This window comes from Vulpes lagopus, chromosome 8 (genome assembly GCF_018345385.1).
Source record: "Vulpes lagopus strain Blue_001 chromosome 8, ASM1834538v1, whole genome shotgun sequence".
Lineage (NCBI taxonomy): Eukaryota > Metazoa > Chordata > Mammalia > Carnivora > Canidae > Vulpes > Vulpes lagopus.
Window position 1 is genome coordinate 57,534,972 of NC_054831.1, and position 1,153,433 is coordinate 58,688,404.

At 39.2% G+C, this 1,153,433-nt stretch overlaps 2 protein-coding genes, 1 long non-coding RNA gene, 1 other non-coding gene and 2 pseudogenes across 22 annotated transcripts; 1 reads left to right on the forward strand and 5 right to left on the reverse strand.

Moving 5' to 3' along the window:
- Positions 1-218,520: 218,520 nt before the first annotated feature.
- Positions 218,521-877,347, reverse strand: PARD3 (par-3 family cell polarity regulator). Of its 16 annotated transcripts, none has more exons than XM_041765029.1 (25): positions 876,896-877,346; positions 761,245-761,346; positions 607,313-607,493; positions 571,040-571,218; positions 551,286-551,417; positions 512,418-512,506; positions 510,046-510,129; positions 486,096-486,221; positions 484,611-484,996; positions 480,552-480,691; positions 477,951-478,079; positions 475,610-475,648; positions 460,779-460,967; positions 459,287-459,457; positions 450,580-450,730; positions 444,036-444,225; positions 439,235-439,386; positions 438,137-438,181; positions 433,057-433,284; positions 419,279-419,510; positions 389,100-389,210; positions 377,150-377,392; positions 239,456-239,576; positions 226,786-226,913; positions 218,521-220,569 (listed from the first exon to the last, which is right to left on the reverse strand). In XM_041765029.1, the coding sequence occupies exons 1-25, from the start codon at positions 877,013-877,015 to the stop codon at positions 220,170-220,172; spliced, it is 4,068 nt and encodes a 1,355-aa protein (XP_041620963.1). In that variant the 5' UTR covers positions 877,016-877,346; the 3' UTR covers positions 218,521-220,169. The 16 variants fall into 16 exon arrangements, with proteins under 16 accessions (XP_041620963.1, XP_041620970.1, XP_041620962.1 ...); XM_041765036.1 differs by having other exon boundaries at positions 439,325-439,386; positions 450,571-450,730; XM_041765028.1 differs by having other exon boundaries at positions 439,238-439,386; positions 450,571-450,730.
- On the reverse strand, positions 233,792-233,897 carry LOC121498296. The gene has a single exon (XR_005989692.1). It is a non-coding gene; the product is annotated as a U6 spliceosomal RNA (small nuclear RNA).
- Positions 782,523-820,336, forward strand: LOC121496961 (annotated as a pseudogene).
- Positions 877,348-993,124: 115,777 nt separating the features above from the next.
- Positions 993,125-1,032,105, reverse strand: LOC121497206. The gene is made up of 3 exons (XR_005989433.1): positions 1,030,596-1,032,105; positions 1,005,185-1,005,304; positions 993,125-993,908 (listed from the first exon to the last, which is right to left on the reverse strand). It is a non-coding gene; the product is annotated as an uncharacterized LOC121497206 (long non-coding RNA).
- Positions 1,032,106-1,036,519: 4,414 nt separating this feature from the next.
- Positions 1,036,520-1,138,325, reverse strand: CUL2 (cullin 2). 4 transcript variants are annotated; one of them, XM_041766510.1, is made up of 22 exons: positions 1,137,901-1,138,102; positions 1,119,658-1,119,725; positions 1,115,616-1,115,756; positions 1,105,064-1,105,166; positions 1,101,496-1,101,590; positions 1,094,605-1,094,710; positions 1,088,946-1,089,028; positions 1,064,136-1,064,232; positions 1,063,926-1,064,036; positions 1,061,442-1,061,604; positions 1,058,680-1,058,804; positions 1,055,725-1,055,832; positions 1,054,688-1,054,747; positions 1,053,831-1,053,959; positions 1,053,637-1,053,723; positions 1,052,401-1,052,553; positions 1,052,052-1,052,129; positions 1,048,429-1,048,495; positions 1,041,982-1,042,184; positions 1,039,780-1,039,881; positions 1,038,326-1,038,442; positions 1,036,520-1,037,106 (listed from the first exon to the last, which is right to left on the reverse strand). In XM_041766510.1, exons 3-22 carry the CDS (start codon positions 1,115,732-1,115,734, stop codon positions 1,036,975-1,036,977), a joined length of 2,238 nt encoding a protein of 745 aa, XP_041622444.1. In that variant the 5' UTR covers positions 1,115,735-1,115,756; positions 1,119,658-1,119,725; positions 1,137,901-1,138,102; the 3' UTR covers positions 1,036,520-1,036,974. The 4 variants fall into 4 exon arrangements, with proteins under 4 accessions (XP_041622444.1, XP_041622443.1, XP_041622442.1 ...); XM_041766509.1 differs by lacking the exons at positions 1,119,658-1,119,725; positions 1,137,901-1,138,102 and adding an exon at positions 1,138,155-1,138,325; XM_041766508.1 differs by lacking the exon at positions 1,119,658-1,119,725.
- On the reverse strand, positions 1,056,803-1,058,204 carry LOC121497205 (annotated as a pseudogene).
- Positions 1,138,326-1,153,433: the final 15,108 nt, after the last annotated feature.

The following is a 1,153,433-nucleotide window of genomic DNA, read 5'->3' on the forward strand; positions in this document are numbered from 1 at the left end:
GTACTTGAACCTTCTTAGTTTGCTCCCTTGAAAGCCTCACAGTGCTTTTCTTGCCTTTTTGGCTTTGCTTCAACTAACATTACCTACCTGTCCATGTTGCCCTCTTCTGATACTATCTCCTACTTCTCTTTTTCTCATCTATTGTGACTCTTAATTCTATAACCATATTGAAAATCATGATACGTTTTGGATGCAGGTTGTATGGAGAGAGATGCATAAAAGCAATTGCTTTGGTAAGATGTTTGGCCTCCATGTTTGCTCTTCCCAATGGGCTGGCTTGCAAGAGGCATCTCCTTCCCACCATTTCCTTCACTTGATTAGTTTATTCTGAGTCCAAAACCACAAAGTTGATTAGACACACTCCAGAGAGAAATTTTATAAATTAATGCAATTTTAAAAACCCAAAGTTTTATGTTGTTTTTTTTTACAGGATAGTGAAAAATAATAAACCTTAAAGATTGTTAAAGATTGTTAAAAAATGATTTCTCTAATTAGTCAAACTAATAGCACCTATTCCTGTTAAATACTGTTTGGGTCCCGACTTTAATGGTATTACATGAGCCAGCAAAATGGAGAACAGCTTTTCCACTCACTCAAGCTGAGTGCAGGAAGAATGCATTTTGTTTGTAGGACTTGTAACTCACTGCCAAAGGGAGAAACTTTGTGGAAGTTTGTCATGGTAAATCAATGTATTTGTCATGGGTTAAATAATGGCAGAAGATACATGAAAACCTGATGCTGATCGCTGAGTTACAAATGACTTGCAGATGTTAAAATGTGTTTCCCAGTAAAAAAATAAGACAAAATGCCAGGCTGCCTGGCAAGAAGGGGCCAGACACCTGCCCGAAAACAATGAGAAGCAACATAAGCCGCAACAAGAAAGATATTCCTGAAACTTCCTTCCTAAAAGCTAACAATAGCCACTTCCATATTGTTTTTCCACATGAACTACAAATTCCTAGATCGAATGCATAAAGTGTGTACTTGTAATTTCTTTTTCAGCACAGAGGAGATGTACTTGTTTGTGCAACTTTTATGACATTGTGATTTATAAGGGGCATGGTTCTAATTCTGTCATTTCTATACCAATGGCAAAGCCTTGCTTCAGAGCAGCCTCAAAATGCCTGGCATCAGACTCCAAATGACTAGAGGCTGCCTGTTGGCTCTTCAAGTTCATCGTAGAGATACAGGAGTATTTTCATGACGTGACAAATAATATTGTGATTGACCCTTTGGTTCTCTTGAGTTTGAGATACAGATCAACTTTTAAGTGGGATCACTTCTCAAAAACAGGCCAAGCAAATTCTTAGGTGGCATCTAACCTGAGATTAAGGAGGTATGGGTCACTCACTGCAAAAACTAAGTTTATTTCTCAGGTCAAGAGTCACATACCAATTACCTGCCAGAATAATCAGGCCTCTCTGAGACCCAAGTTTCATATTTATAAGCAAGTCTAATGAATGGATTAGTCAAAGGATTTGTGGACTCTGGGAGCACACACAGGAGAGAAAATGGATTATGAAAATCCACAAGGATTAATAAAATATTCTGAACTTCTTATTTTTCTCTGAGTGTTGTGAAGACATTACTGTGACATGGTTCAAGATACACTGTAGTTAGGCTATGTGAATATATAATTTTGATACAGAGACCAACACAGAGAATCTTTTCTAAAATCCTTTTAAAATGAATTTAGGAAAATATCAATGTTGGTGAACTATCCAGAGAGGAAATTATGGTTAAACATCACTGTTAAAAGAAATAGCCGCCCCCCCACCCCAACACACACACACAAATAATGGGAAGTGGTGTTTATTCACATGCATATACCTTATTTGTGCTTTGAGAGCATTTCAATTTCCAGGAGCAATTGGCAGGGGACATTTGTAGTTTGGGTTAATGCTTATTCTCCAAAGATTTGTTTTGGTTAAATGTGAGTTAACGGTATTTAAACCTACTTAAAGGGACTGGGTGGCTCAGTGGTTGAGCATTTGGGGTCAGCTCAGGGTGTGATCCTGAAGTCCTGAAACTGAGTCCCATATCGGATTCCCCGCATGGAGCCTGCTTCTCTCTCTGCCTATGTCTCTGCCTCTGTGTGTGTGTCTCTCATGAATACATAAATAAAAAAATCTTAAAAAAAAAAAAAACCTACTTAAAGGGCATAATTAAAATAGTTATAATGTTAAGGCCAAACATCTTTAGAGTCTATTGCTTTGGCAGTTTAATTTTATGCAAAAAAAAGACAAAAAACAAAAATGAGGCCCACTTAAATAAGCACCTGCTCAAAGATTAGCCTTATAGAAAAGAACATATCTGAAATCAAATATAAGTTTTTAAAAAAACCACATGATAAAATGATACATCATTACTCTTGATATGCCTATAATGAAATAATGAATATTTATACAGTACAATGATGAAACAGAACACAGATAATCACGTGGTCATTTTTACTTCCAGTCTCAATTAATCACAATCATTCCTAGTAAAGCAATTTTCAGGTGAAAATATAAACAGATATAAAAACCATTAAAATGAAGATATTCATAAATTTATTCATATTCTTATATGGTGCACAATGCATAATAAAAGTGCACATGCAAAAATCAAACCAGCACCTGAAAGTTTTCTAGAGAATTGCCTTATTAGAATACTCTTCATTTACCACATTTTCAAAGTTCAGTTAAAGGGTAGGCTGTTTATTTTTTATATATCATTTCTAAGGAATTTTGTAAATGTCATTTGCTTCTATCAGTTCAAAAATTCAGAAAAACTATGGCTTGTCTGGGATGTTATTTAGATACATTTCCTCTAATCCTATTTTCTAATAGCTATTCAAAACATTTTCATTTTAAGATTATTTTACATTATTTTTGCATAACATACATAAGGCAACAAATTATATTTAAGACACTAAGATAAGATTTTACCTTCTCATTAAGTATGATGATTGGACCATACTTCAAACATTTCTCAAGATAAAACCAAAATGTTTTGGACAGAGTCCATGCACGAAAATTGGTATTTATTTCATTACAGAAATTGTTTATCTGATATAGAACATTTAAGCAAAATCACTGTTGTGTGGCACTTGACTCTATTTTGTTTTTAACTCTTAGTAGAAGATTCCTGAGTTGGCATCCAAGCTGGCATATACATCACATGCAAACTGTAGAAGCATTCTGGCCAACTGATTTCTGTAGGATGATGTTATTAGGAAATGTGCTCTTGGAACATGCTTATAGTTTTAAAGAGCTGGCATGATGCCTAAGGTGGCTTCAAGAGTTTAAGGCCCAATCTTACAGAAGAGGAAGTCTTGATAAGATTTTGATATTAGAGGAATAAGGAGCAAAACAGGCTTTTCCTGTGATTAGCCCAATGGAAACATATGACTATTTTTATTTATTCCATTTTATTAACAAAAAATGTAAAATGCTTTGTTTACTCTAATTGCCCTAGAAATACCGTGAGATTGATAAGAATTTCCATTAGGTTGTATAAATACTAAAGTGGAAGTGGAATGTCTGGCCTAAGGAAGGCTACTCACATTTAAAGTGAACTTTCCTCATAAACTAGAACAGCCCTGGAGATGTGTGTTAACCTACTGGCCACGTTTTCACAGGAACACACTAAAGCAGGAGGAAGGGCAGCTTGAGAACCATAGGCAGTGGCTTCTCCTGTAATCCATGCAATTCCTTGCTGTCGGGAAAGAGGCAAATTTGCGCAGAGAAGGGACTGGTTCTTGAAAGTTGAAGAGAATGAAAGGGGAAATCCATAATCAGAAAGCAGAAGTGTTTTGGTGGGGGGGTGGTGGGTGGTGGTGGTGGTGGTGTGTGTGTGTGTGTGTGAGTGTGTGTGTCTTCCTCGTTCCCACGGCCGATTAGTTACTAATAACTAATCCCATCTAAGGTGCCAGTCAAGGCTCCGAACACTGACCTCTCTCAAACCTTTTAATATGACCTTTGCGAACTAAATGGTCATCACAGCTCAAGGCAATAAATTAATAACAACAATAACAATAGGTGTTGAGTAGCCACCATAGGTCAGAAATTTCACATACTGTCTCCCTTAAACTTCACAATAACCCTACTGTCAGGGAGGAAGATCTTCCTCTGTCCAATTGTCCTTCTAGCTGGACTTAGGATCAAATTGACGTGAGACAGAGTAATAGGAGAGTAATAGGAGAAAATCAAATTTAATAGGCAGATGTTCATCCGGGAGTCTACATAGAGGGTTTCCAAAGACAATGAGCACAGGAGCTAGGAAAGGGATCAGATCTGAGGATACACAGGGGAAGAAGGCCATTAGCAGGAAGGTGAAAGGAGATGTTTGAAGAACAGAGCTTGCCCTATCAAGCAGATAAATTTCTTAGGGAAAGGGGAGTCTCTGTTAATAGCCCTCTTCTGGTATAGGCTCTCCTTTACACAGTAAATTTAGACAGTTGGTAGGGAAGCAGAGAGCTTTTCCTGCATCCACTGGATTGGGGGTACTTTTAGTTCAAAATAATCTTTATGCCAAAGTGCCCCATCTTGGGGCAGCCTGCCCAGGGCCACTACCTACTAAATAGGAATTATTCCCAAATGTCTCTGGTTAAAGTTTAGAGAGGTAAGGAATTTGTCCAAGCTCACACAGCTCATAAGTAGCAAATCTGAGATTTTAATAAATCTTTTTAAAAAATCTCTCCCCCATATTCTTTTTTAAAGATTTTATTTATTTATTTATTTATTCATGAGAGACAGAGAGACAGAGACAGAGGCAGAGGGAGAAGCAGGCTCCTTGAGGGGAGCCTGATGCGGGACTCAACCCCAGGACCCTGGGATCATGCCCTGAACCAAAGGCAGCTGCTCAACTGCTAAGCAATGCAGGCATCCCTATGGGGAAGAGATTTTTTAAAAAGGCATCCGCTTAGTACACCTGTGTTCCCATCACATAAATGAGAGCCTACTACACAACTGACTGTGGGGCCAGATTTCTTACGTGTGTTACTCAGCGTGTTTTCGTATTTCTTTACCAAAGCCATGTATAGGCTACTAAATTATACATGACTCAGATCACATCCTTGGATAAAAACTTTATAAAGCACTACTAGAACAGGGTGAGAGTTTATGTTACTCAAGTTGCCCCCAAACAGAGAATTTATTTCATTTTGGGGTCAATTTGGTAATGCAGGGACTTGCTGCACTACAATCGCTGTTTAACTCCTCTCATCTGGATAGGCTCTGGTCAGGAAGCCATTTATGGCTTTTCCCCTCACGGTATAACATATGAGAGACTTCCCATGGGAGATGAGCTTTGTCCCATTTACATTGTATGAGCTTCTGTTTCCTTGTCTAGTCTGCCCCACTGTCTCCCACAATCTTCCTGTGTACTTGCTGGGCCTATAATACTCTTGTGTGTCTGTTAATTCATCTGATGGATATTTATTTTCTGCCAAGTAAATGCACCAGGGACACAGGTAATGATGAAAACTCGGTTCTGCTCTGAGTTCTTATTGTTTTTTTCTGACCATCTTGAATGGTGGAAATCTGACATAGAGTCCATTACACATAACTAGCATTATAGGTCCCCACTAGTCAGAGGCTTGGATGTGGCTTTAGATGTGTAAATGGATGAAGGGTTAGCGGTCATTTCTAAAGCTGTAACGTGCAATATAAGAAGGAACAGTCTTCCTATTATAAGAAAGAGCAGTCTCTCTTGAAGAGGGTGATTTCTTCTACACATCTGGGCTTGGATGATTAAAGAACTTCCCTAATCTTGATAAATTGCTCCTTGGTCCTGGATATTCTGTACATGGGTTTGATAGCATCTTTTTATCTGACAGTAGAAGGGCTTCTGATCCAGAATGGCTTCGATTCACATGGTGGATGATTTTCTCTGGAAAATGAAGAAAGGTGATCTGTTTGGTTTCCTTTGATGCTTTTGCACAAGATCGATGATTATCCCGGGTCCAGCAATTCACATGTGTGGAAGACTTTCCTTTGTAGTGAGGAGTTTCTTCCAAAGTCTTCCCTGAATGAAGTTTTATCTTGTAGTTCCGTCTCTAATTTGAAATTCCTTGTGAATGAAGTGAATAAACGCATAGCTCTTGAAATGTATGATCTTCAATATTGAAATTAATTCTTTAGTAAGATCTCTAGGATGAAAATTTGCATTAATTATGATCACATCTGAAATTCTTGTCTTGACCATTCACTAAGTCTAATTATTCCCATTTTTGTATTCAATCTAAAACAGAAGGAAATGATATAGTGGATACAAAGATTGCTATAGAAGGTATTTAGACCAGATAAATTATTTTTGAAATGATGTTCCTTTTTCTTATAGCAGTACAATGCTTTCCTCCAATAATATTAAAAATAAATATATAAAACACATAATAGGATTGTTATTATTCCAATGGAGAACAGAGGGGCACCTGGGTGGCTCAGGCGGTTAAGTATCTGCTTTCAGCTCAGGTCATGATCCCGGGGTCCTGGCTTGGAATCCCAAGTCGAGGTCTTGGCTCAGAGGGAAGCCTGCTTCTACCTCTCCCTCTGCCCCTCCTCACTGCTCATGCTCTCTCTCTCTTACTCTCTCTCAAATAAATAAATACATGTATGGACATCCACAAGTAGAGTTTGAAAATCATAGCACTGGACTATCTACCTCTACAATTGCTTCTAGCTTTAAAATTAATGCATGGTTCTTTGGGCAGCGATAGCCTTTTTACAATCATGTCTTTCCAATTCTGCTATTTCAAGTTATTTGGAATGTGCAGATTATAATTACCATTCCCTATACAGTGTTAGCTGCTGTCTTGTGGCATCTTGTTAGGTGTCCTGTCTCCTGACCTGCTCCAATAAGATTTAATTCTGTGCTTGGTCCTATCTTTCATAGGACCAAGCACAGAATTAGATACATCATATATTTTGTCAGCTTGTAGACTCTTGGACCCCTTCAGTTGAAGCACTTGTAAAGTCTATGAGAGCAAAAACCATGCCTGTTTCCCTCAGCTTTGTAGTCCCAGTGGCATAGTAGGTGCTCAATAAATGTTCACTAAAAGAATAAAATTAGTTTGTGTTAATGTGACGAAATGTTAATCTTACCTAGCTGTTTTTCTAAAGTGTGTCACTTTACGCTTTGATATTTTTCATCTGCAAAACGGTGTCTAGTCCATGAGGTTTTTTTTTTTCTTTAAGATTTTATTTATTTATTCATGAGAGACCTACAGAGAGAGGCAGACACATAGGCAGAGGGAGAAGCAGGCTCCATGCAGGGAGCCCAATGAGGGACTCCATCCCAGGACTCTGGGATCACCACCTGAGCCAAAGGTAGATGCTCAACCGCTAAGCCACGAGCTGCCTCTAGTCCATGAGTTTAATGGAGAGATTAAATGTGAGGGATGAATAGCATTTGACACAAAGTAGGCATCTAGTCAATATTTGTCAATAAATGAAGAAAGTCACCTTTCACATAGGCTAAGTGTTTGAGTTTACTAAATTAGTCGATTTGCTTTGTCATCTTAATGTGCTAGAGTTGTTCTGTTTTGTTTTATCTGGAAACCAAAATAATCAGGAATAAGTAAGAAATTTGCCTTTTACATGATTTTAAATGTTATGAGGGTTTCTCGGGATAACTTTTACTTGTTGAGCTTTGCAGAGATGATAAATTCCATTTTACAATGGAAATAGCCTTTTTGGTTTAATTCACCAATAACTCAGAAGCAGCTGCAGGCAATCTTCTTCTTAAGTTCCAAAAAGAAAAAAAAAATTGGCCTCCAAGAGAAGCAAGGGAAATTTTAACCCCAAAGGATAATGTTTTGGAAAGTTTCAATGGAGTGAGACTTGGGGTTACGATAGAAATTTCATACAAAACTAACTACAGCTTACACTAAAGTGAGGAACATAATGCATACTGTGGTACCCAACTTAATTCACGCTGTAATCGTACCAGACAGCAAACAAGATACAAACAAAAAGAACAGTGACGCCTTTTAAAATGAATATCTGGTAAAAGAATATTGACAAAGGGTATTTGTCAGCAAAAGTAGAAGTGGGACCTATATGTATCTAGTCCTTCCCTCTACTCCTGTAGAAGGTATTCATTTAAAAGGAATTTGCTATTCTCTCGTGTACTTTACTTGTCAGATGGCACAATTACAGTTATTTCGCAGAGTCAATTTTCTGTTACATAATCACACAGACTTGCGTCTAATGCAACAGAAAATTGCCCGCATGGAATAACTTTCAGGTGTCGGTCGAATCGAGGGGTTTCAAGTTGGCTTTTCAGTCACAGTTTTACTTTGGTTTAAATCTCAACCAGAAGTCTTGGTCCCAGCCCCGCTCAGGAGCAGAAGTCCATGTAGCTGTTAGGAGAGCAGGCATTGCCATCAGACAAAACTGGTGCAGCATTCCAGGTCTCCCACTTATCAGCCACTTATTTGTGGGTGTATCTCCTGCTGCTAACACGCTTCCTGATGAGACAAGCCGGAGTTCCCTGCTTACTGTGGTGAGGAAGAACATCACTTTCGAAGAGCTCTCATAGGGCTTTGGGAGGAAAAAGGCAGGTTGGACGAGACTGAGAATTTGAAGTTTGGCTTCTAGGTGAGTTTTTCAAAGCAGATCCTTGATAAGAAGCAGGAGGGATCACCACCTAACAGTCTAGAATTAGTGAGAACTATGAAATGCACGTTTCAAGATCAAGGAATCAAAGAATTTTATGGCACACACGGTTGATATTCTCCATTGAGGAGGTGATAGATCTTATCTATTATGCATCTATTATTCATTTCATTCCTGAAATGAACCATCCAACCCCTTGCCTGAGAAGGAGATGCCTCAGAAGAGGAAAGTCATATTCATTCTATCCTGTTAGTAAACCTCTTGAAAATAGGCATCATGCTTCTATAATGGTCTGCACCACAGAACCAAGCACATGGCATGAACTCAAGGAGGAGCTGTTGAACAGAAGGGGCTCCCCTCACCCTCCCCAAGCCCTGTTATTCCCAGACAGAGGGGAAAGCCACAGCTTAGAAAATACCGTGTTTCCAAGGACACGGTGGAGCTGTATCTGCTTGACATTTAAACAATTTAGTCAAATTCAATCTAAAATCGAATCAGTCCAGATGTCTTTAATTGGGGAGACAATGCCTAACTAAGCCTTCTAACAATATGGCTTTGGGAAACATGCCTTCAAGACTTGTTTTCCTTCTTCCAGTGGACTGAAATAGCTCAGAGTTGGAGGAGGGACATAAAAGTTAACACCAAGGACATAAGACTCAGGTTGTCCTGCCCAGAAACAGGCCTTATTCTGGATCTTGGAAATTTCAGCAAGAGTCAAAGTGACTGCCCATTAGACTTATTTGCAAAAGATTTCCTGTCATTGCACATTCTCCTTGAAAGTCACATCCTTGACTGGGCTGCCCTGTGAGCAGGAAGGAGTTATTCCCCTCATTAGAATCTCAAATGTTCTGAGGGAAGAAAGGAGCCATTGTACACCTTGGTGCTATCTGGTCTCTGTTCATTTCTGCCTATTTATTTCTCATGCTTTCTTCCCTTTTTTTTTTTTTTTTTTTTTTTTTGAAGCTCCTTGGTATTATTCCAGCTCTTAATAGGCTATCTTTTGATGTTTTCCCAAACAAAACATCCTTGTGTCAACTGTCAAATACTTACATTTGACTTTGCTTTTTGGACAAATATAAAGAGGCTGTTTGAAATTTTTTTCATTCTTTTAACTATTTTAAAACAGCAATTAAGACACCAACCAGTACTCTCTTGTGCTCTATTGGAAACAAACTCATCTTATTCAGCCTTCCTTATAATTGAATTATTGAAGCTTGATGTCATTTTGGTTTCTATGCAAGTACAACCCCCTAAGAGCAATTTCATCGTTTCTGAGGCCTGATAAACAGTCCTAGTGCCAATTCTCTAAGGTACCTGAGATCAAATCTTACAAGGCCATAATTTCATTTTCCTTATCTGTATTATATCATTTCTTGCCACATAACTGCTCTTAACATTGTTTGTATTGTCTCTATTATATCTGTGAGGGAAGTTAATAAAACTTACTCCATTTAAAATTCTTAGAAGATTTCAAAACCATTTTTGTAAAATAATTTTATCACTCTTAGTGGAGTTGACTTGGTTCTTCCAAATGGTACTGTGATCATGCTGTTCCAAAGCATATATTAATTCTTTACATGTTTCTTATTAATTAGTTTGTCTTGTGATCAAATGTGTTAGTTGCTCCATATATTTCTGTAAATCCAAGTCTACCAACAACCATGTTCTTAACATATTTTCTCTACTAACCCTTTGAAAGAGTCTTCAGAGTTGAAAAATTGGTCTCTGTTTTTCTTGAGATAACCAATTTTCATTATAATGGAAAAATACTAATTATCTTAACTCTCCTGTTCCTCTGATGGAATCACCCATCAGTGGCTCTGGAAGTAGTCTAACCTACTGGGCTGCCTGTTGAAATAATAGTCTTATTATTACAGAGAAGAACAGAATCTGGGCTATCATTTTAACTCAATCTAAAATGCAGAAAAATATTCTACAAATTATTGTCACAGAATGGAAGAAGATTGTACTGCCTTGTGACTAGTTTCCAGGAAACCAAGATGTACATCTGTTCCTGAAGACTCGCTCTTTAACTTCTGTTGAGTGCTCAAGAGCCCCATGGAAGGAACAGAGGCCGGTCCCTCACATTATGCACAAGCTGCCTCTTTAATCTGCCACTGGATTAGCATTCAGGGGAGCCAATTAAGTGACCGGTTGAGCTATGGAAAATTATTGAATGAACTCTGCTATAGTCACAAGTGTTTTATGAATTCAATTCAGGCAATATGCTGTGATCTGAGCCTGTGAAGGATGAGCTACACTCAGTCTTCAAACTAATTGTTTAAGTGCAGAATTAATAACTTGTGGGACATTCAGTGCCTTGCAAATCAAATCATGGCACTCCATCTCTATTTGGGATTTAATGAAAAAGTCTATCCTTTTTCTGCCAATGCACTCAACTTCCAACAGTTTTCATATATCACAAATTAACCTTTTTTTATTTCTGGAACAAATCTGTTTCAAATATTTTTAAGACTTGTCTTCTGACAAAAAGAAATTTTTCTGTGATTTTCAGTGGAAAAGTAATATTCCAACTAAGTAGAAGTCTTTCTATTATATAAGAAGAGGTTTCTCACCACTTGCTAAAATGCAGTCAAGCGCTAATTTTCCACATATCACCAACATCGCAATAGAAAGACAAAGCTGAGTTTATTGCTGGGGAGCGGGAACCCCACCTCCGCAGGGCTTTGATAGCATCCTGGAGTGGAGAGATAAAGTTGAATTTTACTGAGATTTTTGAGTTTGGTTTTGTGAGGGAGGAAAAAGTTCTCATCTGTGCTCCTCAGTTTGGAAGTGGAGGTATGCAAATTTAAACTGATAAAAGACAGATGAGCAAGTAAAACGACAGATTTTTATTCACATAAGTATGTAGGAGCTCAAAAAAATTTTGACTTCAAAAGGTGGTTAGAATTTGGGGCTTATACACCATCTTAACAGAGAACAAGGAAGGGGAGAAGAGGCACTTATAGGAAAACAAATATCTATTAGAAAAGACAAATGAGCCCTTAGGAGAATAGATGTGAGATATGATAGGTTTGTGTCTGTCTATCTAGGTGATTTCTTATACTAGTACCGATTTCTGATTTCTTGTGTCCAGTGATGAGTCAATCTCTTAGTTGCAAAACTCCCAGAGAAGGGATTTATGGCAGTTTAATTATTTGGGGATGCTCTGCTTTTAGACAGATAAGGAGAGTTCAGGAAAACAAAACAAAACTCTCTACAATGGTATATCCTGGATCCCATCAGGTTTAGTGATCAGTGGGAGGGAACAGCAAAAGGGGATGTGTGATGACGATTGCCTAAAGCTCATGATAGGAAAGACAAGGAGAGGAGTTTTAGGTAAAGGGTTCAAATCTGGTATGAAAACTACGCTTTCTGTAGAAGAGCTGATAAGCCCTATAAATTGTTCCTATAGCAAATATATTCTGTGCCTGGGAAAAAGTCTCCCAAAATAGTGAAGTTATGCTAATGAATACAATGAAATATTAAACTCAGGCTAATGTGGACAGTAGGCTGTTTGGGAGTAGGGGTTTCTGTTCTCACCAGTTGGCATGCTGGACTCCTACTATTTCTTTGGCTTACATACCAGCTATACCAGCTATACCAGATATAGCCTTTGTGTCTGCCTGCCTTTGGCAAGAACCTTTCAATCAGTATTAATTGCTTTTGATGATAATTCCATTTATACTTTGAAAATGTTGACCTCTTGTCCCTTTATTCTGATTTGGAAATCTTCTGACACCCAGACTACTGAAGCTGCTTTTTACACCAAACCTTAATGATCTTATCAAGGTCCAGCACATAAAATATAAAAACCCCTCAATGTGTATAGCCTCATTGATCATTTTTTTCAGAGTGTTTTCCCTATGAGGTAATGAAGAATAATTCACCCCAGTTTAAAATGATAAAACTGAGTCTCAGAGAGGTTAAATTATTTGTCCAAGATCACACGGCTGAAGGATGGTAGAGTCAAAGGTCTTTCTGATTGCAAGTCTGCTTTCTTTCTGATTTTTTATTACTATGTTCTCATAGAATTTTGACATGTTTGCAAATGTGAGCTCTAGTCTGACTGGAGGTTAATGTACACATGGTAGTTTACAGTGTTCCTTCGGTAACCCAGGCTCCATTTTGCTTTTTTTTTTTTTTTTAAGGTGCTGTCTTCTTTTCCTGTGAGGGTTTCTAATATGTTCCTTGAAGGAGTACATCCCACCTGCCTGAGAATCACCTCTATCCACCACCCTTGGGGAAGATTTTGTCAACCTTAGCTCTCTTCAGATTATGTTACCAAAAATAACTTTTCCCAGATATAAAAAGCTATGTATTGTATAGCTTTCTGAAATCACACATAATTCCCCATTCTACATAGAATTTTGATAAACCTCTCCTGCCTATTCACAATTCGTATTAATTGAGACATGTAAAGCATATTATTGATAATGGAAGATAACAGATAACATAAGATGAAAGTTCCTTCCCCCTCATAAGAGCACTGTGTACAGAAGATTTTTGGTTTGGAGCCCTAAAAGCCAGCCAGTTGTCTTTCAAAGCAACAAAGGGAGTGGAAATCAGTAGGTTTGCATCCAGCACCCCTAGTAGAAGAGCACAGCATGTGTTCTTAGGTTATGTCTTCTGGGCCTGTCACATGGTAGATACCTCAGACATATTTTAATAATTTCCCTTTTTGTATTTCTAAAGCCCAAGAGCTTTTCCCTTTCCAGTTTATAAAACTTCTAACCATATCAACATTCCATCAGAAGAACGCTAATGAGGTACAGTCCTCTGGAAAGACAAAAGAGTTCCTTTGGACATGGCTGGCTCACAGGACCCAGGCCAAATTCTAAAAGAAGGCAGTCTGATTCTAGCAATCTAAAGTATGTTCTTCTCTCTCCTCTGACTCCTCCCAGCTGCTAGCTTGATCCATGTTATTCTGCATCTCCTCAAGATCTTTCAACCTGGGGCCAAATTTAGATCTGCACTTCTCAGCTTGATTTTACTTCCTTTGAAGCAAAATTAACTTGTTTCCAAAATTCATGACTCAGAATTTTGTTTTAGGATAACAGTTACTAATAAGTTAATGGGCTGTCCCTCCAAAAGAATATAATCATAGTTTTGGGGGGAAAAAATAAGCCGATTTTCCCTCCTGTGTTTCTACTTCACTTTCATATGACTACCATATACTTCCAGCGTCTTGACACTATGTCTGGAGATTTCCCACATCAAGCTACTCTGTGAACACCAGCTGGGTGTCCTACAGTGTAACTCAGTCAGTTCTGACACTAAATGCCTGGAGATAGTATCTGATCCCACATGTTCCCGGCTCAGGCCTACTGCAGGTGCCAACCCCCTCCTTGTGTTCCAGTAATTTACTAGAGCACCTTACAGGACTCAGGGAAATTCTCACTTAAGTTTCCCAGGTTATTAAAAGGTATGCTAAAGGTTAGAGATGCACAGCCAGATGAAGAGGATAGAGAGGGCAGGGTCTGTGGGCAAGGTGAAATGTAGGAGCTTCTTTCCCTGAAAGGTTGGGGTGTACCACCCTCTTGTTATGTGGATGTATTCACCCACTGGAAACTCCTAAAACCCCACACCATTAGGATTTTATGGAGGCTTCATCGAGTAGGTATGATCAATGATTACTCCTTTCTTCCCTCTCTGGAAAATGGGGTAGGGCTGAAAATTCCAAGCTTCTAATTATGGCTTAGCCTCTCTGGTAAGCAGCCGCCATCCAGAAGCCATCCTGGAGTCCACCCAGAGTGGTTTCATGAGAACAAAATACAATCCTATCACCCAGGAAATGCCAAGGGATTTAAAGGCTTTTCGCCAGCGACCAGGGGCAGCAGCCAGTATATATATTTTCTATTATTTCACACATGGACATAGACACCCTTCATATCTTCATCATAGGAACAGAAATTCAGATACTCTTAGAGCCCTGAGCTGGAGCTAAGGTAAGTGCAAGCAGGACTGCTGTAGACAGGTGTAGACATTATGCACTGCACAACATATATTGAGTGTTACCCCCACAGAGTTGCACAGACACTCTGTCCAAAGCAACCTTTTGATGGTCCCTCAAACGATACGATCTAGATGCCACCATGTAGCCTTGAATTCACCATAAAAAGAACACATGATTTGCTCTTCTACTAGGGGTGCTGGATGCAAACCTACTGATTTCCACTCCCTTTGTTGCTTTGAAAGACAACTGGCTGGCTTTTAGGGCTCCAAACCAAAAATCTTCTGTACACAGTGCTCTTATGAGGGGGAAGGAACTTTCATCTTATGTTATCTGTTATCTTCCATTATCAATAATATGCTTTACATGTCTCAATTAATACGAATTGTGAATAGGCAGGAGAGGTTTATCAAAATTCTATGTAGAATGGGGAATTATGTGTGATTTCAGAAAGCTATACAATACATAGCTTTTTATATCTGGGAAAAGTTATTTTTGGTAACATAATCTGAAGAGAGCTAAGGTTGACAAAATCTTCCCCAAGGGTGGTGGATAGAGGTGATTCTCAGGCAGGTGGGATGTACTCCTTCAAGGAACATATTAGAAACCCTCACAGGAAAAGAAGACAGCACCTTAAAAAAAAAAAAAAAAAGCAAAATGGAGCCTGGGTTACCGAAGGAACACTGTAAACTACCATGTGTACATTAACCTCCAGTCAGACTAGAGCTCACATTTGCAAACATGTCAAAATTCTATGAGAACATAGTAATAAAAAATCAGAAAGAAAGCAGACTTGCAATCACAAAGACCTTTGACCCTACCATCCTTCAGCCCTGTGATCTTGGACAAATAATTTAACCTCTCTGAGACTCAGTTTTATCATTTTAAACTGGGGTGAATTATTCTTCATTACCTCATAGGGAAAACACTCTGAAAAAAATGATGCATGTAAAAACCAAATCCCAGAAAGCAGTCACTAGATCATAGTTATTATTGTGGCAACCACCCTGAACCTTTGAAACCATCTTTTGATTTCATAACTGTTACCCAAACTATTCTCATTCTTTTTATTTTTATTTATTTATTTTACTCTTCCCATTCTTAAAGAAAGCAGAGATCTTGAATCTGTCTTGTGTATTTAAATATTTCAGTTTGAGATCCAGTGACATTTGCCTATATCCATTGTGAGAGAAAAATAACCAGGGGCTGAGCCTCCCCCCAAACCAGCCAAAAGAGACAAATAAGAATCTGTGCCTCCAGAATGCCCTCAGGGTCTTTGTAGACCAGAGAGCATATTTCTGGAAAGAGAAAGTACCAGAAGCCCTAGAGTACAGAAAAATCACTGGGCAGAAGAACCAACAGGGAGCAGTTATGCCCAGATTCAAGGGTGCTGCTTGCAGGACACAGCTCTGGATCCTTTTCCAAATCCAGATAAAAGGGAAAGAGAGCCTAAGCCAGCTCAGGCTCTCTCTATTTGACTCCCAACGCCCACCCATATTCAAAGACAGCCAAAAATCTGGGTGTTTTGGCACCATAGAGATAAAATACTCATTATTTTTAAATTGAATATTTCACATTTTACTTGGATGTGTGACAGCATGTACTTATTTATTTATGTATGCCCTACCTACTTCCCCAAAGGGTTCAAGATGGCAACATCATAAAGACAGTCTTAGGTTATAATTTGCTCTAAAAAACCTCCAGCGCAAAAACAAAAAACAAACAAACAAAAAAAAAAAACAAAAAAACAAACAAACAAAAAAAAAAACCTCCAGCGCAAGCCTTACAAAAAAAAACAGGGTTTGGAGAGGAGTAGTTATGGGCTTATGTAAACATGACGGCATTAATTTAAGTAGTAAACTAAAATAATAAACAATATATTAGGCATAAAATTGAATCTGCAATTGTATCTTAAAGTACCAGCATAAAAACAATAATCTTAACCAGATGAGAACACTCTTCATTATAATAAAATTAATCTGCAAGCCTGTTTGCATGATTCTTTATGTTTGACACCAACACAATTTCCAAAGCAGGCTTCCTAAAGCTGAGGGTGTACTACACTACTCTGGTCAAATTTGGCCAGAACGGAAACTCAGTGGGTCTTTAGTGAGAAAAGAGAGAACACATTTTATGCCACTTTAGGACTAATGCTTCCTTTTTTCCCGCCATTCATACGGACGGCCATCGAAGGAAATCACCAAATAAGAAACAGCAGCCACGGCAGTGACAGCAACCCGTTCCTATGTGTCCCTGCACACCAGGTGCTTTAAATACATGAACTAGGGATGTCTGGGTGGCTCAGTGGTTTAGGTTTAGCATCTGACTTTGGCCCAGGGCCTGATCCCGGGGTCCTGGGATCTAGTCTCGCATCGGGCTTCCTGCATGGAGCCTGCTTCTCCCTCTGCCTGTGTCTCTGCCCCTCTCTCTGTGTCTCTCATGAATAAATAAATGAATAATCTTAAAATAAATAAATACACACACTATAGTGGCACAGAACGAAGGCCTGCCTTCCAGTTTAGGCCAGAGACTTGGTATCAACAGATCTTCATTGTCATTATTATCTTATATTAATAATCAATTAAAAACAAGGGGATGGGTGAGGTTGCAAATTACAGGAGCATTAAATCCCGTCTGCAGTGTAAGTAGCACCTTGTCAAGAACGCATTGTGTCAGGTTGATGTGCATGACCCTCTGAGAGTGTGTGTGCACGGGGCCATTGGCCACCTGACCATTCCAGCACTCTCCCGCCTCACCTATCTCCAGGTGCCTTCCTGGAGACACTTCTGACGACCCAGCAGGCACAGAGGAGCTCCTTGATCCTCACCACAAGCCTGTGAGGGAGACATTAGTTGGTGTGCTTTCCTTGAAGGAGAAGAAGCTGAGGCTCCAAGAGCCCAGACCACACCAGGAGAGCCAAGTCCTATCTGCTGGGCCCCAGAGGCCATGCTCATAACCATCCACCATCCCACCCTGCGGTAACACCATTATCCTGTAATTCTTATTATTCCTTCCCGGGGCTTCTTATTCCCAATACCAAGAGTATGTAATGTGGTAAAACTCATTTTCAGATTTTACAATTTTCATCATTTGTCTTGTACATAAAATAAAGACACTAAAATCTTGGGCCTGGTGTTCAACTCTGGGGTATGATGCCTGGGTGTCTGACCACACTCAAGTTGGCCAATCCAGTCACTACCTGCACGACTCAGGGACATCCCCTGACAACCACTGTGCGGGTCTTGGTGACTGGAATGTGAAGCCCCCCTTTCATTCCTCAGTATGCCCCATTACGCTTCTGAGTGACTGTCAGCTGATGAAGAGTAAAGACAGTAGCTTACGCTAATTCTTCCACCGGATGCTAACTCATGCAGCAGATCACTGTGCTTTGATGTAGTAGGTGTAGGTGCTTGTGCGGTGTGTTTAATAAATATGAGCTGACCTGACTCCAGGCCGATCACATCAAGACTGTGCAGACCTCCTTCACAGCCTCCCTCTTCAGTGCAAGCCAGCTCGGTGCTCGTGAAATGGTGAGCAAAGGACAACAGACATAAGCTCCAGACTCACTTGGATTTAACCTCCATTCTACCTCAGAAGCCCAGGCTCATCACCGCACCAAGTCTCTTCAATCCTCACACGGAAGCGCTGCCTGGTTCAACCACCTCCCGACCTCCCATTCCCTCCAAATTCCTCTGGATTAACACAGTCGGGCCTCCGCAGACCTTGAACCATCTGCTGATGCCGGCCACGTGGGAAGGACAGAGGATGCAGACATGACACAGGCTGTGCTCACCTTCTTAGGCCACACCATCCAGCAGGGAAGAAGATGAGAAAAATACCAGGCATGATCTGAGGAGGGGTGACCTGGGAGCCGTGGGGCCACCGTCATGGGTGCTTTGTCGAGGAAGTCGGTGTGGCTCCTCCCTGGCCCGCTGGCAGCCCGAGGCAGCCCTGCCATCTGTCTCCTCCCCTCCCTATCCTATGCCAGCAGCAAAACCGAGGGGACAGGTGCCCCCACACTTAGAGCACCCGCATCTGCATCTGCCCCCTTGGCACTTGGCTCAGCCCCCTCAACACTGGAAGAGAGAGGCCACAAGACACAAATCCTTAAATTTCTTACACCCTGTGAATACATTCGCCACAGTGAGCGCTCTTCCTCCCTTGGGTACCTCCATGGAGCTCCTGGCTGGCCTGCTCCCCGGCATCCTCGGGGCACTCGTGGCAACCACGACACCCCATCCCCAGTTCCCCAAGCCAGAAGCCAGTCCTTCAAGGTCCTCGCTTTCACAACCTCCCATTGAATCAACCATGATGTTTGGTTAAATTCATCTCTTTCCAGCGATTTTTCTAGACTACCTCTTGAAACTGCCCCTTCATCTCCAAAGGAATAAAAATATGAAGTCAGATCATGTGACTCTTCACCTATTTCAGTGATCCTCATTGTTTCTGCACCAGCATTCTTGGTTTTATATCCCTTGAGTCCTGCCTATATCCAAGGCTTCAAGGCTGCCTACTTTCATTCAAGGTCTTTCACTAGACCTGGACTTTTTTCTCACCACTTCACCATGTTCCAGGAACCCCAAAACTACAGTGATCCCCTCTTATCCATGGCTTCACATTCCACAATCTCAGTTACTGAGGCCAACCCAGACAAGAAGCAGATGATCTTCCTTCTGATGTATTGTCAGAAGGTCAATAGCCTAATGCTATGTCACTCGCTTCCCCTCCTTGCAGGCACATATGATCACCTCACATTATTGCAGGAAGAAGGATAAGGACAGTAAGATATTTTGAGAGAGAAAGAGACCATATTCACATAACTTTTATTATACTATATTGATAAAATTGTTCCATTTTATTATCGGTTACTGTTAATCTCTTACTGTGCCTAATTTATAAATTAAGCTTTATCATAGGTTTTCAGGTATAGAAAAAGCCTAGTATGTCCAGGGATTGATATTGTCTGAAGTTTCAAGGACCTATTGGGGGTCTTGGAACATATACCCCATGGATAAAGGGGGACCACTGTACTTAAAATTCCTTAGACACATCATGCTTTTCCACATCCTTGAAGCATCTTTTGATGCTCTCCTTCACTTTTTAAGACCCCTTGGTCACCATGTCCTGCTAATTTCATCTCTTAAAAGGTTCCTTAGTATGGCACTTCTATACCCAACCAAGTCCTGTTTCCCTGCAAAATTTCCTTTGAAGTACCTACTGGTCTTGGAGCTCTCCCCTGGAAACCTTTTTACAAAGACAGCCTTAGGTGGCTTTTCTTGGTCCTTCTTTCACAAAGGATGACCTCACCAGGTTAAGTCAGGCGGTGGCCCTTTGAGGAAGTTGGTGACCTTTCTGGTCTGCAATCTTAGTGTTTACTGTGGTGTCTGGGACAGGGTAAACCTTCAGATTGTTGCAGAGTGGATGCCCAAGGTAGGATTAAGGGAAAGAATGGAATAAAAAGAGGGAGATTTGGTTCTGCTGACTTTCTGACCACTGCCAGCTAACTTTTGGGTTGTTAGCCTCTGTTCTCGGGGAAGAAACATAAAAGGCCCACATTCACCCAGCGTCTCATCCAATCTCTCCTTGGCTTCTATAGCAGTTTTGTGTGTGTCCCACACTGACCACTGAAACACTACTTAACTCAAGAATACTAAGTAGGGGAGGTAGACGAACCATATATAGTTGGGAGAAACTAACACAGTCTCATGTATTCAGGGTGATCATCTCAGGTTTGAGGTAACTAAACCACTCACCTCCTGATGCCGGTTGCCTCTACTTCCCCTAGGTTCTGGAACTGTTTGGGCTACTGACAAAATCCCTCCACAGTCTCGTCCATCCTGCAAGCATGATTCCTCAGTTTCTCTTCTCTCACACTGCTCTCCTTCTGGAACTTCACCTCATATCACATCTGTACCTTGCTTGCATTTTGTAATTCTTTTAATCCCAATGCCTTCCTATCATTTTCCCTCACAGGACTTGTAGACCAAACTGTATCCATGTACACCATCTCTTTTAGGGCTTCAAAATACAGGTCTCCTTTTAAAACATGATTCACAGTGATATTGGCTATTTCTTTTAAAATATTCCCTCTCTATTATTTATTTTTTATTTAAGATAATTATATCTAAGGGTGGAGGAGATCACATCTAAATTCAACCTATTTTTTTAAAGATTTTATTTATTTATTCATGAGAGACATGGAGAGACAGAGACATAGGCAGAGGGAGAAGCAGGCTCCCTGTGGGGAGCCTGATGTGGGACTCAATCCCAGGACCCCAGGATCATGCCCTCAGCCGAAGGCAGACCCTCAACCGCTGAGCCACCCAGGCGTCCCAATTCAACCTACTTTTAAGGAGATTTTAATCATCTCTTCACTCCATGGGTGAAGGTGGAGTTCCCACCCCAGGGTTATGGGGATGGCCAAACCTGACACTGGATAGATGAGATCAATAGCAACTTCTCAGTCATAGATCCTCACAGCCCAGAGGAAGAGAACACTGTTGGGTACACAAGAACACATAGGGGTTTCACTTGGGAACCCGGTGAACAACCAGGGGGCTACGGGAGATAGGCCTTGAAGTATCAAGAGGGTGAGGTGATCCCTGGTTCCTATGTGAGGATGTGATTGACTTGCTGGAATATTTCCTCATGCCGCCAGGGAACTGAAACTCAACATTCAGGGATAAGCAGACCTTGCATGACCCCATGACGAGGAGGTTTGTTTGGCTAGGGGACCTTATCCCCAGGAGCAGAGTGAGGAAAGGAATTTGCTTTTAGGCAATTTGATGCCCTCTGGGTTTCCCCAGATGACAAGGTATACATAATATTGGGCCTTCGTTTTAGGGTTTACACACAGGAATGGACAGGCTACCTAAAGAAAAGAGGAGATTCCCTTTTCTCCTATACCCAGTAGGATATCATTACATATTAAGTATGAGAAGCTAATTGAGAGCATTGTTTATAATGAGTGGGGGGTAGAGGGCACCTGTGTGGCCTGGACGACTGAATCCAAGTGTGTGAAGACAGGAGCTAATCGCCTAAAGTCTCTTAAAGCCTGGTACTACCAGGATCCAGCATCTGCAGAGCTGGCAGTGGGTGTGTCAACTGTACCCCCGAGAGTGGACAGGGCAGCCACAGCCCCTCACCCTCACATCTTCCTTATCTCCAAAAGTGCTGCGACCTCATGATACGGGGGCGATCTTCCGCTGGTGAAGCTGACATGTCTAAGTGTAAATAGGCATCAATTATTATACTCTGTTTGCACAAGAGCTATTCCACATGCTTTCAGGGAGGCATTTTTTACCAAAAGCACCAGCCAGGAACAGCAAGTCTGTAATATCTCACTGTACAGGGCCCATGTGTTCTCTCAAACTGTTCTAGAATTTATTTTTCAGGTATTTTCACTGCCTGGAAATTATGGGTCTTTCATATTGAGCCTAAGCATCCTCACAGCTTTTATTCCTCTCCTCCTTGGTGTGTTGGCCATGCCTTAGCAAGAAGGGGATGAAGGTGAGCTGAGAGCCAGGGGCTACCATGCCAGTGGGCTGATCTGTGTTCTCATGTATGGCCATTGGCTTTTCTTTCCCATTCAAAGAATACAGAGTTTTTTAAAGCAGGAGTGTTTTTCCGTGGAGTTTTTTTGTTTTTTGCTTTTTGTTTTTTGTGTTTTGTTTTTTTTTTTTTGAGAATCTTGAAAAGACAATGAAAAGTCGCTGCTGAAGTGTGGGAACATATAGGTTATCCCTTATGAACATGTGCTGTTTCCTTCCTGCCATTTTACCTCCTTTTAAAGAATAGTGGGTTTTCCCATTGTTGTTGTTGAACGTGGTTGAAAGGGTTATCCTGAGGTACCACGTGTAGTGGCCTCGGAGCCAAAGGCTTATAGTAACCACGATTCTTACAGGCCATATCCTGTCATTGATTTTTACATACAACTCCCCATTGACTTCAATAGGGAGCTTTTCCCTGAGATCGATGGCAGGATATAGCGAGTGACATTAAGCATAGATAAAAGACCCTTGAGTTAACTGTCAACAGAGTTAAAATTTAGATGTAAACTCATTTAACAAAAAGTGTCTTTCAAAGACGTATCAGGAAAGAAAGCATTTCAAAATGCCCTTTCCCCTCCTTAAGACATTGTGAATAAGATTTCTTATTCCCAAATCATCACTTCCTTAGATTTGTGGTTTTGTTCTTCATAGTTATAAAAAGCATGCTCTCATTAGTACATGCACCTGATTTAAAAACATTTTTTTAAAGAAATGTGGTTTCTGCCTCAAGCAACATAATATATTCAGGAGGAAATACTACTATATAGTAAGGAGGGAATTATACAGTCAGGAGAAAAGATGGGTATACATATGGTATAGAGAAAGGACAGAGTGTTTTAAAGTCCAGGGTATTAAGAAAAATTGTATTATGGATACACATTCTCAGATAACGGAAGCTAAAAATTAAAAATATGACCACCCAAATTTTCTGTAAGTGTGTGATACTATCCATTTATTAGCCCTATCAGTATTACCTTTATTTCAAGGCAGAAGCAGGAAATCACCTGCTGGCAGAACGGGCTATTAGTAAGGTAGCCCCACCCCCTAGAGTCCCTGAGCCGGTCTAGGGGCGCCTGAGGTCCCCGGCGACTCCCGAGGGTACCCCCTGACGCTCTCCGAAGTGACCCGTGTAGCTGAGGACTCCGTGACCACGCTCTAAGCAATGCTGATGTCAGAATCCGTCTTGGTCACAATCGGCAAGTCAATGAATGAGAATGGAAAAGGGGATGTGGAGGGAGCCGCGGTGCCCACCTGCGGTTCCAGGCGCCCGCAGGCTGGGCTCTGGGCAGGCGGCGCTTGGCAGCGGGAGCGGGACACCCAACCGGGGGCCGCTGCGCAGACGGGCGCTCTGCTGGGCTCCATCACCCCCAGTTCTTGCCGTTCTTTTCTCTCCTTTTCTTTCTTCCCCTTTCTCTCTCTCGCTCTCTCTTTCTCCTTTTGTTTTATCTGTTACAATCTCTTACTGCCCCATTGTTTTTTCCTTCTATCCTAGAGTCATCGGCCGGGATGGCTATTCCTTAAGACATCTGCTCTGCTGCCCTGAGACTCGGGAGCATCCACAATCCCTTCCTGGATTTTGGAAAGCATCTTTTCAGATCTGCTGGCTCGGCAGTCAGCGCATTTTTACCAAATAACTGTTTTGGGCGCGACAGACTGCCAAGTACTAGGGATATAACGGTAAAAAGGTCAGCTGTGACCATTTATAGCCCGGGGTTATTACTTGGGTCACCATGCAGGACGGATACCACATAAATGCAATTTCAAATTTTTTTTTTAATTTTTGTTTATTTATGATAGTCACAGAGAGAGAGAGAGAGAGAGAGAGAGAGAGAGAGAGAGAGAGGCAGAGACACAGGCAGAGGGAGAAGCAGGCTCCATGCACCGGGAGCCCGATGTGGGACTCAATCCCGGGTCTCCAGGATCGCGCCCTGGGCCAAAGGCAGGCACCAAACCGCTGCGCCACCCAGGGATCCCATAAATGCAATTTCAAATGGACTGACAGACTTTCAGTTCTTCCTGGCAGGTAAGAAGTTTGAAAGTCACCACTAAATCCCAGCAACAAGTAAGAAGCCGAACAAGGTGAAAAGTCAACAACTCTTCTTAGATCCAGTAGAGGAGTGAGGTCACAGGAAAAAGCCCTGCCGGCCCCAGACTGGAGGTCCTGATAGGCAAACAGAGAATCACAGGGCACGGGCCGAAACCCTGGATCAGCAACCCCTTGGGGAACCAGGGCCTGGTTAGGAGAACCTGAGCTATAACTGAATTGAATTTCTGGAGGCTCATGGCCCCTGGGTGGCTCAGTGGTTGAGTGTGTCTGCCTTTGGCTCAGGTGGTGAGATCGAGTCCCACATCGGGCTCCCTGCGTGGAGCCTGCTTCTCCCTCTGCCTGTGTCTCTGCCTCTTCCTGTGTCTCTCATGAATAAATAAATGAAATCTTAAAAAAAAAAAAAAAAAAAAACTGAATTGCTGCAGGCTCCATGTGGACAAGTCTGAGTTACAAAGTCCAGGGAGGCCCAGTCAGAGAGGGGCCTCCACACTTTCACGAGTGTTACCTCCTGGAGCTCTACCGGGTTCTCACAGTGAACGGCAGAGTCAAGTTCCCTTGTGCTTCCACGGCAGGGAGAGAAAGAACGAGCTGTCATGAAATATGCCAGAGCACTCTGTTCTAGCAGCAAGGTTACCAGAGCCTATCTGCTGCGGCTTCACCAGAGCCTAAGCAGCTCCCACCCCCGGCCCATCCATCTAAGGAGCGGGAAGAGGAGAGTGAGAAGCACCTGTGAAGTGCACAGTGCAGAGGCTCAGGTGCCTACAATACTGAGAGCTACTCTCAGCCTCTAGGACTGCTTCCCTCCCCAGCCTCACCACCACCACCAGACTCGAGGCCCACTTAGAGCACTTCCTTTTATTTACTACATCAGTCCATCAAGCACCACATTACAAATCTGCTGACAACTTTCTGAATGTAACCATTAAAATTGTCTTGAAGTTCTCTTCAGTCTGAACAGCAGAGGTTGTAGCCAGCAACTCTGAAACATTTGTCTAATTAGTAGGGGATCGTATCAGGTTGATTCATGCATATTTGAAATTGGCATTAATCTCATTCAAACATGTCTAATGAACAATCATTAAAATTTGATATAGGTAGACTTCACAAATCTGTTTCATTTTCTACAAAGGGCTTGTGTGGATAAGATGTAACACAATACACTAGCTTTACTCTTTGGACCTGACGACATGTGATTGACATATTTAAAAGATTCTATCAGCCTAATGTTTAGAATTGTATTTATTTCTTTATTTTTAGTTCAGGTTGTTTTTTTATTTCCCCCCATGTTCATACACCCAAGTAATGAATCTCAGATTTTACATCCGATAAGCTGCTTATGTTGACATTGTGGAAGTGAAATCTTAAACCTGGGGAAATGGCTAGGAACATAGGCAAATGTCTACTTAATATATTTCAGACATTTGGTTTCCAGAAAATACAGTTAGTCAAGGGAAGTGTCTATGTAGCTCTTGAAGTTATTTGACAAGAAACCGAATCGTGTAGCTCTTCCATCTTATTATACTCACTGTGTCTGCCCCGTTCTTTCGTGCATCCAGCAATTAGAATGGGCCTGGATCTGGACATTCAGATGCAAGTGTGGCATTTGGATTTAGCCTTATTTGTAAACAGCATGATCCACAAAAACCCATGTGAATAACAAAAGGAAGCAGACAGAGCTGTGTGAAGCTTTAATTAATGTGAAGCTAACCGGAGGATGTGCAAACTGTCAATTTCTTCCCGGCTGCACGGGAGGCAGCGGCTGATGTGTCAGCCCTGATTCAAGAACAGTTTGCAATCTCAATAAAGCAATAATCATGCAAAGATGGGTAGATATGAGAAGAGGTATCACAAATGATCACTCTTTTCTTAAGGATTACCCTCTGGGTGAAGAGTGAAGAAAACACGCTCATTTCCCCCAATTCCTTTCCGTGCCAGATAAAATCATTAGACAAGATTAAAAACCCAGAGGGTGGAAATTGCTTCCCTGCAAGAAAAGTCTTTCCATTTCTCTCCAAGCCACCATGCTTCCCGCTGGTGTCCTGAGCAGCCAGCAGCCTTCCTGCCTCCCGAATAGCACAGTTCGATTCCTTTCTCCTTCTTTCTGGGTCAGAAAAGCTCTTCGGTCAGATCCAGTAGCCACCCCAGCTTGTTTTCAGTCCAGCAGACAGGGTTTCTGAGAACATGAGTTAAACAGTTTTCTTGTAAGTAAGCCCCTAGATGAATAAGTGGTTTATTGGGGTGCCGGGGTAGGGAGGGTATAGGTTTTTATCTTTCCTTAGCATTGTCTGTCTTCAGCCTTAGCTCCTTACTTTCATATGCACACGTACACACACACAACACACAACAAATTCGGAAAGGATGATCTGGAGTTTTGCCGTCACCTCAGTTGGTTGCCTATTTGCATTGTTTACATCTGTGAAGGTTATCGGTGTTACCTAACTCAGTTTTCTGGATTTCCTCAGAGCATAAGGTAGGAGTGCAATTCCTTCCCCTCCTCGCCAGGTGTGGCCCTGTGATCTGCTGCGGCCAGCTGAGAGAATAGGAGGGCCCCCCTTCCCTTCCAGAGAGGAGCTTTGAAAGCCAGCATGTGAACCAGCCAGCATTCTCTCTTTTTTCCTGCCAACAATGACCAGCATTTTTTTTAGCTGGTGGTTGTTCTATCAGACAGGGTTCTGGGAGACAGCACAATGCAGAAGGGAAAAGGGACTAGAGCACAGACAGGAAATACACCTTGTTTTTCTAAACTACTGAGATTTAGGGGTCACTTGTCACCATGGCTTAACCTTGCCTCTAGGGCTGATAGCAAAACCTCAAAAATCTCACTGACTTCTAAGAAATTCTCCTGTTTACACAGGCCTATCTTGGAACAGACTCCCAGAGACCAACACTTTATCTGTGTTCTGTCTTTGAACGGCATTGATGCAAGCATCCTGTCATGCTAGAGCCAGCACAAACTCCCGCTGGTTCCCATAACCTGCAAATTGCTTTGCAAAAGCTGCCCAAAGCTTTTGACATGAGGTCTGGGCTGTGCACCTCTGCAAAGGAAAAAAGTCACTTTAAAAGTCCATGCCTTTTGTTTTTTGAAACCAACTCTTGGTCTTTACCCCCTTTCCTACCTGAACGTACTCCCTCATCAATTCAAACAAGATAACTAGCCCATCGGACATTAATAAAGACATTAGGTAGCCTATCCATTTTAGGAAAATACACACTTAGTCATCCATTTCTCTACCTAACCATTCATCTGCCCCCACTTCCAGGAATTATTTCTGTTGAGAACAGCAGTTATTCATTTTCCATCCCCCAATCTTCCTTAGCTGAGCCATCGCTCAGCTCATAATAGGGCGACTTGACGCGCAACCCCACTCAGGAAGTGAATGGGCTCAGAACACGGGCATTGCTGCTTGGTTTGTCCCACGTGCCCCTCTGCTGGGATTGCTCTGTCAGCAGCATCAGCTGCTGGCTTAGGATTCTCACCTTCCATCAGCTCACAAATAATAAGGATAGCATCTCCAAATGCAGCTTCCTACAAACTTTAGATTAACCTAAAGTTAAAAAAAAAAAAAAATCCAACTGATGATACCAGAACCTTCCCTCTCCCACAGCCTAAAAGAAAAGAAACGTTGGGATCCCTGGGTGGCGCAGCGGTTTGGCGCCTGCCTTTGGCCCAGGGCGCAATCCTGGAGACCCGGGATCGAATCCCACGTCGGGCTCCCGGTGCATGGAGCCTGCTTCTCCCTCTGCCTGTGTCTCTGCCTCTCTCTCTCTCTCTCTCTGTGACTATCATAAATAAATAAAAATTTAAAAAAAAAAAAAAAAAAAAAGAAAAGAAACGTAAGGCCAAAAAATATATAGTGATGTGGAAATATTTAAATATGGGATTTGCATGATAATGGAGGAATATATTACATTTTTCACCATTCTACCTGCAAATGATTACAGAGCTGGATAATCATTTGCACGGCAAAAGCGAATCATATTTAGATTAAATCTGGAGTTTGAAAGATTGATGGAAATCTTTCACTCATTTCCAAAACAAAGGCAATGAGAGATACCAGAACATGTCCTTAATAACTGGGGTGCATTTCTGACGGAAATACCTGAGCTTTTCATCTTCTGTCTGGGCCCTCGCTGCTGAGACAATCTGTAAAATGGATTAGATTATGCCACCTTGTTCTGAAGACATTTCTATTCAGGAAAAGTCACACCTCCCTTCTGGTTTGTCAGCCCTTCTTTATGCTTCTCTGTGCTCTAGTGAGTAAACTCACTAGATGCATCTGCCTCTTATATGCTGCTCAGGAGGCATGGGGCCCATCTGACACCCTTATCAGTCTCCCTTATGGGAGGGACCACATAGGATTTTACTATTGTGCTCTTGGCAGCGAGCATCATGCCTGACACAGAATGGATACTCAATGAATATTGAAGGTTTAGGGCTTCTTAATGATACTCCTTTTGAGCATCCCAGGCTCTCCTGCTACCAGGACAGGAGTCTGAGGGAGGCACAGAGTCCCTTCACTGAGCTCTGTACCCCGAAAGGAATATGTCAGGAATAAGGAAGAAACCTGCCCCTTGGCTCAGGCTTCTCACCATTTAGGAGAAAGTCAGGAGAACAGCCTATCTACTAATCACCTTAAAGGCCTATAGTAATCAAAGCAAGGAGTTCAATTCCTTTTTCTTAAAGCTTGACCTCCAGGGATAAATAAATAAATAAATAAATATTTATATATAGATAGATAGATATAAATATAGATATATATAGATATATATAGATATATAGTTAGAGAGGGAGAGAGAGAGAGAGAAATACAAACATTTGACTATATTTGACAGACCAGAATCACAAGCACACATACACACCTCTTATCAAAGCCTTCCCATCAATTCCTTATTGCAAGTGATAAAGCCCTTGTGATCTGAGCCTTAGGGCCCAGCTCTCTGATGGGGTCCCATCTCACACCCCATCCCACCCCTATCCCACCCCCATTTGCTCATTCTATTCCAGTTCCTTCCATTCCAGCTTCCCAGCCTTTTTTCTGCTCTTGGCTCACACTAAGCACATTCCCAGCCCAAGGCCTTGAAAACATGAGTTTCCTCTGCCGAGCACACACTGCCACTAGAACTTTCCATGCTTACTCCTTCCCCACATTCTTGTTTCCTCAGAGAGGACTTTCCAACTCACTCCTTGCTCTCTCTCACTCTTTCACACTTGATCCCCGGTCTGGTCTGCTGTTAGGCACAATACTCATGACTCCAAGTGTGTGTGCAAGTGTTCCATCATACCAGTCAATTCTCTGTCCACCAACGGGGTGTCCTATGACCAACACAATTCAGTTCTGACACTAACAACCCAGAGTTAGCAGTGGACCCCATAGGGTGACAAACTCCATCCCACAGGACTGCCCTCACTCTGGGTGCCAAGTGCAAGTCCTGGGTTCTCAGGTTACCCACAGGCCTGCCCAACTTGTATACAAATCTGCAGGTTCCCACAATGCCCCTCCTTTCAAGTTTGATAATTTGCTGGAATGGCTCGCGGGACTCAGAAAGGCAGTTTACTTACTACTTACTATCAACAGTTGATTATCAAGGACACAACTTAGGAACAGGCAGATGGAGGAGACTCATAGGGCAAGTCATTGGGCATGAGGTACAGTTTTTATGCCCTTTCCAGGTGCATTATCCTCCTACAACTTCAGTGTGTCCACCAGCCTGTAGAGGGTTCCATGGAGGTGAGAGAGAGAGTTATTATGTAGGCATGCTTGATCAAATCATTAGCCATTGGTCATTAACTCAATCACCAACCCTCTCCCCTCCCCAGGTAGGGATTGGAGCTGAAAGTTCCAACCTAATCACTCCTTGGTCTTTGGGGATCAGCCTACATCCTAAAGCTCTCTAGGGCTTCTTAGCCACTAGTCATCTCATGAGCATACAAGAGAAACTCTTACTCTGAAGAGCCCAAGGATTTTAGAAGCTACATCAGGAAACAGGGACACTATTTTCTCTCTGACACTGAATGCAATGACATCACTTTTTTAAAATCCATTTCCCTGTTATTTGTCTTCCCCTACTAGAATGAAAGCTCATTCAGGACTCTGGCATACTCAGCTTTTGGTGCCAGCATCCTTGATGTTCTTAAGCTTGTATCTGCATCACCCCAGTCTCTGCCTCCAGCTTCATGTGGACTTCTCCCCTGTGCATGTCTATGTGTCTCTTCTCTTCTTGTAAGGACACCAGTCATTACATTAAGGCCATGTCATAAAATAATATGGCCAGTTTGACCTCATCCTAACCTGTAAAGATGAGGGTCTTTTACATTTACATTTGTAAATGTATCTTTTTCCAATAAGTGACATTCACAGATACTGAGGTTATAAGTCTTCAGATCTCTATTTGAGGAAGACAAGTCAAACCCAAATGAGTTGATTAGATTATTCACATAGAGCATGTGGTGCCACTTTAGGAATTAACTAGTCCTGGGATGCCTGGGTGGCTCTGTCAGTTAAGTGACCCAACTTGTCTACAAGTTGTCTACTGTTGGTTTCCACTCAGATTAGGATCTCAAGGTCATTGAGCTCTGCTTTAGGCTCTGAGCTCAGTACTCCGCACAGTCTGCTGACAATTCTCTCCTTCTCCCTCTGCCTCTCTCCCCTTTCTCTCTCTCTTTCTCTCTCATAAAATAAATAAATAAAAATCTTTAAAAAAAATAATAATTCACTAGTCCTTCTGGCTTTGGTATTGAATTCAGGCCACAAAGTATCCCCTGGGGCCACAGGCAAAGGGGCCTTTGAATCAGATCTTTTTATCAAGAGCCTCATCAATCTCAAACACATGGAGTTTTGGAAGGAACTGCAGTGGAGAGTCTGTGAAATCTGTATTAAGAGTCAGGGATGGGGATAAACAGAATACAAAGAAATATTCGGTGATAGAAAACTGTAAACATTAGTAAGGAAACTAGTATTTTTAAGAAGGCTAATGTGATGAGTCCAAATTTTTAACAGAACAAGCAAGTTTAATCTTTTCTTTTTTAAGATTGTATTTATTTATTCATGAAAGACACACACAGAGAGAGAGGCAGAGACACAGGCAGAGGGAGAAGCAGGCTCCATGCAGGGAGCTCGACGTGGGACTTGATCCAGGGTCTCCAGGATCACACCCTGGGCCGATGGCAGGTGCTAAACCACTGAGCCACCCAGGGATCCCCACAAGTTTAATCTTAACAGTAAAAATATATTTATCAAGTGCACACATTTCTGGAGCAGAAATGTGAGAAATGACCTCAGAAGCTCAAGCAGCAAGTGGCTATTCTCTATACCAACAAACAAACTAACTAACTAAAACTGCATCCCAGTAATGCCAAAACCACCAGATAATAGTGTAAAAATTCAGTGAACAGTATTTGCTCTATCTGATACCAAATATCCAATTGTAATGTGTTTGTTGTTGATCTTTTTCCGTGGATCTGACTCCTAGTTTGACCTGGTGTCATGCAGAGTGTATGATAAATTAGGGTTGTAGCCATGCCTCCTGGCTGTCCCATAGGACAACCAGGATCATCTTCAGTGCAACCAGTCTTTGAGGTTCTACCTTGACCCCACTGCAGACTGCAGAAGGCTCACTCTTTCCCTTCTCTGCCCTGACTGCCATAGAAGGGTTGTGTGAAAAGCACCAGGAAGACTACTCAATTATCAGGGGAGTTGAGAATCTGCTGGAAAAATCAAATTCAGCAGAGGGTGTAAAGTCCGTGATTATTAAATGTGAACGTGTTCCACTCCTAAGCAAACTGGCAGCTTAATTTGAGACTCATGAGAAGTTACTGAGAGAGGACATGCCATCAATCTCTAAGATTCCTGTAACTAGAAGACCTTAGGAAAAGAAATGCATTTCATTTGGCTCAAACGTGCATTCTCCAGAAATAAAGTGTATTTCCACATAAGGTAATGGGTGCCTAATTTTTTTAAATATACAAGCAGCAACTGTCTAGGATACTATAAAATGAAATCCTGTAAAATTGTGGGAGACAATCTCTCATGCTCCATCCAACTCTAAAAACTGTGCAACGTTGAAGATTTATTTCAGTCCCAGAAGATTTCAAATACACAGATACTTCACATTCATTGAAAGAGAGATCAGAAAAGAATAACATTATAAATGGTACAGAGGGAATTTAATTTTTTTTTAAATTTTTTTTTATTTATGATAGTCACAGAGAGAGAGAGAGAGAGAGAGAGAGAGGGGCAGAGACATAGGCAGAGGGAGAAGCAGGCTCCATTCACTGGAAGCCCGATGTGGGACTCGATCCCGGGTCTCCAGGATTGCGCCCTGGGCCAAAGGCAGGTGCTAAACCGCTGTGCCACCCAGGGTTCCCTTTCTTTAATTTTTTTTTAAATTTTTAAATTTATTTATGATAGTCACACAGAGAGAGAGAGAGAGAGAGAGGCAGAGAGAGAGGCAGAGACACAGGCAGAGGGAGAAGCAGGCTCCATGCACCGGGAGCCCGACGTGGGACTCCATCCCGGGTCTCCAGGATCGTGGTACAGAGGGAATTTAATCATGGATCCAGCACAGAAAAATGTGCAGCCGATTCTCTGAAACGAGGGTCTGAGGGAAGAAGGAGAGGTTGTCTTCACCTTCAGAGGCTGATCTGTCCAAACACATCAATTTCAGAGGGTTGCCATAGGACGGTGTGTCAGAGGAACCAAGGCATACTGTCCCTCTAAAAGAGCAATAGGAGGCTGTCCTTTCTTCAAGAGTTTATATATTACAGCCCTGGTTCTAAAACTGAGGAAGAGGGTGTCTGGATAGAGAAGGCAAACTGGATTTAACTCAGGAGTCTGAATGACATGTGCTCATTCTGTGGAAGAGGAGGATGGGAGGCAGATGCAGGGAGGGGTGATGGGGCAGGAGCGTGTTTGAAAAGGTTCCTCAGATGATTCTAATTATCCTACCCATTTCAGAATCCTGCATACGAACTAGAGTAAAAATAATTCTCATTCTTTTCCATTTACTATTGTTAATGATTCTGCCTCCAAATTTGGCTTCACTTTTCCTATGGCCTGGGTTTTCTTCTGCGTGGTAGGCTGTTATGGAAATCACAGTAACAATTTACTCAGTAAAGCTGTGTTAGCCAAGCAGAAAGGATTTTTTTTCTCCCCCTCAATTTCAAAAACTCTACTAATTTGTGGTGATAACAATCTTTCACATCTTGAGAGTTTGGAGAAGAAATTCAAAAATATATGATTGCCAAAAAACATGGTAAATTCCCTTTTGTGTTGCTGCAGAAGTATGAATTTACCCCCAATCAGACCTCCCATGTTTAGGGACTTTCCTCAAACCCCTTGACTTTTTAAGATTATGAAATGTGCTCTGGGTACAAGTCCCGTAAGTATCCACACCCTCCCACTCCATGAGAGAGACAGAACATCTGCTCCTCAACTCTCTGGGAAAGTATATTTAATTATTAGATGCTTTTCTTTTCAAAATGGTGCTGGCTTTCTTTCTTCCTTCCTCCCTTCCTTCCTTCCTCTCTTCCTTCCTTTCTTTCTTCTTTCATTTTTTTTTGTCTCCAGGGCAAAAGCAAAATAAAATCAGACCTTTGATGTTTAAATCAGATAATAGCATCTGTATTAACACAAATAGCAGCTAATAGCATAAAAGTGTCTTCTCTACTTGCAGAGAAGCAGGAGTGAGCATCAGGCATTGGTTTTTTCTCAATATCCGAGCAGTGACTTTACCTTAGCAGGATTTAGAAGCCAGGGATGCTGAAAATGGGACAGTGGAGGGAGAAAGGAAGATTATGCAATCTTGCAGACATGATTATGAAAACTTGTAGAATCTTTTCCACAATGATCAGCTTTTGTTTCTCAATCCTAGCAGAATCTATCAGAAAAGTGTTGGGGGTGGGAGTGGAGACAGAGAGAGGAGACATAATACTGAGGGAGACAGGGAAAGAAACTAAGAATGTGAATCTTGCTCAAAAAACTTAATGCCTTCCACATCATGGTACAAAATGAGAAGCAGAGATTTCACTGGAATAAATCTTTACCAAAAAAAAAGTCAAGCGAGTGTGGGTTTGGCATCGCTCACACTTAATAACCAAGGAACGGTATTACCAGTTTTTGTAGAAATTTTTTTTTTGAAGTTTTATAATTTTCCTAGTGTCTTACTTGTTTTCAGGCTTCCTTCTTTAAAAACAAACCGAAATGAGCCAAACAGAGTTTGCTTTTGTTTTAGCAAGAGCAGGAGAGCACAAAAGCTCCCAAGGAGTTGGTGATCCAACTGGTTGTTGGTGTGTTGATGGGATCGGGTGAACCACCTCGAGGGGAGACAGAGCTCGGCCCCCCAGGTGGACACTCCGTGGGGCCACGGACACGTCAGGCCCCGGGAGGACTCGGGGTGGCGGGGCAGCGGGGTGTGCCCGGGAAGGGGCGCCTGCGTGGGGCTCCCCAGCTCCGCCGCTCCGCCGACTTCCCAGGGGCTGGGAACTGCCACTGAGGCCGAATCCCTAAGAGGGGACCGTGTGTTTGCCAAGTTTCCTGGGTGAGAGCTCGGACAGGGGCCGAAGGAGTCAGCCCGGGGCAGGGCAGGGGATGCGGGGCAGGCGGGGGTGAGGGGGCAGGCGGGGCGGGGGGCAGGAGGGGGCGGGAGGTGCAGGGGGGAGTGGGGGAGCAGGAGAGGGGTGAGGGGGCAGGCAGGGGCAGGGGGTGAGGGGGTGGGGGGCAGGCGGGGGGTGCGGGGAGGTGAGGGGGCGCGCAGTGCTGAAGGACCCCAGATGGCACCCAGGAAGGGAGGCAAGCAAGCATCGGAAGCAGGAGCAGCGCTGTGCCCCCCGCCCCTCCCCCACTCACCACCGGGGGACATGAGTTGTTGACATGCATATGGTTGAGAATCAGCTGAAACACCCCCCTGCCCATCCCACCCCACTCCCGCCTTCCCCTCCCCCCACCCCCCATCCCCTGCTGTTTCCCCTTCACAGACAGAAAGGGCCACAGCCTCAGCAGAGGAGCTCAAGCAGCCCTCGGCCCTCCCACGACCCTCTCGGGCTGCTGTCGGACTCGGGTTCTACCTAAGGCTGCCATCACGCCCTCGCTTGCAAGCCAATATTATGGTTTGCTTGAGCCCTCCCCTTCGGTCAGTGGTGGCCTCGGCGTCCCTAAAACAGGCCGCATGGAGATACCGGTACTGTCTGTCCTCCCTTGTCCAGTCACCACGTCCTCAGTCCACACATCTCCTCGGTTCATTAGCGGGTGGAAATGTGAGGATCTTGCACACCCCAGTAAAGGGGGGTCATATGAGAGAGGAAAGGTGGGCTCCGGCCTTCCCGTTCTAGCCGCCTCCCCTCCCTGCTAGGGCTCCCGCTGTTGACCCAGCTGGCTGCCCTGGCAGCCAGGAGCCCATGGGAAAATCTGTAGTGGTAATAGGTCAAGAGATAGATCTTTGAAAACCACAAGTTTCTCCCCAAGCCTACATTTAAGTGAATACGCTTGCACTAATCAGAAGTGAGGTTTTCCTAAGCAGAGGAAGTAAGTAAGTGAGAGAAAACCGACTGTCTGGATGACAAAGGTTATTATCTTCACCGGTCACCGTGTGTAAACTAAACTGCTCTGGGGGGACGATGTAAGGACATTCCCCTCCATTCAGCAGGTTTTTAAACAGGACCGTTATGGAACGAATTATTCAGTGTAGAGAATCTCAAGTTAAACATACCTATGGACACTGGCCAGCAGGTCACTTCGCAATCCACAAAGATTCTTGTAGCTCTTTCTGGTGTTCCCAGATTTAGTAAGCCTCCATACATTTCTCCAAAGAGAGTTGGGGACCCAAGATAAAGAAAACAGTCATCAAAGAGTGACCCAAAACTTTGTTTTCTACTCTAAGCCGAACCCAAACGAAGGATTTGAACCCCAAATCAAAAGATAGTCCCGGAGTATCAGTCTTCTCTACCCAGAAGTATTTTCTCCTAAAGCCACATAAGTATATTAGAAAGAGGGTTCATAGGTTGAAAACGTCTCATAAAGGTCATTATTAAGATCTGGAAATGTATTTTGTTGAAAGAAAGCTTTTGAAAAACAAACGATCCCAAGGGGTATGTAGAAGTGTCTTCGCACTAGAATATTATTTTGAGGGGGGGGAAAAAAAAACAAAAACCTTCAATGTGAATTGAGTTACCGTTCTAAGGCCAGAGTTTAATTTGTTGAAGGAAGCCAGATCCAGAGTAAAACTAAAGCAATTCAAAACACAAATCTAAGAGATGAGCTCCTGACCGAACTCTCTATAAAAGAGAAAACCTAACACGCAACAGAAGCATCACAATTACAAGCTATTCTTCCCAGGAGATGGAAAGAAAAATGGAGCAATAAACAGAAACAGAGAAATATAGGAGAGAGTAGGAAGCCAGAATATTCTGTTATCCATGGGCAACTAGCTTGTCAATGTCTCACACTTCAACTGAATCCGAATTGTGAATGTATAAGTGAGATAGAATAATAACTCTTTGCTTGGGTGTTTGATATAGTCTAAAGCTTGTGAATATGGATTCAGAAACATCTGTCTTCCACATCATCTGTCTATGGCTCGCCTTAGACTAAAATCTTGGGTGGAACTAATAGTTCCAGTCATGCAAGCTGATGCCTCCAGGGGTAGGAGGTGAGAACACAGAAATATTAATACAGCCATCAGAGAACTGACTCTAAGCCAGCAGCTGACACTGTTTAGTCTCATTGACTTACGAGGACTGGGTAGTTTTAAAAGTGAATTATGAAAGTGGTTAAGGGCTAGCTTGAGGAAAATGTTGGCAGGTATCAAAACCAGACTGCTTGTGGCCACTTCTAAGATTTCAGTTGACATGAGTTTGTGGTTGAGAAGTCAAGAGGGCTCCTGAGGAGCGAGAGTTCAGCCCTTTCTAGTCTGGTGCCAAATCCAAGCAAGGCATGAAAACCAATTTTTATACAGTCAAAGGCACTGCCAGTATATAAAGTTTTATAATCTGATGTGTACTACACGATCCTTGCTGTTTAAATTTCCATCATGCTGAGAATGCAGAATGGAAGTCACTGAAGGAGGCGGGCAAGTCTAGACCTGCTCAGAGCCCAGGGGTTAAAAAGTTTATACGAATAATTACTTAGGCTTCAAGCCTGAATCATTCAATATCAGAATCAGGGCTGGTCCTAAAGAGAGAAGCCAGGGCAGGAGGAAGTCTGGAGAGAGAAGATAGCAGGTGGCCGCTCTCCGGGCTCCCACACCTGGGTGGTGGGGCAGCGGGGGTGGCCGAGCTCTTACAAATCAGAGAAGGGACAGGTATACGTGGCTTGGCCCTCCCAGCTCTCCTTCAAGCAGACATTCTACACCATCAATGCAATAATCTTCCCTCTTTTAGCTCCAAAGGCAGATTCGGTAAATGTGGCTACAACCAAAAACATATATATTGTGTTTACCAGAATTGTGCTTTCGTGAAACATTGATGTGCTAAAGGACATCATTTCAGGTGCCCTGATCATCCCATAGACAGAGCCTGAGAAGTGGAATGCTATAGAGTGGAAAAGCCTAGCCTTGGAGTCAGTCACTGAGATCATAGCCCATCTACAACACCTCCAGTGATGTGACCTTGAGCAAGTGTCTAAACCTCTCGATGACCAGAGTTTTCTAAGATCTGTCTTAGAAATGAAGAAAATAAGACAATCTACCTAATACAATAATCATGCGAGCATTAAAAGCAATGATTCATGTAAAGCTTTTCCTAATGCATGGCATAGCGCTAGATGGAAGCCCTGTTTGCGCAATCCTTAAGTGAGGTGGCACCACAACATTGGTTGTGAGCAATAAGGACTCCTCCCCACTTCTCTCCACCCTCTGAGCCCCACTCTGAGCAGTGACAACTTTCAGCTTCTTGGCTGATCCTATCGATCCTTGCTTCCATCTTTCCAAATACTGTGACTAAACTCAGACCCGTTATGTCAATTCCTTATTAAAATAAGTGAGGATTTAACTCAGTTGTTCCAATACCCACACACACGATCTCTACCTCTCTGTTCCTCGACAGGCTTCAGTGTTACGTAGTGACTTGTTGTCATGTATATGTTCCCAGCTGAACCACAATGTGAACTATGACATTTTGCCCTATATCAATATGTATCTTATATATATGAAAAAATTGCCTCAGCTGGATTGGTTGGTTGGTTGGATTTGTTTCTATGTCTTGTCACTAAATTGACAGCAATGGAGGGGAGCTTCCTAATACAGCCATGTACATCAAGAATAGTGATATATTTTGAGTTATCTCTCTAGAAGCCCTCTCTCTTCCACACTGATTGGTACTCTATACACAACTTCTGTTTTGTGCCTTTTCTTCATCAACCTGGGAACATATTTTTCTCTTTTTCTGTACCAGATACACACTTTTCCTGACCTCCTTTTCCTTTATTTATCCCTTTGTCTTACTAGACCAATCCTTTGGTAACTTCTGTAGAAAAGATGCATCTTTTGAGACTCTGATATGTCCTTAAATATCCTCACTTTTGGGGTGCTTGGGTGTTTCAGTCGATTAAGCATCCAACTCTTGATTTTGGCTTGCATCATGGTCTCGGGGGTCATGAGATCAAACTCCAAGTAAGTCCCCACACTCAGAAGGGAGTCTGCTTGAGATTCTCTTCCCTTCTCCATTTGCTCCCTCACTCCCAGCACATGCATGCAGTCTTGCTCTCTCTCTCTAAAAAATTTCCTCACTTTTATTTGCTAATTTGACTTGATAAAGAATTCCAGGTTGAAAACATTCCTTCAGAATTTTAAAGACATTGTTGTGTTTTTTTCCTAGCTTCCACTGTTCTGAGAAGTCTGGTTCACACAAACTCAGTTGTGTGTGTGTTGGGGGGGGGTGTTTGATTTGTTTTTTAATCTGTAGAAGCTTCTTGGGGTTTTCTGTTTATTCCTTTTGCTCTGAAATTTCATAATAATGAGTCTTGGGTGTTTTATTGTTTGTATTTGTAATTTATTACTTTGAAACCTCAGTGTAAAAACTCACGTCCTTCAGCTTTAAAACTTTTTCTTGAATTATATCTTTGATAATTTTCTCCGTCTCTCTGGAATTCTTATTCATTCAATATTTTATTAACTGGATTAAGCCTCATTTCTTATCTTCTCCTTTTATGAAAAGTTATAAAAGTTAACTTTGTTTCTTTCTTGCACATTTTGAACAATTTTCAACTTCTCTTTGCTTTTCTATTAAATATCTTATTTTAATTTTTCTGTATTTAATTTCCAAAGCTCTTTCCTGTTGCTGACTGCTCTAATTTTATAAATCCAGTATCTTTCTTCTCTCGCTGAGGATAACACTTATTGAGGCATTTGTTTTGCTTTAGTTTGAGTTTTCCTTTCCTTTTCTCTTTTGTTTTTGAAACTGTTTTCTCTCTTTTGGTTTGTTTTAACTTTCCACCTTTCCTGTTGGAGTCTCTCCTAAGGAATTGGTGATGCTTAGCTGTCACTCATATTCAAGGGAGAGGAACTGGGGCACTAATTTTAACCTCCATATGTCTCAGTAGGGTTTATGAACTTTGCATTCCAATGCCAAATGGGGACCAGTCTTTTCACTGTATGGTCCCGAATATTGATACTGATCTTTTCTTGGACTAGTTTCTCCAGAAAGAAATCGTCCAATGTCCAGTTACTTCCAGGATGCTGGGACCTTTTCAGGAAAGTAAGACATACTCACCGGATGCCCTCCTGGCATTACTGCAACATGCCACATATTTAGCTGCCCTTGGTGAGCAAGAATCTAGGTTCTCTGGTCTGGTTTCTACAGAGATTATGCCTGCTTCCTGCTCTGGTTGCCTGGAATAGTCACCCAGCTGGGTATGAGAAAGGGGAGACAGGGTTCTAACTGCTCCATAAACAGAATTTCCAGCCTGCTGAAATACCTTTCCTGCCAACTCTTGAGCCTGTCCCAGATTCTGTAAAATAATAAAGGGACTCCTCATTGTCATTCCTCTCTAACAAGTCTCTTCTGAGTATCCCTCTCCGCTTCCCATCTTCTGGAACTTCATTTATTCTTCTAGTCTACTCTTTGTTCTCTCTTATGCTGTTTGTCCTTTGGTCTTAAGCCTTTTAAAGTTATTTATGGTCAGCTTTGAAACACTTGGCAGGGAAAACAGGCAGCCATGTGTATTCAGTCTACCATGGCATTTAAAAATGTTACATATTTTACTGTCATTGTTCTTAATACATAACAATATTATTCGCTAATGTTACTATTATAATAACCATTGCTCATGTCCTCTGGTTACCGTGAATATGAAGAAGTTAAAATAAGGAAGTACGGTTGGTGAAAAGTAAAAACATGGACATGTTTTGCGTATCTCAGCCTGGCTCTGAATAGCTCAGCAGCAGAAAATTCTTCCTCCTCCCTTTTGACTAAATTGTACCTTTTTCATGGCTTTCCCCAAGCTTTCTGGCTTCTTTTCCTACAGTAATTTTCAGTAGGCCCCCTGACTACATTTTGACCTCCCAGTATCCTTCTGGTTCCTTGAAAGTCCATCTTTTACAGACTCCTCTTAGCATTTCCACATCTCCTTCACCTGCTTACTGCAGATCTCGATCATTTGGCTCACAGATCACTGACCCAGCAAGGCAGAATTGAACTTCAAATTAAGTCCTTTAATTGTGGCATGTGTTCCTGAGCTCCCTAGAGAAAAGCCTCCACATAGGAGTGAAATTAACAAACTATTGCTTTTCAAAACATTTCCAATAATTCTGCAAGCAAGCAGTGAAGGAAAAATTGGCATATTATCCATGGAGGGGTGAGAACCCAGAATGTTCTGTGACCTGAGGTTGTAGATAAAGTCCCGCACTGAGGTCTCATAGAGCTCAGCAGGAGACCTCCCATCTGCCCTGGATTGTTCGAATGGGGAGGGGTAAGGATGGCTTCTCCCCTTCCTAACTTGGAGTTGTTTGGTGGGACAAGCCAAAATCCTTCTTTGCCTGGAATATGAATTACTGGCAATCCCCCCACAGACCTTTAGATACAGGGACTCAAATTTCTGAAGAAATCTTCACTATTCAATTCTGTTTCCATCTTTCTCTCTAAGTACTGCATAATCATCTTGCAGAGAGAACTGGAATTCTGCTGCAAGTGAGATCTCTGCTCTGCAGAATGTTTCCCTTGACTTAGAATTCTACAGCTTATTTATTTACTTATATGCTACAGAGATGGAAGTGCTCTAAAAAAAGAATTCTATGCTCTAAAACCACTGGTTTTAAGCAGAAGCTCTCAGCCCTGGAGTGAAAGGGCAGAGAAAAAAAATGTAAGGAAATGACAAAGATACAACCACAAAGCACAAGTGCAGAGCCTTGAGGTGACATATGCAAAAGTGTAATTATTTGGCAACTTCCTTTCTGCCAAGAAACAATATACTGTAAGATCAAGCTAGGGAAAATACAGAGTTAATCATGCAGCATGTGACTCAGGTTAAATAATGGAATAACTTAGGTAAAGATGCTATCGTTGGCTGAAAAGCTCTGAATGGCAATTGTTTAATACAAAAGAAACACTGGCAAAGTCTCAAGTTAGAAATCCCTGGTTGATTGAACTCTCCATTCCCACCATCCCTTAGCAAACCTCCCAGTAAGCTGAGGAGGCTTGCCAGGGCCACAGAATATTTTGGTTTCATGGAAGATTGTTTATCCTGGCTGCTAAAATTCCACATGTCATCTCTTACCTTCTCTTAGGTTGAAAAATACTCAACTCACAGACGAGATAAGAGAAGTTGCCCTTTGGAATGAAATAAAGAAAATACGCTTTGATTTACCAGATACTTCATAGAACGAGTAGAGACTTGCATGTTCCTTAAATGTCTGCTTACGTCTGTTGCTTCCCCCAACTTTAGCCACCTCCAAAACAGGTGTTAATAAGACTCATTGATGGGGATTTATACCAGTCTCGGACCATTCAGAATATGACACTTTTTTTTTTTCAGAGAACAGCCTCTTTTGCCCAATCATAATACTGAGTTAATTATAATTTCCACCATCAATACCCAATTGTGAATAAAGTAATAAAAACAACAGAGTAGTTTATCACAAAACTGACTTTCAAATAATTCTTTCATCTACATTTTTTTTCTGGTAAATATAGGACCTTGGTAATCTCTGTAGGAAAATTGAAGTGATTTATGTAGAAGAAAATGTGAGCTGTTTAATCAGTTGGGGGAAATCATAACCACTGAAACAAAAAAGTGACAATCTGTAGGGAAGATATTTAACTACCTCTTGTTAAAAATGCCAACATGGCTGAAGATCCTATATCTTTTCATAAGTGGTGACTGTAGGGTATTTTAAAGCTTGCACCACCCTCGCAAAGATGCAGCTGCTGTGCTGTTTTTCTTGGCAAATGTTGCAATCCTTTGTGGGTACTGAATAAACCTGAGCTTCGAAGCTGAGCAACTCTAGAACCAGACTGCTGGATGGTTCTCCTGAGAGTTCAAATATTTGAGTAAAAAAATATGTGTAAAACTCACTTCTTGTTTGGATGCAAGGAAATATGGACACTTAACCAGGTGTGAAAACATGGCTGAGCTTCTGTAATGTAGTGTTGGGTATCCCTCATCTCCCGGGACGATGGGAATGAGCCTTCCCAGGCCACTCTTGGCAGACAAGCTCAGCTCCCCAGCATGCACTAAGAAGTGACCATCTCTACTTTGTTGACCCGTTTCCTTGGGGCCTTCAATTAGAAGCACATTCCTTTTCTCCCTTTACTGTTTTCAGGTTTAGTCCAGGTCAATAAGCACCTGAAGCTTTTTGGACAGCAAATAATAAGCTTAATCAGCCTCCTGATGAGTGAAAATGCTCTCGGAGTCCTCCAGCACTTGAGCCTTTGGCATTTTCTTATTCAAGATAAGCCTAGATAATATCTGGGATCAAATGTAGTTGATGAGGTTTGAAGTGCCCAATTGCTTACTTCTTTTTTTTCTTTTAAAGAGAACTTAGCCCTATTTCACTCAAGAAAGTAGACTAATAAGTACATGGTTTCCTCACCAAAAACTTCTGTTTTTTTAAAAAGTTTTCTTTTGAACAAAAATACAAAAGTGGCAGAAATTTCTGCAATAAAATTAGTCACTCATGGGATGCAAAGAGGCTAGGAAGAGAATATTTTAACCTGGCAAACAGCCAAGGTACACTATATCTGTAGAAATTACTAAAGTCTTTAATTTGAGGAAGGCTGATAGAAAGAAAAGAATAGTTTCATAGAAATAAACAATCCATTAACAACGCAAGGTGGCCCTTTCAGAAACACTGCACCCATGACTTTCTTTGGTAAATTAACTTAGTTTGAGTTACCTTCATAAATAAAAGAATGCCTTAAACATTTTATTTTTACCCATAGTTAATAAAATTAAATTCATATTTCTAAGGTTTTTTTGTTGTTGTTGTTCTCTCTATCCTTCTGTATACTAGGTGGTCCTAGGAACTCTGCATGATTCCTCACACAGATGGCTTGTAGGAGACCATCACTTTTCCTGATTACTAGGGTATCATTCAGTGCACTGGACTCATCGTCCTTTCGAGATGTATTTTATGCCATCACTCATCATTAATGGATAGATGATAACAGGCTTAAGTTAAATACATTCCTTGTGGGCAGCCCCGGTGGCTCAGTGGTTTAGCACTGCCTTGGGACCGCAGTGTGATCCTGGAGACCCCAGGATCGAGTCCCATGTCAGGTTTCCTGCATGGAGCCTGCTTCTCCCTCTGCCTGTGTCCTTGCCACCCCCCTCCCTTTTTGTGTGTATCTGTCATGAATAAATAAATAAAATCTTTAAAAAAAAATACATTCCTCGTGAAAGTCTCCTTTTTCTAGATATGGTCTCTAAGGCTCCAGATGGATCAAAAAAGGATGATCTGAGTCAGCCTATTAAAAGTGGAACTTGTTTCAGTAAACCTGACAACAGAGCCATCTGCCCAGAAGAAACACTTTCTGTGGCACCGGACTTGCATTGTCCTTGGCCAGCTACTCCTTTCAATTTTTGCTGCAGGCTTGCAAGCATGACTTCCTCCCGAGCCGGTTTCCTCTGCTGGCCTCTGATCCCCCACAGTCCAAGACTCCCCGTCTGCTCTGCACATGCCCAGCAGCATGCCAAAGAATGGTCTCCTCCTAACTGCTTCATAATGACGGTGCAAGTGTGTTGTCATAATGTAGTGGTTAATCAGGTCAGAGTGGAAGTCATCTCTGTGGCACCAGGGGGAAAACTGAGGAATGACACATATTCTTCCCACAATCTGCCTGCCAACAGACCTTGGAGATAAATATAAAGTGAGTTTGGGTTTTAGACAAAGCCAGGGAGTGCTGGTTGGAGAAACAATGCAGCGTCACGAAGTCTGAAGTCCCCTCAAATAATAATGCTTCAATTCAGATAAATTTAACGTATTCAAAACTAGATATTATAGAAACCCAGAGAGAAAAAAATAAGATGACTTCTGGCTAGAAAGTTGAAAGACTGTCTGAAGAAGGTAGCACATAAGCAAGATTTTGAAGATGAGGCTGAATGTGGGCTCCTCACCAAAGGGTGTGGGAAGGAGCAGTAGCAGCCAAGGCTGGGGCAGAGGAGGGAACTGGTGTGGTGAGCAAGGAGCAGAGAAGCCAGAAAAGCAGCTTGAAGGCCCCGCCTATGTTGGTCTGACTTCCACACCCAGGCAGGTAGACTATTCTGTAGACAAAAGAGAGTCCTTAAAGGCTTCTGAGCACGGGATTGCCATAATCAGAGCATCCTTCTCAGGAAAATGAATGTGGCCATGGGAGTGGATTGGGTTGGAGAGAGGAAGGACATAAAGCAGATGGCAGCTAGGTGATCGGAGCAGTAATCCTCAAGTGAAGCAAAGGGCTCAGTCATGGGTGACAGTGGGGTGCTGGGAATGGGGGGCAGCTGGGAGAAACAGAACACAGAATGGGTTACAAAGACCTGGATATGAGCTGGCCCTGAGGGAGAAGGAGGAGGCAACCATGAGGCCATGCTGAGGTTATGAGGCCATGTGACCAGGATGGCTCTGTCACTGAGGACTGTCACCGGAACTTGTCGGAGATATATTTCACTTAAAGGAACATCCAGGCATCCAAGTCCAGCCTTGAAGATGGGGGACTGCGGGAGGAAAAAGAGTTGAGAGCCAGAAATGGCAATGAGGCAGGGGTCTGTGATCATGTGGGACCCCAAGACAACTGACATAGTGTGGCTCGCTTAATCAGTATCAATAAGTATCAGTTAATTAAATGAATGAGAGTAGAAAAGGGGAGAAATATGTCAATATGTATTTAAAAGCCCTGCTTGTAGCAAAGATTGAACTCAATGATATTCAGATACAGATAAAACCTGAAAAGTATGAAAGACCTGAGGAAGCAGGTGCTCTAAAACGCTGAAATTGAGAGTATTTCTGCCATCTAGAATTTGCTTAATAAAATAAACATGCCATGATGTAATTGTATCACAGAGCAGAACTTGCACTAATGAACTATGGCAACCACTCACAAAATGCAAGAATATTTTTTAAAGTGCCAAGAATACTCCTTTGCTCAATAAATTATGTAATCCAAATGAACCTATGGCATTCTTCTAAAGTAGTGGAATTTCTGAATTTGAGAATCCCAGCACCCTGCTGCCAGAAGTGGCTCATTACGTAGGAAGTCCAATAGTTTGAATCTCTCAATGAGAATGATGCTTCTGTTCATCAACCATTATAAATTGTTTTGTTTTGTTTTGTTTTGTTTTTCCCTCCTAAACTAGCAGCATGTTAAAGCAGCTAAGTTGGAGACAATGGTTATTTCTCCAAGCACTTGATTTGTTTTCTCCTCTCTCATTTCTTGAGAGGTTGGGTGCTCATGGAACATAAGTGTGTGTACTTGTCCAAAAAATTGTCAGTAGCAGAAAAGAAATGGGAATGGTGTGAAGATTATCCATTTGTGTTTATATAGCATCCTTACTTGAAAGAGCTGAGTATGATCTTTGAACTATTTCATTACACCAGAATATGTGGAAAATATTATGGTAATCATGGTTTTTTAAAGATTTTATTCATTTATTCATGAGAGACACACAGAGGGAGGCAGAGACACGGGCAGAGGGAGAAGAAGCAGGCTCCCTGCAGGGAGCCCAATGCAGGACTTGGTCCCAGGACCCCGGGATCATAACCTGAGCCGAAGGCAGATGCTCAACCACTGAGCCACCAAGGCATCCCTATGGTATTCATGTTATACATTTTTTAGCTTGGTCAATAAAACTTTCTGTATGCTACCAATAAAGAGTATTACTAGGATGTCAACTTTTAAACCTGAGTCCTCTTTGGTCAGTTCCTTTCTAAACCTCCATAATGAATACATCATCTGAAATAATTTGCACTAAAGTTCTCCTGGCTGCAGAACTAAACAGGATTAATAATTTGAAGAATCATGGTCTTTCATTTTTGAAATAAATAATTTCACTATAGAAGTAATAGTGGGGGATGGAGGTACAAAGGAGGGAGTAAGCTGGGTAAGCAGAGATGGGAGCTGCTTTGCCATATGCAAAACAGCTCTTACTTATAAACAAACAAACAAACAAATAAAAGAGAAAAAGGGCATTCCAATTCTGTCAGTGGAGTCCAGAAATTTCTGAGTTACTCCTCACCTTTTCTCAAGCCAGCCGCCAAGGATAAGGTAAAATGAGTTCCAACTAATGAAATTCATCAATTATTTGTTAAAGCAGGAGTATCTTTCAATTTCGACATTCTTTTGTGTGGTTCTCAAACAAGTTGGCAGCGAAGGCATTTAAAATACCTCTCAGCCACTCTTTCCTCCTTGCCACAAACCCTGAAAGGAAGGAGGAGACAGGGGATGAACCTTTCTGCCTTCCTGGTCCACTGAGGGATTTCCCCACAGGCAGATGGTAGCAGAGACAGGATCAGTTGCTGTTTTGAAAAAGGAGTTGAAAAAACACAGCTCAGACACCCTTCCATTTAGCCCTCAGATGTTCATGGAAAGCTAGTTTTGTGAGGGATTCAAAAATGAATAAAATGCAACTCTTCCCTTCAGAAGACTAGGTCAAGGGAGGAATTAGGGAAACTGCCCATTGGTTGCCACCATTGGAAATAGCAGGCCAGGGGGACTCTGCTCAGGGCCATCTGGGCTATTGCAGTCCTCCTACTACAGCCTCTTCTCAGCCTAGGTGAAGTGACAGGGCAAAAGTGTGAATTACCTAGTTCATCTTGGCCCTACATCTTTCTCTCTTTCCAGTGCTGCTTGCTGTCCCTGCCCTAGCCACGTCAGAAACACTAGCATCTAGCTCACACCTCCCTCCCTCTCTCTCTCTCTCTAGGTAAAGGGTCTGAAGTCAATCATTCAATGAGAGCTGCCATACATTTCTCTTGTGATTAGAGCCCAGCAGTGCATCTTTCACAAGGGGTAGTCACTCTAACTTAAGGACGCTGATTTTCTGGCATGACTTACAGAGAGCCAGGTGCTCCATTACTTTAGAGCCACCACCGCCTCCAACCCTGGCGAGAACTTAAGTCCCAGTGATGCCTGCATCACTTCTGTCTTAGTCAACTTGGGCTGCTGTAACAAATCACCGTGCTGAGTTGTTTAAACAACAAGCATTTATTTCTCACACTTCTGAAGGTTGAGAAGTCCGAGATCAAGATGCCAGCATGGTCAGGTTCTGGTGTGGGCCATCTCCATGGTTTGCACATCAGCCATCTTCTTGCTGTGTCCTCCCATGGTGGACAGCAGAGAGAAGGAAGCTCTTTCATGTCCCTTCTTTTGAGGTCTTTAATCCATCACATGAGGGCTCCACCCTCAAGACCGGCTGACCTCCCAAAGGCTTCACCTTCCAGTATCATCACATGGGGTTTAGGTTTTCTCCATATGAATTTGGAGAGGATACAATCAGTCTACAAGCAGCTCTGTTGCTACTGAAGCTATTTTGCAAATTGTGAGCTGGTTGGTGGGGCAGCAATTTTGGAGAGAAGGCCCTTCCTGATCCCTGGAAAATCAGTTTATTCACATGAGCACATCTATTGTTCAACCTCTGAGCCTGTGCTATCCTGCACTATTATTATGGTACCCAGTAGCCACCATGGCCGTTTGTATTTAAATTAATTAAAATTAAATGAAATTTAAAATTTAGAGTTTCAATCACTACAGCCATATTTCAAGAGCTCATCACCTTGAACAACAAAGAACATTTCCATCTTTGCAGAAATTTCTGTGGGACAGCCCAGCTCTGAACCAATGTTCAAACCATGGCTGAGGTTCACTTTCAGATGTGAAGTTCACAGAGCGGCAATTTAACTATTTATATTAAAAAATCGGCCACAATAAAAAATTCAAACCATAATTATGCAAGACAATTTATTCTCCCACACACAAGAGGACCAAAGACAACATTTTTCATCATCAACCAAAGAAAGAACATAAAATCTTCCTAGAGACAGTAAGGATTGAAATGAAATGAGTAAGAGAAGAAAACAGCTTATCTTTTCAACAGGCTTAGTCTTTGGAGATCTATGTAACGAGGTGCTTCATAATTATAATAATCCTCACACAGTACTCTAAAATGCACATAAATATTTTAATCCGTATATTGTTGCTTCAGTGTCTAATAAAAACACAGATAGAAAGCCTGCAGGGTTAAAATTTGATACATCACACACAAAGCATGAGACAATCCCAGCCAATCAGTTAACGGGGCTGTGAGGTACAAACCCCAGGAGCAGAATGAGTAGCCTTCAGTACAAAGAAATGTCATATGACAACCATTCATAAAAACCCTCCTGGTATTCTAGCAGCAGGGGAACCTTGTTTCTCCTCTTAAATCCCTGGTTGGTGCTCTCTTGTTGGCAGCAGAGTAGTAGCTTTCCCAGACCCGGGACTCTCTTGGCCCTTTGATTTCGGTGGGCCTTCTCTGCAGCTTGCCAACAGCCTGACCAGTGTGGGCTAAATAGGCTGTGAAGGTGGTAGAAGGTAGATATGTGAATTGCAAGCCGATAAGATTTTGAGAATAACCAGCTTGCGGGCTAAACTTCAGAAAGAAACATATTTCCATTTCTGAAACCCCAATCCCAGTCTGGGTCCCTTCTCTATTTCCAATCCATTGCTTAATAGAATGACAAAATGCAGAAGTCCACAAGGGAGGAAGCCAAGCATGAATTCTATAGGACTTTCCTGTCCCTTCCTCCTTGCTTCCCTCCTTGCTTCCTTTGGGAAGCCAACTCCCCTTCCCCAGGATGACTCACACTGAGGGCATTTTACTACTCATTGACACACAGAAGCAGTTTCTCCACTTTGAGTATGAGCTAAAATACAACCCAAATATCCTCAGTTGCCCTACATGTACCCCCATATCACACTAACTCTCCTGGTGGCCCCTCATGAGACCTGGAGAGTAAGCATTCACAACTGCAGCAGTCAATACATATTTATGTGCTCCTCATGGATCCAGGCTCCTTGCTTTCAGGAAGCCTCAAGAAAGAAGAACTCTCTTGTCAAAATGCAAAAATATGAGAAAGGAGAATTGGCATATAGTCACCTAGGACTTAGCCATTGTTGGCTGAGGATCTAAAGTGGACAGCATGAAGTAGGGGTTTGAGGGGCCCAAGGAGGCCATACTTGAGTGGAATGGCCATGGTAAGACATGGAAAGGAGAAAGAGAAAGACCATGAAGGTCATACTTGGTGTAACTGTGGTTATATGTGTGGCTTGGGTTCCCCTCCATTTCACCATCGAGAAGCTTCTGGGGGTTAGTTACAAGCAAGGGTCTCTTCCTTCCTTTGTTTCCCCCTTTGGTTTTATTCATGGTTTCCTCAAATACTTAAACATGTTTCTACCAAAAGGGTTACACTCAGAGCATCCATCAATTCTCTGTAATTCACATGTTAATATACAATTGCTATAGACACAATATCTGTACCTCTCCAAAACTCATGTTAAAATCCAGCCCCCAGTGTGATGGTATTAGGAAGTGGGGGTCTCTGAGAGATGGAGTAGGTCCTGAGGGTAGAGTCATATGGCATGGGATTAGTTGCCTTACAAAAAGGGCCTCAGGGAGCTCCCTTGCCCCTCCTTCCATGTGAGGCACCAAGAAAGTAGCCATCTATGAACAGGAAGCAGGCTTTCACCAGACACCAAATCTGTCAACACCCTGATCTTGGACTTTCCAGCCTCCAGAACTGTGAGAAATAGACTTCTGTTGTTTATAAGCCACCCAGTCTATGGTATTTCACTATAACAGTCTGAATGGACTAAGAAAACAGCCCTAAACCAATAAACCTCCCTCTTTACCATACTCTACTCATGACAATAAGTAGCACATCATCTGTGGTATCAGCTTTGAGATGGCTTTCATGCTCATGAGGAGAGGAGTCAGGACAGAACCAATTGGTTGGGAGATAACCTAAGCACTTTCTTGTCTTCTGGGCTGGATAGGAACATTGTATTGAGAAAGATAAACAGGGCTAAGCATGTTTCAAAGCTTGCAGGCAGAGGTAGGTAGGATCAGCTACAGAGCTGCTCTATGACTCCAGTAAGATGACAGTTTTAATTTCACTTGGTGGATGAGCTAATTATGGTCAGAGAAAGTTAGCACTGGGGTTGCAATGAACGACACATTTTTTCTGGGAAACACAGCACACAGGTGACATCCTTATGCAATTTGAGTGTTTCTTCAAGAGTTTGGAAAGATATTTAAACCAAAGAGTTCAAGATAAAGGGGAAAGAAAAAAAAGAGTATCTGTGTGTGACTGTGAAGGTTGAGTGGTGAGCAGGATGTGGAGTTCAAAAGAGGTAGAATAATGGTTCACAAAAGGCAGCAATAAGTGGGAAGGAGCAATTAATTGGATCAGTCTGTTTAGGTTCAAAACAGCCTGATAGAAAGACGACGTAATATCCTAATTCCGGAGTTAGGATCCCAAATCCTCCATATGACTAATAATTAAAGCCAGCTCTTAGGAAATAAATTCTTGAATTTGTATATTCAAAAAAGGGAATACAGTTAGCCCTTTGACCTTACTCCATATTTTCTTTTAGGGGGTAAATTCTTTAAGATCTTCCAGAAACTGTTTGGAAGCACTCTATTTAACCATGACCAATTTGAGGTCCTAACCAAAGATCCAGGAAACAGCCTTTGCTTCAAAATGTCCAGCCACAGCCTACACAACCCCCAGAATTCACTTTTGAAGATTCAACTTGTTAGCCTCAGCACGTACATCAGGAAGGCTTACTGACAATACTGTTGGCTTTTCTATTTCTTTCTCCACTTGGTGACCCTGCACTCATCCTTGCAGGCACACATATACGTACAAATGCGACCAGGAGCTTTGGCAGGAGCAAGAGAACTAGTTCCACTACAGTGAGCAGTGGTGAAAAACAGGCCAGTGGTTTGGCTCTCAGAATGGAAACCAGATGCACCTCCCGCCAGTTCCTCTTCCCCACTCTTACCTGGGCAGAATCCTGGGCTGCCAGAGGAAGAATGACCATAGTCTCTGTCAAGAGTTACTAGCACAACTGTGCTCAGTGTAGAAGATGATTTTCATGCTGTGTTTAATCTGGGTAATGACCCCGCCTTCACCTTCAGGGAGGCGAGTTATCCAAATGTGTGGCTAAGAACAAAATAATGACAAAAGGCCATTGAAGTACATGGCACTGACAGGCGAGAAATAAAAAGAAAAAATTCAAGGGTTCTTCTCTGCCTTCAGCAGGAAAAAGGGAAGCATAAAGTGGCCCTCATGTTAAGAAGAGACAGTGGAGGACACAACACATTTTTGGTAGCATGGGAGAAATCGGCCAGGGGGAGGAAAGAGCTCCTTGTGGCATCACCAGGGGCAGTCTGTGAAGGAGGGTTCCGAGTCAAGAACAGCTAGAAGCAAGGCATTGCCAGAGACCAAACCCAAGGTTTAAAGACCCCAGGGAGCAAAAGGTGGCTTCTCATCACTGTTGAGTGTCCGTCGGAATCACCTGTCATCACGCTGGGGGTGGTCCTGGAGGTGGAGGAGGGCCTCAAGCCTCAGAGACTAATTTAGGTAGGTCTGGGCTGGGGCCAATAAGTGTGCAAGTCACCACCTGGGACGGTGCCAGTGCTGCCAGTACTGTAGATAGACATGTTTTTGCAGGAAAGTGTAGTCGACGTTCAAAACTAAAATATTATAGGAAACTCCATGTTCCTTTATAAGGCCATGCACTGCTATATTGTGTTAAGCTTCTTTGTAGAAAATAATGTTGACTTAGCTCACAGGTGAGAAGCATCAGCCTGTCCAGTGGAGCCCATGTTCCCAGGAACCAGTGGAGAGGGCTAACCAGCAGGTGTTGGCCCTCTGTGATAGAACCAATGATAAGGGTCATTTTGGGGAAGGTTTGGTTCAAATACATACACAACTTTTTGAACACTTCGTTACATTAATGGAAACCTGTGTTACTCTGTTATTCCACTTCTTCATGTCCTCAGTCTTTAAGACAAATCAAGATATCCCTGTATATAATACCAGAAATTTTTTTTCTTCCCGTGTTTGTAAGCCACGGTTTATATCTAGGCCTATTAAAAGTCATTGGAGATCTTTGCACACCTGTCAAGAGAACCACGAATCACATTAACTCCGGAAAGAGAGCTGAGATTGTTCAACACATTGGCTTTGTTCCTGTTGAACTTGATTTGGTGGTGATGGGATCAGGTGCTCTCAAAGGGAAATTGCAGGGATATACCAAATACTTTCAACTAAAAAAGTCAATGACTCTCAGACAGGTACATTCTGTTTGGCCATCTAAAGATTGTGTCCCCAGGTGATCTGAGCAGAACAGTCACTTTAGCTATTGGTTGAAAAGCCTCACTTCCACTGTAAAACCATTTCAGCACTTGTTCATTAAATTTAAAACATCAAAGAGGATTTGCAAATCTGGAAAACATTTATGAAAAATTTAAATGGGGTGTCACTTTGGCAGTGTAAGTGGCATGAACTGTTTGATTTTCAACTATTTACAGATGTATCTGACTCTGGGATTAATGCCTATATTTTGTAGGAGAAATTGTGTATGCAAAGTTTTGACCAAATTTGCCTGCAAGAGGAAAATTGGTTTAAATATAGATAATGTGAACCTCTTCTCCTACATGTAGCATGTCTCTCTGTCCGTATGTGAAAAAAGAGACACATCTTTTTTTTTTTAGATTTGTATTATTTTATAGCTCTTGATATAAGAAATTCTGCATCAGAAAACTTAAGGACGCAATGTTCTATCCTCAATTTTGTTTGGAATTCCTAAGTTCCAAAGTTGCCAAATCCTTTCTTCCCTGGTTGATATTTATGTTTGAGAACTTTCTTTAAATAACTATCTGGAAACCGGTCACATAAGACAATGCCAAGAGACAATATGAACTAGGAACATACACGGCTTCTCCACAAGTCTAGAAGTTTTCTTAAATATTGTTTTTCTGCTGGAGATTCCAGTAAATCAATGATACTATGACTCAGAGCTTCAACCCTTGAGGGAAAAAAAGGGGAGACAATTCTACTCTTAGCCTGGAATATTTTGAAAGACTAAGTGTTTTCTGTAATTCATATTTTAGGTATTATTTATGTCACTTCTTATCCCTCAAATGATTTGATGTGACTCACATAAGTATATACAATGCTTTTAAAATGAAGCCAAGAAAATGAAAAAAAAGAAAAAAGAATTGCCATTAAGTACACTTCACTGGAAGTCTGCTCCATTTTGGGATCTGCATTTTCTAGCAGCCAACCCAGAGAAAGAAACATTCTTTTTGAAAGTTTTTTTTTTTTTTTTTAAGCAATTGCTCAGGAAAAGTATTCTTGGCCCTGGTATTGGTACTAGTAAGACCTGAGTGAAACATTTTTACATGGGTCGGTATAGGGAAAATACTCTTATTTTCTTAATAGCTTTCCAACATGCTATATTGTTGACTTTTTTAAAAACTTGCATTTTATACAATCCTCAGTGTGGATCAATGGCTAAACCCTAGAGAAGAGCTCAGAGAATGGCATGAAATAGTAGAATGGTGGCTTCCAGAAAATTCCAGAACCCTCATCTGGCTTTAACTAAGAAGAAAATTTTGTGTATCTAACAAAATGAATGGACTGCCTGTCCTTCAGGCAGTCCTCCCTAGATGCTATTATCTCCAAAACAAGCCTTTGAAAAATGTTGAACAATGTCGCATAATCCTCCTCCTGCATACCACTTGGGGAGCTTTTCAAAAATGCTTAATGATATTTCTGAAATCTTAATCCCGTATCTCAGCCTCCACAAAACTTCTCCCTGCCACTGCCTTCATTCCGGTCATCATTGCTTCTCTCTCTCCCTCAGTCTGGAAACACCTTGGGCAGACATCTCAGGACACATTGGAATAGTTTAGTTAGAATTAAGATTTAGATTCTTAAAGCACACCCCTGACTTTAAAAGTCTTGCTTTCTTTTATCTACAGGAATAAACTATGACATCTTTGAAGGTCAGTCTGCTCTTTCAAATATCCTTGTGCCTTGCAAATTCTGCACTTTCCCATAGCTTTGTCATTGCTCCCACTGTTTCCTCTGGTGAAACCTCTCTTGGATCCCACCCTCGATGCAGCCCTAATTCCACCTCATGTTCAAAGCCAGTCAACTGTGCACTCCTCATGTCAATTAGAACAATGTCCTTCCCGAAGTTGGAGATCAATTAATAGTGAATGAATGAGTGAACAAATGAATGGATAAATGTTCATCTCAGAATCCTCTCTTGGCTTCAGTATGCAGTCAAGTTGAGATTTTTTGTTTTTCATTATTTTCCACTTATTTAAGTCAATCCTTTCAGGGGAAAACAGACGTTTTGGCCTTTGTCACTCCTTAAAAACCAAAGAGGAAAGAAAGCTTTCATGTGTGACCCTTCACAGGAAGCAGAAAACCCTTCACATTGTATTCTCTTAAGGAGACCTTGTTCCACACCACGAATCAGAGTATCTGTGAGGGCAAGCCTACTCATGACACAGGGAAATCCACAGGACAGGAATTTGCTCAAGATCTTGAGACCAGACCGTTTCAGCACAAGAGCAACAGCTCAGTGAGGAAAGAGGCATGGGGTTCAGGAACATCATTCACTCTTCACCTGCCTGCTATTACAGGTGCAATGACACCACAGGACACTGTGATTTATCAGAGGAAAATAGCTTGGTAATAGGAGTTGAACTAGACCTCATTAAGATGAAGCAGTGTCTGATATCCTTGAGTCAGACAAAAGAGAATATGAAATTGATGTGGTCAGCATTACTGCCAAGCTGCATTTGAAGAGAATCAAACAAAGTGGCAATTGACAGCACTTCAGGAGGAAAATACCCACAAATGAGACAGAAGCTTGTTGGATGTAAACCTCTAGTCTTAAATGCATTAAAATATGACTTTGCATTTGATTTCCTTCCACAGTGAGATCATTCAGAACCAATCTATAAAAGGAACAAGGTGTGCACATTTAATATGCTCTTGTCAAAGCCCTACAGCAAAGGGTAGTGATAGGATTAATTTAATTACCAAACTCTCATCCTCTTAAAATAAGTATGGGCATGTTTCTGGTGCTGGAAAGACAAAAGTGCTTCATGAAAGGGGGACAGGGGAAAAGAGCTGGTGACTCCTGACTTGGAGAACACTGTTGCCACTGCCCACAACCCTCAAAGATCCTCAGTTATTAGATGAAAGATTACTAACGTTACTTCACTTTCTGCCACCTCTCAAACATTTGTAGGTAAGTTGGAGGCATTTGTTTGCAGCTCCCCTTAGCAAGCGAGCTCTACGATCCATAAATACAAAAGCCTTGATTCAGATGAAAGTTTACATTCTCCCATGGCTTCAAAAGATGATGGTCAACAGGCTTTTGTCTGAGAAGCAAATAGCAACTAGTGGCCTCTCCCCCATGTGAGGTTGGGTATTGCTTGTTGTTGTTTAGTGTTATTTACTGAATAACAGAAGACTTGGTGAAAATTTTTTTCCCAACAAAAAGATCTCTATTCATATTTTCCATGCAAATATTCCAAAGATCTATACCTCATCTCCCACCCAGGGAATCATCCCCAGCCTTTTAAATTTCAGTCTTTTTTTTTTTTTTTTTTTTTAAGTAGGCTCCACACCTAGCCTGGAGCTGAATACAGGACTTGAACACATACATGACCCTGAGTTCAAGACCTAAGCTGAGACTAAGAGGGAGGATTAGCTGAGTGAGCCAGCCAGGTACCCCTGAATTCCAGTCTTCGATGCCTGCTGCCGCCATTACCATATTTCTAAAGTAGCCAGACAGCAGCAGTGGGCTAAGGAAAGGAGGCTTTGGGCTCCTTGGGTTGCAGCAGAGGTCTAATTTATTCCAGAGAACCAAACTTGAGTGGCAAGGAAGAGAAGAGCCCACTGCTCCCTCCTGGCTACAATGTTCTTCTTCCTTCTTCTGGTTGTTATTTTTTTTTAAAGTAAGAAATATATGGACTTGAAATAAAGTGAGGCCACCTTTTAAAAAGCATGAACACATAGCCTACTCCTTAATTTTAAAAACCTCAAGTTAGACACATCTATGTGATAGGTATTATAGTTTTAAAAAGATAAATGTTTTTTTAAATAAAAATAAAAATGAATTTCTTATTGCTAGACTATTTCTCTAAAACAGAAAGTTTTTGTGTAGAATAAATCTTTGGAGAGCATCATCTTATTGGACATACAGCTCTTTTTCAGCCAACTGTGACAATAATAATAAAGGGTGAAGTTCAGTGCTGTGGGAAAAAGCAGAGTAAACCAAAAAGTGCAGTATGTTCCTGGCAGAGATCTGCTTTGAAACATGACCTATAATAATTGCAAAAGAGGGAAATACTTTCCCATAATTCTTTAGAAACCTACTTTATCTGAACACTCGATTTAAAATTAAGAAATAATGGATTCTTTTCTAATTTTAATCCTACTTCTTAAAATAAATAAATTCTTCCAACAGGGGCCAGGGACAAATGTGGTTAAAGACAAAACCATGAACTGGCCACATCTATGCAGAGTTTCAGTTCTGTCTCTGGGTGACCAGGACTCCAGGATGTTGCTGAGACTTTCTCATCACTTGACAAGGTGAGATTCAAAAACTGCCTTCTCTCATGGGTTGAGAAAATTTCACACTAAGAAGAAGAAGATGAAAGCTTCTGAATTTTGTGAATACTTGATTCAAATAACAGCATTTGTACTGTTTTAAGGAACTTTCTTAAGGGATTTACCTTCCTAGCTTTGAACTTCCTGATAATTTTTTTCTAAGGAGAATTCCAATAAGCAAGAGGGTTAATTTTTTTTTTCAGATCCTAGAGACAAAATAAACATGGTATGCATGATGTACAACAGGATGAGAGGAAGAAAACAAGGAATCCTCGCATTGATCTGCTCCAGACTCCTCTTCAAATGCACCCCCATAAGATTATTTTACCAGACCAGGTAAAACGGTAGAGTTTACTCCAAAAGCAATGCTGGGCTTAAAAAACAAACAAGCACTGCAAAAAATCATAACCCTTTAATTTTCACTGTGAAATATGAACATTCCATTTTCTCCACTTTTAGCATGTAGCAAAGACTTATTTGCTAATGAGTTCTGTTTGTGAAGGAGTTTTTGTATGTGATTTAGGGAAAAAAATGTGAAAACCCCACAAATAGAAGAACCATCATTTCAACATTAATATAATTCCATTTCCCACCCATTTCTCACAATCATGTACTCTTGATATATTTAATCTTTTGCAATGGTTCCCATAGCAACTCCTCCTGGTAGTGGCTGAGCTGAAGGCTACTAGAGTCTTAAAACCCAGCTCTGCCCTGGGCAGGATTTTTTTTCTTCTTTTCTATCTCTCTTTACATTTATTTGTTTATATTAAACCTGGTCTCTTAGAACTCTCCTGTGTTGGCCAAGAGAATCCTGCCAGAAATAAGAACATTAGATCTTTTTAAGGACAAAAGATGTGTTATTTTTGTTTTGTTTCATTTTTTGGTTTTCAAAACAGGGACCCTGATTCTTTTAAATCTGCTCTCCATCACCACTTTCATATTTCTTAACAGCACTTCCAAACATAAGGAGGGGCTCCTTAAAGAAGTATTAATTAAAATGTTTCCCTAAAGAGTGAAAACATCACCTCTGCTCTGCCCTGTTCTAGGGTGACCAGGAAAAACAAGATGCTGAGAATCCTGTGTAAAAATTCATGGGGTGACACAAGCAGGGTTTGCAGAGACAGCTCTGGGACTGTATAATGCTTAAGAATTCAAATGGTAGGACATACTTTTCATTTCCTTCCTGCAATTTGTTTCTCTGCCCCCAGATAATACCAGCTCTGAGGAGTGGGCTCAGGGACTTGAAAATCAAATATTATTATTAATCACTGTAATTACTTTTCTTGGCCCAACTGTGGGGCTGGAAAGCAAATGAAATTCTCTTGAGTCCCATCTTAACTAAAACATGTTGCTGAGCCACAAGATTACCTCATCCTTAGTCATCCTAAACTAGAAAGAGTATTACTGCAAAAAAAAAATTTTTTTTCTAATATATAATTGAGACTTTTTATTTATCTTTTTCCTAAAGATGAACTTAAGTCCTGTTTCTAACTCCCAAAAGTCCAAAAGAATCCAATGTAAATAAAATGAGTTTAAAAGTTACTTACACACATCCGCATGGAGAATACACTTCTATTTACCAGTTGAGCAAGATTAAAATCTCAAAGTTAATAATACTCAAACATCGTGTTTGAAATTATAGTATTTATATGTCTAATAACTTAGTTGTAAGTTCTCTTTTCTGATAAATGTACATCTGGGCCTCGATAGTTGCAAACCTCTGTAGGGTGCCATTCATGTTGAAAAAGTCATAGTATTTTTTTACAACCATTCTCCAGCAGATGGAATAAAAGTCTTTTGATCTTAAACAAACCAAAACCAGCATATTATGACAATTTTCTGTGAGTGGAAAGTAAAGAATCCTGAGGAATTTATGCCTTTTTCTAATTTACACAGAAGCAAATACTGAATATATTAAACACATTCCATTTAAAACCATCAGTATGGGCTACAAAATGTACCACAATATTTTGATTGAGATTTATGCTCAGTTGAAACTTTTGGTTATTTTGTGCTATACTCAACAATGATTAGAAATTGTTTAAATTTTTCAACCAGTGGATTTACTATTAGCCAGTCAAGTTTGAGACCACATGAATGCAACATTTTGACCCTTTATTAAAATGTTACTGTGACTTAGCTTCATGGGTGGCAGGAAACCCAAACTTTCATTTTGTAAGCTAGAAACCCTGCTTACATAAGTTGGAGCACATCAATTTACCCATGTAGTCTTGTTTCTTCAACTAAAAAAAAATTACTACAGAATTCCTAAAGTCTCTTTGATTGTATAGTTTAAAAGATTATAAACTTGATCCACTGATATTTTCAGGAGTATATAATTGTGTTGTAGTCAAAAACACACAGCCTTAAAACAATAAAAAGTTTTTTATTTCATAGGTCAAATGGCAACACATGAAACATTCAAATAAGTCAAATTCTATTTTCTTTTTTATTGAAAATACATACTGAGGTATAACTGACATATAACATATAATAAATTGCATATGATTAAAGTGCACAATCTGATAAGTTTTGACTTATGTAATACCCATCATCACCACAATCAAGGTAATGAATATATCCATGACCCTGGATAAATTCCTCATGTTCCTTTGTAATCCCTTCTTCCTGTCCCCACCCCAAATCTCATTGCAAGTCCCAAACACTGATCTGCTTTATTTCACTGTAGATTAGTTTGTATTTTCTAGAATTTTATATAAATACAATTATATAGTATGAATTATTTTTGTCAAGTTTTTTCACTCAACATAATTTTTCTATTTTTGAGAGAAACTCCTTTAACTAGAAATGTTGTATTTGAATCCATAAAGACCAACATGGAGGTGTCTTAAGACATCTGAAACATACTTTTATTGATAATTAATTTATTTTCTTGTTGATTTTGAGAAACACAAAATCAAAATTGTCTGAATTTTAACAAAGAACTACATTATGAAGCGAGAAGAGCTCAACTAGTGGAGGGTAGGAAATCTTGGATTTCTAGTTCTGTCTCTAATGCCTTAGTGTTCATTTTACTAAGCAAGTAGCAGTAGCTGTTTGTTTTTTTAATAACACTTTTTAGTTTAATCCCAGTATAGTTAGCATACTGTGTTATATTAGTTTCAGATGTACAATACTGTGATTCAGCACTTCCATACATCACCCAGTGGTCATCACAGGGTGTCCTCCTTAATCCCCATCACCTATTTCACCCATCCCCCACCTACCTCCCCTCTGAGAACCATCAGATTGTACTCTATAAGTTAAGAGTCTGTTTCTTGGTTTATCTCTCTTGCTCTTTTTTTTTTCTTTCTGTTGCTTAAATTCTACAAATGAGTAAAATTGTATGGTATTTGTCTCTCACATTTTATGTAGCATTATACTCTCCAAATGGCAAGACTTCATTCTTTTTTTCTGGCTGAATATTTAATATTCATATATATATATGAATGGTGTATATGTATTATATTCATATATATTCATATATATGAATATTAATGAATATTGTATATATGTGTATATATATATGTATATACATATATACACACACACACACCACTTCTTTATCCATTCATTTATCGAGGGACAATTGGGCTGTTTATGTAATCTGGCTTTTGTAAATATTGCTGTAATAAACAAAGAAGTGCATATATCTCTTTGAATTATTGTTTTTATATTTTTTTGGCAAACGCCTGGTAGTGCAATTACTGGATCATAGGATATTCTGTTTTTAACTTTTTTTAATATTTTATTTATTTATTCATGAAAGACACAGAGACAGAGGCAGAGACACAGGCAGAAGAAGCAGGCTCCATGCAGGGAGCCCGATGTGGAACTCAATCCCAGGACTCCAGGATCATGCCCTGGGCCAAAGGCAGATGCTCAACCACTGAGCCACCTAGGTATCCCTATTTTTAACTTTTTAAGGAAGATCCTTACTCTTTTCAACAGTGGCTGCACCAGTTTGCATTCCCAACAGTGCACAAGGGTTCCTTTTTCTCCACATCTTTGCCAACACTTGTCATTTCTTGTGTGTGTGTGTGTGTGTGTGTGTGTGTGTGTGTGTGTGTGTTTTTATTTTACCCATCTGACAAGTGTGAGATAGTATTTCTTTGTGGTTTTGATTTCCATTGCTGTGATTATGAGTGATGTTGAACATCTTTTCATGTGTCTGTTGGTCATTTGGATGTCTTCTTTGGAGAAATGCTGATGCATGTTTTCTGCCTATTTTTAATTGGAGTATATGTCTTCAGGAGTGTTGAGTTTTATCAGTTCTTTGCATATTTTGGATACTAATCCTTTATTGGATATGTCATTTGCAAGTATCTTCTTTCATTCAGTAGATTCTTTAAGTTTTGTTGATTGTTTCCTTCACTGTGTAGAAGCTTTTTATTTTGATATATTCCAAATAATTTATTTTTGTTTTAATTTCCCTTGCCTCGGGAAACATCTAGAAAAATATTGCACTGCTGATGTCAAAGAAGTTACCTCTTGTGCTCTCTTCTAGGATTTTTATGGTTTCAGATCACATTTAGGTCTTTAATCCACTTGAATTTATTTTTGTATATGGCATAACTTTCTTTTGCATGTAGCTGATAGATTTTTTCCAAAGGCATTGTATGCACCAACATTCTCACCTGCAGAATGTGAGAGTTCCAGTTGCTCCACATCAGTACCAACATTGGTATCATCAGTCTTTTTTAAAATGTTGGACATTCTAACCAGTGTGTATGACATGTTACTGTGGCTTTAATTTGCATTTCTGTTTCAGTGTATTTCCATGAGCTTACTACCACCCTTGTAATTCCTTGGGTGAAATGTCTATTCATATCTTTTCTTCATTTTGTTTTTGGCTCTTTATCTTCTTATCATTGAGTTTTACAACTTCTTTATATTTTCCAAATATAAGCCTCTTAGCTGATATGTGATTTACAAATATTTTTTCTTGGGATCCCTGGGTGGCACAGCGGTTTGGCGCCTGCCTTTGGCCCAGGGCGCGATCCTGGAGACCCGGGATCAAATCCCACGTCGGGCTCCCGGTGCATGGAGCCTGCTTCTCCCTCTGCCTGTGTCTCTGCCTCTCTCTCTCTCTCTCTCTCTCTCTCTCTCTCTGTGACTATCATAAATAATAATTTTTTAAAAAAACAAATATTTTTTCTTCATCAATGGCAACCTTTTTATTCTCTTTGCAGTTCTTTTAAAGAGCCGAGTTCTTAAATTGATGAAATCTAATTTGTATATGTTGTATCTTTGATGTTATATGTATGAAATTATTTTTTTCTTTGAGAGGGAGAGGCAAGGAGGCAGAGCAGAGAAAGAATCTTAAGCAGGCTCCACACCCAGCACAGAGCCCACCGTGGAGCTTGATCTCACAATTCTGAGATCATGAGCTGAGCTGAAGCCAAGAGTTGGATTCTTAACTGACTGAGCTACCCAGATGCTCCAAGAAATCTTTGCCTAATCAAACATCACCAAGATTCTCTTCCATGAAGAAAATAATTTTCTTCTAGAAGTTTTATAGTTTTATGATTTATATTTAGGTTATATGATGCACTTTAAGTTGATTTTTGTACATGATGCAGAATGTGAACTGATGTTCATTTTTGCATATATGGTTATCCAATAGTTCCAGTAAAATTAGTTGGAAAGATTATCCTTTTTCTCACTGAATTGCCTTTGCAACCTTGTCAAAACTTCATTGACCATATATGTTTGGGTCTGTTTATGGACACTCTTCAAGATTTATCTGTTTATCTTTGCAGTTCTACTAGTTTCTGCTTCTGATGTTTTGAAGTTCTGTTATTAAATGAATTAACACTTACAATGGCTGTGTTCTATAGTAAGTTGACCCTGTTATCATTATGAAATAGACTTCTCTATCACTTCTAATATCCTTTGCTCTAAAACCGCTTAGCTTTATATTAATATAACCATTGAAACTTTGTTATGATTAGTGTTAGCATGATATATTTTTCCATACTTTACTTTTACCCTAAATTATATCTTTATAGTTAAACTGCACTTTTTGCATGCAGGATGTAGTGATTGTTTGTTTGTTTGTTTTTCCATTCAAAAATTTCTACCCTTTAATCGCAGTGTTAGCCCATTGTGATCTAATGTAATTATAGATTTGATTAATCTATATTATTTTTATTTGCCCCATTTATTTCTTGTCCCATTGTCCTATTTTCTTTCTTTTTGAGTCAGTATTTTTTAAACTTTTCTCACTTATTAAGAACAATTAATTGACACTACTCTGTGTCAGGCATTATGCTAGGCTCTGAAAATACCACAGTGAGTAAAACAGAAGAAATCCTTGTCCTCTAAGGCCCCTTCTCCAGGTGGAGAGATAACAAGGTGACCAGCATGGCTGGACAAGATGTCCAAGGAGGACAGTTGGACAAAACTGAAGTGAGAGGTTCAGCCAAGGGTCAGCTCACATCAGGCCTTGGAGATCCTAGGGTGTTTGGATTTTATTTTCGGTGTGATGAGAAGCTACTGACAGGTTTTGAGCATGAAAGTACCATGGTCTGGTTTACATTTTAAAATAATCCCTCTGGCTGCCATGTGGCAAAGCAAGAGTAGAAGCAGAAAGTGTACCTACGAGCTGCTGCAGTTTCCTAAGGGACAGAGAAGGGTGGTTTCAGGGAGGATAAAGTGGTTCAGATGTGAGTGGTTGGATCCTGGCTGCACTTTTAAGGTAGAACCGACTGAACTTGCTGAGCAACTGGAGTAAGGAAAGGAAGAAAGAGAAACAAGGGATGATTTCTAGAGTGTGATCTGAGCAACTACATGAAAGCTGGTGCCATTTGCTGCTGAAGATTAGGTTTTGTTTTGGACATATTAGGTTAGAGATATTTATTAGATATTCAGATGGAGAGATCAAGTAAGAAGTTGGATAGCAGCCTGGAAGAGGAGAGGAGAGGTCATGCTGGAGAGGAATTTTTTTGGAGTCACCAGCGAGCTTGCGTAAACTTTTAAAAGAATATCTCAATTGCTATATTTTAGGAGGGGCAATTCATATTCTTGTGTTGCAAATACGGTATGTTTCATTGCACTCAGGCCCAACACACACCCTCCCTTAGTGAAGGTTCTTTTGATCGCATGCAACAGAAACTAACTCTGGATAGCTACAGCAAAAAGAAATTAATTGAAAGGGATTTTTCAATACAACCTCAGAACTAAAAGAATAATAAAAGCTACGACATGGGAAAGGCAGCAACCAAAGCGCGGCTAGAGAGCTTTGTGATAAGTGCTTGAGGAATTGCTATCAACAGAACTCATGTCCCATGGCTTTTGGCCCTCTAGAGTCATTGCACTGTTCTAGAAAGCCAGAGGGCCATCTATTTCTCGTCTGTTAGAAAAAGGGATTGGAACAAATTCTTGCTATTTAAAGCACGGTCCTTGGATCAGCAGCTTTTTGGAACACAGAATCTTAGGTCCCATCTAAGACCTAATCAATCAGAATTTGCATTGCAACAAGATTACTGAGTGATTAAAACACATGTTAATGATTGGGAAACACGGAACTAAATGGTCTTCCAACCATAAAATTCTCTGACTGTCTGAATTGGGCATATAGCTGTTTTCATATAACAGCTATATCATTGAAGTTTCTGGATTCTTACCCAAACAAACTTTAGCATACCTTGTTGATTTGTTTTTACTGTGTGGGTTTTTGTTTTGTTTTGTTTTGTTTTGTTTTTAAGATTTTATCTATTTATTAGAGAGAGCAAGAGAGCAAGAGAGCATGAGTAGGAGGGTGGTGGAAGCAGCAGAGGGAGAAGCAGACTCTCCCAATTGAGCTTGAAACAAAGCTCAATCCCAGGACCCTGGGATCATGACCTGGGCAGAAGGCAGATGCTTAACTGACTGAGCCACCCAGGCACCCCTGGTTTATGGTGTTTTTGAGTGCTTCTGTATAGTTTTCCTGTTGGTTGCTCTAAGTATATCTATCTACCTTATGCTCATCTATTCTTGTCAACATTTTTATCCACTTCCAGTGAAGTTTAGAAACTTTAGCCCTTGACCTTCCTTCTTTTCAGTGTCATTATCTTAAGCATCAGGTGATATTACAATTTTTATTTAAATCATCAAATTTGATTTATAAAACTCATGAACAGAAAGATAGTCTATTGCATGTACATCTATTTCTACTCTTCCCATTGTTCTGCTGATAATTCAAAATTTCTTCTTTCATCGTTTCCTTTCTGTCTGTAAAACTTCCTTTAGTCAGTCCTTAAGGATAGGTCTGCTAGTGACAAATCCTTTTAGTTTTTCTTCATCTGAGGATGTCTTTATTGTCCTTTCATTCCTGAAGGATAGTTTCACCCAGAGTATTCATGGTTGACAGTTCTCTTCTTTCAGCACTTGAAAAATGTTGGGCTGCTTCTTTCTGGCCTCCAATGGTGTCAGACTACAAATCCACGTCATTCAAATTGACATTTCCCTGTAGGTAACCTGTTGTTTCTCTCTGTTTCCAAGATTTTTCTTTGTCTTTAGTTTTCAGAAATTTAATTATGCTATGTCTTAATGTGGATATTTTTTTATTTTATTTTATTTTAGTTTATCCTATTTGCAGTTTAGCTTCTTGAACCCATAGGTTTACTTCTTTTGCCAAAACTTTTAGCCATTATTTCCTGGAGCACTCTTTCGGTCACACTTGCTTTCTTCTTGTTCTGGGACTCATTATGGGACTCCACTGATACAAATGTTAGATCTCCTGTTACTGTCCCATAAATCCCATTTTTCTTCAGTCTATTTTCCCTCTGTTGTTCAAATTCGATAAATTCTATTGACCTGTCCCAACTTCACTGATTCTTGGTCATATCCCCCCTACAATTGAGCTCACCCAGCTCATTTTGATTTCTCCTTTTGCATTATGAAGCTCTACATTTTTCACCTGGTTCTTTTTTTTTTTTTTAATTAACTTTTTTGCTTAGACTTTCTATTTTTTCAATTATTTCAAGAGAATTTATAGTACCTTGGTGAAACATTTTCATGGTGACTGTTTTAAAATTCCTGGCTTTTGGTATGCAGGTAACTTTTTATTACATCTTGGATATTTAAGCTTCTATGTAAGCAGACTCTGGGCCTTATTTAGATCTTTTATGATAGCAGGCAGTCACCATATTTAGGTTTAGCCACAGGTTCTGACCTGATTTTGTAAACTATGTGACAATGTAATTTTCAGAGCTATTGGGCACTATTTTGACGGCTGTTTTCTTTCTGCTAGTACTACTTCAGGTGATGGGCTATAGTTTACCCAAGCCAGGGTCCAGTGTCTCTGGGTGGGGAAAGAGATTATCTGGCAAGAGGACAAGAAGACTTCCTGAACTAGGTCCTTATTGTGGTGTGTCCCCTTTCTTAGTGCCACCCAGCCATTCAGTGTCTTGGGTGAAGGATGGGAGGGAGTCTCAGGCCTAGGGAATGAGAGTGCCTCCAGGTCCAGCCACTTTTTGCAGTGGAATCTCCCTTGTTAGTGTCTCCCAACCTCTTTGGTTAGAGAGAGGAGTCTCAGGTCCCCACTGAGAGAGTGCTTCCCCTAAATATTTGTTAGCAAGGCTCTCAATCAATCTCCTATGCTGGTGTTGCTGAGCTTGCCTGTTGTTGCTGGTAGCACTCTCATTCGATTCAGGAGACAAATGAGCCATCTAAAGCCACCTACCTGATGCTTGGGGTCAGAAAATGACAAGCCTGAGTCTTCTTCTGCTAGGCAGGGGGATTATGTTGCTTTTCCTGTAGTTCTAAGGCCCCTAATCAGTTGTTTTCCTTTTTCTACCATTCAGAATTCTCCTTTGGTTGCCTCTTGCATTATCCCCAAGGTTTATAGTTGTACCCAACAGAGACAAGTGAGTCTATACCAATTTGCCTAAACCAGAGTCCCTGGATAGAATATTTTGTTTAATGATTCTATTTACCCCTGTGCTTTCTTATTAGCTATAACTCTCTGTGGCATTATTTTTGTAATTGTTTTAGGATCCATAGTATAGTATACACCATACATCATTACCTTATCAGAATCTAATCTACCCTTCCCATATAGTATAAGAACCTTACAACAGTACACCACCATTTCTCTCTCCCAGCTTTCATGCTCTTGCCATCACACATTCTATTCCTATATATTATGTACACTCCACAATACACTGTTACTACTTTAAGCCATTGACTATCTTTTCAAGAGATTTAAATTAGAAGAAAAAACTCTATTTTATAGTATCAACAACATTGCCATTTCCGGGGCTCCTCATTTCTTTCTGTGAATACGATCTCCATGTGGAGTCACTTTGCTTAAAGAACTTCCTTTATCATTTCTTACAGTGTAAGTGTGTTGCTAATAAATGTTTTTTAGCTTTAACTGTCTGAATAAGTTTTTATGTGCTTTTATCTTTCAAAGATGGTGTTTTCACTGGTAAAGACTCCATGTTGTTTTTTTCTTTGAGAACTTTAAGGGTGCTGCCCCTCTGTCTTCTCACTTGCTTTGTTTCTGGGGAGAAAACTACTTTCCTTTTTTCTTTGCATTTAATGTGGCCTTTTACTCTGGTTCTTTTTAATATATTGTCTTTATCACTAGTTTTAAACAATTTGATTATGATGGGGCTTGATGTAGTTCTCTTCATGTTTCTTGTTTTTAAAGTTGCTTGGATCCATTCGTTTCTATTTTTCATCAAATTTGGAAATATTTTGGCCATTATTTCTACAAATAACTTTTCTGTGCTACACCAATTACACAATATTAGGCCTACTAAAATTGTTCCAGAGCTCACTGATGCTCTCATTTTTTTTTCCTTTCACTGTTTTCTCTTTGTTTCATTTCAAATAGTTTCTACTGCTATGTTTCCAAGTTCACTAATCTTTTATTATGCAATGTCTAATCTGCTGCTAGCCATATCCTGTGTATTTTTTAAATCTCAGACATTGTAGATATCATTCTAGAAGCTTGATTTGGTTCTTTTTAAAAATATTTTCTGTATCTCTACTTAACACACTCATTTCCTAGCTTTTTGATCACATTAAATGGTCATGATAACTATTTTAATATCCTTGTCTACTAATTCTGTCATCTGTGCCAATTCTGAGTTAGTTTTAATTTTTATTCTCATTGTATTTTATACTTCCCTGTTTTGTGTTGTGTGGTTTTATTTTGTTTTGTTTCGTTTTCGTCCCCTAATGCCTGCTAATTTGTGATTGGATACCAGATATTGTGATTCTTTCCTTAATTGGCTGCTGAATTTTTCTATAATCTTATACATATTCTCGTTGTTGTTGTTGTTTCTTGGGATGTGGTCAACTAACTCAAAATAGTTGGATTCTCTTGGATCATGCTTTTAAACACTGTTAGGCAGAACCAGTTTTTATAAAATCAGAACCAAAGGAACATTATGCTCAAGGAGAATTTTCCTCGCTACTTAGACAATACCTTCTTGAGTAATCTATTCAATGAATCATAAATTATGAGGTTTTCCACTCTGATTGCAGGGATTGGGCATTACTATAGGTCCTAATGAACTCTGAGTATTTTTCATTCTCATCTTTTTGATTAGATCCTCCCCCAGCACGAGTAGTTTCCTTGCAGATTTGCACCAATCACTATTCACCTGAGTACTTGAAGAGAACACCCAGGAACTCTCCAGAGCTTTCTATATCTACCGGTCTCTCTTCTCTGACACTGTCATGTGAAATTCAATGCCCTCCATTATCTTATGCTCCCAGCTCACCTTTATTTAACTCAGAAAGATTACTAGGCTCCATGTAGCTTCCCTTCCCTGCATCATGCTAATAAGCAAGGTCATTCTGAGACTTATCTTATTGTTTCCTGTGTCTCAATTGTCTCTCTTTTATTGTCTGGGGCTTGATGCCCAATTCCTCGCAGACTTTTGTTTCATATATTCTTTATGTAGAAAAGTAACTAGAGATTAACAAGAGTGAATGTGGGGATAACATTTAAGAAGCCAAGTCCAGTAAGACTAGGTGCAGTTAAGATGGAAAGAAGTGGAGAGATCTGAGAGATATTTAGGAAGTAGAACATCAACATTTGGTGACTGATGGACTGTGCAGGAAGGGCAGAGGAGGGAGAAGAAAGTGTTCCCAGGTGTCACGGGATGCATGGTGACACTACCCACTGATGGAGGGAACTCTGGAGGGGAAGCTGGCTGGAGGTGAGATAAGATCAATTTGGGAGATGTCCAACCTCACTGTGATAGCCAAAGTATTTAGAAAGTGAGGAGGGATTAATTAAAATATAAAGCTCGGAGAAGAAATAGTAAAAAAGAAACCAGGTTATAAGGAATAGAAACAGGAGAAAAGAATCATTATCATGCCTTTCTATGGGATTTTATGTATCATCATTTCTACTCTCATTTGTAAGGGCCACTTATTTGACACTTAGAAACATAAAACTTTCACAGACAATACTGACTACTTCTAATATATCAAAAAATACATTTTTTGGCTTCAACTTCTGGTTTTAGAATTAGGAATGTTAAAGATTTTTATTGATGGAGATATTTCATAATGAATTCTTTTCATGTTGTTACTTTTGCATATTTGAAAATCCTTGATTCACATCGTCAGGTTTTTGTATTATAAGCTGCTACAGTCTATCAAGAAAACACTGACTTCAAATGTAGATGCAGAGAGGGGAAAACACTGAGCCAGACTGACAAAGCAAGGTACAGGAATTCACCTCAGATCTCAGAGAAAATGGTGGGCTTGGTTGTAACACATCAGAGAGAAAAAAAAAAACCTTATGGCAGGAAGTGTGAATTCCCAAATAGGTAAAAATAATTACATATACAGAATTCATTATAAAATATTTACTCCATTAATAATAGAAACAAAACAAACACTCCTAATTCTAAAATCAGAAGTTGAAACCATTTTTATTTTTTATTGACATGTTAAAAGCAGACAGAATTGTTTCAGGCTGCGTCTAAATGATCTGATTATCAAAACCATAGGAACATTATGCTCAAGGAGAATTTTCCTTGAGCAAAATTGATCAAAAGTGTAGACAGTTCTAGGCAGGAATAGCAAACACCTGCTGAACTCACCATCATGTTTAATATTGTACTGAATCTTGAGATATAAGATCACAGTTTAAATACTCGTCTAACAGAACAACATCGGGCTTAAGACATTGACCTTTATTTGTCTAAAACACATGGAACACTCTCACTCCTATTGATGAGCATAGCTGTCAAATGCTCTGTGTGCAGCCACTAAATACTTTCAAGATTGCAAGTTGAGGCATGGATATTAAGTATACATTTAATTAGCTGGAGAAGGTGGAAAGAAGCATTATACTGACTAATTTCAATAGAAACTGTAATGGGCTCTTAATTATATTTAGTGTCTAGTAGATTCATTTAGTTGCTGATTGCAAGACATGATGGCAAATATTGAGCAGGTTACCTCTCTTTCTAGATGGTACACATTTGAAAAAGAAACCCACATTCTCAAATCACGTTTCTATGGATGTAACTTGGGGAAACATCTTTGGAGGACAATTTGGCAACACCTATCAAAACTGAAGTGTGCTTTTATTCCTTTTGACCAAGCAATTTGAATCTGAGACTTTATCCTGGAGATAATTTCACATACGGGCACAAAGACATATGAACAGGTGTAGTCATTGCAGAATGGAGGACAATAGCAAAATATTAGGAACAACCTCAATGTTCATCAGCCAGGAATTGTTTGGATAAATTATGGTATTTCTATGGAATAAAGCTCAGCTATAAAAACGAGGCCATACTTCTTTAATGATTTGGAACACCTTTGAGATATATAGATATCTGAGGAAAATCAAATAGAGAGTGTGCAATATACAACTCTTTGTGTAAAGGGGGAGGAGCAAGCGTCAATATCAAGCATATATACATCTGTGTTTGTCTGCAAGGATACACAAGAATGAGTAATTCTGTTTGTCCATGGAAAGGAAATCTGGAAACTGAGGGCCAAGGAAGGGAAAGGTATATTTTTCATGTATATCTGCATATCCTTTGTATGCTTTGAATATTTTACTACATAATATATAAACTATTGAAAAATTAATAATCCATCAAATATTTAAAACTATATCAAACTCCATTATAAATTTTGACATAGCTTCAGGAAAAAATACTTGGTAGAAGATGGAGTAGAAATTCTTAAGAATGTGCCAAATCCTGTTAAAATTGCATATTTAAAGGAAATTAGAAATTTCTGATAAAACTAATGATAATTAAAAAGAAGTTGGAAATATAGAACCAAAGGAGTTAGAATATTTTCCTTGCCAGGCACATTAGCTTCTGATTCTGAGAGGAAAATCTTGACGGCTTCCTGACAAGGGAAGAAAACCTGAAAGTCACTTTTCTTCTCTTGGGTAGCTCAGACCTTGGGCAACCCAGCATTCAGTAGACTTTTAATCAATAAACACATTGTCCTAACCAAGAAGGGAAGGAGAATTAGAAAAATGAGAAGAGAAACAATTTGAAATGAAATTGTACATGAACAAAGGAGTATGTTTACTGGCATAAAATGTTTTACTGGAATAAAAATACTAGAATAAAAATATTTTGTCAAATTTCTATGGAGTGGAGTGAACTATAAATATCTATGTATCAAAAATGACCTTCCTTTCCATTATTTGTAAGTTTATAGATGAATATAGGCTATACACAAATGCTTGCTTATTGCTACCCATAATAAAATAAAGATTATTTTATTTCTATCTTATAAAATGTTTTCTAATGGTCCTGGCTCAAGGTCCTAACACATGAAGCGATTTTTTTTTTTTTAATTAGACCCACAAAATGGTGTTTTGTTTTCACTTTTTGGGCATTTTTAACAATTGTTGGCTTATGGTCTAACAGGCCTGAGGAGAGTAGCCATCAGCTAAAGAAGTAAATTACCAGGTCAAGGGCATGCTTCAAACATCAAATCAGCCTGGCCAGGAATTATCAGGGAGAAAAGTCACTTCCCAATTCAACAGTTGTCTTCAAAGTTTGATCATATTCCACAAGTTGTTGGATGTTTTCTTGGGCAGATTCCACTCTGGTAGAACTTAACTCACTCTAAATGCAACTTGTGAGAAGTTTAAAAGCATATGCCACCTAACACTCACAGGTGGCTACATCTTAAAGAATGAAACTAATGCCAAAGACAAACAGGAATTTCCATGGAAGAAACACAAGGAGGAAAGAAAAAGAAAAGCAAAAAAAATAATGAAAAGAGAGCATACGTCAGAGGATTAAAAAATGTTAATGTCCTCTGGGGGAACAAAGTCCTTTCCTTCCTGCCTGGCTCTGTGCCCCAACCAGGACAGCCCTGCCACAGACCACTGACTCAAGTCTCACCTCCAGTTGCCTAATAAAAACCACTCTTTACCACTTCACTCCCCATTTGAATATGTCCCAGGCACTTTACCCGGATCTTGAGAAATTCTTTTCACCCCACCTGGTAGCCATTTATGGAACATCTCCGTACACGTGGTTTGTAAGATGGAAGATGAGTAATACATGATTCATCATCAAGCTCACAATTGAGTAAATGTTTTGCAGCTTTTAACTCTGAAGCTTGAGCTCAATGAGGTAGAACCAGCTTCAACACAATCATCTTTACCCAAAAGTCCTACCTGTTCTACTAACCAGCATGTAGACAAACTGCTGAACTGAAGTATCTCTCCTTACTTTAGTTATTACTTCTGTTCACAGATTTTCTGCAGCTCCAAAAGGTGGGTATCTGGTATTTCTGTTCCTTTCTGCGGTTCAACTAGGAAATGACTTATCAATGACATGGGGAGTTAGAAGTGGTCTTGCAAAACTCTCTTGGCCCTCCAGCTGCATATGTCTATGACTCTGTCTATTGGGGAACCAAAATTAATTAGTCATTGATTCTGCAACATATTTATTGAATGTTTACTGTATGTCAGATGCTGTAAAGGCCCTACAGATAAAAATATGAATAAAAAATGGATCCTGCATTAAAATTGCAAAGGACTTTGAACATGAGTGGATTGTGGAATGGCCTTAAAGGGTCTGGAAAGTCAGCAATTCAGTAAAAGTCAGGGGGACAGTTGCTGTGGCAGAGAAATGCCTTCAGTGCTGGAGTAGCACAACAGAAGGAGACCTGAGACCTGGGGTCAGGGAAGATTTCTGGGAGCAGGTGGACCTCAAAAGAAATCACGTAGGACATACGCAAGTCTTCATCGGAGAAGGCAGAGCAGATGACAAAGAAATCAGAAGGAGTGTGCCTGTTCTGGAGGGAACAGAACAATGTGCCTAGTTTGCCCACCTCTTTGCCCCAGTCTTAACACAAGGTCGGCCATATCCAGTGCCATCAGTGGACACTTACCGAATACAAGTGTGATGAATCACGTAATTGTTCTATACATCTGTACCATAGAGTCAGGGAGCAAGAAGGGTTAATGGATGAGGTTTTGTAATGGGAGGGTCAGAAAGAGACTTAAGTATCTCTTGGAAGGAATTTGTGTTTATTCTATAGGCAGCACTAAGCTATAAAGAATTATCTGCAGAAACAGTCATAGCAACACTCATGTGACAGCCCCCGGATATATAGCCCTTGAGCACTACTGTGCTGGCACATCCTTCCTTGATGGAACCTTTCCAGAAGGAAGCTCAAAAAAATGAGGATCAGATTTTATGGGTTGGTACTGTGTGCTGACATGCTCTTGCTATAATCCTAACACCTTGCCAAAGCAAAGGCCTTGGGTATGGGATTTTACCTTATTTGCAAGACAATCAATTAGCTTATTCCTATGTCATGGATATTCACAGAAAGCCCTTCCCTAAGCCCAAAATGACATATCTCACTACTCACACACAGCATTAGTACCACCCATTTTCATTGGTTCCTTTGCTCCACTCAGTCTCGTGGCCACTGATGGCTACTGTGCACACAGCAGGTTTATCACAGGTGAGGGACACTGAGTTTGGAGAATCCAAGCTCAGCAATCCAACTCTTGCTTTTACACCGTAAGCCAACCTCCTCACTGTGTGGTGGCAGATGGGCCCTTATGACTAAAGGTTGTCAGCCTCCCACGCAGCCATGAAACTGGCCCAGGTAAGGAGCCTCTAGAGTCTTATGCCCAGCAGGATGTGTGAGGTCACAAGAAACCTTGTGATGGTCTCTCTTGACAGGAGGCATACATTTCATACCTTGGGCAGAATATGAAAACAATTTAATTAATATTACTATTGGGGGTTTTCTTATGCCTTTCTGCATCTGCCATTCCAGCATGCTCCTCTCTTCAACGACAGGCTCAGTGAGGGAGCAGCACAGCCTGCTGCTGTATTTTGTGCATCAGGAGTTAGTAATGAAAAAGATATAATAACATTCTATTTACAGAGCACTGTGCTAGTACTCATAAGAATTGCCTCATTTACTCTTCACAGCCCTGTGTGGTAAATTCTCATCTTACAGATGAGGTAAGTGAGGTACAGAAACACTGAGTGTGTCTAAGGCCACTCCCATGGCAAAGCTAGGTGCTTAATGCTGATCTGACTGACTTCAGAGCCCATTCATTGTTGGGAAAATGTTCTAAAGCACCAAATCATTATTTTGGGCCATAAGCACATGCTTATGGTTCTGTTAATTTTAACACACCTAATGCTCTAAAAACAAAACAAAACAAAACAAAAAACCCAAAAACCCTTCTTTTAGGTAGTCAAGGTGGTCTTGAGGATATCTGTTGGTTTGCTACAGAGGAACTGCAAGCTCTCATGTTGGAGAACTCAGGCCAGTAAACTGGATAGAGATTCTCATAATGGAGAGGTGAGAGCCATGAGAAGATGAGAAAGTCTAAGAATGAACATAATTAGAGGCTACTTTCAAAGAATCAACTGAACATATCTCACAATAAGGATGTGCCTAAACCTGGGACGTGGTTCAGCTATCTAGGCCTACCTGTGAGCAGGGCCTCACATGAGAGCAGTTCACAGATGAGGATGGGTTGATCACTATGACGCAAGAGGCATTCCTCAAGCTGCTGTGCATCGAATACCTAGGATGGGAATTGGATGAGTCATCAAAAAATGGGATAAGCAGGAAAGACAGGAAAGTAGCCGCTTGGTGCTTCGCTCTGCAGGGGTGAAGTAGGGGTGTTATAAAAGGATCTCCCGTCAGCCACAGAGTAAGATGGTATAAAATGTCCATTGGAGGTTTTAGCATCTGTATGTCTGGGTATGTATGCAAGGCCAGTCTTACAAGGGCCGAGCTGCTATCCTCCCAATATGGGTACTAACCCAGAAATACCACACTTGGCAAAATAGAATGCCCCAAAGCAGGAAAACACTCAATGATCAAAGAAGGAGCCTGAGGGAGACAGACTTTTAAAAGACTGAGACTGCTCGCCAAAATTCTCAGTTTCCACACTCAGTCCACAGATTTATCATTATTCATATCTTTGTTTAATAAAACTATCCCACTGCGTCTAGGAGGATGCACAGAGCGTGTGCCCTGGAGGGGGTGAACAGGCACTGTCCAATACAAATACTTAGAGAGGTCATGCTCAGTGACAAGGATCTGACTCTAACTACAGATGGCTTCTCCAGGAAGGTTGTAACCAAAACCATGAGTACACAGTTGTTTAGGCACGGAGACACATGCAGATCAGAAACGACATGCACACGTATCTATTGATAATCAATTATGTGAAATCTCTGGAAAGAACATCCTCATCTCAGGTGAAGCCATCATGCTATCCTAACACCTCTTCACCACCCTGCCATAATAGCAAAGCCATTCTTGTCTGGATGTTTGACTCAGTCTGCTTTACAGCTCTCTGGTTTCTTAGGCAGAGGGCCATGTCAGTGTCCAGCTACTGTAGAAGTAGTAGTACAATAAACAGGGAACACAGCTAGAGTATGAAGCCATGTAGATCTCCAGGAGAATTTCTAGTTGCTTTTTCCTCTTCCTTTTTATATTTTATAACATGAGAATTAGATTAGGTTCTTGGTTTCCAGTATTCAGGACCAAAATAGAAGACAGACACCTTTTCTTACCTTTATTTTGACTCACTGCCATTATTGGATAGTGCTTTAGAGTTAAGAATCACTAAATTGTATAATCAGCACCCTAGTTATGGTTGAGAGGAGTCTCAATGTACGGAACCCCACATATCTGTGGTCTCTTCTCACATGCACATGTCAATGAAGCAGAACAGTGACTGGGGAACAGCTCAAGGGCAAATCATCAACAGTAACAGAAGCACCAGAATTTATAACTAGGGGCTATAACCTCGTCATTAGTCATACATACTGCTGCCTACCATAGTATCCACTTGAAAGACTTAATTCCAAACCCCACAGTATAATTAGCCAATATTTATCACCTAGCTAGGAGATTATCAGCAAAGAAACTTTGGATGATGAACTAATACCTAGACTGCCAGTCTTAAAGTTTTACTTTTCACAATTTAAGAGAAAAAAATATCTTCAGCTATGAAGGGGAAAGACCCCAGAAGATGTTAATGACTAGCTTCCAAGTCAAATCACTTAATTTGGTGTTACGTACTAAGCTAATTTCAGTTTTCTTGCGGAAGAATAAGGCTAATTGAAGGTTTATCTGACGCGTCTTCTCTCAGTGCTGTGCGTTCTTTCCCTTGCCATTTCTCTCTGGCAAACTGATGCACACCATCACTTTCTGAGCACACTTGGAGGCAGCTGTTACAGCCCCAGCTACCTTTTGCTGAATTCCACAGATTTAAGCAGCTATCCATTATAGAAGACAGCTTTGGCCCTGCGATTCAGGGGGATAGGCTTCAAGTCTCGGCTCCCCTAGCAGCTTGCTGTGTGACCTTGAAGAAGTCATCCCTTCTCTGGGGCCTGATTCTTCACATCTCATTGAAGGGGGTTGCATAGGATGATCTAAACCCCCACCCGCATCCTAATGGTCTGTTCTGAGGTTAGAGGAGAGAAACAGCCACGGGGAGAATACAGAACAAAGATAAGAGACAGTGGCCAGAAAGGAAACTAGTTCAAGCTAAAAACCCAGGCCAGCAATTTGATCCAAACAAATGGCAGGTGGTAGGATTGCAGGAACCTGTTTTTTCAGCTTCGCAGTTCCCATCCCAGATCTTGGAAAGCCAGCAGCTCTAGTCTTTTCTCCATGTTGGCATCTCTGATTCCAAATCAGCCCTGAGACCAACCATTCACTCCTGTGCCCATAGTGGGAGGCTCTCCTTGCCCACACTACATCTTTCTTCCCCTGTTGCTTTTCACTCATGTCGACATATCAATAGCATGATGAGGGAAGGAGCCCAGAAAAAAATAAAGATACTTTACAGATCTGCAGCAATGAAATAATGAGGGGGAAGGAGAGCTCATGTCACAAAGGAATTCAAAGCAGATTGCATTCAGCAAAAGCCTGGCTATGAAGCAGAAATACAAGATGCCCCACAACTACCTGTTCTGAAAATCTCAGAAAATACCGAAAGGAGAATGAGTGAAGGTGCCCTGAGCACGGCGCCAGCTCAAGCATTCCCGAGAATGATTGAACAAATCAAGAAATGGAGGAGGAGTGAATGCCGAAATCAAAACAAGAATAGATCAGCAGCTCCCAAGGGAAGATGCTGAAGTCCTGGAGGTGGCATTATTCAAAGAGAGAGGAGTCAAGACCTCAGAAAGACATACTAGTGGGAATATCCACGGCAGGGGGGCAGATGACCAGGCGGCAGGATTCAACAACCCTTTCCTTGTTTGTCTCTTTTGGTGCATGGTTAAATGCCGCTACGAGGGCCCTAGAGCTCAGAGAATAAGAACAACTTTGACAAAATTATTTCGGTTGATAGAGATTGGGCTTTGGTTTATGGAGCTGGGGTAACAAAATAGCTAATCTGGGCAAACAGTATAGTCAGATGTGAGTGTGTTTTGCCTGCTGGCATTAGAGTCCTTTGCTGGAACAGCAAACTGCTTCTTCACAATTGACACAAAGTTCAATTGTGGGTCCTCGTGGGATATTCAGGTGGGTGAGGATATTCAGGTTGGAGAAGGAAAGCATGTCACATCCTATCTATCTAGCTAAACAGAAACAGAATTTTCTTGAGCTGGGTAATATAAGGAGAATGTTCTGATGAAGACCACAGCTCAGTGCAACTGGAGGTGGTGACAGTCTGTGGACAGAGCGGCCCTAGTCCCCTCCATTGTAAACAGCTCCTGAGTGCCCTGCTGTGAAAGGACACTGGTAGCTTTATTCATGGTATCAAAGAACAGCAATGCATGCTGGAGCTCCTCCAAATGTATTCCTGTTTCCCCCGGAGGACAGTATTCTATGACAGGACAGTCAGTCTCTGCTTCTAGAGACAGGGAACTCCCATAGCACTGTAAAACAGGCCTACAAGTGAAATCTGCTTTGAAACTGAAGCACTAAAGAAAATAGGTACCAAAGCCAAAACCACACAGGCAGCAATACTGAGCCTTAGGTCACCTGCTCCCCACTTCCCCAGAATGGATTTTTCTGCTGTTTTGTTATGAAACAAGTCAGTTTCTAGTTAACAAGAATTCCAATTCACTTTCCTTGTACGTTCTAAGCAAGTGCCACCGGATGGAGTTCTTAAATTCTAATAACTTTTCTACAGGAATAGAGTGTCCTCCAGGATAAAACCTGACCTCCTTCTTAAACAGCGTGGACCCTAATGAAAGCTTATAAGAGACTATAAAAATAAAGTTACCTCCCTAGAAATCTAAATTTTTTGCCCAGTAATAAAATCAAAAGGAATCAGGCTGGCTATTTAATGTTTTCTGTGGGTTCATTAGAGCTTCAGTATCATACCTACCGCTGAGCTGATGACAGGTGGGGATTTTACAGAAATCAGTGGATCCAATTAGCACCAGGGGTCCACAAGTCAAGCACTTCCAGGCTACAAATTATTGGTGACATTTCTAAACACAGATTGGCAGCTGAAGCCAGGCCGGTCTTCTCTACATCTTTGGAACAATGATTAAGGAGCAAATACCCTACCCAGCTTCTCTAATCTACTATATAAAAAAAGACCTTCTTATAAATTTCGTTGTCATGCTGACTCATATGCTCAGAAGACAGGTATATGCTACTTTAATGAACCCAAAACAGGCTTGTTAGTGATGTTTACATTTTGCAGGAACATACATATCCAGGCACCTGGACTGTACTAAATGCCTCCTTCATAATAAAATCATGGAGCTGTTTGTTGATGACAGTCACTTATTGACGCTTCCCGCCCTGTAAAATTTCAGACACCAGTCTTGCAAGAAAGGAGTTAGCATCCACTTCCGTTTTACACTAGTCATTCTCAAGCTGTTTCCATAAAATTATAGCGCTCCATAAGCGGGGATAAATATCCCCAAGTAATATCCACTAACGTCCAACCCAAATGACCCCTAGGAAAAAGTTGTAGGGAAGATTGTCAAGTTAAGGACAGTCAAGGTTTTCTCACATATATTTTTGGAAACCTTTGGTGCTTGCGACACACATGTCCATGAGAAAACATTGGCAGCTGACAAAATGGATGAACAAAGAGCAAATAGTCAGAGGGGAAACTCAGTAATGGCTGATCCTGCTGGTTCCAGAGTTTCATTTTCCTTGTACTTGCATGTTCCTGGTTGTGATTTCATATCACAAATGTATAACATGCTCCCATGAAGCCCTCCAAATTTCACAAGAGGGATGATATCACAAGATGTCTCTGCCCACGGCTCAACTGTTTAAAAAATATGTGTCTACCTTAATAGGAAGAAAAATAGCATATGCAAACTCTGCATTTTCATCAGGGACTTAAACTTTTAACTCATTGCCTCTCTGAGGTGAGCAAAACTCACTCAAGAAAAACAAGACTGAAGGATATGTAGTCCATCCCTTTCTCCATAATGTAAAGCAGGGGCAGACTATCTGTAAAGGACTGGCTAGTAAATATTTTAAGTTTTGTGAGCCATATTGTCTCCGTCACAACAATGTAACTCTGCTGTTGGAGCACACAAGCAGGCAGATAAAATATTGTTTGCGAAGAAATGAGTAGGATATATTCCAATAAAATCATCCTTAATGGACATTGGATTCAAATTTTAGATGATCTTCACATGTCATGAAATACTCTTCTTCTTTTTCAACCACTTATAAATGCCCCCAAAATTCACGTTTGACCCATTGCTTATAGTTTGCCAACCCCATCCTAAAGTCTAGCTGGTTTGAAATGCATTCTTCACCTATAGAGAAGGGGTACCTGACTTCCTCACTTTGGCCCTTCCATGAATTCTATTTACTAAATTGGCTTTGCTGTAGCTCCATGAAACTGCACAAAGGAAAGTGTAAGAAACAGTAGATGAACTTTGTGGTTGGATTTACTGAGAAGATGTCATCCAAAGCATCATACAGTGTCCTATTACAGTGGGTACAATTATCCTGGGGTTCTGATCATGGAAACAACTAGTCTTTCATGAAGCAAGTGGTTCAATAAAAAGAATCCTAATGCTAATAAATTTTCCTCTTAAGCTGTTAGAAATTTCACGGACCAATTTGCTCAGGTTGAGCAAGCATATTACTCGATATTGTGTGCTCAGGTCACACAGCATATATTTTGTATAAATACATTCCACCTTTATTTTATTTTTCTGATCAATTTTTCCCTTTATGTTGTATTCCTCACATTTAAAATATTATTATATTAAATGGATTTTGATCATTAGCCTAGGATGGCAGGATACAAATAAAATATACACATTATACTCATATTGCTGTACTTAAAATTGTTGGTGATTTATTCATCAAGAACAATTTGTCATAATGTTCCCCAAAAGAACACTATGGCAGGTGTGTAACCAGTGAGACCAGTGGCATTCTGACTTATCATGAAGAATCCTCTCCTTAAAAAAAAAACCTTACAAACTCAATAATGAAAAAGACAAAACATGGAGCTGTTTTGAGTAAAGTAGGACCAAGGACCCAGGGTAAGGAGGTACAGAAGGAATGTTTATCCGAATGATAGATTTCTGGGTTCCTCTAGGCACCTTGGGATCTTCGTCTTCAGACAAAGAACAGGAGATTTCACATTTTAAATGAGATCCTTGGGGAATCCTTTGAAACTTGAAAAGTTGAGTGATATCACCCAAAGCTCTGCTAAGAGCAATCTGAAAAACACTGTTTCAGTAATAATGACTCCTGGATAATTCAGAGTAGGGGCTGTTAGGGAAAGAGAGCTATCTGGAACTTGGGCAGGTGCTTGCTATAAAGACAGAGCATCCATGATGAACATGGCCTCCAGGACCAGGGTGGGTTTAAACCCTAGCACTGTAGGTTACTAGCTGTGTGACCTTGGGCGTGTGACTTTGCCTCCTTATCAGAACCCTCTTCCTATGTATGTCCCCGCCTTGTAAAATGTCAGTTTCGATGATAAGTAAGGCTTATGGGGAAGATTTTGTGTCTATAAGGTTTTTGGAACAATACCAAACTTTTCCATTTACCTCTTACCAGACACTTTACTATTGTTTTCCTAACATCACCTATTTCTCCTGCTCCTCTCTCTCGTATTCCTAATCTCCAGCTTTGCCCTCTTCGACATCAGTACTCAACATTGGAGCAGGGGAGAGGGAAATTGCATCTTTATGGTTGAAGGTGTCAGGATTGATTTGGAAACAGTAGGAAGAGGATTGTGGCGGAGGAAATCATTGTTACCTTGAGGTCATGATGGAAACCCCACAAAATGGAGTGCAATGTGCAGAGTAGGATTAGCTGAAGGTACTTTCACTTTAGCTCAATGGTGAGTTGAGCTAAATTCTGATGATACACCTTAGGGCAAAAACAATTTTCTGGTGTTCCGCCTAAGTCCAGTTATATCCTCACTGCCCCTAATGGCCCAGCAGCTACGGTACCAACATTACCAGGAGGAGACACACGCTCAACGTGCATCATCTTTTAATGCAAATACACATTAAGTGTAAAAGCACATTTCAATTAGTAGCTAATCATTTCATAAGGCTTTACTCACATATAGTGCCTTAAGGAAATATAATGTAATATTTACTTGGTAGTGTATGTCGTGATGGTGGGGGGAGGTGATATTGCCCCAAGGTGATAAAAATTGGTTCTTGGGAGGCAAAACAATCTTAGCTATTATAATGTTTTTCAGTCAGACAGAGGGCCACAGTAGAAAAACAGATATATGATATATCTGAGGTTTTACAATTTCATGAGGAGAAGGCACAATTAAGAAAAAAATATCTTAAAAAGCTCACAGAAGGGAAAAGAGGCTTTTTTAATGAAAAATAAAAAAGGTTGAGAAACACTATTTCAGTGGACTAAGCTGATGCTAACTCGGTGGCAGAAAAAGCAAAGAATGCCCAGATAAATGAGATTTTAAGGCAGAGCCATTAGAATAATACTGATGCCCACTAAAGATTCTGGAGGGCCTCAGAGCTTCTGGAAGACATCATAATCGGCAAGAGTTTCAGGATTAGCTGCAGGATGGGGTTAAATTAAATCAAGGCATAGGTAAGTGTACTCCGCTGTGTTTTCCGTTAGATCAAGGCCTTAAAAAGCCTTATCGCTGGAAATGGAGAGATCATTTTTAAAAAGAGAGAAATCCATTCTGTATTCCGGAATTAAAAATGATGCACCATGAATTCTAAACTATAACAATAGCTACAATAAAATGATTGAGGTGCCAAATTCACCTAATCATACATTCTGTCGGGTCTATTCAAGCGCATACACCACACAAAAGAGAGAGCGGAAGCCTTACTTCTCTCTGCTGTCCGTAAATAGGACAGAACATAGGAAAGGTGATCGAGTTCTGTCGTGAATTTTTGCTTGTTTCATATTTTCACAAAATGACCATTGTGTTCTGAAGAGATCAGCTTAAAATTTAGTTTATTAAAACAAGGTTTAAAAAAAGGAGTTAAAGGAACAGTTTTAATAATCTGTTCAAATCATTTCTTGATTTCTACTTTGAAGGATCCCATAAGACAGCTTGATTTTTATTATGGTGAAGAAAAATAAAACGATGTCTTTCCGTTAATCAAAAAGAAACTTAAACATGGGTTTCCCTAAGAGCTACGGGAAAGTTTGATTTTGTGAAAAGATAAAGAATTTCTTCAGAAATACCGCAATCAATTCTGAAAAACTTCATTTTTTTCATGCATAACTTTTCAGCTACTGTGATCTTCAATCCCAACTGCTTCTTTGAGTGATTTTATTCCATTTCACAGAAGAAAATGAACTCTTTAGCTCCACACTTAATGGCAAACTCCATTTCAACGCACGCATTAAGTCCAGACTCCAGCAGGCCCTAATCAATGCATTTGGTTATGAACCAGAGGCCCTTGCATAACCAGAGATCCTCGCTGGAGATAAAGGATGGAGGTAAAACCTGTCACTGATTTATGCTGTCTCAGCAGGGCACTGACAAGCGATGCCCTAGGAAACAGAGTGGAAAACCATATGAAGGCAATGACAGGTCCTTGGGGAAATGCTGACCAGCACAGAGCACACCTCAAAGCCAACAGGATGGCGCCCTGGTGCAGGGCCTGGTGCTCCATGTGAAGGAGGCTTGCCACGACTAGTCAATGCACATCTGTGAACCAGAGCTTCTCTTGGACTCAGGCTGAGGCTGCTACCAAGGCGGGATCCCAGAGGTGCTCATCAAATAGGCTGCTGTCCTTGTGCTTTTACCCACACCCTCCAGCTTGCTTGGACTGGCAGCTGTGATCAGAGGAGTCACTGCAGCCCCATCCTTTCAAGTATTTGGGCACAGCCTAAGACACCCTGCAGATCAAGCACCTAGCAGGGTACGTGATAACAGAGAATTATCAGTGGCAGGGTACTTATCACAGGTAGCTCTCAAATGTGACAATTCTGCTGGTTAAGACTCAGCTTTGTTTCACCAGACAGGTATGGAATAATGCAGACATACTTCCTCCTTCTGAGCAGCAAGGAGAACAGGCTTTACAGATACTGTGCAGTATTGCTGGAGAGTTGAAAGCCCTTTAAGAGTTTTGAGGGGCACAACAGCCAATCAACCAAACGTCTAGCAAACAATAGGAAAGAAAGAAAAGAGTGAGAGAGTAGCAGTCGGTAACATTTTAGCAGCTAGACATGGATGACCCGCTCAGGCCCAGAGGGTGAAGGAATCTCAGTTCCTGGACTTACACTTTGATATCTTCTGAAGAGAAATCACAAGTGGCTTTTAAAAATCTTCAAGTATGCACAAAACTTCACAGAGAGGATTGGAACAGATAAGTTGAACATCCAAAAGCTGTAAATTAATGCTGGGCTGTTAAACAGAAAGAAAATAATTAAGGGGCAAAACATATCTTCAGGAAAAGCAGACGTGAAAAGCTGACATTTGAATTCAAAAGAATACATTTGGACAGACTTAGACGTCAAGCACATGAAATGATGGCAACTCTCGAGAGCAGCTGCCCATCAGTTGTTGATGAAAGCACACAGAAGCCCTAATTCTCTTAGCAATTCCATAAAAGATAAACTCTCAGGGGAAAAAAAAAACTGTTTAAATTACATAATCCATGTGAGAGTGGCCTGCACACAGTAGGCAATCAATCAAAGTTCGTTTCCTTCCTGACACTGGATAGGTCAGCTGGCTTATTTCAGGGCACATCCACTCAGCACACCCAGGCACTATTTTCCAGGGAAAACAAGATGACCAGTAACAAAATCTCCCTTAGCTCTCCCAGAAGACCCGAACGTATTTATTCCGACACAGGGGCCCAAGGATTGCCCCCCCAGTTTTGAGGGGAATTCTGAGGAGAAACACTGTTCATTTGCCCTGCTGCAGATAAGCCATTTGAGACGATATTTCGAAGAGTTTTTCCTTGCCTTGTTGTTCTGGTTTTGTTTTTAATAACAACAGCTGCGCTCTGAATCAGCTTCTTTCTGTTCCTTTTAAAGCAACTGGAATCTGGAGGGTCTGAAAGATTCTTCTTCATACCATTGATCAAAGATTCTTTTCCCTGAGAGCTGGTTTACTCCCTCGCTGTACATTAATCAAATCCTCCCCTTTTCTCAAGCGCCACAAGTGTTTTTCTTCCCTCCCTCCAGCTTTAAGTCTGATTCCACATTAGGAAAGTTGATGAAGCGGCTCTGTTGGGGGGGAGACCCAGAGGGGCTTTCATCTCCAAGACCACAGATTCCGTGTCCTCAGCCAGGCCCGCTCACTGCGCTAAAGGTCAGCTTTCGCCTCACCTGCCTCCCTCCAGCCCCTCCGCTGTGGGGTGGGCACCAGCCCCTGGAACTGGCAGCCACCAGCCTGTGTGCCTGTGAAGTGACGCCCTCCAAGGGGACAGACCCCTGTGACACGTGACCCAGGAACACACATCCCAGATCTTTTACCAAATGGCAACTTTTCACTCTCTTGGCTGTCAGCCTCCCTGCCATTTGTCTTCAGTGAGTCATTTTATCTTTTGTGATAAGTTTTTATTGGTCACGTGGAATTCTCTCCGACTTGAAGCTCTAATTAGGAATCTTCTGGGTCACAGAAAGCCTCTGTGTCTCGGTAGCATGAGGCAGCCAGTGCTGCACCTACCCTAGGGGCCATCGCCCTGCCCTGGGGCCGGCCCAGCCCTCGCAGCCTCAGCAAGCCAGTTGGGCCCTCGGGCTCCTCCCGGCCCAGCCAGTCCTACAGTGCACCTTGGAATTGGCCTTCCAATTCACAATGAACGAGCAAATAAACAGCTCGGATTTGTCAGACCCAAACAGTGCACCGGCCCTTTGAGGAACTCAGCTCAGAAGTCTGTGGCCTAGCAACACGGAACTGACTTTGCTCCCCGGCTTCCAAACCGGTTGTAGCCTCCTGTGGGTTTGTCATCCTTCCGTGTAAAACTTGCCCCCCGTTTTTAAGATTAGGAAGGAATGCTTGGCTGTTTCATTTTCAGGGGACTGACTTTCACCGCCGCCACTCGTTTCTGAATTTCACAGTGATTCTGATTTCCTGGGTCTCGGTAGGTCCCCTCCGGAAACTATTTAATCTCCAATTAAGTACTATATCTAAGAACAATTTGCATATTTCCCTTGAAAGGACACAAGGCTCAAATAGAAGTTTAATTGACTTTAATTAATAATAATAACACCAGGCAATTAGATGGCACTTTATGCTCTGCAAGGTCCTCTCATGTCCCACCAATTCATTTAATTAAAATGTTAGATGCTCATCCAAACTTCTTTGGCTTATGACAGCATGCTCCAAGTCTCCGGAACTATGGTAAAGAGGTGTGTGGTTCTATCTTTTGTTGTTTTACCTCAAAAGAAGAGACAGTATCTGGTGACTAAGCTTTTGCACCGCAATTCTGGCTTCTCAATCCGCAATCTGGTCAAAAATCTAGAGGAAAATTAAAATCACCTCTTTCACCTGTTCCTTTTTTCTCCTCCAACACGGAGCTCCACTTCACAGGAGATAAGCCTTGCTCAGAAGACCTCTGGTTCTCTCTTCTTCCAGCCCCATCCCCTGTGGATCTTGGCAGGGAAGCAGTGTCCGGAGCTGCAGGGAGAGCTGCCCAGCTCAGGAGGCTCCTGCACTCACACTTATCTTGATGCCTTTTTCTGGCTATTCAAAGTCTTTGAAATTTTCTCCAGACAGAAAGTAAAAAGACCTTGACAAAGCATCTCTTTATATCTTATAGCGCAATTGCTTCAGTGCTGCTACGAATCATGTCAGCTGTGTTTATTGGTTCAGGATTCTTCCTTTTGACTCTGGTCTTCCTCCACAACAACACTCACTTCACATCGGCTTGCACGTCTGCTCCCAAATCAGGAGCTGGTGTGAGAACTTCAAAAGCACGGTGATTTCCAGTATTGGATAAGTCAAGAAACACTTTTCTGCGAGGCCGGCCCAGGTAAGGCGAAAGAAATGGCCAAATGTGGTAAATTCACCCATGTCTTGTCTCTTCAGTAAAAATGCTCCACAGGGCCTTAGTCTTTGCTTTTAGAAATTGGAAACAACTTCAGCATCACCCATCATAAAAACCACTCAAATAGTCAATGCAAAAATGTGAATAAATTAAATTAGATGAGGGAATTTTCACTTCGAAGGACTGTGTTTAGACATCAACAAAATGTAAGAGAAACAAATGTGTCCCAAAATATCTACATCCTTTGGCAGCTGTATTATTTGGTTTGTGTTTAAGGATATGTGACTATGTAATTTTGAGGCTACAAATATGGAATATAAAAAAGTAGAGAAGGAATATACCTAAATATGCATCTGACTTTCCACTATGCTTCCACTGACCAAGTAAATCTCAATAGAAAGTATATTTCTTTCATTTGCTTTTAAAAAAATTCTTTCACACCAGAAAAAGGATTTTCCAAGAGCCTTTCTCATCCTCTTCCCTCACTTTCATCCCAACAGACAGCTAGTCTAGTCTCACCTCTGCCTGGCTTTACAAATCAAAGGTCAGCCCGGTGGCTCAGCGGTCTAGTGCCATCTTCCGCCAGGGGCATGATCCTGGAGACCTGGGATCGAGTCCCACGTCGGGCTCTCTGCATGGAGCCTGCTTCTCCCTCTGCCTGTGTCTCTGCCTCTCTCTGTGTCTCTCATAAATAAATAAATAAAATCTTTAAAAAAAAAATCAAAGGCAGAAAACACTCCCACTTGTATAGAGGACAGGACTGTGCCAACAAGGGGAACGAGGAAATGTCCTCTGGCCAGAACATGATGTGGTGGGGGGTGGGACAAACTAAAGTAAAACACTAGGCCTCTACTCCAAAAATTATTAAGAGTTTCCAGGTGACAACAGTGGAGCATGAAACCCAGCCCAGGGTTTGCATCAGCACAAGGCCCTACATGACTGCTCAGATCACACACCCTGGAAGTCCCCCTTGCCTCTGGCAGAGGAAGCCCCTGTCATATGGGGCTGGAACCTCAAGGTTCCACTGACAAGCCAGCAAAGGAGAGGCTCTTTGGTGGGAACAGAAGTGAGAAAAGTGAGCAGCTACTCTCCCTCAGCCTCCTCACATGCTCCTCTTTGTTTGTAGGGAAGGCTTTTTGGACACACAAAAAAAGGAACAGAATATTGATCAGCATCAGGCATTATACGGGTGCTTATATTTAACACCTACTATTGTATTTAACTCTGTAACAACATTCTGAGGAAGATCTATCAGTTTAACAGATAGAGGAGACCAAAGAATGTTGCTAATGTAACATTCCTTAATTTGGCAACTTGAAGGTGATAGTGATTGTATTTGAAGCCTGGTCTGGCTTCTCCCACAGCCTGCCCCCCCCCCCCATTGTCTTCTGTAGGCTCAAGAAAGCCCATTTTTAGTGGCCCTTCTTGGCACTACAGATAAACCTATTCAATAGAGTGAAGGAGGAACACTAATGTTGATTGAAATAGTATGTCCGTGCTGCCCTAATCTTTTGCCTGCACTCTCCTGTCTTTGGGCATTCACCCACTCCCCAGGAGCCCAGCATGTCCTTCTAGAAGACATCCCAAACCCTGGGCCTTTCCCAAACTTTCTTTCCATCAAAATATCACTATCTCACATCCCACTCCTGGGAGGAAATATCATCTGCCAAGTTAACTAATCATATCAACACGCTCATGAGTCAATTCCTTAACTCAACCCCCCAAAAATGAGAATAATGTGTGAGTTTCAAGGCTTTACAGCTAGGTTGATGAGGTGAACTTTTTTCTTTCCCTAAAGGATCATTTTCTGAATCCCTCAAATTATATCCTCTCGTCATAGTGGTCCTATAGCCAACAGCATTTTTTTCCATATAATATAAGATAAATGATCTAGCCATGATTATCAGGTCTATAGGTTAGGTAACAGGTTGTAGAACGTAACTCAGATACCACAGAGCTGTCCCAGGCAGCGGCGATAAAACACTTTACATCTGATCTGTAATATCCTGTATCCTGTTAATGCTAGCCCTGCAGTGAACAAAATTGCCACTTCTGCCAAATTTCATGGTCAGTGATTCTGTGATATAGAGAAATGTTCAGTATAGATTAAAATGAAATCATCAAAGGCCTTACACTGATGACCTATGACAGACTTGAACCGCCTCTCCCAAAAAGTACATTCATAACTGAAACCACTTGACTATGGAGTCCACTAAAACAGTGTAAAAGTACTTGAGAAAACAGTCACATAAAAACATACATAGTATCCTCAAACCCTCACTATTGTCCAAATTGGATATGATGTACTTTTATCCTAGGGTTTCCTGATTTTAACATTCAAATGTTCATCTTGGACAAGGCAGAAGGTATACTGTGTATTAAGTCTTGTACATGCCCAAATTTCCAACCATTTAAAAGAATAAGTCATGTATTTATCATTTGGATTGGGAATTTATGTTTATACTTGGATTGGGAATATAATCTAATCATTCCATTTAAACATGGTTGTGTGATGTATTCTAGGAAATGACTTCTAACGAGATGACCGAGTCATATGCCAGATATCTGATCCAGAGGAATCCAGGAGGAGTTTTTGGTCATGTTCTTTTTGCCCATCTTTTGCAGGATTTGCCATTATTTGACCTCTTTTGAAACTCTTTTTTCCTGACTTCCATGACACTGTACTTTATATACAGTAATTAATTTTTTCTTCCCTTTGTCTCTTTCTCCTTTACAGTTCCTCTTCCATCCTTCTCTCTTCCAAAGGTCAACCATAGGTCTCTCCCCACCTCTTCTCTCCCCCCACCATGGACCAGCTACTTGACGCAATGTCACCTCATCTCCTTGGATTCAAATCTTTGTTTCCAACTCTAATTTCTACTGATTTAAAATTCTACATTTCCAGTAATCTGAACAGCCTCTCCTCACCATGAACTCAGGAAATCTGAAACAAAACTCCAAAGGTAGAATACACTGTTTAAGAGATAGAATGTTCCCTGTTATTGGAGATGTCTATCCTAATGTGAATGTTCTTTTGGCAAGATGATGTAGAGGGGATCTGAACACTAGAAGTAAGATTGGACTAAATAAGCTTTAGTTAAGGTCCCATTAACAATGAGATTCTATAATTCATTACTTTTTTATGCAAACCAGCATCTCCTCTTGAATTTTTTTCTGGTCTCCTGTATTCAAAATTATGGGATCACCATTATGCCTTATTTTCCTTTTCTTTCCACATTGAATTAGTTGCCAAGTTCTATGATTTTCCTATACCACTTTGTTGAATCTCCCCTATTCTCCATTCCCCTCACCCCAGGCTCATCTTAGCAGCAAAATTAGGCTGATGCAGTTGATGCCTTTGAGCTGAATCTGGGATGACACTGGAGCCAGAACCTCTGGAAAAAAAAAAAAATATATATATATATATATATATTTTTTTACCAGCAGGTAAAGACTCGTAGCGTGAGTTTGGATAAAATTAACATTAAAAAGAAGGAGAAAAGATGGAGAAGGGAAGCAAGGGGGCCAGTGGGCTCACAGCCTCTCCTCAGTCTCCAGCCAGCTGCTCTGTCTTCAGAATAAGGGACTAGACTCTCTGCTGCTTCTGAGTCTACAGAACCCCTATGCAGAGAGTCTGCTTTGGTAAGTTTACTCCCACTCCGCACCGCCTAAGAAAACTAAACTCTCCAACTTTCTCTCGCTGTCCCAAAATTTCTCACATATTTAACCAGATCTGTTTCCCTTCTCACCCAGAAGGAAAGGGAATATATTTTCACTGTACTTGGGAGCCTCACATGAGACTAAATCAGACTCCATTTTCACTCATTATCCCACCAGACTGTTTATCTCATTCTTAGGATACTGCAACTGCCTTCCAGTCTCTTGTAATTCTTAGCCATTGTGTGCACTGATACCAGATTAATCTTAATAAAATATGTATTTGTTTGTGTTTATTTTCAACTCAGAAATTCTCAGTGAATGACTTCCCATTTCTCATGCCATAGAGTCTAAAATCTTAAGCCTCCTCACTAAAGCCCTCCAAAATATCTTCCACTGCTTTTTTCCAGCAAATTCTCTGCCTAGTGAAGTTTCTTTTATGATCCCTGACTATCATAATTGTTGAAGCATTCTAACTTGGCGCCACCATCCATGGAACTGAATTTCAGGCCTGCTACCACCTCCAGGTATCAAGATGCTGTGCATTCTTAAAGACCCAACCAAATATATCCTTGTTTTCTAAGCTTCTTCCCCAGTTTCAATCAGAAATGGTCCCTTCCTCTTTGTTTATCTCCTAAGATTGTTATGTTAAAGATATGATGGTGTTTCATGCCCACAGTACCTTCGCACAGTATGATAATTACCAGATTTGTGTGATTTTTGCATGTATCTTTGCTTTTCCTATAGTTTATTTCCTGGAGCTCTGACTAATACTTCTTTGTGTACATCACAGTATTAAATAGTATCTCACACGCAGTAGGCATTTGAAAGTTTCATTGGGGAACTAAATTAATGAATGAATAAATCTTCCCTGCCAACGACTCTTGCTAATAATAGACTTCTTTCCTAAATAGCTACAAATTTTGTTCTCTCAGTATTCCTGGAGGGAAGTAAGTATTTTGGTTTCAAAAGACTTCTCTACATAGACAAATAGAGTTGAGATGTGGTAATTAATTATAATTAATATTAATTACTATCAATTAATTATATTAATATTAATTACTATCAATGGTGAATGCACAGTTCTTTGGTTTTTTTAAGTGTGGTACTTTCAAAGAGTGGGTGAAAGCAAGGTTTTCCTTCAATAAATTCATTCACAATTATCTAGAGTTACCAAGGCAGCTACATGTGTATACTTCTATCTTATCATTTCTAGATGCAATTAGTAAGCTTCTCTGCAAAAAATTATTATACTACACTAAGTTTAAAATGTCAGCTTAAGTCTAGGCAAAACAAGACACATGAAGACACACAACACAAAAATGAAACAAGATCTCCACAATCACTTGACATGCTAACAAATGCTCATGTACGTTTTACACCACTCTCAAAAGATTTACCATTTTGGGTTTTTTTTTTTTTGCTCTGGCATCCTGATAAAAGACATAATTGCTGGCTGAGCAACTCCTTGTCTTCTGTCTCAAAGACATGGAAGTTTATCCACTATGATAATATCAACTTGAAAAGAGATTTTTATTAGATGTTACTTGTGCTTGATAAGTAAAGAACCATCTATCAAAACTGGCATGTTCAAAATGCCAAAAAGTTTCTCTACATTTAAGACCTCAATGACATATAGACCAATGATATTGCTTGAGTTTTTAGAACAACACTGTGGTAATGCCATCCCAGTAGCTATTTAACCAAGCCTGTAAATTCTAGTGTCTGTGGTATGATACCAGTTATTTGTCCAAGCAGTTGACAACTGCCAGATATTGCAGTAAGTTTAAATAATAAAAACATGGACAAGACATGGCCCTAAGGCAATTCTCATTCTAGGCTGAGAAATAGACATCTAAACTAGTTCTTAGCATGAGGGGAGCTGCTTAATGGAGGCATGCTTCAGGTGTGATGGCAAGACACAAAGGAAATAGCCCCAAACTCTGCCAGGGAAGTAGGGAGGGAAGGAAAGAGATGAAGATGGGGGAAGTTGCACATATTTTCACCCAAGGGGGAGCACAGAGTTGGGTTATGAAAAATGAGTAGGATTTTGTCAAATGAAAGGAAGACTATTACAGGTCAAGTGACTAAGGCATGGAGAATAAGAGAATGCTTTAATATGTACTTTCTAAATCATCCAAAATTAAATCATGTTTAGTATGCTGGTAATGCTGAATGACTTGTATTTTAATTATTTAGAATTTTTAAAAAATAGTATTCGCAGATAAAGAGATTTTTAAAATTTTGTTGTTCTGTTGTCTGTTTAATTTATTTTGTTGTTGTTTTGACCAGAAAGCTCTAGCAGTTTTCTATGAAGACATAGATTGACTATGACCTGGCAAGTCACTAGTGTAACCTTTACTTATTCATATCTAGAGCAATCATAATGTTGCTGGGGGAAGACATGAGTCAAGGTCCATATATCCCAGAGAATAGCCATTGTGTGTGAGTAAACTAAAAGTTTACCTTGTCAGTAGAAATGCCAGGAGGCTGTGCTTACTTTACATGGAGAACTCTGGCTGTGCCTGACCCTGGGGAGAGCACTTGCTGCAGCATTAGTCATTCTGAATACTGCTGCAAAGAATACACCTTGGCACAACCTCTCAGGAAAGAAATCTGGCAAGGTGTATCAGAAACCCAAAAACCCAAAGAGTGGTGTATATCCTTTGACCCAACAATGCAATTTCTATGTTCAAAATTACTCTTGTGAACTAAGATATCAACAAAAAGATTATTAATGAGGAATTATTTAGGGGATCCCTTGGTGGCTCAGCGGTTTCGCGCCTGCCTTTGGCCCAGGGCGCGATCCTGGAGTCCCGAGATCGAGTCCCGCATCGGGCTCCCGACATGGAGCCTGCTTCTCCCTCTGCCTGTGTCTCTGCCTCTCTCTCTCTCTCTCTCTCTCTCTCTCTCTCTATGTCTATCATAAATAAATAAAAATAAATCTTTAAAAAAATGAGGAATTATTTATTATAACCAAACAATATAGAAACAATTAAGAGAAACTCTATGGTTCAGCAGTTAGGTTATATGACTGTATAAATTCTGCAACATCTATAAAATCAGCCTTATTTTAAAGTGGTGCCTGTGAAGAGCTTAAGACAAGAGAAAATGTTAATGATGTCATGCTGAATTAAGAAAAACTAAGTCCATGGTCGTGTGTGCAGAGCATGATCTCAGTTGGCCAGTGATGGCTCCTGCTGGCGTTGCTCTGTCTCCCTTCTCTCACTCCACACCCAGCTCTTGACAGTAGCTTTATGCCATACGGTCTTGTCTATGTGTCAGTGACAAGTGATTCATGTGAAGTAAGCACTGCATGAGTATTTTTGATGAGCAAATTAAATCTGTAAGCAGCACATATGTATTTCCTTACTACGCATTTAACATGTGGATGGATTAAAGGTACAACCCATTAAGAGGTGGCTCTGATTTTTAGTTTCTCAAGCACACAGTAGATTTTAGACAGTGATGCGCACAGGATTTCTTTCTTTCCCTCACCACCTACAACTCCCTACAAAGAACTCCTAGGGGCAGGGAGTGTGAACATAAGCCAGGCTTCCCTCTCTTCCCCCACCACAAACCCCTGTCTCCCTTGGGGAGTCACTTAAACATGGCACTGACCCCCAGGCTCTTCCTCCAAATTGGGTTTTCCCATTTTAATCAAGCCTTAGAGTAAAATATTTATAAGCTAAAAAACAAACAACATAAAATCTTATGAAGTGGACCATCTTTTAGCATAACTCCAATGTGCTAAGAGTCACTGTCTTATTTTTCTCAGTCTTATGAAAGATCTCTTTTTGTGTGTAACTTGTAACCTATATGGGCCAGTGTCCATGTATATGTGAAGAAGGAAGAAAACCCTTCACCATCTGGAATGCAAGTATCTTGTGAAATGACTAGATTTCTAAACCAAAATATCAAGAATGCTTCTCTCTGGGCAGTAACATTACAAATAATTCTCTACTGTATTTACACACGCCCTCCCCCCCGCAATGTCCTACAGTTGGCATATAAAATTTTAAAAAACAAATATTTTAAAGCTACTTGACTACATTCATTAACAGTTCTCAACATCTTTATCAGTCCACAGGCCATAATTGAAACAAGAAAATTAAGTGGCAATTAAGCTCTACAGAATAGTGTTTTGTTTAAAACCACACCAAACCTGGATGGACTATCACATCACACTGCTCTGTGTGCTTCAATCAGATCATACCTCCTGGATTATTTTGAGGCAACACACAATTTGTATACAGTTTATCAAATGTCGCTTTCTAAAGATTCCTCCCAATGTCTTTTCATTTCCTGCAAATCGACTCCTCTGGAACAGTGAATCTGAAAGCATGCTAGAGCCCTTCTCCTTGAAATTCCAGTTAAGTATTTATTAAGAGATCTGGATCTCGACACTAGGCAGAGAAATCTGAATCTCAGCCTCAATGATGAAAATGATAATTACTATGGTAAGCAAGGCTAGATCTTTATGCATTTTGCTCATTTTACTACTCATTGAATACACACCAGTTTTGGAAAGCTGAAACATTTGGGGGGTGTTTACATATTTGTTTACTTACTTTAGTTATTTATGTTACTATATACAAGTCAGTTAAGCTTCAATCATGTTGCTCATCATTATGAGATAATCAACAAATACATTCAAAAAGAAGACACCACATATGCCTCTAGGGTACAGGACTTTGTATCTCATGAGCGGTCGTTGTACACTATCAATAACAACCATCTTCCCTAGCAACTTCCACCCCTTCAGATGCTCCCTTCACCACAATGCCCACACTCTCTAGTTCCTGAAAACAGACTCATTGAGAGTGTGCTATGTTAGAAAGTACGATTTGCCTAAAAAGGAGATTGCCATCTCACTCATTAATTTTACATTACCATACTGTGCTTCTAAGTGATGTTATCACAATGCTTTCTAGAGCTACTTACTGCGATTGCAAAAATACACAGATTGTTCTGTCATTAAGAAGAGTAAATGACTTTTGAGTGATGCGAGGAAAGGAAAACTTTTATGATGATTTTCTCTGGCTATAGCAAACTGTTCCATGCTTACAGTATGTGTTTGCATGTAAACAGTCATGTGCAATATACATTGATGTGCTAGAGCTTCTTCATTGCTCTTTTAGTATTGAACTATTTAAGATGCCTTCCTGTCCTGCAGAATGTTGGCTTAATGGCACATAAACAAAAGAGGCTATTGACATTGTTATAAAGATGTGACTCCATCTCAATTTGCTCTCTTATTCTTAAATCATTAAAAAATGGATGATAAAGGGTGGCCATGATATACCTACTAGCATAGTTGTTTTCATGTAGGACTTATTAAATCTGTAAATGTCAGTATACAAAAAAAATAACATCACCATGGAACAAATTTTGGAAACAAAAATACTAATTTTCTGTGGGAAAACACTGGACTGAAAACCAGAAAAAGGATTTCAGATCCCAATCTGTCACTTACCTACAAAACTCCATGGGCAAGGATAGTATGTTCAGTTTTCAAGAGCCTGGGCTTAATAAATAAATAGTTATTAATTTATTTAATTAATAAATAGTTTTCAAGGCCTTAGTTTGACCAGAGATTCCACAACTACACCTGTGTGACCCTGAGTAAATTTCCCTCTGTGTACTTTCATCTATAAAAGAGAGACAATAATAGTCTCTCATAGGCACTCATGAGGCTGCTGTAAATATTACATGCAATAATGCATGCAACATGCTTAGCATAATACCTAGTGGATAATGATATCCACTAAAACTCAGTATCATTATTATTATCATTACTTTAAAGATTTATTTATTTTAGAGAAAGTGTGAGTAGAGGGAGGCACAGAGAGGAAAAGAGAATCCTCAAGCAGACTCCCCACTGAGCACAGAGCCTGACACGGAGCTCAATCCCAGGACCCTGAGATGGTGACCTGATTCAGAACCAAGAGTCAGTCACTTAATAGGCTGAGCCACCCAGGTGCCCCAACTGTATTATTATGACATTTTTTTCTGGGCAGCAGTTTCCTCAGATTTGAAGATAAGATAATTGTATGAGACTCTCTCTGAGGGTCCATCCAGTATAAGACTCTATGATTAAACCAGAGAATGACAATACTTTACAAGAGAAATTCTCACAAAAAAAGTTCAAAAGATTAAAATAATATCAATTTATTCACAATAATATTAACCTCTATTTTAGAAATCTTATATGAGGGAAAGATCTGATAGTAGGGATAGCATGTGGGAATTGAGATCATGCTACTCTGTATTTATTTGGTACTCTTTTCCAACAGACTGTAAAGTTTTCAGAGGCAGCGATTGTGTCTTATTTACCTTTGGAACCCCATGGTTAGTGCAGTCCAGGTGGCTCAGCGGTTTAGCGCCACCTTCAGCCCAGGGCATAATCCTGGAGACCTGGGATCGAGTCCCACATCAGGCTCCATGCAGGGAGACTTCTGCCTGTATCTCTGCCTCTCTCTCTCTCTCTCTCTCTCTCTCTGTCTGTCTCTCATGAATAAATAAATAAAATCTTTTTTTAAAAAAAGGAACCCCATGTTTAGCTCATTGGGTGATTTAAAACCAATATGTAAATGAATGAATGATTTCATGAAAAGAACAAGCAGCTTAACATCTCTACCTTTGTGGAGAATATAGTCAATTATAGATGCTTTAAAAAAGATATGGAAGAGGTAAAAGAAACCTTGGGCTGAAATGTGTAATTTTAGTTAGAATGACCCAAGAAAGCCTCACTAAAAATGTGATATATGAATAAAGAAAAGAATGTGAGGGAGTGACCCACTTTGATGTCTGAGGGAAGAACTTTACAGATGGAGGGAAAGCAGGTACAAGGGCTCTGATCCAGGAGTCTGATCAGTGTGTTAAAGGAGTGAGAAGAAATTGGTGTGGTTGAAATGAAGAAAGCAACAGGGGAAAAAAAAAAAAAAAAAAGAGCAACAGGGAGACAAGCAGGAGATAAAGCCAAAGAGATAACAAGGAGGAAGGACAGGGCATATGATCTTCCAGGGCCTTTCATACACTTTGACTCTTAGTCTCCATGAACAGAAAAGATTGAGGAGCTTGAGCAAAGAGATGGCATGAGTGGATTTGTTGATTACTTTGGCTGCTATGTTGAGTGTAGTTGGGATGCAGAAGTAGAAGAGGAATATAAAGCATATCTAAGAAGCTTCTTAGAAGAGATAATGGCTTGGATCAGCATAGTAGAATGGATCAGCATAGTAGAATGAATGAGAACTAGTCACATCCAGGATCAATGGTGAAAGTAGAGCTGTAAGATTCTCTTGTGGAACTGGTACAGTCACTCTGGAGAACAGTATGGAGTTTCCTCAAAAATCTAAAAATAGAACTATCCCACAATCCAGCAGTTGTACCACAAAGTATTTTCCCAAAGGATACACAAATATAGATTCAAAGGGGTACATGCATCCCAATATTTGTAACAGCATTATCAACAATAGTCAAACTCCAGAGAGAAGGAAATGTCCATTGACTGATGAACAGATAAAGATGATGTGGTATCTATCTATCATCTATCATGTTCCATTATACATATATAATGGAATATTACTCAGCCATCAAAAGGAATGAAATCTTGCCATTTGCAATGACATGTATGAAGATTGAATGTATTTTGCTAAGGAAAATAAGTCAGTCAGAGAAAGACAAATACTATATGATCACACTCACATGTGGAATTTAAAAAACAAAACAGAAAAATATATGGAGAAGAGTGGGGGGAGGAGAGAGGGAAACAAACCACAAGAGACTCTTAAAATAGAGAAAAAACTGATCGAGAGGGAGGTGGTTGGGGGATGGGCTAGATGGGTGATGACTATTAAGGAGGGCACTTATTGCCCTCAGCCCAGGGCATAATCCTGGAGACCTTGGAGCATTGGGTGTTGTATGTAAGTGATGTGTATGTATGTAAGTGATGAATCACTGAATTCTACTCCTGAAAACCAATATTGCACTATATGTTAACTAACTAAAATTTAAATAAAAAATTTTTAAAAGGTTTTCTTACAGATAAGATCTGCAACAGGAGAGGAAGAGAAGAATTAAAGAGGAGCAACTGGGAGGAAGCACCCAGTTGTCTATTGGATGGGATGTTAAGACTGTAAGGAGAATAGGTTTGAAGGGAAATAGGGAGAACTATGTTTTTCACTTGTTTGGTTTTATGTACACAGCAAACATCTAAGTAGAATGCTACATAGAGAACCAGATAGAGAATCTAGAGTTCAGGATAGAGGTTACAGCCGAAGATATAAATTGGGAATTATCAGTGAATAGATGATCCTTAAAGCAATGGAACTGAATGAGATTATAAAGGCAATGTTCACAGGTAGAAAGAATGATCTGGGAACTGAGCCTGGAAATACTTGAATGTTTACACCCAGAAATGTTTGTACCCAAAAAGAAAGCAGCAAAAGAGTTAGAGAAGAATTGGCTACTAAAGAAGGAGGAAAATCAGTAGTGGAACATGAAAATTCAGTTACAAAAAAACATCAAGGAACAATATAGTCAGCTGTGTCAAATGCTGCTTGTTCATCTGGTAAAATGGTGACAAAAATGTAACCATTGGGGTTAGCAACATGGAGGTCAGGTCATTGGTGACCTTGATAATGGAAGCTTTGGTGAAACGGTATGAACAAAAAAGCCTGATGAAGAGAAAATGAATGGAAGGAAATTGCAGTGTGTATGCAAAACTCTTGATTACTTGTTTAGAGAAAAGCAGAGCAACAGAGTGGTCCAAATAGAGGAAGTGTTTTCTAGAGAAATGTTTTTTGTTTGTTTACTTTGGATGTTTTTTCTATGGTGAAATAAATAATCACATATTTGTGTGCAGATAAGAATAATCCACTTGACAGGAGAGAAAGAAAAAAGTCTTAATTGCCTAGTTTGAGAGAGAATAAGATCTAGTGGACAAGTGGAGAAGTTGGCTTTAGATAAAGATCAGGAACAGTCCCTCCATAATCTTTAGCCTTAAAGATGAAAGAGAAATGGGCAAGTTTAATCATATGGTTCTATATTTTCATTATTCTTTAATTATGACAATAGATTGGCTTCTTAAGTTCATATATGACTACCAGAATAGCCTGGAGTTATTATTCTAAAATGCTGTAGTTATGGAAATAATTTTAGTTCAGCAAATAACACTTTTACCTGACTTTTTAGGAATGCATCTATCGCCTGAAGTGAATTACTCCTAGACAATATAGCTCACTTCTGGAACCAGCCATGGAACAGTGATTTTTAAGAATTTATTATATAGCTTATGCTCTGCTTATAACAGAAACCTGAATTATCTTTCTATATTATGAAACAGTAGTCTTTAAAGTCCCTTTTGATTACTCTCCATCTTCTCAGAATGCTAATAGTCCCTACCATATATGTCATTTATTTCACACTTTATCAACTGGAACGCTGTATTGTCTATTTCATTTTCGTGTAATGTATATGAGTGTGTACACATATCAATGACCATATTATTATAACTAAATGTAGAATATGGTCCACATTTGTCTATATATCTGCTGTACTGACAATGACTGAAGCATTGACCTAAAATAAGCAAAACCAGGAAATTTCTGGAGAAACATTCATTCTCATATTGTTATAAAATCAGAGGTAGAAAATGAATATAAACCTGAGTCCATGCAGAAATAGGTGTCCTGGGCTCCTAGAAACAAATGTCAAGTCTATAGACATTCTTCAAAGGAGAAGGAAATTTCCCAAAACTAGTATCAGGTTATTTTTTTAAAGAGTATCTTTCTTTTAAAACTTGGGCAAAAAAAATGTTTCCCGAGGAAAGGAAAACCTGAAAATAAAACTGCTAGAACTATAGATCTTTCATTATAAACCTCACATAAAAAAGTTGGCTGCCATGTATGCCAACAATGAAAAGTTAAATATTAACCCACACTGTGAGCTGGCACTCTACAGGTTTTCATTGGTATACCACTTCAGGTAAAACTTGTATCAACTCTTCCCTTCCATGAGGTTGATCTTCCCCTGCATAGTAGATCTATCTCTCTGCTCTAGGTTTCTCCAGGGAGTCATATACCATCTTATATTATGTATCAGGCACATAAAAGCACTTTAAATATCCTTGTTAAATTCAATTTTCACATAGAAATCTAGCAATAACAAATATTTTTATGGATTGCAATTCCTAATTATTGGAGAGTGCATGTTAAGGCAAAATTGTGGCCAGTGTTATTTGTATTAATAAACTATACAGTAAAAATTACTATGCTAATCAATAGCTTCTTAAAATGTACTAAAAATGATATATTTTATTAACATTTATTAGGCTTTGCTTTGTGGGCAAAAATTACAATTCATTATAGAACACTTGAGAAATATGGAAAAACACAAAGAAGAAATTTTATACCATCATCCAAAGTCCATATCCCAAAATAAATTTGTTATCATTTTTTATGTCATCAAAATAGTAATTTTCTAACTGCGATTTTATAATACCTATTTTGTAACATAGTTTTTGACATAGTTAATAATACAACTTAAATAGTCTTCCATCTCATTAAATAGTTTCCTAAAACACCATTTCTAATGGCTGCATCAGTATACAGATAAACCATAATTTATTCTACAAATTATCATTGGTCATTAATGTTATTCCTAATTTTTCATTATTATAAATGATGCTGAAATAAACATTTCTATGAACAAATTGCCTAAATCTAAGGCTATTTCCTCAAGTTAAATGATCAGAGTGGAATAGAGTCTAAGCATAATTACATATCTATATACACTGAATATATACACTGCCAAATGGTTTTATAGAGAGATTAAGTAATTTACACTTATCACAGAGTATGAGAAAAACAGTATTTTCTCTGTAATCTGATTATAGCCAGAAAAGGTTTCCTCCTTTAAAAACCAGAACAGTATTAATTTTGAAAAATTTGATAGGTAAAAAAATACCTCTTAGTTTGAATTCAGATTTCTTTGAATGCTGGTGAATTAAACTTTTTTTTTCATTTTCTGATTGTTTATCATTCATACTTTGGATTCTTCTTTGAGAGAGAGAGCAAGAGAGCACACATGAGTGAGCAGGGATAAGGGGGAGAAATGGAGGGTGGGTAAGAGAAAGAATCCTAAGCAGACTCCACACCCAAAGTGTAGCCCAGTGGGGCTCAGGCAGGGCTCCATCTGACAACCCTGAGATCATGACCTGAGCCAAAATCAAGAGTGAGATACTCAACAGACTAAGCTACCCATGTGCAGCCATATTTTGGAAATTCTTATTTCTATCTTTTGCTTTGGCATGGTTCTCTTTCTACTGATAGCCTTCTTTTACTTTTCATTGTATATTTATATTTTTAGGATATCACATACATCCTAAATGATTTTTATTTTCTCTTTAATTGCATGAAAGGTGTTCTCTGATATACTCATTTTTAATGGCCAAAGTGAGCAAATATTTATATCCTGACCTCCCAGCATCCATTTCCTTCCTTGGCAGCACTCCAATTGCCTTTCTTCTCTCCCAAAGGACATAATCTGTGGGACTGTCATTAGAAGCTTCACCTCTCTTAGCCAGACAGTGAATATGTGATTTAAATTTAAAATTAAGTGTGTGACTTAAAACTTAAATATTTAGCTGAGGAACAAAGAAACTGAAAAAGGTTAGAGTTCACCCAATTTCAGTGCTCTGACCATAGTGCTTCCTTCTACAAAATCATTCCTGTAACATTGATTTCCTAGTCTCCAAAGTTCTTACAGTAACTACTATCTACCAACCCCACCTATTTCTGAGCATTCACTCTTATAAACTCCTGATATTAATTCAATGACTATCTTTTTCCTTGATGAACCAGTCAGCCTATGCCAAAGTAACAAAAAAGAACCTGACAACCTCACCCAGTTCATTTCTTACTCAAGTTCTGTCCTGGTAACAAAGTTCAGCTCCTCAGAGGACCCCAACTGACAGAACTTAAATATTTATCCATACTTCTTCTACCTTTGATATAATGTTCAGAAAGATCTTCCTACCACAAAATTATAAAAATGTTTCTTGAAGTTGTATTCTAAGTTTTTGAGAATTTTTAATCCAAATTTCCCAAATCAGTGCTTTATTTGAAAATAAAAATAGTTCTACATAATTATGCCAAATGTTGCATTATAAGATAGCTTATGAATTCACAATGCACATTAACAGCATTTTTAGAATTTTTGCAGTAAAGAAACCAATTTAATTTCATTTAATTTGACACTACTCAAACTTCCGTAGCCAGAGAGCTATTTTTTCATGTTAACCTTATTAACAGTCCACAGCTTAGTATTTCTTTGAACACATTTAGAAAATGCTATCTTCTCTTGTTTGGGATTTATTTTGTTATACTGGTCATAGAATCTTACATTTTTAATCCAGAGTTAAGCAACTGTTCTAGCAGCATGTACTAAATAAATTTCACTTTACCTAGTAGTATGTTAACTTTATCAGACATCAAATTTACCCAATAATAGTTTGTTTCTGTGGTTCATACTCTGTTTCAATGATCTTTCTTTCAGTTCTGATACAAGCATTGTAGTTGTAATCTTTACAGTTTTTCCATGTTTACATTTTACTGTAGGTCCTCTGCTGTTCTAATAATTTTTTCCATTATTGTCATTCAATATTCCAAAAAACTAGAGTATCTGCTAATGTACAGAATTAGGATAAGCAAAATAACATACAGCTGAAGACGTCAAGATTGTCTGCACACTTGAGGCTTATATTCTAGCAAGACATACAGTCCCTAAATGATTAATTACACCAAATTAGAATTTTGATACATTCCAAGAAGAAGTATGCAGCCGTAAAATTAAACAAAAAAAAACGGGCTGAAATCCTTCTTGAAATACGTGATATTGAACTGGTTCTTAGAGGAGAAGGAAGACATAACCAGAGGAAGAGAGAGATTCAAGCAGAAGGAATAGCAAAGACCTTGAAGTGCAAACACATTAGCATTCAGTAAACTAAAATCACTATCCCCAGAGCACAGAATACTCCAAAGAAAGGAGTCGAGATGCAACTGCTGAGGTCAGAGAGAGGGGGCCTTGTTCCAGCACCCTGGGACCCACCCAGCTTCTGTTTTAATAGTAATAGGAAGCTATGAAAGAATTGTAAGCAGTAGAGTTACAAGACCAGATATTTCTCTTATTATTGTTTAAGAAAAAATAAAGGATGGAGTCTATGGTAGGCAGTAGTCAAAAGGTGGACCATTTAGGAGGAAATCTAAGAAGTAGTAGTTGCTCAGGGCTCTGAAGAGATGATATGATGTGGAAAGACCCAGAAGATATTTAGGAGAGAAAATCAATTGGATTTGATAACTTATGGGATTTTCCCAGATCAATTCAGCATCCAAAATTCACTGGGATTTGATTAGGATTGAGTGCAATCTCTAAGCAGATTTGTGCACAGGTGATATTTTATATAATATTTAACTCTCTCTAGCCAGAACATGGAGAACATGTCATCAAAATAGTAATTTTCTATTGATTCACACCTGCCTTTCTGTTCCCTCAGCAGTATTTGCTTGTCTTCTTCATGTAAATCACACATACTTCTTGCAGTAAAGAAACTTCTTTACAGAAGTTGGGGTTCTTTTGTTGCTATTATGAATCAGAATCTTTCTCAAAATTTTTTTTTCTGATTGTCACTTTGGTATATAAGGAAGATTTTGACTTTGGTGATTACTTTGTCACTCAGTACTTTACAATAGTTTTCATTATTACATTTAATTTTTTTCCAGTTGATTATCTGGGGGTTTCTGCAGATAATGATTACTTGTTTTCTCCTTTCCAGTAGCTATATCTCCCTCTGCCAAACTCCAACTTACTGCACAAGGAAGAAGTTTTAGAGATGATAGCAAATATTTTTGTCTTGTTCCTAGCTTTAAGTGAAATACGAAGTACAGACCTTTCCAAAAAACATTCCATAGGATTCTAATATATGGTTACACAAATTAAAGATTCCAGGGTCAAATAAGCTTAGAAAATAACAGCTTAAGCAAAATAAAATGGATTCCTTCATTACATTTGATTTCTCAGAAGCTTTCCTATGTTAGTGTTCTTTTTGAATACCAAAAAAAAAAAAAAAAAAAAAAAAAAAAAACCTCATATACAGCAGTTCCCAAATCTATTTGGATACTGATACCCTACTCCTTTTATCTCCTTTTTAGTATCCTTCAGGCCTCATGGTTTGTGGGACACAGATCTGAAAAATGTTGCCCAAATATTTCACTACTGCTTTTTTCTAGGCTGCTCAAAGTAGTTCGTTTCCCCAGTCTTGGTCCCGAATTCCTGGGATGGAGCCATCTATTGGCCCAACTAAAGCCAGGGATTCACTTCACCCCCAGGCCTGGGACAGGTCCTATATTCATGTCTCCTAGGGCACATCCTGAGATTGAGAAGGGTCAGTTCTCAGTCCTCCAAATTCTGTGAAGTCAGGCCAGCACGCAAATCATCAATGTCTGTCTTCCCATCCAGGACATATGAGGGTTACTCAAGAGATGTCTAGAAAAATCTGCAGTGGATTGCCTGGATATGCCCCTGGATACCTCCAAACCATTCAATGAACTTAAAAACTAAGGATTAAGTAACTTGCCTTCCATTTTATCCAGTGATCTATGCCTCTAGCATTATCTAACCACTTGATATATGCCTAGGGCTGAGTGACACTTGCATAAGTAAGAATAATAAACACTAGTCTTTTTAGTGATGGCACAATTCTAGTGTAGTCCTTGTCTACATATGACAGTTTTCCAAAAATTTAACCTACTCTTTCAGAATTAAACAAAAACATATTATCATCCTTCAGGTAACATGGCATTTAAAAAAATCTCATATCAAAGCAATTTATTCACAGTACCAATGGTAACACAAGTTGAATAGATGTGTTAGGAGGAAAATATACACCCCCACCACTGCCTGATGAGGAAACTTACAGGTAAGTGGTCAGGACTGGCGCTGCAGTGCTTCAAAAGTGCAACCTTCATATACAAAGGGGAGTGCTTTTTAAGACATTAACCATCTGTAGCAGTGTTATAACAGCAGCCCTGGTCTTTTTTTCCTAGCTCCTAGTGACTTCCTATGGTGCATGTTTCTGCAATTACACTCAGAACTCAAATTGTTTCACATCCAGAAAGCCGCAAAATACGAATACATATATATATGTATGTATATATATATATATATACTGTATGAATAACCAAGGACTTTGCTTGAATAAAGATATTTTTATTGCCACTCATTAAATTGCTATGTTTGAAATGTCTCAAACAAATGCTTTGGAACAGTGTCATGCCAAACGTTACCCACACAAACAGAAAGGCAACTCGGCTTAAAAAAACAAAGTGCTAACAGCCACCATGCTCTGATTGGAGCCACATGGTACTCTGGGATGCCATGTGCTGCCTCTTCCACCCAAATTAACTTGGAACATTTCCTCCTGAGGGCCCCCTCTCCCATTTCCTTCCCCCTCTGATTTAGAACACATTCCAAGAAACTTGAATGCTCTTTATCCTTTACGCAAGCATAAAGGACAATGCAAAATGATTACAATCAAATATAAAAAAACTGGTTTATTTTGAATCCCTGAGCTATCAAGATGACATTTTACCTGCTCAAATAAAGACCCACCCGGCTACCAGCCACAATCAGTATAAAGTTAATTTTCAGGAGGATTATGTGCCCATCTGAGGGCAAATAGCCCTGGTGGCTGCTGGAGCCCTGGATGTGGATTGTAGTCCTCAGTATGAATGCTCCGGCTGCTTGGGGCTGCCTGGGGCTGCCGAAGCAGGAAGCCTCGGGACACTTCTTACTGGAAACACAGTTTGGGATAGCACAGCCCCAGCCCACAGAGAAAAAAGATGGAATGATGAAAACACATTTTACAGAGAAAGAAACTGAGATGTGAAGTTGGTTTAGCTTGTCTGAGATCTCACAGCTCCTAAGAGGTGGAAGAAAGTGTAAGATTGAGACCTAACCAACCTGGAAGCCCCAATTATGTCTGGTCCACCACTGGGAATCCTGAGGGCTGCTCACAATGAGGTTTCACTTTAGCATAAGAAAATAGCATATTTCAATCACACAACAACAAAACATTTATTTCATTAGATGTCAAATTTGCAATATTTAGTAGTTTAAAAGCAGAGTTTTACTTTATAAAGAAAAACTCTTTGCCTTCGACCTGACTTGGACAAAGCCTCTGTTTGTTTCACCACACAAGTACCTGCTAAGGTCACTACGTGGATCATCGTGACAACCTTGTAAGGTATTTTCGCCATGTAATAGATGAAAAAACTGTCTGAGGATAACCAAGACACCCACTTGAATGCCCTGTAGCTTGGCAACATTCGCTGCAAATGAGCATCCTGTAAAGATGGTGCCCTGCTCCTGAAGCTCGTGAGTGTAGATCACAAAGCCCTGAGATACAGTAAGCTCGGGCCATATACTGAGCGCTTGCAGGAGCATGCATGACATTTGCACGTCAATTCTCACCATATTGCCTCCCTGCCCCTTGGCCTCCTGCAAATGCCTGGACCTTTCCTGCACTTCAAGCGAAGTTAGAAGCTGCTCATCTGTTGCGAAAGAGAACTCAAGGATAGCTAGTCCAAGCCAAGAAAACATATGGTCTAATTTCCTGGAAGAAAGAATGGAAGGAAAGGGTTCAAAGGGTTCTCGATTTATTTTTAGAGGAAAAATGTATTGAACAGGGTAGTGAGTTGGCCAAATTGTTTTAAAGAATAATTTTAAAAGACAGGTGTGCTGGACCAGGTGCAATGTTTCCGGAAAGCAGATCGCATTAAAAAAAAATCTTAAAAAGGAAATGCATGTCAATGTGCCATTCCCTTGACATTGGAAGCGATAAGGTGGTGGCTCACCACCTCCTTTTCCTTACCCACCTCCATCCCCCACTGCTACAACCAGGCAGAAGGTAGGACAGAGGTCTACAAGATGAACAACACTTCTCTCCATTCACCCAAAGGGATGAGCTTTCAAACTCTTCCCATTACCAAAGCTTAACATAAAAACACAAACGCTGTGGACAAAAACTTAGAGAATACTCAGAGAGAAAGAGCAAGCAGCCAGATGGAGCACATAGAGAAAGAAGTTTCCAGGCCATAATCACTGATGGCAGGGATACTGAGAGTGGGTGGGGAAAGCAAAGCCTCCTTGAGAGGGTATTTGTTAAAGATCTGGTCCTTAAGGGGAACCTGGAATAAGAGCAGAAGCAAAGGATAAGATTTCTTCCAGCTGGTTCTAGGGACCCTGTTTCCTGAAGCGTGCATCCTAGGACCAAAAGCAGAACTATGAAAGACTCACAGAAAAACAAATCTGGGGTGGGGGTGGGGGCTCAAACAGGAGATATATAGGTTACATTCTAACAGAGCTTGTTCTCATACCCAAACTAGGCTCAGTATTCCCATCAATCCAAGCTGAAAAGAAATCGGATGGGAAGGATGTGGGGGCAAAATCCCGGGGAATGGCAGTATCAGGATTGGAACACAGATCAACAACCCATTCGTTGCATAATGACATGACTAGCTGTATAGAATTGCGTAGCATCCTCATTCCATTAGTGGGTTCAGTCATCAACTGGTGCTGCTGCTATGGTCTGGAGTCGATCGAGATGGCCATCTCACCTGAGAAGGCTGGCTCTCACGACAGAGATTTTATGGCCCCAGTGGGGAAACCAGGTGGGTAGTTCTGCTGACAAGGAGCCCAGGCTGACTAAGGTGCATGCACTACAGCTGATGTGTAGACAAATGGGAAATGTGCATTTTTAATAACTACATTACATGTTTATTGCATTTTTAAACACAGTCTTAGATCATGGCCTTTCTGCCTCAGCTGTCACCCCAAAATGGCCTGACGCCCTTAACTATGACCACTACATGATAAGCACAGTTCTCAGAGAGAGACCTCTCTGGGGGTAGACACCATGGCTTGTTCATCTTTGTAGCTCAGACCCTCCCCTGAGCTGCTCCCCAGTTCCCACAACAGTGGCTCATACAAGACTGGTGCTCAATAAATATTTATTGAAGTCAATCTGCCATAACCTTCTTCATGCTAGCACTTCGACAGTGCTAAACATCTAAGCCAGTCATCTTGAGAATAACCAAACTGCTTTCCTAAGGAGGATGCATATTTCCAAATGACACTTGTGAGGGTTTTTTTTTTCCTGATGATAAAAGTAATACATATTCATTATAGAAATTTGGAAAATTCAGAAAAGCATAAATAAAAAATACAATAATTAATAATTCCATCATCTACAAAAGAACCGCTGTTAAAATTTTGATGCTTATTCTCCCAGGTTTCTTAATAATATGCCTCTTTACACATATGTTACAAAATTGAGATCACAGAGATTACTATTTTTAATCTTTTTAACATAACTTATGAGCTTTATCATGCATGTCCTTAAATATTCTTGAAGAACGTGATTTCTAATGTTTGCAATGTGTTCTACCATATGGATATTCCAGTATTCTGTAATTTAACCAATTTCCTTTGTTAGGTATTTTGGTTGTTTTTAATTTTCCACTATTATAAATAAAGCTTCAGTGAACATCCTAGTACATAAATCTTTGCATCCATTTTAATTATTTCCATACGTAAAATTTCTGCAGGTGGAATTATTCAGTCAAAGACAAAAAGCAAGACAATTTTGAAGATGAAAAATGATATGCAGGCCCATGAGGACCAGGTAACAAACAACCTCTTGGCCCCATGGCATGACCCCTTTGAACCCTGACTTTTTTGGTTTGTGGATCTACCTACCATCTTCCACTTTATGAGAAAACTGTCTTCTACTGAAAGTCATTATCACATCATGAAAAGAGGCTTGGCTCTGAAGCCAGACAGGCCATTGTCCTAATCCCCATATCTCCATTTGTTCTCCACACAACTTTAGCCAATGCACTGAGAATGGAGTCTTAAAGAATGCTAGTTAACTACTCAATATTTGTTTTTACCTTCATTCTTCTGGCAGAGCCCTGGTTCTTATTTGAAGAGGCAGTGTACTCTAGTGAATTTCTGACGAATTCTCCTTGCAGCTGGGTGTGACTTTATATAATGGTACTTAATCATAAGATGTAAGGGAAAATTGGGGACACCTGGGAAGACTTCTTTATTCCAGCTTTACTGATATATAATTGTCACATAACATTGTGCAAGTTTAAGGTGTATAGCCTGATGTTTTGGTACAGCTATCAGTCATAAAATAATTACCACAATAAGATTAGTTAACACATTCATCACTTACCTTTCTCTGAATTTGTCATAAGAACAACTGAGATCTACTTTGTTAGCAACTTTCAACTCTACAGTATTGTTAACTATAGTCACCATGTTATCCATCCAATCCCCAGAACTTAGAACTCATTCATCTAATAACCAGGAGTTTGTGCCTTTTAACTAACATCCTCCCAGCCCCCCGCCCCCTTTCCTCTACTCCCCACCTCTGGTAACCACCAAGCTGTTCTCTATTTCAATGATTTTGGAATTTTTAGAATCCACATGTAAGTGATATCATACATATTTGTCATTCTATATCTAACTTGTTTTAGTATAATGCCTTCAAGTTTCATCCATGATGTTGTATGTGGTAGGATTTCCTTTTTTATTCATTCATCCATGGATGTACATGGATTGTTTCTGTGTCTTGCTTGGCTACTGTGAATAATGCTGCAATACTTTTTTAAATGGCTGAATAATATTTTTCTGTGTGTGTGTGTGTGTGTGTGTACACAAAAATGTGGCATTGAATAAATCATATATAGACATATATATGTCTATATATAATTTTCTTTCTCCATTCATCCATGGATGTGCACTTAGACGGTTTCTGTGTCCTGGCTCTCATGAATAATGCTGCAATTAATACAAGAATGCCCATCTCTCCCTCTCTCTCTCTCTCTCTCTCTCTCTCTCTCTCTCCTCTCTTCATTTTTTTGGTTGAGGTATAATCAACATACAACATATTAGTTTCAGGTGTACAATCAAATGATTCAGTATTTGTGTATATTATAAAATGATCACCACAACAAGTCTAGCAAACATCTGTCACCATGTAGAATTTTTTTCTTATGATGAGAACTTTTAAGATCTACTCTCTTAGCAACTTTCAAATTTGCAATTCAATCTTATTATTAACTGTAGTTACCATGCTGTACATCATATCCCCATGACTGATTTATTTATGGCCATAAGTTTGTATCTTTTGACTCCCTTCACCCATTTCACCACCACCACCACCACCACCACCCCCACCACCCCACCTTACAGATAGCTCTTTCAGATAGTGACCTCAGTTCCTTCAGCTAAACATCCAGAACTGGAATTGCTGGATTGCATGGTAGTTCCACTTTTAAAGGAAACTCCATACTGTTTTCCGTAGTGGCTATACCAAATTACCTTCTGGGAAGGCTTTTTAAAAACAGGAATAGTTGAAGCAAACCCCTTTTGCATCCCTTATTTCTGATGCTTAGAACTCAGATGTGATGACTGGAGCTCCAACAGTCATCTTAGAATCTTAAAAATGAAGCAACACCCTAACAATATTAGGGGAAAAAAATTGGTACCTTACTCACCTGTGATACCAAGGAGTTGCTGCACCTGCCCTGGACTGCCTCATTCACACTGTTTTAACTAAGAGAATAAGCCTTGTTTGGTTGTCAGCATCCTTCTGAGCTTTCTCTTATAGGCAGCCAAGCCTAATGTTAATTGATGAGAGTACCTCTGTGATATAGTCATTGTAAGGTTAAAACAAAGTAATTTATTAACATGCCTGACAATATAGCAGGCTCTCAGTAAAGGTTAGGCCCTTTTTATATAGTAACATCCAGTTTCTGTTCCTGGAACATGCTAACCTTCTGCTGACCCTCTCTCCTTTTCCCTCTTCCCTCCCCATATAAACCACCAAAGGACCTCTTTCTCTGACTTCCAGTTGAGAATTCCTCCCTGGCAATCTCAGCAGTCTAGTTTCTGACATAAATTTCTATGTCTCTCACCACTTTTTGCTTCCTTCTTTAAAGCCTAGCTTTCCATTGACTTACTGGGATTTCTGGACTCACTTGCCTCTTTTAGAAATACAGAACCCAATTCTGATTTTCCAGCAAGTAACCCCAAAAATTTACTTAATATTTCTCATCAAGACATAATCATTAATCATACACTGCTCCAAAAAGCTATCACATACTGAGATATATTTGTGCCTGAAGTTCTAATTTATAGTTGAATTACTTCACAGATCAGATCTGACAGATTGCCTGGTCAGAAGAAAGTCAGAAAATTTTCTCCTTAGTTTGGAAATCAGAAATTGTGTATTTTGAGGTCCTACGGATCCATCTACCTATCTATACAACTTTCTCTTAGTAGACTGGGGATCTGTAACTATAACCTGGGTAGGGCTTAGTTCTTGAATGGTTGAAATTAAGACAATTGAACCAGTCAATAAAGTGATTTGACCAAATTTGATCAGTTGTTAAACAAAAAGCAAAACGACTGTTTGGATTCAAAGATAGACTTCAAATTTGTTTGCAAATTTGTGTACAATTAGAAAAAGTACTAAATTGTATTCGCCATAGCATTAATTTTAATAGTGAAAAATTGGAAACAATTTAAATGCAGCAAGGGATAAATAAATTATGTTCCAGTTATAGAGATCACCACCTGATCACCTTTATGTTAACATAACATAAAAGTTATGTTTATACAGTCGATAATAACAAGAATAATGTTTGTAATATTAGGAGAAAAATTAAAAACACAGAGGGCATAAGCAACGTGATCATTCTGTCCATCCTTATCACTTTATCTGCTGCTTTTTCAGTTAGTCTCACACATTTATGGAGCATGTTGGCACCTCTCAGTCTTCCTGGATGGCATGACTGTCTTAGATTAACATTCATCCACTAATCTGGTATATGGTACTTTGATTTCTGGAATTCCAGTGACCCTCCATCCTACTTAGCAACCTACTTACAGAATCATCTGGATCTTACTTACAAGAATTTTTTTTTTGTCTTCCAAATATGATATTCCTTTTATTGACTACAATCTCCTATTATTATGATTTTCTATATATTCTTACTACTGACACATCTATTCTTTAAACCAATTTCTCCTCTGGTCCCCTAACCACTCCATTTTACCCCCCATCAATTCTTTACTATCCTTTTCTCCCTCTCCAGTTCCTATACCCATTATTCTCCAGCAATCCTTCAGGTTTCTGATCCTTGTCCACCATCCCTCCTCTCCTGTGAAACTCCAGCCTTGAACTAATCCAAACATCAGAGTCCTTTGATTCTACCCCTGGGCTGTGAAGCACTACTAGAACAATCTGCCTAGTCATACAGACTTTTACTGACTCATGGTTTCCAGCCTCCCCTGAATCCAGTGCTCCTCATTGATTCCAAATGCTTCTCCTCCTAATTCTCTCAGAAAAAAAAAAAAAAAAAGTTCCTACATTATTGGCGCTCTCTTTTTCTCCTCCTTTGCTGGCTTCATTGGAAGCAGAGTCCTTCCTCTTTCTCAAGCTCATCCCTCCCTCTCTCAAGCCATCTCGCTGTACTCCTTGGGATGCTTCTCTATCAATTACTACCCATCTTTGGAGCTTTAGTCTTTTTTTGTATTCAATCTCTTTCATCTCAACAAAGATGCTTTATATTTCATGTTCATTCTGGCTGTCATCTTTTGCTTCCTTTCAGAGCCAAGCTTTTTAAAAGAATAAGCAACACTTGGCCCCAGTTTTTACCCTTTTATTCTTATCAACATCTCAAATCTGTACTTTCTAAGATGACTAAGTGACCACCTTCTTGCTAAACTCAATGGAAAAATTCTCATTTTATTGACTACCATGTAGACATTTATTATTTTTTGGTTGGTTGTTTTCTTATTTTGTTCTTGTTTCTTTTGATAACAGCTTTATTGAGATATTATTCACATGCCATATAATTTGCCCACTTAAAGAGTACACTTTGATGATTTTTGGTTTACTCTGAGTTGTGTAATTCATCACCACAATCAATTTTGAGACATTTTGTCACCCCCAAAAGAAGGCCCACACCCTGTAGCTGTCACCCCTTTCCCCTTCATCCTTCCTACTCAGCCCAAGGCAACCATTAATCCATTTTCCATCTCTATAAGATTCATCTTTTCTGGATACTGCACATCACATGAAACAATAAATCATACAATGTGCATCTTTTTGTAACTAGCTACTTTCACTAATTAACTCAAGGCTTCCAATAGTCATCCAAGTTATGGTATGAATCAGTATTTCTTTCCTTGTTAATGGCCAAGTAATATTTCATTGTATGAATATACCACATTCTTGGATGGAATGTGGATTCTATTTATTCATTCATCAGTTAATGTACATTTGGGTTGTTTTCACTTTTCAGCTATTATGCATAATGCTGCTATGAACGTTTGTGTACAAGTTTTTGTGTGGACTTATGTTTTCTTTTATTTCAGTTGCATACCTAGGAGTGTAATTGATGGGTCATATGGTAACTCTGTGCTCAACCTTTGGAGGAACTGACAGACTCTTTTCAAAAGTGGCTGCACCACTTTACATTCTAACTAGGAGCATATAGGATTCCAGTTTCTCCACATTCTCACCAGCATTCAGTATCATCTTTTTTATTACAGCCATCCTACTAGGTTGAAGTGGCATCTCATCATGGTTTCAGTTCGCATTCCCCTAATAACTAATGATGCTGAGTACCTTTTTTTGGTGGATTTTTTTATTATTGAGTTGTAAAATTCTTTACACATTCTAGAACCAAATCTCCCATCAAATATATCATTTGCAATTTTTCTGTCCTGTTCTCTGGATTCTGTTGTCACTGTTTTCATGGTATCATTTTAAGAACAAAAGTGTCTAATTTTGACAAAGTCCAATGTATCTTTTCTTGTTTTGTTGTTTGTGCTCTTGTGCTCTTGCTCCTAAGAAACTATTACCTCATCTAGTGTCATAAAGATTTTCCTCCATATTTTCTTCTTAGAGTTTATACTTTGAGCTCTCACATTTGAGGCTTTGATTTATTTTGAGTTAATTTTTATATATAGTGTGAGGTAGGGGTTGATCTTGACACTCTCAGTCTTGAACTTTCTTTTCTCTTGGCTTTCAACATTAACTTTCCTCTAGTTTCTGCCCTATCCCACATCACATTCATCTTGTTTCTATAAAAAAAGTTTAATTTCTTCTCCAAAAGTCTGCATTATAATTATCAATTCAATTTGGACTCCCTTAATTGCTCTAAGTTTGGAAACAGAAACTTCCTTATTGACTATATACACCAAAATCTCTGGCAACACCTGAAACTCTCTGGGTTTCTGTAAAAAAACAAAGATGGCATCAGGACAAAGGCCTGAAGGTAAAATATAGAATAGAATAGAATAGAATAGAATAGAATAGAATAGAATAGAATAGAATAGAATGAATAGAATATGTGTTTGTATATATGTATGTGTTTGTACATATATATATGTGTATGTATATGTGTGTGAGTGTGTGTATTTTGCCTTAGTTTCTATTCCTGGTTTTCTATAATAAAGATACATGGGAAATAATAGGAAAACATTTCCATGTAAGGAATAGAAAGAAAGGAGCTAAAACTTTGGACAAACAAACAAAAAATTAAGATACTATACTGACAACCTCACTAGATTATGAGATCGAATGAAACCATGTTATTGAAAACAACTTTTATGAAAAGCACTATACAAATACATAGTAAAGCTTTGCAAAATGCCCATCTATTGATGCCCTGGTAGCTATCTGGCAAAGTCTGAATTCCTTTAGGGCAGGATTCATTTCAAGTATATCTGCAGCCTAGTGCAATGTCTGGCATATAGCACCTCTAAGTCCCTTTGTTTATTTAACTAATATATCTTGAGTAGCTACCATGTGCCACAAACTGTGCATTGTGCTGGAGAAAATAAAAGCAAGAGAAGCATGGTCTCTGCTGGCATACCCTATCATGCAGTTAAAATAGGGAATAGATTTATACTAAGCAAAATTAAATCTGCTTGTGTTCTTCACATGTTGTCTTAAAATTTTTAATTATAATGACAACATATTTTAAACAATTAATAAGAAAGTTGAAGAAAAAACAAGGAAATATCAGAGAACTAAAACCTATTAGACATTTATATAGTATCTACTCTAAGAAGACCTCCTAGAGTCTGTGAGTGAAAAATGTGAGTGAAACCTGGCTCCTGCTCTTTGAAAGTGCAGCTGAGAGAGAGGTAGACAGGCAGATAGCTTTAATTCAGGGCAGTCTATGAGAAATGCTGTCACAGAGGGTCAAACAAAATACTGGGGTAATTTAGTGAAGGGCAGGATTATAAGGAGAACATCATGTTATGTTAGGGAGGTTTCTGCCCTTGCTTGCCTGTCTGGCAACTTAGGCTAGGACAGTTTTGCTAACCAATTTGAATATTTGTGCGCCCACAAAGTGTTTTCACCTCCCTGCCCACACTGCTGGGAAGATGGCAGCTTTAGGAATGATTTGAATGCTGGGCTTCTATGAATGCATAAGGCCTGGGTATGGATGGCCTTCCCATTTCCGGTGATGGGTGGGTTTTAAACTTCTAGAATATATGAGATCAGCACTATAGGGCAGGAAAAGAAGCTGGGGACCATCTAAACTTCCACTCAGTGCATCATTATTTGTTTGGTTTTTCAATCTCTGAGCCTATGCCAGTGCTCAAGGACAAGTGTCCTTTCTACTGCATCTTCCAGTAGATCCTTGGATTTTTTAAGTTATCCATACTTAAAGGAGAAGTAGAAGAAATGAGCATTCAATTAAATAACTCAAACAATCTGTTTTATCAAAGCAAGTTGATCATAAATCAGAAGAATAGGTGCAGTCCAAATTACATAAACGAGACAGGAACTTGGCAATGGCTCCATCTTGGCAAGCTGTCATCCCAGGTCTACATAAGGTCAATATGGTAATTCATTTCCTGAAATTACTTAATTTTGCTGTCTGTAACAAAACAGTTATTTATCTTCAAGCACAGAAGCATGTCATTTCAGGTAAAATTGATATTTGGAAATCTAAGTTTACACTCAGGTGAATTATTACTATACCATAGGGCTGATTCCTTTGCAGAGGAACATTTCTTAACCATTCTGAAATAGGATTCTATTTACAAAGGAAAAAAATTATTTTACATCACCTTTCCTGGAACATAGTAATTACATGGAGAGGGATGTATCTCTGCAGAAAAACTTCCCACTATGGTCGGCAGATATTTGTGCTAAGGTAAGTTCTAAAAATTTGAGTGGTAAAAGTCTTGATACTGCCAAGTCAGATTGCTGGAGATCAGTTTTAACTTCCTTTCAGATTATAGTAATTAATAACAGTTTTTTTTTTTCTTGCTATTGACCCAGGTATAAAGGCAGGCTTGAAAAACAGCCAAATCAGATCTACATGATGCCCTAAAAGAAAGCTTTCCTCTATGGCACTGATATAAGCCTTATCCAGATTTCTGGCAAAGCTTGTCAGTTGCCTTCCTCCAGCAAAGTGGGCCTACGCATACTATAAAATAAACTCAGAGAATGTTCAGCAATCTGCTGGTGGAGGTGCTTGTGAAGTGAGCATCTCTCCCCTCCTTAAGCTGAAGTGTGATCATTTCTCTGTTCACCTCATTTGCATTATCTAATGAAAGATGCACAACACTGGGATATATCGGAACCTATGAATTTATTAGACCTCTGCAACAAAAAGCCAGACCCGGTCTGGATATCTTCAACCGTATATACGTTAAATGAAATAGTATAGCATATACATTATGTGAAGGTGTTGATGAAATGCTTCATCTACCTTAAATAGTCCATCCATTTATTCAATAAGCACTTAATAAACACAAGACTAGGTAAGGACTTACATTTTTCTTAATTTATTTATGATAGTCACACAGAGAGAGAGAGAGATAGAGAGAGGCAGAGACACAGGCAGAGGGAGAAGCAGGCTCCATGCACCGGGAGCCCGACGTGGGATTCGATCCCGGGTCTCCAGGACCGTGCCCTGGGCCAAAGGCAGGCGCCAAACTGCTTCGCCACCCAGGGATCCCATGGACTTACATTTTGGTAGAAAGATGTAAACTTGGAGTAGAATGGAGGGCCAGACATGCTCTAAGCTCTCAGGAGAGAGGTTGATTCTATCTTGGGTCAGAAGCTAGATGAACTCTCAGTATGTTTAATGTAAAAAATTGGAAAGGTCACCTAACCAGGTGACTCTACAGATGTCATGCCTTCCTTATTCAAACATGAAAGCTTTCAAATGATGGTATCATAGCAGAGATACAAATATACGGGGGTTTTTCCCCCTAAAATTGAAAGTAGGTTGGAATAACTCAAGTGATGGGTTACACTCAATGAAAAATGAAAAGTCATTTTTCCAAAAAAGAAAAGGAGATCTTATTTTATGCAGATGCATTGCGTGAGACAGACTTCCTTCCTATCTGCATTGTGCTCACCTTTGTCACATAAGTCTTATGCTGCAGGTGAGCTGACGATACCTTCCCCATTTCTCTTTTGAGAATAAAAACGACAGCTGTACCTAGCACAAGGCATTGCCATCTGTATGCATTAAACTAAGCCAATTTAATTTTTAAGATAATAGGATTTTCCAAGCCTTCAAAGCTAAAGACAAGAAAAGGAAAAAAAGACCATCTTAGGCTTGCTCAGATTCTGGAAGTGATTTTTCTCTCTTATGTGAACTATTAAGGTAATGGAAACTATCAATATCGCTGTATTTATTCCATAAGATCCTGTCTTGTAATTGTATTTGAATATATATTATAACAGAGGAATAATAAAAGGTACAGTGAGATGATCTGTCAGTATTGGAGCTAAAGAAAACACACACCTTACTGCAGACTGGGCTTCTGTGTGGAGGGTTGTGAATGTCAGAACATACCAGAGGGATCCGGAGCAGTCAGCAAATCCAACATGTTGCAAATGTGGGAAGTTGTTCTGTGTTTCCTATGGAAAGGCACAAGCAGAATCAATCAAATTGGGCTTTAATTAGGACACGAGTCAATCAGGAGACTAAATTCTAAGGCTAATTCTAGCACTGTCCAAAACAAAAACAACAACAAAAAAAAGCTCAATTAGACATTGTCTTCTGGTCCTCAGCTAAAACTAAAGCATCTGCCTAATTGGAAAAAGGCATCATTCATCCAACACAAATTAGGAGACTCGTCCATGAAGGTTGCATGCAAAATTACAAGAAGATGGGTAAGAATTTCTATAACTCCCAAGAACATGTTTACAGAATTACACAGCCTTTGATGAAATTCTCATTGCATCCTGCTTGCAGGGCTGTGTGAAGGGAGTTATCCTTATCTTTAAATGAACAAATGCCAAGAATATCCCACCCCAATAGCCTCTCTCAGCAGAGCAAGAAAATGTGTAATTTTTTTGACTGAATGCACATTTAGCTTCCTTTTTCTGAGTTGATTATATTTTCAAAATTCATTTTTATTGAATTGGTCCAGCTTAAAATTTAATTGGCTTCATATAAGACAAAAATAGGTCTTATAACAGTTGTGCTGAATTTTTAAAATGCAAAATTAGGAAAATAAAATAATATAAGCACATTTATTCAAGGGTACCAGTTCTTTCCCACATTCTATCCTATGCAGTCTGATCTAGACTGCATACCTATCATTTTAAGGTGCCCAGTAAATTATTACACATGTGGCCATATTAAGCAACTTATCATTTGCTTTATAGGAAGTAAGGTTATCTACATTACAACTCTGCATTTTAATATGAAGAAGGGCAGGCAGTGTATACAGTTACACATTTAGCAATAGAGTTCCTCACCTAAGAACATCTATTAAGAATCCACCTGCACATATGGCTGTCTGGAGTGCTGAGCAGAGTTCACTTGTGTCAGAGGAAACTGAAATGTCAGTGCCTGAAAACAATATACCAGGCAAAGATCGTATTTTGTTCACATGGAATTCAGTTTTCATGTGCAGACTAAATTTTTAATGAAATATTTTTTCATTAAAATCTTTGGGTAGGAATTTTCTCTACCAAAATATTATTCCCAGAATATCCTGAAGAGGCAAAAAGGCATATACTATTCAGACTTATCCATTTTTTAAGCTTAAATTGCACTCTTTTATCAAGATCTTAGGGCTTTATACTAATAGAATGACTATGTGAGAACTTATGTCTTAGTTACCTATGATGGGTTGGCTAAAGCTCTTGCTTGTACTCCTTAATTATGAAAGATCTGTCCTCATTTGAGAGGAAGTCAGGATAGTTCATTGAATCACAGCCCCAACCTAGAGAAGGGCCCAGTATGTGAAAGGTTGTGGGAATGACTCAATCCACCACACCAAAGAAAATGGTAAAAATGGTCCACCCAAAGAATCTCTCCTGCTCTTTTCCAATTTCCTTTATAGAATATAGCTGCAAACCCTTGAGATATTTAGAAGTGAAAATATTCACTCTCCACTATTTCTGTGGAAGATTATTATAGGGCAATAAATCACCTGCCCTTGTAGGCACTCATGGCAGGGAATGCAGTAGAAACTAAATTCTCCATGTGTACTCCAGAGAGGACGTAGCATCCTTCTTTGCTCCTGATCTCTAAGCCTCTCTCTTGGTCTACATGCCTCTCTTTTCTTGGCCTCTAAAATATACCTCAAATCCCCTTCCCCAGAATGGTTGAAACTCCCCTTTCCCTAATCTAGAATGTAATTCAACCGTTCCATGCAACCATCTTTACCTCTTCCAGAATATGCCTCAATCTAATTCTTCATCTCTTTCATTGCCAAAACTTCCAACATTGACTCCTTTGACACAAATATCTCAATGCCTGCTTTCTCTCCATTCTTTGCTTTGTGTGATACATTGAACATCCACCCCGAATTAAACAAGGTTGAGGTGTTGAGAAAGCCAGTAGAAGCAGTGTTCCACCTAAAACTAACTGCCCCATCCTCAGCAGCACAGCATTTGGACTGCTTTTTATCCAGAGATATCCAGTCATAGGACAAATGAAGGCACACACATATAGCCCATCCAGAGTTCAGCTTTGTGTCATGAACATCCCTGACCAACATGGTCTGTGGTAAATATGTAACCAGACTGGTTTGAGGGATTTGGGCTGGACATAAAGGAAATGTTCAATGAGTACAGAGAGTAGAATGGAACAAAAGGAAGGAGATACATCATGACAAAAATACTGTGCATACCTCAAGAGAGCACCTGATCTATCTCTAATTCCATAGCATTGATACGAGCGAACATCCATCCAGAGTAAGTCTGTTTTTAAGATAGAAAATTCCTAATTAAATATGCACTAACCTATCCATTTTGTTTCACACCTTGCCGCTTCTTTCTTTCCCCTACATCTGAAAATCACAACACTGTTGCTGATAATTCTAGAAACTTCTCCCCCTCACTCTACCCCTGCTCCTTCAGCAATGCATCCCCCGCCTCACCAACCATGGAGGTTGTTGGACAGCTAAAGGCAACAGTTGTATTCCATCTGCTGAGCACAAGAAATGTTCTAAAGACACTTTAGTTAAAAAGCATTGGCTAGCTGAATATATGTGAGAACAGTTGGGAAAGATGTGTATGAAATATATCAAGGAAGCAGTTTGGGGAGGCTGCACCTAGGAATGCAGTGAAGATCAGAACAAGTAGACATGTATTAGTGCAACCAGTTTCAGAAGGCAAGTCTAAGCAAAGGAAGAAGACTGGAGGTAAGAACCGATGATTAAAATCTGGTTCAAAGTACTATTTGGAGTCCTGTGGTAAACAGGAATGATAATTTAAGTACCATTTGGGAAATGAGATACACACGTGAATGAAGATGGCTTTAAATGATAATTTTCACCTTACTGAGTTTAATTGGCAAATATTTCTTTCCTGGAAATCTTATTTTTATGTTTATTCCTGGTTCCTGACATCTGATTAAAAGCAATGGAATCAACCAATCTTAAGTTGTGATAAGTACTGTTTAGCACTATGCTGGTGTGCCATTTATTATCTGAGCTCTCTTTACCACACCCCTGACAAAAATGCAGCTTGCTCTGCTGTTAACATTGTAGTCTAGTCCATTTTGATAAAGGATAGAGCCTGTAATGAACTCAAAAAAGGAATGAAATTTGTGTTTTTATGGTAAAATAAATGCCTTTTTTTTTTCAGCCAAAAAGACTCTTTCCCAAAAACCTTTTAATTTGATTCAACTCTGAAAAATTATCCCATTTCCTTGTTCTCACTGAAAGATGGTATTTTTATTTAGAAGCTAATGTAGGGGGATCCCTGGGTAGCTCAGCGGTTTGGCGCCTGCCTCTGGCCCAGGGCTTGATCCTGGAGTCCCGGGATCGAGTTCCACGTCAGGCTCCCAGCGTGGAGCCTGCTTCTCCCTCTGCCTGTGTCTCTGCCTCTCTCTCTCTCTCTCTCTCTCTCTCTCTCTGTGTCTATCATGAATAAATAAATAAAATCTTTAAAAAAAAAAAAAGAAGAAGCTAATGTAGGCACTTTGATATCTCAACTCAAGTTCTTATATCCTATATCCCAGCAAGCAATGCAGTACAGTTCCAATGGTTACAGGGCTATTCTCTTTCCCATCTACTACATGACCAGTTGTCAGCTCCTCCAAACATCTCATTGTCAGCAAAATTCATGGATACCAGGAAGATCTCACAGATTAAAATTCACTGTAGAATGCGGATGTGTGAGTTGAAGGGAACCAATCAAAGTGGATTTGGCATTAAAATTCCCATAAAGGAGAAAACCCTACCTATCGACATTAACTTTGTGGTTAGGAAATATTCCTTAAAATCAATCAAACAACAGCAGTAACTACTTGATGATGCTTGAACTAAATGAAAACATCATTGGCTCTACTCAAATTTTGTAATTATCTCAAATCTCTCAGGACAAATTAATTTTAATGTGTGTGTGTGTGTGTGTGCATGTACAACTATAGGTCCCACAAAGCACCTGCCAAAAAAAAAGAGTGGCATGAAAAGCATCATGAAGCCAAAGAATGTCAGAAATTTTTTTTTTAGAATTTGGAAATTACTGGACTAGACAATGTGCAAAAATTTTATCTTTTACTTTTTAAACAAAATGCCACTCTACCCACATACTACCCAGTTCTCTTCTTTCTTCAGTTCTCCCAGGATCACCTCATACTTAGAAGAGTACAACTTCAATATGAAATAAAGCAAATCAACATGCAGATCATCCTGGCTCTCTTTAAAGATTGCCTCAAGCACAGGACTTTAGGGTCAGTGCCTGGCCAGGAGGGAGGAGTCTTGTCAGGCTCAGACATCAGGCCGCAGCGGGTGGCCCTGCTGCCTCCCTGGCCACTCTACAATCCCTCTGAAATAGAGTTATCCTAGAAAGTGACAGATTACCAGCCCTAGAGGCTACAGCCCAATGCTGCCTCCAACAGACAGCCAAGAACACGCAGAGGTAAAGGAAGCCACAGCACCTAATCTATGACCCAGAGAAGCTACTCCAGGGAAAAGGAGCAGCCACATTTCAATTGGATCAATATTTGGTCTTTGTTTTCAAAGATGCCCTCAGGCTACAATAGTTACACTCATCTTTACTTCTGTGTGGGCTTTGGTGGAATAAAAAGTGTGGCCATTTCCTACAAACTGGCTTAAAATGATAGGTACTTTCAAACCATCTCAGCTGACATCAGTTGAATAAATATTTCTCTGATAAGAAACTTTTGCTTTCCATTCCAAACCATGAATTGTGTTCACTTTAGACTCGGATCCCTTTTAAAGAATACATTCTCTGTTCTTGGCTCCATTTACCCCAACACAGAAAATAACAGAAAAATATCAGTATAAGTATGCTATCCTTCTATAATCATATTTTTGGGTTTCTTAAATATGAAGTGTTCTGATATCTGATACATACAATGATTATTTATAAGAAGAACTAGATCTAGCCCCTGGATACAAGTAGCATTTACAAAATTAGTTGACTTTATCAACTATTTGCATCTGGAATCAACAACTCTCCCGTTGGCCCTCCCTCCCAGTCCAATTACCTAGACTGTAAATTTACAGACACTGTCGACATTATTATCTCTAATATTCTGCCTTCAACATATAAGATGAAACAAGGTGGTCTTTTTAAATTCTTTTTGTTCTAAGACAATCCATGCACTTGTGTCTTAGCTAAAACTGTCTTCCAAACACCCATCTGAAGAATCTTCTTCCCATTTAGGCCCTAATATGTTAAAAAACAAAAAATCAAATCTTTGCATCAAATATTTATCTGAGTTTCACTATGTGAATCACTGAGGCATGACACCATACATTATTCATCAATCGTGTGCGACCCAGGAAGGGTCTCAATGACACAAAGAAAAATTGTGAATGTTATTTAGGAGAGAAGTGATATGTACTTAAATGTCTAGGACATAAAAATATCTCGTGTCCTTTGTATCTTGATTTCTATCCTATTTTACCCAGTAAGATTGATTTACTGAGTAAAAGAACAAAGCAGCTTGCCACCTTCCTCTACCATGATGGACACACAAGCCAAGACCATTACTTTGTGGTTCTCAAGTTTTGTAAATTTTGGCAAATGAATCACAGAAAACCATTTCCATTATCTAGTTGCTAGTGCTGGGTCCTTTCAGGAAATGCTGAGAAATGTTGAGAAAGAAGTCATAGAAAATGAGCACTGCTGGGGAGGATATTTGGCTATCAGCTTATTAAACTACATTGCACGTGAACTTTAAAAAAAAAAAAAGGATGGAAGGAAGGAAGGAAAGAAAGAAAGAAGGAAGGAAGGAAAAAAAGAGAAGGAAAATATGCCCAATATTTTTGCCATAAGTATCTTTGCCACAGACATCTTTGCTGCAGACATTTTTTTTTTTTTTTTACTTCATAGCCAATTGGCCATTTTGCCAATCGATGAAAGGTAAAAAAGTAGCTGGTTATCTGTTTGGTTTGATAGTTTGGTTTCATCAAACTGGTTAACAGTTTGGTTCCATTTGTCCATTGATGCAGTACACCCATTTATATTATATAAATCCCAGTCTTCATAAAGGTCTATACAGTGGCTCAGAGGTTTGAGTCCACACTTCCCAGAGAACTTTGGAACACCAATCAACAAACGTGCCACGATACGCCAAGAACAGACAGTATAGGAGGGTTTCACATAGGAGGGTTTCGCAACACAATACAAAGCACACTGACAATTATGCATCTTAGTATTTGGGAACTGATACCTTCCACTATGAAGAAAATTTTAGCGGAAAAAGAAAAAGTGTGAGGCTGAATGAAGGGACAAATCAACAAGCAAAACAAAACAAAACAAAACAAAAACACAAAGCTATGATGAAAGCCTGAAAACAAGAGCTTAGGTACAATCTACAAAATGAAATCTATTTGCCCAATATTGCCATGAATCTACACTGTACATTTTTAATGTCTTCAAAATTTCACAACAAAGTATTGTTAATCATTTTTCATATTTCATTAACGTCCTTTTTCATGAATGTGCCTCTTTTATTTTCTGTGATTTTACCTTTTATAGCAAAATTGCCATACGGCCAATTAGTTATGCAGCAAAAATGCTTGTGGCCCAGATGTTTACGGTAAAACTCCCCGCAACTGAAATAAACACCTTTGAATGAAATAAGCCACGTCCAATATGTCAGACAAACATAATGCATTTTGTTCATATCTTTTCTTATAACAGGTTTCTTTCAAAGGTAAAGTATATTTTTACACAGAAATTCTTTTTAAGATCAGTAAATGCAGAGTTAAAAAAATCTGCAAAGTACCTAATTCACATATGGACATTTTAGGAGGGGATGGAGTTGGTTAGACTCAGAAGACATTCAGCATTTTCTAAATGCATACCATACCAGTTCATCACTTTCCTCAGGAGGAAAGGTGAAAGCTGGCTTGCATTTTCCCTTGCTGTAAACATCGGTGTATTCATTTTCTGAACATAAAATAATAATGATTTATAATAGCATCCCCTCCTGGTGTAGAATCTATTGGCTAGAATCATGTTACTAATGGAATTTAAGCTATTTTCACTTATTATTCATAGTAATACTCAAGTTCAGCTCCAGGCAAAATTGTTAAGCAGGCACAACTTATCTTTGGTGCCTTCCTCTTCAGTAGACATTTCCCCTGGTGAAGAAAGCTGGACCCATACTTACTAAGGCATTTATAGCTATGCAGCAAAATATTCAGGATTGCTTCTTCCAGGAATATTTGCACACTAATAAGGGATTTTTTAACAATCCAAGGGGAGAAAAAAAAAAGTGCCTGTAAGTTTGAGATGTAAGGTCCTAATGGCGGGCCAAAGGAGAAGTATTTGGTCCAAACGAACCCCGTATAGCACCTTTCATTGTCCACTATGCTTTCCTGTCAATGTGGAGACTGACTCTTACGAAAACAGCAAAGCACTCCATTTTAAGCATAAATCTAGCTATTACTTATAGGTACATATTTATTATTTTAATTTAACATTGTAGAACAGAACTTTGCAATGTGTTATGCAATCTAGGGGCATCTGGGTGGCTTCATTGGTTAAGCGTCTGTCTCTTGATTTTGGCTTGGGTCATGATCTCAGGGGCATGGGATGAAGCTCCATGTCAGGCTCCATGCTCAGTGGGGAGTTTGCTTGAGGATTCTCTCTCTCTTCTCCCTTCCCAGTTCACACACTCTCTCTCTAAAATAAATAAATAAATCCTTTTAAAAATGTGGTGCTATTTGGTTATGAATGTACATTCTTGTTCTCTATGCTTTTCCAAAATACAAAAAACAAAATGCTTAACACATTTTGTTCTTTATCTTAAAGGAAATTTCCATGAACTAAGGAAGAGAAAAAAATTGTAGACTGCAAACAATATCACTGATCTCTTACCTGATCTACAGATATCTCACAGATGAAAAAGAGCAATACAATTTCCACAGGCCTAACAAGGTTGCCAAGTCAACCTTCCACTTTCAGAATCATCCCTGGAGAAAGAAGCCGGTAGAATGGAATAAATGTGGACTGAGAATGAGAGTTCTAAGTTCAAATCATGGAACTGCCAGCACTGAAAAGCATCTGGAATTTAAGAACCCAGTAATAGACAAACATGAATAAGAATCGACCTGAAACCCCAACTTGGAGCTACAAAGTATGACTTTAAATATTTGAATTACTTGAAATAATGAATGACATTCTTATTTCCTCTTCCACATATTCACACTTGCACCTAATACAGCCCTCCAATTATGATTCATTAAGAAGGAAAAAAATATTTCTTCCTGATTTTGTGAAAGGCTCATTTTAAATGTAATTCAGGTCAAAGTTTCCTTTTCTGTGTCGGGTAAAATTACGTAACTAACTCAGAAATAGGATTAAAGAATGGCTTAGATAATAGCATTTCCAATAATTAATGATCTGGTTGTCTTGTACTATGCAGTGAACATTTCATACAGATCTGTATTTATTCTGTAGTCCAATACAGACCAAAAAGAGACAGATAGCTGAATACCAATTTTGGTTTGTACATCAGAGTAGGGGGAAAGCCCTGCCAATAGCACTGCTTAGCCTTGTTTCCATGATTTGCTTAATAACACTTAAGTGGCTTTTGAGAAATTGAATTTTCCCCACTCTCCTTGGGCAGGAACCAGAAACAGGAAAGGCTCTGAATACAGTTAACTGGACCTTTCCTCCAGATTATTTCCTGAAGCTGAATACAGATCATAGGCCAGATTGGTTCCTTTATTTTCATTTAACATCATCTTCAGATGAACACTTTTTAATAATAGACTACACTTTGAGTCTCTGATTTAAGTAGAGACTATTGATTGACTATTTAGAACTTCCATGCTTTATGAATTGTTCTCTAGAGGTGATGAAATGAGGAAATCAATGCTCTTATTTGCGTTTATCGTCAGTCTACAGAGTGAATTGGATTTTCAAACCAAAGGATATTTTAGAATGCCATTAGTTAAGGAATAAAAGTTTTAAAAAGGCTAATTGTTGTTCAAAATATTCCTAAATATCCTGAAATGGGTGATTAATGTAAAGAGAGCCAACCCTCAACCACTTAGATATAACTTTCTTAAAAACGGAAATTGTCATATTCATCCTTTTCCCCTTGCTACTTAACATTTGCAAAGCAAAAATATCCAACAAGTAAAAGCATGGGCTTGGAGCCACCTAGAATCAGTTTGGTCCTGGCTGTGTGGTCTTGGGCAGGTGGCTTAGTTTATCTAATCTTAGTTCCTTGTTCTATCAGATGGAATAATAGTAGTTCTTCTTCCTAGGAAGTAAAGAGGATTAAATGAGGTAGTGTACAACATGATGTCTGGCTTACAAAAAGCGACATCATAAATGCTGAATTACTGCTGCTACTATCTCTAGTACTACTACTAGTAGTACACGGTAAGTAGATACTCAATAAATGTTGATGAAGTGAACTTTGGAAACAAGTTTTCAGAGGTCTACTGCTCCCTGGCCTGTTCCTGGTGTCTCTCCAGCATCCCATCCTCTCCCCCACTACTTCATCTTCAAGTATTTAGAGCTTGGTAGTCTAAGCCAAAACCCTTGTCTCTTCCATTTGGACCTTTGATGTTAGTTAACTGTATATGCTCCTCCAACTAGTTAACTGTATATGTTCCTCCAACTGTGTATGTTCCTTCTCCTGAGCCCTTCTTCATACTCATCCCCTAAAACTAACACTTCTCAGCTGACCTCATCTCTCTGGTATATGACCATCCATGAGCTAGATTTAAACTCTGCTTTGATGTGAACTTCTGTGCTTAAATCCTAATCATGCTCATTTTAATCCCCTGAAGGTTAACTCCATCCATATTGGCTAAGCCCTGGCAACCACTTGTTTGACCTTCTGGCTCAAAATCCTCCTTTCTGTTCCTCCAACATAGCCCGTGACAATTCCTCAGTTCTTCAACATTCTTAATGTTAACAATATTTGTTCACATCTACTATGCAGACTAGGACCACATCAATACTCTGAACCCTCCCTACAAGTCTCCATTTATGAAATTCCTGTCTTCCTGTTTCCCATATACCTCTTTCCTTTTACAGTAACTTGACTTTTACTCATGAACACTAGTATCTAGATTTTTCCTTTTTCTTCCTGGTCAGCTGCTCTTTCTGTTCTCCTTCATCTCCTTCTCCTCTTCCCTCTCCCATTATTTCAATGAATTCATTTTTGCAGAATCTTCAACTCACTTGTTCACTTGTCCTTCTGTCTTCTCATGTTGTAAATTCCTAAGTTTAGAGAGATCCCCTGCTTTTTTTGTTTGTTTTTTGTTTGGTTTTTCAGATCAGAGGAATCTACTGAGAAAAGTATTTAAAATGCATATGATTTCCCTTTATTTGGTATCTGCTTTGTTTGGTAATGTTTATTTATCTTTATTTCATATCACCTTTCCCAAAGTTCCCATTGACATCCCTTCTGTTGTCCTCAAACCTTACTCTGGTAGTGACATTTGTAAAAATACTTAGGCCTCTTCTTAACACACTATACACACACACATTTTTTTTTTAATGCTTCTTATTTTAAAAGAAGTATTTCTTTGCAAAACCAATCCCATTTCTCATGATCCTAACCAATCCTTTCTGCTTGTTGGTTCTATCTAAATTCATTATTTTCTTTCCCTTATCTATATTTTTTCTCCTGCCAGGATCAATTTCCTTACTTTTTGCAAAATATGCCCAAATCTATTATATAACTTTTCAAAAGTTAAAAAAAATTATCTCTTCATCTGCCTACTTTATTTATCTACCATCATCAATATCTACCAATCATTCATTCTTTTATTCTTCCTAAAACTGCCTACATCTACCATTCCCAAATCACCTTCTGTCTGAGAGATAATCAATGAGCCATGAGTTCTCCAATTCCAATTCTCAACCCCCTGACTTCTCTGCAGCATTGAAAATACATATCCTTCCTCCATAAAACATTCTCTGCCACTTGCTCCCACAGAACTTCTTTTTTCTCCACATTCTTCTCTGTCCACACTTAGGTGATTTCTATTTTTTGGCAGTCTCCCAAAATTTTATTCTTGGCCTTCTTATCTCTCTTATTTCTCTCCTTTGGCCATTTAATATACTTCTGCAACATCTTTGAGAGTAAGCTCAAACAAAAGCTTCTGACCATAAGGCATATCCACAGAGGTGTCCCCAAATCTCCTTATTCACACAAAAAAATTCCAACAGCTGTATTCATTTATCTATTTATTTGAAAAAGCTGATAAGAAAGTCCAGATATTTCTCCTTGGTGCCAGTGAGAAGTTCAAATCCACACAGAAAAATCCTTTCCATTATCCTACCCCTTAATCACCTTAAAAACTTCAGGTCAGGTACACATGTCCTTTAAAGCTGCCCTGCTCCCCCTCATAAAGCCTCATTATGTGAGTAATGAAATTTCTTATACTCCATGGTGTGTGTGTGTGTGTGTGTGTATGTGTGTGTGTGTGTATGCCAGCATCAGTCTTGACATCAAAACCAAATTTTGCATGAAGGTCCATCCTGGTTTTGCAGAGCAGTCCCATTTACTTTATTAACTTTCTACATCTTATTACAAATGTGTGATTACTCTGCTCACCCCCACGTATTGCCTCATGAAATCCACCCAACATTCTCCATGAAACTCAAATACATTTTTCCTCACTTATAATATTTCACTCTTGTCTATTGCCTCCCCAAAAGTTTTGATCAAGAATTCAAAACCTTCTACAACCAAATCCTAACCAAAACATCTATATTTCTATTCTCTTCCAGGTATCCTAAAACTCCACTCTATTATGCCATCTCTCTTTCCTCAACAATCCTTGCATTTTCTTTTTTTTTTTTTTTTAAAGATTTTATTTATTTATTCATGATAGTCACAGAGAGAGAGAGAGAGAGAGAGAGAGGCAGAGGGAGAAGCAGGCTCCATGCAGGGAGCCTGACGCGGGATTTGATCCTGGGTCTCCAGGATCACGCCCTGGGCCAAAGGCAGGCGCTAAACTGCTGCGCCACCCAGGGATCCCAATCCTTGCATTTTCTACAGTTGGCATTTTGTTTTCATTTTGTTGCCTTAGATTAGATTGTCCTCATCCCTTTGCTTCCTCCAAATCCTAGCTGAATAGATTAGCTAAGATATTTTTTGGTTTCAAGAGACATAAAATCCATCCCAGACTGGCAAAATGATAACATCATTTATTGGCTCAAATAATTTTTAAATCCAGGAGTATTTCAGACTTTGGGTGAGGCTTGATGTAGAGGTTCATATAACATCCTTCAGACCCAGTTTTGCCCCTCCAACTCTAAGTTCTGTGACAATTCCAGCCTTATGATTTCATAATACTCAGATCAGTGAGAAAATAGCAGGTCTTTTCCCAAAGTTCCTGAAAAACTCTTGAATTCATTCTCATTGGATCACCATAGGTGACATGTTACCCTGGAGCCAATAATACCTAAGAGGATGCAAAGTACTAAATGGCTCTAGCTGGAGTTACATATTCCACCTGTGGAGCAGGAGGCAGAAGGCAACCCAGACCACAAGGACCAACAGTGGAAAAAGGCTGGATTATTCCAAGAATCCAGAGCTGTTACAAGAAGAAAGGGAAATGGATGCTTGGAAGGAAAACAATAAATGTCCACTAGATTATCTGTCCAGACCCAGCTAACACAAGGAAAAGAAAAATTCCAATTATGTGTGGGGGTGGAATTTAACTAGACTTATTGTGGTGATAATGTTGCAACATATGCACATATCAAATGATTATGTTGTACACCTTAAACCAATAGAATGGTATATGCCAATTATACATCAATAAAAAAAGATTTTTTTTTACAGCTCAGATTTCACTTCCTCAATGTATAAGTCAATTTATCCACATTGAAAATAATTTCTGTCTCTTCTAAACTCTCATCATACTTACACCTACATTTCTGATAATATTTGATAACACTGTGCTTTTTAGAGTGTCATTTCTGCAAACTCCAAGGGCAGAGACCACATTACACTATTCTTAGTATTTGCCACTTAGTGCCCCATTATAAATAGTGTCTTATGTTTATCAAAAAATAAAGCTCCCAAATAAATAAATAAAGCTCCCTAATGAAAGTATTAAAATCAATAATTTTCATCATAATAATGATTATTCCATTTTCATCTTATAATTTTTACTAGTTATTCAACTTTTCCGTCAGTCATCTCCTCTGAGAAAAGAATAAATAATCACTTGCACAAGCTTGAATGACTAAAGTGCAGATGAGTTTATATTCTTACCTAAGGGTATATATCAAATGAAGTTGTTTTCTTTTTCTTTTTCTCATTGTATTCACTGAAGGACGATGAACTCATCTTAATGGACATCTTCATAAGTGAAGGAATACTGCTATAGATTTACAAATAACACTAACTAAAAATATACTCTTGAAAACTTCCTTGGTCACTCTCTGAGCTTAGTGGAAGTGGAAAGCAGGAAAATGTTAATAAGCAATTAGCTATATGATACTTCTAGTAGGCATACTTTCTACCTGGGAACAAAATCTCTCCTACGCTCCAAAGTCTACTGAGTATAGGCAGACCAGGGAGGGAAGTAGAGAAAGATGGCTTCAGGAGAAGCCCGGGAGAGCACCAAGGAACTGAGACTGGAAGTGATGTCCTCCAATTTGCTGCCATTCCTCTTTCCCCTGGGAGCGGACATGTCCCACATGGTTGGGCCAGCAAGAACTAAAGTGGGAGGGAATGCAAGGTATAAGGAAGAGAGATGACCAAAGGAAACAAGTGCATGTAACTAAAGTTATCTTCTTTAATTATCGTTACAATTAAATGTATAAAACAAACCAAATTAAACTATAAACTATCCAGGAAATCATTGGTGTATCTCCCCAACCAATGCTAAAATAGCCAATAAACCTTTATTTTTTTTCTGTAAGATAAACATGATTACTATATTCATTAATAGGATCTTTTAAGTGGCTGGTTTTAGTTCTCTAGGTAAATATTTAATCACAAAGGTGTATTTCCCATTCCATCTTGCCTTATAATAAGTTGATCAGAGGAACATCACTTAAGAGTGTGTTTGAATTACTCATTCAACCATTAACACACTCTAACACATTTTCTTTTTTTTATTTATTTTATTTATTTATGATAGTCAGAGAGAGAGAGAGAGAGAGAGAGAGGCAGAGACATAGGCAGAGGGAGAAGCAGGCTCCATGCACCGGGAGCCTGACGTGGGATTCGATCCCGGGTCTCCAGGATCGTGCCCTGGGCCAAAGGCAAGCGCTAAACCACTGTGCCACCCAGGGATCCCCTCTAACACATTTTCTAATTTTCATTACACACATTTTGAATGAGCTTTCTCCACAACTGAAAACTCCATGTATTGTATTTTACAAGATCCTTCCCTTATATCTACTCCTATAGGAGCTACTTCCAAATAATGTGAGCAAGAACAGACTAATCAAAATCTTTAAACAGTGACTGTTTCAGTTAACAACCTCTGTCCACCTAGGTTATCACAACAGATCCTCCAGATTTTTGAGGATATCGTTATTCTTTGAATTACTGGGAGTATAAGATAGCATTCTGTTAATCTTCTCTATTACTATTTTGGTGTTATAAATGTTATCAGTTTAAATGACTAAATCAGTTCCAGCGAGGAGAGAAGAGAATAAGACTTTTATGGACAGTTTTGTGGTGTTGTTTTTTTTAAATTAGTTATAAGGCTAGTAAAATATATGCTCAATGTTTTGATTTTAATCAGAAATACAAGTTCCTCTCATCACTGCATGTCAGTATTTCTTAGTACTGTCAGCTTTACAGAATTTTATTTCATTTAAAATAATCTTATCTTACAAGTAAAAGTGACAGCTCTGAGTGAAATAAAGACATTTCCTTGAGTAGAAGCAGTAATTATTTCCATTTTTCATTAAACTAGCCCATTCAGTAATAAGGATCAGAGGAAATAATTTGAATTATAAAATAAAATTGCCTTTAAAGCAGAAATGAACTAATAAGGATATATATAAACAATATGAATACTTCTGAAAAATAAAAAAGTAAGCAATGATAAACATTAACAATAAACACTGCATTTCTAAAATACTTCATATTTAGAAACCCTAAGAATCAAAGGCAAATGAACAAATATTACAATAAATAAGAAGGAAGGCAAAATAAAATAGCATTCCCTCCAACCTTTAGCAAAGGGAAATAGAATCAAAAGGAAAACAAAAATTCAAGGAGTTTTTTGTTTGTTTGTTTTTCTGCTGTACTCTTCTGAGACTTTAATGTTCTTCTGAGACATAAATTTTCTTCAAAGATATTTTTCTCTCAGTGGGTTTTCTATACTCCACGAACTCCCTTGGATCGCAGAGTAAGATAGGTTTGATGTGATGAAGCCAAGATGGTAATGCGTGTGTATTTTGGAAGGAACACATTCCTTTCTTGCTCTGTTCCATTTTCCTCCTGCTATGGTGTTTCTGAATGGAGGGCAAAGACAAATATGGGAAAGCAGGAACTAAAATCTCTCAGTCTAGCTTTGAGTCCTTTGGAAACCTCCCATAAGTGACTTAAACCCATGCCAAGCTCATCTGAAAATGGACAGCAGATCTGGAAACTATAACATTGATTGGTTGTGCCAGGTGGTAGCTCTATAATAACTCAGTCTTCATGTGGCATTTTCTCTCCATATGCCAAGACACACCTTTATTCCCAGAATAAACTGTGGCTATACTTTTTCCCACATGCTAGAAATTCTGGAAAAATCTTAATCCCAGATTAATTTTAAAAAACAAAATTAAATAGGAATCTTTTCTTTTAATCTCAAAATCCTCATTCAAGATTATAGAAATTTTACCTGTTCTTCTGGGTAAATACACTTTTAAGGGGGAAAGAAAGTTAAAGGAAACAGTTCTCAAAACAATAATGAATGCTGCCTTTGAGCATTTCCACCATATATGGCACATGCTCAGTCACCATCACAAAGCACTCCCTCATCCTGGCAGGCTGGAGCTGCGCCTGAAAGGCTCTGTCAGGCACTAATTCAGACTTGAGGGTCAGATTTCTCACATGCAAGTTTGGGAAAGTCACTCCCTTCTCTAGGCTTCAAGTTCCTCATGGAAATTAAATTAGATAATGTGACCTGGCACATTGTCAGTGTTCAGAAACTCTTCTATACCAATTATCAATCCTAGCCAGCAATCATTAAGAAAAATGGAGGAACATTATCTGTTAACTATACTGAAATTAAAATTTAAAATTTAATCTAAAAACAAAAGAAAAAAGGAAAAATGGAGGACTAGGGGGACATATTAGTAATAAAGACAGATGCAAGTCTGTCTTAGAAACAGTTTTAAGCTCACAACAAATTTAAATTTTATAATGAACAGTTGATATCCCTCAGCTCAAGAGGGAGCCAGATGTAATAATTCTACTGCAGTATCAGGTAAAAGGGGGCATGATAACAGGCATAGGTTTGAAGGCTTTCTTGACCTCATTTTGAATTCTCCCAGATTCTGAAAAACCCATGAGTCTTCTGCATAGCAAAAGAAACAATAAACAAAAGAAAAGGGCTATGTACAGAATGGGAGAAAATATTTGCAAATCTTATATGTGATAAGAGTTAATATCCAAGATGTATAAAGAACTTATAGGACTCAGTTTTCAAAATAGAAAAAAAAAAAAGAAAAAGAAAATCCAATTTAAAAATGGCAGAGGAACTGAATAAACATTTTTCAAAAGAAGACACACACATGATCAGCAGGTACATGAAAAGGTGCTTAACAGCCCTAACCATCAGGAAAAGGCAAATCAAAACCACAATGAGAGATCACCTCACACATGCTAGAATGGCTGCCAAAAAAAGACAAGAGGTAACAAGTGTCAGTGAGGATGTGGAGAAAAGGGAACCTCATGCTCTGTTGGTGAGAATGTAAATTGGTGCAGCCATATGGAAAGTGGTATGGATGTTCTTCAAAAAATTAAAAATAGAACTAACATATACTCCAGCAGTCCCACTTCTGGGTATATATCCAAAGAAAATGAAAACAGGATCTCAAAGAGATATCTGTACCCCCATGTCCATTGCACTACTTTTTATATTATTTATAATAGCCAAGATATGGGAAGAGCCTAAGTGTCTACCAACAGATGAATAAATAAAGAAGATATGGTATGTCTGTATGTATCTATCTATATACACACACTATATAATGGAATATTATTCAGTGATTAAAAAAGGAAATCCTGCCATTTGCAACAACATGGATGGATCTTGAGGGCATTATGCCCAGTGAATTAAGTCAGACAAAGAAAGATAAATACTGTATCATATAATTTATAAGTAGAATCTAAAAAAGCCAATCTCACAGAAACAGAAAGCCAACTGGTTGGGGGAGTCCAGGAGGGGTGGGAAGATACCAGCTCAAGAGTACAAACTTCTAGTTATAAGATAAAGTCCTGGGATCTGACGTACAGCATGGTGACTATAGTTAATAATAATACTGTAAGTCAGACAGAGAAAGTTAAATACCATATGATATCACTTTTATGTGGAACCAGAAAACAAAAATCAACAAACAAGTAAAGCAGAAACAGACCCATGAATACAGAGAATAAACTGATGGAAGGGGGTGGGAGGTTGGGCAAAATGAGTGAAGGGAAGTGGGGAGTACAGACTTCCAGTTTTGGAATGAAGAAGTCATGGGGATGAAAGGCATGGCATAAGGAATATGACATTGTGATAGCCTTGTATGATGACACATGGTGGCAACCCTCGTGAGCACAGCCTGAATCATCCAATCACTATGTCATACATTTGAAACTAATGTAACATTGTGTGTTGATGGTACACCAACAACAACAAAAATATGGTATGGTACACTTGAAAATGGAGTAGATCTTCGATGTTCTCACCCCACAAAAGAAATGATAATTATGAGATGTGAGGGTGTTAGCTAATGCTATGGTGGTGATCATTTTACGATATATAAGTGTATCAAATCAACATGCACACCTTGAACTTACGCAATGTTATATGTCAATTATATCTCAGTAAAGCTGGGAGGGAGAGAAACCCTGTGAGTCCATCCCCCAGATGCTTCTAATGCCTGTGGAAGGCTCTAGCGAGGAGTGACATTATCTTTTCTGGACAGGGAAGTACCCTACGAGAAACCCACTGAGAAAAGCATGAGGATTGCAGGCATTCTGCTCAATTCTTTCATACATCTCTGCAGCCTTGGGCACATCACATAATTTTTGTAATCAAGTCTCTGCTTCATGATCTATAAAATGGTGATTTTAGCAGGATCTACTTTATCAGTTATTTCAAAGAGCAATGTAAATTCCAATGTTTGGCAAATAGTGGGCTTTCAATAAATAAACTCTTTATTAATATTATTCCTTCTCTCCTAAAATAAAAAAAGTTAGGTAGACTTAAAAATTATTTTCCTGGGGCTCCTGGGTGGCTCAGTCGGTTAAACATCTACCCTTGGCTCAGGTCATAGTCCCAGGGTCCTGGGATGGAGTCCCACATCAGGTCACTCTCTGCTCAGTGGGGAATCTGCTTCTCCCTCTCCCTCTGCCTGCCGCTCTGCTTGCTTGTGCTCTCTCTCTCTCTTATTCTCTGCCAAATAAATAAATAAATAAATAAATAAATAAATAAATAAACAAAATCTTCATATATATATGAATATTTATATATAAAATATATATCTATATATACATATTTTTTCCCCTAATGGGGTCACTTCAAGGTGCTGCTCTTGGCCCCAAGCCTCCCCTCCCCTGGACCTAGCACAGCACAAGCCCTGTGGTAGAGTGGTCAGGTTCTCAGTACTTTCAAGTAGGAGATCAGTTGCCTTGTATGAAATCTGAAAAATGAGTGAGCTCCTGGGTTTTGTTTGTAAAAACAGGGGTGCCTGTGTGGCTCAGTTGGTTAAGCCACTGACTTCTGGTTTTGGCTAGGGTCCTGATCTCACAGTTGTGAGGTCGAGCCTCACATGGGCTCTGGCTCAGTGCAGAGTCTGATTGGAATTCTCTCTCCCTCTCCCTTTGTCCCTCCCACTCATTCTCTCTGTCTCTCTCTCTCTCTCTCTAATAAATAAATAAATCATTAAAAAAAAAAAAACCTTTTTTTTAAAAAAAAAAAAAATGCTACTCACCCTGTTCATTCTCATACCCCCTCCACAGACCCCTCCACAGATCCTTCCCTTCCTTGCTGGTACTGCAACAAGGATGACTCACCGGCTGGTAATACCTGGAACCCTCATGACTTCACTTCAAAGTGAGGAGGAAAGCACTGCAGCTGGAAGCTGCATTATCTTTTAGCAGATGACTAGAGTCCGGAGGTGATAATCATTTCAAACTAGCCAGGAGAGGGAGAGCAAGAGAACCATAATAATGCAGTCAGGTAGCGGTTTCTACCTTATCAGCCCCAGCAGATGCAAACCTGCACTGACAAATACTACACCAGAGGGTAGGATAAAAGCGGAATTAGAAAACAACTACCTTCAGGAGATACCAGGCTTCCAAATTCGATATGCAATTGTAATATAGATAACACGGAGAAACAGATAATAAGTACAGCTTTTAATTCAAACATGACCTTCAAAGAGCTTTTCCCTTAGAAACACAAATGAAAGGCCTCAAACCTTTGAAAGGGAAGATCCAAACAATAAGCATCCTCCCTTGTCCCCCACCCCCCTCCCAACGCAGAGCACATGGAAGACTGCTCTTCTCAGTAATGGCCTTGCAGCACGCTTTTATCACATTTCATCACATATTCTAAAGTTCCTTATCACATTGGAAAGATACACTTCCTTTACCACATTTTATCTCATTCCAAAGGTATCTTATCAGTATTCACTGGGTGAGCCTGTGAGTATTTCTAAATGACAGCACAGAACAGTATATGATAAAACAGGAACATTGCTGCCACTCTGATCAGCAGGCAAGATAAAGAGGATGTGGCCAGCCAGAAAGATAAGTTGGGCTTGGCTGAAGTGTCAGGATCATCTGTAAAGCAGCAGAGGATGATGCATCACTGAGCCCAGAGACCCTCCTAAAACTGAAGAGGACCAAGCAGTACAAGGTCAGAGTGATCAAAGTTCCCCGTAGAAGTGGCTTCTAACTGCAGCCAAGTGAATGCTACCATTGTCCTTGAGAGGTGAGTGAGCCTCCGCATTAAACTATTTCTCTCCTAATGCCATATTTTATGGGTACAGAGCATTTTAATTGAGCTGAACTACAGAGTGTGAGCCTCTCAAGGATCATGCGGGTTCTTCTCACCATGACTTTGAAACAGAAACTCTTTCTGCTCCTGAACAGTATGTAAATCACATAGAAAAATCCTGTAAGGATGGAGGCCCCTTCGGTATCCTTGATGTCTCAGGCCCTCTCTCTTCCCTGTCCCATTTGTGCCATGTTTAGAAAGCTATCCCTGGGATAAGAGGGGTAGATAAGCAGCTTGCTTTTTCAAACCAGCATTCAGACGTTCAACTACTTTAGTAATTTCCAACAGTTTTATCAAATATAATTTTTCAATGAAATCGTGTGAATTGTCTGGTTAAGAAACAGTTACACAAAGGACTTAAATGCCATCAAATATAACAAGATGCACATTCTCATTTCTATTCTTAGGACCTAAAAGGCTTACTCTGATTAATAACAAGGCAGAAACTCAATCTGTAAAAAGAATTCTATAGTAATAATGAAAATACCAATTGATCCAAATACAGATGAAGTAATACGGCTCCAAAAACTTCCAGATCTTATCAGTCAAGTGCTTGTAGACCAGGTGCAAAACAAGCCAAAAAGTTGTAATGTCACAGATAACCTAGAAGGCAGGTCAGTGACCCCAAAAGACACCAGGATCCCTTTTGCTAGACAGAGGAATAGCAATTCACAAGCAATTGAGCGGAAATTATTTCCTCTCCGGGGCAGTTGAACTAGCATAACAAAATCATGAAGGCTGCGACTGGGTTAACTTAGACGTTTCACAAACAATGCTAATGATGTCAGGGTTGCAGGGTCAAACCCCAGATGGGCTCATTGTCTTTGGAGAAGGAGAAATGATGTTCTATGGCCAGGGTGGCTTCAGGAGCAGATGTCTCTGGTCATTGGGGACCCAACACCAAGGCTTCACCGAAACTCATCAGTACTACAGAAAAGCAAGTAGTTCAAAGTACAGTGTCTCTCTTCCTAATTATGCCAAGTAAGTGTGATCTCTGAAAAAAAAAGAAGACACAGGTCATGATAGAATCTTGTCAACAAGAATGCAAAAAGACAGGGCAATGATATGATTTTATCTTACATTATCAAAGAAATCAGAGAAAAGAAAATTGAAGAATCAGGGCCAGAAGACTGACTACTTTAGGAAAAGGGTCTCTCAAAAAACAAAAATCTGATAGAATGATCACAAATGGTCCCAAAGGGGAGAACAAGATGGACAATTTTAAATGGACAGTGTGGCTGAACAAATTGCTCCAAAGAAAGGAGGAGAGTCTCACAGAAGCTCTGAAGACTCAGTGAAACAGTCACTGTAAGGGTCTAGCCCCCAACCCCAAAACCTCAACACAATCTCCCCATGCCACCACTGAATTGCCCCACCACTTTGCAGGATAAAACAATTTTAAGAGACACAGCTCTTCCTTTTGGTTGTGATGCATTCTGAGTATAAAGCACAACTGCCATTCAATATATGACTGAACATTTATGAATAAACACTAAATTCTAAAGTATCTTACTTATCTTCTTTTTCAGTTTTGTTTTTGCATCTTTGCTAATTAAAGATTAACTACCACTTCTAAACAGACATTTGGTGAGTCAGCTCCTGGAAAACAAATTATTTCAATAGTGACAACATCAAAGAGCTGAAAGATAAGAATCACCACCAGTTCAGAATTCAACCCTTTTCTATAAATATGTTTAGACCTTGTTCTCCTGCCAGGCTGCTGTCTGTGCCAAAAACAATTCTCAATTCCATTAAAAAAATGAGATGATGGAAAGGGACAGGTTAGTTGGCGAGTCATTAAAAAAAGCTAGGTTAGATTCTGGGCCCTAGCATTCATTCCAATACAACCTTTGCCAGCAGAAGGCCATTCTTAAAATTTTAGATACAACTGGTGAGGATGTCAGAAATTAAGCAGTGGATATAAACAGGACTGAGATTTGATAGCTAAGCATAAAAAATCTGTTAGGTGTGTCTGTGAAAAGTCAATAATTTAAATCTCAATTTCTCTGAAGGATTACCGTTGTCTTCAGTCCTCCAAATAAACTCTGATATTTTCATAGCCTTTATGATCAAGATGTATAACTGTAGGAAACAGCGCAAGTCCTTCTCTCAACCCTGGGCCATTTCATGGCATCCCCTTCAGAAACAAGTAGGGGAACACTACTTTCAAATTAAGCAGACCTTTAGGACATACTCCCAGAAAGCAAAACCAACAGAGAAATCCAGACACATACCCTTATAAATTGAAACTATGATTTGATGAATATTCTTCCAATTGCCTTCCTGGAGAACATATTTCTAAGTCTAACTGATGAGGAGAGAAACGTCAACAGCCAAAAAGACAGTGCTGACATGTCAGAGGTTCTAAATAATCCACTTAAAAAAAAAAAATCCTGGGTTTAATGAGGAAAATGAGAAATGTAATTAAGCTTTTTCTGTTTTATTGTAAACAGAACAATTTACTCTCTGAATCTTACTGACTGTCTGTTACATACCTGGATGGAGTGAGGCTTTCTACGTATGATTTGACCTGGGAAACCTTATCCCATGCACATTGAAGCACCTTGTCCATCAAGCGTTTCTTCTGACTCATTGTGTCCCCACCATCTGATTTCTGCCTCAGCCTTAACTCTAGTCCCTCCTAGAAATGTGTGGTTATTGACTTCGTGCTCAGGGAAGACTGATAAGGAGCAGAGGAGCTGATTCTTAGTCTGGCATCCTATACAATGAAGTCTATTAATAAATCTTCAAGCCTTTCCCTGATCAGCTAAAGTCTCTTCTCTCTTCTTTCCTTCCCACCAGCTCTTATCTCTAACATTCACTTGTATCTAACTGATAGACTTAGTTGTCTGCTTATGTAAATGTGTGATTCTTTCAATGTGGACAATAAACTAGTTGACACAGGAACCATTAAAATGAGATAATGTAAGTGATTGATGTCATTCCCCAACTCCACCTAGCACAATACCTCATATAGTAAGGAATCCGTAAATATCTACTGATAAAATAGATGTAAAGCCTTTTGTTAGGTAGGCAGAACTTCATTACTCAACTACAAAGTTGGATATTTAAATTAGGTGATCTTTAAATTCCTTTCATTAATTTGCAATCAAACATGCTAAGGCTTATCTTTGCACAGCTATAAAGAAAACAGTGTTTGTTAACAAAGTAATAGACAATAAACAACCCTCAGAGAAAATAATTAAGTGAAAGTTTTGGGTTTTTTTTTTAAGATTTTATTTATTTATTCATGAGAGACAGAGAGAGAGAGAGAGAGAGAGAGGCAGAGACACAGGCAGAGGGAGAAGCAGGCTCCATGCAGGGAGCCCTATGTGGGACTCAACCCCGGGTCTCCAGGATCACACCCTGGGTCGAAGGTGGCACTAAACCTCTGAGCCACTCAGGCTGCCCTGGTTTTTGTTTTTATACTTCTATTCGTTTCAAATTGAAAAGTTAATTACAAATGCTTCTTATTCGCTTTGAGAATTATTTCCTACGATTCTTTAAAACAATATTTATTAAAAATATAATCTGTGGTTCTGTGTCTTGATTCATGAAATGGATTTCACCCCACCTAATTAGTGGCAAAGTCAAGCTTCAGTCACTGATTCATTTCCCCAAGACCCACAATCCTTTAAAAATATTTCAGGGGGAAATATCCAAGCCACCCCATTAAACTGGCTATTCAAGTCACCATTGTGTATCTGTAAAATCTAATAGTTCATTCATAGCCAACTTCATAAGTAATAACTAAGAGGCTATTATTTTTAGGCAATGTACTACACAATAGATCCAAGAAAAATAAATATCTAGATAACATTTCAGGAGAGTTAGGCAGAATTATACAAGCAACTATGGCTCAGTGGCCACATGATAGAGAAGAGTCTGCAGAATGCTCTCCTGGCTTCAGGAAAATTTCCCAAAAGAGAAGCTATCTAGCTGAAATCAGAAGTAGTAGCAGCATCTAGCAAGAAGTAATAGTTTTGTGAAGGTATACTTTCAAGGCAGAACTGGTCATAAAGAAGTGAGAAGGTAATAAAAAGTAAATTGTTAGAGGAACAGTTTCAAATTTTAAACCTACTTGGAGTATGAGGGACTAGAGAGGGAACTGAAGGGGAAAAAAGAAGGAAACGAACCAGAGAGATGAACAATTGCAAGATCATGCCAAGATCTTGTAAGCTATATTAAGAAGCTTAGACTTTATCTTCTGGGTAATGGGAAATCCCACTAAAGTAAAATGATCAAATGGTATAAAGTTGTAGTATGGAGAATAAATGGGAGATGGTCAAGATTTGGCATCAGGAAAGAGGTTAGACCAGGAGAAGATGGTGATCTGAGCCAGAACAGTTGGGGAAATAGAGAGAAGTGGTCAGACTTCCCAGACATTGAAGAAACATCTGCAGGCATCAGTAGTTGGTTGAATAGGGAGTGAGCAGGTGAAGACATTGAAGATGATGCCCAGGGCTCTGCCTTGGGTAACTGGGTAAATAGCAGCAGTCACTAATGAGAGGAAAGGAAGTTTTGTGAGGGCATGAAGAGGATGAGTAGGGAAGGCAAAGTGATAATAAACTGAGTTCTCACGTCGTTGAGTTTGATATACTGGTGGATCAACCATTTGGAGATGTCCAGCAAATGGCCATATGTTTGTGTACAGATCAGACAAGAGCTCCCACTTGGACAAAGAATCTGGGATTCATTAACTTATAAATGGCAGCAGAAGTCATGGGAGGACAGAAACAGGAAACTAAGAAGAGAAGAGAAAAGAAACAAAAACATAATTAGCGATAATATTTAGTAATGGTGGGAAGAGGAGGACGTCAGAAAGAGGACTGAGTGGGAAGAGCTTGAGAAGTAGAAGGAAAACCGAGTGAGTATAGTCTCATAAAAGCAAACGAAAAGAATGTTTCAAGAAGGAGAAAACTGTTGATAATGCTGAGTGTTACTATAGATGAAGATTAAAATACAACCATTGGGTTTAAGGACAAAGAGATCACGGGCAGCCCGAGTGAGAACAATTTAGTAGAATGATAATTAAAGACCAAGTTGTAGTGTCCACCTTCCAGACCTCTCTGCGAGTGCTTGGAGCAGCCAACCACCGTCACCCCCACTGATTTCCATCGGTATCTGGGTTCTGGCATTCTGCTGGCTTCCTTCTTCCATCCCACATGGATCATTTCTTCTACCTTTTTGCTTCTCCTCACGTCCACTGATAACCAGTACCCTCCAAAGTCTATCTAGCCTTTCTTCTCTCCCCTACCCTTCCTCTCCTTTCTTCAACCCCAGACAGGAAAGGCATCTTCACACCCCTGTGGTTTCCACAGCCAAACCTTATGTCTCATCGTTGCCTCCCAAGCCCCTGGCTCTCCCTTCCTCCTTCCCTTCCCTTCCTCTCTCTCCCTCTCTGTCTCTGACAGCAACCTGTGCCTCACACCACAACCACAGCTACCTGTGCACTTTGCTTCCATACCTTCATCAACTGAAAGCATCTTAAACTCAAGATAACTCAACCAAACTCTTCACTGGCTGCCTTCCTCCCACCTCCCAGTTCCTCTCTTCTCCAATGTCCCCATTTCAAAACAGGGGGATACTTTCTTAATTTACCTTTGGTCCCTGCATCCAATCTGTTGAGAAATCACATCTATCTTATCTTCCCAATTATACTCACATCTTTCCCTCCTTCTGCCACACATCTACCATCTGGTTCAGGCCATTCTTAACCCTTTCCAATACTAAAACAGATTTCGATTCAGTCTTTTTACATTCTGCCTCCTGAGTATGCCATACATTTTGGCCTGAGGTCCAGCTCCAGTCATGTTTATCCTGCTTAGAAACTTAATGACTCTCCATTGCCTGCTGAATAAACATCTCTGCTGTGCCTTCAGAGCCCTCCATAACTCGACATTTTATATCCTACCTTTCCATTTACTGTTCTGCTACCTGCTCCATAAGTCCCAAGCCATGAGGCTACATATGCTTCAACACATCAAACCCACATTTTTCACGTGGCCTCTGTCCATTGTGTTCTTCCCCAGAAATCCTTCCATTCCATGAGGCTCATCTTCAATACTATCCCCACCCACCACAAACCCCCTTCCAACAACACCCAAAAAAACTCCCCCATCAAAAGAATTTTCTCATAGCATTTTTATTGTACATTTCCTGTGGTACTCACTATTTTTATTTGAATTATAATCCTTTGTGTCTTGAAATCATCACCCTCTACTCAATCCCAAATGCCTGTAGGTCAAATCCATGTCTGCTAACCTGTGGCTTTGGGTGGGCAGTGACTGTCTGTTGGCAGTAATTAATGAGATTCCATACCATATGTAAGCATTTATTAATAAGAGTTAATTTTTCCTTTCCTAGTGGCATCTAGAACAGAGGTCCCAAATTGGCAGCTGGAGGCTGAGTCTGGCCCACAGATGTGTTTTGTTGAATCTACAGTTATTTTTTTAATTGAGTCAACATTTTTAAATGGAGTATTTTACATAAAATGCCAGATTTTCAGTTTCTCTGAAAGTAGACTATTCTGGCAACAGTGAGCCCGTATTCACTTCTGACAGAAGCAACTGAAACTGGGGCCTATCTTCTCCCTTTAGACAGAGTGTATACCGCTCACTTCATTTCTCTCCCCAGCCTTCCCTGATCCAACCTCCTCATCGATGTTATCAATGTGTCCCATGTAGGCATTAGAGATTGCAACTCCTGGTCTAAAGTCCTTGCAAGGCAATTTGTAAAACCTATGTTGACTCATGATAGTCTCTAGTTTAGGACTGTTTCTGGAATCAGATTTGAGGGGTAAATGAATAGAATCATGGCATTCATTTTGTATTCTGTGACAGCTCTCACCCTCATCTATACCCTACAATGCCGTCGGGTGTCCAGCTGGAAAACCCTTTGTGTAATGTGTTATGCTCCTTTCTCATCAAATGTACCTGCTTTCTAATGCAAGCTGGATGATTAATATGTGTTCCAATGTTAATGAATTAATAATGATATTTCCTGCATGAGTATAAGTATGACAAATCTGTGTCAAGAAAGATGTAGTGCGCGCACACACACACACACACACACACACACACACCGTGGCAGACATCACAAATCACAGTTCTTTTCCAGCTATTCCGGACAGGTCCTCAGAAATTATTTCAGTACAGCACTTCAGGAAGCTGCCACCAATGGCTTGGAGCTTGCTCTACAGTAGGCATAATGCATCCTTCACATATATCACATCTTTACTTGCACAGCAAGAATGAGTGGTGGAAAGAAAAGGTATCATCATTTTCATTTTGGAGAGTGAAAAAAAAAACTGATTCCAAGAAATCTGTTGCTTGTTCAACAAGATAAAGGTATTTGAAATAAATTTAAAATTCTGCCCTAGGAAGATTTTTCGCAATCAGCTCCCCTGCAGGAACAGAGAAGACTGACGTCTTCTTACCAGGAAAAGACTTAGAGCCTTTAGCTGATTTTAACTCAAAAAGGAATAAAATTATAATGTGGCTTCCCAAAATTTCATGCAGACTTGGGCACCCCTATATCAAGAGTAGTGATGTTCCCACCCTCTCCCTGCTTCTTAGGGCACCTATGATGAGCACCATAAACATCCTGGTTGCTTCCATTTAATAGAAATAAATATATGGGGGACAGACAGCAGGGCACAAGAAGAAATGTTGAAGGGATTGAGGGTGTCTCAGAAAAGAGAAGGCACAGTAATCATGTGAAAGATACAGGAAAGCTGACCTGGAATCAAGAAAGAAGAACACTTCAATGAATAATGTTGCTCACTTTGTGATCCTAGTTACTGGAAATACTCAAGATTTTAGGAAAATTTCATACAGTGGTTCCATGCCTGTAAGATGCCTATAAAAGCTAGTATTCTGGGTTTCCATGGAAAGGTCACTTAGCTAGGAAGGGCTGAAGCCAAATTTGCTGATTCTTGGTCTGGCATGCCTTCATCCATACTATAAGCCTTGTCAGACCATATATTTGCATTTTAATGAAGAACATCAGTGCCTCAGAGCAAAGGAATGTATAATGTGGTAAATTTGAACAACATGACATGCCAAAACAGTACCATTTCTGCCCCTTTATTGTACAGGGTAAGTTATCCTCAGTCACCGTATCATACCTCATAGCATTCTGTCTTGACAGATACATAAGCTCCATCCTGCCAACAGGACTATAAAATGCTCAGGGGTATTTGCCTTGCAAAGGACTCACAAAGTATCAGGCCACTAATTGCAACTTTGGGGGCCTGGTCCTGAGTTTTGTGTCAATAAATAACCCACTTGGGAAGCCCTGCTCTACCCTTGTGGTACCTGTGTTCAGAGGAGCGAACCCACAAACTGACTAGATGAGCTGTGCAAGGTGGGGGTGAATCTGCTAACAGATGGTTATTGTAGAGAATGGGGCCTGCAGACAGAGGAGCAAAACCAGGCCTCTCTAACTTATAACTTACATGCTGTAAGATTGGGGTCCAGATTCATCTTTCTTGCTGGTTTTCCCAGTACCATTTATTGAACAGACTATCATTTCCCCATTGCATATTCTTGGCTCCTTTGTAATAAGTTATTCAACCATATATATACATGGGTTTACTTTCAGTATCTCTATTCTGTTCCATTGATCTATATGTCTGTTGTTGTGCCAATACAATACTGTTTTGATTACTATAGCTTTGTAATATAGTTTGAAATCAAGAATGTATGATGCCTCCAGCTTTCTTCTTCAAGAATGCTTTAACTGATGTACCAGAAAACACTTGGAATTGTTCTTTTCTATATCTGTGTTAAATGCCATTGGCATGCTGATAAGGGGGATGCCTGGGTGGTTCAGCGGTTTGGCGCCTGCCTTTGGCCTGGGGCTTGATCCTGGAGTCCCAGGATCGAGTCCTGCATCAGGCTCCCTACATGGAGCCTGCTTCTCTCTCTGCCTGTGTCTCTGGGTCACTCTCTCTCTCTCTCTATCTCTCTCTCTCTCTCTCTCTGTGTCTCTCATGAATAAATAAATAAAATCTTTTTTTAAAAAAAAGGAATGCTTATAGGGTTGCTTTGAAATTGCATATCACTTTGGGCAATATGAACATTTTTTTTAGTATGAACATTTTAACAATATTAATTCTTCCAACCCATGAGTACAAAAATACCTTTCCATTTATTTGTGTTTCTTCTGCCAATAGCTTATGGTTCCCAGTATACAGATCTTTCACCACCTTGATTACATTTATTTCCAGTTATTGTATTTTTTTTAAGAGTGAGAGAGTGCAAGCAAGGGGAGAGGGGTAGAGGGAGAGGGAGAGAGAGAATCCCAAGCAGGCCCTGTGCCCAGCCTGGAGCCCAAAACAGGACTCAATCTCATGACCCTGAGATCATGACCTGAGCTAAAACCAGAGTCAGATGCTTAACTGACTGAGCCATCCAGACGCCCCATAGTTATTTTATTTTTGATGGATTGTAAATTGGATTGTTTTCTTAATTTCTCTTTCTGATAGTTCATTTTTAGTGTATAAAAATCAACTGATTTTTGTATGTTGATTTTGTCTTCTGCAGCTTAATTGAATTTATTTATGAGTTCTAAGTTTTTTTTGGTAGAAATGTTAGGGTTTTCTATATGTAATCCTTTGTCACCTGCAAATAGAGACTGTTTATTTCTTCTAATTCAACTTGGATGCCTTTTATTTCTTTTTCTTGTGTAATTGTTCTGGCTAGGACTTCCAGTTCTATGTTGAATATAAGTGTTGAGACTGTTTCTGATTTGAGAAAAAAAGCTTTCAGTTTTTCAGTAATGAGTATATTAGTTGTGGGCTTCTCATATATGGCCCTTATTATGTTGAGATATCTTCCCTATATAGCCAGTTTGTTGAGAGTTTTTATCATAAAAAGGATGTTGAATTTGTCAGATGCTTTTCCTGAACATGTTGAAATGATCATAGGATTTTATTCTTCATTTTGTTAATGTTGTGTATCAAACTGATTTGTGGATGTTGCACCATCCTTTTATCCTTCAAATAAATCCCACTTGATTGCATACAATTCTTTTAATGTATCACTGAATTCAGTTTCTAATATTTTATTGAGAATTTTTTCATCTGTGTTCATGGAGATATTGGCCTGCAATTTTCTTTCCTTGTAGTTTTCTTGTCTGGTTCTGGAAGCAGGGTAATGCTGGCCTTGTCAAATGAGTTTGGAAGTGTTCCTTCCTTTTCTATTTTTGGAAGAGTTTAAGAAAAATTGGTATTAATTCTTTAAATGTTTAGTAGCTGGTCCTGAACTTTTCTTTGTTGGGAAATTTTTAAGGCATTTTTTTGTTTTTTTGGAGGTTTTTTTTTTTCTTTTTTTGAAGATTTTATTTATTTATTTATTTATTTATTTGAGAGAGAGAAGGAGAGAATGAGAGAGAGTACAAGTAGGGGAGAGGCAGAGGGGGAGGGAGAAGCAGGCTCCCTGCCCAGCAGGGAGCCCAGCACAGGGCTTGGTCCCAGGACCCTGGGATCATGATGTGAACCAAAGGCAGATGACTAACCTGCTGAGCCACCCAGGTATGCTGGGGGGGAGATTTTTGATAACTGATTCAATTTCCTTATCAGCAATTGGTCTGTGCAGTTTTCTTTTTCTTTATGATTTGATCTTGGTAGGTTGTATGTTTCTGGATATTATCCATTTCTTCTAGGTTCCAATTTTGGCATAATCACTCCAAAATTTTGGATGATCTTTTACATATGTGTGGTATTAGTTGTAATGTCTTCTCTTTCATTTCAAATTTAATTATTTGAATCCTCCCTCTTTTTGCTTGGCAAGTCTACCTAAAGGTTTGTATATTTTGTTTAGCTTCCTCAAAAAATTAGCTCTTAGTTTCACTGATCTTTTTTTTTTTTTTTTTTTTTTTTTTAGTCTTTATTTGAGTTATTTCTACTGTGATCTTTGTCATTTCCTTCCTTCTACTAACTTTGGGCTTACTTTGTTTCTCTTTTTTTCTAGTTCTTTGAGGTGTAAAGTTGTTTATTTGAGCTCTTTTTCTTAATGTAAGTATTTATTGCTATGAACTTCCCTCTCAGAACTCCTCTTGCTGCATCCCATAAGTTTCAGTATGTTGGATTTTCATCTTCATTTGTTGTGTTGTTTTTTTCATTTCTTTTTTGATTCTCATTTGGCCCAGTGGTTGTCCAGAAGCATGATGTTTATTCTCTATGTAATTGTTAATTTTTCCAATTTTTCTTGTAATTTATTTCTAATTTTATACCTTCATAGTCAGAAAGATGCCTGACAGGATTTCAATCTTCTAAAATTTATTAGAAGTTGTTTTGTGGCCTAATAGAGGATCTATTCTGGAGAATGTTCATGTGTACTTCAAAGAATGTATATTCTGCTGCCATTGGATAGAATGTTTTGTAAATGTCTGTTAAATCCATTTTAAGCGCAAAATTTCCTTATTTATTTTCTGTCTGGATGATCTATTGTTGAAAGTAGTGTGTAGAGGTCCCCTACCATTATTAAATTGCTGACTATTTCTCCCTTCGGGTCTGCTTATATTATAAGTTTAGGTGGTCCTATGTTGGGGGCTTAAATACTTACAAATGTTGTGACCCCTTTATCATAATAACAACCTGGTCTTCTCTTTTATGGCAGTCTTTGTCTTAAAGTCTATTTTATCTGAAATAAGCTTAGCTACCCCTGTTTTCTTCTGGTTTCTGTTTGCATGGACTATCCTTCTCCATACCTACACTTTCTGTGTATACCCACGTATCTGAAAAGAGTCTGTTATATACAGTTCCTTTGTGCATAACAAGTTGTTTTTCTTTTGCTGCTTTTAAGATTCTCCCCTTGTCTTATGCTTTTGACAATTTAATTATATTGTGTCTCAATTGGGGTCTCTGGATTCAACTTTTTTTAATTATATATTTTTTGAAGTAAAATTAACAGTGTTATGTGAGTTTTAGGTATATCATATAATGATTCAGCAATTCTATATATTGTTCACTATTCATCCACATAAGTGTACTCTTAATCCCCTTTATCTATTTCACCCACCACCTCCCCACTCACCTCCTCTCTGACAACCACCAGTTTGTTCTCTGTGTTTAAGCACCTGTTTGTTTGTTTGCTTGCTTTGTTTCTTAAATTCCACATGTAAGCAAATTCATATGGTACTTTTCTTTATCCGATTGACTTTTTCCATACATAATATTATGAATATATAATACTCCATTATATAAAATAGAATACATATATATCACTCCTTCTTTATCCATTCATCTATCAATGGACACTTGGGTTGCTTCCATATCTGGCCATAGTAAATTTACCATAGTAAATTTTTATTTACCATAGTAAATGGTGTAATAAATGAATATAGGGAGGCAACTATCCTTTCGAATTAATGCTTTCATTTCCTTTGGGTAAATTCCCAATAGTAGAATTACTGGATCATATTGTAATTCTATTTTTAATTTTTTGAGGAATCTCCATACTTTTTTCCACAGTGGCTGCACCAACTTTCCCTCCCAACAGCCCAATTTATATTCCCTTCTTCCACCACATCCTTGCCATCACTTGTTACTTTTCATTTTGATTTTAGCTTTTCTGACAGGTGTGATTTGCATTTCCCTGATGCTTAATTATTTCCCTGATGATTTTCATATGTCTGTTTGCCATCTATGTATTCTTTAAAAAAAAATGTATATTGAGGCCCTCTGACCATTTTTTTAGTTACTTGCTTTTTGTTGGGTTTTTGGGTTTTTTTTGGGGGGGGGTTGGCATTGAGTTGTAGAAGTTCTTTATATATTTTGGATATTATCTCTTTATTGGATATATCATTTGCAAATATCTCTTCCCAGTCAACAGACTGTCCTTTTGTTATGTTGATAGCTCCTTTTGCTGTGCAAAAATTTTTATTTTGGTGTAGTAGTTTAATTTTGCTTTATTTTCCTTGCCTGAGGAGACATCTAGAAAAATGTTTCCACAGCCAATATCAAAGAAATTGCTGTCTATGTTTTCTTTTAGGAGTTTTATGGTTCCATGTCTCACACTTGGGTCTTTAATCCACTTTTAGTTTATTTTCATGTATGATGTAAGAAAGTAGTCCAGTTTCATTCTTTTGTATGTAGCTGTCCAGTTTGCCAACACCATTTCTTACAGAAATTATCTTTTCTCCATTGTATGTTCTTGCCTCCTTTGTCATAGATGAACTGACAATGCACACATGGGTTTAATACTGGAGCCTATATCCTATTAATCTATAGGTCTATTTTTGTGCCATTCCCATACTGTGTTGATTACTACAACTTGGTAATATATTTGAAATATAGAATTAGTGATTATCTCCACCCTTGTTTTTCTTCCAAAGATTGCTTTGGCTTTTTAGGATGTTTTATGCTTCTATACAAATTTTAGGATTATTTGTTTTAATTCTGTGAAAAATGGTGGCATTTTGATAGAGATTGCATTAAATCTATAGATTGCATTAGGTTGTATGAACATTTTAAAAATATTGGGTCTTCCAGTCTATAAGCATGGAATAATTTTCCATTTATTTGTGTTATCTTCAACTTCTTTTATCAATGTTTAATAGTTTTGGAGTACAAGTCTTTCACCTCCTTGTGTTAATTTATTCCTAGGTATTATATTATTTTTGGTGTAATTGTAAATAGGACTGTTTTCTTAATTTCTCCTTCTGACTCTTCATTATTAGTGTATAGAAATATCACAGATTTCTGTCTATTAATTTTATACCCTACAACTTTACTGGATTCATTTTTCAGCTCTGGTAGGTTTTTAGTGGGGTCATTAGAGTTTTCTATATATAGTATCATGTCATCTGCAAATAGTGAAAGTTTTACTTCTTCTTTATCAATTTAGATATATTTTATTTACTTTTTAATCTAATTGCTGTGGCTAGGACTTCCAGTACTATGTTGAATTAAAGTGGTGACACTGGACATCTTTGTCTTCTTCCTGATTTGAGATGAAAAATTATCAGTTTTTTACCATGGAGTATGATGTTAGCTGTGGGTTTTTCATATATTACCTTTATTATGTTGGGTTATATTTACTCTAAACCTATTTTGTTGAGAGTTTTTATCATGAATGGATGTTATATTTTTCAAATGTTTTTTCTGCATCTAACGGGATGGTCCTATGGCTTTTTATCCTTTCTCTTGTTAATAGGATGTATCACATTGATTGCAAATGCTGAACCTGCATCCCTGAAACTTTGCTCCCTCTTCTATTTTCTGTAATAGTTTGAGAAAAATAAGTATAATTCTTTTTAAAAAAATTTTCAATCTAAATTCAATTAATTAACATATAGTATATTATTAGTTTCAGAGGTAGAGATCAGTGATTCATCAGTCTTATTTAACACCCAGTACTCATTACATCATGTGCCCTCCTTAATGCCCAGTTATGCCATTCTCCACCTGCCTCCCCTTCAGCAACCTTCAGTTTGCTTTCTATAATTAAGAGTCTCTTATGATTCATCTCCCTCTCTGATTTCATCTTGTTTTATTTTTCCCTCCCTTCACTATGATCCTGGAATAAGTTCTTCTTTAAATATTTGTACTTATTCCTCTCTTCCTTTCTTCTTCACTTGGTCTCTTCCCTTGTGTGGATTCATCTTATTTGGAACTCTCTGGGCTTCCTGGTTCTGGTTGTCTGTGTCTTTCCCCCCAAGTTAGCCATTATCTCTTTGAATAAGCTTTCTGTACTTTTCTCTCTTTTCTCCTTCTGGACTCCTATAATGCAAATATTGGTTGACTTGCTAGTGCCCTGTAAGTTCCTCAGGCTGTCTTCACTCTTTTCCTTCCTTTTTCTGTTTTTTTCCTCTGATTAAAGAAACTCCATGGTAAGAAACTCCTATCTTCAAGTTCACCGGCTCTTTCTTCCACTTGATCTAGTCTGTTGTAGATCTGCTCCATTGAATTTTTCATTTCAATTATATTCCTCAGCTCTGTGATTTCTGTTTGATATTTTCTTATATCTTCTCTTTACTGAAATTCTCACTTTGTTCATGCATTCTTTTCCTGACCTCAATGAGCATCTTTATGACCATTATTTTGAACTCTTTGTCAGGTAAATCACCTATCTCCATTTCATTAAGATCTGTTTCTGGAGTTTTATCTTGTTCTTTTGTTTGGAACATAATCCTTTTTTTCTTCCTTTCCTTTTACTCTCTATGTTGGTTTTTGAGCATTAAATAAAATATTCACCTCTCCTAGTCTTGACTCATGAACCTTATTGTTCAGCCCAGCCCTAGCTCTAGGGTGTCTTTTACATTTATGATGGTCCAAGGTGTATTCTTTGTGGTTCCCAGTAGTTGTGGGTATGCCAGAACATGACAGTGTCCCAAAGGGGAGACCCTTAGTTGGCACTTGGATGTAGGCTTATTAGGAAACAGACCTCAGGCAGCTGCATTTAAAATATGCAGTTATACCTCTTTCAGGGAAGACTAGGAGGTTGGTGTTCCACCTGCTTCCTCTTCATTAAGCCCTGATTAGGGGTAGCATTAGCCAGTTAAGAACTCTTTCTTTGCTTGCTACAGTCCTGTGGGACTTATAAATACAAGCCCTGCTGGTCACCAGAGCCAGGTAATCAAGGGCTGTGCCCCTTGGATGACAGCCACAAAAGCTGGGGCACCAAGTGTGTGCATAAGCTTCTTGCAGAACAATGCCAGCTACCAAGAGCAGGGAAATGAGAGAACATGGAGATGGGTATCACTGGCTTCCTTCATCTTCACAGTTGGCCCCTAGATGTATAGTGAAAGTAGGAGCCTGACCTTCAGGTCACAACTTTTTGAATATACATATAGGGTTCATTCAAAGAAAGTCTGAAAGATGGGCATTTCTTTCTGATCCCTCTGCACTGCATCCTGAAAAGACAGCCATGGCAAGGATTTGCAAGCCTATTAAGAACTATTTCTTTGTTTTCTATAGTCTGGCAGATTTCTCAGATGCAAGGCTTTCACATCTAGGTACACTGGAGGCCTATCCTTCAGGTGGAAGTCTTATAACTAATGCCCAAGCAAGTCCTAAATGTTGGATCCAAACTCTTAATTCTTTAGGGAGAAACTGGGAGTTGTGAGTTTGCTTCAGACTATATGTCACTATGTTAGGGGTGGAGTTTACAATGAGAGTTGTGTTTCAGCTTTTTCTATTTATTTCAACGTGGGATTTCTTTTCTCACTCAGTTGATGATGTATAGGAGTCACTTAGCTAGTTTCTGGACTTCTTTCAGAGAAAATCCTATGTATGGTTGTAGGAGAGGAGTGTTCATGAGAAGAGGGGAGCTCAGAAGCTACCTGTTTCCATCTTGGACCAGAGCCCACGGGAATGTTTTAGAAACCATGGTCCTGAGTCACTTTAATATCTTAGAGGAATACAATTATTCCATTTAAAATATGTTGTTTCAGTAGCCTGTGGCAGTCCTGCACTATCCTTGTATTGCTTGTTCCTATGTCACAACCAAGGTACATGATGGTATATAAATGATGAAGCTGGAGCCTAGGAAGACTCAGAAGGTCTTTAGAGAGAGACTATCACTCAGCTTGCACCTTCAGACTAAGAGGAGGCTCCAAGAAATCAGACATTAAATAATGGGACATGCCACTCAGAAAGACCTCACAGAAAAGACACTTCACAAAAACAAGATAACCAACTGCAGTCCAAAAGGAGCATAATCAAGGAATTATAGAAAAGAATCATCAGTGGAGCAAGGCAGTTAGAGAAGAAGGAAACATTAACATATATTATTGCTTTTCTGTTAACATTAGGGATGGCATGATGGGGATGCTCAAGAGTATAGAGTTTTCTGAAATAAGATATGGTAGGTAGACCTGACAGTCATCCTGGGGAACCAACACTGATCTGCATATGGAGGCAAAGTTTTGAGTCAACCGAGAGCTTTGGGTGTGCTTCCTGTGAGGTCAGGAGTCAAACTCATAACAATTGTAGCTCAGAGTTTAAAAAGAGCAGTAAGAGAATATATCCACCAAAAAAGAGAAAGAAAGTGACAGCTCTAGAACAATTCTGACCCATCATAATGGAAATCATCCCTCAGATTCAGGGACCTTCTTTTCAGACTCCTAGTCATACAATGTGTTGTCTAAGGTCTCTAGAATTTATTTATTTATTTATTTATTTATTTATTTATTTACATAAGTCTTTTAAAAAATTTATTTACTTATTCATGAGAGACACACAGAAGGAGGCAGAGACACAGACAGAGTGAGAAGCAGCTCCTTGCGGGAGAGAGAGGACCCTCGATCCTAGGACCCTGGGATCATCACCTGAACCAAAGGCAGATGCTCAACGACTGAGCTACCCAGGTGCCCTAAAGGTCTGTAGAATTTAGTTTGGAAAATAGAGATATAGTAAATGCATCATGGGCAGTGTATATGCACATGATCATGTGGGGATCCACACATGTTAACGCAGAGACAGAAAGACACATACACACATGCACACACATCAATACATTTTGCTTCCTGGTACTCTAAACCAAAATATGGCTCAACTGCATAGTTTGACAAAGACACAAATTGGGAACATTAGAAACAGAATATTCCCACATATCATGATCTGGCAATACTAATCATACTCCGGTCTACCTTTTCAGTGGAATGTAAGCCCAACCTTCTGGCTAGATTTTCAATAGTGGCCAAAAACAAAAAAACAAAAGCAAACAAACAAACAAAACATTCCCAAAAAGCAAATACATGTCCTACGGAGAACCATATGCAGGTGATTGTCTGTTAATGCCTATTAATGATGCTGGTGACATAGCAAGGATCACACAACAGTGCAGAAAGGAGGTTTTCTGGTTTGTGTTCCAAGATGCAGAGTCCCTTTAGCACTTTAGGCTTAACCCATGAGAGAGAATGGATTAATGGCACCTACTTTCACTTGAATAGTTAACCAAATGGCTTTGTTCAAAGGCAAACTATAAAACATAAAAGAAAAAATTTTGCTTGTAGAAAATTTTAAAAATAGTGATTAATGGATATACTTAACAGAGTATTGCCTACATTCATCTCTGTCATAAGTTGCCTTGATAGCTTTTGGAGACCTTTATCTGTGTTAATTCTGAAAGAGATTATAATAAGAAATATGTTTTGAGACATCACCTTTCATTTCTTAGGACTAGGTGGTAAGCTCTCTAAGAGTGTAGCCTGAAGCTTAATGAGGATGCCGTCTCTGTGCCACTGCAGCACAGAGGGTTGAAAAACATTATCTGCTCTTTGAGCAGAAAATGCCACTGTTTCTTCCAGTTGCTACACTCAGAGGCAGGATCAATGTCCATTTCTAAGAGTCAGGCTTGGGTAATAACTCGATATTAAATGCTTGACTGAATGGAGTTCTTTCTAATCAGCTGTAGTATATAATCTAAATCTTCTTTCAAGGAATACAGAAAAAAAGAACAGGGTCCCAAGCAATCCATACACTGTATAAGAAAGGAACATAAGGTCAGCTGTTAATAATTTGGTTGGATTACCTCGGCGTGACCCTAGAGCCCTATAACTCTATGAAGCTCTGTTATAATTTGGGGAACTGCTATGAAGTGACAGAGAACTCAGGTTCAGCAGCTGGAAATCTTGATTTTCTTTCTGAGTGTCTTCTAAAGTAATGCAGATTTTGGTATACTGCAATTCAACTTCTCTTGTAGAAGTAATCTTATGGACCAAAATGTTTAACTGAGTTTCGTTGGCCCACTACCATCTATAAGGAAGTTAGAGTAAATAAGATACAATTTTAAAGAAAGAACTAAAAAGGAAAGGAAAGGCCAAACATGTCCAAACTCTTCCTGATGCTTGACATCAGTATCTGCTTCCATTGCACTCTTTGGTTGATGGATGAACATCCAGTAGGCCTACCACACACATCCATCACCACACCTACAGCCACCATGCTGCTCAGACCAAATTCCTGGGTCATCATCAGAGGCTGGCTTTGTAGAAACAGAGATTCATCATTTCCCTAGAGGGGACATTTAGGAAATGACAACATTTTCCATCCAAACAATAAGTGGCTATTATACAAATCTTGATTTAATGTGAACAAATCACAGTTATCTTTAGCTATATTTTCACTGTTGGTTCATAGATTCAGGCCTGTAATGACATTTTACCAATTACTGACCCAATCCCCCAATGAAAAGGCATGGTTATGTTTTGCTCACTATACGCAAAATGCATCTATGAGCACTATGAGCTAAGATTTTTGTGACTTTACTTATGAAAGAACTGGGGCCCAGATGGGGATAAGTGACTTATCCAGGGCAAGGAAGCGGCTAAACAAGGATTCAAATCCATATCTGCATGATTGCAGAGTTCATGCAATGCTCATTGCCTTCAACTGGTTCACTCTAACTTGATCTCTCTGAATGGGGAAAAGGCTAGGAAAAGAGAATGAAAAAAGATAATGAAAAATAAATAAGATCAGGCAGCAAGGTGTCTAAGAGTGAACAATCAGACAATGTTCAAGATGGTAGTTGGGAAATTCAAGCCAAGACAAGAAATCCAGAAGCCAAACAAAGATTGTTAGGGATTGCTAAGCAGGGTCGGTCATGAAGAAACATGGCAGACAAAGTGGTGGCAGCCCACGTCCTTTCAAGGGTGAGCAAGAACAAGGTTAGCCAGAAACTGGGAGAGCACAAGGGAGAGACATAACCTTGATGCCCAGACAACAGACTGCCCCTGAGACCAGATACTTTGTTCTCCTCCCACCTCAGTCACACCAGCCTCAGTAAGTCTGGCCTAAAGCCCTAGAGGTGAGAAAAATGGGAAACAGCTGACGGGCTAGTTGCGTGAGGGAGCAGAGAGCAGACCTACTCTGGCAAAGCCATTCCCCAGACAGGTGGCAAGAGAAGAACCTGTTCTCAATCAGAGTTGGATGGAAATAGCTAAGATGAAAAACAAATTCGATGCCATTCCTTCAAAATCTCCACATGCAGTGGAGAGTGGCTTCTGAGCTGGACCTTGGTGGGAGAGAAGGAGATCTTCCTAGCTGAGAACTGACACATAAACACCGTGGCCAGCTCCCTGCAGGCTGGAGAGTCCTAGATCCAGATGAAATCCTGACTCATAGAATAGTCACGATAATAATAGCAGCAGCACATATTGAAATCTCCTTATGGCCAAACACAGCACATGTGTCTTTGTTTTGTCACCCCAACAATGCTGTGTTTTCCCTATTTTCCAGGTGAGGCTCCAGTAGCATTCAATGGTTAAGTGACGCACCTACTGTAAGCAGGAGCATATACTCCTATAGAAGAATGTCCCAAAGTGTGACTAGAGTGTCAGATTCTAAAGCCTATGCCCTTTCTACTACTGCCACCTATGAAAGTATTCTTCCTCAACCAAACAGTAGAACCTGGGAGCCAGGGTGAGAGGGGAACAGACCCCCCATTAGTGCTGTCTGCTCACTGGGAAGGGTACCACACACACACACACACACACACACACACACACACACACACTTTTTATATCAAACTTTACAAGTTTCAAAGGCATTCCCAAATCCTCTTCTTATTTTTAAAATGACCATACACAACCCTTTTCCTCCCAAAAGATATATCTTAAAACAAATTTAATTGGAAACACAGTTTTTGAACAGGAATATAAAGTAGTTCCTTCCCATCCCCCTTAAGGACAGCTTGCTTAATAATCCTTTCTCAAAATTTAACATTTTTCAAAATGGAAATTTTTTTTAACTTCAAAAGAGTAATACACACATTTTGTAAGATTTTAGACAATATTATTTACGGTTACTAGATCCAAATTTTTGAACCAATGTTTCTTAATTATTCTAACTGAATTCTGTAATAGTTAAGGGACTTGGGAGTATTTTGCAGAGATATTCCCAGCTAAGCAGATTTGATCCCCTCATTTGGAGCTAGGAATTGTGGGATCTACCAGTCAAAAAAGAAGTTACTTCTGCACAAGAAAAAAAAATTTAAAGACATTTTCCCCACACCACTAACTAAAATGTATACTATTCAGCACTTTTGGCATGTCAACAGGACAAGAACTAGAAAGCTTCACATAAAAATAAATATATTTCGCTAGTTGATCTGAAAGCTCCATTTTTAATTTTAAGCGCACTACATCTTTAGAAAATCTGTTTTATGGAAGCTGCTTTGAGGGCACATACACATTAATTGGTTGCCCTTATCTCTCATTTTACTACCAGCACCAGCAAGCCCCTTCAAAGAAATTCCCAGGGACTGTTGTACCTAAAAGAGCTTCATTTACTCAATTGCACTGTCTTTGTTCCCAAATGCTCCCCCTAACAAGCACAGAAGCTGAAAACAACATAAGAAAAATATCTTGGAAAATGGTTCACAACATTCTAATGGCTTACAGATGGGTTGGGAACCTTTCTGCCATTTTTATTGTTTGCTTGCTTCCTTTCTTCTGTCCGGAGTTTTATTGCTTGCTTTCCTTGTTTGCCCCCTGGATGCTTGATTGAACCCACTGAATCTTTCCACACCAGTGGACAAGGCCAACAACCCTTTGCCCTCCAGCCAACTGAGAGGGTCCTCAGGCTTCGGATTGTATTTCCACAATCTGGAACAGAGGATACTCATACTGGTTAGGCCCAGCAAGGTGGTTAGAAAATATATTTCTGTAAAGATATTAAACTTACTTTAACAACAAAAAAAATTTTTTTAAATCCCCACAGTTAGAATAATGTCCTTGGAGACCAGGGAAGCTTATCCAGATCAGCTTTATAAGGTCGAATATCAATCAGTAAAGCTCAGGCTGCCAGAGGATTATTATGTTAGTAAAGTAAGTCAGCATGTTAATGGTTCTGCCTGTTAGCCATGCTAACTGGTTCACAAGACTGAGAAAGATTACTACCCGACACTTGGGTATCCTTACTGAATTTGGAATGCGACAGCTCAAATCCAACTAAAAATAAATTATGTCGGATGTCGCGGACATGGAAATAAAAATTGACTAAGCCAAACCATAGGAGACAAGATGGAACTTGGGAAATGTGCTAGATCAGGAATCAGAAACCATGAATTCAGTCTCAGTGGCCACCCCCAGGTTTGCAGGAGGCTCCTATATGGTGTTTGCCAAGCTCCACCCAGTTTCTTTCAGGAAATGCTTTTCTCTCCACTCTACCAAGTGCTTCCATGTGGGGCTGGGAATCAGATGCTCAAGAAACATGACACAAACCACCAGAGCTCTGCCCTCAGATTTCTCACTGAGAAGTTGGCTGTCTGTTCTCTGCAGCAGGATCTGGGAGCCACCCATGGTCCAGTTTCCTCCACATGGAAGCAGCAGTTCTGCAGAAGGGAAATAAGGTAGTGATGCACCAAGAGCCCCAAAACAAGAATCAGAGCATCCAGCAACTGCCCAGCTCCAATTCCATCACTCAGAGGCCTCAATTCACTGTTGCACTTCCCATAGGTTGAGTCCATGAGCCACTACATTCCCCTCAAATCTGAGCCCACTTGATGTGGGCTTCTCTCACTTGATATAAAAAATGCCTGATGGACAAGAATGCTATGAATTAATCTCTTTGGGCCTCGGTGTCTTTGAAAAAAACTTTAAAAGCACTATATTACTGGGGATGTAGGTCTCTCTTCTGTCAAAAAGACCTGAAATAACAGTTTCTTACTCACAGGTAAAACTTCAAAGCTGGCTTGCCAGTCTGCTCTGTGAATTCATCAAGGGTCCAGGCTCTTTCTCTCCAGAGGTGCTGACCAAGGAAATTACTGCCCAGCTAGTGCAAGGATTTGTTGCTATTTCTACCTGACAGGATTTGATCATAGTCAGGGACTGATGACCATGCATGTTTCCTGTTTTTCCCTCTTACGAATAGGAGGTTTTACTGCCATTAATCTAATCCTGCATTATCACTGTATGCTGACTGTAAGGAAGAAACAGATGATTTGTTTTTACTATGAAGAGGAACCTCATCTAGATGTGACAGAGATGATCACACATCCCCCAGATATCCTAGTATTTGAGCTGGGTTCAGTGACACAATGGGATGTTAGGATGGTCTCTCCTGGGTAATAGCTCCTAGTCTATGAGAGACAAAGAATGCATATGGATATTTGAGTGGCCAAAATGGGTATATTGACACAGACTGTAAATTATTCCCAAATATCTCATTCTTAATAGAATACCCAGCTTTTTGCTGGGTGGACCACTGCAGAACAAAGAGTGTATATCCCTGGCTCCATGCAGCTGGGATGGCCAAATGACTAAATTCTGGTTAATGGAATACAGCAGAAGTGACATGCTCACATATGGATCAGGCCCCAAAAGGGAGAAACATGGCCCCCTCTCCCTCTTACCCTCCCTCCTGATAGCTGATATGCCGACTTAGTGGTAACCATCTTGGACAGTGCATATGTGACCAGTCCCCTCAGGATGATAAGCAAGTAGACAGGAGGTTCCTGGGCCCCCAACACATATCAGCACTGGACTATTCTATAAGAGACAGAAATACTTCTGTCTGGTTTAAGCCACTATATGTTGGTCTCTGCGAGGGCAGCTAGATGTTATTTCCTAATATCACAAGTACTATGTAAATGCATATCCAAGTAGGTACTCATTTCAAATTGAAGTTCCTAGAAGTCAAGGACTAGGGCCACTCAGTTTCCAATGTGAATGTGAAGTAAATGTGAAACTGTGATACATGCTGGAGACAAGAATTTGAGGCAATTAAGATGGGTAGCAATGCTTTTGTCTGGCCTTCCTTCCCTAGGTCCTTGGGGGAAGCCATGTGCTTGCTTTCTTCTTGGAAGCAGCCCCTTCCCAGAATCACCCTCACTCTTACAAGGGCATGAAAGGCACTGGCTGCCTTGGTCTCACTGAGGCCAGGCAAAATTTGAAGTGAGCTTTCTCCCATGAAATCAGATTACTAAGGGCACAGGTAAGGCTGGGACATAGTAAGATGGTACGGCCTCTGTGCCACTGTGGCAGGAGTGAACCTGGGGCAGTCCTAGGACCAGGACTGACCCGTGTGCACCTATACCCTCATCTTACCCCACAACCCTATTATATAGCAACTAAAGGATTAGTATCTGAGTCATCTGATTAGCAAAGTTTACCAGGACCTGCTCTATTTGTCTATCCACATGCATGATCCAGCCATTCAAATAAGTTTCCATAACGGAGTGTCTGCTTAGTTCACCTGCCTGGTATTCCTGATTTCCATTGTAACTAGAGCTTTGTTTTCAAACCCATGGTGTAATACTCTGCCACATTGTTATAAATTCCTTTCCTTTTTAGTCTAGTTGGGTCCTGCTATGAATGGAAGAGACGCTAATGCCACTTCCCTGCCTGCCACCTTGACTCCTATGGCCATGTGTAGCTCACCAAATGAGAGCCCCTTCACAGACACCTACCTAACCACACTTGGGGATCTTATATAGATTGTAGTTGAAAGCCTTGAAATCAGGACATGTGAGTTCAAATCCTAGTTCCAACACTTAAAATAATGAATGTGGCCTTGGGAAAATTAATCGTTCTAAGCTTCAGTAGTTCTATCTTCAAAGTGAAAAGTATAGGAGTGCTTTGGTGGCTCAGTCAATTGTCTGGTTCTTGATTTTGACTCAGGTCATGATTTCAGGGTCCTGAGATCAAGCCCCTCAGTGAGCTCTGCACTCAGTGGGGAGTCTGCTTGAGATACTCTCTCCCTACCCTTGCCCTTCCTCCTACTCACATGCTCTCTCTCTCAAATACATACATACACATATACATACAAGAATTGAATGATACATTGTAAGTGGTCAAGAAATGGTAACTGAACGGTGAGCCATCATAGCTGAGCTCACCATCCACCTGGCTGTTACTCTTCAGCCATCAAGCTGCCTCTCAGCAGTCAGAGTCCACAGGTGAGATATCTCCTTGATCCATCAAGTCCTGGATTCCATCCCTATCCTACTTGACAGCATTAACCTTGCCAACCCCAGGTTAATGTGCTCAATCCCGCTGAAAGCTTGTGACCTTGTTCATGGTAGGCCCTCAGCACATGTTTATGGAATCAATGAATGAGTGAGCACATGAATTAAATATGATGCCAATATCCACTGTTTTCTAAATACAAATGAAAGGTCTACTGTAATAAAAGACCTGTTCCAATTGTTGTGGGGAGCACATGAATTTGATAATCATGCTGGCTTTACCCAAGGTGTTCATCCTTTGTCCCTCAGTGTCATTGTCAGGAAGGACAGAATGAGTCAGTTGACATAGTATCTCTCCATTCTCCACACTCCCATCAATATCCTAGAATTCATAGGAAGAGAACAACCACAAAATGCATTCATATCTGCTTCTGAGTTCCTGGGATTAACCTAACTCTTATGCTCTGGTGGCCTCTGTGGTAGACATGAGTCAGTCAGTGCAATCTGTACTCCCTCTCCTAGAGAGGGACTGCCTCACTGCACACACTCATGGAGCCCCATGAGGGGCTAATCAGCAGGGAAGAAGGATGTGAGTGCCACTGTGAGTTCCCTGCAAGGAAGGAATTTCCAGGCTCTGGCACAAAAGCCAAGAGCAGCTGCTCCTGCCCTGGGAACAGTGCTGGCCTCTGGTAGTGATAAAACTGAGAAAACATCAGAAGGGGAAAACTTCCCTACTTTGGGACTTACAAGTATGCCACCTGCTCCATGAATTGGGACAGGTACCCACTTCATCACCTCAGAGCCTCACCCCTCAGCACAGCCCTAGCACTTAGAACAAAGAAAAATGTTTATTTGGCTTTGGTCCAATGATGATCTCAACCCTGCCTTGAGGATCTGTATGCAAAGATGAAAACCATCTCTTTCTCTTTGTTCTCCATTCTCAAGTATATGTATCAAGTTCTGGAAAATATTTACATCATTTTAGAAAGGGTGGGAACAAAAATAATGTTAGGAAGGGCTGGAGTAATGAAGGAAAAGAAAGCAATTTGATGAGAGAAAAGATTGGGATAAATGGAAGAAATGGAAGAATTACTCCTGAAATTGGTGCTTTTACATAATCAGGAAACCAGACCAAGGACATTCTGTTGGACTTATGGTTGTAAGAACCCATCTACCTGTAGACCTACAGACAACTGAACTTGGAGGCTGAGTACATCATGGAAGTCAGAAATGCCATCACGATATTTCACAATGATTTTCCTCCTCCATGGCTACAAGCAGAGCAGTGTCCAGGGAGAGATTCCAACCAATTAGGCCTGTGGCTGCTAGTTCAGACTTTCCCTGTGGATGCTCTCTCCCCTCTTTCTGCTCACGCAGCCTGCAGCCCCTGGGTTTACTCTGGGCAGAGCCATGTTCCACAGACCATGGCCAGCAACGTGGCCCTCCAATTTGGCCTAGAGGGCAAGAATGTGTGGTGAGCAGAAAGGAGATTAGTGTGGCTAAGGAATCCAGTGAGGCTTCCCTTAGGCTTTGTCCACCCAGACCTACATTTCAGTATATTCTTCAAGCCAGCTGAGTGATAAAACAGAAGGGACAGCCATTTATCCTGGCACTTCACTTTATTCATTGCAATAATTGATTAATGGCTGTTGCATAGTAACCTTTTCTCTGCATCAGTTAGATAGACTTTTTTTTTTAAGATTTTATATATTCATGAAAGATACAGAGAGAGAAGCAGAGACACAGGCAGAGGGAGAAGCAGGCTCCCTGCGGAGAGCCTGATGGAGGACTCGACCCCAGGACCCCGAGACCACGACCTGAAAGAAAGGCAGATGCTCAAGCACTGAGCCACCCAGGTGCCCCAGTTAGATAGACCCTTTAAGGATAAGGACCATGTCCTAGTCATGCTGACTCTCTGTACAGTGTTGAGCAGAGCGGCAGCTATGTGTTGATTATGAGTTTGAAAATGGACACCTGGACTTTGATTCTCTTTTCAGGCCTAGTTCACCATTCTAACTGTCCTCTATGTATGGAAATATGACTTCCATCTGTGGCAAAGGAGCAGGAAAGCTTGCCAAATTTTTCCCAGCTGCAGAGCTTCTCTCTGGCCAAAAATGACTCAATCAGGTCTTAAGCAAAAGACCTGGAACGTCTGTCACTTCTAAGGAGCCTCATGCCAAGCACAGGATGTAAAAGCTCACTTCTTACTCTTGCTGCCCACTTCTGATTGTATACAACATAAATCTCCTTTCCATTCTCAGATGACCTTCCTTTCAGAAACACAAAGGCACTAGCTCACTCTGGGCTCAGCTTTGCCAATAGTCACAGATTTCTGCACCATGGTGTCTCTTCTCTTTCCCTGGAGAACATCCCAAACTTCCTCTCACCTTGGAATATTTTGAACATTGGAAACTGGATAGGGATAACAAAAAGGACTCAGGGTAGCTGAACTTCCTACATTCCCTTCTTCCTTGCTGCCACTTGACTTTTCTTTGGCACACTGAAGTAGAACCAAGGGTAATCATGGGCAATATCTAGCACATATAAGATGTTCTATAAGTGGCTACTGATATATTTGGTACAAAAACACAAACTCTGATGGATTTTCAAGCATCACTGAAAGACTGTTAGGGAAGTACCTTCCCTACAAAATACCTCCTGGAATCCTGTTAATTAGATTACTCTTGAACCATGTGAAAGACTATAAGAAGTATCTTATAGGGATGAGGGATGCCTGGGTGGCTCAACAGTTGAGTGTCTGCCTTAGGCTCAGGGCATGATCCCAGGATCCAGGATCAAGTCCCACATCGGGCTCCTTGCAGGGAATCTGCTTCTCCCTCTGTCAGTGTCTCTGCCTCTCTCTGTGTGTCTTTTATGAATAAATAAATAAAATCTTTAAAAAAAGAAGTATCTTATAGGAGTCATATATTTATACAAGTCAGTAATCCTCCAAGAGTTATTGTCCTATTACTTCAGTTAGATTCAGCAAACATCTAGAGGTGGACCACCAGGTACAAACCTCTGTACCAATTGTAACACCAATTGTAACAGAATGAAAAGGACACATCTAGAGGTGGACCACCAGGTACAAACCTCTGTACCAATTGTAACACCAATTGTAACAGAATGAAAAGGACACAATATTTGACCTCATAGAGCACAATTCTTTTAGAAAGATGTGTTGAGACCCAAGTACTGTAATTCCCACTGCCATGATTCTCCTTTGAGGTGGGATTGGTGGATGGAGGCAGGGCAAAGTTGACTTAAAAAGTGTGGTTTCCCAGGGCTTGGAGTGAGGGCTAAGATCTCCCCTAACTCTCAGATGTGTACACGGCATGGCTAAGGGTGTTGGGATAGAGGTTGGTTGGGGCTGAGTAGGGTAAGTGAGAATAAGAAAGAACCAGCTCTCCTGGTGTAGGAACACCATGAGAAAAGACATGGAAAGCAGAGACACATGGACTCCTGGGGAGCAGAGGCTACTCTAACCTGCCTTCAGTGAAGAATGTGGATGTGAGGAGAGGCCAAAAGAGCAGAAATGATGCAGTGGGTTGGACAGTAAAAGGCACTGCACTCTGCACTTGGGAGACATCCTAGAGGCCCCTAAATGATTTTGCATTGGAAAAGACCTAATTACAACTGTGTTACAGAAAAGCTAACTCTAGCAGAGGGGTTTATTTATTCTATTAATGAACTACAAGAGATTATCTACTCTCACCTCCCATACCAACATATTGGCACACAAATGGTGCTATGACAAGGAAAATTAAGGTGCCATCAACGCACCTAAGTAATAGGGTTAATAGGGTGTGTTTTACACTGTCTTGGCCCAGGGCTGTCAGAACCCAGCAAGTATGGATGTAAGGTGTTCCTTTCCCTTTCATTGCCCAGCTAGGTGCCAGAGCCCCACAGCTTCTCTCCAACATATTTAGGGACATTTTAGGGAAGCACTTCACCTGGGGTTAATCAATCTGGAAGGCACTGGTGAGGGTGCAAGTTAGCCCACCACCCTCCAAACAGCTGGGGGTGCAGCTGGCTGGGGCTTGTCCCCGGTGAGTGTGCTGCTTCCACTGCCATCTGCCTGCTCCCTCCTGCCCTCCTGGGCCCTCCAGCCCTTCATCCACCATCTCCTCTCTGGGTGTAGACATCTGTCCTGGTGCGGGAGGCTGAGGGAGAGGGAGGATGAAGCTGGCACCTTGATCTTACTCATGAGGTCTCACACAAAATCTTGCCTTGGTCACTTCCCTGGAGAGCATCCCAAACTTGATCTGCCCATTAAAAGAAAAAACAATCCAGAGAGGTTGCTTTTTCGTTTTCTACTTTTATTTCCCCTTCAAGAGCCAATGGTCACAGAATAGTCCAACAGCCTGGATGGGGACAGGACAAAATAGGAAAGGGAAAGACTGGTGAAAAATTGTTCCATTGTTTCATATCTTAAAAATATCCTACAGCAAAGGGATTCTTTTAATGTCATTGGGTTTTATTAATATATTTATTATATGCACGCAATGCAAAACTCTTGAAATGCATCAAATACTTTCTTATAGACTTATAAACTTACCCAAGTTACTGGAGCATAGGTATTTATAGACCAGTAGATACTAGTAAATCCATATGAATCTTAATTAATACAGTTATATTTTCACACAGACAAAACTTCAGAGTGCTTATTATAATCATTCAATTAGCTGGCTGGTTCCTCCTCAACAGCATCACTACTCTGAGTAATTGTGCATAGAAAATATTTTAGCAAATCATTAAAAAAATCTCAAGATAGAGAGATAATTCTTTTCATCCCTCATCTGTAAATCCTAATCCAGTGTAAGTATATTCACATCTCTTTTAAATAGTCTCTATAGGCCCCTTAAGCTTTCTAATCTCTTCTTTCAAAAAATTGCTCAGTTCTGAAAAATGTTTCTCCTGGCATAATACCTGGTCCCGTGATTCCTCCCCTGGACTCCTACCAATTCTGGAGGCCCCACCACTCGAAACCACATCCCTGAGGAGCCAAATCTGTTGGTAAAGTCTCTGGGATGCCATAATACTGTTCTCACACCATATTTCACCCCCTGAAAAAGTGCCAGAAGGTTTTATTTCTGTTCTGCTAAGTGACATGGTCCAAAATGTTTGAACAGGATCACCCTAAGTGTGGTCCACCTAGGAACTCACCCCCTACAGTAACACAAATGCATTCACAGCATGACGAGGGTTGTTTGTTTTTTTTTTTTTATCTTCTTCAGAAAGATCATTTTTAGATAGACTTTGGATCCTCTCCAGGCTCAGAAGAAACTTTTTCAGGAGTAAATGGGAGCCAGTGAAGTAATCTATTGAAGAGTCTTGCCCTGGCTTTATTTGTCTAGAACTAATAAATATATTTTTGAAAACTTATCCTTCTGAATGGTCATCTGATCCAGGCTTTTGTTTTGGTGATCAGAAGAGAATACTCTGAGAAAGACTCCCTTGACTTGGTCTCTTTTCATTAATTGAAATTAAAGAATGCTGTATCTCTTGCTATTTTTTTAGTATGTTTGATTTTCATTTTATAGTGGTCTTTCCAAAATGATATGTAAGTGGAGTAGTTATTCACATGGTATGGTGACAGATAAGAAAGCCCATAATCACTTCAAAACATTATTTATGCACAAGTGAGTAAGTGCCTATGTGTGTGTATGTGTGAGTGTGTGTGTATATATATATATATATATATATATATATATATATGAGCAATTTTTTTGCCTAAAAGCCCATCATTAATGAATCACTCACTTGGAATTAAAAATGTACATTCTTGACTGTGAAGGAAATTTTTTTTCTAATAGGCCTAACTGATTAAGTCATTCTTTCTTCAAGTATCAGAATATCCTGGAATGTTCTTTAAAGCTACACCTTTGGGGGGGGGGAACACTACAGCGCTGGGGCCTTATCCAGGCCCGTAAAAGCAGAATCTCTGGTGAGAGAAACCAAAGAGCTTTTAACAAGCACTCTAAGTAATTTTAACAACCCTAAAGTCTGAGAAATAGTAGATTAAATATTAAAATAGTATGGCTAAAATTAACAACTCAGGAAACAACAGATCCTGGCAAAGATTTGGAGAAAGGAGAACACTCTTATACTGTGGGTGGGAATGCAAACTTGTGCAGCTGCTCTGTAAAACAGTATGGAGGTTCCTCAAAAAGTTGAAAATAGAGCTTCCCTATGACCCAACAATTGCACTACTAGATATTTATCCAAAGGATACAAACAAAGTGATTCAAAGGGGCATATGTACTCCAATGTTTACAACAGCAATGTCCACAATAGCCAAAAAATGGAAAGAGCACAGATGTCCATTGGCAGATAAATGGATAAAGGGGGGGGAAAGATATATATATGTATATATATATATATATATATGTATATATATATATATATATATATATATATATATATACACAATGGAATATTACCCAGTCATCAAAAAGAATGAAATCTTGCCATTTGCAACAACACAGATGGAACCAGAGGGTATTATGCTAAGCAAAATAAATCAGCCAGATAAAAACAAATACCATATGAATTCATTCCTACGTGGAATTTAAGAAACAAAACAGATGATTATAGGGAAAGGGAAGGAAAAATAAAATAAGATAAAAACAGAGGGACACAAACCGTAAGAGAGTCTTAACTGTAGGAAACAAATTGAGGGTTGTTAGAAGGGAGGTGGGTGGGGGGATGGGGTAACTGGGTGATGGGCATTAATGAGGGCACATGATGTAATGACCACTGGGGTGTTATATGCAACTGATGAATCACTAAACTCTACCTCTGAAACCAATAATACACTATAGGTTAATTAATTTATTTTAAATTTTAAAAAAAGAATAACTATTCTTATCCTAGCTTGTGTAATCTCTCCACAACTAAAAAAAAAAAATCCTAGGGTCTCCCAAGGGTCTCCTAAACTTCCCAAGACTTAGCTTTCATGAAGACTTGCATTCAAAGAAACAGTCTGCTATCAGAACCCACAAAAATGTTTTACAACAGATATCATGATAATGGCAGGGTGTGAGTCTCACAGAATAATTTACACCAGAAATATTCCCAACTACCCCCTTCAGGCATCTCTCCCTTTCCTCCAATTTTTCTACTCTCAAAAATACATATATCCATTAAAAATCTTTCCCTCTTATGCACTGAAAAGCAAAAGCTACAATAGAAATCTTTGGATAGTTGAAGAAATATGAATATAAGCTATATGTAGCTCATATTATGTTATTATAGAATTGTTAGTTTAGTTAGGTGTGAAAATAGTGCTATTGTGTAAGTAATGTCCATAGTCTTAGGAGTGAAGTATCATTACATCTTCAACTTACTTTCAAATGGTTCAGAAAAGTTTATGCACACATATACACACATATATGCCTACATATACATGTGTATGTGAGTGTCAGTGAAAGCAAATATGGCTACTGATAATGACTGAGTTAATCCAGAGTAGTCATTATATTATCTTCTATTTTGCTGATTTAAAATTTTTCAAAATAGAAAGTCAGAGAACAACAATTTTTCTTCTGTTTTTTTTTCTTGCTGTTCTGTCCCATCTCCCATGCCGCACCACACTCAGCCCACCTTCCACCTGGATGTGACTACCATGTCCTTGGCCACACCAAATCACAAACCCCATACCTTCCAGGCTTCCCTTCCAATCTATGGAAGCAACTTGAAGGATATTTGTCTGCTTTCACTCTAATTTTCTTTCAAGAAATCCCAGCATATAAAATTCTCCACCTACTAACGCACGGTATGCTTATCGCTTAGTTTCCAACTAACAGCTAACTGAAAATCTCTTAAGTGTATAAAGGTCCTAAGAACCTGGAGAAATAAAATCCTGTGCCTAGTCCAGGATACTATTGGGTCTGATGTGTAGAGGGCACATTGGTATCTCTGGTCTAGACTGGCCAGGAGAACTCTCAAGAACAAATATTTTCCATTTACCACTAAACCTACTCATCACTGAAATCCTTTCTCCTCCAACCACCATTCTCTAGTACATTCTTAGTCCTGAATTAGTTCACAAAATCCTTAGCATGGTATAACTAAGTATGACCACCCTCGAATGGCCAGAGAGGTGGCTTCACACTCTTTGGGCAGTGACTTGTCATTCACATCTGCCAATTGCAGCACTTGAGAAATCTCACGGACGACAAGCCCAGAACCCTCCAAATCAAGGGAGAAATGAGACGCTGCATCCAGAAACCATTCTAGGGTGTGACATTAAGCAGGCAGATAGAATTCTGTGGAATTCATTGGAGTGAAGCCGAGCCTCATTAGCAATACCATGATAAATATCACTGTGGTTAAATGCACTCTGATTATGTGTGTGATTCCAGAAAGCAACACCTCAAAGGAGAACCTCACTGGAGGAGCTGGGTTAGGGAAACGGGGGCTGGGAGCCCTCAGTAGAGGCCACAGAGCAAGAATCAAGATGAGACACAGAACCTAAAAGAGATACTGCCCTTGGAAGAACAGATACTGCCTTGAGCCATCCCACCAGTGGCATTTCCTGTTTCCATAGTGAGGAGGAGTTTAGAAATAAGTACCAGAAACCAGCTGTGGTGGTGTGAAAAATTGGCCCCCAAAGATATCCCAGAATCTGTAAATATTACTTTTCATGGCTAAGAAGACTTTGAAGGTGTGACACATCAAGGATCTTGAGATGGGAGGATTATCCTGGATTATCTTGGTGGGTCCTAAATGTGATCACAAGAGCCCTTCTAAAGAAAGGCAAGAAGATCAAAAGAGAGAGAAGGCCCCTGTGATGAAGGTGGCAGACGTTGGAGTGTTGCAGCCCCAAGCCAAGGCAAAAGAATGCCAGCAGCCTTTAGAAGCTGGAAGTGACAAGAAACAGATTCTCCCCTGGAGCCTCGAGAAGAAACCAGCCCTACTCACACCTTGATTTTTCGATTTCTGACCTCCAAAACTATAAGAGAATAAATTTGCATTGTCACTAAATTTGTGGTTAATCTGTTACAGTGGCGTGAGGAAGCTACTGCATTAGTTGTACAGAGTTCTTGTATATGGTTATGGTTAAGGCAGCTAAACAGCAAACCGCAGCTCTCATTTCACAGTGTAGGTTGAGTATATCTCATTTGCTTATGCTTTCTGTATTTTCATAAAATTTTGCATTAAGAAATTCTATCAAGAATATCTCAGAGCTGTCTCCTGTAGGGGTCCCCAATCTGACAACTGAGCCCACTTCTTTTTCCAGCTCCCATCTGACCACAGCACTCAGGATGTCATGGGATCCTGGAACTGAGGAACCCAGAGGTTTTTTAACAACAGGACCCCAAATAGACCAGTAAGAGACAGTCCATGTCCTAGGAAAGGAACAGTCACACCTACATTTGAATCCTAGCTCCACAGTAACCAGCTATAAACTCTAAGCTTCTTTTTTATCTGAAAATCAGAGACAGTAGCACTTCTTACTGACAAGCTTTCTCGTGCAGATGAAATCAGATTATGGAAGTAAAGGCCCTAGCACAGTAGTTGTTCAGTCTTGTTATTAATCACAGGAAATGACTTCCCCACATTCACCCCAAGCAGTAAGCCAGGAGGACTGCCTCTCGTGTCTCTCAACAACGCCACTCCGGCTCACCAAACACGACAACATTTCAGGAGTCTCAGGTTGCCTTGGACTACTTTGGAGCAACCATGCACGCCGCCTTCCATCAGTTTTGCTGGCCACCTGCAGCTGCTGCCCAGACAGCCCTCAGTTCACTGAGGTAACATTTGCACAGCACCAGCTGTGTGACACAGGTGGGTGGTTCAGGCTCGGCCAGGGGTACTTGGATGAGCCAAATGATGCTCTTTCCTCAAGAAAATTATATTTTAGAGTGTCTGGACTAGAACAGAGTGAGCAGAAAGCCAGAAGAGGCACAGCACAAGGTACCATGACCAGTTCACGGACAGATGAAAGGCTTCAGGAGGGCTGTGATTTATGTAGGCCCTGGAGTCGGGTAGGACTATGACAGATGGTAGAGGGACAAGGAAGGAGCAGAAACATCTGGGGCTTTCTTAGACAATGGCAAACAATCTGCCATGGGTGGTATTTAGGGACAAGAGACATGCTTATACACACTGCACTCCAAATGCAAACACCATTCCTCAGTCAGGAGAGTTCTGCTTTATTTGTTATGGTCCCGCAGGGCACTGAGAAGGGCAGAGTGCTTAACTCAATACTCAGCTGCTTCTTCTTCTCTAGGTATAGCCAACAGGTAGGTTTGGGGCCGATTTTCACTCTCTGGGGAAGAAGTACCCACTAGCATGAGGAAAATCTGCAAGAGACATGAGTGGCTGGAAGAAGGCATCCTGGGAACTCCTTGATGGAGAGTTCTGCAGACGGGCTGTGCCAGTTCCTGGGAGATCCTAGGCCTTTGTTTCCTATTCTGGGAATCAGAGAAGCCAGCTGACACAGAGTAGGGGCCTCTGGCTATTGTCTGAGGCCATAACAGAAGCCAAGGATGCCAACAGAGAGCTTACAAGAGGGGAGGGTGTCTATGCCGGTGACCAAAGCTCAGTCAAGGGCCTAAGGTCATGGAACATGACTAGTCCCATCAAGGCAGGAGTCTAATGCTCAAGGGCCTTCCAACCCAGGAGGCTATTACAGTGCAGCATTTTGGAACAGATGTTCGGAAAGTATGAACAAGAAGGGCAGTAACCCTGGAGCCCAATCAATATGCCACTGAGGCCCAATCAGGGATCCAGGCTGGGAGGTCACCCCCTAACACTCTTCTGCTAACAGAAGAGAAGCATCCACTAGACAGTGCAGAACCAATCTTCTGGTGGCAATTACTTCCTCCTGAGCAGCAAAGAAGCTGTCTTGGGTTAGTTACAAAAAGACAAGAGTGTTTATTATACTCATCCTGGCTGGTCAGAAGGGTCCTGCCATTTCCACAGGTGTTCGGTGTTCAATTCTGTGTGCAGACTTCAGCGCGTCGCTGTTTACGTGCAGACCCATATCAATGTCGTGGCTCTCCTGCACTAAATTCCTAGCAGCGACTCTGGCTGTTAAGCAGGCATGTTCAGCAATGGACGATAGCAGTCACCCAGGTCCTGGGATGCTTTGTGATGAGGACATTGATGAGACAGTGCTTGTTAAACATCTTAAAAGTCTTTCCTAGAACAGATTCTATGTAGATTATATTAAATTCATAAGTAAAATCCTTGTCAATTTGTCTCATTTATATTCAATCCAGATAAGAGTCCTTTTCTCCACAGCTTCCTGTCACATATTATTTTTTAATCAGATAATTTAACATCAAACTACACTGGTGTGGGAAGAAAGCAGATGAGTGTAAGGGAGCTGGGGCTAATTTCAGCTGGACTTCTGAGGTTCAAAGCAGGGTGTTGGATGGAGCATCTGGTCACATTCCTCAGAGTCTCAAATTCACTGAGATCAATAACTATAGTTTCTTACTAGCCCTCTTTATCTTCAATCTGTCTCCCCAACTGCACCACTTAGTGTGATCACAGAGTGAAGGATGGCTTCCCGCCCCTTCTAGTAAGGTCCTTGTGGGACTTCTACCTTGAATGTTGCTGTCACAAAGAATCGCAGGGGAAACAGTGACCATCGCCCGAGGCTGCTGACCTAGGGGGCCCTGTCTCCCCATTTTGCTAGGAAGACACAAGGACAACCAGCTGCTCTGGGCATGTCTGTGTATATGTAAATATTCCACACACTCACTCTGAACTCTGAGAGCAGTCTGGCCATCTGCCACAAATTCGGTGTCTCAACTCTACAATCAGGGTACCAGATGGAGGTGGGGTAAGCACTGGGCCTCTCTACCCTAGTCTCAAGCACGCAGACAATCTCAGAGCTGAATTTCTGGTCCTTTGAGGTTTTCCCATTGCACCATTACAATAAGCAGAGAGCACAATTCTAATGAAATGTTGTCTTACTGTTCCATTGTTCCAAACAGGGCAGGAAAGTGCCCAAGTGTTATTAACAAGACAAGGTTGAAAATGCCCAGACAATAGGACACCCAGACACCCTTTCCTATCTTGACCAAAGCTGTTCTCTAAAAACCACCACTAACCATCCTTCTTAGATCCAAATCAACAGCCCATTGAAAAAAATTCCTAATTCAGATCTCAGAGACAAAAGGGAAGAGCCAAGTACAGTCCCAAAGAAATCCTATTATGCCTCCCCCTGCTCTCCCTCCCTCCCCCACCTCAAAGCTTCACCTTCTTAGCTGTTCTCTCTTTCACTGGATTCTCAGCACTGCTGCCTTATTTCCATAGAATTACAGAAGTCAAAGCAAAAGAACACTTTACATGATTTTTCCCTTTACACAAACCCCCAAGGGCAAAATGCTACCAAATTCCCACTCTTAGACCATAACAGACTTGCCTGTGGGAGTTGGACCTGAGTACAGAGTCATATGTGATTCGTGAGTCCTGGCATATATATTGGAGAAAGGCATCAAGCTTGGCAGATATAAGATGGCCATGGTAATCCTTCCCCTTCGGAAGGAGCTTTCATACCTCTATTTGGCTCTCATTTTCTGCTCAGGATTAAAAACCTCAAGTTCATGTACAGTTCTGAGCACTCTTATGATATACCCTATGCTCTATGGGAAGTTCTCAGATGCATGCAAGCAAGCAGGAAGGCAACTGTTTAGAAGACAATGATACTTCAGAACACCTGCTTTGGAGGGTCGCCCTCCCATCCCATGCCCCAATTATAGGCCTTACCTTCTTTTCCCCCACACCGAAGAACCTCTTGTACCATTCTTCTGGGGTCTGCCTTGGCTGGCTTTACAGCGTGAGAAAAGATTCAGGGTGCATTTTAACACCTTTAATATCTTAACAAAAAAAAAATTGCCTAATAATAGAAATGTAGGCCATTGAGAGCTGGCCAGTGAGAGAAATATTTAAAAACCCCAAATAATGATGGTAGATGACCATCAACTGCCTGATAAGTTCTTGTGCTTATTCTTAAGCAATAGAGGGAATATTAAATTGATTTTTCATATGTCCTCCTATTCCATTATTTTTCCATCACCATTGGGAATGATAAGGTTTTAAAAAGTGCATCAAATAGGTAGGCAATAGCAATAAGAAAATATCCCTAGATCTTTCCGTCTATCCATCTAAAATGGGGGTATGTCACATGGCCAAGGACAAGTCTTTCCCTTTGGACCAACTCACCAGGGCAGCTTGGCCCACTGACCCTGTCCACCAACAGGGAGCAGGTTTATACACAAAGAAGGAGCACTTTGTCATGAGCCGTCCAATTTCAAAACTAGGAATTTGCTCTCCGCACCCATCCAAAAATCAGCCCTGTTAAGAATCATGATCAGACCACTATTGATCACTTCTCAAAGCATCTCTTCAAGTGATTCTCTAAACACACTTGACTGAGCTGGATTTAATTTAAGCATTTAAAAAAAAATTTAAGCATTTTGCTATCTATAGATTCTATCAGCTTAGCTTTGTGAAAATTATGACATTAAGGACCCAGTTTCCCTAAGGAGCTCTGAGTGCTGATGTTCCTGATGCCTTGAATTTCCTCAGCTCAAGGAAGGATTTGGGTAAGTCTGCTCCTGCTTTAGAGGTGAGCCCTGCATTACTGTCACCTTCATCACACTATCAGCCATGCTGTCTTGCCACCCAGATTTCTCTTCTTGATAAATAGTGGCCTAAGACCACATACCCAACACTAACACATTCTGTTCAAATCTGAGAAGCCACTTCCCTGTCTACAGAAAGAAGGGAATGAAGTAATTTGAAGAAGCCATATCCCCTTCCTACTGTTTTTTAAAAAATCATCTTTGACACCTCTGGAGAAGGTCATTGTAGCTAACATCTACTGGCCTGATTCTTTGATTCATTGACAGTGAGGCATACTGGGAATTACGGGTATGTAAAGAAGATAGATTTTCAACCCCTTTATTTTCTTGAAACTCTTTCCTCTCACTGTGTGAATGGAATTTTAAAAATGATATCTGAAGCACAGCAAGAAAATAATGTAAATCTAGTGCTGGGAAATTCTTCCCTCCAGGCACCATTCAAAAGGCAGGCTCATCTAAAAGAAGTTCCAGGGGTTCAGGACAGTCAAGGAGGCACTTGCTTTGCCTTGTCCGACTGCAACAAGGAAAGAGAAGAGAGTGTGTGGGGAGTGAACACTGAGATCCCAAGCTCAGAGTGTGGAGCAGTGAGTCAGCCCTGGAGCCACCCACTGAAAACAAGCATTCAGCCTTGTTGAGATGATATGTGGAGGCGTGTGTAGGTGGATCTCGTGTTTCAGATGCTTTCAGAGTATTTTGTCATATCATTTGTTCCATTAAGATTTGCTTCAAAGAAAAAAAAATCCAGGAAGCTGATGTCCATAACTAAGAGGATTTTGTAAATACCCTTCCTCCCACTGCAAGTGGCAGTGCCTACATCAACACTTACCATCCATCAGTAATGCTTTTGAAAGGAATTATGCAAAAACAACAGTCAAAAGTTCCTATTATTTCAGGAAGCTTTTATCAAGCATCTACTTCGATTTTATACTTCCAAACACAAGTAGTCATGACCATACTTTTAAGTGGAAGCCCTGTTCTGACATGGATGAGTAATATTGCCATGAAACAAGAAGCGGGTAAGCAGGGAAGCACAAATGGGACCTGGGAAAGTGACTTCTATAAGAGGCCATCCTCCCTCTAACATAACATAATGTTGTACAACCTGGGTGATTATATAACCCTCCTGAAAAGGATGTAAAGCTTTAAGTAACAGGGGCTGACAGGTCCCTTAAGAATGGGATGGTTGTAGTAAGATACAGACAACACCAGAGGTGAAAATGAGGCTGAGTGAAATGGTAGTCTTTTGGGTAACACTTAGACTTTTGTTCCTGCCTTTTCTTTTTCTCATGAAAAACTATAGTATTATAATTCTTCTCCACTGCATCAGCAGATGGCATTGAAGGTTGTGGAAGTTTTATGTTTGTTGGATCTAGGAAGTATAAGCAAAGACCAGAGAACAGTAACAAAGAGTAACAATGCAACTGATGAAGGATGTGAAGCTGGGGAAGGAAATCTTTGCTCCTGATGGTCAACTCAGAGAAAAATGCAGAGGGTATTCATCCACTTGTACCAAAGCAAGAACATCCTAGTGTAACTCAGTGGTTTCTTTCTCATCCTAAGGATAAGGCTGAAGCCAGCGAACTGTTGAGGCTTTTTCAAACTAATTGAGACAATCTTTCAAACTAAAGAAATATTTGTATTCCAAATCATAAAAGGCTAGTATCATCCCTCCTATTCCTTCTTTCTCCTGAGCTATTCAGTCTTACCGCTAATAGATGAGACAGAGCAAAAGAAAAGAAGGAACCACAGTGGCCCAGCATGGGGTGAGGAAGCCAAAAAGGACAAAGGGCATACCTGCATCTAAGATTCACCTGCAAGAGATGTCAGAGTTCAAACAGGGCAAGGAGGTCATTCTTATAGGGGTGAGGGAGAAAGAAGCAATAATGGTTTAGTTTAGGGGATTAGGGCCCTAGTGGGGCAAGGGGTATCAATGTGGGGATGGTATTAGTGGGGACTGGATACATACAAGGAGATTGATCAAATAAGCAAGTGTGCTAAGGACAATCAGATTCAGGTTTTCACTGCTTGAGAAGAGAGTTACAAATAAGGAAAGAGAGGAAACTAGAATGAACCCCACAGTATTAGTTTGAAGTTGGTGGTATTGATATTACTCCTTGGAGTTTTCAAAACATGTATAGATAAATACATGTAAAGACAAAGATGTAGTTATATACATAAGTGTGTGTATATACATATTTATGTATTTTATATATGTATGTGTATGTACATACATGCATTTTCCTACACACATCTATACTCTATCTCTGCCTACTAAGAAAACAATATTCCAAGAGCAATGAGTATACCTAGAATCCAGATGTTGGCTTCAAAATGCCCTTCTCGACTAAAAGGAGTCAGAGGTTTCTATGATTCCATGGCCAGGGAAGGAAAAGTAATAGTGAGTCAGGAACACCTAATTATGCCGGAAAAGAAGAAAGCGTTCAAATACCGATTGGACACATATCAAAGTGTAACAGAAATTAGTTTGAAGGAACATCTCCCGGCCAAATCCAGAATAGAGAATCAAAGTAAATAATGTTAGTAATGAGTAATGAATCATAGTCCAATAAATAACAAAAACACGAGTCCATATTGACATAAATAGGCATAAACTGGAAGTTTATAATATAAGAAGATATTTACATAGTTTCAAATTGTTCCCTTCAAAATACTTATTAATTACAAAAAGTAAAAGAACAAGTTTGGCGTGGAGAATACTGGCAGACACCATAATTTAGTATCTAAGTGAATTGTATCATTAATGGGACAAATGGAAGTTGTGTACCTCCCAATAGGATGCATTGATAAGAACACAGCATCACCTCTGATATTTCCACCGAAAATGCATGACCAAAATCTAATTATGAGGACACATCAGACAAACTCAAATTGAGGCCATCATCTTCAAAAATGTCAAGATCCTGAATGTCAAACAAAGACTGAGAAACTATTTGAGGTGGAGAGGTTAATGTGGCATAACAACTAAATGCAGTACATGATTTGGTTGGATTCCTTTGCTACACAAGCCATTATTGGGATAATTGATGAAACTGGGATGAAGTTAGAGGATTATATTGCAGAAATGCATTATTGTTAATATGCTAATTTTGATTATTGTATTGTGGTTATACAGGAGAATGTCCTTGTTTATAGGAAACACACATTAAAATATTTAGAAAAGATTGAGTATTAAGTTGGCAACTTCATCTCAAATAGTTCCAGGAAAAGAAAATACTGCATTTGCAACTTTCCACTGTTTGAGATTCTTTCAAAAAATGTTCTAAAGAATCTTGTAGGGAAAATAAATTCTACAAAAATTTTGCATAAATTAATACAGCAGTGGGGCTTTCTGAATAGTACATCTAAGCCAAGAAGCATAACAGAATTATCTAAGGAATTTTTAAAACATATACACACAAATACACACATGCACACACACACACACACACACACATTCAAGTGTAGCCACTGGTCCTAACTGCGTGAGCACTAGTAAGGAGACATTGATGCTGAACCAAAGAACTGGCCTGTGGTTATATGTGCCTATTATTATAACATAAATAAAAGGTTCAAAAGACCTTCTGGATTAGTAAAGAAAAGTAAAGCTATATCTTCTTAGATATGGTACCCAGATCAGCACATAAGAATGGTAACTTCTTTTGTAATTTCCATGGTTAATTCTCAAAGTTTAGGTCATCAAATAGCAGGTGCTTAATCAGCAGCAGCAATAACCATCACTGTATGCCAGAGGCTGTTGTCCCAACTCTGCATAACACAGCAAGGCATATATTAAGGGGAAATATAATTACCTCCTACATGAAAATACCTGTCCATCTGAGGCCAGGGAAGCTGAGGTTCTTGTTCAATGTCACACAGCTAGGAATGTCTTTAGTACCTTCTCTTCCTTACCCTGGATGGAGGCCCGGTCACCCTCACTCTCAGATACCCTTCACCCAGTTGGACAAGTCCCACTCCTTTTGTAGGAAAGACCTACAGAAAAAACATAGAGGGATTCTCAGTGTTCCCAGGGTCAAAAAGAAATCCTTTCTCTAATCAGAGCACCTTTGAGTTGAATTAAGTCACTTCAGTGTCAAGACACATTGTTGCTACCCAACCTGCAAAAGGAACTGAGAGTATAGCTCTTCCCTTCCCTGCGAATGGAATCACACCACAGCACTGGGTGGGAACCTGAGGTCTGTCTGCTTCCCAGTCTATGTGTAATATGAAGAGGCACACTTGTCCCTACTCCCCATTCTGGATTTACTCTACCTTCCCTCTAACTCCTGCCATCAGTGGCAGTTACTGCTTGGCTTCAAAGTAAAAAGACTGGACAGATTTTGAGGACCTTGCTCTCATATGGCTTCTTTATCCAAGCAATTCTAAAGCCTCAACACATCGGGTCTTTCTATAGCACCTGAACTGTGCTGACTAGCTAAGTTAAACTGTTTGCAATTTTATAAGATATACTTAAATTAGCTCTCAGCAAACTTCCAAAGGAAAATCCCAGTAACTGTAATTCAAAACAAGTCTGTAAACTGGATACAGCTGAATTTAAGCCCCTATCCTCATCCTGATTTGGTAGACAACCAATTTCCCCTAACAAAGCAGTTCTTGGATCTGCTCAGGTTTTAGATGATCCCATCAAGTAAACAGGGGAAAGAAGTATGGGGACTTTGTTGGCAACATGGAATGGGAAGAAGTGCAGAAGGTTAAGTGATGCAAAATGGATTCAATTTCAGCAGTTACCTCCAGGGGCTGAATGGTCCAATTCATACATTTGACAAATATGAATCAAGAATCTGCTATACATCAGGCACTGGTCTTGCCTCTGCATATCCAGAGATGAACATGGCAAACCAAATCTCTGTCTTGTGGAGAATCAATTGTTCAGTCATTCACTCAACAAATGGTTATTTGCTCACACAATATTCTAAGCCCTGGACTAATGTAGTTTGCTTACCTCTAGCTCCCCAGCTGCAGTTCCATCCAACTACTTAGCTTTCTAGGCTGTGTTGGCCACCCATGATCACCTCCTCCTGTGTGATACGGTGACAATACAGAAACAATAATTCAGAAGTCAGGAGCTGACAATCTTGATTTCTAACTTAAAGAAAAGCACGGTGATACCAGATGCCAGTTATTCAAAGCTTTCGAGGATTTCTTTCATGAAGAGCAACTACAGAGGAGTTGTATAGGGTCACTAACAAAAATCAGGCAGTCTTGTTTACTCTATATGGATACAAGCATCACCCAAATGTAAAGCTCTTTACACTCTGGTAAGCAAAGCTAAGATTGGACTCCTTCTGCAGTTTGAATAGAGTGAAACCCACCACCAGCTGGTTCCCATGGCCAATTAACTGGCCAGCCTGCATCTTGTCTGGGTGCAGTGAGGCAGCTCTCAATGAATTCCACTATTTTTATGGCAAAGACAAACCTCTAGAGTTGTCTGAGATTTATTTCAGACCTTCTTTATGATGGGAAAGTAAAGCCTCCCTATTTGTACAAGCTACTGAGTGTTTACAGAGGGATTCTAAACATACTGCCAACTGGATAGCACAGGGCTGGCCTAGTTTCGAAGAGAATCTTAATTAGTAACACCAGCAAAAATCCCATTTGGACCAAAATTTCATGTTCCAAAAGTTTTCATCTCAACTCCCCTTAGGCTTATGGATGACTATTTCTGGAACAGTGTAGTGAAGAGAGAGTAAGAGAATCCAACATCATATATTTATCTCATTATATCAAAGTAAAAAATTCAGGCAACTCCAAATTTACAAGTTGGAGCATGAGAATGAATTCATGTAATCTCTGTTGGTCCAGAGCTTGCATTTTCTTGAGAGGTCCTTCTGACTTAGGAAAGAATTTACCAAAAACCCCTGTCTGCTTCCTGGCCAGACCACAGGATCATTTCTTCAAATTTGCCTGAGGAACGGCATCTCCAGTTAAAACAACTTATCTGCTTTCTAGGCCAGCATTTCTCAAACATTAATGGGTATCTGAACTATTAGAGGGTCCTGTTAAAGTTCACATTTTGATTTAGGAGGCCTGGGATGAGGCCTGAAAACCTACATTCATAAGAAGCCCCAAATTATGCTGATGCTGCTGGTCCATGGACCACAATTTGAGTAGGAGGGTTCTAGGTAATGACTATGAGTGTAAAAACCTGGTACCACTTCACCTAGAAGAGGTCCCTAGACAAGTGAGAGGGAGGATGCAATGCTGGAGAGTAGTGATTAGACTGAGCAGATGGAAGGAAGAATGTACTCTGGTTCCTGGAATATGTAGCCTATGTATGGCTTCTCCCAACCTCTCAGAGACATGTCCACTAACAACATGCTACCTACTCTAAGCAGTGCTGCTTCCAACACCTTTTCCCACACTCATGCAGAGCTGCTCAAATCTATGCTGCTAGATGATAGGGGATCCCATGTGTGGCTTAGCTTTACTATCTAGAGTCTCACTTGGAGGTTTTTCTCCATGAATACAAACTGACTGACTTGCCTTACTCTTTATTGAACTGATGTGCTTTGAGGAAGAGACTCCACCTGCTCTATTTAGAAGGGCCCGTATGAAGAGTCCTCACCTAAGACTTGAGGCTATTGGTATTTGTGGTTTGAATATTTCCAGTATCTTTTCTGTCCCCCACACACCACTAACTTGCAGGTTGTTGCTTGGGTAAGCCTGCAAATGGCAGAGCTGACTTTATACAGGAAAGAATTGCTCTTCACTAGCGCCCCTGATTCCTCTCCCCATCTATCAATTGACCTACATGGAAGACAAAGTGTGCAAGGATTAAAATGAAGAAGTTTGATTAAAACAAAAATAAAATGATTTATCTTAAAAAAAGAAAAGAAAATTAAATAAAAACAACCATTCATTAGTTATGTTCAATGAAAGTGAAACGTGAAACTGCTGCCTGATTCTGCTTCCATAGGAGATCATGATGCATTTTGCTTTACTGATATTCCCAGGTTCAAGGAGATAATTCCAGTTGTGAGGACATGGGCCTGCTGTGCAGTTATAAACACTTAATTACATTGCCAATTGAGATGGTTCCTCTCTGGATATTTCAGTTATCACACTCACGAAATTTTATGTGTGAGAAAGCCTGAGGTGGAAAAAAATGCTTATTCCTGTTCACTGTGAAATGTTCTGAGCTATAGACCTTGCTACTCAAAGTGTACTTTGGGGACCAGCAGAACTGAGATAATCAGAGAGCTTGATAAACAATCAAAATCTCTGGCCTCGCCCCACATCTACTGAATCAGAACCTTCATCTTAACAAGTTCTCCATGTGATCAGTAAATGCATTAATCTTTGAGAAATAGTGCTGTACAGTTCCCAAGCATATGTAATATAACATTTCCTAGGGCACCTGAGTGGTTCAGTTAAGTGTCCTACTTTTGATTTTGACTCAGGTCATGATCTCAGGGTCATGGGATTGAACCCCGCATCAGGCTCCTTGCTCAGCAGGGAGTCTGCTAGAGATTCTCTCTCTCCCTCTCCCTCTGCCCCCACTCCCTCTAAAATAAATAAACACATAAATATTTTTTTAAAAAAACCAACAGTCGGGCAACTCTCTTTTGAAGCAAATTTGTTTGCTTAAGGCAGCAATTCTGAAACTGCAAATAAACTAGCCATGTAGCTTGCAATTCCAGCCCACAATCTCCAGTATGGGAAATAAGACCCAGTTGCCCCCTTTCAGATAGATTCTTCTAAAGAAAATGAAGGTTTTGTTCATTTTGGCATAGAAATTCTAAATTATCTTTTAGAATACTTTCTAGGACAGACTGAAAAATGTCCACAAATTCTATGGGATAGACCAAAGCTAATGGACTGAATTTTACCCAACTTCTTATTTCATTTGTGGCATTATGCCCAAGTGACTAAAAGATTCAAAACATGGGCTTTGATAAAGAAGACGTAGTATATGTATACAATGGAATATTCCTCAGCCATTGGAAATGACAAATACCCATCATTTGCTTTGACGTGGATGGAACTGGAGGGTATTATGCTGAGTGAAATAAGTCAATTGGAAAAGGACAAACATTATATGGTCTCATTCATTTGGGGAATATAAAAATTAGTTAAAAGGAATAAAGGAAAAGGAGAGAAAATGAATGAAAATATCAGTGAGGGTGACAAAACATGAGAGACACCTAACTCTGGGAAATGAACAAGGGGTAGTAGAAAGGGAGGTGGGCGGGGGCTTGGGGTGACTGGGTGATGGGCACTGAGGGGGGGCACTTGGGATGAGCACTAGATGTTATGCTAAATGTTGGCAAATTGAAATCCAATAAAAAAATTAAACAAACAAACAAAAAAAACAACCATGGGCTTTGTGTCATGGAGCAACAAAAAGTGTAAGAATAATTCCTCTTTCACATGATTTCCCTTAGTCATACTGCAGTGTTCTGTATCTCCTGCTAATCATTCCTGAAGCACTTCTTATACTTGTCATTTCCCTGCTCCAAACTATGAAAATAGATGAGCATTCCTATTTCAAGGAATGGTAAGGCAGGTTATTTGGGCCAATCATTCTGCTGAAAACAACAAAAATTTGATAATATTTACTAAAATGAAGAAACTGTCTTCTTAACAATTAAGATAGAAAGAAATATGCCCAAAGATGTAAATAAACACAGAAGCACTTTTTCCTGGAGTGCATTTGTCAATCTGGGCAGATAATTTTTATTTTGTGATAAAGGAGAAGTTTGTGATAGAGGAGAACACAAATCATAGTTCCAAGTTTAAAAAAGATATGGTGGCCCCCAAATGATGGTGGCCAAAAGAGTTATGATCTTAGCATGAAAGTGTACCAGAGGTAAACAAAACCTAAAGAGTTGCATTTGAGTTCATACTACCGCAAGTTTTATCCTTGGTTTAAACGTGAAACTGGTATCACCCCAGGACACTTTGCAGAAGCAAACATGAACTCTTTGTGGAGGTTCATGCTGAGCCTCAGATGATTCAAAAATAATTTTCATAGGCAATGACTAGGCACTTAGTCAAAGATAACCAGGGAATCAGGGAAGCAAGACACCATGAGCAAAAACCAAGAGAAGCAAGAGACTTCACAAATAAGAATCAACAGATCATAATTATGAAAATAGCATTAATTATATTAAAAATCAGAAAACATTATCTATATTGCAGCACAGTGAAACAAAAAGATGGGGGAAAAACAGAAGTAAAGTTAAGAAGCATAGAAAACAGACTGACAATCTTTAATATATATTTTATTTAATATTTCAGAAGGGTAAAAGCAAGAGAAGGGGGAAGAACCAATATTAGAAGAAATAATAACTGAAAAGTTTCCAGAATAATAAAAGATGCCAAATTACAGATTTAAGAAGAACAATAAATCCCAAGTAGAGCAAATAAAAATACTCACACTTGCATACATTACAGCAAAACTTCAGAAAATTAAAGGCAAGAAGATATCAGAAAACAATTTTAAAAAGAAAAGGAGACAGACTGACAGCTGACTTCTCAAAAGCAACATTAAAACCTGAAAGCCAATGGAAACATGTTCATATACAAAGGAAATTCCTGTCAATGTAGAATTCTAAAGCCAGTGTAACAATCTTCCAAATATGCAGGTAAAATAAAAATAAAGATCTTATCACCAGCATACTTCATTAAAGGACATCCTAAGGCAGTACTTATCAAGTTTTCTGTCGTGAAGGACCAGGCTTTTGATTTTGTAACTTTCCACATTTGTAATCTCTCAAGGACTTGGACCTTTGGTTTATACCTGTTCAATAAGTCCAGTACACTATCATGCACTTGGATATTGCAGCAATGTTAAATTGCTATACAAATTTTAGATTCTCATTTCTGTACTTATCTTGTGGTGGACTGGTAACTAACAGTTTGCAGACTAGCAACCATTCTGTGGACCACACTCTCAGTAGTACGGTTTTAAAGAATGAGCTGTAGGCAGAAAGAAAATGTTCCCATATGGGTTGTCTGAGATACAAGAAAGAATAAAGAGCCAAGAAAGTGACTGATCTTGTTGAGGACACATTAGTAAGAAATCTGAATGTCAAGTTTTACATGGGAACAATTTTACATCTCCTTTTAAGTTAAATGAAGCTGAGCTATCTGAGGTAGCTCATTAAAGCAGTTTTCAGTGCTGCTTTTCCTCTATGGCAGGAAAGAATGAATCTCATTGCAAAGAGAAGAGGGTGGGGAGATTCTCTTCCTCTTTTAAAAATCAAACACATTACATAATGATGCACAGTCTTTTAAGGATTATTATATTTCCCTAATGATTTAGGTAATTGTAAAAAAATCACTTGAGAAAATTACTTAAGAAAACCTACTAAAACACATTTTAAAATCAACTGTATTTTCTCTCATATTGTCATGAATAGCAAGCTCAAATAAACTGTGGCTATCATGGTGTAAACTATGGAGTCTTCAGGTAGAGATCCAGTTGGGACATGGCTAGATTGGGAGAAAAGCTTCTATTTTTTATTGCTTTAATAAGTAATAATGTCAACATGTAAAAGAAACATTTACAACCTAAGTCTAGTATGCTTTGAGTTTAAAAATAAGTTTCCTACTGGTGACTACTGAGGAGTTTATTCTACCAACTAAATCAGAGTCTGGCATTACACTATTCCATGACTTTTATATAAGAGCACTGAAAGAATATATATTCGGATCTCATCTTTTTCTTTCTCCTGTCTCAATTAATTAATGAATTCCCTTATATCCTTATACACCACTCCTACTTCCTTCCTACTCCCCACTGAAAGTCATTCAATTGTTTAATGTGTGTATAATCTTATAAAAGATATAGTCTTACAAAATGCATATTTTTGTGCACTGGTATTTTTATTACATGCAAATAGTGTTGTGCTATATATTTTAAAAATCTGGATGGCTTCTTATTTCATTGGCTCAGAGATCCAAAAAGTTAAGTTGACCTTTTAAATCAAATCCATCCTTCCTCCCAGGATGTCCTTGCCCTTATATCATCCATATGATAGACAAGGTAAGATGCCCAGCCTGGATCAAACACTGAGTAGTGGGAATTTCCAACTTGTAAGGAGGCCAATTTCATGGTGACTGTCAAATTCATGAGAGGTCTCCTCCTTCTCCTCGGCTAACATGTCAACCTTAAAGCCACCCATCTCACTGACTGCACCAGGACCCACTACAGTGCAGTGATGGTGGCTATCTAACCAGGTCATCATTCTGCCATCTAGTTTCCCAGGTTGAGACTTAGGAATTGGGTTTTTAAAGACCTACTGCCTGACCTATTTTTATTAACTTTACTTCCCTCACACATTTCACCATTCAGAAATATTCCTTGGTTCCTCTGTTTCTGCTGTGCCATAGTGTCATTTCTATCCTGGCCCCTTACACACCATCCCTCCTGTGTGCATACCTGCTGCTGACTCAGGTGCTCTCTTCCCTATGTCATATGTGCACTCTGCTTGTTCCTGCCATCACAGCCTGCTGCTGACTCGGGTGCTCTCTTCCCAATGTCACATGTGTACTCTGCTTGTTCCTGCCATCACAGCTTTGTTCACACTGCTTGTTTCTCCTGACACTTTTTTTTTCTCTCTCTCGCCTCCAAGACTCAGGGCAACTTACATTTCCCCTGTGAAGTGTTACAGACACACACTGAGGGAGGAAAAAAAATCCATGGAGAAAAGCAGCTGAAAAAAATAGCCCAACTATAAGAAGCTTAATGTAGTATGTGCTCATGATTGCTCTTTGTTACAAGTAACAGACTCCAACTTAAGTTAACTTAAGCTAGAAAAGAAACTAATATAAGGCTATCAAGTAGGTCTTGGAATCTATGTTCAAAGCTAAACATGGTTTGGCAAATGAACTGGAAGCTAGAGTGGGAAACAGAGCTAAGGTTGAGCACAAAGTCATCTCATTGGATGCCACCATCACTACCACCTCACTGTCACTTGTGGATACTCAGCACCACTGCTGGCTCTCAAATGAGACTCATGTCATTGTACTCTTGCTGCCATATATATTTTCTCAACTGTCAGCCCTGTTCTTGAATCACTTCCTTAAAGCACAGGTTCCAAGCAAGGGTATGATTCCCAGGCCCAGGTCTTCTACCTACATCCCATTTGCTAGGAAATAAGGAGAAGGAATAAATGTGCCCTGAAACTCTCCTGGTTAGAAGTAAGGTTCTACTTCCCACCAAATTTTGCACATTTGGAACTCTAGATAGCCAGTTACTAAATGTTCACAACAGGAGGTAGAAGATTAACTGAATCTTTTTGAGGTAGGTCCACTTTTCCCAGCCTGATGTGTAATACACATTTTTGGAAACTTGTAAAACCAATCGCAGGATTCTTGATCATAGAGGGAAAGTCAAAGATCTGCACCTTCTTGAAAATATCTTACTTCTCTCAAAAAGGAACCTAAAATATTATTAGCATCTGATAATTATAAAAAAGGAGCATTAGCATCTATATGAGAATAGGGACTGTAGCTAGTGCCTCTTTTGTGTTTATTGATGCCAGATCAGAGTGGAACACATGGAGGGTGTCAATTATATGGAAGCTTCCATTGCAAAGATGGTTTCTTATTTTTCCAGGTTAACCCACATGAATGTTTATTGTCATTTAAGACCTTTTGCACAATCCTCTCAGGGAACCTAAGTAATTATGACCCACTTGCCGCTTCTAATGAGGTCAAGTCTCAAGGCCCTCTTTGAATAGAGCCAAATGTCACTCTTGGGAGTACACCTAGAAATGCCTACTGCCACTGTTCACACAGTCAGGTGCTATTAAGGCCTAGGATGCTCAGGGCTCTGTCTTGGTCAAATGGCTGGGGGTAGCCCAATGAGCTATTATTAGAGAGTTGTTTAGGAGGAACTGGACCCTGGAACTAGTTCTTCCCACTGCACTGTGGCAGGCTCCAAGGGCCACATTTTCAGCTGGAAGTGTGGAAGAAGAGAGGAAAGCAGACCGGCACAGGGCACACAAGGTTATAGCAAGGAGCACAGAGAGTTCTCCAGACAGTGGTCAGCCTCAAGCTCAACAGGTGAGAAGATACGATGCTGCAGAGAGTGCTGGGTGTTTGGCACCAAGCTTCCTATTTCCCTGGTACCGGCAGGCCTGCCCTTATCAGAGCAGCCATGTGCCCAGGCAGGTGTCTATATGGCCTCATCACTCTTGCAGTTAGGACCTGGCAAAGGAGATATAAACGGAGACCACTGGATTTCTGGGAGAGCCCCTCGATAGCTGCCTGTCCTTTTCTTTCTTGCTTAAAATATGGACATAATGGCTGGAGTTCCTGCAGCCATCTTTTAAAGCTAAAGATCTTAAAGTCATCCTAAAGTAATCCACACAGAAAGATTCAGGGAGCTTCGATAACGTGGAACTCACCTGGACTGCTTAACTCCAAACTGGTTTGTTGGTGTTTGTTTGTTTGTTTGTTTGTTTTATGATAGTGAGTGAACCCTCAATTTTCTTATGTCATATATTTAGGTCTTTGTTAGCCCAGAAATTATGAAAAGTGAATCATACTGTGGACAAAAAGAAGAAGAGGGCTAAGAAAAATTCAGAAGCCCAAGCAGGGCAGAAGATGCAAATGGCAGAGAAGAAGGTCAGAAAGAAAGAGGGCTTTAGCCACCACCCTGTGTGCAATAAGGGGCTCTTCCCTCAGGCTCTCAGGGAACTGGGCTGCTGGTCATGTAACCCAGATGCAACTTAATCTAAGGGACTTAACAACATCCAGTTTTCATAATTTGTATACACAACCAAAACTGAGTTCCCAGAATAAATACAAGCACAGTTATCAGGACCAGATGTGGCCTATGGCCAAAGCTGCATGAGTAGCAAAAGGGATTTGATGCCAAGTTCTTAAACTCCTCCTGTCTGGAGTCAGGACTGGTCCAGAGATCAGAGTGAGGGTCAGTGGGAGGACAGATGGCAGGTGGCTTCCCTCATAGTAAAGCCTAGAGATTGTTCCTTTCAGGTCTGGCTATTTCAGCAGGGCAGTAAGTCACCAAGGACTGAAGTACTTCAGGCCCAGCTCAGTGACTCTCCACCTCAGCCTTGTCCCCATGGTCCCAAAATGGCTGCCACAGTTTGTAGCTTCATATTTGTATTAGAGCCTTTCCCTGACTACCCCTTGTATCTAATTGGCCAGAATTATGTCATATGACCTGGCTGCAGGAGAGAATGTCAAAATAAATATCTGACATTTTTAGAGCCTTTTGTGAGAAGTGGCTTCTACCAGCAAAGGCAAGGTTGGAAATGAATGTTGAGTATATAAACAATGGTAGTCCCATGAGGACAGTAGGCACTGCTGTAGAAAAAATGAGCAGCTGTAATTTGGGGACTGAGAAACTGTTCAGAGACCTAAGTCATGAGAATTTACCAATATGTTTTAAAAAGGTCAGGATAGAAAGAATCTGATGTTTTCCTTTTCCTAGTCTTGAAGGAATCGTCAAAGTGCATTCCACTATCATTAGCCAAGGGATGGGAATGTAGTTTTGGCACTTAGAAGTGACTTCAGGTGTTACAGGTCACTCAAAAAAATCTTCCATCAGTTCCCCTCACATCCCCCCTCCACAAAATCACCCTTAAAATGTGCTTACCATGGTACATTCTAACCATGTCACCCCCATAAATCTTTCCTACAACAAAATTCTGGAGCTACCCCTTATAACAATTGAAGAAACTACTTTTTCCTAATGTTTGAATCTCAAACAAATATTAAAAATACATCAAATGGTTAAAGCTACTATATTCAGATTAAGGTGTATTTTAGGTACCCTAGCACATGTTCTTCTGGATCCTTGGTTGTTCAGACATTTTTTTTTTTAAAGATATATGAGTCACTCAATATCATTTTAGTAAACTCCTTTTCAGATTAAGGTCAACAGAGTTGCTGTTGCTTGCAGTAAAGAACCTTGACTCTGCCTCTCTCTGTCTCTCATGAATAAATAAATAAAATCTTAAAAAAAAAAAAAAAAAAAGAACCTTGACTGTTAGAGACGGAATACCACCTGCTAGCAGGGCAATAGAGAGGGGCTATAACTCTCACTTTTTTAAAAATGTATTTATTCATGAGAGACACGGAGAGAGAGAGAAAGAGGCAGAGACATAGGCAGAGGGAGAAGCAGGCTCCCTACGGGGAGCCCAACTTGGGACTCCATCCCCAGACCCCAGACCCCACCCCAAGCCGAAAGTGGTCGCTCAACTGCTGAGTAATCCAGGCACCCCTCATTTTTTAAAAAAAAATAAGTCTGGTTCTATCTGCTAAAATATTTTTAAAAGCCAACTTTTGAACTACTTTCATGTTATTCAGGTCACACTTTTAGCACTAATATCAGTCCATCAAAGTGAGAAAAAAAAACATCTACTTAAGGTCTTGTACAATCAACATCCTCAAGTTGACTAAGCTTATATCTGATTTCTTAGCAAAGATATGTGCCTAATCTTGCAGCCCACTATACCCATGTGCTGGAAAATTGCCTGGCAAACAATGCATGAACTTCCTTCTGTCTCTAAAGTAAAAGAACACATTAATTTTATCAGGACATTCAGAGCCAGGATTATTTGCCCACTTCTCTTCGTCCCCTTAGAGATTTGGCCAAACAATATCTCTCTGTTGTGAAAAACAAAACAATGAACAATTACTGTTAAGAATATTAAACTTTAATCTTCGCTTTTTAAATGACACTAAAATCCTTTCTCCAAAGAGTTCTTCAATCAGGTACTCGTTCTACTACAAAAAGAACCAAGTATGCCTCTGTTAAGCAGGGATTATAAGATCCACAATAGACCACCAGTCCTATTGAGGTAATAATTTTTCATTACCCTGCATCAAACTAATGCACCATTATAATGATTTGATCATTAAGATAGTGGCTCATTCATACTAATAGCCCACAAAATATCAGTCTATAAAACAAAGCCGAGGTTGGTTATAGGCACAGATAGCACAGTGCAGGGCCATATCCCAACTACGAGGAGGGAATTAGGCATTTGCAATCACAAATCAATGCCTCAGCACCTTGTGAGGAAAATCTGGAAAGCCACTTCTGTATTATGACATGCTCGTTGTGAGAAATGGTCTGATTATCAACTTGGGCACTGTGCTCTCCTCCCAACATCTGCATGGTCTATTATCATAGTAGAGACACTCAACCCAATGTTCAATTAAAGGAGTTTCTTAGCAACCTAAATAATATTATTTTGCAACCAGAGGAAAAGCATTAGATTAGCAGAAAATCCAGATTTCAAGTTCTGAATCAGGACTTCCCTTCCTACCAAACAAAAAATCTGCCCTTGTTGCAAAGAGTTCTCCAACATTCCACATGGGGTTTTCCTCCCTGGCCACAACATGGCTAGCATTCTACAGTGGGTAAGTGCCAGCAGAGTGCCAGTTATCAATGCTGGAAAAGAGCCCAAGGCCCATAAGTGATCAGATGGCAGAGGTGGTGGTGTAGGTGGCCCAGAAGTCACTGTTTCAGAAGGACCTGGAGAACACTCACTGTCACCGAGCAATCTGCAAGGTCCAGGTTGTCCCAGCACAATCCTAGCCTCCTTGTATGTTCTATTTCTGAAGCCACCTCCCTCTTTTGTTTCTTGACACCATTTTAGTGAGTGTAACATGATGTCCTCAGAGCTCTGCTCTTTCCACAGCTTGAATCCTTCCCCCAGGGAGCTGGCAGCTGCCCTTATCCTGAGGGAAATTTGTTAGGATTGAATTGGGAATGACTCTGTCTGGGAGGAGGGACCTAGGCCCACTGGAATTCTTCTGCATGAGACCGTGTGGAGGCTCTGAGTGGGCTCTGGGTGTAGGGAAAGGGTGGAAAGATGCTCCTCCCTCCATCTGCCATTCTAGACCCATGGGAGGGAGGCAAAACAGCACAGTGGTACTTCCAGATCCTTCCCTGAATCCCAGATTTAGTAAGATGGTCCCCAACATGTGTTTTCAGAAAACCTGTACTTATTTTTGTCATTTATTGCTCTGGTAGCACCAGCCACATCTCTGGGTATTGAAAATACCCAGATTCTCTGCTTTATGAAAATGAGAACTTGTCTTAGTCACTGCCTATCCCCTCTGCGTGATACAATCAATACCTGGCAGGAAGAAAAAAAGAGAAGAAATAGAATTCACTTCACACACAGCACGATAAAGCTGTGTGGAGGCAGGCACAATGGTGTTCTTGCCTTCTAAGAGCTTACAATCTAGGAGAAAGCAGCATGTACCTGAGTACAAAGGTGAGAACTCAGGTACACCCCATGGGGAGTCAGAGATGCCAAGGCCAAGGAGGAAAGGGGTTGGCAGAGACACTGAGCAGTTGTTTGTAGGTACTCACAACTTGGAGAAAAGAGACAAAGCCCCCAAAAGAGGGAAAAACAGAGTGTGTTATTTTCTTCCCTCCAGAGACACCCTATAAACACTGAATGGTTAAATTTTCACTTCTGACATTTTCTGTCTTTCTCCCCAGGATGCCTTTGAAAACCCCAACTCAAACTGAATTAACAAATGAGAAAATTTGCCATTCCACTTGACAGTGGGTAGAACAGTGCAAGCACCTCAAGGCCTCTAGCTCTATGGCTTTGCTGTTTTCCTGCTCAAACTTGGGCTCATCCTTGGGCTGAGGCAAGATGGCTGGTGCAGTTTCCAGCTTCATGTCAGTGTTGTGGGCTGAATAGTGTCCCCCAGATTCATTTGTTGAGGCCCTAACTCTCAGTACCTCAGAATGTGATCATATTTGGAGATAGGTCTTTAAAGCAATACTTAAGGTAAAACAAGGTCATTAGGGGTGGCCTTAACCAGACTAGTGTCCATGTAAGATGAGCCTGGGACACAGATACAGGAAGGAGACCATGTAAAGATACAGAGAGAACATGGCCAGTGACCAGTCAAGGAGTAAAAGGTTTCAGGAAAAAAAAAAAAAAAAAGAACAAAACAAAACAGAACAAAAACCCCCAAACCAGCTGACACCTTGATCTTGGCCTTCTGGCCTCCAGAATTGTAAGAAAAGAAATTTCCATTGTTTAGGCCGCTTAGTCCGGTACTTTGTTATGGCAGCCCTAGCAAACCAATACACATGGCTAACCCAGAAACACGAAGGACACACTCTCTCTTCCTTGGGATTCTACCCCCCAACAGACTTTACTTCAAGTCTCATTGGCCAGGATCAAGTCTTGGACTCCTTCCCGGACAATCTAACATAGTGAATGGGATTTCCATCATCTGATGAAACTGCTCATCTACGATGAAATGGATACAGGGACAATCAACCCCCAGGGTCACTGCCCAGCCCCAGGAAGAACAATTCTCTCTCTGCTTCTTTGTCCTTTACCACTTACACCTATGACAGAGCAGAATGGAAAGACCCCAAATGTGGGAAACGGACCATAGTATTACTTATTATGGCTGACTGTGTTTTCCTTTTAAGTTCTTAAAGTATGCAGATCTCTTTGATTCATATAGCAACCAATAATTATTTACCTTTTGCAATCAAGTCTTATTGTAAAGAAATTTGCAGCCTCTACCAAAAAAGAAAAAAAGAAAAAGAATCACTCAACATTTGTCCTTTGAGATCACATAACAAAATGTTCTTGGTCATCTGTTAAGGGTCATCTGGGTAGTTCACAGTGTCTTGAACATAGTTGGTACTCAGTAGTTGAATGTTCCATTTTATTCCCCAGCAATGACTATATCCAGAACTTGGTTGGTCCCTCTGCCCAGAGAGGGCTATGCATTTTTTTAAATTTGGAAGAAGACATCATATATGTTGCCCTGCTATCACCACATACATCAGAGCTGGAGTCATCTACCCCAGAGGCTGCCTCACCTTTAGCACCTACTGCAAGGAAGTCCATAAGCAACCACCTTTTAAGTAACACATCCCTTCTCCGCAGCCCCTTATGTGGGATTATCAGTAGACAACCAATCCACAGGCAAACTGATGTCTCTGCTAGTCAATGATGTCCACCTCCAAAAATATGAGCTGTGCTAACGAGATTTTTTGAGTCAGAAATCTAAACTGTGAAGTAGAATCAAGTTAGCTGCAAAAACAGTATCTGAGAAGACACAAAGAGAATGCTCCCCAAACAGGAGAAGCTCTACATATTCACTGAAGGGGTGAAACGATCCAGGAGCAGAGTTGGACTCATAGCAAGCCTAGTCCTGAAGAAACAGGAACTAAAAGGTTCAGAGCAGGTGGACAACATGGTGGCCTCATTCCAATGGTAACTCAAAATGCCATATTGTGCGACAAAAATCTTGCTGCAGCTTAGACTATTGCTGGAAACCTCAGGGTCTTTCTTTAGGGCAGTATGTTCTTTTGGGTAGCCCCCAAAGTGTCCTGTTTTTCTCTTGATGATAGGTTTGCCTTTACCCCAGAGTTATATATGGCCAAGTCTTATGCACATCATTTGTGAATCAACCAGCTAGAGAAAATGATTGAGCCTGTCCCTGGGTTTCAGTTTTCAGATCTGTAGATCAAGAGTTTGGACATGGATCGCCGAGGTCTATTCAAGTGCTAACATTCTGTCATCAGGATTTTCACCAATGCTTTTTCTTCCTCCCTGTGTCTAAATATGAAGGAAGTGCAGGAGAATCTTCCAAGAGGATGTGACCTTTTAAAAGGCAGATATTGGGAAACATGATAAAAACCACAAAATTTATAATCATAGCTACTCCTACCAATATCAGCCAGACTGTTTTCTTCCTCAGCTTCCTTGAACTTCTGATCTTGATCCAGCATCACAGGCCACCTCTCTTGTGTCTCTGGCTTTCTTCCGGGCAGTGGATGGTCAAGGTACTTTCCTTAACATTGCCAACGTGGGCTGCCAACATACCAAATTTCAAAAAGGATATCTCACCGCGGTAATGTGTGATTGCAAACAGCAGCTTTCAATTCTGATTTCCTCTGTGAGCATATTTCCCATAAACCTAATCCCATGAGTACAAACACTAAAACACAAATTGAACCAAAATTCTCCAGAAGAGGAAAGCCAGGGAACTGTGGAGAGAAAAACAAAGAAACTAATTCGGGTTGCTCTGGGCGGTTGTGAAAAAAGAAAGCAGGGAACTGCTTCTGGTTCAGTGCTTGGAAAACTCATGCCCAAGTCCTTGGCAAATCAGACCTGAGCATTTTCTGCACAGACACATCCGGCATTCTAGTGTTTTTTCATAATCTTCTTTGGTATTGGCTGCTCCTGTCATTTGGATCCAAGGCTGAGGGTGGGGATTAGATGTGACAATCTCCCCTGTTTTGGGGACAAACTGTGGGGCACACATTTGCTCTCTCAATCACCACATTTTCAAATGCCTCTAGAAAATGTCAGGGAAATGAGGTGAAAAAGGTCTCAAAAGGAAAGGCTGGTCAAGGGGAAAGAGCAGGAGTTCTTTATTTGACTGACTGCTCCGAAGGGCCACTAGAGAGTGATTCTGCAGTCAGATTCAGGACAAAGCAAGGTGAGTGGCTGGCCAGCTTGAAGGGGAAAATGTATGCAAGGCAGGCTTTGGGGCACCATGTGAGCTGTTTTCTATATTCCTCCTCGCTGACAGATACATACATTTGGGAAGGATTTGGTCTTGCAAGGTAGATAGAATTGAAACCTCTCATGAGTAAAAATGATAAAGGAGCAGTGTCTAAAGCTCAGCAGCTTTCCCAGGAAGAGCTGTTTAACAAAAGCACTAGCCTGGCCGCCACATGATGTGACCAGTGGGCCAGCGAAGCTTCCCAGCCCGAGCGACCAATGCTGCTATCACTATAAACATGCCCATGCCGAGCTGGTGGACTGGTGGCTGGGCAGAGGCAGCAGTCAGGGGCTTCTGTGACTGACTGCTCCAGTCACTCAGCTCTCAAGACCTTGGGCCCCTCACACTCAATAGCAGACAAAAAATACATACCTTTTATGAGGTTGTGGATGACCCGGAGCTCCCCTACACTGCTGGTACGGATGTAAAATGGTGTGATCACTTGGAAAATAATGGGCAGTTTCTTAAAAAGCTAAACACACACTTACCATAGCATCCACCCATTCCACTCCCAGATATTTACCCAAGAGAAAAGAAAGCCACTTTATGCCAAGACTTGTATATGAATGTTCATAGCAGCTCTATTTATGATAGCCAAAATCTAGAAACATCCCAAATTTCCATCAACAGGGGAATAAACAAATGGTAAATCCATACAATGGAATAGTACTTAACCAAAAAAAAGAGGAATGAATCATTCATACATACAACAATAGGGATGAATCTCAAAATAAGGATGCTGAGTGAAAGAAGCCGGACCAAAAAAAGAAGGCACGCTACATAATTTCACTTATATAAATTTTAGAAAATGCAAACTAGTATATATTGACAGAAGGTACATGTCAGTTGTTGCCTGGGGATGGAGTGGGTGATAGGAAGGGGTTACCAAAGGCTGTGAGGAAACTTTTGAGGTGATGGGGGTATTCATCTTTCTTGTGATGGTGATTTCACAGATGTGTACACATGACAAAACGTATCAATTGTATCCTTTTAATAGGTGCAATTTATTATAAGTTAGTTTAACCTTAGTAAAGCTGTTCTAAAAACATGTATGTCTTTTACACTTATCTGAAACCACTTCATGTTTATCTTTTAAGATTCACCTTAAGCAGCCATCGGCTTTTCCAAGATTTCTTGGCCACCCCCTTCTCTTGCCCACAACATTCTGTAGAGGCCTACTGTGTGCTCCCTGTCCCTCTAAAGTAACACTCATTACAGTACTTTTAATAAGGATTGATTGGCTTGTGTGATACTAAATGTCAGTGTTCCATCTTTCATATTTGGGTCCTTGTCACCTACCATGATATTAGGCATATAGATATTCAGTGAATGTTGAATTATGAATAAATAAAATAATTTGAAATATTTACTATGCATCTTCTAGTAACCTAAATATCAGTGGGGACATAATACATATTTACTATTCAACAAAGAACAGATGGAAGGATGGATGGATGGATGGATGGATGGATGGCAGGCAATGCACTGGCCTAATGACCCTTATGCCTTCAGCATCTGAGGCTGTACTTCCCCATGACCTGGAGTTAGCTTCTGAAATTTCCCCTTGAAATTTTCTCAGAAGACACCGTGCCCAGGCCATCAGCCCAGATTCCTTGCTTCCTCCATCAGTAGAGGCATCAGTAGATTCAGTATACCCCGGAGCCTTAGTTAATCTCTCTTGTGACATCAAGACTTTTTCCAGGCTTTTCCAAATCAATACCTCACCTGGAGAATGTTCTACTTTGTGATGGTGCTGAGTAGGGGGAAATGGAATAAATTATTCCAGTCTGATGCCTTCTTTTCTTTCTAATAAACCCCAATTTCACAAATTATAATTAAAAGGAAAATATTAGAGCACAAACAGAATTATAGCACTGAATTGCTGTATTTGGTAGAGTTTCCTCTTTAAATCCACATCAATAGGCAATTAGACAATAGGAGAAATCTCAATGGGAGTTCAACACATGAAATTAACACAGCACACAGCTCTGGACTAAAATATTTCTTTGCCCCTGTAATTGCTTGCAGCCACCCTTGTGTAAAAGCCCCCATCAGATTACAGGATTTGTTGTATGTAAATTGAAGACTAAATGGTTGGTAGCACCTTTCAGCTCTGCAATGCTGGAAATGAGTTTTTTAATAGGAAATTAGATTAGTAATATTTTAGTCAACAAAAATGTGGAAAAATTCTGCATAAAGATGAGAAAATCATTCATGCAAAAAGACTTTTAGAATCAAGAGTGAACAATTGTTGAAATTTGTGAATGGCTATTCACAAAATAATTTCTCTACACTTCTTCTGGCCAAAGTCCAGGGCAGAAAAAAAAATTTTTTTTCATACCTTCATCACAAGATTCCAGGACAATTAGTGTTCTAGATAATGACAGTATGGTGCCTTCCTCCACAGCTCCCTATAGTTTACCTACAACCTGGGAACTTAAACCTGCAGGGTAAATAGGGTATGCCTTTGTATCCTAAAGTATGGGATGTTGAAAGATATGCATCCTAGAAACATTAGCTTGTGGCTCCTGGAAAGCTAAGGGTGGGGGACACAGAGTGAGATGGGTGATGGGGCAGGAGGGTGGAATCTGGCTGTCTAGCTTCCTTGCTCCAGTAAATGGTAGCTCTTACCTCTTGTTCTAGGCCAGAAGTAAAGGAAATTTTATACCTGGGTCTTCTCTCACCACAGGGAAAATGGACTTGAGAATTTAGTGCAAAGCCTGCAGTCCCAACGAGGAGAACAGAACCAAGACAGAGAGAATAGAATATAAGGGCCAGTCACAGCAGCCATAAGTGCCATGCTAAGGAGGTAGATTAGAGGTTTCATTTTTGAAGACTTGAGCAAGTGCAAATCTACGTTTCATGGAGTATGAAACTCATACAGTCAAGGGAGCTCCCATTATAAAAAAGAATAGAAAATTATAAATATCCCACTGGGCATAAGATGTTGGAAGGGGCTTTGCTAGGAAGTGGCCCTGGAAATGAAGCTTCTTGAGCTCTCCTATGAACCTGCCTCTGCTCACAAAACAGACCTGCAAAAGAGGGAGAAACTGTTCATGAGTCTGCGACCCATGGCTGGGGAGAAAACCACAGCAAGAAAGGGATTGTTTTTCTTCACTACAGTTGGGTGATGTGGAGTAAGTAGGCAGAGCACTGGTGCCTGGGTCTGGTCCCAGACAAGGAACATTAAACTGGCTGGAGGTGGCCTGTCCCACCCTCCTCCACTAGAAGCAGGGAACAGATGGTGTGTGTGCTGCCAACAGGCACAGGCCTGAAAGAAGCTGTGACCCTCCCTTCAAAATGGCCATTCAGGGAGCTGACCTGAGGCAGCAGGACAGTAGAGGACTGGGTGGAATCAGAGGGCCAGAGGAGCTTGAGAAAGAGTCTGTTGGTCCCCTCCTGCTTTAACTGGGCAACTTTTTTTTAAAAAAAAGATTTTATTTATTTATTAGAGACACAAGAGGGGGAGTGGAGAGAGAGAAAGAGGCAGAGACACAGGCAGAGGGAGAAGCAGGCTCCATGCAGGGAACCTGACGTGGGACTCAATCCCGGGTCTCCAGGACCAGGCCCTGGGCTGAAGATGGCACTAAACCGCTAAGCCACCCGGGCTGCCCTACTGTGCAACTTTTTTAAGGATGGTTCTGTCCTGTGTCCAAAGCTGAAATGACTGAAAGGGAGGGAGAAGGGCCTGGTGGAACAGCTAATATGAGAGGGAATTTTAGCACCCAGAGCCAGTGATCAGACCACACCAGCCACCTCACTTAGCTATCTTTTAGACTATCCTTGCTCGCTAATTTTCCATAGCTGAGAGCACTGGCTTTCTACATAGCTACACTGCCTAGCTCTGAATCTTGGCTCTACCACTCACTAGCTGTGTGACCCTGGACAGGTAATAAACCTTTCACATTTTAAAATGGGTACTATAATAGCATCTACATCTTGGCGTTGTCATGTATTAATGTACTTGAAGCACTTAGGATGGTGTAATAATAAATATAAGGTATTATTATTATTACCTATTCTTTTGAATAACAATTATGCAGACTGACAATTATGCAGTATCTCAACTGTGGCATACCTTAGCATTAACTGGCAACACTTTTTCAAGCAAACTTTTTATTGAAACAGAATGTGCTTATAGAAAAGCACAAAAATGATAACTATACAGTTTCACACATTTTCATGAATTAACCACTAATCCAGGCCAAAATAGAATATAGCTGCACATGATGTGCTTTTATAAATGCAGATTTTCAAGCTATTTTCCAGAATTTCTAAGAGTGGAGAATAGCATTAGAATTCCCAGCCTCCCTAACATGATGAGCACCTACTGGGGACCAGGCATGATGAGGAGACACTACAAACATATATATTGGTCTATCAGTCGGGTGATGCTTTTTAAATTTTCTAATTCACCTGAAGTGAATAATGCTTGAGGCATCTAATGACAGGTCACATTTCAGCCATAGGAGAGACCACATTTGAAAGGAATCGCACATTACTTAAATGGTGCTCCATAACAAATTACTCCCCAAACAGTATCTGTTGTCTCAGAGCTTCTGTGAGTCAGGAATCTAGGTAAGACTTAGCTGGCTTCTGTCTTGGGCCTTCTCAAGGCTACAGTCGTGCTGTCAGATGAGCTGAGCTATCATCTGAAAGCTCACCTGGGGAAGAACTCTTCCTCACATATTTGCTGGCAGCGTTCAGTTCCTCATGTGCTGGACAGCAGAGGCCCTTGCTTCCTTGCCAGATGGGCCTCTCCTTTTGGTAGTTTGTCTTCTCAGAGGGAGCATGCAAGGGCAACCAGAAAGGAAGAATACCAACATGATGGAAGTCACAGTCTGTGATAACTCAGTCATGAGTAGACAACCCCTCACTTTTGCTGTAATTTATTCACTAGAAATAGGCAGGTGAGGATCATGGGAAGCCATTAGAGAAGCCACCTACAATAGCATCTTTTCTGAGATGAATGCTTCTTTCCTTCCTTCTTTTTTTGTTTTTTAAGATTTTACTTTATTTATTTGAAAGAGTGAGAGAGACAGAATGAGTGGGAGGGAGAGAGAGAGAGAATCTGAAGAAGGCTCCATGCTGAGATAAAAACCAGGTGTGGGGCTTGATCCCACAACCACAAGATCATGACCTGAGCTGAAGCTAAGAGTTGGACACTTGGCTGACTGAGGCACCCAGGTACCCTCAATTCTTCCCTCCTAAACTGCATCTTAGGAGAGTGGAAAGTGGCCCCAGCTGCCTGGGGACTGCTCCAGTGAAGGCCTCTGCCTCAGTGTGCCAGCCAGTCTGGTGACAGAAAAGCTTTAGGGAAGAGAATAGGATGGATAATGTTTTCTGTCAGAGGGACAAGAAATACCTCAAAACAGCTCTGAAGGAAATTAGATGATTGAATACTAGTTACTGTCCATCCTACCCTCTTCCCTAAAGCTTTTCTGGGTCCCTACAGCCCCTGAGGCTTTTCCCTGTGCTTCCCAACCTGACCTCCCCTCATCTTGGAACTCACCGTACTTTCCACCTATTCCACACATCTCAGCTTTAGAGTTCAATCAATTAGCACTTTCATGGAATATAGTATTTTATTTTTGGTTAATAATGTTTCAATTCTTTAATGTTGGAAATGATGTCTCCTCCTAAACAGTTGGCTGTTTGAAGGAAGGGGCTGTGCCCAAGATTTTTTTTTGGTTAATATTTGGCACAGTGTTCAGCCCATGGTACGTGCCCAATTGCTGAACTGACTTGAGCTAGTTCTTATCCCTCAATCAGAATGAAATTGATCCTATCATGTTGACTTTCTGCACTGGTATTAGGCAAAGAATTATGGGATTGACAAGCTTACAGGTGCGCGAAGAGTCTTGACTTGCTTTAAATTAATCAATGAATCAAGAACACTTCAGGGAAGCCACCACAAGGAAAACACCATGGGGAATACAAAAACACACAAATATAGTCTTTGCCTCCAGGAAGCCAACAGACCAATGAGACCACTAAGATGTGGGCATCACTTCTATATGCTAGTCTGTTTTCATGCAGGGAGCCCTTCGTGTTGCAACAGAAACAAAACAAAAATAAAAGCAACAAGGAGTCATTTGAGAATTCTTGCAACATCTGTGCAAGCTGGGTAATGGACAAATATTCTCTTACCTGGGACCATATCCTCACTGAGCTGCAGAATCAGGAATATTAAAGAATGAGTAGAGTTAATAGGTTTTTTTTAGTATGTCCCCCCAGATAGTACCCAATTGTTCCCCACAGTATAGAATTAAATTACTATGAAACACAACTACTTCCCAAGAAACCAGATAATCTTAATAATTTAAGAAACTTAAGGAGAATAATAAGCTTCAAAAAACAAATTACAATTTTATAGTTATTTATGCAACTATCATAGAAACATGTGGGGAAACTCCCTCAGAAGCATAACAAACCCAAAAAGGAGTCAGAGTAAATATCCCAAACTCATTCACCTAATCCTCAGGAAGAAACAGTGCTCTCAGTCATCAGCAGGCCTGGCAAGATGAGCAGGCTCTTCTGGCAATGAGAGTGGTGGTTTCTGCTCATTGAGTAAAAGCCCAATCCTTAATCCCAGAAAGACTATTGGGAACTGGGTCCAGCCTGGTTGCAGGCACTGTGAGCATGTGACGAATTGGGAGACCAAAGCTTCCAACAGTCAGTTTGTGTAAAAGTCTGCTGGAGAAGAGGAGGGAACAGGAAAGACAGGCCAGTCGGAGAGGAACAGTGAACCCCAGTGGGGCAATGAGGGCTCCAGGAAAGCAGGAACAGGCATTGGTGAGTTCAAAAAGGCCCCAGCAGCAGAGGCAGTGTCCCCATGGACTGCAGGCAGGAGCCAGGCAGGCCAAGTGCAGAGCCCGAGGGAGCTGAGGGCCTCAGAGACACGGGGGCTGGGAGCTCTCAACACAAGATGGCACAGGAAGAGGGGACAGAGTGAGGGAGAGAAAAGAGGGCCCAGGGCAGATCCCAGAGCAGGACAGTGCATCAGCAACGAAAAAAAGGGATCTCAAAATCAAAATTGAGGAGGAGGAGGTCAAAATTCCATCAACTCAATTTTATGAAAACAGGTTGAACTTCATTAGGGATGACTCCCAAGCACAGTCACTCCAGTGTAGGAGTATTTGTCTCTGTAAGTTTCTCTTTAGAATCACACCAATCTCTCTTTTGTTGTAACTTCGTCTCCCTCTCTATTATTGTTTACAGGAACACTGCACGATTGTTTTAATTGCAAAATGGGAAATTAGAAAGACACTACAGGAAAAACATTTCTCTTAATTCCTTTAAGTTTCTTGCAAAGCATTCATTCAACAAACACTTTTTGAGTGCCTACTATGAGAAAAAAGCCAAGAGCGCCAGGTTAATTTCACAGTCAATTAATTTCCCAAAGTCAACCTATCTGAAGTGATGGATGTACTGCCCTTGGGTGCCATCTGGGGACAGCAGAGTGTCATCCAAGCCTGGGCTACATTTGGAGAGAGGCAGTCTGAACCGTTTGGTCAAAGCAAAGGATAGCGGAGCGTGGGTCACCAAAGAAGGACCTGCTTAGAATAGAAGTGAAGCCAAAACCAAAACTACACCTACAACACAAACCAGGATTACACAAATCCACTTAATTGGGTGAAAAGACAATATGGAGATCAAGGCCTAGGAACCATGCCTTAGAGCCAGCCTGAGATCAAGAACACAGCATGCACTAACGCGGTATCAAAGGTCTCCAATTATTTTTTAAATAATGGCCCAAAATATTGGCAGTTGGACCTGGTCCTGTGGCATGTGGATGAATCACTTTGTAAGGTGTTGCTACATGTCCTTGGGAATTTCACCAAATGGGATTTAACAGATGGGTCCCTAAAAATCCTAGTTTTCATACTTTTTTTTTTCCTAGCTGATGGCCCCATATTCATAGGAAAAATCACAGATTAGTAAAGTTTACTTTTTTAAAAAATGGGCAAAGAGAAGATACATGGCAATTAAGTCAGACTAAAGAAGGATAGAGCATCTGAGGGCACTTGGGTGGTTCAGTCAGTTAAGCATCTGACATCTCGGTTCAGGTCATGATCGCAGGGTCATGAGATCCAGCTCTATGCCGGGCTCTGCACTGGGCATAGGGCCTGCTTAAGATTCTTTCTCTCCTCCCTCTGTCCCTACCCCTTGCTCCCTTTCTCTCTTTTTCTATCTCTCCCTCAAAAAGAAAAAAAAAAAAAGGATACAGCATCTGAAATGCTGGATTTAAGGGATCAATTAAAATTACACTCTGGCAACCATCAGAATGTGGATCCTGGCAACAGATACTCTTTAATGTAGAGATTTCTTTAAAAAGAAATTTTTAGGCTATTAAGCACGCCAACCACCTTAGGCCTTTATTCTCCTTTGTAAGAAACTTTTAATCAGAGAGGGAGTAGCATTTCCTACCATTCAAGTGTGATCAATACTCCCATGTGCCAAAAGGCCAACTGCCAAAGCCAGCATTTTTGCCAGTCTCTCCGAGACTCAAGAGGAAAGTTGACACTCCCCCCTAGAACATGAATCTTTGACCGTCTCCTAATGGCCAACATTATTAAATAGTAATCATATGGCTCGAGACTCCTCAGCTTCTTGTTATCTCAGGATTCAAATGGCTGCATAAGTGCCACGTGCCCGTTCCTTGCCCCATCTCCCTTAATCTCCCAAGAATGAGCTGGAAAACATCTATCCCAAATGCCTATTGTGTTACATGAGTTCTCTGTATCTCTGGCTCACTTTCCATTCGAGATCTAGTGAAAAATAGTCATCCTGTGGACACATTCTGGAAAGGTTGTGATTTGGGCCATAAATGGGAAGAGAGAGAGATCCCGGGGTGATCTTTGCCCTGTAGAGAACACCTGTATTCCACAGTTCCTCCTCCACTAGAGTGTTACTCCCTGTCCTGGAAATCAGTCGGCAGCTAGGCAAGAGCTCTTATTTCTGGTATTTGCAAAAATGGAGCCTTTAAACAATTCTTTTTTCTGATTAAACTTTAAAGTCTTTCAATAAACGCCACTCAGAAAAGATCAAGCCAGAGTTCATTGCAAGAGAACGTTCACTTGCTCTAGCTACTGAATCAAACAGGATGTACAACTTTTGTTTCTGAAGCAACCCAAGGGTTTAAAGACCTCTTGGGCTCCTCATTTGCCGCACTTAGCTTTTTTCAAAAAAGGGGAAAGGGAACTTCTCCCAAATCTCTCCCCCACATGCTGAATGACAGGTAGTTTCTTTATTACCTTCCACAGTCTAGATCACTGGTCAATACCAACAAATCCCCACTGAGCAAGTGGGTTTGGAGAGCAGTCAAACTCATTTCGATCATCTATGCTTACCCATAGGACACGGAATGGTTACCAGTTAGGAAGAAAGAGTTGTTCCTAGACTGGAGCCAATCCAAACATGAGAGCTTTAAGTTGGCAATACCCTGGGGGTGGGGAGGAGCAGCCATTTCAGATACAGAGTAGACTGTTTGCTACTCCCTGTCTATGGGTTAGGGCATTCCAAGTCTTGTCAGCTGGAAATGGTAGAGCACGTCTTCTTTCTCTGGGGCTTCTGGTAACATAGCAAGACATGATAGACTCTTATGAAGAAAGAATAGGTGAAATGTGGCACTTTTTATCTTTCTACATCAACATTTCCTACTTCAGTTATTACTCTTAATAGTAAGCAATATATTTCCGTATATCAGAGAAGAGATCCTTACTTCTTAGAACTTTCATGATCTGCATCATATATTTTATTGAGCAAAGATCAACCTCCTATTTACTGTATTGTTGAGGTATTGCTACACCATAACTGTAATTTTTATAATAAAAATAACTATGTTGAGGAAAAGAAGGTAAAACTGAAGTGCCCCCTGGTAAGATAAAACGCCCTGCCCTGCCAGTCCATCTCGAACTATGTTCTAAGACATGTGGTGAGCAGGAAGCCTCACAGGCAAGAGGGGCTTAGATCAACACAGAGGCTGTTGGGTGATAGATGGAATGCAAATGATTCAGGAAATTATCATGAATGGAGAGCTAACCCATGAACCTGGCAACTATCAAGATGAGCTTCCTGGATTCCCTAGTAAGCCCCCAGTGGAGATGACTGAGGCTCCTTGCCCCACTTGGCTTGAAATCCACCCATGTCTGTAGAAAGGCCATGCTTTCGGTGAGCTTCTCCTGGCCAACAGTGTAGCACAGATATCAAGGCAGACTTGATCTGGGTGTCCTCTGACAGGTGACTTAGGCACAAAGACTCCGCTGGCTAGGCCTTATCAAACTTTCCTAGAACTTCACCACAGTATATGGCCTTTCTTCCTCCCTGTCTCTTCCTCACAGCACTTGGAATTTTGTCGTGGTCAGATGGCTTTCCCAGGTTTCTCCAGCTCCCCACCGTCACGCCCTCCCCGATTCATCTATCATATATCCAAGCTCATCTTGGTGTCTGCTCCTCAGAGACCCAGACTAAGGCACACACTACTCCATTGAAAGAGGATTGTATCAATATGCCCAAGACAAAGTACATAAATGTCATCACCACCATCAAATATCATTCAGTGGGTCACTCATTAAATCTTGAGATAAACCAAGTTGCCCTCCAAGAAATTCAGCTGCATTTTTTTGAGTTTCTGCAATTACTGATAATGTTTGGCCTTCCATCTTTTAGCTTATCTTTCTATCCATCTACCTGCATGTGTCATGCAATTAATTTTCCTGAAATGCGTTCTTGTCCTATCTGTCCCCTGCTTGCTTCTCAGGATGGCTTCCCTAGACATCCTCAAATCAACCCATTGGGTCATGAGGAAGCCCTGAGCATCCCCATGAGTCCAAAGTGAGCCTGGTGTCCTGGTATGAAGACTAGACCTTCTTTCCTTGAATGGGAGTCAAGAGGAGGCCTAGGCTCAGAGCATATCATAGCTTCCCCAGATCTCTTCACTGATTCCCCTAGTTGTTCACTGATCCCCTTGCCACCAGGATGCCCATTTTTTCCATTTATTGCAGCAATTGCAAGAAGCCCCAGATAACCAGGGTACCCCTCATCCCTCACATTCTACTCCCTAGAAAGCTCTGTACCTCTGCTATTTTGTTCTCAATTCCTGCATTTTTGTTTCAGAGAGCATCCCCAGTGCTTCAGGAATTCACTGAATGCAAAGTCTGCATTCTCAACCTCCTCCCTGAATCCCAGCTGTCTGAGTCCTGGCATCCCTATAGCAGTTTAGGGTAGCAGTTTGGCTCTTGGACCTCCCAGTCCTGGACCTGGAGCATAAGTAGGCTTCTTCCTTTGCCCCATCATAGTTCCAAACCTGTCTTCTTTCTTCAAAACTCTCTTCATCTTTGAATCTCATACCATTGGACTCCATCCCACCCCAATCATCCTACATGGGTTCCATCACATACTACCTCACTGCCACTTTCACTGGTGTGGCTCCTGCCATCCTTTGTGGTGATGTTGGTATTCATGGGGACATCTGTCCCTTACACAGTGGTCTTCCAGTTACCATTCATGTGCTTTAACCCCTCACTCTAGGACTCATCACTACCAATAACTTCAGCCCAGCCTCCATCTGTCTGTCTCTATATGGCCCAGAACCCCTGTTTCCTAGCCTACGCATGAGTGAGACCTCATGAGACTTGCTGTGATCCCCGTTCAGTACTGCAACCAGCCCCCACCCTCCACAAATGTACCTGCTCATCCTACCCTGCTCTCTTCTTCCCGACTATGCATCTCTTTTCATACATTGTAACATTTACTTATTCAGTTGGTTGCTTATGATCTTTCTCCTCCCAGAGCCCACCCTACTGCCCCAACACACACTAAACACAAGCCAGATGAGGGCAGGGATTTGTATCTGATTTGTTGCCTATTATATCCCAAGGTCTTCAAACAGTGCCAGACACACTTGACAAGAATGTGGTGAATGAACAAGTAAGTGAATGTTTGAGAGCAGCCCACCATGGGCCTGTGGTGTCTAAAGGCCTCTGCAGCTGGCTCCACCCTGCCTGGTCCAGCCCAAGTACCTACACCTGTCTCCACACACCTGTTCACACGGTGTGAGTTGTACACGCTGGTTTCCTCACAGGAGGGCTCCTCCCTACTTTCCCTGCCCAGTGCCACCCTTTCATGAAAGCACAAGCCCATGACCCACCTCCTCCCTGAGTCACCCTGGATCACCTCAAGCCAGATGAGCTTCCCTGATCTGACCATAGCTGTTGTCCCACAGCAGCCAGCAGGCCAGGGACACCTGTGTGCTTAGTCAGCCCTCACTGACTGAACACTGCCCTCATGTGTGAACCTACCAGTACCACTGCCAAGGAGAGAGTGAAAAGACCAAAGGTAACTACAAAATTTAAATTTTTTTATTTAAGAAAAATTGTTAAATAAAATGACTGTCTTTGTTTCAATGGAGACACAGAGAAAGAAGTAAATACAAATCCTAGTCCCAACACTCAGTGAAAACTCTTGTTAATATTAGAGGAATTTGTTCCCTTCCTTCACACGTAGACATATGTGCACATGTGTGCAGTCAGGATGCTGGGGCACAACATGATGTCCTGTTTTTCTAAAAATTGTTTATTTAAATTCAACTTAGTTAACATATAGTGTATGATTAGTTTCAGGGTAGAATTTAGAAGTTCAACAGTTGCTTGTAACACCTGGTGTTCATTCCATCAAGTGCCCTCCTTAATGTCCACACCCAATTAATTATCCCATTACCTTCCACCTCCCCTCCAGCAACCCTCAATTTGTTTCCTAAAGAGTTTGTTTTTTAGTGTCTGCCTCCCACTCTGTTTTTATCTTATTTTGTCTTTCCTTCCCTTCCCCTGTGTTCATTTGTTTTGTTTCTTAAATTCCACATATGAGTGACATCATATGGTATTTATTTGTCTTTCTCTGACAGATTTATGTCACTTAGCATAATACACTCTGGTTCCATCTATGTCATTGCAAATGGTAGGATTTCATTATTTTTGATGGCTGAGTAATATTTCATTATATATATAAAATATATATAATGCTGTGTACATATACATATATATGGTATATATATTCATTCACTTGTCAATGGACATCTGGGCCTGTTCCTATTTTGGCAATTGTGGACACTGCTGCTAGGTTTTGTTTTTTTGTTTTTTTTTTTGTTTTTTTTTTTGCTGTTAGAATTTTTAAATTGAACATCATATTGTCATTTTATTTCTGTGTCAGCGAAATACTTAGCTATTTCCTATTTTTGCATGTTTAGGTTCCAATTTTTCTTTTATAAGCAACATTTTGCTTTAAGGTCTTTTGTTTGTTTTGTTTTGTTTTGTTTTAGCAGTTTTGGGTGTACATCCCTGTTTACCTTTTAGGTTGTTTTATTAGCTAAATTCCAGAAAATGAACCCTCAGTGCCACAGGGGATGAGGCTTCCAGGTTATTGATATTTTGTCAAATTCTTAGTTTTCAGAATCTCTCAGGTCTTCTTACACGTCCCTTCTCTCAACCTTTCTCACCATCATCAGCTTATGTCCCCTCCTCCTGCTCCTCACTCATGGCAACTTTGTCCTGAGAGTCCTTGTCACAGTTGAACACATTACATTTATTAGTGTGTTTATTTAATTAATGTTGGCTTCTGCCTTTGAATCGCAGTTTTTATGAGAACATCAACATCTCTTTAGTTGACCAGTGACTACGCAGCGACATGCATTGTCTGGTATCCATTAGCCCCTGAATGAGTGAATGAATGCGTGAATGTGTCTCTCGGCAAGACACAGGCACACATAGCATGAAGCGGGTTTGGGGATTTGGTTGCCCTCAATGCGGGGAGTTACAGCACTCTGCCCCTGTGCAAGGGGTCCCTATGGTCCATGCAAGACTCCTTCCTTTCAGCACCCGAGAAGTAGACAATCATGAGAACTGGATTTCTACCACCTGTCGGAGACCACAGAACTTTATCTTGTTCTGCATCCCTTTCACCTCAGACCTCAAAAGCAGCCCAAGACCTCTAGGGGACCCTTGTTATGTGGTCTGATATCCCTAAAGGGCTTTGCCCACTCCTCCCCACCCCCCTGCTTCCTCCCCTAATCAACACCCCTGGCCTTTCCAGGGTTTTTCCTCACACAGCATGTATTTTGGGCTCATACAGCAATATTGCTGATCACTATTTTAGTCTTGATCAAGTGACTGAAGTTCATGTGTCTCTGTCACTCCTTATTTACACTTCCAGGTCATGATTCTTCCCTTCTCCCTAACTGTCCACCCCCCACCCCCATTCCTTTGAAGGTGTTAATTAGGCGCAACACATTTTACTTCATTCTTGGTGGCAGTCTTCTCTCGATCTTCATTCTGAAGATTTCAGTACCTGAATCACTGTCTCACAACCATATTTGTTGTTGTTGATTTTAACACTCACGGAGAAGATCCTACTCACATGCTGGTCTCTGTTCCCTGACGACCACACCTCCGCCTTATGCTCATGGTCATGCCTATCAATATTTCCTCCCTAATCTCTCCTTGAAGTCCCCATTCATTGATGACTCAAACTCCCCAACTCTAACCATTCCTTGATCGGAATCCATTGACCAACATTGTTTTGTATCCTTACCTGACTTTTGTCCTCACTTTCACCTTGTCCAGCTCTGATCACTATTGTGAAAACTCTCCTGCTCCTCTTTTCCTCAGTCACCTTCCCCTGGGAGAACACTAAGCCTGGCCCCTGTACTGTGCGGTGAGTGCACCAGGCACCCTTCTGCCTCAGGTATTTGCACTCACAGTTCCTCCTGCACACGCTCTTCCTTCAAATAGCCACATGGCTGCCTCACCTTCTCAGATTCCGGCTCAGCTGAGGTCTCTGTCTATTTGCTCCTTTCCATTTTCTATCCTGTAAACGCTTATTTTCTTCCTGTCAAGTATAGAGCTTGTCCCCACTAGAATATGACTGTAACGCATCTAGCACAGTGCTTGGCATAGAGTGGGAGCTATAAATGAATGAATGCATGCATGAATGAATATAAGATGATTATCTTTCTTAAACTGACTCCACAGTCTGCACTGTACATTTCAGGTCATATCAAGTGGCATCTTCCTTAAAAATCAATCTTGGCCTCATCATGGCCTTACAATTACCTTGAACAAATCACACAAACAGGATATCCATGATTTTCAATGAATCCAGTGGGAACAGCTAAAAGGACTGAAGATAGGCAGAGGAGATACTAGCATACTATCCGAAGTAACCAGTCAGAGATTAGAAGTCCCTGATGAGCTATCCCCTACTGAATGGAGAGAACATTTCCTGGCTTACGGGAAGGAGAGCCAGAGCCAAGGGAAGTGCTTCGTTCAGCTGGATTAGTTATTGGAAACTCGTTTCCTTAGGCCAGCCAGTTCTTCCAGACACTGAGTCTGTGGCTGTCTATGTCTCTTCTCTAGGGACACAGGATCAGAGGAGAGGGGCCTGGAGCATAAGCTACTGGCTCTGATCTCAGAACCCCGCAGTTCATTTGAATGGGTAAGGAACGGAGGGTGTACAGAACCCAGGGAGTGGCCCAGGTGGGGCTGGTCCTGGGGAGCCGCCTAAACTTTGCCCACTGCTCTGAAACATCTCAGTAACTGCCAGTGTTTCTCTCTGAGACACTGAACTGTGTTTGATTAGGATCTTGAGTGAAATAAGCCGTTCCTTTCACTGGGAATGTTTCACAGCTAAAAGTTTCTTTCTATGCATAATTAATATTCTACCTCTTTGAAGATAAATTTTATCTATCCAACTCTATAAATGGATCATTTCCCCTTAGCTATTACTATGTCATCTCCTTACCAAAAATAAAATAAAATGCAAAGAATAATGATATGTAAAGAAAAAAATCATCACTAGAAATGATTTACATTTTTATCCCCAATGTGAAAAGCTTAAGAATGTTTTCAATGCATGTCCAGCTTGAAACTCCCTGCAAATGTCTTACAACGTTTTGTAACAGGCTTTTCCCATCTGTGCTGAAAACAGCTGATGATTTAATGCAAATTGTTATTGTTTCACAATCTTCCAGCCATCTTTTCTATTTTGTTGCAGGATTTGGGGTCTCTTCTGCTTCAGAAATTTGGCTGCTAGGATTGGCTTTTTGTTGTGGCCACTCCTCGTTCTACTGCACATCTTGTTTTCATGTTTCAGATCTTACTCATTTTATTATTTTTTTAAGTTTCACTGTCTTCAATCTCATGTGACCCTTTCCTGAACATTAAAAATCTGGCTTAGAAATGAATACCTTCTGGTCTAAGAGATTTAAATGGTGAAGCAAAGGATCCAGTGGTTACCAACGAGGGATCCGGTGGGGTCTGCAAATCCCATGGAAGCCTGGCATTGTCTATTTCAATACGTATTTGAAATTTATAATGCACTGGGCCTAAAGTGTGAATAAACCATTCTTTTTAAGTCATATAATGTATATATTTACAATATATAATGTATGCATATGCAATTTTCAAGTGTATGTAAATAGTATTATAATTAAAAAAAATATTTTTAAGGCTTCATAACTCTTCACATATTATATTGTGTTTCTTTTCCCAGTGAGTTATCATCAAGTAAGGAACTTAACATTATTAAAAACAAAAAGCTTTTCTTTTAATAAAAACTTTACACTGCAAAGGTGGGCTGCAGTCAGGACAATGGGTTTTGTGTTCTGATGGAGCTGCTCACCAACTGGCAGGCCACAAACTCTGGGAGTGTCAATTTCCTTGTGTGTAAAATTGAACTATCATTTCTCTAACCTGCTTCATGGGGTTTGGAGACTCAAAGAGAAAAGATGAGAATGTCATGCAAATTGTAAAGTGCTACATGAATAAATCAAGCAAACAAAGTGGGAGCCAGGGGCAGCTTGTGTACTCTGATTGCACGTTCAGATTTTGTAGAAATGCTTTGGATGCCTGGACCAGAGCAGAAGCTCCTTGGGCTCAGATGGGAGTTAAGCCAAGCAGATAAAAGGAAGGAGAGTTTGGAAATGGAATTGAAGGTTGGGGCATGTGTAGGACAAATTCAGTTTGACGTTTCACAAGGCAAGTTCAAAGGTTTGCATTATTCCAAAATACCCCACATTCATTGGTGAGCCCTAATCTGACCTGTCTCTGGCAGGTTCTTTAGGTTCATGTTTTCACCCATCTTGTCCCAACATAAACTGTGATAAGTTTGTTGCCGGTGACAACTAGAGCCGAACAAAAGCAAGTCAGATATGAATTGAACCCTGAAACCAGATCATGAGCCAAGGTCATGATTGGTTTAGAAATTTGTGTTGTTTTCCTTCCTGTCACTTGCCAGCAATATATGGCACTTTTCCCCTTGTAGTTTGCAGTCGGCTGGGCCCTGAGCCATGGAGACTGTTTTTAATGGCAAAATCTTCAAAGTTGTACTTAAAATATTTGCATCATAAAATCCCTCATGGAAGCCAAACTTCGGCTTCAGGAGGAGCCTTCTAGCAAGTGGCAAACTTGTCTTCAGAGACAGGAGAAGGGCTCCTGCCACCAGCACCACCTTCCTGCCGCTGATCCACCAAGGCTGATGACACCCCGGGAAGAGAGATTGTTGTGAGACATCCGTTCTCTCTGGGAACAAACTCCAAATGGCTTTTCTAAGCCAACAACAGTGTGAGGTGACTCAGCAGTTAGTTGAGCAATTCAGAAAAACGTGTTTTTCACACATTTAATTGATCCTGTGAGCAAATAAGCACTGAAGATGAAAGATGAGTAATTGTTCAGACTCACTGTGGGAGCTTCGCCACCATTTCTTGTACTTACCTCCTGCATCCAGCACAAAACAGACCTGTCTGGTCAGTGACAGGCCAATGCACATAGCATTTGCTTTAGAAAATTAAAAATCAAGAAAATAAAAACTGATCATTTCAATCTGAATTCAGAAAGGAAAAAAAAAACTTGTCTTTACCAAAGGATGCTTGATCTTATAGGACTCATAATAGAATCCTTTAAGAATGAAATTCTGTACTTGGAGTTTAACCTAAAGAAACAAAATGTATGTACAAGGGACAGCCATATATTTTGAATTTTGCTGCAAGAGATGTGAAAGGTGGAGGATGAGGAAGGGCAGGGAAGATGTGTGCTGGCTCCTGGTGAAGTTAGAAGAAAAGAACTCATCTAATGGGAACTAAGTCCCTTCAATGTGGCGTGCAATGGCACGGTCCCCTCCTCCCCAGGAGATCTAATGTAAAATACCAGTTTCTTGTTGAAAGAAAAGAAAGCAAGCAAGCTTATGCTCAAAGTTACACCCTCAGCCTCCACACATTAAAAAAAAAGTCAATTTAATTCAACCAGCTCTGTGATCTCGTCATTACTCAGAGCTGAAGGGGGTTTCCCATTAAAGCACCTCTGTCACTCTCACTTGTGACCTGTGAACATTCTTATTAGCTGCCTTATTAAGATGATATACTGTCTCTGAAGTAAGAAAAGGAGATTATCTCCTTACCTGACATGTCATCAATGGAATCATCTTTGTTAAAAGAAGGACGAAGAGGAGAAAGAACTGAGTTACAGAGACGTTGAAATTCCCGGCACACTGTGCTATCCAAGGAAGAGCTCCATGATGGCATATACTGAGAGGTACTTAGTTGAACCTTAGTGACTTATTCTTCCATGACTAGCAAACAAAACCAGAAACAAAGTACTCTCTGCTTCACCCTGGATTGATTTCAACTGTGGTAAGAACTGGGTGTCAAGGACTCATTAGATGAAATAAGAAACACATTAAACTAACCAGACTAGTATAGACAAATATAGAATTACACGTGCATTTTGCACATACTCTGTATGCTTGTTCCACGTACATGCAAACACGTGTATTTTCTAGTAAAAACTACTGGAGGAAGGGGAGCAGTCTGGAAGATGGAGGCCATATTTGGGCAAATCTCGAGCAATGATGTGGACAGAGGAGCTTGTTCTCTTACCTCTGGCCTTGTTTTGAGACTCACGTGGGCACATGATCACAAAAGCACGCTGCTGGCAAAGTGGCCGGCTCTGTTTGCTTATTTGCTGCCCTTCCTCAATATGGGTTTGCAGCTAAATCAACTGCCTCTACTCAAAGAAACAGAAAATTCACCAGTGCCTGATTTGATATAGTTGACTTCTTTGGCAGGAGAAGTGAGAAGCCGGGGTCCCACTTTTCCTTCCTATTAGGGGGACAGCCCCATCAACCATGGGTGCTTTGACTTCTGAGCTGTGTTTGGTCTACCAGGAAGAAGACCTGGGTGGTGATGTTTAACATATGATACCTTATACAACATTACTTTATAATCTATATTTATAAATATTTATAAGTCTTTTCTATAGTCTTAACAGACTAAGGGTGGTGATAATGTCACTGTGGGGCCATCTTTTCCGAGGGACAGTAGACTCACTCCACTTCCATTCTCATGTGAATGTGGGCCTTGGTGCCACCTGGGACTGGGACTCCTCCCAGTGGGTTCACATGCTGACCACATTCAGCCTGGCTCCTGCTATGGACATGATCTTCCTGTGATCCCAGTGAGTCCTTGGTAAGTACTCTGGAGCCAGAGGGCAGACATTTAGACAAGACTGCCAGTCTGGCACATTCCCACTTCTGTGCTGACTCATATCTAGTGCTCCTACTCCTTTCAGTGGCTCAAACTGTCAGTTTTAATCTTCAAACCCCTTTGTGATTTGGGTCCCCAAACATTCTATATTACCTCTCCTGCTCTACTTCTCACCATCAGCTGAGACAAACAACCTGCGAGCATTTGCCATGGGCCTCCTGGTCAGTGAGAAAATTAACAAATCTGTCCATCTTCTCTTTTCTACTTTCTCATGCCATGCATGCATATAAGAACCCAGGACATGTTATTTTCTTGGTTTACTATATATACATCTCTTGCTACTAAAACCAAGGTGACAGAATTGGATTTAGTGATGGGCTAAAGGCTGCTATGACAACCAGCCTATGCAGCACTCCACATCGAAGGCATTTTCAACAGGCCTGTGCAAAGCTTACCCTTTGGGTGGGGATATTCGTGCATGAGACATACCTGGGGATTTGATGCCCTTTATGCCTTCAAAGCACCAAACACATATTAATGAATCTAAAAGAACAGCAGGGTTTCATTTTGTAATTTGGGAAATAAGGAATGATTGGTATTAGAAGTGGAAAAGAATCTGGACCTTACTTTGGGCTTGCAGTATGCAAGGCTAGAACTCCCTCAAAACATTGGCTCACTGAAGTGACCCAGAGGGAGCAAAGGACAATAATAGGAATATGATGTGGCTTTCTGTATCATTTTTCTTTTATTTAGCTCTCGAGTATTGGCTCCTTCAATTCTGAATTCCCTGGGCTTCTTTCAGCAGCCTGGGTCTTCAGGGTCTTTCTTTCCTATCCTGTCTCTCCTCAGGTGTTCAGGTAAGCACTCAATCACCCACTTCCATGTCTGCACACAGACAGATAGAAGGAAACTGTCTTTCAACTTCTTCTAAATATGAAAAAAAAAATCACATCTGCTAACATACTTAAAAAAAGACACCCAGCTAGGAGTTTCCACAGGAACACACTACAGACACAAGAAAGAACAGGAAGAAATATGCCTTTTATTAGAAGTCTCATATGTACAGGGAAGGCTCTTTCTCACAGCTCACGGAAGGCCGTGAGAAAGAGCCACTGTCGTCCAAGGTCATCGTGCTGACATTGGTAACACCATTTAATATCACCACACATTATGAACACATAGAACCTTTACACAGAGATGCAAAAGAGACATAGGTACGTGTGGACACTTCATGTATTTTCTAAAAACAAGTGGGACACAAAAATACAATGTGCCAGTAAAAAAAAAATAGGCATATCAGTACATGTCTTTTTTTTGTTTGTTTTCTTTTCTTTTTTTTTTCTTTTTTTTTTTTGTTAATACATGGTATGCTGAGCTTTCATCTCAAGCTTTTTTTCACATCAGGATTTGCAGGCACTTTAGCAACCCAGCCATGGTTTACAATACACGGCGTTCAGTCTGACAGCTGAAAACATGGGAGGAATCGAGGTCCTTGTGACCCACACATACCTCACATTATTGACATGAGAGCAATCTTTTGGGACCACTGTCTGGGGGCACCAGAATGTTCCCTGTGCGATCTCACAGCTTTTCCCTTATTTGTCTTCTTTGTCTCACGGCAGAATTATTTAGTAGCATGATGGCATCACCAGGCACAGAGACAGCATGTGGATGCACTAGACTAATGTCATTTCCAACTGACTTTAAAAACCGCAGAGAGCAGAGGAGTTTTGAGAATCCCAAAACGACTGTCTGATTTATCTTTGTCCCACTCTATGCCCTTCCTGCCAACCTGTCAAATGAAAGCTAATTAAAATAATTACTGGGATGTTGTGGGCCAGAAGCTCATCCTGGGAGAATTCTTCCTTAGCTACCACCTCCCACATCACGATAGACACGGGGCCAGTGGGCAGGCTCCCTCCTTCCCCAACCAGGAGGCACTCCCTCGCCCACATGCCCCACACACAGCTGCGCTGACTCAACACACATGTCAGGAACACGACTGAACAAGTGTATTTATAAACGCAGACCAGACTGATCACTTTATTGGTAATGTCAAGTTATAAGGCAGTTGCAAAAGGACCTCCATGATAACCAGACAGTGTCGGATATGGCTTGGCTTCTTCAACAGAATAAAGGAACCTTCCTGTGGCAAGGAGCTGAGAGAGAAGGGAGAGAACCTTACTGATGACAAAGTACTATAAATGACTGTGCTGTGAAGCACCAGAGAGCCCCAATTTCTGGTGTGTGTCACCCCCTGGGGTCCACCAGACACTGGGATGTAACCTCACCTCAAATTGAAAGGGGAGAAAGAGGGATAGATACCATCCTCCACTTGGCCACAAGTTGGCGGGGGCCGTAACGCAAAGCCAGGGGCACCGCAGGGCAGGAGGGCCACCTTCCCGGCACTCCAGAGGACGCAGAGCACACCAACGCCTTGAACAGATGATTGTCGGATGGCGGGAAATCCTTCCATGAAATAGACACTTGAGACAGAGTGGCAAAGACATTAAGGCCTTCCATTTCTTTGCCCGTACTGCTTAAAGGCACTGATACCGACAACAGAAATATTCCATAGTACCATCAAGGTTTTAAAAAAACTCCCAAAATACAAGTCTTCATACGAAAATGTCCTTTATTGCATGACATGAAGCCTCCGCTCTTCTCCTGCTCAGGAATAGAAGGGTTTCCCTTTCTCAGGAGTCTGGATCCTGTTCAGCCTAGCGACCTGAGAAGGGGAGGGGGGCACGTCCTGCCGGAATGGCCCCTTGGGCGGGGTGTAAGTGGGGTCCTGGCCTTTCTTGTATGAGTCATAGTTGTGCAGTCCCTCTGGAAGAAGAGGGGGCTGCTTCTTCATCTGCTGTTCCTTCCGCCTCTGCTCCTGGCGCAGGAGCTCCTGCGTCTCCAGCATCACCCTGGCATTGAAGCCGTGCCCGCCTAGGTAGCCGTTCCGGGATCCTTGGTAGCTGGAGTACCTGGGGTTCTCCTTGGCACTCTGGAAGCCTTCCCCGGGGGGGTAGTTCTGCTCCCAGGAATCCTGGGACACAGAGCTGGCATTTTTCCTGCTTTGCCTAGAAGGCAAATCCCAAAGGTTAGTATATGAGGACTGGGAGAAGGAGAGAGGGAGAAAGGAAGAAATGAGGGAGCAGGGTGGGGGGTGGCCACGGGGAAGTGCATTTGGATTTCTCTAGTCCCGGTGTTATGCATCCTGCGTTGGCCACAGAAATGGGGCTGGAAGAAGGAGACAGGACTGTGAGCAGCAAACAATGGCAGAAGGAGGAGAGAGAACTGAGGGATTCCAGGCTGCCCAAAAAGGGAGTCCTCAGGCTGTGTGTGGGTAGACACAGCCTACCAGAACCTTCGGGTGACAGTACCTCCTGCGATTTCGATGCATTGGCAAGATGCTGTCCAGGGTATTAGCAAGCTGCAGCTCCAACCCCAGCCCTAACTGCTCGTTTTGGAACCTTACAATGCAATCCTAAACAAGCACAACAAATATTTTACACAGCTGCCACCACAATGCCTAAGACACTAGCTAATCTGAAGTGTACATAATGGATTACAGGGTGAGTTCAGCTATGAAGGATCTAAGTCTGGACTCCCATATGATTAAAAATGCAACAGGCAACCCCTTCAAGCCCTGGCTGCCGAGACGTATATGTCAGGAACCGACACTCTTCAGAATACATGCCCATCAGGACCGTAGAGCCTGAAAGGCAGCAGAGCCGGCACTATCTTCCTACACACCACAGTCTTGCGGAGGGCTGGGGTGACCTACTTAACCTACTTTCTGTCACCCCAGGATAGGGAGATAAATCAGAGCCATATAGAAATTTCAAAGTCTTATCACTTCTGCAATAAAGTTGCACATCATTTTCAGGAAACATTATTGTTCTGAAACATCTTTAATTTACTATCCAGTCCCTAGATGCTTTTATGAATTTACAATAAGATTGGCTATGATAAAGTAAAACAATTTTGTGCCAGAAAGGAAGACACGTCCTAATATTTTGCCTTAAAAATGAAAGAGAGGAAGAGAGAATTGAGTAATAAAACAAAATATATTGCTCCATTTATCAATAAGAAAATCATTTGGCGGCACTATGTACTGCTCAGCCTTTTACGTCCACACACACACACGACATGACGGAATGTTCAGGAAGACTCCTGTGAAGGGAAAAGAAGGTCTATGCAGCCACAGAGCTTCCACGGGGATGGGGATGGAGCAATTTGCATATTTGAACATTCAGAAGTGTCGTCAATATGGTTTGGATGAAATCTGCCTATTTTCCACATGGCCTAAAATGCAGCCAGGGATATTTTCAATAAGGAAAATGAACTAACGTCCAGCATCATCTCTGGATATGACTGTGATTAATTGAGTGGTCCCCAGTATCTCTATCCAGTTCTCTTTTCATGGGAATCAGACCATTTGTACACTGAGCCCAGGCAAGAATCCTTGGATTTGATGGAATAGTTTATTTGCCTAAAGCACTGATTATCTCACTTAAAAAGTCATAAATTAATCTGCCCAGGGACATGAATGATGGAGCATGCCAGCATGAAACCAGGGATTTGACATTAATCATGAAACTTTAATTAAAACAACGAACTTGTTAGTGATGTTCCAGCAACAAAAGTGGAATTCCTTCATGGGTTAGTTATCAATTTAAAGATAACCAGAAATAGGCCACAGAAATGTCACCTCTTTTTCATCTTTAGCCTACTGAGATCCACTAACCCCCTCCATCTCCCAAGCCCCGAGTCTATAAAGCCCGAGGCTCCACTCCATGGCACTCATGCACCATAAGCTGAATTCTGAATCATCTCAGGAAGGCAGGGTCTTTTTTATTTAAACACATTGAGAAGTGACTAAAGTTCTGTTATGGATAGAGATTAGGACGATGTGAGAGAAGGAATTTCTTATCGTTAAAATTTTCTTCGAATTAAGCAGGCCAGACGGAAGAAAGTGGACTTGCCTGACACATGAAGACATGTGGGGAAAGTATACCCACATCGGTATGTGCACACATACACACATATACATGTGCACACATACACATGTACACGCACGCACACACGCTTCTTTGGTAAGGAAACCAGTGATATCAATAAGCTCTTGATGAAAGAGAGGCTGAGAAATGAGCAGATCATAGATAAACTTGAGAAAACAGCAGACAACGAGTGTTGTACACTAGGCTTAGGATGAGGTGGACAGAGATTCCAGTCCTGTCTGCCACTCACCAGCTGAGGAGCCCTGGGATGGTTAGTTATGCTGTTTGGGCCCAAACTGTCTCATCTGTGAAACAGGCAAGACACCTAACCTCACAGGGGATGGGAAGAAATGAATGAAACAGGACATGCTAACTGCTTAGAAAAGCATGGCACACAGTGCATGGTTGACTAAGGGGTGTTGGGAGAGCAGTCTGGAGACAGAGCTACTTTGCCCTCAAAGCTGAGCCTCTGGGTTTTGGGGGCATCTTTGTGACCAAGGGGGAAAAAATAAGCAAAAATATTTGCTTTCTGTCCTTTGTCAAAAGGATTGGGCCGAGATCAAGATGCAGGGAAGGGCATGAAAGAATAAGTGAAGTGAATCACTAAGTGAAGGCAGGCCCACTTCCTCAGAGATCAGAAATAACCTTTTGACTGTCCCAGGACTGCTGAGTTGAAACCCACAAATAATAATAGTGGTAACAAAATGTCAGTTTCCTTTCCCTGAATTCCTTTATAACCAACACACAGGCTTGTTTGGTCCTGGAATGAGCCCACCAAAGTTTTCTGAATCCACTCAAAGAAATACCCAGGTTTGGTCACAACTCTCAGTTGATAATTATAACCACTTCCAACAGGGCCTGAAGGCCATCATGACGTAGAGGGCTTACACCAAAGACCCAATGCCTTGGGAAAGCCATTTAGTCACTGAGGTGAGGAAGACATAGAAGGATGAAGAAAGACATGAAGACCAAAGCTGACACACTGACAAGCAGCTTAGAGACATAATAAATGGGCCTGGTTGGGAGAGCATGTCCAGGTGTGGAAGACAGAGGGGAAGTGAAGTGAGTGGAGCAGGGCAGTCAGCCACCAAGAGACATGAAGCCATGGGAGAAGAAAAGATGGGGACTCCTGGGTGGCTCAACGGTTTAGCGCCTGCCTTTGGCCCAGGGCGCAGTCCTAGAATCCCAAGATCAAGTCCCACATCGGGCTCCCTGCATGGAGCCTGCTTCTCCCTCTGCCTGTGTCTCTGCCTCTCTCTCTCTCTCTCTCTCTCTCTCTATGTCTATCATGAATAAATAAATAAAAATCTTAATAAAAAAAAAAGAAGGAAAGATGAAGAGGAAATGGAAAGACAGCAGGAAAAGAAAAAAATATATATTTAATAAAAAATCTTAAATAAGTCTTCCTGTCCATGACTATGACTGAACATACTTCTAACTCGGTTTTAGAGAAGCCTTTTGAACACTAAGACCTAATCTAGAAATGTTAAAAGGATTAAAAAAAGAAAGAAAGAAAAAAAAAGGATGACTAATTTAGGAATCAAAAATTTAAAAAAGAAATCTAGCATGATTGAGAATTAAGAGGGGGCCCACTCGAGTCTCTCCTTCCAAAGGAGTGTTACTACCTGACTAGCGTTTCTTACGGATGCGTCAGAATGTAACTTGAATTCTGTCTATAGGTTTGCTGGTTACAGTGAGGATTTACAAACCACTCTGGCGTGTACACATCCCTCTAATTCAAACCACCTTATCTAGTGCTACTGATAACAAGGAATGGCCATTTGATTTTATGCTTTACTTTGCAAGAGAACTTCTGTTGTGCGGGAAATCTTTTTGGTATCAAATGTCACACCAGCTTGTTTAGACGTAACTCTGCTAATTGTCAACATCTGAAAGGCAGAGGTCAAGTACCTTTGAAGAATATGTCATGTCAGAAATGTGGGTTTGACTCAAGCCCATGGAAGCTGTTTCAGTCTCCTTCCGAGCTCCTGCTTGGTGCCTTTACTTCCCCCCAGATCTCTGCGCCCAGCCTGGGTCGATGGTGCTGCTCTACAGGGAACCAAGCTGGGTGCAAAGTTCCACTTTCCTCACAATATCTACCCCCATCGAGAAACTGTTCTCTGACACAAGAGGACAGGCTGTGAGAGGCTTACCAGCCCTCTTGCCTGAAACTACCACTCTTTGGAATTTCTGTTTTTCTCACATTGACACTGGATACAATGCCTAGTGATCGGGGGCTCTGGTGAACCCACAGGGAGATTCTGTTCCTGACGGCAGCCACCTTCTCAGTGAATCAGACCCTTCTGCTGGGTGCTCCAGAAGGGAGAGGGCGAGACAGGCAGCTTAGAGGAGGAGGTGGGGAACCCAGGGGGTCCATCTAGAATAGTGGGCTACCTGGGAACACGGCCAGAAGAAAGTCTGCAGAAGCACCACTCCATCCTTGTCCTCTTCTCAGGACTGGGACCCTAGCGGCTCCTCTTGCACCAGGTGTGTAGCCTTCCGGGCCCTCGGCCCCCATCTCTCACACCCCCTCACCTCCCTCAGCCCTGAGCATTTCCCAACTCTGCCACCTACATACACTTTCTGATATTTCCCCATCACTTCTTACACTCTCAAACACAAGAATTTATGACGCCTAACAATTTGCCAGTAAAACCTGATGACAGTGCCTACACAGGCAATGCCATCCACATGGGCCAGGGTATGCTACTGCCCACCAGCTACGTCAATTCACCCACGTGATTACATTCATCTTTCTGCTGGAAAGCAAGGCACATGGGGGTGGGGGGTTGGGGGGCTTTTCTACATTCTTTATGCAGAATCCTTGAAGTGTTTTGCATTTGATGCATTGAGCTGATTCATACAGTGGCCTTCTTCCAAATGCTAAGGGCAGGAGAGCACAAAGAGAACTTTACACCTATATCAGTTAAAATTCCAGGCTTGGGAACCCAAATCCATGGTAGCAACGAGTCTTATAAAATTAGAGTTCGGGACATGGGCAGCTTTGGGCTTGAATTCTGGCAGAATTACATACAAGCTGTGTGACCTTGGGAGAAGTTACTTAATCTCACTGAGCTGCTTCCTTGTAGGACAACATGATGTCCAAGGCTCTGTCCAGACCCAAACTTCATTGACTCTTACCTAGAGTGGGCTGCAAAAACATTCTATTTAAAAGAAAAAGCATTTCTCCTATTTAAAAGAAAAAAAATACAGTTTTCTAAGGAGATACAGCTTTATGGATTAAAAAAAACCTGAATGAACAATACCACACTACTAGTAATACTGCGATCACAATTACTATAGTAATGGTACTCAGCCTGGTGTACCAATTTTCATTCCTCTCCTCATTCCCTTGTCTGAGCTACATCAGCAGAGCGAAGTCCCTTATGGTTATTATAGTGATTATTTAATATTTAAAGGGATTCATCATTATGAAAAATTAGAAGCAAATCAAGACCATGTGTACAGCGGCCAAATTTACACAGGGAGGCATTTGCCGCCACACATTGCTTTGCTCACATTCCAAGCGATCCACCCAATACAAACACGGTAGGGATATTTTTTCCCCCCACCCAAAAGGTTTTTGTCACCTGGTTTTGAAATAGAACAAACGTGTATAAGAATCGTGATTAGAGGAGGGCCTTGTGGGAAGTTTGGGAAGATGAATGTTTTTAAATACTTTTATTCTTTCTTGTGCATGGAGGAAATACTTAAGGTGGAACAATGGCTATCATTTCGGTGTCACCTGAGCACTGTCCAGGCCCTGGGCAGAAAATCCCCAGGGCAGAGCTACCTCCATGTGGGGAGCCTGGTGGAGAGACCCTCTGACTTGTCAGCTAATGAGGTGGCATCCCTGGGACTCTAAGGATCAGCACGGAGCAAAAGCAAGGATGGCAGGAAAGCAGGACAGCAGGAGAGACCCCAACAAGAATACAGGCCCCGGAGCAGCCACCCGCCCTTTCACAGAGCCCTAGATTTACACGCTACCAGATACCTCATTACCCTACAGCCAGGCAAAATAAGAGCTAGCTTCCCATGTCTTCCCGATCCCAGACATGAGCCTTCAGCCTAGTACTCAGAGCATCTTGCTCACAGCTGGGGAGCTCTAGGTTTGCTCCTCCAACACCTTTTCTTTGTGGTCATCTTGCCACACAGTGCGGCGGCCACGCAGGCAGAGTCAGGCTGCCAGCCTGCAAGCCCCGCTTCCTTGTAGGACTACCGTGCGTGGGCCGGAGAAGCCTGTGCAATTCTGCAAAGGGCCAGAGGCTGGGACCTGGGGCAGGGGCGTCGTACCGGGGCAGCGAGCTGTACTGGCGCTGGGCCTGCTGGAAGCCGTCGCGCTCCTCCTGTCGCTGGCGCTGCATCTGCACCTCCACCGACACCGAGTGCCTGCCGCTCTGCGCTGCTGCCCGGGAGCTCGGCTGCAGGAGGGAATGCAAACTGGTTAGCAAGAGATGAGTTATGGCTATCGCGGGGCCCGCTCACCACATTTCCAGTCTTTTTTTTTTTTTTTTAAGATTTATTTATTCATTCATACATTCATTCATTCATCTGTGACACACACAGAGAGGCAGAGACATAGGCAGAGGGAGAAGCAGGCTCCATCTCAGGAGGAACTCGATCCTAGGACCCCGGAATTACAACATGAACCGAAGGCAGATGCTCAACTACTGAGCCACCCAAGCGACCCCCTAATTTTTATTCTTAAGGATGGACTTAGAAACATACTATGTAATTTTTTAAAAGTCAATGGCAATTTTCTCAAGTGTGAGAAAAGAGGCATCTATTTGCTCTTATCAGCCCCAAATAGTCAAGCACCTTAAATTGTGATTATGGCTTTAGAATGGTCCAAAACTGAGAGACAACTTTTGCCAGTCTTCCTGATGAGGTCTGGCAAATACCAACATGAGAGACCAGTTTGCATCCTTTGTGTATCCGGCAAACATCGGGAAGCCAGGCTGCTCAGGAGGCCAGGAGTAATGTAGACAAGCCAATAAAAATTTATTACAATAATTCACAGAAGCGGGCAAGTTCTTGAGAATTGGCTGTGCTGGTGAATTTTTCAGCAGTTACATATTTTAGTCTAGCAACAGACTTACAATATAGCTGATTCCCCTTTTGTTAAAGGATGACAGTTAAATTTTGAACCGGGACTGGTTGACACTAGGCCCAGCTAGCCACAGACAGCTCTCCTCTGCCCACAGATGGTGGGAACGGCAAACCTCATCGAAAGAATAAACCCCAAAGCTAAGAACTACTTGAATGGGCTATGAGATAACACATTTTACCTCAGTTATTAGAAAAAGGCATTTTTACCCGGGTTAATTATATTCTATAGGGCAACTTCACTCCTTCTGGCTAAACACATTGGCTGGCGGGTCATCTACTGATTGCTGCCTCTCAGCAAAATCAGATACTGGTTGTATATATTGTGCTGTGCAGACCAAGCCCATGTGGATGTTTCAGCTTCTCACTGACAGTTTTTGGCTTACCTTCTAGATCTGCCCTTTAAAAATGAAAGTAGCTCTGCTCAAAATAGACAACGAGATGCCTCTAACTTTACAAAGCACCCGAAAATGGTTTATCTTAGCATTGGTGGCATTCACTAAGTAACCTACTTTGGCACTTGCAGACCTCTGCTCCCCTTTGTGTTATACAATACTGTGTAATAGGCATATTCTGAGTGAAGAATGTCTCTTAAAAACAAGCTATCAATTTTCTCTGAGAGCTGAAAACCAATGGCAGACTTTGACTCGACACTAATTTCCTAAAATAACAGAGTCTTCGCATTCATTTGGAGGGCTGGAAGATAACATGCGGGCTTGTTACTTAAGGAGTGGCTCCTCTGGTTGGCTTTTGTGTGAACAGAAAGAAAGCATCGTCTATTGTCCTCTTTCTGCCTGGCCAGCATTATCTTGTTTGTTGGTAAGCAATCAGAAGGCAATGTACAGGACAGAGATTTCCAAGCATATGGGCATAGTCAGCGAGCATATTAAAAATATCCCGATACAAAAATAATGTGTGAAGAGATTAGGCTTTACAATACCCTAGTCTCTACTAGTGGATGTTTATAACCACACTCACTGGAACAAATGTGTGTTCTGAGACCCGCTCCACAACACCGTTCAAATAACACATCAGCGATGCCTTCAGCAAGGAAAACACTTTGCAGAGTGAGTTCTGCTTATGCAAACAAAGCATCAACCAATTGTTCATCAACTATATTAAAGAAGATGGACATTCTCTTTCATTACGCTTGGTGAGGCTGGCCAGAAAGAGAACTGGGTGGTTCTATTGTTCATGGTGAGGCATGGGAAGCTTGAGAGAAGCTACTGGACAAAGGGAAAGCAAAGCAAGAAAATACTACACAATTGCCTTTATGCCCTCGAAAGAACCATGTTTCCCTTGCGTTTTTAGTCAGTGTAAGCTATATACATGTGTCAAGCAGTTTTGAAAGATCTGGCATTCTGCAGTAGGATTTAGTAACCAGCTTTTTAAGCTCATGCTGTTCTGTGACACACTGCTTGTGGAGATGTGAAAAGAAAATGCAAGGTCTTGTAGAAATTTCAGGTGTATTTTTAAGTTGTTTCTCCCAGAGGCCTGAAATTTTGATTCTGACAGAAAAGAAAAGAAAAGAAAAAAAAAAAAAGATGTTGAAAGGCTTTTGTTTCCTCAAGTGTGTAGTTTCCGACACTGTTCACCTCAAACCTTATCAAGTGGCAAGCATCAAGTTGGATCTTGATGAACTCCAATAATAAAATTATCATTACACAGGATCTGAAAACTTAATATGAATGAATGAGTTTAGTATCAGCAAACTGACATGTCATACTGGTTTGCCCACTATGATGAAATATAAACCTTAGCCTTACCATGAATATTTCATGCCATTTCTCTTTTCAAAGCTTGCAAATGGGTAGGTTAGAATCACTCTTATCTTTAAGACGAAACATTTCTGAGCCACAGAATTCGAGGAAGATTGTATATGTGAGCAGTCCGGAGCAACAATTAGCTACAGCAAGCAACTAACTAACAACAACTAACAACTTGTTAAGCAACAACTAGCTAAATTCATCATGGCAGGTTTCATACTTCGCCCAAATCAAAAATAACCTAATTCATGATTTCAACAACAATCACATAAACATGTAAATTGGGGGAACAGTAGTATAATAGACAATCCTGACTGGGGTTCCCATCTCTGTGGCCAAAGTAGAATAATGTGTCTGGAGATCAAAATCACAAAAATAAAGAAATGAAGAAAGGCAATTTGTAACCCCAGAGAGAAGTGCAGGTTTCAAATAAAACAACATGAACAACCACAACAAAGTAACGTGTACAGGGAGACACACAGGTAAATTACAGTTGTAATAATTCTGGAGATTCCCCAGCCAATAAGGCAGTAGCTCTGTTCCTGGAGAGTGCAAATTACAAATAACCTGGCCTTGTTTGTGATGAAACTTGTGACAAGCAATGACCTTTCAAGTAAAAAAATTGCCAAGGTTGCCAAGGCCATATTAATGTAGAGGTTGTAAATAGAAATAAATACATAGTTATCTGTTACATAGTACACTGGAGGGCCCTGATACATGAATCTCTTCATGGCTTATGTTTAATACCACAAGTGAAAACCATGCATGTGACTTTTATAAGTGAGCTATAAAGTGCTGGTCTTTATCATGACCACAGAGAGACACTATGTATACGATACAAACAACTATATAAAGTTTGGGAGAGCTACACAATTCACTGTCACTTACTAGTGTAAAACAAAATATTAAAAATATCTTCTACATAGTGTTTTCATTAAATTAAGTCATTAAGCATTCTTCTCCAGTTAAACAAACTCACTCTTCTTTTTCCAAATTAAAAATAAACAATAAAAAAATAAAAACACATAACCAAAACTGTTAACAATTAATAAAGAACAAAATAAATATGTACCATACAAAGTTACAGTACCAGTTAGAATAGGCAAAACTGTAAGACTTTTAGAGCTTAATATACAACTGCATGTGTCACATATGAAATAAAATTCATTACTGTTTTATAACATTTATAGAAAATAATTTTTAAATACCCTGATTTTTTTCACATAAAGAAAGTAGCATATAAGCATATGTGTGTATGCACCTGTATATGTTCACATATACACACATATGTGCTATTCTTATAAATATGTGCTTTTTCAGGAGAGAGAGGGAGAGGGAAAGAGGGGCGTTGGGAGGACATAGGTAGAGGGGGAGAGAGAATCTTAAGCAGGCTGCATACCTAGCACAGAGCCTCAATCTCACAACCCTGAGATTCATGACAGGAGCTGAAATAAGAGTTGGGTGCTTAACTGACTGAGCCATCCGGGTGCCCTTATAGATGATAGTTTTGAGTGAGTTTTCTATTTAAATCATGAATGATAAAAATTTTCAAATTTTCCCTTACGTTCAAAGGGCACATGTTAAAAACAAAAATAAGATACAAGTCTGTCTGCTTCAGGGGAAGAGCTATGGTGAACATGATGACCACGATGACTAAAAGAACATACCGCCCACCTGAGATCTGGAGTCTCCATTTCAGCAATACAAATGTGCTGTAACCCTAAAATAAATCCCACATGCTGATAAAAATGGTAATTTACAGATTTGGTAAAGGGTAGGAAGAACTGTTATACCACTGAATCATATAAAAAGTGTAAAACATTTACTCTGTTTAAAAGTGGCAAATGCTAATACTGGTACTTATTTCCTGGTAGCAGACTCATTTAAAACTTTTAATCAAGACAAAGTTAACTTTTATCTATTGATCCTGACTTCGCAGCCCTCCACCCCTTCCCCATCACACAAGATATTTTTACAACTATTGATCGACCTCTGGTGGGTTCTGAATGTTAAAAAGCTTAATTGCTACTAATGATGTGAGTAATGCTCGAAAAATCTGCAGAGCATGCCAGTTTTCCTCATAAAGATTTTATAAATTCATGTTTGATTTTTACACATGGTTTATCTCCATCTCCTCTTTCCTAACCAGTGTTTGGAGCTATTTCCCCCTGCTAAAACAGCAAGCATGTTGAAAATAAAGGGTAGCCCTACAGAACAAGCCAGCTCTCTAGTGTCACGTGCTAACAATGACCAAAAGCAGCTTCACTTGTTTCTACCACCTGAGGCCTCTGTGGGTAGCATGGGCCAGGCGTCATGGAGCCTTTGGCTGGGGTCATGGGTCATGGGCAAGGGGCCACAAAAAAGGGATCTACTTTGCTGCAGCACCGAAGCTTTGGCCATGAGTAAAGGGGTCCCCTGTGCTGCAGGAATGGCTTTCTCCAGGTTGATTTCCCAGGGAGCTGATTTCCATCCTTTCTGAACTGCAAGGCTATTAACCAAGACAGTATTTCTTGAGTCAAGGCATGGAGCCCCATATAAGGAAATCACAGCAGACCCTTGAAGTCTTAAAAAAGATGAAAACAAAAACAAAAACATCACTTTCTCAAATTCCCCAGGTACAGGGAAGGCAATCTAGGCATGCAGGGTGGATGTGTACTACAGACTGGCTCTCCAATTAAAGCAGACAAAGCCCTAAAATGGGAAGACGGGCCATTAAAAGTCCAGGATAGAAAAATGGAGAAAAGGACGGATTTTTTTGTTGTTGTTGTTTAAAGACAGACAGGAAGAAAGCTTGGGGGAAAAGAGGGTATTCACATTGTAGAGGATCAATTTTCCATCTGAAGGACTAAACTACTTTCCAGTCACTACCAACCCAGGATGGAAAGGATTTAGCAATGTAGCTATTATAGGCTCCATTATCCCATCTATCAACCGCCTCAGCCAGCAAGCCTCCTTGTGGGCAACACTCAGGTATCTGCAAAGTTTTAACAGTGTACTATACTTATGTCTGAAGCCTGCAATTTAATTCTTTTAAAAGCAACACTAAGTCCTGTCCATATCTGAGCTCTGTGATAATAACCCTAACCTCAGCTACTGTTCCATTATCTTAAGAAAGAATTAGAACAACTTGCTGCTTTATTTATGTTGCACCTGGCACTACACAGGTAAGAAGTTGCTTTTTCTCCTTCTTCTTCCTCTTCTTCTCTTACCCAACTTGGGAGAGAATTCACTTCAATTATAGAGCTAAGGAAATTTTCTGGGACTCTGCTCATCTAAAGACCTTTTGTGCCACAAATCAGCTCCCCCCAGGCCCAAACATTATTTTGAACAAAAGCCCAGGAACAGGTGCATTCCACACTGCTAGAGTTTAGGGAGAACATTTTGAAAATGGATGAATTGAAAAGGGCTACTTGGATGAATTTCTGCAGCATCGCTCTCTGTATGTAATTGGCTTGGATCTTTTTCTATATGATACATCTGGTTGTACTTTGTGTGTGGCATTTCCAACCAGCATGACAATTTCAACTGCTATGGACTAAGATGGACACACAGTTTGAAGATGAATTTGTAGTTCCTTAAAACTGATTACAAACCATTCCAATGGGTGAGATCATGGTCTCATCCTTTCCAAACACAGTGACTTTTCAAGGTCAGAGTACATACAGAAAAAGAAAAAAGAATCTAAGACACTCAAAGCTCATTTTGTAAAACACATAATAAAAACCATAGACCCAGCAACATTTTGAACAAGTGAGAAGCTCTTAAGGCAACATTGAGAATTGGTATGAAAATTAATACACTAAGTAGAATTGCAGTCACTTTAAGCTCATTCATATGATCAGTAGAGTACACAGCAAGATCTCAACTGTTTGAAAAGAAAAAGAAAAGGTCAACATCTGACCCACAATTTAGAAAATTATTCCATTCCTAAAGTAATCAGCTTGTCATCCAAATAATTCCCTCCTCATTCATTATAGGAAACGGTAATACATGCCAAGTGGTTGGTATAAAGTTGCTTCAGCATTTTGATATACAATAACTTGGTCTATGACCTTCAGCAGGTGAGTTTCTGGATATATAAGATTTTCTCAAACGTTTTTTCCTAACATGATTGTATTAAGTAGATAATATCGAAATGTATGCCAACATATTCCCCACTTCCATTAATAAAAAAAAAATCTTATAAAGGAACCAAAATAAATATCAAATCATTTCCACATCTCCCCATGAAAAACATCTACAGCTAAGTAGGAAATGCTCATTTAGCTTCATACAAACTTGGACATTTTGCAAGTGGATACAATGTCACCAACCAGAAAAAGTCCAATCAATCTTAGTTCCTAAATCTGTTTCTCTCTTTCCTAAAGTTATATATTTAAAATATATTCCAACTTCAATGAGGTGTTCTTTCTTTTCTTTTTCTTTTTTTGAGTATGGAATGCTTCATGCATTTGCACATCATCCTTGCACAGGGGCCATGCTGATCTTCTCTGTATAGTTCCAATTTCAGTACATGTGCAGCCCAGTAAGCACTAAGTCTTCTTTCAAGCCTTTCCTAACTACCCACACTGATTTGGCCATGGCTCTTCTGTGCTTAATACTCCATGCACACCTGTATCATAAACTGTACAACATATTCTTTTCCTTTGGATGAGCTCAACTGTAGGGGGGGGGGTAGTCTTTCTTTCCTGTCATTGTTCTCCAGAACCAAACACAATGACTACAACATAGTAATAAACACTCAATAAATTTGATCAATTAAATAATTAATTAAACAGTAATGTTACCAATATGCTGGTTTGAAATCTATATTCCCAAGTAAAGGAAAGTAGGATTCTGCTATTCCTCGTGGTATGGTATGGGGACTGAGAAACCCATGCAGGGTCTTGTAGATTAGAACTCTGTGTTTGAGAACCATTTTCATATACGGTTAGTTTTCTCTTTCAGGTGGCCACTGTACTCTTTCCTCTTTTCAGCCTTTCTGCACAAATATAGATAGCTAAGGATGTTTACCACACATCAAAAAGAATCCTGCTTCAAATCAATCAACATGATACATTACATCAATAAGAGAAAGAATAAAAACCATATGATCATTTCAATAGTTGCAGAAAAAAAAACATCTGACAAAGTACAACATCCACTCATGATAAAAACCCTCAACAAAGTGGGCCTAGAGGGAACATACCTCAACATAATAGAGGCCATCTATGGAAAAACCCCCAGTGAATGTCATACTCAATGGGATAACTGAGAGATTTTCACCGAAGGTCAGGAACAAGATGGAAATGTCCACTCCCACCACTTTTATTTTGCATAGTGCAGAAGTCCTAGCCTCAGCAATCAGACAACAAAAAGAAAAAAAGGCACCCCAAATGGTAAGAAAGAAAGAAAACTTTCACTATTTCCAGGTGACATACTATATATAGAAAACCTAAAAGACTCCACCAGAAAACTCTGAGAACTGATAAATGTGTTCATTAAAGTCACAAGATACAAAATCAATGTATAGAGAAATCTGTTGCATTTCTATACACTAATAATAAAGCAGTAGAAAGAGAAAATAAGAGAACAATCTCATTTACAATTGCACTGAAACAATAAAATATTCAGGAATAGGCTTAATTAACCAAAGAGGTGAAAGAGCTGTATTCTAATACTATAAAATGTTGATGAAAGAAATGAAAGAAGACACAAAGAAATGTAAAGACATTCGATGTAGAACAAACATTGTTTTTTTAAATATTTTTTTTAATTTTTATTTATTTATGATAGTCACACACAGAGAGAGAGAGAGAGAGAGAGAGAGAGAGAGAGAGAGAGGCAGAGACACAGGCAGAGGGAGAAGCAGGCTCCATGCACTGGGAGCCCGACGTGGGATTCGATCCCGGGTCTCCAGGATCGTGCCCTGGGCCAAAGGCAGGCGCCAAACCGCTGCGCCACCCAGGGTTCCCGGGAACAAACATTGTTAAAATGTATATACTACCCAAAGCAATCTACACGTTTAGTGTAATCCCTATAAAATACCAACAGCATTTTTCATAGAACTAGAGCAAACAATCCTAAAATCTGTATGGAATCACAAAAGACCCCAAGTAGCCAAAGAAACCTTGAAAAAGAAAAGCAGAACTAAAGATATCACAATGCCAGACATCAACATATATTACAAAGCTGTAAAGATCAAGACAGTATGGTACTGGCACAAAAGTAGACAGAAGATGGATCAGAATAGAAAACCCAGAAATGAATTCACTATTATGTGGTCAATTAATCCTCATTGAAACAGGAAAGAGTACCCAGTGGGAAAAACACAGTCTCTTCAACAAATGGTATTGTTAAACTGAACAGCCACATGTAGAAGAATGAAACTGGACCCCTTTCGTACACCATACACAAAAATAAACTCAAAATGGATTAATAGACCCTAAAGTGAGACCTGAAACCATAAAAATCCTACAGGCATAATACAGGCAGTAATTCTCTAACATTGGCCATAGCAACATATTTCTAGATATGTCTCCTGAGACAAGTGAAATAAAAGCAAAAATAAACAATTAGAACTATAAAAACTATTTATCAAAATAAAAAGCTCCTGCACAGCAAAGGAAATAATGAACAAAACTAAAAAGTAGCCTACTGAATGGGTGAAGATATTTGCAAATGATACATCCCCCCAAAAAGGGTTAGTATCAAAAGATATATAAAGAACTGACACAACTCAATACTGAAAAAACAAATGATCCAATTAAACAATGGGTGTAAGACATGAACAGACATTTGTCCAAAGAAGATATCCAGACACATGAAAAGATGCTCAACATTATTCATCATCAGGGAAATGCAAATCAAAACTACAATGAGGTATCACCTCACACCTGTCAGAATGGCGAAAATTAACAACACAGGAAGTAACAGGTGATGTCAAGGATGCAGAGAAAAGGGAACACTCATGCACTGTAGAAGGAAATGTAAACTAGTGCAGCCACTCTGAAAAATAGCATGGAGGTTCCTCAAAAAGTTAAAAACAGAACTACTTTACGATCCACTAATTGCATTACTGAGTATTTACCCAAAGAATACGAGGACACTAATTCAAAGGGATACATGCACCCCTATGTTTACTGTGGCATTATTTACAATACCTAATTATGGAAGCAGCCCAAGTGTTTGCTGATAGATGAATGGATTAAGAAGATGTAGGATACACACAATGGAATATTATTCAGCCATCAGAAGGAATGAAATCTTGCCATTTGCAATGACATAGGTGTATAATGCTAAGGGAAATCAGAGAAAGATAAATACCATATTTTCACTCATACGTGGAATTTAATAAACTAAACAAACGAGCAAAGGAAAAGAGAGAGAGAAAAACCAAGAAACACTCTTAACTATAGAGAACAAACTGATGGTTACCAAAGAGGAGGTGGGTGGCGGATGGGTGAAATAGGTGATGGGGACTAAGGAGGGCACCTGTTGTGATGAGCAACTGGTGCTTTATGGAAGTGTTGAATTACTATATTGTACACCTGAAACTAATGTAACACTATGTGAACTAGACTGGAATTAAAAGAAAAGAATCCTGCTTTAGGAAACCTGGTAGAAAGAGACTGAGTCAATTCTGTCAAACAATATAAATAGATTAACATAATTCTGTCACATTGCTACCTCGGAATGACTCAATTTACTTGATCATCTAAAAAATAAATGTCTTAGAAAAACAATCCATTAATAGTGTTGGAGAAACACAATTAGAGATTTTCTTAGATGCTATATCTGCCGAACTTGTTTTATAACCTCCCAAAGTTAGACTAGGATTGATTTCATGAGGAGTTTTGACTCTTGGATGTTGGTCTCATGTTGCCGAGTGCCTGCACTAAGGCTCCACTTTTCTCACTTGAGCAGAGGTAAAGCCCTTCAAATTAGCACCTCTTCTCCCATTTTTCCTTCTTCTCCTTTCTCAAAATCATCTCCCCCAGACTCCAGTTTGATCAACAAACCCCACGGTCAAAATGTTCATAGGTTTCCAGCCTTGTCTAGAGTATTGAGGGTGCTGGATTTTAGGACCATAAAGGACCTCAGGGACGACTTAAGCTCTAGTTTGGTGCTCCTCCAAGTTAACAGGCTTCAGAATGACTTCTCCAGGGCTTGTCAAATACAGATCCCTGGGCCTACAGAGGGTCAGATCCAGTCAGACCAAGGACCAAGAATGTGCAATTAGTACAAGCTCCCAAGTGACACTCAAGGCGCTGGTCTGTGCACCATACTTGGAGAAGCTTTGCTTGTATCTGCTTTACTTTATGCACTCAGCTTCTTCTTAAATTTTTGTTTTAAATCATTCATTCATTCATTCATTCATTCATATGAGAGAGAGAAAGAGGAAGAGACACGGGTGGTGGGAAGCAGGCTCCCCGCAGGAGAGCCGATGTGGGACTTGATCCTGGACCCCGGGATCACGCCCTGGGTCAAAGGCAAATGCTCAACCGCTGAGCCACCCAGGTGTCCCCTCTTAAATTTTCATCTTAACAGAGGATTTAATAACTGACACTCAACCATCTACTCTAATTCTCTTGGTTTACAACATGAGAAAGCAGGCCTGAAGAGCCAGGTCACCTGGCCAGAGGGCCTGTGCTCTGTCCTAATACCACCTCTCTTCAAACTTCCAATTTACCTTTGAAGCCTCCACCTACATTTCTACCTTTATCTCTCCCTCCCTACAAAATAACCAACTTCTCAATTCTGGGTCAGTTGTGTACATACCCTTTCCCAGATAAATCAGGATTTTTTTTTTCACCTTAAGCTTTCTCTAAAACTACTCTTCCTTTTAGCCCCACTTTGCTAAATACCTAGTGTAATTATAATCCCAATACTTTGAACTGAACTCCTTAACCATTTGAGCCCTAATCTCTCATCTACTTCAGGAACTCACATGGATGGCATACTTTGACCTCAAATCATCCAGAACTGTCCTACACCCAAGATCCTAGAATCTAAAACATATATTGTTTTGACCACAGCCTCCTAGGCTTTCTAACCCCAAATCACCAAGCCTTCTTGCATCCTCCCAGGCAACGGGGTAATGCTTCCTTGAGCCGTACTCAGCACACTATCCAGCCTGGGTGATGCTCCACTAGCATCTTCCCCAGGCCTCCAGAGTGCCTTCCCTGACTTTCTGTTGTGTCTGTCTTGCCAATCCCCATCATCAGTTTTTGAATTAATCAAAATACTTTTCTTCTATTTCCAGTCCTCTAAGCATTGTTGGCTATGGTCACAGTCCCATGTTGACCAGACTTACCAATACTCTCAGCTAGAACTTCCTACCTCAAACAGCTTGTATATTCATCTCTAATTGACTCTCAAGTTTCCAAAGAGATTCTTCAAAATTCCCGTCATCTTGGATGCCCTCAAATCTACACCAATGCCTCCAATTCCCAGAAGTGCCATCATCTCCAAGGCAAAACACAAAAAGGAGAGCACAAGTCTGAGGCAGAAGAGGATTAGAGTGCCACACTGTAGAATCTGGACTCCCTTGTGGGCATCGAGAAGACATTCAAAGTTCTGCTTTAGAAAAATCACTGTGATGGCTGCAGAACAGGGGTATGGGCTGAGGAACCAGCAGGACTCAACAAACACACAAAAGGAATGAGGGAGAATAATCAAGAATTGCTAAATACTGTACTTTGTGTGTGATAGATATACAATAGACATGTGTTGAACTAATTTATTCTGGCTCCAATTCTTTTTTTTTTTTTTTTTTTTTTTCTGGCTCCAATTCTAAGAAAAATGTATATAGAAAAATATTTACTACACTTAAAAATAAAAAGTGCATAGTTGAGAGCAGAATCCTTTTCTATGTCTTGTCATAAGGCAAATGAGACTGATTATGCAATGGACAGATGGTGCAACAAGATATAAAATGAAATTAGCAATGATGAAACCCAGATGGAAATGAAGGAAAGGTCAATATGTTAAAGGTCAAAGGAATTTGGCTCCATCTTGTCTTGTTTCATAAAGGACGAAGGTCAGAGCTTAGTGGCTCTTTCTGCAGGCGAGTTGTCAGACTCTGCTGTGCTGCAGAACCAAATACTCACCCAGGGTTGTTCAAAGCTATAGGTACGGCGCCGATCTTCTACATCTTCATCCTGCTTTGCTTGCTGAAATTCTTGCCGTAGACGCTGTATCCGATCATGGTTGCTAGGAGTTGATCTGTTGCTAAAAGAGAGAAGGGGCAACAATGAACACCCTTCAGAGATACAATCTGTGAATCGCAGTTGCTAGGGAAAGAAATGGCAGCTTGCTGTGGAATGACACTATTTAAGAGGCAGTGAACTTATAAAACAATATCTGGGCATTTAAAATGTTTTCATTTTGTTCTTATGATTAAGACTTATTAAAGTTATTATAGACAGACATTCAAGAGGGCAAGCAGTATTTTTAGACATTCCTGTTTTATGCAGTATTTTAAAAGCCTCATTTCCTTTCTGTAATCTGGCAAGGTGCTGGCAGCAAAAATTTTTTGGAAAGGACATTGTATTAAAAGTCAGAAATACCAGGGTCCTGTCCTAGCTCTTCCACCTTCTTAGACCAAGGTACTTAATACCTCTGAGTTATGGGGTTCTTTATATATGAAGTAGACATGACAATCGTTTCTGCTCTAAGTATCATAGTTGCAACAATCAAGATTAATAACATTCAATACAGCTTTACAAATGTGCAGTATTCTTTTCAGAATGCCACCATATGAAGTTCTTCTTTAGGAGTTATCAGAGATCTATACACAAAATGCAGTTCTCACAGCATAAATGAAGAGCATTTTAAAAATAACTTTGGGGGACACCTGGGTGGCTCAGTGGTTGAGCATCTGCCTTTGGTTCAGGGCGTGATCCCAGTCCCAGGGATCGAGTCCCACACTGGGCTCCTGCAGGGAGCCTGCTTCTTCTCCCTCTGTCTGTGTCTTTCCCTCTCTCTGTGTCTCTCGTGAATAAATAAATAAAATCCTAAATACATACATACATACATACATACATAAAACAAACTTTGGGTGGTAGTCTGGTTTCACCAGTTAGTTGATAATGTTGCCTTCTTTTTTATAGCATTAAATTTTATTTAATTATCACAAAAAGCTTATAAGGTAGGTACAGATGGTAGTATTTCTCTTTCTCTCTCTCATTCTCTCTCTCTCTCTCTCTCTCTCTCTCTCACACACACACACACACAAATGTAGAAACCGACATTCAAAGAAGATAAACAAAAAAAAAAAAAAAAAAAAAAAAAAAACAAAGAAGATAAACGTGACTTGTTTGAAGTCTGCCAGCTGGTCAATGGGGAGGTGAGACTGGAATCCAGATTTTTCTGGTGTCTAGTCCAGCCCTGGTTTCACCATGCCATGTTGTATCACTTAGTAAAACACATATTAGACTCCAAAGCCCCTGCTTTATAAAATCATACAGATTTTAAAAACAGTATTTTGCAAGAGGCTCCTGGGTGGCTTAGTGGTTGAGCATCGGCCTTTGGCTCAGGGCGTGGTCCTGGAATTGAGTCCCACATCGAGCTCCCCCTTGAGGAGCCTGCTTCTCCCTCTGCCTATGTCTCTGCTCTCTCTCTCGTGTCTTTAATGAATATAAAATCTTTAAAAAAAAAAAAAAAAAAAGAATAGGATCTTGCAAGAGTTGTAGTGACGGCCAAGGTTAAAACAATCTTAAATCTCATGGCATTTCTGGTCTATGCCATCCCCTGAAGATGAAGGCATGTCCTATCAGGAGAGCTATTCAAGCACCTTAGGTACTTGCTGTCTCCCCAACAAAACATCAAACTCCTTGAGGACAAGGATTGAGCTTTATACTTATCACATATACTCTCCAAGCTGCTAGTAGAAAGGAGAGCAGTAAGCTATTAGCAGACTGGGTCTCTTCATTGAAAACATGTTGCCCTGGTTATCAATTTGAATCTGAGTTCTTCTGGCTACACATGCCACTGGGCACTGTAACTTGTGAGGGATAGCTTGGAAAGAGAAATTCTGTCATAGTAGAGCATATAAAATTCTCAAATTAATATATCTTCATACAATTCCATGTGTTTTGAGGAATTCCAAAGTTTAAAAATCTCAAATTAAAAATATTTGTATATAGGACAATATTAACATCTTCCAAGAATAAAAGATAGTCTTTCATCATTTAATCTACTGAGTAGATCCCTATCACCTTTATGTTTCTATTAGTTTCATTAGAGCTTCTGGAACATTCTATGAATATTCTCAATTTGATTATTTTCCTAGTCAATAAAAGCCTGTTTTACCTTTTTGCTTCTGACAGATATTTTGAACTGATTGCCCTGAGAACATTAAAGGTTAATGGGACTGTAAAATGTTCTACTTGACAAGACTTCAGTCCACATTTGGATACATCTTAAAACTTCCCTCCCATACTCTTGAGCTGAGCAGGTTGCTATTCCCATTGGCTTTTTTTTTTTTTTAAGATTTTATTTATTTATTCTTGAGAGATACAGAGAGATAGAGAGAGAGAGAGAGAGAGAGAGAGGTAGAGACATAGGCAGAGGGAGAAGCAGGCTCTATAAAGGGAGCCCACGGTGGGACTTGATCCCAGGACTCCAGAATCATGCCCTGGGCCGAAGGCAGGTTTTATTTTATTTTATTTTATTTTATTTATTTTATTTTATTTACATTTATTTATTTATTTATTTATTTATTTATTTATTTATTTTTGAAGGCAGGTTTTAAACCGCTGAGCCACCCAGGGATCCCCTCCCACTGGCTTTTAAGGAACATACAAAGCATCTTATATTCTTGAACACATAAATTATTTTCAATAATGGTGGCCCAATGTAACACCTAAGCTCTGGAACCCCTTGCTCTCCATGTGAAACTGTGATAATGTAGGTATGAAGATAGTTCCTGAGATATGGAAGTGAACATTCATTAATCTCACTGCTGTTTCTCCAACTGTAACTTTTTTGTTCCTGGAATATTTCTTCATAGCTTTTAATAGGAGGACTATAGGAGGCTTGACTGACAAAGTATTTTACAGGTCTAACTAGAAATATTTCCCTATTATTTTCACAAACCATAGACAGTTTTAACTCTATAATTATTAGGTTCATGAAGTCTAAACCACTGATGAAAACTGATTTCTTACTATTTATGGTGAATTGAGAGTACAAATCTCCCAACACGGGAAGTTGACCCAGTGTCCTTAATTTTAAATTCTGGTGACCTCAATGTTTTTCACAGTATAAGCCAAGTTCTGGAGGTCACTTCTGCCCTTATTTCAAATCTCAGCAGCTGGTTGAGACATTGTTTCACTCTCTTTTCCTTTGCTTCCTTTCTTCCTCTGCTCTAGAGAATGGCAACCCACTTGCCTAAGACTAGCAAAGCCACACAGAATTGAAATTGAAAAACAGGCTGCAATGTTTTTCATGATTGATGATGACTTCCAAAGACTGGAAGACCATCAAGCATCCTCGGGGGACAACAGTTGGCAGTCTGAAGGTGAAATCCTGGCTTCAAGAATGAAACCCTTGCAACTGCTTGTTCTGTTTCTCAGGCCAGTCTATAACAGGCCAATAATTCACATTTGGACTTCTAAAGTTCTTCGTTAGCTCTTCTGCCAAGAAAGCCAAAGGAAATTTTAAATATTCATTAGCATTAGTGGCTAATCCCTAAACATCCCAATCAACTTATATTTAGGTTTGTTGCCAACTTAAAGTTGCTCATTATTTTGTCTGTGTGTGCAAGGAATGTGATAAAGATACCATGAGTCAATCAGATGGGTGAGAGAGACAGTACAACTCTTAATGACAAGCCAGGAAATCATAATTTCTATAGAAAGCAAGGACGCAGAGGGCAATTATAGAGATTTTTTTAAAATAAAGAATCTACACAGACAGACATAAGACAATTTCACTCTAACACTAATGCAGACTTCCTTTACGCTTTTTTTTTTTTTTTAGTTTTAGTCTTTGGAACTGTCTTTTATACTTTTATACGTCTGTGTGTTGTATATGTATTTATACATTATATATATATAAATTTTAAACTAAATGAAGAGGATCAATTTTGGTTCAGTGATGATCTGGAAGTCTTTCTGACAGCATTAAAAATAAGATACATTGGATCACACACTATGAAGATTCCTAGTCTGGCATGTAGAGTATAACCCTGAATTATATGGAACTCCCATCCATAATTACCATGGGGTTTGTACCCTTTCCTGTCAGAGGTAGATCACACAGAGTGATAGACTTTATAACCTTCAGGATGGACTGCTGCAATATGCTCTACATTGGTAGCTGAGCATACCAATTCATGCTAACTGTAGCATTGGCCCTATATGCAAGCAAGCACTGGAACCTGTCCTACACCTATACCGCACGGGCATGCTATCCAATCATCTCCTAAGATATAGTGAGTAAGAAAAGAAACATCCAAAGTCGTTCTCATGTGTGCAGGAGAATCATCCAGAGTGCTTTTTTTTTTTTCAGAGTGCTTTTTTAAACACATGGATTGACTGAGCCTCACCTAGAGAGATTCTAATTCAGTCAGTTGTGTGCAGTTTCCAGAAATCTGTACGTACCTGAAAGCAATGCAGGTGCTATATGGACAATACTTAGAAAATAATTCAGCCTGCAAACTTCATAGTTGGGACAAATTCCAAAGCCTGTGGGCCAATTAACTAAAGACTGAAGGATACTCAATGGCCCTGGAAACATCATGTATATCCTGTGACAAACAGGAGTAATATGCTTGGTCTGGAAAGGGAGGGCCTTGCTTGGTTTCAGCAGATTATTGTCCTGAAGGGATGTGAGCCTGGTGTTGCCTTCTAATTTTTTTAGATAAAAGAAGTCAGAACTAGAGTTTTCTCCTCTATTCCCTGAATTTTAAATGTTGGCTGACTATTTTTTCAATCCTAGGTGGGACAAATAAAAAAAAACAAAACAAAACCAAAACCAAATATGTCTGTGGGCAGCCAACTTGCAACCTCTATTTTGTATTCTGCAGATGCTGCCTGTTTTATATGTTGCTTTTCTAGGCTATTTACTTCCACTGCACCAAGATAAGGCCAGTGATCCCCTAGTAACAGGCCCAAGAAACAAAAAATATTTTTTAAAAAAGACAACAAGGCAGTGTCCATATAGTCTTGCCTCTCCTACACTGTCTGCTCCTTCTGATCTAATGCTGGGTATACTGCCCTACAGGCGTGAGCTCTGAACTCTCTCTTCAGACCAGCATATGCTGAGAGAGGAGTTTGTGAGGTAACTGATTCTTTATGGACTAAAAATATCTAAACATTTGCATTCTTAATTATGCAAAACAAATCTGGAACACTGGAATAGAGGGAATAAGTTTAAGATCCAGAATCCAATGGAAGGGATGACAAACACTCATTTCTTTGAACAAGAAGGCACCATTTTGGTCTACATTTTCTTTCCCTTAGAAGGAAGAAAACCATGAAAGGAGTAGGTAGGCAGAAAGGAAAAAATGAACTGTGGCAGGCTTTCCATGGTGCCTAGAATGGAGAATAATCTCATACAAGAGAAGATAATAGGAGGCGGGGCAAGATGGAGGAAGAGTAGGGTCCCCAAGTCACCTGTCCCCACCAACTTACCTAGATAACTTTCAAATCATCCTGAAAACCTACGAATTCAGTCTGAGATTTAAAGAGAGACCAGCTGGAATGCTACAGTGAGAAGAGATTGCGCTTCTATCAAGAACAACTTGTTTTTGGCCACTCTGCACTGAGCAAAATGACTAGAAGGAAAAATTCACCACAAACGAAAGAATCAGAAACAGTCCTCTCTCCCACAGAGTTACAAAATCTGGATTACAATTCAATGTCAGAAAGCCAATTCAGAAGCACAATTATAGAGAAGAAGGTAAATTCACTCGTATCTTTCTCTCTATAATATCCTCTCCTTTCCTTTCCATCTTCAGATTACACAGCACTGTTTTATAGAGATTATAATTTACATGTGCATGTGTTTCTTTTTCTTACACTCACGACTTCATCACAATCACTTAACACGTATATGTTCTGCAAGTCACATCCCTGCGGTGGGGAAAACCGTTACCCAAATACTTGTAATGGACAGACCTGCCAGTGGCACCATGGTCCTGGCTTCCAGGTAGTCACACCTTTGTGCAACTCCCTGGCACTGAGTGTGGGCAGGCATGTGACTTGCTTCTACCAAGGAATTGGGGAAAAGGTCAGGGAATGGATATGATCACATTTGTGATGATATAAGAATGCAGTGTCCATCTTGCAAGTACATATCTCTCTCCTCTGGCTTTGAAGAAGAAAGCTACCCTGAATCCTACAGCTGCAAAGAATAGAATGCTGTCACAACTCCAGGAGCAGGGAATCAAACGTTTCTCTCTAGGGGAGCCTCCCAGTGAGAATGCTGTCTGGCTGACCCTTTGATTGTACTTGGATGAGACCCTGAACAGAGGATTCAGCTGAGCCATTGCTGGTCCCCAGATCCATAGAAACTGACAAAAGGAGCTGTTAAGACTGTGTGAATTTGTGATGCAGCAATAGAACTAATACCCACTGATGCTGGCCTTTGGCGACATGTCTTAATTTGGCCCTCAGGATATTAGTGGATGTGATATAAACAGGGGTTTGAAATGTGATTGCGCAGTGGGTTTGCTTTCTTGTGCTCCACTGCAACCAAAGATAACAAATAGACACTCTAAACCTCCTTCCCTTCAACACACACACCCGCACAAAGACACACACACACACACACACACACACACACACACACACTCTCTCTCTCCACCACCACATCACCTTAGACAGTGTTGGTGGGGGTGGAGAGTGGAGGGATTGTATACTTATTAAATGAAATAAAGTGGCCTAGAAGTACAAAGACCTAGGCCCTGCCCGCAGCTGCAACCAAACAAATATTGCCTGTTGCAAAAACATATTGGTCAGAAGAGCAGAATACAAGAGAGGAATCATATTTTATGAATGATTCTTACCACTATCACTTATATGGTTAGTCACTTCAAAGTTCTAGTCTCTGAGAAAAATTGCACAAAGTAAATACTATTGCGAAGATGTCCCTGAAAGATGGTTATTGCCAGATCTTAACACAAGAAACCAATCAAATGTGCTTTCAACTGAGCACCAGTTTATCCCCAGGAACACTCCATGGAAATCAACCCAGTTGTGTAGGGTGACCTTTGGACATTCTGATGACCCAATACTTGCTCTGGCTTTGGATCTCTGGAAATCAGTCCCCACAAGGCCAAACCAACCACATGTGGGTGTTTCCTCAGCGTATGGTGAAAACAGACCTGCCAACCAGGTCATTTGGTAAAGTTGAACTCAAGGGCTCATTCCTAGTTTCTCTTCCTGATGACTTGACAGGATCTGACATAACTCACAAAGAGAGATTCCTGGTTAAAACTGATTTTAGGGATCCCTGGGTGGCGCAGCGGTTTGGCGCCTGCCTCTGGCCCAGGGCGCGGTCCTGGAGACCCGGGATCGAGTCCCACGTCGGGCTCCCGGAGCCTGCTTCTCCCTCTGCCTGAGTCTCTGCCTCTCTCTCTCTCTCTCTGTGACTACCATAAATAAATAAAAAATTTAAAAAAAAAATAAAAAAAATAAAAAAAATAAAACTGATTTTACTTAGTTTGTCCAGAGTTTGGGACATATGTTAACATATGTCCTTCAAATCCCCAATTTACAGAAGAACAGGTATACACAGTAAAAATTTTGTTAACCACATCCACCTATATCCTCTCCCTTTCTGCTGTTGCTATATACCCATCAGCCCTAGCAATTTACTTGTTGGCCTAAGCACAAAATTCTATTCCAATTTCTACTGAATTTCACACCTGTACTTGGCATCCAATGACTGGAAATGCAAAAGGACATTATTCTTTTCCCAATTAAAAAAAAAGACCCACAAAAGTCAATTTCCCAATTCTATCTGAGATCTTGGATATCATGCAAGTCCGCACTCGAAGCTTATTCCAGTTGACGTATTTCTAGCATTCCCTCAGGGACCCCACCCTGTGCGTGCACCAGAGGGAAAGCCCTAGATCTCTGCTGACTGCCAACTTCTCTGCTTAAGGAACTTTCTTCACCCGCCAACACTTCAAAGTCCTACTGTCTCCTTGATTGTACAGTCAAGACTTCCGAAACATCATTATGGTCTGCATCCCAGTGCACTGACAAAGCAAGGACACTGAGTTAAAGCTTCCAGGACACCATTCATGATGCTCAAAGACCCAGTTTTCCTGAACTCCAGCTTTTCCCAGCCTTGATGCGTCTGTAGGTAACTCGGCCCTCACAGGAGGTCCTTGCATTTTGGCCCACTTATTTCAGGGAAATGTATCTCTTTTTTGACTTCCTTGGTCGTTTCACACAAATGAAAAGACTAAAGATATGGGACGGGAGATAAACAACCTATCCTTCAAGGGTACTATTACTTTTCAAAATATTTTCACTGGAGAAAAATCAAAGCACCTCTCCCTTCCTTGTCTAATTACTACTTCTCGCATCCTGGAAAAGGAAAAACCTTTAGTCCCTTTATCTGTACCAATGGCAAGTCTAAAATTCAGCTATTTCATGGATGTCACTTAAAACAGACACCAGGCCTGGCGAAGGCAAAAAGTGACACTGGAGAAAACATATGTAGGGCAGACCTGTCACATAGCTTTAGAAACAGGCAGCCGGCAATGACCACAAGCGTCTCAGATCATTAAGCAATGTCTTACTGTGATGTCATGCACGGATGTACAGAGTTGTAATCATTTCAAAACAGACAGATTGTCAGCATGATAAAGTGGATACAAACAAGTTCTTGAACAGTGATGACTGCAGTGTAGGGGGAAGAAATGTCACTGAACTAATAGGGTTGCTAGCACGACTCCTAGGGGATGGCACCATTTAGAGACTCCAGGTACACGACATGCTTCTCACTGAGCTATTTCTCTGGGCTGATTAGCAATTCCATAAACTAGTCCTGATCTTGTAATCGCCAAATAGTTATAATCTACAGATGTCAGAACTGAGTTCTTAATTGCTGTAAATTAGTGCACAAACACAGGTTTCTCATTAAACCTATTACACCCCGTATGTTAAAATGGAGCACTTGTCATGTGTTTTCTTTCTTGGCACTCAAATCAGGAGCATTCTTGGTAAGGCCCTAGGTACAAAGAAGCAGGGCGATACGGCTAGGGTGCCTGTGTGGCAGGTTCCTGTCCCTGAAGCTAGGATTTATTCCTGGCCTAAAAACCTTTCAGTGGCCATGTATCTAAATTTTAATGATGAGCTACATTGTGCACCCATCTTTGCTTTCTGAAGACAGAAAATGTTGGGTCACCCCTCTGCGAAGGCTTTCACTGCTCTCAGAGGAACCTAGAGTGCTTCCTCCCACGGCACTTGCGTTTGCCTCCTGTTACCTGGGCAGGTGAAAAAAAAACATCAGTTGCTAAATTAAAAAGGAAATGAGGAAGGAACAGGCTGACATGCTGTGGAAAAGCGTACCTGAACTTTCACGTTAGATAAGCACTAGTCTCCTGGCTAAGAAGACCAGGGCTTTCTACCCTGGCTTTTGCTCTCCGGCTGGAAGATTTATGAGAAATGGGGGAAAGGCTGGGAGGGTTAAACCAAGAAATGTATCAATTACCAAACTACAAATAAAAATAGCTCCTCTGCACAAGCTTCATTAAGTTTTATCAGCAAGTATCTTGGGGTTTTACACTCAACCCACAGGTCATAAATTCACAGTAAATCCCCCATATGTTCACCAAACACCTGAATTCAATTTCTCTTCTGGTTGTGAAACAGGAATATGGCGCTCCAATTAATTATGCATGCAAAGTTAGTTTCTTAACACGGGAGCTTTTTTTTTTTTTTTTTCAATGCTGAAGGCTATTTATAGCATCTGAAATTTGGGGATAGATGTTTCTTCAATGTTCACAATTTTATATTGGTGTGTAGGTATAAATTCTCTTTTCCCAGTTTGAACAGTGAAAAAGTAAAGTTGGTAAATACTTTGTATAATTTTTACTTTGTATAATTTTTCTATAGATAATCTCAGACATTTGTGTGATGTGACGACAGTCTTTATATCTAAGGTTTTTAGACAAATATTGCTGTGGGTGTGTACAAATCACTTTGAATTATAGAGAAAGTCTAAAGTGAGGCTAAATGGCTATATTTATATGTGTCTATATGTATATGTGAAATTAGCTACTTAGGAAATATGTCATTTTCAGTTTATTTTCACAGTTTGGCTCATCACTTGTAATATGAAAAGAATTATGAGAAACTTATGCAAATCCCAAAGGCACTCACTTTCCTCAGCTGATAAAATTCATTTTCAGATTTTTGACACTCATGATTTGTTGTCCATTTCACACCAATTTCAGTATAATAAATCATAACAAATTAAAAACATACAGCTATGTTCTCTGGGTTAAAAAGGTAGTCACCAAAGCTGTTAATACCGCATTTGCTTCTGAAGTGATGAGTCCTAGGGAGGGTCACCTCTCTCCATCAGAAAGACTCAGGACTGGATCACATTCTGGGGCCCCGCATGGTCATTTGGTAACAGGGCTATTATTTTATAAGCAGCAAAATTCAGGAATGTACCCCTTGCCCCATTTTATTACTATCATCACTCTTCCTTATTAGCCTGTCACTGGTCTCAGGCAGGAGTGAGAAAAATTTAGCTTTGCTTTTTTGAGGGGAATTCCTCCAGCTACAAAGAACACACACGTGCACAGACACACATAATTTCAGGACCCAACAATAAATACACGAGAAAAAAATTCTCGTGAGCCTGAGGTCGCTTCTCCTGACTAGTAAATCTCACAGAAATAACCCAAGTTGTCTTCTACCTAGATTGCTACATCTCTTGCAGTCACACCTCGGACAGATGGGGCATTTGCTTAAAACTTAGCACAAAGTAATGTTATTTAGCAAGCTTTAAAAGACTATGAATGAAAAACGTATTATCAAAGTTTTCACTTCAGAAATCATGTTCTCATAAAACTTTCCAACAAGTGAGCTTTGAATATTGTGAGACTGAGTGTTGGAGCCTAAGACCTCGAAGAAGGTGGGAGAAGAGAAGCCAGAGTGAACCTCCTCATCCCCCAGATGAAATCGGGCAAGGGACAGGGAGAGAAGCAGCTGTCTCGAGGTTTCCTTACTTCCTAGTAGGCTGCTCTGCGTGGCTTTAAATGAGTAAGTGATGGCGGAGAAAATGTTTTCCTGGTATACCTATGAATTTAAACGCGTTCTTGAAAATACAATGTTACTGCCTATAAAAAATCACATGTCATTTCTCTTTGCACAATGCAAGATGCAGTTATAATTTGGGGATAACGCCCCAAATGCACTTCCTTTTCATAGATTATATGACTTTCATAACCTAATAAGTGGCAAGGACATATAGGGTATTCTATTAGATTAGAGAGTTGAAAAAAAAAAGTATATGGATTATGCTATTCATTCAATAAAACCTCTGAGGATATGAGGGTTAGCCCGTTGTGACCCACACTGTTAAAGCCTGTGCTTCAAACTAACATACACATTTGAGTGTCTGGATAAAGAAGCAAAGGAATTCAGTTGTATACATGAAAATCCTAGAGAATGGAAAGAAAAGCAAAAATCAGAAGTACATTATGAAAATCTGAAATAAGAAAGCAATGGAAATTAAATTACAAAACCTGATAGGTTTTGATGACAAAATGAAATGATTACCATGTTCCTTTTCATATTAGAAAGGTTTTATCATACAAGCATAGGAACTAATTATAGAACCATTATTTTAATTCTTTAATTATGAAATGATTACATACAATTCAAGGCTAACATTCTTTTTGTTTTTACACTCTGTCTTTAATGACAGAATAATTGCAAAATACTATACAAAACTAAGCTATGCTTTTTTTTCCTCAAAAATTCCAATGCAAAAAAAAAAAAATTCCAATGCAATATGGTACTTAATGTTCATGTCAATTCTAAATTATGGATAAATTCATGTGGCTTTCTTAAAATGATTTAAAATGGAAAATAATGTAATAGGAGATACAGTGCCTGTGATTTCATGACTGGCTAACTCTGAAAGTTTTGTGGGAACTCAAATAAAAGCAGAAACATACATTTATTAGTCTTCTAAAAAAACAGAACCTTGGATGTACCCAAATGAAGACTTCGTATGTATTATTGATTTTAAAACATTTTAAAGATCACTGGAGGGGATCCCTGGGTGGCGCAGTGGTTTGGCACCTGCCTTTGGCCCAGGGCGTGATCCTGGAGACCCAGGATCGAGTCCCATGTCGGGCTCCTGGTACATGGAGCCTGCTTCTCCCTCTGCCTGTGTCTCTGCCTCTCTCTCTCTCTCTGTGACTATCATAAATAAATTAAAAAAAAAAAAAGATCACTGGAATACTTCTATTGACAGTTTTTTTATGTCTATTTATGTTCTTAATTAACTTCATAATTATTAGCTAATTATTTTCTAGGCCTTTCTTCAATTCACAATTTGGCCACGCCCCAACTTACAAATAATTTATCTGGATAGAGGATTAAATGAGATAGAAACATTAATCACTTTAACTTCTCATTTCATGTTCAGTTAAATTATTACGAGAAACACAAAAAATGTGACCATATTGGTTTGGAATTATTGATAGCTTTTGAAAATGGCTTGCATCATTCTTTTGTAAATTAATTTTTCAAAACAGAACTTTCATATGTATAGTTGATATTTTTAAATGCTAGCTTAAAGTCTTAAAAATCTTCTGCTCTATTGCCTCATGTCCCTCTTACTACCCAATCCCAACATAAAAACTTCTAAGGCTTTTCTCCGTTTTCTACAGTATTTCTTTTTAATTCAGCCTGAGATACACAGACCAGATCAATCATAATTCCTGGTTTGTGATATGCTCTTGTCGATGATTCTTCCATGGCTCACTTCTTCCATATAGTTAACGATTTTTAATACTATACTCAATATTACTAGAAGTAAATTATCAATATGATTTATTACACAAAACAAAAGCTAGGGATTTAACAATAATCCATATCTAAGCAAATACCTCTGGTATTTCACTACAGTTTTCTGAACAATTTTAAACATTATCTGTTGATTTCCTGTGTAGGTAGAGGAAGCACTGGCTTTTTTACACACTGTAATCCCAAATTTCACTCCCTATTTTCACATCCCACGTCCTCCCAATCCAGTTATTGAAAACTTTTAACTGATTTTTTTTTTTTACTATTTACATTATTTATATATTGTTCATTACTAATTCAAATGGAGCACTGCGATTACATTTCCTTTCTCCTACAACATTCTTGGTTTTTCTTTTGCTTAGTTTTCTTAGAGTCTCTCTAAATTTTTCCATCCTCTAGAGTCTTTTTTTAAGACTTTATGTTTTAGAGCATTCTTAAATTCACAGCAAAATTGAGAGGAAGGTACAGAAATTTCCCATAGACCTCCTGCCCCACACATATGCAGCCTCCCCAGTTATGAACATCCCCCAGCAGAGCAGTGTACTGGTTACACTCCTGGAACCTACATTGTCACAATGTTACTGGTCAAAGTCCAGAGTTCACATCAGGGTCTCTTCTTGGGGTTGTATATTCTATGGGTTTGGGCAAATGTATGATGACATTTGTGTTTGTCATTTTAATATCATATAGAGAATTTTCTCTGTCCTAAAATCCTCTGTGCTCTACCTATTCATACCTTCCCCTCCCACCTTGCCTGGCAACTACTGAATTTTTTATGTCTCCATATTTTGCCTTTTCCAGAATGTCACATGATATGATTTAAGTTTCCTCTGCATCTTTTCATGGCTTGATAACTCATTTCTTTTTAGCTCTAAATAACATTCCATTGTCTGGATATATCACAGTTTATATCCATTCACCTCCTGAAGATTTTGGTTGCTTCCAAATTTTGGCAGTTACGAATAAAACTGCTCTAAACTTTCATGTGCAGGTTTTTGTGTGGACATAAATTTTCAGCTCTTTTGGGTAAATACCAAGGAGCTCAATTGTGGGGTTTATAAGGTATGTTTAGTTTTGTAAGAAATTTCCAAATTTTGGTCTTCCCAAGTACCTGTACCATTTTTGCATTCCCACCATTGCTCCACTTCTCACCAGCATTTGGTGGTGTCAGATTTTGGCCATTTTAATAATTATGTACTGGTACCTATTTGGTGTTTTAATTTGCATTTCCTTGATGATGTAATGTGAAGCATCTTTTCACATGCTTATCTGCCACCTTGTACCTCTTCTGGGAAATGACTATTAAAGTCTTTAATCCTTTTTAAAAATGGGTTGTTGAGGGGCGGCTGGGTGGCTCAGTTGGTTAGGTGTCCACCTCTTGGTTTTGGCTCAGGGTATGATCTCAGGGTTCTAAAACTGAGCCCCCTTCTGCTGCTCCCTCTACTCATGCTCTCTCTCTAAAATGAAGACATAAATAGAATATTTAAAAAGATAAAATTGGGCTGTTGGTTTTCTTATTGTTGAGTTTTAAGAGTTCTCTGTATACTTGGGATAACAATCTTTTATTAGATAAATCTTTTGCAAATATCTTCTCCCTCTTTATAACCTTCAAATACATATTTCCACATGATCCAACCTATCAGAGCCTATCAATTCTACTTTTTCTCTTGTCGCCCTCCAACTCATGCGTTCTTTCCACATGTTCCAATCTGCACTGGCTCTCCAGGGCTCTGCACAATGGAAGTCCTGGCACCTCCTTTCATCATTATCCTGGGATTTGTTAGAGTATACATTGTGCAGCTTCCTAAAAGGGAATGGCTTAGAAGTAAAACAAAACAAAATAAAACAAAAAACTTGTATCTTTACATGCTTAAACCACCACCATTTTCTGACAGTTTGGTTAGGGATACAACTACAGGTTAGGAAACACCACTCTTCAATAGTTGAAGGTGTGGCTCCACGGTCTTCTAGCTTCCGGTGTTATTATTGAGAAATATGACATTCTGTTTCCCAACTCTTGGGAATCAACTCTTTGTGTATTTTTTCAAAGGATCATCTCTTTATTTGTTACTTTGAAACTTCACAATCCTGTTTCCTTTTAAAATTGATTTTTCAGGGCACTAGTTAATTCTTCAATTTAGAATCTTAAGTTCTCCATTTCTGGAAATTTTTCTTATATTATTTCTCCAATAATCTATCATTTTTCTCTGTTCTCTCTTTCTAGAAAACAGATTAGTTATACGCTGGACTTCCCAGAATGAACTTCTGACTTTTTTCCTCTCTCTCTTTCCCATTATGTTGATCTTTGTTTTATAGCTCATGTTCCCAACAAGCTTTAGAATTATTTCTATAAGAAATGTTGGGAAATGTCAGGAAGGGAGACAGAACATAAAGACTCCTAACTCGGGGAAACGAACTAGGGGTGGTGGAGGGGGGAGGAGGGCGGGTGTTGCAGGGGAATGGGTGACGGGCACTGAGGCAGACACTTGACGGGATGAGCACTGGGTGTTTTTCTGTATGTTGGTAAATTGAACGCCAATAAAAATTAATTAAAAAAAAGAATTATTTCTATATTATTCTTTTATATTATATGTATGTGTTTTATGCATATAAATTATTTTTAGAATATTCTATATTTACATATGCTATGTGTTTATGCATTTATATAGATGTTAATATACTTATATATGCATATGTATGTGTGTATACAGATACTTAAAAGTTTTTCCATATTTATTGATTTGGAAACTAAATTTGGAAAAATTTAGCATTCAATTTATAATCTACAAAGCTCCAAATACAAGCAAATCTTATTTTTATGATTTAGCCAAGTCTTCCAAACTTTTCTTCCACAAACACACGTTCTGGCATTATACTCCAAATAGCTTTTTCTTTGACATACAATGAAATTCACAGTTTGGCTTTAGATGTTTATTACTTAAATTTACTCCCACTGCTTGAAGTGGTGATTATGATCTATAATTTTTAATCCTCTGTTTCAATATTTGCTGGCCTCCACTTTTAATTCTCCTGCCGAATAGTGACCAGCTCCTACTTGGCTCTCTTAAAATTACCCCTTTGGTGCTCATGGTGGAATGCTTCATGACTTTTCCCACAGTGCAGTCCTAACCAGAGCTACCGAAGTCAAGTCCGAGGCTCCAGCACATTCCCACCACATAAAGCTGATGCCATTTTCTATGAAATATAGTCTGTAGCTAGTGCATGTGAATTAATATAAGCAAATTGAACCCGGTATATGATCCTGAATGCTCATAGTCTTTGAAGAACCAGTTGATAACTCTGATTAACCAAAGCCTTTTTTGTATGTTTGTTACAACCCTTGAGTTTGAAAATCTTTCTAGAAAGCCCTATAACATCTTTTCCATCTTAGAAAGAAGGAATAATGGATATAAGTTTTTAAAAAAGTTTTAAGATTCTCATGACCTGCAGTTCTCATTACTGAATTTTTGAGTAGAAAAAAAAAGCAATTGAGCTGAATCTTATTCCATCAACTATAGGATATTACCCAGAAGCTCTTTTGCTTTCTCACTATTTTTTTTTTTTACAAACTCCCAATAACAGCACTTTTGTAGTCATCTATCTCTTTCCCCTAAAAGTAAACTTTTTCAAACACATTGGCTAATTGTGGATTTGCTTGGTTGATTTCTAGTCGAGACTTTATTGTATCCTTTTACTTACACGTAATTTTAAAATTATAACTGAAACAAATGAGAAAATCTTTATTTTGTGGTATAGGATTCACAGAAGAGATTCACTTCTCTAGTTTGACCTTTTCTCTATTTCAGGCATTTTTAAATTTCTTAAGAACAAAAATCAATAGTACTGACTTCCAGACACAAACTGTTTAAAATGTGGATAAAAAAACTCTTTGACCTTTATAAGTTGATTCATGTAGTCAAATTGTTACTTCTGTCTAAAATATTGTTCAAAGACTTTGACACTTTACTAACTTTAAAAAAAATTGGTTTTGCTTTTTTCAAATATAATTAACATATCATTATATTAGTTTCAGGTGTACAATATAATAAGCATCAAATTTAACGCTTTCTCTTTTTTAATTGTTTAAGGTTGTATATTAATTCTAGTGTACAGGTAATATTGATTTCAGGTGTACAGTATAGTGACTCAACATCTCCATATATCACCTGGTGATACCTGGTGATATCAACAAGTGCATTCCTTAATCCCTATCACCTGTTTCACTCAGCTCCCCACTCACCTCCCCTTTAGTAATCATCAGTTTGTTCTCTATAGTGAAGAGTGCTTCTTGGTTTGCCTTCTCTTTTTTTTCCCCCTTCGTTCATGTGTTTTGTTTCTTCAATTCCACATACGAATAAATTCATATGGCATATCTTTCTCTGACTGATTTTGCTTAGCATTATAGTCTCTAGCTCTGTCCATATTGTTGCAAAGGGCAAGATTTCTATTCCTCTTTATGGCCAAATAATATTTTGTATGTATAGACCACATCTCCTTTTTCCATTCATCTCTCAATGGACACTTGGGCTATTTCCATAATTTGGCTATTACGAATAATACTGCTATATTAATGGCAGGGTGCATGTAGCCCTTTGAATTGGCGTTTTGTATTCCTTGGGTAAATACCTAGTACCATGATTGCTGGATCATAAGGTAGCTCTATTTTTAACTTTTTGAGGAACTTCCATACTACTTTCTACAGTGGCTACACTAGTTTCCATTCCCACCAACAGTGCAAGAAAGGGTTCTCCTTTCACCACATCCTCAACAGCACCTGTTGTTTCTTGTGTTGTTGATTTTAGTTATTCTGACAGGTGTGAGGTGATATCTCATTGTAGTTTTGATCTGTATTTTCCTGATAATAAGTGATGATGAACATCTTTTCATGTGTCTGTTGGCCATATGGATGTCTTCTTTGAAGAAATATCTGTTCATTTCTTCTGCTCATTTTTTAACTGGATTATTCATTTTTTTGGGGGTGCTGAATTTTATAAGTTCTTTATATATTTTGGATACTAATCCTTTATCAGAAGAAGTCATTTGCAAATATCCTCTCCCATTCTGTAGGTTGCCTTGTAGTTTTGTTGATTGTCTCCTTCACTGTGAAACTTCCCATTTTGATGTAATCCCAATAGTTTATTTTTGCTTTTGTTTCGTTGCCTGAGGAAACCTATCTAGAATAAAGATGCTATGGCTGATGTCAGAGAAACTACTGCCTGTGCTTTCTTCAAGGACTTTTATGGTTTCAGGTCTGGCATTTACATCTTTAATCCATTTCTATTTTATTTTTTTGTGTATGCTTGTGGCTGTCGGGTTTACCCAACAGCATGTGTTGAAGAGGCTATCTTTTCCCCATTGGATACTCTTTCCTGGTTTGTCGAAGATTAATTGACCATATAGTTGTGGGTTTACTTCTAGATTTTCTATTCATTTCCATCGATTTGTGTGTCTATTTCTGTACCAATAACATACTGTCTTTATCACCACAGCTTTGTAATATAACTTGAAGTCTGGAATTGTGATGCCTCCAGCATTGCTTTTCTTTTTCAGGATTGCTTTTGCTATTTGGGCTCTTTTGTGGGTCTTTACAAGTTTTAGGATTATTTGTTCTAGTTCTGTGAAAAATGCTGTTGGTTTTTTGATAGTCATTGCACTAATGTGTAGATTGTTTTGGGTAGTATAGACATTTTAACAATATTTGCTAGAACAACAAGCAAAGCCAAAAGCCAACAGAGGAAGGAAATAATGAAGATTAGAGCAGAAATGAATTATATAGAAACTAAAACCAAAAACAACAAATAGAGCAAATCAATGAAACCAGAAACTGTTTCTTCGAAAAAATTAATAAAACTGATAAACATCTAGTGAGACTTGATCAAAAAGAAAAAAGAAAGGACCCAATTAGATGAAAGCACAAATGAAACAGGAGAAATAATAACAAACACCACAGAAATACAAATAATTGTAAGAGATCACTGTGAAAATCTATTTGCCAACAAATTGGACAACCTTGAAGAAAGAGATAAAATCCTAGAAATATATAAACTACCAAAACTGAAACAGGAAGAAATAGAAAACTTGAGTAGGCTGGTAACCAGCAAAGAAATTGAATCAGTAAACAAAAATCTCCCCCCCCCCAAAAAAAGTCCAGGGCCAGACGGCTTCACGGGCAAATTCTACCAAACATTTAAAGAAGAGTTAATACCTATTCTCCTCAAAACGTTCCAAGAAATAAAAGAGAAGGAAAACTTTCAAATTCATTCCATGAGGCCAGCATTACCCTGACACCAGAACAAGATAAAGACACCACAAAACTAGAGAACTACAGGCCAATTATCTCTGAAGAATATAGATGCAAAACTCTTCAATGAAATACCAGCAAACCAAATCCAAAAATACATTAAAAAAATCATAAACCACAATCAACTGGAATTTATTCCTGGGTTGCAAGGGTGGTTCAATATTCGCAAATCAATGAACATAATGCATCACATTAACAAGAGAAAGAATAAGAACCATGTGATCATTTCAATACATGCAGAAAAAGCCTTTGGTAAATTATACCATCCATTCATGATAAAAATCCTCAACAAAGTGGGTTTAGGGGAACATACCTCAACATTATAAAGGCCATACAGGAAAAATCCACATCTAATATCATTCTCAATAGGGAAAAACTTAGAGCTTTTCCTCTATGGTCAAATACAAAACAGGGATGTCCACTCTCACCACCGTAACTCAGCATAGTACTGGGAATCCTAGCCTCAGCGTCAGGCAACAGAAAGAAATAAAAGGCATCTGAACAGCAAGGAAGAAGTAAAACTCACATTTTGCAGATGAGATGATACTATATATAGACAACCCAAAAGACTCCACCAAAAAACTGCTAGAACTGATAAATGAATTCAGTAAAGTTCCTGGATACAAAATCAATATACAGAAATCTGTTGCATTTCTTATACACCAGTAATGAAGCAGCAGAAAGAGAAATTAAGGAATCCATCCCATTTACAATTGCTCCAAAAATAATAAGATACCTACATAGGAAAAAACCTAACCAAAGAGGTGAAAAACCTGTACTTTGAAAACTATCAAACACTGATGAAAGAAACTGAGGATAACACCAAGAAATGGAAAGACATTCCACATTTTACTAACTTATATAACTTTGTTTTGGGAAAAATAACCCAACATGATTACAGATTATAATAAAGATTTGTTTTTTCTGCAATAAATGTAGGCTTTTTGATCTTTCAATTATTATCAAAGTGCTAGGAAATAGGTAGAGTAACTAACTACCTAGCCAGGGAGCTATTGAATCATGAGCAGAAGGGGCAAAGTTCACAGGAATTTGGGTGTACATTTCCAAACCAGCCCTGATGCCTGAAGGCTTACAAGGCAGGTGTAGGTGCCAGCTTACACCTGAGGACAGAGGAGAAAAGGATGGAGCAAATCATCTGTTAAAACTCAGTATGACCCTTTACAAGCAGATTGCAACACTGTCTTTTCTGTATTTTTATGTTCAACTGATGTCCAAATACTAGTGTGCAGAGAAGCTAAGCCAAGACCAAATAGAACTAATTATGTGTGCAGTAGCAACAGAAGCCCAAAAGGAATATACTCAGAGATAGACATAGACATTGATTTAGATCTAGACACAGGAAGAGATGTAGATATAAATATCAGCACTAACACAGACATGTATACTAAAGAATCAGTTTGGGATATTTTCCTGAGTTGCAAAAAAAAAAAAAAAAAAAAAAAAAAGATTTAGGAAAATATATAGACAGTCCCCAACTTATGATGGTTTGACTAATGATTTTTTTTTTAACTTCTTGACGGTGTGAAAGTGATTAGCATTAGGTAGAAACTGTACTTTGAGTTTTGAATGTAAACCTTTTCCCAGGCTAACAGCATGCAGTGCAGTACTCCCTTGTGGTGCCAGGCAGTGGCAGGGAACACGGCTCCCGGTCAGCCTGGGGATCGCAAGGACAAACAGCTGACACAACCACCATGCACCCAAACAACCATTCTGTCTTTCACCTTCAGTACAGTATTCAAAAAATTGCATGAGATGTTCAACACTTTATTATCAAATAGCCTTGGTGTTGGATGATTTTGCCCAATTGTAGGCCAATGTAAATGTCGGAGCACCTTGAAGGCAGGCTAGGCGAAGCTATGAGGTTCACTAGGTTAAGCATACTAAATACATTTTTGACTTACAGTATTTTGAACCTTATAGTGGGTTTATTGGGACATAACCCCATTGTAAGTAAATGAAGATCTGTACTGAAATATTACCTGTGTTTGTCACAAGCCCATCATCTGACATGAAGCTTCATTGAGACTCAGAAGTCACAGGCCTCTGTGGATACCATTTTGTCTTTCCTCATATTATAATGTCTCTACAAACTGCCTCTGATATTGTTTCATTTTGATATCATAATAATGTCTCCATGGATTTTGGCTGACATTTTGTTTTGACATTATGCTACAATAGACCACCACTGACATTTCATTTTGTCACTGCAACATTGTTTCTATAGGTTCCCACAACATTATTTTGTTTTGACATCAAAATGTCATCTCCACGGTCTTGGCATGACATTATCTAGAGAACTTTATGAAGAGGTATGGAGTCCATGAAATAGATGGATAAAATGCACAGTATCTAATAACCTTGAAAATGTTTTTGATAAACAAATTTACATAAACAATATAAACTTGCTAAATTGTTTCCATAGAGTCACTAAGGTTTCTTATAACACGGATTCAGTTAAGGTGTGGATTTTCTATCTTTTCAGTAATACGAAGCCGTAAATTCCTTTTTTATATCAAAACCTTCAGAGAAGTTATCCTCTACCCTTTTGCTGCCAGAATCAAGTTTTTGCTTTTATTTTTTAAATTAATATGGTCTGGGGTTTTGTGTGTGTGTATGTGTTGCACACTGAACTAAAATGTAAGAAATATGTATGACATGAACAATTATAACTGCATTTTGCTGAATTTAAGAAATCATGGATCATAACACATTTGACAAATCCCTCAGAAAGGAAGAAAATGCTGACAATCAAACTGTCATTGATTGGAAAACATATCTTGATATTAGAGATTTTCAATAGGGAAAAACTGTGACACATAATTGATGAAAAATGGTCATAGTATGGCATTTGATAAAACCAATTTACCAAAATGGCAATAAAAATAATTGAAGACAGTTTGAATATTCTTAAAAACTATGGAATAAAAACATGAACATTGAACTGGTTTTGCAGTTTTAGATAGAAATTGTTAGTGATTATCCTGAGAGAAATCTGAAACAGAATTTTTCCTTTCCTGCTGGTCTTCCTTTATATTTGGGCATTGATAAAAATCTTTATGAACATTTTACTATTCATAGTAAGGCCAAGAATATTTCTTTTTTAAGGCCAAGAATATTGATCAGAAAGCTAAATACTTCTAGGAGACATTAACTTAAATTTCTAGAGAAATATTTTTACAACATAATAAATCTTCAACTTTGGTCAGAAGTCTATATGACAAATAATATGAACATTTCTGTGCTTTTTGGCAACCCTATATTTGCAAACACTATTTGATTTGTTAATTTCTATTTTGGAAACTATATATGTAAAAAATTAGTCCTAACAGATAATGCCAGAGAAGGTATTTAGAAATGCTCTCATATAGTTCCATTTATCACACAACTGATCATAATAAGAACATTCACGGATCTTATACAGTCCTTTATTTGAAAATCATCATTTTGTTATACAGTTTCCCTTTTACAAGTATGTGTGTTAAAAGTGACCTGGAAGTTAATGCTAGTGGAAGCATTTCTCTGGCTGAACATGTATCTCCTTTAGTTATAGAGTAAGAATTTTATGTTGTCTTTTTTGCCTTGGCTACCAGGAATCTCTGAGATAATGTTCAAGCATAATTGAACATAATTACACCAATTTCTTAGTATATCTTTTATCGTTTTGTGTCCTTTTAAACTTCATTTTGACAGCTACTTCTACAAACTGCTTCAAATAGTTTTTGGAAATTAGATGGGCATAACTCCTACATGAATAAGCTTTATGTCTTAGAGGGTCACAATAATCACTCTACTGAGTATGGAATATAAAGCCTAGGATTTCTCTTTCTATTTTGAGCCCTTATTTCCTCTGATTCTTCTAACAGAAATAATAGTATCTGTCCCATGTATATGTAAGTAGTAGGAGATGAGGCATAAGACCACCTCTAACCCAGTGCTGAGCACAGAACAGGCACTTCACCAACTCTGAATACAATGAATTAAAATGACATCTCAATAGAGACACAGAATAAGTTGTTATAAATCCAGGCCTGCAGCTCAGGAGAGAAATAAAATCGAAGATAACAGCTTCAGTGGTCAGCAACAGATATACAGGTTTAATTTACGTTGTAGGGGTGGATCAGACCACGTGAAACAAGCATGTAGAAGAGGAATGAGCATATGTGATAAATCCAACCAATACCCTTACAAAAGAACTCTTCTTACTTTTCACAGTGGTTATATAATAGCAATAGAGAAGCAAAAAGGAAGACCAGTTTGCTTATGAAGTGGGGATCCCATGTGATATAACAAGGGGCTGTTTGAGGGGGAGCTGCTCCTCCAGTGACTTGCTGGGCTCTGCCCTAGAGGTTCACCTCAGGGAATCCCTACCAGGTCCCAACAAGAACTCCTCTGCTCTCTCCAGGTTGGGCCCTCAGGCTTGTGAAACCTGGGCCGCTGCCAAGTGGCATCTACTTTGCCGATGATAGAGTCTCCTCAGGGGCTGTTGGTCTAACTCCTTTCATAAGCACTAAGGTTTCAGGAATTGAATAAACTTAACAGAAAATTAGAATTTTAAATTACCTAAATACAACAGCTGTGATGTATTGATGTCACGATTGCCCTTTCTGAGTCCAACCCTCGAAGATTACTCTTCCCATTTTCCTGATGTTTGATTAATAGTGTCAACAAACATGTTCCTCGTCCCACCTATATAGTTTGGATAACTTTTCTCATGAGAAGGAAAGAAGTGACAGTACAGAGTGTGCCCCTCTCTTGACCAAGAAGAGTGTTCACGGTAGTCTCAGCATTTTCTGGTAGATGAGCTATTTGGCTTATGTTGTTTCTAGGTCCCGATGGATAGTATTATGAAAGAGATATTATCTTTTAAAAAAGCTGACTGGACATCCTCCATTATTTAACAACCACCAAAAAAATTCAAGAAGCTTTATTTTTTGTCCTTGTAACTTAGAACCATGATTCTCTGCAGGATCTTAGCAGTAATTAAAATATTCAGTTAAAGATGTTGCCAATAAAATAAGCCTGATTAAGGACAAGAAGGAGCACAAATGGACAGTAAGCTTTTGAAATTTTAAGAGAAGACCCCGGATTTATCAGTAACCATAACTGTAGTCTGCATTTGGAATATCAAGATGTTTGGCATTGCACAGAAGAAAGATCTTTTATTTTATAACATTCTAAATAAAATTCTCATTCCAAAAACATGAATGTATAAATGTGTAGCAAATTTTCCAATTAAGGCTTAAGTTTGACATATACATTACTATCCTTTCCGTAGGCACTTGGGAGAGGGGCTGAAATCCCACTCAAATCCAATCCATGAGCAAACCTCAAACTGAGACACACTGTTCACATCTTGCCAAGTCATAACTGATGATACAAAGAGTTGAAAAGCTTAAATTTTAAAAAATGCAGGCATTCTCTACTTTTCACCACAATGTGAAACCACATGATAAAGTGGATCACATTTTCCCATAGGAGCAATGTTATAATTGGAGGTTATGTTTCTGACCAAGGAATTAGCTCCAGATAACTCCATGATACAGCAACAATGGATCCTATAAACAAGGACATAACAACACTAAATCTTTATACTAATGGTGATAGTAAAAGTAGACTGTGAGTACCATAAAGAGTTTTAAATATAGTCTACGTGTAACTTATACAAGATTCTTTAGACTATATATAAAGTACTAAGAAGCTTTTAGAAATTGCCATGAAATGAACATGCCAACTAAGCATTATAATACTTTAGCTTTTTTCCCCCCCCTTTTTAACTTAAAATCACTTTGTGGAGGACTAAGACCAGATTTTTTGAAGAGGAAGGGAGCCATCTTCTAGTTAAACTCTTTAATTTTACCCTGGAGACTCAACATGCTTTTTACTAGATTTTTCACAGGATTTTCCTTTTATTTTGATAAAATTTCCCTGTAGCTAGCAGAGACTTTCCCCAAAAAATCACCCCATCAACTTCAGAACTATTCCAAAATGCTAGAGCCAGGGCATCACAGATTGTTTAATTTTGTGTTTGTGGGTGTGTTGATCTCTATCATGGCATTTAATATCCTATTCAAATGCCATTTAAAAAAATCCAGCTTTTGGAAAAAAAGGAATATTTCATCATTTCCCAGATAACTGAAAGAACTGGCATAGAACAATATGCAATCTGTACTTGGACTATTTGCCTTCCTGTCTTCTAGCTCAGACATGGCTGTGAAAAACATTGAATGGAAGGTTAAAGACAAAGAAATGGAAAATTTAAGGGTTAATTACACTGTATGGAAGGAATGACTGACCACTCAAAATCTCACACTATAAACCATACTCTGTGATCATAAAGTCATTGCTTTTAGAACTAAAGAACATTCAAATTATAAAGTAGCTTTGAAATCATTGAGACCAACCCTTCTACTTTATGATGAGAGAACAGACCCAGAGAGAGAAAATGACAGGCCAAGAGTAAGGAACCAAGAGATGACAGGCCTAGGACAACACAGATATATGGATTCTTAGCCCAGGGCGACCCCAGGTTGGCTCCTCTGTTGCCATTCTATTGCTCAAGTCTGCCTGATGCAAAGAAATTGGGGGAAAAGCCTTTTGATCTATGCCACACTTGAATTAAGAACTCTCACTCCTTTTCCTTCCCTCATTCTCTCTCCCCCACAAACGTATATACAATAAACTTTCAGTTCATAATATGGATATAAAGTAACAGGATACTTTTTCATATTTATTCCACATGGAATCAGTCACTTGAAGTGTTTAATGTATACCATTTTTAAAAGTGTACCACATTTGCAGTATAATAAACACAGAAATAAGAAAAACAGCCACTGGCCAATTTAATTCAGACCTTCTAAAAGTAAGTCAAATTCATAAAAATCCTTTGTCCAACTTGTGTCTTTTATTAGCAATCAGTTCAGCTCAAAGTCTTACAGAAAAGATCAATTAAATATTAATCACAGTCCAGAGAATTTTAAGTGTCGATTCCATTATCTTAAATGCAACACCAGACAAACTACCAAAGCAAATCTCTTTCCTCCCTTATCCTTCAACATAAATAAGCTTTTTAGCCGTTTCCCTGATGATATAACTCATACCAAATGATGACACTATTTACAGTATATGCTTTAAAAGGGCAAAGCTTCTATTCCTATTTCAATTAAAGCCATTGTGCAATTATGCTTTCAAGAAACAATTAACAGAGGGAAAAACCATTTCCCTTGCTCCAGCCTTTTTAGAGTTGGGTGGTGAGTACCCCTTCTTACCACTAGTGCCACTGAAGCAATTATTTAATGTTAAGGTTCACTTCCTCGGATGTAAATTTTGGTTTTAGTTGACACTAAAAAGAAACATCAATTTATTAGGAGATAAAACTTGTTCTCTAGTAATGGAGCGGCTGTGTACATAAATTTATTGCAGTTTAATGTTCTCACATAAAGCAATTAGAGTCTTCTGACAAACATACTTGCCACAGAAATGACAGTGTGCACTGTGGTGGAGATGGTCTGCGAGATGGAAACGGTGATGGGGAACGGTGAGGACAAACTCCGTGGAAATGTGAAATCATAATAATATGTGTTGGGCAAAGTCAAGTGAAACTCTATTCTCGGTGAGTTGGAATGAAAAGAGATGCTACAAACTTTATAGTCATTGGTGAATCCCTGCAGCACCCACACATGGTAGCTTTCCTCACAGTGGACTCACATAAAGTTGCCTGGACTCTGAGCAACGGACAGACTCTGAGAAGAGATGACCCCCGATGGCATCGTCTCATTGGGAAAGCACCCCAGTGGACAGGTGAGCAGTTAAGGTTCTTTCCAAGGGCTGAATGTCTGGGCCTCACTTGTAAGAAACTAAAGCACATCTGCTAAAGAGTCTGCTGCGCTCCAGGCAGCGTCTCCATCTTTCACATACCACTTTTCATTTTTAATGTGTGAGAGATAGAGTGGCTGAGATAGTGAGGACACCCTCCCTGTGCCCCCACCACAAACGACACCAGGCCTGCTGGGGTAGTAGCCACCCCCCCATCCACTGGGGTCAGTCCTCATTGGTTTGGGTTGAGAATGTGTAATCCCAGTTCATATGGAAGATTAGTTGACTTAAAACTGCTATAACATAGTCTGTAAATTGTAGTAACAATTACCATGGTTATTTATTAAGCACCTATTAAATGCTGGGTAAGATGCAAATTGTTGAGAATACATAGATGTGCAAAATGGTTCCTAAACTCAACAGTCATATGATGTAATAATAGATATGGTCGTGGGGCCCCTGGGTGGCTCAGTCAGTTAAGCATCTGCCCTTGGCTCAGGTCATGATCCTGGGGTTCTGGGATGGAGGCCTGCATCTGGCTGCCTGCTCAGTGAGAGGGTCTGCTTCTCCCTCTGCCCCTCCCTGTCTTTGTGTTCTCTCTCTCTCTCTCTTTCTCAAATAAATAAATAAATAAATAATCTAAAAAATAGGTAAGATCATAAGTGAAAGTAAATGTATACTTTTTTTGTGTGAAAATAAGAGGGAAGAGGGGCCAGTTCTTAAGGGAAAAGTGAGGCCTGGGCTAGATGCACGGTCAGACTCCCCACACTTAGGATGGTCTGAGTGAGGAATGGTATGGGCCAGGCTGAGGGATCAGACCACGTGCAGGGGAGGCAGGTTAAAGAGGCAGCAAGTGGTGTGGGATCCCTGCCTGGATGGAATTTTTTCTAAAAGGAGGCTTCTGAGACACCCAGACGCAAAGACTGAACTCACACATGAGGCCAGATTTCTTCCAAAACCCCACTGAAATGACAACAAAGAAACCAAAAGTCTTACAACCACAGGGATAAAGAGAGTGAGGACAGAGGAGACCACAATAAATGAGATGAGGGGACTCCTGGGTGTCTCAGTGGGGTAAGCTTCCAACTCTTGCCTGCAACTCGGGGTCGTGAGATCGAGCCCCAAGTCTCGCTCCCCCTCTGCCCCTCCCCCACTCATACATGCTCAAATAAATCTTTAAAAAAAAAATAAATGAGATGAGACTGTAGAAGCTCGAAGGCTAGTGAGCCAGCCTGCTGGAGAGGACGGAAACCTACGTCCGGGTCAGGGCAGGATGCTCGGAGTCAAAGCGCTGGCTCTGCGGTTTCCCAGAGACCCGGGCAGGAGGGTCGGGAGCCTGCGAAGATGCAGATGCGCTGCGGCCAGGACGCGCTGTCCTTGGGCATTTCGGCTTCACAGTCTTCCCTTTCACATTCTCAGAAACCACAAAGCCTTTCAAAAATATGTGTGGGTGTGGGTATGCATATGCATGTGGATATTTATAGCTACGGTTTTGGCTTCCACGGCGGGCGGCCGCAGAGAGCCAGTGGAGAGCCCGGTGGCGCGCGGGTGGCCGCGGGGACTCTGCGCGTCCTGCTCGCGGTGCAGCCGCTCAGCGCGTCCAGACGGGCTGCGGCTCCCACCTCTGCCCGGCTTCCCACTCCGGCCACTGCGCAAGGGACACGCGCGACCGCAAGAGACAGCGGTAACTGAAGGACTACACTTCCCACCGCGGCGGAGCAGCCACAGGTCTTGGGTTGTGCCGAACACTCCCAATCCCAGCCACTCTGTGTCCGTGAACAGACTGGCCCGGGCGAGCTCAGGAGGTAAGGGGTTAACAGGAGAGGGCTCCCTCGGAAGGCTGCGAGGTGATGGGAGAGTCCCGGCCAGGCTCCCGGCCCTCCCCCGAGGCTCCAGCCAGGCTTCCAGGTGGGAGAGGCACGGCCTCCGGGAAGCTCTGCCGGGCTCCACCTCCCTGGCTGCCCTTTGGGTGCTCTTCTCATCAGACCAAGACACCGCCCAGGCACTTACTAAATTCCTTGTATCTTTGGTATACATGAATGGGAAGAACAGCTTCTGCACATTTAATCTTCTTACTATAAATACTTAGGCAAAGAAAAAAGGTGACAATGAAGTCTCATCCCACTCAATTTATTCCTGTTAGCATTCTTTCCGTAGGAAAAAAGGAGGAAAAAAAAAAAAAAGCAACCCTTGAGTATGAATGTAACATGAAAAAAAAAAAAAAACCTGTGCTGAATCATGCACATGATTATTCTATGAAAGAGAATTCAAACTGAATTTTAAAATCTCATTTTATAGCTACTTATAGATCCTGTGAATGGCTGTGCATTGATCTCAGTGAACTTTACACAAGAGCATACATTATTAAGGGCAGAGATTTTCAACTTGGGGAAGATGAGGATGATCTGGGGAAGAAAATAATGGTTTGGACAAGGCAAGGTCTCAAGGATGAAAACACCCCTTTTCTGGCTAAGACACATCTATGCCCACCAGCAATCTGTGCTTATATTCATCTATGTTGCAGGTGTTTGTTTACTGGACTTGTCTCTCTGGAATTAGATAACAAGTTTTTTGAATAGAGGGACCCTGTCATATTCATCTTTGTCTCCTTAGCCCCGATCCCTTTGTGCCCTGATCCCAATGCCAGTTAAATAAATTGCTCCATGAATTTGCTGAATGAATAAGAGCCTCTGATCTATGCTTTCGAGGGATGTGCTCCTATTTATCACCATTTTACTTATCTTTCACAAATAGTTATATTCTGTATGTGCACCTCCTAACACAGGACATTATGAGCACATATACAATATTCCCCACCGTGAAACCAACCAGAAAGGATTCCTTCCACTCAAGCCTGCGGATTTCACAATAAAGGTATTTCCATCATAGATTGCTAAGATTTCCAAACTTGTGGCTCATATTTAAGGATTTGAGACCATTATCTGCTTTCCATATAGAATTTTTTCATGGTTCTGATAACCATAAAAGGATGACATAAAACAAATGACAAAGCAAGTATAGCACTATTATGGAAATTGGCATTAGAAAAGTAGAAAAAGTATTCTACTCATTGTGTTAACTATAATTTTAGCCCAGTATTATTCATATTTTGACCACAGCCCATAATATTTTGCATAGCAACCAGTACAAATGTATGTGTGTGTATTTATATATATGTATATATATGAAGTAGAGATTATGAAAAAATTTCTATATCCAGTATACTCTGATATTATCTTTTCTATTCTACCTCATTCTCTTTAAAAATTGCTGATGCCAACTTACTAAAACAATTTGATAACCCAGCAAAGGGAAGGGACTCATGGTTTAAACCTCAAAAGCTGTCCATCTCTCATTTCCTTTCAAGAAAGAAGTTTTGGTATGATTCAAAGGCAAAATAAAATCATTAAGACCCCAAAGGTAAATAATAACTTTCATGGAAGAAGCTAAAGACGTTAGAATCTTCTGGAGAACTCTCTCTTGGGTTTCTTTTCTCTTCAGCATCTCCATTTCTGTGATTCTTTTGGACAGCTTCCTTTCTCTTCCATCTCATACTGCCCATATGGTTAAGAACAGGTAAGAAGCACATGGAGCCCAGGAGAAACAGAAAAGTAGCCTCTACTTGGGCCTGATTGGTCAGGCCACATTTGCTTCCGAAAGGTAAGAGAAAGCCTTGAAGCTCCCCAGGGATCCTGTCCTGTGAACCACAATGGACTAACAAGGAAACCAGGTCCCAAACCTCAGCTTATCATACCATGTATGCACCACATGTCCCTGGGAATATCCCCCTACAACATTGTCCAACCGAACTTTCTGCCACGATAGAAGTGTTGTACATTGGTGCAATATGTTCACCACTGTGGCTTTTATTATTGGATGATGTAGCCCTTGAACCTTCTAAAGATGGGTAGAGTGTTGAGATTGGAAGTCTTAAGGGCAGGCAAGATTTTAGAGATACTGATGCTGATTGTATCATTCCATCTGATATTTCCAAAAGTAAGAATGGAACTGTGGCATTTGGCATTCTCAAAACTTGAAAAAGAAACAGAGAATATGGAACCAAACAACCATAGAGTTTCAAGTGTAGGATTTTGTCATAAGTGATAAGCTGTCCGTTCCAACCAGACCCATGATGGTTAAGTGTTGTACAAACAGTTGTATGTTTTTTTGAGGAGCCGGCAAGGCAAGAATCTAGTTCATTGTATGGTTTTAGAAAGACCCAAGTTTAGATCCTGCTGTGATATACTGGATATAGGGCCTAGAACAAGGTATAAATGCTCTTTTTAGTCTCCATAGCTAGTGATGGGCCATTCTGAGTTGTTATGATTTGGTGTAAGGGAAGCACGCAGTGCTGTGGTTCAGGATGGGTGGTTATTCATAGTACTCAACAGTATGTGGACATGGCAGATATGCAAATAACTTTTACTCTAGGATAACTACCAATTAAATTACATAGGTAGATACAAGGCTGACTCTACTTATCTACATCTGTGTAACTTCTAGAAAAGGGTAGGGTAATCTAAAAACTGGGGGAGATAGGATAATCAATCTATACTATGAGTATCCTCAGACCTAGAATAGGACTGGCCAAAATCTGAAGGTCTCTGAGGTACTGTATCCATTAGGTATCTGCAATAAAAACAGATAATACAGCTGTTTAGCTCTTTCCATACACCAGACACTGTCCTACCACCTAATCCTCACAGTTATAGAAAGTGAGTACTATTATGCCCATTCATTAGATGCAGTAAGTGAGGAGAGAAATGCAAAGATTAAGTAACTTGCCAAAGATCAACAGTTAGTAGGTAGCAGAACTGGGATTAAAACAGAGTGCATACTTGTAATCACTATACAATATGGTCTTCATTTTTTTTAAAGATTTTATTTATTTATTCATGATAGACACACAGAGAGAGAGAGAGAGAGAGAGAGAGAGAGAGAGAGAGAGGCAGAGGCACAGGCAGAGGAGGAAGCAGGCTCCCCGCAGGGAGCCTGACATGGGAATTCTATCCTAGGTCTCCAGGATCACACCCCTGGGCCAAAGGCGGTGCTAAACCACTGGGCCATCAGGGCTGCCCACAATATGGTCCTCAAATGAGGAGTGGGTTCTATATGGATGGTAGTCAGTCATCTTCACATACTCACCCTGGAACGTGGATGTAACATAAGACAGCGTATTAATAGCACCAAGGACACAAGAGAACAAGTGAAAAACCACAGATGACTACAGATGAAGTCTTATAAAAACAGACTAAAATATTTTAGCAATCTGTTAAATCTGTTATCTAAGATAAGAGCAATCAGTTCTTTTTTTTTTTTTTTTTTAAAGATTTTATTTTCACCAAAAAAAAAAAAAAAAAAAAAAAAAAAAAAAAAGATTTTATTTATTTATTCATGATAGTCACACACAGAAAGAGAGAGAGAGAGAGAGAGGCAGAGGGAGAAGCAGGCTCCATGCACCGGGAGCCCGATGTGGGATTCGATCCCGGGTCTCCAGGATCGCGCCCCGGGCCAAAGGCAGGCGCCAAACCGCTGCGCCACCCAGGGATCCCGCAATCAGTTCTTTCTATCTCAATAGCCCAATGAAATAATGCAAATAGATGACCTAGAACCATCAAGTAAAGTTTAATTATCATTTGAATATACTGTTGAAGAATCATTAAATACACTTTAAAAGAATTCCTGCTAAGTACTAAGGATACTATGGAAAAAAAATTTGGTTACTAAACATAGCAAGCTTTGGTTATCTGCGAGACTCACCATATTCAACACATGAGACAGTTATGTGAAATTAACAAGACTTCAATAATCAAAAAAATTGAGCTCAGTGTCCTCCAAGCGCTTAAAATGAAAAAAGTGTACAGCTTGATGCAATCAGTAGGTACCAACACAACAGTCTTCAAGAGATCTGCAGCTTCAACATTGCTGTTGGGTACATTTTAAAAAAATGTGCTAAGATAATGGGCAATTGAGGCATTCTGAAATTAGATCTAACAAGGTAAGTAATTGCTGTGCAAGTCACACTACATTTTGCAGACTGTGTTCTCACACTGAACAAGAACAGAGATTGCCTTTAAAAGGTATAATCTTCTGTAATCGTTTTTTGGTGTTCAAAGCAATTGCTTTCCAATGGTAAAAGAACATGAGAGAACAATGGTGCATACCCCCAGACATCTTGCCGACATGTAAACTCTGACCGCTCACAGTGTGCTGTTATTGACCAGCTGGATGAAAGGACAATGTAGCCATTAACTTACTGCAAAACTCATCAGAAAGGGAGTAAAGTGCCTTTGGGACCTGTACACAGGCCCAACTGAGGAAGCGTGTGGAAGAAGACTTCATCATCCCAGGTGAAGTTCATTTTGGGGCCAGTGCAAACCAGGGAGAAGTATCATAGAAGAAAGAAGAGCGTTAGCATGAATTGAGGGGATGTCTTCAACTGAAGTTCAATGCTAAGAGGGTAAGGAATGGGTTCATTCCAACGTTTCTGCAGTGTACAGTGAGCGAAAGGCAGTATATCCCCTGTCAGGGATGAAAAGATGAGTAAGACATAGTCACTGGAATAGGAAAGATAGGAGATTTTATATATGTATATATGGAAATATGTGCTGATAATAAACTCTAACTTCAATTGTGTTATGTGCTAAGAAGGAGAAGAATGAGATGTATCTGGGTTGAGTTAAGCTTGCAACACTCACCTGAATTTTGATTTCATGAGATAAGTTGAAGTAATTAGTAAGGAAGCTCCACTAAATGTTGACCTGATGGGCTGGAAGGGTCCCCGCAAGCAATGAAGGTGCTCTTGGTGGGCGTTGAAAGCCATGGGCCGGACACAGACTACTGGCAGGACTGTGAGAATTCAGATTCATCCCTTCAACTCTGGGGTGAGCTGCTCAGACAGAGGCCATGACCACAGGGGAATCTGAAACTCCATCATTTTAGAGCTGGAAACACTTGCCCAAATCAGCAGGTAGAGTTCTAAGGAAATGTGGGGCAGAGAAAGCTAGAACCATCTAGAACTCCATTAATGTACATGAATTTAAATGTTTTTGTGGGGGGGAGGGGCAAGATGGCGGCAGAGCAGGGTCTCCAGGTCACCTGGTCCTCAACAAATTACCTAGAAAACCATCCAATCATCCTGAAAATCTACGAATTCGGCCTGAGATTTAAAGAGAGACCAGCTGGAACGCTACAGTGAGAAGAGTTCGCGCTTCTATCAGGTAGGAAGACGGGGAAAAAGAAATAAAGACACAAAAGGCCTCCAAGGGGGAGGGGCCCGCGAGGAGCCGGGCTGAGGCCGGGGCGAGTGTCCCCAGGACAGGAGAGCCCCGTCCCGGAGGAGCAGGAGCTGCACCAACCTTCCCCGCAGAAAGGCCTCCCGGGGAATTGGAGCAGGATCCCCAGAAAGGCGGGGATGCCCTCGGGCTCCCTGGGACAGTAACAGAGGAACTGCGCCCCGGGAGATGCGCCGAGCTCCCTAAGGGCTGCAGTGCTCGGCGGGACCCGGAGCAGCTCGGAGGGGCTCGGGCGGCGGCTCCGCGGAGGGGGCTGCGCGGCTCCGGGAACAGCTCGGAGGGGCTCGGGGGCGGCTCCGCGGAGGGGGCTGCGGGGCGGGAGCGCGAATCCAACAGCGCAGGCAGGCCCCGGAGCACAGGGCGCCGGGACACAGCCCAGGATCCGGCCTCCCCCAGGGACAGGCAGGGGCCGGGAGGGCACAGGACAGCAAGGACGCTCCTGCCCCGAGCTGAGCAGATCAGCGGCCCCGCCCGGGAGCCCCCAGGCCCTGCAGACGGAGAGCCCCGGAGCTACTGCGGGAGCTGACTCCAGGGCTGCAGAGCTGCCCCCGCCACTGTGGCTTCCTCCCGGGGCCTCACGGGGTGAACAACCCCCACTGAGCCCTGCACCAGGCAGGGGCGGAGCAGCTCCCCCAAGTGCTAATACCTGAAAATCAGCACAGCAGGCCCCTCCCCCAGAAGACCAAGGAGACGGACCAGTTCCAAGGGAAGTCAAGGGACTTAAAGTATACAGAATCAGAAGATACTCCCCGTGGTTTTTGTTTTTGGTTTTTTTTTATTTTTGTTTTTGGTTTTTTTGTGGGTTTTTTTTTTGTTTTGTTTTGTGTTTTTTTTTTCTTTCTTTCTTCTTGATTTCTGATTGCTTACCCCACCCCACCCCTTTTTTTTTCTTTTTTCTCCTTTCTTTCTTTTTCTTCTCTTTTTCCCCTTTTTTTCTTCTTTCTCTTTTTTCTTTTTCTCTTTTCTTTCCTTCTCTTTTTCTCCTTTTCCCAATACAACTTGTTTTTGGCCACTCTGCACTGAGCAAAATGACTAGAAGGAAAACCTCACCTCAAAAAAAAGAATCAGAAACAGCCCTCTCTCCCACAGAGTTGCAAAATATGGATTACAATTCAATGTCAGAAAGCCAATTCAGAAGCACTATTTTACAGCTACTGGTGGCTCTAGAAAAAACCATAAAGGACTCAAGAGACTTCATGACTGCAGAATTTAGATCCAATCAGACAGAAATTAAAAATCAATTAAATGAGATGCAATCCAAGCTAGAAGTCCTAACGACAAGGGTTAACGAGGTGGAAGAACGAGTGAGTGACATAGAAGACAAGTTGATGGCAAAGAGGGAAACTGAGGAAAAAAGAGACAAGCAATTAAAAGACCATGAGGATAGATTAAGGGAAATAAATGACAGCCTGAGGAAGAAAAACCTACATTTAATTGGGGTTCCTGAGGGCGCCGAAAGGGACAGAGGGCCAGAATATGTATTTGAACAAATCCTAGCTGAAAACTTTCCGAATCTGGGAAGGGAAACAGGCATTCAGATCCAGGAAATAGAGAGATCCCCCCCTAAAATCAACAAAAACCGTTCAACACCTTGACATTTAATAGTGAAGTGTGCAAATTCCAAAGATAAGGAGAAGATCCTTAAAGCAGCAAGAGAAAAAAAGTCCCTGACTTTTATGGGGAGGAATATTAGGGTAACAGCAGACCTCTCCACAGAGACCTGGCAGGCCAGAAAGGGCTGGCAGGATATATTCAGGGTCCTAAATGAGAAGAACATGCAACCAAGAATACTTTATCCAGCAAGGCTCTCATTCAAAATGGAAGGAGAGATAAAGAGCTTCCAAGACAGGCAGCAACTGAAAGAATATGTAACCTCCAAACCAGCTCTGCAAGAAATTTTAAGGGGGACTCTTAAAATTCCCCTTTAAGAAGAAGTTCAGTGGAACAATCCACAAAAACAAGGACTGAATAGATATGATGACACTAAACTCTTATCTATCAATAGTAACTCTGAACGTGAACGGGCTTAATGACCCCATCAAAAGGCGCAGGGTTTCCGACTGGATAAAAAAGCAGGGCCCATCTATTTGCTGTCTACAAGAGACTCATTTTAGACAGAAGGACACCTACAACCTGAAAATAAAAGGTTGGAGAACCATTTACCATTCAAATGGTCCTCAAAAGAAAGCAGGGGTTGCCATCCTTTTATCAGATAAATTAAAATTTACCCCAAAGACTATAGTGAGAGATGAAGAGGGGCACTATCTCATACTCAAAGGATCTATCCAACAAGAGGACTTAACAATCCTCAGTATATATGCCCCGAATGTGGGAGCTGCCAAATATTTAAACCAATTAATAACCAAACTAAAGAAATACCTTGATAATAATACACTTATACTTGGTGACTTCAATCTAGCTCTTTCTACCCTCGATAGGTCTTCTAAGCACAACATCTCCAAAGAAACGAGAGCTTTAAATGATACACTGGACCAGATGGATTTCACAGATATCTACAGAACTTTACATCCAAACTCAACTGAATACACATTCTTCTCAAGTGCACATGGAACTTTCTCCAGAATAGACCACATACTAGGTCACAAAACGGGTCTGAACCGATACCAAAAGATCGGGATAGTCCCCTGTATATTCTCAGACCATAATGCCTTGAAATTAGAACTTAATCACAACAAGAAGTATGGAAGGACCACAAACACGTGGAGGTTAAGGACCATCCTGCTAAAAGATGAAAAGGTCAACCAGGAAATTAAGGAAGAATTAAAAAGAGTCATGGAAACTAATGAGAATGAAGATACGACCGTTCAAAATCTTTGGGATGCCGCAAAAGCAGTCCTGAGGGGGAAATACATCGCAATACAAGCATCCATTCAAAAACTGGAAAGATCTCAAATTCAAAAGCTCACCTTACACATAAAGGAACTAGAGAAAAAGCAACAAATAGACCCCACCCCCAGCAGAAGAAGACAGTTAATTAAAATTCGAGCAGAACTCAATGATATCGAGACCAAAAGAACTGTGGAACAGATCAACAGAACCAGGAGTTGGTTCTTTGAAAGAATTAATAAGATAGATAAACCATTAGCCAACCTTATTAAAAAGAAGAGAGAGAAGACTCAAATTAATAAAATCATGAATGAGAAAGGAGAGATCACTACCAACACCAAGGAAATACAAACGATTTTAAAAACATATTATGAACAGCTGTACGCCAATAAATTAGGAAATCTAGAAGAAATGGACGCATTCCTGGAAAGCCACAAACTACCAAAACTGGAGCAGGAAGAAATAGAAAACCTGAACAGGCCAATAACCAGGGAGGAAATTGAAGCAGTCATCAAAAACCTCCCAAGACACAAGAGTCCAGGGCCAGATGGCTTCCCAGGGGAATTCTATCAAACGTTTAAAGAAGAAATCATACCTATTCTACTAAAGCTGTTTGGAAAGATAGAAAGAGATGGAGTACTTCCAAATTCGTTCTACGAGGCCAGCATCACCTTAATTCCGAAACCAGACAAAGACCCCACCAAAAAGGAGAATTACAGACCAATATCCCTGATGAACATGGATGCAAAAATTCTCAACAAGATACTAGCCAATAGGATCCAACAACACATTAAGAGAATTATTCACCATGACCAAGTAGGATTTATCCCTGGGACACAAGGCTGGTTCAACACTCGTAAAACCATCAATGTGATTCATCATATCAGCAAGACAAAAACCAAGAACCATATGATACTCTCATTAGATGCAGAGAAAGCATTTGACAAAATACAGCATCCATTCCTGATCAAAACCCTTCAGAGTGTTGGGATAGAGGGAACTTTCCTCGACATCTTAAAAGCCATCTACGAAAAGCCCACAGCAAATATCATTCTCAATGGGGAAGCACTGGGAGCCTTTCCCCTAAGATCAGGAACAAGACAGGGATGTCCACTCTCACCACTGCTGTTCAACATAGTTCTGGAAGTCCTCGCCTCAGCAATCAGACAACAAAAAGACATTAAAGGCATTCAAATTGGCAAAGAAGAAGTCAAACTCTCCCTCTTCGCCGATGACATGATACTCTACATAGAAAACCCAAAAGCCTCCACCCCAAGATTGCTAGAACTCATACAGCAATTTGGTAGCGTGGCAGGATACAAAATCAATGCCCAGAAATCAATGGCATTTTTATACACTAACAATGAGACTGAAGAAAGAGAAATTAAGGAGTCAATCCCATTTACAATTGCACCCAAAAGCTTAAGATACCTAGGAATAAACCTAACCAAAGAGGTAAAAGATCTATACCCTAAAAACTATAGAACACTTCTGAAAGAAATTGAGGAAGACACAAAGAGATGGAAAAATATTCCATGCTCATGGATTGGCAGAATTAATATTGTAAAAATGTCAATGTTACCCAGGGCAATTTATACGTTTAATGCAATCCCTATCAAAATACCATGGGCTTTCTTCAGAGAGTTAGAACAAATTATTTTAAGATTTGTGTGGAATCAGAAAAGACCCCGAATAGCCAGGGGAATTTTAAAAAAGAAAACCATAGCTGGGGGCATCACAATGCCAGATTTCAGGTTGTACTACAAAGCTGTGGCCATCAAGACAGTGTGGTACTGGCACAAAAACAGACACATAGATCAATGGAACAGAATAGAGAACCCAGAAGTGGACCCTGAAATGTACGGTCATCTAATATTCGATAAAGGAGGAAAGACTATCCACTGGAAGAAAGACAGTCTCTTCAATAAATGGTGCTGGGAAAATTGGACATCCACATGCAGAAGAATGAAACTGGACCACTCTCTTGCACCATACACAAAGATAAACTCAAAATGGATGAGAGATCTAAATGTGAGACAAGATTCCATCAAAATCCTAGAGGAGAACACAGGCAACACCCTTTTTGAACTTGGCCACAGTAATTTCTTGCAAGATACATCCACAAAGGCAAAAGAAACAAAAGCAAAAATGAACTATTGGGACTTCATCAAGATAAGAAGCTTTTGCACAGCAAAGGATACAGTCAACAAAACTAAAAGACAACCTACAGAAGGGGAGAAGATATTTGCAAATGACGTATCAGATAAAGGGCTAGTTTCCAAGATCTATAAAGAACTTATTAAACTCAACACCAAAGAAACAAACAGTCCAATCATGAAATGGGCAAAAGACATGAACAGAAATCTCACAGAGGAAGACATGGCCATGGCCAACAAGCACATGAGAAAATGCTCTGCATCACTTGCCATCAGGGAAATACAAATCAAAACCACAATGAGATACCACCTCCCACCAGTGAGAATGGGGAAAATTAACAAGGCAGGAAACAACAAATGTTGGAGAGGATGTGGAGAAAGGGGAACCCTCTTACACTGTTGGTGGGAATGTGAACTGGTGCAGCCACTCTGGAAAACTGTGTGGAGGTTCCTCAAAGAGTTAAAAATAGACCTGCCCTACGACCCAGCAATTGCACTGCTGGGGATTTACCCCAAAGATTCAGATGCAATGAAACGTCGGGACACCTGCACCCCGATGTTTCTATCAGCAATGGCCACAATAGCCAAACTGTGGAAGGAGCCTCGGTGTCCATCGAAAGATGAATGGATAAAGAGGATGTGGTTTATGTATACAATGGAATATTACTCAGCAATTAGAAAAACGACAAATACCCACCATTTGCTTCAACGTGGATGGAACTGGAGGGTATTATGCTGAGTGAAATAAGTCAATCAGAGAAGGACAAACAGTGTATGTTCTCATTCATTTGGGGAATATGAATAATAGTGAAAGGGAAAAAAAATAGTGAAAGGGAATATAAAGGAAGGGAGAAGAAATGTTGGGAAATATCAGGAAGGGAGACAGAACATAAAGACTCCTAACTCTGGGAAACGAACTAGGGGTGGTGGAAGGGGAGGAGGGCGGGTGTTGCAGGGGAATGGGTGACGGGCACTGAGGTGGCCACTTGACGGGATGAGCACTGGGTGTTTTTCTGTATGTTGGTAAATTGAACACCAATAAAAATTAATTAAAAAAAATTAAAAAAAAAAGAAGCTACATCTGGAAAAAAAAATAAATGTTTTTGTGATTATCAGGTGATTTCATATGGTATTTTTGACTTCAAGAACAAGGGATCTATCACCCACTAGGTTCAAGATGATGTGGGTTGAAGCCCAATGGCCTGTGCTGGGACTCAGAGCAGCCGTACCTGGAGTTATCCTGGAAAGTAAGCCTGGGGAGAGGCCTGGGCTATGGACATGCTATGGTCTGGGGCTGGAAGTACCCACAAAATGCAGGATAGACACTTAGATTATGAGTAATTCATGCTGGTGGATTCAGGTAAGACTTCTTGGGTGAGAAAGCACGTGTGTTGGATCTTAAAAGGGAAGAAGAATTTGCAAAGGTCGGGATAGGTCATGAGATGAAAATATAACACAGACAAAAAAAAAAAAATAACACAGACAAGATGCTGTGGATGCATTTCTAAATAAAGGAATGCTGGGACACAGGGCCCAAATAATTTACAGTGGGATGGAGAACCAGTAACAAACCTTTTCTATGAATGGCCAAATAGCAAATATTTTCAGCCATATGGGCCAACTAATCTGTTTCAAGTATTCAGCCCTATTTCTGTAATGCAAGAGCAGCCATGGACAGAACCTAAACAGATTGGGGTGGGGGGAAGTCATCCGGTATGTGGGCCACAGCTTGCAGACCTCTGTTGTCAGGGGACTTCAGAAAGCTGATTTTTTATCTTTTTAATACATAAAAAATGAACATGGGCTGTGAATTGATTAATTAAAGCACCACAGACCTTGGTCAACTTGTGGAAGGCAATGAAGAGCAGAGACATAAACAGTTTTGCACTCAAAGAGCAACCAAATAATGAAGAAAAGCAAGGATGGCCATAAAAAACATGCCTTCTAAAAAAACAAAAAAACATGCCTTCTATTTCTGACTAACTTTGTGAGAATCTCACAAAATAAATAAATAAATTTTATTTATCTCCAATGCAGACACTTTTCACTGAATTGTTAATGTTATTAAGAACGTCGAAGTACGATCACAGTTTACTTTTGCCATGGGCATACAGCTTTTGCCTGAGACTGCCATAATTCTTGTACCATAATTTTCTTACCAGAAAGTAACACAAAATGGATAACTTCAGGTCATTCAATATCATTAGAATACACTTATAACAAACATAGTCTGTAAAATACCTAAATATTCTAAAGCTTTTAATGAAGAACAGCACTTGTTGAATTATTCCCATCAGATAGTAAGACAATGCAAGACAAATGAATCAAGGTCTGAATGAACGAGAGACCATTTTATCTCTCTCTCTCTCTCTCTCTCTCTCTCTCTTTCTTTTTTTTACTTTGAGAAATATTTAAGCAAATCCCAATGATGACTTTTGCAGACATGTTTTACAGCCACTGCTAAAGATGACTTGTACTTTCACTGTATGCAAACAACCTAAAACTAACATGCAAATGTAGTTGTTCTTTTTACAAAATTCATAAAGTACTACTTTAATGTCCTTCCTAGTTGACAGAGATATCACACACACACACACACACACACACACACACACACACACACACAGAGTACTTTATTTCCATAGTTTTTGAATGGCATAAAAAAAAGCAAGTGGTAGCATTTCTCAAACAACCTGACTGAATTTGACCACAGAAGTGATCAAATCACTAACGGGAAAGTTTTCAAGAAATCACCCTGCTCTGACCCTTGACTTTAGCCACTTGAATATATGTTATTTAAAAACAGATTAACAGTCTCTTTTTTTCCCTTAAAGATTCTCAATAGCATGTTAGAATCCCATCCTAACATTTCTTCAAGTTCTTTCTAAGACACAGATAAAAGAATCATCTTTGATTTAAATTCCTTTCCTCTTATTTTGGCCTCCATGAGAGCAGGGGAAAATTGGTCAGACTCATCCTCATAAAACTCGGGTTTCTGAGAATAAGAATGAGGTCTCCATCCCGATTTCTCTTTGAAAAGCTGAGTGAATCTCAGTTCTGTCACTTATGGGGAGCCTCTCTCCCATCCCTTTGGTGATGCCTGGTTAAGTTCTTCAGCTCTTCCAATTCCCTTTTGCTATACAGACTTCAAATTTTACATTGGCCTTTCTTCATACCTCCAGCATGCTAGAACTTTCTTATATTAAAATCAGCAAAGTAGAAAATTTAAAAGCCAGACTCATGTGTTCACTGAAATCTCACTTAACATCTCCTATTTTATTTATTTTATTTATTATTTTATTATTTTATTTATTATTTTAACATTAACGTCTCCTATATGGGGACAAACTTCATCCTGGCCCAAGAGGCAAGACTGTTCTGGTTGGTAATTCTGTCTGTGTGTCTATAACTTCACAGTCCCCTCTCCCCACCTGCCAGCACACCTCCCTCTCTACCTCTGCTCATTCTGGATGAGTAATTGGGACTTCACTGCTTGAGCTACTTTCCTCTTGTATCATCAATGCCTCCTTCGTTGCTGGTTGATTTAGCTTGGTTTCATGACCTTTCCTTGACCTTCCTATTCAATTGAGTCATAAATACCAAGTTCCACTTCTCCCCTCTATACCCAACATCGCACGAGGGTCACTGACATTCCACTCCCACTTTACATCGTATTTGCAACATCCAGCAATTTGGCTTCAGTGGCTCCCACTGCAGTCTCAAATGATTTCCTAGAAGCTTAATGCTGCAAGTGGCTTCTTTTTGGTCTTCATGTTTCTTGCAAAAATCGAACCTGCCAATTCTTTTCCTCTTGGCTAAAATGTGAATTCTATATTTTGGCAGGGAAAGCCCCAAGTTATGACTCATTTTTTTTATCGCTGTTTGTAGCCCTCATAGGCTGGTCCATCCTATGACATCAATAATCATTTTCATGCAGGGGAAACTATCTCTCTAGCTCTGACCTCTCTTTTAAAAATCACGTCCATTAACCTAATTGCCTGCTTGGGTATCTCACCTGGCTATGCTGACAACAATTTGAACCTGTTATACATAAAAATGAAATCTTTCTCCACAAGCCTTCCCTACCTCTATTATCCTTATATTGGTTAGTGCTCTTACTTTGTCTTTAAAAATCAGCCAGTTTTCTCTTTATTTCCATAATCCCTCCCTTAAATTCAATGAGCTGGACTCAAAGATATGAAGAAGGAATAAAAGATTTAACTTTATTGCTGATAAAATATTAGCTTTGAAAACAGTTGTTCTATCGGATAAAATTAATTGGAAAACAAAATTAAATTTAGTAATAAAGCTTGGTGTGTGCCAAAGCATGGACTGTGCTCTTTCTTAAGAAGTACTGATGAATGTTAATTCTTTCCCTGAGTCTCAAGATTAAATTCCATTTTGAACCTGGCAGATGGAAACACCAGAAATTTCACTTGCATTAAAAACAGCTCAGAAAGCCTCAAGGACTCTAAGCCCATGTCTGGGACAGAAGAGAAGCCACTCATAAAACATTCTGCAAACACCTCCCCACCCCAATACACAATCTCTAATTCTTCTTAAATACTTCTCTTTTAAAAACACAAAGTAAAAGTAAACCTAAAGATCTAGGTAACCTGTGTTTCTCTGCATCTCTGGTTAAGGAAGGGTGGCTGGTATCATTCAATATCAACATCCTGCATGTTCCACCTGAAATGATACACTCTGTCCTGGTCACTATTTGCAAAAACAGAACTATCAAAATAAGAGAGTGATTTGTGAGAATAAAAAAGCATGACCAATTTGTTTGGGCAGTAGTGATGTAAACCTGATGTACTACTAAAGATTTATACCCACTATGGTGTTGGTTCAGTTTTTCCAATGTCTTTAAATCTGTTGCCTTGGGATGTTAAATCTGTTGTCTTTAAATCTGTTGTCTGTGTGTCTGTCTGAGATGATAACCTGTTGGGGGTAGCTGAGCTTGGCTGCAGACATCTCCCACTTATCCATTATGGCCAATTAAATATTGTTCACTAATACTTATTCATATATCTTACTTCCAAAATGTCTGACTATAATAAAGTATCCTTTGCCCAAAATTATACCAAACACCTGACGCCGAATACCTCGGGGCCATTGTGAACATCAACCATTACTGACTGCTTGGCTCTGCCAACATGTGCATTCCAATGTGTGTGATGGGTTACAATGCACGCTGTGCCATACGCAATCAGGCTCCCCAGAATGCCTTTTCATTATAACTGTCTACACTAGCAACACTACTGTATGGGTTTCATGAAAAGGTGCTCCATAAGAGTGATAAGATGTTTTCATTCTCTAAAGAAATGTTCTTTTTTTTCCTCTAAAGAAATGTTAAAACACACACACACACACAACTCGAAATGACTCCCATGGTTTGCAGAAAATGGAAAACAGTCACATTCAGGTAAATGGAAAGCAGCCATCTTCTGAAATGAAAAAAATTAGAAAGCACAAAGCAAGCAGAACTGAGTAAACTAGAAAAATGTCTTCCGGGTAATCTTTCTGTGATATATTCTGAACTTATTCTACCAACTACAAATAGAATAACTTGTCTCTTAAACATGCCTCTAGTCAGGGGAGGCAGTTTCATAAGACATATTAATTTCTAACTTGTTTTCTAATTTGATTATTTTTATAGCTACTTATTTGTGTTCTTTGGCACAATAATAGACTCTTGGTACTAATTGAAATATCCACTGACCCTGTGTCCTAGAATCATGTACCACCATTAACAGAAAGGGCTGCCCTTTGGCCTTTAGTGTTCCCAGGGGTGCAAGAGTATTATGTTGAAACACGGATCTTTTGAGCAAAGGTCATGCCACTAGTAATGGCTTGAAGTGGGGTTTCTCCTTTCTTCTTTTTTCCTTAATGAAAAGGCTGAGTATTTGACAGAACTGTACCGCGTAAGCTATCTTCATTTTATAGCTTTGATATCAGTTGCCAAAGTAGAGTTCTGAGATGTACAGCTTAAATGTTTAATAAAAGATGTTTCCCTCAACAGAAATGTTAATAATAACACAATACACCAAGTTTCAGAAATAGTTATTTAGTAATATCTTTGTGTTTGCCATGGGAGTTTAGTAGGTCATTGTCTTGTTGTGTACTATGACTTAAAATGGAGTGTGTTTTTTCTGCAAATTCTCTTAGTATGAAAAATGTCATAGTAAACCCTAATTTTAAAATTAGTTTCTGATTTCTTTTTTCTTTAATCCAGAGAAGTGAGAGTATGTTTTTGGGCTATGCCAGCATATCTTGCCAAAGCTTGGTTTTGATGTTAAATATTCAAGCCCACACATAGCTATGCGGTTCCACTTAGCCAAACACTTCCTAGGACATCAGGGGAAATCTCCAGGACAGGCATACAATTGGGTAAATCATCGCAAGGGTGATGCACTTCACTCTGATTATCCTGACAGCCTCTTCCCTGAACAGGGGTCCTTGGCTCTGAAAAGAGCATCTAAAAGCAACAGCTGTGTCCTGATGTTTTGCCACTCTGTGCTCATAAAGCATGATGTTTGGTAACATATTTCAAAAACAGTTTGCTTGTGTCTTTTCAACACCAAAACTCTTGCTTCTGTATCTTCTTTCATCCATGAATTCCTAAATCGTTTGTGGGCACTCATTATGCTACACAAAATCCCTTCACAGTAATTACTGGTGTTACTGTTATCCTAATTATCTGTAATACAGACAAATCCACTTTCTATATTGGATTGCACCGTGGAAATGCACGTAATGGAACATGTTTCAAGCTACCTAGAAATGCCCATTGCCTTGCTGATGCATAAAGAACTCTGAAACGTATGTACACTGCAGAATCTTCTGTGTTCTGCATTGTGCTTTTCACATTCAATGTCGGTGTTAAGCTTCTCTTTCTAAAATGCCTCTGTAATATATAGACTTTTCCCTAGGAGTCAGAATGAAGTTTACCAGCTACGTTTTTTGATCAATTTCAGACAAACTGGGGTAAGGTACGTTAAAGAGTGGCTCCTGGAAATTCAATTTCGAGGTACGAGGCATTGCAGACAATGCAAAGAAGAGTCATACAATCTCTGCTTTCAAGAAGCTTATGCTTGCAGAGGAAGACCAAATGCAGGATAGAGTGCAGGGTATGCTCAGTTTCCCGCTACAGTAACAAAAGGACACAGAAAACAACGTGGGGAAAAGACCCACAGGAGGGCAGGAGGTGACAAAGGAAGCTGGATATTCTGGTGATAAATGCAGGAGTTGAAAGTTCGAGTTTTATTTTTACTCGCAAATATAATGAGAAACTTTTGGAAACCCTAAGGAGATGACACATGATCCAAGGGATGGATAGAGAACACTTTGAGGTGGCCAGCTGTTCCCCTGCTTGACTGCAGACCAAATGGAGGAAAATGGGCATTTTGGGATTTAGATTAGAGCAAAAGAATACATTTCTGACAGCGAGACTTATTAAACAAATAATGGAACAAGTTAGAGAAGGAAACTGTGAAAATGTCATCTGTGAAAGTCTTTAAAACTGGGGTATGTTTTCAACAACATAAAAAATGGAGCAGTTGAGATATGGGGTATACTGGCCTAATGGAAACCAAACAGCATTACCTTCCAATGACTGAACAGAGACCCTCTGAATTCATCTGCTTGGGATTCTTTGTCTAGTCATGATGGCCGTAGTGAGCCACCATATTCCTTGACACAGCCTCCTCAACCCCTGTGGGTGTCTGTCTGCAAGGTGGCCAGCGCTGAGGAGCCCAGACTATACTCAAAGAAGCAAGGTTTGGCTTCCATTTGACATGAACTGACAACACTAGAGTCGTTTGGAGAATGCTCAACAAATTCCATCCACTAGCTCAGATCTTAAGTTGGGCATCAGGAGAAGGTGTTCAGCTTTGAAGAGCTAGTTTGGGACACTGTTTCAGTCACAGATTTGTTTATTCAACAGCTTTAGTGAGTACTTACTTTGCATTAGGTGGTGGGAGCTACAGAAGGCAGAGCCCCTGCCACAGAAACAGTTAATTGTACACCAGAATCGCAAATGTTAGAGCAGAGGTAAGCCCAGGATATGTGGGAAGCACAGATGGTGGATGCTGCCCCGTGACAGAGGGCAAGGGAAGGCTCCTAGACTGACATCGGGGAATCCTGGAAGGAAAGAGCCAGGCAGCTGATGGCAAAGGAGAAAAGCTTTCTTTCTAGCAAAATGGATGGCATGTTTGAAGGCATTACATGCCACAACAGAAGATGATCATGTGAATGCCTACAGCCAGGGGAAAACTGGCAAAATCACAATCTTGGCTCACATGCGCTTTGCCTTCTAGCACCAAGGTTGCTTTTTAAAATATTTAAGTAAGACCTTCAGCCTTGATTAGAGCATCTGTCATATGAATATGTATTTACAGGTTCCCTGGAATAAAGTGTTAGACATGGAATTCAAATGCCCTTTCATTTATCAATGGCTACTAAGAACTGTAATCAAGCCAGGCCCTCTTTTCTAAACAAACTCACTAAACATAGGGACAGAGGTCTCAATAGAAAACAGGATTCATTTGATCACTGTTTTCTTCCACCATAAACACTCACTCTTTATTCACAACATATATTCTCATGTGTACACATGCATTTATACAGACTATCCATCAATCAAAAGAAAGCTGTCACAAGGAATATATGATTCAACAAATGAGAACACAGGCTTCACCAAGAGGCAACAAACAACCTTAATGAATTTTTAAGATTCTCTGGTTATACATCAGCTCAAACTATAATTAATACTCAAAGTAGAGAGAATTGCAGTTGCTTTTTTCATCCTATCCCCCACCAAGGCTTTCCCAGCAACAGTGGCGGCACTCTGTCCTCTCCTCCTCCGTCAGTGTCACTAAGAGGTGGGTTAACACCAAATATGGACAAAGCCTGCTGGGCTTGCTATGCAGAAATCTTGCAAAGTGATGTGAATACATTTTGTGGAAGAAAGGGAAAGAGGTTCATGTATGGTTAGTTAAAAACAAAAAACAAACAAAAAACAAAAAAACAACCAACTATGGATTTTGTCCAGGCTGCATGAGGTACACATGTGTCTGGTTGTTTCCAGCACATGAGGCTGTACAGTCATCCCTCCCTGCCCCTGCCAAAGATGTGTCCCACAGAAGCTATGCACGCACAGGATCTTGTACAGGTCTGCCGCCACAGTCAGAGTGCTGAACCCAAACCCCAACTTCTCTGGAGTCTTCTCCATGACTTCTCCCCACTTCTCTTTTCCCCATCTCTGTACGCTTCTGAAGGATTTACTAAAAGACTGAGATGTTTTTGGACAGGCAATTGCTGTTGTAACACAACCTTCTCAAGGGTTAAGTGTAAATGAATCAGAAACATATGGCTTAAATTTCCCACAAAATTGAATTCACATGGACTTAGATATAAAAGGGAAAATAGTATTTTCCAAAACATGGTTTGAGTTTTGAAGGACTCCAAGTGCTGGGAAAATAGTTTCGGTGTTCACTTAACTTTTAGCTATGGCCAGGATCATTCATCCGTAATACTACAAAACTTTGTTCTCTTAAATAACATGTCACATCAGGGAAGATTACATAGATAGTGACTAAACACCCCCTCCACAATTCTGTAACGAGTTTCAAAAGGATCAGATCAGAATGGAACACGAAGTGCTTAGTGACAACTGAAAACGTGATTCCAACCGTTGGATGTGCGTGTGTATTATTTGGGGATCTTGTGAAAATGCAGATTCTCGTTCAGCAGGTCTTATGTGGGGCCTGAAGCCCTGCACTTCTTACATGCTCTCGGGTGATGCCAATGCTGCAGGTGCATAGCCCACATCTAAGTAGCAAGGACTTGGGTCACCCATGCGGCATGTCACCACTCACCACACAAGCCACTTGATACTACATTACATATCTCTGAGCTTCTGGAGATTCCTATTTGTTTGGTGATAAATAAATAAATATTCAAGCAAAATTACATAAATGGGAATTAAAATATCCTGCTAAAAAGGTATAGATAATTGCTGCGAAATTTACATAACAATATCCACTGATTAGAAGTAATGAGTAATGTATTCATTATTACACATGAACAATGAGAAAACAAATAAGAAACAGTAAATATTCATCATTACCAGTTCTGCTACTGCTTTATATCCTATTCCAACTAGGAATCCTTTCATAAAACCTTCCAAGTCTCTTCAGATATCAGAGATATGGCTTGTTGTGAATTCGAGCACTTTTTTGTTTGCCACATGACTAATTAGGAAGAAATCATCTAGCCCTTTTGTATGCATTAATCTTGCATATATGGATGCTTTATTTTCACAAAGAGATTTTAATCTCTCTGAGGGTGTGGCCTCTCTTTTTCCCTTCTGAATACCCCAGAGTCCCTCAGCATGTTTCCTTAGTTGACTATGAAATAACCCCCACATCCTTTATGACCATCTAGAGTCCTGGCAAACCTCAGCTTACGATTTTTCAAGGCCAATAGCCATACCCCTCTCCACAATGTTAGAATTCACACTGTTCAGGTTGTAATAAATCCAGTTCTATTTGTCAACTGGAGGTAGGGGTTGAAGGCAGGGGATAAATGTTGGAGGTAAGGAAATATTTGATGTTTGAGAAAACATTCAATACTTATCCATTAAGCTCGATGAAAAATTTGTAACTTCTTTCCTCCCCCAGGGGTTGAATGGGCCCGTTTTTCATATATGCAGCATTACAGGAAACTTGTTAAGATGAAGAATGTTATCATTTTCCTCTTGGGCAAACTTAGCAGAGAAGCAGCTTACTTTTATGTATACCCCACACACATCACGACAATGGTAAAGCTCAGGAAAGTGTTTATCAAACCCTCTAACTTCCAAACCACTAATCTCACTCTCCTGGCAGGAAGACATATATTTAACTGCCCCTCTAAGGGCAAGGTCATTCCCAGGTTCTGGAAAACCCATTCACACGCCCAGCCTCTGAAGGAGCCACTCGGTCACTGCCCTTCATTTTCCACATTAGAGCGCCTGGGCTCTGAATATAGGAAGGTCTTTTCTCACTCACAGCAGAGAAAGAAGGACAACAAGCTGGATCCTAGCTCTCAGATCCCATCCCTGCACCGAGTTCTTCCACAGCCGAAGGCCAAAGGCTGTAAGCCCCCATTGAGAAGGGTGCAGCACAGGTTCTGCTGACCCTCTCGGGCCAGGATAGGAAGCAATTCCTCCCCTCAGTGCATTACATATGGCTGGTTCTGGAAGCAATGTCATAAATGGCAATGGTTGGGTGGGTGGACCATTAGATCTCTGTATCAGGTATGCTGCCAAACATAATTAAGGTCTCTAGGAAAATGAATGCCAGCTTACATATGCTTAAATTGAAATAAACTTAAGTGCTCTCTATTCAAGTAGAACAGCTCAAAATGGATTTTTTGAGAGATCTGACTGTCATAAATTCCTCCTTCAAGTAATAGTTGAACAGCAACTACAGACACAGCAGTATGCTAGGTTAAGTTTCAGGAGAGTGTTGGATTTTTTTCTTATTTTTCACCCAAAGAAAATTTGCAATCATGATGAAAAGACAAGACATACGCATATAAGCAGTTAAGCAGCTTTACAGAGCCAAGAATATTAATGCAAAGCATGGCATGAAATGGTATTAATTGTAAGAAAGAAGTGCTTGAGCTGTGTCCTGAAGGTCAAGAACAATGTGTAAAGAAAGAGGAGAGGAATAGGAGTCCAGATTGAGGATGTGCAGTTATGTAACCCTACTGCTCAGGACACAGTGAGAAAACCCATCTGGCTGGTACAAAATGGTCAACATCAGGTAGAAATTTGGTTATGGTTAAAGTAAAAAAATTATCAAATCAGAGTTTGGATACCATTTAGTAGATGGATGTTTTTCAAACAATGTTCCTCAGAATCCTAAGATGCTATAGATGTGACTCAATATTCTTAATGATTGATTTTAAGAATAAATAAATGTAACACTTTTGAGCTTAAAACTAAATTTATGCTAATAAAATAAAATTGTTTTGATTAGTTTTATACATTACAATTCTGTGTGCAGTTTTATTGAAAAAAAAAAAAAAAAGAACGACCTTTATCATTAAGAGCTACCTTTTCAGTTATCACAGAAAAGAATGGCACTAAAGTGTTTTGTCTTATTTATAATGCAAATTCACTTCAAAATTAAGTTAAGATTCATTGTATTTAAAAAAATATACAAATGCTTGATTTGACACTTGGAGTTCCAAGTATCCATAATGGCAAAGTTATTACCGACATCATGATTAAAAATACCAATCTGCCTGCATCACATTAGCGAATGAGGACTAATAGATCAGACCATGTACCCTTACGGGATTTAGCTGCACATGGTCAAAAAGAATTGCTTGCTTCCCCCAGTCATGCATCTCTGTATATACAAAATCCACATTAACTTCATGGTGAGCTAAGCATCAAAGAGGGCTGGCAGATGATGGGGTTTGGTCCTTGATGACTCTAAAGAAAGATATTAATTTCACTTTTGCTGCTCATTCAGAAAATTGCCCTAATAACTTAGAAAAGCCCTGCTGACGCTTTCTGCTAGTGGGGGGGATGGGGGTGTGCACGCACACGCATGCATATGTCTGAACCGAAAGAAACCATGCCAGCTGTAAAGGAAATTAAAAACAAACTTAAATATGCTTCCATATGCCAGTGCAGGGGCCCCAGAGACTTGATCATAAACTTGCACATTTAAATTGTCTACATGAATTTTTGATTCAAAAAGTATACTAAGCAATTTTATCAGCACAATCACATAAAATAAAATATATTTTCACTTGGGGAAAAATATTCCTTAGGCAAGAAATGGGATATTTTTTTAGACATTCAAGTATCAATTTATAGTAAATGAACATTCTGGATTTTAAAAAGCCTAATAAAGCTACTACTTTCCCTTGTATTAGGAGGTAATAGAGAGTGAATAATACAGGAGATATAAGAAAAGGAATTTAAAACAATCGATTTTATGGGATGATTGAGAATTTTAAAGTAAAATTATACTAACAATTTAAGTGTTAAATCCCCACGTGTCAATTCATTTAAAACCCTTTATATTGTTAAACAGAAAATAGGTGTTTAAGTTCTTATCCTCTATTCTTCATACTTATACTTTTCTCTTCCTCTCACTCCAGTAAGATAATTTTCAAATACTGACTTCAGTTACTGAGCAGCCTTCATACACTGATTGAAAACAACCTACAAATAAATAGTATGTAATTCAAATATCTAACAAATATGTTTCTCTAAAACCTTATTTTGTATTTTTGGACAACAGTCATCTATTTGACATGATTTAAAAATAAGATGTTAGGGCAGCTCGGGGGGGGGGGGGGGGTGCTCAGTGGTTTAGCGCCGCCTGCAGCCCAGGGTGTGATCCTGGAGGCCCAGGATCGAGTCCCACGTCGGGCTCCCGGTGCATGGAGCCTGCTTCTCCCTCTGCCTGTGTCTCTGACTCTCTCTCTCTCTCTCTCTGTGTCTATCATTAATAAATAAATAAAATCTTTATAAATAAATGAATGAATGAATGAATGAATGAATGAATAAATAAATAAATAAATAATAAAAATAAGATGTTTTTATAAAAAAGGAGGCTATTTCCAGGCCCGAAAAATGACGAGGTCTTGTATGCATATGGACTTCTGTGGCTGCCACTTCCCTTCCTTGATTTATTAGAGCCAGGAAAATAAAAAGAGTTGAATCAATTTAATTTTAATTCTAATTTAAAAAAAATGTGCCAGGCAATCAAATGACAGCCACAGATTTTTATGCCAAGAGGATGCAAAAATAGGGACATTAAGTATTACTAATATGTAACATTATTAAGAAAAATTTAGTGAGCATAAATACAATGGGGGAAGGGCAGAAGAGCACTGGAGATTAAATTCGTAAAAGTGCTTGTTAGCAGGAAATCCACTTGTTTATTGAGAGACAGCCTCAATTAGCTGATTGTGGAAGTGGATAATTTGTTTATTGTTTCCACTTTGAGGAAAGGTTTTCTTACGTATTTCCAACCAAAATAATGGGCCCAGTGGTGTTGTGTTTTGTCTCTGGGGCAGCTCCTGCCACCTGTACCAGTCACTGCAACCCCCACCCCCACCTTCATCTCAGGTTTGCCAATCATTCTCTCTAACAGCATCAGAAGCCTTGCAAGGGGCATAGACTTCTAGGGTAAGGGACTTAGGCTGCTACAATCAGATTCGAAAATGACTGCAATTAAAAAAAAAAAAAAAAAAAAGTGCCTGCAAAGGGGGAAGCCCTGATAGGAGAAAAGTCAGCCAATCATAAAACCCTAAATGACAAAGGAACTGAATTCTCAGGGCTTTCCCTGGTTACAAGATTGTCAGTGAGAAGGGATTTGCAATTGTGCGCAATCAAGGTTGTTTTTCTCTTTCAAAATCCATCCTAAGAGGAGTGGCACTGTAGAAACCTGCGCCACTATTTGCTTTTATTATAAAGGTCTTGATCTTAAAATTAAGGTTAGCATACATAGGCATGCTGAAGGCAAGAAAGTAGAAGAAAGACTTGTAGTGTTTATTTTTATTTTTTTAAAGATTTATTTATTTATTTATTCATGAGAAACACACACACACACACACACACACAGAGATAGGCAGAGACACAGGCAGAGGGAGAAGCAGGCTCCATGCAAGGAGCCCGACGTGGGACTCGATCCCGGGCCTCCAGGATCACACCCTGGGCTGCAGGCGGCGCTAAACCGCTGCGCCACCAGGGCTGCCCCAGACTTGTAGTATTTAAAAAACAAAGCAAATATTTAAAATTGCCCTCCAGCAGACAGAGGTTGAAGGTGACACTGCCTGCAACACACTGCTCTGACACTGCGCCTTGTCTGCTCCTCACACCTGCCCACGCAGCACTGCGCTCTTATTCTTTATGTGGGAGCAGACTTGGTCACAACCTCTCTTAGAGCTGGGGTTTTTACTCCTGATCTGATGGAATCAGAAAAAAAGGTAAGACAAATATCACAAATGAATTTGGTGAGAATTCATCAACCAGATTTCAAAATGTTTAAGAAAGAAAACCTCATCTTAGACAATATAATTTAAAAAGAAAAAAGCAGCAGCCATCCTTTATTCTCTCGGGTTCGGTCTGCTCACTGGGTTGCCAGCTTTCAAGCCTGCCCCTTCCGTGATATCCACTTATTGTCCCCAGACCTCAGCTCACTGGGCAATTAGAACACAAGAACTGCTTTCCAGCCCCCTCGATTGAGCAGAATGCATGATCAAGGAGCTCCCCTGAAAGGGCGGGAAGCCCGCAGCAGACCCAGCAACATCACAGCCACTTTAAAGATCCTGTCACAGCCGTCCTTGCAGTTAACAGAGCGACACCAGAAAGAGGGAGTCCTCCTTCCTCAGCCCTCACCCCTCAATCTGCTGCCTGCAGCACTTCTTTTCCCTGGTGGGAATGTCTAGCCTTCAGCCATCCTACTTTCTTCAAATGCTTCTTACCTTATCGACGTATTTACACATTTATAACCAAAAATGTACATATCCGTGACTGCAAGAGTATTTTCTACTGACTTCGCTATAAAAAATAACATAAATAAAATGTTTAGGTTTGACAAAAGCAATCTAATGAGAACAATACATTTTTGGCTGCAAATCTTTGTAAACTGTGCACTTACAGAGATAAGGAGATAAAAGTGGCAGCATGAAGAATAAGTGGAACCTTCTCTTATAAAATGCCAGTGACACTGATACACTTTCCTTTAACATAATCACCTACAGGAAAGTTGGTTTCTTTTATTTATAAATCAAGTTCAGCAAATGGAAATCCTAAGAATTCAGTAGCAAAAGGGGAGATTAATCTAAGTGAAGTCAGCTCAGTCAACGGACCACAGCCCACTTTCCACCAGACCACAAAGACAACAGTGCAAACACCTTTTTTTCCTTTTAACAGGATAAAGCATTTTAATCTCTCTGTGGAAAAAAAAAATCCACGAGAGACAGCATGCTTCACAGACAGACCTTAACTGTGAGAATTTCTCCTAAGGAAAAACAGGAATTTAAAACAAACAAAAACAAAAAACAACAAAAAAAACCACCTCATAGATCCTCCTTACCAAGTGGCTTCTCCTGAATTATTAGCAGTGTAGAATGGACTGGCCCTGCCTCAAGTATGGTCCCTCCAACCATACTTGAAATGCTGAAGCTTGAGGCATAGGGTTTACAAAGAGGGGAACATTTGCCAACTCCAAAAAAAGAACACTCTGGTGGGATGAAGGGGAAAAACAGTTTGGTAATATTGGATATAATTTTAACTTCTTGTGATTTGCACAGTTGTCAGTTAATACAGTGCTTTTGAAATTTTAACAAGAACTGACCATATTATTACAACTATTTTACGAATGATGGGAATGAGGTTCAAAGAGGACAACTAATTTGGTTAGGATGTGACAGGAAAGACTCACTGAGTCAGGACACGCTGCCAGGTTCGTGGAGCTGGGCAATGGCCCGTGGCCCCTGCTAAGTTTACCCAGACAGCCAGGCAAACACACTGACCCTGCCCGCAGGGCCTCACCTCCCCCAGGAACTGAAGGAGAGAGAAAGGCAAGGAAAAACACCAAGACGAGGAGAAAAGATGTTGATACAGCTCCCTGCCTTCTAACAGAAATAACACATAGGAAATTCATTTATAGCAAGCACACACACACACACACACACAGTTTAGGGACTGTATTTTTAAATTTACTGCAGGTCAGCAGGCCCTAAGTAGTGGTATCTATAAATAGCACTGAGATCTGGAAGGATAGCCCGCTGGTGGAACATTTTGGCCGTGTGACTACTGCCGTTTCACAAAATATGTGTGGACACACTGCCATTTTTCAACTTGAGAAAGCCTCTGAATGCGGAAAGCAAGGAGCAGAGAGAATGGTTTCTATCACTGTGGTAAAATGAGAAACCGGAGTGTTTTAGTGGAAGAAATACAAAGCTTCTTATAAATCAACTCAAAATGTAAACATACCACTTAAATATTAATCAAGGTAATTATAAAAAACAATCCAGAAAATCTCTGTAACAATCCAAGGTAAATAAATGTCCCCAGACTGAAACAAAACTCAGAACTCATTTGTTCATAACATCACTTGACTTTCTTCGTTAGCTCCTACCAAATACCACATGCTTGGCTACATCAGTCCTAAATGCATATTATCTTGTAGTTGCTATTTAATTGTAACCCAGCAAACTTACAAAAAAAGCTTATGAAAGAGCAGGACTAAGTCCAAGGCAAAAAAACCCATAAAAGTAATCATAATAGCCTTCAAACAGAACCACTTTATATTTTTAATAAGGGCTGTTTCTCGATTGCTTCCTTTAGGAATGTGTAAAAGAGGGGATCCGGCATGTGCATAGGGGGGCAAGCATCTTTAAGCCAGACGGTGCTTAAAACTCCTTCCGAATGCAGAATGCCAGTAACTTAGGCGGTAGAGAAATGAGAAAGTCTAGTTCTCAGCATCTATGGGGAGTAGTCTAGTAGTCTCTCTTGAGTGCTTTGACATGCAATTTTGTCAAGGCAGTGTGGTCAGCATGGGCTCTCACACAAGAGGAGGAAGTTCAGTTCAAAATGACAGAAATTACATCTATATTACATGGTGATTTGAGGAAACATAATTGCAGACAGAAGAAACAGCAAATGCAAAGGCCCTGTGGCAACGACTAATGTGTATGTGGAACAGAAGAAATGCCTCTTGGCAGAAGCATCATTAGCAAAGGGAAGACTGTCCAGCTCAGTGCTTGGTATTCCACTATATAAACTCAAGATTATTAGCTTCCTTTCATCTTCTGAGCTCTTTAAAATCGGAGGAGGGCCTACGCTAAGTTATCCAAGATTTTTACCGAGGCTCTAAGATATTTCTGGTCACCAGGGAGGCAAGGAACACAGGAACTTACTAGCTGTGTGACCTGGGCCAGCTACTTTATCTCTCTGAGCCTCCATGTCAAGTGGGATAATTACTACCATCTTGATAGCATTATTGTGCTGATACACACACACATACACACACACACCCCAGCACACAACTGGTATACAAAATTACTCCTGACACAATATAAATATTTCTGGCTTTTACCAGTGTATTTTAAGAACTTTCTCTAGTGGATTTTGTCTTAACAGGTCATTAGCTTCTTGAGACACTTCAAGTTAAGGCAGTAAGACCAATGACCTCAACAGACCAATTATAAACACTGATCAGTCAGCTCTGAAGTCTTAACTCAGCGGGAAACCATGATCCAATTAACAAACGTTGGGTTTGTGTACAATTGTTCACAAATATGGATCTGTACAATGTCCATTTAATAAGTTCAAAAACATTCATCTGCTAAAATTCGGAGACAGATTCAGATTGAGCATCAGTCTCACAACATCAGCTCCCTCCCCTTCTGTAATGTGCTGCAGAAGAAATGAGTTACAAAACCATCAGAGGTGCTCTCAGAGTCCCATCACCTTCATCTGTACTTGTTTGTCACTACAGAGGTAGCAGATAAATACAAACTCTTCCACTAGTAACAGATTTTCTTTCCTTTATTGTCTCAGCAATCAGTTAACAGCAGAAGTCTACAGCTCTTAATAGCAACAGGTAACAAGTCATCTTTTTGGAACCTGCTGACATTTGGTTAAATGGGCTTGTTCTGAGACTCCATAATTCAGGAAGTTCCTACAGGAAACATCGTGTTTGATCTCTATGCAAATGACTCTGGGTGCTTTCAGAGTCACTACTGACATTGCGTTTGAAAGCCCCAAATAAAAGTGTCGGCTAGACATTTCAAAACCAGGTTCTCCCAAAGGCAGGGTAAGGAGAGAAGAGTTGCCCATCGGAAACAAGATTCATCCTCAGAAATCGCCCCAATTTATCACATTAGGGTCAATTAAATGTGTCAGATAAGAATTTGGTGAATTTGCTTCGGCCTAACACTGCTCTCCTTCTTGAGTACACACGGCTGATGAAAAGCCAGATGTTTTCAATCTGGAAAGCTTAACACTACCACACAGCAAAACCAGCTGGCAACAGCCTGAAACAAAGTGTGTGTCTTGCTGGGAGAAATACCAGCGCTGGAGTGTTTGATCTTTCACACACACCAAACAGAGCTCTCCCTTTCCTGAGTCCACTCTTTTTGCCGCTGTCCTGACAGCTGCCTCTACCAAGGACTTTGGGAGCAGCAGCATGATCTCATTCTTTTTCTTAGAGTTCAAAACTACTTGGAAAAAATAATACACATTTTTACCCCAAATAATATCCTCCTTAAAATGATCTAACCTCCCCCCAAAATGCTTTCACCATTTCATCTGACTTACACCTTAGCAGAGACACATGTGTGTGAACATAGGATACTTTCCAACAATCCATACACCATTAATTCCTATAAGTTGGAAAGCGCTAGACTGAAGGCAGCATTTGCACCTATATATAAAGGGCTGTTCTACAAATTACTTGAATTTTCTGAAAATCTCACACAATGGGAATCTATTATAGGAAACAAGTGCTATCACCAATTCTCTAGCACTTCAAAAGTACCCATCTGTTCCAGATGATACAGGTCAGAAGATCACAAACAAATTTTATCTACAAAGGACAAGCGAACTCCTGAAGTATCACCAACAGGCAGCACTTTGTTGGTTAGCTTGAAACTATAGTTCTTAAAAAAAAAAAAAGGAAAAGAAAACCACGATATTTCTTTATTCCTTTTTTTAAAAAAGTTAAAATGTGAACTTTTCACAATTTCCAACAGGCCTTCTCAGAGGTCACAATGACTGAGTTTTAACTATACACATAAATGGTTCTTTTATGCCACATCATTAGTATCTTCTATGCATAGTGTGTCTTTCTCATAAGAAATTCAAGTACATAATGTTTATTGGTAAATTACATCCAAATTGCAGAAACATTCCAATGATCCTAACATCTATGTCAGATAAGCTGGGGAAATGAAAATATTTACATGACATGGAGAGAATAAAGAAAATACTGCTGAGCCACTAGACCACGAGCAGGGAGTTGTTCTCCTATACGAGTCCTTGGGGATAATCCCAATGTCTAACAGGGAACAAAAATTCAAAAACCATATTTTCAAATAAAGTAGTGATTGAGTAAATCGATCAATTAATGAATTTTACTTATTTATTCATGAGAGACACACAGAGAGGCAGAGACACAGGCAGAGGGAGAAGCACGTTCCCTGTGGGGAGCCTGATGTGGGACTCAATCCTAGGACCCCGGGATCATGACCTGAGCCAAAGGTAGATGCTCAACCACTGAGCCACCTAGGCGTCCCTCAATGAATGAATCTTTCAATAAACTATTAGGACAGCTACAGAGCTACTGATTTCCAGTATGGTCCAGCTGTTGCATGTCCTCATCTACTGGGAACAGGGGAACTGAGCCGTGATCTTTCCTCTGGGCTTTCAAACCAAGTTCAAGCTGAGATCTGAAAACAAAGAGGGCTCAGCAAGAGGCAAGGTGGTCATAGAGCCTGCCTGGAATCACAGGAGAGAAATCAAATTATTGTTGATAGACCTTCATCCATGATAATAATATACAGGTTTATTTCCCACACAGGCTGATCAATATTCTACCTTTGTTGTTCCTTCTCATAAAAATTCCACTCAACCTCCTTGGCTCCCAAGCCTGCACTGTTCTCTAACTTCATATCCACTCTGGCAAGAATCACTGTCCCTCCTTCGTGATTAGTTACTGATGCCACCCCCTGGCTCACAGGGGGCTTAGAGAATTAATTAATGTTTGCAAAGTGCTTGTACATCCACAAGCCAAGGGGTATTATATAAATGCAAATTATTAGCATTATTCTGTTCTCCAATGGGGCAGACTGCCCAGAGCACTTATTCATGCCTTATAAGAAAACCAAAGTCTCCTTAACTAGGTCTTCCTGCATTAAAGGGACTGTCGATTTACAACACCAGATCACCATGCCTGCACATCAGCCTGTGTTCCAGGCCTTGAGGGTTTTTTTTTTCCCCTCCTCATAAGGAGCTATCTTGGGACCATTGGTTCTTCTGCTCCAAGCCTGCAAAAGACATCAGAACCTATCATTAAAACAAATCTCACCTCCAGAAAGAGGTTTCACATCTCACTTTCTCATCTTTGGAAGGAGATAAGACCGAGGTCTTGACTTTTTAGAAAGTTCACTGTGTCCCTTGGTGGGAATACCAGGTTGAGTGATTACATTCTGCTCACCTCAAGGTCTCCTGCTGCTCCAACTGTGGGTAGTATTTATTGCCACTTCCTGCCCTTGAATGTTTTCTAGTCTCCCCCTGTTCTGTTTAAACAAATTCTGTGTTTCACCTGTCACTGCCCCATCCTCAGGAATAAAGGGCATCAGGACACTCGACACCATGGCTATCACTTTTAGGACCTAGAAACTGGTTTATTTTGGTAGGTAGATGGGATGAGCTATTAATATATCATGGTTACACATGTACTTTCTGCCTTTATCTCTGTTATTTTCACTTTAAACCTGGGAAAACAGTTGGAGGTTATGTAAGCATTACCCTGGGTCCTGATCCACAAATATCTTTGGCAACTTTGATTGGTCCTTGAGAATTCCATTCCTTTGTACTAAAGAACATGGCCTTTCATATCACGTCATTAGTATTACACAATATTAGGAGCAAAGCTGTCAAAAAGACCTCTAAACACACTTAGAGGAAGGAGAAATGGCTTTAAATGAGTCTTCCTGTTTATTAAAAACAGAAATGAAAACAAAACACAAAAGGAAAAAAGGAGCAAGAACGATTCACTTCGAGTAATGCCTTCATTTTCTGGGTACTTACTGAGCTAGTCTGTGCAAAACAGACATGGTATTGATTTTTAGGATATTTTTTACCTCTCACATTTCTGCTCTAGGACACGTAAATAATTTTGGTAGGAAGAGGACAGGTGAGCAATGACTCCAACCTCTGTTTGGGGCTTCATCTTGGAACTAGAACTGTTAGTCTCAGAGAACACTGACAAGCCCCGAGCAGGCAGTGGATGAAGAGAAATATGAAAACCGAAAAGTAAACGGACACTTCACATGTTGCATTATTTACGTGCCTACATAGTACGTCTACTGCTATGGAGTTTTTGCGGTTCAGACAATGCTTTAACAGCTGTCTCATTTCATGCCCGCAACAACCCCATGAGTGAAGTCTGCTACCCCTTTTACAGACAGGAAAACTATGCCCCAAGGAGCTGAGCAACTGCCTCAGATGGATCGCACAGCCAGTCAAGGCACAGGGCCTGGCCTGGAGCGCAGGGAGCTGTGGAGAACTGGAGAAGAGTTAGCCCGCACACACTAAGCAGAGGATGGGCAAGGTGGAGGAAAAGGTGTGAGACAAGTGGGTGAAGTATGCAGGAGAAAGGTTTAAAGCATGGGTGATGCAGCTTTCTTAGAACCTGGCCAGCTGCCAAAGTGCCCCCACTCACAAGGTCTCCCAACACCGTGCCTTACATGTACCAGTTGACCATGGGTTGTCCCATAGCTATCCTGATGCTCAATCACAACTCAGGGTGTCATAAGGGCCCCTGGACTTCGTCAGCTATTCTGAGAGTCATTCTGAATGAAGGCATCGCAGAGACCATGGCTGACCCCAGTGCCTCAGTTTCCCTCTCATCAGCCCAGAATGAGCCAGAAAGCACTGAGTGAAGCAGGTCGAGGAGGGTATAAACAGAGAATGCCTCGAGAGTCCTGGTAGATTGGCCAGCCCTCTGTGCTGATCTGGAGTGACCCCTCAGTTTCTCCTTCCTCTTTGCTGGACATGAAAGACCCTGCCCCTGTCCTCCCCCTCTCAGCCCTCCTGGGCCAGCCCCTTCCTTCCCGCATTCCTACTGTCTCATGTCTCACAGCTCCACTCCAGCCTTTCCCATTGGGGCTGGAACTGCCTGTGGACAGAGGCAGGGCTTCATTTTTCTAGGTCCTCCCTGTAGTGCTAATTCCAAGCCAGACATTCCAAGAATGTCTGCCGAACTCTCCTCTGAAAATACCCTAAGTCCTTTTCAAAGTCACCCTTTCTCTCTCCCACTGTTTAACTGATTGTATGAACTCTATTCAGTGCTTGAGAACATTACGTTTTGGAGACAGGACAGCGGGCTGGCCATGAGCAATGAGTTGGGTATCAGTTTACTGGTATGTGAAGTCTCAGGCCCAGGCTTTGGGTGTCCTGTGAGTGGAGGCAGTTAAGAAGCTGGCCTTGAAAGCTTCTAAACACCTTCACATTTAGCCATTTGGATATGCTACAACTACAGCAAGAGGCACAGTGTTGGGCAAGAAGCATAGCACAACATCTCAATGTTAGTTGAAGGGCTTCTACAATGACAATTCAGGGAACTGTCGTTTAAAATTCCCATCTGTTATAATCATGTCTTAAAGTCCCAGGCCAAGGCCCACACATTCCTGTACCCTCCACAAGTACAACGAAAACAGATGCTTGGAAGCTCCACTGGGGAACAAAGGCAAGCTCATTCCTGGTGCTGATTATTTTCTTCTGCATCTCTTCTCACAGAAAAAAATATCAAACCACTATATTCATCAGGACATTGCCCAAAAAGGCAAAACAACAAATCCCAGTTTGGAAAGCCTGAGCATAAGGAAGTCACAAAGCCTCTCCAACAACTGCCACAATTTGGGGAGTAATCTAAACCGAGCCTCTGAAATGCTTCACACCTTGAGGTCCTTTCAGTGATTCTGGTCTCCTCATGTTTGCAGGGGGAACTGACTTATAGGACGTTCATGGTCTGTAATAGTGAAGTGCTTTCCAACCGAATAGACATTAACAGCGTGCTCCTTCCTTTTCTAGGGCAATGTTAACTACACTCTCCAAAGTAAAACCACATGCTTTGTTTTTAAGGCATTTAACTAAATCACTTTAAATCAACTTAGCTAATCAGAAAAGAACCATGTGTGATCTTCGTACCATGGCAGTGAAAACTTCCCATCAGTTTTGCCAGAATGGGCCAGCCAGTTACCTGGCTGAGTATGGCTAAGCAAGGAATACGAAGCTGGCAGATAATGAAAGTGCTTTAGACCACTTGCCAATTGATTTTCCTCTTGTAAAGGTAGCTCAATTGAAATGTTCAGAATAAACCATGTGTTAGAATTATCTTCTGAAGTAAGAGCTGAGAGCATATTGATTAATAATTATTTGCACTAACAGACTCAACTAAGGCAATATCATCAATTACCTTAAAAATTGGCTCAGATCAATCACAATGGAATCAGTTGAGTTTGAAGATTCATTGTCTTCTGCTTAGTATTTTTAAAGAGATCAACAGAGAGGCAGGGCTCCTGGATGGAGTCCTAGGCAAACACTGGTTAGAATGATTCGTGATTATTCTGAATATCATATTGACCTAAACCTCTTAACTGAGTAATGAGTCTCCCACGCTTCCACTGAGTGGGAGGTCTCCATGGTAAACAAATGTTTTCCACATTTCATGATACAGGATGGATATGTAGAGTCCAAGAAATGTGTTGCTGATGATAAAACACAAACTGGCCCAGAAAGTAATGATCTGGGAGGCCAACGAGCCAGCAATTGGCACACATCCACACTTCACCTACCTGATCCATGTGCATACATATACTGAATAACGGGTTCATATACTGAATAACAGAGTAGAAATAAGAGCATCCGGAAGTACCTTCAACCTAGTACATTCATGCAACTGAATGTGATGTGAATAATGACACCTCTGCAAAAGTGTTTAAAAATTGGGGGCTTAAAAAAAAAAAAAAAATTGGGGGCTTGCTCAATCTTACACATTAACTGGCAAGTCAAAAATACATAACCAGTTTTTGGTATTAATGTCCAGTTCCAACTTCCTGACTCCCCAGAAGGTGCGCCATTCTGCTGCCACCACAGGGACTCCAAAGTCCCAATGTGACCATGCCACTGGTCCCTGCACACCTTTCCCAGGTTGCCCCTCACTGACTAACTCTGCAGCCTCCATCAAGGGGCCTCTGCCCAATCTTCTAGTCCCACAATGCTCAAAGTGTAGCCTGTGGACTTCTGGGGGTCTTCCAGGCCTTTCAAACAGTCTATAAGGTCAGAATTATTTTATAATGTTGATAAGACATTATTTGTCTTCTTCACTGGATTAACATTTGCACAGAGAGTACACAGACAGGGGGTGAGGGGGTAAGTTGAAATAGCTGGTGCCTGGCACCCATCAAGGTAGCAGCACCCATGATCCTGCTGGTCATTGTATTCTTACCCTCCAAGTACTAGAAGGAAGATAAATGCCATGTCCACTTAGGCATACTCTTGATGAAGCGATAAATATTAATCTTAGTAAATCATGACCCTAAGTATATAACTTTTTAATATTCTATCAGTGAGAAACCAAATGCACATAAAGCTCTCGTGTTGCACACTGAAGGGTGTTGTCTCAACATCCTTGTTATTCAGACTTCCGGCCTTAAAAGGCATTTTTATAACAGAACAAAAATTTTATTCCTGTAAGTTTTAGTTTTCACACTACAGCGGCTTGTCAAGTTTCGGTGTAGATAACTACCCACAAGCAAGGTGGTCTGTCTGCATAGACTGCAAACAAAACAACCCCCTGAATGGGATCAAATGTAGAAGCAGTTATGAGAATCCAGCTGTCTTCTCTTGACGAGCCAGAACCTAAAGAATTTTCTAGAAATGTAAAACAATGGTGGTCTTCTCTCTACAGTGTTTTAATTTTGAAGAATAGTTAGTTATTTTATATTAAATTGTATCATTTATGGTAGCTTGTAATGGGTTTATTTTTGTTGATTTTGAAGGAATGAATAATTTTTTAAATCTCTCAGTTTAAATTTCAATTACAGTAAATATCAGTAGATATTCACCCACTAAATAAAGAAAAAAAACCTCTTGGAGGCCCTCAATAATTTTTCAGAGTGTAGAGGGCTCCTGAGACCAAAGAACTTGAGAACCGCTGCTCTGGTCTTAACCTGGGCACCTTCCCCCCAGGCCATTCCTGCCCTCAGGAGCTTGCAGCCTAACAGGGAGACTGGCCAGCAAACAATTCAGAACGCTGTGTGATGAATACTGTGCCAGAGGCCCGGAGTGCAGGGGAGCGGGAGGCCGAGGAGCAGCAGAAGCAGAGCCACAGACGTTAGAGGCTTGTGCATTGTGGGTCCTGCTCACGGAGTGAGTGGACGGAGCAGAGAAGCTGGGAAAGACGGGGGATGGCTGGCGGGGTGGGGATAGCCGCAACCAGCCCAGACCAGAAAAGGTGACGACGGGCCCTCAGGAAGCCTTTCATCGGACATGGGACAGATGGAAGACTTGGGTCTGTAGCAGGAAGGTGGTGTTAACAGTGTGAAGAAGAGTGACGAGGCCCGTGATGGAGGGAGGCGGGACAGGAATAGGAGGCTACTGTGAAACATGCAGGTGAAAAACAAAGCCCAAACTTAAGCGCCCGTGTTTTGGGAGCAGATGGGGGCCGGGGAGGGCACCGTTACCCGGGGGAGACCTGGCAGTGCAAGCAAGCCTGTCTGGAGGACAGTTTTTGAGCTGAGCTGGGGAGCGATGCTGGGCTGAATGTGAGACCCCGGGGGACATCGAGGGGGCAGCGAGAGGCACCGGGTGGCTTAAGGTGGCAATTGGCGACCGATCGCCGCTGAGACTCCCTCGCTCCAAGTACCAAGGACTCCAGGAGGGAGAAGAGGAGGAGAGGGTCCAGTAGGTGGGAGATACAGTTGAGGTCCATACAGAAAACACGGCCTGGCCCAAGGAGGGCACAGCTGTGACTCTTCAGGTCACTGAACTTGAAGCAAAGCGTCAGAGATTCGGAAACAGCCGCGCCCAGCCGGGGGATGCCTCCCCGTGGGCTGCAGCCTGGGCGGCGGCGGCGACGATGCGGCCGGGCGAGGCCCAGGCAGGGAAGGGCGAAGGCATGTTGGCGTTGATCCGGAAGGGTTTCTGCCCGATTCGAAGGGCGAGCCAACCTTCCAGATGAACGACGACAGGACCGGCATCTCCTGCTTCCATGTCAGGCGCGGGCGGGGCAGTTGTCGAGGACCGAACCGAAGACTGAGACCCTGTGTGTGTATGTACGTTGCCTGCGACCACGAACTATATGTGGTTCATAACAATGAACTAATTTTATCTCTGAAGCCAGGAAGCCGATACTCTGGGCTGATGTTTGAAATCCAAGGGCTTGGTCTGAACAGGCAATCTGGAAAGAGCGAGCTCTCACCTGTGAAGTGGACTCAGCAGAGTGCTTCAAAGTCAAGCGTTCAAAACCCAGCCTGAACTACTGTCCTGTCTGCCCTTTAGGTTGCTGCGTCTGGGGCAGGAACTGGGCTATTCTCGCAAGACCGTTTCTATCTTCTCTCTTTTTAAAAAGATTTTACTTATTTATTCATGAGAGACACAAAGAGAGAGGCAGAGGCATAGATAGAGGGAGAAGCAGGCTCCATGCAGGGAGCCTGATATGGGACTCGATCCCGAGACTCCAGGATCATGACCTGGGCCGAAGGCAGGCACTAAACCGCCGAGCCACCCAGGGATCCCCGTTTCTATCTTCTCAACATGGATCTTCAACTATTCAATAATTTCCTTGTTGCTTTCTGCTTTGCAAAAAGTTCTTCCTTTTTTTTTTTTTAAACTAAAGGCTCCTCACTGCAGAGGCAATTCCTTGCCTCTTCTGTCCCAGTGGGGCCAGGCTGCCCCAGGAGAAGAAAGACTGTGTCCACCAGGGGGAACAGCCCAGTGGGGGTTGTTGATGGCATGCACCTGCGTGCATGGCATGTTCCTTTGCATCTTGCATGGAAAACCCTAGGATCCAGGAATAAGTAGTGAGCTCTTCTCTGTATATCTCAAGGCTTTCTATGAAGCCATTACATGAAAGTACCTTGGGGGCCCCATGTGAATGAGACAGAAAGAGTGATTCTCACACCCACCATCCTCACTGTAAAAGGATCACTCCCACCCTTCCATCTGTGTTAGAGGTAAAGGCACTAAAACTAGAACACATTTTTTATAGCATTCTCTTAGGTGAAACTCAGTTTCAAGATATACCTGAGCCAGTGTGAGCCCCTAAAACTGATTTTTGAAGGCAATGGGAATACCAGTAAAGACAAGTCTTCCCTGAATTATACAAAACACCTTTTGAATTAAACAAGTAATTCTTTCCACTGAAGTATCTAATTTGAATTTAAACATTTCTTTACATACTACCTTAATTAGATGCACGTTTCTCTCAGCATCTTAATTTTATGCATTTTACACTTCTAAGCAGCTTGCTAGTGAGGATTGTTATTTGCATTCATTTACATACAATTTGCAAGAAATGTTGAAAAACCTAGAAAGGCAGAGATTGTAAATTCATGGGTTTTTTCCCTAAATAAAAATGTCAATTCTATGAAGAAACAAACAGTGCATTTTTCCCTTGCTTACCTATAGTACTTTCAAGACTACTTTTAATATTTATACACACAAAGAGATCCATTTAATGAATGCCAGAATAGGAAGATTTTCCCCTGCAAGTTATTAACAATGATGAAAAAGTCACCAAACTTCTAATCGCCTTCTTAATAAGAACATGAAACAGTCTCAAGCAGATGATGCCTCCTGAAAAATATTACTTGCAAAGTGCATCTTCTCATACAATAAGGACATATTTTATCAATTCTACTCATCCAATTTAAAACTATTTCTTTTAGCAATGGGTAGTTTATTCTGTATGATTTTCACTCTAGTTAATTGGATTTTCTTCACATCCCTCTCCTCTCTTGAGCTTGAATTTATACTTACAATAATTCCACCTTCCTACAGAAGTGCTAATGGAAGCTAGAGGACCAATTTGGGCCACTCTTTATGTCAGAAAATTCAGCTGGTTATTTTTCAGAGACGGAAGTTGTTGATACTCTCCTGGTTTGCAATGCTTTGTATTTCTACTAACATCACAAAATACGGGGTGCTCCTCTCCTAGTGACCTTGAGCACTGGCTCAGACAGGGCTCTTGGAATAGACCTCCTAGAGCAGCCGTTTCTACAAGAACTACAGGGGGAGCAAAATGGTAGAAAACACTTAAAATAGAAGGGCTTCGACATTAAATTTTATCTCCCTAATTTCTTTGGAACATGTCAGGGAGCTCCCCCACCCAAGTTTCATAAAGTACTACAACTTACAGAAGGCTCTCCCCTCTACATATTGAAAGTAATTTTAGGTTACAGATCTGAGCTTCATAAAAGAAAGCTGCCTGTCCAAAATAAGACATGCCTAGGCAAAATTAGAGTTTTGACATTCTTGTAGTTGTAAAATGTTATCTGGCAGATGGAGTTTATCCTTGAGAAATAGTGGAAAGGCTGGCCATGGAAGTTGCTTCCTCAGAGCAGGAAGGGAGGCAAGGGTGACAGTGTTTCGTGGAAGTTCCTGACACAGCAGGCTCTGGGAGCTTCCTGTGTGGGCTCACGCTGGTCACATGACTTCCCCATGCCTCAGTCCTCCTGATGCAAAACCAACATCTTGCAGAAAAAGCAAAAACAGATGCTGCACTTGAGATGATCTCTCTAAAGTAAACAAATTAGGGAATTTATACATCAACTGTGGTCTCTGGAAATCAGTGAGAGCCGAGTTTCCTAAAATAATTCAAGAAATCACTATGAATATCCTATAACATGCCAAAGCTGTTTTTTTTTTTTTTTTAAACAAATGCCTTTCTCCTTCCATTCTCAAGAAACTGTTAGATGGATGAAGGAAGATGCACCATGGAACAAGAATGAAATGTATCTAAATTATTGCCCATAGTCCCTGAAGAGTGCCAGTGGGACTGCAGTGGAAGAAAAAAGCAACACCATTTTGATCTAAGTGCTTAGAGAATTTTGTTTTGGTAAATTTAGATTTTACATATACCAGAGGTGTGATTACATATACTAGAAAAAGTAAAATTTGGTGAACTTATCTATGAAGCCAAAATTCAACATATGCTGGTTTATAAAACAGATTTGCTATTTTTGCTCTAGCAGAATAATGGGATAATGAAATAGTCCTCAACCCTGATTTTGTAATACCCTATATCGTCTTCAAATATCCCAAGATATGCTCAATTTCTCTATGCTGAGTTAACAGGAGACTCCAAATTGCTTTATTTTACAAATAATATTCCCAACAGCATCTCTTAAGGAAAAGCATATCAATAATTAATCCAACAGGGGCACCTGGGTGGTTTAGTGGTTGAGTGTCTGCCTTTGGCTCAGGTCATGATCCCAGGGTCTTGGGATCGAGTCCCATGTCAGGTTCCCCACAGGGAGCCTGCTTCTTCTCCTTCTGCCTGAATCTCTGCCTCTCTCTGTGTGTCCCTCGTGAATAAATAAATAAAATCTTTAGAAAAAATAATTAATCCAGGAAAAGAGTTGCAAAAAAGCTGAACACAATTGATCCAAAGTTTGTGGATTCTACCTGAAATTTTCTTCGTGTTTAATCCCAATCTGAAAAATAAACTTGTTTTTTTTTTTTTTTATGTGCCCATTTGTAGTCTTAGACAAACAAAACCCTCAGCACTGACAATGGACTTTTTTTTTTTTTTTTTTTGACAATGGACTTTCTTCAACAGGCTGTGCAAGCTGTCTGCTCTCTCCTGTGCAAGCAGTGTCGGCACTTGGAACAGGCCCTCTGTGAATATAATGTATAATCAGCATGTTTGGAGAATGCCTGCTATGAATACACACACATACGCATTCAGACACAAAGTGAAGATTAACTGACACACGAGGTGCCTGTCAGAGAAAAATTCTTTAAAACAGACAAATGATAAGTAGAGACATCAAAAGCAAACATTTATAGTGTGTTTATGTGTTGGGACAGGAAACAAATTTACCATCCTCAAGAAATTAGCTCCAGTTAGGAGACAGGATATACTTATATAACTAAGAATATAAGGCATCATATGTTACATAAAAAATGAGAAGCAGAAGGTACTGTGAGAAGCAGCATTTAAAGATGTATTTAGAGTCATGCGGATGGGCACAAACACCCGGAGCGGAATTGTAGGTGTGTGATGTCAGCAAACGTAACGGGCGTGTTATGTGTGTACACAAATACATACCCGCATCACTCACGAGCAGAAAGCCTGCCGCTCCTCAGATACAAAATCTTGGGCAAGCTCATTAATCATCTCTTGAAACCTTAGTTTCCTGATCTATTAAACGTGGATGACAGTAGTGACTCACTTTGAAAGAGAAATGTAGTGAAACCCAACTGAATGCACGCACAGTGCTTACGCAGTGCCTAGTGCGCAGACAATGCTTTCAAGAAATATGAGCTATAATTGAACTGATTTACATTAAACTTACCTCACCCCCTCTTAGCCCAATTATTCATCTATGTCATTTAATTTGTTCCCATAATGACTTTTCCCATCCCTTTAATCAGTCTTGTGGCTGGCCTGGGAGCCCCCTTGTCTACACTTTCTAGAAATAAGTGACCCAGACGGAGTTCGGTGTTGCAGTGCTCTAAGGGTTACACTGCATGATGACTGCATCTCGGCTCTGTGACATAATGCTTTTACAGAGCACACTGAACTGCCCTCATCTCTACCCTATCAGACCTAATTAGGGAGCATTATAATTTGAGAGTCACTCTCTAAAATCACCTTTATTCTTAATATCCCTGAAGCTCCTGAGGTTGTGTCCTAGTTCTGGCCTTTAAGACAAGGTATCAATTTTTGATACCATACAGGGATGGTCCTATCTCCCATCCTACGTTGACCAATGTGTGAAATAAACAGGCTCTCCAGGGAAGCTTTGAACTCATCCTGTCACATAGAATTTCAGGAGAGTGGCATTTCTCCTTACTTTGTTTTGACCTGTACTACCTTTTAAGTTAATACTTTGTAATACTTCAGTTAAATACTATATACTCTTCTATTCTGATTACAATCAAGTTAAGAGAAAGACCAGAGCCCAGAATCTCTGTAGCATCCTATGAGGTGCCTCCCTCAGCTAATTCTTTTGTTTTGGTGTTACCGTGCAATGAGAGCTTTGTATGTCCATCTTAAGAAATGGCTGGTTGCGTCTGGAAGCAGGTAGATATTACACTTTATGACCTTGTGCTTTCCCATCTGTACTCACTAGATGAGAAAATATTCAGCTCCAAGCTAAGTTAAATTAATTTGAATAGCACAAGATCTTGAAACAATGTCTTCTATTCCAAATTTAGTGGAATAGATATCTAGCTCATAATCTTGAACAATTTTATTGCAGTGACCAAATACTATGTATATATTCTTAGGAAAAACACTTGCTTGTTTTTAAGATTCAGTTGGCTTCTGAGTACTCACAGATGGTCTAAATGTTTTAATTACTCTGTCTGAGGAACTGATTGGCCCAGGACTGGAATGACACTTCAATCTCCTGGGTTTTGTCCCACTGGCACTCAGTCCAGGCTGAACTCTTAGGACAATACATTGTTTTCCTCTAACAAAAGACACAGACCACCTGTCCACCTCAACCAAACAAATAAAAACTGCACAACAATAACACAACCAACCCCCAAGTTCTTGTGTATACATACCCCTTTGTTAAATCTTCAACAATGCAAATATCGTTTGTGTGTGTCTAATTACTTTAGGACATCCAAGTTACCCTAGCCCTTCTCTCTTACTCAGACCAGGTACTTACTGAGGGAAGAGTAAACTCAGGACTCCAGGTTAACAGATCAAAGTGCTTTTCTTTTTTAACCTACATTATCTAGTTATTTGCTTGAATTCTCCCCCATAGTTTATTGTGTAACCTTGGCTCCTACTACAGAAGAATGTGAACCTGGGGGCACGCAGGCAGCTCAGCTAGTTCAAAGTCCAACTCTTGATTTCAGTTTTGGTCATGATCTCGTGCTTGTGAGATCAAGTTCCGAGTCTGGCTCTGCACTGGGGGTAGAGCCTGCTTAAGATTCCCTCTCTTCCTGTCGCTCTGTCCGTCCTCCCCCACCTTCCCTGCACACTGATGTGCTCACTCTCTCTCTCTTAAAAAAAAAAAAAAAGAATATAAATCTGTTATTATGTAATGAGATGGAGGAGATATGCTCTTGGATCTTATGTCAACATTCAGTTCTTCACATTAATAATGATAGTAACAAGTTTTTAGGAGATGATGCAGTAATTAAAACTGTGAAAAATTTCTATAAGCATAATTTCTGGCCAAATTAAACTTTAAGATCACTTTATTTTTTGATTATCAAAGAACCTTAATAAATTCAGATAATAAACAAAAGAAGATAAAAATCACTAGTAATCCTGACAATTATGATTTTAATGTTTTGTTCTTTTTTTCTCATAGTCAACATTCAATCAGTTGAAGATTTATCATATTTCAGTAAGTTCCACCTAGTTACTGATTTTTAACTAAAATTAATTTAAAATCTAGAAGAATGCCCATTTGAAGCCACTGGTTAGCATATGCATATACACATAAAGAAATAGCTGGAAGGATTGCCCTAGAAGGATCATGATAGACTATGGCATCGTATTTATTTTTTTCTTTATTTTTTTCTGCATTTCAATTTTTTTAAAAGATTATTTATTCATGGGCAGCCCCGGTGGCGCAGCGGTTTAGCACCGCCTGCAGCCCGAGATGTGATCCTGGAGACCCAGGATCAAGTCCCATGTCGGGCTTCCTGCATGGAGCCTGCTTCTCCCTCTGCCTGTGTCTCTGACTCTCTCTCGCTCTCTCTGAATAAATAAATAAATAAATCTTTAAAAAAAATTTTAAAAAGAGATTATTTATTCATGAGAGACAGAGAGAGAGAGAGAGGCAGAGACATAGGCAGAGGGAGAAGCAGGCTCTTCGCAGGAGCCTGATGTGGGACTCGATCCTGGACCCCGGGATCACGACCTGAACTGAAGGCAACTGCCCAACCACTGAGCCACCCACGCATCCCTGCATTTCAAATTTTTATAGTGCACATGATTCCTTTTACTATTTAAAAAAAATATATTCTATTTTGGTAGAACACTTTCTCTAGGTGTTATTTTGCTTTATGATAGTCAACTGAATGACAAATGCACCCTGACATTCCTTTATAGATTACAAATTTGTCAAAAGCCATTAATTCCCTTAGAATGTGTCATGAAATAGGCAAATACAAAGGGGAAGTCAAATTGCCAGATTAAATCTCAGGCCTTGAATTTAACTGGGCAGTGACTTGATAGCTGCAGACTCATCCTAATATGCCTGTCACCCTGCTCTGTGTGCTGGGGGGTTGTTTTAATAAAAACTGGCCTCAGCCTGCAGAAGCCACCAAGAAGGCACACATAAAACTGGAGAGAATAGTGCTGCTGTGAGGACCAAGAGATAATAACAAGTGCACTTAGCTGATGATCCCCTGGGGCTGGTTAGCGCAGACGGAGCTGAGTTAATGAGGCCAAAGTCATGGTTTCAAGTGGGTGACCAGGGAGCTTTGCTCTGCTTCACAGTCATTGAGGGCATCCCTAACTACAGTTACCTATCAGCAAATGCTGGCCTGTTTTTGTGTTGGGGAAACCCGAATAACAAACAACATGAGTAGAACAAATCAATCAGAGGATGAAACATTCACCTTCCTACCAGGTGTACCTCACTCCTATTATGGAGAATAGAAGATGAAATCTTTCTCTTCTGAGCAACTAAACAGAACAGTTTGGTTCTTTGGTTGGGCCAAAGAACTTTGGTTGGGCCAAAGAAAGGTGTGAGCTCTTAGATACAACCTACTTCTGCCTGACATCCCCCTAGGTTCCTTACTGAAGATTGTTCTTTGAATGTTAGTAGCAACTGCACAGCCCAGCAAAAAGTAAAATATTACATAATTGGTCCATGATAAATGGTCCAGTGGTTCCTGGGGACTACATGTATATCCTGAATTTTGCTAGGGCAATGATATAATTGAGACAGCCATGGAATGGGATGGGTAAGTAAAGACTTGCTCAAAAAAAAAAAAAAAGCAGAATTTGGGACACCTGGGGGGCTCAGTGGTTGAGCATCTGCCTTTGGCTCAGGGTGTGATCCTGGAGTCTTAGGATGAGTCCTACATCGGGCTCCCTGAAGGAAGCCTGCTTCTCCCTCTGCCTGTGTCTCTGCCTCTCTCTTTCTGTCTTTCATGAATAAATTAAAATCTTAAAAAAAAAAAAAAAAAGCAGAAATTTATACATGAGCAACCCTTGAGGCTCTGGTTGTATGGATCTTTGTTATAAATAGCGACGACAATGGGAGCTTACTGACCTCCAGCTTGGTTAATCAGCTTATGTTCCTTAGCCCCCCAAGCCCACAGACAGGGAGCACTATGACTCTTCCTTCACAGAAGCACAGCTCAGAGAGGTTAAGGAATTGGCCCAGTGTCGCCTAGGCACTTAGGAAAAGCAAGACCCCTTGAGCACTGACTTCCAAATCCTCCTAACAATAACAAAAAGGAAATGACACATTTCCTGCAGACAGTTTCTTTAGGGATGTGTGCTGTTTGGCAACTGGGAGAGAAGACCTTGGAGGAGGTGGCTGCAGCCCTGTAGGACTTTTGCCAGACACCGACAGTCAAAGCCTCACCAGAGAGATGGAAGGTGTCAGGAAATGGAAATGCACCTACAAATGCATCACAGCACATGGGATCCATCTGTGTATTTGTTCATCTCTGGTGGAGGTGTCTTGGCCGGTAACAGAAAAAGGAAACTGTTCACGGCCTTCTGGCCCAGCCGTCCCATGGCTTCCTATTAACTGGATTCTGAGAAGGTATCAGTAGCTCATCAGTGCTGGTCCAGATGCTTGGAAAGACCCAGGGCTAGCTGGGGACTGCCCATCAAGAGGCATCAAGTAGTGACAACAGGAAGGAGGGGACAAAGCCCTGGTCACCAGGCTGCTCTTTCCACACTGGGGCCCTTGCTGTGTTACAAAACAAAGACTCACATGCAGACACCAGGCCTCCCACAGCAGATGGTTTTTCAGCTGGCTGCCAGGGTCAACACAGGCATCTAGATGAGGGTGGCTGTCCCTGCACCAGCCTCTGCTGTTTCTTTTTTTTTTTTTTTTTTTTTTTTTTTTAGCCTCTGCTGTTTCATAAACAGGGTAGGTGTGGCACAAACTCTTTAGCAGCTTCTTGGCAAATCTCCCCTCTGCCACCCTCGGTACACATGTAAGTGCCCATGTGTGCTTGTGCTTGGGACACGCACACACACCTGCCATGTCATCTTCATAGACTGTGTCTGCTCCTGGGGTGCAGGAGGTGAGGGCAGCCTGGAACGGACCCAGCATAGGACCTGGAGAGAGAGGCCAGCTCTGTCCTCAATGTACCAGGCAACTGCCCCAAGCCTCTCAGTGCTCATTGGTCAAAGAAGGACAGACACTTGTCCACACCAAAGGAGCTGCAAGATGAAGTAGAGGACCTCGTGTCATGCAGCCAGCAGTGTGTGGCACACATGACCCCGCATGAACACAACTCCCTGACATTCTTGTTAGCAACTGCTTCTCAAGAAACACTGTAAGTCCTATTTCCACTGGGAGAACCTTCTTGGAAGAAAATAGGTATTCTCTCCTTATTTAAAAGCAGTATTTTATAACAGAGGAAGATGCTTATCTCAGCACATATAAAAGTTCATTTAAAGAAATTATTGGAAGACCAAAGGGAAATATAATTAAAGATGAAAAGAAATGGAAAGTCACTTGTATTACGAGGGCAAAGATATTTTGGAGAAAAAAATTCCACCTGCTGGTTCATCTCTTCAGAGTGTTGACCGTGACTCTTTCAAAAGGAGAGTTTGGGTTGCTTTTTTTTTTTAATTTTAACTTTAAATCAATGTAGAGTAAAACTGAGTTTCTGTAGGCTCTATATTAATATCCATTGAGCTGTACACAAAAAAAATGTCAATTCTATCATGCAAAAATGAAATGAATTTTAATGTGCCAAGAGATTAAACAAAAATAAAATCCAGCGATAAAGAGGCACCTGGGTGGCTCAGTGGTTGAATATCTGTCTTTGCTTCAGGTTGTGATCCCGGGATTCCAGGATCCAGTACCGCATTGGGCTCCCCACAGGGAGTCTGCTTCTCTCTCTGCCTATGTCTTTGCCTCTCTCTCTGTCTCTCGTGAATAAATAAATAAAATCCTAAAAAAAAAAAAAAAAAAAAAAAATCCAGAGGTAAAATGAATTAAAAATAAAAATAAATCTAAAAAATAATTTAAAAACCAAATGAATTCACTTAAAAACCAATTTTAAAAGCAAAATGCTTTTTAATACATCAAACATGGATTTAAAGATAAAATGAATAAGAATAATGAATTAGTGGTGCCTGAGGAGCTCAGTTGGTTGAGCATCTGACTCATGATCTCAACTCAGGTCTTGATCTCGGAGTCATGAGTTCAAGCCCTGTGCTGGGCTCCATGCTGGGTGTAGAGCCTACTTGAAAAAAAACATAAATAAAAATAATCAATTTTTAAAGAATGAAATTTACTCTATTAAGAGACTCATGTAAGTATCCCACAATCAGGAAATGGAGCTTTCATCACTCTAAAAACCAAAGCGGAAGAAGTGGGGTTTCCCTTAGCAACTGAGTGCTGAGTGCTTACTTATGCTGATATGTGTGCTGAGTACTAGGGAGACAAAGCTGAAGGGCAGGATCCCCAGCCCAGAACATCACAGTGTTTGGAGAGAAGGATCAGAGATCTTCTAACACAGTTTAAAGACCTTTCAAGCATATTCATTACACATCCTTTCTCCATCTTATGGGTGAGAGGTCTGAAGAGCTTACTAAGATTGAGATCCATTATTTGGAAGAAGAAAGCATCACTTCTTGTCCAAACATTGCATGATATAAAAACGAAGAATAAGACAGAGGCACAGAGAAGCTAAGTGCCTTCACACAGCAGATCCAGAACCAGGGTCAGGGCCAGTGACCAAACTACTTCCCAATATATCTGAAAACTCAGTAAAACAAACCTCTTGTTGTTCCTTTCATTTCAAGTGACGTTTTGGCATGCTGTGGCATTCCTTATATGCATTGATACAATCAAATCACATTGTAGAACCCATTCTTTTTATGAGTTTATCCTTAGTTGAATAGCAGAAGAAAAAGGAAAGTAGGTCTAAGTATGTGTTTAATATGTTACTTTCCTGGTAATATTTAAGGCACAACACATGGATCTATTTCTCTTATTGTTACTCACACATGAAAGACAAGTAGCTTAGACCTAGAAAAAAATAAAATTAGCAAATCTGCTCAGTGACAATGGCCATCTGAGCTGGCAGTAGTTGAGACTGTCTGGCATTCCGAGGATCCAGAGCTTGAATCCACTGAGGTCTGTATTTGAACGCAACCCAGTGGGCATGGCTACCTTTTGCTGGTGTCACCTTCCCCAGCACCCGAGCCCTGCTGCCAGCTTTAGCACCAGCGCACACGTCCAGTTTCTCTCTCTGCTTGTGCCAAGACACCATGACAGTTTAATTCTCAAGGTCATTTTCGGGGTGGGTACAATGTAAAAGACAGCTCAGTTTCATTCTGCCCCTACCAAGAGATATAACAGCAAAACACGTCAACGTGAAGCGAGTGTTCGCAGAGCCAGAGAAATCACTGCCCACGGTCTATGCACTTGAGTTCTGCTATATTCAATGACAAGGTTTGCTACAGTAGAAAATGTCATCAAGTTATTAAAAAGGGATGATGTGAATATGTTGTGTTCATATGCAAGAGAAGTTTGGGAGATGTCTGGTCTACTCTGAAGAAGAGTTAAAGAGGTTCTCATGTTCTGATTAAAGTCAGTGGCAGCTCGATTAGAGTTATAACACTCATGAATTGGAGTTCTAATTCCATCCCTTGGTTAGAGGATTCTAGACAGCAAATGTATTGACTAAGCCTAGATCTCACTTAGAAAATGGAAGGTAAGTGGAAAGCAAAATACATCAACATTTATCGATAGTATTGATTTCAATGATAGTAACATGTTATTTCTTCAATGAATGTTAGAAGAGAATCTGAATTTTCCAATTACCTTTTTTGATGTGGACATTAGCCAGCCTAAGGTTTTTCTTCATAAACAGAACAATTGTTTGTTTAGCAAACTTTGGATTCGCTTCTCTTGCATCTAATTACAAGCATATTAATTTTTATAATCATATTAAAGAACTCCAATAACACTTTCAATGACTCAAGGGAAAGGTAGCTTTAGACAGTCAACCATAATTAAGCTTTGCAATTGTACCAGCATCATCACGACAAATGTAAGGCATAATGAATCTGGGGACAATAATCTCAAAGAAAAAAAAAGAAAAATAACACACCTAAACATTTGCATCATAAACACATTTTGTCAACAGCAACCTCAGGGCTCCAGTGAAATCAATTAGATGTGTTATATATTTAATGATGGAAAAAATATTTGATTTTGTATTTCTCAACAAGGAGATGTCTGATGACGCTGGAGTCATTGGAACTTTCAGGTGAGAATCAGCAGGAGCTGAGATCTTTGACACCGGCTTGCTGACCTTGCCTAATCTGTTTATACTGATATCTGAACTCAATTTTAAAATACTCCTCTGCTGACCCAAACTCTCTTAAAATGCTAAACTAGCCAGGTATAATGAGGAAAAACTTTTCAATGTATTAGAAAAGAAATGAACAAAGTATTCAAATCTTTTGTAGCATTTTAAAAAATTTTGTAAATATACTCTTCCAACTCTATTCTCATGATCAATTTTCAAAAGTAAATCCATGAACTGTAATTACATACGATTCTGGTGAGACGGCAGACACAAAGGCAGGGAGATGGGCTTGGACTTTGGAGAAGGATGCCAAGCCCTAAGGAAGTGAGGTGAGAGGGCAGAGAAAGAGGGTGAGAGAGAGAGAGAGAGAGAGAGAGAGAAGGTTAATGTGGGGGCAAGGAAGGAAAGAGACCAAGTCATGAAGAAATGCAAGGACTCCTGTCCTGACGCAGTTTTCCTGGCTCCCACTTTTTCAACCTCACCTAGGGCCCAGGAAATGTAACAGGTCCCAAGCATTCTCTGGCTTGTTCTTGCTGGAGCTCTCTCGAGTGGGAGGAGAGAGCACATGGTGGTGCATGCTTTGGAGAGAGCCCTGCACCCCTGGGCTGGCATGTGAGGGCTGCGTCATGGCTGGAGGACCAGCGTGCGGGCAGGGAGGTGGAAACCCCTGCTCAGGGACACACTGACAGTCAATCACATACATATTTCACTGGACTCTTACTTCATTCTTGTGCAAAAAAGAGAGAGAGAGGGGTGAAGGGTCCAAAAGCAAATGTGAGAGCAGGCTGCTGGGTGACAGGGAGCAAGCCCTATGCCAGGTATCATGGCACAGAGACAGTAAGTAAAAGGAACAGTGAGCTGGCTGGACAGGAACCCCATCCCCCCTGGCTCCACATCACAGATCTGTGGTATGCTGGGGTATGAAACGAGAATTAAAGATGTCACTATCAGGGTACCCTGACAACGTTCCAGCAAACTCAGCACTGTCAGTAGATAGGAAGTAGGTGACTTTTGCCTTGAGTGACCTCCTACGGCCCCCGTTATGCCCTTCCTGTGCTATTGAGATTTGTCAAGCTCCTATTCGATCCCGGTCTTGTCCTATTTGTATGTTTCTGGAATGAGTTCTCTTGAATACAATCAGAAAAAAATAGTGGCACCACCCTATAATTCAAAAGGCTCAATATTGGACTGTAGGAGGTTCATCAACCAACGGGCATGTAGATGTCACTCCCTTTGTGCCCAGCATTAAGCCACTATCTGTCATGGTGTGTGCCTGACAGCAGGTATCCTACTCGGTGTATTTGGTGAGTGTGGGGTGGATGATATCACCCTGTTTATAATTTAATTGGATAAACAAGACTTATTAATCCTATACCTGCAGTTTACTAATAAAATATACTCCCTCTTTATCTTATAGCAAGACTCATGATTCATTAAGATTCAGTCTTCTGATTATCTCCCATTCAAATGGTTGTTTTGCAACTCTTGGGTTAAAAAAAGCACATTAAATAAAAATAAGCACAAAACAAGTGTTTTTCAATAAGCAATCTTACACTAACTGCTGGAGGATGTAGCAGATGCCCTGCAAGCTGATTTAATGTACACAAATCAGTGGGTAGCAAAAGGGAAACCCCAGCCATGGGGTCCCTGGTAAAGGCATTTCCAAAGTGGGTGGAGAACAACTGGCCCCTGGTCCTCAGAGGCAGTGTCAGAGTCAGAGGTCATGGCTGCTGGGACAGCATGGATTGAGTTTCATTTACTGGGGGCAAAGCTAGTTACCAGATAAGGCCTATGTGGTCACTGAAGGGTTTAAATGTACATACCACCTTTCTTTTACCAAAAGAGATGATCCCCCTTTTTTGTATAAATCCCCCCAAATACACACTAATAAAGACACACAGTAAACCTTATGGGAATCCTCGATTGATATTTATCAAAAGGGTTTCATTTTAAATTTCTCAATTCCAACCTGAAATAAAAAGAACCAGTATAATTCTAGTTCTTAAGGTGATTTAAATTCCCTTTAGAGTGAACACTGAAGCTGTATTAGAAAAGTCTGAATGACTGATTTAAAAAAAAAAGTGTGCCCCTTGTCCTTTTAAGAAAGTAGAAATTTTATGTCAAAAGAGGCAATGACCTAACTTTTTAAATAAGAGACAAAAAGGTAATGAGCTCTCTCTGGACAAAATATGCCTGGGATTCTCATGCATGGCACTTACTTCTCCAATTTTTCAATACATAAATATTCTCTATGGTGTAAAACAATTGTAAGTACTTCTGCTAATTAATGAGCTGTTTTTAGCTATAAGTCAGCAGAATTGCATTTTTTAGAGACATAGCCATGAACAGAAGATTTACTTTTCTTCTTACTATGTAACATTTTTTTTTAAAAATTCACTCTCTGTCATGGACACAAGTCAAATCAGGAATAATGAGCCATTCTCTAAAGTGCAAATAAAAGCATTCATTAAAAAAGTATTTTAGTAAAGAAAAGTAACTAACAATAAGGATGACCCATAAGTGGAGATTGCCTGTAGATGGCCCCAATGCGGGACGCCGAACTGAACCACAGAGGTTTTGCGTGACTATTCATTCAGTTGTTCAAGATGAGAACAGCAATACTAGTGAGCTCTCATCTAATATTACTAATGACATCCCCCTGTCTTCTATCTTCAAAAACCTTGCCAACACCACCACTGGGGGATGCTAGGGCCCCTAAACACATTTTTAACAAGGCTGTTTACTAAGCTAGCGCACCTCATGGCACAGGTGCATCTATAGCTGATTTCTTGTGAATCTCACCATACACAGCACCAAAGATGATGGGTGAGGCAGGGAGGAGTTGCACTAAAGGTGGTGACAGGAATGTGTGATGCATGGCATGCTGCTTCCCTTGTATTCTTCTTCTGAGGGGGAACAGAGCAGCAAGCAGGAGCTGTGGCCCTAGCAATCAGGCCTTTACCCACATGATACTTCCTCATCAGCCACGCTAGAGCCTCACACACAGACCTCCAGGAACCCCTGGCTGCTCTGTAGCTACCACAGGGCTCAGGACACACTCCCTGAGGACCTTCCAGATATTGACAGTCATCGATTTTTCAGCAAATACGGAATGTTTGAAACCTCTATAAAAAACAGACCTGTTAGAACTTCTTTAAGAACTTAAAAAACCCAAGTTTCTTAAATTTTCAGAAATGTACTTGCCTAATAGGTATGAATATCTTGGCCAAAGAAGAAAAGTAATATATTTGAGGATAACCACTCAAATTAGTGTGTTTAGTTTAACGCACACTGAATTTTCACATATTTTGAAATTTCACATATTTTGAAAAAAAAAAAAAAAGTAAAACAAAACAAACTTTAATCCTGTCACTTAAAATTAACAGGGAGCGGGGAGACTATTCTTTTCCCTTCAGTCACCTAAGAATCCCTGATTCCTTTAAACTCCATTTCTTGGGTCATAAGAGATGAACAACATATGAATGCAATGGTTGTTTTAATGAGAAACAAACTTCATTTCACAGGAAACATCTTCTCATCAAATGTCTTGCATAATATTTAGATGGACGACTATTTGGTTGTCAGGATCCCAGAGGACTCAATATTACTTCTCTTAATATCATGCTATTAAATATTCTAGAAATGAAAGAAAGAAGGGTAGACATCACAGAAACATTGTTAGTGCCAGTGTCAAAGCCTGGGCAAGGAAGCGTTCTGAGAAGAAAAGCATTGCTGATTCTGTTTTTAGTGAAATAATATTAAATATTAATGGGGAGGAACTACCCAGGGACTCAAAATTTAACATCTTTTATAAACAGGGAAAGTATTTCTCAATTCAGTTTTCCAAACAAGAGCAAAGACACTGGAGTCAGAAAGACACGGGTTCAAATGCTACCACACCACTTAGGAGCTCTGTGAGCTTGGCAGAGTCACTTCTCTGTCTCTGTAAACTCTGTATGTAAAGTGGTTTTCCAAAAAAGTGCCCACTTCACAGAGATGCTGTGAAAATGAAAGGAGGAAACGTATGCAAATTCTTGCAAGAGAAAGCACTTCATAAAACATTAGCTATTATTATCACTAACATAATAATTTTTATCACAAAGTTGTGTGTAAGATATTCATGGCCAGAAATCCAAAACAGGCACTTCATCTATCATTAGTGCATAGACTACACCCTGAGTTACCAAAAATCCTACTTGGTGGAGATTAGATTCATTGAATTTTTTAACATGTATCTTGCTAAAGTTATCCACCTATTGCAAGGATAGGAAGATTTTTTTAGAATTTGTCAAATTGTGAGCATCTGAACGGTATCACCTTTGTGTGATATGTGTTCAATGCAAGGCCAGGACTAAGGATTTCCCAGCATTAAGACAATATCTCGCATATTTCATCTGTTACCACAATAAGTGTAAATATAGGCTGTGTTTGCGTGTCCCCATATGTGGTATGCATGTGTGTGCATGTTGTGCATATGTGTGTGTGTATGTGTGTGTGTCTGCTGCGGGTGAGAGAGAGAAGAGAAATTGGACAAATACCAGTAGAGCTGACCCTTAAACAATGTGGAATTAGGGGCGCTGAGCTCTGTGTGGCTAAAAAGATTTGAGTCCTCCAAATCTTAACTACTAATAGCCCACTGCTGACCAGAAGCCTTACTGATAACATAAACAGTCAATTAATACACATTTTGTATGTTGTATGGATGATATACTGCATTCTTACTATAAACCTAAGAATACAGTAATATCATCATAAGGAAAATACATTTATAGTAGTGTATCAAAAACATCCCATGTATGAATGGACCTACACATTCAAACTGTGTTGTTCAAGGGTCATCTATATTTGGGTTTTATTTCTCTCCTCTGTTCATCAAGGTTTGTGGCTTAATTCCTCAGTAACATGTTAACATAAATCAGAACTGTTCTTTCATTGGTGGAATGCCCCACATATTTTGCATGTAAATAAGACCAGTGGAGATGGAAAGATTTCTTATAGGATGCCACCTCTGCATTGAAGCCTCTTCTTCCATAGCGTCTGGAACAGCTCTAGTTCCAGATATACAAGCTTTAGTTCCTATAGACAAGGAGGAAAGGCACTCAGTGTCATGAAATGGAAATAATTTACTGCTCTCTCTTGACTGACATAATAGATATGAATTACCAGAAACTTATTACCTGAAAAGATGCCTTTACTGTGAAACAGAAGTGACCTCACCTCTGTACCCTACCTCATCACCATTACGGCCACAGCCTGTACTCATTTGCCAGGACACGTGCTGATCTGGGATGATCTCAACCATCTGATCCCTAAGAAAACTACACTTCATCCCATAATGCCACTCGAAAACAACTTCTTTTTGACTTAATTTTTCAGCATAGTGTGGTGGTAAGGAGTGTGGTGCCTTGCCCTGCTGTGATTCAGCAACCCCTAATTCTAGGAGGAGATGACAACGGCCTGTTTGCTATTCCCTATGAACATCTTTACATGTGTTATCTCATTTAATCAGGCCTACCTCACTGGGTTGTCATGAGAACAGAGAATGCATACACAGCCCTCGGCCTCTGGCTCTGACTGGCATATTATAAGTACCGATAAATGTTCATTCTCTTCCCTTGACCCTTAATTCTTATATTCCTTTGAGGTCACTGTAACTGCCCCCAACCAACAGATATGAAAACATGTCTAAGGCCCTAAAGACAGGAAATGGCTAAGTAAAGATTTAGGCTCAGTCTGGCCCATCGGACCCCAAAGCATGGGCAGGCCCTTTCCTCTCTTCTCAGACATCTCCTACAAAGTGCACTTTTCCTCTTGAAGTTCAGAGTCATGATACTGGGAAATGACTGTACACTCAGAAATGCTCAGAATCTGGAGACGGAATGTAAGCCAGACAGGAGCGAAGACAATGGCAAAGCAAAAAAAAAAAAAAAAAAAAAAAAAGAGAGAGAGAGAGAGAGAGAGAGAGAGGCAGATATAAGAAAAAAAGAGCAGAGAATACCACATTTCCTCCTTTCCATCCACAGGAAAGGCCCTTTGTGGTATATCATGTAGCATGTTATTTATTTAGAATCCGACAATGCCTTAGACTATCTTTCTTTTTTGCTCCCATGTATTTTTGCTCTGTACTTTGCTCTCATATAGGTTTCTGTCCATTCCTTCCATTCTTAGGACTACACTTAAGTGTGCTCAAATCACTATCATCCTAGCTGAATTTGAGATACTATCTGTTGAGCCATACTGGGAAATCTGACACTCATAATTATCATTCTTCCCCCATACTTTTATTTCCCTACATTCCCACAACTCCAATATACATTTAAAAAATATCTAATGGGATCCCTGGGTGGCGCAGCGGTTTGGCGCCTGCCTTTGGCCCAGGGCGCGATCCTGGAGACCCGGGATCGAATCCCACGTCGGGCTCCCGGTGCATGGAGCCTGCTTCTCCCTCTGCCTGTGTCTCTGCCTCTCTCTCTCTCTCTCTCTCTCTGTGACTATCATAAATAAAAATTTAAAAAAATATATGTTTAAAAAAAATAAATAAAAAAAAAATAAAAAATATCTAATAAACTCACACCAGAATTTTAAGTCCTGGTATCTCAGCCCATTCTTCTGGATCTAGTGGCTGTCAACACCTCCCCAAGTGGCCTTCCAACTTTTACATTGTTCTAGCCTGATCCCTAGTGGCAATCTCTCTTAGCCCAAATTAGCATCATAGTTTTGTTTTCTTTCTTTCTCCCAGCTTTCAGTAGAAGCGAGAAGACCCTGCTGGGTTCTGAGGACTTTAAGGATATTCAGAAACAATCCTCATTTAGGGAAATAATTTCCAATGTAAAACCATAAAATGTTAAAAACAGAAGGCAGACAAGACCAAGAACATGCCTTGTATGTCCTTTAGCCCCTTGTGGAATAGAGACTCGGTGGGAAAGTTCACAGGGACTCTGGGGGCGAGGCTGCAACAGTGGGGTGAGAGCCCCACTTTCACTGTTAGAGTTTGTGATGTCTGGATACAATTCCTTAGGCTAACAGGCTAAGAAAGGCTGTGCATGACTCAAGAGTATGACCATACTGAGGATGGCAGAGAAGAGAAACTCATGACTAAAACCATTAGGAAGCTCTTAGAAGAGTCCAGAAAAGATGTCTTATTGTCAACAATGCTTCTACCAACTCTCAAGTTCACAAAAATCCTAAAAGTCCTTTGGTTTCCAATGTCTTTCCTCTTCTATTCCACCTTTAATCAAATCAACCTTAAACTTCAATGGCTTCTCTTGTGCTCATCATACTACCTTAGGCTTTTACAATCCTCTTCCCCTAGATCTTCTGTGAGATGAACCCAATTCCCCACATTCCACCCAGGCTGAGAAAACCTCCTGGCCTAACTTGACTCAAGTCAATGATCACATAAATGTTTACTGAGGATTCTAAGTGTATGGCCTCCTGTTTGGTTTTGTTCTGTGAGGGATGTAAAAAGGTCCTCCAAGGATTCATCATCCTGGAGTAGAGATAAGATGGTTATGTAGACAACAGGGATGAGGGCAAGGTGAATAAGCTCCCACTAGTTCAGAGGGGGAGAAGGTGAAGCAGTCAACACAACCTCACATTTTAGAACTGTTTCATTTGATGATAACAATCACTGACTTTTTTTGTTAAGTATTTTTCAGCTTATTTTAATTTTTTCATAGGGTAGCTTTTCACGCTGATTTTTATGTATAGGCTCTTTTGACTAAGTGGAATGCCTTAATTGGGAGTAGGTGGGTAGATGTTTGTGATTTCCAAGAACTGTAATAAAGTTACTGCCATTATTAATGTGGTGATACATGCAATTCTTACAAAAAAAATTTGGTAATTCTTCCTTCCATGTCATCAGTGACAGGGGAAATTGACCACAAAGACCTCTGCAGTTTCACACAGTGTGGGTTGATGGCACCTATCCTGTTCACACAGAGAAAACAGCTTATGAGCTTCCCGTTTACCCTTCCAACTGCTACCACCACTATATGAATGGGGAAGAGAGTGTAGCTGTTTACACTGTCTGTCATCTAAATGAATGCCTAAAAGTATCCTCTATGGAGAGGCCTTTCACAACTCTTTCTCAGAAGAAGTCTAATATCAGAAAGTGGTATTTCAAAGTTAATTAAAACCTTTACAAAACCAGGACTTTTCAATAAAGGAAGACGATGCTATGAGTTTCCAGCATTTCAGAGTCTAGGCAACTTGAAAAACCTAAAATGATGAGGCCTGGTTTCCTTTAAATATCAGACCCAGTCAGGAAGTTAGCCCACTAGCTTTGCTAACAGATGTCATATTAGCATTAATTGTAATGGCCCATTTTACTTATTAGGTCCCTCTTGCCTATTGGCATTCCAGGCACCTTGCATAAATCCTGCAATAAAGCCAATTAAAATCTCATTAAAAGATAAAACCTAAAACTATGTCAAAAAATGCTAAATACATTTTAAATACATTCATTTTGTATCACTCTTAGAAGATATAAAACGGAAAAGAACGGTGTAAATGTTGCAAAGCCTTATTGAGGACAGTGCCAATCTCAGGAGGTCAACCTGGAAAATACAATTAAATTAGTCAAATGTGCCCTGACTTGTCAAATTTCCAAGTCTGGTTTTCATCAGCACTGTATTTAAGGGATTTCCTACATTTTATGTGAAACTCTGTTTCTACCTGTAATAAAGTAAGGGAGATATTTCTGAGATAAATGTGTATTGAAAAATACATACGATGTCATGATAGGCAAGCTGAAATGTCACTTTCAAAAATTTATCCTTTTATCCAATTCATAGCACATACGTCTCACCAGAAAGCCTGGAATTTGCTCTCTGAACATCTCTTATAGGAATAGGGAGTTACATTGTAAGTATGAAACTTAAAAACCTGTATGAACAGACCTAAAGGGCTGACCCATCCAGAATCTTTCAAGATTCTCACCTCTATGGGTGAAAAATTGCTTTTCTGTTACTCTCTACAGAAGTATGTAAATAAAGGCTCAGTTTCTGTCCTTTCTATAATGTCTATAATGTTTGAAGCAAGGTAAGAGGTAAGAATCTTCTAAGGAAATTGATACCTCCTTTAACAAAGAAGAATAAACAAAGAAAATAAAAATAGATTATATTCACAACTAGATGAGTGCTCAGTAAAGAAATGTGTGCATGTGTGTGTATGGCGGGGGGAAGGGGAGACACCTTTTATTTTATTTTTAAAAGATTTATTTATTTATTTAAGAAAGCGAGAGAGCTCATGAGCAGGAGGGGCAGAAGGAAAGGGAGAGAGAATCTCAAGCAGACTCTGCACTCCACCCAGGTGCCCTGAGACACGTATTTTAAAATAATACCTTTGATACATGTATCCAAAAACAAAATAATTATCATTGGGTAATGACACCTGTGATTTTCATTATACTTTTCTGTAGTCTTGATGCTTTTTGCAATAAAGACGTAGTATTTAGTATAGGGAAGGTAAGTGCTCTCTAAAAACGTGTTAGTGGGTATTAGAAATATAGGGATGTAGTTGACTAAATCTATTCAGTTGGTCCCAGAAAAAGAGAAAACAAAATATCCAAGTCAAACGGTTGACATTTATTTCTTAAATCAACAACATTCTCTCCCGTGGTCTAAGATGGCTCCACCATTCTTGATGTCCTGCCACCTGATCCAATATCTTTATGCAGATATTTAAGAAATATGCATGAAACTGAGAAGTGGGTTATACTGCTTTAACAATAAGCATTCACAATGCTATTTGTACTACTACCTGCAGAGAATAACACTGGATGATCTCTTTGGAAATTTTATAAATGGAACACTGTCAAATTTATAAGCAACATTTTAGACAGCAAATACGTTGCTTGGATTTTAGCAGTCTTAAACACTGCAAGCAGCTTAACCTTATCTTCCAGTGCCACTGCCTTCCTGGAGTAATTGATGCTTGGAGTCCCCAATTTCACATAAACCAGGCCACTGTGTTATTGTATACAGCAATCTGACTGCTGGCAGAGACAGGAAACTGCACTGAACCCAGATCAATAGACATGTCAACAGTAAGCTGCTTAATCTAATTCTGCCTATCTCATCTCAGGGCACAGAGTTTGCAATTTTACTGTTGGGTCCCTCTGGCAGGAAATGGTTTGGAAAGTTTAGTCTTAAGAAGTTTAAGTGATACGCTTATCCTTCAGACTCTTGAATGTTTATTCAGCAGAATAGCCATTTTAAATGTTTTATAAATGGCAGTAATGTAAACAAGGCACGTCTCACTTCCCTCACATGTGAAAATGATAATGGTGATTTCCTTGACTATGGACAAAGAGATTAACACTACAGCCAATTACACTTTAGAGGAAATTGCTTTGGTTCATATGTTCTGGGCTAATGTCTTCTTTAAATTATCCCCACCTCCAGCACTGGCATTCTTCTGAGAAAAATAAACTATTTGTTTTAAATAAATATTTGTTTCTTCTTTAGCTACATTTTGGACAAATGGCTTCCTTAATTATGAAACCTCAAATGAATATCCGCCAAAGCATCATTCTTACTTCTCAGAATAGGTGATTAGGAACTATTTCCTGCAAGAAAATCAGAGTCTGAAACCCATAGCTTCTGGCTCTCCTCGAGACATCACCCCCTCAGGCAGGGTTAGATACTACCATCATCACATGGAAGATAGTGAGTGCTAAGTACTTGGACTGCCTGCAGCACTGGCTCATATTGTCCTTGAATTATCAAAATAGGAAGGGGACCAATCATTTTCCACATTCCACTTGTACTGGTCTCAATACTTCTCTGTAAACCTTTGGAAATAACAATTTATTATCACTGTCATTCTGTTAAACAGGTGATGTGATCCCACCTTATGGAGGATGGGACTAGAGAAGAAGGAAATGGAGGCTAGAGAGGAGGGAAGAGAGCATGGAGGATGTGGATGGGGGGGGGAGGGCATGGAGGATGAGGGAAGAGGGCATGGAGGATGGAGACAAGAGGGGCAGAGGGCATAGAGGATGAAGATGGGGGAGGGTATGGGGGATGGAGATGAGGGGGGCAGAGGGCATGGGGGAAGTGGAGGAGGGGAAGGAGGGCATGGGGGATAGAGATGAGGGGCACAGAGGGCATGGGGGAAGTGGAGGAGGGGGAGGAGGGCAGGGAGGATGGAGATGAGGGGGGAGGGCATGGGGGATGGAGATGAGGGAAGAGGGCATGGGGGAGGGGGAGGAGGGGGAGGAGGGCATGGAGGATCAGGGATGCAGAAGGAGAAAAAGGGCAGGATGGGAAAAAACAAATTTGTCCTCAGTGGCATCTGGGAATGACAGATCATAGAGATATTTTAAGATCAGGTCTTTGTTTTTGGAAATAAATTGAGGGCTCCTGTACTTAACTTAAACTAGCCCAACGCTTCTAAGGCCAGATAGTGAGGAAGCCATGCCAAATATGGGCTGAATGGGAACTCAAAGAAGTGATAAAACATTCAAGAAATTTGCAATTGGGGGGGGGGGGGTAACTGGGTGACAGGCAATAAGGAGGGCACGCAATGTGATGAGCACCGGGTGTTTTATTATATGTTGGCAAATTGAAGTAAAGTAAAATAAAGAAATTTCCAATTTAAAGGGAGGAAAGTTTGATTGGAAGAAGTCAAGTCAATGCTGGTGTCAAGTAGTAAGAGCCGTAAAAAGTAATGAGTAGCAAGGTGGTGAGAGTCAGTAATGATGTACTGAGGGCCCACGGTGTGGAAGGCCTTCCGCAGGGGAGGACGGGGTAGACAAGCTACTTGCCAGCTTCTAGTCTCCAGGGGCCTTATGCCAGACCCGAACTAACACACAGAGCCCCTGCTCGGGGTAATGTGTGCTAGTCCACGGGTGACAAAATAAGAGTTTGCTTCTCTGTTGGGGGCCTGAATTTCAGTATTTTAAGACAGACATTTATCATGTGTTACCTAACTTTTATTAATCTACAAAAGAATGGTGGCCAGCTGGGATGTTCCTGCTTTGGAAAGCCCTCAGAGTAACACCCCAAAAACAGACATTGGAAATATCAACAGCAAAAGTATTAAAAAGCAACTGTCATTGTCAGTGGAGGTGAGACCCTGAGGTGATTCTCCACTCAAGAGTACTCGAGAAGGAAAATTCATAATTCAAGTATCAAAATTTTCTTTTCATGCAGTGATTCCTGAAAACTCTGACAACAGAGAAGACAGAAACTAATGTCACGCTGTGCGTGGGGTGGGGTAGGGGAGGGGCGTGCGGGGGGCACCTGGAAGGGAAGTGCTGTGCTCAGCAGAGCCAGGATTTTTATCCTGAAGCCTTTCTCAGGGTTCCTCTAGCCTTTCCTCATCCAGCTCCCACGCTGCACGTGCACCAATGTGCCATATTAAGTAGGCGCCATTTGCATCACAGACAATGTCAATGTGTGACTGCGCTGACAACTGTATGGCAGGTAATGAAAAGAATCCTGTTTTGATAAAACGCCACAGAGAGAGGTGACTGAATCCCGAAGAAAGGGCGCCTTTCCTAGCAGGTACAAAAGTGGCCCCTGGTGGGCCTGCTGCACGGTGTGCCCAGTTCGGGAGGGGAAAGCGCAGCACTGGACCAGCTGACAGCCGGGATGCTCTGGCTGTCTGCCCAAGCTCTCACCCCGCTTTGGCTCTCCCGAGCAGGTGCTCCCACCTCCGCCAACCAGCACTGCATAAGCAGTTCGAGGCCCTGCCCTAGGAAATGCCAGGGGGATGGGCAAGAGGAGTAGCTGGAGACCTGGAGAAGGAGGAGGAACCCATTTTCAATGTTCACCTAAAATCAGAATCCACTGAAGGTTTAGGAATTATTAGTTCCCCTTCTCAGCTGGGTTTGCTCATTTAAAACAGGTCAAAATGAAAGGATCTAGTAACCTTTCTTCTGGATTTCTAGATAACCTCTGCCTCTCTTGTTCTCCAAGGTTAATCACACAAGGCAATCCTAGGAGGCTTATCTGCCAACCGTGGGGAGGGCAAGGCAGCAGCAAGCGTCGTACAACACTTCCTGAGAAACTGAGAAACAAAATAATGACAAATCCTATTACCGGAAATAACATAAGAATTCTAGAAAAAAACTGGTTCCATTTATTTATGGTACATGATCTTAATTAAAGAGGAGGAAGAACCCTGAAGAAATATGCCATTAGCTCCTCACGTTAGCCGGGATCTGCGTCCCCCCTAATTATGAAACAAAGCACACCTTTATGCGCCAGGTGATTTTCTGTGCCTCGGTGTAGTGTAATGTACAACGGGGATTGTTTTAATAGGGCTGGTAATGAGATCTGGGTGGAAAATCTCTCTGTTAATTTAGCAGTCCTCCTGAGATGTTAAAATTCTAGTTTGCAGGTGTTTTAAAGTTCCTCGCCAAGCATGACCCCAGCCTGCCACCTAGTTTTGACAGTAGGTTTTAAGGATCACCTGTAAATCTCTTCGATTTGTCCTCCTCAAAAAGCACTTCTATTCTCTTCTTGCCGCCTCGGCAATGTGAGCTTCTTTTGCTTTGCCCAGTACTATCTAAAATGTTATTCAGTGAATGATTCGATGCTATAATAATCCATACTTTTTGAAAGCAAGCTTCTACAGAGTTTAAGCCCTATGATCTGTCCCATCAGGGGCACCGCAACCTCAAACAGCCAGAAACAAGTCGAGCAGCTGCTGTCGCTTCTTGACCTTTTTGCTTGAGGAACACATGAGCCCCTGTAAGCACACTTAAATAAATGACTTGCAAATTAAAAGAAACATTTTTATGATTCACTGCAGTAGGTTGCTTTTTGGGATACAAGGTTAAAAGTGAACAATAAACCTTTTAAGGTTATTGAAACTAAATTATTAACGCCGTGGTGTTTCACCTTCCTTTTGTCCTCTTTATGGCTTTCTCCCGGATTACTCACCGCAACTCCACTCCTACAAGTTGTAAATCAAATGAAAAATCTTTAAAGCACAAAAACAGCTGATTAAAATGTTCAACCACAGGCGAACTATGGAGATGATGGGGAGGGACACACTGCATTAAAAAAAAATATGAAGCTTCTGATAGCTTTTGAAGAAATATGTTGTGAAAACTGTGCACTTTCATCTCCAGAAGAGAGCAAAAGGGACAGTCCCACTTTTGAAATCCATTTGCAACCTTCAAAATAATGAGTGCTTTCTTCCACTCACATTGCACCTGGTCCCTCACACCAGAGTGCTTTTCACCTGTACGGTTTGATGCTCAAACATGAACTGCTTCAAAGGGGGGTGGTGACTGGTGGCAGAGGGTGTGGTTTCTTCACCCCCTGATTACGGATGACTGACAAAGCTCTAAGCCAGATACACTGGGCTGTAATGTAACTGAGGAATGCCATGCTCCATCCTACCTACATGAGGCCTCCATCTCTCAGCTATACAATGGGTTGATGGTGGCTCTCTTCTTAGGTCACAGTTGTGAATATTATTTGCACCTCTGAGCAACACACTCAATAAAATATTCATCGGGTAACTCATGCTTTTCACATCTTATAAAAGGACGGTTCTAAGGTTCACAAAAGTGCTTGAACTTGTTGAGTGTATTCTGATTAATGAAGCAAGTCCAGTTCTACCCGGGGCACCAGCACATTACATCTGGGAGTCCCCAAGGAAGCTCTGCAAACGGAGGGATGGAGAAGAATGGAAGCTGGGCCAGACCTCAGGGAGGAGGGTGCAGATGGCATGGCCCCATGGTCCGACTGGAGGGGGTTTCAGGAGCAGTACAGTTCCTAATATCTCCCCTCCCAGAAATGCTCTGTGAAATATCCACCATGAGCAGGGCCAGGCCCCAGGCTGTGCATCCTGGGCAGAGAGGTATGCTGTTGCGGTCCTGTAGTCCTTCCTAATTTATCGGAATTTGCACCGTGTAAGTGGGGTCTGATGGGACCGTAGAGTATGTGAGGAGTGGAGGTCCTGCCCTGTGCATGTGCTGCGTAGTTGCTACTCCCCCCGTGAGCACGCGCTGTCCTTGGTGGCTCCAGGGCACAGGGTCCCAGCAGACTCTCAGTGTGGGGAGTTGAACAGGGGTGCCACCCCCCGAGAGGCTGCTCTTCCCATTCAAACCAGAACTTGCTTTGGATGCAGAAGGCGGGCGGTGGTGTTTCGAGAAACACGTAAGACCAAGAGCCCTATATTCTCCTTTCCTACTTGTGTTAATTAACGTAATTAGCCAAACACACTATAAAGAATGGCACAGAAGGGAAGGGAGAGATGGAGGGCCCCACAGATCCTTGCACGCCTTCCTTCTTCATCAGAAAGTCAACAGTAGAGAGTGTGAGTTGACTGTAGGCTTATCAGGAGGAGAGGAAGCAACAGTTGAGTTGCTTTTGTGCAGCATTTCCCCACTTGGTTGACAGCGCAATATGTATGTGTGTATGGGCTGTGAAACATGAATTATGTCATTTCAGTGACTCCACATGCAAGGGAAATGCTCTTGTATTTGTATTTAAAACTGGCATTGATCCCAACAGTGAGAATGTGCTTAGCACTACTGAGCTTAAAAATGGTTAAGATGGGGCAGCCTGGGTGGCTCCACGATTTAGCACCGCCTCCAGCCCAGGGCATGATCCTGGAGACCCGGGATCGAGTCCCACATCAGGCTCCCTGCATGGAGCCTGCTTCTCCCTCTGCCTGTGTCTCTGCCTCTCTCTCAGTCTCTCGCTCTCATTCTGTGTGTCTCTTGTGAATAAATAAATAAATCTTTAAAAAATGGTTAAGATGGCAAATTTTAGGTTACACGGGTTTTCATCACGACAAAAAGAATGGCATGACAATGCTATCAAGATGAATGGTAAAGTCCACGCTAATAATTTAAAACGTCAATGTTTCTTTACTTAGAACAACATTCAATAGCAAATTAAAAACATCATGACAAGCCGGAAAAGAAACTATAAAAGACAGGAACCAAGCTTTCTATTTTTGTATCTGTAGTGGCACATTTTTCTGGCATTTTAAACAAAGGACCCGAGTTTTCATTTTGCACTGGGCATCCCGGAGTGTGTAGCTCACACTGACCATGAGCCAGTGATCTGAGTGAAGGTCTTTGTCCTTGGCATGACCTAGGAAGACTGAGGCTTGCCCAGGAAGGGCTGGGAGCTACACTTCTACACGAAAGCTGCAGAAATCAAAGCACCGGCCCCTCCTCCTCGGGACTGACAGCATTAGGCTCCAACAGGGGAGTCACCATAAAGATTTGGAACCCTCTATCTGCTCTACTGCTCTGGCAATAAATGTGAGAACAGAAGCAACAGTCACAGCAGCAGCTTTCTGGCATCACCAGGATATAACACATTGAGAGAGGGAGAGATCCATCTGGTGGTTGTGAAGGGAGAGAGTTGCTTCTTACCTTCCTGAAGGCACTCCCTGGTCTACAAGTATCTGCTGGGTCCAGAGGGCCTTGCCAGAGGCCCAGGATGGACCAGCATTTGAGCTCTGGGAACAGAAGCCACCAGCAGTACCCTTTCCTAATTTATCCCCTTAGAGAGAGCTTCTCTGCTTGGGTAGCTGTTCAGAGTCTGCTGCCTCAGTCTACTGCTCTGGTGTCTCAGCTGCACCGCTCCTTCTGGACTCCCAGTCATACAGGAGGAATCCAAGAAAGGGAAACAAGGCAGCCAAGCCAAGTGTGTGCTACCCTGGACAGCGCTCACTCAGCCTGCGCCCCACTCCCTTTCCCCGCAGGCCCCTCAGGCTCACCTCTCCCCCATCTGACTGACAGCCCTCTGCTGTTTGGCTGCTGAAAGCCTTTCTGGAGGTCTACCACGTGCCTGGAATTACTGACCTTTATCTAAATCATCTCACTGGGAACTCCCAACCATCCCCTGTGGTGTATATTTTAGGTCCCCTATTTTGTTTTATTTATTTATTTTTAAAGATATTTTATTTATTTATTTGTTTGTTTGTTTATTCATGAGAGACACAGAGAGAGAGGCAGTCATAGGCAGAGGGAGAAGCAAGCTTCCTGTGGGGAGCCCGATGCAGGACTCGATCCCAGGACTGCGATATCACACCCTAAGCCAAAGGCAGACACTCAACCACTGAGCCACCCAGGTGTCCCTAGGTCCCCTATTTTAGATGAGAAGCAGGTTCCCAGAGATTGAGTAGTGCATGTGATGTCAAAGAGAAGCAAGGAGCAAGAGAAGCAAATGCCCCATCTGCAGACCATGCTCCCATCACATCATGGTGCTCCTGGGTCATGAGGAAACCAGGCTCATTCACAGTACAGAACATTATGAGACAACTGGCCTGGACTCTGCACAAGTGGCACTGTCAAAAGACATAACAAGGACATGGGGAGAGAAAGAACTTTCTAGATGAGAAGAAACTGAAAAAGAGATTGCAATGATATGCAGAAAACTTAATTGGATCTTGGATCAAAACAAACTATACCAATTGGGGGAACTTGAATATGGATTATGTATTCGATACTATTGAATCGATATTAATTTACTGAGGGTTAGTTTTGAAAAACGTACTAGAGGACAAAGAGCAATTTTAGGAGATGTCTTAAGGGAGAAACGTGAATGGAATGGGAGACACATCTGACCATATCTGTGATGTGATTTCTCTAACAAGAAATATAAAGCACAGAATGCTATGGAGGGATCAAACAGGCTTAGCATGATTAGGTACAAGTCAGCACAGAAGTAGTTAAAAACATTAATGATGACAGCCATTCATTACCCTATTACACACTATTAGATCTACACACCTTATGTTCTTTAGTTAGCCTCTATAACTTCCCTGGGACAGATGTGAATCCCATTTTCACAAAAGAGAAAACGGACTCAGAGATATCATGTAACATGCTCAATGACACACAGCCCAAGATTCCAGCCCAGGTCTCCGTGGCTTCAAATCCCAGCCTAATCATTAGTCTAAACTGCGTATTTTAAAGTAGATGAAAGGTGAGGAAACAGCGGTGGATATTAAAAAACCTGTTCTGAAACCTTGAGAATATACTTGATCCCTACAGTTTCATACAATCAAATCTGTGAGTGGGTCAGCCTCATGAGGGAGAAGTCTCATTCTGAGAGCCTTTGCCAAATCCTGGGATCATTACTGCCCTTATATTCCTGTCTCGAGAAAACAAACCTTAAGAGATTGACTTAAAAGCTTTCCATAAGACATAGTTAAGAAGATCAATATCCAAATACATTGCTCACTGAATCCTGCTTAAGTTGAAATATGGTAAGATTATTTCTTGGCTGGATTTGGGAAAATCTCACAAGATTTTGCAGAGGCACAGGGGAATTGGAGCAATATTATCAGTATTTCTTCTTTCATCAATGTTTTAAACGTATTGTAACCCCCCCTTGGGGGAAGGGCCATTCGTGTGTGTGTGTGTGTGTGTGTGTGTGCGCGCGCACGCGTGTGTGTATCTTCCACAGGACACAGGGCACAGAGCTTAATACATACTAAATCCTCAATAAATATCTGTGGAGAAAGTAAACTAGAATCTCTCTCATCTGATTATAAAGAAATACAAACAACCTTTTATTGCAGAAAATTTAGACTAAATCCTGAGGCACCAGTTATATTATTTCACCTTATGCGTAGGAAACCCATGCTGCAGGTGCCCCAGCAGGAAGTACACAGGGCACGGGGATGGAAAAGGGTGCATCCCTGCAATCCATAGGACAACAAAGCCCTCAGCAGAGCAGAGCCCAGAGCGACTGCAAGTGAATAATAGAGATGGGACCAGTTGCTTGTCTGCTGTCAGCTGAGGGTTTCCAGGTTTTCTTAGATATGCTATTTCATTAGGGCTGTAGCAGTTATCCATCACCCTGTTCAAGTCCCATCAAATCACTGTCCCTTTTCATATGTCTATCTCCAAAAGCTGCAAAGCAACTCTGCCGAAATCTGGGTACTGTCAGCTAAAATGATTTATTCCTTTTCCTGAACAAGCTGGTTCCCTGGACTATTTTCATGGTTGTTGTTGTTTCAAATGCTAGCGGGCTTTAAGTTTTGAAAGACACATACACACACACACACACACACACACACGCACACGCACACACACACACACACAAGGAGGGAGGAAGGAGAGGGAGATTTTCAAGGTTCACAGAGGTAGATATTTAATTAAATTCAATTAAAAATATTTCAAGTTCTATGTTTCAAGCACAGAGGAAAGAGAGATAAAGAGCCTCATATTCTGGTGAAGGAGACAGAAACAAATCCTGACAATATAGGGTTCTACATTCAACACTAGACAAATGTACAAAGAGATAGGGAAGGAACAAGTTCTAGCAGAGTAGAGAAGAGAGGACACGGAAAACATCACAAAAAGACTTAAATATCCAAGACGGGCTCCACAGGATTAATGGAATTTTGTCATGAAGACTCTTGTCTATTTTGACTTAATTATTAGCTAGGATATCCACAGGTACACGAGATGACTTCAGCTCCTTACTCCTCAGACCATACGCAAAAGTCATCTCAAAATAGACCAGACTTGAATGTAAGAGCTAAAACTGAAACTTCTAGAAGGAAACATAAGAAGAAATTTTTATGGCTTTGGGTGGGGGTAGGAAGTCTTAGATATAACACCATATACATAATCCCATAAAGAAAAACTGATAAATTGGATTCATCAAAATTAAGGACTTTTGCATTCAGAAAACATCATTAAGGAAACTGGCAAGTGTCCATCAATGGATGAATGGTAAAGAAAATTTACATATACATATACACATACACACACACACACAATTAAATTTTAAAAATTCAGTCATTTGGGCAGCCCCGGTGGCTCAGCGGTTTAGCGCCGCCTGCAGCCTAGGGCGTGATCCTGGAGACCCTGGATCGAGTACCACGTCAGGCGCTCTGCATGGTACCTGCTTCTCCCCCTGCCTGTGTCTCTGCCTCTGTGTGTGTGTGTGTGTGTCTCTATGAATAAATAAATAAATAAATCATAAATAAATAAATAAATAAATAAATATTAAAAAATAGGAAATCCTGACATTTATGACTGCATGGATGGCCCCTGAAGGCATTATGCTAAGTAAAATAAGTCAGACAAAGAAAGATAAGTGTCATATGATCTGCCATTTATGTGGAATCTAAAAACAAGCAAACTGGGCAGCCCCGGTGGCGCAGCGGTTTAGCACCGCCTGCAGCCCGGGGTGTGATCCTGGGGACCCGGGATCGAGTCCCACGTCAGGCCTCCTGCACGGAGCCTGTCTCCCTCTGCATGGAGCCTGCTTCTCCCTCTGCCTGTGTCTCTGCCTCTCTCTCGTTCTCTCTGAATAAATAAATAAATATATCTTTAAAAAAAATAAAAATAAAAATAAAAACAAGCAAACAAAAACCTGATCTCACAGATATAGAGAACAAATTGGTGGTTGCCAGGCATTGGGGGGTGGCAGGCAACATGAGTGAAGGTGGTCAAAGAGTACAAACTTCCAAATATGAATAAGTCATGGAGATATAATGTACAGCCCACTGAAATTTGCTAAAAGAGTTGATCTTTGAAATTCTTAACACAAGAAAAAAAATTATAACTGTGTGAGGTGATCGATGTTAGTAGACATGTGGGGATCATTTTGCAATATATACACACATAAAATTGTTACATTGTACACCTGAAACTAATATAATGTTATGTCAGTTATATCCCAAATTTTTAAAAGATGTTAATTGTAGACCATATGGTAGATATTTGGGGATTTAAAAAAAAATTGAGCCTTTTCACGAAGATGGCTTCGAAGGCGAAGAAGGAAGCCCCTGTCCCTTCCAAAGCTGAAGCCAAAGCAAAGGGGATTTTCCAGGGAAGTTTTGGAGGACCAACTTTATATGAAAATCCTCACTACCAGTCACCAAACATGCATCGGCGTATCATAAGATCCATTACAGCTGCAAAATACAAAGAGAAACAACAAGTGAAAGATGCACAGAAAATGAAAAAGAAAGAACCAAAGACTATTCTTCCACATGATCCCACTGCTGATGTTTTTGTTATACCAGCTGATGAAAAGCCGATAGAAATACAGTGGGTAAAACCAGAGCCAAAAGTGGATTTGAAGGCAAGAAAGAAAAGGATTTACAAAAGGCAATGAAAAATGAAACAGAAGATGAACAGTGGCAATGCAAAATGAATGAGTGGATAACTAACTTTTCAGTAATTTTATATTTATTTTGTACTCAGTGTGTAAATACAGTTTTATTATCCAGGACTACCTTACATCTCATTAGTGTGGCATTTAAGACAGAAAAACCAAATTAAACTTCGTGGCTTCAAAAAAAAAAAAAAAAAAAAAGCTAAGAAAGTGGTGCTGAAAGGCCTGCACAGTCACAAAAAAAAGAAGATCCCCATGTCACCTACATTCCGATGACCCAAGACCCTGCATCTCTGAAGGCAGCCCAAATATCCTCCAAAGAGCACCCCCAGGAGAAACAAGCTTGATCACTATGCCATCATCAAGTTTCCCCTAACTACTGAGTCAGCTACGAAGGAAATAGAAGACAACAACACACTTGTGTTCATTGTGGATGTCAAGGCCAATAAGCACCAGATCAAACAGGCTGTGAAGAAGCTCTATGACATTGATGTGGCCAAGGTCAACACCTTGATCAGGCCTGATGGGAGAGAAGAAAGCATATGTTCGACTGGCTCCTGACTATGAAGCTTTGGATGTTGCCAACAAAACTGGATCATCTAAACTGAGTCCAACCGGCTATAAATCTAAATATAAATTTTTTCACCATAAAAGAAAAAAAATTGAAAAGCCACAGAATGGGAAAACCATTGATAAGTCACATCCCTATTAAATGATTTATATCAAGAATACATAAAAGACTCTTAATTACTTGATATTAAGAAGCCAAATCAACCAAACTTATTAAATCAAAGTAAAAAAATATGAATAGTTTACAAAAGAAAAAGCATACAAATGGTTAATAAGCAAAGGTGTTCAACATCATTAGTCATTAGGAAAATGCAAATAATTAAAATCATAAGATACTACTTCATACCCATTAGGATGGCTAGAATAAAAAAAAACAGACAGTAATAAGTGTTGACAAGGATATGAATAAGTTGCGCCTCTCCTCTACTGGTGCTGGGAATGTGAAATGGTACCATCACTTTGAAAACCAGTATGGTAGTTCCTTTTTTTCTTAAGATTTTATTTATTTATTTGAGAGAAAGAGAGATGGCGAGAGCAAGCACGAGCAGGGGAGGGAGGGAGAAGTAGGCTCCCCATTTAGCATGGAGCCTGATGTAGGGCTCAATCCCAGTACCCCAGGATCATGACCTGTCGCAAAGACAGACACACTTAACCAACTGAGCTGCCCAGGAGCCCCTGAAAACTGGTGTGGTAGTTTCTTAACAAGTTAAAGATAAACTCACTACCCAACCCAACAGTCCCGCTCCTGAGTATGAAAAACATTTATAGAAAAGTTCATAACAGCATTATTCATAACAGCCTCACACTGGAAAGATCCAAATACCTATCTGCTGGTGAATGAATAAACAAAATATGATCTATCCATACAGTGAACTATTACAGAGAAATAAAAGAGGAACTATTGATATATGGTACACTATAGATGAACCTAAAAACGTGCTAATTTAAAGAAACCAAATGCAAAATATATGTTTATTTTATGGTTCTACTTACATGATATTTGAAATGTCTAGGAAAAACAAATTTAAAAAGATAGAAAGCAGTTAAGTGATTTCTGGGGTTGGGGTGAGGATAGGGATTAACTTCCGACAGACACAGGGGATTTCTGGGGATGATAGGAATGTTCTAAAACTGGATTAGAGTGATGGCTGCACAACTCTATAAATTTACTAAATATAACTAAATTATACACTTAAAACAAGTGAATTTTATGGGGTGTAAGTTATCCCTCAGTAAAACTGTTAAAAATACTGGTTAGGATGAAAATTGGAGGAAAAGACAAAGATTTTTTAGGGAGCGTAACAGCTGAATAGTCAGGTATGTGACAAACATTTTTAAGCAAACAAAAAAGAAAGACTGAATGACTATCATACCCGATTCATGCTGATAAATACTCTCCATCATGTGAAACTCTTTTCACTTTTTTCTTTGTTATCCACATGGACTTTTGTGGCTAGAAGGTAAATCTGGGATGTTTTTTAATTCTCTCTTCTTTCTGCTTTTCATTTCTATATTCACCTAACCTTACCTGTGACTGCTTATTCTTCCTTTTATATCTGAATACCCAAGTCCCCTGGTCTCTGTTTCTCTTGAACCAGATAAGATGAAGGGGTCTACCAGCCGTGTTTCCTAACCATCTTCTTCAGCCTCAAAACCTCCAGACCCCTGTGCCTTCTGGTCTAATGCCTCACCCCCCCAAAACAGCTACTTCATTCCTGATGAGTGGGCACCCCATACACAGCCTTAGGCCTCTTTCTATGTGGGATGCCTCCCCTTCCGGCTGGAGCACTTATGTCTGTTCCTCCAAATGTAGCTTCACACTCTTCTTAAACACATCCCACAACTAAACCTCTTTATGGTACTGTTTTGCTCTTATTCAGGTCCCTTTGTTGATCTTTAGTTGGGGGGTATGTGTGTACCTGTGCATGTGCATGTGTGTCTGCAGACAGATTAAAACCTCTAGATCATGCACCATGTCCTGTCCCACATTTCTTAGACTTTTAACCCACCTAACCCATCTTTGTACCGTTTTTGTCATTGGGCAATAAACAAGCAACCCACAGGTAGGAAGGAATGAGATGCTGATAGAACAAAGAAACATTTCTCTCATTTTAAATGTTGTATCCAATTTGCCCGTTTGAACATCTTTGGTTACCTACAAAAAGTTGACACGGGAACTCCTCATCCACTGTCTTTACGTATCATGTGGCTCTCATATTAATTCCTACTCGCATCTGGGCGGTTTGAAAAGACCATAGCTTCAGTTCATATTTATGCATTTGGCCAGCTCTCGAGTGAGACAGAAAACTCAAATGCATTAATGTGAAATATGAATCACCTTTCTTTGCCTGGCTCTGGGTAGGCCTGAGCTGAGGAAACAACTTGGCCTTTGGGCTCTATTTAATATATTGAGCAACCACAAATCAAAGACTGCTACCAATAAGGAAACACACACAATCGAACATAAACCAACACAGCCACAGAAACCAGGAAACCTGTCTGTCTCCCGAAGAGAGAGAAGGGTAGGAGGCACAATCCAGGCCAGACCATAACGCTGGCTGGTGCCAGAAATGCTACATACCTGTTCCATCTTGCCCTCTGTCTCCACCCCAGATTTGCTCTATGTATTAAGACTGATTTCTTTATTATACATGGTGGCAAAGCTGAGCCTACTGTTTCTGTTTGTCAAAGAAACAGAACATAGCCAGTATCAAGGTGTTTACTTAGGAAAGAAAAGATTGGAAGCTTTCCCCTGTCTAGAAGCTCCCTCTGGACACTTGAATATAGACCTGGAACATCTGATTCTCCTTTAAATTATGCTTCTTTCAGTCAATTTTATATCAGAGATGTCTTGACCTATTTTGGCCTTTTACTTTTCAATGCAAACCAGCCATCTGGAAAGAAGAACCCTTTTCTTCTATTCTCCTTAAACTGACAAGTTTAGAAAGCAGAAGGGAAAATGCACAAGCAATAATTTAAAAACAAACCAACAAACATGCCCACCCGTTTTTCTAAGATTGCTCTTCATTCTTAGGTTACTCTAGCCATATCCAAAAGGAGACACTCATCCTAGCCGTAAAAATCTGCCAAAGTTTGCCAGACTAGATGTAGAAATTCACATATATACACAAACACACACACGTAACGACATTTTTGAAGTGAAATTATATTTCTTCTTATAGGAAAAAATATATATACTGCATGAGATTTTTTTTCCTTTTATTTGATGACATATGCTTTAGTGTTATGATGCTAAAAGATGGGGAAAAAAACTTATTCAGAAACCGTTTGTTATGAAGAATCAACTTTTGGTTGCTGAACTTTATTATTTCCAGAAGTCATACTACCTGGAAATGTATTAGTTACCTCTGAAGGTCATAAAATTTCAATCAATTTTAGAATGTCAGTGCTGTCTGTGGCATATTACAGAACTCAACATTCAAAGTGGCAGTTGTGGCTTAAAGATGATCATCTTTCAGGTCCATCACTGACTTACACAATTTTCACAGGGCAGAGATGCACAGAAAACTTGTCTGTATCAAACGCCTCTTCTGGAAAGTCTCCACCACTCTCCCTAAACAGACTCCCATTGTTCTCTGACATGGACAGACTTTGCCTTAAATCTTCATCTTTTTGTTGAGGCTCTCTTGCTTGTTAATGCCCTGACCTTGGCATCTGTGCTCAAACGACAGCTAATGTGATCTGCTCCAACAATGCTGACTATTGGCAAGGAAGAGAAGCATGCTCAGTGATGTCATTGAACTCATTAGGGATATATTTGACATTTTGGCCCAAGAGAACATACTTATTAAACACAACCTTAGCGAACAGCAGTGTGGTCTGTTGATAAGTCAAGCAAAACAATGCCTGTTTTGTCTTGCTATAAAAATAGCACTTTGACCAAGAAATAGGATTTCTGCTCTTGTCTCTCTAATTATGGTAGCAAAGCAAACTGAAAGATAACTTACGTATGCAGAGACAATAATTTGAAATTCTCAGTGTGATGTTAGACATTTTACAGAATCTAATGAAGGTCCCAATATTAATCAATCATTTAGCAAAGGATCCCTTTTCCAATCCTGGCCCAAGAGCAGAGGCAGATGTTACTGTTGCTGAGACAATATTACTTGAGAAAACATACATATACAAAGCAAAATCTAAATTATGATTTTAATCTAGATGGCATATTTGCAGACTGATAAATGTTGGCTTCCAGCTACTTCAATCAACTGTAGTTTTATCACCCTATCTATTCAGTGAAAATGGCTTGACCTGGACATGACAGCCAGGGAGGGCAGCTGGAAAAGGTTACAGTAATACTGCTGAGTTTTGGCATCGAAGAGGAGTCCCATGAGGCTTAGGAAACCACCTGAAATGCAGCACTATGGGCCTCACTTTCTGGCACTTAGGAAAGGCAAGCCTTTCATTAGATCCTAAAAGAGCAAACATTTCCTGAGACTTTTTTTTTTTTTTTTCAAACAAGATTACTTTGAGACATGTGAGTGGAGTATCCTCATTTACTGAGCAGTACACCTGGAGGAAACTGGTCAGAAAATTATTGAGTAATGGATGCTGGGCCATATAAACAGCTACTTTGTCCTCAAATTATAATGTAGGGAAAGCAACGTGGAAGAGTTGTTGGATCTCTGTCTTATGGCAAGTATAAAAGAGCACTCTTTGAACTCAAATATATTAGCGTCAGGTACGAATAAGCATTTTTTGCCCAGGTCTGCTTTGGGCCCTGAGCTGAGGAAATGATTTGGCCTTCCATCCCCTCAGGAGACAAGAACACATCTGCCTTTTGTAGACTCTTCCATCTTCTACCCCATCAGGCATGTAGCCAAATGTCTTTCTGTGGCTTAATCCACAGTCATTACTCTGTCCACATCTTACTCTACTTTCCAAGCACCATTGCAAACAACTGACATTGCCTCCTTCCTGTCTTGGTTTCTCCACCACCATACTCTCTCAACTTCTCGTCTGGTATCCTTTCTATCCCTTGTCAGTTCCCGTTGCTCTCTCCCACTCCTGCACTGATCTCTCAACCCTGGAGATTCCCCAGGGCTCAGAACCACCCCTTCTTTCTCTTTATCCTCTCCCTAGTACCACCCATTTCCATAGTTTTAAATATCATCTGAAAGTTGATGGTTCCCACATTGTGTCTCCTCTGACTACCATGCTCACATATCCGATGGTTTACTTGACATCCCACACTTAACATGTCCTAAATTCAACACCTGTATTCCTCCCACCCTGCCCCTCTTCATCTCCCTATCTTAAAGAAGAGGTGCCATCATACACTCAGTTGTTCAGTCAGAAGCTTGGGAGTAATCTTGACTTTCTACTCAGTGAAACCAATCTACAACAGTAGATACTATTGGTTCCAGCTCCAAAATCTCTCTCAGATCCATTCATTTGCCATCCTACCATCTATTCCAAGCTATTTGTTTCATCTCCAGACCAGCGTAATAAGCTTTCCTGTGCCTGCTGCTGCCCATGGTGCCAGGTATTAATCCACTGTCTCTGCTCCAAAGCCACCTTTTTTATCCTCTACTCTGTGTTTTAAGAACTGCTTTCTGCATCTATTATTTCCAGATACTTCCATCATCCTTTTTCCTCTTCCAACCTCTGTGTAACCAAACCCCTTAACAAAATCCCACTTTCCTGAAATACCTAATATAGTTTCTGTTTTCCTGGATGACATACCCACCTTATTATCCATTTTCCACAGAGCATAATTTTAAAATTATAAGTCAGACTATACTCACAAGCTCAAAAATACTATAATGGCTCCCTGATAGCACCTTGACTAAAACTCATTTTGTAAGCTTTGCCTTGGTAGGTTTGACTTCCACATACTGCTGATTTCATCCCATACCACACTAGCTTCCTTCCAGTTTCTGGAATAGGCTGAACTTTTCCCTGCCTTTCACTTGGTTCATGTAGCTCCTACTTGAGCTGTTCTTTCTTCATGTCTGATTTCCTTGTGCCTTTCAGGATTCAGCCCAAATGGCATATTGTCAAAGAACTACCCTTCCTCCTGAAGTATTTTGGCACCCCAATTAAGTCCCTATCATAATCCATAATTAAATATATATTCTTTTTTTTTTTCAGTTAACTCCAATCACCATGGCATAAAAGGCAGGCACTACGTTGAATTCACCAGTGTGTACCCAGAACCATAACCTCAATATATAATTGTTCAATGAATGATGCATGAATGAAAAAGTAAATGAAAGACTACCATTCCTACTATATTTCTGTAAATGAATGACTTCCAAATACCACAAATAATCAACAATCAGAAATATCTCTATTTCTTACAAGGGATGATTTGTAAGGCAAATTAATAACATATATACACTTCAGGGAGAAAACCACTTAAAACATACTGGTCCATGGTGAATTCTTTAGAAACACTGCTTTATTTACTCACTGATGGACTATTTGTAAATTTTTCTTATCTATTTACCAAAGCAATTTCTCAAAGGAAACTCTATGAATCTGAAAGCAATCAAATTACTATTCATTTTTTTAAGATTCTATAATTTAAACCAGTGACTTAGTTTAGTGTTCTTCCCACTTAGTGTGAATTTAGTGAGTTTTCCTGCATTTTCTGCATTTTTTAAAAAAAAGATTATTATGTTACAGAAATATAAAAATTCTTTTAATTCCCTTGATTGGAATATCATAAGTTTTCCTAATAATATCAAGTCTATTGTTTAGTGCGACAGGGACGAAGTAGAGAAGAGAGCCGCAAAATCAGCCCAATGCTGTGCTAAGCATGAAGATGACTTGGGTCAGCTTACTTTGTTCACATATGTTCTCGGGCTGGGAATCACCTCAAGGGCTAGGAAGATTCCAGGCATTCTTCCAGAGTCTCCCACTTTGACTTCTGGTATAACCTCATTCAAACTATTTGCCTTTGTCATGTTCTCTGCTACACGTGGATATTTTTGTGATGGATATTTACATATTGTTTGTTTACATAATATTATTTATAACTGGTCACTATTCATAGATAATTTGCTTTTTTCCAGTTCATCTATGTGTTTGTAATGCCACATTAACTACCACTGCTGTTTAGTTACTGAGTTCTAATGATTGACATAAACAAACAAATACGTGTGTGTGAATGTGACTGGCATGAAATCAGATCTTGCTGAATTCTGACTAATGATATTCACTTGTGATCTTATTGGTCTAAATCTGAAATCAGTGATGCATATTTACAAGAGTGAAGGTTACAATCACTGCTTTTGCATTTGCATGTCTTGGATATTTTACATAGTAGTAAATGATTTTGATTTGTTCTAAGAAAATGTCTGACAATATCCACTTGAATGCATTTTCCAGCTGAAATGCTTCCAAACACAATATTTCCCCTCAAAGTATTCAACCATGTAAGAACATTCATACACTTTTACAGGTGTTTATATTAATGGAGACAGAAGATACCAAGAAAATCCTGCACAATTGAAGGTTGCTAGTAGGGCAATGTCTGTTCCATAGTTGGTGAAATAGTTAATGCTAGAATCAGCATTAGGAGATAATCTCGGAGATTATGCCCACTCCAACCATCTACTGAAGTACAAGGGGTGTGTGATGGCCATCGTAGGAATAATCTATGGTTTATGATCTGGGAAACAGGGTGAGACAACAGGGACTGGAAAGTTAATGACCAAGTTCCACAATGTAACAGCCTATGGTCGAGTGACATGATATCAATCAAAGAAAACTATATCAAGTAATAGATACTATATTTATTTTAGCACTCACTTTGACTCCCAACCCCCTAACCTGTCTTTAGTTTCCAGGACTGCCTGCTCAGTATAGTTTTAATATCACTTTTACTAGAGTTTTCTCTCAATTATAATAAAGAACTGGTAATTTATTTAACTGTGTCAAATAAAGACAAAATAATGATGTTTCCTATAACAAGTATATGATAATTAAAAGCTTCACTATAAAAAAAATATTCTCTCATCTCTAGTAAAGTAGAAGACTTTCTGTTGTGGTAGTGTTGTTTTTTGTTTGTTTGTTTGTTTAGTATTGTGCAAAAATTGTCTTGAGCCCTGACTGTCTTGTAACACTAACTCACAAGAAAAATGGAAAAAATGGCTCTAGACTCATGGTGATGCTCAAAGCCTAAAGCTATCAACAAATGCCAAAATTTCTGAACCAAGATAAAATATTCAAAAGTTTTTGTGGGATTCAAGAAGGAATAATGTGGGATAGATCTTCACAATTTTCTTAGCACCAATCAAGTCTACTCTCCAACAAGTCTGAATGATTTCCATTATGCAAACATGTTATTGGCACATGTCTGCAGCTCCTTTCAGCAACGGGGTTATAGGGGTAGGCTGAGGATTATGATTCTTAAAGCATTTGGAAACTTTAACAATAATTTAGCTCCTGAAAACCAGTATTCCTAATATTTATCATAATTGATGTTAAAATAACATAGAATTAGATGCTCTATGGAAAGAATCTTTAAATTCCTACTAAGAACAGAGAAACTGTAGCTGACAGATGCTGAGGTCAAGCCACGCAGCCTTTTACAGCTAATACAAAACCTATTACAGCACTCAGTACACAGTGTTGGTTGTCAGAACGAGCATGTGTCTTTAAACTCTTAACCACAGATTAGAGGCTTGCTTCCTGAGGGTTTTTAGTTTCTTTTAAACAGATGGTCCAAAGTGAGGATGAAGGAAGCTGTTTTGATCCATTGTGTAGGTACAGAATGTTATCTTTGTTTTGTTTAAGCATTACACTACCGAGAGTTAAATAATTGGGTGACAATTCTTGGCTTTACTTTGAAGCTAGAGCACATGGGAACAAAAGTGATAATTTTCCTTAGTATATTTGCATAAATGTTTACTCTCCTGCAAATATGAATGTAAATACAACATCCTTAGTCCTTACATAGTTATTTAAGGGATGGGTGTACTTCTATACACAGTTTATTTATATATATTTTTTAAGCAACTGTAATCATCTTTTGTAGAAAGAAGGAAAGCTGCTTTTGCAAAATTTAAAGATAGGAGGCCATCGCCTTATTGAAGTTTCCATACAAGATTTCAAACAGCTTTTGAAAGGTAAAAAGTAAATCTTCCTGATACATCTTTTGATTTTACAAACTATGAACACATGCATGTGAATTTAACTCTGAAATTTTGGTACTTATGAGCATTTGTATATGAACTATTCAGATATACATTATAATCTGAAATTACATTGCTAAAAATAATAAGGCTCAAAGTAGTACTTCTCGACATGAACGTAGGATTAGGAATAAAGAACGCTGTCTTTCTAAGCTTAGCATTTGAATGCATTATTTTATATGCCTCTCCTGGCTTGGCTTCACACTGGTAAATGGTGTTTCATCAGCCCAAATGATTGGGAAGATGGTTCATGAATTTAGTTTATGAATACTGACACATTTCAACCCACAAATAGGGATGTAACACTGCATCAAGATGGCCTAAAAGGGGAAAAAGAATGCAGCAGCCAGTGGGAAAATCTAGATGAACTGAACAAAGGCACTTAATTTAATAATGAAAACCACTCCAACGTACAATGTACTTACTATACCTCTAGCCATTCAATTATTAAAATAAATGCATATTCAGATGTTTCCCAAAGATGCTTTCTTTCTCTTTCAGATTCAAAAGAACGCCTCTCTAATCCAATACATTTCTTTTCACTCTGCATTTCAGCAGCTGTCTTTCCTGATTTCTAATCAAAGCTGATGATAACTGGCTTTGGCAACAGACTGTAGTATCCCAAATGAGTAATTAAGGCTATAAATGTGCTCACTTCTTCCTCAAAACACAGGGTGGATTTCATAGCCTAAGAGAGTCAGGCTCTAGAAGACTCTCCTGGTTTTTAAATCTGGTCAGGATCTTTAGTGCATTAATAAAGGAAGGGCTGAGGTTTTCTGTTAGCATTTTTCAATAGCCAGTTCCACTTAGACAATACAAGTGTTAGCTGGGTGAACAAGCTCGCTCAGTCTCCAATATCTCCCACATATGCGCCCAGGACGAAGAAGCTGGCAGCCAAAAATAGCGTTCTACCAAGAAAGAGAAATATGGGGGGGGGGGGGGGGGAGGGGAGGATATTGCATTTTAAATAAAAACAGAAGAGAATATTTGCAAAATCAGAGAAAATGCTTAAACCATGCGGGGCAGAAAACTTTAAATCTCTGTCCGAGAAACTGTGGTCAAGGGAGGAGACTTCCACTCTGAAATGGACTCTACCTTGAAGGTATATATTCCCTTCTAACCTACCTCCTCCCCGATAAGAAAGATGAATTCAGAAAATGGAGAAAAAAGTAACAGACACACTGTGTCAACATAAAGCCTAAACAGCGTTTTCTTTCCACCTCTTAAGAACTGCATGATACAATCGCGAATAAGTGCAGGTTTTTCATATATTTGATTCAGAACAGAAACTTCGACATATTTTAAAAGGGAAGTAGACTTTCATTAGAAATAGAGATGGGTATTTTTTTTAATCCAAAAAACAAAAACACTTCCACATTTCTAAATGTGTTTACTTACATGCTTAACTGAATGAAAAAAAAAAAAAGACTCAAAATAAGAGAAGTTTATTTTAAATTAAATTGAACAACTTTTATTGTCGGTTACATGCCCTCTTAAAGTATATTGGTGAACTAACAACTCAACTCCAAGAACAATTTCTTTAGTCTCATACCACCCTGCGGCTAGCAGCCCAATGAGCCCTGAAAGGGGATAAAAAATGAGAATCTAGAAGAGCAAGGCTAGCCACAACGGAGGGGCACTCCGCTCCCGGGTTTCTTTCTGAAACAGCCAAGTGGAACGTCCGTCAACTTTTACCAGAAGGTCAGATCAAAGAGGTGGCAGAGGCCAAGGATGAGACACACGAAGGCAAACAGAACCAACTTTTACTTTCAGGTGGAAACTCCTGAAGCAACCTCTTCTCGAAAACCAAAGTGTTACTCATTTGGGAGTTGCCTTAACTGGAAACGCCCTAATATCTCCTGATAATATTATTTGAAAATAGAGAAAATGTGGAATTTTAGACTTTAAACATGTTTTGTTGATAGAATACAATGATGCATTCAAATTTGTAAGAAATAGTAGCAGGATAGATCACAGTGCATTTTAAGTTTGTTAAAAGATAGTAGGAAATGGATTAAGTATAAACAGCAGGTAATAATCACTGAGTCATTACTCTGTGACAGACACTCGTCTGGGTGCTTTACCTGCATTATTTCCTTTAATTCCCTTATGCTGTTTAAGACAATACTATTGTTCTCTTTTAAAAATGAGAAAACAGGCTTAGGCTGTTAAGCTCAAATTGGTTTGACCAAGATAACCCATAAAATGAAATACTGTCACCATTTAAAAAATACTTTTGTAAGAGAATGCTGACTGGCATGGAAAGATGTTTGTGACATACTAAATAAGAAGGCAGGTTACTGAAGAGTAATGTATAACTATTTTGAGTTTTGAATAAGTACACATTTGTAAATATCCATCTGTGTGTGTGTGTATCTAAGACTCTAAAATATTAATAATTATTGTTTTGGGGTGAGATCATCTTTTCCTTTTCTGTATTGTCTAAGTTTTACACAAAAAAGTATTACTTTAATATTAAAATAATTTTAAGATTTAGTGAAAGGAATCATACTATTAATATGTTCATTCAATGATAAGTTACCAGAATCTCTTCATTCTATATTATCAAAGAATAACTTTTTTTAGAAGGCATGCAAGAAGGGTTAAAAGCAAAATCTCTGATAAATAGGTCTTTAAATATAACTGAGGCAAGGTAGGATTTTTGAATTTGAGGGAAAGGAGATGCATTAAAAACCTGAGACAGAAAGTACCATTAGAGAGGATTCATTTTTGCTCCTGGTGGGGACCATCTTCTTGGTAAAATATCCAGTAGTCAGCTACTTGCCACCCCGCAGGATTTTCTGAGGGTAGGTAAGAGTGCTTACCAAGCAAGGGGAAGGAAGCCTATACCCCCCTATAAACATACATACCTACCAACATACAAACATACATATATCCATACATTCATATACATACATAAAACATACATGCAAACATACACACCCATATATGTGCACGAAGCAAGTATCAGGGAGCACCTCCTGCTTGCCAGCCACCAAACAGGAGCTTGCAGATACATAGGGATACAGGACACACCGGCTCTCTGCTCTTACAGAGCTATATTTAAGAGGGCAGAATGAGAAATAATAAAACACGTGAATGAATAGAGCAGTCCGTGCTCACGATGTGTGTACGCAAACATCGAGGAAGCTAACAGGCTGGAGAGAGGCTGCAGGCGGGCGGCCTGTGGAACTCTGGGCAGTGAAAGGACCACTCTGGAGAGGGAGCCCAGATGACCAGCAGAAGCCAGTCATGTCAAGGCCTGGGGTAGGGCCTCGGGCAGATGAGATGCCAGCTGCAGGGGCATGAGCATGGGGATGCTCTCCTCAGCCAGTGGGGGGATGAAGGGTGTGCAGGTGAGCAGCATACTGGGGCAGTGGGGAGCCCAGCCACAGCGTGCTCCACCAGGCAGGCCTTCAGAGAAGCAGAGCAGAGCATTTGGAGTGCACAAGAGTGAAAAGGCCAGGCTGGATCAACAGCAGGAGAAATAAAGAAAAGAAAAGAAAAAAACAAAAAAGAAAGGTGGAAAAGAGCACTGAGGTAGAGGAAGGATGAAGGAAGCAGGAAAACAGTGTGAGTGCTTAATGCAGAGCAGGGTCCATGTGTCTAACTGCAATGAGGGCACATCACAATGTTTAGCAGGATTCTGCAATGAACTGAAAAATGACCACAGACTCAGAGCTCAGGAAGCCAGAACCACAGGGCCCCGGGGGCGGGGTGCGTGTTTGTGTGAAAGGACAGCTCGGAATTCAGAGGAAATGGACCCATATGTCCAGGGGAGAGCATCCTTACCAAGTTCTAAATAAGACAGGATGGTCCACATTGGAGTTACGCTGGCATTGTCCACTCACAGCTCTATCTGCTAATTTAACTGTGAAGTCAATGGGTTATAAGTACAATGAACACATTGAGCTCTTAAAAAAATTTTTTTTTCTCATCTGAAGTCCAATTAGACCCTTACCTGTATTGCTTATAACAGAAATAACTAAGTCTAGGAATATTCCAACCTGCCACTGGTATGGTAAGGTGTACTCCACTTTCCAAGGCTGTTGTTGCATCTACATCTTTGAGTTAATGCATTACTCAACATCATTCTAGAGGTCATGGAAGAGGTCACCCACCAGGCAGGGGTAATTATAATAGTGTGACACACACAGAACTTTATATTCTTCTTATTAAGATTTTATTTATTTATTCATGAGAGACACAGAGAGAGAGAGAGATTGGCAGAGACACAGGCAGAGGGAGAAGCAGGCTCCATGCAGGGAGCCTGATGTGGGACTTGATCCCGGGACTCTGGGATCACGCCCTGAGCTGAAGGCAGGCGCTCAACTGCTGAGCCACCCAGGCATCCCGCGACCTTTATATTCTTAAGTATGCTTTTACATATATGTTTTATTTTATCAGCATAGCTTCCTTTTTGTAACTGGCAGACCATGTATGATTCTGCTTTATAACTTTGTAAAAGACGACTCATGACCAGGTGATGCATACAAGACAGCATGCCTATTTGAGGGCAGCGGCCCCGCTAGCCCACAGATTCCTGACTCCACATCCTGTACCCCCAACACAGCCACAGTACCCCCAACTTGAAAGGAAAGATAATAATACACAGCAACCACCATTGTCTATACTCCCACCCCTCAGTTCCCACTTCCATAAAGTAAGGGGCTGTTAAATCAGGTCCTCCTAGGGTGGGAGGCTCAGTTGGTTGAGCATCCGACTCTTGATTTTTGGCTCAGGTCATGATCTCAGGGTTGTGGAATTGAGCTCCATGTCCAACCCTGTGTTCAGCCCTGTGTCCAGCTCCGCACAGGGCTCTGTGCTCAGTGCAGAGTCTGCGTGTCTCTCTCCCTCTGCTCCTCCCTGCCCTTGCTCATTCTCTTTTTCTCTCTCAAATAAATAAATGAATAAAATATTTTTAAAAATCAGGTCTTCCCAGTTCTATAATGGTAGAGACCTATGATTCTAAATAAGTATTTTTTAACATAAAATTTAATGAAAACCAGTATTTCATCACCAAGAAAAGCAACATTACAGCTGTCAAACCGTTACTATCCCTAGACGTTGGAAACGGAGAAATGATTACCATTTTAAGGACCTTGTTAAAAAGTGTGCACATTAAAAATAATTTACAGAACCAATTCTCTGTTTGCAGCCACAGTTTAAGAAACAGGAAAATGTATTTGCATTTCTATCTTGTTAATTCCTGTGTTATGCTGGTGTTACTAATAACATAAAATATTTAAAATTTGTGTTATACACAGAGCCAATTATAATTATCTAGTAAGAAAACAAATTTATATGGGAATCTAAAAATAATCTATTTTACCACTGCAACAGATCATGAAATAAATCCTATCGCCAATTAATGTTACAGTGGTTCATCTACTGACAGCCCAAGTTTGAAATGGTCTCATCCCAGCTGATGCCCACATTTACAACACACTACTCAGAAAACACTAGATACAAAATTGCTATTATGCATTTGCAACATATATTAAGTACTTTGTCCAATATGTTCAACCATTATCTCATTTTATTCACTCAATAAATAGTTTGGCCAGTAGCTTATATAGATTAAATTCCATTTAAAATTAAGTCTAAAATTTTATAATATACTAAAACTAAATACTTCTTCAAGTAATTGTACTTCTCACTGAATTTTCAAGGTTTTATTAAAAAGGGTTGCTTTATCATAATCTATTTTTGACCTGCACCACAAGTAAATATATCTGTAATACAGCAACCAGGCTTTATGCCAAATGTTTTATCTATCTTATTTAGCCTACACAACCCTACCAGATAGTTATCATTATTCATTTTTGTATATAGTTATTTCACTGTACAGATGAGGGAATAGAGGTAGTTTCCCAAATTCACAGTGTTTGAGTTTGAAACTTATGTCAGTATATGGTTTTTTGTGGTTGACCAATTAAACTGATAGACATGCTAATAAGCTTAACACTGTTTCTCTTGCACCTGGACTTCAATATTGCAGTACTGTAGCAGGACACTCCTTCAGACAATGTTTAATTACCAGCCTTTTGCTTGGAATTTGAAACTAATTGGAATAGGACTTTGTTTAGTGTAAACAGACATCTCAAAAGAAGCTGATTAAGAGATAATATGTTTCTTATTCAGGAAACATTTAGAGGAAATCAGCAAAATGTTGTGCCTAGTGAAATGCAGAGCCCCACAGTCCTGAAATCTGCATGGAAGAAATATAGATAAGAGGAGAGATACTGAAGGGTCCCAGAATAACCTTCATTCTCTGTTTCCTTGGGATGTCTAGTCTTGAATCCAGCACTCTCAGCAGAAGAATATATCATGGTCACTGGCTCCAGAAATGTATCAAGGAAAAAAAATTTGTACGTACACACAAACACACACACCCACAGCCCTTTATCAATACTGAATTTGAGTTACTGTCCTAGCCAACAGGAGAGAGAGAAATTACACTGTAATAATGGACTTGTAAAATGATTTATTCTGTTCCATGTCACTGATACGTTACTGCAAAGGGATAGGAAATAGCCTAGTATGATGAGAGTTTTGATGAGGGCATACAGAGAATGAGGACTGTGGTGGCTCACCAGGAGAACACAACACTACAAAGTCTGGACTTGATTCCGCAGTGAGTTTTTCTGAGCAGGAGCAATGCCATCCAAAGTAGACTTTAGAAAGGCGATGCTGACAAAGGACTGTGTAAGATGAATCACAGATCATTGGGAGGGGCGTAGAAATAGAAGTGCTGCTACTTCACTATACCCGCCAAGGGATAACATATCCTTGAGTCAGTGTAATGAAATGAGTGGAGAAGAACTGGTGAGACAAACAGCATAGAAACAATCAGTAACACCTCGTCACGAGATACAAGGATGAAGGAAGGGGGTGGGGGAAGAGCACACACATAGGGAGGATGGTGGTAAAAACAGTAGACAGAGGGGACACTGTGGTACCTATAGTCTTGATAACACAGAAAAACTAGATTTGTTACTGTTGAGTTTGTGCTGCTGTCAGACTACTCAGGGAGATAGGGGGGAAACAGGGATGGTACTCAGAAATAGATCAGCTCTGCTTACAATGACCTCTGGAATCGGCCACATACAAGTAACAGTTGAAGGCACCACAGGAAGAAAAGTAGATCAGAGAGTAGGTACTTGAGAATACCAACATGTAGGGGACACCACCCCACCCCACAAAAAGTGGTGGTCAACAACAAAGACATAAATTAGAGCATAAGAGACAAAGTAAAAAGTGTCCTATAAATCCTCCAAGATGGTGTGGAGGAGTGGTCATCAGCACTAAATATTTCAAAAAGAACAAGTAGGAGAAAGATGATGCTATGGTCTCAGAATTTGGCAATTTGGTCACTTGCAAAGAGCCTTCTTTCCTTTCTTTCCTCTTTTTCCCTCCTTTCCTCCTTTCTTTTTAAGTCGAGAGAGGGGAGCCCAATGTGGGGCCTGAACTCATGACTGTGAGATCAAGACCTGAGCCGAGATCGAGAGTCAGATGCTTAACTAGCAGAGCCGCCCAGGTGCCTCCACAATAGTCTTTCTGAAGCCATTGTGAGTGGTTTAAGAGTAAGATAAATGTGAGTAGGACCAAGATACCCTAGGAAGAATAATTCTTTAAGTATATTTTAAGAACTTCCATTTCTGAGAACAAGAATATATAAGTGGTATAGATAAAGTTCCCTTCTTATGTTAAACTAGAAGACTGGAAAAATATAGGAAAAAAACTACTCTCAGAAATTGGTGATGAAGAAGACTAGGACTATAATCCCCAAGAAAAGGAAACAAATGAGGTGAGGCTACCACTCCCCAGGCTTCCTGTCCAGTGGCAATTCCCACACACAGATGGCAGCAGAGTCACACAGACAGAATTCTGGGCTTGGGGAGGCTGAAGTGGTCAGAATTTATGGGACAGATTTTCCAAGAGGAGAGATCTACACTGAAGAAAGAGCTCCAGAAATCTGCATGTGAACACCAAACTGTGCATGGGTCAGGTCAAACCCGGTAAGTCCAGACATGAACAACTTCTGTGACACACACAAAAAAACAAAACAAAACAAAACAGAACAAAACAGAACAAAAACCCATTCCCAGACAGTAGTAGTAGGATGAACAATTTGGGGTACTCTTAAAGTACCAGGAACTGAGCAAGTTGTCTCCAGCCGGAGGAAGAGACCTCATGGAGAACGTTTGGCTGAACACACAGAGCAGTCATTGGAGAAAGGCCACATCTTGGAAATGGGGCTAAGGAGGCCTCAGCATGAAGGCTACTCTAGTCCTGGCCTCACAGAGATTTGAGAGCAGCCTAACTATAAGAAACAGTCAGCAAGTTATTTAACAGTCTGCCAGGAAAGCTCCAACACTCAAAAAGATAGAAAAAAACCCAGCCCTCAATTATGATAAAACTCAAAATATCTGACATCTGATAAAAATTAGGGGAAATAAAGGAGGACAATGTGACTCACAACCAGGAGAAAAATCGGTCAATAGAAACAAATCCAGAAAATACAGTGATGGTGGAATTAGAGGAACAGGGCTTTTTTGGAAGCTCATTTAAATATCATGTGTATGCTAAAGTATGACATAAAGGGAAAGACAGACACAATGAGGAGAGAAATGAAAGATAAGAATATATTGATGGTACAGAGGAAGCTAGGGATGCAATGAATACTTAAGAATTGATGAGGGGAGAAGACAATCTAATAACGTCATTTCACTGCTGTTCACAGCAATTAGTGGTATCAGGATTCAGAATGATTTGTACATTGAGCCTTTTATTTGAATGAAAAAAACACAAAGTCATCCTATGTTAAACCTTGACTATTTAAAATAATATGTTATTGCTAAGTATTACCCAACTCCCATGTTTTACATTCTTTGTGTTACAATACAATTCGAAACCTGTAACTGGGGATCCCTGGGTGGCGCAGCGGTTTAGCGCCTGCCTTTGGCCCAGGGCGCGATCCTGGAGACCCGGGATCGAATCCCACGTCGGGCTCCCGGTACATGGAGCCTGCTTCTCCCTCTGCCTGTGTCTCTGCCTCTCTCTCTCTCTCTCTCTCTCTCTGTGTGTGACTATCATAAATAAATTTAAAAAAAAATTAAAAAAAAAAAAAAAGAAACCTGTAACCGTGTACCCACAATCAACTGATTTAGGGTAGTTTTATAACATTTTTAGGCACCCCAACCACACAGTATAAGTCTTCTCTAGACCATTTCACAAACTCATTGCCTACAGTTCTTTAATGCAACAAATTTCCAGTGACTTATGAACGATAATCTGTACTCAATCTTTTAAGAAGGGTGTTTATATCACCAAGAGCTTGGTAAATGGGTCAATTCAAAATAAAACATTTTGCTAACAACTTTCATGGTTCACTGGCAGAGAAACGAAGGCTTATTAGCTTGGCACTCTAGATATGGCCTTGTCCATATGGTAAAAAACATACCAGATTTTTAAAAAGTCAATCAAACCATTCTGGTCTAGCTATTTAAAAAAACAGCACAATCAATAAAACTGGTTGTGTTATTTAAATCCGTCTGTTATTCTCCCCCGAAGACTAGAAGAGCATTACCATTAGAGATTGGATCTGTATTTCTCTTTTAGCCCCCAATAGCTTCTAACACAGATCATGATGCATGGTTATGAAGAACATATTTTCTAAATATAAAAACCGGGACACAGCTGACATATGGTCTAACAATGAGACAAAAAAATTAAAATACAGATGAATTTAACGAGACTCACAGAGGTTAAATAACTTGCCAAACATCCAAGTAAGTGGCAGAGCCAAGATCTAAATCTAAAGCCACACTGGTCTACGATATCACCCTGTTGCACTTGGTCATGCCTGCATTTGCACGTCACATGAAGGCTGAGAAGCAGGATAGGCAGGGTGAGAGGATCATAAAGATAAAGTCCAGTAAGTCTACCTTAAGCTTCCTCCCAGAATCCTGAAGAGTATCATATGCAAAGACCAGAATTACTGAAATATGCATAGTCATACCAAGCAAGTCATGTTAATGCTAATATATGAGAATAAAGTATTTAATGGAAAGAGTTATCAACAAACATTCCAAAGGAAGGCAAAATGTGAAGAATAGCTCTGGATAAACAGAGATTAATAACTTTTGATGGTGGCTAATATCTCCTAACATATAAGCATTCTTTTAATTCTTCACAAGTAGATATTTACCTATTGGTGGCTCATTAATTTTTTTGACATATTTCTGGGAAAAATAAATCTGGGACATGAGGAAAGTCAGCATTGAGTTTTCTGGGAAATATTAAAAAGGGGAAAATGGTTTCAGTCCAATAAGAATATTTATAATTCTATACACATACACATTTACCAAATTTTTAAGTGCACAAGTTTTTATTTAACATTTAGCAATTTTTGCTCAGCATGAAAACTGTTAGAGCTAGAGAAAGTAATATGTACTTTACACAAAAGTTGCTTAACATGGATGTGGAAAACAGATATGTACCACTATTTCATATCCATTTTGAAAAAAAATGAAAATACCTATCCATCTAATTATTTTTTTAATTAATAGCATCAGCTTGTCAGAATCTGTTTGTGCTAGGCATATGTCAATGTTTTAGGCTAGTTACTTCAAAAAAAAAAAAAAAAAAAAACTAGGATCTATCTATGCATTTAAGGAGAGAGAGGTAATTGGAATTGGAGATTTTAAAGGGTTCCAACCCGATTCCCATGTCCTCTGTGAGCTGTGTCTAGCTGTGATCAGTCACATGCAGTCAGGAACAATTTAAGAAGAAAGGATGGCTGTTTCCTGCACATGCATCATATTAACATTAGAGCCCAACTCTTGGCTTCACTGTGTCAGATCACTGCTCCCTAGGTGGCAGCACAGAAGCCTGGGACACGTAGGCACGCTGAGTGGCTGAGGACAAGTGCAAGTATGCCTCCAAAGCAACCAGAGAAATGTTTTGAAAATAAGGTATATGCACACATAGTGACCTCCCCTGCCAAGTATGCAGTGACCTCCCCTGCCAAGTATGCCACACACAAGATGCTTTGTTCTTTCAAATTGATGGCATGGTCTAATAATGTGTCCAAATTATAATTTCCTGACTTTTGCATCTGATAAATCAGTCCTTAGTCTTGGAACATATGAAACAGAAAATTTACACATTATTATCAGCTGTTTAAATGATGAAAGAAAACTGCTTAAAACATGAGTGCTCACGCTTGTGGACACATGCACATGCACATACTGCTTTCCACAGCCTACAACTCTTAGCATTAAGTACAGTTTAAAAAAAAAGTTGGATCAATTAGCAGCCCTGTGAAGAATGTTGGAAACATCTTAACAGTGTCTCAGGGATGAAAGAGTATAATACAGAATGAGAAAAAGAGGGAAAGTTAAATTATGTCTGCAGTCATAATGAATCAAAGCCCAGAAGGAGGTCTGCAAATCAGCAGGTTCTAATGAAATATTAAGGTAAGTGATTATTGATGAAAAATGAATAAGCCTTTTTGATTTCAGCAACCTTTAAATCACACCTAGTTAATTAAAACAACTCAAACGCATTCATTTATTCCTTGATGGGCATTTATCTATCCTTGGGTATAATGAGACCAATCCCAGGTAAGTGGACAAAATGTGCCAGAAAAAGGTATATCATAAAAGAAAACAATCTAGCCCCTTCTCATATCTGATTTATCATTTCCAAGCTGGGAATTAAAAAAAAAATCACAAGGGGCACTTCCTGTTTACCATAAATAAAACATCAATAATATTCTCTACTACATATTTATTAACACTGAACCTTATTTTAATTAATTATCATATAATGAATATAAGGCATTTACAATACTAATATTATGCAATTATATGGTGGTTCTTATTTAAATGTATCACAGAGCTATTTAGAATGGCCTTATTATGCCACTCCACATTCCAGGAGGAAACCGGTAAGTAGCCTCCCCAAAGCGGGGAATCACCTGTGGAGTACATCGCAAGCTGTTGGAGAATCGGACTCCAGCCCCAGGCCTGCGCCGTCTTCATTCATGTCCTCAAACATCGTAACCTTCATTTACTTTAGTCTCCTCTTTTGGAAGTGAATCTGTGGCTATTCAAGTTCAATACTACACCAAAGTACTGCAGATTAAGTGCCTTCCTAATTACAGAAATTAATCAAATGTCCACAGAAATGCACATTTTAGAAGCAGCATATAATGTAAAAAGCTGCAGACAACAACTGTGGCATCAAAATAGAAAGTTGAGAAACCTACAATAAATTTTGGTGCACAAAAGGTGCTAAAAAAATACAGAATCATTATATGTCATGCTCACACAAAACAATTTCTGAAGCAAACTTTTTAGCTTCTAAGTGTCCTTAGAATGTGACCACAGGGGGATCCCTGGGTGGCGCAGCAGGTTTGGCACCTGCCTTTGGCCTAGGGAGCGATCCTGGAGACCTGGGATCGAATCCCACGTCGGGCTCCCTGCATGGAGCCTGCTTCTCCCTCTACCTGTGTCTCTGCCTCTCTCTCTCTCTCTCTCTCTCTCTGTGACTATCATAAATAAATAAAATTTTTTAAAAAATTAAAAAAAAAAAAAAAGAATGTGACCACAGGAATGCCTGGGTGGCTCAATTTGTTAAGCGTCTGACTCGATTTCAGCTCAGGTCATGGTCTCAGGGTCCCAAGACTAAGCCCACTTGAGATTTTCTCTCTCCCCCTGCCCCTCCCTCCACCCTACTCAAGCACATGCTCTCTCTCAAACAAACAAACAAACAAACAAACAAACAAACAAACTTAAGGATGCAAGCAAGCAGATGATGACAGTGGTGATAATAGTGGTGGAAGCATAAAAACACTGATGTTGATGATGGTAATGATAACAGCAACTAACATTTACTGGACCCTTCTATGTGCCAGGTAGTATTCAAAATGCCCCACCCCCACACACAGTCATTCATTTGATCCTCACATACATACATACAAAGTTCCAGTGCGGCGAGTAATGTAATCATCCCCATTTTATAGGTGCAGAAAGTGAGGCACGGAAGGTTACCGGCAGAGCTGGCCTGGGGGCTCAGACTGCATCCTTGACCATACCTGTATCACATCATCTCTCTCTCTCTCAAAATCACACAAGCTCTAGGAAGCCTGGGAAGCCTGGAAGAATGGACCTGGCAGGAGCAAAAGTGATTTTAAGAATTAAAATGCTTAACTTCATTTTGTCAATAGAAAAGCAGGCCTCTCTACTTGCATAGAGCTTAGAGTTTTCCAGATCTGACACCACGCCCCACAAACTGCCTCTGCTGTGCTGATGAAGTTTGATTTATTCATTCATTTAATGTATTTGAATGCCCATGTGCCAGGCCTTGGAATACAGCCACAAACAAAAGAGACAAAGACTCACACCTGAAAGTGGAACTTCATTCTAGTTTTTGGAGATGGATGATAAACAGCATTTTTAAAGTATGACTAGGCCCTATCATAACATCACAAGCACAAGTAAGGAAAATAAAGCAGGGGAGGTAATTAGCGAGTGTAGGGAAGGAAGGGGAGGCTTGGCAATTTTAAATTATTTGCATTTCCTCACATTAACCACCTTTAGTCATTGCTGGTGGCTCGGCCTGCTCCCAGCCCGGGGCCCAGCTGCTGCCAGGATCCTTCAGAGGCAGCAGAGCCCTTCAGATCAGAGGTGTATGCTCCAGAGAGTATGGCATTCTGCAGAGAAGCACCAGTGACTCACTCCCTCCGCAGGGCTGCAGGGCTATGGTACCCATGATGCCCTGGAATTTGCGTGGAACAATAAACCAACTTGTTGTCAACTGGCCTGTCTTCCTTGCCCTGATTACGCGTCTTCCCAGGTACCCTCCTTCCCACTGTTGGCAGTGAAGGTTCAAGCAAGGCCATGTGGGAAAACTTGCCCTGGTGGCCATGTGTAAGCAGGGGGAGAGCCCAGAGAGCACTCAAGGACATCAGCCCAAGGAAATGGAGGATGTCCGGCTCTACATGCCTGCCCCACACTGATGGGGAGACAGCAGAGGCCCTTGCTTATACCGGCCTTAGGCCCAGGTTCCCCCAAGACAGTGGAGTTTGTCACCAGATTTTTTTAGCCCTCTAGGAAAACAATCTCATCCAACCCTGCATACATGTATGTGTGGTACATTGGCATAGTCATTTGCCTTGTAAATATTTTAAATAATGTGCTAGATGTGAAAGTGGGAAAGTAATGCTCTCACACAATAGCTGTCAAGGATGTCCCAGTAAAAAGCAGAGCACCTGTCCTTCAAAAAACCAACCAACCCACTCTTTCAGTAATAAGTGAGATAGGATTGTTGAACATCATAAACCCCTATGTCAGCAGAGATAACACTATACCTATATCCAGTTTGCCCTAATCTTGTATAAAAACTAGAAATCTTATAGAAAAACCACAATAATTCAAAGATGTGCTGATTGTGGAGCAGCTGGGTGGCTCAGCTGGTTAAGCGTCTGATTCTTCATTTTGGCTCAGGTCATGATCTCAGGATCATGAGATGGAACCCTGCAGTGGTCTCTGTGCTCAGGGCAGAGTGTGTTTGTCCCTCTCCCTCTGCTATTCTCTACCCCCTCACTCTCTTACTTTCTCACATAAATAAATAAATTTAAAATATATATATATATATGATGTGCTGATCTTTAAAAGAAACGAGGGTAGCACATTTTGGATTCATCTATCACAAAGATGGATTACTCGGCCCCTCCCAGACGCAAATAAAATTCCTTGAAAATAATATCAGAGGGAAAGATCTGCCAATGTTTCTGAACTGGCCTAGCAAGGTAATTTGTGCTTCACAGGTGTTCAACAGATACTGCAATGAACTAACAGGGTCCCATCTCCCTTGGTGATCCAGCAAAGCCTACAGGCCTGGAGATATTGCAAACCACATGCCATTCACAGTAAAGAACAACTAAAACAAGAATTTTAGGTTTTTCAAATGCTTTAAGCAATACTTCATGAAAAACACAATATTCTCACAGACATATTTTGAATCCATAAGGTCAATGTCACCAACCACAGCTCCCACTCAGGGCACCTGATCCTGGATATGTGCTCGTAGAAACCATGCGGTCACTATGAAATAGGGATAGAGCCTCTCCGCCCGTCCAGGCTCTACTTCTCTATCCTGTAGGCCTCGAGCTCCACCTCATTGAGAGCTGAAGATGCCCAGGGCCCTAAAGGCTATAGGCAAGCCTTACTTGCCAAAAACCATAAACCCTTCCAAAGAACAAGACCACTCAGAGAGACAAGCCCCAGCAGCACTGCCAGTGGCATTTAGGAGCAGGAGTTTGTAAAGAATTTACACAGTAATGTATTGACCATATGTAATATTTACCAGGTGCATGTATGTAAATCCAGCACCTTAACCAGATTGTACTAGAAGTCAAAACTAAATAAATATATATGCAAAGATTTTTCTTTATCAAAAGCTTATAAATTTTTATTTTTCTATTTATGTAGATTATATGTAAAATGCATATTACATGTTTGCATATATTATACATATAATATGCATATAATATATTCTATATATTTATACACACACATACACACACACACAGACATATGTAAAAGCTCCGACCCTCTTAGGATGGAGCTCAAGCACATCTCGTCTTAGAAGCCCCTCATCCTCAGGCTGAATCAATCTCCTTAGCATCCTATTAAAGTCATATCACTATGTATGCAATGTATTGTGTATGGTCTGTCAGGTGACACCAAGTGGGAGGAATCATGGAGGTAAATGAGGTCTTGCTCATTTCTGTATCCCCGGAGTTTCCACAGTTTTCAGCACCCAAGAGCCTTTGGGATAAGTGCTGGGGAGGGAGACAGACAGCTACAGAGGCTGTAAGATGACAATGTACAAAACTTTGGGCTTGTTCAGAGACTTTGAGCCCTTGAATATTTCATAAAGCCTAAACATACAGACTCAAGAAAAAAAGGAAACAGAAGAAAAAGAGAATAATTAGAAATAACTATCTTCAGCTTTAGTTTCCATTACAAAGGGGTGATTTTTTAAAGTTATGCTAATGCAGCTTGCAAAACCCAAAACAAAATTCTTCTGTATCAGAATTATTATACAGAATTTCAGTCATTTTTCTAGGTCTTCCTCCTTTCACCCACAAGCCACAAGGTGACTTTGTGAAATTTAGAGGAAACCCCCATGCCTCACATCACTGACTGCCAAATGCCAGAAAATCACAATTGTCCACCCACAGTGACTAGTTTTAGGGTATGCCTAGGGATTGCACAGACCCTAATTCCTTCAGATGATATCTTATGTTCCCAGCACTCTCCAATTCCATTTGCATTCCTCCCATTTCCCCCAATCCTTTTTAAGAATTCTTGAAAACAAAACAAAACATGGAGCTTGACCTAAGACCTAAGCTGAGATCCAGAGTTGGTCGCTTAACCAACTGAGCCCCCCACGCACCCCAAGAATTCTAATTGACATTAGAATTTAAAATAGATTTGGAGTTAAAATTTTACTTTACTATTTCTCTGCCTAAGTGCCTAACACAGGTCCCATTTATTATATAACCTTCAAAAGACTAAGCAACTACTGCTTTTCAAACTTTGTATTTGGCATTAGATGACCTATTAAGTAACAAAGCATAGACCAGAAAAGAGAGGCAAAAGATATCTGCTATTTGGTTGGTATGCATATTTATTTGGAGGTAATTGTGTTCCAATCATGATAATCAATAAGTTCTGATATAGCAAACATTTTCTTTCAAATCACGTTTTTCTTCAGGAAGACAATAATATATTTTTATTTTTTAAATATATTTTCACAATTCCAGAATTATCTGAGGTCAACATGAATCTACAGCAGTATTTTTTGTGGGTGGGTGATTTACAATTATTTTAGATACCGCTACTTAGAACCTTTGAAAAATCTATAAAGGAATTTATCTTTTCACTGTAAATTTTTTTCCTTACAAATTTATAGTAGAAATGAGATTTTAGGCAGATTTATTTGAAGGGAATCTTGAAGAATTATTTTCTATTCTGATTGTGTTCAAATCAGCAAATGAGTCCCATCGAAACAAAATTTAGGCAAATCTGATTTATATCTAACTTAGAATAAACAAAATCTACGGTAAAGTTTACATAAGAACGATTCTCTAACTGAAACTGTTAGCTGTTCATCTGAGTTGCTGGATGTGCTTTAAGTTCAATCTATGGGATCTCTAAACATATACTTTAATTCGACTCTATACTATTTCCTCTACTCACATTGACATTACTCATCAATTTTAAGTCACAAAAGTTTCATGCACACCCAGGAAATCCTCCAGACTCCTGATGGTAGTGTTCTTCATCTCACTTGGATAGTCTGAGTTCTGTCCTGGGCTGGGTTCTGGCTTGTTGGTCTTTTGTTTGCTCCAGGTGGAGTTGGGCACTGCCCCTGGGAAGATTAACCTCCCCTGGAGCTGGGCCAGGTAGGCCTCTCTTGGAGGTAAACAAGAATTTCAGTTAAAACAAAGGTACTAAAAAACCCACAAATTCAGGCTAGAGTTACTTTCTTGCCCAGTGATATCTATTCAACTCCTAAAATTATAGTACGTTTGTAAAGCAGCTAAGCTAAAAGAGCCACACACCCATCCTGACACATCACCAAAAGGAATCACCGACGAGACACTTCCCTGGCTCCGAGATATTTTATTTTGCAGAAAAACATATTCAAAACTCTGTATTCCCATGGACTCAATCATATGACCCCTGTATCATTTGAGGTAGAACCAATAATAAGGACAAAAACTGATACAGAAAATTCAGTTTTAAAAACATTTGTGTTTATATACCCTAATATACATTCATGCATTCATTCATTCTATGAAGATTTACTGACTCTTTTATGCACTTTCAAATATATATTCAAGTAATTACTACATATTCATAGACTATATGAATTATCTAGTCATATTCTGTTCTGTAACAATACAGAAAGCTTAGAATTTCCACACTTCTATTTACTCATCTATGTTAGTGGGAGACACTAAAGGATTTCCCAAACACTTCCCTGATTGGAAAATACAACAAATATTTTTCAATCAACTATCACTTTTCCCTGAGGTTACACAAAATCAACCAACGAGGAACTGATGAAAGGAGAAGGAATGAAGCAGCACAGAAAGCCTAATCAAACAGTTATCCACACTGAAGGTTGGGCTGCCGGAGGAAAAGCTCTAGAACATCTGGGAAGTTAATTTAAAAATGGATTTTGGATTCAGGTCTTGATAAAGTTTCCCCCAAAGTTGAAAATGCTTCTCACAACAGGGCTCCACATAAATCCTCATGAATTTATATTAATAGTTGACTGATATTCCATCTTTGTTCAGGAGCAAGAAAGAAAATAATACCAATCTAAGACCACTATATACCAATAAGATTGGTATTTGAATCCATGAGTTTGGATGGTCTACAGGACAGGAGGGCCAGGTGGTTGGGATAGAATAAAAAGATGAGTTATCGTGCCAAGTTGCATTTAAAGCAGGATCTTGGAGCTTCTGTTAGAAGGCTAAAATCAAATGAAATACTAAACCGCTCAAGCAGATTTTGACCTCAGTGTGGCTAGCTCATTATCAAAGACCCAAAAGTTCAGTGCCCTCAAAAGGAAAGGCATTAAAACAAAAGCAAACACACTGTGCTGGAAGATTATTTGCCTGGTAACTACCAGGGTCTACAATAGTTTTCCTTTATCCTCATATTTCTGCAGAATACTTAAACCTTCTCTAAAGCTAAAATAAATATATAAATAAACAACACCCATTACACATTACTTCCACAAACAAATTGTGGTTTCAGGCAATGTTAATCAACAAAAAGAATTAAACAAGAAGTCTTTAAAATTAGCCATGACCTTATTTATGGCTTCATTACTTTCAAGATTTCATTTGTTGGGTTGTTTATGTCACCTCGGCCTCTAATTTAATTGCTACATCTCTAACTATATTAGAATAGCTTAATGAACGGTGATTGCTTGTTTTTACCCACCAAAATTTAGCATTTGCACAACATATAACGACCAAAGAACCACATAATTCACCCATGTATTTCAAGAAGTTGGGTTTATACTTTTAGAAGATCCCCTTTTAGGAAAGGAGGATATGAAACAATATGACACCGCCTGATGTAATCAAGAATGAGGCTAAATTGGGAGGTCTTCAAGGCCCACAGACACCATACTGACAGCTTGGGGTGCATTGTGGAGACAATGAACAGCCACAGAATAATTTTAACCAGGGGAATGAGATGTCAGATCTATCTTTATTTTGCATAGAAAACTCCAGGTATTGGGAAAAGCAGGGATTTGAGGAGAACAAGACTGGAGTGCAGGCAGGGAGATGAGTTAGCAGACTTCTGCCAGTATCATGAAATTAGAAGAGATTTGGAATGAAGCAATGAATTCAGTTTGAGATAGGTTGGGTTTAGGTACCTGACAGCATAGGAAGCAAGCACACCTAGCCAGCAGTCTGCTCCAAGGGCCTGGGGCTTCCAGGAGAGGAATGGACTAGTGCAGATTGCCCACCGCCAGAGCCATGCAGGAATTACATTAACCGGAAAGACCACATAGGAAAGAGCAGTGGTGCAGAGCTACTTCCCTAAAGAATTCAACCTCAGCAGGCAAGAAGAGAATCTTTAAAGGGACAGTAAAGAAAGAGTCATAAAGGAAGTAGGAAGCAAGAGGCAGTAGTATCATACCCAGAAACTCAGAGAAGAGAGTTCCAGAAATGCCACAGACGATTCAAAATGGAAAGAACTGAGGTGTTTAGTGGATCAGAAATTTAGGGAGCCATTAGGAAACTATAACTATATTGTAGTTTTGGAGGCCAGAAGTCCAAAATGGGTTTCACTGGGCTAAAATCAAGGTGCCAGTAGTGTCATGCTCCTTCCAGAGGCTCTAGGGGAGACTGTATCCTTGCCTTTTCCAACTCCTAGAAGCCACTGGTATTCCTTGTATCACCGTCCCTTCCTGTCTTTAAAGCCAACACTCCAGCATCTTCAAATTTCTCTCTGGCTCTAACTCTCCTATCCCCCTCTTTCACTTATGACGACTCCTGTGATTCCACCGAGCCCATTGGAATAGGTAATCTAGGAAAATCTCCCCATTTTAAGACCCTTAACTCAATCAGATCTGCAATGTCCTTTTTGCTGTATAACTAGAGCAACGTGTTCAAAGGTTTCAGGGATTAGGAGATGGGCATCTTGGGTGGAGGTGGAAGGCATTTTTGTGCCTACTGCATGGAATGAATGAGATGTGGGAAAGAAGATACATCAGTTTATGTCAAATCTAGATTACTCTTTCAAGAAGTTTGAATTAGAAGTACAGAGGAAAAATAGGGCACAAAATAGCTGGAGGGTAAAAAAGTGTTGTTGTTTTTTTTAAAACAGCATCATAAAGACATCGGCATGTTTACCACTCTGTGGAAGAGTGAGCAGAGAGGTACAGGCTGAAGAAGGAGCCCAAAAGAAGGACTGACGGAGCAGGCTTCTTGCAGGGAGTGGGAGGGTGGACGTGGGGAGGGTTGGCAGAGTGTGGGAAGACCATGCACAGAATTGGCCTGGAAGGAGACCTGACCTGCAGTGAGTGGGGAAAGGAAAGGAGACTGGGCACAGATGGAGGGGGGTGGTAGGTTTGGACAAGAGAGGCATGTTGAAGGGAACCACCAAGTTTGGGACATTTGCTGAGGTGAATGGAACTGGCCAAGGTCAGAAAAAAGATAGCCAAGGTCACTGAGAAGGGACCCGGACAGAGCGCATTAATTAGCAAATGGCACCAACTTGAAAAACTCATTATGACAATGAGATGTATACGTTTGAGAATTATTTTCTCACATTTCAAGAAAAGCAGAGATGAATAATAAATACCAAGTAAATGTAAGTAAATAAAGTGGTATTTGACTTTTTGAATAGCAAATACAACTTTGTTATGTGACTCAACATTTTAAAAAGAGCACTTGTTTAATAACTACCTATATCTAAGAAAATTTGTTTTGTTCTATGTTTGTCACACTTCCTTTTGACACAATTGGATTTCAGTTTTAATGGGGGGAAAAAACAAGTTCACAGGGTCTTTTCTTTTAAAATCCACATTTCTTTTCAGTAGTGAAATGCAGGCGAAAAGCATATGATTATGGTATTTATATTTCCATTAAGGTGTCCTGAACAAGCTGGCGGAGTCTAGCCTACTATTTTCCTGCTATTTAGATTTATAGCAGCACAGTACCTATTTTATTTCAATTATATTTGAGGACAATGCACTCTTGGTGGCAAATGATTGCATGGTGACAGTCAGTAAATGTCCATTAGAGCGGTTTTTCTGTAGAGTCTTTAACTATAGATTCTGTATCTAGATGTAAAAATATGAATTGCTTGATGGCCTCAAGTAAATAAAAATATTACTGACCAGTACTTCATCAATTCTTTGTTAGAATTCAAAGGTTACTAAGCTTTTAAATTGGAGTTGTATAACTTATGTGAAAAGAAACTTTTGGTAAGTGTCAAGAAACACTGAATCAAGTATGAATATTATGCCTGTAGTTGACCTTTTATTTTTTTTTAAAGATTTTCTTTATTTATTTGACAGAGAGAGAGAGCGGGTACACAAGCAGGGGGAATGGGAAGGGGAGAAGGAGACTCTTAGCTGAGCAGGGAGCCCGATGCAGGGCTCAATCCCAGGACCCTGGGATTATGACCTGAGCTGAAAGCAGACACTTAACCAACTGAGCCACTCAGGTGCCCTTGTAGTTGACCTTTTAAACAAAATGATTATTTAATGATAAGTGAACAATGGACATATATGAATGCCAAGATAGAGCTGTGCCTAATATACAAACTATAAATTATTTTGTAGCTTCATTGTTAATAGACCTTAATAAACTAACTTACATTAGAGTTCCAATTTTATTTTTTTTGTTTTCACTGGCCCAAGAGTAGTGCTTTCCAAAGTATGAATGGACCAGTTGCATTACAATCAACTGAGGTGCTTGTTGAAAATGTGGGTTCTTAGTCCCCAACCAGACCTACTGAATCAGAATATGAGAAGAGGTCAACAAAGCTGCATTTGTGAGAAGTATTCCAGGTTCCTTGTATACAAGCTAAAATTTGAAAAATCACTATTCTAGAATGCAGTCTGTGACAGTTCTTAAGATCATGATTCCTGCCTGTCTGCCCTGCCTGGAGATAATCTGATGTAAATAGAAATGTCAAAATTTTAGACAAGGTTTAAGAAGTTCAAGTCTCAAAAAAAAAAAAAAAAAAAAAGTTCAGGTCTCCATATTTCCCTGGAGCTTTGCAAGCTTGGAATCAGCAAGAATCTCATGAAAACAGAGCATGAAGAACTTCAAAGAATTCCATGAAAGTACAAAATGAAGACTTTCAAATTGTCAAAGGCCTGAAATCAACTGAGAGATAACATTCTTCCACAACTATCACCCTACTTACTCTCTCAAATAAGCCACTTTACAGTACTCAGCACTTACAAGTACTTGCACTTGGCCTCATACTGAACCCAGTAAGTCCTAATTTAAAAAGAAATGTTCATGATCTGACGTGACTTACGGAGAATACTTAGAGACCAAGTGATTGAACGACTAAAGTGGTATCAGCAGAGTTGCATGCCCACTTTTACATGTATATTATGTGTAAGGAATAAAACCTACTTTAATTCATTTCAATTTTATTCTTTGCTTGTTTCTGCATCCAGGTGGGGATGCTATGCTTTCCTGAGGGAAAACACTCATTTCCTAACAAACAATAGCAACATCAAACACTTAAATAGGGTTTATTGTGGACTATATAAGTGCTTTATATGTATTTTTTATTATTTAGTGTGTGTGTGTGTGTGTGTGTGTGTGTGTGTATAAAGAGAAAGAGAGAGAATGTGTGTGGGAGCAGGGGGAGGGTAAGAGGGAGAGAAGCAGACTTTCCACTGAGCATGGACCCCACCCCCACCCCAACTTGGGGCTTGATCCCATGACCCTGAGATCATGACCTGAGCAGAAATTAAAAGCCAGACGCTTAATCGATTGAGCTACCCAGGTACACAGGTGCTTTACATGTATGGACAAATTTAGTTCTTCCAGAGCCTGATAAAGTAAGTGTCATTATTATCCTTGTTTTACAGATGACGAAAATGAAGCAGAGAGTTTGCACAGCTTATAGTGGAAGAACCCAGAACCAAACTCAGGGAGTGTGCTCCATAGTTCAGGCTCCTGGACATTACACACCACTGCTTCCTGCTCCATAGCAGGATTGCTGATAGAGGTAGGAGTTGCCAGGAGATCGTGCTATATCAGAGTGAAGAAGGATGAATGTTAGCAGACATTTGATTGGTAACATTTATTTAAGTACACGCTAAATAAAGTGAAAAGTAGAAGAACTAATCAAGCAACACTGGAACATTTTGCCCACTATTTAACTTCACAAAACATCATGGAGATGATTTGACCAGGGGATAGTTCTTTAGACGTCTTGATCTGGGCATGATCATTCCGTTTGGGCTCTTATGTGCATAATTTGCTAGACTCAAAATGCTATTTGGCTCCATAAAACAAACATGATGAAGAATGACTTAGATAAGTAAGGGGCTCAGTTGCACAGGTAACAAAGAGGGTGGGCATGCCGGGACTAGAACCCTTGCTTAAGGGAACAGGCTGCTTCATCTTCCTCTACAATGGCCTTCAACCTCAAGATTGTTAGATAAACCCAACCTTGGAGCACCCACTCAAGTTCTAGGCAGGAAGAAGGGGAAATGGCAAAGGGAAAAAGCTGAATTGGCTCCATTTTTTCCAATGATAAATGAACAAGCTTTGCAGAAAGTTCCACCCAGATCCACTTCTAACTCATTAGTCATAATGATGTCACATAATCACCTTTCATTGCAAAGGAGCCTGGGAAATTGAATTTTTATCTGGGCACATTGCCAGCCTGAACAAAATTGGGATTCTATTAAGCAAGGAGGAAGGAGAGAGTAGGTGTTGGGTGGCAGGTAGCTGGGATGTCTTCCATGGTGGGGAAGAAATCTATCAGAGAGCACCATATCAGACTTTCAAGTAAGTATTCCAGCCAGCTGAAGATATAATAATCAAGTAGGAAATACAGTCTTGCCAAAGAAATATAGAGTTATGAATTATTTACATAGCTAAGTCTTTGAGATCTCTGGTTATAATCAGGATAAAATATAAGCACACCAATGTTTTTATCAGTTCAAACCTTGTTATTCACATAAAACAGAAGGGAGGGTTGGCTTCTCTTTAGCATCAACCCAATATGAGAAGTCAAAATGTTACCCAGATCATTAATAAAAAGTAGTAAACAATGACGCTGGGACCAACATATACAGTCAGGCAAGAGTTCATATGTCCATCCAATTAAACCAGCATGTAAATATTTCTAGACATAGTATGAAGGGACCCTATAAAAAAAAGCATTTTATAAATAATATGTGGAAATTGAGAAAGTATCCTATTTTGAAATCAAATTCACAGCACTTAATGAATTAGCCCTGGCTATTTCCATGTGGACCTAACGGATGCACGTTTCTGACTATAAGATCCATCAAAATGATTAAGCAATGAAATTCAGAATACTGCTTTCTTACCAAACAATGAAAATCCCAGAAACAGATGGTCAACTGAATACCTATGCTCCCATGAAGTCCAAAATTTGAATGCTAAAGTTGCACCAGTTCACCAGTTGCAAATTTTGGTGAAATTTAACTAACTGATGGAAGTTTCTTTATTGGTTATATTCTTCATACAGGAGATACACTCTGAGGAGTGTTAAGTGTTTTGTTTTCATTTGAATGATTACTTTTTAATATAAACATTTCTAGATTATCTTATTAGTGTGTTATTTCACTGTCTGAATTTAAGTTCACAAACATGAAGTCACCAAGAAATGACATTTTTTCTGTCTCAAGTTACTGATACTAGAGCAAGTTGGACTTCATATGTAAATGATGCATCGATGTGACATATAGGCCAAGGTAGCTGGGTGCAAACATGCAAAAGAACTGCAGAAATCTTACTGAGAAAAGGATGTGGGAATGGAGTCAGCCCTTGGCCTGTGTGGGTAGGTGTGCAAACTCAAATGAACTTGCCAAAGAGCAGCCATCACCATATTAATGGTCTGTCTAAGAGTTTAGATTTTAAAACACATTATTGGCCACATTAAATTAATGCTATTCATTTGAATGTAATGGTTTTGTCGTTTTGTTTATATTTAATTTGTAAAGATGTTTGGTTTTATAGTTGTATAATGGCGGTAAACAGAAGGAGTTTAGCCCTATTTTATTTTTATACATATTTAAGTAACATTATAATCAAAACTATTTAATTCTGTACGCAGTATCAAGACATTGTCCTTTAAAGGGTCTCTATTACTACTAAGTCTGAGAGCCACTTTTCCACCACTTTCTCCCTGACAGAAAAGGACAGCAGAGGTGATACTGTTCTTTCCAAGCCAAATTCATATTTGGTGACAGGTTGGTAAGTGAGCACTTTACAGGTGTGATAACTCCCAACTTTTTGTATTACTAATATCATTGTTTGATGGACATCTTGTTCTCTGTAAAAGTAAGAATTACAGAAATCTATAAAGTTCCTGTGATCCCTTTTAAAGAAAAAATAAAGTGTCTCTTTCTCTTGAGTGGGCAGTGCCTTAGAAATCCTCTAGTCCAATCACCCTTTGGGGTGCCCAGATGCATAGAACTGAAGGTCCCCAGTGGTACATAGCTGTCTAGGACATGCCTGAGTGAGGCTGAGGGGAATTTTGAATATAGCAATGTCTATGATGTGATTTTTGAGCTGTTCACTGCCTGGTACAACTCATCCCCAAGACAAAAGTCTCCTCAGAAATGTTCTGGCAAGTGGGTTTTCGAAAGAAATTAGTTTAGGAGGCTGAGTTTCAGTGTGGGCTCAGCACAGTGCAGAGCCAAGAGCATAGGCAGGATGCCTGAGTCCAGTAGCAGATGGTGCTCTGAGCACATAAGTCCTTTTGAAAATCTCCAGAAATTGTCAGGGGAGATTTAGATTCTTGCAGGGCTCTGGGGTTTTAAACTGGGATTTAAACAACTGATTCTGGCCCTCAGGGGCTGGAGAGATCCCTGTGGACTCCCGTCCCTCATGACAGGTAGGATTTCGAAGCCAGGTGAACAACCACTACAAGCACATCCATTACTTACCAGATTTTCAAACCAGATGTGGGAGGAACTGGGAATGTTTAAAATTTTTTATCAGTGACCAATACAATATTAATTTTCTTTTAGTTCTTCCAAAAGTTACTAACGGGCAATGCCAATGTTTGTGCTGTCCTTTCTCCCAAGAAAACCACTCTCAATGGGACAAGTCAAGGCCTTCAAGTGCTATTTGACCTTCTACAAGAAGCTTTCACAAATAGAACAAAAACAAGTAAGAAGTTTCTTATGAAAACACTGTTACTGATAATGACCTTATTCTTTGAGTCCTGACACATCAATGTTAGTTAACAAGCACTTTGTACTTTCTAGGTGATCACGCCAAAGGAATTTAAATATTAACTTATATTACTTACTCATTACAGTCAACATCAAACAGATTTTCCTAACAAAGATAATCTAAAACCCAGCAAAAGAAGAGAAAGAAAGAAAGAAAGAAAGAAAAGAAAAGAAAAGAAAATGGAAAAGAGAAAAAAGGAAAGGAAAGGAAAGGAAAGGAAAGGAAAGGAAAGGAAAGGAAAGGAAAGGAAAGGAAAGGAAAGGAAAGGAAAGGAAAGGAGAGAAAAGAAAACTGACTAGAGTTTTACCTTAAGGCCTACCTCCTTTGCTACCTTTTAAAATGCTTCCTCTGGGTTTGCCTGAAGGTTATCTGTTAACATTTGCAAACCTCTATTAAAAAATAGCTGGAGATAAATAACTAAAACATAGACTGTTTGGAAAACATAGCAGCCAAGTTAACACATTGGTGCTAGAGACAAACTAATTCCAACGCCTCTCTAGTCCTGTAGGGGTTCATAAAGTGTAGCACCAGAGACCAGCAGCATTAGCCTCAAAAAACAAAACTTGTTAGAACTGCAAACTCTAGGCTCCACTCCTTTGTAGGCCTGCTGAATCAAAATTCTAGGGAAAGGTTCAGCAATCTGTGGTCAAAGAAGCCCTCCAGGTGATTCTGATGCAAGCCAAAGTTTGAGAACCATACCTTTTAGGTGAAACCTAGTTTGAACATTCAAAGCCTAGCTCTTCTAGAGAGCAATGATTACAAGACCATTATAATATATGATGAGATTAGTATATTGTTTATGACAACATGCTTATGTTTCAGATAAAAATAAATGAGAATTATTTTCTTCATGAACTAAACTTTATAAGGTGTTTGAACATACAAATGGCAAGTTAGAAAACTATGTTTTTAAAATGTTTCAGAATTTGAAATAAATATATAGCCACTAATAAATACATTGCCATATACTCAGGTAAATTTTGAAATAAATATGTAGTCCTTAGTAGAGAGTCAACATTTCACTCCTTTGTGCTCTATTAATATCCATAATCACACCTATGATCTGTGGCTATTAACAACCAATTTGGAGACTGGTTATATTATACATCTCATTCACTAATTTTTTTATGATAGAAAATCATGTCACCAAAAAAAACAGCCCTTTAAGTAAATCATAATTCAAACAAATCATGCCACTCTCCATCTATTTAATTACCATAACTAGAGGCTCTGTTAGCAACAAAAGGAAATGCAGCTTAAGTAAAAAAGCTATAATTTCAAGTTTGCTTTTTATTTGAGCTACAAACTATAGTTTAGTTCTCCAGTCTAAAGTGATTTTAAGAACAAGACAAAATATGTTGGAATCATTAGAAAAGCTATCAAAACCTCTGCTCCTCTTTCCATTAAGCTTCGATTTGTGTAAACTCAATACTTTTAGACACAACGGCTTTCTAAAGGCCATTAATAAAAGGCAGTCCTGGTTTGAGAATTGATGAACAATCCACTCCCTTGTCAAAAACTATATAAAAGTTGATTTGGAAGCAATACCTTGATTGCTCCTGGAGCCTACCTGTCTACAGATGAAGGTTTGGAATTCCGTGGTTTCTTCACTTGGGCATACAAAGCATCCATCATATGCCCTTCTCTTGGGCTCTGGGGTCTGGTGTTGAGCGCCATAGAACCTTCATAGGAAGACATTCCCCCATACATCAACTCATCGTTACAACCCAATGTCCGATGAAAATCTTGGATTTCAGCATAGTCACGCTCTCGAGCTTGTCGCTCTCTAAATTCACGAGTTTTGGCCTGTATCCTGTAAAATTAGAACAAAGTTGAAACAAGAGAAACTATGCTTTTTCTAAGAGCTGCATATAGAAACATTCATCAAAATATGTTGTAAAATACATTTTATTTCATGCAGCTATAAGAAAATTGATGGTATAAACAATGCTAAAGTCATTTTAGATTGTCAAGGTAATGTCATGGATGCTCCAAAGTAATAACTTCAAATAGCTTTTGTTCTTGAAAATAAGATAATAGTCATGATTTACATCTTAATTGCCACTCATTAATTAGTTTTAGAAATTCACCAGGAACAGATAGCTTTAGATATCCATGTGGGTCTTACTCATGATTTTTTTTTTAAAGTGATTTTTTTTTAAAGTTACACACACATACCTACTATATATGTATATATTTATATGCGGGTACATACTGTATATATCTTACTCCTTATAAATATAACATTCACATTCAACATATTAGGAAGCCTAAACATGAATCCACACCATAATTCTCTATTAATGGCAAAAGAAGATCTTTGTTTAATGACACCAGTTTTGATTTTAGTTGATGTATACAGAACTGGCAAATCCTGAGATGGACTAGAAGGCATGCATCCAATCAAATCATGAAATAAAACTTGTCTATTTTATAACTAAGAAACAGATCTTAAATAACCACTTTTACTGAAGATTGTTTAAATATTTCCTAAGATTTTGTTGAGAGCTACTTGGTAGAAAGGCCTTTTCAACCTATAATATATTGATATAATTCATATCTTACCTTGATCTTAGCTATCTAAAAATAATTAAACAACCCTCAATAGAATTTTAATGATTTTTGTTGGCAAAGTATTTCCATTACATACTTATAAATTTAACCGTGTACTTAAAAGTGAAGTCTTATGTATATAAAGCAAAATGTAGACTGAGTTTAACATTTTATTGCAAAGTTATTTGCTTTTTTCATATTTGCTAGCCTAAATGACGTATAAGTATATATTCAAAAGAATACGGAAAAGATACAAAAGTCTGATGAAGACAGGATAAAAAATTAAAAAGCAAAACAAAACTAAGAGCCCATATCTTTCATGAATGTAGAAACAAAAATCCTTAACAAAAATATCACCAAATAGAACTGAGCACTATATAAAAATCATGAACAAGTGATGCTTATTGCAGGAATTCAAGGCTGATTCAATATTCAAAAAGTCAATGTAATCCAACATATTAACAGGTTAAAGAAGAAAATCACATGATCATATTAACTGATGCAGAAAAAATATCTGACAAAATTCAACACCCATCATGGCAGAAGCTCTCCAAAAAACTAATAATTTTAAGTAACTTGCTAAACTTGATAAAAAGCATCTACAAAAAAAATCTGTTAGTAACATCATACATCATGGAGAAAGGCTGAATCTTAAGATTAGGAAAGGGCAGAAATGTCTCCTCTCCCAGAGGGCTGGAAATTCTAAAAAATGCCATCAGCCTAGAAAAAGACATGGGTGGTATACAGACTGGAAAAATTAAAAGAGATAAAACCATTCTTATTTGTGGATGATATAATGATGTCATTGCAGGTCTACATCCATAGAAAACCCCAAGGAATCTATAAAAGTCTTCTAGAGCTAAAGATCAAGTTCAGCAAAGTAACAACATACAGAATCAAGAAACAAAATCCATTGTATTTCTATATGTTGTCAATGAACATGGATGCTGAAATTAAGAATACCATTTATAAGCATAAAAAAATGGAATAAACAGATATAAACTGAAGGGTTTTTTTATAGATAGGTATAAACATATAGATATCAATCAAGCAAAATATGGACAAGACTCATATGCTAAAAACTATACAATGCTGATGAATGAGATCACAGATCTAAAAAATGGAGAGATTTATGGGGATTATGAATCAAAGACTCAACAGAGTAAAGAAGTCAATTCTCCCCAAGTTGATATCCAGGTTTAACATAATTGTATAAAAACCCCAGAAAGATTCCTGTAGATAGAAAGGAGATTTCTTTTTAACTAAAACAGTTGACAATTTTATTTTCACATTTCACAATACAAATGAAAATTGCCTTTTTTTTTTTGTCCCACTACTCCCCTGCAAAAACTATTCTCTCTTTGATAGGAAAGGGAAGCAAGTCTTCCTTGTCATGCTGTTAGAAAACACCCAGAGTCACAGCACCATGATCTCCTGGTGAAGTAGAACAAGTAATATAAAATTAATATAAAGAGGTTCCTGTCTCTTCTTATCTGTCTGGTCGAGTCACTCGGGCCGAGTGGGCAAGAGGTCTCATCATTGGGGGCCCAGGCATCACTGGCATGTGGCCTCCCATAGGTGGCCTCATTCTAGGAGCAGGTCCCACTGGCATCATTCCAGGAGGAGGAGGGCCCATCATTGGCATCATGGGAGGGCCCCCCATATGGGGGGCTGGCATCATACCAGGGCGAGGAGGACACGGGAGACTGGGGGGAGGTGGGATAATTGCCCCTGCAGGAGGAGGAACAGAGAATGGAGTCGGATGTATCTTTCCTTGTTGAAATGCAGTGGTTGTTTTGTTGATCAGGCTCTGAGCCTGCTCTTCTATCCATTTCTGATAGTAGTCTTTCACATTCTCTTTGTGTTTCCTACCACTGCAGTGTGTCTTTCTCACAGATGGAGAGTCATGGGTGAGGTATGTGTCGCAGTAGTCACAATAAAACTTAGGCATGTTGCTCTGCAGGCCATTGGCCACTCTGTCCCCGAAAGGAGATTATTTTTAAATTTATATGGAAAGGCAAAGGATAGAGTAGCTAAACAATTATAAAAAAGAATAATAAACTGGAAAACCACACTTCCTGATTCCGAGACTTGGAACTTAGCCATGGTCATCAACACTGTATGGAATCTACGGATGGACACACAGATCAATAGAACAGAAGAAAGAAACCAAAAATAGCCAAGTAAGGTCAACTGATTTTTCTTAATTATGCAAAAGCAATTCAATGAAATAAAGCATTCTTTTCAACAAACAGTGCTGGAACAAATAAATGTCCCAGGCCAAAAACAGAAACAAAACAAAACAAAACACCCTGAATTTACACATCATACCTTATACAAAATCAATCCAAATGAATTACAGATTTAAATGTGAAAATGTAATCCTATAATACTTTAGAAGAAAATCTTTAGGACCTAACATGAGGGGAATAATATCTAAAAATGGTATCAAAGCATCATTCATAAAGAAAAGACAGAAAACTGAATGTCATCAAAACTAAAAGCATTTCCTTTCCAAAAGACTCTATTAAGAGGATGAGAGAAGCCTGGGTGGCTCAGTGGTTGAGCATCTGCCTTTGGCTCAGGCTGTGATCCTAGGGTCCTGATTCTCCCTTTGCCTATGTCTCTGCCTCTCTCTGCCTCTCATGAATAAATAAATAATCCTAAAAAAAAAAAGGGTAAGTTCAGAGAGAAAATATCTGCAAACCACATATTTGACGAAGAATTCAAGTCCAGAATAGGTAAAGAACACTTAAAATGCAGCAATGAGAAAATCCAATTAGAAGAGCAAAAGACATGAAGCAATATTTCTTTGAAAAGTTGTATTGATACAAGCACATGAAAGATTTTCTACATCACCAGCCATTAGGGAAATGCAAATTAAGACCAGAATGGGCTACTACTACTGCACAGCTAAAATAAAAAAGTGATAATATCAAATGCTCACAAGGATGCAAAGAAACTGCACCTGCCATACATTACTGTTGGAAATGTAAAATGGCACAACCACTGTGGAAAACAGTCTAGCAGTTTCTCATAAAACTAGACATACACTTATGGTACCACTTAGCAATTACACTTCTGGACATTTATCCCAAAGAAATAGAAACTTAAGTCTAGACAAAGACCCATACATAAGTGTCCATAGACACTTCGTTTCTAATATTCAAAAACTGGAAATAACCAAAATATGTGACAACAGGTGGTCAAATAAACCAAAGTACATCCTTATCACAGAGTACTACTCAGCAATACAAATAGACTATTGATACACACAGCAACTGGAATCGATTTCAGGGGCATTATGCTAGGTGGAAAAAAAGTCAATCTCAAAAGGTCAGGTACTGTAAGATTTCATTGATATAGCATTCTCAAAATGACACACATGATTAGATGACACAACTAAACACACACGTGGTAGCAATGCCAATTTCCTGGTTTTGATATTGTACTATTGCCATGTATGTTTTAACAGTTGGTGGAAACTGGATGAATGGTACCATCTTTGTAACTTCCTATAAATCTAAAATCATTTCAAAATAAAAAGATTTTTAAAAAGCTGGAAAATTGTCAGATACCACTGCAAGCAAAGTGTGCATTTTTCTCCCTTGCTTTCTTCTTACATCAAGAACTCTTACATCAAGCCTCTTATCATCATGAAGCTAGTCTTGTTTATCCACATTTTGGGCCTGCCAGGTAAATTGTTTCTAATTTCTTTTGTTTCCCAGCTATAAAATGGAAGTAGTTAATCACCTAGCTCAATGTTCCTCTACAGGGGTCCAATGACATTTGAGAAAGGCTAATTTGTTATTGTGCAAGACTTCTTGCACAACTGGTTCCAGCCACGTCATCAAGCAGTGTCCTCAGCCATGTTGGCAAGAAAAAATGTTTCACATCTTCCCAAAACCTCCTGAGAAGGACATTATTTCCTGAGTTGAGAACCCATAATTTTCTTAATTCATAAGGGCCTACTGAAAAGTTAGAAAATTTTTATCAGGAAGAGTTCTAGATTCTAAAAAAAAAAAAAAAGTACTAGACTCTAATAAATGTAAGTCCTGCAGAAAGAATATCCATCAGAAAAATAACGAGGCAAATTCTAATGTCAAAGTTAGCTAAATTTATACTAGATTTCTTATTATAATCTACTTATTCACCTAGGAGTGATTATGACAGTCAAGGATGTTATTATAAAAGTATTTATATAACACTAAATACAGGATATTCATGATGAAAAGTTCATATAAGTTCAGAGATCATTGTATTCTTTCCATCATACTGTCTTTTTTACTGTATTCAACCAGAAAAACTATTGAAGAGAAAAATGACTTCTTTCTTTGATTCAATGGGATATTAATTTGAAGCTCAATTATGATCACTCATCTGATAATCCACTTTACTACTATATTTGCTCACCTTCAGAGAATCACCTCACTATGGAGTGACTGGGCATTCATATAAGTCTTGAAGTTTGGGAACCTGCAGAAATTTGAAAGGCTACAACAGAAATAAAGCTAAAATCTCTGAATTTGGAGGACCCCCCCCCCCAAATCAAGAGGAGTAACAGATTGGTTTATAAGTGAGTGAACTCTATGGTAATTGATCCTTAGCTCACTAAAAGTGAAGAAAATTTAACTTACTTATGTTGGAAAATGCAGCTCTGTTAAGAAAAGAAGCCATCAGGACAAAAGAATATGAACATTCTCTTCTCAAGGGAAGCATGAAACCTAAATAATCTTCCCAAATTTCTTGCACAATAGTTTCAATATATTATTGATGGAGCCTGGAACTGAATGTTCTTTTTTGTTCCAAATACACAGAAACTAATCTTCATTTTGGGAGTCAATTTCTAACAAGTCAATTGCTCAGAAGAAGTGCTCGGCAGCATGAGGTACTATTCATAAAGCCCAGCTCTCATCTGCTTCCTTTTACCCAAATTTGTACACTATTACTAATTGCCATTAATCATTGAATCCAATACACATTACAGTGTTATCTACTAAAAGCATTAATTTTTTTCTAAGCTCCAATAACATAAAAATGTATATTTTTATCATTTATCTTATCACCACCAATGAGTTTATGCTCAAAGCCATGAAAGCTGTTTGAGTCCCCCTTCTCTCTCTGGTGGCTCACTGGCTCACGGTTGTGCTAAAAACTTCAGAATGCCACTACAGCCTACCTGTGGCCCAGGAAGTGGGGCTTGAGCTGCAACAGGAGAGTGAATTTGGTAACCAGGTTGGACCAATGTGCATTTAAAACTTTTTAAAAAGTTCAGTCTAGGAATTATTGCTAATAAAGCTTGCTGCTATATGAATGGCACTGAAAGGTAGATTTTTAAAACCAAGAATGCACTATGTTTTTTGTGAATTTTAGTGACAATTCATAGATTAACAAAAGATATCAATGACTTTCTTTAATATGTACTTTTATATTTGAATGTCTTGTTTACTCTAAAGTGAGAAAAGGGACTCTGGAACACATATTAATATGTTTTCATTCTTTCTAGAGAGATTTAATTAGAAAAGAAATACTTGACTCAGATGAGAAAATATTTTGGGTGTCTCAAGAAAAATAATATAGTTTCTTAAGGAAACTTTAAAAAAAGACAGTTGAGTACACTGCAGTTCAGCCTTTAATAGTTCCAGATGGTCAATGCTATTAAAAGGACACCCCCTTTATTCTTTTATCATGACCCTGAGGTCACAAATTATCTCTAAGATGTAAGAGCCATTCGTTTTTTGAACAGTCAGACTGTTGTTTAGCATTATCCAACCAATTTATCTTGGGCCAAACTTCAGCAATGACAGAAATAACTGATTAGCCCAAAATTTAGCCAAAGAAATAAATGTCTATTGCTTTAAGCATTTCAGACAGTTCTTCGTAGTTATAAACAAGAGAACTATTCTGAGGTCTAAATGATAGCAGACAGCTGTAGTGACTGATGTAGATGAGCAACATCATCACGCACTGCTTCCCTATTCTTGATACATTAAAAAAAAAAATTAAAACTTTAAAAACTTTGTGAGACTTTTAACAAGTGAAGAATTTATGTCAATCTGTTATGTTCAAACATAATATCTGTACCTCTTCTTTTTGTTAAAAAAAGTACTTTCCATTATGATAATGAAATTGCCTTGAACCTACATAGACAACAATACACACAATAATGTAATATACTAAATAAAGTAATAAGGTTAATTTCTTTCCTGCTGTCACTAAATTCATGCTAACAGTCTCTCTTCAGCTTGACATCAATTAATGATTTTAATTCTAGACTCTTGTCACAGTATTCACCACCCTTTCCTGTAATTAAAATGGATGATGCATGATGAAGATAAAACACATAAGACTTCTTGTAACATTTCTGTTCATTAGGATTTTCGCTTTTACAATAAATGGCTTTTAGCACTAATTGCAGTAGAGTAAGATGAAAATAACTGTTTTATGGATATGAAGTATGGTCTTTGTATATCCAGAAAAGGTACAGGCATGAGGATCGCTATTGAGTGATCCATTCCTCAGGATGGAAATCTATGGTGTACTTAAATTAGTTATATCCCAAATATTTTACCTCCAAAGTTACAAAACGTCAATACATGGAATAACCATGATGCATTTTTTAGAATACTCCAAGAAACCAAAATTGACCTTTAGTGATGTTAATAAAAAAAAAATGCTGTAAATGTCTACGGAAGATAAAATATACTAATATTAGTTTACCAGAAAAAATTAAAATGAATTTTGGATTGCTACACATTAGATAGTTGTTAAATATCTTCAAACAATGTTTAGGGCCTTGCAATTAACTCTTTTGGGAAACATTCAACCCCCAACCTATTGCACTGTCATCCAGAAGCTTCATTCTGGGAATAAAGTTCCTGGATCTCTAAAAATCAGTATTACAGACATTTATCAAATAAAACCTAAAGGTAGGGCAGAATGAAATTTAAACTGCAAGATAACTGGAAGCAATGGTTCAATGTAATAGCAGTCTGTGGTCAACTGAATGAATGCTGCATCTGCCCCGCAAAATGCTGCAAGTGGTGGCCTTTGGAAGCTGCGTGGCTCAACTCATCAGTCCTTCAGCTTACCCTGCCATGTAAATCTAACAACTGCCACCTCTCAATATTCAAGCTTCCAATTTGGCATCTATGCTGAATTCCCAAGAGGGACAATATTTAACCACATTTCTTACTTTGAAAACAGTCATAATTTTAAGCAGGATTTTAACCTTTTTGTGATATTGAGGTAAAAGTTGATTGAGAATTTTTAAATTTATGGTTTTTCTTTCAAATTTTCTATGGATTTAGAACTAGAATACATTATAATCAAACCTTAAAAAAGTATATGCTTTCAATAGGCGAGAAACATGTAGGAAAGAGAAAGCAGAAAATGAAAGTTCAGGAATAAGATTTATAAGCACACAAAACAGAAGCCATAATGTGGAGGCACGCTGCAAACACTGCTCAACATTTGCTCCAGATTCTATGAAACTATCAACCTGATGTTCCACAGCCAGTCAGATGAGTGAGCTTGAAATGGCTAACTCAGGAGCCAATGGCCTTCACTTGCCACCAAGATTTCCCAGGGACCGAATCCTGAGAGATGCTGGCATATCATGGAAAACAAGTAAAGGGGGATGTTCTGTGAACAAATAACTTAGGACATGATGAATCTCTATTCATATCTTCGAGACTCACAAAGTCTATTAACAAAAGTAGGGTTTGAGAAATAATGAAGTAAAGAAATATGCATAAATTGGCTTAACCAAGTGTTTCTCAAACACATTTGTACATGGAACCCTTTTTCTCCTGCTAGCCACTGTTTGGGAAACTCCCACACCACACTGCCTATATATCAACCTTTAGCACCCAAGTAGAGATACCAGTGGAGCAAAAATTCAATAGAAAGCCAAACATTACTTTGGATTCTTGGTCAAGATAACAGTAGCTAAGTGGGCCTGAAGTGACACAGGTCATTGAATTAAATATGTTCTATTTTGGAGTCCAATCCTTTTGTGTGGTGGAAAAGAAACAACAGAGGCTTTGTCTCTGGGCACGCCTCAGAGACAAACTAGTAAGGGCAGTAAAGCACTGAATTCATACCTCTGCTCCAAATATCCATCACTCGCCTTCATTTCCCCACCTAGCCCAAAAGTGGCCAATAGCATCTCTGAAAGGCTAAGATACCTAGGTTTGGAGTCTGGAGCTAGAAGTCAAAATAGCACATCACAGGACCAGCTAATTTTACCCATACTCCTTGTCTCTCAGGAAGAGAGCCCAGGCATGCAGGCTCAGGGTGTTGGCAGGGCAGGACTCGCAGAGTCAGAGGACACATCCATGCTGGGGTCTTCCTCATTCACTTCTCCTATGTGGACAGTATTTATACAAGACCCTACCTCCAAGGGATGGCAGTAAGTGGAAGGAAAGAGGAGGATGTTAGCAAGGATGAGGTCTCAGACCCATGCTCAGAAGAATCTAATTTACGTTCACTATCCAAAAAGATCTTAACCTGGTAGGAAAACACATTTTAAATTATATTCATTGTCCTTTCACTTGTTCCATATTTATATTTTCAGTCATAGTCAGGATTCATGGATACATATAGACAAAAATATTTTTATATATGGACATGTCATAATTAATAACCAGGGGATGTCAAGTTTTCTATTTTTATATGAAGTGAGCCAAAATAATTTTGGGAACTCAAATAGCAACAGTGGTAAAGAATGTTAAAGGAGGTGCTTCTCTACTAATCCACAGTGAAGCAAAAGCTATGTTGAGAATATAAGCAGTGTTTTTTCATTTTTATCTAGTCCTCCACCCAAATTCTTCCCAAAGAAGCTGCAATTCCATTCTCAAACAAAGCACCACCAATGCCAACAGACAGAACAGAAAGGAGGACACACAAAGAAGGGAAGGATTTGCTCTAGCCAAATAACAAATACTAAACAAACTTCACTTATGTAATTCAGTATGTCTCATGCATTCACTCGCTTTATTACAAGATCCACAAATTTAAATAAAACATACTTGTAAAAACTGTTACTGAAATAGAAAGTCAGAGAATAATAGTTTTCTTAAATTATGAAGCTAATTGATTTTTTTAATGGACCATTCACTGTTCCTTGACCCTAAAAGATTTTTATTCTAGGCCTCCTGTACATTGTAAATTCATTATGACCAACCTAGTTCCCAGAAGTATTGCATCATTAGAGGTACAGAGATGGAGATTAAAAGCAAAACTGAAAGTGAACTTTGCCTTAGGCAAATTAATAATACAAGTGAAACCATTATGTAAAAATCATTGTTTGGCTGCAAAACTTGACTATGCATTATAACAAGTATCTTGGAAAGTGTTGAGAGAATTCTGCATTGAAACACAGTAATCATCTTAAACTGCAAGAAAAGAATATTGCAAATATGGACAACCGTACAGGACTAATGAAGCTATCCCCTGTGGTTCGCATCAAGATAGGGAAGAAGTAAAATGTCTGTATTGCTTAGATTGTTCTCCAACTAAACCACGTATTTGCCTGTGGATAAATCTGAGGACATTCATTTAGCTGGTGTACACTTCTCTTCTACAGTCTCTTAGGATGGAAGTTTACAGCACTGAGCAATTAAATGCCATATTGCACACACTAAGGAACACTGTGTGTCCTGTCCTGACAACAGTGAGCTTATTCATGAGTTTAGGGATCCCCAAATTGGCGAGGATTAGAAAGAGTCCTAGAAAGCAAGAAAATGGAAGGATTCAAAAAAACAAAAACTTGGGGAAGAACCAGAAGAATAAACCCAGACTTGCATCGCAAATTAAGTCCCTGTTTTTCCCATTTACATATTTAATACTCTGAAAAGCCAAGAGAATCAGAGTAACTATCCTAGCCTAAAGCCTCAAACGAGGGAGAGGATGAATGGAAAAATATCCAAACATTAATCTCTTTGAAAGAAAACCACGGTAGAATATTCTTTCTAGTTCTTTCATTCATTAAGCGTAAGACTCGAAAGGGCCTCGACTCTAGAATTGTTAGCGAGAATCTGGAAGTGAAGCTGCTGGATTCTCATGTTAGTTATGGACAATATTGAGTCTTTTAGCCTTCATCAAGGCACCAGAAACTTCCTCATTCCCCAGGTTATTAAAAATACAACAGGTAGAGTGTCTCTTGCTGTGGCAGCTCTGAAACTGCCAAATGAAGATACGGCCCTGCGAGCCTGTGAACTCTAATAACAGAAGTGCGAGGCAGCTTTCTCATCCCCTGGGAATTACAAGAGAAATTCTAATCACTTATAAAAATGGTTTTCGATTATCTGCTTAAAGTAATTTTTCATTCATTTCGCGGTCTTGGGGTTCTTACAATGGAATGGCTCAACAACAGATAACAAATTTTCTGGAAAAGATGCAATCAAGTTTAAGTGGAAAATGTCATAAAATATGATAGGGAAGTAGAAAAAAAAAGAAACAAACATGAGGTTTGAGAGGAAGACAACATAGCACAAAAGCCTTCTCAATTCTTATTATAGATAAAAATATTTTAAGTGAACTATAAAAATTCAAAGTTTTATTTCCAGAGAAATAGTCTTAAAAATTATAATAAAATACTATATACTCATAGATAAATGAAATGGAACTTTGTAAATATTTCTTTGTGATTTTAAATGTGATCATAAATTTAGTCTTAACGTTTATTTAATTCATTTAATATGCCCTACTATCTTTTAGGCAAAGATCTTAACCATTAAATTCACTTTAATGCCTCAAATAAATATACAGTGTTTTTTTTTTAATCTTTCTTTACATTAATCCCACAACCATCAATATTTGGACTGACACCAAAAAACGAAAAACCCCTTTTGAGAATAAATTCTTCATATTAGGGAAAAAAAAAAAAAGAAAAAGAAAAAGAAAGAAGAGTAGAAAGGCAAAAAGCTCTATCTGGTGACTTTAGTCAAATGGTTGAAGTCTACCTCTCCTGTTCCTGCTTCATTCGTATCCTCTCCTCTTCTGACGTAAGGGAGTCCTGTATTTTTATTTTACCCGTTTTCTCAATCTTGTCATCTTTTCGGTGTTTGCCAAACCTGTTGATAACAAAAAATTCTAACTTGTCAATATATACAAAATGAGTTTTCATTCTTTTGTGACAAAGACATATGTACTCAATGAAATGCGAGCTTGCTCAAAATGAGGGCCAAAAGGCCTCCTGCAATTCTCTAGTTTTTGCCCATTATGAATATTTTCAATCAGCATTATTAGATTCATTTTTAATTGCAACTCTCCAGAGACAACCCTTTTGAAAATGGCCTCAATCCTCACTTTTCTTTTGGCAAAACAAAAATAAGCAACTTTGCAGTTAATCCTTACTGCACAATTACTAAATGTATAGAACTGAATGCTGAAAACCTCAAATGCTAGAGGCCAAAAATCTGCATTAGAATGGGTTGCTCTTGTGACTAAAGAATGATAATTCACAATCATCTACTTAATAATCTCTCCATAAACAACTAGTCTTCTTTATTTTCACAGTCAGGTTTATTGGAAACATTTATCATAGTTTAAAAACTGACAAACAAGGCCATGTTTGCAAGTTTAAGGTACAAAGGATAATTTACATTGCTATAACACTTTGAGCTTATGAAGTTGAAAGCTTTAAGGCATCCTCATCAAATTCGATTCTGGAAACCAATGAAAAGTAATTGCTGAATGTGGCATCTTTGCCTTCAAACTCTATATCTGATCAAAAACAAACATGAGGAACAGATACATGATTCAAAAACCAGTCCACACAAACTTTCACAGATGGCCACGGAGCTGGAGGCTCTCTACAAAAACACTAATACTTCATTCTGGCATCCAAAATATCTCAGGAGCCTATATTTGCTATAAATTCTTTGTCTTGCTCTGTTGCTTTTCTCTAAAAAAGAGCATGTTGCCTGGAATGTATGTACTATATACCCTCAAATAATACTCATCTTAGTCATGTAGTCACTAGATGTTTAAAAAAAATCTTTTATAGGCAGTTACTCAACTAAGCATTCATAAATATGTAAAATATATTGCATATTTCTTTCAGAGGACAAAGTAGGAATCTGGCTTAGGCTGTACAATTAATCATACTGAAAAGGAGGAGTAAAAAAAAAAAAAAAAAGCTATTCCAAAACTGATGTAAAAGAAAAAAGAAGTATTTTAATTAATAACCTGGTTGGTAGCATAGGTCTTTCTTCTATTAACATGAATCTGATTTCAAATACTGGTTTATACATTAAGTGTACATGGAAATATTTACTAAAGTAACACTGTTTGCAGAGGGGTTTATAAATAAAAGATAATGTTTTTAAAATCTTAAAATAGAAAAAAAATCAAAATATCACCATCACTCTTCCTTTAAAAATTACATTATTAGAAAGCATTCAAAACTGCCTACAAAATAAATTTCTATAAAGCAAATCTATCCTTAAATTGTAATGGTATCTAGAAACTGGAAGATCATTGCAATTGCAAACAAGAAAAAGAGGAAAGAAATCCTTAAGAACTGACCATTTCTCACAAGGGATAAAATACGTACAATGCTTTTAAAATTAATAAATACAAAGCATTAAAAATAAACACTTTGCCTTTATTTTTGTTAATATATCAATAATACCTAAGAGGCATAATGACTAACTTTATAGAATGAATTAATAAATGAAAGAGCGAACATAAAAAACTGATACATCTTAGCAGGAGCCAACATTTACAACATAATGTTCCTTCATTTGAAAAAAATTTATTAAGCATCTACAGGGGGTTCAGGGGAGAGCATGAAGCTGGACAAATTAATCTGAGCATCATCAGCAATGTAGATGGTATTAAAGCTTCCATGTATTTCCATCTTGAAAATTTTGCAACACTAAGACATCTGGAAATATAAAGTGTATTTCTGACATTAAGAAAAGTGTAAGTTCAAGTCTTAACACATGATATTTACTGGCAAGATGGATTCCTAAAGGTAAATCATTTTAACCATTAAGTTTTTCAGTTCATCAATATCCCTCCAATGATACAATGTTGCCACATTGACCTATTTTGTGTTGCTTTTAAAGACTGTGCTGGTTCATATTCTAGATTACTTATGTTCAAACCTATATCCTAGTTAAGAAACACGATGCCATGACACAAGATACACAGTTGACCCCTGAACAACATAGATCCACTTATACCTGGATTTTTTTTTTGATAAATATGCTACAGCACTGTATATGTATTTTCTCTTCCTTATGATTATCTTAAGAACATTCTCTTTTCTCTAAGAGCTTACTTTAGTGTAGGAATATAATATGTAACACATATAAAATATGTGTTAGTTGACTATTTACATTATCAGTCAGGCTTCAGGTCAATAGTTGGCTATTCCTAGTTAAGTTTACGGGGAGTCAAAAGTCACACATGGATTTTCAACTATGCAGGAGTTTAGCACCCCAGCCCCTGTGCTGTTCAGGGATCAACTGTATGTCTCTCTGCACCAAAAGTTATAGTTTAATCTTATAGGAAGATCATGTACATCATCCCTTTGAGCTAATAATATGAGAAAAAACTGAGAGTGGTTGGCTTTTCCATGTTTTAATACCATTTAAATATTTTTGGTCCCAAACTTAACACTGAGCTTAATTAGCTATATTAGATCTTTTATTTTTTTTTAAATGATCTTGAGCCTACTTTGTGGAAAAACTTTCAGTTTTAGATCTCAGTCTATGAGCTTTCAACTTTTAAGTATGCAGGATTAAAAAGAATAAAAGTGAATCTTGACTCAGATTTAAGAACTGAATTTTTTTCTCATTTATTTGATATGAAAATATTAGTGTCCTAGGCTGTCCCTGAATCACCAAAATATACTGTTTTATTATTTGAAAATTTATTATCAAACTGTTATAGTATACCTTTCGTTTGAAATTATAAATTCAAGACTGATATTAAAATGCAAAGGAAGGACAGATAAAATGTTTATAGGTTACCATTTGGACATTTCCTTTAATGCCTACTTGAGTTAATAAATCATGTGATTTCTTTTCAAGCCGTCCTAAAAAGCACAGCAGATTACTTTATAATTGGGATAAAAATGAGTCCCTTAGCTGTAATTTTTTGACAGAATAAAGAGACGAAAAAAAATATACCGATCATTCTAGAGCATAAAAAGATAAAGAACAGAGCTATGCCCTCATTCACTCTCATTGCCAACATATTCCAGTGTTTCCTTAATTTATAGTTGTTTAGGGTAGCCCTGGTGGCACAGCAGTTTGGTGCCACCTGCAGCCTGGGGTGTGATCCTGGAGACCCAGGATCGAGTCCCATTGGGCTCTCTGCATGGAGCCTGCTTCTCCCTCTGTCTGTGTCTCTGCCTCTCTCCCTCTGTGTCAATAAATAAATAAAATCTTTTTAAAAAATTTATAGTTGTTTAATTCTTCCTGCAAAGAGGGGGGACATTACTGAAAAATTTTAGCTACACATGTACTAGCAAAGTCAGTGTCACAGCTGAAGTCAGGGGTCAACTTATGAAAACAATCATTTAATAGCAAGCAGCTTAAAACTTGGAAGATACCAATTACATTAAATTTATTATCTTTTAAAAGCCACAGGTGAATTTCAAATGGGTCACTTTCCAAAGAACAGCAAAGCTGAAAAAAATCAGGTAATAATGGTATGTCCAGGAAGAACACCCATTTTCAGCAAAGGATCAGTTTTAGGAACTGCCTTCTGACTAACCGCCCACCTGCAACAGGTTTAAACAGATAGCTCCACTATCCAATGAATGTGATGCTAGAATAGAAAGTGGTCAGACTGCACCTCCTCAGGAAGAATTTTCTAGCCATACCTTAGGATGTATTAACATAAGGGAATGACTTTTTAAAAACATGGAGACACAGGTGCCAGGGTAACTTGGTCAGTTAAGCAGCAAACTCCCAATTTCCAATTTCCGCTCAGGTCAGGATCTCAGGGTCATGAAATCAAGCCCTGTGACAGGCTCCACACTCAGCAGGGAGTCTGCTTGAGATTCTCTCTCTCCTTTTCCCCCTGCTCATGTGTTCTCTCTCTCTCAAAAGCAAAATAAAACAAAAAAAATAAATAAAAATAAAAATAGCTTAAGAAGACGTTGATAGAGAACAATTTCAGAAGTGTGGCTACACAAAGAAAACGCAATGAAAAAATGCCACCAAGCCCCTGAAGACTCCTTCACAGAAAGATACAGCCGGATGAGACCTGTCTTATCAGAATACAATTCTTAACACTGCTTAAACATATGGCTTTCCTCATAAAGAATACAGCAATGTTTTCATTCAGCTAAAATAAGCTCCAAGTAATCTGCTAAATGGGTTTCACTATGACGCATTACAAATGAGATCATTGCCAACTGCCAGATCGGCCGTATTTATTACTATAGTAAAGAATAATGGGCAAAACATGCACTTGTTGATGAATGAGGAAAAAGGAAAAAAAAAAAACAATAACAAAGGATCGTAACAAAATTCTCTTGTTTTCATATAGAAATAACTGTCATTAAAAATTTATTGATAAGAATTTCGTGCTATTGAACCATCATCATTTCAGTTTTTAGCAAATTAACCTAATTCTCTCTCCAATATAAATAACATTGAAATATCTTACTATTATATTGCTACTAAAATTAGAGACCTTCAGAAAAAATTATGCTGAGTGATATAACACACAGTATCCTACTATAAATAAAATAAAAATATAATTGGATGTGTAATGAAGTGGATTTTCCTAGTATCATATTTGAAAACTTGATACAGTAGAAGTCTTAAAAATCTTCTGCCATGCTTAAAAATAGATGAACGGAATACCCAACACCAATTATCTTATAAGCTTTGAGGAATAATTTTTAAAATAAGACTTTCTTCAAAAACAAAAATCACTGAAATGTCACCTAGAAAGTTGGTATTTCTCACTGCTCATTACCAAGATCTTCATTCCTAAGGAGGCTTTGTTACAATTCTTGCCTTACTATTTACCCTAGTGGGTAGGTTAAATGATACTGCTTGCCTGGGGGAGAGAACTGAAATTGCTCAAATACAAATTCAGTTATCAGTGACCAGAAACCATCCGTTCTCTCCCCAAACTGAACTTCGACACTGGAGTGGTCAATATGGTCATCTAACTCAATACCCTGCCCTGTATTTTGCCCTTTATTTCTATATTTTTGCACCATCACATGATTCAATCTTTTCCTTTCCCTGGAAACTCATTATCTCTTTTTGAAACCTCCAGGTATTCTTTGTAGGCACAGTTAGTATAGCCAGTGTGCTAATCTGTCTTTGACCATTGACTGTTGTGTCAATGCTGCCATTTACCCTAAAGACCTTTGAGAGATATTAACTGTTAAATGAGCTGGATTCAAGATTCTGCAGTACAGCAAAATAGAATACCTTGTCCTGTCTTATTTCTATGTTCCAATCAAACTCTCTGCAATGCCTCAGAAACACAATGTTCACTCAAATCAAAGCAAAATCATGAGCTTTTAACACCATTCCTCTATCATCATATTTTGTGTCATATTTTTCCTAAATGGTTTTGATCCAAGTTTCTCTAGAAAATCTTTTCAATTCATTCTGGTTCAATCTTAGTTGTCAGCATTGAGTTCTCTCAACTCATCACTGTCTAATACAATTATGAATTTATTTTTGTCTTAAAGTCTTAAACTGTTCTAAATTCTGCTTGAAAAAAAAATCTAACCATGTATCTTTGTAGATTGCTCTACCACACTCTTACCCATATACACTGAAGGTATATGTACATGTTTCTGAAAACTAAAGCCTAATGATCAATATTTGTATTTGACAAACAAAAACTGAGGACCAAGAGGTATGCAGAGCTGCCCCAAGTCACACTGCAAACTAGGGACAGAGTTCAGGTCACCTCATAGCTAGCTCAAGAGATCTCAGTGGGTCTGAACTCAGATACTCCTAGAAAAATTGAAATTCCCAGACCTATGAAGTTCACTTTATGTAAATCCTAAGTGATACATATAATTGAACACCTGTTGAATGCTCTTTTGATTACTTCATTACATTGAACTAGAATTTATTGAATTTTTATTATGCATTTTATCTCATTGATTTCCACAACCAGCATGTGAGGCAGGTGTTATCATCCTTCTCTTTAGGGGAAGCTTCAGGAGAATTTAATGATTTCACAGGCCAGATAGCAAGTAAGTAGCAGAGCCAGACTTTAGACCCAAGACTTCTTTTTTAACCACACCAGCCACATCAAAAACTTGAGGAACCAGACAGTCATTTTATGCTATTATAATTAGAGCAGCCAAGCAAACCATCTTTGTTGAAATAAATGAGATAAATCTTGCATTTCCTGCAGCAATGAGACCCAAAGGACATTGTTCCCAAATGGAACTTGTCTATGAAGGCCAGGAATCTGGAGGCAACATCAAGAACTGATCCCCAACCATTGGAAAGGATTGGAAAAACTACCCCCATGCCCATTGCTATGTCCCTGCCAATATTTCTAAATGCAATGTTGCCCCATAAGTCCAAATTGTCTGTACTGACATATGCAAATACTGCCAGGCAACAGAGAAGCATGTGAAACTGTCCAAACCCAATCAAAGGGTAAACAGCAAGAATTCACCACGTGCATTTATCATTTGTAATAACACATTCATAGTTTCTGGCCCTTTTTTTTGTGCCTCAGCCTCCATTTTATAAATAAAAAAAAAAAAAAGTCACTTCTCATATGTCCTTCCCATTCAGGATCTTACATATTTTAGTGACATTTTAAGAAATCGCTACCATGATAGCACATTGATTTGCTCAGCAGTAGATTGTGGCAATGCTGGATGAATCAGGGAAGAGAAGCTGATTATGAAAAACAGAAAGCTCCTATTTAGGCAGAAAAAAAAATCTTAGTAATCAACAATGATGAGAACGGAGGCTTAGAAAGGGTACATGACAAGTTGATAGTGCTTTTATAAAATGGGATGCAGTTTTAACTTGGCAGAGTTTAGCAGGGGTTCTCTTTAAAAGGAGATTCACAAACTTGAGAATTTTGTACAGTTCTGATTGTGTACAGTTTTCATCAGCACTAGTCTGATTAGATTTAATAAACTAAATTTGGGTTGCTTGATAGCCAGAAAAAAAGAACTCTTTAAAAAAAAACACAAACAGGGCAGCCCTGGTGGCCCAGCGGTTTAGCGCCACCTTCAGCCTGGGTATGATCCTGGAGACCCAGGATCGAGTCCCACATCGGGCTCTCTGCGGGGATCAGGCTTCACCCTCTGCCTGTGTCTCTGCCTCTCTCTCTCTCTCTCTCTCTGGGTCTCTCATGATTAAATAAATAATATCTTTAAAAATAAAAAAAAATTAAAAAATATATAAAAATATTAAAAAAAAAAAAAACACAAACAAAAAAACCACAGCTTTTACTTAACCAAGCTAGAATAGCCTAGCTCTACTTAACCAAGGTAGAACAGACGTTAGACATGCAGTGTGCCCTTAATGGACAACACATCCTTTTCAGGACTCTATTAAGTGTCCTTATGAGTGCACTCTTCCCCTGCCATAGCCTGTTATCTAATCAAGGATGTAACATGACACTTCAGGAGTCCTGGAAGGATATGAACAAGGAAATATTAAAACAACAATGAAGAAATTGAACCCAGCACATTATCAATTTTAATTTTACAAGAATCATTGTAAGTCCCAAATATCTTAAAAACAACTCCAAACCCAAACACACACACACACACACACACACACACACACACACACACGAGCATGGAATCTAGATAGATAAGAAAAAAAGAAACAAGCCATCACAGTAATCCTTCAAAACATAAGATAAAAACATAAATAACTGAAATAATATTTATAATCTGTACTTAGAGCCATTCAAGTAAAAGGACAGATGATGAGTGGAAATATATCTTAATTATGATATTAAAGCTTTTCAGGCATCAGCTAGTTCATAGGCTACATGACTTATTTTCTGTAGCAAATAAATTCCCTTTGTAAAATGGGGTCAGTTAGTAATTACTGTTCCACACAAGATTTTTATAAGGCTTGATACACCTTACTTTTTCTCAACATATAGCCACACAGGTAATCAAACCACATGAATCCCAAAACCTCAAACACGCAGATGCAAATAATATGCAAAATATATTTTTTGTTTCCCCTTTAACTACTTTGACTTTATAATAAATTATATATATAAAATAAACATACATACCTAAACATAGCAAAAACAACACATAATTCTGATTTCTCTAAATGCTTAATTTGGCATTGAAATCAGTCATGTCCACTTACAATGATTTTGAAAGTGCCTTTCACACAACTACTTCGCCAGATCCTTTCTTTACTACTATACTCCTAATTCTTGCACTGTTCGTTTTAATGCATTATTGTTTCATAATACAATACTCCAAATTGCAAATTACATTTGACTCAAGAAGTGATTATGAAAAATACTATCACTGCTGCCTTTGCTCGAATAACTCTGATAATAATGAGAGATTGATTGAGCTCTAAGTAGCCCAAGTGATGAGAAGGGTCAATCTGAACATTTCTATTAAGCTTCTTTTGTTAAATCCAATACTTTGCCAGGTTAGAAGCAAATAATCATACTCTACATCTGGTTACCATGGTTTTCCTTTTCCGAAAGCATCAGAACAATTTAATAAGTGGTATTACCCCAAAGGCCGTCCCCATAAGAAATGCTAATGAGACCTAAGTCAAAAAACACATCTATTCAAAAGGGCACTTGAAAAAAGAAAAAGTAAAAGGTAGAAAAATGTTTTACTCTACACCTTTATTTTCTATTAGGACAAAGAATCAGGAGCACTTAGTACCAAAGATAATCCTAATAATTTTTATTGCCATGGCCTGATACTCAAATTGACAATCAAGTTGTAAATGCTTATGTGGCAATGCAAACTTGGACAATTTAAGAATATCTTTTTTGAGTTGGAAATATTCACCCTCAATTAAATAGGCACTGCAATTCAAATTCCAAGTTTTAACTACTCAGAGGAGATATTTAGTTCCAGGTATGGTTGAAACACTCTCAAATATGTTCTATGCTTCTATGTTTACAGAGCAAAGGGAAGTGACAGAGGCGGAAAATATGGTCATTGAAGACAGGGGGATGGGAGGGGAACAGAGCTTTTGTATAGCTCCTGGAAACTTTGAAAGATTAAAACTTCCCCAAAGATCTCATTATCTGTAAAGTTAAGATGTCAGTCAGCACTTTTTTCTGTTGATGAGAAGAAACAATTTCTGTTGATTCACATTTCTTAGAGAACGCTCTCTACAGAGTAAATTAGAGGCACAGACTTTCAATTTTCAGCTTTTGCATATGCAGATTTAATATTAGGGAGCTGACACATTTGATAAGGGCCACCCGAACGCTCTGCGGGGCATGAGCTGCAGGCTGCACTGAATTCTTGGAGCAGGAAGGGGCGAGCAGAGTCTTGTGGGGGCCGCTGGCTGCCCCAGCCTCCCTGGCCTCCCCAGCCATCCCCTCAGGTTCCCTGAGTCACATCCTTTCAAGGAATACAGGCCTCCAGGCCACACATCTGGGGCAAGTCCATGTTCCTGCAGCACACCTGGGGCCTGAGGAGTCTTGCACATGCCGAAGAGGACCGTGTGACACCAGAATGTGGCAAAGTGGCCCTGCTCCAGAAAGGACGCCTTCCCTGTCCGTGCCATGACTGACTGCTCCGGGTTGCCCAGCACGGTCTAGTTCTGGTGACTCCACAGCAGCCTGGAGCACAGCTGCTAAGCAGGATCTGAAATCCTGGGCGGCCGCGGGGCTAGACTGACAAGGCCTCAGAACAAGGAGACATGTTTCCCATCCGGTCTCCAGTCAGCACAGCCCCCACGGTAAGGGAACATGGATGGTGACAAAGGGCCAACCACCACGTTCCTCCTTATTTGACTAAAGAGCTCAACCCACCATGTTTAAATATGGAACCTGTGGATCTGGGCACTGGCCTGGAACTTCTCTGACCCCAGCTTCTCCCTGTCTCCTCAGCGCGGTCTCACTGCACTACCTGCCCTGTGGCCTAAGGCTCCTCCTCACTGAAGCACGAGGCAAGATGTGCAGCTCTGCAAGAGTGCACCCTGTTTGTCCCACAAACTGTCCCAGCACCAGAGCCAGGACCACGGGTATCAGTTTAAATTCTCAAGTCTCCCCAGTCACAGTGGCTTTTATGGGACATCATCCTGCTGCATTTCCTTGGCTGACGTTTGAAACCGTCTGGCCTAAATCAGTGTGTATAATCACAGGGTATTAGCAAACTTCACTTCACTGAGGAGAGTATATAATAGTAACAGACATACTTCTACCCCAAAGGGCAGAAATAACCCATACATCCCTTTTAGCAAAGGCACTCAGAATACCTATCTAGAAACTGATAAACTAACGCAGGAATAATTCATCTAAGGGGAAAAGAGACGGTGAGAAAAGAACTTAACAACACGAGCTGACAGATGTAAGTATCCTGCAATTCCAAAAAGCTTTCCATACATATTCTATCATTTAGTTCTTAGAAGAACATGAGAAGGAAATGTGTGAATGGAAACTGGAGGCTGACGGGTGAGGTCTGGGGGTGGCAGGGCTGGGCTGGGCAGACAGAGCTTCAAATCCACAGCCCTCATTCATTCATTCATTTGATTTATTCATTCATGAGAGGCACAGAGAGAGAGACAGAGACAGAGAGAGGCAGAGACACAGGCAGAGGGAGGAGCAGGCTCCATGCAGGGAGCCCAATGTGGGACTCGATCCTAGGCCTCCAGGATCAAACCCTGGGCCGAAGGCAGGCACCAAACTGCTGAGGGATTCCCCCCTGCCCCCCGCACCCCCACACACACACAATTCTTTCTATCACAGAACACTCTTCTCCTCCTTAGACTGACCTCAACCTCTTTGAATGTCTCTTAGGTTCTTCATGTTATTCTATATGCTGCCAGTCCATGAAGTAAAACCTTTATGTACTACACTGAAATCTAAGAAAGATCACTATCTAAGCATTTCTTATGGTGAAACACCAAAAAGAGTGTAAAAATACTTGAATGTTTTCAGTGTAATTTTAACTCATAAGCATCCACCAAAATGCCCAGGACAGTGTACTTCCCCATGGAATGACAACTGAAATGAGCTGCTCATGGGGAATCCAAGGACAACCAGACATAAGACATGGAAGCCTTTGGGTAGCTCGTCTGAAGATCAACAACTCAAGTACATATCACATACCAGTTGTACTTGGTCAGAGGCAATGTTTTTCCAATCTGGACATTACTGAAATTTTGGTCCAGACCATCCGGGACAGTGGGGTGGGGGTGAGGGTCTCTCATGAATCATAAGGTGTTCAGCAGCATCTGTGGCCTCTAACCACTACATGCCACCAGCACTCCTCCCCTCTGGTGACAACCAAGTAAGTCATCAGACACTGCCACAAGTTTATGGGGCAAAACCCTGGGGGCTGAGAACCACTCGGCTAGGGTTTAAGATAAACAACTAAGTTCAATGCAATATCCTCATTATTTACAAAGACTAAAAAGAGGACTCAAAGGATAATAAAAGGTATATCGTCATTCCTGAATGCCCCGTTTATTTCAGGACTACTTCCTAAACACTAAAGAAAGAAATCATCTTCTACTGAGATGGTTAAGGTTGAATGCAGGTAACTAAGTCCCAGAAAACAAGATCTAGCATGCTATAATCCAAGTATATTTGGGGAATGTATCCATAAAAACTAGTTAGGTCGGTGCACCTGGATGGCTCAGTTGGTTATACGTCTGCCTTTGGCTCAGGTCATGATCTCAGGGTCCTGGGACCAAGCCCCACATCGGTCTCCCTTTTCAGCAGGGGATCTGCTTCTCCCTCTTCCTCTCCCTCTGCTCCTCCTCCCTGCTTATGCACTCTCTCTCTCTCTCTCTCCCCCAACCCCCATCAAATAAATAAATAAAATCTTCAAAACAAACAAACCAGTTAGGTTAAAAAGGCACCAAAGTCAATATATCAACTGATTTTTTTTTTAATTTTTTTTTTTTTTTTTTTTTTTTTTTTTATGATAGTCACAGAGAGAGAGAGAGAGGCAGAGACACAGGCGGAGGGAGAAGCAGGCTCCATGCACCGGGAGCCCGACGTGGGACTCGATCCCGGTCTCCAGGATCGCGCCCTGGGCCAAAGGCAGGCGCCAAACCGCTGCGCCACCCAGGGATCCCTATATCAACTGATTAAGTGCTTGTATTCCAGAATCAGAAAGACATAGGTTATTTGATGCATGACAACTGGCACTATTAAATGATAAAAATGCTAATAAAAATAGTAGCAAAGATAAAATGCAATCATGTTTTAAAGCATGTAACACACGGTTGGGAGAAATCACCACTCAATAGATGTGATTTTGTACAGAAATATCTATATATTCATTCCTTCCTCCATGTCTAGGAAGCTCCTCTAAGATAAGTTGGGAAGACCATGACCATTTCAAGTGGTAGATATAAGAAGATTTTCCAGTATTTGTGGTCCACTCTCTGTCTTTCTGGTTAAGCCAGTCATGGCTAGTCTTAGCCAGCACAGTGGAATGACGGTGAACAGTAGCCCAGTGCTATAAAGCAGCTGCAATTTCAGAGGCCTGAGGCCACCTACCTCCAGAAACAGTGAGTTAGAAAGGTAATTCACAGTGGCCGACTCTGCATAGCAGGTGCTGCTAGCTGCAGCCTACACACATTCTCCTTCTCCTGCTTAGGAGTGAAACCCTGATTTGGTAGGGAGAGGAAATATGCCTACTTGAGATGAAACTATTTGCCCCAGCCTCCTTTGAGAATAGGAACAGAAGACAGTAGAAGACAGTAGTTAAGAGCGTAAACAGTGGAGCCAGATTTCTGGGTCAAAATCCCAGCTTTGCCTCTTATTAGCTATGAGATGCACAGCCATATGACTCACTCTGCTTGGACAACTCACTTAAATTCTCTGAGTCTCAACTTCCTCTTTAGTAAAATGTGACCACCCTCATAGGTTTATATTGAGAATGAAATAAATTATATGAATTATACACGCAGTCTTCTTTTATACAAATAGGCTCTCAATAAACATTAACTATTTTATTATCATTATTGTTAAATTCTGGCTCAGAGAACTTGATATGGGACTTCTGGGAATGATCTGTACAAAGGAGGTCAATTCCCCCGAAAATTCCCTTTCCCCTTCCTGTTTTTTCTTGCTTAGAATTCTGACAAGCTGGCTAGAGCTGTAACTATGAAGTGACAACCGGGGTGGAAATACATGTTTAAGACGCTCATGTTCATAATGACATTATTCACAAAAGTTAAAAGATGGATGCGAACTGAATGTCTGTCAACAGATGACTGGATAAGCAGAATGTGAGGTATATGCACAGTGGAATATTATTCAGCCTTAAAAAGAAAGGAAATTCTGTCACATGCTACAACATGGATGGATCTAGAGGATACCATGCTAAGTGAAATAAGCCAGTGACAAAAAGATAAATACCATAAATGTCATATGATTCCACTTATATGAAGTATCTAGAATAGTCCAATTCAAAGAGACAGAAAGCAGAATGGTGGTTATGATGGGTAGGGGGAGGGGACATGGGTTGGTGTTTAAAGGACACAGAGTTTCAGTTGTGTGAGATGAAGAGAGTTCTGGATGTTTATGGTAGTGATAGCTGTGTGGCAATGGGAATGTTAATGCCCCTGAACGGTACACTTAAAGATGGTAAATATTATGGCTATCTTACCACGATTAAAAAAATAAAGAAAAATATAGTAAGATTGGCTGAATAAATGGAAGGTAGTGGCATTGCTGACATTCTGGGTCTATCACACAAGCCTCGGACTGCCAATCTCCAGGCTTCTTTTAAATCAGAGACAAGCCTTGTCTTGTTTAAATGACAGTTATTTGGATCTGTGCTGCAACCAGAACAATTTGTCACAGATAAAGTCATGGAGATAAGAAGGCAAGAAGGAGAGTTTTCTTTCATATATTTGGTGTTCCAAACAGAAAAGGAAAAAACATTCTTTGCAACATCTTTGTAAATGACCCCATCCTCACATCAATACCTCACTATTCAACCCCACAGTTCCCAGAAACTAATCTGCTTCTCAACATGTCACCCTCAAAGTCAATGCAGGGTAGATGATGGGTGGCAGGAGGGAGCCAATGCCTTCCAAGAGTACAAGAGCAGAATTAATGGAGACAAGTGAAAATAACCACCCACACAAAGCCTCATTTCTTCAGGCCAGCTACCTAGCTGAAAGATTCTTGAGTATGAAATTGCGAAGAAAACAACATTCCATGAGTCAGAAATGATTTTCATTTTCTCCTTATTGTTTCTGATGCTATGTGGGTATTCTATGGTTGGTGACTGGAGGCACCTTCGCACACTTTCTATTACCTTGCTGCTAATAAGAGTTCGTCTCTAACTTAGATGGCTGCCTGTCAGCTGCATGCCTATACAGAAGAGTAGAGGACACTTCGAAACGAAAAGGTGTTTTCCCACTGCTGACCTGGAAATAGTATGAAAATTCTGCTTTAGTAAATGACATAACTTCCATCTCACAAGAAAAATAACATTCAAAGGGATGTTGCCAGACTCAACAGATAGGGGTCTACTCTAAGAAGAAAAGCATAAAGATTTGACAGTAAAGATAATAAGACCCGTATGGATAAAACTATATTTGAACATGAGACCTTTGCAAAAAAGAGTTCCACGGGGAAAATGTTATGTACATTTTTTTCTATTTTGTTCATGAAAGCTGAGAAGGCAGATCTAAAATCTTAGTAGTAAACTATTTAAAGACTGAAATGGTAAAAAAAAATAATTAAAAAATAAATAAATAAATAAAGACTGCAATGGTATCCATGACCAAAAACCAGCTAACTAGTTATGTACGTTTTCTACTTTTTAAAAAATAGTACTTAGTTTATAATATTTTATTACTGAAAATATAAAAGAAATCAAAATAATGTCACAGCAGGAAATACACATAATTCTATATTTTCATGGGAAATATATTCCCAGAAAGCAATCTAGTTGAAACATTTTTGAATGTAACTACGACTATAATGTGCATAACATATAGAATGAATAATATTAAAAATGCCTGTAAAAAATAAAAAGTTTTTTTAAATGATGCAGATAGGCAAAGCCCATCCAGGAACCCTTCAGAAAAGGCAGCAAACCAGAAATAATGGGCACACACTCAATTTATCAATTTCAATAGTTTACATAAAGGATTAATAGCTTGAATATATCCAAAACTTTACATCCCCTTGGATAGAACATAAGATATGAACAGTGTTGCCTTGAAACACAAAGATATCTGTAAATCAGCTTTTTGTTTTTGTTTTTAAGCCACAGGAATGGAAGCCCTCGTGAATTTTGAGAAAACAGGTCCTGGGAGACAGAGTCTGAGAATGTCTGTAAGCACAGAGTGAGGATTCCTGCTTATGTATTATAATGGTTAAATGCCATAATTAAAAAAAAAAAAAAAAAAGACTTTCAAAAACGGTCATTTTAAAGCTGGCACTTTGAGGAAGCAAGCTGTTTATCTGACCTCAGTACTTTTATTGTTTTGTAAGCATGAGAGAAAATTGGAACTAAGGTCTTATTATAATTTAGAGCAGCTGACGTCATCATGATCCACACTCACTCTGGTCACATGCTCAGCAGTGACATACCTGCCAACACAAAGGAGGAAAGATAAGACAGAGACAGATGAGAAATTCTCTCACCACTGAAGAAGTGATCCCATAGTCAACAAAAACAGTCATTAAATTTGTTTCTCTTCCAAGTTATATTTCAGTAACAAGTTACTTAAAAAAATTAATCCTGCGTATCCTAATTTCTCTAATTCTTTGTGAAAATCTTCAATTGGGATTAACACGTCACTTAGCATGTTATTTCTCTTCTTCAAAAATATAGAAATCTGGCACAGTTTTCTGTGTTTGTGTAGAGTGTTGGAAAAAAAGAGTTTGCTTCTTACAACAGGAATTAATATATTATAGCCTTAACTTGGAACAAGCATGAAGGTCAAGAGATTCTGTCTCTACTGGCATCCCACAGAAACTCTAAAGTACGTGACATAAAACGGGTAACCATTCACAACCGGTCAGAGACCCCCCACTGACGCTAGTAACTCCCATGCAGCCAGGGCCATGAGTACTTCTGACTTCTCAGCAGAAACACTGTTCACAATATCCTTCTAATTAATACAAGACATGCTCTTGTCTCGACTTTAATGATCATAATCTTCTGGTTTTTATCTGCAGCAGCCTCTCCTTGGTCATCACACTCCCCTCCCCACCTGAAGCTGGTGGGGTCCAGCTAATATGCGAAGGGTCCCCAGGTCCCTGGCCTTCACCTGCTCCTCCTTCCCTGCACGCACAGGTCCAGACAGCCCTTCCACGAATACTCTGTCATGGTTTCAAATGTCACCTTTTCTGTCTTTGACTTCCACACATCCACAGCCCCTCCTGCTCACTAGGGATCTCCACTGGGGTGTATCGCCGCAGACAAGTACAAGTCAGATTCAACAGGTCACATTTCGTCCAAATATGATGTTCCTCCAGGGTTTTCTAGTCAGTGTAACCACCATCAATCTAGTTTCTCAGGCCAAAACCATAGGAATTATTTCTTACTGTTTTTTTTTTCTCTCTCATTTTTTACATCTATCAAATCACCAAACTCCCGGATTCCTCCAGAGAAATACATATCCTATCCCTGACCCCATGGCCACCGCCATGGCTGGCCATGATTTTTACAACAGTTGTCTACCTGAGTTCCTGGCATACACTTTGGGCCAGCTCCTAAGTTCACTCCACAAATTGTTGCTACAGTCCTCTATTAATTTTCTAAAAAATGTAAATTTAACCAATCCATTCTCCTGAATGGCCTCTCATTGTTCTAGCATCAGATACAAACTATACCATGAGTCCTTTATGACAGGCCACCCGCCTCCCTAGCAGCTCATCCCTCACCCCCATCCTCTGCAAACCTACAGGATTTCCACCACCTAAGTAGTATCTTTCAATTGTTGTAACCCATTAGCTATGTAAAATTGACATGGTAGGACTCACTTAGCATTTTCAAAGAAGTAAATTACAGAATAATAATAGTAATGTCAAAAGCAGCTAACCTTCACATAGTACTTTCTTTTTTTGTACCAGGAGGGGTTCTGAGGTGCCTGGTATATATTAGCTTCAGACAACGGGGGAGACAGGTACCATTATTGTCCATACCTTACAAGTGAGAAAAGTAAAGCACAAAGAGGTTAATTAACTTGCTCTGAACCTGAGGCTGCTGAGTGTACACCTGGGAATGGGACCCAAGTGATCGAACTGCAGAGTCCAGGCCCTTCACCACTTACTCAGCTGCCTCTCAGCAGGGGAATCAGAGCACAGGGCACAGAGGCAAGGATGACTCTGTGAAACGTTCAGTTACTTGTGTGTGCACGTCCACTGGCTTGCAAGACAAAATATATTTCTTGCTGAGGATCATATCAAGACTCTGAATCCCACTGATGCAAAATTCTCCTTTTCCCCAAAAAACCCCTTGAAAAAGAGAGAACATCTTTTGGATCTGAGTTTTAATGCCATCTTCTGGAGGGAGGTGACTGACTCCTTGTCTGGGCCATGCACATTTGCTCTGAGCTCCCACAGAGCCTCCACAAGGGCCACTGAGGCAAAGCCTGTCTTCTCTCAGTTACCCCCAAATCCCTGCCCCTGAAATGGTGCCTGGCAGACAGAAAGCCTCCAGTAAACATTTGTTGAATGTACAAATTAATGGTTTTACCTCAAAGGCACTAAGAAATCACATATACTCCATAAGAAGCCTTGGAAAAGTCCCACGTGCTCACCAGCAGAAACCAGGTGAGAAGTATAAGGCTCAGAAGTCATCGCACTGACCCAGTTCTTTGCACAAGGCATGTGGATGCACATTTTCTGGCCTTGCCTCAGAGTACATGCGACTCTAGCTGGCTGGGGGAGACAGGAGGGAACACAGTAGGAGAGTGAAGCCATTCCCCACAGCAGTGATCAGGGCCAGCAGCCCACCCCTGGCCCCACATCAGGAAGCTGGCTCTTCCTGCCAGGAGCACCCATCGAGGCACCAAGGTGCACATTTCCTTGGCTTCAGATCTGTGGCTCTCACCAGCAACTTGCAAAGGAGCAGTGAAAATTAATCTTTAGTAGGACACTTGTCATTAAGTGCTGGAATATGATTGCCCATCAGGAGATTTACTGCCCATTTGCAAATACACTTACCTGGATGCTGAGATACAGCAAACCAAATCTGAGGGCAATCTCCTTTCCCTCAGTGTGGCTGGGACAACTCAGGTGGGTAGCAGACAACATCCTGCAGAAATGATTATCAATGCTTTGCCAATGTGCTCTAATCATCTGGCTGCTGCTATGTTCCAGAAAGTTCATCAAAGGAACATGTCCTCCTGTCAGAATACGTATCTTACCATGGGTTCAAAATTTACTTTTTTAAAACTTGCACAATCAACCTCATTAAGATTAAATTGGTGCTATCATTTCCTCAATTTTAAAAATGTTTTAACACTATACGCTAGAAGAGATAAAATAAAAAAGAAACCTGAAATCCTAGGAATTCAAAAGTAAACTTGGGATGCTTTCCCAAGACTAAAGCACGATACAAGCAGGAATTAGATAAAAGATTATTTCCCTTTCTTCAAGCAGCAGTGGAAATTTGCCAAGGCCAGGTACAAGTATCCAGACAGACATAAGGAGCAGAGGCGCTGGAGAGGCAGGAAGCGCCGAGCCCCACTGGTCTTCCAAGGGGCAGAGCACTAAACACCGAGCTGTGGTCTCTGTGGCACACCCAAGGATCGGCAAGGTTGCTGATCCAGGTGGCACTGACAGGGTGTGGGTGAAAAGGACAGGAACATAGGGAAAAATCAGAAGATTTGAGAGGAGATAAAGACTTCGAACACACATGCCCTCATGATTGTTTTAACGGGGGGAAATGAAAGAAACAACAGGAGTACAGTAAGATCTGAGGCATAAGAAGGGTTAATATACAGCAAGGGGGAAATGAGGTATAAAAACAGGTAGGACTATATGGCCATCTCGAAAGAAGAGAGCAAGCATAAAGCCGCTTTTTTTTTTTTTTTTTTAATCATCACTAGCATTCAAGATATAGTATGGACAGGTTTGAGGGTCAGGTGCGGGAGAAGGGATATGGCAATTAGTAAATTTTAAATTCACAACAAAATTCCTGAGTAACTTATGAACTATTCTGGGAGAGAAAGGATCACAGATAGAGGACGCTAAGAAATCAAATAGAAAAAAAAAAAAAAAGAAATCAAATAGAAACAAAACTTAAAAGCTGGGCTCAGAAGATACCAACTTCCACATTCCCAGCTAGCAGCAGGGATCTCTATTTTTTCATAGCCTACACTAGCAATGCCACTTCACATGATGAACCTCTAGCAACCTTGGCTCTCAAACAGGGTCCAGGGCAGTACAACCTGATGGAAGAAGCCCAGCTGAGTGGTTTGGAACATGGCTTTAGGGGTGGGCCGGTATTCACACTCAGTCTGGCTCTGCCACTGGACCCGACCCCTGGGTAACCTTGGTCATCAGTACCCCCCTGAACCTTTGTGTTTACCTTCTTTATCCATAATATGGGATTAAAAAGAGCACCTACCCTAAAGGGTTATTGTGAAGATTAAATAGGTCATTGAAATAATGTTCTCAGCAGACTGTCCACCAGTATCAACACTCAATGAATACTAACTGCTTGCCATGGTACTGGTGGAAATACAATGCATGAGGAACACCTCTTCTCTTTAGGGAAGTCCTCACGACCATCATGTTCCCCAACAAAATCAGAAACAGGTGCCACAAGGTGATAGTGGATAACACTCTAAATTAACTGGAAGAGTAGAAATAGAGAAGCCTTAATACAGAAAGCAGGGACATTATGCAGTTAGTTTACATCAGTTCATTTCATTTCAAAGCCCCCGTTCCTGTGTTTGGACAGTGAGTGTAAAGTTGATCTTCTACTATTTTTTTTTTTTAGGACTGAAATTCATACATGAACCAGAAAGAGGCAATATTTTTAACATAGAAGAGATGAAAGTTATAATATTATATAGTATAATATTACATATGATATATATCCTAATATATAATATTTAATATTTATTTAATATGGAAAATTAAAGATGGTATTGCAGAAGCAACTAAGGAGATAAACCTCATTTAAGAATCAGACTATCCTTGGCCTCAGGAGGCTGGCCCCCACGTGCTTAGCTCCGTGCCCCCCCCAACCCCCCACCCAACCCGGCTAGTAGGGAAAGGGGAGAGCTCCAGAGCACCATCTGTCTGTGGTGGTGCCCACAGGTGACCCAGCCTGTAAAGGGCTATATGGGCATGGCCTTCAGAAGGGAGGGACCTTTCACCAGCTCACTCTGCTGCTCAGGAAGCTCTTGAGGAGTAAAACGAGGGTTTGACTTCTTTTACAGACAGAATCTTACACCATCTCCAGAGCCTGGCATTTTAAGGCTTAGGAAGGCACGAATAGGGCAATTTTAACATTTGCTCCTTGCTTGAATCTGTGACCCCCTCAAAGATACTGCTTGGCATGAAAGCTTCAATTTGGAACTGTACCTTTTTTAAAAAAGTCTGATGTAATAGAGAATACTTAAATCATTTATGGCTACTAAGAGCAGGGAAAACGGTAACTTGAACAATAAACCAAAGGACATGATGCAGACCTATGGAGCGTGAAAAGGCCTGCTCTCCGGGGACTGTCTTGATCAGTCACAGGCAAGCTTTGGAAGTGACATCATCTTCCAACGATGGGAGCAAACAGCAGCACTGCCCTGGTGTGGTAGCTTGTCACAAGCTGTAAAATTACTCCAGGTAGAAATTCATCACATACACTGTCACCACTTACTCAGGGAACTTTATTTATTCATTCATTCAACAGTCTGGATTTCACCTGAAGCAGATCCTGAGATAAGGATTCAGGGCTTAGTTTAATGGAGCGGTAGAGGAGTGAAGACGGGATGTGCAGGGAAAGGCAGCCCAAAAGCAGTGTCTCAAGCCTGTTACCACTGTGGCCAAGGGGAGCTCAATGCCACAGGCAAACTCTGGGTGCTGGGAAGGGGTGCTCCTTGGCCTCTCTGCCTGGGGTACACATAAAATAGCGAGGGCAGTGGCTCTCTTGACTCACACTGGCTGACGAGTGCACTGCAGAGGTCATGACCAAGGCCCTCCAGCAGTCCTGCACAGAGCAGCAGAGCTTCCTGCCACAGCCTGGAAGTCTCAGGCCTAGAGGTAGAGGCTGGCCACCGGAAGCCAGAGGACGGGCACCCTGACATCCGTTGGGCTTCCTGGGCCCTGACTATGCACCACGCAGCCTGCAAGTGGTACAGCAGAGGCAAGGTTAACCCAGCCTGCTGTTGGCAACCAATCATTACACCACGCGTGATAACATGGCATGTGAGGTAGTAGTGAGTGCACAGAGAAGTGATGCCAAACAGCGCGACAGGAAGTGACAGGGTGGGAGGGAGTGCTGCTGAGCGAGGCTGGAGAATTACCCCCAAAAGCGGACACCCATGAACCTATGAGAAGCTGAGAATAGATTATTCCAGGTAGAACAATGAGCAAGCACGAAGGCGCTGAGATCCACAGTTGGGCAGGGGGGAGGGGTGGGCAGCGCAACTGCAGTGAGGTTCACGAAGGCAAGAGAAGGAGCGAGGCCTGAGGGGTGGGAAGTGGGAGACAAGTCATGGGGAAGCCAACAGTTGACTCCACAGATTTCAACCTCTCCTCTGAATGTACTTGGACACCTGCCAGGGGCTGAGCAGAGAGAGAACAAGATGATGTGACTCGTAGCTGCTGCGTTGACAGCATACTGCAGGGGAGCAGGGGGAGGCAGGGAGGGTGGCTGGAGGATCGCTGCTGACATGCAGGAGACAGGATGCGGGGACTGAAGGACCAGAGCTCCTGAGCTCCGTAGAAATGATGAAGTAAATGGGCCTTTGTTGTTGTTCATGAATAAACTGGACGTGGAATGTGCAGAAAACACAAGAGCCAAGGATTACCTGAAGGCTTCGAAGCTAACCAAGTGACCTAAACTGGAGCTGCAATTATCTGAGGAGGGAAGAAATACTGGGAAGTGAGTTGGCAGCACGCTAGGTGTCGACGTTCAAGCGAGCAAGTGAAGAAGCCGGAGGACCCACACACGTACAGATCACGGAAGATGCGCGGGCAGGAGACGTGCATTTGTGGGTCACCTGCCCATAGATTGTACTTAGAGCTTGGAGGCTCCGTTTCCTACGAATCTAAACATCCTGTGTTACTGCAAAGGGAAAGAGAGAAAAGCACCAAGGACTGAGTCTGGGAGGCACCCCGGTACCGGAGGGGCAGAGTGGAGCTCAGACCCCACAGTGAGGACGACCCAGAGTAGCCAGAAGACAGGCCGAGCGCCCGGTCTGGGGGACCTCAGAGGAGCCCAGGAGCCCCCACGCCAAGGTCTGGGGGACCAAGGCAGGGCCTAGGGGAGACTCAGCTGTGAGGAGGCCACGGGGGATGGGGGGGGAGGGCGAGGGAGCTGGGGCTTCAAAGAAGGGAGTTTAAGAGAGAACAGGAAGATTGAGATGACAAATGCACATTTCTCAAAGGGTTTGTGATAATGCATAGGCAGGAACATGAGGTAGGAGTTGACTCTGCTCTATGCTGGGGGAGGGACAGCACCACGTGGGGGTGCCGGGAGTGACCCAGGAGAGAAGGGCAGTGCTGCCCTACTCTGCAGGGACCCCAAAAGGCTCGCTGGAGCCATGCCCATGGGGCAAGAGAGTGCAGAGCTGCTCTGGGCTCTGCTCTGGGTGCCTGGGGAGCCCTCAGCGGTGCATCCAGCCCACAAAACATGCAAGCAGAAAGGTTACCAGGAGACACGGCCAATTCACTATGATAGGGAATTTAATCCAATTTTAGTCTTTTGTTTCTAAATTGGCTATTATTAAATAGGTCAGAAGAAAACCATCCAACATTCAATTATGTAAGAGGTCACTTCCCCAGCGAATTCTTTAAAATACTATTTGAAAGAATCAAACAATCACCTTTATACAATAATTTGTGGCTTGACAAAAATATATTTAGGAATACCAGGTACCAGGTTCATTATGTTTAATGTGAAAGATGCAGAACCTCTAATGGTAACAAATAAAAACATTCAGAAAGAATATTTCCAATACATGTTTTGATAAATGTCATTAGCTTGGCCTGTCTTCCAGTACATTTTTCAGTGGTGTGATAGTATTTATTTACCCTGTGTTATTAGAGAGTGAATAGTCACTAGCCTTCAATTTTCACATCAATTGCAGAAAAAAAGATTCCATTTTCCACACCGTCTGGAATTGAAATTGACTTAGCATCTCAGAACTGTCAAAAATTTCTTTTACGAAAAGGTTTGCTTTACAGAGACTATAAAGTAGGTGTCATCCTTGACACTCGCGTTCTATATTCATGCTGCAGGTCTGTGGAAAAGCAGCATTAAGGAGCATCAGGAAAGGTCTTAGAAAGGCCTAGCCGTCATGCTTTGTGACTCCTCTGGCTCCCTCGCAGTCAGTTTCTGTGCTGTAGATGTCAGAGGTTCTCTATTTAAAACTGCTAACAAAAAAAAAAAAAGCATAATTCTAGAAGAATATGATATCAGCTACCCTAGAACTTGGCTTTGCTATCAGGTCAGTCTGACACTTATTTTCCTGTGTTAAAAATGGGAACCTCTGTTTCCACTCGAATTAGAAGAAGCATATATTAAATCCTTGGGATTTACAAATTTGAAACTTATCCAGAGAGATCCTCCCAGTATGTGTCTTCACACAAGAAGGCCGGTCTCTGTCCAGCTCACCCAGGAGAAAACAAGTAAAATTATGCAAAAACCCCTCGTTAAGTTCTTCTTTTCTATTGGAAAGTATTGTGCCTGTCTCTCATATAGCTGGGTAGACATTTCCACAGATGTATTTTAACTGCATTCCCTAAACCAGCCCCAGTTTAGACTGAGTGCCAATGTGAAACTGGTCACATTCACCCAAAGGGCAATTAGGCCTGAGCCATAAAAATCTATGAGCCCCGCTATTTCCGACATCAACAAATAAACACGGTTATAGGTGCCTCCTTCCTGTGATACAGGTGAGGGCTTTTGCCTGGCAGGGCTAGGGGGTGAGGCTGGGCTGCAGCTGCTGCCAAGTCTGAGCAAAGTCCTGTCCTCACTGGCACACAACCCAGCTCCACAACAACCTTTAGCAAATGGTTCTCTGCTTCATCACCACATTTGTTTTCAAGTACAATACAATTCCAACATTCTCAGAGAATAAAGCTAACTAGATGGAGCCCTGTCTATAATTCTGAAGACATGAAGAATGGAGAAGTGTTCAGTTAAGGCTTCTTGTAAGCAGAAGGCTTCCTCCTAAAGGAAGGACACAGGCTGAGACCTACCTGCTTGTTCAGATAGGTGTGATTACAATCCTCAGTCAGGTAGACTCTTTCCAGAAACACTGTTATAAAAGAGTGTGTGCTCTTAGCTCCCCGGGGTGTTAGCAAACCTCAGAATTACTATTTGCTAAAGTATCTCTACTTTTTCCCAGGAAGGACTTGCTGGGTCAGCCACCCCCCGGCACAGATACCTCTTTTCCTAACCTCCTATCTTTTGTCTAAACCCTCTAACCTACAAACGGACTAAACTTTGCTCAAAAGTACCTGGCAACCTGGCCAATTTGGTTATCAACTATGGGTGATAGTCCCAACCCATAGGCCTCCCTGCCCTTGAACTGTTCACCTGCCACCTGCTTGTGTCCTCAGCCACCATGTTAAACAAGAACCAAACTGGTACATTACTTCGTCTTGAAAGCAGATTCTAACATGGGATTGGTGTGTGCTGATGACTTCTGAATACGCCAGCAGCTAGACTATGGTTTTCCACTATGAAAAGGGGCTAATAAAAATGATAGGAAAAAACACTTCTCTGCCTTTTCAAGCAGTAATTTAAACCCCCAAGCTTGAAATCAAGATGAAAAAGTTCCAAATTGATTAATATGGAAATTACCAGACCATCAAAACTGCTGATGTCGTAAACAAAATTCGTCAACAGCCACTAAGAATTCATTAAAAGTAAATTTATTGTTTGTTTTAAAAATCAACTGTGCAATATGTGCTTCTCAAGACCTTTTTGAATCTGGTTTGTTGTTCATCTCTTCTCAGGCTTCAGTTTGGCAAGGCTAAATGAGAAACACGGTATAGACACACAGTTAGTAAGTACAGGTAAGGGAAGCAACAGTCATTCCTGTTTGTTATTCTCTCAAAGTTTAGAGTGTAATCCAGGCTACAACATTAAGTCTTAAAATCTGATCATGTTCATTGTATTCTGAAAACTATCATTATCTCAAAGGGAAAAGATAGCAGTGTATCTGATTTCAACCAAACAAGGTTTCAAACTAAATTACCTATTTCCTCTTACAGAAGTGAATAAAACAGTGCTGCAAGGAACCAGGTAATCATTTTAACTGTAATTGGAGGATTTGATTTTAATGGTAACATTGCAACATTACTTTTGCTTTAGCTTCCTACAGCAATAGGTTCTCAGCCATCACATAGGGACAAAAGCACAAAGTGAACCTGCGGCATGCATGGGAAGGTCCCTTCTAAGAAACCTACAGTTTGAGAGTGGGGACAATTCTACCATATTCAAAAGAGAACCATCCTAATCTATTAGGCAAAGCAATATCAAATTATATATATTCCAGGGCTGCAAAAAGGGCAACACATCATCTTTAACGCTTACTGTCAGAGAACACTGTCCTAATAGTATTTTAGGGTTTTATCATTCTGTGGATTATCGTCATTTGAAGATGGAAACTAAGGCAAAAACACGTTGCTGACAAATGCTGTCCCTTTCCTTCAAAAATGAACGCCTTGGAAACAAATTATAGATCTCTCTCCTTCTAGAGGACAGATTTAGTTCCTTCCCTCATTAGACACAATTTCATACAATTGCAGAATTCTAAAAAATATTTTATAGTATTAAATTTGAATGGCCAAGCATCTGAGAATCAACATAAACAAAGACTCAAAATTCCAGACCCTCCCCCTCTGCTCCACACTTTGCACAAAGAATGATGACATTTACACGTCATGTTTACCTATTCAGTAAGCACAACTCAAGTTTCTTAGATACAAAGCCATTTTAATTAAGGCAACAGGAGTTCCTTATGTGCAAAACATGTAGTACATACACAATGAGAAATTCATACAACCACAAAACACCTTACATTTGTTATTTGATTTCTTATAGATTTGAATTTGTGATTTAAAACTTGTATTAAGACAGCTTTTGCACTTCATGTACTCCATAATTTATAAACAGAAGAGTGATTCATAGGACTTAAAATATTCTTTCCTAGAGCTGTTTATCAATAATTAAATCATCTTTGTGACTACTATTCAATGTGTGAAATAGAAAACCATGTCATCTGTATATACCAGTAAATAAAAACATCTACGCAACATGCCACAGTTTCCTTTGGTATCCTTTTAAAAACAGACTCCATATATTTGGCTCTCTTCAAATTTAACCAAAAATCATAGGCAATCTATAGGGGTAGGAGCAGAGTCCGTGTGTTTGGGGGAGGCTTGAGGAGGAGAGCCCATGAGCCTGTTTTTAAAGGAAAATGTATTATTACCTCCTCGAAGGACTAAAGACACAAAGCTCAATATGCCCGGAAAGCTAGATTCTCAATATTTAACGTCCCTGACCCTTAGCCTTTTCTTTCTGTTATCTGAACCAAAAAGAGGAAACAAAATCATAACAACACACACACAAAAGCACAGGCTCACACACTGACATACATATCCCTTCAGGCCGGTGTTGGGCAGCTGCACTTGAACCTCCTTACAAACTGTCCTAAGAAATGCGCATATGCATTTTGATAAAGCTATTTAAAAGCAACATTGCTAAGGAAATCACATCTTCTTCTCCTTAAGAGAGCAAAATGAAAGGAAGAGACTAATTTTAAAATCGGACTATATCCCCCTATGTTGTTAAAAAAAGAAAAAACAATCTGAGAGTGTATTAGTCTCAAACAGTGAGATTCAAAGTATAAGAGGTAGTTACAAAATATTTTGAAAAATCTAACAATGCTTTAGGAGTCTTCTCCAATACTAAGAACATAAAATAATGGTGTGAAGAAAGGATTAAGAGCCAAGAATCAGGGACACCTGGGTGGCTCAGTGGTTGAGCATCAGCCTCCACCTCAAGGAGTGATCCCATACTCCCGAGATCCCACATCAGGCTTCATCATCATGTGATGAGTCCCACATCAGGCTTCCTGCGAGGAGCCTGCTTCTCCCTCTATGTCTCTGCCTCTCTCTGTGTCTCTAATGAATAAATAAAATCTTAAAAAAAAAAAAAAAGAGCCAAGAATCAGACAAAAAACTTATTTTATGTTTAATAAATTATTCTCAGATCATTTTCAAGGAGAAGTGTTTGGCAAACTTCAACCCTTTCCCAAAGGACCGAAGCAGTGGTTTGCACCAGTTGGAAAACAGCCACATTCAAGAAAACTAGACAAGATACTGAGAATCTACTTAAGATATATATGTATAATGTATATACACACATCATTCACTTGGTGGCATGTTGTTCTCTTTAGAGAAGCAGCTCTGTTTTGTGGAACTCATACAGTTCCCTGGTATAAGTTCTCCCTACATGGCTCATTTTCAACCAGCAGCATTATGTCTTAAAGGTTGAGCAGGTGAGAGCTGTGTTTGCACGCGCACATAAAGTGTTAGCATCATGCCAATGCAGGAGGGGTAAATGACCTCAAAAGCAGAGATAGTAGTAAAAGGTGATAAAATAATTAGGAACTCATAAATTCTGAATACTGCTTTTGATTTTTATAAAACTTAACTAATTTTTATAATGGCTGTGTTCAACAACGTTTGGCAAAATTTCTAAACATTGAGCAATTGGCTCTCACAAGCCAATGTGGGCTGATTCTAGCAAACCACTGATGCTATGTTCCCAAAACGTACGAACATCAGTGATTTTCTTTAATAGCTATTCTTAAACACTGGGAGAATACAAGCTAATTTTTTAGGAAAACAAACAAACCCTCTTTAACCACTATACCTAAACACAGAAGTTAGTTTTCGAAAACACACAGACCTTTGAATTACAAATTTATCACAAAGCTAGCTTTCATTACAGACTGCGGTATAATCTATAGAATCTGGTCTAGAGAAAACATCATATAGTGCTTTACAGCAAAAAGGTGGTTGTTGGGTTTCAGGATCCCTTTGAAACATGCATGTCCCCATGGCCCCCCACAATATCTACTTCTCTGATCTCGGAAAGGAAAAACTCTACCCTAAGGCCTCTCTTATTCTGGAGTTGTAAATTATAGACAAAGCAATTTATAATGAAAATGAAAATAACATATTTTATAAAAACACATTCAAAATTTGCTGCTTTTTTATGCCATGAGAAGAACAAAGCACTGTATCTATCAGATTAATGTTGGCTTATGAAGGAAAACTAAGAGGCATTCAGTGAGACTTTAGGAGGGAACCAAGACCCATGGCTACACTATCTTATTGAATGTTTTTTTAAAAAAAAAAAAAAAGGAATGTGTAAGTCTCAGGTACTCATATCCTCTAATTTAAAGAAGACAGTAGTACATATTCCTTAAATTTCCACTGACGGGCAATGGTCTTATGTCCGTGCATTATGTAGGTGCCAGCCTACGAGCTGTCTGCATATACAGAAAGAAAAGCCCCCTGGCTCACATAGAAACTGAAATAAAGTGGCAGTTAGAGCAATTTCATCTGATAGGCTTTCTTAGATGTGGAATATAATGGAGGACGATGATCTGACTAAAAAAGCATTCAAAAATATTATATCAACACGAAAAACTCTAATGTAAAACTGAAAGTCCCAATGCTGTGAAGCATCAGAGATGGAAATCTCATCATAGTTACACTAAATCTAATGGCACTAATAGACCAGGCTTTGTTTTATCTAGGTCGATAGTTTACTTCTTCTATGCACTCGACTTAATCAGACATGTACAGAGCACATCTGTTTTGTTGTATGGCCTGTAGGCTGTGCCTCGAGTCCTCAACTTTGCAGGCCTGACATATCTTTAACTCCCTGAGTTATTGAGGTCAACCTCATGTTCATAAATCAAGAAAATTCCATGTGAAAAAGAAAAAAAAAAACCTCTTGTTCACATTTTGCAATTAAAAAGAAGTTAAAAGGAAGGTATTCCTAATACAGAGTAACTATTTTCTGAAGAGCCAAGTGGTTATACTGCATGTTTTCAATTTGAAACCCTCATCTTGATATGTTTAGGGGTGTAATTTATGGAACAATCGAGCAATCTTTATATTTAACATTAAATGCCTGAATATTATAAATCACCTTAGATGAACGTTTATGGGAGAGTTTCAGTGCAACTTCTGAACAACTTGTCACTTTTACTGTGTAGTACAGATTTGTAAAAAACGATATGCTAAGTAATCCCAGAGTATAATTCAGATACACAAAAACAACTGTCAGGAAACAGCCAGAGACTACGTTTAATGAAATCTTTACAGACTAAAGTAATAAGTATTAAATTAATCAACACAGCTTAATTGAAGCTCTATTTGTAACATTTTTTATTAGACTTGTTATTAATGAACCTTTAAATGCTACCACTAAGTTGAGCTCTGTGTTACATTTAAATAATGAATCATTGTTCACACACACAAAAGAACAAACCCTGCTTTAATAGCTCTTTGTCTCCTTGGGGCTTTTACTCTTATGCATAGCTAAAAGGGAGACTTGTCCTTCCTTCCTCTCCATGGTTATTTCCATAGTTGGCAAGATATCATCTTTAAGGATGCTACCATGGTTTGAAATAACTAAAGTGAAATCCTTGAGAAATTACATGTGCCAGAGCAAAGACTGAACATGAGAAAACATTTTTGGTGGACCTCAAAGACAAGATTTTCAAGTCTGTGTTTTTAGAATCTGTATTAACCTCATGCTCACATCTGTCTAGGGATGATCTGCTCTGAGTTGGTAAAGACTTACCTGAACATGTCTCCCAAGCCCTTCAGCATCCCCTTTTTGGCTTTCATTTTGTCTTTCTCCTTGTCTCTGTCCTTCTTCTTCTCTTTGCCAGCTTTATCCTTTCTCCTATCCATCTTATCGCCTTTCTCTTGGTTCCCATTCATGTGTCTCTCCAGAGAATGTGAAGGCTGATCACTGGCTGTTGATACAGACTCTCTCCCTGATCTTGAACTTTCTTCTGTGTCTTCTTCCACTTGGAAAGGAAACAAACAAACAAACAAAAATGGATAAGGAATATAGTGAACCAAAAGAACAAAGAGAAGGAGGCTAAAATATATGTGTGAATTTTGCTTTCCCACATTTTCTACTGTGGTTTGACCCTGCTATCAACATGGACTACAATGCTACTTTTTTTTTTAAGTTTTTATTTATTTAAGTAATCTCTACATCCAAACTCACGACCCTGGGATCAAGAGTCACATGCCTTTCCGACTGAGCCAGGCAGGTGCCCCAATGCTATTTACTTTCGAGGAGGATTAAAATTGAACATACGATGTGGATGGTTACTATGCACATGGGTATTCCTATGTGAAGATCACATGCCAACATAAGAGAGAAGCAGTTTCCTGGTGAGATGTTGATTCACTAGGGGTAACATCCTCCTTGATACAGAGCATGCACTGCTAGAAGGATTAGTAGGTGCTTAAAACACAGCACTGACTCCTAAGGCTCCTGTGTATTGTATTTGCAAAATGCAAAGAAAACAAGCAGCCCCTCCTCAAGTGCTCCCTTTCCTCATGGATAAGGATAATGTAGATCTTACTCTGGCCCCTCATTAATTTGTGAAACTACACCATTCACTAGTAAGCACACCAATACCAGCACAGGGACTTCTCTCTTCAGGCTCCCAAATATGTGCATTTGTGATTTCTGCACACAAAAGACTGGATTGTTACAGTCTCTGTAACTTCTTCTTATATTGTCATTATATAAGGCCAACATCATAAGCAAAAGCTACTCTATCTTCTAAGGCCAACATCATAAGCAAAAGATACTCTATCTTCTAATCCTAAATAACTCTGCATGAAAATGTGTAGATCAATAACTTCACACTCTCTTGAAGTTTGCAGATAAAACATCTGCTTAGTAATAAGAATATTCTATTCTTTGAACCAATGCTCTGTAAGCATATGGTCCAAAGGCACTTCAATACCCCAAAGTTTTTGATTTGAAAGAATGACAAGTAACTAGGGTAGGTTTCCTCCTACCAAAAGAATTTTAAGAATTTATTAGGTAAAAAAACAATAAATGTATATATTAACAGCCACTCTGATAAATATTTTCTAAGATCAGTTGCCTAGGATTTTCTTCCAAATATATTAAGAATTATTAGGGCTTCGGATTACCCCTTAACTTCTGAGGTCATCTTATTCTCCTGCATCAACAAATAAAGTGTGAATTAATGTTTTTGAGCTTCTTTTAACACAGAACCAAATAGAACAGTTAAGCCTTTTCCCAATATCTCACAAAGAACTGACCTCTAAGTCAAGTTAATATATCTTCAAGTGAAATTCAGTCTTGCCTCTCCACCACCAAGGGACACTTGAGTTAGTAATACACAATACCAAAGTATAATAAGACCAGTTAAAACAAACTTGGTATCTTAGTGTTCTGCTGTTAAGCCCTCGAGAATCTGAGAAAAATATTATCAATATGGTATGACCACTTCAAATTAATACAGTTTTTAAAACAATGCCAGCTAATTAGCAAAATACAAAAAAAAAGTGTACAATTTCCTTTGTTGACACATTTGGTTAAAAACATGAGTCAATATATTTCTCATGCCAGCAGGTCATGCCTTAGAATAGCTAAAGAATAAAACCATCACCACATCTAAATCCAGAAACATACTTCAGAGGTCATTTAGTCCAACATTTTCCATTTCTTGCTGAGAAAGGTGTGGGGTAGCATACTGCCAGTCCAGGGATCTTTCTAGTATTATGTTCCATACAGTTATACTTCAGCAAGACCTTCATGCATTTCTTTCATCAACTCTGCTGTTTGTGATTGTTCAATTCCATGCTCCATACAACACACATCGAGGTAATCTATCACCCAGTCACTACACAGTCTGCCTAGAAGATAATTCCCGGTGTCGGCACCATATTTCAGAAACCTATTGTCAATCCTACATATTCATTCAATGCCATGACTTGTGGCTCATGTTGATAAAATCACTCAAGAAGCTAGATCAAATGTACACAAAACTGTAGGACTGGCCAGGAACCACAGAAATGACTTTTGAAAGGTCTCCTTCTGCACTGGTTATCTAATTGTGAACCACTTTCCTGCTTCAAAGGATGCGGTAGACTTTTAAAAATTTGTTTTTTTTTTTTTTCCTCTTGGTTAATACAAATAGGAATGGTGCAGACTTGATACAGAAAGCCTGTTAAAACTTTCAGATGGGCATTGCTATTGAAAATCCCTAGCCTTACAAATAAATGCTGAGTTTTAAGGCTATAATTTTTTGTAGTCTACACAGAGCAGTGAAAGAATATTCTGGTCAACTACCCAAAGATGTGCTATTATAGGTAGCCTTTTCATATATGAATCTCCTAAGAAAATATAAATATAGCTTTAGCAGGATTGAAGCACCTAGTCTGACACCTTTAAACATGGTTGTGCCCTACCTGATTGCCAACTGCTGTTTCAACGCTTTGGGAAACCGGTATGGTCTCAACTGTGAGATAATCATCCAAATCATTATAAAACAATTCTCAGAAATTCTTGGGAACTATAAAACCTAGGTCTGTTGATACACTCAAGATAGATAAATGGATGCTAATGAATTTTCTAAAATTCCCAACAAGCGAAACCTCTTTTACCTACACTTCCAAAACTCTCTGTAACAAACTTTTATCATTGCACTTCTCAAATGATATGATTACATGTCTGCCTTCTAGTCTCTAAATTTCTAAAATGAGGACTGCTAGGCAGACACACGCAGATAGCAGATGAAAGACTACCAGCAAACCTGACTCATAACTTTATCCCAACCAAACTTTTCTCCAATCTCTAGGTATTGCCATTCCTCTAGTTTCAGAACAATACCTACTTCCCTCTAATCAAGCCCGCCAAAACTAGCCACACCTCAACAACAGCAACATCAGGAAGGCTCATTGTACTTGGTTTAGCTCTAAGCAGGTTCTGGTATCTTTTTATGCGATTACTGTTAGTGCTATACGTGTTGTCTAATGGATTTTATAACCCTCTACAATACTGAAACTATAAACAAAAAAATGAGCTCAATAAATGTAAATGACTTAGTCTTCCACAGCAACCATTATCATAAATCATGGATGGAAGTATCAGTAGCAGTTCTGCTAGTTTTCTGCCTAATAGTTTTGGCAGAAGTACAAGGGGCATATGTCTGCTCTTGGCTTGGTAACAGAATAAAGGCAGTGTCTTCACAACTGACTATATGCTGAATTCATATTTGTTGCCAATTCTTTTCATATTCCCAATAATTTTCTGGTGTATGTAATACAACTTATTTTCTAAATTGAGTGAAACAGAGAAAATTGGTATTAAATTATTTATTAACTCCGAGTTTTATAACCTCATTTTATAAAATCAAAAATCCTAGCTCAGTTTCCTGCTCCGAGCAAGTGGACTGTTTTAAAATGATACTTGCACATTTGAGAATTCTTTATGCTTAATCTGAACATTCTAATTTAGATAATACATTATCACAGAAACTCTTCTGGGAGTGTACTGATTTAACTAATCCCTCTGAATGCCAACTAATTAAAAATATTTAGCAATATGTGGCTTCCAATGTACAAACATAAGATGTTCTTTTAAAGTATCATAGTATATATACTTCGAACTCTAACATTATTTGATATAAAAAAGTAAGAACCTTTCATTTTACCTTGTCCCCATGCAGAATTATGGTGGTTATCAAAAGCTTAAATAAATTGGCTACACATGTATAATTGTTTTAAACATGTATATTCGAGGTCACTGATAATACTGGTCAGATTATTTTTTTAAGGTTCTACAATCTTTGTGCATGTAATACCACCCTTATAATAAGATACATAAAATACTGTTATTCCCTTAAACTTAAAGAAAATAGAAAAAAAAATCATATAAACAATTTTTCAAGTAAGAAAAGTACTGGCAGTAAATAGCTTGATCAATTGTGTTCCTGCTGTAAATTATAATACAAGAACTAATTACAAACTTACATTTAGATTATCTATTTTAAATGCTATGTTATATATTTCTTCTCTTTAATTTTGGTCCTTACAGATGATTTGATTTCCTTTTGCAGATAGCCTACACAAAGAAACATGATTATCTCCTTCCAAACAAATAGAAATTTCTATTTTTGACTAACACTCCTGCCTACTTTAACCTGCTCTATGCACTAAACTTTCCCACATGATTACCTGTGAAGGCAGATACTTTTAAGTTTCTTTCTGAAGAAGGTTTAATGTGAAGCTGCTCATTTCTCTTTAATGCAGCACCATCATTCGGCAATTAAAACATACCTAATTACCATGTTTTTAACAGATGCAAATGCAGCTCAATTAAAATTCTAGTCCATGTTACAAATTAAGCTACTTAATTCTGCAAGGTATCATGGTAGGACTGGGTCACCAAGAAGTTTGGAAAAGATTGGGCACTTATATGTTAATGATTATGGAGGAAATGACGTTAGGTTTCAAAAGAAATTCAAAAGTTCTGCAGCTTCCACTATAAATAAATACTTCTATCTAGTCCTCACAAACATTTTCCTAACAAAAATTCATTTGAGGGGTGTCTGGATGGCTCAGTTGGTTATGCATCTGCATAGGTCAGGTCATGATCCCTAAGTTCCAGGATCAAACCCCATGTCAGGCTCCCAGCTCAATGGGAAGTCTGCTTCTCCCTCTCCCTCTCCCTCTGCCCCTTCCCTTGCTCCTTCTTTCTCAATCCGTCTCCCTCTTTCTCTCTCTCTCAAATAAATAAATAAAATCTTATAAAAAAATGACTCTAAACCACATGTTCCTGAGAGTCTTTCTGTCTTTTTTCCCCCCATTGCTACTGTAGATACTGTAATGGTCTCCGTTGGTTGCTTATCCACAATCATTTTCTTCCTTTCTTTCTAATGGATCGTTGATCATGTTCAGGAAGCAATCTAGCTCTAATAGGTTAATTCAGTATTAGACCAACTTATGGATGCCTGCCACTTGATTTAATAGTCCAGTGTTAGTAGTCTGAGCATGGCCCCCTCTGCCTGGATAGGCATATTTTCATCCTTGGGGAGATAGCTCACTCCCTTCTGGAAGAAAGTAAAAGGCATCTAAGCTCTGCAATTACCTTCTGGATAAGCTGAACTGTAGCTAGTGCAGCCAAAAGGGCAAGAAGACGATGGATCTTGGTAACACCACTGGGCTATGAAATCAATGGTCCCTGAAGACGCCCAACTCCAGACCTCAGCTATGTAAGACAGTGCATTTCCTCATGGTTTCAGCTGGTCTCAGTTGGATTTTCTATTAAATGCAGCTGAAAGCATCCTAATAGGTACATTGCATAAATCAAACTTTAGAGCAGCTGTGGAATATCTAAAGTCTATCACAAGTATGAGAGTTAAAAGTTAATATAATTCTGATAGCTGTGACAACTTTGCTAGAATTAAATGATTTGTTCAGACTTGCTACTAGAGTTAAATGAATTGTTCAACAGGTATAAACAGAGAAAACAAAACAAAAATGATAATATTACTTCTTAATCACCAGTAAATAAGTCCTTTCCTCTGAGGGCATAGCTCAAAGAAGCATCGTTAAATATTTGTTGACTGAATAAGAATGATTGAACAGAATCAATCATATGGAAAACTATCTTTTATTGTTCCCTATTTATAAAGGAACATCTTAGGTATTAGAAATACCTAATGATTGAACCACATATTGAGTAACTTATAATTTATTTTAGAAGACAAAGAATTAAATGGAATAATTATACACAGGATGACTAAGTCTCAGGAATTTATCTTCTTAAAACTAAAAATGAGTATGTTCAAGCAAGACATTAGTAATTGGAAAATTTCACTAGACTTAGCAAATCCACTGATCCCTACCAATTTCTACTGATTCATCTTAGGTTAAAAAAAAAAAAAAAGGTAATAAAAATACATGAAGCCTGGACTCCCAAGCACTGCAAAATCCTATGCAGGATTCAAGAACTTTGGGGATATAAAAATTATTTTTGTTTCTTATTTTAGTTGAATATTTTGACTTTGGAAAAGAAGAGAGATGTGGAAAATGAACAGCTAGTGATACAGATGGTGTCGAATAACAGGATCTGCTTTTCTGGACTCTGACTTTTAACATTGGAATGATGAGCTCTTGGCAATGGAAAACTTTTTCAAAATGCTGAAAAAAAAAAAAAAAACAGCTGCCATGAAACCTGAAACATGAAGAATTAAAAAGCTTTTACTCTAAAATGTGGGGTGGGAATAATAACTGATGTAATAAAGAACCAAGAATCTGACTATGAAAGGAGAGAAAGATATGAAGAAACATGTGACATTTACCAGTGCTATCACAGAAGTGGTTTCAGCAACTGGAGGACAGGTCAAATAGATGATTCCAAAACACTCTAATGTAAAAATATTTAATTCATTATAAAAAACAACAATAACTGTTTATGTTCAAATGAAGAGTAGCTAGAAGGGTGAAAACAATTAAGATCACTCTTCCAAAGAACTGAAGACTTAACTACCAAAAATCATTTTGGGCTTCTACTTTTATCTTCCAAACTCCCTCCAACAAAACAGGCAAAATGCTCAACATACTGGTAAAATATCAACTCCATTATTCTTCCCTTCCCAAGAGAATGCTACAGAACAATGAGGGTCATACCCTCAATTTTCTGAAACCCTGCACATTTACTTTCAGCATCTAATTGATTTTTACATTCAAATGATGGTGCACAATAGATATTGCTTCCTGTCCATAGGGACAATGTATAGTGAAGCTGAAGGCATTCCTTTCAACAGACCGAATGGATTGGTTACACAACCAAACGGTAGCACCGATAACTCTACTGTTGGAACTTCCACTAAAAATTTATTTTTGAGCTTGGTGTCGAAACTAGGTTTCAACAATACACAGAATATTATTTATAGTGTCAAAGAAATTCCAGGTTACTGCTCTTACTCTTTTAAGTAAAAAAAATACAAAAACAAAAATAAATAACAACTCAACAAAGTGCAAATGTGATAAAGAAGTGGATGGCTAGCCAGGCTCTATTTTGTTACTTATTGAGAAATCAAAGTGTCTACCTCCCAAAAGCCAGTGTTGTAACTATCAAGCCAGTCCATACAAGGAATCCACAAAAACTTCTTCATGTTAAAAAAGGTTTTATACTGTAAGTCTCAGACACATTCTATAGCACTTTAGAAAGTCAAAGGATGACCAGATTGCTTGGGAATAAGTTTCTTGAAGAAGGAAGACAATCTAATGTACACATAAGAGGGTAGAGGCAAAGTTAGGGGGTAGTAAGAAGATACACCTTATGGAGATTACACAGTCTGAACAAGAACAAGCCAGGGGGTTTGAAGGACAATGAGAATAAGAATGTGATTACAGAGCTTACTCAGCAAATCTAGAGATGCAGGACCAATTAGGAGATCCTAACAATAACTTCAGATATTAAATAATGAGGATCTGGACTAGGTTGAACAGAAGGTATGAAATTAGTAGATTTCATGAGGAAAAATTAAGAAAGCTTGGTAATGGAGTGATTGCACAGTACGATGATGATTCTAAGTTTCAGAGCCTGGAAGCGCTAATGAGAAAAATCACATCATCATCATCTATCTTTATGAGATGCTAAGCGTGTAAATGCAGTTCTTCCTTTTCTCTGGCATTGCCAAGTAGCATTACTCACCTGGATTATTGCATTACTAGTATATAACTGATTTTCTTGGGCACCAGTACGGCTCACTTACCACCCCATCCCCAATAGCAATCCCCGATCCTACAACCCCAGCAATCATACTTACTTGAAATTCTTCAAAGATACTTTAAGGTCCTTCATATAAAATGCAAATAATTTCAACAAAGTTGTCTGCGATTTGTGTCCTGATTTCACTTAAATCTTATTCCTCATTATGCTGTCACCTGCACTATACACATCAACCTTAATCCAACTATGGCAATCCAGAGAAGGTCCCCACTCTGTATGTTCTGTCCCTACACACGGAGATAAAGACCACTCAAGCAATGGCACTCAACTCCACTAACACCTCTTCTGGGAAGCTTTCTCCCCCCTACCTCCCTTTCTGCTCTAATCCACATAAGCTAAGTGGGTACCCCAAACTTTGGTGCCATGGTAACCTGTGCACTATGATAGCCCTTAACCACGTTACTTCTTAAGTATCAGTTTATCCACTGGGTTGAATTACCCCATGGCCCTCAGGAACTTACAGCCTAAAAATCAGATTTTAGGTGCCACAACTCATGAATATACGCTTAAATACTTCAAAGTAGCTTTAGTGTAGGGGCTTTCCCATTCGGAAGTTTAGTATTCTAGAAAAAGTCACAGGACTATGAATCAGAAAGTATGCATTCAGTATGATTCAGTTTCACAAGTATGCCCTTGGTCAACTATGTAAATACTTTTTCCTTATCAAAAAGTGGTTAAAATGAGGATTCTATAATTCAAATACTTCAGATGTGACTTTTTGTTGTACTTTTAGCTTAAGTTAATATTCACCTACAAAAAGAAATAGGAGGAATAGCTTTGGCGACTTCACATGCTTACACTCATATTGAGTTGAGAAACTTCCTAAAATTAATCAAAGTTTTTTTTTTTTTTCCTTAAACTGCAGGTGATATTTAAGTATACAAAATGGCTTAAAAGGAGAGGACAGGCAGGGCACCTGGATGGATCAATGGATTGATTAAGCAGCTGCCTTCAGCTCAGGTTGTGATCCCTGGAATCCAGCCCCACATCGAGCTCCCTGCTCAGTAGAGAGTCTGCTTCTTCCTCTGCCCCAGCATCGCCCCCACAGTCATGCTCTGTCTCTCACTCTCTAATAAATAAATAAATAAAATCTTAAAAAAAAAAAAAAAAGAGGGCAGGCTATTCCTATTCCTAGCATTTTAAGAACAAATTTTTTTATAGATTGACATCTGATTATCTATATTAATCAAATAGGTACTCTTGTGTAAAGTACTTTGACTTTGAAACCCACATCCTGAATTCTGGCACAGCAGATTTTCTATAATCTAATGGACTTTGCTTAAGATAAAATTAGACCTAGTTTGCATATTTTGCTCAAATAGGTAGTACTGAGGAGTGGCTATGAGGGTGTAGAATGCTGACTACAGAAAATCTGAGATATCAACCGCAATAAGCTCTTTTATAACTAATAAACAAAAAAATTACCCCAAACTCTCTCATATTAGCTGATTTACTAACATAAATTTACTTTCTTCAACTCTCACATGGTTACCCTAAGTTATGTATGTTCTGGAGCAATGTCTTTTCTCATCTCCTGATGAGAGAGACTATAAGAAAGTGGGCAAGCTACTCAAAAGCAATCTGCCTCCCTGTTTTCACATTTAAAATTATAAATTAGATCTATCTTAAAAATCAGTAGGTACAATTAATAAGACAGTATTTGGTTTCATATGGTGTTTCACCTCCCGACCCAAACAAAAAGCTGTTTCTGCACTGACAGTAAGACAAATTTTAACAGAAAAAAAAAAAGGGACCATATATTTTTCAAGAAGAAAACAAAGCAATGTTATTGCATGTGTTTTCTCAGTAGTAACAGAAACTGATTTATTATGGGAGTTGTAGAAGCCACTTGCTGAGAGCCAGGCAGGGTAGGTAATTTGCATAGAAGAGGGAGCAGATTGTAGATGCCCTGACCTGTCAAGCACAGGTAGGGCCCCGGAGATAATGGGTCCCAGAATACAAAGCTCCATCTTGATCCAGACAGACACACAACATGGAGAGGCCAGATGGATTAAATGAGAGACAAAAACGCTGGCTCCTGCCATCTCCGCAGGAAGAAAGGAAGTGTTACAGAAGATGACAGATACCAGATTCCACACGGAGCCCCCCCAGTCCCTGGCCCCCTCTGCGGCGCCCGTGCCATGATGCCCACACCGCTGAGGACAGGAAAGCCTGTTCGAGCCTGAAATCCAGTCGCCAGGGAGACGCCAATCACACTGACAAGAGCAATCAAGCCCGCCCGTGCCTCAGCATCTGACAGGGGAGCGCGGCACGGGGCCGCCCGGCGGCCTGGGCTCCGGCCCTCGGACCACTGCCCGACCCTGCCCAGGGCGCCGCCCAGCACCCACAGGGCTGTCCGCAGGCCAGGGCTCCTCTCTCGGGGCCTGTTCAGCAGGGCGGGGCCATGTGCACCGGCCGGGAAAGCGGCCCTGCCACAGGCCCCAGCCCTGTCTGCCCCGCACTACGGGGCCCGCCTCGACCGCGATGCGGAGCTCAGCCACACAGGACAAGGCGGATGCCGGGCGGCCCCAACCGCAGAAAGTGTGTGGACCAGGCCACGAGAATCCTGGAGCCGGGCTCGGAAAAGCATAGGGTCCAGGAAACCAAGGGAGGAGCTGAGGGAGCCGGCCTTTCTCACAGCTCGGGCCACAGATGCCCTCTCTGCCTCCAGCCACATGCCACGGTGATGGCCTAAGGAACACCAGCAGTAGCACAAGCCTGAGGGACTCTGATTTTTATTTTTATTTACTTATTTTAAAACTATTTTATTTGTTTATTCATGAGACAGAGAGAGAGGCAGGTTCTGTAGGACTAGATCAGACATGGTGCTATCTTCCCTTGTGGGCCCTACAGAAGCTGAGAGATTAGCAGACAGGATTTAGGCCGGTAAGTGAACGGGTATCCAGAATCTTGCAATGTTAAAAACCAGAAAGGAACTCAGAAACCATGCAAATCATCTAAACCAGAGCTTTTTAAGAATTTTCTAAAAACCTGCAGCAAACTATGCCTTATTACCATTAAACTTTACAGAGAACCGCAAAGTATTAGAAGTTACTTTAAAAACCCACAAGTGCTAAGACAACAGAGGGGTGACAGCAGGGTGAAGGGTGAGGTTGGTGGCTTTGCAGAGTCCCAGCTACTCAGCCTCCCCCAACTCCTGAGCTCCCAGCTGAGCTCCCCTCCCAGCCAGAGGTCATGACATGCATTTTTGAAAATCAATGACCTGGTTGTCCAAATCTTGTTTCACAATGAGGAACTTAAAGCTCATGGGTTTTAGGTAGTTTGACCATAAGCCCAAAATTATCAGAATTATGTGGACTAGGATGCAAGTTGCCTGAATGTCAGTTCAGTGGCCACTCCACTCCACTGATGCAATCTCAACAATGCAGGCTGCAAAAGCTTGAAATGTGTAATAGCTGCTTTGCTTTCTTTCCTTCCTCCCTTTCTTTCTCTTTTTTTCTTTCTCTTTCCTCCCTCTCTTCCTTCCCTCCTTCCTTCTCTCTTTCTCTTTCTTTTTTTGTATCCTGAGTTCAACAGACTGGTCTAGGGAGAAAAATGATAAAATCAGGACTCTGGGAAAACACAGGACTTTGTGGTTGTAGATGCACACATCACAAAGGTCTTTCCCATTTCTCGTCTAGAACTTAACCTATGGTTTAAAACGTAATTTATCTACCTGCTTATTTTTATCTCAATGGCAGCTGAATGAAAAAGGTTTAATAGGGACCCCTAGGTGGCTCAGTTGAGCATCTGCCTTCGGCTCAGGTCATGATCCTGGGGTCCTGGGATGAGTCCCACATCGGGCTCCCTGCAGGGAGCCTGCTTCTCCCTCCTCTGCCTATGTCTCTGCATCTCTCTCTGTGTCTCTCATGAATAAATAAATAAAATCTTTTTAAAAAAAGGTTTAATATCAAGTACTTAAGCCAGTTATTTCAAATTATAAAGGGAAACTATGTTCATATAGGGACAAACTTAGTTGTCTAACCACCCTGGTGAGAAACTCTGAAGGCTGTCCCTATAGGGATTAAAAACATGCCTTGTATTGATATGATTCCATCTCCTGATGCCTTTGAAATGAATGTTATAAGTGAGAAAATTACATTTTATGAGTGAATTTAAATAACATTTTAACCAGAACAAAAAAAAAATTCAAAAGCATCATAAATTGTAGAAGCTTTAAAAAAGAACTACTACTGGAGGGCCAGAGTACTATATTCTTATTAAATATATACCCAGGACAGACAGAAGCAAGATGCTTCCACAGTAGGGCTACACAAGCCACAGTGGTCAGCTGGAAAGGAACCACTGATACAGTGAGGTAAACTCAAGAGGGTGGAAATTACGTATGACTCAGGATCTTGGAGCCCAGACTTGGCAGCAAAAATATACAATATGTTCTTCATCTGGCAAGAATAGGTTGTATACATTTGAAATCACTGGCTGGATAGAGGTAAAAAGTTCCATTCAGCTTGAGCTGGAGAATTAGGTAAAGGGCCAGGAAGGTGGGGTGGGGTATAGCAGTTCTCCAAGTTTTGCTTTGCATGCTGTTATGGTAGTTGGATTCATCTTCCTGGAACACATTATTACATGTAACAGGCAAAATGACATAATTTCACTTTAAGTCTCCTCAGAATGTGATTTTTATCTAAACTTTTCTTTCTCACCACAACCTTCTTTAGGTATTTGTGATAGAAGCAGTTTACCTGAAAGTTAAATTGCAAGTAAATTAGAATCCACTTAAATTATCTCTGGTCTTTGCTTGAACTTTGAGCAGCAGTGTCTTTAACTTTTCTAACAAAGGTTAGATGCATAGAGTCACATTTGAAGTTAAAAACTAAAATATAAAGTGGTATTATGAACAATATAAGCTAATCAACAGGTTTTACTGTTAGGACTCTTGAGGCTTTTCTCTTATAAGTAAATATACTACTGAAGTTGTTTCCTGATTTTTAAAGCAAATGGAATGGTTATTTTTATGAATGTTTAACTATAAAGACAGCTTCCCCATAACACTGCACATATTTTTAAATGTTACTTTTTTTCTCAATATTCTATGGAAAACCTATTGCTCAATATTAACATTTGACTTTCAATAATCTTGGCTTAAAATATTTTGTGATTTTGAAATATATACATACACAAATATGCTAGTTCAGATAAAGGAAAGCAAGAGTAATTGATAAAAATAAAACAAAAATACATTTTCAAAATCACAGATCATTGTATATATTTGCTGGAGTTATCACATTATACCAGTGGTTTTAATTTTAGTCTCAGGATAACCTTAAATTCCTAAAAATTAGTAAGGATTCAAAATAATTTGTATGTGGATTATCTCTATCAATATTAACTGAATTAAAATTGAAAGGATCTAAAACTATTATTTTATAAAAATCAAAATTTATCTTAACAGAAATTACATTTTTATAAAACGATAACTGTATTTTCCAAAAACAGTGAGTACAAACAATGGCACTGTTTTACATTTTAGCAAATCCCTTACTATGTGGCTGAAAAGACAGATTCTTCTATCTGTTCTGCATTCAATCTATTGCAATATCAAATGACTGGTTGTTGCTAGAAAACCCAACCGTGTACTTGTAAGAGAACAAGGGTAAAAAGATAAATGACATTTTATTATTATGAAAATAGTTTAGACTCCATTGATTCCTCTGAAGGATAATGGGAACCCCTAGGGTTCCCTGGAGCATACTTTAAGAACTGCTGCTCCATAGAGTCATTTATAATTGCTATTCTTGCAGATATTATAAACTTACATGTCTCCATGCCTTCATCATCATCATCTACTGTGGGTTTATCATAAGACTTGTCGATGGCAGCTCTGAAGCTCTCATTGCATCCCCTTCCTCTGATTATCCGTGGCCGTGGGCGGTGGAAAGGAATATCCCCATTCAAAGTCACCTCAGCAACTGCCGTCTGCAGACTCTCTAATGAGCTTGACTTCTTCAGACCCAGGGAAGGTCCTACATCTCTGCTGGGGGAACCTTGGAGATATACAAAAATTACATGTTAGTTAGACAGTGGTGAATATTATAAATGCATATATAATAATATAATGAATATTATATATTCATCTGATATCTACAGATTGTGGAAATCACTCACTCACTGAGTTCTAAAGTGTAGATGGAAATGTCATAAAAAGAAAGTAATAGTAACTAATTTTAACACTTCCCAAATATATATCAGATTTAGTTGATTTTTTTCTTTCCATTTTTTTCTTTCTTTCCATTTTTAGCTCAAGAAATAAATTAGGTTACATCACGTGCTCCAGGTATGTAAAGAACCTAAAGAACCAGAATAACCCAGAAGTTCACTTCAAAAGTAGGAATAATGAGAAAGCTAAAATAAGCAACCAAGAGTAAGCTTTGTAACTTAATTAAAATCATTTATGGGCAGTCTAAAGTTATTTACAGAAAAAATTCAACTTTCATCTCAAGGAGTTCCATGAATTCTTTTCCTCATTACTTGGTGGGTTCACATAGCTTGGTAGATACATAGAGTACAAAAGACTACTTGTCACCAATACACTTAAGGGCACCTTGGCACTAGGCAGAAACCTGGTTCTGGGACATACCTATGTTCTATGATGGCAAGAGCAATGCAAGAGTTGCACAGAAAGAAATTATGCAAGGGTTCTCATTAGGTAGCAAGAGAGGAAAGACTACAGAGCTGAATGTGAGTATGTGGATCTCCAGGCTCAGAAATAATACCTGCTTGAGGAATAAGGAATGAGCAGAGGAAGAAAACTTAAGAATTCATGAAGAAATTTTCAGCAGGATGGCAGGGGAGAACTCAGGGAATGAACAATTTGGCTCTGTTTCTGGAAGATGTAGGGCAGGGGTCCTGAGTTTTAGAAGGCAATCAAAATAGATTTCTTAAGACAGCCTCAACCATCACTGCCTGACTCAGCACTCAGCAGTACGTGAAGTTGGCCTCTTGATGACCCAAACACCAGCTCTGCACCACCACCTGGGAAACCCAGGTTTCTGAACTAGCTTGTCACTTACACTGTTAAAAAGGCAGGTATGAAAAAACGGGAAGATGGAAGAGAACAGGTTATTTATCTATGCATGGGGTCATCAGCCCCTATGTCAATCAATAATTAAGCAGCAGCCTTGATACGCTATCACCTAGAAGGCAAATAATTATGACGTGGGCTTAGCATGGCTCACGGTAGAAAACAGAATAAAAGGTAAACTGAGAGTCAAAACAAGAATTACTTCTTTAAGATTCATTTACATTACATCTTTCAGCTAATTTTCACAGTGGGGTAGCAGTTTTTAAGTTAGAATAAATATGTCAAAAATGTAATATAGGCAGAAAGGCAGACAGATGATTCTACTGAAATAATATCCCATCAATTATCATGCTTGGGAGAAAAAGATGATTTATTGAACTTTCTCAGTGCAGAATTATATATATTTGATTATTTTATGACAAAAATTCACATGAAAAAGTTTCCTTCCAAGATGATCAATCTTTTCCTCTAGATAGCACTATAATTTTTGATAAGTTCATGTTCTAAATACCCATAAAAGTCATGTCACAGGAAGGAAAATGAATTTTGTTCCAGAACTAAACAAAAAGTAAGAAATCAAGGAGTCAAAGAAAACAGGAACAGATCACTTGCAGGCAGGAACAGTGACTTAATATTTCCTAAAATTAGCACTGGGAAAATCTTTTTTGGAGTAACTCATGTGTATCAATTTCCATAACCTACCAGCTGCATTTTGAGTTCTATAAACACTTTAAGGCAAATATTGGCACTTTTGGGGGAGCACAAAAGACATGTGTATGTATATATATATATGTGTGTGTGTGTATAGTCATATCTATCTATATTTCTCTAATAAAGATTTCATGCTTCCGGTAAAGATTTTCATAAAAACATCACTTAGGTATATTAAGTTTTTCTTTATGAAAAGTTAGCTAGATTTGACTTAATGTACTCAGAGGGCTAAACATTTTAATAATGAAATCCAGAAATAGGAGGAGTATTCATTAAAGTAAACGTCTATGTCTACATAAACAAAGGCAAATCTGGTGAAAAAAAATGAGGAAAATATAAAAAAGCAACAGATATTTTGTAAGCATACTTTAAGACTTACCTATCTACTTTTCTCTCTGAAATTGTAACACTGCAGTATGACATTTTGGCCATGGTGTGTATTGTGTGTATACAGGAAATCAATGAATTATTGCCTCTGTATTTATGTATGGTTGAATAATCTTCATAGTAAAAAGTTATACAAAAAGGTCAAAATTTGTAATTTGTGAATCTATAAGAGGGATCAGCCAACCATTAGCCAAATCTGGAATGTCCCTTTGTTTATATATATTCTATGGCTGCTTTCATGCTACATCAGAACTAAGTCATTGTTACAGGGACTGTTTGGTCTGCAAGGCCTACATTATTTACTAGCTGGTCCTTTACAGAAAGAGATTTTGAATTTGTAACATGGATATGATACATTCTAGTACATTGTTTGTCAAGCTTTAAACAAAGGTTTTCTTAAGTAAAACGTTAAGATTCCTGAATGAGGGTTACTGAGAACTCTGACATGATACACAGCATTTACTAGGGATGAAAATTAAAAACGCCTTTCTGTTTATAAAGTATGGGCAAAAAAAATTAGTCTTATTTACACACACACAAAATCAACATCTTTTGATTTTAAAATAATATTCTAAAGCTCTATGTAAATCTTTCAAGTCATTAGGATACTTAGCTCATTTTTTATATTCAAGGATTAAACTGTTAGAAACCCAATTCTCTTCTTACACTCTCTTTTCTTTCACAAAGAAAATTTACCTCCCAAATATCATCACAGATCCTTAGATCCATAAATAAAGGGAAAAATCATAATCATACTATTTTCCCTATCCCTATTTTCCTACTCCTGCCTACTGATACCTCTCTTGCCAAAAAAAAAAAAAAAAAAGAGGATGTCTTTTGCAAGGGCAAAAGGAAATGGAATTCAATTTTCATTATGAAAGGCTTATGGCTAGACAGATGATCTTTGCTGAAATGCCACTGTGGCTCTACCAAAAACATTTGGACTGCACTGTAAAATCATGATCAACTTAGCAATTCAAGTGAAGTGAAGAGAGAAAAATAACTGAAAATCTGTTCATTGTCCAATATTGCAGCGTGGAAAGGATCTAGAATACACTTTATTCCTTTAGATTTAAGACCAACAGACCAGAAGGTACTTTGATGTCTAGCTAATAATTTAGCGTCGCAAGGTTTTCTAGTTTACTTTGGTAGGATCGATGTCACATAGTGGGGGAAATAAAAGAAAAAAAGGAAAAAGCTCTTTTTTATCTATGATCTAACATTTTAAAACACAATAAAAGCACAAGATTCAATTAGATTATCAAATCTGCCTTCTCTCTATGAAAGTTATTCTATGTGTTCAATTAAACTCTAGATATCAACAGTATTGTTTTTTTAATTGCAATAGTGCTCTTTTCCTTTTAGTAAAAGTGAGTTTGTCAAATTAAATATTTTCCCGACTTTACCTGACTGGCAATAGCATATAAAGTCATGTTCTTTTTTATAAACATTAACTTGGACAGGGCTTACTTCTTTAAAAGTACTGAAGGCTATTAACTCCAAAGCTAATTACTAATTTACATATATGAACTATCAAATAATTTTCTTTAGCCCTGTTTCAGAATTTCAGTGAATTTCATGTTTGATCGGAGAAATAACTACATAAAAAGGGCTGAAACTATAGTTAATTGCCTTGCACTACAGTTAATCCTATGATTTATTGGATGTAATTTTTACAATCTATCTTTTACTCTACAGAATGTGAAGACTCCAACCATGTCCACAATAATCTTTACATATGTATATAGATACACATTTTTCAAGCAGGCTAAAACTAATTACTACTGCAGGTTAAAAAGGTGAATTGAAGCTAATTAGTGCTAAGTGATATGACTACATCATACTGGATCTAGAATAATTAAAACACTATTCCAAACTTACAATAATAAATCATAAATACGCCATTTACAAAGCACATTACTTTAATTACACATGAACACTTTCCTGTGATAATTTTCATAAAATAACATAAAAAGTAAATTCTAATATAATGAAAAAGCCAGTTCAACATAATCTATTGATGCTATAGAATGATCTAGGCAGCATTTTAGAAGCAAGCCCTAATGAGTTAAAAAACAAAAAACTAAAAAAAAAAAACAAAAAAAAAAAAAAACAAAAAAAAAAACTTTAAAATAGGTTCACAAGGTCGAGAAGCTGTATTATATAGTCTAACTCAATATCAGACAACTATGAGCTAATTCTTATATCTGAAGAACTCAATATCAGACAACTATGAGCTAATTCTTATATCTGAAGAACTCAGGTTTTCTGAGCAACATTGGATGCTATCCTTCAGTGAAAAATATTTATATTTATGCTATTATCCTTCAGATCAAAATCACCACTTTGAGGATCATTGGACATCAAGCAAGGAATCTAGTAAATGACTCAAACACTTAAGAATCTCCTAGAAGAGATCATGTTCTCAGGATTTTGATTTTTATTTAATTGCAACAAGACACCCCTATGCAAATACAATTAAAATCTAGGTTGTTTTAGCATTTTTGAAACACTAAATTGTATTTGTGCTTAGTATGTACTACACCAATAAATTCCTAACAAAATTTTTCTTTTCTTACACAATTTGATTTCCTACAATGAATCTACACAAGATTGGAATATTTATGTTTACATGCAATATGATTGGCAGCTCTATAATTATGATCATCTCCTTGGACCACAGTTTCTACGGCAACGGTCTAACGGTCCATTCTTACCTGCTTTCTGGTCATCCACTGTATTGAGTTTAGTCTCGTCAGCTACTGTTAAAAGGTAAATGTATACTGGTTAGTGCAGTTAGTCCCCATAGCCCAACATGCTTCAACCATTCCCGGATCTTTTCAGTTAGGTGATCATTCTTAGATAACATTTCATGCAAAAATATGAAACATCAAGCAAACATTCATAATCAAAAAAGGGGGGAAAAGCAGTGTCTCCATGCAAAATGCCAGTCATTTCATTTCACAGACACGTGTGTTATTTATAAGTTAGCGTATCATAATTAGCCAAGGCAATGCATCGCCAAATTTTTCTTTTATGCATGTGATAAATTAATGCTTTTAGTCTTAAAGTACAAACAGCCACCAGAGAACAGCATAAATAAGTTACAGTTGATTAACAAGGGTTTTTAAAATCATTTGATCAATTTATAGATATAATTTATTATTTTACTTTTTTGTTTGCTTTTTTGGTGGATTTTGATTTAAAAAGAGACACTACCTGATTGGTGTTTGATTGAACAACTATGTTATTTTCCTCCTTCCATTTGCTTCCAAATACTTTCTACAATAAATATTCTATCAAATTATTACTTCAATTACATGCCTTAATTATTAACACATAAGAGTTTCTATTAAGTAAACTTTAAAGAATAGCAATGAAACGAAGATATCATGAAGTAACCAAATTCTACACATGGATTGAGATAATGGTTTCTCTCCAAACTTTTCCTTCTAGTTCAAGAATCCTACAGCCAACCAAATACTATTTCAAAAAGTTGGTTTCAAACAGCCAAAATGTGAAAACATTTCATCTTTTAAATAAAGATGCAGGAATATAGCATGATATGCATGTGTTTGTTTCTTTTACCATCAGGAAACATATATATTAACATATTGCACATTAGGTAAACATGCCACTTATGAGAAATATGGGTATCTCAAACTCGGAGAAAAACTAATTTTTGCCAAATTGCCACATTTCACATTTATTTTCTCTACTACTTAAGGTAAACAGATATGTGTTTGGGACTATCAATTTTAATCTGAAAGCATCTAAACCTTATTTAGATAAAGATTCATGGAGATTGTACTCACTACCTAAATCCATGCTTTTTGATTTTCGCGTTTTAACGAAATCCAATTGACTGGCATCTGAAAATTGCTTTGTGCGTTTTTCTGACATACTCTGGCGTCCAAATCCTTCTCGTTGAAAAGCAAGAACTGGATCGACATCTGGACTCAAAGAGCTGGTGTGAAGAGAAAGATAAACATAAAAATATTTACTAAAAATCGAGGACGTCCAACCTTAGGAAAGATCATACATGCCTGTGTGTGTGTGAAGGTATGTATGTGTGTATTCCTTAGAAGCGTTGAAACTAACACAAATACAGGCCATTAAAAAAAATGGCTGAATACGAGGTGATGAGAAAATACAAACTGAATTTACATTTAGAATAATTCTTCCTCCATGTGAGTTCTCTCCTCCTCATTCTGTTCTCCAATACATCACTATTTCTAAGCAATTATCAAAAATAAAGCTGATGAGGGAGCTGGGTGGCTCATTCGGTTAGGCATCTGACTCTTGGTTTTGGCTCACGTCATGATCTCAGGGTCATGAAGTCGAACCCCACCTTGGGCTCTGCACTCAGTGGGGAGTCCGCTTGTCCCTCTCCCTCTGTCTCCTTCTCCCCCACCCCCCTGCTCACAGAGGTCCAATCTCTCTCTAAAATAAACACTTTAAAAAAATAATAATAAGGCTGATGTCTCTTAGAAATTGGGAGGATTGAATATTAGAGAAAAACGTTCATATATGTGAATACAAATATTGGTAGCAAACAAGTGACTATATAGATTACAATCAAATAGAAGTTCTAAAAAAGAATTTGTCTGGTCTTCTTCTATATCCCTTGTCCCATGTTTTAGAAAAGAAGAAAAAACACCTTTGTGGCATGTAGTTTCATGAGGATGTAGTTTCTCAGCAATATTTATTCAACTGACAAGAAACCAACTCAACAAATCTTTATTAGAACCTATTCTGATTAAGCTGTTGTCCTAGATACCAAAGTTAAAAACATAAAAACGAAAAGATTCTCTGTTCCCTATAAGTTCCTAAAAAAAAAAAAAAAAAAAAAATACTACCCCAGAATCACCAAGCCAATGCAGTGGATGCAGAGACGGGAGAGTGATGGGTACTGGGGGAGACTAAGACTAGATGACATTTGATTTCGGTGACACCAACACAGTAGTGCAAGCAGAGATGATGAAGGACATGGCAAATCACTGGTAAGAGGATACCACTGGAAGAGTTTTCACAGGGGCAGTGGCAAACGATGACACAGAATCATTCCTATTTGTAAAAATCTGTGAATACTTTAAAAAGTACTAAGTGTTCTGAGTATAGTCCATACAATAAAAATGGTTTTTCTCAGTGCTGGGCTCACTGAGTAAATACATTGCTCTCCTGTATCAGCACCCAGCCACCTCCTCTATCCGGCCAGGGAGGAGAAAATCCCTCCACAGCTAACTAAACATCCCAGACGGTGAGGAACCACTTCGACCAGGTCAACTGAGTTTACGATCGCCCTCATTATGCTTCTGATGGAAGCAAACTTCTCTAACCTTTATGGCTGTAGAGAATCACCATCTGATAAAGGAGAGTGATCTGGTTCAGCTATACATCAAAACTGTAGCTGCAGTTTACCGTGCATGAAATGATATTTGGCTCGTAGAGAAGAGCTAAACCAAAAATTGTAAAAAAAAAAAAAAACATCTACGGAACTGCTTTGCCCTCAGGATAAGTGACTGAAATGTGACGGAACACGTGGATTAGCATGCTCATTAAACAGAACAGCTGCCTCACCCATCTGACAATGAGAGAATTCAAGGACATAATATGAAAGCTCTTTGTAAACTACAAACCACGAGACATAGTAAGTTATTATGACCCCACAAAGACTGTCTATCTCAAATAATCAACGTAATACAAAGTTATGGTAACAGAAATCAGGTCCTTAACAACCACACAGGGAACTAAAGAGCCCTTCCCAATCTTTCCCACTGGGTACAGAGCAGGGCCCCAACGATGAGACAAGGTGGGTGCCAGTAACTCCGAATTTGAGGAAGCACTCACTCTCACGGTCATGCAAGTTCATAGGCCATGCCTGAGAGGGACTTGTTCTTTATATTTTGTATGCTGGGTACCCAGTTTGCCTCGCCCTACCACCTGCTTGCGTATTATGCTTATATAGTAGTATTCAGATACTACAGTGCTTACTACATCATGCTTATAATTTCCACATACACTCCAATTGAAAAATGCATCCTAGAAATGAAAGCTAAAAACCCATATGATAAGAACTATGACCCAACTTTGCAACAGCAAACTGTAAATTATATATTTTCAATAAGGATAATTCTTTCATATATTGGATACTGATCTCTTCAATCATTCTTCTCATGAAATACATTTTTAAGAGAAATTAGTGGTAAGAGCCTTTTCAAAGAAATACAAATTGTTGGTGCCAATGTTACCTGAAAACCACATATTGACATGTTTTTTAAACTAGTGTCATATCCTTGGAATTACGTTGTCACTAAGATCAGAGAATCTGATGTTTTACCTTGTTTCTTCTTAAAAATATTGCTAATGTTTCCTAAGTCAATTAATGGGTTGAAAAAAGTATATTCTATTCGTTAACAAAAGTTTAGCCATTTGATGTATTTACCTTCCACAACTGTGCTGTGAACTGTAAACAATTTAAAAAGTCAAATGAGTTTGTGAGTTAATAAGAGTCTTAAAATAACTAAATATTCTTAAACTATGACATAATTAATTCTTCCCTATCAATAAGCCCATTAAACTAATTTCAGACACAATAAACAGTACATTAGAATACTTAACAAGTTCGATTGCAAAACTGACAGCGGATTCTTTAAAGAATGTAACCATATCCTGACCCCCCAATGTTATTAAAATTCCAGTTATTAATCCTGTCTTATTGCCCTTTTGTTTTCATAACATTTTCATCAAGGATTAGGGAGATATTGTCAGGCTGGAAAAGCTTACATTTTCTGCTGTGATTCGGAACAGCTGCCATTCTTGTTTGGATAACCCTTCATTCATATTCTTTTCCTTGCTCCACATTCCCCACAGCAAAATCATGGAACTCTTCCCCAGTTTATGAATGCCCTTAGGTAAATTAATGCCACAATCTATTCCTGATAGCTACTTATTTATTTTTACTGATACAGTGCTTTAGAACACCCCAAACAGGTCTACTACTATGGCATCTTCACAGTCCTCATCACGGTAGAGATTCAAAGACTTCAGCCCCTAAGCTGAATACTGCCAATATCTAATCCTTACTCTCCCTGTTGTTGCTGTCACTCTTGGAGAGAGATACAAACTGTAGCTGTAAATGCAACAGCATCTGCAGTTTTCAAATGAGATTTTACTCTTTATTGCAGTCTCCCCCTCTATGTTGAACCAAAAACCTTATTCATGGATATGCTATTCTCACACAGGCTGGAGCGTAGCTCTGTTTCTAAAACCTGTGTTTTCAATAAAAGAGTTTTTTTTTTTTTTTTTTTTAATTTTTTATTTATTTATGATAGTCACAGAGAGAGAGAGAGAGGCAGAGACACAGGCGGAGGGAGAAGCAGGCTCCATGCACCGGGAGCCTGATGTGGGATTCGATCCCGGGTCTCCAGGATCGCGCCCCGGGCCAAAGGCAGGCGCCAAACCGCTGCGCCACCCAGGGATCCCAAGAGTTTTTTTTTTAAAAAAAGGAAAAAGAAGACAGAGATGGACTTTTCAAGGATCCCAATAACAGGTGAGACTATCCCAAGAGAACATCTAAGGAATCCACAGGCACACATGCTAGATGTTTGTATGGTTTTAGAAGGAGCAGGGGAAGATGGCTGGAGAGAGGGTGACTTTTCTAAGATCACTAACTTAAACGTTAACACAAATCAACAACAGGCCCCCAGACTTCTCCTAGATAATACAGAATGCTGACACAACTCTGGGTAAGAGTAGAAAAGAGAACAGGTAAGTGATGAAAGAAACAATGCTGTAACATTTAAAGATCATTTTGCTGATGTATTCACAGAACAACCCAGAGGAAGGGCAATAAGAAAATTCTGGTATAGTGCTTCACGTGGCTTATGTTAATTATCACTACAGCCTCACAAGGTCATCCCTAGGAGGGATTTGCCTTTTGGATTATGGATGTGTGTAATTATGAGGCATGCAAATTAATTCACAGATCCACACTCACAGGCCATGAATTGGCTCAATGATATCAAATACTTTCTTCTATTTTGGAAGATTCAGGTGAAAGAAACAGTATTAGGCTGCCCCAAAAGTCACAATGTTAGAAAAAAGCGGGAAGCATCTTAAATGGCAGGGTTACAGCACTCTAACCAAAAAAAACAAAAAACAAAAACCTTTCCAAAGCCTTCTCCCATCCCAGAGCATAGCAGGTATTAATTTGGCCAAAGTTATCTAACCATTATAAACTTTTAGTCATCTCGGAAATTTGCTTAGACCTGATTTAATAAGAAAAAAAATTCTTCAAAATAAAACAGATCTAAAGTAACAGCGGAACTTCACAAGTGAGCAGGTCTTTTTAGTTAGTGATAGTTTTGTTGTAGATTTGGCTGAGTTAATAAGTACAGCCCTGGAAATGCTAAAACAATAGGGCAAGTTTATGGGGGTGGGGGAAAAATTTTGTTAAGAGTATTAAATAGTGATAGTTAAGAGTATTAAAACCATGAAAACAGAACATTGCTATAAAAAAAAAAAATTAACTGTGCTTAAGGATAGACCATTTAAACATAAAATGAAGGTGACTGCAATTAACTAATGTTTTCCAAGCCTGGTGTGTGATCTTACCAGTCTGCAGAATCACTGATTGCAGCCTTAGACCATGTGCCAGTGTCAGTTGTCACGAACCCCACGTCATCATGGGAGCTGGAAGACGACTGGTCAGAGAGATGTGGAGGAAGCACTGGCAACCTGTCATCTTCTATAATGACAGTGTCATCTTGGGGCATGTTCACTGTGGGAGACAGCTGGTATTTACCTGCCCAGTGGGAAAAAAAGTAAGAGAAATTCTAGATATCGATCTAAGTGCTACATGTATTAATGGTAGTACTTTACAACATTAGGAAAAAGTCTAAATTTCCAAACATCTGCTCAACCTGGTGGAATAAAACAGAATGACAGTAACTTATTTTTCACAAGTAAATGGCAAGTGGCGGCCTCGAGTCTGTCCCCGTCTCTAATATGGCAGCTATGTAGCTCTTGCTCAGCACAGTGTTTAAATTCACTGGGTTCAAGTTGTCTAAAGCTACAGATGATCTCCCAAACATCTTCTAATGTGAAAATGCTACACAGATTCTAAGTTGTGAAAGAAAGTCCTTTGAAAAATTTTACCAGGAAATTTATAGGGAAGCCCTGCAGACTTACATCAATCATTCACCCACTCAATCGCTGGGCACATACCACGTAGTAAGGATGTAAGAAAGATTTAAACCTCTGCTCACACCCTAGAGAAAGAGACAGATATACACAGTGATAATTAACTGGTGCCATGAAGGATGTGCTAGAAGTACTGTGGCCCTCACTAGGACTGGTAACGGCCTGCGTAGGTGGAAGCTGCAGATGCTGGGGACCCTAACAAAAGTAAACATCACAGTGGGCTTTGAATGATGAATATGATCTTCTCTGCTAGGAGAAATGATGACACTGATTTTACACATTGGCAGCAACATCATTAAATTCATGATGGAGAAAAGCTCTCTGTGCACTCAGGGGACACCCAAGAAGAGCACATGCAGAATCGAGCCCTTGTACGTGGGAAATGGTGAGAGTGATCTTGAAAGATAGTATCTCACTGTCCAAAGGCTTTCAGGCTAAAACAGTGGAGTCTATACACTTTTACTTATTCAATATGGATTTAGTGTTCTTGGTAAGGAAGGACTCACAACTGTCTATACTGATGAGTTTCTTTCAGGATAATTGGCTCAGGTGCATGGATGAGTATGATACATTTATGGTTCTTGGGACAAAATTATGGTTCAATCCCTGAATCCTTAAAGATAAAGCTGGAGTCCAAATAATGTCATTTTCCTCCTGAAAGAAAACACCCATACTTCTTCTGGCTCCCTCCTCAAATCTCACCATACTTTTGAGTAAGAACTCGCTGGACAAGGCTTTGGTCCAAGTGGATACATCAAGAGAGTCTACACTCACAGAAATATACACCAGAGTATGATGAAGGCCCACTGGCCTGGCTCTCTTGACAAAGCAAGAAGTGACAATTTTCCGTCACCTTATAGCAGGATGGGAACAGTCTCATTTTAGGTCCAATATTCAAATCTGGTAAGCCAGCTCTCCTGGCCCCTACCCAAATAAAATGGATTGCTATCCTTTCCCCATACTAGCACCATTTTATACTTTACAGAGGGTGCTCTTTCCCTTTGTTATACACCACTTTTTAAAATAGCACCACAGAAACATGTGGGGAGTTTTTTTAACATTTTAACATCAGTCTTAAGATCTAATTTTTAAAATAAACATTCATAAAAATGTGTAAATGATGACTTTTTGTTTTAAGACTATTTTAGCAATTATGGGATGGCATATATAGACTTGAAGGGTTTGTAAAATCCATATTATGCTAGACATTCAACAAAGGAACAAAAATTAAGTTGATATGTATCTTTTCAAGACAAGCCATAAAAGAAGACATGCTAGACATTTCAAAGGCATTTGTTATTTAGTGCCAAAATTATTACAGAAATATTATATGTCCACTGAAACATCAACATAGCATTTTAGCAAGAAAAACACTCTATTTTGATTTGAAATGCATTCATTTTGACAAACTGAATACTAGCAACTTTTTATGAATGCTCATGAGTATAAAGCAAATCAAATCTAAGCTTAATAGTTTCTCTCTCCTGAATCCAAATCATTCATTTACTGCTACTTTAGTTTTAGGGCTTTTGTGCAAGACAGAAACCTGTCCAAAAAAATATCATTCATAAAGAAGCCTGGATGTTCTCGGCCTATTACCAAAAGAATTATTTCCTCCTTAAGACATACTTTTTGACCAAAAAGTGTACAGAATGACAAAACCAGAGTTACCCCTGACAGGTCACCACTGACAAGGCACATGTCACAGCATTAAATGCCAAGTCCTCACAAAGGCAAAATCTACTGGAAGGAAAAATTACAATATAATTATAGTGTATTTGCTTTTAAACACAAGAACTAAAACTCTTTACATAATATATTCTGAGACACTCTAATAAGCAATAAGGAACATTGAATGGTTCTTCATATGACAATCCCTTCTTTATAATATGCTGTGTTGAGTAAAAATATTGTACCTGAAGTGATCCAAAATTTTATATATAAATGGGAAGAAATTCTAATAGTAAGAAAACAATTTTGCTTTTTCCTCTCACCCATGATTCTTAGGGCTAAATTCACATTTTTCATCAGCCTCCCACTTCTTAACATGCTTGCCAAGAATTACAGTTTTTGAATCTAGATGCAGGAATATACTGGGAGTTAATGGACAACTAAATTACCTCACTCCATGATCTACCAAACTCCATCTAGACAATACCTCTTAATGATGTGAGCCAGTACCTGGCACATCGTAAATGTGAAACCTTCCAAGGGTGACCTGAAAAGCCTTTGATCTGTGTTTTGATGAATAAAAATTCTTCCTTCCTCAACTAGTTAACCCACAAACTACAAACTAAAAATTAAACCAATCTTATAGAGGAGTAAAACAAGGAGATACAAAATGATTGTTTACTAAATATTTATTCATTGGTACATTTACATAGAAGGCAATACCATTCATGACACCAGAAACAGATGAAAAGTTTTCCAGTGATTCGACTCACAATAAAAACAACATTAATGTTCCATTTTTCAATGCTGAATTTCTAACAAGATAAAAATACACTGAACATAATTATTTTTTAAACTCACCACAAATGTCTGAATACAAAAACTACTGTGGTTAAACTCTAAAATGAATACATCAGATTTGGGTTTTGCTTTAAACAGAAAATTTCTTCAGATTAAAATTTGGAAAAAAAAAAATTAAGGTTCCATGTTCCCAAATGTCGATTCGGGATGTATTTTAGGGAACGTGTTGGTTAAGTTAGCCATGCCTGTTACTGTTTTATGATTATTAGTTAAGACTGTCCAGCAATTTATAAATATGTATTTTAAGTCTTTTAACATGAAGAAATCCTAGGTAGGCTCTCTAGAGATTTCTTTTTGATGAATATCCAGGATTAAAATCGATGATTAATGGCACTTCGGCCCAGAAGACATCTGGAGAAATATTGCCTTGGTCACAACTCTGGTTGACCTGATCAAAAGCTAGGGAGACTGACCCAGGCTGAAATAATGTGGGACTCATGACTCGGGAAAACACACATCCTAACTGGTTCAGAAATACAGAAACCTTGTGGCTTCAGACTTGTCACTTAATTTCTCTGGTCCCTAATTCCTCTGAACAGAAGATAATTCCTTTGGAGTGGATGATTTCTAAGGTTGTTTTCAAAGATGAGCTTCCTTGATTTTTAGAACACAGTGGTTGCCAGAATGGAAGATTCTGGAGACTATCTAATGCTTTTCGCTTAAAGATGTGGGTAAATTGAGGTTAATGAAGAATGAGTGTCAATAATACTTATTGTGTGGTCTCAGTATTCCTTAGAGAGAGTTACTTTTAGAAACAGGAAATAACCAAAAATAACATAAAACAAAAAATCACCATGGGATCTTGTGACAACGTTCCTTTATCTGTTAACTGGAGGAGTGTAGCCAATGACCCCTGACATCCTGCCAATTCTAACATCTCTTCCTTTTTTAATTTATTTTTTAGAAGCTTCTCTCCTGAGATTGTTCCCATAGAAATGAGTCAGAAAGCCTCAAAGCTCCTTTTGGTCTAGAGTCTCACATGAGGATTTTTCTAGGTGGAGATTCACCCTGTTTGCATAAAATTAGTGATTTCTTGACGACTTAGCTGGAATTTCAATACAAAGCTCTATTTGAATCAGAGCCTGTAATAAAGTAAATACCACCACCTCTACTAGTACCTATACAGGAATTATTCTAAACCTACAGAAGACATTCAGTAACCAAATGAGATCTGAGAGACTTTGATATACCTAGATACCATGCAAATCAATAAATACTAGTGCTATTGATTTACGATAACAGAAATTCAGGGCTCTAATATCCTATATTTGGTACTCTATCTTGGTATTTTGTTGTAAGCTAATATTTTTTGCAGGATTTCTAACTAAGTGGGAATTGATGAGGCAAAGTATTTGTTTCTTAGGACCATTGATAACAGAAGAGGAACTGATAAAGACTTGAGGAATTCTCAAATTTGTAAAACGCAATACAGATTAGGTTAAGCATATGCATTTCCCAAGGTAAAACTATACAGGATCCCTAGTTTCCAGTAAAATATGTAAAAACTATGTTAAGAAGATATCCAAGTCATCCGACCTTAACTTGGCCTACTGACAAAGGGTAGAGTCTTTCACCCCCGTCCCAAAAGGGCATATGCACAGTACATCACAAAGCACATAGCTGGGAGAGAAGTTGCTGCCCAGGGGAAAGCATGTGATGTCTTTAAAGTCCATTACATCTCCAGCAGAGGGAAGGGAACGCAACAGTAATGTAAACTGAGGTGGACTGACGAAGCCACAGCTAACAAAACCAGGGCAACAGACTACGAAGAGAATGAAGGAATCCTCAACCCATATATACAGCACTTGAAAAGGTCACTAGGTGAATTTTGGGGTTTTTTGGTTTTCTAGTTTTAGTTTTTCGCCTTCCTCTGAAGCATCAGGGATTGGAGGCAGGACGCAGGTTACAGGAACTGGTGGACCAATGGTCTGATTCAGTATGGCAAGTCCTATGTTCCTATAATAAAGGGGAAATTACAGCGTATCACTTTGTATGAACACAGATCCAGGGACACATGTACTCTCTCTCTCAAGGGGTCTGCATTTTCATTTATGAAAAAAAGTATTTAACAAAGATAAAGTCTCACACCAATACCACAAAAGTATGGAAAATGCAACAGCAGTGAAGAGAGTGATCATTCAGAAACAAAGATTATTGTGGTGAACTATGTGCAATGTGCATAACCTAGCAGGTGTACAGTGGTTTTAGCATCCTTCCCCTCCTTCATTTATGCCAAGCAGGCAAAGAGCAAACTACTGACCAAGTAAAACCAGAGGGCTGGAAGGTCTAAGTACTATGTGCAACAAAATAAGAAATGGAGAATTTAGCATTTTTTCCAAACCTGAAAGCTAGAAGGACTAAAAGAAAACCAGAAAATTCTCCTAGTCACATGTATGTGTTTTTCCTGTCATGCCCAGCAGAGAGTTTTGAGGAACTGGGTCTCACTCATTTTTCTATTTATGGCAAAAGTATCCGCACAAATGTCTCCTTAATAGCAGGCTTTCCATAAACGTCCACTGATGAATGAGATACACTTTTGATCCAATGAAACTTCATAATGGAAACTTGAATTGTATTAAATCTTCATTAAATGTTTCAAAATGGAGTTAAATTTAGGGTTTTACTTTCGAGCCTTGAGAAACACAGTGGCAATAAAAGTGTTTTATGTCAGGTGCTATTTTAATCAAAACAGCTTCTGATGTTTTAAATTTGAAAACTCTCACGAGTTAATCCCAAGATGAGCAACTCAGTCAATCCAGGCACTCCTGTGGCAAAGCGGGTCTTTATTAACCGGGTCTGTGAGGAGAAGGCTGAACTGCTGCACAGCTCGTGCTAATAACCTTGCTACCCACTGGGGGTCATGCACACAGTATGGTGTGGGAGCCAAACAAAGGACGCAAAACACTGGCTTCCAAATTTTAAAATGAGGACTTTGAAAAAGTAGAGATGCAACTAAAAGACGGTAACATCCTATTAAGTATAAACCAAATAAATGTGAATATTTCACCTGCACGCAAACATGTGTATATGCATTTGCTCCTCTCCCTCTCAACAGCGCTACTGTGAAAGACACAACTTGGAAATCCTTCTTGTCATAAACCAGTAGATTTTGACTTTCCTAAAACCCAGCTTCACTTCTCTCAAACAAGCTAAAAATATCTTGATCACTGAAAATATTTCCATGTGACCCCTTTCTTTTCGCCCCTCAACCCCCATGTTACAGGATCTAAAATTCACTTAACAAAATCAATGTATTAATAATTTGCTCTCTTCACATTAACACTTCCTGGATGATTATAATGAACCTTCTCTTTTTCCTCTTCAAAACACAGGCCTCCTTTACATTAATATTACATTGATAACCTCCAAGTGAACCAGGAAAACATAAAAATAAGATGTAATAAACAGAGTTTACCTGACTCACCCATTATCCTACTGAGGGCAGCATTTCTTGTGGGTGATTCATCAAGCCCCTCAATGCCACTGTAGAGGGAATGGGAGATTCTCCGTTCACGATCATCCAATACCGTCTCAATGGGCAGCTCAGGGCCCGAGGGGCTCCCAGGTGATTTCAGCTAGAGAGAAAAGGGGGCAAGGGGAAGTCAGTGCTGGAGGCCCATTAGCAGCATGGGGGAATTATAACAACTTGCCCAAGGCCTGCATCCAACTGGGTACCAAATGAACTAGAACTTTTCACCCTGTACCAAAATAATTTGTGATGACAGCTCTGTCTAATGACCAAATTTCTGTGCCATTTTACACTGTGCCTCCCATGAAGTTCTGTCAGATTGCAACCACTGGAGGAAAAATATGTATATTAAAAGCTTTTTTTAAAACTTATTTTGCTGCTTATTTTTTCAATTTGACTGCCAGAATCTATTGAAGTCAATTTAAGTTATGGTTTAATTCAGAATTCTTTATGAGATGCTGCTCTGTACAAAGCATGCTTTACCAGAATGGAAGCTGGAGCTAAGCTGTACTTTTTATGTCTATAGTACGTAAATACACCTAACAATTGACACCCATCTCCACCTGTGCTGGTGGAATTATGACCTTCTCCGTAAGACCTAAAGACCACTTTGTGAGCTCAAGGTGTCCTGAACAGTTCACTGAGCCTAAATTTCTTCTGCTAAGAATTGGGAAAAAATCATTCTACTCTCTTGTTATAAGCTTAAATATAAGATGGTGAGTACCTGAAAAAGCCACTTTAATAATACACAAACAATATAGAAGGACCAAATATTCCAATGAAGCAAAGATGTATATGTCACAAACATAAACAATCTACTGCATATGCAAAGAATATAGGTCAATTTCCATCACTAAGATTTAAAGCAGGATGTGGCATTCTTTAGAACAGCTGTGCCTTGTAAGTCAGATTCTTCACAAAAATATATGAATAAGGAACCTATGTTCCTAAGGGCTTGGAACAAATCTGCCTCAAGGAGTAACAAAGCACACTTAACAGCAATCCTCCAAACGTGGGCTCTGAGGTTAACATCATCAACTAATATCTTATAGGCTGTGGTGCTCGCTAGAAGCCAGAGACAAAGGGGGCTTGGCTGGGAGGGGCTTGTGGTGGCAGTGGAGAGGGGGGTGTGCACCGCAGCACAACATGGCCAAGTGGGAGAGAGGACCACACATCCCAAACAGAGGAAACCACAACGGTGGAGGTTCCTTCATCGGAACAAATTATTATTTCTGTTAGAAGCTATCATCTGTTTAATATAAATGAGATATTTAATGAAGTTCTGAATTGTAGACTTATCTCTCCCAGTTTGATAAGCACTGGGGAGATTTAATGCATTGAAGGGTCAACACAATTACAATTGGAGGCACGTCAGCTTGTAGGAGAATAATAAATTCACAGCACTAGTGAATTAGACTCAGTAAGGTTTAAATTGTGAAATGAGGACTTGCTTTATTAGTTTTGTTTTTCTTTTATTGTAGATTACAACTGACAGCTTCACAGAAAAGTAAATTAAATATTCAAGGTCTCTGATGTAGAAAAATAAAAGAACATTTTCTGAAAGAATACTATGCCTCAATTCCAAGGGACGTTGGGGAGGTAAAAACAAAAACAAACAAAAGCAATACCCTGTGCCTATAAGAACAAGTTATGTCCGAACATTCTAAATGAGCACATATACAGTAAAGTGACTTGCGATCCAAGCCTCTATACAAGACCTGCTTGCTGTACAATTTACTTTATCATAAGACAAACAATATATCTTCACATTTGTTTAACAGATACATTTAATAGAACTAGATAACTGCAATTTTCTAGATGATAAAATCCTTAAAAAGCTATTCATGAGAAATTCCCAACTAATCTAAGATGCTATTTTAGAATTTCAGAAAATCAAATAAAAATTCCATTTAAAAAAAGCACATGCAGGCTTTCTAGAGAAAAAAAACAGTAAGGTGCCTGTTCAGAAAGAACTTCACACTTGAACGTTTTCATGGGAAAGATTCTACACCTCCCCTACCTCCCTAACCATGTCTAATTTACATCTCAAAAGACAGATTTAAATGAAGACATCAGCAGCCTACTACATAAATATTTAACAGAAGATTCAATGCCTTTTAATTTCTTAAAAAAAAAAAACACATTGGGATGCACAGTTTTGTTTTAAGTCTTTTGATGATTTTTTTGTTGTTGTTGCAAGAAAAAGAGTTTAAGAGCAAGAAACATGCCACAGGGACACAATGGCAGCACAGAAGAGAAGCAGAGCAAGGGGGTTGTGGAGGAGTGGCCCAGGGTGGTCTGCAAGCTGGGGTGTGCCCAGGCCCTGTAAGCCTCCTTACATAAAAACCTTCTCCGAATTAAAGTTAATTAGAAGAAACTAAAATAAGAGAACTACAGTTTTCACTTTGTGGCTTGTTGTTTAAGGTACAAAAATGTTCTCTGATCTAACTTAATTCAGTCCTAGGTTGGGGTAGTTGTGCTGGTAGCTCTACCTCTAGAAAAACAGGAAAGCCTTTCTGCCTATTAGAGAAAAATTATTTCTCAGCTGCAGCATAAGCACTCATATTGGGTAGCAGTGAAGAGGGATACAGTCTTTTTCTAAGTAATACTGAAACAAATGTACATCACAGGTCAAAAAACATCTTATACTCCTTGACCCGGCCTTTTATTCACTTTGTGGTCACTGCCCTCACAAAATAATAAGCTAAGTATATATCAAAGATATGAGTCAGTATTTATCATAACATTATTTACAAAGGTATAAAATTGGAAATGACTCCAAAACTGAAAAGCAATGTAAATGCAGTCCACACTTAGGAAAGATATTCATATGATCATATATTGCTTGTATAATCAGAAAATAACAAATAGTATACCATAACAAAGAAACTGGATTTTGTCCAATAAATACGCTTCCCATTAGATACTTGGATTACTTTTCTTAGGAAAATTTAAAATCTTGGCTTCTTTTAAAAACTAATATATTTTCTGCAGGGTTTAGCAAATTCTCATGTTGTTGTAGGTAAGCATGAATGGGTCAAATGATGTGTTTCACGTAAAGAAAATGTATCCCACCATCTTATGAGCACTGAAAATCTGGCACAGATCTGATCTTACAGCAAACCAAAGACTGGGTTCTAGGTAGTAACTGGCACAATCTTATTTACTTAATATTTCAGTATTTATGGGCTTCCTCTATAATATCTCCAGTGTCTGGCACAGAGCCAGTACCAGATGAATAATTTAATTTCCAAAAGAATGACTCAGATTTTCCTCAAAATGGTTTGGAGACCTTATACATACTAGGCCATGTAGAAGTAGGCCTAGAGGTGAGGGCACAGCATAATAATGAAATTAGAAGGAAGTTAGACTAGATTACAATGATATATTGTGGAAGGTACTAATATCCAAAGGACAGGTAAACACAAAACAATGAATAAAAAGATAGGCTTGAGTTTTGGAAGAGTGGCCATGGCTTTAGGGTCCTGTTTCAGGTTCTGTTGTCATGCAGGACATTTCATCTCCTTGGCCTCTGCAGTGGGCAGCAAGGATCAGGGACATAGCAGAAGCTCCCCAAGTCATCCTGCCTATAAATGACAGACCCAGAATGTAACTATTTGATGCTAAAGCCCATGCTTTTATTGTATGCTATTTCCTAACACAGTCAGAATATAAATTGCCTGAAGCACACAATCACAGTCAATCAGGTCCACTCACATGTGTAAGAGGAATGGGCACCTTGCTTCTAAATTACTTTGCCACGACCTTGGCCTTTCAGCCATTAAGCAAATCACTTGACCTCTCTGCATTTATTTCTTAATACATAAAGTGAAGAGAATCATAAATGATACCTTAGGCCCCTTCCTATTTTAATATAGCTTTCTAATTCTAAGAGGATTAAACCCACGGAGAGAACTCATTTTAAAGTAGTCCTTGATGTTGAAATCCTTCAGTCTAAGACAAGGCTCACCTGGTCACATTGTCTACTGGTACTAAGACATCTTTATATGAAATCATATCTAAAAGAGATGGAATGAAATGACCGCAAGCAATGTTAAACTGCAGTCATTTCTACAAATATTCATTTCCTTGGAACGTCTATAATCAGCGTAATTGTCATACCCAGGTTATTTTCAATCCTCAAGGAATGATGTCAAGTATTTATTCCCCGGTCCCTCTACTCTCCTTCAAAGTCCTCAACAAACGCATCCTTTGTGATGACAACCACCATTTCTGCCTCTTGCTTTATGTATTCTGTCCAATAGAAAAAACTTCAGAAGGAACTTAAGAAGTTTTTCTCCAAGAAAGCTAATCTATCAATTAGGAACACAAAACAAAGGGAAGCCATTTCTCTCTTTTTATTTTTTTCTTAAAGAAATAACTATCGCTTATGAGATGATTTTAAATGTGCTTAAGTAAGAACATTAGATCTAAGGGAAGCAAAGGAAATCTAGAATCACTGCCAAAATGTTAATCTGGTTCCCATGCCGAATGGTTTATTTTTTTAAGAACTTCAGTTTCTAGTGGTAACTAAGTTATCTTTTCTTCTAACACCACCAACCCCCCAGCCCCCCAGGATTATTTCCCTTGTCATTCAGTCTGTGCTAAGGTGTCAGCTCTGGGTTGGACACTGAGTGACAGAGAGAGGGACTTGGCAGGCAGACAGCCAGCTCAGAACTTACAGTTCCTCTAAAAGAAAACCAAAAAGGAAACCATGACAGGGTAATTGCTGTTAGATGAAGGTAAGTAGTTGGACGAGGGAATACACTGGTGAGAGAAACGAAAATCCAAAAGCTGTCTTTGGGAGGACAAGGAGCAGAATGTCCCGAAGACGGGACAGTATCATGTGTCTGAGAAAGTGCAAGTGGTGTGGAGGAGCTCCTGCAGACCCTGCAGGGACAGGCCGGAGGGGCCTGGACATCAGCCCTGCATGGCCCTGGGGGCCAAGTGATGGAGGCTGGCGCCTGTCCTGGAGAGGCGGCACACCTCCAGGAGGGACTCTGGCTGGGAGTGACACAAGAAGCATGTTTTGTGGGAAAATCTGCCTTCTTGCAATGGGACAAAGGGGCGGGACTTGGGGCGACAGCAGAGGGGCTGGAGGAGAGACTCGAGGACAGAGAGAGATTCTGGAGGCAGGGGATACCAAGATAGGGAAGGCATCTGAGAGGTCCATCTCCAGCTTCTTCCACAACCATAGAGGGGCAGGGAGGGTTACGGGGCTCAGGCGGGTGGAGGGCAAGCCCACTGTGGGAGGTTCTCAGGGAGGAACTGGTTTTGTTTTTTTTTTTTTTTTTTTTTTAATTTTTTTTTTATTTAGTTATGATAGTCACAGAGAGAGAGAGAGAGGCAGAGTCACAGGCAGAGGGAGAAGCAGGCTCCATGCACCGGGAGCCCGACGTGGGATTCGATCCCGGGTCTCCAGGATCGCGCCCTGGGCCAAAGGCAGGCGCCAAACTGCTGCGCCACCCAGGGATCCCAGGAACTGGTTTTGAAGAAAAGGCATAAATAAAATTTGGGGTACCTGGTGAATTAGGAGCTTGAGCGATACACTGGCAAGTATCAGGAACTAGAACAGGATTCTGAGCCAGAAACAGGGCTGTGCGAATCGTGGTAACAGGAGTAGCACCTGAAGATCTCCCGGGAGCACCTCCTGTGGCCTCATAGGAATGAGCCCGGGAAGACCTATGACACACACCAACCACACAGAGCAGTGGAAATCAAGGAACCCCAAGAAGAGAAAAGAGTCGGAGTGAAATAGGAGAAAAATAAGGAATACAGATAAGATGATTCAAGATCAGCAGCATTCCAAGATTCCCAAGAGGCCAAGCAAAGGAGACTGAGAACCTTCCAGAGGATGTCTCACACATGCTGCATAGTTAAATGAGGGTAAGATGACGATACCTACTGTGAAGAGTGAGCAATTTTTGAAAAGAAAACACTAAGAGGATATATGGCACTTCCCACATATAAGAAAAGGGCAAGGAAAGACGTGACAAAATACAAACCATTCTCTTCAAATTCTCATCTCCTCTGACTTGAAATTAGGTATGCAAACCCTTGATTTAAAGACGAGTTAGTAAAATATACTTTTGTGATACTGTCAAAGACCGGACTCTGTGGCTGACTAATTGACCCAGAAGGAGGGAACTCAAGCACATTATTTTGGCTTGAGGTTCATTCATGACAAGATACTGTATGCTTATATAAATATTTACTGTAATGTAATTTACACATACTCTCTTATAATTCAGGGAGATGTTTTTCCAAAGGTAATATATAAGAACAACAGCAGCAAAATTATGTCTTAGGCCTTATGGGAAGCTGAACTGAGCTCTTCTGTCTTCATAAAATTCTTTAGTTAAACCCTGTCAGTACAAAAGGCTTCTCAGTAGTATTACAAAGAAAGCACAGCACTCATGATAAGATTTTTTTTATATAATTGTTTTATAAGCTTATACTCTCCTAAGAAATAGTAATAACTGGCAGTGTATGAAAATGATACCATAAGCAATATTGAATATTAAAGTCTATTACTGCCTATTGCAGCTGTTAACTTTACTTAAATCATTTCATTCACATAAATTCATATGCAGAAGTAAATGAGACACAGAGATATTTCAGTGGGATTCCAATTTCATGTGTTTTACAGGACAATGGGGAATAAAATCAGTGCTTTTATCAAAACATTTTCAGGCTGGCACAGGTTTACTTTGCTACTGTTTGGGGAATAACAGGGAATCATCTGAATCAGAGGATGTGGGCCTTTGGTACATTTCTTAATGTTGTAAGTGTTCCCAGAACATCCAATGCTTTTCTGTGAAGGAAAACTTTGAGAAGATGTTTACAAATTTTAATTTATTTTTAAAGAGACTGAGAATATGATATATTCTCCAGGAGATTATAAGTTCTATGAAAGAAGGAGCCTCATCTGTTTTTATTCACTGCCATATCCCAAAGATCTAACACATTTCCTGAATACAGTAGATGCTCAATAAACATCTGTCAAATGAATGCTGTCCTGTGAACATGAAATTTTTCAGTTTTAGAAAAAGACCTAATAAAGAACACTGTGCTTGTGAACTTACTGTGAAGGATTTTTCAACTAGCACTTTACAGGACTTATATTAGAAAGATCAGTTCATAATTTCTGGCAATGAATAAAAACTACATTATTCAAGAAAGCCATTCCAGTAACTTACTCTGAGGGATTAGCATTTATATTTACTTTATGAAAGTGAATTTTTTATGTCCCCCCTGTTCCCCATTCTGAGATTTTTAGTGAAGCTTACATTGTTCTTTAGTTGCTATGGAAATTTATTTGTTAATTATTATTAACAAATTCTCCACTTGAAAAATAAATACAATAAAGAAATAAGTCAATAGTCAATAAACTTTCCAAAATTGGTCACCTCTACACTGACTACCTTTCATTGCATATTTATGAATGTATTACAGGATGGCATGAGTGAACAACACAACCTAAATAGCTCATTTATATATATAACATAGATTTTTAAATTAAGAAAAACACTTAAATAATTTAGACATAATTTTCAGTTTGTATGATTTCCTAGTCATTTCCCTTTAGTTGATTTAAAAATGTGGGGAGTTGAGCATTGATTAAAAACAAAAACAAACTCTACATTTTTAATAAGATTTGCTCTGTAAATTCTCAGCTCCCACCTATTTCCTATAGTTAGCATATGATTTATAATAGATCTATGAACCTGTTTTTTTCCCAAGGTCTAATATTTTCAAATCAACATATTATTCCTTTTGAATGCCCCACTGTGCCAGAAAGTTATGTCTCTATTTACTCTTTTTTTTCTATTTGCAAAAACAGAGGATCACAACCTCCAGGAGAGGAGATGGTTCCTGCTCCTTTTTTTTTTTTTTTTTTTTAAAGATTTTATTTATTTATTCATGAGGGAGGCAGAGACACAGGAGAAGCAGGCTCCACACAGGTAGCCTGACATGGGACTCGATCCCGGGTCTCTAGGATCACCCCATAGGCCGAGGGCGGCACTAAACTGCTGAGCCATCCGGGCTGCCCAATTCCTACTCCTAATTATGCACTACTGCAGATATTTAAAACCAACCGTGACATTATACAATAGACATCACTCAAAAAGCATGCACTCAAGGGGAAAATACTCAACTCCATATTGAAAGACCTGGGGGACACAGGGAACAGAAGGGGAGACTTACACTTTCAACAATGTCACAAGAGAAACAGACTCTCCTGTCAGGGACTTTGAAAGAGGCATCCCATTTTAGATAAACAAATGAACAAGCCATTGTTCTTTCACTGCTTCTCTCTCCTAGATACAACACCCCTGAACAGAAGAGGAACTGTTGGCTCCCAGCAGGAACGTATGGCCCTGTTTTCAAGAAGGGAATCCAGCTAAAGATGCTCTTAAGATACCAGTGTTATTTGGTGAGCTGGCGACAGAAATACTAATGCACACTTAGGAATATTTTGATCATAGAATTAAGAGAGCAAATCACAGTCCAGTCAATACAATAAAAAGAGCAATGATAATTTTACAGTATTTTGAAGTAAAGTACCAGGTCCTGTCATCCTTTGTCCAATATTAGGACAAAACTTAGTCTTATTACAATTTCAAATACTAGTGTCTTCTTTTTATTTGCTATGCTTTACCTCATTGCACTTGCTTATTCGCCTCGCAACAATGAGCTGGATCATTCCTCGCTTGTTCCCTTCAGTGGACATAGATCTTCTGAGGGTTTCCATGGCGTCTTGGTTTGTCTTGCCCAATAGGGATTCTCCATTCACTGCTATCAGTTGATCATTCACCCGAAGCCTTCCATCCTGGGAAGAAAACAGGTAGAAATAAGTGCTATTAAATAGTCTATTATAAAAGAAGTTGCTTTCTCTTTAGTAAAAAAAAAAAAAAAAAAAAAAAAGAAAGAAAAAGAAAAGGTAATAAAAACATGAGGAAAGAAAGGGGGCTTTAATCCTAATGGATTATGCCCAATTGAACACGAGCACAATAACGTCTAAGCAGCCACTGCAGCCTGTGTCTATTTCAATCATTTATACATTTGTAAATCAAGTCATTATCATAATCTGTTTACCAAAATAGCATACTAATTCAAGGGACACAAAGTGATTATTTTCTTGCTTCCAGAGACACCCATAGAGGTTATTTACAACCCAAGACAAGAAAAAGCTCAAGGCTGTTAGATAATTGCAGAGAAGGGTCCCCTTAGCAAACAAGCAGGAAACTTGCTCTCCACTGGCAAACATACTAAGTGACCCACAGGGAAAGGGAGAGGGGAAAGATGAGCCTTCCTGTGGGGAAGCTCTGTGCCCAGAATGATGCTAAATCTTTGCATGGATTATCTTCTTTCAACTGCAATGATTACGGCCTGTAAATTCTGTGAGACAAAAAAAATGGGTACTTGAAGCTATGGATTCCATCCTAAAATGAGAGATCATGATTTCTATTAGTCTGATCACGAATGGAGGATTATGAAGAACACACAAGGCATCTGGTAAGCTTTACAGCGTATCAGAACCTGCCACTCCAAAACATGCCATTTTATTAGCACAAGGACTCTTGGGAGCTTCAGGCACCTGAGGAGGGGCAGATCAGGAGGAGCTCTCTACTCTCCCCATCTCTGGCTAAGTGCAGGGCACAGCATTCCTCTTAGGAAGATGTCCCCTCTCCTATCTCAAACCAGGAAGAGAACGATCCTCATCACTAGAGACAGCACTGGCACCCTGAGAGGAGTCAGGCTACAAAACAGACTGTACAAAAGAAACCTTATCTACCACTAGTTTCTGCCATACACTGACTATCCCACAACTGACCTCCCCTAGAAGCCCAAACATCCTTCTTTGGTCTAATCACTGTTCCACAATTCATTGCCCTTTAGATTCTGTCATTTCTGTAGAGCCCCTGTACACGAAACATTTTAAATATTAACATTGATAAAATTTGTAAACATGTTCTGTCCATCTGTCTTTTGCCAGTTTAATTCACAGGCCATAGAAACAGAACATAAGAGGGTAAGTACTCTCCCCTCCCCACACACACAGTGTAGATGTTTCCAAGATAGGAACAGGGTTGTAATAAAAAATTGTTTTGTTAATGGACATGAGCTGAGTAAAGTCAACATTTGCTTACTTTAGATGCTGCTCCTCCATTAATGATGGACTTGACGAAGATCCCCAAATCTGCATGATTCTCTTTTGACCGGTTACCTTTGACACTGACCCCAAGACCAGCTGATCCCGAATCATTCAGTGGAACTTCAAATGTCAGAAATTCCCTGGTGCCATCAGGTGTGAGAACAATATCCTCATCTTCTGCTTTCTAATAGGAAACAAAATTGCATGGCATGTTATATTCCAATGTTCCTTTCTCACAGCTCTCACAGGCACAGTATTTCCACCAAAGTTCCATGACAAGATCCATATAACAGTGCATCTGCACCCCCTCCAGATGATTCCTGGAACCAGCTGTTAATATTTTTATGTGGCACTTGTTTCAATATTGAAACAAACTCAAACCAGATTCTGAGAAATGTATGGAAAAATACAGCTGAAGACTGAAGACATGTGGTCTCCAAGAGTTTGTGATTTTGTGTTTTGTTTCCGTTTTTGTTTTTGGTCTGTTTATATATCCTAAACCACAGGAGGAAAACAGTAACAGCAGGAATCAAAATAAATATAATTCATTTGTCCTTTTATTGACTAGGAATTTTTGATGTTAAGAGTTTAATGTTCACTAATAGTCTATAATTTTATTCACAATTAATAGTAGGTTCTGATGATACAAAGCCAGCAGAAACGTGTATTCATTTTCAGAGAGCCACTAGAGAGCTTTACTCTCCAACATGTGTGAGAAACAAAATCAGAGGACACCTTTTTTCAACACTGGCATGCCTCTGACAGCTGGGGGCTATTCTCCAAGCAATATGGTGTCCCTAATTAGTTTTGTCTGCAAACTTTGATTTCATAATTGTATAGACATCACTGCACAAGAAGACTGTTTCAGGATACAACATGTTTAAGACACACAAACTCCTGCCCATCTCCCTTAAACCAGTGAGGGAGAACTGGAAGCTGAAAGTAGAGCCTGAGAAACTGCAGGGAGAGGACCTGTTCTGTCACTCCCCCAGGGCCCGCCAGTGGGCACCTGACCCACCCGCCCCTACCCTGGTCATCTCAAATTGGTAAGGGCAGATTTCTCTTTCAAAGTTAGTACTTCAATCAATCAATCAATCAATCAATAACAAAGTTAGTACTTCCAACCACATAAGAACTATGAGACACAAACTCTTCAAATCACAGTTAAACGCCTCATCTAATCCTACCACATGCTTCTGCTCTTTTTCCAATTTTGTAATATTTCTCCAGCATCCACCTAATCACTCAGGCTAGAATTATCAAATTATCATTGAGAAATAGCTAAACAACTTATGGTACATAATTAAACTAGACTCTAATGCAATCCTGTAAAATGTGCTTTTAAAAGAATGTTCAATTGCACACATGAAAGTAGGTTCTATTGCATACAGCCATGTGGGTAGACTTCAATTTTCTTCTCTTTGGCCCAATAAATTTTTAAATTTTTCTAATAACAATTGAAATTAACATAATAATGATATATTTTTTTATTTGAGGATTTAACATCGTAACTAGATGAAATAATTTTTGGAAGTATAGCATTTATCAATAAAAGATTATTTTTAAGATTATCATAATACATAAGGTATTTTTTTAAATCTCAAAATCCATAATAATGTGATTTATAAAGTGATATTTCTAATTTACTAATGTCCTATGTTAACATTTTATGGTAGGACATTCTTTGTGCCATCTTTGCTAAAGACAACCTCACACTTATCAGGTCAGGGTATGTAACCAAAAACAAATAAATAAAATAATTAATATGTTAAAATCAGGAAAACTATACAATAAAGAATGCAAAATAAGAACGACTTGAAAAGATACAGACAATAGCTATGTTAACTATACCAAGCAAATACATTTTGGTGTCAAAGTAAAAATCAAGCCTAACCCTGCTCATTATAATAATGTTTATATTTAAAATATTCCCAAAGAATAATTATAACTCAAAACCTATGCATTAGAGATATCAAATACTTATAACAAATATTAATATAATGCATATTTACTATACAGCTATCTCAATATAAAATCTCTTATAAAAACACTGTATAAGTGAATTTTGATGCCTGAAATACAAAATTTCAAAACATGCCATAGTGCCCTTCAGAATTATTTCAAATTCAGAAGTAATTAAAGGTAAAATATATTTTGTGAATCAGAATCAGGATTTATACTCCTGGAAAAGTTGCCTTTAAAATGGTATAAAACCACAGATAGTCCTTAGCTGGGCACATTTAGGTGTGATCATTGAATACATTTGTTTGCCTCAAGTCTGGAAGGTTCTTAATTGTGACTTACTGATTTAGATCTTCAGTTTGGCTTTTTAATGTTTACTGATTTTCACATTTCCATGATGTTTTATTAAGGCTTAAAATTCTCATTTATTTTTCTACTTGAAAAATCAAGATAAGGAGCTGACTGAATATATGAAGAAAAATTTTAATCAAGTTGGAATCATTTCCTGACATGCCCTACTCTGAACCTGTCTTAAAGGAGACTATTTTCTCCACAGGAAAGTTTCATTTATTATGAAAACTGCAGAATGGGAATAATATTCTTTTTCAGCTTTCTTATCAAGTCTTAAAAGTCATTATTATCATTAAAAACATTTAAGTGAGAGATTGTACTTTCCTTTGATATTTCATTATTAATCCATTTGGCTCTTGACATAAGACTGAAATTAATGCCAGCTTTTAGAACTTAATTTTCAGGCAGCCGAATGTTTTAAAAAATTTGCTCTTCAAAAACCATTTTAAATGCCATATTATAGAGAACTTTTTATGGAGTCTTCTAGTATAGAGATCTCTTCATTCTATACAAAGAAGCAGCTACTTTTCTATCACCTTGACTGTTTCCATCCAGATTCTATATTTTACAACTGAGTCAAATTCTTTCTACGAAAACACAATAAGTGTATTTTCTTTCATTTGCCTCTCGAGCCATTTGTAGGACCATGTCGCTCAAGCTCATATCATGTCCCTCATGCACACACATGTATGAACACTCCAAGTGACTTTTTGCATTGATGCAACCTGTTCTTTTTTTTTTTCCTTTGACCTTTGGCATTTTTGTTAAGCATACTAGAAGCAGGAAACCTGCAGAATGGGCAGTATGAAAGCTATTTGCTTTCCTACTATCCTCAGAGCAGCAGCAAAGATGCACACTTCTATCTACAGTGAGACAGAACAATAGCCACAGATGTGCAGCACCAAGGCCCAACCAGTGGTCCCAATAGCTGTGGGAAACAGCTGGTCCACAGGTCCCTCTGAGCCTGGTTAATCTGAAAAATGGGTAGATCTACAGGAGAGTGAGGGGGGAAAAGTTGATTATCTTAAGTAGCTGAGAAATAATCATGAGTAGAGTGATCTCTGAGCCTCAATATATTAAGATTTTTATAAGATCACACAAATTATGAAAAGAGGCAAAAGAAACATGGTGTGTATACATGTCATTGGAGTCCCTAAAATAATAGATTTCAGGCTCAGCAAAGAAATACATGACTTAACATCCTGCCATTTGTGAAACAGAAGGAAATAAATATATAAAATCTGCCTTCAGTGCCTGCTAATATACTGGTTTGGGCCCCAGTTTCTGACACAGAGCCCCTAAAACCCTTGTAATTTCCTATTAAGAGTGTCTGACACAGAGCTCCTAAATCCCTTGGGATTTTTCTGGAAGCTAGGGGCATCTTTTTTCTAATGAGGTGATATTTGGTGGATTCCTCAGTGGCTCCTGAAGGGGTCTGGTCATCAGAAAGAGCAAGCCATGATTAGAAGTTTAGAACTTACTCATTCTCCAAAAAAAGGAGAGGGGCTGAAAATAGAGTTAATAACTGATCATGCCTACTGATGAGGCCTACAGAAAAATCCCAAAAGTTTGAGGTTCAGAGAGCTTCCAGGTTGACAAACATATCTACATACCAGAATAGAGGCACATCCCAAATCCAAAGGGACAGTAGCTTCTGAGCTTGGAACTTGCAAATTTTGCCCTAAATATTTCTTCATCCGGTTTGCTACTTGTGCCCTTTGAAATATACTTTGTAAGAAATTCGCAAAAGTAAACTGTGTTCCGGTTCTGTGAGTTGCTTCAACAGATTATCAAACCCAAGGGGATGGTCATAGGAGCCTCTGATTTGTAGCCAAGTCAGACAGAGGTTGTGGGTACCCTGGTGACCAACTACTTCCTTATGGCATCTGAGTGGGAAGTAATCTGTGGGACTGAGCCACTATCTTGTGAGGTCTACACTAACTCCAGACAGTATGAGAAGTATATGGTGGAAGAACTCACACTTCTGATGTCGGAAGTGTTGTGAGTGGCAGCACAGAAATAACAGCAGAGTTATATGTTGCTCATTGCCCCCCTGTAATTTATTGACTTCTCTTCCACTCCCTTTTCCATGGAGTTAACTTCATTATTCCACAAACGTGATAAATTAAGAACAAAAAGATGAACACTACCACAAAAATAAGGAGATACAAATAAGCAATTCATTAAAGAAAGATGAGTGAATCAAAAAAAAAGGTAAAATAATTTACTGGTAACAAAAGACATGGAATCAACAAAAGTCATCAATCTACTGAAGAAAATCGCTTTAAGTAATGATATATACAAGAAAGCAGAAGACATGGTGAAATGAGCACTTTCCTGCACTACTGGTAAAATGTAAAAAGGCACTACATTTATAGAAGTCAATTTGATAATGCTTATCCACAGCCTCTGCAGTTTGCTTATTGTTTAATCCCAAAAACAGTACTTTAGTAATATGTTCTAAAAAACTGTGATCAAGAACAAAGATTTAACTGTTAAGATGTTCACCACTTTAATATGATAGCTAAAAAATAAGAAAAACGTACATGTATGATATTAAGTAAATTAAAATATACTTACATCATGTAATACTATTTAGCTGTTAAAGTATCTTCAAAAAGTGTCCCATTTGGTGGGACAGAGAAACATTTATGACTAAGAAACTGGGTTTTATCCGGTGAGCTTTCTTAATTTCTAATGCTTCACCCATCAGCCTGATACTCTATTTTAATAAATTGTTTAATGTCTGCCTTTTCATATCAGGAAAAGCTTTAGGAGGAAGGGACATATCAGTCCTCCTGCTTGGACCATGACATTTATTAGGTACATGATATGTGCCTGGGACAAGATATCTATTAGCTACACAAGAAGGAAATCATTTAAAACACACACACACACACACACACACACACACACACACACACATCAAAATGGTGGCACTGAAGTCACGTAATTGCGGGTGATTTTTTCTTCTTATACTTGACTGATGATTTTTGTACCATCCATTATACACTACGTTTTGTAATATAAAAACCCCATTGCGTGCCATTTCTTTAATTCTTCTTCCTCTTCCAAAACCCAGCATGGGAAAGAAGGGATAGGAGCATGGTTATAAATGTTGGGCAAGGGCTGGTGCTCAGAAGGGATACCACAGTCCTTACAAAACCAATATGCCCTGGTAGCAGCACATCACATTCTCAGACTAACAAAAGGCTGGCAGAAGTTAAAGGGAGATTACATTCATTCAGCACAAAGAGATTAAATAGTACGCAGTTATCACAAATAGGAGCAACGATTCATGTTTTTAATTAAGAGGAGGATTTTTTAAATGGAGAAGTTATTTTGGTTTTATTTTATTTTTTGCCTAAAAGATTGGCCCAAAGTTTAAGTTATATATTTTAATTTATCCTATATGTGAGATGAATATTTACACACATTATCTGTTGCTGATATGTTAAGGTTACTTATTATTATTAGCAAAGTCAAAATGTCACATCTGGCCTTACTAGACTCCATTCTAAATCAAATGGTAGATGTAAAATAAGTAAAATTTAAAGAATGTATTTGCTTAGTAATACAAGTACTGATAACAGGTATTAATCTGTAATGTAAAGTTAGGAGGAAAATCCTTATCATATTAAAAAATATCATACCAGGGATACCTGGGTGGCTCAGTGGTTGAGCATCTGTCTGCCTTTGGCTCAGGGCATGATCCCCAGGACCTGGGATCGAGTCCCACATTGGGCTCCTCTTGGGGAGCCTGCTTCTCCCTCTGCCATGTCTCTGTCTCTGTGTTCTCTCATGAATAAATAAATAAATAATAAAAATAAAATCTTAAAAAAAAAAATCACACCAACCCAAATCGAGGTACATTCTCAAAGAAACTTGCTCTTCAAAAATGAAAAATAAAGATAAGCTGAAGAAATGTTCCAGATTACATTAGACTGAAGACACTATACACTTAAATTCCATACATGGCCTTAGTTAGAAACAAGACCAGGATTTGATCATTCACATTCATTCATTCATTCATTCATCTATCTCTGCATACTATAAAGCACATTAATTGGGGTAAGCAATAGTATAACACTGTCAAATCAATGTCAATTTCATGACTTTGGTTACAGGAGGATATGCCCTTGTTTTTAGCACAGACACACTGAAATATTTACAGATAAGGGAAATTACATCAAATTTATTCTCAATTCAGAAAAAATATATATAGTGGGAAGGAAAGGAGGAAAAAGTGGAGGAGGGAGTGGAAGGTGAAAGATTTATTTATTTATTTATTTATTTATTTATTTATTTATTTATTTATTTATTTATGATAGACAGAGAGAGAAAGGCAGAGACACAGGCAGAGGGAGAAGCAGGCTCCATGTAGGGATCCTGATGTGGGAACTTGATCCCAGGACCACGACTGAGCCAAAGGCAGATACTCAACCACAGGCATCCCAGAAATACCTTTTATAAAATGAAAATTGTTTTAGGATAGCGCCTAGGATAGCGTCTCCAGGATAGCGCCCTGCGCCAAAGGCAGGCGCAAAACCACTGAGCCACCCAGGGATCCCCTGAAAAATTGTTTTAACGTAAGTTTGAATCAGGGCATCTTGGCTGGCTCAGTCAGAAGAGCATGTGACTCTCAGTTCAAGCCCCATGTTGGTTATAGAGATTTAAAAAAAAAAAAAAAACTTAAATAAGTTTGAATCATCTGAATTCAAACTTATTTCATTGAATTATAAGTTTAAAATAATTTTGAGCATTTAAAAACACTAAAAATAGCACGAGATTATATAAAATGCTGACAATAGCAATATTTGCTGCTCAAAACCAAAGTATTAAAGCCAACATATGATCAGTGTCTGACAGTATAACTCTTCATCAAAAACTAAAAAAAAAACACTTTAATATGTGTTCTCTACAGTATCCACATTATTCCACAAAATAGGGCCTACAAAGTGTTTCATTACGAGTTTAACCCAAACAATTTACACAATGATATAAAGTTGTAATGACTCAAAATTCATTCTCATTAAGCTCCCTATTTGCTTTGTTTGACTTGACTGCTTTTTTCTTCCCAGCTTTTTTGAGATATAATTAATATACAACATTACAGACGTTTAAAGAGTGTAATGGGTTCATTTGATACACTGACAAATTGAAAAATGATTACCACCATAGTATTAGTTAACACCAGCATCACATCACATAATTATATATTCTTTCTGTGGTAAGAACAGTTAAGGTCTACTCTCTAAGCAACTTTTAAGTATATAATACAGTATTAATTACAAACACTATTCTGTATATTAAATCCCCAGACCTTATTCATCTTATAACTGGAAGCTTATACTCCTTAACCAACACCTCGTCTTTCCTCCCATCCCCGAGGTCCTGGTAAACATCACTCTAGTCTGTTTCTAGGAGTTTGGCTTCTTTAGATTCCACATATAAGTGATATCACACAATATTTGTCTTTCTGTGACTTCTTTCAAGGAGCATAATGGCCTCAAGGTTCACCCATGTTGTTGCAAATGGCAGGGTGTTCTTCTTTCTTGTGGTTGAGTAACATTCCATTGTATATATACACATATATACACACCACATCTTCTTTAACTATGAATCTACTGATGAATACTTAGGTTGTTTCCATCTCTTGGCTACTGTGAATAATGTTGTAATGAAAAAGGGAGTGTAGATATCTCCGTAAGATCCTGATTTCAATTGCTTTGGATATATATACTCAAAAGTGGGATTGCTAGATCACATGTAGCTCTATTTTTAATTTTATGAAGAACCTTCATACTATCTTCTATCATCGCTGCACCAACTTACATCCTCTCCTACAGTATACAAGGGTTCCCTTTCCTCACTTTTTCCTAACATTTATCTCTAGTCATTTTGATGATAGTTACTTTAAGAGTTGTGAGGTGACTTTTGTGGTTTTGATTTGCATTGTTGATTAACTGATGTTCAGCACTTTCTCATGTATTCTCTGGCCATTTGTATGCCTTCTCTATAAAAACTTCTATTTAGTTCCTCTGCCTATTTTTGAATCACATTGTTTATTTTTTTGCTATTGAGTCAGGTGAGTTCTTCATGTATTCTTGTACTGATGCCCTATCAGAAGTATGATTTGCCAACATGTTTTCCCGTTCTATAGGTTGTCTTTTCATTTTATGGATTTCCTTTCCTGTGCAGAAGCTTTTTAATTTGAGTAGCTATCATTGTTCATTTTTGCTTTCATTCCCTTTGCTTTTGGTGTCAAATTCAAAACTCATCAAGTCCAATGTCAAAGAGCATGTTTTTTTTTTTTCTTGGAGTTTTATGGTTTCATAAATCCATTTAAATCCTTAATCCATTTTATGTTGATTTTTGTGTATGGTGTAAAATATGAGTTTAGTTTCATTCTTTTGCAGGTGGATATCAAGTTTTCTCAAGACAACTATCCTTTTCCCATTGTATAGTCTTGGGTCCTTTGTCATAAATTAATTGGCCATATATAGATGGGTTCATTTCTGGGTTCTTTATGCTGTTCCATTCACCTATGTGTCTGTTTTTATGCCAATACCATACTGTCTTGATAACTAAAGCTTCATAATGTAGTTTGAAATCAGGAAGTGTAATGACTCTAGCTTAGTTGCTCTTTGTTAAGATTGCTTTGGCTGCTAGGGGTCTTTGGTGTGGTTCAATGTGAATTTTAGTCTCACTTGTCTGTAAAAAATGTCACTGGAATTTTGATAGGGATTGCATTAAATCTGTAGATCACTTTGGGTAGTATATGGACATGTTAACATTTTTAATTCTTTAAATCCATGGGCACAGGGTATCTTTCCATTTATTTGTGTCACCTTCAACTTCTTTCACCAATGTCTTATGGTTTCCAGTGTTCAGATCTTTTACTGTCCTAATCAAATTTATACCTAGGTATTTTATCTTTTTGATCTTACTGCAAATGGGATAGTTCTCTTAATTTCTTCTACAGTTTTCTCATTTTATGGTGGGGTCCCTATGGTAGCATTTACTTGATCTCCTATAATGATTAAACGAATCTGTTAATGACAATTCTTATTACCTAGCTCATTAAATCTCTCAATCAAGACTAAATCTTCTGAAGTTAGCCTATCAAGATGCCTCTTGATCTTCAGGGAGGTTCTTGAAGACTCCTACATTTTCCATAGGGAGAACCCACTAACTCTTTTTGGAATGCATTTTTGAATTCATGACATTCAAGCATGTCTTATCTCCGTGGTCTAGTATCATCTCTAAACGATATTATTTTCTAAAGACCTACTTTTATCTAATGACCCTGAATCTGTTTAACATAAAATTTTGACATGGATCTTACTTAAGAGTTCTTGGGGAAGGCAGCCCAGGTGGGCTCAGCGGTTTAGCACCGCCTTCAGCCCAGGGTGTGATCCTGGAGACCCCGGATCAAGTCCCATGCCAGGCCCCTGATGGAGCCTGCTTCTCCCTCTGCTCTCTGTGTGTGTGTGTGTCTCTCATGAATAAAGAAATAAAAATCTTTAAAAAAAAAAAGTTCTTGGGGAGGTATACCAAGCAGGCCTACATTAGTCCTGTTTGGAGCCAAAGAAGAAACCGGCACTTTGGTTTAGTAAAAAGCCTTACAGCCAACAGGTAAATTCACTACACCTCACTGTGATGTTAATTTTATTATGTCAACTTACAGAGTGTTTTTGAATGAGGCTCATATTTAAATTGATGAACTCTGAATAAAACAGATTGCCCTCTACAATGTGGGTAGGCCTCATTCAATCAGTTAAAAGACAGCTTCCCTGAAGAAAAGATTCTCCAGCCACTGACTACAGACTGCATCTGTACCATTGGCTCTCGTGGGTCTGCAGCCTGCTGACCCCACACTACAGATCTGGACTTGGTGGCCTCAACAATCATGACAGCCATTTACTATACTAAATCTCTTCCTATATATACACATATCCTATTAGTTCTGTTTCTCTGGAGAACCCTGACTAGTACCCCATGTATTGTCTCATCCTACAGGACATCCAAAGGAGAGTGCCTTATTTTGAGTAAATAAACTCAAAGGCAAAGGGAGTCTGTTCAGGTCATAGAGCAAGTGGTGCTGAACCTCTGCTAAATGACTCTGCATTTTGTCCAATTTAGAATAAGTAATTTGAGGGGATCCTACGGTGGCTAAGCGGTTTGGTTTGGATCCTACGGTGGCTAAGCGGTTTGGCGCCTGCCTTTGGCCCAGGACCTGATCCTGGAGTCCCGGGATCAAGTCCCTCATCAGGCTCCCGGCATGGAGCCTGCTTCTCCCTCTGCCTGTGTCTCTGCCTCTCTCTCTCTCTCTCTCTCTCTCTCTCATGAATGAATTTAAAAAAAAATCTTTAGAATAAGTAATTTGAAACCAGATTTTCTAATCTTAAACGAGGACTTCAACTATTTCCATTGTGACCTTGTACTCTCTAATAGATTAAGTTCTTTTCAGTTTATCTCTCAAATCAGGCAAAGACCCTGCAGGAAAGGCATGACCTGGTGAGAACCAAAACTAACCCCTCAGGAAATAAGGACTACCCCGAGTCAGGAGACCCCAGTGTGACAGACCCAAAGACAAGGATCAACCTGACATTCACTGTCCCCCTGTATGTGTTAGAGGCATTTGGTGAAGTTCTAACAGGAGGCCTGGAGGCCAAGAAAAATGAAGTCATGGCCAGCTACTGAGAAAGTCAGAGGTCTGTCCTGGTAAGACTTGAACAAACTAACAAGAACCTAGATCAAACCAGACAGGCCCAAGATGGCTGACAAAGTAGGCTGGAAACCCCTGCCCAAATAAGGAAGAAAAGGCTCAAATCCAGCTTCTAAGAAATCCCCACCCTAAGTAGTGAATATAACACAATTGTCAGTTGTGTGCTGTGTTGTATCTGTCCTGTTATTCTTTCTCATAAGGCCACCAAGACCAAAAGATTTGGGTGACATCACTGGGACAGGATGGGTTGAGGACTCAGGGCTCACCGTCTCCCCAGTTCATGTGGCAACACATGTACGTACCAACCTTTGCTCTCCTTGTATAAACCTGGAAGTATTTTTAGCACATGGGAGACAGTCTTTGAGTTATTAGTCCACTATCTTCCCAGTGTTGGCCTCACTAAAATAAATCATTTTCTTGTTTTCACTACCACTCATCTCTCTGCCTCTGGATCTTGTCAGCAAAACTGGTTTGTTTGGGACCCCAAGAGCTAGGTGCTCTGGCCCCCCTTGTGCCCCAGCTATAATCTCCCACTCTCATTAAGATGATATTTAGAAGAGGTATAGGAAACTTATATCTCATAAATTCAAGAGGTCTACTAGTCACTGAACTTACACCTTACCGACGTGTTTTCAATTTCTCAGACTAAATCAGTTATGGGCCATTGTAATAATCAACCAACTAGCAAATTAATTGACTTTTATGACATACCTATTCTCAAGGTGCTTACAATTACCTAAAAGCTTAAATAATATCAGAGATTTTCAAGACCTGAATGAATTTAATGACTTGCCCTCAAAAGGCAGAGGCACAGTAAGTCATTTAAAAATGTAACATGGGGATCCCTGGGTGGCGCAGCGGTTTGGCGCCTGCCTTTGGCCCAGGGCGCGATCCTGGAGACCCGGGATCGAATCCCACATCAGGCTCCCGGTGCATGGAGCCTGCTTCTCCCTCCGCCTGTGTCTCTGCCTCTCTCTCTCTCTCTGTGACTATCATAAATAAATAAAAAATTAAAAAAATATAAAAATTAAAAAAAAATAAAAAAATAAAAATGTAACATGAAACCATTAACAAACCAAAACGGTATTAAATTAAATACATAGCAAGAGGAGATAGAGAGACACCAATATGAGAGGACATATTAAAAACAAGTAAACAGCAACAACAAAAAAGAAATAAAAAAGAAAATATTTAGAAAAAAAACAAACTGATTTCTGACTCAGCTTGGAAAACTCTCATCAGAAAAAATTTCCATTTATAATCAGAAATCAGACACACATACATATGTATATTTCTTCTTTTGTTAAGGTGACTGAATTGTCATTTACTGGGCCAATTTTCTCATGAACACACAGGCGACTGAGTAGTGGACTGAAAAGGACCTTGGAATTCTCAGTGGAATACCACATTTAAAGCCAATGCCACTTCTTCCCCTCAGTGATTGAAAAGGTCAGGGCTATTCATCAATTTCCTCACCAAGACTGCCTAAATGTTTTGAAAGAACATGCCTATCTTTACAGCTTATAGCATGATTTTCCATCTCACACTGTCCTAGACTTTAACAGGTGGTGATTATGGGCACTGACCCCTCACACAGTAGAAATCCTCATATAACTTTTGACTTCCCCATAAACTTTACTAAATAGCCTTATCAATATCATAAACAGTCAATTAATATATATTTTCTATGTTATATGTATTATGTGCTGTATTCTTACAATAAAGTTTGCTAGAGAAAAGGTTATTAAGAAAATCATAAGAGAAAATACATTTATAATAGTGTAATTATATAAAAAAAAAAAAAATCCACATATAAGGGGGTCCACACAGTTCAAACCCTCGTTTGGGGTCAACTATATTTTATTGCATGACAACTTTGTTTTCACAAAAGCTCTAGGATAAGATTCCAACAATAAAGGGGTAGTTATTCACCAAAGGTCATACTGCAAAACACTTCTGCCATTTAGCATTTATCTTCTCACTATTTCACGGTATGTTTATTGCTATACAAAAGTTTTATACAGACAAATCTAAATCTATTTATCTTTTGACATTTTGGTTTTGCCATGCTTAGACAGGCATTCACTACCCAAAGTTAACAGATATTTTCCCATATATTTTTTATTTTTTTATTTATATGTTTATTTTATTTTTCACATATTTTTAATACTTTTTAACATTTAATTTCATAACCAATTTGGGATTTATTTTGGTGTATGATGAGAAAAATAAATCTAACTCTCTAAAGTGAAAGGCTATTATTAACATGAAGTAAACTATCCTTTACAACTATTTTGAAATGCCTTTAACATACATCAGGTCTATCACTGTTAATGTGTTCAAGTGCTCTCTTCATCTATTCCTAGAGCAATATCATGCCATTTTAAGTATTTTAGCTTTACAGTACATTTTGCCATCATTATTGTATATAAAATAGTATAAATCACACTTGTGCCTAGTTTAAATTCTTTAAAATCAATCTGATTTCCCCTTCCCTTTCAACTTCCCCACCATACACATAAGCAAATACCATGGTGATTTTGATTAATTATCACTGACCAGTTGATTTTACGAATAAAAATTAAGACCATAAATTTTCTACAACCCATACTTATGAAATGTATAATAATACTCTCAATGTTGTTTACTGATTTTTCTGAGGTTTGATTTGTTATCCATGTTTATAATTATGGAATAATTTTAAATGACATTTTGTTTATTAGGTTCTAAGTTGTCTGCACATGAATGTGTAAAAAAAAAGAACAAACGTGTTAACTATGTCATTAAAATTCTTCATTTTCTAATTTTTTGTCTACATAATATAACAATTTTCAGAAAAATACAGACTAGCATCATCCATGGTAGATATGGTTTTGTTAAATTTTCTCATGACTTATGAGAGTTTGGGATGATATGTTTTTATGCTGTGTTATTGGATGTATAAAGGATCATGAATGTTAAAATTTCTACTGGATATTACATGTCAATATAAAACACCCTCTCTTTTCACCCCATGCTGTGCAGTCACACTAAAACCATACTTTCAGAGACTGAAACACTTATTTGGCAATTCTTATTTTCATTCCATTAGCATTGCCTGCGAGACTCAACTTACTGCTTTATTTCTAGTCTGTATTAGGATTTGTCTCTTTAACAGGACACAACTATGTTTGCATTTTAATCTAAGCTGTGAGCAGTTACTTTTATTAAGAGAAATTCCCCCATTATAATATGCTATATGATAAAATACTTATTTTTTTATAAAATACTTATAAGTTATTATGACAACTAATACATTGTGCCTAATTACTGACATATCACTTTATTTTCCTCCTTACAATACACTTTTATTGTGCTTTTACCCTCCCTATTTTTCTGTGCCTGAATTGAGTCTTCTTTTTTATTGTTTACTTTGTAGCCACTTAAAATACATTTCACAACTCAAAGTCTTTTATATTTATACCAAACTACTACACTTACCAACTTTTGGTACCTCTTGCTGTGAAGGTGAACAGGAAACTACTTTAACATTTCTCTCTGTTCTATCCTTGTCTATCTAAAGGTAATCCTGAAATACTCTCCATCTGTGGTAGTAGCAATATGTCAGCTTACAATGAGATCACTTTGATCTACATAGTAGATGAACCTACATAGTGAACCTACATAGTATCTATTATGAGCCAGAAAAGGAGAGGACAAGTAACTTCATATTTAATTAGTCAGAAGTTAGTTCCATTTATCTTTCCAACATCTCTGTACCCTGCAAAAGACAAAGCTCTTACCGTTTCTTTTGGAATCTGCATCTGGCTTGGCTCTGCATTCTAGAAGAATTGAAGAAAAATATAAATACAGACTGACCAAAGCCATCTTCAACACACAGGGACACAAAGCTTGACTTTAAAGGAAATTTTGTTGGTCTTTAAAATCCACAAAATATATAGACGGTAGTTATGTTATGGCTGATGTATTACTCAATCTTCCAAACTTTCACTGATGTGGTTATATTATCTTCTGTGTGTGTGGGTGTGTGTTTTAAGAAATTTTTCTAGATGTAAATTTTTACTTGCTCACTCACAGTATATCATGAATTTATTATTTGGAGGAAAGTAAATCTCACTAGACTGGCTCTCTATATGTGGCACTATTTCTAAATCTTTTTTTTTTTTTTAATTTTCCCAACTACATCTAAGTTATAAGGTATATTATAATTCAATAGCTATGCCAGATAATAACAATTTGAGCCACAATCTAAACCACAAGTACTATACTTTAAAATACTACACAAGTTACATATGTGATTTTTTCACATATTATAGAGTTGCTTTAATTATATAGATATTTAGAGGGCTGACATAAAAAAAGGCACATATTGATAACAGTATTTTGTTTTAGACACAGAATTTAAACACAGACACCCAAAGAGAGGAGAAGAGTTCTGTTAATTAGATTCAGAGATCATTTTAAATGCACCCCCCCTTTAAGTTTTCAGAATTTTGTTCTTTGAAATCCTAAAAAGCAGCTGCAACATGAATAATAGACTGACGGCCTACTGGCTCACTCCTTAATGAAAAGCTCACAAGCAATAAATTAAATAACCAAGAAAAAAAAAAAGGCAGCAGAAGGGAAAAACAGAAGCCTGGAAGATCAAAATTGGACAAGAAGAACCTGAATAACCTTAAGCTGGCTCTATGTTGGCACTAAGTCTAAGAAGGCTGAAGAGCAGTGTTTCAGTTTTGGCAATCTGATAATGCTAACTATTACCCAGGCTAAGATATACTGACGAAGAATTAAAGCTTCATCAAATCACATCTAAAGCTTAGTATTATTTTTTTTAAGGGCTCATTTACAATTTAATAGAGACATCTCCAGATTTAGGATCAGGTGGCCTTTTAAGCATAAAATTGGATAACAGTGGGGGGAAAATGGAAAACTGAATTTAAATTGGGAAATAATGCATTCAACATTTTAAAACAGAAATAAAGACAATTTTATAATTTTCAAAATCTACTTAAAACACAAGTGTTCAGCTTTCAGCCCTATCACAATCAGAAATTCCATGAAATCACAGTAAATTTGTGTCACCAAGGCATGGGGTATTCCCGCATGGAAATATATCTGGCTTATAACAAAAGTCAAATTTTATTAACCAGGACACATTCACACTTGAAATATCAGCCTGAGAGATTCAGGGCTATTTGACAAATTCTGGAACTGTGCCCCTAAAACCTTGCCACTTCAATATATACAAATTAATTGCTGTTTAAAGCTAAAAACGGATGGAAAGAGATGACAAATGCTCAAAAATGGCCAAGCCAAAATCTGTTTTGAAATATTTAAAATACCACTTGTACCGGAAATAAAACAATTTTCTTACCACATAAAAAGATAAAAGTGATTCCTCCAATTATGTTGTTACATAACAAATGAAACCTGGCACTTTTTGCTGAAAAACATTCAAGCTATGTCAACTTACTATACATATTTCATTCACACCAATACTATGTAAATACTTCTTATATTTAGACATATTGATACACATATAAAACATGAAATAAATTGCCAACAAATGCCTTTTCATTTCATTTATGTTATTCCAAATAATGCCAATATTAGTAATTAATGGCGATGGGGCTTATTACCACTCAGGTCTCCTTACTTTCAATACTAATACTTTAATTAAGGTACTCTCTTTCATACAACAGGAAGCAAGAAGCTTTACTTGGCTTAGCTAGATGCACTATGAAAATCTGAAATATGAACATTTGTCATATGTAGTGGAGACGATGGCAAGCTTTCAATAACAGCCTTTGAAGTGACAGTTATGAAATAATCAACGTCTCTGTATTCAATCACTCCATCTGAAAGTGTTCACTAATAAACATTTGCTGTCCTAGAAAATACTCTTGCAATTTGATTTTTAAATACCCCTACACTCCACATTGTGGATATCTATTTTCAAAATGGATGGAATATAAGAAAAGAATGCTTATATTAAGTTAAGGCTGAAAGATACAAAAACTACTACTTGGAAAATGTCTTGATACACACTGGCCATCAGGTGGCTAGCCCAGATCCCTGGCTCATGTGCATCACAAATCTTTCATCTGCTCTAAATTTACACACCAGTTCCCTTGGGTGGAAGGCATCTTCTTGGCGAAAGACCAGAAGGCTCACGGTCCCTTCCATCTTGGTGCTTCTCAACAGGGAAACAACTTCCTCTTGGGATTTGCCTGCTAAATCTACTCCATTTACCTAAAACAAATGAAACGTTTTCAGTTGCAATGCTGTGCAAACATATAACAGAAGAAAAGACATACACCCTAGAATCTATCAAGTCTACTATGGAGCACAATTCATTTCATGGTAAATTCTGTCATAATCTGGTAATCACCAGGCTGCTGTAGCTAATAAGGAAACATAGACCAAGTATCTAGAAGTGAAACAGGAAGTAGTAAATCTTTTAGCTCTCTAATTAATAAGCCAAAGCCAGAGCCACCAGAGCACTAAAAAGTAACAAGTAATAAACATATTCAAATTATCATTGTAACACAAAACTTACTGGCTTTGGACTAAGATATCTTGATGGCTTTGTGTATCATAGATTATTTTATATCAAAATTAAAAGGTGTTGCTGTTAAAGGGGGTAATAAAGGCACACTAAAAATATTTTGGTAAAACTTTCAATGAAATTTTATTGAAAATCATAAAGATAACTTTTTATCCTTAAAAGGTAAATATTAAAGAAGAACACAAGATAATCATAATATTTACGGAAGGGCAGCAATATTCTGAGGTAACAATATCTCAGTACTTTTCAACATTTTAAGAGAATCTTACAAAAAAAAAAGAAGATGATGATGATGAAAAAGAGAGAGATTTGAAATAACCAATTCCTGGAGAATCTCACCATTTTTACCTTTAAGGTATAAAAATATTATCAGAAAGCATCATATATTTAAAAGAAATGAATGAAAAGTTAAAAACTATTCTATAGCATTCACTTTAGAGAAAAATAACATTTTGTCCATGGCAATAAAGTATATTATTTAAGTTATAATATCAATATTACCCTATAGTTAAAATACATCTGGGAACCTTTCACTCCCTACTAAAAAGTATCTTGTACAATTCAATGCACCACTATAAGTGATTGCATGAAACAGATAATGCAATTATCTATTGCAATTATCTATGCAACAGATCCAAAAAAAGAAAAACTTTCTAGATAACAAAAAAAATTAGTAACTTGATACATATTTGTTTTTTAAATATCCAGATGCTAAGAAAAACTGCCCACAAAACTGTCCATATTGGGGTCCCTGCTCAGTGGAGAATTTGCTCCCTCCCCCTCTGCCCCTCCCCCCTCCTCATTCTCTTTCTCTCTCTCTCAAATAAATAAAATCTTTCCAAAAAATGTGAAAATGTAGTTTCAGAGAAAGCTGATAGCTACAGAACATAAAGCCTAACTCTGAAGAAACACAGGTTGCAGGTCTTTCCCACTGCTAAGAGAAACAAAAGCCTTTGTGATGTGTGGAAAGTAAAGCAATTATGGGAGCAAAGAGATTCTTGAAAAAAGATGAGGCTGGTGCCTGAGAGAGAGAAGGACAGACATTTTTTGGACTCTGAGGCAAAGATGACTAAAATCAAGACTCAGCTGAGCCTCCTACTACATAAAACAAGCTACAACCACAAACTTGAACAAATACTACTTAACTTAGACCCCAAGGACAAGTGGCCCTTTCTGGAAACAAAACTCTAAATATAATTTATACTCAAACCTTTCCTTTTATTTAGCCTCTATCAATTCCCCTTTTAAAAATGGTGTCACAAGAACAAAACACAAAGAAAAGGTGTAAGATCTAAGAAATCGAGGCCCAATACACAGCCATGGGAAAATCTGGAAGGCAATCAATCCTCTGCTCCATTACTTTTCAAGAAATCTTTAAGAGACCTTGATCTGGAGGCTTCATAACTACATATGAAGCTAAAAGTAATGAAGAAAGGGTAATGCCATAAAAAAGTACTTTAACATTAGTGTTTAATTCTAGTTAATAATTAGGAAAGGGGCATCTGCTGCTAAGAATACAGACTACGGTTTCTGAAAAAAACACTAGGGAAAATTAATATTTTTCTCAATCTTTCATATATATATATGTATACATATCAGCAATCACACACACAGAAATTTCTCTGTATGTTTATGTATGCCTAAGATGGCCTGAAAGACCAATGAACCAAAACTCATGTGGTGCAGAAAGGAAATTTTGAAGAACTATTTTTTTTCTGACATTTGATTTTTATGTCTCAGTTCATTCTCCATGCTGCCATTTCAAAACTTCCTCTCATCAAGATACACTATTTTCATTTACTTCATTTGTCTCTTCTGATTACAAAGTAGATATCATTTCTATATTGCCAGACATAAATTTAGAGCCATCTAGAAATATAACCTAACAGATATTGTACTTACATAATGACAAATGTTATGTTATCTCATAAACCGAATGTCTGAGTAACTAAAAATTTATGAGTACATTCAATGAAAAGATATTTCTCATCAAAGAACATGGAAACAAGTAGAAGTAAAGCATAAATATAGTTTTATGATGCATATTTCTGCTAAAATAAATAATTTAATATTAATGAAGATGTGAAAAAGAATTGAGCCCTGAAAACAGAACTTTTTAAGAATTATGGAACTTCTGACATAGAGAAGTCACTCACCTCTATAAGTCTATCTCCTGCCTTAAGTCGGCCATCCTGAATGGCAGCCCCTCTTGGGAGGATGTTTTTCACATAAATTGGAGCTGAGCCACCTATTGTTACATCTCGGGAAGTGATGCTGAATCCCAAGCCTTCTGTACCTAAAAATTTGACGACAACAAAAAAAAGTAAATAAAATGAGATACCTTGAATTTCACAGGTGTAAAGGATTTGTTCTTCTCTACCTCAGCTTGACATTTTGTAACTTTCACAGGGGCCTATAGTGCTTTTAATATTTAAAAGTTTGAATAGCTTTTTCAAAATAGACTAAATTATGGAAGGTTTAAGTGGCTTACATATAAAAATTCTTTAATCTAAAAAGAAACGGGACTCTAGTACAAGACAGATGAAAGGTAATATACAAGTATGACTGCTAAAAGTTTTTAAATTGGTTGAAATTTTGATGTGAAATAAATGTAATTTCACCATGTGAGAAAAAAATTCTGTTAAAACCCACAGTATCTCAAATATCAATTAATATTGTGTAATAATGGTATCCAGATTTAAAGTGTAGGAGGAGGAGAAGGAAAGAGAAAATGATCAGGAAGACCAAAAAGAAATAGTGAAAAGAGAAATTATTCTAGATAACAGAACTTCCCAAAACTATAATTAAAACTATTTACTGACAGGATGAACCATATTATATTTGTCTAGTTCTCTTCTATTCACCTAAATCTTACCATGTATCTTTCTCAATCAATAAATAAAATTCAAAAAAACAAAGGCAAATTACCCAGGGAACACCCCATCTCAGATCACTGTTATCAAGTCTAAGCACCATCATCACACTATGCTTAAAGGTATTGAAATTAATAAGGCATTTACAGATAACTGTGGTGGTCTGTATAATTTCAATTCTAGGTTCTTCAGCAGCTTTCTTGACAAGCATTCCTAAGTGCAATACAGTAGAGAAAAGAGGCTATATGTTACCAGAACCAACATGCAACAAGTCAAAATGAGCCAAGAAAAAATGTAAAGGCTACAACAAATTTCTAGGGAATCACGCAATTTTTATAACACTTCTAATAATGATTAATTTCTACTGGAGCTTTTTTAAAAATTATTTTTTAGAATATTAGGTTCCATTTCAGTTGAAATGATACTAGGACAAATACTTGCTCATGTGGGAAAATGAGCTATGTAAAGGTGAAAATTCTATGAAAGAATACATTAATTTAATGCAGCACTGAGTACAAAACTAGAAGCAAGAGTACAAATCTGTGGGTAAATAAATATGGGCAAGTAACTATGAATGAAAACGTGGATGAAAGAAGAAACAAAGCTGACATGAAGAAAACACTCCGTAGTTATACCTGTAACGAAACTTATCATATATATATTCTCAAATTCAAACAAAACCTTCATTTACTTCAAGTCTGAAGTCACCTTAATGTGCCTGGATTGTTAATTTCTTGAGTCTTCTGTGCTGAAGACTTGAATGGCATCTTGTCTATATGAAATTTTCCTAATTATTCTGCTGGGACCTTTCCTTATGTCTCTGTGCTTTCATGAAGCTCTAATGACTTGCAATAACATTTATTAAGAAAGAATTCTAAATTATTCTTTTTGCAATATTAATTTGTAAGAACTACAAAGACTGTTATATGAACCTCAATACTATTAAAATATCAGCAATAACCCCTAAATCTGTAAGCTAAAAGTTTAGTCAGTGATCTTTAAAAGAAAGATAAATAGATATCAATTTTCATTTAGCAAAGCCAACAAAACATTTTGCACTGACTGAAACAGATTACAGACCTTCTCCTTTGACTTTATTAAAAAGCTAATTTCTACAAAACAGCAGGGTATTTGAGAATGGCAAAATGGCAATAAATATTAAGAAATCATAATTATGGAAGCAAGTACATAAGGGCCATTCTATTTTGTCATGTTTATATGACATGGTTCTTAAATTATACCTAAGAATCATTATAGTGAAGGCTCCTCCTTTTAGCACATAGAACTGATCTCAGTTTATGAAAGAACTGTCATTTAAAGCATATCAGTTCACTGTGAACTGAGTTTAAAGTTTAACATTGACACACCCTATGTTTTTGAATCGCTTCTTCATTAAAAATGCTAAATGCAACAATCATAATTGGTAAAAAATCTTATCTGTGAGCTACAATGAAGGCTTGTTCAATTCTCAGATACTCATTATTATCAAAATATCTGTATTTCATACTAATAAAAAAGGATCAGCATTCTTCACTCTTATTTATTATAAACTTAGTTTAATTTTCATATAAAATATTTGCAAAGTATTGACAGAACACACAGTTGGTTTCTGCCTTATTGCCACACATTCTCACCGTAAATTAACATCAAGATACAGCTATGAGAGACTCTTTATCATTTAGAATACTCAAAGTCAGAAAAACATTAAAAGAAAGCCACTGTTCCCATTTTTCTGATCTCGATGACTGAGAACAGTCTTTCTCAACTAGCTGTGTCAACATAATCATATCTTTTAAAATGCTATTAAAATAAAACTGTTAAAAAAAAAATAAAACTGTTAATTTCTGTATTCAAAAGAATGCTTCTATTAAAGGCAAATAAAATTTCACTTAATTTAAAAGTTCATATTGTATCAGTTGTTAAATATAATTGTGTGAAAAACGTAATTATCTAAATAAAAATATGTCTGTTAGTGTAAAAGGGCAGAGATATTTATGAACTAATATCTTTATGACAATGACCAAGGAAACTATTTTTCCTCCCTCTGTTGAGAGATCCCAAGCAGAATTTTAGTTTTTATATAATCCATTTGTGATTATGTTTTTGCTTAAAAACAAGGTCCTGTCATTTGAGGAGAGAAAGAAGACGACAGGTTCTGATATTTTTCTCATCTAGGAATGAATAAAGCTAAAAGGGGTTTTATGCTGATATTACTCTGCATTTGTAAGATGTTTCAAAAATGGAGCAAAGCTGTCAATTCCTGATCATGTCAACCAAGTATTTGGAGCTTAAAAGTCAGTAACCAGAAATAAGGAGTTTGTGGTTCACATAAAGTTCAATGAAAGAATATAATTAGAAAGGAAATAGGAATCTCAGACTTTACAACCTTGTAAACCCTACTCCAAGTGGATAGAATGGTTTAAATGTCAGGATATGGAAAATGGTCTAGGAGGACTCTGCTAACAGCCATGTGACTTGAGGAAATCACTCTACCTCTCTTGGATTCATTTCCACCTAACTGTAGGAGTTGGCTGAACTCATAAAAAGAGAAATACTCTTTATGACACCATTTTGAAAGATATGACATTAAAATACATCAGAATGCTCAGCTAAAATGGATAATTAACAGCAAAAGTGTAACTCAGTGCCTGGAGGGGACAGTGTTTGGAAATCAGAAGATCAAGCCTAGCAGCCTACACTAAGTCAAGAACAAAATGGAAAAGTACACTTCCTGTACACAAGGATGCATAGTCTATGGAAGGGATACTTACATAAAAAAATTGACATAAGGCATCACGTAATAAAGAGTTATTAGCAAGGTCCATTAAATTGCCCTTGTCATCTTAAAAAAGGAAAGCAGTGTAACATTCTGGTTAAGTAGCAGACAAGGAGCCACCTGCTCGGTGAATCTACTTTCTATCACGAACCACTGACAGCTTCAAATTAATCAGTCACTTGCCCTTACCAAAATGATGGGGTTCATATGGAGGAGCTCTCACATCCTCTCTGAGAGCTATGTCTGCACTTCAAGTGGGGTGATCCAAACAGTCTAGTCCTCACTATTGTTTTGGGTTTAATTATATCCTGAAACCAATTCCTTCTGTTACCAAAAATCTTAATCACAGTAGTGGCTGCTACTTTCTTCACAGAAACTTGTTTTTAAAGCCTTATTTTTTTCTAAACTCCTCACTTTCTTTCTGACACAGCAAAATGAATCTGAAAAGCATAAAAACTACAATTTTCAATACTTTAAGTCATTATAACCGTTCTTTCTTATAATAATGGATTAGTTGATTTGATTTTTAAAATAAACTCCGTAAAACAAAACAAGGTGGGTCATACCTTTCTTCAGCTGGATATTAAGCCTCTTGCCTATTTTTTTCGTATTATAACCACTGCTTACATTTGAACTAAATATATTTTGTGGGGCCTGGGCCAGAGCTGACGACGGTTTTCCGGAGGGGTGTGTGCTCTGAGGTAGTAGGCGGGGGTGCGAGTCTATGTGCTCGGGTGGGTGGTTCAATCTGGGTGCTCTGGGCAGCGCCTGAAGTCCGGCACTAGTCACACCCCTGTTATCCATATACTGGCTGTCCGGACTGAAGTGGCTTGAATAGTAATTGTTCTTCTCACTTTGGGAGAGTTGTTCATACTGCTCTTTATTTGCTGCAGGAACCACATGGAACCAAATGATGGGTGTACGCATGGCTTGGCGAAACATATGTTGTGCTCTGGGTTTGAGAAAGAATGGAAAATTAGCAAATTAAGACTGGCAGACTAGAAGATATTATGAGCTTAATTAAGTATACTAATTAAGCAACAAGAACTGCCAGACTTTGTTGAAACGGAAAAACAAAATCCTGATATCCCATTTATCAATCAAGTTTGCAAGCTCTGATAGAAGCATAGCTGTTTTCTCCAAATATAAATTTTTTATTCTCTTAATAAAAATGAGAAAATTATCTATAACTACAGATAAAATACCAGGTACTCAATCACAAATTATTACATAGTTTTAAGCACAATAGAGGTATTATAATTGCAATAGGAAAAGAAATTAAATACAATCTTGTCTCTACAACATTATCCAATACATTTAAAAATTACATTTTGTTACATGGAACCACTTGAGTTTTTGAAGAAATAAATATATTTAGAAAACTATAGAAGTCAACTATCCATTATCAGCAAAATTAACACAAGTGTATGCAAAATTCTTAAGAAAACCAGTGTGGCCTCAGTGACTTAAAATGTGAAGAGTTTTGGTCTTGGTGCTAGTCCACGACCAGCCTGAGCAACTGCTCCAGCTCACGTTCATTCATGACTCAGATCTCACACACGAAATCCTTATGATTTCTGCTCACTCTTGTCCTATTTTAGAGGAACTGGACAACTTTTATCTTTTTAATTGAGTAATGACTTAAATCAGGATAAAGAAAATTGGGCGGACCACACTGTAGTTCAAAGGAGCTTTCTCTGCTTATTTATAAGATGAATCATTACATGCAACAAAGTCGGGAACGTGAGTTAAAATCTAATAAAGCCCAGCACGCTGGCAAATTTTCTGAAAGGTGAGGAAATAGCAAAATTGTGAAGTATAAATTGGGCCCATAATATTTTAAGAAGCGCTCTGTCAGTCAGAGGGCATTTTGAAATATAGCCTAATGGTAGTAATTACCTGTAGTTTGATTAAATTTTTAAAAGCTAGATGACAGAAAATACTCCTCTCTAGTATAAAGACAGAGACATGTTGTTTGAAGCATTTCAATGGACTACACTCTCTCATGCCTCGAGCATGAAAGAACAGCAGTGCAGCCAGCACACACTTACTGTTCAAATCTTCTATTTCGAAGGTCGCCATCATTAATCCTGACAATGCAATCATTTTCGTGAAAAAGGTTTTCTTGTTCAGCTTTACCACCTTTCTCCAATCGTTTTACTAATAACCCCAGGGTTCTGGAACATTAAGAATGCAAATCATTACACATGTAATATTTCTACTACCATGCAAAATGCCCTACTGCTTTAATGCTGGTATTATATTTACAAAGACTTCCTGATAAAGGAGTACATTAAATCGTTATTAATACACTTGAAAATAACACCAACACAAAAAGCACAACCATATAAATGAAGTGCAGAAATGGATCCTTTCAATAAATGTAATAAATTGTTTCTGGTTGTCAGGATTATGTTTCTGAAACAAACTATGTACTCCTCTCTATGCTTAGAAATGCTTCAAACAGAGCTTGCCTGATGGTTCACTAGATATCGCAGTGTGGAGCATAGAAGAGCGTGCACTTGTGGATAGCTCTGGCAGTTTTCTGTTTTAAGCCGGCTGGTCCACCGTGCACGCGCAGGTGATCAAAGAAAGGTTAACCTCAGCGCATTGTACATTTGCAAAGAAAAAGAGGAAAGTTTTGATTCTTGGCGTCTGAATTTGATGGTGCCTAAGCGTCTCAAATTTCAAAACTTGTTAGGTCTCCCAAAAGTGAAAAATTCGTTGCCATTATTCCCATTTAGAGACAAATAAGAGAAAGCGAGTGACAGGTTCAAATGTCAATGGTTCAAACCTCATCAATGTGTGCTAAAACTGCAGGTTGAAAGAAAAGCCTGAATGAACTGTTAGAGACCAATAAGGAGATAAAAAAGCAAAAATTAGTAGGGTACTTGGTCTAGAGTACTAATATCTTGACTGACAGAAAGAATATTCTAGATACCCTGACAAGTGGCCAACATTATCTGACCACAGTACAAAGAACAGGAATCTTTACCTAGTTCTGGTGCTGTGACTGACTTGATGGCTAGCATAAATTCTGTATGATGATCATATTAAAAATTTTTATGAACCTATCTTGGGCCTGTCCAAAGCTTAGATTTTCTTTCATAATCCCCATATTTAGAGATAATATCCATATAGATACTCAAATTTAGAAACCTGCCAAAATTAAAGTTGATATTTCCAATAGCTCAGATATAGATAATATATCTTCCAACAGAATACAATTTGCCATGCCCTATATAGGCTTTCCAGGAAAAAGATACCCATATAGACAGCTCCTCTTTTAAACGTTTACAGTAATTCTTATCTGTCCTATGGCCATTTATCTCTGTAATTCTCTGTAATTGTTACTTATATACACATCTTATCTCTACTAGTGCATTGTAAGCTCCTGCAAGATGGAGAAGATGGGATTCAGCAACGCAGGCTCAAGCACCTAAATAGTAGCAAGGTCTTGACAAATGAAAACCACAAGAGTTTAGCTCAGGCAAACAAGTCTCACATTTCTAAGAAACTTTCTGCAAAAAAGAAAATGAGCCAAAAGAAATTTAGATTCAGATCCTTTTCTTCATGAAGATGTCATTTACACCAAATTATGATTGAACTGAAATAAACTTGAAAGCAAAAGGTCCTTTTTCACTGGTTATTTTGTAACTTCAACTTGTTTCCCTCATGAATATTTACAGAGTCATTCTTTTACTTCATTTTAATGTTTATTGTTAAGTATAGTACAGCATGTTTTATTCTAAGGTCAAGTCCACCAACTGGCAAAGGTCATCAGAGGAGGTAACATTTAAATTGCCTTTTTTAATTTCACCATTTGAGGATTAGTACCTACTAGTCTAAGAGTCTAAAAGTCTTAGTGACTGATAAAAACATTATTACATAGGTAATGTTTGGTTACTCACTACCATATATTGGAATTAAACAAATATAAAAATCCCCTCAGCTCAAAGGGAAGAACAAAGTATGAGCAACCTAATGGTCTGAGTCCTATTTGGAAGAAAGAGATCCCACAACACACACCAATAATTATTAAGTTACTGTTAAAATGTCATCTGTGCCCATGATCTGTCTCCTAACACTTCCCTGTTGTGTGTGTTTCTATGTGCAATTGACTAAGTGCTCTAAGAAAGGAATCAATTAATTAAGATATATCCATGATTCTGTTGAATGAGACAAAATAATTTGAGACATCAAATTAAATCACAGTTCTTGACAGCATGAGAACTAGAAGACATTTGGCCATTTCACCCTCAAAGCAACCATATAAAAGAACAGCTTAAAGGAAAAAATGATTCAGCCACCCACAATCACAACACAATCATACATGAGGCACCACACTTGTTGCTAAAGGCTATCTCTACAGACCAAGAGCACTTTGCAGGGTGCATGCATTTGGTGTGCAGTAAAAGTATGCCTTTCCAAGAGTCACTCCAGTTAAGTAATTAGTTCTAAATTGGTGAAATCATGAGCTATTTCTCAGTATGGTTACAAAATTTCTGCAATCTAAAGTGATGAATAATGATTACGCTTTTATGTATTCTGAAATATTTTATGTATTCCAAATAGCCTATAGAATACTTTGATACATATATATTCATATATACACACACACACACATACATATACACACATACATATACACACCTATACACAGAGAGGGAGAGACAAGAGACAGACTGTGTTTAATGAAAATTACTCAGCAGTTAACTAGTACTGATCATTTGTTTAAATTTACAAATTTACCCCAGATAGCTCCTTTCAGTATTTACCACAGTTTAAAATAAAACAACTTGGAAATACATAATTTAATTTTACAAGTAGCACCAATATTTCTCAGATGAGTAGGTCTATGGATTTATATTCATCTAGATAATCATTTTTCTTTTACAATCTACTCCCTCCCTCCCCCAGGAATCATTCTAGAATAATAATTCACAGTAAAAAAAAAAAAAAAGGAAAGAAAAGCATGGCATGCTTCATTTATTCAATGGCCTGTCTTTCCAAATAAGTCCTCATATATGGCCTAATTCATCAGTAATCCTAATATGCAGTGAAAAATACAAATCAAAAATAAATACACCATCACATTCATATGGAACATAAACAGAAGTTTATTAAATGAGGCTTTTAGAATCCAAAGTTGTTAAAATAGCAGCAAAATCTTAGACTCTTCTTTCTCAGTGCTAGAGACTAGAAAACCCACTGGGGAAGGGAGGGCAGGGAGGAAGAATTTTATCCTAAGTAACACAGCAAGTGATCAGGGAATCAACGGAACAGACTGAATTAAGGAGAAGTTAGTAGCCTGCTGATTTCTAAATACTTGACCACACTATTAGAATCATTCTCTCAAAAAAGAATGGATTAATTTAAAAGTAAAGTGGTACAATCTGCAAAATTATCTCATTTGCTTCACTAGGTGAAAATGATTACAAAAAGAATGGGAAGGAACTATCAAAAAAAACTTCACAAGAGAATTGAACTGATAACATAACAGCGAGCCTGAGAATGAAAAGTACCCTCTGAAGGGAAATCAACAGGAAGTTGTAACACTTTCATCTTCCTGAAAAACGTGAATGCAAGCACATAGATCTCCATGCCTCCCACATTCAATTTAAAGCCATCTCCAACAGTATAATTAAAAATAAATTTTAGGTATGTTTTTTGCAAATTCAACCAGCACCTAGTATTTGTTCTAGAGTAATAAAGAACTGACTGCCTATAGTATTGTGGTCCCTGTAACACTTATTAGAGACATAAATGAAGTTAACGAAGTCCCAGACATTTTGGCATGTCCATATGCTGGGATAGAGAATAGTTTTTCCTCTAGGCAGTTAGTACTGAAATTCCTTATCAGGGACAACCATTTTCCATAAGAAGAAGTCACTCTGCAAAAAATAGGAAGAGGAGGAGAGAAAAGAGACAGTGGGGTGAGCTCTGGGTGGGTTACAGTCCAGAAGAACTCCCCAGATGAAATGCACAAACAGACACAGGAGGAAAGAGGCAGTGCGTTTATTAATATGGAGAGGCAGATTTATGAAGGTGTGTTTGTAGGGTTTGGGGATATAAAAACAACCTCCCTTACCTGTGTGAATCTAATGTAAACCCAACTTGGCACATATACTTTTAGAGCACACAGATTTTTTTTCTGCTAAATCTGAAACATCCCCATGCCTGCCCAATTTCTACTATTTCCTATTTTTTTTTCAAAATTTTGGGGAAAAGTACTATGTCCACTATGTAAAAATCTCACTTCTGAATGATTTTCCTATAATAAATATCTGCAAACATACACATATTTCTTTAAGCCCTTTCTCCTGGCTTCTGAGCAATGTTTCTTACAAAAGGGGGTGGAGCAAAGACTACAGTCACAGAAAGCAAGCCATTGAAATGCTGCATCTTTGTACATGAGTTTGGATGTATAATTAGAAATTTAACTGCTTAGATTATATTAAGGATTGCACCACTACATTTTTACAAGGTTCATTAGCCTAATTATACATTTAATTAAAACAAACTCAGTCATACATGTTAACATTTTCAATTCTAAGTATAAATTACAACCAATGATAAAACCAAAAATAAGTAACAAATGTTTTATTGACATCTAAATTGGCTAAGCAAGTCTGAGTTTTGCTTTGATAAAGTAAGCTCCCACAACAGCCACCCAGCTGTATGGAAATGATCATAATTCATCTTAATAAAAGCTGACACAGTATAAACACCACAACTGTGGTGAAGTCAGAGTCAGCGTGGGCAGGGTGGGATACCATCAACAAGACCATATCACCTCGTTGAACACTATTCATGGGGGGCCAGCCATTACCTACATTTGATCCTTGAGAACTATAGCCACCATCACAACAGGCACAAACAAAAAAAGCTCAACTAAGTCCCAAATTAAAAAGAAAAAACAACTTAGTTTTTTTTTTTTTTAATTTTTTATTTATTTATGATAGTCACACACAGAGAGAGAGAGAGAGAGGCAGAGACACAGGCAGAGGAAGAAGCAGGCTCCATGCACCGGGAGCCCGACGTGGGATTTGATCCAGGGTCTCCCGGATCGCGCCCTGGGCCAAAGGCAGGCGCCAAACCGCTGCGCCACCCAGGGATCCCACAACTTAGTTTTTTAAATCTTTAATAGAGGAGATAAAATAGAACAACAACAACAAAAAGTAAACAAGTAGAGATATCCTGAGGTGCGTGAGTGGCTCAGTCAGTTAAGCATCTGCCTTCAGCTAAGGTCATGATCCTGGGGTCCTAGGATCGAGCCCCATGTCAGGCTCTCTGCTGAGAGAGCTTCTTCCTCTACTTGCCAGTCCCCCTGCTCCTGTTCTATCAAATAAATAAAAATAAAATCTTAAATTAAAAAGAAAGCAGAGAAATCCTTCAGCTTAGGGCAGAGATTACAGGCATCATACTTCTACACTTAAAGAAGATTTATCTAAATGTAAGCCACAGGGACGCCTGGGTGGTCAGCAGTGGGGCAGCTGCTTTTGGCAAAGGTCATGATCCCAGGAGCCAGGATCTAGCCCCACAACAGGCTCCTGCGAAGAGCCTGCTTCTCCCTCTGCCTATGTCTCTGTGTGTGTGTGTGTGTGTGTGTGTCATGAATAAATAAATAAATCTTTAAAAAATAAATAAATAAATAAATAAAAATACATGTAAGCTACACTATTCTAAAACAAATGTATTTAGTATAGTCCTTTATTAAACAAGTCTACAGCTAAGAATGAACTAAAAACTTTCAGACAAAATACAGATTCAGTTAATAAAGTTAAATGTTTTCTCAGAAGTAAATTAAAATTGAATACTCAAAGAGCATATTTATTTTTTGAAAAGTGAGAATCAATTTCAAAATTCTACAATGATCAGAAATACACAAGCCCTGAATAAAGCTTTCCTTATATGAACTAGTTCCATGAAATTCAAATTGGCTATAATTCTTCAGTAACATATACATTGAACTAACTAAACTAGTATATACGGTTGGCCCCTGCACAATGTGGAGTTAGGGGTGCAGACCCCAATGCAGTAAAAAATCTGCATATAACTTTTTGATTTTCTAAAAACTAATAGCCTAACTGCTCTCGATAATATAAGTCAATTAACACACATATTTTGCATGTTATATGTATGCTGTATTCTTAAAGTAAGATGAAGGAAAGAGAATGTTAATAAGAAAATCATAAGGAAGACAAAAAACATTTGCAGTACTGTATTATATTTATAGGGGGAAAACCCATTTATAAGTGGATTCACATATTCAAACCCATGTTGTCCAGGGCCAGATGGACTCTTGTGCCTCTCCCCAAATATTATGATTAGAAAACAGAGAAGAAGGAATTTTAGATATGAAAAATACTAGAACAGAAACTCCATGATGACAGGTATTTTTATTTGTTTGGTTCTCTAGAACAGGGCTGGCAAATTACAGCCCACAAGCCAACATTCAGCTGGCCACCTGCTTTTTATAAATGCAGCTTTATTGGAACACAGCCACACTCATTTGCTTATATACTGCTTATGGTTACTTTCGTGCTACACTGACAGGATTGCATATTTGCAACAGAAACTCGGTGACCCATAATGCAAAAATATTGACTATCTGACCCTGTGAAGGGTTTGCCAATCCCTGATCTACCAAATGTCTAGAAACCAGAATACCGCCTGGTAAATACCAGATCTTTTAAAAAACAAACAAAAAACTTGCTAGATAAAATAAACACAAGCATAGGACTATTATTTGCATTTGAAAAAGTACTGTGAATGAACACTGCAAGGACCACAGGTCTAAGAAAAAGAAGAATGTATACAAATGGGAACTGTCCATTACAGAAAACACCCAGAGAAACAGACTGCACTTTACCAAGGATAATATGCTTTAGTGATACTGGTTTCCACAGGAGAAAAGATGTAGAATATCCACTGTAAGTTATATTTTGGAGTTCAGGTAAAAGAATAACTATTATTTAAAAAAAATGCAATCAGATTTCTTGAAAACCTTTAACAATTTCTCCATTATTTACCGAATAAAGTCCCAGAGGTCACTAATAAAGTGCTTTGTAACAATCTTTTCAGTGCTATCTTATAATAAATTGTTTCAAATCCCTGATTCATTATTTCTATTTCATGTACATGTGACTATGGCCTCTTCCTTTCATATATTCTCTTCCTGGGAAAGCGTATTATTCCAGAATGTCACTAGAAAACTGCTGTATTTCCTTCAAAGAACAGAAGAACAGATAAATTTCCATTGCTCCACTGGGGTACACCATAGCACTCAATATTTCATACTTCTGCTAACTCCCTATGGCATTTGTGCACAGAGTTCTTTTGACACATAGCATGGATTTTTTTATATACACATTTTTAAATCGGACTTTAAGTCCCTTAAAACCAAACTTAAAATTTAAATCTTATAATTTCATAAACCCAACCTGTACAGTACACATTTTTTATCTTGCTTATTAAATACCTAACATTACATTACATTACTAAAAAGCCTCAGAAAAACTCATTAACATCTATCAAGCCAGGATATGTCTTTATTTGTCTAAATCTAATATAACAATGCAATAGCTAATATGGATAGCCATGGGTTCATTCACAATTTTACTAGTACACTTTACTGAGCAAAACCTATGGGTTAAATTCTAGAAATTTAAAAATATAAAATAAAACACAGTTTCTCTACCAAAGGAAATGACAATTATTTGGCATAACTCTCCTGAAAGTAGAAGCGTTTGTGATTTTACATATGAAGGGTATGTTTGCATTTACATTAGGAGGAAATCAAATTACATGAGTGAAGTGAAAACTGATTTCAAGGTAATGAAACTGTGAATAAAGAGTTCTGTATGGAGATCAGTTAACTTTATCTTTGAAATACATACAAGATGATGACTAAAGCAAACCAGCATCACAATGAAGGAAACAATCAACACAACTAAAAGGCAACCTATAGAATGGGAAAAGACATTTGCAAATGACATATCTGATAAAGGGTTAGCACCCAAAATATATAAAGAATCTATAAAATTCACTCAAAAAATAAATAATTCAATTAAAAATGGACAGAAGACATTAATAGACATTTTACTGAAGAAGACATCCAGATGACTAACAGATACATGAAAAGATGTTCAATGTCACTCATCCTCAGGGAAATAAAAATCAACACTACAACGAGATATCACGTCACACCTCTCAGAATGGCTAAAATCAACAACACAAAAAACAACGGATTGTGGCATGGATGTGGAGAAAGGGAACCTTCCTGCACTCATTGGTGAGAATGCAAACTGGTATAGCCACTCTGGAAAACAGTTTAAAGCTTCCTTAAAAGGTTAACAAGAGACCTACCTTAAAACCCAACAATTGCACTACTAGGTATTTACCCAAAAAATAAAAAACACTAATTCAATGGGATACACACACCCCAATATTTGTAGCAGTATTATCTACAACAGCCAAATTGTGGAAATAGTTCAAGTGTCCAACAGTTGATGAATGGATAAAGACATATAGTATATATACAATGGAATATTACTCAGGCATAAAAAATAATGAAATCTTGCGATTCACAAATGACACGGATAGAGTTAGAGAGTATTATCCTAAGTAAAATAAGTTAGAGGAAGAAATACCGTATATGATTTCCCTTATATGTGGAATTTAAGAAAGAAAATAAATGAACAAAGAGAAAAGGAAAAACAGCAGAAGGGAGAGGGGCAAACCAAGAAACAGACTCTTAACTACAGAGAACAAATTGATGGTTATCAGAGAGTGGATGGAATGGGAATGGGTTAAATAGGTAATGGGGATTTGCACTTGTGATGAGCACCAAGTGATATATGGAAATATTGAATCACTATATTTTACACCTAACACTAACATTATACTGTATGTTAACTAACTGGAATTTTAAAAAATCTTTAAAAAAATATCATCAAGGGGAAGATAATACTATCTCTTCTATACATCTGTTTCTCTCTGTGTCTAGGTACTGAGGCAGTGGTTGGGGGATGGGTAGCCATATGCCAACTGTCACTAACGCCTCCAGTCAAAAAAGACCATCTGACTCTACTCTTAAATATAGTCTTTGTAAATAGGCCCAGCAAGATCCTTTTCAAAAAAATTCATTATCCCTCAGACCATAATAATATTTAAGTGGCTTTAAAAATTTCTCTAACTTGACTTTATATTTCTTACTATTTTCTTGAATTGTATTTGGATTCAAGATATCTTGCATTGTACATCTTCTCTTTATGATATATAATTCACATCCCACATTGTTCCTTAGACTTTTTGACTTTGAAATCCAAATCCAAAAGCAATACTGACATATATGGGTCACTTTTATGAAAATAAGTATTCAGTAAGTGTTATTCAATTAGTCATATCTCAAAAATTGAGAAGGCCCAAATATAATTGGAATTTTGTACAAGGTAAGTTATTCTTGGAAATTTCAACTTACATCCCATGAATATGTATTCTTTTATTCCCATAAGAATAAAATTTCTTCATGAATTCCACTTAATTTCTTCCTTTCTGCTATACTCCATTGCTTAATTTGTCCTTGCGGCCACCATGGAGCTGATGTAGCTCCCTTTATAAGCTGTCATCACATTAAAAAGCATCAACAAGCCAGCTTCAGTTACATAATTCAGACAATTCTTCCTATATCAACTCAGAAAGTACCTATTATATGTCAACATTTATCCCATAATTATAATTGTGTGATTTCCTGGCCATCACTCCATCTGGACTTTAAATCTCTAGAGAAAGATTATTCCTGTTCACCTTTGTTTCCTAGTACCTAACACAGGAATCCTCACACAGTAAATGCTTTGGAAGCTTCTGACTGAATGAAAAGAATCCACCTCTAAGCATTTCTGACAACAAGGATACTGGGTGTGTATGCCTCCTTAAGATTGATTTCTAGGATTCTGGGCAGCCTGCCTGTTTTTGCCCTCCCAATGATAACAATAACTATCAAGTCCATGTGGGAGCTTAAAAATGCAATACAAGTATTGGGAAAAAAATATATTTCTATCGTTTCCCAAGATAAAAAGTAGTAATGCCTAAAAAGAGTTTATAAAGGATCTTAATCTCTTTGTCCCTTATATAAGAATGCTGCACAAGATTTTCTTCTTTAAATGTCAAACCACCAGAGATTAAAAATGACTCAGTTATAAAACAACCTGTAGTTCTGCAAAGGGATACTTGTCTACTTGAATGTGTTCTGTATCTCTAAACACCATGGTAACCAGTGCCTCATGGATTCTGTGAAATTGCTTCCATTGACTTAATCTATACCAAATTTACTTTTCTATCTCACTCTCCTTTTGCTCTAGGCTTTTCATCTATTTATTTTATCGTAATATCCTTTCACATTGAGGGAAGAAATGTGTAATAAATGACAGAAAATGACACGTTTGTAATTGAAATACGTTAATTCTCATTTAAATGGGAGACCAGGAAGTGTTTCAAGAGGGCAGTGTAGAAAGATCCTGAACTCATATCTTCCCACAGACACAACACACATACAGCTACATATGGAGCCATTCCATCAGAAAAGAACCTGAGAACCAGCTAAATAGCTATTCCACAAGAAAGGATAAAAATACCACACAGAGATGAGCTCTTACTGAAAACCCCCAGGATAGTGACCCACAATTTGGGGAAAAAAACTTAAAACACAACACAAATATAAATATATACATACAAAAAAAAATATATATATATATATATACATACATAAATAAAAACATATATACAGCTTCTCCCTGAGAAGCAAGGGAGTTTGTACTCCATGCTAGATACCACAACCCTCTCAGCCTGAGAAGAGTGAGGAGCGCCCCAAAACGTCCGGCTTTGAAAGCCAATGGGAAATGCAGTAAGGACAACCCCAAGGCTATGAAGAACAAAGACTTCCCTCTTCAGAGGCTCACATGAAGGACCCAGTGCAAAAAGCAGAAGTTTGAAAAAAGCCTAGACCAAAGGTGAAAGAATTCTACTTGCTAAACTTAAAGCATCTACCAAAGGCGTAGGAGTCTGTTGGTAGTCTCTCCAGGGACAGAATGTTGGCAGATGCCATTTTTACAGGCTATTTCTATACTGCTAGTGATAATACTGGTCTGTGCTATTTTTTGTACCTCACTCTAACCAACTAACAGCTATGGGAAAGCAACCCCTTCTCCCCACTGCCAGCACTTTCAGGTGCAATAGGTGAGCAGACCCATGCCTTCTCCCTTTAGCTGCTCATGGGACCCTACCGTAGTTTAACAGGCCATGTGTAGTGCCCACAGGGGTGTTCCTTGAGCACCAGGCTCAGGTGGGGTAGGGAGGATTAGGTTTCCAGGCTCCATAGAACTGAAACAGAGAGACAGCTCAAGAGACAACCAAGAACATGGGTAAGTTTAAATGTTAAGGTTCATCTCCTACACAGAGCCGCTCATCGAGACAGGGAGATACAGCTGTTCTACATAACACAAAAAAAAACAAAGAATCAAGTAAAATGAGGAAAGAGGAACATGTTCCAAATGAAAGAACAAAATAAAATCCCAGAAAAAAACCTTAATGAACAGAGATTTATCTGAGAAGTAATGGTCATAAAGATACTAACTAAAGTCAGAAGAAAAATGGATGAATACACTGAGAACTTCAACAAGGAGACAGAAAAATATAAGAAAGTACCACAAAAAAAATATGACAGAGCAAAAGAATACAATAACTCCTGTGAAAAATACACTAAATGTAAATACATAAATACACTAGATGATACAGAAAAATGGATCCATAATCTGAAAGTCAGGGTAGTGGAGATAACCCAGACAGAACAGCAAAAAGATAAACAAATAATTTCAATGGGAATAGATTTAAGTTTCTGTGGGAAAATATCAAACACACTACATTCACATTATACAAGTCCTTGAAGGAGAAGAAAGAAAAAAGGGGGAAGAAAGCTTATGTTAAGAAATAATGGCTGGAAACTTCCCTATCCTGGAGATGGAAAAAAGGTATCCAGGTCCAGAAAGTACAGAAAGTCCCAAATGCCCAAATGATATGACCCAGAAAGATTAACACCAAGACACGCTGAAAATAAATGTCAAAATTTAAAGATAGGGATGCCTCAGTGGTGCAGTTGGTTAATCATCCAAGTCTTGGTTTCAGCTCAGGTCACCCCCAAGTCAGATTCCATGCTCAACATGAAGTCTGCTTGAGATCCTCTCTCCTTCTCCCGCTACCTCTCTCCAGTCTGTCTGTCTCTCTCAAATAAATAAATCTTCAAAAAAAAAAAAAATGTTAAAGATAAAGAGAGAATTTTAAAAGCAGCAAGAGAAAAGTAACCTAGTAATATAAAAGGGAAATTACATAAGACTACCAGATGATTTTTCAGCAGAAACTCTGTAAGCTAGAAGAAAGTTGGCATTATATAATCAAAGTTCTGGGAAAAAAACAAAAGCAAAAACAACTTCAAACCAAGAATAGTCTACCCGACAAGGTTATCACTCAGAATTGAAGCAGACATAGTTTTCCAGAAAAGCAAAAGCTAAGGTAATTCAACACCACTAAATTGGCCTTTCAAAACAACTGCTAAAGGGATTTCCTTAAACTCTAAACAAAAGGCCATAATGAGAAGTAAGAAAATAAATGAGAAAAAAAAATCACACTGGTAAAGGGAAATACACAGTAAGGGTGTAGATCAACTAGTTATAAAGCCAGTATGAAGACAAAGAAGTAAAGTAAGCTAAAACTACAATAATTGGGTAAGAGACACACAAAATAAAAGAGGTAAGATAAGACTTCAAAAACTTCTATTTGGGGTAGTAAAAATGTAGTGTATTTAGAATGCCATCTAATGGGCAGACCCAGTGGCCCAGCAGTTTAGTGCTGCCTTCAGCCTGGGGTGTAATCCTGGAGACCAGGTATTGAGTCCCACATCAGGCTCCCTGCATTGGGCCTCCTTCTCCCTCTGCCTTTGTCTCTGCCTCTCTCTCTCTCTCTCTCTCTCATGAATGAATAAATAAAAAATCCTTAAAAAAAAAACAAAAAAAACAAAGAAGGCCATCTAACTTAAGTGAAATGTTACTCAAACACATTCTTATATATGAACATAATGGTAACCACAAACCAAAATCTTTTTTTTTCTTTTTTTTTTCCAAAATCTTGATACTCAAAATGAAAAAGGTACCTAAACATAACACTAAAGAAAGTCATCAAATCACAAGGAAAGTCAACAAGAAGAAAAGGGAACTATAAAAGCAACCAGAAAAATTTAACAAAATGGCAGTAAGTACAAGCCTATCAACAATTACTTGACACATAAATACTAAATGTCAAAATTTAAAGATAGGGATGAGCTCACATCCCTATCTTTGAAATGAAAAGATACAGGGTGGCTGAATGAGTAATAAAACAAGACCCATCCATTCGCGGACTGTAAGTGATTTATTTCAGACCTAAAGACACACAAAGACGGAAAATGAAGGGATATGCCATGCAAATGAAAACAAAAAGAAAGATGGGGTAGCAATTCTTATATCACACAAAATAGACCTTAAAACAACTGTAAAAAAACACAAAGAAGGACACTACATAAAGAGGTCACTCCAAAAAGAAGATACAACAAATTTAAAATTGTACACAACAGAGAAGCACTTAAATATATGAAACAAATATTAACAGACATAAAGGGAGAAATTAACAGCAATAATAAGAAGACATTACCATCACACTTCCATCAAAGGACTATCCACACAGAACACAAATAAGGAAATACCAGCCTTAAAGAACATACTAGACCAGACTTAATATATACAGAACACTCCATACAAAAGCAACATAATACACATACTTTCCCAAATGTACAATGAGCATTCTCTAAGAAAGTTGCATGTGATACCATAAAACAAATGTCAACAAATTTAAGAAATCCTGTCAATGAAGAGAAATCTCACAGAGGAAGACATAGACATGGCCAACATGCACATGAGAAAATGCTCTGCATCACTTGCCATCAGGGAAATACAAATCAAAACCACAATGAGATAACCACCTCCCACCAGTCAGAAAAGGGAACATTAACAAGGCAGGAAACCACAAATGTTGGAGAGGATGCGGAGAAAGGGGAACCCTCTTACACTGTTGGTGGGAATGTGAACTGGTGCAGCCACTCTGGAAAACTGTGTGGAGGTTCCTCAAAGAGTTAAAAATAGACCTGCCCTACAACCCAGCAATTGCACTGTTGGGGATTTACCCCAAAGATTCAGATGCAATGAAACGCCGGGACACCTGCACCCCGAGGTTTCTAGCAGCAATGTCCACAATAGCCAAACTGTGGAAGGAGCCTCGGTGTCCATCGAAAGATGAATGGATAAAGAAGATGTGGTCTATGTATACAATGGAATATTACTCAGCCATTAGAAATGACAAATACCCACCATTTGCTTCTACGTGGATGGAACTGGAGGGTATTATGCTGAGTGAAGTAAGTCAATCAGAGAAGGACAAACAGTGTATGTTCTCATTCATTTGGGGAATATAAATAATAGTGAAAGGGAATATAAGGGAAGGGAGAAGAAACGTGTGGGAAATATCAGAAAGGGAGACAGAACATAAAGACTCCTAACTCTGGGAAATGAACTAGGGGTGGTGGAAGGGGAGGAGGGCGGGAGGTGGGGGTGAATGGGTGACGGGCACTGAGGGGGGCACGTGACGGGATGGGCACTGGGTGTTATTCTGTATGTTGGCAAAGTGAACACCAATAAAAAATAAATTTATTATAAAAAAAAAAGAAATCCTGTCAAGCATCTAGTCCAACCACAACAGAATGAAACTAGAAAGCACCCTTGATAAAAGAATGGAAAAAACACAAACATATAGAGGCTAAACAACAGACTTCTAACAATCAATGGATCAAGAAAACAGCAAAGCAAGAAACCAAAATCCACCTGGAGACAGAAACAAAAAACCATCTAGTCCATACTACCCAAAGCAATCTACAGATTCAATGCAATCCCTATCAAAATTTCAATGACAATTTTCACAGAATTAGAATGAATAATCCTGAAATTTGTTCAGAAGCAAAAAAGACTCAGAATAGCCCAAGGAATTTTAAGAAAAAATAAAGCGGGATATATTAAACTACCTGATTTCAAACTACACTATAATGCTATTATAATCAAAACATTATGGGACTAGCACAAAACATAGATCAAGGAAACAGAACAGACAGCCAAGAAATAAACACATGTTCAGAGGTTCGATTAATTTACAAAAAAAGGAGGCAACAATATACAATGCAGAAAAGACAGTCCTGTCAACAAATGAGGTTGGGAAAACTAGACAGTTACATGCAAAAGAATGAAACTAGACCACGAACTTAAAGCATATGCAAAATTTTACTACTAATGGATTAAAGATTTGAATGTAAGACCTGAAGACATAAAATTCCAAGAAGATAACATAGGTGGTAAGCTCCTCGATATCAGCCTAGTGATTTTTTTGGGGGGGGGGGGGCGGGGGGGCGGAGGTAGGGGAACCTCCTATACAGACAAGAACAACAAAAGCAAAAATAAATAAATGGGAGAGGTGCCCGGGTGGTTCAGTTGGTTGAGTGCTGAACTCTTAATTTCAGCTCAGGTCATGATCTCAGGGTCCTGGGATGGAGCCCTGCCACTGGGCTCCCAGCTCAGCAGGGAGTCTGCTTGAAGATTCTCTCCCTCTCTCTATATATAACAAACAAATAAATTTAAAAAAAATAAATTAACAGGGGCAGCTGGGTGGTTCAGTGTTTGAGAGTCAGCCTTTGGCTCAGGTCATGATCCTGGAGTCCTGGGATCAAGTCCCACACATCAGGTTCCCCACAGGGAGCCTGCTTCTCCCTCTGCCTATGTCTCTGCCTCTCTCTCTGTGTCTCTCATGAATAAATAAATAAAATCTTTAAATAAATAAATAAACAAACAAATGGGAGAGTATCCAATGAACAAGTTTTGTAAGTGAAGGAAACCATCAACAAAATGAAAAGGCAAATGTACTACATAGGAGATAACAATTGAGAATCATATATTATAAAAGTGACTAATATCTAAAATTTATAAAGAACTCACATCCCTCAAAAGCAAAAAAAACCCAATTTCAAAATGGACAGAAGAGCTGAGTAGACATTTTTCCAAAGAAGACACATAGTTGGGCCAACAGGCATGTGAAAAGATGCCTGATATCATCATCAGGGAAATGCACATCAAAACCACAATAAGATCACCTCACACCTGCCTGAATGACTATTATCAACCTTCCCCCCTCTCCCCAACACACACACACACACGCGCACAAACACACACACACACACACACAAAAAAAACAAGTAGGTTGTTGGAGAAAAGGAAACTGTTTGTAGGAATGTAAATTAGTGCCACCACTATAGAAATGGAACAGAGGATACTCAAGAAATTAAAAATAGAACTATCATATAATCCAACAATTCCACTTCTAAGGTATTTATCCAAAGAAAAAGATGGTATAAGCACCCTTAGGTTCATTACAGCATTATTTACAATAGCCAAGGTATGGAAGCAACCTAAGTGTCTATCCACAGATGGATGGATAAATATGTGGTGTAGACATTCACTAGAATACTACTCAGCCAAAAAAAAAAAAAAAAGGAATGAAATCTTGCCATTTGTGACAACATGGATGGACCTTGAAGTTATTAAGTGAAATGAGTCAGAGAAAGACAAATACCGCCCTATTTTACTTGTATATGGGATCTAAAACACAAAGAAATGAACAAACAAAACAAAGCAAAACCAGACTCATAAAAACAGACTGGTAGTTGCCACAGGAGAGGAAGTTTGAGGATGGGTAAAATGAGTGAAGGGGATCAAGAGGAATAAACTTCTAGTTATTAAAATAAATAAGTTGTGGGGACATAATGTGCACCATAGGGAATATAGCAAATAATATTATTAACTTTGGTGACATATGGTAACTAGACATGCTATGATAACCATTCATAATATATACAAATGTCAAACCACAATGTTGAACACCTGATACTAATATTATGTTGTACACACCAATTATATACTTCAATAATAAAAAATGAAATACTGGCTCAGAGCTCGTATACACACAATTAAATTTCATTTGTGAAAAGTTCTATCCCACAGGGGATAGGTACACTAATATTTGGAAGCTATAATTCATACACTTTACCTTACCTTTTGTTCTACTCATGAAATAAATAAAAAAAGATTTAATTTTTGAGATCCTTTTGAATTGCATTTTTACAGGAAATAAAGGCAAAGGCCATTTTGAAAAAGAACTAAGTGTGTTTAAATGAAAATGCCTTGAAGAAATTTCAATGCTTCTCCAGAGTTAAAAATAAATAAAGACGAGAAGGAAGGAAAAAAGTGAAAGCAGTCACAGCCCCATGAATATAAATAACACCACCTCAAAATCCAAGGTGAATTTCACAGCTTGTTATAAAACACTGTCAAGCCTCTTACTCCTGCAGAGTTCTTGGCAAATCCAAGTCTCAGCTTCCAGACATTCCATAAAGTATGTGTTTTACCAAAGAGATGAAACCGGGAGTCACCACAATTAAGAGCAATTACCAGGAAGGTAGGACAATTGCTCAAATATTCAATAAACAAAATTAAATCATTTAATCACACACTTATTGCTGACAGTCCATCTGATTTTTTACAACATTACTAGCTGCTTCTAATTCACTAGCAACGGTGTAAACCATGTTTCGAGTTCTCAGTCACTGGTGTAAGGCCACTTTCCAGCTTTCCCCTTTCTTCCAGTAAAAAAGAAGTTAAAAAAATAAATAATGACAACAATAGAGAAAGAGGAAGTTTAAAATAAGAAGCCAAACAGTTCATAAATATACTTCACGGGGTAGTTCTTGGATGGGGATTTAAGAGAAGATAAAAGGAATCTTCAACCACTTGACAGTTCAGTCCTCCAGGGCAAGGATGTGGGCACTTCACTTGTTGTTGACAGAGGCCCATCAACGATTTAGTTGCAAAATCAATTTACAGTATTTTTTTAAAAATATTTTTTGTTTAAATTCAGTCAGCCAATATAAAGTACTCGATTTCAGACATACTGTGCAATGATTCTTCAGTTGTGTATAATACCCAGTGCACATCACATGATGTGCCCTCCTTAATGCACAGTATTCAAAGACAGTAAAACAAAATTTTTAATAAACCCAATAGATTTTTCCACAAAAAAAGCAGAATAAAAGAAACTCATAAAACAGTTGAAGTTCTTAAAGATGTACATTCTATAAAGTAATGAATTCATTAACAGTACAAAATATGACATTTGTGAAGAGAAAGGAGGGGCAAGACGGCGGAAGAGTGGGGTCCCCAAGTCACCTGTCCCCACCAAATTACCTAGATAACCTTCAAATCACCCTGAAAATCTACGAATTCGGCCTGAGATTTAAAGAGAGACCAGCTGGAATGCTACAGTTAGGAGAGTTCACGCTTCTATCAAGGAAGGAAGATGGGGAAAAAGAAATAAAGACACAAAAGGCCTCCAAGGGGGAGGGAAGCGCAAGGAGCCGGGCTGAGGCCGGGGCGAGGGTCCCCAGGACAGTAGAGCCCCGTCCCGGAGAAGCAGGAGCTGCACCAACCTTCCCTGCGGAAAGGGACCCGCAGGGAGTTGGAGCAGGACCCAGGAGGGTGGGGATGGCCTCGGGCTCCCGGGGACACTAACAGGCACCTGCGCCCCGGGAGAATGAGCCGAGCTCCCTAAGGGCTGCAGCGCGCACGGCAGGACCCGGAGCAGCTCGGAGGGGCTCGGGGGCGGCTCCGCAGAGGGGGCTGCGGGGCGGGAGCAGGAAGCCAACAGCGCAGGCCCCGGAGCACAGGGCGCTGGGACAGCCCAGGATCCGGCCTCCCCCGGGACAGGCAGAGGCCGGGAGGGCCCAGGACAGCGAGGACGGGACAAGCCTGGGACAGGCAGAGGCCAGGAGGGCCCAGGACAGCGAGGACGCTCCTGCCCGGAGCTGAGCAGATCAGCGGCCCTGCCCTGGAGCTACTGCAGGAGCTGACTCCAGGGCTGCAGAGCTGGCCCCGCCACTGCGGTTGTTCCTCCTGGGGCCTCACGGGGTAAACAATCCCCACTGAGCCCTGCACCAGGCAGGGGCAGAGCAGCTCCCCCAAGTGCTGACACGTGAAAATCAGCACAGCAGGCCCCTCCCCCAGAAGACCAGCTAGAGGGACAAGTTCCAGAGGAAGTCAAGGTACTTAACATATAGAGAATCAGAAGATACCCCCCCCCCGTGTTTTGTTTGTTGCTTTTTGATTTCTGTTTGCTTGCCCCCACCCTTTTTTCCCATTTTTTCTTTTTCTTTCTCTTTTTCTTGTCTTTTCTCCTTTTTTCCTTCCTTTTTTCTTTTTCTCTTTCCTTTCCTTCTTTCTCTCCTCTCTTTTTCTCCTTTTCCCAATACAACTTGTTTTTGGCCACTCTGCACGAGCAAAATGACAAGAAGGAAAACCTCACCTCAAAAGAAGAATCAGAAACAGTCCTCTCTCCCACAGAGTTACAAAATCTGGATTACAATTCAATGTCAGAAAACCAACTCAGAAGCACTATTATACAGCTACTGGTGACTCTAGAAAAAAGCATAAAGGACTCAAGAGACTTCATGACTGCAGAATTTAGATCCAATCAGGCGGAAATTAAAAATCAATTGAATGAGATGCAATCCAAATTAGAAGTCCTACACCGAATGTGGGAGCTCCAAAATATTGAAATCAATTAATAACCAAAGTAAAGAAATACTTAGATAATAATACACTTATACTTGGTGACTTCAGTCTAGCTCTTACTATACTCGATAGGTCTTCTAAGCACAACATTTCCAAAGAAACGTGACCTTTAAATGATACACTGGACCAGATGGATTTCACAGGTATCTACAGAATTTTACATCCAAATGCAGCTGAATACACATTCTTCTCAAGTGCACATGGAACTTTCTCCAGAATAGACCACAGACTGGGTCACAAATCGGGTCTGAACCAATACCAAAAGATTGGGATCATCCCCAGCATATTCTCAGACCATAATGCCTTGAAATTAGAACTAAATCACAACAAGAAGTTTGGAAGGACCTCAAACACGTGGAGGTAAAGGACCATCCTGCTAAAAGATGAAAGGGTCAACCAGGAAATTAAGGAAGAATTAAAAAGATTCATGGAAACTAATGAGAATGGAGATACAATCATTCAAAATCTTTGGGATGCAGCAAAAGCAGTCCTGAGGGGGAAATACATCATAATACAAGCATCCATCCAAAAACTGGAAAGAACTCAAATACAAAAGTTCACCTTACACATAAAGGAGCTAGAGAAAAAACAGCAGATAGATCCTACACCCAGCAGAAGATAGTTAATTAAAATTCGAGCAGAACTCAATGAAATCGAGACCAGAAGAACTGTGGAACAGAACAACAGAACCAGGAGTTGGTTCTTTGAAAGAATTAATAAGATAGATAAACCATTAGCCAACCTTATTGAAAAGAAGAGAGAGAAGACTCAAATTAATAAAATCATGAATGAGAAAGGAGAGATCACTACCAACACCAAGGAAATACAAACGATTTTAAAAACATATAATGAACAGCTATACGCCAATAAATTAGACAATCTAGAAGAAATGGACGCATTCCTGGAAAGTCACAAACTACCAAAACTGGAACAGGAAGAAATAGAAAACCTGAACAGGCCAATAACCAGGGAGGAAATTGAAGCAGTCATCAAAAACCTCCCAAGACACAAGAGTCCAGGGCCAGATGGCTTCCCAGGGAAATTCTATCAAATGTTTAAAGAAGAAATCATACCTATTCTACTAAAGCTGTTTGGAAAGATAGAAAGAGATGGAGTACTTCCAAATTCATTCTATGAGGCCAGCATCACCTTAATTCCGAAACCAGACAAAGACTCCACCAAAAAGGAGAATTACAGACCAATATCCCTGATGAACATGGATGCAAAAATTCTCAACAAGATACTAGCCAATAGGATCCAACAGTACATTAAGAAAATTATTCACCATGACCAAGTAGGATTTATCCCCAGGATACAAGGCTGGTTCAACACTCATAAAACAATCAATGTGATTCATCATATCAGCAAGAGAAAAACCAAAAACCATATGATCCTCCCATTAGTTGCAGAGAAAGCATTTGACAAAATACAGCATCCATTCCTGATCAAAACTCTTCAGAGTGTAGGGATAGAGGGAACATTCCTCGACATCTTAAAAGCCATCTCTGAAAAGCCCACAGCAAATATCATTCTCAATGGGGAAGCACTGGGAGCCTCTCCCCTAAGATCAGGAACAAGACAGGGATGTCCACTCTCACCACTGCTATTCAACATAGTACTGGAAGTCCTCGCCTCAGCAATCAGACAACAAAAAGACATTAAAAGCATTCAAACTGACAAGGAAAAGTCAAACTCTCCCTCTTTGCCGATGACATGATACTCTACATAGAAAACCCAAAGCCTCCACCCCAAGATTGCTAGAACTCATACAGCAATTTGGTAGCGTGGCAGGATACAAAATCAATGCCCAGAAATCAATGGCATTTCTATACACTAACAATGAGACTGAAGAAAGAGAAATTAAGGAGTCAATCCCATTTACAATTGCACCCAAAAGCATAAGATACCTAGGAATAAACCTAACTAAAGACGTAAAAGATCTATACCCTAAAAACTCTAGAACACTTCTGAAAGAAATTGAGGAAAACACAAAGAGATGGAAAAATATTCCATGCTCATGGATTGGAATAATTAATATTGTAAAAATGTCAATGTTACCCAGGGCAATTTATACGTTTAATGCAATCCCTATCAAAATACCATGGACTTTCTTCAGAGAGTTAGAACAAATTATTTTAAGATTTGTGTGGAATCAGAAAAGACCCCGAATAGCCAGGGGAATTTTAAAAAAGAAAACCATAGCTGGGGGCATCACAATGCCAGATTTCAGGTTGTACTACAAAGCTGTGGTCATCAAGACAGTGTGGTACTGGCACAAAAACAGACACATAGTTCAATGGAACAGAATAGAGAACCCAGAAGCGGACCCTGAACTTTATGGTCAACTAATATTCGATAAAGGAGGAAAGACTATCCATTGGAAGAAAGACAGTCTCTTCAATAAATGGTGCCGGGAAAATTGGACATCCACATGCAGAAGAATGAAACTGGACCACTCTCTTTCACCATACACAAAGATAAACTCAAAATGGATGAAAGATCTAAATGTGAGACAAGATTCCATCAAAATCCTAGAGGAGAACACAGGCAACACCCTTTTTGAATTCAGCCACAGTAACTTCTTGCAAGATACATCCACGAAGGCAAAAGAAACAAAAGCAAAAATGAACTATTGGGACTTCATCAAGATAAGAAGCTTCTGCACAGCAAAGGATACAGTCAACAAAACTAAAAGACAACCTACAGAATGGGAGAAGATATTTGCAAATGACATATCAGATAAAGGGCTAGTTTCCAAGATCTATAAAGAACCTATTAAACTCAACAGCACAGAAACAAACAATCCAATCATGAAATGGGCAAAAGACATGAAGAGAAATCTCACAGAGGAAGACATAGACATGGCCAACATGCACATGAGAAAATGCTCTGCATCACCTGCCATCAGGGAAATACACATCAAAACCACAATGAGATACCACCTCCCACCAGTGAGAATGGGGAAAATTAACAAGCCAGGAAACCACAAATGTTGGAGAGGATGCGGAGAAAAGGGAACCCTCTTACACTGTTGGTAGGAATGTGAACTGGTGCAGCCACTCTGGAAAACTGTGTGGAGGTTCCTCAAAGAGTTAAAAATAGACCTGCCCTACAACCCAGCAATTGCACTGTTGGGGATTTACCCCAAAGACTCAGATGCAATGAAACGCCGGGACACCTGCACCCCGAGGTTTCTGGCAGCAATGTCCACAATAGCCAAACTGTGGAAGGAGCCTCGGTGTCCATCGAAAGATGAGTGGATAAAGAAGATGTGGTCTATGTATACAATGGAATATTACTCAGCCATTAGAAATGACAAATACCCACCATTTGCGTCAACATGGATGGAACTGGAGGGTATTATGCTGAGTGAAGTAAGTCAATCGGAGAAGGACAAACATTATATGTTCTCATTCATTTGGGGAAATAAATAATAGTGAAAGGGAATATAAGGGAAGGGAGAAGAAATGTGTGGGAAATGTCAGAAAGGGAGACAGAACATAAAGACTCCTAACTCTGGGAAATGAACTAGGGGTGGTGGAAGGGGAGGAGGGCGGGAGGTGGGGGTGAATGGGTGACGGGCACTGAGGGGGGCACTTGACAGGATGGGCACTGGGTGTTATTCTGTATGTTGGTAAATTGACCAATAAAAAATTAATTTATTAAAAAAAAATGAATGTGTAGAGATTGAAGGAGCCACAGATCACATAGTACGAAATAAATCTATAGCTTATTTAACTTTTAAAAATTCCAAATGTAATCATAAAAATCTTACGAAATTTAAGAATTAAATAAACCTAAAAACGAATTTAAAATGAATCATTACCTAAGTTATCCAGATAATTTTTATTGGATTAATTTTTCCAGAAAACTGCCTTAAGGTCTCCCTTAATTTTGTAAATTCATCTGGATCTCTGACTCTAAAGTGTTTCATCAATACACATCAATGTTAAATGTTTGCAGGAATGTGTGATGACCAATAACAGTATCAGAATAATTTAAATGCTTGATTTCCTCATCAGCTTAAGTGCTTTCTGTGATTAGGATGTATCCGTATGAATGAAGCAGCAGTTGGCCTCAAATGAAACTGTTTCTATTAAGCATATGCTAAATCAACGCCACTCTCTATCTGAGCATAAATGAAGATAAAACACTCAACATTATGATTCAATTAAAAACCTCCAAGATACGTTACCTGCCGCCTCGAGCACTGAAAGGCACTACATGGATTCCCAGAGGCCCTCCATCGTTGGGGACTTGTACGAGCTTTACCATATCACTGTGAGACAATGATGAATGAGGGAGCATGAACAGGTACTGTAAACACACCAAAACCGAAACCAAACCAAACAAAAAACTGCTACAACACAGATGTACAATAAACAACAAAAGAGAACGAAACAAAAACTTCATCAAGCACACACACATACACATACACATTCTGGAATATAGGCAATGGTGATGAGAGCGACATTAAACACTACATACCTGAACGCTAGTCTGATGGCATGGAGAGAGAGCAATCATCAGAATTGACTACATTAAAATGATACAGAACCATTTCTCTCGGACCACACTCTTTTATGTATAGTACAAGTACACACTTTGTAAGTCAAATCTCTAGATTTCCACTGAAAATTTTCCATCCCGGTATTTATTTCAAGGATAATGAAGATTAAACGAATAAAGGTGTTTTGGCTGCACAGCACTTTAAAGTTTACAAAGTGCTCCCACATAAGTCACATTATTGATCCTTCCACTATTCCAATGAGGTCAAAGCTTCTGCCTCTGAAGGAGACTGTGCAAACGTGTGATCAAGGTATCTTTACTTCCCACATTGTTCCACATCAATTCAAGGTCCTAAACTTCTGTAAATGTACCACAATGCAGGGAATGAAACTCGTTTCTCAAAACCAATAGATATCTGTTAAAAATCAAACACTTTCTATAAATGTTTGGAACTGAACTTTAAAGTCATGAAGAGAGATATAAGTAACAGGAAGTTACTTCTATTACATAACTAAAGTACTATTAATATAATAAACCTGAGTTTAATGAAAACTGGTATAATTTGGAGAATGTAAATTTTCTAAATTTTTTAAATGAGATTTCATTTTCTTTATAAATTTCCTAAACAGGTCTTATCTGACAATCAATTTTTTAAAAAGAGTACTTCAATTAAATTTTTAGTTGAAGCAACCTGGACAACTGTAAAGATTACCAATGGATTTGACAAAAATTGCAGTATAGTTTATACAATGGAAATGTCAATTTTTCAAATGTATTTCTTTTTTTTTTCTTCAAATGTATTTCTTCAATAAAAACCTAAAGTTATTCTATATACTATTAATGTCCTGGTTATATAATACAAAGACTAATATAAAATTAAAGATAGTGATATCAAACAAATCAAAACAAAATTAAGAATATGTGCATAGATTTAATCACAGAAACTAGGAAAAAGTTTAAAATTCTGCAATACTGCCAAAATATTAACTGAAGTAGTAATAATTAAATGAGTTGACTTTTTATAATTTCATAGGATTTCACATCTTATTTTAGACACTATTACATATCATTTGAATATCTAATGATTAGTTTGTCAACTGAAAATAATATGGTAACTTTAATAAATTATTTTATTTATTCTACACTCTTTCTAAAAAGACCTAGGACATAGCAAGTACTTCTTAAATGTAATATAGAGATTGCTGGTTGCTGTCCATCTAAACATAACTGATTCTAGACCCTGTTTAATCTCACTGAGAAAGTTCTAAGAGCCTTCCTTTGGAAGACCAAGAAAAGACAGAATTAAGAGTTTAAATGCTAATTATCTAGGCCTCCTCAACTTTCACCCAAAGTCATACAAAATTTCAGAACTACCATGGTCTAAACTACCATGGGAAGAAGTCCTGAGAACACCATCCACTTAAACGTGGCAATACTTAAGATAATGGTAATGTTGTGATAAGATAGTAATGTTTTCTTTGTCCTTTTATATCTAAAGTTATGGTTAAGTTATATCTAAAGTTAAGGTTATACCTAACCTATGACTCTAATTTTTCAACAAATATCTTGAGAGATTCAATTTCTTCAAATCGAAAAAATATATATTCAAATGACTAATGCTTAGATAATTCTAACTGGTTTTTCAAGTAACACCTATCTACACATTTTTTAAATTTAGCGAAGTTGAAGAACAAACAAATGACCAAAACACTGACATAAAAAGCAATTTCAAAACAGTTACACTGCTCTTAACACAACAAACATTTTCAATCAAATACTATTTTGTATTATAATTCAATAGTATTTGCCAAGGCATGAAACTCAGGACATGTGATTTCCATGCTATATTTCTTACATTAGGTAATTAACTCAATAGATGAAAGATGCTCTTTGGAAAACAAATCAATGCAAGGCATGTTTTTAAGCACAAACATTCCGCATGCCATATGCTTTTGGAATACTTGCTGATATCAGTGATGCTACACGTATATTGCAAATTTAGTTAAAACCACCAGTAACAAAACAACAACAACAACAACAAAACCATCAGTAACTTACTCTAGAGAAAAGCTGGATATGTTCTCCAAACCAGTGTCAGCATGTCCAACAGGTTCAACACGACTGTTGTCTTCTGTCCCATCCTCATCCTAAGAGACACACATCACAAAGAAAAGTATACTCTGTTAGGTTTACTTCCATAATGTGAAAGGATATTAGATAAAATGGGAATGTAATAGGTATTTTGATGGTTTTACATCGTAGGTGTTACCTAGGTCCTTTCTCTAGGGACAATCACCTTTAATGATCAGACAGGTATATCTCTTTTTTTTTTTTTTTTTTAATTTATTTTATTCATGAGAGACATAGAGAGAAAGAGAGAGAGGCAGAGACACAGGCAGAGGGAGAAGCAGGCTCCAGGCAGGGAGCTTGATGTGGGACTCGATCCAGGGTCTCCAGGATCCCACCCTGGTCCGAAGGCGGCACTAAACCGCTGAGCCACCAGGGCTGCCCCAGACAGGTATATCTCTATGACAAGCTGTATTTTAAAGCAACAGCCCCCTAAGTTAGCATATCCCAGGAGGTGGACAAGACACCACTGCAAAAAGGAAAGTGCTTCTACTTAGGTGAACTTTCTTACCTTTTTTATTTCACTTTTTGGTGTATGTTTTCAGGAATAATCACACATTACTACAATGTTACGCTAAGTAAATGTACAGGTAATGGGTAATATGTTTAAAATTTTTACTAATCCAAATAGTTGAGAGCATTAAAAACCTTAACAACTACCAAAATCTTCAAAATCTTCAGTTCCTACTACATCAGCTGCTCAAAATGAGCATGCAGTAAGTATCGTCCTAGACTCAAATCCTTCATCCTCTGCAGTTTCACATCAAGTCACCCTAAGTCAGTTAAGTGGTTATTTAGAGGTATCTATGAAGACATTAAGATCTTCACCATAAAGAACCACTTCTGTTTACTTCCATTATGAAGTACCAAGCATAGGGAGAGGCACAAACAGCAAAATAATCAACCCCCACTTTTGTACTCCTCCTTTTAAGAAGGTATTATTTTGTAAAAATTATATTCCAACATGTTGTAGAAACTGGTAAGTATGCTGCCACTACAAAAGGTACATGCAGAATAAATGTGATAGCTCAAAAATAAATGAAATGAAAAAATAAAATAAATAAATGAATGAATGAATGAAATGCCACTTAAGAATATGCCTTATTTTATGACCTTGGCCACTGTCTTTTCATTAAAGAGTTCACAGTTAAGTTGGCTTTTCAGGATAATTGGAAAAATGATAAACATAACTGACTGATATCAAAAGTCTTAGGAACCAAATTAGAATATTTAGAAAAGCCTTGAAATCTCCAATCATAGTTGCTAAGAGGCTTAGTGTGCTTCATCTTGGATCCAGTGTCTGGTATCCAATAGATACTCTATATATTTTGCTAATAATAACATAATCATCCCTAGAAATCTGTGGGGTAATAAGTTTTCAAATACACATAAATAAAATGTATTTAATCTATTTCTTAGAAGTTTATATGTAGAACTTATAATTTGTTAGGTGCATCCTTTCTACTATATAAATTTGGTAACAGGGATTTTCTGTGAATTTATTAAACCACATATAGGAATCTACTATGAAAGAAAAATTTTATATTTTTAATTATGTATTTGAAAGAGTCATAGTAGGAATTTATATGCCATCAGCAAAGACATCAATCAACAAAATGATAAACGTCGTAGGTTCAACACAGTGTTAAACAATATTTTAAATTCTTCAAGCAATATTAAGGCAACACAGAGCAGTCAATAATACCCACTTGACATTTCCTCTGAGTATCTACCAAAATAAGAAGGTGAATGCACCAAGTTTTTCTATGAGTTGTAGATAGGTTCCATGTGTTCTCAATGGTGGTGCACTGCATTAAGCCAAGGTACTTGAAGATTGATGATCCTATGTTTTAAGAGGCTCTACTATGCACTTCTCAGTCATCTATTTTAAGCACAAGCACACAATACATTTCAAAGGTTAACCAGCATCTTAAACCTAAAAACCAAGCTTTAGATGTAAACAAGAACTCCTAAAATTATGCTTTTCCATTGGCAGTAGGGGTAGACAGAAGAGCAAAGTGATCATTTATAAATCAGATGGAAAAAATCAAAATAATCTTTCCAATTAAAAACATTTCATTTCAGGATTCATTAATAATTTAAGCATCAGTGAAATTCCACCATGATGTAGAAACACCTAAGTTCTACTATGACACAGCCACATAAATGAAAGGCCCCAAACTACAGTGATAAAACAGTAACTGATAATTTACACATTCATTGTCCCCACAGTGGCCATTACCTGGCCCCCAAGAGCATGCAGAATATTATTTCATGCAGCTCTATATGGTGTTCAGTTTAGATCACAACATTGACTGCCTGAGGCTGACCTGTAATTGCTCTGCGAACCACAACTTGAAATTTCCCAAATTCTGGATGTGTAAAAATCAGCTCCTATGTTGCTTTATTTTGTTGTTTTGTACTTTTAAAAAGCTGTGACTGAACTTTTAGCATGAGTTATATACTGAATTCCATTACAGACATAGAAAATGAAACTTGGCTTTTATTTATGTCAAATCAATATTAAAGGCCTAAAATATTAAACTACAGAAGGTTAAAAACTTCCAGGTGAGAAAATATACTTTTTTATCTTTGCCCTTCTCTCCATTTTATAGCATTTTATAGGGCAACCCGGGTTCAAGAATTAAACAGACCTGAGTATGAGTGCTAAGTCTACTATTTGCCAATTTTATATCCTTAGCAAGTTATATACCCCTTCTATATTTCTATCCCTTCTGTAAAATACAAGCAATAAAAACATATTTCTAGAACTACTAAAAGGGATAATGTAATAAATATAACAAGCATAATATGGTGCCTAATACACAGTAACTGCCCACCAAATGTCAGCTGGTACTGAAAAGACAAATAAATGATAGATGACATATAAAACACACCTCAAATAAACAATTTAAGGGAATGTTACACAATTATATTTTAAGAGTATATATTCATCCATTCATACTTTGGGCCTTACAAGACAACTTAATAGTAAACATCCTCAATTAAATTACAAAATCAACATTTTAAAAACATTCACAAACCTTGATTCATGTTGCATTTTGCTATATACAAAGTATCTTCATCATAAAATGTCGTTGAAATGAGAAAACACATTAAAAAATGTAAACAACAATACTGGGTATAACCAAATAAATGGCACGAGGACAAAACACAACACTATGGGTTACTGGTTGAGGAAATTTTCAGAAGAAAAACAGATGACAAGAACTGTGAAAAATCTATGATTTGATCCCACTTGAAAGTTCCTAACTTAGCCTGCATAGTGGCATCAATGCTAGTGGAAAAAATAAGACCCCCTGGGTCAGAGACAAAGGATAGCTTATTATAGTAATTGCCAAAGTATCATCTTTTTAGACACTTCTCTCCAGTGAAAACTCTCACAAAGTGATGTGGAGAAAACCAGGGAACAGTGGTGCACACAGAATAATAAACCTGAGCGTGGGAACCCAAATATCTTACACAGGCAGCAGCTTGTCTGTCCGGTGCTATGAGGGAGACCCTGGATCTGCCTTCCAAGGCTCTTTGCTGCACATACATCCTTGCAGGATTGTCCAGGATAAAGGCCTCTGCTCTCAAGACATACACAAATGGGAGAAAGGAAAGGAGAACTGTCTCCCCAAAGCAGAGTTTAATGTAAGCATTACCAAATGGTAGCATTTGTATGACTCCCAGCAAACTAAAACTATTAGCCACAAAATGCTCTATCATGACAATGCCTTCTTCAAGTAATATTAAATTCTACTAGGTAAAAGAGGCATACCTTCTATATTAAAACAAATTTTTCAGTGGAGAATTCTTTTTTTTTAAGTTTTATTTATTCATTCATAAGAGAGACACAGGCAGAGGAAGAAGCAGGCCCCCTGTGGGGAGCCCGATGTGGGTGGGACTCAATCCCAGGACCACAGGACCATGCCCTGAGCCAAAGGCAGATACTCAACCACTGAGCCACCCATGTGCCCCTCAGTGGAGAATTCTATGTTCAACAAACCAACCAAACAAAAATCAAGTACGAAAGTTGAAAACATTTTTCAGATGGGCAAACTCTTTACTTCCCATGGACCCTTTCATATAAAGAATTTTTGGATGGAATCCAGCAAAACCCAAGAAATTCAATTATGCAATGGATGGAACCCAAGGAAAGTCCCAGAACAAGGTGAAAAGATTGCCCAGAGAAGCAGAAGCCAAGTCAGATAAGAGCAAGAAGAGAAGTCTGGAAAGTCAATCTCCCTGAGAAAAAAGAGATTAATAATTGGTCTGATATTTTTGAACACTTGGGAAATATTTTGACAGACCTGTTAGAGAATGTGGGGCGGGATGGGGGGAAGGTTTCAGAAGTACACAGATAAAACAAAATAGATTTTTAAAAGGTCAAAGCAGTTGATTCAAGGAACAACAAAGGAAAATGTGTAGGGAAGAAAATTTAATCAGAGTTCCTACTTGGTTATGCAGTGAGCCATAAACTGCTATATAATGTGACACAGGCTACTGATTTCATGTAGACTCATGATGTAATAGCGAGGAAATGAGAACATGAAAAGTAAAAGTGGCATAAAAGGGAAAAACCTTCATCTTCCATTGTGGCAAGTCAACAGATGTCAATAACTGGTAAGCAAGAAAGAGCAACATAAAATTTTATTTAGGAACATGGAAGTAAATACCACAATGTCTATATAAATAGTCCTCTGGAGAGAGGGACTGGGAGAAGCATGAGGAGAACACAGAGTGCTTGTTTTTTTTATTAAAAACCTTCTAGTGTTATTTATATATTTTTATTCTGATGACATATTTGAGATGCCCGAATGACCCTCTGGCAGGAAGTCCAACTTGCCAGCAAAGTAGCATCCTGCTTTCATCTTTGAGAAAAGCAGTCCACATTGTGTGCATCCCCCAGCTGGCAGCTCAGGTGCAGAAAAGGACTCACATCAGCAGGTTGCAAGGGCATCCCTGGCTACAAAGCCTCACAGAAGTAGGCACCCCAAAACAACATTGTAGGCAGAGCTGCTTGTCATATATTTACAGTTTTTTGAGTCCATCCACACGCAATTTACTAGAGATCACTTTCACCAAAGATAATGGATGGAAGTCTTTATCAGGTTTTCAGAAAAAGCCAAAAAAATACCCAAAGTTCTCGTGCAAAAGAAGGGAATGATTGTGAACCCTGTGCCTACCATACTATATTGATTTAAGCAAATTTTTATTTTATTTTTTTTTTAATTTAAATTTTTTTTTAATTTTTTATTTTATTTTATTTATTTATGATAGTCACAGAGAGAGAGAGAGAGGCAGAGACACAGGCGGAAGGAGAAGCAGGCTCCATGCACCGGGAGCCCGATGTGGGATTCGATCCCGGGTCTCCAGGATCGCGCCCTGGGCCAAAGGCAGGCGCCAAACCGCTGCGCCACCCAGGGATCCCTAAGCAAATTTTTAAAAAGAGAGAAGAGTTCTAGTCAAAGGAGAGAAAAGAATAGGAGAAAATTAATATTTGATAAGCTTGGGTGTGGAGGATGAGTTTTAGATCGGATTAGAAATGTGTATTAGACAAGTGAGGATAAAGATACATGAATTTATTTGTTCTCTGCTTCTAGGAAAAAATAATTATCTTATTCTCCTCCATAATATGAGTAATATCAAGGTTAACCCTCAACTTAAAAAGCTCTTACAGAACTAAGAGATGATACATTCTGAAATCAAAGGCATCCACATGTATTTAAGAAAACTAAATTTGGCTAGACCACCTAATTCTCCTTTTAACTTCAAAAATTATCCAGTTGTATTTTTTTCTTTTTGAGTACTAAGTATCTTCTCCATAGTCACAGATTTTAAAAAATGTAAACACCCCAAAACATATGTAGATGTTACTGCAAAGAAGGAAAGGATCTGTAATTAAAACACTTAAAAACTGAATGCTGCCTTCATCAATCAGCATATAAAATATGAGGACAAATTTGTAACTGGTTTGCTTAGAAAGCAAGGAAATGAAAAGCACACTTTCTACTTTACAGGAACACAATAAAACTTTATCTAGAAACCAACCACCTGTATGTCTATATTTAAACTCTAAGTTCCAAGGAATTAAATGCTGTGAGTAGATATTACTTGAAAAGAAATGCCTACAATTTTAAGATATAATTTATCATTTTTAAACATTTTATAAAAAACTAAAATTACTTTGCCTCCTTACATTTCCTGCATACCTATCTTTGATCTTTATGTTTAGGAAACATAAAAGGAAATGAAAGTTCTGATGGTATCTTGTTAAACAAATTTACAATATTTTTCAAGTGTTTTTATTAATCTTAACAATAAAATAATTTAATGGGCTCAATTATATTGCTACAAAAAATGCTTAAGTAAACAGTCTTTTTCACACTTTTTAGATTGTCACCAAGACTTTCCAAACTTAATGAGAGGCATGTTAACTACTAATGAGCTACAGCATGCCCCCCAAAAATATTTATTTGGATGTTCACAGCATGAATTAAATCACTTTTGGGGGGATCACATTTGGAGAACAATAATTCCAAGGGGAAGCTCTTTCCACATTCCCTAAGCATCACAAATACGATTCCAGAAGGCTCTTGTGTTAAGATTGCCACAACTTGATTAATTGGTCAAATCACCAGGGAAAAGTAATTTCCCATCACATGCAGAAAACAATTGAAAACATCTATGGGAGGGGGACTTCTCAACTAAGATGATAAATCTACAACAACCTTCTAAACAAATAATATCAGGAAATGTATAATATAATTTTATTTCATGATCATTATATTCCACTTGAGCAAAAACATTTATGAAAAAAACCTAATTCAAATCCTGTAAGGATAGACAATACTAGATAATAAGACCTATTAAAATAAAAATATTTTCTTGTCATGTAGAGGAAAATTAATAACCGTTATACCTTTAAATGCAGTGCAGTTCTTTGTAATATAAACTGTATACCACACAACCCAGAGCTCAAAACCAAATAATTGTGGCTTATATTAGAAATTATTCAGTACTTGTGATATTGAATATCAATTGTGAGCTTTATCTCCTTAACAGGATTCCATTCTCATCTCAACCTAATACTGATCAAATGGAATGGCAAGCCTAGTATTTAACACAGTCCATGAAATTTTCATTTACCACAGATATGAAACATTTCCTGTTTTGGAACGTACACAACATGACTCCACACAGCCCAAGGCAAGAGAAGAGTCTTTAAAAGAAGAACAGATGGTGCTGATTTATGAAAGTGATCTCACTACAGAGAACAACAAAAAGTATGTATCTTTGCACCTGTTACATGCAGAGTAGAATCTCAAAATAAAGTTCCAAAATATTAAGTCTGTTTCTCATAGATTATTACAATTTCAGGGCATAGAGGAATCGTATGAGAGGACATCTGGTCCAATATCCAATCATATACTGGGCTCTCTCCCCTCATGTCATTTTTCCACTTTTTACTGTGCTCCCATGACACATGGAAGAAACCTTACATATTAATCCTTACTAAGAATCACTGAATTCAATAACTAATCCCAGCATCTGACCTGGCATCATGTGCCTCACTCCTAGCATTATTTATGCCAACCAGATGACCACTCAAAGTATGTATCACTTCAGTAATACTGAAGCCACTTGCTTTGCAGGAAGTGCCTCTGTACTACTTATAGTCCCCCCATCACACACTAATGGCCAGGCAGCCACCAATTAGGTGATAGGATTTTAATCAGCCTAATCAATCTGGTTTCATATGGGGCTTACTTACCAGAATAACACCCATTTGTTTTCTCTCAAACAGTTCTGAAAAACTACTCTAATTTATGGATTGTTGAAATTTATGGATTTTGTAATCTGACCATCTCACCTTTCTAATAATATTCTAATCCTTATTGAGGTGACACTTTAAAATGTTTTATTTTGGGGGTGAAGGAAGTAATAACTGGGTAAGTAAAGAAAGACATATTTTACTCAGTGGTATACTAAAATATAGTTTTAAAAATAATACAGAACTATTTTTGTTCAAAAAAACCCAACTTCTCCTTGGCTTAAAAATGATTTCAAAATTAATATTTGATAGGAACTAAAATAATTTTAAAATAAACTTTTAAATAGTTAATAGTTTTAAAAAAATTTTAAAAATAGTTAATAGTTTTAAAATAAACTTTTATTTAAATTAATAAACAAAAAATCGAAAAATATTTCTTGCTAGTGATTACTGCAAATCACTTAGTTTTTTAAGATTTATTTCAGAAAAAGCACAGCTGGAGGAGCAGCAGCAGAGGGAGAGGGAGAAGCAGGCTCTCAGCTGAGCAAGGAGCCGGATGTGTGGCTCGATTCCAGGACCCAGGATCATGACCTGAGCCAAAGGCAGATGCTTAACTGACTGAGCCACCCAGACACCATGCAAATCATTTCTTAAAGAGGCAAGAAACTTAAAATGTTATAATGTATAACAAAAAATTAAAATAATAATTGGTAATATATATTGAGGGACTAAATGTGCTATTTAGTAAAGAATCTACTTCTTTAGTCTGTTTAGTCTCTGCTAGAACCTCAATTTAATCCTCAACACAATAGTTAAGCATATTTTAATAAGCAAAACATATGGGATTTTATTTTTTTTTTAAATTTATTTATTCATGAGAGACACTGAAAGAGAGGCAGAGACACAGGCAGAGGGAGGAGAAGCAGGGTCCATGAAAGGAGCCCAATGCAGAACTCGATCCCAGGAATCAGGGATCAGTCCCTGAGCCAAAGGCCGATGCTCAATCACTGAGCCACCCAGTCATCCCAGGATTTTATTTTAAAGATTTATTTACTTTATTTTAGAGAACGAGACAGTGCATAACCATGTGAGCAGAGAAAGGGGAAGCAGGAGGAGGGAGAGAATCTCAAGCAGACTTGGTGTGAGCACAGAGCCCCCAAGGGGGCCTGAGATCATGACCTCAGTCAAAATCAAGAGTCAGCCACTTAACCAACTAAGCCACCCAAGTGCCTCAAAATACATCAGATGTTTAATGAATTATGTTTAAACTTTTTTCCAAACATAAATGAGCAACATAGCCACATGACAAGTTCCCAGTGATCTGTGCACAGCACAGTTTGGATAACAGAGCTGTGTTGTAGACATGCAAAATATTTGTTAATAAGGTTTACTAAACACTGTACATGAGATTATTTCTAGAAATGTACTGGGCACACCCAACATGTGCAGAGGCACAATGAGTAACTGAGCTGGGCATGAGACCTGCCTCAGCCATGTGCTTATTCATATCACCATTGCCCTATATTCCTAATCAGAGGAAAGAAAAAACTTCATCTGTCTTGAAAGCTGTGATGGACTCGCAGATATCACTACATGCAAAGCACCTTACATATAAAAACAAAATTTTTAGAGAAAAGAGAAAGGACCAATTTTACCAAACATCTAAAACACAACACAAACTGCATATACTCTTTCATTTAATCCTCACAATAAAGTAGGAAGTCTTATTACAAGGAAATTACCTAGAAAAGATTTCACCTTTCCCTGCAGCGGCTGAGCTGGGATTTTGAAAACAGCATCAAAAGGCCTATGGTTCTTGAGTTTTGCCATGTTTTTTCACTCCTCTTTACTCAAGGAAGAGTGACCAAAGCTAAGTAATGCATGTGATCCTAGCCAACTAGTTACTGTCAGGGTCAGAATCTGTGAGAAGAGAAAATATAGTAAAATATTTGTTGTAAAAAAATTAAATTCTAAACATATAATAAATTAACTTTCATACAGAGTGAGAATTACTATTGAAATGGAGTAAGGGGTGTCATTTTAGGAGAAACACAAAAAGAATGAACATTAGAAGATTTTACCAGTGGTTATATTTGGGTGGCAAGATTACAAGTGATTTTTATTGTGTCTTTATAACATTAAGCCATTTTTACCATGAGCATAAGATTTTCCTACAATAAAGGCTATTTTTATTGATTTTTTAAACCTTACAATATTTTCATAAATTCCTTTTTATTACATTAATATCACTACATCTTAAACTTTGTCTCTGAAAAGTGACTTTGCAAAGAATCAAAGGCTTAAAAACAAAACAACACTATAGAGTACAAAGATGATTATATTCTTTGGTATTGGGAATGTTACCATACTTAAGCAGTCTTAGAAATCAAGCAGAGATCTTTTAAAAATCAAGTTTTTGATGTAGTATTCCAAATGGGAGAAAAGATTAGGATGAGAAAAAGACTTCTTAAGAGATCACATATAATAAATCAGATAACCAGAAGTAATTTCAATTAAAAGGAAGCAAAGGAAAAATGGGAGATGAGTGAAGAAGTCACACCACGGCAAATTCATCATTGGGCTCTATGGTCCACACTCCTAAGACGGCTTTCAAAAGCGACCAAGATACATCTTTTTTACCCTGTTTTCCTAGATGATAAATACATACCTCACCGTTATTGATTTTGAAGGGATTAAGAAAACATATTGTAGTCACCAAAGCTCTACACCTCATTATTTGAAATTGCTAATAAGCAAGTGAAGAGTGACACGAGTCCTATAACAAAATTGACTCATGTAAACATATATTAGAATGTGTACTGGTTTATTACTTCCCAGTGCAATATTATAATTTCACAAGTGAAATGTAGTCATTAACTTACTTAAAACCAGTAAATGGCTTGGATAAAGTAAGTAGCTTAAAAAAAATGCCTTCGCTCAATTTTCTAGTTGAATTCAATGAAGCAGAAACTAGTTTGTAGATTTCCTGGGGATCGAGAGAATGTATTTTCAAACAAAATGGAACTGAGTACATGTTTGACAAAAGGTACATAACAATGATGATTAGTTTGAATGCTCAATTTTAGATCATGGTTCAACAGTTTATAATAACATCAGAGACTGACATCAATAAAACTAATTAGCTATGCATTGCCTCATTGTCTCTAATATCCAGAATGTGATACAAATGCCAAACAAAAATTAAGATATTAAAGAAGACACTGAAGTACTGAACATGTGTTATATTTGGTATAGCACTTTAGCCTGGTGGCTAAAAACATGGATTTGGCAGGACTCTAACAAATTATGTAACTTCTGTGCCTCAGTTTATGCATTTATAGACTAGAAGACTACTGTCTACTCAGCTTCTCTAAGAGCCATAGGAGATAACTAATGTCAAATACTTGGAACACTGCCTTACAATGATTAAGTACTAAGTGGATGTTTGAGACCTACTCGTACTTAAGTAAAACTAAATTTTGATTTATAAAATATCATTTAGTTTTAAAAATAAGTCTGTCTTCTATCTTACCCAAAAGTTTGGCTATAATGATTAAAGTATGTCATTCTCTCCAAGAAAACAATGCACTAATACAAAATGAGTCTTATCTTTTCCACCTTATATTTGGTATTTCCTTCTAGAGTTTTCAAGTCATATAGATTTTCTTTCCTTACACAGGAATAGTAATAAAATATACATGTTGTAATTGAAGTATTTTATTTTAAATTGTACAGAAAACATTTTTAAATGATTTAATATTCCATCAATTCACTTATCATAGGATACTTTTCAACTCCAATAATTACAATTTCTAAATAAAAACACTTCAACACTTAAGACTATGTTCTTTGAAAGGAGTCTAAAATAGAATGTTTCAAATGACACCATCATTTTATTTTATTTTTATTTTTTTTTTGACATCATCATTTTAAAAAGCTTAGTGTTCACTTATTTTCTGAGAGGACAATTCTGAGGAATTGATATTTCTAACCAACTGATATTAAACTGTCCATCTCACAACTTTTATTGTCTGTACTGGAAAACAATTCTCCATTTGACTCCTGAATATTTGCAAGTCTTGAGAACACAGGTAATATCTCCCTCCCAAGGGAGGTACCACAAATTCTTCTACAACATAACCCAATGAAAGTGCAGGCCTTATACCTGGGCCACTGGTGACACTTCCATTGGGTCTGGAGATAAGAGGACCTGAACCAAATATGCTGATGCACGTGCTGCTAGTTGTCCTGACAGTAATAAAATCTTTCATTTCTGACACAGGGGTCTCATGTCCTCCATCACCATTGATGAATTTACAGTAGGCTAATTAGTTAGCTTGTAAACAGGATAAAATTTTAGACCCTTCTCAGTTGACTGGCTGCCATGAGACAGATACACACACACACGCCCCTTAATCATCAAAAAGAAGCCTTGTCATTCCAGTTTGAATTCAATGTTACTAGTGAGACTGAATATATCACGTTTGTGAAATGGTCACATATATTCTCAGTACATTTTCTATTCATTCCAATCATTAACTTATCAGGAGCCTATCTTTTCCAAGAATTTTAATAAAATCTTTATAGACTAGTAATAGTACTCCTTTAGATGTCATATAGATTACCAATTTGTGGTTCATGTTCATTTTATGTGAAATGAGGGTGGTGATATTGATGAAATATTAGAATATAGGTGAGGTTTGGTGGGATGAAGTTCGGAGCCAACAACCAAAAAAAAAAAAAAAATTCTTGAGATGTCTTTGGTGCAAAATGGTTGTTTTATTAAAACATGGGGACAGGATCCATAGGCAGGAAGAGCTGCTGCCCCAGGCCGGTGAGGTATAGCTGATTATATAACTAGGAGTTGGGAGGGTTCTGAGGATAACTACTCTCTAAAGAATTTTGGAAGCAAGGTTTCCAGGACCTTGAGCAGCTAGCTATTGTTGGGAAAAGTTTACTTATTACCATCCAATAAAACCTGAATCATGAGACCCTTCAGATGTGTATCAGTGGGCCATGTGCTTGTAGGATGATTGCCAACATGTATCTTGGGGGTTTAGAGATAAAGGAAACTTCTAAAGAATTTTTATATGTTAAAGTAGACTTATAGGATCCTGGGAGTCAGGGCTTAGATTGCCTTTCTTCCTTAGCAAAGTATGAACATTGAGGCTGTTGAGTCATACAGGACGGTCCCTCTCCCTGTTTCAAGGATTTGTCAATGTGCTGCCCTGGGCTCGTACCTTGTCCTCAGCTAGCCCTGTGTTCCCCCATCAATATGAAAGAACAGTATTTTATAAAAACAATTTTCTCCTTTCACTGATCTCCTTCTGCCTCTAATAAGGGCCCATACTTCATTTCCTGTCACCTTTCCTTTCACCCATGTCCCAAAAGATATCAATTTCTCTGCTTTAAGGTGTAACTTTTAGAAATACTTTCAACCAAAAACAGTCTAGAGGAAAGATCTATATAGGAGTGTGTGCCTAGAATGTCCATTTCAACACATTTACTTATTATTAAAATTTCTTGAATCAGAGAAAAGAATTAAATGCTGGGAGATTATTTCATTAGATTTAATAACCATATCATTTGCTTTTGATTACACAATTTGATCCAATTATGTCAGTACTTTTGGTTTCCTCAGGTCGTTCCCTTGGGATATAATTAAATCCGGAATTCATGATTTGCAAATGGCCTAAAAAACTTCAGCTCATTTTATATGAAAGACTGTCTTATCAATATTTACCAGAAAGAGATGCCTACTCAGAAAAAAAAAAAAACTCATTACAATTTTTAGCATAAAATGATTGAATAAATGATAGATATATAGGACAATTAAAAATATAAAACACAACAGATACTAGTTACTTTCAGTTACAAAAATAAAAGGTTTGAAATATTTATTTAGGGCATAATCAAGGACAGAAACTGTTTTACTCCGGAAATATTCCAGTAAAAGAGGATCAAGTTGTCTGCTTATCTGTTCTGCAAATAATAGACTAGGGTGACTAGGACAGCTAGCAATAAGAATTGTCCCTCTTGAAAAAAGTTTATCAGTTTCCATTAGTAGAAAATAGATTTTGTAACTAATAACAGACTAAAATAAATTTTAAAACATTCAACGGTAAGTATATTTTTCAAAAGCCACAACATCTCTCCACTTAATGACTCTGGAGGGTAGACATGTTTATGTGCCTGAACAATGCAGCAGGATCTTCAAATAAAGACAAAGAGGGAAGTACATTCAAAAGCCTTTCAGACTTTTCCTGTAAAGTCAGCTCAGCCTTTGTTATTCAGATTAGCTTTTCAAGGGCCAGAGCTACCTTTTTTCCCTTATTTGAGAAATCTTTTGAATACCAAATACTATTTCCTATTCAAAACCCTGAATCTGTCATTAGGCAATTTCTAAAATAAGTCTCATAGCTCTTTCATCCTGATTCTTCCTTCTCTCTTCATCCCTGATTCAGGGATCTGTACCAGCAGGTTACATTTCTCAGGCTCTGGCCATCTCTTGGACATAAAATGCCAACACACTCATCTGGCCACACTCCTTTGTTCTCTATCAATGTGAAAATCACCTTTACATATGAAACTTCTTTTAAAAATCTAATTGCAAGAGACTTATGGGGGGCCTATAAATATTCTTTAGGATAGGAAGTCAGATATTAATACAATTCTAACTTCTTAAAAGAATCATTAACCTATGAGAAAAATTTTAACACAAGAAATAATGCTGCCAAGGTCAAAGTAGTTGAATCAACCATCTTTGACTCAAAGAGACGTGCACTTACAAATCTCATTTCTTCTGACACTTTAAAGAAATACCATCAAGATATAAATCATATTTTTAAAATAAGAGCATATATACTGTACTCCAGAGACCTAGTATCTCATATACCCGTTAGCCCTAAGCGCTCAGATGACACGTTCTGTTTAGAGCTATTTTGCTCCAGGTCTCTTAAGTCCATAGAAAGTAACTGGTATGTCACTGAGTAATTTGACTCTGAGTCAGAGCATTTTTAACTAGCCAACCAGATGATAATTTATGTTTAACTTTTCTCTTTTTGCTCATCATCTGCAAGCAAAATCTTGTAGTTTTTAATCTTAAACACTGAATAAAAAATCTTTTCCAAAAAAAAAAAAAAATGGTGGGTGTTCTGAATGCACTTAAAATTCTATGGCACCATTAATAAAACACCCCAAAGAACACCCAGCCCTGCCTTGCTTCTCCAATAGGAAAGTTTAAAGGGGTCAGTTTTAGATCACAATCTCAGACAAATTTAAGGGTTTTTTTTTTTTTCTTTTTAAAGATTTTATTTATTTGAGGGAGAGAGTGAGTGAGAGCCAGAGCACAAGCAGGAGGAGGGGCAGAAGGAGAGGGAGAAGCAGGCTCTCCACTTCACAGGAAGCCTGCTGGGCTAGATCCCAGGACCCTAGGATCATGACCTGAGCCCTGAAGGCAGATGCTTAACCTACTGAGCCACCCAGGTGCCCAATCCTGAGGTTTCTATCAAAGCAATGCCACCATGGAAAGCACTGGGAAATTGTAACCTGACAAAACCTAATAACCCTTCTAGTTATTCTTCCTGGAGCTCAAGGAGGAAGGAGCAGGTAGGCTGGCAAAACCAGTCATACAAATACAGTGGAAATCCATTTGGGATAATAGAAATTTGACCACTCAGGTTAAAGACAAAAATCAAAGCAATAAGAGACTGCCTAAGCACTGACTTGGAGAGATGACCAAAAGTTTCCTGCAAGTGAAGATGTGATAGAACCAGGAATACAGTGATAAATGTCTACCAACTGGCTCTCAAAGAAAAAAAAAAAAGGATCTAATTTGAAGCATTTGCCAACACCTGTGATACAAATACACCACCCCACCCACACACTGGAAGCTACTGACAGTGTCATTGAACACAGCTGGGAAGACAACAGGTAGGAGGTGATGGAAATGATTACCAAAGTAGTCTTGATTACTACTAGAGAGAAAGGAGAATTCTCAGAAGATTAATAAAAAAAATCATTAATAGGGGCACCTAGATGGCTCAGTCAGTTAAACATTTGCCTTCAGGTCATGGTCCCTGCATCCTGGGATGGTGCCCACATTGGGCTCCCTGCTCAGTGAGGAGCCTGCTTCTCCCTCTGCTCATGTTCCCTCTCTCAAATCTCGCTCGCTCTCTCTCCCTCTCTCTCAAATAAATAAATAAAATCTCTTTTTAAAAATCAATAATATAAAGTATCAACACTCCTTTTGACACTTAATCATACTCGGCCAGATTATTGCTTCATTTTGTTTTACATCCTAACAGGGATATTCATATATCAGATGTTTAAATCTTACCTGAACCAACAAATGAATCACTATCAACCAATGAATTTACAACAGCAGCAAACCACTCTAACAGTAAAGGACCATTCTTTTCTAAACTCAAATATGATTTGCATAAAAGTCCAGTGAGAAAGGGATTAGACACTGTACTGCCTCTGGTCACCACTGTGGCACCTTGATGAGACTAGAGAAAGGAGTCCCCTTGGAAGGTTCATGAAGCTGAGGTGCAGAGCACAGGCTGCATTTTACCCCAACAATCCCCCCTTCAGCAAGGCACCTACCTAAATGTGAGGGCCTCGAGCATAACATTTCTTTTTAGTGTTTAATAACTGCACCTGTTAAGTGCATATATTCTGAACAAAGCATTTTATTTTATCTTGCAGGTATTTTAATTAAACACTGAAAATACTTAATACAGAGCAATTACCTCACAGGATAAAGACGGGTCGAAAGAGAGAAAATATTTACTGAGAATGGCAGCAACATCAAACACCTTCATGAACATGCCAGGAACTACACATGGATGCTGCTCCTGTTCTACAACTAGAAAACTGCAGCTCAGACTGGTTATGTAACCCATGGGCTGTCAACAGCTACCAATCCAGTAAATCAAGTGTGCATATATAAATCTATCGTAATTGAAGGAGAGCATCTTGAGAGCAGGGCAGGTACCTGTAAAGAATATACATGCACACATATTACCAGCACCACAAACACACACATTGCCAGCACCACAAGGTGGAAATGCAAAATGGAGTTTGCTTGGTGAAGCTCTCACCTGCCTGCGAGGCTCTCACCACCAGGGAAGGAGCAGAGCATTCACAATCACCCAGCTCTTGTCATTTCACCATGAGCTCTGCTCTGAGCAAACATGGGTGGAGGAGATGCACCACCGAAGGAGGCCAGGAGATCAGTGCCATTCCCCTGCCTCTTTACACATTCATAAAGAGGCCTGGGAAAGAAGCTGCAGAGAACAGCAAAAATAATGAACGGTAAGAGCTTCTGGAACAAAATGAGGCCAGGTCAGAAGAAAGCAGCCTGTACCAAAGAGAAGTTCTTCCAGTGAGCATACGCAGTAACTCATTAAGGCAGGAAACCACAGTCAGGTTTTCCTTGGGCATCTTTATGCTCTCAACATCTAAATCTGTTCCACACTCCAGTGTTCTACACTTGAAGCTTGGCTCTCCTGGAAGGCACTGGATCACTAATAATAACAACCCAGAGCAGCATGATTTTAAAAAGACAAAACAGAACTCTGTAGGTATTACAGAGTGTTGGAGACAGAATGTGGAAGGTGAGACATAAACACAGAGAAGCAGCTGCAGATGAAACTGCCCTGAGTTCTGTGACCTTCTATTTCTTAAATAGAGATCATAATTGGGGACTGTGAAGTGTTTTTTACTTCATGAGCTGAAATGACCATATGCAGGTAAGAATAAATTCACTTTGCTGTTTTAAAGAAAATGTTAAGAACCTGGATTATATACAATCTTCTTTTTACTAAGAAATGTTATTTTGGAAAATTTCAAACCTACAGAAAACTGAATAAGTATGTTCAACACAATACACCTTACATCTAAATTCAGTAATTACTAACATTTATCTTCCCTCTCATATAGGTTTCATTTTAAAACTATTGAGAGTATGCTGACAAGATATCCTTAAAGGTGACTTGAAGGTAATAAATTATTTTCAAAAATAGAAAACAAAATCCAATTGTCAATTTATTTGGCAACTGGAGAAATTTTTATAAGGAACGGAGAAGAGCATATGTGTTAATGGCTTTCAATTACCAACTCTATTTATTTTCTTTAGCTTTTCTGATATCTTACAAAAGGAAAACAGAGAGAAATTAAGTTTAAATTGTAAAAGACGAGAAATTTAGGACTAGAGATTCCACAGATACTTTTCAGGATGGTACAAATAAAATACCCTTGGTTCAACAGATTACAATGTGATTTTATAAAACTTTCCACATGGAGAAATGACCAGTGACCAACCTAGAAAGGATAAGATGTGGATTTCAGAATATGTGAAAAGTAGCAAGACAATATATAACTTTTGTTTACTAAAAGCATAAAGTTTTATGTCCATAAAAATAATCTATTTATTAATTGTATATTTTCAAATATTTGGATGTACTGAATCTGAAAAAAAAAACTATTCTACATGCTAGACATCTAGATAATAAACTTTGAGATTTAATAAGTTTTTAGAGGTTTATCATAAAACTCTTCAAGACAGTTAAGTACCATGGATGGTGCTTATTATATGTGCTTTATTTTGGATGCTACCCAGATTCTAAATGGGAATTTGAAATAACTGTTATTCTACCAGACTTAATCTTCTGTTCATAAATGGGATCAAATAACTTAAAGGTTCGTTTAAAATCTATCACTACCGTTCCTCAGAAAACTAATCTGTTTTAGAAATCTTTAATTTACTAGTCTTTATTGAGTTACTACTTCAAATCACAGCACTTAACACAAGGATGTTTATGCTCGATTTTCTGAAAAATGCACCTATCCAAGAGTGCATTAAACCTTTTAATAAAAGACAACACATTTATAAAAATAAATATAAAAAATTCTTAAATATTAAATTATTAATTTTAAGTTAATCAAGTCAATTTTAAAGAATATATTGGATGCTGAGGGAAGAATGGGAGAAAAGTAATGCAAAGAAACATTATTAAAAGCAAAGGATATCAACCCACCTCAGCTCTGGAGTATATGTATCACTTTAGCAAAATTTTTTAAGGTTATAAAGAATGTTTCCCCATCATTAAGTCATCTAATAAAAGATTAAACTAGTGCTAAAGTACACAGAGAATAAAATACGGAAATCCCATTTCACCCCTATAATTCTATTCCAAGTTGCTTCTTTAGAATTAATCATGGTTGCAATTTGGAAGAAAAAAATCTCTTTTACTTCCTTTTTATTTACATAGTAGGTCCATGAAAAATAAAATATATACTCCGTAAAACTTTTTTTTTAAGATTTTATTTATTTATTCATGAGAGACAGAAAGAGAGAGAGGCAGACACAGGCAGAGGGAGAAGCAGGCTCCATGCAGGGAGCCCGAGTGGGACTCGATCCCGGGTCTCCAGGATCTCACCCCAGGCTGCAGGCAGAGCTAAACCGGTGCGCCACCGGAGCTGCCCTCTTTCAGGTTTTAAAAAAAAGAAAGCCAGCCTATGCTTTTATTATTGAAATTGTTTCTATGAGAACTGGAAACTGGAGTATCAAGATGTTAACTTATGTAACAACTACTGAGATTTTTCCATACTACCTTAAAATCACAAGGATTTTTTTAAATTCACAGAATTATTACTATAGTTCAAATATTAACAACCTGGTAAATTTATAATCACGTGGGAAATTGAAAAGTAACCATGAAACTGGTTCAATTTTTATCTTCTTTTTTTAGGAGGTCCTGAAGCAATGTTAGTCTAGCAAAAAGAACTCACCACAGCTCACCATAAATTCTATTTTGAAGCTTGTATATTTCTATATTTTCAAGTGTCATATACATAAAATATAATGCTTTACACATTAGTGTTACTTAATAGTAGAAAAACAATAGATGAAAAAGTGAAAATTTGATGATAAATAGTTCTATCATCTCATTACATATAGAACAATGCATGCACAAGGTAAAAAAAATCGTTAAGTCATATCATATTTTCTAACAAACACACACTATAAAGTTCTTAGCATGAACAGGGAAATCCCTGTTAAAATAATAGACAAGATACCTTAAGCATCAAGCCCAATGTTATTTAATATCCTTCTAGCATATCTGTTGGAAGAAATAAACAACAAGATATATTCCAGTAACACAAAACCATTTAAGTCAGTAGAAACCAGAAGGGTCTTTGAAAGAATCCAGAAGGAACTAATCAAATATGAAACATGATGAAATCTGGCTTATTAACGTAAGGTAATCAAGATTCTCTTTAACTCTACATTTTGAGCAAACAGCCTTATCAAAAGAGCAATGGCTTCTTCTTATCACCAGGCAACTAGGCAACAATCCCCCTCCTCTCATTTCGAAACAAAACAAAACACATCCCTCCTGTTTCTCTTAGCAATCCATGTTTTACACTTCCCATTTATTCATCAAACTCCTAGAAATCTAGTGCATGTCCCTTTTTTCTCCAAAAATTGTGACAAGCCACTTTAAATGTCTCAGTCATAGGAAATCACATCTTGATTATTACCAAGACAAAATTATTCTATCTCCTAGTATCTATCAGATTTATTCTACCTCTACTGCAACAGCCTGGGTTTAGGACATTATTTCTTACCCTCCTCTCTTCCCAAATCAATAACTTCAATGGTTAAATAAACTTGTTTCTAAATCAGTGTAACAGACTCAATCCCTTTTCTTCATGACAAATATTGTCTTCTCTGATTATATATTTGCATACTTTCAGAATCTATACAAATTCTAATATCCAATTAGTGTCTAGAAAGGAACACTAAATCCTCAACACAGTTACTGACCAACAAAACTTACCTCGATTTTCATGTTTCCATAACCTTGTTCTACCAGGTTTCTGCTATACTCTTTCAAGACTCAAAGTGAGTACCATTTATCCAAAGCAGTCCCGTGTTTTGGGGAAGAGTACCTGAACACTTGGCCAAATGACACATCCACTGAAATGTTCATGTAACGCCTTTCACCTACTTGTTACTTCATCACAGGTATGATGATTCTAATCCTCTTTTGACCTCAGACATTACAAAGTATCTGAGAGCTGGAATGGATTATTTTAGTCCATACTAAGCACCAATGCCTATAATCAAAACTACAGAAATATTTAACTAAACAAAAACAATTTAAAATTTAGTATTATACTTCCAAATATAGAATAGCCTGGCAGGAAACCAAAATTTAGTGGTAAATACTCATGTTTTTCAAATGAATGCTCTTTTTTGTAAATGTACAGTTTAATTTCTAGCTAAAAGACTAGTCACACCATGAAGGGGAAGAGAATGAGAGTGATCCAAGCCATACAGTAGCTAGGAAGGCGCTGTGGTTGGGGAGTGGGAGGGTAGATTTGGCAGCTGTATGGTACAGGAAGGAACACTTTTTTTTTTTTAAGACTTAATTTATTTATTCATGAGAGACACAGACAAACAGACAGACAGAGAGGCAGAGATACAGGCAGAGGGAGAAGCAGGCTCCATGCAGGAAGCCTGATGTGGGACTTGATCCTGGGACTCCAGGATCATGTCCTGGGCCGAAGGCAGGTGCCAAACCGCTGAGCCACCCAGGGATCCCCCGGAAACACTTCATACTGGCATATGGAAGTGAGGGAGAACTGGATAAAGAGTCAGACTATACTGTGGCAATCAGAACTAGCTACAAGAGAGGACAGGTAGACCAGGGTCCTGCAAGGTGGGCAACTGTTAAAAACATGCCTTTAGGCAATAAACCCATTCCCCAATGCACCTCCATGGCTGTTCCAACCTTCAAGATAGGAAGCCTAATTGAAGAAGAACTTTTCCCAGTTCCCCTTGACCCCAGTTATTATGAAATTTTTAAGTCAGTGTGACTTACAGGGTTGTTGTTACGAATGGGCCTAGTAAGATTAGAGACAATGCAAAGAGCCCAAAGTCACCAACTCTCCTCTACTCACAAATACCTGTGATTATTTTATGGTTAAAAATACATACAATTCTACAAGTTGCTTTTATTTCTAACACTATACTTTGGAAGTGAAAGACATAAATGCACAAATGGATTATTCAAAATAAAGATGAAGGGCACCTGGGTGGCTCAGTAGTTGAGCATCTGCCTTCGGCTCAGGGTGTGATTCTCAGTCCTGGGATTGAATCCCACATCAGGCTCTCTGTAGGGAGCCTGCTTCTCCCTCTGCCTGTGTCTCTGCCTCTGTGTGTCTCTCATGAATAAATAAAATCTTTAAAAAAATAAATAAATAAAAATAAAAAATAAAGTTGAAACTGCTGTGGCCCTGCACTGTCTGGGATGGAAAAATGATCCTGATGAGTAGAAAGGTCAGAACCCAGTCAATAGGACAAAGGGACCAAGCAAGGATACAGAGCCAGAGGCTCTGCTTTCAAACCACAAAGGTAGACGGGGAGGGTGGGGGTAGAAAGAATAATAACTAGTTTATTCTACACTATAAACACATGACCACATATACAATATGGTAACTATGGAAAAATCAATGAAAATTTGTTAGCAATGCAAAATGTTGTATCAAAGAAAGAAAAGATGGTAGCCCAGGGTAAAAGTGGGTAAGAAAAAGAACACACAGTAAATTATTTCTTTAGAAATCAAAGGATATATGTGGAAATTTTATTTTAGAAGATAAATTCTTAGTTTCTAGAATCAGAGTAAAATTGTAAAAATGTCAGCTTAACTTGTAAAAGTTCTAAACAAACTTGAATAAGAAAGTATCATAAAAAATCATGCCTTTATTATTTTAGAACCAAAAGTACTTATAGTGTAGAACCTAAAAAATACTATTAGTTTCAATGAAGAGGGGGAAAAAATTACACAGCAAAATCCCAGAAGCTTGGAGACTTGTATATAGCATGAGTACTAGATAAAATATCCATAGATTGAGGTAACTGGAATATATTCATGAATTGAAGTTCTAGTTATGTTTACTTCAACCTCTTTCAATTTAAATAAAAGATCAACCTACATGAGAAGCATTATAGTCAAAAGTAAATAACAATATTTACAAGCAAATAAAAATTTGTTTTACCTACAGAAGAAAAGCTTAGCCATAATGCTAGTTACTTCTTGGAAAATACTGAGAAACACCTTACTTAAGGTGTTTACAGTTCTACTACAATCAGAAAAACATGCTGATATATATCTCAGCTACATTTTTTTTTATTGTCAAAGGATTTTAACCATATATATAATTACATGAAAACCATAACCACCTAATACATGTGGAAAATACAAAGAATACTAATTATATACTTCAAAAATGTTTCAAATATAAAAAGCAGAATCTCAATTTTTTTACAGTAGAATAGACTGCTGTATGTAATTTACTTATTATTCTATCTAACAAGGCCTTCCTTATATTTAAAGATAAGAAGCAAGTTGCGATCCTAATCATAGAACGTGACTATTGAAAATATATAGCAATCACTAGGACAGGGTGAGTGGCATAAGACTAGGCTCTATTGTCTACTTTTTTACAAGTAAGAAAATTAAAACAGGAAAGAATCAAATTGGCATGACCAAAGTCACACAGCTAAGGGCAACAGAAATCTAACTTTTTTTGGGTCAAGAGCATAAGCTGTTAACCACTATGTCATGGTCAGTAAGGCTTCTCATCAACTGTACTAGCATCAAAAAGGTCATTTCCCCAGATGCCTACATAAGGTAATGGCAGCTCGAAGAGGTCAGGCTAATAAATCCCTCAAAGAGGGAATCAATTCTCACTTGCTCATAGGGTTCTCCAAACAGAAGGTGCACCAGAACATCTTGTACTTAAAAGTAATGAAAATAATCTCTAAGTCATGGGATTAAAACCTGATAGGTATTTTGTGGAAAAATCATCAACTGGAATAAATGATTTGGATTTCCTTAAAATTTTATCACACTCCCTTCTTCCAAGAGATACTTTTAGAATACTATTTTTCAATAAGGGACCATTTTAATCCATTTTCTGCTGCTCCAAGAAACAGAAGATTAAGAAGTTTATTCAATTTTCCATTTAAGAAGTATGGGATCCACTTTTGGTCTACTTGACTAATAATATTCCTGGACCAACCATTCCATCTTCAACCACAGTGATGTCTTAGAGCAATCATCCAATGCACACATGACCAGAGATTAAATTAGGTAATTAATGACATGATATTGATTCAAAAGTTGTGGGGGGACATCTGAGCAAAAGGAACAAAACATTTATTTAAGAGAAAGAAACAGCAGTCCAATAGAGTATAGGATATGCATGAGGTCATGGTAGGAGATGAGGCCTAAAAAAGTTAAATTGGATTTTGGATTGCAGAGTACATAGAATAACAAGCTGATGAGTTTAATTTTAAATCAGAAGGCAGTAGAAAGTTTCTTCATGCTTTTAAACTTGGGGGTGATGCAATATATGTGGTGGTTTGAAAGATAATGCAAATAGGAATATGCAGAATTGACTAAAGAAGAAACAGTACAGGGAAATAAATATTACATCAGTCTGGTCAAAGGAATATGGCTGGGATAACAATATGTGCTAAGAAAATAGAAAAATATGTACATACAGAAGAGTAAAGGTATAATATGTCACACCTGGCAACAGATAAAACATGAAGAAGAGAAACAAAATAAGTTTGGGGCAGCCCAGGTGGCTCAGTGGTTTAGCACTGCTTTCGGCCCAGGGCGTGATCCTGGAGACCCGGGATCGGGTCCCATGTCAGGCTCCCTACATGGAGCCTGCTTCTCCCTCTGCCTGTGTCTCTGCCTCTCTCTCCTCTCTGTGTATTCTCATGAATAAATAAATAAAATCTTTAAAAAAAATAATGTTTGAAACATGGGAGACTCATGGCAAAATTGCAAGACATGAAAAAGTCATAGACAATTATAGAATGTTCTAGGTTCAGGAAATATTTGGAAATTAATGACTTGCAATTTCACAGGGGTCGAAGGTCATTCTGGCATACCGAGACAGGAAGTACTACACAACTAGATGTCAGTTCCAGAACAAAGAGTTTCAACTCACATCGTCCTTTGGACTAGGGACTACTTCCCCTCTGCTTGGGAAAAAGTGTAGATCAAAGGCATGCAGGATAGAAGGAATCGGCTAGCATTTGTAGGTAAGCACAGGCTAGGGGGACAGGAAAAGAAACTAAATGATCACATTAAGGAAGAGCATATAAAATCCCATCTAGAGAAATGACCTGCATGCACATAGAGCAAAAGACAGACATTTTTCGGTAAGTAATACCAGGGAGCTTAGAAACAGAACGTCAGAGAAGTCAGAGTAAGTCTTCTAGTGATAGAAGATATTCAAAGTGCTAGTTCAGCCACTAACAGCAGGAGAAAAACTGCACATGTATCTTAAGAAAACATTTTCCCCATCAGTAAAAATTCCTTGCATATTTTACCACTTCCACTATATTTAAGAAAATGAGACACAGGATTCATCTTTTTATTATCCACAACAAAATTAAGTTAATTAAGTAACAATGTAGACACTAATACAACTTACTCTCTCATCAAAAGTGAAAGTTTTTAAATTCAAATGGTCATTACACTGAGGAACAGAAAATACCTCAAATCCCTGCCTAAGCTTTGTCCAACATTAGACAACTAAGTTAGCGAGAAGTTTAAAACAGCTCAATGGAAAAATCTCTTTAAAATAACAAACACGTTATTTTTATTTGAATTGAGACCTATTTTTCTTGGCCAACCTACAAAAATATGTTTCTCTTTCTAAGAGTTCAAGACATTAATGGCAAAGTCTCAGCCAAAGGTTTATAAAAGTATTAGTGAATCAGGTCTGTTTATGATTAAGATACAAAGTTCTCAGGAAAATTGGTCCCTCTAGGGACTTAAACTATGAGTAAGTCCAAAAGCCTAGATTTCTGCTGATATAATCTAACATTCTTTGCCCTCCCCTCAAACTTTCTCCAATTTAATCTGGAAGAGCCTCTTGAAAAGTAAAACATTCAGTATGTGAGGAAAGATATACTATCTATGGAATACGATATTCTTTATCCAAAATGCTTGCTATAAAAATGTTTTAGGATAAGTACTTTTTAGGATACACAAATTATTGGCAGACAGCCCCCTACCATTACAAATGTATTGAATAAAAGTATGGTACGGTTGGATGCAAATGTCATGAGAGAGGTCTAATGCCACCCTAAATTTAGTCACGCCTCCCTGAGAAAGACATGAAGGAAACCCTGAGACACAGATATGGGCCATGCTCTCATTAAGAGAGAAAGAAGACCATGTGATTAAAATGAACCATGGAAGTGCTACGATGGAAAAGGAGTAAAAAACTACTACCCATACCTTACTTTGGTTTTGGCAGAGGCCAGGCATGCGGATAAGGTAATGGCTGCAGGCAGCAGGTGTCAGGAAAAGTCTCCCAAGCCAGGAGACATCCAAGATGAGGGCAGAAGAACAGGACTTGGAAAAAAATAATGGACGATTTGGCCAGGCTGTTCACAGGGCCTGTGATGTGCAACACAATAGGAGTCTGGAAGGCAGAGTGAATTCAGGGGACCAGCAAACCTGGGAGCACATGAGAGCAACAGCTCGACAGGTCAGTCAGTGGAGGAGCATTAGGGACACCCAAACACTAGGAAAATGCCAGCATCAAAACTAGTGTTTATGGAGTGTTTATGATGTGTCAGGTACTGTTTTAGAAGTTTTACACGAATTGTCTCATCTAATCCTCATGATCTTCTGAAATATGTCTTTGAAAGTTATGAAACCTGATGTGAGATTGAGAAACTCCAAGACCTTGCTCAGCCTAGCACACGCTATGAAATTCCAACCAGGTCACTCTGACTTCAAGCAGCTAGCTGTTAACCACTTCATCTCTCAACTGATGCTGGTGGCCAAATCCCAGAAGGCTGTGACACATGGTTCTTCATGTCACATCACCCTGACCTCACTGGAGATGGGAGTGACAGGGGGGATGGCTGAGATGCAGTTGTAGGGACCCAAGAGAGTGGATGGCAATCTGAACTTGGGAAGGAACATGCAAGTGGAAAGGAAGGAGGGGGTTTCTGAGAGATATTTAGAAAGACAATCTCCAGGACAGAAGGTATGTTGAAAAGAGATAGCAAAAGTTAAGAATAATAATCAAAATATCCCAGGTTGGTCAATGATGCAAGCAACAGGATAATACCCCAGGCTATGTTTATTCTTGAGTGAAAATACCCTCAACATAACATAATAACCACCACATTCATATAGCAACATGTATTCATATTTAAACAAGGCTTTTCTTGGAGAAAGTTAGATTCTGTATTAATTTTTGTCAACTATGGCATTTAATAAATCAGAATTTTATCTATGTGTAAAAGATAGAAAAACTGACATAAAGTGTCCAAAACCAAGCATCATGAATGGCAAAAGGCCTTTTGAATAGGGACACACATTCCCCCTTTACCAATATAAGTGTTTAGTGTTTACCAAAGAGTTTGGTATCTATGATTAAAATATTTATTTATACTGTGTGTGTAACCATTTCTAGTCTATAAATTGATGCTACAGATGAAAAAATTTAAGAAAGAAATCATTGCATTTTAGCCAACTGATACTTCCACTTATAACTGCATATGTCAACATCTTACCGTCTTAACTTTCTGAACACCAGAGAGAGAGAGAAGTTTGGAAACAAGAATAATCTAAACCAGTTGTTTTGCAGAGTAAACTAATCAGTTAACCCAGAAAGAGAGACAGTTCTAATCAACCAGGACCCCTCAAACACTCATCTAAGCCATTAAATGGTAAAAGAGAAAGAGAAAGAGAAAGAGAAAGAGAAAGAGAAAGAGAAAGAGAAAGAGAGGAAAAGGAAAAGGAAAAGGAAAAGGAAAAGGAAAAGGAAAAGGAAAAGGAAAAGGAAAAGGAAAAGGAAAAGGAAAAGAAAAGAAAAGAAAAGAAAAGAAAAGAAAAGAAAAGAAAAGAAAAGAAAAGAAAAGAAAAGAAAAGAAAAAGAAAAACAAAACAAAACAAAACAAAGCCTGGTCCTAATAAGTGATAGAAGAATAAGGATTCACATTTTCAACAATCCTTCACTACTGGTGGGAGAATAACTTGGCCCAACATCTTACTGAGGTCAACTTGGAAACATCCATCAAGTTACAAATATATATACACTCTTGTATAAAACCACAAATGTACTATTTCATCTTTAGGTATCTATCCAAGTGATACTCAATGCAAAATGGTTTATGTACAAAGGTTTTTCATTGTACTATTGTTTGTAATAGCAAAGACAGTAAACAATCTAGATGCTCATCAATGACAATGGCCCATTTAAACAAAGGACAATTATTAAATTATTTTGAAAATAAACACTTTTTATGTTCTATTATGAAAAGACTGCCAAGCCATATTAAAGGGGGAAAAAAATCAAAGTACTGAACATAGTAGTTGGTATTTACATAAACACATGAAAAGAGAATAAATTTTCATATTTTCTCAAAAAAGGATGGTACTATTTAAAAGGATCCACAAGAAATTAGTACCAGTGCTTATATACGGGGAGGAGAGGTAGGGACTAGAAGGCAGCATTTTGTAGATCCATGTGAAATGTCTGACTTTGGAACTATAAATATATGATCGTTGCAAAAATCAAATAAATAATATTTTCTAAAAAGGAAAAGTAAAAAAAAAAATCATGTATTCAAATTCATCCCATATAGTCCATGAGTTATACTGTCTTCTGATATAATAGAGAAGACCCTCTAATTCTAAACACTCATCTCATTTAGAGGTCTAATGAGCCCTGAGGATAGGAAGGAATGAACAGGGATACCTATCACCATTAACTTAAAAAAATGTAAATTCTCTATGAGCCTGTGTGGGGTCATCGTCTTATCAGAATCAATTCCTTTAACTAAAAAACTTTTTGTGTAATTCCATCAGAAACAAAGGATATTCTTCTCTTTGAAAATAATTTCTAAAACTCAATTTCATATCAAGTATCTAATTCTATCAAATATTCATTTTATAAAAAGAGAAGCTTTACTCAGAGAATTGAATGAAGAAAATAATATCAAAAAGCTACAGTCTAGTCTAGCTCTTAACTTTCTGAACACCAGAGAGAGAGAAGTTTGGAAACAAGAATAATCTAAACTGGATGCTAAAGGTACAGGAGAATTCATCATATCCATATTTTATATACCAAAGCTCCATTTCTCCTAGAATTAGAAAATTCATCTTTAAAAGAAAACAAAAATTTTGTGGGCTTGATGTCCCAGAGTAATGGTATAATTCATATTCAATCTAATGAAAATGAAAACCCTTAGAATTCTCTGAAAGAAAAATTTTAAAACAGAAAAAAAAATGGATTCTCAAACAAATGAAATAAACACATTCAGAAAAGGATATTAACTCTATTACTTTCACTTCAATTGCTCATAAACTATTAAATATAATCAAATGGTTTGTTCAAATATTGCTTTTCCAATTAAGTGGAAAATTTATCTGTCACTTCAGTTATGAACAAATTTAATATTTTCTGATAATTAAATATATTTGGAAATATAACAGAATTTATGGCTATGCTGGGCCCATCACAACATTCTCTTCTTTCCCATGTCTCACTAAGGCTCACTTAAGTCACAGCAGCTCGTACCCTCTGCTACCATTACCTCTTCCACAGAGCTTTCAGACACTCAGGTAGTAGCTTCCCTGGGCTGCTGTGGTCAACTGTAATTCAGCAGACATTATCGGGACACAGACAGCCTGTTGGTAACAGACTGATAGCATTCACCTTTCAACACTTAAATCCATGTTCTATTACAAGACATTCTCAGAGAAAGATCAACTTGGGCATAAGGAAGGGTGTGCTCTCCATCATATCATCGAGTTCTCTGAAGTAGGAACATTGCTTTACCTTGATTTTTCCTCCATTCTTTGGTCCTTCAGTATGAAATAATTTTCCAGTCTTTTTGCTATGTGCAGAATGCCAAGTGACGAGCAATGATGAATCAATCATCAGAGACTCAAAAGTATGACTGTTTCTAAGGTTTCCATATGTATGTGTCTTAATATTTAACAGGTTTCTCTGATTTACTTATAATCTGCAACTTTTAGCTCATGATTAATGAAAATCACATCATCATATCAAATGGCATAAAAATCTATTCCACCTAACAAAGAGTCTATTCATAATTTGGGGGATCAGAAAAAGGGGGGATATTACAAACATTTTCCTTTCGATATACTGAAACACTTATTCATCCAAAAATTCATTGACACTTCCTAAGAGCTCCAAACAAAAGTAAATGAAACAACGCCTGCGCCATTTCAGAGCCTGGTGAGAGAGGAAGCAATAATGAAGACAGCAAGGACATCAAGCTTTTTCAAAAGTGGAGACTAGGGAAGGTCCTCTGAGGAGGAGGATGTGACCTGATATAAGAAAGGTAAGAAGGAACCAAATCTGTGCATTGGGAGGGATAGCAAGCCAGGCAGGGGCAACAGCAAGCCAGAGGCCTACAGGGAGGAGAAAGTATGAAATGACAGGAAAGATCTAGCATAGAAAGACACTGATACGGTCATGATTGTGGAGAGGAGCAGAGGAAAAAAGCAAAATCCTAAGACTGAGATGGGATGGCAGGCAGGGGAAAGGGCATGATGTTTGGCTTTTGAGAGGCCCAGGCACCTTCTCCCAGGTACAAGCAAGAGGTTTGTGCAGGTTGGCGTTGACATGAGGATCCTACTGTAATACTGCTTCCCTTTTCTAGGGAGTATGATGTTAAACCCACAGGAGGGCCAGCTAAGGGATTACTTCGGAGAATTAAAGGGACTACCAGAGGTAAGGAGAGAGATTATGTTTCTCAAAGGGTTTAACTTGATTTCAATTGATATCGACATCGCAATTTTATCTTATAATTTGGGAACTACAGTATTTGCAGAAAAAGAAAAAAATTGCCCAGTTTTCCAATCTTATGAAGTTCAATTTACCAAAAATAAAAGATATTTCAAAAGTGTGTTTTCACTATGAAAGAGGATAAATAACAGAAAACATAAATTGAAAGCCAAAAGCCCACTCTATTGCCCCTCCCATACCATCAGGGGTACATAATGGAAACTACATCTTCTTTTCAGGACTTTAATGTCTTTAGAATTTGTTGGCTATGACAGAAAGTTCACAACAGCCTTCTTTCAGCCACATGAGCAGAGACAAGAATGGATCATAGATATACAACAGACCCAGTGAAAATACTGAGGGGCACAGACCTCAGTGGTGGGAAAAGGAACATAAAACCATTGGGCAAAATGGTTTGGCACTTGAAACAGCAAATTTTCAGGACCATTTCAGAACCATGCTGAAGGTGACTGGAAAAAGCCTGTGTAGGACTGATTTTTTAAAAAGAGAGAGACAGAGAGATGGGACACCTGGGTGGTTTAGGGTTGAGCATCTGCCTTCGGCTCAGGTCATGATCCCAGGGTCCTGGGATCAAATCCTGCATGGGGCTCCCCACAGGGAGCCTGCTTCTCCCTCAGCCTATGTCTCTGCTTTTCTGTGTCTCTCATGAATAAATATTTTTTAAAAGAGAGAGAGAGAGAGAGAGAGAGAGAGAGAGAGGGAAACATACCTACCTAGATCATAAGATTCCAAAATTTAAAACGGCTTCTGAGTGATACCATTTGTAGAGGCAGACTTCAGGAAATGGGTAGTGAAAAACAACATACTGTAAGCTGAAAATGTTAATGTAATTTCTTAACCAGTATTTTTAAAAGAATAGCAGCTCCACTGTTCACTGAACACAGAAATAAAGAACAAATTTTCAAAAGCAAATGATATACAAATTAGTGGGAATAAACAGAGTTAAAGTATAAAGCATGCATTCTTTTCATCATCATATTTAATCGCACAGCTCACAACAAAAATCTATAAGACTGACTATGATGAAAATATGAAAAGGCACCGGAGGGTCATAGCTAGAAATGAAAATGTATCTTTATCCACAGTGCATGCTCTAAATGCCTGGTTCTAGCAGCTGTATTCACAGACAAGAAAATCATCAGCTACTAACAGATTCCCCATGAAGGTTAATCCACATTCCAGCAAAGATTTTTCACTGGGTAGAATTTCTGTCTCACTTCCCTGCTGCTTGCATGCTTTTAGCTCCATAGGCCAAACAAGCAATAAATAGGGTCAGTGGTAAAGGGACAGAATTGATGAGGAACCCCCTGAACTGCATAACCTTCTCAAAGCCGGTGAATCAAATGGTGTCTCCCCGATTCCCGTCACATCACAAAGGGACCTAGATGCTCAGCAAGTGGCCAAGCAGAAGCCCTTGTAAGACACTTGGCATTCTTAAATAGTATTTTTAGATTTAATTGTGTTTAAACCACACGAGCTTGCCAAAAACAAAAGGGAATATAAAAAATGGATACAGACACAGAGATTAATGCTAATGCTATTTTTGTGTCAGATTATGTTCTTCAGAAAAGAAACAGAGATGACTTAAAAAGATTAAAGTTTATTCTAATTCTGATAAGATGCCACAGAAGCAAGAATCCAATTCTGAAAGGATAATGAGGGCATTAAAAGTCCACCAGGGATAGAAACGAACCAGCCCATCATACCAAATGGCACTTCCGATATGCAGGGAGAAAATAGTAGTAAGAGAATAAAAATAGTTCTAGAGAGAGAGTTGTTGAGGTGTAACCAGTATTTGTTCTTCCCTAAAATAAAGATAGGGGAGAAAGTCGCATCCAACAGAACTCTACAACACACTGAAAACTAGATCTGCATTTTACATGTTCTGTGCCATTTAATCCTCACATGCAAAGTCAATATCTGAACAAATGGGTATTATTTTCCCCATTCTGGACACAGTGAAAATGAACTGTGTAGAGTTTATTAACCCAGAGAAGGTCACACAGAAGGACCCACTCATGGGAGGGGCAGGTTTCCAGGGTCTGTACACACTCTACAGGCTGTCTTTTTGCCACTAACGAGAAAAAAAAAGCATTCAAAGTGGCCCTCCTTGAGGCTGGGAAGGCTCCTCTGAAAATGTGTCCTTCTCAATAAAATGTCTACTGGGGAACTATGCTCTAGTCCCCTTCTTCCACAGCCCTCTAATAATAAAAAGAGAAAATATGTAGGGCCGATGGAAAAGGATATGTCACATCCATACGGGGTGCTTGAATCATGTTTTAAAACATAAATAATTTTAGAATATGTATTACAATACTCATCTTGTTACTAAAGCACAAAAATCTATTGTCATTAATATATCTAGATGAGAAAAAAACTCTTTTCAAAGGTTGTTTTGGTTTTATTTTTAATGTTATTGTGAATATAAAAGGTTTCTGCTTAAAGAACATCTCTGGCATTTTATAATGAAAACTAAATTTAATTTTAAAACAATTTTGATGTTTTTAGTTTCTACATTTGCTGTTGCTGAGGTAAACACAATTATGTTTGCTTCTGCCCAAGTTCTGTAGAAGTTTGCCAATTAGGAAATAATACGAATAAATCCTCTTCTTTTAATAAACTGTAGAATTTTAGAATTTGGAGACAGAGGGCTTTACTTTTTATCCAGATAACCCTATCAGTCATTTGGTTTCTCAGGGTTTATGAGCTAAAAAATTAAAGCGTAAACAAACACATTCCAGGTACCATTTGGCAGCACCAGAACCTAACCTTATGTTCCTTAATGAGGCAGATGCCATGAGGCCCTGCATCTGCCCACATCAGAATTTCTATAGTCTTTCCATGTTTTAACAAGATAACCTCATGGTCAGTTCACTGACTGATCTACAGCTGTTGTAATCAGATTGCTAAGGAAGTCATCATCTAACTTTGTAATTTAAAAAGTATGATCATTTCCTATGGGGAAACTGACGACTTATGCTATCTGGGTGGTTCTAAGTGTCAGTGAAATGAGGTGGCATTTTTTTGTGGGTTTTTGTTTTGTTTTGTTTCCATTTAGAAAAGGCTATTAAACACTTGGGAAAGGAAAAGATCTCCCCATATGCAGGCAGGTCAAAGGAAAAACCAATTTCAATTAGAGGCATGGAAGCAGGACCTACAACTGATCATCCCAGACACCCATTATTTTATCACTCCAGGGTAAAATAGGGAACACTCAGTACTACAATTACTTATTGACTGGCTTATTCATTTTTTTTTAAACCATTCCATATAAAATCTGGAAAAGCTTAAAAATGTTTCTTCACTACAGTATGTTTAACACATCCAAAGTAGGCTCTAAATTTTAAAATTTATTGATGTCCTAGATCTTCAAAGATTTGGCCTTAATCAAATTCTAATGAAAAGTAAATATGGAACCCTGTCACAGAATCCTATCTTGATAAGTGAATGTATGCATTGGGTATCATGTGAAGTTATAAAGCATAAATATTTTCAAAAGTCTAAAGAGTATCAGATAAACAGGCAATGTGCAGTATTTCTTTTTCAGAATAAAACAAATGAATTTATTCTTAAGCATTATTTTATTTAAATATGATTTCTATTTAGAGGCAACTGACAGGCTCAGTAGAGCATGAGACTCTTGATCTTGGGGTTATGAGTTCAAGCCTGACACTGGGTATAGAGCTTATTTACTTACTTAACATTTAAAATAGGAAAAATATGTTTTCTATTTAACATTCAGCTATTTTCTACTTCTAATATCTAGGACATGACTCAGGCAAATGTAAAAACAGACACTATCCCTCTATTAGTCATCTTCATTTCAGAAGGATTAAGTATCAAAAGTCAAGAATGTTCCGTTCCACATGAAAAAATTTGAAGTAGAAGCATCATGACTGCAGATAGTGACAAAAGTTCCTAAAATAAGAAAAAAAGGCACTGTCACTGTTCCTTAAACTCATCGCTTTGAGACAACACTGAATGCTGGGGACCAGAAGGCCAGGGGACAAAGGTGAGGACGGTGCACAATCATTGTCACACTTGAGTTCTGTCATCACCAAACATTTAAGTTAGTTTTCCTCACGGTTTGCCTCCTCCCGGTATAATCTGCCAATTAGATAAAGTTTCTGCTTGATGGAAAAAATCCTAGAACATGGATTTTTCTCTAAAGGTCAGAGCAATCATTCCCCTATGACAGAGCTTAAGTGGCAGATAGAATGTGCCTTGCACCTCTTTGCTATTTCTGTTAATTGGCTTCAGGCCTGTTCACCAAGTCAAGGTAGTGAAAATGGCAGGCTCCCAATTAGCTTAAATTTCCCTTTAGGTCCCTCTACTTTCAGGCCTTAAATTCTACCAATAACGTATTATAAAGTTTCTGCCTCCTCTTTTGTGGAATTTATTAGTTGCAATAAACTGTAGGTATATAAGAATAAAGTCAGCTTATGATCTATTATCAACCAATATTAAATTACAGTCTCCACAGAGTCAGGGAAATGGTAATGGTCAAAAGGAATTCAGATTTTTTAAAGCAATGCTGCACATCAAATCTAAACCTTTTGTTGTTTTGTTGTTATTGTTTCTTGGGTCTCAGAATCAAAATTTCAGAAGCATTAAAACTTTTTCAAGGCAACACAACAACAACCCATTTATTCCTGAAGTCCTTTGTGCTTCCTCTGAAATCTGAGAAAAAGGAAGTCACAAGAAAAAGATGCTCTTTAAAAGATACACAGTCCTCTTACCTTCTGAGAGGAACCTAATATAGGATTCGGCTACAGGCAAGAATTAGTCACTGAAAAGCAGGACTTCTATTTCTGGGAATCATGTTGAGCTTGACTCCAAGTGCTTCCTGGTACAAAGTTCTAATAAGACACATCCTCTACCTTTGATTATATGAGTGCACCTTACAAAATATTCTAAGAGAGGGAAAGAATCAATATGCCCTTATAAAGGATCAACCCCACAAAAAGAGAAAGCCACCTTCAGTTTCCAGAGATGCCTCCTAGCTCAGCACTTTTACACACTTTCTTGTGCTTTTCATTCCTACTGTTATTTCCACTGGCAAAACTGATGTACTCACTCAAAATTGCCTTCAAAAAAACAAAGATAATAAGATGAGCAATCTAGTAGGAAACAGAGCAAAAACGAAACCACTGAAGGCATATAAAATCTAGAACTCTGTTGACTTCTTTAGTCCAGATGGCATAACTCAATGAAGACAGTTCTACCCTGGTGATCCCAAATTGTAAAGGTGGGTGGATGATTTTTGGTTTTTAACCATATAAAACATGTTTTTAATCTATGTATCACTCGTCTGTTACTATATTTTTAATAGCAAAAACCAAGGAGAAAAAAAAGCCACAGAAGAGACATCAGGCCATTAAAGCCAGATGACTTATGGGGAACAGTCAAAAGAATAAATGCACAATTAAATGATACTATCTGGACTAGATTTACAGTGTGTCCAGCATAACTTCCGAGTCCTCTTCTGCCCAAACAACTGTGCCTACTTTTTAATATGGATTTTATGTTATTTTTGCTATTCTTGTCTAGTTAAATAGATTTCAGTTTGGTTAATTATACTGCTGATGTGAAATCATCAAATTTAGTGAATGGATCATTTAAACTTAAGCCAAGGAAGATGTTTTCAGGCTCAGGAATCAATTAGCTAATGTCATTTACATTAGACTACACAGACTCAGAAAGTGCTTATTTTTTAAAAACCTGCTTAGCGTGGAGCAAATGCTTCAAACAACTTCAACAGAAGCAAATCAAGACTGTCTTTGGGGGGGGGGGGGGCTCCTCAATGCAATTCCTTTTGTGGAAAAAGAACCTATTTTATACCAAAATTACAAAGAAAAGTTATACTACTTCTTTAAAAACAGATCTAGAACCACAATAGTAAGAAAAAAGTCGTATTTTTAGAATACAATTAAATATACTATACCTTAGAAACCCTGGGCAGCCAATTTTTTTCCCCTAATCTTGTAATAAAAATATTTAAAATAATCATATTTAGCATATTTAGCTAACCGTCCTTCCCTTCTTGCTTTAACGGAACCCTGATTGTGTGCAGTGATGAGTGGCTGGGTTTCAGGGAAGACAAACCACCACTACCACACCCTCAACTCCAGGAGATCTTGCTCAACTAGTCTAAACCAACAATTCCCTTTGATTTAGAAATTGGCAGACAAGTCATTCAATACTAGACAACACAACCTGAAGGATAGCTGTTAGACAGGCGGTGGGGGGAGCGGCTCCTGGGAAAGGTCTGTCTGCTTTCAAAAAGAGCCACGCAGAAGAGAAAGGCAAACATGTGATGCCAAGGCTCTGATAGAAACGGACAAGCTGGAACATACAGCCATGGAGGCCTATATCAGATTCCCAGAAAATGGAGAATCTGGATCCTCAGTGAGGTCCATTAGGCTGTGGAGTCCACCCGCTCCATCCCTTCCTCTAGATTTCTCATTAAATGAATGAGTATCTTCTTACACAATGTGAATTTTCTGTTCTTGGCAGCCAATTTTTTTCCTAACATATTAAGACACAGTTTTTCTGGGTACCAGACATGATTCTAAGCCCTTGGCAGGCATTCCATCAGTGGATGCAAGAACTGCAGGAGCAGGTTCTATGATTATACCTATTTGATAAATGAGTAAATTGAAGTATGGACAAGTTAGCCACATGCCCACATCTCATTTATGGTGGATAGCTGGTAACTGGCAGGTCTTACCCCACACCCATGCTAAACTAATTCTTCATAATATTTACTTCAAAATGATAATAATAACACCAATGAGTTTAAACTCTATATTACTTTGAGAAAACAATGTTTTTCCTAAGTAGAATTTCCATGGTTTTTAATTCCTTCAAATTATTCCTATCACACAATGCTTCGAATGTATTCGAACATGTACTGTATGATAAAAATCAGTATCTTTGTAATACCATCTGTGGTATCAAAGACAAACTGTCCTTTATTGTTTCATATTCCAACACTCCAAATACACAAAATTATTTTAGAAGGTTTATGCTATAAAACATAGTCTAGACTAAGATGAATTAAGTAAAAACATTTAGGATTTCTTTCTACTGACATTATTAATCTACATTGAAAAATAACTTCCAAAATCTAGGCAATAAAATTATTAATAATTTTTGAAATCACTAAAAAGAAAACATTTTCTGAGTACTCACATAGCCTTCCATTTATATAAACTCTTTAAAGAAAATAAGTGACAAAGTGAGGAGATAAGTGTGTTTTTAATATTTTTAATACAAAAACTATTTAAAACTACAAAGAAAACACTAGAATTTCAACTGCAAGGAAAACACCATGACTAACAGTAACAAGACTTTAAACAACAACAACACTGGAAGAATTTGTTTTTTATACATCAAAACTTATCAGATAATTTTTTTTTTATCAGATAAATTTTTAATCTTCATGCAATGAAGGCTTCTCTACCAGTGACATAACAACTTTTCAAACAGTTGTTTTTCCTGGGATGTGAATCAGTTACTTAAAACGAGTAGTAAACAATTCTGATTTCATGAATTGTAGATGGCCATCCTGCAGAGGAAACTGAGCAACTCTAAAAACTTATAAACCTAAAATGGTTCCTTGACATTTATGGAAAGGAAAGTCCTCAAACCTGACAAAATCATCTGATTCTAAAATAACACTATAGCATGTATTTTTCCTATAGAGTCAAGTCAGGTTAAGACAGAACATTTTAATTTGCCTCTTCAGGTCCTTTGACTTATTGCCTATCAAAAAAGAGAAGAACCTATCTATAAGGGGTCTTGAAAGTCTACTCATAAACTGTACTGTTCATGGCCAAATGTCTGTGCCTCAGCAACGTAACAAGCTCTGAAGTCATGAAACTTCAGAATCTACAGCAAATATTCATAATCACGTATGAGAAGTCTTTGATGCAGGACAGCCACAGAAACAGTCTATACTTACATTAGATGAACACTGACATAGAGCCTGGTACTTACCTGAAATTTGTTAGAATAATTTACCTTTAATCATCATCTGTGATGGAGGGAAACATCTTTCAGGGTATGGACTAGAAAGTTACACCAATGACACACGTAGAAGTATTAATTTATTTTACCTGTTCTTGCTTCTCCAGCCACCTGTCCACCATTGGGTGACTGGCACTCAGAGATGAACGAGCATTGTCTCTCTGAAATTGGTGAGACCAGTTACTAGCATCCCGTGGAAGGCTTCTATAGTTTTCATCTTTCTATTCAAAAAGAAACAAAAAGGTGTCTTGTAAAAAACTAGACCTTGCAAATTAACAAAGCACTCGGTCTTCCAAAAGTAGCAGAAAAGTGATTCTGCATATTTAAAATATTTTTCCCAAGCCTATACAAAATGGTTGATTGAGGACATTTCACCCAGATTAGACCTCATGAATGCAGTCATATGCCTAGGATAAGAGAGTCTAATGACTTGTGCAGGGAAGGTAGCCACGCACATATGTGCATAAGAGATGAGACAATATTCCCTGCACTCCCTCCCAAATCAATCTCCCCAGGCTAGTTACATGCACAGAAAATGAAAAGTACTTCTCTATAAGACTAGTATTATCTCTCAATCACGGAATTTCCTCTTTTCAGCTTTCCAGTCTTACAATAGCATTGTGAGATATTTTGGGGAATTCACCAAAAACATTTAAAATAAGAAAGACCGATGAATTTGCTATTTAGATCTTTGTAGTTGTGTGATTTTGGGCAAAAGATTTTGGGCAAGAGTTTGGACTGTTCTGTTAACTACTTCATGAGCTAGCTGTAAGCATTAATTCAAATATCAGGTAAAGAAAAAAATTAACTTGGTACATAACATATATACATAATTGTTCACTTCAACATGTTTATGGCAAGTGAAGTCTTTACATTAAAACCTAGTTGATATTTATTTATTTATTTATTTATTTATTTATTTATTTATTTGATATGTCTCAAAGCAACCAATGCTACTGAATTGTTTCTTTGAAATAGTAACTTATAACAAGCTTTTGGGCTGCAAAACTGAATTTCAGTGTCCTGAAAAGAAATGAGAGAGCTAAGATAAGGAGCAGAGTCAAACATTTTAGTTCAACACATAAATCTAAATATCTCCTACTAGAACAAATTTAAAATGTTAACCTCACTTGGACCCACTTACATCAGTGCCCTACTTCAAGTGAACTACTGAAATATTCTCCTTAATAACTTTTTTAAGGATAATCTGGCTCTATACATTGTACACATGATTGCTTCCTATTCTTCATTACTTAAACCACATGAACAACAAATACATAGAAAACAAAAAAGTGTAATATGATAGGTTTGCATTGTATAGACCTTAGCAACAGACCAAGATACTGTTTTCTGCTCCTTCATGAACTCCATCAGAGAAAAAAGATAAAATGTATTGATGGCCCTGACACTATGCCAATAATGTGATAAATGAAAAATCTTTTTAAATCTATAAATATTTACCAGTATATACTTCAGTATGAAACTTTATAAGTTCTCTTTTAATATATAATAATTATATATATAATTATATAATATATAATAATATATAAGATAATAAATTAAAACCTCTACAAAACTAAACATTAGCAGCAAGTAGTTTTTACATTTTACTAGATAAACTGTAAATGTCTGGTTATTGCAACTCAAGAAAGCCATAACACAGCATCTAACACTAAGCAAAAGAAAAACGCTGTAAGGTCAGGATGCTGCTCCACAGCCAGAATTAGGGCCTGACTTTGCTGCAAGAACATGGAAGTGGAAAAATAAGCAAAGGACACAAAGTCTAAGGAAAAGAATAAAGCAATAAGAAACCAAAGCTCACTGGATCTCAAAATACTGAGAGCTCTGCCTTAAAACTTGGGCATAACTTGAGAACAAAGCAAAATTATCTGACTTACTGTCAAGAAATTCAAATAAGTAATAAAGGGTAAATAATGTATTAATGACAGAATCTTAATTGTCTACAAAGTGAAGAAGGTCTGGGAGTGTGGAGAAACACAAGCACAATATATATATCAAGGATCTTGGGGCTGCTACGATGGTTCAGGACCTGGCTTCTTTATTCACTTTCCACTATTAGAGGTGATTATTATACCAACTCTTTACTTTGAAAGTGAATAATTAAATAGAAGGTATTAAAAATCTTTACTGCCTTTTCAGTAGGAACTATATTTCAGGGAAACCAGCAGTGCCAGTCGATGAGGGGAACCTAGTCTTTTCAGAAGAATGCGAAGTAATGGAAACAGAATAATGAAAAGATTTAGAAAAATCACCACATTCAGCTCTTAATGAAATAACTCATTCAGGCAAAGATAATCAATGGATGCTAAAACTGTTAGGTGAAGAGTTGATAGTGAGCTGGATGTTCACATAGTGACAAAATACCACTTGAAAGGGAAAAATAGGGATCCCTGGGTGGCGCAGCAGTTTGGCGCCTGCCTTTGGCCCAGGGCGCAATCCTGGAGACCCGGGATCGAATCCCACATCGGGCTCCCGGTGCATGGAGCCTGCTTCTCCCTCTGCCTGTGTCTCTGCCTCTCTCTCTCTCTCTATGACTATCATAAATAAATTAAAAAAAAAAAATTAAAAAAAAAAGAAAGGGAAAAATATATCTTTAAAATGAAGAGACCAGCTGACACAAAATTGTCACTTTCCGTGGCATCTAGAATCCAGAATGTGACTGGAACTTTCTTTTGATTCCATCTGAATCTCCACCATTATTCTTCTTTCCTGAAATAGCCCTTATTAGGTCTATATACGGCCTCTCAGTCCTGTCTCCTGAGGCAAGCTCAAAAAGTGTATAATGTCAAAAGCTCCCTCCTGATGACTTGTAGGCATAGGTCACCAACACTAAACTTTTTCCTGAATTCACAATCTAAACCTCCAAAAGACCATCCCAAAGATACCTCCAAGTCAACAGATAAACCCAAAATGAAACTCTCTTTCTCTATCAATCCTGGCACCCTTCTGAAAAATACTCATAATGCTCTTCATCTCTTTCAACTTGAGTTTCATATGAAACTAGCACAGCAGCCTTCTCACCGGAGGCTGGCTCCAGCCTTAACCTCTCCAACAATGTTCTCCACCACTTCTTACAGAGGACTTTTCTAAAATGTATGTTGGAACACATCACAGGTGAGACAAACAGTGCAGGTAGAACAGAGAAACGTGCACACATGCACACTACCTGTGCCGTGTGCCTCTTCACCTTCACTTAAGATCTTTCTGAGCCTAGACTCCAAGAACATTTCTTTCGTAAAATTACTCTTCATTTTTCAATGCTTCTCTAAGAAATATTCCTGACTTTCAATAGAAATCAGAATGTTATGCTTTTTGTTACCTCTATATTCTAATTTTACTTATAATTATAGTTCTAACTTATAATTTAGTTAATTTTTAAAATTGCTGTTTCCACTATTACAGGGAGACTGTATTTCCACTATTACAGGGAGACTGAGGCAGAAGATCACCATTCACCTTTAAACTCAAGCACTTAACTCAGTGGCCTATACCAACATGGAGGGCTTTTTCTTCAATATGTGTTTTATTTCCTATTTTCCCATGGTTCAGAATCCCAGAATTTTCAATGAACATTCCTATAAGTTGTTTTAAAAATTAATGCTTTCAAAGGCATCATTATAAACATCAGTGAAACGCATTTTCACTATAATACAATGATTGTACTTTTAGATTTATACTATAAGATGTATACCTCTGTTATATGCCTATTTCAATTTAATGTCACACCTACAATCTACAATGTCTGTGGATAATGTGATTACTTCCAATTGCATCTAAAAAGCAGTGTGACATTTCTCCATTTACATCAATTATGACAGGTAATTCCTGTAGCTGGCCATACAAAGTAATCATATTAAAGGATATACGGGCTAAAGATTTTTAAAAATCTGTTCTTTTGAACTCCATCTGAAAAATTCTTCAATTTTATATTTGTAGAATCAAATTTGAGTAAAGGATAAGAAAAATAAAATTGCTACAAACCCCTAACAAAAAAGTTCTCCTAATTGACTATTGTTCCAGTAACGTCAATAATGAATTCATAATTAATTTATAATGTAGGAAAAGTCCAGCTTAAGTAACCTTAGTCATTAACAAGAGTGAATAATTTCTAAAATATATTATTAATCAAACTATGCAATATATACTTCACTTTGTTGACAGAATCATATAGGCACTTCCAGCATTTCGTCCATGTACTTCCTCATAATCCTGAGCTAGATCTAAAGTTAATTCAAAGACTGTAGTCTTGGGATCCCTGGGTGGCGCAGCGGTTTGGCACCTGCCTTTGGCCCAGGGCGCGATCCTGGAGACCCGGGATCGAATCCCACGTCAGGCTCCTGGTGCATGGAGCCTGCTTCTCCCTCTGCCTGTGTCTCTGCCTCTCTCTCTCTCTCTCTCTCTCTCTGTGTGACAATCATAAATAAATAAAAATTTAAAAAATTTAAAAAAAAAAGACTGTAGTCTTATAAAGTTGTGATTCTGTGTTTATAATGTATGTCAATAAACATCATAACATGCAATATCATTTCTCCTTCACAATATACACTTGGATAGTCACTATTTCCAATTGAAATGTATACAGTACAAACTATTTCCAGCTTAAAAATATTTATTTCATTGTAAATGATTTTAAAAACATGGTACTCTTAATGTGCAAGATTACATTTTTCATGGACTATTGTCAGCTACAAAACAAGTCAACATTTTTAAGCTGAATGTATTTGTAAAACCTGTATTTTCTAACCTAGAGAAAAAAACCCAAACCAATAAAAATCTTTGCCATTAATAATTTTGCAACAGGTTAGAGCTATATTTATATAAAAAATTGGAGAATGTGACTTTAAATCTATTTCATTTTATGATCAAATTAATGCCTCCATTCCATGTACCAGTAAACTTCAAAGCAAAAACAGAAATCTTTTTCTTTACACTTAAAAAATCTGCCAGTAATACCAATATGCAACATCCTAATGATTATTAAATTTGCTAATGACAAGCAATAATCTATTATAGTAAAGCCACTACTACTTTATCTAAAAATTTTTATAAGAAAAATACCATAAGGAATTGCTCTCCTTTTTAATTACAATTTTAATCCTTCACTCATGAAGCTGTCCCAAACAGCCACACAGCTTCGCTTTCCCTTTTGCCAGAAAAAAACAGATGTTCCTGCTGTGATCAGGGATTTTCCTTATCATCTAAATGTACTGCCATATCATCAGGTGTCAAAAAGCCACTCAGGCTGAGAAATGCATATTAATTTGCTGCTCCCTGGTAGCAGTACCCTGGTTAGGCAGTAAATCTCTTCCATGGTAGGGAAAGTAACTGCCCTCTGTCCCCCAACACCCCTCCCTAAGCCAATTACAATTCAATAAAAGAAACCACACAGAACCCACCCAATGCCTTGGGATAAAAGCTTATTCCTGGCATAGTAAACTGCAACTCCAAGGCTTTATCTCTCAGAAACAGCTAATTAGCTGATGGTCAGATTCCTTTGCAAGCCTACATCCCTATGTTGCAGAAATACAGGAATATTTCATGAACATTACAAAAGTACCAGATTATTTCTATGTTAGCATAAGAAACTCAACTACAGTTCTATTTTTTCAATGCGAAAACCCCAAACATCTTTTTAAAGACCACTTAGAAATTGTGTCATATTTTGAACACTCAATGCACATAAATTTAACTTTTGTACCCTTTTTGCATCCTATGGTTTCAAGTATTCCTATGCAGTTTTCAGATTTTAAATTTACAATTATTTTTCAACTCTGTAATTCTAGGCAAAGAGAACTCAATTTTCTGCTTTATCATTTCCCCACGAAATCATACACGGACACAAAAGAAACTATTTTCAGATGTCTAACCTGAAATTTAAGACTGAAGTGAAATTAGTAATTATGGCTTAGATTTCTTTTTTAATTATATGAAGCTTGCTAAAATCATCAGTAATCATATTGTTGATTCAATGTAACAGACCAGTTCTGATCTCTGTGGCCAGAGTTTACCTTTTGTGCCTCCTAATGGCTGCACCAGAGCATGACCTTGGAAGCAATGCCAAGGCTAAAGCATAGCACAAGATAACAACCATAAAATAGCCTGTAAATAGGATTTTTGTCAAAGTACTTTTCCAATTGTCCTCTAGGTAATAAATGAGAAAGAGGGAAAGAGAAAGAGAGAGAGATGTGGAGTTGGGAATAAACTGACTCAGACAAAAAAATTAGAGATTCAATAACCAATCTGTAAATGAAGGCAGAAGGTTTGGTAGTCCCTATCAATTTAAACCAACTATATGCCTAGTAATATATTTTTTTAAATAAAGAAACACAGGATTTTATTCTAAACACAGCATTATCATCACTTATCCTAGACACATGGCTATTTTGAAGTGTAATGAACTGAAAAGGCTTTATTTGAAATCCATGGTGACGAATATCCTACATGGAATGCCCCAATGTTGTTGATATGAGGTCAGGAAATTCATCCCCATGTTAGCTATGCCTATTATATCTGTAATTCCTGCATACACACACACAGACACACACACACACACACACACACACACCCTATATTCCTTCTGGATAACTGCTTTCTTCCACATTCTTAATCATTACTGAAATGAGTAGAAGAGACAAAAGAAAAAATACATATTTATATATTTGCTCCTACTGCTGAATAGAACTATGATAAAAACAAAGAAGAAAGTCAAATATCCATATAAGTCTGTCAAAACAAAATTCTATTAGTAGACTACGTATCATTAGTGATAGCTATATAGTCTACTAAAGTGTAGTATGAGTAGACTCATCTGTTTGTGAAAGACATTGATTACACTGACACTGTAACTTTTAAAAAATTTAAAAATAAAAAAATAAAAATACAGAGATTTTGAATGCCAAAATATTTATCAGAGCACCTCTGCAGCTCAAATTTCATTAACACATATTTTCTTCTTAAATTTCTATTTTAATTTTTATTCTAAACTGAGTTTAAATTTTGAACAGGAATTCCTAACAAAAATTGAAAATAATTTATGCAGATTTTATTTTTATTAATGAATGAAATCAAATCTCCTATAATGTACATCAAATTTTATTAGTTTTTTCCTTCAAAATGTTAAAGGTATTGTTCTTAAAATTCATTCTGACCTGAAAAATCTGAACAATAACTCATGTCTTTTCCAGTCTTTACAACATATGTTCAATAGCTTCTAGATCACAGAATTACATTTAAATCAGCGGCACACTCAAGAAGGCTGAAAATGCCAGGGGAAAAAAATTCTTGTTTGAAACTCTCTACAGAGAGTACATATTTGAAAATTACAATTAATTTGGAAGTAAGTTTCCTGTCACATAGCAAATCCTTCAGGTTGATATGTTGGCAAAACCAGAAGTATAACATTTTAGCTTTTCCTCACAATCTGCAACTAACCAGTACCTTGGTTGTAATATCAGGTAAGAAAAATAACCCCCAGGGCATGGATCTGCATTGGGCTATGAACATAAAGGGATCCGATATGAAAATGGGTTGGCCAAATATCTCACAGAAATGCTGGTCAACTTATAAAGGCCATGTTTCCAGAGGTGACCATCTTTCCAGAAGTGACCATGAGAGCACAGATTTCTCTGAAGCCACCAGATCTGTTCATGAAGCAGACAAGGAAATCTAAGAGGAAAAAGATCAGTAAAACTCAACCTCATTCAGGCTATTTATTTGAACAAATTTCTTCCATTGTTTTTAATGCATCTCAACAATTCAGAATGACATGAAAAACTTTAGATACAGAGTTTTAATATCTGGAAGGAGAAAACAAGAGAACATCCAGCCTAACCTCTTACTATCTAAAAAAAAAAAAAAAGAAACAGATTGAAAGAAGTTACAAACGCACTATGGAAAAGATGACTAACCAGTTCCCATGGTCAGAACCTACCCACTTCAATGCCCAATGTCTGAGTCATCAGAATCCATTATCTATCTAACCAGGACCCATAATTTACCTAGATAATCATGATAATTTCTGATATCCAGCCATTCTTACACAATGGCCCCCTCCCAACAGAAAAGTATCTCCTGAGTTCTCACATATAAACTAGGGCAAATCCATTATATAACCTTAAATCACAAATTATACTTACATGAGAGATGGTTGGCTTGTTGGTAAATACTGCATAGTCTTAGGAATAATCAGGAATGAAATGTTTGCTCTAAAATGGTTTTAAATTGCAGCATCTGGGTGGCTCAGTCCCTTAAGCGACCAACTCTTGGTTTCAGCTCAGGCTGTGATCTCACAAGTTGTGACACAGAGCCCCAGGTCAGGTCCACTCTCAGCAGGGAGTCTGCTTGAAGACTCACTCCCTTTGCCCCAAATCATACATGCTCCAGTGTGCTTTCTCTCTCTCCCTCACTCTCTCTCAAATAAATATATTTTTTCAAGATTTTATTTATTTGACAGAGAGAGAGAGAGAGAGAGCACAAGCAGAGGGAGCAGCAGAGGGAGAGGGAGAAGGAGCCTGCTGAGGAGAGAGCCCAATGTGGGACTCAATCCCAGGAACCTGGGATCATGACCTGAGCAGAAGGCAGATGCTTAACCAACTGAGCCACACAGGTGCTCCAATAAAAAAACTTTTTTGAACTTTTTAATGATTATAATTAAAACAATCTCTCTCCAGGTATAGCTGGATTATCTCCTTTATCCTATGAAAACATTCATCAGAGCATAGGGAGAAAGTAGCCTGGAAGGATAATTTAATATTTTTTTCAAATTACAAAAATGTTAGCTCCATCTGGATTCTGAGGAACTAAGGAACAGAACTAAAAGGAAAGCATAGTAACAGGAACTCCTGTTTTATTTCTTGCGCACTACTTCATAAACACCAACATGACCAGGGCACCTGGGTGGCTCAGCCAGTGAAGCATCAGACTCTTGATTTTCACTCATGATATCAGGGTTGTGGAATCGATCCCCATCCAGTTCCATGCGGAGTTTGAAGCCCGTTTAGGATTTGTATTTTCTCTTTTTTTCTCTTTCTTTAAAAAATGGGGGGGGGGGGGGGCACCCAATTGCCATATGACCATAAACATTCCACAATCAGCAAGTATAAGGAATACAGAAAACAAACCACCATTTCTTACCCTACTCTTTCAACAAATTCAGGTATATGAGAAAAAAAATAAAATATAAATATTTCAGATCAGGATACATTTTGAAGAGCCTGGCTCATTTTCCAAAACTACAATAAAAATGAAGAGCAAAAAAAAAAAAAGAAAAAAAAAAATGAAGAGCAACATTTGACTAATGCTGCTTGACTCTGAAAAACAAATTTAAATCTGAAACAATTTTAAAATATTTCAGAAAGTGCTACATATTTCTTATTTTGACAGCAATAAATACCTATCCACATTTCATTCTCTTTCAAAAACATATAACTCTAAACACTTCTATCTCCAAACTAAAATTATAAATAACAATAGCATTTTGCACAACACCAAGAGAAGAAGGGAACAGATGCCAGGGAATGAAAGAGAGACAGTAAAATACTTACAGTAGTTGCCTGATTTCAATATATCTACGGTCTTACACATTATCTAAATGTGTAACATAAATCTTTTATATTTATCTAAATGTTTTCACCTTAACTTAAAAGTAATACACACACACACACAAAGAAATCACTAAAACTTGAAAGTCAAGATACTTGCACCATATATAACTGGCTTGTCAATGTAAATATTAGCACTTCCTTATATTTTTCAGTGCACAATCATAACTTCAATGAACTGGGTAGATTAGCAAAACAACCAAATAATTTCTGTGCAAGTCCTTAGGTACAGTCAACGACTTGACTTTTTAAAGTTTTCCCCTTAATTGTGAAATTGCCTCCTCAGGTAAATCATCCCCACAGATTTTTGAAAATGTAGAAAAATTATTTTCACTTACCATAATCCCATCCTATTTATGCTTCTCATACAATAATAATGACTTTACTGGAGAGTTCTATCTCTACATGAAAAACATTTACCATAAAGAAATTGATAGCTCAAACTTCTAAAGAATTATCTCCTTCTCCCCAGCCCCATCAGCAGAAAAAGCATGTTCTCTAAGCTGGGTATTAATTTTTCAGGAATCTAATTTTTGTCCACAAATTATAACTGAAAATCCTAACTTTAGAAAGCATGATTCCAGAAAATTTGGAGTAATTCCTGTTAAAACTCCAAAAACCGTTAATGATCCGAATAAAGTGACAACCAAACAGCTATTGCACCAGGATGTCTCAATAAAAATTAAAGTAGGAGTACCCAGCCATGAGAATGCAGACTGTTTAAAACTGGTAAGCATTTCTCAAATTTGGACCTATCATGGAGAAGGGTGCTGACCATCAATTGGTATTTAATAAAATCAGTTGAAAAGCTTTCATTATAATTCATTACCGAAGAGAAAAATATATCTCATAGAATGACCCAGTCTGCCCAAGGGCTCACAGAGATCTATGGCTGAATATTATTATTATTATTGTTCTAGTCACCTGTGTGTTAAGTGCCATCTTTGATTCTCTGCACAAAATGTCAGTGACACAATGAACCTTGTAAAGCTGGGTTTTAATAAATTTCTTGTTATGGAAAAAGTTTAGACTTACTGAACAGTTGCAAGATTAGTAGATAAAGAGTTCCCACATACTCTTCACCAACTTCCTCCAATGTTAACATCCTACATAACCTTGGTATAGTTGCCCAAACTAAGAAGCCAACACAGATGCAATATGAATTAACTACACTAATAGACGTATTGCAATCCATCCATTTTTGTTTTGTTTTGTTTTGTCATGGTTTTGGGCCAAAATCTCAATATTAAATTCTCACATCTCCTTAAATCTCCGACCTGAGACAGTTTTTAGTCTTCCCTAGTTTTTTATGACGGTAATATTCTTGAAGAATATTCATAAGGTACCAAAAAAAAAGATTCCTTATGATTACACCAGGGTTATGAGTTTTGGGGAAAACTGCACTGAGGTGAAATGCCCAATCCATCATACCGTCTCAAGGGTTCATGACATCGATATGACCTATCATTGGTGAGATCAACCTTGATTACTTGGTGAGGGTAAGTCCATCACTTCTCCAATATAAAACTTAGTATTTTTCACATTCCCTCTTTCTTCTTTGGAAACAAATATTAAGCACAGCCAAAACTCAAGAGGAAGGAGGTAAACTTCCCACCTTCTGGAGGGGGACAAACTACATATATACTATTTAGAATTCTTCTGTAAGAAAATTTGTCCCTTTTCTCCCATTTCCTTTTTATTTAATCATTTATTAGTAACACTCCAGTCTTCTGGATATTTATTTTGGTCCTTGGATTATAATCCAACTATATCATTATTTACTTTGCTGTCATTAATGCACATAAACTATCAAGAAGAAGGTCAAATATATAAACCCTCAATAAGAATATCAATGACAAGGATTAGAGAAAATACACAAAAAAAAAAACTCTCAAAAAAGAGACAGAAATGGAGATTAGTTAACATAATCAGATTATTAGTACAGGTATTAATGAAGCCAGCATATTTTTACTTAAGATGAAGATGTTAAGATATAATATAGTCTTGGTGAGGTTTTAAAATAAGACACCAGTTCTAATAATAAACACGTGCTCATTATTCTTATATTCATGTCTTAATTATATATTAAGAATAATTAGAGGAGATAAAAATGAAAAAGTTATTGTGAAACATTTTACAGTTTAAAATATTCAAATAAATGAACATCGGGCAGGGGCACCTGCATGGCTCAGTCAGTTAAGTGTCTGACTCTTGATATAGGCTAAGGTCATGACCTCAGGGTTGGGGAATCAGCCGTGCAATAGGCTCCACGCTCTGCAGAGTCAGCTCGGGATCCTCTTTCTTCCTCTCCCTCTGCCCCTATCCCTGCTGGCACAGGCATGTGTGCATTAAATAAATAAATAAATAAATAAATAAATAAATAAATAATAAATAAATAAATAAATCCTTCATAAAATTAAAAAAAGTTTTAAATAAATGAATATTGGGCGATGTACAAAGTCTATAAATATGTTGGGGTGTGGGTGGCATACTTCTCCAAAGCACAGAATTTGAAGCTGGAAAATCTAGATTCACATCACAACTTTATCACTTCATAGTTGCTTTAACTATTAGGTGACCTATTTAACCTCTTGGAGTTTTTACCTGTCCATCAATAAAATGGGAGTACCAATAATACTTATACGTTAGAGGGGGTGTTAGAAGAGATATAACATGTAACACACCAAGCACAGAATCTGGCAAGAAGTACTCAAAACAACCTGGCTATGATCACATGAAAATACCCAAAACCTCAAAAACAGATATAGTTTAGAGATGGGACAGATGGAAACCACCTCCACCCATACAGTGTAAAAAAAACCTGGACTGACGTGCATTTCTGGCAGAAGCAGACCAGACCGCACAATGGCACCCAGAATATATGCCAATCAAAACCAAGGTTGCTAGCGCAGCTAGAACACAAGCAGCAGGTTGCTCTAGTCCTGAGCACTCCCATCTTCTACTTTCCTTGTTAACAACAGGGCATGAAGTGATTACATCTAACTTTGTAACTTAAAAAAAAAAAAAAAAAAAAAACAACTTTGAAACTTCACCGGAATAGGTTTATAAGCTAAAACATCAAAAATTAAAAAGAAAAACCAAGCTAAAAAAGGTAAGGCCAAAATATTTTAAGTGTAAAAAAGTTATGCCAACATTTGTTCAATATAATCAATGTCATTTCCCAGTTCTCTCCCCCAAGTCAAGAAAAACAGGTGTAACATACTCATTTCCCTCACAACTCTCTGGAACTTTGAGGATGCTCAATAAAGTTTCTGACATTATTTTGGTTTATATTTCTAGAGTGGTTTGTGAACTCTAAAAATACCACATCCAGGCAGAAAAAGAGTTCTCAATAGCACCTTAGGATTTTATGTCTTTGAACACAAATTATAATACTCAAAGCAAAGTGAAGACAGATTATATCCCTACATGTGGCACAGAAATAGATGAGACTTAGGTTATTAACAATTCCGACTAGGTGAGCTTGGCAGTTGAAGCCGGCCTATTGTAGAAACGATTATATCACTTACTAAAAGCATACAACTATACTGCATTCAAATGAAGATCTTTTAATATGCAAAATAGAAGGGTGAAATTTATAGTTTCAGAGGCCTTTAGCAGGAAATACAAATGCTGCAGCAGAATAGTCTAACATCTAAGTCTCAGCTGGATCTCCCTTGAAGCTAATGCCCCAGAAAATTAAACACAGCTATAGATCTCTCACAGAGGAAACATGTGGTTTTAGGGAATGATCTTAGCTCATCTTCTGAGGTTTTTAGATGATTACTGTAACTAGCTAGCATCTATGATTGGGTCGTAAATAACAAAAGATAGACAATGTTTTTCAATAGCCAACTGGTCAAACATACTAGCTTAAAAATAAAATAGCATACTCGAATCTACCAGTATAACTAGCCTTATCCAACTCCATTGTGAAGCAGAAGCAGAGACTCAGAAGCCAAATGGTTGAGAAAGGGATTGAGGAAGCAAACAAACAAGTAAACATAGACTACAACTCTATAAAAAGAATGAATGAATGAATAATAAATGAATGAGCAAGCCAGCAGCTATTTGAGAGTACCATGAAGTAGGAGCCAACGTTAACTGCTAATATACTGTCAGCACAGCAACTGCCAAAGTTCTCTGACTCTGAATAAAACAAGGAGGAGGCATTTTCTGGAGGCTCCTTGTGTCTCAATTAGCACAGGTAACCTCAAACATGATCATGAGACTATGGTGTCTTGACCTGATGTATTCCAATGCACTTTAAACTAATATTGGGGGAGGGCAATATACCAAGGAACAATAGACAGGTACATTCTTTGTATCATGGCTTCTGTTTTGAAAAGGTATGTCCTATTCTAGTTTGGCATTGACATGATACATAGGATCCAATATCTCAACCAGTTGTTGTAAAACTTTTATTTCAAAAAAAAAAAAACCCTCATTTTAATTGACTTACAATTGAAAATGATAAATTTGAGTAATCTAAGTGTGAGAAGTGAAATATCACTAAACCAAATATGGTAAATGTTTCAAATTCTATTCTGCTATGATAGAAAAATCAGCCTAAAAAAGAAGACATCTCAATATAACCATAATACTCTTATTTACTCTCTCTTAACAGCCAAATAAACACATTTTTCCTTTTCAGCTGGACTTCAGTTCTCAAAAAAAGACTGTGCTCTGAAATCAGCAAAGTACTTTAAGTAAACACACAAATCTCCTGAAATGGGTAAATGAATGCATTGTTACAAGTGTATTTTGTCTTTTAAAAGTTCACAGGTGGGACGCCTGGGTGGCTCAGCAGTTGAGCATCTGCCTTTGGCTTAGGGCATGATTCCGGGGTCTGGGATTGAGTCCCTCATTGGGCTCTCCACAGGGAGCCTGCTTCTCTTTCTGCCTATGTCTTTGCCTCTGTGTGTGTGTGTGTGTGTGTGTGTGTGTGTGTGTGTGTGTGATGAATGAATGAATGAATGAATAAATAAATAAATCTTTAAAAAAAATAAATAAAAGTTCACAGGTGATTCCAAAATCCAGCAAAATGGGAACCATTAAACTATACAGTAAGACAGGAAGTTCCACAGCTCAGGAACAGTACCACTTGTTTCTTTGTTTTCTTTATCCTCCCCCTCATCCCATAGCTCACTCCATCTGGGACTTCTCACAGTGTTTTATACAACATAAGTACTTTACATTTTATTAGTTGCAAATTTAAGAGAAATCATTATCAGTAGCTTCAAAAATACTTCCTTGGTCAAATAAGTCTACTTCAAGAATCTGTTCTAAGAAAATAATCAGAGATGTCATCATAAATTAATATATAAGAATCTTTTCTGAAGGGTACTTCTAAAGGTTACTTATTAGAGCAGAAAAAAACTGGCAAAGTATAAATGTCAAGCAACAGGAAAATCACCAAATAAAATGAATAAACACCAACTACAAAAAAAATCAGTTCATAAAAGAACATTATGCAAGCTATCTATGAAAGAGGAAAATGCTCTCAATAGAAGACAAAATTAGGGGAAAGTCAGGAAAGTAAACTATAGCCATTGGATGAATCCCGATTAGTAATAAGGACAGCCACCAGCTATACAGAGCTTTGCTCTAGAGTCCCAAGTTAATATACCAAACTGTCAATATTACTCATCTAGACAATTCCAAATTACTTGCTTCTTTATACTTTTCATTACTTTATAAATGCAAAGAGCAGGTAGCAGTATTATAAGAAAAAGACTGGGGAATCTTAAAAGACACTATAAAAATGTTTATGTAAATTTTTTTAAGTTAGAAGAAAGATCTTGTAACTCTTCTAATGGAACAGAGAGAGATAACAAAGACATAATTAAGATAGCAACTCTTCCAAGAGCTTGTATATAATAAGGAGTATTGGAAAGATACTAAACATGTCAAGCCACTAAATCAAAGAGAAATAATAAATCCAGGGTTTTGGAAACATTCTAAGGTCTCTTTTTAAGAACTTTTAAAAATAATAAAAATTTAAAAGATACTCATGCTAATATAATATGCTCTCTTGTCATTTTCTTCCCTTTTCCCTAACAAGTCAAAATAGGTTCTTAATGCTACTTTTGTTTTTATCTACCCATCTACGTTTTATTTGGTTGGGCGAGGCCAGGGGTAGAGAAAGGGGCAGATAACTTAGAAAAGCAACAGCTCTCAGTCTTTGGTGGGAAGGAATAATGGCTTACAACCAATGCACAATGAAATAATGCATAGACTTTATCCTTGAAACTTCATGGTTGGCTGATTCTGATAAGTGCCTCATTACATTATTCTTGATGGAATGAATCAAATGCTCTCCACATACTAGTTAGACTTTATTTGCCGGGACAATGACTTAATAAGGATGACCAAAGAGGTGGTAAAATGATTTAAGTATTCACAATGATTGAAATACTTGTTCCCAAGATGAAATATTAAGCATGTGTAAAATCTCAAATGAAAATGCTTTTCTAGCAATATACTTTTCATACTAAGTGTGAACAAAATGTTCTCTAAAAGAGTTGAAAAAGGCAGTCAGCCACAAAATGCTGGGAACCAGGAGTAAGTCAATGTTCCAAAGATCTTTTTAAAAAGCTAAGACTCTCTTCTATTCTACATCTCACTTCCAAATTAAAGTATGAAGAATTGTAAAAAACCCAGAAACCCACAGAACCCTTGGTCTCTGTAAGCTCTCACCTGGTTTAGCGGCACCAAAATCTGTCTACATTGCCCTCTAAATTTAATAGTGGGATGACTATATTAACTGGGAAGACTCCACCTCTCATCTTGGTTTTGAGCCACAGGAACAAGTAAAACATGGTAGTGTACTAACATACCAGAATTAAACTGCTAGTTCAAAAATAAGAGATTTCAACTGATTGGTGACATCATTCTAAAACCGTTTTGCTTTATCAACTTAGAAGGACAGAGGTCCTTAACTATGTTGATGAGTTATACAAGAATGTAAACTTATTTTAACTATAAGAGATCAATGCATCACAAGACTATGAATCCTTAACTCTTTTATTTCCATGCATTTATACAGAAAACCTAAACCATTACATACTCATAAAAATTTATAACATCTTGGAATTGCCCAGTATAGGCAAGTTCTCATGGCCTCAAGAGAAGTAAATCAAGTTAATACTGATTAGCAAGTATACTTTCCTCCGTGCACCCTTTCTGAATATTTAAAATACAGGATGCTGTTTTATAAATGAAAATAAGATAGCATTTAGTCTGATATACACACATAAAAAAAGAGAATCTCTCAGACTTTCAAACAAACAGCTTAAAATTTTGATAGCAAGCTTAGGAAATGGGAACCTGAAAAGTAAAGCCAAAGATAATTCAAAGGACAAATTCATTCATTACACATTACTCTTTATGTGCATTGTATGTGAATATGATTTCATCTGAAGATATGTATATAAATCAAGGTCTTTCCTATGAGAAAAGTGTGGGCATTTGGCTACATTAAATACTGTTCGACATAGGAAAAAGCTTATTGAATGAATAACCATTTTTAAAGCAAAACTACATTCAAATTTGTCTCACAGTACTTATAATGTTAAAAAAATGAAAACAGTTATAAATGTCCAACAATAAATAAGAGAATGATCAAATATACTCCACCATGAGTTATTCTGCATTCATTAAAAATATTTTTCAGGGGCACCTGGGTGGCTCAGTCAGTTAAGCACCTGACTCTTGATTTTGATTCAGATCATGATCTCAGGGCTGTGAGACTGAGCCCCGAGTCAGGCCCCACACTAGGCATAGAGCAACCTGTTCAAGATTCTCCCTCTCCCTCTACAACATCCCCTACCTACACTAAAAAAATGTATATATACTTTTTTCCAAGTAAAATTCACACCAGGGGAAATCCCTATGATATGAAAAAAAGTAGAAATAATAAGGATGCAAGTATGTTGACATAGTACGACTCCAATTCTGTGAGGGTATATATATATACATGTGTGGCAGTATATGTATGCACATATTCATTAATATATTAATACTACTTTTTGCTGAATTTTATTATAAAAAATTTAATTTTGTCCTATTGTACTAGTTTCCCAAATTTTTACAATGATAGATATGTGTTATTTAAAAAGTCAGTGAAATGACTGACAGTGTGCATCACAGTCCTCTATTAGAGCTCTTACTCTGCTGAAGCTGGCAGGCTAAGCCCATTTCCTAGACTTCTCCCAAGATAAGGATCTAAAGGTAAACAGCATTCTGCACATTTGGATACAACAGCCTGAAATTTTAATGAAGGTTATGGAACAGGGAATTCTGCTGGGCTGTGGTTAGCGGCAAGCTTGGCTATGAAGATGATGGGAGTCTTCTAAGGTGTTTCTGGGTTCAGTTCCCAGCTTTACAAGTGCCATGAGGCAAGGGTGAGCACACCTGGAGACAGGGTGCTAGCATCAAGTGGGCAGGTGCAGGGGGAAGGATCCCAGGTTACTTCTTTCCTGGGCAGATGTGTAGCACTGCATTGTTCAGAAAGTCCTGGAGGAGGTCCAGCCTACAGCCTGCTCTTCAAACTCTTCCAATCATTTTCTGAGACTCCAATTCTAAGTATTAAGTCCCCTTATGTTTAAAATAGGCACTGTGGTTGCTTTGTGCAACTGAAACTGATTCACATATCCAAGATGTTGAAGGAATTGAAAAGAAAACCCTGATTACCTCAAGGACTTCTGACCCACTATCCTGAAACTACTGAAAACCTTTTTAAATAATGCATTTTTTTAAACTACCAACTTGACTTGTCTATCCACTTCTAAATATCCATGTAAATTAAATCTATTCTGAACACCAATTAACTATCATGAGGCTTATTCATAAATTGGATTCTCCTTCTCTGGATAATCTACTTAATGATCAAATATTCTAAAATTACAAGCCAATCTCAATGAGAAGATACTCCAGTGTGATTCCTCATCAAATACATAATGAAATCTTTCAGAAAAGTGAGCCTTTAGTAAAATTCCTAATCAAAAAAATCAGAGATGACAATATACTGTTTTCTCCAGTAGATTCTTTCTAGGTGCTCTATGGTTTTTTTCCCCTTAAATGAACTACTACAAAGGAGAGTTTATAGAAATGCAACAAGTTAAAAAATTTTAAAATAGGTACTTCTACATAGAGGCAAAGGATAAAGCAAGCAGATATCAACCTATATTCACTTTAATATTAATATGTAATTAGTATAGTTCAACATTCTTTAATACACATGGTGCTCAATTATGGTCTGCATTGAAAAAAATATTTATTAATTCATTCAATAGATGTTTACTGAGACTCTACAGATTCAGCAGTGAAAATGATAAACAGAACTTAAAGCTCATTGAGTAAAAGGTTAGAGGTATGACAAGATGGGATGATAAGGGTTCTACAGGAATATACGACAAAGTGCACTGAGAAACAAATTGAAAGAGTAGACTAAAGTTTATTTTTTCAGACTAAATAAATTAGGTCATGGACTCAAACAAATTAGCTCAAAGAAAATTTTATTAAGACTAGGAAGGATACTTCCTTCTATAGGAAGGAAAAATTATCAAGAGTAATTATCTTTTTTAAGATTTTATTTATTTATTCATGAGAGAGACAGAGAGGGAGGCAGAGACATAGACATAGACAGAAGGAGAAGCAGGCTCCCCACAAGGAGCCCCTTGAGGGACTCGATCCCAGGACCCCGGGATCAGGACCTGAGCTGAAGGCAGATGCTCAATCACTGAGCCACTCAGGCATCCCTCAGAAGAGTAATTAGACTATGGATTCTACTTTCATACTGAAAGACCTGTAATGCTATAATTTCTTTAATGTACCTCACAAGCCAATATGAATATTTGCTTACACATGTGTCAAATACCTTTGTGAGAACATACAAAAGGTAATAAGGGCATTGCCCCTGAAGAGAAACAGGGTGACTTGGAGACAAAGTGGGAGAGGACTTTACATGTATATATTTCATGTTGAAAGCTTTTATTTTTAATCCTAAGTATATTACCTTTTCAAAAAATGGACACATAAATAAATATATGGCAAAAATTTTGTCATAAAATGCAAAGCAATATAAAATAGGAATAAGCTCTGATGTAGAAGCTGCCAAGCACACAGACAAAGGGCTGTCGTAAAGATATGGTAGAAGCAAGGGGTCCAGTCAGCAGTTGACATTCATCATTGATACGAAGACACAGAACAGAAATGGTTACCTTTCTGTCACAGGTTTTAGGGCTGCCAGCAGTGTTTTGCTTCAGAAAGCCAGCTGTTGTTGACCAACGTGTGGGGTTCTTACGTGAAGGCTCTTCAGAAGAAAAATTAGTGTCACTGATGGAAGTTGAAAGGCCAATTAAAGCCGGGTCACTGCTTCGTCGGACATGAAGAGGCATATCTATAAATACAAAAAAGCATTATATTTTTTCAAAAGTAATGTCTGAAAACGACATGTTAGGATAAAGGTAGTGAAATCCAAAATCCAAAAGATGTGTGTTAATACTACAATGCTCTTACTATAAAAAAGACTTCTCTCTCCAATAATAAAACTGCTTCCAGATTCATCAAATCAAAAATGTTAGCAGAGGGCAGCCCCAGTGGCGCAGCGGTTTAGTGCCGCCTGCAGCCCAGGGTGTGATTCTGGAGACCCAGGATCGAGTCCCACGTCGGGCTCTCTGCGTGGAGCCTGCTTCTCCCTCTGCCTCTCTCTCTCTCTGTGTGTGTCTCTTATGAATAAATAAATAAAATCTTTAGAAAAAAAAAATGTTAGCAGAAAAGCAAAAAAAGGAGAGGAAAGAATAAAATAGTTCTGGCCAATAATAATACCACCTCTTGGATATGAGTTCTGTTGCTTTCCAATTACTGGGCAGTTAATTATTTAGTTGTTAAGGAACTCTGCACATTTCAGTTTGTGTGTGTGTGTGTGTGTGCACGCGCTCGCGTGCGCATGCATACACATGAGTGTGTGTATGTGTGCGTCTGTGTGGAAGTCTGAGAAAAGCACTACTCACAAGAGATGCTCATCATGACCACAATAAAACAATCACATAAAAGTACATTTTAACCCCAAAATAAATTCAGGAACGATTTAATTTCATTGGATTTGCATAGACAAATTATCTTCCTATGCCTGCTTTTGAAAATTTTTCCCAGAAGAAATAATTGCATACAGGATGCATCTTCTGATGGGAGATGATCACTGTGTTCATCTGTTAGTCTGAAACAGACAAAAATAACTAGCCTTTTACCTTTTGTATCTGTAACTCTTGAAATTGCAGATTGTGGGGGGAAAGGGGAGATTAAAAGGGAGATAAATCACAGCGAGGACTGCAAGACCCTGTGGGCTGTCCCTTCTGGGTAGATGTGGGGCACTGCAGCGTGAAGGGCGTCCCAGGAGATGTGATACTAGGCAGCCCTTTCTGTCAGTTCTTCACACATTAAACTTTGTTTTCATCTCATTCCATTTTCATTTTAGTGATATCCTGGATCTTTCACTCATACTACCTAGTAACCAAGTACCCTTATGCAATTTGAAAGTGCCTCATTACATTTCTCTCCACTGTCACATTCAGGAAGGTGATTTGAGTACCAGGCTGTTGAGGAAAGAACAGAACTCAATTTAAAAAAGTAAACAATGTGCTCTTTTTAAAAGAATGCCAAATGATACCATAATGATCTTGAAATCAAGGTTTTCTTGCAATTCAATGCACTGAATCGAAAAGAACTGAATCATCCCAGTGCACACCAGCAGCATCACTAGGTCCAAATACAAAGACCCCGTGCCACACAGCACTGGTCTACATTCACGGTGCCTGTGATTCAGACTCAGAAATACCTCGCACTTGAGGGTGAAATTTGCATTTGTATTGTTTATAATTTCTTCTTGGTTTTATGGTTGCCTCAAAATTATAAGGCATCTTTATCCAGTTTCCACACACACACCTAAGTAAGCTTGTATTAGAACCACTGATTTAACTTGGAATGATCAGAGTCTCTTTTTTTCCTCTACATTAGTCACAACAGAGACACATGTGAGTCACTTCGTAGACGAGTAAGCTGGGGCTCGGCAAGATGACATGAGGAGCTCAGGAATAATATGCTGGCGCCTGGGTCAGCGCTGACTCACTACCCTAATCATGAAATTAGTGCTATTAATTAGCAATTCACCAGAAAGCAAATTCCATTTCTAGCTACTTGGAGATATAAATGGTATTCTCAACTTTGTAAAAGGAAAAATTTTTGTTGTTTTCTAAGTAGAATTATATACACTGAGAAGTCATACACTGATTTTATCTAATTTAGCAAGATCTGATATTGGAGAGATAAAGAAATATTACGTTATACATATAGATTTAAAAAGCCATCCCAATTTCAGAAATGTTAAAGAAAGAAAAACCTACTGGTTAAGTAGAAGTACAACATATAACAACGTGTAAGATAATAAAGTATGCCCCAAAGGAGTCCAGCCTAGACCAGTGCTTCTCAAATTTTGATCTCAGGATTACTTAACTCTAAAATTTACTGAGGATCCCAAAGAGCTTTTGTTTGTGTGGGTTAGAGCTAAGGATATTTACCAAATTAGAAATGGAAATGAAAACAATTTAAATATTTATTCCTTAATTCATTTTTAACTTAACAATAATAAACCCATTACATGTTAATGTAAACAACAGAATTTTAGAAAATTCTATTTTACAAAACAAAGCATATTTAGTGGGAGAGTAGCATTGTTTTACATTTTGCTTGATAGATGACATTTGGATCTCATCCCTGCTTCTAATTTCAATGTGCTGCAACATGACAAGTATACAAAGAAAAAAGAACTCCATAAATATTTAGCTAGAATAGTATTTTAATAATCTTTCCAGAACTGTAGATACTCTTCATTGATACCACACCAAATTTGACAAATGAGAGCTTCTCAAAGGTTTGCTGCAATATGGAATGTAAGCTTCTCATTCTTTGTACATTAAAATCTACTTGTCTGTCTTGCACTTTGAATCTTTTACTCATGAAAAAATTCTGTACCATTAGCTATTTGGAATATATCATTGGCTTATACCGCTCTTAAAAAAGTTGATATATTTCTTCATATAAGAAAATCAAATATGTGAATATAACTACCCATTTCCTGAGAAAGAGTCATTAGGTGGTAGGAGGATTTATGTTTTCCAAAATCGAATATTCACTAGAAGGCTTGCGTGTTTTCTTTGGCAATAAAAACTGTTATTTGCCATGTAGAACAATTCACTTCACTCATTTTCTAGATACTCTGCCAGACACCAAGTCTGAAGAACCAGTTTTCTGTCCCTTTTCCAAAAAAAATTAAAAGAAAAAAAGAAAGAGTCAAAAATTAATTGTTCCACTAAAAAAGGGCTGGCTCCACTTACAAGGCAAACTAGTGCGTAGACATTTTTCTCAAGACAACCGCTGATCCTCAATATGCACAAGTACTTTATGCCTACCTACCATTTTAATCACACAAAATATTAAACTGCATACTCAAAGGTCAGTACTTAATAAAAACAATCATTTTTGCTGCTTTATCAAGGACAGCAGATGGAAATGGCTTGTGTTTTTAAGTGTGAATGTGTTGGGTAAAGAATACATTGGTGTCAATGTCCTGATTTGTGTCAAGAGGCCTGCATTTTACCCCCAGTACCTGAGCACTCTTGGTGCAGATTATCAACCCAGTGAAAAACACAACATATATTCTGGTAATACTATGAAAAATACTCTTGCCCTAACAACCTCCTTGAAATGATGGTTCCCAAGGATCCACAGCCACACATTAAAAACCTCTGGTCTAGGGTAGCCCAGGTGGCTCAGCGGTTTAGCCCCACCTTCAACCCAGGGTGTGATCCTGGAGACCCGTGATTGAGTCCCACATCGGGCTTCCTGCATTGAGCCTGCTTCTCCCTCTACCTGTGTCTCTGCCTGCCTCTCTCTCTCTCTCTCTCTCTCTCTCTCTCTGAATAAATAAATAAATTCTTTTTTAAAAAAAAAAAAAAACAACAACAAACCTCTGGTCTAGACTGGTGGGCAGTCTGGCATGTCGGTCCCCTCTTCAGGCCTAAATCTCCTAACCTATAAAAACAAAGACTGCACTATTGGGGTCAGAAAGTTTTCATGCTAAAAAAAAATTTGTGACTCTACATGTGTTTATACACCGTATTAGTGACTACCTACCAAACCTCATCCTAACAGAACACATAACAATTTATAAAAAATGAAACAGAAAAAGTATAAAAGTATTTCAAAGTAGTATCAAAAGCCACTATCAGGTGCCTCTAAACGGGTTAAAGTATTACAAGCAACATAGGAGAACAAAAATACACGAGTTGTAGGTAATGGTGTAGAAGTAGCCACAAATGGCATGTGGTCTTTAGACAAGTTGAACCTGATTCTAAAGGAGATCACTATAAACATCTGACCTTCTCAACAGAATGAATTATGAAACACAACTGCCTGGTCCATCTGACAGGTTTCCCATCTTTCACGGTCCTGATAAAACATACATTGTACAAAGAATGCAATTTTGTCTTGGCCTCAGAAGAATATAATACAAATACAGCTTTTTTTTTTTTTTAAAGATTTTATTTATTTATTCATAGAGACACAGAGTGAGAATGAGAGGCAGAGACACAGGCAGAGGGAGAAGCAGGCTCCATGCAGAGAGCCTGACGTGGGATGCGAACCAGGGTCTTCAGGATCACGCTCCGGGCTGCAGGCGGCACTAAACCGCTGCACCACCGGGGCTGCCCCAAATACAGCTTTTTCCCTCTATGGTTTGCCCATGGCCTATTTCACCATTCTAATAATCTGATGTAATCTGTGTTCTTTACAGTAATTAGAAATAATAGAAGCTTCTTGTTTAAGGTAATTTGGTCATTATTATAATTCATTATTATAATTCATTATTATAATTTAGAAAATTCTAAATTAGGAAATTTATGCTCAATTTTAGGAAAATCAATGCATTTACAAACATGATAATAAAACTTTCCTTGTAATCTTCTGATTTATTTAGTATATAGATTTCTAAGTATATCCTCTGAAATATTAAAAAGAAAATTCAAAGACGAGGATCTTCAATAATTAAGCTGCTGGCTGGAGCACAGAGGGACTGATGCGATGTCACTGGGTCCAGGACGATAGTGAAGACTGTTTGATGTGTGCATTCCTTTGAAGAGTGCAATAAACCCTCATCACAAGATTTCAAATTCTCTGTGTCACTAATGCACTGTAAATATTGATTTCCCTCTCTAGGTAAGGTCCCTTTTAAATAAGTGGAAAATGGCAAATCTAATAATGAATTAGAGCAAATACTAAAATGGCAGATACATACAATTTTAACTGTTAAATATCACACCCCTACTCCTAATCAGCTTTCCCATTCGCTTCTCTTCTCTCATTCTTCTAGTAATTTCTAAATCATTTAACCACTCAAAGCAATGAATAAACCTTTTCCAAGAAGATAGGCATAAGCCGGTGAGGTATTTAATCAAATCTAAAAATAATATGCAGTTACACGTGTCCTATTAGAACTTACAATGCAAACAGCATAATTACTCTTCATGCAAAATGAAGACCATCTCCCCGATCTTCAGGGCAATTACACATTTTCTAAAGACATACCTCACAGTGAGAAGAACCTAGTTATTAACACATGCCATGAGGATAAAAACCTGTCATCAATATTGCAAAGTTGACCTTCCAATATATGTTTCCCTTTTTATAAAGGTACTTCTTGGTGTTCCACTGACTGAGGTGAAATCCTTGGAAGAAACATGTGGAAGGCAAAGCACAAGATAAGTTCTAAAACACAGTGAATAACTCACAAGGATATAAAATGAGTTTTATCATCCTGCTATTAACTCTCTTTTTATAAGTATAAGCAATAAGTAAAGAACACCATAGCTGGAAGGTGCCCTAGAAATAAAATGAAATATCACATTCATAGCTGAGTGCATGGAGGCCCAGAGAAGTAGGAGAAGGCTGGGTCACAGGTCATCCTGCTCCTGGGTGACCCAACTGTACTCAGAGTACCTGTTAATTGACTCCCTGTTCTGTGCAATTTGGAAATTAGCACACTGCTCTCCCAGAGAACTGAGGCATATCAAATCCACAACATGCTTACACTTACTTCACTGGAGAGAACAGATGATTTGGGGGAAAGGCTGAGTTTAAAACACATTTCTATAGACAACAGGACATTTTCAATGGTCCCACTGCCTCTTAGACACCTACAAGGAGGGAAAAGAACATCAATGTCATATGAACGTCGTGAAAGAAAAACCAATGAATTTTTCTGAGGCACATTACACTTGTAACATCAGAATTCTTATTCAGGCTGATAATATAACCACTCTGATCTAAAACCCTCCAAAAACTCCCATGAGTAAAAGAGGGAAAATCTGAATAAGATAGGTGGATTGTATCAATGTTCATATTGGTGTGATATAATACTACAGTTCTTCAAAACCTTACCATTGAGGGAAATATAAAAGAATCTCTCTGGGATGCCTGGGTGGCTCAGTGGGTGAGTGCCTGCCTTTGGCTCAGGGTGTGATCCCGGGGTCTCGGGACTGAATGCCACATGGGGCTCCCTGTGAGGAGCCTGCCTCTCCCTCTGCCTATGTCTCTGCCTCTCTCTGTGTGTCCCCACATTCTTTGCTAAAGCATTACAGCTCAGAGAAGATGGCTAGTTATGCCAGAACCCTGAGCACCTGCCAGAAGCCCATCAGGGAGTATAGGGCCAGCCCAAAGGGTAGAGAAAGCAAAGCTTCATAAGGGTGATCTTTTTCCTTTTATCTAACTTTGGTGTACCTTTTTTGTTTTGCGATGGCATGTATAATGTCTGGCAACTTCAACAAACCCGTGTGAGCATCGATGAGACACTACTATTCTAGAGATTCTAAAAATTAATGACTACAGAGCCAAAGGTTTTAAAGAGTCATTGATTGTGGGGGGGGGGGGGGGAACACTCCAAGTGAATCCCGCTTTGAACATTCAAAAGGCAACAAATACTCTAAGAGACCAGCACCTGCCCAGTGATAAAAAGATGTTAGTAGAGGAATAAAGTAAAGGTAAGAAGAGTGATACACAGGGCAGCCCAGGTGGCTCAGAGGTTTAGTGCCACCTTCGGCCCGGGGTGTGATCCTGGAGACCCGGGATCAAGTCCCATGTCCGGCTCCCTGCATGGAGCCTGCTTCTCCCTCTGCCTGTGTCTCTGTCTGCCTCTCTCTCTCTCTCTCATGAATAAATAAATAAAATCTTTAAAAAAAAGAAGAAGAAAAAGGAAGAGAAGAAGAAGAAGAAGAAGAAGAAGAAGAAGAAGAAGAAGAAGAAGAAAAGAAGAAGAAGAAGAGGAGGAGAGGAGAAGAAGAAAAGAAAGAAAAAAGAAGAAGGAAGGAGAAAGAGAGGAGAGGAGAGGAGAGGAGGAGGAGGAGGGGAGGAGGGGAAGAAGAAAGAAGAAGAAGAAAGAAGAAAGGAAGAAGAAGAAGAAGAAGAAGAAGAAGAAGAAGAAGAAGAAGAAGAAGAAAGGAAGAAAGAAGAAGGAAGAAGGAAGAAGAAAGAAGAAGGAGGAAGAAGGAGGAAGAAGAAGGAAGAAAGAAGAAGGAAGAAAGAAGAAAGAAGAAAGAAGAAAAAGAAGAAAAAGAAGAAGAAGAAGAAGAGTGATACACAAGGTGCCCAGATGACAATAACCATAGGGAGAGCAGCTGGCACCAAAGACCTTGTTTGGGAGAATATCATGGAACATTTTTCTGGATTCTTTTTGTATGTTCAGAAAAATACCTCAATGAGCAATGAGGGGACTGGAGTTGACAGCAAGAGAATGAGCTAGAAAATGAAACAATGAGAGAAAGAAAAAGACTGCAAGAAGTGCAGCTTGGAGCTCACAAGCAGGCAAGAGCGAGCTACTTTCCTTCAAACATGAACAAAATATTTAGAGATGATAAAAGAAGAAAAAGGTGGGGGGAGGGGGACTTCCATTTTATCATCACACATAATGTTCTCCCTCTCAGGACTGTGTGGAGTAGGATATGTGCCATCTACTTCCATATGTCCAACAGCCCCAACTAGAGGTTAAGGTCCATGAGGGATCTTCTAGAAAAAAAGAGGTGGCTGCTCCATCTTTCCCTTCGTCTTCAACCCACTATTATTTAGCTCCCCCCACCAACTGGCCCACTAATACAGCTTTTGGCAAAGAGCACCATAAATCTCCTCCTCTTTACCGATGCCTATTTTTGAGCAACACCCCCAGAGTGGGTCTCCAGGTGTGCGGCACAGACCTGGCCTCTGCCCTTTGGAGTCCGCAGTGCCGTGGAGAAGGCAGATTATCCAGTGTTTCATAGTGTGATCGTGGCACTTCAGGAGAGGAACAGAGCACTATCAACACACCCAAGAGGGGCACTTAATTTTAAGAACATCAGCAAAGACTTCAGGAGAGAAGGAAAAGCTACATTCTCCCTATTGTCCTTTTAGATTCTCTTTGTACCTCCTCTCTTAGAAAGCCTCTGACCAATTCCTCATGAGTGAGGTGTTCCTCTTATGGCCTGCCTGTTCCTATTATTGTACTTGCCACACAATCATCAGAACTTTTAGGATCTGCCTCCCCGTTAGCACAGTGTCACATCCTTTCACAAACATTTGCTGAATCAACAAAGAAGTGGGGACGCCTGAGTGGCTCAGTGGCTGAGTGTCTGCCTTCGGCTCAGGGCGTGATCCCTGGGTCCTGGGATTGAGTCCTGCATCAGACTCCCTGAAGGGGGCCTGCTTCTCCCTCTGCCTGTGTCTTTCTCTCTGTCTCTCATTGATAAATAAAATCTTAAAAACAACAACAACAAAAGAAGTGAACACACAGGACATCAAGGCTAAAGTTTTTGGTTTGTCTGTTTTGTTGGAATGGTGGTGCTGATGTTTGGCCAATGGGATAAAGAGAAAGAAAGAAGACACGGAGCCAGAGAAAACTGCAGAGGCAAAGGCCAGACACCTAAATTCTAGAGAATTAAAAGGACTACAAAACATTCAGTATGGCTATAGAATTAAAGATGCGTCATGGTAAAGATAAAGCAAGGGAGATAGACCTAGATGAACCAACAAAGAGACCTCATTATGTTTAGAAATTATACCCTTATTTCCCAGCCCAGCAGAAAGCACTTAGGAAAAATTTGTTAAACTGTTATTGTATATCTCTATCCTTTTCACTTTGACTGTCTTAAAATTTGTAAGGGCAATCTTTTTAGCAAAGAAGAAACAAATTTTGGAAGGCCAGAGATTTAAAAAAAAAAAAAAAAGGTTTTTTGCTCAAACAGTTCAAAGAATTGCTGCTTCACATATTGGTAAAAAAAAATTCTGCAGCTAGAAATTCCAACATATTAGGGGGGTTTTTTGTTGGTTTTGTTTTTTTTTAATTATTAACTTTGATTATCCTTCGTGCAATGTTTACTCCCCTAAGAGAATATGTGAGTACAAGCAAATCTAAATTAATTCTTCACATATAATTTCATATGTGTATCTGTATCAAGTCCCTCCTATCATTTTACCAATCTAGGTCAACAATCATGTAATTAAATTTTGAAATTATCAACTTCATCTGACAAGTAATCTTTCAAAAACGGATGTTGATTATTGATTGCATTTAAGATGGTCTCTAAATGCCCTTCTCCTTGGATATTCGTCTTCTGTTATTTTATTAAGGATTCAAGTGCCTCAAGAACTGTCAAGTTAACTTTGGATAAGCATTATTCTCCCATTCCTTTATTATTATAACCTTTATCCAAATACTATACAAAAGTGTCATATTTTCCCCCTCACTGGAGATTGGAGATTCACTCATTTCATTAGCCTGTTTTCTGTTACATAAGGATGCACACTTGAAGCCCCCCTATTTTACCACATTTTTATACTTATTTCACTAACACATTAACCATCATCAACTTCCTCACAAGGGCAATCTTTCTCTTAATTCTCAGGCATTAAACCTCCATTAGAGTCTCTACATTAAATTTCATCTCGAACTTGACTCTTCATGGTACTTACTAAAGATTACATAAGCATGTACCAAAGGTCACTCATTGAAGACAAGTATCTCTTGAGTTCCTCCTACTATTCCCCAGCCATTCTTTTAGTTGCTGGCAGCAGATAACCCCTCAATGATTTTACTTTTAGTGATAAGAGAAGAGCAGTGGATAAACAGGTATAGATGATGTCACAAGACAGCACTACGAAGACAAAAGAAATAGAGCAAAGGATCAGGGGCCACTGGAAGTTGAAGAAATGCTATTTGATACAGGGGAGTATGACAGGAGCACTTTAAAAGTATTCAATTAGCTCATTATCCACTTTTCTGTCTTGAGGGTTCCAGTTTCAAATTAATTCCTTACCACAGAGCCTTGTATATACTGGTTATTAATAAAGCCATTTGGCACCAACTGGTTGCTACAAGGCAGTGATAAGACTTCATGGTTCTGGAACATATGGCTACATGTCTGTATATATTACCTTCAAAGTGCAGAGATCTTTCATAGCTAATCTAATCCATTCAAGGAAAGAGTAAATGTAAAAATAAACACATCCTGAACATTTATAATAAACCAATTAAGTTTATAACAACTAACATATATTGAGCATTTACTAGGGGTCATGTATGTGCTAAGAACTTAAATATACGGGCAGCCTGGATGACTCAGTGGTTTAGCGCCGCCTTCCGCCCAGGGCGTGATCCTGGAGACCCGGGATCGAGTCCCACATCGGGCTCCCTGAGTGGAGCCTGCTTCTCCCTCTGCCTGTGTCTCTGCCTCTCTGTGTCTCTCATGAATAAATAAATAAATAACTTTAAAAAAAAAAAAAAAGAACTTTAATATACTAACTGTATGTCAGAACAAGGCTACAAAATATGTTTTATTATTATTTCCATTTTTTTGGTGGGGAAGTTGGTATTGCAGGGGTAAGATATCCTAGCTAAAGTTACCCAATAGTGAGTAGTAGAGACAAAATCCAAGCCTCAATACTCAGGCCACAGAGAACACGCTCCTCTCCAGAAAGGATGAAATCCTCAAAGACCAAGAACTTGAAAATAGAGGCTCTGATGTATTTGCAATTTTCTCTCCAGCCTCATGGTCATCTCATGGTCCAAACCTCATGGTCATCTCACCATGAGCCAGCAGTAAATGCGTATTACCTGAATTCACCCACACTGAACCTCAGAGCTGAGAGGAGAGTCACTGCTAAGAAGTCAATGACTCATCAGATGCTGGGGCCTTTGCAATCACTCACCACTGGTAAAAAGAAAGGTCATGAAAAAATTTAAGAATGACACGTTTCCATTCACTAAGATTGGCAAACAACTGAAGATTTTAACTTCATCACAATTTATTTTTAGGGAATTTGAGTCAATAGTGGCACATTGAAAAAGGGTACATCAGTGGGGGGGAGGAGAGAGTAAAATTTAATGTTTCATATTCCATTTCTATGTAGGGAACAACTATTTGGATTAAACAGAAATGCACTGGATTAAGGGTTCAAACTACATTTTCACACAATATGCCACTAACATGCCATTTTTTTTCAAATAAATCTCAATTTTAATAAGATCCTCTACATACACATTTGCTACTAAAAATTGAAATAGCACATCAAAAAAATTACAATTTCTGAAAACCAGAAAAATCTGCCTTATACACACCCTCCCCTAATTATACTCTAACCAAACCACCCCAAGTTTTCTGTGTATTCCTTCTGCACAAGTTACTTGGCTTCCGATTTTTTGATCTTAGGTTTTATCTTAATGACTTTAAGCTTCTCAAACACTTAGGCACACTCAAATAGGCTCTATATCCATCAAAAAGAATCTTTTCTAATAATACTTAGTCAATTTAGGATAGGCTCTATATCCATCAAAAAGAGTCTTGTCTAATACTTAGTCAATTTAGGATAACGATATGTAGCATATACTAAGCACTCATTAAGAATTAACTCTCTCTCCTACCTATTCCTCACCTATATTTGACCTTAACAGAAGGTCCGAAATCCAGGTAGTACCAAAAGATCTCCCCCATCCTCACCGCATACTTATGCATACACCCTTTGAGTTACACCAGTGGTGTTAGATCTACACTGTTCATTAAAATAATCTGCAAATAATGCTGGTTCTCAGGCCCCCACGAAAAAATACTGAAAATGAGGTCTAGAATAAGGCCTAGGGACTTTTACAAGCTCTCTAGGCAATTCGAATATGCAGCCAAAACTGGAAATCATTGCTCTGGCTAGACTGGAAAGTACTGCATATCAAGGCTAAGTGATCTTGTTAAAAATATAGATTCTGATTCAGTAGATGCAGGGTGGGCCTAAGATTGTGGGCCAAGCTTCCAGATGATGCCCTGGTGTGTAGCAAAGCCTCTATCTGTGATATCAAATACAGCAGCCACAAGCTATCTTGTTTGGTTAAATTCAGTTCCTTGGTCACTGCTGCCTCATTTCAAGGATTCAACAGCCACGCAGAGTTTGTGGCTATCACTGCGTACAAACACAAATATCTCTGTATTTTTAAAGTATTTTTTTAAAGATTTATGTTTTTATTTTTAGAGACAGAGAGACAACATAAGCATGAGCAGAGAGGGAGGGGCAGAGAATCTCAAGCAGACTCTGCACTGAGTGGGGAGCCCAACATGGGGCTTGCTCTCACAACCCAGAGATCATGACCTGAGCCTAAACCAAGAGTCAGATACTTATCTGACTACACCACCCAGATGCCCCTAAAGATTTTTAAGTATTCAACAATTTTGTAGGACACTGAATTCAGCTGAATAAAAATATAATTTATCATTATTTTTACATTCTCAATTTTATTAATTTTTAATCACTAAAAAAGAATAAGATGAGGCAACTCTACTGCTTCTTTTTAATGTTAATTTCTTTTTAACTTCAAGGTTATATACAGAGAATAACTTTTCAATTTATCAGACTTAAGGCAAATAATCTGCATTTTATAAGATCTCATTGGGTTTTTAAGGCAATATTTTAATGTTTATATTTGCACATTTTAGGAATCATAATATATGTCCATGACTCCCAAAAGAAGTAAATAAATATTTACATAAGAATTTTTTATTAAAGTGCTATATTTGGAACTAACCCACTGTGACCATTCAGATCCTACTAATAATAACCAAGAGGGAAAATCCTCTATTATTTTAAGAAAATGAAACTGTACTTTTTTTAGTTCAGGCGATTAAGCATTTTAATATAGATAAAATGTTTCTAATACTTATTCCACTTTTACAAATATAAAGCCAAAAACTTTATCCATAACTCTGACAGCCTGACAACCAAGCAAACAAAATTCAACCCAATAGTAGTTTCCTAGGCAACAAGCACGGATACATGCCAGTGGGAAAAAATGAAAACAAGAAAAAGCACTGCAGCATTTCCAGTAGGCTTGAGAAATACATTTTAATTGTCAAAATGTCACAAAGACAACAATATTGAAAATCATTTCATTGAGAGAGATTCAAAGCAGAATGCCATTTTCATTACAGCAAACGAGGTGTGGAAAAATAGAAAAATTAGATTCCCCTTCCTTTGCTCTGAATTAAGAAGGGACGGTAATCAATCTTGTTTGATTTTATAAAATTTATCTGCATTAGTACAGATTTCTAATATGTCTCCTTAGTTTTCTCTACAAATGTGACCATATACGAATTCTACATATAAAAGAAGAGTTATCCCAGAAAAGGCGGGGGGGGGGGGGGGGCAGGAGAAAGTGTGTCCATGGGCCACCAATATGATAAAGTTCATATATGCTTAGGTTTTAATTCAAACAGTAAACCACATTATTTCAAAACACACATTAAAACAGCACTGGGCTCTCCATATTTTCACTTGGCTTTGGTTTCCTCACCTATAACAAGAAGACTATGCATGAAAAACCTCTTCAGCCCTAACAGTTTTTGATTTTAAGAAATAAAATATAAAACAGCTATACTGTCTAGAAACATTGCTTATAAAAATAAATACTCTATCCTAGGCCATTTTAAAACTTTTTCTTTAGAGGACCTAAACTCTGACAGTTAGCCTTTAGAAAATAATATTGGAAATGTCCTACTCCGTGGGTATTAAAATGTCTAAGTTTTACATCAGCTTTTGTAACCATCATGACATTTGCTCTTGTGTCTACGTCAGGAACATTTACTTGGATTCACAGAAATGTGCTGGATGCCCTTAATCTATACTTTCATACAACGTGTCACTACAATCTTGTGAAATAAATAGTCTGTATTTTCTCCAAAACTGTCTTGTCAAATGCTTAGTCAATTTAGGAACTTAGGTTGAATTGATCAAGTAATTCAGGCAAAACTACCAATTTAGTAGCTTCAGTAACAAACATCACTGAAGTGTTTTTCTAATAATTTACCTCTCAATGGTGAATGAAAAGAATAGAAAAATGGGGCCTCCAAGAAAGAATATGTTCATTTTTTTCTCTATCTTGTCTATCCAAGCAAGATTAATATATTATAATTCATTCCTCAGAGACAATCATCTGCCGTTGAACTCCAGCAGATCCATGCCAATGCTTTCATGAATCAGGTGCCCCACTGGAGTGGTCTTAGATATCTACTTGCACTTGCATATTTCCTCTTTTTTATATGTACTTGTTCTCATATAAAAGCTGTTATAATGCAAGCATGTAAGTTACAACAGAATAAACTGATATTTTAAAAACAAATTTCAAGAAATAGCACATATGACGGTGAGTTCATTCTTCTGAAATTAACTTCAATTCACTTATATTTGTTTTCTTTTTTGCTTTTTATCTTACTCTCTAGATTCTCTTACTCTCTATTCACAACAGTGGACATCATCATGCTTCCACAGAAATAAGCTATCCTGCATGACTTGTAATCAGCTCAAAGAAAATTTAGATAGTACGGACATTCCAAGAAAAGTAAGAATAGTGAATCCTAAAAGAATCTCATAGGTAGATCCAGGACTAAAATTGTGTACATCTGCCAGGAATCTGACAGAGCTTGTGTTGGTTGGGAGAGGTGGTAAGGAAGGAAATATTACAAAGATTTTTCTTATTTCTCTTTACACCTTAGCTGCCAGGAAGCAAACACAAAGTTTTGTGGCCGGGAATACAATGTGATAGATGGAATAGATACACAGTACAAATACATAAAATTTCCTTTACCTCTGTCTTCATTTTCAACTTCAACTTACATTTTCCTTTTGCATAATTCTCTATTTTTATTAATTACTGTTGTTACTGCTATCTTAGAGATCTACATAGACCTGTATCTACTAGATAATGGAGCGTATATGTTATTGGGTCTATAGAGTATTAACTACACATTTATACAAAAGTGAGTAAGCTTTAATGTACCAAAATTAACAGGATATACAAAAATGATTCATTGTAACATGTCTAGAACTTAAGACTGCTCAGTGTATGTTGAAGAAATTAATTAATGGGAATTTATTTATTCTAAGCAAGTCTTCTAATTATGTATCATGCATTCCAAAACAGGCTTGGGACTGAACATGGTCTTCCTTTTATCAAGGGGTAAAAAGAGAGAGAGTGAGAGAGAGATCAAATCTTTCAAGTCTTTGAAATCTCCAATGTCAAAAAATCTCCCATACTGTAAAGCAAATTATGGATAAAAATTATCACGACCTAAGTGGAGGATCTTTACAAGGATTAAATGATGATTTGACAAGCCACAGTCTTTTTGTACTTGCACTTCTAAAAGGAGAAAACAGAAACTCCTTTTGAAAAGAAATAGTATTCAGTATCTTAACGAGTTAATCATGGACTTATTAAGAACATACTGCCTATCAGAGGGCTGGCTCTATCTCAAAATACATTTACCCAGTTAAAATACCAAAAATACACATTAAATATTTTTAGATGACAGCTAAGTCACTAGAAAAGACCAAAGAGAAAAAGAATGCTTCCTTTACTTCTCATTGGGTTAAAATTTGAGAGGCTGAGGCATGCCCCTGGGAACACACGACACTGAGTGCATCACCAGCCCTGCTTCTGTATGTCCTGTAAAGGATGACCATCAGAAAGGATTTAGGAAGATAGAAAGTCACAGCACATGTTTTCTTTACGTATTCACACATATACAGGCATAGATGTGATACAAAAATAAATGCCAAGAATAATGTGAAAATAAGCTAAGGGGGAGAGGGTGGTTATACACATTTTTAATACAATCTTGGTCAGAATCTAAACATTCTCTCTTACCCCCTTTACCCAATCTAGTTAGTGCCTTACCCAATACAGGTAATCAAGAGATTTATCCACCTTTAAAGTTCTCCCTCCTCCCTGCCCTATCTCAAAATTGCTCCAAGCACCTCATCAAGATTAGAATTATATACAATAACTACTTAGCATACCTACCCATGCCACTGTTTCTAATCAATTCAAAAAATGTGACTTGTCTGTGCCTCACCAAAGGATTTCTAGAGATGGTTCATACCATTTCATGAGAAAAGATTGTTTTAAATTTTTGAGAGTTACTTGCTAGAGTCATTATGCAAAATTAAATTAAAGAAACTTACAATTAAATAAATTATATTAAAAACAAAGATAACAGGAACATCTGACTGGCTTAGTGGTTGAGCATCTGCCTTTGGCTCAGGTCATGACCCTGGGGTCCTGGGATCGAGTCCTGCATTGGGCTCCCCTAAAAGGAGACTGCTTCTCCCTCTGCCTGTGTCTCTGCCTCTGTGTGTGTGTGTGTGTGTGTGTGTGTGTGTCTCATGAATAAATAAATAAAATCTTAAAGAAAAAAAAAAGGTTAACAAATACTCAAAACACTCCACTTGGCAATTATTTTACATTTTATCATTATGCTCATGATGCATCTATTCCAACTGTCTGGCAGAAATGTCCTATAACGGGGTACTACCATGCATTTCTTATAGACTCTATATTCAGTAATAGGATTAACTTGAAATTGGCCACTATGAGAGTATTTACACAGTGGAAATGGACAAATGCTATAAAGCCACATCTTTTTTTGGTTTCAGCGATTCCGCTGTAAAACATTTACCAGCACACCAGACACATTCCCTATGCTCCTGAACTTATGAGAAGTACCAGGCACTACAGGACCACACAGCAAATCTATGGAATCCGGGCAGAACTATGGAGAAACCGTTACTCAGCAGAGTCCTGAAGGCTAACATGAGGTTAGCCAGGTGTGCAATGAGGAGAGAGAAGCAGCTTTACCACACATGGAGAAAACAAGGTGCTGAGAGCTAAGCAGGCCTGGACCCAAACAAGAAACTTGTCCAAGGAAGCTAGTTACAGGGTCAAAAGGGATGTGGTTGAAAAGACAGATGCAAAACAGTTCTCGCAAACCTTAAGAAAACACACTACTATTCTTACTTATGCTAAAAAGTATTGAGAAGCTTTTGAGAGTTTTTAAAGCATTGGGACAAAAGGAAGACATGTATCAGCAAGCAGAATAGGAGAAGGACTGCTGCTGAGAAGTCGGCCAGGAGACAGGTCTGGTATCTCGACTCTTTCTTGATAATACAACAGCACAATCGGAAAAGACTTCCTGAGCATGCAGCACTAGAGTGGTTTTATTTATCACTTAAATGCATGCTCAATTCCACTAATATAGACATTATTCAACACATACAAGAAATGATCAATTTTAAAATGTGAGAAAATAAATTAAAAGTGTATGCAAAGTTCTAATATTCCGTTTCCACACTTCCATGATGACGCATCCCACTTCAGATAGCACCTGTGATGCTGACCGTGGCAGGTAGAAATGTAAAATGTGAGACCACCAGGATGTGGTGGACTATGAGCGTTGGAGCCACATGCCACTCACAAGGATGAGTGTCTTAGCTTGCGCTAAGACATACCAGACTAGGAAAAACCTCCCCAAAACTCAGCAATCCAGGCTGTGACCAAATTCCCTCACACTTTGCCTACTAAAGATATCACAACAGTTTGGCACCATTTTCTGGCCACTCAATTTCACTAGGGACAAATATCTCATTCATGGAGATGCCATTTCTTCTTCACTACTTGAACAAAAAAAGAAAACAAGCAAACAAACACTGGCTACCTGTCATCGGAAAAATGCCCTGGATTCCTCTGAAGTGCTCTTCCCAACAGCAGCACAGTGGTAGACATATATTCTGGCTCCTACTCAAGGCCAGGCAGATCCACCCATCAGTGCTCCTGACACTTGCCAAGTAAGATCTCAGCAAGTGCATGGTCATAAGTGCCCTTAGGAACATTAGTCTTACAGTTACAAGAAAGTTCATCAGAATCCAAATAAAGGGACATTGGAATTGGCATGGAGAGCAGATGCTGATTGATCTGTGCCCTTAAAAAGATGCATCTCTCTTCAGGTATGGAATGAATAAGTCAGGGCATAAAAGGCACAGCACAGGGAACGTAGGCAATGGTATTGTAACAGTGCTGTATGCTGACAAACAGCAGCTATTCTAATGGGAGCACATCATAATGTACAGACTTCTCTGGAATCACTGTGCTGGACACCTGAAACAAAATGTAACACTGTATGTCAACTAGACTTCAATTTGAAAAAGAGAAGCAAGGTATACAAAAATTAAAAACCTCAGGGAGGGGGAATTGGAGGAAGATGGTCAAAAGGCACAAACTTTCAGTTAGAAGATACAGAAGTACTAGGGCTGTGATGTACAGCACGATGACTGTTGCTAACTGCTGTATAATATACAGGCAGGTTTGTAAGAGAGTAAATTTTAATACTTCTCATAGCAAGAAGATTTACTTTTATTTACTTCTTTACTTTTACTTTTATTACACCTATATGAGAAAATGGATGTTAGCTGAACCTGTTGTAATCATTTTGTAACACATGCAAATTAGATTATCACACTGTATGCCTTAAACAGTGAAGTATGTCACTTATTTCTCAATAAATCTAGGGGACAAAAATTTGTTTAAAACCCCGAATTCTCAAATAATCAAGAACAGATTCACTACACTCTGAGGCATGACTTTGAAAATTGAAATTAGACCATGATGCTCCTGATTTTAACTTACTATTAAGCTTAGCAAAATAAAAACAATGTATCTAAATAGTGATTTATGAATACACTTTCCTAATAACAGGATAAGAGTGCTTAAATGTCTGATTCCAGGTTTGAGGCAGAAAATACATAAGATGAACATGGAATACATTATCACTGCAAAAAGCAAGGATGCTCTCTCTTACCAGAAGCATTCAGGAGCGAATGTAGACTGGTGTCACTACTACAAATATAGCAATCTGAGCACCAATAAGAATAATAATGCAATAAATTGAAATAATAATTATGTCAATGTTTTTAAGTTCTTAATGGCACATTTTTTGAGGGGGGAAAGGAAAGAGAAAGTAGGAGGACACTATCCTAGAAAACCAACTCATTATTCTGAAAACTGGCAAAGAAGGAAATGGAATTAAGCATTTGATCTGTCTTTCCTATGCAAACGGTACCACAGGGTCACAAACAAGATGACAAGGAAAAATTTCTATTTATAGAAATATTCTAGCTAATAAGTGAAAGAGAATATCAGCATGTTGCCAACATAAAAAAAATAATGCATCCAGGCAACAATCACCAATGTTGCTAATATTGCAAAAGGAGAAACAACCAGACTTTATGCATCTCCTGATTGAACCATACACCACCACCTAGAGATACTACTATTAAAAAAAGAAAACCAGAATCAAATCAAGACCCTGTACCTAATACAGTGGATAGAGAAACATAGCTGATGCCACAGGGATGGATTCAGCAAAGTCCAGACAGAAAAAAACACAGGAAAAAGAATCCAATTTCAATAAATAAATCATAATGTATAGGTGCATGTGTGTGTGTCAAATGCACTGTGTAAATTTTCCTTGGATCCTCATTTAAACAAGCCTAACATGAAACCTCATTTACAAAACAGTGATTCTGATAATATTACACAGCATTAAGAAAATACTGTCTTTGGATCCCTGGGTGGCGCAGCGGTTTGGCGCCTGCCTTTGGCCCAGGGCGCGATCCTGGAGAACCGGGATCGAATCCCACGTCAGGCTCCCGGTGCATGGAGCCAGCTTCTCCCTCCGCCTGTGTCTCTGCCTCTCTCTCTCTCTCTCTCTCTGTGACTATCATAAATAAAAAAAAAAAAAAAAAAAAAAGAAAATACTGTCTTTTCTAAAACAGTATGGGATTATACTAAAAAGTTTTTATCTTTCAGAAATATATACTAAAGCATTTTCAGAAGAAATTATATAAGGTATAGAATTTACTTCAAAACAGTCCCACTTAGTGTGTAGTAAACATAAAGTGAGATTGGTCATAAACGGAGAACTATTAGACCTGAGGGTGGGTATGGCATTTCACTATACTGCTCTCTTTAGTCTTGTATACATTTCAAATTTTCTATAATAAAAAACTTAAAAGATAAATGGTCTTGCAATATAGAAAATTATAAAGACAAGTGAGAAATATGCAATACAACAATACTAAATAGTCTTTTTTCTCCCAATTAAGGTTAAATTAAAAAAAAAAAAAAACAGGAAAGCTGTCTAAAGTTGCATGTTCATCATGATTTCTAAAATGTTTACTGTGTTACAGTTGAATGAATCTCTTTAGTACAGACTGTGCTGACTTTACAGAACGTTCATTCAGAAGAAGTTCAGTTTCACTGAAAAGATTTCCTAATTCAAACCTCCTAAATGCCCTTTTTCAAAAATTAAATGACTTTAAAGCATTTTGAGCAACAAGAAATTACTTCAAATACTTTAATAACATGATCAGTGGGTCTACATGTGGTCTAAACCTCATTGAAACTAGATGTATCTTAACTCTGAAAAGGTAAGTAACAAATACTACTATAATCTGATTTCTTATATTTTTCTGAAAGATGAAACATATTTGATCATAATCAAGTTACAGAGACAAAGCAACTATATTTTACCCACATATACTTTGTAGATCTTTTCAAGTAACAGTGATACATAGTAAGTAATGGTGAAGAAATGTGAAAAATACTCTTACATTATTTTGATTCTTTTAACTATATTACTAGAAGATACTCAAAAAGACAGTTTTACCAATAAGATTAGTAGATGAATAGACAAAATTCTCAAAAGTGAACAGCATAAAAATTAGAAGCTTGAAACCCATAGGAATTAAAAGGAAATTATAAAAAGCAGTCAGATGTTCATAAAGACTTCCCCATTTAGTAGCTTCACTTGATTAATAACTCCCTTAAAAGTTTTTCTATGTGTGTCTCACGTTTGTGGGGTATATTTATTTCAAGGACAGTATTTATGAAAGTAAATTAAGCAGGAAAAACGAGGTTAAAAAAAGAAAATATCTAGGAAATATTTCATTCATTTAAAAACATAGTATATTAATCATATAGAAAAAAAACTGTCCCATTAGCTTTACTATGAGATGAAGATATTGCTTATATTTCTTAATATTGCTATTATATTCTTTAATAATATAAATACTTATTTGAAGAAAAAAAAGCCTATATCAAAATTCATGACTCAGTCAATAAAGGGGGCCAACACCTGTGAATATACAAAAATAAATAAAGGCAAAAAATCACTGACACACACACACACACACACACACACACACACACACCTCTTCCAGAAACTTTGGTGCACATGGCAGTTCTGACTCTTGCATAAGAACATAGATTACACATCACCAATGATGGTGAAGCATCATTTACTATAGATGTGGAAACCAGAATCAAGTCCACAATAGCTAAGTTTCAGAGAATAAAGTTGTGCCTTAGTAGTTACATAATATGTTAAGTTCAAAAATGTTGTTTGATTTTTATTTTTTCTAAGAATGTATATACCCCACCTTTAATGCTGGTAAGGGAAAATAACCACAACTATAAAATCATCAATAGCTAAACCAAACTTCTCTCCCAAAGCAATCATGCCTTGTACTAAGAACTTAACAAAAATGCAGCAATTTAGTATGTTTTCATGATAAAGGAAGAGAATAAAGATGGATGACATAACTATAAAGCAGACAGCAATCATTTTAGCTGTGCTTTCAGTAGATATTTGTTCTAATTAAGGATCTCAATTTTCTATGCTAATAGAGTATTGCACTGGCCACTAATTACAGATCTCCAATTAAGGATATAGATGTAGAAGGTTATTTGTGATGTTTCCATAAATATTTACAATCTTGGAGAATATGCAAAAATTAAAATATATATAAAATTACATTCAATGGATAATATTATAAAACACTTCTTCAGTGTAAAAAACATTTCTATTAAAGGAATGCTAACACAACTGTAAAAGATCAAGTACACATTAGAACTTGGATCTGTAGAAATTTTATATTTGAAGATACGAAGGGTCTTGCATAACACTGTGGATTATTTAGAAATTGAATTGAGGGATGCCTGGGTGGCTCAGTAGTTGAGCATCTGCCTTTGGCTCAGGGTGTAATCCTGGGGTCCAGGGATCGAGTCCCACATCGGGCTCCCTGCATGGAGCCTGCTTCTCCCTCTGCCTGTGTCTCTACCTCTCTCTCTGTCTCTCATAAATAAACAAATAAAATCTTAAATAAAAAAAAAAAAAAAAAGAAAGAAAGAAAGAAAGAAATTGAATTGAATAGACTATCTACCCCTCTAAGCCAACCATGACCAGGTCCATGCTTTCTGCCCTTCCTTTTGATACCAATGCCCCTCTCCTGGGGTGGAGAGGAAAGGGGAGTAACTTCTTGAATGGAGAGCATTGAGCCAGCTTCTGCATAGTGATGATGAAGATACGGCTCTTTGCTTTCTAACAACTTACAAGCTAGAGAGGTACATAGTGGCCACAAAATAAGTAGGATATAAGGAAACACAAAAACAGAAAAGTGTCCTAGGCTTTAAGAAAACTTTTAATTCTTTAAAAGGCTGGTAAATGCCCAAGAATCCACTTGTTTACAACAAAAGAAGAGAACAATACCAAATAAAAGGCCTTTAGGCAAATGTACTGATGAAAAATCATTAGAACTAGTTTTCAGTCACTTTAAAGGTTCTGTTCAAAACAGAATTATTAGCCATTTCTAAAATAGCTCAAGAATGGAACCTAATACGGAGATTAAACAATGAAAATTAATCTAATATTTATAAGTACCATCAATGTCTGCAATAATCCTCGAAGTCATTCTTCAGGTCCTTTAGATAAAGGTCTAGAACATGACTAAAACATCTACATGGGGTGCTTAGGGGGTTCAGTTGGTTAAGCACTGACTCTTGGTTTCGGCTCAGGTCTTGATCTCAGGGTTCTGGGGTCAAGTCCGAGGTTGGGCTCCACGCTCAGTGTGCAATCTGCTTCAGATTCTTCTCCATCCCGCTCTGCCCCTCCCCACTTCACTCTGTCTCCTTCTCTAATGAATAAAATCTTTAAAATAAATAAAAGATAAACATCTACATAACTTTTAAGTCTTAAACAAAATATAAGGAAGGGAAGAGGGAAGCTTGAGGAAGGGAGAGTACATGTAAGACAGTGATGTTGCCTACTGTTTTCAGTATTCATAAATGGGATATAATTTTTCTAATCCAAAATTCACACTTCTAGCATATCAATAATTATGAAAAGTTCTTTCAACTATGCAAAAGAGGTAAATATTAGGCTAATTTGTTCTTACAGATTATTTTTATTAAGCAAACTGAATTACATAACAATGACTAGAGTTCTATTTTTATAAACATTGCACCATTCGGCTTAACTAAGGTCTCAAAGACATACTTCTAATGAGGTGGTTTGCCCCACTGTTCATTACTTTTCTTCCCTGTGTACTGAAATCAAAACGACCATCCTATGAATGCTTTTAGTACAGATGACCATTATCATACCCATAGTAACCTGATCAGGAAAGACAACACCTTCATACAGAAACTGATAGTAGTGTATTTTTTCACTCTACAATATTAAAACATATGCATACTGCAACAGGCAGTATAATGGCCCTGAAAGATGTCCACATCCTAATCTCTGGAACCTGCCACAGTAGCTTACATGGCAAAAGAGCCTTTGTCAGTGTGATGAAGGTAAAGGCTTTGACTTGAGGAGATTATCCTGTATCACCAAGTGGGCCTAACATAATTGCATGAGTCCTTAACAATGGAAGAGAAGAGCAGAAGAAAACAGGAAGATCTGACTGAAAAAAAAAAGCAAGAATCAAAGAGATACAAGGTTGCTGATGCTGAAGATTGGATTAGGGACCACCAGCCAAGGGAAGCAGGTAGCCTTCAGTCACTGGCCAAAGCAAGAAAATGGATTCTCTCCTAGAGCCTCCAGGGGACACCCAACCCTAACAACGTTTGGGTTTTATTTTAGTATGATCCCCATGGCACTCTAACTTACAGCACTCTAATAAATTTGTTTTAAGCCACTAAATTTGTGGGGATTTGTTATAGCAGGATTAGAAAACTAGCCCATATATATAAACAGTCACATATACACACACAGAATTACATACAGCCTGCTCTTAATACATGGGGGCAGAAAATTATATAGTAACTCCATGTAAACTTCATGCCCCACTTTTGAAGACAAGAGGTGGCAAATTTTAGATGAGGAAGAGAAATGAAAATGGTGGACTGGGGGGGATCCCTGGGTGGCGCAGCGGTTTAGCGCCCGCCTTTGGCCCAGGGCGCAATCCTGGCGACCCGGGGTCGAATCCCACGTCGGGCTCCTGGTGCATGGAGCCTGCTTCTCTCTCTGCCTGTGTCTCTGCCTCTGTCCCTCTCTCTCTCTCATTCTGTGACTATCATAAAAAAAAAAAAAAAAGAAAAAGAAAAAGAAAAAGAAAAAAGAAAAAAAAAAAAAGAAAATGGTGGACTGTAACTTTCCTGACTGAAGCAGAGACACAGATACAGGCTCATCCATATCACTGCCCACCTGGCTCCCCCTTACTGCCTTGGAGTGGATGCATGACCTCTGAAGCTTTAACCATGCATCACAGACCCGTACTCAGCATTTGGGGCTATGTCTTTCTAGGAATTTTGATTCATCAGTGACCTTGTTTACGCGTCCCATTCCCAAACCCCTTACTCTGGTTACAAAAGAATGGCTATTATCAAATATTAGTGTGTACTCATACATTTTTATGCAAGCTGATTGCCAGCTGGTTTTTGTTGTATTAAGTCATAAATCTTTATGCTGTAACAACTCTGCCAAGCAATGGAATACTGTTTTCCAACTTATTAACACAAATTCTATATTTAAAATAAATATTTCTCACGATGCTTTAAATAACAAATTAACTAATAGATCAGCCATGGAACAAACTACATTCTTCTTAAATCGATGATAGATTGAGTAAACTTGCCCTTTGATTACAGCTTTTTCCATATTGTGGTTGGTATGAGGCCTCCTAGACTGATCCCATTGTAATTTTCCATCTGTAAACATGGTGATTGTCTTCATAAAATGATTTATTTTCCTTCCATCACTAAATTTCAGCCGTGTACATGTATATGTGTACTCACACTAACATATGTATACATGTCAGTTTCTAATTATTACCAGGGTACCATTCTCCGAACAAAAAACGCTATTCTTTGATTAGGTGGAAATGACGACAGCACAGGCAACAAGCTGTCACAAATGCTGCATTTCTCCTTCACTCTGAAAATGGTGGCTGCAGAAAATATAGGGTGAAGAAAGCATTCTACAACTATTAGAAAGAATACAAATTAAAAGGTGACCCATGCTGGGAACACACGGTATGAAAGTATTTAAGGAGAAGCACCATCAGTTTTTTGGATTTCTGAGACCAAAAAGGAGAAAAAGTAGATGAGGTAATGAAAGCATAATCGCCGTTTTGGAGTCATGAACATTCTAAACTAAAGTACCATTGATTGCCAGTACGAGGAAAATATTTAAAGGAAGATTCAAACATAAGATCTGGAAAGATCTGGAGGAAAAAACATCTCTTTGTAAGAAGGCACGATCAACCCTTTCTCAACACGCAGTGAGCCACACTAGCTGCACACACTGTAGCAACCAGATTTGTTACAAAGGAGAAAAACTATTTGCTAAAATGTAGGGAATGAATTGATCACTGAAAACTAATATATTATTAATCTCTAAATCAAATATGGATGAATGTAGTAAATACAAAATAACATAACGAATTCACACACTGATTTACATGTAGGTTTTTTTCATTGAAGTGTGGCCCTCACAGAGACTACTACCGGTGCATTCCAAGAAAAATCAGAAGGGGTTAAAAAATCCCAGGTGCATTTATCAAGCACCTTGTGCCTTTTGTGAAGCTTCTTCTCAGTCCTTCACTATTTGGGACTGACGCAATGATTCTGAGAAATGAAGCCCATCTCCATCTGGGTATAGGAGCAAACACAACTGGGAATACAAAGCCATTTCTGACATTAAAAGCAATGAGAGGGCAGCCCGGGTGGCTCAGCGGTTTACCGCCACCTTCAGCCCAGGGCGTAATCCTAGAGACCAGGGATCGAGTCCCACGTCAGGCTCCCGGTGCATGGAGCCTGCTTCTCCCTCTGCCTGTGTCTCTGCCTCTCTCTCTCTCTCTCTCTCTCTCTGTGTGTGTGTGTGTGTGTGTGTGTATGTGTCTCATGAATAAATAAATAAAATCTTTTAAAAAATAAAAATAAAAAAAATAAAAGCAATGAGAAAATAAATCAGTAAACATGGTCTCAAGAAGTAAATAAGAGATTTACATCAAGTGCGGCAAGAAGAGAAGATTTTATCTGCAGGCTTTCCTGCTGACAAAATAATCCACAATATGGGTCCCTCTGTGACACGTGCTAACAGAAAAAGAACCTACATACCTGGTTAGAATGAGAAAATGAAAAAGAAGTCATGTTTACAATCTAATCTTGTCTACTAAAACATTTTCATACAATTATTTTCTCTATGTAGTATACTTCTTATTGCCATTTGGAAAATGAGCTCCTTTGCTTTGATTTAAACTATACTTTCCAGGGCAGCCTGGGTGGCTCAGTGGTTTAGCACTGCCTTTGCCCCAGGGCATGAACCTGGAGTCCTGGGATTCAGTCCCACATCAGGCTTCCTGCATGGAGCCTGCTTCTCCCTCTGCCTGTGTCCCTGCCTCTCTCTCTCTCTCTCATGAATAAATAAATAAAATCTTTTTAAAATTTTTTAAAAAATAAAATAAACTATACTTTCTTAACATATTCATAGCTATTTTTACATTTACAAATTTTAAGTGTCAGTAACTATTTCTGCATTTGATAAATAGATAATTAGGAAAATAAGGTATATTTCCATACAAAAGCAAGAGTACAAGGCAAGATCTCAGGGCCATGTAAAATATAAGAGCCAAGGACAAAAAGAAGGAAGGAAGGAAGAAGTGTTCAGGCAGTGGGGAAACCTTTGAGGGAAAAACAAATCTGTAAGAAGTGTAAGGAAGGAAGGAAGAAGTGTTCAGGCAGTGGGGAAACCTTTGAGGGAAAAACAAATCTGTAAGAACTGTTCTCTTACAATTTAAGTAGGTTTTGATGGATACAGAGAGCTTCATGCAAGAGGGGTCCAATTCCACATGGTTTGGGTCCAATTTCAAAGGCAACTTCTGGTCAAGTGCCACACGTCCCCATGTCGAAGGTGTGGAGATCCTGCCCAGCCAAGGCAGCACTGAAACACCCTGCGGGCAAGCTTCTTCAGATGAAAACAGTCTGAGGATCGCCGGCTAACCACAGGCTAAAAGTCCACCTGATCACATGGGGCAGAGAATTTCTTAAAAAAATAATACTCCTCAGACTAATGGTCTGACAGTCACTATCATTAGGTGTAAAATATTTTCTTCCACATGTGTAGGGATTTGTTAAAAATTCAGTGTTTCACATAGATGTACCATTAAACAATGTAAGGAGAAAATGTTTATTCTGCTTAAAGATATCTCAGAAATACTGATGCTAGGTAGAAAGTGCCAAGATGCTTTGACTCCAAGTCAGTATTGGAAATGCCACAAAGAAACCAACAAAGGGAGCCTGAGATCCGGCAGGATTTCGTACATTTTCAGGAGTAGCTCAGCTTGTCTTGAACCTGAAGCCCTGAGCCACTGCTAGGCCATAAGCACTGACTGTATTAGTTTACTCGAGACCAAGGTTCCCAGTGGTCAAAATAGGGGAAGTGAACCTGGACGTTCTCCAAGGGATGACTACAATTGTACAGAGACATAAAAATCTTTTTCAAATGTTCTTTACACAATGCCATATACTGACAGCCTGTAAGGGGAGAAGCCCCACACCTGCCTCCACCTTCCTGTGCTCGATGGTAAAGTAAGCAGACAGAAAGGACAAAGAACACTGAGAAGACAACAAAGTTACTTTGGAGTGCTCCAACATAAAGACACAGATGAAATGTTTTAGCCCAGTGAAGCAAAGGATCACTTCTATTTTATTAGCGTATTTTAAAACCTAATGTGTTCTGATGTGTGGAAAATATATTTTGTTCATTTTTTTACAGATGCAACATTTCACAAGTTTAAGATAATGTTACAACCAAAACTACCATACGTTGATTACCAGTTATTTAATTGGAAAATCGAAGGATAAAAAAGGCCTCTCTGTGATCCCAAATATCAATGGAAAAAAAGATTTTATTTATGGTATTTAAATGTAGTCCTCTGGAACAAACAAGGTGGTTCACAGACTGCGTGCCTGCTGCTGAACCACTGTCGCCTGACAGCCCATCTTATCTGCCAAATTGCTCATTAGGTTTGGCAATTTTCACCTGCGCCTCCAGTTTATATTTCAGCAGGGAATAAACATCAGTCTGCTTTTGCCATCCCCTGCAAGTGAGTTCCAAACACCTCAGTAGCACAGTCCCCACCCACCTGCAATCCTCCAAATACACTCACCTTGTCTACATACCATTATTTTTAAAATGTCAATTTGGCTTCCAGCTTTGGAAGCTAGCTTAACTTAAATAAAGCAAAAATATGAGAGAGAATATGCAAAATAAGCCCCATATTACAAAACTAAGTGGGCTAACAATTCACTTATGTTTTAATACAAGAAAAAGGACACACAAACAATCTGAATTTAATTTTAAAAATGCTTATTTTAGGGAATAGTTCTGAGTGTGGCACAGGTGACAAGAGAGCAGTGAAGATGATTCCTCTCCCAATTGGTTCTGACCCATCCAACCTTTATTATAGGCCTGAAAGGAGAATACTCCAATTTATAAATAAACAATAGAGGTAACGTGGCAACCAGAACAAAGAGGTAGCTGAGAGTAGTACTCAGCTCTCAGCCTGTGCCTGCTTCCACTGATCCCTTCCTATGAGCACTCTGACATTCAGAGGCAGATCAATACACAAAAAAAAATACAAAAGAGATACTTTGTGGGCAAAAAGCAACAAAGATATAAAACAAAATGTCTGAAACCCCATAAAACAACTTCTGATGGAATACTGTTTTTCATTTTGCAGAAGTAAAATATTCACCACCAACCCTGCAATTAGCTAGAAAATTACAATAATTACAGCAATTTTGTATCCCATCTCCAATCCAATTAATAGATATATGACCTTGTCAACATGCAATAATCAGATTGCATCTACAACAAAACTGGATGAGTTTTTATATGCTGAATAGAACTTGCACAGTGAGAAGGTAATTATTTGAAATACTGAGAATACCATTTGTATGCCATGCTCCACTTCACAAGTTAAAAGGAAATATAATAGGAATATTATTTCTATTTTTCAATATATATTTAAATCAAATCTAGAAAATAGTATTCTAGTACCAGTTAATGTTAAGAGAATAGAGCTCTAAATCAAAGATCTTGGATCTCTTAGCAAGGCAAAATCAAGCTGTATATGCTTAGGTATGAAAACAAATTAAGAGATTAATTAACAAATTAACAAGAAAGGGGAGTGGGTGCTAATTTTAGGAAACAATCCTCCTGTAACAATTATTACTATCTCTTTTAGTTCTAAAAGTTAGGAGGGCAGTAAAACCTTACCAATCAAACAGCACTATTTCAACAGAATTTTGCCAGGATTAGATAAAAACTAACCGTAAAATTAACACAGCTTAGAAATGTTAAAAATGTTAAAAGACTTAAAACATAGTAAACATACATACAATCTAATAAATCAATACTTTCTCAACATTCCTATAGCAATACTATTTCCAGACATTTTACAATTACTAGGGCATGATGCCAGTTTCAAAGGAATCTTCAGGCTGGATATTTTAAAAATTATAGATTTCTGAAGTGAAAAGGAATCCGGCCATCAGTCTAAAATAAGGCTACATTGGAATGTCTGACCTCTACAAAAAAGTCCTTGAAAATTAAAAAAAAAGAAAAAAAAATCACCAAGTGAAAAAAATCACTAGACTTGAACTCAATGATTAATTTGCATAGGAAATCTGTGCCCACAGATTGAAATCTGTGCCACAGAGCACATTTGGTCTCTAAGCCTGGATTTGTGGACACTGAAAAAAGAGAGAGTAAAAAATGTATCCCAGAATTGTGAGGTTAAGAGAAAACAGTTCAATCTGACTCTGTATTGAAGAGACACAGTGTGTCCTAATCAAGAATGTATGTCCCATCAGGACACCTGGCTGGCTTAGTCAATGGAGCACAGGACTCCTAATCTCAGGGTTGTGAGTTCAAGCCCCATGTTGGGTATAGAGATTACCTAAAAATAAAATCTCTTAAAATTTAAGAAAAAAAAATAATATATGTTCTATTTGCTTGGGTTCCATAACCACTCAATCCTTTAAGACATCCTTTATCATCATTACCATTACCATCCTACAGTCTTCTGTTATCTGTGCTTATCATGTGCCCATCACTGTATTCAGATTTTATTTCTTTTATAAGATTTTACTTATTTATTTGAGAGAGAGAGAGAGCAAGCACAAGCACCATGAGCAGCAGAGGGAGAAGCAGACTCTCCACTGAGCAAGGTGCCTGATGTGGGGCTCCATCTTGGGACCCCAGGATCATAACATGACCTGAAGGCAGATGCCTAACTGACTGAGCCACCCATGCACCCTGTATTAGGACTTTAAAGACCTCATTACTACTCACAACAATCCTGAGGTAGGTACTTAGACATTAAGGAATTGAGGCTGAGAGAGATTATTGGTCTTACCCAAATGTCCAAAATGACGTGACACTGCCTATAGTCTTTCAAAATCATGAATATACTACTCTGTACTGCTAGGAAAGGAGTCTTTGCATAGCAAGCTCATGTTAAAAGCATAAAGTAGAATATACTACCACTCAAACTTATCGAAAGTCTGGATTTAAAAAAAAAAAACAGGAAAGACAATTTGTCCAGGTTACCTGATATGTGATTATCTCTAAATCGAAGCTTGCTTTTGCTTGAGAGGATGGAAAGACCATCCAAGGGATGTCAGTACACCAAAAACCGGGGGGATTTGATGTCAAGATCTTCACATTCAATTTACATCTTTCCCTAAAATGGCTCTACTATCTTTAAAGGAGTCAAAGTGAAATGCTGGCTCTTCTTACCCATTTCTCCCTAATAAACAGTAGCTAAGGGCTGATATTTATCCAGGAGGCAGAGGAGGCCCAATACCTGAGGCTCACAGTACTTTCAGAGGCCAAATGTTTGAATTTTTTTTTATTTTAACATTTTATTTATTTATTTACAAAGAGAGCATGTAAGCAGGGGAAGGGGCAGAGGGAGAGAGAGAATTTTGAGCAGACTCCCTGCTAAGCTCAGAGCCCCATGCAGGGTTGGATCTCATGACCCTGAGATCATGACTTGAGCCAAAAACCAAGAGTTGGATGCTTTACCAACTATGCCACCCAGGTGCCCCTTAATTTCTTTTAAAATCAAAAGAAACACAAAATGAACTTTGAGAGTTAAAGAAAATGTTTTAATTTTTTCCTCATATAAAAAATGATACTTTTAGGACATATGAAAACTATGAAATTTTAAAGTTATATGAACTTTGAGCAGCTTTTCTACCTCACAAGATGGGGGGAGGAACAAAACAAAACAACCCCCCACATACACACATTTTTAAAATTACAAAATAAAAAAATAAGCATCACCTATCCTAAATCTCAACAATTAATGAGATACACCACTGCACATAAAAGCTTCCAGCATGGAGTGCCTGGGTGGCTCAGCTGGTTAAGTACCCAACTCTTGGTTTGGCTTAGGTCATGATCTCAGTGTCACAAGATAGAGCCCCATGTAGGGCTCTATGCTCAGCATGGAGTCTGCCAGACACTCATATTCTCTCTCAAAATAAATAAATAAATAATCTTTTTTTAATAAGCAAACAAACAAACAAACAAACCCCCAGGGTACCAAACGAAGGGACATTTCAAAAATAATGACCTTGATGTTGAGAAAGTAAATGACTCAGGCTAACCAATCCTTTTGCCACTCAACTAGTTTCTAGTTCATTCCTTTCAACAAAATGAAAGGAAGACATAAGTCAGTTGTCTTTCCACTGATACATCAATAAAAATAATTTGATGAAGGATCACTAACTGATTTTTGGTGCTTAATTTGGAGAAAGGTTGAAGAACTGATGGTATAGCACTGTAACAAACTCTGGCTACACCCTCCTACTCGCTTCCATGAACAAAATTTGTCAGATAACAATTTCCTATTCTATAAAAATTTATTTTTTTATACAGTTGGTATACTAATTGAGGAGAAAACCCCATTTAAAGAGATACATTTAGGGATCCCTGGGTGGCGCAGCGGTTTGGCGCCTGCCTTTGGCCCAGGGCACGATCCTGGAGATCCGGGATCAAATCCCACGTCGGGCTCCCGGTGCATGGAGCCTGCTTCTCCCTCTGCCTGTGTCTCTGCCTCTCTCTCTCACTGTGTTCCTATCATAAATAAATAAAAATAAAAAAAAAAAAAAAATTTAAAAAAAAAAAAAAAAGAGATACATTTATAATTAAAATAATTTTTGGGGTGCCTGGGTAGCTCAGTCGATTTTAGTTCTGGTCCCAATTTCAGGGTTGTGAAATGGAGTGCCCAGCATGGAGTCTGATTAAGAGATTCTCTCTCTCTACCCTCACCCCCCATCGGCCCCTCCCCCATCCCAGTCACACACACTCTCTCTCAAAAAATAAATAAATAAAAATGAACAACAGCCATTTTATACATAAAAATGAAAATCTGACCTACAGTCTGCAGAAACCAACCTACTGAGCCAATCTGCTACCTAGAGGAATCAGTCCAGGAAATCAGACTATCTGTAGCAACCAGTTCAGGAACCCAAGCAATAACCCCTGCTATGGCACAAAATAGCTAGGACCTGATTAATAATTGACAGCTTCTCTAATCTTTGAGTCTGCTTTCAACTTAGGAACAAGCAGAAAAAGCCAAACATGCACCCTTAACCAATCACAAAGGATAGTCTGCTTCTTGGTAGCTGACCTACAGTTACACTATGCCAACAGCTACCAGTCAGGGCACATCTAAGGCCTCCCCTTTGTTTTACTACAAAGCCTTCCTACTTCTCTTCCTGCCAAATACAACTGATGTTAGCGGAGTCCCCTGCTATGGCAAGCTCTGAATACACACCCTTGCTACGTCAAGCTCTAAATAAATAGTTTGTTCTCATTTGGATGTTCTCATTTATTTCCACATTTGCAGGCAAAATTTTTTACATTGCATATTTATGCTACTTTGATCAATTAGGTACTAATAATGACCCACCAGTATATTTGCATTTCATGTGGATGTATTTTCTTTGTTTCAGAGAAACATGAAAAGATGGCCAATAAAAGATATTCAGGCCTAAAAATACATTAGGTTGAAACTCTGAGTTCTATTAAATGAAACAAAGCTTCAAGAGACACAGGAATTAAGTAAACTTTGAAAAGTGTTAAATAAGTGCCTCATGTATGTACTTCCTTTAAACACACACACACACACACACACATACATACACACAAACCTTTCTTAAGACATACACACAAACCTTTCTTAAGAGTCATTTTAAACACATATAAAAATAGAATAGTATACTGAATCCCCACATAGCCACTCAGCTACCCATTCCCCAATCCCAGCCTGTTGACTTTGAAGCAAATTCGAGATATATCATATCCAACCATAACTATTTCATTATGTATTACAAAAAGATAAAGACTTTTTAGAAAATAATTTCAATAACAAGCACACCTAAAAAGAAATAAATAATTTCTTAATATCAAATAATCAGTGGTCAACTCACCAATTAGCATATGACTACTATTCTTTTGTTGCTGTTTCATTTAAATCAGGATTCAAACAAGATTCACAAATTACAAGTGGATATTATATCTCTTAAGTCTCTATTAATCTGTGTTTCCTCTCCTCCTGTTTCCCCTACCTTGTGTTCAACCTCTGGGTCGAACCTGAGTCATTTGTCTTGTATCGTTTCCCACCATCTTGATGCCTTAATCAGATGCTCATAGTATCCCCTATCTTTACGCATTTACTCATCGTGTATCACAATGCTTGGCCCAGCATACTCCAACCCTGTATTATGTCTGAATCAGTGGTATTAAAATAGTATGAAAAACCATCTTAATAGATAGGGGACTCGTATATAATGGGTAACTTTTACATAGTCACCAAACCCTGTATTTGGTAAATGCTTACCATAAACTTACCCAATGGCTGCCAAAGTCATAAAATCTAAATAAATTTAGCATATAAAAATCAGAACTAGAAAGTAGTATTTACATATTCTCTCACTGATGGCTACAACACAGTGCTTCAAATATAAGTTCCTTTGCTCAATAAAAACAAGGTAAAAGAGATATTTTGTGTTGACAACAGCATTTAAATTTTAACACACAGGGCCAGCCAAATGTGGGCGGTGGTTCAGTCAGTTAAATGTTGATGCATCTAGAGCAAAAGACACAAAGTGATGAAATTAAAATTCTTAACATAAAGATAGCATTTACCTTTCCTCTAACACTTTTTTAAGGTGCAGCTAAATTAAAGGTGCATCCTTTATAAAACACAAATTAAAAACTAGTATAATAACACGTGAAAAAAAGCTCTGTATTTATTTATATACAATAAGAGTTTAACTTTTCACATAAGAACACTACTTGCCAAATATCAGGTACCTGAACACCTGTACTATTATTTAATTAAAACTTACTTTAAATCACATTTAGGCAATCCACATTTTATAAAGGAGTTTATTCAAAGAAGATAATTATTAAAGCATGGGCTAACTGAGCTGTATACAATAAAGTAATTAGTGTACCACTTACATACTACCTTGCATACCAGATGGTACGCACCTCACATTTTGAAAAACATTACCCAAAGTAACTCCAAAATGAGATTTTTAAAAGAGCATATGCATATATAATCAAATACTATTTCTACAAAATTGGTTTAAAATATGTTTGTATATGTGTATAAACAAACCTAATTTTATAAGAATAAACTATATTCAGGGCACTAGGTGGTTCAGTCACTTAAGTGCCTGCCTTCAGCTGGTACTGGGATCTAACCCTGAGTTGGGCTCCCAGCTCAGTGGGAAGTCTCTGCCCCTCCTCCCTGTTCATGTTCTCTCTCTCTCTCTCTAACAAAATATTAAAAATAAATAAATAAACCATATTCTAAATACTATCTAACTATTCTATATGGGACTTTGTATATTATTATAGACTATTATTTATATTATTACCTATTGTATATGAAGATCTACTGCTGACTATCAGTAAAATCACATTCAACTTGAACAACTGCAATGTTTCTAAACAGGTTTGACTAAAAGATAAATGATTTTTGACTCACAGTTTTCTTGAAATGGATCTTCTTATTCTTAAACACTGATCAATTATAAGATTAGACAATTACAAACACAATCGTAAACACTATATTTTTAGCAAAAGCTCTTCACTCTTCCGTAAACCTGCCAGTAACGGCTGACAGAATTCTTCAGGCAAGTGTCCTAGAACTTGAGTACTTGATGAACCCAGATTTCTAGGCTTCTGTATTTTCTCTCCTTTTGATGGTATCCTAATAGCAGCTTTCCAGATCTCTGATGGTAATTCTGGCTGAGGTCTCTTCATCACCTTCTCTTCAGATAAAGTTCAAGTAATGGTTGTATCCAAGTTGATTATCAATCAGATACGCTATGTTTTGGTTCAGTGTGAAGGCCTTTGACTACTTACTATTTGATCTAGCATTCAGATGAAAAACACGGCAAGAAAAATCAGAGAATGTAACTTTAACTATTATCCTTAGTTACCTTTAGTGAGCAATTAAAAGTCTACTAGTCTAAAATAAAGTAAGCCCAATATATTAAAATGTGAAGAATCTTGCCTACCTCTCCAGCAAAAGACATTTGCACAGTTTCTAAACTTAATCAATTTTTGATAAAAACAGATAATGAATTCCATTCACGGGAGCATGGCTGGATAACAAGAGTTGGCATCCCTGTAAATTAAGATGAAACATGCAGAGAAGAAAGAGCTTTCACTTACTTGCACGAAGGACTGAAGGTGTGACCTCAATTTCACTTGTAGCTTGATAAGGCTGAAAGGCTGAAACATTGTTGGTGCCAAGCTCACTGCCAAATATCTCTGGACTCTGGGTACCTGTGGAGCTGGCACTGGTGCCGTCACCTCCATGATGTGGATCTTGCTCATCAAACACTGCTACCAGCTAGAAAGAAAAGGTAAATTTGCATTTATAAACAAAGCCATTTAAAATTGCTATCAAAAAAAATAAAAAATAAAAAAATAAAATAAATAAAATTGCTATCAAACAGATGAATTACTGAACTTTACATCTGAAGCTAAGAATACACTAGACATTAACGAATTGAATTTAAATAAAATTAAATTAAAAATAAAGTGAAAAAATAAAATTGCTACCAAAAAGTTACACTGTATTTGACATAAATCTACAGAGGAAAAATACTGACATTTAAGCTATCAGGAATATTATGTCTAAGGAAGCAAAAATTCCAAGAAATAGTCTTCCCCTGAGTTTTGATGCTTTACTTTTATATTTCCAAGTTGTACATTTCATATCCAAAATTCTAATGGTGAAAAATAATAAAATGGTTTTCTATAACAGAACACTAAGGGAGTCAGGATAGATTTAAATCTTTTTGTAGGGACGCCTGGGTGGCTCAGTGGTTGAATATCTGCCTTTGGCTCAGGGCATGATTCTGGGATATGGGATAGAGTCCCACATTGGGATCCTTACGGGGAGCCTGCTTCTTCTGCCTACGTCTCTGCTTCTTTCTTTGTGTCTCTCATGAATAAATAAATAAAATGTTTTAAAAATAAATAAATAAAAATAAATCTTTTTGTAAGTGACATATATTAAGTGGAAAAGAAAACGCATTTCTGTATATATTGTATATATATGATCTATAGTATCACATATACAACAAAAGACTTAAGGTACCTTTCACATAGGAGGAAGGAGTATTAAAAATTATACACATGTCTACCCATTTATGCATAAGAAATATAAGAAGGATAAAAGATATGGTTGTCTCCCAGGAGTAAGAACAGGATTGGAAAAAAAAAAAAAAATGGGAGGTTGGCGGGGAAGAAAAGAATCAAATAATTTTGGAAAACTATGTTCACTGTTTAATGTAAGGCTATAGACAAAAAGAACTTTCACATAAATTTGTTTCTCACAAATGTATAGTTTAGAAATCCTCACACTACTATACATATACACATACACAGAGACACACCCTAGGAATCAATTAAAAAGAAAAATATTTTGGATACTGAGAGTTTAAATTCTTATTATCAGAAACATAAGTTACAAATAAGAAAAAAAAACTGTGATACTAGATTAAAATTAGAGGCATCAATATGAACATGTGTTTTTTTATAAGTGGGTAGGTAGGTAGACAGATAAATAGGGATGTATGAATGTTAATGAATATATGGTTCTTAGCTCTCCCCACTGAGAGGTCCTAGAAGCAACCACACACAGTATGAAGGAATGCAAGTGCTCAGATCTTGGGTTTCTGATACCATTTTCCAATAAATGAAGTAGCACTCCTTAGAAGAATGATTAATTCCAGAGGTGGGGCAGAGAAAATATATGATGGGCTTGGAACACCTGTAATGTCAAACAAAACCCAAAGAGTATTCAAAACTGAAAGAGGCACATCAAAGGGAATCAGATGCCAACCAGAAGGAACTCCCAATGGCCAAAGCTGTGACAACTCATTAACAAGTAAATAACTATACAACTGGATTTTAGTCTAAAAACAAACAAATATCTTGAGTCCATAATGATACAAATCAGTAATTGAAGAAATAATTAAAAGTGGAAATGGATAGCTCTTTCATACTGTAGCATTCCCATTAATAAAAAGAGAAGAGGGGATCCTTGGGTGGCTCAGCGGTTTGGCGCCTGCCTTTGGCCCAGGGCACTATCCTGGAGTTCTGGGATCGAGTCCCACATCAGGCTCCCGGCATGGAGCCTACTTCTCCCTCCTCCTGTGTCACTGCCCCCCCCTCTCTCTAATAAATAAACAAATAAATCTTTTTTAAAAAAGAGAGAGAGAAGGAATGATGGAAACAGAAGTCATTACCAAGCAATCTCCACAGTACTAACTGCTGTAGGCAAGACCACCAATGAAAGCTAAAAATTACTGGTGAGAATATGACGAGAAACAGGGTATTTGCATATCTCAAAGTACCTCCCCACAAATATTTTTTAATTAAAAAGAGAAAAATGGTGTCTTTGCAGGGGAAAAACTTGGCAGAAACCACTTTACCAAGGTTAACATTACCAGTAATGAGTCATATCACCCTCTGAAAAAAATGCATGGAGAACAAAAAATTACTTCTGTGGTATTCCTGCTAAAAATGTGTACCTTTAATCTAACCACGAGAAAACATGAGACAAACCCAAATCAAGGGACATCCTATAAAATAACTCACATTCTTTAAAAATATTAAAGTCATGAAAGCAAAAGAAAGGCTGATGAAATGTGTAAATTAGAAGAGACAGAGGAGAGACAACTGCATGCAATGTGAAATTCTTGCCTGGATCCTGGACTAAAAAAAGGACATTGGTGGAAAAGAGGCAGACTTCAAATGATGTAGATTAGTTAACTGTATTGACTCAATGTTACTAGTTTCCTATCTTTGATAATTGTCCTAGAGTTATGTCAGATTCTACATTAGAGGTGATGCAGGGAATGTGGAAATAGTCTCTGCTAGTTTTGCAACCTTTCTCAAGTATAAAATTATCTCAAAATTAGAACTTCATATTAGCATTACAAAATATCATGAGAATTAAAATCCAATCTATTTTTTCTTATACCTAAACCATGGCAGCACTTTAAAATCTCCGAGTAATAAAGTTCTAAGGGACAGCCCACCTTAATCATTCACACTACAACCCTCTGCCTAGTAAACTAAGCTTGGCATTCCAAGGAAGCAGAAACATAACTAACCCCAAAACACCCACTCCTACCTACCTCCCATTCAAGCTTCTCCAATACTAATAGTCCTATCAGTTAAAGGACGGTATGATAAATTTACAGAACATGAGAAGTATTTATAATTACAATCCTCATTTTGTAGACAGTTTTGTCATTTTGAACAAATGTTATTTCCATGAACATCTATATATTGCCAATCAACTCCTAAGACAAGAGAGAAAACCATCATAAAGTCATAGAGACATGAAGACAAACAAGAAGCTCAGAACCGTGTTGTGGCATCATATATAATTAGCTGATTAAACAACATGGAGGGAAGTTAAGTAGTAAGAAGAAATTAAAGTATGATCACTCAACCTTATAATAAGCAACATAAGTAGGAAAAGAAATCCTTAGCAGTTATAAAAAACAGAAAGGTGTTTGCATGTACACACAGAAGCTTCCATATACAGAAATAAAAATCAGTCTGTTTATCTGACATTGACTGCCAAGAATCTCCTAGAATTATTAACACAGACATTCTGCTAGATCAGGGGTCAGTAAACTTCTGATGGGTCCAAATAGTAAATGTCTTTGGAGCTGTGCAATCCTTGCAGCTTCTGTCACGACTATTCTACTCTGCCACTGTAGCACAAAAATAGCCAGTGGCAATATACAAATAAATGAGCATACTAGGTTTAAATAAAACTTTATTTACAAGCAGGCAATGGACCAAATTTGGCCCGTAGGCCAACATCTAATAATCCTGCCCCCTGAATGCTCATCCATCCAGGAACATCCAATTGGCAATTTTCAAATTGGGAAATGAAACTAAAGGTCAAGGTGCCCTGGTAACCCTGATAAACTATCAATATCCATCTCAAGCTCTTCACTGAGATTTTGAATTTCCATACTTGATTTTAGTATCATCAGACTTCTCACAAGGTGCATGGTTTAATATGCACTTTGAAGATACTAAGTTCTGACATTCAGTGTTTAATTGGAAGCAAATGAAAGTCAAGTTTTGTTATTAGCTTTTTACAATGGGGTGTTCTCTCAAGAATCTAGTCCTTTCTGCAAAATGAGAATGGAGATTGCAAATTACAAAGAACAAGTATAGAAATGCCACACATGGAAGAACTTACACATGTATATTAGTTTCAATAATTATCTCCAGCATTTTTTAGAAAACACAAGTATTATGAAATCTGGACTGTGTCACGAACAAATGCTGTTTGAATTTCAGTGGCAGAATCACAGTTGGTGATTTGCAATATGCCAATAACATACAATTTCCACAGCTTTCTTTTAAACCAAAATTTAAGTGTCAGGTGCAGATATGAAGTAATTTTGTGTTAAATTGGGAAGGGTATATAATTTTAGAAAATCTACTCTACAAGAATGCACATAGTAGCACAGCAAAAGAAAACCAGACCTTCACAAAAAAAAAAAAAATCACATATTAAAAATCTCTATCATGCCCTTCAAAAATAAAGGAAATGTCTGCTTTTAAATTTGTGAAACATGACTCATATTCATATTTTAACAGATGGAATCTTCTCCACTGTCCATGAAGTAGATCATCTTTGAAAGTTCATTTTTACTTTCAATAGTTATGACTTAATCTCTCTTCTGATCCATTCATACAACAAATCTCCATGAGAACAGGCATGCTGAACTTAGGATAACACCCACAATTTAGGATAAACCCACATTCAAATAAACTCCAAACTTGGCCATACATTCCTCACCTACCTCAGGACAAATCATCTTAACTCTTTGAAACATATTCTTTTCTTCAACCTGTTTTTAAAACAGCACATGCAAACACTTATAAACCACTGGGATAGTAGGTAGCCCCTTTTATGGGTAAAATTATGTGCTGAGAGCACAGAGCTGTATGTAGCAAAGCGTCTAAGAGCATAGGATTCAGAATCAAACAGCTCTCCATCCAAAAATAGCTCTGATCTAACTCTGTCAATGGGTGTTGGTAAATCCACTGGCCTCTCGTAGAGGCTGTCTCAGCCTTACAGTCCTCATCGTGAAACAGTGAATGGTGGCTGTGGTAGGCAGAATCATAGACCCACAAGGGGTCTATGCCTAAACCCCAAGACCCGTGGATGTTAACCTTCCATGGCAAAAGGAATTTAAAACTATGACTCAGATTAAAGACCTTACACTAGAGAGATTATCCTGAATTGTCCTGGGGAGGGGGCATCTAATTACACAAATCTGGAAAAGTGGAGAACCTTTCCCAACTGTGGTCAGGGAGAATTTGACAATGGTTAGAGATGCTACATTGCTGGCTTTGAAAATGAAGAAAGGAAGTCAGGAGCCAAGGAATGTAAGGGGCCTCTGGAAAGCAAAGAAATGGATTCTGACCTAGAACCTCCAGAAAGGATCAGAGCTCTGCTTCCACCTTGATTTGAGCCCAGTGAGGCTCCTGTCAGACTTGTATCTACAGAACTGTAAATTAACAAATCTGTGAGACTTTAAGCCAAGAATTTGTAGTAACTTGTTATGGCACTAGTAGGCAATAATAGAGCAGCACTGCCTACCCTCCTAGAGCTGCTGTGACAAAGAGATAAGATATATCCTTTCAGAACACAAGTACACATTTACCATTAGCTAGTATTAAGTTACATTGTGCTGGGTGATACACACTTTTGTAAATTTGAGGACCAGTTTCAAGAGTAACTGAAGACTGAGGCCAAAACTCTTCCATACACCAAGGATAAGGGGTGGGGCAGGGGGGAGAGGTGCAGGGTGGGGAACAAGAAGAGGAAAGGAGAAGTCTTGACAGGGGCATCTGAGTGGCTCAGTCGGTTAAGCAACCAACTCTTGATTTCAGCTCAAGTCATAATCTAAAGGTCCTGGGATCAAATCCAGATCAGGCTTCAAACTCAGTGGAGTGTCTGCTTCAGGATTCCCTATCTCTCTCTGCCCCTCCCCTGCTCACGTGTGTGCTCTCTCTCTCTCTCAAATAAATAAATCCTTCATCTAATATCTTATTTATTTACTTGGCAGAGGGAGAGGGAACTGAGAAGCAGACTGCCTGCTGAGTGGCCAAGCCTGACTCTGGGTTCATCCCAGGACTCCTAAGATCATGACCTGAGCCGAAGTCAGACACTTAACTGACTGAGCCACCCAGGCAACCCAATAAATAAATCTTTACCCAAAAAAAAGGAAAGGAAAGGAAAAGAAAGGAAACGAAAAAATGAAACGAAAAGGAAAAGGAAAGGGAAAAGCCCTGCTAGAAAATTGAACATCACAATAACCACAAAATGAACTTCTCTTGCAGGGGTTTTACATCTTCTCCTTAACTCCTCACACAAAAATGGAGCAGACTTTATATTTCATCTCAGAAAAAAGAAAACTAAGACTCCAAGATTAATATGACCAGAATTTAACTATAAGTAAGTACAGAATGAATCTGAGTACTAGAAATCAAATCTATCCAACTTCAAAGACCCTTTTTCTCCCAAACCTCCTACCTCTGGAACATCTAACATATTGACAGCGCAAGCCCTGGGAAGCTGCACACTATAATCATCTATGAGTCTTTGAATAGGATTCTGTTCATTCTTGATTAACTAAAGGTAATAATCCACCTTACCAAATTAACATAACTTTAACACCAAGACCTAAAATTTTCTGAATATATCTGAGGGAAACCAAGATAATTTTAAATAATTCTATTCTGGTGATAGCATCACTCAGTCTTAATCAGAAGAGTTTTTTAAAATAATCAAAAGATCTTGGAGATTCTGTTTTCATAAAGGAAAATGGCAGGTGACTTAAGTAGTTGTCTGAGTGAGACCTGAAGACCCTCTAGCTCAGACCCCACACAGCTTCAGAAACCATGGCATGGCCACAGCCCTTGAATCATCTTCTCGGTTGATTTCTTTCCTACACAGGCTGGACACATCCAGAGGAAGCTGATTTTAATGGGTCTCAAGAATGTCCTCTGCATGCTCAACATTAATATACCAAACCGTCTGAAATAAAGACTTGTAATTCTTTAGAAAGGCAGCCCTCTTGGTAGCCCTGGAGAAGGTCCAAAGCATGTGGAAAAATACTAAAAGCCACAAGGAACTTGAAGATGCTTGGGAGACTCTCTTCACCTATGGAACATAAGTGGCCTCAGTGAGTAAGCTAGACTCCACTGAATCAATTGGTTTATAAAATCAAAACAAAATCAGCAAGAAACACAAAAGAGACAATGCACTTGATTGTGCCTTCAGTGGGGAGTTATTTGTGTTTGCCACATTTCTTAACGTGCTTCCTGACACAATAGGATGATGATGATGATGATGATGATGATGATGATGATGATAATCATGCCCTGAAATAATGAGGGCATCATGCAACACATACCTCTGAGCAATGGCAGGAAGATTTCATGGGCAAATGTGCCTCAAAGAATAAATGAGACAAAAAGAAAATGCAGTGTAAATGTGAGGGCTATAGCACAGTACAATAAGTTTCTAAAAACTAGTAAGAAAAATCAAGTGGTTAAAGGCACATGTATTTTATGACTGAAGGGATACTGTTCCAAAACATATGACTCTAAACTCTCATGTTCCATAACTGCCTATTTTCCCTCACAGGTCAATCTGTGAATTTCTACAGTTAGGATCACACATACCAGTAACTTCACTTTTTCCTCCCTTTCACTCAGGGATATACTTTTTAAAACATGTTAAAGTACATCAAGCACATGGGTTCCTGAATTCATCCATTTCTTAAAAAAAACAAGGAACAAAAACCTTTCAATTACAGTTGTCTCCCATAAAGCATACTTAACAAACTATAGCATATCTATAAAAGGAAAATTAACAGGTAGTACCATGATTATATGGGTTAGCATAGTGCGTAATCTACACGTAAGAAGGGAATCTAATAAGATTATTTAAAGATTTTACTTATTTATTCATGAAAGACAGAGGGGGGGGGGGCAGAGACCTAGGCAGAGGGAGAAGCAGGCTCCACGCAGGAAGCCCAATATGGAACTCAACCCCAGAACTCTGAGATCATGCCCTGAGCCAAAGGCAGATGCCCAACCGCTGAGCCACCCAGGCATCCCGAGATAAATATTTAATAGTGCCATTTCAAACAACATATCTTGTAGAGGAGGGCAAGACATGGCCCAGTGCTACCTGAACAACCAATGAGACCAACACCATCACACACCCCTACCTATCAATAGTCAAGGGTCACCTGTCTCACAAGAGCCAATAGCATCCTTTAAGAAAATGACACATACCTAAAAACGTATTATGCTTCATCTGGAAATCACAGTGAAACATATTCAGCTAGGACACTCCCCAGCTTACATTTCCAAGCTGGGATTTAATTCTTCTGTCCCTCAGGACGATACACTCGATCACCCACTGAGCCTTCAAACTATTTAGATTCCCAATTTAAGAATAATGTTCAACTAACAGCCTTCAGTATATCAACTACAAACCACAATGAAAATATCCAAATACCATAGCCATAAGCTAGCTGACCCACTTGTCAGATATAATGTAAACCCTCTCCCTCCCATCCCCATCACCAAGTGTCACTGTTCCATTTGTACCCTTCCATAAAGTTACAATTACATTACACTACCGTTTAAGTGTTAACAAAAAGTATGACTGCACAGTAAGACAGAGCAAAATAACTCTGATATTGGCTAATCACACATAGATAGGCTGACTCCAAATTGGAGGAAGTGGCATTTCTTATGATGTTTATCATGAACACACGCAGCTTTCTCTCAAAGAGATGACAGTAGTTAAAATTGGGAAAGAAGCAATGTGATCCTCAGAATCAAATGTAATGATATAATAACTATTATATAGACATGGGGAAAACTACTGAATTAATCTGTAGCTTTCTGATGACTGAACTTATTTTAATGACATAGAGACACTACTAGATCCTTAGTCATTCTCTGAGCCTTACTTGCCATCATGGTTCATTAAAAAACTCATTTAAAAAGACCTACTGTTTTACTGGATGAATAAGCAGAACAATAGTAAAAGAATATATTTGAGCCAAGGATGTTCTATAATAGTAGTAATACAAGTTATATCAATGCAAACTAACTCACTACAGGACAATCTCAAGCTTGCCATTAAAAAACTTTAAATGCTACATTCACTAGATTAATTCTGTACTTCATCAGCATTTCAAGAATTAAGTATATTTTGTCTGACAGGAGGGGAAAAAAAGACCCAAAGCTTAGAAATTAACTCTAAAATGACATGAGCACACTAAAAGCTAGCCACTTTTCCTACTGGCTATGCCAGGAATGGCCTGGAAGCTAGGAAGTCCTTGCCCTCCACTGTACCATGAGAAGCAACTACAAATCCACCCCAACTTCGATCTCCACAGCTTAAGATTTTAGAAGCAGTGGCCCCTCGTCTATGATGCCTTCCCTACCTTGCCGCTCTGCCAACCTTCCAACACATATCTCCTAAAAGTGAGTAAGATGTGGAAATAAGAATCAACAACAAGGTGCTTTAATCTGTAGACAATTTAATGCTTCACTATTAGTATGTACAACATATTGATTCACAAATAGCTATTCAGGAAAAATATTCAGGAATAGCTGCATTAATGAATGGGAAATGACAGACTCCCTCAAGAGTAAACTTCTATGAATGCCATATTCCAGAAATTGGGGATCTAAATTTTAAAAAAAAAAAAAAGTTTTATTGATCAAAGTCTAACATCATGGAGGAAATAGGGCATAATGAGACAAGCCAAAGCCATACACACATAGCGTTTCAATGTCTTGCTCTGAACTGTAACACCCACAGCATCAATCATGATGTTACTTGAGCTTTATTTACTGAGCACAATGACCTTTGTCCCACAAAGGCGTGCCATTGCCCCCTTGGTTCCCAAGTCTGTCACCATGCTCAGATCCCCCCAACTCCTGACCCAGGGAGCTAAAGGATGAGAAGCTGCCAATGTGATCCCTCAGCCCAGAAACACAGCATCATAATTACACTGTGCAGGATCATGAAGTCTTAAAAAGCTCATGCCCTGCTCTTCTGTGCACCCGGATTTTGCCTCCATTTGGTGAGTCCACCAAAGCAAGGCTGAGCCCTTTGATTAGGAAGGTGTCTTTTAGTTTAGCTCCTCCACACACCAGGTAAATTAAGCTAGGGCCTATTCCACTGACATGAAAACCTTGCCTCAAAAAGCCCACACCACCCCCAGCTCCTCCTCCCACCATACAACTAGCAAGATACAGATGTTTACTACATCAGAGAAAAGGTATACTCCAATGTAAGCCTCTGGCTGCAACTGTACCCTTCCCCTACCAACTTGTACCATAGAGCACTGGAGTGTTGGGAGTCTATACCAGGTGTTTGCAGGCCCAGAGGGGCAATCAGCCAAAGTCAGTCTTTTCATCAAGTAACACCAACTCACAGAACTTAGACAATCACATACTTTGCCTAATCAAGCCGTCACTGATTCCATTGTTGAACATATGACAAATGACTCATCACAAAAATTTCTTGCCAGTCAAATCTGGTGAACTATATATAATACTTTATTTTTTTGGCAATCAGTAATGGAAAATTTCCCATCCTAAAATAGAAATTTGAAGGATCACTTCCTTAGTTCTAAATTTTTCAAATCATGTTTAAAATTAAAAGTAGGAAAAAGAAAACTTGGCTGTGGCTCCAGTCAATCAATCAGTACTAGGAAGTACTTAGGCAGAAAACATCTTAACACAATGTTAGACCTAGAGAGAAGGCAAGAGAGGTAAGCAAATTATCCCCTCTGGCATTTAAAGACAAGATAATATTTCCAACTCAAATAACTAGCCTTGTTTCCAAGGCAACTTGGCATTTGTATAGGAAACTCACTAGGGAGTTAGAAATCCCTTAACTGCTACTTCAGGATTTGAACCAGACCCCGACTGATACCTTAGCTGCCATCTAAGAGCATCATCAGAAAAAGGACAGTTTAACTGCTGTAAAAGAAGAAAGGAATTCAGAGGACTCTATTAAGACTGGGGAGTGAAAGGGATGTAGGGAAAAAAAGGGCATGAAGAAAAGCAAGCAAGAAAAAATGGGAGTTGCTGTTTAACACTGATTTCTTTTCCAATGAAGGTGCATAAAAATCCCACTATTCTGTTCACTCAAAGTTCTGAATGAAAGTTCAGTTTACACTGATACATAATAAAAAGTCACTACTCATTCTGACAACCACAAGCCAATATTAGCAAAAGATCAAAGTTCAATGAATTTGTTTTGTAAAATATAATGATAATGTTACATTACAAAATGCCTTTCAGATTAATTTGCAAGCAAAAAGGATAAGTGTGATTTTTAAATACCCACCCAGAGGCAGAGATGAAACACTTCAAACATTTTCTGACTCCTTTTTGCTACACTCATTATTTCAATACCTTCTACAAAGGAGAGATAAAGGTGTCCTTGACATTAGCCTAAATTATCTTCAGTATGCAACACAATGCTGATTAAATTAGGCTCATTTTAATCAACTGGCAGGTTTATTCAAAAAGTAACTAAATAATAAAATTCTTTATAACAACTCTTCATTAGTATAACCTGTTTTAGCAATGTTTTTTTTTAAGTGAACACAGAATAAATACTAATTGTATGTCAATCCTTTCTACCTCATATTTGACAGATAAAAGAAATAGCAAGTTAAACATTTTCTCCAATCCACAAATAGCTTTAATACTGAAATGTAATGCAAATCTTTTAAAATCTAGTACCATCTAATGGATGTAGGTAGCCGAGTTCAAAGAGTTTGGAAACCTCAATTTTTATGAAAGTATATTCTGAGGATAGCCAAAGCCTCTTGCTTTCCTTTCACTTACTTCCCACACACAAGAATGGACCCCGTATGTGACCCAGAACAGTGGAAGCAGAGTCCCGTTTATGCTGGTGTTTGCTGAGCACTCCACTCATTCCGTTACCATGAGGCTGCCAGTCTTGAACTGGTTCCCCAAAATGAGTGAGGCTCAGAGAGGTGATTCAGCAGGTGTATGATCCAGGGCAGGTCCAACACTCCGGGTCGGGTCTCAGTCCCAATAGGGTTGTTGCCTTTCTTACTTAATCCTGACAAATTGCACACACAACAGCTCCCACAAATAGCAAGTAGTCAATAAATGTCAGCTATTATTATTATTTGAGAGAGCTTCAAGAGACTGAGGTTGCCAACAGAGGAAGATGAAGGGCACCTGGATTAAGTTAAATTGTATGAACTTTCATCCTGAAAACTGTAGGACATCCTTGAATGCATACCAGTTTAATTTGCACTTACTCTGCAGGTTTCAAGGACTATGAAGGACTAGAAGGATAAACACAGCTCTTCCCCTCCTATGAAGGAGGGGATCAACCCAAAATGTCTAGGTTTGTGGCTTGGGTGGCTGGGCAGAGAGCAAGCACAAGGAAAAGAATTTTGGAGAAAGAATGATGCCTTCATTTTCAGATGAAACTATTGTATATTCAGTACCCAATTCCCAGTGGACAACTGGAAATGGGAGGTTGTCATGCAAAGGGGAGTTCACGGCTAAAGAAATATAAGTGAAAAAAAAAATTAAAAAAATAAAGAAATATAAGTGAACAATGACAGCATGTAGGTGGTAGTTGTAGCCATGAGTCTAGTTAAGAACCCCAGTCTAAATGTGGAGCATGTACAAAAATCAGGACCTTAACCTGAATAAAGCTGAGATTGCAGGTTTCTCTTCCTGGCCTTCAATTCCACTTTTAAAGATATTTGAGAAGAACTGACAAAAGAATGTTAAGTAAACTCAAGGCAACACGGTTTCACAGAAACTGGGAAAGTATCATGAAGTAATATTTAAATGTTATAAAGGAGGCATATTAAAACAATCTCAGAAAGGTTACATCAATACATATTTGAACAAGTAGGATCTAGTTATTTCACACCAATACTAAAATAATTTTAATAACAAGGGATAAATATTTTAAAATGTGAATAAAGTTAATTTTTAGTCCACTGATGACTTGAATAGACATGCATATATTTGTTCAAGTGGCACTAACCAGATAAATTCATCTTTACAATAATAGGCTTAACAGATAAGGATTCCATAAATAGTTCTTGATTTTCTTGTGAAAGGGTCTATTTAATTAATCTTTTGCTCCTGCATAAAAGGTGCCCCGATAAATATATGCTGAATTAATATACCTTACTATATCTATTTTGCAATCCCTTTGAAAAGTGTAGAGAAGTTAATACAAGTAGCTAAAGTACAACAAGTTCTCTGGGCATCATTCCCTAACCTAATCCCTGTGCTTAAACCCAGAAAATAAGGTTTTTCCACAGCCTACAAAAAGAGAGAAAGAGATTATGGCTTATACTTTAGTTCAAAGAATGATACCAATTACCCATGTCATGGTCTTTCCACTTTTCAACACTACATGATCCAGATCTCATTATTCTCTCAGGCCAAAAGTATGTTAGAAAGAGGCTGAGTTTAGGAAATAGTAGATTAATGCCAAATAAGAGCCAGTTCATGTTCTTGCAATCCCTGACCCCTCTGGCCTCTGGTTTCCTCATAGTACCACAACCTTCACTCCTGATTAAACAATTTTGCACCTGCTCAGAAGGCTATGGTTCATCACTTGTTTCATTTACATTCTTTCATATCCCGGGCTGAGTATGTGCCAAGAATTGTGTGACATACTGGTTTTAGACCACTCTGTTACGATAATAAAGCCATGAATATTCTCCACAGAAAAAAAACTCACACAAGCACTGAATTCTGGATATTTCAGCAGATTCACACAGCCTTGCTCCAAAAGAATAAAAAGAGAATCAAAAATACATCTTCTGATATTTAATTAAATGTCAATATACATTTCTTAAATTCTATTACATCACTGATACCACAAAGCTATCCATGAGCTGAGTATAAATCTCTTCTAAATATCCTCAAATTCTCTTTACTTTTACCTTAAAGTATTTGTTAGTTTTTCTGCTCTGTCTTCCCATTTTACTATAAAAATATTCGATGTTAAAACCAAGAAAGGGAATCCGTTTACATCAATTAGAAGAGTCATAACACAAAACTCGTATTTAAAAAATGTGATAGAAGGAGGGGCAAGAGGACGGAAGAGTAGGGTCCCCAAGTCATCTGTCCCCACCAACTTACCTAGATAACCTTCAAATCATCCTGAAAATCTATGAATTCGGCCTGAGATTTAAAGAGAGACCAGCTGGAACGCTACAGTGAGAAGAGTTCGCGCTTCTATCAAGGTAGGAAGAGGGAAAAAGAAATAAAGACACAAAAGGCCTCCACGGGGGAGGGGCCCCGCGCGGAGCCGGGCTGAGGCCGGGGCGAGTGTCCCCAGGACAGGAGAGCCCCGTCCCGGAGGAGCAGGAGCAGGAGCTGCACCAACCTTCCCAGGGGAAAGGGGCTCACAGGGAGTTAGAGCAGGACCCAGGAGGGTGGGGATGCCCTCGGGCTCCCTGGGACACTAACAGGCACCTGCGCCCCGGGAGAGCACCCCGAGCTCGCTAAGGGCTGCAGCGCTCGGCGGGACCCGGAGCAGCTCGGAGGGGCTCGGGCGGCGGCTCCGTGGAGGGGGCTGCGGGGCGGGAGCGCGAATCCAACAGCGCAGGCTCCGGAGCACAGGGCGCTGGGACACAGCCCAGGATCCGGCCTCCCCGGGGACAGGCAGAGGCCGGGAGGGCCCAGGACAGCGAGGACGCTCCTGCCCCGAGCTGAGCAGATCAGCGGCCCCGCCCCGGAGCCTCCAGGCCCTGCAGACGGAGACCCTGGAGCTACTGCGGGAGCTGACTCCAGGGCTGCAGAGCTGCCCCCGCCACGGCGGTTGTTCCTCCTGGGGCCTCACGGGGTGAACAACCCCCACTGAGCCCTGCACCAGGCAGGGGCAGAGCAGCTCCCCCAAGAGCTAACACCTGGAAATTAGCACAGCAGGCCCCTCCCCCAGAAGACCAGCTAGAGGGACAAGTTCCAGGGGAAGTCAAGGGACTTAAAGTATACAGAATCAGAAGATACTCCCCCGTGTTTTTTTTTCTTTTTTCTTTTTGATTTCTCTTTGCTTCCCCCACCCTTTTTTTCCCATTCTTTCTCTTTTTCTTCTTTTCTTCCTTTTTTTTTTCTTTTTCTCTTTTATTTCCTTCTTTCTCTCCTCTCTTTTTCTCCTTTTCCCAATACAACTTGTTTTTGGCCACTCTGCACGAGCAAAATGACAAGAAGGAAAACCTCACCTCAAAAGAAAGAATCAGAAACAGTCCTCTCTCCCACAGAGTTACAAAATCTGGATTACAATTCAATGTCAGAAAGCCAATTCAGAAGCACTATTATACAGCTACTGGTGGCTCTAGAAAAAAGCATAAAGGACTCAAGAGACTTCATGACTGCAGAATTTAGATCTAATCAGGCAGAAATTAAAAATCAATTGAATGAGATGCAATCCAAACTAGAAGTCCTAACGAGGAGGGTTAACCAGGTGGAAGAACAAGTGAGTGACATAGAAGACAAGTTGATGGCAAAGAGGGAAACTGAAGAAAAAAGACAAATTATTAAAAGACCATGAGGATAGATTAAGGGAAATAAATGACAGCTTGGGGAAGAAAAACCTATGTTTAATTGGGGTTCCTGAGGGCGTCGAAAGGGCCAGAGGGCCAGAATATGTATTTGAACAAATCATAGCTGAAAACATTCCTAATCTGGGAAGGGAAACAGGCGTTCAGATCCTGGAGATAGAGAGATAACCCCCTAAAATCAATAAAAACCGTTCAACACCTCGACATTTAATAGTGAAGCTTGCAAATTCCAAAGATAAAGAAAAGATCCTTAAAGCAGCAAGAGACAAGAAAACCCTGACTTTTATGGGGAAGAGTATTAGGGTAACAGCAGACCTCTCCACAGAGACCTGGCAGGCCAGAAAGGGCTGGCAGGATATATTCAGGGTCCTAAATGAGAAAAACATGCAACCCAGAACACTTTATCCAGCAAGGCTCTCATTCAGAATAGAAGGAGAGATAAAGAGCTTCCATGACAGGCAGGAACTGAAAGAATATGTGACCTCCAAACCAGCTCTGCAAGAAATTTTAAGGGGGACTCTTAAAATTCCCCTTTAAGAAGAAGTCCAGTGGAACAATCCACAAAAACAAGGACTGAATAGATATCATGATGACACTAAACTCATATCTTTCAATAGTAACTCTGAACGTGAACGGGCTTAATGACCCCATCAAAAGGTGCAGGGTGTCAGACTGGATAAAAAAGCAGGACCCATCTATTTGCTGTCTACAAGAGACTCATTTTAGACAGAAGGACACCTACAACCTGAAAATAAAAGGTTGGAGAACCATTTACCATTAAAATGGTCCTCAAAAGAAAGCAGGGGTAGCCATCCTTATATCAGATAAACTAAAATTTACCCCGAAGACTGTAGTGAGAGATGAAGAGGGACACTATCTCATACCCAAAGAATCTATCCAACAAGAGGACTTAACAATCCTCAATATATATGCCCCGAATGTGGGAGCGCCAAAATATTTAAATCAATTAATAACCAAAGTTAAGACATATTTAGATAATAATACACTTATACTTGGTGACTTCAATCTAGCTCTTTCTATACTCGATAGGTCTTCTAAGCACAACATCTCCAAAGAAACGAGAGCATTAAATGATACACTGGGCCAGATGGATTTCACAGATATCTACAGAACTTTACATCCAAACTCAACTGAATACACATTCTTCTCAAGTGCACATGGAACTTTCTCCAGAATAGACCACATACTGGGTCACAAATCGGGTCTGAATCGATACCAAGAGACTGGGATCGTCCCCTGCATATTCTCAGACCATAATGCCTTGAAATTAGAACTAAATCACAACAAGAAGTTTGGAAGGACCTCAAACACGTGGAGGTTAAGGACCATTCTGCTAAAACATGAAAGGGTCAACCAGGAAATTAAGGAAGAATTAAAAAGAGTCATGGAAACTAATGAGAATGAAGATACAACCGTTCAAAATCTTTGGGATGCAGCAAAAGCAGTCCTGAGGGGGAAATACATCGCAATACAAGCATCCATTCAAAACCTGGAAAGAACTCAAATACAAAAGCGAACCTTACACCTATAGGAACTAGAGAAAAAACAGCAAATAGATCCTACACCGAGCAGAAGAACAGAGTTAATAAAGATTCGAGCAGAGCTCAACGAAATCAAGACCAGAAGAACTGTGGAACAGATCAACAGAACCAGGAGTTGATTCTTTGAAAGAATTAATAACATAGATAAACCATTAGCCAGCCTTATTAAAAAGAAGAGAGAGAAGACTCAAATTAATAAAATCATGAATGAGAAAGGAGAGATCACCACCAACACCAAGGAAATACAAACGATTTTAAAAACATATTATGAACAGCTGTACGCCAATAACTTAGGCAATCTAGAAAAATGGACGCATTCCTGGAAAGCCACAAACTACCAAAACTAGAACAGGAAGAAATAGAAAACCTTAACAGGCCAATAACCAGGGAGGAAATTGAAGCAGTCATCAAAAACCTCCCAAGACACAAGAGTCCAGGGCCAGATGGCTTCCCAGGGGAATTCTATCAAACGTTTAAAGAAGAAATCATACCTATTCTACTAAAGCTGTTTGGAAAGATAGAAAGAGATGGAGTACTTCCAAATTCGTTCTACGAGGCCAGCATCACCTTAATTCCGAAACCAGACAAAGACCCCACCAAAAAGGAGAATTACAGACCAATATCCCTGATGAACATGGATGCAAAAATTCTCAACAAGATACTAGCCAATAGGACCCAACAATACATTAAGAAAATTCTTCACCATGACCATTAGGATTTATCCCCGGGACACAAGGCTGGTTCAATACTCATAAAACAATCAATGTGATTCATCATATCAGCAAGAGAAAAACCAAGAACCATATGATCCTCTCATTAGATGCAGAGAAAGCATTTGACAAAATACAGCATCCATTCCTGATCAAAACTCTTCAGAGTGTAGGGATAGAGGGAACATTCCTCAAGATCTTAAAAGCCATCTACAAAAAGCCCACAGCAAATATCATTCTCAATAGGGAAGCACTGGGAGCTATTCCCCTAAGATCAGGAACAAGACAGGGATGTCCACTCTCACCACTGCTATTCAACATAGTACTGGAAGTCCTCGCCTCAGCAATCAGACAACAAAAAGACATTAAAAGCATTCAAACTGACAAGGAAAAGTCAAACTCTCCCTCTTCACTGATGACATGATACTCTACATAGAAAACCCAAAAGCCTCCACCCCAAGATTGCTAGAACTCATACAGCAATTTGGCAGTGTGGCAGGTTACAAAATCAATGCCCAGAAGTCAGTGGCATTTCTATACACTAACAATGAGACTGAAGAAAGAGAAATTAAGGAGTCAATCCCATTTACGATTGCACCCAAAAGCATAAGATACCTAGGAATAAACCTAACTAAAGACGTAAAGGATCTATACCCTAAAAACTCTAGAACACTTCTGAAAGAAATTGAGGAAAACACAAAGAGATGGAAAAATATTCCATGCTCATGGATTGGCAGAATTAATATTGTGAAAATGTCAATGTTACCCAGGGCAATTTGCACGTTTAATGCAATCCCTATCAAAATACCATGGACTTTCTTCAGAGAGTTAGAACAAATTATTTTAAGATTTGTGTGGAATCAGAAAAGACCCCGAATAGCCAGGGGAATTTTAAAAAAGAAAACCATACCTGGGGAGAATCACAATGCCAGATTTCAGATTGTACTACGAAGCTGGGGTCATCAAGACAGTGTGGTACTGGCACAAAAATAGACACATAGATCAATGGAACAGAATAGAGAATCCAGAAGTGGACCCTGAACTTTATGGTCAACTAATATTCGATAAAGGAGGAAAAACTATCCATTGGAAGAAAGACAGTCTCTTCAATAAACGGTGCTGGGAAAATTGGACATCCACATGCAGAAGAATGAAACTAGACCACTCTCTTGCACCATACACAAAGATAAACTCAAAATGGACGAAAGACCGAAATGTGAGACAAGATTCCATCAAAATCCTAGAGGAGAACACAGGCAACACCCTTTTTGAACTTGGCCACAATAACTTCTTGCAAGATACATCCACGAAGGCAAAGGAAACAAAAGCAAAAATGAACTATTGGGACTTCATCAAGATAAGAAGTTTTTGCACAGCAAAGGATACAGTCAACAAAACTAAAAGACAACCTACAGAATGGGAGAAGATATTTGCAAATGGAGTATCAGCTAAAGGGCTAGTTTCCAAGATCTATAAAGAACTTATTAAACTCAACACCAAAGAAACAAACAGTCCAATCATGAAATGGGCAAAAGACATGAACAGAAACTTCACAGAAGAAGATATAGACATGGTCAACACGCACATGAGAAAATGCTCCGCATCACTTGCCATCAGGGAAATACAAATCAAAACCACAATGAGATACCACCTCACACCAGTGAGAATGGGGAACATTAACAACGCAGGAAACCACAAATGTTGGAGAGGATGCGGAGAAAGGGGAACCCTCCTGCACTGTTGGTGGGAATGTGAACTGGTGCAGCCACTCTGGAAAACTGTGAGGAGGTTCCTCAAAGAGTTAAAAATAGGGATCCCTGGGTGGCGCAGCGGTTTGGCGCCTGCCTTTGGCCCAGGGCGCGATCCTGGAGACCCGGGATCGAATCCCACATTGGGCTCCCGGTGCATAGAGCCTGCTTCTCCCTCTGCCTGTATCTCTGCCTCTCTCTCTCTCTCTCTCTCTCTCTCTCTCTCTCTCTGTGACTATCATAAATAAATAAAAATTTAAAAAAAAATAAAATAAAATAAAATAAAAATAAAATAAAATAAAAATTTAAAAAAAAAAAAAAAGAGAGTTAAAAATAGACCTGCCCTACAACCCAGCAATTGCACTGTTGGGGATTTACCCCAAAGATTCAGATGCAATGAAACGCCAGGACACCTGCACCCCGATGTTTATAGCAGCAATGTCCACAATAGCCAAACTGTGGAAGGAGCCTCGGTGTCCATCGAAAGATGAATGGATAAAGAAGATGTGGTTTATGTATACAATGGATTATTCCTCAGCCATTAGAAACGACAAATACCCACCATTTGCTTCGAGGTGGATGGAACTGGAGGGGATTATGCTGAGTGAAATGAGTCAATTGGAGAAGGACATACATTATATGGTCTCATTCCTTTGGGGAATATAAATAATAGTGAAAGGGAATAGAAGGGAAGGGAGAAGAAATGGGTAGGAAATGTCAGAAAGGGAGACAGAACATAAAGACTCCTAACTCTGGGAAATGAACTAGGGGTGGTGGAAGGGGAGGAGGGCGGGGTTGGGGGTGAATGGGTGACGGGGCACTGAGGGGGGCACTTGACAGGATGAGCACTGAGTGTTATTTTGTATGTTGGCAAATTGAACACCAATAAAAAATAAATTTATTATTAAAAAATTAAAATAAAATAAAAATTAAAAATGTTATTATGAAAATAGCAGCAGCAATAGCAGCTGAGTGATACTAATGTGAGTAGCTAACATTTCTTACCACTCCTGTGTTTAGACTTTTAACATATTATCTCATTTAATCCTCAAAATACAAAGAGAATTTTTATTTTCATATCCATTTAATACACAGGGAAACTAGAAACACAGAGGGCCAAGTTAATTGGGCATGGTCTACCACTACTTCTAAGTGGCAGAACTGCCCAGGTGTACTTGAAGCCATTGGCTTTGCCCAGAATCACTGCATGACATCACCCACATACAATCTCCATCGTGGCCAAGAAGCAGAAAGCTTAACAGATAAGGATTAACATTATAGGATGGCCAGGTCAAGGAAAAGGAGAGCCACATGTCTTACCGTAATGGGTATCCTAAAAGGGAAGTGCAAAGAGACATCATCTACCCAAAGTGTGTCACCTCTCAGATAAATTCAGCCTTCCATAAACATTTACATCCAACAGTTACAAAATAGTCATTTGTGATGTTACCTCTCAGTACAAATGCTCAGCTTCAGAAGGCACTCAGCAGGCTGTTAAGAGATGATAAACACCCCAAATTCCATGAAAAGTTACATTTCAATTTCAACCAAGCCCAGATGTTAGCTTTAAGAGGATGATTTCTTTAGATAGCACCAACCACCAGTGTATGGAGGTATCAAAATATCAAAGTGTGAGAATCCAGAAAGGAGTCAATGTGGATAAACCAGAATGAAGAGCAGCCCTCAAGGATGGATGGACTTTTTCTGCTGCAGTGGCAGAAGAGAGCTAAGAGGACAGCCTTTGAGGTTTGGGAGCCACTGGTTCCAATTCAAACTCTAACACTAACTAGCTGGGTGGCCCTCAGCAAATTACCTCTCTAAGCCTCAGTTTCTCTTCATCTAGTAAATGGAGATTATAGTAATGCCAACCTTGTGAAGTTGTTATAAACCTCTTGAAGTTGTTACGAGTAAACTTGAGCCTATATGTGTAAATGCTAAGCAAAACAACAGGCCCAAACCCAGTGAGCACAAGAACCGGTGGCAGCAGAGTAGTAGCAGTGGTAGTAGTTGATGTGGCTGTCTTCATTAGGATCCCCATTTTCTGTTTATTTTGAAGACTACATGTATTACTGCTAGGCAAGATACTCAGTGCTTAAAATAATACTAAGTTCAGCAGAAAAGTCTTGAGGAAGTTTAATGGCATGAGTAGCAAAAGGTAAAGATGGGGAGAATGAAAAAAAGAAGAAAAAGAACAGCTTCTAACTGGGAAACAAAAATGCTAAGGGTTGGGAAAGAGGCGTAGGGGATTTATCAGAGAATGCAAATCCACAGACTGCAGGACAAAGAGGACTGGCTATTTCCTGTAACAGGGCTACAATAAGAGCCCGGAGACAGTTCATGTAATGAAAGGAGGTTCTTCCAGTTCCTTACATGACCAAGGACAGCAACAGATATAAAGAGGAGCAGTTTTGTTTTGTTTTGTTTTGTTTTGTTTTGTTTTAATGTTATTTATTTATTCACGAGAGACACACAGAAAGAGAGAGAGAAAGAGAGAGAAAGAGGCAGGCTCCATGTTCAGGGAGCCTGATGTGGGACTCGATCCCAGGACTCCAGGATCACACCCTGGGCCAAAGACAAGCGCTAAACCGCTGAGCCACCCAGGGATCCAAAGAGGAGCAGTGTTAAAGAAAAACAATTTCGAGCAGCCCGGGTCGCTCAGCGGTTTAGTGCTGCCTGCAGCCCAGGGTGTGATCCTGGAGACCCAGGATCGAGTCCCACATCGGGCTCCCAGCATGGAGCCTGCTTCTCCCTCTGCCTGTGTCTCTGCCTCTCTCTGTCTCTGTGTCTCTCATGAATAAATAAATAAAATCTAGAAAAAAAAATAAAGAAAAACAATTTTAAGCATCTGACTGTTGATCTCAGGTCTTGATCTCAGGGTCATAAGTTCAAGACCACATTGGGCTCCACACTGGGCATGGAGCCTACTTAAAAGAAAAAGAAATTTTTCAAAGCTAATATTCAACTTGCAATGCAATATCTTAAAAATATATTCAGGTTTTAAAAAAGCAAAATCTGAGCACAATTAATTCAAAATGCTCAATATTTCCTTGGTATTGGTACAAAAATATTTTTCATTCACAGAAAATAAACCTGCTGGACAATTACCTTAATCAGTATTTGGTACATGAATCAAGTTAATGTGTTGGTAAGTGTTTGAAAACAATGTGACATTGAAAGTGTAGGGCATTCTGTTCACAAAAGGACAATGAAATGTTCCAAAAATAACCCATTCCAGGTTCTTCGAACTAATTCACTTTGGCGTCTATTATACCATTCAGTTCAATCTCTACTTAAAAGAGCCAGTGACTGGATCTTCAGTTTAGCATAAAAATATTTAAAATATTCAGAGAGTTTTCACTCCCCTCCTCAAGTATATAGGTACATATTAAAAAGTATTTAAATTATTGATTATTATCATGTCTTCAACTCTATAGAGACTCGTAAATTTACTAAACATAAGAAAATCTGGAGGGAAATAAGGCTACATTAACAATCACCTACACCGTGTATGAAGGAGTCATGGAGTGGTACCATACTTTTTCTCAATGCCAATATGTCTCAAACACCATAAACCTATCAAGGAGCCATGAAGAATAAGGATTTATAGCTCATTAGGTGGTCAAGCATTTTCTAAAGATGTTATTAGAAAAACTACCTAGAGACATGGTAAGGAAATATAGGACAGAACCATTATTTCCCATTGATTATCACATTTCCTTGGATAAGGTCCTGAAAACTTCCCCACAATCTTTTAGAAGATAGTGTCTGCACCAGAAAACCAACCAATGTGGAATCCTGAATTCTGGATCCCACAGTTTGTGTTTCAACCTTTACAGTGACACTTCTGGTCCCTCTGGGAGGACAGAGTGGTCTCAGAACATCACCCTGCTCTCCTCTAAGGAAGTCAACGTAGTCAGTATCATGGACAGGACGCAAGAAATTTAAAACAGAACAATATGGATGACCAAAAGACTGAAAGAAAAGATAAGAGATCAGATGTAAAAAGTAAGAATAGTACCAGGAGAGTTGCCACAGGAAACTACAAGCCAAGCCAAGGAGACCCTGAGTATTCATATCCTTGATGGCAGACCAACCCAAAATGTGATTGTTGTGGGGTCCACACTCCTCATCTACAGTTCTATATCTGAAACCATAAAAAATGCTGGCAATGTCTTAATGACCCAGAAGCGGGAAACTGCTAAGACAATAAAAATCATTCTCACACAAAGAGACCCCACAGATCATACTAGAGGCATAGTAGCAACTGTAGGAAAGGCTATTGCTGGGACACTTAAAAACAGTTCTTAGGGATCCCTGGGTGGCGCAGCGGTTTAGCGCCTGCCTTTGGCCCAGAGTGTGATCCTGGAGTCCCGGGGTTGAGTCCTGCATCGGGCTCCCGGCATGGAGCCTGTTTCTCCCTCCTCCTGTGTCTCTGCTTCTCTCTCTCTCTCTCTCTCTCTCCCTCTCCCTCTCTCTCTCTCTCTCTCTCTCTCAAATAAATAAATAAATAAATAAATCTTAAAAAAAAAACAGTTCTTACATCTTTTTATGCTAGCCTATAAGAGAGGGAAGCAGAAATTTCAATAATGGTCAAATTAGTGTTTTTTAAAGCACAAACCTGATTAGACAATTAGTATCAAAATTGCCAGAAATAAAAACAAACTTCATGTAAACAAATCATTAATAGGCTTTTGCTTTTTCTTAGGAAAAAACATTATGTATAAATTGCTGCCACCTAAAAACTAACCTGATTTGGTACTGTCAGACAGTGAAACACACTTATGCAAGTGGTAATTTATGAGGGGAAAAAAGTCACTTCACAAACTATAACATGTTTCCAAGTGTAATAAATGAAAATAGAATGTTGTACAAGATTGTGAAATCTTTAATACTATTCACTCAGAAAGGCTGAATTAAACTTTTATAATGTCAAAATATGAAATAAATTCACTCACTAGTTTCCTCTCATAAAATGGTAATATTAATGGAAAACTCCTGAAATTAGTGATTCAGAGTTCCTGATGTCAAATATTCCCAGTGGAACCTTAAAAACTATAAGAGAGTCAGGAAATCTGTGTGTCCAGCTTCTATGGACACTCTAGGAAGGCTAGCTCATTGCCTCCTGTTCCCTAATGTGGTTTTACTTCTGGCTGCTAGCACTAGGTGAAGACCCTCAGATATATGCTCGCTGATAAACAAGACATAAGATGTGTGCAAAGCAATGGGCAATGACTGATTACAATCTACCTGAAGTACTGGAAAGAAAAGAAGCTTTGCAAAGACACAGCATCAACATCCCAAGCACACGGTGGAAATGTATTTCTAATGCTGGAAATCACTATTCAGCGGCAGCTCTAAATTTCATTCCACTTCCTGGAGTATGAGCTCATGGGGCTGGACCTGAAAAATTGTGGCCTCTGTATCATCAGTGTATGGCAGGACAGAGCAAACACAGGGTAAAAACAGCACCAACAAAACGTTGTGTAGCAAAGGAAGAATCAGGATCTACTGGAGTAAACACCGAGAGAGGTGGGGCCAAGAACCTGGGCAAAAAGAATGAAGCACAGTAGAAGTCTGGAATGGTGGAGGGAGTCACAAGGCAAGAGGCTGCACAAATGCAGCATCTCCAGCAGGGCAGCCATGACCCCAGTAGGACAGCACACTGAGTTTATTCTCTTTCATATTAAGAAAACAAACACAAAGGTTCTTCCAGATCTGAAAAAGGAAATCTTGGCTTGCAAACAAGTAATACAGCCTCATGATGCCTTACCCACAATTCCAAAATCAAATGGCTCCAGACACATAGCCTTTCCTCATAAGTTTGTAAGAAAGCATATTTGCTGGCAAAACCTAACCTGAACTGAAATTATTTATAATATGTATTGACTCACCTATTGTTGAATACTCACATGTTTTGCTACAGAAATATCAATGATTTGATTACAGAGTTCTGCCTCGGACATCAGAGGAGGTATTACATATTACAGTACATCTTCCATATTACCTTTCTAAAATCAGAAAAAAATCTAGATGCTAATACCTGGCCATAGAAATTTGAGGCATAGTATTATGGGGCTCCCATGGAGCTGACGAGTACTCTGGCTCTCAAGAACTGATCGTTAAATTCTCAGAAATTTTGCAAGTCCGCTGTTAACAGAGTATTAAAATTAAAAAATTTTAATTAAAAATTTAAAGAAGTAAAAATTGAAGTGTATAAATTTATAATTAAGTGAACTAGATTTAAATCAAATGTAGTAAATACTTAAAACTCATTTCTTAGTTACATTATTGCAACCTAATATGTTTGGTCTTAAAGCTTATGCCCATTGCATCTGTACAGTAGAAATACTATAGAATGGTATAATGACTATGTTTCCCAACTCCATACTCCGTGATGCCACATTGGCTTCTTGAAATAGGCAATGGTAGCATATTTACATCACAGAAATTGGCAAACACTATATTATCAGTGGGTTGTTAAACGTTTACAAATCCATCAATGCTTCAAAAGGCTCTCTTGACACTATGAAGACAAAGATGAACTCACGACTACTTCCAGTATTTTATGTTTAGAAGGGCTGTTCCAGTGCAAAACAGATAGAGGTCAAAATTTGGGAGCCAGAGTCCACAGAATAGAAACTTCAAGAACCACAGTGTCCCTTTCCTGAGGTTTGGTTTGCCATTAGGCAACAAGCTACATAGGCAGGCTTCTGCTTGCTGGTCTTCTACTCTAGTCCTAGTGCATTAAATTAGAGGTTAACCTTCCAATCACTATTGGCAAGCACTAGAAGAGTGACAATTATCTTATTTATTTATTTATTTATTTATTTATTTATTTATTTATTTATTTATTTATTTATTTATTTTAGATTTTATTTACTTGAGACAGAGAGAGGGAGAAGCAGACCTCCTGCCAAGCAGGGAGCCTAACATGGGGCTTGAACCTAGGATCCCGAGATCATGACCTGAGCCCTAAGACAGATGCTTAACCAACTGAGCCACCCCTGTTGTTCATTTTATTCAGTGCTACATCCCAAGGGCCTAGGCCTTGTAGTGGATAGAGAGCAAATATTTACTGAAGGAATGAATTAATTCTCCAAAGCACCATGTGGTTCAATACACACTATATTTCAAGTCCCATGAGGTAAGAAAAATTGCCAATTAAAGAGACCATCTGCTAAATCTTTTCTAGTATTAGAACTCACTGAGGGTGGGAGTAGAGAGTAGGGAGTGGGAGTAGGTAAAGAGGATGAGTATTCCATTATATTCATAAAGAAAGAAATATATAATATTTACTTTCTGGTTTAAAGTTTTTATTGATTCTGAAATCTATTACTTGCAATATTGTTTCTATGAAAAAAAAAAATAACTTTCCAAATAATTTATTTTAAAATGAAGTGTTAGAGCACAAACCCATTCCTAAGTTGGAGACATCAACCCTATATTTACAGTCACCATAGCAACTTTTTCCTCAAGCTCTCATAGCCTTAATCTTAAATAGAGGTAAAAATTCAAAGCAAAAAAACAAAACCAAAAATCCCACCCAAAAAAAACAAAAGCACAACCATTCAAAACAAATAATAAAAAAAAACACACATTGAAAATAATATGGAAAATTCAGAAGCTGACTTTTTAGAAGATAATGTTTCTTTTGTAACCTTAACACATTATTTATAAGACACTTGTAAGATTTCTTATTTAGTGCTAGGAGAAACGTTCATCTTACACGTGACTGCAGCTTAATTGATATTTCACCCATGGTATTTGCATAAGAAATACAAATGCAAAGAGAAAAGAAGGACTTCCAATGCTTACGCATCTAATATTATAAATGCTTCTTTTAGAGAAATGAACATTTAAATCTCTCTAATCTGGGATCCTTGGGTGGCTCAGCGGTTTAGTGTCTGCCGCTGGCCCAGGGCGTGATCCTGGAGACCTGGGATCCAGTCCCACATCAGGCTCCCTGCATGGAGCCTGCTTCTCCCACTGCCTGTGTCTCTGCCTGCCTCTCTCTCTCTCTCTCTCCCTCTCTCTCCCTCTCTCTCTCATGAATAAAATCTTTAAAAAAAAAATAAAATAAACCTCTCTAATCTGTAATAGGAGACTCAAAAAGGCTTCCATCCCAAGATCCAATCGATATTCCTAAAGGAGTAACAAAATTCTCTCATTCTCTGAATCTCTACAGATGAATTCTAAATTTATAGGCAACTTTACAACTGAATCTTACACGAACCACTAGAGCCCAAGATGGCACACAATCCTCTCATGTAGACACTGAAACCTCTGTCTCCTAAACAAATGCAACTAAAAGTTTAGACCACACCACTGACAATGTGTTGTGTGTTAGGTGTCAGATAACGGGGAGAAGGTCCACCAGGCAGTTCCGGTACCTTGATTGCAGCTGTTCTCCAGAATCATTTCTATGTAGGACATCTACAGGAAGCCTGGGATAAATAATGTTCCTCAATCTTAGCATGACTCACTGTAAGAAAACCCACATAAATGAAAACAGTCAACCTCTATCCCACACAGAGTTTTGGATGACTACCAAGGGCCACAGGGACCTACTCTACCCAGAAAAGACAAAAGACAAATCAAGGAATCCATCCCATTTACAATTGCACCAAAAACCATAAGATACCTAGCCAAAGAGGTAAAGGATCTGTACTTGGAAAACTATAGCACACTTATGAAAGAAATTGAGGGAGACACAAAGAAATGGATAAACATTCCATGCTCATGGATTGGAAGGACAAATAGTTAAAATGTCTATATTACCCAGAGCAATCTTTATATTCAATGTAATCCCTATCAAAATACCATCAATATTTTTCATAGAGCTGGAACAAACAATTCTCAAATTTGTATGGAACCAGAAAAGACCCCGAATAGCCAGAGGAATGCTGAAAAGAAAACCAAAGCTGAATGTATCACAATTCTGGATTTCAAGCTATATTACAAAGTCATAATCGTCAAGACAGTATGGTAGTGGCACAAAAACAGACACATACATCAATGGAACAGAACAGAAAACCCTGAAATGGATTCTCAACTCTGTGGTCAACTCATCTTCAGAAAAGCAGGAAAGAATATCCAATGGAAAAAAGGCAGTCTCTTTAATAAATGGTGTTGGGAAAATTGGACAGCCACATGCAGAAGAATGAAACTTGACCATTCTCTTACATCATACACAAAGATAAACTCAAAATGGATGAAAGATCTAAATGTGAGACAGGAATCCATCAAAATCCTAGAGGAGAACACTGGCAGCAACCTCTTTGACCTCGGCCACAGCAACTTGTTGCTAGACACGTTTAGGAAGGCAAGGGAAACAAAAGCAAAAATGAACTACTGGAGAATCCCTCGGTGGCTCAGCAGTTTAGCACCTGCCTTTGGCCCGGGGTGGGATACTAGGGTCACAGGATCGAGTCCCGCGTCGGGCCCCGTGTGGTGCCTGCTTCTCCCTTTGCCTTTGTCTCTGCCTCTCTCTCTCTCTCTCTCTCTCTCTCAATCTCTATCTATCTATCTCTATCTCTGTCTCATGAATAAATGAAACCTTTAAAAAAAATGAAGTATTGGGACTTCATCAAGATAATATTTTTGCACAGCAAAGGAAAAAGTCGACAAAATCAAAAGACAATCAACAGAATGGGAGAAGATATTTGCAAATGTCTAATCAGATAAAGGGCTAACATCCAAGATCTATAAAGAACTTATCAAATTCTTTTGATACAAAAAATAACCCAGTCAAGAAATGGGCAGAAGACATGAACAGACATTTCTCCAGAGAAGACATACACATGGCCAAAGACACATGAAAAAGTGTTCCATATCACTTGGCATCAGGGAAATGCAGATTAAAACCATCATGAGATACTACCTCACAGCAGTCAGAATGGCTAAAATTGACAAGTCAACAACAATGTTGGCAAGGATAAGGAAATAGGGGAACCCTCTTACACTGTTGGTGGGAATGCAAGCTGGTGCAGCTACTCTGGAAAACAGTGTGGAGGTTCCTCAAGAGATTAAAAACAGAACTACTCTATGACCCAGCAATTGCACTACTAGGTATTTATCTAAAGGATACAAATGTTGTGATCTGAAGGGCACTTGCACCCCAATGTTCATAGCAGTAATGTCCACAATAGCCAAACTATGGAAAGCCCAGATGTCCTTCGACAAATGAACAAATAAAGAAGATATGGCATATATACACAATGGAATATTATTTAGCCATCAGAAAGATTAATTCCATCTTACCGTTTGCAATTATGTGGATGGAACTGGAGGGTATTATGCTAAGTGAAATAAATCCATCAGAGAAAGACAATTATCATATGGCTTCACTCATATTTCAAAACAAAACAGAGGATCACAGGAGAAGGGAGGGAAAAATAAAATAAGATGAAATCAGAGAGGAAGACAAACCATAAGAGGCTCTTAACTACAGGAAACAAACTGAGGGTTGCTAGAGAGGGGAGATGGGTGGGAAGATGGGGCAAATGGGTGATGGGCATTAAATAGGGCTTGTGATGTAATGAGCACTGGGTTTTATATGCAACTGATGAATCACTGAACTCTACATCTGAAACTAATGATACACTGTATGTTAATTAACTGAATTTAAATAAGACAAAAAAGAAGTGTCATTATGCCAACATTAAGAAACCCTGTTTTAGAAGACAAAGTTTAAAGGTCACTAACTGATCCATGCTTTACCCTATTGAACAGTCTCTCCGATAAAACATGCATGAATTTTTTTTAAACTTTTTTTTTTAATTTTTATTTATTTATGATAGTCACAGAGAGAGAGAGAGAGAGAGAGAGGGGGGCAGAGACATAGGCAGAGGGAGAAGCAGGCTCCATGCACCGGGAGCCCGACGTGGGATTCGATCCCGTGTCTCCAGGATCGCGCCCTGGGCCAAAGGCAGGCGCCAAACCGCTGCGCCACCCAGGGATCCCAAAACATGCATGAATTTATACATGCATTGCCTTAAGTGGAGTCTGATAATATTTAAAAAGTAACTTAACAATCACCTCCATAAATACCGTTAGAACTTGGTGACAAATATTGTTTTTCTAAATATAAAAATGATGGATGCTCACTGCAGAAAATAGTGAAACTAGAAGAGAATAAAGTTTCACTAGAAGAGAATAAAGTATTTTGTGACAAATTTATGGAAAGAGCAAGATAAGACAGCTCACAATTTGAAAATCTTTTTACTAGAAAGTAAAAACTCCTAAGATAAAGGGATTGTGAATAAAATGTTGATTTTCAGGTTTTCTGTTTAAATTTCACAAGTTTTCACAGAGGAAGTTTAACGATAAAACAACTCTTGCTCACATCATCAGAAAACGCCAGAGATAGGTGTGAGAGTTGGTTTTAAGAAAAAAAATCTTAAAATGTAAGATGATAAGTGAGCAGGGGAGTGCCTGGAAGAGAAAAATAAAGATGGAAAAAGACCAAATCAAGAAAACATAAGCATAAATCCACTTCTATTCATCATGCATTCTTTTCAAGCCACAAAGCAACTTGGGACTTTTTGTTCGAAATCGCTAAGCATCCCATCTGCAACCTATTTGCAGACAGAGGCATCACAACAGAGAACCTCAGCTGGGAAACGGCTGGACACAGACAAACTGCTATTCACTTTTCAAACTGCTGAGGAAGAGAGACCACACAATGGAAAAACAAACTATAAAGTTCTAAGTTAAGGACTTTTGTCAAAAATATTTTTTTAAATCACAGTCTGATAAATTTTAGTCATTGTATTTAAGAGAATCCTAATTACATTCAAAAGAAAAGAAGATATGCTTGCTGTCACTAATGAGATCTCAGAGCATGTGAATTCAGAAGCAGCAGCTAGTGTCCTAGGATGCCATTATTTTCATCATTTGCATTAAGCAGAAATTTTATCAGAGGCCAATTAATAGTCAATTTAATAGCTCTGTGGAAGAAGTACTAAATTAAGTGTGTCAACACCATATATTCGGTGCCTGTCTCTGTCTTGCACTAATCAAGAAAATTACATGAGTGACACTCCATTCCCAGAGATGAGGGCAGATCGCTGGCAACTCACAATACTTGGTTGACAATTTCAGTTGTTTCAAACATCTGGTAGAAAGGAACTTAGTTCCTTTTTGTAAGTTTGCTAAAAAAGAAATTTGACTGAGACTCTTAATGTTATTTAAAATCTTACATATTGGGCAGCCCGGGTGGCTCAGCAGTTTAGCGCCAACCGGAAGCCCAGGGCGTGATCCTGGAGACCCAGGATTGAGTCCCACGTCGGGCTCCCTGCATGGAGCCTGCTTCTCCCTCTGCCTGTGTCTCTGCCTCTCTCTCTATGTGTCTCTCATGAATAAATAAATAAAATCTTTAATAAAAATAAAAAATAAAATCTTATATATTAAAATCCTGAAGACAAATCCATGCTCAAATGAACTAGATCCATTAGATACTTGTGCAGAGTCCATATCGAAGGAAAACAACTTTTATTAAGCAATTTTCATTAAAATTAAGCCAATATTATACATATATACTGCAATGCTATCAAACTCCTCAAAAATCTAGATCCCTCTAGTACTAGAATAACAAGTTAATTGAAGCTTTAAGTTTCTGTAATAATCCAAAACAATTAAGATTTGACTACTTTGAGAAAACGTGACTAGACTATAAATTTTTCCAAGCAATGATTTAAATGTTATCCATGCAGGTAGTTAAAAAGAAAGGGTTATAGTACCAGCTCCAAATAACACCCCTCACAGCGCCCTAATGCAGAGGTTCTCAAAGTATAGTCCCTACCAGTAGTATCATCTCCTGAGAACTTGTTAGAAATACAAATTCTCAGGCCCTGCCCCAAACCTGTTAAGTCAGAAACTCTGGGGCTGGAGCCTAGAAATCTGTGTTTTCACAAACTTGTCAGGCATTCCTAACACAAATTCAGGTTAACCTCCAGAGATGGTGAGATAAGACTAAAGGACAAGAAGGAAGATGAACTGAAGTGTTTAATAAGATGTACTGGACTAAACAACATCCATGATTGATCTCATTTAACCCTAGTAACAATTGTATGATAGAGGAACTATTATTCCCATTTACACTGGAGCAATACCAGCTTGGTGAGATTAAAATAACTGAGCCCAAGTTCACTGCTAACCACTAAGACACGGCCCCACACAAGTAGCATGTCCCTTCCTTCCTGCCCTCAGAGTACTGAATTCGCCTGCTCAATAAATTACATACGATTTTAGGAAATGAACAGATTCCGTCAGTATTTTAGTCTTGACCACATGGGTGTCCAGACCCCACCTGAGTTGATACCATTCCTCTCCTCAAAAAATAGGTAAGATGTTCGCTTTAGATGGCCATTCGGTTTCTCTTTCCTCAGTTCAATTTTTTTGTAATTGCTTCTCTAAGGAACAACTTTGCACACAGCCCATCTTACCGGCTTTGCAATTTGACCACCTCTTCCTGAACCCAGGCAAAGTGTCCACGGTTGGTCCATTCCTAAACAAAATCCCATTTTACCCTATCAAAAGGGACTAGGTGGGAGGCACCCCAGGAATACAGCTTTTACAGGGGCGTCCTCTCAGACTCATGGGAAAGAGAGATGTTAAGGCCCAAACACCACCATCTGCACTTGTCAACAGGGAAAAACACATGCACACGGGGTCAGCAAGAATCTACCCACATAGATGTTGAAAGGGAAAATATTTATAATGGTTCTATTAGAAATTTGGGGAAATACTCTTAGCTACATACAATAGGATATATATTAAATCACTGCACAACCATAGTGTTGGGCTGGCTGAGAGACAAGGGCACCCAAAATGGCGGACATCTCAAATTGGGTCAAAATGGCCTATCTTCCCGCCAAAGCAGCCATAACCACCACATCATCTCCAGTAAATCTAAGCCTAGACGGAAACCAAAACTTTCCATCCAGGACTTTCCAGCCAGGGACCACACCCCATCGTCTGTACTATCCCCACCCCCACCTAGGGACACGGTGTCCCCTTGCCTAATTTGGCAAGGGACCCATCCGGATCCGGACCAGAACCAATGAGGCTTAAAAACCCCCACACTCCCCAACCCCCCACGACTTCCCTGACTTGGGCCACCTCTCCGAGTCACGGAACCTCGCCCAGGAGCGCTCCCTGTTAAAGTACTCTCGAACCTACTGCCTGGATCTGCCGGGTTTTTTTATTTCTCCACCGTTCATTTGGAAAAAACCTAACACATAGTATTTAAAACCTGTAGAACTATTAAAATATATATCCACAAGCATGGAAAGAAAACTAAGCAATACATACCAAAATATTAACATATTGTATTAAATATTTAATACTCTAGAATTACACGGGATATATTTTCTACTTTGCGCTCTTTTGTTTTTCACCTCCTTACAATATAAGCATGTTTGTAATGCAAAAGTGTATTTATAATACATTTAAAGTTTTAAATGAATACAATAAATATGCCTTATACTTTAGAAGCTAGCAAATTATCAGCACATACATTAATATTAAAGTAATGAAAAGCTGTCTTAAGGTTTAAAGGTAATAATTTATATTAACAGTCAAACGTGGCACACTTTAATGAAACTCACTATTGCAAAACACTGAATATATTAGATAAATATATTTTTGTACAGAGAAGAAAAATAGATACTTTGCAGATCATAGCAATTACCAATACCCATCTCATCAACAAGTTTCAGGGTTCTGCTAGAAATAAATACATAGCTCTTATGTTACCTGGAATTAACTGAGCTGCTTTCTTCTTCTTTCATATTGTTTTAGAGATTTAATTTATTCTTGTGGCCAAACACAATGAATGAATACATTAGAATTTAAGACCATCCTAGAAGGACCCCTGACACCCAGATAAAACATAGTTATTACTGTCAGAACACAAATGAAATAATCTGAAAATTATTAGCCTGCTGTCTAGTTTTCAAACACACAAAAGCAAGAAACAGGTTTTTTTTTATTTTATACTTAGTCTAAAAAGTTATTTTTATGAAATTATGTTATTCAGTATTTGATAATAACATGTAAATTTCCTACTAGAATGGCTAGTCATGCAAATTTATGAATGGGTGGGACATTATTGAACAGCTCATCAGAAAGTTAGAGGGACATTCCAATTGCCTGCCAGTGTCCATTAGCAGGTCAGTTTCAAGGAACCTTAGCAATTTATAGTAATTTACAAGACGAAATATATAGAAATAAGACTATTTACTCTGCTTAGTTTCTTAGGTTCATGCAACCATTTAAAAAATTGAACAGTGGGGATTTCAAAAGTCAAAGATAGGGCAGCCCCCAGGGCTCAGCGGTTTAGCACTGCCTTCAGCCCAGGGCGTGATCCTGGAGACCCGGGATGGAGTCCCACGTCAGGCTCCCAGCATGGAGCCTGCTTCTCCCTCTGCCTGTGTCCCTCTCTCTGTTTCTCATGAATAAATAAATAAAATCTTAAAAAAAAAAAAAAGTCAAAGATACACAGCATTTTTTACCATACATTTTAAGCATAAGCAACATAAATAATCTGCCAGAATTAGGCCACATCATTTCCCCCCTTGGGAAGATTATAAATGTTACACATACTTATATGTATTAAATAATTATGACTGGAGATAATCACAGCACACATAAAATGTAAGCATCACTGCCAAGAATTTGTCTAGAGATTTATTACATTGAAAGATACAGCTTTTAAGCTCTGTATGGAAATCACATGTTTAGCTCTTAACATTACATAGAAATGGGGCAGCTCCGGTGGCTCAGTGGTTTAGGCCACCTTCAGCCCAGGGTGTGATCCTGGGGACCGGGGATCGAGTCCCACATCGGGCTCCCTGTATGGAGCCTGCTTCTCCCTCTGCCTGTGTCTCCACCTCTCTCTCTCTCCTGTGTGTCTCTCATTAATAAATAAATAAAATCTTTTTAAAAAAATTACATAGAAATGATAACAAATATTGGGGGAGGGTACAGTAAGCACCTGAGTGAGAATGCAAGCACATGGGTTATGACTCAGAACTTTTTCTCATAGTACAACCTGACATCTATTGCTCAAATGGAGCCTGAAATCAATGAAGTGGGGAAGGGGGGACTGCAGACAGGAAAAACGTATTGCAGGCAATGACCATGCTTTAAAATAGCTAATTAGGGCAGCCCGGGTGGCTCAGCGGTTTAGCGCCACCTTCAGCCCAGGGCGTGATCCTGGAGACCGGGGATCTAGTCCCACGTCAGGCTCCCTTCATGGAGCCTGCTTCTCCCTCTGCTTGTGTCTCTGCCTCTCTCTCTGCATCTTTCTGTGTCTCTCATGGATAAGTAAATAAAATTTTTTAAAAAATAAAATAAAATAGCTAATTAACCAATAAATTTTGACCATCAGTTCTAGCAACTACTGAAAAATTTGCCTACATTAAATAAAAAATTTCTCACGATTTCATAAATGTTGTACTTCTATAGGTTCTAAAGCTAATGAGGCAGTGACAGACAATTTACACAAAAGGGGTGGCGTCCTCATGTAACTCAATTTCTGTCCAGCAAGAACAGTCTTTCCATTTGATGTTTTAGGTTATGCCAGTTAGCCAGCCTATACTTCAAAAACTTGTATGAAAGCAAGAACATTTATTAACCTTGGAAAACTCAGTGTTCTATAAATCAAAAGTCTTTAACTCTTGATTTTTATAATTTGTTTCCTGCAGAAATATTTAAAATATCGTAAAAGTCATTATTCAAATAGAATTAAAATTTTGCCCTACGCATAGTAGTCACTCAATGAATGTGATTTATGAACAATCTTCCTCAGCATTCCAGTCTTCTAAATTAGGAAGTGCCATTCTTCTCTCAGATTCCTAAACCAATGGCAAGAACTAAAAAAGGGGTAGCCTTTGATTGGTTTTACTTTGTAAATACTTTGAACAAAATGTCTGTCACTTCCCACAGTTCCTTCTTTGGCTTCTATGGCATCCGAAATCCAATGTCCTGTTCATCACTCACAAAAGTTAAGTCACCTGATGCAATCAACATTCAGCTACTTCAAGAGGACTAATCTAGGTATATCCATTCTTGGAACTTGTTTCTGTTAGGTCCAATTAACCTAAATTATCAAAGTATCTCTACAGAGGATGGGCAGGAGCAGGAAAACTGAACTGCAAGCATCAGATAACTCAGATTTCAACAGTTACACTTTTTAATATGTTTTAGTTGATTTATCTTCCAACAATAGAAACCTCAATCCAATATGTTTTTCCACACAATAATTATGATATATTTTAAAAACCAGTATCTTCGAAATTGCTTGCAATAATATGGATTCCCACATGAGAAACCCTCTGAACTAAGAGCCCTGTTGGGATATGCTATGGATTTCTGTCTCAACAGAACCCTCATTGTCGTCTCTGACTTAGAGGACTTGACAACAAAGCTTTATTTAAATATAAAGTCCACACTAAGTAATTTTCTCCTCTGAAGGTCTTAGATTTTATGATGCACCCCACTGTCTAATGTTCAAAATAAATAAAAAATTCTCTTATCCATATAGCCCCTTCCTTCACTTTACACAAGTGAGATCTCTTCTGTTTTAAATCCTTAAAACAGTCCAGAATCCACAGTACAAAGAACAATTCTCAATGGGATGAGCTTTGTTGTTGTTGAAGTTGGTTTTCTGCGTTATGTCAAAAGCTAGCCAATCCTTGAAATCCACTGATACAATTTTGTCATTCTGTCACATTGGTTGCTATTTTAGCAAAAAATATTTATAATATCTCCTAAAATACACTGAACTTAAGCACTGGTTAGAGTTGTACTTAAAAGGTTTTTTTTTTTTTTTAAATTATCCTCCTACTATCCTCAAACAGGAATACATTTCACTGAAATACTATAGACAGAAATTTTATTTCAAAAAGTAAAATCACCATGTATTTCTTTCATTGGGTAATGTTCTTCCACTCACTCCTCTGATAAGTCAAGTAGCCTATGTACTCTGACCTCTCTATAAGAAGGTTCTAATGACAGAGACTGGACAGCGAAATATTTGAGCCAGTCAACACTTCTGTTGTTTCTGGGTGACCATGCCCCCAGGCAGTTCAACAAGTAAATACCACCTGACACACAAAAGTGCATTCTATCAACACTTTCTTCAATCAGTGCTGCCAATAATCCAAAAAAAGGAACTTTGCTGGACTTTCTCACATTTAGGCCAACTTAGTAAAAAGAAAATCTCACAAGCTCTGTGAAATAAGCCATGGTTCATCTGTTGATCCCTTAAACAGTTGGCATACCTATCTGTGCCAAGGCTAGGAGACAAAGGCCTTGCCTATCACCACATAACATGCAGATCGTTGCTAAACATTCTCCGTCTTTATCAGAACTTATACCACATACAGAAACTGAATCTTTCCTTTAAAAAATAATACATTACGGAAAAACATAAAAAATTACAAGGAAATCATGTCCACAGAGACTTAAGAAAAACAAATGTCTCTCCTCAGGGCTTATATATTTTACAATCACTCTATATTTGGAGATAATTAGGATTTTTTTTCAACTCAGAAAAAAGGAACTTTTTATTGTGTTTCTTTAGCTAGAAGTCTAAAAATAAAACAGCAGGAATACAATATTAAAAGTTTTCACTTCAAAAACAATGTTTTTCATTAAATAATCTATTGATCTTTTACCTATTCGTTACTCTTAAAGACAACACGTCTGCACAACTGCAATCTAAAACATCAGAAGGACAATGTATTATATTACACATGCCCTTCACTTCAGAACAAGAGCTCTACTCAGGTCTGTCAATTTAATGCCATGAGTACTAAAGAAATTTTCTCATGATTATCTAGCTCTCCAGAGCCCTAGCTATAAAAATATGTTAGAATTGAATGCCTTCTTCAAAATGCATGCAAAAAAAGAGTGATTCTAAATCAACTTAAGATATTTTTAAAAGTCTCATATAAATTATGTAACACACATTGAAATTTCATAGCCAAGTATTTATAGCCAAGCTAAGTCACAGAAGTTTGCATAACACACCTCAAAGGCAGGTAAGAAATGTTCATGTTCTGATGCACATAGCTGACTAGTTGGGTTCTCCTGGAAGCAAGGCAGGATGACAGGGGCATGGCCACCAACATCGACAGGCCCATCCTGGGAGTTCAACTGTTTTTAACTAACTTAACAACCAAACAATCAAAATATCTTAAATGGGACACATATCATACATAAATAATCATTTTCTAACCCACTGGGTTTATTCACTTATTTAAATATTTGTAGGTAACAGAATCCAACAGGTTACTTTAGTATGAAAGAAGAGCCTAGGACTTTTTCTGTCCCTACCTCTAAGCCCTAGACTTGAGGTGTATCAAGAGAGCTGAGAAATTTCCCTCAGTTAAATCTACACACATATTTTAAGGCAAAACACCAAGGAGGAGTGATGGAAGTAAGACCTGATAAAGTGCGAGGCCCCAAGCACCCCAGCTCTGGACCAAGACGCCCTCACTCTGAGCAAGAATTAGTTGAGGCAGGAGGATCACAACAGGTGAGGCAGGGGCAGAAGCTTCCCCACAAATCAGCAAATGTTATAGCTACGGCTTTGGTCAGATAGGGATGGGGGACATCAGCAACGTAAGCCATTAATGAGGAGAGAGGTCAAGCCAGTCTGCTCCCAAAGGCCTTCCCAAGGCAACGCACCACCACCACAGGCGAAGGACCTGTGACCTCACCAGGATTATTTGATGCATTTGGGAGAGACAAAAATCTCTTTGAACAGCAGAACAGCAATAAAATTTTATCGTCACCCCAGAAGTTTGGGTTTTTTTCTCCTTTTCTTTGGCCTTGCTACAAGAAAGAACCACTCTAGACCCAAAGTAAGAGAAAGACACTGTACAACCACGTATGTTCAAAATTGCATCTTGGGCAACAATGTCTCTAAAAACATCTATAATCACATTTCGAACTCAGTAGTTTCGCAAAATACATTTCAAAGGAAAAAAACAGAAATAACACTCAAGCAAGGACTCAGGACTCAAATATTTTAAGTACTGCATATGACTGATTTTAAGCTTTAAAGGAGACTAAATGGTCTGAGGAAGCATTTAAAATGTGAAAATAACTATCATTAGAATAGAACAGTAAAACCTACTGCAAGTTTATGTCAGTGGTGTCTTGAAGGGACTCCTTGCCCTTAGACAAAGCAGCACTTCAAATACTCGAAACCACTATAAAACAATGGCACATCCTACAACTGAACAAGTATCTCACATACTTTAGACTGAAGCCCACGCTGGCTGATATCCTGGTGAGAGCTGAGGATGGCAGCAAATCATCATTAATCAACCTTTCAGTCCTTCTCTGCAGCCAGGTCCAGAGCTGGGGATGACAAACCAGGTGTAGCAATGCAAGGGTTGCCAGCCAGGGCTCCTGGATCAGAGCCACCAAAGAGGAAGGGACATGTGGACAGGGCACTCCCAGGCATCCTCTCCAGATTCCTGAATCTGAGTCCCCAGAGTGGGATTCCAATGGAGCCAGATAAAAACATGGCCTGGGGACAGCAATTCCCAGCCACATTTTAGATTCAGGGAAAATAAGGCCTTTGAATGTCTTTGAACGACAACAGAATCATTGCAAAAATGGTGTACCAGATAAATGGGAAATCTCAGATTAACTACAAAGGTAAAAAAGGATAAACTGATGGATGTGAAGGATGCCTGGCTCAGTGGAATATGTTCAATGTGCCAGAATGCACATTTTTATGGAACATGCTAATGATAGCAAATTAGTACAAAAGGAATTTGGAAAGGAAAAAAAAAAAAGCATGGAACAAAAAGCAAGAGACACAAAAGCTTATATTGATCAAAATTTGGGTTTCAGAAGAAAAGTCTTGTTGTTGGGTTGTTTTGTTTTTGTTTTTTTAACCCCACTGGACCAAATGAGCTATAGCACACAAATAGGCAATGTTTTGTTCAAAAGAAGAGTAAGCCCCTCACCATAACATTTACAAGACTACAAAAACTCTATCAAATTCTGTGAAGGCAGACCCAGCGGCTGGCATCCTTAGGCTCTGGTAAGGTAAATACTAAAACTGTCTACTGCTGTTTTATGTATTTTATTGCAAGACTATTGATGCATTTAACATACAAATGCCAGCCATTCCAGGCCAGAATACAAAAATTTATTGTGGATGTGCTTTACGTTAATGTTGATTCCAACAGTTTACCATCCATCAGCTATTCTAGTGCCAATTAGCACCTTAAAAATCATGTGTAAATATTTGAAAAACATGTTAGCAATTAAAGGGAGGAAATATTCCACATTAAAATCAGGAAGAGACTTTAGGTTAAATACTAAAAGGTAACTGCATTCTCAGAAAACCAAGTTTCACAGCACAATACAAAATGCAATAGGCACTCTAAACCAAAAATACAACATGTAGATCCCATTTAAAACTCAGTAAATGCCAATTATTATTTACTGCTTTCAAAACTAATAGGTCCTCTAATTGAATATAAGAGGCTTTAAACTTTGTGCATCATTAACTTATACTCCATGTTAGTAATAAAGTGTTGACAAATGCTTTCAGTGAACTAAGAATGTGAAAAATTCTGAATAAATGCAGCTTAGGATCATTCTTTGTTCTAACTTTTTAATGTTTACCTTTCTTATTAAACAATAGTTAAAGTTAGAGTGCCTAGCTGGATTTAAAGTCAAGCTTTATTCCTCAGGAATCTAAAAATAAGAACATAAATTTCTCATAATTTAAAGACTTCCATTTCCAGCAGAAAAATCCTAACAGTTAAAAAAGAATTTTAATATAAACCAAAAGAAACTTAATAGACCAAATTGCCAAGTTATAATTATGCCAATGACAACACAGCTTTTCATTAGGAATCAGAACTTCACACTATTAAGGCCATTTTTTAAATTATTGAGCTTTAAAACTGGAACAAAGGCTGTTAATTGATATATTCTTATTAAAACCACACCAACTGTTCAGAATAAGAAAAGTAACCAAAAGCACTCATTCATGGGGAAAGTCTAGGAAACTAACATTTAGATATTAGTTAGATATTTAGATAGCATTGAGTAAAGTATTTGAGAATTTATTAATTGGTTGAAAATGGATACAGTCTTTTAAGAACAGTAACTCAAACCTTAGCTTTCAAGACATGGATGATGTGGTCCCAATCCATTCAAATAGAATGACAGTGCCACTATTCTACTTAAAGAAAATACTGGGAAGTTTTAGTTCTTTTAAATCTGATTAGAAGACAAAACCTTGTCCTTTGCATGTATGGCAAAATGATCTCCCAGGAAAAACTTAAAAACAACCGAGAAACAAAATTTTAAGGAGCATAGAATAATAAATACTTCCATTTTTTGCTTTAACTATTAGAAAGCCTTAAACCAAGGAAGCAAATCATGTAACTTCCATGCTTGAATGTGTATCATACATTCTTACACTATCCTTATTTTCCCTTATGCTCTTAACATGTGCTAGCTAGTCTTTTGTCATCAGGTGCAACATATAAAGCCAATTCATCCCCATTCTGGTGCCATCCCCATTCTCTGAGAAATACCACTGCTCCCTACATACCACCCGTCTAAAGGGGCAGACCCTTGGTAAACACAGGTGTTCGGAGTAACTATTTCATGATGCCCTAATCATCACCATCATCATTGCCACCACCCCTCCACCATCCCCTTCCAGCCAAAACTGATGAGATCAGGGCTGGAATTTTTATCTAAAAAGGGCCAGCAGCATTCTCTCTCCAGAGAACTTGCAAGTGGGACTGAGAGACCACAGGAGGCTTAGAACTAGCATAAGGAAAAATTAATGATGTAAGCTAGATGAATTATAAATAATACGGAAATAGAGGCAAAGAAAGCTGCTCTGTGGGAGAAAGAATAAAGCAGAATTCCAGAAAAAAAGGCAAGAAAAATCAGGGACTGAGCAGAAGAACTTCTGTAGTTCCTCCAACATAACACCTTCTTAGTTCTGATTCCTATTGATTTCCTATGCTAGTTGAATTTACAAAGAGCCCCTGCAGTACCAACTACAATTTCATTCTTTTCTACTTAGGCTAACTTGATTTGGCTGTGGTTATATGGAACTCAAGAAACTCAAATGAATAACTCTAACATCTTATGTGCAACAAAGATTTAACATACACAACTGTGCTACGACTCTTCAATCCTTTGGCTTGCGATAATTTAGATGAATAAGGTATAGAGGGTTTGTTTGTTTCTGTCCATGTCTATTTTAATCATGAACTTCAAGGGTTGTAACTAACCCTCCTCGTTCACTCCCTCCCTTCCAAGACTCCGCTGTCCTTCACTGTGTCAAGTTCGACTCCTTAAGTATCTATAGGAGGCTGTTTCTGGCACACAATTGTCTCTATTCCACACAAAATCTCTCTGAGCACATAGCTATGCCTGATCACAACCCACCACTAAGCAGAGATGGCAAAGCAAGGTATAGTAATGGTTTAATTTTCTCTCCCCAGCCACTAATACAGCAACAACCAATGGATCCAGTGGTTCAACACAGATAGAGGAATATCCATCACCAAACAACATTAAGTGTACAGTCTCCTTTTCTCTACTCTTTCCAACAAGGGCTGTTCCACAATCAAAGGTGAAGACAACTGTGGAGTCACTGGCTTTGTATCATAGGTAGGGATAAAGTTGAACCTTTCAAACATGCAGCCCCGTACAAGATGCAAACATTCCTACTTAATCTTGCATGTGGACTACACATCTCTTTGCTCAAAAGTATTAAGTAAGCCATTATTTCTCTCAGTGCCAAACGCCAAATAATCTAGCACTGCCATTTCAGAGGCACATTAATACTTGCTCCTTCCAAAATCAATTCGAATGGATGTTGTCACAAAGTTTTTGGTAGCTATATGTCTTACTAGAAATTTAGCCATATGAATTATAAGCAAGAATCACATAGTAAACTGTCAAAATTGCACTGATCTTTAGAACTGATAAAAAGACTTAGTACTCCTACTAACTTATTTCCTCAGTATTAAGTCATACATAATTTGGGAAAAGGTTCTATCTCCTTTCTGCAAGAAGGTTAGCTTTTACTGCAAAGAAAGGGTCTCTGTCTCAGCTTCTATCACACAGTGTCCCCTACCTGCAAAATGTGCAAACGTTCCTATTAATGATTACGTAATAAAGGCATGCTGCTTAACCCACACAGCTGCTATTCCCTTTCCCTGGGATAAACTCCTCCCTTTAAAAGCATCTTTTTTGTTCTTCTTTTTCAAAGTCTTAAGTTTTCTGAAACTCCTATGCCAAAGCACTCCCTCTTTCTAATTCCTCTGTTCTGTTCCATGTCTTTTTCATATTGGTACCGTACTCTGCTTTCTATTTCAATTTCTCATAAACATCTTAACAACAGCTCGGCTTGAATGAATTGATCTAATCAGCAAATCAGTATCATTCACTGATCCAAGATAAAAAAAGACTTGTAGGCTAACTAATACAAAATTGTTACTCTTTTGATAACCTTATGTGGAATGCCTCGGCCGATGACTGCTAAGTACCTGAAATTACCCACCCATGCATTTTTACGCAAGGGCTATAAACTCTAGAAAATTAGCCAGAGATGTTAAACGAGTCCAATTTTATCTTAAATGGTAAGCCTCTAGAGCTTTCACAATACTTTCTAAAAGAAAAGTGAAAACAGTGCAATGTGAATTCTACTAGAGTTGCATTAGTTACCAGTCAGAAGAATAGACACGTATCAACAAAAGAGAAGACAAGATTGCTACCTTTTAACATCCCAGCGAATGAAGATTTCTTAAGTGAATGCCACTCATCAGCACCACAATTTCCTCTGTAAATCATTATTCCACAGTTTAACAAATAGAGTTACTCACCCAACAGAAAGACACACAATAACTGATGAAAAAGATGACTCCCAGGACAGCAATAAAATTTGACCTTACTTAGTCGACGAGAATATAAGTGACTATAACAACAAAAATGTACTTCAGAGGCTTCTTCAGCTCCCACTTGTCAAAGTGAAGAAGAGCACAATGGCTGTCATTTAGAATGATCCTGGGAAATGAACTCAGATTGTTTATGTTATATGGAACCAGGCATTTAAAACAAGTCTGTGAAGAGAGTTTTCTTTCCTAACAAAATATCTTTCATAAAGTAAAGCATTTTGAAAGTTTGAATTAGAAGCGGACTTTGATCCTGTGCCTTAATTATCAGCTTCATAAAAACCAGGACATTCTACCAAGCATACAACATCAGAGTAATTTAAAATGCTGGTAAATGTTTGGCTTCTCAAGAAAAATAAATTAATTGAATTTTAAGACTTACATATGAGAAACCATAGCTAATCATGATTCCTGAAGAAGGATCAGAGCCCTAAATCAACATCTGGGGAGACTTTTCTTAACTGTATAATGCAGATTTTGCTACGCTCTGAATATTTTTTTCAGTAGGCTCTATACTGGGCTATGAATACATATTGCTATTTCTCAAACTCAGAACAGCTACTGTTCAAAACTAGGCCACTCAGAAAAAGTTAGATGCCACAGATACTTTTCAAAAGTAGATACGTTTATACATGTTCCCATTCTAAGGATTAAAGAGTTTAAGGGGTTGTTATATGCTTAGGACTTGGTAATGAAAAAAGGACATAAGCCTAATACAGACAATGTCACAGAACCCAAAACCATCTACTACATGAAAATATGTCCAGTTTTTGGTTTCCTCCATTTTATGCATCTTCACAATTTTACTTTGATAATGCCTCTAGCATTAATAGTAATTCCTGTGTTTGAAAGTTAGTGTCCACAGATGTAGGTCTTTATTTTAAAAATTCCAGGGAGACAGGCACCTACATACTATAATCTGGTGTGGGAGAGGGAGTATATGAGAACAAAGGAAAACACAATGACATGTCCACTACATTATTTTAAAGTCTTTTTCTTTTGAGACAGTGGTGTGAAATGATGACCACATTTTCGTGAGTTGCAAAGGATTGCTGAGAGAACAAAGTGTCAGCACCTCATTTGGACTGTTGAGGTATTTGGAACTAATACAGCATTTTCATACCAATATAACAGAATTCTAGATCAAATTAGTCTCTGTTCTTTCCCTCTGGACATGTACTCAGGTGAGGGCTCCCTCAAGCCACTATCTGGGTAAGATTTTAAAACAAAAAAAGGTCCCCGTGGTAAAAACAGGTGTTGCTGCTATTCAGCATCAAGCATATAACAGCTGATATGCAGTCCTAAGAAGGGCAAGGGGGCCAGGAAATACTATTCCGATTACTCCAAATGTCTGGTGCAAGTTATACCCTGCCTGCAGCCTTGGGGTGGTGAGGGAGAAGGAAGAATGATAACAAAAAATCCCCTTTACCACCACCCCGAAAACTGTGCTATAGGAATAAACTACTTCACCATGGCAACCACAAAGGTGAAATGAGGGGAATCTTAACCTGCTAAAGGTTGACCAGACTTGATTTATCAGTTTTAATTCCCATTTATCCTTATCCAAAACTGTATTCATTAAAAACAGGTACAGTGCCGAATTCATGTTAACATGTCATTTCCCCCACCAGACGTTCTAGTAATCAGTGAAGGGCCTTTAAGACCATCGATCAGTGGTCTTAGTCCAGGCATCAAGCGCCTCGGACACCTGCCCCGTGGCCTCAGCAGCACCACGATCACACAAGTGTTTACTCTACATGTCTATTCTGTTTTCTGTCTTCCAGGTCTCTTGTCAGAAATCCTATGGAAGGATTACCATTTTAATTTTTTACAAGTCAATGATTTCTATAAGTGTGAATACCTCTTTGGTTAAGCCAAGCAGGACACAAATAATTTCAACCAAATGAATCACCATCTTATGGAGGGAGGAGGGGCACAAAAAGGAATGTGGTCTTTTTAAGCTACGAAACGTAATGATTTTTATTTAATTTAAAAAAAGGAAAGTCCACCTTTTCATGAACACCAGTTAATTCTCTTCTATACTAACCATGACACTACAATCATCCTTCTAAATACAACCATACTGTGTACCATCATTCTTGCAGTTACCCACTTTACATATCTAATAAGATATTAAATTTAAACAAAAAATGAACTTTTAGGATTATCTTAACATCTTGAAAATTAGAGCTCAAAAAAGGTGTTTTAGAAGGAGCTAATAGAGAGTCACAGGGCTAAACAGAAATATTTACATATTACTGAATAAGATATTATGAAGCATTTCACAAATTTTCTATCAAATGTACATGTAACAAAACAGTTAATTCATTAGGAAAAATTTTGCTAATATAAGAATATAGAACACTGTGTCTTGGGTATAGAATCTGTTCATACATAAAATTCCTACCTGTCTTCAAGAATAACTAAGGTAAATCAGTGTTACAATAAAGTAAGATTAAGAACAGTCCAATGGAAATAAGAAGTTGCATGTTATAATGGAAAGATCTTAAACTTTGGAGGATCACAAATCTGTCAGCAATTACTGGTTCTATCACCTTGGACTATTGACCCTCTCCATCCATGAAATGAAATTAATAATTTCTACCTCAAAGAGTTTTTATGAGGAGAATTATGAGGAGTTTTTATTATATATATATATTATTATATATAATATATATATTAGTTCTCTAGGAGGTTAGTTATATATACCCAAATATAGGCTTTTTATTGATATATAAATGAATGCTATTTATCTATTTAAAAATATAGATATGACAACAGAAAATGTTACTTAACTCAATATCCATTCCACCCTCCTTCCTCACTAATAGACTCCATTTCTTTCAGGGAACTATTTTTCTCTGCATGGCTATGTGACACTGCAATTTCATTTCATGTTCAGGATTTGCTTAGGAAAGGGCAAGAGACCCAATTATAGCCCACAAGTCATCAGATGAAGTCTTCTGAGAGCTTTGGGGGTAGGTTTCCAACTCACATAGCTGGAATGTGTAAGATGCAACTGCTATAATTCCCTTGTGATTCTGAGAACGAGACTACATGCTGAGGATGACAACAACAACAACAACAAAAAGGAATTGGGTCCTTGACAACATTATCAAATTGCATAACTAATAAAACCTCTCATCCATTTGGGGATATATAATTATGCAAAATACAGATTCTCTATTGTTTGAATCTCTTAAGTGAATTTTCTATTACACGCATATTTTGATGGAGTAGATACTTGAGATGCTTTTATTTTATGAGAATATATAAACACATTTATTATCTCAGTCTACAATTGCAAGCTATCAATATAATTTTCACACTTATGAAATAAAAATAGCACTTCTCAAATACTATAATTCATTTCTTACAACAAACTTATGAAGTAGATATATCTCTTATCCCCATTTTAGAGACATGTCAACTGAGGCCCAGAAAAGCCAAGTAACTTTTCCCCACACACAGCTATTAACATAGGGAGCCAAGATGGAGTTCTGGCAGAGCAGGTCTCAAGCCCACTCTCATAATGTTAAGCAATACTCTCTATCAAATAAGTAGCATTAAAATAAATTTAGACCATCAGTAATATTAGTTGCTGGCCAGAAACCTAAGATAATTTATTGTCCAATTAGACCCAATTATGAGATCTAGTTTAATTATATCAAGACAGTTTTTTATCTGGTCACTACTGAAGACCATATGGCCAGATAAAAGACATAATATTAAAAGATTTAACCATATTTTTCTTAACTTAATAAACAACTTGCTCTTTAACAACTTCCTGTTTTAGATCATTTATTCCCAATTCTTAAAATCAGTTTTTAAAAAGTGATTTTGATGCACCGTATGCCTGAAAACCTTGCTTTAGATAATTATGTATTTGGAATTCACTTTTCAAACACAGGATAGTGACCCTTTCCTTTAAGACCATGTGGAAGCTTACAACAAACACTAATCACATCACCAGGTTTAGAGCTGAGGGAGAAAGGAGGATTTGGAATCCTCAAAAAAATGTAGGATTCAAATTATCCTGGTAATTAGATTTTCATAAATTGTCCATTTTTCAAATCACAAAAACAAAAAGCCATGATTCAACTGTTTTTCCACCTTACCAAAAGGAAAAGTTCAGCCTTGATTTTCAAAGATTAAACATAGTCCAATTAACTGACCACTGACAATCCAACTCAACACATTCCAACAATTCAGGGGTCACCCCAAGGAGAAAGCAGAGAGGGGTTTCTTACTACATGGGGTCCAAGGCTCAGTCAACAACCCCCTGCAGGGGTTAGGGTTGGGGAATAATGCCCAGCCCTATCACCACAATAGCACATGAAAAAACTTGATATTTTGCCAGAAGCTTTGAACCCCTTCTTCCAAGGGATTGACAGATAGAGCATGTGCATTCCTGAAAGTGATATGAAAACAACACAAGGCACCTCTGTACACCATTTCTATATAGGTCATAAAAAAACCTCTGCAAAAAAGTAAACACACATCCCTTCAGAGACTTAATCTTACAGCAAAACACAGATTTTGACTAACTCCAAAAACAGATTAAAATCCTTAAAAAACTAAGTCATGCTCATAACTTGGCCCTTTCTGACAGGCAAGTGCAGATATTCTGTGGGTAGGGGATGGTGAGTGAAGACTCAGAGGTATAATGAATAAAATGTATAATAAACATATTACTCAGGAAATGTAGTGAGAACATCTGTCAATACATACAGGCACTCATTTTAAAATAATGACACAGAAAATGAGAGATGGGGATTAAGGAGGGTCCTTGCTGTGATGAGCACTGGGTGTTGTATGTAAATGCTAAGTCACTAAATTCTACTCCTGAAACTAATATTACACTATATATTAGCTAACTGGAACTTAAATAAAAACCTGAAATATGGGTAGCCCCGGTGGCTCAGCGGTTTAGCACCGCCTTCAGCCCAGTGTGTGATCCTGGAGACCTGGGATCGAGTCCCATGTCAGGCTTCCTGCATGTAGCCTGCTTCTCCCTCTGCCTGTGTCTCTGCCTCTCTCTCTCTCTCTCTCTCTCTCTCTCTCTCTCTGTGTGTCTCTAATAAAATAAATAAAATCTTAAAAAAAAAAGACTTGAAATATAAAAATAATGTAAAAACTAGTGATAAAGAATTAAGACTCTTAAAATATTAAAGATGTGTATATATTACATATGTATATATATGTTATACATACACACACATATGCTTGGATATAATGTATATTGCTGCTACTACAAAATTTTAAATCACTGAGTCATTTCTGAAATACTCTAAAATGTTGAGAAAATTGTCCTTTGTTAGCATTTTCTTTTTACAATGATTTGACTTAACATTAAACAACTGGTCTAGTCAGAATTTCAAACATTCTGAGGTTAAATTCATCCACAGAGCACTTCTCACAAATCATTAATCAACACAAGTACAGAGAGATGCAAACATTAGTTATGTGCTTTAACAACTTAATCTAATTTAAAATTTTTCAGTGGCCTTTAAAGTAGTACTAGCATTATTCATTTAAACAGTAAGATTAAAATAGGAAGACCAGGAACCAGCAGTTACAGCTGGACCTAAGCTATCAATATTTTACCAAGAAGCCTTGTACAATAGACTTGACATTATTACCACTTCCAGATTTATGCTCTAGTCATCTGTCCTCAGAATTGTGTGAGGGTGTGATTGTTGAAGGATCTAGCTAGTGAGCATGATTAGTTTACTGAAGGCACATATTACAGAGTTCTACATCCAACAAAATATAATGGAGTTCTGTCCACTGGAGAATTACTGATAGCTAGTTAAGGAGAGAGCCAACTGTTTTCCATCCCCTCCGCATTTTTCTTTCAGTGGGGTAATCAAACACGCTGCTCTCTCACCTTTCCCTCCCACACCCCATCTGAAACCACCCTGAGCAAAACTCAGGTGAGTTTTCTACGGTTCCTGGAGAACAGAAGAGTTTTCATAGGCAGTTAGTAAATGTCTTTAAGAAATTCACTGGACATGACAGTTGAATCAAAATTCACTCAATGGAAGTTAACATTACAAATGTGAATACTGTTCTCCATTCTGATGATCACAGTTTTATATTCAACCAGTCTTAGAGTAATAATGTTTCCATTATTGGCAAATGAGACAGCTTTTGAAGAAGCTTTAATTCATTATGATTTTAAATACTTTTGTTAGGAATCAAAACCTTGTTCATTTCAAGAGGGTCTATACAATAAAGAAGAAAACTGGTCTGATAATTATGCCAAAAAACCACAAACCATATTTAAAAGATTTTAAAGGAAGAAAATATTTTAAAGAAAGGGGTGATAAAAACAAAAGGGATTTTATTTTTTAAACCTTAGAGATTATTTTCCTAATAACAAAACTCTGAGGTCTAAGAATAAGACCATGATAATACTAATAATTTAATATCAGTCACACAGCTAAGAGGTGGCAGAACCAAGGGATGACCCACTCTGTTCTCAGAGGCAGCAATTTGCAAGTTAAAGAACAGAGACACTGGAGCTACACCGGGTGGAGTGAGCTCCAGCTCCATAACTTGCTCCCTGACTGACTTCAGGCAAATTAACCTCTCTGAACTCCAATTCCCTCAACTGTTAAAAGGATGCACTCAAACGTCAATTGCCCAATTCCCTTTCTAAACTTTTCTGTATAATAGTATTGAAAATGAAATGCTTCAACTCAGACTTAATTACATTTACAGTGTGTATTATTATCTGTAAGTAAAAATGTTAATAAAGTCATCCAAAAAAACAAAGAATCACTTAGTGTGATTGTTATTAATATTCAAACCTAAACTTATCATACTATTCCAAAGTTCTCTTCTTATTAAGATGTATATAAAAAACTTTATATAAATATTACCTAAGGAATAACTACATTTTCCTTCCAAAAAAAAAATCATTTGTAGAGTTTGCCTGAGTAAGCAAAGACAGTAACACAATATGAGCCAAAAGCAAAATAAGAAAAACTTTATTGCATTAAGGTTTAAACACCAGAATATAGAAAACTATATAAAAATGCAAAATTATTCTATATAAAGATGGGGGTTTGGGGAGGAGCTGATCTCATTACCACAATAAAATTTACAGAAGACATTTGGTTTTGATTTTTAAATACTTTTAAATTATGAGGGCAAAAAATGACTCAAAATAAATTCACAATGCTTAAATATAATACTGTGTTATAAGAGGGTGAAAACAAGTCAACATCATTAAATGTTACCACAACCTTTAAAAAAAATGGTATTATCAGAAAAAATGGTGAAACTTTGGTCATCCATAGCTGTTTAAATGAGGATAAACTGGACATTAGTTAAGCAAGCCTTCCCTTCATACTCAAAAACTGGTAACAAAGATGAGATCCATAAGTATTTTCCACAACTTTACTAAAGATCTCATTAAAATTAAAATAGGAATAGATTATATCAAGCCACAAATAGGCTTTTTCACTTCTCTCAAAAAGGGACAAAAATAGGCGCAGATAAAATATTCTCAAAATAGGAAAATAAAATACATGAATCTAATCCTGTTATAATTAAAGAATGTTTAGTTTTGAATGCCCCAAGTTGCTCACTCTCCTAGTTATAGCCAAAATACTCAAAACTCTTCAAATTTCTACCTGAGTCATTTCATAAACACAGTACCATGAACTATGTTGGGTCACAACATTGCCTAGCAACGTTTTTCTTCATCTCACTGGTGAAGATGGGGTACAAAGAAACATTCAGGAAAATTTAAGATATCAACTTTTTCTGTTTCCATTCAAAACTCCAATAGCTTACTAAGCGCCAAGCTGTGAGGGAGCATGGAAATTTATTTTCACAACTAAATAAACGTGAATTAAAATTGGCACTCCTCTTCAGATATGAAATCTGGGAACCGAATGATGGGTAACAATATAAAAACAGGTTTTAATTTTTTTATCCTCATGCCTCAGTGAGCAAACTGAGTTTTAAAGCTCCGACTGCCACATGGGGCATGGGAGTTGTGGTTTGCTTCTCATGAGGTTAGACTCAAGTTTAAATACTCTAGTAACATTTATGACCTTAAAAATTACTGATAACTCCATGGAGCTTTTGTTTATATTGTTCACTCTATCAATACTGCCCATTTGAGAAATTAAAACCTAGAAAATTTTAAAATACGACAACCACATATTATAACAAGCACACTCAGGGCAATGATGTCACCATATGCATGTAGCTTCTAGAAAAAATGCACTGTACATCCTAGAGAGAATGAAAGTGAAAACACAAATAACATTTTAGCATTATCTGAAAACAGCTGTGACCCAAAGAACCCCTAAAAGAATTCTGAGGATCCCAGATGTGCCCAGACCACACTAAGAACCATAGTGCCTTTTTGTTCATAAGTCACATAAGAGTACCCTCCTGCGTGAACAAGTAGAACAGCAGTAGACAGATGAAGCACCTATAGTCCTATTAATAGCAAAGTTTTTTTTAAAGTATTTTAATTGATTAAAAATTTGGCAAAGATTTATTGAGAATATTAAATTTCTTCTTCTTGAATGGATAGAAATATAATAATGATTAGTACAGATGATGATATTAACAGATTGATGATGGTGATGACATGACCAGCTAACATTTATATTGCACTTACTACAGGTCAAACATTGTTCCAAGTCTTTTATGCATATAATTCATTTGGTCTTTACAGCCCTGTGAGATAGCATTAAGCACTGTGAATCAGCTACCATAAAACAAACCGTCACAAGCCTTCCTCTTCAGCATGAGGCAGCAACACTAAGCAATAATTTTAAATGACAAAATCAAAACTCTTATATATTTGGGAAATAAAGCAAATAATGCTCCAAAGAATGATAAACCAAAAGAACACATGGAATTGAAACTTTTGTTGAAGAAAGCAACGATTGATTCAATTAAGAATGCTAATGTCCCTGGTATAATTGAACCATCAGGTCAACTTTTTGGAACAGTGGCTTATGAAATTACTCTCCTGTTTGACAGAGGAATTCAAATTTGGACCAACTTGATATGCACCATTTATACAACTTTAGCTATTTAGGTAAACAACATTTTGTTTTGGGTTTTTTAAAGTTACCTAATAGGAAAAATATAATACAAGACTCCAGATTAAGTGAGACAATGCAGACAAATCTCATTATGCTCTATTCCTAAGAAATTGTCTGTCCCTGAATTAACCCTTATTAACCCTAATAAGAATTTCTATAAAGAAAAACCTGTTTTCAAATTGTGATAAATCTGAGTATGTGGAACTATGAATTACTAGAGCAAACAACTATTAATTCTAAATGCCTTTTCTTTTGGAGAGACAGAGAGAGAAAGAAAGAGACAGAGAGAGAAACAACTATTAATTCTAAATGCCTTTTCTTTTTGGAGAGACAGAGAGAGAAAGTGCCTGCAAGCAAGGGGGGAGGGGCAGAGGGAGAGAAAATCTCAAGCAAACTCCCCACTGAGTTCTGAGCCTGACATGAGGCTAGATCCCAGGACCCTGAGATCATGACCTGAGCTGATATCAAGAGTCCAATGCTTACCAAACTGAGCCACCCAGGTGCCCCAATTAAATCTGCATACCTTCTATACATTTTTTGGTATCTTGAAAATATTACTGATGCTCTAAGTAAAAGAAATGTTTTACTAAGAAAACTGATACAGGGATTTTTTCAAGGAAAGATTGTGATTTGAAAAGAATACAATTAGATGAATTATTGAGTAGAAACTGAGTTCACCTAACTAGCATCACATCTCACTGTGATTTTGTTACCCTCCGAATTGTCACCTCTTATACCAGACCTTAAGAATTTTTTCTTTCTTTAAAAAAATAGACAAAATCTACTAGTTGTTGTATTAATAGTGGTAACAAAGTTGTTTAAGCTAATGATGCAATGTAATATAACATTTACTTGGGTGGCAGAATTTTTTATTTGAACTTTTTTTTAAAGATTTTTATTTATTTATTCATGAGACACGCAGAGATACAGGCAGAGGGAGAAGGAGACTCTCTGCAGGGGGCCGGATGCGGACCCAAACCCAGGATCACAACCTGAGCCAAAGGCAGAGGCTCAACCACTGAGCCGCCCAGGCATCCTTGGCAGAATTTTTTAAATAAATTTATTTGATATTCTATTTATATCCCAAAGGAGTCACTTAAAGTCTTTTACCTTATTGAACATATTTTGTGAGGGCACATCATATTGTATACGGGTATTAACATTTCAGAAGTTTAAATAGCCCCCAAAAGTTAAAATCAGGAATTTCAAGGCTCCGTTATAGTTGTAGCTTAGAAGGAATTCACAGAGTCAGCCTCTATGTAGTTTCTGAATTGTATTTGTTTCATGCATAAACTTTTCATAAACTGCCATCAGGAAGTATAACTTTAAACAAACAGTGCTTCAGAAGGAGCTGTGCCACCTCCTGGGGAGTGTTCTGACATGTGAAGGGCTTTGTTTTCCAGTTAGGTCATACCTGAAATTTACATTTTAGAATGATCATTCTATTATAAATCATTTCCTTTGTACTTAACTTTTCTTTTGATAGGTCACCAATTAGCCTATAAAACATCCTATAAATGTTAACATTGTAGATTAAAAATAACAATTTAGGTACTTCATTTTCCTATTCATTATACTTATAGTTAGATTCTATTTTCTATGAATTTCTTTTTTAATTTTTTTAAGATTTTATTTATTTATTCATGAGAGGCACAGAGAGAAGGCAGAGAGAGAAGGGCAGAGGGAGAAGGCAGAGGGAGAAGCAGGCTCCCTGTGGGGACCCCGAGGTGGGGCTCGATCCCAGGACCCCAGGATCACGCCCTGAGCCAAAGGCAGATGCTCAACTGCTGAGCCACCCTGGCATCCCTCTTTGAATTTCATCTCAGGATACCAAAAAGAAAAGTTACAAAGTATGTATTATAAAAAGGGGATACTGGGTTTAAGGGTTAGAAACTACTACTCTAAGTAATAAAAAATCATATGTTCCTAAAGATCTCAATTATGTCAAATCTTCCTAGATTCATCCCTCAAATTCACTGTTACATTAATAGACACATCTGTTCTTTCAAGATTCTGACCAGCCCATCATCAGATTAAGATGTTTGTCCATAATTCCTATGTGTCCTCCAGGTCCTTGAGAATACAATACAGTATTGTCTACTAATCACAGTCCCCCCCTACATGGAGGGGACTGGAAGTTCTCAGCATTTTCTAAGAATCAAACACTCATGCAAAATTCAACATTATGTAACTCTAAAATAGGGACCTACCCTATTTTGGGTTGGGTAAAAAGATAGTGTAATGTGGCTATAAGCTCATTAAAATAGGCACTAAGACTTTGTTTCCTCAAATGAAAAGTGAGGGAGGTAAGCCCAATTAGCTACAAACCTTTTTTGAGCTTTATTAAACTACAACTCTAGGGCAGCCCCGGTGGCGCAGCGGTTTAGCGCCACCTGCAGCCCAGGGTGTGATCCTGGGGACCCTGGATCGAGTCCCACATCAGGCCTCCTGCAAGGAGCCTGCTTCTCCCTCTGCATGGAGCCTGCTTCTCCCTTTGCCTGTGTCTCTGCCTCTCTCTCGTTCTCTCTGAATAAATAAATAAATAAATCTTTTTAAGATAGATAGATAGATAGATAGATAGATAGATAGATAGATAGATAGATAGATAAACTACAACTCTATGAATGAAGTATTTATGCCAGTGCTATTTCTAGACGAGGAGTAACAGAAATGGTCTGTTCCTGAACCTGGATGTTTCTTCTCCCCTCCTGTCAGGACCAATATCCTCTTAAACCAGAAAAGTGATAAGCCTAGAAGATTACTGTGAACTTCAGAATAAAACATTTTCAAAGACTATCAACAACCAAGAGCCAAGTTTCTAGATAACCCATTCAGAGCCATCAGCCATTCTGGTACCACTGATGCTAATAATTTTATCTAGAACCATTTTTACAAGACTCTTTATACATGAACATGTTCATAAAATGAAAAAGATTAAATATAGTTTTAAAGAAATAAAATTCTGAGAATGCACAAATTTTTAACAAACCAAATTTAACACCCCAGAATACTTATTTTATGAGATCTCATATATACTTTCCAATAGATTTTAAACCCTTAAGACATAGTCAGTGTTAGGCCTTTTCTTTTGCCTTTTCTTCTTAAAATAGGCTTTAATGAAAAACTGATAGACACAGACACGATTTTGGATTCCATCTCCCACTCTTATACACAAAACACAAAAGACACACTCTGTGTAATTGTGTGCAATCTGAAATTCAAGGCCTGACTCAAGAACTCATAACTTAAGACCTCCTAACTTAAAGGAGCAATGCTTTTTTCAACCATGCCTGAGTATCATGGCAAGAAAAGAAAAAAAAGAGGAAAGAAAGAAAGAAGGAAAGGAAAGGAAAGGAAAGGAAAGGAAAGGAAAGGAAAGGAAAGGAAAGGAAAGGAAAGGAAAGGAAAAAGAAAGAAAAGAGAGAAAAGAGAAAAGAGAAAAGAGAGAAGAGAAGAGAAGAGAAGAGAAGAGAAGAGAAGAGAAGAGAAGAGAAGAGAAAAGAAAAGAAAAAGAAAAAGAAAAAGAAAAAGAAAAAGAAAAAGAAAAAGAAAAAGAAAAAGAAAAAGAAAAAGAAAAGAAAAGAAGAAAAGACCAAAATCAGGTATTTGGATCATTCCCTGTAGATTCTGAATGAGTACAGGCCTAGGATAAGCTTAGGCAACTTCCTTTCCACTAAATCAGAATCTGCAAAGAACAAGAGAAGGAATGAATATTGCTTTTTTTCAAGCTCTCCAGGTGATTTTCACTTGTCGTCTTGAATAAATAAAAACTGGTATTAAAGATGTTTGCAAGGGTAAAAGGTAAGGCCTCCCTGCCAAATCTCAATCCATTAATTTCAATGAAGTCCTTGATAAACTATATTATGGCAAAACACACTATAAATACACAAGCTGGCTGAGGTGCTATAGAGGGCCAGAGCCACAGATCCAGAACAGTCCTGCTTACTTGCCTCTGGCCTCTCTTCTTTAACCCCAACTCTACCCATCCTTACTCTCAGAGAGGTATTTTGTTTGTTTGGTTGTCAAGCTTTTCCTCATCAGCAGTGTTCTTGTTTGTTTAAGCTTTTAAGAGTCTGTAAGAGCCACATCAGAGCATCTCTAAAAAAAAATTCAAGTCAAATGAAATCATCCATAGACATACATTGCATTCATTACTTTATATTTTAGGGCAAGACATTTTTGAAGACGATCTGACAAGAAGCTCGTAGGGAGAGATGAAACAGACAAAAGCATCGTTTGGGCATATAAAATTGGAGGTAAACCAGATGGTGCTGGTTTCCATTTCAGCCCTCTACCCACCCCTCATTTCGCGTCACCCCCTGACTGCACTAATCAGAACTCTATTGAAAGAGATGGCTGTGTACCTTTATTGGAAACCAAAGAAATCACTACAGTAAGTCTCCAAAACCCAAAGATAATCCTCTAAGCTGACCAGTGTCAAGATCTGAATACTAAAACATACAAATCCAAATTTAGACACCTCTATAATTTTAGTTAGTGGAATGTGTTACTGTATAGTTTCTCTGCATAAAAATGAAAGGAAATCTAGTTTCCAACATCGCACTCCCACTAAAACAACTTGCAATCAATTAATGTTGTCAGCAGCAAAACTCAATTTTCTCCCCTGCATGTGGAGGTGAACGTACAGAACAGATTGATAATTCCCGGTGCGAGTGTGGCTAAGTGTTCCTAGGCAACCTTGCTCCATCATCCTCTCTGACAAAAACAAGGCAAAGAGTTTGAACTGCAGGCTGATGGAGCTCTGAATACTAATGATGAGGCAAGGAGGAACGCTTCATTACTGACTTTGGAGAAAAAAACAAGAACAGTTTCTAGGTGTAAATAAATTCTAATTAAACTCAGTGTACAGTTCATATAGCTGAACCCAAGCCTGCAGAGGAAGTTCCTTCAGTGACTGGCCATTCATGTGAGCTGGGCTCATTAATACACCTGTATTTTTAGTTTAGCAAATGATTCGTGTGTGTTTTCTGGAAATTACTTGGAGGAAAAACCTTCCAAACATGTCCATTTATTTGCCATGGAATTTGTTTAATCCTCTTAGGAGCATTTAGACTGACAACATTCTTAAATTAACATCTTTGCCCAAGAGACCTTCCTAGTCACATGCACTGAACTATATGACAACCCAGAATCAAAATTAAAAACATTTCCATGGCTGGTCATGCTGCTGAACATCACAGAGCACAGCAGAATGAATCCAATTTGAGTAAGAATCAAGGATGTTTTTCTTCTCACATCCTTTTCCTTCTCTGCCCAAATCTATTACTCTTTTATAAGAGGAGTATCATGACTCCTCTTCCCTGTCTGTAAAACAGGAATGAGACATATTTTTCCCCAATAAAAAACTCCACTGTACTACCAGAAATATATGTATTTATATTTATATTTTTTTAAGTTTTTAAAATCAGAATATTATGCTGTTCTGAGATATAAATCATTTCTATTTAATGTGTCAATTGACACCAGAATAAACTTTTTAAAAAATGTAACACCTGGGATCCCTGGGTGGCGCAGTGGTTTGGTGCTTGCCTTTGGCCCAGGGCGCGATCCTGGAGACCCGGGATCGAATCCCACATCAGGCTCCCGCTGCATGGAGCCTGTTTCTCCCTCTGCCTGTGTCTCTGCCTCTCTCTGTCTCTCTGTGACTATCATAAATAAATAAAAATTAAAAAAATAAATAAATAAAAAATGTAACACCTCCTCAGAATACTTCAACTATTGTGCAATAAAAATATCACAGAAATTCCTGAAAAGAAAATTTTTAAAGAAAAATCTTTTAACTGATCATATCCTGGGCACACCAAAAAAAAAAAAAATTTATTGAGAGGAATTCAACAGATATTTTTATAAACAAACTATAAAAATTCTCCCAGTATTGAGTAAATCTTTATTTCTTATTTAAAATTTTTTGAAACGTCATTTTTCTTAAATCAAATGAGAAGGTATTCCCATGGCAAAGAATTTTAAAAAACAAGAGCAACTAACACTTTGCCAAGCACTATGCTTGTCATTCAGATACATGACCCTATTTTAACCTGACAAGGAAGGTGAGTTCTATCAGCCCACGTAACATGTGAAGTAACCAAGACTTTAGGGCTCACATATCAAGTACTCGCTGGAGCCAGGATTCAAATCCAGATTCTCTGTCTACAAAGTCTGTGCCCTTTACCCACTCACAGGCAATGTTTCCAACTCTTCAAATGCACTCAATCCTTGAGGTAACACACATGCCTTATATTTCTAAGAGCATCGGTAAGTACTGAATGACATACACTAATAGGCTTTCATGAATGCACAGTTTTTTTTCTGATTTTCCTAACCAGTATAGGATGAATTTATACTGTTTGTGGGGAGAGGTACTGAGGTAGACAGAAAGGGGGAAATGTGCTAAGCACATACAATTTCAAGAGATCTGATTAATCAAGAGAGCAAATTATGAGACCACTTTAGCAACATCCCTTTCAATGATCCCTTGTATCAGAGTATTGTCTTGAAAGGGTATGAGTCAAACCAGTTCTGGGGTCCTTAGAACTCACCAGCAACTTTGCCTTCTCACAACTCACCCTGGATTACCTCCCCTTATCTGTGACACAGGTATTCTACTTTGAAGTTTTTGTAAAGATTAATGAAAAAAAAAAAATGTGAAAAGGCTAGTTCATTGCCAGACGAGACGGTAGGTACTAAATAGTAGTTACCGTTTTCACTTAAAAAAAAATAATTTTAAATCTCCCAATTAATCATTCTTAATAAAATTTCAAAAAATGCCTTAAAATCCATTTCCTAAAAATTGTAAAAGGAAATTTCTACTCCCCTTCCTTTTCCTAATCCTGGCTATTATCTTTAAAACCTATTCTAGGGGATCCCTGGGTGGCTCAGTGGTTTGGTGCCTGCTTTCAGCCCAGGGTGTGATCCTGGAGTCCTGGGATCGAGTCCCACATCGGGCTCCCTGCATGGAGCCTGCTTCTCCCTCTCTCTGCCTGTGTCTCTGCCTCTCTCTCTCTCTGTGCCTCTCATGAAGAAATGAATATAATCTTTAAAAATAATAAAATGAAATTTTAAAAAACCTATTCTAAAAACCTGAAATCTGCTATGGTTACATTCTTGAAGTTTAAAATCCTGATCAAGTGTGGGCACATTTTTACACCATAATTCAAAAAGTAAACAAAGATTACTGTAATGGAGCCACTTAAAGGTACAATGTGTTCAGGACACTTTACATAACTTCAGTACAATGACCGCTGCCAATAAAATGATACACATACTATTCAAATGTGAATAAAATTTAATGTTTGCAAGGAGGTTGACATGATTATGTGCTGACTCATAAGGTGACTCCTTCAAACCCTCTTTGTCTGATTAAGTTATCTAACATACTTATCATTTAATTCCTAAAAGTAAACATAGAACATGATTAGAATATAAAAGTAGTATTTTTGTTTCAGCTTTCCCCCCTAAAAAACCCTACATATCATGTTAAAAATTAGGTTATACATATTGAACTTGTAATATATACTCAATATCAAACATTTATTGATTTAGATTCCTTTTTAAAAACTAATAATCATTACATTTTGTAAATTAAATATAGCATCCTTAAATATAAATTAACATTTATGTGGGATTCTTGGGAAAACACATTCTTGGACTGTTTTTAGCTTTTTTTTTTTTTTTAAGATTTATTTATTTATGATAGACATAGAGAGAGTGAGAGAGGCAGAGACACAGGAGGAGGGAGAAGCAGGCCCATGCCAGGAGCCTGACGTGGGACTTGATCCCGGGACTCTAGGATCGCACCCTGGACCAAAGGCAGACGCTAAACCGCTGAGCCACCCAGGGATCCCCTTTAGCTTATTTTTTAAAAAAGCATTGCACATAGGTTTAGAATTTTAGAAGTAGAAGAAAACAGTGTTTCAATTCAACCTCTTATTTTAAATATAAAGATACTGAGGACTCAAAAGACACATCAATTTGTCTGATTTTAATAGGGAAATCTAGAACAAAGATCTAGGTCTTTCAGAAAACAGGACTTGCTTTCCCTGATGTATAGCTGACCTGGATAAAAAGAGACTGTGGGAAAGAATCAGATATGCTGGGGGTCTGTAAGAGGAAGAGGTAGAAAGGAGAGATTTCGCTGGTCATGGATAAGAAATAAAATCTCACAATAACATTATGGGCAATCCCTCAAGTGCCTAAAAACTACTATTTAGCATGCATGACAAGCAAAACAAGCACAAGTTGATTCATTGGCTAACTAGAAAGCATTCTTCATAACACAGCAAGCTGTTTTCACATCAGCTCTAAAACTAAAGGGATATAAAGAATAAAAAGCTAATATTAACTATTTAAAAATTTACATCAAGAACCAAGGAATTCCCCAGCAGAAATATAAAGATTTGCTGGAAGTTTCATTACGTGAATTTATTGCCAATTCAATTGACTTAAAAGTTGTTCTATAAAATATATTATCCTTTTCTGTTCCAGATCACATTTGAAAGAAATAATAACTTTCTTAAGAGTGTTTCTGGAATTTTCTTCTATGCTCTAAAGCCAAATCTTAAACCGTTAAAGAAATGGTAAATTGGCATTTTGCCCATTGTTCTCCAGGCAATTTTTAGTTCCATTAAGGAATAAGAAGTGGGGGGTTGGGGGGGGATTACATGGAAAACTATGCTAGCGTAAGTTGCTTACATTTCCTCCTGAAGACTTTAAAAATAATATGGAAGTCAGACAGTCCAGAAATCTAGTGTTAGGGTAACTGGTTATAAAATGACTTATGGAAACAAACACAGTCTCCATTATCCTCTTACATCCACTTGTTTAAATAAAGTAATTGTTCTAATATATCTGCATCTGTACATGAAAAGCAGTCACAAAATCATAACCATTATAAACCAACTGGTACAGCCCAAAGGAAATGAAATGACAGCATTGATGCATCTTCACTACTGACTAACCTGTTGTGTTAGACTGTACATGTGACAGAGACTGGATATGCTTCCATTGCTTCCCAATCTCCTTCACACTACAGAAACCCCGCATAGTTTGGGCTGAGTAGTCAGTAATTCATTTGTCTCACAACAAGCTGTTTTCACATTAGTCCTACAACTAGAACATGATAAAGGCAAGAATGCTATGTGGCACTTCACAAAACCATCCTAAAAAGGAAACCAGGTGCCCTTTTTCTTCCCTTCTCTCTGCTGCTTGGAATGTGGTTGATGCTCAGGCAGCCACCTTGGACCATCAAGCAATGTGCTAAGGAAGACACTGGAATGAGGCAGGTATTTCATTCTCTGACACTGGGATAGTGGATACACACTAACACTAGATCGCTGACTGCTTGATTTTTTTTGCATAAGAAAGAAATGAACTTTTTTAGCCTGTTTCAGCCACTGTTGTTACTATTTGGGGGATTTGGGGTTACATACTGCCATACTTCATCCTAATAAGGTAAATTATTTTACCAAAAAAAAATTTACAACAAGAAAGAGATCTGAATTTTTTTAATGCTATTAAATTTAAATCAAGTTTAGAGATATGCCAGTAAAACAACAAAACTAAGAAGAAAATACAAAGTTGTCCTTGTGAAAGAGAAATCCAAAGTATTCTGTTCTCAAAGACAGTCAAGAAAGCTGCTACTCTAAGTGATAGAGACACACACTTAGAATAGAAGTGTGATAGAACTTTCTATCACATGCTCCCTGCTTTCATTGTTACCTGTGGGTTTTGTTCTGTTTTCAGCCTTTTGAAAAATGAATGAGGTTGCTACTCAAATCATTTCAGGAGTAGTTTTTATTATTTAGAATCCTTGTCGCTTCTTTCTCTCTGCATTCTTGAGTGTTCCACCAAACAGTTAATGAGCCAAACCTACTAAATTAAGGAAATAGAGTTCAATCAATCCACTCTTAGACAGAGTTAAGAAATAGACTTTAAAAAGCATAATTAGGAAACCTTATCTTCCAGAGGTCGTTCAGGATTGAAATATGAGAATATATGTGAATCCACTTTGTAAACACTAAAGTACAATACGAAGGATATTAGCATTAATACTCTGTTAAAATAATCAAGAAGGGAAAACAGAACATTTTCCCTACCAGGAGGACATACTTTACAATTTTCTATCACTTTCATTCTCCAGAAGTTCCTATAAGATTGATTGATGGGTTAAAAACACACACACACACACACACACACACACACACACACAATCCATGTAATTGGGGGCTAATTTTAATTCTTTCATCTCCACCTTTAATTCATATCAATAACACTGCCATTTCTAGGTATTTTACTTACTACAGCCTTTAATATATATAAATCATACAATATGACAAATTCTTAGTATCAGGTTATAAAACCTATGCTTGATAAACAAATCTAGAGATACAAAGATGTCATGCCTACTCACTTTTCTATTATTTTTCAAATGATTGCTTTTTCTTGGTCCAAAATGGACATGCTTTTGTTGATGTGAGACTCTTTAAGACAAATAAGGAAACCCATTTTTGCTTTAGAGACTGAAATCTTACCCTCCTCGTTGTCATAGACAGTATATAGACATACTACTCCTTACTGCTTCTGGAAATGAAGAATGAACTGATGTCTCAGAATACTCCAATGCAAAGTGTTTTCCAGTGTAGTAAAGAAGAAAGTGCTTTGTGCTTAGAACAAAGACCCATGGGTTTCAATCTCATTTCAGTCACTTACTATCTATAACACTTTTGGTAAGACATTGCAACTTCTCTAAGCTTAAGCCTAACCGTGTGTAAAACAAGGACACTATATGGTTAGTTCTTTGGCCTCACTTCATCTTTTCTCAGCAGTTTGTTCAGTACTTAAGGAAGAGAGCTACATGGTGACCAAGTAATCTAAAAGTTGAATATCCTAATAATTCATCTGAAAACAAATGTCACCTAGTTCAATAAATTTTCATGTGTGTCTCTACAATATATGTGTACTTTTTCTGTTTTCCTTTTCATTGCCTAAGTTCTTAGTTTGCTCAATCATGATGCCATCTAATGACAGATGGATAACTAAACTGAAAAAATATAAAACAGAATTCTCAGACTACTACTTGATTGTTATTAGAGAGTCTAAAAAATTTAGGTTAATTGTACTTTAAGGTCATATCTAATTCACATAATAATCAAAGGTCATTTTATTGTCAATCTCCTAAAACAGTCATCTAGTCAGGTTTCCTCCTCCCTTCATCCCAAGGATTTGATGAGTTCTCTCCAGATACAATAGTTGGCTTTTCGCAACAAAGTCTATTACACTTTTTGCTGTTATACTACACTTGCAAGTCTGACCCTAGAGCTTCATTTGCATGAGCACTCATTTAAAAGGGGGGGGGGGCGCCCTATTCACTATTATCTGTAGATGTCATTAATATGCTGCTTGGCTAATTCTTCCAGATCATTAAAAAATATATGCACATTATCTTGTGGTTCTCTTCAATTTAATATGTTTTCAATAATCATTACCTCTTTGGGCAATTTATTAAACATTTACAATTCTTTATCCAATTCTGTTAATTTGGTATATGAGAATTCAAAAAACTTGTTTCTCAAAATCATGATATTTAACATCTATGGCCTTTTTTTTAATCAAGTAATTCTATAAAGCTATCAAGGAAAGCAATCAGGTTTTTGTATGATGATTACTACTTTAAATCTTTGGTCCTACTTCCATTATCTTATAGATGTTTACACATTCTTGATAATGTCTATTAGGAATTGAAATTAAATTAACTGGATGCTAATTTTTCTCTTTAAAAAGACAATCTATTAAATTTCCCCTTCTAATTCTTCATTATTTCTAGTACTAAAACCCACCACTTTTTCCTAGGCTTGTTTTTTTTTTTTTTTTTTGGACTGGGGGGAGACTCTGAAAGACTACAGATATCACCAACTCTATTGGAAGAAGGAGAAAATGACTATGGTCTATGGGTGGATTTCAGATCACTGAGCACATGTACTTCCTACCATTCAAACTGTTCTGCCTTTATTGCTCACAGTCTTGAAGGTTTTTGCCTTTTGAAAAATCCTATAGCATATAATTTTTTACAAGGTATTTAAAAGTGAAAATAGTTTGTTGTTTGTATGAAATGAGAGAGAGGTGCTTGCCTTTGTTCATTTAAGCCTAAGCTAACTCTAGGGACACACACACAGTCCCTCTAAAGTAAAGAAGTGAATGGCTTGGAAATGGTAGTATTACTTATAACTTTTAAATTTTGAGCTGTGTTAATACGTCACTTATAAAAAATTCCAGACCTAGAGAATCAGAATCCTCCACAAGATGTTTATCAGAATTAAAAAAAAAAAATCCCTAAAATCCCATGATATTCAAATATTCATGAGAGGAAAATAGATTGTGGATCATTAAGTAACAATTACTACTTTAACACAGATTCATTTTCAGCCCCAACTGAAGGATACAGAAATAGGATACCTGGAAATGAAGATATGAGAAATAAGGTAGATGGAACCAAGAATAGAAAAGAAATAATGGTCCTACGGAAACTTGATCATTTACTTTGAAATAATTACTTGATTAAAGGAACTAGATATCAAGGATTTGGAAAAGCACCAAGAGGCAATCTCGTCGGATGAGTAGGAACAGACCTCAGACCATTTTCATCATACCTCCAATTTCTCCTTGAGCTAATCCTAAATGAAAAACATTTCCTTGGCTTCCAGAATTATATGCCAGGACAATTTCCCTAAGGTAGGGAAAGGAGGGAGGAAGGAAGCAAGGGAAACTGGGGAAACAAGTCCAGTGATGTACAACTCAGTACTCCAGCGCACTGGGTTTCTATAGAGAAAAACTGACAAATCTATGTGCATGTATAACCCAAGCATTCCAAAATCCATATTTATATTATTATTATAACGATCTTCACTTCAGAAAAATAGAATGAACTGTGTTCCCAGAGTTAAATACTACCATTAAAAAGCAAGTACAGTGTTAACTCAAGGACAAAGAAGAATCATCATCATTTGGCAGAGGAACTCATGTGTCATGGCCTAGATCCTTTGAAACTTTCCAAAAGACGGACAAGTTATATATAATAACCACTGTGGCGGTGCTGGTAATATTGTTTTATACACAAAGATAATTAGAGTGACAGGAGCAACTTGCTTTATTTATAGCTCCTGCATACTAATACTTCCCCATGTTCTGAGAGGAAGCTTTGTGAAACACTATGTAAAACCATGATTAGTTAGAAGTATAAGGATGTTATCACTGGGACATAAAAGTAATCATTTTACAAGCCAGTGTGAATAAGTGCCCTGAGATTATTTCCTTTAGCACTATGACACCAGCTCAGGGCTGGCATTCCATGAGCTTGCCACTGGTATATTCCAACAGGGCTCCACACACTTGGTTCAGTGCTCTCCTGTGTAGTCTCAAAATTCTTAACCATTTTTGAGCAAAGGACCCATATTTTCATTCTGTGCTGTGACCTCTCAATCAGGTAGCCATCCTGGTCCTGCTGCCCAAGGTATGATGTGAGGGTCAAAAGTATCAGTATCACCTGGAGAACTTGTTAGACACTGGTTCTCAGACTCCATCCACAGCCTACTGAACTGAATATCTTAACATCTCTACAATATTAACACGCATGTTAGAGTCAGAGGAGTACTGCTCTATTAGAAGTAATTCTACGTTAAGATACAAAGAACTTTCAAAAATACCATGCTACCAGGGTACCTGACAAATGGTTCAAAAATCAAGCAACCTGTGAGATTTAACAGTAACTAATAAAGTGAAGTATTTTGCTTTACAGAAAACAGGACTGGCTCAGTCAGGGATGCAACTCCTGATCTCAAAGTCATGAGTCTGACCCCCATGCTGGGTATAGAGATTAATCAAAAATAAAATCTTAAAAAAAAAATCAGTATCAAACGTTTGCAGTATCTTTCCCTTAAATTCATTTAACAAGTTAGAAATACTTAAGAAAAAAAAGTGTAATACTGTTAGAGGCTATTTGTTTTCCCCCAAAGTTCATATATTGAAGTCTTCTTCCAGACTATGAATATTAAGTATTTGGAAAGAGGGTTTTTAAAGAGGAAGTTGAGTTAACATAGGTTGTTAGGATGAGCCTTAATCCAACATGGCCACTGTCCTTATAAGAGGAGGAGACTGGGACACAGACACCCAGAGGGAAGATTACATGAAGACACAGAAAGAAGATGGCCTAGGAGAGGCCTCAGAAGCAACAACCCTACAAACACCCTGATCTCAGACTTCTACCCTCCAGAACTATGAGGAAGTAGATTTTTGCTGTTTAAGTCACCCAGCTTGTGGAGGTACTCTGTTGTGGCTGCCCTAGCAAACGAATACATTTAAAAGAACCAAAGCATATCAATACATAGTTTCTTTCTTTTTCTGACAACGTCCATAAACTATCAACTTTCAATTCACAATTCCATTAAGGAAGAAATCATATCAAGTGTTGTTTTTCAAAATTTCAAAACTGGCCTGACATCAGAATCCCCAAGTGATTTCATGCACAGGAGTCATATGGCAATACAGCAATATAGATTATTTCTTCATAATTCCTAATGGCTAAACACCCAAAACTTGTAAGTGGAAGGAAGCAGGAAAATGACAAGATGTTATCCTAAGAAGGCCCAACACTAACCTCTATTTCTGCCATTTAGACAGAGATTGTAAATATCACCCAACCAGAATCATTTCACTTACAAAATGCATGCACAAACTTATGAAATTTCATATACTTACTTTTCCATGAAAAGCCAACTGCCATTCCCACTTTGGGTTTTACTAACATAGAGATAATTATGGCTTATATGAAAAACGATCTCAGCAGAACACCCTTTTCAATCTTCTGTTAATCTTTTCTCCAAAACTGCAGATAGACAGTGGGTAACATTAGCCGCGGGGGGGAGGGGGGGGTTCACATACTTATGGCAACTGGGACTGTTGACCAATCATTCTCCAAATCTAATTTAAAATCAGTGCCAAAGGGGGAATGAGGCTCAAAACATTGACTCAAAGGGTCAAATGAGAAATTGTGAGAAATCACATGTGACTTTGTATCTATTTCTTTCTAGAATACATGAGGTGCTGCCTAGGTGGCTTCTCTATTTTGCCCAGGTTTCTAATTTTCCCCTTGCAGAGCATTAGAAAGAAAAGACAAAATTCTTTACTTTTAAATTGTGATCGATGGGCAGCCCGGGTGGCCCAGGGTGTGATTCCGGAGACCCAGGATTGAGTCCCACGTCAGGCTCCCTGCATGGAGCCTGCTTCTCCCTCTGCCTGTGTCTCTGCCTCTCTCTCTCTATGTCTCTCATGAATAAATAAATAAAATCCTTTAAAAAAAATTGTGGGGATCCCTGGGTGGCGCAGTGGTTTGGCGCCTGCCTTTGGCCCGGGGCGCGATCCTGGAGACCCAGGATCGAATCCCACGTCGGGCTCCCAGTGCATGGAGCCTGCTTCTCCCTCTGCCTATGTCTCTGCCTCTCTCTCTCTCTCTCTGTGTGACTATCATAAATAAATTTTAAAATTTTTTTAAAAATTAAAACCCAAATTCTACAAAAAAAAATTGTGATCATAAATAACCCATAGTTGACTATATTTTCATTGGCCCAGAGTATAATTCTATTACTTATAATTTTAAAACTGGAGAGGAGAGGGTGTTGTAGTCAGAAACTCAACAAAGGAAGAGCAAGGAAAAGGAAAACACTAACTTTGATTTTTCCTACTAGCCAAAGAAGAGGTTGTCATCAAGAGCCCCCCAAAAAACGTCCCTGTCCAATAAAGATCAAGTTCAGACATTCGCCCTAGTTTGCAAAGAGAATCATTCCCAAAATGGTTCCTAAAAGCAGAAACTATAGGTGGGAATGCCCACAGAGCCTGGATGTGTTCCTTGTGGTGTCTCCTACAGAAATCCAGCCTTTAAAAGGTACATGAGCTAATCTTTAAATCTTGCATCTAGAAATAGCTGGATCTTATTCTAATAAGATACTTCAGGCTAAGTACCCAGATACCTAAAAAAATAATCTCTTTCTGTCATGACTGTGGTCATTTATTCAATCTCCCCCATCCTTCCTCCCTCAGTTCCTGGCCCAGAGACTCTGTGCACTGATAGGACTTGCTGCAAAAGAGAGAAGGAGGACAAAGTAAGCCCCAGACAGCATTCCCTAGGCCCCCAGTCCAGTAAGGAGGACAAGCTTGTCTCCAAGCCCCCACCACACTCTTCTTTCATCAACCCCCCAGTAATGAAATAACTATTTCTGTGCCTGGACCTTTCTTTCAGAAACAAATCTTACTCTGTCTCTGTGTGTGCCCAATGGTTCTCTATCACCAAATGTTTGTAACTCATAAATGTGATCATTCTGGGTTTTTTAATTAAATATAAGTGGGATGAATAGGGAAAGACACATAGAAAGTGAAGTGTAAATGTCTTCATTCAATCTCTCACCCAAGATCTGAGCATCTGCCATAGGTCAAACACCATTCTACACAGAGAATACAACAGTGAGCCAAATAAGCTATTCTCGTGAGTTCACATGACACTAAGAAGTCAGTATCAGTAAAGTAAGAATTTAAAAAGGAGGATGTGATGGAGAATGACTTTTTGATCAGGAGAGATGTCTGTGAGTGTCAAGACTGAAAACAAACTCCAAGACAAGGAGGAACCCATGGTTCTCAAGTAGAGGGAACAGAATTCCCAGCAGGCAAACTAGTACAAACTGCTACTCTAGAAATGAACATGGGAGGCTCAAAGAGCAAAATAGATATCCCCTGTGGCTAATCTGTGGATGAATAAGGTGAGCTGAAGGAGTTTTTGGCCAGGGTTGGGACACTCTGAACTCTGTGTGGCCAAGCTTAAAATGTGAATATCCCTGCTTCAGGGACAAGAAAATACAGTCACAATTATAAGAAACTATGCTCTATGCTACAGAGAGCATAAAATGAAATGGATGATAACACAAGTAGAGAAGCCATTAGGGTAACTGTGCCAAGGGCAAGATTAACAATGACCTGGGACACACAGGGACTAGAATTTCCAATATCCAGTTAGCAATGTCGTGATTAAGTTCTTCACTCCCAGATTCCAAACTTTTCTCTTCGTAACCTTTAGTCCTACCACTGAGCCAAACTTTAGGAACCTCAGACTATCCACCAAGTTAAGAAGAAAAATCCTTATCCTCAATTCAAGGCTCTCTACAACATAGATTTAACTTCTTTTTCCAGATTCATACTGCACTGTTCCCAGTGAAGCATTACACACCCTCTCTTTGTTCATACTAGCTGGAACTTGCCTGTATTCTACTACCTGGAATAGACTCGACACAACAAATTCCATGACAACAGGAGGTGAAACCTCCCTGTTTTGAATCACCTGGAGCATCAATTTTCTCTCTCTGAGTGGCAAATGAGGCAAGGATAAAGTTACACACAGACTGAGTGACATATCCCTTCAGCTAGAAGGTAACACTAGGATGCATCCTATCCATTAGCATTCCATTAGAATATTCCACATAATACCCAAATAGGGCTTCCTATGCAGAGCCTACTAGGAAAGCCTACCATTTTCTAAGCAACACATAAGGAATGTCATTTATGTAATCACATTTAACTCTCTCAATTCAATGACCTAAGTATAAAAAATGCATATTCTGCAAATAATGAACTATATCAAGAGATAAAATTGGTATGAAGTAACAGAAAAAAGTGTCAGACTTCTCTAGGAACTTGGGACCCTGCTTCTTCCCATTCTCATTATTCTCATTCAATAAATGATAACTGCTCTGATGCTAGAGATGCAAAAGGGAATAAAATGAAAAACAAATGGAAGTTGTATCCTACTGGAACTTTTTTTAAGTAAATGGGCAGGGAGAAAGGTAATTGTGTTATTAATGTGAGCTTGATGCAAAAAAAAAATGCTATAGGGTAGAGAATAGGGGTTAGAATATAATAAAAGAGCAAGACAGTAAACGAGGGAAATGGTGGATGGAGAAACTAATGTTTGCATGGTAGAAGTTCATAGCCTAAGTAATCAAATTAGAATAAATTCTGAACCTGATTCAAAATAAAACATTATGTACATATATACATACACATACATGTACATATACACACATATATATACGTGCATATATATTTAAAGGTTTTTAAAAATTCAACAAATAGTTCTTAATCACTACTTTTTGTTGTGTGTAAAATAAATATTACAAAGACAGACACAAACACACAATCCTGATAGTCACCATGGAGTTAATATATTTTGTTATGATATAGAATGTGTATCATTTGTAATCAATTCTTAAGAATAACTAGAGTGTACATAAATACACACATACACACCTCTTCCAGCACTGGAACCTATAAATCACTGAATACCTCAGAGCTATTAGAAAACATTAATTCAATTCCTCAAGCTAAATTACATTTCACAATTTCCATCAATGGACTTGAATAGAACCTTGAAATGATTAATGTTTTATCAGCAATTACCCAGACAGGGGAACAGAGAGCCTGCCATTTCGAATTTAGGATGTTAGTTCAGTACCACTGATGAAGTAAAGACCTGAGCTATCAATTGTATGTGCATGATTATTTAAATTTAGTAAAAACTTGGAAAAGTTTAACTTATTTAGGGATTCATTTGTCATTTAAGACTTGATATTGCTTTTTTCCCTAAAACCCACGAGATGGAGATTTTTGAGAAGCCTTAAAACATCTCAAGGCTAAAAAAGATGGATAATTCTATAATCTGATCTCCAGAAAGGCATACTGGGGCATGGTTTTACAAGCTTCTGCTACTCAGCTGTTTGAAGCTAAACCATTCTTCATGGATCTACATTTTTTATAGCCTACAATTATGACTTATGCCTCTTCCCAAGCATTCAGACTATATAGCTTCCTTTTCCACCTCATGGAGAGCAAAGAGTTTATTGCTTTAACAGTCAATCGTATGCCCTAAGGACAATACAGAGCATAGGGACATGTTCTGTTAGTAAAGACTTTCTGCAATAAAAGCATGTTATTTGAAGGATCTAATATGTGTGTAATCAATTGTTTTTTTTTTAAAAAAGTGTCTCTGAAATAACCCACAATTTCCACTTAATTCAATGCATTTAAAGTCATATTGTCAACTTCTAGATTGCCTTAATAATACTGTACACAGCCATTTCTGTTACACAAAAATGAATTTAGATGGGCTTCTCCAAGATTTTTCTTAATTCTGTGACCCATTTACACAAATATACGTATCACTGTAGCTTGTACAAAAAGCTCTTCCAAAAACAAAAACAAACAAAAAAAGCTCTTCACTCTCTGACTTTCCTAGAACCCAGAAAAACTCAAAAATGTGGACTCAGTAACCTCAGGCATGATAAAGATAGGATTAGCCTATCCAAGCATCCTTCTGAAGGCAGATGAAGACAGTAAAAGGACAATTGGTTTCAAAACAATTCAGATCTACGCTTTTATCCTAATACTGTCCCTTAAGATGTGGGGCATCTTGGCAAGGTGACTCTTTGGGCTTTAGTTTCTTTACAATAGCACCAATGGATTCTTTGTTGAAAATGACAGTAGTGTCTAAAATACTTAAGACAGAGCCATGCAAATAGCAGACACACAGTAAAGGATATTATTATTATTATTAATTTGCTTATCAAAAACACTAAACTTGACATTGGAGTTCAACAGTTCAGGAATACAGAAGAATTTCTTAAGGCTTAAAATCAAAATATTCTTTAAAAATATCAGGATGTCAGACTCAGACCACAGTTTGTGAAATTCTGTTCTCCTGTTCTAGTTTTAAAACCTTCAAAACAGTCTTTGATTAAATTTTAAAAAATCATCCCTCTGGGATGGGGGAGAGGGTAAAATACTTATTTTCCTCTCAGCAAGGCAAAGATAATAAAGTGAAAATACTAAATAGTATACAAGAGAAATCTCCATTGCAAAATACTGGCATAAGTATTTACTGAATGCTGGTTCAGAGTTTTAAAGAAATCCTTTGGAAACCAAAAAATAAGAGATTTTTTTTGTTTACAACTAGAACTCTTAAAATCTACAAAGTACCACAAACTAATAATTACACTCCATAAAGCACCCTACAAAACATGAGGTCTCCAATTTGGTTAATGTCAAGGTGATTCCACTACATTTTCCTACTTATGTTCATGTGTATGCTGGGCATTCCAAATGCCAATTACAGTAATGATTTTTCAGTCTTATCCATCTAAACTATTTCAAGAAAGCAGGGTGGTTGATACTATAACTTAGTCACCTTTTAGGATAAAACTAAAAATCAGTTTATGGATGCTACGGTGTAATAAATTGATCTTTTCCAATGATGCAGACACAAAATAAAATAAAATTTTTCACTTATTTCATTTTTTAAAGATTTAATTTATTTATGAGAGAGAGAGAAAGAAAGAAAGTATGAGCAGGAGGAGAGGCAAAGGGAAAGGGAGAAACAGGCTTCCTCCTCAGCAGGGAGCCTGATGTGGGGCCTGATCCCAGGACCCTGCAATCATGGATCATGACCTCAGCCAAAGGCGGATGCTTAACTGACTGAGCCACCCAGGTACCCCTCACTTAAGTTATTTCAAATAAAAAGAGCTCATTATTTAGAGTAAATTTTCTGTCTCCGTTTTATGCATTAGAATTACCTTGGTTTTCTTTTTCCTATTCTTGTTCAAATGTCAAGTAAATGATGAGGATAAAATCTTTATTTTACCCTTATGATGCATATCAATTCTCTCCATAAAAACCAATTTATAAGTAGAAGTAGATATCACATCAATTTTTAAGAACAAAATTTTGTTACAATTACTGCTTCTGTTCCTGATGTCTAATACAAGCTCAATACCATGGAGCCACTATGGATCAAGTGAGATTTGGCACAACAGTGCAGACAATCTCAGGGCACTCAAGTTTACAGGCAAATTCATCTAACCCTAGTTTATAACCCATCTCCTTTGGAAAATGTGCTCATGTGAACATAACTACATACAGACTTTCCTTCTCTTGCACATACACAAATTTACAAAGCCCTGCAGAAAATACAAACTCACACCACAGGTACCTAGCCCAATTACAGATTTGGGAAGATGACAGATGAGAGGGGAAGGTAAGGGCACGTGTATCCGTTCATGTAGCATTCTCAAAGAGCTGCAGAGGCCTGCAGTATCAATTTTTAAGATACTACCTCAATCTTCAATCTAAAGAGAGTAGAGATTTAACTAGCTTTAGGCACATAAATAAGAAATTGCTCCCAGCTGTAGAGTCTAAATATAAAGAAGGTAAATTTAAAACCCCCAGAGCAGAAGAAAGTCCAAGAATGTGCTTTATCAGAGAAACACTGGAAACCCCAAAAGTCTCTAAGTTCTTAATGGGATGGTCAAGGAAAAGGTCCTGGAATATTAAGCTAGAGGAAGGAACAAGTTAACAGGTGACAATTATTCAAGATTATACTAGCAGGATACCTGGGTGGCTCAGTCAAGCATCTGCCTTCAGCTCAGGTCATAATCCCAGAGTCCTGGGATGGGGCACATCAGGCTCCCTGCTCAGTGGGGATTCTGCTTCTCCTTCTCCCTCTGCCTGCCACTGCCCCCTGCTTGTGCTCTCTCCCCACTCTATCAAAAAAATAAATAAAATCTTTCAAAAAAACCAAAAGATTATACTAGCATAAGAACATCAAGGAAGGACTTGGTCTCCTCAGTAGCACTGGATGTGTGTGATAGAACAGAGCAGCAAAAGCTGCCATGAGAACCCAAGATCCTCAGAGGCAAAACTGTACCTCCTCTACTATGTTTATAATTTCCTAATAATTTTTTGTTTTGCTTATATATAATATTGCTACATATTATATAATGCAACATATATATTTAGACACTATTTTTTTTTGCTTAAAAAATAGTTTTACCAGGACAAACAACTTGTTTAAAAAAACACATTTCTAATTGTTTTCTAACGGATTTAAAACATTGCTTCTGAGGGAAAGAAATCTAAGAAATAATCTAATTTTTTACGTGTGGGGAAGATATAGTTGGAGCAAGTTGGAGTACACATGTGTACAGCAGGAAAGGAGCAAACAGAGTCTCTGGGCATGGGGACAGGAAAGGTACTTTTACCAGTTACCCTGTCCCTTAGTTGATTGTCTGGTGAGCCAAGCTGGGAATCACTGTCTCCGGAAGCATGAAAGCAGACTGTACCTTCATAAGCAATTAATCTTAATTGCTCTTGAAAAAACACATGATTCCAATTTTTGCCATCTGAGGATCAATTACTATTTTGTTTGGTTATGATTCTAAAGCAGTGACTTCCTTGCAGCCCCTGCACCCATCTCCTAAACCTAGCAAACCATAACCCATGAACTCCAAAATCTTTAACTTCGAAGACCTTTATCTACTTCAAAAATGAACTTACAAGTAACTATTACCCACAAATGTCTGTCTATAAAGGCTGAAAATAAATCTTTACCTAAGAACTGAAGTATATATTTAATTATTCACATATTCCTATCATCTCAAGACAGTAAAAAAGAGGGTAATTCTATGTTCTGAAGAGTCAGAACAAATCCTGCAAAATGAAGGTGAGGCTTAATAAGCAATGCCTATGGGAAAGGAAGAACACAAAGATTACAATTACGAAAAACACACACGACAAATATAGAGAAATTGGAATTTTAAATACAAATAAAATGCCAGAACATGAAATTGGCACCGGATTTCAGATTGAAATTAAACTTCCAGTTTGATAATACGAGTTAAAAAAAAAAAAAAAAGTGAAGTGAGGGAAGAAGGACTGTTCATACATGAGGCTCTTTTACCAAAATATGTATTATACTGAACCATTATCAAGAATGCTTCAGTCCAGGGATCCCTGGGTGGCTCAGCAGTTTGGTGCCTGCCTTTGGCCTGGGTATGATCCTGGAGTCCCGGGATTGAGTCCCACATCAGGCTGCCGGCATGGAGCCTGCTTCTCCCTCTGCCTGTGTCTCTCTGACTCTCTCTCTCTGTCTATCATGAATAAATAAAATCTTAAAAAAAAAAAAAAAAAAAAAAAGAATGCTTCAGAGTACAACAGAACTTCAGGAGTAAATCAGGTTGTACTTCAGCACCAAATCCATTTGAAAACTGCAAAAAAAAAAAAAAAAAACCTGCAAAAAACACAAAACAAACAAAAAAACCTAGGGCAGAGATCGTGAGCCATCAGTAAGCCCCAGGGTTGCCAAGAGAATTATGAACAGCTCCTAATATAGGGCACAATATTGTTGCCATGATTATGTAAAACTGCAAATGTGAACACTACCCAGTGCACACAACATGAAAGCCTCAGCTCCTCAGTATAGGTTAGAAGGCAAGTTTTCAGGATCCAGCCCAGGCTACTGCCCCAGCCAGCCCCTCCCTCGCCCCTCTACATTCAGAACCACACACTGACTCAAGGGTTTCAAACCATGTCACAGCTCCTGCTGGTATAAATACCACTCCCTTCACCAGGAAGACTTTTGCACCTCCTTCCTACAGCAAAATGGACTCACTGAACATTGAGCAGTCAAGTTAAAAGTCTTCCTCGCTCATTATCATCACCTCTCCCTTGCTTCCACATGCCCCCAAACAAAACAAATCCCACATACAACTGGATTAAATACTCCTTTACCGTCACCATCACTATACTCTGAGTATGACTTACCATAAGTATGGCTTGGAATGATCACAGCTTTAACTAACCCCCCACTAACTGCTAAAACTCTGTCTTAGTCTATACTATACATCCAGGTCTGAGTACAGTATCTGACACAGTAGGGGTAAATGAATGATAGCTAATTTTCATTTAGACCAGACCTGATTCCAGGGTTCATATTATGATCCAAACTGCCAGTTATCACTTGGCTTCTCCTAATCATGAATACAGGTCACTGTGGCATACATATATTGATAGTTCACTTCCACTCCTTGGCAGATTATACCAGAAGAGGCATTTATAACTAAAGCCTAAACTGCAGAGGCACCTGGGTGGCTCAGTCGGTTAAGCATCTGCCTTCAACTCCGGTCATGGTCCCAAGGGTCCAGCCCCACACTGGGTTCCCCGCTCAGCACGGAGTCTGCTTCTCCCTCTGCCTCTGCCCCTCCTCCCCACTCCTGCTCTCTCTCCCTTTCTCTCAAATAAATAAAATATTTAATAAAAATCTAAAAAACAGTTCCATGCTCTGCCAGCATGGAACTGAAAACCCTAACTCCCACTAAATCTCCAGAGATGCCTCATACTACGAATATTGTTGTCCTCAAGTATTTGTACAAATGAAGTCTGCTTAAAATAAAACATTGGATATAACTTTATGACCTTATTCAAATTCATGTCAGGAACAAAAGCCAACAATTGAAGGGTATAGAATATTTATTAAATGCACAATTGAAGCACAATACTAGGTACTTTGCATAGATCATCTAGTTTTATCAGTAATTTTAACAGTCTTAAGCAATATTACTTTTCTAATTTTCTGGTCCTAAAATTAAATATCATAAACAGTAAGGACAGAATTCAAGCTGAGGTCTACAAGATTTCAAAGTCCATTCCCTTTCCACTATAGCATGTTCATGTAAACACATTAAAACCATGTTTTAACTTTATTACAGTGGATTTGATTTTTTAAAGATTTATATACTTATCTATTTATTTACTTGAGAGAGAGGGAGAAGGAAAGAGAGAATCTCAAGCAGACTCTGCACTGAGCATGAAGTCTGACACAGGGCTCAACCTCATGACCCTGAGATCAGGACCTGAGCCAAAACCAAGAGTCGGACACTTAACTGACTGTGCCACCAAGGTATCCCATACAGTGTAATTAATTTTTTTTTACAAGTCTTCATGGGACATCTTTAATCTAATAAATGGTATCTACAAAAAAAAACTTAATTTTTAATCTGGACACTTTCCCCAGGATTCATGGACAAGACAAAGTCAATACCATCACTGTGTTCAACACTGTGCTGAGGTCCTAATAAATAGAACAAAGCATGAAGAAGAAATAAAGGTGTGAGAACTGGAAAGAGTAAAACCCTTTACAGAAAACATGTGTAATTTCTAAAATGAAAGAAAAAGAAGTATTAAGTGTTGAAGAGATATCAAAAAAGGAACACCATATATATTCACCAGTAGACACATAAGAATGTTCACAGGAGGGGATCCCTGGGTGGCTCAGCGGTTTAGTTCCTGCCTTTGGCCCAGGACGTGGTCCTGGAGTCCCAGGATCGAGTTCCACCTCGGGCTCCTTGCAGGAAGCCTACTTCTCCCTCTGCCTGTGTCTCTGCCCCTCTCTCTCTCTCTCTATGTCCCTCATGAATAAATTTTATATATGATATAATAAATTCTATTCATGAGACACATATATATAATAAATAATATTTTATTCATGAGACACATATATGATATAATAAATAATAAATTTTATTCATGAGAGACACAGAGAGGGGGGGCAGAGGGGGAAGGAGAGGGAGAGGGAGAGGGAGAGGGAGAGGGAGAGGGAGAGGGAGAGGGAGAGGGAGAGGGAGAGGGAGAGGGAGAAAGCTTCCTGCAAGGAGCCCGAGGTGGAACTCGATCCTGGGACTCCAGGACCATGTCCTGGGCCGAAGGCAGGCACTAAACCGCTGAGCCACCCAGGGATTCCCCACAGGAGATGTATTTAGAAGAGTGGTGAGAACCAGGTTCCAATGAGGACCAGGAGGATGGTATACCCCCAGGTACAGGAAATAAGGGGTAGATGCAAGAGAATTTTGACTTTTTTTAAAAAGTAGGCTCCACACCCAAAATGGGGCTTGAGCTCACAACCCTGAGATTGAGTCATACCCTCTACTGACTCAGCCAGCCAAGTGTCCCAAAACGATTTAAAAAGAAAAAAGAAAAGAAAAAAACTGTTAGGCTCTTTTTGTTTTTGTTTTTTTAAGACTTTATTTATTTATTCATGAGAGAGAGAGGCAGAGACACAGGCAGTGAGAGAAGAAGACTCCATGCAGGGAGCCCTGGACTCCAGGATCACACCCAGGACTCCAGGATCACACCCAGGGCCAGAGGCAGACGCTCAAACACTGAGCCACCCAGGTGTCCCAGGCTCTTTTTAATATCACCAATTACCAGCAATTTCAAACAGTATCAAAGATAAAACTTCCCCCACCCTCAAATAATCCTTTTATTGACCAAAGTTCTTAATAATTGTTACAGGTAGGTTTTTTCTATATTCAAATTAGTATATTTTTGTTGCTTATACCTTAGTAAAAACTGTTTTTCAACTGGAGGTTAACTCAAGGAACTCTAGTTACGGAGCTGCCCCACCTCCTCCCATGGCTCACCACCACACAACCAACACCACCACTCTCCACCACACAACACTCCGCTGCATGGATGCATTTTGACTAGGTTCCTAACAGTGTGAAATCATTTAGCCTTGCACCAGGCACACTGTGTTGCTCCAATCCCTGTATTACACGGATTTGGATTTTTTAAATGATGGCAGAGTGGTTACGATAATAAAGAAATATGGCTAGAGTTATTTCAGTGCTGTCATTCTACGTGGGTCCTTGGACTTTTACTTGGTGCTTAACATTTTTCAACTGCAGGAACACCATTTGAAACTCACTAAAACGATTCCCCAAGAAACAAAGACATTGCAATTCTAGGAATTTATCATGAAATGGGATTTTTATGACTCAATGCCAAACATATATCTATGTTTAAGATTTTTCCTACTAAATATTTACTTATATAGAGGTTGGAGCTTTATGTGAAAGAAAATTTTCAAAATTAAAAATTATTAAAAAAATAAGTGTTCTTTATTAAACCACCTACAAAGATAAGTCAACAAATCTGCTTTGCTATCTAATGAACATGAATATAGGACATAAAATTCTGACAAAGCAATTGATCAAAGGGGAGAAGACAAAAACAGCCAAGGGCAACACTGTGCTGTGCCAGACCAAAATATAGGTAAATATAATATGATGTGCACTCTACAGGAAAAAAATAAATAAATGTAACTAAAACTTACTCATCTATTTCTTTTTTTTATTGTAGACATTTTTTAACTGAAATGATTAAATATTGGAAATTCACTAAAAGAAAACTTTCACTTCGTATTATCATGTGCTTCATGTCATAAATACAAGTGAAAATAATTCAGTTGTACAGTAGGGTGGTGTAGAACTGGCCTATGCTAGAGTCAGAAACATCAGGTATACCACTGATGTGAAGTAACTTCAAAGTGGAAAAAATTCAAATATCCACCAGCACTAGAATGGATTTTGAAAGGTGGCATCATCATATAGAATGTTACACAAAAGTAACTACTGCTATATCAAACAACCTAGATAAATCTTAGAGGCATAATAATGAGCAAATGTAGTCAGAAACAGGAGCATGTATATTATTCCATTTCTGTGAAGTTCAAGAAGAAAAAACTAATCCAAGTGATGAATTAGACAGTAGGCAGGGGTATTAACTGCCCATTGGCAAAATGGGCATTAGGAGACTTCCAAGCACTGGAAATGTTCCATAACTTAATCTGCGTGACAAGTACATAGGTTTATATGACACACAAAAATTGTTCAATCCTTCACTATATGTATGCTCAATTTTTTAAAGATCTTCTCTACTGCCCATATATGGCTACAATTAACAGAGACACTGAGGTTCAAAAAATTTAAATATGTATCAAGATCATTAGTATTTTAAAAATTGTGAGATATAGTTAAAAGTAGTTGACAAATAGTACTGCTGTGGTTTTTTAATTTCAAAACATTGAAACACATGAAAGGACACATGAAAGGCACAAAACATGTCCTTTTATGTGAAGGACAACTCGGTAGAAAGAGGTTAATGAAATAAAGAAAGTAGTCAAATACCAGAGCAGCAAATGGCTATGAAAATTAAGCAGAGTATACAGGACTTGGAAGAGTGTATCAGAAAAATAAACATTGTGCTTTGAAAAGTATTCTTTGCTGGCAGCTTGTCAAAGTGTCCCGGAGTGAAGCAGTGGTGCCTTGGTGGGCTGCAAGTTCAAATTAGAAAGGACCACCTACCTAGTACTTTGCAGCTCTGGTGTTAATAAAGTTGCATCCTTGTCTCCCTTGAGAGCTCATCTTTGTCCATGATGGCACAATGCCCTTGGCAGAGAAGACCAGGCACATTCTGAGCCCCAGTGATTAATATTCTTTGTCCAATGACAAATCTGCAGATAGTCCCTTCTGCCTGGTTCCCTCCAAAATAATGCACAAAGGAATACAAACAGTAAAGGAACACACAGTAAAGTAGATCCTCAGTTCAAGATGCGGCACTTCCCCCTGTGTTTAGGGAAAGGGACTCTCAGTCTATGAGTTCAGAACTCAGAGCAAGAGGAAGAACTCCAAACACTTGCTGCTTTGCCAAAGACTTCATGACCAGAAGCCATGCAAGGCCATAATATATATTGCAGGACAAAAGACAGAAAGGAAAGGGAGAAGAAGGGGGAAGTGAGGACAAGATGCAAAGAAGAAAACATAAAATATCCATGCAGCAGTTGTAGGGAAAGAGAAAGGTGGATAGATGCTAAGCTGGTTTAGACCATTGTTCTGAGTTCAGTGAAAGACAACCAACCAAAAGTATGAAAACAGAGGAGACTGTCCAAGTGTCCCCACCCCCTTCAAGACCCAGATCCCACAGGAGGGTGGTAACAGCCACAGGGATATTTCATCTAAGACACTCTCAAGAACAAGAAATTCAAAAACTATCTTATTTTCCCCACAAAACTATTAGCTTGAAATCTTACCAAAAGGGTGATTCCCTCATTTCACCAAAAGGGCTCCCAAAGCAAAAGACAAATGCCCAAATGAAATCTACCTCTGGGGGTTATGAAGCTGTTACCAGTCAATAAACGCAAGTAATTTCTCATTAGTCTTGCCAGTTTTTGAAGGAGATTATACCTGGATACGCATGTAGATGGGTGTCTAAAGGTACATGCTCGGGGTGGGAAGGGGAAATGATGGGGAGCATGGGTACCCCAAACCTATGCAGAGTAATGAAGGAGGAGCAGGGAAAAGATGAGGTTGGAGTACAAAAAGCACTCCTGATGCAATTTCCTTCATCGAGGTAGCATGAAGAGCAGGGTTTCCCAGGATTTCTTACTGGTTTTCATGGGCCTAAGGGGGTAAAGAAGCTACATGTCTATAAATGTTAACATTATCAGTCAGTCAGCCCTAGCACAGCTGGGACATGTAAGAAGTTGTCCAGATTTGCAGATAGATGCCTTATTTTTTTTTTTGCGGTAAATAGCAATCTTGAAACATGTACTTCGGCACAAATCTTAATCTTTAGGGGCCAATCTAAGTTCCGCAAGAGGCAGTACCAAATTTTCTGCATTTCACAGATTTCAAAACTGACAGCTTCACTCCGTCCCACCTACAAAGTCATTACTCCAGATACATTAAAACCATAAAAATATTCCATCATTTTTCAGATAAATTCACAACACATGGAATCCCAATTTGCAAACAACCCTCTAGGGTACACACACAAATGTGCTAAAAACCACAACGCTTCATAGTCATATCAGAAATTATAGATGAGAGCATTCCCAAGATGAGGCTTAAGTGATGGGTTTTGTGCAAACAATAGGAATTCTTAATGTGTAACAGCTACAAGAACAGTTGAATAATTAAGTAACTTCCTGGGATATTGGGAGAGAAAAATGTTTAAATGGAAAATAAACAGATTAAAAGAAAGGGATGCTCTGTGTGGTATACAAATTGTAATAATTATACAAATTCTGAATGGCATTTACCCTAGGTGATACCTGTTTTTATAATCCTTTTTCTGTTCCAAACATGTTGGGAACAGTGAGGAGAGGTAAGTTCATCTTTCCACACCTATCAGACATTTCTGTCTGTGTCATCAGGCACCCCTCTGAGCTCATTCTGCAGTCTCTGGGAGGCCCGGGGGGTGGGGGGGGGGGGGCAGCGGTTTAAGCAGAAAGGAAGCATCCAATTCAAAGACTCAGGATGGAGGAAGCTAGGTCAATCCTACCCTTTTCTGCTCTCCAGTATTAGAATCAAGAAAGCGTTATGAGAATAGGACGATGGCAGGCTTCATGGGAGAAATACACTTGTGCATTAGCACAGAGCCTCATACTTGATTACATCTGTTGTCAACGTCTTGAAATTCTGATAATTTTTTTTTTTTTTAACAAAATGCCCTGCACATTCTTTTTGTACTGTGCCTGGCAAATTATGCAACCAAGTCCTGAGTAAGTCTGGTTTGTCCTTAGGTGCTCACTTATCTACCTGGCTGCTATTCAGACTCTTTCAACCACTAACATGCTATGTAGGTCAGATTGTGTCTCTGTCAAAAAACAACGGAAAAAGGCAGTTCTCATCAAAAACTGGCTGAGCATTGCTGGAACAGGACACTCTTTAAACAACTAAATTCTTATGCAGATAGTATTAACACAAATCTACCCCGAGAGGACAGCTGGAATATTCCCAAATAAGCCAGTGTCATATACAGACTTGTATTAATCATCAGGGAAAAAAGCATGACTGTGTGAAGAATAAACATGAGGAAGATAACAAGAATTATAATGATCGTGGTTGAACTACATTCATTCACTGAAGAAGATTTATGGGAGTTCCTAGAATACACCAGACATATTGGAATTTGCTTTGTTTGCATGGGTTGTTTTGTTTTTGTTTTTGTTTTTTTTTTTGACAATGTTGGTGGTGATGGCATTTTGTTTTGTTTCGGTGATGGCATTTTGTTTTGTTTCAGTCCATAATCTTTATTGATTCTGAATAAATGCAATTGCCAAACACTTACATGATTAACTCTAGGTTTCATGAAGTGTGGTACCCAACAGAACAATTAGAAATAACTCATAGCTTTTTGAGTGCCTGAGTGACTCAGTAGGTTAAGTGTCTGACTCTTGATTTCAGCTCAGGTCAAGGTCTCAGGTAATGAGATCCAGCCCTGCTTTGGGCTCCCTACTCAATGGGAAGTCTGCTGGGGATTGTCTCCCTCCCCCTGCCCCTCCCAACTTCTCTCTCTCTCTCTCTCTCTCTCTCTCTCAAGTAAATAAATAAACCTTTTTTTAAAAATCACTCATAGCTTTTGATTACTGAAGATACATACAAAGCTTATTTATATTTCCAAGTTCAGCTGGCTAAACTGTGTGTGTATGTGTGGATAGCAAACTTCAAATTTTCAACTTTTCCATGATTTTTAGAAAGTAAGCAGCACCCACAGAAATATATTCATGCAATGATAGAAAAAAAGTGAGTGGTTTACTTTTCTTTTCAAGGCCTCAATGCTAAAAACATTTGAGCCCCTGAACAACTTAAGAGAGTTGAAAACAGTCTATTTTCATGATGCTTGCCAAGCTGTCCTAAAAATGGAAGAAGATCATGAATCTGGAATTAGGCAAAATGAGGATTAGTTTATTCTTACATTCATTAATGCTTAAATGCCTGCATAAAGTAAAATTCTGAGGTAGTTAGGAATATTAGTTATAGCTTTCAGAAATATTCAATGTTCACTAGTTACTCATAAAACATAAGGTAATATAAATATGAATACATCCCAACTCTACCTTACAGCGGTCATGTTAGTAACATTACTTTGCCTAACAACTGAGTTACTTCACAATTAAATACCATAATCTTCAAAATGTGAAAATTTTCTGGAAATACAAAATATTTTACAAGAAAGAATAACCTTTTAGAGACATTATCTAACCAAGCATTATCTGAACAAAACTGAAAGGCAGAGCAGATTAAATACCACGCCACCAAAAGGAGCAAAGAGAACTTGCACACAGAGGAAAGCTAGGCAAGAAAGCAGAAGGGTGTAATTATAGGTTTTCCTAACACCCTTTCAATTTAATTTCAAATATGGCCAGAAAAATTAAGTTAGCAAACTACAAAATTAATACCATTTTCAGAATTCCTTCCTCAGAAACTTCTAATAGGGCAAGTCAGAATAAAATTATTGGAAATTCAGAGGAAAAAACTGGACCTTGGGCCAACCACAAGAATTCCACCACTCCTGAGGTCCAACATGCAATTTTTCATAAGGAAATTGTGGAGGAAGGGAGTGTTAATAACTGATAAATTTATTTTAATTCATGACCATAAAGATAGAAAATAAATTTAATGCCTGACATTTAGAATAAAGAGGTTCAAATACAGTATGCATCTATAAACAGCATGTAAGCAATACCTAAACACAGGTATAAGCTAGAAATGTGAGTGTATATAAGTGAATGTTTATGCCCAAGTATTCCAAAGCTACATTTAAAATACATTAAAAAATAAAAAATTTCAAAACAATTTAACATATAAAATCCTTTTTCTAATATACTGCTAAATACTTAAGTATATACACATTTTCCTTATCAGTCAGAGAGAAATTTCCTTAGGAAAAGGACAACCATGATTTTAAAACAAAACCAGCCTGAGACAATGTAATGTTTAAAAAAAAAAAATGGGTTTCAGCTCCTTATGCACTTCTACCAAATGATCATTATGGATCTAGAACAATGACAACATTGTGTGAGAAGTATGCTGGGTGCTCTGTTCGCATTGTCCTAACTCAATTTTTTATTTTAGAAGCTGTGTACAACCTGGGGCAAGACAGAGGAAACTCTGATGATTAACTTCTTTATCTGGAAAACTGGGGCAGGCATCCTACCCCAAAGGGCATGAATGAGATAATGGATACAGAAAGCTTTTTAATTCTGGTGTCCTATACTGGACAAGAGGAATGGAAACAATTATTGCTAATCCGTAGCAACACAGCAAGGTGGGTATCATTCTAATCCAGGGAATAATAAGAATGTAAAAAAATAAGAAGAAGAAGAATGTGAGACACTGAGATATCTGCCTGTTAAATGACTGAACAATAGAGCTGCAGAATAGCTGAAGGGGAAATGACAAAGTACTGGACCAGCCAATCAAATAAACTATCCTAATTCATGTTAAATAAAAATCAAATTAAGCTTTTAAGGTAATGTACGTAATTCTCCAAGCACCTATAGAGAACCTAGCCCACACAGGTGACAATAAATTAACCAAAGCTACTCACAGTCCAAATATTAATAAACGTGTATACGTCATGTCCAACATACAAAGTAACTTTTGTCTCCTAAATTTAAAGGCTTATTCAGAACCAACCCATAATTATTCAATCACTTCAAGCATTTTAAATTATTAATATATAATTATTTCTACAGTTTTGTAAAAAAGTATAAAAAGATAGTAAAGTGAACAATATACAGGAAAGCAAAAGTGGATCCTGATTAATGTGTGTGTGTACTACTGACCACTTGCTTTCTTTTTGATTCAGCTCTTAGTTTTCACCTTTCTTAGGTCTAATTTGTGAGGTACAAAGATATATAAAACCTTATTTTCATTAAAAAGCAGTCCCAGGGATCCCTGGGTGGCGCAGCGGTTTGGCGCCTGCCTTTGGCCCAGGGCGCGATCCTGGAGACCCCGGATCGAGTCCCACGTCGGGTTCCCGGTTCATGGGGCCTGCCTTCTCCCTCTGCCTGTGTCTCTGCCTCTCTCTCTCTCTCTCTCTCTCTCTGTGACTATCATAAATAAATTTAAAAAATTAAAAAAAAAAAAAAAAAAAAGCAGTCCCAAAACTTTTATGGCTTGAAATTTGAGCTCAACATCTGTGCAATTACAAAGTATATCTTGTAGGAATAGAAGTATGTATCACAAATACATGCCAGTAGCAAAATGTTAAAATCATTAAGTTTTATTTCATTACAATCCACTCTCTGAAATGCACATGGTTCAGCTTACAATTAATCATAATTATTCAACCCCACAGCATAGCACCTCGTAGCATCAAGAGGATTAATAAATGTATGGCCTTCTTATTCCTTCTGCCTGTTGTAAGACAGAAGGAAAATTCAAACAATATGGCACCACAGGAAAGGGCAAATAGATTGATTTCCTGTAGAATAAACAAAAAAATAGTTTTCTGTCCAATATTCTATAGGCTCAGCTTCCAAGCTTCTGAGTTTACGAAGGAAATCATTTCAGGTAAGCGTGCAAAAACCATTTTGCATCTTCTTTTAAAGCTTTGTTAATTTTTATTTTAAATTTGCTTTTTAAAATTACATGGCATCTTAAGCTGCAGGTTTATAATGTCAAGCAGACCCTTTTATTAACTAACTTATACAAGTTACTAAAACTATGGCAATCACTAAAAGTATACTGCTAGGCCATCCTTACAAGAAAAGTTTATAAACACAGAAATATGAGAACATGCACACTCACACACACATACTTGTATGTGTTTATCTGCAAGTCAGATCTAGGTTTCGAAAGCAAATAGCTAAATTGGGAGAAAGGAAAAAAAGAAAAACACAAAAAGCATTCTTCCCCCTTTAAAAACTGTTTCCTCTTGGAAATAGTGCTTCTGATATTTTAAGTCAACCAACATAAGTCATTTGTATCTATGACCTCTCTCCTTTTGCTCCACTGCCTGGGACAGGACAAATTCTCTCAGGAAGGGGGAGGAACCTCTGGGAAATTATTTCAGAACCAGCTCTGAAGAATAGCTAATAAGAGCTGAAGCTCTGGAGATTGCAAATTTGAGAATATCAAGAAGTTCTCTATGAGAGAAAAAAGAAATAAAAATTATAAAGTTCAAAGAAAATCAGGGTGAGCCCCCACCCCCCAAAAAAGTTTGGTGTTTAAGGCTAATAAACTAAGAATGACAGTTTATTAAAAGATTATCTAAATATCTAACAGATATTTAAAACATGTTTAATACTAGTTGATATTTTAATGGGACTTTTTAAAATAGAAACTATTGGGCAGCCCGCGTGGCTCAGTGGTTTAGTGCCGCCGTCAGTCCAGGGTGTGATCCTGGAGACCCTGGCTTGAGTCCCGTATCAGGCTCCCTGCATGAAGCCTGCTTCTCCCTCTGCCTGTGTCTCTACCTCTCTCTCTCTCTCTCTCATGAATAAATAAATAAAATCTTTTTTAAAATAAATAAATAAAATAGAAACTACTTCAATATGTCTATAAATAAATTAGTAATTTGGCCCATAAGACCAAATTAATTGTTTGAAAAACTAAAAGACCACAAAAGTGGGGTTGCAGGAGGAGTTTTCAGGGGATGAATTTTGTAAATTTAAATTCACAAAAGGGAAAGCCACCTCAAAGACCACAGGGCTATACTCCAGGTACTCTGAGAGCCTGGAGAGATCAAATTATATCTTTAAAATTATTATTTTTAGGGCAGCCCTGGTGGCCCAGTGGTTTAGCGCCGCCTTCAGCCCGGGGTGTGATCCTGGAGACCCGGGATCGAATCCCACATCAGGCTCCCTGCATGGATGGAGCCTGCTTCTCGCTCTGCCTGTGTCTCTGCCTCTGTGTGTGTGTGTGTCTGTCATGAATAAATAAATAAAATCTTTTTTAAAAATTATTATTTTTAAACACCTTAATTTCTTAGTTTAGATGAAATTATGGGTAAAATATACAAGATGTAAAATGCTAAAGAAACATGATTTGGGAAAAAAAAAGAAAGAAAGAAAGAAACATGATTTGGTTTAAAATTTTTAAAGGGAAAACATTTTAGGGGCCCTGGCTGGCTCCATCGATAAAGCATGAGATTTTTGATCACAGGGTCCTGAGTTCAAGTCCCACACATTGTATAGCGTTAATGTAATTTTTTAATTTTTAATAATTAAAGGGAAAACATTTTAAGCATTAGCTATGCCCTCTCTATAAATACTGGTACTCAATTACATATTCTTGCACAAAAATTATATTACAACAGAGGATCCTCCGAACGGTGACCTTTCTAAACCACAATCCTGGAGTAATCATTCATCAATCAGTAACAAGCACAGCTCCTGTATTACTTCCTTTAATATTTAGGCTTCATAATCTTTATCTTAAAATGGTGAAGAATTTAACATATAATCTTGCTTACTAAGTGTTCAGTGACGTTCTACTAATAGTTACCTATAAACAAAGAACAGAATAAAATCCAAAGCCATTTAACCTATGACCTCCCAACATTACAGAAATACACAAATGTACAAGCTCTATAGAAATCTTCAGCTTTTCCAAAAATACAGTGACTCCTTTAAAAACTGAAATTTAAAAAAAAAAAAAAAAAAAAAACCTGAAAATTTCCACTCCACTTAAAATAGCTTTTCACAACTCTTGGTGACATCAACTGACATCCTGCACCAGTGAAGCTAGCATATGAGAACACTTTTTTAACAGTGACAAAGCAGTCACAATTCATGTAGAAATGAGAAAGTGACATCTGAGAAAAGGAAGAATGGCACTCTGGTAAATGCCTATGAATCCATTTTAAAATGAACCTAGAAAAGAACAGATCCAAAATGAACCAAATGTATGTTTAAACCCACAAACAGATGAGCCATTTCCAAACAGATAACATTTCAAAATTTCGTATGTCTTTTTCGATACAATAGCTCCATGAATGGTTATTTCCAATTGGATCTCCAAAATATCAAACTCCACATATCTAGGATTAGATCATTTTTCACCTACTCAACATTTCTAAGAGGCATTCACTTTCAAACCCACCAGAGCCACACACACACCTCTCCCTCTATACTCAATTACATGGTTCACACCTCAGTGCTAGGCTAATACTGAGGGTCAACCACAATATGACTCCAGTCTCTTTCCTGTTTTCACCAACTACCACTTCCCCAAGGTCTGCTATTGTCCAGCACACCCCACCAGTACTGTAACCTAGCTCCTCCCACTCCACGCCCCTCCCTGTGTTCCTATAACACTTTAGGGTCTGACCCAACTCCAAACCCTCCTAGGTTTTGCTGTTCTTTCCAGCCACAAAGAAGATGCTGACTCCTACAATGTTTATTGGCACTCAAATATTTACTGAATAAACAAATGGTTTAAATACTCTGAATTTTGGGGCGCCTGGTGGCTTAATAGGTTAAGTGTCTACCTTCAGCTAAGGTCATGATCCCAAGGTCCTAGGATCAAGCCCAGCCACTGTCTCCAGCTCTGAGCAGGAAGCCTGCTTCTCCCTCTCCATCTACCTCTCTCCCCCTACTCCTGTTTTCACTTGCTCTGCTCTCCCTCTCTTGTATAAATAATCCTTTTTAAAAAATTCTGAACTTCACTATATATTTATAGTCTTATTTTCTAAAAATTTTTATTTTACCACAAGCATATATAAGTTTCTAAATTATTTAGAGACAGAGAGAGAGAGAGAGAGAAATCTCCAAATGGAGTCACTTGTGCTAAGCCCATATCACCAAACCAAGACTTAATATCTTAGTTTATCATAGTTTCCAACAGCTAGATGGGAAGCTGCCCAATTCATGAATCACTGAATAAAGCCAATAAGATCTTTAAAATTTATTCAGTTGAATTTTGTTTTTGTTTTTTAGTCATGTTTCACATTGCTGAATCTCCACCCACCATCCATCCTCCCATGACTCACACCTTGTTACACAGTCGATGCTCAAATATTTAATGGAATCTCAGAATATAAATAGCGTTTTAGAATCATCTGGTTTAACTACCCATTAAAAATCTTAGAGTGTCCTCTACAGTATTTCCAACACACCCTCTGCTTGAACTCCCTCCCTCCCTTGCTTTCTGCAGCAATCTTTGGGCACTCTCACTTTAGGAAGCTTTTTAGGACACAGGATGCTGGCTTCCTCCTTGCCACCATACTGAAGAAGCCTATCTCTGCTTCTGATTATAGAATCAACTTCTGGGTTTATCACTTCATTTATTCATTCAAGAAAAACTTACTGAGTACCTACTACGAACTACTACCCCTATGCCAGGTACCAGGAATATAACATACACACAAACCACCACCACCTCTGCAACCACTACCATGGTACTTGCTCACCTGGAGTTAAAAACAAGTAGAAAATATGGACATTGTTCAGAAATCCACCCACGAAATACATCCCCAGTTCATCAACCACTGGCACACAATATGATCTTGCCTCCCTTTGATCATCTTGGCTTCTTGCTCTCAAATGCTACCAATTTATTACCAAAAATATATTTTTTTCAAGAAAACATTGCCTGTATCCCTAACACCAACATATGATTCGTACTACATCAACAACCCAAACAGCTAAAGTTATGTCCATTTGTAATCTCAGATTCCGTTCATATCTTCATGCTTCTTTTTCAGATTTACTTCATTCCAAATTCACTGTCACTAGAAAGAGGTTTTGGTGAAGCAGTTCTCACTCTTCCTCCACTCAGTCTGAACTAGGACAAGAACCCCTTTTATGAGCAACACCTTTCAGACACTCCATATATAAACTAAAATCAATATTAGCATAAATTTATCTTTTCATTCTGCAATATAGGTCATTTCTTATTAAGAAGACAATTGGAGAAAACACCGAGGCTGTTTGAGGACTAAAACAGGTAAGTCAAAAATCGGGATGGTGCATGGTATCAACCTTGGAATCCAATTTGTTTCTGCATTTCTATTCTGTTTACACATTATCAGCTTAAAACTTTCATAGATACACAGATGAAAGTTTGCTTTACAATTTCAGGACACTCTGTAATTAAAGCAATTCAAAATCCTGAAAGAGAAGTGAGAAATTTCTGATTCAAAGTTGATTCAATTAACAAAACAACAGCTCTCATTACTTAGTTAAAAAAAAAAAAAAAAAACCAAAACCCACATCACTATAGTGGCACGTGTACTCCCTTGTTATCACACAATAGAATCCCCTGAAACAATCCTGGCACTTAACCTGAGCCAGGGTACAAGCATGACCACAGCGTAGGGATTGGTACGCATTTACCCAAGGAGGCCAGGGCATGATCTCAGCCTTCCCTCAGCAATGATACAACAAGAAAAACCTTTGAACAGAGATTGCAAGAAAGCCCCTCTCTTCTAAGGTTTGCACAGAAAGCTCAAACCTAGTGGGACACACTGAAGAACTAGTCATTTCCAACATGGAACTTTGGAACATGACATATTCGTATATGCCTAACAGTTCAAGAACACCCTTGGAAACTCCTACTATGGAACCCAAGCACCTGAGTTCACAACATGACTAGCAATATACAGCAGCTCTACCTTCACGCCCTTTCACAACTCTCATTACACTGATTTCTTTTTTTTTTTTTTTTTTACTTAAATACTGTGCTTTCTAAAGAGGCACGTGCAGTATGTTTCTCTAGAAATCTTTGTGTTAAGACTATTCTGATAAGGACAAATGCAATCATTATTATGCAGGAAAATAAAAAAATTAATGTCAGATTTTTCTCTTATTAAACCTCCTTCCCAGTACCAAAGCTGAATAAAGATTGTGTACCTACATATACTCATTTAAAATGCATATTAATAACTGAGTGATGCACACTAAGGAGGGCATGTTATACAATAGCCAGTACTCATTACACATGACTGAAGAGTCACTGAACTCTACCTCTGAAACTGATGTTACATTATATGTTAGTTAATTGAATTTAAATAAAATTTTAAAATTTTTGAAATAAAATGCATGGTGATAAAATAAGTAGCCAGCCCATATTGCTCAGGTCTACATCACATTCTGTGCATGCTAAACAGTTCTCAATCAACATATGAATCTCCATCATTTATTTAATCATTATTTTTCACCCATTTCTTTTTTTTTTTACACATTTCTTAAAATTCACTAGAAGAATCAAGTACTTCTAAAGGTAGCCATTTCTCTTATTTTCAGTTAGAGAATTTTAACCTAAATCAAGCTCATATTACACCTGACCACATTCCTTGCTAAAAACAAAGATTAGGGGGGATCCCTGGGTGGTTTAGCAGTTTAGCGCCTGCCCTTCGGCCCAGGTCGTGATCCTGGAGACGGGGGATTGAGTCCCACGTCCGGCTCCCTGCATGGAGCCTGCTTCTCCCTCTGCCTGTATCTCTGCCTCTCTCTCTGTGTCTCTCATGAATGAAAAATAAAATCTTAAAAAAAAAAAAAAAGAAAAATTAGAAATCCTCTAGGGGGATCCGTGGGTGGCACAGCGGTTTGGCGCCTGCCTTTGGCCCAGGGCACAATCCTGGAGACCCGGGATCGAATCCCACGTCGGGCTCCCAGTGCATGGAGCCTACTTCTTCCTCTGCCTGTGTCTCTGCCTCTCTCTCTCTCTCTCTCTCTCTCTCTCTGTGAGTATAAGGAGGGAGGGAGGGAGGGAGGGAGGGAGGGAGGGAGGGAGGAAGGAAGAAAGGAAGGAAGGAAGGAAGGAAGGAAGGAAGGAAGGAAGGAAGGAAGGAAGGAATCCTCTAAACAAAGCAGCATTACACATCTATTAGAAACAGATAAAGATATCCTATGGAACTTCATGTGAAAACACTCCAAGAACAGAAATCCAAGATCATCATTTATTCTGAAGAACTTCATTTTTTCAATTTATACATTTTATATAAATTGTATATAAATATCTATTTTGGATTTGCAGACCAATGCTGTTTTAAATTAAAACCCAGGGCAGCCCCAGTGGCCCAGCAGCTTAGCACCGCCTTCAGCCCAGAGTGTGATCCTGGAGACCCGGGAGCCCCACGTCGGGCTCCCTGCATGGAGCCTGCTTCTCCCTCTGCCTGTGTCTCTGACTCTCTCTCTCTCTGTGTCTGTCTCTCTCTGTTTCTCTCATGAATAAATAAAATTTTTTTAAAAATTAAATTAAATTAATCAATTAAATTCCAGAGCCTCCAGACACCATGAATTAAACATAAAAAAGGATATGAAATAAGAAAATTATATGTTTGAAAGGAAATGACGTGTTTCCTTGTCTGAAATTTCTGAAAATAATTCTACATTATAACTTTCACCTAAAAGGCTATTTCAATTGGGGTTTTGTTGTTGTTGTTGTTGTTGTTGTTAAAAAAGGATGAATTAGATACTATCAACTACAAGAAAAGAGTTTTTTCCCCTTTTTATGGTGGAGAAGAAAAATTCACATCAGAGATAAAAATGAGTTTGTATCTGTAAGCAAGCTATTTACTATAATTAGCCTCGTCAGGCTCATAATATAAACACTGAATAAACGATGGTTAAATGAACTTATTGGATAAAATTTAGTCAGTTGTCTTTAGCTTGTTTTACAAAAACAAGAAGCTTTTGGAAAACAAGATTATTATGCTAGGACGAAATGCAGGACAGGACTTGTATGGTATGGGTTGTGTTTTTTTGTGTGTTTTTAGTGCACAGAACCCTTTCATACTAATATCAAGTCTTATAATCCTCCTGAAATAATTCCTGATGAGGAGTGTGAATTCTGCTCTTTAAGGAGCTTTTTCATTTATTTTATTGATTTTCTCCCCCTGACAAATGGACCGCAGTGTTCTCCGTCTTCCAGCCCTCCAGCCATGTATAAGAGGCTTCAGCGTTTGCAGGTCATGCGTGAACCTTCAGCATGTCTGGCCCCGAAGGCAGAGTAAGAAAGGGTACGAAGTAGGAAAACTCTACCCCAGGAATGCTCTATGAAGATACACATAAGCATATGGGAATATAAGATGGGCTTCAACAGCCCGAGAGGGAAAACTGATACTTCCAAGCAGCTGTGTTGTTAACACGGCAGCAGAAGCCATTGAACACCACCCGAGGCTGTTCCCACAGGTGAAGGAACTGCATTTCACCCCCGTCTGACAACATCTATTTATAGCAGACCCTTTTTTCTCCAGACACATGATTATTTATGCACATTATATATGCATTATTTAACTGTTCTGCAAAACCAAAATAGGAGTCTTCCACGCATCTTTTAATAGGCTATCAAACCTCTTCCCCTATATCATTATGTCCTGTTTAAAATAACTTAAATCTTTAACTTTAACTGAAAACCAGGCATTTGAATGTAATGACTCTGGGACAAAAGTGTTTTACCAAAGGGGAACTAAGAGACTGTGCTTCCCCGGATCAACCAAACGGAGCAAGAAAACATTTTAACTGGGAACATCCCGCAATACATTCCTCAACCCTGACGCCCAAGCTCTGCCTCCTCCATTAGGACCATGGAGCAACCTCGGCCCGCACATACCCATGCTCCTTGCTTGGACCTTGCACCCGCCCTCACAGTCTGGCCCACAGGACCCGCACACGACCGTGCACCCACCGCCACCTTTCACACACTGTTTACTGCCAGTGTCTTACACCATCATCCTAGGACCCACTACGCTTCAGCAGCAAACGGCGTCTCCTGGCTACCTGTATCATCCACTGTAATGTTTGAGCCCTTCTTGGTTAAAGCAGGAAAATGTATGGAAAAAAAAGGTTAAAAAACAATAAGCAAAAAAGGCCTTTCTGTTGGAAAAGTAGCAGTTGGAATTTAAGCCACAGCTTTTTTTTTTTTTTAAAGTTAGCTCCATGACCTGAACGGAGCCCAGTGTGGGGCTTGAATTCATGACCCTGAGATCAAGACTGGAGCTAAGATCAAGAGTTGGATGCTTAATCCACTGAGCCACCCAGATGCCCCTAAGACACAGCTTTTATGTAATAAGCGTATTTTGACCCCTGCCCCACAGCTGTGAGGAAAGAGAAACTTTTTGAAAAGAAACTGGTTAGAAACCACAAAGAAGAGGGTCTGTGGTGACTAGGGGCAGAGTCTTCTCAGATGGATTTATTTCTGCTCAAAGCCACAAAATGAAATAAACAGTCCCCGTTTGTATATCCAAAGCAGAAACAGAGTAAGCCATGTCACTCAAGGGTCAGGTGAGATTTCTACGATGCCACAGGTGCACCCAGAGGCCAACACAGTCAGTAAGACCACATTATGTTGACGGGTGTTGTGCCCAGAAGGGAGCCTCCCCCTTCACGCCAAGAGTGTGGCCCAGAGTAACCAAGAGAGGAGGAAAGGTTTTCATTACACCTGTTCCTCTCGGCCTCTCTACAGATAAGAGGATGATAGTCACAAGGCTGAAAAGCTGGCCCCTTACCCCTGTTCAGATCCTTCTACGAAATAGGCACCCAGAGAGACCCCAGGAGCAGCAGCATCTTACCCCTTGCACAAGGGAGGGCCACCAAGGGACACACAAGGGAGGGCCACCAAGGGACATCTTCCAGGACACTACAACCCACTGTAGGGAGGCAACACTCCAGCCCAGCTGGGATAAAGCCTCCCACATGGTATTACCTCAGATGCAACCCAGGCAGAGGCCCAGGGCTCTGGGATGGGAGGCCCACCCTGACAGGGATGTCAGCTTCTCAGGGCTCAGGCCAAAGGTGTGAGTCACCAGCCCTCAACAAGCATGTATCAACAGCTCTAAGCTCTGGGCTGCAAAGTCATACAAGAGCCATGAAAGGTGACCTCTCATGCAGTCCACAGTCCTGGGCCATGCTTAGCCAATAGGATTCTACTGAGACCCTACTATGTATTTCTGAATTTGGGGAGTGATTCATTATATCTGATATTTTACTGTTCTCAGGAAAGCTCCTAGTATCTCTTATGAGTAGAGCAGGCAGGAATTACTTTTCTTACATAACAAGATTAAGAAACTGAAGATCAGAAAAGAGCTTATATAACATATTTACTGAATACCAACTACATACATGACGCTTCTAGGCATAAGCCTTGCTTACTAGTGAATCTCACGTCAAGGAGAGGCCTTTTCCAGGCAAGACCTATAACAGGTGTCTGGGTACACCGTCTTACCAACTCCCATGCCCGTGGCTTTTTTGGTCTAATACCTAAGCCTACATGATGTACCTAGAGAAATCCTTATTTAGTTATATCACATTGATGAGACCTGAATGGGAGGGTTAGTTAACTTCAAATTTTGAAAACAATGAAATTGAAGAGATTCGAAGTAAAAAGTCAACTTTGCCAGAATCCTATCTTAATTTGGGTTAAGTTCTGAAGCCTAAGAGAATAAATGGCTAAGATTTTGTCTATTCGATTCTATTTCTCAAAATCTCTTCAAACTGCCCAGCAGTGGGACAGATTGTTTTTGGTTTGGTTGCCTGAAACACAAAGTAGCTGGCATGTGTTGAAGGGTCATAATGGGTCACTCCTTCTCCCCTCCAAAAAAAAGAAGGGAAAAGGGAAAGGAATATGTAAATGTCAAAATTACATTCAGTGTAGCCAGATGCACACTGGGCAGCCAAAAGGAGGTAGGACCAAGGCAAGAGCAGACTCCCATGTCCCTCATTTTCAGATGTGTTCATTGAGTGGAATGGCAGGTGTACTTGGCAAACCTTTTGAAATCACTCATTCTGCACTGCTTCCTTTCTCTTTCTCCTCTCTCAGTGTGGGGAAGTGTTCTCTCTGCCTGCCTGTTTGTTCATCTGTCTCTGAATCTCATGGGCACAAAAGCTTTCCTTTTTAATCTTTCCTTCTTTACAAAGGGAGGACAAAGGAAGGAAAGAGAAAGAAAACATAATATTAATGGACATTATTCTGTAATTAACTCATAACTCTACAATTTTGGCAGTGCACAGTCTCACCAACCACTCACAGAGCATGCATTATGTATGTTATGACTAAAACGCAAAATTCAGAAAAAAATCCTGACTGGTCTGAGGGCCTTAACTCATATTTGGATACAAACATCTAAAAATTAGCCAAAGAAATGACAAACACATGAGAAGAACATGGCTATGACCCTCACATCTAACATACTTGTATATACTGTAATTTCAGAGCATGCTTTTTCCAACAGTCCCTTCTTTCTAACCACATCCAAAAACACAAATGACTAAAAGTACACATCCAAAAAATGATGTCACAACTAATATAATCAACACTTATACCCATTTATGAAGCCAAGCAATCGTGTGTAGGTTCAGATATGGAAGCTATCTGCTGGACCTAGGCCATATTTTACAAGATTCCACTTCTTAAGCCAAGTATCCTATTGAATTATATTGATCTGAGATGCCCGTTTATAATGTATTGAGTTATATCCTCCCAAAAAGACATGTTGAAGTCTTAGGGAAATAAGAGAATTGATTTCAGGAGGAAATGGGGGAGCGGGGGGGCGCACAAGCTGCTAGATCAATCCTTTGGAGCATCTGAAGCTGTTTGTACACACATTAGCTGGTTCTCTGCAGGGGTGGGCTGCCTTTCAATCTGCAGCCCAGGCAGAAAGGGGTGCAGTTCTCATGCTCTGCCCTCATCCGCTTGACTCTCCTGGGACCCACACAGCCAAGATGCAGGGGCTAATTCTCAAAAAAACATGGGATGGTCATCCATGCTATTTGAGAATATTGAGAATATTTCAAAGTTCAGCCACTGTTTCCCCAATCCTTCCCTTTTCCTCTGGAGAGGTGCTGCAGAGAAGTTCACACAATATTTGCATGTACTAATGATGTGACAGAAAGCTATATCCGATGGATGAAATGCAAGTTCATCTTCTGATGCATCTTCACTCCAGGATGTACAAGAAGCCCAAGCAGCAGGGACCAGTGGTTTTGTTTCCATATTAAGTAAAACTCAGGTGGGACACCTTTAATATGTTAATGAGTTCAACATTTATTAAATACCTGCTATGATTTGGGGCATGGGCCGACAAGCTTTTCTTGTAAAGGGCCAGAAAGTAGATATTTTTAGGCTTTGTGAACCATGCAGTCTCCATCACAACTACTCAATAATACCCACTCCTGTGGCAGTGAAAAGCAGGCGCAGATGGTACACAGGCATGGGAATGGCTGTGTTTCAATAACGGCCAGATTTCGCACAAGGGCTACAGTTTGCCAAGTCAATTTAGGGGGTGTAATGGAAGCACAAGGCAGCCCTACCCTCAGGAGGCTTCACCTAGCCTGACAGACAGGGACTGGCTAGCAAAGGGCTTAAATAGTCCTGCTCCCCAACACTGACAGCCATCTCACCAATGCGAGAGAGGCCACACCTGTGTCCTAAACATATAATTTTGGTAAGGGGGACAGTGGAAAAATTGGATGCCAAAAAAAGGAAAAATAAAACAGAAAGGAGAGGAAAAATGAAGAGCCAGGAAAAAAAAGCATCACTGATGAAAGGGGTTCAGGAGATACCATTCAATGTCATAGGTAACACTAATATTACTTGTCTACATATTTTAAATACGCTTTTTTTTTAAAATCCCCATGAAGAGCCAAATGACCTACAAATAGGTAAAAGAATAGGTCTTTAAACCCTCCCCCAGAAGGGTCAGAGTGAAGTGTTAAATCCCTCCTTCACCACAACCCCGAGCAGCCATCTAACATGGCGGAGTTAAGAGGTGAGAGTAATGTACCTGATTGGTGCTGTAATGAAAAGTCCCCAGGCAGAAACACACTTCCCCTCCGTACCCATGCACCACGGACATGTATTTTAACAAGGCTGCGTTGATTTACTGCCCCTGATTCTCATATTAAACGTTTTCAATATCTTCTAGCAGTTTGATAAAACCTGTTAAAATTAAATTCCAACCACAATGCACTCATCCACACCTTAGGAAGCAAAGGTTATACTAATGTGATCTCTCTTTATAGCCTTTGCCAAAAAAAAAAGAAAGAAAGAAAAAGAGGAACTCCCTTAGTCTACATATACCAGAGTAGTAATACAAAAGCACAAAGGGGTATTTCCCCCTTTTACACACACACACGCACACGCACACGCACACACACACATTAAGGTCCATGAACCCCGTATTTGGGAATATGCTCCTTTGCTCAGAAAGTACATCAACTCTAATCTGCTACAGGAAAATGTCACAGAGACCCCCAGCTGCACACGTTTCATACACAGATTGATCAAACTTAATACTGCATTGCATTATTTAAGACCCATTAAAGAGACCACCCAGTAGCCCAAATGTTTGAGATAAAATGCCTCATATGGTTGTCATAACCCTCTGTTTAGTGACTTGTTTAAAACTACAAGTGCCAAAATATTCAAGACCTTCAGCTTTCATTAGGAGTTTTAAGTCTATTTTTTGAATAATTTGATTTCCTGAGATCCACAGTTCAGAGCATGTATTCACCAAATACTACAGATAGAGGATATTTAGGTGTTGAACATATTTAGTATGTAATATTTAGGTAAATACCTAATGCAGGAGATAATTAAAAACCAATCCACGCAAGCACACAAAGCTGTCCCCACTGCAGTCAGCTGCACGTGGCTGGTATTCCCCAGGTAAATATGCAGCTCCTACCAAAGTTCCCTAACCATACAGCCTATCAAACTGGAAGCGGGTGGGGAGAGAGGGAACGAGACAGGAGATCTACAATGGCAGACATAATGATAATCCAGGATTTTAGAAATTAAAATCATTTCAACTGCTCGTAGTTCCTAAGTCTAATTGGAATGGAAATGGTTCCCTGATTTCCCAAAACTAGAAAAACAGATCTCCTTCTGCATATGCTACTGGCCTTGTTTTGCTCCATGGAGGTTTAAGCCACAGTCCCCAGCACCCTGTCCAACACCTGGGCCTTGCTGCAGGAAGGTACCTCTCTCAGGTCCAGTCCCAACCTCCAAACACATGGCCCAACCCCAGCCACGAGCCCAGGCCGGGGCATCTCAGTCTGCGCTCAGCCTTTCTATGTAAGGCCACACTACAATGAGCAAATGAAAATACTGACGTTCCAATATGCTAATATTCCAATAACTAGCAGAAATGATCTCTGAGTGAAAATGCCCTTGTGATCAACTTTCCAAATGTACCCACTGGGCCTCTCCCCTGCTGCCCTTCAACCACCAATCCAGCACTTTTTCTCCTAACTTTGGCACAAAAACGCAATCCTATATGGCCTAAAAAGACAAATAAATAATGGCAAGGCAAATATATGGATCAGGCTACAGTGAGAGGCAAGATCAAGAGTAGAGAAAACATTCTGGGACCAAACAATCAGCCTGCCCCCCCCCCTTAGGAGAGGACAGTGGGAAGAGGGGGTCTGAGAGCTCCGTTCCCTACCTTGCAGAGCCAGTGAAGGACCTTACCCCACTCACCCATCCACTGCCTGCCCAGGTAACTGACACCTGCAGCATCACAGGAATGGCCAAAAGGCAGAGAACATATCCTGCTGCTCTGGCTTCACATAACGCAGGGCTGGTATGTATCTGGGAACATTGGGCACTTATATTTAAACATCAGTATGAGACAATTAAACACGGTGCTCTATTAAAACAAAACAAAAAACTAACTTTACTAAAACCTCAGCAACTGGCCCTTCGCTAACTTTACCTATTCCATTATCCCAGGTCTCCTCCTGTCCCTGCTCACCCATGCCCAGACTCCAACCTCACAATCCATGCCACAGAGACTGGTACAGCCCTCATCAGCTAGCAGACTCAGGAGGCACTTTCCCCCACATGCTTGCACCTGACTTAGAATGAAGAAACTAACTTTAGTTTCAAGGGGCTAATAGGAGATACACCAGGAAGCAAAATTTAAAGGGGGGAGGCTATGAACAGTTTCACACAGACAACTGTAGATAAATGCTGCCAGCACTAACTTCTCTAGCATTTCCACTAGGTAGATAAAACTCAGAAATACTGCCTTTAGAGAAATTAGAAATGGGTTAGCTAAAAGAGTATATTTTGAAAATGAGAATATCATGCTGTCAAAAGCTAATTACACTGATTACACACAAATACAAATTGTTGATAGCATACAGTTCTAGAAAATAAACCTAGCAAGCTATAACGTCATAAAAACACTTAGGATATTTACACTGATTCAAATATAAGGAGCCAATTATAATTTTATGATTTTCTAATGCATTATTAGAGTACCATTTTACTTCCTATTAAATCCAGAGGTAGCTCCAGGGAAGACAGCTCAAGGCAGCAAGGTAAGGTCTAAAGGTAGCCTGGGTTATTGGCCAAGTAACTGGGCAATACTTTAATCCTCAGAAGTCCCAGGCTGGAGGTTCTGGCTTCAAGATAGTGAATAAAAGATTATTACCATATACCTGAGCTGCCTGTCTGGCTCAGTCAGTGTAACATGCGACTCTCGTCTTGGGGTTGTGACATCGAGCCCTACATCGGGCACTGAGGTTACTTTAAAAAAAATTTACGTTAAAAACTTTTAAAAATAAAGTTATTACTGTATATCTTCCCTTCAATTCCAAATTCAACTGCATTGGCCTGTCTAGTTCCAGCTTGAGTACCGAAGCCCATCCTTTTCTTAGTAAAAAGGTAACTATAGTAAACACACAGAGGCAACTGACAGCTATGAAATGTTAAGATTGGATGATGTTAGCAAATGAAACTCTATCCCTAACGACACAGAACTGAAAGAGACCGAAAAGAGGAAGTAGCATGGGGAGAGCTACGTGAATATATCCAAAGCATCTTTTTTTGTGTAACCAAGAAAATGGGACTGTAAAACATTATCCCCTAATTACTAAGGAGCTGTTAACAGATGAAGTCAATCTATATCAATCTATATTTGCTGATACAGAAACATATCCAAGATATATTGGCAGAAAAATATGTATAGCAGGAAACCATTTGTGTGTGTGGGGGGGTGTTTAAAATTCTCATATATGTGCAGAAAATTTCTGGAAGGATGCAGCCAAAAAAAAAAGATAATTGTGTTTTCCCTCCAAGGGAGAGACAGGGTGTGGTATTCAGGGCATTTTTATTTATTTTTCCACTTTACACACTTCTCTACTTTCTTTTTCCATGAGTATGTACTATTTTACTAATTAAAAAAAAAAAAAGGCCCTTAGGCTTTAAAGGAACAGAGAGATTTGAGAGTAAGGCAGGTGCAAGATTTTCAAGAATGATTCTATTTAGTTAGAAGGAAACAAAAACGTGGCTAAAAGTCTCTTCACATGCACAATAAATAACTGAAAACAAAAACATCCCCAAATGAAACATGGAGACATGAAGCTTTGTTGTTTGCAGAGACCCTAAAGTTGGTGCTTTCAAATACATGACGGATTGAATGCAAGTCACCAAACACCATTCCAGAACTGGAAGCCTTTTCAATTTGTTGGGTGATTTCTAGTTAAGATTGAAGCTGTTGAGCTAGGAACAAAAGCCATCAAAAAGCAAGGGGTGACATCCTGAATATGAATGAGGTGAGGGCAAAGTTAAGATAGCATCACTCAAGGCAAGAGTATGTGCCCTGGAACACAAAGGTACTTTAATGTCCTAACACCCAGCTTGAAGAATGGGTTCCTCCACTGGGTGCCCAAATCCTAAATTCTAACTGCAGCTCCCGAGCATGCTCACAATGTCCCTATTTAAAACACTGCTCCAAACAGAAGAGAGAGGACTGAGTCCACAGAAGGAAAGGGAATCCCAGACTAGATAAAGGTGGCTCCCCCAGGGGCCTGCTCTCCACCATACTGCCTATACTTGGATTGAATTTGTTGAAAAATGGGACAAGCATAGACTTTCAAGGTGTGACAGCCAGAAAGTACTGGTAGTGGTGAGTCTATCTTTGCTGAGGTCAGCTCCAGGCTACCTTTCTGAGCTAGAGGTGCTGGCAGGACTGTGGAGGACATGGGACCACACAGGGGACGTGTGAGTCCTGCCTCTTCCTGTTCCCAACATGGGAATGTTGCTTAACCCCTCTGTCTGTCCTCAGTGACCTCAGGGTGAACTGAGGATAACAGCTGCAAGAAGTCCCAGCCTGAGAGGGCTGTTCAAGGTCTAAGTGAGATAATAAAAGCACTTAGAACATAACCTGATACACAGCCAAGACTCAAAACTATGCTACCTATCTTCTGAACACATCCCTCAGGTCACCTTGGGGTTAACAAGCATGGAGAAAACACTCTAAGTCTTACCCTTTGCTATTAATCCAATCTGAAGAGATAATGCAGAAAGGGAAACAAACAAGTGAGCACCAAGTGGTATGTACCAGATATTGTGTAGAACTTTTATAAACACAATACTACCTTCCATGAGCCCTATGAGTAGCAATCATACAGACAAGGACACAAAATCTGGGAAGGTTCTAAAACTACCCAAGGTAACAGTGGTGATGGCATGTAACAGACTAGACTCTCAAACCCAGGCCTGATGGGCCCAGAGCCTGTACACACCCCCATGTCATATTCCAACCAAGGATGTTTGGTTCTAAAGATAAGTATTGCTATATTCAATCTACTGTTCTTAAAACACATGCATGCACGTGCGTGCGCGCGCGCACGCGCACACACACACACACACACACACACACTGCCTCTCTCACTCACTCTAATTCCCTCTCCAATAGTTGTTCGTATTCTGCCTGAAGGATAAACTTATGCCTTCCATGTGTTGAAGGGCTTGTCTTCATCAGGTCAAGCCAAAGAAAAGGGCCTAACTCCCAGGACATCAACATACAACCTTTCCCATCCTCTCTAGCAAGATTTGGCATCTCCACATCTTCTGGCCTACTCTGCCCTCATCTCCATATCACCTTAGTTGTCCAAGTCCACATGGGCCTGCATACCACTCTCACGAGCTCCACCTCTCCACCAGCGCCTGTGGCCAACACTTCCATGGTGGTCACTCTGACACACACCATGGGCACCTCACCCATCCAGCTGGTGAGAAGCTTCAAAAGTATAAGACAAATAACTGAGATGCTTCCTGCATAAGGGGTTCTGCCAGACAGAAGGAAAAAATTTAAAAAATCAAATGTTACCTCAAACAATCTCGCTAAGAGTCAAAGTAATAGTGATGCTGAAGATAACGTGCTAGTTCCCATCAAGCCTGGTATTGTCAACCAGTTAGTAGAATAAGTTAATTTCTTTCACAATGGGCTATGTCTCTGCATTAATTTGCCTGCATGCTGGAGTGGAGGATTATCACCTAAAAAAAGGAAGGGCAGGTGACATGACTAATACAAAAGGTCCTGCCTGCTGTGACAGACACGAAGGGGCAGGCAGGTTGGTGCAGGAGCATCAGTGTGTGGCTTGGGAAAAGTATGTGAAATGTGAGAACTAAGGAGAGGGGACGGATTTTGCAGTTGCTCACAGTATAAAAACCCATTAGACAAATGTTTGCCAAGCCTTATCACATTTAAAACTCTAAGTTAGGCAATAAGAAAGTTGAAAAAAAGGCACAAAGCCCAAAAGAAAACCAAAAATCAAGATGGCAGTCTAAGACACAAGTTACACAAATGATATAAAAACAAATCTAATACTATTTAGATTTACACTAATACACTTCTTTGCAAGGATGTAATAGTTATACGGTCTGATTTTGTGTCTGCTTTATTTCTAGAAATCAATAAGTAAAATAAACCTGTTAGCAAGGACCCAATCAAAATGGATAAAGTAATCTATATGCTTTTATCTGCAAGTATTTTTCATTGTATTCAAAAACAAAGATGAAGCCAGAGAGCAAGCTTTCTCCCAACTATCTCATTTTTATGCCTCAAAACTATTCGTGGGATCTTTAAAACAAAGCTTGCTATCAAAGGCCTGACACAGAATTTGAAAGTTCTACAATGAGACATCCATTCACAGTGTAGCTCACCCCCATCCACAAGTGTTAGTCTATACAAGTGATCGAGCGTAGCAGGCCTTGCTGTGGAGACCAGTCGCCAGAACTCTGAGAACTTCTCGGATCAGATATTTGAATTCATTACAATGCTTTGTCACTGAGGGTTTCTGTGTTCAGTAATAATGTGCTTTGTTCTCACAAGTGCCCCCTCGCACCTGCCAACTGAAAAGAAAGCCACGGAGACTTTCTCTGGACAGTGTGCAGTCATGCTGCCCTCTGCCGGAGGCTTCTGGCACAGTAGTTCTAAAGAAGGACAGAGCCGAGCAAGCAGAAGAAAACAGCCTGACACAAATGAGTATAAGGAGAAAAACAATGCATCCAAAAGTTGACCTATGAAAACATATAGTGATCTCTCCTAAAAATTCAATGGTATTTAATGGGCATCAAATAATCAAGTTTGCAGGTATGAACTGTGCTCAAACTCAGAAACATATAGTCACATCTACACATTACTTTAAACTTTTACATACTGAAAAACTTGTGCAAAGGTGTATCCATATCTACACATGTACATATATATAACACACATACACACATTCACTGCACCCCACCAACCTTATACTGAACAAAACAGGGACAATTCAATGTCCACAGGATATAATGTTTGTGTTAGCCTGGTACACAAAGAATACAGAAAAATAATTCAGACACTTTGGGAAGAAGGGGAGATGGAGATGGACTTAACCAGGCTACGTGATTCTCCATTTAAAGTACACTTGCCAGATTCAGAGCAAGCAGAGAAACACTTAAAATTTAAGAACAATTACTAATCAACAGGAAGTCATGAAAGCCACCAGTAAAAAAACCTCCCTGCCTTTTTTGCTACATGTTAAAATCATACCAAAAATTAAAGTTGTCTCTTAAAATCATAACTCATAAGATTTTCCTTATAAAACAAAAGCAAATGCGAGGAGGGGCGAGGAGAGAATCAAGCCACATCTTAGGAATAGTGCCCATAGTATGTTAAACTACACTAAGTAGCTAACTGTAAAATATTCAGTACACCTAGGTAGCAAGAAACTGTTGTATCTTCTGAGATACCTTAAAAATGCTATTATGACACCTATAATAATTTTCATGACAACATTCTAAAATAAAATCTAACTATTTTCACATCACACTCAGACCTATTTCCTCTGGAAAGCACTGCAGGCTTGGCTGCCAGCAATGCCATTTAATCACAAACTGGCAGTGACCTCTGCTGGAAAGTCTGGGAATCACACCCTAAAAACAAAAGTCTCGACCTTCATTTCTTGGGTATTCTGGAATAAAAATATTACGAAGAGCTCAACTATTTAGTCTCAAGATAGTTAGTCCTCTAACCTGGTTTTACAAAGCACATTAAAAACTTACACTTTCAGCAGTGTCCTTTGATTTGAAAATCAGTTATAAACTGAGTTCAATCATCTACAAACATCTTTGTCTTTGTTTAGTATTTATGATTTATATAGTCTTCCCTCTAGGAAAAATCAAATTAAATTCTTTCACAATTCTTAGAAGAGAAATATAAAATATGAGATAAGGATATACGACATTATTTCAAAGAGTATTTCTTACTAGGCCTGGAGTCCTCATGCCACTAGCATAATACTTAAAATTTTCTCATTTCAAATTCATTTTCATCTGTGAAGCAAGATATGATTAGGCATGAAAGTGAACAAACAAACAAAGATGATACAAAACCTCTTCTTGAAAAATGTGTGTGGGAAAACACAGTATGTGTTACAAATACAGTATATATTACAACCACCGATCCTTCAAATACACATAGGAAAATACAAGAGAAAAAGAGAACATGTGCTTTTACAAAAACAGGACTGAAGAAGCCCCTGCAGCATCTCTCTCATCAGTGTGAGGGAGAGGAAGCAGGGTAAGAAGCAGATCTCAGCTCTACCGTGGAGTGCGTGAGGGGCCTGGGGTCTCAGCTTCCAAACAGCCATCCTCACAAGGTTCTTATGAGAATCCATGTTAAGTACCATGCCTAGCACATATGCTTAAGGAACACTAGATGTTATATGAACACACACACAAAAGACAGACATTCCCTCCACCTCCCTCCAAAAAACTGTCCAAGGTTCTATATTAAAGGACAGAAGTAAACCCCAACTCCTTGGGTTAGCACCCTCCTGCCTCTTGCACAATTTAGGAAAGAACAGGAGGGGCACACAATTAGCAGTAATGGTCCCACAGAAGCTAAGCAGCACCTTGCACCATCCCTGGCCTGGCCCTTTGGAAGATTTTAATGTTCTGTGAAGCTAGAACTTAACATCACCTTTAAAAAGGCATTTTTACCTATCTAAATTTTAAATGCACACTCCCCCTTTGACCTTAGCAATTGCATTGCCAGCCATATATTCTGTGGTATGTGTTCAAACAGGTCCACTGCAGTGTTGTTTTTAATGGAAAAGAAAGAGGGAAGGGGGGAGATAAGATAGAAACTGTGATACGTTAATAAATATATGGAATACTTTTCAATTATTAAAAAGAATAGAATGTGTCCAACATGCACTCATCAAGAAAAAGAATTCAAATGACACATTTTTTTTTAAAAATGGAAATTGCATTAGACAATACTTTGTAGGCTTATCTGCACATTTAAAATTTCTGGAGGTATCTGCCCAGATACCAAAAAAAAGAAAAAAAATGTTATTCATGATTAATTCTGGGGAGTGAAATGTGGATAGAGATAGTAGGGTACATCTAATTTCTTCCTTTCATTATTCTGTGAGGTATGACTTCCTTACCATGAGCATCCTGTATTTTATAATTAAAGGAACACTGATATTGAATTTTTACTTATGTTAAACACACATCTGAGGCCAATGACGAAACCACAGAGGTCAGAGCTGCAAAGCAATTCAATCAACTAGGTCTTCCCGCAGGTACCTGTCGGCACTTGGAGAATGAGAATAAATCCTGGAAAGCCTGTCTCGGGTTGGTTTGGGATTATCTTTGCTTCTTCAGCAAGATGACATGGTCCTTCCCATGCTAACTTCTGCAAAGATGGTATCTAAGAAAATCTGAGTTCTGAGCTGTGTGTTCTAGTCCAATCGTTCACTTAACAATGGCCTTTACTAGTAGATCACATACTACATCAAAGTCTCACAGCTGCCCTTAGAGTGATACATCCTGAAGACACAGAACATACACTGGAAAGAAAGAAGAAAGCACCAAGGGCCATTCAGGACAGGTCCCTGCCCTCCCCCTCCCTCCCCACTACTCCCCGCGGCACACACCGCCACCCGCCATGCTCTGGGTTTGGCAAGCCCATGGGTGCATGGCCTTGAGTAGTCATGGGCAAACCTGGACATGGTTCTTCACCTGAGTCCGCCCATCATCTGTGAAATGCGGCAACTAACTCACTAGCTGGTAGTAGGTGCCTAGTGAGAACAGCTCACTGACTACAATATTCAGCAACGTAACATTAACTGTGTGTACATGGTGTGTCAAGAAGGGAGAGAAGCTGGGAGATGTAGTCTGGAGAGCTCCAAGGGAAAGAGAAGACGCACTGAGGTCCCACCTACCAGCAGCAAGCAAGTGGACACTTCCAAGAGCAACCGTTTCAAGCTGTCAAGTGTATACCTTTTCCTCAGGACTACAGAAAAGATTAAGTGATAACCCACACAAATACAAACTGTCAGCCAGGGTGGGCAGCACCAGGCCCCTGTGCCAAGGCCCCATGGCTCCCAGGCCCTCCTTCCTCCTCTGCACCTTACATGCTGTGTTAACTTTTGCTGTTTACGGATCCACTACCCCTCTCCACTGATCGTTCCAACTACCGCATTCACATACGCATTTATCACCATTCTTCCTAAAAATGTTCTTTTGCTTTCCGATCCCTTCCATAAGAAACTCGCCCAGGATCCTCCTTCCTCTTCAGCCGCAGCCCTTTCCAAATGCTTAACCTTCACAACCAATCCCACTCTGGTGATAACGGGTTCCTCCCTTCCCACTCACCCTGAATCCTCCCCTGCCCTAGTCGGTCCCCCAGCCTGTCATCCAGCAGTCCCCAGGCTTCCATCACCACCCCACAGAGACAGCCTTCCTCTGACCCAACCAGGCTCCCTGTCTCCGCTCCACAGCAAGGGCCCATCTCCAATCCCCATCTCCTCTCCCCCTCCCTTCCTCCACACTAGCCTTAACGCTGGAGGCCCCAAGGCTCAGCCTGAGACCCTCTTACCTTCACACTTTCCACTCTCCACAGAAAACGCACCTGCTCCTCACTCACACCTGCATCCATTTCTCCAGCCCAGATGGCTTCCCTCTCCTGCTATGAGCCCCAAATCTGATGACCCCCGCAATAACATAAATTCAATGCCACACTCCAGACCCACTTGAGGTATCTGAAACTTCCCTCATGATCACCCCCCTCCTGCCCAAACTTGATCCCCTTCTCTGTTGCACTTGCCAGAACCCTTAAGGCCAACAATCCTGACACCCTCCTCTCCCAGACCCATACAGCCCGCTGTTCAATACAGCCCATTGCCCTATCTCCTAAACACCATCTCGCTCAAATCTGCATGCCCTCCCCTCTCCAATCCAGTTAGAGCCACCTTCTCTCTCCTACATTCTGCAGGAACTGTGAACTGGCTTCATGATCCACCACTGAGCCAAACTGCCTTTTTAGAACACTCATCTGCTCACTCCCTCGTAAACCCCCTCAAGGACTTCCCTACTCTCATAATTGATCCAGAAACCTTCATATCAGCCTTTGCTGAAATGTTGCTCCAACAGAGGGGGAAAAAAATTTGTACTTAGTCTATGTAAAACAGCACTCTCCATCCTGGGTCACTAGGTCCCTACCCATTCCCTCACTCTGTCAGCACTAACACCCTCCTGATACTCTTTATTCCTGTAACCATCCATAGCCCACCTCCATAAATAAAGACCACAAGCACAGAACCTTGCCTTTTTTGCCAAACCCAAATGCCTACTGAGTGGATGGATGGACCCACCACCCTCACCTTCCAATGAGCCCCCTCCACTGTCCCCAACTCTGCTGGCCTTTCCACCCTCAGCAGGACAGACCCCCTACCTTTCCCATGGTTACCTCCTCTTCCCAGGTCTCCCTTCCTTAATTCCTTCACATTGTGACTCCTCTCCATTTTAAAAGTAGTCTTTTCATGGATAGCTTCCCTGATCATCTCCCCCAGGAAGAAGCCAAGCATGCCTTTACTTGCCCTAATAGCATGACTTAAGCTCCACAAGAATCAGCTGTGCAATGGCCACAGTTGTGAACTCTACTACGGCATATGTCCTTTGCACTGGTGTTTATCTAGTTATACCCCCACCCACCCAAATTCATGTACAGAAGCAGCTCAAAGCAATTAGTCAAAAATAAATAAAAAAATGGGATTCAAATTGGGGAAAAAATTAAATTGTCTCTTTTTGAAGATAACATAATTTTATCTACAGAAAATCCTGAAGACTCCACCAAAAAAAAGCAGATTAAACAAATCCAGTAAAGTTGCAGATCGTAAAATCAACATACAAAAATTAGCTGTATTTCTATGCACTAGCAGCCAACTAAAGAAAAAAAGATAACAATCTCATTTACAATAGCATCAGAAACAATAAAATACTTAGGAATAAATTTAACCAAGGAGGTGAAAGACCAGCACACTTAAAACTATTAAGATACTGATGAAAGAAACTGAAGACAGCAAAGTTGGAGGATATCCCATGTTCATGGATCAGAAGAATTAATACTGCTAAATATCCATACAACCAAAATCCATCCATAGATTTAGCACAATCCCTACTATAATTCCCATGGCACTGTTTACAGAAACAGAAAAAACAATCCTAAAATTCATGTTGACCACAAAAAATCCAGAATAGCCAAAGCAATCTTGAGAAAGAACAAAGCTGGAGACATCACACATCCTGATTTCAAACTATACTACAAAACCAAAGTAATCCAATCAGTATGGTACAAGCATAAAAACAGATACATAGAACAATGAAACAGAATTGAAAGTGCAGAAATAAATCCTCACCTACATAATCAACTAATATTTGAAGGTGATCCAAGACTACTCAATGGGAAAAGATAGTTTCTTCAATAAACGTTGCTCAGAAACCTGGATATTCACATGCAAAAGAATGAAACTGGATCTCTAACTTACAGCACTCACAAAACTTAACTTGCAGTAGATTTAAGACTTAAATGTAAGGCCTGAAATTATAAAACTCCTGGAAGAAAACATAGAGGAAGAGCTCTTTGACACCGATTTTGGCAATGATCTTTTTGGATATAATACTAAAGGCACAAGCAACAAAATAAAATATCAACAAGTGGGACTACATCAAACTAAGAGTCTTCTGCACAGCAAAAGAAACAATTGATACCAGCATCACCTTAATTCCAAAACCAGACAAAGACTCCACCAAAAAGGAGAATTACAGACCAATATCCCTGATGAACATGGATGCAAAAATTCTCAACAAGATACTAGCCAATAGGATCCAACAATACATTAAGAAAATTATTCACCATGACCAAGTAGGATTTATCCCCGGGACACAAGGCTGGTTCAACACTCGTAAAACAATCAGTGTGATTCATCATATCAGCAAGAGAAAAACCAAAAACCATATGATCCTCTCATTAAATGCAGAGAAAGCATTTGACAAAATACAGCATCCATTCCTGATCAAAACTCTTCTGAGTGTAGGGATAGAGGGAACATTCCTCAAGATCTTAAAAGCCATCTCTGAAAAGCCCACAGCAAATATCATTCTCAATGGGGAAGCACTGGGAGCCTTTCCCCTAAGATCAGGAACAAGACAGGGATGTCCACTCTCACCACTGCTATTCAACATAGTACTGGAAGTCCTAGCCTCAGCAATCAGACAACAAAAAGACATTAAAGGCATTCAAATTGGCAAAGAAGAAGTCAAACTCTCCCTCTTCACCGATGACATGATACTCTACGTAGAAAACCCAAAAGACTCCACCCCAAGATTGCTAGAACTCATACAGCAATTTGGTAGCGTGGCAGGATGCAAAATCAATGCCCAGAAGTCAGTGGCATTTCTATACACTAACAATGAGACTGAAGAAAGAGAAATTAAGGAGTCCATCCCATTTACAATTGCACCTAAAAGCATAAGATACCTAGGAATAAACCTAACCAAAGAGGTAAAGGATCTATACCCTAAAAACTCTAGAACACTTCTGAAAGAAATTGAGGAAAACACAAAGAGATGGAAAAATATTCCATGCTCATGGATTGGCAGAATTAATATTGTGAAAATGTCAATGTTACCCAGGGCAATTTACACGTCTAATGCAATCCCTATCAAAATACCATGGACTTTCTTCAGAGAGTTAGAACAAATTATTTTAAGATTTGTGTGGAATCAGAAAAGACCCCGAATAGCCAGGGGAATTTTAAAAAAGAAAACCATAGCTGGAGGCATCACAATGCCAGATTTCAGGTTGTACTACAAAGCTGTGGTCATCAAGACAGTGTGGTACTGGCACAAAAACAGACACATAGATCAATGGAACAGAATAGAGAACCCAGAAGTGGACCCTCAACTTTATGGTCATCTAATATTCGATAAAGGAGGAAAGACTATCCATTGGAAGAAAGACAGTCTCTTCAATAAATGGTGCTGGGAAAATTGGACATCCACATGCAGAAGAATGAAACTAGACCACTCTCTTTCACCATACACAAAGATAAACTCAAAATGGATGAAAGATCTAAATCTAAATGTGAGACAAGATTCCATCAAAATCCTAGAGGAGAACACAGGCAACACCCTTTTTGAACTCGGCCACAGTAACTTCTTGCAAGATACATCCACAAAGGCAAAAGAAACAAAAGCAAAAATGAACTATTGGGACTTCATCAAGATAAGAAGCTTTTGCACAGCAAAGGATACAGTCAACAAAACTAAAAGACAACCTACAGAATGGGAGAGGATATTTGCAAATGACGTATCAGATAAAGGGCTAGTTTCCAAGATCTATAAAGAACTTATTAGACTCAACACCAAAGAAACAAACAATCCAATCATGAAATGGGCAAAAGACATGAAGAGAAATCTCACGGAGGAAGACACAGACATGGCCAACATGCACATGAGAAAATGCTCTGCATCACTTGCCATCAGGGAAATACAAATCAAAACCACAATGAGATACCACCTCATACCAGTGAGAATGGGGAAAATTAACAAGGCAGGAAACAACAAATGTTGGCGAGGATGAGGAGAAAAGGGAACCCTCCTGCACTGTTGGTGGGAATGTGAACTGGTGCAGCCACTCTGGAAAACTGTGTGGAGGTTCCTCAAAGAGTTAAAAATAGACCTGTCCTATGACCCAGCAATTGCACTGTTGGGGATTTACCCCAAAGATACAGATGCAATGAAACGCCAGGACACCTGCACCCCGATGTTTATAGCAGCAATGTCCACAATAGCCAAACTGTGGAAGGAGCCTCGGTGTCCATCGAAAGATGAATGGATAAAGAAGCTGTGGTCTATGTATACAATGGAATATTCCTCAGCCATTAGAAACGACAAATACCCACCATTTGCTTCAATGTGGATGGAACTGGAGGGTATTATGCTGAGTGAAGTAAGTCAATTGGAGAAGGACAAACATTATATGTTCTCATTCATTTGGGGAATATAAATAATAGTGAAAGGGAATATAAGGGAAGGGAGAAGAAATGTGTGGGAAATATCAGAAAGGGAGACAGAACATAAAGACTCCTAACTCTGGGAAACGAACTAGGGGTGGTGGAAGGGGAGGAGGGCGGGGGGTGGGGTGAATGGGTGATGAACACTGAGGGGGGGGCGGCACTTGACAGGATGAGCACCCGATGTTATTCTGTATGTTGGTAAATTGAACACCAATAAAAAATAAATTTATTTTAAAAAAAAAGAATTGATAGAATGAAAACATAATGTACAGAATGGGAGAAGATTTGCAAACCATTCATTTGATAAGAGGTTAATATCAAACATATACAAGAAATTCATACAACACAAAACAATGCCTCAACAGACATTTTTCCAAAGATGAGATGCAGTCAACAGGCATATGAAAAGGTGTTCAACATCAGTAATCATCAAGAAAATGCAAATTAAGACCACAATAAGATATCACTCACACCTGTGAAAACAGCTATCATCAAAGGGAAGAAAGATAACGAATGCTGGCAAGAATGTGAAGAAAAGGGAACACTTGTGCTCTACTGATGGGAATGTAAACTGGTACAGTCATTATGAAAAACAGTATGGAGGTTCCTCAAAGAATTAAAAATGGAACTACCATATAATCCAATAATCCCATTATTGGATATATATCCAAAGGAAATGAAATTACTATCTCAAAGAGATACCTGCTCTCCCATGTTTATTGCAACGTTATTCATAATTGCCAAGATGTGGAAACAATCTGAGAGTTCATTAACGAATGAATAAAGAAAACAGGGTATACAAGTGCAATGGGATATTTCAACCATGTGAAAGGAAATCTGGCCATTTTAAAAAACATGGATAAACCTTGAGGCATTATACTAAATGAAGCAAGTCAGTGAAAGACATATATACTGTATGATATCACCTATATATGGGAATCTTAGAAAGCAATATTCATTGAAAAAGCTGATTGGTCAGAGGCTACGGGGTGAAGGAAATGGGTGAAGATGGCCAAAGGGTACAAAGTTCCAGCTGTAAGATAAATAAGCTCTGGGGATCTAATACACAGCATGATGACTATAGTTAACAAGACCACACTATACACACTTGAAAGTTGCTGAGTGGATAGATCTTAAATGTTCTCATTACACACACACACACACACACACACACACACACACACACACACAGTCACTCTGTAAGATGATGGATATGTTGACTAACCTTAGTATGGTCATTATACAATATCTAAGTGTATCAAATCATCAGGCTGTACAACTAAAACTTAAACAGTATTATATGCCAATTATATCTCCATAAAACTGAAAAAAAGAGTTCAAGAGACACCTGTACAGTGAGTGAATAAGATAGTCTATGCGCCTAATGGTCATACAAAGTCTAAATCTATGAAGGTGCCCAGCACTAACTAAAATACAAAGTAAATAAAATGGGCCAAAAGGCCTTCTCTAATTCTGTTTGTGCTTTGACATTTATAAATATAGTCCCTCAATTCAAGGCTCCATATTTTAAAAGAACATCATTTCTCATGTAAATCTAAAACAGAATTATAAAACATAGAAAAGTATAAGACTCCATGAGGACAAGATACATATGTGATGTGTGTGTGTGTGTGTGTGTGTGTTTATCAGATTTTTATTCTATTTGCTGCTTGCCTAAATTTTAAGGCAGCAAAATACCACAAAGCTGTTAACGGTGACTGGATACCGAACTCAGACAAAATTCAAAACCATTTCTCCATGCCTTTGGGGGCTTTCCGAGTCAGAGCTGCCAGCTACATGGCCTCGTGCCAGAGATGTCAGCCACAGAGACACATCTGCCCCGTAGCCAGAAACTGAAATATCATGCAGAGGGACCCAAGGGACACAAAGTTTTTACCCCGCTCAGTGGGAGCTTTCCACGCTTAATTTTAAGAGCACTTCCTCTAAGTGGCGGCTGAGTCCCGAGGGCCTAGTTCCACACTCCAAGTTTTCTGATGCTATGACACAAGTGTAGGTTTCCTCTCCAGTGCCACGGCGCAGCCGCCACTTGCCGACATGGCGTTGGGCTGACAGGGCCTCGGGCTGACCCGGCCTCGGGCTGACCCGGCCACCGGCTGACATGGCCACCGGCTGACACGGCCACCACTGACCCGACCACCTGTTGACCTAACCTCGGGCTGACCAGGCTTCAGGCTGACCGGGCTTCGGGCTGACACAGCCACCTGTTAACACAGCCACCAGCTGACAAGGCCACGGGCTGACACGGCCACGGGCGGCCAGAGGAGGCAGTCATCTGCAAGGGTCTGGCCATGCTGAGTGCTTCACATCACTGGTACCCACACAATCCTAGAATTATTTCCAGGATAAAAGATGTACCCCCAGACAGTCTGACCCCAGTTTCTGGAGAATGTAGTTCAGGAGTACGGGCACAACCACACAGCCTCCGCGTGTGGCCACGTCCCCTTCCTGCTGACCGGTGGGGCCCAGCCACTCTCAGGGACAAAGACCTGGGAATTCAGTTTTGCACAGTTTATGAATTTTAGGAAATGTGTTTGCTGAGTAAGTGAGGGCAAAAATACTCATTTAAAATGTGTTTCCTTGTGGTACTGGGATAAGCCCGTAATTTTCTAAGAGGGGCATCTGTTAGGATCAGACCAGTGCGGGAATATGGTTTAAAGAAAATGGCATCAAGTGAAGAAAGAACAACAGGATTCTAGACTCAAGGCTGTCACTAAAAGCACCTAAGAATTCTTGGCAGACAGTATTTTCACTAAGACATGAAGAAAGCAAGTTTAAAAAGTAGAACTAGTGTCCCTGGCCCCATCCTGGAGCTCAGAGGAGCCTCTGGCCAGCCTCCAGGTGACCAGAACACCTTCTGGTCACAGGGAGCACAGGCAGGACTGCTCACCGGAACCCGGCACCCCTCGGCTCTCCCTGCCAAGCAGCTTCCTCAGCCACAGCAGCACACCCAGGGTAGGGGTGGCAGGACCAGGACAACCAGTCGGAGTCCTCGTGTTCCAAGAGGGCCTCACACCAAGGGCCAATGGGCCGACACTACCTCTGGAGCTCAGGCTACAAACAAGGCCCTGGGGCCTCTGCCAAAGGCTGTGAAGGTGATCCACACCACCTCCTCCTCCATTTATAGTCACAGGTGGGGACAGCTGGCAGACATGAACTTCCCACCCTGTAAATACAGGACCAGTGAATGAAGAAAACTTTCCTAAGAAATGAAGAAGAAATGTAGAAGTGCAAATGAGGGAGGTTACCAACTAACAGATTTTTACAGCAAACTATAAACATGTATTATTTACATTTGGCATTTTCTGATTCTTCCCTGCTATATTGTTATAAAATATTTGTCTCCAAGAATAAAACTGTAGGCTAAAATCTGAAATGGAAAAGAAAATCTCTTTAATTGATTAGCTTCTTGGAGAATCACTAGGATTATCAAACCATGATAAAAGTACACAATATAGTCACTTAGTCATAATACCCAAAAACACAGTAAAAAGTGCAAAAATACAATTTTTCATGAAAGAAGCAAAGAACAGGATTATTATATCTAAATGTTTACAGTCAAAAATAAATTATGCTTTCCCTAAATAATTATCATCAAAAGCTTTTCAATTTTGTTTTTAGATTAGTACAGTAAGTGCCTATAATTAGCCAAACTTTTCCTTTTTTTGGTAATCATAATTAAGTCCAGGTCCATGAACAACAGATTCTCCTCCTTCATGAACAGTTTAAAAAATAATGTACTTGGGGATCCCTGGGTGGTGCAGCAGTTTGGCGCCTGCCTTTGGCCCAGGGCGCGATCCTGGAGACCCGGGATCGAATCCCACGTCGGGCTCCCGGTGCATGGAGCCTGCTTCTCCCTCTGCCTGTGTCTCTGCCTCTCTCTCTCTCTCTGTGACTATCATAAATAAATTAAAAAAAAAAAAATTTAAAAAATAATGTACTTTATTATTGAAATTTTGCCCCACAGTTTTCTCCACTGTCCAAATAATTTCCCAGCTGCATTTCAAATTAAAGTTTTCATCTCTCTCCTAGGATACTCTGCATTACAACATATTTTAATATGTTTAAATGATAGCAATGTTATAAAGTGTTATTTCCCATTGAAAATAGTCATTAATATCACTTCATGCCTCAGAGAGCACAATAGAAATTTGGCAATAAAACAAAATATGATCATCATCCACTAATAACCTGAGAAGGAAGTCCTGCTAGGGCTTTATGTCTACTGTGGAATATTCACATAAGCGCATTCTGGTCACTACTTAGATGGGAACATTTCCCACATCCCACCTCTAATTCAATAATTGCATGTTCTTTTACAGAATGACCGGCCCCGTCTCTAAGTTTCCACACATCTGTCATGGCCCTCTCCAATATCACCTCCCACTTAGGTATTTGCTTTTTGGAAATGTGAAAGTATTTGCTTTTATTTAAGTAAAGACCTGCATTTAATTACTCTTTTACCTCATCTGCTCTTACACACTTTAAGAGAAAGGAGAGGAGGCTAAGTTGCTTTAAATAAAGATCGCTTTTTACATGCGAAAATTTGGGTTGTCTGCATCAACCTGAATCCCATTTTGAGCAATCCGCTGCTCATCCCTTCCTGTAAATACCCTCCTACAGTCCACCAGGAACTGTGAGCAACAAGCCCAGGCCTAACCTGATTGGGGCACAGGCGTGATCTTTGCTCACTGCAGCACCCCAGCATCTGGACAAGCACTTTGTGAGTACCAGTTACTAATGGAGGAGTGGATGGATTAGGTAAAGAAGGCCGCTTCAAAGTATCTGTTAGGCAAAGCTTTCACAAAGACGGCACTCCTCCTCATCCTCGTCCACAAATTCTATGTACTCTGAAACCTCAAGAGCACCAGGGCAGTAAACATGAAAACTTTACAGACTTCTCTTCAAGCTCACAAGACCAGATCTAGGCTGACAAAAAACCCAAAAGATCACAAAGTCCTCTTTTCTGGTCAACATGCCAGACTGACTGGTAGCCTTAATTTCCTTGTTATTTTTCAGCTAAAATGCAGGCAAGCCTAACATAGTTTAACTTTTTACCTTCTAATCCAGATTAGTGGCTTTGCTAGCACCTCTGAGAGAAATCCTATGATGTGTCCACTTTTGAAAATATTCAATCAAGAAATGACAAATACACCGGACACCTGACTTTGTATATTTTGAAACTGGCAGCTGGGGGTGAAGGCATGTATGCACTGTTTCAGGAGCTCAAAATGAAGCATCAATGAACAAGGTTAGAGCGCGGTGCAATGAGACTTTGAATGTTTCCATTATTCCTCTCTGCATGTACAGATGTGCCAGCTCTAGACAGAACCTCCACATGCAAATCACATCTAAAATACTCACAAATACATTTGTTCATGAACAGAAACACTTTCTTCATACTAATATTGCCATGTGGCATGCACATGGATCTGAGGGCTGCATTGGATTTGTATAAAGAGACTAAGACTGCATGTAACACTATATCATCTTAAAACACACATGTGAATGCAAGATTAAAAACCTATAAAACCAAGTTGAACTGCAGAATGACTGTAATAAATGCAACAATGTTAAGTCAGCTTCAAAGAAATTCATAAGAGGAACTCCAAAAACTTTCATGAATGTTTTATAGTTTATTTTTAATATTGATGTATTTCATCTTAAAACAAATGCCAAGAGCTGTTGTGAATGCTCCTCTTTTCATGTTGGTGTTGCTGTGAGGAGCCTTTGATAAGACCAAGAACACCATGTGATTCTGCAAGACCTAAAGAATACTAGGCAAACCGAGAAATATATGTCTGTACAAGTGATCCTCTTCAAGAGGCCCAGCTATCTCAGATGGCTGTTTACCACGTCTAGATGGGCTGAGATTCCAGCCGCTCTTGGGGAAGTGGGCAAAATAAACTTACTATACTCACTGACAAATGAATCCCAGAATAGGAAACCAGGATCACCAGTTTTAAATATGGCTATGGAGCTATGCTAAGCATTAAATGGACTAAGTTCATCAGCTTCCTGAACTTCAGGATTTACAGCCCCCAAGCAGTCCCATCTGACAGAAACTGTACAAGTAGCATTCAAAGGGATTACATGAGCATTTGTGTTTGCACATTTGTTGTAAAGCCCAGAAGACCAATGTGTCTTGTGGGTGATGAACTCAAGTTCAGTGGGAGCAGAGTCTGGGGAAAGAAGGAACCCTAGAGATGAAGTGGAATTTTTTTTTTTTAAGTTACTTAAATATCAGAGAAAGCCTAGCAAACAGTGAGAGTGTTTAGGGTGTGCTGTCAGAAATTCTCTTCAACGTAAATTCACTCATTAATGTAGATGTCACAAGCACTCAGGTCAGAAAGCACAAAGGAACACTCAACAGTAAAATGAAAAGTAAAAGTTTGTAAAAATTAGGCCATGTGATCACACCTTGGATCAATTCAGCCTTATGTGGCTAAGTAACCTCAGTCACACACACTGAGTGTGTGAGGGATTGGGTCTATCAGTGTGCAAGGAACCAGAGAACACAAATAACATGCTCCTGGCAGAAGTTGCACAAAAAAAAAATGAGATTATTTTTGCTCCAAATGTCAAAAATCAATATAGTCAAAGACTTCTCATGTATTATTTGGTTGGTCCGAGTAGAGAATGACACATACTTTCTCTCAAGATCAGAATCTTTCCCTTATATACTGAGCATAACAATCCCTTGATACTCTTTCTAAAAGGAAATGGTACCAGCTACTTTTGCTTCTCAGAGAAATTCCTCTCGTAAAATGGTTCTACTGTCTACACCAGGGGCTACATAGAAGGCAGCAGCCTGTACATAAAGACAAGAAAGCCTACACCAGGAGTCAGGAAAGCTCCTTCACCGCTCTGAAACTGGCTGTAGGATGCAGAGGTGCCCCCCAAGGATGGGGCACATCCCAACCGAGACTCCTTGCCTGAGCCTCGTCCTCTCCTCAGGGAGGGCTTTCAAGGTACCCTGGAGAACCCGCCTGGGGCAGCTGCCACAACAAGCCCTCCTTGAATGTGTGTCCTTTCCTCAAAGCCTAGATACTAGCTGGAACACCTCCAACTCCCCAGTTCTGAGGCAGGCACAGCACTGAGATCACCCTCCTGTCAGGACATGGAAAAGGACGAAGCCAACAGCTTCTTCTAGAGCCAAGTGATATTGCGTGACCAAGACCATAAACACTGTAGCAAAGTCACTAACAGTGAAGGTGTGGAGATTGACTTTTGCGGACAATTTTAATATTGCATGTTTTTAAGGATCTTAGAAAAATCTGTATTAATTACTTTCGACCCTTTCCATTCCAAAAAACGAAGATGGGGGGGGGGGGGGGGGCAAAACACAGTGCACTGACTAGTCACTTATCTCCTGAGCACAATTTGGTTTTCAGCACACACAACCCCTGGCAAACATTATGTTTCCAAGTTAAGAAGGGTACATCACAAGATGAGCACTGGGTATTCTACTACATGCTGGCAAATTGAATTTAAAGAGAAAAAAAAAGTATGATCACTTGATTAATGGCTGGCCCTTCAGTAGAAGTAAGTTCCATGAAGCAGACATGGTATCTATTCTTGCTTGAGAAGCAATCCCCACAGTCTATGTGCCAGGTCCCCCAACAGCTTTTTGAGCTTCTGATTCTGAGTTCCGAAGCAAGCTGGCTGGAATTGGTGTGTAGACGGGTGCATGAGTCCACGATATGCAAGCTAGTCCACTGCCGGCCATCAAGGAGCATGCGGGCATCCTGGCTGACAGCTGACAAGAACAAGATGATGGCCCAAAAAGCTTCCATGCTTTTGTTTCTTTTTAAACTCTGTTTCTTTAGGGGATATGAGGAACCCTCTTCACTTTCTTCCAAAGCGAAGCACTGGATCCCAGAAAACAGAGAATGCACCCAGTTTAAAACATTCTGTTGAATAACCACAAGGCTGGTAAGGCCAGAGGTAAAGATCTGATAGAAAAACTAACACTTCGAAATGGCCCAAATCCTTCAGGTTATAGACAAAAAAGTACAGATATAGAAGGAGCTAGGGGACAGCCTGGCATCATAATAGTACATGGCTGGGGTATGTGTTGTACATGGGACCGATTATGTCTCACTCACCTGACACAGAAACCCAGCACTCTCAGTGAGTCTCTGGCTTCACCAGAAGATTCCACATGGAAAAGACAGAAACTCTAGAGAATGAAACATGTTCATGTCCAAGGCTTCTTGCAACTCTGCCCCTCAGCTATGCAAATTCTTTAGCTGTAACAAGGAGCTTGTGCATCAAGTAACCAACTGTGTAAGTGAGTTGACTTTAGTTGTTGTACAGAGATTTGCGTTTCAAATAAAATGTTGGTAACTAAAGCAAATGTGATGAAGAGCTGGGGGTGCATTAAAACAGAAGTAATCATTTAAGTAACAAACTGTACAGATCTGCAGCTGGGCATAGTGTGGCCAACACACACACACATTTAAGAGGAAAAAAAAATTTGTTAGCCTAGATCACTTTTAAGGAAGAGAAAGGTGTGGAGGTTCTTATATAAGGACTAAGAACCAGAAAAACCTTTATTTGAGGCTAAGTGACAAGGACTGCATTCTTAGGAGAGAACAAATTATGTTCAAACATTAGAAAGGAGACAATATTTGGATATAGTACCACTATGACAAAAAAAAAAAACTAGTTTCTGCTGCACTCTGTGGTCTCCTGATCAGCACAGAGGAACCCCACTGGCCCTTTCCTTCACACATTCCCTAAGAGCTTCTCCTCGGCACCCCCCCAGAGATAAGGTCATCACGTTTAAGACCTTAAAAATCATATCTTTTCATTTTCTCCCATTTTGACAAACTTTCCTTCCTCTGGGGGAAAAAAAACACTGCCACAAAGAAACATAAAAACAGCATGTGTAGCATGAGACTGTGAACCAAAGTTTGGAAGGACATGGGAAAATACTCCGGTAAACAGCAATCCTCTATGTAAAAATACATAAGGAGCCTGGCAACCCCAGACAGAGGACCCAGAGACAGCAGCACTCCATGCATCCACAGGGGCACTTGGTCCATGAAGGAAGAGTCAGCTCTCTGTGACATACTCACTGGTGACATGATCCCAGGACAGAAGGATGAGGAGAGAGACATTTGTGCCAGTGTACACTCAATTATAGTAGAAGTCTTATAAATTGCTTCATATTAACACAGAGGCATGAGTTAACAGAACAATTCACACCTCGTCTTTGGTCCTTGCTCTAATATTAAACTGAAAACCTTTATAAAAATATGAATGTGATTACATGGCCCTAACAGGGACTTGTGAGGATAATCACATTTGATGCCCACGAAGTTGTGAGAAACAGTTCAAAGAAATATCATAAAGATAATTCCACCACTGGTTTCTGGGAAAGGATATGCAAATCCAACAAAATGACAATAATAATAGCTAACATGTATAAGGTGATATCATCTAGCACATGCTATTGTCACCCTCACAACAACCCCCCCCCCCTTTTTTAAGACTTTTTATTATTCATTTAAATACACAGAGAGGAGAGAGAGAGAGAGGCAGTAACACAGGCAGAGGGAGAAGCAGACTCCATGCAGGGAGCCTGATGTGGGACTCGATCCCGGGTCTCCAGGATCACACCTTGGGCTAAAGGCGGCACTAAACCGCTGAGCCACCTGGGCTGCCCAACAACCCCCTTCTGATGCAGGTACTGTTATCACCATTCTGCAGAGGCCCTGAAAAGTTAACAAACTTGTCCAAGATCACATAGCCGATAAGGAGCTGAGTCGAATTTGAAATCAAGCCATTTGAATCCAGACTGTGCTCTAGAGTCCAAGATGCACTGCCTACCTTTCTATGGGAAAGTATCCATGATTCTCAATGGAAAAGCAAATGTTCCACTGATGAAAAACAAAAATGGAGCTCCATGGGTCCACGAAAAGCCTATACTGCTAAATCATATCGAACTGCAAACCAAGATCAATCACAAAACCTGTTTACTTCTTTTTTTTCCATTTTCCTGATTCCTTTCACCTTACCAACACATGGTAAGTATTCCATGTAGTCCAAAATTCAACTCTGATGTCTGGCTTTCAAGATCTTCCATTTTATGGCTTTTCCCACACTGTTCTCTAAGGCAGGCAGACACTGTTGTTGTAAGAACACTGATGGCACATTTCCACATCTCTGCTTTCCTTCCTGCTGATGTGCATAACATTTGCTAAAGCTCCCTCACCTTTTCTTTGTAAAATCACAATCTGTCCCTGATTGCTGGTGACTGTATCCATTTCCCCCATTCCACACCCCAACTGCCTTTTAGTGAGAATCATAAAATTAAGTGCTTAAAAATTACTTTGTATTCTTTCCTAGTAGGAAAATAGAAAAGCACATGACAAATTTTTTCTGAGCCCAACAATCCACCCAGCATTTGTTGAACACATTTGCAATTCAAACCTATTAAGAAAACAGCCAATTCTCTTATACAAACAAGGGGTTTTGGGGTGCTTTAGTATAATTCACTCTGAACTCTTCTTACCTGTGTTATACTGTTCAAAAGAAAAGAAAACTCATCACACCATTACAAATTCCTAAAAAATGGAGTTTGAATTGTATATAACATAAAGACTTTATATAAATTTCTCTTCTAAAGTCACCTGCTTAACTTCTTCACACTGCACAGTGTCTGTCTATAAATCTTTCTAATATATTAGTTCACATCAATTTCTTTGTGTATTTTATCTGTAAAAGACAACAGGCACCGCCATAGCCTGTGTTTCTCCTAAGCAAGTGGGACTCAGTGGAGTGGGGGATCATGTGCAGGATATCACCAAAAAACCTGCAAAGGAGAGCAGAATGCAGAGCAAACAAGGGCCTGAGAACTCTGAAGAATATGGCCATTCTCACTTTTTCAAGACAAGAATGAACTTGGATTATGTTCAGAGCCCCAGGAAGGATGATACGGAGAGTGGACACAAGGGGGAGCCAGAGGGTCCATCTTTAAAGCTGACTGGACTCTAGGAAATTTGCTATAAAAACTAAAATGTTCACTAACAGAAACTTTTAAATTCTATTAAGACAAGCCATAAGAACGAGAATGAGTAAAGATTAACAAGAGAAGCAGTGAGAGAAAGGAGTAAAGAGTAAGAGATCCAGAGATTCCCTATGTTCTCAGAACTGAATTCAAATACCAAAAGAATTTTTTCATGTAATCTTCAATGTGAGCTCAAAAACAAACATTTGAAACGATGGCTTTAAAATAGCTCTCCCGGGCAGGCTGGGTGGCTCAGCGAGGCCTTCAATCCAGGGTGTGGTCCTGGAGGCCCCAGAATCGATGTCGAGCTCCCTGCAGGGAGCCTACTTCTCCCTCTGCCAGTGTCTCTCCCTCTCTCTCTCTGTGTCTCTCGTGAATAAATAAATAAATAAATAAAATCTTTAAAAAATAAAAATAAGAAATAAATAAAATAGCTCTTCCACGCAGTAGTAAAATGTCAAAAATTTTCATGACATACACATTTGAGCTTGAAGGAAAAAAACAAGTATTTTCTTTAAAATTCCCTTCCTAAATAAATAAATAAATAAATAAATAAATAAATAAATAAATACTTTAAAATGAAATTCCCTTCCTTTGTCAGACTTATTTACCACCACTTCCTCATATGCCATAAGAAATATTTTGGGGGGGATCCCTGGGTGGCGCAGCGGTTTGGCGCCTGCCTTTGGCCCAGGGCGCGATCCTGGAGACCCGGGATCGAATCCCACGTCAGGCTCCCGTGCATGGAGCCTGCTTCTCCCTCTGCCTGTGTCTCTGCCTCTCTCTCTCTCTCTCTCTCTGTGACTATCATAAATAAATAGAAATTAAAAAAAAAAAAAAAAAAAAAAAAAAAAAAGAAATATTTTGGGGTATATGGTTTTTTTGTTTTTGCTTTTGGTTTTTTTGCATTTTATTTTTAACCTCCAAAATGTTTTTTTTTTTAAAAACCATCTGGAAGATATTTCTTTCCAATATTTTCTTGAGGTTCCAGATAACTGACCTTAATTCTGGGAACTATTCTATGATAAATATATTGTCAGTAAAGATTTAAATATTGCTACTAAAGATGTAATTATAGATGCTCAAGTTTTCATACTATTGAAGCACATTAATTAAAACTTGGCATAGTTGAAGAAAATCAGGAAACAAATGAAAAGGGAGATGACGTGCATTTCATATTGAGTGTAGCATAATTATTACCTCTTTTTGATAAAGATGTTCCAGAGAAGGCACTGCGCTGTGCCTGTAATCACTTTAATCATCATTCAATACAAAAGAACCAATCCTTCAAAATCCAAAGGGATTTGCTTATTGTTACGCTTTTAGAAAGCTCACCAGGTATTTCCAAATGCTTCCTAGTGACAATAATTAAACATCTGGTAATGGTGACCTACTTGTGGCTGCTGAACTTCCTTGGATACTCTTTGCCATTACTTATGTACATGCTGGGAACTGAGAGAGAATTTACATTATGAATAATAACTCAAGACCCCAGGAGACGTCAGACTCCAACGGGAGTAGCTCTCTGTTGTCCTGACTGCTATCTGTATTAAGGCCTTGTTAGAGCTCTTAGATTCGGGAACAGATGCTACATAAAAATTGCAAAAGTGCCAAGCTAAGGCATGCATACAAGCTGGATGTAAATATGTTGTGAGGAAACCGCCTTGTATTAAGCATTTAAAACGGTGCCCAAAGGGGAGAATAGCCAAGCTGCCACATCTCTACATTTCACTCTGTAAGGAATTATGTTTTGAGGCAAACTTTGACACTCTACTTTTGCAAATAGTGACCAGGACTTTTAGATCCTTGGCGATAACACCAAGAAATCCCAGAGCAAGACAGTGTGCACTTTTAGGGAAGAAGACAGGGAGATAAATGTAGTCACTAAGACAAAAAGGTTTGTGGTAGTTTGAAATTCATTCAGTAACAGAACTTTTGTCCAGAGAGAAGTAACAAATAAGCCACTTACACCTCATTAAAATCAATTGATATCATTATTCTAACGAGATCAACACCTTTCTCAAACACCACACAATTTCACTAACATATCATGGCTAGCTCCTACTTTCAGCTTCATTTAGCAATTCTGGAGCTCAATAAACAAAGTGGCATCATTTCATTTTTTTAAAAAGATTGTTTAGGTTTTATACCCTTTAGTAAATATCCAAAGCTATGTACTAATACTAATTAATAACTAGATACTAGTTAAAAGTAGAGTATTACTTAGAATAAACTTATAAAAATTATTTTATTATCTAATTTTCTTAACCCCAAATATCATTTAGTATACACCAAAAGTACAGTCAGTATCCAGTGAGGCAAACAGAAATCCTAACAGAGACCGTAACATAAAGCATGGAGTGGGGATCCCTGGGTGGCGCAGCGGTTTGGCGCCTGCCTTTGGCCCAGGGCGCGATCCTGGAGACCCGGGATCAAATCCCACATCGGGCTCCCGGTGCATGGAGCCTGCTTCTCCCTCTGCCTGTGTCTCTGCCTCTCTCTCTCTCTCTCTGTGTGACTATCATAAATAAAAAAATAAATAAATAAAAAAGCATGGAGTGAACCCCTGGAAGTGCCTCCGCCCTTGAAGCTAGAGATCCAGAGGAGGAGCCTGGGGTCAGGACCTGCAAGCCTGGACGAGGGGTCCCAAGCAGCTACCTCGGGAGTGAGCCTGCCACATCCAGGGGTTGGGATACAGGGACTGGGAGGAGCAGAGGGATGCCACGGAGCGGGGGCACCGTGCTCTGAAGAGGGGTTTGGGCAGGCTGTGCTGGTCCCCTGGACGCTCGGAGGAGGGGCTGAACAGAGCTCATGCTGGGAGTGCTCTGAGCCAGGAATGCCCAGGCTCCTGTCAGTACCTCCCAGGGGCCTGATGAAGCTCGTGTGTGGGCTGCCAGGGAAAAAAGCTGAAAACCTGAATCAACTGCCACATACTGGCCAGCACTGGGCAATGCTGACAGGAACAACATACAAACAAGATAAAAACAAGTGCCACCTCCCCGTCCTTCCCTTCCAGTGCCCATGGACAGGGCACAAGTGACAAGAAAGAAGGTATAGTGCAGAGCAGAGCTTCAGGAGATGTAACACCTTAATGCCCGCATATTATCCTGGTGCCTCGATGTCCTGGTTCACAGGATGGAGAAAATTCCAGAACCTGTTTGTAGAGTGGTTATCATCCAGTTTGTTAAAATGCATGAAGTACTTATAATTGTACCTGGCACAGAATAAACACTTAATGTCATATATGACATTAATTTCAAAGTATTTAATTTCTACAACATTATCAGTTAGAATTTATCCACAAAATCCATTTAATAGTAAATATTACTGCAATACAAGAGCACATATAAGCACTGGCTTGGTCTACACCCTATGGAATCTGATCCTAAAAAGCAGATAGATCTTAAAGAGTGAGGAGCCAGGAGACCTGTGCCCCATAGAAGGCTCTGCCTCCAACAAGCAACACAAGCCACCTGGGCCTATGTTCTTTCCATTAAAAGAGGGGGCCAGATAAAACTTATCTCTAAGGTTCCTTCCAGTATTTAAATTTTTTTATAATTATAAAAACACTTTTCAGTTTAATTTCAAATTTAAAACTAATTTCTAAAAGTCCCTGATTTTAATTAAGGTTTAAGCAGAGGACAAAAGTTTGGTCCAACCATACATAACATTTATATAAATGCCTTCTAGAAAAAAACTATTTTAAAACATGACAGAGACACATTATGTCCTATTATACTATTTTTAACCATTTTCTGTTGTTACTGCATCCTCTTATTTGATGTTGGCATAAAAGAACCTAATCTGCTAATCTAATGAACCAGCAATTTAAATAAATGTAACTTCTAAAATGGAATTGACAATTCCACATTAAATTACCTGCCAAAAGTCACCTTTTAACATGTAGCAGGAAGGGCTGTGATTATAACTAACTGAACTGGTAGAAATAATAGGATTGTGTATAACAAAAACGTTTTCATCTTTTTATGTACCACCTCCCTTCAAGATACAGGGAGTCTCAAGTAAAAAAACCTACTTCTTAATTTCAGCTATAATTACTCTAAGAAACAAGAGACAAAAAGACGCATTTCATGTACCCAATATGCTGGCAAAGCTAAATCATCTATAACTAATAAAGGAACAGTTTACGATGAAATCTACTTTCAAATATCCTAAAACAAATACAAATAAGGCAACTTGGGACATACATACAGTGCAAATGTCAACTTTTTTATTGAAAGGCTTGATTTGAGATTCCGTATTTTTTCCCCAAACTGCATGAGATGGGAGGAAAATGAGTTGGCTTATCCACCACTCCAGTGGTCTGAAGCAGTAGAAAACATGGTAGTGAAATGAGGGGTAACCTATTTCCCCTGGAGGTTAGAAACAGGAAATAAGTTATTAAAGCACAATCTTTGCACAGAATAAAGGGGAAAGAAAAAGCAATGGACATGATCTATTTCTTCATCTAGTCAAAACTGGGCCTAGATCGTGATGCCCGGGCATTCTTTGGGATGCAGTGACTGAGAATGAAAGCATCACAGATGAGTTATCACAGCGTGGACCAATAGCTCAATCCCTCCATCAAGGGAAGGGAGGGGCTTTCTGGACCCTGAAAGGAGCTACCGCACACAAGGGGCAAACTTTCAGGGGGTAGGGTGGAGCATTTTGGGCGAGTAGCGCTGTTTGAGGTGCCGGAATGTGGAGCAGTACAAAGAAAGAGGCACACCTGCATCCTCCAAGTTGGGCTTACAAGGTCCGGAGACCCCTGGGGGCCAGTCAGATGCTGCTCTTTCCGAGGCAGGCACATGGCAGCACCTAAAATGTGTAGGCTCCTGGCTGTCAGAGCACCACTCCCCACACTCCCCTAGAGATACATGCGACAGGGGTGAGGCTGTTACTCTGTCTGTGCTCAGACAGCTCTGTTGACGTCTCAGAGCAGCGGGAAGGAGCTGCTGGCCCTCCTTTTCTCTGTACTCAGTTTTCCACTTTTTCAAAATGCTCCTCCTATTTCCAAACATCTGAGTACGGGCAAAGAGCAATCCAACAAACAGGCACACTGGACACAGGGTGTCAGCTTACTACTGCTGAGCCACCCGTGCCTGAGAAGTTCCACATGTGTGAAACATTTTAAAGAACTTGTGTCATTTCTCTAGTTATCCACAACACTTTTCACTTTCCATTTTTCCAAAAAGAATTCTCTCAATATAGTTATGTCAATGTCTATATCCATAGCAAATGCAATCAAAACTTTTTTCTTAGCCAAATTGTGGTTGTTACAGTCTGTCAGTCCCAACAAGACCATGAAGAGGTATGTCCGAAGCAAGTCTTTCTGTGCAAAACACTGAACATCTTTTTCTCATCCACTTCTGAGTTCTTAAGCATACTCTGGTCTACTCTGGTCTACACAGAATTTGCAGATAGTATGGAAGTGCTTCATGATTATACAAGTGTTTATGTGTATGATGTGTAGTCATATATAGACAGAGAATGTCCAAAAGAGAAAATGAGCACCATTCAAGAAGGCATCCTGAGTAAGTAGCAAGCACAGTTACCAGAAAAAAAAAGATTTCTTCTTAGTAAAAAGAAAACTTTCCATAGAAAGAAAGCCTAGAAAAGTTCCCTGTACTTAATATAATCTGTGAAAGTTATTAATAATGATTTCTAGAATGTATTTATCAAAATAAGCAGAGTAATTCAAATAAACTAGAGCATAATCACACTAAAAAAGAAATTCTCATGAACCACACAATTTCTTTATCTCTAAATAAAAGCCAACCTTCAAGAAAAAAAAAACTAAAGTATAAAAGGTACATTACTGAGGCATTAATGATTTTTAAACCCTCATGTATAAATATTCATGCAATATATACTAATTATGTGGCTAATCAAGTAGCAAGAAACTGCTACTTACTTCGATCACTATGGATTCCCAATACAATACAAAGTACCTAAGGATCTCCTGTTTTCTGTGCTCTTTGTCAAAGCGCAAACATTAATTGAGTATTGCTATGAGATTCTAGGGGGCATTATAGGAACAAGTCAACAAGACTGAACCCACTAACAGGTTTATCCTGTTCCCCTACCGTCCACTGGAGGGTGCCTCCCTTATACTTCTGCTTCTGAACCTCCTCCCAGTTCCCTCAACCTTCAGCCACGCACCTGTAGGATGAGACTGATGGTTCTAGAAGCAAAAAAAATGAAAGTTCTCAACTAGGCCTTGTCTGGACAAAATTTGAACCCAGACTTTGATTTTGGATACGAGACTCTCCAGCCTCAACAGCAACCAATCTATTTCAGCTCTTTGACAAACATTCTACACTTAATTATAAATAGCTAGTCCTTAACATCATTATTGACACAGATTGAGAAACTAGCTTGGGAATCCAAGAATAAAATTTAAATATTAAAATGAACACACTATCAAGGGCAAACCAAGCTGGCAGAAGCCATCTTCCTGTTAAAGTAATGCTAATAGGTCAGAAACAAGAATTCCATTTCTAAGAGTGACTGAGCTCCAAGTGTCATTCCAGAGAGTTTCAGAAAACACATTTATCAACAGCCAAAGCACCTCAGAGCCTGGGGGTGAAAAGACCACTTCAAAAGCAGTGCAAGAATTTAAAGCTACCTTGTCATCTTACTCATCACAAGCCATGAGAACATCATGCAAAAAGAGAGAGAGAATTTTATTTGACCCTCTTTGGCACTGAAAAACACATGATTTAAGATGATTTTTATACCTAGTCCTATTTGAGATACATTTGCAGTAAATGATTCTGAAGCCTGAAAGGACTCATACTTTGGTGGCATGGGACCAATCTAGGGTGCCCATCTTTCCAGTCCATGCCAACTGGACAAACCCAAAGACTGACAGCCCAATCCTCAGCCCCAGTGGGCTTGGTCTTGACAAGTGAAGCAGAATGGCAATGTCAGCTACTGCAGGTGATATTCACCCAAACTCCAAAGGAAATACTAATTATACTGTGATGATTTTGTTAAAAGTCATACATCATAATAAACTCTGTTCTCATTTGTGGGGCCTAAAGGGGAAAAAGTATTTGCTGTTTTAATGTTCTAAGGTCACATAAAAGGGAGTGAGTAGCACAGATTCTCTGAAAACCAAGGAAGGAAGGAGATGCAGCATGCTGACACTGCCACATCTTCTCCTTCATCCTTTAATATCCTGGGCACTCTGGTGATAGATACAGATTTTCCCCAGGCAGCCTGAGGTGATTAAGGTGGAAAGATGTGCTAAAGAATAATTGCTACTTGTTCATAGATCAAAAGCAATAAAACAGCTGAGCAACAAGTATTTACATCCTTGACTACAACTACAACTGCAAATGCAAACAGGGCTTTCAGACAGTGCCTTGATAATTGCATCTCAGGCTAACTTCTTGGCCATATCAAGAAAGTTCAGTTTCTACCAACATAAAAATACCCTCCTACACAGAAGTCCTCCCATCCCACTACAGTACGTCTGTAGTGGGATTTTGTTGGTGCTCTGTACCTAATATAACCTGCTCAGCATAGGGCACTGCTTCACTGCCACCATGCTCCTACTACATTCCCATGAAAGATGTGAACTGCAAAGTATCTTTCACAGCTCACATCCATTTGAGTAACTTCAAAGTCCTAGAAGAGCTGAGGGGAGAGGGAAGAAAATTCTCTTCCTCTAAACCTAGCTTTACAGGATTTCATTATTGTAACACAATATAAATGTCTTCAAATACAGGTAGAAGGGAACAGTCTTTGTAAAGCCTTCTGTGTGAAGTCATACTTAAATGTAATAACAAATATTTAATCTTCATGGAAGTCAAGAGAAGGAGAAAAATCTTCTTTGCCCAAAAGAGACCTGTTTTCCCATATTTTGATGATTTGAATATTGGATGCATCAGCATAAAAATGTGGGGTTTTTATCTAAGGTGACTGAACTCCTCAGAAGGTCTTCAAAATATAGGACAAAACATTTTCCAAAGTTGTTTATTAAAAATTTGGCTTTCAATCCTATGATGAATATAAAATTCTACCATTAAGAATTAAAATATATACTACATGACAAAGCTACTTATGTATCCTACCAAAAGATTATACTGAAAAGCTATCTGAAGTCAGATAACCAGAGAATGACTGTTATTAATAAAGTCATGCTTTGTGTTAGAGGGGCAAAGAGATTCTTTTTTTCACCTTTTTAAAATTTAAGTATAACTAACGTACAATATTGTATTTCAAACTCCAAATGAACATTAACATCATACATTTAAACACTAGGGTTACTAGAAATTGAAAAGGGTAAAATGCTTGCCAAAATATTATTATATGTATTTATAAATCAAAGAGAATGGATTCTTTAAGCGCTAAGGTCAATTAAGGTCATTTCTTCCAACCATTACAAAGATCAGTATTAGCTATACAAGCTATAACTGCAAATAAGAATCCAGAAGTAGCATTCCTAAGGGGAAAGAGAAGTAGGTCATAAATTTCAAAAACACATTTTATGGTTTTAAAGATACAACTCTAAAATTGACATATCGCTGAAAAAAAATCCTAGGTTTAGATTTCTATGGCTTTTATTCCAAATGTTAATTCTCCCTTTCACCACTTACAGTATTATTTACGCAAATGTTTTTATCTTTCTCACCCACCCTTGTGATCAAGAACAAAACTGAAGATTTTTAAAGCAGAAATCAACATAAAACACAGTGCACTTAGTTCACAACCCAAAATGGTAAACAAAAAATTTACCACCAGCTGAGCATCCACTCTCACCAAGCAGCTACACATTCCCACGTGGCATGCACAATCACTGTACTATGTCATCATATACATGATATGCCTCACTGATCAACTGCACCATAGCCACTCTGCTTTACTATGACCCCTGTGGGAGAACTGTTGCCTTTCAAAAAAAATATACACTGATCCTCCAACTATCTAAGTTTTTTATTCAAAATAAGAAATGCTTCACAATGGTCCTTCTGAAATGTGGTAGCCAATGCCTGTCTTCGTTATACTACGATGTGGTGAGGTTGCAATGTGAAGTAAGGGATGTAGAGAAAGCATAAAGCTACAAACCTTGGCCTCGCTTTGTTCTCTCTAGAAAACTATATTCAACAGTCTTTTTTAAAAATGCCTTTAGGATAATAAATTCCGGGATCCCTGGGTGGCGCAGCGGTTTGGCGCCTGCCTTTGGCCCAGGGCGCGATCCTGGAGACCCGGGATCGAATCCCACATCGGGCTCCCGGTGCATGGAGCCTGCTTCTCCCTCCGCCTGTGTCTCTGCCTCTCTCTCTCTGTGACTATCATAAATAAATAAAAAATTTAAAAAAAATAAAAATAAAAATAATAGGATAATAAATTCCATCTCAGGGAATTTATCACCTATAAGCACTTAGCCTACACGCACTTTACTTCCCCATTAGATATAGGTCTTAGATGCTCCGAATTGATTTCTTTTTAAATCCACGATTATTGCAGCCTACTTTAAACTTGGCCAGTTCAGAACAAACCTTCTTAATAAAGAAATGTTAATGGAGAATTATGGACTACAATTAACACCTAAATGGCCAACACAACATATCCCTAAAAATAACTAAGAAGAGCCTGCTGCTTCCATGCAAGTCAGAAATCTCTCAAACTGGGATAGTATGTTCTGGAAAGAAATTTATCTGCCCTAGGATAATCTGAGGGTAGCAAATACTTAAGGTTATATTTTCTTAAGCTTTTATTTGGAGTCCTATGATACGCATCTAATTACATAGGTAAAGCTAAAGTTAATATTTTAAAAATTATAAGCTACTCTTGGAAATATGAATTGTATTTAAGCTTGGGAACTTCACATTAACTAAGGTGAAAAAAAAGCAAGAATATACAACTTTTGTAACATAAGAGTAATAACAGATCAAATTCGATAATATTTTAATATCTACACAGCAATATCCCAAAACTTATCGAGAACACATGTCCCTCCAGAGGGGTGAGAGGATAGGCAAAATGGGTGAAGGGGAGTGGCAGATACAGGCTTCCATTTATAGAGTAAGTCACAGGGATGAAAGGTGCTGCACAGGGGATGTGGTCAATGACTTGGCAATGGTGTTGTTCAGTGACAGATGGTAGCTACACTGGGGTGAACACAGCATAAGGAACAGAGTTGTTGAGTCACTATGTTGTACACCTGAAACTAATGTAACACTGTGCGTCAACTATACCTCAATCAAATACATTTCTCCTTTACATCTAGGTGACAGTAGTAGCCAAAACTGTCTTTTCTGCTATGATTACGAAACTATTCTGGTAAGAAGTAAAACAAACAAACAAGAAACACTCTTCCAAGTTGTCCACACACACACACACACACACATCCTACTCTCCATTTAGCAATCTAAGTCAATCTAAGTCACTCTCAGAAGAAAAAAACCTATATTATAATCACTTAAAAATCACCTAACTTTGAGTTCATTTTTCAACCATTAAGCAACTTTATCAGAATGCATCATTCCATTGACTCCCTATGTCTAGATTGTAATTTCCTATATAATCAAGATCACAGAAGCATCTCATATCATATACAGATCCACAGGTAAATAACCACAGCACTGGTACTGAAATAAATGACTAATCCAAAAAAAAAAAAAATGACTAATCCATATACATACACTGGGTCATATACACATTCTGATGCATGGATTTCAACCATTTACTTAAAAAACCAGGATGGTTTTTGGTGAGGCAGATTTTTCCATCATACATGCTTGAAATTCAATCCCTTGCCTTGTGAACCCAGCCAACTGTCCACTATATGACACTTCAGCTCCCCTTAGCTTTCTTTTTCCATTTAATACATGATCTCAATTCTCTGAACAACTCAGAGGTATCATTATACTCTTGTTCTTAACTATAACCTCCCAACCCCACAAATATATAAAACAATGATTTTGAAGCTTATATTTTCCATAGAAATATTTGCTCAAGCAAAGTGATGCATGAAACTGAAGTTATATGGCTGCTTAAATGTCACACGCTAACAGCTAGCAAAGAAATGATACTCTGAAGAGGGGATGTATCTTGCTAGAGGAGGGAGAAACATGTTTTTCTTTTCATTAGTGTTACATACTGTCATCCACAAATTGACCCAGAAACTCTGTGCAGGAGGTCTAATTGAGCTCTTCAACTACACTGCCGATGTCCCCATGCACCTTCCAAAAGACTACATCTCATCTATAAGATGAAAAAGTAATACATTTTACCAGACAGCTTAGAACTTAATAATTTAAAAGCACATGTACAAGAGCGGAATACCATGACCAATATTACTACCACTGGAACTACAAGCAATTAGAAGTAGATTAGGGCAGGAAGTTAGAAAAGCTCAGCAGAATTTAATTAAACAAGTTGAATTTTGGCAAAGAACTACACCCTACTTCTATAAACAATGCCACGGAATCCTTAATGACAATACAAGGCACTCATATTTAAATTCTCAAGTATCAAATGCCAACACACAGACCCCACCCCTGAGTTCAAGCAGAGTTTTAAATTCGATGCTTCTTCAAAAGGGAAGAGAAAGGATTCTGCCAACTGAATCAGTACCCTTCACTTCCTCATTCCTTTCTGGCATTAACTTCTGTATACTCTACACCAAGGTTTCATTTTTAAAAACAGGGAGACAAACCATGAGAGACTCGGAACTCTGGGGAACGAACAAAGGGTAGTGGAAGGGGTAGTGGAAGGAAGGGCAGAGGGATGGGGTGAATGGGTGACGGGCACTGACGAGGGCACTTGATGGGATGAGCACTGGGTGTGATACTGTGTATTGGCAAATCGAACTTCAATAAAAATAAATGAAAAAAATAAAAAAACTATTTTGAAAAATAAATCTGTACACACTAGAGAAAAACAAAAGCAAACTGCTTAATACTGATTATCAGCATATTAAAAATATAAATCAATAGTTATTCTATACATATTCATGAATTTAAAACAGTTTTTTTTTTTAAAGTTTCATTATTTTTTTTTAATTTATTTATAATAGTCACAGAGAGAGAGAGGCAGAGACACAGGCAGAGGGAGAAGCAGGCTCCATGCACCGGGAGCCTGACGTGGGATTCGATCCCGGGTCTCCAGGATCGTGCCCCGGGCCAAAGGCAGGCGCCAAACCGCTGCGCCACCCAGGGATCCCTTAAAACAGTTCATTGACTACATCTGTCCCTCATACCATTTTTTACTTCTGAAGAATATATTTTTCCAGCTTCATTCAGATATAATTGCTACATAGCATTCTGTTAAGTTTTAAGATATACAACATGATGGTTTGATACACATATATACAGATTTTTCTCAACTTATGATGGAGTTATGTCCAAATAAATCCACCCAAAGTGGGATCCCTGGGTGGCACAGCGGTTTGGTGCCTGCCTTTGGCCCAGGGCGCGATCCTGGAGACCCGGGATCGAATCCCACGTCGGGCTCCTGGTGCATGGAGCCTGCTTCTCCCTCTGCCTGTGTCTCTGCCTCTCTCTCTCTCTGTGTGTGTGACTATCATAAATAAATAAAAATTTTTTAAAAAATCCACCCAAAGTTGAAAATATTATAAGTCAAAAATGTATTTAATATGCCTAACTTACTCAATATTGTTGCTTAGCCTAGGCTGTATAAAATGTGCTCAGAACACTTCCTATGAGCCTACAGTTTGGCGCAATTATCTAACATAAAGCATATTTTATAATAGAGTGTTGAATATCTCATGTAATTTACTGAACACTGTACTAAAAGTGAAAAGCAGAACGGCTATATTTGTACAGAATGATTGTTAAATGTACTGTCTGTTTACCCTCATGATCACACGGCTGATGGCACCTGGGGCATGCTGTCACTACCCAGTATGATTATAGAGTATTATACACATATCACTAACCTGGGGAAAAACTGAATTCAAAATTTGAAATATGGTTTCCACCGAATGTGTATTGCTTTCATACCTTCATAAAGTCAATGGTAAAAATCATAAGAGACTGTCTGTATTGCAAAATGATAATAAAGATAATACCCTCAAAAAAAAAAAAAGTTTTGCTCTGTGACCTTAACTCAAACTATATTGATCTGAACATAAACAAAGTCACACTGAAATGATTCAGGATTGTTCAGAATTCTTAACCAAAATACATCTATTATGGTTGTGATTTCTACTGGAGGAAAGATAAGAGATTTAGAATGTCTCAGGATTTGATTTGCTTCTGATATATCAATATTCTCCATAATAAAAAGGAAAAGCAAGAGAAAAGATAAACTAAAACTACTCAAGATTTAGCAGACATTTGAGGACCACATAATGGATGATACAAAATAATTTCCAGTGTCCACTTCTAAGAACCACTGAGAGATATTCTAAAACACAATCAATCATAAGCTTTCCAGATAAATATTGGGCTGAATTTAAGCAATAAGATGGAATTAGTTCTGAAGGATGTGACCGCAATTTGAAAACACAATTATTCAACCCAGTAGGGACATGGATATTATCTAATGGAGCTCAAAAAGAACCATTCTACCAAAAGACCACTGGGGGGCACACAACCCATGGCACTAGTCCAACAATAAATTATAAAGGGGAAAAAAATTACATTTTCTGTGTGGTGTATGATTATATTTAATTTTTACCAATTATTGTTTTGATAATTAAAATATACCTCCTTATAAAATAAGGACTTTTTTAAAAAAAGGAATCTTTTCATTTCTAATACAGTACTTTTTTTTTTTTACTTATGATAGTCACAGAGAGAGAGAGAGAGAGAGAGAGGCAGAGACATAGGCAGAGGGAGAAGCAGGCTCATGCACCGGGAGCCCGACGTGGGATTCGATCCCAGGTCTCCAGGATCGCGCCCTGGGCCAAAGGCAGGCACTAAACCGCTGCGCCACCTAGGGGATTAGGATCCCCTAATACAGTACTTTTAAAAGACATTATGCATTATTTGGACAGCCTAAACTATATTCAGCCTAAACAAGACGTTCTGTCTTGTTGTTTGCATAAACAGCAAACATCAAGAAACAAACATCAAGAAAGCACACAGCCAGAATCTGTTCCTATCATTTATATTTCCATTCAGTGGCCTCAGAGTATTTTTTAGGAAAAATAAGCTTCATTCCAAACAGTCTTCTGGAACAATATCCCTATGAATTTGTATAAACATTAATTTGCTTTTATTCTAATATTTTGTTTATGCATAAAAGTCAAGAAATCCTTACAGTGAGTAGTTGGGTAACAGGATCCTCCGAAAACAATGTTTTAGTAGATTTCATATTAGTCAGATTTTTCTGATAACAGTACAGTGTTATATTTTAACACACAATAAGTGATTTGAACCATGAATCAATAAACATGCACACAAACAATAACCCCAAATGGAGTGAGGACACATAAAACGTCAATATCATTTTGTAGCTATAAAACAATGTTCAAAGAAACCAAGGAACTTATTCAAAAGAATATTAAGAAATAAACACAAGGAATGTGACCTTCAACTCCAAAGAAAATGTAAAGGGATCAGACATTTCTCTACCAACCTGCCTCTTGCTGATTTCTGAAGTCTCTCTTCTGAGGTTCGAAGACCTTGAAAACCTCAGCGCTCTAATGGAATCCTTCAGAGAGGTACCAGAGAAAGTGTAGTACCTCCTTGTGAGTTTCCTCTTCAATTTGTCTGCCATCTCAATCCATTAGAAAGGCAAAATCCACATGACTTAGATTCCAAAACTAACTACACAATAAAATGATCCTCCAAACAAACAGCCACAAAAACCCAGATATCTAACCTGTGTTTTGCTCAGTCCTCTAGAAAGGGTAATAAGTTGAATTTAGGTGGGCAGTATAGGACAGAATCCACTCAACATACGTGACCGCCCATGGAAGCACAAACTTTGCATAGGGCAGCACTGATTCCTGGCTCACCAGGGAGGTCAGGGGCAGGCTCCACCACACCAAAGGAAAATAACCTTCACCAGCTAAACAGGCCAGGGTTAGTTTGTCAGGAGTAAAACAGGGTGTAGCAACATATCTTCAAGTCAGCAGAGTGTGAGTGAACACACCAGGTTCAAAGGAGTCTTCTTAACTCAGTCTAAAACCGACAGTAGGACAGGATCAAATCACAGCTCCTACTTCAAACAGGAGCCCTTTTAGCATGCCTATTTGTCAATCTGCTTGAACATTCTCTTCTTTCAGTGAATAAGAAATGGAGTGATCAAGTCTCAAATATCCACCTTTTTTTTTTTTTCAAACATACACCTTTTACTCTGAAAAATATAGGACAAAATATTCACAGGAAAAATGAATTAGTTGTCTGCAATACCTCTCCTGTGTCCCAGAAAGGAGAGGAAATGTGTTTCTATGTCCCTTCGAAAGGCAACAAGAGCATCTTTCCTTCCCTTTATCTCAAGTCTAACTGAACGAAGGCTGAGTGTGAGGAGAAATGATGAAAATAAAATACACAAGAAAACAGAGAACTAGGTTTCCAGTGAGTACTGAACACTATGAATATCTGCAATTAAATACTCATTACTATTAATACTAGAGCCCCACAAAACTCAATGCTTTTAGGATACCCACAAGCCTAGCCCAAGGGCTGAGAACCAGTACTTTCAAGGTCATACTTTTAATTTGGCTATAATCCTAAGAGTTTTCTATTTTTTAATAAGAAACATGGATTTTTAAAAACACATACATACTAATTATTAAAGAAACTATAAAACCAAACACTAGCCTATACCAGAATATCTCACTGATAAATCATGCAAATACAAAAATTTTAAGGCAAGTATATTTAACAAAGAGTTACATGTTGCAGTGCTGTTGATATTCCAGTGCAAGAATGTTCAAATTCTGAAACACAGGATACAGAGTCTATATTCCCCTCATTCCAGGTGACTTTCTACTTTTATACTGTGTGCTTTTATTATATTAAACAAGTTCTTCTGAGGTGGCAGTCAAGGGAATGCCTTCCAACATTAAACAGTTGGTTATAAAATTCACAAATTTGTAGTAGCTTTCAGAGTGTGATTTTCTGTACTTATTTTGGAAATTATATTACCACTATCTTGGCCTGAGGAGCAATCTCCCTGCACTGTCTCTTTACAGCCTTTTAAACTACGCTGTTTTCTCAAAATGTAAATTTTATCTTGTTTTCATTCAACTGTGTTGAATAAGGAGAACTTGAGTTCCTTCTCCACATTTTATATTCATCTCCTAATTAAAATTTACTAGTATTTTCCATCACAATCAAGGCAAGTATTAAGTCAAGGGTGTGGAGCAAAGAAGTCAATAAAGATTATGAGGTTAGAATTACTGCAAATTTTTGCCACATGTAAATGCTACCTTAGTACCATTTATTCTATACAGTGGTGATTTCCAAATTCTTATCTCCAACTCTGATCTTTCCCTTGAGCTCCAGACTTCTATGTCCAATCACCTACTTGACATCTCTGCTTGGAAGTCTCAAAGGTGTTGCAAAATCAGTTAAATGTCCCAACAGGAAGGAGACTTTACTGCCCTTGACCCTGTATCCTTATTCCATTCATAAATCTTCTACTTAAATGAACGTCCCACAGTAAATGGAACCTCCATATCCCCTACGCCATTTCCTCCAGTTAAAACTCTAGAAGTCACCCTTAATACTTTCACTGCCCTCATTCCTCCCAGCCTGAGATCCTAGAAATCTAACCCCCAACACATCTCAACTCCATTCATATTTTCCCAATTCTACTTGAGGCTCAGCCACCATCATCTCTTCCCTGGATGGCAGCCTCCTCAATGGTCCTTCTTCCCTTTAAAGCCCACCTACAACGCATTCATCCCAAAGCAATCTTCTAAAAATAAATGTCTTCCTCTCCCTCTGCCCCTTCACCTGCATTCTCTAAAATAATATTATAATTTAAAAAATAAAAAGATATCCAAATATATCACTCAACACTTTGACAGTTCAAAGGCTCTTTGTTGCATTTAGTATCAAGTCTCAAATTTCTTCACATAGTCTCTAAGACCCTGCCTTTCTCCCTAACCCCACCTGTTTCCCCCTCCCAGTTGTTTACTGCACCCAAGCAGCACTACTTTCCTCTGGATCTATAAAATACCTCGAAATAAATAAATAAATAAATAAATAAATAATAAATAAATAAATAAATAAATAAATACATACATACATACATACATACATACATACATACATACATACCTCGACCTTTTTCCAACTCAGGTTGTTGTCCGTGCTGCTCCCTTTGCCTAGAGTCCTCTGCCCCCAGCTGCTTTCCTCAACTGAAATCCAGCCCACCTGTCTCCTCCTGAGAGATGTCTTTCCCAAAACAAGTTAAAGTATCAACCCCACCTCACCTATTCTGTATCACACTCCAGACTCAATTCCAGGGTCTACTTTTCCTCATGGCAAGAAGAGCTCTGTGAGATCAGAGACCCCCTCCCCCATATATCTTCAGCACCTCCTGCTGTTTCTCAAATATCTTAAGGACTAAAAGGTATTTGTTGAATACATGCTGGAAAGATAAAATGAGGGATCCCTGGGTGGCGCAGCGGTTTGGCGCCTGCCTTTGGCCCAGGGCGCGATCCTGGAGACCCAGGATCGAATCCCACGTCGGGCTCCCGGTGCATGGAGCCTGCTTCTCCCTCTGCCTGTGTCTCTGCCTCTCTCTCTCTCACTGTGTGCCTATCATAAATAAATAAAAAAATTAAAAAAAATTTGCTTATTAAAAAAAAAAAAAAAAAAGAAAGATAAAATGAATGAATAAGTAACTCTGTAAGATTTTAACTTTCGCTCAAACAAATGCTATGATGTTAGTTTGATACATGAACAAGGAGCATCAATAAACATGAATTGTGGTACAATTATACATGACACTAAGCTCTTGACATTTTAATAGTCATAGAAGAAGACATAGCAATCTAACATAATTAAATATAGTTACAATCCACATATTTTACTAGCCAAACTAACTTCTTTCTCCAACCTCAGCCAACAACTAAAATGCTTGTTATTTGGGGCCAGGGAAAAAGAAGTGAAAGAAATACATAAGCTGAGGAAACATATTTGGCTCACCTACTTTTTTAAAATCAGGACACTACCCTATCTATCTTACAGCATTGATACTAAGGTGTAATGATATCCTGCTACAGTGTGTATTATACTGAGGTTGAATTCTATTTTTAAATGTTATTTATTCAATTTAACTAAAAACAAAAATTGACCCATTTCTCACTGCCCTCCTGGTAACCACCAATCTGTTCTCTGTATCTAGTTGGGGGTAAAGAGTGGTTGTTTTCTTTTTCAGATTCCACATATAAAGAGAGATCATATGCTATTTGTCTTTTTCTAACTTAGCATAATGCATTTGAGGTCCATCTGTGTTGGCACAAATGGCAAGATTTCATGACCCTTAGGGCTGGATAACATTCCACTGTATAAACACACCACAATTTCTTTAACATTCATCCATCAGTGGACACTGAGGTTGTCTTGGCTACTGCAAATAATGCTGCAATAAACATGCCACATACATGTTTTTGAATTGGTGTTTTTGTTTTCTTCAGATAAATACTCAGAAGTAAAATGGTTGGATCATACAGTAGTTCTATTTTTAATTCTATTAGGAACTTCCATATGTTTTCCATAGTCCACAACTTACATTCCTATGGAGAGTACACAGGGGTTCCCTTTTCTCCACACCCGCACCAACCCTGTTACTTATCTTTTTTTATAAATGCCAATCTAACAAGTGTGAAGTGACATCTTATTGTGGTTTTGATTTGTATTTCCCTGATGATTAATAAGACTGAGTATCTTTTCACATATCTATTGTCTTTCTTGGAAAATGTATATTTAGATATTATGCCCATTTTTTAATCTGTTTTTGTTCTGTCTTGTTGTTCTTGTTGTTGGGGGAGGTTGTTCTTTTGCTATTGAGTTGTAATTCTTCATTTATTTTGGATATTAGACTCTTATCACATATATGCAGTTTTTTAGCTTGATGTTCCAAAAGTTTTTTGTTGATTTATTCTGGAACTATGTATGAAGATCAAAGGGTACAAGCCCTGCCAAGTTTTCTCATCTTCCAACATACAATCCAGGAGAAAAAAATATCTGGTACTTTCTACATGATTTCTATCGTTACGAATACTTGTATAAATGAATAAATGATCTCCTTTATCACATATAATTCTTTCTCTGAACTCATTTTAAAAATTGTAATGAAGAAGAAACCAACAGCTCTCAATCTTCCTTTTTGTTTCCCATTGTGTGATAATGGTTTATTACATACAAGAAAAGTTGGATTTTACATATTTCACTCAAAATATGAAAGGAAAACTTAAGCTAAATATTTTTAAAGATGTAGATTATTATTTTGCAGCTTTTGATGGCATTTTTTCTGGAGTGCTTGTTTTGCAATGTGCTATTTTTCTAGAGAATTGTCATTGTTGGCCGGCTAGTATTTTAAAACTGAAAACAAGACAAGATCTGCCTCTCCACCCCCTGCCCCTAAGCTGTATTGAGACGTAACTGACATATAACATTTTTTTAATTTTTTTTTTATTTTTATTTATTTATGATAGTCACTCACACACACACAGAGAGAGAGGGGCAGAGACACAGGCAGAGGGAGAAGCAGGCTCCATATACCGGCAGCCCAACGTGGGATTCGATCCCGAGTCTCCAGGATCACACCCTGGGTCAAAGGCAGGCGCTAAACTGCTGCGCCACCCAGGGATCCTGTAACTGACATATAACATTTATAAGTTTAATGTACAATATGTTTTGCTATACCTAAATATTGCAAAATTATTAAAATCTTAGCATTAGCTAATATCTGTATCATACCACATAATTATAATTTCTTCTTTGTGGTGAGAATTTAATACAGCATTATGAACTAAAATCACTATGCTGTATAGTAGATCCCCAGAATTTATTCATCATAAATGTGTATCCTTTGACTAACATCACCCCTTTGCTCCTAGCTCCCAGGCCTGGTAACCACAATTCTAGGCTCTGTTTCTATGAGTTCGGCTTTTTTAGATTCTTATATGTAAGTGAGATCACACAGTATTTGTTTTTCTCTAACTTTTTTAACATAATACCCTCAAAGAGACCCATCCACGTTATCATAAATGACAAGATGCCCTTTTTTTTAAAAAAAAAAAAAAGATGCCCTTTTTATGGATGAATAATATCCCATAACACACACATACACACACACACACACACACACACACACACGTGAGATCTTTATCCATTCATCTGTTGATGGACACTTAGGTTGCTTCCATACCTTGGCTATTGTGAACAATACTGCAATGAACATGGGAGTGCAAATATCTCCTTGAAATAAAGATTTGATATTCTTCAGATATATACCCAGAAGTAGGGTGCTGGATAATATGGTAGTTCTAGTTTTAATTTTTTGAGGGACCCCAGTACAGTTTTCCATAGTGGCAATGCCAGTTCCACCAGAGTGCACAAGTGTTCCCTTTTCTTCCTATCTTCACCAACACTTGTTATCTCTCTCTCTAGCCATTCTACCAGGTATGAGGTGATATCTTACTGTGCTTTTAACTGACATTTCCTTGATGATTAGTGATGTTGAGGACCTCTTCTTCATGTAACTATGGCCATTTATGACTTCTTTGGGAAAATGCTTATTCAGTTCTTCTGCCCATGTTTTTAATTGGATTTTTTGATTTTCTACTATTGAATGGTTGGAGTTCTTCATATTTTTTAGATATTAACCCCTTATCAGATATATGTTTTGCAAACAATTTCTCCAATCCATAGGTTGCCTTTTCATTTTTTTGATGATTTCCCATGATGAGCAAAAGCTTTTCTATTTGATGTATTCCCACTTGTTTTGTTGCCTTTTGCTTTTGATGTCAAGTCTATTTGTGCTTTTTTTTTTAATAACACAGTCCTTCTTAGCTCCCAAACAGTAAAAATTGAAACTAGAATCTTCATTTTTTTCTGTGCAGAAGAATATGCATAATGATAGTACACTGGAAACCGTCAAATTCAAAGGATTCAGAAAATAATGTGTTTTTTTCCAACAACTATAACTGAGTACCTATTACCAAGCTCTTTTCAAGTTGATAGAAATGTAAAAGAAGAAAACCCACAAATGAAAGTACTTATAGAAATTTTTCTACTAAAAATTACCCAAGATAACCTTGTTTGTTTTTAAATCATTAAAAACAAGTATTAAAAGAACTTAAGTGTTAACGTAATTCAATGATGGTGGTGGTAACGATGTGACCAACAATGATACTGGCAATTACCATCTACTGGGGTGTTATTTTTCTAAAGAGTACTGAAATCTTAACACAAATTCCCAGGTTTAAACTTAAATTTAACAGTACCTTACAAAGTAGGTGTATTATCCTCCATTTAGAGATGGGAAAACTGTGCTTAGAGAGATTAATCTGCTGAAGCTCATAAAATAATCATGGAGCTGGGATTCAAACACAGGCCATGTGGTGTCTTATCCCACTAAACAAGATGCCCATCTGTGATGAAGCAACATAAAAAAACAAGGTGCAGCAAACCAAGGAACCAAGCCATGGTCTACAACTAATATGATAACTGAAAGAGTGAGAGACCTGTCCCCTCCTCTGTTTCCCTGACTCCGGGTGGTCCTAGACAGGCCAAGCCTAGGAAAGCTGGTGACCTGCCACTACACTATTATGCAGGCTGTTCCCAATTTCAAAACTCCTAATGCTTATGAGGAGCCTTTACAAACAGCGGGCCATGTGTAGGAGGCCAAGACACTTCCCTCACTATTACCTTCCACAAGCACTCTTCACCATCCCCACATCTGCTACACCTGCACTCCCCAACCCATCCACCCACAAATTGATGAGCTGTGGGAAAACCAGTACCCATGAAATATCTAAATGTTGGGAAATAATCTCTCTGAATTAATTAATTAGATATTTGGTGCTCTATTCAGCATTTAATTTAAATATTTTCTTCTTTCGAGCCTAACTAAAATAAATCCACTTAGGAGGAAATTAATCAAATTATCTAGTTAATAAAGTCTATTTATACAAATCATTACAACTCCAAGTCATCAGACTCTTTAAATCAGTCCTTCCCTATGCCAATTCACATTAAAGTTTTAAAAAAAAATTCACATTAAAAAAAAAATTCACATTAAAGTTTAAAAAGATGATTCTATTCTCAGTTATATTTAGAACTGTCTGATGCTTTCTTTATTCTGGAATTAGGATGACATAGAACTATGGAGAAATTTAAAAAATAGAAAATAAAAAAATCCCCAGTTAATCACATATTCCACTCTCAATGCTAACTATGGACACTTTTTGGTGTGTTCCTTCAAACCTTTTCTGATGCACACAATTATTTCTATTAAAATTAGACTGGATTTCATATGTTGATTTAACCTGATTTTTTTTTTAAGATTTTATTTATTTATTCATGAGAGAGAGAAAGAGAGACAGAGACATAGGCAGAGGGAGAAGCAAGCTCCATGCAGGGAGCCCAATGTGGAACTCAATCCCCGTCTCCAGGATCACACCCTGGGTGGAAGGTGGCACTAAACCGCTGAGCCACCTGGGCTGCCTGATTTAACCTGATTATTAACAAATTTATATCTGATTCATGAATTTATCTGCACTTCAATTCCAAACATCTAGCACCTCCAAGGTACCCAAAGTCACCAAATCAAGTGTGAATCCCTAAGCTCCACCCTGTCCCAAATCTGGCCACCCTGCAGCACTCCCAGCCTTAGTAAATAGCCCCATCAGCAGACCTGCCCAGTAAATCACTCACAGATCTACTTACTCCCTACCATCTGCACCTGGTCCAGCCTCCTTCAGTCTCACAGCTCTGGTGGCAAACTCTGCTAGCTTGGATCCCTGCACCCACTCTGCCTCCTATCCCTTCATCCTCACACCACAGCCAGGGAGACACTTCTCAAATGTAAATCTAATCACCTAATAGTCTGAATCTTCACTCCGCTGTCCTTCGGATTCAGCTAGATCATATTATTTAGGCAAGTGTTGCTTCACCCTGACTTAGGACACTTTGTACCACCTTTCATAGCATGATTCCTTTTCTTCAGACCATTATTTGTTGGTAATTCTACATTTAACTTCTGTGACTGTTTAATTCTGACTCTCACAATACACCATGAGGCCCTAGAAAGGAGGAACTGTGTCTACATTTGTTTGACACTGTATAAAAGCACTGAGCATAACACCTGACATGTAATAGGTGCTTGGTAAATTGGTTCAATTAACTAAAAATAAGACTAAAAGTTTTATTATCCCTCAAAGGAAATTATTTTATTGCTGCCTTTTAAAATTGTATCATTATTATTATGAAGAAATCCTAGTTTGCAAAAATTCTCTCACGTTTAGTGATAACTAAAGGAATGTATTCATGGGCCAAGTCTTCAACAAGAAATTAACTAGAGGTAAAAAAAAAAAAAAAAAAAAAAAAAGTATGAAAAGGAAATTCTCCTAGGAACTTCTCAGCTCACTCCTACCTCTAAGACAAGGAGGTTCTAAAAATAACCTCTTGCTGGAAGTTAGTGTTTTAGTCTTGACAACAAAGGAATTTAAATCTCAAAACTTCCTCTTATCAGGTACCTGCTTGGCAATGTGTTAAGGAGAAGAATAGAGTCTCTAAAGAAATTAAAATTAAACTTGTTTCAATTATGAGCTGTGAGCTCTCACTGTAGTTTAAACAAGCCATTTCCTCACGGAGCAGGGCTTTTTAATGTTTTTAAAAATCATTTCAATATCACCAAATAAATTCATTTTAACAATACTTATTATTTTAATAATGCTTATTTGGGTCTTATCCAGACCCAAAAATATGTTCTTCACTCTCATCTAAAAACTGCAGACTGTGGCTGTCTTCAGCATAAATAAAAGCAGAGTGCTTCTCTGCACGTGATCAATAGCTAGGGCACAGAACACAGAACGCCCCTGTTAAAGCAGATGTGTACTCTGCGTTTTCCACAGAGAAGCAGGATGCTCCTACCATCACCTCACTGAACAGATTTTTTTTTATGACTTGATGCCAAAAACAAGTAAAATAATAACAATTCACACATAGGTAACAAAAGTAGAAAATGATGAACTTTTAAAATTAAACCATGTCCCTTACCTGAAAGTTGTGCCATGTATGCATTTTAAAAGCATGATTTATTACAACACATTTTGGCATCTGCTGGGCAGTAATATTATAAACATACAAGGCTTGTACAAAACTACATCAGTTTGTAAGTTAGTAGCTATCAATGCAGAGAATGATGAAAATGTGTTATATGCCTCAGTACTAGCTTTATTCAACACACAGAAATTACTGCTTGCCCATGATTCCAATACATTTTTAAAGCTTCCCTTTTCTCAACATGCTTTATACTGAGTACACCGGCCAGACTGTCCCCCAGAAAATCCTGGGTTCTTCCCAACAAGCACCACGATCCTCTGTGGTGCCTGGCATCCAACATCCACTCTTCAAGCTCATACAAACTCTCAGAAAGAGTTTAAATTACTAGTCCATTCAATGCTTCCTCCACAAAGAGCAAGGAACAGAAGATACCTCCCAAGGTCATCACCAAAACAGCACATACATGCTATCATTCTTGATCAAAACAAAATTACACCCAAGTATGACAAAGGAAATGCTTGCTACCACATCGTAAGTCACCTTCAGCACCAAAGGTATGAAAAGGAAGACAGTGGCAGTGGACAGTGGAAAAGACTCTCTTTTTGCTGGTCACACACACACGAAAGTGAGCTTCTCTCCAACTTTTATGTTTCTGGTCAGTCTGCCTGAACTCTGTATTAACAGAATTACAATCAGTCAGTCTCAGGTGTCTGACATGCAGAGGGAAGTGAGTACAAAACATTTTTATTCTGTGATCTATTTGGAAATTCCAAATTTCACTGTAGGACATGGAGGAATGACCGGAATGACCTAGACCTATTTGAAAAGAACTGAGGAAAGGTTCACTAAAATAAAAAATCATAACTAAGACCAACCTAGAAAAAAATTCAGACAAGAAATAGCCTGGCACTTGGGAAAGCTCATACAGACAAACATATTACAGCTGTTCTAATAGGTGCTACAGATAACATGGAAACCATTTCAGTTTTTCATCATTTGGAAAAACGTCAACTGAGAAAACTGAGAATCAGATACTAAGACTAAATAAAACCCCATGACAGCATGCACACTCTGATTCTCTGTTTCCTTTGACTGGAAAGCAGCAATGTAGAGAACAGACAAATAAAACAAGGCAAATTTATATGCTCAAAATAGATCTAGAATATTCTGTGTCTTAGAAAATCAAACCTACTCCAAGTACCCAAGACAACCCATGCTAATACCATTTTGAATAAACATGAATAAGTCCTGGTCACTGGAATTGTATAAGTACTAAAAGAAAACTTCCTCCGCACTGTGCATTAAACTCTAATAATTAAAGGATGATGAGCAAACTTAGGTAGTAATTAGGAACCTTAATTTTCTTTTGCTATCCTTTAAATGATTGCCTCTTAATCCTAATATCGCTCTATAAAAAATAACTTATAATTCCACAAATTCAGTGACTAGGTATATAGTTAACACCTTTGGGGTCGCCTGAGTGGGTCAGCGGTTGAGCGTCTGCCTTCCTTTGCCTTCGGTGGCTCAGGGCATGATCCTGGAATTCGTGATCATGTCCCACATGGGGGCTCCCTGCAGGGAGCCTGATTCTCCCTCTGCCTGTGTTTCTGCCTTTCTTTCTCTCTGAGTCTCTCATGAATAAATAAAGAAAATATTTTTTTAAATAATACTTTTCACCTTTGAAAGAAATTTCCCCATTAGAGAGACTGATGGCAGGACCATGAAACCACAGTTTCAAAGCTTTGACAGCCCCAAATACCACATGGAAGGTTTATAAAATACAGATGCCCAGGCCTAGCTAACAGAGAGTCTATTTCCCTAGGCTAGGTTTCTGCATTTTAAACATGATCGGGGGATTTTCATTAAACAGGATACTCTTGAGAGAAATTTTATTATTTAAGAAAACTCTAATGCCTTTTTTAACCTAAAAGCAAAACAGGTGTCAAAATCCTTACTCAGAGTAGCTGCCAAAAATAGCTGAAAACACTCAGGGTGATTAAATCAGAGTCAAATTTCAAAGCTGTGGAAAGGAGCCATACAACTGACTACATGCAAACCTTCAGTCCGAATAAAGGCATCTGACAATATCATGAATGTCAGTACTAAGATTCTGGATTATTAATTATATTTATTTATAGTTACAACTTAAAATGGGTCCTTTTAGAAGCTCATTCAAAAATTTAATCACATATATATTTAAATACTTAAATATTTATAAACATAAATACAAAAAGTAAATAATATCTCTGAGCAAATAAAACAATGATCTTTCAGTCTATGGTACATGTATTCTCTAGCATTTTTTTTTTCTATTTGGAAATTGAATTTAATCTGCATGATGTAAAACTCTCTAAATACTTCATTTATTAATATTCAAAACATTATTCTTCAGGGGTGTGTCAGTGGCACAGTTAGTTAAGTGTCTGACTCTCGATTTCAGCTCAGATTGTGATCTCAGGGTCCTAGGATCAAGCCCCAAGTGGGGCTCCACACTCAGCAGGGAGTCTGCTTGAGATTTTCTCTCTCCTCCTCTCTCTGCCCTGCCCCACCTCATTCTCTCTTCTCTTCTCTCAAATCTATAAAATGTAAAATAAAAGTTTAAGTATCCTCTGATTTTAACAGCAACTATTTTAGAAGATCATAATCTGTCGCTTCTTCCATTGTTGTGTGTAACCCAATAGTTATGTTGAAAGAAGAGTATTATTTCAGTTGCTGAGTAACAAATTACCCCAAAGACCTAAACAATAACATCAACCATGGTACATACCCTACAATGGCAGGTGCTACTGAATCAAATATCCCTGAATTGACACACTATTTGGTACCTGAAATTTTTCATTCTCCTTAAGAGTTCAAGAACACATAGAGGACAGCTGCCAATTCTGAACCAGGTGCTATGCTGTCAGGAAAGCAGAAGGAGAGAAGATGGGACAACTGTGTTCAGCCAGCAACCAGCTAAGTACAGGAACGGAGGGGAAATGAAGCAAAGGGGCAGTATGGGGGGTGGGGGGGTGGGAGAGACAGAGAGAAGGGGAGGAGGAGGACGGGGAGAAGGAAGGTGGGCACAGGGAGGAAGGGAGAGAGAGGGAGGGAGAGAGAGCACGCCCCATGAAGAACCACAGTAAGTATGAGACAACGTTACCATCTTCCAACTCCATGATACCACCTCACTGGTTTAACCTATCCTGTGCCGTTACACACATGACGATACACTGTGTGTGCAGCTGGCAGCCCTTTGGTAACTTCATCACAACCTGAACACAAACAAGCGTATGGCCAAAGCCTGCTCAAGCCCCATCACCTTGTAATAATTTGGTGACTTCTACATGCAGAGCCAAATATCATGTCACAAAGCCTTAAAATATTGAGCATCACACATCCTCTCCTCCCCCTCCCTCATTCCCTCTAAGAGCACAGACAAAAGGGTGGACACAGATGAATGTGCCTGTGGGTGGCCACGTTTGTGATGCCAAAACCATAGACGACACTGAAGGTGGCACTGCAGTAAAAAAGCCACTAAGAGCAACACTATGGAAAGTACAGCCCTCTGAAAGCAGAGCTCACACCAGAGGACACCTGGAGAGCACCTGCTCCAGAGTGGGCAGGCGGCAAACCGCACAGGCCAGCTGCAGGGATGGGCCAGGACTTAGATCAGAACTCAGAGATTTTGCATCCCCACACATGGAAACAGACCTCAGTTGTCAAGAAAGATGGCAGGTTTGGTTAAGATAAAAATGTCAGGCGAACCTTTAAAAGAGATTTCCATTCAAAAAATTGCAACTTTAAAATTCTAAAACATAGTAAACTTAATAAAGCGCAGGTGTCAAGAAAAGCATTATACCCCAAAGTTCAGGATAGTGAAGACTCACAATACTAGTTATAAAACAAACATACCAAAGTGGGTGGCCCAAATGTTCTTTAAAGCAAATGTCTAATCAGAAAAGGAAGGACTCCCATGTACATGCGCCAACCCTTCCTCCCCCCCTTCCCCCCACCCCCGCCGCCAGCCCCCAGTCTTCACTAAATGCATCCTGAACGGCTTCCCTGGACTTAAACTCACTCTGTCTTTATCATCTGCTACATCACAGAGGGTGTCATCAAGGTCTAGTATTCCTCCATCTCCATGTTCAAGTCGGTGCACCTGTATCCAGTAGTTTGGATCCTGTAGAGAAGAACAGAATACAGCAAGCTAGCATCACCAAAAGGAAATGCAACAACTTAACCTGTAATAATTTCCTGCCCATAAAAAGGAATTGACAACATTGACAATATTGCTAAAAATCCAGGTAGTTATGTATCCCTACTGTTAAGTCAATTTTCCTTTTCTTTTATGAGGGACTCATGCACACTCTCTCCTTTGGCGTAGCTGCTGATGTGCTGCTAGGACAGAAACTATAGAAACCAGCACAAGTCATTGCATAAGAAACACTGGTTTATTAAAGTATTCTGGGTTTCTCATTGTCCAATATGAAATATTAATCCTCTCAGTCCAATCCATACAGATATTCTAATAAGCAAGCAACATGTTGCATGTCTGAAAAACTCATGTCACAGCCTATCTGTGAAAAAAACACAAAAAAAACCACCAGTGGCGCAAAGTAAGCTCTACAAACAGGTCTAAGTATACGACACAAAGGAAGGTTGACAAAAATATGAGTGAACAAAAGCAAGCTCAGAATAATGTGTGTGCTTTGAGTATTTTTGTAAAGACAAACTTACATACAATTGTACATGTATGTATAAAAATGTCCCCAAAAATACACACGGAAATATGCAGTGGTTATATCTGAAGAGTGGGACTGAGGAGAGAAAGAAGACAAAGGATTCCATTTTAAATTTTGTAAATTTCAGGATCCCTGGGTGGCACAGCGGTTTAGCGCCTGCCTTGGTCCCAGGGTGCGATCCTGGAGACCCAGGATTGAATCCCACGTCGGGCTCCCGGTGCATGGAGCCTGCTTCTCCCTCTGCCTATGTCTCTGCCTCTCTCTCTCTCTGTGACTATCATAAATGAATGACAATTAAAAATAATAATAATAAAAATAAAAAATAAATTTTGTAAATTTCTTCAGAGGGGGTGTGTGCACACACACATGTATACACACACATATACAAACACATATATGTATTCATATATACATATCCACACACACTATAATATAAAACCATGCTTTAAAATTATTTGAAGAGAACATAGTCATTTTAAATTTTTATAATCATTCTCATTTGCACACTCAAGTAAAAATATACTAAGCTATATCTTTTACCATTAGCTACTGAATTATCCACAACACAGAATTACTAATAAAAAGTTCAATTCAAGTTAACACTCCACTTTTCTCATCTGAACAGCAACATCTGGTATGGCTCTTTCTTAAGGCAAAGATTGGCAGAGAAGAGGAAAGACAAGTGATTTTACACTACAGATGCTTGAACCCTACCCTACATCTCCCAACTCACACCTTGAGGCCAAAGAGTCCAGAGCCATAAGAAGCCCTCTAAGAGAATCTCTAACACCTAAGAATCACCGAAACAGAACACTTAGTAAAAATGCTGAATCACCAATCTTGTCACTTTTTCACCAGCATAGAAAGCAGCTCAAATCCTAATTCTCAAGATTATTAAACATTACCATAAAAACTACTAATGCAAATAGCCTATAGTTACTCCACACCCTCATTTATCTAGACTTCTTTTAAAGGAGAGCCAGCGGGCACCTGAGTGGCTCAGTGGTTGAGCGTCTGCCTTTGGCTCAGGTCAGGATCCTGGGATTGATTCCCACATCAGGCTTCCCACTGGGAGCCTGCTTCTCCCTCTGCCTACGTCTCTGCCTCTCTCTGTGTGTCATAAATCAATCAATCAATCAATCAATCCTTAAAAAAATGAGTCAGGGGATCCCTGGGTGGCGCAGCGGTTTGGCGCCTGCCTTTGGCCCAGGGCACGATCCTGGAGACTCGGGATCGAATCCCACGTCGGGCTCCCGGTGCATGGAGCCTGCTTCTCCCTCTGGCTGTGTCTCTGCCTCTCTCTGTCTCTCTCACTGTGTGCCTATCATAAATAAATAAAATAAAAAAAAAAAAAAAATTTAAAAAAATGAGTCAGTATTCAAATTGCCTGTTCATCCAGAACACAGACTATGGAAAACACACAACATACCACACACACACACTTCTTTCTTCAGTCTGAGTCTACATGATTCTTGGATTACAATGTTGTCTAGGGAGTCCTTAGGAAACCTGCTGCTACGAGTCCAACAGTGCTCCAGAATTTGTCATTTCTACATTTTTGAGCCATCAAAGAACAGAGTCCCCAAATAAACCATTCTCCTACTCTTCATTACCAAATGGCATTAACCCACCAAGAGAAATCAGAAATAATTAATATCCTGGAGGCAAATCCTAATCATCATTCCCTGGCCCCTTAGAACAGAGCCATCCTGTCCTACACTTCCCCTCAAGAAATCTGTCGGATGGCCTAATCACCTAAAACATCAACTTTCATTTCTAAAACACTTTTAATACACAATAAAGCAGACTGACCTCTCACTTCCCAATACTCCCCACTCTCTCCATATGAGATCATAACCTACAGCCTTTCTATCATATCATATTTCTTTCATAACCTTTCTATCATATCTATCATATCATAACCTTTGAAATAAATTCCCTCCTAACAATTTTCTCAACCTCTTGACTTCTCTTTCAGAACCTGCTGTGTTCCAACCTTTCTCCACCAGTTAGTTCCCCTTTCACAGCCTGCATTAAGTCCTGTATAACTAGCCATCCTCTCCTCCACTACCCGCAGAAACAACCTTACCTTACCATTCAGGCTAACCCCTCATCGATCACGACGCACCTCAGTCAGTCATCGTCTTCTCCAAGAGCTTTTCCTGACCAGAAAGCTCAGCTTAGAAGACAGGTTAGAAATCCATCTCCAGCCTGTTAATGTTTCTAAAAACCACAGTAGTCCAGAAAGTAGTACTCAGATGTAAATGTTGAACCTTTATAAAAGCTGTTGATATTGTATTTTCCACATACTAAAATAGTACAAAACCTTCTATGGACCCTACTTTACCCTTTAGCCACTTGACCAACTCTCTGATTCTCTTTATGGCAAAATGCTTTATTTTTTTTTAATATTTTATTTATTTATTCATGATAGACATGGAGAGAGAGAGAGGCAGAGACACAGGCAGAGGGAGAAGCAGGCTCCATGCTGGGAGCCTGACATGGGACTCGATCCCAGGACTCCAGGATCACGCCCTGGGCCAAAGGCAGGCATTAAACCACTGAGCCACCCAGGGATCCTGGCAAAATGCTTTAAAGATTTGTTGTTTCAGATGCTTCTTCTCTCATAATCCTGTTCCAATGAAGTTTCCTCCCTACAACAATCCCAAAACCATCCATCAAGGTTACTGACAGTCTCCATGTTGCTTAATATAATGGTCCATTCCCAAGACCCATTGTCCATGGTCTATCAGAGGAATGTTATACCTCTTGTCACTCTCCTCCACTTCAAAAACTCTTTAAGTCTGGCTTATAATCTTTCAACTAGCTGATCAAAGTCTTGTCTAATTCTGAGATTCAGTTCTTGTCTCCTGCCTCCAGAAAGGTCCTGATTCAATGGTCAGCTATGTCAAGTAGCCATGACAACACCATGTCAAAACATTTATCAGGCCAGCACTTATTAAATGCCACTCCATAATATGTGCTGAATAGTAACTATCTGGAGAGGAAAAACTGAGAAGGAAACCAGCACTAATCCAACAGAGCATACTACACTATAAAAAAAAAAAAAATCAGATCTAAGCAGAGCACATAAAAATGACCTCTTCCCACAAGGGTATAAAATCCAGGAAGGATATTTTTGCCAGTGAGAAATACAACTCCTTAGAACAGTAATCTCTTAGGAGATTTTAACTGACAGCTTCCATAAACACAATTCTCTATCAATAAACAGAGGATTTGCTGTGTTTTCAACAGGATAATGAAGAATCCATAAGGGAAAATTTTCTTAAAAAGAGTGTATTTGTTGATCCTATTTTGGTAGTTTACACTAAAATGTTTGAAATATTAATCACAGAAGTCATTGTTGTCCCAGCTATAGAAACTTAAAAATGTAATTGAACAAAAAGTTGTGATAAGACACTTCTAAAAATACCAAGAAACACTAATCCTACTATAAGCATACATGTCATTAGGTTAAAAAACAAATATAACACTCAATTTAAAAAAGCAAGAATCTGTCTCACTTAGGGTTAATGCATTTAAAATAACCAAAGATTTAAACACTAAGCAATAATTCTACATTATGACAACCAAAAATCCATTACACATGAGCAAGAAACAAGGAATGAAGTTTGTATCAAGTGAGTGAAGAGAGGGCTACCAAGAAGCAAACGTCCCAGCCACACAAGGGTCCCCAAGAGCCAGCCACAAAGAAGAAATCTGGGGACAAAAATCACAGGAAGAAACACTGCTCTCACTAAGAACAGGGGCTGGAACCTGGCTTAAGGCCGGAGGGGAAAGAGGTGGAGGGAACATTTATTTCTAAGACCAACTGAGAATAAAAGCACAGATGTGTAATTTGATAAAATGCAAGCTGCAATGCTATAGCCCAGTCTATTCCAGTACACAGTAAGAGCAAACAGTAGAGGGAAAAACCTAATGAAAGATGGCTGCATAAGGAAAGCTCTCCAGCTCTACAGACAGCATCATCACATTATGCAACAAAGCAATGAAATTCTGTGAGTTGGGACCTGTGAAATACACACCCCCTGTCTATTTCACACCCATGCAAGTTTCAAGGAAAGTATCTGCAATTAGAAACAGTGGTACCCTACTCTTGCAATGACCATGCATGTAGCAATGGTCTACGTCCTGCCAAATTTTCAAATGAAAATATATATGTAAATATAAGCCTATAAAAGGATGACTGAATTCACATTAATTTGAAAATTAATTACTATTTGAAAACACTGGGTGAGAGCAAACAACACTCATTGCCCTCTGTGAGAAATTAAAATTTATCAGATAAGACTTAAACAAAAAGTCAAAAGAGGCTGACCATGCATCATAAGAAAGGCAGACATAAAAATGCTTTGAGTTCAGAGGAAGGTAAGATTACTTTTGCTTGGAAAGATTCAGGAAGGGTTTATAATAAGCAGGCTGGAGGAAAGAAGAACACGGAGATCACTCTGAGCTGAAGGACAGGTATGAGCAGGCAGGGAGGAGTGGCAGGGTTTATTCATTAAACTATGAACACAAAACTCACCATATGACAAACACCCTGTCAGGGAGACCCACATGTACTCTGCCTCCTTCCTGAGAGCTTACTGAAACTGCAGTAGAGGCATATTTATCACGGTATATCCCCACCAAAACCAAGACAACAGAGAGAAACTGCTAGAGGCTGGGAAGCCAGACTAATGATATCACATGGAGCAAACCCAAGAAAGTGAACCCCAAGCTGACTGTGTGGGGAACCAGGCAACAATGTGACCTCTTCAGCTGCTCTGGAATGGGGGAAACCAAGTACCTCAGAAGACAGGAATGAACATGGTAGGAAAAACAGCAGGATCGGCTGAAAGTTTCTTTAAGCAGCAAAGCCCAGGTTTCTGTCCTGACTCCACACAGTACCATGACCGCCCCAGTAGCATCCTGGGGGGTATGACTGAGGATCAGAAGTGGGGAATTGAGGCAGAGCAACCACAAAGGTATTTAAAGATGGGGGAGAGATGAGTGAACATTTACACACTGAATGCTGAGAAATCCAGCTCTCTGCTTCCACTTGTTCCCAGAATACTGGCCACTGGGTATATAGGCCACCTGGACAAGAGGCTGGAAGATCTCTCCCTGGGCATCTGACCACCTGAAGAGCAAAGGCCAGAGGAATTTAGACAGCCAGGTGGCCCTCCTGTGCAGCTCATGTTTCTGGGCCTTTGCCTGGACTCAATGGTCTGTTATATTTAGCCAATGAGCAAGGAATGGATCCTGAGGAAAGCCCCAAGGATGGATAAAAAGCGAAAACAAGAAGAAAACACACTTGAGCAGCCCGGGTGGCTCAGCAGTTTAGTGCTGCCTTCAGCCCAGGGCCTGATCCTGGAGACCCGGCATCAAGTCCCACATCAGGCTCACTGCATGGAGCCTGCTTCTCCCCCTCTGCCTGTCTCTCTGGCTCTCTCTCTCTCTCTCTCTCTCTCCCTCTCTCGTCTCTCATAAAGAAATAAAATCTTAAAAAAAAAAAAAAAAAAAAAAAACATGGCTGTATAAAAGAGAAGACAGTTGTAAAAAAAATAATAATAATACAAATCCATCACTGATACACAGGAGAATTTCAGGTGATGGTACATCCTGATGGCAAAGGAGGTTGAAAGGGAGAGGGAAAGAGGAAAGGAAAAAAACAGAGAGGAAAGCCAAACAAAATGCTCTTAGAAGTTTAAAAAAAAAAAAAGGTTAAAAACACTTCAAGTGAAAAATTAGAAGAGTAGAAAGGAATTGAAGAAATCTCCCCAGAAAGTAAAGGAAAAAAAGATGAAGTATGTAATAAAATAGAAGACTAGTAAGTCAAGCTGCTGAATAACAGAAGTTCTAGAAAAAGAGAACAGGAAAAATAAAAACAAATAAACATTTCAAGTTAGTTCCCCATTATGACAATAATTTCCATATTAAAAAGGCCGATAGAGAACCCAACACAAGGGCATATGCCAAGGCACATCAGAACCACAGAACGGAGAAGACAAGCAGAAGATAAACCAAACCAAAACTCCAGAAAGTAAAATACAGGTACTATAATAAATGGGTAAGGAATCAGAATGAGTTTGGCCTTCTCAAGAGCAACACTGTAATCCAGATGACAATGGAACACTGTCTTCAAAATTCCTAAGAGAAATGATCCCCAACCAAGAATACTATACCTCACCCAATCACCATCAATAAAGTGCAAAGGTAGAGGAAAAATATTTCTAGAAATGCTATTTCTCCAAAAATTACTGTCTTCACACCTTTCTTACGGAAAACACTGGAAGATGTGTTCCCAGGAAATAAATCATGAATGAGGATGGCATAGCATACAAAAATAGGGAATGTCACACAGAGGAGAAGCCCCAGGATGATGAGGGGTTGATCCAGGATGTCAGCTGGGCACCAGGTTGGAAGCTGTCCAGTCCACATGGGCACAGGCCAGAAGCTCCAAATGAGATGTTTTTAAGATAAAGCTGAAAGAGTATCCCCTGTAATAAAACACCCCCACCAAGATGTTACTTTAACTACTGGTCAGCCTGGAGTAGAATTGGTTGTAAATTCACAGAAGACCAAACAAAGAAAAAAGTATTATTCATTCCAGGGAAAACACCACTTGTAAAAAAAATGTCACCAATGCATCTATCATACACAGTTCAGATCTGAGCAGCTTTTTTTTTTTTTTTTGAGCAGCTTTTAATAATGAAAATAATGTGAACATCAAATATTTAATCAAATTCATAATTTCTTTTGAGGGAAGGAATTCTAAAAAGTATGTGTGTGCATTCATGTGTGTGTGAGAGAGAGAGAAAGACAGAGAGACAGAGAGAAAGAGAAACCTGTCTCTCCAGACAGAAACAGAAACCCAAGGAGCGGCTGCAAGAAAATGGGGGAAAGCACATATGGACCAGTGAAACTGGGTTAAATCTTCCATGCTAAGTCAAAACATGATGACAACAACAAAGCAATATAAGAAGTTTATACAGAAATGTGGAGGTAATATCGAAAGAATCAAGTGCAAGAGTTGGAAAAGGCCACCTCTCAGAGAGTAAGCACCAGTCTTTTCCTAAAAATCCTAGCACTACTCTCTTACTATGTACATCCATAATATTAGGAAACAAAAAGACTAGAGAGAAACAGTTTGAAAAATTTCTGAAAATAACAGGCACAGCACACAGCCTGAAGTGTAGCATCCATCAATCCTATTAGCCAGAGGATAATGAGGTGGCCAAGACAAATGAAGTCAGCTAATGATACAACAAACAAAAAACATTTCATTTTTGAAGTCAACAGAAGAGCACGATGAACAGAAATTAGATCACAGTCTAGATTCCCTTGGTATCTAATTTACTTAAACCCAAAATAAAATATTTTTTAAAACACACCCTATAGTCCTTTTTTAAAAATGAATCTTTGGTATTTCAAGACAGAAGTGATATATGTAGTTTTGAATTTACCTACTTTATTCAGCTCCATTTCAAAAATGTGTATCTTTTAGTATAAATTCAAATCATAGGACCCATTTTCAATTTTGTTGTAATAGTGTTGACATTAAACAGACTTTTCTGTTTCCTTCTTAATAACAACACAGATGGTCTGAGAACATAGCTGATGTTCAACAATAAAAGAGGAACCTCTATCACAATAAGGGGGTATCTAATATTTAATAGCAAATGCACTCCTCTGCTTCTCACTTTTCCATCCCAAACCACACCCAACACACATCCCACCACCTCACCTCCACACATAACACAGGGCAAACCACAAACCCAATGCCTTCCTTGAAGAGTGACTGGCTTCATTTAATATGTTGATCAAAAAAGAAAGTAACAGCATGAAACCAAAGGCCTAAGTTGCTGAAAAGAGGTCACAATGAATAAACGCCGCTGGGCAGGACTCCAGCCAGGTCTCCTGATTCATGTCCTAGCCTTTCTCAAACCCACATGGATTCTTTTCAAACAAGGGCATCAGAGTAGCTGTCTTCTGATTGTAGTCCCTCTTCCCAATCTCCTTATATTTTGTATAATGGAGAGGTACGTAATAACATATTTCTTTTAATAAAAAGGTTTTGACTGTTAAAGTTCGAAAAACCACTCACCTTAATATTATAGCACATGTTCTAATCTCATCCATAATTTAAAGCTCTGGTTCTCAGAGTAGAACATTTCAGCATTATCACTGGTACCTAGTCAGAAATGCTAATGCGCAGACTCCTCCTGGGCCAACTGAATCAAAGTCTCTCAAGGTGGGGCCCAGCAACCTGTATTTTAACTAGCCTCCAGGTGATCCAAATGCACACCAAAGTCTGAGAACTCAAAATTTGTGATTTGGAACTGGGGCAGCGTGGGGGCTGAAATACTTTGAATTTCTACTACATATTATTACATATCATGTTTAGCTCATAAATTTATGGGTTTAATGCTTTCACCCACACTTCTTAAATCAGACAGATGTTACTTCACCTTAAAAATTATTACCGTGGGGCAGCCCCGGTGGTGCAGCGGTTTAGCACCGCCTACAGCCCGGGGTGTGATTCTGGAGACCCTGGATGGAGTCCCTGCATGGAGCCTGCTTCTCCCTCTGCCTGTGTCTCTGCCTCTGTCTCTATGAATAAATAAATAAATAAATATCTTTTAAAAATAATTTAAAAAATGATTACCATGCACAATACATATATACTGTTCCTGTGAAAACCATATAGATGGATTTCTTCCTTTCATCTCTTATTCTGAATAATATAGTTACCTTCCAAACTCATCTCACTGCTTCTACATTCTGACCTTTTCAATCCTGTCCTGCATCTTGCTACATAATTATCTTCACAAAATACCCATTTCATCATGTCCCTGTCTTGTGACAGAAGTCATTTGCAGTGACTTATGACATTTCAAAAGGTTAAAATCCAACATCCCTGTCCAAGCACCCACTCTTCCCAAGCCTGAGTTTCCAGGCTTCCCTTGGCTCCCATCATGGTCCTTCAGTCCTCCCAGACAGTCCTCAACACTGATAAACCCCAAGCACTAGGTATAGTGCCTGAGACAGAGTAGATGCTCAAAAAATATCAGTTTTGTGAAATTAGTTAACCCAAAGTTTTTGTTCATTCTATTCCACACACCTGGAACACTTTCATCTCCACTGCTCCAACTCTGCAAATTGTATATTACCTTCTCAAATCTAAATCAAAAACCACCTCCCCTGTGAAATGTACTCCAACCTCCAAGTATTTATCTAGACCACATATATGTGCTGTTTGTTTACCTCTAGATTAAGTCCCCTGAGGGCAGGAACCATCATAGAACAAAGAACAATGCACCATGTTGTATAAATAATGTGTAAAAATAAAGGTAATAATTCTATTAGATAGAACATCTAGGGGATCCCTGGGTGGCGCAGCGGTTTGGCGCCTGCCTTTGGCCCAGGGCGCGATCCTGGAGACCCGGGATCGAATCCCACGTCAGGCTCCTGGTGCATGGAGCCTGCTTCTCCCTCTGCCTGTGTCTCTGCCTCTCTCTCTATCTCTCTGTGACTATCATAAATAAATAAAAATTTTTAAAAAAATTTAAAAAAAAGAACATCTAATAGATGTTTTTAGCATAGAACAAAGAACAATGCACCATGTTGTATAAATAATGTGTAAAAATAAAGGTAATAATTCTATTAGATAAGTGAAAAAATTTAAACAAGAGTTTCTCAGAGAATACAGTCAACCAACAGACTTGTACTCTCCTAATTGCCAAAAGAAATGCCATGGGCATGCTGGGCCATGTCGGGATCAACAGCCCCCATTCAACACTCTATCTCCTGATTCTCAGAGCTGGATCTAGAAAGGCTGTGTGCTTATTCTAGCTGACATCTCAGACATCTTAGATGTGGAGAAAGAAGACATCCATGTACTTTTAACCCTTGCAGTCAAAAGGAACCCAAATTCCAATATAAACACCTTCATCCTCACCCACACAGGTCAGCCCACAGCATCCCTGGCCTGAAATGCCAGGCGGAAGTGAGATGAAGCCTAGATAACCTGCCTAGAACCCAGGGAAAGGAGGGTAAGACAAAAGCTCATCTTTGCTCAACCTGGCCACCCGAGTTCTCCCCACTTTAGTCCTAGTGAATGTAAGAACTTGCAAGGGCAAGGGGATGGCCAGTATTGTTACCTGATGAGCTAGCTGGTAGTCAATCAACAGAAGGCTTGTCTAAAGGAAGGGAAAATGTGAAGTAATATATATGCAATAGATCCAAGCCTACGTCCCTCCTTAAAAGATGATATAAGATCTATAGGATATTCACTCCAGAACTGAAACACCTTTATATACAAGTTTTGCAAGCATCACACTATGAACATGGTACACTCACTCCTCCACCCTTACTCTACAAAGGGCCAGTGGGGGGGCCACCCTCCTGAGTACATCATGTCTTCAGCTCCATTTATAGATGAGAGGACTGGAGAACGGGAAAGTTATTGGAGAGATCACGCGTGTTAACTGAAGTTGAAGGGGAAAGGGAACTCAGATATTACTCCGACTTTTAAAATTCCTGCTTTACCCTTTTTGGTACAATTGTCTCTTGCAGGATGATCGAACAGGCTTGTCAGAGGAACAAATCTGGAAGGGAAAACCTGACCAGGATAAAATCCTCTTCTTTCTTTTTAAAGAGAGAAAGAGAGAGAGAATGCCTGCGTGGGGAGGGTAGAGAGGAGAGGAAGGGACAAGCAGACTCTGCGCTGAGCCCCACACAGGGCTTAATCTCAGGACTCATGAGATCAGGACCTGAGCCAAAACCAAGAGTGGGGCATTTAACTGAATGAGCCACCCAGGTGCCCCCAAAGTCCTCTTTTCCTTTTTTTTTTCTTAGAATGAGAAAAAATGAAGAATGAAAAATATATCACCCACCAGTTAATATACTTGACTTCCACATGAGGAAGTTGTGCTTCACACCATGTTACCTATCAAAATATACAGATTTAAGTACTTCATTCCAGTCATGCACCAGGCAGTGTTGGATTAAAAACTGGAGGAAAACAAACAAACAAAAAAAACCCATAAACATTAAAATAGTGCCTAGGATACCTCAACGTAGAGACCCACAGTATGGCCACAGTGGCCATACTTGTGCAGTTATGACAGTAACTACTATACTTGTACAGTTATGACAGTAACTACTATATAGTCTAATGAAAATGTTAAAATTTTTTGTGTGCTTACAAAAGAAATAACCAACCTAAAAAATCCTTAAGGTCACTCACCCAGCCTAACAAAAGAAAAACCTACCCTCATGTATTTACTCTCCAACCAGCAAACAAGATAGGCTGACTCAGACCAGAAAGAATTTCTCTGACCTGGGAAAAAAAAAAAAAAAAAAACCTCACTGCAACATGATAACTCTAAATAGCTCAGAATTCTAAAACAAACCAACAAAAACTTGACCCTAAAGCAGCTCTCCACTACCCCCTCATATTACTTAATCCAAAAACCACCTCCCAATTTTTCTTAAAGGAACTTGCAAATCACTTAAAGTACATGACTAATTCCTTACACCTGGCAGCACTAAACATGACTGAATCAGAATATCCCTAAACAAATACAGAAGAGGAGACTGTAAGAAAACTGAATTCCAACAGAGGACTCACAGCTACCTCCAACCTCCTCCTTATAAGGCTGGGCAAACAGCTACCCAGCTGTATCCTGTGGGCCCCTACACTCAAGGCCAGCACACCCCACACTTTGTGGGGTCCAGGGCAGAGTGGCACAGGACCACAATATCATAACACGAGAATGGCCCCCATGGAATGGACACTGGACTACAGTACTCAAAATGTGGTCTGTGGCTCAGCCACTTGAAAGGCTGGAGGGCTCTGTTTCCAATGTGTCCCCAGCACTGCTGTCAGAGGTGGGGCTTCCTTCTTCTCCCAGAATAGTCCTATCATCAGTCAAGGGAGGGATCTATAATGCAATCTTCAAAAGACTTGCACCCCCCGCCAAAAAAAAAAAAAGATTTGCCCAAGACCAGATAGTGCTTCTGAGTCTTATTACCATGGACATCTCTGAAGGCAAGGAAGGTGTGTGTCAGCTCTCAGCAGGGAAAGGAGCAAGACAGACAAAGGGTATTCACACACATTCGCATTCACACACACACACACACACACACACACACACACACACACACACACACACACTCTCACTCACTCTCAAATCCCAAGATATAAGCTAGTCAGCCCATGGGGATCTCCTAGTGGTTCAAACTTGTTATATAGCTTGTTTGTCCTATCTTGGAAAGCCATACCTATATCTCCTCACTTGTGAAAACCTTACTCAAATTTCAAATCCTCTAATATCTCTTTGCAATGTCAGTCTTCAATTCCACTTTATCCTTTGCCCTATCTCTCAACAGCACGCATAATAACATCTTGAAGATGTGCATGTTTTATAATTTATCACTGTACTGAACCTGTGGACTCATTCAAATATTTATGGAGCATCTATTATATGCAGGCACTGAACTAGGTACAGGGTTACAGAAGTAAATCCCCTACCCTCCTAGAATCTCTAGGGACTAGAGATACAAAACAATAGGGACTCTCTTGAACACGACCCTCACACTCCAGAACATTCACTGATACACATTACTAGTTATCTCAAGTCAAAGACCTAGCTGCAGTCCTTTACTAACGTATATATTTGAAAATATGTTGGCACTTAGTCTTCCCTGGAAATCCCTAAAGACTCAAGATGGCCCATCTGATCAATTTCAAACACATCTGAAATGGAGTTTTCTAAATAAGGACTCCAAGATACCTCATGGAATATACATAAAGGAGATTATATTAATAATGCCATATGACTTCCTAATTTCCTTTAATACATGGTTAGTTCTCTGTCCTTTTATAGTTTATAATATTTTCCCTTACGAGGTATTTGAAATTTAGGTACCTGTGCCTTCAGTTTATTCCTTTTAAAAAATTATAGTACATCTGATACATACCATCTAAGAAAAAAAAATTAAGTAGCACAATTCAAGCACTAAAAGAGAAAACAGCAAGCACGAATACAGTAGTCCCCTATGGTTTCCTTTTCCATAGTTTCAGATACCCGCCATCAACCACAATCCAAAAGCAGATGATCCTCCTCCTGACATACTGTCAGGTTAGAATTAGCCTAACGCTACATCACAATGTCTATATCACTCACCTCACTTCATCTCATCACATAGGCATTTTACCATCTCATGTCATCACAGGAAAGGTGAGGACAGTACAGTAAGATATTCTGAGAAAGAGAGACCACATTCACATAATTTTTTATTACAGTATATGGTTATCATCGTTCTATTTTATTATTAGTTATTGCTTTTAACTCTTACTGTGCCTAACTTATAAATGAAACTTTATCATGGGTATGCATGTAGACGAAAAACCTAGTTAGTATACAAAGGGTTCAGCACTGCCCTGAGGTTTCAGGCACCTTTTGGAGGTCTTGGATCTTGTCCCCTACAGATAAGGCGGAATGTCATACTGCTAATCTGTTTGATCACTACTCTGTAGCATACTTAACAGTAGAGTTTCTGATTTAAAAAACCTGCATGGAAGCAAAGAAACAAATTAGCTCCATGGAAATACAGGCAAAACATAATTACACAAGTAGTAATTAAAGTGTGAAATGGATTACCTCAAACAATAAGAGCTGTAAGTATAAGCTTATCAGACCAAGGTGGGGAGGACAACAAAACAGAAACAAAGCTAGTTTGTGAAGCTTTAAAGGTACACAGATAGAGTAGCCACAACAAAAAACCAGGGTTTGATAACAAAGACATCTAGTGGGCACATATTCTGCCTGTCAGTGGCCACAAAAAAGGGCAATAAAATGGCTCTACAGGCTAAGTGGCCTGCATTGCACAAGTCATTTCCTCCTTGTGGACACCTCAGGCCTTGTGTATAAAAATGAGGGACAAATTATCCCTGAGGTCACCAGTTAAGTACATATGGCTATATGTCTATATGCTATATTAAGAAACTGGTCTATGATGCTATATTAAGAAAACTGAACACACTCAGAGCAGTTTTCCTTCCCTTAGTGGAAATAAGATAACCACTCCCATGACCACCATAACCTGATCTTGAAAACAACTCATAAAATTAAGACTTACCTAACTTTCCCTACCTAGCATTCTCCATCAAACATATGCTTATAAGCATGTGCCCCTGCAGTAGCAGAGCAATAAGCTCTACAGATCCCATCCACCTGGAACGGCTTCCCAAAGCAGAGAGTCTGCTGATGGCATTGGAACCACAACTGCACCACCCAGACACAGAAAGTGGGCTGCAGGAAGCAAAGCCAGGAGCCCATCCAGACTGCTGAAGAGGGCTGCCACCAGGACTAGGCGAGGATATGGAAGAGTATCCATGTGCAGGCTCCTAATGGCTGAAAACATTTCCACACTTAGCACATACTTGAACAACTGGCGATAACAGGATGGCATGATATATACTATGGGTCAATTAAGAACTTAACACTCAGTATGAAAGTGGTTGTGTTTTGGAATAAAGAGGGTACAGCCAAGTCTGTGATAATGGGCCCTGTTCGCCAAGACTTTATTAATTTGGGGAGGCAAGCCATAGGTATGTGGAAAGCTCACTAACAATATCTAATTATCAAAATTAAATGCCAACCAAGTGGTACAGGAATTACAAAAATTCAGAAAACACTGAAGACAAAGAACCCTTCATGAAGGAATTATTTCGTTTCAATCAGGGTAAATCTTAGGACAAAGGTGGGAAGGCCAAAACATACATGGCATGTTTGAATAATGGGGGACGAGGCCTGGACATGATCAATGTTCAACACATGTCTTTTACTTTTTCCTTTACCCCAGGACCGTGAAATGTTGGGCCAAGCTGGCCACACAAGATCCCTACCAGGGCTAAGCTTTTCAGACCTGCATAGAAATTGCTCACTTGAGCCCCAAACTTGATGTCATCTCAAGTGTCATGTACTAAACAACTATTAAAACAAGGTAATATATCACCAACAGAAGCAGGAAATGTGAACCTACAATTTGAGAACTGAATAGAAAAAAACCATTTCGAAAGACCCCAAATAGAATTTTTTAATTCTAAAATTTTAAAGATTTTGTGATCTTACATTCTTCCCCTCTGGCCTTTTTTTTTGAAGTTAAATCCTTTCTGGATGAAACTCTCATTCCTCACATTTGTTTAACAGTTCCTTAAAACATTCCCTCTGAGTATTAGAACAGCTCTTCCTGTTTATCATAAGACTAAAATAAATAGCAGGTCAACAAGACCAGACAAGAAAAACATAAAACTTGTTTGACAGCTGAAGCCATCAATGTGTTCATATGAGCACAAGAGAAACCACCCACCTTTTTAGTTAGCCCTGCCCAATGTCACATAGTAATCAGGCCCTTTTTATCTTCTCACCACTAAGACATTTCAGGCCAATCTAAGATTTGGACCAAGAACTTAATGTCAAATTCAAGACTTTCAATTTTCACATCACAGCTGAGTAATGAATATTACATACATGACTCAATTAGCATACATTTAGCACACCCACAGATGTGAAATATAATACCAGCGCCCATATTTACTGAAAGTTTATGACGCCAAGAGAAAAACAAAACTCAGATGGTCTGAGTATTTAATTCAAAGCCTCCAGTTTCATTCTTGTATGGGTCTGTCCTGCAGTCATTTGACATTGCTGCAAAAGCTTATCTCAATCTTGCATGGACATGCAAACAAGTGCTAGCACCAAAATTTCAATTCATAGTGCAAGGTGTGTTAGAAAACAATTTCTCGGGCAGCCCAGATGGCTCAGCGGTTTAGCGCCACCTTCAGCCCAGGGTGTGATACTGGAGACCCGGGATGGAGTTCCACGTCAGGCTCCCTGCATGGAGCCTGCTTCTCCCTCTGCCTGTGTCTCTGCCTCTCTCTCTCTCTCTCTCTCTTTCTGTCTCTCTGTCTCTCATGAAAAAATAAATAACATCTTTTTTTAAAAAAAGAAAAAAGAAAACAATTTCTCCTCCAAACAAATAAATATAGTGTGAATTATTGACACTGTGGAGTTTTTTTCTAACTTTGAAAAAAAATTGTCTTGGAGATAATACCATTTCATACTGTGTCAAGAATTCTTCTCAACTCACCTGAAATAAAACTTACAGATATACAAGTATACACTACTGAAGTTACAGAAATATTTCAAATTATTTAGTAAAGCAAAATCCATTGTAACTTAAATAACTTGCCTTTGAAGTACAAGAAAACACTTTTCAGACTGATTAGAGGACATTTGATAAAACTTTGCACACAGCATAATACCAGAAACGCAATATAAATATCTTGAGATAGGTGATTACTTTATTCTAAATCTATACTGAATAGTCTACGAATCCTCGAAAAAGTTTACTTGACTATGATACTGAAGCAGAATCAACTTGGTTGTATACAGTATATGGTGTACATATAGTTGTATATGAATCTTAAGCAACATATCACTCTTTACAAAGGCCAAGGGCAACCACAAGAAGTCAATTCCAGAGTTAAGGTGACTGTATTGTAAAAGCAACAGAATTCTCATCTTCAAATTAAATTATTTCTTTCCTGTATCTCCATGTTGTCTCTGAAAAGGCTCAAACAAATGTGGGAAGAACAGAGTACAAAGTAAACTACATGAAAAGAAGAAAAATAGTAGAGGTTAGTAGCGCAGAAATGCTTCAGCGGCACAGCACACCTGCAGGTGGGGGAGTGTGAGGACAGTGAAGGAGGCTGAGCCTCTTCCCCCACCCCCACCACAGAGGTCAGACACCTCCAGGAACACTCCAGCTGGACCTAGGAGATGAAAGAGGGGGCCCAATCCCAGTGAGTGCCAATGCCCACAGTGATGGCACAGTGACGGGGGGTGGGGATGGCATCAACCCTCACAGAGATGCTAGGGGAGCAAGGCATCACTGTTCCACATTTCAAATCACAGTAACTGCAGACTGGAATCTTCCAAAGTTGTCAGATTCCAAGCTTTCACCAGTTAGGTAGGACCAAACTAAAGGAGAGAGTGAGAGAACTCCTAAGTAGGATGATTCGGTATCAGATAGAAGATATTAATAAAGAAGTATCACTGCTAATCTGAGTTATATGAAAAAAATGTCTATTTGGGTTATACTTTCAATTAAGCACATGTTAAATTGCAAATATGTATATTCTAACACTAGAAAAACATCAACTTTATTATTTTCTAAATAGTAATAGTAAGATCTCAGCCACCACCATCCTGTCATCCACCCTTGCACTTCTCACTGGACATCACCTACCCAGAAAACAAATTAGTTTACCTACTCCCTGTCTTTTTTTTTTTTTTTTCCCCCAACTCCCTGTCTTAATAGTAAACTGGCTTGGTGCTTTCACACAGAGTCACCATAAGCTACAATCACAGGAAACATCCATGGAAGTGCTATGACAAGTAAGGGCTGAAGAAAAGGCCTGGCTCTTCATCTCAAGTAGGACCAGGATAACCTAGACTTGATGTTTTTTTTTGTAAGATTTTATTAATTTATTCATGAGAGACACAGAGAGAGGCAGAGACACAGGCAGAGGGAGAAGCAGACTCCCCGCAGGGAGCCCAATGCACACTGGATCTCAGGACCCCAAGATCATGCCTCGAGCAGAAGGCAGACGCTCAACCAGTGAGTCACCCAGGTGTCCCTAGACTTGATATTTAACATGGTGGGGCAGCCCGAGTGGCTCAAGTTTAGTGCCACCTTCAGCCCAGGGCCTAATCCTGGAGACCTGGGATCGAGTCCTATGTCGGGCTCCCTGCATGGAGCCTGCTTCTCCCTCTGCCTGTGTCTCTGCGCGCGTGCACACACACACACACACACACACACACACACACACCCGTGTCTCTCATGAATAAATAAATAAAATCTTTTTTAAAAAAATAATAATAACATGGTGCCCCCTGTGGTCACTCTACCTCCCTTCTTACATAGGGACACAGTGAGCCTCACACTTCCTGTGCACACTTACTACATGAGTCTCTTGCCTAAGCTCTCAACAATGTTTAAGGCCTCAGTCTCAAAAACTTTTGACTTCATATAGCTTCACATTGTTTGCCTCTGTATTTGAGATAGAGCAAAGCATTTTTAAAACCCCCTTTCAAAACACAGAATTGTATTTACAAAGCTCAGGATCAGTGTGGTAATATTCCCATTTGCCAAACTGACTCCAGGAAGGGAAGGAATGCCCTTGATTCACATGTATCCATTAAAACCTTAAGATGAAAAGTAATCAATTATATCTGAAACATATGCAGGCGTGCATGCACACATTCCAGCAAAGTCATTGTGCCTATTCTGGGGGTAGGGATAGGCTTCTCCTTAAAGGAACATTGTATCTTAACGACTCCCCACATTTTAAAGCCAGTGTTTTGTCAAAGATAAGATGATAAACTCCTTTCAGCTTAGATTACTGTATATTTCAAACAAGCTTTTAAAAAACAAAATGTATCAGGTATTTATCAGATCATAGTAATAAATCTCAGCTTTATTATGTCAGAAAACTTTTAAACTCCCTCTTTTCCACAGCCAGTTCCCTGCTTATGAGGAAAAAACCCAACCACTTCATAAATTTTGCATTATCCTAGTACCCTGTGTTTTAATATATGCTCAAGTATTGATCACAGTGATGCAGCAGAGGCACTGAAGGCCCCTGGGCTTGGCAAGTCAGCAAGAATGCAGGACCAAGGACGGGAGCCAGCCTTTTCCACAGGGGCTGTCTTACATTCTCTGCCCCACGGCAGAGGGGCACCCAGCTGGGAGCCAGGCTTTAAATCTTTAAATCTCTTTTGACTCTCAAGTTCGTGTGTCCCACTTCTGTACTTACATGGTGATGAGTGTGTAACTACTATTAAAACCAAAGCCACCAGCAGAGAGCACTCTATGAGCACAAAGTTTCCCTATTCTCCATGGACAGAAACAGTTCATCCCATCAAGGCAAAAATCTTAATTGCAACTTCACAGCGTGGGGACAGTTTAATGAGAAATTAGAATAAACTCGTGTTCATGAGAAAATAAACAGTGAGAATGTTGCAGAACTAATCCTACACTGCTTAAAATATTTCTCTATAAAAAAAAAAATATTTCTCTATATAAAACATTTTGGAATGGGAAAAACACAATGCGGTGCAACTGAAAGCTGCATGGTGATCTATAGCTTTCTCCATGCAATTAAAATGGCCTTCCAAATCATGCCCATTTTTATTTGTTTGGGGGTGGGGGGGGGCAGAAGGAGAGGGAGAGAGAATCTTAAGCAGGCTCCAAACCCAATGTGGAACCCAAAGTGGGGCTTGATACCATGACCTTGAGATTATGACCTGAGTCAGAGGTTTAACCACATGAGCCATCCAGTCATCCATGAGCCATGCCCCCAAATCATGCCCATTTTTAAAAGTCTGTATGAGCATCCTCTCTCTTATAAGGGTGGGCACAGTACTATTGTTTATTTCTCTTCGTTTCTCCTTTATTTTTTTAAAAATATTTTATTTATTTATTCATGAGAGACACAGGGAGAGAGGCAGAGACATAGGCAGAGGGAGAAGCAGGCTCCATTCAGGGAGCCCAATGTGGGACTTGATGCTGGGACTCTGGGATCACACCCTGAGCTTGAAGGTGGACACTTAACTGCTGAGCCACCCAGGCATCCCTCATTTCTCCTTTACAACTAGTTTTTTCCAAAACCTCAAACATACCTAAATTTGCTAGTAAAATAATTCTATTTGTTAGCAAATTTCTAAGTTTACTAGTAAAAAATTATAAATAGTAAACTGTCCTGTTCCTGACCTCAATAAATTATTTAAGATAATTTGATTATCACCACAGTAAGTATAGTACATAGGACCACAGGACATACTAGTAAAAATATTAAATTGGCAATAAATCAGAAAACTGACCAGGCCTGAGACATTTTTTTCCTCTTTACTGCCATGCTATGCTATTGATCCTGGAAACAGAATACCAAAAGGTGGGTGATTAAGAGTTGGGGAGAGCCCTGGGGATAAATCAGCCTCACTGTATGACCAGTGGCAGCACACGTGAACTACACATCACACAGTCTACTCATAGTCCAAGGGACAAAGACCAGCTGCAAAGCAAATGTCCAAGCTGTAGAAATGCCAACACCTTTAAAATCCACTTCTTGAGCAGCAGCCGGGGTGGCTCAGCGGTTTAGCACTGCCTTCAGCCTAGGGCCTGATCCTGGAGACCCGGGATCAAGTCCCAAGTTGGGCTCCCTGCAGGGAGCCTGCTTCTCCCTCTGCCTGTGTCTCTGCCCCTCTCTCTCTCTCTCTCTCTCTCTCTCTCATGAATAAAAAAATAAATAAAATCTTTAAAAAATAAAATTCACTTCTTGGGATGCCTGGTTGGTTCAGCGGTTGAGCATCTGCATTTGGCTCAGGGCATGATCCAGGATCAAGTCCCACATCAGGGTCCCTGCATGGAGCCTGCTTCTCCCTCTGCCTATGTCTCTGCCACTCTCTCTCTGTCTCTCATGAATAAATAAAATCTTTAAAAAATAAAATAAAAATAAAATCCACTTCTCGAGCTCATGGCTGAAGTGAACTGGCCGGTGTTGGAGCAAAGAGCCCACGCCAAGCGCTCAGGCTCAGTTTATGAACCTCTTAAAAGCATTAATCTTCCAAGACCTGATAATGAAACTCTGTGGGATAAACTGGATCATTATTACAGAATTGTCAAGTCAACATCACAGGTCTCTTTCCCACTAAAACATGCAGAGATGATCAGAAGGCAAAAATCCGTGACAGTCTGGGGCCTGGGTTTGGCTCTTGCATACAGGCCCACTGATGATGACATGGGAAGAACCCAAGAACTGGAGCATTCTGCTATAAAATGTATGAGAGGAATTCTCTACTGCTCTATGCGTCAGGCCGATAAGGTCCAGCAGTTTAAGCAGGATCCACGCCCAGTAACCAGTCTTCACTGTTTTCAATGTGCGCACGGGAGATGAGGTCCTCTCCTATGAGGAATACTGTCATCTTCAGATAAATGCAGTGTCGCTCTATCTCCTTTACCTTGTGGAAATGATTTCTTCAGGACTCCAGGTTATCTATAACACTGATGAGATACTGGATTTTGGATGTTGGATCAAGAATCTCCATATTTTCGGGACACCTGGGTGGCTCAGTGCGGTTAAGCATCTGCCTTCGGCCTAGGTCATGATCCTGGAGGTCCCAGGATCAGGTCCCGCATCGGGCTCCTTGCATGGAGCCTGCTTCTTCTTCTGCCTGTGTGTGTCTCTGCCTCTCTCTCTGTCTCTCTCATGAATAAATAAAATCTTTAAATAAATAAATAAATAAATAAATAAATAAATAAATAAATAAATAATCAATTTCTTGAGCTCTATGGCTTGTTAATCATAAATATGAAGGAAACATGAGTCCATTCAACACAATAGAGCTCAGAAGCTAAGAAGGACCTGGACCTCACTGGAACAAATTACTTAACACCTCTCTCTGCCTCAGTTTCCTCATCCAAGATCTGAGTAACAAGAGCACCCAACTCATAGAGGAAATAAAAGGATTAAATGAGTCATAGCCCTTAACGAAATTAAAACAGCTCATGACATTTATTTAGTTACTGCTCAGTATTAGTTTACTATTATTATTAGCCAGAATTTAAAAAAAAAAAAAAGTCTCTTCCTCAACCATGTAGGCTAGTATTACACACTATAAAATCTACTCTTTTAGGAACACAAATATCTAGTGTCAATCTGTCTCAAAAGGGAATGGCACTAAATACCAGTGATTCTCAATCCTGATTCATCAGAAACACCTGAGCAGCTTTATTAACTAGGTACCACCCATCCACTCTAACCCAGAACAACCAATTTAGAAACCAAAGCGATACTAATGTGCAACCAGCATTAGGAACACCACCACTTCACACCAGGATTATAACTCAATATCAAGTTACATTGTAAATAGGTAAATTCTCCAGTATACCTAAAGTATAATTTGCTTAACATGCTGATTCTACCTACTATCTTGAGTATGCTTGAGGTTTAAAAAAAAAAAAAAAACCTTTGTTCTCAGCCATGCAGCAGCTAAATGCAGTATGTGAGTATGAATTTCTCTAGACAAAAATTTAGTCAAAGTTCTTCCCAGGTTTAAGGGTCAATATAGGTAATCAATTTGCATCTGATGGGTTTCTGCCTAACTATATCCATCAACAGCCAAATGCCTCTGAGCTAGATGCAGTTTAACTTCCTAAAACTTCCTATAGCTCTCAGGAGCTATAGGAGTTTCATACTCAAGAGTTAGTGGTTTCCTAAAACAAAAGCTCTTCTCTCTTATATGTATAGGAAAGGCCAGCATTATGTCTTTACACCCTCCTCCCTGAGCACAGACCTAAGAGAGGCTTCTACAACCTCACAGTGTCTCCGAGGCTTCCATGGCTGGCAGCTGCCCATTAGTTTCTGTAGACGTGGAATCAACTCTATTCCCTGCTTTGCCAGTAACTAGCTGTGTGAGCTCAGGCAATTAAAAGCTCTGGCCACTTCCCCATCTAATAATAAAGGGGTAGTACAAGACCTTGCCCCCCCCCCCGCCCTCCACATTATACTGTCCCTTGAGCCCACACAAACCAGACCATCCATTCCCACTTCACACAGTGTGGTGGGCTATTCCATCATTCCAAGAAGTTTTAAATGCTTGGGTGCACAAGTCCCAAGCTCACATGCCTACGGGAAATGAGAGAGTAAATGAAAGGGGCAGGGTGGGTGGGTTCCTGCAGAGTCAAGAGCAAAAACCACATCTAAGGAGCAGCTGCTCTGGGCATGCAAGGGTGTGAGCTCACTCCTACCCAGAAACTCCAGGTCTTGGGAAAAGTTGCCCGCTCTGATGTTTTATGTGGCATCTTCCCATTTGCTCAGACTGTTTACGATGAACGGCATCTGTCTGCTGTCCAAAGCAGACTCTCCGCAGGCAGAGTAAGCCATACAGGACCCCAAGCAGGTCTACCCTCCCAGATGGCTCAACCCTGAAAGCACAAAGAACTACCACCCCGTACTTTATAAAGAGGATGAAATTCATTTTAACTGAAGCAAATCTGACCACTGCAATGAGACTGCTGGATTTGTTTTTTCAATCAGTAACTATCCAACTTTCTAAACACGATGATTTATAGGCACTCTGAAACCTTTTAGGTTTTCTGTCTGTCCCTGCTCTCTCCTTTCTCCATTCCAGATCCTACACATTGTTGCCAGAATAAAATTCTTCCGGCCCTGTATTAAACACTCTCTTGTTAGAGAATTAAAAGTGAGTTTCCCTGTGGTGCATAACGAAAGTATTCAACCCACCACCCCCACGCAAATGCCACTGCATCCATTCCCTTCACCCCATTCCCTCTAACCACCATTTATGGGCACAGCCCGTGGGCGCCTAACATCTAACACTGAGACAACACAAGACCCTTGCAATGGATTACAGACCAAAGACCAAGTTTATTCAGGCTATTTTATTAGAATCTAAATGTTTTGAAGCTTAGTAGTGTGTGTGTGATGGATCTGTAAGTGAGCAAAGCAGAACAAAAGCCCTTCATTCTCCATTATCCTTGGTCTAGTTAAGAATTTATCATAATTTTTTTAAAGATTTATTTATTCATGAGAATACACAGAGAGGAGAGAGAGAGGCAGAGACACAGGCAGAGGGAGAAGCAGGCTTCACGCAAGGGAGTCTGACTTGGGACTAGATCCAGGGTCTCCAGGATCACACCCTGGGCTGCAGGTGGCGCTAAACCGCTGAGCCACCAGGGTTGCCCAGAATTTATCATAATTAATAAAACAATTTTTTAGAAAAACTTCAGCTCTCAAATAATAAAATCATGTAATACTTTAAGTAAATACAAATACACTTTAGGAAACCTGTGCATTAAGACACAACAAATAAAATTTCTAAAAGACTCTGACAATGAACAAGTGTCATTTCTGAATGTTTTCACATGAGCAGCCAACTAAACCTCAATCTTAAGTATTTCCGCAGATGGTAGTGGCATAGAGCACTTCAGAAATCAAAATGGCAAAATGATCTTCAATCCTGAAACATAACCTAACAAGATAAGTATTAAAAGAATGGAAAATAAAATAAAAAAAGAATAAAAGAATGGAAAATATGCACCTAAAGATGCCTCTCCACTTTTTAATATACATTGTTATATTAGTTTCAGGTGTACAATATAGTAACTGAACAATTCCATACAGTTATTCCACCACGATACCTGGTGCTCGTCATGGCAAGTGTACTCCCCTATCCCCCACACTCTCCCTTCTAGTAACCATCTGTCTGTCTGTTCTCTATGGTTAAGAGTCTGTTTCTTGATTTGTCTTCTTTTTCCTTTGCTCATTTATTTCTTAAATTCTACGTATGAATGGTCTTTGTCTTTCTCTGACTTATTTTGGTGAACAGTATACTTTCTAGTTCCATCTTTGTCCTTGCAAATGCTAAGATTTCATTCCTTTTTTACAGTTGAGGAATATTCCATTGTGTATACAGACCACATCTTTATCCAACAATTGATGGACACTTGGACTATTTCCATAATTTCACTACTGTAAGTAATGCTGCTATAAACATAGGAGTGCATTTATCTCTTTAAATTAGTGTTTCTGCATTCTTTGGGTAAATATCCAGAAGCTCAATTACTGAATTGGAGGGTAGTTCTATTTTGCAGTTTTTGAGGGACCTCCGTACTGTTTTCCAAAGTGGCCACACCAGTTTTCATTCCCATCAACAGTGCATAAGGGTTCCTTTTTCTAAAAAAAAAAAAAAAAAAAAGGGGGTTCCTTTTTCTCCAGATCCTCCCCAAAACTGTTACTTCTTGTATTGCTGATTTTAGCTATTCTGACAGGTGACATGATACCTCATTGTACGAATCAGGTGACTGATTTGTACTTCCCTGAAGGTCAGTGATGATGGACATCTCTTCATATGTCTGTTGGCCATCTGGCTTCTTATTGATGTCTTTTGACCATTTTCTACTCAGATTGTTTTTTGGGTATTGACTTGTAGTTCTCCATATATTTTGGATACTAACCCATTACTGGATATGTCAATTGCAAATATCTTCTGCCATTCCACAGGTTGCCTTTTAGTTTTGTTGACTGTTTCATTCACTGTGCAGAACCTTTTTATTCTGATCTAGTCTCAATAGTTAATTTTTGCTTTTATTTCCCCTGACTCAGGACACATATCTAGAAAAAAAGTTGCTATGGCCCGTATCAAAGAAATTACTGCCTGTATTCTCTTCTAGAATTTTTATAGCTTCAGGTCTCACCTCTAGGCCTTTACTCTATTTTGTGAATTCATTTTTGTGTATGGTGTTAAAAAATGGTTCAATTTCATTCTCTCCATGTTGCTGTCCAGTTTTCCCAACATCATTTAAGGAGACTGTCTATTCCCATTAGATATTCTTCTCTACTTTGTCAAAGATTATTTTACCATATAGCTATGGGTTTATTTCTGATTTTCTATTCTCTTCCACTCATCTATCTATTTGTATGCCAGTACCACACTGTTTTGATTACCACAGCTCTGTACTATAACTTGAAGTTGGAATTGTGATGCTTCCAGCTTTGTTTTTCTTTTTCTTTTTCTTCTTTTTTTTTCTTTTTCAAGACTGCTTTGGCTATTTGGGGTCTTTTGTGATTCCATACAAATTTTAGGACTAGCTCTGTGAAAAATGCTGCCGCTGTTTTGATAGAGATTGTTAAATCTGTAGATTGCTTTAGATAATAGAGACATTTTCAAAACATTTGTTCTTCCAATCCATAAGCACGGAATGTCATTTCACTTATTTGTGTCTTCTTCAATTTCTTTTATCAGTGTTTTATAGTTTTCAGAGTACAGGTCTTTTACTACTTTAAATTAAGTTATTCCTAAGTATCTTATGGGTTTCTGTGTAACTGTAAATGGGACCATTTTCTTAATTTCTCTTTCTGCTGCTTCATTATTAGCGTATAGAAATGCAACCGATTTCTGTGCAATGATTTCATATCCTATGACTTTACTGAATTCATTTACCAATTCTAGCAGTTTTTTGTTGAAGTCTTTTACGTTTTCTATATATAGCACCATGATATCTGCAAATTGTGGAAGTTTTACTTCTTTACCAATTTGGATTCCTTTTAACTCTTTTTATTGTCTGATTGCTGTGACTAGGACTTCCAGTACAATGCCAAATTAAAGTGATGAGTGGACATCCTTTACTGTCCCTGACCTTACGGCAAAGCTTTGTTTTTTCCCCCATTAAGGATGATGTTAGCTGAGAGTTTTTCATATGTGGCCTTTATTATGTTGAGGCATGTTCCCTCTAAACCTATTTTTTTTTTTTAGGATTTTATCGTGAATGGATGTTGTACACTGTCAAATGCTTTTTCTGCATCTACTGTAATAGTCATATGGTTCTTATCCTTTCTCTTATTGATGTATCTCTATCCTTTCTCTTATTGATTTGTGAATACTGACCATCCTTGCAACCTAGGAATAAAGCACACTTGATCATGGCGAATGATTTTTTTAATGTTCTGTTGGATTCAGTTTGCTAGCATTTGAGGAATTTTGTGTCTATATTCATTAGGGACATTGGCCTATACTTCTCTTTTCTAGTGGTGTCTTTACCTGGTTTTGGTATTAGGGTAATGCTGGTTTCATAGGATGAATTTGGAAGTTTTCCTTCTTCTTCTATTTCTTGGAGTAGTTTGAGAAAAATAGGTATGAACTCTCCTTTAAAAGTTTGTTAGATTTTGCCTATGAAGCAATCTGATCCTATACTTTTATTTGTTCAGAGTTTATGTCTTTGCTGGGTATCAATCTGTTCATACCTTCTACTTCTTCCTGTTTCGGTTTTGATGGTATATATGTTTCTAGGAATTTACACATTTCTTCCAGGTTATCCAATTTATTGGTATATAGTTTTTCATAATATTCTTTATAACTTCATATTTCTATGGTGTTGGTTGCTATTTCTTTCTGATTTGTGATTTTGAGTCATTTCTTTTTTTTTTTTTTTTTTTCTTGCTAAGTCTGGCTAGAGGTTTAGCATCAATTTTACTGATTTTTTTCAAAGACTGGATCTTGGTTTCATTGATCCATTCTATTGCTTTTATTAGTTTCTATATCATTTATTTCTGCTCTAATCTTTATTACTTCCTTCCATCTGCTGGTTTTAGGTTTTATTTAGGTGTAATGTTAGGTTGTTTTCAGATTTTTCTTGCTTCTTGAGGTATGCTTATATTGCTATAAACTTTCCTCTTAGAACCACTTTTCCTGTGTCCCAAAGGTTTGGGACCATTGTGTTTTCATTTTCTCTAGTGATGTATTTGTGTTTCTTTCTCTTTATTCTTTCATATCTATTACTGGTGTTGAATATATGGTTACCACTAGGTTTACATATAACCTCCTCTGCATACAGCAGTCCATATTAAGTTGGTAATTGTTTAAGTTTGAACCCAATCTTTACTCCTCTCCTCCCCACATCTTAGGTATATGTTGTCTCATTTTACATCATTTTATTTTTTAAGTTCCTTGACTGATTTTTTACAGAAATATTCATTTTCATTGATTTTCTGTTCTCTACCTTCATACTGTCACTTTTGATTTCTCCCTTCCCACTCAGAGTCCCCGTTAATATTTCTTGCAGGGCTAGTTTATGGTAATGAACTCCTTTAGTTTTTGTTTACCCAGCAAACATTTTCTCTCCTTCTATCCCAAATGACAGCTTTCCTTGTTGGTTAGAGAATTCTTGGCTGTAGATTTTTCCCCTTCAATTCTTTGAACTTATCATGCCACTCCTTTTTGGCCTAGAAAATTTCTGCTGAAAAATTCCCTCCTGGCCATATGGGGTTTCCTTTGTATGTTACTTTTTGTCTTGCTGCTTTTAATTTTATCACTCTATTTTGCCAATTTAATTATAATATTGTAGCGTGGATCTGCTTTTGTTGATTTTGTTGGGGGTTCTTTGTGCCTCCTGGAGTTAGATACCTGTTTCCCTTCCCATATCTAGAGAAGTTTTCAGCTATTATTCCCTCAAATTCTCTACCTCTTTTTCTCTCTTCTTCTTGGACTCCTATAATATAAATGTTCTAATGTTTGATGGAGTCATTGAATTCCCTAAGTCTATTCCTGTTTTGCATATTTTCTTCTCTCTTGCTCAGCTTGATTACTTTCCAATACTCTGTCTTTTAGGTCATTAATTTGTTCCTCTCCTTTTTCCATCATGCTGTTCATTCCATCAAGTGTGTTTCTCATTTCATTTATTGAGCCCTTTAGCTCTGCTTTGTTATTCCTTATCCCTGTGTTAAGGATCTCACTCATGTCTTCTACTTTGATCTCAAGTGCAGTGAGTATTCTCATGATCAGTGCTTTAAATACTACATCAGACATATTCCTTTTATCTGTTTTGCTTAGATCTCTGGCCAGGGCCTTTTCCTATTCTTTCATTTAGTATAAATTTCTCTGTCTTCTCATTTTGTCTACATCTCTGTGCCTGTTTCTCTGGAAAAACATTTTCTAGGAAAGTCAGCTACATTTTGAAGGTAATGGTCTTATGAAGATGAGGTCTAATAATGTTCTGCTGTGTAGTGTCCACTGTTCCTCAGTGCCTGGAACTTCTGAGAGTATCTCCAAAGTATGCTGCATGTGCCCTGCTGTTTTGTTCTGGCTGCCTTATCCTTCAAGCCAGTCCTCTGCAGCAGATCTCTTTACCTATTGTGGGCAGTATTTGGTCCCTGGCCTGAATGTGGCACATTTTAACTAGTTGTGCTCTGGTCTACTTGTGAAATGAGACCTGTTGCCACTGTTGCCAAACTGAGACTGTAAAACCGTTGCATGGGGAGATGCAGCATGAGCTGGGGTTTGGGCCAGTCTTCTGGGAGAGGGGTCCCACTGCAGTAGGACTAAGGCAAGTGAGTCTGAGGCAAGTGAGACTGTTCCACCAGTGCACAAGGGGCAGGAGAGGGAGAGTTTGGTGTAAACAAGTTAAATAGTGAGTGTTGGCATTGTGCTGGTTCCCACAGGTGGCCCAACACTTACACTGAGGGACAGGGGAAGGAAAGGCCACCAGCCAATTCCTCTGTTCCCAGGCGGGTCTCTCTATGAATGCTGTCTCTCTAGAACATGCTCCAAAATGAGCAAATAATATCCCCACCAAGTGCCCCTAGCATTTTTCAGATCATTGTTTTCACATTGTATATCCACAGGCTGTTTGCCTACCTTCTCTCCAAGAGCAGTGCAATACCCTTGGGGCTCTAACCCAGCCTAGCCCAGTGACCTTTAAAAATCCAGACTTAAGCCCCGCTGACTGCCAGAAATCACAAAATTTGGCCCATCTCACTTTCCAAGCCAATCGGTATGGGGATTCATTTTCCCTATGTACTCTCCTGTGTGCTGATCTCTCACCCTTCTCTACAACCTCCCCTCTATAGATCAGTTTCTCTCAAATCTCAGTTTCTCTCAAAATTGTATCTCCACACTTCCTACCTTATTTGATGTAGCCTCTTCTCCACCTTTAGTTATGGAGTTTGTTCTGCCCAGCTTCACTGTCAATTTCTGGGGTATTTATGATGATTTGCTAGTTACCTAGTTGTATTTATCAGACAAGGCAAACCTAAGGTCCTCCTGCTCCACCATCATCTTACCACTGAGAACTGGTGCCTCTCCAACTTAAAATCATGTGCTTTCATTTAGTGCTAGTGCTTAGCTAACCAGTTTTCAGTTCGTATGTCACACAGTTGCCTACTTTTAAGTACTCCCAAATCAGACAATGTCACTGTAGATAATAGTAACATTTTTTACGCCCAGAATACAACCACTTGTATACTTGCCTTTTCTTTCTCATTATCTAGAAACAGCAAAGATTCCAATTTTTTTTTAAGATTTTATTTATTTATTCATAGAGATGCAGAGAGAGAGAGAGAGAGGCAGAGACATAAGCAGAGGGAGAAGCAGGCTTCATGCAGGGAGCCTGACGCGGGACTTGATCCAGGGTCTCCAGGATCACACCCTGGGCTGCAGGCGGCGCTAAACCGCTGAGCCACCCGGGCTGCCCAGATTCCAAATTTTTAAACAGTACATTAACATTTAAAATAGTTTGTCATATTTAGTATAATATTCAGGGTTTTCACATTAGGTAAAATAATCAAATTATCCTCATACATAAATCCTTAAAATGCCAAGGTAACCTCCTTTTTTAAAGATATACTGCTATGAATAAAAAATTATTGTGAGAATTTGAAGTATTCCACATGTAAAATGGAAGCTAAACATCTTCATTTACTATAGAAGGGTCTGCTACAAAAAGCCAATCTGACAAGTACATGCACAAAATAATTCCCACTTAATTCCAAATACACTAAAGAAGTTACACACAAAAAATTAACTTCATTATGCAATGAACAATCTCCTACAGGAGCCTGAAAGTAATCTGACAGCAGCCCAAGTATATCATTGTACTTTTCTCCTGGCGGTGTACTCATCCGTGATCCATCCCCAGGGAGAGATTAAATTTAGAAGGATGGGGAAAAGAAGGAAAGATACACTTCCTCCAACATTCCCCTTGCCTCCCTTTAGCCAAAACCAGGGACTTTTCCATGTGTGTTTTAAAGAATTTTAATGTTTTCTAATCTGAATCAGAAATAAAGAGCAATTCATAAAAAATTTTCAGCATGTTTCTTAAAATGCTCAATAAAATAATTTGTCAGAGCTATCTCCTAAGTGTTATCACTCATGAAACATCTTAAAAAGAAAAAACATGGTTTATCTTATGAGACGTGCAGTACTTATGACACCTGTCAGCTTTAATCTCCTAGCTCATCTTTTAGAAATTTTGCCCTTCTAGACAAATAAATGTACAGATGCAGGAATGCAGACTGTTGAAAATGAGAATTTCTGAGCCTGCAAATTACATAAAACTATGTCAAAGGACAATGAAAATTTAAATTAGTAAAGTTAACAAAAATATGTTTAATATTACAAAACTTTCGGGCAGCCCCGGTGGCTCGGCATTTTAGTGCCACCTTCAGCCCAGGGCCAGATCCCGGGGACCTGGGATCAAGTCCCATGTCGGGCTCCCTGCATGGAGCTTGCTTCTCCCTCTGCCTGTGTCTCTGCCTCTCTCTGTGTGTCTCATGAATAAACGGGTAAAATCTTTAAAAAAAAAAAAAATTATAAAACTTTCAACTAGTTTGGATGAAATCAAATTTTCATGGGAATACCTCTTTTGTGTTCATATATGAACAATATATCAGTATTACTAGTTATTGAAGTAAGTGTTTAATTTTTGGTTGCAGTTATGATCTGTAATGATTTTGTATCTATCACAATCCAGTAAAAGGAAAGTGCTTTTTGAAAAACCCAATGTCTAGGGATTAGTGAAGTTCAATTGGGTCAATATTCCTAGGAATGAAAATTTATGTTGCCAAATGGTTGTATTTATTTGACAGAGCCCCTTGCTGGTATAAGCTCTTTAAAAGAATGTGGTAATTTTTTCCTGACTATCCCAAGGTGTTTTATTCTATCTGCCTCACTCTAGCTATAAAATTCTAAGTAAAGGCTCAAGGCATCAAATTTTAGTATTTTAATAGGGAAATGCAGAGCAGATACATTGTCGTTTCAAAAAACAGTCTGAGTTCACCCACTTATGAAATTACCATCCTTAGAATATGTATACATATTACATAACAGACCTACTAATAAAAATGGAATTTCATTAAGACAAATTGTATTTCTATTATTTTTTGAGTTGCCAAAAAAAACGAAAGTGAATTTGCAATTTGAGGGAGGAACCACTTAAGCAATCTTCCTTCAACAAACTAAAATTACCTCCTATATCATTACAGCTTTGTAGTCAATCCCACATGGAAGGGATCTCCTTGACCCCTCCCCATACAAAATACAACAGCAAAGTCACTGTGAACACATCAGCCTGCATTACTCCCACATCTCAGCCAGAAGAAAGGTGCCGTTTTTTTCTCAATCCAACTTGTCTTTCCTTTTCTGGCTAAGATAAGAAACAAAAAGGGTTTCAAGTGCCCATGGAATATTCACTCAGATAACCATACACTGACTCATTAGGAAGTTTCAGTAAATTTCAAAGAACTGAAATAATACAGCCATATGTTCACTAGCCACAAAATTAAATTATAAATCAATAATAAAGTAGAAAATCTCCAAATGTTTGGATTATTTGAAAATTACAAGGAAAAAAAAAAGAAAAGAAAATTACAAGGAGTATGTTTCTAAATAACCCACGGGTAAAAAGAACTCACAAGGGAAATTAGAAGCTATCTTAAGTGAGTCATAAAAACTCAACATATCACAAATTGTGAATTGTAGTTAAAGCTTGATGGGGAATTTATAGCTCTAAATGCTTATATAAGAAAAAAGGTTTAAAAACAATTATCTAAGTTTCCACCTTAAGAAGCCTTAAAAAAATAAGCAAATTAAACCAAAGAATAAAGCAGGAAATAGTAAAGCTAAATGAGAAATCAAGGAACTTGCAAATGGATGAATATAGAATATGAGCAAAACCAAAAATTAGATCTTTGAAAATCAATAAAGCTGATAGACTCCTAGTGATACTGAGATGGATGAAGAGAAATCACAAATTGTAATACTGTAATTGTAATGCAACAGGGATATCACCACAAATCATATAGATATTAAAAGGATAGGGATCCCTGGGTGGCGCAGCGGTTTGGCGCCTGCCTTTGGCCCAGGGCGTGATCCTGGAGATCCGGGATCGAATCCCACGTCGGGCTCCCGGTGCATGGAGCCTGCTTCTCCCTCTGCCTGTGTCTCTGCCTCTCTCTCTCTCTGTGACTATCATAAATAAATAAATAAATTTAAAAAAAAAAAAAAGATACTAAAAGGATAATAATGGAGTATGATGAGCAACTTTATGCTAATTAATTTGACAAACTCAGATGAAATGGCCAATTCCTCAAAAGACACAAATTACCAACCTGATACAAGATTTAAAACTCAATAACCCTGTATCTGTTTTTAAATATAGATTCATAATTTAAAACTCTCCCACAAAGAAAACTCCAAGCTCAGATGGCTTCATTACTGAATTCTCTTTTGTAAACATTTAAGGAAGAATTAATGCCAATTTAATGTAAACACTTTCAAGAACTAAAAGGGAGGGCAGCCTGGGTGGCTTAGCGGTTTAGCGCCTGCCTTCAGCCCAGGGCCTGATCCTGGAGACCCAGGATCAAGTACCACATCGGGCTCCCTGCATGGAGCCTGCTTTTCCTTCTGCCTGTGTCTCTGCCTCTCTCTCTCTCTCTGTCTCTCATGAATAAATAAATAAAACCTTTAAAAAAAAAAAAAAAGAACTGAAAGGGAAAACTTCTCAACTCATTTTGAAAGTTCAGCCTACTCTTGTTTAAAAATCAGATTTAAAAATCAGAGGAACATATTAAAATATAGATATTATCTCCCTAATGAACACAAACACACAAAAAAATTAACAACACATTAACTAATTAAATCCAGCTATATATAAAAAGGAACAGTCAGGGACACACAAAGTTGTTCTGTCTACAGCTACAATACCTGAGAGCCTCTCCCAGTCTCTCTCAAAACCCAAATCTTGTTTACTAAAGGATAAATTAACTGGTTCTAGAAATTAATGAGTTTGCAGACTGAAAACCCCTAACATTATATTGTACTATTACAGCTACAAATTTGCATAATGAAGGATTATTTTTTAATAATAATCCAAAATCAAGAGCAGAGAAATTTAGAATAAGGTGAAATCAAAGGCAATATTCAAAGTGCACTTCACGAGGTCTCCAGATGGGCTGTGAAGATTCTAGCAGCATGTGGATGCTTGAAACAGCAAATAGTACCGAATTTTATATATGCTATGTTTTTTTCCTATATGTGCATACCTATGATAATGTTTAATTTATAAATTAGGCACAGTAAGAAACTAAAAATAATAAAATTTGAACAATTATAACAATATTCTGTAATAAAAAGTATGTGAATGTGGTCTCCCTCAAAATATCTTATTGTAATTGTATACACCCTTTTTTCCTGTGATGATGTGAGATGATACACCACCTACATGATAAGATGAAGTCAGATGAAAGGTGCAGACACTGTGATAGCTGTTAAGCTACTAGTGACCTGACAATACATTAGGAGAATCACCTGTTTCCAGACTGCTTTGACCACGGGTAACTGAAACCAGGGAAAGCGAAACCAAGATGAAGGGGACCACTGTGCATATACACTTAAGGAGAGAACCATAACTGGCTCAATTACCAGGAAGAGGGGATCCCTGGGTGGCGCAGTGGTTTAGCGCCTGCCTTTGGCCCAGGGCGCGATCCTGGAGACCCGGGATCAAATCCCACGTCGGGCTCCCGGTGCATGGAGCCTGCTTCTCCCTCTGCCTATGTCTCTGCCTCTCTCTCTCGCTCCCTCTCTCTGTGACTATCATAAATAAATAAAAAAAAATTAAAAAAAAATTACCAGGAAGAAATTTCATTTGTGGATTCTCAAAGACCATAGGTACATGAGGCATAGTAAACCACGTCCTCAAAATCACTCATTAATAAACCCAGCACTGAGTCTCTCATAGGTATGCTTATTCTAACATCTCCCAATTAAAGGGAAATGGCCTGACACCAAAAGCAATGGGGGAGGGAAAACAGCTAAACTTTGATCTGGTTACACAGACTTACACAGACCTGGAAATTACAAAACTCTGTTCCCCAAACTTAATAATTTTATAGCTAGAAACGTCCAAAAGCAGGGTGTCTGTATTATAAAGATATTTGTAGCTCTAAGAATGTACACATGATTGAGTCATCATTATAAACATCTACAGAATATGCTTTGAGCTACTTCTTTAAAAATTTTTCCTCTCCACTTTTATCCTGGTCTTCTGACTTAAAAAAAAAAAAAAAAGTGAGGGGCACCTGGGTAGCTCAGTGGTTGAGCATTTGCCTTTGGCTTAGGTAGTGATCCCAGGGTCCTTGGATCAAGTCCTGCATCAAGGCTCCTCACAGGGAGCCTGCTTCTCCCTCTGCCTGTGTCTCTGCTTTTCTCTCTCTCTCTCTCTCTCTCTCTCTCTCTGTGTGTGTGTGTCTCTCTCATGAAAAAATAAATAAAATCATTTTTTTAAAGTGAAAACATAAAATTATGACCATCTTCTTTCAGGAATTCTTTCAAGCTGGTGTGAATTTTAAGTTGTAGGCAAAGATAACATACTCTTTTCAGAAAAGTTTTATTTATTTATTTGACAGCACACAGAGGTGTGGGGCTGGGGACAGAGGAGGAGGGAGAAAGAATCTGAAGCACACTCGCACTGAGTGTGGAGCTGGATGTGGGTGGGGCTCAATCCCAGGACTGTGAGATGGAGATCTGAGCAGAAACCAACCCAGGCCCCCAGGAAATAGATCCCGTTACCTGATAAATTTCACTACTCTTATCTGGAGAGCTGTTCTTTGACACTAGTCTTTTACACATTGGCCTTTTATACTAATCCTTGACACTAACTGCTGACATTGACAGTTGTAAAAGTTACACTTATGCTCTAGCGCTGGCTAGATATCATACTACCTGAACCACTGCATCAAGTTTACACAGAAGCAACAAAAATACCTGTAGTTACATATTCTATGAAATTAAGGTTCCTCATAAAACACTTAAGTCATAAAGGATTATAAAACAATTATTTGCCATTAAAAATCACTGAACTCGGGACACCTAGGTGGCTCAGTGGTTAAGTGTCTGCTTTCAGCTCAGGTCGTGATCCCAGAGACTCGGGATTGAGTCCTACATCAGGCTCCCTGCGTGGAGCCTGCTTCTCCCTCCGCCTGTGTCTCGGCCTCTATGTGTCTCTCATGAATAAATAAATAAAATCTTAAAAAAAAAAATCACTAAACTTTAGGGATGCCTGGGTGGCTCAGTGATTGAGGGTCTGCCTTTGGCTCAAGTCGTGATCCAGGAGTCTTGGGATCGAGTCCCGCATCGAGCTCCCTGCATGGAGCCTGCTCCTCCCTCTGCCTCTATCTTTGCCTCTCTCTGTGTGTCTCTCATGAATAAATAAATAAAATCCTTAAAACTCAATCAATGAATCACTAAATTTTAAATGGATACAAAGATTTTGGAGGTAGTAAGAAACAACTGAGAAGAGTTTAGGGTCAAAATCAAATAGCAATTGGATGGCAAAATCTAAACCTTCCATCTTCTAACTACTCATTTAATATTTTTCAGCATGCCACATGTTTTGCCAAAATCTTTACTTTTAAGCTAAAGCACGGGGAAAGTAAATACTATAATAAATTTGCAAATATTTACAAGAGGGGAGGCAAAGTAAGCCTACTAAATTCAAGGAGACAAGTAAAATGGGAAATAATCCCATGTCTCACTCTTCTCAGCTCTCAGAACTGATTAAAAATGAAGGGAAAAAATGTGCAAGACTAAATCTCAAAAACAGCTTTTTGCAAAATTAATCATAGCTATTAATCCTTCCTTGAAAACTAGACAGCAGGGTATTTCCCCTGTCTCTAAAGAGGAGGGAGCTAATAGAGGAAAACAGCATTCCATGCCACCACAGAGATCTGCAAGCTTAGGAAAATGTTAAACCACAGAATAGTCACCAATAGTGTTAAGTATATAGTCAAGCCTACAAGGTTGTTCTCATTTTTCTTCTCAATAAAATGTAAAAGCTGTAAAATAGAGGACATTTTATGACTGAAGGTCTGATGTGAGCTGCACAAGCATGTTCTCCCCTTTTGCCAGTACAAAATGGCTTTGAAGTCTCTTTTGTTGGGGTACCTTGATTTTATCTTTAAAAATGCATATAAAATTTATAACTTGGAGACCCCTGGGTGGCTCAGCGGTTTAACCCCTGCCTTTGGCCCAGGGCTTGATCCTCGAGTCCCGGGATCAAGTCCCGCGTCGGGCTCCCGGCATGGAGCCTGCTTCTCCCTCTGCCTGTGTCTCTGCCTCTCTGTCTCTCATGAATAAATAAATAAAATCTTTTAAAAAAAATTCATAACTTACTCCATAATACCTGTATTTGTCTTAATAAAACAAACCTGAGCCTTCCAATAAGTGGGCAAGCATCCCTGACAAACCCACACCTCCCCATGCAGTGCTCATAGCCAATGTGACACATGCCACTAGGGCAAATACAAACAGCAAAGGTCCCTGAGGGAGCACCATCCACCTTTCAGCATCAGGCAGACAAGAGACTCCAAGGAGGAGCCCTCCACAAAGCCCCAGTCTAGGATCTCTTCCCCAATCCCCACTCATTCTTGGGCTCTTCCTCTCCTCTGCCCTCTGGAAGAAATGACCTGACACTTCAAGAAAGGAGTTGGCTGGGAACAAGCAATGAAACACAACGTTTCTCAAGAAAAACATAGGTGCTGGGCAATACATCCCTATCAACTACAAACATAAAAGGCTCACCATTACAATGAAACATTTGCTTCCCTCTTTTTTTTTTTTTTTTTTTTTTACATTTGCTTCCCTCTTAGACTTTATACCAAAGTTCAAAGATAACACCATTAATCATGCACAAAAGCATGACTAACAAAGTCATTAAATCAGTCATTTCCTGACTGCATACGGAAGTATCACTACCAGCAACTACTAGTATTGAAAATCCCATTATAATTACTCTTCAATGGTCCTTTCTATTTAAGACAAAATTTTAGAAGAAAAATTTTCATTACTACTAATTGTCTAAGATTTTAATGTAAACATACTTCCATGTTGTCACTAATTTTAAAAAGTATCTAGCTTAAAAAATACCAAAAAACTAGTGACAAGCATGATCACAATTTTTATCAGGTATCTGTTCCGGTAAGCAGATTCAAACTTAATAGAAATGATCCTTCACAAAATTCCTAATATCAAGCTAACTGCAATCCACAGAAAGAGCAAATTATGTTTCTACAAAGGTAAAGTCAAAGTTATTTTCCACTTATTTCCTATCAACTAAATGAATCCCATAAATAGCAAAACCAACACTTATTCAGAAAAAAAAAATAGTATAGAGTATGTATGCCAATCAGGTGCTTTAAAAAACATTTAAAAAGACCTGCGAAGTATATCCTAATCTCATTTTATGATTTAAGAAATGTATTTATCAAGTTCAAAAAATAATTCCCTTTAAAAACTTTTATTATAATGCAAAAAATAAAAATAAAATAAAAACTTTGATTATAATGCATCAGTATTATCCAACCTAAAAAAGTAAACACATGAATTGTCAACAAAGTACTTCACAAAAGCATTTAGATAATATGCTTCTGCACTTAAAGGGCAAATTCTCATTGAAGATGATTTGCCCTGACTATACATAGAAACGTACCAGCACTTTAAAAACAAAACAGACAAAAAACAGAAACTTGAGACACTGTGTCAAAACAATTGGCAACAGGGGTGAGGCAGGGAAGAATTTAGATTACTCCCACCCAACTACAAAATCAACTCCAGATTAATCCAAGATTAGATTCTACATGTTTTTGCTTTATTATTTTTATGTATTATTAAATTTTAAAATATAGAATCCTTTTGCAGTTAGAGTAAGGTCTTCTTAAGCAAAACTCAAGATGTAAAACCCCAAAGCCAGAAACTTAAAAATTCCTGTAGAGTGTGGTATACACCATTTAAAAAAGTTAAACAATGGACAAGAGATTAGAAAGTGTATTTTCAATCTGTATTACCAAAAAGTTACTATTTAAAGGGCCCAACAGGAAAACAACCTCAAATTAAAATGAATAAATAGAAAATTATGAGGAATATACATAAACTAAGAAAATAAAAATAATGACGATATACCAATTTTGAATATCAAATTTACAAAAAAATTAATAAATAGGTAACTTAGTCTTCACAAGATACAGGGTATAAATTGTCTTTTTTAGTGACATTTGTCAATATCTAATAAAACATAAGATGTGTAGCTCCTTTGCTCCGTGCAACTCATTTATATTCTATAGGAAAAATTCCCAGGGAATGGATCTATAAAAATGCTGTTGCAGTCATTATTTATAACAGAATATTGGAGAAAATATTAAGAAATGGTTATGTAAGTTATGATATCTCCATATAAGATGTTATGAGATATGCAGGGATGACTGAAATCTAAATTCTCCACCCTATCTCCTTCACTCTTCTTCCTCCTCAAATGATCTGTTCCAACTCAACAGATCCTCTTGCCAGCCCTCAAATTTGGCTTCTACTTCAAACATTCCATTCTCCCTTATTTCATCAGCAATGTCTATCAAAATGCTACCTAACCTTATCAAACAGGCTTCAAAGATTTTGCCTAAGAAAATAAAGTACATGTATGCAATTATTTATTCAAAAAGATTCCCATCAGATCCTTTGTAATAGAAAAAAAAATCTGATTTTTTTTATTCAAAGTGGCAAATAGCAATACACTTTGCCTATAATCACTTCAGCAAGGCAATACATATAGTATAATTCCAATTTTTAAGTAAAATATTTTATATGGTATTTATATAAGTATATATGGTATTCATATGTTTTAAGTGCCATTTGTGTAATAAAATGTTCTTGGAGTGATAAAATCGCAAATTTTTTTCCTCGTGTGTGTTTTTTCCCAAATATTTTATATTTTTAAAGATTGATTGATTGATTGGTTGATTGATTTTTGATAGAGAGAGAAAGAGAGAGAGACAGAGACAGGCAGAGACACAGGCAGAGGGAGAAGCAGGCTCCATGCCGGGAGCCCGACGACGCGGGACTGGATCCTGGGACTCCAGGATCGCGCCCTGGCCTAAAGGCAGGCGCCAAACTGCTGAGCCACCCAGGGATCCCCTTTCCCAAATATTTTATATAAGCAATTGAGACTTCTAAAAATCATACCCAAAAATGAATAATTCTGAGGAGGGAAGTCCTAAAAAATAAATAATCCAAGGGTTGCGTTCATTTATTTTCCCTCTTTCCCCTTAAAAAAAATACAGTGTACAAAGAAAATGCCTTATTTGCAACTGCATATATACACATTGATCTTCTGACCCATCAATGAAAGCTTTCCCTTTCTTTTGCCTAAAATTACAAACAGAACAAGAGAAAAAATAGCGTGTGCTGATGGGATGATCTAATTATTATGCTAAATTCCTCAACAGCTTAAATCCTTAACAAAAATTCATTGTTAAGTTAGATACTTTGAGTGTCCTTTATTTATTCTAGCCTTCCCTTGACTACCTGCAAGTGGAGCACTGCGGAATGCAGTGATCTCTCCAGGGCCTCATACTCCACTGCACTCTTTATTACAAAGAAAATGCCTGAGGCCACTGTTTTCAAACTGTAAAATACATATTTTTTTAACAACAAAGCCCTGCATTTCACATAAACATAAATCTTGAAAAGAAAACCCTATTAAAAAGTCTTACTATTTGTGCACACAATTATTTCCAACTCTTTTTTAATGCTAGTTTTATCCACTAATGAAACACATCTCACTTTGGAACATTTTCCTCCCACTACTGATTATAAAACTATCCAAACACAAAAAGTTGAAAAAATTACACTACCAACAGCTGAGCACCCTGCTTAGATTCTCCAGTTAACAGCTTGCCACGTCTGCTTTATCACAAACCTATCCATCTATTTGTCCCTCTACCCACATATTATTCCATCTTATTTTGAGATGCATTTCAAAGTAAATTGAAGACATCAGTACACCTTTCCCCTAACCTTTTCAGCACATATACCAATAACTAGAGATCAACATGTGAAACACTGCTACTCAGGCATGTTTTCTTCATTTAGCAAGGCAGTAACAGGAGTAAAAATTTTATGCAGAAATAAAGAAAAGCCCCTAACAGTCACCTCCACTGGGAGGACGTACCCTCTGTAGGGAAAACCAGAATAGACCGCAGGCTTCCAGATCCAGAGCTGTCCAAACACTGAAGGGCTGGCCCCCCAGAGAGCACCCCGGGGGGGCCCCCCCGGGCTCCCAGCCAGCCACACTGAGCTGCTGGCACACAATCAGTCCCCAGGCCCCCAGCCGAGGCATGGCATACGAAGACGTTAGATGGACCCCATACAGCTCACAGCTAGCTTAAATCCTTCCCATCATAGGTATATAATTTCTCGTTTTATCTGTGCATTTCTTCTCAAGTATTTTATTGCCTTCTAAAAGGAAGGAACTCTCTCTACAGCACTGAATAAGCATAAGGCATCACTTTAATTCAAATATGTGGTAGAAAACCTGAAACTAAGGCCCGATATTATGTGCTGCCTTGATATTTGGAAAACCAGGAAGGTCTCAAATGGCCTAACTGCAAGTCCCCCTCCTCACTCAGATCTCACAGACAAGGTCCCCTACCCAAACAACCCTCCTCACCTGAAACTAAGCACAGTTCCTGCTTATCCTGAGGGTCCTGCCACCCCACAGAACTATTCACACAAGCTAGTCACTTCTTCAGGGAACCAGGGGCCACCCTACCCTCACAATACTGAAAGCCTGCCTCCCACAGCCCCCGCTTGTTCACTCTGTTCCCAAACACACTCCCCTGACTGGCATGTAGTGTCCCCCCCCCACCCCCCGGGCTGGGAGCATATGTGACATACAGTCATACAAAATAAACTGTCATCAAGCCCATTTGTCCAGTGCCAGGTGTCATCTGTTTAGTCATCTCCACAACCCCCGCAGGAATCCCTCCCTCACCAATGGAAGGGAAGAGGAAATAATATTCATTTTTACTTAATGCATACATGATGGTCCTGGGGGGGGGGGGGGCGGTGGCGGGACGGGACAGATGACCATTCTAATTTTGACAAAATATCAAAATTTTTTAAGTTATAAAGCAGAAAATTAGGAGGATGTAATGGTAAATGGAGACCGAATTTTTGCCTTTACAAAAGCAAAAATATACTGCCAATTGTGTGAAACTCAAAATAGCCAAATGCAGCTCTCTGAAATCCCTCCAAACCTGCTCCTCCCTACACTTCCTTATCTCAGTGACCTACCCCACCCTCCACATAACTAAGCCTGTAAGCCAACTGCAGGAGACCAGGGGCCTGTGTTTCCTATTCACTGCCATGGCCCCAACACCTAGAATGGGGCTTAGCACATAGTATGTGTTTTATAAATGTCTTGGGCATGATGAATGAATGAAGAGAAAAATGGCTTCCTCTAAAAGGTAAGTTCTGAGATTTGATCTTTCTCACTAATAGTGTGATAAAAGAGGTGAGACTGAAAAGAAATTGCTTAAAATAAGTAATTCTGCACTATATTCTATATTCATTAAAAAGTGACAACAGACAAGGAAGTTTAAGGATTATTTTGAAATGTTGTAAATAGGTTACTTTAGACATTCCAGAAGCTTCAAAACAACAAGTCTTGTATCCCCCTCCTCGTTTAAACCACTGAGACTCTCCTCCATACCCCAACTAATAGCTGTGATCTAGTCACAGAAATGTGAATGGAAAAAGACAGAGAAGCAGGAGTGTATGATGCTGACCTGTCCCGAGAATTCATTCTACAGTGTGTTTATTTTATTTAGGTGACTGAGCTGATAGTTGTGAGGTCAAAGGTATCTCACTCATACAAACTACCTCTCACTTTTTAACTGAGAAGCCAAGTTCGTTCTGTGATGATGTGGACAGGCAAAGAGGATTTCCTATTTCTGTGCTCACAACAGTCAAAAGCAGAAAGCTTTTCTCAAAGCACTTGGTTGCCATCAAGGACAGGTGAAGTCATACAGTTAACTTTGACCCCACCAGGGACTAAAATGATCTCTGTCACAAACATCACTAAGCAGCACTCACACCAAGGCCAGAGAAGTGAAAAGTCCTATCACCCTTCCTCAAAAAGCTTGTATCTGGAGAGGCAAAGCCATAGCAAGGCAGCCTGGATACATGTTTAAGGAAATAGGAGGTCTGGGACAGAGCAGGGTGGCTCACAGACAGTGATGCAGGCAGGGCACTTGCAGCACAGGATGATGCATCTCAGCAAAGGGCCAGGAGGAAGGCAAGACCAGATGTGGATGTCTTGCTGCAGAAGCTGAGAGTATGAACATTATGCTAAAGGCTATGAGATTACTACTACCTCTGACCACTCAACTATTTTCCATTTTATTCTTTTGAATGCCAGTTTTAATACACTAAAAAACAAACCCCCCTTTCAAGGCATGCACACACACACACAGGACTAATCATCTTGCATGACACACACATCTATAATTTTAAGGAAAATGCTTTTATTAGATAGCAAGAAGGAATGATCAGGCTTTTACAAGTACCACTGGTCCTGGGAAAGCTGGTACTAGACCCATCTGGTCATATAGGTAGAATCCCATTTTTAATCAGCTCCATGGCACATCGAAACTATGCATTCAAAACCTCATGAAAATGGAAGGAGCCTATCGCCACTTCACTCAAAGTACTAATTTTATTTGTATACATAGAGCATTTACAGAGCACAGTACTTAAAAAACATAAAATCACAAGTACTAATGGGGATATTCAGTAAATGACTATAACTATATGTATGAATGAAATATTGACAAATGGAAGAAATCACTACAGCTGGAAGAAGGTAACTCACTCTCCCCCTTCCATCCCCTTATACAAAATTACCAATATATATATATATATACACATATTAAAATACAGCTAGCTGACAACTAAATGTATCAAATGTAGCATAGTTCCCTGGACTGCATTCTGAAATAGAGAACATTAGTGGGAAAGCTGGTGAAAACCAAATAAAGTCTGGAGTTTAGGTAAGTAACGTACCTTGTTGGTTTCTTTTTAAATTTTATTTATTTATTTATGATAGTCGCACAGAGAGAGAGAGAGAGAGAGAAAGGCAGAAACACAGGCAGAGGGAGAAGCAGGCTCCATGCACCGGGAGCCCGACGTGGGATTCGATCCCGGGTCTCCAGGATCGCGCCCTGGGCCAAAGGCAGGCGCTAAACCGCTGCGCCACCCAGGGATCCCCTACCTTGTTGGTTTCTTACGTTAAACAAATAAACCATGGTAAGGTAAGATGCTAGCAAGAGGGACTGGGTAAGTGGTATAACTCTGTGTTATCTTTGCAACCTTCCTGTAAATCTAAAATTAATCCAAAATAAAATGTTTATTTTTAAAATGCAGTTAATGAATACTAGACCAAAAGCTGTTCAAGAAAAGAGGAAGTAATAAACCATGATTCAAATACAGCTGAGGGATCTAGTAAGGTAAGTGTCCAATGGCCTTACATTAATTAAATGTTGAAATCTCACAGGTACTGTGAAAGAGGGGAAAAGGGGAAAGAATAACAGGAACTGTGCTGGGGAGCCCTGAAAGGCCTCAGAAGCTCTCACAGAACTCCAGTCACCATGATGACCCCTCCTCCTGCGCCAGGACCCCCAGAAAGTACCCTCCAAGGGTGACCCTCCAAGGATCACATTTCACTATTACCAATCAACAGGTCTGACTGCAGCGGTATTCCAGAAGACTCAAGAGTGAATCAGAAGATCCTGACAGCTTTTCCTGAACATAGGAATGCAGCCTAAATTATTTATTTTACTAGTACTAGGATGTTTACTAAAGTGAGAGCAGGGAACAGGAAGTCTACTATGTATTGTTCTCTTAACTTAAACCCTATAACCAAACACAAATTCTACACATACAAGATCTCTATACATATAATATACATATAATATTTTCAAGACCTTAGGTGGGAAATATTCTCTATATTCTTTCAGAGAAAGTGGGAAATGGTAAGTCACAAGGAGAGTGGACCAAGACCTCAGAATGAGCAAACGGTAAGCACTGGAAGAAACGGGGGCACTGGCCACACTAGGGTTCACAGGCTTACACACGGGCACTGCAAACACGCTCATGAAGAAGCACATGGGAGGGAGGGAAGAGGTCAGATGACTTGAGCTACAGAGAGAGAACACAAAGAAGGCAGCTAGAGAGAGCCAGTTCCCCACCCCACCCCCAGAGAAGAGGAGAAGGAAATATGAAACCACTGCAAGAGCAAGGAGAGGCGGGTTCCACTGCCTCTTCCAAGATTACCACCAATGCAAGTCAGGGCTGGGAGGCAGATGCATCATATGGGAAAAAGCTCTGAGTGGCAGGATAGGACGCTAAAAGCTCTCCTAGATTCTGAGATAGCAGTTAATTCAAGGTGACACAGATGCTCTGAATGCAAAATAACAATTAAAAAAAAAAATGTACCAGTGAATCTGGTCTCCCTGTAAACAAATTTACCACTAGAATTCAGCTTCTGTAATGATCCAAGTATCTCAAAGTCACCAACCTTCTGAATCAGGGGCACTAGGCAACTTCCTTTATCAATTATGACAAAATGGAGATTTCCCATTGCTCCTGACAGGGCTGTGAAAAGGGTATTCAGAGCTGAATTGTTCCCCCCCCCCGCCCCCCCCACACACACACACACCTCCAGATCCTTCCACCTGTCATCTCTCCAGGTCTCCTCCACTTTCATATCAATCTATTTTCAAGCTTCAAAATGTCTCCTTCACCTGTCTCTTTTATATTTTAAGAACAACAAATTAGGTTTCTTCCTCTCTCCTCCTAATGACTCAAAGCCTGAATCTTCATTCTGAACTAAAAAAAAAAAAATAGACATTTTTCTTTTTTTTTAAGATTCAGACCTTACAGAATATCAATTAAGTCAACCAATTAAAAAAAAAAAGTCAACCAATTATAACAAGTATAATAGGTAAACAGTTCTTTAAAACATTTGAAATACAGGGTGATGGGCACTGAGGAAGGCACTTGATATGATGAGCAATGGGTGTTATACTAAATGTTGGCAAATTGAATTTAAATTTTAAAAAATGTAAAAATAATAATAAAACAAACATACTTAAAAAATAAAATAAAAAGCATTTAAAATACAGAACCTGGGCAGCCCTGGTGGCTCAGCGGTTTAACACCATCTTCAGTCCAGGGTGTGATCCTGAAGACCCAGGACTAGTCCCACATCAGGCTCCCTGCGTGGAGCCTGCTTCTCCCTCTGCCTGTGTCTCTGCCTCTGTGTGTGTGTGTGTGTGTCTCTCATGAATAAATAAATAAAATCTTAAAATAAGATAAAATACAGAACCTAACTTTTAAAGTCACATTTCTATAGAAACATCATCACTACATCAATAATCTGATGGGTACATGATACTACAAATGTCTCAAATCATAGGCTCTTTGAGTTCAACTTGAACAACACATGTGGAAATACAAATGAAAAGAATTTATTTACGCTGAACTTTTTTCCCAAAAATGAGTATTATTTAATGGAACTGGTCTATTTGCAGATGGGCAAACCAATAGGCTAATGGCTCCTCAGCCACACTAGGTCTCCTGCTCCCCAGTTCTTAGCTTGACTGTCCCTAAACAACATCACCCCCATGGGCAGACTTCACCTCACAGATCCTACAGCCGAAATTCTTTACTCCTTTTCAGTCTCCTTGTCCTTAAAATGTCCTGGCAGGTTATAAGTGAACTATCATAGGGACACCTGGGTGGCTCAGCAGTTGAGGTGATCCCAGGGTCCTGGGATTGAGTCCTGCATGGGGCTCCCCACAGGGAGCCTGCTTCTCCCTCTGCCTGTGTCTGCCTCTTTCTTTGTGTCTCTCATGAATAAATAAATAAAATCTTTAAAAAGATATAAGATTCAGGGTCCTCACTCGGCCCTACAAATTACAGAGAAACTCCCAGGTGATGTGCCAAAGCACCTCCTGCCAGGCCTGTGCAGAGCAGCACCTCAACAGCCACCCCTCACTGTGTGGTAGAGTGAAGCGCAGGGAGCTTCTAGCCCTCCCCACCAACGAATGATGCTGGAGGACGAAGCGCATTCCCTACTTACTTTTGTATTGCTTTGTTTTTAAAAATAAACATGTATTATTTAAAAAGCGATTTTTTTTTTAAGAAGAAAGGAAACAATGCAGGCAGGCCTCCTGTGCCCACAGTGAAGAGTCCATAACCGACAACAGGGAATGGCAATTTGCAACCATAGATGCTCCTGCCACAGGCTCTCCACTGAGAGCCCCTCTCAGCTGTTTACTAATATCGCCACACCGAAATGTCCCCTTGTGTGAAATGAAGAGAACACCTAAATCAGTGGCTGTAAGTGCACACGTGGAAGGCCTAAGAGAATGCAATGGACTCAGTAGATCTTCAATTCAATTTTATTATCATCTTGTCATGGTTATTATTCCACTCTATCCTTCTCCAACCAGAACTGCCCTGGGAACTTCCAGGTGCCGTGCCCACACGCACACAGACACCCACGGTGGGCCGTGCTGCACGTCTGCTGCGGCCCTCACCCCTCACCAAGCAAGCAGTTTTCCAAGGAACCAGAACTACAAGCTGTTGATAGCTTTAGTCCTCTTGTCTGCACTGTTCAGACCAATGACCCAATACAGCTTTGTCATCCTGGAAGAGACAGTGGTGGCACAACTCAAAACCAGCCTGATAGACCTGATGAACATACAACTGAATATACAAAGACCCTATCCTAAAGGGACCCCAACTTAATCAGCACCTCCCACACACAGGGACACACCTCATGCCTGCCTGTCCAAATAGATAGAAATCTACACTAAACTTCAGATCCTGAACTCTCCTGCCAATTAATGTAGAGCACAGAACCACAGAGGCAAATAGCCAATTCCTCCCCTATCTAAAATCTACTCTCTCTCTCTCTCTCTCTCAGCCACACAGACATCCCAACTAGTCTTGACAGATTTTACATACACCAGGCTGACAAATGAGTATCTGAAGTTGAAGTGACTTGTTCCATTTAACATGAAGATTCAACCTACATATCAGGTGTCAAACTCAATACCAAGATCGGAGGAGAGAAGAGGAAGAAAACAGAGTTGATCTGAGAGTGCTGGTAAGACACGTGAATACCTGCGATTACTCTGCAGCCTGCTGGGGGCATGGTGGGCCCTCCCACTGAGGCCCTTTCCCTGCCATATATAGCAGCGCTGGGCATCTGGCACAGACACCCTCGGCGCTCATGGCTGCCTGTAAAATTGCTCAGGAAAAAAAGCATGTCTCTGCTAGTCGAAGAGATCCCCAGACACTGTGCCTGTGGAAGAAGCAACAAACAGCCAGGCCTGAACCAATCCAGAAATCTCAGCTGCTCAGACTAACTAGTCAATGCCAGCCCCACTCTTACATCTCACTATGACCTAATGGCTCGCCACGGTGTCACTTATAAATAATAATAAATATAACCCAGTAATATTACAGTTAAAAGGCAATCAGACAGCTCTAGTTAACATACCCCATGTAAAGGGAAGATCTGCATATTCCATGTAAATCTGGTAGTATTTACCATGAGAAGTCCCAGTTTTAAAACATTAAGAGGAGTTCAATAACAAGGATACTACATTAACCACCTCAAAAGTCTTAAAACTTTTTTAAAGTTCACCTAATATTTGGCTGTTTATAGTTACCTACCAGGACCGAAAGGCTAACAGGCTTCTTTTACCTCAAGAGAAGAGACAGGTAGCTCCTTCACCGCCTGCCTTACAGCTGTTTTTATGTCACATTGTTACAACTGCCATTGTAACAAAGCCACAAAGTTGGCATGAATAGGCAGTTGTTTACCGACATATCAGTGGAATCTCTTGTTCAAACCTTTAAATTACTTGGCTTTGATAACCACTTTTAAGAATTACAGTCTTTCAAGGCAATGATAAGAATAAGGCTAGGACTTGGGATGTAGCAAGAGGTAGCTGCCTCTGAGACAAAATTTAAAGGAATGCCAAAATCTCACTAGTCATGAAAAATATTTTAACGTAATTTTTTATAAAAATCAAAGTTAATGATAAAAATCCACGATAAACACAATGTCAAAATTTTAAATAAAAAGAGGATCAGGGATCCCTGGGTGGCGCAGCGGTTTGGCGCCTGTCTTTGGGCCAGGGCGTGATCCTGGAGACCCGGGATCGAATCCCACATCGGGCTCCCAGTGCATGGAGCCTGCTTCTCCCTCTGCCTGTGTCTCTGCCTCTCTCTCTCTCTGCCTCTCTCTCTCTCTCTCTCTCTCTCTCTCTCTCTCTCTGTGACTATCATAAATAAAAAAAAAAATTAAAAAAAAAAAAAGAAATAAAAAAGAGGATCATTTGAGGGTCCTGACTGATAAGAAGGAAATTTAGAAAATCTCTCACCAAATGTTCATTATCATCACAGGCTGCCCTGTTCCCCCCAGGGATCAGAAGAAGGCCAGAGGGCTTCAAGAGGTTAAGTGTATCCCCCAGGAGACGGAGCCACTTCCCAGAGCTTGCTCTTTACTGCAACCTTCTGCTAAGGGCTACTGCCCCCCTCATTCTCCACTTACAGATGATGAGGGACGACAGTCAGCTGGAGGAAGGAGTGGTGAGAAGGACCCTTCGTGTCCTCCCCAGCACCCAGTCTCTCTCCAGATCGCATAAAATTAACAATCACCAAGAGACCAAGCTTGTCATACACAAATGAGGAAAAAGATGGGACTCAAGAGGTAAACCTCAAAAATGAATGAATACATGCACTCGTGCCCAGCAGTTAATAGTGTGAAGGCCTCTAAGTCCCACCCAAGGCAGCAAGCACACCCAGCGATTCTGGGATGAACTGTGCCAGCCAATCATGGACCCGCCTTCTATTTCTATGTCTAAAAAAATTTAACATGTAATTGTGTGATAGTTATTAACCTTTAAATTTCTCTACATAAAAAGCTCTCCTCATTTATCTCTCATGATTATTCCTCTTCAACAATAAAAACCAGAGGAGTAACAAAATAGTCCTTTCTACTATAACAGAATCTCTAACAGAATAATTTGCCCTGAGTTAGTAGAATAGCCTTGGAAATTCACATATGCAACTTCATAAAAATTTAACTTTTTTCAAGTATATCTAATATTTTAACATCCCAGAAGTCATGTTTAACAATCATTCTGTATTATACTTTCAGTTCAAAAACCAGAGAACTAAAACTTCACATCTTTTTAAAAAGTAGATTACAGTCTTACAATATGTCGGCAAATAAGCTTAACAGTTTGCAAATATCTGTATTTAGCACAAAAACCCACAAATGTTCTCTATCCCAATATGACCATAAAGTGACCAAAACATTTTTCATCAAGTACCAATGTTTCTCCCTTTCTGTTTCCCATTAGAAGAAGTAACTATAAAATGCCTTATTAGGGGTTTTCTTAAATCACTTTGGAGTTAGCAAGTGATATTCACATTTTACAAAGATTTGCAAGTTCCAACACAGAAGCCTTTGCTAAAGTTGTCTTTTACGGCATGGGCTGTGATCATGTGTGGTCTATAATTCCTCTAATAAGCTCCCATAAATAGTACCTTTAGCATACAGCATCTCATTTGAGGAGACAAGTAATAGAACCTTGAATCCTCAGATGAAGGAGGAATCCCAGGCTCCTCCTCCCGCTCAGTGCCAGAGATTCCCGTACAAAATGTGCTCGCCAATAACTGGTTCCATCACCACACAGCCCAAAGACCTGAATTCCTCCAACGTAGCCAAAAACTCCAGAGTCATACACTGCTGGCTGAATCCTGCCTCTCTCACCTACAGGCTCTGTGAGATTGTGCAAATTACCTAATCTCAACAGGCCTTAATTTATTCTTCTATCAAAATGGGGATGATAATACTCCCTATCATAGAATCAGTGGGCAAATATAATCAAATAAGGTACACAAAACTCCTAAACTATAATAATATTGGACAATAAATAACAGCGTCCATCCCATAACAACCTGTCAAAAGTCTGCCTATTAGAGTTGCTTCTCTAAGCAGCTCTGAGCTAACAATTCACACAGCAATACAATATGGGCACACACAGGAGCATTTTCCAAGCACTTACAGATTAAGGATTCTAAAACTATGCTGTACCAAATTCAAAAAACTTCATGGTAAAGTATACAATTCCTTTCATAGTTTCTTCCTGCTTAAAAGGTATACTGGATTGGGGCTTCTTTTTCCCTGCACTGATAAAACCAACTTCCACGTAATTGCCTTTGGAAGTTAGTTAACTTATGAGACAATAATAAGTTTCTGACATTTTTACTAAATGGAAACCATATCCTACTTTCAATAAAAGGAGACTAATCCTTAGCTTTCATTAATATGATAAGCCAGAAATATTGGAAATCGATGTTTCTATTGTTTACGTTCTCTGACTAGTTTGCTGGGGGGTTCCCCCCCCCCCCTTTAAAAACAGGAAAGGAGACCAGGAACATCACCTGAGCCAAGATTCTAAAGCAGCTCCAGTAACTGGATGTGACTGTGGCTACAGAAAGCAGAGAGGACTCCAGAAAAAGGCACTATCTTTGGGGAAGATTAGGGTGCCAATTCCTTTCCAATTTGGACATTTTCCTTCAGGATCTATAACTAGTCTAAAGCTTGCAGCGTTTTGTATTTTAATAAGGAAGGTATTTCCTCCTTTAAAAACACAAAAGCTAAACCACTGGGAACTGTGAACGCAAAGTCAAATCTTCTAGTAGTAACTTCCACTGCCACCTACATCACTCAAGTACAAGTGAAAATGTATAAGCGAAATTCCTACTTTCTAAGATTCTCACAGAGCTTCGAAGGGCTTCCATGATACTGGCCAACTCCCTCAAACTGAGTCCCAGAGACATGGCATTATTGGTAAGGTGTTTACGGCTCAAACGGTGGCCTTGGCTCTACTCAGAACGCCTTCTGCCCCATACCCAAAGCAGTTATTTTCATTGTATGTTCATCATACCAAACATCCCCACAAGAACTCAATCAAAGGTTCCATGACTAACAGTGACTGAAAGGCCACTTGGGAAAGATGTTGAAACATGTTCACAATGCAGGGGGTGAAAGAACATGAGTTACAAAAACAGCTTTTATAGGATGATTCTGCAGCAGACACTGCAAGTGACTGCCTCAACATCTATTCCTAAATCCCTCTGTCCTTGCTGTCTTTACCTCAGATGGCTGGAAAAGCTAACATCTATCTCATTCTCACTGTTCTGGGATCCTTTGGAGATGGGTGTGGCCATGTGATGCAGTTCTCTAACCTTAACTGAATTTGGTAGAAGAGCAGGGGTGGAGGGCAGGAGAGGATACATAGGTACCAACTTACTAATCCGCTTTCCTGTCTTGCATATCATGGAAAACACAGAGTATGTGGGATAAGACGCCTAAGTCAACCAGCCACACAAGGGCTGTGACCCATATCTCAGCCACCAGAGCCCCTGCACCATCGGCTGCACAAGTCAGAAAGCTCTACTGTCACAGCCAAGCTCTCTCCTCCAAACTACTCCCTCTCCCTTCTCTGCAAAGACTTTGCACCTCAAACAGAACACACTTGCCCTGCACACTGCTTGTAGCAGTTCATGAGTATCAAACTCTTCCACCTTCAAGGGGCAAAGAGGCCTCTCCTCTCCCTCTACCAACAAAACCTAGCTCAGCTCCTCCACAACACTGGCCAAAAACCACAATGAGTGGTGACTTCTTTCCTCCATTAACACATACATGAGCATCTGCTCTGGGCCAGGCACTGTTCCAGGTAGAGGGAACGCAGCAGCGAAGCTGGACCAAATAGTCTTCTTCTAATCCTATGACAATTTGTGCCTCTATGACACTGATACCATGCAAGCTTCTAGTATATTGATCACTAAGAGTTTTCCCTTCCACCAGCATTTACAGAGAACATTTGATGTCACGAATATTATCCTCTTTGTCTTCAAGCATCTGTCAGATATAAATAATACTGGCCCTGATGTACAATAATTATTAAATCAACTAAAATTAAAATTAAATTAATTAAATAACTAAATCAACAGAGTGCCATAACATGCGCAGCCCATCAACCCAGACGCACTTTAATTTTCTTCCATTAGATTTTCACATTACTTACTCCACAGAAACTCTAGTCCTGTTCTCTTCTTCCTCCCATGTAGTTTTGTTTTTATTTTCTCTTACCTATTTCCAAAATTATACCAGTTACATCTTTTTTGTAGTAGACCTTGAAATCCTTACACCAAAAATAGTATTATGTAGTCTAACATATAGCTAGCTGGTCCTAATTAGCACCACTATTACTTAACATTTTTCAGGAAGTGCCAGCCAGTGCAACTAAACAGAGAAGTAAATATTTGCCATAAACACAGAAAGGAGACAAATGTATCATTATTTGCATAAGATAAAACTGCATACCAGGCAAACTCAACAGAATAACTTGAATTACTATAAATCTTACAGGGCACCTGGGTGGCTCAGTCAGTTAAGCATCTGACTCTTGGTTTCAGCTCAGGTCATGATCCCAGGGTCATGGGATAGAGCCCTACAACAGGATCCATGCTCAACAGGGAGTCTACTTAGTACTTACTCCCACTGTTCCTCTCCTCCTCCCTCCCTCCCTCCCTCCAATCAATCAATCTTTTAAAAAAAAAATCTTCATCAATCAATCTTTAAGAAAAAAATCGTAACACTACGAACAAGTAGGATTTATTCCTGGGCTGCAGGGGTGGTTCAACATCCATATATCAATCAATGTGATATGCCACATTAATAAAAGAAAGGACAAGAACCATATGATCCTCTCAATAGGTGCAGAGGGAATATACCTCAATACCATAAAAGCTACATATGAAAAATTCAGAAGAATATCAACCTCAACAGGAAAAACTGAGAGCATTTCTCCTAAGGTTAGGAACCAGACAGGATACTTACTCTCACCACTGTTGTTCAACATAGTGTTGGAAGTTCTAACCTCAGCAATCAGACAACAAAAAGAAATGACAGACACCAAAATAGACAAGAATAAGTCAAACTTACATTCTTTAGATGACATGATACTCTATATAGAAAACCCAAAAGAGGACAGCCCAGGTGGCTCAGCAGTTTAGCGCCGCCTTCAGCCCAGGGCGTGATCCTGGAGACCCAGGATCAAGTCCACATCAGGCTCCCTGCATGGAGCCTGCTTCTCCCTCTGCCTGTGTCTCTGTCTCTCTCTCTCTCTCTCTCTCTCTGTCTCTCATGAATAAATAAATAAAATATTTTTTAAAAAGAAAAAAAGAAAGAAAACCCAAAAGACTCGACCAAAAACTTGCTAGAACTAATACCAGAATTCAGCAAATTCTCAGGCTATAAAATCAATACACAGAAGTCAGTTGCATTTCCATACACTAACAATTAGACAGAAGAAAGAGAGAGATCAAGGAGCCAATCCTAGTTACAATTGCACCAAAAACCGTAAGATATCTAGGAATAAAAACCTAACCAAAGAGGTGATGGGGCTATACTCTGAAAACTATAGAACAATTATGAAAGAAACTGGGAAGACACACAAAAAAAAGGAAAAATATTTAAAAAAAAAAAAAAAGGAAAAATATTCCATGCTCATGGATTGGAAGAATACTGTTAAAATGTCTAAGTTACCCAAAGCAATCTACACATTCAATGCAATCTCTATCAAAATACCATCAACATTTTTCAGAGCTAGACAAAACAATCCTAAAATCTGTAAGGAATCACAAAAGACCCAAATAGCAAAGGAATGTTGAGAGAAGGGGAAAAAAAAAAAAAAAAAACAGGCACCTGAGTGGCTCAGTCAGTTAACTGGCTGACTTTGGCTCAGGTCATGATCTCAAGGGTCCTAAGATCAAGCCCCTCCTTGGGCTCCCTGCTAATTGGGGAGTCTGCTTCTCCCTCTCGCTCTGCCCTCCCCTCTGCTCTCTCTCTCAAATGAATAAATAAAGTCTTTTTAAGAGAAGAAAAAAGAAAACCAAAGCTGGAAGTATCACAATCCCAGACTTCCAGCTGTATTACAAAGCTGTGATCATCAAGGCAATGTGGTACTGGCACAGAAACAAATCAATGGAAGAGAACAGAGAACCCAGAAATGGACCCTCAATTCTATGGTCAACTCATCTTTGAAAAAGCCGGAAAGAATTTACAATGGAAAAGACAGTCTCTTCAACAAATGGTGTGCCACTTGCAGAAGAACAAAACTGGACCACTTTACTACACAACACACAAACCAAAATGGATTAAAGACAAGGTGAAACAGGAATCCATCAAAATCCTAAAGGAGGACACAAGCAGCAAAGTCTTTGACCTCAGCTATAGCAACTTCTTGCTAGACATGTCTCCAAAGGCAAGGGTAACAAAAGCAAAAATGAACTATCAGGACTTCGTCAGGATAAAAAGCTTTTACACAACAAGGAAACAGTCAATAAAACTAAAAAAAAAAAAAAAGTCAACCTACAGAATAGGAGAAGATATTTGCAAATGACATTTCAGATAAAGGGTTAATATCCAAAACCTACAAAGAACTTATCAAACTCAAAACCTAAAAAAAAAAAAATCCAATCAAGAAATGGGCGGAAGACATGAATAGGTATTTCTCCAAAGAAGACATCCAGATGGCTAACAAATACATGAAAAAATGCTCCGCATCACTTGCCATCAGGGAAATACAAATCAAAACCACAATGAGATACCACCTCACAGCAGTGAGAATGGCAAAAATGAACAAGACAGGAAAGGACAGATGTTGGTGAGAATGCAAGAAAGGGGAACCCTCTTATGCTGTTGGTGGGAATGTGAACTGGTGCAGCCACTCTGGAAAACAGTATGGAGGTTTTTCAAAAAGTTAAAAATTGAGCTACCCCATGACCCAGCAATTGTACTACTGGGTATTTATCCAAAGGATACAAACATCCTGGTTTGAAGGGGCACCTGCACCCCAATGTTCATAACAGCAATATCCACAATAGCCGAACTGTGGAAGGAGTCATGTCCATGTCCATGGACAGGTGAATGGATAAAGAAGATGTGAGATAGATAGATAGATAGATAGATGAATATTACACAGCCATCAAAAAAAAAAAAAAACATAATCTTGCCATTTACAACAACATGGATGGAATGGAGGGTATTAGTGGCTAAGTGAAATAAGTCCATCAAAGAAAGACAAATACCACATGATTTCACGCGTGTGGAATTTAAGAAACTAAAGAGATTAATATAGGGGAAGGGAAGGAAAAATAAAATAAAAAGGAAGGCAAATCATAAGAGACGCTGAACTCTAGGAAACAAACTGGAGGTTGCTGGAGGGGAGGCAGGTACGGGTATGAACTAAATGAATGATGGGCATTAAGGAGGGCACTTAATGTAATGAGCACTGGTAGAATCACTAAATTCTGAAACTAATAATACAGTATATGTTAACTACATTAAATTTACATAAAGAATTTTTTTAAACAAGATAATTCAACGAAGATTATAAAAATTAATTTAGCAAAATAATTGCTTTCCTATATATAAACTATAGCCAGTTTAAAAACATAATGAGAGGGATGCCTAGGAGGCTCAAAGGTTGAAGCATCTGCCTTTGGCTCAGGGCGTGATCCCACGGTCCCAGGATTGAGTGAACAAATAAAATCTTTTTAAAAGATTGAATAAATATGAATAAAGATATGAATCTTTAAATAAAATCTTTAAAAAAAATAATGAGAAAAGGCTGACAATAGCAATCAAAAAGGTTAAGTACCCAGGAAACGCTTAATGTACTGAACTTACATGATGTCTAAACTTTAAAAATAAAAAAAGAATAAATAGATAAAATTTTAAAAAGAAGACTTAAGAAAAGGGGAAATTGTATAAATTCTTGAATTCACTTTTTTCTTGGTTAGAATTCGCTATTCTATAGATGTTAATCCCCTCCCCCAAATAATGTATAATGACAATGCATTCCCAATTAAGGTAGCAACAGGATTTCTATTTGCTTAGTTTTAGTGGAATGGGTCAGCTTAGGCAAAGTGAGTCTGAAACTATAATTTTTATTTTTTTAAGATTTTATTTATTTATTCATGAAAGACACAGAGAGAGAGGCAGAGACACAGGCAGAGGGAGAAGCAGGCTCCATGCAGGGAGCCCAATGCAGGACTGGATCCCAGGACCCCAGGATCATGCCATGGGCCAAAGGCAGACACTCAACCGCTGAGCCACCCAGGGGTCCCTGAAGTTATAATTTTTAAAAATAAACATGGAAAATGTAGAAAAATTCTGAGAGAGAAAAAAAAAGCCATGTGGAGGTGCCTTATATTTAAAAAAAGTTTGGGGACGAAGACGGAATCGAAGCCGGGCACAGGCAGTGGACGCGGTCCTGCCGAGAGCTGAAGACGGCAGTGAACGTGTACTCAACGTCCGTCACCAGTGATAACCTAAGTCGACATGATATGCTGGCCTGGATCAATGAGTCTCTGCAGCTGAATCTGACAAAGATTGAACAGTTGCGTGCTCAGGGGCTGCCTATTGTCAGTTTATGGACATGCTATTCCCTGGCTCCATTGCCTTGAAGAAAGTGAAATTCCAGGCTAAACTAGAGCATGAATACATCCAGAACTTCAAAATACTACAAGCAGGTTTTAAGAGAATGGGTGTTGACAAAATAATTCCTGTGGACAAATTAGTAAAAGGAAAGTTTCAGGACAATTTTGAATTTGTTTAGTGGTGCAAGAAGTTTTTTGATGCAAACTATGATGGAAAAGACTATGACCCTGTAGCTACCAGACAAGGTCAAGAAACTGCAGTGGCTCCCTCCCTTGTTGCTCCAGCTCTGAACAAACCGAAGAAGCCCTAGCAGTGCAGCTCCACAGAGGCCCATTGCAACACACAGAACTACTGCAACCCCTAAGGCTGGCCCAGGTGTGGTGCGAAAGAATCCTGGTGTGGGCAATGGGGATGATGAAGCAGCTGAATTGATGCAGCAGGTCAATGTATTGAAACTTACCGTCGAAGACTTGGAGAAAGAGAGAGATTTCTACTTTGGAAAGCTAAGAAACATTGAATTGATTTGCCAGGAGAACGAAGGGGAAAACAACACTGTATTGCAGAAGATCATGGACATTCTCTATGCCACAGATGAAGGCTTTGTGATACCTGATGAAGGGGGCCCACAGGAGGAACAAGAAGAGTATTAACAGCCTGAACCAGCAAAGCAACATCCGAATTCTTCACTCCAAATCATGTGCTTAACTATAAAATATCCCCTTTTATTATTCTTAGAGGACTCACTGGTTTCTTTTCATGAGCAAACAGTACCTCTTCTTAAAGTGCACTTTGCAGAAGTTTCACCCCTTTTCCAATGAGTTTGAGTTAGGAGCTTTTACCCTGTAGCAGAGCAGTATTAACATCTAGTTGGGTCACCTGGGGAACAGAGAGGTTGACCATGGGGCTCACTGTGTGGATGCTGGTAACACTGCTGGAGAAGGTGCTTTTATGTCATACACTGAGGTGGAGCCCTCAGTAGAGAAATGTAAAGACTGATTTGAATTTTAAGCTAATGTGAAATCTTGGCAGAGAATGTTTTAATAAATAAATGCCTTAAGAGTAAAAATAAATAAATAAATAAATAAATAAATAAACAAATGAATGAATGAATGAATGAATGAATGAATGAATAAATAAATAAATAAATAAACAAACAAACAAACAATCAAACAGTTTGGGACTAATAATAAAAACAATAAATGGAATATATACAGAATACAGAAAGAGTCCAGCAGACCTTAATCTGTGGAATATAGGACATTTCAAGCAAAAGTAGAAAGAAGTGATTATTAAAAGAAAAATGGCCCAGCAATTCTATTCTACAGAGCTACAGTCATACTTGTAGTATTACCAAAACTGGAATTATTTTTCAATCTCTCACCCTCTCCCCGTCTCTCACCACAAACACATACACACACACACACACACACACACACACACACACACACACCTCTATCTAAAAGCCTAGAAGGAAGACTATGCAGAAGACAGTTACCATGTTTACACTTGGAGGAGAGGAGTTAGGGGCCAAGAGTCTTTCTGTGTTGTCTGTACTGATTTAGTTGCCTAAACGTTTATACACTTTCTATGTCATTTTGGATTATTCTTGAGAGTGACGTAAGAATCATTTTTTCTTATTTATACTCTACTGTAAATTAGGGGTGGGAGGCACATAGAGAAGTACAGGCTTTGCCATCAGACAAAAAACAGGCTCAAAAACAGGCTCACTTCTGTGCACTGTTAACATGATCTTGGAGAAGCTGTTTATCTTCCATTAAGTCAATCCCTTCATTTGCAAAAAGAGGATGATACCTTCACTCAGTTATTATAAGTATTAACTGCAAGAAAAATACTCAGCCTCATACTTGGCACATAATTACCTAGTAAATGGAAATGGTTGCTATGCTGGTGGCACCTACAGTCCAAATAGCAATGCCACCTCACATGCATGTGTAAGACAGGAAGGTAAAGTTGGTTATGCATCTGAGACATGCAGTTCTCCTAGTTTGTCAATCTGATACTTTTCCCAGTACACTACATTTTAGTCATATTTTCTTAGAGAATAACTATTTTTGTGGAATATTTTTTCTGTGGGATGAGAAAAATTCAGCTTCTAAGGTGCCAGTAAACTGTAAGATACCAGTGAGGATGAACTAACCAGTAGAGAACAACTCAATCTTCTAATCACAGTTAACAGAAGTGTATGATAAAGACCATCTCCCTTCCATCCCAAGTTCAAATAAGACAACTTGAAAATAACTCATTCAAGTCAGCATGTTGTTAGCATTCCCAGTTTGGCAGTAAGCACAGGTTAACATAAATATTATTTATGTGGTAGCCTTTAAGGAAAAGTCATTTAAATGCCCCAGAAACTACAGCAAAAGCTAATGAACTCTTACTAAATAATAATAATAATAATAATGTGTGTGTGTGTGTTGTATGTGTAGAACACACATCTGCAGCTAAGTTGGAGCTGACTGATAGGCCACTCGTGGCAATTTAGAGTGTTTCATGTGATCCAGTGTAATCACCTACATCAAATACTTACTGTACTTCAATTGAGTGTAATCTCTTTACCAAATAATAAACAAAATGCAAGCGCCAAATCGTGCATATAATGATTTACAACAGCTATCCTCAGTCAGAAGCAGGATGCTATTACCTGTAACACAACTACAACTACAAAGACTGGTACTCAGTAATCGCCAAAGAACAGTGTTTACTCTCTCCATTTGCAGAGCCAGGGGCTGTCTGAACGCTTCAGCCAAAAGCTTTAGTTTCAAGGAAGCTTATCCTTCCTATACCAAATTATTAACAGGGACTGGTCTCAAAGTCAGAAGATAAATTCTTTCTTTTTCTACCACTACCTATTTTTGCAAATATTCCATTGTGGGATGTTTCTGAAAATGGTCAGAGCAGCACGTAAGCCCCTCCTCAATGCACTGGGTCAGCCCATTGAGGTCTCCAAACCCAGGGCTACAGCCTCATGACCAGACCTCACAAAATCCAGTCGAGTTTACCACAACCGTGTGTGCAAATGAAGCCTCTCCTCTTCATACACACCCAATTGCGGAGTTGAACCAGATGACACACTAACCATGACCCAAGGGCACTTGGGACTAACAAATGGAAAAACTAACCAAGAGCTCAGGACACCCTTGGAGAAGCTGGCAGCCAAGCTCCAGGCAAACCTCGAAGAATAGGTGAATTGGTGCCAACCATTAACCTACTGGGTGCCACATCTGATCAAATACACCAGTTAATTTTACCTTTAAAATCCTCCAACGTAAGACCAGATCACCACAAGTAGAGCTTTGGAATGTAGTCATTTAAAATGTCAAAGGCACAGACGATTATTTCTACGATCTTACCAAATGGAGGGTAACACAGAGACTCATACTATGGTTAAATAATACAATTTCATATTTGCTGCATGTCAAAATACCAATTGTGATCAAAGTCAACATTCTGCCGTTTACAACAGTCGTGATAAGATACCAGTTAAAGCAGGATGAATTTTTAGCAGAGGACTGGAAGCAAAGTTTTAGACCAAGACTAAAAGGCTAAAAGGAAAATTTTTAATTCTCATTAGCTGGTAGTAAATTTTCTTCTCCTCCCCTCTCCCTTCAACTTAACCCACTTGAATGAAATATACACACCAGCTATTTCACACCATAAAATGCATGCTTTCTTGGATATGGTGAAAGCATTCCTTTAAAGCATATGGAGTCCCTACCTAGGCACTTTTAGTTTCCAACCTATAAAATCCTCTGCTAATCAAGGTGAGTTGGGCTGAATTCCTTGGTGGAACCCTTCCATCCAAATAAAGATGATTTAATCCACCCCACCTCAGCACCCCTACCTGTTTCCATGTCTAGTGTCTTACTTAGTCTTGGTTCCCAGGACCCAAGAAGAGAGAATGCCTTCCCAGCCCATCCTTCCAGGATATGAGAGCTAGCTGTGTGCACTCTGAGCATTCAAATGTTTGATTAATAAAATCCAAAAGGACATTCGCTCCAAATCCTTGTCTATCTCTAGGCCAGCAAATCCAGCACCAAGAGAAGCAGAGAATCACAGGAGAGCATGCTGTGGAAAAAGCAGGGCCACAAGAGGGATCTCAAAGTGTTGGGGGAAGAGGCAGGCAGGGGGCAGGGGCAAGTACAAGGGAGGAAAAACAAAATTAAAAGAGCAGGTATTTCTAATCTAGAGTATATTAGAAAATATTGTAAAATAGGAGTGCTTGTTAGGTTTATGGCATGTTAACAAAATAAAATTGGTCACATTTATAATGAAAATCTTCAAAAGTGACTTCTCTTAAATACACAGGTTTTTATGATACTGCAGTAAAAAAACAAAAAAAAAATAGTTGTAGGAAAGACAGCATATAGGGTGGTTTGTTTTTTGTTTTTTGTTTTTTATGTTGCCAGATCATCAATCTATTGAGAAATAGATCATTCGGGGTACCAATAAAAACTCTTCCAACTTATACTGGTTATTTCTACAACCCCTGCCTTAGATGTCATCTTGTATCTTGTTTCTTACCTCCCAAAATAAGCCAAGTTCCTTGGCAAAGACCATATATTTACCTATTTTCTATGCATCTACATGGCTACACATGACATACTCAAATACCTTATTTGTAATAAAGTATACTTTATTGCAATGAATCCATCCTTTTGATATCATATATACCCTTGTTAAAAGTCACTGACCTCAAAATCAGGCAAACTTTCTTTTTTCGTCTTCTACTAACACCTTTAAATTCTGGATCTCTCTGAACAGATTAAATGGGCTAAACTTAAACCATACCAACTTTCAAAAGTTATTTCAGACTGTTAGATTACAGACAGTCCCCTAACCTAAACTAGACACACAAAGAACTCGCAACAAATATTCATAGAAATAACCCTCCTCCTTTTAATAAATGACACGTATGAGTAGCTAATAGCAGGAAGACACACTTCAAATAAACCAAAGATGTCAATAGTGAGGAGAACATAGGTTGTGCTTATGAACAAATACCGCTACCACCGACAGCAGGGATGCAGGACCACACGCAACAAATCCCTCAAGTTCATGGACAAATTGAGGATTTCAATAAAGGTGGTACTGTCATTTCCCCCAGGTCCTTAAAACAAGCACACTGGGTCAAAAGCAAAAGCTTTCAGAGGCAAGGAAGGGATAGACAGCTTCAATAATAACTGCTGGGCCTAGCAAGAGGGCAGGTACACGGGGCACACCTGACACAGGAAATCCTCTCTTCATGAGGTTCTGCTGGCAATTCATGAGGCCATAATTGGCTTAGTTTCTGGAAGTTTCTGAAATCTGTACTTGGTGCTACTATGATCTAGACCTGCATCTTTGGTGATAACAGATAACCTAAAACAACCTCTAAGGTCAGCATCTGTGGGTATTTCTTAGCGATTTTCTAAAAAAAAAAAAAAGGTTTCCAAGAATAGTCTTTCCTCAAGGATGTGGGTAAGAATTGGCATTAAAACAAGAACTGAAATGAAGTATGAGAAAAAACAAACTTCCCAGCCTAAATACATACAACATTCTTTTTTCCATCTTTCCCTTTCTGTCCTGATCAACTAATCACAGAACTGGGGAAAAAAAAAAAAAAAAGATGACAATGCAAAAGAATCAAATAGTCATTAATCTCAAGACTCAAGACTGGCTGTGTTCGCCTCAAAGAGAACAGACTGAGTTTGATGCCCTGGCCCCTCTTGCTCTAGTCCTGGAGACTGAGAGCTTCCCCACCTTCAAGGAGATGATGAAGGTCAGTCCTGTGGGCTCAGAGTGGAGCACCTAACACAGTAAGGTGTGAAGTAAGACCAGCAGAAGGACAAGGATCCCAACCTAGACTGGCAGCCCCACACAGGGAGACGATATTCCTCACTCTACTACCTGTCCTCACCCACCACCACCAAATCCACTTTTAAAAAGGCAATTTCTATCCTTTTGAACCAATAAAATGTGTACATTGCAAAGCTCTTAGTTTCTGGAAGCTGTCAGGCTAAAAAAGTAGTTGGGAACAGTTCTAATAGTCTCATCTACTTCTTTCTCCTCTTAAAATTTTATTCCACTTGTCCTTCTGCATCAACCTTCAAGTTTTAGATTCAAGTCACAAAAAAGTACTGCAATTCTCCCAAAAGGAGGCTTTTAAACAAAACAAATGACACAATTTCTTGAATATATGTAAAGAAAATATCTCACTCCTTAGCATGAATAATTTCTTGTGTGCATGTGTGTGTGTGTGTGTCAAAGCCATTTTTGAAGTCTGTGATGTCATCTGAAATCTGAACCCTTTACTTTTAAGCTTTCATTTACATTAAAACTTCCTCAGTTCTAAAATACATATTTCTAGGATATTTGCATGACTGATTCAAATACAGTGATCACGAATGAACTTTACAGCTAATATCAGTCACAACTAAAAAAAATAAAGTTTGCAAACCTCATCCAATATGGTATCTGGTTAATGAAATTCACAAAAGCAATGTGCTCAGACATGGTACAACCTGCCCTTCACCTACCTGTCTCCTCATCCACTCACTGAGACTCTAAAATAATCTCTAAGAAAATAGTACCTCCTGAAAAACACTGCAAATCCCACCCTCCAGACAAACTAGTACCATGCCCAAGATCCACATCCCCAGTTAACCTTGTCAGAGACATATTTTTCTGACAACTATTGTAAAGTATCAAATAAACAATGACTCATTCTGCCTTTCCACTGGAAGAACTTCACTGCTGGTGCTTCATGATGTTGTTCTAAATACTCCCTTTTAAGAAAAAGCTGGCTAGTTAGACATGAAGTTTTTAGCCATGAAATTTAATTTCCTGAACAAACCTCCTTATTGACAACTTAGTTATGAGCCCATCTTTGATCTTTATTTTTAAACTGCATCTGTCCTGACCCCTTCATAAGGAGTCGTTTCTTTATTGTCCAATATCTACCTAAACTATGAAATGCTAGAAGATGCTACAATTACCTACACGGGCCACTTTAACAAAACCTCATACAATCAGGTCTTAGCATGGACATAGGAAAAGCTCAGCTTGGAAATGTCTGAATAAAATTTTTAAATTGCAGCAATTATTTTTGAGTACCTACCAATTACCCTACCCTAGATGTTATTCCTATATTCTTATTAACCTTCAGCAAATCTCTTCAAGAAAAGTGGTGTTCTCCGCATTTTACAGAGCAAAAAACCCAAGTTCAGAGAAATGAAGTTTTTCCAAGTAATACAGCTAGAAAGTGGTAGAGCGTCATTCTGAACCCTCTCCACCACACTGCACTACATCTCATAATGAATTACAGGAGAGTAACCTTGGAAAAAGAAAAGACGTTACGGGAGCCAAGTGAATTATAAAGAGAGTCACTGTTTCACCTGCAACTTCCTTTTTCCTCTATCATGTCATGCTCTCTACAGAACTACACCTCATGGTGAATCATGTTCTAGTTGGGCAGTAAAGCACTATGGACCTTCAATAATCCTGGGAGCATCAGAGTTGGAATTAATTTCACTGTTACTCATTCACAGAAATAAAAGAATCCCTAGGAACAGCTTCTACCTAAAAACACCTTCTCTTCTAGCAAGAACTGGAGAGTCCAGCCCCACCCCCTGGAAAGGCACACCTTGAACCTTAATAAATTGAAGTTGGGTGACAAAGGTGGGGGATTTAACAATGCTGGAAATCCCCCATTGTATAAATTGTAATGGGTGCGACCGAAACAGCTAAATCAAGTCATGACAGAAGGTTGTATCAGAGAAAATAGGTTATGCAAAGAAAGGACAAACTAAAGATAATTTTTGAAAAAAAATAAAAATTAAAAAAAAAGATGATTTTTGATAGTCAATGCTGCCCAAGAGGAGCAGAAGGAGCAGGGGAAGAAAAGCTACAGAATCACAGGTACTGAAGATAAACGAAAATTGAAATAAATGAAGAGAAAACACTACTACTTCCAGTATTCAAAACACAATACAGAAAATAGAAATAATTCAATAATCACTGGATATTAAAGATGTAACTCTTCTTTTTTTTCATAGGAAACCAAAAAAGAAAAAATGTACTGCAGCATACGTTTGGCAAAGGATGTTGGTTGCACTTTTTAAATCTCTAAACTTAGGACCTAAATGACCCTATCACCTTCAAAGACAAACTGTGTCTAAATTTAATAAATAGGAAGAATCTCCTAGATACAGTGTACTCCAGAACTGTTTCACTACCAGCCCTGCTTAAGAATATCACATCCCTGGTTAGAATTGTCCAGATTATCACCACGAGCAATTCTCATCTATCAGCATCTCAACAAAAAGGGAAAACTTCTAGAACTTTTGGCCTCAACCATTCCATTTAAGAATGATACACTTACCAATCAAATATTCCAATTTAAAGCTAGTGAAAGGGATGCCTGGGTGGCTCAGTGATTGAGCATCTGCCTTTGGCTCAGGTCATGATCCTAGGGTCCCGAGATCGAGTCCCACATTGGGCTCCCTGTGAGGAGCCTGCTTCTCCCTGTGCCTATGTCTCTGCCTCTCTCTCTCTGTCTCTCACGAATAAATAAATAAAATCTTTAAAAAAATAAAAAATAAAGCTAGTGAAAATTTTGTAAATAAAAATTACCAGTATAAAAAAAGAATTGAGAGTTGATTTATAAGCAGCCAAGTAACACTCCTCACCCAAGACCAAGGCAAAACTCTTCTGAGCAAGCAACATGTTAAGCATAACAATGTCAGCCAACATAACAAAGCTGAGATAAAAACTCATATTAAAGAGGATTATGATAGGGGTGCCTGAGTGGCTCAGCAGTTTGAACAACTGACTCTTGATTGCAGCTCAGGTCATAATCTAAGGGTCATGGAATCCCCCCCATATCACGCTCCACACTGAGTGAGAAGTCTGCTTGAGATTCTCTCTTTCCCTCTGCCCCTCCCCACCACCTGCTCACACTCTCTGTCTCTAAAATAAATAAACTTAAAAAAAAAAAAAGGGAGGATTATGTCATGAAGGCTCATGTATAGTGGCAATTTGTAAGTCATCTATACACATAAGAAGTAAAAGGGAGAACAGATTTCTGTTCTGTAATGTTTTAATATAGTGAGAACCTCTGCCTATACTGCTAAACTTTCTGCTTTCTCTCTAAAGATCAGCTCAGAACACTTACGAATTAAAAAAAAAAAAAAACTACTTCATTTCCCTTACTTTTTCATTAAAGAATGTATGTGGCTTCTATCTTGGGGACTCAATGGCTCTCTCACATCACGATGAGGAACAGAGGCCTCCTGCCAACTGCCACCTAAGTGAGCTTGAAAGCAGAGTCCTCAGCCTCACTTGAGCCTTCAGATGACTGTGCACTCATAAGACAGTGAGCCAGAGACACCCAACCAAACCACATATGAGGCCCTGACCCACTAAAACTACGGGTTAAATAAGGGCTCAGGTTCGTAAGCTGCTAAGTTTTGCAATAACTTCTATATTGCAACAGATAGATTAGGTAAATTAGATAAATATACTCATTTTTACATATAGGCTGTCACAGAAGATATAACATTATTTGGGCATAAGGTTCAACCAACCCTTAAAAGAAACGACACAAATGCATTCAAGTATCTAGCCTTACTGAAAACAAAAGGACCCTAACTTGAGTTTATAGTTTTGGGGGTTTTTTTTAAGATTTAATTTATTAGGACACCTGGGTAGCTCAGTGGTTGAGCATCTGCCTTTGGCTCAGGGTTGAATCTGGAGTCCCAGAATCGAGTCCTGCATTGGGCTCCCCACAGGGAAACTGCTTCTCCCTCTGCCTATGTCTCTGCCTCTCTCTGTGTGTCTCTCATGAGTCCCAGTGCAGTATGGATTATTAGTGTAACTTCCTGTGAATCTATCATTATCTCAAAAAGTAAGAAGAAAAAAAGAGAGGTGTTGAGTCATATAGGGTTGAGATCCACCACTATGAACCCATCCATCCACCTTAAGGGACTCCATCCTCTCCACTCCAACCCACTCCACTATACCAAGGCCAAAGCAATCTTCACCTCATTTACAGCCCATTCCTAATCCATCTCCTACAAATGAGGAAATAAAAACCTAAAGCTATGTATAGCCAAAGCCCACTGCCATATTTAGGAGATGAGACATGGGTACTTCAACCCACATCTCCTGACACCCAATTCAATGCCTGTGCTAGAATGCTTCTCGGCCACCATATTTACCGTGCAGAATTACTCCCAAACTCCAGGTTTCAGGTACAGCTTTTTTTTTTCAAAGTTTAAATAAAGTCCACTGACTTCATCACCTTCCAGCACATATTTACAAAATAAAAAATGTAAGCAGAGTAATCTTGAATTTTCATTTTCAGTTCATGTGGTCATCATCAATTGGCTTATAAAGAAAATGGAATCTGTGCAACACCCTGAGGCTACTCCTATCTGCCTTCCTGAGAACTATACTCTGGGAAGCCCTGGGCTACCCCAAGCATTGGCTATATATCATCACAGGTTTAGAATTCTCAAGAGACCCAACAGAAATTCCTTTATCGGGATCCCTGAGTGGTGCAGCGGTTTGGCGCCTGCCTTTGGCCCAGGGCGCGATCCTGGAGACCCGGGATCGAATCCCACGTCAGGCTCCCGGTGCATGGAGCCTGCTTCTCCCTCTGCCTGTGTCTCTGCCTCTCTCTCTCCTTCTCTCTGTGTGTGTGACTATCATAAATAAATAAAATTAAAAAAAAAAAAAAAGAAATTCCTTTATCAATAGAGGGTCTGTCCACAAGATCTTCAGGAAAATGAGCAACCTAGGATCCCTCTGAAACTTCTGAAGGAATACCACCTAAATATTGGGTTGCTCAGTAAAGACAAGATCTCTTAATTATATAATCACTTGCCAGGTTACAGCCAGCCTGTCTACTTCAGCCAGTGGATGTAATCTCCATGAATGAAAAAAAGAGATGGTTGGAAAACATAGTTTAAAATAAAAGCTTTGTGGGGTGCCAGGGTGGTTCAATCGGTTAAGCATCTGCCTTCAGCTCAGGTAATGATCCTTGGGTCCTGGGATGGAGCCCTGAGTCAGGCTCCCTGTTCAGCAAGGAGTCTGCTTCTCCCTCTTCTTCTACCCCTCCCCCTCCTCCACTCATGCTGTGTCTCAAGTGCTTGTTTGCTCTCAGATAAAAAAAAAATCTTTAAAAAATAATTATTTGTAATAGTCCTTATCTTTAAGTGACATATACGGAAAAATTTATGGGAAAAATGATCTATTTTCTGGGATTTACTCTGAAATAATCCAGCCAGGGTAGGGAAAGGTAGGGAAGGGACTTGCAAATAAAGTAAGATGAGCATGTGTTGATAGATATTGAAGCTTGGTGATGGATACCTGAAGACTTATTATTCTATTCTCCTTCTACTAATGTCAAAAATGCCTGTAATAAACAGTTAATACACACACACACACACACACACACACACACACACAGCTTAGGGCCTGCTATTAGATAAGGACGAAAGAGGTAAATGGTGGGAGCTGCTAGAAAGGAAGCAAGGGTAACACTGAGCAGGGCAAGGCTTCGTTCTCAAAGCTGGCTCCCTGCCACATTTTTCTGAGACAAGACACTTCTAGATGAGTACCTTGCTGTCTTGAGATTTTTATGAGCCCAACACACAGCACTCAAAGCACTATCAGATAAAAACGAATTTATCGTCATAAATACACTGCATTGGCAGTAATTCTCTTCCCCTTCCAATCAAGCTAAAAAGTCTGAGAGGGCAAGATTAAGGTTCACAGTTCTTAGTACCAGCCACAGCATGAAAAACACCTATTTGCTGATTATTAGACATGCACATCCTCCCCGTGTTTGGTATTATACAGGCCAAAAGCAGTACTTAGTAATGAGAAAAGGCACATTATCTGCCCAAAGAAAGTACAGTTCAACTTCAACACACCAGTTTTCTTTTATTCAACATGTCTATCCTCAAAAAATATATATGAAATTTGAGGGTGAAGCTCAGACCTAAATAAGATGCTGAAACACCTACCGTTTCAAGCTGAAGGCATCCCAAGAAACAGCCAGCTCAACTAACACCACTGAAGGAGAAACAAAGCCAGGCCAAGTGGACCACGCATAGGTTTCAGCAGAGCACCTCCTATTAAAGATCTGGCACTTCTTCCAGCCTTTGTTCTTTGTCCACGGGCAGTGAGAGCCTTTATTTCACAGATGATGATGATACATTAATGAGACTCACAGGAGAGCCAACATCCCTGTAGTGGTTATGAGCAGGAAGCATTCTCAGCACTTATCATGTATAAACCCATGTAACCTTCACTCATTCCTAAAAGTGAGTGCTATTATTACACACCTTCCCCCTCTCCCATTTTACACATGGAAGACGCTGATGCACAGCAGCAGTGTTAAGTCATTTGCCTAAAGTTACACTGATCTTAAGTGACAGAACCAAGTTTCAAACCCAGGCAAGCTCACCTGCAGTCCATGCTTTACTCACTGATACTACCACTCAACAATCTGAAGAATCTAACTATATTTAATTCTAGTTACATTTTTAGTGTTATAATCAATAGGTCATGTTAACTGTGTATTTATTAATGAATCACTACTTACTGAGTCAATCAAGACATTGTACCTGCATTGGAATAAGCATGTGGATTAACCAATATTGAGTTATTCGTGTTTTATTAGTTATATTTTACCAGACTTCTTTGTAAAAATCTATGTAGCCATTTAGTAGGGGAAAATGCCCAAAGCTGAAACAAGAAGGTCAGAAGTGAGTATTTGCCAAGGGAAACACTTCGAGGTACAAGAGCAGATTAAAATGCTCTGATTCAACAGAGACATCTGTTCTGCCATAAGCGACCATCTGCTTCATATCCCAGAGAGCAAAATATTTCAATAGGAAGTGTCAAATCTGACTCCTAATCAGGAAACAATTATCTGCATTTGTTACTAGCCCCAAAGCTGATTTGAACCTCCTGGGGCAAAAGTTAATGGGAAAACCACAGCACAGGTACACCTTCTAATGAGCCTAGATACTAGCCAAGAATCCTACCAGCTCCAACATTTCAAGTATTTATTTGACCAACAAAATATACAACTTAAGATGCAAGATGAGAGCTGTAGAAAAAATTTTCAGAGTAAAAAAAGGTGTATGGGAAACAAAGATGTTTGAATGAGATTCAGTGGCCTTGGCATAAGGAGAGTTGAGCCGAGAGTCCCTGATCAAAAGGGGCAGAGACTACACTCACCAGTACAAAGCATTTTTAAGACAATTAAAATGACTTTCAGGGCAGCCTGGGTGGCTCAGCAGTTTGGCGCCGCCTTCAGCCCAGGGTGTGATCCTGGAGACCCGAAATCGAGTCCCACGTCAGGCTCCATGCAGGGAGCCTGCTTCTCCGTCTGCCTGTGTCTACCTCTCTCTCTCTCTCTCTCTCTCTCTCTCTCTCTCTCTCATGAATAAATAAATTCTAAAAAAAAAAAAAAAAAAGGCTCAGAAAAGTGAGCACTAGAGCCAGTTACGGTGTTAGGAAAGGTTTCACGTAGGACACAAGCAAAAAACTGAGTTGGGTCCAAAAGGCAACATTTCCTCAGACCCAGACTGAATGCAAAAGGAAGCCTTCCAGGAAACTGCAGCAGCACACCCGCGAGCAGAGGATGGCACCTGGATCTGGAGCTGTGTAATTCATGCAGGTGGTCTGAAAAAGTAGCATGGGACAAACTCGACATCAGGGGCGAAAATCTGCACTGCTTCCAAGGCAATAATAAAGCCTCTGGAGGTCATTCAATGAACACAGATTCAAAACTTATGGTGAGCCAGATCCTGGGGATTTAGCATGAACTGGAAAACCTGAATGCTTGCTATAACAGAGCTTGGATTCTAGGGAAACAAGACCGAATCAAAGATGTAAGATCATTTCGGTTGGTAAGAAGTACACTGAAGAGAGTAAAACAGGATAAGAAGATTGAGAGGGACAGGCCGAGCTAGCTCAGCAGCTGCTTAATGGCCACAGCTCACTTCCCAGAAAGGTGCTTCCAGAGCATAAGGAAGAGAGGAAGAAACACTGCTCTAGAGGTAAGTAATACGGACAGGCCCTTGCAGAGTGCTCTAGAGCACCTGTGCAGCCTGAGAAGGCTCAGCTGACTCCCCGTCTTTCTGATTCAAACTCATTAATTGAGCTAATGAGAGGCTATTTCAATAATGGCTTCTTGTTAATACAAGAAGCATTTTGAAAAACGGCATCAAGCTCTCTTTGGGATTTTGGTTGACAAACAGTTCCAATCCATTGCTGTTGCTATCCAAAACACTGCTCCATTCAAGGTCAGCAGGGGACACCGTCCCTTAGAAAAAGAATGAGAAAGCAGACGGCAGAAGGAGACTTTTTTAAATTAGAATTTTGAACATGTGGCAAAACTTTTTACATTATGTTATTAAATAGATAAAGATGAAATGAAATGTATACTTTCCTACAATGACAATATGCTTGTGGGATCACAGAACTACAACCTTTTGAAAAAGCAACATGGTAATATATATGAAGTTTATTTCCAGGGCACCTGGGAGGATCAAAGGTTGACTGTCTCCCTTTGGCTCAGGGTGTGAACTTCAATTAAAAAAAAAAAAAAAGTCAGCAAGGAGATTCCAATCCATAAGAAGTATGAATTGTTTTTTAAAACACACGTGCAAATTTTTTCTTCTTTATAATCTTTCATCAACTGTGCAAATGTTTTCTTCTTTGTAATTTTGCATCAACTGTAGCCTCTTTACAGTGTCAGCTCCATCACTTCTCTGTACTTACATACTCTAAGGATCTTCTACCATCTAAGTTTTCCATATACAGCTGTAGCACTGTTACTCTGTGTCACCGATGGAATGAAAAAGCACATGAGACCTGACTTGGCCCTGGCCCACCTTTCTTCTCTGAACACGGAATGCTGGAGCCAGGCAAATGACTTGGTCCCTGGCTGAAGCCCCACACACATGCCACCACCTGCTAAGCATCCCCAGGGTGTGGCTCCACCCAAGGCACAGTGACAGAGCTCTGATGGGTGCGACTACCCTAGGTACAAGCAGGTAAATATCTAGTTCCCAGCCCTGAATTCTAGTCCTCTGCCAGGCTCACTGCACAGGCTTTCCTGCTCCTCCTCATCCTCAACCCTGCCCCTTTCAAGGTCCCCATCAATCTATTCCATTGACTGCCTACTGCCAAAGCTGAACGAATTCCATGATCCCACCATATCTCAACCTCACACAGGAGGTCACTGTCCACAAACCTTCTTCTCCACATAAGCACACCTGGGGCCCACATTCTGTGCAGGGCCATGCTTTGCCAGCTGTCTACATGGGAGCAGAGAGCACGTGGCACCCCAGGACTTGAGTATGCAGGATGCTAGAGGACTCCCAAAGACACAGCACAGCTCCCAGATGACCACTTTGACCAAATCTGTCATGACCTATTTATCCACCCCTATAACCAAGCTCTCCCTTAAAATACTGCCTTCAACTGCCTTACCCAAAAGCCTCTGAAAACTGAATGCCAAATTTAGCATTGGCAAAGAATGAAGTCAGCCCTACATTCGTCCTGCCTACCCCCTCCCCACACTCATGTTCACAGTCTCCATTCTGTACGAGCCCCTCTTCTTTACAATGCTGAACAAGAACAAAGTCCACCTCTTTCCTGCCCTCCAAAATTTCTTCAACAACTTTTCAACTAGACTTTGCCTCAAGCATGGACACACTCTTGTAATTACTAGGAGTTCTGCTTTTGTATACTCTGCTGCCTCTCCATGAAAGCTCCTTGGGGTCCCACACACAACTACCCTTTATTCTGTTAGTGCTTCATCTAGCACGACATGTCCTCTATGAGTGCTCTGAAATAATCTATCTGAGGACTTTTTACAAGTGTTAACATATGAAAACAAACAGGACATCAGACCCCTTTCCTTGGTCCTCTGCCATTTTCTGGGTGATGTGGGCTACATTACAGCTCTGAGCCTCATGTTTCTAATCTTTGTAATGGGGGAGGGATACAACAGTATCCACCTCCTTCCAAGGTTGGTTGTTTTGCATGTATTACAACAATTACAATATTTTTCATTTTACTCCCAAAAGCTCACCCCAACTTCACTATAGATAGATATTAATTCATCCATTCATTTGACATCTGTTGAGCACATACACACAGGGGACACACAGGGGTACAAGATGAACAAGAACTTGGCTCTCAAGGAGTTTATGGTATGACAGGATACACATGGGTAAAAACACGTATAACACCATGTGATTGTTTAAGCACACTGGAGATGATGTGGGATCACTAGAGAGGAGCAGGGCAGGCTGAATGGTGGGGAGAAAGAAAAAGAGAGGGGGAGGGAAGGGGCCTGTGGGAAAGGCGGACTTAGGTCAAAAAAAAAAAAAAGATTTAACCAAGCAATTATAGAAAGTAACAGAAAAGATCATAATAACAGAACACAGAATTGATCTCTTCTCCATTAAGTTATTTCAACTCTAAAAGAATTCTATTACAAATGAGCTGGCCTCAATTTTTCTCAGTTCTCTCATTTGCATACCAGGAAAAAAAATCAACCAAAACACTCCAAATAACTCAAATGTCTTTAACAAACACACACACACACATACACACACACACCAGCATTGTCATTACGCTTAACAGACTGATTACTGAGAATTTTAAAGAATTACACTGAACAAAAATCTTCAGTGTAAATTTTCTTTGTATAAAACATCTAGTATTCCTAAGTTACACACTTTTAAGAAATTCACATACACACCCATAACCATTCCATACTTATGAGAATGATAATTTCCTTTAATGTGCTTTCTAATTAACTTGGGAGATGCTAGCTTGAGCAGTCACAATTGCTATCATTTATGTTCAAAGAGCACCAGTTTTGCTCTAGTACATCCACTTCTAGATTGACAACATCCATTTGTGTCTGAAATTGGTTTTTTTTTTGTTTTTTTTTTTTTAATTTTATTTATTTATGATAGTCATACAGAGAGAAAGAGAGAGAGGCAGAGACACAGGCAGAGGGAGAAGCAGGCTCCATGCGCGGGGAGCCCGATGTGGGATTCGATCCCGGGTCTCCAGGATCGCGCCCTGGGCCAAAGGCAGGCGCCAAACCGCTGCGCCACCCAGGGATCCCTGAAATTGGTTTTGAACCCTAAGTGCCTCTCTACCTAAACTCCAACTGCTGAGTTTCTGAGACACTTCTCCTAAATGACATTAATTCAGAATGTGGGGGAGGGGAGGAGCCCCCATTCTCCCGTTCTAGTCCACTTCTACCACCAAAGCCAGGTTTATCCTGTTAAAATACAACACCCCCCATCACTTAAGTCCCATGCTCAATAACGTCAATGGTTCTCAATTACTTCCTAAATGAAGTATCAGCTGATGGCCCTATATTCAAGACCCTCTATTACATGATCCCAGTCACGGTCCAGCCTCATCTTCCACCTGCTGCTGTTTTATCCAGCCAAATCTTCCCTGCACCTCAAACAAAAGCGATCCTTTCATTTCTGTGGTTCCCCTTGCTATTATCCCAGCCAACATGCCCATATATCTGTACTTCCATTAGGATCAATTCAATGCCATCTCCCTCCAAAGGTTTTCCAGGTTACAACCAATCAATGCCTTTTAACTGCAAAAGCACTTTCTACCTTTGATTATATGTATCATTTTTTGCCTATATTCTAAGTATTTCTGAACTGATATTGTATCAGCCCTTAGCTGATACAATAAGCTCCAGCCCTTAGCTGGTTCATAAACACCTTGAGTACACAGCTTTGAAATGTGATTCATCCCATCAACCTCTACTAAGTACCCTGTATGTAGCGGTATCCGGATTTGATAAAGTAACTTTCACCCCAACTTTTCATTATAATAGCCCTGAGTGTCAGGAGGAACAGTCTGCAGGTAAACGGAAGCCATGAACATTTTAGAGCAGGTGAACCATGTGACTGGAGCTGCAATTCTCACAGGATCAAGATGACTGCCAGATAGAAAGCAACAGACCTAGAGTCAAAGCTCACTTGCTATTTAATAAGCATGTAACTTTGGACAGATGGCTCACACACGCCCCACACCCCACCCTGACCACAGGAACCTTATCCAGAATTTTTGCTCTCAAAGTAAATTAGAGAGGGCACATAAATTGTATCTTAAGTTTACAGGATATTTCAATTCTGTGAAATATTTTATCTGAAATAAAAGCCATTTTATTTGAAACTATTAAACTCTAATTTTTTTCTTGGGTCTACTCTGTAGAGTACCCACACAATTAGGGTATTTCTGTCCATGCTGTTAACACAAAACAATTTTTTTAAACAAAAAATACATAAGAACTGAGAAAGAAAAATAACATAAGCTAGTCCTACCCATGTAAGTCTTAACCAACACTTGCTGGCTTTTCTTCGGTGTCTGCTTTGGTACCAGCCAAGGAACAGTTTTCACTAACTATTTTCAATTTTGTGGTGTATTTTATGAAGCAATCGATGCTTAGGCAAATACACACGCATGTCCAGGCAGTGTTTTTAAAAGAATTGATCTGATAGAAATGAACATCCTGTCCTTTAAGGTAGAAAGAAAGGAATTTTTCCACAGAGTGAGCTCATACTTGTTTAATGGAGCTTCACAGAAATACAGCAAATTAAAATGACACTATTTCCTAACAGCTCACGGGATAAGCCTACGAAGGTCAGTCACACTTGGAAACAACTCAGGTCAGCCCTTGGCAGTTGGTTAGAAAAGCAGGGATCCTTTCTTTCACAAAGGAGAATGAAGACCAAGGAAGTTCTTGAGTATGGGAGGCAGGACCACCTATACTCATACTGACTAGCAAAGCTCAAGGATGCACCTTTAAGGGTTTCTGCTTTTTCTAAAGACTCCATGATGCTGGGGTCAGTTCTACAGCAGGAATATATTAAAACCCAAGCTCAACTCACATCAGAGTATAATACCTGCACAAGACAGACACTCAAGCCCATTTGTATTTAAATGAATAACCTAAGTGAATATGGTTGGATATAAATAGGATCAAATGATATAAACAGATCTTACACAATGCATATTACCAGGTTTGAAGCCTATTCTCACAAGGCAGCCAATCTCCCCGAAACTCTCTTTTAGGGGGACATTTCCCACATTTGCTATTGAAGCAGTTGCTAAAACAGTTGGCAAGCAGTCTGGTCCATCAGCTCTCAGTGCTAAATGAACCAGGGTGCAAGGAAGATGTTCACTACATTAAACAGCTGACTTCGTATATATATACATATGATTTGGTCGTTGCCACAAAGGATGGATGACACTAATAACTTGAGTATGTAACTTTTCATAATAGCCAGGACTAAAATAACTACACTTGATGTTTGAACACAAACAACTACAATAAAGTTGCCAAAAATCGAATTGCTCCCTGAGAGATTCAAGTATATGATAAATGTAAATGGAAAATAATCCAACTTTGTTTTACAGAACTTAAGAGCATTAAATATTCTGAAATGGATCCACAATTACACAAGTCAAAGACAGAGTTCAAGTTAGACCTCCACCTCCTAAAGAACTCTTAATACAGTAAAAAGTAGACATCAATTTAATTAGGTCAGCCTTTTTAATGTCCACTAGCAATACCTTGTAAGTATCTAAAGCACCTTAAATGTAAGTGACAAAGCAATAAACAGAGTAAATTTTTCCAAAACATATGAGGATCTCAATGAAAATGGATGTGGAAAGCTGAATTAATTTAATGCTTTCTTGACTTTTTAAAGTCAAGATTTTGACTTTATTTTAAAATCAATTTCTATATATCCCTTTATTTAAAAATGCCTATTTATGGATATTTCCCTAAAGAGATATAATCAGAAACCAACTTCTCAAAGAAAGAAAAATTTCATTCTCTACCCACGATTACTTTCTTAGGCAGCTACAATCATTTTTGCTTCAAATCATTTGGCACCAAATTATGACAGATACTTACTAATGTAGCCTGGGTGGGATCCTGGAGTCCTGGGATCAAGTTCCACTTCAGGCTCCCTGCATGGGGCCTGCTTCTCCCTCTGCCTGTGTCTCTGCCTCTCTCTCTCTCTCTCTCTGTCTCTCGTGAATAAATAAAATCTTTTTAAAATAAATAAAACAAAACAAAATAAAATTCACTCATCTAGGATGCTCAGTTGGTTAAGTGGCTGCCTCTGGCACAGGTCATGCATGATCTCAGTCATGATTAGAGTCCGGGCTCCCAGTTCAGTGGGAAGGGAAGTCAGCTTCTTCTTCCTCTTCCTCTGTCCCTCCCCCCACTTGTGTGTTTGCACTCTTTCTCTAAGAAATAAATAAAATCTATTTTAAAAATTCACTTATCTAATTCCAAAATTTTTTACAGTATATTTCATTCCTGTGAAATACTTTATTTGAAATAAAAGAAAGCCATTTTATTTGAAACTATTAAAATAAACCCTAATTTTTTCTTGGGTCTACTCTGAATTACAACTTGGCAAGAATCATTTGGAAACACACTGTCTTTTTATTAAAAGCTATTAAACAACAATGTTAGTTTCTTCAACAGTAGGAAGTATCACTATGCAAATGTCAAGTTTTTTTAATGGGTAAAACTTTTCCTAAGTATTAATATTTCTGTAGTGTAAGCTCAAGAAAGGGGGAGAGAGATTCTTTTCGATGTTTCAGCACTAAGGAAAGCACAGAGCAAACAAAATCTGCCTTCACAGCAATATTAAAATAACACTAAAAACCTGGAGCAATGATGTCCCTTTCAACCATCAAAAGATGAATAATTTTCAAAGTATGTAATTTAAGTAGAAGTGTACTTCCTGCAGAGCCTTACTACTCCTGACCATTAAAGGTCCAGTGGCAAAGGCATCACCTGGGAACTTGTTTGAAATGGAGACTCTCAATCCCACCCTAGACCTGCTGAATCAAAATCTGCATTTTGATAAGATTCCCAGTATATACACTGAAGTTCAAGAAGCACTGCTCTAGAAAAGTTGTTTTTTTTTTTTTAAATGAACTTAAAGAGAACTAATAGGTGACTGCTGAAGGCAGAGGTCAGGAGTAGGCAAATGGGTGGAAGGTGGTCAAAACTCCCAGTTAAAAAATAAGTCCTGGAGATGTAATATATAGCATGGTAAATATAGTTAATAATACTGTATATTTGAAAGTTGCTAAAAAGATAGATCTTAAAAGTTCTCATCACAAGGAAAAAAATTATAACTATGTGTGATGAATGTTAACTAGACTTATTGTGGCAGTCATTTCACAAATACACAAATATCGAATCATGATGTTGTATACCTAAAATGAATGATGTATGTCTACTATATCTCAATTTTTTTTTAATTTCCCATTTCTTAGGGAAGAAGGAAGAAATTCTGAAGTCGGCTTATAAGATCTGCCACACTTTCCTACCTTACCTTCCATGACCACCAACAATTACCCTCTGTACCTCTGGTCTGCAAACTAAATAAAGCTCACTGTAACTTACAGATTCCAAGTTGCTCAGACTTTGTCTCCTGACCTGAAATTTGTTACTCAAATAATGTGTAATCTTCAAGGACAAGTCCCACTTCCTCCATGAAGCCAAAGCTACAGATCTGTGTCCCAAAAAATCCTGAGAGAATTCCTTTTCACCTTTACCTTTCATTTTACCTTCTTCTCTTCTACTGTTAGAGATCCATCAGGATAATGACTGTATTTTGAACCCTTTTAAACAAGCCCAATGAGGAATCAATAAATATACTGACAAGTAAGAAATGACTGGTTGAGCCTGCAAGACAAGGAATCTCTTCTAAATTGGTACCAAAATTCATCCAACTCAGTAAAGATTGGTAAATTCTTCCTTTTGTAGATGGGAGAAAAAAGGATCCCTCATTCAGATTTTTTTTTAATATCAAATGTTATTTTTAAAACTTAAGTCTTATAAAATGCCAATTATTATGCTCTAGAAGTAACATTTCATTTTATTTTCTAAAATATCCTCTAAAATACCCTAGTGCTAGCATACCACTTATCTCTAAGCACTCAAAGTGCCTGGTATCTACTAAATGCTCAACAAACATCTACTGAATCAACAGATGGGAGTTTCTTGTTTTCATTTATCATGCAGAGATACTCAAGTAAAAAAAAAAAAAAAAGCCTATAAAAAAAGAGTAGAAATGCACCAAAGAATCTATCCTAAGCAGGACTCAGATCCTCCATTTCTTTTCCTCATCTCCCAAAAGTAAATTTCATTCAGTGATGAAGTTTTTTCAATGTAAATTTATTTATTTTTTTTTTAAGATTTTATTTATTTATTCATGATAGTCACACACACAGAGAGAGAGAGAGAGAGGCAGAGACACAGGCGGAGGGAGAAGCAGGCTCCATGCACCCGGAGCCTGATGTGGGATTCGATCCCGGGTCCCCAGGATCACGCCCTGAGCCAAAGGCAGGCGCCAAACCGCTGCGCCACCCAGGGATCCCTCAATGTAAATTTAAATGAAAAATATGTCACTAAACAATGAATGACCACTATCCCTGCTGGCTAAAGTAACTCTTGCACTAAAATACACACATCACCCACAAACAAAAATGCATAAAATGCACTACAAATGGCTCATACATACACTAGTTCCTCACTAAAGACAAAAAAAAAAAAAACAAAAAACCCACAACCATTAAAAGTTTCTATATGGTTTTATCAAAGTCACATTTTCTCTATAACATTTTAAGTTTCTTGTAGTACAAGTAAAAATATAAGTGGGAGGTCACTAATGTATGGAGTGAACATATCTTTTTAGCTAAAATCCACCTATACTGTATAAATAAGCATTTGTACAAATTTCAACCTTCATTATGTGTGAACTTTGTATTTAATGAGGATTGGATCTCTGAGAGATGTGTAGTATAGAAAAAGGGCATAAATACTGTTTATTTCCTTAAAAGTATGAGCCATTAATTACATACTACACATCTTTTTTTAGGGACTCCTGGGTGGCTCAGCGGTTGAGCGTGTCTGCCTTTGGCTCAGGGTCTGATCCTGGAGTTCCAGGATCGAGTCCCACATCTGGCTCTCTGCAAGGAGCCTGCTTCTCCCTCTGCCTGTGTCTCTGCCTCTCTCATGAATAAATAAAGTAAATATTTTTTAATCTTTTTTTACATGTTGATATCAACTATCAAAGTTAAGTCAATATCTCTGCATATGAAGTAAATAAAAATAATCCGAAGCCTTAAAATAAGGAGTAAGAGTCAAAAACATATGATGATTGAAAGATTTACTCTAAAATACTTAGGGGGGGGGGGGGGGAGTCTATTTCTACATGGTTCCAGTATTCTCAGTAGAACAAACAAGCTGCAATAAATACCTTTGCAAATACAGACACACTCACCAGATGGAATTTGAGCTTTTAAAATAGGACTTTAACATGTTAATTTAACCATCAAAATTACTTCTCATTCATACAAGGCATCTAGAAAAGCTATAACCATTTACAAAGCAACTGAACTGCTGGCAGAACTCAGCGGCACATCAAAAGAGGCTCATACATTCCCTTAGATAAAGAATAAAGTCATTCCCAGCATCTCATTTTCATCCTACCATGGCCTTATCTAATTCTTTAATGTTCTCTTTACCTTGATGAAGATTTTAACTATAAACAACAACAACAACAAAAAATATAAACAAAAAAATAGAAAATACATCTAATAACATCTAATAGAAAATACACATAATAGAAAATAACATCTAATAAACCCTCCACCCCTCAACAAATAACATTTGGTATTACCTTAGCTATAGCATGTTTAACATTGTTCTAATTATAACATTTAATTTTGTACCTTTTTTCACTTAACCTAGCATAACCTTTTATCATTTTGTTCTATAGTTATTAAATCCATTTAATGGCTACATATTATTTCTTCCAAAAGATAAACTGCGGCTTACATATCATTTGCCTGCTACTGGACCTTTGAAGTCATTCCGATGTTTTCAAATTTTAAATACTGGCAAATAGCTTCACTCATAATTTCACTTTCCAAGGGATAAAACAATATCCCAGAGGACAGTATTCCAGAGGACTGAAAGGGTATAAACAAGCTTGTGGATCTTGATAATCCCGCCAAACTGCTTTCCAAAAGAGATGTACACTTTTGCACACTAGCAGTGACCAAATGCAACAGGTCACTGTAATTTCACAGCATCACATGTATTAAGCATTTTTTGTTTTGCCAATTGAAAAGAAAAAGAAATAATATTTTAATTTGTCAGTCTTTGAATACTAGGTTTATTCAATGTTTTCCCATGGCTTTTTATTGGTTAATTCCCTCCTTTGTGAAGTGCCCATTTGAGTCCTTGGCTAAGCATCCATTGGGCCCTTAACGTTCTTCTCATTAGTTTGATGGAGTAAAAGTGCCCCATAAGAGCCTTGCATTTTCAATTAGAAGCTTTCATATTAGAAGAAGAATAGAGACTTCATTTTATAACTGATCAGTTGGGTAAATGTTCAGAAGTAAACAACATGTCACTACTCCCAGGGACTCCCACTTCTGGGAAACAAAACGTGCTTTACTTTAAACCAGAGGCTCTTTATTTAACACAGCCCATATTTCTCAACCGCTGTTACTTTCGAATAGCAAACAAACTCAAATGACAAAAAAGGACTGTAACTATAAACAAATTGGTGAAAAATATCCATCTATTTAGAAATAGGTCGTGGATGATTCATATTTGGAAAGCAAACCACACTTGGCTTAAGTTCTCATTATTAGAAAATTATAATCCCCAAATACAGCTGATAATAAAGTACATTGCTACATCCTATAGATCTGGCCAAAGAATTCACAACAAACTACATGGAGTCATCTTTCATGAAAGGCCTGGCTTCTAAAATCAAGGCTAAAGCTAAGACAAAATTAACCTTGAAAATTATTTTAAAAGACCACACCAGTACAGCACATGTGATTTTCTGAGTACTGCATTCTCCCTACAAAGCCCTACGCTGCCAGTTTTTCCTGTAGTGTTGGAACAGATTGCTGTTTCTTTGATTGAAACCCAAAGAAATGGGTCTGGCTTATATTTAAAGGAATGTTGTGTGGGGGGGAAAAAAGCTAATTATTTTTAAACAAACATTGATAGTTAAATTAGCATAAGTTAAATGCACACGATACAATGCCACTGTAAAGTGATAAGGATGAAACCAAATGAATTTATAATTTAAAGACAAAACAAATGCAGCAATAGAAATCCTCAACCGAATCAAGACCACACTCTGTAATATAGCCAAAATATCCTTCTCAGAAATTACTTGAATTAAAACTCTCTGCACGTACATATCTGTCATTGTTTTTGCAACCTTGCTAAATGACATCCAGACCTTAGAAGACTGAACTCAAATCTGACAAAAAATTTTCATTTATAGATACAAATTCCAGCAACTCTTAAAATTTTACTTAGCTTTTTAAAAATGAAAGTACAGTTCTATGAAATGGAAGTATCCAAGACAGGTTCTGCATTGACATTTAAGGCCTGTCAGTAATTATGCTTTGAAAATCACTGCTTTGAAGACAAAGGCCAACCAGAGAAAAGGAAATGCAATTTGAGGAAAAAGTGAAGGGATTTCTTTTTTAACTCCAAAATCCTTTTATTCTGGAGACTTATACAACACAGAAAGAAGTAGCATAGTAGCCAGTAGTTCAAGGTTAATGTGGCAGAGAAACTGCTCCATATACAGCAGTTTTCTCACCTCCATGTGCCATTAGACCAAGACTGACTATAAAAAAGAACAAATTTCTTCATGAGACCAAGACTGGACAGGGAAGTGGAAGACAAGGCTGCCAATGCTCAAAAATTGTATTATAAAGGAAATGCTATATGTACTTGTGGGAGTATGAAATGTGGATACATGGGATCCCTGGGTGGCGCAGCGGTTTGGCGCCTGCCTTTGGCCCAGGGCGCGATCCTGGAGACCCAGGAACGAATCCCACGTCGGGCTCCCGGTGCATGGAGCCTGCTTCTCCCTCTGCCTGTGTCTCTGCCTCTCTCTCTCCCTCTCTCTGTGACTATCATAAATAAATTAAAAAAAAAAAAAATTTAAAAAAAAAAGAAATGTGGATACAAATAAGAGGAAGGCGTTTACTGTCCAGAGAAACCAAAGAAATATATATATAACTTTATTTTTTAACCACAAATCTGTACAAAATCAAGATTTAAGGGGAAATTCAAGGTATCATTCTAAAATTTTAAAAGCATGTCATAAGAATTCTCAACTTGTCTCAGAAGAAGCAATAAGTTATCATCCTCAACTTCATTCTTTTTAATTAGTAATATTTTGCTTTTTTTAAGATTTTATTTATTTATTCATGAGAGACACACAGAAAGAAGCAGAGACATAAGTAGAGGGAAAGCAGGCTCCCTGTGGGGAGCCCGATGTGGGACTGGATCCCAGGACCCCAGGATCATGCCCTGAGCCAAAGGCAAACACTCATCCACTGAAGCTACCCAGGTGCCCCAATAATACTTCACTCCTCAACAAAATATAGGTTCATTGGAGAAATTTTGGAAAAGTGTGAATGAAATCAAATTCATCCATATTTCTGACCAAAAAAGAACTAGGCAGTCAAGAAGTCTACAAACCTGGAAGAAAATGAGAACACAATTTTGAAACTAATAACAAGACAATGGAATGATAAACACAGCAGACACTGTCTCTAGACTCTACAGAATGAATTTTGAGAAGTCTAAAAAGTATTTACTACATTCCTAAAAGAGACTGCTGCTTTTGTGTCTGAGGAGACACTAAAATATGACAATATGAGAAACACCAGACAGCATCACCCAAGGCAATTAATGTAACTGGGTAGCTCAGTTTTTAAAACAACATATCTAAAACTTGAAGAGGCAGGCACACAGCCAAGGAGGAAACAAAAATGTGGTGGGAACCACAAAGAACTTTGTCAGTAAGATAAATCCCAGAATTAGCTGAAGTGCACCAGCAATTTTTTTTATTATTAAGTAGAGAAAAGTAAGGTTCTAAAGCTGTATCTGGAGGAAGAAAGATATAAGCTGCAGGGTGGAGAAATGTAAGCTATTATTAACCAATCATATTTTCTCTTGTTTTTTTATAACAGAAGAACTTGAAAAGCTAGAAAAGGAGTAACAGTATGAACAGAAAATTAGTAGCCTCTCCCTTAATAAAAAAAAAAAAGAAAGAAAATTTCCAAGGCATTTTCAGTGATTTTGTGTCATTCCCCCACTTTAGAACCTTCAAAGACTCCTGCTGTAAAGCAATTACTAATTCTGCTTGACACTAAGACCCCCTTGCAAGCAGCTTCCTTGCACCACCCACCCCCTTCTCCTGGAGGACTCCTCCAATGTCAACGTCTTATCATCAGCCTGGGAAAAGCTTAAGAAGGCCTTCACTGTATCCCCATGACAATAGCATCCACGTGTCTCCTATCCCACTTTCCACCTTTGCTGTGATTGTTTCTCACTGGACTGAGGGTGGGGAGCATCTTCACTTCACTAGCACCAGGAACACAGTAGGAGATGTGCATTTGTTAATTTACTAATGACTGATACCCTGAGTCACAACCATGAGATCAGGTAAAAGGGCAGAAACTCAAGAGGAGCGGTATACCCTCTCCCAAGGAAGAGAACCCTACAGGGTAACCACCGCATGCTTCATGCATGGCTCTAAGACAGAGGTTGGTTCTCCAACATTCTCCAGACGTAAGCCGTGCCCAGACTTAAAAAAATAAAAAAATAAAACTGCCACTCAATGGTTGAGTAACCTAAGGTCCCACAGTTAAGTAATGGTTCCAAACCCCATGTCCATAAGCCTCCAAAACTTACTACTCCAGAAGCAGATTCCAGTGAACTCTGTAAGTATTAGCAAAGAGTGACGACTGTTCCCTACCTGGGATCATTAAGGCAAGTTCATGAAAATAGCCTCCTCTTTTGTATAATATGGTTATAAAATATGGTTGTCAAATGTCAAAAAGTGCTTTTCACAATTCTCCAAGTTACTATTACCATGTCACGTGGTAACACTGAATGAATAAATATCCTTGGGCATTCAAACAAGTCAAAATCATACAAACAAAAACTAGCAACTTTACAACTTGGTCATCAAAGTAGCTTTTCATTATTGAATCCAGACCTGAAAGAGAAGTCATTAAACTCAAAGCCAGCATGTGTGGCTTTGGGCAATATATTTAAGTTTGTGAGGTCTCACGAGGTTTACCTGTAAAGGGGCAAGGAAGTGGGGAGGTGCCCAGGTAACCTCCAGGTCTGCTTCTAATCTGCTCTATTCTAAACCCCTTGGACTGAGGACAGACATAAGACAACAACAGCTGGTTCAAATCCACTCTTCTGGCAAGGAGTCAGCAATATCACTGTGCGACCTCAATCGCATCATGGGTCCCTAGCTTCAAGAACTGGTAATTATAAAGGAAGGAGAAGAGACTAGATCTGTGTTGCTAAGTGGCAAACAACATGAATTAGCAAGGGTATAAAGTATCAGACCAACAGAGCATTTTCCAATAAAAACTGTTAACCTTTAGAACTGGCTTCTTTAAATGGTGCTAAGCACATCACCATAGACATTATCCCCCAGCAAGGGCATGGTGGAGAAAATGTCTATACTGTTCAGAAGGTCTACCTATTTGGAAGCAACCTGTTAGGTTCCTTACTACTCTAAATTCTACTTTATAAATTATAAGGGGAATTATATGGATGCTGCACCAATATAAATGACAAACTGTACTTGTAACAAAGAGTACAAAGGTCTTTTTTAAAAGACCTAATCTGATTTTCTTCTTGGCGTACCTTTTTTAAACAAATCCATCTCCCTTTCATCCAGCAAGTTTCTTCAAAGTGAGGCAGACCAGTATTTTTGCTCACAGGACAGCCAAACAACTAATTGACAAAGTTGTCAGATTCTGACTTAGAAAAAGCTAGCATCCTACAGGATACACAGTATATGTAATCAATCAACATTAATATAAAGTTACAGTCACCATTCAAGTAACATAAAGTAACTACGCAGAAATCACCAGTTTCTGAATTTGCTACTAGAAACCCATTGCATCAACTACTTTTATGAAATGAGATGCAGACAGTGCAAGCAGAAGACACTCCTGTGCTATAAAATCTCAAGTATAACATAAAACTGAAAATACTACCCTGATGAGGTTCATACATACAAAAATCCAACATTGGCTCTCTCAGCACTTTGACAAAGATATTCCCATTTTAGAGAAATTTCTACACACAGGCAAAATTCTTCTACAGTTTTCTTGGATCCCTGTCTAGCTGATTCAGATCATGAAATCAATATTCCCCATCACATTCTCCTACTTCTCTCCATCATCCTCATTCCACAGAAGATGCCTTACACCTGTTGGTGACCACCGCCCCCCCCCCATGGAAACATAAGTTCATTTTAATTCTGCATCTTTCATATGAATTGTTTTAAAATTGCTGATACAGGGATCCCTGGGTGGCGCAGCGGTTTAGCGCCTGCCTTTGGCCCAGGGCGCGATCCTGGAGACCCGGGATCGAATCCCACATTGGGCTCCCGGTGCATGGAGCCTGCTTCTCCCTCTGCCTATGTCTCTGCCTCTCTCTCTCTCTCTGTGACTATCATAAATAAATTTTTAAAAAAAATTGCTGATACATATTTATAAAATATCCATTTTGCCCTTGATAAACCAATCACCAAATACTCACTTGGTTTTCTATTTCTTCCCCTGAGACCTTTTCAACAACAGAAGTGTGGGTATAATTTATTAGGTGCTATGTGAGTATTCTCTGTAAGTCCAAGTGTTAGTTATGATAGAATTCTTGAAGATTTAGTTCAATACTTGCTCAAAACATTTTTGGAATGACATAGACTATAAAATAATAATTTACATAATAAGGTGCACAAGCACTTCCCTCACACTATTAATAAATTTTTATGGCAATTTTTTCCGGGGACAAACATCTAATTATTACAAGCCTATAATCAGATGTCATATGAGTACTATGCTAAAGGAACTATTTATTGGAGGTTATTGAGAATCACAAAACCAGGAAATCCTGCTCTGCTGTTAAAACTCTACTGGGATTCATTAATAAGATCATTGCTAAGTGGAAATTCAGTCTTCTTTGGTCTCATGCCTATTTTATGCCCAGGAACAACAGTACGCCCCCTTCTTTTCTCCCGCCGCGGTTTTTACAGAAGCCATTACTTTTTAAAATAAAAAGGGGGACAGCTACAGTTCAAAATTGCTATTATTTTCCTGTTATGTTTCTCTGGGTAAAACAAGACTCCTAACAAAGAACAATAATCAGCGCAGATGTGGGATACAATACACTGTAACAAGGAAATACTGAAAACTAACGTTCACAATGCCACACATAAAAAGGAGCTGAAATTCAATGTTAAGGTTAAACTGCAAGATATTATTTCACACAGCTATTAGGAGGACATAAAAGCAACTCAAGATTTCCTCTATTTGAAGGGATGTGCTTCTGCTTATTTTGTATTTTTCTTGAACTTGGGGCAGATCACGCTTTCATCCCGCTTCTCAGTTCCAACTCACCATCCAAATAAAGCTGTGCACCGTGGAGGGGCTCAGGGCATCCCTCCTCACCTAGCTGTGCAGGCCACACCGAGGCCACATGTGCACACATCAGGGAGTCTGGATGACACAAGCAGTGACTGGCCCTCACAGCTGCAGAGGCCGCCAGCTGGGTAGGAGAAGTACCCTTCACAGGAGGTAGTTATGGTATTTGACTCGCCTCTCTGACCAGGACCGCAGTCCTGGGATGAGCTGTGGTGCTTGGCCAGGGGAACTGGTATTTCCTGTCTGTTCTATAGTCACTTCCTATTCTTTTTATTGGTTTCTTATAGTTTCCACATTCGGAAAAAAAGAGCAGAATCGAGAGGACCACCAGATTTCGGTTTCTTTCAGAGCTAACACTTGATTCAAGAGGGAAATGAACAAGAGAAAACTTGGAAAACCAGGAGTCTGACCACAGAAAAGGTTAGTATGATTTTATAATGTTAAAACCAGGTTGGATCCAATTCTCTAAATATACCATGCCTTTTCCTAAACTTCAATTGTTTGTTCCTGAATAAAAAGGGGCTTCTGGGAAGAAAAGTTGGGGATGGGGAGAAGAACAGAAATTAACAATTGCACAATGCTCTGTAATATATACAGACCGTAAAAGATAGAAAATATCACCAGTACTCACAGTTGTACAGAGAAAAAAGCCAACGTGCGAACTTCTCTCTCATGAGAGAACACTGAGCTACAGTAGATAATCCAGAACTAAACTATATGGACTGAGCAATCACAAGGTAACCGTAGAGATGTTTTTGAACTTTTTATAAAAACGAAACTGTATAATTAATGAAATTTTCTCTTCACAGTGCTTAAGCACTCTAAAAGGTGATGCCTAAATCTGGCACCTACTGAGAAATTATGACACAGTTGCTATAATTTTTAGATATTTTTAACTTGTAAAGAGATCAAAGTAAGGGATATACGTCTTGACTCAACTATTATCACATAATCTTCCTTCAAATATCATCCCAGCTAGCTTCTGGATCCAACTGCATCTAGCAGAAGAAGACATTAACCAATTATGGAGGCCTGACTTAAGGACAGTATGTAACCCAAACACATCTGATCAAGCAGTGTGAGAGGAGCATGTCCTTGTACTCATTACAGAGCGCAGAGGCTCTAGGGGAGCAGAGGCAGCACTCAGCCTCCACCCAGTGCTATGAACCAAGGGAGAAAGGGCCCCTGTGGAATCTTGAAAGAGGACCGCAACACCCTCAGGGGGAACCCGGAGTGCTCAACCAACCCTGGAACACGCAGAAAAACCTTCACTGACGATGCCTCCATGTTTCATAACCTCAAAATGCTAAAATTAGCTCTACACCTAATTCTGTTTAAATAGCCACAATTCTCAACATCAAAACATTTTAAGAGTTGAGCACTCCACTTCTGGCTAATCTGAAGACTTGTAATACTAAGAATTATTTTCCCTACCATAAAATGTTGTTACTCTCAACCAACAATTTACAAAGTTTAATATATTTCCCCCTATATACCAACTTTATTCCAACAAGGACATAAAGTGAGCATTTAAACCTTAGTTTAAAACATTTTTAAGGATACCCTGCTTGTCAATGCACTAAAAGTTAAGATTTGATTGAGCCAAGCTGAAGGAACAACAGGTACAAAGTATTAATTCGGGAGTTTAACACACTGAATGATATAACTCCCATACAGAAATTTTGCTTTCTAAATATTCTCTTCAAAGTACATTTATTTAAATGTGTGAATATTTCTGACTTTTATTTTATTAATAATAAATTTATTTTTTATTGGTGTTCAATTTGCCAACATACAGAATAACACCCAGTGCTCATCCCGTCAAGTGCCCCTCTCAGTGCCCGCCACCCAGTCACCCCCACCCCTGCCCTGACTTCGATTTTAATTTGGAATAATTGCCTCAGGGTGTGTGTGTTATTATTTAAGATTATAAACAAATCCTATAACATACTTAAGATAAAAGCAAGAGATTACAGTTTTACACAGAAATATAACCACATTATAAAAATTTTAAAACAAGAGGGGTAACCCCCATATTCCATCACTCTAAAACAAATATTATTATTGGCTTAAAGTATGTTTCCAAATCATTTAATGCATTCCTTTCACTATTTGTAAGCATATGAACACACATCTTATAAATGGTTTATGGAGCTGCGGGTTTTATAACCATCATTCTAATATTTAAAGTAAGTATTCTAAAAAGTTAATAATAGTCATCTAAGTCATACAAAATAAACAGCAATATATAAAAATTAAAGAAAGAAAATTCTAGCCCCTTGTGAGATGGTAGAAGAAAAAGGACCCACATGTTTTAGGGTGTTCTACTCTACCTTATCTGGGTATCAACAAAAAGGCAGGTCTAAGAGGAGATAAGCTTTCTCCTGGTATTTTCAAATATACTTTCAAAAATATTTTCTTCCCTTTTCCTGTCTCTTCTGTATAACCTTGTGGAACATTTGGTAAGTACCTTAAACTTTCCCACACTATCAAGTGGGGACACAACTCTTCATGGGCATGAAGACACTCTTACATGCATCACAGTGCTAACGTCACTAGTATTCATTCACCTCAATCTTTACCTCTGAATGTCCTCTTGGAAAAGCTGATACCAGAAATCTAGTCACCAACTAGATTTTCTCCTTCATCAAAACCACTGGGAAATAGTAACACTGGATAATGGAAATTCATTTCAGTCCACATAGTGAAGCTATGGGATGGAATGTTAGGTTTCATTTTTATTTACACAAATGAGAAATGATTTTATCCTTTTAAAAATGAACAGTTCTTCAAATCTCAAATGACCTCAATCACCAAAAACTTGCACAAGTATCACATATTTATGCCTGAAACAAAATTCTTTTTTTTTTAATTTTTTTTTTTTAATTTTTATTTATTTATGATAGTCACAGAGAGAGAGAGAGAGGCAGAGATACAGGCAGAGGGAGAAGCAGGCTCCATGCACCGGGAGCCTGACGTGGGATTCGATCCCGGGTCTCCAGGATCGCGCCCTGGGCCAAAGGCAGGCGCCAAACCGCTGCGCCACCCAGGGATCCCTGAAACAAAATTCTAAATCCATAATTTCAACAGTTTTGTCCTTATTTCCTTAATTTTGCACTTTGAAATCCATACCCCTGTAGAAGCTTAGGATAACCCACATGATTCTTTCTGTGAACTATTCTGTGTTCTGCTCAAAGCCCTGGCCCATAACCAACGATTAAAAGTGGCTAAGTGAAGGCACAGCATTCAATACTGGACTAGCCCAAATGAACAAACAATACCCCATTGGATGTGCAAATACAAATTTTCCAGCATATGGTACTTGTAAGGGAAATGGCAAGTCATCTGCTAATGGTATAAGTCCTCTAACATTCTTAAAGGCATTGTAAACACCACTGCCACCTGAGAAGACTGACCAACAACTTTATGAATGGCCAGAAAGTAACTATAGTCATAGGCATCTCATTACATCTGAGGATTAGAAAGGAATGGAGAGGCCTGCCAGTGTATGATGAGCAACAGTGTATGAAATCCACACACTGATCCAATTAATGTTTCTATTTAAATAACATGCTCTAAAGATCCACTTAAAATTTATCCATTTCTGATGCTTACTGCTTACTTTGGACACTTTTAAAACTTAAACATAAGTTTGAAGATTGTGTATTTCTTTTCCAATATGTATATATAGCTGTGTTTTTAGAAGTCCAAAAATGTCATGCAGGTAACGAAGAAAAAGCAACTAATCTGCATAATTATTTAACGTACATCAAAGACCAAAGACAGGTATACATGGCTGCAAAGCTTTTAAAAAGTTGTCTAAAAAAATAAAAATAAAAATAAAAAGTTCTCCAAAACAATGAGTCTAAAAAGTAGCACCACATCCAGCTCAGAGTCAAATAACTAAAAAACTACTAGGTCTTTTACATCTTTTCTCAATTCTTGGGAGACTTAATAAAAATCCCAACATTTCTAGTATGTCCCTAAAAATACAAAGGTTAAACCCAGTTCATATGAATAGTACTAAAAGTACAAATTAACCCAAACACAATAGATAACAAGGACAAATTCCTCACATATAATGACAGAAAGCACCACAGATGCAAAAGGACAAAATAATAATGATTTCAAAATGTCAGAATCTTAACAAAAGACAAGTGTGGACCAGATAAGCAGATGAAGTTATTTACCTCAGTCAGGAGGTGAAGCCAAATAACAGCTGTCAAGGAAACTGCTAAGAATAGTCGTACTTTACCACCAGTCTGAATAAGGGTTGAGAGCATTTAAGCAGCTACAACAACACGGCAGTGAGTTTGCACCTCTGTGTCTCAGTAACAATGGAAATAATCATTGAAGACCAAAGAGGCAAAGGAAATATATGCCTTAGACAAAAGATAGACTTCATAGCCCTAAGCCAGTCAGACTAGCAGAAAAGTCATGAAAAATGTCATCCCACACCCAAACCACAAAGTGAAGAGGTACTGTATGACATGCACAGAGTCCCCAACCAGGCCAGACCCACACAAGGGTCTAGAAAGACAGATGGGCCACGTCAACAGATGGGAAATTATCCGGACACCAGGAAACCTTTGAATTGCACTCTACATAAAATTTTCAGGAAAGGGTTGGGCTTTTTTTTTTTAATATTAAACAATGTTTTTTGCACATTCAAAGAAGTGCTTTGTGTCTCCTGAAAATATAGAACATGTTGATGGAGGGGGCACCTGGGTAGCTCTGTTAGTGAGGCATCTGCCTTCGGCTCAGGTCATGATCCTGGGATCGAGCCCCACATGAGGGCTCTCTGCTTAGCGGGGAGTCTGCTTCTCCCTCTCCTTCTGCCCCTCCTCCCATGCCCCACCCCTTACTGTGCTTGCTCCCTCACTCTCTCCAAAAAAAAAAAAAAACAAAAAACAAAAAAAACAAAAAAAACACACACACATTGATGTAGTTACCTTTTATTTCCCCCTTCTTCATTCTGGTCCATTAACAGGAAAGAATCCAGACACTGGACATAAAATCATTGAGCATCACAACTACCATGCATCATTGCCTACCTTAGGCCAAACTCTACATCAGACCCTTTACATATGTATCTCTCATTTAATCTTCAAGGAGAAGATACAGGAATTATAGCCTGGCTAAGAGATGAATCAAATGAGGGGGGAGCCCTCATTCCTGGGCCCAGGGACGCACAGCACTAACCCAGGAGGTGTGCCAGCAAAGGCAGGAAGGAACTTCCCATGCCAGCCAGGGGTATGCTGGCACAACTTTTCTGGAAAGCACACTGGCAAAATATATAAACTGAGAGCCTTAAAAATGTTCATGATGTCCCATCCAATACTATACATCTAACTTAAATACATAATCCAAACCGTGAACCAAATTTTACACACGGAGGGATCCCTGGGTGGCGCAGCGGTTTGGCGCCTGCCTTTGGCCCAGGGCGCGATCCTGGAGACCCGGGATCGAATCCCACATCAGGCTCCCGGTGCATGGAGCCTGCTTCTCCCTCCGCCTGTGTCTCTGCCTCTCTCTTTCTCTCTGTATGACTATCATAAATAAATAAAAATTAAAAAAAAAAATTTAAAAAAAAAAAAAAAACAAATTTTACACACGGAGATTATTATACTATTTTTATATGGTAAAAAATATGGAAACAGATTTATAATAAAAGACAAATAACTAAATATGTATATATCTGTACAAAAAATACTATGCAGCCTTTAAATATATTATGACAATTGTTAAATGGGAAAATGCAAATATATCAAGTAAAATAAGTAAGGAACAACTGTATATGAATCATGATCTGAACTGTTTAAAAAAGCATCTGTGTTTACCCATACACAGATAAAAAGACTGAAAATAAATTCTAAAATCTTAGATTATTCTGGACAGTGAAATGATGGATGACACTGTCTTCTATACAATCATCTGTACGTTCCAAGTTTTCTCTACGTATGTGTTTATTTTATTGTAAACAATCCTTAACATTTTCCAAGAAAACATTCATTATGTCCATTCAAAGCAGTGCCTCTGTGGAAGAATCCTGTGCTCTGGGTGCTGAATCACGAAATACAAAGATATTTCATCTGCAGGAGCAGATTGTCTGAAACACTGTGCAGCTTTGGGTTGGGATAAAACTTGTCATATTCCTGGTTAATTATTGATGAATCTGGAAGTTGCCTCATTTATTAAAGACTTATGTGCTTTCAAACGCAACAGCAACACACTGAAGCCTGTAATCTGGTGTGAGCAAGCAGCTTCTAGATTGTAATAGGATTACTTGTGGTGTTCTCATTCAAAGGACAAAATCCAATAAAATAAATTGTAGAATGTATTTGTTTAAATAAAACACTTGCATATTGTCTTCCACTTCCTCTGGCAGCACTAAGTTACCAGTCAGCCAGATCCCCAAGGACCCATGCACAGTAATGATGCTGATACATAAATAACAGGGGTTATGGGGGAAGGAAAATTATTTAGCTGGCAAGAGCACAGAGCAGCCATGACAGATTAGCTCAGAGTGACAGAGAATGAAAACTGAGAGCCTTTGCCCTACCCCATGATAAGGGGAGCAAGCTCTTCGCTGCCCTGATTTACCCCACACCCCACAGGAGGAGATGTCTCTGATGGCCAGTCCTGCTGACGAGCCAGCCTTCATGCAATACAGTGGTTGTAAGAAAACAAAGGGGAAAGGGGGACATAGTAAACACCCTCTTTAAAGTGAACCAGAGAGAAGAAAATGAAAAAGCTGCAAAATCTTTTCCTAAATATTCCAGCAATGAAAACCAAGATAGATTTTTTTAAAGATTTACTAAACCATATAAAAACTGACAGCATTTTTTTAATTCACAGAATTATATAAGAAAATCATTTATTATTTGAAAAATAGCCTATAACTTTAATCCCAAATCTTTCACTGGAAAACTCAGTTACAAAAATCCCTTCTATCCAGGTTCCCACCTGCACACACATACACAGACACACATGCACGCAGACACGGTGCACAGACACACATGGAAATACAGAAACATGAACACACACACTCAGATGACACATACATGAACACATACACTTTGGTTGATAATCTCAGACCATCATAAAATATAAAAGAATTCCACTGGAAGAAACAAATGCAAGTGAGAGACTAACTCTGTTTTAAAGTGCTTCTCCCTCTATTCAGTTAGGCAATATAGAATACAACTTTTTTCCATAAGAACATTATAGGAAATGCTCTGGCCAGGCAGGCATTACCATGTTTTAATGTTCTATGCTATTCTGAAAGGGGCAGAAGTCTGCACCTGTCACCACAGAGCAACAGCTCTACAGGAGGCCACCAGGCAGTTCAGACCACCCCACGCTAAGTCTGGGTGGCCCTGACAGTCACAAGCAGGAGCAACTGGCCTGAGTCTCTGTGACCTAGCCAAACCAGGGCTTGCAAACCTCCCAAACCCCTTGCCAGCTTGATACCCTCAGGGTAGTGACACTGCCACAGAAGCCTTAGCTCTGCCCTCTGCAGGAGGGCACACCAGCACATCAGCCTGGGCCAGCGCTTTTCCTCAGGGAACTGTGGTCTGAGCCAATGCTAAACTCTGAATTCTTCAAAAGAACTGCTTCCACCTTCCTGGGAAGTGACAAGAGTGAGGGGCCATAGGGAGGTGGAAAAGCGAGAGACAGGCCACTTCACGCCAGCCAGTGAGCCCCCGGGCACCTCTGTCCTTGGGCTGCCTGCACACTGCCGCTAGTGCTTCCTGCTTTGACAGTTCCGTCTAACTTTCCCTGAACTCTCCAGAAGTCCCCAGGACAGCTGGGTCAGTACCTGCAGAAAGTGCACTTGCCCCCACACACTCTGCACGGATCTCCTCCTGTGCCCGACACTGGGGCTGGGAAGATCTCTGATGACAGCCTGGGGTCCAAAGGGTTTTCTCAGAACACCTGGGTTGCTCAGCGGTTGAGTGTCTGCCTTTGGCTCAGGTCGTGATCCCGGGTCCTGGGATCAAGTCCTGCATCAGACTCCCTATAGGAGTCTGCTTCTCCCTCTGCCTGTGTCTCTGCCTCTCTCTGTATCTCTAACTAATAAACAAATAAAATCTTAAAAAAAAAAAAAATCTTCCCACTTCTGAGGCAGAAGATAAGCGATGATACTGTTTCAAATGCCCAGCTCAAACCACCAGTTCTTTCCTAACTCCAATCAAAAACGTTTCGGTAATACAGCAGCACCTGCTCTGCCATCATCCACGTTTCAGAGACGCCATTTCTCGGAGCACAGCTAATGCAAAGAAACATATCTTAATATCCATTCAGACTTAATTACAAAAGATTAAAAAAACAAACTTTTGGCCCCAAACCCAAAGGAAGATTTCCTAACTACAGCATCAGTCATAGTTGCCCTGCAAATTTCAAGGATCCCATTTTTCCACAAAGGATACATTTCACCCTCTTTTATCCACTTTATGGACAAGTCACCCACTACTGGAATGTCTCTATCCACCCATAATCTTTATGGTGACATCTGAGTGCAGTAAATCCAGCTTATCAAGCCACAGTTGTCAGCAGCATAAAGTCGAGAACACTATGGATTTTTCTTCACTTGAGACAGGCAGCTAGAAAGAGCACCTGAAGAGAAACATTTAAGAAATCCCTCCTCATGCAGCCCTGGTGGCTCAGCGGTTTAGCGCTGCTTTCAGCCCAGGGCGTGGTGGTAGAGAGCTGGGATCGAGTCCCATGTCAGGCTCCCTGCATGGAGCCTGCTTCTCCCTCTGCCTATGTCTCTCTCTCTCTCATAAATAAATAATTTTTTAAAAATCTCTCCTGATGGTATCTGCTCATTTTCTCTTTTAATTATTTACAAGTAATAAAACATGTAATAACACAGTCAAAATGATTGGGGTAACTTCCTTTCACAAAGCACATATAATGATTTCTTGTATCCCTTTTAACTTATTTATCAAATTTTGAATCTCCCTGGGCTGTGGGTGGGGAGTCAGGGCCAGTACCATTTGGGCCAGCGTGGCCCCAGGCATCAGCATATGAGGGTCAGTCAGGGAGCTCTACTGCCACCTCAGGGGCACGGGGAGCCAAGGGGAAGACACAGCCCCAAGTGGCCTGGCAGCAACGGGAAGCCTCTCGAGCTTTCTAAGCAAAAGGGCATAGTGCTGGCAGCAGTAAAGAATGGAAGGATCGGGAAGGATCCGGCAGCCCCGATGGCGCAGCGGTTTAACGCCACCTGCAGCCCAGGGCGTGATCCTGGAGACCCTGGATCGAGTCCCACGTCAGGCTCTCTGCATGGAGCCTGCTTCTGCCTCTGCCTGTGTCTCTGCCTCTCTGTGTGTGTGTGTGTGTGTGTGTGTGTGTCTCTATGAATAAAATCTTTAAAAAAAAAAGAACAGAAGGACCGAGGTGAGAGGGAAAGCAAAGATAATCCCAGGCCCTGGGACATGTACACAGTCACAGGAACTGGGAAACTCGGCACAACTTCAGGGAAATGGGGCAGACAGGGAGATAAAGGGAAAAGCCAGGCTGGGGTCTGTTTTCTGAATTTTACTTGGAAAGTCATGCAGAGCCCATGGACCTCCCGGTCCTAGAGAGGGCTGTGAAGAAAGCCGTCATAGGTGTTTCGCCTGGTGGAAATATGCAAGGGAGGTCATTTCACATGGGGCAGCTGTTCAGGAACCTGGGGCCAGCCAACCCAAATTCTGGCTGAGAGCTGTTTATTCCCAAAGCCTACTGCACACCAATTATATGTAAAGTGTCTCATTTTAAGCAAAACTGAACAAATGTAAAGCAATAACACACTTAAAGCAATACAAGGGAGTTCCACCTTACTCAAAGTTTAGGCTCTAAATGGCAGGGAGAGAGTAAACTTAATACATAATTAAATTATCCAAAAAATAAAAAATAAATTATCCTTGAAAACTCCATTTAATCACCCACAAGCATGGGCACTAGGAGGTGCTCCCACCATGGGGCATGGTGGGGGGAGGGGTTGGGAAGGGACTGATAATGCATGAGACAGGTTTTCTCATCTCCAATGTCACCATCAGATCATGCCACACATTCATGAAGGGGGCAACCCTATAACTGCCTTTATCTTTTCCACTCTGTCTCCTTGCTGGGCATATAGAAGTTAATCCATTAAAATGAAACATCCCTGTGATACCATACCCATAAGCTTCTCCCAAAACAAACAAAACACATTAGAAAAATAACTAAGTCTCCTTTAAACATGGCACTCCTCTAGCAAATGGTATATAATTTAAAATACTACCAATGTACAAAAGTCAATCTCCATCATTTTCCAGAATTGTACCTAAGAAAGGTAAATTCATACCCAAGTTCTAATCACTATGTGGTTCTTCAGAAGACAGCCTAGGAGGCTGATGAAATTACTTCATCTCCTCATCTGTGTATGAACCTGAGGGGTGCTATGGTTTATTTATCTCAGAAAATATTTCAATAAAGGAATCGTGAATGGCACAAACACTTTGAACCTCTCAGAGGAGATGCCACATAAACTCAAGGTGTTATTACCATTATCTCTTTTTACTGGATAGCCTGGGAAAGCTGTCAGATTCTTGAACTCATGAATTATGAACACAAACTACTTCTTAGGTTTGTCAAAAACTTCAAAAGTTCAGGATATACATTTTATGACCAGTGCCCAGGCCATAGGACTGGCCATAGGACAATTTGAAAACATGACACCAAACAGTAAAATACTAAATGTTTAATGTCAGATGCAATAAACACACACAGAGAGACACACACACAAACACTGCATGCATACATTCCTATAGCAGAACCAAGATGGCTACAACTCAAAGAGTTGACCTCCTTGCATTAATAAGTGGAGTAGATGTCCTCCCTGGAATCTAGGCCACTTAATGACTAGTTTGGTGCGTGGAAGAGAGGGGTTAATGACCCTGCACTGGCTTCTAAGGCTAGGTCTTAAGAGTGCCCTCTTCCTGTCTCTGTAGAAGCCCTGAACCAAGCATACAAAGTCCAATTACCCTGAGATATCCAGCTAGAGACACTAGGTGTAGGTGCTCTTGTTTTTTTCCTTTTTTCCCACATACTGTTTATTAACATGGCATGGAATAAACATGGAGAAATGCTGGCTTTTATGAGTATTAAAATGACCTTTGTATCTAAAGAAGAGCTGAGGAGCATGGGAGGAAAGAGAGAGGGCTCAGACATTTTTAGACTGGGATTGAAAATTTTCCTATAACAACTTACAAATCCAGGAGCCACACAAATCCCTCAGGGTCACACCCAAATACAATGTTGTTGGAAGCACGTGCGCAGTCCCTGGAGGGAGCTGGAGGAGCATCCCTCACATTGTCTCCTGCTTCTGCTACTGTGCTGAGTCCCAGCTGAGCCCAAACTTCCACACATACCATCTGGGACCATGTCATCTGCCAGCTGAATAGCCCCCACATAACACCACATGGAGAAGAATCACTCTGCTGAGCCCTGTCCAAATTTTAGGTAGTTGGTTATACAATAATACCTAAACACACATTAATTTTCAAATGACATTTTTACTAATCAACTTATGGTTGGTTAGGTGTTATTTGACACAGCCAAGATAAGAAATTCTTACATAGGCTTTGCTATTGGGGTACCAAGTTCTTATAGTATATTTGAAAGTAATGTTTAAAATATTACAAAGAACTGCATTTTGCAGCTCTGAAAGCACCCCTGAGGGGTTGACTTCCCGTTGTAATCATTTCTCACCAGTCATGACACAAACACTGTAAGCACAGTGCTAGGTTCTTGGCTTGCTAAGTGCACAGCACTTCAGGGGCACTGTGGAAGAACTGAAATGCCTCCAGGGGAGTGGTTATGTGAGCCCAACCTGACAGCACAAGCAGTCCGTAGGAAGGCTGGCAAATTCTGTGTGAAGAATGACAGCTTGGGAGGCATTACAATTCCGGACTTCAAATTATATTACAAAGCTATAGTGATCAAAACAGTGTGGTACTGTCACAAAAGTAGAAACATGGATCAATGGAACAGAATAAAAACACCCCCAGACATAAACTCACAATTATATGGTTGGTCAGTTAATCTTCAACAAAGCAGGAAAGAATATCCAAAGGAAAAAAGAATCTTCAATAAATGGTGTTGGGAAAACTGGATGGCTACATGCAAAAGAATGAAACTGGACCTACACAAAAACAAACTCACAATGGATTAAAGACCTAAATGTGACACTTGAAACTTGTGGTTTTTATTAAATCCTAGAAGAGAAGACACGCAGTAACTTCTTTGACATCAGCGATAGCAACTTCTTTCTAGACATGTCTCCTAAGGCAAGGGAAACAAAAGCAAACATAAACTATTGGGACTACATCAAAATAAAAAGCTTCTGCACAGCAAAGGAAACAATCAACAAAACTGAAAGGCAACCTATAGAATGGGTAAAGATATTTACAAATGACATATCCGATAAAGGGTTAGTATCCAAAAAATAAGGAACGTATACAATTCAACACCCAAAAAAATAATAATAATAATCCAATTAAAAATGGGGATAAAACATGAACAGACATTTCTCCCAGGAAGACATCCAGATGGCCAACAGACACAAGAAAAGATGCTCAACATCCCTGATCAGCAACATACAAATCAAAACTACCTCACATGTGTCAGAATGGCTAGAATCAATAATACAAGAAATAACAGGTGTTGGTGAGAATGTGGAGAAATAGGAACCCTGGTGCAGTGTTGTGAGAATGCAAACTAGTGCGGCCACTCTAGAAAACAGGACTGAGGTTCCCAAAAACGTTAAAAATAGAACTACTTTATGATCTAGCAATCACACTACTGGATATTTACCCAAAGAATACAAGAAGGGTAATTCAAAGGGATACATGCACCCCTATGTTTACAGCAGCATTAACAACAATAGCCATGGTATAGAAGCAGCCTGAGTGTCCATCAAATGATGAATGGATAAAAAAGATACAGTGTTTGTGTACGTCCATGCACGTGTGTGTGTGTGTGTATAGATAGAGAATAGATAATGGAATTTTGTTCCATAAAAAAGAATGAAATCTTGTCATTTGTAACAACATGGACAGAGCTGGATAGTATAATACTAAGCGAAATAAGTCAGAGAAAGATACCATATGATTACACTCATATGTGGAATTTAAGAAACATAACAAGCAAAAGGGAAAAATTATGAGAAAGACAAATCAAAAAACAGACTCTTAACTATAGAGAACTGATGGTTACCAGAGGGGAAGGAGTTGGAGGGATGGGTGAAATAGGTAAAGGGGATTAAGGAGGGCAGTTATCATGATGAGCACTGAATGTATAGAACTGTTGGATCACTATATTGTACACATGAAACTAATACAATATTGTATGTTAACTACGTGATAAAAAAAGTTTTTGTAATAAAAACTTACAAAAAAAAAAAAAACACCTGGTCATCTGTCTACTTTTCTCTACTTCTAATAATATAGAAAACATATAAAGACATAGGACATAAGAAGCCATGATGTCAAAAATAGCAATGCCATCTTGAAGATAATAAAACTGATCCATGGGCAAACAAAGTCTCTGACCCACATTCTTCATGATAACGAGGCCTCAGACCAGAAGCACATATTTGCCAGCATCAGCCAGGCTGCCTGTGGCACTCTGGCGTAGGGGTGGGAATGAGTCAATGAGAATATTCTAAGAAGCACAGTATAAAAGAGTGTAAAAGGAATCCACTACTGGCTTTGGAAGTGTGCCTGTGGGCACTATTTACTCTTTCTTATGGAACTGCAACATCCTAAAACACCAGGGCCACAGCAGGCTGCCATGGTGTACTTATTCACACTGCAGCCTTTGTAGTCAGAGGGATCTGCCTATGAAGGCCAAGCCATCACACATCAGATGTGCAGCCCTTTGCAACTTTCTTTCTTACCCTCTTTAGCCTAAGTGTCCTTACCCATAAACTTGGGATTGAAACAATACCTCCACTCAAGTGGATGAACACAGACACACAAAGCACTGGGCCTGATATACAAAATGCCCCCTAAATGCTAACCATTACTGTTGGTAATGGCATAACCAGCACTGTTTCCTGATTTCCCTCCTACCCCTCTGAAACCCCTTAGTGACTTGGGGCTGAGAAAACATGATAGGTAACACAGCTAAAGGTACTTTCTCAACAACTACCCAACCTGACAGGCAAGTAAATAATGCCTCCAACACAGCATATCTTGTGTAAGAGCGGTCGATCATCGGTGCTGACCTAAAAAGTTAATAACACCAAGACAAGAACAAAGACTATGCTGAAAATACCACTCCCCTGAATCAAGAAAGAAAGCAGCTTCCCTTCTCATAAGGAGGGAAAACAGCCCAGGGTCAAAAGCTCTTCTGCCTCAGCTTAAAGATCTGAAGCACACCACCACCTATCAAAACAGACAAAGAGCTATTTCAAACTCCCCAAGACAAGAGAAATTAAAAGTTCCTATCAAAAAAATTAAAAAGGTAAATATGTGAGGTGATGGATACATTAACTCAATGTATCAACTCAATGGAAGCTCTTCACAATGTATATCAAATCATCACATTGTACACTTTAAATGTTATTATGTTGTCACTCATATCTCAATAAAGCTAAAAGGAAAAAAAAATACTCCAAAGTTTGTTTCTCTACAGTTTTGTTATAAAATTGGAAAGTTATTCTGGAAAGTTTTTGAAAGTGCCATTCAACACTTTCGTTAGCAAAGCACAAAAACACAGGAAGTTGTGAAGGGAAGAGAGAGAATTCCAATTTCCCATGCTGCCACCTCTCTTTTTCCTGTCTTTATGAAACAAAAGCTTATAATTTCAAATGCACTCATGTGAAACAATGTTTACAAACAAACAACGCAAGGGATCAAAGTCAAAATATGAACTCTGACAAAGACCTAAAGTTTTATTATTTTAATCACTACCTAACAACTGCCCTAAACACATATGGAGAGGAGAAACATTTTAGTAAGATGTTTAAGGCCCTCATCCTCAGAGAAAAACAACCTTCCAATACTGTGGTGTGGAAAAGATAAATGAGAGGAGGTGATCCTCTTGAACAGGAAGACAATCCATTGCTGACAACTTGGCAAGTCTGACATCGCAATGTGGCCATGCCCAGAACCTGAGCAAGTCTTTAAGACACCACTCCCTATTTAGCATGATAAATAGGTCAACTCTTGGGTGAAATCTTCTGGTGATTGGCATTGGTGCCTTGGCTGAACTAAAGTATTAAAAGTTGCATCAATCTGTCAATCCTTACACCTACCTACCCAAGCAAAAGATGTTCTGTGTTCACTTATTGCTGATTTAACTCCCCCAAATCACCTTCTTCAGATCCAGAAAAGTAAAGTAGTAGTATGGGTACATGAATTATAGAGGCCTATATAACAAAGGATTACAGAGGTCACTAAAATGTCGACTTTCCCATTTTATTTTACAATATAGATCATCTCTTTGAACTCCAGGGTATTCTCGGAACTACAACTAGTTAATAAATGCTGAGTTTTTTTAAAACATTTCCATGTTTTATAACTATAAATGCTATTTATAGTCTCTTAGTTTTATTCTTTCCAAGTTTCAAAAGATATTTTTAAATGGAAAATGTGTAACGAAAAAAAAAAAAGGAAAATGTATAACCAAAGTCTTTTAAAATACAGGAAAGAAATTTTACATGATTTCCTTTGATCCTGCAGAATGGCAGCTGCAATTTTAGAAGGTAACAAGGGCTAATAGTAAAAACAAATAAGTAAAAAACGACAGAGGCTAAGATAGTCAGACAAAGACATTTCTCCTTGCTCTGTCAAAGAATCAGCTTTAATTACTAGGTGATCAGAACATTTGTTTTCTCCTATTTCCAAATGATTCACTGATAGATATTAATACTGGGATTTCTACAATACTTTAGGAGAAAAAAAGTGACCCTTTGACACATCATCCTGAAAATGAGTTTGGAATCACAAATCAAATAAAAATCAATTTCACTTTATGAATCAGCCACTAAAATTGTATCTGATCTATGTTTAACACTTGAAGAAAAAGAAAAATATCTAATATAAACTAAGAGTCTGTTATATGAAGGAGCATTATCTACATTAAGTCACTTAATGCTCATTCCTGCAACCAAAAGATAACATTTCCAAATGACAGATGGAAAAACTGAGGCGCACCAAGTTTGTGGGACTTGCCAAAGTTCAAAACAACTGAAAGTCAAAACCAAAAACTGGGAAAGATACTCCACTCTGGACATCTTAGAAAAATCTAAATCAGTGTTGCTGGGATTTTACTTCTTCAATTGCAAAAAAAAAATGTTTCCATGATTTTTTTAAGGAAGAACACTTTTACCACAAATCCAATTTCCAACATCCAGTGCAGTTCTAATGAGGATGAGAAGAAACAATTTAGAAGAGTTGATTCAAGTGAGACTTAATCACTGGCAACCACTCTTTGGAGAAATGAAAGAACAGTACAGCTAACATCTACTCCATTTTACTCCTATAACACTTTTTTTTTTTTTTAACATTCTCTCTTCAAATCCTAATAACAATCCCATAAAGTAGGTGGCACTAGAAGCAAAGGATTCTGGACCTACAGACGTTACCCTTCTTGCTGTCAGACACACAGATGATGTAATCTGCTCTTCTGAATCCTAGTCCAGAGTGTGTCACTCTGATATGCCTGCCTCCTAGAGAAAAACCATCCATAACCAAATTTTCCACCTTCAGCCAATCGTGTTTTTGCAAACATCTGTGTTTTAAAAATGGATCATAAAACACAAACGATAAAATTGACCCCACCATAGAAAGTTCAGGGTTTTATTTGCTTTCCAAGTTTCCTTCAAAAAAAAAAAAAAAAAAGTATATTCCGGACAGTAATATTTTGCCTTCAAAATTAAAAATATACTCCTTTCATAGTTTAGTACAAATGTTCAATAGCCAGATGTAGCTGTTTAAGCAGCTATCAATCCAAATGATGCACTGTCACTAACAGATCCTCTTGATTTGCCTGAAAGGTTTTTTCCAGATCTCTAACAAAGTGGTAAAAGTACCAAATCCTACATTCAACTTCAATGGATTCAGTGATTAGTCATATCCTGTGTGGTGGTACATCAGGAACCAATATCCTGTACAGTTTGCCTCCCTCTTCTGCAGGTGCTGCTGGCTGTAATAAGAGAAATTCCAGTTTAGAGTAAAACCCTGCTGGGCAGGAACCCAGCTGACTATTATTCACATATGACTTTGCACACTGGGCTTCAGAATTATAAATTATGCATCTCAAATGCCTTTGTGGTAGAAGAAAAGTTTGTTCCCTGGAAAAGAGTTCATTTTTTAATTCCAGATTTAACATTGGACCCAAAAATCAAAACACAGACATAAAAAAACTTTCCAATACTTATTTTATACTTTAAAGAAACAGAAAAAAAGTCTCACATTAGCCATCTATGCAAAATGAAACTATCTTCTTTGTTTTTAATCTATTAATACAACATCTCTTTAGCATTTAGTAATCTTAGGTTTTTGAGATATACAGCAGATTTATTTTCTGAAGTGTTAGAGAAGGAAATATTGATTTTTCATTGTAGGATATCTCAAACCGGCTTTTTCAAAAATATAAACCCTATAATACAGATTAGTTTTTTACTCTAAAGGGATGTAATACAAATAACAAGAACAAGAAAAATCATCTATCAGAAAAAATGACTCAGTTCCAAAAAATTAAGTCATATAGAGTCTGAATATTAAAGAGTATCAAAAGTGGGAAAATAATATTGACCTGCCTGTCATCTAAAACCACCTGAATTTATACTACCATAAAATCAACTTCATGACTACATATGTGTATGTATGTGTACACACATCCTATAACACTATCAGGCACTATCATATATTTAGTTATACTTCACAAAAGGAATAGTGTCATTAAGTCACTTCTGAGCATATAATTTATCCTAAAAGACATTTATCTTGAGATGTTAAGGAATTCTAAAAGGACACTCCAGGCAAAATATATCCTAACTTCCAACAGCGTATGTTTGATCTAGGAATCAAGCCCCATCATTTCAAAGTAAGGGAAGCAAAACATTTTCACAGGGTGGGTCGTTGGAGTAAGAGACTGTGCAGCCTGTCTGCTCCTCTGAGAAGCCACCACACCTCGCCCCCACCTCAGGGTTCCAGGAGCACCATAACGAACAATACAGACTAGGAGAGGCATCTCGAGCTCTGGGGACATGGGCAGCAAGAACCCAGCCCAGAATTTCTGAATATGGGAAGAGTGTGTGTGAGATTCACTAAAACTCAAAATGACTGAGGACCAAAACCCAAAATTGGAAAATCTCTTCCACTATGGACATCTCTGGAACCTCCTAATGAACCTTCATTCAGCAAAGGCAGTTGGTGAGCTAGGTGGGAAGGAACCTCTGGCTGAGGGAGGACAGGTGAACAGTCAGGGAGCCTGTTAGGAGGGACAGAGGTTCGCAGGAGAGTCCAGGGGACTTGGAGGCTCAGCAGTGAACCATTCACCAGACAGCGACAGGACTTCATGAGAGGCCCCAGAAAGCAGGCTTTACACACTGTATGGAGAACTCCTCAAAGTAGCTAGTTCTCACTTGAGATTTCTAAGCATCTCTGACACAGTAATACATGTTTTATGGGACTCTCAGAACTATAAAATACCTAAAAATTGAGTTTTGCTCACAGTGACTTATGTAGTCTATTTTTTAACATCTTCACTGATTCTATATCACAAACCATAAAATTCACTCATTTAAACTGTACAAGCCAAAGATTTTTACAATATTCACAGAGTCATACAATCACCACCACTACCTAAATTTAGAATATTCTCATTACCAACAAAGCAAATCAATTATCAGCTGCTCTCCATTACTCCCAACTCCCAGCCCTCAACAACCACTGCTCTACTTTCTCTACCTATACATGTGCCTATTCTGGTCATCTTGTATATATGGAACCATAGAATACATGGGCTTCTGTGACCAGCTTCCTTTCACCTAGCATGATGTTTTCAAGGTTCATCCATGTTGCAGCACAAATCAGTATTTCGTTCATTTATATGGCTAATATTCTAATGTATGGATAAACCACATTTTTGTTCTGTTGGTTGGACATTTGGGTTGTTTCCATTTAGGGGCTGTTATGAATAACGCTGCTATGAAGACTTGTGTACCTGATTTTTTGTGAACATGTGTTTTTATTTCTATTGTACGTATATTTTATAGTCTATTCTTAAGAGAAAAAAATTAAATAACTGATGTTTCAAGTCATTTGGATAAGAGCTTTCAATTTTATTTTTAAGTTCCAGTATCGGTCGATAGAGGAAAAAAAAAAACCAAAATGTCATAAGCCACCTAAAGATGGCAAGCCAGACCCAAGAGGACACAGAGCTGTGAAAAAAAGGTATTTGTACATACTCCTTCCAAGTGAAAAAATCTTAAACAAGATAAAATGACTAAAAGACAAACAAAAAATCACCTTTCTACCATGTTCACAAACTCTGCATTTCTTTTCATAAACCTTTTTCTATGTTTCATGGAAGACAGAAAAGACATCAGAAATAGATAAAATTATATGAATTTACTAATTCCCTACCTTTCTCTACTGCCATTGACCTTGGTCCTAGCTAGGCATGTTGTATGAGTGGCCACATAGGAGCAAAGCACAGTGTGCAGGCCTAACCAACCATTTTACCCTGTGGAAAAAGAGCTGTAGAAATCACCTCCCTGGAGCAGTTTTATGCATTTCTTTCCATCCTTGAAAAAAATGCAGAAGGCTCCAACCATCTATTAAATGTCCAACATCACTAAGCTGCATCCAACTCTACAGGGAGGTAAAAACCTCTCAGGACAGATGGAGGATCTGTCTACGGGTTAGTGAGTGTACAAGTGAGACTTTAAATAATACCTCCGTGACCAACTCATCCAGGTCCACCAAGAGCCAAAAGCACTTCACATCAGCCAGACTCTCTCTGTGAACCGTGGATCCTAAACATTTCTATTTACTGCTGGCAGTTACCCAAGGATCCCAACTGATAGAATTAGAGGCGCCAGACCCAACATAGGTATGTTTCAGGGCCAGATTCCCACACTGCTTTGGCCACCTGCCTTGAACCAGGCCCAATGCAAATCCTAGGACTTTCCTCTGCTTGGTCTGAAAACAGACTGAACTCCTTCAAAAGAGCTGACACAAAAGAATTAACTTCCAGGTACTCCAAATCACACCAAATCTTAGTGTCAATTGTAAACTGTGTGTACCAATACGCCAAACACACTAAACGCTAAAGTGCTGGTTATATAGTCTACCAAGTAAAAGTATACTTTTTGTGTGTGATGTGTTTGTTCTCAACTTTTAGACTTACTCAACCTGTAAGATTCCTTTGCGGCAGATGTTGGCAGGAGACTGAGGCAGGGCCACCGCCCCAAGCATTTCACCTGGAGGGAGAAGCTCAGCTCCACGGTGTAGCTAAACAAACCGAAGTACCATAGGAAAGCTCACTCATCCAGGTCAACGTGTGAGCTAACCCCCAGAAGCACAAAGCGGAGAACCTCAAACAGCCTGGGATGCAGGCCCAGCCTCCCAAAGACGGCTAGTCTGAGATGAGGTTCAACATTCGAGCAGACACGGAAGGAGCGGACATGGAGAAAGTGAGCGCTCAAGATAGGAGAAAGAGAGAAGGCCAAAGCAGAGGCAGGAACGTGCAAGGGAGTGCAAGTGGGCAGAATACAGGGCTGTGGAGCCTGGTGAGGGAGGGGCTGAATGAAGAGGCTGGAGGCAGGAGGCGTCCCACAAGGGACAGGCTGTGCTGAGATGGCAGGACCTTGGGGGGAGGCGGGGAGACAGGTGCAGAGGCACTCACACAGAAGAGTACGATGAGATTTGCATTTTAGAAAGATCATCGCGGTTTAGCACCGCCTTCAGCCTAGGGTGTGATCCGCGTGATCTTGGAGATCTTGGGATCAAGTCCCGCCTCGGGCTCCCTGCATGGAGCCTGCTTCTCCCTCTGCCTGTGTCTCTGCCTCTCTCTCTCTCTCTCTCTCTCTCTCTCTCATGAATAATAAAATATTAAAAAAAAAAAATAGATCAGCCTTTCAGACACATTGCATTTCTTTTTCACTTTTGAGAGGGAAGACAGAAAATGTTAATAAAACAATATTTTATTTCACTATTTTTATGATTGCCTCTATTGCCATTTAAACTCTGCAACAATATAACTACCTTCCTAAGTTTCAATAAGCTTACAAATGTGTAACAACAAGCAGTTATATGTGTATTTGCAGGAAAATCTCACACCAATTGTTTAAGATTTTTCATTAAAAACCATGACTTACGTGTCTTTAGTAATCAACAGTCCTCCCCCTCCAAAAAGAGAAGAGACCACAGTTTCAAAAGTTACTGTGTGTAAACTCAAGTTTGTTTTAATAACAATGAATCACTATTCAACAACTCAGGTTTCCATGCTTCAGGGACAGAAGCAGAAGCCCAAACGCCAGGGGCACAGATAACCAACATAGAAGAAAGCCAATATTGGCAGCATTTATATTCCCCACCTACACACACACACACACACACACACACACACACACACGTGTTGCGCATACACACACTTTGCTCTTCTGATTACAGAGCTGCTTAGGCAAATACTAATTTTTACCTATTCTTTAATTCAATCACACATTGTCTTCTTAGGTAAAGAGGAAAAAACCAAAAAGGAATAATAGGATACTTGGGAAACTTTCCCAGCAAGTAAAACTGGTGAGTAAAACTCTGGTGATTCAGCTCCAGCACTAAAGAGTTTCACATTCATCATCTGTTCGGTACTCACATTAACCCTGCAAGGGAGTATCCCACTTTATACATGAGAAAAATGAGTTTTTTGTTTTGTTTTTTTTAATTTTTATTTATTTATGATAGTCACAGAAAGAGAGAGAGAGAGAGAGGCAGAGACACAGGCAGAGGGAGAAGCAGGCTCCATGCGCTGGGAGCCTGATGTGGGATTCGATCCCGGGTCTCCAGGATCGCGCCCTGGGCCAAAGGCAGGCGCCAAACCGCTGCGCCACCCAGGGATCCCGAAAAATGAGTTTTTTTAGGGCTAGTTTTCCCAAAGTAAAATGTTAATTTTAAGAGTAATACCAATAATAAATAAACCTAGTTCTCCAAACCCAATCCAAAGCTCCCACCGGCCCCCAAGAGAAGAGGGCTATGGGGGAAAGCAGTGAGTTAAGAGGTTCCAGCAACTCCCCTCCCTCACTTTACCATTCCCTTATTCCTTTCACAGCAATTAGCATTTTAGACTGGCGGAAGATCCCCATCCAAATATAAAAAATAGTGAAAGGGAATAAAGAGGAAAGGAGGAAAAATAAGTGGGAAATATCAGAAAGGGAGACAGAACATGAAAGACTCCTAACTCTGGAAAAGAAACTAGGGGCGGTGGAAGGGGAGGTGGGCAGGGAATGGGGGTGACTGGGTGACGGGCACTGAGGGGGGCACTTGACGGGATGAGCACTGGGTGTTATTCTATATGTTGGCAAATTGAACACCAATAAAAAATAAATTTATATTATAAAAAGGAAGATCCCCATCCAAACAACCGTTCCAGACACCCTCCCAGAGGACCGCCAGTCCATACTGCTGCCCTGACCAATACCCTACTCCTTCCCCTACCATCAAACTGTATAAAGTACCAGTGTCGTGCCCTGGCATTCACAATTCTCCTCCTGATCCTGATCTACCATCTGGGAAGAATGCTCCACAGCAGCCAAAGTAGCCCCGAAAGCCTGAAATCACCTGTGTTCACACTGTTTCCCTTCACACAACCGGCTCCCACACTGAGTCAGACTCACAGCACATACTCTCCAGATTCTCATGCCTGTACCCCACTGCAAGATCTTCACAACCAGAACATCTTAGCCAGGCAGGTGCTTTTTCAGATCACTCCACTATCCATTTAGGAAGCAATGCCCTATAGCAGGGCCAGCCTTCCCACTCATTAAAGCCCAATATCAACTCTAGTCACTAAATGGGATCCCCCTGCCAATCCAATGCCATAATAACCACTCACATCCCTGAAATCCAGAAGCAATTAACTGTCTGTATCACCCTGTTGCCAAATAATGCTACTACCTACTATTACTGTTTTATGTACTCATCTGGTATCCTAGGTTATACTCTTCTTGAGTGCAAGAAATCTGTCTCATATTTCTCCACAGAGCATAACATTTTGTACACAGCAGCCCTTCAAAAAACCAACTTTTTTTTTAAACAAACATGAGGATTATCTTATCTTTCTCCTAACCAGATTCTGGATGTCCAGCAGGAAAAATGAGAAGCCTCAGGGCCAGACTTAATCCACTCAAAATTAAGGAGTGGCCAGCAAAGAAAACTTCAGAAACAAAGGGCACCACACTAAAAAGTCACTGCAGTTGGTGCTCTGCACTCTGTGTTCATCAGGATTCAATGTTGAGTCCAGCTGCAGGCACTAGAAGAACGAACACATACATACACAGCAGACAGCCTTCCAATTCTAAGTACTCGAGAATAGTTCCTGCAACATAATTATCAGTATCTAGCAGAACACTAGCCTTAGACAGGGTCTAGATGAGGATGTGTGGATGGAGATGGAACAGCCAAAACATTTTCACCCATCGGTGATCATAAGCAGAAAAACATTTTTTCACTGGAGGGGAAAAAAAAAAAAAAAAAAAAAAAAAAAAAACGCTATGCCTAAGTGTAAGCCTTTAAATATCTGCTTATTGAAGACATTTCCGGTATTTTTTTTTAATTTTATTTATTTATGATAGGCACACAGTGAGAGAGAGAGAAGCAGAGACATAGGCAGAGGGAGAAGCAGGCTCCATGCACCGGGAGCCCGACGTGGGATTCGATCCCGGGTCTCCAGGATCGCGCCCCGGGCCAAATGCAGGCGCCAAACCGCTGCGCCACCCAGGGATCCCCATTTCCGGTATTAAGTCACACCATTCCACTGTCCAGAAAAATTGATTTGTTTAACCTGAAAATAGCTGAAATATAATGCCAAATATAATAGCCCACCACACTACAAAATACATGTTGCAGAGAAAGCTTAGTGATTTGTTTCCCTTTTCCTTTTTGCCTTTTGGGGGAAACTTAGTTAATTTTTATACAAAGCCATAAACATGATCTTTCTACATTTTTCCCCGCCAGATGACAGTTTGTCATGCCACATGTCACCTAGCAACTTAAATACCACTCTACAGCTAGCAGGCTACCCAGGTTCTTCATACAAAATGTATCTTGTCCTATTAAACAGTAAGAGGTAAAGAAGAGACATTAAGAGTTGAAGCAAGTGTTAATATGTGTTTGCTTCATAATCCCCTTAAATAAGATGGGAGAAGTGAGAAGAAAGACGAAAGTTTAGTCTCAACCATTACCTAACAACTTAAGAAGAAAAGACACAAATGGACCTGGAAGTCACTCAAGCTCTTGCAACATCTGAGAGTCAACAGTCTTGTGATCCAATGATTAACCCTTGTGTACTACTACAAAGCCCATCTTAAAATTCACCCACTGAACTGTGAACTTCACTGAAAGAGGCTTTAAATAATTTTAGAACACCCTGACTCATCTCTAACTCCTCCCATTCATTTGTATCCCACTCCAATGTTACCATCACCCTCTTGAGAATCACTCTTCCTTCCTTCTCCACCTGGAGATCGATCTCAAACCCTCTAAAAACTCAGCTCGTGTGCTCTGGGATGCCTTTCCAGACTCTCTTAAGAAAACTGCACTGCCTTCTCCATGTTCCTGGGTCCCTAGGAAAACTATCACTAACATTTAAAAACAAGGTCCAGATCGATCTATCACCGAGGCTCCTCAGTTACATTTACCCAATATCCCAGATCCATTCTCTTCTCAGTGCAGCACAGCATGACAGTCCACACCACCGCCTCCTTCCCTTGAATGACCACAGAACCTAGACTCTTACACTCCAACTTCCACAGAGCAGCCAGTGGGCCCCCTAGATGTCCAGCACCCAAAACAATGCCTTGAATATAGTAAACGCTTAAGAATTTCTGTGGAAGGGACACCTGGGTGGCTCAGCAGTTGAGCGTCTGCCTTTGGCTCAGGGTGTGATCACCAAGTCCCAGGATCGAGTCCTACATTGGGCTCCCTGCATGTTTCTCCCTCTGCTTGTGTCTCTGCCTCTCTCTGTGTCTCTGTCATGAATAAATAAAATCTTAAAAAAAAAAAAATTCTGTGGAAGGAACGAACGACTCCATCAAACTATATTGGTATTTCGACCAATTTCCACGGTGTGCATAATGGAACAACTCACTTTATGCATGTAAAATTAGTAAAATGAAAGGAAATGTCCTCTCTGTGTAGTAACACAGGCACAGTGCTTAGACATATTATTGCATCTTTCTTTCCTTTCACAACTTATTTTGGTTTCCAAAGTATATATGCAACCTGATCATTGATTTAGAACATTCAGATCATAAACTGCCATTCATAAACAATCTTTTAAAATGCTCCTCTACTTTTTACTTTTTACTTTTAAAACCTACTCTAAAACGTAGGTTTAGAGAATATGCTTCCCCTCGCCAGCACTGCAAGATAAACGGATGTCCAACTTCCACTAATTTTATTTGGTTTTCGATAAGCTAAACCAAGTGCGAGGAACATTTCAGAGCTGTTGAATAGAGTCAACATCTTTCATCTTCGTGTCAGGTTTCTAAAGGACCCCCCAGATTATCCTCAAAAGGCCATATTTCCGCTATTCTTCCCGATATATACTAAAAACCGTGTAAAATGTATTTCTGCCTTAATTTCAGACAGAATGGGAGGACGCACCCTATGTGCACTCAGGCTTGCAAAGCCACCGTCCCGCCACCTGCCTCTGCAGGCCCAGGCGGGCCGGGCCACTCGCAAATGGCAAACGCTGGAGGCGAACGTGCTTGCCGCGGGGTCCGGCTACGCCAAGGGAGTATCCTCAGGTGCCCGACGGAACTGCGGAGGCTCGGGCTGCTGTCAGGCGCCGAGGGCCGACAACCCAGCCACCAAACGTCTCTTCACTTGTGGCACATTGTATAAGAATGTGGTTAAGTGGAGACAATGTTATCAGCCCGCGGAGAGGGGGGGAAGCCCCGGCACCGCGGGGAACCGGCTGCGGGCGGGTGAGCGGGCGGGTGAGCGCCCAGGGCCCGCGGAGGGACTCTGGCCTCGGCGGCTGACCCCACGGTGGTGCCTTCCTCGGAGCCCGCCGCGAGCGCCTGCAGCACCGCGACCCCGCGCCCTCCCGCGCTGCCCCGCCCCCGGCCGGCCCGAGGGAGCTGCCGGCGGCTCCCCCCCAGCGCCCCGCGGGCCGTGCGCGGAGCGAGCTCCCCTCCGGCTGGAAAGTTCGCGGGCCGCAGCCTGTGCCGCGGGGGCGGGGGCGGGGGCGGGGGCGGGGGCCTGGGGCTGCGTTTCCTGCGGCGGCGGCGCGGGCCGGGGAGGGGCGCCCGCGGCGCTGGGTCCCGGCTGGGCCGCGCGGTCGGGCTCCGCAGGGGCGCCCGGGGCCGGAGCCTCCGGGGGGGGGGGAGGGGGAGGGGAGGGAGAGGGAGGAGGGAGGGGAGGGGAGGGGAGGGGAGGGGAGGGGAGGGGAGGGGAGGGGAGGGGAGGGGAGGGGAGGGGAGGGGAGGGCGGTCCGAGAGCGGCCGCGGGGTCCCGCGCGCCCGGCCGGGGCTGCCCCGCCCGCCCGGCCCGAGCCCGCGACTCGGCCTCCCGCAGCCCGGGGCGGGGACGGGGGCGCCCGCGAGGCCCGGCGGCCGCCGCACTTTCCCTCCCCGCCCCCCCGCTCCCCCGCCTCCCGCCTCCCTCCTCCCTCCTCCCTCCTCCCTCCTCCAGGAAGCGCCATATTGATCCCGGCGCTTCCCGGCCCGTCCTGCGCCCCGGCCCCGGCCCCGGCCCCGGCCCCGACCCCCGCCCCGCCCCGCCCCGCCGCCCGGCCGGCCCCGGCCCTCACCTTGGCGATGGCCTTCCGGTAGCGGGTCACCGCCTGCTGGACGAGGCTGAGCACTTTCATGCGGCCGTCCCCGCACGGCACGACCACCCGGGTCCGCCCGAAGCACACGGTCACTTTCATGCCGCCGCCGCCGCCGCCGCCGCCGCGGCCTCGCCCCCGACCGCGGCCGGAGCTGCCGGAGCTGCCCGCGCGGGGCGCAGGGGCGCAGGGGCGCAGGGGCGCAGGGGCGCGGCGGGACCAGGCGCGCGGGAGGGCAGGCGCGGGCTAGCGGCGGCGGGGGGCCCCGGCTCGCATGCCCGCCCGCCCGGCCTCCCCGGCCCGGGCTCGCCTCGCCCCGCCTCGCCTCTCCCCTCCCCGCCTCGCCCCCCGCCGCGGCGCCCGCAGCCTCCGGCCACCTGTTCGGGTCCCGGCGCGCTCGGCGGCGGCGGCCCAGGGCGGTGTGGCGCTCGCGCTCCGCGGCCGCGGGGGGAGGGGCGGCGCGAGGGGCGGGGCGGGCACACAACACCGCGCACATGCGGCGGGGCGGGGGAGGCGCGGGGCGGAGCGCACGCCCGCGGCCCCACGCCCCCGCCGCCCCCGCCCCCGCCCCGCCCCCGCCCCCGACCGCCCCGCCCCGCCCCGCCCCTGCCCGCCGCCCCCGCCCCCGCCCCCGCCCCCGCCCCCGCCCCTCGAGCGCCCCGGCGCGGCGCGGCTGTGCGGGACCGTGGGGCCCCTCCTCGGGACGCCGCTCCACACCCCCACCCGGCGCCCGGGGTCTCCCCAGAGCCCACCCCCTTCCTTTGTCACTTTTGATCCCTTTCTCCCGCGGAGGGTTCCGAGAAGCCGTGCCTGGAGAAGACACTTTACTCGCGGCGCCGCGGACCGAGCACAGAGACGCCCGGACAGGGGCGGTCCCCTCGGTGCCCCGGAGGGCGGGCGGGGCTGGCCGGGTGGTCCGCGGGGCCTGCCTCCGTCCCTCCGTCCCTCCGTCCGTCCCTCCCTCCGTCCCTCCCTCCGTCCCTCCGTCCCTCCCTCCGTCCCTCCCTCCGTCCCTCCGTCCCTCCGTCCGTCCCTCCCTCCGTCCCTCCCTCCGTCCCTCCGTCCCTCCCTCCGTCCCTCCGTCCCTCCGTCCCTCCGTCCGTCCCTCCGTCCCTCCGTCCCTCCGTCCCTCCCTCCGTCCCTCCCGCCGCCGCCGCACACACGCACACACCCGGGCCCGGGGTCTGCAGACAGAGCAGCGCCACGCGGAGTCACAGGCATGGGGGCATGAGACACTTTAGAAGAAAGTGGACCGAGTCAAGAAAAGTGACCAGCGCTGGTCTCTGTCTCGGTTAGGAGCCTCGATTCCTTGATAACTGTTTGTCCCTGTGTTTAAAGAATGGCCAATGTCAGCACACAGTCGTTTGTCCATGTCTGTCCTAAACGGTGATAACTTCATGTTTTCCGGTTGTTCCTAAGTGATGTGACAGCGATTTCAGCTCCTTGAGCCCAAGCAGAACTTCAGCATTTACAGCAGCAAGAGCCGGTGATCATCTCTCCAACCGTTCCACCTCCCATTTTAAAATAAGGAAACATATCATCTGCTCTCCAGAATCCCTGCATTTTCTTCTGCTCCACACCATCCTAGGTAAAGTGCAATTTGTCGTTAAAAAAAATAAAAATAAAAAATTATACTTCCTCTCATCTACAGCCCTTGACCAACATACTCGGTCCTAGCAAACCAACACAGTAAGGAGGCACTGTGTGTCGTCATCAGCACCTGACCCGAGGATACTGACCGGAGTGTTGAAGTCACTTGCCCAAGGCCGCAGAGAAAGCTTAAGGCAAACCCAGAAATAGAGTCCAGCTTTCCTTCCACACATTCATGGGAAAGGCTCATTATACTCCTATTTGGCTGCAACGTTTCACGTTTCTACCCAATAATTAAGTCTGTAATAGTTTGTAACTGTGATAACAACTCACATTGAGGTCTTCTTGCTTCTTGTACTAATAGTTGGATCCATGACAATTACCCATAATTGTAGATGTTGTTTCTGTTTTAAATGCTGGGGAAGGAGTACTATACTAGTTTAAATTGGGGCTTTCTCAAAATAATTCTGATTGAAGAATAAGTTGAAGCATAGCCAGAGCACATCAGACACTACAAGTCTCTAGATTCAGATCCTGACTCCACCAATTTACTAGTGCATAGTACATGGCCCTAAGTCTCTCTCTCTAGCCTCCGTTTTATCAGCTTAAAAGTGGGCTGATAATCTCATCAATTACAAGGATTAAATAAAACAAGGTATTGACATTTAGTACATGCCACCACAGAGGAGTGTGTAGTACAGTCCAGTTACCATAATGTAGGTGAAGGGTAACAAAGTCAGGGCAGGAGAGCAAAAGACAATGTTGGAGGAAAAGGAGAACAGGGGCAGGGGGAGCCCAGAGCTCTGACAAATCACTGTACTGTCAGTGGAGCTGCTCAGTGATGGGACCAGACTCCCAAGTCTATACTCAATTCATTTTAATTTGATTCCACATGCAGTTAGAGAAGACCTTCCATGTGGAAAGTGCTGGCTAAGTATGATAGAATTACTAAATTGAGTAAGAAAAAGATAATAAAGAGATTAGAATAAGATAGCTATTGCAGTAATGGTAATTCAAGATGTTAAATATTAAGTGCCAGCAAAGTGTTGGGATGAGAGCTCTGCCTTCATAGAAGAGGCAGCCTCTGCTCTTCACTTTCTTTATGCCAATTCCTTCCATTATTCAAGGTTAATATGGATTCAGACAATTTGTCAAGAATATGGCCCATAGGATAGGTGCCTAGGTGACTCTCAGTTGGGTGACAGACTCTTGATTTCCACCCAGGTCATGATCTCGGGGTCGTGGGATCAAGCCCCACTATGCTCAGCAGGGAATCTTCTCAAGGATTCTTTTTTTTTTTTTTTTTTTTTGTATTTATTTATGATAGTCACACAGAGAGAGAGAGAGAGGCAGAGACACAGGCAGAGGGAGAAGCAGGCTCCATGCACCGGGAGCCCGACGTGGGATTCGATCCCGGGTCTCCAGGATCGCGCCCTGGGCCAAAGGCAGGCGCCAAACCGCTGCGCCACCCAGGGATCCCTTCTCAAGGATTCTTTGTCTCCCTCTACCCACCCAACCCCCACCCACATGCTCTCTTTCTAAAATAAATCTTTTTTTAAAGAAATATGATCCATAGGATTAATAATTAAAACATCTATTCAACTAATCAGATAAAGCCTTAAAGTTTTATCTAAGTCTACCTAGTTTCTCTAGATATAGTTTATCTAGATATAGATAGTGAGTGATTCCCTTTATGCTAATAACTGATGAAAAACTAATGATGTGTTAATTTTAGGTACCAGACTCTTGGGTATATTGAGTCAAATTCATAAAATTTCCTCACAATGAATCTACTCTCACCAATGTGCTTTACTAACATTTAACCATGAAGATGCATTAGGGCCAGGCTACTTTCTCATCTAAAGGATTCAGCTTGGCCAAATTGCTTCTGGCCTAAGTAGGCATAAAAGCAAACCCAGTCCTAATGAGAAGCAAGCTCATCAAAGTCAAGGGTGGAATGTTACATAAATATTTTCTAGCATGTTTACTCTCTTAAATTCAGCATATTTCAGGTGGAAAAAAAAGAAAACAAACCTGTAACCCTTTTGCAACTTGTACTTCTCCTTTACAGTTGACTGATTCAATTGGTTTTTATGAACCTCAGAGAATGCTGAGAATTAATTGGGATCCACCTGGGCTTTGTGCCTATCTGCAAATGAAAATGGGGAGGTGTGACCACCTAGACCATAATCTCAACCATATCCAGCAGCTCTATTCACGTGCACCGTGAAATAGATACACACACCACGTGTATGCGAACAGTATGTGTTACTTCACATCTTACCCTTAGAAAGGTCATAATTAGGAATTAAGACACAAGGGTTTCTAAAATTCAGTCATACATTGAAAATTGAAGCTGTCTCTGGAATATTTCACACACGTATTTAATGCCTTCTCATAAGTATTATACTTAAAATCATTTTAACATTTCTGTATGCCCAGCCTCACGCAAGTTCAGTCTAATCAAAGAATTGGAGTAGTATTCACCAAATAATTGTTGTCCACCTCTTTATAGCATGCGCTGCACTATAGGCTGGGTGTGTAAGTTCCTCTCTCGACCGGTGCTCAGCCTGGTAAAGGTTTCAGATGTGGACAGGGAACCACTGGAGTATGATGGGTGTTACATATGAGGGGCAATGGTGGCATCCAGAGAAAATGTGCACTCCTTCCAGGAGGAAACAAAGAGAGGCAGAAGCAGGCCACCTAGAGGAAAGCAGTCAACAGAAACATAAAGCCAACCCCATTTGTCACTTTAAAAATCTTCAAGTAGCTGCAGATGAAATTAATTTTAATGATATATCTTATTTAACTCAGTAGATCCCCAATATTATCATTTCAACCTGAAGAGCAACTTTTTAAAAATAATAATAATGTTTTTGTTCACTTCCTCCTATAAGTTCTTCATGACCTCCATGTGTCATTTATATTTAATTTGAACCAGCCCTCCATGTTCATTCATTCGTGCATGACTCATTCATCAAACACTGAGTAACTAGCATGTGTCCAATCTCATGAGGGTTCAGTGGCTGCATGTGGCTTGTGGCTACCTTATTGGACAGAGCAGCTCCGGAGGACAGGATTGCTGGTGGCTGGAAGCCACATGCACTCACTCTCAAGGAACTTAGAGACGGATTGAGCTCTTTGAGGGCAGAAACAGTATTATACACAGCACTTCCCCAGAATTGCTCTGGGGTGGTGGAAAAGAGGACTTTTTGACATAGATATGAATAATATAATAGTACAGCTGTGTTTAGAAAAAAATGCAAAGACAGGGAAATAAGAGCTGTGCTTGGGCTCAGTAGAGCCTCCCTGTTGTGCAACATTAAACATAAGTCTAGTAACAGTGGTTTTTCTAAAGAAACACGAGCCTGTATGAATTATGCAGGTGAGAGAAATGGCCAAATAAAAGGGAAAAGACAAGAAAGGAAAAGAATAAGAGAGGAGAGGAACCGTAATGATCTCCAGCCTGCTGAAAGCAGCCATCAGATATGAAAAGTACAGGAAGTGACTTGGTTCACAACAGAAGTAAATCGTATAGGACAGGGCCAGCCTGCCAGACTTCCTCAGGCCATCTCCTTTCCCCTCACATCCAACACTGTGTCTTCACCCTAGAGGCTAGGACAATCCCAATGGCTCCAAGTGGCACCCGACTCACCGTCGTGATTACAGGATAGTATTTACTTTTATGCCCCGACCCCACGTATCTAAATCCTCACCTTCAAAATATCACAGGGGCGCCCTCAACCAACCCATAAGCTCCAGTCCCCAAATTCTTTTTTTTCTTTTTTTTTTCTTTTTTTTTTTTTAATTTTTATTTATTTATGATAGTCACAGAGAGAGAGAGAGAGGCAGAGACACAGGCAGAGGGAGAAGCAGGCTCCATGCACTGGGAGCCTGATGTGGGATTCAATCCCGGGTCTCCAGGATCGCACCCTGGGCCAAAGGCAGGCGCCAAACCGCTGCGCCACCCAGGGATCCCCCAGTCCCCAAATTCTTGCTCTCCTTTTCTAGTTCCCAGTTTTCTTCCCAACTGGAAGGTATGTCAGCACTGCCCTGCTGATACAGCCCATCTTGAAAAGGCTAGAGTCCAGGCTGAGATCTCCACTTCTAGATGCCCCCAGTGTCACCCAACCTCAGAGACCCAGAAGGACCTGGGTTCCTTGCCAGCTTTTTTACTTTGTCATGACCCACCACTCAGAGCCCAAGTCCCCAATTAAATCCCTCTCTCCTTCCCAGGCTCCAACGCCAAAGAACAAGGGAGTGTGTTGATGAGGTCCATGAAGACACACCCACCAGGGCAGGGTAGAGGCTGGTGCAATTGGTGATTTGGTGATTTTAAACTCAACTACAGTAAAGACAGATCTGTAGAAAGATCAAGCAAAGTGACCTAAGCCATTTGTTTTCTGGTGGTCCAATGTGACCCAAGGCAGGATTCAGAGCATGCAGTGGCTTTAGAGGTGTTTCCACATGATGCTTTATAAATGCCAATCCTTTTGGCTGAAGCTCAGGGTCACATTCTCCAGCAAGGCCTGGAATACTGACCTTCTAAGTTGCCAGGGAAATCAGAAATATAAGTAGTGAGATTGCCACTGTCTGTGGAATTTCAGAAACTGAATCAGGATTCTCTGCTGGGTAGAAGACTATTGTGCCATCTCTCCAATGTGGGCAAGGTTCTACCAGGAACATAAGGTACCAGAAGTCTCTTTTTGTTTGTGTGCTCGTTTTTACTCTAAAACACTCAGAGAGGGATGCCTGGGTGGCTCAGCGGTTGAGCTTCTGCCTTTGGCTCACGACGTGATTCCAGAGTACTGGGATGGAGTCCTGCATCGGGCTCCCTGCATGGACTCTGCTTCTCCCTCTGCCTGTGTCTCTGCCCAACCCGGACCCCCCCCCCGCCCCGTCTCTCATGAATAAATAAATAAAATCTATAAATAAATAAACAAACAAAACACTCAGAGAAAATGAGGTAGGAATAGAGGCAGAGTGAGGGAATGATTTTTTTTTTTAATTTTTATTTATTTATGATAGTCACAGAGAGAGAAAGAGAGGCAGAGACACAGGCAGAGGGAGAAGCAGACTCCATGCACCGGGAGCCCGACGTGGGATTCGATCCCGGGTCTCCAGGATCGCGCCCTGGGCCAAAGGCAGGCGCCAAACCGCTGCGCCACCCAGGGATCCCGAGGGAATGATTTTAAACATTCCTTAAGAAGTAAAATTCTCCTCACACAGAGGACACTTAATGTTTGACAACTGAAAGAAAAGGGATGAAATGAATTCACATAAAAGCTCACACCAATGCTTAGTTAAATCTCAGCTCTGAAAGACTTCCGATAAGGGGGTAGGAACCGGCTTTTAAAGACTACTTAACAAATGGGGCTAAGCAGTTTCGTTCAGTATGGAGGAAAAGAAAAGCAAATGCGTTGAGATTGATCATTGAAACAACATACCTTTTCTTGACCCTGTCAAGATTAAAATGGCTAAAATACTCAAATCCTGAAACAATGAGGATGAGTAAAGGAAAAGCTTTAATTGGAGTCAATCAACCATGTGGGGCCTTCTCAGAGTGTGCCCAAGGCCAGAGGTACCTGGGTGACCAGCCTGAGCCCCCTGCAGCACCCCACTTTCCCACCATGCCCTGCCAGCTGAAGGAGGAAACTGCCCTTTCACCAGAGCCAAACCTGCTCATGGCAGAAGAAAGTGAGTGGAAGGAAGGTTGCTTCCCAACAAAGCCCAGGGCCCAGGGCCCAGGGCCCAGGGCCCCTGGCATTCTATGCAATAATTCAGGTACTGGATCAGTGTGTGTACAGCCCTGCTGATCCTCTATACCTTTTTTTTTTTTTAAAGATTTTATTTATTTGTTCATGAGAGACACAGAGAGAGAGGCAGAGACACAGGCAGAGGGAGAAGCAGGCCCCATGCAGGGAGCCTGATGTGGGACTCATCCCAGGACTCCAGGATCATGCCCTGGGCCAAAGGCAGATGCTCAACCGCTGAGCCACCCAGGTGTCCCTATACCTTATTTTAAATGGCTGACTCATCCTTCCATCCTCTGTCAAGTAACTGTGTTGAGCTAGGAATTCAATTTCAAAAGCTCTTTCTGGTGCTTTGGAATTTCATCTGCTCAGTGTCTTAAGCAAAGGCTACAAGCTTTTTTCATCTGGGTGTGTTCCTGGGGTTAGCATGACACAGCGGGCCGTTGCCCTGGACCCCAGAGCTCACAGAAGTGAGCACCTTTTCCGGACAGATCAACAGGCTCCCTGTCCTCACCCAGCCCTTCTCTCAAATGGGTGATCTTTTGAGCCAGACCATGTCATCTCTCTGCTCAGAGCCCTGCAGTGCTCTTTCAGAAACAAAATCGAAGTACTTACAATAGTTTGTTTATAAAGGTCCACATGATCCACCTCCATCCCCAAGCCTTTTCTACTGTTTTCCAGGTTCACTCCACCCCAGGGGCCCTGGCCTCAATGATGATACTTAAACAGGCTGAATAGCCTCCCTCCTTAGGGCATTTGCACTTGCTATTCCTTCAGCCTAGAATGCACTCCATCCTGTATCTGTTTGGTTTCCTGTCTCACTTCCCTCAGACCTTTGTCCAATGTCACTGTTGCATTTCCAGACCACCTGTCATAGAGTAACAACAGTAGCTTTTTCCTGTCCCTCTCTGTACCCCTTTATTTTTCTCCATAACACTTATCAACATCAGACACATTATATGGTTACTTGTTAATTAATTACTTGCCCATCTCTCTGAAAAGAATGTAAGCTCCCTGAGAGTAGAAACCTCTTCTATTTTCTTTACCACTGGGTCTCCAGTGTCTGCAATAGTATTTAGTCCAGCACAGGTGCTCAGTAGAGATTTGTTAAAGAAATCTGAATCACTAAAGACCAGCTAGACAGTTGTTATTTGGGGAAAATTTTTTTTTTACCTAGTGGATCTTTGGCATCATCTTCACTTCAGAGCACAGCCTTATGAGGTCAATGCCATTATGATTCCTAAATTATCATTATTTTTAAAATGGTAAATGCTACTGTGTGCCTGTACTGTGCTGGATAGATACATCTATGACAGGTGGGCCTGCCCTTTCCATGGTAAAGAAGACATGTACTCAGGAAAGCATGACTATCCATCTAGCTCCTAGGCCAAATCTGACCTACCACCTGTTTTTGTATGGCCTGTGCCTTAAGAAAGGTTTTTACATTTTTAAATGATTGAGAAAAAAATCAAAGCAAGAATAATATCCTCTGACATGTGAAAACTATGAATTTAAATTTTAGTGTCCATAAATAAAAATGGAACTTGGACACGCTCACTCATTGCATATTATCTATGACTGCTTTTATGCTCCAACAGCAGATAAACAGTTGCAATAGAGACCATAGGGCCCACAAAATCTAAAACATTTACTATCTTTGGAGTGCCTGGGTGGCACAGTCTGTTAGGTATCCAAATCTTGGCTTTGGCTCCAGTCCTGATCTCAGGGTTGTGAGATAGACCCCCGTCAGGCTCCATGCTCAGTGCAGAGTCTGCTTAAGACTCTCTCTCCCTCTCCCTCTGCCCCCCCCCACTGTTTTCTCTCTCTCTCTCTCTCTCTTTCTCTCTCTCTCAAATAAATACATAAATCTTTAAAATATTTACTATATGGCTATTTACAGGAAAAGTTTGCTGACTGTGGTTTGAAGCAACTTACAGTGATTAGAAGAGAAGAGGCAATATAGAATAGAAATACCATTTGGCAGGAAGCAAGAAAGGAGACTTCTTCCACATTCACCTCTCATTCTTCTGAGACCTTGACAAGCTAGTTTTGGAGCTTCTGTTTCCTTATCTTTTGTGACAGATACACACTAAAGCAATCCCCAGAGAAGTGTACCCTTGCATAATCACTCTCCTTTGTGTAAGGGCAGAATCTTCTAATTAATAGAATATGGCAAATGTAATGGGATGCTGCTCCCATAATTATGTTCCATTCCATCCTAGCACATTAGAGAGAGACTCTCCTGATGACCTTGAGAAATCAGATTACCATGTTAGTAGCAGCCTATGGAGAAGGCCACGTGGCAGGAAACTGGGTGCCTTCAGAGCCTGAGGACAGTGCATGAGAAACTAAGGTCCTCCATCATATAGAGACCAGAGGTACATTCTGCCAACAATTCCATGAGTCTAGAGATAGTTTCTTCTCTAATTTTTTTTATTTTTTTTTAATTTATGATAGTCACAGAGAGAGAGAGAGAGAGAGAGAGAGAGAGAGGCAGAGACACAGGCAGAGGGAGAAGCAGGCTCCATGCACCGGGAGCCTGATGTGGGATTCTATCCCAGGTCTCCAGGATCGCGCCCTGGGCCAAAGGCAGGCGCCAAACCGCTGCGCCACCCAGGGATCCCGTGTTTCTTCTCTAATTGAACTTCCAGATGAGAACACAGCCCTGCTAACACCTTGATGGCAGCCTGTGAGGACCTGAGTGGAGGACCCAGCCAAGCTGTGCCTGGATTCCCGACCCCAGGGACTGTGAAATAATAAATGTATTTGTTTTAAACCCACTAAGGTTGAGGTGATTTGTCACACAATAGAAAACTAATACATCTATTCAATAAAGCCTTTGAATAGTATTTTAAAATACCTTGAAATTATAAATTTCCTCTTAAACCTGTGTAGCCTGATGCTGAGAGTCATGTAGGATGCTTATTAATATGCAGATTCCCATGGCTTTCCCCTTGAGATTCTGATTCAGTAGGTGTCAGGTGGGGCCCTAAAATCTGTGTTTTCAGTTAGCATCCTGGTTAATACTTGTGGCCAGTTAAGTTTAGAAAGCCCTGACTTTGTTGTCAGAAAAATGAAAAGGGAAGAGTCACCATGCACTGAAGTAGTCAGAACTGAAGTGACCTAGGGCTTTGAAGAACGGAGGTTAAGGAGAGATATCTGTGTGGCAAACATACCATGTTGCACCTCCATGCCAGCCATATACTGGGTCCTCTGGTTGAAACACTCATGTCTAATTAAAATTCCTGTTCTCTAACAAACCTTCACCGGGAAACTGTTATCAAAATCCCTTTGAAGGACACTTGTCCCACTTCTGGGCTCCCATCATATTTGCATGCAATTCTATCATTCATTCACCTAGTGTTTATTGAGTGCCTACTATGTGCCAGCTGCTATTCTAGGTCCTAAGAATATAGCCATGAGCAAACAGAATACAAATCCCTCCCCTCACTTGGCTTATGTTCTAATATCTCAAACTGTACTCTTAGAATAATTGTTAATTTTCAGCAGTGGTTCTCAAAGTGTGGTTCCCTGCAACAGTAGCATCAGTGCTGCCCAGGAACTTACTTGAAATGCAGACTTTCATGCCCTACCCCAGACCCACTGAGTCAGAAATTCTGAGGATAGCACCCAGTCCTCTGTATTTTTAAAAGCTCTCCTTTGCATTCTGATGCATGCTAAAGCTTGGGAACTACTAAACAGGTCTGTCCCAGTTATACCCAGGCCCTCAGGAGTATTCTAATATTGCACTTACTGTTTGCCTCTAGAAACTGGCAGAGAAAATGTTCTTAATTCAACGTGTTGAAGCAATTAAGCAAAGGATGACTGAACTTACATCACCTTAGAGTGATGTTGGGCCCAAAGTAGCAGAAAACTAATTCAACATAAATAATACACACCCCCAGTTTTATGTTATTGAAGTCAAGTTAAAATCAATGTTGAAAGATCACCTGATGCAGACTAAAGTGTCTCAAAAGCTTCAAAATGAACACTGAATTGCAACCTAAAAGGTGGCTGTGGGAAATGCGGAGTGTGGACCAACTTTGCCTTGGACACACAAGAGGCTGGAGGTAAAGAATAAAAGGGGGCAGCCCCAGTGGCTTAGCGGTTTAGCACCGCCCTCATCCGGGGGTATGATCCTGGAGACTGGGGATTGAGTCCCACATCGGGCTCCCTGCGTGGAGCCTGCTTCTCCTTCTGCCTGTGTCTCGGCCTCTCTGTGTGTGTGTGTGTGTCTCTCATGAAAATAAATAAAATCTTAAAAAAAAAAAAAAAGAATAAAAGGTATTTTGGGGGACCCACTAAAAGTTCAAAAGTTCACCTTTCATGTTAAAATTTCACATTTGTTCAGCAGAGTGAGGAATCTTGGAAGGGTTTAAGTACAAGAGTGAGCTAGTGAAAGAATCTGGTGAGCAAGGACTGGGATCTGCTGAGATTGCCTCCTAGCCACACCATCATGCCAAGATGGTAACAGGAGAGGTAATCTGAGGGTTCTTCTGTCCCCCACAGCTAGGACTTAGGAGAGCACTCCCAAATGGAAAGCATCTTCCTTCCCAGGATGGCACCACCATCAGCAGCCCTCCCAGGTGTGACCACTGCCTCCCGGGTGTGTCCACAGTTCTCTACTACACTGCAGCAGCTTACCCCACCTGCTTCTCACTGGACATCCTGATGTTTCCCAAGCACTAGGGCGAGCCTATACCTTGCTCACCTACTTCATTTGCCACAGATAGAAGCTGAGACAGCCAGGCTTTCTCCCAGGTCCCTTAGGAAACTTCCAATGGGCCTAAAGCTGACCATAATAGGAAATGAGCAGGCATATGTAGGCTGTTAGCACCCCAGCTAGCTCATCTTTCCCAATGTCTGTACCTCACCAGCCCTAGAATGATTCTTACATTCCCTCTCTTCTTCTGCATTCTCTCAACATAACTGGATCTTAGTCCTGTATCCTGATGCTTGAGACATCTCCCTCCCTCTCCTGACAACTATCATCCCTTTGCCCACTTCTGCACAATCAAATTTCACACACTTCAAAGTGTCCTTGTAGACCTTTGAGTCTTTTGCAAAAAAAATTATTTATTTACTCACTCAACTTTTAGTTGGAAATTAGTATTTTGCCAAGCACGATGCTAAATATAGTAAAAAGGTAAGACGTAATCTCTACCCTCAAAGATGTCCTTTTCTTGGGAAGGAGGGGACTGTAGAGTGATATAAATAGGCCATTACAACACAGTGTGCAGCTCACCATGAGAACACAAAGGCTAGAAACCTCTGTGGTCAGATGTGATCAGACAAAGCTTCCAGAAAAGAATAATTCTAAAAATGAATGATTGGCAGAGAGCCACTTAGAAAATGACATGCCGGGATCCCTGGGTGGCGCAGCGGTTTGGCGCCTGCCTTTGGCCCAGGGCGCGATCCTGGAGACCCGGGATCGAATCCCACATCGGGCTCCCGGTGCATGGAGCCTGCTTCTCCCTCCGCCTGTGTCTCTGCCTCTCTCTCTCTCTCTGTGACTATCATAAATAAATAAAAAATTTAAAAAAAAAATTTAAAAAAAAAAAAAAAAAAAGAAAATGACATGCCCCCAAGTGCGGTGGGCCCATTCCATTGAAATGGATTATGGATGGATCTGTGAGTTCCTCTAGGAGACAAGTAAAAAAGACTTAAAAATGACCCAATGCAGAATAGAATGAGAAGGATAAATCAAAGCAAACTGAGGTCTGAGACAATGATGCTGGAAAAAGATGGGGTCATTGATAGTATAGAATTCAGCAGGAATATCAGTGAGATGGGGTAAAAGTTGAGATGTTAAAGACATAGAGTTTCCAATGTTCAGAGAGGAAAGTGGACTATAGTTCAGCAGACCGTGATCACTGCAGGCTGTCATGCCATGTTCACTAGGCCATCATGTGCAGTCCAGTGGGAGTAGACCAGGGAAGAGAGGATTTCCTAACAGCGAAATATCCTTGTAGTCCAGCACTTAGTGTTGTGAAATGGGAAGAATATGGGACTTAAAGCCAGAAGACTTGAATTTGAGGCTTCTCTTTACTAGCAGTATAGTTGGCCAAGCTAAGTAACCAATAATTACAACACTCTGATTCTACAACTGCACAATGTAAATAATTCAAATGCATAACTCTAGGGTGGCTGTAACAATCACATGAGATCATTAAAATGAAAATGTTTTGTAAGATGTAATGCATTCTACAGTGCATGTTAGCTATGATGATTGCTATTTCATTTTCAGCTTGCTCTCTTTCTCACCAGTCATGGAGATGTTTTTCCCCTGATATTTTAGATGGGCACATTTATCACAGTGGTTTTTCTGACTACAAAAGTAACCATGCCCTGTTTACATAATTCAAACATAATGGAAATAGATAAGAGAAAAAGTGAGCAATTCCCAGGTCCCACCCCCAGAGATAACCAGAGTGGGTACATCCTCTTTTGGGACAATGTAGCTTATTTATGACACTACTCTTTCCACAAAGCACAACAAAGGAATGTAAGAGAAACCACGATATTTTTGTTTCCCTCTATCCCTTTAAAGTTTATTTAGGGGGAAACTTTCCTCTGACACTGGCTGAGAAGTTGGCAGGCTCCTCAATTTTCATACTCACTTTTTTAGGTACCAGCCTGTCAAACAATCACAATGTACAGGATCCAATCAAAAATTAGGCATCCAGTTCAAGATTTTATTCATCCATTAAGCTGCTGTTCAAAGGAAAGACTTTTCCCTTCCTGAAGGTGATTCTGGTTTTCTTTATTCTTCTCTTCTCTACTTGCTCACTTGGCAAAGTTAAGGAGTTGGGAAGAGAGGCGAGAAAGACAGACCTCCTTCCTTGGCTGCTGACTGGGACTCTCTGAGCAAAGACTTATGCCAAGACCTTCTCTCCAGGGTGTTTCTGAGACATCTTGGAGAGCCCCTGCTGGGCCCTTCAGCATGAGTGATGCTTCTTCAACTGGCTGGAGCCAGCTTCACCCTTCAGGTCTCTGAAGATCTACTCCTCCCTCAGACTGTCACTGATGGAGACCTGTGCCCTCCCCAGCATTCCTTTTGGACTCAAAATGGCGTGGCCTCAGGCTGGCTTCCTCTACCTCTTGGCCTAGGGTTTGTGAGAAATAGCTTTGCGTTCCCTGTCCATGAACCTGGATCGATGGGAGCACATGTGCTTCTCAAAGACAGCCTCTACTCTCTCTGCCCTGCCACGAGCCTCCTTAGCTTTCTTGGGTATGAATCAGGCACCGATCCCAAGGGTCCTCCAAATCACAGAACACAAGCCAAGGTCTACTAGTGTCTTTAAAAGCTGATCCTTGGGATCCCTGGGTGGCGCAGCGGTTTGGCGCCTGCCTTTGGCCCAGGGCGCGATCCTGGAGACCCGGGATCGAATCCCACATCAGGCTCCCGGTGCATGGAGCCTGCTTCTGTCTCTGCCCCTCTCTCTCTCTCTGTGACTATCATAAATAATAAAAAAAAAATAAAAAAAAAATTAAAAGCTGATCCTTTTAGGGCTTCAGATGAAGGAACTAACAATTCCCCACTCATGGCATTCAATAGCAGAACTCCTCAAATAAATTTCCTCACAAAGCCCTCTATCTCCACTTTCTTATATTCTCAAAATGAGAAAGAGGATCCCAGCACCCATTTTCAGCATTGGCTTTGAAAACTCATTCCGGGCTGCCTGTGTCACATTCCTCTTAGTAGTATCTGACATCTACCTTATCTGGATGATTCAGTTGACACTCCAACTGTGATGCCCAATTCCATGTATTAATATATATGTAAATATAATTTTTAACAAAGTGTTATCATATAAGGGGTATAATTTTGCAATTTTTTTCATGTCAACACAAGTAGCTCCACCTCAGTAGCATAGATTGATGTAGTCTAGACAGCATATAGCCTAGAGATGTCACTCAATTCCATTGTGGTCTAAGACAAGGCTCCTGGTGCAGAATGGTCATCTAAGCTAGGTTGACTTTGGCAGGGTGAGGGAGTGGTGGCTAGGGGCCTGGGCTGGGCTGGCCTGCAGTGAGTTGGTGGTAGAGAGTGGTGGGTGGTAGGTGGTGGAGAAGGAGGTTGAAGGTCTCAGGACAGCATTCCCTGAAGGACTGTAATTAGAGCTACACCTGCTCCCTGGAGTGCACTGGGAACTTAAATTATGGATAATAAGGTGCAATCCTCCTACCTTTTCTGAGGTCCTAGATCCATGTCATCATTGTTTAATGTTCCAAATGCATCTTGGAAAAGCTCTTTGATCCTCCAGGCCCTGGTAATCTCCATTTCTATCCCTCTCAATGCTTGCATTGGGGGAAAGAGGACATAGATAGGGAATGTTAGTAATTGGGGTTATTGTTGAGGCAGGAGAGAGGATGTTACTCAGGAGAAATAGGGAATATCAGGAAACTTGAATGGGGGAGCACTTGGGTGGTTCAGTTGGTTAAGCATCCAACTCTTGATCTCAGCTCAAGTCTTGATATCAGGGTCCTTAAAAAATAAAAAACCTGAATGGGGTGAAGTGGGGAAAAAAGCCAGGGGAAATATTTTTTTTTTAGGGGAAATATTTTAAATTGTTCTAGTTCTTTCCTCTCTTTCCTTTCCTCCCTCTGCCCCACTACCCCAAATAGGGATAGGCGAAAGTTTTATCTTAGCTCCAAAATTATACTGCTTAGAGAAACAAGCAAACAAAAAGTAGACCACTAATGAAGCATCATGCATGACCATTATCACATCTCCTGGGTAATGTTCACGTCTCTTCGCCACGCAGCTCACTAACTATCTGATTGTCAGAGGTGGCAAACATCCAGTGCAGATGTGCAGAGTGGAGATGCAATCTCATGATATGAGTGGGTTTTCACACACAAAAAAAAATCTTGGAGAATGGCTTTCATCTCAGGCAGACCTGTTCACCAGGAAGGACTGGCCAGTGTTAGACTTTTAAACCTGAAGAGGGAATCTGCAGGGTGATGCAAGACAGTTACTTCAAAAAAGAATGATTTGAAAGTCAAAGGATTAAGAAAGGCAATTGGGGAAACTGGTAACCCCAGGGAATATTTTTTGTAAAAATTGTTCTTTGATCAGACTGTAAAATCAGCCATGAAACAAAGGATGCTGTATTATACAATTGTGTTAGAAAAGTTCACTCCTTCCCCAGGTCAGTAATTCACATTCTTGGTTTATTTTAAGACTTGGTCCATATACCATATAATATAAACTAAACCTTCCTAATATAAATTGAAAGTTGTGGGGAGTTTTTCACATTACTTAGTTTCATTTTTCCATAGAAATCCCAAACATTTAAAAAATTTAATTAATATGAAATTTTGTTCCCCATTGGAAGTGGATTCCATTTAAGAAGCTCTTTATGCTCAGAGAATGAGGACCTCTTGTATGGCACACATGCACAAAAACAGCATATTTTCAATGTTCAGGAACTGATAATTTCCCAGGTTATTAAAAATGGAAGGAGGGCTTTTTCAAAGAGGAGTCCAATTGAATAAAATTCTCATTCCCTGGAGCTTTTCATGACCTAGATAGGAGGAAGCTCAGTGAGAGTCTTAGCTTTCCACACTCTCCTTCAAGCCAGCAGCAGTTCTACTACTGAATATCTTTTCTGCTTACCAAGCTCTTAGAGAAGCATAAAGGAAATGTAAAGTAGTCAAAACAAAACAACAACACACAATTCTTGTTCTCAAACAGATTGTGATACAAATATACACATTTATTCATGAACTCCAAATAAAGAACCTTTAGAAAATATAAACAACCTTAAACACAGCTTGCTAGAACTTGTCCTGAACGGGACTATATCTCTACAGGACGTTTTGTGTTCAGGCAATGGCTGGTATGTGAAAACAGCTCTTGCGTTAGCAGTGCTAACCATTTTAGTCATGGGAGACAAAATGTAATAACTTTAAAAGGAAAAAAATGAGGTCACTTCCAAACAGAATGGTGTGACATGTTTTCAGTATCTTGGCAACTGTCATACATAGCTAAGCTGGGGGAGGGGGCGGGTTCTATGGTAGGAGCTCAGGGCCTGGGGGGTTTCAAGGAAGCACAGAGTGGAGGGGCATCGGGAGGAGGGGCTTGCCAAACCTGCATCTTTGGGCAATGGAAGCACTTTGGTGCCAACAGGTCTGGATTTGGATCCTGGATCTGTCACCTATTCATCATGAGTACACAAAACTCTTTGAGCTCAACTTCCTCATTTGTGAAAAATAACTAATTTTTCAACTGGGTGTTGTCTGAGTGATAAACTAAATAAAGCAGCTGCATACCTGATTTATAGAATGTGCTCAATAAAAATAGTTCTCTTACCATCATCATTATCATTATTAGTAGTATTTTATTTTATAGTCCACAGTTATAGAATAACTTTGATATTTTTTCAAAGTGAACTTTGGGCAAATTGAAGTTACTGAATTGAATTTTAGTACCGTCTGGTTGATAATGACTCAAATTCGAGGTTCCTTACCTCCTCTTGTCTCGAGAACTATGATGACCAAATTGTTCATCATAGATATTTCCCTTTCTATTGAATCTTTCTCATTAGCGTACAAACAAATTGCAGAATCGCAACACTTTCTATTATGCCCACAGAAAGTGCTCCCACTGGAAAGTGCTCCCATTTCTCTGTTGCTCCTTAGAGTAGGACTTTGCGAAGGACTAGTTTGGTCCTTCCATCTCCACTCTCACTTCTCATTTTCTCATAAATCTTCTCAAATCACATTCTCGTCTCCATGATTCTATGAAAATTCATCTTGTCAAAGTACACATAACTTCCTTGTTTCCAAATCCAATGGTCTCTTTTCACTTGATCCTTTGGTAGCATTTCACATGATTTCTTCCTTCTGAAGCATCTATCTTCGCTTCTATGATATCACATGCTTTATCTTTCTCCTAATTTTCAGGGGGCTCCTTTTCTATCACCTTGCCTGAATGTCTCAAATCTAAAGAATCACTAAATTTTGGAGTACCACAAGAATCAGCCCCATTATCTTCTCAATCTCTCCTGGCTGTCCAGCTAATCCCATCTGTACCACGGCCTTAAATAGCATCCATGACTTTGACTCTGATACAGAAACAAATAGAAGGGTAGATAGAAGGATGGGGATAGTTACCTGATCCTCATGTTTCCTCAGATTCTCAGATTCCTCTTTATGTTTACAAGACATTACTCTCTGGTTGCAGAAAAAGCACTTGAAATCTAAACCCCAGATATCCATCCCAACCTCATCCCAAATTTATTCTTCAGCCAGGCTTCTAAATCTCATAGTACGTCAATGACACCACTATCTACTGGGTTGCTCAAGCCATAAACCTGGAAATCACCCTTGAGCCCTCCCTTTCCATTGCACTTATGGTTTGTGGACTCCTCTTGTGGAAATTGGGACACCTGGGTAGCTGAGCGCTTGAGCGTCTTCCTTTGGCCCAGGGCATGATCCCGGAGCCCCGGGTTTGAGTCCTGCATCAGGCTCCCTGCATGGAGCCTGCTTCTTCCTCTGCCTGTGTCTCTGCCCGCCCCCTCCTGTCTGTGTCTCATGAATAAATAAATAAAATCTTAAAAAAAAAAAAAGAAAAGAAATTACCCTGACTCTACCCAATTCATTTCCAGTGCCACCATGCCCATATTACTGCATAATCACCTATTAGTCTCCCTGTTTTTACTCACCTGCCCTCCCTTCCCCCATCTATCCTTCACACAGAAGAAGCCCAATGATCTTTTTAAAAATATGAGTCACATTGTGTCATTTCTCTCTTTAAACCCTTAAATGACTTTCCATCACACTTAGAACAAAAGCCTCATTTGATCCTATGCGGTATGATCTGGACCCTGTGTACCACCTCTCAATGTTTACTCCCTACCACCCACCACACCCCAGCAGCACTGGCCCCCCATTTGTTCCTCTGTTCTGCCTTGGGCTTCTGCTTTTCTATTTCTTCCATCCAGGATCTTGATCTTTCTCAAATGTTAGCTTCTCAGACAGGGCTTCCCTGCCACCCCATCAAAAGGAGCCCCATTACACTCTATCCCATAACCTGTGTAACATATTTGCATTGTATGTATGTATAACTACCTAGTATTTTACTGTTCATTGTCTCCTCTCACCAGAATGGGGGCTTCCCACGGATGGTCTTGTTCACCATCACCAGTGGCCAGCATGGTAAGTTCTGGTAAGTTCTGATAGATGAAAATGTCATCTGCTGGCCAGTTGTCAGACACCCGTGTGCAGATACAGTCATTAGCAATATCAGCTTCAGATTTTAATCCTGTACTTTCTTTTGGGAACTGAAATAGGCATGTCGATGGTAACATGTTTTAAGGGCAAATCCAAACACACAAAAACAATGCAAAGTAATTTTAGTATTAGATTCCCTCTCCTCCTCTCAGAATTTATATCCTATTCCAAAGCAAAATTAAACACAAATAAAATGAATAATGTAGGAGTTTACTGTTTTAGATGATCCTTGTTAGTGTTTCTCTAAACTACCTTCTCCGGGTATGGTCTGTACTCTTCTAGTGCATGCAGCCAACAAGGCCCTGCTGAACACCTCCTGTGTGCCAGATGCTTACCTATGGAGGAGGCACAGATGAATGGTACTCTGCTTGCTTTCAGAGAGACATAAAAACAGAGGGTTCCAGTCAAAAGTACTCCTTGTAACTCTAGAAACAGGCACAGGATAACTCTGAAGTCCCAGTGAAGGTACCTACCCCTACCCAGATAGTTTCAGATAGGCTTTCTGGAGATGGCACAAGTAAGCCAGGAGGTGGGAGAGGCAGCATGAGGGAGGGGTGTGCCAGGTGCAGGAAAGCAAGAGCGAAGCCAAATACTTGAGACTTTAAGTACACAGCAGGTGCATGGATAGAACTCCACAAATAAGAAAACAACTCAAACTAGTTGTATTAGTTTGAGAGAGCTGCCATAATAAAATATCTCAGGCTGGGTGGCTTAAACAACAGAAAGGTATTTACTCTCAGTTCTGAAAGCTAGGGATCTAGCTAGAGATCTGTTCAGCTTGTATATGACCATCTTCTCTGTGTATCTTCACAAGGTCTTTTCTCTGTACTTGTGTTTATACAATTCTCCTCTTCTTTTCGGATACCAATCATCCTAAACTATAGCTACCTTAATTATCTCATTTTAACTTATCTCGTTAAAGACCCTATCTCCAAATCCAGTCACACTTGGAGAGACTGGGGTTTAGGACTTCAATATATGAATTGCGGGGAGGGGGACAAAATTTAGCCCATAAGACTAGAAAACAAATAAGGAAATATTATTATAGAGATACCAGGATGTCACACAAGATTGTAGCTTGTGTGTCTCCCTCCCTCCCTCCCTCTCTCTCCTCCTTCCCCTCTGTCTCCCATCTCTGTTTCTCTCTTTTTCTATGCAATTGTATAATACAGTTTGAAGAAGAACCATCTATGTACCTACTCCCTAAGAAATGGATCCTTCTTAGGAATATTCTGTTTCTGTTTTTAAAGATTTTATTTATTTACTCATGAGAAATACCGAGAGAGACAGAAACACAGGCAGAGGGAGAAGCAGGGAGCCCGATGGGGGCGTGGGGGGGCTGGTGGGAACTGGATCCTAGGACCCTAGGATCATGACCTGAGCTGAAGGCAGATGCTCAACCACTGAGCCACCGAGGGGCCTCAAGGAATATTCTGTTTCAAGCAAGCCCCTTCTAAATGGCTTCCACTACTTCTGGTGCCTAGATTTCATGTAGATTAGTTTTCCCCTTTTTTCCCTTTGTTTTACTCAATAAGGACATATCCTTACCCAAAGCAACATATTTAGTTTTGTCTATTTTACACTTCATTGAAACAAAATTATATAGTGTATATATAGTATATGACATGTTTTCTTCTTTAAATACTATATTGTAAAATCCAAGCATGTTTATGTATGTTACTGTATTTCATTTTCATGCTGTGTAATGTGTATGACCATTCAGCCATTCTATTTGTTGTGACAAGTATTATGTTAGGTTGTTTCCAGTTTTATGCTGTCATAAACAAGACCACTATAGATTTCACGTATAAGCCTCCTGATGCACGTGAGCTAGAAATACTCTAGGATATATTTAATAGGAGTAGAGTTTCTTGTTCACAGGTTCTGCACATACTGACCTCACAAGTCGCTGCCAATTATTTTCCAAAGTGGAAAATAACTACTAACTACTACTATTTTTCTACATTCTCTCCAAGACTCAGTACTGTTAAACTTTTTCATATTTTGGTAAATATGAAACAGTACCTCACTGATTATTTTTATTTTCCTTGCCTTTATTGCTAAATGAGATTATGCATCTTTTCATCTAGTTATGGGCCACTTGAGTTTCTCTTTTTGTGTAGTAACTTTTCATACTTTGCTCACTTTCTATTTTCTATTGGGTTGTATTGGGTTGTTTGTCCTTTTCCTATTGGTTTTTAAAATTAATTTCTATAGTATTTTGTTAATGATGTGTGTTGCAAATGTTTTCTTTCAGTTTGTTGCTTGTTTTTTTTTCATTCTTCTAAGTCATCTTTCAATGAACATTTTTATTTTTAGTGTACTTCAGTTTATCATAATTTTCCTTTATAGTTAGTGCTTTTGAGTCTTCTTTTAAAAGTCTAAACATACTTTAAGTTCCTTAATATATTCTCCTATTTGTCTTGTAAATCTTTTCAGTTTTGCCTTTCAATTTGAAGTCTTTAATTCATTTAGAATAGATTTTTTTTTTTTAGAATAGATTTTTAATGTGTGAGGGAACAATCCAGCTTGATATTTTTCTGTACAGATAGTAAGTTGGTTCAATAGCACTATTGAATTGTTCATCTTTTTTTTTTTTTTTTTTTTTTTTTTTTTTTTATGATAGTCATACAAAGAGAGAGAGAGAGGCAGAGACACAGGCAGAGGGAGAAGCAGGCTCCATGCACCGGGAGCCTGACGTGGGATTCGATCCCGGGTCTCCAGGATCGCGCCCTGGGCCAAAGGCAGGCGCCAAACCGCTGCGCCACCCAGGGATCCCTGTTCATCTTTTTTCTTTTTAAGATTTTATTTATTTATGACAGACAGAGAGAGAGAAAGAGGCAGGGACACAGGCAGAGGGAGAAGCAGGCTCCACACAGGGAGCCCGACATGGGACTCGATCCTGGGTCTCTAGAATCATACCCCGGGCTAAAGGCAGCACTAAACCGTTGAGCCACCGGGGCTGCTCTGTTCATCCTTTTTTCACTGATGTGCAGTGTTCAGTCATTAATAGAGTTTCCATATTTACATTAGGCTCTTCCTTTTCCATTCTTCTATTCTCTTCATTGGTCTGTCTAACCTTGTGTTAGTACTGATAGTCTTTATTACCATGCTTCATAATAAGTCTTGATACAACAAATCAAGTCACTTTTTCAGGAGTCTCTTGACCATTCTTTGCCCTTTGTGCTTCTTCATATATTTGAGGATCAGTTCCTCAATTTCTAGGCAGGGAGGGATGGGGAGACTCTTGGGGACCTAGATTTAAAGTGAATTGGTCAAAAGCCCAGAATTATATTGTCAATTAGTCTTCAACAAAGGTGGAAAGAATATCCAAAGGGAAAAAGGTAGTCTCTTCAACAGTGTTGGGAAACTGGACAACTACATACAAAAGAATGAAATTAACCACTTTCTTTCACCATACCCAAAAATAATTTCAAAATGGGTTAAGAACCTAAATGTGATGGGGATCCCTGGGTGGCGCAGCGGTTTGGTGCCTGCCTTTGGCCCAGGGCGCGATCCTGGAGACCCGGGATCGAATCCCACGTCGGGCTCCCGGTGCATGGAGCCTGCTTCTCCCTCTGCCTATGTCTCTGCCTCTCTCTCTGTGTGTGTGACTATCATAAATAAATAAAAATTAAAAAAAAAAGAACCTAAATGTGAGACCTGAAACCATAAACATCCCAGAAGAGAGTGCAGATAGTAATTTCTCTGACATTGACCATAGCAGTACTTTTCTAGATAGCCCTCCTGCAGCAAGGGAAACAAAAGCAAAACTAAACTATTCGGACTACATCAAAATAGAAAGCTTCTGCACTATGAAGGAAATAATTAACAAAACTAAAATACAGCCAATGGAATGAGAGAAGAGATTTACAGATGACTAACCTGATAAAGGGCTAATATCCAAAATATATAAACAACTTCTATAACTCAACATCAAAAAGACAAATAATACAATTAAAAATGGACAGAAGACATGAACAGATATTTCTCTAAAGACGTACAGATGGCCAATAGACACATGAAAAGATACTCAAATCACTCATCATCAGGAAAATGCAAATCAAAACTATAATAAGATATCACCTCATATCTGTCAAAATGGCTAACATCAACAACAAAAGAAACAAATGTTGACAAGGATATGGAAAAAAAAGAACCTTCTTGCATTGTTGGTGAGAATGCAAACTGGTGCAGCCACTATGGAAAACAGTATGGAGATTCTTCAAAAAATTAAAAATAGAACTACTAGGACACCTGGGTGGCTCAGTCAGTTAAGCATCTGCCTTTGGCTCAGGCATTATCTCAGGGTCCTGGGATTGAGCTCCGCATTGGGATCCCTGTTCTGCGAGAAGTCTGCTTCTCCATCTCCTCCTCCCCCTGTTTGTGTTCTCTCTGTCTCTCTCTTTCTCTTTGTCAAATAAATGGATGGTATCTTTAACAACAACAACAAAGAGGAACTACTATCTGATCCAGTAATCGCACTACTGGGTATTTACCCAAAAAATAGAAAATAATAATTCAAAGAGATATACGCACCCCTTTAATAGCAGCATTATTTACAATAGCCAAATTATAGAAGCAGCCCAAGTGCCCATCGATAGGTGAACAGATAAAGAAGTGGTATATATATATACACAATGGATTATTACTCAGCCATAAACAAGAATGAAATCTTGCCATTTGCAACAGCATGGATAGGTCAAGAGAGTATAATACTAAGTGAAATTAATGAGAGAAGGACAAATGCCATATGATTACACTCATATGTAAAATTTAAGAAACAAACCAAATGAACAGAAATAAGGAGACAAATCAAAAAATAGTATCTTAAGTATAGAGATCAAATGGATAGTTATGAGAGCAGAGGTAGGGTTGAGGGATGGGCGAAATAGGAAGGGGATTAAGAGTACACTTATCTTCTTTTTTTTTAAGATTTATTTATTTATTTATTTATTTATTTATTTATTTATTTATTCACGAAAGACAGGGAAGGAGAGAGAGGCAGAGACACAGGCAGAGGGAGAAGCAGGCTCCATGCAGGGAGTCTGACATGGGACTCGATCCCAGGTCTCCAGGTTCACACCCCGGGCTGAAGGCGGGGCTAAACCGCTGAGCCACTGGGGCTCCACAAGAGTACACTTATCTTGACGAACACTGAGAAATGCCCAGAATTATTGAATCACTATATACTGTACACCTGAAACTACTATAACACTGTATGTTAAGCATACTGGAATTAAAATTTTAAAAATAAACATTAAAACAAAAAAAATAAAAAATGAATAAATAGATAAATAAATATAAAACAAAAAAAGTCCATATAGAAGCAAAGAATGTTAAATCTATCTATAAACACAAAACATCTTTCCATTTATTTAGTCCTTCTTTAATGGCATTCCACAAAGGCTTAAAATGTTTTCATTAAAAGCTTGTTTATTTTGGAAGATTTTTCTCTCATTCCTTTATACTTTTGCTGGTACTAGAAATGACATCTTTTTTTCAAAATTTTATTTTTTAATTACTTCTACTGGTGTATAGAAATGCAATTGGTATTTCTGCATTAATTTTGTATTCAGCAACCTAGCCAAACTCTCTTTAATGATTTTCATGATTTTTCTATAGATCCTTTTAGGTTTTCTATGAAGACAACCATTTCATCAATAAATACTAAGTTTTATTTTTTCCTTCTAATCTTCATGTGGGAGACACAAATGAAAAGTACTTGAAGTTATAATCAGAAAATGTTGAGATTTGTTCGGTTTAAAGTATGAGAGAAAGGGAAGAATGAAGAGTATTTCTTTTCCCAGGTTCTACGAATAGTGGCAGTGTCTCCACCTTGAAGGCTACAAAAAGAAAATGCCTTAAATTAAACAAAAACAAATTATATACAGAGACCAGTAAATTAGATTTGTTCTAACCAATATAGAATTAAGAACCTATATAGAGTGGAATCATGTTCTTAGCATCCAGCTTTTGCAAATGATATTGATGTTGTCAACATCCTATAGGTGATTGCACAGTACAACATCTATAAAATGTAGCCATGTAGATTTTTCCAGAATCTTTAGAAAATATATTATCATCACCACACTACAATAGGTATCCTTTTATTTATTTTTTTTAACTTTTTAATTTAAATTCATTTTGCCAACATATAGTGTAACACCCAGTGCTCATCCCATCACGTGCTCTCCTTAGTGCCTGTCACCCAGTTACCCCATTCCCCTACCCTACAGGTATCATTTTATTTTATTTTATTTTATTTTTAATTTTATTTACTTATGATAGTCATACAGAGAGAGAGAGGCAGAGACACAGGCAGAAGGAGAAGCAGGCTCCATGCACTGGGAGCCTGATGTGGAATTTGATCCCGGGTCTCGAGGATCGCGCCCTGGGCCAAAGGCAGGCGCCAAACCGCTGCGCCACCCAGGGATCCCACAGGTATCATTTTAAAACTTAACCAAATCACTTCAGTCAGCTTAGGAATTGTGACTTATAGTGTTGTAATATATTCATTATTGAGATTATACATATTTGGAGATATTTAACTTTCAATGGTGAAAAACTACCCTCCACGAAAAACTAAAAGATTAATGGGGCTCAGGGAAAGGGATCAATCTTAGATTAGTGAATATATGCTGTTGGGAGGGAGGGGTACTGCCCTTGACAGGACTGTAGCAATATTCTTAGCAGATATTTGGAAATGTTCCTTAAAGCAGAGCATGATTTGTCTAGTGAATTGGGGAAATGTAGAAGAGGAACATGGTCTTTCCATCTAAAACTTAAGGATGTAAAGATCTGGACTAGGAAATTTGAGGTTTGGGTGCCTGGCTGGCTCAGTCAGTGGAGCATTCAACTCGTGATCTTGGGGGGGTAAATGTGAGCCCCATATTGGGTATGGAGATTATTCAAAAACAAAATCTTTTTTTTTTCTTTTTCTTTCTTTCTTTCTTTTTTTTTTTTTTTTTTTTTTTAAGATTTTATTTATTAGACAGAGAGAGGAAGAAGGAGAAGCAGGCTCCATGCAGGGAGCCTGACATGGGACTCGATCCTGCGTCTCCAGGATCACGCCCTGGGCTGAAGTCAGCGCTAAACCACTGAGCCACCCGGGCTGCCCTCAAAAACAAAATCTTAAAAAAAGAGAGAGAGAAAAAGAAAATTTGAAATCTGTCAGCACTTAGGTATCCTTAGACCCAAAGGAACCTAAAATAAATCAAAGATAAATACTTTATATTTTTAACAAAAAAACTTGACAGAACTAAAACTTATAAAAATTATGTGGTAAGAAAATCTGTTCTTGTTTTTTTCAAAGTATCTACATTTACAAAGAGTCTATTACATTTGCAAAAAGAAAACTGCTGAAGAATCTGTTATTAAAGTTAGCCAGAAATCTTCAACCAAGATCATTATTTGAGAAACTAAAGTAGTTGATCTGCTTTCTCTTGGGAGAGATCCATCTAAATTAGTTTGCAGGATAACATTGGGTCTTCGGATATGACAATTCCGTGGCATATTTTTCCACACATTGAAATGAGATTCAGATTTCACATTTGCATTGTCTGAGAAGCCTAGTCAAATGGAGAAGTTGTCCAAAAGAAAAGGGGCTTCATCTAATTCCATAAGGATCATTTGTACTAACTCAGCTAAATTTGAGATAGACACAAATTATATAGACATATTTTCCCATGTTAATCATAAAACATTTTCCAACAGGAAAATAAGTGCATGAGTGGGGGCGGGGGGAGAGGTTGGGGAGGGGCAAAGGGGAAGAGAAACTTAGGGAGGCTCCTCACCCAGCATAGAACCTCTCTTAGGGCTCGATCTTATGACCCTGAGATCATGACCTGAGATGAAATCCAGAGTCGGAGGCTTAACTGACTGAGCCACCCAGATGCCCCAGAAAAATAAGATTTTTAAAGAATGTAATTGTAACTTTGGCTTTCTACTAATATAATTGAGTAATGAGTCCACAAATAGCCAATTTCTCAGTTACCTGAGAGGTTGTATGAGATGATTATTAAGGTCTCTTGTAAGAGTCTATGGCTCTAAAACTATGAGCTCTTTGTAAGGAATTGATGCAACTTAAAATTACTCCTAATAAAGGGCTCTGTTTGATTCTATGTCCTCTTCATGTGTGCTACTGAATTAACAGTCTGAAGACCTCAGAACAAAAAGATGGTCACGTACTTAGCAAAATTTCACTACTTCTTGCAATCCTCTTCTTCATTACAAAAAGACTGACCAACCTGTGGGAATGGTGATAGCTGGAGCATGATTAGCAGGGAGGACACGAGGGCTTGGAGATGGCAGGAAATCAGATGGAAAAGGGGGAGGGTAGAGCTTTATCACACAAGGGGCTTTAATGCTGTAAATTAACAGTTCAAAATTGAACTGAAAAAAATTCCTTAAGCAAACTCAACAGAATACAGTAGCAAACTAAGAATTGCTCTTAATTTTCCTTTGCCTGAGCAAGAAAACTTAGACATATCCAAATGAAAAGGAGACTTATGAAAAAAAAGGATAGCTCAGCACAGGCTGCAATTTGTAGTTACCTAACATGTTTTTATCTCTTTAGTGGTAAGTCTGTACCTCTCTAAACACAGTATCATTTACATATATCCGATAGCTTTAAAGAGATAAAATTGTTCCGGAGAATTAGGAAGGCTACATAAAAATTAAAGCTACATAAAAACTCAGATTTATAATTTTATGGCCTGGGTAATTCTGTGTCATGTTACTTACTTCTGAAAAATGGTTTTTATACTGAGCCACAGAAAAAAAACTGAGTATGAATACATTTTTATTTAAAAATCGTAATAAGCTGAGGTTGTCCTTAAGAGAAAATAGAAATTTAAGATTCTCCCTAGGGTAATATTTCTATTCTCCAATCTTAATTGTTTTTTGCATGTAAATGAATTCAGACCCTTTGGCATAAACAATAAGAGCACTGAATAATGTATGCTTTAAAAAGAACAAAATAAAAGTTTTCTTTATGTGTAAAGAAGTCTTTGATATAAAATATGTTGACTTTTTAGAAGAGCATTAGAGGGAAGTAAGTCTAGCGAGACTGATAAAAAAAACAGTGAAAATATGAGGCTTGAAGTCCAGTTGTATTACCATGAAAGAGTGACGGTACAGAGGTTGATTTCGGAGTCAGACTGCCTGGGTTTGATTTTGCCTTCGTCACGATCATGCACAAGCTAATGAACTTCTATGGGACTCCGTCGGCTCATCTATAAAATAGGAATATAGGACAATCAGTATATGGTTTCACTCATACGGAGAATAAAAGAAATAGTGAAAGGGATTATAGGGGAAAGGAGGGAAACTGAGTGGGAAAAATCAGAGAGGATGACAAAACACAAAAGACTCCTAACTCTGGGAAACAAACAAGGGGTAGCAGAAGGGGAGGTAGGTAGGGGGATGCGGTGACTGGGTGATGGGCACTGAGGGGGGCACTTGACGGGACAAGCACTGGGCATTATACTATATGCTGGCAAATGGAACCCCATTTCATTAAATGAACCCCAATAAGAAATATATATACATATATATGAATATAAGAAATATATATACAATAAGAAATATATATACATATATATATGAATATAAATATAGAAATAAGAAATATATAATAAGAAATTATATACAATAAGAAATATATATACATATATATATGAATATAAATAAATGCCTACAACACAGGATTGTGGTCCCGATGAAGTGACTCAGTAAACCACTTAGAGTATTGCCTGCACAGGTACAAGCATGGGTCATTCATCTGTTCATTCACTCATCAAACATGAATGAGCACGACTACGTGTTGGGCACTGTTTTCGGTACTGTAAGCACATCAGTGAACAGAGTAAATCAAAATCCCTGCCCCTGTGGAGCTTGCATTCAAGTGAGGACCAGACAGAGTCTGATACGTTTTGAAGGTGGAGAGCTCAGTACGGGTTAGCTACGAGCATGACCATGACGATAGGCATCATTCCAGAGCCCTGTATTGACTGAGCTTAATGAACATAATAAAGCATCTGAATCTGAGGAAACACTCAGTTCCGGGTCCCCTCAGAGAGTTCGACTCCTCAGGAGCAGGTGAAGGAAGCCTGTACACCAAAGGCACCGCCACCCTGGGTTTGTGGAATATTCTCAGGGCTCAGATCGCCATGCTCCTTGTTTTTCAAAATTAGACAACCTGCTCACTCTCTGCTCCCTTGTGTCATCGTGTCATCCCAAGCTCATTCCACCTCGTTACTTCACATTACATCCAGGCACTTGACTATGTTTTTGTGTTTGGTTGTTTTTCCACTGCTTTCTGGATTTCTGTCAGCAATCCAGTTTTACAAATTGCTTGGCTGAGATTTGTATTTGTCGTCTTCCTTTGAAACTGTGATTCACAGTGTACACCCTTTAAACAGAATCTGCTCAGCCCATGAGACTAAAAAGCTTGTTTCAAAAACAAATTGCAGAACAGGCTGCCTACCCGGGGTTTTCGCGCAGCATGCTCAAATGGTCAAATATAATTAAGAGACTACACTCAAGATCTCTATTTTTTAAATTAGCCAAAATGTTTTTAGATGCTGATCAGATGGTGATGTCATTTCACACCTCCAGGGTGCTGGAGACAAATCCAGTCAGCTGAGAAAACAAACTTCAAATTAGAGAAGATGTTGGCCATCTTCGAAGGAGCCTGAGAATTTGTGTAAGCTGTATTCAGATTGGACTTTTTGATTCAATATGAAAAAAGTGCCGATCACAGCAGGCTGACCGGAGGTCCTCGGTTCATAAACTTTTAACTCAGGACACAACTTAGGGACATTTCTTCTTGTCCCGTCCTCTCATGTGTAGGATGGGGCGATAGTAGCATTTACTTCTTGGTGTTATTTCAGGGCTTAAATAAGGTAATATATGTAAATGCTCTGTGCCACACACAACCAGGGTTGGCTACGATTGTTCTTTGTCATATACCCTATGCTCTGTGCTCTCGCCCGAGGGGAAAATAGGGACAATATCAGTGACCCTGAGCACTGGCAGAGTTGTAAGAACCTCAGTCTTTTGTAGATCATTCTCCAGGGTTCAGAGAAACCCCCAGGAGTGGCATGGATCTATTTGAGAAGAAAACCCTAGGGTGCTAGCCCCTGAAGCCATCTTGGAGGACTGCTGAGTCTGCAAACGCTCTGACAAGGGCTGCACCACCCTCCCATCCACCTTGGGCCTCAGGCCTCCACTCCTCCACTCCTCCAGGCTCCTTCACCAGGCTGTTCTACAATGTCCTCAGGAGGCATGTGTGAGGCAAGCCTTTCATTTTCCCAGCTGCTGCACCAGCAGGAATCCATGGGGAAATGTGGGCTCACCATGGGGAGCACATCCTCTGCTGCCAGGGGCCTTTCCTCTCACTGTCGACCATTCCCTAAGCTATCTGCCTAGAATTCTTCAGTCCCTTATGCATATAGGCCCTGGTGCATATGCTCAACCCATCCTCCGAAATCCACAAAAAATTCGAACTTTTAAACAGAGATTACTTCTCGACATTCTGGGAAGTGAGAACAAGGTGGACATGGGCCACAGATCTAGCCTGGCCACAGGCAACCCCCCTCGCTTCCCTGTTCCTCAGTTCCCCCCTTTTCATTGGGAGTAGGCATAGCCCCCTTGCAGGGTCGCAGTCAGGATGCACTAACCCACGAGCAATAGTTTGCTCAGTGCTGGGACAAAGGTCAGCTCTGGGCTGCTGCCCACGCCTGTCCCAGGCCCCACACTCAGAACCCTGCTTCCAGCATATCATCCAACTCCAAGCAGATGTTCCTCAAGCACAATCCTCGGCAAAACATGTCCTCCTTCCTCCCCCAGGTCCAGCATCACAGGGTCCTGCCACTGCTAGTTGGGAAACACCTCCAGAGTCTCTCTCCGCCTCCATCCATCTCCACTACCAGCCTTTCCCTAGGCCCTAGCAGGTGGCCCGAAACACTGCGAGAGCATCAGACACCCACAAGTGTCACCCCTTTGGCTCACTATCCCTTCTGGCTGTGCAGAGCCATGCCCTGACCCCTCACTCAACGACTTGTTCCATAAGCCTCTGAGGCCTGATCCTTGGTGGTTCTTTTGGAAAAGAGTTATTAGCCTCCCTCTGGGTCTCCTAACTCTCACCTCCTACTCAGCCCTGAAGAGGATGGCTGAGCAGGTGGGTCTAACCAGCTCAGCCAAAGAGAAGATACCATGCCCTGTCACACCGAGCTTCTCGCCCATCTATTCAAACACTGAGGGCCTTTGGTGACTGTTGACCCTTTGCACATAATATACCATTTTTGTAGAATGGCCTTCTCTATTGTTTTCATCTTGTCAAGCTTCTATTCAGCCATCAAGAAATAATATACCTGCTCAGGGAAGCATTTCCAGCCTCCCCAGATCTGGCTTACAGCTCACCTCACCATATATGGATACCATACAGTTCCCCTACCTAAATTCCTCAATACCACATCTTACTCATCTTTGACAACCAATTCCTGGAAATTACATAGTAAATTCTCTGTAAATATGTAATGAATGAACAAATGAACGAAAGCTGGGGTTTTCATGCTCCCCTTAGGGATAAGTCACAGTTCCAAGACCTACTATTCAGGAAAAGTAGAAAATAGTTCTTTTCCAAGGGCAAATTCCCAAGGATGTGAAATGATTTTTCAGGTAAATTTCATACTGATTACCCAAACTATGAGAAAGTTTCCTTGGTTCTCTATTTGGTTTTGTGTGTGGGGACCAAGTCCTCGGGCACCTGACAAGAAGGGCCAGCTATGCAACTTTGGAAGGTCGTTGTATAATGTGAATCTAGACCTCTGGGCCAACTCAGTAAAATGCAAAAGTGCCTGGTATTTTAGAACTTCAGTGAAACAAACTGAGAACAAATCTCTGGGGAAATGGAGAATAATTTCTAGCTGCGGCCCTTCTTAGTAAGACACTGCAGAGAAAGAGGTTTTAAACATCACGTCGATTAGTAAACGATTAATATCATTTATTCAATCTATTCAATAATAGATTAATGTTTAATTTATTTAATGCTTCCAAGGAGAAAAAGGGAACCATCCCTTATGATTCCATTCAGGAGCCCCAGGCCTGGGCTTCTCCGTCCTTCTCTGTCTGCTGCAGTGGATCTCACACAGGAGAATTGGAGCTGGGGAGTCTCACTGGAGAGAAGGAAGACACAGAGCTCCGGGGGCCCCTGAAGTAGACAGGGCCGGAGTAGGGGTGTGTGAAGGTGCTCATGGGGACAGAAGTTGAAATCATCACAACGTCAATGGCAGGATATTCTCCTTTATCTGCAATGTTAAGTATTTACCATTATCCAAATAGTGTGTGTTTAGGGTCTCGGAAAATCCAATTTCTCCAACAGATAAAAACCAAACAGGACACAGATACATGAAAGACTTCCGAAGCAGACCCCTTATCCTATTTTCAAAATAAAGAGCACCACACTCGAGTTGGTGCAGAGGGCAAACACGACTCGGGCTGCCTCTGAATGCAACTGGCTTCTCACGGGTGTGGCAGGGCCTGCCTGCTGTGTGTACATGTCCCGAGAGGCACCAGCCTGCTCCCTGAAACCCAAAGCCACACAATGTCAACACACTACTCCTGCAAGTATTTGCTCCAGAGAAAACATCTGTAATGCCTCTACAACTAATTTTCTAGCAGGCGGTAAGATGAAAAGGAGAATTAATGCGCATATTAAAAGATTTCTTATAAAAGCCATCCATCGCTGGGCTGCCTTTGTCGAAACACTTTAATGGCTTTTCCCTGCTGGCCTCCCCTCTGTCCTCCTCCCACCCAGCTTTGCTAATAAAAAGCATTCTAAGTCTTTAGCTCTGCTGGCAAGGAGAATTAAATTGCTATTTGCCACCTGGTGTTGTCTTACTTAACGTATTTCCAAATTGTCCTTAACTCTCCCTTTGGAATTCTGAGTATAAATACTAAAAATAAGGAAAGGGAATGAGAGGACAGAGAGAGCGAATTTGCGTAATTTCTGTTAGCTTTTGTTGTAACAGGCTCTAGTCTGTGTTTTCCTCTTTGTTTTTTATCTTCTGCTCATCCCATTTAGCTTCTCTTCACATTCATCTTCCCATCTCTTTTTATTCTCCAGAATTTTGTTCAAAGAAGAAACATTTTTTTCCTCATGGCAAGATCATATTCACACTCAGAAAAGGATGGCCTGAGTGTTTCTTTTCTTTTTCTTTTTCTTTTTTTAAGATTTTATTTATTTATGAGAGAGAACAAGCAAGGGGGGTGGTGGGAGGAGAAGAAGCAGAGTCCTTGCTGAGTCGGGAGCCCAAGGCAGGGCCAGACATGGGTCTCGATTATGACCTGAACCACAGGCAGTCGCTTAACCCACTAAGCCACCAAGATGCCCCTGATCTGAATGTTTCTAATTGATTTTGATACCAGAAGTTCTGAAATCCTGCCCATGCTAACCCTTCTTTAAAAATCTTCAGGGTTCCTTTTCTCCTTTTCACTCATTTATTTAGTAAATATTTGTTGAAAATCTACTCCTGCCTGGTACTGTGCTCTCTTCTTTTTCCACTATTTCCTGACTTACTTTCTTTTTAGTTCAATTAGCAACTGCCAGGAGTGAGTAAAGAAATAAAATTCAAGAACTCCCACAACTGAGCAAAAAGTCCACTCTTTGCAACTGCAAGATAGTCTTCCCTCTGTAGTTTTCAGTAGTATAATAAAATGATGAATTTTAATTAGCAAAACACTCTAGAAGGCTTATCAAATAACAAATTCTTAATTTCTATTGAAGTGAGTTATTTTTTAGGGGCAGGGCAGAGTCATCCTCCACAACCATTTAAAGTGATGTCCACATTCTAAATGGGGTTTCTATTTATTCTCTGAGGCCCTTTGGAAACTGCATTTCATTTGCTATAATAGCAACTTCCTGACCTTTAACAAGAAACAAGGAAAAAATCAGTGGACAAACCAGTAACTACTGCAGAATCCATTTTAGGGCCCCTTAGGGAATTTATTATCAGAAAGAAAGGATAATCGGACCCATGGATGAAAAGAAACCATAACAAAGGCCACACTTCACTGACAGGATGGTCTGCCCATGGGAATGAACCCAGCCATGGACTTAACTACCAGGGAGATAAACAGTAGTTTCCAAATGAAGAACTGGACAGGCTTCCGGTTGGGAAGGAATCTCTCTGACATGTTTGAACCCATCCTGTTAAAGAGAGGTTTAAGATGTTTAGAATTCAGATGACTTTATTCAACTCAGCAGGAGAAGGTCTGCATTAGTGCAGATTTAAGTGCAGCGTCATTTCTGCACTTCTCCCCAGAGGGCAAACTGGTATCCCTCTAGCTACAGATGATTGGGAGAGAAGAGTTCTGAATTTTGCTGCTCGTGGAAAACCAAAGAGAAGGCCTGAGTGTTGAGAAACTAATAAACGCTTGGGGGCATTTGAGGCTTCTTGCAAGGAGCAGGGAAATGTTAAAAAGGTAATTAACATCTGTATTCTAAGCAGCAGCGAGTACAGGTTAGAACAGATGGCTCCAGAAACCATAAAAATAGCCTGAGATAGTTCCTAGATGGAAGAAAGCGCTTTAATACAGGTGAGCCACAAGATGCTATAGTAAATAGTTTATTAATGTTTTCTCCTATTGGTGCTTTCACTGGGTAGTTTGGGCATTCATAAGACGGCACCTCATATATTGTTACCTAAATGAATTGTTTCTTTTTGGGAAAGTACCTGTGAATGTGATAAGTGGTGATTCTTCGCATCTCCATCTCTGCATCTGGAAGTTAAGCCTATTCCCTGTCAGGAACTATTGATACAACAGCCCAGCTACCTGTCCGAAAGCTACAGAGAGCATAGCATGTCTTGTAGGAATACTGTGTCTTTCACCCTGAAAATCTCACCTTACACAATCGGCAGTTGGTAAAACTTGAGAGAACAGGCATCAGCTCATCTAGGAAAGTCAATTCAGAATGTGTCAGCAGAAATGCAACAGGAAAGGAAGGGCCCATGCAGTCAAGTAAGACAGTTACATAAAAGCTGGTAGAACAGCTTGCTTTCAAAAGGCTAAATTCTGAACAGCAAAGAACACACTGACTCTGTGGACCTTTCAGAAAAGCTGACCATTATACACTTTAGAAGCACCTGGAATTCTAAATAGAGATGAGGAGAGAAGGGGCAGAGGGCTGAGAGCAACCATTCATCCAGCTCCGCCCTGGGATTTTCTCTGCCTGACAAGAGAGCTCCACGGGAGGATTTTTGAGTTTGCAGTAAGACAGAATGACATTAAAAAAAAAAAAAACCTGAATCAAAACAAACAAAAAAACCTTTATTATCATTTAAGACAGTTATCTAAGTGTGTTCAATCCTCATTTCAAGTTCAATAGGCCTCAAGGTAAGTTGGTGGGGACGGGTGACTTGGGGACCCTACTTCTCCACCATGTGGCCCCGCCCCCCAAGTTCAATGCCTCAAGTTGGTTACTTTCCTGTGTCGGCAGAAGTCTCGTCCCAAGTGCTTTCTGTCACCAGATTCTTCAATGACAGTCGACGACATTTGTATTACAAACAAATACAGAGAATGATAAGGCCTGGATTGAAAAATTTGATAACTAGGAGATTTTTGTCTAGGAAATTCTCTAGGATGACAGCAACTAACATGCAATTTAGATAGAGTAAATTCCCAAATGATACATTGCCGCCGCTAGGACTCCATCCACTTCTTAACCTGCTAAAACATATGATGGTGTACAGATGCTATTTTTGATGCTATACCTTTGATTATTCCTCAACTTTTCAAATTTGGTTTGCAATGTGGTCATGATAGCAACAGGCAGATGTCAGTGTGCTATTTAATAGAAGAAAGATTTAATGGTAATTAGCAAGCAATAGTTCTTTACCAAGTGATACTGAACATTTTTATAAGTTTTGGAAAATGAAAGATGACAATGGTGAAAAAATAATGTAATTCAAGAACGAGTGAAAAAACCCAGGATGGTGTCAGTTATCCCTGACACTACTATTTCTTTGTAGTTTCCGCAGAGCCTTCACAAAGAAGTGATACTACTTCTTGAAGTATGACAAGGTGTTAGGAGACTAGGAGTAAGATAAGAAGACACTCTAGTGGCAGATGTAGCCTAGGGACATGGTCATCAGGACAGACTCCTAGAGAACAGTCCTCTGTCTCTCTGCTGGGGGCACTGGTCTCCCCGGGGGCACAGTTGCCCCACAAGAGGGAGAAACAATGTTACATTACAAACGAAGAAATTGGGCTTCAGAGACTTGAGGTGATTCAGCCAAGATAAAAAATTATCAAGCAATGAAGTGGGATTGGAGAGGAGCACTCAGTGTCACACTCCATGACCTCACCTCACACGGGGCAGGAGTAAGGGTTGTGGGTGACTGACTTTTCTCAGATGTTGCTTGTTTGCTATAAGCAAAAATGAAAATAAAAGAATATGAAGAGGGCAAAGCAAAAGGAAAAGAAATAAACAGTAGTTTCCAAATGAAGAACTTCTTTCCCTCCCAAACCTTTAAAAAAGTAAGTTTTATGGCAGTTTGACCATATCATCTTCTATTCTCTGGGGAAGAGGAAGAGGGGGCTCATTGGGTTTGAGTTAGGAAATGAGTGTTGTTCGATCTGGATTTTCAGAATGTCCTGATTCTACTCAAGGAACATGCTGAGGTGACATGGAAAGAGTATCAGAAAGTTGACAAGATTTAGTGACGTGATCAATTTCATAATTTGTAGAATTAACCTTCACCACACTCAATGTAGTGGATGGTTTTATAGCCTTGTATTTACAATTGTTAGATCTCTTTATTTTGTTTTTAGGTGTTTAAAGTAATAAGAAGATGAAGTACAACAACAATATAATGTATGCAATACAGGAAAGAGACCGAGGGTGAGGTTGTGTATTCACTGTTAGGGGAAAAAGCCCACCTATTATGAAGAAAACAGCAAAACCATTCATGTGGGAGTAGTGCTAGACCAGTCACCAAGGATAATTAAAACTACAAAGAGCAACATGGCAGGTGGTGTCCGGAGGGACATGGCCCTGGGAAGGCAGCAGGTTGATGGATCCCAGTAAACAGCCCCCAGCTCTACCCTCGACCGTGGCGTTACATAAACTCCACTCACGGAGAAGATGGTATAATTTAGGTTGCCTATTTAGGTCAATGACTTTTTAAAATGCCATTTTCAAATTTGACCAACTTTAGCAAGTAGAACTTTCAGAGAGAGGGGGGAGAATATTTTTGTTTCCTTTTCACATCAAAGCAAATGCACGTGTAATGTTAATGAAATTCAGCAAGTGAGAGAGTCAGAGGTTGTGAGACACTGGGTCTTCCCAAAGCTCATCCTTTGGGAAGCAAGAGCCCTGCCTACGCCTTCAAGAAAGGAAAGGCATTGCGGAGGAGACGGGTCTGTGAACTCAAGAAGGAGAGCCAATGACATGCATGTAGGAGAAGGTGACCTTGCTGACCCAGAGAGGTAGAATCCGGGGTGAAACGCCAGCAGAGAGGACCCACAGGGAGTATGAGCCTTTTAAATGAAAGGAAACGCCAGCAGAGAGGACCCACAGGGAGTATGAGTCTTTTAAATGAAAGGAAATTCTTTAAGCTAATTGATGTCATACCAACGAAGTCACATTGCCAGCAGAGATCACTAACAATTCCTAAACATTAGGAAAGGGCTACTCTTCACAAATATCCAGAATTCATCCACTCCCCATCTCTGCTGTCACCTCCCTGGTCTAAGCAACCTGCATCCCTCACCTATCCTGAAATCATAGCTGCACATGACCCCATCTCTTGCCACACCCCATCCTCATTCTGCTTCTTTGCTCCTTCTCTGACTTGACTCATTCCCAGGGCCTTTGCACTTATCATTCCCCCTTCCTGGACTGTTACTCTGCACGATACTAGACCTGTCCCCTAACTCCCTAGAATCTAGCAAAAATGTTGCCCTCTGAGTCGGCCCTCCTTGGCCATCCGTGGGTAATGTTGAAACCCCTGCAGTCAAGTCCCTGTCCTCCTCCCTGCTTTATTAGCCCATAGTTCTTAGCTTTAAATCTACTTGCTTTGTTGCATTACCTCCCATACAATAGTGGCGCATAGTGGGCACTCCATACATATTTGTTGAGTGAATAAATGGTTGAATGAAAACACGAATAATGGCAGATAAAGAAAAAGTATTCTTAAGACTTATATCATGATCGAGCTATAGAGGTCAGAACAAGGAGACAATTATAGGAGTAAAAGTGAGCCTACATATAAATAACATACTCACAAAGCATATGAATAGTATATGCAATCAATATACATATATAACTTATGTATATATTTTTAAACACAACAAACAGGGAATACATCAACAAAGATAAGGATAATGTTTACAAAGACTAGGTATTTTTCTTTTCTTTTTTTTAAAGATTTTATTTATTTATTCATGATAGTCACAGAGAGGGAGAGAGAGAGGCAGAGACACAGGCAGAGCAAGAAGCAGGCTCCATGCAGGGAGCCCGACATGGGATTCGATCCTGGGTCTCCAGGATCGCGCCCTGGGCCAAAGGCAGGCACCAAACCGCTGCACCACCCAGGAATCCCCAAAGACTAGGTATTTTTCAAAAGTAAATAATGTTTCCTAAAGAAATTATAGCATGATAAAGTAGAATAATAAAAAAGTACACGTTCTAAGAGCCCATATTAAAACAGACTAAAGTACAAAATAAATCTGAAGAGAAACTGAGCCTTTGAGCAGAGATGGATGCAGCTAAACAGCCATGTTCCCATTTGGCCAGTCCCTAAGAATGCCAGTCCCTGGAGGATAGGACAGCCTCAGATGAGAAGGACGAGACATGTCTGTGTTTATATAGACAGCCTTGGACAAAGTCGGGAGATCATAATAAGAGCCTGTATGTAGCAATTTATGGTTTGAAAAGAAGCATATACAGTATTTCTCTAGGTGGCTCTTTCCAAATGTATATGATTTAAATGAAGAATCATATACAATAATTCTTTTGATCCTCAAAGAACCCTGTGAGGTAGACCCTGTTGACCTAAAAAGCTGGCTTTCAGAGCAAAGACTTGACTTGGGTCACCAAGCATCATCAACCACCAACCTGTGCCACTAGCCTGGGCCCCCTGCCTCCCAAATCTGTGCTTTGCCTGAAATGCCCTCCCTTCCTTCCCCGGGAAGATCATCTTTCCCCAGAACCTCCAAGGCTGGGGCTTGGCTCCTTCCTCAGCCCTGCTGGTACCGTACATAACCACTACAGCTGCTCTTAATGGGGCATGTTCTCCCATTACTAGGCACTCTGCTCTGCTATGCATACAGGATCCATGGAATCCGACAAGTTTTTGAGGCCCACAGGTACTATTACATCACCATGGACAGATAAGGACACTGAGGTTCAGAGAGAGGTAAAGAAGCTTGTTCAAGGTCACTCGGCCAGTAAGTGACTGGGTAAGGGATACTGCATCGACTTGCTCTGCTTTGGCAGCACCATACCCTTTCTCTCCCATTAAAATTTGCCTGTCTTCATTCTTTCTAATAATATTTATTGAACACCTTCTATTGTTCTAGGTGCTATACATACAGCAGAGCATAAAATACTGCCCCTGTCCTCATGGAGCTCATGTTCTAATGGGGGGTGGGGAGGAGATTAAACAAACAAAAATATGGAATAGGTGATAAATGCTATAAAGAAAACCAAAGTCTAATGAGGGCATAGAGAGTCAGGCCGGGGGTGCTATGTTAAACAGGGTGGTCTAAGAAGGTGTTTGAGAAGCCTAAAGTCATTAAGATAAAACCTAACATCAAAAAATTGGAAGCCAAGTAACTTGTGCAGAAGGAATACACAGAAAACTTGAGGTGGTTTGGTTAGAGTATTATTAGGGGAGGGTGTGTATAAAGTAGATTTTCCTGGTTTTCAGAAATTGTAATTTTTTTGATGTGCTATTTCAATTTTTAGTAGCAAATGTATGTAGAGGATCTTATTAAAATTGAGACTTATTTGAAAAAAGAAAAAAAAAAAACCCTTGGTGAGGGTCAGAGTCCACCAGAGATCTGTTACATCAGGGAGGAGGTCGTGCAACCACTTCAGGCACTTCAGGCAGAAGTCTCTAGGTCTGAAAACCTTGAGGGGAGGGGAGGGAGGCAGTGAGGTTGAAGCCTGAGGAGGGGGTGGGGAGGATGGGCAGAGAGGAGGTTAAAGAGACCACCAGGAATCTGGCCAACTCTGGCCCTATCAGGTAGACAAAGACTTCTTCCACTCCAAGACATACCGAGGAGGGTTGAAGAGGAGGGCTGTCAACCACCCTGGGCCTCAAGACCTCTCTGGTGGCCAGGCAGAAAGCAAACTGCTGGTCCACTGAGGGGGCCACTGAAAAACTCAGGTCTGGGAGCCGGTGGGCAGTCAGAAAGGAGAACTGGAGCAAGAGATGTTTCCTTGGGGAGTAGAGCCAACAGCACTTCTGCCAGATTGGAGGAGGACTGTGAGAGGAGGAGAGGTCAGGGAGGTCTTGGCCTGAGCATACAGCTCAACCTCAGCTGCACTTGGATCACCTGGGAGGGATTCAGGAATCTGATGTCTACACCGCACCACAGACAAACTAATTAGAAACTCTGAGGTGAGACCAGGTGTCCAATTTTTTTTTTTTAAAGATTTATTTATGTATTTCAGAGAGAGAGAGAGAGAAAATGAGCTGGGGAGAGAGGTAGAGGGAGAGAATGCGTGAATTGGGAGCCTGACACCTGGCTCCATCCCTAGACCCCAAGATCAAGACCTGAGTCAAATCAAGAGCTGGCCACTCAACAGACTGAGCCACCCTGGTGCCCCCAGCCGTCAAATTTTAAAGCTCTCTGGGTGATTTCAACGTGCAGCCATGGATGAGACCCACAAAGGATGGAGATGTGCAAATTGAGATGGGGAAGATGGGAGAAGCAGCTGGCTTCCAACCCATTTCCTCAGGACCCTGGTCCCAGTTAGAAAACTGATAAATACATCCTTTAGTATGGTAATGGCCCTTAACAGGTTACTGATGCCATGTGGCTTAGGAAAGCTGAAGTTGAGCAGTTGCTTTTTCAGACAGCGCTTTCCCCTAAAGTAACTACTGATTCTTCCAGCTGCCTGTCATCCCTCTTTCCTCTCTTGCCCATTAGAATTTGATCCATCTCTCAGGGAATTTAGCATTCACACAGTATGTATTTACTGGAATTCAGGACTCACCTCCTCTACCTGTCTGTACGTGCCAGAGGTTCGTGGATGCATTTGGTGAATGAATGAAGGACTCAGGGTCCTGTGTATTGGTAGCCCCTTGGGATCACTTGACCTGAGAAAGAGCTTCCCAGAAGTTCCTCCCAAGGAAGAGAGTGATGTTGGCACAATCTTAGTGGGCTGTTGGAGCTGAGGAGGACCCTGATTTGTGCCCGCTCTATGGAAGGTAACAGTTAACCGATCCAGGTTAAATTACAGCACAGGCCTGGTCAGAAAGGAATAGATTTTAACAATGGACGAAAATGTGTTTTATGAAAAGAACCAGAAGCAGAATATGGCAGTAGAAACTATACGAAGATGGAATTAAACTCAGCACAAAGAATTGTCTGTTAAAGTCTAGCCAAATGTTTGTACAATAACAGCTGCTAGAAAACAGGGGATGTCGTAGGAGGGTTTCTACTGTGGTTGGAAATAGGGTAGCTCAGGGCCCCCTCTGCCAGACTGAGCTGGGTCTTAGGGTGCGAGGAACTGGCAAAGTCCCCAGAACCGGAGCTGGTTGGTCACCTTGCCTGGAAAGCTGAACCGCTGAACCAAAGATTTGTAGCAAAGCTTAGTATTCAGTAGGTGCTCAGTAAATATCTCTCAAATGAATCAGATTCTAAGATTTTAGGAATTTCATCCACTTGTAATTAGTGAACAAAATTTCTTTCTTTCTTTCTTTTTTTTTTTTTTTGGTGGGGAAAGCTTATTTTAAGAATTATTTAGTTTAAAGTTAATAAATTCCATCTGACTAAAATGGAAATCACGGGAAGGTTATAAAGGACTCTCACAAATTAAAAGTGGGAACAGGGAAGGCTGAGAGGAGTGGGACCCAGACAGGAAAAACTTTGGAAGGTCAAAGTCATCCCCCTTGGCCTTCCCCCTCCTTCCCTTCCTCCTCTGTCTCAGGGGCAAGCGTTGGCCTTTCTTATCTCTTCCTGCGGTTCTGGAAGGAATGTTGTGGCAACGCCCAAAAAAGGTCTAAGCCCCAAGTTAGCATAACCTGTCAGTTTTGCTCATCACAGCAAATTAACTCAGACCCTCAGTTCCACATGTCTGAGGAGCAGCAGCTGACTGGCCAGGTGCATCAGGTGCTCACCTTTGATTGAGCACCTGCGACTAGAAGGGAGGGGCAAGCTCCTGTGCAGGGGTGGGGGGGTGGGGTGGCATCCCTTCAAGACTGTGGAAGTTTCTTCACATTTAGAATAATGGTTACTTCAGATGGGAAGGGCTGGGGAGTGGTAGGGATACACAGGTAGGTTCCACATCAGTTTTGGTTTACATCTTAAAATCTACGGTGGAGGGCAGCCCCGGTGGCGCAGCGGTTTGGCACTGCCTGCAGCCCAAGGGGTGATCCTGGAGACCCGGGATCGAGTCCCACATCAGGCTCCCTGCACGGTGCCTGCTTCTCCCTCTGCCTGTGTCTCTGCCTCTCTCCCTCTAGCTGTGTCTCTATGAATAAATAAATAAAATCTTAAAAAAATAATCTACGGTGGGTTTCCCAGTGTTGGTTATATTATTTTTTTTCTTACCACTCTGAATGTCTGAGATGTTTTTGAAAGTTTCAAAATAAAAAGGAGCTCTTCTTTCTTTCTTTATTTATGATAGTCACACAGAGAGAGAGAGGGGCAGAGACACAGGCAGAGGGAGAAGCAGGCTCCATGCACCGGGAGCCCGACGTGGGATTCGATCCTGGGTCTCTAGGATCGCGCCCTGGGCCAAAGGCAGGCGCTAAGCCGCTGCGCCACCCAGGGATCCCGGAGCTCTTCTTTAAATTAAACAGAAGCAATGCATAGAATTGCATGTATATAAACACAACAACTGATGGGCGGCGTTTAATAAGATTGTTATGTGACTTCCTATTAATCCTTTGGTTCTCAAACTCGTGTCCTAGTTTCCTGGTAGGCACAGTTGTATTCAGGATTTGGTGGTGCATCACTCAGCCAGCAGATGCGGACGGAGCGCCCACCCTCAGCCAGGAGCAGTGGGAACCCCTGGTTCCTCCGAGAGGGCCTGAAGGTGAATCAGGCAGACAGACGCAGCTCGGCCACGCCTGGAATGGAATTCTAGTTTTTTAAGTCTAAATGAACTTCTATTTATAAGTTTCCCACAGTTTCTATCCAGGAAAATTCCAGTCACTCAGGAGAACATTGTCTGTGTCAGAGACAATCAGTCCCCTGCAGTGGCCCTTTTGGTACTGGGAGAAAGGTGGCCCCAGTGGCTGCAGGCGGGGGAGGAGGAAGGCGGTGGTGAGTGGTGTGAGGGGCGTGAGGGGCGTGAGGGGCGCGGCCAGAAGCCCCTTCCTAGCTCCCTGGGCAGGCCGCTGGGGAGGCCGGCGGACGCCGGGGGGGACGGGGACTTCCCGGGGACAGGGAGGGAGGCCTTGGCCATGGGCGCGGGGTTTCGGGAGCTGTCCCAGGGGGGTCCTTCCCGAGGGCCGCTGGTACCCAGAAGGGCAGCACAAGGGCGCGAGGGAGGCGAGCGGGAGGAAGGATGCGCCGGGCCGCGCGCCCCAGGGTAGCGTCAGGGGTCCCCGGGGCCTCGGGCTGTGAGCTGGCCACGCAGCAGGGGGACGGAGGGGCCGGCGCTTCTCCGCAGAGCCCTGGTGCCAAGCGCCACCCACAACACGGCTGTGCGGGCGCAGGGCGGGTGGAGGCCGCTGGGGTCCCGGAGCCTTGGGCCCCGCCTGGCACCCCCTCCCACCACGCCTCCCACGGACCCAGGGACCCAGGACACTGGCCACTGTCCCCCACAGCCTCTGGGGGCAGCTCTTAACAACGGGAGCAACACCGGGGCCAGCTCCCAAAGTAATCCGAAGCTCTGGGTTATCCTTGTTAAGGGATCTGGGAGCAGGACCAGCCTCTTTAGGTTGAGTAACTCCCGGAGGTTATTGGACAGTTTGACTGGGGGACAACCGCCCCGCAACCCCAGGAAGGGAGTAGGCTTCTTGGAAGGCGGGCAGCTGGAACCTGGAACCAGTGCTGACACGAACAGTAAAGCTCCGTGACTTAATTTTCACCCCAAGCTGGTGAAGCAGGTCGTACCAGTTACACACCGAAATAGGAAGATCATTTCAGATTGTGATCAGTGCGGTCGGTGGCTATACAACCCAGGTTAAAATGAAAGAGAATAGTGCAGAGTTTTGGTTGGATTTGGAGAAGAGGGGGCCAGAAGCCTCTCTAAAAGTGTGGTATTTCAATAAAGCCTGAAGAAATCAGTGGTGCGGGTTGGACGGAGACTGGGAGAGGAGAGCTTTCTGTATGATGAAAAGGCATGTGCAAAGGCCTAGGACATCATTTACTGCACCTGGGAACCCAAAATAAAGTGAGTATGGGCCTGGAATAGTGAGTCAGGAGAAACTAGCTCCAAGGGGACCAGGCCAATGTAGAGCCCTATATGTATGATGGCAAGATTTATTGTTGTTGGGCTGCCTGGGTGGCTCAGTGGTTGAGCGTCTGCCTTCAGCTCAGGTCCTAACCCCAGGGTCCTGGGATCCGGCAGGGAGCCTGCTTCTCCCTCTGCCTGTGTCTCTGCCTCTCTCTCTGTGTCTCTCATGAATAAATAAACAAAATCTAACAACAACAACAAACAAAATGCCCAGGCTGTTGTGCGAATAAGGCCAAGGATCAGATTACCTGGCTTCAAAACCCGGTTCTACCACCTACTAACTGTATGACCATGGGTGAGCTACTTCTCTATGCCTTGGCTTTGTCAACTCCAAAATGCAAATAAAAATGGTACCCATTTTACTGGATTATTATGAGGATTGAAAGACATAACATTTTATAAGCATTTTCACACATAGTAATCCTGGCACTTAGTGAGCACCCCATAAATGTTGGATGATTTTTGGTTTATTATTGTGCTATTGTTATTACTGTTTTCAGTAGGAGGAGAAGGCTGTTGGGAGTCTTAGGAGACAAGTAACAACCTTATCTTCTTCTGAGTTTGGAACCAATTGAGAAATAAGATACAGAAGATAACAGATGGGTATCTATTATAGCTTACTGATACTACTGGATACCTACTGTATGTATATCTTGCTGATACCTACAATGAACACAAGCAGAGGAAAGCTGATACTCTAGCATGGGTGAGAGTGGTGAGGCATGGGAGCAGAAATAAGTAAATGGTTAAATCAGTAAGTTATATTGTGCTTTAGAAGATATCTCTTTCATTACTGATATTGAGAAAATAATGCCTCAGGTCAGCAGTCAGAACTAACCTTCTATTGTTTCCCCCTAATGAGATAAACTTACTCATCTAATCAGAGAGCTGAAAGAACACAACCGCTCCCATCGCGTCAGGGCTTGAGCTTCCCCTGACCTGGTCATCTTTTTTAAATCAACTGTAATGAAATGCACCTATTTAAAGTATGCAGATAGATGAGGGGTTTGTTTTGTTTTGTTTTGTTTTGTTTTTTAAGATTTTATTTTTAAGTAATCTATACACCCAATGTGGGGCTTAAATTTACAACCCCAAGATCAAGAGTCGCATGTTCTGACTGAGCCAGTCAGGCACCGCAGAGATAGATGAGTTTTGACCAATTTCTACACTACCACAATCAAGACATAGAATATTTCCTTTACTCAAAAAAGTTTCCTCACATCCCTTCGCGGAAACCTGCCAACATCCACCCAGACAGCCACAGAATAGTTTTGCCTCTTCTATAATTTCCTATAAATGTAATAATCATCAGATGTACTCTTTGTGTCTTGCTGCTTTTGCTCAGCATATTTTTGAGACCAATCCATGTAGTTGTGTTATAAGTAGATTTTTATGTCTATTGTTGAGTAGTATTGTATTGTATGGATGTACCACAATTTGTGTATCTATTCACCAGTTGACAGATACTGGAATTGCTTCCAGAGTTTGGCTATTATTAATGAAGCTGCTGAAACTATTCATGTAAAAGTTTCTGTGAATGTAAGTTTAATTTTTCTTGGGTAAATGCCTAGGACTGGAATTACTGGGTCATATAGTAAGTATATGCTTAACTTCATAAGAATTTGTGAATTCTTTCCCAAAGTGATAGTAACAGATTTTACATTTCCACCAGCAGTATATGACAGTTCTTGTGTGTCTGCATCCTCATCAACATCATTCAGTCCTCTCAATTTTAGCCCTCCTGGTTGGAGTATTTTGTTGTGGTTTAATTTACATTTCTCTGAGGGCTAATAATACTGAGCGTGTTTTCATGTACTTGTTGGCCATTTCAGTCTTTGTGAAGTGTCAGTTCAAATCTTTTTTTTTTTAAGATTTATTATTTATTTATTTATTTATTTATTTATTTATTTATTTATGATAGATGCAGAGAGAGAGAGAGGCAGAGACACAGGCAGAGGGAGAAGCAGGCTCCATGCTGGGAGCCCAGTGCGGGACTCGATCCCGGAACTCCAGGATCGCGCCCCGGGCCAAAGGCAGGCACCAAACCGCTGAGCCACCCAGGGATCCCCTCAAATCTTTTTCCCATTTTGAAATAAGACTTTCCCCTACTTCTCATTATTGAAGTGTAAGAATCCTTTACATCTTCTGGATACTTGTTCTTTGTCAGATATGTGAATTGCAAATATTTTTTCCTCCCTATAGATTGCCATTTCATTTTTTATTAAGTTTTCAAGGGGAATGCCTGGGTGGCTCAGTGATTGAGCATCTGCCTTTGGCTCAGGTCACAATCTTGGGGTCCTGTGATCGAGTCCCACATTGGGCTCCCCACAGGAAGCCTGCTTCTCCCTCTGCCTATGGCTCTGCCTCTCTCTCTTTGTCTCTCATGAATAAATAAATAAAATAATTTTTAGAAAACTTTCAAGGAAATACATTTTTTAATGTTGATGAAGTACAATTTATCAATTGCTTTCTTTTGTAGTTTGTAAAATTCCTATCTAAGGAATCTTTACCTACCCCAAATGAGCCTGGATTTTCTTCTAGAAGTTCATTAGTGTTAGCTTTTACATATAGGTTTATGACCAGTTTCAAGTTAATTTTTGCATATAGAGTGAGATGAGTGGAAGATCTTTTTCTCTTCCCATATGGATATCCAGTTGTCCCAGCACCATTGCTGAAGAGATTACCTATCCCATGTTGATTTAGATTGGCACCACTGTCAAAAATCAATTAATCATATGTGTGTTGACCTGTTTCTGGACTCTATTCCACTGCATGGATTTATATGTCTATCTTTATACCAACACCGCATTGATTTGATTGCTTTATGGTAAGTCTAAAGTGAGGTGGGGTAAGTCCTACAACTTATTCTTTGTTTTAACATTATTTTGCTTATTCTGACTCTTTTACATTTTTATACAATTTCAGAATCAGCCTGTCAGTTTTTTTTTTTTTAAATCTTATGGTTGTTATTGCAATTTGTATTGGAATCACATTGAACTTCTAGATCAATTGAAGAGAACTGATATCTTGCCAATACTGTTTTCTGAACTTGTGGGTTCTCTCTGTTTTTTGAAGTCTTTTCTCTCAGCTATGGTTTGTGATCAGTGTACACAGCTTGCACATGTTTTGTCAGATTATCTTTGAGTATTAAGTAATTTTTCATGCTATTATAAATGCTGTTTTTTCCATTAGAATCCCTTATTGTTTATTGCTATTATATAGAAATACAATTGAGTTTTACATCTTGATGTTACATAATGCAGCCTTCAGTACTGCATACATGCTGAGGTAGGGAGCATACCTCTGCCTACTTCCCTATTTGGACTTCTCAACCAAGAATGTAGTTGGGGGTGGGACGCCTGGGCGGCTCAGCAGTTGAGCATCTGCCTTTGGCTCAGGGGGTGCTCCCAGTCTGGGGACAGAGTCCTGCATCTGGCTCCCTGTGAGGAGCCTGCTTCTCCCTCTGCCTGTATCTTTGCCTCTCTCTCTGTCTCTCATGAATAAATAAAATCTTAAAAAAAAAAAAAAAAAAAAAGAATGTAGTTGAGGGTGCCTGGGTGGCTCAGGCAGCAAGCATCTGCCTTTGGCTCAGGTCATGATCCTGGGGTCCTGGGATCAAGCCCCCCATCAGGTTCCCTGCTGAGCAAGGAGCCTGTTTCTCCCTCTACTCCTCCTCCCTGCTAATGATCTCTTTTTCTCTCAAATAAATAAATAAATAAAATCTTTTTTAAAAAAGATTTTATTTATTCATAAGAGACAGAGAGAGAGAGAGAGAGATGCAGAGACACAGGCAGAGGGAGAAGCAGGGGTCCCTGCAGGGAGCCTGACATGGGACTCGATCCTGGGTCTCCAGGATCACACCCTGGGCTGAAGGTGGCACTAAACCACTGAGCCACCTGGGCTGCCCATAAAATTTTTTTTAAAAAAGAATGTAGTTGGTTAGGGGCACCTGGGTGTCTTGGTTGAACATCCAACTCTTGGTTTCAGCTCAGGTCATTATCTTAGGGTCATGAGATCAAGCCCAATGTCAAGCTCCCTGTTCAGCACAGTCTGCTTGTCCCTTTCCCTCTGCTCCTCACTCCTGCTCTCTCTTTTTCTCTCTCATAATAGACATGAAATCTTAAAAAAAATTTTTTTTCTTGGTTAAAAGTTCAGAAAATCTTGCTATGGTGATGTAAACATATAAGTTATTGCTGTTAAGCAATTGTTTCCAAGAGAATCATTAGGCCTTTTCTCATGGTTGCAACCACAATCCTCATACTCCTGTTCAAGGCAGGAAGAAGGAAGAGAGAAGGAGGTTCCAGACACTGGTTCCTTACCAGCAACATATGATCTTTTTCCTAAAACAATAGTTCTCAAATGGAGGTAATTTTACTACCTAGGAGGCATTTGACAATGTCCAGAGACATTGTCATAGTTGTCACAACTAAGAGAGTGCTATTGATAGCTAGTGGGTAGGGAAGCTGTGAAACATTCTACAACACAGACTCCCACAATAAAGGATTATCCAGTGAAGAATGTCAAAGTGTCAAGGTTAAGAAACCCTGCTCTAAAACACCCCGACAGACTTTTGCTTAGGTCCCATTGGCTAGATCTTGGCATATGGCCATCTCTAGATTCAAGGGAGACTACAGTAGTAGGAAGCATAGATTGTAATGATTAGATCTATGGTGCCCCATAATCTGGGGCCAGACATATTGGTTTCCCAATAAAATCAGAGTTCTGTTAACCAGGAAGCAGAGAGAGATGCATAGTAAGTAAGCAAATCCATGTCTGCTACAAGTATATAGTTAAGAAAATCTCCCCAGCTTCACCGAGTCAGCCAGGGCCTCTGATAAAGAGAATATTCTTTTTTTTTCTTTTCTCCAGTAAGTTCTCTGTTCCTAGGCCTCAGAATTACCAGCACATGGAATGCATGTATGAAATTTCTATATAATGTTCTAGATCTCTTGAGGGATTGGAAGTACTTCTTCCAATAATTTTTTTAAACCTTGAACTACATTGCCAATATCTTGGGCACAACATAAGACTTTATATTGTGCTTTGAACCTTAACCAAAAATAGTTTCATAGGAGCAGGTGAACATTTAGCTGTTATAAAGATTAAAAAATACTGAAATGAAGTAACTTGCCATTGGCCACACAATACCAAGTCAATATGGATACTATATTCTTGTGCTTCACAGCCAGTCAGCAGCTCCCCAATACATTTTTTTAAAAAAGATTTTACTTATTTATTCATGAGAGACACAGAGAGAGACAGAGGCAGAGACACAGGCAGAGGGAGAAGCAGGCTCCATGCAGGGAGCCCGACGTGGGACTCGATCCCAGGTTTCCAGGATCAGGCCCTGGGCGGAAGGCAGGCGCTAAACCACTGAGTCACCTGGGCTGCCCTCCCCCATATATTTTATGGACCCTGTACCAATTAGATTAATCAAAATGGGAATTTATTAGTTTATATTTCTGGGAAGACTGGAATACAGCTAGCTGCAAACAAAGCTGAGTCCAGATGCTCAAAGGATCTCATCAGATTCATTTCTATTCTTTGGCTCTGTCTGCTGGCTTCTAGCAAACCCAGCCTTACCTCTGTTTAGGAGAAAGGAAACATATCTACTAGAGTGCTAGCAGGAAACAAATAACACACTCAAAATTCTTTTTTTTTTAATTTTTAAATTATTTATTTATTTATTTATTTATTTATTTTTTATTTATGATAGAGAGAGAGAGAGAGAGAGAGGCAGAGACACAGGCAGAGGGAGAAGCAGGCTCCATGCACTGGGAACCCGATGTGGGATTCGATCCCAGGTCTCCAGGATCGCACCCTGGGCCAAAGGCAGGCACCAAACTGCTGCGCCACCCAGGGATCCCCACACTCAAAATTCGATGACATGAGGATAATGTAATAAGGGTGATTTTCCATGGTGAGTACAGCTTTTGAGGAAACCAATAAGAGCTAATGTAGACTTGGTGCTGTAATCCACCAGGAGCTGTTTTTGTTACTGGACCTGAGGCAGCAGGGGAAAGAAGCAGTTACTGGGAACTGGAGTGGGATCTGTATGGAAAAGGCTTTCTGACAGGAACTATGGCATTTGGAAAAGGGTCACAATGAACCCATGCAGCCTGGCCTCTACCCTCATCATTGACCTACTGGTAATGCCCCCCACTGGTGAGGCCAGTGGGAAGCTGAAAGATGATGGAGGCTCCCAGGACACAGAGCAGGTGACCACACGGCCAGAATGTGTCTGGAGAGGCACAGAAGATAGTCAGCACAGAGGGTTGTTTTCCTTCTCAGATCTGTCATTTGTTGCAGAACAAAAACTTATTTGGCCTTGCTTGAGCCCCATGCCTATCTCTGTGATCACATGGAGAAGAACCTGTGGCTGACCAGATCCCCAAGTGAGAAAGGCATGACTTCCCTAAGGAAGGAGTGCTTCCAGATTATTACAACATGGCCACTCCAGACCCCAAGCCCCAGCCTCAGTGAAAGAAAAAAATGCATTAAGGCCATTGCTTGAATGGATAGAGAAAATGGCTAGAACTGTATTTCTATAACTTTATTTCTTTATGTATTTTTAAATTACAAATATCATTTTATAATAAAAGCAATAAAGATTCAGTGGCTAAGGATCTACCCAATAAAACTGTCAATCATTTGTGAGGCAGAATAAAGACATTCTTAGACATATGATATCTCAAAAAACTCACTTCTTACCCATTAGTTTTCAGGAATATCCTCAAGGATATGCTTCATCCAAATGAGGGAATAAACCAAAGGAGAGGAAGACATGGGGCCAGGGAACAAGGAGGCTACCACAGAGGGGGAGAGGAATTCCTTTGGACAATGAAGAAGGATGTCACAGGGTGGCAACTGCACAGAGAACAGCTGCACAGGAGAGAGCTGAAGGTGGAGGATTCTAGAAGATTTGTCTTCAAGGGGGAAATAAAAAATCAACAAATCACTTAATGATTCTGAATGTACTGAGACTGTAATGACTTCCGAATGTCAAGAAAATCAGAAGATAAATTAGTGATAGGTAATTACAAAACCAAGTGAAGATAAACTCACATGTGCAAAAGAACAAACAAATTCAAGTCAGCTACTAACCCTAGGGGGACAATAGTAGAAGAAAAAAAATGTATTCACAGTATACTCTATGGTCTGTTATAAATAATATTACACGTGATGAAAAATAGAGATAATTAATAGACTTTAACCAAAAATTGTGATGTAAACATAGTGATAAGATGGGAGTAGGGGTAGGAGATAATACATGTGAGTGGAGTGGAAAAATAATGAAATCTTTTTCCTTCACTTGGACCAGTGTATTGAATGAGTTAGTACAGAGAAACTTCATTTTTACCAAAACACTGTCCTTTTTTCAGACACACTATTTTAAGTGTTTTTCCCTATTCATGGGAACAATGCCACACAGATCCCATAGTCACTTTCAGGTAATGACAGAAAATCTGTTTTGGGTGTTAAAGTCTAATCATATCCATTCTGATATCAGAACTTCCTTCCTTCCTTCTCTCCTTTCTTCCTTCTTTCTCTCTCACTCTGATATCAGACTCTTCATGCCAGAAGAGTTTGGATTTAGCAGGTCTTCTTTCCCACCGGTCATTCTCAGGAGCCCCAATTAAGCCCCCTCATTAATGATATTGTTAGTGGTTTGTGCAGAATGAGATGGCAACCATTCCCTCCAGCACTCCCAACTTTATATAGCTATTTAGATAGCAAAATCTCAATGAAAGTTCTTCACCCTAAAAAAAAAATCCTGTTTCTGGGTATGACAGACTAGAACATAACCAGACAAGTCCCTCCCCTCTGCAGAGAACAATTATAAAAGCTGAATGTGACATAGAAAGCCACTACTGAAAGCCTGACAAGTGAAAAGAAAGCTGACAGACCCTGGCAGGGAGTACCTGTTTGCTGGGGACAGGTGAGTTGGGAGCTATACCGAAAATTCCCAGCTCTGTGGCTTTTTTGCCTGTGGCTAAGGGCAGTGCATGTAGCATGTGTAAGTACCAGTGGTGACATACATGGAAAAACCCATAGGTTGTCTGTCCTGGGAAACCAGAAAGATGAAACCAATGAACCAAAAAAAAAAGAAGCCAGAAACCATGAATGCAGAGGAGAGTGGAAGGGTCACAGAAGAGAAAAATTCAGAGACAAGATGCTCAAACCCTGTATATTCATGTCTCCAACACACATGTATATGAAACAGGCTTAACACAGCTCAGCTAAAAAAAAATAAGATCTAACCTGTGACAAGAGCTGCCATCTACAAGTGGAGTTTTCACACAAAACTTCCCTGCAAACTAACTTCCCTGCAAACAAACTTCCCTGCAAACATAGGGAAAAAATGCTCATTGGAGAAAAAAAAAAACAGAATATAGAATCTCCACAACTTAACATTTATAATGTCCAGAATGGACCTAAAATTACCTGTCACATGAAGAACCAAGAAAATAGTACCCATTCTCAGAAGAAAAGAAAATCAGTGAAGCCATATCCCAACATGAACCCAAGTCAGGAACTCAAAGATTTTAAAGTGAATAAATCAGGAAATCACACCACAGATATAGACACATTAAAAAAAATAAATGGAAATTCTAGAACAAAAAAAAAATACACTTTCTGAAATAAAAATTTCACAGAATAGAGTTAGCTGAATAGACATACCAGAGAAAAGACTAAATGGCATGCAAGATAGGCCAATATAAATTATCCAAAATGCAGAACACAGAGAAAACAAATTTTCAAACTCTTAAACAGAAATTCAAGCACCAGTTAAATGATATCCAATGGCCTAATGTGTGTGTAATTGGAATACCAGAAGAAGAAAAGAGAGAAAATGAGCAGAAAAAAAAATATTTGAAGAAACAAAGTCCTCAATTTTCCTAAATGTGATTAAACATAGAACTTTGCAGATACAAGATAATAAACAAACACCACACAGAATAAACACAAAGAGGCCCCTGAAGTGCATCCAAGTCAATAAATTGAAAGCCAAAAATAAAGAATAAAGCAGCAAGAGAAAAACAGCATATCACCAGGGAATAGCAATCCCATTTACCACTGACTTCTTAATAGAAACCATGGAGGCCAGGAGAAAATGGAAGAGCATCATTAGAGTGTGAAAGACAAAATTGCCAACTAAGCATTCTATACTCAGTGAAAATATCCTTTAAGAACACAGATGAGGGATCCCTGGGTGGCGCAGCGGTTTGGCGCCTGCCTTTGGCCCAGGGCGCGATCCTGGAGACCCGGGATCGAATCCCACGTCGGGCTCCCGGGGCATGGAGCCTGCTTCTCCCTCTGCTGTGTCTCTGCCTCTCTCTCTCTCTCTCTCTCTGTGTGACTATCATGAATAAAAAAAAAAGAAAAAGAAAAAAAAAAAAGAACACAGATGAAATAAAATCTTTTCCAGATAAAGTAAAACAAAGAGAATCCATCACCATCAGACCTATAATATAAGAAATGCTAAAAAAGTTTTTTAGACTGAAGAGAAATGAAATGAAGAGCAGAGGAAATGTTACCTATTGGTTAATACTGGGTTATACACAAAAGTTTGGATTCTGAAATCTATAAAAACATTATAAGCAAAGAAAACTACAGACTAATATCCTTCATGAATATTGACAGAAATCTTAACAAAATTGTCACAAACTGAATTCAACAATATGTAAAAAGGATAATACATCATGCCCAAGTGGTGTTTATGCTTGGAGTTCATGTCTGGTTAATATCCAAAAATTAGTCAATATCTTTCATCATTTTAATAGAATAGAGGGCAACCACATAATCATTTCAATAGATGCAGAAAAAGCATTTGATTAAATTCAACACCAATTTGTTATTTTAAGAAACAATAAATCAAAACTCCCAGCAAATTAGGAATAGGAGGAAAGTTACTTCAACCTGATAAGGGCAGCTGTGGCAAACCTATAGCTGATATTACACTCAACAAAGCTTATGAAAAGCTTAATGATTTCTACCTAAGATCAGGAACAAGGCGAGGATGTTCATTCTCACCACTTCTGCACTGTATTGAAGATTCTAGCTAGTTTAATAAGGTACAAAAAAAGAAATGAAAGGCATAGAGATTAAAAAGTAGAAGAGCTCTAAGAAATCTATTAAAAATATCAACTAGATTAATAAAGTGAATTTATCAAGGTTGCAAGATACAGGCCACTTAAAAAAAATCAATTGTGTTACTATTGATTGGCAATGAATAATACCAACCCTTTTTTAAATTAAGTTTTTAATTCCAGTCTGGTTAAGGTAAAGTGTAATATTAGTTTCAGGTGTCCAATATAGTGATTCAACACTTCCATGAAACACCTGGTACTCATCACAAGTCCTTCCTTAACCCCCATAATCTATTTCCCCCATCTTGCCTCCCACCTCTGGTAACCATCAGTTTGTTCTCTATAGTTAAGAGTCTGTTTCTTGGTTTGTCTGGTTATTTTTTCTCTGTTTTGTTTCTTAAATTCCACAGATGAGTGAAATCATATGGTATTTGTCTTTCTCTGACTAATTTTGCTTAGCATAATACTTTCTAGTTCCATCCATATTTTTGCAAATGGCAAGATTTTGTTTCTATTTATGGCAGAATAATATTCCATTTATATATAGACCACGTCTTCTTTATTCATCCATTGATAGACACATGGGCTGCTTCTATAATTCATCTGTTATACATAATGCTGCTATAGATGTAGGGGAGGGTGAAATCTTCAAATTCCTGTTTTTAAATTTTTGGGTAAATCCCCAGTAGTAAAACACCAAATCTTTATAGCTGTAAAGAAACATCAGAAACTATGTAAGAATAAAATTAAAGAAATATACAAAAGACAAACGTATTGAAAGCTGCAAAACATGGCAAAGGGAAATTACTCAAGAGCTACATAAATGGAGAAGTATACCATATTCATATATTGGAAAACTCTGTATTGTTAAAATGTTAGTCCTTAAACTGATCTATAGATTAAGTGCCATCCCATTTAGAATCCTAATTTACTTTTTTGAGGAAATTGACAATATTGTTTTAAAATTCATATGGAAATGTGAAGGATAGGGATCCCTGGGTGGCGCAGCGGTTTGGCGCCTGCCTTTGGCCCAGGGTGCGTTCCTGGAGACCCGGGATCGAATCCCACATCGGGCTCCCGGTGCATGGAGCCTGCTTCTCCCTCTGCCTGTGTCTCTGCCTCTCTCTCTCTCTCTCTCTCTCTCTCTCTCTGTCTCTCTCTCACTATCATAAATAAATAATAAAAAAAAAAAAAAAAAAAAGAAAAGAAATGTGAAGGATAAGTAGGGCCAAAACAGTTTTGAAAAAGAAAAACAAGGTTAGGGAACTTGTACCAAGGCAACACTTCCTGGATTTCTCGGTGTTCTTGTATAATTCAAACCTTCTGAACAACAGAAATAGATGTGCTATATGATAGGGAATGTCTACTCTTGTTCCCTAGAGACGTTTGCTCTTCACATGTTGTGGGTGTTGAACCTCACCCATTTGTCTCTTCAGTAGAGCCATCTGCTCTCGTTCTAAGGGCCATACAACTTTTTATGTGCTCTGAATCTGGATGCCTATATTCTGGAGTAGGGAATCCTTCCTTCCTCCCCCAGATAGAGAAAACATAAGTTCTCTCTCTGTCCCTCTAAGGGGGAAAAGAGGAATAGATATTCCTGCTTCTATATAAGCGCAGAAATTCTTAATATCAGGGTGCCTTTCCTGTGGTACAACACCACCCCACTGGAAGTGCAGGACATATCTGGCTGTCATCACGTCATCTGGAAAGGACTGACACTACAGTGATACTATGGCCACTATGAAGTAGTGAGTACATAAGCGTGTGATTTCTGACTCAGTCTTGGTGTTTCTGTCATTATCTATGTATCTACACTATATCTGTCTATCCATATAACGCTTTAAATGTAAGGTAACATGTCAGATTTATAGTTTCTGGCTTAACACCATCTGATTTCAAGACTCAGCATACAGCTGAGTAATCAAGACAGTGTGGTATTGGGGCACCTGGGTGGCTCAGTTGGTTGAGCATCTGACTTCAGTTCAGGTTGTGATCTCAGGATCCTGAGATTGAGCCTCATATTGAGCTCTGCATTTGGTGGGGAGTCTGCTTCTCCCTCTTCCTCTGTCCCTCCTCTGGCTCATGCTCTCACTCTCTGTCTCTTTCAAATAAATAAATAAATAAAATCTTTTTAAAAAAAGACTGTGGTATTGCCGTAAGGATAGACCTGCAGATAAATGAACTCACATATATATAGTCAATTTATTAATTTTTTTGAATTAACAAACTTCCATTTTTCAGACTACTTTTAGGTTTCAAAAAATTTATTGTACAGAGAATTTCTACAAACTCCCTCTCCCCCCAACACATAGTTTCCCCTATTATTTACATCTTGTAATACTGTGGTACATTTGTTACAATTGATAAACTAGTATTGATACATTGCTTTATTCTTTTTAGATTTATTTATTTATTTATTTATTTATTTATTTATTTAAGAGAGAGGGAGAGAGAGCAGGCAGGGGTGGGTGGTGGGCAGAGTGAGAGGGAGAATCTCAAGCAGATGCCCCGCTGACCACAGAGCCTGATGCAAGGCTGGATCTCATCTGAGATGATGACCCAAGCCTAAAACAAGAGTTGGACTTTTAAAGGACTGAGCCAACCAGGCACCCCAATACATTATTATGAACTGAAGTCCATCTACATTTGGGTTCACTTTTAGTTCTGCATTCTATGGGTTTTGACAAATGTATGATACATACACATTTCATAATAATTCAGAATAACTTCCCTGTCCCAAAATCCCTTGTGCTGACCTATTTGTTCCTCCCTCCCTCCCCACTGGCAACCCCCAATCTTTTTCCTATCTCCATAGTTTCACCCTTTCCAGAATGTCATCTAGTTGGAATCACACAGTATGTAGCCTTTTTAGATTGGCTTCCATCACTTAGTAATATGCACTTAACTTTCCTCCATGTTTTTTCATGGGTCTGTAGCTCATTTCCCTTTAGCTCTGAATATTCCATTGCCTGGATGTACCATAGTTCATCCATTCACCTACTGAAGCTGCTATAAGCATCCATGAACAGGTATTTGTGTGAAAATAAGTTTTCAACCCTTTGGGGTGAATACCAAGGAGCACGATTGCTGCATTGTATGATAAGAGTGTAAATTTTTTTTTTTTTAGGAACTGTCAAACTGTCTTCCAAGTGGCTGTACCATTTTGCACTCAGCAAAGAACAAGAGTTCCTGGTGTTTCACACCCATGCCAGCATTTGATATTGTCAGTGTTTTGGATTTTGGGCATTCTAGTGGGTGTGTGGTGATATACCATTGTTGTTTTAATTTACAATTCCCTAAAGACATATCATGTTCAGCATCTTTTCATATGCTTGTTTACCATTCCTATATCTTTGGTGAGGTGTCTAGTCAAATCTTTTGAATCTTTGAAATTAGGTCATGTGTTTTCTTATTGTTTTGTTTCATTTTGTTTTGAGAGGTAAAGGAAGGTCAAAGGGAGAGGGAGAGAATCTTAAACAAGCTCTATACCCAGTGCACAACCCAATGCAGGGCTCAATCTCATGATGCTGAGATCATGACCTGAGCCCAAATCAAAATTGAGACATTTGCTGACTGAGCCACCCAGGCACCCCTCTTATTGAATTTTAAGCATTTGTGTGTTTTGGATACTATTCCCTTGTGTTTTGCAAATATTTTCTCCCAGAATATGTCTTGTCATTTCATTCCCTAATAACATCTTCCACAAAACAGACGTTTTTAATTTTAATGAGGTCCAACTTACTGATTTTTTTCTTCCAGTTGTTGTACTTTTGGTGTTAAATCTTAAACAGTCATGACTAAACTCAAGATCATCTAAGATTTTTCTCCCACTATCTTTTAGGAATTTTATTGTTTTGTATTTTAAATTTAGTTTATGCTTTTTTTTTTTAATTTTAAAGATTTTACTTATTTGTTCATGAGAGACGCACATAGAGAGAGACAAAGACACAGGCAGAGGGAGAAGCAGGCCCTATGCAGGGAGCCCGACGTGGGACTCAATCCCAGGTCTCCAGGATCAGACCCTGGGCTGAAGGTGGCGCTAAACTTTTTTTTTAAGTAGGCTCCACACCTAGCATGGAGCCCAACATGGAGTTGAACTCACAACCCTGAGATCAAGACCTGAGCTGAGATCGAGTCAGATGCTTAACCAACCAATGGATCAGGTGCCCCGATCCATTTTTTATTTAATTTTTGTGAAAGGTATAAGCTTTCCATTTGGAAGGTTGGAATTGGGTATTTTCCTTCTTCTAGGTTGATTAGGCTCTAGTAAAAATAGTTTCCACTGAAGGAAGGTCTTGTTAAGGAGAATAAAATGCTCTGGGCATATTTCAAACAGGAAATGATTCAGGCATTTGAGGTACTGTGTGACCTGTTAAGAGGGACATTTGGGGGGCTGGTAAAGCATCTGCTGTCATTTGCAGTACACAGCATGAGTGATTTCCTACAGCTTTAGCAGGCAGCCTACTGCGTTAGCACTGAGGCTGAGGAATAAGAGCAAGGATCATATAGTCCCTGGTGTTTTTACCACAGCTTGCTGGGATAGTTGTAAAATCAGCATGTTCCTAGGAGCACCTCATCTAAATCACGACTGCCAGGTTCTCAGTGCATACTTGACTATCCAGTATTTCAGGGATTTCTCGCCTTTTTGGCTATACCTGGTTGAGTACATGCTTGTGAGCATGGGTCTTGGTGCCAGGAATTACTGGGTAACCTACTGCCCTCTCCCTGCCTGCATCTGAATGGAGTATGTCACATGGGCTTGAAGGGGATCCCGGCAGACAGAACTAGCAGTCACTGTCCTTTGGAGGAAGCTTCTTAGCAGTTCTGTTTCAGGAAGACTTGTTCCTGTCTGGTTCAGATCCAGCTTCAAGGAAGTGCTGTCATCCTAGAGCATCATCCCCTGCCAGACTTGGGTGTGGACAAGTATGACTGTCCAAATACTCAACACCAGAGGATGTTTAGATTTGTTGTTTGGTTTGTGTTTAAGTTATTCTGCTCATCTTTCCTCTCACCAGGGCTGTGGGCTCTTAAGCAGCACACAAGCAGAGTTACTTGTGTTAAAAGGAAGGGGTAGGGGGAAAAGGATTTGGTTTCAGGGGGAATTTTCAAAGGAAAAAAAATTCAGGTTTGTGGACAGAAGCAAAGTGGAAAGCAAAGAATAGGGAGATTTTCATTATAAAGAACATTGATAAAGAACTGACAGCAACCTCTCTTAGACATCAACTATACCAGGATAAGGGGGGAGAATTCTCGGTGCACCTCCAACACTTCAGCCAGGACACAGAATGATAGCCAGCTGGCAGAGGGCACGCTCAGACTTGCACAGGCCTTCCCTCAGGTGGGGCTGGCAAATTACAGCAGCCTCTGCCACTGTGAGCAGAAGAACGAGACATGCAAATTAGAAAACAAGAGATCATTCTAGAAGATCAATTTTCAACATCTGGGCTAGGCATAAACCGGAATATAATCAGAATCCAATCGGAACACCTAGGGCTGTGGCTGGAAGCAAATTCTACTTTTAAAACAAGCAGGTGAGGGCAGCCTCGGGGGCGCAGAGGTTTAGCGCCGCCTGCAGCCTGAGGTGTGATCCTGGAGACCCGGGATCGAGTCCCACGTCGGGGTCCCTGCATGGAGCCTGCTTCTCCCTCTGCCTGTGTCTCTGCCTCTCTCTCTCTCTGAATAAATAAAAATCTTAAAATAAATAAATAAATAAATAAAAGAGCAGGTGAGTTGCTTTACTCCTGAGTGCTTTGATAGCTCTACCACCTTAACAACAAAATGCAGGGGCACCTGGGTGCCTCAGTCAGTTAAGTCTTCGACTCTTGATTTTAGCTCAGGTCGTGATTTCAGGGTTGTGAGATTGAGTCCCGCATCAGTCTCCACACTAAGTGTGGAACCTGCTTAAGATCTCCCTCTCCCTCTGCCCCTCCCCCTCCAAAAGCATCCAGAACTCTCGGATTGGATATGGATCATAAGCCTTATGAAGAGGCATCCTTAGCTGATGTCGGGGCTCCATGCCCTGATGGGCCTGACCTGTGATGCTGGAGTCCGTGCTACAACCCTGCTGAGTGCCTACAGCATGTCCACAAGGAGGAGGCTGATGTCAGAGACACCGCAGTATGGCCAGTGGGCCGGAGGGAGCCCTCGAAGGCAGGCCTCAAGCCCTTTGAGACATTAGAAATAACAAAAATAGAGACACACACACTCTCTGTGGAAGTGGAATCATTAAAGTCCACTGATACCATCTTAACAAGAACAGAAAGGCTTCCGAAGCATATTGGAGACATGTCACCCAGCATAATATACACCACTGCTTGGCCAACCCCCACTACTCCCTGTTCCTTCTTTGCCAAGAGAATCCTAATTTTGTCATGATGTCTGCATGCTTCCTCTGTACCTTGTGGATAAACTTCATTGTTTTCAACCAACCCTAATGGTTCTATTCCCTGTGAGTGATTTATCTAGGAATGTCCCTGTGCACATTTCTGGCCACATGTGCATTAAAGGGAGGTCTTCTGGAGAGGAGGAGGGAATTCTAAGGAAATATTTTGTTTATAAAAAGAGTCATGAGTGAAGAAACAATCATTTTTCTTCCACCCATGTTGCCGTATCTGGATGTGAGGCTGGGCCATTATCCTGTGAACATGCAGTGAAGGAGCCAGAGTTCACACTGAAATTGGAGGAGTAGAAAGATGAAAAAAATTGGGACCCCCTGATGACAGGGTTGAGCTGCTGAACTAACCAACCCTTATAGCTGCCCTCCTCTAGACCTCTTGTTATGTTGAGTAATATCTTCCCTAAATGTTTTAGACAGTAAAATTGGGGGTTTTCTGTCACTTACATCCAAAAACTGATAAGAAAGGAAGGAAGGAAAGAAAGAAGGGAAAAAAACCAGAAAGGAAGAATGCAAGAGTGGATTTCTAAGCAGAAATGTTTGTTTCACCCGTAGGTAATGGTCCAGACCATGTAATGCAAGTCCAGTAATATGGGAAACGCAAATCTGCTACCCATCTCACTAAACTTACACACCTACCTCAGAAGCGTACCTCCTATAGGAAATAGTGTAAACTAATAAAAATGAAGTTAGTGTCTTCCCAGGAGATTTTGCTTATTAATGAATCAATAGCTATTCATTGGCCAAACAGTTTGCACACAGCCTGTGGGGCAATATTGAAGGAGATGCAGAATTATTTTCTCTGAAAAACTGTCAAGAAGCTCCAACCCATTTCCTTGTGAGAATCAAGGAATTTTGAGGTTCACAGTATCTTCACTTAAGCATTATCTTTCTAATTCTAAGAAAGAGATTATATAACCATATATATATATAGATATAGAAGATTATATAACCCAGACAGGAGAACTTGTTAAAATCTCACAGGCCCAAAGAAATGGACAGGACCTTGGAAGTTTCCCCTGGTCCAACTTCCCATTGCACAGCCTCAAGAGGTCACCTATCCCAGGACCCAGGTCTGCTGCCTGCCAACTTGGCATTCTTGTCCTTTTGTTCACTGGAAAGGAAAAAAAAAAAAAAGTAAAAACGAGTCTTAAGCAAAAGGACACCCTGGTAGGCCTCCCTGCCTGAATTTTGGACACATTCAAACCTGTGTAGTTTGAAACAAAGTCACTAATCACATGTATTAGACAAGAATAGTATTTGCTAACTCAGGTATATAAGAAATGTAACACATTTTATATTTCTATAATTAAATAGACTATTTGATTATAGAAACCTAATGTTTTTCTTTTTTTTTAAGATTTTATTTTATTTATTCATGAGAGACACAGAGAGAGACAGAGAGAGACAGAGACAGACAGAGACAGAGAGAGACTGAGAGGCAGAGACACAGGCAGAGGGAGAAGCAGGCTCCATGCAGGGAGCCTGATGTGGGACTCGATCCCCGGTCTCCAGGATCACACCCTGGGATGAAGGTAGCACTAAACCGCTGAGCCACCGGGGCTGCCCAGAAACATAATTTCTGATTGGAGCTCCCCTCCATCATATACCATCATGCATTCTGTAGGCTTTGAGTCCCCCTGGAGGACTCATGTCACCAAATGCTAAGTTTGAAACTCTGAAGCAGGGATCTTGAAACGCTTTGAGCGCCTCACAAAGCCCATCGACCTCTTCTCAGAAAATGTCTTTAAGTGCAAAAACAAGATGCATAGGATTACAAAATAAGACAAACATATAGAAATATATTTACCAAAATACTTCAAGTTGTTACATAATGCTTTTTTTTAACCCATTAAGATTGGGTAAATAGGTCTAATGACTACTATAATTTCCAATGAGTATAAATGATCATTAGAGAGGTTTGCAACTACTGTCTTATGATATAAGAACATCTGTGTCTCTATTGGTAATCAAGTCATAGAAATTGGCATTACCTCTATGGTTTGTTGCAACATTCATAATTGAAGGAAGTAATAAATTCCAATTAGAAGCTATTGAAAATATAGATATGATATTTTTCCCAACCAATTTTATGTAGTCTTTGAATTCTATCCAGACTCCTCCAACCCAATCCATGGACCCTAGATTAAGAAAATGTGAGTAAAAGACTTTTCTCTACCTCTCTATTGTACCATCTTTTCCCAAAGCCATGACTGTAGCTGACCAGAGGCGGGGAAGATTTAAAAATAAAAGGAAGTTCCAAAAACAAAACTTTGTCTTACTTCAAATGGGAGAATGGCCCATCCAGCTCACCAGGTTGCTGAGCACACCTCACCATGCCAAAGTGGAGGAGCCTCTGCCTTTTCCTTCCTGTTACCAGCGTCAGCAGAATTTCTTCAGCAAAACTGACTTCTGGTTAAATGTGATGAATTTGCCCCATACATTTATCTCTTTTCCCTTCAGAATAAAAAATACACAAAACCACAAGGACAACGATTTTGGTAGAGAAGAAGACACCAGAAGAGAAAAGATTTGAACACATTTTTGAGAACTAATGGAGGAGCAGCAGCTAATTTAGCGGAATGCAAGAAGACAAACTGGATCAACAGCTTGGTTTGCAGAAGGGATACTCAAAAAAAGCACCAGTGTTTCCACTAGACCCCTGAAAGCCTTCACACCTGAAGACAAGGAGGTGAGAAGCCTAGTTCACTCCTCTAACCCCAGGAATCAGATGTCTGCCCCTCCTCCACCAAAGCACTATTGTCATCTAGGCAAATGTCAAGAGAGCAGAAATTTATTCTTTGGAGGAGATATCTGGAAAGAAAACAAGGGGCTGAGCTTTGGGCTTGAACATAGTATTAATTGAAATCCTTCCATTGACTTCCCTCTTTCCTAATCTGCTTCCAAAAATACCAACAGTATGCCCTCTAGCCCCTGGAGAGGAAGGAAGGAGGGAGGGGTTACTGAATCTGTCACCCACTGAACCTGTCGACATTTAGAGGCATCGCCAATGAAAGGGCACCTATTACTCAACAAAATTCTCCTGAGTTGACAAGCTTCCCCAGCAGAGAGCTTCTAAAGATACCTTGAGTATCTCGCTCAAAGGAGGACAGGGAGTGCCATAGCATGTGAGCAAACGCTCCAAAACGAGTTTTGCAAGGACTCAAATTGACTCCCCTTATGTTCTTTCTCAAGAGTGAAGGATTTTCTGCTCTGAATCAAGATCATAAGTGAAGAACAACATGCAACCCAGGAAATGGGATTCAGCATGGGAAAGCAGGAAGCAGTAACTGGAATTCTGCGAGGACAGCCCTGCCAGGCCAGGACCCGCCACAAGGGGAGTATTTCCTCCCCGCCTAGGGTGGGAAGGGCAGGAGGAATGGAAATGAAAGATAAACTGGTTTCTTTGACCACATGGAAAATAATTCTGAGTTGTTTATAATATCTTAGATGAAGCTAGTGGATCAAATTAAGGTGAGGTTTATTTTTTTTTTAAAAAAAGGCAAAAAGTGATTGTTTCCCACGGAAAATGGAAAAGTCATGCGAGGGAAGAAAGTGCAGTCAGCACGCTGTAGGGCCCGGCAGGGAGCAGTGTGTAAAAGTAGGACCCCGGGGAGGGGGCGGGGCTGTCATGTTAGAGTTGGATACATACCCAGCTACTAGAATCAGGGGTCAACAGAAGACTCCGGGGCAGCCGGGGGGCTCGGCGGTTCAGCGCCGCCTTCAGCCCAGGGCCTGATCCTGGAGACCCGGGATCGAGTCCTGCATCAGGCTCCCTGCATGGAGCCTGCTTCTCCCTCTGCCTGTGTCTCTGCCTCTCTCTCTCTCTCTTTCTCATGAATAAATAAATAAAATCTTAAAAAAAAAAAAATTTGTCCGAACTTGAGTTAAAACTCAGCGGAGTGAGGACACCGTCGAGAACACGAAGGTAAATGCCAGAAGAAAGAGCTAGAAGGAAGCTCCTAAGTGTTTAGCCCCCGGGAGCAGGCTGCTGAGGGTGCCCGGGTCAGGGTCGCAGCGAGCATCTCCTCCCTGGGTGGGGCGGTGGCTGCGGGCTTGGGCTCAGGCTCCTTCCCCAGGGCGGTTAGGGATTAGGAACAGAAGTGAGCGGAAGGGGAGGAGGGGGCAAGGGGAGTGAGGGGTGGGGGAAGGAGAGGCTGCGGAGGCCGTAGGGGTGGAGGAAGGCGTCGGGGTAGGGTAGGGGTGGGGGCGGAGGGGGCTGGGAGGGGAAAGGCACTGAGCACTGAAGACAGTAGCGATGAAAATGAAAAGCAACGTTCATGGACGTTGACCGTCTGTGACAGCGGTGCCTTTAAGGACCTGTCCCTCGCAGGTGACGGTGAGAACCAGCAGTGGCCCTGGCGGGCCCGGGGACCGCTCTAGCAGGGGACTCGCGGGCCTGAGTCAGGCAGGGACCCCAGGTGCAGCCCCGGGCGCTGGCGGGCGCAGTGTGGCTCCGAGGGGCGGGCGCTGCCAGAGGCCGCTGTGCTGCTCCGGCCTGTGCTGAAAACCAGCTCGCCCCGACTTTCTCGGGAGCCCCACCGACTCCTAAGAAAGAATCTTATAAAGGAACTAGGGGTGGTGGAAGGGGAGGAGGGCGGGGGGGGGGGGGTGTGAATGGGTGACGGGCACTGAGGGGGGCACTTGACGAGATGAGCACTGGGTGTTATTCTGTATGTTGGTAAATTGAACACCAATAACAATTAATTTATTAAAAAAATAATAAAATAAAACCTATCCTATCGGAGAGAAGAAGGTGAAACTATACTCAACGACATCAAACGACTCTAAGACAACATGGACTTGGCCTTGCAAGGTATCTTTATTGCCTTAATGACCTGCTTAATAAAATGTTTGCATTTCCTGAGGAAGCAGGTGATTGGCTCAGAAGTTAAATTTCCTGTTCCCCACAGAGAAGGTTAAAAAAAAAAAGTATCAGGCCACGACGATTTGCAAATATTTGTTTCTGGAAAACCACCATGGATTTCTCTTTCTTGTGGAGGCTGTCACCATGTCACAGGGAGCATCCTTTGAGGCATTACTGGCTGTCCTGGAAGTAGGAGGCAATAGGAGGGTAAAAATAGCAAGCAGCCATTCCTGTTCTGGATAATATTCATCACAGCGAAGTGAGCCTGCAAATTCGATGTTAATCTCTACAGTTTACACGTGAACAAACCAGAGTTCCAAGGAACCCAGCGACTCTCTGAAGCTTGCCAGGGCCATAACCGGCCTCCCCCCAGTGCCATCTCTCCCCTGGAAGCCTGTGCAGGCATTTAGGTGGAGAGGAAACGGTGCCATTAGCAAAACTTGAAACAGGCTTGTTTGCTCTGCTTCTAGCATCACGGAAGAGAACCAACCAGACCTCTCCACTCTACTTTCCAAATCTGTCTCAGATATGGGTTTGTCCAAACACCAGGCCCTGTAATAGATCTGGTGATAAATAGCAACACAATGAGTATGTGTGTGTTGAGGGGTAGGGGTGAAGTGAGTAGTACCCTGGCCTTCTAAAATAATGCTTTTCTGTTCCAGGAACATTACATATGTCATGTCATCTCCATTGGGGAAGGTATTATGTTCATTTTATAAATAGGGAAACAAGAAAGTTCATTAACTTCCCTAAGGTCACAGAGCTGGGAGCAACTGAACTTCTGTCTGAGGCCCTGTCTGTGTGAGTCCAAGGGTTGGGCTTTTGCATTTAGCTCCAGTATGCATGTGCATGTGTGTATTTTCTGATTTTATGACTTGAGAAACAGTCTTGTGTCAAGTCAGAATATACCCTCTGTGAGAGAAGCCAAGAGTGAAGAAAGGTAGGATGACAAGGCAAGAACCCAGTTTCTCCACATCAAGTCTCAGGCCCGACACGGGGCACCTCTAGCACCTACCATCCCCTGCTCTGGGCAGCGAAGAGACCTCAGCTCCTCAGGCAGATGCTGCTGGGAAAAGCCTAGAGCTCTCACCAGGCTCAGAAAACAAAAACAAAAACAAAAACAAAAACAAAAAACCATTCCTCCCCAGACCTGCAGTGGGGAGATGGCTGCCCCTACCCCCCTCCTCCTTCATTAGTTCACTTTTTGACAAATGAATCAGAGTTTCAGATGAAGCCCCTATAAAACCCCTGGGCCACTCAGTGACTGCAAATTGCTAACAGATGTCTCTTTGGTTAGACTACAGTCCTATTCCTGCCAACGATAAAAATGAGAGGTTAGAGAACAGATCATTTTATTATCACACAAGGAAAACCAGCCAATTGAGTGTTCATGTTTTTCAAGTATATGTGACATGGATTTTGAAATCTGCTGGCAAAGGGACTGTATTTTTATAGCTAAAGAAGGCCTTGGGTATTAGAGGCAAAGTTCCGTGTTATTCATTTGAAAACAGAATAAAATAGTAGTGTATCTGCATCAATTATACATTAGGGCAGGGGAATTTTCTTTTAATCTTTGTTTAAATATGTTACAGGCCATTCCAACATATTTTATTGCTAAAACTTCATCAGAGCCTAAACCATTTCCTTATTTGTTCTCATTCTATAATCATATACAATAAATTATAGGATTTCAGCTAAAAAGATTTCAGCCTATATACATAGGCTGTAATTTTTTCCTTTTGTGGATAATGGGTAGAGCTTTTCATTACATATTTTTACTTATCAGGCTTAGAGTGTGGTTATCATAAGATTTCTATTTTGAGAGTGCTTATTAGCCTGGTTACACACTCCTAAAAATGTCAGTTGTCAATAACCTTTAAAATTAATCAGCTGACCTAGATTTGGGGCAAGCTTAAGTTAGCAATTAGTCTGACCATATTGTCTTTTTTTATATAGGGAAAACTTATCATCAAGAACATTCCTTTGGGGACACCTGGTTGGCTCGGTGGTTAAGTGTCTGCCTTCAGCTCAGAGTGTGGTCCCAGGGTCCCAGGATCAAGTCCCACATCGGGCTTCCTGCATGGAGCCTACTTCTCCCTCTGCCTTGTCTCTCTGCCTCTCTCTCTGTGTGTCTCTCATGAATACATAAATAAATAATCTTTAAAAAAAAAAGAACATTCTTCTGTATAATTATTTTTTGCCAAGCACAGGAAATACAAAAATAAAAAAAACATACATTTACTGAGCTCCAAAAGTAGGGATGGCAGCTAAAAATGTCTCAATGTGTAATGAAATTCAGATCCTCAATGTTCAACGTTAAACCTGAAGACAAAGATCAACATCGCAATTTCTAGAATTCCAATGAAGTTACACTTTCTTTGTGTTGTTCAAACACATATTTGCTAGCTCCTTTGTGGTGGGAGACGATAAAGCTCCTAGAGGGGAAATGACCATATTTATAACTAGCTAGTGCCAGAAACCCGAAGGCTGAAAACCCTTGTTTTTGTTTGGTTGTGCATGGCCCTGCGCCACAGAGGATTGCCTAGTGGCCTGTGCCTGCCACACATAAACGACCTCACCATGCCCTCTTAATCTTGAGGCTCTGAGTGTTCAGACCTTCTCTGTATTTAATCATGCAAATGCAAGTCTCTCAGAGCTAGAACTCTTGGATAAAGAGGTTTCTAAACCAAGCCAGGCACTGCACAGCCCATTGCTCAACACATCATCTCTTTAGAGAGATGCATCACAGTGACCTAAGCAAAGAGTAGGGACCTACAATCCATCAACCAATTAGCCAGGGGATCAATCAGTCCGTCAGTCTGTGTTGACTAAGCATCTGTGGAGCCCCAACACTTGCTCTCTAAATACATCTCTGGAGATATGAGATGAGTGAGCACAAAGGAAGTCTACAGCATCATCACAAAACCAAAACAGGATTTGCTGATTTAGGGCCAACAAAAATAACACGGGATAGCACGATGTGAGGAAGACATCCTGGGAAAAGTAGAATGGGCGGAGGAGAATAAGAGGGAGGGGGCGCGGGGTGTCGGGGTGTCGTGAGCAGCGCCACCCGGGAGCGAGCTGATAGGGGCGATGAGCGGCCCCACTGCGCGGGGCAGAGAGGGAGGCCCCCCGCCTGTCAGCCCCGCCACCGCCAGCCTCTCCGCCCTCCTCCCACCGGAGGAGCCCGCCCTGGAGCCACCCAGGCGCCCTCAACTCACAGCTCTTTTACGCTTGGCCCAGTTCTGTTCAGGCTCTGAAATTGTTAGCATCAGTTTGTTGAGCAAACTTACATGTTCTGAGTTTTGATACTGTCACATAAGAAAGAAAAAGGACAGGATGAATGTTTCAGAACTCGGCTTCTGAATTTATTCTTTCCATGCCACATGCGTCTGGAGATTGCCTCTGAGTGGCCCGGTGTGGCTGCTTCTGCATGTGTTTAATTTCTTGATTTCACTAACAGCTTGGATTTTTTAATGGTGCTTCTGACTCATTCACATGTGGTTGCCTGACATGCACCCACACACCATTTGCTCACAAATGTCAGAGACTGAAAACACCAAGAGGCTTGTCCTGAAAAACCTGGGCCTGGATCACCAGGAAGCCACTCTAGCCACTCTAATATTTGAAAACTTCCTCATCTCTCGGCTCTATGTTTCATATCATGTGATCCTGGAATCCTCCCTTATGCACATGCAAGGAGCTTTGGCAAGGTGTCACATTGTACAGTGAACGCTGAACTAACATGAGGGATTTTTTTTTTTTTTTTTCTCCCTGAGTGCTAGAGTTAGGCCCTAGGGAGAATTATCCCAAAGTCTTCTTATCCCCTGAAGACAGCCTTTTTTGTTCTGATAGATTTTACTTTTTAGAGAAGTTTTAGGTTCACAGCCAAAGTGGTCAGAGAGTACAGAAGTTTCCCATTTACCCCTGTCCCCCCACCACGTACAGCCTCCCCACTGTCAATATCTCCACCAGATGCTGCATGTGTAACAGTCCATGAACCTACGTTGACACCTCATTGTCACCCAAAGTCCATAGTTTGTATTTATGTTCTTTTTAAAATTTTTTTAAAAGATTTTATGTATTTGAGAGCTGAGCACACACAAGAGAGAGCACAAGTGGAGGTGAGAGGGAGAGGAAGAAGGAGAAGCAGACTCCTCACTGAGCAGGGAATCTGATGTGGAGCTCAATACCAGGACCCTGGGATCAGGACCTGAGCTGAAGGCAGATGTGTACCACCAAGCCACCTGGGCACACCCACTCTTGACATTCTACATCTATGTGTTTCGACAACTGTATGGTGACAGATCCCTACCATTGCTGTATCATCCAGAGTAGTTTCACTGCCCTAACAACCCTTCGTGTGTTGCCTATTCTGCCCTTTCTCCCCCTAACCCCTGGCAACTACTGATCTCCCTGTTTTCATAGTTCTGCCTTTTCTAGAATGCTGCATGATTGGAACCACACAGTGTGCAGCTTTTGAAGATTGACTTCTTTCTTTAAGTTTCCTCCATGTCTTTTCATGCCTTGATAGCTCATTTCTTTTTAGCTCCATATAATATTCCGTTGTCTGGATGTACCAGACTTTATTTATCCATTCACCTACAGAAGGACAAGTTGATTGCTTCCAAGGGTCGGCAATTATGAACAAAGCTGCCATAAACATCCTTGTACAGGTTTTGTGTGGATATAAGTTTTCCTTTCAGTTGCATCAACATCAAGGAGTACAATTGCTGGATTGTATGGTAACAGTATGTTTAGTTTTGTAAGAAGCTGCTAGACTGTCTTCCAAAGGGGCTGATCCATCTTGTATTCCCACCAGCAATGAGTGACAGTTCCTGTTATTCTACAACTTCATCAGCATTTGATGTTGTCAGTGTTTTGAATTTTAGCAATTCTAATAGAGATGTGGTGGTATCTCATTTTTGTTTTTCCAATTCCCTAATATAAGCTGTTTTGGCATAGTTTCATATGCCTATTTGCCATCTGTATATCTTCTTTGGTGAGGTGTCTGTTCAGGCCTTTTGCCCATTTTTAAATAAGACAGACTTTTGAAATTCAGTTCTTTTTTTTTTTAATTTTTATTTTATTTTATTATTTATTTATGATAGTCATACAGAGAGTGAGAGAGAGAGAGAGAGGCAGAGACACAGGCAGAGGGAGAAGCAGGCTCCATGCACCAGGAGCCCGACGTGGGATTCGATCCCGGGTCTCCAGGATTGCGCCCTGGGCCAAAGGCAGGCGCCAAACCGCTGCGCCACCCAGGGATCCCATGAAATTCAGTTCTTATCCTAGTAGATTATAGGTGCCAGAGAGAAGCAAAGTGCAGGGAAGTTACATGTGGGGGCTCTGGAGGCAGACTGCCTGGGTTTGAGTCCCAGATCTGCCCTTGTCCAGCTATGTACTTTGAGCAAGTTATCTTGCCTACCTGTGCCTCCATTTCCTTATCTGTAAAACGGGAATAAAATTAGTAGTATCTACCTTGGAGGTTGTTATGAGAGTTATGCACATCAGTATATGTCATCTACTCAGAAAAATGCTGAGCACAGAGTGTGCACTCAGCATTCAGCATGCCTCCCAAGCAGACAAGGGAAGACACACTGTCTAAGATGTGCTTCATCACCAATATCACATCAAGACTTACCAGTACTAGTGCTTATCCTTAAGAGCATTGTTCTATGTTGCAAATTTTAATAATCTTATCTCCATTTGCTAACTGAGGGGAAACAATGAGCCCGGGTTGGACAGCCAGGGAGTGGCAGCACTGGCGTTTGACCCCAGGCCTATCTAGCGGAGTCTGGGTTCCTTAATTACTTCTAAGCTTCCTTTAAGCTATTAGCTAACGTAAGTTTATCTGTTTCATTCAAAATGACCTCTATAAGGTCAACTATACGAGATTGCTGATGTTTGGCTTTTCTGCCCTACATTTTCTCTGGTTTACCCTAATGGTGAAAAGCTTCATCATTTAGACTATGACCCATGGAGGGGTCTTGGGGTGCTAACTCCTCAGGGAGGACACCTGACAGCTGGAGCTGGGGCCTGGGGCGGGGTGGGACAGTCTGCCAAGCAGCCCCTGTAGACCCACTCAGCTACACACTGCAGCACGGGTGGGGCCCAGCCATTTGGCACTCAGGAAAACAAATTTCCTTACTATCTGAAAAACTATGATTACTGTGCTTTCAAAACTAACTCTGAGAGCCAGAACATCTTATTAGATACCCTATAAATAGTATTTGGCTCATTGTGAAAGCTTAATAGATATTTTAGAATTAGAAGAAAAGTCATAATAAGTCCCTTGTTTCTGGAAACAAAAGCTCTCTCTGGTCTTGCGGTCCTCGCCCGGCACTGCCGGGGCTCTGCAGGGCCCAGGCACCCCCGCCCACCGGCGGCCGAGCACCGGGCACAGGCCGTCTCTCGTCAGGCTTCCTGCCTGGCCGGCCTGGGGCTCGCCTCCACTGTTCTCCAGGGACTCATAGTTCCACCACCTTCTCCAAGGAAGTCACTTCACTTCCAACTTGGATAAGAATAGCAGGAAACCCTGGCAAACTATTGTACCGTGTCAACAACACCGTTTCAATCCTGTGATTGGAAACGCGGGTGCTTCAGTATTGGCTGAGTCTCCCAACTGGCTCCTGCAGCAAGACAGACGTACCAAGCCTAGTTTCTGCCCTCGGGCTCAGGCGTCTCCTTGGCGAGGCTTGGACTGCTGTGCAGGGATGGTTAGAGAAGGGTGTGCTGTCACTCCTGAGTGTCAATCGCATGCCTTGGCAATAAATTCAGAGGACATCAGGGATACCTGTCCCAAAGGAACAGATTGCAGCTGGAGCAGGGACAGTAGGACCTGGAAGGTGGCAGGGAGATGGGCCTGAGGACAGCATGAGGAAGGATGTGGAGGTGGGCAGGAAGGGTCGTGTTGGGGAGGTGCAGTTCTGAGGGAGAAGAGGTCGTGCACCCACGTGGCAGACAGCCTCCAAGTCCTCCAGGCCAAGGAGGCCACCTGCCCTTTGCACTGATGGACGACTGTCAGAACATGTCTACAGAGCCCACCTGCTCAGACCCCACAACGACCATCTCAGATATGTGGTTGTCCCCATGACAGGTGAGGACACTGAGCTGCAAGACTTGTCCACAATCACACCACTGGCAAGAAGTAGAATCTGGACACAAATCCCATGTTCTTTGCATGAAAGTCCTGCTTAAAAAGCCTGCCCTTTGCCCTCCCTCGCGTGTGAGCCACTCACAGTGGTAACAGGATCCCGTGTGCATTGCCTCTTTTCATCTGAATGGACACCCTTGTGACATGGTCCCATGCCTATGACTTAGATGTGACTTACGCATTGGAGACTTTTCTCTTTCCAAAGAGCCAATACCACATTATGGGTGAGTGACATGAAAAACTGAATGTTCCGACAGCCACGGCCGGGAACAAGCTGGGCTGATCCTGGGCAGCCTGGGTAGGAAGGCAGCATGGTCAGGAGGTCACACCAGGAAGGGTGGAATGAGAGGTCCCCATGGTACAGTGATGGCTGGAGGACAGACTCTTCCTACGTTCCTGGCCTTGAGCCAGGCGTCAATTAAAAGAGTTTTTACAGGAGCCACAGAAGCATATTAACCTTGTGACCGAAGGACTTGCTCAGAAGCGGGTTCTTTCTCCACACTCCCTGCATCTGTGGGCGACTGGTTTCATCTCTTAATACCCATCATGAAATGAAATATGTAAAACAGTAACCAAATCACTGACACCAGATGTGATGCCAAATGTTCGGAATTACCCAGACAGCTGAATAAGGGCCGACAGCCAGGCTTCTCCAGCTTCTGGGCCTGGAAAGTGACCCCGCGGGGGCAGTGGAGGTGCAGGCGCAGCTGTCACCTGGCAGCTCCTGCAGGAGCCCTGCCTTCCTGGGCCTGCCAGCACGGAGGCTCTCTGGGGCGGTGACCCCGGAGGCTCCCTTTGACCTTGTATAATCAGTTGTTCTCTGGGGTTTATCACCTCCTGATTGGACTTCACAGCTGCTCTGGGAAAGAGCCCCCTTATGCCTTCTTGTTCCATTTTGCTGAGAAGTCAGAATCACCCACTAATCATTGTGTGATCAATCTTATCAAGATACTAACAATCTTGAGAGGAGAGGAAGTCCCCTTAGATGTTCCTAATGTCCACTGCTCAGAAATACGGCTGTGTCTTCTGTGTACCCCCATTAGCACTGAAACTATCCTGGGGCGGGGGCTTTGTTCTGCTGCTGACAGCTGCCACACATCAAAGGAGGTGCACCTCCACCACATCTCCCAGGCGCTCGCTAAGTGGCATTTGAGGGAGTTTGATGGAACAGTCTGAGTAAGTACTTGCATCTAATGAGATTCTTTTTCATGTGTTCCCACGCGCCGCAAGAAGGTTTTGCATTTAACAGAATTATAACGCCATAACACTCCATTTTAATTATGGCCAGTGGCAGCTGGCACCCCAATTCACAGCACCAACTTTTTGTTAATGCTTTGCAATTCACATATATTTATTCCTTCCTCAGTGATGGGAGCACAGTAGTCAATTGGCTTGTGCTGGGCTGACTTAGACATAAGGAAGGTAGTAACAAGGGCCCAGTCTTCACAATCTGTTATGTTGTGCTACTCCCCAGGTCCTGAGACCCCAAAGTTTCCTAAAAGCCCACTAAGCCTCATAGAGCCTGATCTCCTGCTGTTCTTAATACTATGCATAAACAAGCTCCTTAGGCTTGCTTCAGAAGTCCTTTGGAATAAAATCAGACCACCACAGAATACTTATAGGTAGAAAAAACATCACAAAAATTCATTCTTTTGTTTATTCAATAAGCAAGTTCAGACGACAAATAATAAAGAAGGAAATGCGGAGAATGTCCAAAGGTGGTAAAAGTCGTGAAAAGAAATAAATTTGGATAAGGGCTAGAGAATGTTGGACTGAGAATAGAATTTACTCTTTACTTGGTTAGAAGGCCTGACAGAAAGAATGGCATTGAGGAGTACCTGTAGGACAAGGAGAAATACATAGTGAGTCATGCCAATACCTGGAGGAAGAGTGTTCGGGACAGAAGGACCATCACAAGGGTCCTAAGACAGAACACAGTTGGCATGTTTGGGAAAGAGCAAAGAGGCTGTGGTCAGAGGTCTGTGAAAGAGTGGAGGTACAACGAGGAGATGAAATCAAAGAGAGAACAGGGACCGAATAATACATTGCAGCCAGCGTGAGGACGGGCTATTGTCTGAGCTGCATGAGAAACCAATAGGGTTCTAAGCAGAGGAGAGGAAGGCCATGGTCACACTTTAACAGGCTCCCCCTGTAGCAATAGGTGAGTGCAAAAGCCAAGAGACCCATCAGGCAGCTAGGGCTGCCATCCAATATACCGTAATCCTGATGGCTTAAACAACAGAAATGTATTTTCTCACAGTTCTTTCTATAAGCTCAAAGTACAAGATTGAGGTGTTGGCAGGTCTGGTTTCTCCTCAAGCCTTTCACTGGCTCGCAGATGCCCACTGTCTCACACTGTCCTCACATGGCCTTTCTTCTGTGCTCACATCCTTGGAGTCTCTTCCTCCTCTTAAAAGGACAGCAATCATATTGTATTAGGGTCTTACACTTATAACCTCAGTGAATCTTAACTTTTTCTTTAGGTGCCTGTTCTCCAAAGACAGTCACACGGGGGGCTAGGCATTTTGGAGGAAGATACAGAGGGAGTGACTATAATAACGCCAACCAAAGAGGACCACGCTTAGACCATGGGTCCACTGGTGGAGAAGAAGCTGGATTCAGGCACGCTTGCACCAGTTTTTGCAAGCAGCAGGATTGAGTGGAAGGAAGATAATAAATTGGAAACACTGGAAAAAAGATAAAGGGTTAGAGAATTGTTGTTTCTCTTTGAACTCTGTTTTTAGCTTCTTGGATTAAGACTGGCATTTTTGGAATTGAAAAGTATGATTTAAAAATAAAGAAGGAAGACAGTCAGCTTTTTATTTTGAGGTATAACATGATTTCAGTGAAGCACATAAATCTTAAATATACAGCACAAACAAATTTTTCCAAATGTACATACTCATATAACCACCACCCAAATCAAGATACAGAACATGTCTGGTAAACCAGAAACTCTCTCGTGGACTGTCCCTCCCAATCAACAACTCCCCAGATATAACCACTATCCTGATTCTAACGTCATGGATTAGTTTTGTCTATTTTTGAACTTCATATAATTGGAATGTGTATTTTTTGTATATATTACCCCTTTCACTCAAAATTATGTGTATAAGGTCCATCCATATTGTCTCATGTAGCTGGAGTTCATTTATGTTCACTGTTGGGTTAGTATTTCATTGTGTAATACTACCTACTGATTCTACTCCAGATGGAGATTTGAGTTGTTTTCATTTTTTAATCATTATAAATATAACTGCAATAAACATTCCTCAATATGTCTTTTATTGGGCATATGAACTCTTAGGAAGAACTTTTTTATTCAGCAAGTAAGAGATCAGTCACTCATCTCTCATTTAAAATTGGTTTCTTTTCCTTTTTCTACACAGGACCTTGGTTAACACAAAAATAAGCACTTTAGGGCACCTCAGGCATGACCATGTTCAAAGATGCACTGGATCTACTTCATCCCTGCTCAGAAGAGCAGGAATTGTTAAGTTTTCAGGAATTTTGTAAACTGATTGCTGAACATAGACATTATTTCAAGTTAATTTATATAAACTCAAATTAACTCAAAAAAGTTGAAGAGGAAAGAACAGTTCCAAACTTATTCTATGAGGCTAGCATTGCCCTGACAATGAAAGTCAAGGACACTAAACAAGGAAACTACAGATCAATATTCCTGATGAATATAGATGCAAAAACCTTCAACAAAATGCTAGCAAACAGAATTGAATAGCACATTAAAAGGATTATACATAATGACCAAGTGGAACCCAGTAGAATTTATCCCTGGGATGCAAGAATGGATCAACATATGAAAATCAGTTAATATCATATACCACATTAACAGAATAAAGGGGAAAAAACATGTGATTATCTATATTGGTGCAAAACACACCTTCAACAAAACTCAACACTCTTTCATGATAAGAACATTCAATAAAACAAAACTACTAAAAACAATTAAAAAAATAAAAATAAATAAAACTACCTCAACATAATGAAGGCAATTTATGAAAAGCTCACAGCACCATAGTGGAAAATCAAAAGCATTTCCTCTAAGATCAGGAACAAAGATGACCATTTTCACCACTTGTATTCAACATAGGGCTGGAAGTCATAACCATAGCAATTAGGCAAGAAAAAGATATAAAAGTATCCAAATTGTAAAGAAGGAAGTAAAATTAACATCTGTCCACAGATGGTATGATATTATATATAAAAAAGCCTCAAGGGATCCCTGGGTGGCGCAGCGGTTTGGCGCCTGCCTTTGGCCCAGGGCGCGATCCTGGAGACCCGGGATCGAATCCCACGTCAGGCTCCCGGTGCATGGAGCCTGCTTCTCCCTCTGCCTGTGTCTCTGCCTCTCTCTCTCTCTCTCACTGTGTGCCTATCATAAATAAATAAAATAAAATTTAAAAAAAATAAAAATAAAAAATAAAAAAATAATAATAATAAATAAAATAAAAAAGCCTCAAGATTCCATACACATGTACACACAAACACACATACGTGCACATACCGTGTTAGAACTAGTAAGTGAATTCAGTGCAGCTGCAGGATATAAAAGCAAAATTCAAAAATCAGTTACATTTCTATACACTAACAATGAATAATTCAAAAAGGAAATTAAGGAAACAGTTTAATTTCCAATTTATCCTAAGAATAAAATACTTAGCAATACATTTACCCAAAGAGGTAAAAGACGTATAACAATGAAAACTACAAAATTTTACTGAAGGAAATTTAAAAAGACACAAATGGGTGAAAAGACAGTTCATAGTTGGAAAACTTAATATTGTTAAAATGTCAATACCACCTGAAGCAACCTACAGATTTGATATCAAAATCCCGTTGACATTTTTTGCAGAAATAACAACATCCATTCTAAAATTCAAACTCAAGGGATCCTGAATAGGCAAAAACAATCTTGAAAAAGAAGAACAAAGTTGGAGGTCTCACAGTTCCTGATTTCAAAACTTATTACAAAGCTACAGTAATTAAAACAGTGTAGTACTGGCATAAAGATAGACATATAGACCAATGGAATAAAATAGCCCAGATATAAACCCTTGCAAATATGTCCAGTGACTTTTGATAAAAGTGCCAAGACCATTCCATGAGAAAAAAAAAAAAAAATCTTTTCAAGAACTGATATTGGGAAAAGTGGATATCCACGTGCAAAAGAATGACCCTTACCTTACACCATATACAAAAATTAACTCAAAAAGGATCTAAGACCTAAAACTATAAAACTCTAGTGCTTAGAAAGAGTCTGGCACTCAACAATTAGACACTCAGTAATAACTGTCCTATGAACAAATGAAATTTCAAGTTCATGAACGCACTGCCCACTGAGCACACACTCTGCTGCCTGTTTCCTTTCATGTCTGAACAGGGCACGCACTGAGGAGGGTGAGAACCACCTGCTAGGAGCTCCCCAGGGAAGATCTGACCAGCCCTCTTAAGTTCAGGTGGGAGTCCCTAGAGAAAGGCCTTGAGTGGGCAGGCTCAGTGACACCATCCTCTGTAGGAAAAGCCTCATTGCAGAGAGTACTTTCACTACAAAACTGTTTTTAAAAATTTTTGAAGGGGCACCTGGGTGGCTCAGTCAGTTATGCATCTGCCTTCCGCGCAGGTCATGATCCCAGGGTCCTGGGATCCAGCCTCTGGGATCCAGCCCGTCCTTGGTTCTAGCCCCATGTTGGGCTCCCTGCTGAGCTCCCTGCTTGTCCCTCTTCCTCTGCCCCCCCCCCTCCCCCGCTCGCTTTCTCTCTCTGATAGAAGATAAATAAAACCCAATTTTTGAAAAAAGAAGACAGGAAGTTTTTTGAATTTTTAAAATTAATCATTGTCCTTTAGGTATCATGTGTCAAAGCCAAGATTCTTCCCTATTTATTTTCTGGTGTGTGGTTTCAGATCAGCAGAACAGGGTCATTAGGTCACTCAAGAAACTGCCATTCGCCAAAAAGAGCCATCATGACTTAAAAATTTTTTTTTTTTTTTGCTGTTGACACCACTGAGTATATGCTCTGCTGGTGTGCAAAAGCCAAATAATTCTGACCCTATTTATTTCTACACTTGGGGGAATCCAACAACTAGACACGAGAGTGAGCAGTTTTTGAAAATATGGCAGGCACCATACAATTAAACTTCATACACAAATTCTGAAGGAAATAAAGATGTATGTCTAAATTTCTTTATAGGAGATTAAATGGAAAACAAATATCTTATTTTAGTAGCTGAAAACAGCCCGTGGGTTTTATTAGGCAGAATCATAATGTCCTAGAACTTGAGCCAAGGCAGTTGTACGCAAGCCACTCTTGTTTATCTGCCTTCAGTACCCAGAATTTATTTCCTTCAAACTGAAAAATATCAAGATGGAAATGACACTTTTAAGAGCAAACAGATGAGCAGCTGGATTCTGCTCAAACTGAACTTGAACCAACAGAGTCTTTGAAGCAGTAAGTTACATCACAGCAACAATGGCCTTTCTAGGAACTGGCCAGTCCTGTGTTTCAGATTTGAGAGACACAAGGCAAAATTAAGCAAGAAAATGATCCTTAGGAAGCCCCACCCCCACCCTGACCTCTTCCTGGGTGCCTCCCTCCACCCAACAATTATTTGGTCTCCCTATTTCAGCACTCCCTGATCCCTTCCCCACTTCTCCAGGTGACAGCTAGAGAAAGTCATGTCAGAATCAGGACTAACAAAAACTGCCTGTTTAAGATGACCCTCTGGTGACCTGCTCCAGAGTCACTAAGAAACCTTGGAGAAAGATCTTTAATGAATTGCCCACACTTGATGGGAGTGTGGATAAGGGTTGGGGTTGGGAGGTTACAGATCCACAGAAGGCTGGAGAGCTGCCAGCAGGTGGTACCCAGAGCCTGGCAGCTGCTCTGCTTGAGGCCAGAAGGCTCTGCCCGTGGAGAGGGCTGGAGGAGGGACAGACAGCACTTGCTTTTCAGTTTTCTGCTGGGATTCATTTGAAACAGTCTAACCAGCCAAAAAAAGGCACTTGCTATTCCAGTAGCTCTGAGCAAATGAGACGGTGAAGAAGCTGCCCCTTCCAAGTGCGTGATCAGCCCCTCCTGTGTGGAAAGGAGACAGCTCACTGGCCTGCCGCAGCCGGGAAGCTGGAAGTTCACCTGAACACATTCTCTGAGCCGTTTCCAACAGCAATAGGTTTGCAGCCTCTCCCTCCCAGTGCGTGCATTGCAGGCACCAGCCCTGCTCTTCCTGATTCCTGATCAACAGGCTGGACAACGGGCCAGCCCCGCTGCCGTGGCTCTGTGAGCGTGGGCTCAGCCCAGGGCTGCTTCGGCCTTCACTAGCCGTAGCTCATTCTCAGCTCCAGGTAGATGAGGCAGCCGAGGGCCCATCTGGCCTTTCCGGTCCTTGGCCCACACAGATGTGCCTGTGGGGTGACTAAGCCCCCAGCGGCCTGCAGCAGCATGGCCAAGGCTAATGTCCAGGGATGGTCCCAGACAGCTCCGTTCCTGAGCTCATCCTTCCTGGGCTCCTGCTGCTGTTCTAGGACCAGGGACACAGAACGGAACTGTTACCTACCTCTTAAAATGCATGGAAACCATGAGTAATGACTCCTCCATTGTAGGAAAGACCCCCTGAAGAACAAAGAGGATCTACTACTTTCATTTTACAGTTGAGGAAACTGAGGCAGGCAGAGAGAGCAATAGTGGGGATGACAATGATGTCAAACAGTGAAGATCCCCTCGGGGGAGAGGACACAAGCCATGGGTATCCTTGAGCCCCAGACTCTACTTGTGCTCCAGTGCCTTGGGCCTTCTCCAGCTCTGCTCCCTGCCACCCTCCAGAACACACAAGCCTTAGTGATTAATTGTTGAAGTCTCTATTAGTTGTCTTACTACCCTTGTCCTTAGATGCTGCCTTTTGTTCTTCATTTCTTGTTCTGCAGGGTCAGCCAGCACCAGTCCTGGGACCCAGCCTAGGGCAAAGTCCAGGACCCTGGTAACTTGCTGGGGAGGGATCCCTGGGTGGCGCAGCGGTTTGGTGCCTGCCTTTGGCCCAGGGCACCATCCTGGAGACCTGGGATCGAATCCCACGTCGGGCTCCCGGTGCATGGAGCCTGCTTCTCCCTCTGCCTATGTCTCTGCCTCTCTCTCTCTCTCTCTGTATGACTATCATAAATGAATAAAAATTTAAAAAAAAACTTGCTGGAGAGAAGACAGTTGCTGCGGACATAGATAAAATTAGGTTTCCTGATTTGTGGTCTTGAAGTCCTTATTTTGTTCAATTGTCTTAAAAGTGGAGCAGGGAGCAGGGAAAGGCATGGGAGGCAGTGGGAGGGTATCTCTCAGAGAGCCATACTTTGCAGGGAAGTATAACCTCCACTCTAATGGGCCTATTACTTTTATGAATGGGAACGTCCTCCCTGGTAATGACATTGGCCTTTGTTCTTTAGCACTAAGTTCCCCGTTTAGGGTCATCTCTTCCCTTTACTTTTGGTCCAATTTTAAATTGAAGGTGTTATTTTGGATGAATGATTTAAAGCTTTATAAATTCCTGGCTGTACATCAATCCATGTACACAGAAGCACTCCGTACACCGCCAGGGAGTAAGAGATGAGCATATCCAGACAAGATTGGTTGCCAAGAGCCCTCAAGTCAGTTACAATGATCCAAGTAATGTTTTTATTGTTGTTGGGAGGTTTGGTTTTTTTTAATGCTTCTAGTGAAACCTTTTTTTTTTTTTTTTTTTTTTTTTTTACTGAAAGCTAGAGAACTATAAGAAATAGTTTAGCTCTAAAGAGAAAACTCAAAACAAGAAGAAGAGTCTCACAGGTTATCTTGGTGCAACGTAATCATAATAACTCTGTGAGTCTACTTTCATTTCGCAGGTGTCCAGATTAGGAAGAGCGATTGGGACAAAAGACCAACCATTTGGAGATAAATATGAATCTGCAATTTGAGGGCAATGCATCTCTGAAATTGTGAACTGCCACATATTGTCCAATTATGTTTAGCTATTTGAACAAAACCGACTCTAGAGCTCCTTGCCACCTATTCAGACACATTAATTTATTTCTAGAACCTTGGGATGAGGCAGAAACCACACCAGTAAGCATTTATTCTCTTACTCATTGAAAGCATTTTTGTGCCTATAATGTGCCAGGATATAGAAGTGTCCAAGAGCATGAATAAAGCACACAGAGTAATCGGGGGAACAGATATTAAACAAAAAAGTTACATAAATAAATTAGAATTGCAAAATGTGATAAAGGCTCTCAAAAAAAAGCAAAAGGTGTGCTGAGAGAATAAGGGTGTTGGGTGTGGGGAATAGCAGAGGAGTTAGGGATGGTTCTCTGACATTTAAGTGGAAACTTGAAGGATGAGCCACAGCTGGTCAGGCAAAGAGTATGAGGAAGAGAGCCCCAGGTAGAGGGAACAGCATGTGTAAAACCCCTAAGGTGTGTTGAGGAACCAAGAGGGTGCTAGTGTTAACTCGAGCTCGGTGAACCCAGGGAACGTGGCTAAGGGAGAGGCTGCATACACAGGAAGAGAAGACTTTCAGCCCCTGAGATACTAGTGAAGGATTTGGTATTTCATTTCTAATGCCATGGGGATCGCTTGAGGTTTTAAGGGCTGTGGCATGATTAGATTTGCTTTCTAAAGTAATTTCTCCGGTTTCTTTGTGGATGAGAGTGGATGGGGAAGAAGTTGGGAAGAAAGACCAGGTGGGGCCTGAGTTAGGATGCTAGTGCAATAGTCCAGGCAAAAAAAAACAAAAAAAAAAACAAAAAAAAACAAGGTTTATTGGTCACTGTGGTGGCAGTGGAAACAGAACAGGGTGGATGGTGGTAACATGGATTTTGGAAGTGGAATCAGTAGGACTTGTTAATGAACTGGGTAAGAGGGAGAGGAAAATGTTAAGAACAGCTGCTTCACCTATATCATGAGAAATGGGGAGCAAACTAGGGGGTCGGGGAAGAGGAGCAAAACGTGGGCATGCTAAGTTTGAACCTTCTCCAAAATATCCAAGAGGAGAGTGGAGGAGGCAGCAGGGTGTGAGCCTGGGGCTCAAATAAGAGGTCTGGGGCCATACATTTGGGTCCTGACAATACTCTGACGGCATTTAGAGCTGAGGGAGCAGGTAAGTGCACTGAGGGGTGAGGGTGCAACTGAGAAGAGCAGCCAACAGTCAGACACGGAGCAGAGGGACCCAAAACCACCGCCTCAGACGCAGAAGGGGGGCGTGGAGGGAGGGAAAAGCCAACAGGGAGCGGCCACCTCCACCGAGTGACCCTGAGGAGTCATTCAAGAGTGTCCGCTCCCCTGAGCCATGCGGGGTCTCAGGCGGCCTCGGTGGTGCAGCCTGCCACGTGGCTGGCGTGGAAGGCCCAGAGGAGGAGGAGGAAACGGGACCTTTGTTTCTAAAGGAAAGAGGGAGGGACTTGGGGGGAGGGTCCTTAATGGATGGGAGACAATCTAGCGTGCTTGCAGTGCTGAGGGACTTTCCAAGGATGTGCGGAAGCCTGGGGTGGGGGTTTGACTTGCCGGACAAAGCCTGGGATAATAATCCCAGCCCTGTCAGTACTGGGATGGGTTATATCCTGCTGGCCAAAGGGAACCGGGATCCTGGGGTTTAGCACTGGAGCAGGTGCTCTGGGCACCAAGGCCTTGGCCTCACATTTGACTTTTACTTGCCCTCATCCGCTGCCCTGTCAGCTGCCAGACTGTCAATTCCATGTGCAACGTGTCTTCTTTCTCTAGTCCCTGTCTTCCTGGGTGCCAGGGTAAGGTGAGCACCCGCAAGGGCTCGGACTTCACCCCCAGAGGCTCCGGGCTCCACCTCCAGGGGCTCGGGCTCCACCCCCAGGGGCTCCGGGCTCCACCCCCAGGGGCTCCGGGCTCCACGCCCAGGGGCTCGGGCTCCACCCCCAGGGGCTCCGGGCTCCACCCCCAGGGGCTCCGGGCTCCACGCCCAGGGGCTCAGACTCCAGCCCCAGGGGCGCCGGCCCCAACCCCCTGCCGGGCTGCAGAGCCCGCTGCGACAAGCTCACGCCCCAGTGTGGCCAGCACTCAGATCCACGCACACCCCTTTGGCTGATTTCCCATTCGCAGAGTGGTTGGGTACTTTCATAGAAATTCTGAGTCCTAGAGACTCACGGCTTTGCAACTACAATACATCGTGCTATCCGCTAAGAGCAAAGGAGGCTGGTAACCCTTTGTTTAAACAAAAGATTCAACTTAGTGTCTTAGGAAAAGGACATCCCTAAGAATCCTGACTTTTTAGAGGCTATCAAGTAGAAAAGTAGAAATTGGGAACTCACACGGGACTGTTGGAATAATGTCTGTTCTAAGAGATTCTACACGACATTCTTGAAATCTTGAGAAAAGCTGAACTTACTTCCAACCGAGCTTCTTGGCTTTAAGTGCAACAGCGACGTCTCCCCTGGCACTGTACACCCATCGCTTCTCTTTCCCACCAGGACTGACGGCGGCCCCGAGCGAGCAGAGGCGCTTCTGTCGGGGACTCCCGGGGCCTGGCTGGGCCGCTGCCTGCAGGGTCCGGGAGATAGCGCGGGAGCCCCCCGCCCCTTTGGCCCGCCGCGCCCTAGAGCGACCTCTCCCTTCCGCTATGCGGATCAGCCACAGATTAAACATTCCAGAGGGGGGAGGAGTCCTCTCTTAAAACATGTACGTGGGAGCAAATGTTTTTTTTTTTTTTTAATAAATTTTCCTTTATTTATGATAGTCACACAGAGAGAGAGAGAGAGGCAGAGACACAGGCAGAGGGAGAAGCAGGCTCCATGCACCGGGAGCCCGACGTGGGATTTGATCCCGGGTCTCCAGGATCGCGCCCTGGGCCAAAGGCAGGCGCTAAACCGCTGCGCCACCCAGGGATCCGGGGAGCAAATGTTTCAATAAAATATGAAGCTGAGCAGACCAGCTTCCGTTACTAAGAAACTGGTCGTCACATTTTCAAAACACTCTGCTGTTGAAGCACCAGCTTCCCCCCACCTGCACTCGGCGGGGCCTTGAGCTGCACCAGTGTGCGGCAGGTGAGCAGGTGCAGGGGGGGTCAGGACCCGGGTGCAGCAGCCCCCAGGCGCCGTGGGCGGGAGAGGACGCGCTCCCAGCCTCCAGCGACAGGCACAGGGGCACTGGGACTCTGGTTAAGGGGCCGATTTAGAGAAGCACTTCCAGGATGTGGCTGTATGCTCTTTTTCATTTTCAGGGCTTTGGCAATGTACTCGGAATTTCACACAAGATAGACAAGCCTCTAGGCTACGAGTGCTGCACACAGGGCATTGGTTCCTAAGGGCCTCCCGGTGGCGCAGCGGTTTGGTGCCTGCCTTTGGCCCAGGGCACCATCCTGGAGACCTGGGATCGAATCCCACGTCGGGCTCCCGGTGCATGGAGCCTGCTTCTCCCTCTGCCTATGTCTCTGCCTCTCTCTCTCTCTCTCTGTATGACTATCATAAATGAATAAAAATTTAAAAAAAAACTTGCTGGAGAGAAGACAGTTGCTGCGGACATAGATAAAATTAGGTTTCCTGATTTGTGGTCTTGAAGTCCTTATTTTGTTCAATTGTCTTAAAAGTGGAGCAGGGAGCAGGGAAAGGCATGGGAGGCAGTGGGAGGGTATCTCTCAGAGAGCCATACTTTGCAGGGAAGTATAACCTCCACTCTAATGGGCCTATTACTTTTATGAATGGGAACGTCCTCCCTGGTAATGACATTGGCCTTTGTTCTTTAGCACTAAGTTCCCCGTTTAGGGTCATCTCTTCCCTTTACTTTTGGTCCAATTTTAAATTGAAGGTGTTATTTTGGATGAATGATTTAAAGCTTTATAAATTCCTGGCTGTACATCAATCCATGTACACAGAAGCACTCCGTACACCGCCAGGGAGTAAGAGATGAGCATATCCAGACAAGATTGGTTGCCAAGAGCCCTCAAGTCAGTTACAATGATCCAAGTAATGTTTTTATTGTTGTTGGGAGGTTTGGTTTTTTTTAATGCTTCTAGTGAAACCTTTTTTTTTTTTTTTTTTTTTTTTTTTACTGAAAGCTAGAGAACTATAAGAAATAGTTTAGCTCTAAAGAGAAAACTCAAAACAAGAAGAAGAGTCTCACAGGTTATCTTGGTGCAACGTAATCATAATAACTCTGTGAGTCTACTTTCATTTCGCAGGTGTCCAGATTAGGAAGAGCGATTGGGACAAAAGACCAACCATTTGGAGATAAATATGAATCTGCAATTTGAGGGCAATGCATCTCTGAAATTGTGAACTGCCACATATTGTCCAATTATGTTTAGCTATTTGAACAAAACCGACTCTAGAGCTCCTTGCCACCTATTCAGACACATTAATTTATTTCTAGAACCTTGGGATGAGGCAGAAACCACACCAGTAAGCATTTATTCTCTTACTCATTGAAAGCATTTTTGTGCCTATAATGTGCCAGGATATAGAAGTGTCCAAGAGCATGAATAAAGCACACAGAGTAATCGGGGGAACAGATATTAAACAAAAAAGTTACATAAATAAATTAGAATTGCAAAATGTGATAAAGGCTCTCAAAAAAAAGCAAAAGGTGTGCTGAGAGAATAAGGGTGTTGGGTGTGGGGAATAGCAGAGGAGTTAGGGATGGTTCTCTGACATTTAAGTGGAAACTTGAAGGATGAGCCACAGCTGGTCAGGCAAAGAGTATGAGGAAGAGAGCCCCAGGTAGAGGGAACAGCATGTGTAAAACCCCTAAGGTGTGTTGAGGAACCAAGAGGGTGCTAGTGTTAACTCGAGCTCGGTGAACCCAGGGAACGTGGCTAAGGGAGAGGCTGCATACACAGGAAGAGAAGACTTTCAGCCCCTGAGATACTAGTGAAGGATTTGGTATTTCATTTCTAATGCCATGGGGATCGCTTGAGGTTTTAAGGGCTGTGGCATGATTAGATTTGCTTTCTAAAGTAATTTCTCCGGTTTCTTTGTGGATGAGAGTGGATGGGGAAGAAGTTGGGAAGAAAGACCAGGTGGGGCCTGAGTTAGGATGCTAGTGCAATAGTCCAGGCAAAAAAAAACAAAAAAAAAACAAAAAAAAACAAGGTTTATTGGTCACTGTGGTGGCAGTGGAAACAGAACAGGGTGGATGGTGGTAACATGGATTTTGGAAGTGGAATCAGTAGGACTTGTTAATGAACTGGGTAAGAGGGAGAGGAAAATGTTAAGAACAGCTGCTTCACCTATATCATGAGAAATGGGGAGCAAACTAGGGGGTCGGGGAAGAGGAGCAAAACGTGGGCATGCTAAGTTTGAACCTTCTCCAAAATATCCAAGAGGAGAGTGGAGGAGGCAGCAGGGTGTGAGCCTGGGGCTCAAATAAGAGGTCTGGGGCCATACATTTGGGTCCTGACAATACTCTGACGGCATTTAGAGCTGAGGGAGCAGGTAAGTGCACTGAGGGGTGAGGGTGCAACTGAGAAGAGCAGCCAACAGTCAGACACGGAGCAGAGGGACCCAAAACCACCGCCTCAGACGCAGAAGGGGGGCGTGGAGGGAGGGAAAAGCCAACAGGGAGCGGCCACCTCCACCGAGTGACCCTGAGGAGTCATTCAAGAGTGTCCGCTCCCCTGAGCCATGCGGGGTCTCAGGCGGCCTCGGTGGTGCAGCCTGCCACGTGGCTGGCGTGGAAGGCCCAGAGGAGGAGGAGGAAACGGGACCTTTGTTTCTAAAGGAAAGAGGGAGGGACTTGGGGGGAGGGTCCTTAATGGATGGGAGACAATCTAGCGTGCTTGCAGTGCTGAGGGACTTTCCAAGGATGTGCGGAAGCCTGGGGTGGGGGTTTGACTTGCCGGACAAAGCCTGGGATAATAATCCCAGCCCTGTCAGTACTGGGATGGGTTATATCCTGCTGGCCAAAGGGAACCGGGATCCTGGGGTTTAGCACTGGAGCAGGTGCTCTGGGCACCAAGGCCTTGGCCTCACATTTGACTTTTACTTGCCCTCATCCGCTGCCCTGTCAGCTGCCAGACTGTCAATTCCATGTGCAACGTGTCTTCTTTCTCTAGTCCCTGTCTTCCTGGGTGCCAGGGTAAGGTGAGCACCCGCAAGGGCTCGGACTTCACCCCCAGAGGCTCCGGGCTCCACCTCCAGGGGCTCGGGCTCCACCCCCAGGGGCTCCGGGCTCCACCCCCAGGGGCTCCGGGCTCCACGCCCAGGGGCTCAGACTCCAGCCCCAGGGGCGCCGGCCCCAACCCCCTGCCGGGCTGCAGAGCCCGCTGCGACAAGCTCACGCCCCAGTGTGGCCAGCACTCAGATCCACGCACACCCCTTTGGCTGATTTCCCATTCGCAGAGTGGTTGGGTACTTTCATAGAAATTCTGAGTCCTAGAGACTCACGGCTTTGCAACTACAATACATCGTGCTATCCGCTAAGAGCAAAGGAGGCTGGTAACCCTTTGTTTAAACAAAAGATTCAACTTAGTGTCTTAGGAAAAGGACATCCCTAAGAATCCTGACTTTTTAGAGGCTATCAAGTAGAAAAGTAGAAATTGGGAACTCACACGGGACTGTTGGAATAATGTCTGTTCTAAGAGATTCTACACGACATTCTTGAAATCTTGAGAAAAGCTGAACTTACTTCCAACCGAGCTTCTTGGCTTTAAGTGCAACAGCGACGTCTCCCCTGGCACTGTACACCCATCGCTTCTCTTTCCCACCAGGACTGACGGCGGCCCCGAGCGAGCAGAGGCGCTTCTGTCGGGGACTCCCGGGGCCTGGCTGGGCCGCTGCCTGCAGGGTCCGGGAGATAGCGCGGGAGCCCCCCGCCCCTTTGGCCCGCCGCGCCCTAGAGCGACCTCTCCCCTCCGCTATGCGGATCAGCCACAGATTAAACATTCCAGAGGGGGGAGGAGTCCTCTCTTAAAACATGTACGTGGGAGCAAATGTTTTTTTTTTTTTTTAATAAATTTTCCTTTATTTATGATAGTCACACAGAGAGAGAGAGAGAGGCAGAGACACAGGCAGAGGGAGAAGCAGGCTCCATGCACCGGGAGCCCGACGTGGGATTTGATCCCGGGTCTCCAGGATCGCGCCCTGGGCCAAAGGCAGGCGCTAAACCGCTGCGCCACCCAGGGATCCGGGGAGCAAATGTTTCAATAAAATATGAAGCTGAGCAGACCAGCTTCCGTTACTAAGAAACTGGTCGTCACATTTTCAAAACACTCTGCTGTTGAAGCACCAGCTTCCCCCCACCTGCACTCGGCGGGGCCTTGAGCTGCACCAGTGTGCGGCAGGTGAGCAGGTGCAGGGGGGTCAGGACCCGGGTGCAGCAGCCCCCAGGCGCCGTGGGCGGGAGAGGACGCGCTCCCAGCCTCCAGCGACAGGCACAGGGGCACTGGGACTCTGGTTAAGGGGCCGATTTAGAGAAGCACTTCCAGGATGTGGCTGTATGCTCTTTTTCATTTTCAGGGCTTTGGCAATGTACTCGGAATTTCACACAAGATAGACAAGCCTCTAGGCTACGAGTGCTGCACACAGGGCATTGGTTCCTAAGGGCCTCCCGGAGGCTTCGGGGCTTGTCCTAGACCATGCATTAAGCATGACTTACTACCCCATGATTCACACCCTGGAGTCTTCTTTAAAATGTAATCCAAGAGACAATTTTTCATCTAATTTGAATCATTACTTGTTGAAGTACTAAATACTGTATCAAGAGATGGATAGGGGAGTAGGTAGCAATAACAACGTCACCGAGAAATATGAAAAGCCTTCTACAGTAGCTCGAGCTGACACATACTTATTTAGGGACATGAGTGATGGTGATCCTGTGCATGAAGAAGATTGGGTATAACTGGTAACAGAAGTGGTAATAACATGCCATGATTTAATCATTTCTTCTCTCTTCATAAAAACGGTTGAAATGTGTTAATTTTATTATTTTTTAAGATGTTATTTATTTATTCACGAGAGACACACACACACACAGAGGCAGATACATAGGCAGAGGGAGAAGCAGGCTCCCTAAAAAGTCCAGCATAAGCCTGTGCCTGGATGTTCAAACTCTGAGCAACTGGCTATAATTTTCATTAAGTTGTTCTAACAATAGCAAGCTTGAAGATGCTTTGAAAACATCATGTGGGGATCCCTGGGTGGTGCAGCGGTTTGGCGCCTGCCTTTGGCCCAGGGCGCGATCCTGGAGACCCGGGATCGAATCCCACATCGGGCTCCCGGTGCATGGAGCCTGCTTCTTCCTCCGCCTGTGTCTCTGCCTCTCTCTCTCTCTCTGTGACTATCATAAATAAAAAAAAAAAAATTAAAAAAAAAAAAAAAAGAAAACATCATGTGAGTTAAAAAGCAAAAGAGTAATTTCATTGCTCACTAGTTCTGGATGCACAATTTACTTAGTGATACTGGCACATTCCAGTGTACTCTTTGTCTATATTGATACCTATCAATGGCATTCTTTTATTTCACTATCGTCACTAGGTTTTATTTTTTTTAAACAATTTTATTTATTTATTTACTTATTTATTTAAAGATTTATTTATTCATTCAGAGAGAGCGAGAGAGAGGCAGAGATACAGGCAGAGGGAGAAGCAGGCTCCATGCAGGAAGCCCGACGCGGGACTCGATCCCCGGTCTCCAGGATCACACCCCGGCGCTAAACCACTGTGCCTCTGGGGCTGCCCCGTCACTAAGTTTTTTTGTTTTTTGTTTTTGTTTTGTTTTGTTTTGTTTTGTTTCCGTCACTAGATTTTAAATGGAAATGTGTGTGTGTGTGCACACACACTAATTTTAATGGATGGCGTAGCTACATTGTCTCTGGTATCACTTCTGTGTATCCACGCTCAATAGAAATTGGAAGGAACATATAAAGCTTTTCTTACTTACAGACATCTTTTAAAAACTAGGCTGAGGAACGCCTGGGTGGCTCAATGATTGAGCGTCTACCTTTGGCTCAGGGTCTGATCTTGGGGTCCTGGGATCGAGTCCCGCATTGGGCTCCCTGCAGGGAGCCTGCTTCTCCCTCTGCCTGTGTCTCTGTGTCTCTCTCTGTGTCTCTCACAAATAAATAAATACAATCTTTAAAAAAAAAAAACTTGGCTAAGAAATTAATCCTCACACTAACATGAGGCCCATGCAGATATTATGCTTCCTCATGTGGAACCCATACATATATTCTAGGATCTCCATCTTATTAGATAATCATAAAATACCAGAACTTTTATCAACTCAATCTCCTTCCAACTCACTAATCTTGCACTGGCTGAGATTCAGCCAATGCTTATAGTATTGCATACCATCAAATTAAAAAGTGTGATTTTATCTTTAACTCACCTGGGAAAGGTAAAATATCTTGAAACTTAAAAATTTTGGTCAACAAAAAACAGAATGGAGAGACAGCTGGTATTCTTTCCAGAAACTTTAGTTGAAAAAATGCTCTTGGAGGCAAGGTCAGTCTGCAGCTGTCCGCCGAGCCCCACTTGAAATAGGATTGACTGGAGTCAAAAACATTAATATCTACTCAGAATAGAAGAGGAGAGAGGAGGCAAGGTGAAGAAACAGCTATATAATGAATCCTTCTGTATAGCACAGCATTCTGGCCGTATTTGTTTCTCTATCCTACAAGACATGTCAAGCAGCACCCTTTATATCTTACGTAACGGGTTTACAGAGATCAAGTTGACAGGAGCTGACAGCTCACAAGGGCAAAGCCGAGAATCAAACCTGAGTCCATGTGAGTCCACAGCCCCTGAAACGGAGAAGCAGGGGTTTACCTGGTGCACTGGCACTCACCAGGCGATGGTCTCAGTGTGGGTGCTTGGTAACTATTGTTTGATGAGAAGGATTTTGGCATCTTCTTAAGAAAGTCTTTTAACCATCGAAGGCTTTGGGGAATCCAAACAGAAGCCTGCATTTCCATCTTCGCAGCTCCCCTGTCCAAAAACTCATGCTCAGAAGTCTACAGTGGCCCTTCTGGTGAGCTGAACAAGGTTGAGCTGTGCAATCCTTCTCCTGACTTTGATTGCAAGGCAGCAAGCAAGATGTCGTTCATAATTACCTCCCAGATAATTGTACAACGTGTGTGTGCCTTGCAAACCTGGTGTCAAGCCATGTAGATACATGCAGAATGAAGAGTCTTTACATGATGGGATCTGCCACTACCTGCAGGACTCCTGCCACCCCAAAGGGGATGATTGAAGATAACAGGATGGGCTGTCCTGGGGTTTTGTTTGACAATCCCATACGGACACAGCCCTCCAAGAGTCAGAGCCTAAGGATCTTAAAAGGCCTTCACATTTCCGTGTCAGACAATGTTTATTTGTTTTAAATGTTCGGAAGGCCTCTACAGAGAGAACACAGCAGATTCCATTGTGTTTCTAGAAGAGAACCTGGATGTGAACCATGACAATGTAAAATTAAAACAAAAGCCCAGAGGGGAACAGAGGTGGAAGGTCAGGCGGAGGGAGGTGGAGGAAAGCCCTGCAGCTTTTCACGGAGCCCTTCCGCACCCCTTGGAATTTTTATACCAAATTTAAGTAATATATTAAAGACATGAAGCAAATCATTTATATCCACCCGAGTCCCATAAAAAGGGACAGAAAGCACCTGGGCCTTCAGAGTCTGGCCACTGTATCTGAAAACTTCCCTTAGATGCCAAGTGCTTTGTGTTTCTCACAGGCAGATGCTATGTAAACATCCATTGTGTTTTTCCTTTCCTCCCTTTCATTGAAGGTTGAAGGCACCAAATTTCTTTCAGAAAGTTTTAAAAATGAGTACGGGGGAACACCTGGGTGGCTCAGTCAGTGAAGCATCTGCCTATGGCCCAGGTCATGATCCTAGGGTCCTGGGATTGAGCCCCATGTCAGGCTCAGTGGGGAGTCTGCTTCTCCTCCTCTCTCTGCCCTCCCCTTCTCTCACTGCCATGGGCTCTCTCTCTCTCTCTCTCTCTCTCTCAAAGAAATCTTTAAAAAAAAAAAAAAACCCAACCAGTACAGGCATTCATCAAGGCACCATATTTGAAGGATGAACAGTGTCCATAGGCCAGCAATTAGGAGAAGTCACCTTTCCACAAGCAGCTCTAATCAGGAATGTGGGAGGCAGCAAGGTTTATCACTCTGGGCACATTGGACTTTCTGGTCTGAGATGCAGAAGCTTCATCTCGGGGTTAATTATTCCTGCACTGAGAAAGTAGGTGCAGGCCCAGCTGGATGAGTGGAGGACACTCCTTGCTGGTGGCCAGGCAGCTCACCGAAGGTCCTGCTCTTCCTACCCCTTGGAAGAGAGAATGTGTTTTGTGACCTTATACACTTTTAAATCTGCTTTGTAGAAGGCTCTTCCCAGAAGGCGGGGATTCTGAAACAAAAACCACCAGTGGTCTCTTCAGGAGAAGCAGAAAGTAGTGTTCCAGTAATAGTTCTTGGCTGCAGGCCTGAGCTGTCAAGCATCCTGGGGCTCGGAGGGGGGCATCCTGGGGTTTGGAGGGGGGCTGTCAGAGACACGAGGTGGCCAAGCCAGACTGCTTGCTACAGGATCCTGGGAAAGTGCTCTCAGCAGGCCCGGGGCACAGCCCGGGAAGGAGGATGACACTGCTGCCTTTCTGGGTAATTTTCTTGTTTCCCTCCAGGTGAGACCCAAGCCTACTGAAACTGTTAGAATCCCCATGCTGTTTTCCCAAGGAGTATTCCAATACCAGAAGAATGGAAACTTCCCATGTTCCAAAGGAAGACTTCCCAGGTACCAGGTCAAAGGTAAAAAGGTTGAATTTTTTCCAAGTGAACTAAATACCCCAACAAATTCATCTTTAAACGCATCTTTTAACACTCCCACCTGTACTCTTAAAAAACACCATCACAATGTTATTCTTCCTTAAGGTTTATGAACACAGGCTTTAGGGTGTTTCCTCCCTTGCAGGACTTGGCTGGCAATGGAAAGGAGAGTATGCTCACAGCTCCACAAGGGGCCTGGAGTCCAGACTGCCTACATGGAACCAGCTGCGGGCAAATTGGTGTGCGCCTAATAACTTCTAAAGCAAAAATCTTTATTTAGAGACAGTTATGTAAGTATTAAAGAGTACTTCATTTCAAAGGCTTGAGCTTTCTGGAAAAAAAATGTAACGAATCGTTCATTTATTCATTTAGTCAAGGACTATTTCATGGGATGGTACTTGGTAGCAGGTCTGCTCGAAGGCTCCCTGGGAACGAACCCAGAAACAGTTCTCTTGAAATGTGTGTTCTCATATTCTTGTGGCAGAAGACAGACAATAAACAAGCAAGCAAGCAAACCATATGTGGTGTTAGATGGTGACAGTGCCGTGAAGAAAATAAGTCAGGAAACAGGACAGGACATGTGCGTGGGTGGGGAGGCTGCCCTCTAAACAGGGTGTTCGGGGAAAGCCTCCCTGTGAGGACCACATTTGAGCTGGGACCTGAAAGGCCTGGAAAATCTTGAGAAGGACCCAGGCAGGGACAAATTTGTGTGCTAGGGTGAGGGAAGAAGAAGTCAGGAAGGGGCTGGGAGAGCTTGTGGTTTGGCGAGGAGGGGAATGTAGACATTGTGTAGGGCCTAGGGGCCATTTTGTTTTATTATGTTTAATTTTTTTATTTTTTTAAAGCTTTATTTATTCAATTTAGAGAGAGAGAGAGCACGAGTGGGAGGGGCAGAGAGAGGGAGAGAGAATCTGAAGCAGACTCTAGGCCCTACTTACACCCCAACACGACCTCGACTCAACATGGGGCTCAATCTCACAACCCTGAGACCACACCCTGAGCCAAATACTCCTCGGCCTGGGCCACCCAGGCGCCCCCCTGTGGGCCATTTTAAAAGATGATGGCTTTTCTGTGAGCAAGCTGAGAAGCCAGTCCCCAAAGGTGTGCTAGCACAGAAATGCTTTTAGCATTAAAAGCATTGCTCTGGCTGCTGTTTTGAGAATAAACTGCTGTGAGGTGGTAAATCCAAAGCAAGCAGATCAGCTAAGAAGGTCATTGCAATGATCCAGTGGTCTGAATCATGTCGGTGGTAAGTAGTAGGTAAAGTCTGGCTCTGTCTTGAAGTTAGACTTGATAAGATCTGCTGACAGATTGGACGTAGGATGTGGAAGAAAGAAAGGAGTTGAGGATGATGCTCAGTGTTTGGATCTGAGCAATTGTATTCATCTGCTTGGTCTGTCATAACAAAATACTGCAGACTGGGTGGTTTAAACAACAGAAATTCAATTCTCACAGTCCTGAAGGCTGGGAAGTCCAAGACCATGGCTGGTTTCTGGTGAGAGTCCTCCATCTGCTTTGCAGACCACACCCTTCTCATTGTGTCTTCAATGGTGGGAAGAGAACTCTGGTGTCTCTTCTTCTTTGATAAGGACACCGATTCTGTTGGCTCAGGGCTCCAACCTTACAACTTCATTTAAACTTAATTACCTTGAGGCCCTGTCTCCCATACAGTCATATGGGGGCTTAGGGTTTCAACATATGGATTTGGGGTAGAGGGGAATACAATTCAGTCACAGCAGCTACTGAAAGGGTGAGCTGTCATTTGCCAAAACGAGACGTTGTGCCATGTGGTGAGTTGTGGAGGAAAGAGCAAGAGTTCAGTTTTGGAGAAGTCAGGCTTGAGATGCCTATCTAATCTGGGAAGTTGGTCATAAAGTTTGAAATTAGGGGGCAGGTCTCCAGCAGAGATATAAAATTAGGAGACTTCACCCTCTTGGCAGCCAGGAGACTAGATGAGATCACTAGAAGTGAGGGGGACTAGGCCTGAGCACCCCAACACAAAGAGTCTGGGAGTGAGGAGGAACAGCAGAGGAGACTCAGAAGGAGCAGCCAGGAACACAGAAGTGCCGTGTCCCCAAAGACAATTGAAAATTGCATAATGAAGAGGAAGTGGTTGAATGTGCCAAGAGCTACATATCAGTCAAGAAAGAGAAGAATAAGAACTGAGTGTTGGATGAAGGTCACTGGGGACCTGGACAGTGGTGGTGGTCACGGGTGAGGCCTGGCTGGACGTACTCATGAGAGACGGTAGGAAGCTCTTGAAGATGGTGTATGTGGCAGCCCCTTCCTGAAGCTATGCTGGAAATGGGGGAGAGAAACAGTGTGGTAACCGACGGGGCTTGAGGGCCAAAGACGGGTTCTCTTCTGGGGGTGGGGGGGTGGATATTTTACATTGCGTTCATATGTTGGAAAGATAGAGAAAAGGGGATGAAAACTTACATCTTTCATTCTCTCACTGGCTGTTGACTGACGAAGCCTTCTCTTCTTCATATAAAGACAGAAGTAGTCCTCTCTCCCCTACAATACCTGGGCTTGCTCAGAGCCCAGCTTTGCCACTGAGGCTCCCAGCCTGAGTACAGCGTTTCCCATCTGTCCTGCCACTTGGGAACAATGGCCAGCTAGCCTTCAGGGAGTGCTGTCTGCCAGGCTCTACCTCCAATGAGTGATTCAGTGCTCAGAGCACCCCTATGAAAATGGTAACACGGTTGCCCTAAATTATAGGTGCAGAAGCAGGGGATCGAGTTTAGCTAATGGTCTAAATTTATGGAGCAGGAACTGGGTTCAGCTCTAGGAGGTAGTTTCTGAAGCTCATGGTCTTAATCTTTACTGACTCAGGGAGAAGAAACGGCCTTTATCTTTTAGACGTCTCTCTGTACAGCTGCTACGGCTTCCCAGCCCCCGCCCCTGCTCCCCTTCAGAGCACCCTATGGTCTCCCGGCACTAGTGCTGCGCCAGCCTCCTGTGCCCAGTGACTCTTGTCTTTTCGGAGGTGCCCTTGTGGTTGATGCTTTCTGGGGAAACAGGCCTGAATCACATCCACCTGAGCTCTTTCCATTACACTCTCCTTGCTAGGTTGTATGAATGAGTAACCCTGCCTTGACTGTCTCCCTTCCGGATCAGATCCAGTAACATCGACATCTTGCTTCTGATCCAAAACAGCCAGTTGTGGATGCCTGGGTGGCTCTGTTGGTGAAGCATCTGCCTTTGGCTCAGGTCGTGATCTCAGGGTTCTGGGATTGTGGCCCACATGGGGCGGCTCCCTGCTCTGTGGCGGGGTCTGCTTCTCCCTCTGCCCCTCCCCCTGCTCATGCTCTCTCTCTCTCACCCTCTCTTTCTTTCTCAAATAAATAAAATCTTTAGAAAATAGCCAGTTGCAAAACTTTCACTAAATGCCAGAAAATGTTTTCTTTAAGGGCCCATCTGACCTCCAGGGAAAGGCATTTTCAAACAGGACAGCAGACACATTCTACCTCACGGACTCCAGAGGTGCTTGGAGCCAGGTGCAACCTTGGCCGTGAACATGGGCTCGTGACACATCTCCAAGGAGGCCTTCTCCTCTGCCACCAAGGGCACCTGCTCCGGTCCCACCACACAGTCATGGGGGCCCAGTTGCAGGTGCCGTCAGTAAGTGTTCAGGCACACAGGATCCAGGGAGAGGATGGAATACGCGGGAAACGATTCCTTTTCCTCTGCCACGACTCCCACCTTTTGTTCTTTGTGGTTTGCAGGGCTGTTCTCTCTCTCTCTCAGGTGTCCCAGGTGACAAATCATGAAATGCCTGTTGGCATTGATTCAGACGCCATTCAGCCCTCTCCACTGAGCAAGATTTCATTCCTCTGCAGGCAGCGAGGCCCTCCGGTTCCCTCCTGTTCCGTACCAGGGTCAGGGTGGGAGCGGCATGAGGGACCATGGCTTAGGTCAAGGTGGTCCATAGACCACCCACCTTAAAACTGCTGAGGGTGACTCCTGACTCCATCCTGCCACTCTCCTCCCCCACCCCCTGCCCCGGCCCCAGGCTAACAGAAGCAGAATAGACAGGGAAAAGGATCAGAAGCTCAATTCCAAAAAGCTCCCTGGGTGGTTGTGATACACACAGAAGACTGAGGACCAGCCACATAGGCTGTGCGCAGGGAGAAATAAAAGAAAGGCTGGCCCTCCTGGGTTCTCTGCCTCCAGGTCCAGTGCAAAAGAAAGCTAGGAAAGCCCAGCAGATGAGAGGGAAGACACTTGGGGAGAAGCCTGGTTCTTCCTTCTGAGCCACACACTGCCCCTCCCCAAACGTGAGGTGGATGCACGCTACAGAGTGTGAGCATGTGATTTTCAAACTTCCATCATATAGAGCAAAGAACACATTTTTAATCTTAGAGCATAAAAGATTTATAGGTCATCTGGCCCAACTAGTTATCTCAGTGTAAGTTGAATTTGGATCAAATCTCTTTTGTCTAATAGATGAGGACACTGAGGCCCAGGCAGCTTTGGTCACTTGCTCAGTCACTGAGCCAGCTAGTGGTAGAACCAGGCCTAGATACAGACTCCTGTCCTCAGAGCTTTATCTGATATCCCAAACCTAAATAATCTTGATGAGGAGTGGGCAGATGGATTCTTGAGGGGCTTAGAGGTTGATGCTGATGCCTGGGGTCACCCCAAAGCCGTGGCTTGCACATGCGGCTAACTGAGGAATCTTGTCATATATATGGTTTTATATGGTCATATATATGATCTCTATCTCTCTCTCCAGAGATACATACAATACATACATAATATATATTGAGAGAATCATTTCTCGAATGTCTATCACATTCTTCATCTCAAGTGTTTTGCCTCTATTTTGTCAATTTTCACCCAAGCTCCACAAAGTTCCATCATTTCCATTCTACACAGGAGGGAGCCAAAGCTCAGAGGTTAAGCAACAAGATCAAGATCACATTCCTGGGAGTAGAGAAGCCCAGAATGGGGGCGGGGTTCCTCTCATTCCAAACCCTGCGTTGGTTCCACACTTGGCGCTGGCTCCCTAAATCCAAACCCCCTTGAGACTGAACGTGGGCATTGGCAAGAGTTAACGCCTTCCTTTCCGTGGGAGCCCTGCTGAACCACAGTGCTGGTTCTAACTAGTCATCACCTTGTCTCTCCAGTGGAAACCCTCACTGGAAATGCAAATTAAGATTAAAAAGCTACTTACTGAATGCAAAGACAGAAAAAAGAAATTCATTAGCTTTGCAGGCCATCCTTATCAGGTGGAGGCCATGCAGGGGTGGCCAGGCTGCCCGTCTGAGGCCTGGGGGCCACATGTCAGGCTGCTGCAGCTGGGCCCTTAGCACCCAGCTGTGGCCCCACCACTTCTCCCCTGGGACTGCGTTTTCACAGTCGGGATTCAGTTCCCCTTGTCATGTCACATTCTAAAGAAACTGCAACTCATGGCTTATTTGGCTTTGGGTACATTTTAGTTGCCTGCTCCTTAATGGGACCTCGGGAGCCTCCTTGCACATCCACAGACAACAGCTGGGAAGCATTTTGTCTGGGAAATGGTGAGCTTTTAAAATCTCATTTGCAGTAAGTGCATCCAAGTAAATCTCAATGACCCTGGACCTTGCTTGGCAGGCTCCCGTAGCCAACGGGCAATCCAATTTCCTTCAGTCTGCAGTGGCCACTGTTCACTGCTAAGAGCTATTGTTTTTGGTTTTGGTTTTTGGTTTACTTTTAATGATAGTGTGTGCTCATACTATACTCGGCAGTAGAAAAGGGCATTCTGTGAAAAGAAACTCTCTTTCCATCTGACCTCTTGACTTCTGATCCTCAGTTGACTCTTCCCAGCGGCAATGGGTCTTTTCCACTGTTGGTGCATGTTTACATTTCACTTTTTAAAATTAAAAGGAACAATGTGTATTTCAAAAAAACATGATAATGTGTGTCTAGATGCCAACAGACATTTACTAAATGTTAATCTATTTCTTATTTAAGGCCTCACTCTGCCTCTGTCAGCCAGCTCTTGGACTCTGCAGCATTTGCCAAAGTCTCTTAACCTGGAGAGCAGGCAAAGTTCAGATCCATTTGGCTTCCTGAAAGTAGATCTGATGAAAGACTTGGTGTAGGAAGAAGCTGAATAAATGGACAAAACTGTGATTTTAAATTAAGTCAAACTACTAGCACACGTGGCTATTTAAATTAAAATCATTAAACATTTAATAAAATTAAATGTAATTGAATGTTCAGTTCCTTGGTTACATTAACTTCATTTTAAGTGCTCACTAGCCACATGTAGCTCATGGCTACCACCCTGGACAGATCAGATCTAGAATACTGCCATCACTGCAGAAGGCTCTAGTAGACAGCACTGTTCTAGATGGCCCAGCAGCTCGTCTTCACTAGTCTCCTATGGAGACATTCTGATCTTCCAACAGGCTGGTGAATCTTCACAATCTGCTTTACTTCCAGGTGCTAAGCCAACATTTCCTCTGCCTACAACATCCATTCCATCCCTTCCCATCCACACCTTTTGCTCCACTAACTCCAGCAAGATGTCAACTGAGGAGTTATTTCCTCCAACAAAGCATTCCTAACCCCTGAAAGTCTAGATTATGGCTGCCCTTTTGGCTGTCCCAACAGCACCGTCTGCTCTGTCATTTCCCCATCACAGCATACTTTCACTATGTATTGTGAATATCGGCTTGTCTGTATCTCTCATTTATCCATTCACTTATTCATCTAATGGACATTTACTTATGAAGCACCAGACACTGTGACAGGCACAGCCTTGGTCTCACAGAGCAGCTGTACCGTGTGAGGCAGGAGTCACAGCAGTCTTGTTCACAGTTCATTCCAATCTAGATGCCTGGCACATAGTAGGTGGCTCAACATATTTGTTGATAGGATGAACGGAACGTTCTTCAGGAATGGGCTGTTATAACATGTCCGTCTGGATGGGGGCTAGGACACAGATAATGTGTAGTAAAATGAAATTGTCAAAACCTATGATTACTGTGGTGAGTTAAATAGTGGTCTCCCTAAAAATTCCTGCCTTCCAGAGAACCTCAGAACTAAAGAGAACCTTTACTTGGATATAGGGTCTTGGCAGATGCAATTAATTAGGAAGATGGGCCCTAAATCCAATGCCTGATGTCTTTATAAGAAGAGGAGAAGACACACAGAGAAGACTACATAAAGATGGAGGCAAAGATTGGACTGATGCATCGACGACAAGCCAAGAACTGCCAAAGATTTGGTGGAGCAGCTAGAGGTGGAAGATGCAAACAAAGATCCTCCCCTAGAGCCTTCAGAGACTGTACAACCTGCCAGTGACTTGATTTTGGGCTTCTACCCCCCAGAACTATGAGAGAATAAGTTTCTGTTGTTTTCCACCACCGAGTTTGTGGTACTTTGTTATGGCAGCCCGGCCACCAAACGCATCTTCATGTTTGCCTCCATACTATGGAGCGGAATCCTCCGTTAGAAGCACAAGGTGGGTCAAGTCTACCACCAGGAACAGTCTGCTGATACGGTGCTTTTGTTTTTGTTTTGAGTATGTAAGATACAGTCCTATCTGCGTAAGAAAAAGACAGCATGTCTACGCTTGGTGTGCCCTGTGTGTGCACTCACACTCAACAGGCAGGGAAACCTCTAGAAAGAGATTCCGAACTTCCAAAAGTGCTTAGCTGCGGAAAGTGGAAGAGCAAATCCTTCAAAGGGAGGAGCTCACGTTTTTATTCCATATACCCCAGCATTACTTTGATTTTTTAAAAAGCAATAATCTTGCATTGCTATTGTGATTTTTCAACCACAAAAACATTGAAACCGTTTTGATTAGCGGAGGGTCACAGCCCACCTCACCTGTGCAATAGCTCGTTTCTAACGGGCCTGAGTCTGTCTCAAGATAGTTTATCTGTGTGTCAGGGGAGGAACGGGGTGAACAAGACGACTGGCGGACCCCGTCTTTCCTGCGATCCCACCAGACCCTCCGGGGCTGGAGACCTGAGCCTGCTCTCCCGCCCCCAGCTTGCTGGTGCAGCCTGTGACCCCGCCCCACCCCGGGCTCCGCCCGCGGCCCGGACCAGACTCCACCCGCCAGGAGCCCAGGCTCCGCCCCGCCGAGTGCAGGCCCGTGGGCGCTGGGAACTGAGGGCTTTTCCCGAGAGCTAATCCTGGCAGTGCCCTTGGTGAACCCATGAGTCCAATCAGCGGACCCTGGGGGCTGCCAAAGCCGAGATTCCTGTGCAGACAGAGCTGCAGTTCGGTCTCCCAAGGAGTCCAGCAAAGACGGAAGGAACTGGGCTCACCCGGGAGTGGGGTGTCATTTATAAAGCTTTTGATGACACGATGTCCCCCATTTCAAACCCTTATGCATCTGGGGGAATGCCCGGCGCACAGCAGCACCTTTAGGAGGTCTCCTACACACCAGATGGAATAAGGACCCAGTGACAAATGACAGACCCGTCTCTAGTACCCTCAGATGCCCAGCCATGGGCTTGGTGGGCACCGGGAAGCAGGAAAGGACAAGCTCCCTCAGGAAACAGTGCAGGGGGGACCAGAGCCATTCTTGCCATGCGGCCTTGGGGCCTTCAGAGGACAGTGTGTCCCCCACCCTGTGCCCTGCTAGGATGGTGGTGAAGACCGGAGGACACACCTCCCGGGAGCCCTAAATGTAAGTGGGGATGGGAACAAGACTTTTCCTTTCATATCACAAGAGGTCACACCTGTGGACCAGCCTGTATGCAGAGCTACAGGGCTCAGCGCTTTGCTGTGTGCATCAGCCTCTGCATACCCCCCACTCCAGAGGGGGACAGAGAGGTTATGCTCTGTACACCGTGGTCACACGGGGTGAGGGAAATGTCTGCCCCACCACCGCTCCCTAATCTGTGTGTCTGAGTACCAGGCCCTAAGATGTTCCATTTCTCATTTGTATAGGAGTCTACTGCCTGTGCCTATGGTAGGAAAGCAGAAGGCCTGCTCTCACCCCACCTTGGGGGCCAGACAACTCATTCACAGTAACTTCCCAGTTCACAGAAATAGGGGAAAATCCTCGAAACAAAAACTCTTGGGGTGCCTGGGATGAGCATCTGCCTTCGGCTCAGGTCATCATCTCAGGTCCTGGGATGGAGTCTGCCATCTGGCTCCCTGATCAGGGGGCATCCACTTCTCCCTCTGTCCCTCCCCCTGCTCGTTCTCTCTCTCTTTCTCTCTGCCTCAAATAAATAAAATCTTTTCAAAAACAAACAAAAAAAGTCTTGCACTTATCTCTGTCATGAAGTGATTTTTTTAAAAATGTAAACTGAGCTTTTTCTATTTCCCTAGTAAGTGATTGCTGTCCTAAAGCGAACTTTCTCTTGAACTGAGCCTTCCCGTGGAGTCAGAGTTGGAGCCAGAGTCAGTCCTCAAGGAACATGGGAAGGTTGGCAGAGGGTCCAGCACAGTTGCCTCCAGCCTTTTGGGTCTTGGGCATATAGAGTCTTTTCCTTTCTTCAGCTGACTAGATACTGACGTTCCATTCTGAAGGGCATCTAGAGGAACAATTGTACACAGGATGTATGAACGTCACACCTGTCGTCAATGAGCTTTTGCTATAACGTGCTTTTTTATGTTTCCAACTTTGTCATTCTTATAATGTATTTCCATATATTTCCCACCATTTAGGTTGTAGCTAAATAAGTGAACAGTCAGGATGTACCTTCCCAGTTGGAAGTCATCACAAACTTCAGGAAGCATCCCTTCACCCCCAATTAACTTCATGGTGGAGCATGCTGCCAGGAGGAAGATATTTGGGGCCCACTTGAATCCTTCCAACTGTTTGAGACTACCTACATGGTCTACTTGTGAGATTGGCCTCAATTGTAAACCTGGAAAAGCACTCACATCAGAATAAATTAGCCATGTGAGAAAAAATGTTTTAATTTACCATGGTACTGAAATTGCTTTTAAAGATTTAAAAGGTGGAGATGGTGATAATTAAACGTGCTAAAAAGGAAAAGAAAAACAAAAGCCTAACAGGCACTCCATAAATGCATCTATAAGACAATAGACCTGAGCCCAGAGGAGACGGGAACACTGGTGTTCAGTGTGATTGAGCTGTGGCCTGTGGGGGTTGGGGGGCAGGGGGAAGGAGCTTCACCCTTGCAGCCATGTGACATTGCTCTGTTAGGTAGACTGAGGCATCGCACTGATCCCTCCAACATATATTTACCGAGTGCCAACTATGGACCTGGGACTATTCTAGAGTTTTGCGATGCATCAATGAACAGAACAAAACCTGCTGCCTTCAAGGAACGTACATGACAGCAAAGGCAGAAATCAAACAATAAATACAGGCCACTTGGATAGTGTGCCCAAAGATGATAAGGGTCATGGGAAGAGAAGGAGAGGAGGGTAGGGGAGATGTGGCATTGTTCCAGGGAGGGGCTTACCATTCTAAACAGGAATATTCAGGACAGGCTTCACTGAGAAGGTAGATTTAGGTAAACAGTTGCAGGGGTTGAAGGAACAAGTGGAATGAATAGCCCGGAGCAGCTACAGGTAGCAAAGGCCTGGAGGCCAGAGCGTGCTGGGATCTGAGGACAAAGGGCTCCTGGCAGCTGGAGTAGAGTGACAGAGGGCAGTGTGGCAGGAGCTGCGGGTGCGAGAGGCAAGGGAGTGCGCTGTGTGGGCCTGGGGGCCTCTGCAGTAAGAGACCTTGGCTTTTCCTCTGGGTGATGTGGCTGTGGGAGGGCTTAGAGCAGGATAGCGAGGCTGGCTCACGTTCTGAGAGGGCCACTGGGCTGCCAAGTGCGAAACAGACTGAAAACGGACCAGCACCTGGGCAGGTGGACCAGAGTGGTGGGCGCTCACCTCAGGACGAGGGGGAAACAGGGAGATTCTGGATCGATTCAGTGGGGTGAGTCAAAAGCACATCCTGGTGGATTTGGATGCAGAAGGTGAACCAGAGAAAGGAGTCAAGAATGATTCCAAAGTTTTAACCTGAGCTGGTGGAAGTGCAGCGCTGCCATCCATGCAGGTTAACTACAGCGTCAGAAATTACCCACGTAGCCTTGTCTGTATTCTTTAGTAGCAGAAGGCTGTAAGGCTCTTAAAGATGCGTGTCACCTGAATTTGCCTGAATCCTTGTAAAACAGTATATATGGTATGAACCAAATATCATATGCTTGTTGCAAACTGCCAGGACCCTGGCAGAAAAATGGAAATTTAGAGACCATTCTTGACTCTTGAAAGTTTATACTAAAGAATGCATGGTACATTATTTTTGATGACATAATTTCCAGAAGTTTTATTTCCACCTAAACCTGGTCATAGAAGCTAATAAATGAGCATGAGATAAAAGATAACATTAAGAACACTCTTCTGTTTGAAGCTACATATAAACTGTGACAACACTGCATCATTTAATCTGATTTTCAAACTGTAATCTCAAAAAATAAAAATAAAATGTAACCCATTTCCCAAATGAAAATGGACATTTGCTTTTTATGACAAATGCAGAAAATGAAGTAGACTTCAGATCCCATATTTTCCTTTTTGAAATTGTGTGTCAGTGGGAATACAGAATGATAATAAAACTCTATAATGTATAGTATACCCTGAGGGAGGCCTTTTTTTTTTTTATTTTAGATTTAATTACACATGGAAAACATTGAAATAAGTTTAAAGTATACAGCCAGATATGGTAGATCTAAAGAGGAAATAAAGGATATAAAGATTATTCTGAAATGTGCTTTTGTATTTTAAATTTTTTTAATTCTAGGTTTTTGAAGTAAGATATAAAATGATATAACACTCAGTCTCCGAGTTGATAAAGTGAATCCTGATGGACTTCTGTGGCTGTAGCTGTAACTCCCCAAAATACAAATAAACAATGCCAAACTCTAGGAGCATATCTGTTTGTTAAATACAGCCATTATGATTGTTGAAATTATTAATTTGCCTAATATCACCTATGGATTGGGAAATTGTATTTAGTACATTTGTACATAGCATGTGTGAATGTCAACCTGCAGTCACATGGACTGTTGTAAAATGCTTTTTTGTGTTTTTGGTTCTAACTCACTCTTTAAACACTCCATGTACCCCTTTGGGCTAGACTTCTGGAGGCAAATGGCTGAGCTCTCACTAATTATGTCTCTTCCTCACTTGTCAGCCCTTTGAGCAGTCCCTCTGGCTGTGGTCCAGTGCTCAGTGGCAGGTGGCACTCCTGTCATGACCCCTGGCCGTCCTGTCCCCGGGGCATCGCAGGGGAAGTGGAGCACCCGGTGCAGGCCTCGGGAGGAGGGGACACGTTGGCCCAAGGCTGCACAGGGTAAAGCCAGGGGCAAGAAGAGGGACGGATGAAACTGCTTAGCAAAGCAGAAGACCTCCGTGCCCCTCACCGAGCTGTGTCCCCATTACACATACTGCTTCTTCAGTTTTTGTCTTGTATTTATTGTCTTTAATACCAGGTTTGCTCTCCAGTCTCCCATTTCCATGTCATTGTCTTAAAAAAAAAAAATCAACTTATCATGGGTGCAGATGCCCCCGTGGGAGTAGCTCTCCTGTCTTTGAACCCACCTGGGTTCTAGGGACGTTCCAGGGGTAGCAGTCCAGCCAGCCTGGTAGGAGTGTGAAATTTGCAATGAATAGCCCCAGATTTCAGCCTGGGCCTTGCTGCTCACGAGCTTCCGAGCTTCCGAGCACCCTCATCTGCAAAACAGGAAGATGCATACCCTCCCTCCCTACCGTGAGGGACTAAGGGCCTGCAGTAATGGCCACCACATGATCAGTGCCCTTAGTAGCAGACTGCTGCCTCAGGGGCGCTTGGAGGGCCTTGTCACTCTCAGAACATGACTCCTGCTCCCCGTCTTGGGCTGAAAACCAGGATGCCCAGCAGTGAGGGAGCAGCTCTGGGGATAGCAGCCCAGGGAGCGGGTTCCTTTGCCTTCTTACCTGCTGCTCTGAGACTCCGTGTCTTCATCTAGAATTTTAGAAACGACAGTGGTCCCTGCGAGTGACTGCAAGGAATGTGAGCACTCTGCAGACCTTGAAGTGAAGGCCCAGAGCAGTTGCTTGGAGGAGCTGGCCAAGCACTACTCAGGCCCCACCCACCACGTCCCTGTCCTGGGGCCCAGGCCTCCCCAGGACTCCGGGGATGCCACACAGGGGAGGCACATCCAGACCAACAACCGTGAGGTCGACTGCACTGACAGGCACCGTCCTGGACAAAGACATCATTATGTGGGGCCAAATGCCTCCCTTTTCCCGTTGTGAAACAAGAATGGTACCATCCGAATTTATACGGTCGACCAGAGAAAGGACTGGCTGAGGACTCCTTCCTCTGCACCTGGCCATCTGCTCCTGCTCCTGGGATTTCAAGCCACAGAGGAGCTCAGCCCAGTGGGAGAGGCAGCCAGAGCCATGCCCCTTCCTTCTCTCGGATGATGGCCCCTCACTGTGCTGTCACCCCCGACGGCTCCGCTGCTGACCAAGCCTCTGTCCTGACATGGACTCTGCTAGCAGCTGACGGGCTGCATCTACAGATGAGTTAGGATGTAGCAATGGCTTTGTGCCCGAGGAAGGCCATGCCTCTAGTTCCACCTCAGTGAAATGTTGAGGCTGGAACAATCATCTTTTGTATTAATTTATACGTTTAGCCACTAACCCAGTCATCAAAAAGTGTCCGCAAAGCCACAAAGTGTTACCCGAATATAAAGTGGTGCTTTGATTGCTGTAGCAGCCTATTGGAGTTGGATGCATGAGTGTTGTTTACTGCATTTCTCAATCTCGTTCTCTTCTAAAAGTGAGTGCTTTTAGGGAATGCAGGGTGTGAGCTTGTTTTTAAGTGCAAGGACCTCACATTATTTTTAGTATTTCACAATTGCCCTTGAAATAGACACCTGGGGGGGGGCGGGTGTCCTCACACCAGGGCCGGAATCGTGGATTTAATCACTTGGGAAGTAGCATAAAGTAGGGCTGGGTCCAGGCAGACTTGAAAATCTTGTTTGAATTTTTGTTCCTAAGTCTGTAAGCTGCCCACAGTGTCGCTCTGGTGGTGTTTTTTGCTCTGGGGACCTGATCGAGGTAGGGGTGGGGAGGAATAAGGTTTGACACACACGACCCCCTTCAGTCAGGTTCTCTGTGGACGTGGTTTTTTCTACTCCGTTTTCAGCTCGACAGGGAGGACCCAGTTTTCTCTTCTGGCTTCAAGCTCCCTCGGGGTACCCACGAGTGCAATGTTTGTTTTAACCCTGGGAACCGTGATTGCCCGACTCCCCAGGGAAAGGCCCGAAGCCAGAGCACAGCCGTGGCGAGTGATGCGGGGTCAGGGGACAAGGATCGTACCTGGTTATACCCCGGTCCCACGTTAGCATGTTCCTTCTTAGCGCTTTCTCTTGCGGAAAAAAGAGATCTTTCCTGGGTTTTCAGGGTGGGTCACGGGGGGGCGCTGCTAGGTCAGTCCGGGTCGCGTCAGCGCCCCAGTCGGTGCCGGCCTCGTGCAGCGGCGAGGGCGGGGCGTGCCCAGGCTCCCCCCCGAGCCTCGTGCCCTCGGTGAGGGGAGGTGCGGGGAGGGGGGGAAGGTGCGGGGAGGTGCGGGGGGGGGGGGGAGGTGCGAGAGGGTGCGGGGAGGTGCGGGGGGGGGAGGTGCGGGGAGGTGCAGGGAGGGGGGGAGGTGCGAGAGGGTGCGGGGGGGGTGCGGGGAGGGGGGAGGTGCGAGAGGGTGCGGGGAGGTGCGGGGAGGGGGGGAGGTGCGGGGAGGGGGGGAAGGTGCGGGGGGGGGGTGCGGGGAGGGGGGGAGGTGCGGGGAGGGGGGGAAGGTGCGGGGAGGTGCGGGGGGGGGGAGGTGCGAGAGGGTGCAGGGAGGTGCGGGGAGGGGGGGAGGTGCGAGAGGGTGCAGGGACGGGGGGAGGTGCGAGAGGGTGCGGGGAGGTGCGGGGGGGGGGGAGGTGCGGGGAGGTGCAGGGAGGGGGGGAGGTGCGAGAGGGTGCGGGGGGGTGCGGGGAGGGGGGAGGTGCGAGAGGGTGCGGGGAGGTGCGGGGGGGGTGCGGGGAGGGGGGGAGGTGCGGGGAGGGGGGGAAGGTGCGGGGGGGGGGTGCGGGGAGGGGGGGAGGTGCGGGGAGGGGGGGAAGGTGCGGGGAGGGGGGGAGGTGCGGGGAGGTGCAGGGAAGGGGGGAGGTGCGAGAGGGTGCGGGGAGGTGCGCGGAGGGGCTGCGGGGAGCGGGGGGCTGCGGGGGGCAGGAGCCGTGTCTGCCCAGAGCCGTCAGGGGTCCGGAGGGTCCGGAGGGCCTGTCCGCGATCCGGGCGGAGCTCCAGGCCGGGGTGAGCGGCCCCCGCCTCTCGGGTCCGCCTCGCCGCGCGGAACACAGGCCTGGCGCGGGTTCAGTCTGCGGAGGGGAGCACCGCGCGGCCGGGGCAGCAGGGAGCTCGCCGTGCGGCCGCCCCACGCAGGCACCGACCCCAGGCCATTGCGGCCATCGCCGCCCGGAGCCGGGTCCAGGGCCGTGCCCGTTGCCTCTCACCCCTGCGAGGGCGGCAGCCCCGGGGCGCGAGGTGGCCGCCTCCTCTCCACGCTCCCGCCTGCGGCCGGGGGAGCGCCGCCTCCTCTCCACGCGCCCGGGACCCGCCTGGCCGCCCACCGCGCTCCGCCCCGGGGCCCCGCAGGCTCGGCTCAGCGCTGCCCCCGCCGGCCGGTCGCCCGCCCCGCTCCAGCGGCCGTGGCCCGGGCCCGCGCGCAGCCTGCCGCGGGGCGCTCGGCTCCGACTCGGCGGGAGGCGGCTTCGGATGCTGCCCTCGGCCGCGGGCGTCGCGTGCGGATGCGGACGTGGGTGTTAGGGGGTCGGGGGCCCCGAGGCCCGGAGCAGCAGGTGGGAACAGGACGGCGGAGACGGCGCCGGCTCCCGCCCGAGAGAACACGCGGTCGAGGCCGGCCCTCCTGCGGCCAGCGAGGTGCTGCGCCCACCGCCTGCAAACACGGGAGCGGGGCGAACACCTTCACACCGGGAAACCCGGGGGGCGCCGCGGCGCAGCGCCGCCTGCAGCCCGGGGCGCGACCCTGGAGCCCCGGATCGAGCCCCGCGTCCGCTCCCTGCACGGGGCCTGCTTCTCCCTCTGCCTCTCTCTCTCTCTCATGAATAAATAAAATCTTAAAACAAAACAAAAAACCTTCAGACCATTTTCCACCTCACAGAAAATGCTGGCCCATCCTTCTGAACAAAAGCACTTTACAATGCCAGTTCTCTGTTTAGATATCACAGTACCTTTCTCTTTTTCATTCTTTTCACTCTCATCAAAGCAGTATGTATACTTGGCTTCAAGACATAACATTTCTTTGAACAGTTCCACATCATGCAAACCTGCCCTCCCAGACTATTCAAACTTTTATGGTTCCTGACAGCCCTCAGGGACCTGTGAGTGGGTTCTGACTCCTGGGCCTTTGCACACCTTTGATCTGGAGCTGAGCGAGCAAGGAAGGACACAGGGTGCAGGCTGCATTTTGCCAGCCAGGTCGGGGCAAGGAGGCTGGACCTGCCGCTGAGAGCTGGGGTGGGGGTGGGGGGCAGTGGGCAGCCGGATGGCAGCCTCACGCCAACCCCGACCTCCCAACGTGGGGGTGCTGGGCTCCCTCCACCGCTGGTTCTGCAGCTCTGGGAACCACCAGAAACAGCCTAGACAGCCTCCCTCCGCAGACCTCCCCATGGTTCTTGGAGTGACCCCTATTCCTTAATGAACTTGCTTTCTGTCTTAAGAAAAAAGGCTAAAGGAATTACCGGCTTACCATGAAAACCAGCAGCCCCTCCCCACGTAGCTGGTGCTTCTGCAATATGTTAACTTCAGATCCAGAGTTTTGACAGGATTTTGTGAATATAACACAATCACCTATTCCTTTTTCCCTCTCATTCTCCAAATATACCCGTCTATGTCAATGTTGACCATTGAGTTAAGCAGGACACTATGTTTCCTTTCTCATATAACTTTTATTTCCTAATTTTTGGCAGTTGCTTAGTTTTCTTTAAAAAGAAAGAGAAAAGAGAGAGAGAAAGAGACCTTCTGTTTTGATTTTCAATGTCCCAACAGATCCAGCAATGCCTACACAGGATGAGGATGGTTTTTATTGTTGTAGCTGTTATTTTTTATTGTATTTTTAAAAGATTTTATTTATTTATTCACAAGAGACACACAGAGAGAAAGGCAGAGACATAGGCAGAGAGAGAAGCAGGTTCACTGAGGGGAGCCCCATGTGGGACATGATGCTGGGGTCTCCAGGATCACACCCTGGGCGGAAGGCAGACACTCAACTGCTGAGCCACCCAGGTGCCCCCACGATGAGGATGTTTACACAATTTGCACAAGATGCCACCAAGAACAGTTGGCAAAACGTGCAATGAGAACAGAGTTTCAGTGTTCTGAAGGGGCTTGCCATCCTTTATGTATGCATAGTTATAAAATATACCCCAAAAAGTCATGAGGTAAGCAATCATATACATGAGACAAAACCCAACTAAGTTAATACCAGACTCCTAGCATCCATTGATTTATAATGGCACTTTTGACTATTCTCAAAAATGTATAAGAATTATAAACATTTGGATCCCTGGGTGGCTCAGTGCTTTAGCACCTGCCTTTGGCCCACAGCGTGATCCTGGAGACATGGGATCGAGTTCTACATCAGGCTCCCTGCATGGAGCCTGCTTCTCCTTCTGCCAGTGTCTCTGCCTCTCTCTATCTCTCTCTGTGTCCTCATGAATAAATAAATAAAATCTTTAAAAAAAAAAAGAATTATAAAAGTTGACAACATGGAGAAATGTGGTTTTGCTGAGTCTCTGTTTCTTTAATTTTCTTTTAGGCTTCAAATCTTTATTTTTACTTATTGATTGATTTTAATATTTTATTGGTTCTTAAAAATTACCACGGTAGGGGCACCCTGGGTGGTTCAGTTGATTAAACGTCTGCCTTTGGCTCAGGTCATGATCCCCGGGGTCCTGGGATGGAGTCCCACATTGGGTTCCCTGCTCCATGGGGAGCCTGCTTCTACCTCTGCTTCTGCATGGTGCTCTGCATGCTTATGCGCACTCTCTTTCTGTCAAATAAATAAATAAAATTTAAAAAAATCATCAAGATAATAAATGGGCACTGGATCAAAGCCAAATAAAACATGAGCAGATAAAGTATAAATGTGTCCTCTTAACTCCCCACCACCAGCTTCCCCACAAAAAAGTGTGCTCCCTCTAAGATCTTCTTGAGTAGTGATGTACACGGCAAGCAGTCATCTGGCCAGAAGGCAAGAGAGCACACTTGTGAAGCAGTAAGTTTTGATGTGATAGAGACCTGAGTTCAAAGTCTTTCTTTGCTATTGTCAGAGCTGAGTGGCCGTGGGCAAGCTCCTTGGGCTCTGAGCTCTGGCCATCCTGCTTCCAACACATGGATGATTGTGATGTCTATCATATAGGGTCACCTGAGTGCATCTGGCCACATCAAAAACCCAGAACTTTGGGACTCCCAGAAATCCTCTCTTGCTGACCACCCAGCAACTGAAACTCAGTATGCTCTTCTCAATCCAACTCTCATGAAAGGATGATAACTTTTAGCTTGTGTATATATTATACTTAAATTTATTTTAAAAACATGAGTAGCATTATAGAAAAGAGCCCTAAAAAAGCCAAATGCTATGTGTCAGTAGTGGAAGTTAAAAAAAAAAAAATTAAGGGGGCCTGTGGATGGCTCAGCTGGTTAAGCATCTGCCTTTGCCTCAGGTCATGATTTCAAGGCCCTGGAATCAAGCTTCTCATAGGCCTCCCTGCTCAGGATGGGGAGTCTGCTTCTCCTTCTCCCTCTGCTGCTCCCCTCCTCGTGCTCTCTCAAATGAATAAATAAAACCTTTTCAAAAAATTAAGAAAGCAATGGTTATTAACCAGGAAAATAAAAATTTTGAGCAAACTAGGAAGTAGAGTTTTAGCTACAGTGTTGTCTTGGCCCAAGGATGTGCACACTCTGCTCTATAAACAGAAAAATAAACACAGACGGCAATTTGTGGAACTCTTCTCAGCAGAGGCTCTAAGTAGTAGAAAGATTGCACATGTGAGAAATATTACTGAAAATTAGAACTCTAATTAACTTGCAGGGTGAGGATAGACACAGAAACCATGTGAAACCAGATGGAAATATGCATAGCCAGGAATCACAACGAACACTTCCTTAGCCAAAACTTGTATGGATTATAAAAGTCTCCAAAAATATCCTTCAAAAATCCTTTTCTGGTGATTGAGGAAATTGCCAGAGAAATAGGAAATCCTTGAGAAGTTGGACCAATGGTTGTGCTGAGGTCTGGAAGGAGTCAGGACAGCTGATTTGAGTGTTGGGATCACTGCCCAGTGCCACAAAGTAAAGAGTCTGAGGTCTAGGTCTGCATGTGAAAACACCAGGCCCCAAAAGGCCTTCAGGGCCTGCCTCTCAGCCTTTCCTCAGCCTCGCTGTATGGTGCTATTTCCCCTCATGTCCTACCTCAAAGGCCCAGAGCCTGTTTCTCCCAGCTTTTTTCTGTGCTTGTCCTTGGAAAAGGATATGACAAACTCATTTGCCCTGGTGTGTGACAAGTCTGTCACCTGCTCTCTAACAAAGCCTAAACTGTGGTCACAATTACCAAGGCCCGTAGAAGTCCAGATTTTTGTATTAAGCTTTTCCTATTTTTATTTATTAGCAACCAACCAATTCCTGTTAAAATACACGTCCACAGAGAGCATTTGGCTGATACGACACAGGTTGGAGGCTGCACACAGACGGAAAATTGGAGTGATATGTCTGTAAGCCAAGGAACACCAAAGATGGCCAGCAATCCACCAGAAATCCAAAAAAGGCAAGGAAGGATTCCTCCCTATAGGTCTCAGAAGGAGCACAGCCCGGCAGACACCTGGATTTTTTACTTCCATCTTCTAGAGTGGTGAGACAATAAATTTGTGATACTTTATTACAGCAGTCCTAGATAGTCCAACATAGAGTTTGGTATTTTATGTCCTCGGTACCATAATATTAGCCACATAGGGCAGCTATGCACACCATGTTGGTGACCACCAGCTGTTGAGATGGCTCTGTACATATGGCCTCTCACTGAAAGGGAGCACAGGGCCACGTCAAAGCAGTGGAAGTCACAAGTGTACACAAAATCAATAACTGAGCCTGGGAGCCAGCAGGGCATTTGGCATCATGAAGTGGCTCAAAAGTGATTTGATTTCTGTTTTCTGGTTCTCTCTAAGGTCTCTGGTCCAGACTCTATTGAGGATTCACCTACTGGACAAGAAACTGTAGGAAGTGCACCCCATCACCACCTGTCCAACACAGATCAAGCCCACCAGAGGTGGTGGAGGGTGGAATTCAGCACAGTTACACACGTACTCCTGCCTCCAGAATTCACTCACACCTTCAGACAACAGTTTCAATGAAAGCAACTGGCTTCATGGAAATGGGGCTTCTGGATTGACAGCATTTTTACCAAATTCCTCTCTGAGCTGGATCCAGGTAGATTCATCTTAAAAGGACAGGCCAAATCTGGTGAGAGCCCAAGTGAACACAGAAGACACTCATGGGGGAAGGTGTGTCTGTTGCTGAAGAGGGGGTAAGGCAACCCAAAGGAGCTCTATGGGATGGTGACAAGGTCCAGGCAGAACAGGAGCCTAGGAGAACAGGACAGGGTGTTCAAGAGAGAAGGTGTGACAAAGCAAGCGTGCTGGGGTCTTGTCCCTTTGGATTCTGATCTTGTGGCCCAGGGGTGGAGGGCTGGCTTAAAGAAAGAGGACCAGGCCAGACAGCAAGAGAAACAGGACTCCTGTCCCCTCCATAGAGCTAACAAGGATTCTCCCTGTGTCCTTCATGGGCAAGGATGCCAGATAAAATACAGAATACTCGGTTAGAGCAGAACTTCAGATCAACACTGGATGATTTTCAGTATAAGTATGCAAATACTGCATGGGACATACTTATGCTAAAAATTTACTCATTGTTAATCTGGAACATTGATTTAACTAGAATCTTGCATTTTTATTTGCCAAGTTTGGTAATCCTATCCCAGGCAACAAAGCAAGTACCTCCTGTGGCATCACACATCTCATCAATACTCAATATATATCCACATCCAGGAGAAAAAATCTACAGGGCTGCAGAGAAAAGCAGGGCTATTTGAACAGGCAGAAACATGGTAAATTAAGCTCCTCTTCCTGCCTCAAACAGCTTGAAGGTCATGGTGATGACAGCCCTTCAGAAACTTAATCCAAACAGTCTTTCTTTTTTTTTTTTTTCCAGACCAATTCCTAGTAAGTTGCAGGAGATTTCAACATCTTTCATGATTACTAACTGAAGACGCCATCTTGAACATAGCTTGCAATGCCAGGAACGTGGTTTGGGTCTCGGCCCAGTGCAGTTTTTCCCAGAGCTATCATAAGGAAGTAGTCATGAAACAAAATGAATCTATGGTTGAAAACTGCAGATCTGACCCACAAAATTTTTAATGTGTGGAACTAGCTGGCAAGCTGAGAGCCCGAGAAAACAAAAAGAGCTGCTGGCTTCTTTGAAATGCCCAGATCCTCAAAGTGTGGCTTTTCCTTCATGCTATTAGATGGGTTCCAATGGGCAGAGGGTCAAGCTAGGCACTTCCAGCGGGGGGTGGGGGAGTGGGGGGATGTTGGCAGACACAGGGTTTGGCCTTGACAGCTTCATTTAGAGGAGAAGGGGTGAGCCAGGAAAGGATGGGTGGAATGAGAAGGCCACAGCCTGTCCTTGCCTGGGTGTGGCGCCTCGGAGCTTGGCTGCCTTGTCCACTCCCACGCCTTCCATTCCCTGAAACAACTCTGTGATGTCGGCATGTTTCTCCATTTTCCATATCGAGAAGATAAGGTTTGCTAAGTTACCTGGTGGAGTAGAATTCAAGCTTAGCTACTTTCAGTTTACGCTTTATTTATTTATCTATTTATTTATTTATTTATTGCATTGATAATACTTTCACGAGGTTCAAAATCCAAAATGTGCTTAGGGAGGGAGTGAAAAGTTTCTCCAGGTCCTAGGCTCCCAGCTCCCCTCCAAAGAGATGATTGGTACTGTGCATTTCTTACGTGTGCTCCTAAAGAGCTTTTATACATATGTCTTTGCTTTTCTTTATTAGACAGATGATAGTTTACTGTATATACTATTTGTCTATTCTGACTGAAACTAAGCTCTTAAAAAAAAGAATGATTTCCCACTATAAAATTTAATAAACTAAAGATAAATGGAAAGAATAAAATATCAACTCTTGTCCTAATTCCCAGAGGCCACTGCTGCTGGCGGTTTGGTACCTTACTCTAGGCTTTCACATAGCTCTTGTACCACAGTGTTCCTCTTTGGACAGAATTAGGGACAGAAAGGCAATAGGAAGAAGAGAAGAAGAACTAGAAGCATATAACTTGTCCAGAGTGTGTGGGTGTCATGGGGGCCAGAAGACATCGGTCCAGAGAGGCAGTGAACGTTCATTCATTCCTTTGAGAGAACTTTTTCCTTTTTGAGTTCCAAGTATTTGCTCTGTGGGAATACAGATCCTATAATAAAACAGAGAGTAGCGGGGAAATAAATCAACATACGATTTCAATACTGTGTGATAAGTGTTAAAACAACAGGAAGCCTGGGGAGCTGAAGAAACCAGATGATAGGACGGGTGGCAGGGCTGGCTCCCCAGGAATGACACGTGAGCTGAACCTTGACCCCTCACTTGCAGGGGTCAGGCCAGGTGATGAGCAAAGGAGGCATTCTCACGAAGAAAGGGATTGCAGCATTAGAGATTACAACAGGAATGGCAAAAGACAGGAAGGGACAGTGTGGAATATGAAAGGAATTTTGGCTTTATCTTGAGGTAGCATGAAGCTCTTGGAAGTCTCAATGCAGGAAACTGATGAAACTGGATTTGCACTCTGACAGTGGCCAACTGTGGCTGTTGGTTGAAAATATATCAGCAGCAGCCATGGAGGAGGGGAGTCTAGAGACTGGAAAATTAGGGCACTGCAGCACATTCACAGGTGAGAGAAGATGGTGGCATGAACAAACACTGTGGTGACCCTAAGGATGAAGGGACTTGGACGGGTTCTAAAGAGGTTATAGATGTAGATTTGGTGACTGACTGGGGATAAAATAGCTCCCAGAGTGAGACTTGAGCATTTCTTGACTCAAAATTCTGCTCTGGCTCAACATTTTTCTACAAAAATGCTTAGGCTTCTGAGGTTGGCATGCAGATCCTCAGGGACATCATTTCAACCTTCCTTTATAACTTTCTCTTTCTTCATCTCTCTCCAACTTCTACTTGAGACATAGTGGAATGCTGGTCCCTCCTTTTGCCCAACAGGTGGGTCCTTCTCCACCCATCTCCCTCTGATCTCATCCTTCAAGCCCAGTTCAGTGTCATCTCCAAAAAGCCTTCCAGACCTGCCCTTCCCTTCTCCCCTCTAGTCATTTGGAACTAATCTAGGATCCACTAGCACTTTGCTTCTCCATCTACTGAAACACCACATTCTACATGTCTGTTTTTGCAGAAGTATCTTCTCCACACTACAAAGTTAAAGGCTTCTTGAAGACAGGGACAACAACCCTCTTGGAAACTCAAAGAATGTCTGTTCAATTGGAATTAACACTCACTGGGAAAGTTCAGAGTCAACACTTGTAAAGTAAAGGAGAAGCAGTCAGGCACAAGGGATCTATTTGGGTAAATGGAATCAGACTTACAGGAAGGGCCCAGACACAGGTAGGATAGGCAAGAGCATAGTTAATGTGAGAGTCACGATCTCAGGCCCAGGACAGAGCCTGATGCCCTGGTTTTCGGTTCCCTCTTCTGTTAAGAAGCAGACATCCAAACATTAGTAGACCGTGAAAAGAGCAGGACCAGGGGACAAGGTCTTTGGGAGGTGCTTGGAGTCAGACTCCAGCCCCATGGTTTCATGAAATGCTTTGCTGGCATTCAATAACTTGCCATCCCCTTCTCAGAATAAGAACATGCTTTTTTCTCTTACTCTCCTTGAGATCTTACTGTCAACTTCTGTGACTTAGAGGAGCCTACAGCGACCATATGTCAGGCTGCCACTGCCAGGGGCTCCTATAACTCAGCCTCAAAGCAACTCTTTCTAGCTCATCATTAAAAAAAAAAAAATCAGAGTGAAGGGTATGAGAGGAAGTATCCTGAGGACATTCCTAGATTCAGCAAGGTGCAATGCTTTGGATGCCACCTTATATGCAGGTCTTCAGAGTCCAAGGTATAAGTTCTCCCTAGATTGCACCCTCTGATTGAAAGAATGAATGACTGAACAGGAGAAAAAATAAGTTGCACAAGATTGTCTCTAAAATATAAGAAGAGAAGGCAGGTTTGGGAGCCCCATTCTAAGACTAAACGCATTCTAGATAAGAAGTCTAAACAGGTTCCAGGAACCCTGCCTCTGGAGGTGTAAGGAACTACAGACCAGCTGGAGAATTTTGGAACCTTCCATGCATGTTACTTGGCCATCTACAGAGCATCCCTGGCTGGAGCCCCTCCTTCTGCATGTGATGTGCTGGGCTATGGGAAAAATAGGAGAGGAAAGGAGAGTGACAGTAGAAAACTTGAGAGAAAAAAGCAAAGGGCAAGAAGGGGCTTCAATGCAGTTTGAAGTTGCTCAGTAATGGAGAAGAGGAAGACCACTGTAAGAACTACCCATGTTTTAGCCTCTCATTTATCCACTCATTCAAGCACTTAGTAAGGCACAGACATCAGAGGTGACACAGACCAACCCACAGAGCCATAATACAAATGCCATAACAAAGGTGGAAAAGGCCTTTGCAGAATTTCCAGTCAAGAGCTTTTAACTCTGGTGGAAGAGATCAGGGAAGATGGCACCATGATTGAGCTTTGAAGAATGGGCAAACATTTGATCTGAAGAAGCTGAGGGTGAAGAGATCAGAAGAAAGGAGACTGGTAAGGAGCCAAAGCAACAGTCTATGAAAGAGGTTACAGCATTAAGGCAGGAAGAATAGAAACTAGGGGATGGAGACCTTGTTTGGGAACCTTTAGCCTTTTCTGAACCAAGGCATCCAAATAAGACTCAAGAGATGAGTGTTGCCCAGGCAGAACTTGAGATGGTAGAAATGGGCCCTGAATGAGGAGGAGGGGGATTTTGTAGTGTCCAATACACTGTGGGGGATGTCCTGCAAGTTTAGCACATCACACATGGCCAGTAGGGTAGCTTGGGGGTTGGGAAACTCCACCACAGACCCCCAGACTCTCCTCTCAGATTCAGAGGCAGGACAGGGCAGAGGCTGAAACACACATGAACCCCCACAGCCCTGTGAAACCTGCCCCTGAGCTTTGTCCACAGCCACTCCTCCCCAACGCTGTGTGAATACTGGCCTGGCCCAAATATGTTAGGTTAGCTGCTCAAGGCCTCCCTGCTTCTAGGAAGTAGAAGTCAGTTTTGAGCTCAGGCTAGAGTCTAATGGTATAGTTGATACTCTTTCCACATACCTACACCTTCTGATCAGAGCAGGGGAGGCAGACAGGGGAAGAGGCGGGGCAGCAAGCCTGCAGCCAGTCAATTCGCTCTGGTGACTGTGCGCAAATTATTCACCTTTCCTAAACCTCAGATCAAGCACTTGAAAAAAAAAAATAATAATGACAACCACTTCAAAAGGTTGTTTTTATATTTAAATTATTTTTTAAATAGAAGAGAAAAAATACAGATAGCCTATCATACATCCTGGTGTGCTGTAGACCCTCAATTAAATTTAGCTCACTCCTACTTGCTTTTCTGCTTCAGACATTCTCAGTACCTTCTTTGAAAGAGCATGGAAGAAGAAGGGGAGGGTCCAGTCCCAGAGACCAGAGAATTCTTCACAGGTGAAGAGGATGGGAATCTGGGCAAGAGCCAGATTGTTGCTAAGGGCCATGTTGACAGTTGAGGCAGAGTGGGACCATACATCAATCAAACAACTGTGGTCACTGAGCCTCTTTCATGTGCCTCTGAAACTCTGGCCATGTAGGAGGACATTTGCCTGGAAGGGGTATCTACCTGGAAGGAGCTCACACTTTGACAGGGAGGCTAACTGCAAACAAATAACTGCTGGGATAAGGAACCTTAGGAGAGAAAGGGGCTCCCATCAAGAAGGTGAATTGAAGACTCAGAAATGAGAAGGGATCCAGAGCACAGGACAGATGAGAAAAGGAACACTCTCTTTACTGCAAGAAAGAGAAGCAGGAGAGGACGTGGCAATGCCTGGACTGCAGGATTGGGGCCTAGGGACTGAGGATGCCTCCAATCTGATGGCTTCCCTGTTTAATTTAATTTAATTTTATTTATTTATGATAGGCACACAGTGAGAGAGAGAGAGAGAGGGGCAGAGACACAGGCAGAGGGAGAAGCAGGCTCCATGCACCGGGAGCCTGACGTGGGATTCGATCCCGAGCCTTCAGGCTCGCGCCCCGGGCCAAAGGCAGGTGCCAAACCGCTGCGCCACCCAGGGATCCCGGCTTCTCTGTTTATAGTGTTCACTTTTCTCTAGCTCAGGGTAGGCTCCTTTTTGTTACTTTGGTTGCTGCTTGAGCCCATTCATCCACTTTACTGCACAAAGTTGTAGCTGATCATTGATTGCTTTCAATGAATAGACCTTTCAGTGCATTTCTTGCATGGATGTACCACTGTTTACCCATTCTGTTGTCAGCGGACATTTGTGTTCTTCACAGTCTTGGGAGATTTCAAATAATGCGATGTACATTCATAGACATCTTTTTAATTTCTGTGAGCATATTTCAGGGCAGAGTATATATTTAGAAGTAGAATTGCTGAGTCACAGGGTACAAGTATTTTCAATTTTAGGAGACAGTGCCACAGTTTCCCAAAATGATTGTTGTGATTTACTTCCACCAGTATTGCATAAAATTTTCCATCCTGGAAAAGTCAGTTTCTAAAATTTTAGCCATTCTGATGAGTGAGTAATGGTATATCATTGTGATTTAAACTTTTATTTCTCTAATTACTAATGAGGTTGAGCATCATCTCAAATGTTTATTGACCATCTGAATTTCTGTTTCTGTAAAGTTCAGTCTCTTGACAATTTTTCTGTTGGGTTATCTGTCTTTTTCTTATTGTTTCGCAGTACTTCTTTTCATATTCTAGATTTAAGCTCCTTTGTCAGATGCAAGGGTCTTTGCCCAGTCTGTGGTTAGCCTTCTTTACTCTTATAGTGTCTTTTCATGAACAGAAATTCTCGATTTTAAGGTATACAGATGTATTAATATTTTAAAAGAATTTTAGTTTTAATGAAAGTTCATGAAGATATTCTGCTATATTTTATTCTAAAAGTTCATTGCTTTGCCTTTCACATTTAGTCTACAGCCTGACTAGGATTGACTTTGATGTACAGTGTGCGGTAAGAGTTGAGTTGCATTTTTCTCCTCATGGACAACCAGTTGTTCTGGTCATTTATTGTAAGTAAATCTTTTCCCCACTGGTTTGCAGTAACACTTTTGTCAAAGTGTTCGACATTCCAGGCTCTATTTCTGGGATCTCTAGTCTATTTTACTACTAAGTATCAATATAACGTTGACTTAATGTATACTTTTATAATAGGTCTTAATACTTGGAAAAGCAAACCTTCCCATCATGTTTTTCTTCAAGGTAGAATGATTATTATTGATCCTTTGTATTTCCATATCAATTTTAAGACTAGATTGTCAAAAACATCTGTTGAGAATCATATTGAATATACACATCAGTTTAGGGAGATGTGATATCTTTATGGTAATGGAGTTTTCCAATTCATTAATATGGCATATCTCTCCATTCATTTCACTCTTTTTAGTTTCTTGTAATACTATTTTATAGTTTCTGTATAGAGATCTTACAGATCTTTTGTTTTTAGGTAGTTTATCATTTTTATGTCATTATAAGTGGTACCCTTTTAAAATTTATTTTTCAACCATTTGTGGCTCAGTTTTTGAACACTGACTTTGTATTCACCAACTTACCAATCCTAATAATTTATAAGTTATCTTTGATTTTCTAAGTACATAATAATGCTGCCTTCAAAAATGACACCTTGGCCTTCCTTCTAGTTCTTGTACTTCTGATTTCCTTTTCTTGATTTACTGCACTGGCCAAAAAATGTCACATAGAAGTGGTGAGAACAGGCATCTTTGTTTTGTTCCTAACATCAAAAGGAAAAGTGTGTGGGGGGTGGGGGATGGAAAAACAAAACAAAACAAAAGGAAAGGTGTCAACTCTTTACCATTAAGTCTAAAGATTTTCTGAGTATGGGTTTCTTTTTACTTATACTGTTTATAATTAACAGTAAAACCTGTGGCTTGATGTTTTTTGTTAGTTTTGGTAATTATTCAGCTAACTCCTCTCAAATATTGTTTCTGCTTCATTTTTCTCCTGTATGAGATTCCAATTAAGCCAATATTTCATCCAGCACTAATAGAACTTGCTGCAATACTGGAGCTTTTCTCTATCTGTGCTGGAGCAGGTAGGCATTTGAAATGTGGCTAGTGTTTTAGAGGAAATGAATTTTAGATTTTTGTTTACTTGTAATTAATTTAAATCTAAACAGCCACACGTGGCTAGTGGCTAGCACATTGGACAGTATATATTTAGAACTCTCCAATTCTATCATAAATGTCTCTTACTTTCTGCTTATTCCATCCTTTTTATCTATCTTCCAGTTCCCTAATTTTCTCTTCAGTTGTGCCTAATGCACTATTATACACATCTATTTTCTTAACTTTGGATATGTCGTTTTCAATTATAAAATTTCTTCTTGTGGGGCAGCTTGGGTGGCTTAGCGGTTTAGCGCTGCCATCAGCCCCAGGGTGTGATCCTGGAGACCCAGGATCGAGTCCCACATCAGGCTCCCTGCATGGAGCCTGCTTCTCCCTCTGCCTGTGTCTCTGCCTCTCTCTCTGTGTCTCTCGTGAATAAATAAATAAAATCTTTAAAAACAAATTTCGTCTTGTGTCTTGTTCTGGTTATAGATTTATTATAACTCAACTCCAAAGTTACCCTTTTGGATTGCTCTTTGAAAATTGATGTTGTCCCATTAAGTATTTTTTTCTCATTCCAATTGGCACTGAGGCTTTCTTAGTAGAGAGTGCTGGAGAGACTCTGCAAGAAAAGGGGTTTGCTTCCTGCTCCAGTGTACTAGGCTAAGTAGGCTTTGGCTGAGCACATGGCTTTTCCAGTGCTAGGATTCTGCTGTAAGCATAGCTTCCCTAGCACCTGATTCCAGCAATGTGTCCAGTACGCCTCATCCTGGCAGTTTTGTAGTAGAGCATCTCCAGTGGGACCCTTCCCTGTGGACAGCTTTCCATAGCACCTAAAGGGCAGATTTCTGGTGAGTTTCAGAGGGCATAATTCCAACAAATTCCACCAATGCAGCACCAGGGGGTTTCTGTTATCCACTGAGATGCAATTAGCCATGGCTCCTCAGCAAGGTCAGAATCTCAGTCCTGGAGTGGCAGAAGACTTCTTCTGGTCTTCTAGCTCTAGAGGTTAGTGATTTATCCTTTCATCTGCTATTTCAATATTATTAGAGTTCTTATTATTTCTTATTAGCCAATCTCTCATTACTCTGATCCTTTGTTGTAGTACATAATTCATTATATTGAACTCTTCCCTGTTTAAGTTACTACGTGGTTTCTGTCTCCCATGTGGATCCTGATAGATACAATTCTCTTTCAAATATGCAGTGTCAGTTTTTATAGTTACAGTTTTTTGCTGAATTTTTTTTCTCTTGCTGAAAATGTTAAGTTTGGTTTTTATCTCTATGAACATAATAGGCATAGTTATTTTACAGGTTGCATCTAGTAATCACCTCTGGAGTATCTATGAGCCTTTTCCTAAGTGTCTGTTGTTTGTACTGATTCTTGTTTATTTGATTTTGATTTGCATTGATCATTACAATTTTGCAACTATTTATAGAAATAAGTTGGGACAAAGCATAAATGTTACTTTCCTCAAGACATGTTTTACTTACGTTTCTGCCAGGGTCTTAGACACACTAACAATCCAAAACTACCTCAACATAATATCAGTTGACATTTTCTGGACAACGAGGAGGACATAAGAGCAGACTGCAAGTGATATCATGGTTTTATCTAGATTTCCCTTTACTCTCCAGATGCAGCCCTCGAAGGCCCAGTGCTAAGCACAGGTAGTTACATGAGGTCCTCACTGTTGGCCATCCCTTGAGTCTGATGTTTGTGGGTATAGCCCTGGAGGGTTGTCGCAATGCTGTTCAGCTACGTAGCTACCAAACGTCTTTTCAGTAAAAGCAGTCTCAAATGCTGGACTTAATTCTCTGGATCCCTATCTCATCTCAGATCTTATTCTTGTAACTCTCCACCATCTTTTTAGTTTGTTGATGTGTTTTTAGGATGATTTAAAAAATATATGTTGTCTAACATTTTTGCTGGCTTCCACAAGAAGTTTGGGGTATCAGGTGGTTCAGCTCAGACCTAGTAGTAGGAGAGCCATCATTTATTCTTTACTGAAAACAAAGTCTTGAACCATGAACCCTCTGTAGATTTAGTTCATATTCCAGAGCAAATTATTTCCCCCAGGAAGCTGTCTTTGAACACCCACCTTCACCTTCCATGATAACCTGTGATTTTAAATTACCTATTTAATCCTATCAGACTATGAGTTACTTGAAGGCAAGAACTGTTTCATATTTATCCTTCATATCTTTGGTGTCTGTCATGGTGCCTTATTCATGGGAGGTGCTCAATAATTGTTACAGGAGTGAAGGAATGATTAATAATGGCTTTGTTCTGATTTCTTAAATTTTTGATATTTCCTCCAAAATGCTGATCTTATCCTTGGGAGCAAGAGAGTTCAATCTGTCCTTTAAAAACTGAATCCTAAAGAAGAGCTAAGAAACTTGCTCAGGCTTGCTATAGACCTCTGTCTTACTTCCTCTTTCTCACAGAACTAATCTCTGCTTTACTGAGAGCTTTTCTTTCCAGGTATTCATGTTTCAGCAAGTCAGAAGGCAAATGATTAAACATTAACTTGGCATCAAGAAGAAAGTAGCCTGGGATCACAAAGTGGATTTTTGAAAAATCCACATACAGAGAACTAATTTACTTGAAAATGCTATAGTTTTCTTTAAAGTATTTTGGCAAGGACAATATGTAAATGTATGTAAGTAAAGGTGGGGTGGTTAAAATGCACTTAAACAGAAGTCAGTTTCTTTAATCAGGAAACTTGCTCTTCAAAAGTGGTCAGCTAACATTTAACCTCACGGCCACACAGCAGAGCAGCAGAGTCAGCTACTACAAAACCTCTCTCTCTCTCTCTCTCTCTCTTTATATATATATATATATATATATATATATATATATATATATATATATACACACACATATGTATATACACATACTTTTTTCCCTCTGCATTCTCTCTCTGTGTATACGATATATATATGTATATATATCCTATATTGCTTTCTATCTGTGTGTGTGTGTGTGTGTGTGTGTGTGTATGTTGGTGTAGTTTACTTCAAAAAAATTTTTTTTTATTTTAATTTTATTTTAATTCTAATTTTAAAGAAAATTAGAATGTTTTATGATGATATTATTATCTTCATAGAAAACTGAAGGGAATTAACAAATTACTGGATATAAACAGGAGAGTTTGGCAAGCTGATAGATATCAGCATAAAAACAGTAGTTTCATTTTATTCACTGGCAATGACCAATTAGAAAACCGCACTTTTAGAAAGACATTGTTTCATAGTAACAAAAGCATAGAAATAAATCTAATGAAAGATGTTCAAACCCCATACAATGTAAATTGTACAGCTGTATTGAAAACATTTTAAAAGGACCTAAATAAAGAGAATGATAGTATGTTTATGGGCAGGAAAGTTTAACCTGGAAGTGTCATAATTCATACACTGATCTATGGATCTAATGCAACTCCCATCAAAATCCACAACAGAGTTGACATGTTTGTTTTTGTAAAACACAACAAATGTATGAGGAAGAGCAAATGCATATTCTAAAATGTATAAGGAAGAGCACAGAATATCCATGATGCTTCTGAAAAAGAAGAGGAAGGAGAAGAGCTTACTCTGCCAGATATAAAGACTTTGAGAAAGCTACAGGAATTAAGACCATGATGTCACTGGAACAGAGACAAAGTGACCAGTGGAATGAAACAGAGAGCCCTGAAACAGATCTGTACATATGAGGGACATTAATATATGATGAAAAGGTCATGGCAAATCCTCAGAGGAGGGGAAAGCTACTCAATGACAGAAAACAGGTTATTCATCTGAAGAAAAAAAAGAAAAGAACATGAATCCTTACCAGAAAAATAAATCCTGAATAGATTAAGAACTTGAATGTCAAAAAAAAATTAACATTTAGAAGAAATCATAGGTGGCTTTTTCTAGCCTTAAAGGATAATATTAAAGTAAGACCTTCTCTACAAAATACTTGACCAGTATTCCTCACAACTTGTCAGCAGCATGATATCTGAGAGCACTTCAGGGCAGTGTCTGCTGTAGTCTCCTGCCCAGGAGCCTGTCTCCGTGGGGCCAGATGACACCAGATTTCCCAATAGAAGGATGGTCCAAGGATGACCAAACTGACTCCAGGGTCTCTCTAGCACATGATTCGGCCCCGTGAGAGTTCTTGGACCACAGTTAAGGGAAGTGTATTCAACTGGTTGTTGAAAAGCCACCCCAAGTCAATTTATTTTCTAAAATTTAATTAAAATGCATCCCAGATCTGCCAACTTGTGTATTCCATACATTAGGAAGGTGCCTGCATGATTCTGAGGTATTTATGGATCTCTTGATTTAGCTCTTTTTCTACAGCTGGGTCTTATAGTAACTCCATTTGGGCATATGAGACTCAGCTTTACCTTTGGCTTTGGCTTTGTTCTTTTCAAATATAACTGGAAACTTCTAAGCCAACATGGAAATTTGAGTCCCAGTGCAATGATTAGAAAAAAAGTCAGATATTCTCTTTATATAAGTGACTGTTCCTAGAACTGAAAAAAGTATGGATGAGATTGAAACATCTTATTGTCAGGGGCACATAGGTGGTTCCCTGCATGGAGCCTGCTACTCCCTCTGCCCTTCCCCCCTGATCTTGCTCTCTCTCTCATTCTCTCTTTAATAAATAGATAAAATCTTTTTTTCTTTTTTAACTAACATCTTGTTGTCCCAGAAAATAGGGAAGTGCTCTAAAAATGATGGGAAAATGTCAAAAAGACACAGAGACCTGTTTGAAGGAATTCACCCAGGCCAAATCTGGAAGAATTTGAGCATCCAAATAAATGACAATAATGAATTATAATTCTTCAAGTAAAATAGGAAACCACAAGTCCATGCTGATATAAGTAAGGGAATAAATTAAAGTTTGGTGAAAAACAGGATATTTATGTAGTTTCAAAATACCTCCCCATAACATGCTTTTTAATTCCAAAAGGAAAGAAGTAACCTTATAGTCTGGGAGGTACCACTTACCTCTGTCAGCTTAGGCTGCTACAACAACCAAAACACCATAAACTAGGTGGCTTATAAACAACAGAAATGCATTTGTCACAGTTCTGAGGCTGGATGTCCAGGATTGAATCAGGTTCTGATAAGAACCCTCTTCTGGATTGCAGACTGCTGACTTCTCATTGTACCCTCACATCATGGAAAGAGATGAAGTAAAGTCTCTCATGACTCTCATGAAGGCACCAATCCCAGTCATGAGGGCTCCATCGTCATGACTTAATTTAATCCTAATTATCTCCCAAAGGCCCCAACTCTTAATACTATTACATTGGAGGTGGGATTCAACACAAACCTGATGAAGGGGAAACACAAATATCCAATCCATAACACCAAGTTAACGTAGTGATCAAAGGCCACATCACGTGTTACAGGACAAACCGGTGTCATGGGCCACCTGATGGGACACCATCACCTGATGGGATGAAGAAAACATGGCATCACTTGTAAATATTCCTGCTAAAGATACATAGTAATGAAAGATACATCAAATGAGAAGGAAACATTGGACATGCCCAGATTGAAGAGCATTCAGTAATTGAATAACTGGCCTAATAATCTTCAAAAGTGTCAAGGTCTTAAAAGTCAAGGAAAGACTGAGAAACTATTTCAAATGGAAAGACTACAAAGACATGGCAATTAAATGCCCCAGGTGATCTTGACCTGGATCTTTTTGTCATAAAGGACATAACTAAAGCAATGGGTCATTCTTTTTTTAAAAATATTTTATTTATTTATTCAGGAGAGACACAAAGAAAGAGGCAGAGACATAGGGAGAGGGAGAAGCAGGCTCCTGGCAGGGAACCCGATGCAGTACTCCATCCCTGGACCCGGATCATGTCCTGAGCTGAAGGCATATGCTTACCTGCTGAACCACCCAGGGGTCCTGCAATGGGTCATTCTTAACTGGAATTTGAGAATTGGGTGGTAGTAACATGTAATGGTAATTTCCTGGTTTCCAGGCGGTTACTGAAGTTGTATAGGGAAATGTCCTCACTCATAGGAAACACATGCTAACATATTTAGAGTTAATGGGGCATCAGGTCAGCAATACACTTTCAAATTATTCAGAAAAAAAGAGATTTTTGTACTATATTCAACTCTCTGTAAATTTGAGATTGCTTCAAATAAATGAAGAATAAAAAAGGAAGGAAAGGAAGAAAGAAAGCAGATCACAAATGCTCCACCACCATGAACTGGGTTAAGGGACAAACAGGAAAACAATGCCACACATCATGCTTAGCATATAATCTGTAATGACCGTATTTGCCTCACATTTTAAGCCAAGTTGTGTCATTAACTAAAGGGACCGTTGAGGGTCATTCCCCTGTTTACCTGTTCATCTTCCAGTAATTACCACAGGAGTGAAAGCAAAGAGATTAATGGCTCCAGATGATCGACAGATGAGAACAGAGGAAAAAATGTTCGTAATTCCTGGGACCTCCCCTGGGAAGTGATGGACTTGCAACAGGGAGTGACAAGTGCTCCCAGTGGCAGGGTCAGAGGTCCCTGGGCTTGGACTGAGGCAGCTGGGGTGGGGCCAGGTTCCTAAGCTTGCAATGGTGGGGGCTGCTGGCTCCCTGCAGGCCCAGCTGTCCAGTGGGATGGTTCTTCCCGGCACAGTCCAGTGTTCCTGGCTGCCCACTGTTGGGAGCCTAGCAGTTCTTGACTGATGGGAAAGAGGGCAAAAAGAATTGCCAGCTGAGATCTGCACCATCTCCCCTCTTTCATCAGCTGCCTTTGCAAACAAGGGGAGGGCTGAGTGAAACAACAGCCTGGAGAGCCCCTCTGCTTCGGGCCCACCCCAAGTGGTGTCCCATACTGGTGAAACTCATTTCTTGAAATTTTCCCTTGTTCCAGGTGGGGCACTGGCAGGTTCTCGGTGCCCAGCTGTCTAGGAACCTTACTTGGGCAGTGCACACTGTTTTCTCACTAAAGGGAAGAAAATGTGAGAAGAGGTATTTTCAAACTCCCATGTTCCTGAAAACACAGACTGCACCAAATAATGTCCTGAAGGTCAGTTTCATCTTGATTGGAAACTGCAGAAACAAGTCTGGTGTCTAGTCCTAAGACCACAGTCCCTTTCAGGAGTCAGGCCTTACATCTTTATGTGAATCCAAAATTTGAATCAATCACAGTCGATGGGGAAAGCATTATTGTTGCAACAAAGAAACTGAGCAGATAGGCTATGAATTAGGAAGAGTCTGCATCCAGAGTCATTACTTCAAGGAATCAAGCCAACCAGAAGATGACAGTTTAATGAAGGATATTTGACATAGTCTTAGAGTATATCCCCACAAATTGCTTCCTAGTTACAAAGGGAAAAATAATAACTAGAGTGGAGAAGCCTGGCAGACCCCACCTTAACCTGAATCTAATCGTGAGGAAACATCAAACAAGCCCTAGTTGAGGGGGTCCATGCCCTGCATCTAAGACTGGCAGCAGCATGTCTGTGATGAAGTGGGCCTTAGCTGTAGTCTGGATGAGGGAGAGTGCACACCCTGCAACGTGCGGAGCTTGGTCAGAGGGTGTTAGAGATGATTTATAGGATTTGGGCCCTAATGGTGTGGCTTGGAGGAGGGCTTCAGGAAGTAGGGCTTTGCTTTGGATTGGATATTGTCATGAAGCAGCAGTGGGTTATAATTGGGCAACTTAATAATTTTCTCCACAAAGAGGGCAGGCTCAAGCTGTAATTGGTAAGGCAGCAGTCAATCATATTGGCCAAAGAGGGAGGTAGTTGGTGTTTTGTGGTTTTGGCAATGGATGTGTTTTGTCTGTGTTCAGATGGGATTATAGACTGGTTTTGTTTTTGTCATAATCCAGCATGGTCACAGAGTGGCCTCAGTACTGTGGGTGTTTTGTGAGGTGGTTGGTGTTCAGCAGGAGAACACCACAACCTTCTGGTGAGTGCCCGACTGGCTCAGAACAACACTGGGGCCTAAGTGATGGCAGCCAGCCAGCTCTGTTTCTCCTTCTCAGGCACACCCACAAAACTGCCTCCTACTCTTCAAGAATATGGTCAAGGGAGACAAGGAAAGATTGAGACATGTTTCCAGGTTAAAATAGAACAAACAAATGATAGTACATAATCTGGGCTTTGATTCTGGATGAGAAAAGTATGAAATTTGAATATGGATTTTTTTTATTAGATAATGGTACATAAACGTTAAATTTCCTCCAGGTTTTTGTTCTGTGAGAGTCAATACCCTGAGGTATTTAGGGAGAAAGGTGGATAACTTCAGCAACTTATTCTCAATCTGTTCAGGAGGAAAAAGTTTACAGAGTAAATAATAAAGAAATTTGGGCAAAATGTAAATAATTGTGTATCTTAGAGGGGGCATAACAGGATTCCTTGTACTATGCTTACAACATTATTGCATGTTTGAAATTATAAAAGATGAGAATTCATCAAAAAGGGTAAACCCTGAACAGATGATCATTTTTATTTTCTTCCCTCAAGGGGAACTAGATCACAACAAAAATATAACTCAACAGTCAGAGGCCCAGATTCTACTTCCCTGTAACGTGGATAGTTCCAGTGTTTTCTCTCTTGGGTACAGGCAAGAGAACAGAGCTGGAAACCTTGACCAAGTTTCCATGTTGCTCTGCTGCTTTGCCAGCTTGACAATTCAGCCAGAAGTGGGACTGTAATCACTGTGTGGGTCTGCAGGGAGGGCATAGACAACGTTCTTTCCTTTACAAACATGAAAAATGAGGAGAATAATTAAAATTTGTTCTTTAACTGGATTTATGGAGATGTGAGAAAAATGTGAGATGATGCTTCTGAAAGAGTTTTGCAAAGAATGTAGGACCATGAAAGTGTATTATCAATAATAGATTTTATTGTTAGCTTTTGTTTTTAGCTCAGATAAATTTGGTATAATTACATTCAGGTATAGTTTTCTTTCATTCTATTCCTATTTTATTGAGTCTTAAAATAAATACTGATTATTATCAAATGACTTGCAGCAATTATTGATATGATTATAGAGATTCTTATTCTTTACTTTGTGATTGGATTATATCAATAGATTTCCTGATACTGAATCAACCTTACATTACTTGCCAGAATTTATCATTTTTTATATGCCTTTTGATTGAATTTGATTTTATTCAGTATTTTTGCATCTGTATAAAGGAGATTTGATTTGTAATTTCATTTTTTGGTTTGTCTATCAGGCTTTGATGTAAATTTTGCAAGATTCATAAACAAATGAATGAATTAGTCTTATGGCCTGGAATAGTTTAAATAATATTGGAATGAAATCTTCTTTAAAAACTAGATAGAACTCAACTGTGAAATCATGTGACTGGCAGATTGTCAATCAACTCTCCAATTTTTTCTATAGTAACTGTTCTGTTATTCTTGAGTCAATAGTGACAATTATATTTTTCCTAAGAAAGCATCCATTACCTCTAAGTTTTCAATTTTTGTCAACGAGTTGAAGAAATATTCTCTTCAAATTATTTTAATATCTGTGTATATATGGTTATGTCTTTCTCCTTTCTCAACCTATAATCAAGCTCATGAGGGATTTCTCCATAATTCAGTTTACAAATAGCCCTAGGATTTATTTGTCCTTGTAAGAAAAATTTGGGTTTCTATTGATTTCAGATTTCATATTTTTAATTCCTTTTTTGCACTTTTTTATTCTTATTGTTCTCATTTAACTTATAAAAATGAGTGCTAAGTTATTTTTTATTTTTTATTCTTCAATAATGAAGGCATTTAAAGTTATAATTTTTCTTTGGAATATAGTTTTAACTGTGTCCTATATATATTTTGGCACAAAGTGTTCTAGAATCTTTAACTTTGATTTTTATTCCTTTTTTGATCCAAGGGTTATTTTGGAAGATGTTTCCCTTTATTTTTTAATTTACCTAGTAAAATTCACTCTGTTTCGTATACAGTTCTATAGATTTTGACAAATGTCATCTAACAACCACCACAATGGAGATAAAGAACAGTTCATCAAACAGTCCCCTCTCCCCAGGTAATTCCTTTGTGTTATCACTTTGAGTCACACCCTCCACTAAGTCTTAAACCCTAGTAATCATTGATTTAGTCTCCATCCCTATAGTTTTGTCTTTTCCAGAAGGCCATATAAATGGAATCATATAGTTTGTGGCTTTTGCATCTGGCTTCTTTCAGTTAACATAATACATTCAAGATTCATCCACATTGCTGCTTGTATCAATAGCTCATTTATTTTTATTGCTAAGTAGTATTCCATTGCATGGATGTACCACCATGCACTCAGCAGTTGATGGATATTTGGGTTGTTTCCAGGTTTTGGCAATTACTTTTTTTTCAGGTTTTGCCAATTATTAATAAAGCAGGTAGGAAAGTGTCCATAGAGGTTTCTGTGTGAACACAGGTTTTCATTTCACTTAGGTAAATACCCAAGAGTGGGTCATATGATAAGTATGTGTTCAACTTTTTTAGAAACTGCCAAAAAGTTTTCCATAGTGTCTGTGCCAGTTATGTTCCCACCAGCAACATATGAGAGTTCCATAGTTCTGAATCCTCATTAGCACTTAGAATTATCAGATCACTGGGGTGGAAAGTATTTCTTAATTTCCAAGTTTTTAAGATGATTTTAGCTATCTTTATATTATCTATCTTTATTATCTATTATCTAATTGAATTGTTATAACATAGCCAGTAAACCTTCCATTAAAAAACTCTCTTATTTGAATATAGTTCACACACAATGTTACACTAGTTTGACATACAAGGTTATACGTTATACTATGCTCACCACAGTGTAGCTACAATCTTGTCACCCTACGCTATTAAATGTTCCATATTTTTAGTTAAGATGTTCTCTATTATTGATCTTTCTCATACATATATTTAGCTTTTTTATTGATATACTTCATATGCCATAAAATTAGAGATATATTTTATATTCCATAAAGTATATAATTAAATGATTTTTAATGTACTCACAATGTTGTGCAACTATCATCCCTACCACAGAGTGTAGATTTTTTTATCTCTCAAAAAAACCACCTCAAACCCATTAGCAATTGCCCCACATTCCCCCATTGCCTAGCCCATGATAACTACTAAATTATTTTCTGGCACTATGGATGTATTTATTCTGGACATTTCACATAAATGAAATCATCATGTAGTTTTTTGTGACTGTCTTCTTTCACTTGGCTAATGTTTTTAAGGTTTATCCATATGGTAGCATGTGTTAGAACTTCATTCCTTTGTGTGGCTGAATAATATTCTATTGTATGGATATACTACATTTCATTTATCCATTCTTTAGTTAATGGATATTTGGATTCTTGCCCCTTATCCTGCAGTATTAATTCATAATACTGCTCCTATTAACATTTGTATACACATTATTGTATGAATGTAAGTTTTCAGTTCTCTTGGGTAAGATACCCAGGAGGGAATTCCTGGATCACATGGTAATTCCAACTTTAAATTATTGTGGGACTGGTAAATTTGCCGAAGTAGTCACACCATTTTACATTTCTATAAGCAAAGGGTTCCTATCTCTCCACATCTTCACTAATGTTTGTTATCATAACCATCCTACTGGGTAGAGGTGTTACCTCATCTCATTGATTTGCATTTATCTACTAATGATATTGAGCATCTTTCTCATGTACTTATTGGCCATTTGTATATTTGATTTGGAAAAATGTTCAAATATTGTGCCCTTTTAAATTGGACTAGTAGTCTTTTTATTATTGACTTGTAAAAGTTCTTTATATATTTTTGATAACAGACCCTTATCTGATATGAGTCACAAGTATTTTCTCTCATTTGGTGATGTAACCCTATACTTATAAAATTTTACATTTTAATTCCAATATTGTTAACAAGCAGTGTTGTATTCGTTTCAAGCGTACTTATAGTGATTCAGCTATTCTATACATTACTCAGTGCTCATCATGGTAACTGTACACTTAACCTTCTTCACCCATTTCACCCATATCCAAATCCACCTCCCCTCAGTAACTCAGTTTGTTCTCCTCACTTAAAGGTCTGTTTCTTGGTTTGTCTCTCTCTCGTTTTCCTTTGCTCATTTGCTTTGTTTCTTAAATTCCATGTATGAATGAAATCGTATTTGTCCTTCTCTGACTTATTCTGCTTACCATTATACTCTTCAGCTCCATTCATGTTGTTCCAAATGGCAAGATTTCATTCTTTTTTATGACTGAATAATATTTTGTATATATTTATTCTCCTCCTCCTTCTCCTCCCCCTTTTCTTCTTCCTCCTCCTTTTCTTTTTCTTCATATACCACGTTTTTTTGTATATGTTTTTTTTTGTGTGTGTGTGTGTATGTTTTTTATTGGAGTTCGATTTGCCAACATATAGCATAACACCCAGGGCTCATCCCGTCAAGTGCCCCCCTCAGTGCCTGTCACCCAGTCACCCCAACCCCCCACCCACATCCCTTCCACCACCCCGTGTTCGTTTCCCAGTTAGGTGTCTCTCATGTTCTGTCACCCTCACTGCTATTTCGCACTAATTTTCTCTCCTTTGCCCTTTATTCCCTTTCACTATTTTTTATATTTCCCAAATGAATGAGACTATATAATGTTTGTCCTTCTCCGATTGACTTACTTCACTCAGCATAATACCCTCCAGTTCCATCCACATTGAAGCAAATGGTGCGTATTTGTCGTTTCTAACAGCTGAGTAATATTCCATTGTATACATAAACCACATCTTCTTTATCCATTCATCTTTCGATGGACACCGAGGCTCCTTCCACAGTTTGGCTATTGTGGACATTGCTGCTATAAACATTGGGGCGCAGGTGTCCTTCCCTATCACTGCATCTGTATCTTTGGGGTAAATCCCCAGCAGTGCAACTGCTGGGTCATAGGGCAGTTCTATTTTATTTTTTTAAAGATTTTATTTATTCATTTATTTATGAGAGACACAGAGAGAGAGAAAGAGAGAGAGAGAGGCAGAGACACAGGCAGAGGGAGAAGCAGGCTCCCTGCAGGGAGCCCGACATGGGAATTGTTCCCTGGTCCCCAGGACCACGCCCTAAGCCGAAGGCAGCGCTCAACAGTTGAGCCACCGGGGCTGCCTGGCAGTTCTATTTTTAACTCTTTGAGGAACCTCCACACAGTTTTCCAGAGTGGCTGTACCAGTTCACATTCCCACCGACAGTGCAAGAGGGTTCCCCTTTCTCCACATCCTAACATTTGATGTTCCCTGTCTTGTTAATTTTCACCATTCTCACCGGCGTGAGGTGGTATTTCATTGTGGTTTTGATTGATGGCAAGTGATATGGAGCATTTTCTCATATGCTTGTTGGCCATGTCTATGTCTTCCTCTGTGAAATTTCTGTTCATATCTTTTGCCCATTTCATGATTGGATTGTTTCTTTGCTGTTGAGTTTAATAAGTTCTTTACAGATCTTGGATACTAGCCCTTTATCTGATATGTCATTTGCAAATCTCTTCTCGCATTCTGTAGGTTGTCTTTTAGTTTTGTTGACTGTATCCTTTGCTGTGCAAAAGCTTCTTATCTTGATGAAGTCCCAATAGTTCATTTTCGCTTTTCTTTCTCTTGCCTTCTTGGATGTATCTTGCAAGAAGTTGCTGTGGCCAAGTTCGAAAAGGGTGTTGCCTGTGTTCTCCTCTAGGATTTTGATGGATTCCTGTCTCACATTTAGATCTTTCATCCATTTTGAGTTTATCTTTGTGTAGAAGAGAATGGTCCAGTTTCATTCTTCTGCACGTGGCTGTCCAATTTTGCCCGCACCATTTATTGAAGAGACTGTCCTTTTTCCAGCGGATAATCTTTCCTGCTTTGTTGAATATTAGTTGACCATAGAGTTGAGGGTCCGTTTCTGGGTTCCTTCTTCTGTTCCATTGATCTATGTGTCTGGTTTTGTGCCAGTACCACACTGTCTTGATGATCACAGCTTTATAGTACAACCTGAAATCTGGCAGTGTGTTGCCCCTGACTCTGGTTTTCTTTTTCAATATTCCCCTAGCTATTTGGGGTCTTTTATGATTCCACACAAATCTTTTTTTTTTTTTTTAATTCATGAGACACACACACACACACACACACACACACACACACAGAGAAAGAGAGAGAGAGAGAGAGGCAGAGACACAGGCAGAGGGAGAAGCAGGGTCAACGTAGGGAGCCTGATGCGGAACTCGATCCCAGGTCTCCAGGAACACGCCCTGGGCTGAAGGTGGCGCTAAACTGCTGAGCCACCCAGGCTACCCTGATTCCACAAAAATCTTAAGATGATTTTTTCAAACTCTCTGAAGAAAGTCCATGGTATTTTGATAGGGGTTGCATTAAATGTGTAAATTGCCCTGGGTAGCATTGACATTTTCACAGTATTTAATCTTCCAATCCATGAGCATGGAATATCTTTCCATCTCTTTGTGTCTTCCTCAATTTCTTTCAGAAGTGTTTTGTAGTTTTTAGGGTATAGATCCTTTACTTCTTTGGTTAGGTTTGTTCCTAGGTATCTTACGCTTTGGAGTGCAATTGTAAATGGGATCGACTCCTTAATTTCTCTTTCTTCAGTTTCATTGTTAGTATATAGAAATGCCACTGATTTCTGGGCATTGATTTTGTATCCTGCCACACTGCCAAATTGCTGTATGAGTTCTAGCAACCTTGGGATGGAGGCTTTTTTTGGGTTTTCTACGTACAGTATCATGTCATCTGCAAAGAGGGGGAGTTTGACTTCTTCTTTGCCAATTTGAATGCTTTTTATTTCTTTTTGTTGCCTGATTGCTGAGGCCAGGATTTCTAGTACTATGTTGAATAGCAGTGGTGAGAGTGGACATCCCTGTCGTGTTCCTGATCTTAGGGGAAAGGTTTCCCAGTGTTTCCCCATTGAGAATGATATTTGCTGTGGGCTTTTTGTAGATGGTTTTTAAGATGCTGAGGAATGTTCCCTGTATCCGTACACTCTGAAGAGTTTTGATCAGGAATGGATGCTGTATTTTGTCAAATGCTTTCTCTGCATCTATTGAGAGGATCATATGGTTCTTGATTTTTCTCTTGTTGATATGGTCTATCATGTTGCAGTGCAACGTGAACCAGCCTTGTATCCTGGGGATAAATCCTACTTGGTCATGGTGAATAATTTTCTTAATGTACTGTTGGATCCTATTGGTTAGTATTTTGTTGAGCATTTTTGCATCTGTGTTCATCAGGGATATTGGTCTATAATTCTCCTTTTTGGTGGGGTCTTTGTCTGGTTTTGGAATTAAGGTGATTCTGGCCTCATAAAATGAGTTTGGAAGTACTCCATCCTTTTCTATCTTTCAGAACAGCTTTGGTAGAATAGGTATTGTTTCTTCTTTAAACATTTGATAGAATTCTCCTGGGAAGCCATCTGGTCCTGGACTTTCCTGTCTTGGGAGGTTTCTGATGACCGCTTCAATTTCCTCCCTGGTTATTGGCCTGTTCAGGTTTTCTCTTTCTTCCTGTTCCAGTTTTGGTAGTTTGTGGTTTTCCAGAAATGCGTCCATTTCTTCTAGATTGCCTAATTTATTGTCATATAGCTGCTCATAATGTTTTTAAAATCATGTGTATTTCCTTGGTGTTGGTTGTGATCTCTCCTTTTTCATTCATTATTTTATTAATTTGAGTCTTTTTTCTTTTTAATAAGGCTGGCTAATGGTTTAGCTATCTTACTAATTCTTTCAAAGAACCAACTCCTGGTTTTGTGGATCTGTTCTACAGTTCCTCTGGTCTCTATTTCATTGAGTTCTGCTCAAATCTTTATTAACTCTATTCTTCTGCTGGGTGTAGGTTTTATTTGCCATTCTTTCTCCAGTTCCTTTAGGTGCAAGGTTAGCTTGTGTATTTGAGTTTTTTTTCCAATTTTTTGAGGAGGCTTGTATTGCAATGTATTTCCTTTTTAGGACTGCTTTTGATGTTGAATGGTTGTATCTTCATTCTCATTACTTTCCATGAATGTTTTTAATTCTTCTCTAATTTCCTGATTGACCCTTTCATCTTTTAGCAGAATGCTCTTTAACCTCCACGTGTTTGAGTTTCTTCCAAATTTCTTCTTGTGATTGAGTTCAAGTTTTAAAGCATTATGGTCTGAAAATATGCAGGGGACAATCCCAATCTTTTGGTATCAGTTGAGACCTGATTTGTGACCCAGTATGTGGCCTATTCTGGAGAAAGTTCCATGTGCACTAGAGAAGAATGTGTATTCAGTTGCATTTGGATGTAAAGTTCTGTAAATATCTGTGAAATCCATCTGGCCCAGTGTATCATTTAAAGCTCTTGTTTCTTTGGAGATGTTGCGCTTAGAAAATCTGTCATTTGCAGAAAGCACCATGTTGAAGTCTCCCAGTATTAGTGTATTATTATCTAAGTATGTCTTTACTTTGGTTATTAATTGATATACTTGGCAGCTCCCATATTAGGGGCATAAATATTCATGATTGTTAGGTCCTCTTGTTGGATAGATCCCTTAAGTATGATATGGTGTCCCTCTTCATCTCTTACTACAGTCTTTGGGATAAACTTTATCTGATATGAGGATTGCTACCCCTGCTTTCTTTTGAGGACCATTTGAATGGTAAATGGTTCTCCAACTTTTCATTTTCAGGCTGTAGGTGTCCTTAGGTCTAAAATGAGTCTCTTGTAGACAGCAAATAGATGGGTCTTGCTTTTTTTATCTGGTCTGAAATCCTGCGCCTTTTGATGGGATCATTAAGCCCATTTACATTCAGAGTTACTATTGAAAGATATTTAGTGTCATCATAATACCTATTCAGTCCCTGTTTTTGTGGATTATTTCTTTGGTCATCCTCTTTCTTTTACAGAGTCCCCCTTAATATTTCTTACAGAGCTGGTTTGGCGGTCACATGTTCTTTCAGTTTCTGCCTATCTTGGAAGCTCTTTAACTCTCCTATTCTGAATGAGAGCCTTGCTGGATAAGTATTCTTGGCTGCATGTTCTTCTCATTTAGGACCCTGAATATATCCTGCCAGCCCTTTCTGGCCTGCCAGGTCTCTGTGGAGAGGTCTGCTGTTAATCTGATATTTCTCCCCATATAAGTTAGGGATCTTTCGTCTCTTGCTGCTTTAAGGATCTTTTCTTTACCTTTGGAATTTACAAGTTTCACTATTAAATGTCGAGGTGTTGGACAGTGTTTATTGATTTTAGGGGGGAACCTATCTCCTGGACCTGAATGCCTGTTTCCCTCCTGAAATTACGGAAGTTCTCAGCTATGATTTGTTCAAATATGTTTTCTGGTCCTCCGTCCCTCTCGGCACCCTCTGGAACCCCAATTAAATGTAGACTTTTCCTTCTAAGACTGTCATTTTCCCCTTAACCTTTCCTCATGATCTTTTAATTGCTTTTCTCTTTTATCCTCAGCTTCCTTCCTTGCCATCAACTTGTCTTCTATGTCACTCACTCTTTCTTCTACCTTATTAACCCTCGTCGTTAGGACCTCCAGTTTGGATTGCATCTCATTTAATTGATTTTTAATTTTGGCCTGATTAGATCTAAATTCTGCAGTCATGAAGTCTTTTGAATCCTTTATGCTTTTTCCCAGAGCCACCAGTAGCTTCATAATTGTGCTTCTGAATTGGTTTTCTGACATCGAATTGTAATCCAAATTCTGCAACTCTGTGGCAGAGAGTACTGTTTCTGATTCTTTCTTTTGTGAGGAGTTCTTTCTAGTCATTTTGCTCAGTGCAGAGTGGCTAAAAACGACTTGTACTGGAAAAAGGAAGAAAGAAAGGAAAGAAAGAAAGAAAGAAAGAAAGAAAGAAAGAAAGAAAGAAAGAAAGAAAGAAAGAGGAGGGGTATTCTCTAGTTCTATGTACTGTAAATCCCCCGACTTCCCCTGGAGCTTTCCAGTGCTGCTTGGTCAAGAACTTGCCCTTCCCCTGTCTTTCCAGCTGGTCTTCTGGGGGAGGGGCATGCTGTGCTGATTCTCAGGTGTGTGTAGCTGGGGGAGCTGCCCCGCCCCCTGCCAGGTACACAGCTCAGCGGGAGCTGTTTATCCTGTGAGGCCCCTGTTCCCTCCCAGTCCCGCCCCTCCCAGGGTGACACCAGGAGGAACAACAACACTGGGGCAGTCAGCTCTCCAGCTCTGGAGTTAGCTCCCACAGTAACTACTGCATTCTCCCACTCTGCACTGGCCTGGATCCTCCCAGGATGGTGGGGGGCACTGATCTGCACAGCTTGGCGGCACCTGGTGGCAGGAGAGTCCTTGCTGTTCTGTGCTCTCCCCACCTCTGCCTGTCTCGGGGGGGAGTGCAGAATCCTGGGCTGTGTCCACTCGGTGCCGTAGGATCCAGGGCCTGAGCTGCTGGAATTGCGCTCCCGGGGTGGGCTCCGAAAGGCAGCAGGGCACAGCCCCCTCTGGAGCTGCCGCCTGAGCTTCCCCCTGAGACTCTGCCCAGCGCGCTCCAGTCCTTTACCAAGATCAGCCTAGTCTGTAGTGAGCTCTCCCCCGGGGCACACTTCCTCTGTTAGTGACTCCAGGAGACTGGAGGCTCCACCGTTCAGTTTCATTCTTTTGCATGTAGCTGTCCAGTTTTTCCAACAACAGTTGTTTTTTTTTTTTTTTTCCAACAACAGTTGTTGAAGAAACTTTTCCCTTTGTATATAATTTCCATTTTTGTTGAAGTTTAATTGACCATATAATTGTGAGTTTATTTTGGCATTTTCTATTCTATTGATCTATGTGCCTATTTTTATGCCAGTATCATACTGTTTTGATTACTACAGCTAGGTAATATAATTTAAAGTCTGGAATTGTGATACTTCCAATTTTGTTTTTGTTTTTCAAGATTGTTTTGACTATTTGGGGTCTTGTCTGTTTACATACAAATTTTACGATTTTTTTGTTCTAGTTCTGTGAAAAAATGCTTTTTTTTTTTTTTTTTGCTATTGGTATTTTGATTGGGATTGCATTACATCCATAGATTGTTTTCTGAGGTATAGACATTTTAAAAATATTTGTTCTTCCAATCCATGAGCATGGGATGTCTTTCTTTTTGGTGTAATCTTCAATTTCTTTAATCAGTTTTATAGTTTCCAGAGTACAAATTTTTCACCCCTTTGGTTAAGTTTATTCCTTTTGTGTATGTGTGCAGTCATAAATGGGATTGTTTTCTTTCTTTTTTTTGAAATTTATTTATTTATTCAGAGAGAGAGAGAGAGAGAGAGAGAGGCAGATACAGGCAGAGGGAGAAGTAGGCGTCATACAGAGAGCCTGATGTGGGACTTGATCCAGGGTCTCTAGGATCACACCCTGAGCTGCAGGCAGTGCTAAACTGCTGCGCCACCGGGGCTGCCCAGGATTACTTTCTTTTTTTTTTTTTTTTCAGGATTACTTTCGTAACTTCATTTTCTGCTGCTTCATTTTTAGTGTATAGGAATGCAACAGATTTCTATACCTTCAATTTATATACTGTGATTTTACTGAATTATCAGTTCTAGTAGTATTTTGGTGGAGTGCTTAGGGTTTTCCATATAAAATATCATGTCATATGCAAACAGTGAAAGTTTTACTTCTTCCTTACCAATTTGAATGCCTTTTCTTTTTTTAAGATTTTTTTTTTAAGATTTTATTTATTTATTCATGAGAGACACAGAGAAAGAGGTAGAGACATAGGCAGAGGGAGAAGCACACCCCCCATGGGGAGCCCGATGCAGGTTCAATCCCATGACCCCAGCCAGGATCATGCCCTGAGCCGAAGGCAGATGCTCAACCAGTGAGCCACCCAGGTGCTCCTGGATGCCTTTTATTTCTTTTTGTTGTCTACCTGCTGTGGCTGAGGGCTTCCAGTATTATGTTGAATAAAAATGATGAAAGTGGACATCCTTGTCTTATTCTTGACCTTAGGGGAAAAGCTCTCAGTTTTTCCCTATTGAGTATGATGTTCACTGGGAGTTTTCCATATATGGTCTTTGTTATGTTGAGGTACATTCTCTAACACTACTTTGTTGAAGGTTCTTTTTATGATGAATATATGTTGTACTTTGTCAAGTGCTTTTTCTGCATCCATTGAAATGATCACATGGTTTTTTATCTTTTCTCTTGTTAATAAGATACATCATGTTGATTGATTTGGGAATAATGAACACCCTGGCATCACAGGGATAAAACCCAGTTGATCGTGGTGAATGATTTTTTAATATATTGTCGGACTCAATTTGCTAGTAGTTTGTTGAGGATTTTTGCCATATTCAGAGAGATATTGTCCTTTTTATGTGTCTTTTCTGGTTTTGGTATCAGGGTGATACTGGTCTCATAGAATTAACTTGGTATTTTTCTTCCTCTTCTATTTTTTTTTTTGAATACTTTGAAAAGAATGGGTATTAATTCTTTAAATGTTTGGTAGAATGCATCTGTGAAGCCATCTGGTCCTGGACTTTTGATTTTTGGGAGATATTACAGATTCAATTTCTTTGTTGGTAATTGGTCTGTTCAAATTTCCTACTTCTTCCTGTTTCAGTTTTGGTAGTTTATATATTTCTAGGAATTTACCCATTTCTCCTAGGTTGTCCAACTTATTGGCATATTATTTTTCATTATATTCTCTTACAATTTTGTATTTCTGGGGTGTTGGTTGTTATTTTTCCTCTTTTATTAATGATTTTGTTTATTTAGGTCCTCTTTCTTTCTCTTTTTATGAATCTGGCTAAAAGTTGATCTTTTTTTTTTTTTAAATTTTTATTTATTTATTATAGTCACAGAGAGAGAGAGAGGCAGAGACATAGGCAGAGGGAGAGAAGCAGGCTCCATGCACCGGGAGCCTGACGTGGGATTCGATCCCGGGTCTCCAGGATCGCGCCCTGGGCCAAAGGCAGGCGCCAAACCGCTGCGCCACCCAGGGATCCCAAAGTTGATCTTTTGAAGAACCAGCTCCTGGTTTCATGAATTCTATTGTTTTTTTTTTTTTAGTTTCTATATTATTTATTTTGGTTCTAATCCTTATTATTTCCTTCCTTCTACTGGTTTAAAGATTTGTTATTCTTTTTCTTTTTTTTTTTTTTAAGATTTTATTTATTTATCCATGAGATACACAGAGAGAGGCAGAGACACAGGCAGAGGGAGAAGCAGGCTCCATGCAGGGAACCTGACGTGGGACTCGATCCCGAGTCTCCAAGATCACGCCCTGGGCTGAAGGCAGCGCTAAACCGCTGAGCCACCCAGGCTGCCCTGTTATTCTTTTTCTAGTTTCCTTAGGTAAGGTTCAGTTCTTTACTGGAGATTTTTCTTGCTTCTTGAGGTAGCCTGTATTGCTATAAACTTCCCCCTCAGAACATTCCCGCTGCATCTTGGATCATTGTGTTACTTTCATTTGTCTCCATGTAATTTTTTATTTTTTAATTTCTTGATTGACCCATTCATTGTTCAGTAGCACGTTATTTAAGCTCCATGTAGTTGCACTCTTTCCTGATTTTTTTTTTCTTGTGTTTGACTTCTATTTTTATACTGTAATTGTCAGAAAAGATGCCTGGTAAGACTTTGATCTTTCTGAATTTGTTGAGGCTTGTTTTGTGGCATAATATGTGATCTATTCAGGAGAATGCTCTATGTGGATTGAAAAGAATGTGTATTCTGCTGTTTGGGGATTGAATGTTATTTTATTTTTTATTTTATTAAGTAATCTCTACACCTAATGTGGGGCTCAACCTCACAAGTCCAAGATCAAGAGTTGCACACTCCACTAACTGAGCCAGCTGGGTGCACCCTAGCATGGAATGTTCTGAATATATCTGTTAAATCCATCTGGTCCAGTGTGTCAAAGTCACTGTTTCCTTATTCATTTTCTGTTTGGATTATCTGTCCATTGATGTAAGTGGAGTGCTAATTCCCCTACCCTTATTGTATTAATATCAATTAGCTCCTTTATGTTTATTAACTGTTTTATGTATTTGGGTATCCCATTTTGGGTGCAGAAATATTTACAATTGTTAGGTCTTTTTGTTGGACTGTCCCCATTATTATTATATAGTGTCCTTCTTTGTCTATTGTATAGTCTTTGTTTTAAAGTCTATTTTGTCTGATGGGGCACCTGTGTGGTTCAATTGGTTAAGTGCCCAACTCTTGATTTTGGCTCAGGGCATGATCTCAGGGCTGTGAGATTGAGCCTGGGGTTGGCTCTATGCTGGACATTGTGTCTGGATCCTGCTTAAGATTCTCTCTCTCTCAAAAAAAAAAAAAAAAAAAAAAAAAAAAGATTCTCTCTCTCTTGTCCCTCTGCCCCATCTCCTCCCTTTCAAAAAAATTAAAATAAAGTATATTTTGTCCAATATAAGTATTGCTACTCTGGCTTTCTTTTGATAGCCATTTGTGTGGATATGAAGACATGGAGAAAGGAACATGTAGTTTCACCCTCCCCTCACTTTCAATCTCCAGGTGTCTTTATGTCTGAAATGAGTCTCTTAGAGGCAGCATAGAGATGGGTCTTATTTTTTTATCCATCACCATATGTCTTTTGAAGTGTTTAGTCTATTTGCATTCAAAGTAATTATTGATATGTATTTATTGCCATTTTATTATTTGTTTTGTAGTTGTTTTTGTAGTTTTTCTCTGACCCTTTCTTCTCTTGCTCTCTAATGATTTGCTGACTTTTTTAGTGATATAATTGAATTACTTTCTCTTTATTCTTTGCATATCTATTACTGGTTTTTGATTTGTTATTACCATTCAGTTTGTATATATCTTCTGCATTTAACAGTCTATATTAAGTTAATGATCACTTAAGTTTGAACCATTTACTCCCCACCTTGAGGTTTTGGGTATATGGTGTTATATTTTACATCTTCTATTTTATGAATCACTTGACCTTTTTTTTTACATAAATACTATTACTGCTTTTGTGTTTTTTACTTCTCATATTTTCACTTTTGGTCTTTCCTTTCCACTCAGAAACCCCTTTAATATTTCTTGTAGGGCTGGTTTAGTGGTCATGAACTCCTTTAGTTTTTGTTTGGGGAACTCTTTATCTCTCCTTTTATTAGAGTGATTGCCTGCCTTTCAGCACTTGAATATATCATGCCACTCTCTCTGGCCTGAAAAGTTTCTGCTGAGAAATTGCTGACAGCCTTATTGAGTTTCCCTTGTATGTAGCTGTCTTCTTTTCTCTTTTTGATTTTATTTTTATCACTGCTTTTTGCCATTTTAATTAATATATGTTTTGGTGTGGATCTCCTTGGGTTGATTTCTTGGAGGGAACTCTGTGCCTCCTGGATCTAGATCTCTGTTTCCTTCTCCAGATTAGGAAATTTTTCAGCTATGAATTCTTCAAATAATTTTTCTCCTCCCTTTTCTCTCTCCTCTTATTCTGGGCTCCCTATCATGTAAATGTTTTTATGCTTGATGGAGTCACTGAGTTACCTAAGTCTATTCTCACTTTCCATAATTCTTTCTTCCATTTACTCAGTTTGATTAGTTTTCATTACTCTGACTTCTAGGTCATTAATTTGTTCCTTGCTTCCTCTAGCCTTCTATTTATTCCATCCAGTATTTTTCAAATTTCATTTATTGTACTCTTAATTTCTGATTGGTTTCTTTTTATCTCTTTAAGGATCTCACTGATTTCCTCTACTATTTTCTCAAGTCCAGTATCTTTATGAGCATTACTTTGAATTTCTATCATGTATATTACTTATATTAGTTTCACTCAGGTCTCTTGCTATGGTTTGGTCCTGTTCTTTCATTTGGAACATATTCCTCTGTCTCATTTTGTCGAACTCTGTGTCCACTTCTGTGTGTTAGGAATGTCAGCTTAATCTACTGCTCTTGAATGTCCTTATGAAGATGTCCTATAGTGTCCTGCAGTGCATTGTCCCCTGTTCTCTAGGACCTGGCACCTCAGGAAGTGTCTCCTATGTGTGCCTGTTGTTGAGTTCTGGCTGATTTTTCCTTCAGTCCATTCATCAATAGAGGCTCTTTTTCTCTATTTTGGGCAGTGCTTGGTACCTGGCTGGGTGGGGCACATTTTAACAAGGTGTGTTAGTCTGCTTGCTAAATGAGATGTGGTGCCACCACCACTGGAACTGAGGCCCTACAAAAGTCATGGGTCAGAAAACACATTTCTGACAAGGTTTGCACTAGTCTTCTATGGGAGGGACCCCACAGTGCCAGGATGGAGGCAAGCATGACTGGGAAGGGTGAATCCAGTGAAGCACAGTGGAGTGGGGCTTGGTGAAAGCAAGTTAGGCACAAATGGCATTGCACTGGGTTTTGCAGGTGGCCATGTATTTATGTTGGGAGGGTTGGGGTGGGAAATGGCACCTGTCAGCTCCTTTGTTCCTGGAGGGGTATTCTCATGATCCTTGTCTCCCGGGACATGCTCTGAGATGAGTAAATCACTCTCCCTCCTGTGTGATCTAGGGGTTTTCCAAATTGCTGCTTCTACACTATCTCTGCTGACTCTGTTATGCTGTCTCTTTAAGGGCATGCCTCCACTTCCTAACACCATCTGGACTCTCCTAGATGGAGTATACCAGTTTTTTAAAATTCCAGGCTTCAAGTCCTGCTGGTTGTAAGAACTCACAAAATTCAGCCCTTCTCACTATCAAAGCCTAATGTTATGGGGATTCATCTTCCCCATGTGGGCTCCCCAGTGTTACTGTTTCTCACCCTTCACTGTGACCCTTGCTCCCTCCTGACACATATGGTCATGGTTTATTTTGGGCCCAAACAGCTTCTCTACCCTTCCTACCCTCTTCTATGTGGCCTCTTCTCTATCTTTAGTTGTGGAGTTTGTTCTGCCAGTCTTTGAGTCGGTTTTGGGATTATTTACATTGACATGAGTCCTATCTACTTTCACCCATGGGATGAGGTAAGCTTAGGGTCCTCTTATTCCACCATTTTCTTTAATAACATCTATTATCAATTCTACACTTTCTTTTTAGTGTTGTTTGACAGAGGAAAGTTTTAAATTTTGGTGAAATCCAATTTATTTTTTTGCTGTTTGCTTGTTTTTAGTGTCTTATCCAAAACCCCCTCCCCCCAAAAAACTAAAAACACAACAACAAAAAAACCTTGCTTAATCCAAGGTCATAAAGATTTACCCATATTTAAAAAAATACTTTAAGTTCATATATTTACATCTTTGATCCATTTTAATTTTGCATATGGTATGAAGTAGGTGTCCAAATTCCTTCATTTGATGTGGATATCCAGTTCTCCTAACACCATTTGTTTGGAAGACTATTATTTCCCCCATTGAATAATCTTGGCACCTTTGTCAAAAATCAATTTATCATAAAATGTAAGGGTTTTCTCCCCCACTGTCAAGTCTATTCTATTAATCTATATGTCTAGCTGTATGCCAGCAACACACTATTTTCATTACTGTAGCTTTGTGATAAGCGTTAAAATTAGGAACTATGAGTTCCTCAACTTTGTTCTTTTTCAAGACTGTTTTGGTTATTCTGGATCCATATGAATTTGAGGGTTGGCTTTTCCATTTCTGAAAAAGGGGGAAGAAGAGTTGAAATCTTGATAGAAATTGTGTTAAATCTGCATATTGCTTTGAGGAGAATTGCCATCTTTAAAATACTATATTCTAATCCATGAACATAGAATGTTTTTCCACTTACTTCGGTCTTCTCTACTTTTTTTCCAGCAATGTTTTGTAGTTTCGAGTGTACAAGTCTTTTAGCTCCTTGATTAATATTATTCCTAAGTATTTTATTATTTTTGATGCTATCATAAATTGTATTATTTTCTTAATTTCATTTTCTAATTGATTTTGTTAAACCACAGGCATACTCCTACTCTAAAATACACACACAGACCACACACACTTTGTTGAATGAGAAGTTTTCTGTATTTGAAACTGTGTATCTATTAAATTATATTAATTACCTTGTTCAATTTCTGTTTTTACTTGCTGTTTTATCTAACAGGCCATTCTGAGAGAGATACATTAAAACTCCTTTATCATGTTAATAATCTTTGAAGCTGGGTGATAAAAACATTAGAAAACATAGTCATTACATTAGTCTTCCCTCTTTTATGCATGTTTAGAAATTTCCAAACAGAATTTCTTAGATTTCCAACTACAATCACATTTTTACTACATTCTCTTTGCATTTTTTTTTAAAGATTTTATTTGTTTATTCATGAGAGACACACAGAGAGGCAGAGACACAGGCAGAGGGAGAAGCAGGCTCCACGCAGGGAGCCTGAGGTGGGAATCGATCCTGGGTCTCCAGGATCACGCCCTGGGCTGAAGGTGGCGCTAAACCACTGAGCTACCCGGGTTGCCCTCTCTTTGCATTTCTAATTATTTTTTGGCTTTATTGTTGGTGGATACAAATTTATGCCAATTATATCTTTTTCATAAAGTCTGCCTTTATTATAAGGTCACTTTATTTTTTTTTTTAAGGATTTTATTTATTTATTCATGAGAGACAGAGAGGCAAAGATATAAGCAGAGGGAGAAGCAGGCTCCTCCCAGGGAGTCCAATGCAGGACTCAATCCTAGAACCCTGGGATCACACTCTGAGCCAAAGACAGACGCTCAACCACTGAGCCACCCAGGCGTCCCAGGTCACTTTCTATTTTATTTTGTATTTTTAACCTTAAATACTACTTTGTCTAAAGTTAAGTGGCAACTTTGCACCACTGTCCCCGCAGCCCTGCATTTGCCAGATCACTTTAGCTATTCCTTTATTTTCATCCTGTACTTACTATTTTAAGTGTTTTGGGTTTTTTGTTTTGCTTTAGCAAATGCACATATTTAAATTTTACTCCCTGCTGAGCGTTGAGCCTGATGTGGGGCTCAATCTCACCACCCATTAGATCACAATGTGAGCTAAAATGAAGAGTTGGATGCTTAAGTGAGCCACCCAGGCGCCCCTTGAGTACATTTCTTCTAAACAATGTATGTTATAATTTCTGTCTTCTAATGTAATAGGGAATTCAGCCTTTTCACAGTTAGTGTAACAAAGATTATGGAGTACTTGATTTTAATACATTCAGGTTATTTTGTTTACTCTTTATTTTATATTGTTGTTTCTTTTCCTTGAATTTGCTGATGTGAGGACATTCTCCTTTCTCATCTCTCCTTTTCTTCCTGTAAATTTGAAGATTTGCAGGCAAGTTTGTTCCAGCTGGAAAGAATGCTGGGGGGAGGGGTGTACTATTGAAGATGCCTGGGCACTGACTCTGGCCTCAAAGACAAGGCCTTCATGGCTCTGAATTTGGCTCAAAAGTCAGCAGAACTTCATTTGTATCCATTCCTGAAATGGAAGTATTAGGGTTGTTTGTATAAATTATTCTTGAACAGAATTGCAAGTCCTAAAAATAAAGGGTTGTAAGGCTTCATAGAACTGAGCCTCTCAGATTAAGCAAGATTTTAGCTGCATGGAAACACACAACTTCTCTGGTTCTATGAGGTTTCTTCACTATGTTAAGCTTCTGTATTCTTGGCCAAGGAAACGGGAGAACTTCCAATGTGTGAATATGGGACTGGGGAGTGGGGATGGAGAAACAAACAGTTGTCTTTCTACCATTCCTTAGCTACCTGAGAGATGCCAAATTTTACTCTTAATTTTCCATTCCACTAGGGTAACCATTTTACACCTAGTATACATAAACAATATTTACTATTATATGTAAAAATAAAAACAAAAAAATGAAAACACAGTACAAACTGTTTCCCTCCACTAAGGCACTCCTTTCCCTCACTAATAAAATGAAATCCTGAGATGCTATAAGTACCCTATTTCCCCTTTGATCCAGATGGGACACATGGGTAGGCCATGGCTCGAGAGTTTAGTATTTCTAGTTTCCAGCTATTATTGCAGTTTTGCTTATAGAATTGTTTCCATTTCAAGATCTTTATCTAGCACTCTGTGACCCATTCCTACTCACCCTTACCATTTATTACAACACACACACACAACCAGTTGCCATGAAAACATGACAAAATGCTATCACTCTAGTTGAAGGGACAAAACTTCATGTCCCAAAAAAGTAAAAACTCATTCCAATGATTGTCTAAGTTTCTTACAAAGAATGCCTGTATATGTCAGAACTCAAACCACCAGAGGGAGATAAATATCTCCAGCAGAGCACCATGGGAAACGTTTGTTTCTCCAATTCCTGCCTTTTCTTGATGGTGTCCTTGGCTGATCCTCCCACCTCCAGAACTCTTCAGAGTGTCCTCTTCCAAATAGAGCTCAACATTTGTGACCTGACTCCTTCAGGGAGACAGAAATGTAGCTTGCTGGGTTGAAAAGCACAGGCATTCTGAAATATGTGAGCCCTCCCAGAAAACCAGTGTGCACAATAACCAGGAATTTTGACTCAAATCCAAAGGAGTCTTGAATAGAGAAATTTTAGACATTGAGGTGAGAGTGATATTTTTTTTTGTTTTTTTTTTTTTTGAGAGTGATATTTAAAGGTGTTTTTGATCAGAGATTTGTCTAGACCCCTCAATTTACAGCAGCATAGAAGCCTGTAACCCTGCTTCAACTCTAGGAAAGCACGTTTTTGATTGTCCAAGCAATTTCAGCCTGGTGTCAAAAAAAAAAAAAAAAAAAAAAAAAAAAGATGCCCTCAGTCTTCTTCCTTCTAGGGAAGGAAAACAAAACAAAAAACCAAGTATCGTTTGTTGTCTTTTATGTTATCAATCCTCTAGAGATTCTGGAGGTTTCCTTTCATTTGGCTCAGAATATCTAGAATGTTTACACTTTAACCTGGAGAACTGGAGGTGTCTCCTTGGGTATTTGTGCTGCACATGAAAGACAAAGCTATTTCATTTAAGCCAAAAAAACATATGGAAGAGGATTTTTTAGTGTGAGGAAATTTGACCGTTAAGGCCAATCTAACTCTATGCATTAATCCTACTGGGACCCATAAGACACGAGCTTGGGAACTACCATCTCCAGGTCCTCAGTATATACACTCAGCTGTCTGTCCTCGTTTGGAATCAGAGTACACCAGAAACAAATTTTCTTGGTAATCTTGTTAGAATGTGTTAGGCCAGCTTTACTACCACCCCAGTATCTCACAGTCTCTCCAAACTGGGACCTCTTGACCTCCTTTGCAGGTATAGCCCCATCCCAGCCTCCAGACCAAATCCCTGCAGTAGAAAAGGTATATAGTTCAGCATTGCTAGTTCAGACTTGTCTGTTGTCCATTTCAGATGAGCGAACATCTTCCTATTTCTGAGACCATTACGCTGGCTCCACTTGGGTTATCTGAGGTTTTGTCTTCCTTCTTGTACATGGATCTGTTATGAAGATGCTAGGCCTTGGCTTACACATTCCAGACTCCACAGCTGGACCCTGATATCTGCTGACTCCTTTGCTGATGCAGCTTCTACTTGTCCATACTGCTGAGTGTCCCTTGCCTCTAGACATGCCGATATGCAGCCTATTCCTTGATACATATACCTGCTGCTCTGCCAGACTACTGTCACTGTCTCTGGTGCAACCCATTTCCCAGATTCTGAATATGCTCTGAAAGTAGAGCCAACAAGTGGGATGTGAGAGAAAAAGCAAAGAAAACTCTAAGGTTTTGGCCTGAGAAACTAGAAGGAAGGAATTGCCACCAACAGAGATGGGAAAGGCTATAAGTAGAACACCTATGGGGTTGCAGAAGGAAGATCAGAAGTTCAGTTTTGGATATGCTAACACAGAATGTTCATTAGTTATCCAACTATGGAGATTGAGCTGGTCATTGGACATACACTTCTGAAATGTAGGAGAGAGGCCTGGACTAGACGTTATTACTTTGGATTTCGCTGGTATGTACGGAGCATTTAAGCCATTGCACTGGGTGAGAACATCAAAAAAGGTTGATGTAGATAGAAAAAGTCCAAGGACTAAACCAAGAGATACTCCCACATTAGGGTGGAGAAGGGGAAGAATCAACAAAGACTGCATCCTGGAAAACTGGTTGCCCTTTTCCAGCAAATAATTAGTAAACATGACCATAGATGCATGCTAGAATCTAACCAGAGTTTTCCTCTTTGTGAGTTTCTTCATGGTGTGTGCCTCATTTTACTCGCAAACAGAATGCTACATACTCATGATTGGCCGAGGTCTTTTTGTAGAATTCTTACCACAGACTTGTGTTTGCTCCAAGTATTCCTCATTTTCTCCTGATACGTGTGGGATCAGTCCTATACACTTCCATGAAGATGAAGGGGAAGCAGAAGTGAAGACTGTCCAGAGAGCAGTGCAGTTTATAGGCTCACATCAGATTGAAAACAAGGTTGGAGAACAATCTTCTACCCAAGTATGTGAAACCAATCATACCTGCAGGTGAGCTTTTGGCTTGCTGTGTATACATTCTTCATCTGGTAAATGATGATTCTTTGGGAACTATTTTCTCTATGTCTTTTTAAGGAAAAACTGGAAATTTTTGTTTAGTTGGCTTTTATATGAAAGTATAATCTTTGGAGCGCCTGGGCGGCTCAGTTGGTTAAGTATCTACCTTTGGCTCAGGTCATGATTTCAGGGTCCTGGGATTGAGCCCTGTGTTGGGCTCCCTGCTCAGGGAACAGTCTGCTCCTCCCTCTCCTTCTTTCCCTGCTTGTGCTCTCTCTCTCTCTCAAGTATTTCTTTTTAAAGTATAATCTAGTTAAAATGTAAACTATTTAAAATATTATAATCCCAGAAAAAATTTTAAACAAACCCATTTAAAAAACATATAAAGGGAACTATATTAGTTTTCTAGGGCTGCTAAACATCGTAGCATAAAACAAAACTTACTCACAGTTCTAGAGTCTTGAAGTCGAAAACCAAGGTACTGGTGTTCTCTTCCTTGTATGTTCCCTGTATCTGGTGGTTCCCAGCAATCCTTGGTGTTCTTGGCTTGTTGCTTCACACTCCAATCTCTGCTGCTGTCTTCACATGGCCTTCTGTGTGTCTGTGTCCAAATTTCCACTTACTTAGAAGGATGCCAGTTATTGTATTAGGACCCAGAATAACCCAGGATGGCCTCATCTTAACTTGATTACAATTGCAAAGACCCTATTGCCAAACAAGGTCACATTCACAGATTCTGGGGGGATATGAATTTGGTGGGTAGTGGGGACACTATCCTACCCAGTAGAGTAAGTGAACTGACTCAGTATGTATCTAAACACAAGATACTATATGATTCTCATAAAAATGAACATAATCTAATAGCAAAATAAAAAAGTTATTATAGTAAACATTTATAGAAGACTCATCCTAACTCCCAGTTCCTAGCAGGCTTCATTGTATTTCTCTAGTGTATTTTCCAGAAACCATAGCACTCTACTACAGTGTCTCACTATGTCCCATGAGATTCCTTAGTTGGCCACCTGCTTGCCCCTGTATTAGTCATCCTGATGGGTTTGAGAGTCTATGAGGGACAAAAATGAATCTGGTGGCTCTCTGGTTCTTCCTTTCTTTTATCTCTGCTTCAGAGAATCCCAGATTAGTGGCCTGCAGCTCTTCCCCCTGGTCTCAGAATTTTTGAATCTAATCAGATTGTATTTAAATTACTGGGCCAGCAATGAGCCTGACAGAGCTAGGGGTTGACCTCCTAAAGGGACAATTTCCTATGGAATGCAAACTAGCTCCCTCCGTTCAGACTTGGGTCAATGCCAGTGAAAGCACAAAAAAGTTGGGGTGTTAGGCTATGTACACCTCTTCCTTACTCGAATGCCACTCTTCCCTGTTTTGTGGAGCAATGAACAGGGTGGTCCCAACCAGGGTCAAGCACATAATTTACAAGTAGAGAGAGCATGCACCTTCCTGATTTATTATACCATAAATTTCCAATTTACCAAAGTGGCTGGAGATCTTCATCTTGGCTGTCAACATGTAAAGATGGTTATTTTAAAATATACAAACTAAACAAGGTATCTCAGATATTTACTTCATAGCACAGATTTGAATTTCGTCGCTTTAGCACTATATAAATTAAAACGCCAAAACAGCTTTTTTGTTTTTTCTATTCAACATTCACTGTTTCCTTAATTCCAGAGTACTTCTGCTGCCATCAGTGGCCTCCTTGGGCCAAATATTAGGTACAATTTATGCTAAGCCAGTTTATTTCTACTAAAAGCAGATCTTTGCTTATTATGTCTGTCCTTTCTTCCCTAAGAGACAAACTAATAGGTAAAACCCACCCACTTTAAGAAGTCGAAGCTCTCAGCAGATGACTGAGTGCTGTGCTAGGGATAGTCTCACGAGCTAGTTGAGAAAAACCAAAAGGTTTTCATCTTTTTCCTACAACACCAAAGTTCTTCCAAGGAAAATAACGAATCTGATCAACCCACTAACTTTACCTGCTACCAGGACTGCTAAATTCACCATAAGCTGTAATTCTTCAACTACTAGAATTATAAATAGTAAGCTACTAACAATGAAGAAAAAGAAAACAATAATAAACAAAAATGGAAAAATCCTTCCTTTTATGCCCAAGTTCTTTTCCACAAGTTGGTTCCTAAAGGTTCCTTCTTTTTGCTAAAAAATGGTATCCTTACGGTTGTCAGGAGAATGCAGAACACTGATCTATTTCTCCTTCAAAGGCAGTGTGTAACCAGTAGCTGGCAAAGATTTGTGAATGTAAGAAATAATATGGCAGATTAACTTTTGGCTCAATTACTCTACTTCTACAAATGTGTTCTTGACTCAAAAATGGGATAAAAAGACCACCCAGCAAAGTATAGAAAGACAAATCCTAGAACGGGTATTAACTATTAAATACTCTCATCCTTTTTCATTTGTTCTTTTTATTCAAAATATATGTAATATGTTCTTGTATTATAAATATTTATATTTGTTATATTTATATTTGTTATCTTGTGTTATAAATATTTATCTCTAATCACATTTAATGTAGACACTGTTAATGCATGGCAAGAGTTAAGGAAATGAGAAAGGATCAAAAAGCCTCTAGGGAGGAGTTTCTAGGATTCAGGATGGGAGCCTCTACGCAGGAGTTTCAGACCTGTAAAACCAACTGCTTGCTCCATTCAGCCATCTCAAAAGCACATCAGATGCAAGGTATTATATATAACCAAGCTCATTATGTCCCTCCTCCATCCGCACCCTCTTCCAGGGTTCCTCTAACTCGCTGAATGGCATTAGTTGTGAAAGCCATAATCTACATGTCGTCTTTGACTCCTTCCTTTCCTCATTCACCCTATCCCAACCCTTTATTATGTCGTGTCAGCATTATCTACTTTATCACTCTGGAGATGGCCACTGCCACCACCGCAACTGCTCACCTCACCATGGTCTCCTAAGTTTCCACGCTATCCATCATCAGCCCTCTAGAGTCTATTCTTCACATTAGTGCAGGTTATCCATTTTCCACTGATATCTGCAAACAGTATTTTGAAATAGTTTGTAAACAGCAAAGAAAAAGTATAAATATGCACACTATATATAAAGCATAAGAAAGTGAATATTCATGCACCTACTGCCCCACTTTTTTTTCCCCCCAAATCTAACTCCTCTGCATAAAATCCACTACTTCAGCCATAGAGATATTTTGATTCTTAGGTTCTGGCTGCCACTTCTTACTTCAGGATCTTCACTGTTACTATTTAGAATATGCTCCCCTGCTTTCATTTTCTGCCCTTTTAACTTCTCTCAAGCAGCTCTCTTCAGGGTATCTAGGGTTTTCCCTCACAAGCACTTACCTCTGAAATGGTATATTTATGACTCATGTTACAAGTCTAAAAGCTCCATGTTGGCACAGGCCATATATCTTTTTCGCTTGTCATTGCAATGACTGTAGCCACATGATACTCTGGGGCACCAGTAAATGTCCGTTAGATGATGAAAGGTGAATTGACTGAGCAAATGAAGAGCAGGATAAGGAAAAGTCCTTAGACTTTTCTGTATAGTATAGTTACTACATATGAAAAGGACTTCTCCCCATCAGTGAATCCTACCTTTAATGAATTCTAGCTCATGGTGTTTTATGTCTCACAGTAAGAATTGCCTAATTTAATTGCTTCAGCTTTAGATATACTTCATGGACTTCAACCAGTGGCCTCTCCATATTACTTCTACTCATTTAGCTAGCTAGAGTCTATGTACAATTGCCCTTAGGATTAGTACTTTAAAAGTTCACATCTTTACTTTGACCTTACTCAACCAAGAATGTGTACTAGGAACCAAAGTTAAGAGCTCAATACATTAGCCTACTATAATTGCTACTATATAACTGGAAAAATTTTAACTGAACACAGGTTTGCATTAAGTATATATATTTGAAATAAATGTTCTATAGCTGTACATGTGAATGTAAAATATTAAATTTACAAGTATCCTTTGCCATGAATCAGCTACAAGCCAAGTTGTTTAACCATATATACATCTTGATTAAGTACCTTAAGAAACTAAAATATGAAGTGTTTAGTCTCACAAATCACCTAGAAACAAATTTTTATTCTGAGAAATCAGGAAAAACTATTCTTTATGTATAAAATGAAGTTACTTCTATCTTATATTCATAGATAGATAGATAGATAGATAGATAGATAGATAGAGACTATATTTATTAGGTCCACAATTTTGACTGGAATTTAAATTCAGGTTCTGTAGTTTCTGGCAATGACTCCTGGAAAACTCTTCATTTAGTTTCCTCATCTAGGAGAGAAGAGCATTGCCTGGTTAACAGGATTATCTGAAGATCAAACAAAATAACATATGAGGAAGCACCAGTCACAGTCTGTACTCGGTAAAGGTTAAATAAATTAACAGAAATTTTATAGCATTGTAGCATATACAAGTTACAAAATCCTATAAAGGTAGTAATTTATAAATAAAGCAAAAACACAAACCCCAAAGTATATCTTCTTTTGTTTATATTAAAGCCAATGGTCATAAAATCTTGGACTAAATCCCTAGAATAAACCTATAGCAGCAATTTAAATAATCTGGTTTCAAAGAGGACAGAGTGTGAATAAAAGCTGCATGCTCTCTGGCTGAAAAAGATATCACTGACTCATACATGTTAACTATCTCAGTAGTAATAATTTTTTAAAAGCTTCTGAAAGTTTGGCTCACATTATTTTTGTTTTCCAAGATTAAGCAGAGAACCATTCCCTCTCCTTCCTCTTCTTTCCCTTTTGTAGCTCTGACCCTTTGGATGATACTAGGTATCGTACGCAGGGGCTGCCAGTTTAGTGCTCTGGACTCTGTGCTAGGGTCTTCTGCCGTAAAGACTTCAACTGCTTGACCTAACTCTATAACTCTACCAGACTGCAACCTTCCTTCATTCTCCTCAACTGAAGGTGTATGCTAGCATTCATTCAAAACATTGCTTCCTTTTGGATGTTGTGTCTGGCCTCTTCTTCCTCATGCACAAACGTATCTTTAATTATTTCTTTTCAGGTAAAGTGAGAAAAAGATATGAAGAAAACTCTTTTCAGTCATTTCTGTATACCTCAGCACAAGTATTTTGTCCATTTTTCAAGATAATATATTTTCTTGACAATTTTAGACACCAAGATAAGGCTTAATTTAACATTTATAAATATTTAAGAAAAAAGGAATCAATTTGGAAATTTTATCAACAAGCTATCAAAACAAAGGTTTGTTTTTTGACAGTGAATGTACAATATTATATGGTTTTCCATTACTTCCTCTCTAGGAAGAAAGGTAAAATGAGAAATACAGTATATAAGTAAGTCATTAGAAGTTCAGTAGATTTTTTTCAACACTTAGAGACACGAGTCAGAAAAAGTGCAAACAAACTGTAGAAGCCATTCTCCAATAAATTTGATTGTGGACCACATATTAGATGATAGTAAGTAATTACTGTTTGTTAGATGTAATAATGCCTTTATAGTTGTGTTTCTATTGTTTTTTAAAAAGCATCTTATTGGTCAGAGACACAAACTTAAGTATTGTAAGTAAAATGATTCACACGGGATAGGCTTTAAAATATTCCAGCTTAAAAAAATTATATATGTGTGTTATAGTGGTGGTAAGGTAGATAGATAATAAATATAATAGACCAGAGTATTCTAATACTGCTGTTAATACATAAAATAAACAAAATAGTGGATTTCATTTCTCTATATAAGTGGCACCTGGTGTAATGCACCATACAGACAACAAAAAAAGGTATTTAGGTTATGCACTGCTAAGCACACCTGTGACTTGTGAGAGTGAATCTAGTATTAAAATGTTAGGGGGTGTAAGGGTAATATGTAGGTAGGAGAATGGAAGGAATACACTGGTATTGCAGGATCTCCTGTAATTCAGAGAAAGGTAGAAGGGGAGGTTAGAGAGCTGGAGTATTTGTCTATATTAGAATTAATGTATTATGAAAACAGAAGACAACTTTTGAATGAGAAACTTTCTATGCCAGACTTGAGGCCACCACATATTCTCCTCATCCTTTATTTCTGTGGTGTAAGCATATCACCAGAAACCCTTGATAGAATTAAATCCCCAACATTCAAAATGCTCATATCCAACGTAGTTCCAATCCATAAAAATAAAACATTTTTATGTTGAATGCATTTTTATGCATTCAAGAACAATAATCTAGACATTTTTCATGTAGGACTTAAGTAGGAGTAAAAGTGAATTAAACCATTTGGATAAAAATGCAACTAAAGCTGCATTAGCTGCTTTGATGACTCATGAACATTTATATATATACTATTATGTGTGATACTCCATCCACATAAAAAAGGCATTCTATTTCTTTATTTTTTTTATTTGACAAGCAGCAATATCATGTTTGTCATTTTAATGTAGATACAATTATTAGGTTATCTGTCATATTACAATATTTAAGTTTTTTATTTTATGTCCTTTAAGATACATTAAAAAAAAAAAAAAACAACACACCAACTGCAAACGTGAAGGGGAGAAAAAGCATGGTACCCAACCAAATTTCCACATTTCAGCAATACTTCACTCATTCTTTTAATAAAGTTTTAAGAAATGTCATAATGACATGAGCTTGAAATATCTCTAGGCATTTTCTCGGACGCTCATGACGTGGCACTGGTGATGTTGTAAACAGCAGAAAAACAGGGGCTGCCAAATGACCAAATTATGGAGGTACAGGCCTGCTTTTTCCCACAGGAACACACCAAATGGTGATGGCAATGATCTTCTTACACCCACACTAGAGGAGAACGACATCACGCTACATAACTGTATTCATCTGCTGACGCTTGGCTGCGTTCGATGTACTGTTTGTCTATCAGAACTTCAATACACTTCTTAATCATGCTGATACTAGGATTAAACCTAGCTCTTGACTGGCTAATCACCTGTGTAAGAGAGACACAGATGTCAAACTACTGCCAAGTAGTCAGTTATAAATAATTATTTTTAACCAATAGCTGTGAAGTGCCCCAAATGTATAGAGGTTCCATCAAACAGACCTAATCCACATGGGAAAAATATACTTAGTTATGAAATCATGTTCATTAAAATGAATAAAATCATCCTACATGGATGGATGTGATACATCAAGCAAGTGAACACCATGAACAGTATTAAAATTTTAAGCTCACATGACAGTGCCCAAGGAGAGGAAACAATTAGATCAATGTTGATGACAAAAAAAATTTAATGCAAAATAAGGAAAAAGCCTAATGTTTCTGTTGTGAAGGAATTACAAAGCAGAACACAGATATAGCAAAATCCAATAATATTCATACATAAATTAAAACTGTAAATTAATTCATCTATCTAAATACACAGACACACACTCCAGCTTCTGTTTAACCTTCACACTCCAGTGCCTAGTTGAACTAACACTTTCTCAAAGCTTTCTCCAGGGACACCTGGGTGGCTCAGCGGTTGAGCGTCTGCCTTCGGCTCAAGGCATGATCCCAAGTTCCAGGACTGAGTCCCACATTGGGCTCCCTGCGAGGAGCCTATTTCTCCCTCTGCCTTCTCTCTGTCTCTCATGAATAAATAAAATCTTAAAAAAACAAAAAACAAAAAAACACACCTTTCGCCAACATCCCCTAAGTCAGTACTTTTTTTTTTCTAAGTCAGTATTTTTGTGTACATTCTCATACTACTGTAGCTCTTTTTCAGTGCATTGTTAATGTAATTTTATATTTTTGCTTCCATACTATTTCAATAATGTGTTTCTTCTCTATTAGATGGTGAATTCCAAAAGGGCAGGATCCACATCATGGGTTGCTCTGCATCACATCCCTAATGACTATCAAGGCACTCCATCACATGTAGACACTCAGATATTTATGGAATGAATATTTGAAGTAGTGAATTTCTTTCAATAACTGGACAGAAAGCTCAAAATCCTGGTGAACCTTAGACCTCTAAATCTAAGCCAAAGCAAACCTGAATACTGAAATTCTAAGTACTGTTCTCATTAAGTAATAAAGCATTTCTTTATGCTATTTGGGAATCCTATTATGTATGTACCACTCTGACAAAGAAACATTCCTAACCTATTCATTGATAATATCCATTATTATCCCCAAAAGCCCTCAGGGCTTCCCCTCCTTTTACCTCTTGAATAAGGGCATTATGCCGAAGTACTTTCCGTGCTTTCATGATACGAACTATAGCAGCCTGGAGATACATTTTTCGGTCCTCATCTACAGCACTTCTAGTCTGCTCCATTTCCTGTTTCACAGGGGGAAAAAAAAAAGCAAATCACACAGTAAGTCATTGAACATTTCATAATTCATTTTGTCACTGAGTTTACATAAATTTCCACTTGATACCGAGCTTCAAGTTATATAGCTATCAAATGCCCATTATCATTATCACATAATCATTACCAAAGGAATATCTACAGTGAGTTATTTATAATTTCTTGGGTTAAAGTTGGAAGGTTATTTAAAAAAAATTAACAGTATTATAGAATGTATTTAATGTAGAACACAGCAGTAATTTTCAAGACTTTTGCTTGAGATACTCTCCCTCTGCCCCCCTCAAATAAATAAAATATTTTTTTTAAAAAAAGATAAAATACAATCTACATATTACAAATTATTATTCTTTAGAGAAAAATGGGATCTCAAACATTTTAGGGTTCAATTTTTTTTAGGGTTCAAATTTAACAATTAACTAACATCTGTCTCCCCAAGGGGGTGTAAGTTCCTAGAGAGGGCCTGACATCTTATATAACTTTATATCCTGCCCCATGCCCAAGGATAGGGCAAAGACAATCAAGAAACTTTAAGTGACCTTAATAGGCTATCCCAGAGCAAAGCATTAATCATTACTGGGTTAAAAGAATCAACAGCAGATGTTCACCTTGCAAAATGGCTCATCTGGTAGTCTCAACTCCACTCTGGACCTATTAGATTACAATTTGAGTATCAACAAGACCCCAAGTGGTTCATTTGCACATGAAATTTTGAGAAATACTTCCAACAACTTCTCTGAAAGAATGTTATAAAGCTTTCCCTTATTTTACAAATAAAAAATATGAGATTATATTACTACTTAAGGTAGGAATTTTGGGGGCACTGGGTGACTCAGATGGTGAAACATTTGCCTTCGGCTCAGGTTATAATCTCAGGGTCCTGGGACTGAGCCCCGCATAGGGTTCCCTGCTCTGGGGAGAGTCTGCCTCTCCCCCTGCTTGTGCTCTCTCTGTCTCTTTCTCAAGTTAATAAATAACATCTTTAAAAATAAATAGGAATTTCTGTGAAGAATGCAAAGCAATGCTCTGCATTTTAATATAGTCTAAAAGCAAGTATGACTATACTGCAATACCTTTTCCCTTAGATATCTATTATATTACACATTACTCTTAGATATCTATTATTTTTATAATCTAAAATACTGGCAGAGGTTTGGTTTGCAAGGTTTAGTAAGCTCAAAGAATAAATCATAAAAAAAGGCATCACATTATTAATTTTGATGTGCAAAGTTTTCCATTATCTCAGTTACCACTTGTGAAGTCCAATGTTTAAATATTTCCCAAAGAAATGACATTAAAAATCACTCACCTGTGGTGTGTCTTTCTGCATCGATGTAGTAATTTTAAATTTTGTTCTTTTACTGCTAAAGTTCATATTTAATGAAAATGAAGATTCTGCATCAATGTCTTCCTATAATTGAAAATAATTCATGTATATTTATAAAAATTAAAACAATTAAGAGTTGCTGCAAATAAAATATCATAAAATTAAATGACCAAGCAAGACTAAACTCTCATCATTTTACATTATAAAGATTATTTAAGAGAAAAACAACTGTCTTCTGTAAAATAAAGAAAGAAGCAAATATCAATTCTTTTCTAATTTTATACTTGAATTTTAGTCTGTTTAGATTTAGAAATAAGCTATGGCCCAACTAATATATATAACCATTGGATAAAGAGTCAAATTGTCTTAAACAGAATTTAACACTTTAATTCTTTTTTTTAACACTTTAATTCTTATGAACTCATAATTTTTGTCACCCTATTTTGAAAAAGTGAGCAACCAAATGTCTTTTAAAGTGCTGCAATAAGAAAATACGTATACGTATTATAAATAACCCGACAACAGAAACAAGTAGTGTCCAGTGGCATACACAGCTCTAGTATGGTTCTTATGAAGTTTACCCTCGAATTCATGTTTTACTGTCTGCCAGAAGCATGTGGCTTCTTTTCAAGTGAAAGTTGTTAAGTCAATTTTTATAATCACAACTATCAAGCTTATGAAAGCCACTCTGATCACACATGGTGTTTTCTCCATTAGCAAGATCAAGAAGCACTTGGCAAATGAATTCATTCTCAATAATAAGCTAAGAAGTTCTGCTAAGGAACAGCAGATTCATAGTTAAAATTTAATGTGCAAACAAGCAATCATCTATATTTTGTACATTCCCGGGCAGCAAAAATAATACATTTTAGAAAATACATAATGTCTTAAGTACTTAATTTAGCTTATAAACTTAAACTTTTTAGGTTATAAGCTTAAAAATTCATGCTTAACAATTAATTGACTCAATTAAAATCTTAATATTAAGAATTTAATATTTTGTTAAGATTTTGAAATCAAAAATTAATTTCTCAGTATTAAGAAAAGCTTGATTTGAATTTCAAAATATATGCCATTTAAAACTATTTAATTATAGGCTACAAAATATCATCCACCAGGGGCGCTTGGAGGATATAGTTGGTTAAGCGTCTGACTCTTGGTTTCAGCTCAGGTCATGATCTCAGGGTTATGAGATTGAGTCCCGTGTTGGGCTCCACATTCAGCAGGGAATCTGCTTAGGATTCTCTTCTCCCTCTGCCTCTCCTGCCACCCCCCCAAATAAATAAATCTTTAAAAATATATATCATTAATTAAGTGAACTGATGACAGAAATAGTAGGCTATTAACTTCACCAAAATAAAAATGATGTCTGATTTATAAGAATTTTTTCTTACAGGCACAATTTGAATTAGGAGATTTAACTCACATCTGTTGCTTTTGAATCATTTAAATATCCAGGATATATATATATATATACTATAACAGTAACAAAAACGTGTTACTAGGGAAGAAAAGCTATTAAGAAAAGCAGTATATTCCTCGCTTGCTATTCTTGTGACAGAATATATTTGTACTACAAATATATGGTGGTTATTAGTTGAGTCCTGGACTGAAGGGACAGAAGAGTGAGAGCATTCAGAATTGTCACACAAGCTAAATATACATATAAATAATATCAATAGATAGTCATTTTCTATTAGAACCATGTAATTAAATAATTAAATATCAATTAAACACATGGGAAAAAAGTCAGGAAAATTTAGGATATGCTATTGTTTTAGCCTCAATTAACCAGAATCCAGCCAATTATAAAGGGCACAGAGGCACCAACTTCTCTGTGATTCCACAAGCTCACAGCTCTAAGTAGCCAGCAGTATTGCTAGCTGACTCCAGTGCTTTCCAAAGTACAAAGGGTATTACTGATTATAATCTTACTTTAAAAACTGCAAACATCTCAAGCTATAATGTTTATAATGCTTAAATTCCTCGAAATAGGGATGCCTGGGTGGCTCAGTGGTTGAGCGTTTGCCTTCAGCTCAGGGTTATTATCCCAGGATCTGGGATTGGGTCCCCCATCAGGCTCCCTGTGAGGAGCCTGCTTCTCTATGTCTCCGCCTCTCTGTCTCTCATGAATAAATAAATCAATCTTTAAAAAAAAGAATTCCTTGAAATATTACCCCATACCTTTTCTGAATCATGGTTAATCATTTTCACATCAAGTAATGATTTGATTGTTTTTGTCAGTTCCTTTTCATTCATTTGAGTGCTGTCTTGAAGTTCTTTATAGCTGACAGTTTCACTGTTGTTAAAGGCAAGAAGAACTGCCATTTGGTATGTAGTAACCATGGCTACATATGGTTTGCCCAAATAGTTCATTTTAACTTCACCTACAATTAAAACAAAATTGTGACAATAAACTGATCATTCAAAGAAATATTTCAAAGTTGTTTGAGTAATAATTATTTATTTCAGCTACTTTCTCCTGAAATAATAAGCCAAGGACTTACTAAATTGTTACTAGCAGTGTAATCAGTTTATTTGTTTGGGGGATCGGAGGGAGGGCTATTAGTTTTGAGTATGCAGTATATATCACAATTAAACTATCAGACCTCTACCAGTGTGTAACAATGTCTTTAAGTGTTAATAGGAAAGCTAAGACCTGGACAAGAAAAAAGCAGAAACAGGAGGTGAGGGCAGGAGAAATGGACAAAAGGAGAGAATGACAGCAGGTGACCAGTAATGGCTTTATGTGCTGCCTCTATCTTGGTTCAAGCACTCAGCGAAGTCCACAGGTGTAAAGGAGGTGCTTCTCCAGTGGCTCCATCTAACCCACAGCTTCTGCTAAAATTTAACAATGCTATTTTATCTCATAAACATCATTCTTCCCAGTAACTTTCTAGGGTCATACAAATGGGAGGAGAGACAGAAAGATCCATTATTTTGTGGAAATAGTTGATAGAACAAAAAAGCTCTAGATTCTACGCCAACCTGAAAGCTATAAAGGATACAGCAGGTTTAGGCACACTACGGTTCTGGGACATTCCAGAGGGACAGCACACTAAAAAGTTTGTAACAAACAGTATGACAAACATGTACATGTATGCACGCTGTAACACATAAAATAAAAAGCTAATGCAAGTCAACAAACTGTTTCCTAAAGCATAAAGCTGTAGTTTAGTGACTGTATTTGTCTTTCTCATATACACACCCCCTGCATTATTCAACTGTCAATGGATTATAAACTAAACCACTACAGATCTAGTTTTAGAGCTCTACATTTTAACTTAAGCTGTATGAAACTTCATGAACCTACCCCAGAGGCTACATTCTCCCTGTTAGTAGTAATTAGTAACTCTGATCAAGATTTTGTGCTTCCTTTATTTATATATAATTAAACATTTTTAAAAGATAGTAAGTCAATTCTCCAACTTACTATGACACAGATGACTATTCTAACTTTCATTATGTCTCAACCTATTTCAGAAACAACAGTTATTCAGATAATTATTTGGAAACACCTAAAAAATTCCTTGTCTCTGAATTTTCATGAAAGGTGGTTAATAATATTAATTAGAATAATCAATTCACACAAAATAGTTTAAGTAAAATGTTAATATTAGGAGTATCCTACCAACATTAGTACAGAGAATATTTTAAGGACTTTCATTTCAACATTTAATTTTGGGAAATGTGGTGAAAAGTCAAATATCACATAAATTGTTAGCATTTGTGCAATGACTGTTTAATCATATGTCAGAAACAAGTATGGAACAATGCATCAAGCACCTAGATGATGAAGTAGGACCACCAGGCTACCCATCACTGATGCTGTCAGGGCCCAGAATGAGCCCCCTGCCACACCCAACAGTCTTTTATCACCATCAGAACCCAAGGAGCATTAGGAGACAACACAAGTAAAGGGTCAAAGTATCATTTATTTATTATTAAGTTCATTCTGCAACACTAGAAAAACTAGTTAGTACTCTACTAAAACTTTTTTCCTGTTTTTTTTAATTGTCAGCATTAGGGGTACATGGGCCTCTTGCCTCCTTTTCAGCACCATTCTCTTACAAGTTCACAGTTGAATAGATTGGGAAAACGATAGAGGGCATATGTGGGGCAAGGAAGGACATCTCAAATTTGCACGATTCATTTAATTACTGCCGTGTAAACAGAAAAGGAAAATGACAAAACAGTTCATTTAACCTGCAGAATAGGTTGGCAAACTCGATGAAACTTCAAACTAGAATAAAGCATTCTGATACACACATACTTTAAAAAATACACCAAATATAACTGAAGACATATTTACAACTCATTACAAGGAAATAATGAGTGGGCAGAACTCATAGTTTCATCCAAATTACTCTCCTTTACTGACAGCTCCTTAGTCTCTAAGGGAAAGCTTTTCTTTACAGAAGAAAGTCAGTTATTAAATGCCGAATGAATGATAGAGTATTGCCAATTTGTAACCAGTAACTGAATAACTGATTCAAGTCATGATCATCAGTGGCTGCCAAAGCCTAATAGCAAAGTCGTTCCTGAAAAAGGGTATTCATATGGGACCCAGATATCACCTCTCAGATCACCTGTTCATTAAAAAGGGAAATGAGTTATCTTTACAATGAAGAGATCTGATGGGCACCACCTTAACCAAGTGACCAACTTTAGTGTCTCTAATATGAGACAATCTGACATTACATGCCTTCAGATGTGAAATGCATTACGAAGTATAAAGGACTGCCTAAAAGTATTCTTGCTGACAATATGTAATTTGAATAGAATCAAACTTTTGGACCTTGTTTCAGAAATACTAATTTACAGAAAGTATAGGGACCAGAAAACAAATAAAATTAATCACAAAAATTAAATGATTAATAAAATTAATCACAAGTAAATAATGTGACAAATCCAAAACACATTTTCCAAAAAAGTATGTCAAAAGGGCTAAAGGGGGTTAGAGAGGAAGGGGTGGGGAATGGAAGTGGGAAAACACTGTAACCAAATGCAATTAGTGATCTCCAATTGCATTAGAAACAAGCAATAAAGTCTCTTTGGGTGTAATCAGGAAAATTTACATATGGACTAGACATCAGACAATGTTAAAACCCCTCAAAATTATAACTGTTAAAGGACTTGAAATTAATAATGAAAAGAATTCAGTCAAGGACAGAATCACTACCTTTTAAAGTATGTGCAACAATATGGTGACTTTCTTTTGGCAAATTTGCCAGATTACATTTTGGTAAATAATCAACACTTACAGGACACACTGTTCATTAACTGCTAGTGTGATATAATTCTATGTATTATTTACGTATTATCTATATATTTATATATTAATGAAGGAAATATCTCCCTCAAATTCATTTCTCGACTTCTCTCTCAGCAGCTGGCTCGGGATTCCTACAAAATCTTGATGTGCCATAAATAATACTTATTTATATCCAGACAGTGTAAGTTTCCAGGTTCTGTATTTGTTATTTATCTAGTTGTTCTCTCAGAATAATTCTATCCAATATCCTAGTTATAAACCCAAAGCAGGATGCCTGGGTGGCTCAGTGGTTGAGCGTCTGTCTTTGGCTCAGGGCATGATCCTGGGTCCAGGGATCAAGTCCCACATCAGGTTCCCTGCGAGCAGCCTGCTTTTCTCTCTGCCTGTCTCTGCCTCTCTCTCATGAATCAATCAATTAATCAATCCAAAGGAATTTTCATAGATCTCTCATTCAGTATCTTTGTCGTATCTGATAGCGTAGTTGCTTACTTCTTAAAATTCTTACCTCTGTTGGTCATATACTCTCAATATTCTTCTTTGCCTATCATGGCTAAGTCCTATTCACCCTTGAAAACCAAGTTTAGATGTTATTTACTCAGAAGCCTTCCTTCACCAGTGGCTGTTTGCTACCAGCAATTTATGGGAAACTAATACCCTAGGCTTGCCTCTCTATTATAACATTCAAAACATTTACCATAATTATTTACTTGTCCCACTACATTTCTCAGGGCTGAGGCTCTGTATTTTATCTGTACTCAGAATACAGAGGTACTGGGAACAAAGAATATGATTCTCTGAATTGATAAATGAATTTTAGAAAGATAAAGAAATAGGCTCAGAGAAGTTAAGTAATTTGCTCAAGGTCCCTACATCTTCTAACATCCTCCAAATACCACCTGATACTCCATTTCTAACCATTTGTAAAGACTCTTGGATTACAATACAAAAAATACCTGGAAATGTGGAAATGGACTAGGAAAGAGTAATTTTGATTATATGTGTAAGTATGAATGACAGAGGTTCTCAAGAAACAGAACTCTGAGTGATCAGTCCAGAATCAGAGCCAACGTTTTAAAGGTGCCTTGGAACCTTATGACTAATGTGGTAATTCCAGAACAAGTGTCTTAAAGGTGGTTGGTGTTTGAGAACCTTTTGCTAATGAGTAAATGAATAAATGAGAAACAAAACCAAAATAAAACTTTACCCAATCGTTTCACTAATAGATCACAGGTATTTTTAGTGCTTTCAGTGACTCAAAACAAGAAATGAATTTACAAGGTTAACAACTCTTTTCCAGAAGAATAAACTATTTGGCTTTAAGATATAAAAACACCCCAAACAAAAGAGTTCCAAAAATATGGTTATTATGGACCAGCTTGGGAATTTAGTATAGATCCCTATTTAGGCATTATTGGTAAAACATTCCTGGTCAAACTCTAATGTCAAAAACTATGTATATAGTTTCTTTATTTCTATATACAATTAGTTGCTGAATACCAAAAAGTGAGCCTCTCATTAAAATACTTTAGGATACAGGTTATTACTGAGGCAATGAGAAAAACAGAGTTTTAACTCCACCAAGATAGATATTCAGGGGAAGTAAAAATAAATTAAATTCAAGTACATTAAGATATACTAGAAATTTTTTTAGTTATCTAAAACACTGGTTGAATGGGACCCCTGGATGGCGCAGTTAGTTAAGCTTTGGACTCTTGGTTTTGGCTCAGATAGTGACCTCAGGGTCGTGAGACTGAGATCTGTGTCGGGTTCCTCACTTAGCAATGAGTCTGCTTGAGAGTCTCTTTCCCCTTCCCTCTGTCCCTCGTACTCGTGCATGCGCTCTCTCTTTCTTTCTTGAATGAATGAATGAATGAATGTGTGTGTACACACACACACACACACACACACACACACTGGTTGAACAATGCAGCTTTTTTTTTTTTTTTCTTAAAATGGATTATATGGGCATCTGGGTGGTTCAGAGGTTGAGTGTCTGTCTTTGGCTCAAGTCAGGATCCCGGGGTCCTGGGATCCAGTCCCACACTGGGCTACCTACAAGGAGCCTGCTTCTCCTCTGCCTATGTCTCTGCCTCTGTCTGTGTCTCTTATGAATAAATAAATAATATCTTTAAAAAACCCCATTATATTTACTAAATGATAGAAAGAATTCATAATAGATGTAAAATTAAAGGTCAAATACAAACTGACCACTTATGAAGAATATTGTACCTCACATGATGAGATGAGCAATGGGTGTTATAAGACATGTTGGCAAATTGAATTTAAATTAAAAAAAATTTTTTTTAATTTAAAAAAAAGAAATGAGGAAAAAAATATTGTACCTCTATTTCACAAACTGCTAAAAAAATGTAAATGCCCAACTTATTTAATAAAGATAAACTTGTGTAAGTATGTATTATCATGTATTAATTATGTACTAGTATGTATTCCTAACATACAACATAAATTGGTGAAATAAATGGCACTTATAAGAAACTCAGCTGAAACTTTTCATAACAAAATTTCTCTTATGTGAGTAAACAGAATTTCCTAATATAGGTTAAGGCACCTGACTGATCAAATTTTCTTATGCCAGTTCTAGAGATATATACCCTTCCCTTCTTATACAATGGGAAAGTTGATTCAATGCTTTCAAAGCACAGCTTTAACAAAAGTAGAGAGAATTCTGAGTGTTTGCTTTGCCTAACATCTTCAGGCAACTCAGAGCCAGAGCAACACAGTCTATAATCATTCAAGTATTAATCCTACTGTCAAATAAGTGGACCCCACTGTTCCAGAAAGAAGCAAAGGAACAGATTCTAAATAAACTTTTCTAAAATTAGAACCTACTGGAAATTAATTGTAATTCTGGGAAAAGCATTTACTACTGAAGTTCACTATAGCACAACAAATAAAAATCAAATGGTTAGATCTCTTTATGATGCTATAATGTTTAAAGAAATTTCTGAAGACTTCTGACATATTTAGAGAAACCAGTTTTTTTGGGAGTATCTAACTTGTCAGGTTTCAGTTTCTAGATATAATTTCTAATGTCTAGATAAAGTGGTGTGTTACAGAAATGTAATAAAACATTATAAAATTCAGAAATTTTCTTCATAAGCAGTATTTAAGCAGCATAATTTTATAAAGCACTATTAAAAAAGTGCTGCACTTGAACTTCATTAATAGTTGCTTTAATGATAACCAGGAGGGTAGACAGAGGAAAAGAGGTTAAAAGCCATCATTAGGAAAAAAAGAAACTATTATAAGGCTATAAGAAATCTTTTCCTAAATTAGTTACATACCTTTTTATCAGGTAAATTTCACTACACTAGATATAATTAAATGCATTTTACCTGTACAGAGATAATGTAACCATGTAAGTTTCCTTCCACTGAAATGCTGACTGTAAAATAATTCAAACTGTAAAAAAAGAAAAAAAAATGATTTTCAGCTATTATAACATAACTTATAACAAAGTTTCAATAAAACAATCAGCAATATTTGACCTGCCAGCCAAGAGAATCAGTGAATTCTTTCAGCAGTTCATTCCAAGTCTGCCTAATCCTAGGAAGCTGAAACTTGTTGAGCATGCTTTCCCTCCAATGGTGCAGATCCACCAACCCCCTGGCCTGATAAATAGGAAAGGACTGGCACCTGAAATACTTAAGATTTTCTACCTGGTTCTAATGCAGACAAAGAGAAAGTCAAAATCATGTCATAAAAGGATCCCAGAAGTGGGCTTTGACTAATACCCTCCAAGGGTGTCAATAAAATTCAGTTAAAACTATATAATTCCTAATTTAATTATGAAACATCTATAATAAATTTGCAGACAAAAGCAAAATAAAACATTCTGAAATTGAGAAAACCAAACTTTAAAATGCTCTTTATAAATTATTTAAGTGCAAAACTAGCTCCAGGATGTATATTCCAAGCTCTGAAGGCAATGTTTTGCCTCTATACTTCTAGTTACTAGTACTACTAGTAAAGTTTTATTGATAATGATATAGATATGCCAGCAGAAAACATTCCTTTATCCTTAAATTTAAAATCTGATTATAAAGATTTTCACATCTATAACTAGTAAAGAACAAAAAGACTGAGTATCAAATGGAAACATTATTAATTCATCTGGTATTCAAAGACCAAGGCTATAAAACCTTAATTATATCATTAATTATGTGACCAAAGTTTATTAGTAAAAAAAGATATTTTGCCTACACTTATTTTAAGATAAATAATAGTCAGGATAGGACAGCATCCTTTACATACCATTTGAAGGTATTAATTAGAACTCAAAGGGCCTTAAAAATGAACAATTCATATTCACTTCTAATAGAGAGCTGCATTAATACACATTACTTTATATTTCTCCAGTATTATTCCGATTTGTAGGCCAAGCACAAAAGAAATACAACAATGAAGATTTATTGGTCTAATATGCAAAATAAATTACTTTTTTTTTGTTTTTTAATACATTATTTTAATTAAAGCTTAATTTCCATAGTTTTAAGATCCATGAATAATTTTTTATAAAAATTATGAATGAAATAATTTTTATAAAACAGCTATATTTAAGATTAAGATATAAAATATATATATGATCACTAAGGTGAGATGAGTTAATTTACATGTAAAAATGTACACTGTTAAGTACATATGGATTTCGAGTCCTATGTAACTGAATACTTGGATTTACTAGGAAAAAAAAAAAATCAAAGAACAAACTCCCTCTACTGGTAATTAGAGAAAACCCAAATGGAGAGGACAATATTCTTGGAATCATAATTTTATAGTCAGAAAAGAACCCACTTTTTATCTGTAAATGAGGAAACTGAAACCTGATGAAAGTTATACATTTATAAAAGTTGAAGGGTTAAAAAAACTACTACTGGAAAATAATTATTTCAAGGGGAGAGAACATAAAATTAGAAGGAAACTATTTCTGGCAGCCCCTATTCTTTGCTTCAATGCAATTCAAAAACTCAGACTCTTAAGAAGTTTTAATATTGTTAAAGGTGAGGGATCAGTTTTCCTCCTCTTGCCTGATCACAAATACATCAAAATGCCTTAGCTAGTTATGCCATCTCCTACCTCTAGCTTTCATCTATCCTTTCTGCAAAATCCATAATACCCTGCCCACCTAAACGAATGCTTTCCTTCATATAGTTTTAAGATGGTTGTGCTATTATGCTTTTCTCAAGAAGATTCAAGTTAGACTCCTAGTCTGAAGGTCTCTGTTATGCTTGGTATCTTGAAATCTACCTGGTTGTTTATACTACTCTACTTTGCTATTATCACTACTACTATAAGCTATTACTTCTTCTATATCAGCTACCATTTATTGAGTACTTACTATATGCCAGGCTATATTACATTTCATTTTATTTTCTTATCAACACTCTGAGTAGTCCTATTATCAGTTAAAATATCAGAAGGTTATTTGCCCAAAGTCAAAGATCATAGTAGATGGCAGAATGGGCATATGAAACCAGAAATTACAATTCCAGAGCCTATACTGTTATTTTCTTTGTAATCCTTATTTTGAAAAAAACAAAAAACATTTACTTTTAAGGACTTGAATTTAAAAAAATAAAAAATAAAAAAATAATAAAAAAGGACTCAAATTACCCATTGCAAACATCTCTAGGGAACAGTGTAATGAAATACCATTTTCATTTTAAACTTCATAATGTATGCATAACTCACTGGTTCACAACCTCAAATTGTTGCTCAAATTTGATAATGAAGATTTCTCTAGAAAAAAATGCTACCCAAACTTCCATCCAGTCAAGAAGAAACCTCTTTTGATGAGTTAGTAAATAAAAAAGGGTCAGTTTCAAGAGAAATGAAAACATGTCCACTCAAAAACTTATACATGAATGTTCATAGCAGTATTATTCATATACCAAAAAGGTAGAAACACACCCACATGCCTATCAACTGATAAAAGGACAAATAAAATGTAGTACATCCATACAATGGATTATTTGGCAATAAAAAGGAATTAACTACTGATACACGCTACAACATAAGATGAACTCTGACATTATGCTAAGTGAATGAAGTCAGTCACAAATGATATGACTCTGTGTGAGATGTCCAGATTAGGCAAATCAATAGAGAAAGCAGATTGGCTAGGGCTGGGAAAAGTGGGGGAGAGAGTTATATGCTTACGTAAAAGAGACCCTACAGAGCTCCCTAACCCCTTCTAACAGATGAGGACACGAGAAGTCTGAGACCTAAAGAGGGCCCTCATCTGACTATGCTGGCACCTTGATCTCAGGCTTCTAGCTTCCAGAATTGTGAGAAATAAATCTGTTATTTATAAGCAACACAGTCTATGGTATTTTGTTAGAGCAACCTGAACAAGCTAGGACATATGGTATATTAATTATATTTCAATAAAGTTGTAAAGATATACAGTCTCTTTAAAAGCTTTTTGGTAAGCATTGTAAGGTTTATATTTAGTCACACTTTAAAGCATTTTTTTCTGTATTATTTCACATTCCATATACTTACCTAAATTTCAGCCCAGAAACAAAAATAACTATTACAGGGGATAAACTATTACAGAGAAGGTACAAAAACGGCTCCAAATTCAAATGAAAAATTAGAAAATGACTCCTTTTAAGTACTGGGTTCTAAACTTCTAAAATCAAAGTTTCTGTAATTTATTTATTTATTTATTTATTTATTTATTTATTTTTTTAAAGTTTCTGTAATTTAAAACTGCTTAAGAGCAGATAACAAATTTAATAAAAGAGACACACTTTGACAAAGAAATGAATGACGTCCTTAGCATTTTAGTTTTGTATTTGGAACTACAATAATTTATATTCTTCCTATCAGGCAGACTAACTATAATTTGTGAATATACTTTTATATCACATGAGCCCTTAAAACTTTGGGAAAATATTTAAAGTAATATAACATGAAGACAATTATTGGTCTAACATATTTCCTGCAAACTTACCATCTGTACACTTTTCTCCAATTCCTGGGGAATTGCAAATGTGGATGAAGGAGCCTGAGTAAGAGGCCATGCACCAGCCTAGAAGAAAGTTAAAAGAGATAAATATCTAACTTAAAAGTAAATATTTGTAAAATGATTTAAGCAATTAAAGCACCTTTTTTTTCACCTTCCTTAAAATCAACATTTCTATCATGACACATTTCATCCCAAATCAATATAACAACATAACTTTAGAAGCTACCATCCACTGAATGAAAGAAATGTAATCGGCATCCATTCATTCATTAATCCTTTGCATCAGAGTATTTGAAATGGTTAGCAAATGCCTTCAATGAACACATACTCATACCTGTAGAACATATATTTGAAAACTAATTCCCAAATCTATTACTGTGTCTTGGTTTTTGATAAAATTGTTGAACTTATTGTTGAGATCAGCACTGACACTCATATCTGTATACATCCGATGCAGCTTGCTGGTAAACTCGTAACCACAGGCTTGCTGTGAAAAAAAAAAAAAGTTTTTAAAAATATATGATTTAAAAAGAAAAAATAAAAAACCATATTCATTATTAAGACTGTGTTGCTACTGACAAGTCTCTATGGTCAACGGTCCTATTTATATATTTATACCAAAGGCCTATATTTTTCATAATCCAAAGCAGCTATTCAAAACAAAATACTTCAATAAAACATTTTTATCGATGTAGAATACACAGATTTATGAAAAATAAATTTCCCTTTAAAACAAAAACTTTTGTATAAATCCATGTATCTTATTTCAACACTACAAAATGCTCCATTATGTCTTATTTCAACACTACAAAATGCTTCATTACTGTATGTAAGTTACCTTATAAGATTTACATATAGTATCAAACACACATGAAAGATGACTGGGCATATTTGAGCCAGTAGTCAATTTAAAAAGGAGGGTACTTAGGCATATTTTTAATAGCATCCCCTGAATAATGAAGAAATCTACTTCCTTGAAATTATTCAAAAAAAAAAAAAAAAAAAAAGGAAAGAAATTATTCAAAACTCTGTTCTCACCATGACAGAAAATCTGGATCTAATCTTGGGATGTAAAATGCTTTGTGTTAACATTATTTTTAAAAATCAAGTTATTTATTGATTGATATATGTAAAAAGGATCACATAGTATATTCAATGTTTAGCATGCAGGAATTATCAACTACTAAGTAACCCAGGATAAATATGAATCAGTTACTACTTATCTCACTGGTGTATACACTAAAATGATGTAAAAATGAACTGAAATTCAACTGCACTCCAAAACTTGTACTTAAAAGAATAATTTAGGTGTATTCATTTACAAGTAATACAATTTTTTTTGTAAAGTTAACACTGTTTATATCTTGTGGGTGATTCTAAATCAATACGCAGAGAGAGTCTGTGCTTTCAATATAGTATTTGCACATACCACATGAATATGTATTTTATATTTTAACCAGTTACCTATTGATGAAATATTTATTTCATTACCACATATAATGCTGCTATGAGTATCTTTCTGTGCTAGTGGGATAATTTTAGGACATTATCAGATAAAGGCTTAAATTACCTTTAATTTATTGATCATAGCTTCTTCAGAATCCATAGACATAGATAACCCGTGAATTAAACGTTTTGCCAGCATTCTTGCATAGAACTATATTAAAAAAATTTTTTAAAGATTATTTCCTTTCTGATGATTTGAAGTTCAAAACTAAATCAAAGCTGACTAAAACACAAATAAAACTTCTGTTAACAACTTACCTTTTGAAAAACATCTTTATCATCGATATACTTGAAAACGGTAATGAAGCTCGTGAGTTTGTCCTCTACTTCATTCTCAGTCATCCCCTTCGCTGACTTCTTTAATAAGTTGTCACAGTACTTAGCAAGCTCAAGTAGAAATTGACAGTAAATCTTAGAAAGGGCCTTTCTGTACATATCATGCCTCAAAGGAGGCAAAGTGGCAACAATACAAAATAAGATCAATGGACAGGGTCTTTGCCATACTAAAGTGTATGTTTTAAAAATTATGAACATGCACCAAAAAGCTTAAAATATGTCATAAGGTAAATATTAAAAAAAAAACTAGAAATAAGTAAAACTATCTAATCAACATGTAGAGACCAATAAAGCATTGATTTAAGTAACATAAGTTTCAAAAGAACACCTAGATGAGTTTTGAGAGGCTCTGGTATTTTTGACATTAAGAAAATACTTTTTAAAAATCTTGCAACAACCTTGTAAACAAGTTTCCTTTAACGGCTATCAAAAATTTACCAGCCAATTTCCTTTAGATTTTAGATAAAATAAAATCCCTAGGAGAAGTAATGCAAATTGTTTCAAAGTGCATGTACTTTAAAGAGCAAAGGTTGTAAAATGGAGTTATTTTCCCTGCCAGTTATCCCTTTAAAAAAGGCTTTCGTATATGGCTGTCTGCATTCCTTAAATAAATGCCAAATCATACACAATAGACATCCTTGCTTTTATTTTTAATAATTTAACTTCATCTATTTTTCTGAAAGATACTACAAAACCAAATTAATTTGACACTCTCCTCAGTTTTCTTTTTCTAATACTGATTTTCCATAAATTAATTTTTAAGCAACCATCAAACTTACCAGTTCAGGTGCTTTGCAAACCGACTTGGGTTCTCTGTAATTTACAACTGATGTAAGGGCCTAAGTAAGAAAACAGATCAGTAATTAGACCCCAGTAATAGGGTAAAAGTGCAGCTGATTCAATATAGTATGCTATAATCTGTTTATCCGAAAATTACTACCTCACACAAAACACAGCATTCCTGTTTTCATATTTAATGCAGGATAAATTTCTCACTGCATCCCTCATGAGAATTACATAAAAATTATAAATACTGTTCCCACTGAAAGATATTCTCTGTAATTCATTACTAGTATTTGAACATGGATAAGACTACACTTTTAAAAATCTTACAATGGGGCAGCCATTGTGGCTCAGCGGTTTAGCGCCGCCTTCAGCCCAGGGCATGATCCTGGAGACCTGGGATCAAGTCCCACATTGGGCTCCCTGCATGGAGCCTGCTTCTCCCTCTGTCTGTGTTTCTGCCTCTCTCTCTCTGTCTCTCATGAATAAATAAAATCTTTAAAAAATAAAAATAAATAAAAATAAATAAAATAAAAATCTTCTAATGACCATGTAAACAAATTTTCTTTAAAGTGTACCAAAATCCAAAAGTTTATAAAACCTTTTTATTTTTCTTTCAAATATTATTCAGTATAGTAGCCTAAGTACTATATTTAAAGAAAAAATCAACACTAAAGAATATTAAAACTATACATGCATTTTAAAAAAATATTTTATTTTTTCCATGCCAGGACCCCAGCATCACACCCTGAGCCAAAGACAGAGACACTCAACCACTGAGCCACCCAGGCGTCCCTATACATGCATTTTTAGAAGACATTAGCTTATTAGCCATTTTCCCTATGTAGCATACACATGGGGAATTCAATCCCCATATAATTCAAGCAATCCATTTAACCAGTTATTAATCGAAAAGTTCTCTATTTTGACTTTGTCTAAATTAGAAATCATATACACAATTAGAAGCCCTAATTTTGAAACTGCCTAAAGAATAGTGATTAAAGAGAATTATATATACATATAAAAAAGTTACCTTGTCCAATGCACTCATAAAGTGCTGATCACCATTTAAAACAGTGTTGATAAGTTGAACAAATTTTCCATGTACTTCCAAAACTGACTCCACAAATAGTGTTGGCATCTAAAAGTATGAAATAGAAAGTACAAATCACATTTTAAGAAGTTTAAGGATAAAATTAGGCTTATTAAAGAATTAATTATGCATAACATTTTCCCTAAGCAGATTAAAGTTATACACACACACACACCCTCAAAAATGTTTTTAGATAAGATGGCCTTAAAAATCTAAAAGTTTAAGATTGAAATTAGCTTGTCAATACCAGAAATGCAGGATTGGAGTACTTCTGCCAGAAGGATCCACTAAAAACACTTTCTCTCTGTTGAAATGCCATTATATTCAGAGTAACAAGATACAGCCTCTGAACTACCAGGCCTATTCTTTCATAGATGATTACATAAACAAAAACTGCCTCCAAAGCTACTGAAGGCTGAGAGAGAAAGAAGAGTTAAAAAGCCAGAATCTGTGAAAAGAGAGATCTCTGAATTAAGCAGTACAATTCCCCATATATCAGAGGGAAAAAAAAGTATCTAGCAGTGCAAAAGTGAGCTTTTGAACTTAATGGAGGGAATTATGCCAACTAAAATTATTTGGGTCTACTACAAACATATTCTCTTATACTCCATCCTCCTCCCCACTCTATCCTTGACAAGTCTATGCCTCTTTGCCAGGTATCATTCAACACCCTGAACCTAAAAAACTAATAATATAAACTAGTGGTTTTACTTATGCATTATTGTGTCAGAAAATAAAATCACTGAAATGATCAGCAGTTAATAAATGCTCCTGAACAATGGTGTTTGTACAGAAATTACTGCAAATGAAGAGCCAAAGCTCTACTTCAGGAAGAGTAGTAACATTTCACATCATGTCTATCTTATTCGTTAAACCATCCCTAGTAATAACAGAGGTGATCCAACCTGATTTGATGACAGTAACACATTTTGAGAGGAAAGACACCTTGCTGTATATATAGTCATTTGATTGCCAGGGAACTCTTCAGAAAGACAAGTATTATGGATATGAGGATCATTGCTGGGTATTTTGGGTAGCAAGCATATATGTAGGGAAGATTTTTTTTTTTAAACTTCTGAACCTTTTATTGGCCTCCTACTCAAAGGGTACCCCGTTTCGCTGCCTCAATGCCTCAGAATTTTGGTGTCGTTGGTCTCAGACACCACCTTGCCGTCCACGATCTTGTGGGTGGTGCTCTTCTGGATGGTCTGCAAGGAGTTGCTGCTGTCCAGGGCGTCAGTAAGACTGAAGTCCTCCCCGTTTTCCAACAGGCGACGGTAGGTGGCAATCTCAGCCTCCAGCTTGATCTTGACATTCAGCAGGGCCTCATACTCCTGGGCCTGGCGCTGCCTCTCTGCCCGGGTCTGGGACAGCCCTGACTCCAAGTGCAGCAGGACCCCGTTGAGCTGCTCCATCTGCATCGCGTAGTGGGTCTTGACCTCCCTCAGGCTGTTCTCCAAGCTGGCATTTCAGGTTTCTCATGGAGTCTAGGTTGATCTCCAAGGACTGGGCAGTACATCTCAGCTCCGTGAGGGTCATCTCAGCTTCTCCAATCTCAGTGGTCTGTGTGGTGACCACTGTGGTGTTCTCCTCGATCTGCTGAGACCAGTACTTGTCCAGCTCCTCCCGGTTCTTCTGAGCCAGCTCGTCATACTGGGCCCGGATATCTGCCGTGATCTTGCTGAGGTCCTGAGATTTGGGGCATCCAACTTCACTGTCAACCCAGAGTTGGTGATTTGGTTTTGTAGACCCTTTACTTCCTCCTCATGGTTCTTCTTCATGAAGAGCAGCTCCTCCTTGAGAGCCTCAATCTCTGTCTTTAGCTGCAGCCAAGTGACATTGGTGTCATCAATGACCTTGCGGAGCCCATGGATGTCACTCTCCACAGACTGGTGCATGGCCAGCTCTGTCTCATACTTGACGCGGAAGTCGTCAGCAGCAAGCCGGGCATTGTCAATCTGCAGAACGATGCGGGCATTGTCCACAGCACTTGCAAAGATCTGAGCCCTCAGGTCCTCGATGGTCTTGAAGTAACGCCCCCAGTCTCTGACCTGGGGGCCCTTCTTCTCCAGGTGTTCCTGGATTTTCATCTCCAGTCTCTGATTATCAGCCTTCAGGCTCCTCACCCTCTCCAGGTAGGAGGCCAGGTGGTCATTCTGGTCTTGTATGGTCTCCTTCTCGCCCTGGATGCCCCCTATGCCCGCCAGACCCCCGGCCAACCCCACGGCCCAGCCCCCAGACCCCTAGCCGCCCCGGAAGCTGGTGGAGTGGGATACGGAGATCCGGCAGCCTGAACCCCACACGCCTGCATAGACGCTGGCCGCGCTGCTGCTGATGGGCCGGACCCGGTGGCTGGGCGACTGCATGGAGCCCAGGAACCGGTAGTTGGAAGAGAAGGTGGAGCGGGTGGTGAAGCTCATGCTGCTTGGAGAGCCAGAGGGCAACTCGGGAGGCCAGGGCTCAGGCTCGGGCCAGGGCTAGGGAAGACTCTTTTAATTTAAATTTGCTTCCTGCACTACCAAATTCAGAGCATATATAAAGAAAATAAATTGTAAGTTGTCTATTATTACCAGTGATTAACACTATGACCATCACAACTATTAATGCCAATTACATTTAGAAATAGCAAACGTATTTTTCTGAGAGAAGTTAAACAACTGCTAAATGAACATATCAATATGACTAAGAAGCAGCCTATCTCAATCAATGATTTTCTAATAATATGAAAATTCTAAAATGAGGTCAATAAACTGCAAGTATAAAACATTTTAATAAAGATGTTTCGTTTGTAAGGGTAGGACTTTTCTGTCATTGTTTAAAACAGTAAAATCATATGAAAAACTCCATGATAATCTGATTAAGAGAAAAAAATATCCAGTTCCTTATGTAACTCACATTTTCCTGAGTAAGATTACTGGTTGCTCTAAGCCCCTCATCATGGATATGATTTTGCAGTTCCTGAATCATATGAGGTAAACCAGTGGACACAGCACGAAGTAAGACATACATATTTGCCATGTCTGAAGAAAAAAAGAAATTGGATTATTGAATTTCCAAAGAGTTCAAAAAAATATTTTAATGTATTTGGTAATATACAGTTCAAAATGCAGAATTACAAGAGAATGCAGAGAAGGTTCCCTGCACCCATCTCTCCAAAGCAATATTGTAGTCAATACCATTTCAAAGGTGTTTCATGCATATTCAAACACACACATACTGTTTTCCTTCTGTTCCTTTTAATATAAATAGTGTAGCATATTTTATGTATTATTTGCAATTGAAGAACATAACATTTTAACTTAGACATCTTTTTATATCATTACATAAAGTGTATTTTACAACTGCATAACAGCTCATTATATGGCTATACTACAATTTCTTAAAAATTGATGAAAATTTGGTTGTTTCCAATCTCTTGATATTACAATATTACAATTAATATTTCTGTATATAGGCAAGAATATCTTTAGTATAAATCCCTGGAAGTGGAACTGTTGAGTTAAAGTTTCATCTTATAGGCAGATCCTTATAACATAGCTCCCAATACCAGGAAGTTCTCTTGGCAACAACGTGTCATCAGACATTTGGTTTTTCCCATTGAGAGCTGAAAATCATGTCTCAGTGCAATGCTTTTTAAATTTTTTCTTGAAATATAACGTACATACACAAGGTGTACAAATCCCCCCCAGAATGTGTATCTCAATGAATTATCATAAGTGAACACATACATACCCATGTTATCACCCCCAGAGTAAGAAACAGACATTCTCCACACCCAGAAGTTCCTTTCATAACTCTTCCCAATCACTACTCTTCTTGCTCTTCTGCAAAGGTAACCACTGTCATGACCTACCAACCCACTGATTAGCTTTGTCTGTTTTGAACTATTTATAAAAATGGAATAATACAATTCCTTCATGTTTGGTTTCTTTTGTTCAACAGGTTGTTGTAATATGTTCATTTTCACTCCTCTAATAATATTCCATTGTAGGAGTATACTGTACTTTATTCTACTGTTACTGGACATTTGTGTTGTTTCTGGTTTGGAGCTAACTCAATTAAGGCTGCTATGAACATTCTTGTTCCTTTTTATACATATCTGCATGCAGTTTGGGTGGGGGATTATACATCCAGGAGAGGAATGGTTGGATCAAGAAGATGTGCATACAGTCAGCTTTAAGAGTCAATGTCGGTTTTTCAAAGTCGTTGCATCAATTTATACTCTGAGCTCAGGGTACATAACAAGTTCTCGCTATTTCACACACTTCCCAACACTTAGTATATTTGGTCTTTTAAATTTTATATCAAAATGTGAGTACTGATATCTTAGTGTGGCTTTTAATTTGCATTCCCCTACTTTAATAAGATCGAGGGCCTTTGTATAAGTTTCCTGGCCACTTGGATATACTCTACCCTGCAGTATCTATTCAAATTTCCTGACCATTTTATATTTTGGACATAAACCGTTTTTAGTGATTGCAAATATATTACCCTATGATTATCTTTTGATACTTTTAATGGTCTTTTAAGGATCCAAAATTTTTAATTTTAATGCAGTCCACTTGATCAATCTTTCCTTTGTGGTTAGTGTTTTTTGTGTCTCATCTAAAATATCTGTCCCTACCTCAAGGTTGTGAGGTTATTCTCCTATAACATCTTCTTGAAGTATTACTGTTTTACATGTAGGTCAAAAGCCTACAATGTATTGATTGATTCTGTATATGGTGTCTGAGGCAGAGATCAAATTTTGCTTTTATCCCAAGTGTATATCCAGTGGACTCAGCACTATGTGTTAAAAAGACTATCCTTCACCCACTACTCTACAATGTCACAATGGGCTTAAGCCAAGGATTTCTGTAGGGGTTACTTCTCAGCTCTGTTTTAATTTAGTCCATTGTTCTATTTGTCTACCCTCACGCCAGGGCCTCATTGTCTTCACTACTGTGGTTTTAGTCACGCTATCCTGCAAAGTCTTCTCATAATGGTCTTCAAGACTGTCTTGACTTTTCTTAGACTCTTAGTCTAAGAGTTTAACCTTCAGAATTAAAACAAACAAACAAAAACACTTCAGTTTTGAGTAGATTCTCCTGGATCTATAAACCAATGTTGTGTTCAACAATGTTTTTTTTTTTTTCCGTGTAGGTCTGGCATGTGTCTCGTTATGTTTATTCCTTGTTATTCCCCGTTGTATGACAATACTTTCTTCTTTAAAAAAAAAATTCCATTTTTTTACTGCTCATGACTAGAATCTCATATCTTTATTTTGTATTTTCCTCTATTTTGAATAAGATTGAGCATCTGCATATATTTAAAATCAATTTATATTTCTTTTTCATCTTTGCTTTTTTTTCTATTTATTAAAACTCTTAATATATTAAGGAAATTAGCCCTTGTGATATATAAAAAAATGTGCACTTTTCCTAGCTTTTGACTTTGGAATACCTTTTGAAAACATATCTTTCCAAAATTGTCTTTTAAAATAGATTATTAAGAATTGGTAAAAAGGCATATTGAGTATTTGAGAGACTACTACTAAAAATGTTTGAATTCCTTTTTTTTTTTTCTTAATGTTTGATTTCTAAGAAAGCTTGGAGATGATGCAGAAAGTGGGTTTCTAATTTAATTTCCATTCACATTTACTATTTCATATCACTTACCATTTTTTTTCTCTTGTCGGATAATATTATGACATTCTGCATGTAAGAACTGTAAGTGGTCTGCTACCATTCGTTGCTGACATTCATGAATCACTTTAGTATATGAACTTGGATGCAAGTATTTTCGACATCGAATTTCTTCATCTTTTAATCTACCTAGAACCTTTAAAAATATATTCTTATAGTCATGACCCACTATGAGGAAAAACCTGTAATATCAGTAAATAACTTAGGTAATCTAATTTTAATGGCTCAATTAAAAATGGCCAGGTAACAAGAATTACATAACCAATTTAAACCCACATTTCATAAATCATTTCAAATATTTATTTAGGCTAATATCTATCACCTACATTTTACCAAAATCTTATGAACACGAACTAAAGTTAAGTGGTCTGCATTTTGTTTTCATTTACTGACTCTAATCATCCTATTATTATTATTTTTTTAATCATCCTATTATATAAACAACCCAACATGCAACAGGAAAAGTGGTAAAAATTATTAAAAACCAGAACAGGTGGTCACTTTATGAATATTTAACTATCAAACTAAAAAATAGTTTACATCAACTGGATCAAGTACATTAATTTAATTATTTTATGTTGGTCTCTCTTCTTATAAAATGTAAATATAAACAGTATGTACATGAGAACTATCAAATTAAAGACTTCATTAAAAGTTTTGAAAGTCAAATATATTCAGCCATAGTTAAAGATATCAATCAAGAGCTTTAGTAAAGCATATCCTATATAAGAAACACTGGGCTACAAAACAATACACTGATTAACATTAACAAGAACCAGCTAATAAAGATAATAACTAGAGAATCTAGCCATTTCTACCTCAAAACAAAATTAATCTGCAATAAAAATCCTAGCACATACAGACACATACAAATGTTTAGACTTCGAAAGCGTTCTGCAATGTGAAACTATTGTAACTGGAGTTTCTGAGAGTAAATGGTTCCAGAAAACTGTATATTAAACCTTTGGGGAGTACTGCCAATTTTGGGCATCAGAAGGTGATACTGGGAAGGAAAGTGCTGCTGAGAGGGGAAATAACACATCGCTCCTGAATACCTCTCAGATACCTTTTAGAAAATGAGGCAAAGACTGAAGAGAGGGTCCCATCTTTCCTACATTGTTCCCCTGTGGAGCCAAAAGTCCAGGGCAAAGCCACAGAAACCAAAAGTAGACAAGGAAGTATGTGGACTAAAAGATGTTCAGCACATATTTAATCAACTAAGAAAGTCATTTTTATCAAAAAGTTTTTCTTTTAAAATAAAAATATCCCTTAAAAGGACTATGCCTATTAGTCATTAAGTGTACTATGACTTTAATGTTTATGGCTTAACTAAATGTAAGAGGAATTAGAGTCAGGAGTCCATATTCTAGACATTATATGGTTCTATAAGTGGAACATACAATATTTTTGAAAAGAGCCTCTTTTTGAGAGCTAAATATAACAAGGAGGGTATGTATCACTGATAATCCCAGTGCACTTTTCAATAGTGGATCCAGAACCTTTAACAGGAGTCTAAGAAGCAAAAAAATGGCCTAAAGCTAAGAACCACTGACTTGGTGTATGTAACCTGCACTTAATAGATACAGAAAAATGTCCTACAGGGCCTACTGGAGGTCCTATAGCTAATTAGTAACAACCGCAGGAAGAAAATTAAACAACTCAGACTTTTATACCTGGGCTTTGTGGAATATATAACAATGTATCAGTAAGTACTGATATTTCTTGACCTGTGACTTATGGAGGCCACTCTATAACTATTCTACTTGCAACACATTATCTTCTTGGCTAAATAAACTACCAAAAATCATTCTATAATAAAATGCTTGGAACTCAACACCACAACTGAAAAAACCTGGCTAAAAATTTCATACATCTTATATGGTAACTGACTTTATTACATGACTATTCCTTCACAAAAAAAAAAAAAAAAAAAGAAAGAAAGAAAAATTTAAAAATAGTAATCAATATGTGTTGGTTTATAGATTAATTAAAATTTCTTGTGGAGGTTTTTCTCAGTCTTCCAAAAACTGAACAGACCAAGAGAGTAACTGTTCCAAGGATATAGAATTATTATATTTTTCCTTCCATTTGAAAAGAAGGAAAGATAAAAACCCAAACACACCTAGCTTCTATGCTTGTCCTATTCCTTAAACATCTACTAAATTAAAATATATTCTTTTGCCAAGAACGTGAATATTAATTTTAAAGACAAGAAAATCAAGCAATCAGGATTTATCAAGAAGTATCAACCATGATGAAAATTGGATAGAATTTTTTTTCTCATGGACCATGCCCCAATTTATCAATAGGTAGTGTACATTAGCTACAACTCAGAGTAATGATAAAAAAAAAAAAAAACTCACCAAAGAAATACATTAACTAAGAAAACAAATATTAAATAAAACCATGCCTGATATGTAAGAGATGATGCATTTAACATAGTACGTTCCTTCTTACCTTTTCCATATACTGTGAGCAGTTTGATTCTTGTAATAAATTTGAAGCTTCTTGTTTGTAATACTCTCCTGTTTCAGTCAGAAAGGGAGACTCAAAGATTTCCTGATAAAACTATATAAATAAATTAAAATAGTATTTTAAAAATTAGAACAAGTAGTTTAAGAAATTAAAGGACTGATTATGTTTTTAAAGGAGGCTTTTTATTTTTACCTTTAAGGGGAATTTTTTCTTATACTGTTCAACATGAACAAAGGAGTTAATAACCCCATGGATTACTTTCTGGTTTGGGTCTTCTCCACCACGATCACTAAAACAAGGTATAATTAAAAAAAAATATTGAGAATACAAATTATCTATGGAAAAATGCCAAAGTATGCCAAAAATATGGCTGCTTATTCTATTGGTTTAATCAAATTATAAGGCATTATAAAGGTCAATGCCAGCTTGATGCTTAAAAATAATTTTTTCATATCAGAGCTGAATATTTATGACAGTTAATATACTCATTAGATATCATTTTAATAAATAAAAGCTTTGATTGTTACATTAATACATTTGATTACATTGATACTAAGATGACACTTCTTTAATTTTAAAGTAGACGTGAGACCATCAATTTAAGACCTGAATACTGCTGGTTAAGAATATTTGAATTTCACTTGCCAAAAAATCTATTATTAGACAATTTGGTCTGAGAATTCAGTCTGAATCATTACAAGTATGCCGATAGTGATTTGACAATATGCATTCCTCAAAGGTACATTTTATATATTATCACTCACTGAAGGGACTAATAACTGTTGTTCTCTAAGAGATCTGCTAAAGCCACTGAGTTGCTTTCCATTCAAACACAAAGGTATTTCTCTGTTTTAGTATTTTCACATTTCTTTACAGTTGCAAAGGAATCTAAAATCATCTCAATTATTCATATGACATTTGGTAAGTTCCTATTTAGCCAAAGCACTATGTGTGATGCAAGTTTTAATCATGATAAGAAATGTAGGTTAGTATCAGGCTTTCTAATTACAGAAAGAGGAAAATGACATCAAAAAAGTAGTTTGCCAAAAAAAAAAAAAAAAAAAAGTAGTTTGCCTAAAGCCACCATCAGTCTGGTCCTAAGTTGGGAATTTCTGGCTCCAGGACTAAAGCTCAAGTCAAAGCATTACACAGTTGAAGGTGTACCTTCCTACAGGCAATCTTTCACCTCATTTTAAAATGTTTTTTTTTCTCTAAATAATTATTTTATAAAAATGGCAACAGAAAATATATTATCATCATTCCATCGTAAAAGCTTCTTGTTCTTTATAATAGGGTATAAAGACTTTCGAATATTGTCCCTCCTTGCTTCCACATCATCCCTCCAGTCCTCTTTCATTCTTCCTTTAATTATCTGGATAGTCTGGGAAAAGATTTTTGTATATGAATTAATATGGGTATAGTAATTCTGTCAGTGATAGCATCTCAGATACAAAGTCTACATTTTGTTATTACTAATAAAAACAATGAGTTTCTCTAAGGTTACACACAGTGAGCTCATTTACTCTATTCACCTTCCATTAGTTCCTTCCTAAACCCAAATCAAATCTGGTGAAATAAAGATTTAACCAACGTTATCTATTTGAAACACATCGGGCTTTTTTCCTTTTAACTTTGCCTAAGACCAAATATGAATCAGTCAAGAATGTGATACATCTGAAGATTTGGAAAATCTGGTTACCTATAATTTTTTTCGTGACCAAATCCTAGTTTCCTTGCTCAGCACCAGGAAAACATCCACTCCGGATATTCTCAGCACTCCTGCCATTTGTTTCTGATCCCAAAATGCCCAGATAAGCTGGAATCAGGTAACATACTGTCTAGAAGAAACAATGATATTCCTACTGCTTAATAACTAAGTTGTCCTCCCTTAAAAGGTAACAACAGAACTCAAAAATTGAGGCATAATTATTCAATTTAAGATCACCACGTATGTTTTTAACTGCACAAAAACATAAATATACAGCATTTCTGCTGAGACATGATAAAAATAAACTGTGAAATGATGCTGTTATACAAAAGCACTGACGAAATTGGTCATCTGAATAAACTCTAGTTTCACATCTAAGAACAGTGGTCCCAAGAGATAAAACTTGAGAAAAGAACATGAAGAATTTTTAGAAATACGGCTTACTATTTGATCCTAATAGGACTGTGTGGAAAATTCCTATAGCAATCATAATGAACCTGTCAATATTATGAAACCACTCAGCTGGGATGATGGCAACTAAACACGAATATTTAGCATAGACCTTAAGACCAGTATTTTGGAGTCAGACTGCCTGGATTTAAGTTTCGGCTGTATTAATATGTCACCTTGGGCAAGCATTCCTTAACCTCTTAGTACTCAGATTTCCTCTTCTGTAAAGTAGGGATAATAAAAGTACCTATACCTCATGGATACAAAAATGTGGTAAAGATGAAGAATAATCCAAGAAAGCACGTAACACAGTGCCTGGTACATGAGTAACGATAAACATTACCTATTATTTTAAGTACTGACAGGATCAAAATGTATCCATTTTTAATATAGTGGAAAGGAGAATAAAGTAAGAGACCAAAAAAGCACTGATTGTGATTTTAAAATTAAGGCTTTTTATTTTTTTTTTAAGATTTATTTATGATAGACAGAGAGAGAGAGAGAGAGAGAGAGAGGCAGAGACACAGGAGGAGGGAGAAACAGGCTCCATGCTGGGAGCCCGACGTGGGACTCGATCCTGGGGCTCCCGGATTGCACCCTGGGCCAAAGGCAGGCGCTAAACCACTGAGCAACCCAGGGATCCCCCAAATTAAGGTTTTTTAAAGAAGACTAAATGAGCTTTTAACTGAAATAGCAGACCAGATTTGTGGTAATCATCAAAAAGTTAGGCTGGAACTCTGCAAAGTCTTGATACTGCTATATGACAATGTTAGTGAAACCTGCCTTTACCCTGATATTTAAAATGAGACTAGGGTTCCAGCAAACGAAGTGCAGTCTCCTGCTCCTACTCTAAATCTGAGAAATGACAGGAAAGATACTTTCTAATACCTCATTGTTAACAGTAGCCCTTGGACTTACAGAAATTGAAAAAAGATGGAAAGAAGACTGAATAATGTAGGAAAATAAAACTGCATACCAAAATAAATGTACAAGAGAATGCCACAAAGAGGGTGCAAAGAGAGTGGAGGAAGACAGCCAAAGAAGTGGCAGACCCTGAAAGCTGAATGACACACAAAAGATGATAAAACCAGCTATGTCATCAGGAGCACAAGCCAGGCTGTGGAATGAGGCATGGAGCAGCAGCTCTGTCTACGTCCCTGATGGAGCAGCCAGCAGTGTGTGAAAAGCAGTGGAACCCAAGAGAAGGGAAACCTCTGCAACCAGATGATCTGCTGCAGCCCTCACCTGAGAACACCTCCTATTCTTCCCTGTTCCCACCCCAGAAAGGTACTGGGAAATCAAGGAAATATTTTACCTTCAGACTGGCAAGATTTCATAAAAGCAATCTTGCTGAGTGGTAGAGAAACAGGCATTCTCAGATTGCTTGTGGAAGAACAAGCACTTCAGAGGACACACTGGCAAAATTCTAAATGCACATATTCTATGACTCCAAACAAATATCTGCATTTTGTGCACATAAAAAGCAAGAGTTGTATTAGTGAAAAAACTAGAAACAATCTAATATATATCACGAGAAGAGTTTAATAAAATGAGGTGGAACCATACCAAATACTATGTACCAGTTTAAAAAGAATGTACTACGGAGGCAGCCTGGGTGGCTCAGATGGTTAAGCATCTGCCTTTGGTTGTGAACCTGGGTCCTGGTATTGACCCTCAGTCAGGCTCCCTGCTCAGTGGGGAGTCTGCTTCTTCCTCTGCCACTCCCCCTGCTCGTGTTCTCTGTGTCTCTCTCAAATAAATAAATAAAATCTTTTTTTAAAAATAAATGAATGTACTGTATACTAACAGAAAAATTATCAAGATATATCATTGAATTAAAAAGTTAGTAAGTATAGGGACGCCTGGGTGGCTCAGTGGTTGAGCGTCTGCGTTCAGCTCAGGTCGTGATCCTGGGGTCCTGGGATAGAGTCCCACATTGGGCTCCCCCACAGAAAGCCTGCCTCTCCCTCTATGTCTCTGCCTCTCTTTGTATCTCTCATGAATAAATAAAATCTTTTTTAAAAAGTAAGTATAAATATCATTTATGATTGTCAATTCCTAATTTTTTAAGTTAGGAAAAAAATCACATTTAAAAAACATCTCTGTATTGTACTTATTTCTATATATAAACAAAAATTCATTGGAAAAGGTTTGTAAAGACAGTTAACCAAATAATAACAGGGATTACCTGTGGGTAGAGGAAGACTAAAGAAAGGATCCGGTCCATTCACGGTTTTTCAAGAATGTGTTTTTGTATCACTTGTGTATTTAAAACTAAGTTTTTCATTGAGTAGCTAATTACAAGGTCCAGGGAAGAAAATGTGCAAGATAAGTCTGGAACATCCTGACATACTAGATAGCAAGGAAGACTGCAAGGATGACTAGGGTCACATCAAAAAGACCATCGTGCCAACTAACCAAAGAGGCAATTTAAACTTTTTAATAAAACAAGACAATGAATAGAAATGAATCAAATGTATTTAGGTCTATAAGTTCATCACAACATAACAAAAAAAAAAAGCTAATTGGTTACTTTCTGAGAAAAACTCATTATCCTGACGAGTAAAGGAAAACAGCAAGCAGTTTTTTTTATTCTTCCTATATATGACCTTTACACCACAGGGTAACCAAATAGTAGATAAGATTATTCCAGGTAAAAATGAAAACAAAATGACAGAATTAAAGTGACAGTTTTACAAACCTCAATAAACAAAAGATGTCAGTATTCAACATCAGTGTCTGCTTACCTCCAAAAAAGTGGAAAAAAAAACCAAACAAACCAGGCACTATGGAAGAATATCTATAGTTTTGCCAGAGGGAACCAATAAGTCTGAGTGAGCCTCTGGTCTGCCAATTTACAGGAATACACAGGACAAAGGAACATTTTAAATGTGCCTCCTGCAATCAGCAAAATCCAAACAATGGGAAAGTCTAAAAGATCAAATGGCCAGGGTTCATCAACAAATTACAAGATTAAAAAAAAAAAAAAAAAAAGAGCAGAAGAGCAACCTGTCAATTGAAAGACTTAAAAGACATGTGAACTTCTTTTGGATGGACAAAACTAAACTCTATTATAGAGTCTGAGAATATACAAGTTGGTAATAATGCTCTAAGAAATAGAAGAAAAGAATTACCTTAAAAGTCAGGATAGTGATAAACTTTTGGAGAAAGAGAAGGGATGGGGCACATGCAAAGGTTTCAGGAGTGGCTGGCATGGTTCTATTACTTGATTTTGGTGGTAGTAACAAGAATATTCACCTTATAATAATTTGTTAGGTTGTCCAACTGTGTTGTCCCACTGTGTTGTTTAGTTTTCTGTATCTTGTATTTTACACTAAAAAAGTTAAATACACACACATACACAACAAAATCCCCCAAAGTACAAAGAAAACTGATATAACAATATTAATATGTGCCAGAATAAAAAAAGATGGATAAAGATACTACATAACAACAAAAACAACCATGAAGATGACAATCCTGGTATTTACTAACAAAAGAGGTATGAAACAAAAAGCAACAATTGCAAGGAAAAAAGTCAATAAATCCAAAAATGAGCTGGGAGATTTTAAAATATCTCTCAGAAACTGAAAGATACAGGGATCCCTGGGTGGCGCAGTGGTTTAGCGCCTGCCTTTGGCTCAGGGCGCGATCCTGGAGACCCGGGATCGAATCCCACGTCGGGCTCCCGGTGCATGGAGCCTGCTTCTCCCTCTGCCTGTGTCTCTGCCTCTCTCTCTCTCTCTGTGTGTGTAACTATCGTAATTAAATAAAAATTAAAAAAAAAAAAACAAAAAAACCAAAAAAAAAACAAAACAACCCTCCAGTTCCATCCACTTGAAGCAAATGGTGGGTATTTGTCGTTAAAAAAAAAACAAAACAAAAAAAAAACTGAAAGATACAAAAGAATAAAGACTACTAAGTTAGATTTTATCTTTATCTAAGGCTATATTTTTCCTCAATGAATTCCCCAATGTCCACACAATTTAGAAATAGAAAAACAAACATTCAGATATATTAGAAAAAACACAAATCAGCCACAGCAGCCTATGTTACAGTGTTCCAAATTCAAAGGGGAAGAAAAAATTTCATTTTAGTTTTTACTTTTGTTCAAAGAGTACTCAACATTAGAAAGTTAACTACAGAATTACTGGAAAAGAAATGCAATTCTGAATCCCTTTAACATTAAAAACTCAGTGCTTTCGATAGTATTCTTAACCACCTAAGCAATTCCTTTCACCACCATTTAAAAATATGTCTCTCTCATGTGTTTTTATAATTACATATATCCGGTTTTAATTTTAAAGCTTTATTTATTATTTGAGAGAGGGAGGAGGAGAACATGCAGGGGTTGGGGGGAGAGGGGCAGCCAGAGAGGAGGAGAGAGAGAGATCTCAAGCAGACAACCATGCTGAGCACAGAGTCTGATGTGAGGCTCAATCCTTCGACCCTGAGATCACCACTTGAGCCAAAATCAAGACTCAGACGCTTAATTAAGTGAACCACCCAGGAACCCCTCTAATTTTCATTTTAAAGTAAAACTAAAGTTCTTGCAGAAAATTTATACCACAATATTTGTTTCCAATTATATGGTTATGCTTGCCTTTTTATATATCACTGAAAATATTCAAATTCTTACACTGTGACATTTAGGTACATGAAGTTACAGTATCTTCTTTATTAAAATTATAAACAACTTTAGCATTGAAATTCTCAGTTGGCAATTCTAAATAAATATAAAAGATAAGTTATCATATGAATAAAATTACTTTTATCTTTCCAAGTAAACACTGAAAAATAAGCAGATATACAATATGGTTACATCAGGTGTTTTCTTTCTTATATAAAAGGAGCATCTTTACTTAAAGATTATCAATTACGTTTTGTGCGTACAGATTTTGTGATACCATGAAAAATTGTTTTAACCATTGTTTCATTGAATATCTTAACAAAAAAATTCTAGAACCTACATTCCACTTGTAAACCTAGTATTTCTCTGAAATACTTTTTTTCAAGACACATGAAACTGGGATTATTCCTATAATGTTTATATATCTTAAGAGAAGCCATCTTTACAAGAATACAAGAGAGCAAAAAGAGTCCAATCCCAGTTTATATCTTAAAAGCAGATGATGCATGATCTTTAAGCAATGAGCTCTTCTTCCTTTGCTGCTTTTACATCATTTTATACTGCTGTCTTTTCTGTGTTTAGACTTTCTTCTTGTCTTCCTGCAGAAATCCCACTGCACCCAATTACAACTTTTCTCCAAAAGTCATGAAATCTTAACTACAGTTTACTAAATATTTCAGCATTTGTACTCCATATGAATTTTCACTTAGTGAAACATACTAATTTCACAAGGAAAAATTCTTCATTACTCTAACAGATTACTTCTTTAAAGGTTGAAATAGCCTTTAATTTTCTGAAATCTTCCAAGAAGGTATCTCAGGGTTGGGGAATCTTTATGATATATATATATATATATATATTTAACATGTATATTATATATATATGAAATCAAAATTCCTAGATATATGGCTGATGGTACAGTGTAAAATACACCTAATACACCTTCACATAACCAAACTTACATTAGGAAATAACCTTTTCTTTAAAGGTACCAACCAAATTAATTCATCTACTTATCAGTTTAAGACTACATAGCTCAGAGAGGGAGAAAGTACATTACTCTGGTTTAAAAAAATTATAATCATTATCAAATTAATTGAGGTAGAGATTATCTAACCAAACTGTAGGAAAAGAACTATCCCATTAGTATCAGATAACTACTTACGTGGTAGAAGCAAGCATTTTAGCTAAAGGAAAGTGTTTAAGAATTGTAGAGTTAAAAAAAAATGTAGACAGCTGCTGGAAAACAGTTTTAAAGTACCAGTACTTAAGAAATGTTGAATATCTAAGTGCAAACAATATACTAAGTATTTAAGAATTAAGAAAGACACGTTCTTTTTTTTTTTTAAGCAACTCTTGGCCACTGTGATAAAAGTAACCTTTCAGACTACATTAAATAATTTTAGCACTAAGTGAAAGCCATCTAAGCAGGAAGAAAACCAGTTCCGTTAAGGATTGCTTGCTTGTTGTTATTCTCTAAAGTCTTTTTGGTTCCACTTATTTTTTTCAAACTATGCTTCCTACTGCTCTTGGCAATTTACCAGTCTCTCGTCACAGAATATTTATTATCATGCTTTCTCATCATCCTATTTATGACCGTTGCTTTCTTTTTTTAAATCTAATTAGACCTCATATAAAATCATACACTGGAAAACAGTAATTTCAAGTTAAAAGGGGCCTTCAAAGCCAGCTGATCCAACTTTCCCTATTTTACAGGTAAGAAATCCAATGAAGTAATTTACTCAGGAAACAGAATATATGAAGGAAATTAGAATGCCCTGATTACCAATCTGTCTGTTGCTCATACAAATGATTCAGAGAGGGTTGTTTAAAATTTAAAAGGAGGTGGGGGTCAGGAATCTAGACCTAAGGAATAAAGAAAAAGCAAGACCACGAAGGCTGAGAAACATTTTCCTGAACACATCTATGAGTACTTTATCAAGAATTTGAGAAGTAAAACAGTATAATCCCCAAGCGTAAGAAAAAAATTTGATCCAAAAGGCATTTCAAACTGATAAATGTATTACAGATTTGAAGAATAACAGATAAAAGTTATCTGCATTCATTAACAAGTATTAAAGGTTAAGTTGTCTTGACAAGCTTTACAAAGAACCTGTTTAAGGAAGAACACCTACACAAATTGGATTGCTTTAGGGAGTTTTATAAGAAGTTTTTACTTGGACACTAATTTTACTGACACTTACTGATAAGATATATTATGCCTCAAGCACTGTAGTAAAAACTTTATTATAAAGCATCTCATTTCATCTTAACAACAGCAATATAAAATAGGTACTGTTAACACTCTTAGTAACTTGATGTAGACAAAATTCTTTTGGCATCAAAGGAAAAATAGTTGGCAGCTAAATCATGGAAGTGTGTAAAGATATTCCTAGGGAATAAATTACTCCATTCTGGTATTTGAAAAACTTATAATTTTCAATCAATTTTCACTTTATTTTACTTCTTAATCCTAATTGTTCATTTTTAAAAATAAATTTCATTATTTACAATAGGAAATATGGGCAGTTATTTCTTACTAATATTTCTTACTGTTATTCTCAAATGTTTTAAAAAATTATTAATGGAGCTCTAACACAGTGCTACAATAAGCTAAGTAAATTATTGATGTCTTCAGTTCCTTTAACTGAGATTACCACATAGGAAACAATTTTTAAATATCAGGAATTCTACATGTTGTTTCACATTAAGAATCCTTCCTCAGCCTCCATACTACATAATCATATCTCAATTGAATGAATATTACAGAAAAAAATACTTTGGCTAAAGATTTTGAAGTCTCCCCCTCACCAAAGATTCTCTGTCCATTTCAACCCAATCTTTTTTTTTTTTTTTTTAATTTTTATTTATTTATGATAGTCACAGAGAGAGAAAGAGGCAGAGACACAGGCGGAGGGAGAAGCAGGCTCCATGCACCGGGAGCCTGATATGGGATTCGATACCGGGTCTCCAGGATCGCGCCCTGGGCCAAAGGCAGGCGCCAAACCACTGCGCCACCCAGGGATCCCCATTTCAACCCAATCTAAAAACATTCTTGTGTCCCAGAAGAAGGACAGAAAAGAAAAATAAGAATGGAATTAATTAAAAAAAAGGAGACATACAATAGGGAAGGTCAACTAAGACAAAACTAGTATTTTGGACAAATCCGACATGAACCTCTCATAAAAGTCATCAAGAAAAGATGCACAAAAGCAAGATTATGAAAGAATACATTTTCCCAAATGGGGATTAAAAAGAAAATAATGCATTAACCAAGTGATTAACTCTTTGATATTCTATGGATATACATCATTATGTAGAATACCTCCCCAAAACCCATAATCTCAGTCTAATCATGACAAGATATCAGAGAAATCAAAGTTGACATACTACAAAATACCTGATTACTAATTTTTCTTTTCTTTTCTTTTTTTTTTTTACTAATTTTTCTTTTAATAAGTGTCAACTCATGAGAAACAATGAAAGACTAAAAAATTCTCCACCAAGTAGAAGATACCAAAAGAGACATGAGAGCTAAATGCAATGCTGTGATATAGACTGGGTCTTGGTAATGAATATAGGAGCACATCAGTGAAAAACCGGGGAAATGCAAATACAATCTGTAGTTAACAGTTTAGTACTAATGTTCATAAGTATACCATGAGTTGTGAGATAGTAATATTAGGAAACCAGGAGTATACAGGAACTTTCTGCATTAATGAAGCAACTCTTCTCTAAACTTAAAGTTCTTTCAAATAAAAAAAATTTTTTGAAGAAGATACTGGGATGCCTGGGTGGCTCAGTGGTTGAGTGTCTCCCTTCAGCCCAGACCATGATCCTGGAGTGCTGGGATCGAGTCCCATATAGGGCTCCCTGCATGGAGCCTGCTTCTCCTTCTGCCTATGTTTCTGCCTCTCTCTCTGTGTGTCTTGTGGATAAATAAAATCTTTAAAAGAAAAGAAAAAGAAAACATTGTCAACAGCTATTTCAAATAATTTTGAAAAAATAATTCACAACTGAGGATAAATAAATATCTGACCACCGTGATAGAAAAAAAAACGATAGGTAGTGTAAAAATCTTAATCCTGAAACAACTGCTTTGGAATCCAGCACTCCAAGATTTGGCAAAAAGCTGGAAATTGAAAAGATGGCAGAGTAGAAGTATCACGAGCTCCATTCATCCCATGCACAGACACACCAAGGTAACAATTACTATACAACTAACCAAAAATAATCTAGAGACCGGCAGAACAAATCCTCCACAGCTAGTTGTAGAGGAAGCAACATCAGAAAGAGTGGGAGGGACAGAGATGCAGTCAGGAGCCAAATCCAAAGCAACTAACTACAGATGAGAGGGACTTCACAAGCAAAGAGGAGTGAGGGGATCAGACCCTATATCAGGCACTCCCTGAGCTGGGGACCCAGACTAGTAAGATGGGTCCCCATAATGTAAGGCTTTGAAAATTATCCAGCTTAACTTCAGGAGTATTAAAAATCAGCAGAACTTAACTCTTGGAGAGCTGAAAGGCAATAGGAAACTGAGTCCCTGTCCTTAAGGAACCAGCACTAAATAACTTGGTAGAGACACAGCATACAAGCAGCAATTTGAAAAGTGCTTGGGGCATATGTGAAGATTTATTGATTAATCTTAGAACATATGGTGGAGGGGCAGGGATCCGCAGGACATTTCTCAAGGAACCACAGTGTTGGTGGGTGCCATTTCTCTTTCACTCCCTGGTCTAGATAACCGGACACAGTTCTAACACTCTCCCATCTGTACTACTACCACAGTAGGTCCTCCCTACCCCCATGTTCCCCTACAGATCTGCTCAACCCAATAAACCCACCCCAGCAGACATCCCTCCAAAGTGGCTCTTGCTCTGCCACACCAATCAGGCTACCCCTGCCAAGACCACTGCCACTCCAAAGTGGCTCCTGCCCTGAGAATTTGGGGAGGAACACCATACACCGACCCACCCACAGTTTCTACAGCCAGGCCTCTTAGCTGGCTGCACATGGAGCAAGTCCTTGCCCTCTGGGACACTTGTAGCAGTGGCAAACGCTAACTGCAGACAACTAGGCTATGTGCTCGCCCCAACCACTCGTTAGCCAAGGCAGTTATACCTGGGCCTCTCAACACTGTGGGAAGCAAATTCTGCCCAGTGCCCCAAGAGCTGGGAAAGTGGGTTATTGCTGCCAGCTGAGTTGAAGGCCAGCGCCACCCACCAGCTTGTCCATAGCAATTGTGGCTGCATGTGCACATGCAGCTCATACAGGGACACCAATGAGGCACCTGGTTCTGATGACCAGAGACAACTGTGCTACAGAGCAACACAGTACTTCTTCTACACAAGGCTACTACTTTCAAGACCAAGTGACATAGCTAACCTAATACACAGAAACAAACAGAGAAAGTTACACAAAATAAGAAGGCAGAGGAATACATCCCAAATTAAAGAACAAGACAAAGTAACAAAAAAAGAGCCAAGTAAAAATGGAGATCAACATTTCTCATAAAGAGCTCAAAGTAATGGTCATAAAGATACTCACCTGACGTCAGAGAAGAGTAGATGAACTCACTGAAAACTTCAACAAAGAGATACAAAATATTAAAACAAAAAGAGTTGAAGAACACTGAAATGAAAATTATACTAGAGGAAATCAACAGATGAGAAAATGCAGAAGAATGGATCAGTAATCTGGAAGACAGGGTAATAGAAAGCAACTGAGCTGAACAGAAAAGAAACAAAAAGAAAAATAAAAAATAATAGGTTAAGAGAACTCTGTGACATCATCAATAGTAATAACATTCATATGATAGGGATCCCTGAAAAAGGAGAGAGAGGGGGTGGAAAATTTATTTGAAGAAACAATAGCTGAAAACTTATCTGATCTGAGAAAGAAAATAGACATCCAGATCCAGGAAGCACAGACAACCCTTAATAAGATGAACCTAAGGAGGCCCATACCAATTAAAATGGCAAAAGTAATAATAGAGAATTTTAAAAGCAGCAACAGTAGAGGCACCTGGGTGGCTCAGGTAAGCATTGGTCTCTTGGTTTCAGTTCAGATCATGATTTCATGGGTTGTGAGATCAAGCCCTGGGTGGGGTTCTGCACTCAATGAGGAGTCTGCTTGACAGTGGGGAATCTGCTTGAAGATTCTCTCTCCCACCCCAGGCCCCCCCAACTCATGCACTCTTTCTTTCTCAAATAAATAAATCTTTAAAAAATAAATAAGAGGAGCAAGAGAAAATACTTATATATAAGGGAAATACTTTAAGACTATCAGCTGAGTTTTCAGCAGAAATTTTGCAGGCCAAAAGAAAGTGGCATATTATATTCAAAATACTGACGGGAAAAAACTACAACCTACAACCTACCTGACAAGGTTATTATTCAGAATTGAAGGAGAGATAAAGAGATTCTTAGTCAAACAAAAGTTAAAAGGGGCTTATCACCACTAACCTATTACAAGTAACATTTTCTTTAAGTGGAAAGAAATGTCATAACTAGAAGAAAATAATAAAAAGGTATTAACTGCACAAATATAAACAAATAGTAGATTAATTACTTAAAAAACCAGTATGGAGGTTAAAACAAGAAAGTAGTAAAATCAATTATATCTACAAAAATCATGAGATAAATTGAAAAGATGTAAAATATGACATTATATATGTAAAATGTGGAGGGAGGGAGAGGAAGTGTAATGCTTTCAGAATGTATTCAAACTTGAGGGCAGCCTGGGGGGCTCAGCAGTTTAGCCCTGTCTTTGGCCAGGGGGGTGATCCTGGAGACCTGGGATCGTGTCCCGCATTGGGCTCCCTGCATGGAATCTGCTTTCTCCTTCTGCCTGTGTCTGTGCCTCTCTCTCTCTGTTTCTCATGAACAAATAAATAAAATCTTTAGCAAAAAAAAAAAAAGAAAAACTTGAGCAACCACCAACTTAATATAACCTACTACACACATAGGATGTTATTATATACGAACCCAATGGTAACCACAAATCAAATACCTGTACTAGATATACAAAAAATAAAGAGAAAGAATCTAAGTATAATACTAAAGAAAACCATCAAACCACAAGGGAAAAGAGCAAACAAGAAGAAAAGTACAGAGAAGAACTACAAAAACAACCAGAAAACAATGAACAAAATAATATGTAATACATACATATTTATCAGTAATTACTTTAAATATTCATGGATTAAATGTTCCAATCAAAAGACATAGGGTGACTTGGATAAAAAACAACCCATCTATATGAGGCTTAGAAGAGACTCACTTCAGACCTAAAGACACACACAAACTAAAAGTGAAAGGATGAAAAAAAATATTCCATGCAAATGGAAATGAAAAGTTGGAGTCAAATACATCAGATGAAACAGACTTTATTTTTTAAAAAAGATTTTATATATTTATTTATGAGAGACAGAGAGGGAGAGACATAGGCAGAGGGAGAAGCAGGCTCCCTGTGGGGAGCCTGATGTTGGACTCGATCCCAGGACCCCAGGATGAGGCCCTGAGTCCAAGGCAGCCACTCAACTGCTGAGCTACCCAGGCGTCCCTGAAACAGACTTTAACACAAAGCCTGGAGAGACAAAGAAAATCATTACATAACGATAAAGGGACCAATCCAAAAGGAGAATAAAACAATTATAAATATCTATGCATCCAACATAGGAGCACCTGAATATATAAAGTAAATATTAACAGACATAAAGAGGAATGTTGACAATAATTAATACATTAATTAATTAATATTAATACATTAATAGTAAGGAATTTTAACATCTCACTTTTATTGGTGGATAGATAGAGCATCCAACCAGAAAATCAACAAGGAAACAATGGCTTTGAACAACACATTAGACCGGATGGACCTAACAGTTATATATAGACCATTCCATCCACAAACAGCAGAACACACATTCTTTTCATGTGCATATAGAACATTTTCTCAAACAGATCACACGTTAGGCCACAAAACAAGTCTCAATAAATTTAAGACTAAAATCATAACAAGCATCTTTTCCAATCTCAACAGTATGAAACTAGAAATCAATTACAAAAAATAAAAATAAAAAAAAGAAACTGGAAAAATACAACCACATGAAGGCTAAACAACATGCTACTAAACACCAATGGATGAACAAAGAAATCAGAGAAGAACTCAAAAAATAAATGGAGACAAATAAAAATGAAAACATAATAGTCCAAAATCTTTGGGACAAAGATGTTCAAAGAGAAAAGTACACATCAATACAGACCTATCTCAAATAAATAAATCAAATAAAGAAACAAGGAAAACTGCAAATAATCAAACCTTTCACTGAAAGGAACTAAAAAAATACGAACAAACAAAGCCTAATGTTAGCAGAATGAGGAAAATAATAAAGACAAAGGAACTGGAGACTAAAAAGAGAAGACAAGACTGATAAAACCAAGAGCTGGTTCTTTGAAAGATAAAACTGATAAACATTTAGATGGACTCATCTAAAACAAAGGACTCAAATAAATAAAATCAGAAATGAACAAGGAGAAAAAACAACCCACATCACAGAAATACAAAGAATAAGAAACTACTACAAATAATTATATGCCAACAAACTGGACAACCTAGAAGAAATGGTAAATTTCTACAAACATACAATCTTCTAAAATTGAATCAGGAAGAAATAGAAAATTTGAACAGACCAATTACAAGTAATGAAAATGAACTGGTAATCAAGAAATTCCCAAAAAACAGAGTCCAGGACCAGATGATTTCATAGGCAAATTCTACCGAACATTTAAAGAAGACTTAATACTGATCCTTCTCATACTATTCCAAGAAATAGAAGAGGAGGACATCTTCCAAATTCATTCTACAAAATCAGCATTACCCCGATATCAAACCAAGACAAAGATACACACACACACACACACACACAAAGGGGGGGGAACCCTACAGGCCAATATCCCTGATGAACACAGATGCAAACTTCCTCAACAAAATATTAACATACCACAGTCAACAATGCATTAAAAGAATCATTCACCACAATCAAGTGGACTTTATTGCAGGGTTGCAAGAGTGGTTCAGTATTCACAAATCAATGTGACACGTTGCATTAACAAGATGAAGGATAAAAACCACTGTTCATCTAAGTAGATGCAGGAAAAGCATCTGACAAAATACAACATCCATTCATAAAAACTCCCAACAAAGTGGATTTAGAGAAATATACCTCAGTATAATAAAGGCCATATATAAAAAAACCAACAGCTAACATCACATTCAATAGTGAGAAACTAAAAGTTTTTCCTCTAAGATCAGGAACAAGACAAAAAATGTCCACTCTCACAACTTTCATTCAACATAGTACTGGAAGACCTGGTTGCAGCAATCAAACATGAAAAAGAAAGAAAAGGCATCCAAATTGGTAAGAAAGAAATAAAACTATCATTATTTGCAGATGACATGATATGGTATATAGAAAACTCTAAAGATTCTACCAAGAAACTATCAGGATAAATGAATTCAGTAAGCTTGCAGGATACAAAATTAAAATACAGAAATGTTACATTTCTATACAGTAGTAATAAAGTAGCAGAAAAAGAAATTTCTTAAAAATCCCACTTACAATTGCACCAAAAAGAATAAAATGCCTAGGAACGAATTAACCAAGGCAAAGACCTACAATTCTGAAAACTGGAAAATATTGATGAAAGGAACTGAAAATGGCACAAACAATGCTGTAGATTGGAAAAATCACTATTGTTAAATGTCTCTATTACCCAAAGAAATCTACCAATTCAATGTAATCACTACCAAAATACCAAGAGCACTTTTCACAGAACTAGTACAAATAATCTTAAAATTTGTTTAGAACCACAAAAGACCTTGAATAGCCAAAGCAATCTTGAGAAAAAACAAAGCTGAAAATATCACAATCCCAGATTTCAAGATATACTATAAAGCTGTGGTAATCAGGATGACTGGGTGGCTCGGTTGGTTAAGTATCTGATTTGATTTCAGCTCAGGTCATGATCAAAGGGTCCTGGAATTGAGTCCTGCATCAGGCTCCCCACTCAGTGGGGAGTCTGCTGGACTGCCTTCTCCCTCTACCCTTTTCCCCCACTCGCATTCTCTCTCTCTAAAATAAATAAATCTTAAAAAAAAAAAAGCCATAGAAATCAAAACAGTATGCTACTGGTACAAAAACAGATACACAGATCCACAACACAAAGGAGGGCCCACACTCTATGGTTAATTAGTTTACGACAAAGGAAGCTAGAATATACAGTGGGGAAAACAATCTCTTCAATAAATGGTGTTCGGAAAACTGGACAGCTATTAATGCAAATTAATGAAACTGGACCAGTTTCTTATACACAAAATAAACTCAGAATGAATTAAAGATCTCATTGTGAGACCTGAAACCATAAAATGTCTAAAAGAAAACATCAGTGTATCAGTCTTAGCAACAGATCTATGAATATGTGTCCTCAGGCAAGGGAAACAAAAGCAATAATAAACTACTGGGACTACACCAAAATAAAAAAGTTTTTGCACAGCAAAGGAGACCATCAACAAAACAAAAAGCAAACCAGTGAATGGGAGAAGTATTTGCAAATGATATATTCAATATACAGTTAATAGCCAGAATACAAAAAGAACTTATACAATCAACATTAAAAAAAAGAATTCAATTAAGAAATAGGTCAAGGACCTGAATAGACATTTTTCTGAAGAAGAGATACAAAGAGCCAACAGACACATGAAGAGATGCTCAAATCATCAGTCATCGGGAAAATGCAAATCAAAACCACAATAAAATACCACCTCACACCAGTCAGAATGGCTAGTATCAAAAAGACAAGAAATAGCAAGTGTTGGTGAGGATGTGGGAAGGAACCGCCATGCACATGTAAATTGGTGCAACCACTGTGGAAAACAGAAACAGAATGGATATTCCTCAAAAAATGAAAAATAGAAATGCCATATAATGCAGTAATTCCACTACTGGGTATTTACCTAGAGAAAATGAAAACTCAATTCACAAAGATATATGCACACTCCTTCATTTACTGCAGCATTATTTACAATAGCCAAAACAGGAAAACAACCCAAGTATCTATGATAGATGAATGGGTAAAGATCAGTATACAGATACGATGGAATATTACTCAGACATAAAAAATGAGATCTTGCCATTTGCAACAGCATGGATGGACCTAGAGGGTATTATGCTAAGTGAAAAAAGTCAGACAGAAAAAGATAAATGCTACATGATTTCACTTATATGTGCAATCTATGCCACAAAATAAATAACAAAAAAACCCAGACTCTTAAATACAGAGAACTGGAGGGGAGGTGGGTAAGGTGGGATAGGCGAAATAAGGGGATTAAGAGGTATAAAATTCCAGTTATAAAATAATTAAGTCATGGAGATGAAAAGTACAGCATAGAAAATATAGTCAATAATATTATAATAATATATGGTAACATATGCTTACTATACTTAATTGTGGTGAGCAATGAGAAATGTATAAAATTGTCAAAATACTATGTTGTATACCAGAAACTAATATACCACAGTATGTCAGCTTCACTTCAATAATAAAAGAAAATAAAGGCAAAGGTTAATTTATAAATGTGAAAAAAAATACTTCTTACAAAGAAAACCTAGACCCAGATTGTCTTGCAGGGAGTTTTACAATCACTCCAAAAAATGATTATCCCATGGACATTAAAGAGGGCATCTGATATAACAAGCACTGGGTTATATAAGACTGATGAATCAGGGACACCTGGGTGATTCAGTGGTTGAGCATCTGCCTTTGGCTTAGGTCGTGGTCCTGGGGTCTTGGGATCAAGTTCCACATCGGGCTTCCCGCAGGGAGCCTGCTTCTCCCTCTGCCTATGTCTCTGCCTCTCTCTCTGTGTCTCTCGTGAATAAATAAATAAAATCTTAAAAAAAAAAAAAAAAGGCTGATGAATCAAGGAATTCTACCTCTGAAACTATTAATAGTTATTTAATTTAATAATATGTTAATTGAATTTAAATAAATTTTTAAAAATGATCACCCCAATTTTATACACCCGTTTAGTCAAAAGAAAAAGGGGTAATAGCACCTAATTCACCCTACAAGGATGAGCCTGATACCAAACCCAGACAAAGACACTATGAGAAAAAATAATTATAAACCCATTACATTCATGGATCTAGATTCAAAATTCTAAAGAAAATATTATTTAACAAATCAAATGTAAAAATGTTATAACAATTATTACAGCCAACCTGGGTTTTATTCTAGCCATATGAGGATAGTTTAATATTTAAAAATCCATAAATGTAACCTACATACTAACAGATTAATAGAAAAACATGATCACTCAATAAAAATAAAAGTTATCTTATAAAATTCAATACCCAATTCAAAATAATTTCATCATTGTGATAAAGTATCTAATAAAACTACAGGAAGCATCATTTTAAATAAGGAAATATCACATGTGTAATCTTTAAAATCAGGAATGAGGGATCCCTGGGTGGCGCAGCGGTTTGGCACCTGCCTTTGGCCCAGGGCGCGATCCTGGAGACCCAGGATCAAATCCCACGTCAGGCTCCCGGTGCATGGAGCCTGCTTCTCCCTCTGCCTGTGTCTCTGCCTCTCTCTCTCTCTCTCTCTCTCTCTATCGTAAAAAAAAAAAAAAAAAAAAATCAGGAATGAGACAAAAATGTTCATATCCATCACTCCTTTTCAACATTGCTGTGGAGGCCCTGGTCACTGAGGGGTATGTGTGTGTGTGCATGTGTGTGCAAATATGCGTGCACACATAAAAAGGAAACAAAATTGTCATTTACAGATTATGATAGCTTCCATAAAAAGCACAAAAATGAGCACCAATTACTAGAAATGACACCTTTTTTCCCTTGGAGAAGCAGCTAGAAATGTTGGAATTTAACAAGGTAGCTGAATAGAAGACATATGTATTAAGAGTCTTTGTATTTCCATACATTAGAAAAAAAAATAGAATGGATAATTATACAAACTTTTTATAACAGTATCAGAGAATATGAAGTATCTTGAAATAAACAAAAAGAATGAAGAACCTTTATAGATAAATTTATAAAAACTTATTAGGAGATATTAAATAAGGCATTAAAAACAGCAGATATGTTCATGAATAGGAAGATTTAATAAAGATGTAAATTCCCTCCAAACTAACTTATATATTCAATTCAATTTCAATTGTACATAAAACTCATTCTAGGTAACTTATAATCACCTTTAAAAAAGATAATACCTTTACCTTTAAAAAAGATAATAATGACATGTGTATGAAAAAGTAAAGGGCCAAATAACAGCAAGAACACTTCTGGCTTATGGAGGGTAAATCTGTCTTATCAGATATCGAAGACTTATTATGCTACAATAATAGCTACAATAATAAACACAGTGAGATAGGGACCTAATGATACACAAACAAACAAATGGAACAGAAAAGAGCTCTGATAGGGAGCCACACTTGTAGGAAACTTTGGTATCTGGAATAGGTATGATTATCAGAATTGTTGTGAAAGTGGCAAGAGTTTAAAAAAAAAAAGGAGCTATGAAGTTAAAATCTTTTTTCTGTTTGCCAATTAATTCTTGGTAATTTCAGATTACCATTTGTCAAATGATTCTCTTGGGAAAAAACAAGTTGGCCATGTAAATGCTAAGGCAGCAATTCTGATCCAAGGAATCCATAAACCTAAAAAGTATGTAAGGTTTTGTATGTATATGCATATTGAGTATTTTTTTTTTCATATTGAGTATTTTTATGTGGTGAGGCTCCACAACCTGCATCATTTTCCTAAAGGAATATAAAGATTCCATACACACAAAAATAAATTAAAAACCACTGTACTAAACAAATATTAGGTACAACCAGACTATCATCAGTGGTTACTTAGGAAGAAAAGAAAGTTACAGCTAAAATGAAGAAAACAGGGATATTCACATTTTACATGCCAATTAAACTTAAAATATATATATTTTTTAAATTTTGAAATAATTATAGATTCACAGGAAGTTGCAAACATAATAGAGAGAGGTCCTGGATAAGTTCATCTGGTTTTCTCCAATGGTAACATCTGACCTAATAGTGGTACAATATCAAAACCAGGAAATCAACATTGATATAAGCTATAGACCTTATTCAGATTTTTGACCTTATTCAGTTTTTACACACAATCATTTGTGTTTATATATATATAATTCCATGCAATTTTATCACATATCTAGATTCATGTTACTGGCACTGTATTCAAGATATACAACTACTTGGGACACCTGGGTGGCTCAGCAGTTGGGCACATCCGCCTTCAGCTCAGCGCATGATCCTGGAGTACTGGGATCGGGTCCCACATCAGGGGATCTCCGATGGACCTCTCCGAGAGATCTCCTTCTGCCTGTGTCTCTGCCCCTCTCTTTCTGTGTGTCTCATGAATAAATAAATAAAATCTTTAAAAAATAGATATACAACTACTTTATCACCATAAAGCAACTCCCTCATACTACACCTTATAGTCTCACATCAACCACTAATCTGTTCTAATTTTTAAGAAAAAAGTATTTTAAATATTTTTAATACTTACGTAAACTCCCTAAGTGCATGTACATATGTATGTATATGTAATATATATGTGTAGATATATACCTATGCACATCCATATAAATGTATGTATACACATATATATGTGCACATATATAATCTTAAATGTATAATTAGAAAACACTTTAAATCTATTATTTAGTCTGTTAGAAAATACTTTAAATCCTTAATAGTGGCTTGCTTCAAATAAAAGTACTAAAGGTATGGGGGGGGGGAGTGAAAGTCTTTTAATTTCTCTTTTTAACTTTCTATACATTTTTAATTGTGTACAATCAATATATTTTACTTTTATAACTTTTTTGTAGAAAGACTGCTATTAAATGTTATTAAACATCCCTTGTGTAAACTTGATTTTCAGCGGCCAGACTGAGAAACCACTAGTTCACAATAACACCCTTTAGACACTTGTAGAGAATATCTAGGAACCCAGGGATGATTATAGATAGGGAAAGGAAATTGTGAATAAGTTGATATGAAATCAAATCTGTAATATGGTCTGCTAGATCTGAAAATACTTTATTCTTTAAGTTTGGTGGAGCTTTTTCCACAAAGAAGTTGTAGGTACACACAATAAAATACTTCTCTGTTAGCAGCAATTGCAATGAAATGCAATTTCAGTCAATCACTGCTAAGAATATGTAATATATGGGTAAGACCACAGACTCGAGGATTCAAGGATCAGAATGACCTAACTTCTGAATCTCACTAAGCCATATACTAGATAGGTGACCTGAGTAACTTGGCTCTCCTCCTAGCCTCATTATCCCCATTTGTAAAATGAGCCTATGATAATATTCACCATCATAAGGCTTAGACAAGTTTACCAATGGGGAATACCGACCATAGCCACTTAATGGAAGTTATGATATCTGGCTATATTATCTCAAACAACAATGGGTAAATAGATACTAAAGCAATGCAGTGGAAAAGATCCAAATTGGAAGTTTGTAGGTATGGAGTCTCTTTCACTAGCAATATCAAATTCAATAAGTCACTTCTACTTATTGAAGTTCAATTCACTTACTTATAAATAAAACTTGCCCTGACTCCTTAAAATCAAAGAACTATGTGTGAAAATACTATAGTATTCAAAGCATTATAAAACTAAAATGTGGGGATCCCTGGGTGGCTCAGCGGTTAAGCGCCTGCCTTCGGCCCAGGGAGTGATTCTGGAGTCCTGGGACTGAGTCCCATGTCAGGCTCCCTGCATGGAGCCTGCTTCTCCCTCTGCCTGTGTCTCTGCCTCTCTCTCTCTCTCTGTGACTATCATAAATAAAAAAAAAAAAAAAAAACAAAACACTAAAATGTATATAAAACCTAAAGTATGGAATGGAACTAGAAATGGAAGAAATATTCTGTGAATTTAAAAGATAGGCATAATGGATTTAGAGTTAGCAGAAGCCATCTTTGAATCCTTGGAATTAAGAAGATAGGGGCTGGACTCAAATTAGTCTTATTAGAGTACCACCAGTGACGTCTTCTTTTGCAAAATGGTAATGAAGTATCACAGGATTGTGAGGATTAAATGGGAGAATGCAGGTAAAGCTTTTACAACACTTCTGGCAATATACATATCTCCCACATTTTATTATTATTATTGTTATTGTTGTTATGCCTTAGTTTCTTTAGCTGTAAAATGTGGGAGAGCACCTACTTGAGAGTACATATGAAAAATAAATGAGACATTAGTAGGGCATGTCAAATAATACTTCCATAGAAGCTAGATATAAAAACAAAATTAAGACAAGTTGGTCTAATAACTCTAACCAAATTTTCTCTATGTCTTTTCCAGAAACTCCTGTGCTGTTATTTTACTTTTATTATTGCTTTACTACTATTGTACTATTTTCCATATACAGTTAGATTTTAATTTTTCATCAAGTTCATTTTTAACAAGCTAAAAATCACACTTAAGAAAATTTATTAGGTTGGGACAAACTTATATTTAAAAAGACATTTCAGGGACACCTGGGTGGCTCAGCAGTTAAGCATCTGCTTTCGGCTCAGGGCCTGATCCCAGGACCCGGGATCAAGTTTTATTTATTTATTCATGGGGAGTCTGCTTCTCCCTCTGCCTTTGTCTCTGCTCCCGCCCCCCCCGCCCCCGTCTCTCATGAATGAATGAATGAATGAATGAATGAATGAATGAATAAATAAATAAATCTTTAAAAAAAAGAAAAAGACATTTCAAAAAGCTACATTTAGATAACTACAAGAGTATTTTCAATAAACTTATTGTAAAAAGCTGAATTGTAAGTCAAGAGACATATTAATATTTCACAGCAAAATAAGTCACATCAGAACCTATAAATATTGTTGGGAATGTTCTTTAGGTTAATTACAGTTTAGGAGAGACAAGAGAAAGATAAAAATTTTGTCCCACCCTCTTGTTTCACTATCCTTTTCTCTCCATCTCCCTATCTTTGGAAAAAATAGAATCATTTAAAGGTTGAGCGACAGTTTTTTTTTTTAAAGATTTTATTTATTTATTCATAAAGACAGAGAGAGAGAGAGAGGCAGAGACACAGGCAGAGGGAGAAGCAGGTATCATACAGAGAGCCTGACGTGGGACTCGATCCAGGGTCTCCAGGATCACGCCCTGGGCTGCAGGCGGCGCTAAACCCCTGCGCCACTGGGGCTGCCCTTTTTTTTTTTAAAGATTGAGTGACAGTTTTTTAAAACCAAATTACTAATTGCTACCATCTACTTTCTACTATTTAGTATTATCATTAAACTTTAAAATATTCTCTTAACTTCTTTTGTGGCTTTTAATTTGCTTGTTTTTTAATGTCTTTTGAGGAGCCCATAGAACAATGCTTTCTTTTTCTTCTCTCCCATAAAAAGCTCACAATTGGGTATTCTTAAAGAAAGCATTTTCGGATGGAGTGGCCATTATCACATTGCAATTCACTGGTCTATATAATTCCTATGACATTGTTCCAGTAACCTGAAATTTATTATACACACATCTGTATGACTGACTTTTAGTGCCTTTGATTCCCCAAAGCTGAATCTTTTAGGCCAGAGCTAAACCAAGGATGTTGTATTCTGGACTCCACAGGAAAATGTGCTCTTTCAAACTCTATTCATACAGCAATTAGTTAAGGAGTTCACCATTCACCACTCTGGACCATGAGTAGAGTGGGAACCCATTTTCTATAAGCTAACCTTACGTACAGACAAGTCACTAATTTAACACTGGGGCTAAGAGGTAACCAACTACCTTGAAAAACTTGTTTTAATAGCTAAGTTATCCTCATCAGGAATTAAACTGAGAGAATATGTACAAATAATTCAGCTTGCCCTGGAAGATTCAAGAGATCAGGCTTACAAATACTTCCTTCAGGGACTTACTTATTTACTAATAAGCATTTGGGCTAACGACCAAAGACCTGCCAAAAAATATTATAAAATAATTTTAAAATATTGGGATTAAGATGAAAAATGAGGCTCATTTAAGTAAACCAAGGCCTTTGTCTAGTTAACAGCCATGCAACTGTACATACACTATTTGAAACCATTTCAAACAGCAAATTAGAATTGACTCAAAATAAACGTCAGTACTCACTTTTTTATTTCTCGGAGTAGCATTCGGATAAGGATGGTCTGTAGTGGTTCAACCATCAATTTCCTCCACATATCCAATGCTAGCTGCCAAGAAAAATAAAAATTATCAAGGATGAATTATCTAGTATTTGTTAAAATATTAAAATAATTTTAAAATAAAAATACACATCAAGTATTTACAACTAAGATTTCAAAAGTCAAATAAAAATTGAAAATACATTAAAAAATGAATTTCTAGGGATCCCTGGGTGGCGCAGCGGTTTGGCGCCTGTCTTTGGCCCAGGGCGTGATCCTGGAGACCCGGGATCGAATCCCACATCGGGCTCCCGGTGCATGGAGCCTGCTTCTGCCTCTCTCTCTCTCTCTGTGACTATCATAAGTAAATAATAAAAAAAAAAAAAATTAAAACAACAACAACAAAACTGGATGAAAACATTTATTTCAATAGGGTCATCAGAGTATTTCTAATTAAAAATTGTTTTAAAAAAAAATGAATTTCTAATTTAAACTGAAAATGACTATCAGACTTGTACAAAGATAGAATTAAGGTTTGAATTAAATAAAACTGAATTGAATTCAACTGAATTAATTGAAATCTTAAAGAAATAATTGATTTGATTTTTATAAACTATAATTTATTGATTGTTAAATGTCCAGTATTACTGAAAGGCTATATAAATGCCAACACTAATAGAATCAAACGAATTATGTTGAAGTGATTGGCTATTGGCTGAGTTTTAAAATTATAAAACCTCTCATGCAAACATGAAGGGTAAGTCAATTAAAATAATAAAATAGAATATCCCTGTATTCACCACCCAGCTCAAGAAGAAACACAGCTTCCCTACTACCATTGTCCCAAATGTCATCCTACTTTCCCCTCAGAGGTTACCACAACCCTGAATTTTGTGTTATATCATTCTCTTGCCTATAGTTCTGCCAAATGTGTACATATCCCCAAAATAATTTTTTTAACTCCAGTACAGTTAACACACAGTATTAGTTTCAGGTGTACAATACAATGATTCAACAACTCTATATATTATTCAGTGCTCGTTGAGATAAATGTACCCTTAATCCCCTTCACCTATTTCACCCATTCCCTCACTCACCTCCTCTCTGGTAACCATCAGTTTGTTTTCCACAGTTAAGTCTGTTTTTTGTTTTTGTTTTTTCCCTGACTTATTTCACTTAGTATTATATCCTCCATAACCATCCATGTTGCAAATGACAAGATTTCATTATTTTTTATGGCTAAGTAATATTCCATTGTATATACAGACCACATCTTCTTTATCTATTCATCTATCAATGGACACCTGGGCTACTTCCATAATTTGCTTATTGTAAATAATGCTGCAATATACACAGGGGAGTATATCTTTTCAAAATTGTGTTTTCATTTTCTTTGGATAAATACCCATTAGTGGATTTACTGGATTATATGATATTTCTATTTTTCATTTTTTGAGGAATATCCATTCTGTTTTCCACAGTGGTTGCACCAATTTACCTTCCTACCAATAGTGCATGGGGGTTCCCTTTTCTCCACATCCTCACCAACATTTGCTATTTCTTGTCTTTTTGATACTAGCCATTCTGACTAGTGTGAGGTGATATTTCATTGTGATTTTTATTTGCATTTTCTCAATGATTGGTGATTTGAGCATCTCTTCATGTGTCTGTTAGCCATTTGTATCCCTTTGGAAAAATGTTTATTCAGGTCTTTGACCCATTTCTTAATTGAACTGTTTGGGTTTTTTTTTTTTATGTTGATTGTAGAAATTCTTTATGTATTCTGGATATTAACGCCTTATTAGATTTGCTATTTGCAAATATTTTCTCCCATTCACTGGGTTGCTTTTTGTTTTGTTGATGGTCTCATTTGCTGTACAAAGCGTTTTTATTTTGGTGTAGTCCCAATAATCTATTATTGCTTTTGTTTCCCTTACCTGAGAAAACATATCCAGAAATATGTTGCTAAGGATGATGTCCAAGAGATTACTACCTGTGTTTTCTTTAGGCATTTTATGGTTTCAGGTCTTTCGTTTAGATCTTTATCCCACTTTACAAGTTTATTTTTGCATATGGTGTAAGAAAGCAGTTGTTCCATTCGTTTGCATGTAGCTGTGCGGTTTTCCCAAAATCATTTAGGGAAGAGGCTTTTTTCCATTGTGTATTCTCGCCTCCTCTGTCATAAATTAACTGACCATTGAAGTGTGGGTTTGTATGCATGGGTCCTTTATCCTGTTTCATTAATCTCTGTGAGTACCATACTGTTTTGATTACTACAGCTTTGTAAGGTAGTTTGATATCTGGGATTGTGATACCTTCAGTTTTGTTTTTCTTTCTCAAGGTTGCTTTGGCTATTTGAGTTGTTTTGTGGTTCTATATGAATTTTAGGATTATTTGTTCTAGTTCTGTGAAGAATGCTATTTATAGTTTGATAGGTATTATATTTGTGGGTTTTTTAAAAAGATTTATTTATTTATTCATAAGAGACACAGAGAGAGAGAGAGAGAGAGAGAGAGAGAGAGAGGCAGAGACATAGGCAGAGGGAGAAGCAGGCTCCTCAAAGGGAGCCCAATGTGGGACTCGATCCCTTATCCTGGGATCACCTGAGCCAAAGGCAGATGCTCAACCACTGAGCCATCCAGGCATCCCATATTTGTGGTTTTAACTGGCATCTTCTTGACTGAGGCTGGGCATCTTTTTATGTTTATTGTACATCTTGGGTTTTTTCTGTAAAATGCCCATTCCTCTCTTTGGCCCATTATTCCATTAATATTTTATCTTGTTTTTAATAAACAAAAGTCTATTGTAGAAATTAACTGTATATATTGTAAAAATCTCTTGACAGTTTTATATATTGCAGTCATAGTCTGTGACTTAACTTTTGAGTTCCTTTATAGTGTTTTTTAGTAAAAATATATTATATTTTAATGTCTCAAGTTTATCAATCTTTTCCTTTATTGTTTGTATTTTTCTTGTCTTTTAAGAACTTCCCTACCCTAATGTCAGGGATAAGTGTGTCCTCTTATATTGCATATCACAGGTTTTCAAGTCTTGCCTTTCATACTGAAACTCCAATATATTTTTCCCATAAAGAGTACAAATTACTCCAGTATCAACAATTGATTGCTCCTGTTTCCAACTTACTTACATATATACAGCCATTAATCTGGTTTTAGCTTCTCTATTCTATTTCCCTGAGGTAACTTTTTTCTGATCAACTGGTAATTCCATTTCAAATAAGTAAAAGCATCTCCCTTCCCACAAAGAACATTCAAGTATTCCGTTATTATTTTTTTGCTTCTTAAATAGCACAAACAGGGAAAAAAAGAAGGTGATACAAAAGAAAATGAGATATTATAGCTATGGTGGGAGAACAAACTAAGAAGCCTTTTGAAAGCAAGCTGAAGGGGCTATCCTAATTCAGGGTGTGCTTGGACCCAGAAAATCCACTTTTCAGTACCCACTCTAAGAAAATTTCTGCTCATGTACAAAGAAATATATACATAAATGCTAACTCCTAAAGTGTAAGATTTGTGTCTACTTTGTTCACTACTGTGTTCTTAACATATAGAAAAGTGCATGGCACACAGAGGGGTTCAAAATATATTAATGAAGAAATGAGTAAATGAACAATGATATTCATAGCAGTATTGTTTGTAACAAAAAAGAATGAAAACTAAGGAGAATAGTTTAATAAATGATTAATAAATTATTCATATCCCTATTATAGAATACTGAGCTCTCACAAAAATAAGCTTATGTGAAAAGAACTCCCAGGTACATTCACTAAAAACCAAAATAGGCAAGAAATACAAGTTGCAAGATATATGGTATGCCAACCTTAGGGTATATATCATATATATATATATGATACCATTAATGTTTAAAATACAAAACTAGGGCATCCCTGGGTGGCTCAGTGGTTTAGTGCCCGCCTTTGGCCCAGGGCATGATCCTGAAGTCCCAGGATCGAGTCCCATGTCGGACTCCTTGCATGGAGCCTGTTTCTCCCTCTGCCTGTGTCTCTGCCTCTCTTTCTGTGTGTGTCTCTCATGAATAAATAAATAAAATCTTTAAAAAATAATAAAATAAATAATAAAATAAAATACAAAATTAAACCATTATGTGCATAGTATCAATATTTATATGCAAATTTACAGGTAAAATTCAGGAGAGACATATTGGGTTGTTTTTTTTTTTTTGAGACATAGTGTTTATGATAATTACCTCTAGGAGGAAGAGTGACCTTGATGGTGTTGGTGATAAAGGACAAGTATTAAAATATTCACTTATAATTCTACTAACTAAAGCAACTATTATTTCCCACTTGTCTGTTACTCTATATTCTTTTTCCCTACAGTTTTATTCCTACCAAACATGTTTTCATTTTTTTCCATAAAATATTTTCCCCTTTATTAAAGTTTCTATAAACGATTTTTACTACTAATTTATTACTCTTTGCCTTCATAACAAAATTATACTGTACATATTTTTCTATGTATGATTTTCACTGTTGGATATTGGACATTTAGACTGTCTACCCATTAGTCACCCTTATTAACAATGATTGCAAGGAATATTTTTAAATATTTATTATTTTCACACTATAGATTACCAGACATGGGATTATCTGGTTAACAGGTATTGCACATTTTATTTTTATTTTATTTTATTTTTTGGTATTGCACATTTTAAAGTCTACCGAAAGACAATGACAAATTTCTTTCCAAAAGGATTATTCTAAATATAATTTCTACTAATGTTGCATCTACTATTGCTTCCCATAAGGATAGAGACCTTCTGTCTGTTCACCAATGTATCCTCAGTGTCTGTCTACTCAATAAATAGGCATTATATTAGCAAAAAAATTGTACTGGAGTATTTCTTTCACAATGAATATATGCTATGTAATTTTCCACATTTAAATTAGCACTACACATCAAGAATCTGAATGAAGTATTTGACCCGCATACTTCATTATTTTATTCTGAATTTAATTATTTTTTTTAATTAAAATAAATTTGTTTTATCCCAAAATCTGTATTTTCCCTCTTGTAGGATCTCTTTTAAGGCCATGACTTTTGCACTTTTTTTTTCCAAGAAAGAGGAAGCATGCATTCATGTGTGGTGGGTGGAGGGGCAGAAGGAAAGGGAGAGAGAGAATCCTATGTAGTAGGCTCCCATCCAGCACAGAGTCTAATACAGGACTTGTTCCAACAACCCCAAGGTCAGGACCTGAGCTGAAATCAAGAATCAGGTGCTCAACCAATTGAGCCATCCAGGCGCCCTGACCTTTGCACTTTTTAACTATAAAAAATCTGAAGAGTATTTTCTAAATACTCTTAAAAAGTATTTTCCTAAAGACTTTTAATGAGCTTTTTCAAATAGTGGAACTATTAAACCTGTCATTTATTTATCCATCATTAATTTAATTATTAAAATACTTCTATAATCATATCTGTTCTCATCTATGTGAAGATTCTTAGGAAATCATTAGTGCTTTATTAACATTTAGGATGTCTTAAATCTTGAGAATTTTAAGATAGTCAACATGGTGTCCTTAAAAAAAAAAGACAGTGAATCAAATTACTTCAATATACATAAAAATACTCTCATGTTTGCCAGTCATTTAAAGAATTTCCTACCTCTCCTATTTCCATAAGTGGTTCATTCATATCTACACCACCATAGCCATACTGAAGGTCAGCTTCTGTCAATTTATTCTTTTTAATAAACTGAGTGTTGAGATACCTGAAAAACAAATATAGTACTGTTGGACATTATGTTAAAATTGGTAGGAAAACAACTTGTAACTTGAAAATAACAATTTTGGGATTATATATCAACTACAGAAGAGTGCGGTACTATATCCAAAGAAATTATATAGAAGTTAGGAATATAATTTCAAAGGAGCAAAAGTATCAGCCAAAGGCCTTAAGAGCCAAAGAATAACCTCTAGAGTAGGGGGAAAACCCTATTACCTCAGTCTCACTTTAAAAAAACTCAAGGATTTGGCTCTAAAAATTTCCAGTATTCATATAACCCAATAGCTCTTACCCAAGACTTCTACAAACTTTCTACAATCTAATTTGCTCACTCACAGATTCTTCTTGGTATAAGTCAGGATAAGTTCACTTTGCAACGAATTAAACAAAAAAAAATAGTTAAAAGATAAAAATCAGGTCAGTCCTTCAATTTATATTTATCACCAGGAAAAGATGTAACTTTTCACTTTTAAACAACAAAAAGAGATCAGCTTCAGTAGTAAGAAGATGAATAGATGGTAAGAAGCATGGACGAAGCAGACACATGTAAGATCACTTTGTCTACCAGAGAGAAACAGCTTTATTAACTGTAATGAAGTCTACAAAGCACTGAGATGAATACAGTGTTCTTTAAATAGTCTAGTATTCACTTTTCACGATCTTAGATTTCACTATAATGCCTTTAATGCTCACCACCGGAAAGCACTGATGTGAAATATTCTGCCATGTGTAAATAGGTACAGACAACACAAGTATTTATGCAATAACTACAAAATCTCTAAATTAAAACACTTGTTTTCTAGGGTTCACTGCATCAAAATGAAAGTCCACATCTGCAGACAAATAAAACTGAAAACAAAGAAAACAAAATTTTCAACTGCATAACTCCACCAACTCTAGGTAATGATGAAAACACACTTCCTGGAGTTAACTCCAAAGCTGCAGAGATACAACCATTCACACAGTTGCACCCTCACACTAACTACAAGCCTCTAGGCTTCAAGGTTTAAAAAACCCTTGGTACTCTGTCTACATTTTAGTCTCCTCTACCCACATTACAATGTCCTATTATGTTTTTCCGTCAAAGTGCCATTTCACTCTTCCTACCATTCTCTCTAGTAGTACAACCTCCTGATTTCATGCTGAGTTTTCAACCATGCCTTCCAGTTGAAGAAACAGGACTAGGATTGAGAGAGACAGGAGTAAAAGCTAGAGAGAGAACATTTGCGGTATCCGGCCTGAAATGGAGATTTATAAATTGAAGAGTTATTTTTACCTCTGCCCTCTGTCATTCAGACCTCAGCCCCAAACAGGCTTCACTCAAGCCTGACCTGATACCAATCCAAATGAACTTTAACTTCCCACTCCCATTAAAGTAACTATACACAACTGTTTAATATACTTCACGGTACTTACTACTTTGTGAAATAATCCAATTCTTTTATTTGTTTATTTGCTTTGTACATCCATTACCTCTCTAGGATATAAGGACTATAAACCAAGGACCTTGCTTACACAGCATCCAGAACCAACGGCAGGTAAATATGAAGTCCTCAAAAAATATTTCCTTGAAGAATTACTGCATACATAAATGGATAGCATTCCAGACAACAGGGATAACAACAGCTAATATTAGAATACAGACTTAGAAACACAGCCTAGAGCCAGATCATAAAAGACACAAATGCCAGGAAATGAATGTAATCACTAACATACCCTTATGAGCTTGTGTCACGTGTCAGGCATACCCTTAAGCATTTTATATGGCTGAACACTATGAGGTTGATATGTGTGGTATCACTGTGATCCTCCTTTTACATGTAAGGAAACTGCACCTTAGAGAGCTTAAAGAACTTGCCAACAGTCAACCTGCTAGTAAGTCGCAGAGCTGGCACAGAAATTCACGAGTTCTCCCTCTTTCCTTCAACAAGTATTGACCAAGCATGAACTATATAAATCAGGTACTATGCCAGGTACTGGAGACAGAAGATGGAAAACAAAAATGTGGGCTTTCCGCAGAGTTTACATATCTGGTAGAATATACAAATATAAATACTTCAACAGTAAGATCAGTAGAGGGAACTTAATTGTCACATCTTTACCATTTATATGTATGTGCCTTCCTGTACGGATGCTTTGCACCAAATCAGTTTCTTTTCTTTTTTGGTCTGTAGTACCATTACGTCGTAATCCCACTAAAGGACTAGAAACATTTATGTATTATCCTTCCGTTTTACTCCCTTAATCAGCTGGTCAACATTTTCTCCTAAGCTATTCATCATCCTCTCCCATTACTTTCCTTCTCTCTTCCAATGCCTTTGTTTTACTCTCTGCTTGGATCATGTGCAGCACTCTCAGGATTGGTGTCTGTTTCCTGTTTCTGCCATCTCTAAATCATCTAAAAATTCCGCTTTTAAGATGTCACTGACCTATTCAGAATCCTAAGTAGCTCCTTTATACCTATATAGTAAGTAAAAACCTCTTAGGATGGTGGTTTGTTAATGCTGAAGAATTAGCTGCTAGGTCTACAGAGGTCTAGAATCACTAATCCATTTCAAAGATCTGTATGTATATTCTTGAGCCAGTATACTGTTTTAGTGGAGTTTTATGTTTTATATGTGATAAGACAAGTCATTGTTCTCTTTACCTCATGCAATAAAACTTGAATTTAAATTAACTGTATCCTTTTCATTCCAGATTTCTACTCTTGATGTTAAGTTTAAGCTTGATAGACAAGCCTTTAAAATAATTTAGAGATAAAATTTAAAATGTAAACAGCGCAATTCTTCATTTTGATGTGGATACAATTCTTAATTTCTAAGTCACTGGAGTATTTTAGTCAATTTTATTTCATCACACGTTTGTTTTTAAATAAAGATATATGTTCTAGGAAATCATAACAGAAATCAAGTTCCAATAATTTAAAAAAATATTTTATACTCTGCTACACAGATAATACCTGGTTCTTCTGCTCACATATAATACAATCGTTTTTATAATTTTTATGAGTTTTTATAATTTATTTCATCAACAGAATGCTTAATAAGTATCCTTTGCTTTCTTGGAATAGTAACACTGACACAATTAAAAATAGTACTTGACAATACTGAATAGCCTAAAGTAACTTTGAAGCCTCAGAGAAATCAAGCACTTCAATCTGTCTTAGGAAATTCCATTACAAAAATTGTTCTCTCATGCTAGTACCTACTGACTTCAAGAGTTGTTAGTTCTCCAGCTAATATCTTATATAGTCCACTTCAAGAGCCAGCAGAGTCTAAAGAGATATGTAGTAAGTACTGAGAAATTTGAGGCAGGAGTATTACTATTTTCTTCAAAGTCAGAATCCTTAAATTCCCTATGCTAATGCACATCCATCTTATAAGTCAACCGAATAAAGAAGAGGTGAGAAATTATTTCAAAAAAAAATTAAAAAATACTTTTGAAACAAAATTGAATTTTTCCTTTATATTTCTTTATACAAATTTCTTTATAGACTATAACTAAAAATGATACCTAGCTTGGATAACCTCAGTACACCACAATTAAAAACTATTAAGTATTTTTCATCTAATTACTGTCAACTATACCCTTTATGAAAAGGATCTTGCCATCTATTATACCAATATAATTAAATAAATGATGATCAGCCACATGATGCTGAACATCACAGTGGTCAAATAAAATTCCCTGTAAGTGAATTCCATGAGCCATGAGTTCTAACTCTTTGCTACAGACAGTGGGAAGTTACTACATATTTCAGAGTATTCCAATTTGCATGTTAGAAAAAAATGAGTTCAGTAAACAGAATAAATTTGAAATCAAAGGCTGGAAGACTGGTTACAGGGACTTTACCATTAATACTCCAGGTGAGAAAAGATAAAAAGCTTGAACTATAATAGCAATGCAAAGGAAATAATGAATTTAAGAGATATTTGGAGGACTTCACCAATAGGGATCACGTAGAGAGGATAACCCTAACTGAAGGAAGGATAACTGAGACTTCCAGCATATATGTCTGGACATACAGTGTTACTACCAATTAAAATTAGTAATACTGGGGTGCCTGGATGGCTCAGTTGGTTATGTGTCTGACTCTTTGATCTCAGCTCAGGTCTTGATCTCAGGGTCATGAGTTCAAGCCTCGCACTGGGCTCCACACTGGGTGTGGAGTGGATTAAAAAATAAAAAATAAAATTAATAATACTGGGGACAATGTATATGTAAAAGATAACAAGTTCAGTTCTGAAACCTGCAGTACTACAATGTACCTACAGAATACCCTGGAAGTATAGGCAGGCTGGGTAAAAAACATTCCTCTAAAACTTAGGCTACCTGAGATAAACACATAATTTGATGGTTAGCAATATACAGGTTATAGCTAAAACCACGAGTAATTGAGATCATCTTAGGAAGAATGCATAGTGTAAAATAAGGGATGAGAACAGAATCTACCTAAATGACCAAAAGGATGTATCCAGAATGAGACTAAGGTAGAATAAAAATGTTAAATGGGTTTAATTGGACTGATCTGGGCTTAAATGGTGATTTTTTTGTAGCTGAGTGACCCTAAGCAAAGTCATTTAACCTTAGCTGCAAATTTGGAGACACTGACTACCTCATATGGTTTATATACACACACATTTGTGTATATATCATATGTATTTATTTTTTTATATGTATTTAATAAAGGCTTATAACAGTACCAATTTATTATTAATATTAGTATTAATTTAAATAGTACCAAATTACTGATTTTGGTAAACAGAGATGCAGATGCATGAGACTCTAGAAAACTAAAACAAAAAACAAAACTTAAATCTTTCCTAAAATTTCTCCGCTCAAGAAGGATCCCACTGCACATAGCATACTGCACTGGTATATAGTCTCAATACTCTTAAGTCATCTATATACCAGTGGCCCAAGCTTTTCAGCAATGCCAAAGGCACACATGTACTCTCATTCTTATCCTTAAAATTCCTCTAATTCACCTTCACAATTTGGCTAGAGAATTCTTAAAGTTCCATTTATGACTATCTCACTTTGGTGGATGAGGAAAAAAAAACATGAAATGTCAGGATGTTTAATGTATGGCAAACACTGTTTTATAAAAGTCAAAGCCACAGCAAAATTTATGCTTGTCAGCAATTGCTGGCTTCTGATTTTATCACATTTGCCTCTTCTAAGAAGAAATAAAAGCTAATGGCTATTGAAGTAAGCTCCAGTTCCTAACAGAGACAACTTACAGCAAGTAAACTCCAGTGTTGTTATTAAAAACCTAAAGGAACATAAACAGTGACAAAGGACAAACATGCCAAGAGAACCAAGCCCTGGCCTCAATATGGTATTCCAGCAATGCATGGAGCAACTGTACAGATAATGCTGAGACCCAGCTTCACTCCTCAGTTTCTTCGCAACAAGAAACTGAGGCAAGGTCCATCTCTGCCCATGCCATGATGCATAGGCCAAAATTATCACTGCCTCCATCACAGGCCACAACCATTTCAAGAATAAACATCCTCATTCCAAGAGTGAAAGGCCCAGGTGGTTTAATGCCACTATTCCATATTTATCCACTGTTCTTTATTTATTTATTTATTTTTATTTTTATTTTTTATTTATTTATGATAGTCACAGAGAGAGAGAGAGAGAGAGAGAGGGGCAGAGACACAGGCAGAGAGAGAAGCAGGCTCCATGCACCAGGAGCCCGATGTGGGATTCGATCCCGGGTCTCCAGGATCGTGCCCTGGGCCAAAGGCAGGCGCCAAACCGCTGCGCCACCCAGGGATCCCCTATCCACTGTTCTTTAATAAACAGGTTTCTGCCTTATGTACCCAGGAATTTATTTCCATTGTCTATGTGAATGGGTTAGAGAGGATCAGTGCACAGTACCAAACGAACATACCAGAGTGACAGTTAACACAAAAGATCTAAGTAGGAGACTGGGTAGAAAAAGAAAGAGGGAAGTTCAGAGACGGGAATGGTGAAAAACACATCAGAATTAGCCATTCAGGGCAGTCCCGGTGGCGCCTGCAGCCCAGGGCAATTCTGGAGACCCTGGATCGAGTCCCACGTCGCGCTCCCTGCATGGAGCCTGCTTCTCCCTCTGCCTGTGTCTCTGCCTCTCTCTCTCTCTGACTCTATGAATAAATAAATAAAATCTTCAAAAAAAAAAAAGAATTAGTCATTCAGAGAAAGGAAGACAAGCAATCCAGATATGACAGCATAAGGAGAGACAGGAAACTGTGAAAGATCACAGGGGGTTACGACATTCCAGGTAATTCAATACGCCTAAAGGACAGGGTAGGACTTCAAGAGAACAACTGCTGAGTGCTTTAACTAACGGTGCTTCCACAAGACATAATACTGACTCCTAGAGTCAAAGAAGAGCATACTGGAGGGGAACCTGGGCTTGGATTCACTCCACTAAGTTTCATCCAAGCTGAAGTCGCACTTTGGAATTCTGTCAAGATTTAACATGTGTTATATATAGAGAGAGTCCCAGACAATATGAAAAAAATAGAACTATGAAATTAAATACAGTTTTAGTTTTCAGAGAGCAATTTTCCATACACTGCCTAGCTCCCAAATTCCCTCATGACCCAGACTACAGACCTTTCCCCATAGCAGACAAAGTCCATATAGCAGAGAATGCTTTAGTTCTGTTCATTTATTTAAAAACTTAAAAACAAAAATACCAAAACCCAAAACTCCTCCAATTACTGAATACATGCAATACTGTTTAGGTTGTCAAGAGTTTAAAAGCATACTTACCTATACAAGCAGTCCATATAGTCTGCACCTTTGCTATATTCCTCCCAATACCTATGATACATAACAAGTACTTGCTCTTCAGACTCCAGAACTCTCTATATAAAGAAGAAACATATTTTTACTTGGAAAGCACTAATCATTTTCATTTGTAAGCTATGAAATTTATCAAAAATTAATGTTCTAAAATGACATAATTCAAGTATTCTAACTACATTTAAAAATTACATTCTAATTTAACTATTTTTAGGAACACTGAAATGACCAGGAAAAAAAAAATGTGTCTTAGATATGAAAATAAAGCATCCATACTAGAGAGTTAATGGTTTTATTCTCTAAAAGGATAAAATGTAATGGTGTGAGGTTGTCTTTGGGCTAAAATATTATATCAAGATCAGTTTAAAAGAGAATGTAATTCCACTGTCACATATCTGTGTGCTTCCTCAAATCCCGATCTTTTGATCATCCTGCTAGTTATAAACCATAACTCCGAATTATTCACTTATGTGAATAAGACTACTTATGAAAACTTACACCTTTTCTATATTCCTCAAATAAGTTGTTTTATATTACTTAATAGAAATCTATTATTTTTTGAAAAATGAAAATCAAACAAATTTGAGGTCTAATTTTTTAAAGTTATTTTTGAAGGAAATCTAGTCTAACAATAAAAATACATTGGACTGATACTCAAAAGATCTTAGGCTCTTTTATCTCAGTTCTTTCATTAGCTGTCCATATGATTTTAAGCACGTCATGACCTCAATTTCCATCTAATTAATTCTATGATGAAATGCTATGCTTTCAAACTTGGAATTTTAATAATTAAGGCTCAAAAGACAAAAATAATCTATAAATATTTTTTTTGCCCATCTTATTAATAAATTAATTTAAAATAGCAACTACTATTAATAATGCTGGGGAAAAGCCCACCCTTAGGAACTGTTGCTGCTGAGTGAATAAATACAAGAACAATTTGTTACTGTTATGTCAAAACAATAAAAAATGTTCTTAATCTATGACTCAATAATTCTATGTCTAGGAATTTATCCTATAAAAAACTCAGCTACACAAAAATAATTTAGCTACCAGGATATTCACAGAAGCATTGTTTATAAAAACAAATTATATATATTGCAATAATCCATATGCCCAGCAATATAAAAATATTTAAACAAACTGTAGTATCTCCACACAATGAAAAATTTTACAATCATTGCCAGGATTATACAATTTAATGACAAAGAAAGACACTTGTTAAAATCAAAAGATTATAAAGTGTATACGACTTCATTTTCTAATAAAAATGGAAGTCTACACAAAGCAAAAATATGCAAAAGACAAATATCAAATTATATATATGTTAATATGTGCCAAAATAGATGTGTTTAAGTATAGATAATAAAAAATATTCACAGTAGTTAATTCTAGAAGTATGTTATGAGTGATGTTTGGATGATGATTTTCTTCTTTTTGCTTTTCTGTATGTTCTAAATTATCTAAAATAGCGATGCAATACTTTAGTAATTAAAAAAGTTCCCTCCCCGAATCAAATAAAATGTTCTTCTCACAGGGAAACTGCTTCAAATCTGTTGGCTATGTTAATAATTTACTTTGTCATCAACACACCATTTTTAAATGCAATTATACCAATGTTAATTTCCTAGTTTTGATAATTGTACCACTGTTATGCATGATGTTAACTTAAATAAGCTAATAAAAAGGATATAGGAATTATTTATTATTTTTGCAACTTTTCTGAAAGTCTGAAAGTATTTCAAAATAAAACATTTTAAAAAATATGACCCATGCTAACATATACAACTGCAAAATTTATAAGTGACTTACACAGGTTAACAACTATAGTATAACCAAAGTTCACTACATTAACACAGCAGAACTTTAAAAGTAACTTATTAAACATTATAAGAACAATTTAAAGTACCTGTTATCAAAACTGCTTTCGTGAGCTGACAAATACACGTATTAGAACACTAAAATGTTATCTGTCATGTATAATAAAAAGAGCATTTCCCTCAGAAGTTTTAAAAGGGAAACATCACAAGACCAATCGTGCTCTGGGGTTTCACCACTTTATTTCCTTTTTTTCTTTTTAAAGATTGTATTTATTTATTCATTCATTCATTCATTCATTCATGAGAGACAGAGAGAGAGAGAGAGGCAGAGACACAGGCAGAGGGAGAAGCAGGCTCCATGCAGGGAGCCTGATGTGGGACTCGATCCCAGGTCTCCAGGATCAGGCCCCGGGCCAAAGTCGGCACTAAACCGCTGAGCCACCTGGGCTGCCCAGTTATCACCACTTTTAAACGTATCTGCACCTAGCCACATCCAGAGTTAGGCACAGTGTTATATAGTGTCATTGTATCTCCACTTTATTTATTTCAATTTAATTAATTAAGTACTGTGTATTATTAGTTTCAGGGGTAGAATTTAGTGATTCATCAGTTGCATATAACACTTAGTGCTCATTACATCAAGTGCCCTCCTTAATGCCCATCACCCAGTTACCCTATGCCCCATAGGCAACCCTTCCAGCAACCCTGTTTCTTTCATATAGTTAAGAGTCTTTTCCCTCCTTTCATTCCATATATGAGTGAAATCATAACTGTCCTTCTAACTTATTTTGCTTAGCATAGTACCCTCATTTTAAAGAGAAAGAAACTTAAATTTCAATCCATAACTCAGTTGCCCATGGTCACACAGCTAATGAAAGGTTAAGTCAAGTTTCTAGCCCAGATAATAAGTGATCTCTTCCAGTTCCTGATCAGAAGTCTAAAACAAGCTCAGAAATACTGTCTATAGCAACCTATTGCAAATTCTTTGTTCACACACAGATCAACTGCGTGATGTTGCCCTTCTACATATGGCATACTAACTAATTAAGTAGTCACAGGGACAGTTTCTATCATGCTTTTTAATTTACCATTTCCCTATTTCATTTGAGGTTTTTGTTAAGACTTTATGTAGGGTATGAAGAGGCAGCTAGAAGGTTGAAAATAATTGAGAGATTTACCAAGAGATGGGAAGCAAGAGTAAGAGAAAACATGGTTCTAGTAAACACCATCCAGAGGACATAGATTTTAAAGTTGAACAGGGGATCCCTGGGTGGCTCAGCGGTTTTGTGCCTGCCTTTGGCCCAGGGCGCAATCCTGGAGTCCCGGGATCGAGTCCCGCGTCGGGCTCCCGGCATGGAGCCTGCTTCTCCCTCTGCCTGTGTCTCTGCCTCTCTCTCTCTCTATGTCTATCATAAATAAATAAAAATAAATATTTAAAAAAAATAAATAAAGTTGAACAAACCTTGATCTGAAATCCTACTCTTTCAGTTACTAGTTATATGATCCTGAATAACTGATTTCCCTCAGAGAATCTAACAACATAATGTTTAACTCGTAAACCTTAAATATATATATAAAATCAGAAAAATGCTATTTAGGAAACAAAGCAAATAACCTTAACCTGCACTGGAAAACATTAAACTAGTTTACTGCTTATATAAGTTAAATAACTACCCCGCTACGAACATTTTTACCATGTATGTATCACTTCTTACCTTGTGCAAATGCCGTACGTGATTTTCCAAAAAAATTTTAGTTTCTGTATAAAGTCTTTCTCCAAGGGGTTCAGGATAGGCCACACATAAAGCATAGATATCTCTAGTTAAATTGTTAAGGTTTTCATATTCTTTGAAGATACTATTTAAAATAAGATTTAACTCAGGTTTGCTATTAAAAAAATGAAAAATCATTTCAGACAATTTAAGATTATACAGCTATAGAAAAAATAAAATAGCCAGCTTACTTTAAAAATTACTGCTACTCATTTAATCATTCAACAAATATTTCTTGAGAATTATTAAAAAGGAAAATGGTTCTTCTCAAAGAGCTTAAAATTCAGAGTGACATTCTGGTAAATCAAGTTACCCAGAAACCTACAAAATAAGGTTTATGTAAGAATGGACATAAGTATAACATCAACAAAGGGCCATGGAATATCCCAGCAGATATGTCTAAGCAACTCTGAGAAACAAAACATTACTCTTTTGACACATTTTTTCACATCATAGTACTCGTCAGAACATCCTACAACCTACACACTATCCTTCAATATTTATTCCATTAGAAGAATTATGGCATCAATAGTAATACCAATTAATCAATTAAGTTCTTGAATACTAACTAAGTACGCTGCTAGGTATCACAAGTGGTAGAAATGCTGTAGCAGACAGTTCTTAATCAGGAGACAGTGGAAATAAGTGCTCCATAAACTGCATCACTGACCAGATGTTGAAGATGAAGCATTCATGAAGCAATCTGAGAACAACCTAATTAAAGATGCAGACAAAAACTAAAATACGGCTGATTATTTGGGATGGAATCAAGTATGTAATATACGTATTATACTTTTATTTATATTACAAATATAGTCAATATACTTATCAGAAAATATTCCAAAATTAAAATTTGTGCTTAAAATACAGAGGTGGGGGGTTACCTGGCTGGCTGAGTTGGAAAAGCATGTGACTCTTGATCTCAGGGTTGTGACTTCAAGCCCCATGTTGGGTGTAGACATTACAAGTAAAACAATAATAGACTTAAAAAATTTTTTAAACCAAACTTTTATTACAAAACAAATATGGGACACCTGGTGGTTCAGTCAGTCAATTGTTTGCCTTCAGCTCAAGTCATGATCCCAGGGTCCTGGGGTCAAACCCCACACACACACAAAAAAACCCGCCCACATCAGGCTCAGTGGGGAGCTTGTTTCTCCCTCGCTCTCTCACTCTCAAATAAATAGAATCTTTAAGAAAAAAAATATAGAGAGGTACGATGCAGGCAGGTTTTTCCTCTTCTGTATCTCTGTAACATTTTATATTCTTCTTCTTCCATAGGACTTATTTTTATACAATAGAAATGATTTATACCTTTGCCATCCAAACTAGCCTGTTCTTAATCATTTCTGTATTCCCAGCTCCAAGGTATAATTCCTGGCACATAACAGGCACTTATTAAACACTTGGTGATGGAAGGATGGTAGGGAATCAGTATCACATGCTCTATTTACCTAGTGTCCTTACTCCATACACCAGAAAGACAAGTAGCCCTCTCCATACGAGGTCACTGATGGACATATTTCAGTCAAACTTTCCCAGGTTTCATCTAAATCCTTGTATTTGTTTTTTAATTATACTTAGTAAATAATAAAATATATTCATGCATATATGTGAACATTCAATACACTACTGTGCTAAATATAAACAAAAAATTTTCTTTGCTGTGTAATAAAACAGAGAAGCAAAATATCCATATAATGTAATATTACTGTGCCAGGTTTTTGTTTTTTAAAGATTTTATTTATTATTTGACACAGCATTGGGGGAGGGCATGCAGAGGGAGAGGGAGAAGCAGACTTCCTGTTGAGCAGGGAACCCAACACAGGTTCTATCCTAGGGCCATGAGATCATGACCTGAGCCAAAGGCAGATGCTTAATCAACTCAGCTGCCCAGGCACCTCTGTGCCATGTTTTTTCATAGAAAAAAAATATACAATAAGAAACAAACTATTAGGATAACTTTGAATCACTTGAGATTTAATAATGAAACTTTATAAAATAGAAGATTATGTAAAATAGCACATATGAACTATTCAACGGTAATAAAAAATATTAACCTATATTACAAAGAAAATAGACATTTTAACATACATCATCTAAGAAAGAATTAGAAATTTATCTGGACACAAATTCTATAGAGAATTAATAATAGGTTGGGGAGAGAAGGAGCAAGGTATGAATGCAGAAGAAAGGCGCTCTAAAATATTAGAGTTCTGGAATCCAGCTTGGAGGTGTCAGCTATATATTCCTTAATGGAAAAAAAAAAGTTCTAGTTCACATTATTTTAAATCTCTAAGAATTCTGTTTTATCATAGAGATTTATATTCAATCTTAATTATTCATCACAATCTTATCCTAGTAAAAACAGATATAAAAATGTTGTTAGAATTAAATGTATTACAAGTGAGGAGAGTAGTTACCCTAGTGGTTGAGTTTGTGGGGTGCTTCTGGGATGCTAGGAGCACTATTTATTGGGACACGGGTATGTTCATGTTATGAAAATTTACCTATATGGTTTTTTAAAGATTTCAGTTATTTATTCATGAGAGATACACAGAGAGGCAGAGACATAGACGTAGGGAGAAGGAGGCTCCATGCAGGAGCCAGATGCGGGACTCGATCCCGGAACTCCCAGACCACATCCTGAACTGAAGGCAGATGCTCAACCACTGAGCCACCCAGGCGTCCCAATTTACCTATATGTTAATGTGTCGGTGTGCACACTATATTTAAATTTAAATTTTGTTTTTTAATAAAGACTAAATTTAGCCAGGATCTACATAAAAATTTTTGGCAAAGGTGTGATGCATTAAAGATCTTTGAGTTCTGCATACCTACATCAAGAATTTTCATCCATTATATTTGCTCTACCTTTTTAAATACTTATTTCTACAATACACAACTTGATACTGAAAAATTAACATGATTCAATACCGTAAGTTCAGCATGATATGCTAATTAGGTTCCCAAATGTTCTTTATCACCAAAATTAATGTTTTGTGGTCATAATATATCCACTGCGGGGCAGCCCCGGTGGTGCAGTGGTTTAGCGCCGCCTGCAGCCTAGGGCGTGATCCTGGAAACCCTGGATCGAGTCCCATGTCAGGCTCCCTGCATGGTGCCTGCTTCTCCCTCTGCCTGTGTCTCTGCCTCTCTCTGTGTGTGTGTCTCTATGAATAAACAAATAAATAATCTTAAAATATATATATATATATATATATATATATATATATATATATCCACTGCATGTACATGTAAATAAAACTGGCTAAAAGGACTCTCATACCACAGGATTTACCATCTTTCCCCTTAGGGAAAAAGGATCTGTGCAGGGCAGAGAATATAGGAAGATTTTCCCATTGCAATCCTTATACAGGATTTATATACTGTTTGACATCCTCAGTGAGACGTACTCGTGTGTTTCTTTTTAATGGAGTCTACCTTAATAAATCTTTTAATTTTTTAACTTGTCATAGTTTGGGGTCTCAGTTAATCACTGTATAATGTCACTTAACTGTCTAAAAGATACTCCTAAATATATTATTTTTCTCTAACCTATTCAAATATCTAACCATCCTGGAAATATTTAGGCCTTAGGAAGAGCACCCAACCCTCTACCATTCAATTATGATTTAGTTATAGACAAGGCATTTAAAAAAAAAAGGGGGGGGGGAATAACTGGAGAAGGCCAGTTTTAGATTTAAACACTCTCTTCTCCAAAGTCAACTTTTCCTCTTAAGTTACTCTTCAGGGAGCCAGGATATGAAAATTCCTCTATTATGACTTTTCCACTTACAAATTCTCACAGTCAAAAAACAAAGCTATTCCAGAGCAAAAGTTCTGAACTGTCACAACCAAAAGACAGTGCTGGCCAGCAGCAAAATCACTTATTTTGGTTCATTTTCTCTACTAAAGATGCTACCTATGCTTATGTTTAATTCTGAATTATAACACTATTAATTTTATCATGTAGTGGGTCTAGAACAATGAGTTCTACAATGGGGATGAAAATAAAGATGATCCACAGCAACAAGACACACACCAGCAACCATTTTCTAAGAAAGAAAATTCCCCACTTGGAAAGGAAGAGTAACACAGTATTATTATTATTATTATTATTATTATTATTATTATTATTATTATTATTATTTGGGGGATCCTGACGCTGGGCTGCAGGATCCATCTTCCTTTCTTGTCCCCCTCTTTCTCCACTTTTGCTCTCTAGTCTTCTGTCTGGGCTCTCACCTTCCCCTCCACCATCCTAGGCCCTTATCCCAGGCCCCTATCCGGTGTGTTCTGACCCAGCTGAGGGCCACTGCATATGACTCTCATTAGAAGAGAAAAAGAGGGGCACCTGGCTGGCTCGGTTGGTGGAGTACGAGACTCTTGATCTCAAGGTTGTGCGATCAAGCCCCATGCTGGGTGTAGAGATTACCTAAAAGTAAAATCCTTAAGACAAACTGAGAAAAAGTTAAAAAAAGAAGCAAAGACAGAAAACCAAGCCATGGGAAAAGAAGTACACATTGTATGTTTATGGGTTCTCATGAGGAAGGTACAGCTTATAGGAGATTTGTATGGATGTGCTTTTAAGTTACATATATAACATAAGCAGGAAACAAATTTTAAACAGTGCTGATAAGTAAAAAAAAGAACAAAAAACAAACAAACAGGAAAGGTTATCTTAAACTTGAAAATGGTACAATGACCCAACAAAGTATCAACGATAAAAAATAAAGATCTTTATTGACATTTCTGAAGAGAAAGAATAAACACACAACATGTAAAAGATGCAATATCTATGAAATCATCAACTAGCAAGGATATAAAATTATTTGTTAAATGGAAAAACTTTAAAGTCGATAGCTACAGAATGACAATAATTGAGTATTTGCCTGATTTAATTTGGAATAGAGTGAAAATGTTACTGATGCATCAAGCAAAGAAAACTACAGTTAAAACCTTTTCCAATCCGTACAATCTAAGAAAGAATGATGGGCTACTAATAAGTACAGGTACCAAGGTTAGTAAGAAGTTCTCCTAAAATCAGTGAGGATCGTCAGGGATGCCGATTACCTACTTCAGTATTTTTCAATGTAGTAAAAACTGGTCTATGTTTGAAAAGATGCCTGACAAAAAATATAGTAGAAGTGAGGACAATGGTTATGCCTGGTTTTAAAATCTGGTTTTCCTATCTGGGAGAAATACATTCATGAAAGGTAAACTAGATTTCCCCCCAATCACTCTGGTCTTACAAAAAACCATTTAGAATCTAACTTGCCCTTAAGTAGGAGAGCTTCAATATTAGACTGCAGGACTTGGCAACTGTCCTAATAGCTACCAAAGGCAGAAAAACCATGAATAAAAGTAAATCAAACCAGCCAACGAACTCCAACCCAGAAAAAACAACAGTAAATCTAGACCAACATATAGCCTTACTATAGGAAAGCACTTGATGGACATCCTCAGTAAAGGGTAAATCCCAAGCCACCCTAAGCTTTTGTTAGGAAGTATTATTACTTGTGTCAGGCAGAATTCTAAAAATGAGCCTCTTAAGATTTTCCACCCTAATGCCTAGGAATGTGACTTTACACGGCAAAAGGGATTCAGAGCAAGAATCAGAATTATGATTACTAATCAGCTGACCCCAATAGAGTATCCTGGACTTTCCAGGTGGGCCTAATCCAATCAAATGGGCCTCTTAAAAGCAGATCCCCATCTGCTCTTAGCCCTCTGTGGCTAATTGCAGAAGAGGAAGTCTGACACAGCGCAGAAGAGACTGGCCATGCCACTGCTGGCACTGAAAATGGAACAGAGTCCTAGGCAAAAACTGAGGTGTGACAAAAAGTCTCGGAGAGCAGTTCACGGCCAACAGACAGCAAGTAAATGGAGATTTCAGACCTGTGACTGCAATGAATTGAATCCTCCCAAGTAAAAGCAATGAGCTTTGAAGAACCTGAGCAGAGAACCCAGTCACACCACAGACCTCTCATCCAAAGAACTGTGAGATAATAAAAGGATATTTAAGTCACTAAATCCGTGGTAATTTGTTATGCATAAAAAAACTGATGTCTTTTACTTACAGTACCTATCAACCAGAATGCCTTGCCATTGTATTTGGATGCCGTACATTTATGAAGGATGAGTGTTAAGAACCTTGCTTATCAACACAATAAGAGAACTAGCTAAATATTAATGTTATTTATTTCATATGTACAGTATGCTCAACGACATTTAGTTGACAGTAGCTATTCAGTCACTAAATATTTGCTAAATATCGACACATACCAGATACTGGGAATATAGCAATGAACAAAATGGGTAAGAAAATCCCTGCCCTTATGGAGTTTGTATTTAATAAAAAATGTTGTGGACAAGGGTTCCAAAAATTCTGTACTTCTAGATGTTAAACATTTCAACTGAGAGACCAAGCTTCCCTAATGCCCACTACCAGAGTATAGGGAGACTTGACAATTTATTTCAGCATTCTATCCTACAATATCAGTAAGTCATCTTATCCCATCAGTAAGCTATGTCATTCTCAACTGTAAAATGGGGCTAGTAATACATATTTTACAATGTCACTGGTAACAAATTAATCACATACATGATGTTGAAAAAAATTATGACACAGAAATATATACACAGCATGATTCTACTTATATAAAGCCCCAAACACAGAACCAGTGATTGTTAGGGCTGTATACATAAGCAGTTATATGGAAACAGTAGGTGCAAAGGTCACAATAGTAGTTCCTCCAATGTAAAGGAGGGGCTTGTGAACTGAGACGGATATGTCACGTGGGGAGGGCTGGTGGATCCAGGCTGTGTTCTAGTTCTCCACCTGTGAAGTGATTATGCAGGTGTCTGCTTCATAATTATTTGTCCAATCTCACATGTACATCTTATGAACTTTTCCACCTAAGTATCCATTAACCCTTGAACAACGCAGGAGTGAGGGGTGCCAAACCCCCAACAGAAGAAAATCCACTATAACTTTGGACTCTTCCACATCTGAACTACTAATAGCCTACTGCTGACTTTACCTTATCTGAAACAGAGTTGATTAACATATATGTATTAGATACTGCATTTACAACAAAGTAAGAGAGAGAAAAGACAATCTTATTAAAATTTTCAAGATGAGAAAATACATTTATAGTATGGTATTTATTTATTTAAAAAGGGGGGAAGCATCTGGGTGGCTCTGGCTCTTCATTTCAGCTCAGGTCATGATCTCATGGGTCCTGAGACTGAGCCCTATGTCAGGCTCCACACTTAGTGGGGAGTCTGCTGGAGATTCTCTCTACTTTCCTCTGCCTCTGTTCCTCCCCTTCCCAGCTCTCTCACTAAATCTCTAAAATAGATCATCCTCCTCCCCAAAAAACACATATTAAGTGAATACAAGAAGTTCAAACCTGTGCTGTTCAAGGGTCAACCACATTACATTTCACACACTCCAAAAAAATGCTTTATAAAAGATCAATTAATATCATATATGGTGATACACAATTTGGGGGAGGTTTTTCATTTCCAAAAGATTAAAGTTTTATAGCCTCTGAAATCTCCACCTAAGATATCTGGGGGTCAGAAGTCAACTTCATATTCTTGGGCAAAATAATATAGGGAAAAGGATTTTACTTCAGAACAATTAGTAACACAGTCCTTCATTTTCCAAAATAAAATTTAAAGTAAGAAATTCCATTCTTAATTTTGTTTTTACAGATATTCTTTATTTTAAAGGGAGGAGAAGAAAATTCATGAACAGGTCCATGAACATGGACCATCTTAGATGAAGTAAACAACAAACATCTTAGAAGTAACAGTGACTGGGGCAGTCCCAGGTGGCTCAGCGGTTTAGCGCCTCCTTCGGCCCAAGGCCTGATCCTGGAGACCCGGGATCGAGTCCCATGTCGGGCTCCCTGCATGGAGCCTGCTTCTCCCTCTGCCTGTGTCTCTGCCTCTCTGTCTCTCTGTTTCTCATGAATAAATAAATGAAATCTTTAAAAAAAAAAAAAAAGTAACAGTGACTGAAGCAACACCTTCCAGGGAAGTCAGGTATTTCTACGACCACCTCCTTCTTTTTCTGTTCATATTTTAGTTGAAATAGCTTTAAAACTACCTATGTACTTGTCTAGCAAAACCTCATTAACACCCAGTAGCCTTTAATACTTCTTCCATTTTATTAAGATTCCTACACAATAAAAGATTCCTATGCAAAAACAATCCACGATGTTCCATTAAAAATTAGGCTATTTTAACAGTAAGCTCTTCAAAGGCAGAATCCATATTAATTATCCTCTAGAGGGGACTCCTGGGTGGCTCAGCGGTTTAGCACCTGCCTTCGGCACAGGGCATGAACCTGGAGTCCCAGGATCGAGTCCTACATCAGGATCCCGCATGGACTCTGCTTCTCCCTCTGCCTGTGTCTCTGCCTCTCCCTCTCTGTGTCTCTCATGAATAAATAAATAAATAAATAAATAAATAAATAAATAAACAAATAAATAAATAATTTTTAAAAATTATCCTCTAGATACACTGCCAAGTATAGGAAGTTAGATGTTAGAAAAATCATAGTCAAGTCTGTGCTCCTTCGATTACTACCAGCATGATCTCTGAATATCCATTTCCTCCTCTTTATTTAAATAAAGACAATTATATCTGCCCCATCAATCTGATAGGCTTCTCTGAGGGTCCAAATAATATAAAAAATATAAAACAAACCTATGAAGGATTCCAGAAACATAACCATCATGTTATTTATCTTTAGTACCTAGGACATAGGTCACCTAACATGTTTCTTAACAACTGCAATTTTAATGAATGAGATGGTTTGCTGCTGATCTAAAAGAACTTCACTGTCCTTGCATCAACATTCACCTTAATATAAGAATTGAATTAGGCATTGGGAACAAGTTGAGTCAGTGTTATAAAATCCAAGCTTTTCTACAGAGCATATGCCCACACAATGAGGGAAGTGATTCTTTACACCCAGAAGACTGCTAGAGGGCAGCACAGTGTTCGGGAAAACTGTATCTCCATACACATTTTGGTTAATACCTTCTCATCTCAATTTCCCTTTCTGGAGAAAGAATCTCTGGTTCCTACAGTATCCACCCATCCTCAAGGCTTACGGCAAGGCCCTGGGGCATTGCCGTGCCATCTGCACCCAGAGACACCCAGGCCTCAACCCTACCCGCCCCCTTCCTTTACCCTGAGATAGGACATGTGTGGTATTTCCTGTGGTAAGACTGAGGCAGTTCAGAAGTCAGCCAGTAAATATGTTCCAACGTACCTACATTGTCCATGTCCACCCAGCCTTAGTCCCTGGCAGACAATGGATAGAGTTGGTGAAACTGCCATCTACGGCTTTGCCCCAGGTACCTGTGGCCAGTGGTTCCTAGAGACCTCTGTAATTTCCCAAATACTAAGAACTGAAGTATTTTAGTATTTTGGTGGTTTTATTCTTGGTGCCAGAGTTTATACCCTGAATGCTGGGGTTGCACAGTGTTTTTTACATATAAGTAATATATATAATATACATATATATATTATATTGCTGCCATGTAGGAATGCAGGACACTGGGGTTCAGATGGTTCTAGAAAAACCACAAATTTGTATTTTCATATAAAATTGCTATTTCAAAATATAGACAACTCAGTGAAAAAATGTATTTCTAGGGACACCTGGGTGGCTCAGCAGTTGAGCATCTGCCTTTGGGCCAGGGCGTAATCCTGGGGATCGAGTCCCACACCAGACTCCCTGCATGGAGCCTGCTTCTCTCTCTGCCTGTGTGTATCTCTGCCTCTCTCTCTGGGTCTCTCATGAATAAATAAATAAAATCTTAAAAACAAAAACAAAACAAAACAAAAAACGTATTTCTAGCCGCCAAGTCATTAAACTTGCCATTCACTCTCTACCTAGAACATTCTTCCCCCAGATATCTGTATGACTTGCTCCCTTGCTTTGGCCCAGTCTCTGTTCAAATATCACCATCTTCCTCAGAAAGGCCTTACATGACCATCCCATCTAAAAGAGCTGCATACATAACATACTCCAACCATTCTCCATGCCCTTACCTGCTTTATTTTTCCCCACAGAGTTTATCACTACTTGTTAGTAGAAGCACTGGCATTAGATTTTTTTTAAAACCTGTTTGTCTGTTTCCCTTTAGCAGAATGAAGGCAAAGTTAGTTTTATTTACAACTATATTCCCAAAGCCTCCAGTAGTACCTGACATATACATGAGAATTTTTTACATGAAAGGTTCTCAGACTGTTGACTGACATATATAGGTGATAAACTTGGAAATGTAAACAATGTATGTGAAAGTAGTCACACTGGAATTCTCTTCTATTTATATAGATATAAACCTGTTCTCACTTTCCAACAAGTTTATCAATGTTAGAACATTTGCCAATGTTTGGTAATACAGTCATTGATACAGTATCACTTTCAATACAAGAACATTTATCAATGCCACAGAAAGGATACGAGAAGCGATCATTCCATGTTGCTCTTTCGACGTATTCCAACATGACAACAGCTTTGATTGTCGTTAAAAGTTTGTTCCATGTCTCATCAAAATCTACTACTCTTGGTTTCAAAGACATTGTGCAAGTTTAGTGTTGAAATCTGTTGATTAAAAACAATAATAATGTTAGCATGAATTCTACAAACAAGTTACTTGTTTTTAAAGCAACATATAATGCAACAGCATGACAGACAAAAGGGGTGAACAGAACCTGGCACATAGTAAAAACACAATAAATACTGGCCACTATCTTTTCATAACTATCCAGACAAGGAATTACATATTTACATTCATTACAAACTCTAGGAAGTGGAAAGCTTTTACTACAAATTACTTATAGATCAAGGGCATTGTTCCCATGATTTAGAAGCCTCACTTAATGTGCTGAAGGAAAAATGCTGGGAACCCATTAGCCAAAAAGCCAACTCCCATCATAAGAAACATGCGAGAGATATTTAATAAAAAGGTTTGGGCTCCAAATCTGTACATACTCCTTAAACTGGGGAATGAGGTAGCTAGCATATGGGGGAATATGAGAAGACACAAGAAAATGAAAAGGTTTATCTTCCCACATTAGTTTAGGTAAACAATTAAGAAAAAATTTACATTTCTATCAAAACAAAGGAGTTGTAGAATGCAAAATCCACATGAACTTAAAGATAATAAATTTATAGATTCCAAAGATAATCAGGGTTGCAGCAGAGAGCTTAGGCTCTCTTAGATCTTAGATTCTGAGTATCCAGTCCCACTTCCCTTAATGAAAGTACGGCTCTAGGATGAAACCTCTGGTTCTGGTGACCTTGACCAGCCTAGAAGAGAGCTAAAAGTTTGCCTAGCAGACAAGCTATATTCTAGAAGTTCGCTGGTTTCTGAAACAAAGGGTCCTTAGGGTAGAGAAACTTGGCTTAAGTGCTAGATTCCAAATGCTTCTCTATATCATATCAGAAAAACAGAATTAAAAGAGAACTCTTTTAAAGTTAAATTTAATTGCAAAAGACTAAAAAAAAAAAATTTAATTGCAGAAGGGAATACTTTTCTGACAGGTGTTTTAATATCCTCCCCAAAGTTTTCTATAATTACTGGAACTGTGAACCCCAAGCTAGCCTGTAGGCAAGGCCAAATAAGGAGGAAATTCCATCTCTTGTCTCCTACTATGTAGAAAACAGAAGACTGTACGAAAACAATGGGGAGAAGGCGAAGATGCATACAGTAAAAAAGGAGACAAGAGGAGGAAAGTGGGTATACACTCTCAGCCACGAACTGGAGGTGGCCCTATGCCCTTCCAACATTTCTGTCCTGAGCAAAAAAGAACTCAGGGAGTCCAAGGAAAAGAAAGAAAAGAAAAGGAATCAGAGAGAAGCCAAACAAAATCCAAGGGCACGTGGCACACTGAATCAACAGTCTTTCCTCAATATACTAGAGACTAACCACTGGGCTTTATTTAAACTTCCAGTATTAACTAGAATGGATGAGCAGTAATCTGTGAGAGTGAGTGTGTCTGTGCATGTGTCTCTGTGTTAGGAATGTGGGAAGGGGACAAACAGAAGGAGGGAGAACCTAAAGCTCTAACTCTACATCACGGAATTAACCTTAACTCCTTTTCCTTATTTACCACATCCTATCCAACTGTGTTCCTGAGTATTTCTTAAGTTCATCCATTTCTATAATATTCATATAGTACTCACTATAATCCAAGCATTCTTGGATTATTCTAAGTGCTTTATATAAACTTATTTAATTCTCAGAACTATCTGATTAGGTGGATCCAACTACTCTCTCCGTTTTCCATATAAGAAAACTGAGTCCTAGGATGATTAAGGAACCTGTTTAAGGTCACAGTACTGTTTAACGGTGGCATCAGAAGAATTCCAACCTGTGCTGGATTCCATGTTCTTAATTGCTATATGCAACTATACTGCCTTACTAGTATCTTTGGTGAATATTAAACACTTGCCAGGCACCATTCTAGCCTCCAAAGATACATTAGTCAATAAAAAAAATTCGTGACCTTCGAGGTTAAAATCTCACAACTGGCACTCAAAGGCAAAAATAACCTACTTAAACCAAAAAATCGACCATGTTACTCTTGTACCTCAAGCGTTTGATACTTCCCACTACAGAGAGCAGGAAGTTTAAGCTCACTGACAACACGGCATCCTGAGCTTCTATGATTTGACCTTATACTAATGCACCTCTCCAGCTTCCTCTTCTCATGGGACTCCCACCCTTCACATCTTAATCCAGTAACTTTTTCTCTGCTCAGAGGTCATTGAATTCAACAGGGTGATTCATATACCCAGTCTTTACTCTTTTTTGTTTTCTCTATCTAAAATTCTTCTTTCTCTTCCTCCCTCTTTCTACCCATTTATCAACTCCTACTGATATTATAGCCTTAGTCTAGTATATCTGTTTTTAAAAAACTTTCCAGGGCCTACTTAAACCAGGTGAGGTGCCCTATTTTATACAGCACATGAAAATTCTATACTTACCACTATTAGAGCATTAGCCAACCTGAACTGTAATTATCTGAGTGTTTCTTGAGGATAAGGCTTATTTTGTAACTATATACCAAAAAGTTGTCAATGCTTCCTTCACAATAGTATTCTGCCCTTATAAAAATGGTATTACGTCTACTGCTTGTAAATTATTTTAATGGCTACATAGATTGCCTTTTAGCTTTATTCAAGTTTTGACAGAGTCACAGTGACACCGACTTCTTTGCTGAGACCAACAGGTTTAAGGTAGAGTGGGTATATGTGCAGTGATAACCCATTTTCAGATGGATAGAAAATATGGAAGGTGAGAAAAATAGTAGCCTAATGAAACATAAGAGAAATTAATGAAACAATATCTGAAAGTATGCTGATATTGTCTCCTAAATTCTGTTTGCATAATATAAAGCTCATATAACTAAAAAATTTAAGTTCTCTCATCTTATTTAAATTGTTTACATAGTAATTTACTCATGAGGAATTTATGTAAGAATGATACAGAACAAATAAACAGAACTACATTTCCCAAGCTGTTCGATAACTCATAAAAATAAATGAGTCTTCTTCATCCCTGTGGTTTTATTAGGGACCACATTATGGTCCTATGTCTGACATCCTGCCAAGACCTTATCTATCCTCACTTGGATTATGTCCCACTTAGTATCCTCAAAGTTACCACATTACTACCTTAGCTTTTTCTGAGTTCCCACTCAGGTAATGTTAGAGTTTTTAACACTTAGGCAGTATACAGGTACTGAGTGTTATGAACCCTAAAAACAAATCACAGGCTCTAAATACAAAAATACAGGGATGCCAGGTTGGCTCAGCAGTTAAGCATCTGCCCTCAGGGCGTGATCCTGGAGTCCTGGGATGGAGTCCCATATTGGGCTTCCTGCATGGAGCCTGCTTCTCCCTCTGCCTATGTCTCTGCCTTTCTTTTTCTTTGTGTCTCTCATGAACAAATAAATAAAATCTTTAAAATAAACAAATAAAGTTACCAAAAAAATTCGAGTCACTACATTTCCAAATAACATTACATCAATATTAAGTGTAATATCTATAAAATTTTCATTACATCTGAAAACAACTTATAGACTAGATTTTTCTCAGAGGACCATTTCTAAATATGTACAATTATCAATAGTACATTAAATAATTACAAAAGTAATTTACATAGAGTTTTCATATAAGAAATTCCACTCCTACATATACACCCAAGAGAAAACATGGCCACACAAAAACTTGAACACAAATGTTCATAGCAACATTATTCATAAAGGCCAAAAAGCAGAAATTAACTCAAGTGTCTATCAACAGATAAATGGATGAATAAAATGCAGTATATATCCACACAATGAATTATTATTCCGCAATATAAGAGAATGAAGTACTGATAGATGTTACAAAATGGATAAATCTCAAAAACACACTAAGTGAACGAAGTTGCTCAAAAAAAGGTCATCTGAGTGCCTTCTATACTATACATGTTATATATTCAAGCATTACTAACCTTCAACCTGCAAGTCAGCAAAATCCAGACTGTAGAAAACTACTGGATAATCAGATTTCCTCAATAAACTATGCACGCATGTAAGAGAGAAAAGAAAAAGAGAGACAGAGAGAGAGACATACAGGGGGAATTTAAGATAGACTAAAAGCACATTAATCAATTACAATATGACCTTGTTCGGATGCAAGATTTAAGGTCTTCTATATTAAGTTATGATAACCCTGGAACCTTGAACAATGTTGGGATTTTTGATGACCTTAAATAAGTAATTTTTATACTTTTTAAAATGATAATTACAAAATGAGCGTTTTTTTTTTAAATGAGAATCCTTATCTATTAGGGTTATATTCCAAAATATTTATGAATGTAATAAAATGCTGAGATATGCTTCAAAATTAATAGCTTGTTTATGAAATAGTAATTGTGTAGGATGAGTGACAAGTACATGTGGGTTTATTATACTATTCATTTTTTTGTATACATTTACAATTTTCCAAAGGAAAAGGGTAAAAATCCTTCTCTTCATCATCATTAATAGTTTCATAAACATGGGATGGCGGAAGTACATAAAAGAAATAAGAAAACTTAAAAAAGAAAAAGATATTAATCTAAGAGATCCAATATGCAAACAATATGCATCCTAAGAAAATCAGAAGAAGAGGTAATTATAAAAAAAAAAAAAAATGCCCTACAACTGAAGAACATGAGTTTTCAAATTAAAAAGTCTACACAATACCCAGAATATTTGATTTTAAAAATAAATAGCAGGCACCTCTTTTTGACATATTAAAACACTGAGGATAAAGAAAAGATTCCAAAGTTTTCAGAAAAGAAAAACAGGTTACAGCAAACCCTAAGTTGGAAAGTCTTTCTTTTTTATGTATATTTACACTGGAAGCTGAAAGGTAATATAAAAGCTATGCCTTCAAAATTTTCAGGGAAAATGACTAACCACCTAGAATTCTCTATCAAGAGTGATATCAACTAACTTCCCAAGCAGCCTTTTTTCACAGGAAAATAGAAGGTATATTCCATCAGGAGAGAATGAAACAAAGACTTGGGATCCCAGAAACAGAGGGATCTAACAAAACAGTAACAGGAATTTTTCAGAATAGGTATGCAGGGTTTAAAAACAATCTGTCGAGATAAGACACAGAAGACAGAGCTATCCAGGGGAGTTATCCCCAAGAAAATGGGAAAGGAAGAACTAATAGACTGTTTTCAGGTGTCAACAAACTTTTCTTGTAAAGGAATAAATACTTTAGGCTTTGAGAGCCATTCTGTCTGTTACAACTAATTCAATTCTGTCACTGCAGCACAAAAGCAGCCACAGACAAGAAGTAAATGAATGAGCATGCTTGTGTTCCAATAAAACTTTATTTACAAAAAAACAAGGAGAGGGAAGGATTTGGCCTGTGGGCCATATTCTTGCCTGGACTCCCCCAGTACATGGTATGTTTGGACAATGCAAGGAGTTAGCAGCTCTGGTGGAGAACTGGGGGATAATTTAGGTAGATTACATTAAAAACCAAGCAAAAGGGCAGCCCAGGTGGCTCAGCAATTTAGCACCACCTTCAGCCCAGGGTGTGATCCTGGAAACCCGGGATCGAGTCCCAGTCCCATGTCAGACTCCCTGCATGGAGCCTGCTTCTCCCTCTGCCTGTGTCTCTGCCTCTCTCTCTCTCTCTCTCTCTCATGAATAAATAAATAAATAAAATCTTTAAGAACCAAGCAAAAGATTAAGCAAATATTTCCTAGTTATGACACAAAAAGCCTGAATCCTATAAGAAAAAAGTGATTAAAAATTGGCCTTCATCAAAGTTAATAACTTCTGGTCCTAGAACAATGCTGACAAGAAAATAATAAACATACAGTAAAGGTAGTGGATTACTGCTTATACAGCTAATTATAAAGGTTAAAAAGAAGCAGCAAAACTAACTATGATAATTAGTTAAGCAATATACAGAATAAAATAAAACATGACTTCAAAAACTTAATTTGTGGGGAGTAAAAATGTAGAACTTTAGAACACACTCAATCTTAAGTTGTTATCAACGTAAAACAGTTACAAATATAAATTGTTATATGTAAGTCTCCTGCTAACCAAAAGCAAAACAAAAGATATACAAAGATATAGAAAAAGGAATTTAAGCATACCAGTAAAGAAAGTCATCAAACCACAAAGGGAAAGAGCAAAGAAAGAAAGGAACAAAGAGGAGTACAAAACAGCGAGAGAATGAACAAAACGGCAGTAAAGGCATCCCTATCAATTCCTTTAGACGTAAATGGACACAACTCTCCAATCAAAACACAGAGTGAGGGATCCCTGGGTGGCACAGCGGTTTGGCGCCTGCCTTTGGCCCAGGGCACGATCCTGGAGTCCCGGGATCGAATCCCACATCGGGCTCCTGGTGCATGGAGCCTGCTTCTCCCTCTGCCTGTGTCTCTGCCTCTCTCTCTCTGTGATTATCATAAATAAATAAAAAATTAAAAAAAAGAGTGACAAAATGGATTTTAGAACAAGACCCATCAAAAAATAAATAAGTAAATAAACAAACAAACAAATAAATAAATAAAAACAAGACCCATCTATATGTTACCTACAAGAGACTCACTTCAGATGTAAGGATAAATACAGAGTGAAGGTGAAGGGATGGAAGATACTCCATGCAAATGGAAACAAAAAGAAAGCAGGGAAAGCTAAACTTATATTAGACAAAATCAATAAGGAAACATCAACCTTGGGCAGCCCCGGTGGCGCAGCAGTTTGGCGCCGCCTGCAGCCCAGGGTGTGATCCTGAAGACCCGGGATCTAGTCCCACATCAGGCTCCCTGCATGGAGCCTGCTTCACTCTCTGCCTATGTCTCTGTCTCTTTCTCTGTCTCTCTCATGAATAAATAAAATCTTAAAAAAAAAAAAAAAAAAAGGAAACATCAACCTTAAACATGTTACGGCAGATGGAATTAACAGATATATGTAAAACATTCCATCCAAAAGCAAAAGAACACATTCTTTTCCGGCGTACATGGGCCATTCTCCAACACAGATCATATATTAGGTGAAAAAATTAATCTTAATAAATTTAAGAAGACAAATCCTATTAAGCATCATCTCTGACCACAATGGCATAAAACTAGAAATCAACTGTGTGAAGAAAACTGGAAAATTCACAAATATGTGGAGATTTAACAACACGCTACTGTACAGAGTTAAAGAAGAAACCAAAAGAGAAATTAAAAAAGGAATTAAAATGAAAATACACCATATCAAAACTTGTTGGAGTAAAAACAACTTTAAGATGGAATTCTGTAGCAATAAATGCCAACACCAAGCAACAAGAAAAACCTCTAAATACTAGCTTCTAAATACTAGCTTCACACCTCAAGCAAATATGAAAAAAGGTGCAAAAGAAGCCCAAAGTTAGTGGAAGGGAGGAAAGAGCAAAGATCAGTGTGGAAATAAGTGAAATATAGACTAAAAAGATAATAGAAAAGATCAATGAAACCTTTAGCTAGACTCACCAATAAGAAAAAACTCAAAATTAGAAATGAAAGGGAAAACATTGTAATGGATACCATGGAAATACAAAGGATCACTAAGAAAGGACTATGAATAAATAATATGCAAACAAATTTGACAATGTATAAAAATATGGATAAATTCCTAGAAACATACAACCTACCAAAACTGAATCATGAAAAAATGGAAAAACCAAACTGATTACTACTAGTGAAGTTGCATCAGTAATCAAAAACCTCCCAGCAAACAAATGTCCAGGACCAAACACCTTCACTGGTAAATTCCACTAAGCATTCAAATAATTAATACCAATTGTTCTCAAACTCTTCCAAACTCATTTTACGTGGCCAGTATTACCCTGAGACCAAAATGAGACAAGGATGTCATAAGAACAGAAAATTATAGGCTGATATCCCTGATGAACACAGATCCAGAAATCCTCAACAAAATACTAGTAAAACAAATTCAACAATACATTTTAAGAATCATACACCAAGATCAAGTGGTATTTATTCCAGAGATACAAGGACAGTTCAACATCTTCAACACAATCAATGTGTTAGGCCACACTAACAAAATTAAGGATAAAAATCATATGATTGTCTAAATGCAGAAAAAGCATTTGACAAAATTGAACATCCATTTACGATAAAAAGTGAGTATAAAGGGAGTATACTCCAATACAATAAAAGCCATATATTACAAGTCAATAGGTAACATCATATTCAACAGTGAAAAGCTGAAAGCTTTTTAAGACAAGGATACCAACTCTCACCACGTTTATTCAACATACTACTGAAAATCCTAACCAGAGCAATTAGACAAGAAAAACAAGTAAAAAGCATCCAAATTAGAAAAGAAGTAAAACTGTCACTATTTGCAGATAACAGTATTATATACCGAAAACCCTAAAGGTTCGACCAAAAAACTATGAGAAGTAACAAACTAATTCAGTAATGTGGTAGAACACAAAATCAGTGTACAAAATCTGTTGTTTTCTATATACGAATTAACTACCAGAAACAAAAATTAAGAAAACAATCCCATTTACAATTGCATCAAAAGAACACCAAAGAATAAATAACCACAGAGGTGGAAGACCTGTACACTTAAAATTATAAGACACTGACTGAAGAAAAATTGAAAATACAAATGAAGAGATACTCTATGCTAAAGATATTCCATGTTAAAATGTCCATACTACCTAACACAATCTATGGAGTCAATTCAATCCCTATCAAAATTCCAATAGCATTTTCCCACAAAATAGAAAAATAATGCTAATATCTGTATGGAACAAAACAACACAACTCATAGATAAACAGAGAACAGACTGGTGGCTGCTAGAGGTGGGGAGTGAAGGGTGAGCAAAATGGGCAAAGGGTACAATCTTCCAGTTATAAAATAAATAAGCCCTGGGGATGTGATGTACAGCATGATGACCACAGTTAATAAAACCATATTACATATTTGAAAGTTGCTAAGAGAGTAAATCTTAAAAGTTTTCATCACAAGAAAAAATTTTTGTTACTATGTATGGTAATAGATGTTAACTATATATATTGTGATAACTATTTGGCAATATATACAAATACTGAAATCATTATGTTATAAACCCGAAACTAGTATGTTATGTGGCAATTATACATCAACAGAAAAAAAAATGAATGAAAAGCAGCAGCCTGGGAGAAAATGTTTGTTAGATATAGATCTAATATAGGACACATACACACAGGATTAGTACCCAAAATTCTCAAAGAACTCTCTGTAAAGAACCCTCAAAGCTCAGTAATAAGAAAACACACAATCCAATTTAAAAATAGCCAAAGACCCAAAGAGTTCAGAAATACTGATAGTAAACAAGTATATAAAAGATGTTCAACATCATTAGTCACTAGAGAAATGCATATTAAATCTTCAACAAGATAGCACTACACATCTATTGGAATGGGTCAAAAAAAATGACAATCAAATGCTAATGAGGATGTGGAGCAACAAAAACTCTCATTTGTGCAGATAAAAATTGAAAATTAAATGACTTAGGCAGTTTTTCTTAAATATACACCTTTCATTTGACTCAGCAATCCCCTGAGTATTTATACATTAGAAATAAAGATACACATTAAAAAAAAAAAAAACCCTAAGCACAAATTTTTAGAGCACCTTAATTTATAACTGCCCCAAACTAGAAACAATCCAAATGTCCATCAACTGGTGAATGAAAAAACAAAATATGGTGCCAATATGGACAACAGATTATTCTCAAAAGCATTAGCTAAGTGAAAAGAGACCCATTTGAGTACGTATTGTATGATTTAATTTATGTTACATTCTAGGAAAGGCAAAAAATAGAGGTACATACTTCAGATCCCTGGTTGTCAGAGGCTCAGGAAAGACTACAAAAGAGCAATAGGAAAGTTCTGGGGTGACATTGTGGTGGTACTTACACAACCATAAAAATTTGTCAAAATTCAAAAAACAATTTCTATGTGTAAGTTATACTTCCAAAAACCTGACCCCTCAAACTCAAGATGTCCATCCTTCTGCAGTATTCCACATCTCAGTAAATCGTATCATCATCCACGGAGTTCCTCAAGCCAGAAATTTTATTTATCATTCTTGATTTCTCTTATTCTCCTCTACAAATCAATCCAATCAATAAGTCCTGTCAACTCTATCTTCTAACCATTTCTTGAATTCATCCACTTCTTCCCATTCCCACTGACATCACCCTAATCCAAACCACCATCTCTTACATGACCATTGCCACAGCTTTCTAAGTGACCTGCTTGTATTCTCTTTTGACCTCCTTGATACATGTCACATACCATAACCAATGTAAGCTTTCCAAAATGCAGATCTTGATTATTTCATACACTCTTTAAAATTCTTCAAAGATTCTAACTTACAATCTTTAGTATCACTGTTTAGCAACAAAAAAAAAAAAAACAACTCTTACTGTCTAATTTATCACTCTGGCATCTTTCCTATAAAAATTGGTAAATATTTTACGAATACAAAGATTTTAAAACAAGTTATCAGTTCTCAGAGAATAGCTAGGCAACCTAAGGTAAAGATGACAATAATCAGGAAAATCAAACTGATGGACTATCTAGATTTCTGATAGAAATGTTCTAAAATCTGTTTTCTCCTCACTATACATACATCGTTCCTCCGAACACTAAACACTGACCTGCCATTGACCTTTCCTTTCTCCTGATAATCCTAACTTTCCAGTGAGTTTTAGGTTTCTGAGGCTGAAAAAGAGTTCCAAAAGAACATGTTACTGCCCAAAGTATGATGTGTTAACAAAGCCTGACAAAATTCCTACCCCAAAGATGCTTTAAACACAGACTTACTAATAATAGCAGAAATAAAAAAGATTTAACCTTGCCAAGATCAGATGGATTTTAATTTGATGCACTATTATTCTTCATTTGGACATTTTTCACATAAAAAACTGGTTTGGATAATCACACTTCAGCAGGTAAAGCCTAACAGAATCTCAAAACATTCAATTTTAAGTACAGAACTGACATAGACAAATATTTTATCTGAAGTATAAACTATCTTATTAAAATGTGTAATTAAGTTTAACATCTTGATTAAGGTGACTGACTATAGCTTAACTACAGAAAAATGTTTCAGTATGCCACATGACTTCCAAAAGTATGATTTATGAATAATATAAATGGCTAAACAATATTGTGATTTTTTTCAAAGATCTACTTATTTATTTATTTGGGAGAGAGAGAGAGCTTGTGTGAGCAATTGTGGAATGGTAGCAAGGGGAATGGTAGAGAGTCTCAAGCAGACTCTGCACTGAGAGTGGAACCCCATGCTAGGATCAATCTCATGACCTTGAGATCATGACCTCAGTCAAAAACAAGAGCTGTTGCTTATTGTTTAACCAACTGCACCACCCAGGTGCCCTGTGCTTCTCTTTTTAGTTAAAAAAAGAAAAAAAAGACAAAACTACCAAATTATGACTTTATATTTCACTACTGGCAAAACTTTGGCCATTCTAAAAATTACCAATAATATAACAGTGGCACCTAAATTAATTCAGGTAAGTCAATATACCATAATTAGTTTTTTAAATGAATTTAGTGGCTTAAAACAGGTTATCTAATTAATATAATTAATATAACTTGAAATAAAATACTTAAGGCCCAATACAGAACATTAACTTTGTAGTATTTTCCATTTCCGTAGGAAATGCTACTCTACTACACACTAAAAATGCTACGGTCATTTCATATGAAAATAAGCTCCAAGACTACATCTAAAAAATTTCATCTTACTGGTATTCAAATGAGTAAGTCATTAGATAAGCGAAAAGATATCTTTACTATTTGGATGAGGCATGGGATACAATGCTTTTTGTTGCAGTAAGATTTGATGCACAGAGCTCTAAGTACTCCACAAATGTCACTTCCATCAAAAAAGGACTAAGTAGGGGAAAAACAGTAAAAAGAAATACAGTAGTCTCTCATTGATCTCAGCTGGCAAAATGTGTACTGCAGGAAGAAAAACCTTAAGTCTCAAAAAAAAAGGAAGGAGGATGTTGGGGAGTAAAGAATGTATTTATGCGGGAATCCCTGGGTGGCTCAGCGGTTTGGCACCTGCCTTTGGCCTGGGGCGTGATCCTGGAGTCCCGGGATCAGGTCCCACGTCGGGCTCCCTGCATGGAGCCTGCTTCTCCCTCTGCCTGTGTCTCTGCCTCTCTCTCTCTCTGTGTCTTTCATGAATAAATAAATAAATAAAATCTTTTAAAAAAAACTGAAAAAAAAAAGAATGTATTTATCCTACAGTAAGTTACAGAAGGGAAGTGCTTCTAAAATAAACCCACCTGACCAGAATTAAAGACTTTTCTCAGATTCTCCCAAGTCTGTACAGTCCCAAGTACAGACTGTACTTTTTTTCAAGTTTTCACATCACTCTTAACAGCATGAAGTTTAAGGTCCTTTTCACTTCCTCACTTTTTTTCTTAATAATTTAGGCAAGGAATTTAAGACACCAACCAGCCTTTATTTAAAAGAAAGAAGAAAAAGAAAAAGAAAAAGAGAAAAGAAAAGAAAAGAAAAGAAAAAAGAAAAGAAAAGAAAAGAAAAGAAAAGGAAAGGAAAGAAAAACCATTCTCATATACCTATCTTGAATGCGTTAGAGAACCTCAATTTGTCTAACTCCCTGATAGGTAGGCAAGCTCACACTGGCATGCATACTAGACAAAGCTGTGACCAACCAGCCTTTTCACAAATAATTACAACATACAGAGCACATTTTTCCTAGGTCTGATTTTCTACCCAAACATTAAAAAGAGTTACCTGAATCATCTTGTCCTTGCACTACCCAAAGAATTGCAATATTTGCTATCCTATTCCTTTGAGAGCTAAGTTAAATCACATATATTTTTAAAATCTTGGATTTAAGGGGTGCCTTGGTGGCTCAGATGGTTAAGCATCTGCCTGCGGCTGAGGTCAATATCCTATAGTCCTGGCATCAAGCCCCAGGCTCCCTCCTCAGTGGGAAGTTTGCTTCTCCCTTTCCTTCTGCCTCTCCCCCTGTTCATGCCCCCCACCCCCCAACCCTGTTTCATATGAATAAAATATTTTTTAAAAAAATCTTGGATTTTAATCTTTTCTCACAAGTATAGGCTAAGATGCTAAGATTAATAGTAATCTGCTTTATCTAAATTGTTTGTTACAGGTTACATTGCCTTTATGGAGGGAATCACATACTAATCAATTTCTACTGGTTTATTGGCTATACTAAAATTCAGAGTCCTTGCTTCATCTTTCAATTCTTATCAACTTTATTTATCACTACTTCTCAACTAGTCCTTTTTTCCAGATAAATTAATATACTTGTGAGCTCCTAGATATTAATTCCCACTCAAGTCCTGGCACAGCTATAGAAGACACAGACATGAGACACCTGGGTGGTTCAGCGGTTGAGCATCTGCCTTTGGCTCAGGTCATGATCCTGGAGTCCTGGGATCGAGTTCCACATCGGGCTCCCCACATGGAGCCTGCTTCTCCCTCTGCCTGTGTCTCTGCCTCTCTCTCTCTCTCTCTCTCTCTCTCTCTCTCTCTGTCTCTCATGAATAAATAAATAAAATCTTAAAAAAAAAAAAAAAGACAACACAGGCATGGGAGAATAAGAAAAGGTGATACAGCTATGGCAGATTACACATCAACTTTGCTGACAATTTCCTGTTTAAAATTCCAAAAACAGCATGGAAAACAGAATCCCATTTTTTCAGACAAGTGTCCCCTAAGGTAAAGAATAAAGACAATCCAGTGGCACGTGGGTGGCTCAGTTCAGTAGAGCATATGACTTTTTTTTTTAAAGATCTTATTTATTCATTTGAGACAGAGAGATACAGAGAACAGGAGCAAGGAGGGAGGCAGAGGAAGGAGAAGCAGACTCCCCACTGAGCCAGGAGCCCGATGTGGGGCTGGATCCCAGGACCTGGAGATCATGACCTGAGCAGAAAGCAGAGGTTTAACCATCTGAGCGCCCTGAGCATGTGACTCTTGATGTCAAGGTCAACTCTTGATCTCAGGTCAAGAGTTCAAGCCCCACACCAGGGAGCTAGAGTTTACTTTAAAAAAGAAAAAAAATGAGAAAGAAAGAGGGGAAGGAAATAAGGAAGGCAGGAAAATACTGGTCTCAAAAATGAGAAGGTATCAATCAAGAGACTAATATTCTAAATTGGCTCTGTCAAGGACAGTATGATCTTAGGCTAGTTGCTATTTCATTTTCCCCATCAGCATACCATAAAAACAGTATAAAAAAACAATATATATAAATACATTTCAAGTTTGCTGGGCAATCCTAAATTTACGTGGTTTTATTTTCTACACTTCTCTATAATTTAAATTTTCCATCCAGGCTTTTGAATCTAATGAAGACTGACTGCTGTACCACTGCTGCAATCTTTATGCCTTTACTGTTTCTCATACTTTATTCCCATATTGTCTATCAAAAAGGCTCTCTTTCATTCTATTTTTCTCATAAGCAGTTCATTTTAATGTTCATCTGTTCCAGAGGAAAAAAAAATACAATTCCTTTCATCATAATACCACACAATTTCCTTAATCCTCAATTACCTTCTTTATAACTGCTTTTTTAGCCCTCTAAAATTTAACTTCCAAGCTAGTCAAACATAAAAGTGCCAACATAAAGCTATCTACCGATAATCCACACAAAATACATTGCCCTTACTCACATAACTCAAAATGGAAGAAAGATCTATACTTACGATCCAAACAAATAAAAATGGAAAACTGATAGAAGAAAACACAGGGGTAAAAGCTTTGTGACATCAGATTTAGCACTGATTTCTTGGATATGATAACCAAAAACACAAACAAAAGAAAACATAGATGATTGGTCTTCATCAAAACTTAACTTTCATGCATCAGAGGACACTATCAAGAGTGAGAAGACAATCCACTGAATGAGAGAAAAACACTTACATTTCACATGTCTAAAGAGTGATTAATATCCAGAGTATACGGGCAGGCCCAGTGGCTTAGCAGTTTAGCACCACCTCTGGCCCATGGCGTGATCCTGGAGACCCAGGATCCAGTCCCATGTCGGGCTCCCTGCATGGTGCCTGTTTCTCCCTCTGCCTGTGTCTCTGCCTCTCTCTCTCTCTGTGTCTCATGAATAAATAAATAAAATCTTTAAGAAAAAAATATCCAGAGTATATAAAAAATACCTTAACAACAACACATTTTTAAGTGGGCAAAGATCCTAAATAGACATTTCTCCAAAGATAAATGGCCAACAAGCACATGAAAAGGTGCTCAACATCACAAGTCATTAGGGAAAATGTATTTCCAAACTACAATGAGATAACAATTCACACCCAGTAAGATGTCTATTATCACAACAAGCAAACAAACATAAAATGGAAAATAGCTAATGTTGCTGAGGATGTGGAGAAACTGGAATCCTTGTGTAATGCTGGTGGGAATGTAAATGGTGCAGCCATCATGGAAAACATTTCAGCAGGCCCTCAAAAAACTAAATACAAAATTAATAGAAGAGAACACCAATTGCTCTTCCTGGTGTATACCCAAAGGAAATGAAAAGCAGGGAATGGGAAAGATACTTGCTACAACATTCACTACAGCATTATTCCCAGTAGCCAAAAGGTGGACAGAACTCAATGTAGTACGCATAAAAGGAATATTAATAATTCATAACAAAGGAGTAAATCCTGATACATAGTACAACATGGATGAACCCCCAAAACATATGTCAAATAAGATAAGCCAGACACAAAAGAATAAATACTGTATGATCCTCCTTTTATAAGGTAACAAAGGAGATAAATTCATAAAAGCAAAAGTAGACTAGAGGTTAACAGGTGCTGGCAGGAGAGGCAATGGGGAGTTATTGCTCAATGGTTGCAGTTTCTATCTGGAATAATGAAAAGTTCTGAAATAGAGATGATAGTTGTGAAGACATTTTAAGTACAATTACTGCTAGTGAACTGTACACTTAAAAATGGTTAAAATGGGAAATTCTGTTATGTGTGTTTTACCACAATTTAAAAAAAAATACAAAAAAGGTACTATTCTTCTAAGTGTTTAAAATCCAGATCATATGGACAACAAGTTCTGATGCAAAGTAAAGTATCTGAATCTCAGTGCAGAATAATCTCTAGAGAATTTTAAATGTGAGACGCCTGGGTGGCTCAGCTGTTGAGCAACTGTCTTCAGGGTGTGATCCCAGGGACCCAGACTGAGTTCTGCATCAGGCTCCACAGGCAACCTGCTTCTCCTTCTGCCTATGTCTCTGTTCTCTCTCTCTCTCTCTCTCTCTCTCTCTCTCACGAATAAATAAAAACTTTTTAAAAAGTTTTTTAATGTAATTAAAACTTAAAACTATGAAGACAAAATGTGATTACTTTTGGTTTATACAGACTTTTACCAAATATAAGAAATATTTTAAAAGATAGCTTAACATGTTTAAGGTTCAGGACTATTTGGGGATCTTCTTGCTATATTCATTATTCTGGTAACTTCGTCCTACTTATGTGACTATTAGGACTCTAAGAAAAGTATGCTCTATTTTTCACTGTCGAAAAATATTTAGAAATAAAGGGGGGACAGCTAGCATAAACTCTACAGCGTTTGGAATCAGAGCTATCAGTATGAACTCATGGTTTTTAATACATACACATATAAATAAAAAGATGCAGAAATAAACATGGATGCTTGCATATGTGTGGATTAACGTGTATACACATGTATTTCTAGCTCTGTCTGCTGAGAAGGCCTAGGAACAATGACACCTCAGTAGCAATAAACACACATCACATCCAGATCTTGGTTTCTAAATATCATTCTCCAATAGAAGGAACCAAAACTCCTTGGACAAGTGATTGATTCCAGGGTCTCACCAGAGAAACACGAGATGAAACTGGAAAATGTTATCATGCCAGAAAAGAAGAGCTTTCCTAAAGAAAAGAGAATGGGAGCATGTTGAAAAGACAAGGAGCCAACCTGAAGACCGTACCTGGAACAATCTGAGCAGCAAAATAATGACAGCATTAGATTATAAACCATAGAATAAAACAAATATCTGTAACTCAATATTGATATAAACAAATTACTAAATAAATAAATAATAAAGGACAGTTATTCCTTCCAGAAAAATTCCAATTAATAAATGTAGAAGAATAAATGAGAAAAATAAAATCACTGTCAAGTGAACAACACTGTAATTGCTACAGGCAAGATCTACCAAAGAATACTGAAAACAAGCGGGCAAAAGTTTGAGAACAGGGGTATCTGTACAGTTTCAAAGAATCTCCCCAAGACATCTTATAATTACAAAGAGAAAAATAGTGACAAGTAGAGAAATTTAACAGACATGACATCCACCACATGAGAATTAACATCATCTTGAATAGGATATACTGACACCCTATACTCAACATTAGTAATGTTGAGTCCTACACATTATACCCAATATTACTTCTGCAGTATTTCTGACAAAAACGCAGAACTTCAATAAATCAAGAAAATATCAGACAAACCCAAAAGGAGAGACATTCTACAAAATAAATGACCACACACCTGTCACAAGTGTGAAGGTCATGAAAGATGAGAAAAAACTACCACAGATCAGATAAGACTAGGAAGATGAATCCTGAAACAGAAAAAGGATGTTACTGGAAAAACTGGAGAAATTCAAATAAGGTCTATAGTTAATAGTATTGTACCAGTGTTAATTTCCTGGTTTTGATCACCATACTCTGGTTGCATAAGTTATTAACACTAGGGAAAGCTGAGTGAAAGAAAGGTACCTGGGTACCTGGGTAAAGGTTTCAAAACTTTAAAAAAATATATTTTTTTAAGTATCCTATACATTTTCTCCCTTAACTGAGTTAAAAGTTGAGAAATTCAAGAGGTATTTACATAAGGTAAAGTCAATATTTCATCATTTGAAAGCAAACTTCATTGAAACAAGGCTTAAGTCATTAAGAGATAACTTATTACGTATTTACAGGTGCTAGAGATGCTGCCTTCAAGAAACTTACAGCTGGTAAGAGAAACAAAAACGATGAATTGTCAAACTACTTGATAAAAAAATTCTGACACACACAATCGGGCTATAATCCAATGATTAAATAATAAGAGTAACATCATTAATGATATTAAAGGACATAAATGAAAATCATTTATATAACTAAAATCTTCAAATAGAACATTAACACCTATATATTTACGGAATTTAAGTTAGCTTAACACACTCACTACACATATTTCATGATAGTCTTATACACAGTAGTGTCTAATGCTTCAGTAATGTCTAATTACTATTAATAATTTTTCATCAAAGGTATTTCTCCAACCTAAAAACTAGTTGCTTACTATCTCCAGCAAAACAGAATATCAGAGAATTAAAGATAACAAAAATGACCACAAAAATCAAACTGAACTAAACAATTCTTAAATCAAGAACAATCTCAGAAAGAAACCAGTAGATAAATTTACGTAGCAAGTCACCGTCTGAAGACAGCAAACTGAAAATCAAAATGTCAACCAATATAGAAAGCATTATAAATTCAGTAAAAAATATTCCATCTCCCCTCCTTCAAGTATATCGATCAACCGAGTTTAACTGCACCCTAAAAAGTTGTAGCAGATCCTAACAATCTTAATACTACTCATTGTCTCAAAACTTTTAAGGATCAAAAGACTTACAGTGTCCTAGTATCTCCAATAAGCCTTCCCAAACACAAAGTAGTAACACAGGATGACTCCAAATATTCTTAAAGATAATAATACAAGGATTATGCTAACATCTGCAATAGAATAGAAACATTACTGCTAAGATTCAAACCTAGGCCAAGAGCCAGATCACTCTGAATAGATATTTTGATTAACTGATTCCTGAGCGAAGATTCAGTCATAAATCTCAAGTATCAATAGCTAGTTATAAAATCTCCCAACATTCCAAATTTCTGCCTGTTTTTCCTAGATTTAACAATAACCAGTCAAAAGTCTTTATAATATTAAGATTCCAGGGGTGATGCTGTCATCAATTTTCTTGAATTTAATTGACAGTATATACATGAAAACACTGCTTTCAATTATAATCAGACATTTTTCCAGTGTATAAAGAGAACAGACAGGTAAGAAAGGTAGAGCACAAAAGAAACAGTGCAAACTTTTCTAAGAAGTCTCACAAAAAGTAACAGCTCTTTAAACAACTCCACATCTGTAAGTCCAAAACTCAGAGAACAGGAATCAACTTAGAAAATGTTGGGCTAAAAAAAAATAAATAAATAAATAAATAAATAAAAAGAAAATGTTGGGCTTACTTACTTAGTAAGAAAGCCCTTACTGCAGGGCTTTCTCCACTTCTCTCTACATTCTTTCCTTGGGTGGTATCTTCCCACTTGGTAACTTAAATAGTATTTAATACTCTAAAAAATACAAGGTGTCAAGGCAGGTGAAGTATGGTACCATTTTTGGTAAAGTCAGGAGAAGAATATGTACATATTTGATTATATGTGCATAAAATATTATCTTTGGAAAGGTATGTAGGAAAACAGGAACCCTGTTCAGCTCCACAAAAACTAGGCATAACAGGAGACAAGAAATAGGGGAGAGGGGATCCCTGGGTGGCGCAGCGGTTTGGCGCCTGCCTTTAGCCCAGGGCGCGATCCTGGAGACCCGGGATCGAATCCCACATCAGGCTCCCGGTGCATGGAGCCTGCTTCTCCCTCTGCCTGTGTCTCTCCCTCTCTCTCTCTCTCTGTGACTATCATAAATAAATAAAAATTTATAAAAAAAAAAAAAAAAAAAAAGAAATAGGGGAGATTTTCACTCTGTACCCCATCAAACATTTTAATTCTTGCATTGTGTGAATGTAGTGTTTATTTAAAACATAAATTAACATATAAGCGCTGATGACTCCCCATCTCTCTCTCTCCTCACTAGAATTGAAGTCCCATGAAGACAGAGATTTTTTTCCTATTTTTTCACTACTATTAATCTCCACTGCTAGCTCCATTGCTCGTGCTTGAAAAAAACATTTGTTGAATGAATGACTTCTTAACATCTTCACTAAACTCCAGATTTGTATATTCAGTTGCCTACTTCTCATCTCCACTTGAACATCTAACAGGTCCTACTGTTAACACATCCGATCCAACCTTATCCCCATATAACATGCTTCCCTCACCACTAGCTCATGTCAACACATAGTATTATCATCCTCCAACTGAAGCCCAAAACCCAGGAGTCACCCCTGCCCCAACCAACCGCACCCTCGAGCAAGACACAAGTTATACTGTTAGCTCCAAAATATACTTCAAAAACCTTTAACTTGTCTCTAACACGCAGGTCACTACTCTAATTTACCACAGCCTTCTAACTGGTCTCTTTGCTTCTTTTCTCCTCTTATCCCATCTTCCCTGCTGTCAGATTGTAAATCAGCCCAGATCACTTCCAGCTTCACAAAAATTCCAATAGCTTCTCAGTGTACTTTAAGAATAAAAGCCAAGCTCCTTGGACAGTAAGAGATCACAAGATCTGGTGCCTGGCTAAGACCTAACCTCCTGTCCCCCCCTGGGGTCCGCATGCACTGAACTTCTTTCAGTTTGCTGATCCAACCTTGGTACCACCTCTGGGAATTTCCATGTGCTGTCCCCTCAAACAGGAACACTCTTCCCTCAGACTTTCAAAGGCTAAATCCTTCTGACTTTTCGCTATCAGGTCAAAGGTCACTTCAGACAGGTCTTCCTGACCACAGCATCTGAAGGAGTCTTCTCAACCACCACAACTTCTCTTTTACCATCTCCACAGCACTAAATGGTTCTCTGAAATTACTTTTATTTCTGATGTATTATGGGTCCCTCCCTCCCCCCCCCCCCACCAGAACTGAAACTCCAGGAGGCAGAAACCATCTGTCCTGTATCCCTAATGCACACAGTAATACTGGACATACAAATCAGGTACTTAATATTTAACTGACAAATAAGGCAAAACTGACTCTAACGAATGTCTACAACATTTAACGACCAACCGGTGAGAATAAGAGACATGGATAAACCATCTTAAATTTCAGAAAATACTGAGAATCACCAGAGGATAGAGAGTGAAGTAAGATTATTTCAGATGCATCTGAACATTCAAATACATGGAAAAGACATTTTTCACACCCTATATTCATGCACACTGTGGAAATGTTCCCCAAACTTATAAACAGCATCTGAAAAGAAAAAAGGGTAACTCCACAAATACTTGTACCTCTGTAATTTCACCTGTGACTCTCAGAAGGGTCTTCCAAACGCTGTATTTGGGTAAGAGGCAGAGTAGAACTAATGTGTCTCAGAAAGGAATGTAGGATGTGGCTTTCTGAGCGCTTTTAAATATCTATTAGGTGGTCGGCAGTCAATAAGAACAAAGTGACTATTTCCCATATTTTACTTTGAATATGCATACAGGGAAGATCAGAGTTCAAAGATTTTTATGCTGTCAGGTCACACCGCCTACAGTGAAAGCTAATATTTTCAGATCGTATCTATTCTAGTTATCTCCAATATTTGAACTTCTGCGGTGCCGCCCATGAAGTGTAGCAGTGATCCGGGAGGAAAAGGGGGCGCCTTAACAGTAACCGCGTCCATGCAGGCATCTGGGGCTGGGGCACCGTGCGGACCCCGGGCACCGCGGCTCTGCGGGGTCTACGCGGCGCTTCTCCCCAGACCCCAGCGCCCAGCGCCCAGCGCCCAGCGCCCAGCGCCCAGGCACGTCCGGCGTGCACCGAGGCTACTCCTCCCCCCGCTATCCATCTTCACTGTCTGCGGAAACAAAAGTGAAAACACCCGCTGCCACGCTGTTAAGGAACGGGTGCCCCCCCCCCCCACCACACACACCCCCGGCAGAGCTACGTGCCCGCGAGCGCTCGTCCACAAGCCGGAGTACGCGCATTCTCACCTTCCCTCCTTCGGGAGAAAATGGGGCCAAAGGAGGGGCGGCCCAGGCCGGGAGGGAGGCCGGGATCCGGTCCCGGGTGGCCGCGCACGGGGTCGCGCTCCGGGGAGCCGGGGTCCTCCTCGCCGCCCCCTTCCACCCCTTCCCCTTCCGCCCGCGCCCCCAACTCTTCTCCGCCCCATCCCCGCCACCCACTAGCCGGGAAGGGAAGTTTCCCGGTCCTGGAGCCCGGCTCCCGGCCCCCGGCGGGGTTACCTTCCGCAGAAGCGGGCCAGGGGGCAGGGGCCGGGGGAGGGCAGGCAGCCCGCAGGACAGAAGGACGAGGCACCCGGCGAGGGGGTGGGCGGCGGCGGCGGAGGCGGCGGCGGCGGCTGTCAGCTCGCGTTCCCCCGCTCACAGCGCTGCCATTACTGTGCGCCGAGGCCGCCTCCCCTGCCGGCCGCCGCCACCCGCCCCGGAGCAGCGGGGGTGGGCAGCGCAGCCCGGGAGCCCGCGCGCCGGACGCTCACCTGCCGCCGCCAACACACGGCGGAGCTCCAGGCCGCTGCCGCTCCCGGACGGCACAGGGGCGGCGGCTACAGGGCCCGGAGCAGAAGGAGGGCTGGTGACGGGATCCGACGAACAAGCGAGGTCCTGAGCGCCCGGCCTCCCCCCACACACCCTTCGGGCTCCCGCTTCCGCTACCACCGAACCTCCCCCCAGAAAACGGTGGTACCGTCCGCGCTACGGCAAGCGCCGAGGGCCCGCCCCAGTGCGACCGCAAAAGGCCCCGGAAAGCCGGATTCCAAGGGGCTCTCCCCCGGGCTCCCGACGGACGAGCCGACCGCGGTTTGCTGGGCGCAGGACACGCGGTGCCCACCAAGTTTGCGCACTGCTAGTGGTGACATGTCGAGGACGGTGGTCGGCACAAGTCCTTCCCCCGTGAGCTGTTCAGACCAATGCGAATATTCTGAGCCCCAGCAGTCTCCCTGCCACACGCTTCCATGGGCGTTTAAAATGGTCAAAAATGTATTCGCAAAACTCCCCCTCCCGCCTCCCCCACGAGTCCTGACCTAGTGCGTTTCCGTCTGTAGATGAATTCTGAGCTAGGAATGGACCTTAGAGGAACTCCTCTTCAGGTCTGGACCGCTGAGCGCCCCCCCCCCCCAGACCCCCAGCACAGCCGTGTACAAGGGGCCGGTCCCTCCGTTGCAGCCGGCGACGCCGCCCAGGGTGCAGGTGCACCCATCGCCTCGTCTCTACGCAGAACCGCGGCGAACAAAGCCTGGCTTCGCTCCTTGTCTGCCTTCCATGTCCACGAGATCTTGGGGTCTTGTTCTGCAAACCTTTGCCCTTCTGCTCCCTTTCTTAAAACTTTGTACCAATTCTTCAAGGCCCATCAAAAATCCTGTTTGCCTCCTTGTCCACAATTGCAATTCTCTGATATTCTCAAATAAACCCATCTTTTGCTGGTAAAATACCTGGCAGTTTGATTCATAGGGTTAACATAGCTTAAAGACTTGTGCTATTAATAAATGGGACTTTTTGATGTTGTATGATGAGATATGTCAACATATGAAAGATCTACATAACACAGTGAACCAAGATTTTCTAATGACCGATGCATGCCTACAAAATCATGCACGGATTAAAGATCCATTCAAAGTGCCCATTCAACCAATGCATAGATAAATACATGTGTGTGTGTTTGTGTGTTGCACACACACAAAAACAAAGTACAAGAGATTCCTTGATATCATTTCAGATTATTCATTGCAAATAACCCTTAAGAAATTACCACTTATCAAACTTTCTGTAACATCACAGAAGAATATCTACACTTAATGGAAAAGACTATTCAACTCTTCTCCTAAGGCCTCCTATTTGCTTCATATACTTGAATCATAGAGAATGCTTTTATTAAGTCAGATAGTAAAGAGAGATGCAAAAAATGTAAAGCCATGTCGTTCTTCTCACTAAATCTTTTTTTATTTTGGAAATTACAATTATTTTTCATACAAACATGATGTATGTTAAAATGTTTGCATTTATTACTTTTTTAAGTTAATAATTGGGTTTTTGAAATTTCTTTCTAACATGGAGTTTACCAAAAAAAAAAATCTGATTATTTATTGTATTAATGGAAGTTCTACGTGATGCACTCTGAGCTACATTTTCCACTATGACCCTTCTATGAATTTATAGCACCTCCAACAGTTCCTTTCCAGCCCTCTTGCTAAACACAGATAGACCAGCCAATGGCTGCTAAACAACAAGAAAGATTCCCTTTTTCTGAGACTGTTTTTGTCCAACAATTTATGACACCAGCTGGACTTCTACTACTAAGCCTCTGTAAAAATGTCTTTCTTTCCCCAAAGTAGAACACCCTCTGACACCAACGACATTTTCCTTGATCAAACTTCAGTCAAACTCTCTTCTAAACTCTCTTTTCAATAGGCCTCAACCTTTGGATTGCATGATAATCCTCAACAGTAATACAATTAACATAAAAATTAATATAGTGGGAAATGTTCATAATACTTTTGAATGTACTTGCTTTCTTTTAAGTATATTGGTGAGGAAATTAAAAAGTAATAGCAATTTCCTTTTTATTTTAGAGAACTAAAAAATTCAGAATTTGAGTGATTTGTCAAGATAATTCGACTAGAGAGAAGAGAGTAGAAAACATTACTTCTGACAGAAAAAATATTTCTCAGACTGAGATAAGTAAATTGGAGGAATTAATAAATAGATATTACCTTAAGTTAAATTAACAATACAATATAATATTGGGTTTATTAAGTCTATTTTATAAAGTATTTGGGCTTTACATATGATTTCCTTAATTTTATACATCCCAGATCCCTTTGAGTTACTGAAAGAATGAAGTTCGTAGTTATACACTGAGACATGAAAAAGAATAAACAACGAAGGTTATAAAATAAATAAATTAATTAATTAATTAATAAGTCTAACATGGTAATTATTGCTAGATATAAACCACATAAACATAAATTCTTTGAGGTCTTTGACCTCCTGAATAATTTTAAAGAGTATAAAGAGGACCAGAGATCAAAAAGTTGAGAACCAATGCCCTAAGTCATGAATTTGCCCTGGTCTTGCCACTTTCCCTTTAAACTTTAGCTAGAAATATGAATTAGCATGAAGGGTGCCAAAAATGAATCACTATAACACCACCTATCTCTAAATTCCAGAGACCTCTCTCATCCCTTTAATGCTTATCCAACCTATATAGTAGGGAAATACATTTTGAAAAAGCTTATAGTATCCAAGCCTTTAAATATTAAATTGAGATTAGTTCTTCCTTTCAGAAAAAAAAAGATATTGTTTCTGGCCAACCCTTCAACTCACTATCTTTACCCTCAAACCTAATCTCAAACCTTAGTTCATCTCTGAATCCTTCCTGTTTTAATTTTTAGCAGAAATTACATATATGACTAAAATAGTGTGTTTGGCTTTGTAAGATATTTATTCAATTCTTTTATTTTTTCCACAATTTCTAATGTAATAAATATGTTTTTAAAAGAGAAAGAGAAAGAGAGAGAAAGCAAAAAAACCCTACCAATATTGCAGAAATAGATGACCATATTTCAGTTGATAAATATTTCTCAAAATCTTTTCATGAATATAATTAAATGTTTATGCAAATCAGATCATATTATAGATATGCTATTTTGTAGCCAGCTATTTCACTTCAAAATCTTCCTGATTTTGGTATGAGAACATTAAATAGTTCTTATTAGGCAAAGTAAATTACAAATTAGCATTTAAAGAGAAAAATTAATGAAAAATATTTTAGGTAGAATATCTTAAAATGTCATTACATAAATCAGTGAAAAATTATGTCTATTTCATTTCCCACGAGTGAGTGTACAGAATTTCCTCTTTCAAAAATTTCCAAGTTCATCTCCTAATCCCCCTGTAACTACTATTTGAGGAGCCTAACCAGAATTATCTTCTGTCTTTACAAGCTTCCTTTATACACATGAAAACCAAAGAGCCTTTCTTTTTCCTGGACATTTATTATTTCAAACAACTTGTCTTATTTTTACATTCTATATATTAAATCTGAATCATCTCTCATTAAATCTTTACTGGGAACTTGCATTTCCTGGTTATATCATTTATTAAACATTTTTCCACCTTTTGTTTTTGGTAAACAAGAAAAAACTGAGATATTGGAGAACAGTTTTCATGTTTGGAGTAGCTGATTAAGGAGCTTCTTTGCACTTACGGAAAGTGCAGGGCTCCACCTTGGAGAAATATCTGACTGTAGGATTGGGGCTGAAAACACATAAAATGAGCCTAGAGCATCTCGTAGTGTAAGAAAGTAAGGAAGTACCCAAAAATAAAAACATCCACATTGATTGGACTGTGTCAAAGGGCATAAGAGCCAAGTGAAAGAATTTTCAATGGCCAAAGTTAGAACAATTTGAGCAAGAAAATAAAGTATTAGTGGATTATAACACAAGGTACAAAATAAATATCCATGGATTCATACTAATACAAAATGATAAAGTAAATAAATAAGGGAGAAGAAGCAATTTTATTTCATGCAGGAGAATTCCAAATAAATTCCACCTCCAGGAAGAGGAGCATGACTCCCACTTTTTTGGCTGTGCATCATTAAAGTGACTTCCTTCCAAAAAAATTAAAAGAGTAACTTTACAGTAGAGAAACCTGACAAATGTCACATAGTCAGATGATTAAAGTCAACAGTAACATGATAACTTATTGTTAATAGTATGATCACTTGAAATGATGTGATGAGAATGGCAACATATCTCTGTGATCCTCCTCCACAAAATATACAGTTTTCATCTAATCATGAGAAAATCATCCAACAAATTTCATTAAAGGGGCATTCTGCAAGATACCTGACCAGTACTCATCAAAATGATTAAGGTTATCAAAAGCAAGTTAAGTCTGAGAAAACTGTCAGCCAGGAGTACATATGACCCATGAATGTCCTGTAGTATCCTGCATAGGATCCTCTAACAGAAAAATACGGTAGGGAAAATCTAAGAAATCAGAATCATATGAATTTTAGTTAATTACAGTGTATCAGAATGGATCTATTCATTGTAACAAACATACCATACGCCATATTAAAATAAGATATTAACAGGGAACACTGGGAGGTGTGGGGAAGAGGGTATATAGGAATTCCCTATTATGTGCTCAGTTTCTCTGTAAACCTAAAACTATTCTAAAAAAAAAAAAAAAAGTCTATCAATTTTAAAAAAGCTCCTACAACTGTACAATTACAAAAAAAGTATGATGTTTCTAATCAGAAAAGCTAGGAGCCTGTAAATTTTTTGTTTTGTTTTGTTTTAAAGATTTTACATATTCATTCATGAGAGACACAGAGAGAGAGGCAGAGACACAGGCAGAGGGAGAAGCAGGCTCCATGCGGGGAGCTTGATGCGGGACTCGATCCCAGGACCCTAGGATCATGACCTGAGCCTAAGGCTGATGCTCAACCGCTGAGCCACCCAGGTGCCCTATAAGATTTTTCCAAATGGGAAGGTCAACCAGATGAACAAGTTATTTTTTTTGCCTCTCTTAGACAATTTTGGTTGAAAGCTATTTAAAAAGAAAAGAATAAGTGTTCCCTTTTAATTAAAAAAAAAAATGCCTGTAAATCCTTTATATTTTCTTTGCAGTCACATTCAGACAAGTAATTGAACAAGACCAAAGTTGTGTTCAAAGAGAGCTCATTTTAAAGAAATACTCATAAATTTCGTGACTTGCAGTAGTACATTTAAGAAGGTGATTTCTCGGGGCCCCTGGGTGGCTCAGTGGTTGAGCGTCTGCCTTCGGCTCAGGTCATGATTCCGGGGTCATGGAATTGAGTCCCACATCCGGCTCCTTGCAGGGAGCCTGCTTCTCCCTCTGCCTGTGTCTGTGCCTTTCTCTATGTCTCTCATGAATCTTAAAAAAAAAGAGGTTGGTTTCTCGAGTAATGAATTACAATAAATAATATGTGATATGTGAAAGAAGGAGAGGTGACATTTCCCTCATCTGTTAGATCATATTAAAAATACATGTGTCACTACAAGTGGGCAGCCGCGCTGGCGCAGCGGTTTAGCGCCGCCTGCAGCCCAGGGCCTGATCCTGGGGATCTGGAATCGAGTCCCATGTCGGGCTCCCTGCATGGAGCCTGCTTCTCCCTCTGCCTGTGTCTCTGCCTCTCTCTCTCTCTCTCTCTCTCTCTCTCTGCCTCTCTCTCTGTGTCTCAATAAATAAATAAAGTCTTAAAAAAAATACATGTGTCACTAAAACATGAATCCTGATCCACCCATATAAGTGTGTACTCCATCTCATTTGAGGAGAAAGGGACAAAGAAAACAAATCAAATCAAATGTAGCAAGTCTGGAAGCAAGCTAATTTAAAGAAAATGTAGATGTACGGGGATCCCTCGGTGGCTCAGAGGTTTGGCGCCTGCCTTTGGCCCAGGGCGCGATCCTGGAGACCCGGGGTCGAATCCCACGTCGGGCTCCCAGTGCATGGAGCCTGCTTCTCCCTCTGCCTGTGTCTCTGCCTCTCTCTCTATATCTGTGTGTGACTATCATAAATAAATAAAAGTTTAAAAAAATGTAGATGGACTAAAAGATACAGTCTTCAGGCAATGGAAGGTGGTTGATCAGTAGTGTTAACTTGCGCCAAGTGGGTCCTAAATGCTTTTAAGCATACTCAGCATCAATGTTGGAAATAGGAACTATACAAGATTATGCAACCAGATTTCTAAAATAGAGTATTTAGGTATGGCAAGGTTAAGAGCCTTGGCTGGGTATCCATCTCTTTTCCAATAAATAGCGTTCATCAATCGAGTAATCAAAAAAACAAAAATACCCTTATTAACCTATAGTTTCCTTGGCTAGATCTCTGTGGGAAGCAAATAAGACTAACAATATACTAAGAAATGCACAATAGTTTACTATTTACTAAAGCATGGTATAAAAATGATTCATGTATCATGCCAACCTAAAAAGAAGTTTCCAACCTCTTGCTTCCAAAAAGATGTGCTTTGGCTAGTAAAAAAGAGAGAGAGAGAGAGAGAGAACACAGTGAAACATTCATAACATATAGACTTGGAAACCGGCATATGTGTAAATTTGGTAGATATTTTAACCTATACTGTTTATAACAAGTTACTCACTGTATAGCCTGGATCCTCATCACATTTCCTTTATGACTGTCTAGGAAGACAGGAAAGACTAGAGGCATGGCCTCTTTGCACTGTTCAACACTTTGCTTTCTTTTCTTTCTTCTTTTCATTTTCTTTCTTTATTTCTCGTTTTTTAGAGAGAAAGAGCACGGGGGGGGGGGCAGAGAGAGAGGGAGAGAGAGAATCTTAAGCAAGCTCCACGTGCAGCACAGAGCCAGATGTTGGTCCATCTCATGACCCTAAGATCATGACCAGAGCCAAAATCAGAGTCTGATGCTTAACTGGCTGAGCCACTCAGGTGCCCCAACACTTTAATTTCTGATTTTATTTATTTTTATCTTAAATTATCATATAGTAAAATTGACTTGGGGAGGGGTATACAGTTTTTAATAATTTTAACACCTGTAGAGATCTGTGTAGCTACCACACAATTGAAACTCAGAAGAGTTCCATTACCCCCAACAAGCTCTTTTACGCTATTTCTTTATATCACTTTGTTTTCTTTCCATATCATCCTGGGTTCTCATCCAAATCCTTTCTTATTTAAGTTTTTCTCTCATCTCTGATTTCTCACCATTTGACTTTAGTAAAGAATATGGTTAAGGACGACACCTATATCTGTGGATGCATACCTGGTAGTAAGAAGAAAGAGGAAGAAGGAATAGGAGAGGAAGCCCTCTGCATAATGGGAAAGCAGGAAACCTATTCAGAACATAGTTTACAGGCTTCCATCTGGACAGTTCTCATAACCAAGTACGTCTCAGCTTCCTCGCCTATGAAAGTAAGGAGTTGGAGAGCTTAAACTTATGTAAGAGACACAACACCTAGAAGTCAAAATGTTCCTACAGGAAGACCATAAAAGAATTCTTTCATAACTTTAACAGTTAATATGTATTTTTATTCTAATTTAAATGTTGCCTTATCTAGATTCTATTTTTTTAAATAGAAAGCACAAATTGTGTAAAAATTTGGAGGAAGAAAAACAGAAAAGTCAAAGATTATGACTACTAGCCTAATGCTTTTTATTAAGACAATTTTTTTTTGCCGTTAGTGATAGAACACTCAAGTCCAGGGAGCAGAAGAATACTAGACTTAGAAGAGTCCCAAGTTAATTTTCAGATTCCACATTTTACAATTCTATGCACAGGCTTTACCTATCGATGTAGGAAAAGAATATATGAATTGTTGAATTCATGAATGAATGAGGAGCAACATTGAAGCTGGCCTGATCATCACTACTACCCCTTGTTACACTATGAAATGTGAATATGCCCCTGAGATAAAAGAGTGACATCAATATTACCACATGCAAACACAAAGAGTATAACCAGGGAGCCACTAATAATTGACCAAGGTTAGCATGAGAGTTGAAATGTATTTGCCATTCTTATTTGTATCCGTTTTAGGATTCAAGTGCATATACTTGATTGATTCCATTATAAATTCAAATCAACAATAAAGTATGATCACCATTAAGAATAAAGCACCTAAAAAAAAAAAAAAAAAAAAGACTAAAGCACCTAACAATACATGGTTACTGTCTGGATCAATCAGACGGTTTTTCAACTGCAAATGGCAGAAACAAATATAAGCACAAAAGAAATGTATTGGCTCATGTAACTGGGAAGGCCAGAGAGCTAGCTGGCATAGCTAGATTCTCTACAGTAGTACTTTTCAAACTTAAATGTCCAAACAAATGACCCAGAGATCTCATTAAAATATAGGTTCTGTTTCATAAATGTGTTTCATAGAGCTGTTTCTAATAAGCTCCTCACTGATGTTGACACTATTGAACCATGACCACCCTTTGAGTAACAAGCTCCCCAAGAAAGAGGGCCAGAGGAGCACCTGAGTGGCTTCGTCAGTTATGGGTCTTCCTTTTGATTTTGGCTCAGATCGTGATTGGAAGGTCATGAGATTGAGGAGCCCTGTGTTGGGCTCCAGCCCTGTGTTGCTGAATATGGAGCCTGCTTGAAATTCTCCCTCTATCTCTGATTCTCCCCTCCCCACCCCTGGCTCATGCACTCACACATTGTCTAAAAAAAAAAGAAAAGAAAGAAAGAAAGAGAGAGAGAAAGAAAGAAAGAAAGAAAGAAAGAAAGAAAGAAAGAAAGAAAGAAAGAAAGAAAAGAAAAGAAAAGAAAAAGAAAGAGAAAAGGGGCTGGAAAGTCACTAAGAATAAATCTTAGAAGTTCTCATCACAACAAAAAAGAAAAAACATTTTTGTAACTATGTATGGTGAGGGATAATAGACTTATTGAAGTGATCATTATTGTAACATATACGAATATAAAAATCATTATGTTGTGCATTATATGTCAATTATACCTCAAAAAATGCAGTCAAAAAAAAAAGAAAGGAAAAGGTGCTGGGCAACCATTTCATATATGCAATGTATTGCTCTCAAGGAGTTTTCAACCCAGTCACTGTTATTGATGTATATGGATGCCATCTAAGTTGGTAAAATATAATAGACAGAATATACATTTTGCATTTTTGTATCCACCACTTTTCAAATCTACACTGATTAGAACATTCAAAGGTCTCTTCATTTATTGGGTGCTATAAGGAAAATTTTAAAAGGGGCATCTAACCCAGTCTCAGAGATCACAGATACAGAGTTATTCAGCAATCACTCCAATTCTCCTCCCTTCACCTTCCTCTTGGCAGCCAGGGATGGCCATGTGACACATTTCTGGCCAATGAGGAGGTAGGCAAAAGTCCCAAGGGAAACATTATCTTTCCTGAGTAAAAAAAAAAAAAAAAGACAAAGTCTCACAAGAAGCTTTTGTTCTTTGTCCTTTGTTTCTTATCCTTTTCTTCCTGCCTGAACTTGGGCACAATGCCTTTGGATGCAGCAGCTGACTAGTGACTTTAAGGACAAAAGGCACACCCTAAGGATGGCAAAGCGAAAAGATAGAAGAATCCCCATCCTTGTCATTACCTTTAAGCAACTATACATCCCATCCCTGTATTTATTATTTTGTGACACAGATAAACCCATTACATCTTTAAATCACTGTTGATTTTCTTTTACTCCCAGCCAAATGTATTTCTAACCAATAAAAATCATTTTCTTACGGAAAAATATATAACCTGAAAGCCAAAAACTATTAACCAGCAAAGGGAGAAGAAAAATATGCTATTTGTGTTTAAATTCATATTCAATTTATTGAAATTGAAATCAACAGCAGAGTTTATCAAGAAGCCTTTAAGCTCAACTTACAAATCTTAGTTCATTTATAAATCAAGTATACTTTGCATTAAAATTTTTAAAATACCTGCCTTCACTTTTTCTTGTTATTAGTGCTCAGTTTATAATTTTGACAGATTAAATTTCTCTAATCTTTCCCAAACATATACAAGCTTTAGTAAATAATTTCTCTTAAACTTTTTAAACTACCATCACAAATTCAATATATCAAAATTGTTCGTGTTTCACACAGGAACCAAAGCAATGCCAACTTTACAGCAGTTAACGGCAAATCTTCATTAGGACATAAGTACTTTTACAAGCCTCTTCTAAACATACCAGTTTACTAAGTCAGATCCTTACGATCGCATTCTCTTAAATATGTCAAATTAAAACTATATTCCCTCAGTTTTATACATTTTAAAGTACAAAAATAACACAGACAAATTATACAATTACCATAAAACTCATTCCTAAACCAGGCAATATGGACTTAATTTACTTTTACTTTTTCTACATTTCTATGTTTATTTCTACCTCTTCCTGGGCTTGCAAAGTGACTTTCTCAGCTGAGAAGAACAGCAGTATTGTCAGACTTGCTAAGGTCACCCTGTCTGCGATTAAGAACTGTGTTACAGGTGCAGAGGGGGCTTACAGCCAGAGACGCTGGACTGGGACATGGGTTCAGAATGCTACTTCCAGGATGATTCTGCTTTGTTTGCAGTAACACTATAGCCCTTCTTGCTGTCATCATCTACCTGCTTTGGTAACAAGGGATCCCACCCAAGTCCCTGACTTTTAGTTAGGATTTAGAGTAAGTTTAGATTTTGTATAACTTTTATGTGTCTTCTGAGTGTATCTTAAGTTTCAAACTTATCCATTTTCTTATTTCAGTTTGCTATACAATTTCACATGACATGATTAAGATAGATTAACATTCTTATCTGAATTACAATCAGTATTTGCATTGTTGGATTTATGTTTTTTTTTTTTTAAGATTTATTTATTTATTCATTCAGAGAGAGGCAGAGACACAGGCAGAGGGAGAAGCAGGGTCCCTGCAGGAAGCCCGATGTGGGACTCGATCCCCAGTCTCCAGGATCACACCCCAGGCTGCAGGCAGCGCTAAACCGCTGTGCCACCAGGGCTGCCCTGTTGGATTTATGTTTGAAGAGACATTGTGGCTTCTTTATATGTTCCTTAAAAAGCTCATCAACCATCATTTTAAGCTATTTTATTGATACTCTCCCTCTTATTAATAAGCTACTCTATTGTTCTTCAATTTTAAGTTTGGACTTTTAAGGTAAAAATTAACATTATAATTTGTATTATTCATCTATGATAAGCACTAAGCAGCAAAACGAACACTAATATAATACTAAACAATAAAACAAGGTGAATAACAAGATTTAATGTTAATATATGCTAACACAGCCATTTTCTTTGTGTGGGAATTTACAACTATCCTTTTGGTACATTGGTTTTTTTGGGGGGAGGGCAAGGGTTTGAAGAAGATTTATCTACTTAAATTAATTTAATTAATTTTTCTAGCTTTATTGACACCGTGAGTTTAAGGTATACAATGTAATGACTTGCTACATGGAAATATTGTAAAGTGTTTCCCACAATAAGGTTATTAACACATATTTACTTAACATAATAATTGATGTGGGAAACAAAGGCAAAAGGAAATATAAATATTAAATGTCTTTATAATCTGCAGCCCTTTGACAAACACTTGAGATAGGCAGATTATAACAGGATACTGAGTCTTCTTTAACATATGAAAATCCTTTTGGAACTTCCTTTACCTTGACTTCTCCCAACCCCAAGGTAAATAATCAATTGCTCCTCACAACCCTGGGGCAGCAGGTGTCAGGAGGCAGCAGTGGCAGCCGCTCTTTGTGCCCACAGGTCCTGTCCCTGTGCTTTAATAAAATCCACCATTTTGCACCAAAGACGTCTCAAGAATTCTTTCTCAGCCATCAGCTCTGGATCCCACCAACATCACCATTTCCAAAAACTACATTAGTTATCATTTTGTTTTTGTTGTTATTATAACGAGAACATTAAAACTCTACTCTCATTGCAATTTCCAAGTACACAACACAGTATTTTTAACTATAGTTACCAGGCCCTACAATACGTCCCCAGAACTCACTGATCTTACACCTGGAAGTTTGTCCCTTTTGACCAACATCTCCCCATTTCCTCAATACTCAACCACTGGCACCATTCTACTCTGTTTCTAGTAGTTCAATGTTCCTAGATTTTACATATAACTTAAGATCACACAATATTTGTCTTTAAGGTTATTTCACCTAGCATAATACCCTCAAGGTCCAACCATATTGCCACAATGGGAGGATTTCCTTCCTTCTCGTGGCTGAATAACATTATGTTGTATATATGTACCAAAAAATATTCATCTTTTCATCCATTGGTGCCAGGATTTTTTCTCTTCTTTGAGAATAGCCATTTTAACAGGTGTGAGGTGATATTTCATGGTGGTTTTGATTTTCACTTCCCTAATGATTAGCGATGTCAAGCACATTTTCATGTATTTATTAGCTATTCCGATCGTCTTCTTTGGGGAAAAAAATGCTTATTCAAGTACTCTGCCCATTTTGTAATTGGATTTTTTCTTTCTTTTTTTTTGCTATTGAGTTGGAGGTGGGTTGTTTTTTTTTTTTAAAGATTTATTTATTTATTCATGAGAGACACACACAGAGAGAGAGGCAGAGACACAGGCAGAAGGAGAAGCAGGCTCCCTGCAGGAAGCCCGATGTGGACCCGATTCCGGGGCTCCAAGAGCCAAAAGCAGACTTTAACCACTGAGCCACCCAGGAGTCCCAAGTTATAGAGGTTCTTTATACATTTTGAATATTAACCCCTTATTATATTTTTTAACCCCTTATTATATAAGTTATCTGCAAATATTTTCTCCTGTTCCATAGGATGCCTTTCACTTTGTTTATTGTCTTTTTTGTGATGCAGAAGCTTTTTAGTTTGGTGGAGTCCTATTTGTTCTGTTTTGCTTTTGTTGCTTGTGCTTTTGGTATCATCTACAAAAAAAAAAAAAAATCATTGCCAAAAGTGATGTTAGGAGCTAATTCATTTATGTTTTCTTCTAGAAGTTTATGGTTTCCAGTTTCAAATTAAGTCCTTTTTTTTTCCTTCAAATTAAGTCCTTAATCCTTTTTGAATTGTTTGTGAGTGCTATAAGACAGAGGTCCACTTAAATTCTTTTGCATGTGGCCATCCAATTTTCCCAGCATCATTTATTAAAGAAACTATCCTTTCCCCACTGTATTCTTGGTTCTCTTATCAAATATTAATTGATTATGTATGCATGGGTTTATTTCTTGGCTCTTGATTCTGTTCCATTGTCTCTCTGCCTGTTTCTATGCAAGGCCTATGCTATTTTGATTATTACAGTTTTGTAATGTAGTTTGGAATCAGGAAATGTGATGCCTCCAACTTTGTACTTTCTCAAGACTCCTTTAGTTATACATAGTCTTCTGTGATTCTTCATAGATTTTAGGATTATTTTTTCTATTATTGTAAAAAAAAAAAAGCTCATTGGAATTTTGACAGGGACTTTGAATTTGTAGATGGCTTTGAAAAGTATGGACATTTTATGTCCACAATAGCCAAACTAGGAAGGAAGGAGCCTCGGTGTCCATCGAAAGATGAATGGATAAAGAAGATGTGGTTTATGTATACAATGGAATATTCCTCAGCCATTAGAAATGACAAATACCTACCATTTGCTTCTATGTGGATGGACCTGGAGGGTATTATGCTGAGTGAAATAAGTCAATCGAAAAAGGACAAGCATTATATGGTCTCATTCATTTGGGGAATATAAATAATAGTGAAAGGGAATATAAGGGAAGGGAGAAGAAATGTGTGGGAAATATCAGAAAGGGAGACAGAACATAAAGACTCCTAACTCTGGGAAACGAACTAGGGGTGGTGGAAGGGGAGGAGGGCGGGGGGTTGGGGTGACTGGGTGATGGGCACTGAGGGGGGCACTTGGCGGGACGAGCACTAGGTGTTATGCTATATGTTGGCAAATTGAACTCCAATAAAAAAATTTTTTTAAAAAAAGAAAGAAAAGTATGGACATTTTAAATTAATAATATTAACTTCTGAAAAAAAAAAGAAAGAAAAAAAATAACTCTTCTGATTGACGAACAGGGAACACTTTTCTGTTAATGTGTCTTCAATGTGTTTCAGGAATGTCTTATAAAGTGTATAGATCTTTCCTTCCTTGATTTATCATTCCCAAGTATTTGGTACTTTTTGATGCTATTGTAAAAGAGATCTTTTTTTTTTTCTTTTTCAGATAATTCATTATTAATATAAAATGTGACTGGGGCACCTGGGTGGCTCAGGAAGTTGAGCGTCTGACTCTTGGTTTCGGCTCAGGTCCTGATCTCGGGTTGTAGGATCGGCCTGGTCCAGGTCCACATTCAGCAGGGAGTCTGCCATAGATTCTTTCCCTCTGCCTCTCTTCCTAGTCATGCTGTCTCTCATATAAATAAATCTTTAAAAAAAAAACGCAACTGATTTTTGCATGTTGATTTGGGTTTTGGTTTGTTTTTAAAGATTTTATTTATTTATTTATTTATGAGAGACACAGAGAGAGAGAGAGAGGCAGAGACACAGGCAGAGGGAGAAGCAGGCTCCATGCAGAGAGCCTGACGCAGGACTTGATCCTGGGGCTCCAGGATCAGGCCCTGGGCCGAAGTCAGTGCTAAACCGCTGAGCCACCTGGACTGCCCTGCATGTTGATTTTGTATCCTGAAACCTTACTGAGTTCATTTATTACTTCTAGCAGTTTTTGGCATAGTTGCTTCAGGATTTTATATACATAAACATATATACACATATATATATCACATTGTCAGTTAATAGAGACAATTTTACTGCTTCCTTCCTAATTTGAATACCTTTTTTCCTTCTTATCTAATTGCTCTGGTCAGGACTTCTAGTACTATGTTGTAAAGGTGAGATGAGAGTGTCTTGTCTCTGATCCTTCAAGAGAAAGCTTCCAATCTTTCACCATTGGCTCCCCTGCAGGGAGCCCATTGAGTATGATACAGCTCTGGCTTTGTGATATATGGCACTAAGTTGAAGTACATTCCTTCTATTCCCAATTTGTTGAGAGTTTTTATCATAATGCATGTTGAATGTTGTCAATTGCTTTTTCTGCATCTACCGAGATGGTCTTGTGATTTTTGTCTATTAATGTGGTGTCTCACAATTATTGATTTGTATATGTGGAACCATTTTTGCTCCTCAGAATAAATCCCGTTTGATTATGGTATATGATCCTTTTAATGTACTATTGAATTCAGCTTGCTAGTATTTTGTTAAGGATTTTTGCCTCTATATTTATCTGGGAAGTTAGCCTGT

Coding starts and splice junctions, on each gene's coding strand:
- PARD3 (XM_041765027.1), bottom strand. CDS start 877,015: ATGAAAGTGACCGTGTGCTTCGGGCGGACCCGGGTGGTCGTGCCGTGC. Junction 478,080..480,551: donor CAGGAGATAGACTTATAGAG/GTGAGTGACTTC, acceptor CATTTGTTTTAG/GTAAATGGAGTAGATTTAGC. Junction 389,211..419,278: donor GGCTTGGGAGACATGTTCAG/GTAAGTCTTTAC, acceptor TGTTATCAACAG/GTTTGGCAAACACCGAAAAG.
- CUL2 (XM_041766509.1), bottom strand. CDS start 1,115,734: ATGTCTTTGAAACCAAGAGTAGTAGATTTTGATGAGACATGGAACAAA. Junction 1,054,748..1,055,724: donor TTATGAGTGCATTGGACAAG/GTAACTTTTTTA, acceptor TTTCTTACTTAG/GCCCTTACATCAGTTGTAAA. Junction 1,052,130..1,052,400: donor TTCAAATATATGTTCTACAG/GTATGAGTATGT, acceptor ACTTTCTTCTAG/GCTGGTGCATGGCCTCTTAC.